Source organism: Megachile rotundata, chromosome 9 (assembly GCF_050947335.1).
Source record: "Megachile rotundata isolate GNS110a chromosome 9, iyMegRotu1, whole genome shotgun sequence".
In the NCBI taxonomy this organism is placed as follows: Eukaryota; Metazoa; Arthropoda; class Insecta; order Hymenoptera; family Megachilidae; genus Megachile; species Megachile rotundata.
The window spans coordinates 8,660,818-9,814,250 of record NC_134991.1 but is presented as its reverse complement, the minus strand read 5'-3'; the positions used below and the strand labels follow the sequence as shown (position 1 = coordinate 9,814,250).

At 33.8% G+C, this 1,153,433-nt stretch overlaps 22 protein-coding genes and 6 long non-coding RNA genes across 87 annotated transcripts in view; 11 read left to right on the top strand and 17 right to left on the bottom strand.

The window, feature by feature from the left end:
• Positions 1-63,172, bottom strand: part of LOC143265204 (uncharacterized) — a 263,855-nt gene extending 200,683 nt beyond the window's left edge. The window contains exons 1-2 of the long non-coding RNA XR_013039438.1: positions 62,759-63,172; positions 49,917-50,046 (exon numbers count right to left, since the gene is read on the bottom strand). This is a non-coding gene — a long non-coding RNA (uncharacterized LOC143265204). The remainder of the gene's footprint in view (positions 1-49,916; positions 50,047-62,758) is intronic.
• LOC100876556 (uncharacterized) overlaps positions 1-178,508 on the top strand; it is a 587,948-nt gene extending 409,440 nt beyond the window's left edge. For 3 of the 7 annotated variants that reach the window (XM_076535908.1, XM_012293082.2, XM_076535904.1), the window contains exons 2-9: positions 29,684-29,901; positions 49,910-50,048; positions 70,257-70,406; positions 71,731-71,874; positions 133,152-133,373; positions 167,162-167,404; positions 168,549-168,780; positions 170,460-178,508. In XM_076535908.1, coding sequence (XP_076392023.1) covers positions 29,740-29,901; positions 49,910-50,048; positions 70,257-70,406; positions 71,731-71,874; positions 133,152-133,373; positions 167,162-167,404; positions 168,549-168,780; positions 170,460-170,688 — 1,521 coding nt within the window. In that variant the 5' untranslated portion in view covers positions 29,684-29,739 and the 3' untranslated portion in view covers positions 170,689-178,508. The remainder of the gene's footprint in view (positions 1-29,683; positions 29,902-49,909; positions 50,049-70,256; positions 70,407-71,730; positions 71,875-133,151; positions 133,374-167,161; positions 167,405-168,548; positions 168,781-170,459) is intronic. The other 4 variants (XM_012293083.2, XM_076535907.1, XM_076535905.1 and 1 more) reach the window with 4 other exon arrangements.
• Positions 178,509-330,744: 152,236 nt separating this feature from the next.
• On the bottom strand, positions 330,745-397,679 carry Teh1 (tipE homolog 1 phospholipid transfer protein). 2 transcript variants are annotated; one of them, XM_076535582.1, is made up of 3 exons: positions 395,056-397,679; positions 387,933-388,266; positions 330,745-331,335 (listed from the first exon to the last, which is right to left on the bottom strand). In XM_076535582.1, exons 1-3 carry the CDS (start codon positions 395,597-395,599, stop codon positions 331,293-331,295), a joined length of 921 nt encoding a protein of 306 aa, XP_076391697.1. In that variant the 5' UTR covers positions 395,600-397,679; the 3' UTR covers positions 330,745-331,292. The 2 variants fall into 2 exon arrangements, with proteins under 2 accessions (XP_076391697.1, XP_076391698.1); XM_076535583.1 differs by lacking the exon at positions 330,745-331,335 and having other exon boundaries at positions 387,701-388,266.
• A 29,599-nt stretch (positions 397,680-427,278) lies between these two features.
• Positions 427,279-491,414, top strand: Schip1 (Schwannomin interacting protein 1). 6 transcript variants are annotated; one of them, XM_076535690.1, is made up of 12 exons: positions 427,279-427,534; positions 440,812-440,883; positions 444,801-445,120; positions 447,024-447,313; positions 449,125-449,493; positions 450,339-450,719; positions 453,068-453,587; positions 456,521-456,618; positions 475,002-475,113; positions 478,590-478,963; positions 479,580-479,791; positions 487,521-491,414. In XM_076535690.1, exons 2-12 carry the CDS (start codon positions 440,825-440,827, stop codon positions 487,522-487,524), a joined length of 2,739 nt encoding a protein of 912 aa, XP_076391805.1. In that variant the 5' UTR covers positions 427,279-427,534; positions 440,812-440,824; the 3' UTR covers positions 487,525-491,414. The 6 variants fall into 6 exon arrangements, with proteins under 6 accessions (XP_076391805.1, XP_012147980.2, XP_012147979.2 ...); XM_012292590.2 differs by lacking the exon at positions 487,521-491,414 and adding an exon at positions 482,514-486,800; XM_012292589.2 differs by lacking the exon at positions 487,521-491,414 and adding an exon at positions 482,490-486,800.
• LOC105663482 (uncharacterized) lies at positions 482,671-483,254 on the bottom strand. The gene is made up of 2 exons (XM_012292592.2): positions 482,920-483,254; positions 482,671-482,800 (listed from the first exon to the last, which is right to left on the bottom strand). Exons 1-2 carry the CDS (start codon positions 483,252-483,254, stop codon positions 482,731-482,733), a joined length of 405 nt encoding a protein of 134 aa, XP_012147982.2. The 3' UTR covers positions 482,671-482,730.
• Positions 491,415-492,385: 971 nt separating the features above from the next.
• ROCK2 (Rho-associated, coiled-coil containing protein kinase 2) lies at positions 492,386-504,873 on the bottom strand. Of its 5 annotated transcripts, none has more exons than XR_013039374.1 (13): positions 504,346-504,872; positions 503,186-503,511; positions 502,911-503,071; positions 502,497-502,835; positions 501,291-502,424; positions 500,916-501,216; positions 499,823-500,238; positions 499,093-499,734; positions 498,610-499,020; positions 498,323-498,539; positions 498,018-498,240; positions 495,103-495,902; positions 492,386-493,326 (listed from the first exon to the last, which is right to left on the bottom strand). XR_013039374.1 is itself a non-coding variant. In XM_076535687.1 (13 exons), exons 2-13 carry the CDS (start codon positions 503,364-503,366, stop codon positions 495,815-495,817), a joined length of 4,056 nt encoding a protein of 1,351 aa, XP_076391802.1. In that variant the 5' UTR covers positions 503,367-503,511; positions 504,346-504,873; the 3' UTR covers positions 492,386-495,814. The 5 variants fall into 5 exon arrangements, 2 of the variants coding, with proteins under 2 accessions (XP_076391802.1, XP_012147978.1); XM_076535687.1 differs by having other exon boundaries at positions 492,386-495,902; positions 499,823-500,020; positions 500,078-500,238; positions 504,346-504,873; XR_013039376.1 differs by having other exon boundaries at positions 492,386-495,902; positions 497,845-498,240; positions 504,346-504,873.
• Positions 504,874-505,524: 651 nt separating this feature from the next.
• LOC100876141 (BTB/POZ domain-containing protein 1) lies at positions 505,525-507,912 on the top strand. 2 transcript variants are annotated; one of them, XM_076535599.1, is made up of 5 exons: positions 505,525-505,838; positions 505,968-506,916; positions 506,991-507,320; positions 507,403-507,573; positions 507,659-507,912. In XM_076535599.1, the coding sequence occupies exons 2-5, from the start codon at positions 506,026-506,028 to the stop codon at positions 507,833-507,835; spliced, it is 1,569 nt and encodes a 522-aa protein (XP_076391714.1). In that variant the 5' UTR covers positions 505,525-505,838; positions 505,968-506,025; the 3' UTR covers positions 507,836-507,912. The 2 variants fall into 2 exon arrangements, with proteins under 2 accessions (XP_076391714.1, XP_012147974.1); XM_012292584.2 differs by having other exon boundaries at positions 505,526-505,838; positions 506,988-507,320.
• Positions 507,913-508,391: 479 nt separating this feature from the next.
• Positions 508,392-512,183, bottom strand: rt (Protein O-mannosyltransferase rt). The gene is made up of 7 exons (XM_003706333.3): positions 512,050-512,183; positions 511,259-511,437; positions 510,773-511,074; positions 510,518-510,692; positions 509,358-510,444; positions 508,976-509,277; positions 508,392-508,883 (listed from the first exon to the last, which is right to left on the bottom strand). The coding sequence occupies exons 1-7, from the start codon at positions 512,161-512,163 to the stop codon at positions 508,697-508,699; spliced, it is 2,346 nt and encodes a 781-aa protein (XP_003706381.2). The 5' UTR covers positions 512,164-512,183; the 3' UTR covers positions 508,392-508,696.
• On the top strand, positions 512,065-515,263 carry LOC100880468 (ATPase WRNIP1). Of its 3 annotated transcripts, none has more exons than XM_012292574.2 (6): positions 512,065-512,164; positions 513,171-513,457; positions 513,535-513,723; positions 513,800-514,610; positions 514,686-514,907; positions 514,984-515,263. In XM_012292574.2, exons 2-6 carry the CDS (start codon positions 513,179-513,181, stop codon positions 515,070-515,072), a joined length of 1,590 nt encoding a protein of 529 aa, XP_012147964.1. In that variant the 5' UTR covers positions 512,065-512,164; positions 513,171-513,178; the 3' UTR covers positions 515,073-515,263. The 3 variants fall into 3 exon arrangements, with proteins under 3 accessions (XP_012147964.1, XP_012147963.1, XP_003706380.1); XM_012292573.2 differs by lacking the exon at positions 512,065-512,164 and adding an exon at positions 512,239-512,354; XM_003706332.3 differs by lacking the exon at positions 512,065-512,164 and adding an exon at positions 512,471-512,582.
• On the bottom strand, positions 513,750-520,123 carry LOC100875914 (methyltransferase-like 26). 5 transcript variants are annotated; one of them, XR_013039345.1, is made up of 4 exons: positions 519,404-519,544; positions 516,076-516,141; positions 514,170-515,944; positions 513,750-514,046 (listed from the first exon to the last, which is right to left on the bottom strand). XR_013039345.1 is itself a non-coding variant. In XM_076535601.1 (4 exons), the coding sequence occupies exons 3-4, from the start codon at positions 516,108-516,110 to the stop codon at positions 515,302-515,304; spliced, it is 678 nt and encodes a 225-aa protein (XP_076391716.1). In that variant the 5' UTR covers positions 516,111-516,141; positions 519,202-519,256; positions 519,404-519,488; the 3' UTR covers positions 513,750-515,301. The 5 variants fall into 5 exon arrangements, 4 of the variants coding, with proteins under 4 accessions (XP_076391716.1, XP_076391717.1, XP_076391715.1 ...); XM_076535601.1 differs by adding an exon at positions 519,202-519,256 and having other exon boundaries at positions 513,750-515,944; positions 519,404-519,488; XM_076535602.1 differs by lacking the exon at positions 519,404-519,544 and adding an exon at positions 519,984-520,123 and having other exon boundaries at positions 513,750-515,944.
• On the bottom strand, positions 517,135-519,208 carry LOC100880358 (dnaJ homolog subfamily C member 21). Its single transcript, XM_076535592.1, has one exon. The coding sequence runs from the start codon at positions 519,170-519,172 to the stop codon at positions 517,223-517,225; it is 1,950 nt and encodes a 649-aa protein (XP_076391707.1). The 5' UTR covers positions 519,173-519,208; the 3' UTR covers positions 517,135-517,222.
• Rbcn-3B (WD repeat-containing protein Rbcn-3B) lies at positions 520,006-536,355 on the top strand. Of its 13 annotated transcripts, XM_076535585.1 has the most exons (27): positions 520,006-520,143; positions 520,993-521,171; positions 521,261-521,493; positions 521,580-521,722; positions 523,393-523,583; positions 523,655-523,800; positions 524,010-524,030; positions 525,494-525,520; positions 526,292-526,382; positions 526,454-526,868; positions 527,003-527,223; positions 527,331-527,550; positions 527,664-527,778; positions 527,874-528,079; positions 528,176-528,313; positions 528,425-528,493; positions 529,146-529,247; positions 529,868-530,080; positions 530,147-530,411; positions 530,474-530,693; positions 530,827-531,052; positions 531,125-531,465; positions 531,652-531,975; positions 532,046-532,138; positions 532,224-532,421; positions 532,486-532,716; positions 532,779-536,355. In XM_076535585.1, the coding sequence occupies exons 2-26, from the start codon at positions 521,007-521,009 to the stop codon at positions 532,669-532,671; spliced, it is 4,569 nt and encodes a 1,522-aa protein (XP_076391700.1). In that variant the 5' UTR covers positions 520,006-520,143; positions 520,993-521,006; the 3' UTR covers positions 532,672-532,716; positions 532,779-536,355. The 13 variants fall into 13 exon arrangements, with proteins under 13 accessions (XP_076391700.1, XP_012147970.1, XP_012147969.1 ...); XM_012292580.2 differs by having other exon boundaries at positions 521,580-521,701; positions 532,486-536,355; XM_012292579.2 differs by having other exon boundaries at positions 531,128-531,465; positions 532,486-536,355.
• LOC143265152 (uncharacterized) lies at positions 523,342-526,409 on the bottom strand. Its single transcript, XR_013039346.1, has 4 exons — positions 526,269-526,409; positions 525,462-525,778; positions 524,852-525,013; positions 523,342-523,477 (listed from the first exon to the last, which is right to left on the bottom strand). It is a non-coding gene; the product is annotated as an uncharacterized LOC143265152 (long non-coding RNA).
• Positions 536,356-536,890: 535 nt separating the features above from the next.
• LOC100880127 (hrp65 protein) lies at positions 536,891-552,096 on the bottom strand. Of its 13 annotated transcripts, none has more exons than XR_013039341.1 (12): positions 551,695-552,095; positions 549,823-549,990; positions 549,521-549,739; positions 548,805-549,106; positions 548,271-548,566; positions 547,999-548,189; positions 547,575-547,695; positions 547,334-547,353; positions 538,591-538,647; positions 538,307-538,388; positions 537,622-537,835; positions 536,891-537,416 (listed from the first exon to the last, which is right to left on the bottom strand). XR_013039341.1 is itself a non-coding variant. In XM_076535594.1 (9 exons), the coding sequence occupies exons 1-9, from the start codon at positions 551,941-551,943 to the stop codon at positions 543,828-543,830; spliced, it is 1,782 nt and encodes a 593-aa protein (XP_076391709.1). In that variant the 5' UTR covers positions 551,944-552,096; the 3' UTR covers positions 542,613-543,827. The 13 variants fall into 13 exon arrangements, 7 of the variants coding, with proteins under 7 accessions (XP_076391709.1, XP_076391708.1, XP_012147960.2 ...); XR_013039344.1 differs by having other exon boundaries at positions 547,575-547,671; XR_013039339.1 differs by lacking the exon at positions 547,334-547,353 and having other exon boundaries at positions 551,695-552,096.
• An 874-nt stretch (positions 552,097-552,970) lies between these two features.
• LOC100879903 (growth hormone-inducible transmembrane protein) lies at positions 552,971-555,314 on the top strand. Of its 3 annotated transcripts, none has more exons than XM_012292568.2 (5): positions 552,971-553,082; positions 553,503-553,726; positions 553,865-553,976; positions 554,337-554,951; positions 555,028-555,314. In XM_012292568.2, the coding sequence occupies exons 2-5, from the start codon at positions 553,519-553,521 to the stop codon at positions 555,113-555,115; spliced, it is 1,023 nt and encodes a 340-aa protein (XP_012147958.2). In that variant the 5' UTR covers positions 552,971-553,082; positions 553,503-553,518; the 3' UTR covers positions 555,116-555,314. The 3 variants fall into 3 exon arrangements, with proteins under 3 accessions (XP_012147958.2, XP_012147957.2, XP_003706375.2); XM_012292567.2 differs by having other exon boundaries at positions 553,001-553,158; XM_003706327.3 differs by having other exon boundaries at positions 553,033-553,192.
• Positions 555,315-555,409: 95 nt separating this feature from the next.
• On the bottom strand, positions 555,410-569,424 carry LOC100875802 (uncharacterized). Its single transcript, XM_012292569.2, has 9 exons — positions 568,754-569,424; positions 561,691-561,800; positions 560,258-560,353; positions 560,034-560,196; positions 558,557-559,214; positions 557,976-558,363; positions 557,596-557,904; positions 557,052-557,468; positions 555,410-556,725 (listed from the first exon to the last, which is right to left on the bottom strand). The coding sequence occupies exons 1-9, from the start codon at positions 568,793-568,795 to the stop codon at positions 556,305-556,307; spliced, it is 2,604 nt and encodes an 867-aa protein (XP_012147959.1). The 5' UTR covers positions 568,796-569,424; the 3' UTR covers positions 555,410-556,304.
• On the top strand, positions 569,340-570,468 carry LOC143265153 (uncharacterized). The gene is made up of 3 exons (XR_013039347.1): positions 569,340-569,464; positions 569,905-569,969; positions 570,056-570,468. It is a non-coding gene; the product is annotated as an uncharacterized LOC143265153 (long non-coding RNA).
• Positions 570,469-572,616: 2,148 nt separating this feature from the next.
• On the top strand, positions 572,617-597,551 carry Drat (Death resistor Adh domain containing target). 3 transcript variants are annotated; one of them, XM_012292566.2, is made up of 3 exons: positions 572,617-572,769; positions 591,795-592,517; positions 594,063-597,551. In XM_012292566.2, exons 2-3 carry the CDS (start codon positions 591,802-591,804, stop codon positions 594,496-594,498), a joined length of 1,152 nt encoding a protein of 383 aa, XP_012147956.1. In that variant the 5' UTR covers positions 572,617-572,769; positions 591,795-591,801; the 3' UTR covers positions 594,499-597,551. The 3 variants fall into 3 exon arrangements, with proteins under 3 accessions (XP_012147956.1, XP_012147955.1, XP_003706374.1); XM_012292565.2 differs by lacking the exon at positions 572,617-572,769 and adding an exon at positions 590,083-590,418; XM_003706326.3 differs by lacking the exon at positions 572,617-572,769 and adding an exon at positions 590,086-590,418 and having other exon boundaries at positions 594,081-597,551.
• On the bottom strand, positions 597,288-598,592 carry LOC105663481 (uncharacterized). Its single transcript, XR_013039352.1, has 3 exons — positions 598,475-598,592; positions 598,201-598,360; positions 597,288-597,912 (listed from the first exon to the last, which is right to left on the bottom strand). It is a non-coding gene; the product is annotated as an uncharacterized LOC105663481 (long non-coding RNA).
• A 450-nt stretch (positions 598,593-599,042) lies between these two features.
• On the top strand, positions 599,043-1,095,352 carry PlexA (plexin A). Of its 7 annotated transcripts, none has more exons than XM_076535614.1 (15): positions 599,043-599,283; positions 616,267-617,090; positions 732,290-733,568; positions 975,044-975,226; positions 1,081,305-1,082,036; positions 1,082,181-1,082,306; positions 1,082,444-1,082,905; positions 1,083,448-1,085,129; positions 1,085,206-1,085,419; positions 1,085,790-1,085,973; positions 1,086,050-1,086,760; positions 1,086,834-1,086,979; positions 1,087,127-1,091,047; positions 1,091,732-1,092,537; positions 1,092,787-1,095,352. In XM_076535614.1, the coding sequence occupies exons 3-13, from the start codon at positions 732,399-732,401 to the stop codon at positions 1,087,298-1,087,300; spliced, it is 5,784 nt and encodes a 1,927-aa protein (XP_076391729.1). In that variant the 5' UTR covers positions 599,043-599,283; positions 616,267-617,090; positions 732,290-732,398; the 3' UTR covers positions 1,087,301-1,091,047; positions 1,091,732-1,092,537; positions 1,092,787-1,095,352. The 7 variants fall into 7 exon arrangements, with proteins under 7 accessions (XP_076391729.1, XP_076391728.1, XP_076391727.1 ...); XM_076535613.1 differs by having other exon boundaries at positions 1,087,127-1,092,537; positions 1,092,787-1,093,019; positions 1,093,122-1,095,352; XM_076535612.1 differs by having other exon boundaries at positions 1,087,127-1,092,537; positions 1,093,122-1,095,352.
• Positions 599,915-604,333, bottom strand: LOC100875688 (rho guanine nucleotide exchange factor 38). The gene is made up of 9 exons (XM_012292564.2): positions 604,125-604,333; positions 603,850-604,027; positions 603,661-603,779; positions 602,145-603,572; positions 601,933-602,082; positions 601,195-601,815; positions 600,931-601,113; positions 600,260-600,850; positions 599,915-600,192 (listed from the first exon to the last, which is right to left on the bottom strand). The coding sequence occupies exons 1-9, from the start codon at positions 604,212-604,214 to the stop codon at positions 600,001-600,003; spliced, it is 3,552 nt and encodes a 1,183-aa protein (XP_012147954.1). The 5' UTR covers positions 604,215-604,333; the 3' UTR covers positions 599,915-600,000.
• On the top strand, positions 604,632-606,528 carry LOC100875576 (putative GTP-binding protein 6). Its single transcript, XM_003706372.3, has 2 exons — positions 604,632-605,974; positions 606,044-606,528. The coding sequence occupies exons 1-2, from the start codon at positions 604,964-604,966 to the stop codon at positions 606,473-606,475; spliced, it is 1,443 nt and encodes a 480-aa protein (XP_003706420.1). The 5' UTR covers positions 604,632-604,963; the 3' UTR covers positions 606,476-606,528.
• On the bottom strand, positions 963,211-967,698 carry LOC143265163 (uncharacterized). Its single transcript, XR_013039365.1, has 3 exons — positions 967,366-967,698; positions 963,613-963,802; positions 963,211-963,532 (listed from the first exon to the last, which is right to left on the bottom strand). It is a non-coding gene; the product is annotated as an uncharacterized LOC143265163 (long non-coding RNA).
• LOC100879687 (patched domain-containing protein 3) lies at positions 1,091,632-1,096,250 on the bottom strand. Its single transcript, XM_003706325.3, has 9 exons — positions 1,095,416-1,096,250; positions 1,095,103-1,095,349; positions 1,094,955-1,095,028; positions 1,094,413-1,094,854; positions 1,093,824-1,094,069; positions 1,093,442-1,093,744; positions 1,092,801-1,093,365; positions 1,092,243-1,092,725; positions 1,091,632-1,092,105 (listed from the first exon to the last, which is right to left on the bottom strand). Exons 1-9 carry the CDS (start codon positions 1,095,514-1,095,516, stop codon positions 1,091,708-1,091,710), a joined length of 2,859 nt encoding a protein of 952 aa, XP_003706373.2. The 5' UTR covers positions 1,095,517-1,096,250; the 3' UTR covers positions 1,091,632-1,091,707.
• Positions 1,096,251-1,099,535: 3,285 nt separating this feature from the next.
• Positions 1,099,536-1,101,688, bottom strand: LOC100875351 (prostaglandin E synthase). Its single transcript, XM_003706370.3, has 2 exons — positions 1,101,155-1,101,688; positions 1,099,536-1,099,931 (listed from the first exon to the last, which is right to left on the bottom strand). The coding sequence occupies exons 1-2, from the start codon at positions 1,101,269-1,101,271 to the stop codon at positions 1,099,578-1,099,580; spliced, it is 471 nt and encodes a 156-aa protein (XP_003706418.1). The 5' UTR covers positions 1,101,272-1,101,688; the 3' UTR covers positions 1,099,536-1,099,577.
• On the top strand, positions 1,101,608-1,102,011 carry LOC143265134 (uncharacterized). 2 transcript variants are annotated; one of them, XR_013039301.1, is made up of 2 exons: positions 1,101,608-1,101,748; positions 1,101,809-1,102,011. It is a non-coding gene; the product is annotated as an uncharacterized LOC143265134 (long non-coding RNA). The 2 variants fall into 2 exon arrangements; XR_013039300.1 differs by having other exon boundaries at positions 1,101,613-1,101,748; positions 1,101,814-1,102,011.
• Positions 1,102,012-1,103,338: 1,327 nt separating this feature from the next.
• On the bottom strand, positions 1,103,339-1,109,073 carry LOC105663480 (PI-PLC X domain-containing protein 1). Its single transcript, XM_012292562.2, has 7 exons — positions 1,108,523-1,109,073; positions 1,107,462-1,107,574; positions 1,106,828-1,107,001; positions 1,106,336-1,106,567; positions 1,105,827-1,106,171; positions 1,104,714-1,104,901; positions 1,103,339-1,104,129 (listed from the first exon to the last, which is right to left on the bottom strand). The coding sequence occupies exons 2-7, from the start codon at positions 1,107,511-1,107,513 to the stop codon at positions 1,103,768-1,103,770; spliced, it is 1,353 nt and encodes a 450-aa protein (XP_012147952.2). The 5' UTR covers positions 1,107,514-1,107,574; positions 1,108,523-1,109,073; the 3' UTR covers positions 1,103,339-1,103,767.
• Positions 1,109,074-1,110,118: 1,045 nt separating this feature from the next.
• Notum (palmitoleoyl-protein carboxylesterase notum) lies at positions 1,110,119-1,152,486 on the bottom strand. 2 transcript variants are annotated; one of them, XM_012292561.2, is made up of 8 exons: positions 1,150,291-1,152,486; positions 1,119,335-1,119,698; positions 1,117,382-1,117,442; positions 1,116,985-1,117,208; positions 1,116,490-1,116,699; positions 1,115,853-1,116,129; positions 1,113,696-1,114,006; positions 1,110,119-1,112,892 (listed from the first exon to the last, which is right to left on the bottom strand). In XM_012292561.2, the coding sequence occupies exons 1-8, from the start codon at positions 1,150,306-1,150,308 to the stop codon at positions 1,112,555-1,112,557; spliced, it is 1,803 nt and encodes a 600-aa protein (XP_012147951.2). In that variant the 5' UTR covers positions 1,150,309-1,152,486; the 3' UTR covers positions 1,110,119-1,112,554. The 2 variants fall into 2 exon arrangements, with proteins under 2 accessions (XP_012147951.2, XP_076391399.1); XM_076535284.1 differs by lacking the exon at positions 1,150,291-1,152,486 and adding an exon at positions 1,125,209-1,125,365.
• Positions 1,152,487-1,153,433: the final 947 nt, after the last annotated feature.

Here is a 1,153,433-nt window from a genome sequence, read left to right as displayed (position 1 = left end):
TAAATATTAAACAACAGACAATTTGACGAAAATGTTATTGTATACTTGTTTGAAAGCATTATTTAATCTGTTTGCATTCGTCTGTACTTTATAATACATTATAGAGTACTTGTCGGAGCAACGCAGTACCGTCTCTACTTTTCAGTAGAACAACTCAATAATTTCCATTCTTCGCGCAACGCGCATTCATCAGTATTAATAATTCGTCGCTATTGAACGTATTGAACCGAAATCACAATCCGCGTTAATTATTATCGCAGTCCATTCTGCCTTTCGATAATCAATATTGTGTGCAGAGTAACGCAACAGCGACATTTCCTGCAATAACGTTATCGTCTCATTATGATCCAAAGAGACACTTCGAAGACACATACAAAATTTGTGTCTTGCAAACCTTCGCCGTAAAAATTAATAGGATACTTAATTGGATCGGATAAAGATTCGAAAGCGTTAAAAAATGGTGTATATTTAGTATAATTAACTGGGAGATCAAAATCTGTGCAAAATTTTGCTGTGACGTTAATATCAGTCTATTAAGAACTTATGTATTAAGTTCTGTATTAAGAACTTATTAAATTGCAAACATTCGTATTAACTGCTTGGGACTATGAACAATGTAATAAAATATTGTTAATGGTTTGTTAAAAGTAAAAATGCTACCGAATCAAATTTTCCACTGTTTTAGATACGATGGACAAGTAGAAATGACACGTGTCATGTGAACTTTACTAAATATTTCTAAACAATTTATGGAAACGTACGTTCTGATATACATTTTATTTTGAGTAGTTTTGAAAACTATAAACGTTAGTGTACATCACTATCAAAAGTTCGCAATCAATATTGTTTAACCCCTTGTCATAGTGTGACGAATTTAACTTGTCACGCATTCACGGTTTAAATATGATAAATCTGACTGAAACTTTGAATGTGCTTCGACTTAAAATTCAAGTTCAATTATAATATTATAATGGTAGTATTGCACTATATTGTAAATATTATAATTATAGTATTGTAGCAGTTCTGACGCATCAAATAAATCATACGATGGTTCAATTTCACCCGGAAAGAAAATATCGTTTTTCCAGCTAATGCATAGTCGCAGTTTGCGAACAGTGATTCACATGATTTCGTACTCTAGTTTTATTAGAATTAACGACCGCCATTATCAAGGAGCCTCAGCCGCTGCCATTACCAGCTCTGTTTCGTTTCAGCGGCATTCAACCGCGCGCTAATACTTTTTAACTGCTCATTCTTTTTCGCTACACTCGCAAAACCTTACCAAACCTCGTCGCGGTTCTTAACGTGGCGGAAAAATGGCAAACGTAAGGAATAAAGTGACTGAAAAACGGCGTATGCGGGTCGAGAGCGTGCTACGAAGCGAAAACATTTTACAGCGGCACGTCGAGAGACGTTTTACAGTGACAGGAACTCTTAGCTTTCGACGCGTTTCTTCTCGCGAAGAGGCCGGAAGTGCCTCTCACCATGAAGCTCGTCATCCTTGTCGATCGATTTTCTCTCGTTCGAAAAATATCGTGGATTGGTGGAATTGTGCTTCGGTCCTGAGTACCAATTTCGAATGTCCATTGTATTTGTCTACTGCGTTGGAACGCTAAGGAGATTTATCGTGGTCAAAAGGAAACGACTTGAAAACTCCTCATGCTTTCTTTCAATCACATTTGTGATTCTTAGAGTTGAAGTCTAACGACTTCGGATAAATTCGATGGTAGAGAAAAGGTCAATTGCATGACTTGCAAGATTGCAGGTTCTACACTTTCGTATTTCTAATTTACTTCAGAAAAATACGTTCTTTCTGGTACTTAAACTTTCTTCCACCCTTATGCATCTAAGAGGTGTACAATTTTGAAAAAGCACTAAAAAGATATCACGAGTAAAACATGTCTTCATGAAACTGTTAATTGATATACCATGAGGACATGATAGAAATGTCCAAAAAGTATAAATACCTGTACAAAATAGGGTACATGTTCATTTTCTATTAGTCCCACAATTTCAAATTAGTTATAAGTATAAGATTATAGGGGTTGAAAGCTTTAAACTATACAAAAGATTAATCACTTACGATACCCCTAATTAGAATGAAAATGGGTGACCAGTCAATACTGTGTTAGCACAAAGGCTTCCTCACGTCACGCTATAATATCAATATCTCTTCCATTCAATCTCGCCATCCCCCTTTTCGCATGTCATCCCTTCTAGCTGAAAGGACTGAAACACACCTCCGTCGCGTCAAGACGTTCATTCACCCCTAACCTTATAGACTGCTCCCTTAACGTTGACCCTAAATCCCTAACAGTGAAAAAAGGCGAGAAAATTGCTGGAACAAACACAGCCGTACATTAATTCGAAGGTAAAACAAAGCACAGAGTCGAGATGAAGATCGCAAATACGTAGAGAGCAAGGGTCGCGTAAAGCCGGCTGCTCTGCACGTTCCTTAATTCCTTATCAAGCAGTAAGTGGAACTGATTAAACAGATTTTGTCGTCTGTCGCGGACGTTCAGACCTGCTGGGGGAATTAAGTTGAATTACATTTGTAGCAGTAGCCGGTGTCACCTGAAAAGAGCTCTAGCATCGGATAGAGGCGTATAAAGAAGAGAAGAAAGCGGGGCGGTGTAGCGTTACGAGTGAAAGAAGCTGCCACGTCCCGACGGAGATTAATTAAATTGTTTTTAAAGCAGCCATTTGTGCGGACGCTCCTATGAATATTAATGCTAATTAATTAGCCGGACGAATTGGAAGAACCTGCTGCCTTCACCGGGGATTCTGAATATTGAATTGAACGGCTTACCTTTTAGGATTCGAGAATCGACGTTTGAAATTTATATTGCATAAATATATGAACTTCCAGTATGCTGAATATTTAGAAAGATTTGTTTTAGTGACTATTTTATAATAAGCAGGTTTATTAAGCAAGCTATAGAACGTCACGTTCGATTTAATTTCAATGTACTGTTCGATAATTCCCTGCGTATGACACTATGGATGTGAATGAGGATAAATGCGTACATTCTTCATGATTTGTTCGTATCTGTGACACACGTGGTGTATGTTCGTTGGATTTAGGAATCGTATATGTGTCACGTGGCCGAATATGGAGCACTCCTAATAGAGAATTATCGAATGACTGTTTTGCATAGAACACATTAGCTCTACTAAATATTTCTTCATCGAACCGAAATTTCGGCCTATGGAGATTACTGCTTCTAATCTGCTTCTATCGTTTAATTTTGCACTGATTTTATTGCAACACTATATGCATAACGGTTGCTCTTGGGTTATTTTGTGATCGAAACTCGTCGAACTTGCGCCACGTTCATTAATTTTCTTTGAATATTGTATTAAATTACTATGGTAGCTCATTACATAATATCGTGATTGAAACTTGTAAAGAAGCAATATCAGAACTTCGCTGTAATCCATTGTTTGCTGTGATTAATATTCAGCCATTTTGTTTTGAGAGCGTTAATGAGACGGTTATACAGTCTTTTCTATAAAATTTACGCTTTGGATTGATGTAACGCGATTTAATTATATTTTTATTTTCATCAAATTTTGTTATGCTTTTCATCTTTCAAAATTAAGCATTTATGGTTTATATATTATTTGTAATGTGAGGTTTTTGAAAGACTATGTCGTTATAATAATGTTGAAAATATGTTACATAAAATAACATACTACATGATATACAGTGTTATCTGTGTATGTAATATATTGCAATAAAATACAGTATATTATAATCTCTCATAGGAAATACATAAAAATCTTGAAGTTTCCTTATGAATGAAATTATTGAAAATATATTTTATTTTTCATAATTACAGGTTTTATTGCAACTTCTTCATATGTGCAAAATTGGCAGTATTATATAATTTCTTTTTATATGCATTTTCACACTGCTTCACCTATTTATATTATTGCATACTATTTATAAAAATAGTATCTTATTTGAACTTACTGTATAGTTCCGTTACAATTCAACCTTATTTCACAATTTCACATCTCACAAGGAAACATATCGAACCGCGACACACCGATTTTAATGAAACTTATGTGAAAGATAGTTCTCAAAAAAATATTTGACACGTATTTTTTTTTATCGGCAATCGTTCACATTGAAGGGGTGAAAATAGCCCTCGAAGTTGGGGGTTGAAACCATGTTTTTGGGAATATCTCCGGAACGAAAGAAGATAATTGAATTCTTTTTTTCGTAAATTGTTCGTCTTTAGATAGGAAATTTTTGTGCGTAAAAAAATTTCAAGAAACTTTATTTGTTTAAATAATATTTAAAAAATTCATCATTTTTGTTTAAATTTTTGCACTAAATGTTGATCTATTTTTTTGCAACTTCGTGTACGTAAACTATGGACAAAAATAGAGGATACGTGTTTTTGGAATTTGTTGTTTGTTGCAATGTTTATTAGATATATAATTTAACATCACCTCCTATGAAGAGGGGCAATCATCATTTTTATTAAAAATATCATTATTTTTACAATCTTTTACATTATTTTAGCGATTTTATACCTCTTCATATGCCGTTCATTGATTTCTGAACAATTATTGTAAGCGTCACAGGTATGAGCGTGACGCGGTTACAATCATCGCCGTAAGGAACATAGGCTTTTATGGCCAATATTGTTAAAAAATAATTTAATTTATTTTTATTTTCTGAGTTTCTTAAAAAATCCCAATGTTTCCAAAAGTTCTAAATATTTTATTTAGAATAAAGTCTTTACGCCTGTAAAAGTATAAAAGCAGTATTGGCCATAAAAGCCTATGTTCCTTATGACGCGGCGTTAATCATAACCGCGACACGCTCATACCTGTGACACTTGCAATAATTATTCAGAAATCAATTAACGGCATATGAAGAGGTATAAAACGTCTAAAATATTGCAAAAGATTATAAAAATAATGATATTTTCAATAAAAATGCTGATTGCCCCTCTTCACAGGAGGTGATGTTAAATTATATATCTAATAAACATTGCAACAAACAACAAATTCCAAAAACACGTATCCTCTATTTTTGTCCATAGTTTACGTACACGAAGTTGCAAAAAAATAGATCAACATTTAGTGCAAAAATTTAAACAAAAATGATGAATTTTTAAAATATTATTTAAACAAATAAAGTTTCTTGAAATTTTTTTACGCGCAAAAATTTCCTATCTAAAGACGAACAATTTACAAAAAAAAGAATTCAATTATCTTCTTTCGTTCCGGAGATATTCCCAAAAACATGGTTTCAACCCCCAACTTCGAGGGCTATTTTCACCCCTTCAATGTGAACGATTGCCGATAAAAAAAAATACGTGTCAAATATTTTTTTGAGAACTATCTTTCACATAAGTTTCATTAAAATCGGTGTGTCGCGGTTCGATATGTTTCCTTGTCAGGCGAAATTGCAAAACTGCTGATCGTGCCGAAACAATGTTCTCATCAACGCCAGTTATTCAGGAGTCAATTAATAACGGAGCCACTCGCTTAATCGATAGGTTGTAACTCGAGTAATTTCCAGTAATCATTCCATTAAAATGATTATACCGTGCCGTTAGCGAATGATGGTTCCTTGCAAGAACCTCGTATCTATTCATCGCATCTGAACAATCCGGCGATCGCTATAACATGTAATCCACTTCTCGCCTGAATCTCGTTCGCCTATCTGTTCCTTCGTTCGCTCGTATTCCCACGGCGAATTCGAAAGCACAGCTTGCAATGTACTTTTCGCTTGGGAGAGGAAGAAATTCGTCGAAGAAGTTTTCTTGGCACACGGCCGAAAATCTGCTCGCCACATAAAACTCGTGCAACTGTAGTCATATTTACGTGCGTACTTTTCGTCATTCCAAACGGCTTTCGGTGAGAAGATGACTGTCAATGTTGAACTCTCTTCTTCAATTATAGGTGTACGTTTCGTTAACTCTATGGTACAAGATTTAAAAAAAAATAATAAAGTTAGAATTAACTGAAACCTAATTAGCTTTATTAACCCTTTGCACTATTTTGACGAATGCGACTCGTGACCTACTCTTCGGTTGTGTTTTATTCGTATTTTTTAATACGCAATTTAGAGTTCAAGTCCAATAATTTACATTGTGGATTGCATAATATCAAATTGGCATAATATTTCAACTTGCTTTATTAGTTTTAATATCGTAGTGGTTAGTTCTGACTGATGCACCTGATGCAAGTAAATCACAATGCAAAGGGTGAATATAGGAACTCCAAATTTTCGAAACGGGTTAAAATATTATCTTACTATGCATAACAAGTTAGTTGTTAATTTCAACTGTTATATCTATAATTTAATTTACAGACCCTTGAATGTTCGTAATTGTTTTAAGTGAAAAACATGTTGATGTGAAAACTGGTTGGTTGATTCTGTGTCGGTGTAGATTTGCTGGTGGTCACTATTTTTCTAATTGGACCCAATTGATTTCCATGACTGTATGACTGCCCTAGTTTAGCAGAACCCGTTAGTTATAGTGGATGTATACGAAAATTTGATATGTCTGCCATGGCAAACGATAAACTTGTTACGCAGCAATAACAAATTTTTGCCATAGAATTTCTAGTTTCAGAACACTTTTTGACGGTGCAAAAACTACATTGAAATATTGGACTAAAACTAAAATATTACAGCTGAAAACTAAAATATTGAGGAACAAATAAGTGCTTTATTCGTTCTATGAGTTTAACTAATTTCGTGAAAGGTTCTTTGCATTCGAATGATATTTTTTTACTTTTAGACATAACAAGATATGCAAAAAATATAAAACAAATCACATTTCCCGGCAAGGCATCAAACTTTCATGCGAATTCGTGGATGGATGTTCTCAAACTGGAGGCGAGAAAAATGTAATTCTACATTTCCACTAGACGGTTGTCGTTTTCGATAGCAATATCACTCGACCGGCAATTTTATTCTGGAGCCAAGCACCAAGTTCGCGGGACAAACGGTGATATTGCTGAAAGAGATAAAAGAGAAGTAAAACCGCGAGCTGTGTTTCTGGCGACTGGTGTCGACGAAAGAATCTAGTTGAGCGAATATTGCGTTCGAAACTTTCGACTAATATTCCGGAAATATTGAAACTTGCACAGAAAGTTGCGGATCGTACGAACCTTGTTAATTCGAGCTTGAGCACAGTCCTCTGATGCGTTGGCAAGGGAACACAGATTGTGTGTGTCGCAGCGTCGGCAATATTTAGCGACGATTAAACAACTTGAGGAACTTCGTATCGTTAGAAGTCTTAATATTTATAAGTAGTAGCTTGAATAATTGCGATATGTGACTTCTACCTATTTTTACTGATGTTTCAAACGGTTGCATGTATCCGAACAATGTATCTGAGATTCCCAGTTGAACAACCTCTATTTCGTATCAATCTTTACGATTGCTTATTTCGCAAGTTTTATAACTACCGATCACACAATATGTTGAGTAAATATTTCAATGTATATTTTCAATGATCTGAATTTTTGGTAGAAAATTAAATTTGTGAAAGTAAGGAACAGCCGCGAAAAGTAAAACTAGCTCATAATTTTAACCCTGGCAACAACAAGGTCATTACAATCTATGAGATTTCTATATAATTGCCGTTAATTCAACAACGTTTTCAAATAACATTTACAGAATATACTTTGTACTGTGCATTTGCGTTGCATCGTTGGCAATATTAAGCGACGATTAAATGATGTGGGGAACTTCATATCGTTTCAAGTCCTAATATTTATAAGTGATGGCTTGAATAATTGCATAACTGATATGTGCTTTCTACTTATTTTTAATGATGTTCCAAACTGAACGACTGCGTGTCTATATGTATACGAAGTTGATCCGAAGCGAACAATGTGTCTATGTATCCGACGTTCCGAAGTGAACAACCTCGATCTATTTGGTGTCTATCTTTTCGATTGCTTATTTCACAAGATGAAGACTCTATGTGGCGTACAATTTTTAAGAAAAAGGCTGAGGGAAACAGTTCCTGATTTCTATTAGGTATACAAATTCGAGTGGAAATAGAAAACTGAGTACGCGGTGGGCTCTCCAAAAAGTAGCAAGTACTGAAACGGAATCTCGACACGTGTAGAAACTGCAAATAAAGGACTCTACTGCTAAGATTAATAGTAGTTAGCTGTGAATAATAATGAACTAAAAATACTCGATAGGATGTGTCGACTGCTTAATTGTTATTGCAGCCATGAAACCTATTGATTTGAATCTATTCAAAACGTCCGAAGAAACTAAAAATATTATTGTATTGATAAAAACTTCGCTCGAGCTCTTGTTATGCTGTAAGACCTAACATGTATCAACAATAGAGTTGATCGGTGTTCTATTTCACACACCAGAACGACGTCGTGCTTTTGTTCCAGCAGGCATGCTTATCTGAATGATCAGCAAGTATCAGGATGCTAAAGTTAGCGAAACACGTGGGTTGTATCCAGTTTCTACTTCATTGTGTTGTAGAATAGTTTGAGCGAGTTTGGGAATGATAATGAAGAGACTTTTTTGTGATTTTCTTCTTAATGTTGAAGGCGTGGGTTTTGTGTCGAGACGGTTTTGTGACATATTGGTATCAGGCTAATGTTGATAATGTTTTATTATAAGACGCCCTTTTTGAATAATACAAAATTATTGTGAGTGAGTTCATTTCATTATTTCATTTCAAAAAATTTTTTTTTGAGATTTTGTTGTCAATTGTTTCAGGTTTAATTACTTTGTTATTCTGCCATTTTTCTATTTCCCTACTTGTTTTTATAATGTTTTTATTTTCTTTGTATTTTTGTATTTTTCTAATTGTTCATTTCTTTCCCATGCAATCATTGTTAATTGAATAATTTGAAATATTGTTCTTATTAAAACAAAAATATAGTGAATTTATCAACAAGAAATTGAAGCTTTGATTTGCGAAACCTTTTGTCAACGCAATGTGTCTCATTTTCGAGTCGTACTATATTCCTGCAGTGTAGCATTTTAAAGATAGTGCCAGGAAGGGTGAGCAAAATCCATGAAAATTGACGAAGTTATAAAGATTTAAAGTATGTTCCTCAATGCACGCTTCGCAAACGAAATTTTCTCAAGGCCCCATTTTCAAAACGCGTGACTAAAATATCTTAAAAAGCACTGAATCGATTTATTTCAAACTTTGCAGTTCTGTTTTGGCAATCGAAGTTTTCGTTGAGAGTTTTTCTCTTTTCTGACCTAATTGAGTACTCATTCTCATTTACTAAATTTCAAAATTATGTAAATTCTATTACTAGAAACATTAGAAGAATTGGTAGAAATATTTATAAAAAGTTATTAATTCGAATGGTACTTGGATTGATAAGAAAAATTTTATTACTAACTAACAAAAATTAATAATTAAAAAATTAATGTCACTGCTGAACACTATAAGATATTAAACTCTAATTCAGAATTTTCTGGTGCATTATGAAAGCAAGGTATTACCACGTAAATAATCCAACTTTCTGTTTCAGAAATGGGTAAATCGTTTCGCGGTTGTAATTGATTTCCGCGAAAGTTTATAATTGCGGAATACCATTCATTTAGCAGTCGGTTTCAATTTATGTGAAGCTAATTTATTGAATGGTATACGCAAATTTCCATGGAACGTGCAATAGAGATCGTAGAATTTCAATCATGAATATAAATTGTCGTCGTAATGTTGTCAAAATATTTCCATGTGTTCTGGATCGGAACACGAAATCAATAGTTGTTTATTGCATTCGCTTAAGAGGCCTACGCTAGCATATGTTATTTTTATTGCATACAACGTTCAATACTTTATTATTGAAAATGTTGGACAAAATTTTGTTCTTTTGTAATTACAAAATATTATTCACATATGTATGTGTTCATTAGCTTTCATTCACATATATGTTCATTAGGGTTCATTTTAGGAATTGTCTATTTTTTCGCTTTGGCCTGGGTATCATGAAGTCGTGTTTCAGAGGTTCCTTAAATTTTTGATTTGACAGAATTTCCTGGGGTTGCCAAACCTAACCATAGCGATAAATTTTGATACTCTCACCCCAAGGTTACGGCGCTGTGAGTGCTGAAAGGATGATATGGAATTGGTCACCATAGATTTAAAAAAAATTAGAAAAGTGTGTTTGAGACCTCACCTTCGTACATCGAAGTCAACGATTTTTGGCGAACAGCGAATTAGAAAAAACCTTGAGAGAAATAGCTTAGTATCAGTAAACACTTAGTCAAAGCAGTGTTTTTTACGCTGCTTACTTACACAAAATTGCAATACCTCAGAAGTTTCAAACATTCAGACCTCAAATTAACAGCAGAGGACTTAATAGCAGAAAATAAATACGGTGGATAATTAATGGGACTCCAGGTTTTACAAAATATATTAAAATAAATTGATACCGTTAGAACGATCGCGAGGTACCATTAGCTAGATTATCCGAATCGTCCACTTGGACAGTGGAATAGAAAAGTTAACTTTCGTTCTAACTCGTTACACCGTACGGGTTCAACACGACCCAAGAAGAGGATGCAGAAAGTTTCATTCCGAAACATTTCCCGTTGCTATACTCTCTGCTTTACCTTCAAGCAGTTAATATCGATAAAACGTTTGATATATCGTTTTTGTGTGATTGCTTCGTGATTTATGGTAAAATAGATGTGTAGTATTTTTGATAATCGAATTTTTATTTTGTTGTTTCATTATTTTAGTGTACTTGTCTCTTTCCCAACTTTCACCATTTATTTTACTGCATTATTCTACTTGATTTGCATTGGAAATATCATCATACTGCTTAAATATTTTATTCATTATATAAACATATTTTATTTGGAAATGGAAATATTTTCTTTCGTTATATAAACATATTTTGTTAGTAAATTCACTTCTTAATGGAACTAAGACAGAAAGCTCAGAGATCTTAAAGTTACAGAAGCATCACTGTGTTTGTGAGTTTATTTCCTTTTCATCTCAGATAATATGCATTCAAACAGTGCTCTTATTTCAACTGAACTTGCAACCATAACAACTGAAGAAACAGAGTACGTTTGAAATGTATAGGGAGTAATATCTGTAAAAGTATCAAGCAATAACAATATAAGCTATGAAGCTCTAAAAATTGTATATATATAACAAAATCTTCAATTCTTCTTCAAGACTGTCTTCATACAGTGCAGCTTGTATACCCATCATATTAGCTAAATAACAAGTAATGATAGTACGTTAAATTCTGTGTATTTTATATATTTGTATGTTGCAACTAGTTTCCGCAATTTAAAAAATGTTGATATGTTTTATTTAATAACAACACATTTGGTAATTCCTATCGAAAATCCTCAAAATTATAGTAAATTTCTATTGTAGTAGATTATTACTGTAATTACAGTAAAATTTTGATATGTTTTATTTAATAACAAAAACAATTGATAACTCCCATCGAAAATTCTCAAAATTATAGTAAATTACTATTGTAATAGATTACTACTGTAATTACACTCAATTACTACTGTAATTTTGACTAAATTTAAGACTACATTCAAAACTGAAGAGGAGTGTACTAAGAGTTGTAAAATGAATCTCTAAATCATTTCAAGATAATACTGCAATTAGTATTAAATATCTATAAGCAACCCTTAACACTTAATATCTATAAATGATACTAATGCTTATTAATATATAAATGATACTTAATGCTTATAAACGATTCTTAACGTTTATAAATGATCCTGAATGCATAATTGGTCGATTTGGAAATAATTCATGCAGAATTACATGAAACGAGTACACGTCAGTTTTTGTACAAAGTGAAATCCAGCTCTTTGAAGATCGTTTAAGAGGAAACTTCTGAACTTTGTTTCTGTATATTGCCGTTTATACGGAAGGCAATTTCGAGCTGGATTTTCAAATGCCAAAGACAAAGAGGAAGCTTTAACTCCGGCAAAGAGATTGACGATCCCTTGCCGGGCCATCGAGTACAGAAAAGTTGGCATCGTTTCTAGATTTCGGTTGTTCCAACGAAAGGCTGGTTGAGTTCGTACGGTTCGCCTCGTAAGCAACTCGAACGACACGTCTTCCGGTTTCCGTTACGTGCAATTGATCGGATTTCATTGTTAGACAAAAAGCGGTATCTGCGATTTCGTAATCTCGAGGTTTCTCTACGACGATTTGATACGTTTTAACGTATATTTGGTTGTTACGTTCAGAATATTTTATTTCAATTAAAATCCTCTTAATAATTTTAATTTAACAAAGGTACTACTTTTGTAATAACTTTAATTTTATAAAATTAATTCTACTTGCATAATAATTTTAATATTTAATTTTAAGTTTCATTTTTTCCTTAATAATATATAATAAAAATTAATTTATTGCGGATTATAAAGAAATTTAAGTAATCAGATTCATACTCTAATTACATAATGATCTTATTATTCTTTTGTGTATTCATAAAATTTTACTTAAATTAAAGTCCTCTATAAAATTTTAATTTAATAAAATTAGTACTACTTCCATAATAGTTTTAATTATTTATTTCATCATAAAGATAACAATAAGTAATAAATAAGAAGGTTGCAATGAGTAAAGTATTTATAATTATTTATCAGGATATTTTTTAACATATTGATTGCTATGGTGGTCATTGGTGAACAGTGTTGTCAGTTTAATTATTTAGGGTGTTTTACTACAAATATTAATTCCAAACCATAGAATTTTACAAAAACAAAAATTTAACTTTCATCGTTATTGTATTATGCTTAAATTCATAATTAAATTTTGTAATCAATATTCAAAATTTTTGTACTTGTTTTCATATAGAAATATCTATCCTACAATTCATTCTATTAGTTAAAAATGAAATTTGATACAGTACACTCTCGTTGTATTGTCACCTTCTCTCAAAATTCCACATACACTACTTATATTCCCTAATGTGTATAATATTAATAATTTTTTAGTCATCTTGATATATTTTTAATTCTAAAAGGTATCCTATAATCTCATTTGAGATGATATACAGAAAAGAGTAAAAAATGAAGCCATATAAAAACACAGAATAATGAATCTACTACTTTTTGTCACAATATGAAATATCTGTTTCACGAAAAAAGAATATGTTATTTTTACGTGTTTCATTGTGATACGTAATATTTGCTTCAGTCTGGAGAAATTTATTTTATTTGTAGTAATTTCGTTTTGTCATTGTAACGTTACTGTCTGCTCATTATAAATTCCCTCGCATTACAACACGTGTCCCAGGTAATGTCAGCGAGCTGAAATTGAAATAAAACATCGGGTGACGTATTTCGTGAAAAATAATTTCATTTGCAACGCGTCACTCCGACGTCAGCGTTTTTAATTACGCTAACGTTAAATTGATATTAAAAATCCTTGTGACATACAGCGTCCTCGAAATTGTCATTTACACTTTTGCCTGAAATTAAATTGGGAATTAATTTTTTAAATGAGTACACCTCGCGGGTATTATAACTCCCCGTGCAAGCTATTATCACAAACAAACTTTGCCAATTTCGTCCATTAATAAATTACAGCTGCATTTTCGTTGTTTCCCTTTCGCGGGTCAACGTCGACGCATTGCGTTACAACTTTTCGAAAATAAATTGCGTTGCTCGTGTATAAAAGGCTTTATCGAATAATTATGAAAGCGAAATTCTACAATTCCGTATTTAACTCGATAAAACGTTACAAATTCTTTTGTTATCATATAACGGTACATTTGGTTCAGATAATTGTGGTCTTTTCAGCATGGTTTAATGAAAAGTTGTAACGTTAATATTGTAAATAGTATTTGAGTTTTGGAATGTATCTAGTTTAGTTTGCTTTTATTTTACATTCATCTTTCACAAAAATAGAATTGTAATCAGTACTCTTAACACTAAATCTGCGTATAAACTATACTTACTTCTAAATTAAAAATCAATAAACAAATGATAAAACATAAATTAATATGCACATTAATTCTTTTTCTCAGAGCTCACCATTGATTTAAAAAAAAGTCCCTAAAAGAGATTTTAACGACAAAACCTCGTTGCTCCTCCCTGCACCCTGTTTCTCTCAAAGCCCCTTTTCGATAGTTTTTATCAAATATCTCCGAAAATATTGAATTTACAAGAAAAAGTTTTAAATAAAAAATGAAGCTTTTGAAAAGCTCTAAAGAGAAGGTTATGTACATTTTTGACGTAAACCTATTATTTTCATTATTATGAAGAAAGAAAGTATTTTTTTCCTCTTAATTTTCAAAGTTTTTATTATGTATCTCAGGAAAAAATTAGCGTAAAAACTAGACAGAGAGTGCGTGTAGAGAACAAACATGCAAATGGGAGGGGTGTAAGGGGAGTCCACACCCCCTCTTTCATCCGCCCTGTTAACAGTAGTGCTTTAGGCAGAAGGTAATTAGACACCCACCGAGATATTTCAAGTCATAACAGCCACAAAATTAGGTTTACATCAAAAATGTATATAATCTTCTTTGTAGAGCTTTATATGGCCTTCACTTTTTATTTGAAACTCTTTTCTCTAAAATCAATATTTTCGGATATATTCAGTAAGAACTGTAAAAATTTTGAAAGAGCCACCTTTGTTGCTAAAAATCCTTTTAGGCACCTTCTCTAATTAAGGGTGAACTTTGCTTATAATTTCAGCGCGATCGGAGGTTTTAAATCACCTTAAAATGTTATAATTGAAAATAAAAAATTTAAAACGGTTATTTGATCGTTTTTGTAAGAACAGTGTCAACATGTGCGATAACAGAATCGCCGGAATCAATAGAAGTCCTCTTCTTCGACTTTTAATCTCCGTGAACCTGATCAAACAGCTCGGGCGTGTTGATATCAAGCCAGTAGACATTTACACCGACGTTCAACATCCCTCCGATCGGAGGGATGTTAACGCTAATCCGTCTGTAAGCTTTCGTTTCGAATACCCCTTGAAGCTCGGATTAACCAGCGAACAAATTAACTCGGGCTAACTTTATCCGTTCGTTTGATTGATCGCGGAGTGGAAGTTCTGAGAAAATTCGTAGCGCGTTGTTTAATCACCGCGACGAAATCACAACTCGTTGAAATAGAGCTGGAATTTCGCTCATTAGCCGGTTTTCCACGCTTTGACAACGAGCTCTTTCCGCTTTTAGACGCTTGCTTCCCGCTTGTTACGCCGCTGTTTCTTGATTCGTTCGGTCAACAATTTTCCGAAGTTTCTTCGTTGTTGCTTTTTTCCTGTGTATGGAATCGTTGTTCTTCCTAATTAAACAGACTGCCGTACTCTGCTGACTTACCGTCGGTTCTTTCGTTTCTTGTTGGTTTTTTGTTTAGGTACGGGATTAATGTTCACTCGGGGCAAACTCTGACACGACAGTTTAATTGAATTTCTGTAATTATACGCAGACTATGAGCGCTGTGACACGATTTCTAAGATGTGCTATAATGCTCAATTATTGATATCGTTGGAGCTGTGCTGAACTTGCTTTGGATTAAAGTTAGGTACTTCTATATTTCCATTGTTTAGTTACTGATTATTTTACGACTGCTCATAATTAGTAACTGATTTGTTTCTAACTGCTTTCACTGGTTAATCATTATTTTATGAAAGTTTTTATTGATTAGTAATTATTTTATGGCTAGTTTCATTATCTAGTAATTATTTTATGACCAGTTTCAGATATTAATAATAATCTGCTTTATGACTATTTTTATCAGTTAATAATTGGTTACTTTATTAATTACGACTTTCAATAATTAGCAATTAATTTTATGACTGCTTTCATTCGTTACTAATTATTTTTGTATTATTTTCATTAATTAGTAATTAATTATTAAAAGTTATCATGGTACTCATAATTATGACTTAATTATTTATTCTTGGAATAAATTGATAATAAATTACGTATTCTACAATCATTTTTTATTTCGTATTCTTATTCTGTAACCGTAATTTATAATCCTTGGACAAATTAATTCAATTTTTATTAAATTTACGCAGTGTGTAGTTTATTTATTTATTGTCTCTTTTAATTAAATTTTTCAATAAATTTGGATTTTTTAAAAAATATTTAGCGTCGTTCTAAGTATTGTAACTATATTTATTGAATTGTGGCATTTCACTAAACTTGACTTTGTAAGACATATTTCACCAGCTGCATTTCTGCTACGATGTTGCAAAACTTCAATGCATCCACGCACAGCATATTCACGAATAAAACAATAGACACTTTATAATGCAACAAAGTACCTCTAAATAATATACAGTGCTCTATTACAGTTAATTACAATTTCATTTAGAAATTTCTTTATTAAAACCCAGCAACAGAGTACCCATTTTTAAACTACGCTCGCAAATATAAATTTTTGGTTTGATGAAATATGTGCATTTATTTCTTTGCGTCTCGCGTGGTCCATGTTAAACTTTTTTAAAAATTCCAACAGTGTTCTCGTCTAGTATTAAAAAAAAATATGAAATTCCTTTGCACTATTTATTACACCAAAGAGGAATGCAGTAACAGGCGCACGTGGTTATGGAGTTATATTGAGATTCTTTTGAAATTTTAAAAATTGCATCAGAACATACAAAATTGACATGTACGTACACATTGTATTATAAAACTTGTTTCCGTTTGAATATTTTTATTTCAGTTACCAATATGGGTTCGGTGCTGTGAAATATTGACGTATATTAATATACATATATTATAATATTCGGCCATTGTAGTATTTTATTATTTTATCATTTTACTACTCTTGGTTTCATTCTTTTTACCATTTGATTATTTCAGCATTTGTCATACTATTATTTATTATTTCACTATTCTGTTATTTTGCAATTTCACTACTTTACTCTGCCACTATTTTGCAATTTCACTACTTCACTCTTCTACTATTTCTTTATTTTACTGTTGTACTTAAGTAGGAGAGTTTTCGTACTTGCAATATGTAAACAATACAGGTGTTAAGGGTGTAAATAACAAAAATACAAAACACAAAGGTAAGGGATTAATTAATATTTATTGCGAAACAAAAATCGAGTTATTTATAACAAATGCAGAACGAAATTGCAAATCAAATTTCAATGTAATAATTAAATTCTAAGCGACAATTTCTAACGAGGAGCGCAACGAAAACGAAAGGACGTAATACCTTTGAAGATACAACCTTTTCAAAACGAATGAATTTAGCCCTATATAAATAATTATTATGAATGTGTAGAATACATTGATTTCTTGGTCAGAGTCTGACCATATTCATGCGTCATATAATCATATTCACGCGTCACATAACCATTTATTTTACCGCAACGCGTTATACACCACTGTAAGGTCATCACATACCATAATGTTAACGACAAGATTTCAGTAACGCTGCACATGAATTTTTCCTGTGTTGTCAATTTCCAACAATCTCTATAGCCATTCTATCGGTGGCAATATAGCGATAACCTACTATAGGTTATTCTGCATTCAGTGTTAGTCATCGATACTGAGATACCAGTGGCTCGCTCGACTTGTACGTGACCATAAAATGCTCGTTTTACATCGACAATAAATTCTTTGGCTCCGGAAAGAGAAAAACGATCGAAGTCTCGCGGACGCACAGAAATTGTTAAAATCTGTACCGAAAGAACTTCAATTTATTTTTTCATTATTATAATTTGATTATGGAAGGGACATTTATTTTCAAATGTACAAATATATTAAATATTATATGTCCCTTTCAAGCGAGTTGAATTTTGGGACTCGAGGTTCTTTATGTTTTATTAAAACTTACAGATGTTCTATTTTGTACATAATGTTACAAAGATATAAAAGTCCTTAAGTCGGCAATATACTATATGCAGCTTGTTGTCCGTCATTTTATATTGGGACGTGTTTATTTTATATTTAAGAGTTTGCGTTTCTATTAATTTAAGAATATTGGTTAACACTGACAGACAAATTTTTTGCATTTTAATTTAATTAATAAAAATTTCTGGAGTCTTATTATCTAAAAATTAAGGTATTCGCTAAAATGGGTGAAGGTTTTATTATATACAAAGGCACTTGTCTTGCTTTCAAGATTAATTAATAAATCATAAATTAAAAGCATATTTCACTTAATCTCTTTCTTCATTTCATCGAATCATTTTCACCCGAACTGTCTTTATATTCGGAACCTGTCTTCAAGATTCTTTTATCAGCAATTCTTATGGACATAATAAAAGTAATAAAGAACCTATTAAATTAAATCTGCAGAGTAGATTAAATAGAGAAATATCGAAGGTAAAATGGTGGCATATTTACGTACAAAACACTGGTATTTTAATCTAATAAGAAGATAAATAAAATATAAATATTCTTAATTACTTCCATCATTTTGGTATTGATTTAGGCAACTGCTGAGTTTAATCTTAAATTATTTTGTTCTACTGTAATGAAGTTTTGAACTGTTTAATATTTGCGTGTTACGTTATATGTTTATGCAAAGCTTGCATAAATTTCGAGCAGTTTTATAATATTTATTGTAATTATATAATTTTATAATATTTACTATGTCATATTTATGTGTGAGAACCATATTGCAAAATTGATTTATGCTCTGTTACAAAATTTTACTAATTTTTGCTTGATAAGTGTCTTAAAAACTGAATCTATATCTCAATAAGAAAATTGTTGAATAAACTACTTATTCACAGGTTTAGTCAATTTCAACACAAAATACGTGTTCGTGCATTTGCTGTCGACTTTCTTCGTGGCAATAATAAAACCTAGAAAGATCGTAATTACGTTTCTTTCCATCATTGACTGTAACATTATTATATTTCTCCCTCGATACATTTGTTATTTTACGAACTGTGTATATTGTTCTTTCGATTATTTAATGAGAATTTTCTGCTCCCAACTGGAAATGCTGTTCATTGGAAGCAAAATGAGCAGTGAAATATATTTGAATTTAATGAAAGAACAGATAATAAATATGCAGATCAGATTCCTTTTCCTAGTGGTTCAGAAAGAAAGAATGACAGTGATTATCGAAAAATATCACATCTCTTTGACTACTGATTACGGACAAGCTAATTTGGATCAACTGATAAACATACTTTCTCATGACATAATTCTTTCCATACCTTTCAAAGGTAATTAAAGAAACGTTACTTTCATCTGCGCTCTTTGCTTCAACCTTCAATTTAAACTTAATTATAATTTGCTAAATTGGAAACTACCATATTTTGATTTTCTTTTCGTTTTAACATCGTGGCATAATTTCCGTCAACCCATGAATTCGCGCGTAAGGTCGATCAAAAAATTCCTAAATTCCAAAACTATCAAATATCCGAACCACAAAATTTACGAATTCTCCAAATTTCCTAATTTCAAAATCCCCACTTTCTTAAATTCCGAAGTTCAATTTCCCAGAAACTAAAAATCCCCGAATTTCCATGTATGATGTACATTTTTCTATTCTGACCAATTGAGGCCGCAGTCCTTTCAGACTCCGCCTCTTACGCGTCAATTCCTGGGTTGACTATAGTATATCACACTAGCTAAGTAAATAGTAGTGCAATGAATTCGTTGCTTTGTAATGTTTGCACTATTTGCAACAATTTGAAAAATTCAGAGCTTCTTTCAGAGAAATTACCCTCATTTCCTCCGGGAGTGGGTTTTCCTGCTGGAATAGAATTTTCGATTGTTCCAAAGCTTCAGCTCCTCCCGTGAAAATGGACAGGACGCGCTTAAAATAAGAGGTCAGCTAGCAGGGAACTGAAATCCAGTTGGAAAATACGCTCGCGATAAATGTACCGCCTACGTATTTACATCTTTCCGGGCAGTTTTATGGATGCACGAAAACAGAAATACTCTGGACCGCTGGTTTTTGTCCGAGATAAACGTCCTGTTTTCTAGGGTGGACCCGCAGTTCAGATTGCTTTGTAAATAATAGCTCGATACGTTGCTTTTTTCGATAGTATTGAATGTTACATTTTGCGATATCTGCTTTTGTAACAATTTTACTAATTGACTTGAATATTTTCTCGACGGTTTTTAACGCGTTGATTGCTGCAGTGATACAGTTGGAAATTGGATTTGGCAGCATTTTTATTTTTAACGAGTTCTGGTATTCTCACGGTATTTTGTTACAGTTTGGATTGAAAGGCTGGAAACTGAGAAAGTGGAAGTATTGCAAGTAAGGAATTTTGGTATTTGGTAGTTTAGAATGTTAGAAGTTTTGAAAATTAGGAAATTAGGAAACTATGGAATTTGGAAAATAGGAAATTAGGCAATTAGGAAGTTCGGAAATTGGGAAATTAAGAAATGGGGAAACTGGGAAATTAGGAAATTGGAAAATTAGGGAATTGGGAAATTGGGAAATTAGGAAATTAGGAAATTGGAAAATTAGGGAATTGGGAAATTAGGAAATTAGGAAATTGGGGAATTGTGGAATTAGGAAATTAGGAAATTAGGAAATTAGGAAATTAGGAAATTGGGAAATTGGGAAATTGGGAAATTAAGAAATGGGGAAACTGGGAAATTAGGAAATTGGAAAATTAGGGAATTGGGAATTTAGGGAATTGGGAAATTAGGGAATTGGGAAATTAGAGATTTGGGAAATTAGGGAATTGGGAAATTAGGGAATTGGGAAATTAGGGAATTGGAAAATTAGGGAATTGGGAAATTAGGGAATTGGGAAATTAGGGAATTGGGAAATTAGAAAATTAGGAAATTAGGAAATTAGGAAGTTAGGAAATTAGGAAGTTGGGAAATGAGGAAATTAGGAAATTGAAAAATTGGAACATGGGAAAATGGGAAAATTAGGAATTTTCAAATTTGGAGACTTTGGAATTTGAAACAATTCAATAGTGTGGAAATTTAGAAGTCTGAAAACTTCGGCATTTGCAAGTTTAAAAATTTAACAATTTTAAAATGTCAAATTCGAAATTTCGAAATTTTTAAAATATCAACTTTTCGACATCGGTACGTTTCAAACTTATCAATTTTGACTTTAGAAATTTAACAAATTGACAGTTTAGATATTTGAAAATTTAACAAATTGAAAATTTATAACATATTTCTAGAAATTTGGGAATATGACCATTCAACTGCTACGATCATCAACCCCAAGATGTGCACTTTGAACCCACTTACCCAAAATGCTAAAATTTGTCGCAACATATACCTAGAAATAACCGGAAACAACACACTCGCTGAAAATGTTTTCTGAATTGATTCCGTCATGTTACGAAACACACGTAATAGAGTTTGGCGGGTAAAGGGTTAACGTGAATGCGCGTAGTTTGAATGGCGTGTCGGGGGGGTTGCCATTAGAGTGGCTCGATCAGCAAACTCGCATGATGCAGGGTCGCGCTGCATTGTAATCGTAGCGGATCTTGTACCCACGCAGTGCACCAATGTTCCCGTTTTACAATGGCTACACAGTGTAAGATACTTTTGTCCATGGCGGTCGCTTGTTCAAAGGCTTGCTTCCGAGAGTTCGAATGAATCAGCACGCAAAATGGAAATCGATCGCATCGATCTTTTGCGAGCATATTCCGTTGGGAGATGGAAAAATTCTGGGAATGGGGAATTGTGCGTCCAGTGAGTTATGAAAGTGGACGAGTATTTGCAGAGTGGATGTCTAACTGGTGAAATATCATTCGGGCTTGTGACGAAGATAAAGTAGATGAGGGTCATCGTCGACCTGTGTAACGTTTATGAAATATTCGTTTAGGAAACTGATGACCTATGCTGGAAAACGTCAGTCGTGTATGCAGAATATAAGTTCATTTCTTAATTGTGGAATTTTTTTTATTGCTGCGGTTATGAAATTTGAGATGGACAACTTTTTAAGTTTTATTTTTCAATTTTTAATATTTATTGATTTTGTAATTTATAAATGTCTAGGTTTTTATTTGCCCACATTTCTTATCTGCAAATTTCTGAATCCTAATGTTGAGAATTTCAAGTTTAGAGAATTTTTAGCTTCTCGAGATTCCGAATGCTCCAAATTTTTCATTTTCCCGAATTTCTCACATGTCGCAAATTTCTTATATTTTTCAAATTTCGGAAGTTTCCCAAATTTCTCAAGTTTCTCAAGCTTCTCAAGTTTCTCATATTTCTCAAATCTCACAAATTTCTCAAGTTTCTCGAACTTCTAAAATTTGTCAAACTTCTCAAGTTTCTCAAATTTCTCATGTTTCTCATATTTCTCAAATTTCTCAAGTTTCTCAAGTTTCTCAAGTTTCTCAAGTTTCTCAAACTTTTCAAATTTCTCATACTTCTCAAATTTCCCAAACTACTCAAGTTTCTCAAATTTCTCAAATTTCTCATATTTCTCAAATTTCTCGAATTTCTCAAGTATCTCAAATTTCTCAAATTTCTCAAACTGCTCAAACTTCGTAAATTTTTCAGAATACTCAAATTTCTCAAACTTCTCAAACTTGTCAAACTTGTCAAACTTGTCAAACTTCTCTAAATTCTCAAACTTACCAAATTTCTCAAATTTCCTAAACTTGTCAAACTTCTTAATTTTTGAGATCTCTCAAATTTCTCAAACTTCCTAAAAATCTCAAATTTGTCAAATTTTGTAAATGACTCAAACTTCGCAAATTTTTCAGATCACACAAAGTTCTTAAATTTCTTAAGCTTGTCAAATTTCTCAAATATCCAAATTTTCTAATTTTAAATCCACAAGTTCCTAATATTTGAAGTATCTTACTGCATAAATTCACAAATCTCTAGATTTCTAATTTTCTAACAATTTATTTTCAAATGCAAATTTTCAAAATCTGAACAACATACAATTGTTTCGGAAGTCGTGCACATCATTACCACAAATTCTTTCAGACACTAGGTCTGTCCAGCACTAGCTTAAAACTCGGTTATCACATAAAATGTTTCAAATGACATTAACGAACTAATCTGAAACACACTATCTTTGTAAAAATAATAGTACACAATATTGCATAATAATTTTGTATATAATATACACTATAACAATTGTGTAAAAATAAATTATAGAATAAACGATTTAAAAATTCCTGAAGTAAAATATTATTCATCGTATAACAATTTTTTGTTCCAAATAAAGTACGAGATAAACGGTTTAAAATACAATGAAACAGAAATTTGTTCGTCTCTCAGCGACGAATTTTAAATGCTGACTCGAAAATTTGTTATACAAGAATACACATACGTACGTATGTATACCCGTTACGTATCCGTACATTGAATGCATGGGTTTCTATCACTTGGAAACAAATATTGGAGCAGCTTTTCAACATGAAAATTGAAACTTTTAAAATGGAGAAAAATTGCAATTGGACGTGTGCGCGTCGCTTTTATCCATTTTTCCCGAGCTTTTATTATTATGTATGAATCGGAGGAAAGAACGGAACGCTTGGCATAAGAGGATCCTTTAAGAGGAAATAAAGGTAGAGAGAAATGAATTCCTTTGTACGGATGTTTAAAGTTCTCAAAAATATGAAAATTGCAAACCACGGTAGTGGGTACTCGCCGAGCCTGTCGTAAAAAAAGAATACAAATATACCGTGTTAAAGGAGCGCCCGAGAAAATAAAAAAGGTGTATAATACGTCAAAAATTTCATTTTTCAGTAGCGAAGCTTTATTACGGCGGAGATAAAAATAAGCCTTCAAATTTCTCAAATTTCTCAACTTTCTCAAATTTCTCAAGTTTCTCAAGTTTCTCAAGTTTCTCAAGTTTCTCAAGTTACTCGAATTTCTTAAATTTCTCAAGTTTCTCAAGTTTCTCAAGTTTCTCAAGTTACTCAAGCTTCTCGAATTTCTCAAATTTCTCAAGATTCTCAAGATTCTCAAGTTTCTCAAGTTTTTCAAGTTTCTCAAGTTTCTCAAGTTTCTCAAGTTTTCAAGTTTCTCAAGTTTCTCAAGTTTCTCAAGTTTCTCAAGTTTCTCAAGTTTCTCAAGTTTCTCAAGTTTCTCAGGTTTCTCAAGTTTCTCAAGTTTCTCAAGTTTCTCAAGTTTCTCAGGTTTCTCAAGTTTCTCAGGTTTCTCAGGTTTCTCAAGTTTCTCAAGTTTCTCGAATTTACCAAATTTCTCAAGAGAAATTTATTAATAAAAATTAGCAACTATTTGTTTTATAAGGAAATTGTGAATAATTGTGTGTTTGAACTCCTAATGAATTTCTGTAAAAAATTACTTGTTTACATGGCAGTTTAAAAATTAACAAATATTTAGTTTCGTGAATTTCAGTAAAAATTAATGAAAATTTAACTTTAAGAAAATGAAATTAATTTTTATTTTGGTATGAAAATTGTTAATATATTTCTTATTTTTAATTTAAATATGTTTCTTAATTTATTTATTTTTTATTAATTTATTAATTTATAATTTTTTTTATTCATGTAAAAAATTTCTGCTAAAATTAACTCGTTATGTAGCTCCAAAATCTTCACTAATTTTCTTGGGATTATTTTCTCGAATTTTTGTAAGAATTTATAAAACTGTAGATAAAATTAAATTTCTTCTTTTTATTCTAAGTTCTTACTTGTGAACATACTTGAATTTGGATTTTTAATTTATTTATGCAAACAACCTCTGAACAAATTAATTGGGTGAGCAGCTTAAAAGTTAAGAAATTGTTGCAAATTTTCCTACGAATATTTTCGTCGATTTTCATGGAAATTTATGGAAATTAACTACGGGTTAAATGAAATTATTATGCTTGAGATACAAATTTTTATTCGTAAACTTGCAGCTACATTTTTAACTATTTTGTAAAATAGAAATACTTTAATAAAATTTAATTATTTTGTTCTGAAAAAACATGCTTAAATAGTATCATAAAAATGAACACATTTTTGCTAATTCCCCAGATAATATTTTCGCCAAAATTTGTGAAAATTAAGCAAGATAAAATTATTTTAATTCTGACAAATGTTGATACTTTGAAATATACTTGTTTCTGTATTTTTCATTTATGTTATATAATCTTCATAACAATCAACTCAAAATTTCTTAAAAAATTTTGCAATAATATGTAAACTTGTAAAACTGTCATGTGTCTCTTTTGGTACTTTTAGCCTTTTTTTAATAGAAATCCATTTAAATTTGCCTTCCTTTCGTTTTCCGTTTTAATCTCCGATTTCCGTGCAAGTTCAGAGACATTATTTCCCAAAACCGTAAGGTTTAAATAAAAAACGAGTATCGAGCATTCCCGACGCAGACACCGAAAGGGTTAAATTCGTAATATTTCACGGTAGAAACAATTTTGTTGCTGATCCACGTCGTGGCAGTATTGTATTCTACTGAAATAACAGCCACGTCGGAACCGTAATTTATTTCAACGCCGTGGCGAAATTAGAACCGTGGAACGAAATTTACTTTTCTCTTGCATAAACGAAATTACCGTTTCGGTGGGGACGAATGATAGCCAGCTGGAAGCCAGTCTGGTCTGCAACTTTGCCAATGTTTCGCGAGATAAAACGTGGAACGATCGAAGCGATCCAGGCATCGTCGACCGGATGTTCCTCGAAGAGCACTTGTCTGGTCGCGTGAATTATCGAGTTCGCTACTTCGAGTGCGATCCATCGATTCCACGTCCCCGAAAACCCCCGGATATTTCCCGTGTCTCCTATCCCTTTCATGTGGTCTCCTACTTATCGACAGAGCAATCAGAAAATTTCCATCGCCTCTGCTCGGTGATAGTCGATTAGAACCATCGCGCCTCAGGAATTCTAACACGGGTTTTAGATTATTTAACACATAGTTTTAATCGTTTTCGATGATTTGTTTACCGAGTTTCGTTCGCTGTTTTCAGAAAATTGATTGATTAGTGATACTTTTGTATTTTGGGGCATAAATATACGAACCTCTTTTATTTTCATTAATCTGGCGATTTCAAAGGTATGACTATTTAGGGTGGCTCAGACTTGATTTACTAATGATGTCTTTTGTATATTTTGGGGCATAAATATACGAACCTCTTTTATTTTCATTAATCGGAGGTTTTCAAAAGTATGACTATTCAGGGTGGCTCAGACTTGATTTACTAATGATGCTTTTGTATATTTTGGAGCATAAATATACGAACCTCTTTTATTTTCATTAATCTGACGTTTTCAAAAGTATGACTATTCAGGGTGGCTCAGACTTGATTTACTAATGATGCTTTTGTATATTTTGGGGCATAAATATACGAATCTCTTTTATTTTCATTAATCTGACGTTTTCAAAAGTATGACTATTTAGGGTGGCTTAGACTTCATTCACTAGTGATGTCTTTATATATTTTGTTGTATAAATACACGAACCCCTTCTATTTTCATTAATCTCAAATTTCGAAAATTGTCTAGGGTAACTCGGAAAAGACATTTTTTAAATTGTAGTTAAAAGTCTATATGATAAGGCACCAATGTACCGATAGGAAATTCATTTGTGACTTCATAAGTTAAAATTTTTTAACTCAAATTTTGAAAGAATTTCTTTTACAACATATACTAACTTTTTAGAAAGAGAGGAAGAGAATCGATGAAAATTTGTTTGAGCCACCCTAATGAGTAGTATTTTTTAAATATTAAGTCATAGATTTATTAACATAAATATTCAGCCTGTCCTACCATCATGAAACATGTCAAAAATTTGATTTAGCATTCTACTTGTAAGTTTTGTTATTTCGCTACTTCATTTTGTTATTCTAGAGAAAAACCTGATATGAAATATAAATTGAGAAACTTGAGAAACTTGAGAAACTTGAGAAACTTGAGAAACTTGAAATATAAATATAAATGAAATGCAAATTTAAAATTAAATGTAAATTCTAAATCTTGATTATACCACTTCATTAAATATAAAATGATAAATTTCTGTCGCTAACAAAAGTTTCTTTTCTCTGTTCTTTTTCATGTTCTCCCCGGATCCTCTCTATATGGCCGTTTCGACGATTTCGGCGATGCTGATGGCCACGACGACGACACCTAACATTCCGCATGGCAACAACGATACGCTGATTAACTTTGGTGATGGTGGGCCATGCTAACGCGTCGTGGCGATGGTGACCGCAATTCCTGGTACACCGTGGTGACGGTGACAATGACACGATAATAAATCATGGTGATGGTGACCGCACTGGCATGCTAACAAACCGCCCGCATGGTGACCACATTGATACACTAACATTTTGTTGTACACCTTGTTGGGTCAACGACTTAATTGCTCACGTTGCACAATCCCTTTGATCGCTTTTAATTAAACATCACATGATTACCTATGGCTCGGTCCATTCTCAATTATTCTAATCTAATTTCATTCGATATTCTGTTTGATGTTGTTATTTTTGTCCCACTTTTTTACTGTTTATTTTTGTATTAATATTTACTTTATTCTGGGAAATGCAATATTCTTATTGATTTGTTATTTATGTTTCGCCATTCCTTTGATTTCTTTTAATTAAATATCGTAATTACCTGTGACGTGTTTCTTTCTGAATTCATTTAATTTGATTTCGTTTGATATTCTGTTTATTTTGTGACACTATTTTTATTTGCTGCCGTTTTTGGTATAAAAATATATTTTATGCTAATACATATATGTAATATTTAATTGTAATATGTTTATTGAAATTTTATTTATAATGTTTTTTTTCTGAACTATTCAAATATGACTATTAATATGTTTGTAATGAATACGTGTTTTAAAATATTTTTGTAATGTTGTTCATAAAATACCCGAAAATTTATTATTACATTATTTTTAACGATGTTCGTAAAATACTCGAATATGTTTATTTATAACGTTATATAATCTCTTTAAATTGATTAAACACAAAATTACCTCTTATTGTAATTTCATTTTGCTGAACATTTTCATATTCATTTTTTTTCAATTGCTGTCATCTTTGATACATATATGTATATTATACCACAAATACAAAACATATTTGTATCTTAATTAAAATTTCTTTGTGATGTTAATAATAAAATGCTGAAACGTGTATATTAATACATCATTTACAAAATATTCACAATTTTCTTCTATATGTTAAAAAATATTTAAATTTGTTTATTCATATATTATTTATATTTTATAATACGTATGAATATATTTTAACGATACTCATAAAACAATCTAATACGATTATTAAAATGTTATTTACGAACCTGTTCATATATAATTTTAACACATATTGTCATCTTTCTACATAACTCGCTTTTACCGTCCGAAACATTATTATCATAATAACAATAATGTTTAATCATCGCATTAAACGGAACTGTATATTCCGATCGCATTTGTCACTACTCCTTTCACGTGTCATTTTCCGTGCACCTCTTCCATTATTTTGATAACGTCCATTATTTCCATTAATTTAATCCGCAAATCCCATCATATCGGACAATCCCGTTCATTAACATTACCTTCCTCTTTGCTGACGTATCTCCGATGCCCATCGAAAATGATGGTCCACGTCTCTGAAACTGACCGATGGTCAACAACGTACCTCAAAATGATCATCGTTGCGTTTTCCGGTGTTTGCAATGAATGTCACCCTGTCTCGACGATCGTTCCGTTCTTACCCTGATGGATTTCCAACGAAAACACCGCAACTGTTGCGGTTTCGCGCGCAAACTCGTCGCCGAATTCCGCAAATGTGGCCCTCGGTGTTCGGCTCTTGTTCCCCTGTATTTCTCGTGTAAACGAAACGACACCACTTTCGCGGGTGTCATCGATACATCGACCAATCCTCGATTGATCCACTCGTTAATTACCGCCAATCCCTCGGAACCGATCACCATTGCGGTGACACCGTTACGGTTCGATCGATCTGTCTCTCCCGTTTCCTTCATCCGTGCCTATAAATCGATCACCCTTTACTGTTCCCTTTCGTTGCATCTACCTTTCGCCTCCTTTCATTTTCCCTCCTCCTTTTTTTTTCAATCGTTCCAATATACTTTGATATCGGGACACCGTTGCGGTCGTGTGCGATTTCATCGAATTACGAATTTCTTGCGAATTCAATATCTTTGTCTTGCCCCGAACGGTTTGGCTTTTGTGACATTTGATTTATCCTTTATTCGATCGTCCGCTTTTTGTTTCTGATTCGCGCGACTTTGTTTCACCAACTTTTTCATTGTTCCGATGAAATTTTTGCCCCGTTTGAACGGTCCGCAATTCAATATTGTTGAATGAATTGTTCGATGTTGCTTTGTATGGTGTTAATCGTTTACTCTGATTTTATTTGATTTATTTGCACTGTCACTTTGACTACTTATTTTGTTACTTGTTATTTACTTTACTTGGTTGTTTTATTTATTTTTCGCTTTATTTATTTATTTTCTCATTTATTATTTACTTTGTTTATTTTGTTGTTTGTTATTTACTTTATTCACTTTGTTGTCATTCATTTTACTTATTTTTATTCATTATTTTTTCTTATTGATTTATTTTATGATTTCTTGCTGATTTCTACACTTTATTATTGACTACTTATTGTACTTATTTATCTTATTATTTTCCATTAATACTTTACTCAAATACTTCATAATGAAAATATTACAAAATTTACTTGCTTTACACACAACGCTATCAATCAATAATTTTCATACAAATTGCACTACTTTCACTCGACTTTCCCATAATTATGTCCGAATGTCTACTAATTTTGACTGCATGGTTCACGTGCCTCGACCATGTTTCACATTCGATGATCGTGGTTTTAACTGGACAGGCTTGTTAGCAGGCACCCTGAAGACCTATCAGCGTGCAGCCTGCGATGAAGAGTCGATGACGTTGAAGTGTCCACCAGGTACCACGATATCTGTTGCCCTGGCTCAATATGGCAGAACCGGGGCAAATGGCACGGGCAGGTGCGGCTCACCCGATCCATCCCTGTTGCTTGGTGATAAACAGACAGATCAAACTTGCGTTTGGCCACAGTCGTTACAGGTGTGTGTTTTAAAAGTATTTTTTTACAACGTTTTAATTTTGAATCATCTATGCAGGAAATTACGAATATGTTTTTATACATGTATTCACATATACGAATATATTTTTATTCGTGTATTTACGTGTGCTAATATATTTTTATTCATATGTTTACGTATATGAATATATTTTTATTCATATGTTTACGTATACGAATATATTTTTATTCATATGTTTACGTATATGAATATATTTTTATTCATATGTTTACGTATACGAATATATTTTTATTCATATGGTCTGGTACGTGAATTGAGATTGTAATTGGAGTAGGATTGATTACGTGAGATGTATTCGAATTGATGTAGGAATTCAATTGGTTTAAATATTTGAAATGATCGGAATATTGAGGATTGATGATTTAAAATGGTGGGAATTAGGAGGATTTGATTTTGAATTAAATTTTATTTAATTGGAAAATTTAGTTATTTATTTATGCTGTGTATAAAGATTGTAATATAGATGAAAATTTGCAACTTAAAATGATGAATTATTATTAATTATCAATTATCAATTATCAGTTGTCAATTCATCAATTCATCAATTCATCAATTCACCAATTCATCAATAATTTAGCAGCATCGATGTTTGATCAAATGAATGCGTTAATATTGATGTAAATAATTATTTACACAATGAAATATTTCTTAGTACAATATGCTATTATAAAAACAATTCATTGTTGTAAAAAATTACGTGATTGTATAAGTGCTTTATTTTTGTTTGTTTATTACAGTATTGATTATTGATTTTATTATTCAGTGTTGGTTGTTGATTTTATTATTCAGTGTTGGTTGTTGATTTTATTATTCAGTGTTGGATGTTGATTTTATTACACATCGTATTTGTTTAACATTTTCCAAAAGCATTGTTGATCCTACCAAAAATAAATTTTACCCAGAGATTGAATTGCTATCGAATATTTTGATGGAACAGTTTTCATCTCGGTTTAGTGCTAAAAGAGATTATCATCGATAAAAATCAAAAGCTTCTGATGCATGAATACCTTTTTCACTCATTGTATGTTCAAGAGTTTAAAAACGATCATTGCGCGTGCAGTACATAAGGAAAATGATTTTACGCGGAAATATAAATCGAAAATATGGAACGATATAATTTTACTCTATATTTTTATACTTTTTCAACCAAAATGGTGCAGTTTTGACAATATTTATTTTTCATGAAATCATGAAGTTTCGAAAAGTTGTAAAAACTGTGAATATTCAAAAAGCTATGAAATCATTCATTTTCACAAAACTCTGGAAGTTGATTTAAACAGAATAATTGAAGGTTACAAATAGTCGTGCTAATTAAATTATTATATCACAATCTAAGACACATTCGATTATACGCAGTACGTTAATTTCTCTGAAGATGGTCAATTCTGTTTTCACAAAGTTTATAAACAATTCATCAAAATAAACAGTGACTACAACAGAAGTAAAATACACTCAATTTCGAATTCTGGCATTAAATTCGTGTCACAGTTTTACACTTGGCCACCGTAAATTCTGCTTTTCGGTGCATTGATAAAAGCACACAGAATTATTTACATCGCAAATAATGAGATACACATTATTATCCGTGAATGTTCTTTGTCTTTCTACAATTATACTCATGCTTTTATTACTTCTCATTTAATTTATCTCTGCTCTTTTTGTGTTTCAGACATTCATCGTTAATATACATTTATCTTTATGCTTTATTGTTCGACCTCTTCTGTTCTGTTGTAATCACAGAACTAGGTATTATTAACACAGAAATTAAATATTGGTATTCATATTAGATATTTGTTAAATATTATACACTTTTTCAGTGCATAATAGCTCCCTTTAGATCTGTATAATATAAATGGTATACCATAAATTTTACTGTGAATTTTAAAATCTTATTAATGAAATAGTATTTTATTGTTTAATATTTTTCGAATAAATTTCCGAAAGACCGAACATCGAATCATTTTGACCTTACAGTATATTATCAAGGTCACTTGATTAAGGTTAATATTTAGAAAGTTAAGGTATTTAGAAGTTTTAAGTCTTTAACTATCGTGTATTAAAAAGTTGTTAATATATACAGTACATACAAGTATATTAATTATCACATTTTCATCACGTTATTACATTATTATTGATTTTTACATTAATATTACTTTATTACATTAACACTAATAATATAAACATTAATTATGACATTATCAATTTGGATATAGTATAAGAATACTAATACATTGCCACCGTGACGCAGCTACGAAGCTAAATCGATAACAACATCAATCAAACTCGTGTTCTCGAAGCAACTTTATAGCAAAGTACATATAATCTAAATCCGATCGATGTACCGCTTTTGTGAACAACGTACTAAAGCATCGTGCGTTGGATTATTGGTTTCGTGAGTTTCGTATTATTACTTGCTGTAACTTGCTAATTAACACTTGAAGCTACCAAGTTTAAGTGGCACTTAAGCATTATATTATCGATCTAAAATTGATTTTATCTCCTGTAAGTACTTCCGGACAGCGAACAGGTTTGACCATTAAAAGGGAGCTGAAAAAGTGTAAATGTAGTTTTAGAAACATGGATGAGGAACGAAAAAAAGTGGAAATAAGACAAAAATCGTATGGACTGATGGGTTGATTGAGCGTTAGAGTGATAGATCGATAGATTAATAGATCTATAGATTTACAGATTGATAGATTGATAGATTGATAGATTGATGGATTGATGGATTGGTGGATTGGTGGATTGGTGGATTGGTGGATTGGTGGATTGGTGGATTGGTGGATTGGTGGATTGGTGGATTGGTGGATTGGTGGATTGGTGGATTGGTGGATTGGTGGATTGGTGGATTGGTGGATTGGTGGATTGGTGGATTGGTGGATTGGTGGATTGGTGGATTGGTGGATTGGTGGATTGGTGGATTGGTGGATTGGTGGATTGGTGGATTGGTGGATTGGTGGATTGGTGGATTGGTGGATTGGTGGATTGGTGGATTGGTGGATTGGTGGATTGGTGGATTGGTGGATTGGTGGATTGGTGGATTGGTGGATTGGTGGATTGGTGGATTGGGAAATTGATAAATCGATAGATAGATAGTTGTCAGACTGATGCATATACAGATTGACAGATTGATAGATTCATAGATTTGTAGATTGACAGATTGACAGATTGACAGATTGACAGATTGACAGATTGACAAATTGATAAATTCACAAATTCCTAGATTCCTATCATCCGAGATTCATAGATTCATAAATTCATAAATTCATAAATTCATAAATTCATAGATTCATAGATTCATAGATTCATAGGTTCATAGATTCATAGATTTGTTGATTCGTAGACATAGATGCATAGATGCATAGATGCATAAATTCATACATACATGGATACATAGATTCATAGATTCATAAACTTATAGATTAACGTATTGATAGATTGATAGATTGACAGATTGACAGATTGATAGATTGATCTATTGATATATTCATAGACTAACATATCGACAAATCGACAGATTGATAGGTTTATTAATTTATAGATCGATCGATTTCTAAATTTCTTTATTTTAAAATTCGGAAATTTATATATTGTAGAATTCCGAATAATTTAAATATACAATATTATGCAGTTGGTATATGTTATGTTCTAGGAGCAATAATTTTCAGAATATGTTTAATATTATAACAGTCCCATTGTAATTTTATAACTGCTGCTTTAACATAATTATTGGATACGTGTACCGTAATGATAATTTGTATCATTTTATCGTGGTTAGTAGGAACAACCGAATTACTCAGCTTTAATCGTTTCTCACTTTGCCCGACGAAGCTCGCAATTGCCACAGAATTTTCTGAAATTTCCTGGAAATGAGCTCTCAGCTTTCGACACCTTGCAAGTCGCTTCTTCGTTTCAGCGTTTCATTCGCGGTCGAAATGAAACCAGAATCATGATTGCTTACGCGTTTCCACTCCACTCGATATAAGAGCCAGCCTGCGAATCTCGTCTAACCAGATTTTACTAAAAGAGCAAATTTTTTCATTCCTCTTTCGCACTTGAAAGTCATTTCAGTTAATCAAAAACTATCGCTTTTTCTCTATTTCCCTGGGAAAACCGAGCAATTTTCTTAAGCAGGCAGATTCATTTTTACGTTGTTTTATTTATCGGCGATCGGCAATACGAACATAATTTTCAAATTCTGTAATTACAAAATCGCGTTTGTTTGCTGTGGAAAGTTATTTATTTAGGAAATTGAAAATTTGAAAACTTAGATGTATGGAGGATATGAGTAATATCTTAAATAAAAATTTTTATTTAAATTAAATTTTGTTAAACTTAAATTGCAATTTCAATTCAAGTGTTTATTAAAATTAATTTTCAATCTCAATTAAATTTTATTAAATTTCTATTTCAATTTCAATGTAAATTAAATTTTATTAAATGTCTATTTCGATTTCAATTTCAATTTTAATTTAAATTGAATTTTATTAAATATCAATTTCAATTTGATCTTAAATTAAGTTTCATGAAACTTCAATTTCAATGGTAATTTAAATTAAATTTGATCAAACTTAAATTTAAATTTAAACAAAAATTAAACAAATGTACGTTAGGTAATAATCACAGCAATCAACGCCCAACAATCAATCAGTCAATAAATAAATGCAGTGTTTCTTCCTCGAATGCTCGACATAAAATTGCAGTTCATTTCGCGCAATCTAATCTGCCGCAATTTTCACAAAATTTCAACATGGAGGATCTGTTCAATCGAATAACCTCTTACGTCCCAAGGTGCACACGACGATAATAAGTTATCGATGAAGCTACAATGGGAACTCTGGTGGTTATATCTAGTGGGCTAGGAAAGAGGTACGAGGATTTCGTATTGATTTCGTATTTCGCGTTTCCACTGCTCCGGAAAAGAACCATTGTGGTATGGTCCTTGCCACGGCACCGCGAAAATAAAATAACTTCTCTTATTCAGCCAATGATCTCGTAGTCGTTGTTAGCCTCCGTCTTTCTTCGCGAACCTTTTATCCATTCGTTGCTTCCCGTGGTCGTTTTGTTTTCTCTGGTCGACTTTAAACTTGCTAGCCAGAAGACATTTCACTGTTCTTATCTTACACGTAAGTGAACCGACCTTACTTTCTTTTTTCCCTGTAAATCTTACGTATCGCGATGAACCGTTGAACAGAATTTAACATCTGTTAGTTATGGAGTTTGGAGAGATCAGGTTGTAAAAATTTACAGTTCGCAGCTGCTTAATAATTTAATGTGATATTTTGATATAATTGCATTTTTGTATAATTCAATGCAATATTTAGTTGAATGCAATATTTTATTGAACGTTTCAATTTTATTGAATGCAATGTTCTTATGTAATTATACTTCATATTTTTTTATAATGCTTATTAACCAATTATAGAAATGTATGGCAAAATTAGTTACTAAATACGTAATTTTACTCGGCATCAAAATATACCTTCACACCATTCTATATGACAAATATGGATTTAAACTTCCTCTTTCAATATTGGAGCGCCTACATTACCGGTCATAGTACAATACTCCATCAAGGGAAGTATACATAAACCCACTAAAAATCTCAATACTATTTCTACATCCATCATACTACAAAAAATGTACCAAATGCTTCATAATACTATTTTATATCACAAATATGAATTTAAACACTCTTTCAATATTCGACAGCCTATATTACCAGTCATAGTAAATACTCCATCGTCAAGAGTACCATACATAAACCTCAATCCTAAACCTAAAAATCTCAATACTATTTATTCATCATACTGCAAAAAGAGTTTTAAAATTCTTTTTCAAGCCACAGTACATAGCTAATACGCTCTTAAACATATGTAATATGCATGTAAAAATGTTCCTTTATGCTTCCTCTCGATTTCTTAGTATAATGTGATTGCCCTGACGACTCGAGGAGCAACGATCATGCTCATTTACCTTTTTCCACGGGGCTTATCGGAAATGGAATATGAAAACGTTGCGGCAAACTGGAGATCCGAGAGGGGAACACGGTCCTCGAACGCGTGGCACGGCGCCAAATACGCTCATTATTTTGATTGCCACGATAAAATTTATTATTCCAGCGCGTGGTAACTGCGGAAACGTCATCTAGATTTATCGAAGCGCAGCTAACCGTAGCACGAAACAATTTCGCCGTTCTATTCGCCGGAGTTTTATTAAGTAAACGCGATCTCGTCCTGGCGACGGCGAGTATTTAAACGTGGACATCCACAGGGAGATTACGAGCTGCAATTTCGTAGTACTTAGAACGTTAATGTGGTCTGCGACCGTCAAGAAATTAAAAGCTTGCGAGCGTGCTTCGTTAGGTTTCTTACGGATTTCGATGAGTGTTCTGGGGAAACGAAACGTTAATGTTTGGGAACGTAGGAAAAATTTGTAGATTAATTTCGATGACATTGTTTGCAGAGAAGATGGCATTGAAGTGTTATCTCTGTGTGTGACTTTCTGTTAAGTATTTTTTGGGGAATACTTCTTCCACTTTGAACTTCTTTTTCAATTTACTAAACACATTGTACCTTCTTTTCTATAGCCACATTGAATTTCCCCCCTAAAATCTTAGAAATAAATCCCGTAAACATCCTTCCTTGAAATTAAACTGTTAGAATCCTTTCCTCTAAAGACTAATCATCCTTTAAAATCAGTTATATACCGCTATCACTTCCTACCATCAACAGAACGTTCGATTTCGTCGAAGAAAATTTCTCAATGTTCCGTTAATTAAAACGAAATAATTCGTGGCCGCTCGTGTTCTACCTTTTATCGCCTTAATCTCTCGTCGATATCTATAATAGCCTTCGGCACGTCGTTCCCCCGTGGAAACGCTTTTTATCGAGAAGTCTCGCGTGTTTTCGACCCGAGTGAACGAGATTTGGCAAACTTTCAACATTCTCTTTCGAAACGACGAAATCACTCGACGAACGTGTAAGTTCGGCTTCTTAATCGCTAACGACCGACACGAACTTCCTTCAGTCTCGAAGGAGTTTGTCGAATGGCCGTCTTTGTGACCTGTTTGCTCATGTAAATCAATTTTGTCGGTTGCGATCGAAAAATCAAATTAATTGGGTGCTTCACTCGTTGCGTCACTTCAGAATGCGAAGATTAAACCACGTGCAAATGTTTCGGTTACTTTTGTTTGGAACGAAAATGCGTATTTGTGATCAACTTGAGGGTTTTGAAACCTTTCAAAATTTGTATGACTTTGATTATACATTTTGTATAGAGATGTAGTGTTTCGATAAATACTTCAGACTGTTTGGCTTCATTTAGCTTGCTGCAAGAGGTATTTAACACTGAAACGGTCATTGCATAAGATCCTTATTATAAATTACAGAATTTGTTGAAAAGATTCTGACATCTGCATTGATCTTCATCAAGGTATAGAATTAATGCATGTAATTTATGTTTTGTCGTTTGTTGCGTTTGAAGCTTCTAATTTTATAGAGACATCTTATGTTTTCTGCTAGAACAGTAAAAGATACTTCAAACTGTCGAAATGATTCACTAGTTGAGGGAAATGTCGAATGTGCAATGTATTCAAAATTTATTACATTTCCTGTGAATATAATTAAAATCATGCTTTTCTTAAAGTAAATTCACAAGTAAAATTTGATAATTTTCAAACTGTAGATGCACATTCCCAATTCTCTCACAGTAGACTACACCAAATGAAAACTGAACCTCTCAAAGAAGCACCTGCACATCTTACCGGTACTTTAACTATCTGAGCCTTAGTAAATTACTTTTCAAAGAACATTCAAAGAGCGCGTGCATTAGTTATTAAGTTCATTAGAAGTTCCAAGTTTCTTAGAACAATGCTAGGTGTACAGTACCAGTTGGAGTAGCTTCACAATTGCATTTAGGACTTTATTAATGAACTCGCTCTCTAATCGGTCTTTATTAGTGAATTTACTATTCCAGTAGGATATCATTTATTCTGTGTAGATATTGTTATTCACAAATGAAGTTTATTCGTACGTTTGCAGGTTACAAAGTTCGTCATATACAGGGTGGCTCACCAAATTTTGCCATATAGATTTGCGTCATTATTATTACTCATAGCACACAATGTTTCAAATGAAGTTGAATGGTTTTTAGAGGGGCATATGCTGGTGGTATATTTTTTTTGTAGGTGGACGTGTAAAGGGCATATGAAAATCATTAATGTTTTTTTAAATGGAATCATATTTTTTATTGCATCAGCTGTTACTCCTTCATATTCTTTACAAAAAAGTATTAATCTATTTATGTGAAAAAATCATTAGTTTAGGAGATATTTTAATTTTAATATCTATTTACAGAAAAGGTTCAATGTGGCGACCATTTGCATCAGAACTCTTTCTGAATCGAGAAATTAATGACCTAACCGTAGTGTATAATCTTTTTGCATGTGTAGCACTGTATAAAGTTAGATTTATAAAGTTCGTCACATCTGAGCTACTTATTTTGAAGGTGGCCTAAGTTCATTTGTCAATTGTTTAACTGTAGTAGCTTGATGTAAATTGTCATAAAAAACATTTTGCAGTTAAACGTATTCAGGGTATATGATAAGTTTGCTCACATTAATGTCATTGTAGCAAAAACTCTTAAATATTTCAATTTAAACATAAATGGGCTCGAGCCAAAATAAACTTTTAACTATTAACTAAACTGTTGAATATAATATTAATTATTCACTTTAACTACTTAGCTTTAAAACGAAACTAAACAAAGTACTGAATAAAGGTTTCAACTGTTTCTATATGTGCGTTACAACTGATGTCTGTTGATACGGTATTTTTCATTGCAAATTATCTATGGAATACGCTAGTACAATATTGACTTTCTTCGTCAGGAGAGTCGGTGTAAAAGCGGATGATCGTTGAGCTCGCTTTCCGTTTTGATCCGAGCATTAAGGGCAAACGTGTGCAGTAAATGCTACACGTAACCAGAAACCGTCAGTTCGACCCTTATTTCATACACCACCGACCATTCTGAGCTCCGTTTGGAGGAAAAATAAAGCTTTTACAGCGTTGAAAGTGCGCGATTATTGGCATTATTCAGAACCTTATCGGAAAAGGAAAAAAAAACGTGGCTCGATTCGTAAGGCTATAAAAGAAGCTGGATAAAGTTTAAGGATGAAATATTGGATCGATAGCAATTTTAGAATCGTTCTATCGAAAGTTTATACGTGTTCGCGCTTGTTTTCCATTTTATTTAGGTCAATTGATGTTTATGGTGGCAGAAAACCTTGATTTATTTGCCTCTTTTTTTATACAAATATAACTGTTCGGTGTTAGATGGTTAATTTTGAATCTAGCGTATCGAGTTTGACGTTTTTGAATGCATTTTTTAACGTGTAAATTTTGTGGTAAAATATGTACAAGGTTTGTGCAATTATTTTATATACATTTTATGGTGAAATGATAATCTGCGACTCGTGACTTAATTACATGTGCTGGCATTTAATATGTGTTCATTACGTTATGTCATGTGATTATGTACATACGGAATTTATTATTTTATTAATAGCGTGAGCGTGCAGGTATGATTACAGGATATTTTCGCTCCATTACCACATCCCATCCTCACAGTAATTCAATAAATTATCAAGGTGAATTTGCTCTTCCTGCATTCTGTGTTTATGTATGAGAAATACATCTAAGGACACAGCTTGTGTATTTTCATCTTAATTTCTGTAAAACTTAAAAAATTTGACTATTTAATTATTTAATTTGTTTAATTAATAAATTTGAGAATTCGTGATTTCATAAGATTCTGAATTTAAAAATTGTAAATTCATAAATTCGAATATATGAACAATATTTTGAATAATTTGTGACTTAATTTGCAAAACTGTCTTAATTTGCAAAAAATGAATGCATAAAATTATCAAGTTTAATTACTCCTTTTTGTAAACTCAACATATAATCACAAGTTTGCAAAAAGTTTATTAACTCATATATTTTGAATTAAATTATGTTATAAACAAGTTATTTTATTGATAGAATTAAGTACTTGAAAATAGAAGTATCGTAACTGCAAACCTTCCCAGAAGTTTATTAGGAGCGTTTAACATTTAAATTGAGGAAATAGAAAATCTGCAAAGTTCGAATGCACGGAAAGATTGAATTCTTTTCTTACATTTTTTCTCGCCCCGATATCGCTGCTATTTCGTATCTTTCCATTCAGCTGAAATATATTTCTCCGATTGCGCGATACAAATATGATCGTAAACCACGATAAAGGAAAAAGGGTTCTCGAGGACTCGATATATGGACGAAATCGAAATTCTTCAATGAACATACGTTTCTTTGTTGGCGTTTTCCTTCGATAAGCGTGCTACGTTCGAAAGAATTTCATTGTTATTTAGATGTTTAAATAAAGTGCAGTAGTTCCATTGTACTAGATCTATAAATAGGACAAAGTTAATCTTTATCTATAAACATTTTAAATACACGTAAATATATGTTTATTACGTATCTCACATAATTTTTGTGAACGTTATATTTCTGTATATGTTCACATATATTTATATTTCTTATTTCTGCTTATGTATATGCATTCGTATTTCACATGTGTGGACATATTCATAGATATTTGCATTTCACACATTATACATAATGTATGTATATTTCGTATTTCTATACGTATATACTCATATGCATTTATGATTTATATATGTGTGACATTTATATATACTTATATTTCACATATGTGGATGTAGTTATACACACTTATAATTCGTCATGTATACATATATACATGAATATTTCACATATCTGTACGTATATTACTCATATGAATTTATGATTTACATATGTGTGTACATTTATATGTACTTATATTTCACATATGTGGATGTAGTTATACACGCTTATAATTCGTCATGTATACATATATACATGAATATTTCACATATCTGTACGTATATTACTCATATGAATTTATGATTTACATATGTGTGTACATTTACATGTACTTGTATTTCACATACATATGTAGATACATACTTGTATTTCATACATCATACATATACGTACATTTCATATTTCTATACTTATATGTATATTCAGGTGCATTCATGTTCTACATATTATATGCATACATTTATACATTGTCATATTATACATATTTGTACATATTCACATATGTTTATATTTCTGCATACATTCACATACATATTTCACATATCACCACATAATGTACATATACTGCACACGTCTACATATGTTTATACATTTTTGTACACTTTACGTCCGCATATTTCGATACATTCTAAATACAAAAACATCCACAGTCAACAAAGAGCTACTATCCATTCCACAAACAAATTCCAAACAAACATTCAGTTAAATAGAAGTTGAACTAACGAGCAAACTTCTATCAAGAAAAATATTCCTGAATCTTCATAAAATGCTTTCAATAATTTCCAAGAATTTGAAAAAGCTCCAAAACTGACGAAAATACGTCGGCTAATTATGCTGCCCGCCACAATCTCCAACGCAACAGTAAAAGAAAAGGACAAGAAAAGCGGCATGATAGAAAATTCCTTAATGCGCGTTTTCAGCGAGGACAATAGTCCCTCAGGCTCGATTCAACGAAAGTAATCTCATTATGCAATAATGAAACCCGTGTAGCGTAATTTCGAACTACAATACATCCTATTCATCGACTGAAAGGAAGCACGTCTCCAATTTTTCGAACATCACCGTGTCACGGAGAATAACTTTTGGTTTCGTTGGCCACGCAAAGGCCGGCCAACGGGTGGACAAAACTTTTTATCGTACGACGTTCGCCATTTTCGTTCGAGCTGCAATTTAATGTCGGCCAAAGGGAACTTTTCTTTCAAAGCGCAATTTCGTCTCCTTTCTTCGGATGAAACGTCTTCTGTCGAACGAACGGGATGAACGTAAGAATAGATGAATCGCTGATGCGATTAGGCGCCGTTTCCACGTGGTAATTCGTTTCGCGATTGATTGGACGGGAAAGAATTTGAGTAACGAGGGAATGTCTTTCCTTGATCAAAGAATAATTGTTTTACAAAGTTAATTGCACGAATACGGGTACCAGTAATTATCCCGTTACGTGGCTCGTCTGAATTTATTGTGTTCGATTCTACAAGATTTTTGCGCGTTGAATATCAATTTGAAGGTCGTTTTCGGAAAGTTCGATGTTTAATGGCACGGAATTTCGTGTAATTAGAGTTTTAATCGTCCGTGTTAAATTAGGTAGAATAATCTTGCTGTTATATAGGGTTAGTCAAAATTATGTGAACACTATTTGAGAGAAAGCATTTACTCAAAGTTTTCGTTACAGAGAGTCTCAACTTTAATATCAGCACGGTTAATGCACTGAAACTAATGTTCAACAGTACAATTTAATATCAGAACACACATTTCTGGGAAAATGTTGTATATCACATTTATTTTATTTTTATTTTTTTTTTTAGCTCTTCGAGGTCTCTTACTTTTGTATAACTGCACACATAATTTTGACTGAACCTGTATGAATCATGTTCACGTGATGATTGATAGGAATAGAATTATTGAATTTAGTAATTTTGCGAAACATTGGAAATTAATACTGTTTGGAATGGTTCGGTACTTGGGTGGATTATTGATTGATTAATGTTGGCTTTGCGTTAATTGACTAATGCGGTTGGCATCCGTAATTAATTTAGAAATTTAGGAGTTTTGGAATTGTAGGAATTTAGGGAGTTTAGGAATTTAGGGATTACAGAAATTTTAAGAATTTTATAAATTTTAGGAATTTTAGAAATCTAGAAAGTTTGGGAAGTTTATGAATTTTAGAAATTTTATGAGTTTCATGAGTTTTATGAGTTTTATGAGTTTTATGAGTTTTATGAGTTCTATGAGTTTCATGAATTTAGAAAATCAGTGATTTAGAGATTTAGAGATTTAAATTTCTATATTACAAAATTTCCAATTCAGAAAACTTAAAAATATCCAAATTTTCAATTTTCCAAATTTCTGGATCCCAGATTTCCAAAATGTCAATTAAGCTTGTGATAGTAAATATTGGATGAACAGCATCGATGAGCAAAGCTGGTGCTCGTTTATTTCCAAAGCACCGTTTTTATCAACTACGTGCATCGAGTGCGATTCTGTGGAACGAAGCCACGTGATAACTCGTGATCACGATAAATCGACGCGTGCAATCACGTACAACACGATTCTAGCTTACCGTTTATCGTTAAATTCCGGTAACAACTTGCAGATTTTCCGTACCTGAAATTGCTGCTAGATCGAAGTCTTTCGATAATGTGGAAGATCGAGATAGCATGGAAATCTTCTCCTGAGAGTCGATGTGTTCATCTTGAAAAGGAATCTGGAGTTAAGACGAGTCGATCTGCTAGTTTGGTAATTTTGATAATTTGGAAGTTTAGAAAGTTGGGAATTGAAGAATTTTTTAATTTGATAATTTGGAAGGAAATTTTGAATTTCGGAATATTGGAACTTACAAGTATATGGGAATTTCTAAATGTAGAAATTGGGAATTAGAAAATTTTTTAACTTAGAACTTTTAGAATTTGAGAACTTCCGAATTGGGAAATTTAGAAATTTCTAATTTTAGAACATAAGTAGTATAAATGTTTTAAAACATCAAATTATTGAAGCTAAAAATGTAGAAACTTGTTAATTCCATAATTTGACGATACTATAGATTGATAGATTGATGGATTGATGGATTGATAGATTGATGTATTGATGGATTGATGGATTGATGGATTGATGGATTGATGGATTGATGGATTGATGGATTGATGGATTGATGGATTGATGGATTGATGGATTGATGGATTGATGGATTGATGGATTGATGGATTGATGGATTGATGGATTGATGGATTGATGGATTGATGGATTCATGGCTTGATGGATTGATGGATTGATGGATTGATGGATTGATGGATCGATGGATTGATGGATCGATGGATTGATGGATCAATGGATTGATGGATCGATGGATTGATGGATTGATAGATTGGTAAATTGGTACATTGGTAAATTGGTAGAATGGAAAAGTTGTAAGTTAGTAATTTGAAAAATTGGTAAATTGATAAAATGGTAAATTGGTAGAATGGAAAAGTTGTAAGTTAGTAATTTGGGAAATTGGTAAATTGATAAAATGGTAAATTGGTAAATTGATAGAATGGAAAAGTTGTAAGTTAGTAATTTGGAAAATTGGTAAATTGATAAAATGGTAAATTGGTAAATTGATAAAATGGTAAATTGGTAAACTGGGAATTTGCTAATTTGCTAATTTGCTAATTTGCTAATTTGTTAATTTACTAATTTGCTAATTTGAAAATTTGTGAATTTTCGAATTCCCGAATTTAGAAATTCCAGTATTTGACAATTTCGAAATCGCCGAAATAAAAAATTCGTAACATTTGAAATGAAGAAATTCATCGAATAATTGACTAATTCGTATACTGCTACCCTCCTCATTAAATTACTGGGACAAATGAAGTGACTCTGTTGAAAACTCGATGGTACCCCGATCAGGGTATTCCAGAGTGATTTTCCTAACTCGTTCTGTGCACCTGTGTCTCGCAATGCTTGCAATGATATCCTGTTTCCGGAATGGCAGAGAAACGTATCGTTAACCGAGAAACTAATGGACCACGGGCTAAGCGTTCGAGCGTGTAAGGGTGTTCCAGGACGAAGAGGGTGTTCCAGGGGTGAAGGAACAGGTCGAATGGGTGCCAAATGTGTGCATCGATGTATACCGGAAATCGATTTCTCCCACGGGAGCTTTTCTCGTTCGTACGTGAAACAGGTCGACTCTGGAGGCCAGATACACTCGATAATTAAATGCGTGAAAGCAAATGTTTCGCGGCTTAGACGAATCCGCCCTTATCGAGGATAATATTTCAATGAATCGATTCGCGTATAGCCCGAATTTCGTGGGATTTTTGCGTCGGTGCACACGGATGCACAGATACTTTTGACGATAACACTTCGCTGATTTATCGTCGTTGTTCTGGCTTTTGTTTGCTGTTAAGGATCGATTTCTATGGAAATTTGCGTGCCATTGGTAGTTCACTGAATCACGAAAGATGAAACATTTGTGCTCTCGATTCCTGTTTCATCTGTTTTCGATGGCTGTTTGTTCTTATGGTTTAGTGCCACGAATGTGACGGTGTTGAAATTCTCTGATTTTGTTTTAGTGCATAAACATAAGAATTTCATAAAGCAAAGAGGTGTTGAGCTATTAAAATAATATCAGGATTTAATGATATTTTAAATACAGAGCAAATATGTTTAAATTGAAGCATGTCGATTTGTAAATTTTTTATTTGTGGATTCTATACGTTCCAATATTAAAAAATTGCACAATTCAATATAACATAAAATAACATAAAATGAGAAAGGTACGCAAAGTTTTAAAATCCGCATCGAAATTAATAATTACAGGATTAGAAAAGAATTTAATGGAAATTTCGAAAATCTAAACAAGTATTACAAAAATGTTATCGTCGGAGATGAATTTAATATTAGCCTGTTTTCACTTTGTACGCTGTTTTCGGTTCGAAAGGAATTGGGTTATGGCAGGGGTATAAATTGCATCGAGATCGTTCTCAATTTTTGAAGATGGCACAGATTATTTGCGAAACGACGGTCAGTCGAATTTTCTCTAAAAACGGCATCTCAGGAATTTCAGACAATAACTCGTCGGAGCAGCGGCAATTTCGAAGGCGAATAACTTCTCGCTTCAAGGATATCGAAATCGCAAAAACCGTGATGGTAAACTGCAGCTCGATCGTGCCTCTTCACGAGCAATTTAGTCGAAAATGAAATTTTCTTAATTAAAACTGAAATAAGCTTTCTGTTTGTCGGTGTTCTCAAACGAGTTCCTACGATTCTTCATAATCCTCCTATCTTTCTATTAAACCAATATCGCCCCGTAGTGCGCAGAAAAAACTACCGTATTTGAACTTTTCAATATAAACTAAAGTACGAGAGATAATCTAAATTGAAATTTCATTCAAATTCCGTGCGATGGAATTTTTTTATTAAAAATGCGAGTGATAAAACGGCCGTTCGATCGTCCATAAAATGGCAATTATACACCGTGATAAATTACCCCCGCGCAATATTCTATTCCATACCCGACAAACTCGAAACGCTGACATTTCTTTGCTATTGTAGATGCAACAATGCCCCAAGCAGAAAATTCGTTTGCAAAAATTGATTAATCGATTTTCGGATGTGAAACGTTACGTCTGATAGAACAATTTGAACTCTGTCAGATTGAGCCATTTATTTTGCAAGTGATCTAAGTTCATTTATCGGTTGTTGTTAACTGCAGTAACCTGTACCACTTTTGTACCAAATTGGTACAAAAAGTTGAACTTTCTGTACCAACTTTTATAAAGAACATTTTGCGATTTAATATATTCAGCGTGTCAGATAATTTCGAACACATTAATTGTTAATAATAGCGCAAATTATTAAATATTTCAATTTAAATATCAACGGGCTTGGACCACTTTGAAAATAAACGATACAATTAACAGATTGAAATATTCGCTATTATTTTAAACATCACCGTATTCAAAAATGTGTACACTGTTCCGCTGTACTTTTTTAATTGGATTTCTTCTCAAATTGAACTCTGGAATTAATAAAAATGATATCGTGAGCATAGCGAACGGGGTATTATTTTATTTGACTTTAATATCCTCTCAACTTTTCGATACGAGATATTATCACGGAATATCGGTATGTAAATAGAATAATAGCGGAATCACACGTCACGATGAAATTTTCATCTTCTTTGCTTTGGGAGAAGTCTTCAATAACTTTGAAATTATTTTTGAAACGAATAAATTTAATTTAATATGTACTTTAGATAGTGTGTTTCTTTTATTCATTTTAAGAGGAAAGAAACGAAATATGATCTGCTTGTGTAACTTTAGTTATTGCAATGAAAATAGGTATATTTACATATGTATATGTATGTTCAATATATTCAGATACATACATAAGTGCATATGGACTTATTATATTTGTCAAAGATATTTCGAATCAGTTTTGAAATTTGATGTTTAGAAATAATTTCGGGGTAGTTACATTAACTTAATATTTTAGGATTAACATTAAAAATATGAGAAATGACAAAAAAAAGCAAAATGGCAATTTGAATATTTATAAGTGAAGAGACTCGAAGCTTTTGAACTTACACATTTCGTAATTAGAAAATTTGACAATTTAAAAAATCAGAAACTTGATGGGTTGAAAATTTAGCGTATTGAAGATTTTGTAGTGTAGAGGTATAGAAATGTGAATTTTGGAATTTGAAAATTGATGTATTTGAAGACCGTCATAATTGAAAAGTCAGAAGATGTAATAGATTCAACAATATCAAATATACGACCAATTATTAAAAATATAAAAATACAATAAAATAAATAATAATTATTGTACAGTCGCACACTGCATTTTCTACGAAACCAAAAAACATATTTGAGCTACCCTCATATCACTCTGGCGATAAATTCTACCATTCACCTGTGCAAGAGTTAACTAAAGTACTTCTGTGAACCGCCATTTCGTTCATCACAAAAGCTTTCATTAAAAGATTAAAACTCTCGATATTCAAGAGCTAATAGTTGTCACAGAGCATAATAAGAGACAGGAAAGAAGCATAATTTCAACCCAAGTGGAAGATAAAATCCTCTCGTGTGATTTTCCCCTTATCCATTTCTTTCTTCTCGTTGCACGCATATCAAGGCTGCAGTAACCATATCGAGCTACGGGTGACACCATATTAATGTCGACTAAAGTTTAAAGCACCTCCGAGACTGAATTGTTCTTCCATCCTCGTTCACCATGCAGCTCGATGCCTCTCTTGTGTCCGCCATTGTTATCCGCGACCCTTGTTCCTGTGTTCTTTTCCTTCGTATCTTCGAACAGCACCCTCGAAAAGCGAATTAACAGCGAAAAAGCCTGGATACTATTTGCCGACACGTTTCACGATACTCTGTGATACAATTTTTCGATTACTAACAAACGAACTTTGAAACTTGAAACCGTTGACCCAACAACTGTGGTATTGAATCGCGCTGCTGTAGGATTGCCGTTTGTCTGCGACTATGAGAGAGATGGAACGGGGATTGCACGTTTATTAACGAGGGGTGCACGGGAACTTCGATTTTTGTTGAAATTTTGTAGATTTATCGAGAGCTAGCGCACAACATTTTATCTCTGTTTCTGTTTTAATCAATTGTTTCAATAACGTTGCTGACGTAACGGTCGCATTTGGTTTGGGCAAATATTGGTGGCTATCGTAAGGATTGATCAGCTTGATTTGTTTAAACGATCGCACATTCGAGGGGATTTATTTTTCATATGAACGTTTTGAAATCGGAGTTGTTTTATGGAGACAAACTTTGAATACAGTGCGTATTTTATGTTGTAGGTAAAATGTACTTAATGTCATACTTTTGTTTATATATTACTACAGTAATTTAGGTATTTCTGTAGTAATTTTAGGTTAGTTAAATTAGGTTATATAAGATATGTATGTATTATAAATAAAGTACTGAGTGTAATACTTGTGTCTATAATTTTAGAGTAGTAAAGTTAGGTTATGTATAATACACACATGATCATCAATCAACTTAACATAAAATCTAATCTGATTTAGTCTAATATAATCTAATTTAATTCAGTCCACTGTGATGTAATTTAACCTAACACAATTTATATAAAATATATTTCATCTTATAGATAACCTTACATATACATGTTACCATATGTTACACATATGGCGGTCAAAAATACATAGGCTATAGCATATGCAACTGACTAGTATATTTGATTTGATCATATATGAACATATGTGTTAAAATATTTTTTATTAAACAAACAAGTTACTGAAATAAAATTATAAAAATACTTCTGTTTTTATTTGATGTATAAATAGATGTATAAATAGATAAAGGAATGAATTAACAATGAAACCTAATTAAAAATATCGTATTGAAGTTATAATAATCATATGATCTTTTCAATAATATATGCATATAACAATCCTAAAATAATTACTACATAAAATAAAGACATTAAGAACTTATGGCATTGCTAGAAGAGAAAGTGAAATTTCGGTAGCATCAAGCATTATTGTTAACATGCTCATTTCACGGAAATTTATCATGGAATTAATGGACAGTACATTGAAACGTACAGCTGCTACTGTTGTACAGGTAGTTCCGTATTGGGTATGGAAACACGTGTGTTTGTCAAAGAAGCATTTAATGCTTCCCTGCACATCATGTAATAATATAGCAGCCAATTATGCATTTTGGTCTAGCCATGCTTACATGGTGAGTTACAATGGCACTAAATATTATCACATAATTGTGTTGAAACACGTGATTTATTTCGTATGAATCTATACAATATGCTTCGAATATTCCATGAAGATAATTATCTGAAGCTACATCACGCGAGAAATCAATAGAACTTCACGTTTGAAAGGATTCACGTCTCTAAACTGATATATCTATTTAGTATCATAGATGGTATAATAAATTCTAATTTACTATAACAAATTCTAATCCTAATCTACATAATTAATTGTTTTTATTCTTATGAAACATTTCATTATTTTTACATTTAATTACTTTGTATGTTATTTTCATATTTTATTTTGCAATATGAATTTTTATAGAAGTCGTAAGTTATATACAATTTTCTTAAATTGCATTAGAAATTGAAGGAGTAATAAGTCTTTTATTCTAACCTTAATGTTATAGTTTTAATATTTGAAGAATATGCAAACAAGTTCGAAATTGTTTAAAAACTGTTTTCTAGTATATTTCTTCATATTCGTAAATTCTTAGATTAAGATGACATCGAATCTTATCGTAAAGTGAGCGGATCTTCTGAATGACGTGTTAGTACTCACTGTTGCAGACGGTGGTGGAGGTATGTCACAAGAAGAGGCAATGCAAGTTTAACACCAGTCCAAAGACCTTTCAAGGCGATCCGTGTCCTGGACTTCCGAAGTATATTGAGGTCGCCTACAAATGCCGTCCCTGTAAGTAACTATTCCTTTATTTCATATATTTTATATATATTAACACTATGCTATCAATTGTCACACTTGTGTGGCGCTATAACACATATGGAGAATGTCATATCACATATGAATAATGATGGAATACTTATTCACCACTTAACGTCACACATGTGTGGTGTTACATAGTACTTACACAGCTCGTGACGTTACATGTGTGGTACTATAACACATGTTTAGAACGTAACATATGTTTAAGGCTACACTATCTATCTAAAATGTAACATTACACATGGGTGATGCTGTAATACCTATTTGAACGGAACGTCACATATGTGTAATTCTACACTATGTATCCAAAATGTAACATTACGTGTGTAACATTATGTAACATTATGTGTGATGCTGTACTGCCTACCTGAACGTGATATTACATATGTGTAACGCTACACTATCTATCCAAAATGTAATATTATTCATGTGTGATGCTATACTATTATCTACCTGAACGTGATATCACATATGTGTAACGCTAAACTTTCTATCTAAAATGTAACATTATACATACATGTGTGATGCTAGACTACATATCTAAACGTGATATTACATATGTGTAACGCTACACTATCTATCCAAAATGTAACATTACACATGTATGATGCTGTAATACCTATAACAATCCAAGCACAACGTCGCATATGAGTCACATTAGATGCAATATTTTGATAGTTTACGTATAAAATCATATAATGCATCATGAAATATTAACAAATTTTGATGCATAAATTGTGAGAAGCGATTTTTTCCTTAAATGACGATTACAAATATATTAAATAAGACTTTAATTATTCATACCATTTTGAATTTTAATTGCGTTAATGTATTTTTAAAGCTGATCGTTTTTAAATTTCACAATTTTGAGTCCTGACTTGAAGAGGACTGAAATTGTTACTTAATTATGGCCATCTTTTTCGATCCCTGGTTCCAGAATTAAATCAAATGATAGATTAAATAATTTTTTACCTAATTACTACATGCAATTCACCTAACTAAACAATATTTCTCAGATTTTACTTTTATAGAAAAACGAAAAATTGTGTCTTGAAATCGAAACAAACTAAAGGTTAAAATGTCTAAAAATACCTTAATTCGTTTATACTGGAACACGTTCGAGTAATGGAATCGTTCTTGTAAAATGGAAAAATACAGAATCGTAGACCGTATAGAAAAGAAAGAATATGCGTTGTTGACCGCTTTTTCATGTTCTATTCCGGTTCCTCTTTGTTCCTTTCCGCTGTTTCGAAATACGTACATTTCACTTTTTGAATTTAAAAAGTGTATTCCATGGTTTTCGAGATACACGAAAATCATCATTTTATTCCTCTCTGTAATTTCCTACTGGCAGTTCTCTGTCATTTTCTACTAGAAATTTGGTACTAACAATGTTTCTTATATTATTATTCTTAAATTTTAATAAACGCACCGCAATTGTAACAAACGTAAATAATTATACAGGCAATAGATCTTTATAATTTATAATTATGTGCAATAGGTCTTTAGAATTATGCGCAAACAATTTTTAAAAGTTTTGATAAATAACACACAAAAATTCAAACTATGTTAATTAAAAGGAGCACCTTAATGCACACACAAATTCTTATTATAAACGAAAAAAGAAAATTATTTTATATTTTGATTTCCATATAAAAATACATATAAGTATATTCTAACAATCTGATATAAAAAATGAATATATGAAATTGAAAACAGGTTTATTGTACAAAATGTTAAAATAATAAAATATCGATTCAATTAAAATTTCATGTGTGCTGTGTACAATAAAAGTATAAATTATGTCATTTAAAAAAATTTTTCAAATTTTCTATCATTTTCATGATAATTAATTTTCTATCAATTTCATATTAATTTTTATTTCATATCATTTTTCATGTATGTAAAAATGTAGTAAACAAAATTTTCTTTTAACTGAACGTTCCGTTTAATTATAAACAAGATATTTAAAAAGTATTAATTTTTACGTAAATATATGCGAAAGAAAAAAAACGTTTATCACTGTACACAAAGCAAACAGTAAAAATACAGCTTCCATTAAATATGAAAATTAGTTAAGTAAACGTCCTTCAGTATTGCGTAAAAAGATTTCTCATTCCGAAATTAATTACACACATGATCGCTTAATGCTTTCTGAGGTACGTTATTCAGAGTTTTGAATTTATTTGTAAAAACTAAAGCTGAAGATTAATTTTCGTTTTATTCTCGTGCAAACGAACAGTAAAGAAGAATATTAAAGTGAATCAGTAAGCTTTTGAAACATTTGTATGTCTGTTGTGTATTCTCGTGCAGCGAAAATAAACAAACGATAAAATGTAATTGTGAAACTTCTATTTATTTATCATTAATTTGAACGTACTTTTAATAATACGAGTTGTTGATCTTCAGATTTGGAATTTGGGTATTTGAGAAGTTTATAGTGTAGAGAGTTGTAAATTTTGATATTTGGGAATTTGGGAATGAAGTATTGTATATAGTATTTGTCGATTTAAGAATTTACGGAGTTGGAAATCGGAAATTTTTGAAATGGGAAATTGGATATTTGAGAATTTGGGAATGTGAAAATTGGAAATTTGGGAATATAAAAATTGGAAAAATAAGAAATACGCAAAATAGAAAATTGGACAATTGGAAATTTGGAAAAATTGGAAGAAACGAGGAAATGGGAAAATTGGAAAATTGAGAAAGTGGAAAATTAAGAATTCGGGAATTTCGGAATTTGATAATTTGAGAAATTGAGAAATTGAAAAATTAGAGAATTGGGGAATTGGAAACTTGAAAAAATAGGAAAATTGCAAATTAGAAAATTAGAAAATTAGAAAATTAGAAAATTAGAAAATTAGAAAATTGGAAAAATTTGAAAAAATGAAAAAATGGGAAAATTAGAAAATTAGAAGATTGAAAAATTAAGAAAGTGGAAAATTAGGAATTCGGGAATTTGGGAAATTGAGAAATTGGGGAATTGGGGAATTGAGAAGTTGGGAAATTGGAAAAATAGGAAAATTGCAAATTAGAAAATTGGAAAAGTGTAAAACTGGAAAATGGGAAAAGTGGAAAATTGGAATATTGGAAAATTGGGAAACTTTGTTGAAACTTCAGAAATTTTTCGTCTGTCCTTCACTTTATTCTCCCAAAATAAATTAGTAGATCAAATATAACTCCACTCAGAAAAAACCGCCGGAAATTTATTAAACAAATTCTCGAATCCGTTCGCATCATCATTTCTCCGATTTCCTACAAATTTTTTCGTTCCCCTAATTCACAACTCCGTCACCACAGTAGAATTAGCAAAAACTGGGTCATAAAAAAATGCAGTTGGACCTTTGTCAAAGTTGGAAAAAGCAGTGATAGAAATGGTCAAGGTGCATTGTGAGGTGCACACATGAGCGTAGCTGGAGATCTCTCTTCGAGACCAGGTCGTTTTTCCTCGCGGCACTTATCGATGCCTTTTTACGGGGATGTCGAACATTAGCCCAGTTCAGTGACTGGCCGAGATATCGATGTAGCTCGAGGAAGATTCTTTGCTCGCGTTACAGTAAATGCGACGACGAAACGAGAAAAATTCCTGGCTGATCCGTTGATGAACATCGTCGATGGTTCATCTTTTTTGAAAAACGAATGTAACGGAAAATGATAGGTTCTTTGACAATTTGTCGATTTGCTCTTTTTAAGACCTGTGATTTACTGAAGGAATAATACCTAATGTGTTTAGAACAGTTTGTGTCGAAATGAACATCCTTAGACAAAGCATAATCAAGTTTATTTTTAATACATTTTTGAAAAGGTAAAGCTAATGATATCAATGGATAAAACTTAATATATTTTCATCCGTAGGTGATCTATAGTGAAAATAATTGCAACTCTAATATTTGGGTGATGGTTTAGGTGATTGGAAAGATTTTGAAAGTGGTGCAAGTTCATAGGTTAAAATTATTTTTAACCGAAAATATTTTGCCTTTAGAAGAAATATGTAATTTTAGCAGATATTTAAAAATAATAGTTTTCAGCAGTTCTTTTATCATTAATAATGGTAATTCAGATGTACAGTTTGAGTGAAATATTTTGTATAGTATAGGACACACGTGGTGCGTCTTTGTATTGAATACATAACAGGACGCATCTGGTGCGTCTTCGATTCCATCGAGAGGACGGTATGGAATGGATACTATGTATTCTAAGTTGTGTTGCATACATAGCATAGGAAGCGTATGAGACATATTTGAATGCATTAAATGCATACCATAGAACACTATTGAACAGTGACGGGTAGCTGGTTCCACGAATTTAAATTAGAAAATTTGAAAGTTGGACAATTTATGAATGTGGAAATTTGAGAATTTGAAATGTCTATACTTTAATTCTACTGAATTTATAAATGTTCAATGTTTCGAATTTTTTAATTTTTAAATAGTGAACATTTCCAAAATTCTATATTTCTTAAATATCTAAGTTTCTTAACCTTCTTAAATTTTTAAGTTTATCAATTTCTAAATTTCTAAATTTTCAAATTGACTACTAAATTTATAAATTTCGAAGTTTGTAAGATTAAGCTTATAAAAGATGCAAAATTAGAAAATGAGAAAATTTAAAAATGTAAAAATTGAATATATTTATGCATCACTTACAGTTAATATATCACACATACATATAGGGAGCTTCAATTGCATTTATCCAAATTTTATTATCAAGTGTAATTATAAAAATACAAGAAATATTTCTAAACTTTTTGAAAATGTATTTCAAAATATAGGATCGATTATTAGTTCCTTTATTCTCGAATATATAATAATATTTATTTCTTGTATTATAAATTTGAGTCCATCATAAAAATGTAGCACAAACAGATTTTGTTTATCAGATTGTCCAAGTTTAAATATGTACAACTTCAAATTAAACTTCATGTAATCCATTCATACAATTCTACATTCCTTTTGTATATTGCACTATTGTATGCATTCTTACTTCGCACGAATGCAAGATTAAATTCAGTTACCTTGAAATACATAACATAGACTGACGCAGCACGTCTGACAACTTGTAAACAAGCCTTCCAAATGAAACTCGGGCGGAAATTCCAATTTCGCTAAGCGGCCACTTCCTCGCAAATTAAAATTCCATTGTGTAAAATCCGTTAACTTGTTTTACGTGACACAATGAAATTCGTGCATTCCTCAAAAGTTGCGAAATGCCAAATCAAATATCATGGTCAAATACCAAATCTCAAATCTGACTTCTGTCGTGCAATTGTAATTTAGATTTCCAACTTTTGCACAATATTATTTTTCTTATCTGTGCTCATATTTTCAACTTGTCTTCATATATTAATAACTTGTCGAATATGCAATTTAAAAATCGATCATTTTTGAATATGCATTCACTTTCGAACATAATTTTACAATTAATATCTTGTGACATTAACTATACTTTTGAGGGTTCTTAATGTTGACATTGTGAAATGTACTGACAAGTTAAGAGAAGTAATTGAAAGATTCAGTAACTGAATTCTTAATAATTTTACAATTAATTTCCAGTGACATTCATTATACTTTTAAGGGTTCTTAATGTTGACATTATGAAATATACAGACAAGTTAAGAGAAGTAATTGAAAGATTCAGTAACTGAATTCTTAATAATTTTACAATTAATATCCAGTGACATTCACCATACTTTTAAGGGTTCTTAATGTTGACATTATAAAATATACTGACAAGTTAAGAGAAGTAATTGAAAGATTCAGTAACTGAATTCTTAATAATTTTACAATTAATATCCAGTGACATTCACCATACTTTTAAGGGTTCTTAATGTTGACATTATGAAATGTACTGACAAGTTAAGAGAAGTAATTGAAAGATTCAGTAACTGAATTTTTAATAATTTTACAATTAATATCCAGTGACATTCACCATACTTTTAAGGGTTCTTAATGTTGACATTATGAAATGTACTGACAAGTTAAGAGAAGTAATTGAAAGATTCAGTAACTGAATTCTTAATAATTTTACAATTAATATCCAGTGACATTCACCATACTTTTAAGGGTTCTTAATGTTGACATTATAAAATATACTGACAAGTTAAGAGAAGTAATAGAAAGATTCAGTTAACTTAATTCTTAATAATCTGTATTGTGTGTCTCACCACAAACATCGTTTTCACTCTAACCATCAGCGTATTGCCTTTCAATACTATAGTTCTGAATAGTTCACTTCGTTTTGCACCTGTCAAATATATCCGTAGACATGTCAACAGAGATCAATAGACCTTTTAAAGTTCTTTATTTGTTTTATAGCGCTGACTGACGTATCTGACAAATCGTGTGGCAAGGGGTTAATCCCCATCACATTTGCCTCTTCGAACAAAATAGTACCCTCTGACATTTTTATCTACTATAAAAGATTCGAAGCTTTATCGTAAATCTGACACATGGAATATGTCCGTAAACTATATCTAACCAGTTACCAGATTAATTAATAGTAATTCGCATAAATCAAGATTATGTTATGTTAGGTTTTAGAATGCAATGTCATAGCGAAAAGATTAGAAGTTTCTATCGATACAATAATATATCGTTTTCAGTTTTTCTGGACACTTTAAGTTTTCTGGATATTTTTATAATGAACGCACTGTTCAGTTGTGAACCAGAAGAATTTGCAACCATTGTCAACATTATACTTTGAACACTGTTAGTCTATGTTATTCTGTGTTAACTTGCGCTATGATTTGTCAGGTGTGTCAGTAAGAATTAATCACAGCTACAGTATTAAAACAAACAAAGAACGTTAAAATATTATGTTGATTTAGTATTACGTAATCGTTGACTATGCAAACTATTGGACTTGATATATAATTATTCTTAATCTATAATTTTCTAGGCAATTGCGTCTTTTACAGCTTCTTAACTATAGCTACAATGTTAAAATAACTAAAAAATGTTACTAAAATGTTACACATTTTACTTTCAGTGATCCTTGATGATGCAGATCATAATTATAATTGAACCCAAAATTAAATAGCAATAAAAATATAAGTCTGACTTATCACACTCCAGTTGTAGCGTGCGTCACGTGTGTGACACATATGTAGTTGTAGGATAAGAGGTTAAAAATTCAAGTGAAATATAACTAAAGTACCAGTTTCACCAGAGGACCAGATCACCAGTCAGACTTGTCAGAATAGTTCCAGAGGTTAATACCAAGCAAGATATTCACGATATTGAAATTAGAACACCCTGTACAGGAAACTGCATTGGTGTCAACAAACAACGAACGATTCGAGCGAACAGAATTCCCAAAGTCAGAGGAGCCAGACAAATAACGGAACCGAGCGGAAAGCGAGCAAATCGTAAAACAGTGCGGCATGTTTATTGCATGGCGAGTAAAATATGTATATTAACCGTAGGAACGCCGGCGTACGGATCTGTGCATCTACAATACGGCCGCGACAACCTGTTGCAGTAACAAGCTCGAAGTAATTTTTGCCGGAGGGCGTAGTAATTCTTTCCGTTCCGTGTTTTACGCTCCATGGATGCCCGCGCTCTCTCGCCTGTGCTGTTCAACTATAGCCACCTTGTTTTTTCGCGCGAAACCGCCGCGTCTGGATGATCCCCTATTTTAGAGCACCGGTTATCTTCAAGATTTAGAGTCTTGATTAAAACGCGGCATGAATTACGGCTGGTGGGGTGAGATTCTGTGCAACCAGGTCAGATGCTGTTTGTAGTTTCACAAACGGGGAAAACACGAAATCGATGACGGGTTTGTCTAATGCTACCAAAATTTAGAAAACCTTATACTATTATTATAGTACTCACGTGTAGAAAAGTACAGAACAAACTGAAGATATGATTTTTTGTCAGAGAATCTAACTTTCTTAAAATGGGTTAAAACACTGAAAAATTGTCAAAAGTGCTGAAAGGTGGCTAAGTGGGTAGATAAGCCAGATAAGGGAGTTTATTCAGTATACTCGAAAATATAGTATGCTATGTATACAATGTACTCTTTGCAATGTATTACGTATCTGATGAAACTGATAATGCACCGAGTGCGTCTTATATGGTTTATTTAGTATAGTGGAAAATACATTGGAGACAACATTCGAAAACAAGTCTGATATCTAACGTAACGAAGTATCAGGTTTATCTTATGTTATCTATTTAATACAGTTGAGGATACACTGAATACACGGGGTGAGCTACGTACTGTTGAGTTTTAATATAAGTGCAGGTAAAAATGGTGCTTCAGTTTTTACAGGTTAATTATGGGTCACTAAAAAGTACATAATTGAATTTATAAAAAATTCAGAGCTCGAAATTTCACATTTTCTCAAATTATTAAGTGTCTGGCTACTTAATTATATTAAAAAATAACTGCAGTCAATAACAATAAAACCTGAATTTCTAAGTTAATATTTATCGTAATAGCACATTTTACCAAACTAACGAAAATACCATTCGGTTTTTATAGCGGGGAGAAAGTGCATCACTGTAACACTGTATCACGATCGTGTTTCGAATTTTTAGTACTCTGCGAGACATAGAGAAACGTCGAAGCAGAAGAACAACGATAATCGTTCAGTTCGTCGCATCGATACAGATGAATGTACAGAAGAAAGAAGTAAAAAAAGGATGCAGTCGATTAATCAAACGATGGGACAGTCGAACGAGGCATGATCAAATCAATCGGGATCTCCTTTCCACAAGTTAGTTTCAGTTGAATCGATTGTACGAACTCGTAAAGCGACGAAAATCCACGTTACGCGCCGTAAGCGTGCAAATTACTTTTGCCAGATTAATGTCACCCCATGCTCAGCACCCTGAATCACCGTTTGATTAAATAAACGACCTGGAATGGAAGTGTTGTCGTAGCCACCGCCAGCTGGACACCGAATGATCGTCGTTAGGTTTAATCATCCGACGATTAGGTTAATTATTGACCATTCGGAAAACTTGTACGTAGATGTATTAAAATGTTGATTTTCCGTTGTTCAAATCGTACATTTGTTAACACGACGTGTTAATTGACATAGTGGGATCGTGTACAGAAAAATATTTTGAAACTTTGATTTGTAAAGTTTCAAATAATTAACTCCTAAGTTTGATATTTTTATTTTATATATTTTGTTATGATAATCAATAATTTGATTATCTTACGTTCATTAAAATTATTCATTAAACAATTAATGCTTTTTAATTTACAATTTTTCGCTGTGTTTCAGAGTTTCAAAAATTAATGAAATGTTAATCAAGTTTTTTACTCGATTGATCTGATTAGTAATTAATCATTGCAGTCTGTTGTAAATATAACACGTTAAATAATATACAATAAAATTCTTTCAGTTTTAAATTGTTCTTTTTTTCAAGCATTATTGAATATCAAATAATTAATTATTCATTCATAAATATTTCAGTTATTCACTTTCTTACAGATTTAACTATTAATAGAATAATGAAAGTTTGCAAAACTCGATAGAAAAATATATTCAAGCTTTCCACCAATTTTTCGCAAGTTGCAATGTATTTCGCTAAATCCATACTACAGCTTTTCAAAAATTTTGTTCCACTACCGTCCATTCACACAAATAACCGAAAAATTCATTTCTCCTCGTCGATAAAGCTCTCCCTAAAATAAATAAAGCGAAGTCGTTTTTCCAAACCCGGCAAACATACAAATCCCCTGAAACTGCAATATTTTTCTACCCTAAAACCGTACAGCTATTTTTCCTTTCGATTCTTCTAACAAAATTTATTTTTCACCGGCTCTTTTCCCTTTTCCGTTTCAGTTACCCTGTTACGCTCGCTTTTCGCATTGCTGACAGCTTGTCATTATTGATTTCGTGAGGTCACTTCTCCGACTTCGATATACTCGATCGTATTCTACACGTGTACAATCGCGCGTTTTCTCTATTTTTTTTTGCCGGATGTAATACGCGGTCACGTTTTCCCGCGGAAATTGGGGGATGAGGGGCAACAAGTTATACGAAAAATCCATTAAAACAGCGAACGCTCGTCCCAATATAAAATAGCGTTTCCCATCGATCGCTCGAACATCTCAAAGTTTCGAATATCTCAACTTCTTCGTGAATATTGCATCGTGACTCGTTGTTTTCAAATATTACTATGTTGGGTCTTAAAATACCGTAGTAAAAGGATTAAACTTCGAAGTTTCAGTCGATAAAATAATATACTGCTTTTAGATTCTCTGGTATAGATTCTCACAATATAGGTTCAAAGAAGTGCGTCTGTAATTCCCGCCTTTTCTACATAGTGACATCTATAAATGTGAATCTTAGGCTCGTACTATTCTATGGCGCCATGATGCTCACATCTCCTGCGTTTTTGCTGTAGCAGCGTAATTTATTAAGAATACTTTTACGTTACTGTTAATTGTTACCAAATAAAGTCTTTAACTTTGACAAAATTAATAGGTTTCCATAGTAGCAATAACACCTACGTTTTGTTAAATCATACAATACATATTACAGTGAGAGGATCAGACCTTAGTACCAGTTTTTAAAGATGCAATAGTTTAACAGTTACTAGTTCGTTCAGACAGATTTGCTATTTCAAATCAATAGTACTTTACCCATATCAGCAATAAGACTCAAAGAGTCATTAGATTCTAACGAATAGTTTTTGATTTATTAGTCACATCTGGTCAGAACTCTTAATTTTAATAGTAGAGTCCTTTATTTCCAGTTTTTTATCCCCAAAACTCACATAGAACCTAAAATCTCTAAGTTTCCTGACCCCAGTTCTACAAATCTTATACCAAACCTGAACCCTGCCAATCACAATAAATTCGAATCATGATCTTCCAAAATAAAAATCCTACACGAGTACCCCAAATATAAAATAACACCTAAAATTGAAAAATTGAAACGCGACCTCGTTCTTTTTTCATAACTGCAAGCAGTAACATCGAACTGTTCCAAACTGACGGTGTTCAAATACTAATGCGGTCTGTTGTGTCCACAGATATCCGTTAAATTCTACTACTGTTTCAAATTTAAACGCCGAACGATAGTGTTTACACGGGTATCGCTTTCAAATTAAATCGCATGGCCATCGAATCGATTCGGTGTCCGTAGTCGAGCCTCATCAATTACTAAACAACTGTACGGCCTACGCGTTGAAACAACGCTGAAACATCGTCCAGCGGATTACGAAGAAAAATGAATTAGCGAAATGATGCACGTTCAACTAATGACACGATGCCGCAATAAGTGGCACGTGTGTCGCCGAATAGATTTGCGGCCGACACGTGAGGTGTCGGCTGGTTTTGGCAGACAACGTGACACGTGTAATGTGTATTTGTCTCGTTAATTCATTGCGTTTGAATTACCATGCTCTCCCTGGGTCTCCTCTTGTTTCCCTTTGTCGTGATTTCTCGCGGATTGATTAATGACCTTTTTAAACCATGCTATTGGTTCCTCTATGTGCTTTGTCATTCGTATAACGTTCGTGTTAATTTATGAACGGAGTTATTCATTTATTTGCATAGTTTTATTAGGGATATCTTGCCGAAGTATGGATAGTCAAATTTTAAATGACATTTCTTTTTCACGAAGCGTTTATTATATTTTTTATGGAGGGCTGGAAATAGTAAAATATGAAAACGTTTAAGAGTTATAGTGAATTATAGTTAATAATTATAATTATAGTTAATAGTTATAGTTAAAGAGTTATAATTGCGGACAATGAATAGAAACATCAATCGTTTAAAAGTGAAACTTGTATGCGTGGTTTTATAGGAATGTAATTGTATTTCTAATGTAGGTACCTCTATCTCTGTCATACTAGTTACTACTGCTAGTTACTGCTACTAGTTACTAGTTACTACTACTTCATTAACGATATTCCTATATATATATCTTTCTCGATATTATTATATGTAACACTTTATATATTTTATAAGCAATTCAATATTGAATTAATTCAGTTAATTTCATACCAATATTCAATCGATTTCAAGATAGATATTTTATTACAAATGAAAGTCTGGATAGCTTTGAAAATTTTAATCCGTTTTTTATCATTTTACGATGTAAAATGACTCTTTTTCATTATTTTCTTTGCAAACGTCGGGTAGAATAAAATACAGTGGTATCACAGTACGTCATTAAAACAGCAATTTATAATTTATAAATACTTTCGTAAAATATTTTACAACTGGAATTCGCCAGTTATTTTATTTAAAATTGTGGAATGTTTCACAAATTATGGACTTGTTCAATATTGTAATGTAATATCTGTAAATTTCACACGGAATATTTCGGAAAGTATATCTGTATTTAAAAAATGCATTTCCGTTCAAATGACACGGTGATTAATAATCACTGATCATACTGAAATTTCAAAATTGTTTCTGCATATTCTTGCATAAAATTTATACCCAAATGTCCCTTCAACTTCTATTATTAAATTCTAATATGTTCTCTTCAAGTTCTAATATAGCTTCTACAAATTCTAATACAAGACTTATGTCAAAAAATACTCTCTTCAGTTTTTTATATAAAATTCATATCCAAAATAACACATTCTCTATAATAAATAAATTGGGTTTTTTTAAAAGCACTTTTGGGATTGACAATTTATAAATAACCACGAACAGCGGTTGTAAAGTGCATTACTCTTTATTTATTTAGAAATAAAATCATTTACCTGGTCGTATAAATGGAGAGCATAAAAAGTAGTTTTACTTTTCGCTGCTGTTCCTTACTTTCACAAATTTAATTTTCTACCAGAAGTTCAGATCATTGAAAATACGTTGATATATTTACTCGACATATTGTGTGATAAGTAGTTATAAAACTTGCGAAATAAACAGTCGAAAAGGTTAACACGAAATAGAGGTTATTCACTTCAGAATATCGGATACATAGACACGTTCATTTCAGAACAACATATACAGTCGTTCAGTTTGGAGCATCATTAAAAATAAGTAGAAAGCACTTGTTATATAATTATTCAAGCTACCACTTATAAATATTAACACTTCAAATGATTCAAGTTTCCTCCATCGTTTAATCGTCACCAACAATTGCCAACGCAACTGCGTCGTATACCATATATGGAACACAAGGAGAAATGTACGTAGCTCGATCGAAGTTTACGTTGAAAAAGTTTCGAACGAGCTCCATTGTCGTTTCGAGTGATCGAACATGCTCGGTGTTCAGATAATTACCTTTGTATCTACGCCTTTGTGCCCTTTTTTCTAGACTTTTTGGCCAATTAATGCTTCAGACTGCACTTTCGTCCAAAGGAATGCTCGATATGAAAGTTTGCGGCGACTGTTCTGTCTTTCTGTGAAATTTCATGAAGCATTGGTACCACTTGTCTTTGATACACTGAACTATACGCTCCATTGGTTCATTTCACAATCATCCATAGATCTTTTTGAGTTTGTGGTATTATTTCAAAGTTATTTCTTTGAAAGTCTTGAACTTCAAATTTTATGAATTTACGTACCAGAGATTGTATGTATTTGTACAGTAGGTATGATCGAATAATAATTTTTTTAACTGCATTTGGAAATATTGAGGTTAAAATAACATACTCTATTTTTTAATTTAAATATCCTCGAATTTATATATTTGTAAATTCGTAAAATTCAAAATTACTGACAATCTTTAACTTATAGAGATATCTAAACTACATACAACAATGTAACAGATTATAGATATAAATTCGAAAATGAACTTTGTACGAATTATTTGTCATAAATTCGTACATAATTTCTTTTATTAACACATATAAATTCATACACAAAAAATGTTTATTTTTGACTTAACAAATCAAAAAAGGACCTCGAGAAAGCCCATTTATATTACTTATTTTGCAATCTTTATATGGCCTCATTCCAAATGTAGGTTATTTATTAAGCAAAAATGCGAGATAGGTGAAAAATGCGCATAAAACGTACATTACGAAAATCATACGCGTTCCGCAAAATACGCATAATAGAAAGTATATTTTTATAACTGTTATTTAAAAAAAAGGTTTCAGTTTAAAGAACCAGATTGCTTTTTATTTTCTGTAGAAATATGAACTAGCATAAACATCATCTGCATGAATAATTAACCATTATAGTGAACTTAAGAAATTTATTAACGTCTCTATATGCAAGTTTTGTTGTGCTTTTAATTAAAATTTGTTTAATTAAAACGCTCTATATGCAAATTGTATACAATAGCTACCCAACAGTCCGTCAACTCTGATTCACGTAATTACAGAGCAAATTATAATGCAGCGAGTTAATTATCGTTCGTAGTCAATACGTATAAAAGTAGAACAAATTTTTTCCACGTTATTCACCTCTGCGTTTATTAATTTTCTCGTTATTTTCGAGCGAAAAGAAATTTATTTTCGTACCTCAGTACCTTTTTCTTCAAACTTTGAAGAAGCCTCACTGGTGAAAAAGTTACAGAGATAACATAAATCGGTGACACGATAAAATAGCACATAACACTTTGTCGAGGACGTAAGTGCACCCGAGAAGTCTCAGTGAACGTGGGGCTAGCGTGTTGAAAAGCCGCCGTAAGGGTGGCAATTTCGCGAAGAAACTACCCTAAGTAAGCAGTGATGATACCAATGAAGTTAGAGTGGCGTTTTGCTGCATCGAGTAAGTTCATTCGAGCAAGCTCAACTTCGTCTCTTCGTTAATCGAATTATTCTTGCATTAAGAGGAAGCTGTTTTCTTGCTTTCAAGAAAAAAATCGGGATAATGTAATACTAGGTAGCTATATCTTTAAAGAACTAGATTCCTATGTATGTCGATTGCTATTTAGTTAACTAGATATCTGAATTATCTAGATTCTCAGTTAGATCCTCAAATATGTAAATTGTTGGATAGCTAGATTTATACATATGTATATCGCCAGATTTTTCGATCTCTAGTTACCTAGATCACTTGGTAAATTTAATTTGATTAGATTCCTAGATAACTTGATCCCTATATACTTAGATCTTCAATACCTTGATCTCTAAATATTTAGATCTTTAATACCTTGATTCCTAAATGCCTACATCCTCAATACCTAGATTCCCAAATACCTGGACTTAGATACCTGGATTTTCAAATACCTACATTCACATATATCTAGGTTCTCAAATACCTAGACCCCCAAATACCTAAACTCAGATGTCTAGATTTTGAAATACCTATATCCCCACATATTTAGATTCCCAAATACCTAAACCTCTAAATATCTGGACCTTCAGATACCTAAACCCTCAAATATCTAGATCTGCAGATACCTAGATTCCCAGATACTTAGATCCTTAAGCACATAGATTGCCAGATACCTAGACTTTCTGATACTTAAATCTTCAGATACCAAAATACTTAAATACACCACATTTGTAAATTCCAAAGTATTCAGATCTTCAGTTAATTATATTTTCAGATTTCCATACCTACTATTCTAAATCCCTATTTCACATATTTAAGTTCTCAAATGACTTTATTAGTGAAACACTAGATAACTAGATTTGTAAATTCCTAGATATCTAGATTATCAAGTTGTTAACCAGAATAGCCAAATACCCATTTTAGGTATCTACAAAGTTCCTAAATCAGACCCCAGATTGTAATGTTCCCAAATCCACATTTTCATGTACCTCCACATTTGCAAATTTCCAAGTGTCCCATTAGTGTTGATGATCAATACGAGGTGCGATCATTAAGTTCCGGGACTGGTCCCGTATATGCAGATAAAGTCACGTGTTTCAAATTTGGCTACCATCCCCTTCAAAGTAGTCCCCTTGTGCAGCTATGCACCGATCCCAGAGCCTCTGCCATTTTTGGAAAGCTTCCTAGAAGTCTTCTTGTTGAAGCGTGTCAAGCACCTGCTGCGATTCGCGTTGAATCTCGTCCACCGTGTCAAATCGGCGACCCTTGAGCTTTAATTTCATTTTGGGAAACAAAAAGAAATAACAGGGCTCCAAATCTGATGAATACGGAGGGTGAGGAAGGACGACAATTTTCCATGTTTCTTTTTTTTTTATGTCCCTCTGTTCCAATTTGGAGTCCATCGTGATTTCGCAAAGGAGAGCGTACGTATGCTACCATAAACTTGTATAACACAGGATTCAATGAAGATATCGCTTCCAAACTTCGTGTCATATGTCTCGAAGATTATTATTCTTATGTTCTGCGAGCGCATGTCAATCGTGTCATTCGTTTGGCCACAGCAGACACAATCTCGGAACTTAATGATCGCACCTCGTAGATCAATAAATCGTGTTAAATAGATACATTGCACTGCACTATAGTAGATACATTGCCATGTCTCTAGATTCTCAAACACATGGATTAATACACTTTTACAATGTGTATTGTAATAAACATTATCAACTTCCTAGACTTTCTTTAATAAATAATTGCCTCCTAATTATCTTGTTGCAATATTTTAATCTAAATTTACTTTTGCATTAACACGACACGATTATGCTAAATGGTGAGTGAAAATTATGAAATTTCAGAACATATAAATATCGAGAGAATGCCTCGTTAATTATATTTGCATAAATGATTTGACGATCTGCATATACGTTCGAAATTGATGAACTTTAGCAAGAATTATTATGCAAGTACTATAGCAACATACTAACGTATCTGAAACACGCAACGACGTTTAATATGTATAACGCATAGTTCCATGAAATTTTGCATGCAGAAAAGCGTAGCACAGTTTGAACACCGAAGATAATCATTTTATTTATGATCCAGTCGCACAGTTTATCGAAATCCGTACCAAATATCAGCTTCCTATCCCCAGGTTATAGCTGCAATTTATCCTCTTTATTGCGCGTTGTTATTAGATTTATCTGAACAGCTTATAATATCATATTGTAATCATTCATTACGGAAACTCCTCTGTTCGAATTTAAAGCATTCGCTACAATAATCCTGCATATCAACTGATTTTATATAGAGAAAGTCTAGAATTTTTATTTGGAAAAGCTGCAACTTTTATCTGGAATTTTTGTTTACATCAAAATGTAAAATTTGTAAAATTTGTGTACAATTTGTATTTAAAAAATTTCAAGTTTTTCTCAAGAAGTTTTATTCGGAAAAATTACAAATTATTATTTAGAATTTTCATTCAAAAGATTGCAATTTTTATTCAAAATTTTTATTGAGAAAATCTAGAATTTTTATCTAGACATTTTATTTAGAAAAACTAAAATGTGTAACTTGAAGTTTTATTTAGAATACCTAGAACTTTTATTTAGGACTTTTATTTGAACAATCTAGAATTTTTATCTAGGATTTTTATTTGAACAGTTTGGAATTTTTATCGAGAATTTTACTTTGAAGTATCTACATTTTTTGTCGAGAATTTTATTTTGGAATATCTACATATTTTATTCGAACAATCCAGAATTGTTACTTTAAATTTTTCTAGAATTATTATCTAGAATTGTTACTTCAAATTTTTCATTTTATAAATGTTCAGCAAGTTCTAACAAAGTTATGAATCAAATAAATTCGTTGCACATTCGCACAAAAAAGAGTGTCATAAAACAGCGTAAAATCTGATTTGTTACGGAAATAAAAATGCAGAAATAACAAAAAGAAAGCATGAAATTTTCTGTATCCTTAAATATAATTTAACAAAGCAGTAATTGAACCTCTGATGTTTAATTTTGCTAACACAGTTTTGGAGTCGATTTTCAATTAACGCGCTGATTGCCCGCCATTTTGTACGTAGAACGATGTATTGTTCAATCAGTTATTCTCATCAAATTTCAAGCTTGAAACTGATACATCCATCGCGTTATTTCGACACTCTAATATCATAAAATTGTGTTAAATCCTTTCTGTTCTAATATTTATTTATTACTCTTCATATTTTATCATAATTAATATTCCATCAGTTTTCCTGGGTTATGCAGGATTTCTAACTTTGCGCTAATTTTCATCTATAATGGCATCGGAATACTCGCAACGGACAGAATTTCGATTATCCGGGCATTAATCATCCATAAATTGATTCTCCGACGATGCATTGTCATCAACGAGAAATTCTTGCCTCTAAGACAGAGAAACTGTCGCGTGTTTACGTTGAACGATTTTGATGTCTCTATATTCGGAAGCTTTGTACTGATAACACGTAGGAGTAGCCTAGTTAGAATACATTCCATCTGACTGGGTACATTATTACCAGAACTATCTGTTTCCAAGTTTACTCTAATAATCGATATTCTCAGATATTAGGTTGACATTAGCTTCTTGTCAAAATTCTGTGTTCAACATTCAGTTTAATGGGTTATATATTTACTGTTGTGGATTTGTCAATTATATCAATTGTTTTATATTTGTCTTAGACTCTGTAGGGATTCTAGCAAATTAGAATAAAATGAGAAATAAATGGAATGAATGAGAAAATGGAGAAGGAGAATATAGTAAATCTTAGTGTATATAAAATCTGTGAATTTAAAATTAATTAGCACAATGTTGAATAGTTGAAACATTTACATATCATGTCGTATCATAACATTTACATATATCACATATAATCATAAAACTGATCGTGACAATTGATACGTCGATCCTGGAACAAGCCATCAAATACCTAAATATTCATTTGATACAATATTAGTTTTAAAATCTGCGGAATAAACAATATTATTCATCAAATTTGGAGTCTCGTGATAACTGATGCGTTCATTCTGTCACAATTACTGGTAAAATAATTCGGTTCAATCGCATTAACTCTTGTACATTCTGCACTGCGCGTGTACAGTATTGTAATTCACCAAAAATGAACGATAAATATATCTTTTGATAAAACTGTCTCAAATTATTTGTGACTTTTCAAAAAATACAAAAATTTCACTATACTATCAATTACAATTTCAGATACATAAATGTCATGTTATTTACAATTCCAATTTAAAATACTAATTTCATTCTACTTGATTTAATTTTAGTTCAATTTATTTTTAATTTAATTCCCTTTCATTTAAAATAAATGACTCAAATAGATTACCAAGAAGATTAATAATCGAAAATATTAGGGGTACCGAAAAGTAATCAAAATTTCTTCGATGACTTCAAAGTTTTTCAATGAAAAATTGAAGGACTTTTTTAGAAAGGAAATCGAACAATTGTCTTTACGCTAACAAAAAGCGTTAGAAAATAATGGAAATTATTTTGTTGGTTAGCATTTAAGATTTCTTTAATAAATAAATGTTTTTCGAAAACAAACGAAATTTTTATTACTTTTCGGTATCCCTAATAGATCATTATAACCGATTTCAAAAATTCATGCGTACCGACAAATGAATCGAATATTAATTATTTCTAAAATTGAGATAATCAATATTATTCATCAAATATCGATCTCCATTCCTGAATGTGTCCGAGAAATTCGCGTTTGGCTGTAATTCGCGCAGGAATTCAATGGAATATATGAATGGTTCATCGACCCCTGGCAAGAACAGGTGAAAATTCAAGGAATTCCTCGACCGTGGTATCGCAGATCGCGAAGAGACGATTGCGGCAGCAAAAACGTGTTATAGGCAGCTGAAGAAGATGTCTGATCTGATTAGATTCGTTGAAATTCTCGCATACCGAGAACTGTGAACGAGACAACGGAGATTTTACCGAGATGCACGGCTTCTCGTAAAAACCGTCCCGGTTTATTTCGCTGTTTGTCTCTTCGTCGGATACGTAGTCTCGTTTCGAAGCGATGCGTGCCATGTACGGAATGTCTCTTGTACAGCGAGCGTCCTTTAAGGACAGTCGTTACATGTCTTTAACTCTTCGTAATTTAATTGAACCATTTATTTTGAATGTGACCTATTTGTCAATTTGTTAATGAACTCGGTGTTCAAACAAACAGGAGTCTTTTACGTAACATTTTCGTAACATAAATTCTTTTTATAAATAATAATTACATAATAAGAAATGATGAGACAATTATACATCTATGTACAATTGTATACATAGAATGTGAGTAATGGATCACCATGTATGTTGTTAATATTTCAGTGTTTTTAACATTTTAGTATTTTCAAAATTTTAATATTGAATCATTTCCAGATTGAAAATTGAGAAATATTTCAATATTAAAAATTGAACAGGACCATTATATTCACTCGTGAAAACAAAAGAAAATTTGATTTATTCAGAAATTTTTGTTTGTTACAGATGAATTCAGAAGCAAAGTTGCTTGCGAGAATGATGTCATCAATCTTGCTTGTCATCCCGGACAGAGGGTTGCCATTTTCAGTGCATCATTTGGTAGAACAGAATACGAATCTCTTCAGTGTCCCCAGCCGCATGACGTGAAGGAAGAAAGTGAGTATATAACAATAACTAAGTCATAAAATAAGCTTCTACATATATCAAACACTATGTGTTATCACAAAAAGTACTTAACCCACAATTAAAATTGATACTAGAATTAATGACCAGATACACAATAGGATTAGTGACCAAAGATTAGAATTAAAGATCAAAGGTAACCAATACATAACATTAATATACCTTAATAATATGCGTGATTTACGTAAAAATGTTTGAGAATTAAAAGATAATATCAAAATTGTATCAGAATTTGCTAGTATATTCAGAAATGCTTAAAATGTATGCAAAGACTTGAAGGGTGACATCCAGAATGCAAGATCTTAATAAACACAGTTAGAAAACTTAATGTTGCAATTACAAATTCTCTGTCTTATAATATCAAGTATATACCTTCTCGCTTCTGGTATCTCATGCCACATGAAAAGAGCGGATTACCTAACCTTCTCCTATTTACATACACGTTTCATAATAGGATTATCCTCACGCTCCACCAGACATTCTTAGTTATTATACGTATCCTCGAGTACGTTGCGAACCCGTTAACTTGGTAACGCTTTCAGTGAGCGGTATGAATTTGTAAACATCAAATGCGACAATGCATAACTATAACAGCAGAAACATCATGGTACTCTCAACGAAAACCCAGTCCAGAAATTCTAATTTTAATAAAACTTTGTTAGGAAGAGCATTCGACTAAGTATATTTTATCTGAAATTTAATTTGGAAATCATTTCATAAGATTTGCCTAATTTTGCATTATTTTTTCTGCAATTCGAAACATGACGAGTGTGATTTCATGACAAAATAATATTGAAAAATTGCGATAATAATAATTATTCTTTCTTCTAATAAGAAGTTAGATTATTTTATTTTAATATAGTAAAGTTTTTATAAACACAATTTTTGGATTAATTTTTACCGTGACACTATTTCCCTTTTGTGAATACTTTCCATTTTTAAACTTCCTCTTCTTTTTAACGCTGTATTTACGAACGATCAATACTCATACATTTAAAACCACAGAAGCTCAGCGCGGATGAAAAATACCTCGTCAAGTTGGTCAAAAAAGAGACAAAACAATGCTTTGTACTCGTACACGCGCGATGCAGAATTGTCAAATATGGCATTATTACTCATGGACTGATGAAGTTGACGTTTCCATTAAGCCAGATAAAACGGTCACAGTCACGCTTTAATCCGTCATGCAATTTTTGATCTGACAAATGATTCGTGTTATCCCCCGCAAGTTAAAGGAAAAAATATGTTTGACGAAACGGTGGAATATTCTAAACTGATCGATTTCAATTGATTACAGCGTGCATGACACCACACGCGACGGAAACAGTGATGAATATGTGCCATGGGAAACGACGTTGCTCTGTGGTGGCAAACAGTTCGACATTTGGTGAACCTTGCAGCCCGGAAAGCAGAACTTATTTGAAAGTCGTCTACACCTGCGGTGAGTTTCAGTTTAATCAATATTTATTTTAATGGTTTTAATAAAAGACGTAAGTTAAAGAGGTGTTCTAATATGAGAACTTGAGATATTCCTATTTGAATGAGATATGAATCTCATATGAGTGGAAAAGTTTCATGCAATATACACTGCAAGTTATGAAAATATTCTAAGCTGTAAATACTTTCACCCAAAGTAAAATGTGTCCATCGTTCAAAAATATGTTACATCACATAAATTCACCTTGGCACAAAATTGATAATTATTATACATAAACTACTACTACTTTCATAGTACTTTCATGTTACTTCATATTACTTTCTGATATTATTCTACATTAAATACAAATATCGTTCAACAGTTGCAATCACAAAAATAAATATCGCTTGAAATCAAACCGATTCACGATCAACTGAATGGACGAAATAACTTTTCTATGCAGGGGATTGCGAATCGCACTAAAACTAATGACTACTGAATCAAAAATCTTTGATCTACCTTGCCAGTTATTGTTTTCAGCGTACGAAATCGATAGACGAAAGTAATAACGCATTCCGTTGGCAATCACCACGGATATTTGGATCGCATTTGAACATTTTTCGCGAGTGATCAATGGAGCGAAGCGTTTGTTTTCGCGAAACGCTCGGCATTCTCTGATCTCTGATGAAATCGTTTGCCAGCAACCGTTTCTCGCTACGGTATAAATCACTGCGTATTTTTAATACATATAAGTGAAAACAGTTTAATTTCTTTCTTGTTGATAAACGATATTTACAAACAGTTTCACGTAAAAAATTATTTTATATGTCATGATAGGAACACGTATCATTTTTACTGATTTGACCCTTCAGCTGCGGATCTCTTTGGAAAAAACATTACTTTTTTGTGGGACTATATTTTTAAGTAGGTATATAGTTTGCTTTTTAAAATATTAGGAAACGTCATAAATTTCTTAATCCTCAAATTGACCATTCCCCAAATTCCCAAATTTCCATATCCAGAAATACTCAAATTTCCAAATTTTTAATTCCCCAAACCTCCAAGTTTCTATATACAGAAATCCCCAATTCTACAAATTTTCAATTTTCCGAATTCCCAAATTCCCAAAATCTCAAATTCCCAAATTTTCAAGTTCCCATATCCAGAAATCCCCAAATCTCCAATTCTTCAATTCCTCAAATCCCCAAATCCCCCAATCCCCCAATTCCCAAATCCCCAAATCCCCAAATCCCCAAATCCCCAAATTTCTAAATTCCCAACCCTTCAAATATCCGAATTCCCCAAATCCCATATTCCACTACCCCCAATTCCCAAATCCCCAAATCCCCAAATTTCTAAATTCCCAACCCTTCAAATATCCGAATTCCCCAAATCCCATATTCCACTACCCCCAATTCCCAAATCCCCAAATCCCCAAATTTCCAATTTCCCAACCCTTCAAATATCCGAATTCCCCAAATCCCATATTCCACTACCCCCAATTTCCAAACTCCTACACATCCCCAAAAACTTTCTTTCACCCCGATTTTTCCTCAGCCCTCACTATATCGCCTAACCCGAATAACGGCGTTCGTAGACAAACCCGACTCGTTGTTTGTTTCGTGATCAAATATCGACGTAGGAAATAATCTCACCAGATACGTGAGGGTAGAGACACCATCTCAATTTGTGGTTAGTCGGACTAACGAGCAAACAACAAAGCGATCTCCATGGACTCGGAAGTTCGCGTTAATGCCGCCGATTGACCCAAAAAGCTTCGCTGCCGATTGACGCGAACCGTGCCTCACGAGAAGTCCCGTTGATAGCTTTTCACTCCGGATAGCTCGTTTCTGTACTTAATGGCTAGTCAGTTCGGACGAAAGGACCGGCTTAATAGCCATTGTTTGAAGCGGTGGCAAGTGAATAATGATCGGTCGTATTCCGTTATGCCGATGCTAACTGAAGGTTACCGATCGAGTTTCTGGATTTTCCTTTCGGCAGAGTGAAATGGCTTCTTTGCATTTCGATTTTACGCTCGTATTGGACCTCTCGATGAATTTCATCAATCTTTTCGGGCCAACGAAGTTTCCGTTTATTCGGTATAACTTTCGAACCCTTTAATTTCTGCAGCTCTCAATATTCAAGTACTTCAAAGTTTTGAATTCCTGATCGTTCATACTTTGAAATTTTCTGGATTCTCAAACGTGCAAAAGTCTTCAGGTTCTCAAATACCTAATTTTTCAGACTCTGAAACATAATTTCTAAGTTCCTAATTTCTAAACATTAAAATATTTTAAAGTTCTTGAAATCCTAAATCTTACAATCCCTAAACTTGTTCTCCAAGTTTCAATTTACAGTAACATTGCAAATTCAAAGTATTTGAAAAAAAAAATGCAAAAAATGAATTGCTATCATGATATTTAAAAAATTTCAATAATATCATTAATTACAAAATTTGAGATTCATTTATGTCTACGAAAACAAGAAAATTTTGTAATCTTATTCTACCATGTCGGCAGCAGAATTCAACGAGCATTTTAATCGTGTTTTTATTAGCCTTTTAAATTCCTATTTTGAACCAGCCTGTATCGCGTCTTATATTTACATAAAATAAACATATACGCGGTTGAAACTACCGTTATAGCCAATACGTACTAAAAACAACCCCATACGTAGCCGCCGGTGAAGAAAAGAAACTGTATACAAAGGGTAGCGAGAATGGTGGATCGAGGGGCAATTTCGTAATCTTGGTTACTGCGAAGCGTGAAATTTTCAGAAACAGCTCGCTATCCAACCATGGGCCACTAACGATCTCCGAGTTGTATCCTGCACGGTCTAGCCGATGCATTTCCGGGAAAAATTCCGGAATAATGATACTACTCGGCCTTTAACGACCGGCAACCCCCGTTCAACCAAAAAGAACGTGCGCAGGGCATTGAGCGTACACTCGAACGCAAATCTCCTTAATATCTTTCTAAATCGCCACATTTCTTTCGCTTTAAATCCATAGATTTCCATAGTCTTAGATCGGCTAACCTCTAAGATCTCGTATCTTTAGATCTTCGAATAGCTCTGTTCATGGATTCGTAAATATATAAAGGGTATAATATTGTCTGGTTATATTCTTAAAGGGGTCGAAAGTGCCTTTAGATCAAATTAATCAATGAACATATCAGTTTAGTATATTAGTTAATAGACTGTTCAAAGGAAATCATTTTTTCTAAGTATTAAGGTATCTCTACTTGAAGGGTAGGTAAAGAAACGCAATTTATAGTTTAAGTTTTATATCTTTTGTTAAAATTTTGAGAAAAATCAGGGATATTCTACTTTATGACGTACGTGTTTGTACATTTTTACAGAATTTTTAAAGGCGAAGTGAATTTTTAGAAAACTCTGAAAATGACAAAATATTTTGTTTAATAGAAATTGTCAAGGGACCACGTTTATGTTTTACAGTAGATGTGCTTTGTCAGGATTATTAATATGTAATTTTTTCTGTAGATATGCATAGTAGCTGTTCTGTGTAGATTTTCAAATCTTAGAGTCTTCAAGACCTTAGATCCTGAAATTCCTATCCTATATTTGTTGATTCTCAAAGTGCATAGTCTGCAAGTTTCTAGATCTTTAAACTTCTATATTCCAATATTTATGGACTTTATATCTGAAAGTTTCATAATTCTTAGCTTCTCACACTTGTGGACCTTCAAATCTTAGAGTCTCCAAGACTTTGGATCTTCGAACTTCTATATTCTAATATTTATAGACTTCAAATACCAAAGTCTCAAAATTCTTGGATTCTCACATTTGTATATCTTCAAATTTTAGAATCTCTAACTCTGGATCTTCAAACACCTATATTCAATTATTTATAACTCTCTCAAATGTCAGACTCCCCAAATCGCGAATCTTTAAATTCCTATATTTTCGTAGATTCTTAAATCTCAGCGTCTCCAAGTCCCTAGTTCTTCAAACTTCTGAATTCCAATATCGGTAAATTTCTTAATCCCCAAGTCCTCAAATCGCTAATTTTCAAATTCGTATATTCCGATATCTCTTGACTCCCAAAACCCAAAGTCACAAATCTCTAGTTCTGCAAACTCCTGAATTCCAATATCCGAAAATCCCCAAATCGCTAATTTCCAAATTCCTATATTCCCATATCTCTCAAACCCCAAATCCCAGCGTCACTAAGTCCCTAGTTCTTCAAACTCTGAAATTCGAATATTAGTAAACCTCCCAATCTCAAAACCCCCAAATCGCCAATTTCCAAATTTCTATATTCCCATATCTCTTGACCCCCAAATCTCTAGTTCTGCAAACTCCTGAATTCCAATATCCGAAAATCCCCAAATCGCTAATTTCCAAATTCCTATATTCCCATATCTCTCAAACCCCAAATCCCAGCGTCACCAAGTCCCTAGTTCTTCAAACTCTGGAATTCGAATATTGGTAAACCTCCCAATCTCAAAGTCCCCCAAATTCCTATATTCCCATACCTTTCGACCCCCAAATCCCAAACTCTCCAAGTCCCCAGGTCTTCAATCTCCTAAATTCCAATATCCGTAAACCCCGCAATCCCAAAGTCCCCAAATCCCTAATTTCCAAATTCCTATATTCCCCATTCCTCTCAACCTCCAAAGTCTCCAAATTCCTTCGTTCTCAAATTCCCATCCCATCCGCAAATATTGAGGTCCCACCAAATCCCTAAAAATGAAGTAATGTAAGGCATCTTCCTTCTCGGTTACATTATTCGTGCGCCAACCAGATTTACTCTTCGCCGCACAATGCAGTGTAACAAGGAAAGCTTCGTCCACATGCAACGTGAACTTATTCTCATTGTGTCGGCGACGGGGGAAATCGAGACACAGATACCAACACACCCTCTTACCGATCCACTTTTCTTTCTTTACTTCGTTTCCAAACTGGGTTGAGTCCAGATTCACCCGCGGACACTTTTAATGGCATTCGCCGCAACATTGTCGCGAACTAACGACCGGTTGCTTGTAGAGCATAAACTTGTCGGCGAGTTTATGGCAACCAGATGGGATCGGCCGCGAAACGAGGAAAAGCGATCGTTAGGCCGTTTCCTGCTTTTTCGTCGTTCCATGGAATGCAAAATTGGCATGCGAAACGCGCGGTACAGGGAGCTCGTTAATTGGCGAAGAATAGAATGCAATCGGAAAGGATACCTGTGCACAATCGAGTGCATTTACCTTTGGACAGAGAAATATATCTGAACTTTTTTGAATTCTTTTATTTTATGAATTCTGGGGTTCGGGTTAAGGGTTTGAATATTCGAGTTAGTGGATTTTTAAGATTAAAATCTTCAAGTTTGCAAAGTTAATTTTGGGGTTGGTAAATACAAATTTCTAAACTTGCAAAGTCTAAGTTCTTAAATTCTCAGTTTTTTTATCTTATGATCGAACTTTGAAATCACCAAATCTAGAAATTCTACAATTTCTGAATTTCCGAATTCCTATGCTTTATGAAACAAACTATGGTTTCTAAACTCTCAGTTATTTAAACTTATCAATTTTCAAACGTAATGCAGAATTTTCGTAATTAGAACTTGCCAATTTTAGAATACACCAATTCCTACATTTTCAAATATTTAATTACTACATGTAAGTTTGAAATCATTCAAATTTCCAAATTTCGTAAAGTTCCCAAATTCTCGAACTATCAAATTCTAATTCCCAAAATTTCCTAAATCAAGTCGAACAATTTAACTCTTCAAAGTTTCAATTACGTCATCAATTTCCATAACAAATCTGATTAAATTTCAGTCTTAATAAAATGCTAAATAGAATCCAACTCAAAAATATGCAACTTAAAAGTCAAAATAATTGAGAATCAATATAAATCATGAGAATCATCAATTCGTATTTGTTTTTCTTGCCCAATGCATATGCCACATAACCATAATTTCATTGTGTAATTCAAATGACATGTAAATCCTGAAAGTAGCATAAGTGCGTGACAGGTTATACTGAGAGACTTGGTAGGTTCATACTAATTGAATAAGAAAGAAAGGAAGTTAAAGAGCGGAATGAATCATATGATGAATGCAAATAATGGCAGGAATCTGATTGCATATTAATGGCACGTGATATCTACGACTAAAGCAATCAAGACATAACGTCAGTTAGGCTGATGCAATATTAATCACGGTTTTCACTTAGCTGCAAGTAGTCGACGTATCTGTTTCAGATCGGCGTACTAAGTCGCCGTCGCGTCGTCTCCTTTCTTGCCACCAGTTTTGCGCGGGAATACGAGACAGTATGATTAATTACGATCACTTATGCAAATTGTTCAGGGTAACGTGAGAGTCTCAAGTATTACGTATAATAATGCTATCATATATTCATTGAATCTAGAATTTTACTGATATTTTGGATATTTAGGAAATTTACACGTACTTGTGGTTTTGAAAATTTGAACATTTTTGCGTTTTTGAATTTTTTAAAATTTCACTTTGGAAGTTTGTCAAGTTGAAAACTTGAAAGTTTGGAAATTTGAACATTTGAGCATTTGAACAATTATAAATTGATTGAATCTTAAATTCTACTTATAATTTGGAAATTAATAAAATTTACAAATATTTATGGTTTCGAAGGTTTTAACATTGTAAATTGGAAAATTTGAACGTTTCTGAATTTTAGAAAATTTCACTTTGGAAGTTTGCCAATTTGGAAACCCTGACGTTTGAGAATTTGAGCATTTGTAAACACGTGTGATAAAAAGTTTAACATAACTATGCATTCTAAATTCATAAACTTAAAAATTGTAATTTCGTCAATTTTAAAATTGTTAATTTCTACATGTCTAAATCTTCTTATGCATGATTTCGAATTTGTATAATCATTCAATACGAAAACCTCTGAATATCAAAATTTAGATATACGTTTCTACATCTGAAAAAGTTTCAATTCTCTTGCCTCTGACAAATGCACATAATTTCAATGTGAAAAAAACCCTAAAATTCTAAACTTTGAAATTACAAAATTTTCATAACATTCCATAAACGTTAAATACAAATATAAACCCCTATTATTGTATTCGCAATCCGCAACAGCCAGTCACGTTCGCATTATAAATCCAGGCCCGTGCTATCCTTAACATTTTCGATCGCAATTCGCTGTTCCTTAATAGATCACGCGAATTTTCATTCGTAAATTGTGCACGTGTGCCTGCGTGGTACCGCGACAATTACCGACGCATTAGAAAACAGGTGGTTAGCGTGTTGCATTTATCGACGCGTTCGTATGCAGCGTCCAGCTTCTGGCCGCGAAACAAGACTCGTTAGTCAATGGTCCTAGCTGCGTCCATTATGGGCGTTCTCTCTCATGAAACGGAAAAAATGGGCGAAAAAAATGGGCAAGAAAGAATTCGTTGGGTACTCTAATTCAACAGCGAACGATGCACGTTTCCATGATGTATGTAGCTTTTTCTGTCGGCGAGGAAAATATGCGCATACGTTCAGCCGACGAAAAAGCTGCCGGAATAATAAGCGTACACGCCACGGGACGAATATTCCGCTGCACGAGATCGAATTTTCCTGTCCCCAGACGGTTTTTATCTGGGCAAGCTTTTTCGAAAAACAGCCATGCTTTCTAGAATGACGGCTTTCTTGTACGAGCTACGTGACACGATTAGGGAACTTTCCTAGCGATGTTGGACTTCGGTTGCATGTTTCACGTACTTTCAATTCGTTTCTTCAGAGGAGATGAAATGAACGATTTGACACGTGTCACATGTATAATTACATGACCAATTAGGTATTGCAATTGATTATTGAAAGAAATTCGATACATAGATAAATTATGTATTTTATCTTTTAGTTTTCTTGGGCGAATATGTGCACTTTACGTATTATTACAACCTTCTTTATTATTATACAGGGTGCCTCACAATTAGTGTAGGTCCCTGAAATGAGGGGTAGCTGACGTGATTCTGAATAGGATTTCCCTTTGCAAAAATGGAGTTTGAAGCTTCGCTTTTGAATTATTAAGGAAAAACACGGATCAATCAGAGCGTGAGGATAACTCTACACACCGTAATTTTCATGCGCCATAATTCCACGCACCGTAATTTCCACGCACTGTATTTCCACGTACCGTAATTTCCACGCACCGTTATTTCTACGCGCTGTATTTCCACGCGCCATAATTCCACACGCTGTATTTCCATGCGCCATAATACTACACACCGTAATATTCACGCGTCATATTTCCACGCTCCGTAATTATCACGCCCTGTATTTCCACGCGTCGTAATTCCCACGCGCTATAATTTCACGCGTTGTACTTCCGCACGCCGAAATTTCTACGCGCTATAATTCCACGCGCCGAAATTTCTACGCGCTGTAATTCCACGCTCCGTAATTTCCACGCGCTGTATTTCCACGCACTGCAATTCCCACGTGCTGTATTTCGCGCGCTCAGCCACTCAGCGTGGAATTATGGCGCATGGGAATTACGACGCGTGGAAATACAGGGCGTGGAAATTACGGTGCGTGGAATTATGGCGCGTAGGAATTTCGGCGTGTGGAAGTACAACGCGTGAAATTATGGCGCGTGGAAATTACGACGCGTGGAAATACAGGGCGTGGAAATTACGGAGCGTGGAATTATGGCGCGTGGAAATTACGGTGTGTGGTATTATGGCGCATGGAAGTACAGCGCGTGGAAATTATGGTGCGTGGAAATACAGCGCGTGGAAATTACGGAGCGTGGAATTATGGCGCGTAGAAATTTCGGCGCGTGAAAGTACAACGCGTGAAATTATAGCGCGTGGGAATTATGACGCGTGGAAATACAGGGCGTGGAAATTACGGAGCGTGGAATTATGGCGCGTGAAAACTACGGTGTGTGGAATTATCCTCACGCTCTGATTGGTCCGTGGTTTTCCTTAATAATTCAAAAGCGAAGCTTCAAACTCCATTTTTGCAAAGGGAAATTTTATTCAGAATCACGTCAGCTATCCCCCATTTAAGAGACCTACACCAATTGTGAGACACCCTGTATCTTTGTGTTAGTATTATATCTCTTTGTTAATGTTTTCATTTACTTTTTTATTTTTTTTACGGTGCACTACTTTTGCAAACATTCTAAATGTCTCTTGGTTCTCGAGAGAATTTATACGAGAATATTTGTCTATCGTTCTATCAATTAAGTTTTGTCTGTCGTCTTCGTTTTTCAGCAAAAATGGACTTGCCCCACTTTCAAAATAAACGGCTCATACGTGTATTTGTAACTTGTAGCAGATATTTTATGTCGTGTCGATAATACTGTTTTTCTAAAGCATCAGTTCGGAATTTATATTCTTCCGTCGTTACAGTTGTACTTACAGAATACTTAATTAGTCCTTTTTATGCAACAGGTGCAAAAGTAACTTTGCAACAGACTCACTGAACAAAAGTAAGTTTAAAATATAAAGTTAGGTGGTGTTTTAAAAACGTGTCGTGGGTTACAAGTATATGCAAAAATTTAAATATAAAGTTTATATTTTAAAGTTTCTTGTTCATTGAGCCTGTTACATAAACTTGCTTAATACGATTTCACATTTATTTCGTATTTTAATAAATACGATTTCACATTTTCAGACTTGATCATTTTGTACTTCTAAACGTGCAAAGTCCTAAATTACTTTCAGACCATTTGAACAATTTGGAAATCTTCAGATTTGTGATTTCGAAAATTCCCTTGAAAGTGCAATAACCACATCGCAAAATAGTAAGCATCTGTGTTTACATTCAAGTACGCAGATTCGAGTTTCAAGTCCATATTCGAAGTCATTCAAATTGCACATCCCAAAATAAGAAGCACCTGTGCTTATATTCACGTGCACAGAAAATTCGAGTTTCAAGTCCATATTCGAAGTCATTCGAATTGTACTTATAAGACCCAGGTCCATTCGACTTCATCGAGCGAGTGCAATCGCGATGCTCGGCGAAATCAAACGTAATTCCTATTCCAACAACGACTACCGCAGCCGAGTGTGTTGCTCTCTTCGAGCTGTTGCGAACGTTGGACCACCATTGACCCGTAATAATTACGAAGCGATCTCAAAGTCTAATTGGATTCGCATGAATTATCCGCGTACATCAAAGTACTCTGCGGTATAACGCGCGATGGTTTGACACACTGAATGCAAAGCTTTATTAAATACGTGGCTACTAGGCGTTCAACAGCAATTAAGCGACCGGAGACAATAATCCTCTGAGTAGCTCGCGATGTGTGGTGTTATCAAGTATCTCAGCAATTTCGTTAATTGTCATTTTATCAAATAATATTTCAATCTTCTCTCTGCAATCGACTGTAATGGTGAGTGCACTGAATGGCGAATCTCTGAAGTTCGAATCCACTTTAGTAATCAATTCCAAATCTTTCCAATTGCTAATCTTCCAAATCCCCAATCTCCCAAATTGTAGAATTCTAATGTCCTCGAACTTCAATATTTTTAATCTCCCAAATTCCCAGTCCCCTAAATTGTAGAATTCTAATATTTCCAAATTGCAAAATTTCTCAATCTCCCAAATTATAAAATTCTAATGTTTTCAAACTCCCAAATCTCCAATCTATCAAATTATACAATTCTCATATTCGTAATCTCTAAAATCCTTAATTTCCAAAATCTCCAACCCCCAAAACTGTAGAATTCTAAAGTTTTTAATCTCCAAAATTTGTCAATCTCTCAAATAGTGGAATTCTAATATCTCCAAATTCCAAAATTTCAGTTCTCCACAATTTGGAAATACCATCCCCCAAAATTCCAAAGATCCTAAAATACGAAAATATCAAAATTTCAAAATTCTGAAACTCCTAAAATCGAAAGCTTCAGAGTTCCAAACTTCCGTATAACGAAACATTGTACGTACACATGAAGCCTCGACATAATTTTTATGGAGTGAATTGATTCCGCTCGTACGAGCAGCGAACATTTCCATCGCTTACCGTACGAGTTAATGTCTAGAAATGAGCGACACAAGTAGAGAATCGCGTAAAATATTTCGTTGCCTGCGTGACCTCGTACAGTCCCTGAGATAAGAGAAAATTTATGCGACGCGTTAGACGAGGTATGAAGGAAAGTTTATTCGTGAATCAGGAACACGGCGCATCCTTTTCCACTTCATTTGTCCTCGTTAAGTTTTCTCGATGACGTGTCCCGAGGAAAGGAAGCGGCAGCAAAAATGGGAGAATAAGCGAAAAACGAAGAACGATGTGACAGAGCGAAGAAAAATGAGAGCTGTGAGATCTGTCCAGAAAGTTTCTTCAATTTCTTATGGATTATCGGATCAATATTGTTTCGGCACTTTTAGTCAGCAACTTTTAAGATCTTCTGTAATAAATTGTTTGCGCGTGACTTTAAGTGCTGCTAATTGTGGAAACTAGGAGATGCGAGATACTTTTTTTAACAGAGGAGAAGTTTTATTAACGCATAGGACTTTTATTATAAGGAACAATAAAAAGACTTAAATATATTTTGAGCAACGATCCCCGTACGTTTCAATAAAGAAAAGAACACGTAACTAGGTCGAGTGTTTCTTTGATGTGCGGTTAATTTATCTGTTTCTAATTACAGTTATGACGTATGTAGAACGTCACCCTTGGTACAGCTTTTATATTTCCTTCTCATTCCTACAGTTACATGTTACCTTTCACAACTGCGTTTTCTAAAACAGAAGTCTTGTAACCTGCAAACTACATACAGGGTGGCTCACCACATTTTGCAATCTAGATTTGTGTCATTATTATTACTCATAGCAAACAATGTTTTGGATGAAGTTGAATGGTTTTGAGAGATGCATATGCTGGTGGTATATTTTTTTTGTAGGTGGACGTGTAAAGGACATATGAAGGTCATTAATGTTTCTTTAAATGGAATCATATATTTTTTATTGCATCAGCTGATACTCCTTCATATTCTTTACAAAAAGGTATTAATCTATTTATGTGAAAAAATCATTAGTTTAGGAGATTGTTATGCTCTAACAAGGTTGATCCAACTCTTTGGCTTATAACATCGAGTTAAGCTACTGACGCAAGTTACACTTCACATGTGACAAACGTAAATCCTATTTGTATAATTGAAGATCCCTAAGTCCAGTACATACCTAACATTTCAACGTCCTTTAACTTATCTCTTAACTTATAATTAGCTCTGCTTTCAAGCTTGTAGATTAAGGGGTTAATACAAATACTTGAACTGTAAATAGCAAGAAAGTCAAGTGATAAAAGTTTGAGCGGTCTGAATTAAAAATTCAGTTTAATCGCATGATTTATGTTATGGTATCGAACAAAACAGATAAGGAACTATGAGAAACAAGTTGCCTAAAGACTTTTGTGATACTTCTGATGTTTGTAGATGGAAAAGCGTTACTTTTATTAACTACTTTTGTTTCTGCTCTCATTTAAAATTATATTTGAACAAGCTATGTTAACTTACATCTCTGCTTTAATAAAAAAGTAAATGAATTTCACCACACTCGCGTGCACACGTGACACATTCTAGCGTGCGTGTTCTCGTCAACGTTCACTCTAATAACTTTATCAATAATTAATGCGTTCCCAATACGCTTTATCAGACACCACGTCACCGATATAAGAGTTGTTCAGAAAAAAAGCGAAAAGAAAAGGTGTCGCTAGTAAAAAAAAAGGAGGGCAGGAAACAAAGTGGCACGTTACCAAGAAGAATGGGGAAAAACCGATGCGGAGGGAAGTTTCTCGAATAAAAGACAAGGCCGAGTATCGTGGCTGACCGTAATTCCTTTGTGTTTACTATCCGTGATAACGGAATAGGACGCCTGTCCAACGAAACACAGCATTCAGAAATCACAGAAAACATTGTCCGTTTCCAGTTCATGCTTGTTCCACGTCGTTTGCAGATTCAGCTGCTTTTAGTTTGAGGAATTTTGCTCGGTACTGAAACTGCTGATCCTTGTTATCAATATTTTATTAAATATATTATTTAAAGGAGGCTCAGTTTAATCTAATACAAATTTGTTTCATTAATTTTATTTTTTAAGAGATGCAGAATTTTCGGCATAGTGGAGCAGTTGGAAATTTCAGTAGTATTTTTGTTTTTAATAGATTTTACCAAATATTTTGCACAGTATCTTACGTTTACTACTCATAATGCAAGTATTTTTAATTAGATAAATTTTCGAATCTCCAGTATTTCTGTTTAGATATATTCTTGCTGTAGGTCTTACTTGTGTGAAACATCAAATGTCAAAGGTGAAATTTGAACGTAATACTTGGAGATTCGTGAATTATTTCTAATTGTTATAATACTAAAAAGTGTTAAAAATAATAGAAAGTTTAAGTCGTTTGAAAATCCTCATTTCTCCACGCTATGTCAAAAACTGAGCGACTTCAGAATGTGTGTCATTGGAGAGGTGTTTCAAAAAAATGTTACAATAAAAATTTGAAAAATATCATCTATCTACAGAAATAGATCTCATACTCCTGCCGTATTATCTCAAATCTGCAAGTGCTAATAAATGGTCAGATGTGTGTACTTACATATGTGTGTGTCATATATGTATATATGTTAATTCACTGTTATAAAAATAGCAGTTCACACTATTATTTCCAATAATATTGATTTGCCTGCTAGCAACACTATGTAGCTTCATTATCGTTCAAACGATCATCGAGTTTTAATAATCAAATTAATCAAGAGCCGCGTTTCCACTTGGTCATGAAATTAATTAACTGAAACTATCTGTCGTTTCTGTTGTACGTCCGATTATTTCGAATTTCTCAATAAATCCCGACCCATTTTCGTGAAATGATATCGAACCATGATTCTAAATTAGATTTGGATTCTTCTAAAATAGGCTTTACGTATTTTATACATCACAGTTAACTCATAATTTTTATTTTATAATCCGACAGCTTTTGCATTTTCCTTTTTTACGAACTGTGCGAAATTAACGTCGTGCTTCGACCTCGTATTTTCAGTCAACTGAGAATGATACGCGTGCAGTTCCATTTTTTATGCGGTATGAGACCGCGTATAATTTCGGGGAAAATAATGACGTTCCGGGGATATTTATAAATTTTCATATAAAGTAGTTCCATTTCGTCGTAAAGTGCTTGGAAATGCTGAAGCATCGTCTCCTGTCGTCGCCAGGACCTCCATGTGAATATTCACGGGTGTAAAAGGATTTGCGGAGGATAAATTTATGTTTCATTCCTAAGAACAGTGGTATACTTGACAACCGCGGTATACTTCACCCTCTCGTAAAGTGTGTAGCTGCGGGACAGTGTTTTGTGTTACACTGAAATTGGTTTTAAGCATTTGGTGCTGTGAAGTACTGAAAAATTTTAACTTTAGAAATTCATATCATAAAAGCGAACCTCTAATTAATGTGAGATAATAATAATAAATTTTACTGTGTTTAAATCGTCAAATCTGGAAGATGTAGCTGGATTGTATTTTGTTACATTGAAGCTACTGATGAATGCAGTGGAATGCTTTAGAAATTTATAGGGAAAGATAAATTTTATAGGGACTTTAGATATGATCATTTAACACATGAGGTGGTTTATAATTAAATAAATGAATTGCAGGTGGTTTATAATTAAATAAATGAATTGTAATTTCTATAATGGAGTATATTTGTATATACATACATATATTTTCATTTTATTTGGGTTATTCTCTTCATCAGATTATTTTTTCAAATTGAAAATGTGATATTAAAGCGTTTTACAATTTTGGGACAAAATATTTTCTCGCAGGAATTAAATGTATACTACCTAACCTCAAAATTGCAAAGAAAATAATTTTGTAAATGTATACATGTAATATAATTTTATTTGTATTACATAGAATCTCTCCATTAAATTACATATCTCCTAAAATAGAAAATGTGATAGGAAATATTTTCAACTTTTTCTGAAAAAGAAAAAAAATGCTTCGTTTATTAAAAGAACAAGTTCTAATACAGTATTTATTTTTGGAAATATATCTACATTTTCTAAAAATGTTCAATATATTTTATTGTTTTTATTTTTATTTTAGTAATAATTTATTAGTACATCAATGTTATGTGTACGTTGTCAAGTATTGATTTTTCAATGATATGTGCATGTCATCAAGTATTAATTTTTCAATGATATTTGTACAATGTCAAGTATTGATTTTTCTTCACCCAAGCTTGAGTCTAATAAAGGATAATCCAATTTATAGTCGCAAATATTTCTTGTTTTGTTTGCCTCAGATTTTTTGCACAGTTCTCCAGTATTCATATTTCACGCGGATGATATTATAAAACATTATTTGTGACATGTTACCATCAGATATCCATGTGACACGAAAGTCATAAAGCTATATTACGCAAAAACAACAAAATTATTATTTACACGTAATAATGATAAAAATAACTGTAATATATATTTTCAGGATTATTATACAAATATTCTTTTGTTTCTTAAAATAATGGAAAATCGAGAGAAATTGTAATATTTGTATACAAATTACTGTTGGCATTTGATGATTTACATCTTTAACACTAAACCTAATGTGTACTTAATTTGAAATTAAAAATGAAGTTAAAATATAAATTAACAAACGACGAAACATAAATTAGTACACACGTTTATTCTTTACTTTGATGAAAATCAATGCTGATTTCAAAGAATGTACTTCAATAAAATGGGTACCTTATAATAAAAGACGTGTGGAGCGGTCATTTGACCGGTTTGATAGTTTCAGTATTAAAAAAACTTATTTTAATTTCAAAGGCAACTGCAAATTATATTCGAGAAATTTTCAAATTTGAAAACTTAGGAACTGAATTTAACTATTTACACAATAAATGAATTAAATGTTTACGCAACAAAACCTGATATTTAGGAACGTAAAGCGTTTTATAATCATCAATTCTAAAACTTCATATCTGTCTTCTTACCAAGAGTTAAGCCACTTTCAAGTTCAATTTTTCAACTATTCAAATATTCCAGCATACTCCGAATACACTTAACCCCAAAATGTTTTTACGACAATTATCAAGCTACAATTACCAAACAACTGACAAATAGCCCACCTTCAAACTAAATGGCTCCTATATTAAGTTTCAACAAAAACGTCCAAACCTTTGCAAAACTCACATATTAAGTAACGAATCAAAAATAATAAATGCTTCATTTTCGGATCATATTTCTATCGATCTGGATATATCCCGCGTAAAGAATGTCGTGGCAAAAATTTTGCTGAAAAGAGAAAACGTAAAATCGCGCGTGGCCGCGTATCTATGTCGATATCTACTTAATCGTAGCAGAACAGCATTCATTTGGTTCGAGCATCGCGTTTAACGAAGTGCCAATACGAGAACCAGTGATCCTCCCAATCATGTTTTGACACGAAGAACCGTGTCAATCACTGGCATAGTAGAAAGTCAAGCGTCAAACAGCGACGTGCAGCTAATTAGGGAACCAAGAGCCGATTCGATAACCAACCACGTGATCGTGGATATTCCTGATCTGATAGTTATTTAATGATCGATTATTAGGATTACAGTACTGGATCAACGTTTATTATACTGTCGTAATTGTTTTGTGCGTTCGTAGTGACGTGGTTGTCTTGGAAAAATTTTAATATGAAATTTTGAAGTTTAAGCGTGTGAACAGAATGGATATGCAGATACTTATTTTTGGTTGTGGTAGTTTGGGTTTTGTAGAGGGGTGTGTAGAGGTTTGGACGTTTCAAATCGTTAGGTGGTCAGTTTGTCAAATTTTCATACTTTCAAATTTATAAATTTTAACACTTTTAAGTTTACAAATCTTCACAGTTTCAAATTTATGAGTCTTGACACTTTCAAATTTTTAAATCTTCACACTTTTAAATTTGTACATTTCCAAATTTTCCAATTTTGGAATTATATGTGTTTGGAAATGTGGAAACTTACAAATGTAAGAGTTGAATTTAGAATGGTGGATATTTCGAAATTTAGTGAATTTATATATTTGGAAATTTACAAATGAAAATATTTAGCAGTGTAAAATAAAAATTTTGAAATTTAAAAATTTAATAAGTAAGAAATTCAGAAAGTTCGACATTTCTGTATTTTATTAATTTAGTAATTCAGTTATTTGATCATTTGATTATTGAACCATTCGTTCATTTCATTATTCGATTCGACTAATTAAATAATTTAATTAGTCATTATTGAGAATTTTTAAATTTGAAAATATTTCTCCAAAATTTTGAACAAAACAGCAAAAATAAATACTTCAAAATGACACATTCTTCAGTCAGAAGAACAGTTTGAGAGTTTTCCGTAGGATCTCATGTTCTGATTTCGGAATTGCTTCTTGGCACGGAATAAAACGGAAGAATATCCGTTTTATTTTCTCCGTTCTCGTTTCTCCCCCTCGCACGGATAAACTTATTCCCGTATTCACATCGGTACCTCTTATCGAGCTTATTTCCAGTTCATGTTTTCTCGTTTTTATTTTTTATATATACCCATATGATATCGGTTTGGATTCGTGTTCTTGATCGATTGACAAGGGAGAATGATTGACTACTTATCCTCTTTTTCCGATGTATATCGTTTTTCAAATAAATAGTACCTATACTGATTATTAACTACTTAAATTATATTAACGTGAGTTTGATGAAATTTGACAAATTTTAGCCTGTCATTTTATTTATAAAAAGAAAAGTTACAGTATATGCTTGATTTTCGATGTGTAAAGGAATTTCAAGGTTTGACTTTTATTGTTAGAGAAATTCTTTAATTTATTTTATTATATATAAAATTTCATTTAAAGAACGTAAATAAATAAAATATTTCGAAAGTTGTATCATAATTTGTTAAAATATTAATGAATTCATAACTTTTAGTAATTGACGTCATTGTATTGGTATAATTACAGTATGTAATTTTCCAAAGTTGTAGAATGACATTCCTGTTATACATTGTACAAAAGAAAATCTAATTTAACGATTTTTATAGCAAAAATAATTTTTGGAGCTCTATTTCTACGTCGAATTACATTCTCCTGTATTTTCATATACAAAATATATCAATCCCTTTAAATGAAGCTTGTAAATAATCTGAAACTGTAAAAAATGTGTCGGCTCTCAATAGTACTAAAGTAGATATTATTTTAGTTATATAAATAAAATAATAAAGATTTTCTACTTTAGAGTAGTATTTCTATTTTAACGTCATGTTACAGTGCTATCGCACAAACAATAGTAAAATAATCTTTGTTAATATGCTTTGTTGACAAAAGCGCAAGGATCAATCCTGCAGCCTCACAGCGCCAAGCTCCACCATTTGCAAAAATAATTTCAGAAATAGCGTCTCATGGTATTCGAAAGAGGGAAACAGGAAATTCAGATGGTCGAGACAGGTGGACTCGGTTCTGGTTTTTCCGATTTCCATTTTAAAGAGTGGATTACACGGTACACGGTCGTCTCATGAAACATTGATGAACTAATCCCCTTCAGGGATTGACCGTACGTTCTGATTTTCAATCTTTGCTGTGGTGCATCCTCCAAACGAATAAATAAGGTTATCTTGATTATCTTCACATAATTATGAATTACATGAGGTCCTTTCAGGTTTGCGGATAACTCTTTTTGTTGGAACGAAGGATATCGTCGAATAAAAATTGGTCGAACGAATTATTTGGGATAACCTAAAAATTCAATCGAAATATTTTCTTTATTTCAAATAAATATTTTCTTGGTGTTTTTAGAAGTACAGTAATTTGTTATAAAAATTATTTTATGACTTTATGGATTTGTAGTTAAGGTTTTTAATTTTATTGGTAGTGAACTTTAAATATTGTGTAATTATAATTATGAGAAAATATTGTTTTGTAATTATATTTAAGGGAAAACATAAATGTGTAATTAAAAATGTCATAAAATATTTTTATCTCATTGCTAGTTAGTTAAAAAATTGGTACAATAATTAATAATCGGTTCATGTTTTACAAATATTTTACAATTTATTTTTTCTAAATAACAGACTGTAGAAACACTGAATTTTCTCTTTTATTATTTTTCTGTGTATTTTTGAAAATAGTAATTTTACTGTTTTTATACAATTTGATGATCTTTTTCGTAACTGAACATAGTTTGCGTAATTTAAATAGCTTAGTAATTACTAGACAATTTTCATACATTTTTAATAGCTTTTCAGTAACTAAACTATTTTTATATTTGTTTTTAATAGCTTTTTAGTAATCAGACAATTTTTATATAGTTTCAATAGCTTTTTAGTAACTAAGCAATTTTTATATTTTTTTAATAGCTTTTCAGTAGTTAGACAATTTTTACATGACTTCTCAATAGCTATTTAGTAACTAAGCAATTTTTATATATTTTTAATAGCTTTTCAGTAATTAGACAATTTTTACATGACTTCTCAATAGCTTTTTAGTAACTAAACAATTTTTATATAGTTTTAATAGCTTTTCAGTAATTAGACAATTTTTACATGACTTCTCAATAGCTTTTTAGTAACTAAACAATTTTTATATAGTTTTAATAGCTTTTTAGTAACTAAGCAATTTTTATATATTTTTAATAGCTTTTCAGTAATTAGACAATTTTTAAATAATTTTTATAGCTTGTTAATTACTAGACAAGTTTTATATAATTATAATAGCTTTTCAGAAACTAAACAATTTTTACTGTCCAACCATTTTCCAATAAATTGGTTATTTTCACCTATTTAATTAGCTCTAGAAACGCATTCGATTGTTAAGGTTTCAGGACTAATTACCAGTAAAAATTGATTAAGTATCAAGCAAACATGTTACCAGTGCTATTTTCAACTGTACCGGAGTATCATGGTACATTATTGCGCCGGCACAAGTAATTGCTACCATTGTGGTACCACGTGCGCTAATTACAGGTATTGTTACACGCTGTGCACTAGTTTACAAAGAGCGAATCGTTGTTTACTCGTTCAACATGACGGTAACAGCGTATCAATTTTATCCACAAGAATTAGAATTTCATTCTATCATTTCTGTTAAATTTAATCAATTACTATCTATTAAAATGTGCTCTCGATCACTCATTAATTTACAGCAAATTGAAGAGCAAATAATATCATGTATCATTTTTAAAAATTGAATTTTTGTTTTAATAATATTTATTTAATAGCTTTATGTCTTCTTGTGTCTTCAAATTTTCAATATAGTAATTTAATTATTTATTTATATTAAATTATCTGTTTACAGTATTTACAACACATATTTTCCTTTTTAAATAAACTTATTTATTTTCGTTTAATCAATGTGACTCACACTCATTAATCGGTTTAATAGAAATTTTGAAATGAGTATTTTTGAACTAAAATAGTATTATGGAAAGTATAAACATATAGAAACAAATAATAATAGTAAAGTAATAAATTCAAAGCAGTTCATTAATCTTCGTAATTAAAAATTTTTAGAGTTGTTTTACCCTTAGCTAAGTCGAGTGCTAAGGGTTAATATACTTAGTCTTTAAAGTTCATTCTAATAATTGATACAACAAAAATGTTATGTGATTTTTATTTTATTTGAAACATCACTGTAAAAAGAGGAGGTTAACCTTCTTAGGATCACTCTAAAATAAAATGAAATAAAACAGAATTATTAACTCTGAAAACTTGCTCCTTCTGATTTCAATTTTCTTCAAGGTTCCAACCGTGTACTGAATTTGTTTTTACTGTACTACCATAATACTATAACTAGAATATTACTATTACTATTATTATTATTATTACTATTGCTATTGTTATTGCTATTACTATTACTATTATGATCACTAGAAGTATATCATTCGATTTAAAAAATATTAAAGATAACCTAAGTCACCTAGAATGTAACCTTAAATAAAAATGTCCTCGAAAACTTGAAGCTAACAAAAAAAAATTATTCACATAAAAAAATGTCCATGCATCTACCACCTATAATTACATCAAGTTATTGCACAAGTTATAACTGTTATTACAAAACATCCAGTATTTCTATAATTATTTTTTCGTTCCATATTCTACGCGAGTAACTGGAACGTGAAACTGCAGAATGTGATTTTAATTACTCTTAAACGTTATTTGCGTTACAACATGCTATGGCGGCATAGAACTCGCAAACGTCGTTAAACTTTAGCGGAAAGTTTGCTGAAGACGTTCCCGCTCGAAATATTAGGAACAAAATCTAGCGAAGACGGTGTCCTTTAATTGATGCACGATGACGAGGAACAAAGACATTAATTTGGAAACTTGTCGCAATGAAATTGTACATTGATGGCGAACGTTAAGAACCGTCGTAGTTATATTTACGTGCGGAAATTCACTATTTACACGTACAATATAGCTCCGCCGGAAGGATTCGTACTTCCGAGTTTCGTTTGTCGATCAAGCCCTTTTGTCAGCGACTGCAAATAGAACCAAATGGCTGTTTGACCTAAGTTCATTTATCACCCTGTTTAAAGCCGTATGAAACCTGTGCACGATGATATTGGTGCAGCGTGCATGGACATAATCATGCAGTTCACTAGTTTTGTTCGTCATCAATTTTGAATGTTCAATAGCTGACGAGTATGCTTTCAGTGAACATTTAAAATGATTTCAAAATTCACATGCAGCGTATAAAGGGGATTATAAATTATTGAAGGGTGAAATTATTAGTTGTATAGCCGGATTTATTTATGGAGCTTCACTTTAACTGGCTATTAGATATTTTTGATCATGGCTATTATTCTTCCTAGCATAGCAGAATAAATTAATAAAAAGTTATGAATTAACTGGATTAATCTTTTCCAAAAGTTTTGTACACATTTGATCTTTTTTTTTTTGACGTTCACTTAAACGTTAGCTTATAGGTGTCTTGTATTTGATAGACAATTATCTTCAGTCAAATTATGTAGTCATGCTAGTTCAGTCATATTAATCAAATAAAAAACGCACTTTTAACTTTGGCCAAATATTTACTGATTCTAAGTTATTTATAATTTTATTTATCTCAAAGTTTTCTAATTTTTTAAAAATCTGTGGTGACCAATTCCTTCCAGCGCCACATGTTTTCATCCAAAAAATTCCGCCAAGATCCTCGTGTACTCTTATTTCTGAAATTTTAAGGAACCTCTGAAACCCAGAAGCTAATAACAAGCAACCTAGATGAAAAAATACACAACCACTGATTTCTAAAAAGAATCCTTACATAAGCCTCTTGAACTAACTAAAAAAAAGAAACTAACGATTTATAAATGACTGTAATATTGCACCGCACCCCAAAGTTGCCATCTTGTTATCCTAACAGTGCTATCCTAGCAGAGGTATGATAGAAACCTGTTTACGTACAAGCCAGTAGAATAGCTTTTCTATGAGTTGTGGGGAATCGTCGTCGATGATGATCGTTTGCGTTCGCTAATTAGAACCGTACTAATGACACAGCATTGTTTGCACGGAATAACACAACACGGTAAGAATAATGTAGAACTGCTTGGGGCGGTTCTAACTGGTCCTCGGTTTGCCATGAACTATACGTTGAAATGTGAAATGTTACGCATTGTTCCAACAGGAGAAACTAGTATTTCCTCGGTGGCTAGCCGACTAATTTGTCAGCTCGGTCTGAATGTAAGTCGGATTCTAAATCCTGCTGCAAGCTTTAGCCTCTTAAACGCATCTCGTTGGCTGCCACGATGGAAATGGGCGCTACAGAATATTACGATACGTAATATTTTAATGATACAATACAGAATATTACAATACTAGTAAGAATATTTTAGTAATATTCTAATATTATATTATTCAGAATATTGTACATCAAATTTTGAATAAAATATTTTACCTTAAAATCACTAATACAATTTCATTTCTTTCATTTTATCATTGGAGATATTTATTCGTCACTTAGCAAGCTAAACGTTTAATATTAAATATTACAGTAAACGAATATTACGGAATATTATAAAATTGTTAATTTATTACGAGTATAATGTGTGTTGGTCAGAGTAAAAATTCTTGAAAAACTTTACAATCTGTCAGTAAATTTTAACAGTACAATACAGAATAAATAGAAGTACGTTCATTAAACTAAACGAAAGTAAATTTCTCCGATTATTGAAATATTTTCGTCTCTATATAAAATTTATGTTCAATATTTATTTACAATTTGTTGCATCAATCCGCAACAGTATTGACAAGCAATTATTCGTAAAATACCAAGCAAATATAATCGATTTGATACGTAAATAAACGATGAAATTAACAGGGAGCTAAAATGATCGAAATGTAAATTAGTGTACAGTGGTTTAAATTTGTAAGAGCCGAAGAATGCTCTGAAACGGAATAATCAAAAGACCCAATTTCGTTTGAAAGTTGACTTTTCCAATAGTCCGCGGTAAGTACGAAAATTTTTGGCAATCTGCACGATAAGCTGTCCCCTTTTTCCATGAAACTAAAACGAATTCCAACGGTCACGCGACTAACCATGGAACGTTTGGTTCGCGAGTGAGTAATCCAGGTCATATGGAATAATTTCAGAGCGAATCGAGTAAACTGCGCTCGATTGAATTTAAGGAGATCAACGAACTGTTTGAGATGCGCGAAACTATTCAAGCTGGCTCGCGCCGTTTCCGGATTATTCGGAATCTGCCGATGGAACATTTCATTTTGCTCGTAATGCAAAATAACTATCGACTGAATGGTTCGATTCATGTGGTATTACGTCGCTGGTATTAGATCATCTTATTAACCCTAGATTTATGGACATTAATCACTTCTGTTTCAATGGAAATATATTAAAATAAATGTACAGTTCTTTGCCCTAGTGAAGATACATTTTAAAGGTTGTTTATTTTCGTTGTTTGAAATGAGAACGTCTGTGGTCCTGACGGGTTCCATAAATCTGGTGTAGATGTTACTTGAATCTTCTCACATTTTGAGATAAAAGATATTCAAATATCGGGAATAATTTTTGTTAGGCTACAAAGATCTTAAAGTACGAAAATTTACTATGAAAGTGATGTCATGGATAACTGTATCTCTGGATTTCTGTATTATTAGATTTTATCGAATTTCCAAATTTCTAAATTTTTATTATTATTATTAATCTTACAATTTTAACAGAATCATGTTGTAAGATCTCTAGGTCTGTTGACTTTAAGATACCTAAACTTTTTGATTCAAAATTCTCTAGATCTGCTTATATAATATTTTCCTACATTTAGGTGTCTATATTCTAAAATTACTATATTTTCAGGTCCCTATATTTATAAATCCAATAATTGATAAATCCATGAATTCAATATTTCCAGATTCCTACATCTTTCTATTCTTGATGTAAAAATTCCTATATTCTTAAATTCTGTTAACACAAAATGTGTTTCCATCTATACTGTATGCTCCAAGTCTCAATATTTTCAGTTCTTTATATCTCAATATTAGTATACTGTAAATCCTCATATCCCCAGATTTTTGTGTTCTCATATGTTTATATCTTCAGCGTCTGAAAATCCTCAAATCCTATATTCCCAGATTTTTGCATTCTGACATCTTCATATCTCCAGAATCTCAATATCGCCAAATCCCTACAGATTCGGATCTCCAAGTTCCCAGATTTCTGCATAAGCCCAGATTGTATATCCTCAAATTTATATACCCTCAGATTTATCTCTAAATCTTTATATTTTCGCATCCATATATCCTCAGATCTTTAAATCTCTAATATTTGCATATCCCAATATTCCTAAATTAATGGATTCCTACGTTCCTCATATACCTAAATCTCTACTTCCACATTTTATATTATCAAATTCCCCAATTCTCAAATCCTTGTATTTTCAAATTCCTATATTCCCAAATCCCTATATTGCCAAATTCCTATATTTATGAATCCCTATATGCTCAAATCCTTATATTCCCAAATTCCTATAGTCCCTAATCCTTAAATTCGTAAAATCTTAAATTGCCAAATCCCAAAATACCCAAATACCTAAATTACCAAATCCTTATAAATTCCCATATCCCTAAACCCTAAATCCCTAAATTCCCAAATCTCAAAATCCCCATATCGCTAAAACCTCAAATATCTAAATTGCCAAATCCCTATAAATTCCCATATCACTAAAACCCCAAATCCCTAAATTCCCATATCCCTAAATCCCCAAATCCCTATAAATTCCCATATCCCTAAATCCCCAAATCCCTATAAATTCCCATATCCCTAAATCCCTATAAATTCCCATATCCCTAAATCCCCAAATCCCTATAAATTCCCATATCACTAAAACCCCAAATCCCTAAATTCCCAAATCTCAAAATCCCCATATCACTAAAACCCCAAATACCTAAATTGCCAAATCCCTATAAATTCCCATATCCCTAAATCCCCAAATCCCTATAAATTCCCATATCCCTAAATCCCCAAATCCCTATAAATTCCCATATCCCTAAATCCCTATAAATTCCCATATCCCTAAATCCCCAAATCCCTAAATCCCTATATTCTCCCATTCTGCCATATTTCCAAACATACTCCAATAATTTCGTTGTATCTACCCAAAAGTTAAATGATCAGCGTCGTTCATAAACAATGCAAGTACCATAATCGAAAGGATGCTGTACGCAAAATTTAATCGTTCGGTAGTAAGTAAATTTAACATGACGAGAATTAAACATGTCGTTAAATAGTAATGAGTGGATGGTAAATATTACTTAGTTCATGATATTTGACTCTGTTTGACGAATAAATAATCAACCGTTAATGCGAATATTAATTTCGAAGTAGAAACACGGGAATAAATATTGACGTTGTTGGTGATCATTCGCGATCAGTATTCATCATTTACTTATTTGTCCGCGTGTTTTTGTCGATTGTATTTATAAATTTCAGTCCGCTGTTTGAGTTGTTTAATTAATTTATACGGAAAGGCTCATTGAAATTAATATCATTAAATCGGCATTGATTATCGTTGTTATAAATATGGAGTATCTGTTTTGTTTTCCTTGAATAATGTGATGAATATGCGTTATGTACCATGCAAATATCGCTGTATTTATTTATTATGTGCCGTGAGTTCGTTCGGGGACTTACTTATTCAAAGCACAATAATGCGAAATATGAAAGGTAGATAGAGTGTTATTTGTTATTTCAATACTTTCAATTCGCAATTGTTGTGTGGGCAAAGTGCAACAAATCTGGGAGACCACTGATAAATTACTGTTAAACCGTCGGCAATTTGAAATACCGAAATTTCCGTAAATTTATTGATATTTTCTAATTTGTTGCGCCGCAAACAGCATAAATATCATGTTAAACGTACGTAGATCATAAATTTCATACTTTCCACTCAGCAGAGGAATTAAACTGAATTTGCTTTGCAAATTTTCTCTGCGATTTTGATTAAAACATTAAGTCATTTTTTCCACTTTAAAATAATTGTACTTTTTTTAATTTAGAATGTCTTCTACTTTGAAATAAATCATTTGCACATTATTTGGGTAGATTCAAGTTAATTTACGTCAAGGTAGTTTCAACGTTCCTAGGATACAAAATTTTAGCTTTTAACATGTTGCTAATTCAATGTACCGTAAATTTATGTAATTTAGGATATTCCAAAGCGAACCCTTTTGTTTTCTAAGTAAGGTAACGTCAAAAGGAGAGAACTGAATGCAGTATGTCATGCGTAAAATGTGAATATGTCTGCGGAATAATTACTGCAAATAAGTCTCATACTTGATATCTACCTTGTGATCTTCATGTCTAATTACCATCAGAAGACAAAAGAATTCCACTTGCAATTTTATAAAATAAAGTACATCGAAACAGAGGTGTACTTCGTAATTAAAAGGTGATGTCATTTCTTAATTAGGTTATTTATTAATTAAGTTACATCATTTACATTTTTATTTTTTAAATTAAGTTTTATATTATGTACTTACTGTATGCTTATTATTCACTTTTATTTATTTTGATATATGTTATAATTTTTTTTTTAATTGAATGCTTAAGGTCACACGTATCTTCTTAGGTTATTAGTGACCACATTTGATTTGGGACTGTGTCGTAAACCTACTAGATTTCGGTTAAATGAACTGCTATTTCAATTATGCTACGCTTTAACAATTTCAGATTTGCAGAATTATTATTTTCATATATTAGTCTGTTAAAATATTCTCTTGTACATACAGTCAGTGTAAAAAGTATTCGTACAGTAATTAATTTCAACAAAAATGTTGTGAAACGTCATTTATTAACAAAATTTGAACAAATACAAAATACATACATATTCTTAGACGTCTATGTATTCTATGTAAGAATGTGTACGTATTTTTTATTTGTTCAAATTTTGTTAATAAATGACGTTTCACAACATTTTTGTTGAAATTAATTACTGTACGAATACTTTTTACACTGACTGTAAGTATGTGTAACATTGTACAGCACGTGTAAAATATATGAAAACGAGCATGAAACAATTTACACGAGCACAACCATTCTCCATGTCGTTTCGGATCAAACGTTCTACGACATGAAGAGTATCCATAAAACATGTGGGCTCACAATCCTTGACTTCCATTATGGCATCTAAAATACATCTCCAGATTGGCTCAGAATTTATTAGCTTTTCTTATACCGTCGATACTGACAACAATTCAAATTACATAAAAAAAAAAAGTTAAACGACACCTTTCACATATTCCCCAAAAATTGTCGATTTGTACCAAAAACCTGAAAGTCTCTAAATTCAGAAATCCTGAATCCAGTTCAAAACGTAATAAATATTAACATGTTGTTCAGTAAAAATTACCTTTAAAATATACCGTGAAATGTGATATAGTACATTATACTGTGATTTGTTATTCTAAAATATTCAACGAATTTCAACGAACTCAGCAATAAATTTCGAAGGACCGACAAATGGGATACTGTAGGTGCTTAAAGGGGTGTCACTAGACACGACCAGTCGAATTAATAACGATGTTTAAAAGGCAATGGTTTTTTGTACGAAATGAAGGATAACAGGGTGGTGACAAATAATTTCTGTGGATATTTGATATAGGTTCAATTACTTTTTAGCCTAACTTGCCACTGCTGTTTGATTTATGACTTTTGCGCGATTGATACATGAGGTTTTCGTGATCTGTATTAAGATTCTCCTCTTTTATGTAAATGGGTTTTTTTGTCTTCGCTTGGGGATTTCTAGAGCTCTCGTACTTTTTTGTCGGGTTTTGTACCGACTGAGATTGGTGTTATATCACAGAGATTTGTGATGGCAATTCAGAGTACGGAGGTATATGAATTCTGGAATTTTTGAATTTATTAGTTCACGAATTTACAAATTTACAAGTTTACAAGTTTACAAGTTTACAAGTTTACAAGATTACTAATTTACAAATTTACAAATTCACTAATTCATTAATTCAATAGTTCAATAATTCACTAATTCGCTAATTCGCTAATTCACTAATTCACCAATTTAGCAGTTTACCAGTTTACCAATTCACCATTTCACAATTTCACCAATTTACCAATTAACTAATTTATCAATTTACCAATTTACCAATTCACCAATTCACCAATTAACCATTTCACCAATTTACCAATTTACTAATTTACCAATTCATCAATGCACTAATTCACCAATACACCTATTCACCAGTTCACCAATTCACCAATTTACCAATTTACTAATTTTTCAATTTACCAATTTACCAATTCACCATTTCACCAATTTACCAATTTACTAATTTACCAATTCACCATTTCACCAATTCACCAATTCACCAATTCACTAATTCACCAATACACCTATTCACCAATTCACCAATTTAACAATTTACCAATTTACCAATTTACCAATTTACCAATTTACCAATATACCAATTTACTAATCTACTAATTTACTAATTTATTAGATCACAAATCTACAAATTTACAAGTTATACAATTTGTAAATGTACAAGTTAACAAATTTTCAAGTTCATGATCTACTGTGAATCTATAAAATTCACAGAATGAACAACTGAAATATCCATATAATTAGCATTTAATTAATAATCCATCAAATTAGTAAGATCAACAAGTCCATTTATTCATAAGAAAACCTCTATTCTCTTTAACCTCCACTTCAAATGTGATAGATCAACAATCACAAATGATTTAACACCAAGTAATACAAAAACTCTGTCCATTATAACCTACCAATATTTCCAATTTACCGAAACACCCAGCCTTAAATACCTCGCAACAAGAGAAAATGGACTTGCCCCACTTTCAAAATAAACGGCTCATACATAATCATAGTCCGCTACAAGCAACATTCATTATCTTATTGCATTAATGGCAACAAACGTACACTTCATATATCAAATTAGCAAGCAGCGTCCACAAATAATTACGACGCGAACGAATGGATTTATTTTATTTCCTGCACTCAGTTCATTTGTTTAAACTTCGTTAAGCGTACAATATCCAACGCGGTTTCGTTGAATTCGCAAACGGCTCGTATTAATTCTTAAAATCACGTCATTTATTCAAACCTCGACGAATACAACGTATTCCAAAGCTCGTTCGTTGAAATTTACGAAAGCGGCTAAGGAATTATCACCCGGACTCGTAGTTTGCGCGTCCGATCGAAATTTATAGAGGACCTCCCATCGTTTCGCCCATCGCCCAAGGTAAATGTTTTCCGTGCTTTTCGACCCCCTACTGGCTGGAAAATATTCACAAGCTTCTTGTTATGGAAAATACGTCGTTGTTTACGGAATACATAGCTCAAGAAGAGAACAAACTCGAGGATATTTTGGATCTTGCCCGTTTTCTCGCCCTGATTTATGCCTTAACCCTTAACTTTTCTGCGGTAACGTCTCTTCATTTTGTTTTAGGTCTTATTTATACGATCTTCAAGCCATTTAATTTGAAAGTGCTCTAAGTCCATTTGTCAGCTGTTGGTGGTTATACAACTTGATATTAATTATCAGAAGAAATACTTTGCAGTTAAATACGTTTAGAGTATACAATAATTTTGTGACATACTTTCATGATTATTTTAATAAAATAAAATTGAAAAATTAACTTCTGCAGGTGGCAACAGTTGCCTATCCTTTGCATATGGATTTTCGCCATCAGTTGACAAATTGACTTTTGCAAGTGGCCTAAGTGGCCTATCCTTTGCATGTGGATTTATCAGTTTTTAGTACTGTTTATATAGAGTGAAGGTTCGTGTTATGTAAAACAGATTTAATACAAATTTTGTATGTGCTCTAATTTGTTCATATCGAATAATGTATACAGACTGGCGCACCACATTCTGTCATCTAGATTCATAGATGAGATTCATAGATTCTAGACGATCTAGTCATCTAGATCATAGACTATGAGTAATAATGATAACGTAAATCTAGATGGCAAAATGTGGTGAGCCACCCTGTATAAAGGATCAAATATAAAATTTTAACTCTGTTCATATTAATATTGTAGCTGTAAGTAGTCAGTTTTGAGTGATACACCAAACAAATTATATTGCAACGGTTTAATTATAAGTTGATTAAAATTAAAAAATGAGCAAGGAGAATGAAGTATACATATTTAAATTTCTTTTGTATTTCTGTATTACATCTGAACCAGAATTTTGAAACTTTTCAATTTCGAAATTCTCCGTCTTGAACCCCTTGTAGATGGTCACTTTCGCATCAAATGACTTCAATATCAGCAGTTATTGCAAATGCTACGAATTTTCCGAATATAGTTTCCTTATAGATGCAGAAGACTAGCTCCTTCGAAATGGGAAAATACGTACATAAAATTTCGTGCGGAGAGAAAATGTAGAATCCGGCAAGAGAGCATCGGTATCGATTGCGGTAGAAATCCATATTGGAACACATCGGATGGAATTGTAGTTTCGGTTCGAAGCATCCGTCCAAACTTTTTGTTTGTTTCTCTGGTCCTAAATATACTAACCCTTTTAACTGTGTCGTTACAAATTGCTACGGTAGCTTTCTTTGAAACTATTCGAAGATACAGATTACGTACCGATGTTGCTACAAGTTTACTTACAGAAATTGCAAGTTTAACATGTGTACGTCATTGTTGAATTCCGAGCGAATTACGTTTGTGTAATGGACTGAATACCTTACGCAGAGAATGTAACATACATTTCAAATTGAGGGTGATTAGTCGTACTAATTTTGACAGTATAGATGAGTTTTTTGCATATGTTGTTAAGTTGTCATATGTGCGTCGTTTTTTTTTAAATAATTTTACTTGGTGTTGATTTTTGGACACCTGTGAAACAGTTGTATTTATTTTTCATAATATATTAAACAATTTGTTAGCGCCAACGTATTTTTGAGGGTCGTTGGGGGCAATTAGCCTGTGCTATTTTGCCTTCGAACGATTTATGATAGGGATAGCCTGCGTGAGGTCTAAGCGAAAGGTCGTTTATGAGAGTCTAAGTGTGGCGATAGATGATGGCTATTGACTTGGAGTCGTATGGTCATCAGATGTCGTAGGATTGCTTGCTTTGTTAGCTTCTGAGATTGTAGAAAAGGACAGGTAGTTTGTTATTGCAATGCTAAGTCGAATAGGGACGTTGTTCCTGGAGGATCTGGCCACGTAGTGGGGAGGCAGGGATGCCTTTGGTAAGAGGACTGAGTTTGACCTCTCGGCACTTACCCCAGCACCTTAATTGGGAACGCATCTCTGTTTGACAAAGTTTTCTAACAAATTATTGTTACTGTTATTATTAAACAGCTCTTGTGTTAATTTTGGATAATTATTTTTAAATTGTATTTTAAGTAAATGTAAAATTATTAGCATAAAAGCTTGAAAATTTTTATTTTCTTAAATTTTCAAATTTCCATGTTTGCAATATACATCGTATAAAGAAGAAATTCAATTAGGAATTAAAATTAATTTTTTCATTCAAGAACCCTAATTAGGAAAGAATGTCTACTCGTTGATTAAAGAAGATCGAATATTTTTATTTTTATTTTTAATCAGGAAAAGCTTGTTTTATGAAGTGACAGTTAATGATAAAAATGAAAGCTCACTTCAAATTCACATATTTTGTAAATTGACAAGTTTGAATTAACAAATACACTTGTAAAATTACCAACCACAGATCATTTTAATTGCGAATGAAGTTGAGTATAATTTTGAAGAACAGAAGTCTAGTTAAGTTTCTTGAATTATTCATTAACTTTCAGTCGTCAACTGAACCTGTCCTTAATTGAGGATAATAATCTAAATATATCTTAAATTGAAAATTAATTTGTGAAATTAAACAGAAATTATTTTAACTTTTTAAGAATTATTAAAATATTCACTTTTTAGGAATTGTTATTGAAATTTTTATTCTCTAATTTAACAAGCTTCAATCAAAAAGTAACAAATAAAAATTAAATTTAATTCTGAAGCATGAAGTTAAATATAATTGTAAAGATTCGAAGACAATTTCAATTATTTATTAACTCTCAATCATCAATTAAAACTTGTGCTTAAAAGTTTAATCAAGGTTTTAATTAAAAATGAAGCTTGTCAAATTAAAAAATGGAAGCTAACAATTTTCGATCAGCAGTTAAATTTTATCTTCCAATAAAAAATTCGATAAATTCACTTAACTCGAGGAAGTTTCGAATTAAACATCGAGTATCGATCACTGCCCATTTTAATAAAATAATTCCTGAAAATTCTGTTCACATAAAAAGATCTCAGTTACAAAAATACCTTCAAAATTTTATCATATCCGCAAACTTATGCAATTCGATAGAAAGTTAGCGACGTGTGTCTAATTTAACAGGTTGACCGTAAATCGAATAAGATGGAAGCTATAGTTGTTCTGGTACTTTGGTAAATCGAAATGGAACTCGGATTTTCCTTTCTTGCAACTTAGAAAGAACGTTCCATATACGATGCGAACGCATTACTCGAAGAGCTGCGGCGAAAAGTATTATCGAGGAAGCGAATTCGAGAGCAACCATGTTCTGTATTCATACGGGAGAGCTACCCTAACCTGTCCTTCCCTTCGGTCGCGCGATAAATTCGCCTCTGTTGACGCGGGAATTGAATTTCCTGTAGCGTAGCCGACGGCCATGACCGAAAGTCGAACGAATTTTTCGTTCTGTGGCCAGGACCGAGGATACAACGAATAGACGTTCTCGATAAAACGTTCATCGAATGGGAATCCTTAACATTTGAATCTACTAAACGAAATTCGTGCCATATAAGAACACCGAAATTCTTTGCCTACAGCTACATTAATATTTGAACATCCTGTGCTCTTTTTGCGAATTAAGCTCTTAATTTACAGTTCTCTGGACAGTTGAGACATTCGATACTACTGCTATTCGAATTACTACAATGTTAAGATAAATAAAGAAATTTGAAATATCAGACACATTTTGAACTTAGGAATCCTTCAATGTGTAGGTTGCAATTAGAGTTGAACTAGAAACAGTTGCAGTGAAAATACGAGTCACATACTCGTCACACTACGAGTTTAGTTTGCCATACTAGTTTGTCACATTCGTACTGTTGTGTGTGTCAGTAGGTTACGATATTACAGGGAGAGACATTAATTAGATATTATGTTACAGAAGTTTAATAATATATGAAACATTTTTGGTTCATTAAAAACCTTAATCAAAACTTCAGCTCCAGTATGACGCCGAAATTAATAATTCAGTGGCAAATAGTATGAAATCTTGATTTACATCCTCATTAATACTATTAATAACGTTTCCTCGTATTCTGACCCATCTCTGTCACTGCATACGTATTTAATCGCCTTGTACATACCGTACCAGAGTGATTTTATCAATACTACACGTTTACGGTAAGTGATTGAAACCACGATGCCGCGAATGGAATTTTGAGTACGATAGAATCATAATTACCGTCGAGTGGACGCTGCAAATTACTAATAATTAACTTTGTACATAATTAGTCCGATTCGCCGTTGCTGCGGGTGTTATATCCCGTGTAATCTCAACGCGTTAATATTAACTCTGTCCAGTGATAATCCGCGTCTCATTGACGAAATTTTCGCCGTGATTTTCTGCGAAATTGCTTTCGGCGCGTTATTTTTCAGCGCGTTGGAAGAGCGTGGTCAGAGAGGAACAATAACGAGAGCTATGTGTCGTCGCTTTCCTTCACACATAAATCTTCTGCGTCTCCGCTTTGCTCTTCTTTTTCGTTCGGTCGTCTTGAAAGACCACTCAGCACCGAGCGTAACACGGTATTCTTCAATTTAATTGCCACCCCTGGCTCGCTAATTATCTGCTCCCTGTTTATTTCTTTTATCGTGCAGAATTCCCGACTCACGCGAACGTGAGACCCTGACAGGAAAAGCTCCTGAAGAATCTAATGAGCGTGCTCATAATTTTATTACCAATTTTTCTAATGTGGCTCGCAGACGACAGAGATCATTTTAACTCGGAGTAGTTTTAGTTCATTAGTCACATCTTGTTGCTTAATTTTAGTAGTGAAGTACTTTATTGTAGTACGTTATTATAGAAAGTACTTTATTGGCATTGTTTGGTTTTATTACTATACAAGGTCACGCAACGGTCATTATTTGGGGAACAGATGCAATTTGGGAATTGTTTAAGAAATAATATATAAATAACCACGAACAGTGATTGTAAAATGCATCACCCTTTATTTATTAAGAAATTAAATCATTTGGTCACATATATGTATCATTTGGTAAGCGTATGAACATATATGGAGAGCGTATGAACCAACTGTTGTGGCATATGTGGAGTAGCAGAGTACTTTATTTGAAGATAGGAGTCGTCCAATTTGAAATATCATTAAAAATATGTAGAAAGTACACATATGCAAGCTACCACTTACAAATGTTACGATTTGAACCAAAGTTCAAGTCTGAAGTCTCTAAACTTGCCCACACCGTTTAATCGCTAACAATTGTCGAGGCTACGACGTACAAGCACATATCGTAGGTAAAGCGAAGAACTCGGTTGCACGGTTTCGCACAATTTCCTGGCGTGAAGTCCCTTTGCCGGATGAATGAAAAGACCGGCAATGATTCGTTTACCAAGGCAGCTCGTTAAAGCTCGCTCGCTTGCTCGAAGCTCATCCTGCCTTCCATTCGACGCCTATGGTCGCAGTAACTGGAGCTGCTCGTTGAAACGGGTGCAACAAATCGACCGTGTGTGTTCATGCGGGTGTATACGTGTATGTCTTTATGTGCGTGTGTGTAGATATCCGTATGTAGGCGTATGTGGGTGTACGCGCGTGCGGATTTCGTTCACATGGTTGGGCAATGTACGGTTCAGTCGCAGTGTTCGAACTGATCAAAGTGGTAGCATACCTGACCACCTATTGCCAGTTAGCTGTATCGCCATAGGCGTCAATAAAAAATGCTCGACCTCATTGTTCGATTGCTTGATTGATACTGTTCACTTCGTGTTTGATTTCGGGACAATTCTTTTTGGAAACAAACGATTCGATTGGATTTTATGAGCTACTTGCAGGTTCATACGTCGTATTTGGTATTCGTGAAAATTGATTTGTAAAACTACAGATTATTATACTTAATTAGATTTAGAGAATATAATCGAATTTTTGTTGAATTTACATAGAATACGTTGATAAATGGCATTGAATAGTATTATACAATGTATTAAATTCTATTGATAAATTACATATATTGGTAATAGCTGCATATGTTTTTATGCAGTTAAAGTACTTGCAACTTTTACTGCAATATCTTCTAACATCGATTGTTCACATTTTTTCGTACATCTTTCAAATTTTTATTTTCCTGATTGCTTTTTTAATAGATGATGTGAGGTACACTACACCCATGTACTTTATCGACAAAAAATAAAAAAGCTTTGTAAATGGAATGACATAAAAGGTGTTTCATGTTTGCCTAGCCTCAGGGTTCAATTTATACGTGGCATTTTTTTTATCCAGCATGTTCGTCTAAATATTTGACTTTTTAAACGAAACAATAACTCGGTCGAGATTTAATCTGAACAAATAAATACCGTGATTTAAATCGCACAACACAATATGTCATAAACTTTCTTCAACTGTTTACTAGAAACGAATTGAATTTTTCTTTATTCGCGATAATAAAACTGAAAATTGAGATTCTTTGTTTATATTTTAAGTGAAATTTGGTATTAAATCCTGTAGTTTATCTTTCTTTTTAATTACAGTTCTTATTTTATGAATACTGAAATATTTTACTGTAATTGTAGTTATTTTTTCATGGATATTTCGTTATCATTAATTCTGAAACACCCTGTACATATATTTATATAAAATCACATAAATCAACTTTACTTTTATAATACTATCAGACATATTTGACACACGCGATATTAAAAATATACAAGAATTTTGATAACGCGGATATGTCCGTGGAATCCATCGCGTGTTGACTTAAATCGTGACGCACATATGCGATACATCCGCTTCAGAGACTAATCTTTTAAACGTCGTTTAATTCGCGATATCCTCTTATTCAATTTTCTCATTTGATCAATTTACGCCAGATGACGAACGATAGCGGAATAATTCGCCATTATTTGAGAGATAATCTCACGTACTCTTTGGCGTGGATTAGCCGAACATTTCGTTCAAAACCCCATTATCCATAGCAGTCTTCCTCTTGGTATAATTTTTAATAAAAGTTCCGCCAACGCTGAACAGTTCTTATGTTTGCGTAACCTTTCTGAAACGTGAAATTAATTTTTTCGCCAGTTTTCACTGGGTATTACCGAATTCGTATTCATAGAGGTAAATTGCTGGAAAATTCAAAGTCGTTGCTTTAAAAAATTGTTTTCATACCTTCTTGTTCTTTTTGAAATGGACGTTGCTGCTGCGCGGAGATTTTATTATACTACCTTTTGCTTATTTACAGGTTAGTCTTGTATTACTTTACGATTTTGTTATTTTATTATTCTACTATTTCATTATTTCACTGTCCCACTTTGTTATATTCTAATATTTTACGGTTTTATTATATTATTTTTTATTATTCTACTTTTTAATTGTATCACTATTCTATTTTTTAATACTCCACTACTTTTCAATTTTACAGTTTCGCTTTTTCACTATTTCACTACTTCACTACTGCACTGTTTTACTACTTCACTATTTCATTACTTCACTACTTCATTATTTCATTACTTCACTACTTCAATACTTTACTACTTCACTACTTCACTACTTCACTACTTCACTACTTCACTATTTCACTACTTCGCTACTTCGCTACTTCACTACTTCACTACATCACTACTTCACTACCTCACTACTTCACTATTTCACTACTTCACTACTTCAATACTTCACTACTTCACTACTTCACTACATCACTACTTTACTACATCACTACTTGAATACTTTACTACTTCAGCACTTCACTACTTCAACGCTTCACTACTTCAATACTTCACTACTTCACTACTTCACTACTTCACTACTTCACTACTTCACTACTTCACTACTTCACTACTTCACTACTTCACTACTTCACTACTTCACTACTTCACTACTTCACTACTTCACTACTTCACTACTTCACTACTTCACTACTTCACTACTTCAATACTTCAATACTTCAATACTTCACTACTTCACTACTCCACTACTTCACTACTTCACTACTTCACTACTTCACTACTTCACTACTTCATTACTTCACTACTTCACTACTTCACTACTTCAATACTTTACTAATTCAACACTTCACTACTTCAATATTTCATTACTTCAATGCTTCACTACTTCAAGACTTCAGTACTTTACTATTTTACTGTTTTACTATTTTACTATTTACTCTTCGATATTTAATTATTTTCACCTGGATATTTAGAAATGTACAAATTTAAAAATATATGGGTCAGATATAGTAAAAACTATAAAATTTGAAATACTAAAAACTCTGATGGTTCTACAGTTTAGAACCGTTGAAAAATTAGTTAAATTTACAATTCCTATCAAAATAACAGCAATTATTAAGTGAATATGTGTTTTCTTACCAAGAAAACTTACTTACTTACGCCACTTTCAAAGTGAATTTAAAAATTATCGAAATAACTGCGAAAATTTGTGTTTGTCCAAAATGACATCAAGTGGTATATACAGTTAATAAGAAGCAATTGACAAATGCACTTATGCCACTTTCGAAATAAATGCCTTAAATCATTGTTTTCGATAAACGTTGAAGTATTCGAGTCGTAAGAGCCGACGGCTATTGATTGTACGATGGCATTCACGAGCAGAAACGACCTCGGTATCGTACTTACCCTTTCTAGGGACGCAGAACCCGTAAGGGTCGAGATACTGCAACTTATTAAAGGACCGTGAGTTGTCTCCCCTTTGAACACTGAAACGAACGCAACCCGCGTTACGTGGTAACAAGGGCTGCGTCGCCGTTCACCCCTTAAGAGCGGCGTGAAACGAGACGTGAACATTCGCTCCATCGCGTCGATTCTTGAGAAAAAAACAGCCTCAGTCGAATCACCGTGAAAAAGGTTTCTGAACTCTCCTTTAACGATGTTGCGACTTTCATTTTGTTGTTGTCTCGGCCTTGGAGACTTACACAACTTTCGAATTATTGTGCTTTGGTTGAAATTTAGATCTCGTGTCGTATTACTGTTCTTGTGTATTTCATTATTTTGCTATTGTGGTATTTTGCTACTTTACTCTTTTGATATTTTGCTAGTTTGCTACTTTGTTATTTTACTATTTCACTATTTTACTATTTCACTATTTCACTATTTCACTATTTCACTATTTCACTATTCCACTACTTCGCTACTTCATTACTTCACTATTTAACTATTTTACTATTTTACTATTTCACTATTTTACTATTTCACTGTTTCACTGTTTCACTGTTTCACTACTTCGCTACTTCGTTACTTCACTATTTCACTATTCCACTATTTCACTATTTCACTATTTCACTATTTCTCTATTTCACTATTTCACTATTTCACTATTTCACTACTTCACTATTTCACTATTTTACTATTTTACTATTTTACTATTTTACTACTTTACTATCTTACTGCCATAGTATTTTGCGATTTTCATATTTTACTATTTTATTATTTTACTTTTTTGCTCTTTTCCTATTTTCTTGTTTTCCACCTTTCCTCTTTTTCTCTTTTGTCATTTTGCTATTTTGCTATTTTACTAGTTGATTATTTAATTATTCCACTATTTTACTATTTAGCTATTTAGTTATTCTGTTATTTTACTAATTTACTATTTCATTAAGAGATCTGATCACAGTTAAACATGATTTAAAATTGATAATAATATTTTTGTAAAGTACGTAGCAATATTTTTGTACATGTTGAATTCATATAATTTTGCAAACAATTGATGCAAATTTGCAAAATATTATGAATGAATAATTTGAATACTGTGAATTAATGATATGAATGAATAATGAATAAATGATATGTATGAATAATGAATAAATGATACGAATAAATAATTTCAGTAAATTATTTTACCTTTTTCCAATGATTGTGTAATAAATACCAATATTAATTTTTAAAAGAATAAACGTACAGCTGAAGTTATGACCACAGAGTTTTAATATACTGGGTGTTCCAGTTTCTTACTCATAAACATTGTTAAGCACTGAATACAAATTATATATAAATCATGAGACTCTACGTTAACATCTTTTTATTTTTATACAAAACAATAGCACATCCCATATACAATGTTTTGAATACATACAATTAATTAATAAATTGAATTAATTAATTAATTCAAGAATTAATTGCAATTTATTAAAATAAAAAAGCTGCTTTTCGCACAGCGTTAAAATTTACTGTCATGGCACCCGAGCATAATTAATTATACTATTAATAATTTTACATAGAACGTCAGAGAGAATAACGCGTACTATCGCAAAAAGTCTATAAAATTTCATCCGTGCTTTCGTTTTATTCCAACGGATTTAATTCGGTTTTGCGTTTCGTTGAAAAATTGTCGGACTGTTTATGGCACAGAAGCGACCGGATGGCCGGCTAATATTTTCTACATAGCCAATTGGAAATCGCGCCGTTCGAAGCTTGCGTTAACGAAGTTCGTAATTCCGAAATGTAATTAGCCAGCCGATGCAAAATTTGAATCGCCGCCGAAAAGCTTGTAATCGGGCGGCTTTTATTTTGTAATCCGGCAGTCAAAGAAATACAAATTCGAGTGAAATAATCTGTGGACGCGGATAAACGTAAATGTAATTCGGCGGAAATTAGCTGGGCAACTGAAAGCGCCTAAAACATTTTTGATGTTACTTAGCTTTCTGTGTTAATCCGTTATTGTTGTGTTTGTACTCTTTATATTGATTACTTCGTTTGCTCGTAATGTTTTGTATATCTTGTTTAAGCTTAATCTACAAGAAACGGGTGCATGGAAATTTAATGTGCAATATGTTCGTTATATTTGAATAAATAACGATTTTATAAATCGCAAATCGGCTTTCGCAAATTGGAAATTGCACGTTCACTCAATGAACCTTTCATATTTATTTTAACGAAGGGCCATTTTGTATTAAGAAAAATTCATGTAACGTTTGTGCAGATGTTTTCATTAAATTTTTAACATTAAACTGGGGCGATCGAGTCAGAAATAAAGAAATTTTTCATTTTATGGTTCATAAATTTTTTTATGAATGAATTATTTCAATAAAATACATTACTGTTTTTAAACATGCAAAGGTATACAAAATATTCATGGCCAAATTAATGGATTTTCAAATATTGTCAACATTTAAAATAAAAGTTGTAATCGATTTCGTGAAACAACCATTTTGTGTTTTACGGTACATACATCTGCGTTAAAATAGCTAATATCATGCACGAGGACGGTTTTATTGTAATAACAACAAAGCAGCAACTAATTATAACAAAGGGAATAAACGCATTCATTTCGTTTCGTAGTTCAATTACATCCAAGGCATTTTCAATTTCGCCTTTGTTGAAAACGCGAGCGAAACACAACGAGGAATAAAACACAGATGGAAATATCAAGACAACTTAATTGGATTAAATTCTTCGTTCGCTGAAAAACAATGGATAATTGTGATATTACGGGATCTAAGTGTTACTTGAAGTAGTTCTTAAATACCTTTTCTAATGCCTTAGAGTCCATTACAAAAATCTCTCTCTGTAGTCTTTCGCATAATATTTAAAACTGTATATTTTCGCAATTACTTCCTTTTTAAACAGTAGCATTCAGAATGAAATTTCACGCAAGGGGAATAACAAAAGCAATTTGCAAATGTCAAATCCACGCACGGATATGAAAGAAAAAAATAGACACCGGCACATTCGCTATTCATCAACGTAACAGCGACAGAACAAACTACAGGAGCAGAAATTTTCATTTTCCTGTTAATAGATAGCGACAAATAAAAAGCGGACGAGAAAATCATGTAGACATCCACATCGTCGACCGACTTCGTCCTTCCAGGTTTCAATTACAAAGTTATTACATCGAATGTTCGTCGTCCGTCCCTTATTCTCTGTTCACGGCGAAATCATCTCTTTCTCGCATTGAAAGAGTCGAAGTTAACCGGCGTTGCTCGTCCGTGTAACAGGCTGGTTGGCCAGGTAAACTCAAATGAGTATGCAAACAACAATATCGCACCGAGTACGGCCTGGGTGAAAATAGACGCTGGAAACAGGGAGTTCTCGAAAGTTAGCTGAAACAACTGGTGGAAGCAACTTATCTGCTTACGCAGACAGGTCGGAGAACCTCCACATCCACCGGAGTCCGGCCGAACATGTAAAACTGGACACCGTATAATTCTTCGTGGAAAAATAAGAAAAAATGTAGAATGGAATTTATTCATTCTTGGCACGGTTTGAATATTCAGTGCGTGCCTGTACAGCTACGGCAATGTTATTTTCATATTATGTGTTCCACATGATACAAAATATGATTAAATACGATTAAATGATAGTTGTGATTATTGGATGGAACGTAGATGAACATCTCTGTTTGAGATATTTGTGAAGAGATACTTTTGATACAGATACCGTAGACAACCCAGGAATTGGTAGGAGACCCAGGCTTTCTACGGCCACAACTGGTCAGAATAGAAAAATGGACACCTCACACGTATTTTCGGCGATATTGGCTCGAGCAGTCACGCACAATTAGGCCAGAAACAATGACAGTCGGCAAACGTCTCGAGAGTGAGATAGTGCGAATTGCGTGATGCAGTTGTCATTATTATTCTTATTTGCCGACATGTCACGCTGGAATTCACGGTGGGGATAGGCGGAGCGACCGAGTGGCTTCTTTTACTCTGGGTCGACCTACGCGACAACTCCTGGGTTGTCTACAGTAAGTTTTTGGGTCTTCTACGAATATTGCAACGTGGAGTTTGACTAAATTGCGTTGATTGTTTGCATTAGCATGGTCAGAAATGTTACAATCTCGAGTTAGAAAAGTTGGACATTACGGAAATATGGGTATTTTTAGTTTCTGGGAAATTGGACTTAGGAATTTAAGAATGTGGAGATTTTGAAATTAGGATATTTGGAGAATTTGTAAATTTTGTGATTTGGATAAAATGTATTGCAACAGTGCAGAGTATGTGACAAATATACTTTTCGTTTATTATAAGCAGTGAATAAATGAAAATATATACATTCAACTAATGTATTTATCTAAATTATTTATAAGATCTAAGAGAAATGAGCAACGCTTGACAAGGGTTATAGAAATTAAATATATTGTAGAAATTTACTCAATCTATAATTACTTTCGAGATCTTTATAATTGGGAAAGATTGGAATGGAACATTTAAAAAAATGAAAGGTAATCTCTTGCCGATCTTAAATCACAATCAGGTACATTTCTCTTCATTCGAGGGAATGAAACTTTTCTAGTCGAAATAAAACGCTTACGCGAATCTCGACGACTTTATCGGAACGGATTTAATAAGTGAAGCTGAAGCGAATAGGCTGGGGATGGAGAAAAGAAATGAAAATTCGTGTCTTTCTGTGTGACGAAACAGGTATACCCTAGAAATCGATGTCAAAATTTTGAAATTTTATGTAGAGAATTTGAACATTTTCTGCGCTTTTTAAATATGGATGTTTTATATTTTGAAATTTAGGAATTTTAAAGATTGGAGATTTGAGGATTTAGAAAATATGGGATTTGGGAATTTGAGAAATTTGAAAATTCAGAAATTGGAGATTCGAAAATACGGGAAATTGAAAACTTGGGAATAATTTGAAAATACGAGAAATTCAGTAATTGGAATTTAAAAATTGAAAAAATATTAATGCAACTATCCGGTACTTGGAAACTTAGGAAATTACAGATTTAGTAACTTGATAATTTATTAATCTAGAAATTTAATAGTTTGCTAATTCGTCAACTTAAGAACTACACAATTCAATAAATTAACAATACGTTAATTTGAAAATTTAGAAGTTTGTAAAAATACAAATTCCATATGAAAAATATAAAAATGAAAAAATTCTGCAATTTAACAATTCATAATTAAAAAATTCAAAGAATAAAAAATATTAAAAAATTTCACAAATCCTGAAAGTTCAATATTCGATAATCCGTCACATGTGGAAATTTGAAATACATTTGTGATCCTTCGCGTCTCAGCCGCGACGTTCATACATGTTGGAGCAGCACTAAAAAAGGGTGACAAATACCATTTGTCGTGTAACTCATCCTCTGGTGGCGCAGAAGTACCTCAAGTAGGGATATCCTAAAGCTGCCATGAATCATTTTTGAAAAGGTAGCTCTCCTTTAAACTGAAATTCGGCGCTGAAGAAAAGATGAGATAGTAAAATGGGAAAGTTTCCAAGTTCTTACGGTGCACCCTTTTACTATGTGGATTAATTTGTTTGAAATATCGTTGTGGATCTTACATGAATGTTATACTGCAAATTAATATGTATGAATTTTTGCCATCTTAAAATTTGGCACGTTCGCAAATTAGAAAATTGGAAAATTGGAAAATGAGAAAATGGGAAAATGAGAAAGTAAGAAAATGAGAAAATGGGAAAATGAGGAAATTGGAAAATGAGAAAATGGGAAAATGGGAAAATGGGAAATTTCAAAATATGAGAATTTGTGAATAGTTTGGACTTGAAAATTGGAAAATTGTGAAATTGAGAAGTTAACAAGTTAATAAGTTGGGAAATTGAGAAGTTTATGAGTTTGGAAATTGGATGAGTTAAGAATTAGAAGGTTGGAAAAGTGGGAAATTGGGGAATTTACGAATTTGAAAATTAGCAAGTTGGGAAATTGGAAAATGGGAAAATGGGAAAATGGGAGAATGAGAAAATGAGAAAATGGGAGAATGAGAAAATGAGAAAATGGGAAAATTGGAAAATTGAGAAAGTGGGAAAATGGGAAATTCTGTATGAAATTTAGAATTTTGGTGATACATCATTTTTGCAAATTTTCTAATATTTTATGTTGGCGTTTCTAACCCTTTGAAATTTGTTAAATTTAGAAATTTAGAATTTTCTGAGAAATTGTGAATCTAAATACCTGAAAGTGTATTAACTCATAGATCACGAAGAATACCTTCCAAACATAATTTACTGACAATAAACCATAGAAAACCATACCGTTCTTTAAAAGCATTTTTAAACGAGAATCATGAAAAATTTACTGGACCAACGTATACGTGATATGTTGATTTATTCATACAGTATGTAAATGCATAATTACACTATCGTGTGTAAAAGTAATAGCCAAAAAATCGCAAGCGTCATTAACCACGTCGTGTTCAAAAGAAATAACATAGATAGGCGAGCGGGCAAATTAAACATGTAAATTAGTAGAATAAAATATCCCTGGCTTTCCTGGTGGGTATAGTAACGATACGAGATACACAATCTGTTTTAATGCATTTTTCGCGTGCAAAGTCAGCAACGCGAATTTAAATCGTCTCGAGTGCAACTTAACGCTCGTGGATGGCAGTAGTATTAGTCGGTACGTAGTCAGACACAACGGGCAAGGCCTCCGAAGTAGAAGGGTTCGCGTTGTGTTTACGTGGTAATTTGGAAATTGGGAAATTTGAACATTTAGAAATTTGGAAATTGGGAAATTGGGAGGTTTATACGTTTACACATTTGGAAATTGGGAAATTGGGAGGTTCATACATTTACACATTTGGAAATTGGGAAATTGGGAGGTTCATACATTTACACATTTGGAAATTGGGAAATTGGAACGTTTATACATTTATAAATTTAGAAATTGGGAAGTTGCGACGTTTATACATTTATAAATTTCGAAATTGGCAAGTTGGGAAATTGGAAGTTTGGAAACTTGGAAAATTGGGTAATTGAGAAAGTAGAAAATTGGGAATTCGGGAATTTGGGAATTTGGGAAATTGAGAAATTGGGAAATTGGAGAATTGGGGAATTGGGGAAATTGCAAAGTTGGAAAATTGGAAAATTGGGGAATCGGGAATTTGGAATTTAGGAAATTATGGAATTGGGAAATTGGAAATTGAGAAATTGAAGAAGTGGAAAATTGGAAAATTGGAAAAATGGAAACTTGGGAAATTGGAGAATTGGGAATTGGGGAAATTGCACAGTTGGAAAATTGGGAAATCGGGAATTTAGGAAATTATGGAATTGGGAAATTGGAAATTGAGAAATTGAAGAAGTGGAAAATTGGAAAAGTGGAAAAATGGAAACTTGGGAAATTGAGAAAGTGGAAAATTTGTAATTCGGGAATTTGGGAAATTGGGAAATTGGGAAATTGGGGAATTGTAGAATTGTAGAATTGAGATATTGGAAAATTGGAAAAATGGGAAAATGGGAAAATGGGAAAATGGGAAAATTGGAAACTTGGAAACTTGGAAAATTGGTCGGTAGGAAAACTTGTAAACTTGAAAACTAAGAAACCTGAAAAACTGAAAAACTTGAAAACTTAAAAACTAGCATATTTCCCAATTAATAAACTTAAAAATTCGATAATTAATTCTCCAAAAATGTTTATAATGTTAAATTGGTAGATTTCGAATTTAGAAATTTTAGCACGAAGCGCTGAGTAATTCTACATACGACAAAGTTCCCGATGCGAAATACATACTCCACATGTCCCACACATCGTGCTGGTCCTGACAAGAGCATTATCTATTCAAGTGATACCAACCTACTTTCCGTTGAAATACTCTTTCCCCGATTCAGAATTGTTTCTTTTGCCCTTCTCGAGTGGGCTGATTACTCTGTTTGAAACGATTTGGTAAAAGCTTTCCATGGAAGCTGTATTAAGAAAATGATCTGCTCCGTTTAATATCGCCACTTGGATTTAATGTCGCGACGCTCTTTACATCGTTACTTCAACTGAAATCGTTTGCAAAATTTCTTCGTAAAGCAAATCAATTCTCAAGTGTTCTTGAATCTTTGTTGAGTACTGTGATTGGAGAAGTCTACTTGGTTTGAAGGAAAGCTGGCCATTTATCCAGAATAGAAAGAATGCGTTATACTGATGTGTGAACTGTTTTTGTTGGAAGTGGCCCAAGTTGTCAGTTGTTTCTTGTTAACTGTTGTGAGATGTACCACTTGTCATAAACAAGATTTTGCGGTTAAATAAATTCAGTCTACATATTATTATATATTCCTATGTATATTATTATGTATTCCCAAATTCCTAATTTTCCAATTTTCAAATTTCCTAACTTCCCAATTTCCCAATTTCCCAAATTCCCAAATTCCCAATTTTCTACTTTCCCAATTTCGCAATTCTCCAATTTCCCAAATTCTCAAATTCCCAATTTTCTACTTTCCCAATTTCGCAATTCTCCAATTTCCCAAATTCTCAAATTCCCAATTTTCTACTTTCCCAATTTCGCAATTCTCCAATTTCCCAAATTCCCAAATTCCCAATCTTCTACTTTCCCAATTTCGCAATTCTCCAATTTCCCAAATTCCCAAATTCCCAATTTTCTACTTTCCCAAATTCCCAAATTCCTAAATTCCCAATTTCGCAATTCTCAAATTTCCCAAATTCCCAAATTCCCAATTTTCTACTTTTCCAATTTCCCAATTCTCCAATTTCCCAAATTCCCAAATTCCCAATTTTTCAATTTCCAATGTATCCAATTTCCATGTTACTCAATTTCCAAATTTCTACATTTCTAAATTTCCATATTTTCCAAATTCCCAATTTTTCAATTTCCAATGTATCCAATTTCCATGTTACTCAATTTCCAAATTTCTACATTTCTAAATTTCCATATTTTCCAAATTCCCAATTTCCCAATTTTATATGTAATAATATATATTATATATATATTCAAAGTATACGATACTTTTCGACATCTAAATTTTCGCATTTATTTTGATGGTTGAAAAATTCAGTTTGAAAATGGCTTAAATCCAATCTATTATTGTTAATATCAGAAACTACGGATTTTTAAATATCCGGAGGCAGTGGTGACGAGAATTACAATGAATTATTAATTAGTTAATGTAATTACTAATTAGTATTAATACGGTATATGCCACCAAAACACCATGACCTCTTCAAATCCTTTTCGCATACACAAAATGTAGACGAACAGTAAATTGTTATTGCAATTTATATAGTTAGATTTCTCGAATTGCATACAATTGTAATAAAATATAAAATAAATTGAATATTGCTTCTTCCATTCGAAGAAGTTTAAATTATTATCGAATGTATTAGAGCTGTTTCACATTTTATGATAAATCTACTTGATAATTTCTAAAATGGCTTAGGTCCATTCTTGACAAAAAGATACTATTTCCAACTTCAAAACGTTTCAAATTTTATGACAAATGTACTTAACAATGTCCAAAGTGGCGTAAGTCCATTCTTCTTAAAAAAATACATATCACCAATTTAATAATCGTTATTACTTAATAACTATTTAATGTTGACGTAAAATTTAATTGTTTATCGATTAGCACGTTTTCGGAAATCAATTTTAAGGAACAAATTGTGTTAATAAATGTTGATAGAAAATGACAATATTTATTTTATAAGGACACTGGAATTTAATTTAGACTCCAATTTAATTTAAAATGTTACACAATTTAATTAAATTTAGTGAAATTAAACATGTGCACGGATGGGATGGGTTCCTGAATTCAGTTAATGTATTTTAGTAGTAGGGTATAATTGCAAGCTGAGTAATTAAATTGGTAGTTTAAAATGATCGTAACTGTATTGCATTGTGATTATGCTGTTTTATTTATGATTTTTGTAGGAATGAATAAATTTTGACTGATGCTGCAATTATGTTGGTTGTTGAGATTCTTATAATAATCTTGTCTAATTTAAAATGAGGAACTTGGAAATTTAAGGATTTGGAAGTTTGGATACTTTGGAATTTGAAAATTGGGGAATTTAGAAATTCAAAATTTCAGGATTTGGAGATTTGGAAATAGGGAAATTTAGGAATTGGAGAATTTGAGGATTTCAGGATTTGGGACTGAAAATTAGAAAATTTGAAGATTTGAGAATTTGGGATTTGTCGATAGAATTTGGAAATTTATGGATTAGTGAATTTTTAGGATTTTGGGATTTGGAAATTTAAGAATTGAGGAATTTGAAAATTTAACAACATTTAGCAGCATAACAAATTTAACAGCTTAAAAATTCAGAAATGTACAAAATTAAGAAATGCGAAAATTACAAAATTTTGATGCGTAATCCCTTTATTACTCAAAATCGAACATAAACGTTTAATTCATCCCTCCACACAAATATTTATTTTAAAAAATAAATAGTGCCGAAAATGTATAGCGGCCCTAATTTGACGGACACTGCAAGATACAACGCGACGACGTATGTGACAAATACCCGCGTGCCAAACAGAGGGTTAAACGTCTCAACTCCATCAAACCTATTTTTTTAACCCTCATCTATTTCTCGTTGCTTCCTCGTGGCAACGTTAAGGTTGAAATTTTTGCGGCCAAGCAAAAGTGTTTTTATTCCGGTTCAGCACATAAGCCTGGCACTCAGCCAGATCTTAAAAATGCACTCGAGAGCAGCTACTCGCTTATTTGAGCCGTCGCTACCGGATTAACCGAGTCCTCTCTTAAACGTTTCGAGCTATGATTCCTTCTGGCAGGCATACGAAATTTTTCGGCTGAAATTTCATGCAGGTCCCTCCACGCGATTCGTTACACAATATCGCATTGTTCTTTCAGTCGCTAATGAGGCCACGTAAATTGATCGCGATTCGAAGCTTAATTGCATCGTTGAAAACGATCCTACCCCTTCTTTCGATTGTCTCTGTTCCGCTGAAAAATTTCGCTGTATTGAAAACGCCAATTCTGTTCTTGTACGATGGAGAATTTGTGTTAATTAGTACCAATCATTCTAGTTGATTTATTCGTTCGTAAATATTTAAAGGATGCTTCGCATTTTTAAATGGTAACTACTTCGCTAATTTTTGAAAAGTTTTGGAAAAGTTTCTGAACGTTCACGATTATCGGAATTGTCTATTTAATTCGGTATAAATTGCAATTATGGAAGACGAGAATATTTTTGATAAATATTACAGAATTTGTGGTTTTTGTTTTGTGTAATATTTGTTTTGTAAAAATGAAATTCTTGGAGTTCTTATGAAAATCTTGAATTTTTCAGTGATACTCAAAGTGATTTATATTTTCAATTCCTAACCTCACTTTACGAAAATATAAAAATGTAAATTATTATTAAAACCGTTGTAAAAAAACTTCAATATATTTTCACCCTAAAAATAAACATAACCATTTTACACAACAAATGATTCAATAAATTCCACAATTGCAATAAAGTAAAAGAACATTTTGACGTAAAATTTTTTCCCTGTTCTCGAACAGTTGTAATTTTTTTTATCCACACCGCCATAATTCTCTTTCCTGAGAGACGTCGATCGGTTCCCTTTCTACTAAAGTTTCTCGCGCAAGTCGTAATTAATAGTTGTTTTTAAAGTTCAGGGCCCTCGGTCCTCTTTATACACGCCATGACTTCCCATTAATCAATTTCTCTGGGCGACAAGTTTACTTTATTTCACCGTGTAACACTCCGTTTTATTTACTTTACCACATTTCGAAAATCCACGAATTTTTTCACGAAAACACAGCATGTAGATGTTCATTTATTTATTTGTTCCAGGCTGGTTATCGAAAAACCATTGTTCCTTCGAGTTTAATTATTCAAATAAATATTGTCTCGGACAAACAATGCAACGCGTTCATATAACCGCTGCGATGATTTTTCTTTCATTCGTTTAATCTGATTTATTGTTCCACTGTGATTTCTGTGCAAATTTTCGTTATTGTTTGCTTGTACGATTGCTGCAGTGAAAATTTTGGCTCGATGAAGGTTAGGTTGCTAATTTTTAATTTTCCATTTATACGTTTTCAATTTGCTATAATTTTATTATTATTATTGTTGGAACATTATTCAAAATATTTTTGAAGTTAATTTTTGTTTCTATTTACACAACGTTACCTTTATGAAAATGATAAAATAATATATTATCTAGACCAATTTGTGTATAATATACAGTCAGTATAAAAAGTATTCGTACAGTAATTAATTTCAACAAAAATGTTGTGAAACGTCATTTATTAACAAAATTTGAACAAATAAAAAATACACACACATTCTTACATATAATACATAGACATCTAAGAATATGTATGTATTTTTTATTTGTTCAAATTTTGTTAATAAATGACGTTTCACAACATTTTTGTTGAAATTAATTACTGTACGAATACTTTTTACACTGACTGTAATAATATATTATATAACATTTTGGTGATTTTGTAACTGTCTATAATTGCATTAGTATGAAACACCCTGTATAAGAATTATACAATAAAAATGTTGCAAAAAAATTTATGAAACATTTTCATCAAAACGACCCATTAAAATTTAGCATCCCAAATATAATTTTGACGATACCAAAATACAATGCATTTAGCTGCCTTCGTGAAAGAGTATCCTATTTAATTTTTCGCACGGGAGTTAAAATAAAAATTCCGCTCACCTATTATCCGCGGTTGTATACGTTAAAGAAATTTCAGAGGTGAGAGAAACATAACATTGTTCCGTGGTCGTAAAGCGATTTTCGGATTTTGCGCATTGAATGCAACTGATCGAACGACCGTCAGTAAAATTCTACCGGATACACTCGCGGCGGAAATGCTGACCGATGTGTCGGATGTGTCCTCGCGGGATTTTGTGAATATTTTTTATCGTGACAACCGGACTAACCGTTTGCTCGTATCTCCACTTTCTTTTGCTTTCTCTTCCTTTTTTTTGACGGGACTGACAGCAATTTCCTGCAACTGTTGTTCTGTCAGAGCCGAACAAACAAATTTCTGAACGAAACTTCAACGAAGAACTTTCGCACTCTGACTTTTACCTGACGAAATGAGTGATGCGTAGGAGATGTTTACCTAATATACGAATGTTATTTTATGAACAGTTTGTGAAAAAGATTGTAATAAGAAAATTTTCTGTTGAAAAATTCGAAAAGTTTGAAAGTTGGAAGGTGGAAATTGTTTCCTTCGTCGAAAATTATTAAAACTATGAAATTATAAATTTTGCAATATCTACATTTATAGATCTTCAAATTGTGATATGTTTGTATTTACAACTTTACACAAAATTGAAACATTTGGAAATTTTAATATTGAGAAACTAGGGAATTTGAAAACTTAGAAATGCGAAAGTTTCGAAGTCTGGAAATTAGGAAGATTTAAATTTGCAAAGCATTGTACCTTCAAATTTCTAAATTTCTTAATCTTCGAATATTGAGATTTTTAATTATTTAAATTTCTATATTTGAAAAATTTTAAATATCTGTCTTTAATTTTTTAGACTTCTAAATCTCTAAATCTCTAAATCTCTAAATCTCTAAATCTCTAAATCTCTAAATCTCTAAATCTCTAAATCTCTAAATCTCTAAATCTCTAAATCTCTAAATCTCTAAATCTCTGATTCTCTAAATCTCTGATTCTCTAAATCTCTGAATCTCTGAATCTCTGAATCTCTGAATCTCTGAATCTCTGAATCTCTGAATCTCTGAATCTCTGAATCTCTGAATCTCTGAATCTCTGAATCTCTGAATCTCTGAATCTCTGAATCTCTGAATCTCTGAATCTCTGAATCTCTGAATCTCTGAATCTCTGAATCTCTGAATCTCTGAATCTCTGAATCTCTGAATCTCTGAATCTCTGAATCTCTGAATCTCTGAATCTCTGAATCTCTGAATCTCTGAATCTCTGAATCTCTGAATCTCTGAATCTCTGAATCTCTGAATCTCTGAATCTTTGAATCTCTAAATCTCTAAATCTCCAAATCTCCAAATCTCCAAATCCCCAAATCCCCAAATCTCCAAATCTCCAAATCTCCAAATTACCAAACTCTCAAATATCTAAATTTCTAATGCCTTAGTCTCCAAATAATCAAATCTCTAAATTTCCAATTCTCCAAGTTACCCACCTCTTAAATACTTAAATTCCTAAATGTCTTAATCTCCAATTTTCCAAATTTCTAAATTCACTCAATATCTCTGCAAACTTCAGCTAATCAATAAACACCAATGCTCACCATTTCTCCTCTGAAACACCTGATATTCCCATCATCCTAACAAAAAAATGCGTTAATAGATTTACAAATTACAATTCAATATAGTAAATCCCATAAAGCATGGTCATCAAAGTATACGTTCTTTAAACGAAGGTCCAAGATTCATTCTTTCAAGATATACGTAGAGAATTCACATTGAAGTAGAAAATTCGCGTAGGTCTGCTGTTGGAAAACTAATTGGGAAAACCAACGGGAATGTTGGTGATGTCTCTTGTGAACGCTGCACATGCTTCGTGATCACCAATGAGGATGAGAAACGGTCGGTATGCAGATTTAGCGATCCCAAATTGTTCTCTGCATAGCCTGGTGACGTTTCCTGAAATTAGGAACGCATATACGCCAACAAACGAAAGGACACTTGGTTTGCATTGTCAATGCAACGAATTTCCATCTTGCATTCAGATCTTTACATCTGATAATCAGATTCTTCCAAATATTATCTTTGACTGCATTGAGTGACTTTCGGGAAATGTAGACTGAATGTGGTATAATTTTGGGTATGATGGATATTGTAAGATAAATTGGAGATGTTTGCTTGTGGTCTGAAAATAATGTACTTAACTCTTTGCACTATGGCTTATTTGTCAGGTGCGTCAGTCAGAACTGACTAATTACAGCTACAATATCAAAACAGACAAAAAAACTTGAAATGTTATGTCAATATGTTATTATGCAATCGTTGACTATGCAAATTATAATTGGACTTGAACTTCAAATTGAAGTGTACTAAAATTTCAAGTAAAATTGATCACGGCCGAAGTACGAGTGCGTCATGAGTAAGACTCGTCAAAATAGTGCAAGGGGTTAACCTTTTGTGTTATAACAGCGAATCTGACTCACGTTACAGTTCTAATATGTTAAAACTACATCGTATTGTATTAAGATAGAGTTTTGAATATGATACCAATTGCAGTTTGTATAATTAATTAATGATCGATAAATTCAGAATATACCTAATATTTCAACATTCCTTATTTACTTTAACACTGCAGTAATAATAAGGCAGTTCTGACTGATGTATCCGCCGAAAAACTTGTAGGGTAAGGGGTTAAATACAAAACCTTGATGATCTTAGTGCAGAATTAGTTATTTATTATAACAAATTATAATATTGGTTTAAGTTCTTACCCTATAATATCACGTCACTCTCGTGACACACACTGTAGATCCATTGTGATAAACCACACTTGTATTTTCACTGCGATTGAATTTTGCGTTGAACTCGGATTGTAATCTCCATAATCAAGGATCGCTGAATGCATAATGTATCTAACATTATAACTTTGTTTAGTTGTAACGAAACTGTCCAGAAAATTGTAGGTTAAGGGCGGTGGATATTGTAGAAGGGCCATATATGCGGAATATTTGGTAAGCTCGATTATCAAATCTTGAATGCTGAATATTTGTAAATTTATGAATTTTACATTTTTGGTTTCTATGCATTGGATTCGAAAATTTCTTAAGTTGCAAAATAGTTTAACTTTGAAACTTGATATTTCTGAAATATCATTGTTACACTTGAACGTTCGTATGAATTTTTTAATTATGATGTAAATCTTTAATTGAGAAAGAAATTTGAAATTTCTTAGTTTCTAAATTGTTCAATATGAAAATTCTGATTTTCTAAATTTCTTAATTTTTAAATTATTCAATATGAAAATTCTGATTTTCTAAGTTGTTCAATATGAAAATTCTGATTTTCTAAATTTCTAATTTCCTAATTGTGAGTTTCAAAATTTTTAATCCCAAATTTCGAATTTAGTAATTTAAAAGTTTACTTATTTTTGCTCACTCGAAAAAGCTTGCACATTTAATTATTTTCTAATTAAAGCGTAACCATGAAATCCTTATTTTAGTTTTTAATTTAATTTTTCGACCCCCGAGCACAAAATAGTGAACCATTTTCTAGTACGAAACTCGTTAATCGAACGATAATTATCGACCCATCATTTCTCTATTTTTGTCGTTGTGTGTTGGCCACAGTGCAGCTAGTTTCAGCCAGCTCGACATCGCATTCAATTACATAGCACACTAAGCTTTTCAATGTAGCGTGGATTAAAATGCGGAATTACGATAACAATAACTGTATAGCCACGATTGTGTCGTTTACGCGAATACATATTCGATAATTTGGTTTTAAGCTAACGATTATTGCGGCCATTATTTGCGAATCACATCAGTCGATTGCCATTTCGTTGCTCGTCCATTGAACGGTACTCTTTTTTTTCGAGTTTAACATCAACGTTTCAATTCTTTTGATCGTAACAATAGCAATCAACGATGCTGAAATTGTTACTTGTTTAACCTCAAATTAAAACTGCTGTGGAACGTTTGTCACCATTTGCTTCCAATTGCGATTTACAATCTGCAAACAAACAAATGCAATTATCTCATGTGAAATTATTTGGAGAGTTTTGTATGAATGAATTTTTATTGTGTATTAAATTTTTACGTTTAAGTGTCGTTGATTATATTTTGTACAGTGTTTATTTAATTATGATATTTCAAGTGTTTGGGTTGTTTTTGAAAATGTTAGAGAATTTTAGAAGATGCAATTTAATGTCAAGAGATCATTTTGAGATCATGTGTAATTTTGTAATAAATAGAATGGTTCAGATATTTAATTATGGTGATGTATAAGAGTAAAGGTTTTTAGAAGGAAAATACGAAGGTGAAGGTGGAACAAATCCTCCACTAGTTGGGTTTTATATTATAGATTTATATATATAGATTTATATATAAATTCAGAAATTTAGAAATCTGATTTGAGAAGTCGAGGATTTGTAAAATTTAGAGACTGAAGGTCTCGTAGGGTTGAAGGGTTTGAGATTTAAAAGTTAAAAAGTTCTGTTTCCACAAACTTGTAAACTTAAAAATTTTTTAATTTTAAAAACATAAGTTAAAAAACATCAAATCTGAAATCTAGAAATATGTAAAATTAAAAATTTAGAAATCTTAAAATCCTTATCAAAATATTTTCTATATTCTGTACTAAATTTTTTATCAACAATATTTGTACATCGACATCGAGTCTTTTCTGTAACATTTTTTTCTATTATGTTATCAGATCAGATAGAATCGCCCGCACAGTCGTTTACAAGTGTATCGATCATCGATAGTGCACATTACGAGAACAATGGTACCTCTATGCCATTTCCTTTGTTACATTATGTTCATTCCATTGATGCATCCACAGGGATTAAACCTTCCTTTGACAGTTGGTACATTGGCAGTAAGCCTATTATTGTTATTCCGTATGGTCAAATTGTGTTGAAAATAATACTTCTTTTTAAATGTACGTATAAGTTTCTCTCCATAATTAGTTACTATTGATTTATTCTTTGAATTATAATTGCACAGTAATTCAATTATAATTCCTAATTTAAATTTCTCATTCGATTAAACTGTAATGTAATTCGTTATTTGGATCTCCCGTTCGATTGAATTGCAATGTAATTCGTTATTTAGATCTCTCGTTCGATTAAATTGCAATGTAATTCGTAATTTAGATCTCCCGTTCGATCGAACTGCAATATAATTTGTATTTGATGAAGATACTGTTACAAGAAATTTGCAATGTAAAGTTAAGTACATTAGTTACGTTAAATTGTAGTTACAATTTGGTACAATAATAATTTAATATGAAATGGTTCAAAGATTTTAAATGGAAACAATCATGTAGAACACCGTATAGATTTTAAATACAAAGAACCATAAGTAGCAAAAATTGTTAAGTATCAGTGATGAAATGAATATAATCATAGTCCTTGTAATAAATCAGCAAAATAATTAACTGTAAAATGACAGTAAACCGTCATTACAGTTGCAAAACATAATTACATTAAATTTTGATGATCAATACAAGAACCATCCAACCAAGTATAATTTTCATTCACAATTTTATATTTTATTAGAACACAAATTACCAAACTTTCAATGGTCCAAAAAATATACTTTAACTAGCTATTACACTAACTTTACACACTGATCAAGTTTATCGACAGGTAATATTGCAAATACTGTCGACATATTTACAGGTCTGATAGGATAAATTAACAAGGGGAATTACTGATCTACTATAACAAGTTGCGGTAATGAGTTTTTGAGTAAATGGGTGTTTTTCATAAGTTAACGCTAAAAATACCAAAGTGATCAAACCGTCTTATAAATTCCATATTTTAATCTACAAAATCTGTTATTGTCTTGAAGTCTGCGTTGATTTTTATCGAGATAAAGAATCAGTATACATTTACATACAATTACATTTATACGAGTGTTTTTGTTTAATAATTCAAAAACGAAGCTTCAAACGCTATTTTTGCAAAGGGAAATCTTATTCAGAATTGTGTCTTCTATTACCCCTTTTTGGGAGTTACACGAGTTGTGTGACACCCTGTATGCAATTTATGTTTCAATGTTTGCTTGCTTATTATTTAACTTCACAATTATTTAATTTTCCATTTTTCCTTTTGTAGTAAATTATTCACTAGTAAGTCTCGCGACAACCAAAAGATAAAGAGTGAGTATAACATAAAGAGTATAAAAAGGTAGTAAAAGATAAAGAGTATCATTTTTCGTGACACCCTACACTTTGTACCGAAAAGGCAAATGTCCGAATAAGGATTTTTATTTAGAACCTCGCGCGTGAGAACATTAGACCCGCATGGAATATGTATCTATGGTGTCGGCGGATCTTCTCTGATCTCGTATTTTCTCAGTTCCATTATCCCTGAACGTGGGGTTATAATGTATCCGGTTCGGTTAAAGCGTCGAAGCTGTGCGCCAAAGCTACCGTAGCCCATTGTGCTATCCAGCACCGCAACATTGGTGTTAAATTGCAATTATTAATCGCGGTAAGTAAACTATACGAGGCTGCTGCTTCCCTTCGTGCTCATTCCTCTTGCTAGCCTCGAGCATAGCGGTTTCGTCACCTCGTAATTTCGCGATGGCCGCTGCCGTGCTCTGCAGCGAACCCTCGAGCATCCTTCATCTTTCAACATTTTAATTGCTATTGCTTTTGTTAAACAAATTTCAAGATTATTTAACTATTTCTGTGACGAATTACTATAATATTCAAGTGCAAATTGTGAAATGATTTTTTCACGATTTTTCGTGGTATTTTTTTGTGGAAGTAGAGTATGAGTTTTTTTACTGTATTTTCCTGTTTACTGTAATATTTGCAAGTCTGAGTTTTTAACTGATTTTTCTTACAATTTTCTTTAATATTTAATTGTAAAACCTGTGAGAGTTGAAGTTATTTTTCTATCGATTTACCACTGATGCTTAACTAAATAAATACATATATCAATTTTTTATTGATTTTTTTATTTATTTAGAACGTTCTTTAATTGTAGAAGAAATGTATGATTCTTAAACTGATTTTTCTCTCAACGTATCATTAAAAATTTTGTTCGTCAGCGAGGCAAAAAAATTGTTTCAATCATTTGCCTTTTATAATTAAAGTATATCCGAGAGCACAACTAATTAAATTATCGTCATGAACTAATTACAAATTTTTACGTTATTAAAAACTTTTAACTAAGCTCAAGATTGATAGTTTCATTAAAAAAGAATAGAATTTACATGAATGCCTTTGGACTAAGATTACCACACGAGTTACTTTACCTTAGGGTGCAGCTTGATCGCATAATAAAAGCTTAAACTGCTCTCTCGACGAAGATAACACTTATTCCGTAAGCTAAAGCATGAAATTTCGACGATGCATCTCGTGCTAGTTAAAAATAAAAAATCTTTCTTTATCGTCTCACTGAGCTCCGAAGAATTTGACATCATTACCAGACTATCTTTTCATGAGGCGACGTATAAACTTAGCAGCTCTAAAGTCCTCGAACAATAGCGTGAAATATTTAAACCATCGATCTTGTATCAAACTTTTAGTTATAATAAAATTTAAGCAAATTATTTCACACATTGAGTTTAATAGCTCAAAATTATACAAACATTGTCTTTATAATTTTTTTATTATAAACCTATTAAATATTTCTAAATTACACAGACAAATAATATTTACAAGTTTGTGAAATAAAATATAACAATTTGCTTAAAATTTCTAAAGTTTTCATATTACACTCGATTATGTACTATGACTGATTTATAATGTGACGATCTTAATAATTCATTTATCAAATTCAGTTTTGTATTTTGTATATGACGTTCAAAATGTATACAATTCATTTTATTACCATTTCTATTTTATTTACATCACCGATTGATTTATTAATATATAATTGCAGAATAAGTATTAAAATAAAGTAAGTTAATTTATGAAACAAGAAACAGCAGTAAAATATAGCAATTTGATTACCGTAAAATTTCGAAATTCCTTTTCCGCAGCAATTTTCACGTAAGAAAACGATTTCCCTCGGGCGCAAATGGCGGCCACGAACGCCCCCGTAATATCCTTAAAATATAAGAGTTATTTTGCAAGGCAAGAATATAATTTGCGAGGAGGACGAAAACGTTATTTGTAAGGAGACGCCCGTGTCAGAATTATCTTGCCACATTTGTCTTTACGTGTTTTGGCATTCTAAGTGCAGGCGTTCCGTTGATATACGACAGCAAAAAGAGTGTCTAAATTTCTAAAAGGGTTCTCTGCTACCCGAATTTCACCGAGAATTTACGCGCACACATGTTGCAATTGCGCACGAAATGAAACGAAATTGCAATATTCGCTTATGAAATTGCGGAGCTAACGAAGAGGAAAAAACTGCGACGTAGATTAGAAAAACATACGACAAGAAGAATAGAGTTAAAAATTCGTTAGACTTTCAACGCGATCGTTCGAGCAAACGAAGAAGTTTAAGAATTTAAAATTTAAATTTAAAGAAGATTAAAAAGATAACGGTAGGAAAACACGAGCGAAAGTTTCAAGAAAATTTTCTACTCTTTGATATTTAAATTTTATCTTTTGTCATTTTCTGTGTATCGCGATTTTATGACCAAAGATTAGGAAATTCTTTCGATAAGTGGCGACGAAATGTTCTTTAAAAGTTTCATGAAAGTTCAGTGGCTTTTTGCAGGCGAAATTTTACTTTAAATCTAAGGGGTTTGAACTTCTAGCGAAATCACGATGTCAAAGTAGAAGATTAAGGAATTCGAAACGGCTAGAGGTTTTGCTACAAATGAGAATGTAACTTTGATGTTTCCACAGAACTTTAGAAAGTTTGTTGCGTTTCTTCGTGCTCTGTATTTGCATAAATTCATTGAAGCTCACGAGAAAGTTTCCTGTGTAATTAACTGTTGGAAAAGTTATTAATTTCGAATGCTATGTTATGCTTTGCATGTGTTAATAATTTGATACATCGTTCATAAAATATATTGCACTTCTGGTACATTGCAACGATGTTAAATATGTCAAATATTTAAACACTATTAATATTTCAGACTATTTTGTAAACATTTTAGAATCCTATATCTGTGAAAATTTGATTTGCTATTCTCAATTCTTCGCATTTTCATCTAGGTTTTTCATTTGCAACTGAAATGACAACTTCAAATATGATAACTTGAAATTTCTAAACTGGAAATTTCTAACCTTGAAATTTCTAAACTTGAAAGTTCATAAATTGTAAAATTTGTAAGCTTAAAAATTCATAAACTTCAAAATTTCAAAATTTAATCGTTGGACGAATATTCTCCCCGCATATCGCCATTGCTGCACAAGAAATCATATAGCTATGAAAATATGAAAATATTAAAGAAAATAAACATTTGGCAAAGTTACGCGACATAACTTGATAGCTCTCCCAATTTGACGCAGCAAAATGGTGGTTGATTTATGGCAGTCACGGCAGACTACATTTTCTTATCAGGAATTTTCGCACGGCAGAATAATTCGAGAGGCGTTGTGCAACACGTCTACGTCAGTACAAGACACTGATTTGGTATCTACGTGCCTGTCTGGTTGAAATGCAATTGCATACGCGATACCATGTATCGGTACCGTAGCTCCTATATCGAAGTTGAACATTATGCTACCGGAAATAAATCGAGCTCTGTCAGTATGTTGAAACAGAATATCCTATTGGCCATATGTGTAATATATATTATTACTATACTATACACCGTGTGTATAAATTACAAACAAGAATAGAAATTTGCAAATAAGCTGTGCATTTAAGCTCTTGCTTCGAGGGGTGACACAGCTCATATATGACAAATGTTGTAATACTCTTCAACTTGAAATTTAGGTGCAGTTATGATGTATATATGCAAGGATAGTTGAATATAAAGTACTCATGTTTCAATTTCCTTTGTTTATTTTCATATTATAGCTAGGAACAGTTAGTTTTGACTGACGCATCTGATAAATGAATTCAGAGCATATCTGAGCATATAACACCTTGCCTCGAGGAATCTGTCTCATTGCTTACTGTTCAAATGTGACAAACGTTACTAAAATTTGTAATACTCTACAACTTGAAGTTTAGGTCTAATTGTAGCGTATGTAGCCAATGATCGCTGAATATAAAATCGTGTTTTAATTTTCTGTGTTTATTTTAATATTATAGCTATGAAGTTTTGACCAACGCAACGTGACAAATGTATGAGTCTAAAGAAGAAGTATAAATGTACAAATAATTAAAGTATTCAAATAAAATGCAAATTCACAGATAACTTATATAATTGATAAATTGAAGAATAAGAATAAAATTGAAGAATAATTTTGTTCTTTTGCAGTGCCCCGAACAGTGCTCCGAGAACAATACGAAGGCGACGTGGAACCAGACGAGGTGGACCTGATGCACGAGTTCGAGGAAGGTTTCGACAGGGCAGACTTTAGGGCAGAATTCAGCCCCAGTCCAAATCTCGAAGGACCACAACCGCAACCAAGGGATAATGTTTCTCGAAATTTCCCAACGGTCAGCTCATCCCCACCACGTGCTCGGACGAACAATGACGGTGAGTACGACATAACAGTATCGCTGTTTTTTTTCTCTTCCGAACTTTGGTGCGGAACTGACCCCGATATGTGCCATTCAAGTTGCTTTTCACGAGCTGCGTTACGTTTCCTCTTCGCACATTGATCCCACGTCGACGGACATTCAGTTTTACGACGCAGCTAGAACGTTCCGTGGAATTAATTCTCGTTCAATTGTGTTGTATTTTCCCGTAAGAAATCAGACGCATGGCGGGAATTTTTAAAACGGTATCTTGTTAGAGTGAAAAATATAATTCGATGAGAATGTTCTATTTATTTTATAGTGGATAATGTGATTTGAAGAGAATGTTTTATAAAATTAATTCATGCTACGATTAATTCATTCATTATATGGTATTTTCCCCGTAAAAAATTAGAGAAATGGCGGGAAATTTGAAAACAGTATCATTTTAGAATTAATAAGAATTAATAATTAAGGTTGATTTAATATTCTATTAATCCTAATAATTAATTAACGGATATACATATAACTACATATGCAAAGATATATAATCTATTAATTTCTGTCCTGAAATTGTCATCTTTCTTGACACAAACAAATTTTAAGAAATACACTCTAATGTTTCTAATATTTTATATTCATAACACAATTAACATTAAAAAATCTTTAAATTCAATTTTTAAATATGAACAAATTCTACATAAATTTTTTCAAATATGTGTAATTTTCCCTTCATTGCATATGCCGTCAATATCGAAACATTTTGCGTAATAAAATATTGAAATATAGAATGAAATTTCTTTCATTACAGCGGTAAAAGTGAATGCTTTATTGTAATACTATTGAAAATACAAGCAATGTAAAAATTGTGCATTAAAAAGTAATAGTACCGTGAATTCTCTTCTCGCAACATTTGATATTTGAATGTTCCGTTATTAAACCTTGCAACACGATATCATGATTAAACGAGAATCTCGTGCAGTTTATAACACAATTAGATACATAATCATCGATAGCTAGCAGATAGTATCATATGACCGTATTATGCGAAATATGTATCGATCGAAATGCATTTTCAAGTTATTTTGATGCAACTCGTATTACACTCGAATGGTACTTATTGTCAGTTATAAAAATACGTTTCAAAATATCATAACAATGGAATTGTCAATTTTAATTAATTTTAAATTTTTGTCAATTTTAAACTTATATTAAATTAAAACAGTATTTCGGAATTTAAGAAGTTGTAACTAATATCATACGTTCATTAATTTATATTTAAATGAACAATTTTAATTGCAAATAAATTTGATAACATATTTTTTATTTTCTGTATATTATTCTTCGCTTTCTATTTTGATAACCAATCAAGAATTATAATTTGTTCTACTTGTATATTTGACTGTATTTATTTCACCTGATCTTCGATAAAAATATGTGAAAATGATCTTCCCTAATAGTTTTCTATCCTATTAAGCAAGAATTATATTCAAAATTGACGATTCCATTGTGCCATGTGTTCTCTGCATTAATTTCAGCTTGCATGTTTTATGCTTGCACGTTGCATGTCAGTCTAATATGGGGTGTTCTATAGCAATTTCCTAAAACCAATGCGCATCTAATTTCAAGTATATACAGTTGATAAAAAAATGTAAGTTATAAAATGCAAATAATTATCAGTAAATACAGAATAATAAAATGTACATTATAGCAAATACATTATAAATGTACATTATAACAAAGTGTTTTCATGTTTATTCTGTTGATTCAACAAAATGAAATCGCTTTCAAAGCGTGTATCATAATTCATAGAAAGATTAAACCTTCTTGGAAAACTAACCCTGTTCTCAATTGTCATTTGCGATGCCACTTACCACATTCTGTTACCGTAAATTGTTCACATCTTCTTTGAAATGAGTACCTCTTGAAAATGAATATCTTCTTCACAGTAATATCTCGTTACAGCCTTAAATAACATATTCAATAAAATTATCGAAAAGGCATAACTTGAATGACAAGAGTGCGTAAACAATTTTTTACTATTTTATAGTACTGTTATTTGCAACTCTATTCAAAACCGCCAACAGCCGCAAACTTCTCTAAAAAAAGAGTTCTCTGCCCCCAAATCCACCATTAGCTTTTCAGCACTTTTTACCATTTTTCCAGGGATTTTGGCCCATATGAAAAAAATTTGATCCCCTAACAAACAGTCGTATCTGCCGCTCGTTCATTTGTATACGTGACGTTCTATTTTCACACTCGATAAGGCTTCATAGAATCATTCATATTGACACGCACATTCTGTCAAAGTTCGAAGCCCCGATTTCTCATATAAACGATAACAGACAGCCATAAACGACATTAGCATACATTTCGAGCAACTTGTCATGGGACACCCTGTACGTCGACCTAAGATCTCGTTGAACCTCCAATGACACACGATTCACTGCTACGTAAACGTTCAGCAGTAACAAGCCAAAGTCGTTAACATCCAGTGCATATGCGAGCATTAATGTCCGTAAGTAATTAAGGTTAATGCAACGCCGATAGCGCGTTGCTTTATGACTTATACATATAACTCTTACGGCTGATCCCCACGGTCCACGACTACTGTACCTTCTGTAGTCTTGGCCAATAACGGTGGCGGTTTACCTGATGCTAATAGGAAATCGATAGCGTCGGATTTGTAAACCGAGGCACACGTTCTGTTGCGGCCACGGAAAATAGGAGTACAGATTCAACGGGCGTCGTTGCTCAAAGCGTGATACGCTTCCTGGAATCTGGTCAACGATCGGTCGCGATGGTAGCTGGATTCTAATTGTGTACCCATTGTTACTCGTGTATGGAATCGGACATTTAAGGAAATTCTCGGAATCATTTTTAGAGAGCTACTCATTAATGAGATTTTTAGGAAGGTAGGGTATGTCTCTGTAAGATGGATATCGGTAATAGTGATCACTTGGTACATTGATACAATTAACGAAACATTATTATACATTGATAAAATCAGTGAACATTACTGACACTATAATATGTCGCCGATGTTGGAATGTTAACGATAATTTGATATATCTAAAATGAACTTATATTTCACAAAAGGAAGAAAAAGTCAAGCATATGTGAAGCACATGTGAGAGGTGCCTCAAACGATGGACCAATACATACATCAATACCAACCATAACATCATAATATTAGCGTATTCGAGAGTTTGATATTCTCAAATTTTTGACCATTAAAATTTCCAAATTTCTAAATGTAAGAATGATCAAATTCAGAAATAATATACACCGTCAATCACATATGAGTTTCTCCTACTGTTGAAACTGTAATCCTTTCTTACGCTAAACTCATCTGAACAATCTCTCAATTCTTCAACCTCGTGATTTCTACTATTTCTCATCCACTAAAGCTTCAAACAGCTCTCGAACATAATTGGAATAATCGTAGTTCAACTATCTCTTCGCACTTTCATCATTAACGACACGTATTACTCCGTTCAAACGCCGTAAATTTCAAAGAAACACTAGCAAGTGTACTTCAACGGGGGCACCTTTTCAAATTGAACAATACACGTCACGATACATAGGATTTTTTTACCCCTAAGTACTCTCTCTCTCTCTCGGTCGTTTTTCGTCTCACGAGAAAAACTTTCAAGCGAGAACTTTCGTCTCAAACGATGCAAGCGCACATACTCGTAGCTGTATGTGCAATAATGGCCACGATGAAGCAACTCGTCGACAAAAAAGGAAAACAATTGTCGCTTTTTCATGCTTCGCTACCTTCAAGACACTTCTTTCCTCTAGCTTTTTCTTCGGGGTGAGCTAAAAACGTTGTTTCCCCGCGGTTTGATACACCAGCCAGAAGGGAACGTTTATTCCGAAACTTTTCGTGACTGTTTAATTAACAGGACTCTTAGTTAACTGGCTTCCTTCGGGTGAGATAGGGCTGTTGTTCCCAACATTCTTGTCGCGACTGCTGCTTCGCTGTAATTTGCTGTGGTTCTACCTGTTCTTTGTTGCGAAGCTGTTTTATTTTGTCAATCTGAATCTTCTATTAGAGCATGAAGATAAAGTATCCAATTAGTGACACTTCGTTAAATTTTCATTTTACTTACACGATGCAAATATTGTCTTTTGATAGGAAATTATGGGTAGTATTCTTATTACGTTGTCTTCGTACGTTGTTATAATATGAATTATTGCAATGAAATTGTCCTATACTATACACATACTTATATGTATATTCTTATATGTACATGTATATCACATTTTGTGTTATACGTAAGGAGACTGTTTATACTTTCATATGTTATTCAAAATATTTCAATGCCATTGAACAATTTAAGAATTTTCTATTTTCCCTATTAATTCGCAATGACAGCTCGATGTGTACCTTATCATCCTCCATATTTGTTTTGTACATCAGCGCCGCTATGGTTCCATAATTTTCTCTTCAAATTCGATAAAAACTGCAAAAATTATAAATGTACATAACCCAAAAGTTTTCACGAAATTACACCTTAATTTCGAATTAAACTTGAAGTACATAGCACTCCATTATTCTGAAAATTTCTAATTATCAGCACTCCGTAGGGGCAACGCGACGAAACTAAATCGCGATACTTGAATTTCAAAGATTCCTTTGCGAATCTGGGAAGCTTTAATTGGAATTCTATTCACTCGAATGCTTTCAGTCGCGAGTTTTGCTTTGCTTGCTTCGGATACCACTTCTCAGATTCTCGAGCAGACTGAGAAGAGTAGGTACAGATGAAAGAAAGAAAAAAAGAAGCGAAGGCAAAACGAAAGCGATGCTTTTGTCCACGAGTTCTGGTCTTTTTATCGCGTTTAGCCACTTTCTCGTAACTCGCTTAATTTCATTTGAATACTTGAACGTGGATGGGATGAGACTTTGGAATATCATATTAAAAAACTTTGTACTCGGCTCACTCTGCATATTATCTGCGAAACAGTAATTTAATACGTTTACTTTGATGCTTTACGGATGCTTAAAGCAGGGTCTACGTTCGTCGAAAATTTACTTGATATTTCGTTTAATTTGCCTCGCAACATTTGCTACGCGAACTTGGATTTAAGTATCATTATATAAATTACCTCGACTGTTCTCTGTCAGGGAACTTTGTCGTTCCTTGATGCGATTAACGATGTTTGCGACTTTGCTCAATGTAATGTCCTTAGGCACATTTCTAGCTGATTTCACAAACAGTAATGTCAACATGGTTTCATTTACGCTTCATTTAGATGGAGATTTAGTGAATCCTATTATTACGTACTTCTGTATAATAAGTGTATTATTTTATTAAATTTTAATCTTCATATTCAAGTTATTCATTTTTGAATTTTTGAAATACAAAATTATCAAATATATTTGCATGCTCAAATTTCTCTGATTTATAAAAATTACAGTTCTTGAAATATGAGCTTGCAACTTTTGAATTTGTAAGAATTCTGAAATTCTTGTATTTTTAAGTCTGTTAATTTATGAAGAATTTCAAAATAAAATTTTCAAGCTTTCTATTTTTTAATAGTCAGAGTTTTCTGATTACCAAATTGTTGAATTTTATAGTACATAAAATTTCGTATTTTTGAATTGCTTAATTTCTAACCTTTTTCATTTTTAAATGAAAATTTCATTTTTACAGACATTTTGAAGAACAAGTTCCTTTAAAATGTTCTCAAATATTTTCAGAGTATATTTATTATCCACAGTTTCACCTATAATGCACATAAACGAGCAAATTCTAAATAATAATATCCGTATGAAAATTTAAGCGTCGTACATAACCCAAACGTGTAGTCAAAGCGTCAAAGCTAATTATTGTAAAGTAAATTCAAATGAATTTTACATTTAAATGTATTGCGTGAAATATAAAATTCATTTTGGTCAGAGTGGAAGCTTCTGTTGCATAAATAACAAGCAGTTCCTTCAGTTTTTGCTTCAATGTCAGGAAAGAAGATTTGGACGAACGAGGAAAAGTACAAAATTACGTAATTGCATTAGCAAGGACTCGCATATTCATGTCCCGTCTACGGTCTCTCACTAAATGTTAATTAACTTTGGCGGTAAAATAAAAGCTCTTTTCGTGACACCAGCAAGTACATTGTCAGACGGATACCTCGGAAAAAAAGAAACATGAACCGAACTCGAGGATTAGGATCCTTAAGGTCCGTTTAAAATTTATTACCACGCTTTTTTTATCGGGAAGCGTTAATTCTTCCATTGAAAAGAATAAGAAACTTTTAGTATCTTCTTTTACGTTTCATATTTCACGATCTTATTGCTGTTATTATTTCTAAATATTTTGAACACTTTTTGATTTCCGTAAACTGAATTTAATTTTTCAGTGATTTCATTGAAACTAGAAAAGTTAAGTTAAATTTAGCTCAAGTTCAATTTTGTTAAAATTAAAGCTAAATATACTAATTTATCTTCATTATGTTAGTATCGAAGGATTAAAGTAAAATTATAAATTGATAAAAAAAGAATAAATTCACAAACATGACTTAATAAAAAAAGAGTAAAATCTACAAATCTATATAAAATCGATATAACGGAAGTTAAGAAATACTTAATAGAATTGAAATTCGCATACAACTTAAATAAACGATGAAAAATTCATATAAACGTCAGTGACAGAAGAGTGGATAGTTTATTCCTGAATAAAGGAGCAGAAACGCACTTTGACGGAGTGAATTCGCTGACTCAAGAAGCTTCAAGTTAATCACGATGACAAAATTGGACAGGTAGTTGGATGCGTTATATTATACACGCCTCGGCGACCAACTCATTAAAGCCACGTAACCGGAACTTGGAATAGTGCTTCGAAATCTACCGCGGAAACTTGACGAGCTTTCGTCCAAGAACAGTTTCGAGTACTGCCTACGTATATTGCACCTGCTGTTATGTGACTATTCGACACAATTGCAGCCTTTTACGGTGGGTCAGAGTTGATTTTTTTTTTTTTGGTGAATGAAATATTTTCTGAATAGTTTTCTCGTTTTCTTTATTTCTCATCTTAATTTGTTATAGTATGATTTTCAGGGAATTTGGAAATTTGATAATTTAAGAATGTGAACATTTGAAAAATTGGCAAATTGGGAATTTGAAGACCTGAGGATTTGGAGATGGTAGAGGGGATTGGAAAATATGTTGATTTAAGAATTAACAATTAGGACGAATAAGGTAACTTTAATATCTGCGACAAAGATGCTAATAAATTTGAAATTTGCAACAAAAGTAATAAGAAATTTGAGATTTACAACGAAAAGAGCAGTAAACAAAGACAATAGTAAATTTACATTTGCATACAATAACAGTGGATTTAACATTTGTATCTATGATAACAGTACATCTCCTATTTGCAGCAAAGACAACAATGAATTTAATATTCACAAAACTAACAAAATATTAATAAATTTATAATTTGCAACGAAGAGAAATCGTTTAACACGTGTTACGCAAAATCATTTCCTTACAGGTCGTTCTTCCATTTTACAACATGCCGTGTTATACCCAGGCTCGTTCAAGACGAGAGATAAACGAATCGTAAAATGCATTATCTCATCGTGTCGCGTAGGGAAGGTCCGTGAGAATTAACGCGAAAAGTCAGGTTCATATCGAAAATTGGGAAAGAGACTTTATTCATCTAAAAACGCGAAGTAACCGGCTGGAAAAGAAGCGAAGGAAAAAGCGAGTTGGCGTTTATTAGTCGACTGAACGAAATTGCTTTTCGTGATGCGTGTCTCTGGCATCGCTTTTAATCCAATCAAACCTCCTCAAAATCCAATTTTCTCCAGGCGCTGCCCTTTAGTGCCTGTCATATTGAGAGTTCCTAAAATTCTGCCTTCGATCTTGTTAAAAATATGAAATAGATTTTGCGAGTAAAAATTTACTGATGAGTTGTCAACAAAAGAATTAGGACACTAATTTAGGGAAGAATACAATTAGAATATTTGGAGGATGCGTAAATTTTGTGATTTAGATAAAATATATTGCAACAGTGCAGAGTATGTGACAAATATATTTTTCGTTCATTATAAACAGTGATATTAGGCAGATTCGTAAACTACATAATTCAGGGATTCGATAGAATTTGAGAATTTTCAGATACTCTAGGTCGGCCAATTCCTAGGTTGGCTACGGTATTTCCTTTTACACATAGTACCGTACATACGAGTATATCAGCCCATTCTCACCTGCGTATCTTTCGCATCAAAGGCACCGCCGAAACATCCCCGAGCTGAAAACCCTGGAAACCCTGAAAATCAGTCGTAGCTCGTTCGACCGTGCCCTTTAACGAGCGCTTTCTCTCGCGACCGAGCTTCCTGTTACCATCCGCGCAGATAATTCAGGCTTCTAATTAAAATCGCCCACACCACCGGGCGCCCTATTCTGGCCAGGAACGTGATAGTTCGGCAAAGTGGCTATAGGTCTGGCAGCGTATAAGCGCGTGCCCAAAGCGGAAGAGGCACACGCGACGCGATAACGTGCTGTTACAACGTCCCCTGTTCATTATCCGCGTTTTGAATTGCAGCATGGCCGGACGACAAAAGAAATCGTGAACTTTATGGGTCGGCTTTGTCCGACGAACCACAGGCGCCGGCCTCGTGGTTGTCGTCGTCGTCGTCGTTTGGCATCGGCGGCAATATCGCTCGGATGTTATCCAATTTCATACGCGAATTCTTTTTTCCTATCTCTCTTTTCTTTCTCATCGTTCACGAGATTTCTGCTCTCGTTTGGACGCGATTTTAACAACATTGGTAAGTTCTCGTGAATTTTATTGGCTCCTCAACGCGTGCACGATTGAGAGAATTTATACGTTTTATGGTTAAGAGCAAATCTGATTGGTCCTGAGGAAAAATTACCGTTCGTTAATTTTCGAGGATCTCTGGGGATTTGAACGGTTGGAGTTCAGAATTTGGAAGCATAGCAACTCGGGAATTCGGGAGTTTATTGTTGATAGTACGGTCTTGTCGATGTGGAAATTTGGGAAGTCAGGGTATATGGGGATTCGTGGACCTCAGGATATGGGGATCTGGAAATTTGTGGACAGAGTTTGGAATGTAGGTATTTGAAGATTTTAGAATGTAGTATAAATGTTTAGCAACATTGAGATCCATGGATAACGTAGGCAATTGCCTACTTTATAATTATAACTCTTTATAATTATAAAGATTTGGAGATATAGGGATTTGGGGATGTAGGTTTCTGCAAATATTTGAATCTGGAGAATATAGGGATTTGGGGATTTCATCCGAGCGTATCAGAATGTGAAGATATAATCATGTGGCGATATCAGAATTTGGGGAGATGGGAATTCGGAGAAGTTAATAATAATTAATAATTATTATTGTTAGGATTTTTATTTATACTATACGAAAAACTGCGTATTCTTAGCGTATATACTAATCTATATTTTATAATGTATATTATTTTATGACCTATATTTTATAGTCTACATTTTTGTATAACCTGACGTTAACGCAAATAAAAAATATCAAACTTAGAGTTCTTGAAGGAAAAAGTGGGCTAACATGGTTAGCGTGGCAAACAAAGCAAAGAAGCTTAAGAGAGCTAAAGACAATGTGATTTCAAATATAACGAGACAAACAAGCAAAAATTTAAGTAAACTGTGGGAAAGTAAATACGAAGCTGTAAGGAGTTAAAAATAGTCTCACGAGAGGAAGAATGACGGTAACAGGAAGAGTTGTTTTATATATTAGAAAAATTGAAAAATAAGAACTAGCGGGAGGTGCCACATGGGCAAACAAGCAATTTTCGAAGGGAAAGAATAACTTTTAAACAAGCAAGCAAACAAGTACGGAAGAAAATAAGAAAACATGCTGAAAGATACATCGTGCATCAACATCAGCGCAAGGAGTCAGTAATAAAACAGAAATAGGGGTAACACGCTCGAGGGAAGATGCGAACTATAGAAATGAAAGTGACTGCGTATCGGAAGAGGAAACTAATTAAAGTGAAGAAGCAAACAACCCGAGCAAAATGAGGTTTTTATTAAACTGTTAGCAAAATTAGATATTTCATGTAAGTGGTACGCTACAAACTAAGGGTATAAAATGGAAGTAAAAGAATGGAAATAAGAAGTGATGATAAATATGGTGAAATAGGGTTCGTTCATTTTTAAACATTTTTAAATTATGATGTTGGAAGTACGAAGTTTGCAAATTTGGAATTGTAGGAGTATCAAGCTTTCAAATTTGGGATTTTAGGAATTTTAGGATTTTTAGGAATTTTAGGAATTTTAGGATTTTTAGGAATTTTAGGAATTTTAGGAATTTTAGGAATTTTAGGAATTTTAGGAATTTTAGGAATTTTAGGAATTTTAGGAGTTTTAGGAATTTTAGGAATTTTAAGAGTTTTAGGAATTTTAGGAATATTAGAAATTTTAGGATTTTACGAATTTTAGGAATTCTAGGAATTTTAGGAATGTTAGAAATTTTAGGATTTTAGGAATTTTAAGAATTTTAGATTTAAAAGTTTTGGAGTTTAGGAATTTAAGAATATAGAAAGTTCAAATTTTCAAATTAGAAATTTCAGGAATTTAGACATTCCAAACTTTCAAATTAGGAATTTTAAGAATATTGTCTCCAAATTTGGGATTTTAGGAATTTCAGATTTAAAATTTGGGATTTTATAAATTTTCAAATATAAGAATTTAAAAACCTAGAGATATCAAATTTACGAAGTTGGAAATTTCGAATGTAAATATTTCATAATTTCATAAATGTCAATTATCCGAATTCAGAAACCGTAGTGTTCAGAATACTAAAAATTTCTACACTTAATTCAGCAATTTAATCATTCAACAAATTTTCACTTATTCATATTTCACGATTTGCATTTCGCTTTGTAAAGTATGTAATTTACAAAGCATCGCATCTGAAAATTAATAGTGTCATAAATATCCATGCGTGCATAAAATATTCGAGAAATTCAAAATCTTCGTAGTGTGCTTTTAGGAAACCGCATTTGCATTTAAAACGAAATGATGTTGATGAAAAACGACAGTCTTGTATGAAACTAATAGAACCCCGTCATATTTCATAGCATTTCCGTAGATTTGATCTGAGCCTTAATTAAAGATAATGGCCGACAGTCCAGTAAGCCAAGAAACTCGATCCTATCTTTTCCATCAGACGCCTTTGGCAAAGTTCGATTCGAGCCTTCCTGCCATTTCATTCCCTTACGAAGAAAATATTGGCGAAGTTTTCGGTGGAAACTCTCGCATAATCTTTCGTGAACGATTAAATAAGCGAACTTAATAATCGATCTTTCCATTCTAACGGATTTCAACCGAGTCGAAGTAGAACGTCGTGACCAATAGGATTTCAATGGAATTAAATTTTTCCGATCGATACGTAAAACGGCCCTTTACTTTTTAAGCGGATTAATATTTGATCACACAGAAGTTACATTAATTAAACGATCTGACTGTTCAGTAGAGAAATGTGTGATTAAACTTAAAATATATGCGAATATTTCTGCTTGAATGGAATTAAATTGAAAAATTGAGTGGAGACATTCGCGTTTGATCGACATTTTTGTATTTGATGAAAGGGATTTGTTTAAAACGAGATAATTTTATCGTCGAAAATTTAATTTATTCCGATTTGATATCTTTGGAAGATTATTGTAAATACAGAATAAAAAATTAAATTTCTGGCGAAGATTGAAATATTTAACTTTGGTATTGAACACTTTGTGCAATTATGTATAATAAAAATGATATGACTTTTATTCAAATTTTTAATTGAATTTCATTTAAAAATCATACCACATATTAAGATGAAAAAAGATTATAGCTAGAAGATTTATGCGATGAATATTAATATTTTGATAATAATTGTTAATTATTAATAACTATTTTATAGAGGTATATTAAGATAAATTAATTTTATCTATTTAATTTAGCCTTAAAAATGAAATTAGCAAATAAATTAATATAAATGAGATATTATCTTACTTGTAACATAATTTAACTTAATAAAAGATATTTTAATTTACATAGTTTACATAAATATTTTGAATTCATTTCAAAATGGTTATTATGATTATTTTATAATAAGTTAAGTGTATTAATAACTCTTATATCAGGGTTAATTAAATAAAAAAATAGAAGAGTTAAACTTACATGCATATTTCATACGAAAATATAATTTTGAGATTAAATGTTAATCCATCACTAATTAAATATTAAACTAATCAATGAAATTAAAAATAAATGATGTCCAATAGAAACAGTGAATCTTTACGATCGCGAACGAAAATTGAAGTAATTGACCATTTCAGCACAAAGTCGAGTATCAAAGTAAGAGAAACACCCCTGTGGCGCATGTTTAACCGCGTGCAAGTCAAACTAGATCGATGAAGAAGCAATTATCGAACAGCTGTCGTAGTGTCAATGTCTACCACGTTGGCTGATGCAGTTGAGCAAACTTTCGATCCCTTCGGGCGAAAATTCCTACGTCCCTATTCCTGGAACCTGTGTTCGTCAACTAACTTTACGACACTGCCCGGAAGCATGACCAAATTTCCATGAAAAACAACAACAACAATCTCATCCTTCTCTTCTACTCGTGTATAATATTTGTCGTCTTTAATTAATCATTATCGCGACTCAAATTTTATTTGTACAAATATTTCATATTTATTTTTTATGTACATATTTATAACTTCTTATTTGTGTAACTTGTCTTCAGGGTATTTGTTAATATAGCCCGTGATGTTGAAAAACAAGTAATGTTTGTTAACTTAATGGTGGATAATATTAAGAAATAAGTGATTGATATTGTTTTTAATGGTTAATATTAATGACTGAGAAGTAGTCAATAATAATGATGATTACCATTGATATGGTGGTTAGTATTAAAAATAAGAAGTTAGTATTGTTTATAATGATCAATATACGAGAATAATAAGCAACAATAATAATGGTTAAAATTAACGGTTAAAGAATAGTCAACAATGATTATAATGATTAACTCTAAAGAATAATAGTCAATGATATTAATAACGATTATCGTTAAACAATAAGTGTAAATATTAATAATGATTAACACTAGAAAATACCGTTTTACCCCTGATAGTAATATCAAGAATTTCTACAAACATTTTTATTCAAAATTCGCAGAGTTGCTGTCTGCATTCTGAAATCATGATTTTTGAAGTTAAGTAGTTTCATATGACATTAAGCAAATTCTTATAGGAAGATTACTGTCGATTTGAAAGTTGGAAGACAGCGGAATTTAAGGAAACTTCTTTTGATTTTCATTGAACTAGGTCGAAGTAAAGCTGCTATTTTTCAGTCTTAACCGAAGTTCTACGTTTATGGAACACTTCTGTTATTTAACCTGATGTCCGGTACGATTCATTAGAATTTCATTAAAAATCCCATTCGTTTCGGTTAGAGAAGATAGCGTTTCAACGCTAATAAATCTGAAATTGAGGGAAGAGCACGCAAAGTTTCCAAATTTCAAATTTCACGTTGTTTCGTGTCTTTTGTGAAAATATGAAGGTGAGTTAGTAAACTTTTCTATTTCGCACGTACTACTTATTCAAACTTAATATATTTCTCAAATATTATTCATTATACGTTCACGTATTATTTAAGTAATATGTTACTCAGTTCATTATATTCATGAATGTTATTCAATATTACATAATATTCTACATATGTTAGGTTAGGTTACTAAATTAATAGCATATGTAGCTTACTTAGAAATAACAATACGCGTCGAATTACCAGGCGCAGAATTACCACGCGCCAAATTCTCACGCGTCGAATTACCACGCGTCAAATATACCACGCGTAGAATTACCACGCGTCCAATTACCATGCGTCGAATATACCACGCGTTGAATATACCACGTGTCGAATTACCATGCGCCGAACTACCACGCATAGAATTACCACGCGTCCAATTACCATGCGTCGAATATACTGTTCACGCGCTGGGTAAAATATTAATTATTTATAGTTAATTTCGAAGGTTGTAAATCTTCGTCGACCCATGGCGTTTCCACAACTTGTTACGGTAGTGGAATTATATGTAAAATTAGTGTTATAGAGTAGAATTGATAGAGTGGCTCAGAGTCCTCCACACTGGTGTGCCCAGGTCAATGAAGGATGTAGTTCATCATCCCACTAGTTGTAATGATTGTTGTGTGTTAAAGTCGTTGATAGTGACAAAGTTAATGTAAGACAGACCGAAGTAAGTATATTCTAAGGAAGCTGAATTAAGACTAACCAGTCGACTCTAAAACAGCCAGAAAAGAAAGCAACGAAGGAAGTTCAGGACGTGAAGGCGTTACCAAAAAAGGGCCAATCAGGACAGATAGTTATTTGTGAAAAATACTGATTGGTGAGATGGTTCAGTGAATGGGATTGTAAGATTTTTAGCCTTCACTCCAGGGTTGTAAATAAGGTGTCGTTAATAAGGTGACCCAAACAGTTAAGTGATTTGGGTCCTTCAAAGGAAGCAATAAATGGGCACCATGTGTTTATCATCGGAGTTTGAGCGCGTAGGCCCACTTTAGTGGGGTGCACAGTTTAGGACCATGGAAATAAACCTCTTTAAGAAAAGGTATATTGGTGTTAGGAAAACGTGCTTTTCTGGCCTGTTAGAAGGCTATTGTCAATTGTTAAGAACGTCAAGTTGTGGAGACGTTCATATGGTCTGAAATATCAGTTTAAAATTGCAAAGGTGAAACGTTTTTGGGCTTGACAAAATACCCATAAATATTACGTTAATTATATTCCGAGCAACTCGGAACATACTCCCCCCGTTGAGAGGGTACCGATCAATAAAGAAAGTCTGGGTACTTATCTTTGAACTGTAGAATGTCATGTGGTATCACCTACGATTACCTTGATGTCACCAGGTGTACCTGTTCTGCTTGATTGGTAGAAAGTGGTACTTGCTTGATTTCATGAAAGAATTGTTGCGGCATCTTGAATGTTGGCCATCTGGATGGGGTTGTCTGATTCTGGATGCATGATTGCACCAAGAGGCCATTGCAGTGATAGCGCATTATTTTCTGAATGATGTTTTTTTTCATTTGAACACTGAATCCTGATGATTTGTTTGATGATTTGACTTCCGCTTGCGTAGAACTCGTTAACGAATCGCCAATGATAAATTATTCGAAATGCAGAATAGTGATAAATCAGTGCGTCTGATGTGATAAACATGAATGAACGTGATTTCAAAATGATTTTGTTCGAATAATTAAAATGTTGTAATTTGTAAAGTAATAATTTAGTTCTTGCGACACATTTGAGGCTGAATTTTGGTTGTGTTTGTCAGTTAGTTGTGACTTCGTGATAAAACAGGTTGATGAAGAATTGGTAGTTGAATCAGTTACATGCATTCGACGTGGCTGATAGATCCTCAATGAATATTAAAGTTGTTAGTTTATATGAAAGGCAGTTTGAAACATTGTTATGTTGTGGCTTGTATGATTTATACATTGTTTTGAGGTTGATTAGATCAACGGAAGTTGGTTTTCCGTCTCACTTCGTATTTTAGTGTACCCTCGTGTCTTGGTTAAGTATGTTATTGTTGCGATGATTCGCAAAGGTGAGTGTGCGTCACCAAAAGGAATTCAGTTATTGCCCATGGTGATGGTTATAAAGGTGATCCAAATAGTTGAATGATTTGGATTTCCAAAGGAAGTAAGGAATTAGAGAATAGGCACACTGCGCGACCGGTAATTGATTGAGTCCGAGTGCCATGGCATTTCCTTGTAAGGAAAGCACACTTCGCGACTGTTGAATGACTGAGTCCGAGTGCCATGGCATTCCTTACAGGAAGCACACTTCGCGACTGCAGTATGACTGAGTCCGAGTGCCTTGGCATTTCTTGTAGGAAGCACACTTCGCGACTGCAGTTTGAATAAGTCTGAGTGCATTGGCCCGTTGGGAAAGACAAGGATTTTGGTAAAAACGGTGCATAAATGGTGTGCACAATGAGTGCACTATGAATCGGTCTGATTGCCATAGTAAACCAAGACTGAACGAGTTACCTCAAAACTGCCATAAAGAAATAGAGGAAGGATAATCCTCATGTTTGAAATGCTTAAATAACACGAATTTGTGGCGTTTTGATATCTTTGAATTGAGTCTCATGTATTTGTACATTGTTTTCACGTTACATAGAATTTCCAGCTCAAGAAGGTCGTAAATCTTCAGAACTGAAATATTCTATGACGCTTTGAACATAAACAATGATCTAAAGTTAATCTGTAGTATAGATTCCAATAATAATATTTTAATGGTGGTTCTGATATGTTGTTCCATGAAACTAAACGAAAGTAACTTTCTTGACAAAAGAATGTAAGATATATGAAGAATAGGACTCTGCGACCATGAGGATAGCCAGGGTCTCATCAGGTAGTATTCTAAAACGAGGGTCGAAACCTGATGACAATAATATGCCATAGACGACTGTCCTTTGCACTTGATTTCAGCTGACAAAAGGTCGACACTGTATTTTTATTGAATAAGGATTTTTGTTGATGACCATATGCTGACCTAGAGTCGGTATTCTTTTTTACAAGCACGTACGGTTGTTCCACGTGTTGTGAAAAAGGTTATTGGGTTTTCTTAAAAGAAAATTGTAAATGAATTTTATAATAGATCTCATATTATTGAAAATCCCTAATAGTTTGAAACAGTTTAATGATTAAGGTTCATTTTGGATAGAATTACGAACTTTAGATTATGATATAAATGAAGAATTCATGAAATGTGAGATGTAGAAGAAAGACGTATGCATTTTTGTAAATGTTGAACTTGTAGTTCATTTTTTACTTTCAGAATTAAAGTGTGGTTGCATTACCAAAGAAAGTAAGTTGAATTACACATGGTACGACATAGTTGCTTGAATTGGGGAATTGACGAGCTCCCCCCGATGAACCAATTCAGATAAGATGTTTGGAAATATGAATCTAGATCAACGTAAGATGAAATTTTAGATTCTTAAGCAATAGTGAGAATTGAAGATTGATAGTACATAATAATTGAATATGTTGACATCATGCAAATTGAATTTCAAAATTCCAATAAAAAACTGACATAGTATTCGACTGAAATTCCATGAAATGCAATTGAGGTAGAACATTTATTCTACAAGATGATAATATCTTGATATGAGAATTTTATTGTAACGTCTCTCAAAATACAATTATCAGTTTACGCGTAACAATGAGAAAGTCGTCGATTGTACTGAATAAATATTTTAAACAATCATAACAGATTTATCTGTTATTACATAAATGATGAATATATTAATTTCCTATTCTCTTGAACTGTCAACATATCCTAATTATGTGACAATTGACAGAAATGCATTTATTAACATGCATTTGTGATAAAATAGAAAAAGTTAATAATGAAATTAGGTCTTGTGTGAATTTGATATGATAGCAATTCAATTATTAAATACTAGAATATAATTTTCTGAACAGTTTAGGTATAAGAAGTACGTTATAATGTTCGTTGTTTATTTAAGAAGTGACCTGAGAAGAATCCTTACAATTGCAAATACGGCAACCTCTTGTTAGGAATAAAATAATATCAATGAGATATATTTTGATATGAAGTTTTTCGTTTTAACATTCTGATGAAATTGATGGGAGGTCTTATTTTGTGACAGAAACCCGTAATTTTGACCAAGGATATTAAAATTCGCAGATTAATTGATGATCATCTGTTTGTTCGACCAAATGTAAGAAATGTTTTCGAAGATTTTTATTATATGCAATTTGTACGATTTTGAATAAATGTAAAAAGATGAATGGATAATAAGCCTGTTTTACTCAAGAATACGTGCAAACGTATTTGAAATGGTTTTATGACCATTAGGGCAGGCACGCGTGAGACAGGTAGTGCGCTAAAACGGCGGGTCGATGGACCCGTCGGACACTATCTTAGAGTAATAATATAATTTTGGCTACGACGGGGTAATAATTATCTTGAATTCTGAAACTATGTGTCCGTTTAGATCCATGGAACAATTAACATTGACTTTTGTTGAAAAGATTGAATATTTAAAACAGGTAGTTGTATTTGCGTGAGAAGAAAGAAACATCGTGATCATGTGAATTTTCGTAATTAAAAACTAGTCATGTGTAAAGAAATCTGCCTGATGTTATTACTTCATTTGTGTCGCAAGTTATTAATGTTAAATTCTTGTATTAAGAATTGTGTTATGTTAGAGTTTGACGGATTTGACATGACTGTTTGATGTCATGAAATCGTGTAACAAGAATATCAAAGAAATTGGCGAAACGATTAAACGAGCCTACTTTAGAAAAGCGGAATTGTATACTGATTGTTGACTTATCTTGTTGAAGCCTCTGGAATATCCTCAGATTGTCCGTTGTTTGATATGTTTTCGAGTTAATTTCACTTAATAGTCCGTTTGACGCGCATGGAAACACACCAGTGTGGTCATTCACTACGATTTTCAAACACTTTGCGATACACATTGTAACACTTAATCCTGATTATTGCACTGTAAACTGAGTTTATGCACTGAGCAAGTTCGTTGAATCCGGCTCGAAGGACCAATGTTCACGCGCTGGGTAAAATATTAATTATTTATAGTTAATTTCGAAGGTTGTAAATCTTCGTCGACCCATGGCGTTTCCACAACTTGTTACGGTAGTGGAATTATATGTAAAATTAGTGTTATAGAGTAGAATTGATAGAGTGGCTCAGAGTCCTCCACACTGGTGTGCCCAGGTCAATGAAGGATGTAGTTCATCATCCCACTAGTTGTAATGATTGTTGTGTGTTAAAGTCGTTGATAGTGACAAAGTTAATGTAAGACAGACCGAAGTAAGTATATTCTAAGGAAGCTGAATTAAGACTAACCAGTCGACTCTAAAACAGCCAGAAAAGAAAGCAACGAAGGAAGTTCAGGACGTGAAGGCGTTACCAAAAAAGGGCCAATCAGGACAGATAGTTATTTGTGAAAAATACTGATTGGTGAGATGGTTCAGTGAATGGGATTGTAAGATTTTTAGCCTTCACTCCAGGGTTGTAAATAAGGTGTCGTTAATAAGGTGACCCAAACAGTTAAGTGATTTGGGTCCTTCAAAGGAAGCAATAAATGGGCACCATGTGTTTATCACCGGAGTTTGAGCGCGTAGGCCCACTTTAGTGGGGTGCACAGTTTAGGACCATGGAAATAAACCTCTTTAAGAAAAGGTATATTGGTGTTAGGAAAACGTGCTTTTCTGGCCTGTTAGAAGGCTATTGTCAATTGTTAAGAACGTCAAGTTGTGGAGACGTTCATATGGTCTGAAATATCAGTTTAAAATTGCAAAGGTGAAACGTTTTTGGGCTTGACAAAATACCCATAAATATTACGTTAATTATATTCCGAGCAACTCGGAACATATACCACGCGTTGAATATACCACGCGTCGAATTACCATGCGCCGAACTACCACGCGTCAAATTACCACGCGTCGAATTACCACGCGTCGAATTACCACGCGTAGAATTACCACGCGTCCAATTACCATGCGTCGAATATACCACGCGTTGAATATACCACGCGTCGAATTACCATGCGCCGAACTACCACGCGTAGAATTACCACGCGTCAAATATACCACGCGTAGAATTACCACGCGTCCAATTACCATGCATCGAATATACCACGCGTCGAATTACCATGCGCCGAACTACCACGCGTCAAATTACCACGCGTCGAATTACCACGCGTCAAATATACCACGCGTAGAATTACCACGCGTCCAATTACCATGCGTCGAATATACTACGCGTCGAATTACCATGCGCCGAACTACCACGCGTCAAATTACCACGCGTCGAATTACCACGCGTCAAATATACCACGCGTAGAATTACCACGCGTCCAATTACTATGCGTCGAATATACCACGCGTTGAATATACCACGCGTCAAATTACCATGCGCCAAACTACCACGCGTCAAATTACCACGCGTCGAATATACCACGCATCGAATTACTACGCGCTGAATTACCACACGTTGAATTACCACGCGTTTGTGCATATTTAATTTTAAAAATATATATTTCTACATATATGAATATATATAAAATTTATATGTATCACGCAAATAATTTTCTGCACATAAATGACAATTTATTACTCAAGTATTATTCAATATTACTAAAATAGTGACCTGCAAAATATATTACTTAAACAATAACATATTGCTCAAATAATTTTCAGCACACCTGAATAATAAAAAAATAAAAATGCTTCAAATTTCATATTGATATACCATAATTACAATGTTAGCATATTTTAAGTCATCAAATAAGTGTCACATTTCACGATCGATTCGACACGCAACCTAATACTTTTCTATTATCTCGGACCACCACTGGTCAAATGTTAATGCTCTCCAAGTGTAATAAAGCCACAGGCATCGAAGATTGAAGCGACGCATCGAAGATTGAACTATCGATAACCAATTTGACGTTAGTAATGAGAGTATACTAATACGCTCAAGGTATAATCTAATTCCGATCAGACAGCCATCAGCTACCGAATTTCCACGTACTAATTCACTGTCTGTTCCACCGTCATGCGAACATTAAATCAAGCTAACATTGCACGGACATTGTGTATCTTACTGCAGATTTTCGAATTTCCACAGTTAGCACGAAATTGATGAAATTTCTCGGAAATAAAATATTATCGATGCACCCGTTCTTTTTGCCAGGAAATGGAATTTTCTGTACAATTTCAATTGCTCGGGAAACCGGAACTATTCGAGAAGTATTTCATTTAACTTTATTTGAAACGTTAGGAAGTTAGAAAAACGGATTTGTGCTAAATGAAAATGAAATTGATTTTGAAATTTTATTGCTGTTGCTCTCGTTTTTAACTCGTTTGATGTTCGTGAAGGTAATCATTGTTTTTTTGAGTATTACTTTGATGTTTCGTGAGAAATTAATACATGGTTGTTTATTAAATTGAGAAGTTTATTAACGCTGCAATGCGATATATACAAGCTGATTTTTGCAGAATTTGGTAGATTAGCGAATTTCTAAATTTGTAAATTTTTATGGTAAATATTGATTTTTGTGTTTTAAAATGACATAGTTTCTGTATTTCAAAATTTTGTAATTTTTAAATTACGGAGTTCACAAATTATTATATTACTAAATTTGTTAATTTGATCACTTTACTAAAATTTAACGAGATTAATATTTTGATGGATGTAACAATGCAACATACCTGCAGTTTAATTTCGAGAAAGACAGAAGTACAATTAAACGATCTATAAATTTCAGTGTCGAATAAACGAGTCAATAAATCTACTAATGAAATGGATCTTGTTCACATGACGGCGACACGATTATTGGTAATAAAACAGCACTATATTCCATCGTAAACATGCAACGCTGCAAATTAATTCGATAAAATCTCAGGGATGCTTTGGTTTTTTTGGTTTCAAGAGATTACGTTGTTATTTGTTATTCTGTAATTTATTCGATGAAATATTTTGTTGAAAAATTACATCTGGAGCATTTCGTGTGCATCGTTCTTCATCTGCATTTATGATGGCAAATAAATCAAGTTTAATTTGCACGAAATATGTGTAATTATAATACTGTAATTTATACAACAAATATATATTTTTTCAACGAAAAATATACCACGCATCGAATTACTACGCACTGAATTACCACGCGTCGAATTACCACGCACCAAATTCTCACGCGTCGAATTACCACGCGTCAAATATACCACGCGTAGAATTACCACGCGTCCAATTACCATGCGTCGAATATACCACGCGTTGAATATACCACGCATCGAATTACCAGACGCAGAATTACCACGCGCCAAATTCTCACGCGTCGAATTACCACGCGTCAAATATACCACGCGTAGAATTACCACGCGTCCAATTACCATGCGTCGAATATACCACGCGTTGAATATATCACGCGTCGAATTACCACGCGCCAAATTCTCACGCGTCGAATTACCACGCGTAGAATTACCACGCGTCAAATATACCACGCGTTGAATATACCACGCGTCGAATTACCATGCGCCGAACTACCACGCGTCGAATTACCACGCGTCGAATATACCACGCATCGAATTACTACGCGCTGAATTACCTCACGTTGAATTACCACGCGTCAAATTACCACGCGTTGAATATACCACGCGTCGAATTACCATGCGCCGAACTACCACGCGTCAAATTACCACGCGTCGAATTACCACGCGTCAAATATACCACGCGCTGAATTACCACACGTTGAATTACCACGCGTCGAATTACCACGCGTTGAATATACCACGCGTTTGTGCATATTTAATTTAAAAAATATCTATTTCTACATATATGAATATATATAAAATTTATATGTATGATTATTTCATATGTTTATATTTATTTTATATTTTTTATGCATAACATGTATATTCAATATATTTATGACTATATACGTTGTGCATAAAAAATATAAAATAAATATAAACATATGAAATAATCAAACGTATAAATTTTACAGAACAAGTATATCATCATTTGTATCAAATATATTTATAAATTTAAAAATTTTGTATGAAATATGTTTCTGTAGGATGTGTCCATCGTTGAAGTGATAAAATGCCTTGATTTTTGCAATGATTACAAAAAAATGAAATACACATTTTCTGTAATAGAGATGTAGCTAATATAATATTTAAGAGATATTTTATGAGATATATAATTAATCTGACAAATAATATTCCATGAATATTTACAATTAATTTTCACGAACATGGAGTCAGATACAAAAAAAATGTTGTTCTTTCAGTTTCATTTATTCATATAGATTGAATTTTTGTTTTCTACTCGTGCTATCTGTTTATTATGGGCAGTATGCACATTTTAAAAGCTATATAATTGCATGAATAATCAATCAACGCTCTATAATTGATTTCAGCAGTGAAAAAGAGAACAGTTTTTACAAATTAACGATTCCAGAAATGCAGGTCAATCGATCGATCGTATTTTATTTGAGGTTATACTAGATCAACTTTTATGAAACTAAAGCAGTACAAATCCTATGTTATAATTTTCTAAAATCGAAACTTTTGAATTGCAGAACTATAAAAATAAAGAAAACGTTCGTTTCGTTCACTTTGACATTTCATTTTCATTACATATTTTATAATTGGATTATTTGTGCACTTAAACTGTGTCAAAATATGTAAATACTATATGTAAGGTATATTTACATTTCTAAAATGTAAAACACTTTTTGAAAATATTAAGAATATGAATTTTGAAGTATTAAGTTTTTAAAACATTTTAGAAAATATTAAGAATATGAATTTTTAAATATTAACTTTAAAAATATTGAAAATGTTAATTTTTATATAATGAATTCATAAAATATTTTTAACGTTATTGAAAGTGTTAATCTTTAAATATTAATAATGCAAAGCATTTTTACCAATATCAAAAATATTAAATATACAAAATATTTCCAAAAATGTAAAATTGTAATTTTTGTGTATTATTTTTATAAAACATTTTTGAAACATGTAGAGAATGATCGTATGTAGAAATATACGTGTGCAATATGTGAGCTGTATAATACTTGTATGTGTTAAAAACATATCACAGTCCTATAAAGTTCAATTTATCGTTACAATTGTGATTGAAATTGCGAACGCCTATAACCATCCACTTAATTAACGATGTTAATTAATGATGTTCAATAGCTAATAATTATTCTTGCATCGTTCCCTGATTGTTTTCCATATCTCATTTAATTTTTCAAATAATAATTTGAAAGTGCATGTAACATATTGTAATCGATACATCATGCATCGTTCAACACATTGTGTTGATTGGATTGTATTGATTGAACGGTTTTTTTAGTTTATTTATTCTTTCTCGTTTTTGAGAAGAAGAGACCTCTTTCCTCTTTCGTTTCTTTGAATCATTTTAGTCTGGATTGTCTTCATATTCAAATCCAGACTCCAAGATTCTTCTTTTATTACCAATTCTCATGGGTCTTATTTCCATAACCATAATAAAAACAATAAAATTCCTTAGAAATGAGGATTTTATTAAAGCGGCGTTATTGCCCAGAAAAATATTTTTATTTTCTTACTATTACCTGCTCGCTTTACTTTCAAATGCGTCACAGTTATAATTTTCATTGAAATCATCCATATTTTGTTTTAATAAAATAAACCACAATTTGTAATTAATTTTCAATAGTGAAATTGTTAAATTCACCAGTTGTAATTCTTTTATAAAATGAAGTACAATTCATAATTAGTTAAGGGGTTGCACTGATGCTAAAAAATGTGTATTTTGTTGAGTTTTACTAGAAATTCAAGTGGAACTTGCTAGTTCATTAGAAGTATAGAAATCAGTAACACCTAGGCAGACCTATAGATCCTGGCTCATATCAAGTTTATACCACAAATATTATACAATTTCTAGTTTTCCACATTGCTAAAAACCAGAGCTAAATATCGTAATGTATTCGACCAAACATAATTTCAACCTAACTTGCACCACTTTCAAAACATTTTGTTGAGTATTTACTAGAAACTCAAGTGGAACTTGCTAGTTCATTAGAAGTATAGAAATCAGCAACCCCTAGACAGACTATAGATCCTGGCTCATATCAAGTTTATACCACAAATATTATACAATTTCTAGTTTTCCACATTGCTAAAAACCAGAGCTAAATATCGTAATGTATTCGACCAAACATAATTTCAACCTAACTTGCACCACTTTCAAAACATTTTGTTGAGTATTTACTAGAAACTCAAGTGGAACTTGCTAGTTCATTAGAAGTATAGAAATCAGCAACACCTAGACAGACTATAGATCCTGGCTCATATCAAGTTCATACCACCAATATTATACAATTTCTAGTTTTTCACAGTATTACTAAAAACCGTCTAAATACCGTAATGTATTCGACCAAACATAATTTCAACCTAACTTACTCCACTTTCAAGATAAACGGCTCAATTGCAACATTAATACCCAGTATTCCGTATCGTGGCGTATCAGATGTCCCATGGAAATTCGAGATATTAGCCATACATGATTGCTGCTGTAAAGGAAAAGCACCCTATTGAACTAATAAACTGTTGCTCAATTGATTCGCATTTAGCGTTCGGTACGTAGCGATATCGAAATCATTAGTATCAGTGTGCCGTTGCGTTGACAATTGCGCCGTCACAGATTGGTCTATCGCCGAGCAATTCCCTATCAATACACAAGGACACTATGAACCCAATCGAATCTTGATTAGATCTACAGGCATTGCTTTCGAAATTTGATTGTCCGAAAGCACATACTTGCTCGTTCAACCAAGTAGAAGTTATACTATCCTATAATCTGCAGTCTAGCTTGGTTAAACCGTGATTTTTTAAACAGTACCTGATATGAGATACTTTTATGTGGCAATTAATTTTTTATTTGTGGAATTGTTAGATAGATCTGTCAAGTATATAATTAGTAAGTAAATGATAGTAATGATAAAAATTCAAGTTACAATGTTATTTTAATTTGATGTTTAAACTATTTATTTACTGATTTTGTCGGTTTTTTGTTTTTATTTCTATCACTCTGTTTTTGTTCTTATTTTCATTTCCATCCCACTTTCATTTTTCTTATTCTTGTATATTTTCGGTGCAAACGAAATTCATATATGCTGTACATTTTATAAATACAGTATTTAATTTGCTATTATAGATCAAGTTCGTGGAAAGAAATAAAATAAATTTCTTTGTGTTTTGTAAACTGTATCATGTTTATCCCTTTAGGTACACATAACCTCAAAATGTATTCAAAAACGGCTTACTGAGGAACACATTAACTGAGTAGGAAACAGAATGTAAAATGAAGTTCTGAAATCATTAAACTTTCATGGTAAAACTTATGTTTTAATCATGAATCATGCTTTCCTAGTTATCTTATAATTAATTGGAAATTGCAAACCTTCTTTGATCAATTTATTCAAGTTTTATCTTCCTTTCGTGGTGTGAGAACTTTTTTGTAGGACAGCAATTTTTTATTTTCTGATTTATTAATTTAGATTTTTGTAACTCAAAGATTTGTTCGATGATTTATTGTTTGAGGAATTTGTGAATTTGTGGACTTTTGAGTGCTTGGGAAATTTAGGTGTTTGGGTATTTGGAGACTTAGGGATTCGAGGATTTGGGGATTTGGGAATTTGGGAATTTGGGAATTTGGAGATTTAGAGATTTATTGATCTGGAGATTTGGGGATTTGGAAGTTTGGAGATTTATAGATTTATTGATTTCGAGATTTGGAGATTTGGGGATTTGGGAATTTGATGATTTGAGGATTTTGAAATTTGGAGATTTAAAGATTTATTGATCTGGAGATTTGGGGATTTGGATGTTTGGAAATTTAGAGATTCATTGATCTGGAGATACTTTGGGTATTATTGATCTGGACTTTTGGGTATTTGTCGATTTGGGAGTACAGACATCTGGGAATTAGGAAATTTTAGAATTTGAGAAATTTAATAATTTAAAAAGTTAGAGATTCACTGACCTGCAAATATAAAAATTTAATAATCTGAAATTTTAGAAATTTAGTTATCTAACAATTTAGAACTTTAAGAATTTCAAAACTGAGAGATTTAGAAACTAAGAAATATAGGAATATCACATTTTCAAATTCTCAAATTTTCGAACTTCAAATTAGGAAATATAAAAGCTTAAGATTTTACAAGTTGCAAAATAAAAAAATTTAGAAGCAAGTCTTCAAGTTCTCAAATCTGCAAATTTAGAAATTTAAATTCGCTGAACTATCAGAACGAGAATGAGCCAATTAAAAGTTAATTTTCAGCTCATTCATATCAATAATTAGATGTCCGACATTTATACAAATATCCTCCCGAAATTAAATGCTTCGCTTCGTATATTTCGAACATTTTATTTGCCTTCCCACTCAAAATTAACAGATCGTTTGCAGAATTTCAAGTGAATAATTCAAAACCAAAATTTTACATGCTGTAAAACGATATTCGTTAATTGCAATCATTGCAAAGTTGTTAATTGGAAAAAGTAGAAACTCCGAGATATCGTTCGATTGCGTACAAATACGATTCTCCTCGAAGCTTTTCCTTGAACTGTTTAAAATCCGATGTAAATAATGTAAAAGCCTTTGACTTCGTTAATTTCATCGGATTTTATTTATCTTGGTAATCTCTTGCGGCAAAGTTTTCTCTATTGTTGCTGGAGGTCCCATGGAACTCTTAGTTATCGAGCAACTTTCGCAAAGTTAACGTTGACTGTTACTGAAGTACCCTCCTCTTCGCTGATTGTAATTCTTTTATCGAAACAAAACCTTTGTTATGTGAGTTATTTTGCAGAAACTTTTAACCTGTTTTATCGGCTTAACGTTAATTAGCTCGCATAAAGAGTGACACAGGACAAGTTATATCTGTTGAAATGTTTATTCGCGAATCACTTTTGACTCTTGTGAAATGAACAATTGATAGAACATATATGTATTTGTCATTGTACATCTTCATCTTTAAATTTGCAATTCTCGTATTTTACAGCTGCGTTATATTTCGATATTTATGTGAATAATAATACATTTTAATTTTATTTATAACTATCTATAATTTCAAACAAATATTACGTTTGACAGTTTTTTAATTTTCGTAAATCAATATTGAAGGATGGTTGTAATTATTTTGATATGTCTTAATTAAACTGACAAATTTGAATTAATCTTAAATCTAGCAATTACTTTGATAAATTTCAATTACTTTGACTAATTTTAATTATTTCAGTGAATTTCAATTATTTCGACAAATTTCAATTACTTTGACAATTTTCAATTATTTCAGATAATTTCAATTACTTTGACTAATTTCAATTATTCCAGCGAACTTCAATTACTTTGACAATTTTTCAACTATTTCAGCGTACTTCAATTGCTTTGACAAATTTCAATTACTTTGACAAGTTTCAATTACTTTGACAAGTTTCAGTTACTCTGACAAGTTTCAGTTATTTCGGGGAACGTCAATTACTTTGTTAAATTTCAATTATTTCAGCGAAATTCAATTGCTTTGAAAAATTGTAATTATTTTGTCAAATTTCAATTACTTTGATAAGTTTCAATTACTTTGACAAATTTCGATTACTTTGACAAGTTTCAATTACTTTGACAAGTTTCAGTTACTCTGACAAGTTTCAATTATTTCGGGGAACGTCAATTACTTTGTTAAATTTCAATTATTTCAGCGAAATTCAATTACTTTGAAAAATTTTAATTATTTTGTCAAATTTCAATTACTTTGATAAGTTTCAATTACTTTGACAAATTTCAATTACTTCTACAAATTTTAGTTACTTTGACAAATTTCAATTATTTTTAAGCTTTGCAATGATTGTCGTGAATTTCAATTATTCTATCAAGCTTGAATAATTACTTTCAATCTGTTCATTGAAGTTGAATGACTGAATAATTTCAATCTTCCCTACAAGTTTGATTAACTTTTACAAATTGCATTTATTTCCATAACCTTCAATTTTTTTGACACGTGTCAATTATTTTATACGAATTTAAGTGATTTCAATAAATTCTACAATAAAACAGCGTAACAGTGACATAAAAGATACAAAATTTCTTAACACATCAGAAAAACATTCGTATTTTTTTCATCGCGTCGATAACCACGATAGTTTAAAATCTCGAGTCAGGTAATTTGCTGATTCTCATAGGAATACTACCTTGTCAGCAAAATTGCATCGTGGCAGTGGTTTCATTTCGTTTATGTAAATTAGTGTCTGGAGTATTCTTCTAAAGAATCGTAACAAAGTGCTTCGGTTAGTCTGAATCAAATAAACGGAAGGAACACAATCATTCTTGTGCAGATTGTAAGTTTACGTGCTGCTATTTATACTTGTTTGGATAGTCGACGTTTAAGACCGACTTCGATCGAGTAAAGCTGCATAAAATTAGACCACGTTCCAATAACTCACAGCAATGTTTTATATTTTCACTTTAGTACTTCTCTTTTGTATTTCATTATTACTTACTTTTTGTATTAATATGTGGATATGGATATATGACACTTGTGTTAAAAATACTTCACTGCTATATAATTTTACTAATACTTTACTGTCGTGTGATTTTATGTGGATTTCATTTTTTCACATTATTAGATTTGTCACTAATAAGAATTAGAAACCTTTGGCTAACCGAAATGAAACATCGAGGATGACGAACCAGTAGACAAAGGATGAACTTCAAACCTAACCTCACTTTGGTGTTAATAAAACAATTTTCTATATTAACGTTTTTGTCGAAAGACAGTACCTCCATTTGTATTCTACCAATATAAGCTTTTGATCCGTCTATCAACCTCACATTTATAAAGAAACTAAAAGTTCACTATCAATTTTTCACCCACTGCTATTGCAAACGTTTAGACAAGAAAACGTGCTTGGTCATCCAACGCCGTACAGGAACTCTCCCTATTTCTTCTCGTATAAAGGAGCATAAATAAAAGAATATTTAAATGCAGTAATATGCAGTGTTGATCATCGCGTGTCGCGATATCCCAATATCCGAAACGTCAGCTTTCGTGTCGTTTCTCGAATTACCCACGAAATCCAGCCGGATCGTGAAATTGTCCGCCACGTATACACGACATTTTCACGGAAGTTCGATCTTACGTGACACAATACATACCGATTATACCGTCCGCGTTGTTCACGTATTCCTGCGGCACGTTGTGACAAAGCTTCGTCGCGACGCCGCGTGCTGATGTATGATACGCAAACTTCGAATTTCCATTCGCATTGGCATGCAGTTCGAGCGGCCTCTACGAGAAAAATATCTGTCCCCTTCGCCTGTCCGGGGTCTGAAAACCTGTCGAAAGCTTCGAGTATCGGTGTCTTCTTTGCGGTTCCGTCGATCCGTGAAAAACAGGGGTGAACGACACAACGGACGGGTTATCGGCACCGCCTCTCCCTCGTTTTCCATTATTTCAAGTTGCTCGATGAAGAGGGTGGCCCTTTGTATTTTACACGCCGCTGGCTCGTTGAACGATGTTGCTTCAAATGTGTTTAATACCCAAGAGAACGAATCGTTTGATATAACAGCGTTTGAACGCTCAAATTTTTCCGACCCCCTTTCTTTATGGACAATGAAGATGCTGCAAAATTTGGGTACTCGAATAACTTTTATGGTCAACTTGTGTGGGCACATGATTCTCGTTTATCCAGCAAATAATTCTTCAAAGTACTAATTTATGGATCACATGAACTGTTAGAGAACTGTTAGGTAACATTGTTTACTTACTTGCCAATCACCTTGTAAAGTAAAAACAAGAACATGTCTTTTACTGATATCTATTGTACCTTGAAACTTTTGTAAACTTTTTATCAAATAGTTGTAAGAATCCTGTTAGAAATATCACCTTCTGTGTATTATATTATATTATGCATATGATGTAGTCATTATGTAACGAATGAACATGAATTTTTTTTCCCACTAAGTAATTAGTGTTCGTTTCTCAACATTTTGGAGAAACAGAAAACTGTAGAGTGTTCGTTATAGCGCAGAGGAAATTTGAATTTTATAATTAAAGTACCGGAAACGTAGATTTCATTACACGCGGAATTCAGCTTCCATCATCTGACGAGCTTTCTTTTATTCTAACGAGAAAATGGAAGCACAAGCCGTGCCAATTGGACGGATGTATGTATGTATATATAACGCTTCAGCTTGAAATTTAGCAAGCACAGTGAATTACCCTCAGAAACTACTCGTTGTACATGCTTCATTTAAATTTCAGTGAGGTATACACACCATAAAATTACCTGAATTACCTTCTGTCACAAATAGCTGCAATTTCAGCGAGCACAGCTTCCAATTTGTAACAAAATTCGTCACGTACTCTGTTTTAATATTTTCCGTGAGTCAGATTTTCGTTCTATCACCTACACGACACTTTAATTAATCACGACCATAATGTAATAACGACACGATCGCAACTTTGGTGGAGGACTACGTACCCGTTTCACAATACATTCTAACTGTACATTCTCTTATGCAAGAATATGCTGTTTGTAAGATATAATTTACTGTCTTGTGTCGAGATTCATACGGTAAGAGTGTAAATATCGATTAATGTGTCATCGAGATACGTATCGTCTTCGGCTCACTTGTCATCTGTAAAATAATCGGCTGTTCTTCGCTTCTTGTAAATAACAGGGATGGTCGCTGTTATCGGCACCTTTTTGTGCATTTTGTCATCTCACCCCTTCGTATCTCGATTGATCGTTTCCATGCAGTGATGGGATCAATTGGTTCAAATTATTATTATATCTACTATTTCAAATTATTGTATCTATTGTTTCAAGTTATTATTGCATCTATTGTAGAACTTTACTGACAGAAAATTGTACAATTGCAAGCAGAGTTTGCAGATATAGATGCAAGGTGATGCACACATGATTTGAAATCACGCAGCTCATATATCTTTCCATTTCTGGTTACAAATTGCACATAAATCAACAGTTCGTTCACATCATAAGGTTCTATGTATATTATTCCGTGCTGTATACCGAATAATCCGAATTTTCGTGCGCTACGAAGCTGTCGTGTTAATTTTAGATTAATTTGTAACCAAAAGTAGGATGGTACATGAGATGTACGATTTTGACTGACACGATTCGCCATGTGGTGCACTGTGAAATTAATTCGTGATTTAATTACGTTCAGAAAATGTGATCGTTCTATTATTACCGTTTCTTGCTACTTTCGATCAATATTTCGTATTTGTAGAATCGTCTTATAACTGAATTTTCGACTGAAATTTATATTCATAATATGAACTTTGTGGTTATTTAATATGTGAACAAGGTATGAAAGTCAATAATTCATCTTAATGTTAATTTGAAAAGGTGAAAATATTTTGGAAGTCTGATTCTTATATTTATTTTGAAATATATATTTTTTGTTTGAGCTGTTTAGAAAGAGTATAACTACAGGTCAAATTTGGAAATGTAGAATGAATTTGCATTTTTTTTATAAAATAAGGCATCTTTATGTTTTGTTGACTTTTGTTTTTATATAAACTTGTAGTTATATGTACATTTGAAAGTTTAATATGTTGCATTTCTTTTTTTTATATTGAATAAATATTGCATTTCATGGATCTGAAAATGCTCAGCCATCTAGCAGCAGAAGGTGTAAACCAATGCAACCAAATATCAAATATTTTTTTAATGTTTTTAAAACACATTTTTAAAACATTTTTAAAATGTTCTGAAGCTATTTAGCATTTTTAAAGCCATTTGGTGCATATTGTCTATTAAGAACGAAAAATCAATATTTATTGAAATTGATTGAAAATGGTCGAGCTATCGCCATCTAGTCGTGAATGACTGAATTCGTAAACTAGAAAGTTATGTTTTTCTTCAGAATTAGTGATTTTTTCCCTTTTTGGAACAAGCAGAATATTGCAAAATTTCATCAGATCGAAAGAATGTCATTAGAATACAAAAGGGTTAGAAAAGAAAATAAAGAATATTGCATTTTATGGATTTAAACATTCTTTTCACATGTTCAAGTTAATTATAATAAACTACTGTTGTTTATATCTGTTTCACTTGTTAAATCGCCGTGGTATTTTTATTATGAATTTTCATTGAAATATGAAGTTAAATAACAAGAAACGTTAAATTTGGATGCTTCTAAAATCTATTTTCTGAAACGTAATGTACGGAAAGTACGTGAATTTGCTTCTAAATAAAATTTTCAAAATTGTTATTATTTATCTATTTCAAAAATGATTGTTGTCAGTGGGACATAATGTGTGCCAATACGAAGATATTACTGCAAATGGTTGGGACTTAATTCCCTTGATAGACATTTTCCCCTGGGAAGTTTGATCTCCACTTGAGTACTAATGTCGTATTAATGTATAATTCCATTTGACGTCACTGTGTTCCTACATATGGCAACTCTGAATAGAAACGTGGAATTGACAGAAAGAAATCTTTTTTAAAAGCTAAATGTATGAAATTCCTAAAATTTCTTATAGATTTAAAATTTAGATTGTTTTCCTTCAAAATGTTAGTTTGCAGAGGTTTCTGAAAAACTTCTAAAATCTCAAGTTCAAAAATATCTAAATTCCATAGTTTCAAAAATTACAAAATTTCGATATACAGTTCCAATTTTCGAAAGTCTCAAAAATTCAAAATTTTACAAATTTTGATTAAAAACTCATTGCACTATTTAAGAACCACTGCCTTAAGCTTCAAAATCTACCGTTATTATAAAATTTTCCATCTAATTCGTGTTTTTTCATTGAAATTAATAAAATCGTACCACCTTTTTATACATAAAAATCTTTTTATTTCACAAACCACAATTTATGTATATACAAAATATAATTATAACCCATTCATGTATATACATGTTGCACAATCACAAAATAAAACGCATACATAAACAGACTCTATTTTGCATTTCAACGTCTTAACAATCACAAAAAAATAATATTATATAAATTTCGAAATGAAAGTTATACATACCTATAACTTCGATTTTATTTCTCTTTGTTGCCTAATTTTCTGTCGTAACAAAATTGACTGTCAGTTACCACCAAAATTAATAATTACATACAACGATTCCCATCACTGCGTTCAGTTCAAGTCGCAAAATCTCTTCTTGATCAGCTTCAATTCATATGTTTCTCGCGTATACACAGTGGGCACACAATCGATCAAGTATAAGTCACACGGTGTACGAGCGAAAGACTCGTCCTTATCACCCGCGGTTATTCAAGGGGTGATTATGTTCGACAACAACGTGGACGGTAACACTAGAGATCTTCCCAGCAGTACCGTGTCACCGATTAATTGCACCACGGTTGTCTACGCCGTTCCCGAAGAGGATCGTGTCGTTGTCGGATATATCAATGAATGGATCAATGCATATTCGTTCATATCGAGTAAGTATTTTCCTCTCGTTTTACCCTTCTAACCGGTAAGTCCCCTTATTTCTTCTCTTCAGCTGGTTTTTACCATTTTTTGTCGGTATAGCAGGTTTCGCGTTGATCTCGGCCGGTAAAAAAGAATTTGACCATATTAGTTGCAGGAAAATTGCTAGCAGTCGGGATATTATCTGCGATCGATATGTCGATTAGATAGAAAACTTTTATTTCTATTGTCGGTAATCTTAGTTTTGTTGTAGAATTATATTGACGAGGAGAACTTGTTTTCATGAGATTTTGCATGACGAATTTTGTCGTGTTTAATATATTATTATCTTACGGATATATTTAAAGGATTTGACTAGTGTTTTGGCGATAAAATGAAATATGTTTAATTATTTGCTAATCTGTCAATTTCCAAACCTGAAAGTTTTTATAAATAATTTAATAATATTTCAAATTCCTAAATTTAAAATTTAGAGACACTAAAATTTCAAATTCCCATATTTAGAGATGCTAGAATTTCAAGTTCCTAAATTTAGAAATCCAATAATTTCAGATGTTCGAATTTAAAAATTCAATAATTTCAAATTTACAAATTAAGAAATTTAGAAAGTAAAAGACAAGAATTACAAACGTTCAAACTTTCAAGTCAATAATAATTTTTTGTCACAATAGCTCGTCAAATAAATCTCCTCTAAATCTTAATATTACCTATCTTCTAAATTATTGATTGACTAAGTTCAAACCCATACATACATGCATAAAGAGCTTCGTAATAACGTCATTAATATGCAAGAGCTCATGAAATCTAAGAACCTAAAATTCTCCTGCCAAACATAGCATATAAACTTTACAAATAATTATACAATGAATTCTTAAAAAGCTTTACCAAAAAAATTGAAGGGACGAAATATTGCAAACTGAAAGGTACACAAAAATGATTTTAATTGCTTCAAGGTTTGTAGTTTGACAAAATTGAACACTTGTGTGTGGCATTGCATTTATTTAGTAGAAAAATTTTCTAGCGATTTTGCATGCGACTTAGTGCCCTCCTCGATTTCAGAGTAGAGAACTGTTAACTCGATTTTCTATCATATACTAATTACCTCGAAGTTCTTTGGATAATCATGTTAAATGTTGTGCTATTTCCTTAACGCAGAGAATCAAGAGAAGTTCTACCTGTACATCATAGTGTCTGTTTCGGCTGGCATTCTAATCTTTCTGGGGTTGGTAATTGGACGTCTTCTTGTCAGCCGTCATCGTGCGAAGAGGGATGCGAAATTCCATGCGAATAACGAAGCTCTGCCGAATGGATTTACTGATGACATTTCAGAAATCGACGCAGATATTGATCTCACGGCTACCATGCCAGTTCCCATGCAAGACACGAGGTTTGTAATTTCATTATTATCTTATACGTATCCGCTGTCCAACCTTGCAGTTTGTCTTTCTACGAATTCATTTCGAAATTTTTTGATTATTTTAAATGGGGAATAATAGAGTATGCGAAGGTTACTTTTTAATAATTTCATTTTTGTATGTGGGTGTTGGAGATCAGAGAACATGTAGAATCGCGTGTTCTATTGGTAAATTATATTATGTACTATTCTTTTGAGATTTTGTTAATCACAAATTGTAATGGAATAGATATTAGAGAGTTACTATTTTGCTATTTTATTATTTTATCATTTTACTGTTCGAATACTTGGACATTCTGAAATTTGTGTATTGAAGAGTTTATGAAATACATACCCAAATTCTCAAACTCAAAAATGTTCGAATCCTAAAATCCTCAAATGCTCAAATTCTCAATTTCTTAATTTCTTTATTTCTCAAATTCTCAAATTCTCAAATTTTTTAATTTTCAAATTCTTATATTCATAGCCTCTCAAACTTTCAAACACTCAAACTCTCAAATTCTCAAACTCTCAAACTCTCAAACTCTCAAACTTTCAAACTCTAAAATTCTCAAATTCTCAAACTTCTCAAACTTTACGTTTTTCAAACGTCTCAAATGTCTCAAACAACTCAAATTTCTATAATTTCTTAAGTTTCTCAAGTTTCTCGAATTTTTCAAATTTCTCAAACTTGTTAAACTTTTTAAATTTTCTAGATTTCTCAAATTTCTCAAAATTCCCAAAGTTCTCAAACTTCTCAAATTTCTCAACTTTCCCAAACTTATTAAACTTCTTAAATTTTCTAGATTTTTTAATTTTCTCAAAGTTCCTAAAGTTCTCAAACTTCTCAAATTTCTTAAACTTGTCAAAGTTCCTAAAGTTCTCAAACTTCTCAAACTTCTTAAACTTCTCAAAGTTCCTAAAGTTCTCAAACTTCTCAAATTTCTCAACTTACCCAAACTTGTTAAATTTCTTAAATTTTATAGATCTTTAAAATTTCTCAAAATTCCTCAAATTCTCAAGCTTCTCAAATTTCTCAAATTTTAGTCTTCAAATTGTTAAATTTACAACTCCTTAAATCCACAAATTCTCGAATTCTCCAACTCACTAATCCTGAAATTCACAAATCTGCAAATTCAAATCTCATAAATTTCCAAATCCCGAAGTGGTCACATTCCCAATTACTAAAATCCTCAAACATACAAATCCTTGAATCCTCAAAATCTTAAAATCTCAAATTCTCAAATTTTCCAACTCCACATTTCCAAATTCCACAATTTCCAACGCCTGAACTTTCCACAAATGTCCCACCGGTAGCTGAGGCTATCGTAAACGCAATAATCATAACTGCTAACTGCAGCACAAATTTTATACTGATTTTAGTACATACCATTTGTATGATCGACTAACCCTTTGCAGTCGTAGGTAATTTGACTGTTTGCAAACAGCAACTTTAAAATTTAGTTAAAAAGTTAAATGAATTCTTTTGAGGTTATTATTTCTCTACTAATAATTTCCACTATTGTTTGTTCCACTATGTTTATACATCACACGTGTTATATTATAGAATCAGTTAAAAAATGCTTATTTTAAATTATTGTATTAAATAGAATGGTGACTGAGAGTCACCTCTCGAGCGCAAAGGGCTAATAGTATACGAATTTCGTTTACAGGATGAAAGAAACACAGCTAGCGGAGAGACTCCATGGCGATCGTTACTACGCAGACACAAGGATACCCATGTCACCCACGACGATTCACCCAGCACCAGTACACCACCCAGGGAACACAGGCGTCAGGGTGGATCTGGGTAACCACATGGTGGGCACCGACAGCCTGCACACGATCCTGCGCCCGGAGAATCCACGGAGCCTGAACACCAAGAGCTATTATTATGGCTGACAGGAGGAGGGGGGTGTCCCGCGCGAGGGACGACCCCCGTCCTTGAGCCCGGTACCGGAAGTGAGCACGCGGAAATACTGCTTTTAATCGAGATTTTTTAAGGCACGAGCCACCAACGAAGCCGCTGTAAAGAACGTTCGAGAGTCGAACGATCCTCGCGCGTCGATCGATCGTTGTTTCCTCGAGCGGAAATGGAGGAACTTCGTCCTCGCGCCCGGTACCGGAAACAAGCACGTGGCGGTGACGTTTTTCGTGTTTCCCTCCTTCTTTTTTTTTATTCCGTTAACTGATATCGAAAGTGAATCGTGCGGTGGATGCAGAAATTGTTTGAAAATTTTGTAGACGGTCGAACACTTCGATACCGGAAGTGATGTTAAGCGCGGGATTTGCAGCGATGAGGCACTTTTTATGCGTTTCTCTTGTTATACAGGGTGTTTTGAGGTGTGATATAGGGTGGGGAAACGGGGAAATTAGTAAAATTGTTAGTATCTGTTTAGAAGAAATTGAATATTGGAATAATGTTGTATGTGGTTTTGTTTTAAATTGAATTTAAAAGCTTTTTGGATATTTGTGAAGTTGTGTACGACAGAAAAGAATCTCAGTCAACATTTGTTAATACAGTAATTAATAAATATATGTTGATAAATGTAGTTGTTGATGTCATTGTATTTAATATTATTGGTATCAATATGTGTTTTACTTGATACTATTAATATTAATCTATTTATCTGAATATTATTAATATCAACATGCGTTTATCTTGATATTATTAATATTAATGTAGTTGGCTGAATGTCATTAATTTCAATCTATTAATATCAAAATGTGTTTGCTTAATATTATCAATATCAAAATGTGAATATTTTAATATGATTAATATCAAAAATATGTTTATCTTGATAATGTCAATATGAAAGTATATTATATCTTAATAATTTATATTACATATTGTCATTGATAAAATTTATTAAATTACACATATCTGAAGAATGCTATGAAAAAATGGCTGATAAAGAATTCCACTGATATTAATAACTACATTTATTCATTTATAACGTTAATTCATTTGTTAAATTTTGGAAAAAATGCTGTTGTTGTCAGTATATGAACAGTAAACAAATTTTTGTGCAAATATTTGAAAAAGTCTCGAATTCAATTTAGAATCAAGAAATCTTCAAATAAATTTTAAATTGCTCTTTTATTTTGTGGAATTATTGGAAAGTGGTCCTGTATATTTATTCAGTGTTGTATACAATTACAATTGAATCACACTAGGAATTACAGTTACAAAGTAATTCAATTATATTGCCATTCGTAATTCTGATCTTCCATTGTATTAAATTACTGTGCAATTGGTACTTGCAATTTAGGAACAATTACAAAATACAATGTAATTTATTCAGAATTATGAATCAAAATGTATCCAAATAACAAGGTTGTAAAAGATGAAAAATACCATGTTCTAAAAATAAAAAAAATTGTAGAAAGTGATGAATATGGTATTATTCATAAATTAATATATAAACACAAATAAGACATTTAATTATGCTGATAATTACAGTAATTGCCAATTGAATTAACTGAGGTGTTTAAATTGTGCAATTCAATGATGACGTTTAAATTGATATTATGACAACTTAATTAGTTATTAAATAACTGATATAAAGACATAATTTAATTACATACAATTAATTTTATGACATATTTGGTATTATTGCATAAGTTGATTGCTTATGATACAATTCACATTATGACTTAATTACTCATGGTATAATCAATATTATGACATAATTTAATTATTATCAACGAAATTAATACTACCACATTATCGGGTTGTGTGTGATATAATTAATATTACGATGTAATTAAATTATCTAGAACACGAAATAACTAAATTCTGATCAAATTGACATTATAAGATCATTAAATTGCGTGTAATGTATTTAATATTGCGACATAATTAAATTACCTACGATATAATTGATACACTGAAATAATTGCATTATTTCGTAACTGAAATACAAAATAAAATAGTATAATTAAACTACAGTGTGATTCAATTGGCACAACTATGTCCTTATTGCTGCAACATCTCCAATTCGTGATGGATGTACGAGTTAGGTTAGTGAGGACAAAATCTGATATTTCTCTTAACGAAATCGTTTCACGCGTGCCTATGACTGACACCGGAAGTGAACGAGAGCTTTAGACCATCAAACAAGTAATACAAGCGTTTGTAAATACGGCTTCAGTGAGCTGAAGAATTGAAATCAAGTCGTTTGAATCTCTAACGATAAGAATCATTCAGGATTGAAATGACATTTTGAGGATTTTTCGGTCACTGATCGGAAATTCTTATTAATTGTTGAAAATGATGTTGTTATTAGAAGGTACTGTTTTTGGAAAGGACGTCGATATAATGTCAAATTTTGGGCGAAAAGTATATAAGCGAAAGTTAATTGTAAATGAAGAGAGAAATATTTTATGCGTGAAATGTTCGTCCTGCGACCGGTACCGGAAGTGAGTCGTCAAGTCTGTGGAAATGACTATCATTTTAATTAGATTTTGATATCTGAACGAACAATTCGCATGAAGGAGTAAACAAATTCGAAAATACAAGGACTCAATTAATGTTATAGAACAGCGGTGAGCAAAGAGGACGTTATATGGGAACGTGTATAGTGAGCATTTGTGCGAACTAATGGCCACTCAATTTGGAAATTTGGAAATTTATAATTTTTATGGTTTGAAATGTTCTGTTCTTCGAGTTTGTACATCTGCAAATTTTAGAAGTACCAAATTGCAAATTTTAGAAGTTTTAAATTTCATTTTTTGCGATTTTGAAGTCGTAAGTTGTTGAGTTAATTTACAAACCGTTAAGTTTCTGAAAAAGTCGAAAATTCGAAGATACTGTCCCTAAAATGTTAAATTTCGAAATTTCTGACTTATCAAATTATCAAATTATTAAGATGCCAAATTACCAAAGTACCAAATTACCAAATTACCAATTTTGTAATTTACAAATTTACCAATTTACCAATTCACCAATTTATCAATTTACTAAATTACCAAATTACCAAATCACCGAAGTACCAAATTACTTAAGTTACCAATTTATTAATTTACCAATTTAAAAAGTTCCTAAATGTCTAAATTTCCGAATCTCACAATTCCAAATTTCAATATTCTACAATTCCCAAGTCACCAAATCTCCAAAAACCTCAAATCTTCAAAGACCCCAAAACACTCCAAATCCCCAAATCCCCAAAGACCCCAAATCCTCAAATGCCCAAATCTCCAGATCAATAAATCTCTAAATTTCTATATTTCCAAATTTCCAAATTTCCAAATTTCCAAATTTCCAAATTTCCAAATTTCCAAATCTCCAAATCCCTAAATCCCTTAATCTCCCAATCCCTAAATCTCTAAATCCCCAAATCCCTAAATCCCCAAATCCCTAAATTCCTTAATCTCCCAATCCCTAAATCTCTAAATTCCCAAATCCCTAAATCTCTAAACCCTTATCTTCCAAACCTCACACTTCAACCTTCAACCTTCCAAATTTCCCAATCCTCACACCTCAAGATCCTAATTATCCAAACTTCTAAACCTTCAAATTCTATAGTTTAAAAATTTCTAAATTTCCAAATTGGAAAAAGTGAAATTTCCTGTCCTCGTACAGTTAAGTGCCCACCATTGTTAAAAAATAATTTTCAATTTAGAAATTTTCGATGTGCGACTGAATTCTGTTACGCTTACGGAGGAGCATTTTCATAAGAAAATTTCTAAATTAAGAACTTAACGCAGTGAAATTTAACGACACACTTTTCCACAAAGTGAAATTATTTGTTACTCTCATATATCAGAATAACATCATCTATAATCGATACAATAATTTCTATTTTTTAAAGTCGACTACCAGAGCGTTCTTAAATCTTAAGAATTTCTTAATTAACAAAAGTAATTACGATAAAACGATGTAACGATCGAATTGTACCAGTAACGATGTAGTAAAGTTCAAGAAAAAAAAAAAAAAACAAATTAACACTGCCTGTTTAACGGTAATAACAATAACAAATCGACATCCTATGTATACGTACAATAATATATTGTCAAGAAACAGTTTTACTTTTCAACGAAAATCACGCACACGTCTTTTGATTGTTTGAAGACTACACATTCGAAGGAATTGTTTATATATAAGTAATTTTGTTCGTAAACATGATTTCTTGTCGAACGATCAAGAAGACTGCCTGCAAAACTGTTACTGCCTAATCGACGAGAAAACAAAATACGGGTCTTATGTTACGAATCAAATTTTCTGTTGTTCTTCGATTTTTTGCAGCACGAACTACGTTATCGATGTTATCGTGATGAAACATGACTCATACACGATGAGGGAAAATGTCGATAACGTGGAAACGCTTCGAGTGGAGAAATATGAATAGCTCGAACAGTGATACCGAAATTATTACCAATTTTTAACTCCTGCTTTTTTTTCATTCATCACATCACTATTTACCTGGCAACGGTGGATAGAAATATTGTGTTTATATCAATATTTGCTTTTGGAAGCTTGTTTGCTTATATGTAATACATATTTATTAGAAATTATTACATTCATGGTCCTTGCATGTTTGATACATTTCGTTCCGTACAAATGTGTACAGTTAAATGGAAGAACACACAAGGGTTAAATAACTAGATTGTTTATACTTAAATTACAATGATATATTCGTAAAACATTTGTATATATTTAAAATATTAATTTGTCAAATTTGACAGCAGTAAAAATATATTCTCATTTGTATAATATGTTACCAAATAATGTTTAAACAATTAATTGAATGTATTTTGTTCTAATACGTTAAGTTTATGAATTTAAATAATTCTGAACAAGTTGCCATTTATGATGGCAAGAATATATTGACATTTATCCTTCTTATAATTGAAAAAATTGAAAAATTATTTATAATTGAAATATCCATTAAAATAAGTGGATAGATTTATAACAAATCTGTAAAATACACAAATTAATATCTCACTTAAATATTGATAAAATATTGTGCAAAATGTTTAGCACTAAATTTAAAATACTTTTATTTCAAAAGTTTCTTCATCACATTGAGCTATTCATATTACCATAATGCATCGATATCATACTAATCGATTACCGCTCAAATTCCTCTCGATCGAACTCCAGTACAGAGCAACATAAACGGTTAAGTAATCGACATCGCAATAGACGAACGAAAACGACACGAATCGACGATCGATAGATCTGAACATTTAATAATCATCTCAACGCGTTAAACAAACGAGAAAGAAAAGGTAGGAACCACAGATCGATGGAGCATCAGATCTCGATCGGAATGATCGATCGCGATTAACAACTAGCCCTAAGTCCTGAACAGGAAATCGGTTGATCTCAACGAAGTTACAGCGGTTTTGTATTTCGAATACACGCATGCGAATGAGATGCACCGCGAAACGACTTTTATAGAGAAACGATCTGTATGTATATCACGCTGTAAATAGGAACAATGTAATTTACTGTAAGTGTTGAGAAAGTTAAGTAAAGAGAGAAAGAATGTGAGTGTGTATGAAAGAGAGAAAGAGAGAGAGACAATGTACCTAAAATATCGAGAGTGTAACTTAATCGAAAGACGTTTCTTAGTCGTGAATTACTTTCCGTGCCATCGATTCTACGACCATTAAGTGCTTCTTTAACACCGTAACATAAACGTTTGATCGTTTTATAGAAGTTAATTTTTAAGCGACCGTAAGTTTAGATTATTCGATTCGCCGACTATCATTGTTAGCAGATAAATAAGAATAATGTTTATGTATTAATTGTAAGGGAAAATTATTCGAATCGATTTTACAGTGGGTACCGTTGGCTTCGACAAAATGGCGGAGGAGGAACAAGATTGATATTTGGTTGATACATTTTCAAATTTTGTAAAGTAGATTTTGAGAAACTTTTTTATTGGTAACTTTCAAGTTTAGAAATTTTGGAGTTTAGTGTATTAGGAATTTGGGGATTTTGGGATGTGGGAATTTGGAAAATAGGGAATTTAGAACTCTTATTTAGGAATGTTTGAGAATACGGGGGTTTGGGAATTTGGGGATTTAGGAATGTCGATATTTGGATATTTGGAAATTTGGAAATTAGGGAATTTGTAAATCTAAAGATTTAGGAATGTTTTGGAATTTGAGATTTGGGGATATATTTGAATATTTTAGGATTTTAATATTTGAAAATTAGGGAATCTGGGAATACTACAGTTTTGAAATATTTGGGAATTTGGGGATTTATGATTATATAAGTTAGGAATTTTGGAAATTAAAATATTTAGAAATATATGGAAATCTAAGGGTGTGAGGATTCGTGATTCGAGGATCTAAATAATTTGATGATTTGAGAAAATGGAGATTAGCAATTTTGAGAATTAAAAAATTTAGAAACTAATTTGGGATTTAAGGATATGAAAATTTGGATAATTTGGTAATTGAAGAATTTGTAAATTAGGATATTTAGAAATTTGAGAATTTGAAATTCTAAAACTTAGGGGATTTGGAAAGTTTGATAACTTGACAATTATTGTATACAGATATTTGGATATTCTGGAATTTGGAAATTTAAGAATTAAAAAAATGTCCAAATTCAGAATTTTGGAAATTTGAAGGTATAGGTTAAATTTGAAATAACGTGAATTTAGAAATTTTGAGATCCAGAACCAATTGAAATAATTTGAAAATTTAAAAATAGGAAATTAGAAAAACAAATTTTAGAAACTTGAAAATTTCAAGATATGGAAATTCGTAATTTTTAAATTTACATATTAAATCTTCCAAAATAAAAAATAAGTGGTGGTATTCCTCCTCCTACATTTATTCAAAGAAAGCCTACGCCGTACCCAACTGTACATTTTAATATTAGCTACGATTCCGAGGCTCGTTTGTAATTAATTCACTGCATCGTATAAATATGTTAATTTTCAAGAGCATTCAGGTTGTTTTAAATAATATTTTAACCTCTAGGCGCACAGTCTAGAAAACAGTTTAATTTTTGTTTCAAGATTTTTCTCTGTTACACAAAATCCTTTTATTTAAAAATTGAAGTATCCTAATTTTAGTAGACAGTGTACTATTTGACTAATTTTTATTAATAATCAACTCGGTTTCGTTGTTTTAGGTTTAACCAGAATATTAAAGATTGTGTGTAAGATCCCTTTTAATAAATTAATTGCAACAATAACATCCACGTAAAATTCGATATATTACAGTATCGATTATTAAATATACTATTATTTAATATTTCAATTTTACAATTGAACATAACTTTTGTTCCTCTTAAAGTTTGGTTTAAGTTTTCGACTTAATTTGTATAATTGCTGTAAAATAAATAAATGAAATTTATAATAATATTTATGAAATTGAAATTGTACATAAAAAGTAAATTTTAATGCATGGATGTTTTAATAACGTCAGTTCTTACACACAGTCATCTTGTTTTATTGATTTGTAAATCGTTAGTGGGTAATGATATTAATATTATTAATTTGTACATTAATTCCTAGTTATAATTTGTATTAATCAAAGCATGATCGGAAATAATGATGTGGTGTATTTGACATTTGAGAATTTATTTGATGTTTTGATACTTGAGTGGCTCATTGAAATAGCGTCTTTGCGTTACTAAAGTAGGTAAACATTATTTAGACAATTTTTATAAAATACCGTTGAGAACATTGAAAAATAATGAAATTGATTAACTGCAAATATAAATAAAATGCATATAACATACAAATAACAAATATATTGTTCATTATTTGTCTAATATTTATACAGTTAATTGCTTAATGAAAATTTAAAGAGTTATTTTAACTCTATTTCTCAGTTTCAATTTCTTGTTCAATATAATGTGGTACTAGTATATAAAGTGAAGTATTTAAATGGAAATACTGTTATTTATGATTTTATGAAAAATATTCTAAGAATAAAATTATATTAATTTTAGTGTTATTTAAAATTTTTTAATTATAGTATATATTGTAAAGTTTTTAAGATAAATTAAATTTAATTTCTATATTAAACATTCAATAATTACCTTTTATTTTATATATTGAAGAATTAAATTTCTATTTTATATATTCAGTAATTAAATTTCTCTTTTATATATCCAATAATTTAATTTCTATTTTATATGTTCATTCCTTACATTTCTATTTTAAATACTTAATAATTAAATTTCAAAGTCTTCATTTTTTTCATATAATTTTTTTTGTATTACTCTTTAGATGTTTCCATTCAAATAATTCACCCTTTACATTGATGCTAAAATTATTATTAATATTACCTACAGGTTTTTTCAGTATATTAAATTTGTGATTGTCGTCGACACCTACGACGTTGAATTTATTACAAATGAAAATGTGACAAAGAACGTTTTCATATTTTCACACCCGTTCAATCACAAATCAACCTTTTCTTATTTAGATTCATTCTCGAAAACACGATTCGTTGTCACGCAACCAACCCCTTGTTACTTCTACAGTAACAATAGAATACCTACCATATTCATTTCTTCATTCAACAAATGATTTTACAAATGGTTTGACCCAACAATATTTCAGCAACGGTACCATTCTTTGTCAAGTAACTAACTAATTCTATTAACAATGAGTGTATTTGGTACAAAGATTGCGCAATTTACTGCTGGATACAATTATGAGACATCCCATTCAGTTATGTACTAAAGTGTGTACAGAAATTTACTTATTTAGTGTTTATCAAATGGAAGATTGTTTTTAAAATATTTACATTGCTGAGTTTTTAGTTTCCTTGATTTCTTGATTTTTAGATTTCTACATTTCTAAATTTCCATATTTATTAATATTTACATTTCTAAATTTCTAAATTTTTGGATTGCTAGATTTCTGTATTTTTGGGTTTTTGGATTTTGGGATTTTAGGATTTCTGTATTTCTGGATTTCTGGATTTCCAGATTTCCAGATTTCCAGATTTTCAGATTTCTAGATTTTTAGACTCCTACATTTCTAGATTTTTACATTTCTAGATTTCTTCATTTTTAAACTCTTAAATTTTTAAAGTTTTCAATACATAGCAGTACATATAAAGAAAAACAACCATTATTAGAACATGCAGGAAGATGAAATGTGTGGTACAGGTTGTGCAATGACATATATAAATGTTGCCTATAATGACAATTTTTCAACAAGTAAAAAGCACTTGTTGATTGAAGTTAATTTAGAGGAATAACAAAATTATATTAAAAAAATAACCTGAGAGCACATCATATGAAACATGACAGTGTACTTCATATAACAAAAATACAAAAACTGAATAAAACGATATAGAGAGTGTTCCACAACTAGTGGAACAAGACCCGAAAAGAAGTGGTAGATGGGATGATTCTGAACAACTTTTTTCTTTGCAATATTGGTTGATGCTTCGTCTTCAAATTATTAGCAAAAATACTACTAAAACATTAACTAAAGAAGAAACAATTTTACAAGCTTGATGTTACATAAAAGAATTATGCAGTTATAGAATCGAATTATAATTATTGAAGCAGTACAAAATAAGTGATTTACTGTAACGAAAGTAAAGAAAACTGTACCCGTATTATTCAACTATGCAATAATATATTTTCTTCGTTTCCAATAATATCCGATAAGTATATCTTATAACTGAATACTTAATTAAATGAAAGTAAAAACATGAGTGAGTTACATTATTCATTTATTCTACTTCAATTTATTTACCTTCAACACATTTTAATTCATAAAAATTATTACTTCATTGTAAATATACTACAATTGTAAATTTAGTTGTAATTTTTACAACTAAATAATTCTCTTCCGCGCATAATACTTTTAACGTGCTTCTAATATAAATAATATAAACAATATTAAATTCTTATTTCGCTAATTTTGGAGATGTCCCATAATTTTGTCACAGCAGTATGTAAACGATTGAAAATAAATTTGGTTACGCTGTCAATGAGCCAGTCAATTGATTCGACGCTTTTGAAATAAAAAGAACAGTGTTGTTCCACTGATTAGATTTTCACGGTGAAATAGGATGTAACGCAACGTGGCCGTGTTTTTAATTGGTCTGGCTTAATTAAGCCACTCGTGCACGACTGTTGCGAGCCTCGGTGGTCTCTAAGAAAATTCTAATTGCTGGAAGAACGCTGTTTCTTCTTCTTTTCTTTATTACTTTACTTTCCTGTATTCTTGCGGTCCTACACGCTATTTTCTTTTTTAGCCTTCAACTTTTTTCGGCATCGTGAAATTAATTTTTATTTTTCATTTTTTTTTTTTTGGTAAATATAATACATATCTCGGCATTTGAATTTTTATTTGTTAATTGGAACTTTATTGGTTTCGTTCAGTGATGGACAACGACATAGGTCACTTGAGGACTCTTGGGGGCACTTGAGGTTATTTGAGGGCACTTAAGGGCACTTGATGGCACTTGGGGTCTCTGGAGACCAATTTTAAACGCTCAAAATCATCCTCTAAACATAATTTCTAAATTAAAAATCCCTCAATCTTCAAAATTAAAAATTTCAAAAATTGCAGCATCCCTACTTGGCATTTTAACCCTTTTTTAACATTCTCCTCGTTAAGTTTTCACTTTAAAAGATTTTTACGTTAATTTAATTTCTCGAAATCGATGGGCACGTCCGAGATATACACTCAATTTTTATTGATTCACCATGGGTCCAATGTCCCATTGGTACTGGCTCAACACGACGAGAATTGAAGCGAAACAAAGACTCGATAATTAGGATATATCGAGAAGGGGTTATCGTAGATTCACGCACCACGTATTCAGTAAGAATTCTGTTTTTATAAATGAAACGTAAGCGTATACTTGTGCGATGCGTTAACGATGTATATTAATCTTATTCATTTTTATCCCTCCATTTACATTTATTAACACTTTTCTACGTCTAACCTCACCAAAGACTATTTTATTTCAAAATATATATTTAACTTCAAAATATATTTGATAATTACTTTCCTTCTCAATGATATGTAATTTTAAATTAACCGATTACTTTGTAGATTCATTAAATACTATATGTATAATAAATTATTGTAAATCGAAAAGAAATTGGACATCGTTTATGTTCTTAAGCTAGCGCCATTTTGTATATTTTACGATCCATTTCCATTATTATATTTAATGCAAGTTATTTATTCACACGTATATAATTAAGAAAGCATGTAAAATTGTACCAAAGACATGTTATCGATACGTCGATCGATGACGCGATTTAAAAGGGGCTCGGAATCGAAATGAAAATTTTTGTACATTTTATTCCACTGTAACTCCGTTTCGTGACGTTTCCTCGAAGAAACACGTCGAATCACGGTAATAAATATCTGTATTATGATCTGTAATTTACGTTATTAATTTGTGTTAATTTATTCGATAATATTGTTCTACATGAATGTAATTTTCCTATAATATATAACAATTCACGCATACGAAGCTTTAGCTTTCCTTTTTACATAATTGTGTTACTGGTCCTTAGATTTATTTCCTGAATTCAAATCTTTTGTGAGAATTTTTTTGGAAAGTTTTTGTCGAATTTTGAAAATTCGGTGAAGATTTCAAGCGTTTTGGTAAATTGGAAATATAGAATTTTAGAAGAATATCAGATTTTCTGATTTATATTATATTTAAAAATTTCAAAGTTTCAGTTTTTTAAATTTCAAGTTCTCAAATTTTTATGTTTTTGCACCTTTGAATGTAGTTGAAATATAATTCAGTAATTTGGAAATTTGGTAAATTGAAATTAATTGTACAAATATACAAATTTGGAATTTAGCAATTAAGAAGTACAGTTGTTAAGAAATTTAGAAAAATATTTATTTGCAAATTGTCAACCTTCAGCTTGCAATAAAATATCACTGTTTTATATAGAATTTTGTTTAAAATATTACTTTACAGCATAGTTTCCGATTCTAAAAATGAGTAATTCCCAACTTAAATAATTTAAATATTAAAAGCTATAACATATAAAAATTATAAACCTTAAGAAAACTAAAAGAAACATGTATTTTTAGCTAATTACCAAACACAAATTTCATTAATTACTTATCTTTTGCAAATTAACTCCAAAATTTTTGTATGATAACTATTTTACAAATATTTTAATTTTAATTATTAAACATTATTTTATTATAACTATTCACTTTCGAAATAATTACTATATCATTCATAGTTATGTACTTCGATTTTTATTTCAAAAGTAGTCACGAAATTTTTCAAATTTATAAAACGAAAAAAAATTCCATAAAGCCTATCCTTTTCACAGACCACGAACGAAATACATTTCGTGTTTATAGTTTCATAAAAATATTAACAACCCGATAAAAAAAATATTTGCTCGAAACGAAAAGAAATGAGAGAACATAAAAAGTACAAAATCAAATTTTCTTAAAAAGGGGATCAAATTATCCTTTCATTATCAACAAATCGCATCATAACCAATTCCTTGAAAATTATAAATTCGACTGGATTTAATACAATTTTAATTTAATATCTATTTTCACAAAATTGTCTTTGATTCTACGTATAATAATTATTAAAGAATACACGAAAAATTGTAACAAAATAATTAAATCCAATAATATTTACAAAATTACAGAATCCACAAAATCGACCATTATCGCAAGAACACAGAGAAATAAAGAATATAAATTATAAAACAACATAGCACCGAGAAAAATTATGCATACCATCATAATTAATAACACATCGTACATAATATAATAATTCTTCTTCTATCGAATCGAATTACAGATCACATTCCCTTTTCAATTTTCACAACACGATTTTCCCGTGTATCTACCACGTAATTCGCAAACGTGTATCTTCGTTTAAAAGAACAGGTAATCCGTACAATGTTGTTTTTCTTTCCGAGCTCCTGAATTAATCGGTCGTTAACGAAGCGATCTGTTCGATGCGGAGTGCCTGATATTTCATGAGAAGCGTTTCTAAGCGGGTTACACGCGTACCACGTCGACTTTGTGACCGACATGCAAATTCCTACTAAATGAATCCTTCTGGGAAGTTAGGGGAAAACCTCCCTCTGGTGAGTTCTGTGTAATGCACGAACGGCAAACATGATTTATCGTGACATTGGGAAACGAGATTTCGTGACGGGAAACACCTGATGGAAAGGTTCACGAACTTGACGAAATGCGAGAATTTTCAGCTGTCGGAGAAATGAACATCTACAATCTGGATAGCGTCATTCCGAGACGATATCTTTTTCAAATTGCGAACGAACTGTCGCAGTTGATTTAGGCGGGACGAAGGGATTCAGTTTAATTTGAGTGAAATTAGGGAACTGAGTTTGAGGGAGTAAATTCATATATTTTACAGTTTTATATTTTTGTAATTTTCGTTTTCAAAGACTAATTTTAATTATTTATTTAATGAAAAATATGGTGAAGAATTTTACGTCTGTGATTATTACATTCATACGTTTGGCAGATTTGAATTTTTATCAGTTTTGTATAAATTCACTGTGCTAAAGTATATTTTGGACTTTATACACCTGTATAACCTACTGAACTCTATAACCATGCTCTTTGCAGTTTTATATTTTAAAAATTTTTTGTTGAATTAATTATTAAATGAGAAATATGGAAAAACGTAGTTTAGACTTTCCTTCGTGTCTGAAACATATTACAGTTTTCCACTTTTATAATTCTTGTTTACATTAATTATTAAATGAAAAATATTTGAAAATATATTTTGCACCATCCTTCATATTTTGATATGATACATTTTTTAACTTTTGAATTTTACAATTGTTGGTCAAATTAATTATTAAACGAGAAGCATAGTAAAACATATTTTATTTGCTACGTACCTACTACAAATGAAAATATTGGAAAGTATATAAATAAATTAAAGAATATTCAATAGAGAAACCCAATGTTTTGTAACTCTAAAATGCCCTAGTTTTTGACTTTTTTTCATTTCAAATCGATATATTATTTAATATTTCAACGATCATCAAATAATTTATCAGTATGCACTAAAAATTGTAGTGTACATATTAATAATAAACAGTATTGTTCATCGAATAATAATCAGCAATATTTCTATAAAATTTCCTTAAATAAAATTAATCTCAAAGAATGTACCATACGCAACAATATTTTTAAGAAACCCAAGAAAAATTTAAGAAAATATTGTTCAGAATTAAAATCAGAAGCTGAACTAATCGTTTGTAATTGAAAAAGTACCTACAATCGTAATTTTCTTCATTTTGAACTAACGTAAATCGTTCCCTTTGTTTTCGTATAAACCTTGCGCCGTACGTATTGATTAATTCAAAATATAAGGGAAGGGGCTGCAAAAGTTTGAAAGCAGTCGAAAAGGTTCCTGTGTTTGCGAAGGAGCCTGTGTAGCACGGTTCGACGAAACTTTGGAACTTTTCGTTGAAGAAAATCGAACGCTAAACACAAACTGAACTATAAATGATTTTAACAGAGCACACGATCTGAAACTGTTAATTTAAGTAACATTCATAAGAGAATTATATTTCATTTTCGTAGAATTTTGTATATTTTAAAGTACACGTTCTGTAAATAATTACTTTGTGAATACTGTAAGTTTAAGTAAAGATCATAAGAAAAAGTCTCATAAGCTTTAAAAAAAATTGTAACATGCAATTTTTAAATCATACCTTTTATACTAATAATTACTACGTAAAAACGGACAGTTAGTTAAATTATAATTTATTTATTTAATTATAATAAGATAACGTTTCGTTAATTTTATGAGAAACCATACCACTTCACAACTAAGTTTCGTGATCTATAAAAAAACTTGTTTACTAAAACTTGTTTATTATAATCATAAAAAATGATTTGAAAATTATTATCTACAAGCATATATATAAAATTATTATTTACAAGCACATATGTATAATTTATTATCGATAGATAAAAAATATATGTGATAAAAATTCACACAAATAAAGACCAAGTGAAAATAGACAAACGATTCGTGCAAGACACAGGATTCATTTACTAAATGAACCAACATCGACATCATCGAACTAATCAAATTTTCTAATATGTCTCAAAATGGCGTACGCCCTTAAACGAACCGCTTCTCGTCCCCAAAAATGATTTTACATGTGTATGAAAGAGAAGAAAGAATTATACCGAGAATATGTAAAAAAGGAATATATGAATACATGTATGTATGCTTGAAAGTGTGGACTAATTTTTATTGTAAGTATATACCTCTTGTTTATAAGCACCCTGTAAATATTGCTGTAACATAAATAACCATTGTACTCTTCGGATAATCGACTCCTCCCCGATTTCGAAAGAAAAATCAAAGGAACGAAGGTTGTTGGAAATAAATCGCTTGTGCGGGAAGATAAAATGGCGGCGTTGAAAAAGTTGGAGGATTTATCGGTTCGATTATTAAAATTATATGTATTTAATGTTATTGATTGATATTATATGATGTGTTCCAAAAGTAATGAGACTGTATTTATGTCAGTGTACTTTGTCTTAAAAATTTAAATTGTACAGTTTAATAATTTAGACTGTAGGGACTATTCTTTTTTGGCGGTTCTTTTAGATTTTTGAATGTTTGTAACTAATAAACTTGTAAGACATTTAAACTGTTAATTTCACTTAACTTATTTTCAGTTTATTATAGAAACTTATGATTTTTGCGAAGACTTTATATTTTGGAAAATTAAAATTTGTCTGATGTAGAAATTACAATTCATGCAGTTACGAAAATTTGTTAACTTGCACTTTGCTTCTGTTTTTCATTTTTTTGTCATTTATTTATTTAAGATCTGTCTAAAAATTTGTCTAAGAATTATTTAACTTTAACTTTAAATTTGACTGTGACATGTACGGTTATTTTTCTTAACATAGATTCGTTACTTTTGGAATAAATCCTGTGCATGAAAGGGTGAAAAGAGTATGTAAAATGACGCTGTTTATAGAAATCTAAAAGGAATTTACATTTACACATATTGTACTATAATCGACATCGTGGGGGAAGTCGAAAATAGTATATATATCGACCTGTTAAAATTTTGGAGCGAATTTGAGAATCATGAACGTGTGACTAACGTTTCCAATTTGTGTAACAACTATCCCTTAAATGATTTACAATTATAATAAATGAATTATGAAAAGACAATTCAGTCTTGCGAATTTTCTACCCTATTTAATTTGCATTCTTCGAAGTCTTAACACAAAATTGAAATTTTTTAATTTTCACGTTTTCCAATTTCTACATTGAAAAATTTCCAAGTTTTCAAGTTTCATTTAGAAAGTTTTAAAGTTTCATTTACTGTACGTTAAGGGTCTGTTCTAGTGACATAAATATTATTTAAATATATTGTAAAAATGTTTTAAAGCAAAATACGACTATATGACTCTTAAGTATAGTATAACGAATACTTCTAAAAAAAATATTGAAGATTTGCGACAAAACATTATCACAGAATATTTCGACAAATTATTGTTTTTGACTTAAAAATTCTGAAATTCAGTCGCATTTTTGCACATTGGAAATCTTGTCTCTGCTGACTAAAACATAAAGGATCACCACAGCTTATTTTCCGCCAGAGGCACCAAAAAACCTCATAATTAATTCTCGTATTCGGTCACTAAACTTGACGCTTAAAATGTTATCTCATATCCATCGAAATTATACAAAATATGTTAAATCGATAAACGACATCGTACGAACATTAATAAAACCGTAAATCACTAAGGGTTGATGGGACAACGTTCATCGAAATTACAGCTAAGCCACAAATGAAATAAAGTCTCTGTTTAACTATTGACCAATGGTTTATTTCCGTTTGCGCGAGTGCGACAAATGAATTATTGACTGCTGCAGTTTGAAATGCAAAACGAGACATCGTATCTGTTTGATCGTACAGTACAATCGTGCTGAATATAATAACTAACGAGCGAACAACCGCCACGTTTAGCCATTGCGCAAGCAGTTTTGCCAACAGTTTTACCGTCGTACCGCAATGGCCAATTTGACGTTATAATTCTGCGCGAAGCTGTTGGATGATAGATATTAAATTGCACTAACGTAATAACGGGTACGTTTATTAATATAATATTCGTTTTACCGATGAATTTTTAATGTAGCCACGTTGAGAATATATTGTAATACTTTTCGTGAAATTGTAATAATTTTGTTAACTGGGAAACATAATTTCATTTAGTTGATTAATCTTTTTAGGTAATTCAGTGAAATTAATGGTGGTATAAGTTTCTGTTTGGTAATTTTAAGCAAATTTTTAGTGTAATTGTTAGTGTTCATTTTGAATTAGGTGTATTTGCATTTCTAAAATTCTACCTTCTTGTATTTTTACATTTTTGCATTTTTACATTTTTACATTTTTACATTTTTACATTTTTACATTTTTACACTTTTACATTTTTATATATTTACATTACAAGATTTGTGGATTCCTAGAGACCTAGATTCCAAAATACCTAAATTCCCCAATTCCAAAATTCCAAAATTCCACAATTCCAAAATCCCAAAATCCCAAAATCCCAAAATTCCCGAAATTCTCAAAATCACCAAAATTCCAAAATTCTCAAATTCCAAAATTCTCAAATTCCAAAAATCCCCAAATTCCAAAATTCCAAAATTCCCTAAATTCTCCAAATTCCCAAAATTCCAAAAAGTCCAATATTTAAAAGTTAAAAAATTCCAAAATACTCGAATTTCAAAATTCCCAAAATTTCGAAATATCTCAAATTTCCCAAAATCCCCAAAATCCAAAATTCCCTAAATTCCAAAAATTCCCAAATTTCTCAAATTTCTCAAATTTCTCAAATTTCCCAAATTCCAAAATTCCAAAATTCCAAAATTCCAAAATTCCAAAATTCCAAAATTCTCAAATTCCAAAGTTCTCAAAATTCCCCAAATTCTCCAAATTCCCGAAATTCCCAAAATTCCCTTTCCCAAATTTCTCAAATGTCCCAAATTCAAAAATTCCAAAATTCCCTGAATTCTCAAAATTCAAAAATTTCTCAAATCTCTCAAATTTACCAATTTCAAAAATTCTCAAATTCCAAAATTCCCAAATTTCTCAAATGTCCCAAATTCAAAAATTCCCAAATTCCCTGAATTCTCAAAATTCAAAAATTTCTCAAATCTCTCAAATTTACCAATTTCAAAAATTCTCAAATTCCAAAATTCCCAAATTTCCCAAATTTCCCAAATTCAACAATTCCAAAAATCTTCAGCTTCTCAAAATGCTTCAATTATTTATAAAACAATATTTCAATAGTCTCTTGTTACGCTACTTATAATCTACTTCAATTATTTAACCAAAAATATTTCATTCCCACAATAATCCTTGACATAAAAAATTAAAAATCATGTCCTCTTTACAATTTCATTCGTTACTTTTTATATCGTCAATCGATCCAATTTATGCGTGTATGTAACATTATCGACAACATGGAAGATTGTAATCTATAATCAACAGACTACTCTGAAATAAATTACTTTGAGAGATTATTATGATAAGCGCGTTCAGCTATCACCTCAATGCAATCTATTTCATTGGACGTGAATTCACTGAAAATTAGATGCAAATTTCCCTCGTTGTTGCATCAAATCATCTCTTTAGAAACGTCTATACAACACATTTCGTGTTGATTTCAGAATCAACCGGAAAATTCTGCCTCGCGAAATACATTTTAATCCCTTTGTAACGAACATATCTTTGTGAAGGTTGTTGCAATCAGAAAGGGCATAAACTTTTTGCGAATGGAATTAACTACTGTTTTTGTTATTCCTCGTGGCTTTGGTATTTATTATGAAAATATTGCGAACGTTTTGGGTTTATTTTTTAGAAATAGGAAGCTGCGAAATTTCAGGAAATAATGCATTATTAATGTAGGAATGATTCTTTTTCCAAGTTACAAAATTTAAAATCTGTCAAATTTCCAAATTTTCAAATTCTCAAATCCCCAAATTTACAAATTCCCAAATTCGCAACTTCCCAAGTTGTCATATCCTCAAATTCTCAAAATCCCAAAATTCTCAAGTCCCCAAATTCTTAAATCCCCAAATTCCCAAAGCCCCAAATTCTCAAATTCCCAAATTCTCAAATCTCCAAATTCTTAAGTCCCAAAATTCTCAAGTCCCCAAATTCTCAAATCCCCAAATTCTCAAATTCCCAAATTCTCAAATCTCCAAATTCTTAAGTCCCCAAATTCTCAAATCCCCAAATTCTCAAATCCCCAAATTCTCAAATTCCCAAATTCGCAAATTCCCAAATTCGCAAATTCCCAAATTCGCAAATTCCCAAGTTGTCATATCCTCAAATTCTCAAAATCCCAAAATTCTCAAAATCCCAAAATTCTCAAGTCCCCAAATTCTCAAATCCCCAAATTCTCAAATTCCCAAATTCGCAAATTCCCAAGTTGTCAAATCCTCAAATTCTCAAAATCCCAAAACTCTCAAGTCCCCAAATTCCCAAATCCCCAAATTCCCAAACCCCCAAATTCTCAAATCCCCAAATTCCCAAGCCCCCAAATTCTCAAATACCTAAATTCTAAAATCTCCAAATTCCAAAAGTTCCAAATTTTCAAATCTCCAAACCTTTAAATCTCGAATCTCCAAATTTCTCAGTTTCAAAATCCACAAATTATTAAATTCACACGTCCTAAAATCCCCAAATTCCCAATTCTAACTTAAATTGTAAATTTTACACGTGATCTACATTCAACATTTTATTCCACTAGTCAAAAATAAAAAATATTATTCAGCGCATCAGAAACCTAAGTATTCCAACGTAATGATGCCAAGCATTTCAAGCGAACCAGATAGAATCGATAATGAGTATCGGTAATGACCGTTTCAATCGCAAGCGATTCAATAGCAATTTAAAGTCGAAAAACGCGATGAACGAAGTAAATGAAGTTCATTTAATGATGCACACTTACACTGTTCAATCCTGTTTGCATCCAGGAGTCATCGCATCGAATTAAGGCCAGTACAGACTGCAGCGACGGAATGCGATCAACGAAGAATCGATGTTTCGATTCTGCATACTGCATATGATGGGCTCACTGTACATATACTGTAGTCATGGACAGTTCATCCATTCATCAAAGTGCTCATATGCAACTTATATGCAAAATACATACAGTGGCTATCATAACACAAATATTATCAGATAATATTTTATTTTAATTTTTAGTTTAGAAAATATTTTAATTTAATTTTAAATTTAATCGGTAAAATAGAGATACATATTTTTATTGTTTTATTTTACGAGTTTAATCGATGAAATAGAAATGCATATTTTTATTGTTTTATTTTACGAGTTTAATCAACGATATAGAAATGCATATTTTTATTGTATTATTACGATATATCATTTTCATAATATAATTTATGTAATGCAATGTATCATTTTTATTGCGAGGATCCGCAATCTGCTACATCTCAAGACTTTTTTAATTTTAGTTCTTTATAATAAAATCGAAAAATTTTTGAATTTTTCTGTGGACCATTTTTTTTCATTTTTTCACGTTTCTGAATTTTTGTCATATTCAACGCTTATCGAAATCAACTGCGAAGTATGTTAAATTCTTCAAAGATTACTTACAGTTTCAAATTAAAGTGAGTATCTTTTTTGTAAAAGACAATTTTAATGAAGAACTTTAGTAAAGAACATTTTTACTACAGTTTGTAAAAAACGTTGCTAGTGATTATTTATAGTTTCAATTTAAAGTATCTTTTTGTAAGAAACAATTTTAATAAAGAACTTTAGTGAAGAACATTTTTACTACAGTTTATAAAAAACATTGTTAGTGATTATTTATAGTTTTAACTTCAAATGATTATCTTTTTTGTAACAAACAATTTTAATAAAGAACTTTAGTGAAGAACATTTTTACTACAGTTTGTAAAAAACATTGTTAGTGATTATTTATAGTTTTAACTTCAAATGATTATCTTTTTTGTAACAAACAATTTTAATAAAGAACTTTAGTGAAGAACATTTTTACTACAGTTTGTAGAAAACATTGTTAGTGATTATTTATAGTTTTAGCTTCAAATGATTATCTTTTTGTAAGAAACAATTTTAATAAAGAATTTTAGTAAAGAATATTTTTACTACAGTTTGTGAAAAACGTTGTTAGTGGGGTCCCAGTGTACCAAATATGAAATATGATCGTTTAACCTACAATTTGATGAAAATACCGCAGCAGCCAACAATTTTACAATTTTCTCTCTGCGTAGAAACAGAGAAGCGACACTAATTTTCAATCATATTCGTATTTACGTATCAATCGAATTTTGCTCCGTTCAGCTTTTTCGCCAGTTCGCTTATTTATTTAACGTCGCGAGCGATCGAATTTGCATTGCAGATGAACGGCAAGCAGATAAAGTTTCACTTTGCTCCCGTTTAAAATCGTTCGTCGCTCGTCGTTAAGCTGACCTTTATATTATTAAGCTCGCGTAACCTCTTTTATTATTTCATGTCGAGCTGCTTGCATTTCGTTACGCTCGGCATATTCACAGGAAATCGGGTGCCAACTGCAAATTCCAGATTGCATTGCGAGCACCGCCGTGTTCGAGTCGGATGAAGAAGTGAAAGAAGAAAAGGGGAATGAAAGCAACATGATTATGCACGAAAACCTTTGTGCATAATTTATCGGTTCGTCGTATAGCTTACATGAAAACATTGTTTCGTAGCATCGATCGGGAACGTTATTTTTGCTGTGTGCTGTTTGTCATTGTTCTTTGATTACGATCGAACTGCGATTTTTATCGTATTTATGTTGTAATGTAATACAGATGTGGCTATCGATAGCGTTGTGTGTATTGATAAGATCGGAATGTTGTCGATAATTCGATATATTGGCTACGTCGTTAAAATGTTATTAAGGAGATAGATGGAGATAAATGAAGAAAGTAGAAGTAAAGTACCAAAATCTCAAATTAGTGAATGTACAAAGTTTTTTTTTGGAGAATTTTCAATTTTACAGTTCCACAATTCCGAGAGACGGCAACTCCACAATGCCGCAATTCCATAATTCTGCAATTCCACAATTCCACAATTCCACAATTCTACAATTCTATTGTTCGGCAATTCCATAATTCTGCAATTTCACAATTCTGCAATTCTATTATTCGGCAATTCCATAATTCTGCAATTCTGCAATTCCACAATTCCACAATTCCACAATTCTACAATTCTATTGTTCGGCAATTCCATAATTCCGCAATTCCATAATTCTGCAATTTCACAATTCTGCAATTCTATAATTCTGCAATTCCATAATTCTGCAATTCCACTATTCTACAGTTCCACAATTCCACGGTTCAACAATTCTTCAATTCTCCAATTCCACAATTCTTCAATACTGCAATTCCACAAAGCCGCAATTCCATAATTCTGCAATTCCACAATACCACAATTCCGTAATTCTGCAATTTCACAATTCTGCAATTGCACAAATGTCCGCTTTCACAATTCCACAATTCTGCGATTCTAGGATTCTACAATTCTACAACTCAACACTTCTATAATTTTGCAATTCCAAAATTCTATAGTTCTATTTTATTACCATTGCAATGATAATCAAAGATTAAAGTGATTCGTTTACTTCGAAATAATGAAATCTTGAATTTTTTCTGCGCAATTATATGTGAAAAGGCCAGCCTAATACCAGAAGTGGTGCATATCCGGAATTGTATGCTTTTTGAGCTCCACAAGGGTAGCAACGCAACAGTTGCTACCAAAAACATTTGCGACTCATCCAAGTGCATTAAGCGTTCGTAAATGCCAAAGGCGGATTACCATTTATTCCGATCGCAACACCTTCCAAGTGGCGATAAATTGGAAAATTTTTATAATATCCAAACCACGATCTCCATTTATTTTTCTTAAAAACCTATCGACTCTCGTCGATCAGCATTGAAAATTTGCACACTAAGGGTTCTTGACAACGGTGGTGATCATTGATTAAAAATAAAAACTTGTTAAAAACGTATCTGTTTCAATTTAATGCAAAAGAACATTATTTTCTGGACCTCAAATATTAGTATTAAAATTTGTTAAAAATTTATTGCTTGAATTTAATGCAAACGAACATTATTTTCTGAACTCCAAATATTTTGATTAAAAGTTAAAAATTTATTTACTTGAATTTAATGCAACAGAACATTACTCTCTAGTTCCCCAAATGCTATTAAATCGACAAAAGGTAATTATCGAGCAGGTAACAGCCTCCTAAGTTAAACGAAAACTCTAATAGATCGTCAAAGAGTTTTTTGAAACACCTTGTACCCTCGAGGAATAATGAAAAGCACATTCAATTAGCAATTAGTTAAGGCAGAAATAATTATACTGATCGTAAATACCGCGAGTATTTATTTCCTTCAGGCGGGGAAGTGGAGCTAGATAAACTGCTCCCCCGAACAAATTCAAAGGCAAGTTAAATATTTAATATCGACGAGAAGCGAGCAAGACGCTTGCTATTAAAGTGTCTCGACGAGACGAGACGTTGAGCCCGTGTACACACCGGTGAACATCTTTCGGCTCCCATTAGAGTTCCAATGGCGGTTTCCGGTAAACTTTATGACTCTCGTGCGAAGATTGAAGCACCTACCGTCTGGTTAAATTGCCCGTTAAGAACAGCCACCGTACGTCGGTGTCGCGTTTATACAAATCTTCTCGCGATTCGTCGCAACGTACCGGAAGTTACGCAAACTCGTGATCAGCGATCTCGTAACGTTGTTGGAACACGTTTCGCTTCTCCTGATAACGATCGTTCGAAAGCTCAAACATGACGTGGTATTTGTATAGCGTGCTATTTGAACGCGGAACTTTCCATGAAAAGAATAGCAACGACGTTTATCATTGAAATTTCATAAAAATTTGATTCTTTGGCGGAATCAAATTTAATAGGTGTGATGCGGAGGACTTCCTGAAATCTATATTTATATTTTTGGAGGTGAAAGTTTGAAACTCGATCTGGGATTTTTAATGTCCGCAAATATTGGTGCTTTGAAATTTCACGAATATGGCAATTTGGAGATTTTGGAATTTGAACATTTTTTAATTTGAGGACTTGCAACTTTGAATATTTGTGAATTTAGAGATTTAGAAATTTGGATATGTAGTGACCTGAATATTTGAAAATTCGACAATTTAGGGATTCGGAGATTTGCGAATTTGAGAATTCATGAATTAGGCGATTTATGTGTTCGAATATTTGGAAACGAAAAGTGATTAAAAAATTTGAGAAATTGACAATTTAGGAATTTGGAAATTTGCGAATTGGAAAATTCAGGAATTTAGAAATTTGCGAATTTGAAAATTTATGGATTTAGAAATTTGCGAATTTGAAAATTCAGGGATTTAGAAATTTGCAAATTTGAAAATTGGGGAATTTGGAAATTTGCGAATTGGAAAATTTAGAAATGTGGAAATTTGCTAATTGGAAAATTCAGAGATTTAGAAATTTGCAAATTTGAAAATTTATGGATTTAGAAATTTGCGAATTGGAAAATTCAATGATTTAGGAATTTGCGAATTTGAAAATTTAGGAATTTGGAAATTTGCGAATTGGAAAATTTAGAAATGTGGAAATTTGCGAATTGGAAAATTCAGGAATTTAGAAATTTGCGAATTTGAAAATTTAGTTATTTGAAAATTCATGAATTTGGAGATTCAAGTATCTAAAAATTAAATAATTGTACAAATTTCAGAACTTATAATGTTAAGAATTTTATGACCTTAAAATGTTATAAATCTAAAAAATGTAAAAATTTATAAATGAATGAGCTTAAAGAATGTAAATATTTATTACAACTTCAACGTCTAATTCCGTACTCTTGATTTCCCAAGATAAAAGATAATTAATGGTTGCTCTTCTTCTCTTGTCTTTATCTAAACGTAACCCACAGTGTAGCCGTTTGTACTCGTACGTGTATTCGTGTGTTCATCCTTGTCGTTGGAACCATGTGTGGTTCAGACTTGTACCTGGTTCGAGGGTGAAACGGTGTTACACCTTTAGTTTGTAACTTGTTGGTTACGGTAGGATCAACTCCAATTAGCCAGACTAATTTCAGCTCGTGCTTTTCCATCGACGTTCGAGGGCGAGGTCGTGTTTTCGTGTATAATTGGATGACGATTGAGAACTCTTAAATGATAACGAGTGCTGCACTCGAAGTTCGAATGCTTTGAGAGAAGCTTTGATTTTATTGGACGATGATGAGAATGTCTTTTGATGGTTTGAATGGTCGCGTGTATATAAAGGAATTTTAAAAAATGGATGATGCAGAAAATGCAACTTGAAATAAAATTAGAAAGGAGAATTTTTATTGTAATTATCTATGTCTGTAGAAATTTTAATAATGGAATCAATGTTTACTCTTAAGAGATTTGATTGAAAAATGAATTTTTGATTAAAACATGCGATTAAGAAATAATTTTTAATCTCCAAATAAAGGTAACAGAATTGAAAATTAAAATTACATTTAATTAATAATAATGGTTTAAATTGCCTCATTTAATTAAACCTTTAATCATTAATTTGACAAAACTAAATTAAAAATTGAGTTAAAATTTTTATTTCAATTAAATTTGCTGTAATATTTGTTTCAATTAATTATTGAAACTGAGTTACTAATTAAAAAGGCTCTGAATTAAATTTAACTTTTAATCTTCAATTCGATAAGTTGGAAAATTATTTAAAATCAAAAAATGAACAGAATAATAAAAAATGTTGAAATTCTGAAACGATGTGAGAATGTCATTGACAACCACGGTAATTAGTGCGTTACAAACGTGTTACTAATGTGTCAATAACGTGTAAGTAATAATCAATACTGAAACGTAAAATAACGCAAAATGATCAATAACTGAAAAATGTTTACAAAAACAATGTTTACCAACGCTAGCTATAAAATGGTTTCATACAATAAAATCTATGTTCCGATGAAAAAACCATGGAAACGTTGAAACCACGCAGGATTAATCTTCGAAATTTGAAACACGCACAATTCGTGTCGCGTCGGTTTACCTGCAATGTCGTAACAGTGAAACGTATCCATCGAGCCGGGACAGATCGCGAAATTAATCACACGCGACATTTGCGCGAAACAACTGTACACGATTTCCCGACGCAGAAATTTAATTAACGAGGGGGAAAAATGGCTGGTCCGTTCGAGTACGATCTACGGGAACGTTACGTGCAGGCGAATGGAAAAAGAAAGACGGAGAAAATAGTGAGACAATGTAGATGGGAGTTGAAAGAACTGGACATTTCCGCAACATGAACGCATCTACGAGACGCATTACCGAATAAATCACTAGTGATTTATGCGGTGCAACTTGCACCCCGTATTTCGAGGATATGGAGGTTATCAGTATCCTCCGTTGAATAGCTAGTCGATCGTATTCCGAAACGGACAATCCTATAATTGCTAATGGCGGAGATTACATCCATTGCTAAGTGGGAGCGTATTACTGTTTTCGGTTCGATTAATATCAAATTAGTTATAAATACATATTGTATAAATGTTACCGTGAAAGACCGAAATTGGAGAATGTCGAATTTCAACGGTGAATGTCAACACATACTAAATACGTCGGTGAAAGATCGAATAGTTGATTACATTCTTTTACATTCGGACCCTCACCGGTGTATGTCGACAATCACGGTTAGGTTAGGTTAGGTGAATGTCGACATTTACCGGTGTAAGTCACAAATAAGGGTATTTAGCAAATATTTCGGGCATACACCAAGCGACTATATGAATGTTGATATTCACCGGTGAATGTTCTCTATATTTCGGTGTTTCACTGTAACATAAATACATAATTGTATATTGTAGACGATTGGCCCTTCTATAGACAGTTATACTTAGGGCCTAAGAGGTGGGTGTACTGACGAATTTATTAACGTTAGGTTTACGGGACACGTTAAAATGACGCATCTTAGGTTTCTTAATACAAATTACAGAAATCAGTAAAATGCTTTTGGTAGCATATATGTTAACTTTTGTCAAGATAAAGAATGAATTTATATTTCATCCATCATTTATTCATTGTTGTATTTTATATCTAATCTAGAAGTAACTGTTCATTGTATATCTGTGAACCTGGTGTTAACGTGACTAACGGGCCACTCTGACCTGGGTCACGGACATCCTCAGCTGAGGAGCTTCCCTTCTTGGAAACGAGTTGAGGAAAAGTTAGTTGCGGTTCCTCGTTCGTATTACATTTTACGTAGTACAAATATATTGAATAATGACAATTACAATATAAATACTAAGTATTGAATTTCGATGGCACTCCAATGTTGACAGCCTTATGGCTGACTCAAGAGTTCAAATTTTGACAGTTAATAATTCCGACGACCTGAAATCGCGACAGCCGTAATCTCAAGAGTTCAAATCTTGACAGTTATAAATTCCGATAATCTGAAATCTCGACAGCCAACGTCCTGACAGATATAATCCTAACAGCCATCATCTCGACATTCATAATTCCGGTACCCATTATTCCCACATCCATAATCCCTACATCTACAATCGCGATAGCTAAAATCCTGACAGGTATGATCCCGACAATCTAAAATCCTGCCAACCGTAGTCCTGATATACTCATAATCCCGATACCCATTATCCCTACACTTATAGTCACAACACCTATAATCCTGATAGCCAAAATCCCGACAACCTAAAATCTGGGTAGTCAAAATTCCGACACTCATAATCCTAATACCCATTAGTCCCACACCTCTAACCCCGATAGGTATAATCCCGACAACCTAAAATCTCGATAGTCAAAATCCCAACGCTCATAATCCCGATACTCATTAGTCCCACACCTATAACCCCGATAGCTAAAATCCCGATAGGTATAATCCCGACAACCTAAAATCTTGACAACCATAACCCCTATACTCATAATCTTGGTATTCATTATTCCCACACCCATAATCCTTACACCTATAACCCCGTTAGCTAAAATCTTGACAGGTATAATCCTAACAACCGTAATCCCGATACTTATTATTCCCACACCCATAATTCCGACGCCTATAATCTTGATAGCTAAAATCCCGACAACCTAAAATCTGGGTAGTCAAAATCCCGACACTCATTAATCCCACACCCATAATCCGTACATCTATAATCCCGACAGCTAAAATCCCGATATCCATTATTTCCACACCCATAATCTCTACATCTATAATCCCGATAGCTAAAATCCCAGCAGCCCAAAATTCTCCCAACCTAATGTTCCCGACAGCTATAATCTCGGGTATATTTCTCGATTGCACCACAGGCTTTTAGGTCGTCGGGATTTTGGCTGTCGAGATTATAGGTGTCGGGATTGTGGCTATTGGGATTTCGGGGTGAACCATTCAATCTACATTGCAGTTGGAGTATATCTGTTTAGAATAAGAAACGCAATTCGAACTCTGCCGTATAAAATGGCAGTGTAAAGTTCAGGTGTGCATGATCATCTAAGAGCTAAGAAGAAACTGTGTTCTAAATTTCATCGCAATTCGTTTAGTGGTTCCAGAGAATTCGTGATGAGTCAATCGTTTTTAGATTTCATGTACAAGATGGATTTACAAAAATATCGCTGACGTGTTCTTAAGCAGACTGTATTGACCGCCTCCATCTTGTCGAACAGCGTTGGACGTCGTTTAGAACGTTTTACGAGCGACTGAAATTTTTACAACAGCGTCGATGTTGTTGGGAATACGATAAGAATTTGATGTCTAGGACCGTTAGCTCTGATCCGATACACACATTTTTGTGGCTGTTAAAGCTTCTTTTTATTAAGATTCTTACAGTCGGTATCAAGAATGTTGAGTCTGAAAAGTAGTTTGTTTCTCAAATTTCATACTTTATAATTGAGCTATTGACATGTATAATAATAAATATTAATAAAATAAATAAGTACGTACGAATTTTTAAAAATTAAATGAAATGTGCAATTCTAGCATCTACAGCTTTATATAAATTATGAATCCATATGATAACTTGTTCTAATTAACAAGAAACATGTAATCAACAGTATTACGGCACGAAAGTATTAATTTTCAGTTGAAGACAATTTTCATTTATTTTCATTTGTGTAATTATGACACATGGTAGAAAAATTCGATGTTACAAAAATATTTTATTAGTTTAAAATAATACACGTAGCTGTAATAATGACAGGAGTATTTATAAAATTAAAATACCTGCAGAAGTAAAAATATTAAAGTTCTTTGCAATGGTACTTCACAAACAATTTAATATTTTCATAATGATCTTATTTTTAATAATTAAAGATACGTGATGTAAACATTTTCCATCAAGGAATATCTTCGTGTTCTTTCTATGTTTAACATGAACAGAATACATAACTCGTTTTATGTAGAATAATAGAATTATGCTAAATGTAACATAAAAGAGAATGCTTCAAGAATCATAAACAAAAGGAAAGCATAACAATATAAAAGTTTAAGTAGCTTCAACTCGTAATACCTCCATTAAATGCCAGCTGTTACATGAAGTTTGTAGAATGAAGTAACTTGTTATGGAAGCCCGAAACCTTGTCTTTAAAATATACATTTTGCTAAAATACTTTGAAGAATGTTATTCCAAATATTTCGTAAAATTAAAAACGTTCAGAAAATCTCGAAGCTTTTTTTATCTTTGCACATTTATTTATTTTAATTTTAATTTTGATATTTTGTATGAAACAGCATTCTGAGTCAATAGTCAAACCGAATGACTATTTACTACTGATTAAATGACTACTAACTACCAAATTTTTTAAATACACAAGCTTATTAATTTATAATTATCAAATTTACAAATTTACAAACATCGTTTTAGAAATATTAAATCACATATTAACGCATATAATACAATCACGCGAATTAAAATTAATCCTTTGTCCATTTCGTAATTAAATACTTCGCAAGTAAATATTTAACGAAATTAGTTTCACAGCATGTAACAGTAGAACTGCGTGTTTCGTATTTAGTAAACGTCTTTGATACCGTAAGCTCGAAAGTTTCGTTCGTCACGATAAACCAAAACTTTGAACTATTATTAATTCCAATTTTGCCCGGCAAATTTCATTAAAATTAATAATTGTTCCTTTCATTTTGCACGGCCAGCCGTGTTTTAATTTTATGTACAATACCTCGCACGTTTGACCGGAAGTTTGTTCGACGATTAATCCCAGAGTTAACGAAAATTTCACAGCTTTCGCGAAATATTAAATTACACGCGACATCAATTTCAACTTTATCGATACAATCGGTTCTTTCTGTAATTTTACACCGTTTAGATGATCTTCAATCACGATAATGCTCTCATAATTACCCAACTAAAGTTTCCGTGTCTCGCAATTAGAATGCATCCATCTTAAGTGCAAGTTGTAGAAAAAGTTTTTAATTTATCTCGAGAGCAACGGCGGGAAAAAAGTGTAACTTTCGAACTAATTTTCCTTAAAACGTGCTTATGAAATTGGTTAACATTTCAGTTTCAAAGTTTTAAGTGGTGTTAATCGCTTCCTAATGAACTTTCGTTGATAATTCTGCGGGTTCCTGCAATGTCTATTTGAATATTGTTTCAAGTCCATCTTTAAGATTCTTCTAAATGAATTACGGCTTCAAATGGAATTTCGTTTAGTTAGAAAATATATTTGTAAATCGAGGTTTGAAATTTATTCTATGCTACAAAATATATGGAATGAGCTCGTGTCGTGTCACCAAAGGGGCACATATTGAACATTTGTAAAGGATGTATAAACTTTGTGAGTTTGTGGTCCTTTTTATGTATCTTTCATGTGTGTACATACAGGGTGTCTCACAATTAGTGTAGGTCCCTGAAATGGAGGGTGCTTGACGTGGTTCTAAGCAAGATTTCCCTTTGCAAAAATCGGGTTTGAAGCTTCGTTTTTGAATTATTAAGGAATATAATTTTTCGCTCCGTAATTTCCACGCGCTGTATTTCCACGCGGCGTAATTTCCACGTTCCGTAATTTCCACGCGATGTATTTCCACGCGCCGTAATTTCCACGCGCCATAATTCCACGTTCCGTAATTTCCACGCGCTGTATTTCCACGCGGCGTAATTTCCACGCGCCATAATTCCACGTTCCGTAATTTCCACGTGCCGTAATTCCCACGCGCCATAATTCCACGCTCCGTAATTTCCACGCTTCCTAATTTCCACGCGCCGTATTTCTACGCGCCGAAATTTCTACGCGCCATAATTCCACGCTCCATAATACCACACATCGTAATTTCCATGCGCCATAATTCCACGCTCCGTAATTTCCACGCGCCGTATTTCCACGCGATGTATTTCTACGCGCCGAAATTTCTACGCGCCATAATTCCACGCTCCATAATACCACACATCGTAATTTCCACGCGCCATAATTCCACGCTCCGTGATTTCCACGTTTCGTAATTTCCACGCGCCGTATTTCCACGCGATGTATTTCTACGCGCCGTAATTTCCACGCGCCATAATTCCACGTTCCGTAATTTCCACGCGCTGTATTTCCACGCGGCGTAATTTCCACGCGCCATAATTCCACGTTCCGTAATTTCGACGTGCCGTAATTCCCACGCTCCGTAATTTCCACGCTTCCTAATTTCCACGCTTCCTAATTTCCACGCGCCGTATTTCTACGCGCCGAAATTTCTACGCGCCATAATTCCACGCTCCATAATACCACACATCGTAAATTCCACGCGCCATAATTCCACGCTCCGTAATTTCCACGCGCCGTATTTCCACGCGATGTATTTCTACGCGCCGAAATTTCTACGCGCCATAATTCCACGCTCCATAATACCACACATCGTAATTTCCACGCGCCATAATTCCACGCTCCGTAATTTCCACGTTTCGTAATTTCCACGCGCCGTATTTCCACGCGATGTATTTCTATGCGTCGAAATTTCTACGCGCTATAATTCCACGCTCCATAATACCACTCACCGTAATTTTCACGCACCATAATTCCACGCTCCCTAATGTTCACGTGCCGCAATTCCCACATCCCATAATTCCACGTGCTGTATTTCCAAACGCTGAAATTTCTACGCATCATAACTTTACACTCCGTAATTTCCAAGTAATTTATATTAATAAAAAGCTGTCGCTCTCGCGTCTTCGTATAATCCTCGCGCTCTTATTGTTCCGTGTTTTTCCCTAATTATTCAAAAACGAAGCTTCATATTCTATTTTTGCTAAGGGAAATATTATTCAGAATCGCGTCGGCTACTCTCCATTTCCGAGACCTACAATTATGAAACACCCTGTATAATACTTTTGAAGATACAGTTTTTTCAAAACGAATGAATTTAGCTCTGTATGTGAAATTTAGTCACTCATGAACAGATAAAGTTGCAGTCGAAATTAAAATAAATCAGCAGTTAACAAATGCAATCTAAACAAATCTATGTTTATGTTGATGACTGTCTCTGTACAGAAAAGATTCACATAAAACATTCTGTATGTGAAGGTTAATTTTGAAAATTGACAAGTACGAAATGGCGAAATTTGCGAATCGTCCTGAATTCGATAGCATCAGGTATCGAATACCAAATCGCAACTCCTGAGGTATTCAGGAGCGACCACGCTTCCTCCAGATGCTGGTTGTCCTCTCGTGAACGCAATTAAATTGATTTGCATTCGGCCATCAATTTGCCCGCGCTCGATGCCCGTCGTGGTCTAAATCGATTGGCAATTATGCGATATGCAGGCGACGCGCCATTGCGGTGGATAGACCCGGTAATTTAACTTCGCGAAATGTTTATACACATAGAATGAACATATAGGGCGTTTCATAATAAATAAAAGTTATATTAACCTTAGCTGAAGATTATGTCGAAACTATTCGGAAGCGATTCACCGACAGAGAATGTTGGTTAAAATGGTATGATCGTCTTAATCGTTGGATCTCCATCACTCACAGAGTTTCTTTGAGACGGGATAGTTCGAAAAGGAAAGAAAGGATCCATTAAATTCCTGAGACTTTTCAAGGAGAAGTTATTAAAGACGTGAAGCGACTTCCAACAGGACCTTTACTTTTTTAAATGAACAAGCCTGTTCAATATATGCGATCCAATAAACGGGTAACTTAGATTATTGTAATTATTGCGATCTGAATGTTTGCTGAAAAATTTATTTTATTTAATAAAATCATTTTACAGGTTAATGTAATTTAATACTGTAAAATAAAACATGGTGATCGGTAACGAATGCTCGTTGCAGTATTCTAACTTTTAAATTTTTGTTCTTCACAATTTCTAAATTTCAAAACTTTTTCAAGTTTTTCATGCCTCCAAATTCTCGAATTTTCAAATTACTATTTACTTTTACAATTGTACCAAGTTTATACCAAATCAATGTTTCGAATATCGTAAATTCTCCTTATCAATCAAAACAACAAAAATTACGTGTACTGTAATGAAAGATGTGGAATTTAAAAATTACTCCTTAAATTTATAATAACCATTGGATCAATAGTAATGTAATCACCAATGCAGGTGAAAATACAAACGACAAACTACTCCATCAAAAATTTAATCCATCTTATATTACTTAATCTCGAAACTAATCCGGTAACAAGCATCGACTAATAAGGAACTAATTTCCGTCAAACGCGTTAACATCACGAAATCATCAATTAACAAAGTTTCGTTAATGACGAACTACAGAAGCGAACCAGTCTCTTTGAATTTCCTGCTTGTCCTTCGACAATCTCTATCCCTCTTCCTTATTCTCTTTCTCTCTTGTTCTTTCCGTATCCACACGTATATAAACAAGATAGCCGGGCATATACGAAGTTATGTACACACTGGGTCGACGTACCACCCTCAGGCACAGTTTCACGACTATTCTGTCAACTTCCACCCCATTCATCGTCCGACATCCCTGTCTGGTCGCACACGAATGTTCACGTGCGCAAAACTGCTCCCATCATGTCAGCCACCATGTGCCTAAAGAGATTCCTATGTAAACATTAGGGACCTTTTAGAAACACTGATGTTGAAGTCCATAGGTATTTGCAGTGTAATAAAAAAGCTACATTTTCATGGTAGTTTTATTTATTTTTACATGAAAATGCTGACGAATTTTTCTCTATAATATACGTAATTGTAATGATAGGAAAGAATGGAAAACATATGAATGTGTAAGGGCAAGTATGGAGAACAACATATCTATACATATGTGGAGTATGTGGAATATATGTATTTGCAGGTATTTGTAGTCTAACAAAGAAGCTACATTTTTATGGTACTTTTATTTATTTTTACATGAAAATGCTGACGAATTTTTCTCTATAATATACGTAATTGTAATGATAGGAAAGAATGGAAAACATATGAATGTGTAAGGGCAAGTATGGAGAACAACATATCTATACATATGTGGAGTATGTGGAATATATGTATTTGCAGGTATTTGTAGTCTAACAAAGAAGCTACATTTTTATGGTACTTTTATTTATTTTTACATGAAAATGCTGACGAATTTTTCTCTATAATATACGTAATTGTAATGATAGGAAAGAATGGAAAACATATGAATGTGTAAGGGCAAGTATGGAGAACAACATATCTATACATATGTGGAGTATGTGGAATATATGTATTTGCAGGTATTTGTAGTCTAACAAAAAAGCTACATTTTTATGGTGCTTTTATTTATTTTTACATGAAAATGCTGACGAATTTTTCTCTATAATACACTATAATTTACTATGACATACGTAACTGTAATAATACGAAAGAACGAAGGATATGTATAAGAATGAGTATGTAGTAGAAGTGGAATATGTAGAGTAACATATGTAGAAGTATGTAGAGTATGTAGAATAACATATCTATGTGTTTATTACATTATACTAATCGTAAGAAAAAATATCACACATTCGAGTTAAAGAAAATTATTAACAGTAGATAATAAATATTTGAGTCAATGTTAAGAACTGCAAATTTATACTATATAATTTATTGGCTAATTCATCAAACTCATTAATTATTCCAAAATTATACCATTAATTATTCCAAAGTGCTTTTTCACTTCAGCTTTTATGTCACAAAATCGTGATAAATTTTCTGTGATCTAATTTATCATTTCTTATGCAATCAACTAATACTCTACATTAATTTTCCATACCAGATCATTTCAACGGCGTTGATTTAAAATGCATTTCATTTGAAAGTAATATTTTGCACATAAATTTCCATCCATAATTTACAATATCCTTCCCATCCCAATGTTTTTCGAACCTATTTATTCAATTATACGGCTTATACGCTTCCGTACATGTAATTCTGTATAATTTACACCTTCATGATAATCCAACTCCCAAATGTCCCGTATCAATTTCCCAACACCCGCGTTCGCGGTTACATTGCATCTGGTCAGCTAAATTTCTATATAGTCATGTACTTTGTGTACAGCACTGTGCAATTATGGTGTACTGATGTAGTATTATAAATTATAAAAACTATATTTTTTAAGACTTTGTTTTGTTCGCCATTTCTTTCTTCTACTCAAATTCTGACATTTTTGATTTTATCTTTTGTTGGCTACACTTTAAATGCTTCTTCATTCATTTGATTTGATAGGGGTATTATTCTAGAAAAGTGGAACTAGCAGTATTATAGTAGCTTCGCAGCAGTATTGCAGCAGTCTTATATTAGTATTATAGCAGTATATGTTAAGTATGTTACAATAAACATTACATAGAAAGTTTCTAATTTGTGTACATATAGTCAGTTATTGTGGTATTAATATGGTACCATGGCTCACAGAAATTTTATCTTCTTTTCAAATTCTTCCTCTTATTTCACATTCCTTTCATTTGAGTTCTGATATCTTTGGTACTCCCAAATTTTCAATTCTCAAAACTGCAAATCTCCACATTTCCTACTCATCGAGTTTTTCAGCTTGCACATTCTCACGTTCTTTACTTGACAGACATTTAAATTTACGTATTTCCACGTTCTGTAGTTATCAAAATTTAAAATTGGTATGTTCTCATGTTCTATATTCATCGAGTTTCCCAAATTTCCAAGTTTACGCATTATCTAATCATCAGGTTTTCAAATTTATATCTTCCTGCATTTTTTGCTGATCAAGTTGTGAAATTTGCATATTCTTTTTACTCACCAAGTTTTTAAATTCACATATTCTTGCATTTTTTACTCATGAAGTTTTTAAATTCACATATTCTTGCATTTTCTACTTATAAAGTTTTTAAATTTACATGTCCTTACATTTTCTACTCATGAAGTTTTTAAATTTACATATCCTTGCATTTTCTACTGATGAAGTTTTTAAATTCACATATTCTTGCATTTTCTACTGATGAAGTTTTTAAATTTACATATCCTTGCATTTTCTACTCATGAAGTTTTTAAATTTACATATTCTTGCATTTTCTACTTATGAAGTTTTTAAATTTACATATTCTTGCATTTTCTACTCATGAAGTTTTTAAATTTACATATTCTTGCATTTTCTACTCATGAAGTTTTTAAATTTACATATTCTTGCATTTTCTACTCATGAAGTTTTTAAATTTACATATCCTTGCATTTTCTACTCATGAAGTTTTCATGACTTTTATACAAATTTTCAAATTTTCAAACATCTCACAATAACTTACAAATCTTACCCTTGAAGAGTTATTCATCGTTTGATTTGTAAAAAAGAGCAGTAAAATTATCGACCACAATTTTCCAGTCACAATAAATTTAATAACAATTCCATAAAACCACATTTATATAATAAATAAATACAACATCCATCTCATGTTAATACCTCAGTAAATCTTAAACCACGAACATCTCCAGCATAAATTACGTTTCTATTCTCATCAATAACTTCCTTCCACCTCAGCTCGATTCTATTTACCAACCTCCCATGCTTGTTCTTCAACATAGATTTTCCCAAGCTATTCACCCTGTCCGCAGTCTTCGTGTCTCTCCTTTGCAAACACCATAAGAGGAACGGATCATGAGTTAGCAGGAAGTTGCTCGCAACTGACGACATCCGACAAAACACCGCACTCTTACACAGTTCTGTATACAGGGTGGTTTCAAAATAAATTCTCACGATTTTTTAGTTATTTCAAATTGTTGAAAGAATTTAAAAAATTTATGTAGCCGAATTTGAAAATTTCGAGAGGAACTTCCCAAAATTGCAAGTTAAAATATGTCCAAATTTAAAATTGTGATTTCAATAATTTTCGGCAAAAGTTAATCGGTTTACAATTTACCAAAAATTACTGTATTAAAAATGTTTAATGAAATTTTATTTTGATGGAAACGTAAAGTCACCTTGACATTTTTTATTCACTACTTTTTGATACATTCACATACTTTTTGATTCGTTTTTGAAAGACTCTCACATTCATAGTCGTTGAAATTTTAAATGACATTACTATGCTTCATAACAAAATTTAATCATATATCGAATATATGATTTCTTCAAAATTTTGTATAATTATCGAAACTACTTTTGTATAAAATACATTTTCATCCACTTATTTAAAGCTTCCAAAATGTGTCGGGGTCCTGTTTTTGGACCACTCTGTATATCGATGCGATAGAACGTTCAGTTCGGCGGTCTATAGCTACAATCGGGCAAATACGTAGAACGGAAGGCGAATGTAATCCGGGATTTCCTATTTTCCCTATCCCTAGTTCCCGTAGATCCGCTATCGGCTTACAATCCAACGTGATTATCGCGCGGAAAAAAATGTCGGTCGAGGTACACATTGCTGGGACTCGACATATGTGCACGTTGCTATACGAGCACTCACGAGTCCATATGAGTACAATACAGAGAAGAGTGTCGTGTTTTTGATCAGTTGTCGATTCTGGAACGCGAAATGCTGTTTCGAATATCGATCGAGAAGGTATCTGTTATATAAACGATTTTTGCCGATTATTTTTCACATATGTTTTATTTGAATCGTTTATGATTCGTAGTGAATAATTTTACTTTAATGACCGCTCACATAATTTGTGTGTGATACAAAGGTGAACGTAGGTGATAGCTATAATTATCATACAAAGGCAAAATATTTTGTTGCATTAAATGTATTATTGTTATCGTTTATTTTATGTGTATGTTCGTACATGTTCAATGATTTCATAAATTTACGTTACCAATTTTTGAAATTAATTCTTCAAAAAAATTATCGGTCTCTGGCTACGTTTGCGTGCAGCCATTAAAGTGTTAACGATTATAATTGTATAACGATTTTCACTGAAATGTTTATGAAGTAAAAAACCGTAGTCTGAATGTACAAATACAAAATCCACTGATTACATCGTATTTTTTCATGTAACAAAAATAAATTACAAATATTACTAATTTTTAATCTTTAAAATATGGATGAGTAAGGCATATTATATTGTCTTCGTCACATTTCTCGTGTACAATATAAAACAGTAAATGGAAGGAATTTCCATGAGGGAAACGAACGAGGAAATAATTAATTTCGCAGCGGTTTTCGTTGCTCCTCAGTTTCTACGACTCTTCCCCGTTTATTCTGTGTTTTCATCCTTATTTTACGTCCTGTTGGGCTGTCACGTGTCATTTTCATCAGCAGTTGGACTTCCGTTAATCAGAAATATCCTGCAGTATCCTAATTTATGGTCCTCTCACCTCGTCCAGAGTGTTGGTTTCATCCTCCAAATTTGCGGCTATGCAAAATGCACACAGAAATCCCAAATTGCTGGTTACGTTTCACCCTGCATTCCCACGGTTTCCATTTTTAAATTCATCGCCGATGCAACATGCTTTAATTAGGGCTTAACGTTCGATATATTCATTAATTAAATGGAACGTTATATGGAGCAGGTGATTTTTATAAATGATATACAGGGTGTCTCACAATTAGGTCTGATTGCTATGCGTTAGATTACCACGCGCTGGATTATTACGCGTTGGATTACTACGCGTTGATTAACTACGCGTTAGATTACCACGCGTTAGATTTCTTCGCGTGGAATTACTACGCGTTGCATTACTGCGTGTTGGATTACTACCCGTTGAATATCCACGCGCTGGATTACTACACGTTGGATATCCGCATGCTGGGTTACTATGCGTTGGATTACTACGCGTTGCATTACTATGTGTTGAATTACCACACGTTACATTACTACGCGTTGATTAACTACGCGTTGATCAACTACGCGTTAGATTACCACGCGTTAGATTCCTACGCGTTGTAATTACTGTGCATTGGATTACTACGCGTTGAATATCCACGCGCTGGATTACTACACGTTGGATATCCGCACGCTCGGTTATTATGCGTTGGATTACTACGCGTTGCATTACTATGTGTTGAATTACTACACGTTGCATTACTACGCGTAGAATTACCACGCGTTACATTACTACGCGTTGATTAACTACGCGTTAAATTACCACGCGTTAGATTCCTACGCATTGCATTACTACGCGTTGAATATCCACGCGCTGGATTACTACACGTTGGTTATCCGCACGTTGGGTTACTATGCGTTGGATTACTACGCGTTGCATTACTATGTGTTGAATTACTACACGTTGCATTACTACGCGTAGGATTACCACGCGTTACATTACTACGCGTTGATTAACTACGCGTTAAATTACCACGAGTTAGATTCCTACGCATTGCATTACTACGCGTTGAATATCCACGCGCTGGATTACTACACGTTGGATATCCGCACGCTGGGTTACTATGCGTTGGATTACTACGCGTTGCATTACTATGCGTTGGATTACTACACGTTGCATTACTACGCGTAGAATTACCATGCGTTAGATTCCTACGCGTTGCATTACTGCGCTTTGGATTACTACGCGTTGCATTACTGCGCTTTGGATTACTACGCGTTGAATATCCACGCGCTGGATTACTACACGTTGGATATCCGCACGCTGGGTTACTATGCGTTGGATTACTACGCGTTGGATTACTACACGTTGCATTACTACGCGTAGAATTACCACGCGTTGAATAACTACGCGTTATCCGAAGCTGTCAGCTACCCCCCATTTCAGGGACCTACACTAATTGTGAGACACCCTGTATATGAATGTATTCTACGATTTTTACAAATTTGAAAATTTTAGAAATTTAGGGGTTGGTGAATTTAGATATTGAGAGGTTGAGGACTTGAAAATTTAGAGTTTGTCGATTTGAAAACTTGAAAATCTAATCTTTCTATCGATATCTGCAAACTTCTAATTACCCAGTTATGTATTTCCAAATTGAAAAATTCATGAACCTCGGATTCCGAATACCTATATTCATTAATTCTCAAATTTTCAAATATTTGTTTTGTATCTAATATTAAACTCACAACACTGTTTCTAAAATATTGATCGAACAAAAATAATGTATTTCGCACGTTAATATTAAAATAACATATCTAATATTAAATTCGCACTGTTTCATCGAACAAGAGATAATATATTTCATACGTTAAGTTTAATCCTAAATCCTAAACTAATTTTACGCTAGCAAGCTAATTCGCAGGAATTTTAATAACGTTGGAAGAATCGTATTTATGAAATTTCATCGGAATATTGTTCCAAGCGGAAACTATTATAATGTTATAGCGAATTAATACGTGCGCGAGGTCTCAATTGATTATTGAACTTTCTAAATTGTTTTAGTTCCTCAACTAAAAGTTTCAATCGTTCAATATTTAAAAATGTATTTTAGAAACCTTGTTTCTGAAGTTCGAAACGAGTTACTGACTATAAACTCATTAAAAGTTGCAGACAAAATTATTATAACGAAAATTGCTCAGAATAAATTGTCGAACAATTACGTGAAATAAATAATACTATTAAATGCATTAATGAAGACATTATTAAATTATTTCACTAGTAAACATTTTTTTCAAAGTACAGTTTAACATTAAGCTTCAAAAACTCACAAAACTCACAATTCGTTTAGTGACACGTGATCTCTCAAAGCATGTAGAAAAACATTTGCTGTTCAATTAGGGCAATTCATAATATTGACCAGAGAGTCACAATTTCCTAACAAGTTAGAATTAAAATACCTTCTAAACTAATGATTTTTTCACATAAATAGATTAATACTTTTTTGTAAAAAATATGAAGGAGTATCAGCTGATACAATAAAAAATATATGATTCCATTTAAAAAAACATTAATGACTTTCACGTGTCCTTTACACGTCCACCTACAAAAAAACTATACCACCAGCATATGCCCCTCTCAAAACCATTCAACTTCATTTGAAACATTGTTTGCTATGAGTAATAATAATGACGAATCTAAATGGCAAAATATGGTGAGCCACCCTGTATAAGAAATGTCCGTAAACTTAGCGTTAACCATTGTCAATTCTACTATTAACGTTGTGTACAAAATTGCATTTGATTTTCACCAGCAGTTGCGACCTAAAATTGTTGAAAGTGTCAAAAGTTTCGTAGAAGTTTTTACAAAAATTTTAGAATTTCAATTTTCGTTCGCTGGAAACACAAGGACGCATAAAGGTGATCGCAGTAAAATTTTCATACGACAACACTGCGTTTCCTCTCCGTGTTGACAATCTCCTTATTGCGAATTGAATATGCCACAAAAGCTGAAAGTTTCTCAAAGAAGGGAGTCGATGTAGAACTTTGAATTCGCCGTGCACAGTGCTGTTTTAATCATCAGGATCGCGATAAAGGAACAAAGAAACTCGGTCAGTCTCAAAACGTGATTTTCTTTGACGTCTATTTTCTGTTCGAAACGCCTCCTCGTTGATATGCGAAAACGTGAAAAGCCGTACGATAAATAAATATATTTTGCACCTTTTTAGAAGCTCACTTTCCCTTACTAGATTTACGAACGAAATAAGATCAACTGCTCTTTTTTGTAGTCTTCCATTGCTCTTTGATGCTCAGCGTTCCTTTGAGAAAACTTATTCCTTCGTTCGTGTATTGAAGCGTACCTTAGAGGTTCAGTTTTATGCAGTACACGAAGAAATTTATTTATTGACTTGTTTCTTACGGGATTACCGATGGATTTGATTTTTGTGAAGGTTCATTTTTGTGTTTTACATTTTCAAATTTTTAAATTGACTTTTCGTGTTTTTGAATAATTGGATCTTGAAATATTCACGGCTTGAAATTTTGAAATCTTTGATATGACTTGTTTTCAACTTTTTAAATTATTTAATTTTTGATTATTTAAATTGTGGAATTTGTAAATTGTTGAATGTGTGAATTTTCGAATTTCTAAAATTTTTCATTTCTCAAGTTTTCAAGTTTCTAACTTTTCAAATTTCAGGATTTCTAACTTTTTTTAATTTCTGTGTTTCTGTATTGCTTGTTTCCAAAATTTCAACTTTTTAACCCTCAAATTTTCAAATTTTCATCTTCATGATTCCCCAAATTTCCTAATACTGACATTCCTAAATTCTCTAATCCCCAAGTTGTTAAGTCCCCTAAATCTTACACCCCAAATTGTTATATCCCCAAACTCTCAAATTCCTAAACTCTCAAATCCCTAAATTCTCAAATCCCCAAACTCTCGAATTCCCAAACTCTCAAATTCCCAAACTCTCGAATTCCCAAATTCTCAAACCCCCAAACTCTCAAATTCCTAAACTCTCAAATCCCCAAACTCTCAAATCCCCAAACTCTCAAATTCCTAAACTCTCAAATCCCTAAATTCTCAAATCCCCAAACTCTCGAATTCCCAAACTTTCAAATTCCCAAACTCTCGAATTCCCAAACTCTCAAATCCCCAAACTCTCAAATTCCTAAACTCTCAAATCCCTAAATTCTCAAATCCCCAAACTCTCGAATTCCCAAACTTTCAAATTCCCAAACTCTCGAATTCCCAAACTCTCAAATCCCCAAACTCTCAAATTCCTAAACTCTGAAATCCCTAAATTCTCAAATCCCCAAACTCTCAAATCCCCAAATTCTCAAATTCCCAAACTCTCAAATTCCTAAACTCTCGAATCCCCAAACTCTCAAATCCCCAAATTCTCAAATCTCCAAACTCTCAAATTCCCAAACTCTCAAATCCCCTAATTCTTAAATCCCCAAACTCTCAAATCCCCAAATTCTCAAATAACCAAATTTCCTCATTCTCAAATTCACAACTTTACGTATCTCTAAATTTTTTAATTTCTAAATTCCCAAATTCTAAAATGTAAATTGTTGAAAATTTTTACGTAATCCTAATTCGATGAGCAGGGTTTGCAATGTTAATCGACCATATTATTCAATAATTATTAATCGAATAATTTTTGATCCGCTTATTAAAAGATTAATTTAACGAGCTTATTCATTGACTCGAATTAATCTCGAAACGAATCGATCCTTCGTCGAGAAGATGCTACCAGTAAAAGAGTCCTTTTGAATGGAAGATTTTACCCTTCTTAAAGGTAATCCTTCAGTCCACATCTTTCTTCCTTAAAAGACAGGTAAATGATACATAGCCTTGTACAGTAAGAGAGAAAAGGATGGATTACTGTCTTTTCATGTCCATTCAGTTCTTTGAATAGATATTACATCTCAGAAATTAATCCTAACGTTCAGCTAAGCTTGCTGAGAAATATTTAACTTTAATCAGAAACTTGAGTTATACATGTATAAAGTTGCATTAGTATCTATGGGTAAAATTAGGTGGTAATAAAATAGTAATAGCTATGGAGGAAGGAAGGTTCTTATAAAATACTAATAACTATACGAGTAGATGAAAAAGGTTCTCATATAATACTAATGTCTATAGATAACATAAGGTACTGTAAGCTGTGTGGAGCCCTGTGTTAAGGCAATTCGATCTGATCCGAAATCCCCCAATCTGCAAATTGCAAAATCCCAAGAATCTCAAGTCACAAAATCTTAGAATTGTCAAATCTTCAAATCTACAAATCGTCGCATCTCTAAGTTCACAAGTTTCTATATCCTCAAATTCTCAAATCCTCAGATTCACAAATCTGGAAATCCTCAAATCTCAAAATCCTTAAATTTTCAACTCCTCAAATTTACAATTCCCCAAATCTCCAAATTCTCAAATTTTCAACTCCTCAAATTTCCAATTCCACAAATCTCCAAATCCTCAAATTTCCAACTCCTCAAACCTCAAAATCCCCAAATCTCCAAATCCTCGAATTTCCAACTTCTTAAATCTCCAAATCCTCAAATTTTCAACTCCTCAAATTTCCAATTCCACAAATCTCCAAATCCTCAAATTTCCAACTCCTCAAACCTCAAAATCCTCAAATTTCCAACTCCTCAAATCTCAAAATACTCAAACTCTCAAATTCTCAAATCTCCAATTCCTCAAGTTTCCAAATCCTCAGATTTTCAATTCACAAATCCACAAATCTCTAAATTCCCAATTCTTTAAATCCATAAATCTCCAAATCTCCAACTCCTTAAATCTACAGATTTCCCAATGTCCAACTCCTCAAATCTCTAATTCCTCAAATCTACAAATATCTAAATGCACAAATCTCCAAATCTCCAACTCTTTAAATCTACAGATTTTCAAATGTCCAACTCCTCAAATCTCTAATTCCTCAAATCTACAAATATCTAAATGCACAAATCTCCAAATCTCCAACTCCTTAAATCTACAGATTTCCAAATGTCCAACTCCTCAAATCTCTAATTCCTCAAATCTACAAATATCTAAATCCACAAATCTCCAAATTTCCGAGTCTCCAAATCCTCAAATCCATAAATCTCTAAATCACCAAATCGCAAAATTCACAAATTCCCGAATCCACAAATCGCAAAATCTGGAACGTAGACCCGCTTCGAAGTAGAGGAACCAACCTCACCCTCAGTAAGTTAATTACCAAGTAAGTTATTCGTACGAAAGACCGGTGTCGTAACTGGCACGAAGGTTTCTTTGGGGCGAGACAATTTGTCACGAATGAGAGAGCAGGACAAAGACGCGTATCGAACAACTCTTCACCTCCATTCGCTCGAGAATGCTCGACAGTTCCTTTATCTACCTCGCCATTGACATCGACCCCCTTTCGCTGACGATGCAAGACGTACCCCAAATCTGGCGATCAAAATGAGATACATGCGCATACCAAGAGCTTCGTATATTGCAACTGAACGCTTCTTCTATCCCTTTTTGTCCCGTATTGTAATCCGAGAACTGGATACCATCCATCCGTGGATTTCTGACGAAGCTGTTCCTCAAATCTTCTCTATTCATAGCCTATTTATACATGTTCAATCGCGGTAAGAGCTACGTGTTCCCACAATGCAAGCCAGACGAATAATATGAGATATTTTTCATTGAAAATTCTTTGATACGTATAGAATACGCTGGTGAATGGAGAATTGTGTTCTGCCAGTTATGAACGGTGATTTCTATTCAGTAGTTATAATGATGACAGTAATAGGGATAGTAATACGGTAGAATATCGATTATACGGATATTGATTATTCAAACGCTGGTTATCCGGCTAAATATTCTGTATGCACGTCTACCTATCGCATTCGGGGTAGAATTTCGGTTGCATACTATTCCCAGTTGATGCCAAATGTTTGTACTGTATGCGAACCTGAACTAGTGTAAGAGCCGAAAAGGGGTAGTAGACATTTTTGAACAACGTTTTCTTTTCCTCACAACTGCTCTCATCGGTTAGTGTTTTTTGCTAAGAACTCGAAAATAAGACTTCAATATTTTGGTAAAGCGAAGAGTTCAGAATCGTCCCGCTTACCACCCCTTTTTGGCTCTCACGCTAGTTCTGGGACTCCCTGTATAGTTAAATGATGTCATACACTACATATAGTTGAACAGTGGGGTGTTTGAAATTAGTACGTAATTTTGTCGTAGAGCACTGTGTATTGTACAACAATATTGTATATGAGTATATATTGTATTGTATATGTCAATTTTATATTATATTATTCCAGTTTGATACAAGATTTTATGGAGATCATTTTTACCTGAATATACTTATCAAGTATAAAAATTTCAGAATTTCTATATTTCGATTTCAAATTTTCAAATTTTAATCTGGACTTTAAAAATTCTTGAATTCAACAGTTTTCAAAATATTGGATTACCGGTTCTTCTACTTTTCAAATTTTCAATAATAAGTTAAAATAATATCCCTAAATGTCATTAACATAATATCCTGTTTCAATTAACCCTTTGCACTTGAAGATAATTTTACTGTTTGCAAACAGCAACTTTAAAATATTAATTAAAATGTTAAATGACTTCTTTTGAAGTTATTATTTCTCTACTAATAATTTCCACTATTGTCTATTTCACTATGTTTATACATCACATAAGCGGTATTATAGAATTAATTAAATAATGCTTCTTTTAAATTATTGTATTAAATCGAATGGCGCCTCTTAAGGGCCTCTCGAGCGCAAAGGGTTAATATTCTTAAATTATGAAATAATTATAGGGTGAACATAAATATCAGCAAATTATCATCTAATTGTAAAGTAACTATATGTGGGATATGTTACACATAATGCATATGTGGAAAATCATCAATCAGAACACTAAAATCACAGAAACTGACTGTACTGAAGTTTTAAGATATCAAGGTCCCAAATTAAAAAAACCCCAAAATTCTAAATTTCGTAAATCTTCAAATCTCAAAGTCCAAAAATCCCATAATTCCAAGATTAAAAATTTTCCAACATCCCAATATTTAAAAACTCTAAGAGTTAACAACCCTAACATTGCAAAATTCTATATTTAAAAAAGCCCTGAATATAAAAATTCCCAAATCCCAATATTCTAAAGTTCTAAAGCTTCAAAATCTCAAATTTTTAAAATCTTAGTATTTCGAAATCCTGAAGTTGTAATTTTAAAGTATTCCTAAATCTTAATATCTTACAGTCCTAAAATTACAGTACTCCAACTATACCAGTTCCTGAAAATCTTAATACCTCAAAATCTTAATATCTCAAAGTCTCAGTACCTCGAAATCCTAATTTCTCAAATTCCAAAATTTTAAAATGTAGAACTTTCATAATTCCAAGTTCCCAATGTCTCAATACCTCAAAATCATAATATACAAAAATTCCAAAATTCCAGAATCCCAGAATCCCAGAATCCCAGAATCCCAGAATCCCAGAATCCCAGAATCCCAGAATCCCAAAATCCCAAAATCCCAGAATCCCAGAATTTCAAAACATGAAACTTTTACAATCCCAAACTCCCAAAGTCCCAATACCTGAAAATCTTAATACTCAAAAATCCCAAAGCTCCCAAATCGCAGAACCCCTTAATCCCAATATCCCAAAATTTCAAAATGTATAACTTTCACAAATCCAAATTTCCAAATATGAAAATATCACACTAACCGATATAAGTCATTTAAATCCAAACATTCAAAATTCACCCTAATAATGAAATCAGTCGGCGACCCATTTCCTGAATCCACATTTCGTTCACCCCTGTTCCGCAACATTATCGCAGCGTACATTAAATCATCGTTCCACAATTGTTGTTTGACTCATCAGGAGCGTAATCATTAAACCAGGAACACATTTCCCTGCAGATACGGAAAGACCATGTTCTAAACCGAACGCATTCCGTTTCAAAAGGGCCTTTGTGAATACGTCAGTTGCGGTTAAGTGACAGATTATGATGTGGTTTCGGCGTGCATTCAACCGCAGCCGCATTGACAGCGAATAACATGCGGATGGAACTATCGTGTCACGATGAATCCGACGAGTCTAGTAACCAAATACTCCGAGCATTGTTTTTGGGGATTTTTGAGGTCGTTGACGGAAAGTTAAGCTTGTCGAAATGTATTTATGTTATGCTACTTTTGGTCAGGAGAGACGTGGATATTTAGTTTCCAAAAATGTGACAAAATGCGATACAGTAATTTTAGAATTTTTAAGCTAAGAAGCAATATTTTGTCATACCTTTTTTCAGAGATGTTCTTCAAAGATTCTGAAGGTGTTTTATATTTTCTTTCTTTTTTGCGTGCATACAATGGCGAGATGTTCTTCAGAGGCTTTGGAGAGATATCGTCCAAGAAGTGATACGTCGGTGCATCAATATGTGAGAAAAATGGCAAGATAGTCAAAGAAGAGAAGATACTCAATTTTGAATATTTAGTCACGTACATATTAAATAATCACATCATATGTACATATTAAACACACACGCTCTCGAAGCATAAACTGTATACAGAATGATTGCTGTACAATGTTTTGTTACCTCACTTGAAATGTCAGCCATTTTTCGTTGAAAAAGTATTCCCCATTTTTCACGCTAGTATCTACTGTTCTTATCTTTCCGAATGCGCCATAAGATGAATAATCAGCCATTATCAATTCTCCGTCCGAGGCCCCAAAAATCCCCAAAACTATTCGACCACCCCTCAAAGTTAAAAGCAGAGACAACACCGTGAATAGCCCGCACTATTACGCTAATGAATTAATTAAAATTTTTCGAACCACCCTACGGTCCCATCTTGGCCGTAACTTTCTTCTTGACGAAACTTTTTTAATAGGGGCGCAATTCGTCTACGGAAGTTTAAATTGAATTTAGTCGCTTATTTGTTTCGGGAAGAAGAGCACGCCAGGAGTACCGAAGCGTGAGAGAACGACGAGACATTTTTCTCGGATTGTTTCGAAACGGCTTTCACAACGTCGACGCGTAGCCACGGAGACAGCGATATATCGTGCCGGAATTTGTTTCCACCGGCGAATTTGTCTCTGGTAGTTGTATGGGGAACCGTTTTCCAAGGTAAATGATTCCTTTGTTTCATTACGTTGCTTCTTCAAAATTAACTGGAACAATTGCTTCAGGTAATCAAGCTACGGAGTCGTTTGACAATTGTTTGGACATTGTCCGTGTTTGTTCTTGTTTAAGATTTTTGTTCGGTGGGGAATACGGTAGGAATGGGTATGAAACGTTTTGTTTGCAATAGGTGTAAATCACTTTTTAAATACTTGTTAAATATAATTTATTTTATTGTGATTGAGGATATTTTTAAGGTATATTTTTTTTAGCAGAAGCAATATTACGAGGAGGTTATTGACACCATTTTTTCTTATTGCAGATTGGTTTAACTGTTAATTGGATAGTCACTTTTTTAGTTTGAAAAGTAAGAAATTTAGAGTTTCTGCATTTACGTATTGTAAATTGTCAATTAGTAAATTAGCAAATTAATTTTAGAATTGCATAATTATCATGCTAACAAGTTAAATTAATAAATTAGCAAATTATCAAGTCATATTCAAAAAGTATTTACAGTATACTCATTATAAAAATTCCAATAAATAATAATCATATTTATGATTATTATTTAATCATGTTATTTATTCATAAATAATAATCATATTAAAAATAAAATCAATATAGTGTTTCAGATACTTCAGTTAATACTGCATCATTCATTAAGTGAAACATTAATCGAATCAACTTCTGAACGGAATACAAACTTTTTCCCCCTATATTTCCCAATCGAAATACAATTAAGCTTTAATTAATTAAAACGTATTTAAATTCAACGAAGCTTCATTTTATCCACATTTGTACCTACGCTACACTTGTCACTCAAATCGACGATGTTAACAGAATTCATTGCGACAAATGCCTTTTAACCCGCTTTCGCTTCACGTTAGTATGGGTTGGTAAAGTGCAGCAACGACATGCAGTTAAACGTCGATAATCCGTATGTCGATTAACGGGAATGCCAATTATCTGAATGCTAGTTACTTGAATGATCGATTATCGGAGAAAGGAACGAATCGAGCGTACTACAAAAGCTACTGCACTACAAGACGTACTTTAAATCGTTTATACTTTCAATATCATGTTACCACATTTCATGCAAATGATATTGCTGCCTCTTCAAATAACTTATACACTCAATTTTATTATTTCGTATCAAACGGTTTTCTCATATGAGATTTTTAACGAGATTTTATAACGAGGTTTTTGCTCCAGACATTTTAATTATCACGCGGTTCATTTTGGTTTCAATTTTAAAGATTTTTTAGGGTGGAAATTTATAAGTGCAGTTGTTTTAGAGAAATAGTAAATTTATTTTTCGCATTCTTTTGGAAGGTAAAGTAAAAAATTAGAAATAAGAAACTAACATTAATAAAATGGATGATGTTAGAACCAGAATATGATATAATCATTTTTATTTGAATAACGAATAGAATATGTTAGATGAAATGACCGGTTATTGTGTTATAATTTTATTTTATTTGCTATTGTATTATAACAATAATTTTTGTGGACGAAATATTGCAAAACAAGTAGTAAATTCATTAAAAAAAAAATGAAATATAATGATAAATATATTTACAAATTAATGAAATACACATTGTAATACACATATGTGTAATGCAATACATATATGCTAATGAAATACACATTAAAATATAATTAAAGAGTCTTCAACCTTATTTTTACATAACAAATTCCTAATTTTCATTTCTCTCATTTATTTATATAAAACACCTGGCAATTCTTCATTTTTTTACTAAATTAGATAACGATTGTATTGAAACGTTCTTCGAAAATAAATGGACGAATCCAGCATTCACAGAACTCAATCGTCTTGCAGGGAGGTAAGACTTCAATTAATCTTGCAGAAAATAATGAGAAAAAAATTTCGATTCAGTGTAGAGTCTGAAAACTGTCGAGTGCACTCCCGAGCTCTTTGAACGAGCATTCGAGTGCTTTCCGATGCGTCCTGCAGTGCATTCAATTGCAACAAATTCGCTCGTTCCAGGGAGCAAAATTCCAGCTGGAAACTGCCGGTCGAGCAGTCGGCATTGTTGACAGGGACGTTGTAACAATACAAAATTCTCTGTCAATTCCTTAGTCAGCACACGAGAATAACGTTACACTGGAATACACCGATCGATTTGATGCTGCACCAACTTTGGAAGCTGAATCCATACTCGAAACAAATTTACACTGTTTGTTGCTTTTGACCAATTCTTGGTTAAAGGTTAATTCAATATGGTCTCTAGTTTTACCAATTTTTAATAGTTTTTACAACTTTTTATATTTTTTAAACATTTTTAACATTTTTGACATTTTTGACATTTTTGACATTTTTGACATTTTTGACATTTTTGACATTTTTGACATTTTTGACATTTTTGACATTTTTGACATTTTTAACATTTTTTACATTTTTTACATTTTTAATATTTTCAATATTTTTTCAAGTTTTAACATTTTCAATATTTTATACATTTTAAACATTTGTAACAATTTTAACAATTTTTAATATTTTCAATATTTTTAAACATTCTTAACATTTCAAGCATTTCTAACAATTTTTAACATTTTAAATAGTTTCAACATTATCAGCATTTTATAAATTTGTAACAATTTTAACAATTATTAGTATCAGAACATTCAAGCTTAAAAAATCTTGTTTACAATACCTAGAATTTATATAAAAAAATGAAGAACAACACTAGTTTTATTTTATTTTTAGACTAACTCCAAGTACAATGTCTTAATTTTAAAAATAACATATAAACACCAAAATATTGTGCAAGTCAAAAACATTTTAATTTTTCAATTTTTTTATTCAAACAAGTAGACTTTTATCAAACATCTCTTTTAAATATTAATTTACTTCCCTCATAATTTTCATTATATTTACTACTATATTTGATTAATTTAATTATCGTAAATCTGATTCAGAAATTTTTTCATGAAACGAGATATGGTAAGGATTCCATATTCAGATTAAATTGGCTTTCGCTGGTACTAGTATACCAGATGAATTATAAAAAAGGTTATATGCACATACGTACACACGTAATGCAGGAAATTGATCAGACAAATTAATTGCTGTATATGAAATAGCCAGCTTTATTTTTAACTTCACATGTATGGAATATTTACCTGTACAATTAGTGTTAAGCTTCAGTTTCATAAAGTATTATTTTAAAATTCACTTATTTTAAAAAGCGATTTTGCAGTAAACATACAGGGCGTTCCATTTAAATAACTCGAATATCTTTGGAAAAAATTTCTCAAATATCTCGTGCGAAAATAATGATAAAAATGTTTTAAATAAAAATTACTCGATTTCATTTCTATATCCACGTAAAGCTATCTCACATAATTTTCTTTCTGAAATCATACAATTTTTGTACAGAATTTATCAGTATATTTTATAAAATATCTTTCATTAATATTTTTGAAAATATTCGAGAGTTGATTTAAATACGACACTCCATGCATTTTGCACGTTGCTCGAATACTTCTTCCGCAAGTTTTCAACACGAAGGCTATCGATTTATCCTCAAAAATTTATTCTCGCCCCTGTTCGTGATAAAATGGAAATTTATGCGCCGTTTCTGAAATCTTACAGTACTGCGAGTTGCGCCGCGTGTACGTGTCTTTGAAATTTTCTTAACCTTTATCCAGACTGTTGTATTGTATGCTCTCGATAAGAAAAACGTGGAAACAAGAGTCGTGCATCACCGAATGCGTTCAAACTACCGCCACGATGAAAATCTCTCGAGTGAAAAAGTGCGAGCTGTTAATGATTTTACGACGTCGTTACGCTCCATAAATTTCGCGATAACTGACGTTAAATGGCGAACCGTGTACGAAGTTTCGCGGCTGAAAAATCTGCAACGTGGACGAAAAATCAGGAACGTGAAGCACGTCCAATAAACTCGATTTTCCAGCGGGAGTTTAAACGAACCCCATATTGAGTACGATGCTACTTGATATCAAATATTCCTCAGAACGGTAAAAAGATCAAGGATGAATTTCTATGCAAAAAATAAAATCGTTTAAGCGATGTTTCATTTTTTTTTCAACGATAGGAGTTTCATCGAATTTATTCAAATATTATAGGTTTATAAATTCTTATTGGATTTTATACATATTTTTATTTGGATTGGATTTTAATTTGAATTTGGATTTGCAATGATTGTTTCGATTTAATCATGGGTTAACATTGTCTCACAAGTAATGAGACAAGTAATTAATAAAGTTCGAATAAAATATACTTCACAATATATTTTAATTTATAATACGTTATTTTTAAAACTAAAATATTGTACTTGCAGTTCGTCTAAAAATACAATAAAATTATTGTTGTTATTAATTTTTATATAAATTCTAAGTATTATAAACAAGATTTTTTAGGCTTGTATGTTCTGATACTAATAATTGTTAAAATTGTTACAAATTTATAAAATGCTGATAATGTTGAAACTATTTAAATGTTAAAAATTGTTAGAAATGCTTGAAATGTTAAAAATGTTTAAAAATATTGAAAATATTAAAAATTGTTAAAATTGTTACAAATGTTTAAAATGTATAAAATATTGAAAATGTTAAAACTTGAAAAAATATTGAAAATATTAAAAATGTGAAAAATGTGAAAAATGTTAAAAATGTCAAAAATGTCAAAAATTTTTAAATTGTCAAAAATATCAAAATTATCAAAAATATCAAAAATATCAAAAATATCAAAAATATCAAAAATATCAAAAATATCAAAAATATCAAAAATATCAAAAATATCAAAAATATCAAAAATATCAAAAATATCAAAAATATCAAAAATATCAAAAATATCAAAAATATCAAAAATATCAAAAATATCAAAAATATCAAAAATATCAAAAATATATTTTAAATATGTTTTTAAATATATTTATACTTCAAATTGGTAATTAGTAAATCCTTCAGTCACAGTCATATTTCGTCCAAATTATCAATATCTTTAAATAAAATAATTTGATCAGAATGTCTATAAAATAAAATTTTTAAGAATTTCTTTGAATTCAGCAGTTCTAATTATCATACGAAAATTTTCATCGCGTGTCTGCTTCAAACGTAAACGCTTTGACAACCGTAATAGCGTAAGGGTTAATCAAGCACGCGATGTACATTGCTAATTACAAATGCTAAAGTGGATTACCCAGAATGGTAAATAGGAACATGAAACAAAGGTATCTATCATTTTACATAATCCGCCATTTAGGGCCAACATATTTGAATACACATTGTTCGCCGCAAACCATTAAAGCCACATTCCTGTGCTGTATTTTACAGAATATTTGGTTCACAATTCGACTCACTTAAATAATTAACAGTCGCTCTACTTTGTTATCACAGTTATAAAAGCTCTTCTATGTCTCTCACAAGGAAATTACATTTAAACAGTGTATAATTCAAATTAAAATGAACTTTGAAACGAACTCTCCGTTTCCACGGTAATATTTAATGTGCGGCTAATAAATGAATAATTTTGTAATTAAGCCCCGACGTGTGGCTGTTTAAGAACAATATGTCAGCTGAAGTATTAATACAGATTAATTAATGGCAACTTCAATTTAATTACTGTCCTTGCTAATGGATATCCACGTGTCACAGAATACTTTTGAACAATGTTCTCGACACCTCAAATAATTACATTCTGATGCTCCTTGATTGATGGTATCGTTTCTTCCGAGTTTTCAGTTTAGAGAAATTGATTTAACGTTTCTTCACTTCTGTTATCTGAACTAGCATCATTAATTTGGTATCAAGGTGACGTGTACGCTTCGCGTACTTCATCAATCATCTTCGATCAAGATTAAGCTGTCGCTACTGCCCTAGCTGTGCATAATTATCGAACAGGGTGCTGATCAACTGAGCTTCGGGGCTTAGAGAGATTTCCAGATTCTGTGTCAAACTATACAGCTTGGAGATGTTATTTAATTATATGCTGTCTTGTCTTCATCTCAGATGTTCAAATTATTAGATTGACGCATCGAAAAGAATATTTGTGTATTTCAGAAAATATTTGACATTTTTTAATTTTTTGGATATATATGTCTTCTTTTGTGTTAGAAAAATTGTTTTGAATAAATAACTGGTTACAGTTTTATTTGTGAGTGTTCTGCGGATGTTTGTGCATTTATATATTTCTAGTAGAACGTGTAAGAAACTGGAATGTTATACGACGTACAGAAAGTGAAATAATTGGTCAAAAATGTGCAAAATATACGAATCGAGATAATACTTTAAACCATTTGCAAGGAGCAAATATTGAAGGAATATTTGCGTAAAAATTCATATTTTATTTATAACAGTGTAATAGTGCCATAAAACCAATAGTATCATCAAGTCTTTGATTAATGCTAACCTCGAGTTACATCTTAGTAAGAAACTTTATTACATTAAATATATGATTTTATTCTAACTTAAAAGAATTTATTGCATCTGTTTTCTTTTTTCACCATATTCTAGCTACTTTTCACCATTATAGCTTCTACTAATTACAGAGACTTGTTAATGTCCCAATTATCCCGATTGACTATCTTCTACATCCGTTGCCATAGTAAAACCGCTCGCGTTCGAAGATTCATTACCCAAATGCTATACCATCCGAACGTCCTATTATCCGCTAATTCAAATCATTACTATTGCTAATCGTCACTATCAATCATTAATTTTGATCATAACGATTCAGTGTGAGGCTAACGATCTACGCATATGCTTTGATAATGCCAGAAGGCATAAACCGATTGATGCAACTGAAACGGTACCGTATACTAATGACTTCGGTGACAAAGAATAAAAATATTCTGATTCATATGTTTTAAACATTAACCTTTCGCGGTCAATGTTTTCTTCCATATACATCTTTAATTTTTTATTCACCTTTGATACAAATATTTAGTCTTCTTATTTATCTTTAATGTAAATATATCATTTTTTACTTACCTTTGATGTAATTTTTCTTTAATGTAAATGTCATTCTTTACTTACTTTGATGTAAATATTTAATTTTTTATCTTTTATATAAACATTTAATATTTGATTTACCTTTAAACTCTGATATAAATATTTAATATTTCACCTTCGAAGTAAATATTAAAATATATAGGAGTTTTACTTACAATTAGAAACTTCCATATTCCGACCATCAGAGAGTTAACAAAAAATGAAACCCCACTATCCTGCAGACAAAACTAATTTATCTACAGAGGAGGACCTTGCGGAGCTTCAGGTCCTAAACTAATAACCCATTCAGATGTCACGAAATTCTACTTAAGACCAACTTAAGCAAACATACAATCTTGAAAGAAGCATATTTCTGTCAAATCATGTGTATTCACCAAAAACGTTGATATCTCGCGATTCACCGCGACGGAAGATGTATTCTCACATTTGTCAGACCACACCGTGTATTCGCAAATAAAGAACGATATATCTCGCGTTTCAGCATTTTGATACAACAAATAGTAGGCAGGGTATAGTTCGTCGAAACTCGTCGTTCGTTTATCATATTCGCATCGTTGAATCGACTGCCGTGAAAATATCGTCGATTTTCACCTTTTCAATAGCTATTAGAGGGGCGACGGGTCCCGGATAGGGTTTCTACGCGTGTCGAGCTGTGATTTATGCGACAGATACGTTGAAACCAGTTTATGCAAATATTATCGCAGTCAGATTGGTTTGGCAGCACGCCCGGTACCGCGTGCTACTGAATCTTGTAACGGTGACTAGGATTTCTGCCGCATTAGTCTTCATACAATAGTGGGTGTACAACGTATGGACAGTGCAGAAATATGGCAGAAAAATGGTGCTAGATTTAAGTGATATATATCTTTACGACTTATAGAAATACTGCGGTTCTTTACGTTAATTAATGTTTCTTGTTAATTTAATTTTGTATATGATGTTAGAATATGATACCATAGCGATTAGGCCTGGATCCAAGTTTCTATCAATACAATAATATATTGTTTTTAGTTTTCTCAGACATTTTGTGCAGGTTCAAACTGATACGTTTCCGTAGCAGTAATAACATCCACGGAGTCATTACATCCCATAAAGTATTTTTAATTTATTATTATTCACATCTAGTTGACATAATCCTTAATCTTAGAAGGATACACTATATAATATACCGTCTTCAGCTTTTCCCGATAAATAGGTTCAAATCAGTAGGTTTCTGTAGCAGCAATGACGCCCAAGGAGGCGTTACATCCCATCAAGTATTTTTAGTTTATTATCATTCACATCTAGTTGACATAATCCTTAATCTTAGAAGGATACACTATATAATATACCGTCTTCAGCTTTTCCCGATAAATAGGTTCAAATCAGTAGGTTTCTGTAGCAGCAATGACACCCAAGGAGGCGTTACATCCCATCAAGTATTTTTAGTTTATTATTATTCACATCTAGTTGACATAATCCTTAATCTTAGAAGGATACACTATATAATATACCGTCTTCAGCTTTTCTCGATAAATAGGTTCAAATCAGTAGGTTTCTGTAGCAGCAGTGACACCCAAAGAGGCGTTACATCTCATCAAGTATTTTTAGTTTCTTATTATTCACATCTGGTTGCTAGAATTCTTAATCTTAGCAATAAAGTCGTTTTCCTGCTTCTTATGCATGTCGAGGTATTGCTTGGTTTTACTACTTGCTACGGTTACTTTTTGAAGATCCAACGCACATATCACTCGGATTTTCATTTCCACCCGAATTAATGTACCCAATAGAAATCACGAACTGTTCCTCGCAGCCATGTTCATAAAAATTGTACACCCATAGTTCATCTTGTGAAATAAGCAATAGAAAAGATAGACACCATATAGACCGAGGTTGTTCATTTCGAAACGTCGGATACATAGACACATTGTTCGCTTCGGATCAACTTCGTATACACATAGACAAGCAGTCGTTCAGTTTGGAATATCATTAAAAATAGGTAGGAAGCACATATCGGTTACGCAATTATTCAAGCTACCACTTATAAATATTAGGACTTGAAACGATATGAAGTTCCCCACATCGTTTAATCGTCACTTAATATTGCCAACGATGCAACGCAAATGCATAGTACAAAGTATATTCTGTAAATGTTATTTGAAAACGTTGTTGAATTAACGGCAATTATATAGAAATCTCATAGATTGTAATGAGCCTGATGTTGCCAGAGTTAAAATTATGAGCTAGTTTTACTTTTTGAGGCTGTTTCTTACTTTCACAAATTTAATTTTCTACCAAAAGTTCAGATCATTGAAAATATACGTTGATATATTTACTCGACATATTGTGTCATCAGTAGTTATAAAATCAGAACTTCAGAATAAACTTGATAGAGAACTTGAACATGAGATTTCAGGTCCTTCAGAATGAACAATTACCTTGAAAATGACCAATTATCATGAAATAGTTTTAAATAATGTTTGCGAGGAAACCGCGATTTTCACTGGATTCTCCAATGTCCGGTGCAGTTTCGAATTTTCATCCAGGAAGATTTAAATCCTGTACACGTCGTCGCAAATAATTAGGACGGACGTGTTTGGCACGTGTCGGTGGACGTCGTAACACGCCACCAGAGAATTACGATTGATCGCTTTAACCGTGGAGCATCGTTATTGGCGCCTTGTCGATTGGGTCGATTGTGTCCCCGAACGCGATACCTGATATTTCCAACACCTTCCGATCCATTGATTTTTCTCCGATTGAAAAATTGTCTTTCGACGAAATATTGTCTATGTACGATATTCATATTTTGATTCTTTAGTAGGAAATAATTGTACAATAGAATCTGAACAGTTTATGCGATTACAGGATTTCAAATATTCAATAACAGTAATATGTAATCAATTGCAACTATAGACCACATCAAACCACAGTTTGTTACTTCATTTGCTAATTCAGCTTTAAATGTAACAGCGTGTGTTTGAAATTCAAATAGCTCAATATAATTATTCCATAATGGTTAATAAATTAATGAGATTTAATTTAATTCGTAGTTCACTAAATATTCAAAGATGGCATGATGTCAAGAAAGTATTATGATTCGCTTTCGGTAGATAGAAAGCTTCAGTATACCGGTTAAGAGTTTGTAGATGAAAGCTCGTGGAGTATTAAGACTTCGAGAGTGGAGGTAGGTTTACGACGAAGATACGCTGAGAGGGTTGTTCCTGGGAATGTTAGTTTAAAAGATAGCAACTGGAAAGTTTCCCCTGCAATTAGCTCAGCAGTTAGAGACTGTTAGTGTAAATTTCCCGTTTCTGAAACACGTTTATGAAGTTTGGATCGTCGACTTTTAATGGCACATCGGTATACCGTGAAATCGAAGCGAGGTGCGTCGTTGAAAGGATTAAAGAGGTCTCGTTTCAACTTCATTTTTCTTAAACTTAATTAGCCTTTTATGTTACAATTTTTCGGGTTAATCCGACTTTGCCTGTAAGTTTTAGTACTTTGTACTGTTTTTAAATTTGGGTCAAATGGTAGATGGGTAAACTTTCTCGTGACATAATTCTGGTTTCTGTATCTTCAATACTAAACCTACCAAATTTTCTACCAATTATAATAAGCCAAAATGTTCTACCAATTATAATAAATATTATAAACTACATAATTTGTTCAGGTACTTCTCTTTAAATTTACATTGAAAAAAATTAACTTGTGTACTAATTTATGTTCCATCATTTATGTTACATTTTCAATTTTAAATTAAGTACACGCCAGGTAATTGCCAAGTACACCAAGTGTAAAAAATATTCCCACTCGTTACTTTGTATCAATGTTTACCTAGCAATTTTATTTTCCCTTTGAATAAAACGTTCATTCAATGTTTGTGCAACATGGTAAACAGAGCTTCGTGTAAAAAATGTTTTTATATTCACAATTTATCCGTAGCAAATACGGAGGAAGAAATCGCTGGAAGTTAAATGGCGAATCCTGGTAGCAGATTTGAAAAATTATTCACGTTTCGTTTTCTCGGGACGAGACCAAAAGACGAGAGTCAGCGAATCGACGTGTCTGCACTGAACTTTTCACCTGCAAGATCTAATGAGGCGGGTAAAAGACGAGCGCAATTAGCAGGCTGGCGGAGCCAGCGTTCTTTTCATCACTCGATGTCACAATCAGATTGAAATGCAAATTTTTAGAAGTAACATTGAGGAATACCGCGCTGTTACTTAGCAACAGATTTACGAAACCCATTTAAGATTTCTTATTTTAAATTACAGTTTATAAATTTAAGTTTAATCTTTGTGCTAATAAGTTTTTTACGTCTTTGGATGAGATTGTTTCAGAGACTGTGTTTCGGTGAATTGCATAAAATAATTGATATTTCGTCCTCTATGCAACTTCATTTTTAATATGAAAGTAATTGACCAATGTGAATTCAATATTAAACATAGATGACTACACTGTCAACGTACGTGTTCTCGTGATATATTTAGTTTATTATGAATGGGAACATTGTCCACATTCACATGCAATCGTTCAATGCAACCTGTATTGATATTTTTCTGTATCGACATTGGTAATGAAGTTATAACCTGATATAACTCTATAAACCATCCTGTATGCTGTACATATTTTGCGTTTAAATAATGATTTTACATTCATGAAAATAATGTGTACATTTTACAGTGTTTTACGTTTTATGAAAATTAATGATATTGTCGAGGTTACCCTTTTAATAATGTAATAATGATATATTATTTGGCAATCTTCCACGTTTGATAGGTTAACTCACGATGGTCATATGTGACCGCCGCTGCAAATTTAATAAGTTAATTTTTTATAGAAAAGGAGAAGAACGAAGATTCTTCATAATTATACTATACACTAATAGATTGAAAAATAAAATTGACAGATTACTCTCGTAATAATCTATAATATTAATGTGTTCGATCATATGTGCTGTGAACATGTTAACATATGTTAATGTATTAACATATGACAGATGAATAACTCCTTATACTTGTTTCCAACATTTTCAACAAGAATCTTCAAAATACTATAAAATATGTATTTGTCGAATAAAAAAGTGTGTAGACCCAAATGAAATGAAAGTCATCTGAGAATAACAGAACCCAATATCACAGAGAGGAATATTCGAACCATTCGTACTGCTTTAAACCACCATGAATCAGCAGCTACGCTCCTATTTCAAAGCCATAAAATAATTTTGACCGGGTAAATAGGCAATTTCACGTCGGTCGAATCGCGGTAACCCTCTGCTGTGTCATCAAGCAAAGGTAATCGCAACAGATGTTCAAAAATTTTCACCTTTTTTGCGTCGATACATATTAAAAGAGAAACGAACGAGATCAGCGATTAAACATTGCGGCTTCAATTTTCCCGAACCACGGAGTCAGAGAACGAGAATTAACGCTTTAATCCGCGCGAGCGTGAACGAGATGAAAACGCTCGGAGGACAATTTGCACGGGCGATCGAGCCGATATTCCGCGGCTTCGCCAGAACTGAAACGTCGACGCTTCTTCTCTTTCTTTTTTTATCACGCGTCGAGGAAGATCGATAATTCATGCACACGAGATCGACGGCGCGGATTGGTATCCCCTTAAAAAGCGGAACGTCAGTCGAAGCAACGCGACAGCAGAAAATCTAAAATCGATATTCGTCGGCCTGTGACTCTCGAAACTCGCATTTCTACTCGCCTTTCGGGAGGTACTTTATCCACGAGATCAAAGCAAGAAAGATTCCTGATATCTACCGGCTCGATAAAGATTCTTTTGAATCTTTCTGCTGATCGGAAAACGCCTACGTTTCATTATTGAAAACATCTTCCTCCGCAATTATCGTGACTGACGGAATTTCGATTGGAAGAGGACGTTGATTAAATGTAGCTTCTTTTAAGTTACGTTATTTATTTATTTTATGTTATTTATAGCCTACTGTTTATAGGTTTGTTGGAAATCTTGGTTTATTAAAAATGTGTGTTTAATGTACTTTTGAAACGAGATACGCTTTTGTGGTTTCATAATTTTCTGTAACATATTTGTTTGTAAATGATCAACTGCTCTAGCTGGTTTGAAACTATTGAAATTTTAAAAATTTTAAGGGTAAAATTGCAGTTATACTGTGATTATAAAATTGTATTACTTTAATAGTCAAAATTCACAAACTTTTTAGTTCAATTGCCTCAAAGGTCTCAAAAATCCAAGAAGGTCCAAAGTTTCAAGATTAAAAAATCTTAAAATCCCTATATTCCGTAATTTTAAATATTGCAAATCTCAGAAAGTCAAAAATTAAAAAATTGTATAGCTTCACAGAATACAAGATAAATAATTTTTATTGAAATAAATAATGAATCGTTCAAACTGCAATTATCATGGTATTAATATATCAAGGTAATTAATTTTTGAACACAAAATTGATTACGTTAAATACATAAAGTGGTCAAAAAATAATATATTAAAAATGATTTGTTATCGAAACAGTATGTAAAATTAAAAATTACATTTCTCATAAAAAATATTACAAAAAGTGTTCCTCGCAATTTTATAATTATGTAAATCATTTAACCCCTTGCACTATGACTTATTTGTCAAGTGCGTCAGACAGAACTGCGCAATTAAGCTATAATATTAAAATAGACAAAAAAATTGAAACGTTACTTCAATGTGTTATTATTCAATTGTTGACTATGCAAATTATAATTGGACTTGAACTCTAAATTGAAGCGTATTAAAAATTTGAGAAAAATTGATCACGGCCGAGGTACGAGTGCGTCACGAGTCAGACTCGTCAAAATAGTGCAAGAGGTTAATCTTATTATGTCCATAACAATTTGCCAAAAGTTCAGGAAATACAACAAAAGCTGCGCAGGTCGAATACTTATCATAGAGAGAGTCAGGGTTTTCACTTCTTATTTAAAATCTCTTTCGCTCCCATGATTCTCGAGATCAAAGCACGAGGATTCTTCGTATCAGCCGCATCTCTGTTATTCTTCTCGTTTCTGTTTCGAAGGAAATGCAAGCACAAAGATAAACCTGCAATTTTTCACGGTTCCTTTCACGATATAAGACACATCGCTCGAAAATGGGGCAGTTAGAGATATACTATCTACGAGTTTCTTTCGGTACAAAATATGACCACAGCTTTATATTGATAAAATATATGTTTCTTGGTGGGTTATTTCATTAGAGTTAAATTAGGAATAAATTGTATAATTAAAAATACATACAAATGATTTTCATTTAAATTTATTATTAAGGAGTTATATCATCTCTTTGACCTTTTTTTGGGGTCTTTTTGACCCAGTTTAATCATACTGGAAAGCAAGTGAAATTGTGGACGAAATTGTAATGAAATTTATATTAATATTTCATATTCTTAATATTTTTAATATATGTAATATTTGAAAGGGTTGTTTAAGTTTTAATATTTTTAACGTTTTTAACATTATTAATATTTCTAACATTTTGAGTAATTTTAACAATTTTAATATTTTTAATATCCTTGACTTTTTCAATATCTTTAATATTTTTTATATTTTTAATGTTCAACGTTTTTCATATTTTTAGTATTTTTTATATTTTTAATGTCCAACATTTTTAATATTTTTAGCAGCTCTTATATTTCCAATGTCTTCAATATCTTTAATAACTTTAATACCTCTGACATCTTTGATATCTTTAATATCATTCATATCTTCAATACGTTTAATATCTTCGTTACCTTTAATGCTCTTAATATCTTTCACATTATGACCGTTTTTAATATGCATAACATCTTGACTATCTTTAATATCTTCAACATTTTTATTCAATAAATGTATTGTATTTTGACAATTTACATGTATGCTCATTAAAAACTATTACACATGTACATAATAATGAAAAGCCCATAAGCACATAATAAAATAGACCCAAAGATTAAAATCTTAAATCATTCTTTACATCCAAAGTCAAATACAGAATTCTAAGCATGCAAAACTTCAATGAAATCGCATTATCGAATTAGTAATTGAAAGATGTAAGTAGATGTTATCAACTGCTGAATTGTATACTCTATTGAACTGCAACTAGAGTTGCAGATAGTTCGTGAACGAGTTATGCCATAATCATGCAACTACATCGTACACACTAGTTTCTGTACAAACTATGCTTTTAATCATATATTCAGTGCACATTATATTTGTGTCGTGTTCGTAGTAGTGTCACGTGTCGATACTCCATGTGTCTCCATGTAACCCGAATGCGAACTATGTACGACACGAATGCACAATTCTACTAGCAAAATAGAACGTGAATTCTTTAGAAGTTTTCGGGTAGAATATGTTAAATAGTTTGTTTAACGCTATTGTGTTAAACCTTCTTTTGTATTTGCTGAAAGAAACCATTATTGCCATTTGCTTGAGAAACGTTCTGCGTCAGTTATTAAACTATACATAAGTTCAATTTTTGTTTAATTTTCAACAATTTTAATAGTAACACTTTTTCTACAAATTTATTTTTAGTATCTACAATTTATACGAACGATAGCCTAAAAATTTAATTTTTCCAATTTCAACAATAATCGACAAATTTTCTTACTGTAAGAATATATAAAAATTGTTTAAAAAATTATGATCTTATAGTGAAATGTCTTATCGATTTTAATCTTGTATTTTTTATAAACGAAAATTGTATCAGAAACAACTCAATTTTTCGACGGTGAATACGCACAGTTTATTTCAATTATTATATAACACACGTATTATAATTTAGTCTGCGAGTGACATCAATATTACAATCAAAGCCGAAATACTTGATCCCGCAACGAAAGTCTTTGCAAAATATAAAGTAAAGTCCGTAATGACAACAAGTATGTCCCGTAGTGACAAGTTATAAGTGAAGCCTCGTAACAACAAATATAAAGAATGAAACGCGTAGCAACAAATATAAGAGAATGAATCGAAGTGAAGTGCGGGCCCGGTGCCCTCGCCTATTTTATACGTTTCACTCCCCTACGACGTCTCCTAGCAACCACCCGATTTCTTCGAAATCTGCCACGTGCCCTCCGTCGACCTTGGCTTCGCGGTCATCCCTCTACGACCGATCCTTGCGATGCCGCCCGCCCTTTGCGGCCGAGCCGCCGCGCCGCCACGCCGCGCGCCGATACCGATGTCGCGCCGGCACTTGCCGGTACCCGCCGTCAAACGGAGCGGTCCGCGCCTTTGTACTCGTTTCTCGAAAATTACGCATCAGGAGACGTCGCCGAGGAGTGCCTTTCTTTTCTGCCGAAGTGCGCACCTGGGTTCGCCGGCATTTCGCGGTGGATCAAATACTTATTAATTGGCATTTTTCTCGGAATTTCAGAGCATGTGCCACGTGCCACTTTTGCCACGTGCCATTGCCACGTGCCATTGCCACGTGCACCACGCACGTGTACATTTCTTAGAAAAATTAATTATCTATCGTCTTCGAGTGCGACCGATCCCGCAGACAGCTAGCCGGAGCGCAGGGCAAGCAAGCTCGCCCCCGCCCGGGTTCTCACCTCTCCCGAGCGGAGTGGCCCTCGGTGTTTTGGTGAGCACCACCACTCCCGGGCGGATTGGTTACCCCCGGTGCTACGATGGTGTTTTTCATGCCGAGACACTCATGGTGTTCGACGAATACGGCCACAGGTTTCCCCGTGCACGTAGGGCTTCGAGGCATGGAAACTCGCCATGCCTGCTGCTTTTGACCAGTCGTCCCCGAAAACCCCGCTAAATTCATTTAATCTTATGTTTATCTTTAAATTTTCATTCCATGCTCTGAAATGCCTCAATTGGCCAGTTCTATCCGTAACAAAAATATTTGACAAAAAGTTGTTTAACGAATAGTAATGTAATAATTTTAAGAATAACATTCAATTTAATTATTATAAATAGAATATAAAAATTTTTGCATAAAATGATGAGATATGGTAGCAAAGATTTCGTATTCAGATTAAATTGCCTTTCGCTGGTACCAGCATACAGGATGAATGATGAAAAAAGGTTGTATACACACATAGGTACATACATACGTAACACAGAAAATTGATCAGAGAAGTTAACTGCTGTATATGAAATAGCTAGCTTATAATCACAAAGTTTTATTATGTCAGAAGCACATATTACTACATGTTCTGCGTCTCTTCGTTATAACACGTTATATCTGCACGCTGAAAAAGTTCCCTGTAATTTTTCCTCTGTGATAGAAGTTAATTGTTGTGGCTAAGCTTGCAAACTTATAGCGTCGTTTGATTTTATGGCTGCAAGCGTACTTTACAATAAAAATTACATTTTTTAGATCTATGAAATTATCAGAAGCTCAGGAAGTATTTTATGTATTTCATTTTACTACTTCTACAAGAATGAATATAGGAAATGAGATTTGACGAGTTTTATCATTTTATATTTATATCATACAAATTATAGTTTACATATTAAATATTGTACACAAATTATAGTTTACATATTAAATATTATACACAAATTATAGATTACATATTAAATATTATACACAAATTATAGTTTACATATTAAATATTATACACAAATTATAGATTACATATTAAATATTATACACAAATTATAGATTACATATTAAATATTGTACAAAAATTATAGTTTACATATTAAATATTAAATGCAAATATTAGATTCAAATTAAAGTTTAAAAAGCATGATGAAGAGAAGGATACATTATAAGATAAATTATAATGAAGAAAGTGTGACATATGAACACGAAAAAAATGTTCCGAAGTGAACAACCTCGGTCTATGCGGTGTCTATCTTTTCGATTGCTTATTTCACAAGATGAACTATGGGTGTATAATTTTTATGAACATGGCTGCGAGGAACAGTTCGTGATTTCTATTGGGTACATTAATTGGGGTGGAAATGAAAATCCGAGTGATATGTGCGTTGGATCTTCAAAAAGTAACCGTAGCAAGTAGTAAAACCAAGCAATACCTCGACATGCATAAGAAGCAAGTAAACGACTCTATTACTAAGATTAAGGATTCTAGCAACCACATGTGAATAATAAGGAACTAAAAATACTTAAGAAAGTGTAACTCTTTAGCTTATTGATCTAGACTCCTTACTGCTGCTACAGGAATCTATTGATTTGAACCTATGCAAAGTGTCCAGCAAAACTGAAAACGATGCATTATTGTATCGATAGAAATGACTAATCGCCATTTTATTCTAATACCCAACAGTCAGACCAACACTTATACTCAACAGAAGAATACATGTTTCATATAGCAACAAAAGACCAAAAATATATTAATTTAATTACGAATGAAGCAGTACTTGAAAGAACACTATAATGTCCGAATCACTGAAATAACAAATAACCAAAATGACTTTAATTTCTGATTCGCTCTATACAAGTGAAATAAACGTTATGCGTCCAATGAAACGATCGGGGTCAAAGTTATTCTCATCACCGGTGGCCAACTACACGTATAATAGACCCGTCTGATACAACCCTACTTTCGTCACATTTTTTTTTACTATGTCACGAATGACCCGCTTTATGCATCCTACTATTATGAGAAAAAAAAATATCAGAACTCTTCGTCGTGTTGTGAGGCGTGGTATTTCTCGATTTGCATTCGTCGTCGCCGATGAAAAGAAACTCGGTTGTTAGTTTGATTGGTAAAGTAAAGGGAGCCGTGATTGCAGTTCACCTGGAAAATGTGGGACAGCAAGAAGTGTGCAGTAAAACAAGTTGTACAGCTGGAAAAGTTTCGAACTCGACGAGATGATATTGTATATTTTTTGTTACTGTTACTTTAGCACTTCGATGGCTTCAAGTTTTTACCGTGTTTCTTATTTCCCGTTCAAATTGATGTTGCTTTAGTTGCTGGAAGAAGGAGCTTTTAATCGATGCCGTAATTTATTAGAGTGATGGATGACAGATTCAAAGTTTCTTAAATTAAATTAGTATGTTGATAGCATGTGTTGATAATGTACTATTTTAATGCAGTTAATAAGTTCCACACATTTTCAAATTTGCAAAGATTCTAATACCAAAATTCTTGAATTTGCAAGACTCAGAATTTGAAATTCTAAGTTAAAAAATATTACTAATTTAAACCGCCAATACGTTCGGACAATCACTATAATACTCCCAATAAATATTAAACACCTGAAACATTGGCAACACATATTGATCGTTCGAGACCTCCGTTAAGTTATTAAAAACAAATACCGTGTTCAACCCCTGTATTTTCTATAAATTGCACAACGTTAATTTATTAATACACGCTTCATTTATGCATACATTTCATAACCTTCCAATACATTTCATTGAACCAAATTCACAAATTCTAAAAACAAATTTTTATATTTTTGTATCGAAATCAAATAAAAAAATATTTGCATTGAAGCCGTGCTCAAATTGATGGAACAAAATAAATTGATTACCATCAACTTGATTTAGCAATTTTTGCTGATCTTTGTATAAATTCAAATAAAGATATTTGTATTGGAGCTTCATTCAAATTGATACCACGAAACAAATTGATTGCTATTAATTTGTATGTATGTATCTCAACGCGAGTTGAACTCCCTCGTGAAAGGTAGATATGAAAATTTCATAGGTATCGTTCGGTGCGATATTCCGTTTCAATCGATTGCCAGAAATTTACAACGCCGGAGAGTTTTTAAATATTCACCGACGCACGTGATAAAATATTCGACAACATGGAAAATATCTTGATTTGTAAAATAACAATTGTAGAGTTTTTGCGGAATATGATAATAATGTCTGCTGTAGTAATGTTAACATTAGTAATAATATATACTTAGTTTAATAATAAATAATTGGGTTAATGATATCTACGATAATAATATAGTTCAGCTCAATGATGATTTCGCTCAATTTTTAGAAATATCAAAATTTGTCAAAAAGTTTTCTCAATTTTCCAATTTTCAAATTTCCTAATCTCACAATTTTCCAATTTCCCAATTTTCAAATTTCTCCTTTATGAATTTTCTAATTTTCCAATTTCCCAAGTTCTTAATTTTCTATTTCCCCAATTTCCTAATTTCTCAACTTTCTAATTTCCCAATTTTCCAATTTCCTAATTTCCCAAATTCTGAATTTTCAATTTTCCCAATTTCCTAATTTCCCCATTTCCCAATTTCCCAAGTTCTTAATTTTCCAAATTCTCAACTTTCTAATTTCCCAATTTCCCAAGTTCTTAATTTTCCAAATTCTCAATTTTCTAATTTCCAAATTTCCCAATTTCCCAATTTCCCAATTTCCCAAGTTCTTAATTTTCCAAATTCTCAACTTTCTAATTTCCCAATTTCCCAAGTTCTTAATTTTCCAAATTCTCAATTTTCTAATTTCCAAATTTCCCAATTTCCCAAGTTCTTAATTTTCCAAATTCTCAACTTTCTAATTTCCCAATTTCCCAAGTTCTTAATTTTCCAAATTCTCAACTTTCTAATTTCCAAATTTCCCAATTTCCCAAGTTTTTAATTTTCCAAATTCCCAAATTCCCAATTTTCCAATTTCCTAATTTCCCAAATTCTGAATATTCAATTTTCCCAATTTCTCAATTTCCCAATTTCCCAATTTCCCAATTTCCCAATTTCCCAATTTCCCAATTTCCTAATTTCCTAATTTCCTAAATTCCCAATTTCCCATTATACAGCTCCATCTGTAAAACTCCGACAATATAATGAGAGGTTATTGCATTTTGCACTTTTCAAAAATTTGTCAGTCCCCAATATTTCATCCATAAGTATTCGATGTCAATTATTTCAGTACTCTACGTTACAAGTAAATTTGAAACTAAAAAGTTTATATTATACATATTAATACAGATATATTTGCAGTATTACCAGGACTACATATTCTGAGGAATGAAGTTTCCACGAGTTTCCGGAGAATGAAGAGAAATAAAGAAAAATATCCTTGCATGGCCAGCCAAGACAAACGTGACTCGAATTTCCATTGAACCGTCAAAATTATTGGTCGATTTGTAGGATCTGGCTGTAATTTCGGACAGTAATATCGAGAGTACATTATATCTGATACTTGAAATAAAACCGGGCTCCGATAAACGTATCGTACATAATATACGTGAAGAACTTACGATATGAGTTACTTCGATCGCCCCATCATCGAAAACGATGATACCACTTGGCTACAGTATGTAGGTTTTATAGTTTTGGCGAAATGATTGATCAAATAACTTCAGTTTTGGGACACACGTTATGAGAGTACCATTGAGGGAATTTTTCAATTTTTGATGGAATAAAATGAAATATATGTTCATGTATTTTATTTATTTGATCGTATGTTCGATCGATGTTCGAATGTTATGTGTGCATGTAAGAAATTATATAACTTTTATTTCAACCTTCTTGATTAATTGAATTCCATTAATAGTTCACCGTATCATGTAATCTATATTAATATCAATTATTATAATTTTTTTATTCGATGAAGTAAAACTAATTTCGTTATGAGATCATTATTTAAATAATTTTATTAAGATTAATTAATTTTCTATATTTCACTGTGACAATGCCTTCTTTAAATACATATTTTATTTACGTTATTTATATATTTATTTCAAGCGTGTTATCAGTCATTTTCTATAAAATTATTGGTGTAAATACTATTGTATGTGATGGGTTCGATGACAAGAACACATAAGTAACAATCTGTGTCATGAGTAACAAAGACAAATATATTCTAGTAATATCAATAATTAAATTTACTAATTTACATTTGCTAATTATAAATTTATCAATCAGCTCATTGATTTCGTCATAACTTGAGAAATGTTCAAATTGAATTCTGTTAAAGCTGCATCAAAAAAAGTTACATTTATTGTTTCATGTAAATTTTTGTCGGTCCATCATTTTAGAAACATTCTGTACACACAAAGATCAAACTATTCACTGACACAATTCTCTTTAAAGAGTAAGCTTATATTCATGTTTATCGAATCGTGTCATCATCGAGAGGTTCACGCTACCTCATTTTTATCTTAACACTCATCCAGCCTATCCCTTCTCATTTCCGACCGAACATGTTTACAGTGCGTTGCATAAATATACCAACTCTTGTTTCTATAAATCTGAGTTTTCTGAAAATCATACCCAATTAACTACCTCGTGATAAACAAATTACATAAAAATAAATTAACCTATGTTGACAGATCAGCTATTTACAACAGTCAGCTGATTTGCATAAACTTCATATGTGGAATGTCTAAACATCAAATTTTATTTAAACTAGCTTACATTAATACGTCAATTCTATTCTTCACACACTTCAAATTAACCTAACCTACTCCTTTAAGTACACAAAATTCATTGACTTTTATAAAACATGAAATGTACACACGTGTTCCCAGTGTACTCATATGAGTACAGTACTAAAGTTTGTGGTATGAAGAGACGTATCATTATTTTTATTAGAAAAAAAAGTTTTATTTGCTCAATAAAGTTGTATTGAATATCTGAACAAGCATCATTGCCACTTTTCCAAAAAAAGTGCTCGTAGGTTAATAATTAAAGAAACTGAACATAATTCGCTAAAGGCTCAGATCATTAAAAATATGAGAGGTTTATTCGACGCGCAGTGTCTCACGCCCTTCATTATATCTGCGAGTCGCGAGATGAAAGCAGAAAATCCTTGAGAACCATCTTATAAATTCGCGGAACATACGGGCCAACAAACGGGGAAACTAAGTCTCAAAAGAAGCCGTTGAAAGGGGACAGGTAGTCTGGATCAGTCTTTTAGGTAGACTGAAGATTTCCTTCTCTGGCAGCCGCTTCTCTTTATTACGAGCAAGGAGAACGTGGCAATTTCGCACGACACGAACAAAGACGTACTGTTCGCGTGTTCCTTCTTCGTAAAGGAAAAGAGAATATAGCGGTCTCGTGTTCCAACGATAGTCGTTCGTCGCCCAGTTGTTGGAAAGCTTACTTGAAAAGTCCCGCTGGCCCTGCCTTGCAAGCCACTTTAACGGCGTTGCTCGATTTTTTTTCATGAAACGTTGACAACGACGGTTTCGAGATTCTGTGTTAGGGAGCGTATACATTATGCCAGTAACTGGTGCCGTCTTGTGAGTAAGTAGTACAATTTTTGCATTTTTTACTTTGCGTGTACCGAGTCTGGAAAAGGGATTTTTGAGAATTTCGGAATTCGGAGGTGTCGAAATGTGGGGATTTGGAGATTCGGGAATTTGACAATCCACCGATTTGGGAATTTAGAAATTTGGCAATACACGATTTGGGAATCTAAGGATTTAAGGGTTTGGAGGTTTGGGTAGTTTAAGGTTTAGCAATGTTGGGATTTGGGGATGTGGGGATTTGGGGATGTGGGGATTTGGGGATGTGGGGATTTGGGGATGTGGGGATTTGGGGATGTGGGGATTTGGGGATGTGGGGATTTGGGGATGTGGGGATTTGGGGATGTGGGGATTTGGGGATGTGGGGATTTGGGGATGTGGGGATGTGGGAATGTGGGGATTTGGGGATGTGGGGATTTGGGGATGTGGGGATTTGGGGATGTGGGGATTTGGGGATGTGGGGATTTGGGGATGTGGGGATTTGGGGATGTGGGGATTTGGGGATGTGGGGATTTGGGGATGTGGGGATTTGGGGATGTGGGGATTTGGGAATGTGGGGATTTGGGGATGTGGGGATTTGGGGATGTGGGGATTTGGGGATGTGGGGAATTGGGGATGTGGGGATTTGGAGATGTGGGGATTTGGGGATGTGGGGATTTGGGGATTTGGGGATTTAGGGATTAGGGGATTTGGGGATTTGGGGATTTGGGGATTTGGGGATTTGGGGATTTGGGGATTTGGGGATTTGGGGATTTGGGGATCTGGGGATTTTAGAATTTAGGGATTTGGAAATTTAGGGATTTGGGTATTTGGAAATTTGGGGATTTGGGAAATTGGGAAAATTGAAAATTAAGAACTTGGGAAATTGGAAAATCAGTAAGTTGAGAATTCGGAAAATTGTGGGATTAGAAAATTGGAAAATGGGGAAATTTGAAAATTGGAAAATTGGGAAATCAGGAATTTGAAAATTTGGAAAATTGAGATATTAGGCAATTGGGAAAAGAAGAATATAGGAAATTGGGAAAATTGGGAAATCAGGAATTTGAAAATTTGGAAAATTGAGAAATTAGGCAATTGGGAAAAGAAGAATATAGGAAATTGGGAAAATTGGGAAATTGAAAATTTGGGAAATTGGGAAAATGAGAAAATAGGAAAATTAAAAAATTGGAAAATTGTGAAATCAGGAAGTTAAGATTTGAAAAATTGTGAAATTAGAAAATTGTCAAAACTGCGAAACTGGGAAATTTGGAAATGGAAAGCTCAGAAATTTAATGATAAAAAACTGCAATAGGCTATATTACAAATACATTAAATTTGACAAAATGTGTCCACTCCTAATTACCAAGACATATTTTTAGTGTTTCAGTTCTAACAATTTGATCGGCACCTAAGTTGTTATAAAAGTGTTCAATAACACCGCACGCGCGAAAAGCGTTCATGCAAATGCCCCTTAAAATTGAAGAACAATTATGAAACTCGAACGTTTCTCATTTTACCGCGAGCAAAAAAATGGAGGGGCTCGTGAAACGTCGATCGGTTGCAGAAAGTTGAACGAGTCGTAAAAAAAAAATGGTACTCGAAAGTGCGACTACCTCTGAAACGCTTTCTCTGAGGCTCTCCTCGTCTGGCACGATTGCGTAAAAGCAAGCGAACGAAACAAAGAGTAAGAGAATGAAATATTGTTTCGAAGGAAAAAACCGGCGAGTAAGCACTCGCTTGCGAACTTTTAATAAGCCGGTATCGCTGTTTAAGCGTTTTCTTCTTACGTAACCGGAAAAAGCTCGTTCCGAACGACGAGCAAATGAATCTTGTTTTTGTTCGATGGTCAATTTACGAGCCTCTCTCTACAGTTTAAACAGGTTAGAAACGAATTAAACGGAATTGAAGTCGTTGACCTCGGAATGCTTCAAATACAATGAAACTTTCTGATAAATAATATGAAGTATGAGAAATATGTTAATATTTTTCAAAATTTTCTACAAATATTCGGATACAAAAAAATGATAGATGTAATACAAAATTTCCTTTAAATCTTTTGGAAATATTTACACGTATATGTATGTTCAATTCATTAGATTTGGGTATTTTAAAATTTAGTAATGTAGGGATTTGGGGATGTGAGAATTTGAGGATGTGGTGATTTCGGGATGTAGGAATTTGGAGATGTAGAGATTTGGATATGTACGGATTTGGGGTTTTGGTATGAAACTTACGGGTTTGACGAAAATAAAAATATAAACGATTTATGAATATTTTAAATTATTGTTCATTTTAAAAATTTGAGTCAACTTGTATTATTTAGGACTTGTCCATTACAGTTTATACAATTTTTAACTAATTTTTAATTAATTATTATTCATATTTCCATATTTAAAGGGACTCTTTGTGGCACAGTAGTGGCAATTTGCCATGTTAGGCTATAGGGATTCGCAGAAGCAATATCAAAATAGAAAATTGTTTAATTTCTCAATTTTCCAAATTCTCAATGTCCCAATTACCTAATTTCTTAATTCCCAATTTCCCAATTTCCCAATTTCCCAATTTCCCAATTTCCCAATTTCCCAATTTCCCAATTTTTCAATTTTCCAATTTTCCAATTTTCCAATTTCCTAATTTCTCAAATTCCCAATTTCCTAATTTCTCAAAGTCTTAATTTTCAATTTTCCCAATTTTCCAATTTTCCAATCTCCCAATTTCCCAATTTCTTAATTTTCAATTTTCCCAATTTCCTAATTTCTCAATTTTCCAAATTCTCAACTTTCTAATTTCCCAATCTCCCAAGTTCTTAATTTTCCAAATTCCCAAATTCCCAATTTTCCAATTTTCCAATTTCCTAATTTCCCAAATTCTGAATTTCTCAATTTTCTAAATTCTCAACTTTCTAATTTTCCAATTTCCTAATTTCACAAATTCTTAATTTCCCAATTTTCCAATTTCATAATTTTTCAAATTCTTATTTTCCCATTATGAAATTCCATCTGTAAAACTCCGGCAATATAATGAGAGGTTATTGCATTTTGCATTTTTATATTATTTCGAACTTGTCCATTATAATTTATACAATATTTTATTCATTTTTAATTAATTATTGTTTAGTAAATTTTTGTAATATTCCCATATTTAAAGGGTCTCTTTGTAGCACAGTAGTGGCAATTTGCCATGTTAGGCTATAGGAATTCACAGAAGCAATATCAAAATAGAAAATTGTTTAATTACTCCAATATAGCCAATTCGAAACATGCCAGTACTGGTACTAATAAATTTTAATTGAGTCACTTTTCCGAAGGACATTCGCTTTACATAAGAAGAAAATCAAAATGCCGAATTAATTAATTAAGAGGCTCGACGTTTTATATAATTATGCAGTATATTTCGATCGATCGTGGCCTCTCAATGATACGTCTGATTTAATTTTGGCAACGACTGTAGGAATACATTTGAAGTACCGTAGGTAGATTTAATTATGTAAATGGCCCGAGGGCATTACATTATTCGATACTATTACGAGCTGTTCGGGATTATTACTTTCAGTTGTTAATTGGCTCAATAACTTTCTAGCAAAGAATCGACTCTCATTATTCAATGCTCAACCCTTCATCTTCACATTTCATCAATAATATAATATGTTGTACATATAAAATTTTTGTACAAAATTTTCTAAAAGAAATAGAATGTAATTTTATAATTTATAATATAATATAATATTATTATTAATATTGACATAGGTACAATATGTAATATAACATACTATATTATTATTTAACATATCATTTAACCTAATATATTATATTATATATAATGTTAATATATTAGTATGAATAACGTACCAGATATACTGGGACGTTTAAGATCCCAGCCACTGAAAAACCAACTCTACCAAAAAATCTACTCATTATTTTAACTTGAACAAAATTATGGATAATATATGAAAGTTTGTTTTAACATATTTCACAGCTGATTTCAGGAAATTTAAACGTTGAATATGAAAAAATTCAGAAACGTGAACAAATTTAAAGAATGATAAAATTGAAGCTTGCACTGAAAAATTGTAAATTTTTTTTTTATTTCAATAGAAAGAGCTAAAATTTGAACTGAGCACTTTTGCGATGAAAGAGAAAAATACTGTGGCTTCAAAACAGGTATTTATTCAGATTTTCAAGATACGATGAGGCTAAAATTGAAACTAAATTTTCTGAAGTAGTTTCCCCAAAAATAACCGTAAAGGGTTAATAATGAACAGTTTCTTTTTAGCACGCGAGAAAGTAATTTGTTTAATGGGAAAATATTAGTGGCCTTATGCAACGATTATTCTTCTGAAATTATATGTGAATCTCGGAAAATGAGGGGTTCCTCGACACGAAAATAAGAGTATATTTTACTCGTGTTCGGATCGCGAAGTAAAATGCAGGAAAATAGCCAAGTTTCATTGTTATTCACGTAGTGGAAGCTGAGCTAAAAAGTATGCATGTTTTTATATGAATAATGCATTCCAGTGCAACATGTGCAATATTCGCGTATACGAAATTGAATTAAAATCTTAATTAAGACTTGAAAATTGTTCCTTTCTATTTGTTCTGGTATGAGATTTTTCTCAAGTCTCTATGTACAAAAATAATCCAGGATTCAGACATGCAAATCTTTTTATGCTCTCAAGTTGCAAAATTATTCACACAGCAAAATCTCTCAAATTACAAAATTTGTTATACAGCAAAGTTTTTGAAATTGCAAATTTTTTTACATAGAATAATTTCTCAAATAGTAAAATTTCTCAAAAAACAGAATTTCTTAAATTGCAAAATTTCCAAAATAGTAAAATCTCTCAATTTGCAAAATTTCCCAAATGGTAAAATTTCTCATATGGCAGAACCTTTCAAATTAAAAAATTTATCAAATAACAAAATCTCTCAAATTGAAAAATTTCCAGAATAGTAAAATCTCTCAAATTGCAAAATTTTGTAAATAATAAAATTTCTCGAATAGCAGAATTTCTCAAATAGTAGAACCTTGCAAACTGCAAAATTTCATAAATAGTAAAATCTCTCCGACATCAAACTCCCTAAAATAGCAAACTTTCCCTCACAGCAAAATCTATCAAAGTAAAAAATTTCCCAAATCGCAAATTTCCTCCAATTCTCAAATCTTCCAAATAAACAAAATTTGTCACCCAGCGAAATTTCACAAACACCAAAATTACCCAAATATACAAAATTCCCCAAACTGCAAAGTTGACCTGCATATTCAAATATCGACCATCAACCTTAACGAGGTTATTTCGTTTTTCTCGAATTGCCTCGAGTGACCCAAAAATCGCGCGTTAACGAAATTCAAAAAAGCCTTCAATCGGCAATAAAATGTTTGTCGTCGAAGCGAAACGAGCGCATCGGTTGGGACACAAAACCGCGTTTCATTAAAAAATCAAAGCGTTCTGAACACGGTTGTTTCAGCCAACTCAATAACGTATCGATCAATCGTCGAGCAAACTAAAGAGCCAATTACACTGCGAGGAATTCCATCGAGGGATCTCTGTCTCTATCTATCGGCGAGCATTCTGTTACCTTGCAACAACGTTACGTGAAACGAAGTGACATTTATCTCGGAGCAGCTTGATTTTGGCCGAGGCTGCTGTGGCAATTAGTTTAACGTAAATCAGGTAGAGGCGAGCATTCGAGATAGAACGAAAGCTTTTCCATTTGGAGTTTACCCAACGCTCAGGGCCGACCAGGGTGCTCGGTATGGTCCAACGGAAAGTCGACAAAGCAAAATAGGACAGATTCTACTGTATGTTCGAGTGCAACGTAACCTTTCTTTGAATCGGGACATATATGTAGTTGGTAGTTTTTAAATATTTTCAATTTTTTAATATTTTATGTTTTAGATTTTTAAATTTGAAGGTTCCTAAGTTTTGTGAGTTTCTTAAGTTGACTGAATTTCTAAATTTCTGAATGTCTGAATGTCTGACTGTCTGAATTTGTGAATTTTGTAAATTTTGCGAATTTTGTGAATTTTGTGAATTTTGTGAATTTTTTGAATTTCTGAATTTCTGAATTTCTGAATTTCTGAATTTCTGAATTTCTGAATTTCTGAATTTCTGAATTTCTGAATTTCTGAATGTCTGAATGTCTGAATTTTGTGAATTTCTGAATTACAGAATTACTGAATTTCTGTATGTTTGAATTATTAATTTTTTTAATTTTTGAGTGTCTAAATTTCTATGTTTTTAAATCTCTACATTTCTAACTTCTTAAATTTATAAAATTTTTAGATGCTTGATTTTATAAGTTACTAGATTATTAGATTACTCTGGCATTAGATTACTAGATTATTGGAATACTTAATTATTAGATTATGTGATAATTAGATTATTAGATTATTATATTGTTCAAATTACTAGATTACTAGATGTTAGGCTACGACGTTACTGGGCTACTAGATTACTTCATTACTGAATCATTAGATTACTAGATTTTTAAATTACTAAATTACTGATTTACTGACGTACTCAATTTTTTAATTTTCAAATATTCACTTTCCACACTTGCAAATCCATAAATTCGAAATTTTCAATTTCCTAGATTTCTAGATTTCTAAATACTGAAATTCCCAAATTTGTAGACCCCAAATTTCTAGACCATATCCCTAAATTCCCTAAATTACTCCAAATCCCAATATCCATAAATTTCAAGATTTCTAAATTCTAATGTCCTAAAGTACTAACATAATTTACAGATTTTCAAATACTTAAAAATCACCAAAATTGTACAAGTGAGATTCCCCTTTCTTTCTACATAATTTATGAAAAATACTTGACGTTGTGTTTTTTTCTAGAAAACCTTATGATACGATATCTTGTCCGATGATAATTCGGGTCCACAAATATTATCCCTTTAATCCCTTGCTGGACTTTAACGACTTACTGTGACACGCGACGCATTCACTGTTCAAATACGATGAATCTTACTCGAATTTTTAATACTTTTCAATTTGAAGTATGAGTCCAATAATAACTTGCAAATTCAAGAATCCCTGAAGACAAAAAAATTTGAAGACAAAAATTTAAACATTTAAACTTTCTTTACTTGTTTTAATATCATAGATATGAATAGATAGTTCTAAAGCATCTTAAAAAGTAAATAATAAAAAAAGGATTAATCTGTGCTGTTTGCTCTAAGTAATTGCAAACAATCAAACATGTTTTTCCTTTTATTTCCTTTATGTATATTCTTTTTTATGTTCCTATATTTCTTTCTGTATAAAGAAGTTTACTCCATAAACAAATAAGTAAAGTATTTTTTCCAGGAGACTCAAAGCTCACACCTATAATTGAAACGTTTTTCAAGACACAGACCGATCACCCGATCTAAAAAAGTCAGCTGAATGACAGAATCGATTACATCGACGTATCCAAAATTAGCAACTGACCCTCGGCAGTTCACGGTCAGCTAATAATTTATGAATTTACGTTTCTGACACGAACCGATGGACTTCATTGAAGCTTCCACCGCGCCCAGAAACTGAATGGTCAGAGAGAATATACAGGGTGAGTCCGCCACACCCTTGCAAATAAGTAAACGTTCGAGCAGTGACGCAAAGCCACGATTAGGTAGGATTCAGGCTGGAAAAGGATGATGGTTGTTGATCGAGACTGAAAGAAGGCTAGGAAAAAGCGAGGAGGATCGATGAAAGGAGAACGATGTGTTTTAATGATCGAAACAGCGATGTCTGCTTCGATTGAAATCGATATTTGAGAGAAATGAAGCGCAGGGTTTACACAGGTCCTTTTGAGATTTTATCGAAAGCTTGAAATTTAGGTTTTTTTTTACTGAAATCAGGACGGTACGCTGAAAAGACAGTCGAAGTTGAAAATGTTCGATTGCGTATAAATATGTGGGTTAATTGTGGATAAAAGGATTAATGAAATAGCAGAGTTTAAATAAAAAATATTTAGAGGTCAAAATAGCATTTGATGTTAGAATATTTGAAAAATTACTGTATTTCTCTAATTATGTTAGCTGAGTTAAAGTAGTGGTACATTTTTATATAAATTAAAATACTTGCAATAATCGATCCATGTTACAAAATAATTTCTTTCCTTTAGATATTTTATACATTTACTTTTAATATTTTTCTTTGTGTAAATATTTGTTTTTGTGCGAAAATTTTCTTTTACAAAATTTTTAATTATGACAAAACGTTGAATTATGATGAAGTCAAAAATTATGAAAATTTGATTATTCTTTAATATTGTACAGTATAAATATTATTATTAAAATATTTAATATTATTTTCACGGATCGCAGTTATGTTATTTATGTCTGTAATTTGCTAGAGAGGCAACCAGCAATTACTAGCAATTTGAATGTTACTTTTACAGTAATTCATTTTAATATATATTTTGTGTTCCGGCCAATAATTATATAGCAGTGAATATGGAGATTTATATCGCCAGATTAGGTTACTATATCATGGCCATTAAGATAGTGCTATTATATTGCGCAGCAACCTTGATCAAAGTTAGTGACGTTCTTAATGCAATTACAGGAAAACATTATTTGAAGCTATTATTGCATGCTAAAATTATTTCTAACACGTTTATCATAAAAATTAAATTGTACATTATCGGTGTAAGGTAAAATAAATTTAAAAATATTATTTAACAAAAATTATCTCAATAACTAATCTTGTTACTTGAGGTATATTTAACACTGATATGGAAGTAATTACTTAAATCAATAATATTTATAATTATTCGATTAATCTTGGTTTATTGTTTGATTAATCATGATTTACCAAATATAGTTATTTACATCCCTTATGTATTCATAGCAATCGAATTATAGTCTATATAGGCTATTTACCAGTTTAATAATAAAATATCAACATAAAAGCAACGATGAAAGTTTGAGTTATTCAAATAATTTCTCAATGTTTATCAGAATTGAATCACGTACTCGTACGTGCTTTAAACTTATTCATACGTTTTTTACGTCATACGAGATCGTTTAAAATTAACACGTCGTTAAGGGGTTAAGTATCTCTTGAGTTATGAAGACTTGTTAACTGTCTGATAACTGTCTCGAGTGTCTGCACGACAAAGAACCTAACTACTTTGTGTCTGACTTCGTACGTGCCTTGGTCACTCGGCAAAGACTACAAAGGAAAAAATACGTTGGTCAATGAAACAAAATGAAAAACTTCATAAAATAAAATTGAAAGCCTAATTTTACTGTTAAAAAATTTTTATAACCTCGAAACATAATTTTTATGTGTGTTCATGCGCATTTCTTAAAATTCTTCCTTTAAAACATATTCCTTAGAATTCATTCTTAAAATTCTTTCTCAAATTTCTTCTTCAGAATTATGTCTCTTAATATTATTTCACAAAATCATGTTTCTTAAAATAATTTCACAAAAACGTATTTCTTAAAATTCTTTCTCGAATTTCTTCTTTAGAATTATGTCTCTTAAAATTATTTCACAAAATCATGTTTCTTAAAATAATTTCACAAAAACGTATTTCTTAAAATTCTTTCTCGAATTTCTTCTTTAGAATTATGTCTCTTAAAATTATTTCACAAAATCATGTTTCTCAAAATTCTTCCTCAAAAACATATTTCTTAACATTTATTCTTAAAATTCCTTTTTGGAAATAATGTCTCTTGAAATTATTTCACAAAATCATGTTTCTTACTTATTTTTATTGATTTTTAATGAGATTCTACAATTTATGTCACATTTAGGTAAATTTACACCACTGTGCAATATTCACAGGTTCACAATTCTGTCAAGTTTTAGAAACACTCGCCAGGAAACTATTTCGAACTATCAAACATTAACTTGAGGGATTCTAAAGTATTGCAAGATTTATGGTTAGTCTAAGTTGTGGTTACTTTGTGTCCACATCAAAGACATTGACATTAAGATTCTATTTTCTATGCATATTTATCTGATGAAGTATTATAATATAAAACGTTTAATTACGTATCAACACTGTGACCAAAAACAGCTTATTACTAATATTAATGTTTTAGTATATAGTAGCTTATTATTAATATTTTAAAATTGTTTTAAAATTTTAATAAATTGAGTCATCAAGTTTCTACATATGTATATTTCTAGGTATTTATACTTAGTATTTAATATTCAATAATTTGTAATATTTTTAATATTTTTAATATTCAAAAATTTTCTCCTAATTCAAACACCTCTCAGGAAACTAAGCTTAAAATAATAATTTGGACGTTTTTATCGTCGGCATAAGTACATAATTTCATTCGTAGAATATGTAGTGTAATATTTTTTCAGAAATGTGAACTTAATACACTCTGGTTCTCGGATCCGGATTATGGTCTTAGTTGAGAAATTGGAAGCTTTTAGCTTGTGTTTAAAATATGGTACTTTCGTACGTGCATGAGACGTTAATCTCTTTCAAATGCTTCAATTTTTAAACAGACTTTCAAACTTTTCTCGACCATAAATAATGAAATCAACGCAAGAATAGTAAGGAAGAAATTGATTAACATTTGCTATGAATTGAAAATTTTAGATATAATAACTATATGATAAATTTATATTTCAGCCATAAATAAAGGAAGAAATATTTTAAAGACAATAATTGATGATATTAATATTTTTACTGCAACTTTTACAAAAAATAAAATAATTAGATTTTAACATATTTATTATGTTACTCATATTTGGATGAATTGTTCACAAGCTACTTATGTATTTATCTATAAAAACTGATTTTATTAAGTATTTTCTAAATGTTAATTTTCAACTGCTCATAAGAAATGATTTTATTACATACTTATTGTTAAGTCATTAGTAATACATAATTCTATTAAATATCTTGTGAATTTTAAATTGTCCAGAATAAAAATTTCATTAATGACCTTTATTAAATAATTTGATTATAAATTATTATCCGCACAGGAACGTGTCATGAGAATAATCAGAACGGTTCGAAAACTGAAATGTTATTCGTTAAATTTTTTTAATGGATTTTACGTGCTAGTCGAAGTGTTAATGAAGTTGTTCATAAATCTAAAGGAAATTTGCGGTAATTGTAAACGTTGTTCGAGCCACGATCATGAAACCCCTTATGGAATTGCATTGCGAATGGAACAACCACAGTTGGCATACATTTCATAGTACTCCTGGGATTCGTGAGGAGCATATAAGACTACAGATACATGCACGAAACGTGGAATCGTTTTGCGATAAATTCGCGATGTACGAGATTACACTTAATTGGTTTAATTAACAGCTAAACGATGAATGTTTATATATGTAAAGTATGCATGAAGGTAATACATGTATCAAAAGTGTATACAATTTATGAATAATGGGTTCTGTTTATACAATAACATTAACATGTACATATGTTATTCGAACTGGGAGAAAATAATTTTTAACAATTCTTTGATGAAAAAATTTATGAGGCAGCAGTAATTTTTCATTTACTTTTTAAGTTGGTCTACAATGAAAATTATAGTTGTTTCTTTTTATTTTAGGTTGTATGTGTAAGTTTGAATTTTGTACTTACCTTTTTTGGGGCTATTTCGTGAAGATAAATTATTTTGAAAATTTCAAAAGTAAATTATTTTGGAGGTTATTTAATTTATAGAAGAAGAGGAATACTATTATAGACATTGAAATAAGTTGCTGTAGAAATTAAATTATTAAATTATTTTAGATATTGGGCAATATTATTACTGAAATTGAAATAAATTATTAATATATTTTAGAAATTGAAAAATGTTCTTATAGGAACTGAAATGAATTACTAAATGATTTTAGAAATTTAAAAATATTATTGTTGAAAGTGAAATAAATTTTTAAATGATTTTAGAAACTGAACAATATCATTATAGATGTTGAAGTAAACTATTAAATCATTACAGAACTTAGAAATAGCTTGTTTCTAACTAATTAAAAGCAAATCATTTCAAAGTTAGTTAAAGATCAATCATTTTATTTTTGAACTTATTTCAAGTATCATGATCATAATAAAAATAAAAATTTCTATATAGATTATCAAATTCTATACAAAATAAATTTTTGAAACATAAATTAACAAATCAGTAATTTCTTATAATAATATAACAGCAAGTCCTTTTAATATTTTATAATAATTAAATGCTTTTTAAAAGGTATCCAAATGAAAAAGAAATATTGCCTGAATTTGTGAATAATGAAATTAGAATTCGTAAATGTAAATACTTGTATAGTACATCAATTTTCAATAGTAAATTTCAAAATCAATAATGAAAGAATTACCACGAGTTCAATAACTAATTAATTTCGTTCGTTTCATTTCGAAAATTCTCAGCCAAAGAACAGTGCAGAAAATCAGAATATTTTGAGCGAAAAGGAATTTCCATTATTCGGTTTGGAATTTGAATTTACATTACGCAAACATACGTAGAAGCGAGAATGAAAATTATGTTTAACCAACAAAACGTACGCACGACAAATATTTATTTTGATTTCGAAATGCCGTTCCCATTCGACGTTCATAATAATTGAATTGCAGTGAAATTAATGGGAAAAACGAAATTCATTGTTTCCTGTATTATTCAGTCAACTGTCAAATGGATCTCGTATCATAAAAAACCATGCTTTCACTCCTGAGATAATAATTCGACAGAATTTTTTAGCTGGAGTCAAAAACTGCGTTTACTAACGAGATCGTGATGCAGGAAAACGTTTTACAAAAAATACAAATTTGTACAAACTGAAAGAATTTATGAAATAGAAAACTGAAAAGAGTTTAAGCCAACAATTTATCTAAATGATTTCTTATTAATAATGGTTAAATCTGCTCGTAAAGCTAGCTCGATAATTTTTAACAAAATAAATAATAATTTCAAATTAAACTAAATAATGGTAATAACTGACTTAATAGTTTATGTATTTTATCGCCAACTAAAGTTGGAAGTTTTCGAAAAATTCTTCCAACTTTCTGCTCTGGAAAATGTTACGCAAGTGGAAAATTTTTCATGAAAGCGATGAAACTGCAGGTGAAAAGGCGAATACGGAATAAGGGAAGATAAACGAATGCAGAGTTCGAAGAATACTAAAACTTCAAGAAAATAGTTTCAATTGGTTATTCTAAAATATGAAATTTGGGTATTTTAACATACTCAAGCTTAAATACTTAAAACTTAAGAAATTAATAGGTAAAAAAAAATATGAATTTTTGAAATGTAGAAACATGTTAATTTCAGTGCTTAAAACTTCCAAATAAATTTTAATTCTGAGTAAATGTTATACTTGACTTTCACGTTCATTTTATTAGAAATTCGAGTTCCAAAATTATTTGAAATGATTCCCACGTCTGATTACCTAACTTACCTAACTTACCTTTCCATGATATCTGTATCCAAACACTTGAGCTACGTGTTTTTAAAATTCGAATAAAAATTTCATCCTGTAAGTGAGTATGATAGTACGTGCTGTGCGGACTTCCTGTTGAACAGGTGGGGAGGGAAAATGGGGCGGAAAAATCGAGGGAAAATGAAGATCACGTATCTGAGAGAACGAGTTCACTATTATAAAACATCATATATCACCTTTATTGTTGTTCTATGTAACACGTGTCGCGGGTTTTACAAAATCAGGAATCTCGTATGTCATACATATGTATAACTTTACATGTACAGTTTTATGTAACATTGCGGTTGCGTTCGGTAAGCAATTGGTCGTGCTGTCGCCAGGCAGAACGTTTCTCCGAATCATGATAAAATTTCGAGTTGTATTGTAATCGTGCGACACCCTTCGTCGAGAAAATGTATCGCAGAATAAAGAACACGATCATAATAAGAAAAATCGATAATACGAATAACCTGTTTTCCTGGAATATTCATATGCCAATTACGATGTTGATGTGGTTTCCAGGAAGTTGTTTAAAACAGTGCTGAGCGAATTACGTGCGTAAGTGAAGTACCTATGGGTAACAGAATGCAAATTGTGAATAGTAACGAGATGTATAAAGATTACTACTTTAAACATTTTTATAGGTTGCAGTTCGTACGTCAAATTTCAAAATTAAATTTTTAGATTGCCAAATTGCCAAATTTCAAATTTCAAACTATTAAGTTGCAAATTCTCAATTTTCATTTCTCAGTTTTCAATTCAAAATTTTCAATTCGAAATCCTAAATTTTCAATTCGAAATCCTAAATTTTCAATTCGAAATCCTAAATTTTCAATTCGAAATATTAAAATTTCAATTCTCAATTTTCATTTCTCAGTTTTCAATTGTCAGTTTTCAATTCAAAATTTTCAATTCTCAATTCTCAGTACTCCATTTTCAATTTTCAATTCTCAATTTTCAATTCTCAATTTTCAATTCTCAATTTTCAATTCTCAATTTTCAATTCTCAATTTTCAATTCTCAATTTTCAATTCTCAGTTCCAATTCTCAGTTTCAGTTCTCAATTTTCAATTCTCAGTTTTCAACTGTCAAATTTCAATTCTCAATTTTCAATTCTCAGTCTTCAATTCTGAATTGTCAATTCTTAGTTCAATTGTCAATTTCCAATTGTCAATTTTAAATTCTCAATTATCAATTCTCAATATTCAATACTTAATTTCCAATTCTGAATTTTTAATTCTGAATTTTTGGTTTTCCATTTTTAATTCTCCATTTCCAATTCTCCATTTTTAATTCTCAATTTTTAATTCTCAGTCTTCAATTCTGAATTGTCAATTCTTAGTTCAGTTGTCAATTTCCAATTGTCAATTTCCAATTATTAATTTTCAATTCTCAATTTTCAATTCTCAATTTTCAATTCTCAATTTTCAATTCTCAGTTTTCAATTCTGAATTTTTAGTTCTTACTTTTCAGTATTCAGTTTCCAAACCTTAATTTTCAATTCTCAATTTGTAACGTTCATTTCACAATTTTCAATTCCCAACTTTTAATTTATAGTTTTCAATTTTTTAATTTTTGTTTATTAAATTATTAATTTGTAAGTTTCAAATTATCAGATATCCTTTGTTTAACTTACAAATATACCAGTTCCACATTCCCAAAGTTTCAAGTTTTTTAATTTTTAAATATCAAATTCTATATTGCAAACTTCAAATTATGAAAGTTTTTGAATGCAAATATTCAAATATTCAAATGATCAAATTTCTTACTTTCGTGTTTCAAATTTTGTAGTTTTAAATTTTCGTATTGATAAATTTTCAAGTCAGGAAATTGTTTAAATATCTCATAAAAAATAGGTTATCGTCGCAAGTACGTACCATGTGCACTTCACCTCAGGTTCAAAAACATCGCTCTTCTGTGTTGTATATACTTTCATGAAAATTTCATATGTTTTATATATTTTGATGAAAGTTTTATCCGACGCTTATGGTATCGAGTACTTCAAAGCTAAACTTCTGACTTTCTTTGTATATGTTTCTGTTAAAAAATGAGTACAGCTATTTTTTATTGAGCGACATGGTACATTTTACAACACAATTCGTCTTCGTTGAAAGTGAAATAATAAATTTTATTCTGTTCGTAGATGTACAATGCACGTGGTGTTTCGTAGCAAACTCTACGTGGAATTGTAGATCGAGTAAGTGCAATACCCGTTTACAGTACTAAGCTTTCTTTTCCGAAAATCGATTGTAAAAGCTCGCCATAAACTTCACGTGTCTCAATGCGTATTTATTGCACAGCATATAAAATACACACTTGTTAATTGTTTCTATTTTGGCATTTTAAAAATTGTTAGAATTATCGTAAGAATTTTATAAATTTCTTTTTTTTGAATTCTTATAAATTTTATATGAATGGTTTTTTAATAAACAAAATGTGGATACAATTTTATTTTCGAAATGTTGTAAATTTGCAATGCTATGTCATTTTCCTTCATATAAATGGTAATAAATAATAATTAGTCAATATTCTCGTGCTAGTATCATTTATGTGAATTTAAAAAAGTTTTATTTTTTTCAAATTGAAAAACACGTAATGAAAAATTACACTTATTTTTTATTTATTAATATGAGAAATTTTACTATTTATTTTTCCTCTTACATTTTGTGTAAAAATTTATTGATTACTCAAAAGCGTTCTAAATCTCTCTGACTCAGAAAAAGCTCGGAATTTTCTATCTCCAAATACCTGTTCTTTGTTTTATTGGAAACGTGTGACCGTGTGGAATATTTTTGTTATTTAAAAAAAAAGAAAATTATTGTGTGGAAGTTGTATGCTGTGAAAGAACATATCGTACCAATTTCTAGTGTAAATGTTATGAAAACAAAATTGAACTAGAAAATTGAAGAAAATAGAAGATGAAATAAAAACAGTAGATTGGTGTACATGAAATATCATTTACCAAAACATATGAGATATACAGGGTGTTTCACAACTAGTGTACCTGAAATGGAGGGTAGCTGAGTTCCATTTTTGCAATTTCCATTCTGAATAAGATTTCCCTTTACAAAAATGGAAATCACGTCAGCTATCATTTCAGAGACTTACACTATTTGTGAAACGCCTTATATACCCTTTTATCGAAGCCTAATAAAATAAACGATCAAACTGTCAACTTCGATTCCCCAATAAAAAAGGTTTGAACAAAATTGCAGCTTCTAAAACAGCCGTTTTTTGAGCTGTCATTTAAGTGTCACGTAGTTAAACGACATTCCTCGTGTACACGAACAGAATAATTACAGCATCAAATTAAACTGCCCACATTAAAATTTAGCAAGCGTATTCTCCTCAGAGATTTGACAATTTTCCTCTGTTCTCGATACCACCTTCATAAAATGCAAATTCGCTTAATGTCCGTGATAAATCTCGCGTGGGAAGCTTCTCCTTTCGCGAATTCCCGGACAGCCGGATGAAATTAGCGATGGTAATCGGTGAAATTCACCGAACAGATTTTCAAGAATTTCCACTTTCCAGTCTGTTCGCGACGTTTTTGCTTCGCGTTGCACGGTTATCAGGAAACAGCGAATGATAGCGCTTGAGGAGTCAAGCTTTGTGATCGATGCGAACGCGGGTCACGAGAATCGTACAATGCTCGTTATTGAGCCATCTAACCAAGCTGCACGCATACGTTGCTTCGCATCGGCATTTACAAACACGCGTACAGTCAACGCAAATTTACCTCCTCTAGAGAAAACATCGAGAAACTTTCTTCGGGGAAATGATAGAAAAGCTTCTTCTCTGCTGAGAACAAAAGTACATTCTAAAAAACAATATGCACAAGGAATTCGAAATAAATGCTGACTATAGATGTTAGAATACCGAAAGACAAGTTTATAATATGCTGAAATATTTGTAGAGTTCATAAACCGATAGTGTTTTTGTTAGTTTAACAATTAACCCAGGATTAATTTAAAGAATTAAAAGATTTGGGGATCTAGGAAGTAGGCGGATCAGGGATTTGGGGGTCTACAGATTTGAGGATTTGATAATTTGGAGATGTGGAGATTTGGGGATGTAAGGATTTCGGGATGTAGGAATTTGGGGATGTAGGGATTTGGAAATGTAGGGATTTGGGGATGTAAGGATTTGGGGATTTGGGGATTTGGGGACTTGGAGATTTGGGGATATAAGGATTTGGAGATGTAGGGATTTGGGAATGAAAGGATTTGGGGATGTAGAGATTTGGGGATGTAGGGATTTGGGGATGTAGGGATTTGGGGATGTAAGGACTTGGAGATATAGAGATTTGGGGATATAGGGATTTGCGGATATAGGGATTTGGGGATGTAAGGATTTGGGGATGTAAGGACTTGGAGATGTAGAGATTTGAGGATATAGGGATTTAGAGATGTAGGGATTTGGGAATGAAAGGATTTGGGGATGTAGGGATTTGGAAATGTAAGGATTTGGGAATGCAGGGATTTGGGAATGTATAAATTTGTATATTTTTATTTCTATATCTCAAATTCCCAAATTCCCATCCCCCCAATTTCCCAAATTCCTCAAATTCCTCAAATTCGTCAAATTTCTCAAATTCACTAAATTCCCCAAATTTCCCAAATCCCCCAATTTCTCCAAATTTCCCAAATTCCCCAAATCCTCCAATTTCTCCAAATTTCCTAAATTCTTCAAATCCCTCAAAATCCACCAAATCCCCCAAGTTCCCCAAATTCCTCAAATCCCCAAAATCCCTTAAATTCCCAAATCCTCAAATCCCAAAATTTAAATACAACTCGTCATTGAACGTCCAAACCTAGAATTAAGACCTACCCTAATGTGCACCCTTTTCCTGAAACGCTATGTATGTTCAAGAGAATTCGTTTGATTGCTATTCCTTTTTGCGCGAATATTTTCCCCGAGTACGGCCCATGTCGCGTTGGCTTTTGATCTTTAATTGATTTTATTAGAAACAGGTCGCTCGACGATGAAACTAGATGAAAAATTGATTAAACTGGTTACCCGTATGACCCACGCCCTTTCATGTTTCTCTTTTACTCTTACACCTCGCTGGCTTTTTCAATTATCATTCTATGTAACTCACTGGTAGAAAGAACCTAATATTGTTAATTTACATTATGTTTCTGATCCTAGTATTTTATTGAATTCGATTGGAATCGAAGGGGATGTGATATTTAGTCTTGTCATGACTCTTTCGAATTTCTTTAACGATGAGTATTAATTTAATGTTGGATAGCTGGTTTTGGGAGAGGGAGAGCTTTGGCTTCAAACCTCAATATTTTTTATTCTACGAGGTTTTAGATTTTAGGACTTTAGAATTTTAGGATTTTTTAATGTTTGAAATTTGGAAGTTTTAAACTTTGGAATTTTACATCTGAAATTTTAGAATTTCAGAGATTTTCTGAGATTTTGCAACTCTTCGAATTTTAGATTTTTTGCGCTTTGCAGATTCAGACATTTCAAACTCAAGAATTTTAGGACTTTTGAACTTTGAGATTTCAGACTTCAGCATTTCAAAATTTTTACACTGTAGTACTTTCAAATTTTTGTGATTTTCAATTTCAAATAGCATCGATCTATCTACAACACTCGATCCTAAGAGAGTTAAAGAATAAAAGATGTCTGAAGTTCCCAGTTAAAAGAACAAATGTCAAGTGTCGAGTAATATGAAACTTTGTAGTAGGTCTAGGACAGCTAGAAGTAAAATTTAGTTGTTCAAAAGTGACACAGCATCCACCTTCAATACTGTAGTTCAATAGATCCTTACAGAATTAAAGACGAAAAGTTATATATCCTGGATTCCAATTGAAGGAACAAATATTGAGTTTCCAGTGACATGAAAGTTCATAATAAAAACCAGAGGTAAAATGATCAGAAAAATTTAGTTGTTCCTCTCAAGTAACTCAGTATGGTCCTATCTTCAAGATTGCAGTTATTAGTCTTTAAAAAATGAAAGAATAAAAATGCATGTTCTAGGTTCTAACTAAAGGACCAAATGTCGAGTCTCTATTGACAGAATGTTCATAATAAAAACCAGACGTAAATTAATTAGAAAAATTTAGTTGTCCCTCATAAGCGACTCAGTATCCTATCTATAACACAGTTATTAGTTTGTCCTTAAAGAAAAAAGGTTACATGTTCTAATTAAAGAACCAAATGTCGAGTTTCCAGTGACACAACGTTCATAATAAAAACCAGAAGTAAATTAATTAGAAAAATTTAGTTGTCCCTCATAAGCGACTCAGTATCCTATCTACAACACTGTAGTTATTAGTTTGTCCTTAAAGAAAAAAGGTTACATGTTCTAATTAAAGAACCAAATGTCGAGTTTGCAGTAACACAATGTTTATAATAAAAACCAGGAGTAAAAATTTAGCTGTCCCTCATAAGTGACCCAGTATCATCTTATCCGCAAGACGGTAGCAATTGGTTCTTGCGGAATTAAAGAAGAAAAGTTAGACGTCGGTCCCAACTGAAAGAACAAATGTCGAGTATCGAGTGACATGAAAGTTCTTGGTAAGACCGGGACAGCCAGGGGTAAAATAGCCAGGAAAATTAGAAAAGCCGCAACAAGGCTGGGTGATCCGGGTTCCCCTTAATGACAAAGCTGCCTGGCCGTATCGTTTCTGAGATTGTTCGTTCGTCTAGCTAGTCCCTCTTGCTCTTCCATGCCTCTATCTACGTTTCCCTCTCGGCATCTGTAATCTGGGTTACTCTACAATTAAGGTCAGGATGGTGGAGCAGCGCTCGAAATAAGACAGCGGAACAGAGATTGCACTCGAGGAAGCTGCACACACGTCTTCCGAGCAACTATAACTTTCGATGCATCTCGAACTCGATGATCGTGAAATGTTGGCTAATCAGTTCTTGTAATTGTTCTAACGTTGTTAACGCGGTTGCAATTTGGACCAAGACTTACACCTTGCTTGCGCGGTCAAATAATTGGTCCGAGGGACAGCTGCGATGGAGACTTGTTTGGATGAGGGTGACAAAGGGTAGTTGCTTCTGATTTCGGTTTCACTGACTTTAGTTACTAAAACCAATATTTTATTAAGTTCAATTAATGAAGAATACTACAAAGAATATTGAGTATTCTAATAAAATACTAATAAGAATACTGTAATTAAAATTTAATTTATAATCTTGAAAAATCATTCTTAATTTCTCACTGAAAAATATAAGCAAACGAAAAATATTCAATTTTACAAAATACTTTGTCTTATGAAAAATAATCGTAGATGCAAATAAATTAGAATGTTCAGAAACTATGTTTGCCTGTACTTATCCTACAGCGTTTCAATTCTTTTATTAACAGTCTCGAAGCCATTCAAAAAACTTTTCCCCTCCGTAACTTTTAACATTGTTTTATTACTAAAGTTTTGAAGAAAATTACCGAAGTTTTAATACTTTTTACTGCAAAATGCTTTTACATTGCTTCTAAGTACCTTCATAACTTTCTAAGGGAATGATACCTCTGTCGCTTATCTTGGGCCAGTGTTTATCTGATTTTTGTATTTGTATTTTTGTGTCAAGGAAGAGATAATTTATATTTATAAGTGGTAGCTAATTGCATAACCGATATGTGCTTTCCACTTATTTTGATGTTCCACTTATTATGATGTTCCAACTGCTATGTTGTTCTGAAATGAACAACGTGTCTACGTATCCGATGTTCCGAAGAGAACAACCCCTATTTTGTGTCTACATTTTCAATGGTTTATTTCACAAGTTTTATAACTATTGATCACACAGTATGTTGAGTAAATATATCAACGTATATTTTCAATGATCTGAACTTTTGGTAGAAAATTAAATATGTGAAAGTAAGGAACAGCTGCGAAAAGTAAAACTAGCTCATAATTTTAACCCTGGCAACATCAGGGTCATAACAATCTATGAGATTTCTATATAATTGCCGTTAATTCAACAACGTTTTCAAATAACATTTACAGAATATACTTTGTACTATGCATTTGCGTTGCATCGTTGGCAATATTAAGTGACGATTAAACGATGTGGGGGACTTCATATCGTTTCAATTCCTAATATTTATAAGTGGTAGCTTGAATAATTACATAACCGATATGTGCGTCCTACCTATTTTTAATGATATTCCAAACTGAACGACTGGTTGTCTATGTGTATACGAAGTTGATCCGAAGCGAACAATGTGTCTATGTATCCGACGTTTCGAAGTGAACAACCTTGGTCTATATGATGTCTATCTTTTCGATTGCTTATTTCACAAGATGAACTATGGGTGTACAATTTTTATGAACAAGGCTGCGAGGAATAGTTCCTGATTTCTATTGGGTACATGAATTGGGGTGGAAATGAAAATCCGAGTGATATGTGCGGTAGATCTTCCAAAAGTAACCGTAGCAAGTAGTGAAACCAAGCAATACCTCGACACGAATAGAAACTGCAAATAAAGGACTCTACAAAGATTAAGGATACTTGCAACGAGATGTGAATAATAATTAACTAAAAATACTCGGTGGGATGTAATAACTCTTGGGTATTATTGCTGCTGCAGAAACCTGATTTTACTTATTTGAACCTACGTGTCCGGAAAAACTGAATATGGTATATTATTGTATCAACAGACTCTTGGTCCGAGATCTAATCATCTCGCTATGGTATTCCATTCTAAAACCTAAGAGTTCCCCTTTAAGTTCATCAAAATTCATTAGAATTACCATATTAACTATCCCATTCAGTTATTACCCTATGAAATTGAAGCAAAACAAAGCACAGAGGCTTTGTTATTCCCGAAAACAAGGTCAGCATGCATCGAAATAAAATTCCGGATCAGAAATCGCTAAAAAAAACATAGATAACGAACGTTAATACCTTTTCTGTCACATATTTTATCAGATCAATGGACCAAGTAATGATTTATTTTCGTTTTTTATGTCATAAACTCACCAGTTCTCAAACGGTAACAGTAATTTTGTTGTAATATATAATTCAAAGAGATTTATAACATGTTTCGTTGAAGATATGTCATGTAATACGAGCACAGTAAGCGTATGACAATGTGTACGTCATGTAACTTTGTCACGTTGCAAAATACACAATAAAACGTTAATAATAATAATTCGATGAAACGTTTAAACGAGAAAATTGTATGAAGAAGATAAATTTTAACTGCATTTCGTGTGATTAAAAAATTAAGAAAAGTAGAATTTTTGTAAAAATCAAGAATTTTGTAAAGTTTGTCTCTGTTAAAGAATCTTTAACCTATTAACAAATATTTTTTATCTACCACTGAGTTATTTAAAAGAATATCAAAAAGTTTAACGTGTGCACGTAAAATTTGTAAAAGGTATATTGTTACAAAAAAAACGAGTTTCCTTTTTTACTTTCGTTTTATTGGACTTCGTGTACTGTTTACTTGATATTTAATATTGAGTATTCATTTATAGTGAATAAAGTGGTATTCATTTTATATAAGCTGTTAATTTCTTAAAATAACCAGAACGTTATTAAAGTGATTCTATAAAAAAATTCAGTAGTTAAATTTCTCTGTTTTATTTCTGTTTAAAATGAACTACTAACAACTGCAATTATTTTTCAACAAAATTTTGCTTTTACGATTTTAAATTAAAAACATTCCACTTTTTAAGTACACATTGCATATAAATATTGATTGAAAACATTTTGTTACAAATATTTATCGATGTACAGAATTTATCGTGAAAATAAATGGTTACCGTAATATATCTTTATCGTCTCCAAAGGGTTAAGAGGAATCTCCGAGATTGAACGATATGAAGACCTCACAAAATCAATATACTATATTGCCAATATTTCAGGGTTCTCAATATTTATCGACGATAGTAAAATATTTACTATGTTGTATGAACAATGTACATTAATTGCGAATGCGGAAATTCATGGATGTTTAGATTTCGAAAGTAAACATTTTTAGAATTACGAAATTTGAAAATTTAAGTGTTTCAGAATTCTGGAATTTGGGAGTTTTTAAATTTTGTTGGCAGAAAATTTGGAAATGGTGGCATTAGAAAATTTGGAAATGGTGGCATTAGAAAATTTGGGAAAACAATTTCTAAATTTTTACATTTTTAAATTTAACAGTTTGAACATTTATTAATGTTTGGAAAGGGCACTTGAAAGTTTATGAATTTTAATGTTAGGAAAATTGAGGATTTGATAATACAGGAGAGAGAACTTAGAAATTTGGGAATTTGAGAGTTTTAGAATTTGGGAATTTGAGAATTTGAGAGTTTGAGAGTTTTGGAATTTGAAAGTTTGGGAATTCGAGAGTTTTGGAATTTGAGAGTTTGGGAATTTGAGAGTTTGGGAATTTGAGAGTTTAGAAATTTGAGAGTTTGAGAATTCGAGAGTTTTGGAATTTAAGAGTTTGGGAATTCGAGAGTTTGAGAATTTGAGAGTTTGGGAATTCGAGAATTTGGGAATCTGAGAATTTGAGAATTTGAGAATTATTAAAATTAGAAAAACAATTACCAGCAATACAAAAATATTGAAATATTGATTGTAATAATCCTCAAATATTAACAGTATCATATTGATCACTTAAAGCCATCACTACTTATATATCTAAATGGTCATCACTTTAATTAGTCACTAGTCATTTCACTAGAAACTTTTAACTAATAATCACTAATTTCTAGTGAGATTACTACAATTATCAACTAATAATCATTAATTTCTAATGAAATTACTAGTGAATAATTATTGATGTACTATTGATTTACTAGTATCTGCCACCATAGATAGTTAAATAAAATTAGTAATCCAGCAAATATGACGATCACAACACAACGAAATCCTCCCTTACACACAAAAATAATGAAAAGATGAATTTAAAGACCAACTCACAATAAAATAATTACTTAAAAAGTGTAAATAAATATTTTCTTCAAAATATAACTTCCATACCTATATTTCACTACGTCTTCCGTTCGGTGCATAATGACGGCATCTCGAAGTCCATCTGTTCAAGTATAACTTCATCGTTTATTAATTAAAAAACTTTACATGATTTGCATCGTTTATAAACATTTCAAATATAATTTATTATTCAACCAACAACCATGTTTCTTCAATGAAATCCGTCGTATTTAAATAAAAACTTAAAGTAGTATCGCATTCATTCAACGCATTCGAGAATACCAGTCTCCCGTGCATCTTCCATCTCATAATTTCAATTCCAGCTTTGGAAGATTTGACTTTCGTAGATATTCAAATCGTTCTGCGCCAGCGAGAGCTCGATCGATTCCAGATTTCGCGTTCCACACTACTCTCCGTCCATTTTCTCGTCTCGGTAGAAATATCGATTCGTCGATCGATAAAACTCAACAGCTCTATGTATGTATATATATAATAATAATATATATATATACATATGTATATTCATTTATATACGTATATAATTAGTAGAAACAAACCCTCTGCGGTTTAGACCAGCTAAATGCCAACATCGGGCGGCTATTAGAATACTCTTAACACTCGACTGATAACATATCATCGTTTATCGTAAATCTCCATTCAGCGAGTTTCGGTTTCGTTTGCTCTGCTGCTAGGCTACAGCTTTGCCTAATTTACACTGGCGTGTTTCTCTCGCGAGAGAGAATGTGTTCGTGTGTGTACGTGTGTGTTTGTTATGCGCACGATCGCGTGTACGGTGTCTGTCGATAAACTTTTAAAACGTAGCTACGTAGTTACGGGTACAACTCCTTGGATTTTTCCATTTTCTTTTTTATTCCTTATTTAATAGCTCGCTATTCCTCTTGATGACGGAAGGCAATTTCTTACTAAGACTTGACGAAATGTTTTAATTTAGTTTAAGTACTTTCGCCGACTTTATTTGAAGGTGTTGGTCGTAACAAGAACGCGGCTTGGAGTTTGATGAAGGTTAGATACCGAAGTAAGTAGGTTCGCACTATTTTCAAAATAATTTTAAGTTCTACAATTTTAGGGGAAGTTTGGAAACTTTTAGGGTGACTGTTCTTTCATTTTTTCACTTTATAAAATTTGTTACATTCTTAAATTTATATATTCAAATTTTTGAATTTCTAAATTTTCAGATTTCCAAATTTCGAAGTCTTCAGATTTTCGAATTTCTAGATTCTCAAGTCTCTAAATTTAAAAGTATCGAATTCTTTAAATCCCCAAATTTCTCAATTTTGAAATTCTTATACATCACACTTACAAATCTTCAAATTCATTCTCAAATTTCCTAAATTTCAAATTTCTTAGGTTTAAATCTTCAAATCCCAAATTTTCTAACTTTTAAATTTCCAAATCCTTAATTTGCTCAATTTTAAATTTCCAAATCCCAATTTGCTAATTTTTAAATTTCCAAATCCCAATTTGCTAATTTTTAAATTTCCAAATCCCAATTTGCTCAATTTTAAATTTCCAAATCCCAATTTGCTAATATTAAAATTTCCAAATCCCCAATTTGCTAATTTTTAAATTTCCAAATCCCTAATTTGCTCAATTTTAAATTTCCAAATCCCAATTTGCTAATATTCAAATTTCCAAATCCCCAATTTACTAATTTTTAAATTTCCAAATCACCAATTTGCTAATATTAAAATTTCCAAATCCCCAACTTGCTAATTTTTAAATATCCAAATTCCTAAATTTGAAAATGTCTACACTCTGTAATTTCCAAGTTTCTAAAAGTCACTTGATCATACTAGTCACATAATGTCACATACTAATTAAAAAATATTAACATATTCCTCAAATTTTTCTCTTCTTTTATATACCAGTATTTCTTAATTTTACTTGCCTTTTTTTCTCAATAAACCTTTCTTCCAAAAGCACCTTATGAAAGAAAAAGGAAAACAATAAAGTATTAATATATCCACTTCACGACCTACATATTTAAAGAAAGTTATATTTTTCACCTTCAAATAAAATCTGCAATAGAATTGGGTACAGTCCGAATAACCTCTCCATAAAACTTGCTAATAAAACGAAATAATTTGCAAATATATAACTTTTAATCCGTACAATTTTCAAAGCTTTTAAAATAAAACTTAATTTATATCAGCGAACGAATAATATTTTACCAGAGAATAATAAAAAATTTCATTTCACTTTCAATTTTGGTTTGCAATTTATTAAAATAATATATTTATTAACATTTATAACGTATTACTAGCTAAACAAATTGTTAATCAATTTTCAAATATTTTATTTACATTCATAGATACATAATGATCATCACGTTATTCATGAATAATAAATAATTTCATTTTATTTGAAATTTTCATTCAAAAAGATTATTCGTTATATACAATTGACGTATTATTCGCTAAATAAATTTTTATTCAAAACATTTTGGCACAAAAATTGTTTTACATTCGTGGAAAATACATAATGAATACCTTTTTATAAATAATAAACAATTTCGATATATTTTCACTCAAAGATTATTTAACTGAAAAATTCCTGGTTATATACACTTAACGTATTGTTAAATAAATTTTTATTCAAACATCCTCCAAATAAAAATTTACTTATATTCTTGAATAAAAGCACCTAGTTCATAAATCACTTAACTTCGTTTCATTTTCAAATTTAATTTGTTTCATAAAAAAAAATGATTCGTTACATTGAATAAACGTGTTCCCTAAACAAATTATCGCTAACAAATATCCCTAAATTTGAACAATTAAGTTCGCAAACAACTTTAATTCGCAAGATTGAAACGAAAGTAATAATTTGTAATCTCTCCGCTGAACCAGGTTAATTGTCAAAGCTCGTTACCTCAATTATTGCCTTTTCAATCATCAAGAGGAATATCCACGTTGCTCTTCAATTAAAAAGAATCGTACCTCTAAGTCACCCTAACAGGGTATACAAAGTAGCCCAGGAATTAGCGTACAAAATCGTTAACGAAATTTCGGCTCGTTACTCGGTTAAATATCTCTAAAGTGTGAACGTCTTTGAATCTCTAAGAGTCTCTCTTCTGCTTCGATTTTTTTGGTACGTTAAGCTCGTGACCATTTTTCTGTTCTCTCGTTTATTTCCCTTGTGTTTGTGGTCTTCAACGAAGCTTGGTCAGAGCTCTCATCCGGCGTTTAGAGAGAGTATCGCGAGGAAATCGTCGACTTTCCCAAAATTCTAGTTCTTTTTTTTTTGATAGTTAAGTTTCGTCGACGATCAGGCAGCTCATCTTCTGATTAGCCGTGCCGGTTTGTCCTTTTGATCAGAGTTGCAAACCTGGCAGTGCCCATATGTGTATAATTAATTAACGCAACGTCGAAAGCAAACCTCGTCCCTGCAATTTTATCTGTTAATTCTGTGCATGGAACCGCGCTAATCCAGGTCCACCTTCATCGATTTTTGTACAGGAAGTAAGCGCTCTTTGTCTGCTTTCTTGGAAAGTGAAAGTGGATTAGCGTGAATCTCAGAATTGCTCGTGAAAGAACGATGTTTGTCTTCGACTTCTTAATCGCTAGTGTTGTCTCTATCTACGTTGGACTTAAGCTAGTTTGATTCTCTACTAGTTTGTTGGAGAGAAGGAAACAAAGTAAGACTGAAAGGTCCTCATTGCGAGAATAGAACGCTAAATCTCGAAGCACATTTTTCTCAGTGGCCTTGAAAGAGGGATTAGAGCTTTGATTAGGTTGTTTTAGACGAAGGTTCCTTTTGTTCTAAAGTGTTGTACACTTTGCGTGTAGTGTCAATTTCTGAGTGATGTATGAATTTTAGTGAAAACTTCGATATTTAATATGAACAGCACTGTAATTTGATTACGTTTACTTTGAATGTGTAATATCAGGTATCGATTTTAAATTACAAAAAATTTTGTGAAATATACGAAGAGATTTTTCATGATTTCAGAATGACACTCAAAGTGTCATGTTCAAGTTTTTGGGTTATTTTAGTTTTATTTTATAAGTATCCTAATTCAACAGATGATTAAATAGATTTGTAATTAAAATTATATTTAATTTGCATAGCCAGATATGTTCAGCTGAAGAAGTACAGAAATTTTACAAGTGTAGTATGTTCTATTGTAATAGTAATAACATATGTAATAATATATGTAACATATGTAGTAACATATATAATAACATATGTAACATATGCAGTAACATATATAATAACATATGTAACATATGCAGTAACATATATAATAACATATGTAACATATGTAGTAACATACGTAATATAATAACATATGTAATATATGTAGCAACATATGTTATTAAAAACATACGAACTTTCATATAAAAATAAAATATATTAAAATTGTCAAATGTTATTTATTGAATTTTCATTGACACAAAATGGTATCGTGTTTCTTTGGTCTCCCAACAAAAATAATTTGAAAATAAAACAATAAAAATATTCCACGTGTTTTAAGTACATAATAAATTGTTTATAAGAATTTCAACTCCAGGAATGTATTAAAAAATGTATTCACTCACTAATGAATGTATACACATATTAAATTATTAAGTTACGAACAAAGCTTAAGTTTAAATTAACTTTATCTAATTTTTTAAACTTTGAATTCTAATGTAATGATATTCGAACCTAAATTCTTTCATTTTATTTTAAATAAAATTTTAACTTTCAAACCTGAATTCTGAATTTAACCTCCAAACCCAAGTCCTAAATTTTAGTTTTCAAACCTCATTTAAATTATCGAACGCAATAAATTGCAAACGTGAATTAGTGACAATATAATGAGAGCCTATTGTACACGAAAATTACGAGATCGAATTTGATTTATATTTCGCAGCGTAAGAAAATTGCCAATCAGGTCGTCGCAGGATATATTTCCTAGATCGAACGTTTCTTCGCTTGCACGATGCAAGAAGATTGATTTTTGGCATTAAGTTTCGACGGTAAAGAATGCGAGGGACACGAAATTAATTCCGCTTCACGCTCTTTTCCCTATTTCTCCTCGACGTTTACTAAGTTGCCGTTCAACTTTCCATTCCTCAATGTTTTTTCTAACTAATGAAACACTTTGTTGTTCAAATATCTTTGAACGTCTTGATAGACTTTCTTTACTGCACACTTTTCGCTTTTATTCACATTTTTAATTCTATGTTTTGAATCTTGTATTGACTCTTCTTCGACTACACATTCTGAAGCAACATCTTTGAACATCTTGATAGAGTTTTCTTTACTGCAAGCTTTTCGCTTTTATTCACATTTTTAATTCTGTATTTTGAGTGTTGTATTGACTCTTTTTCGACCACACATTCTGAAGCAATATTTTTAAACATCTTGATAGAGTTTTCTTTACTGTACACTTTTCGCTATTATTCACATTTTTAATTCTACATTTTGAATCTTGTATTGACTCTTCCTCGACCACGCATTCTGAAACACCCAGTACGCGACAAAAATCAATCACCAAAAGCGATTCTATCTTCATCAACAACCTAGCACGATGCACATGTTGCATAATTGCGGGCAATCTGCGTTAATAAATATTGAGAGAATAATTAACTGAAAAATCGCTCGTTACGTTATAATTGAATTAATAACAACATGCTTTCAAAATTGATAAACGATACTGCGTGCACAAATTTACGGCCATTATTCGCCAGCCGATAATCCACATAAAATTTCGGTTTCAATAATTGTTTAATCCTTCGTTGCATTCTATAATATGTTATAACTGTGCTACAGATATCCTATAACATTTAAATTTTATATTTTGTTCAACTCGAATGAATTTCAAATTTTATTATTGCTTTTGTAATGTTTTGTTTAATTTTGAGTATGTATTCATTTTTAAGGTACGGCAGCTACGAGTTTACTTGAATTGTATTATTGTAATTATTTCCTTTTATTATACCTGTATTATTACAATTATTATCTTTTTGGTATATCTGTAGAATTATTAGATTTCGTTATATTCTTGTAATTATTAGCTTTTATGATATTTTTGTAATTGTTAGCTTTTAAGATATTCTTTTGATTGTTAGTTTTTATATTTTTATAATTGTTAGTTTTTAAGATATTCTTGTAATTGTCAGCTTTTATGATATTCTTGTAATTGTTAGTCTTCATGACATTTTTATAATTGTTAGCTTTTAAAATATTCTTGTAATTGTTAGTCTTTATGACATTTTTATAATTGTTAGCTTTTAAGATATTCTTGTAATTGTTAGTTTGTATAACATTTTTATAATCGTTAGTTTTTAAGATATTCTTGTAATTGTGAGCTTTTATGATATTCTTGTAATTGTTAGTCTTCATGACGTTTTTATAATTGTTAGCTTTTAAGATATTCTTGTAATTGTTAGTCTTTATGACATTTTTATAATTGTTAGCTTTTAAGGTATTCTTGTAATTATTAGTTTGTATAACATTTTTATAATCGTTAGTTTTTAAGATATTCTTGTAATTGTCAGCTTTTGTGATATTCTTTTAATTGTTAGTTTTTATGCATTTTTTATAATTGTTAGCTTTTAAGATATTTTTGTAATTGTTAGTCTTTATGACATTTTTATAATTGTTAGCTTTTAAGATATTCTTGTAATTGTTAGTTTTTATGATATTTTTATAATTGTTAGTTTTTAAGATATTCTTGTAATTGTCAGCTTTTGTAATATTCTTTTACTTGTTAGTTTTTATGCATTTTTTATAATTGTTAGCTTTTAAGATATTCTTGTAATTGTCAGCTTTCAAAATATTGTTATATTATTCTTTTACCTTTGATTACATTATTGTTTTACTGCTTTTGATTATTGCCACATTCTTGTTATTGCCAATAAGAGTTTCAGATTCTGTTTCTGCCCAAAATTAAAAAGGTCATGCAACAAAGGGTTAAAGCGAGAATTGCATATTGTTTTATAATTGTACTCGATTCGAGCGGCAGCTATACAAATTATTTGCATGCCAGAATGAATTCCAGCGGCTCCAAAAACCTGGCTGTGTGCCTCGCGTTCAACAGAAAGAAGCACGCGATCTCGTGAACCTTCGAAGCATAAATGTCAGTATGAAAATGGAAAAAGAGACGGAAAAAGGAGGGAAACAACACGAAAGAGGACACAGTGAATCGTTTAACGGTGTTGCACTGTAAAATTAACCGATGACTATATAGCTCGGTATTGTTCGAACGAAATGATTTTTCAGCTTGGTTTCGGGCGAACAAATTATTATAGCCAAATAAATTATAACTTCGATGATAACAAAACGCTACCACGTTTTATCGTTTTTAACACGGATATTGAATGAGTTTGTCGTGAAATGTTTGACATCGCTTTATTTTGTTAGTGTACTGGAACACGTATTTATGACGGAGTATTTCATGCTCTCATAATTTTATGCAGTAGCATGACTCACATAGTAACTTGACTTATTCGTTTTACTTGTATCAATTTTTCGTGGTAAAATAGTAAATGGTTATGGGAAAATGTATTCAAAAACTGAAAATTTTATGGAGAACTGTAAAAGGGAAATAATCCGAATTTACCACTCGTAAAACTGACGTGTGCAAGGTAGATCAATAATTATTACGGTTTCAAATGAGCCGTTTGTTTTGAAAGGCAAGTTCATTCGCTGCTGTAAAATATTTAAGATTTCAATAAATTTAAAAATATTGCACTAGTAAACAAATTTTTTTGTATTTTGTCATGTTAAATAATGTTTATTACTCAATGACGTTTAAAGATAGGAAGATAAAGTCGAAATGGTCTTGCTCCACTTCCAAATAAATGGGTCAAATATCGCCGACATTATTGAGGTTAGGGGAAATTTCTGTAACTTCTACAAAATTTTACGAAAAGAAATTTTAAATTTAGTTGTGAATACATTTCTGTTTTTAGATCGATTAATATTTTCATACTTTAATTTGCCATATTCAAAGTTTTAATATATATATTTTTTCAGTTTTCATTTATTGTAATATTTGTGAAATGTTTCTTATTAACTGATTTACGCAAAGTATTAAAGTGAGAAAACTTCAAAAAGTAAACATCTTTTAAACTAATGTAAAAATTAAAAAAACAGTAGAAATATGTGGAAATAAATTCTAATTAGAAATACGTTTATGTGTATTCTCTATATGCATCCACTGTCTAATAATAATACAATACTAATAAATAGTATATCTACTTTCTCGTAAGTTTTTAAGAACAATATGAGTATTTTTGAACACACAAACATGAAATCGTGATACTGTTTGTTCGTTTCATTTTAAAAAACCACTCAGAACTCGCAATGTGAAGTTGGTAGCACTCTGAGCTAACCTTTTCAGTCATTCTTCGCGCAAAACACAACACAAACAAAACACAAAAGACTTTTGACGTATTGAAATGTTGTGCGGAATTTTGGTATAAGATTCCTGTGTCGGATAAATCTTTAATTTCAACAAGTTTGATTTTACACTTTTTGACCTTCAGTAGCATTTTTCTTTGTAACGTAATTATATGTTGTACTTTTTTTGTGTATTTTTTTCACTTTTTTCTGTTCTTTGATTTATTTGGTGTTTTGTGTTTTTGGATCACTTACGATCAATATTACGTATATTGTTAAATTCATGCACGTGTGAAGGCAATTAATTGAGATTTTTTGTAAAATATTTTTTAAAAGCAGTGCTTGTTATTAAATAATTCAACCCTTCTATGTAATATTTTTATGTAATTTATTCCTTACATTTAATATAATAAAAATCCATTTTTAAATGTCTCGACTTTTATATTTCTCAAAGTTTTCGATTTTTGAATTTCTGTCCCATTTTCACATTTTAAGAATACGATACTTCCAAGTCACTATGTTGTCAAATTTATGTATTCACAAATGTTTACATCCTCAAATTGTTATATTAGTTTGTTTATATATTATCCATATTTTTGTATTCCCAAAGATCCATATTTCTGAATTTATACATTTTTCATTTTGTATATTTCTATATTTTCATATGTGGAAATCTGTATCTTCGAATTCCTGTATTGCAAAATTTCTGTATTCTCTAAATTTCTGTGACGCAAGATTTCTGTATTGTGCAAATCTCTATATGCCTCAATTTCAATATTTACAAATTTCTATATTTCTATATTTTTATATATGATGACAATCTATATCCTCAAATTCCTGTGTTCCAAAATTTCTGTATTCTCTAAATTTCAATATTGCCAAATTTTTGCAGTTCGCAAATCTCTATACTCCCCAATTTCTATATTTAAGAATTTTCATATTTCCCAATTCCTATATATCTACATATTTACATTTAACGAAAATCTGTATCTCCAAATTGCTGTATTCCAAAATTTTTATATTCTCTAAATTTCTGTATCCCAAGCTTTCTACATTTTGCAAAACTCTATATTCCCCAGTTTTCTATTTCTGAACATCTATATTCCCAAATTTCTATATTTTACATCAAACACAAAGTATACCTGACTTTAACGATGCTTAATCTTAAAAAGCTACGTAAAAATACTTCACGAAATCTACGTTTACACGTTTTTAAGTGTAACGTCTTTTAACCGCTATCTCTGTTTCGTTTGCAACATTCCATAATAGTAAAATGGTTGAAAGTGCATGGGTACGAAACTGAAGTATAACGATCTTCACCTACTTAGTTCTAAGTGGCTTTATACAAAATGGAGAAACAGTTGTAGAACTCTACACCTGTTTACTTGAAAAGATTTATATTCCACTTAGAGACAACTAAGATGTTGCAAGAAAGTACATATGTAAATATTAATGCATTTCTACATTATTTTTTATTATTTATCATTTTAGAAGGATGGATTTTCTTTTTCTTTTATTACAATAATTAATCGTATGAAATAGCAGGAATACTTTAAATTTAAATGCATTTAAAATTGATGAAAATATGAAAATACAAATATGAAAATGAAAAATATTACGGGTTACATTTTATACTCTATTAGGGGTGAAAATGCATTTCGCACTTTTCTTTAAAACCTTACTATCAGTATTAATTACAGGATGTTACAACTGATAATAAATAACAAATTATAATACTACTTTTACATTTCATAATTTCATAAATCATTATATCCCTAAGTATCAGAACTTTTCAGCTCTAAATTTTTCAAATTCTCCAAGTTCTTAATCTTAGCATTTCCAAATTCCCAAATCTGTTAATTTGAAAATTTTTTAAATTTCAAAATCCCAAATTATCTGAAAATCTCTGAATTCGATAAGTCTTAAATATGCAGATACCAAGTATTTTCATTTTATTTATCTTTTTGATATAATTTCGGTTTAAACATAAGTTATCATTAAACGTCCATAAATTTGGCGATAAAACATATTCATTATTTATTCATTTTTATAATTCAGTTTAAATATAAGTAGTCATTAAACGTCCTTAAATAGCATTAAATAACATTAAAACATGTTTATCCATAATTTAATTTCAGTTTAAATATAAGTAATCATTAAACGTCCATAAATCTAGCGTTAAACCACATTCATCCATATTTATTTATTATTATAATTTAATTTGAGTTTAAACATATGTACGTAGTCATTAAACGTCCATAAACGTAGTATTAAAACATATTCATCCATTATTTATTCATTTTTATAATTTAGCTTCAGTTTAAACATAAGTGGCCATTAAACGTCCATCCAGCGTTAAATCATGTTTATCTATAATTTATTTATCTTCATAATTTAGCTTCTGTTTAAACATAAGTTGCCATTAAACGACCATAAATCCATCGTTAAACCATGTTCGTCCACTATTTATTTATCTTCACAATTTAGTTTCGTTTTCACTATGAATCGTCATTAAACGTTTAATGATAATGTTAATGTAACAATCAAACGTACATTCATTTCAGAATCTTCAAAATTTCTCTCCAGACAAGAATTTCAAGTACAAAGAGAATTTCGGGAAAAGAATTTAGTCGATCGTTAGAAACGCGTTAATCGACGTGTAGCGTTTGTTCGTGCATAGAAATTTCAGTTCCTTGACTGCGTACGAGTACCCCTTGAAAATCTGGGTCAAACTCCTCTAGTCGGTCCTGCATTGCAGAAAAGTGTATTCGTCTCAAAGTTCTTTCTTGCTCAGCAAAATTTACACTGCCATGGCTCGATACCACCTCGGTGACATTATGACGAATGAATTCAGTTTAATTGAAACAGAACGCAACAGTACCGCACTTACGCTGTTTCTTCTTGTTACACGATTAACGTGATTGATGTGCTATACACCTGTAACTGACACCGCAAATTTAATATGCGGATTCGATAAAATGCTTGGAATTCAACTTCTATAATATTGCTTGAGAGCAGTAGTATTTTTCTAGGCTGAGAAATCTTGGATCTGAAATTTTAATGAATCGAAATTTCGATTTTCTGAATATCCAATTTCCAAATTGTCATATTTGAGAAGCTTTAAAATATAAAATTTCTGAATTTCGACATTTTAATATTCTTAAATTTCTGAATTTCTACTATTTCTTAGTATAAGTACGATTTTTAGTTTATTTTTTTTGGTGAAAGTCGTGAAAGTCGATGGACTGCCATACAAAGAGATGGTATCCCCGAAAGCTACTATAATGGCGCGTTGTGTCACTTTTAAAAATAATATGATATGCGATAATTCAGTTAATAATGAAGTTACTGAACCTGATTGAATATCCACATGTGATATCACATTTAAATGGCTCTTTTCACATCCGGCTCATCACATGTGTGAAAACCATTCAACCTCCCACATCACATGTGCACATCGTAATGCTAATATCCACGGTGTGGAAAAATTTAATTAAAAGGTGAAATACTTTTATCAGAACACACATAAACAAAAAGCTTTCGAGTTATGTGTTCATTCGTGCACATCCATACTTCCATATATTTTTTACAAGAAATTGCATTCTACTCTTCTTTTCAATTTTTCCGGTATTTTCCTCGCTGTTTTCAGAAAAACGATTCTACGGTAAAATATTTATGAGGAACCACGTTCCACATAAGTCAAATTCGACCTAGATGTATTTCCAACATCCTTTGTTCAAAGGTCGTGAAATGAGTTTCACAATATTTTTCGAGTCACACCGTGGCTTGTACGAGGCACTCGTAGATCTCAGCGATTAATCGATATACTTCCTGCACGATATCGAGTCACACCGCTTTTGCCAGGATTTCGCGAAACGTTATCGTATCGTCGCGTGCTTCAGGTAATTTGTTAATGTTGTTTAATACCTGTAATAGTAACAATTACATCCTGCTAGCAACGCTATGAATCTTACACGCGACTACATACCCTCCTAATGGGCCATTTAAAGTAATGATCCTTTGCCTGAATTATCTTCTTGCCCTCATTTCTTTTTTTCGTTCATACATCTTTTCTTGACGTTGATGTTTTTATTCGGACTTTATCCAAAATTGTTTTCTTTCGATATACTAAATTGGAGACTTTTAAATTTGGAAATGTTGGAACTTGGTAATTTTGGAGTATGAGAATATTGTAATTTGGTAATTTTGTTATTTGGTAATTTGGTAAGTTGATAATATAGTAATTTGGTAATTTAGAAACTGATAATTTGGAAATGTGGTAACTCAGTAATTGGATAACTTCTTAATATGGTCATTTGGTGGTTTGATCATATGATACTTTAGTAGTTTAGTAGCTTGGTAATGTAGTAATTTGGTACTTTGTAACTTGGTAATATGGTAACTTGGTAATATAGTAACTTGGCAACTTGGTAGCTTGGTAACTTGGTAACTTGGTAACTTGGTAACTTGGTAACTTGGTAACTTGGTAACTTGGTAACTTAGTAACTGTGTAATTGATAATTGGTAATTGATAATTGGTAATTTGGTAATTTGGTAATTTGGTAATTTGGTAATTTGGTAATTTGGTAATTTGGTAATTTGGTAATTTGGTAATTTGGTAATTTGGTAATTTGGTAATTTGGTAATTTGGTAATTTGGTAGTTTGGATATTTGGATATTTGGAAATTTGGAAATTTGAAAATTTGGAAAATGGGTAATTTGGAAATTTGAAAATTTGGAAAATCGGTAATTTGGTAATTTGGTAATTTCGTATTTTGGTAATTGTGTAATTTGGTCATTTGGAAGTTTGGAAAATTGGCTATTTGGAAATTTGGAAAATTGGAGAATTGGAAAGTTGGAAAATTGGGAATTTGGGAAATTGGTAATTTGGTAATTTGGAAATTTGATAATTTAGTAATTTGGTAGTTGGATATTTGTAAATTTGGAAATTTGAAAATTTGGAAAATCGGTAATTTGGTAATTTGGTAATTTTGTAATTTTGTCATTTGGATATTTGAAAATTTGGGAAATTGGAAAATTGAGAAATTGGACATTGATGTTTTTATTCGGACTTTATCCAAAATTGTTTTCTTTCGATATAATTACGATAACTATTTGTATTAATTTAGAGAAGAATGTAGATTGTTGATTTTGATGGTACAGTATTTTGTTCAATGATGCATTGAGTATCATTGATATACTATTATGTATTGCAGTTGCATTTTTGTATTTTGTATTAAAATTTTCAAGTATTCGAATCGATTAGTGAATTTTTTATTAATTATTTATTATTCAATGATTCTTTGCCTGTATTATCTTCTTGCTCTTATCCTTTTTCTTCCATCTTTTCTTGGCGTTGATGTTTTTATTCAAACGTCACCAGAATCTCTAAGTTCAACTAAAATTAAGATTTAACAAAATATTCTAGTTAAATGCTAGAATAGAATGTGCATTATATGAAGCACAATATATGAATATACATCAAGTTATCTTAGTAGCATTAATAATACCTTATCAATAAATATTTAATACATAAATAAATATTTAGTAAATATTCGATAAATGTTTGACAAACAAAAAATTCCATAAATATTCAATAAATATTCCTCCTCTTCAATTAAACCTTACTGTCTTTTATCTTCGAATTTTTTGTTATATATAAAAATTGTTAAATATGACAAATGCTTCAATTTAATGTAATTTCACATTGTTGTCTTAATTTTTTCTCTACTCATAATCATGTGCACGCCACGGTACTAGTCGACAAATTTAATATAACTTCATAATTGAAATGGATTACAGAAATTTTTCAACTCATGGAGGTAGAAGTATGTATAATCTTCCTGACTATCTTGATGGATTGGCTAGTTACACTCTAGTTCGAACTAAAAGATTGCATTTTCCGCTAATATTAATATCGACAAATTATTTCTTCTCAGCGTAACATAATCTTATTACGTTTTCATACCTTCATTTTGTTTTTCACATTTTTTCTGAACATTTAAATAATTACTATTTCCAACAGGAAAGAAAATTTTGTTATTTGTTTTCAAATTATTGAAATACTGCATAAAGTAATATTTAAAATTTATAATGAATTTTATAATGAATGAAACTATTGTTAAAAATTTGCAATATTGCAATTTATTCTTCTTTTAAATTTTACTAAAAATTCTATTTACAAAAATCTTCTATTTTAGTAAATTTATTACAAATTTACTCTTTTTTACTAAATATTTGCAACAGAAAATATTCGTTTATTATTATTTTTTTATGAGTATTTAGAATTTAAAAAAAGGATGCACTTTTGAACAATAAATAGTATTCATAAGAAAATAATAATAAACAAATATTTTCTGTTAAAAATATTTAGTAAAAAAGAATAAATTTGTAATTATTAAAATAGAAGGAATTTCTAAGTAGAATTTTATTTATTGTTCGAAAGTGCATCCTTTTTCTAAATTCAACAAATAAAAATTTGATATAATTCATTAATATTTAAATCCTAAATACTCAATGTACACAAAATTTTAAATAAAACAGAAAAATATAAAGTCTGAAATATCACGTTGTTAAACAGCTAAAATTAGAATGTAATTTCGAACTCCTCTTCGCTTCACAAATTTTCACCAATTTTTCCGGAAACATATTTTCCAATCGACTTCAATTATTCATACCTGTCATTTCAAAATTTAAATACCACTGCGTACATACTGTATTTAAAGATTATGGAAGAAAAATATTGCTTCCTATAATTTACATTAAACTACCAAAACCTATTATTACCTGTCAGCTTACGTTTAAACGACTTTTAAATCTCGTCTATAAATTACACCTAAGCTGTGCATTTTTATTATGCTGCCAATAAATATCCAATGAAGTATCGAATAAACACTACTTAACCCTCAGTGTTCCTACATTTAACTAAAAACCATTCGTGAATGGGTAAATTTTCATCCACTCACATTTTTTTTATTTTTTTTTTTAGGGAATGTGCAAATTTTTAATTTAATAACTGATATTTTCAATTGTAGAAATTTCAAGAATAAAAATAATTCAAATGAATAAAATGTAAGCTAAATATTATATGATATAAAATTTTTCACAAGTTAAATATATGAAGTCACATAAAATATATGATAATACGCAATACACATAGTATGCAATATATTATAATTTTATAATAATTATTATACTTTATTATTAGTTATAGATCTGTATAAATCATTATTATAAGAAATAATAATGATTCCTTATTATTATAAAATGCATATGGTACATTTTTGATAATTGTTATAACAAATACCAATTCATATATATTATTATTACTGTTTTATTAACATATCGACATTTAATACAAACATAACCTATCTTTACGTTAAAATTACGTCACGAACGTCAGATATCAAAGTCATACTACTAATATTGAATTTATAAATATTTTTAACAACTACAGTTCTCAGCCAAAGGTTGAAGAAGTAGATCTAAATAGACCCAACGAGGGGTCACTGAGGGTCAAGCGCAAGATCAAACGCTGAGAGAAAAAAGCTTGCACGACTTTCGAATCTTTCTTTTCGATAAACGAATTTAAATGTCTTCAAGGAGTTTTCGAAGGAACTAATTTCGATTCCCTTTTCTTTTTTTTCGTTCATTGTTCCACTCCGATACCCAAAGATATCGAGACGCCTCTTCCTTTTACTGGCATCTGCGACTTACCACGACAAACCCCTTAACTTTCTCATTTTTGCGTTTCTCTGGAATAACGACCTCCTAGTGGCAGGAAAATAAATTGGCTGTCGGGAGGCCTACGCTCGTAACGATCGATTAACTTTTGTCCCATTTTTCCTCCTCGGTCTCATTTTATCCGCCGTCCTTAACTTTTCGATCGGCGAGTCTCGCCCTAAAATGAACTCATTCCATCCACTTTAGCTGGATGAAACTTTCTTTCGGCTATTTTATCGGGAATGGTAATAACAGTTAATAACGGCGTAACTTTTGCGTAACGTTCAATTTTATGTACCAAAGTGATTCCGAAGAGAAATTTCAAAGCGTATTTCAAAATTATGAACAAATTTTTACTGTTTTGTGTACGGTACACCTCTGATATTTACCTGCGCCAGGGGCTCTAGTCAGGGTTTACCATTCATTCAGGGTTACCTTTTATGATACTTTTGTTAGGTTTGTTGTTAAATGTGCATTTGATACTGGTACTGATTGATTGGTTATTTAAATTATTATTTAATCTACTGTTTTATAATACACTTATATTGTAATTTTAAATTACCTTGGATTAAAATTAGAATTGGAATTATAATTACTGAATAAGAAATACAACTAGAAGAGCATTTAAAGTTGCTGACTTAGAACTTGAATTAAAATTATTAAATTGTAAATAAAATTAAAATTACTGAAATACAATTAGGATTAAAATTAAAATCGTTCAATTAAAAGTGAAATTAAAATTTGAATTATAATTACAATAAAATTAGAATTCGAATTAGAATTGCAACAGAAATTAAACTACAGTTAAAGTGAGAATACATCCAGTTTCCATTTTGAATAACTTTATCCGAAATAAAAGAAGCTAAAATGGTAGCTCAAGAAGTTTGACCATTTCCGCTATTATGTACGCGGTAAAAAACGTTGAAACTTGCGTTTAATTGCATCAGTGTCCATATACGAATCTACCGTGGTGGATTAACTTGATTTTAGTTTTTGAAAGTGGAAACGAACGCGTATCGTACCGTCGCAGGCAACAGTCGAGTTTCGCTCGGCTCGTTTACGCTTTGAAACTTTGCGTTTCACGAAAGCAGAGCTTCGCTTGGTTTCACAAGATAGACGAGCATTTTGTTGAAGTTTCGACTTAGCCGATTTACACGCGTGCTAAAATCACCGGCGCATGGCTATTTTCTAAACGCGTTTGCGCATTAATTCTTGCGGACAAGAGATGAAACTTTTGTTAATAACGCTGTCCGTCAGATTTCAAACCCTGCGATATTTCATACGCGGTACTGTTAATATTCGGACTACGTTCATTTTCATTTTGTTATACTATTTTTCTCGTGGGGAAGAAGAAAATTATTATATTAAAAACTATGATTATTAAATAAATTGTTATGCAGGGTGGCGCACCACATTTTGCCATCTAGATTTGCGTCATTGTTATCACTCATAGTAAACAATGTTCCAGATGAATTTGAATGGTCGCCACATTGAACCTTTTCTGTAAATAGACATTAAAATTAAAATATCTCCTAAACTAATGATTTTTTCACATAAATAGATTAATACATTTTGTAAAGAATATGAAGGAGCATCAGTTGATGCAATAAAATATATATGATTCCATTTAAAAAAATAGTAATGACCTTCATATGTCCTTTATACGTCCATCTACAAAAAAAAGCACCACCAGCATATGTCCCTCTCAAAACTATTCAACTTCATCTGAAACATTGTTTGCTATAAGTAATAATACTGACGCAAATCTAAATGGCAAAATGTGGTGAGCCACCTGTATAGTGTTCAGGACAGTGTAAACGACATATTATACGTGTCACTGTTTATTTTTGTTTATAACTACTTTTTTAACACTAAACTACCAAAGCAGTCAAATGACAGTTTTACAAGTTCTTCTGTTTAAGTTAAAAAAGTTCAGGTAATTTTCTTTGAAACCTATACTGATTTGTATCAAGAAAATTAAGGTGTATTAATATTTCAATATTTGTGCAATTAATCTTCAACTCCATTTTTTATTTCAAACAAAATGTCCCTTATACACCAGTATAGTGTTAAAAGTATTCACGAAAATTTACAAAATCCATTCGCCAACAATTAAATATCCGTTACATTTGCACCAAAATTCGTTTAATGGAAATGTGAATCGCTTTATTAAAAATACAAATTTCAGAGTGATGGAAACAGATGGTTCAGGAATTTATAATTGGAACACGAAACAGCTTGAACATAAATTAACAGTCCCTCGTACTTTAGCGTGTTTCTACAAAAATTTTACCATAACGAATAACATTTAAAAAAAAATATACAATAACTGTTTTATATTTATAAATCGTTATTTGTTTGAGTGTTGCATGTGGAATATTTATTCGTGTAAAAGTAAATAAATTTCTATTGGAAATATATTTTAAATATCGCGCGAAATAAATTGTAAACTATAAAGGAGAAATTTTGAATGGAATTTTGTTGCTGGTGAAAAAAAAGTGACTTGTCAAGTATACATGGAGGGAGACCGTATCGATTCATTATCATTTAAATCGAATACGAGGCGTGATTGTAAAGTAAGGAAATATATTTCCAAGGATACATTATTTGGGGATGTTTGATTTCCGGAGATGTCTTGAAACAAAATTGTGTTTTCGTGTTCCGAAATCTCCAATATTTTTATTTTTCTTCGTCTTTGATTTCATTCATAATTTGGCTCAATTGAAATCGATTTAAAAATTGCATTTTGTCGACAGAAAAATCGAAATTATTTCAATGTTTTGAGGTTATAAAATGTAAAACCGAAGTCATTTTAATGTTTTTGAAATTATAAAATCTAAAACCAAAGTCATTTTAACACTTTTGAGGTTATAAAATGTGAAATCGAAATCGTTTTAATAATTTGAGGTTATGATACGTAAAATCGAAATCATTTCAATGTTTTGAAATTATAAAATATAAAACCAAAGTCACTTTAATGTTTTTAAGGTTATGAAATATAAAACCAAAGTCACTTTAATGTTTTTAAGGTTATGAAATGTGAAATCGAAATCATTTTAATATTTTGAGGTTATGAAATGTGAAATCGAAATCATTTCAACGTTTTCAGGTCACAAATTGTTAAATCGAAATCATTTTAATATTCTGAAGTTATGAAACGTAAACACAAAGTCATTTTAATGTTCGTGAGATTGTAAAGTGTAAAATCGAAACCATTTCAATGTTTCGAGGTTGTAAATGATATTCAAATTGATAATATAAATAATGCACGCGATCATAATACATTTATGACATGCAATGTGTGTATTATTTGTTTCATATAATAAATATGTAATGCGTGTATGATTTGTTTCATCACTTTCAATATCATTTTTTAAAAAGAATTTAATAATAATTTCCTGGTTATTTTTTATTAAGTAACAAGATTATTCTTTGCTTATTAATCAAAAATAAAGAATAACAAGATAATAGAAAAATAATAATAAAAACTGATTTCTCAAAAAATTGAAAATTATTATTATATTATTTTTCACAGAATTTGCCAATTATTTATTTATAGCACTCAAGTAGCATTAAGCTGTAAAACACAATGAGAAAATAAATTATGAAATATACAATTTTGTTGAAAACAATTTTTATTTGTTTAGTAAATCCAGATAACATATCCTTGGATGCATAAGTGATTTTTAATTACACATGGTAATCAATCACTGGTAAAAGTGCGGATCATTTTTCACGAAACCTTCTAATTTTTATTTTTAATTTTTCAGGTCAACATTTTACGCTTTCTGCATAAAAAACGGATGAAATAGTTTGAACTTAACACATCATCGCCAGAAATTTAATCTTCTGATGATATTATAATTTCCCGTACCATCATATCGAATTCACTTTGCAACTAAAAGCTGAAAACATTTTCTGAAATCTCTTTGCACTGATTAACGATTTCGTGATTGAATAACTAACTCCTTTGACGAATCCCTTGATCGCGGGGTCAAAGAGAAAAATTCGAAAGAAATTTCATTCCCTAACACACAGCTCGTGGAATTAACATACTTATGATCATCGAACAAATTCGATTCTAATTCAAATAGTTAATTACCTATTCTATTTTAGACTAGACATACAGGATTTCGGTTCGGCAATCCTTCGATTACAAATTGTATTCAAATTTCATTCCGATCGTTCATGTTACAAAATGTTATCAAGATGTTATCGATAGTTGATTACTGATCATGATCAATATGATAATTTATGATCAATTTTACGTTTGTAGTGAAGTTAGATTATAGTACATTCATACTGTGCTCTTTTGTTATGCATTTATGTATGAGGCCACTTCAGTATTGATTAAATATGTATTTCAGCGAAATCCATGATATTGAAATGCAGATAAAAGGGGTTACATTTTTCAACATACTAAATTGGAGATTTTTAAATTTGGAAATGTCGGAACTTGGTAATTTTGGAGTACGAGAATATTGTAATTTGGTAATTTCGTTAGTTGGTAATTTGGTAAGTTGATAATATAGTAATTTGGTAATTTTGTAACTTGGTAATATTGTACTTTGGTAATTTAGAAACTGATAATTTGGAAATGTGGTAACTCAGTAATTGGATAACTTCATAATATGGTCATTTGGTGGTTTGATCATGTGATACTTTAGTAGTTTAGTAGCTTGGTAATGTAGTAATTTGGTACTTTGTAACTTGGCAATATGGAAACTTGGTAATATAGTAACTTGGCAACTTGATAGCTTGGTAACTTGGTAACTTGGTAACTGGGAAATTGATAATTGGTAATTAGTAATTGGTGATTTGATAATTAGTAATTTGGTAATTTAATTGCTTGGTAATTTCGTAATTTGGTATTTGCATACTTGCAAATTTTAAATTTGGAAATTTGGTAATTTGGTAATTTGGTGATTTGATAATTTGATACTTTGATAATTTAGTAATTTGGTAATTTCGTATTTTGGTAATTTGGTAATTTGGTAAATTGGTAATTTGATAATTTAGTAATTTGATAATTTGGTAATTTGGTAGTTTGGATATTTGGAAATTTGGAAATTTGGAAACTTGGAAACTTGGAAACTTGGAAACTTGGAAACTAGGAAATTTGAAAATTTGGAAAATCTGTAATTTGGTAATTTGGAAGTTTGGAAAATTGGCTATTTGGAAATTTGGGAAATTGAAAAATGGGAAAGTTGGAAAATTGGAAATTTGGGAAATTGGTAATTTGGTAGTTTGAAAATTTGAAAAATTGGAAATTTGGTAATTTGGTAATTTGGTGATTTGATAATTTGATACTTTGATAATTTAGTAATTTGGTAATTTCGTATTTTGGTAATTTGGTAATTTGGTAAATTGGTAATTTGATAATTTAGTAATTTGGTAATTTGGTAGTTTGGATATTTGGAAATTTGGAAATTTGGAAATTTGGAAACTTGGAAACTTGGAAACTTGGAAACTTGGAAACTAGGAAATTTGAAAATTTGGAAAATCTGTAATTTGGTAATTTGGTCATTTGGAAGTTTGGAAAATTGGCTATTTGGAAATTTGGGAAATTGGGAAATTGGAAAATGGGAAAGTTGGAAAATTGGAAAATTGGAAAATTGGAAAGTTGGAAAATTGGAAAATTGGAAAATTGGAAATTTGGAAAATCGGAAAATTGGAAATTTGGGAAATTGGTAATTTGGTAGTTTGGTAGTTTGATAATTTGTTAATTTGTAATTTGGTAATTTGGTAATTTGGTAATTTGGTAATTTGGTAATTTGGTAATTTGGCAATTTGGTAATTTGGTAATTTGGTAAGTTGGTAATTTGGATATTGTAAGATTTGGAGATTTAGAGTTTTGGAAATTCGGTTATTTGGAAACTTGAAAACTAAAATTCGTGAATTTGGTGACGGGAAATCTAGAAATCGGAGAACCTAAAAATTTAATAAATTTCTAATTTGAATATTCGTATATCTTAAAATTTAAAAAACTAAAGTTTGTTAATACGAAAAACATTTCAAACCCCGAAAACTTCTCCCTACAAACCCTAGGAAATTTACAAATTACCATAATTCTACAATTAAAGCAATTTTATTTCTCCCACTTTCCTAAACGTACCTCCTTCACGCTCATAATCTCAGAAATACCTTCTCTAATCGTAATGTTCCCCTCTCCTAAAAACGACCAATTACCATCATATTTTAATAAAAACTCAATAATCTCGGTCACTCCTACAACTCAATCACGATGACATCAAAAACCGCTCTCAACTCGAACCGTGCTACATAAATTCGTCCATATTTTATCCAATCTTGATCGCAATTTTTTATCCCTTCACCCTGCGCTCATTTCGAATTACCATCGTTTCGGGTAGAATTGCATATTGCACACTACTCTCGGTAATTGGCATATCGTGACAGTGTATTTTCTCGCGATGTTGGGGTCTCGGTTGTCCGTTGGGGTGCATGCCAACCCTGTTGTATAGCGACAAGTAACGAAAGGACGAACTTTTTTTTCCACTATCGAGAATCGCGGTATCGACAATCTCGAGCAGAACCGCGGGCTTCCTCGATTCTCTTCGTTGTTGGCAAACTTCCACACGCACACAACCTCACGGGTTCGTAATATGCAAATGAACGCGATGTTTAAAAGGTCGAGACGGTGGATGGAAACGTTTTTTTCCCTCGCCTGTGTATTCGACCACGCGAATTTCCGTCATCTCCTTTTTTCCCCCTAAAAGTGTCGAGCAATATTCTTCCTTCCTTTTTTTAGGATTAATTTTTGAAATTGCATCAACCTTCCGTATGGGTAGCGTGTCTCGTTTTAGCACTCGCCTTTCTTTCGATATTAATCCTTTTCAGCTTGCAGGTTATATCGCACGGTTATTTTGGGTAAAAAAATATGTGTTAAGGTTAGAGTTATGGAGGAAGGGGCAGGTGTCCAGGTTTCAGTGCTGGAGGGTTGGAGAACGCTTGATTGGTTAGGTTAGGTTAATTTGACTGGTTGATGTAGATCAAATGGTTCGATGTAAATGCAGGGTGTTTTGAATTTGGAAATTGGGGTATGCATGGTTGTAGAGTTGGACGTTTTGGAAATAGGTGAATTGTGGTATTTGAAATTGGGGAACTGGGTAAGTAGGAGGTTTCAGACTTTAGAAATTTAGAAAGGAAATTTACACACTTTTAAATTTAGAAATTAGAAGATTTGGAAATTGAAAATTTAGAAATTTTGATACTCTGTAATTGGAAATTATAAAATTTGCAAATTAGGAAGTTGCAAATTGGAGGTTTGAAAATTTTTAAATTGTGAATTTGAAAGTTTGGATATTTGGAAATTTGGAAATTAGAGATTTGGAAATTGGAAAAGTTGTAATTTGGGAATTTTCAAATTGGAGATTGGAAATTTGGAAATTGGGAAAGTTGGAATTTTCGAATTTGCAAATTTGAGATTTGGAAATTTGGGAATTTGGAAATTGGGAAAATTGGAATTTGGGAATTTGCAATTTGGAGATTTGGAAATTTACAAATTGTGAATTTGGAAATTAGAAATTTGAAAATGTTAAAATTTAGAAATTTGAATATCAGATTTGGAAAGTTGCAAATTCAGAATTTTAGAAACCTTAAAAATAGAATTGAACTTCAGAAATAAAATTTTTTATAATTCCCATCCCAAAAGCAAATAATAATAAAATTCGTTGCCCCACTTTTCATCCAACAGAAATCTACATTTTACCTGCCAGCATTTACATATTTCAACAACTATGCTTTTAAGCAGCAGTGCAATTTTATTAGCCACTCTTGTACTTCTACGACATAGTATACATGTCAGTGCACTTTTAGTTTCAAGAAATAATAACACTGTAAACATTTCTTTATATATTAATGTGGGGAGTGAAGCGTGCGACACGTGTAATGGAAAAATTATGTTAAGACAAAATACGATCGACGGGAGAAAGAACGCCGAACAGGGCGCGTAGCACGGACAGTCTTTGTCCAGCATCGAAAGCATTCACAACGTTAATTGTTCTTTTAAATATATATATACATTTATTATTCATATTCAGTGTGTCGATTATTCACCTTCATCTTTAGTTTTATTTTATTTTCGAGGATCCTCAACCTGAAATATCCTTTAGGAAGATTCAGTCAAACAAATAGGATCCCACATTTGGGGGCTCGTCCGCGATCTAAGGTGAGAGTTGATACAGTTTAAAGACGATATAAAGACAAAGTTGATTGAAAGTGCCGCGCGAGGAAAGTTGACCACGCGTGTGAAATAAGAAGTGTAAAAGTAAGTGTGAGTGTCGATAAAGCTGTGACAAGGGCTCAAAGATGATGCACGAGGCAAATCAAGAAAGTCAAGGAAGTGGGTGCGATGAGCTCGACGAGACGATTGTCGAAAACGCACCTCAAGGAAGAAGATGTCTAGAACGGAAAGTGAAAGGAAAAAGTGTAGCGATTCCTGAAGTCGCAAGTTACACGCATGAACAGATAGACAGTATGAAACTCGCGGAATTAAGAGAAGCGACAACAAAATTAGGATTATCCAGCAGGGGTAATAAGCAAGCGCTAAGAAATCGCTTAAAAGACGCGATGGAAGACGAAGAAGAAGAAGATAGTGAAGAAGAAGAATCAGATCACGAGAACGACAGGCGAAGAAACGAAGGAAGAGGAACGATCAACACAATCACACGACAAGTTGCGTCGTTTACAATAAAGGATGTAGAAGACAGTCTGGCCCACTTCAGCGGAGACGATAAGCTGCCGATACAGCAGTGGATCAACGAGTTTGAAGATACAAGTGCATTATTAGGATGGAACGAATTACAGAAGTTTATTTACGGGAAGCGGATGCTGACGGGATCGGCAAGGCAGTTTATCACCTTCGAGAGAGCGGTTAAGACATGGGACGATCTAAAACGTAGGTTGATTGAAGAATTCAAAACTGAAATAAATCCGGCGACGATTCATTCACAATTATTGAGGCGCAAGCAACAGCCGAATGAAAGTAGTCGTAAGTATATTTATAGTATGCAAGAAATAGCGAATCAGGGTAGCATCGAGGAAATAGCGGTTATTCAGTATATCGCAGACGGTTTACAAGGGGAACGCCGCGATAAAATTATGTTGTATGGGTCGCGAACGTTAAAAGAATTGAAAAAGAATATCGAAATATTTGACAAAGTAAAAGAAGGTACGAGACAAAGTATGCGTGTTAGAGACGAACAAAAGAAAGTAGCATCGGCGCGTGTCGTTGCATCGACAGCGGCGAAGAAACATTGTTATGGTTGCGGTTCGAGTGAGCATGATTATCGAGTATGTCCAGATAAAGACAAAGGAATGAAATGTTTTAAATGTAATAGTTTCGGGCATATAGCATCTCATTGTAAGTTAGATCGGTCGGATAAAAAAGTATCGAGCGTTAATAGTATACATACTTCCACCGATAAAGTCGCGATTAAAATTAACGGTTTACACACATATGCGTTACTAGATACAGGCAGCGAAGTAAGCGTAGTAAACTACAATGTTTATAATCAAATAGGAAGACCGGTATTGTACGAAACATTTCGACGATTTACAGGGTTCGGTAACGCGTTAACGAAACCGTTAGGAAAGTTTACGGCAAAGATTAACATTGGAAACGATCTATTCCAAACGAACGTATTTGTAGTTAATGAAACGGATATGCGAGACGAAGTTTTGCTTGGAAAAGAACTACTCAACGATTTAGATATTCGTATAAACAAAGGATCGGTAGAAATACGGCGAGCGAATGAAAGATCGCGTGACGCGGCGGAGAAACAATCGATAGAGGCGGTCAACGACGAAAGTCGCGACAAAGGCAGCGTATTAATAAATAGAAGCGATCAAAACGAAAACAAGGAAATCTACGAAATTAATAGAATGATGAGAATAAACTATGTAGAAACAGGCGAAATTGATGTAAAGCATTCCTATAAAGTGCGCGTAGAGAATTTAATACAAAATTATGAACCACATGTCAAAACGGATACACGGACGGAAACTAGAATAACACTGTTGGACACTATCCCCGTTTGTTCTAAACCAAGGCGGTTAGCCCCTAAAGAGAAGAAAGTAGTAACTCAGCAGATAGATGAGTGGTTGAAAGAAGGAATTATTCGTCCGAGTATAAGCGATTATAGCAGTCCGGTAGTAGTAGTACCAAAGAAAGGCGGAACATATAGGGTGTGCATAGATTACCGTAGATTAAACGCGAAAATGGTAAGAGACAGATTTCCAATGCCGTTAATCGAAGATTGTATTGATGCGCTAACGCGAGCAAAAGTATTCTCAACAATTGACCTTAAGAACGGGTTTTTTCATGTTAACATCGCGGAAGATAGTCGAAAATTTACCTCATTTGTTACTCCAGACGGACAATTTGAATTTCTGAAAACGCCATTTGGATTGTGTAATAGTCCTACCAGTTTTTTAAGATTTATTGACGAGGTTTTTGGCGATTTAATAAGAAGAAAAGTAGTTTTAGCGTACGTAGATGACCTGATTATTCCTGGCATTGATGATGAAGATGCATATAGAAGATTAGAGGAAACGTTACAGGTAGCAGCTCAAAATGGGTTAATTATAAATTGGAATAAATCTAAATTTCTTCAAACGAATATAGAATTTTTGGGACATGTGATAGAGGATGGGAATATTCGCCCATCACCGGCGAAAATAAAAGCGGTACAGGGATTTCCGGAACCGACGAATAAGAAACATGTTCAGAGTTTTTTAGGATTGACCGGTTACTTCCGTAAATTTATTGAAAGTTATGCGAAATTAGCTAAACCGTTATCAGATCTGTTAAAATTAAATAAAGTTTTTGTTTTCGGTACGGCCGAGAGAAAGTCATTTGCGGATTTGAAGTATGTTTTATCTAAAGAACCGGTGTTGCGCATTTACGATCCTGAAGCAATAACAGAACTTCACACAGACGCAAGCATAGAAGGATTAGGCGCTGTATTATTGCAAAGGTACGGTAATGAAAAGTATTGTCACCCAGTATATTTCATGAGTCGCAAAACGTCAGAAGCCGAGCGAAAATATCATTCCTATGAATTAGAGATTTTAGCCATAATTAAAGCCGTTCAGAAGTTTAGAGTTTATTTATTAGGAGTTAAGTTTAGACTAGTTACGGATTGCCAAGCGTTTCAGAAAACGCTTAAAAAGAAAGATTTGTCACCGAAGGTTGCCAGATGGGCACTGTCGTTAGAGGAATTTGAGTTCGAAGTTGAGCACCGCGCGGGAGAAAAGTTAAAACACGCAGATGCGCTCAGTCGTTTCCCAGTTATGTGTATTGAGGATACGTTAGGACAAAACATTAGAAAGAAACAAGAAGAGGAAGAAAGATTGCGTGTTATACGTCAGATATTAGAAAAGGAACCTTACGAAGATTATTTTATAGAAAACAATATTTTAATGAAACGCGTACTTGATAAAAATGTAATTGTTTTACCTACAAGCATGCAGATTAACGTAATTAAGAAAATTCACGAGAATGGACATTTTTCGGTACGCAAGGTAGCGGAAAGGATTAAAGAGGAATTTTATGTACCTAATTTAAATGAAAAAATAGAGAAAGTCATTAGTTGTTGTATACCATGTATCTTAGCGGAGCGTAAACAGGGAAAAAGGGAAGGTCAGTTACAGCCGATACCGAAGGGGGACAGACCTCTTGAGACGTATCACATAGATCACATAGGACCGATGACGACAACATGTAAATTGTATAAACATATTTTAGTGATAGTAGATGGATTTTCCAAATTTGTTTGGTTGTACCCTACGAAATCGACGACGACGAAAGAAGTATTAGACAAACTGACGATACAACAAAAGACATTCGGTAACCCGACACGTATAATCACGGACAGAGGGACAGCATTTACATCGACAGATTTTAAAGAATATTGCGCGACGGAAAGAATTGAACACATTTTAACGACCACGGGTGTTCCGAGAGGAAATGGACAGGTCGAACGAATTAATCGCATTATTATTCCAGTATTAACGAAGTTATCAATAGATGCACCAGATAAATGGTATAAAGAAATAGATAGAGTTCAAAGAGGGATTAATAGCACTTATCAACGTAGTATAGATACATCACCTTTCGAAATTATGTTCGGTTTAAAGATGAAGCAACGCGACGATATTGTACTGTTAGAATTAATACAAAAAGAAGCGATAGCTCAATTCGCTGATGAGCGCGTAGAATTAAGAAAAAAAATTTGTTAAAGGTACAGGAAGAGAATCGGCGTAATTATAATCGTAGATGTAAGAAAGCGACTGTGTATCAGGAAGGCGATCTAGTTGCGATAAAGCGTACTCAATTTGGAACCGGATTAAAAATTCAGAAGAAATATTTAGGACCGTATAAAGTGTCTAGTTTTAAGGGAAATAATCGGTATGAAGTGATTCGTGTTGGCAAAGGTGAAGGACCGAGCATTACCACAACCGCGGCAGACTATATGAAACCGTTTAAAGAATTCTCTTCGGAGACCGAAGAATTTGCAGGTATGGCCGAGTGTGGGGAGTGAAGCGTGCGACACGTGTAATGGAAAAATTATGTTAAGACAAAATACGATCGACGGGAGAAAGAACGCCGAACAGGGCGCGTAGCACGGACAGTCTTTGTCCAGCATCGAAAGCATTCACAACGTTAATTGTTCTTTTAAATATATATATACATTTATTATTCATATTCAGTGTGTCGATTATTCACCTTCATCTTTAGTTTTATTTTATTTTCGAGGATCCTCAACCTGAAATATCCTTTAGGAAGATTCAGTCAAACAAATAGGATCCCACATTAATATGATTGTGCACCTTTCATTTTTGATACTGTATAATGAATGTAAATCCTGAGCATGACAATAAATCGATTATATACATCGATTAGACATTGATGCGGTTGTTTTTGAAGCCAGCGCGAATAGTGATCGTTTTGTATTAGTTGCGAAGACAATTGTAATAAATAATTAAGATTTCGTGAATTACGGTTGTATTCTGAACATTATTAAATCCTGATATTATATTTTTAGTTCCGTTCTTTCATTTTTCGTCATCCTCTTACAACACTATTAATTGCAACAACCTTTTTACTTCAAAAATCAATATTATTAATCTGTTTGTTATAAAAGTTGTTTGATATGTTTCTTTTATTAAAAAGGAAAATGGTTCCGAAAATATTAACGTAAAGTGGAGTGAAAATCAAATTCAAACTGGATGCACGAGTTTTCGTGAGCAAATAACGGTTTCTTTTATACATTCCATAAATTTTTTCGGTAAATTCTGAATTTAGTGAATAAATAGTGGATTCGTTCCGGAAAAATATTATTGGGAGAATTTTTCAAAGAATGATTTCAGTAACGCGATGTAGTATTTTTATTGTACAAAGTATGCAAAGTATTTTGTTAACATAATTTTGTATATCTTACCTACAGTGTGAAATTTCTGTTCTGTTTTGTATAAGATATACAAAGTGAGACATTCGAAACGTATCTTGTATTCATATATTAAATAAATATTCGACTATGTTGAAAATGTAAATAATTATCAAATATGCATAAAAAATTAATTATTCAAAAGTTGAATTTGTTTAAAAAGATTTTCTTTGATTTGATTTTTTGAATTTGTATAAAATCTTTTTAAAAAAATTTAGAAGATTAAATTCTTTTAAAAGATTTGTTTAAAAGTTGTCACTTATCAATTTTCTAAATTAATCTTCTTTTCTATTATTTCATTGAAGAATATTATAAAATTTGCGAATTTAATTGCTAATAAATTTAATTATTAGTTTTGTAATTGACTTTCAATAATTCTACATTAATTTAATTTATACTTACAGTTGAATAAATTTATAAGAGAAGAAGAAACAAAATTTGGGTTTTATTTTTATATTTCATAAAAGTTATTTTATATTTCGTTCAGTTATTTTATATTAAGAATAAAAAATATAAAATTATGTCTCTTATGAAATCAAACAATAAACACTGATATTTTCTTATTAAATGTGAATAAATTATTCAATCAATCCGTTTGAAATATCTCACCTTGTAAAATAGTAAAACATTGCACAGTTCAAAATAATGGTTACTTATGTTGTTAAATCTTCGTTGCATTCTTTTAATTCTAAAAAGTGATACACTTTTTATTCTCACAAGTAACACAAATAATAAAAAGAAAATGAATTAACAAATATTATATATCATGTTAGGTTAAGTACCTAGGTTAAAAATAATAGAATTGTTTCGTATATTGCACTAGAAAATAATATAATTATTTCATATATATTATAACAAAAAGTAATATAATTATTTCACATATATTATAACAAAAAATAATATAATTATCTCATACACTTATGTGTATACCATATTAAGAAATAATGTAAACATATATTACATGAAAATATGTAATATATGTAATCATATATGTTGAAAAATGATACGATATTTCAAATTTGTAAAATCTTGAAAAAACACTCTATTAATGTATCTAATTGTATCCAATCAAAAAGATAATTGTCTTCAATAGAAAATTTTAATTTTTCTAAAATGCAATGCAAAATTTTGACTACAAATTTAATTACAAAATTTTGATACAAATTTAGTTACAAGGTTTCGATTACAAATTTAATTACAAAATTTTTATTGCAAATTTAGTTACAAAATTTTGATTGCAATTACAATGTTCCAATTACAAATTTAACTTCAAAATTTGCTATTCGATTACATTTACCAAAACCTAATATTATAGTATATTCCACGTACCATTTATGCAACAGAATGCAACAAAGAGTCAACAAAAATTTCCACTATTATTGGATAGAGGAAAATATTTTTCAGAAGTATGGTACAGTATCAATTTTTATTTCCACTTGATACCTGGCTGGTATTCTGTATAATCTCGACGTTTATTTCAATTTCATATTCGGATAAAAGGAAGTTCGCAGAAGAAGGAAGGCTCCTCGAGAAAAATGGTGCTTCGAGTTAGATCAACCATAGCCCTGTAACAACCTCTTACGAGCTAATAAAAAATAAATCTTAAGATGATTCTCGATCGAGTTTTCGATCGCTCGTCTTTCGTCGGACTTAAACGGGCAGTTATGCAGTTCAACTATCGCCATTTTACAGTTACATAACCTAGTTTCTAACTTAGTAGTTTTAGGACATCGTGTCCTGTTGATTTTATATAATTTTTTTTGCAAGGAAACAATCCCTCGGTTTTTTTTATTTATTCGATTGTTGTATTTCGGGTTTTTATCTGCGTTGTGTGACATGGAACGTGACGAAAAATATAGATGGTGGATTTATTGGTAAATTGATAAATATTCATATGTTTTGCGTTCGAATTCTAGAAAACTTTAGGTTATTCGTTCAATTTTCTGGTTTTCTTGTATTTTGACAGGTTTAGGTTTTCAAATATTTTAATTTTTAGAATTCTAAATTTTTAGGTTGCGAAATTTCAAAATATCGATATTCTTAGATTTTTGAATTTTGAAGGAGTCAAATTAAAGAGTTTTCAAGTTCTCAAGTTTCCAAATTCTCGAATTCTCAAGTTCCTAAATTCTCAAATTTCCAAATTCCAAAATTTCCCAATTTCAAAATTTCCAAATTCTAAGGTTTCCCAATTCCAAAATTTTCAAATTTCAAAATATCCAAATTCCAAGATTTCCCAATTCCAAAATTTCCAAATTCCAAGATTTCCCAATTCCAAAATTTCCAATTTCCAATTTCCAAATTCCAAAATTCCAAAATTCCAAAATTCCAAAATTTCCAATTTCCAATTTCCAAATTCTAAAATTTCCAAATTCCAAAATTCCAAAATTTGCAAATTTGCAAATTTCCAAATTTCTAAAATTCCAAAATTTCAAAATCCCGAAATTTTCAAATCTTCAGAATTCCATAATTCTAAAATTCCAAATTCCCAAATTCTCAAATTTCATAAATTTCTACAATTTCCAACCACCAACTTTCCAAATTCCAAAAATCTCAATTTTTCAAACATTTATATTTCCCAATTTTTCAATTACTAACTACCTAAATCTCTAAACGTTTAAATTTGGAAATTTAAAAATAAAATTAATTGTAGCTACAACATTGCATTGGTCATTGTACATGAAACTTTCAGGAACTTAAAAATTCATCTAACGAGGGGCATTAAATGTTTCATGAATAAATTCAACAAAAGTTTCTCAAGCTTCATTATTGTCACGTTAGTTTTACTTTTGAAAAGTTTCAAAATGGATTCATTAATTTGAAAACTCATTAATTTGCACAATAATCACATGACAAATTAAAGAAGAGTATATTTGACAAATTCATATGAGTAAATTTTTAACGCAATTTTTATAAAATTGATTTTGATGATTTTCTATTATTTAAAACATTTTCTTTCACGTCCCATGCCAGTACTTGAAATTAATATTCAATTATTACTGTAATTATAAAAACTTAAAACACAAGAAAGTAAATACTTTTTCACTTTAATATTTACAAATCGATTGTTAAAATTAAATAAACGATATTTTTAATAATTTATTTTGATCTTCTTATGGAGATCATAGATAATTAATATTAGTACATTGTTAATATTTCATGGTTTTTAGTGTTTTATGACTAATAGTATCGTATTGACAATATTTCAGTATTGTCAACAAATGTTCACCCTGAAATATTAACAATATATTATATTGATTCTTTGAAATCTCCTTTTAGAAAAATTTTATTATTACTTTTACGAATACTTTTTGTAATTAGTAACTGCTTTTCAATGATGCAGTATACAAAATATGGTAATAACTTCGATCACTTTAGTTATGTGCAACAGTTTAAGAGTTTTATGAAAAAACTTTATTCATAGAAGTTTTAACTTTGCTGTATCGATAACAATAATAATTTTGATTCAAAGATTATAGTTCTAACTTTTACGATCATTTTTTTAAGTGCTATTTTATACCTTTGAAAATTTCAACGATTTATATTACAGCTTTTGCAAATAAAATTTATTTTTATTCTTAAAAATAACAAGGGATAATATTTAAAGAGATAACGTTTCAGTTTATATTTACAGGTTTATATATTTAATAAAAATAACATTAATAAATATTAATTAATGTTATAACACTAATTATAACATTAATTTTATAACAAAATAACATTAATTGATTTTATATTTCTTTTCGTATAAAAAAAAAATTATTAATATTTGACAAATTTTATAATGCCCTTAGTTCCATTACCTTACTAGTATTTCGAAGCAACAGAGATAATAAAATAATCAGAAAAACGATTGCAACAAGCTTATATTTTTTATCTCTTACAAATGATATTCAAGTTTTGGTGAAAAGTAAAAAAAATATCAAATTTTAGAAAATATTTCGAAATTTTTTGAAAAATGGAAATATAGAACATTTTAACTGACGAGGGTTACACTGCAAAATTAACAATCAAAATACTGTAATTAACCATAATAATTTTACCCTGTAATTGGAAACTTATAATTGTGACATAATAAAGAAAATTTCACATAAAATATTATATAATTGGAAGTGATCGAAGTTATTATGTGTACGCATCATCTCGACTGAAAAAGATTAGTACACACAGAATGAATATTTCTTCAATTTTGCAAGAATGAATATAGAAGAATGATCGCGTAGATATTCTTCAATATTAATCGTATTGTTAAAAATGAATATTGTTAAACACAAATTTAATTACTTAAAGTCACTTAACCTCGCATAACCTCATGTCATAGACTCTTCGACAAATTCATTCACTAACACCAGATTTACAGACCTTATTTATAAATTAAAAGAAAATCAAAAAAATAAATATACAAACTTGCCCACACAATGTATCTCTCATAAACATTCTTCACCGCAAATATTAAATTTTAACAAATGTCGCTTAACAATTTCCATAACTTGTCATAAGACATCCTTTTTGAGTTCCATAAATCCAGTGTTAATAACATCTTTTTACAATAGTACTCACGTACCAAATACTCGTATTACTTGCAACTGCGAACAATAAACATAAAATATTGCATAAACATTTGATAAGATTTGTCAGAAATAAAAATACGACACAGTCCCAAATCAAACGCGGTCACTAATAACGTAAGAAGGTGCACGTGACCTTAAGCATTCAATTAAAAAAAGAGTACCAGATATTTCTCACTGCTGCAACCTGTGAGTTCTTTTTTAGAAAACAACAATATTCATCTATATTCATTGTTACATTCGAATATCGTTAACTGGAACAGCTAGATATCACTGTTTCCCAAGGGATCGTTTCCTCGTTCTGTACCTGTTGACTTGTTCTGCTCCTTGCACGGTGCTGCACGTGTCAGTTTGTACATGTGTGTCCACGTGTTCGGGGTGCTAGTGGAAGAGTAGGGTCGGGTGTAACGTACAAGGTGCGATGATTCGATGGAAAAAAGGTTGGATTTAAAACGACCGAGGTTAGGGAGAGTGGAAGTGAAAGAATTAGGCCTAATAGTCGGATTGCGACGTAGCCAAAGCACTCTCGGCCGTTTCCTCTCGTCGTCATAAGGGCCTGGTTACTTCGCCGCACTCGCAGTATGGCGGATGACCCCGTCGATCCACGCGATTGCTTATCGAGTGATCGCTGAAACACATTTAAAAAACGGTATTATTTCATGTGAACGTCTAAATTATTTCATGGTTGAACGTCATTGAAAATTTCAGTAAAACTACAATGATCATCAAACTTCTTGTGAAATGAGTAAGATTGAAATTTTTAAAAACATGAGAGCTTTTACATAAAGGTACTTTTATTGGAAAATTAGATTCTAATTGACGCTCCCGTCATTACATGTGCATTATCTGAAACTCATATACTAAATCACTATGTTCTGTTCTATGGATTAGCATTTCGTTATTAATATTTCATCATGTGCAGTTGAATGGATTAACTTTTACTGAGAGGTAATTAATTTAACATTAATATAAAAACAAAATAATATATGTGAATGAGGTGCTCCGTTATTTTAAATCACTTAAATGTAGATAGAATTAGCAAAAATATATCCTTCATTTCACATACAGAAAGTAAAATTAGTTTCCAACTGTTTCACTATTTTATTTCTTTTTATTTATACATGTATATACGTTACATATACATATGTATGTTATTAACATATAACATGTATATGTCATTATATCTTATATTTTATTTCTTCTCATATTTTGTATTTTATTCTTTCTATATTTATATATAATCCCTTCCCAATGTATCTTACATCCTCTTTTTCCTAAAATTTATCTCGTTCCTCTCTTATTTGATGCTCCTTTCTTACCCTTCTTTTACCTTTTTCGTACATCGCAGACCAGTCGCGGACAAAGCACCGTTGAACGCTTTTATCGCGATCAGATGTTTACATATGAATATGTAATACACTTACAAGGAAGTATATTCGAAAGGTTTCGTATGCCATAACAGGGATCTACACTGTTCGTCCTCCTTTAACCCGACAATGGATCTTTTGTAACCGTGGTTCGACGGAATCCTATTCTCCTCCGGAGATATAATCAGGCGAATTCATGGAATTTAGGTTGAAGCATTTTTCAGGATTCCGGGAACAGAGTTCCCGTAGGTGGTGTCAGAAAAAAAAAGAAAGGGGACGAGAGTTAATTTCCAGCAAGATTCTCTCTCGTCGTGGCCATTGTGAACGTGGTGGATCATCGGCCGGATCGCGGCATAGAAAATTATTCGCGGAACCATTGTTCGCAGAAATTGATCCCTTTGAAGTATGAACACCGAGAACCTGACGTATTGTTCCCGTTAGTCTCTTATGAGACGTATCTGTTCGCTACGATGGGAATTATTTGCATTTTGTACGAGCGGAACGCATTGTTCTCGGAATTTAACATTTCTAAGATGGAACTAGATCTCCTACTGTGCATACTTGTTACGTGTATCGCTGCTTCGTATTCAGGGTGGCACAATTCGAGATGTGTCAATTTTTTAAGCGAGCTTTTTCATAATTTATGTTTCTGAAAATACCACGTACTTATTATTATTGTTATGATTAATGTATCTATAATTACTGATTAATGTACAGGTTATTATATGTGTACATATATGATTAATATAGAGGTTATTATATGTGTACATGTATGATTACTGATTAATATACAGGTTATTATATGTCTACATATATGATTACTGATTAATATACAGATTATTATATGTCTACATATATGATTACTGATTAATATACAGATTATTACATGTCTACATATATGATTACTGATTAATATACAGATTATTATATGTGCATATGATTACTGATTAATGTACAGACTATTATATGTATATGTGATTACTGATATTATATATCCTAACATATTCCTTGTTGCAACGTGAGTCATTTCAAGTATGTGAGGCATATGTGGCAATTTTGAATAAGTTGTACATCATTGTAAAAACAAATTTTCAAATATTGCATACTTCATAATATGAATGACTTAAAATATGCTTTCGAGTTGTAAGAAAATGTTTAAAACAACAATTGAATGTTTTCCGCAAGAAATACAATATAGTAGTTTTCTTTTTTCTTTTTTAAAATATTATTTATAATTTAAACGTAACTGGATTTAAGCTACTTTCAGAATAAACAGCTCAGTTATGTGCGTCACGAAACGTGTGGGATATTATATAAGTGAAGAGGTTAAGCAGTACACAAACTGTGGTTGATATTAATATACCTTCTATTAATATTGTATAATACCTTCTTAATTAGATTATAAGTAAACATAGACCAATTTAAAATGTTCCTGTAGTTACTATTTTACATACACGAATAATTCGGTTTCAGCTATCTTCAGCTGTAGTCAGTCACTCGAAATAAACTATGTTTTTCAGTGCAGTCAAGAGTAAATCTGGCTTCCCTAAGGAAGAGGAAATGGCAACCAAGTGAGAAAAGATGTCTCACTTGTTGATTTTTATGGACTTCTCGAGTTTGAAAATTTTTAGAGTTAGGTGTTTGGGGAACTGAGGTTCAAAGTGTTTTGGGATTTCGGAATACATAAATTTACACATAAGAAGATTTAAGAAACTGATTATTTAAAAATCTACTTGAGAATTTGTAAACCTGAGAAATTTAACAAGTATGAAGAGCTTAAGAATTTCGGAATTTATTTAACTTGAAAACTTAATAAATTTAAACTTTAAACTTCAAAATTTAAACTTAATCATAAGATACAAAACTTTAGTAATTTAAAAGTTTAAGAATTCAGGAAATTGTATGTTTTCGAATTTTGAAAACTTCAGGAGAAATTTACAAAGTTAAGAATCCCTGAAAATTGATATGGCATATAACACTAGATTTGTGGAATAAAATGACAGACCATAGATCTCGCATATTAAACGACAAAACTTATCTAGAAATTTTTGTAAAAATATCAACTTTCGTGAAGCTGAAGAATCAATGTCTTAGGCAGATCCATAGGTAGATCCGTAAACCTGTCATCCCCAATTTATTTATTTTTCTACTTCAGTTCAAATTTAAATATAAGTCCGTAAACCTACCGTTAAACTCTCGTTATTGGTCTTAATATCGTAAATACGAATAACACCTGACAAATAAATTGTATGGTAAAATCGGAAAAGGCCAAAACTAATAAGTAATCAGTAAAATAGAACAAAGAAGTAATAAGAGAAATAATGAACGAGGGAAAAAGAATGAAGAAATGAAAAAGAGAGCATAAAGCAGGTCCAATAAACGGGGGAGGATAAAAAATTAAAATGGCCGAAATGAGAAAAACTAAGGAGAAGGTGGGTGGAGAGAACGTATGAAAGAAGGTGAAGAATAAAGAAGAGAGAAAGGCGGGTGGGTGTAGAATGGTTCTATACAGTAATTCAGCGGTCGCATTGTAAAAAATCCTGAATATAATGTTACCATGACCTACATCGATGCGGCTGTGAAAAGAACAAGCGAATACAGGCCGGGCCATTGTCAGTGGTTGCGGACTGATCATATCAGACGTGGCAACGAAGCTCGTGCAGTAGTTATAGTCTGATAATGGTCAGACAACGTTCCAGTCGACTCGCGTGTTGGTCCTCGTTAAAGCACACGTAGGAATTTTTATGTTATTTACTTGGTCGTTGTTGTTTGTGCGACCGTTAATGCCTTTTGATCAATTTTCAAGAATTAATCATCCACGATGTCGGACCTAATTTCAGGGTATTCGCAGTGAAATTTTCGTGGATTTTTCATTTTGACGTTATCGCGGTAATGAAATGTTGGGAGCGGATGATTTTGTGCTTGAACTGATTAATGCTCTTAATTATTATTGCAGCAATTTGGACGAGAAAGGAATACAATTATAGTTACTATGTTGATGTACTTTGTGAAAATAAAGTTTGTGAAATAGTTTCTGTAAAGGTAACTGTAATAGTTGCCTAGTTCTTTAATTGAGTAGGTCCCTATATTCATACTTTTCAGTATAGTTTTCTATTTCTCGGAGTTCTAGTTTTCTGGTTTTCTAGTTTTCTAGTTTTCTAGTTTTCTGGTTTTCTGGTTTTCTGGTTTTCTAGTTTTCTAGTTTCCTAGTTTTCTAGTTTTCTAGTTTTATGGTTTTCTAGTTTTCTGGTTTTCTAATTTTCTAGTTTTCTGGTTTTCTGATTTTCTAGTTTTCCAGTTTTCTAGTTTTCTAGTTTTCTACTTTTTCAATTTTCTAGTTTTCTAGTTTTCTAGTTTTCTAGTTTTCTGATTTTCTAATTTTCTAGTTTTCCGGTTTTCTGGTTTTCTAGTTTTCTAGTTTTCTAGTTTTCTAGTTTTCTAGTTTTCTAGTTTTCTAGTTTCCTAGTTTTCTACTTTTCCAGTTTTCTAGTTTTCTACTTTTCCAGTTTTCTAGTATTCCAGTTTTCTACATTTGTAGTTTCCTACTTTTCCAGTTTCCTAGTTTTCTACTTTTCAAGTTTTCTACTTTTCTACTCTTCTAGCTAACAGCTATCCAGTTCCCTATTTCCCCAATTCCCCATATCCCTAGTTATGCAATTACCAGGTTACCTATATCTCTAGATCCCTATACTCCTAATTTTTAAATTATCTAATTACCCTTGTTCCTACATACCTATATCCCTAATTAATTAGATATGTAACCCAATTATCTATATTCCTAGTTTCATAATTTCCTATATCCTTAGTTAACTAGTCTCCTATATTTCTACTCAACAAGTTACCTTCCTGGCTAGTTACAAAGTTCCCATATTACTTACATCTCCAGTCATCAAATTACCTAGTTGTATCTCTACATACCTACACCTGTAAATTACGTCATATCAATTACAATATGCTATTATTGTCACAGACAATGCACATACAAAATTATAATTTGAAATATTTTGTATTAATGTGCTTAATTTTTAATTAATAATTTAAAACAAAATTTTACATTGAATACTGTAATTAAACCTCGTAATAATAATTTCTATCTATGACTTTTAATCTATGACTTCTATAACATGTCAATTATATTATTTTTTTTACATTTTTTTTTATTTTACTTAACACTTTGAAGTCACACTGGAGTATGGAACGACCGCAGCTAATTTAACTTCAGTTTTATCCACTTTATATCTTGATCATCTGAATAAATACCTTCCTTAAAAGCCCAGTATTTTTACATTCTTTCCTCAAACTTTTATACTTCAAGAATGTTGGACTAATTTTAACTCCTTCAATTAAAATGGAAAAAACTTTTAAATTTTCTGGTTTTCTCTGAAAACCATCACTTTTTCAACTTTTTCACGTTTTAGAATTGTTTTTCATATCCAATTTAAATTTACTGAAATCAACTGTGAATTATGTTAAAACAACAATTCTTTGCAAGTTAAAATTCTTAGCTTCTTTGTCAGAAATATTTTCAGTGACTACGGTCTTAAACGAACAATAAATTTTGATTTCAAAAAATGTTACTCGACTTATGCATCAAAGTATTAATACCACATTTCTATCTTGTGTATATTCTCTGTAAAATGTTATTCTAGGAATTTTCAAACAATTCTCACTAATTATAAGTATTTATGGAATAAGAAAGCAATGTGGAATATGAGAATTATATTGAATCTTTCAAGTACTTCATAACTTTCAAAACGCAATCCAAAGGAAAGTAATTACAAAAGCTGCATCTGTACGAAGTTGAACATGTTATAATTAACTTGTTTGTTATGCAGTATAAGCACACGCATCATCGAAGCAATAATTTATCTTCTGCGAAAAATAATGTTTTTACGTATGCTGTAGTGTTTCCGACAATGTAGCAAAAAGCAGCAATTCAGTTATTCGAAAAATATGTCAAGTGAGCGTAACTGTTGCCCTACATACAGTCTCTTAATCAATTTGAATGGCACGCTGTCCGTTCGGCCTTTAAAAAACAACTCGTTTATTCGCAAAGCTGTGTATCTTGCGCTTATCAGTTCTTTCATCGAAAAATATTACATCGGACGTTCTCGTCAAATGTGTTACATGATTCGATCGACAGTTCGGAAGGAATTACATCGAATTGACAGACTTCAGGCATGTTGTGCGTTTCGGTGTAATGTTGATTTTCGTAGTGGCAGGACACGTGTGTAGATTGAATAATTATTAAATTACGAAATTGTGTTTCCAAGTGCATAGATATTTTATTTTTAAAACCTACAAATTTCCGAATTTTCAATCTTTTCAATTCAAAACTTTCGAATTTATTAATTTCCAAATTTCAAATCTTTAATTACTCAAATCATACAATTTGAAAATTTAGAAATTTGGAATTTGGAAATTTTCAAATTGTGAATTTAGAAGCTTGGAAAATCAAAATTGGAAATTAGGAAATTCGAAGATTTGAAACTTTGAGAATTTGGAAATTAGAAATTGGAAATTGGAAATTGGAAATTGAAATATTTTCAAATTTCCATTTGATTTTACCAGTCTCTAAATTTTCAAAGTTCCAATTTTCCAAATTTCCAAATTTCCAAATTTCCAAATTTGACTTACCAAACTTTCAAATTTTCAAATTTCCAAATTTCCAAATTCCCAAATTTCCAAATTTCCAATTTCCAAATTCCAAATTCGAAACTTCCTAATTTCCAAATTTGACTTTCCAAACTTTCAAATTTTCAAATTTGACTTTCCAAACTTTCAAATTTCCAAATTTCCAAATTTAAAATTTGAAAACTTCCAAATTTTTGCATTCAAAATTTCCTAATTTCCATGTTTGACTTTCCAAACTTTCAAATTTTCAAATTTCCAAATTTCCAAATTCCCAAATTTCCAATTTCCAATTTCCAAATTCCAAATTCGAAACTTCCTAATTTCCAAATTTGACTTTCCAAGCTTTCAAATTTCCAAATTTGACTTTCCAAACTTTCAAATTTCCAAATTTAAAATTTGAAAACTTCCAAATTTTTGCATTCAAAATTTCCTAATTTCCATGTTTGACTTTCCAAACTTTCAAATTTTCAAATTTCCAAATTTTCAAATTTTCAAATTTCCAAATTTCCAAATTCCCAAATTTCCAAATTTCCAAATATCCAATTTCCAATTTCCAAATTCCAAATTCGAAACTTCCTAATTTCCAAATTTGACTTTCCAAACTTTCAAATTTCCAAATTTGACTTTAAAATTTGAAAACTTCCAAATTTTTGGATTTAAAATTTCCTAATTTCCATGTTTGACTTTCCAAATTTTCAAATTTCTAAATTACGAAATATCCAAATTTCCAAATTTCAAATTGTCCTAATACCCAAAACTCTCAAAATCTCAAATGTCCAAGTTCTAAAATTTTTAAATTTGCAAATGCTCAAAGTTTCAACTTCCCAAAAATTACTGAACTCACAACGTTCATATTCCCACCTTTCTGAATTCCTTAGTTTTAAAATTTGAAAATTTTGAAATTCAATCATCCTCATATTGTCAATCATGATTCATACTAATCTCATTGAAATCATCCAATAATGTATTATTAATAATGTTAATAATAATGTGTTATTGGATGATTCCAATAAGATCAATATAAACATGTTCTCTTAATTAACCTTAATGAATACCAATATGAATTTACCACATATTATTTGATACTATTCCAATATTCCTACAATTCTATCAAATTACCATAAAAAATTCGAAATAGAAATTAGTATAACAATTCTAACTAACCAACTAACTAAATTAGTACAATAATCCGACAGCGTTGGCTCGATTGTAATACAATTTTAAACTCGAAACAATCGGCGAGTGTTTATTTTAATTAATTGTTTTCAATTGCTACGTCGTAACGGCACGTCCCCTTAGTTTTATTGGATTCTCCGATAATCTCTTGAAAATTTAAATTAACAAAATGATTGTTTCGGTATATTGTTAAAATTGCTCCCGCGTTTCCCTGCTAATGGAATTTCTGTTCGAGCAAATCGATTATTTACCATTAATAGGTCACGCTCAATTTCTAAGGGGCGCACCGAGTGCAGCAATTTTCATTCTACTGTGTTTTCAATTACCATTATATTTATTATTCGCCTCGGTTCCAATAGCATTCAATATATTTATGTACATAACAATATTTAACTGCGTTACATAAATCACTGAATTATTCATTTTTTAATACCAATACGTTGACTCTATTAATGGCTGCCGATGTGAATTTAATTTGAATAAACAATTGGTGGAGAAACACAAAAGAGTGTTGTTTGAATATCAGAAATATTGATTAGATTGAAAGATTGAATAATACCTTTACGTAATTGAATTTAAGCCTTGCACTACTTCTTTTCTTTTATCCAACTCCTTAATTTAGAAAATGAAAAACTTGCTTTTCATTAAAATGTATTGTATTAGTGCGGAGTAGATGACAAATCAATTTCTCGTTTATTATAAGTAGCGAATAAATGAGAATATATAAAATTAAGGTATTTATCTGAATTATTTATAAGATCCAAGGGAAATGTGATGTTAAGCCATACTTGACATAGGGAAGGTTAATTTTATATTTCATTCAATTTAATTACAAATTTCATAGTGTTAAGTAATAGCTTCACCTCATGTAATTTAATTTTATATTTAATTTATGTTAACTAAAAAGTTTATGTTTATTGTATTTTAATTTAAATTTCATGTTACAAAAAAATTGATCAAGGTTCATGTTATGAAAGTATTGATGAGAATACATAAATTGCAAAGGAATGTTAATATTACAAATTAATATTTAATTGTCAATATTCGTTACTTTAATATTAATAAGTCGTTTTTTATTCTTGGTTTACAATGAGCTGATAACGTACAATATTTATTGTGTTCAGTATTGCGATATAATTTATTTGTTAGAATCGTTGCATATATAAATGTTTTTGTAATTTAATATCACCCCTTGTAATTATGCTTTTCTATCAGCGCTTGTAATTCAGCATTGAAGAATTTGGAAGTTAGCAACTTATAAATCTACAGATTTGAAAAATTAGAAATTTGGAAATATGAAAATTTCAAAACTTGAAAATGAAGATTTAAAAATTTAGAGGTTTGAAAATAAAAAAAATGCAAGAATTTAGAAACTTAGAAAATTGGAAATTTGGAAAGTCAAACATGGAAATTAGGAAATTTTGAATGTAAAAATTTGGAAATTTGAAAGTTTGGAATGTCAAATTTGGAAATTAGGAATTTGAAAATTTGGAAATTTGAAAATGTGTATATTTGGATATTTCATTACTTGAAAATTTATGAATTTGAAAACTTTGAAAAATGTTACTAAAAATCCCCAAAACACTGCAATCGCAAACAGAGTACCATTAACAGAATTATTAATAACCCACCAACATATCAACGTACACATATTCACAAAAACGCATAATCGAGTAAATAACCCCGTCTAAATAATTCCCCTATCCGCCACCAATTAATCAATCGCGCGTTAATCATCAATTAACTCCGGCAAAACATAAAAGAAACTGATCAGTCTCGAATTAATTAAATCTCTTTATCGGCCATCAGCGATACCGTAAACGTATCATGAATATTATCTAACGAATAATGTCCCCGTAATACTCGTATTAACATGGAATCACGTTATAGATATTAGCTGCAATTAAATCGCGATTACAAGTGATTCGCTTCGATTCGTAGCAGCAGCCGTTAAATATCGATTTCCGCAGAGGAGCGTTTCCATTTGCCGCGAAATATGGGTGACGATGATGCTTTATCGTGGAACGACTATCGATTGCTCTTGCCACTTGCTATTTTTGCGATATATCTCGCGATGAATATGTTGCTGCACGTGCAACAAGGTATCCACAGCGATAATTAAACCAACGATTTCAATTCGTATATATATTTTTTCTCTGTTACGGCGAATCGTTCGTGACCGGAGCTTATCGATCATGGAACGGTCACATTTCTCCTGCAGTTATGTGTCAACGTTATTATATCGACATAGTGACGGTCGTACGTATATCGACATAGTGACGGTCGCGTTAGCGTGTTATTGATTCTGAGTAATACAGTCTGAGAACTGTTTACGATAGTTCTCAAAGAAACGTCAGGTGCACTCGATTCTCCGTATTCTGAATCGTCAGATCGTTAATGAGCATGTTTCTTATGCTTGATGACTTTTTCTTAACCCTTTGCACTCCTCAATTTCTTTTACAAACTCATTTATTAAATAAACCAAAAAAGAATAAGTAATAAAATAAAATTTCATTAACCCATTAACCGCCAAATTTTAATCAGCATAAGATACTTTTACCGCATAAGTAGTTTTATATGTCAAATACTTTTGTAAGTTGGGAAACATTGAAACAAAAAATAATTTTAAAAACTACAATGTAGCACACATTGTAAATATTTTATTTAATATAATCCTAGTGCAAGTGTTATAAAAAGTGTGTATATTCGGATCTTCATTTGGGGATCGCGATAGCAAATGTCTGTTAATGAAATAAATGTCTATCTATGAAATAAAATATATCACAATAGTGTATGTGACTTTTTCGTTTATTATAACCAGTAAATAAATGAAAATATATATTTTGCAATGTGTTAGGGCAATGTAAACATCAATTTATAAAATGATTGGTCATTATGTAGAATATCGAATTTTATGGGCAATGTATATAACGGGCAGGTATTTCACAAATGAGCCGACATTTTGTACAATACGGGTGAGCGGTGTGTTATATTAGGTTAGGATGGATTAGTCTAACCCTACATCTCTCGGGTTCTACTCGAAACGAGGTCTGTAATTGTTCTGTTCCACATGGACTTACGTAGCTCTCTTCCAACGTTACATAGGCCCTTAAAACCTAACCACCACCCTCTAGGTATTTTGTATAATGACTAGAAACTTGTTACAGGCATTCTGCACAATGAGGCATAACACAGTCCGGTCATTTTAAAAAATGTTCAGGTTGGACACATTGCCTGTAACTTATCAACCAATCTATTTAAGCTGAGTTATTTATAAGACCCGAGAGAAATGTGGTGTTGAACTGAACTTGACATAGAAGTACCAAGGGTTAAAATTACTGTTGCGTGGTGTGTTTAACGCTGGATTTATAGAATCTGATAGGATGATGGATTTCTTGTCTTCAATCACGAAAACTATTTAGAAGCTTTTTTTTAGACAATTGATGGTAGTTGTCATTATGTAGGGTTCGATGGCGAAAGATGATGCGCTGTATACCATTTTATTTTTCTGTTGACTGAGTCTAAATATGTCCCTGTTTTAGAGCGCGTTATTATGTATTCACATTAATACGAAAACTGTAAAAGACCCTTCCTATTGATTGACTGACTGATGTATTCAAATTCACAGGTCAAACGGTACGAGATATGACATTTTTCCATGGAATCGACGCCCCCTAAAATTATCTGAAAATTTCAGGAATTCTGTCAAATTAAAAAGCTGTAAAATCTCCTTCTCACAGATTAACTTATTTATGCAAATTCATAGGCCAAACGGTGCGAGATACGACATTATTCCATAGAATCGACGCCTTCTAAAATTCTAAAATACTATAAAACCGCATCCCGTGTACTCTCATATACAAATGTACAGATCAAACCGTGCCAGATACGACTTTTTGTCAGAGAATCAAACATTCTTGAAATGGACCAAAACCCCTAGAAAAATTGTCAAATGTGCCAAAGAGTGGCTAACAAGGGATTTGAAGGGTGAAGAACCCCCCAGCGAGTGAAAGCGAAAGTCATTCCATATGATTCTACATATATGTTTAATTTAAATATTCATATCAATAAACGTGTCCAGTTATTTAAATAACTGTATAAGTATGTATTATTTATTTATTTTTATAATTTAGCTTCTATTAGTGTGATCATCCAACATCCGTAAATCTGGGATTAAAATAGGTTTAGACTGCAGGTTACTTTAAAACACAGCTTCTGATATTGATAAATAGGGATAATATCGAAAGGTTATTGATGATTCGGTATATCGATAATGTTACATCGTTCAAGAGAATTAGGATGACGAATGAGAATTTTGTTGTTTACACTCATTTATCTTCGTTTAAACTTCGAAACTAACCTGATGTTATGAGGAAAATTTCTTATTTGGAAGTCATTACTCTTTTTTGAAGCTTAAATTTGTTGCTTAGTTCAGACATGTATTATATGTATTAGTTTTATCATTTATACTTGCATTTAGTCGGATACATAAATTTATTAGTTACATTTGATTATTATTCTTATTTTGAGTAATGTTAAATCAGTTTTCATTGTATAGACATATATAATATGTAATTTTATATAATTTTATTATTTATATCGAAATTTATCTATTATTGTTTAAACTCAAATCTAACCTGACCTAATACATAAATTTATTTAAACTTAATACTTACTTTTTAATTTTTGAGATCAAAAATTTGAAAATATGGAAATTTGGGAGTTTGAAGATTGTAGAAATTTAGCAATTTAAGAATTTCTACAATTTTTTTACTTAAATGTGTGAAAGTTTAGAAATTTAAAAATATAAGTGTTTAGAAATGTAAAAATTACAAAAGGTTGAAAGTGTAGTTATTTGAAAGTTCGAGAATTTAAGAATTTTAGAAATTTAATAATTTGGAAGTTCGAAAATTTTTTAAATTTAAATGACAGCTTAAAAATTTGAAAATTTAGGGATTTAAAAGTTCAGAAACTTTAAATTTGAAAAATTTGGAGATTTGTGAATTTGAAGAATCAAAAATTTGGGAATATTGGAATTTTGGCAATTTGAATATTTAAAAGTTTGAAAGTTTAATTTACAAATTTACAAGACCTAAAATACGAAAATTTAAAAATTCAAATATTTAGAAGTTCAAGATTTCGAAGTTCGAATTTTTCAAGATTCTGTAATTTATAAATTAATCGACTCTAAATTCCTAAATACACAAAATCGAAGATTAAAAAATCCCCAAAATTGAACGTTCAAAAATCCCTATAAATAAACACTTAAAAACTTCTAAGTTCCAAATATCTTTCAATATTCCCAATGAAATTTTTCCTTAAATCTCCATTTTCTACCGGGAATATTACCGTGCTCAATTCTTTCTCCTCCACCATTTTCCTTTGCGCCTATCATCGATAGTTTACCGAATACACCCCTGGAGATTTGAAGCGATCCAACCTTGACCCTAAAGAAATCAAATCCTGAAAATAGTTTCGCTGACAGTTGGCCGAGAGGCGTTGTTAAGTGCGTGTTATGAAAGTTTCCAATATTCCATCGAGCGATGAGAAGCGGCTTTAAAATTTATATCCTTTGGCAGCCAGGCGCTCGTAATCATAACTTGAATCCCGAAGGATGCAAGACCGTGGAAAAGGATCGTCGTGTATTTGTATTCCTTGTTAAGTGTCTATAACGTTTGCTGACATTTTGAAAAGGTCGCAGTCGTGTTTAACCGCCACACTTGTACACCAGGATCCATCTAGAGAATTAAAGCACAGTCGGATCGGACGAGCTTAGCTCCGGATCGAATGCTTTCGGTTCGACAAATAACCGTGATCGGATAATTGGAAATTGAGATACGTCAAACTGTTAGGAAGTGTTCTACGTCTGAATGGTGTTTACCGGTGTATGTGGAATTTCGATGGGTTTGGAGTAAAGGAAATTGCGAAGGACTCATTTCAGTCGATTTTCGAACCGATGTCTGAAGTGGTCGTAGTTATAGGAATCCGACGGAATTCACGGACCAGTACAGTTGGCAAATTATTACACTCCAACAAAGTTCTGCATTTGATGACCTTAACGGATGAAATGGAACTGATATTTTTACTATGTGACTGCATATTTTATTTATTTTCATATCTACAAATTTTGGAATTATGATCTTTTTAAATTTCCACATTACCAAATTTTCGAATTTCCAAATAGCTAAAATTCCTCACTTTTAAGTTAAAGAATTTAGAAAAATTATACTTACAAATTTCCAAACCTGCTAATTGATCACTCATATTTCTGAAACTATAAATTTTGAATATTTGTAAATTTAGCAACGCAGATGTATCAGATTTCCGAATCCTGTACTTAAGATTTGCAAGTGTATTGAATTAATAATATTAACGATATCGTCATATATTACTGCTTCCGTCACTCATAAAAATTTTCAAATATTCAAAAATCCATCATCCACCTCCATTAACACATTTTTCTTATTAATTATTCTAAATCTTCATGGAAATACAAACTCACCATGAAGACACAAACTGATCATTTTACTATCATATTTTCCATCTGTCGAGTACCAAATGTTGCCGCTTACTCAAACTCCCTACACTAATTCTAAACAAAACTAGTGTTGCGTTTACTTCTGCGAAACTAGTGTTGCATTGCAACAAAGTTGAAAATCGATTTTGAATTTCACACAAAAGAAATTCTCGTCTTTATCGCATAAAGAATCGGTAACAGCACGTGAATGCTTGCAAGGTTCAGCGAACATGTACAGAGAACGGAGTAATTCGATCTAAATACCGCAAGGTGATTGTCCTTGCCCTTGACTGCTTACACGCATGGCAATTGGAAGCATGAAAGCTTGCGTGACATCGCGAATCTAAGAAATTTGACGAGTTGATCTGTTCCTGAAGTGTATAGTAAACTCGATACTCCGCAAGAAGAGGATAATCCTAATAGAATTGTCAAATGAAACTATCAATACGTGATTCGACAGTGTATACAAAAAAATCACACATGCAGCTTTAACTTATGTTAAATAGGATAAAAATGGGAGAAATCTAAACTACAATTTTTGTGTTATTTTTTCTATGACATACTTATTCTTCTGACGAGGTATGAAAATATCTGAAAAATTCGGAAATATTGGGGAGGTAGTAGAATATATTATAGAACTTTGGAAGATTTTTTAATCGCAAACTGTAGTTGTACAAAGAGAACAGAAAAATAAGATTTTTTGTTGAAAATGTAGGAACATGACTTTAATGTTATTATGGAAGTAACATAATGGCAAAACTATTATTTTCTAATTTTTCAACAAGGTGCTCCATGTTGAGAATTTGAAAATTTGAAGATTAAATAATTATAATGTTTAAGAATTTATATAGTTGAACTCTTAGGGATTTAGAAACTTCAGAACGAAGGAATATGTTTGTTTAAAACTTACAAACTTTCGGATGTGGAAGTTTGGGAAGATTCAATTTGATACCTCAGAAACATGTATGTATAATGTAACCGTAGTGTAATCCTTGATCCTAATGTAATCCTGATGTAATCCTAATATAATTCTAAACAAATTCTGATATAATTTAAATTCTAACGTAATTCTAATGCAACACTAACGTAACTGTAATTGTAACTTTAACCTAACCTAACTTTAATCTTAACCTTAACCTCAACCTTAACCTCAACCTTGACCTTAACCTTAACATTAACCTTAACCGCAGATTTACAGACGTCTAGAAACCACTCATTATTGAAATTAAACTGTAAAAATAAATAATTAATGAATAACACATAAACTAGCTTAGACAATGATTCTTCATCTCAACGAAAATTAACATTTTCGCAAGAGCTTCTTAACAATTGTAATTAAAAGTAAAAAATCCATGATCCGTCACTTTGACAGTTTTCGTAAATTCTAACCTAAAGTAGAGCAATCCTAACCTGAACTTTGACCTACTCATAATTCGAACCTAACCTTAACCTACACTTAATCTATCCTTCACCTAACCTTGAACTATCTTTACTCTATCTTTAATCTTAATACCCTAACTATAATTTTCGAAAACAAAGAAAATGAGGTACTATTCTCTGCCCTTACTTTTCCATAAGGAAAGTGCTCCCTCGCGTTATTTCACCAGAACCTGAATCATGCAGTCACCGTGCATCAATAACTCATTGAAAATGTATGAATTTTGCGATTGACTGTATATTGAAGGTGATTATTAGACAGACCATCGCTAAATTTCAAGCATTTCTGGGTGGCCCCTGATGAACAGGCACGCGAACGCATACCGCGGTTAGCGTGATCCTAATAAATTTACCACCACGCTAAAAGCTTTACACTGGCCACCGAGCAAGCTCATGCTTCGTTTCGCGTTATTAATTTCAGCAGGACCCGTATTCCCAACGGATTTAACGCGATTTCGAATATTCGGTAAATTATCTGTTACGCCATGTGCAGATTATGGCATGTATATGTACGTATGTGATCGCCTTGGAACGATGCAGAAACGGTATAACGAAAACTGTACGTCAGTTAATCTGATAGAAACGGTTCCATCCTTGTAATAATCTCTGTAACCGGGTTATGATTCAACCATAAGTCAAAATCAAAAAAGAAACATTCATCCTCTGAAACGCGGTACAGGTACGCGGAAATTTGGATCATTAATCTTTCCGACGGTGAACTAGTTTTGAAAATGTACGATACACGTTTAGAGAACAAGCTTTTGCTTTGTGAGTTGAAAAGCTTTTTTATGCGGGAAATGTAGCTTATTTGAAACGTTATTGGCTGTTTGAAGTGGAGAAGTGGATCTTTGGTAGCAAGATATTTAACTTTGGTCGATTTGTAAGATCGAAATCGATAGAAACGATTGAGACTGTTAACCACTTATATTTATGAATTGAAAAAGTTTCACTTCAACTTCGACATCTTCAATTTATAAAGACATAAAATAACAGTTTGTAAAAAGTTCACTAAACTTAGAAGATGTATAAAGTATCTTTTAAATTGAAAATGAAATAGAAATACGAATCAACTACCAATAAAATATAAACCAATGTATACATTTATCTTCGTCAACATATATTTATGAAAACCATCATAGATTATACCTCAAAATTTGTAAATAATAATATGAACTTTCTAACTTATAAAGAAGAAACTTTTTGGACAATCATTTTGATTGCTTTAATAAGTTTAGTTAGAAATATTTTGAATTAGTTTTTCAGTTATATGATTTTGACAAAAGAGAATGTAATATAAAATTGTGTCACTCAACGATAAATTATTTATATATACTTTTATTTTAATTTTTGAAAATAATATCCAACATCCCCCAAGTACTTCAATGTTCCAATTCTACAAAACAGAATAAATTAAAAAATGATTAATAAAATTCTACATAAATAATCCTCGCTTCAGATTTCCAATTCGACATAAATAAGTAATTATCCTTGCATCATTGGCTAATATATTAACATGCAAATATAATAAGCGAGAGTACTTCTGAGCGACAGTTTATAAACTACTTCCGTCTATGAATAATTCTCTCCGTTTCGTCAAGGATCCTCGAAAACGAGATCTCCCTCGTCACCTCTCGAAGTTAAATTTAATATTTAATCGCGATCGGTGAAAGTGTAGATTGGCAATTTCGTCGAGTGCTCGTATCGGTCTGCTAAAAATAAACCGAACGCTTCCAGTTTTAATTCCATCGTATTTGATTCCGTATTCCTATGCAACCAGTGTCGAATCGAGTCATTTAGGGACCCTGTGCAGTTCGAGGATTTTCAAACTAAAATTAATATTATTATTCATAAATTATAAATTATGGTGCTTTTTTAAGTCTGTGTTCATCAAGATAAATGTTGGTTTATATTTTATCGTTAGTTTAATTATATTTCAATTTCAAAGTCTGAAAATTTGCTGCGAAAAGGATTTTTAACAAAATTAACTCGATCGACTATGATCAACCAAATTCTGGCACTTGAAATAAAAAGTATATAGAGTCACCTAATAATGTCTGTTTGTAAAAATTGTTGTATTGTGAATAGTAAAAAGTGCTGAATTTTTTTACAATTATATGATGTATTTTTAATTGTGTAACATTATAGCTGATAGTTAAGTAAAACAAACTATGATAAACTGTACGAAAAATACAAATCACAGATAATTATTTATATGTATGTACATATTATGAACTAGAGAAGCTAGTTTGTTATAATCATATGAAAAAATTGTTTTCGGCAACATATCTCAAGGTCATCAAAATTGTGAGTGGTTCCACTCCTCCGCAAACTTTGGAATAACATTCCTGAATGGTCTTAAATGGTTTCTCTGACGTGACACCCCAAAGAAAATGTATATTTTGCTCATTGGTTAATCCAGCACTGTAATCGTCTTTTATCACCGTCGAACGAGGAATTTGAAGGCGAGTCTCGATATCATATCGCGATATAAACCCACCTTGTTTTATTCAAGCTGCGTGGGCTGCTTCCGACAAGGATCTCCAAGGTACACTTTACGATAACCTTTTCTTTTTTCAACCCCCGAAGCGACTCATAAATATTCAGCAGGGTCAGAGTGGTCCATCGCCCCGAAGGTTTTCAACAGTTACTTTTAGTGTTCTTACGCTTTAACGGGATCTTAAGACGTCGAGAGGGATGGTTCGGTTTGAATTGAATTAGGGAAACATTGTATTATCAATTATGATGAGTTTGGAGAGGATAAAAGTAACGTGTAGTTTCAAGGTTTCTTGTATTGGGAGGTTCGTGAAATTTTTGGAGTTTGTTCACAATTAAAATTTTTTCATAGGTTAGGTTATGTGGATAATAATATTTACTGGAGATGAGGGCATCCTTATGGTCTTATTATTTATAAAAGTTAGGTGTATTTTCAAGGTTCCTTACATTAGGGAAGATCGTGAGTTATTTGAAGTTTATAGAAAATTAAATTTTTGTGCTAGGTTAGGTTACATGAGTAATAATATTCACTGAAGATGAGATCATATTTATGATCATATTACTTACAAAATTAAGATGTAATTTTAAGGTTTCTTACATTACGGAGGATCATAAGATATTTGAAGTTTATTCAGAATTAAATTTTTGTACTAAGTTAGATTATGTAGGAAACAATATTCGCAAGAGATAAAATCATACTTATAGTCTTATTACAAAAATAAGGCACAGTTTCAAGGTTCCTTACATTAGGAAGGATCGTCAAATATTCAGAGCTAAATTTTTGTGTTATTATGACATTTACTCGAGATAAGATCATACCTATGGTCTTATTGCTTGTAAAAGTAAGGTAGAATCTCAAGGTTTCTTGTATTAGGGAGGATCAAGGACCGTGAGATATTCAAAGTTTATTCAGAATTAAATTTTTCCGTTATTATGAGATTTACTTGGGATAAAATCATAATTATGGTTTTATTGCTTACGAACGTAAAATATTGTTTCAAGGTTTCTTATATTAGAGGGAATTGTGGATATTCAAAGTTTATTCGGAATTAAATTTTGTATTATCACATTTACTCCAGAGGAAATCATACTTGTGATCTTTATATTAGGTTAATGGGTGATTTATTTAAATATTGGGTAATGGGTTCGGATGGTTGAGAATTTAAGAACATGAAAAATTGCAGATTTATTTTAAGATTTCGGAGTTTCAAGATTTGACGATTTGAGAATTGAAAAAGTTACAATTCTGGGGATTTAAAATTTGAAATATAAAACTTCCAATAAATTAAGAATTTAAAGATTTGGAAATATGAGAAATAAAAAATTTAGAAATTTAGAAATTTAGAAATCTAGAAATCTAGAAATCTAGAAATCTAGAAATCTAGAAATCTAGAGATCTAGAAATCTAGAAACTTTAGAAACTTAGAAGTCTAGAAATTAAAAACTTGTGGAATTTAAAGATTTGTAAAATTGAAAAATTGAAAAATTGAAAAATTGAAAAATTGAAAAATTGAAAAATGGAAAAATTGAAAAATTGAAAAATTGAAAAATTGAAAAATTGAAAAATTGAAAAATGGAAAAATTGAAAATTCAGCAACCCGAGAATTAAAATTACGAAAAATTAGCATTCTATCAATCTTAAGCATAGAGTTCCAAAAAATCCTAAAGTTACAAAAATCCACGAATTTATTCTCCTCAATAACTGATTAACTTTCCCTTTTATACCGCAAAAGCAATTTAAAAGAAACGTTACATGACACCTTCACCCATAGCTTTCATTTTCCAGCTTCGCAGCCCAACTTAACCAATGACCTATCCGTTTATTAAAGCAATCCACACCTTCACACCCCGCGACTAGCGTTAAACGCGCTCTCAGAAAAGTAGCGGCATATATCAAGCATTTTCATCCTTTCAGCATTATTCGAGCGAATATTAAATTACTCCGTAGCGATTATTATGCATAAAACCAGCCGGCTGGTATTAAATCGACATCGATAAGGGCGTAAACGGTTTGCCCCGTTTCCTGGAAACAATAAGGGGGTAATTCGTGGCACAAAAGCGTCGCGAAATTTCGCGGACAAAAGGCAGGACAATGGACGTCTCTCTTTTCTGTCATATCAGCCTCGGCTCAGTCCGCAAGCGTACATGCTCCTATCAGCGTGGCCATGCAAGCGCAGAAACGACCCGATTTTTATTCCCTGCCAGAAGAATCGACGATAACGCCACCTCGAGGATGGGGTACAGTCAACAGGAAATCTGGCTATTCTGAGGAATAATGCGGCGACCAAACAGGCAGAGATTTGCTACTCGCTGATGTTTAGTTTGTTCAGAGTTTTTTCAGATTCAGAGATTTTAGTTAGTAATGGAGTTACCAAGGAGAGAAGCTACTAAAAAATTTCATATTGAGTTGGTAGATTTGCAGATTTAGAATTTGGAAATTTGAAAATTTGGGGACTTGGGGGAGGTTGGAGAAATTGGAGGATTTGGGGAATTTAGGGAGTTTAATGAATTCAGTCAATTTGGAGAATTTGGAGAATTTGAGGAATTTGGGGAAATTTGGGGATTTCGGGGATTTGAAAAATTAGGGGGATTTGGAGAATTTGGGAAATTTGGGAAATTTGGGGAATTAGGAGAAATTAGGGGATTGAGGGAATTTGGGGGATTTAGAGAATTTGGGGAATTTAGGGAATTTAGGAAATTTGGGGAGTTAGGAGAAATTAGGGATTTGGGAAATTTGGGGAATTTGGGGAATTAGGAGAAATTAGGAATTTGGGGAATTTGAGGAATTTAGGGAATTTGAGAAATTTGAGAAATTTGAGGAATTTGCAGGTTTAGGGAATTTTGGAGATTTGAGGGATTTGAGGGATTTGGAGGATTTGGGGAATTTGTGAAATACGAACATATCAATATTACGGTATTTGGAAATTTGGAAATAGAGACGTTAAAAAATATAGAAATTGGAAAATTTGAGGATTTGTAGATTTGGGAAATTTGAAAAAGTCAGAAAATATGGTGGATTTTGTTTAATATAAACATTTGGAAATAGCAGTATCTGCACACTTGGAAACAAGAGATCTTCAAAATATATCTATATATTTTTTCCCCAGATATCTATCTGGGGAATTTAGGAAACTTGGACGATTTGATAAGCATGAAACTTTCGAAACTACCTAAACACTTCAAAACAGTAACAATTAAAAAATACAAAAATTAAGGATTTGAAAGTGCATAAATTTGTAAGTTTGATACTATAAAAATGCACCAATTTCTCTAAAAATCAAACGAATCTAAAAATGTAAAAATTTAGAAATTTGAAAATATAAAACGCTGAAAGTTTCAACATTTGTAAATTTGATATCAAAATATGGATATTGAAAATCTCGAAACTCAAGGATTCGAAAATACAAAAATTTGAAAATTTCACTGTTTGCGAATTTACATACTGGTACCCATCGAAGGGAAGTCTACGTTGCATTCGAATGCACGCTTTCGATCGATATATCCCGGTTGTGCTTATCGGTTATTCCGCTTGTGAATCGGCTGCAACCAAACGAAATAGTCGGTTGTCCCTTGAATTCAGCAGGTCAGTTTTAGAAATTGAAAACGTGAAATGTGGTTGTGGCTGTGGTTGTCGAGTGACGAGAGAACTGGCCTGGTCAGGTTAAGAATCGAAGAAATGGAACGAAATAATTGCTACGATTCGATTGGGAATTCATCGAAAATTTTTTTTACTGAAATAGGAAACCATAAAATGATTTACAAAAATTCAGTTAATTTATAAATACTTTACTAATTTATTTTATAAAATATATGAATATTATATTTGGTAGAATATTGTGTACACAATGATGTTGTGTACCAAATACAATATTCATATATTTTATACATAACTTATCTATAAAATTCGATATTATGTACCAAATTCACGATCATATCATTGATAATCTTTAAGAATAAATATTATGCACGACTGTTAATTTGACAGTTGAAAACAATGCTGATATTGGTTCACCAAACACCATAATTCATATTATATCAGAGCAACAGTTGTATAATATTTCAGGAACGTATGTACAGTAATACAGTGCCCTATTGAACCATAAATTGCCCTGACAACGCAGTTATACAAATTGGATTAATGAAACTCAACAAATCGTCATCTCTGCACAATCCCTTTATTGCATTGAATGGTACACCACAGCTGCATACAATCGTTCTAGTAAACGCATACGTCGCTCGTCGATACGAATTTTCTCGTCGCCGAAGTTTCCGAAGAGTTTTCTCGACTCACTTTCCCGTCCACGGAAACTGGATGCACGGTTACCAGGGATTTGCATTTCCAAGTTTCGTGTGAACTTTCAGCGGAGTTTTCACGGTGTCCTGGCTTCCGGTTGCAGCCGTGCACCGCCACGCTTCCGGCAAATCGCGCGAAAATGATCCCAACTGATCCGTGTCTCAATTTCCGCGCCGGCGTAAGATAAATGTACCCATTAACAGCCATGTTCACATTAGTGACCAGTATAATAAGTATAATAATTTGCCCACCCTCTGTCGATTGCTTCGCATAAAGTACTGTAGACAACCCAGGAGTTGTCGCGTAGAAGGTGACACTGAGTAAAAGAAGCCACTCCCATCCCCATAAATTCTAGCGTGATATATCCAATAAGAATAATAATCACGCAATTCGCATTATCTCACTCTTGAGACGTTTGCTAACTATCACTGCTTTCGTCATAATTGTGCCACCAATCAAGCCGTTACCGCCGAAAGTGAGGCGTCCATCTTTCTATTTTGACCAATTGGCGCTTCCCTTCTAAACATCTGGCTCCGCCTCCTACGCGCCATCAACTGGGTTGCCTACGGTAGAATGAAAGGCGATCGAAGACCGCCGTCTTCGTTGAACATTCGCTTGCTTTTGTTTTACAAAAATGAAAACGCTGTTATGTATACGTTATCGAACGGTTATAATAACGTTTTATGCGTATGCGTATGTTTAATTGTGTAAACAGTCGAAAAGTGAAAAGTAGCATCGAAATAGGTCGAGTTTTTCCGAGTGTTTCTCTTTTAGCGTTAATATGTTGTTTTTTTGGCCCCGCGTTAATGAACGAACTCGACATTTCCTGGGAAATGTTGCGCACGTTAGAGAGAAAACTCGAAACTTATTTTACGTCCAACTACTGGGAACTTTTTTCACCTTTTTCTTTTCTCGTGCGATAAAGTTGTAGAATTTTTAGAGAATGGCTGGCTTTTAACGAACGACACAATATTTTTGTGTGACCAAGTTTAAAGACAATTTAAACTTATGTGACTGGATTTTATAAGAATTATTGTATTAGACAAAAATTCATGATATAAAATTAAAAAAATGATGTACGCTATATAAGTTCTTTTTAAATTTAATTTACAAGATCAATTTTGTTCTTGTAATTTTTATTCGAAAAATACTGAAATTATATCTTTATCTTTTTTGTTAAGGTAATGACAACTAACTTTTATGTAACCTTTGTACTTATACATAAATAATTATGTTATTCTAAAGTGCTTGGTATAAAACTTTACCACTAATATTAAAAATATAATAAATTGCAATTAAGAATATTTTTTTAATTACTTAAAAATATTTATGCACTGCAATTTCTCAAATTACTCAAAAATATTTTAATATTTAAATTTCTCTAATTACTTGAAAATATTTCAGTATTTATATTTCTCAAATTACTTAAAAATATTTGAACATTTACATTTTTTAAATTGCTTCAAAATATTTAAGTACTAAAGTTGCAAAAATTAAAAATATTTTATTAAACTCCATGTTATACAAAATAACCGAAAAATTTAATAACAACAAACGTCATAAATTCGTCAAATTTACTTGCAAAGTCAAAACCATAAAATACTTAATCTACAAATTTCCATATAAATAAAATAAAAAGTAAAATGTCCAGTATATCCCACAACCGTAATTCCGCGTAGTAACTTTTGCAGTATTTCCCTTAATAATTTCATCACTATAATCCCCAGCAATTTTTGTAAAAGCCAAATAAATTTCGAGTTTCCCTCGCACGAGCTGCCTATGAATAAAAATGTGTCCAGCTTTTTATCGTCGTGTACTCGTGCAGGTAGATTAACAAAAACGAGCGTGTACTGTAAAACTGATAAATGGACAACAATTTATGTGCGTACTCGCGTTTCAACAAGTATATTCGAACGGAACAACAGTTCCAAAACAAAAATACCAATCGCTTACCGACAACACGTGGTCGCAAGTCAAACGACTTTTTGGCAATATCGATGGAAGTAGCTGAAAAACAAATCCCATCTTTTTAACAGCTTTTGGCACGGTACACATGGATACACACACTTATTAGACAAACTGTTGGCCCATTTAGCGTGTTTTTAAAGAAAGATGCTAGAGCGAGGTGCACGATTTTATTGAATCGGACGCAGTCTATGTAGCTTGTTCTTTAATGGACGAAGCTTCGATGTGCATTGTATATCGTTTCTTCTTAATTCTAGAGTTTTATGTTTACTTTACAGGTAGATACTATTGGTGTATGTCGATTGTGAACGCAGTACAAGAAGCAAGTATAGGGTGTTGGAAAAGAGTGTTTCTGCAATTTGCAAATTTATTCAATTATTGTACAATAATACGCTGCTTCAAATTGCACTTTCGTCTCCTTGATATTCTTAGGTTAATTAGATATCTTTTCTTCAGAGAAAATATTTTTATCTTTTTATGGATATCTTCAAGAAATTATAGATTCAATCCTTAACAGAATCAGTATGTTAGAAATCGATAATGTAATGATTGCAAACATTTAATAGTAAATAAATTTTTCTGAACTGAACGAATTTAGAAGACTTTGATTTCAAGATAAAATGAAACATTTTTTAATTTATTTCTCTCTTCTGCTTAACTATTTATTCTTTTTAATTTACTTTAATTCATTAAATGTTACGAATACAAACTTCACTGTTTTCCAACATCCTATATAACATCCCGAGCGAAAAAGCTCATCACTTTACGTTTCTCGTTGCTAAAAATGTTCAATTAGCAAATTAAAGCGGATTCGGTATATTAATATCTATATAAAGATTAAATAGTATAAATGGCATTTGATTTTCAAATCTTACCAGAGTGTCTTCTACATAAATTCTCGTCGATTTTCGATTGAAAATTATATCTGTTCATCACACATTGAAACGATGTAATTAATAGACGAAATGATACAATTTTCTTAAGTAATCTAAACGAATAGCGGGAAGAAATTGGAAGTTTTATACGTCTTTTTTTTTAAAGATTCTTTTAACATAAACAGAACGAATTTTATACATTGAGAAATGTACAAGAATTTTTCCCTAGGAAAAATTGACAGAATGCAGTATAAATGAAAATTACAATGATTCGAAGTCACGATAGTTAATTTACGCTTTAATAAAAGTACGCTCTATATAATAAAATATTTAACACTTCAACAAATATTGAGTATATTTTTAACTAGTTCAGTGCAAGCGATTTTCTTTATTTTTACATTTTTTTTTAATTAAATATACGTTTGCGTACATGTACGAGTAACTATAATATTAGTAGCGTAATCATTGCGTTACAGTTCAAATAACATAATAGAAAATTCAAAATTATAATAATTTGGTACATGAGAAAATTGAATTTTGTTTACAAAAATATGAATTCTATTCACCTAATTAGTGGTACCAACCGTATAAATAATGTAAGACAAAAAGAAATCAAATTTGAAAATTGCAATATGCAAAATGACATTTAAATATTAATTTTAATAAACACTTATCGATGTTTTATTTGTTATGAGTAATTGTTAAACTGAGCTATAAAGCAATGATCAATACATATGCTGTGCAAATATTACAGTTACTTATTAATATATCACTTCAACTCAGAATTTCATTATTATCTAAAATTATATGATACTTAAAAAATAATGTAACTAAAAGAAACGAATATGTGCACTGAACGTGTTAAAAATACATGCAGAATGTTTTCGAAATGTAAGCAAAAATCCAGCAACGCGTTCTACACGTTTCAGAACAAAAGAAATTTTTGTAAAATTGTGAGCGTACGAAGTTGAAGAACGTTTCCCAGTAGAAAATTTGTGTAAAAATTACTCGATAACTGTATATTATTAGCTCAAAAATTCTTGAAATTCACAGTCATTTTTTAAAATAAAATAACTATGAACCATCATATACAATTGTATAAACATTCAGTTAAATTAATATCATCATTTAACACGTTGACAGCCACAGTAAAAACAGCCATATTTATTAGAGCACTATATAAATTGTTTGAGATGTTAACAATTAGTTTATAATATACTTCTATTTGTTGTTTAAAGCTATTAATATAATTTTTAGCAGCTTTTCAAATATTTTTACTGTTTTATTTTACACTTGCTTAGATCGGGGATGAAAGTAACACTTTTTATGTCACAAACATTTTTAAACATTTTGTTTTTCATAGTTGTTTTGTTCCATTTGATACTGAGCCATAATATAAATCACGTAAAACTGAATTAAACTGAATTTATAATTCAGATCACACAAATTTCTAGTATTTCGACTTTCTTGTTAGGATTCATAGTTGATGAATCCTAACCTATAAATTTTTCGACAGTGGCGCCACTGCTAACTGTTACTGCAATCTTAAATAAAGAGCGTTGAAATGTTAGGTATATTTCAGATTTAGCCATCTTCGATTATATAAATTACAATGGGTATCGAACCCAAAACTTGATCTTTATGCAAATATTTAGGTTTGTCACATTTGAACTGTAGTGTGTTACAAGTCTAACTTGATGTTACCGTCAAAGGGTTAAACCTTGTTAGAGCATTCTTAGATATCTTTGCAAGTTCCCACAGTTAACTTCAATAAATCGTATGTGCATTACAAGACTTCTTGGAAAACGATATTCGGGAAAACAACGCGATTTCAGTATGAAGTTATGCCACATCAAGTGCTTTTTATATCAAAGCATTTGATGTAACATAAAATAACACAAACGTATGACAGGATGAAGTTAATGAATTAAGCTCTCGAAAATGACTACATAATTTTACTAATATCCTATACAAACATTATTATCACAAATTGACCAGTTCTTTTATTATAAGAAGTAATGAAACATAGCTAACAATTAATTAATCTTTGTTACAATTGTAACAATTTTCCACAAACAAATACATATCAATTTTCTATCATTTGTAACGACATGCGTGTTTCAAAATGTGTTATCTTTCACAAAAAATAAAAATTGTTTAGATTGTCTACATTTTTTAGATCAGAAATCTCATCATCTCTATTTTGTAAGACTATATTACATGAAAGTATGAATTACACTTGATTCCTCATATTCTGTATTTATACAAAATATATAAAGTGAAAGCTACGATTTCTTTGTAACATAAAATTGAGGTTCATTACCATTTGAAATATGAACGATTGAAAATTGGATAAACGAATGAAACTGGAAATAACATAATTCTGACAAAGAACCAATACTCTGAGGTATTAAATATTATAAATGAAACATTTAAATATCCATTTTCATCGAATTTCAAACTTCAAATTGATATAACACTGCTTTCAACTTTATCAGATATTCTTTTTGAGGTTAAATTAAAAAGTAGGTGCTATTTTACGGTGCTTTCGTTCCATCAGAGCTTATCAAACTTTCCGTTTGATTAAAAATGTGTACATCATTATTTTGTGTGACCGTGTTTTGTCAATGTCTTCTATAAAAAATTTAATCTAAAATACTTGTTTAAGTTCCATGAACGTTTTATGACTTTAGCCATTTAAAACGATCTTCGAGACAGCATACAAAGACCTTTAAGAAAATAATTATAACGTTAAATCTCTTCCTAAAATATGCACATAGTTTCGCGATTACTGTAAATCGGTTTCGTTAAACTTAAATACATTTTTAAATAGTTTTTTAAGCAGTTTATGACGTTACAACCAATTTTGTAAATTTAAATTTTAATAATTGTAACATCGTATGAGAATTGAAACGTCATATAAGATGTTAGATAATTTATCAACAAACATAAACAAGCATATTTTCATGCAAACGAGTAAATGTACAATATTATTAAAATTAAAACGTGTTCTTCAGAATTATAGTCATGGCTCGTTTTCACTGTGACAATCATCATGGTAAAAATATTAATTAAGGAACGATATTTTGATCTATTTCTTCAATTTACTGTTTCAAAATGTTAGTAAATGTACTAAAATGTTACTTTCGTGTTCTTTTAACCCTTTTCAACCGGAGTCATTTCATAGCAAATACAGTCGAAAATACTCAGAAATTTGTCAAGTACTTCAATTCATAAGTACTCATTAAGAAATTGTATATCATCATTAAAATAAACAATGTCGAATTTGTATCTAATTTTGCAGCATTCGTCAACATTTGAAACAGCGTTTTATTCGTCGTTTTTAATTTCGTTTCAGTTCGAAAAACTAATTCAAAAATATAGATTTTGGTATCACGCGTTTATTTTATTCCTTGCTCAAATAAAACTACGGAGGACATAGGGCACTATCTATTAGGTTAGTGCAAAAATAAATTGTGGTTTTATGAAACTGTAATGATATATTTGAGAGAACGAAACTCCTTCTACTTTACTCTAATTTCCCTTTTTTCTATTTTGGGGTACTAAATCAAACAAGCATATTCAAAATAAAATTGCAGAATATTTATCTGGGAAATAGTTTTATAGATTGTTGGTACAGTATTTTTTATTTCTTATTGAAATAACACAATTCAGAAATTACCACATTTTATTATTGTTTCGATTTTTTATTTGTTTCTGGCAGTATAAGCAGATTCTAATAATTGTTATTGTAGTTAGTAAACTTTATAGTAATTATGGCATATTTTATCGTATATCATTAATTAAATTTGATACACAAAAGTAATCATTTTTGCACGAACCTAATTCCACCGAAAATTAATGAATGTTTATTTTACCACTAATAAAATAATAAGAATCACGTGTATGAACAAGATATAGCACAAAACGTATTAGATAATTTAACATTATTTTTAAAGGGATACAGGACAGAACTTTCCAATACGATGAATAATTAAATTATTAATGTATATTAAATAATTATTGAAACTTTTAACATAATTGCGTCTTCGACAACATCTGTGCGGTAACAAAAACCTGAAATCGTTTCAGCACATCTAGTCTAGCATTAAAAAAAAATAATTAAACTATAAAAATGTTTGAACTGTTGTCTCTCGACCGAAAAGGGTTAACTATTCAAACAAGACAGCCTCACGAGTAATTTTCTTGCAATTCAACGTGTTAAACAACTATCCCAAATCGTTAACAACAATCACAGCGCAGCCGCAACTCAGAATGAAAAGGGAAACGATTCGATACCTATTCCTCCAAAAAATTCGTTCGTCCGGGATTACAGAACGTTTCGAAAACACCCTGTGGGAAGTTGGGAAAATTCGAAAGCAGTCTCGATACCTTCCTCTCTCACGGATACACGATACACAGATATTCACTTGGACGAGTTCACAAAACGAAATCACAAAACGTGATACTCACACCATACCACCCAGCTGGTGTGTACTCACACCGAGTATCAACAGTGTCGTTCTAACGGCCGATATGTATGTTGCAGAATTTACATAACTCGATTCTGAAAAGAAACATTAGCAACATTGTAATTGAGGCTCGCTTATTCGCGGTTCGAGATTTAAAATACGAATGAGAAAAAAAGAGAGACAAGTAAGAGAGACAGAGGAGAGAAAGAGAGAGAGAGACAGAGAGAAAATGATCCTCGAGAGAAGAGAGAGCTTGAAACACGCTCGTTAGATAAGGGGATGAAAGTAGCTGCATTTACATAATTTCATATCGCTTTGTAAATTTATTCTCGGATGTCGAGGGACGGGGGTATCTGATTATGCAAAATACTTCACGTGGTCCACAACGATTTTTAATCGTGCGTTAAGCATTCGATACACGTGACAATCGAGTTTCATCGAATAACAAATTATTGTAATTTCAGTTGCATTTCGTTTCAACTTTATTTTATCTCGGTGTTAATTTTGTATGGACGAATTTTGTAGCTTGATAAAGTTGTGAGATTGGCAAACATTGACACGCTGTGGAGGTATGTAAATTGTATGCACTCAGTGATTCTGAAGGGATAAGTAAATCCGCCATTTTGATCTGAACGATACGCGACCGCGGATGGCGGTAAAATTCAAATCCTTATAAAGACGAATTTTTATAATAAAGTAACTACTTACATATATGTATATTTAGAGAAATAAATATTTTTGTCGACTTAATACCATAGTTTTCTGTATTGTACAATCAATTTTACAGTTAAAGGTAAATATTTTTAAATATATATCTGAACTCATAGATATAAATTACAACACTAATAATTTTTGTATTTATGAATTAAGAAAATTAATATCATAATAGAATCAATTGTATTATTTTATATTAAGTCGACAAGAATGTCTTATTTCAGTATAAAAATTCATCGTCGTACAAATACTAAGATTGAATTAAAATTAAAATTAGTTAAAAATATGTGAACCTATAATATAATAACTGAATTACTTACAATAAAACATTGTAACGGAAAATTAACAAATATTATTACAGAATATGGTAGAACTCAATTTTTTCTGATTCATTCATTTTATCGTATCGTATCTCTCATAAATTGTACTATACATTATATTTCATTTAGGAGGTGAAAATGAGAAAGAAATTCATAGTAAGTACACAGTTCATAAAGCAAATTAAACTGAAGATGGTAATTCTACCGTTTAGGTTAACATCGTTAAGAGAATAAACGAAGAATAATAGGTTTTTTAGGAGAGAATCTTACGGGAAGTGAAATAATTGTGACACTGATATTATCTGCTAATTTAAACTCACTATGCGTGTAAAGAGATTTCACGCTAGTAATTAAGTTTATGAAAGCTGCTGATAAGATTATTATTATGATTTCATCTGGTTATAACACAATTTTATTTTATACTTTTTATTTAGAAAAACTGCTTATTATCTTTAAACGAAGGTTAAAAATAATTCTGAAATTCTGTGTACATTTAACCAAGATTTTTATCAATGTTTCATTAGAGAATTGTTATAATAAATTATTATGAATGTTATAAACACTGTATACATATAACATTACATTATAAACATTGTATATATATAACATTTTATTGTATATTGTATTATATAAAATATTTTTTATGTATATTGAAATTTAGATTAGATAAATTATTTATTGTTTTAATTTATAAAATTAATGTTTTATGCAAACTGTAAGGCTTATTAAAGTTTAAATTTGTCTATAAATAGGCATTATTTATTAATAACAAATGTTATCATTAATAAAATTTAAATTATAATGTAATTGTTATACGTATATGTACAACATTTTATAACATTTAGTTTATACAAACTTAAATATTAAATCTCATAAATAAGTAATTATTAAACATCACGAACGTTTCATATCATTCAAATAATATCGAAAAAATACCAAAAATCTCTGTACCAAAACTCAAATACAAAATTCTCTAACGTTACAAAGTAATCAAAATTTGAATCAACAATGAACGAAGTTTTATTACGAACAAAACCGTTCCGTAATAAAACTCCATTTTTAAACTAAATATTTGCGTAACGAAACGGCATATTGATACACGGAAAGTTGAATGGTAATCAAATGAACAAAGCATAAATTAAAAACAATGGAAATTCGTCGATCGAACACGGATCAAAAAAGACTGCGATGGTTTAATGAAAATGAGCCGACACAATTCTCGATTCATGAACGTCGAATAAACAAGCTTCCAAATTCTCAAGTCACAGCCACCAGATTCTTATCATACCTGGCATATTTCTGTAATAAACAAGTAGGAATTCACAGAACGAGCCCGCAAATTGCAGGACACGCGACGATTATGTCGGATTCTTTCACGCAGAAACAATTCTGTGTCTTGGAGAGCCGAAGGTCGACGTTATGTAAATTAATTCGCTTATCGATAAATATAACCTCTGCCGTTCTTCGCCGTTGGTAACAGAAAGGTTTTCCCAATCGATACAGCAAGAGGAGAAGGAGAAAACATATACAGTTACTCGCATTAATATTCGGACACTTCTGTATTTGTTTTTGCAGTAAGGGATGATTTATGCTGCTTATTTTACAAAAACATGAATCAGATTGTAAATTGGAAATGTATAATTTCTTTTCAACCGTAACATTTCGATCTGCAATTTTAAATAACAGATCATTTTCACGTCTCGTTAATTTTCTGATATTTTATGAAGATTCATGAAATGTAGGAAAAGATAGAATTTTAATATTTTGTCGCAAACTTTATTTCTGTTCAATCACCTGTTGGGCACATTATTTTTTTCAAATATTTTGGAGGATACCATTTTTTCTTTCAGTCTCATTTATAATTCAAAATTACAGATACCTTTTGTTTCTTAAATTCGATCTTACGTCTTATCTGCCCTCTGCATTAAAAACTGTGCTGCTTCTCCATAAGTTTTCTCTTTATGATGGATTGCAAGTCTCTTATCAAATCTGGTATTCTCCTATTATCGTTGCATTTTGAATTTAGTCGTCTACGCTTTGAAACACAATCTTGCTGAAGTAGAATTATACTCCAGATGTTCGCACACAAAAACCTATACCGCAGCCCAGCTAGCTTCTAAGTATTACTAACTTGTTGAAACTGTTCCAGTCGAAGATTAACGAGACATGGAAATACATTTTGTTTCAAATGATTTATTCAACTGAATATTATAACCAAACGACGTGGATGTATTTTTTATATACACGAATGAATCGTGAGAGATGAATAAACATTACATTGCAGAAATAGATTTCTAAATTCAAAACAAAATAAATGTCACGTATCTTTTAACATGCACAAAGTCCGAAAGGGTTCAATTTTAAGATATCGATCTCATTCATACATAAAGTTCCTTCGTGTTCAATCAGTCCTTCGTCCAACCATAATACCTTCTTTTGTGACTGATAACCTATGCCGTTCGGAAAAGTGGATTTAAGACGATCTGAGAATAAGCTGCTCATTTAGAGCAGGATTTCCACGGTCGACAAAAGGCGCAGGACTTCAGGAAATTTAGGTTAACTTCCGATATAGAACAACAGTCTCTCGAAGGCTTCGAGCCGACGAATCCCTGACCTATATCCCTTAAAACATCATATCGCCATTACGTGTACTTTGCACGCGAAACACCATATATGTCCCTCTGTACACACACATGTACACATGTGTCTCTGTACAAACATACATATGTATGTAGCTTAATACACTCACATATACATACATATGTCTGTACATACATTCATATGTGTTTCTATACATGCATACATACGTATGTTTAACATATTCATATATATATCTCTGTACACACACGTGTACACATATGTTTCTGTACACACACTTGTGCATATGTGACTTTACACTCACTCACGCAATGTGTCTTTGTACACACATATGTACATGTATGTTTCTCGTATATTCGTATGCATCTATAGACATACACATATGTATTTACACACATATGAACACGTGTGTCTTTGCACTCACACATACGTTAACATATGTGTCTCTGTACAATACACATGTGTATACATGTCTCTGCATACAAAAATGTATTATACGTCCTATTATACACATACTCGTATGTATGTTTTGTACGATTACATATACATAGGTATCTTTGTACTCACACATGTATATGTCCCTGTACACTCACATATACATTTGTGTCTTTCAACACACACATATACCTGTATGCTTTGTACAAGTGCATATACACATGTATCTGTATACTCACACATGTATATGTCTCTATACACACATATGTATGTCTCTATACACACACATGTATGTCTCTGTGCACACACATGTATATTTTGTGTCTTTCAAAACATACATGTATGTCTCCGTACAAATACATATACGCATGTGCCCTGTGCACACACATATACATACGTGTTTTTCCTCCGTGTAGAAATCCACACGTATACATACGTGTTCATACGTGTGAAGGATGTTCTGAAGGATGAATCTTCGAAATCACGGCACATGCCTCCGTAAAGAAGTCTCGTTTCCTTTGCGGATAAGGAGACTTCCGCCACGGAAGGCTGGCCACGGCATTGGTGAAATTCGATAAAAGTCCAGCTGGAAAATTTCGTGGCTGGCATACGACAAAAGGGAAGTTCCACTACTTTGATCTCGCGAATGTCAGGAAATGTGATTTTCAGCCTGACAACATTTCTGTGCGTTGCTTTGGACCACTGCACTGTTTTGTTCTCTAACGCGTTCGAAAGATTCTTTTGTGAAGTACGCAGATTAATGTAATTCGTTATTAGTTTGTTTGCACATTGTTTCACCAGAGAGTGCGGTGAAATGATTTTATAGAGAGTTACGTTTTCAGGAAATGGATTTTTATTTCGGTTTAAATTGCTGATGGTTGACACAAGTGACTGCTAAAGAACTCACAGGGATAAATGATCTTAATTTTTGGAAATTGAGAATTTGGTATATTGGGATTTGGAAATATACAATTTTAGAAATGTAGTAATACAAAAATTAAAGCAATGAATATCGAATTTAAAAATTTAGAAAGTTTCAAATATACAAATATAGAAGTTCCAAATTTTCGAATTACCAAATTAAAAATTTTCAAGTAAAACAATTTAACAATTTGGGAATTTAAATTTCTCCTAATTTGAAAATTAAACTTTTAAAATTTACAGTGTTTTTAGCTTTCCATGTTGGAATATAATTTTCAACATACTCAATTAAATTTCCAAAATAGAAGAAAATATGCGAATTAAATATTTCTCGAGTTCCATATTTCATCAAAATTAGAGAGGATACAGTAGAAAGAACACTTGTAAAACATCGCCTTTTAATGGTAGTCACTATTTTTCTAATTAGAAAAAATTGGAGAGTTTCCAGACGTAAGTGAGCACCTTAATTAAAAGGTACCTGTAGGTCCTTTGTGCGAGCTAAACCTTTTAGGTTACACACATAGGAATTTCGTGTATCCGACACCATATCATAAACTCTTGAATTAACTGCAGCAAAAATATTTGTGACATGAAGGCACTAATTGACCTGAACGTATATTACACCTAAAACTTTTATCAACGAGTACCAAAAGCTCGTTTATTATATGAATCCATTATTACATCCTAGAAAATGAATGAGCCATTTATTTTGAAAGCGGCCTAAATCCATTTATGTTTAAACTGAAATATTTACGAGTTTGCGTTCACTGATAATTTAAATCATTCATTCATTAATAATTTAAAAGTATACGATTTAAAAAGTAATAATTTAACAATACACGTTGAATGAACGTTCTAAATATAACTATGATAGCAAACTTCTGTCGCAAAGGACATAAAACTGTAAGAGTTATAGATTTCACGAGATATAGGGCTGTCAAAGTGTCAAGAATTAAAATGATCGCCATCGAGGTAGTCCTCGGGGAACTGATGTATCGATGGAACGTTTTTCACTCCTTCGAACAATGTTCGAAAGTTTTCATCTTTAAGAGGATTCTCTTAAACGGTTTTTAATACTTTCTGTTATATGATGATGAGTTTTAATTTGGAACTTGGGTATTGGGGATTTTTAAATTTTCGGATATTCAGACATGCAAACTTTCAATTTCCAAATTTAAATTTGATTGAAATTGAAATTTTCAAGTTGAAATTCCAAACTTCCTAATTTTCCAATTTTCCGCTTTTTCAATTCTCTAATTCTCGATTTCACCCTCTAAATTTCAAAATTTCTGAATCTTCAATTATCAAACTTCCAAATTTATTATTTAAACTTTTTCAATTTCTAAATTCCCGAATTTTCACATTTTTAATTTAAAAATTTCAGAACTTTCAATTTTCAAATTTCGAAAAATTCTAATTTTCCAATTTTTTAATTTTCAATTGTCACTTTCCAAATTTTTGAATCTTTACATAACAAGTTTCTAAATTTGCTATTTAAAATTTTTCAATTTCTATATTCTTGAATACTAAATTTTTCAAATTTCCAAGTTAAAAATTTTTAAACTTCAAAACTTCTAAATTTAATAGTTTCTCGAGATTCTCAAATATCAAATTATCCCATAATCGCAAAATTCCCAAATTTCACGAAAACAATTTTGTCTAGATTGCCATTGTAGAATTTTAAATCTCTAGATCTCCAATTGCTTATATCAATAAATCCTTACATTCCCGAATTCTTAAGCTCCCAAATCCGTATCTATAAATTCGTACATTATCAAATTTCTAAATCTCCAATTTCCTGTAGTAGCAAATCCTTACATTCCCATATTTCTTGATTCCCAACTCTCGATGTTTCCAAACACTTACGTTTCCTAATTTTCACGTTCCTTATTTTCAAAGTTGCAAAGTCTGTAGACAGTTAACAATATCACTACTAGTCTTACAATTACTAGTTATTCAGAAAACCTCATTACTTAATAACCATACCGTTTAACACTGAACATACTCATGTATAATCCACGCTTAATATGAAATTAGGAACAAGTAAATAAACGACATCCCTAGATTCACAAAGTCTTACGTTACAAAATTTCTAGGTCTTAAAATTTCTATATTACCAAATCGCTAGATTCCTATATTCGTAAACCCCTAATTTCCAAGATCCCCAAACTAAGTCCTCAAATTCCTATATTCTCGTAGACATAAGTTTCCAAATCTAAAAATCTCTAATTCTCAAGGTCCCCAAATTCCTACATCTCCAAATAGGTCCCTAAATGTCGAAGTCTTAAAATTCACCATTTTTAATTCACCACTAATAAATTAACACTAATCGTACCGTCACGTAATACACGCATACTTTGAAATTAAAAATAGATCAGAAAAATAAGCAAACACTCGATAACACATAAATTAATAAATGAATTCTTTATCTCCCCAAAGATCAGCGCAGACTTCAAGAAAAGTATCTTAATAAATTTTGTAATTTAGAAAAGAAACCTTGTGAACGGATGAAATACACCCGTTTATTAGTTTCAGTGTTAATACAATAGAATAATTGAAGCTAAAGCTTTCAGTCAGCATCTTCGTGAAAATATCAAGAACGCTTATAAGTGCGGCAAATTGCCGTGGTACGACGAAGATTAAGCTTCCAGTTGGCACGATTCAACTGCAGCTCCTTAAAAGCACCGTTTACCGGGATATTTCGTGTTCACGAACGGCAAGTTTATTCTAATTTCTGTCGTCAGACCATGGGGCGAAGCAGTTCCATGGAAACGCAATCCTCAAACTACGCGAACCGCTTTTTTGCATTACTTCTCGTATTTTCTGAGAAAACTTTTCTGTATAGGAGATAAAAAAAGCTATTTACACAGCAGTGAAACGTGAACACGACTAGGGCAATGTGCTTAAATGAATTTTGAAGCATTGCGATTATATATATAGCGTTAACGAGGAATATGATAAGATTTTTTTAGGGAGTGTATGATAAAAGATATGAAGGCAATATGTATCTTCTTTTCTTTGTAATTTTGTTCTTAGAAAGTTGTTGAATTTATGGATATACAAATTTTCTAATTTTGTAGTTTTCTAGTTTTCTGGTTTACTAGTTTTCTGGTTTTCTAGTTTTCTAACGTTCTAGTTTTCTAGTTTTCTAATTTTCTAATTTTCTAGTTTTCTAATTTTCTAATTTTCTAATTTTCTAATTTTCTAATTTTCTAATTTTCTAATTTTCTAATTTTCTAATTTTCTAATTTTCTAATTTTCCCATTTCCCAATTCTCCAATTTTCCCATTTCCAAATTTCCCCATTTTCTAATTTTCTAAGTTTCTAAGTTTCCAAGTTTTTAAATTTCTGAACTTCTATATAATTATATTATTCTACATAATTATTTCTATATAATAATTAATTCATAAATAATTCGTAATCCATACATCATTAGGACATAAATAATTCACAATACGAAAACAATTATGACAGAAATAATTACTTCATAAATAACTTGTAAAACATAAATAATTCATAATCCACAATCAACCCCTATAACCCATAACTTAATAACTCATTTAATTCAATGAACAAAGCAGCTACACGTAAGATGATTTCGTTGTACAGAAAACCAAATTTACAAAGCGCAACAAAAAAAATATTAAATAATCCTAACAACCATGTTGGATCCGCTCTCTCGATAATGAGCCACATTTTTCCAATGGTCGAGAAAGGAACAAGATGTTCAGGGAAACATATCGGTCTTGTTAAATTCTTCCACGCAATATCATTCGAGAAGCACACAGGTTCTCTCGGATTTTCCGTAATAATGCGATGCACGTAGAGGCCGCCGGTTCGAAGGGTGAATAAAGAAGAAAAAAGCAAGAAAAAGTTGAGATAATTACTTGCTCACAAGTGGTGCACGTCCGATATCAGGCCGCAAATGAAACAACAAGTCAAAGTTCGAGCAAGTCTGATCCCAGATTGGAACTTGTCCAGGAAGTTTCGGCTAATAACAAACGTCGACAAAGGCCTTCGCTTGCCAATCGTAGTTCATCTCGTCGGTGAAAGTAATCTTCTTTTGATCAGGGAAAATTCGTTCGTCGTTTAACCCCTTACCTTTCCTGACATTTTTACCGATCAGATACACTGAAATTAACTACCAACGAAACTCGCTCTGTCTCCATAATTAACACTTTGACTGCCGAGTCAGACATGTGAACTTATCACACGTGTCCCAGTTCATTTACTTTTAATGTAGAGTATAACCTAACATGGGTACAATTTTTCAGAATCGATTAAGATATTATAGATATACAGGGTGTCTCACAACTCGTGTAACTCCCGGAAAGGGGTGGTAGAGGACGTGATTCTAAGATTTCCCTTTGCAAAAATAGATCACGCGCCATAATTCCGCGCTCTGTAATTTCCACGCGCCGTAATTCCCAGTCGCCATAATTCCACGTGCTGTAATTTCCACGCACCATAATTCCACGTGCTGTATTTCCACGCGCCGAAATTTCTACGCGCCATAGTTCCATGCGCTGTACTTCCACGCGCCACAATTCCACACACCGTAATTTTCACGCGCCATAATCCCACGCTCCGTAATTTCCACACTCTATACTTCCACGCGCCATAATTCCACGCGCTGTACTTCCACGCGTCATAATACCACACACCGTAATTTTCACGCGCCATAATTCCACGCTCCGTAATTTCCACCCGCTGTATTTCCACGCGCCGAAATTTCTACGCGTCATAATTCTATGCGCCGTAATTCCCACGCGCCATAATTCCACGCGTCGAAATTTCTAAGCACCATAATTCCACACACCGTAATTTTCACGCGCCATAATTTCACGCTCCGTAATTTCCACGCGCTGTATTTCCACGCGCTGTACTTCCACGCGCCGATTTTTCTACGCGCCATAATACTACACACCGTAATTTTCACGCGCCATAATTCAATGCTTCGTAATTTCCACGCGCCATAATTCCACGTGCTGTATTTCCACGCGCCGAAATTTCTACGCGTCATAATTCCATGCGCCGTAATTTTCACGCGCCATAATTCCACGCTCCGTAACTTCCACGCGCTGTATTTCCACGCGCCATAATTCCACGTGCCAAAATTTCTATGCGCCATAAGTCCACGCTCCACGATTCCAAGTAATATATATTAAGTAATATAAATTTTTTATGTTCGCAGCTGTCGTATTTTTCTTAATAATTCAATGACGAAGCTTCAAACGTCATTTTTGCAAAAGGAAATCTTATTCAGAATCACGTCAACTAGCATTTCAGAGACCTACACTAGTTGTGATACACCCTGTACAATTTACATTCATATAAATTCCCCATTTTTGTTTATAAAGCATGATAGTAAAGGGCAAACTTGCAATATCCCATAGAACAAAACAAAACAGTCCTTGTAATTTCCTATCTTTGTCATAACTTTCAAAGTTTGAAACTATTAATATAACATTCGTTATTTTCACGAACGTTAATAAAATTTGTCGATACAAAACTGGGACGCCCTATACGTCCTCCATAAATGTAATCCGCAGACGCACAAATATCTGTGATCTGATAAATTGCTCTGCAGTTCCATAATCTGCGTTAGCAACGTGAAACGATGATCAAATAAGATTCTCGTTTATATAAACTTCTTGAAGGATCTCGATGTGCTGAATTCGCAAGCAACGTCCTGTCTGCTACTAACGAGGCAGTCTGTATAATTCAATGATTCAATAATCGAAGAGAAGGCGTGTACCTTGGCGAATCGATCTGTCGAGAGGGGGCCAAGAAATTTACAACCGTCGAAATACGTTCCTGATAGTGCGAACAACGGTATTCACGACAATATTTCCTGATCTTCGCCGTTTGTTTCGCATTACGACGCCGTTAATTTCCACTGGGCGACCAGTGCCGGGTCTCCAAACGATATTTATGTAACTCCAAAGTGCTTCGAAGTATTCGCCATTTCTCTACGACTGTTTTTCGTAATTCTACTGCGATTTGAAGATCCCTTGTGTTGATAGCGTCTCGTGCAATGTATTTCGTCCGCGAGACATTTTTATGAGAACGTCTCTTTATATAGCGGAGGATATTAAACCGATGCACTCTGAGGATATTGAATTTTTAACTGTTTGGAGAAATTGTAGAAGAAACTTAAACGTTTTAGAAATACTCTACTATGTTTTTCGACGAACATGGTTTGAAACGTTTTCTGAAATATTAATTTATTATCAGTTGTTTATTAGTAATGTGCAATTAAATTATGCGATCCCCTAACTCATTCATTGTGATAGGAACAAAAATAAGTCTACGATGATTCCTTAGCTCAAAATCATAAAAAATAGACAATTAAAACATGACGCTCGACTTCGAGATTATACAACGCATTTTACAGATAAGTTTTACATAGAATGATTTTGTGGAGTACTATTTTGCATCTCTCTGCGAGTAGTTCGTGTACTTGCGAAAGCAACGTAATCAAATGACGAAAATACAAGTAGTTGGTAGAGAAGATACACTGAATGACTACTAGTTGTATCGTTTCGACAGACGTTCAAGCCGAATCGAGACAGGCGGTACAATTAATCCAGCAACCAAACCGCAGAATTTCATTTGGGAATCGCAGACAGAGCTTCGTAAAGCTCATCCGTTCCAGTTCCAAGACCAAATCATAGATATTTCGCATTGTGTTTAATCGAATGAGTTTGATTGCGAGTGTCGGAATAAAATTATGATCGATGAGGTGCGGCATCTCTACAGTATGTTAAAATATTGTATGTGTCAACTTTATTGTACAACATATTAGATTTTACTGAAAGGGGCAAATAGTGATTAAGAGTTATGGAGATGATTCAACACGGGATTAAGAATGTAATCCACCATTGCATCATTCCGCAATTGCACAATTCCAAAACTTCAAAATTCCACCATTCCAAAGTCACAAAATCCAAATTCCACCATTCCAAAGATACAAAATCCAAATTCCACAATTCAGCAATACCCCAATTCCACAATTTCACAATGCCACAGTGCCACAATTCTGCAATTCTATCGTTCCGCAATTCCACATTTCCAAAATTGCAGGAGTCAAAAATTCCGCAATTCCAAAATTCGAAAATCCCAAATCTGCCATTTGGCAGTTCTGCAATTCCACAATTCCAAAACCAAGATTATACCATTCGGCAATTCTGCAATTCAACAATCCAAATTCTACCATTCCGTCATTCCGCAATTCCACAATTCCACAATTCCAAAATCCAAATTCCATCATTCCGCAATTCCATAGTTCCAAATTTCAAAATTCCACCATTCCAAAGGCCCAAGATCCAAATTCCACCATTCAGCAATTCTGCAATTCCACAATTCCAAAATCCCAAAATTCTAAAATTCCAAAATCCAAATTCCATCATTCCGCAATTCCATAGTTCCAAATTTCAAAATTCCACCATTCCAAAGGCCCAAAATCCAAATTCCACCATTCAGCAATTCTGCAATTCCACAATTCCAAAATACCAAAATGCCAAAATTCCAAAATTCCAAAATTCCAAAATTCTAAAATTCCAAAATCCAAATTCCACCATTCCATCATTCCGCAATTCCAAAGTTCCAAAATTTCAAAATTCCACCATTCCAAAGGCCCAAAATCCAAATTCCACCATTCGGCAATTCTGTAATTCCACAATTCCGCAATTCCGCAATTCCAAAATCCGAATTCCACATTTCCATTGTCCCGCAATTCCACAGTTCTAAAATTCCACAGGTCTAAAGCTCCACAATTCCAAAATCCAAATTCCACCATTCGGCAATTCCGCAATTCCATCATTTCGCAACTCCACAATTCCGAAATTCAAAAATTCAAAGTTTCAAACCCTCTCAAAGTCCCAAAAACTCAAATTTCCAAAATTCGACAATCCGCAAATTTTAAATGCAGTATAACGTATGTTACATTGTAACATGAATATAAATTGCTCTATAAATTACCTGCTTTATTTACAAAAACTATAACACAATAATTCCATGATTCAAATAAGCAATTTTCCATTAAATGCGTGTGCCATCGTGTCACGTATGTACTCACGTATACATATGTATTTCTCGTGGACACAAAAATACGTGAATAAACACACGTGTAGTGGCTGACGTAACATAAACTCATTTAGAATTGCATAGACTAACTGTCAGTGTAACCCTTTGCATAAAATATACGTAAGTGCAGGTATAAGAATGTGCGTATGAACGTGGTATAATGTACAAATATTATTTCCGGAAGACGACCTCAGCTATCAGTCATTCTTCGAAATTAAACGCATTAATTCCTTCATTTTTTTCATCATCAAACATATATTTATCATTCACAACTTTTATGAAAAAAATTGTATTTTATGTACAAATTTTAGTACTTTGAATTTTTGTAGAAATTAGTGTAAATATATATTTTATATCTTTAGAGAATATAATACATTGTTATACTTATTAAAAATTTTTGATAGTAAGAAATTTTATTTTAACGTAAATAATTATTTATTCATTAATTAACTTAAACTAGACCTAAATTGACTTGAAAAATGGAAGGTAAGTATAAACGGTATAACTACGTGATGGTTCAACTTCAAGATAACTATAGTGATTCTTAGCATTCAGCGATTAATGATAGCTAAATATAGTCACGAAAGGCGCTCTACATATTCGATTTCTTTGCCTCTATACTACATCCTATGATTTAAAAATACCTGGTTAGAGTCTCGGAGGAAATAACATTCTACCCCTTTGTATAACATGCTAAAATTGTAAGAAACCCTTTTAGATCGTAATTTTAATTTCTATAAATTCCATGTGCAGTTCTTTAACATTTACTATTTTTGTACTGAATAAGATTTGATGCACATAATAAAATTATTTGTTATAGAATAAATAAAATTATTCTCAACACAATTGATTTGTTCATACAAAAATTGCATGTGCTTGATTATGAATGAATGAGGGATTTTGATATTTTAAAAATTTTGGAATTTAGTATTTGGGGATTTGGGAAGTTCGGCATTTTGGAACTTTGAAATTTAGTACTTGGGAATTTAATGAGGATTGGTATTTTAGAATTCTGAAATGTAGTATTTGAGAATTTGAGAAATTTGGTATTTTGGAATTTAGAAATTTGGAAATTTGGAAATTTGTAAACTTGGAAATTTGGGAATTTGGGAATTTGCGAATTTGCGAATTTGGGAATTTGGGAATTTGGGAATTTGGAAGCTTGAAAACTTAAAAACTTGGAAATTAGGAATTTGCAAATTGGACATTGAAAATTTAGAAATTGGGAATTTCAAAATTTGTGAATTTGGGTATTTGGGAATTTAGAAATCTGGAAATTAGAAATTTAGGAATTTGGAAAGTGAAAATTTAGAAATTTGGAATTTTGGAAACTTGGAAACTTGGAAACTTGGAAACTTGGAAACTTGGAAACTTGAAAACTTGGAAATTGGAAATTTAGAAATTGGGAATTTTAAAATTTCGGAATTTTGGAATTTGGAAATTTGGCAATTTGGCAATTTGGCAATTTGGAAACTTGGAAACTTGAAAACTTGAAAACTTGGAAATTTGGAAATTGGGAATTTGCAAATTGAGAATTTGGAAATCTGGAAATTAGAAATTTGGAAATTTGAAAAGTGAAAATTTAGAAATTTGGAAGCTTGGAAATTTAGAATTCTAGAAACTTTGAAATTGGGAAAAATGAACATTTAGCATCTTAACACCTAAGACCTGCAAAAAATCTTGAATTTCGAAAATTTGAAGAATGAGAAAGTTGAAAACATCCCTTTAGCTATTTAGAAAGTTAAAAATTAATGGAATCAAGCATTAAAAATTTGGAAATTTAGTAACTCAAAAACTTATGTATTCAAAAATATTAAAATATTTACCCTTTCAAAAATGTTCAAATTGAACGAATATTTGACTGAATCAAAGCCGCATCAGTTGCGTCAATGGCACCGTAAGTATTAAACAGTTTCCAATAAAGCAAGTTTATATCTTGAAATAATTGAGCGAAATAAAGCATTCCGTTACCCAGTTTCATTCTTACAATGTCATTCGCTCAAGGTTGCAATAAAAGGGCCAAACGGTAATTAAAATTGCTTCGATCGATTCGTATCGTTGTGGACACTTGCGTGTTGCACGAAGATCATTAAAATTCGAGTCGATTCGCGTAACTTGATTCAGTTGTTCGACCGGTGAAATCAAGACCTCGACAACTAAAGATTCTTAACCCTTTCACCACTGAAGAACATTATTAAAGGATTGGTATTTTAGAATTCTAAAACTTGGAATTTGGAAATTTGAGAAGCTTGGTATATTGGAATTTAGAAATTTGGAAATTTGGAAATTTGGAAATTTGGAAACTTGGAAATTTGGGAATTTGGACGCTTGAAAACTTAAAAACTTGAAAATTGGGAATTTGCAAATTGGACATTGGAAATTTAGAAATTGGGAATTTCAAAATTTGTGAATTTGGGTATTTGGGAATTTAGAAATCTGGAAATTAGAAATTTAGGAATTTGGAAAGTGAAAATTTAGAAATTTGGAAATTTGGAATTTTGGAAACTTGGAAACTTGGAAACTTGGAAACTTGGAAACTTGGAAACTTGGAAACTTGAAAACTTGAAAATTTGGATATCGACATAAACAGTGACTGGGGTACAAGACGTCTCAGGTCAATTTAGCTACAATTTTAGTCATTTTACACCCTGAAAATCTGAATAGCTTTTTTGAAAATGTCGTATTTTTACTATTTTTTTTCCTGAAATCTCAAGAGTGTTCAGCTCTTGATATTAAAATCGAAAAGAGTTCTGAATTTTCCTGTGAAAACCATCATTTTTCCAATCTTTTTGTTTTTGAATTTTTATATTCAATTTTTAAAACTGAAATCAGCTATGAAATATGTTAAAACAACTTTCAAAGATTATTTACAACCTTTCGAGTTAAAGTAAAGTAGTTCCTTGGTAAGAAATATTTTTTTTTTGTACAAATTAAAAGTCAAATTATGTAAAAATAAAAGTGAAGAGGAAGAAATTCACTCGAGGTAATAAATGTGGAACAGAAACTGTATATTAAAAGAATATACGTTATTAATATACATTGATATATCAACAATGAAAACAATATTTTCATCAGAAATGTTTTAATAAAAACATAATTAGCGAATGTTTAAAACCACCCTGCACACAAAAATCCACGTATTACCATAAACACATAGGCTTTTTCTGAACGGAACGAAACCAAGGCATGGAAACGAATAACTCCGGAAAGCATAAAAAATCCCATGTTCATAAATAATTCCTACACTACCAACCCTGGTCTTTCGATTAATTTTTTATCCACCTCGAGTGTATTCACGTTGACTCTAATATTCAACATTTCTTCAAGTATCGTTCCTTCAGATAACTATCCGAACACGCACGCGAACAAAACACAGGTTTCAACAAGTTTTATGTCAACAGCGAACTAGGTCTCCAGATTCCGAAAGAATGTAACTTTCCTGTTAATTTTCTCGTTTACAAAACTGGGTTAAGGTAAAAACTTGTGGAATTAGTGCTAAGAAAAGAGCGATTGATTATGTTTGAAAAGACATATGAAATATGGAAGGATGATCTCTATTCGATTCTTGAATGAATCAAGATGAAAGAGAGTTACGAATCCATTGGGACCTCGTCTCTGGAAGCACGATGAAAAATTCACGTGGAACTCTGGACTTTGTCGAAATCATTGATGTTTCTCAGGAGACCAAGCTCCGAATTTCCTCAGGGTGATGTATAATATTATACCGTAATGGACAGGGGTGTATCTCTTCCTTCAGGCTTAAGAGGTTACGATTTAAATTAAACCTAACCTCAGAATTCGCATGAAACTGCTCTTCAGATTCAATTTACGTTTCAAAGATGTGTTAACGTAGTTCACAGACTTGAAAGGGTGCTGCATAAATCAGACTTGAGTATTTGAAATACAGTAAACAACGTGGACAACCTAATATAAATATGTGCAACTTTTCAAAATCAATCGATTTTCAGAAGTATTTACTAATCGTAGTTCAATAAGTTTACATTAAATAAGTTTGCATTATTAAAAATAGTATTTGAAAAAGGAAACGTAGAATCTATAAGTTAAGAGGACATATACAATTTTTCAGAATCAATTTATATTTTACAAACATATATTAGCTATGGTTAATATTTGTATAATATCATGGTTCGACAAGTTTAAAGAATATTATTTAAAATAGTAAACAAAATGAAGTCTATCTTCTAATATGAGCATGTACAATTTTTCAGAATTAATTTATATTTTATAGACGTGCTAAACAATCGTAGTTCAGTAAGTTTATTATTATTTAAAACATTCAATGGCATTTAATTCTCGTAATGTTTTATTTAAGTCGTTGATGTTGCATCATTTATTTGTTGATCATTCAAATAATGTATGTACAGAATTTTACAAGAATAATACCAGCAATAAAATCTACTGGCAATTATTATTGTAATTACAGTATAGTATAAGTAAGCAAATGAAGAATAAAATTTTGAATGAAAAGTTTGGTACTTTCTAGTTTATTGTAATAGTATGAAGGTTTATTGTACTAGGGCGAAGTGAATTACGTGGAATGTGTGAACTATTTCACACCTAGGGCTTGGCTATGCGTGGAATTTCACACTTGGCAATTCTAAGGGCATTATAATTCCCACGTTTCTCTGGAATGCTCTAATTTTCAAAATCAAGTGTCAAGTCTACTAATTTTCAAGTTCATAAATTTGTACTTAAATCTTGAATTTCCTAAGTTTCAAAATATTCAAATCTTCTAATTTTAAAGACTTCAAAATTTTTAAAAGAAATAAATGGAGAACATGGATTAACTCATACAATAATTCTCCGTCTTGTCAAAAATTTAGAAAATATAGTATAAAGTTTATAAAGTATAGTATACTATTATTATTAGTCAAGTAATATAATATAGCATACTGTTATAATATAATTACATTACAATATAAATTATAAATTATATACATTATAAATTATAATATAATTTATATTTATATTTGAAACATCAATGATTTATTTATATTATAAATTATAATATAATTTATAATGTATAGTGAAGTAGTATAGTATAGCGTAGTATCATAATATAATATACCATAGTGAAGTAATATAGTATAGCATAGTATTATAATATAATAGAGTATAGTGAAGTAATATAGTATAGCACAGTATTATAATATAATATAGTATAGTGAAGTAATATAGTATAGCATACTATTATAATATAATATAATATAGTGAAGTAATATAGAATAGTATTAGTATAATATAATATAGTATAGCATATAGTATAATATAATTAGCGTAATCTAAAACGAGGAATTAATCCGCCATATTGCCAGAAATCTAACCTAACCCATTATTACCCGAATTTCTCCATGCACCAAATTTTACCACACACCGTTCCATTAACGATATGTGTTCTATTCACGATCAATTTACGATCGATTTACCAATTTCGATAGGCAGATATTTAATAATTCGGCAGACACGTAGGCCAGCAGAATTCTCATACGCAAAATCACGAAGCAATCGACGGAAATGATTTTCGATTCGCCCCTGGGCACAGTTCTAAATGCGACAGCTTTGGACGTCGTTACGCGGCCTCTGTATGCAAGCTGCATGAGAACGAAATCGCAGTTTCATCGAGCAAGAACAATCTGGGCCGTTCTGTCGCGAAGATTTAATGAAGCCTAAGGCGATTCGTGGCTGCAACCGGGCCATGCTCACGGGTGTCGATAAACCGTGATCGAGCTTTCTTTCACCCAAGTCGTTTGGCGAAAATTTCGTTTTCTTCGACTTGTTTGCGTCTACCGAGATACATTATTCATCGGGACGAAAAAGTTGATCCTTCTCTATTCTTTGGTGAAGAATTGCTCGGCCGAAAATTACGGGAGATGATTCTTTAGAACTCGAGCTCTGAATATTCGAATCTTCTGAAATAATCTAACTTTGTGCATTATTTACAAGCACACAACTATTTTCAGTTACGAAAGTGAACGCATTTTTAATAACTGATAGATCTGTATAAAAATGTGTTATCCATATGAGGGCAAAGTGTTAATACTGTCTAGAAAATTTTGGAATTTAGAAGTTTGGAAATTGGGAAATTTAGAAATTTGGAAATATGGAGATTTGGGTATTTGGAATTAGGAAATTTACATTTTAAGAATTCGAAATTTAGGAATTTTTGAATTCTTGAAGTCTTGAATTTTTGAATTTCGGCATTTCGGAATTTCGGAATTTTGGACTTTTGGAATTTCGGAATTTCGGAATTTCGGAATTTCAGAATTTTGCAATTTTGCAATTTTGCAATATCGGAATTTTGAAATTTTGCAATTTCGGAGTTTTGGAATTTCGGAATTTTGAAATTTTGGAATTTCAGAATTTCAGAATTTTGGAATTTTGGAATTTTGGAATTTTGGAATTTCGGAATTTTGGAATTTTAGAATTCGGTAATTTGGTAATTTAGAAATCTGAAATTCCACAGTTTAAAATTCTGAAACTTGGCAATTAGAAAATTTGAGAATATTTGAACATCTTTAAACTTAATTTACAAAGAGAATTCACAAATTAATAATATATACATATATCTTCTACTAAAGCAGAAAACACAGGTAAATATTAATCTCGAAGATATTTCTTGGTTCTATATAAACCAGTATTTTCATTTATATGTAAATTACTTCGCAAAAGCACTGTTGGTTATTACACCTAACCTTTGATATGCCCTACAAGCAATTACAAGATCCTTCCAAAGCATATAATTAAAATAGAAAATATAAACACTTGTCTGTTTAAATTAATATAACATGTCAAAATGTAAATTATTACAAAATTACTATAGAAAGTGTACAAATACGAATATTGATCATTTTTGTATCCTTTTAACTTTTGGTTGCTGCAAAATTATTTCACAATTATATACTGAAGCTTTCCTTTTATATTTTCACAATACTAAAATAACAAAATATAAATACATAAATATATTTCTATAAAAATATATAAAAATACATAAATAAATATATAAAATGATACAAAATATATTTCATATAACCATTACATAACCTCAAAAAATTCTTGTACAACATTCTACAGAGAAAGAAAGTGTTAATAAAAGTCTCGTAACATTTTCAACCTATCTGCCGTTCAATAGTTTGCATCAGCCCTTATAACAAGAAACTCAGTATTAATTCACATAGGATTAATCAAATTTGTATTCTATATAGCAGGTCGCCTTATTTTCGTCTGAATTCCGCTGGCGTTCACGAATTTAGTTCTGCGGAAACTGCATTACGGACATCGAATATTTAGATTGACCGGCATTACATGCACATCGTTCTGTTCATTTGATTTGCAAGTGGCACAGAAACTCTGCAATGTATGAAAGGTATCGTTACAGAGGCTTCAATGTAGCTTAAGCGCCTCGTTTCGACTGATTACATAATGCTGTCCTACCAGAAGAGCTAATAGATTACGTATTTCCGAGAAGAAGGCGAGTTCCGTGAAGGCTTTTGAAAATGAACAATGCTGGAGAATTGAATACGGTAACCCATATAACCCATCTCGATTTTAGGTCGTAGCTTAGGAAATTTCGTCAGCAATTATTGACATTCTTTTCAATGTTACACGAAATTTCAGTGGAGTGAATAGCACCTCGTTTTATTGGGTTTGCGCATATGAAATATCGCTCTCGTAAAGGTTACCACTTTTTCAAACGTGCAGACGGACTTTTTCAAAAAGTATATTATTAAAGGTCCATTTGCGATTTTTTCACGTTTATACGAAATTTTACCTTGCAGATTAATTTACGATTTAGTAATTTTTCAGTACGGGTTAATTTATTTATTCAGTTTTTGATACATGTTAGTTCACGGTTTATTAGCTTTTTGGTACAGGTTCATTTACGATTTATTAATTTTTTAGTACAGATTAAATTGCGGTTTATTAATTTTTTGGTATAAGTTACTTTACGATTTATTAATTTTCGAATATAGGTTACTTTACGATTTATTAATTTTTCAATATTGGTTAACTTACGATTTATTCATTTTTTAGTACAGATTTTTTAGTACAAATTAACTTACAGTTTATTAATTTTTTGGTTTATGTTAATTTACAATTTATTCATTTTTCAATGTAGGTTGATTTTCGATTTATTCATTCTTCAGTATAGGTTAAGTTACGATTTATTCATTTTTTAGTGCAGATTAAATTACGGTTTAGTATAGGTCAACTTACGTTAAGAATATTTACTAGTATATATTTACTAGTATAATTAAAAATATTTACAGGTACAAAAAATTAAAGGTGTTAACTAACAATAAAACTACAAAATAACTAGTAAACAAAATTTATAAAATTTGTTTGCAAAATAAGAAAAGGTATAAATATTCTTAACCCTCTTTCCCCTTTAACACCTAATATTTTCAACTTCGCTTAAAAAATTCAACAAAATAGATATTTTTGAGCTACAAAATATTTCAGAAAATAATGTTCGTTTTGAATTTGTTTGAATTTATATTGTTTATAATGCAACAGTTATTGACATTATATCTCAGTTTCTTAAAAACGGCAGCCATAATATGCAAGCGATTCAATCTTACAAAACGACTTAAAGTTGGACCATGGATTTCCAGGGGATTGTAACTGTCGGAGCTTTAAATAAGACCCTCCCTACTGCAGGAGTTGTGACGGAATGAAATTCCTAGGCTTCTTTTTACGACTGACGTAACGCTGGTCCTTGCAAAAGACATCTATGAAGATAAGAGAAAGTTTATTGTACCTTGGCACTGTTCGGAGCCTATCGGAAAATAATTCAAACTAATTTTCTTGCTTTTAATGTTATTTAGTAGAATTACAGAGATACTCTTTGATTAAGAAATACAGGTTTGTAATCGAATATAGAACCTTGTGAGTGGCACATATATTATTTTGTAGGTATTAAATTTCACAGTGTGTACAATCTTGTAAAAATTTATGTAATTTATATTTTATAATCATTTTAAATTCATCTAATTCATATTTTATAATCTGTTTATCTTTTCAATCTTCTTAACATATTAGTTGTATCTTATAATCTTCTACAATTTAAAAAATTTGTACCTTGTAATCATTTTGAATTTATACAAATTAATATTTTATAATGCTTTTAATTTTATAAAACTTGTATCTTATAATTTTATGAAATTTATATAATATGTACCTTATAATCTGCATTGTTCATTATCAATATATTTATAATCCGACTTCTTGTATTTTACATCCTATATCATAAAAACAAATGAACCGAAAAAATCGTATAAATTGTAATGAATTTCTCTTTGTCGTTTGCTAAGATCACAGTAGCGTGCATCTAACTGTTAGCTGAGAAAGAAATTAAACGAAATGCGTTTCAGATCGCTCGAATGCCCTCGCGAAAACATTGTATGCGAAACAATGCTTAGAATGGCCGGAAACGGTCGGCGAGCAGAGGAAAAAAACGTAACCCGGTTTAAAGGCGGAAATGGAAGCTCGAAAATATGAATATTCGCACGAGAGACCCTTGAAGGTTCCAGAAATGTAGGTCTGCGACAGAAAGGAAGAAACAATGGAGAATAATTTCACAGAGGAACAAAGAGAAGGATGGAAATAAAAGTTGCGAATGGCGAGAGGAATGCGCGGAAAAATATGAAGAAAAGACGAAGGAGAAGGAACGAGAATAAAATGAATCGTTTATTATACAGTAGTAAATTTCTGCTTCGAGGTCTTTTCGAGAAAACGAAGTCTACGGCAAAAAACTCGACTGCGAATGAAATAGAGCGAAGGGTTAATAGATTCTAAAGGGTGCCATTGTGGGACACGCCAGTCACGATTGTTGCGACTTTATCTCCTAATAGAAATCTCCATTTGACCCCTTTCAAATCGACATATATCGAGATGTAGCTTTGAAAGAGAACATCGATAGGTTTTAATGCATCGATGCGTTTCTGAAGTGGAAGCGCAACATTTTTCGTGGACGATGACCTTTTTCGAAATTACCTTAGGATGGTCTTCAAATGACATTAGCATGTCAATGAACATATGTCCTGAAATCGTACAAACTTTTATCGGCTATTTCTTTCTATTTTTGACAGCAATGATAATTATTTGGTTGTTCCTTACAAATAAGATACTTTATTTATCAATCATGAGTCTTGAAGCAATTATGTGAAACATGGAAATGAAACATAGATTTTTGACACCAATATAAATCATTTAAACGTTTCATATAAATGAGGTACTTTATTTATCAATCATGAATCTTGAAGCAATTATGTGAAACATGGAAATGAAACATAGATTTTTGACACCAATAAAAATCATTTAAACGTTTCATATAAATAAGGTACTTTATTTATTAATCAGGAGTCTTGAAGCAATAATGTGAAACATGGAAATGAAACATAGATTTTTGACACCAATAAAAATTATTTAAATGTTTCATATAAATGAGATACTTTATTTATCAATCATGAGTCTTGAAACATTTATATGAAACATGGATTCTTGACATCAATGAAAATTGAGACATTCTATTTAAATGAAATATCTTATTTATCAGCGTCGATACATAAAACGTTTATATAAGATGTGAAACATGAAAGTTTTCAATTAAAGTTGTTATTTGGACTGTCTTCCTCTTGATTGGAGGAACGCTTCGAGCTTTAAGGTGATGTCCGGCTTCCGCAAACAACGTTTCCGTCAACAATCTCTCGTTGCTTCTATCAAACAGCTCCTGAACGTGTTCAAGGCCCTTATTACGATCGTGTCAAATCTCAAATGCTTTCGAAAGCTCCTGAGAACCTATGGCAACATTGGAAACGTTCTGTAATACTAGAAACGTTACTAACATTTCAAATACTTGAGCAGCCTGTTCGCGGTATAATATTATTTTATATCTACTATAGTAAACTATAATATTATTTTATTTATGTTGTATATCGTATTTTATTCAGTACAACTCTTATTTCAAACTGTAGGTACTTGAAATATTTTATCTTTGAATTTTTCTTATTACTGGTGTAACTTAACCACATATGGGTATCGGCTTTACCTTAAGCATACATGGTCATCGGCTCTAACTTAACACATGTTAAAAATCCATTATAAAAAAAGTAATTGGATTTACCCCAAAAATAAATATATTTATGTACTCTTATTTCTCTGCTAAATCATTTTAAGAAAATGTTATAAATTCCAGAAAAGTTGTGTAACATAACTGTTGAAAACGCAGGGAAAATAATAGACGGTTTGGGAATTAATGATTATTTATCAACAAAAATAAAACGCGCAACTTAAAATACAAAGACGACGACGATAACTAACAATAATAATAATCGATATGATATATATAAATATGATAAATACACGATATATAATAAACACAATAAATAACGATATATAATAAATATAACGAATGATTGCAACACGATTCCCAATAATATAAATATTAAATAATACGAAAATATTGTGAAATAATTAGTAATCGGCAAAATAAAGAACGCGATATTTCATAAATGATAAATCGCGAATTAACAAAAGAAAATTAAATTCGGATTGATTTTTATCAACAAATTCAATGAGACGCGTAAGGACGGAAGGATCGACCGAATCGCGAGGCGGCTATCGAGCGAATGATAACGCGTCTCGATCCGTAGCGGCACTACGGACGATATCGATCCGAAAACGATTCGAAATCCTGGTGGCTTTACTCTTGGGTTAGCCTTTACGTCTCGGAAAATTACCTAAGTAATTTTCGTCCCTCGGCCATCACAACAGGAGATGCCTTGCATCTCCCTCGCGGGGCTTCATGGAGGCCTCAGAGGGACGTTATAAACGCCCCCCCTAGCCACGGCTTGACAGCCCCAGGGTCGCATAAAGCGCCCCCGTGCACGCAAAGAGATCGTTTACCAGTCCATAAATTAACAATAAATTATAAACAATTAACAATTTTGATGCCTCTCGTTTCGATTCGTTATTCCTCCGGATCCTTCACAAGCGTCCTCATAACTCAAATTATTATATATAACACCAAAATTGCAACAAATTAAAAACACCGGTAATTATAAACTAAATGAAATATCTAAGCGTTCCTGCATTCAACAGTAACATATTTCGATAAACCTAAATATGTGTACACATTCATGAGAAAATGCGATACGAAATAATTCTCATCAAAATAAAAATTTGACGTGAAAAAACAAGGTTTCACTCGATCTCGTTATGTTGTTCTTTTAGCCGGAGCGAATACCAAAAAAAGATATATTAGGGGTTTAATTCCATCATAACTTAACCATAGCTTTCTCGAAGAAAGTTGAAACCCCCTCGGAAACCACTTGCCATAGCTATCCCTCGAGCCGTTCTTTTCATGTTCGAGAAAATCTGTTGCGTTTTCCACAACGAATGCGTCTTTTTGCCGTGGAAATTGCCTATGCTTCACACGAGCATGATCCCCGCACGTAGGTGGAACGTGGGCAGTGGAAAAGGGTCAGGAAAGATTGGTTAGTTCGAGTTTCGCAATGTCTGGTGAGAATTGGTGATTTCTGACCTTACTTTGTGTTTGTAAAAGGTGGTCCAAACAAGGAACGTTAGACATTTTTATTGGAGGACAAAATGAATTGCGTACAGTTGACTGGTTCACACGTTTCTTATTTTAAATCGCGAAATTTGTTCAGATGTTCTCGAAATCTGTGTTGATATTCTTGGAGATGAAGAATGCGGCAATTTGCCGCACTCATGAGCGTTCGTGATATTTTCACGAAGATGCTGACTGAAAGCTTTAGCTTCAATTATTCTATTGTATTAACACTGAAACTAATAAACGGGTGTATTTCATCCGTTTACAAGGTTTCTTTTCTAAATTACAAAATTTATTAAGATACTTTTCTTGAAGCCTGCGTTGATCTTTGGGGAGATAAAGAATTCATTTATTAATTTATGTGTTTTTGAGTATTTGCTTGTTCTTCTGATCTATTTTTAATTTCAAAGTATGCGTGTATTATGTGACGGTACGGTTAGTATTAATTTATTAGTGGTGAATTAAAAATGGTAAATTTTCAGACGTCGACATTTCAGGACCTATTTGGAGATGTAGGAATTTGGGGACCTTGAGAATTAGAAATTTTTAGATTTGGAAACTTATGGCTACGAGAATATAGGAATTTGAGGACTTAGTTTGGGGATCTTGGAATTTAGGGGTTTACGAATATAGGAATCTAGCGATTTGGTAATATAGAAATTTTAAGACCTAGAAATTTTGTAACGTAAGACTTTGTGAATCTAGGGATGTCGTTTATTTACTTGTTCCTAATTTCATATTAAGCGTGGATTATACGTGAGTATGTTCAGTGTTAGACGGTATAGTTATTGAGTAATGAGGTTTTCTGAATAACTAGTAATTGTAAGACTAGTAGTGATATTGTTAACTGTCTACAGATTTTGCAACTTTGAAAATAAGGAACGTGAAAATTAGGAAACGTAAGTGTTTGGAAACATCGAGAGTTGAGAATCTAGAAATATGGGAATGTAAGGATTTGCTACTACAGGAAATTGGAGATTTAGAAATTTGATAACGTACGAATTTATAGATACAGATTTGGGAGCTTAAGAATTCGGGAATGTAAGGATTTATTGATAAGCAATTGGAGATCTTGAGATTTAAAAATCTACTAAATCTTCTCTACGAGAAACTATCAAATTTAGAAAATTCGAAATTCAAAAATTTTTAACTTGGAAACTTGAAAAATGTAGTATTTAGGAATATAGAAATTTAAAATTTAGTAATTTGGGAAATTTAGTATTGAGGAATATAGAAATTAAAAATTTTGAAATTTGAAGGTTTAGAATTTAAAAAAGTTTAAATAGTAAATTTGGAAATTTGATAATTGAAGATTCAGAAATTTTGAAATTTAGAGAGTGAAAATCGAAAATTAGAAAATTGAAACAATGGAAAATTTAGAAATTTGGAAAATGGGAAAATGGGAAATTTGGAAAATTTGGAAATTGAAAGTTCAGAAATTTAAAAACTTAAAAATTTGGAAACGTAGATATTTGGATGTTCAGTTATTTGGAAAGTTTGAAATTGATACCTTGAAAATATAAAAACTTTGAATTTTCATTTTCCCCAACTTCGTCAAATAATTAAACGACCTCATCCCATTTATAAAAACTTTCAGTTTTACAAAGTTTGTTGATTCAATTGATGATGGAATCGAACGCGATTCCATACCGAATGGGCTCTTCCGTTTTTATTCTCCTATAATTGCATCCGCTTCCATTTTAATTTCACGGAAAGCAGCAGAGGAAATAGAACGCCGGGGGATTCGCTCTAATCCAACTAAGAGACTGCAAAATAAATAGCGTCCATATTTTTATTCCCTTCATAGCGAAGGTTTTTGCAATTTGCTATTTGTTTCATCTCCCATGCGTTAGTTTTTCTTCTTTAATACAAAAATTCTCCAACTCTTTTTTCCCCTTGATTCAACATCAGTTGCAAATGAACGAAGCATAAAATAAGCGTTTGAAAATTGCATGATTTTGAGGGATGCATTTTTTTGTGGAAAATTCTACTTTGCGATTTATCCTTTGAAAAAGTATTCTGTAAACAGGGAGGTTTAATTACAAAATTCTTTTGATCTCAGTTTTTCAAGTATGTCGAGAATTTTTAGTGCAATAATTCAAAAGGTATATATACAATATTTATGGTTAATACACGTACTAATAATAAAAATCAAAGTACGTTTTAATCGCTTTTGAATTTATTATTTAGAGTTAGATAAAAAATTATATTATGTATTTATTGAAAATAAATATTTTCCAGACAATTCTGATAAATCCAGTGAATTCATATTTCTACATAAGTCTTTTAATTAAGGTTATACACGTAACTAAATTATTTAAAATAAATATTCATGCTAATTTTTTGCAACAATCTAATAGTTTCATTTCGTTACATATCACTTAAAGATCATTTTCATAGAAAACAGTGAACAATGTGCATATTTTTAAATAAACGTATATTGCAAAAAATAAATTAAATATACAGTAAATGTATAATACGATCAATAAATACAAATTGTATTAACATGTAAATATACATAATATATTTATAATGATCAAATGTATAAATGTTCAAGATATTGCAAAAGCTTACTAATTTCATGAACGTATTCAAAGATATAAATTTTAATAAACACGTATCAGTCGTAAACTGTATAGATTCAGTATAAAACAATCTTCCAAGCAATTTAACAATTATTTCCTCGCAATAAGTCGCAGATCGAAGGAGAACCATTTAATCTTTAAAATAAACGAGTCGTAAAGCATTCGACAAACAATATACATGCAATATTTCGTATTCTTTCAGAATATTCATTGAATCGAATAAATCTCGTGGCATATCGAGATTAAATGTTAAGCTCGAAAGATTTCATTGTCTCCATTGTGCCGGAAGTTTCTATCTGGTGCCCTCAGACAGCCATTATAATCCACGGTCGTTTTCTGTTAGCGAAAGAAACTAAAGAGACAATTTCTCTAACGATCTTTTGATAGTCGACATTAACGAGAAATCCTCTTTCTATTCCACGAGCCCTCTTCTGCTGGTTGCCAAAGTAGCCGGGGAATAAAAACGAAACTGCACGTGCCGGTGAATGTCTGAAGTCATTGAACAAACCACGAACGGTTTATTCATAAGCTTCAAAATAATCATACAACAAAGTAATCGAGAGAGGAATACTGAGGTTTGAGGATTTCCACATTTGCATATTTATAGATTTAGAAGTTGATTTCAATTTTCAGGTTCGTTAATTTTTAGATTACTAAATTTTTTAATAATTTAGATTCTCAAATTTGCACATTTCTATATTTCCAAATTCAGAATTTTACAATTGCACATTTCTAAATTTCCAAATCCAGAATTCTACAATTTCCAAATGTACAAATTTCTAAATTTATAATCCAGAATTCTATTATTAAACAAATCCCAAAATTACTAATTCTAAAATCTTCAAAACTACAATTCTTCAATCACTACACTTCCAAATTTGCAAATTTCAAAATTTCCATATGCAGAATTCCATATTTGCACAATTCCCAACTTTAAAATTTCAAAAACTCCAAGTTTCCAACTTTCGAATTCCCAATTTCCAAATTTCCAGGTTTTAAAATTCCTAAATTTCCAAATTTCCCAATTCCTACAATACTGTTGTATGTCCCTAAATTATAAAATTTTCCAATTAGCATATTATCAAAGTATCAAATCCGTCAATTCCCAAATTCACAAATCCCTAAATTACCATAATAACAAATCCCAAAATAACTGCAGTGACAAAATTCTAAAATCCCCAAATTCCAGAATGTCTAAATCCCCAAATTCCCACATCCCCAAATCCCGAAATCCCCAAATTTCCAAATCTCCAAGCCCTTAAGTCACCAAATTCCCAAATTCCCAAACTCTCAAATTCCCCAATCTCTAAATCCCTAAATTTCCACATCTCCAAATCTCCAAATTCCAAAATCCCCAAATCCCCAAATCCCCAAATCCCTAAATTTCCAAATCTCCAAATCTCCAAATCTCCAAATCCCTAAATTTCCACATCTCCAAATCTCCAAATTCCGAAATCCCCAAATCCCCAAATCCCCAAATCCCTAAATTTCCAAATCTTCAAATACCGATTTTCCCAAATCCCCAAATCCCTAAACTTCCAATTTTTCAAATACCCAAATCCCTAAATTTCCAAACCTCCAAGTCTCCAAATCGCCAAATTCCCAAACCACCAAATCCCCAAAACCCCAAATTCCCAAATTTCCAAGTCCCCAAAGTCCCCATGTCTCCAAATGCTCATATCCCAAAATTTCCAATCCTCCAAACTTCCAATTTCCCAAATTCCCAAGTATCCACATTCCCAAAATAGATTCCTATTAAAATCTCAATCTACCCATTATTTCCAAAAAAAATCATATCCATCTATTACTTTTAACCTCAAGCAACAAAATCGTTCGAACAAGCAATCAAACTATACCAAGAAATTAATATAAAAGCTCCCCATATAACAGACACGCAATTTCCAAAAAGGCAAAAAGAAATCCAGGCCTTCGTTGCAACGAACCAATTGTCTATAAAGGTCGGCGATAAAACGGATCGATATCGCCAGTTTAAAGCAGGCTGCATCGAGGAAGCGAAAGAAAACTGGCATAGTTTGCCCGTTCAATGAACATAACACTTACCAGTGGTGCATTCTCATAATCAAATTAGAAAGGCTTTTCATTTTCGTGGCAAAGTAGCCGTGGAATAAGAACGTGGACGACGCTTACAGGCGTAGAATTTGCGAGCGACAAGCTGTCGAAATGTGGACGGAAAAAAAGCCACTCGAGCCGTCCACTTTTGCGAGAGGGAAAAATAGAAGCTTGCATAAAACAGTAGACTCGGTAACGTGGGAACAAGAATTTTTTCCGCACGCGAAATAATCTAATAAATATGTCGGTTCTGACGTTAATCTACCTACGTGTGTACACATGACGCAAATAAGTTGTTACAATAATTGATTACACGTTTCGTGTTAAACTGATATTTGTGTACCTTGCGTTGAAAGTTGATTAATTCGCGCTTTTCACCGGTGGAAATATTTTTTTTCTTGATTAATTTGCTTTTGTTTTGTTAATTTTGTGAGGAAAGGTTCACTGAAAAATAATTACCTTTTCTGTGTTTTTGTATGTTCTTATCGTAAGGAATTCTGATTGTTAATCATAGTCGAGAATGTATGATTCTTAATGGGTAATGGCTGAATGGCTGAATGCAATCAATTAAAACAATTTTAAAATGGGACTTATTTTAAATGAAATATATGAGATAATAGTATGGTTTGTTCAAAATGGTTGAATCGAAAGAAATTCTAAATGAGAAATTTATTCTTCCTAAAAGAGAGTCAAACGACCAATTTGCAAATTTTAAATAACAATGATAAACCAACAATTATGTCATTTTCTTATAAACCGTAATACTGAATAGTAGGTTATTAACTTCAGAATGGAAACAGGTTAGAAGAATTTATTTCTTCTAAACCAGATTTCCAAATTTTCAATTTCTTTATCGAAAAAGCATATAATGGCCTGAAAAAGAACCATACTGTTAACATAATAATTACTTAAGACACGCTTTTATTTACAATAATTCAATTATCCTCGCAATCGATTTCTCCTAAACCGAGGTACCTAATAAAACTTAGTTATTAACTTCAAAATCGGAAGAAATTCCGGGCGAGGAGCTTAAAAGGGAACCGAACGATCAATTCATTTGGTTAAAATTGAAAAGATCATGAACTCGAGTACGATTGTTAATCCGTTTGACAAAAGAGAAGAGGAAGTTACCATTCTCCGGAGGACTTTCTGATAGCCGAGTTAGAGCGGATGCTCTCGACCTCATCGCTTTTTTTTCTGCTTCGTGCCAAAGTACCCGAAGAATAAAAACGAAGTGCACACGGTCGTGAATGTTTAAGGGTGCTGAAACACTAAGTGGCGAGGGCAAAGCGCATTCCTAACGCCTACAACACGGTGTACAGAGCGTACAGATGTGCAATGAACATACAGGCGCGAATGAATCGTTTCGAGACGAACTTTTGTCAACGAGATAGAATTTTATAGTTCGCGTGGGTCTGAAACCATTTTGAAAGAACGTTAAGGGGACAAATTTTTATTATTGAAGATTAAAAATATGTTTCGTTTTGAAGCTCATGAGAGATGTATTGAAATCTCGGATATGTGGAACAAATGATTGAAATAGTTTGAATGTTAGGGAAAAGCCTTTTCTTGTGTTTAATAGGATTGACAGTTTATTTGGGCAATGTGTTAATATATACAAATATAATATGAGTATATATAATAGTAGATGATTATATGTATTTGTATGATTACATGTAATAGTAATGTTTATATGTAAATAATTACATATGTATATAATTATATGCATGTACATATATGATTAATATGATATGAGTATGTGTAATAGTAAATGATTATATGTATGTATATGATTGCATGTAATAATCATTCTTATATATAGATACTTATATGTATATAATAATAATTATATGCATGTACATATATGATTAATAATGTACACTAATAATATATACATACAAAAATTTATATATATACAAAATTTATTTTGCTTCAAATTCAAAAATATTTTTCACAGCTTATTTTTGTAACATGACATTCCAACTTAATTACAAAATAAACATAAAATTTCTGCAGCCTCTAATTGATTTTACTTCTTTAAACATACTTTACTTTTTCGTTAAGCATATTTCTTTGTTTTTCATAAAAAAGAAGGTTATGTTGGAATTCACATTAGCCATATCGTTTTGTTTATAAGTTCTATATTTTTCATAAAAAAGAAGCTTGTGTTAAAATTTAACGTAGACCACGATTAACCTATTTTTTAACATACTGTATATCAGTGTAACCTCACACTTCCCATGAAGGTGACCGCAATGCTAGCAACTATTTAAAATAGTTTGTAAACTGCAATTTGAAATAGTTTGTGACAGGGAAATTGTAGTAACGTAAAGTTACGATGTAATTTATGTCAACCTCATCAGATATTAATTAAAATTTTCCTAACGTGCTCGTTAAATTCCGTTGTTAGCAAGAATTCTTTGGTGCAAAATATAATCTTAAAATCCTTTTACTGTTGTAATTTTTAATCATATTTTTCATAATTATTATCTTAAACTATTTTTTTCATATAATTATAATTAATAATAATATTCATGCAATTATAATTGTGTATTATAATCTTTATGTAATTATAACTGTATGTTATGCACTTTTTATAATTATACAGGTTTGATTTTTTATTCATCAAAATATTTTTAATAATACGTATTTTGACTTTCTATTTATCCAAATATTTAGAAACCCCTCGTGTACCCTCCAGTTTCCAAGATATTTAAGAAAATGTATTTTCAGCCCTCAACTTTGAGGGTTATTTTCACCCCCTCAACATCAACGGATATAAAAGAAAACGTGTCACATAACTTTCGAAAATCGACCGCATATGTAAATTCCATTAAAATCCACGTGTAACGTGCAACTTTAAATCCATGTATCGTAGTATAAGAATAGTTACATGTTAAATTTTAATAAAAAATCATCAACAAAATTTAGACGTCATAAAACTTTGCAAAAAGCGCACTTAATTCCACCTAATAAATTACAACTTCAATTGACAAGTATGATTTTTAAACTACTGTACATTCTAATAATAATAAATGCAACAATAGACAATTCTAAAATGTAATTGCACAAAAATATTGCATTACATTTTGTATTATTGTATAATAAGTAATATAATATGAAATAAGTAATACTTCTAAAGAAGACTGTTCTTCGAAAAGTGAACAATTCGTACGATTTATAATACAATTTCTCCCACGTATATTCCCCTTACGTGTTATCGGAAAAAAAGAGAAAAAATCTTATAAACCATTGTCTCATATCAGATTTCCCTTCATTTTTCTCACCGCATTTTATTTCAACTCGATTTTCCCGTTTTCCTACAACCCTCCTCGCTTCCTTTTCTTCTCAGCTACCCTTCTTCGACATCTACCCCGATCGATACCATTTTCCTAAGTGATCTCGTGACACGTGAAGATTATTCAAAAGTGGATTACATTTTTGTCCTTCCTTGACTGCTCTTTCCGATTCAGGTTGTCGCTATTCTTATCTTCTTAAGTATTACCAAACAAAAGAACAAATTTCAGTTTGAAAAGGACTAGCAGTTGTATAATATGTCAAATATGTGACATAAGTACTAATATTAGAGACATTAATTATTTTTAATACATAATTACATATACTACTTTTGAGTTTGGAGATTTGCATGTTTGGTAATTTAGAAATGTTCAAGAATGTAGGCATGTGGAAATATAATATATTTAAAATATAGGACCTAGAAAATTTAGGCTTTTGGCTATTTGGGAAAGTAGAGATTTTGGAGATTTGATATTTGGGACTTTGAAAACTTAAAAATTTTTGGATTTTGAAATTTAGAAAGTTAGAAGTTCAGAAATTCTGAAGTTTAGAAATCTAGAAATCTAGAAATTTAAAGATCTAAAAATCTAAAAACCTTCAAATCTCCAAATCCCCAAATTCCCAAATTCCAAAATTCAAAAATTCCCAAATTCCCAAATTCCCACATTCTCAAATTCCCAAATTCCCAAATCCCCAAATTCCCAAATTCCCAAATTCCCGAATTCCCAAATTCCCGAATTCCCAAATTCCCGAATTCTCAAATTCCTAAATTCCCAAATTCCCAAATCCCCAAATTCCCAAATCCCCAAATCCCCAAATCCCCAAATCCCCAAATCCCCAAATCCCCAAATCCCCAAATCCCCAAATCCCCAAATCCCCAAATCCCCAAAACCCTAAATTTCCAAATCTTCAAATACCGATATCTCCAAATCCCCAAATTCCCAAATTCCCAAATTCCCAAATCCCCAAATTCCCAAATTCCCAAATCCCCAAATCCCCAAAACCCTAAATTTCCAAATCTTCAAATACCGAAATCTCCAAATCCCCAAATCCCCAAATTCCCAAATTCCCAAATTCCCAAATCCCCAAATCCCCAAATCCCCAAATCCCCAAATCTCCATATCCCCAAAACCCTAAATTTCCAAATCTTCAAATTCCCAAATCCCCAAATTCCAAATCCCAAATCCCTAAATTTCCAAACCTAAAAATCTAAAAATCTAAATCCCTATAGTGTTAGTATTATTACCTATAGAGTATTACTTTTCACCCCCAATAACAACCCCGTATCTCTACTTCCCAACCTAAATAAAATACAATCAGCTGTTACAAACATCGTTATTTTCTCTCCCTACGAAATGTGGGTCCCCCATATTATGAATCAGCCTGTACCCGCACCTCAGATTCGGCAAATACCAAACACAGACTCGTCTTTTCCACGATTTCCTTGAATACTTCAAAGAATTGACCTTATCGCTGCACAAACAGCTCGCGAGCCTTAACAGTCATCTTTGAAGAGGAAGCTCGTCAGTCTACTTCCCATCAAAGCCCTTTCGCGACAAAGTTCAGCGATACTTTTCTCTCTCGTCAATCGCTCGCTTGTTGGCCGCTCAGACGACAAGCGAGTCGATCGATGAGCCTCGTTTCGCCATCTGTTCTTCCGAACTACTTCCAAAGTCGATTCACTGTTCCACACTTGCCGCATAACTTACTTGAGCCAGTACTCGAACTGCATTAGGGGCATTTTTACAGACAGCCACCTTTACGGAAGATTTACAGCGACGAAATGCAGAACGAGGAAAGAGGTTAAACTTGTTAATTCGCTGAGCTCTAGACGGATTACTCAAGTTTTTTCTTTCAATCGCCTTGGGATTTTTAACTCTTCAAAGACGCTGACTACGTCGATTTTGATCTGCACGTGGTAATAATTCGTGGATTAAATTTGCTATTTTCTCGATTTTATCGGTTTTAGGAACCTAAATTTTGTAACTTTATGTGAGGTTTTGCGGTTTTATGCTTAGCTGTGTGAAGTAGTTTAAAATTTGCTGTATGAAGTAGTAATTTATGACCTGCTATATAAATAATTTATAATTTATTGTATAAAGAGGCAAATCACGAAGCTACATATAATTATGTAAGTATTTATATTATTAATGCACGTAATTTTATTTTAATATTCATATTAGATGTTATTATACTTATGTATATTTGAATTTAAGGAGATTTGAAGAAGCTTGATAATTCCCTTTAGAAAGTTAAAAAATGCAAATTCTAATATTTAGAAGTTTAAAAATTTCCAAATTCCAAATTTACTTCCAAATCTACATTTTTAACAATTTTTAACATCAAAAGTTGCAAAATTCTTAGAAATTTTCAAAATAAAAAATTCCCAAATTGGAAACTTCATGAACTTCGACTTTATTTTAGCTTCATATGTCAAAGTAAAAGTCAATCAATTTTATGTATTTATTTTTCAAGCTCCTATGTAATCATACGTAATATTTAAGAAATCTTGTTCGCAGTTTAGCAAACAGTCTCTGTTTTTCCATTCTAAAAGAGGTAGGAGATTTTCTGAAAACAAAGGAGCTCGTTCCGCAATCTCTCAGAAGGTATTGTTTTTCCTCGAATGTGAACCAGATGGTGTTCGCCAAGAGTCGTCTTAATAAAATCCGAAGGAACATGTTTTTCTGTTGGCATGATCCAAGAAAATCGGACGATAAGTCAAATCCCTGAAAAGAAATCTAATTTACCACGCTCGCTATCAACTGATCGATAACTGGTAATGTTTTATGCTAAAACGCGGAGATGAGTGGCACGAATGCATCAGTGTCGAATAATTAGCGAACTTGGCAAATTGCCTTCGTTCTTATGCAGAATTCAGAACGATTCCTTCCGTTTCGGATCCTTTTCTCGGTTGACCTTTAGATCGCTTCTTTCTATCGAATTATTAATCGGGGACTGAGTGAGCATTCATAAGTCATTATTATTAAGTATTCGTTTGATTTTAACTTGGAATCTGTAGTCCGAGTTCTGTGCCTTCATAAACGCTTTGGGTTTAAAGTGCCTTGCAATTAGACTGTTCTATATTTCAGTTGGAAAATGTAGCGTTAATTTGAAATTTTATGAAACTGTAGGGATTTGAGTAATTACTTTCTGTTGAGGAAGGTTGAAAATTTGGGTATTTGGGATTGCGTTGTTGGATTCGTACTTTTCAAATTTTCGAATTCACAACTTTGCAAATCTCCACACTCTCAAATTTCCAAATTCACAATTCTCAATTTTGCAAATTCCCACATTCTCAAATTTCCATAGCCACAATTCTCAATTTTGCAAATCCCCTCATTTTCAAATTCCCAAATTCTCAAATTTCTAAGTTACAATTTTCAACTTTGCAAATTCCCACATTCTCAAATTTCCAAATTCACAATTTTCAACTTTGCAAATCCCCACATTCTCAAATTCCCAAATTCTCAAATTTCCAAATTCACAATTCTCAACTTTGTAAATCCTCATATTCTCAAATTCCCAAATTCTCAAATTTCCAAATTCACAAATCTCAACTTTGCAAATCCCCATATTCTCAAATTCTGTAATTCTCAAATTTCCAAATTCACAATTCTCAACTTTGCAAATCCCCACGCCCTCAAATTCTCAAACTTTCGAACCCTCAAACTCTAAAACTCTCAAACTCTCAAAATCGCAAAATCTCAAACTCACAAACTCTCAAATTACTGAATATTACTGCAAATTACAGGATACTGAATTAAGTATCCAGACTTAAAAAGTACCAAATCACTTGCTCACTAAACTTGAAAACTTGTTACTCCTAATTTTCCAAATTCCCCAACACCTTTCCTAACCTACAAATCACAAAATTCTGAAATTTTCACACATCTATCCTCACAAACCACCAAATCACTAACTCTCCAAACTTAAGAATCTAATATTTCCAAATTTCCAAATCACGAAATTCCTATATGTTCAAACTATAATGCCCAAAATCTCTCATCTCATTTCCCTAAAAATCTCAAATTCTCTCATACTCTCCTACATTGAAAATGTAGAAAGTTTCTTAAGAAAGTTTTCTCAAAATCATCAAATGCCTAACATCAAAATCTTTCGAATTCGATTTCACTCCCAAAATCAAGCTTGCAACCATAACCAAAAACAAATTGACACTGTTAAAAGTGATATGTCTCCACCTGATACGCGATTTTATAATTGACAGTCTGATACGTCTGATACGCGGTTTCATAATTGACAGAAAAATTGCTATAAAATTGGTCGATAACGAGAAAACAGAAGTTCGAAGGCAACGATAAACTAATGGAGCGATGGTAACTAGTCCGTGCACCATTGTGGAAAATCGATATATTAGGCGGAGATTAATCACCTCGAGCTGATACGCTGTCCCGGAACCTGTTTGTCTGATATCTTTAGTGTGCTATACTAATGACGGCGTTTTCGTTTAGATTCCTTGGACAAGGTCCAAAACGCTTGAGCGGCGTGCTTCATTTTCGCAGCTGTTTGGTTCCATAATGAAGAATGATAGGAGTTTCAGTTTCTTTTCGGTAGATAACAAGGATTACATTTATGAGAGTGCTATTTGCGAATTAAATCGAAACACGTGTATCGGATATAATGTTAAGAGTATTCTCGTGTTCTGCATAGAAGGAATCAATCTTTTACCTTTTCGCTGTTGAACTCAGAAATTTCGGACCAGTCTATTTCATTTTACATATATTTCGTTATATGTGTCTTGTTAATATACAAGTTTAATATTTTATATAATGTATACATTTTATGGATGTATATCTTACATATATTTTATTAATACTTTCAGAACTATTTTATACTATAATAAGAATTTTTAAAGGTATGAACATTTATTTATTACGTAAAAAATTTTCTTTTTGTTTAGTATAAATGACAATTATGGGTGATTAATAAATACCTGATTAAAGTCAGATAGGAATTAAATATTATTGAATTATTTATGAATTTTATATGATCCCAAACTTGCCATTTTGTTATAAATTGCATAAATAATTATTCTCTTATTGTGTGGTTTGTAAACATTGTGTATTATTAAATAGTATCATTGTATCATTGTATCATTGTATCATTGTATCGTTGTATCACTGTATCGTTGTATCATTGTATCGTTGTATCATTGTACCATTGTGCCATTGTATCATTGTGCCATTGTACCATTGTATCATGGTACCATTGTATTACGATACCATTGTATCATGGTACCATTGTATCATTGTATCATTGTACCATTGTATCATGGTACCATTGTATCACGGTACCATTGTATCATGGTACCATTGTATCATTGTATCATTGTACCATTGTATCACGGTACCATTGTATCATGGTACCATTGTATCATTGTATCATTGTACCATTGTATCATGGTACCATTGTATCATGGTACCATTGTATCATTGTATCATTGTACCATTGTATCATGGTACCATTGTATCATGGTACCATTATATCATTGTATCATTGTATCATGGTACCATTGTATCATTGTATCATTGTATCATGGTACCCTTGTATCATTGCACCCTTGTATCATTGTACCACTGTATAAATTTATATTGTATCATAGTATACTACATATTGTATTTATTGTGGATGAGTTAAAACATTTCTTACGATTCAACCGTAATTATAAAACACAAGTAAAAATGGAATGAAACGAATGTTGTAATATGTTCAAGCAACATTTTACTCGAAATTAAAACTTCCTCAAATTTTTCATAATTCTGATGTTTAAAATTGTTTGAAAAATGTTTTTAATGAATCCGCAGAGATAAAATGCAATGAAATTACGCATGTACTTATGGTGAACAAATAATTTTCACGAAAACCAACTAACACGGGTTGCACAAGGTGTTTTCACTACAATTAAACACAATTTCGCAACATATGCTCGAAGAAATGATTAAAAGCGACCAATACGTCGGAGTTTGTAATTATTAAAAGCGCTCGACTGTTTCGTCAAAGCAAAGATAAATCCACTTTACATCACCACTTGAAGTTTGACCTTATTTCCGCGGGATTAAAGTTTCATTTATCGAATGAAGGCACTAGCTTCTTGCGACCTTGTATGCACTGGCTCAAGTGCAAAGGGAACTGTATTCTCATCTGTTTCGCATTCGTCAATGAATTATTAATTCTCCTGTTTCAAATTATACATTCTCAATTTTGCGATTTATTACAGTATTAATGCGATTGTAATTGAATTCGAAATTATTCAAAATCGTTCAGAGTTAATGGAGTGCATAAAGTAAGTGCACGTAATTGTGCAATATTATAACATACGATAATCACGTATGAATTAATAATAACAGGTATAGTTCCTTCCAAAAAATTGTCTGAATGAAAAATATTTAATTTATAAAATATTGCAAATATGTAACATAATATACCTTTGAAATTTGCGTTAATAAAAAAATTATTATTGTCTTGGCAGAATATGAAAATTCAATACTTCTTTGGAAAGGTTTTTGCTGATGAATTTTTATAATTCAAAATATTATGAATTGCAGTAAAATAATTTCTATAATTCAAAATATTATAAATTATAGTATGTTATAATTCAAAATAAAATAAATTATAATAATTAATAATTATTATAATTACATAATTTTTCCCCAAACAAGTATATTAAAAAGTATATGTTTATTAATATTTTCATATTAGTCTATTTATATTTTCATTAATATTTTCATATTAATCTATGAGAGTAGAAAACAAAATATTGTATCATGGTTGAAAAAATCCACGCAGCGAAGAAAGAAAAAACAAAAGCGTAGTCGAATTTGTACAAAGGTATTTCGCGTATATTTTTCGCCAAATTTTACAATTTTACGAACATACACGAAAAACCCGTAAACGAATTCAACTCTCCTTTGTCTTCCTTTTGAATTTTCCATCGCACGATTTTCTAGCCTCGAAGCAGAACTCCCTTTTAAACTCGTAAACAGTGGTGATATAGAAATAATAATAAATTGAAGAACGATACCGAACAATGATTCAACGCAAAACCAACAACTGATGTAACTCGAGCGGAACACATCTCTCCTGGATAATTTTAAAGCGCGAAGAAATGAACTCGACGAAGAAATGGCGCCTCTTGAGAAGGACGGAGCCGTGACCCGCATTTCGAGTTTCACATTGTTTCTAACACAGTAGCCCTACTTCGTTACAGACCGATCGACAACAAACTCACCAGGGTTGCGTTGCAATATCACGGAAATGTTTTCTTCGAGGCTGGGGAACGACAGCACGCGGCGAGAACAAAGCCACGGTGTCACGGAAATTTCAATGGGGACTCGTTAACCCATATATTCATCTTCTTGTTAGCTCCACTGCATTCATAATTCGCGCGGAAACGCGTAATTTTTATTAACTTTGTGAGTAATGAAAATTGTCCTGTACAAGGCCTATGAAAGTTCGAAAATTAATATGTCTTCCTGCTGGCTTGATTGCGTTCGTGATTCACGCGGGAACATGCCATTTTTAATAATTATGTCGAAGTTCGAAATTTGTGTTGTACAAGATTTATAAAATTTTACAAAGTCACATATCTTATTAGTTTGACTGTGTTCATAATTCATGCGAAAAATGGTGATTCGTATCAACTCCACGAATAGTGAAAATTGTCTTCTACAAAATTCATGAAAATTTGAAAACGAAAATGAAAAATTTGATCCATAAAAATTAGACTGTATTCATAATTCACAGTACAATCATAATTTTTTATTAATTATAACAAATAATAAAAATACAAGATTCAGAAAAAATGTGCAAATAGCAGTGAAGTTACATAATAATCAATATTTAAATTCAATCGCAAGCGTATTAAGTTTGAACTTTATAATACTTAATACATAATTTACGTTTAAATAACGTATATGAATATATTCTTTTATGAATATCACAAATATTGTTCCTGTCACATTCATTATTATAACAATACCGCGTATGACAAACCATATTCAATCCTCTTCTTTAAATTAAAGGATTAGCATATAATATCCTTAATAATCGATATTATACTGCATCCGACAACCCATCGCTGTTTCTATTATGTTAGTCAACGTATTAACGTTCTTAATACGGAATCCTTGATTGTCAGTTGGATCAAACAATAGAACAAAGTGAAATTCGGGTATTGTTCCTGCATGGATTTCAATCAGGATATTCCGCAGTGGATGCTGTCCGTAATTTATGGAATACAATGTTTAGAGAAAATAGAGATAATGGATACACAATACCCTGTTTATTTGACGAATTTCGATCACAGGAACCTGCAAAATTAATTATGTTCATAAACTGTATAATAATTATTAATTAAAATGCAGAAATAAATATTTACTAACTATTAAGTAGAACTTATCATTTTTAACGAATCACTTGAACGTTTTTATTAGCAGCTAGAGAATTTGAAGTTTTCATGTGTCTAAAAAATGACCTATTTTTCGTCTTCTATGAAAAAGGTAGAAGCAATGATTAGACCAATAGAACTTTTGGATCAACAGAAAACTGCTTGCTTCAAAAGTTACAAGCTTCACGGCAATATAACGAGAGACAACTTACAACAAAATGTGTCAAACAGAAGTCGTGCATTTTTGCACCTAGAACATGATCCAAATTGCCAAATTGCCAAATTCCCAAATTCCCAAATTTTCAAATTCTCAAATTCTCAAATTCTCAAATTTTCAAATTCTCAAATTTCCAAATTACTGAAATCCCAAAATCCCAAATTCTCAAATTCCCAAATTCCCAAATTCCCAAATTCTCAAATTCTCAAATTCTCAAATTTTCAAATTTTCAAATTCTCAAATTCTCAAATTTCCAAATTTCCAAATTACTGAAATCCCAAATTCCCAAATTCCCAAATTCCCAAATTCTCAAATTCTCAAATTCTCAAATTCCCAAATTCCCCAAATTCCCCAAATTCCCCAATTCCCAAATTCCCATATTCCCAAATTCTCAAATTCTCAAATTTCCAAATTTCCAAATTACTGAAATCCCAAATTCTCAAATTCCCAAATTCCCAAATTCCCAAATTCTCAAATTCTCAAATTCTCAAATTTTCAAATTCTCAAATTCCAAATTTCCAAATTACTGAAATCCCAAATTCCCAAATTCCCAAATTCCCAAATTCCCAAATTCCCAAATTCCCCAAATTCCCCAATTCCCAAATTCCCACATTCCCAAATTCCCCAAATTCCCCAATTCCCAAATTCCCACATTCCCAAATTCTCAAAAAATCTCAAATTTCCAAATTTCCAAATTACTGAAATCCCAAATTCTCAAATTTCCAAATTCCCAAATTATCAAATTCCCAAATTCTCAAATTCCCAAATTCCCAAATTCCCAAATTCCCAAATTCCCACATTCCCAAATTCTCAAATTCTCAAATTTCCAAATTTCCAAATTACTGAAATCCCAAATTCCCAAATTCCCAAATTCCCAAATTCCCAAATTCTCAAATTCCCAAATTCCCAAATTCCCAAATTTCCAAATTACTGAAATCCCAAATTCTCAAATTCCCAAATTCCCAAATTTCGGAATTTCCAAATTATTTAATTAAATTCCTAAAAATTTCCTAAACAATGATCCTGGAAAAATATGGATTTATAACAAGAAAGCCAAGATGACCTTGAAGTGACCTTGAAGACGCCCATTAAAAAATTAGTAACACTATTAGACTCACTCGAGATACGAAAAGACACTGTTTACAACATCATCTTAAATGGTACACCGCGTATATCAACTTCATGAAAATTCACTTATTTCAAAGGTACCCCGTATAACAGAAGTTCGCAGCGATTCATCAACCTACAAAGTCAGAATGAAGCAATTAGTGAAGCTCTGTTTGCGTTATCTCCGGATGTTAAATCGTCATCAAAATCCAGGAACTTGCCTACACGTCTTCCACGACCCATCCATTATCGGATGTTCGAAATTCCCGGTTGAAAAACAAAAAGCAGCGTTAATCCGAATTAACGTTGCGCCATCGGTCTCGAGCAAATCTCCGCCGAAAGTAATTAAACTACAATCGTGCCTAACAGCGGGGCCAGATAACTGGCTCCATGGTGTTCGTACCATCTGCAACTATGTCGAAACTCGATGTGGGCGGTAGGTTTCGTTGGCGAAACCGCATTTCCCTGTATGCAGGTGCAGCTGCACGTGCAAATGCGCGACCTCGAGGCCGCACCGTCGGACTGATTCAGTTTGATCGAAACCGTAATTTCGCGGGCTGGGCACACAAGCCCTCAACTGTATATAGGGAATATCGAGTGGCTCGTATTGTAAGGTGTAATATGGATATGGGCGAGAGGAAATGGAACGCTCGGATCTGGAACTCGCGCTTCTTCTAAGGGGTTTCCGTGGGGTCGTTACTGAACAGGTTCGGACGACTTTCGTGTACAGTCGGGAGAAAATCTGACTTCTTTAGGGAAAATGCCGACTAATGTGGAAGGGGTTTTTTACCAGTTCATTTTTGGGGAGTTTATATTTTTATGGAGAAACGAAAAGAGAATGTGATAAGTAGTTTGGATTACTATGTCGCATGTGTTGGTATATGGATCGTGTACCATATATTGTATATCGGGCATCGATATCACATACCCTTCATCATATGTCGTATATCATGTATTCTATATCACAGACCGTTCTATCATGTATCGTATAGTACACATATACCCCACAATTTTTCAATTTTCAAACTTCTATATTTCCAAATTATCAAATTATCAAATTATCAAATTATCAAATTATCAAATTCCCAAATACTCAAATATCCAAATTTACAAATCTTCCAATTCCCAACTTCCTAAATTCTCAAGTACTCAAATTCTCAAGTACTCAAATTCTCAAGTACTCAAATTCTCAAATTCTCAAATTCTCAAATTCTCAAATTGTCGAATTTCCAAATCTCCAAATCCCCAAATCCCCAAAATCCCCAAATTCCCAAATTCCCAAATTCTCAAATTCCCAAATTCTCAAATTCCCAAATTCCCAAATTCCCAAATTCTCAAATTCCCAAATTTCTAAATTTTCAAATTGTAGAATTTCCAAATCCCCAAATCCCCAAAGTTCCCAAATTTCCCAAATTCCCCAAATTCCCCAAATTCCCAAATTCTCAAATTTCTAAATTTTCATATTGTAGAATTTCCAAACGCCCAAATCCCCAAATTTCCCAAATTTCCCAAATTTCCTACATTTCCCAAATGCCCCAAATTCCCAAATTCTCAAATTCCCAAATTCCCAAATTCCCAAATTCCCAAATTCTCAAATTCCCAAATTCCCAAATTCCCAAATTTCTAAATTTTCAAATTGTAGAATTTCCAAATCCCCAAATCCCCAAATTTCCCAAATTTCCCAAATTCCCCAAATTCCCAAATTCTCAAATTTCTAAATTTTCATATTGTAGAATTTCCAAACGCCCAAATCCCCAAATTTCCCAAATTTTCCAAATTTCCTACATTTGCAAATTTCCCAAATTCCCCAAATTCCCAAATTCTCAAATTCCCAAACTCCCAAATTCTCAAATTCCCAAATTCCCAAATTCCCAAATTTCCAAATTTCTAAATTTTCAAATTATAGCGTTTCCGAATCCCCAAATCCCCAAATTTCCCAAATTTCCCAAATTTCCCAAATTTCTCAAATTTCCCAAATTTTCTACATTTCCAAATTTCTCAAATTCCCCAAATTTCCAAATTACTAAATTAATTTTCTAAATGTCTAAAGTTTCCTAATAATCCAGTTTTGCACGTGACTGTACAGTCGATTTCAAGCTTTCTTTTTTCGAGCTTTAAAGGAATTGGTTCGAGAGTCTAATTTATGGATGTTCTTCTTTAGTCTCGTAAAGTCACTTCTTATCTACTAATTTCTAATCTACTTAATAATTGAAATAGAAGTTACTTCCTCGTATTTTCATTCGTAGTATACGACGCGACGTAAATAATACATAAAAATACTTATAAAAATAGGAGTAATATGAATTGGTAATAAAAGAAGAATCTTGGAGTCAGGATTCAAGAAGATGAATTTCAGGATCTGTGAAGACTATCCGGATTAAAATGAATCTAGGAAATGTAGAAAAACAGTAATTAAACAACTGAACTTTTCATTTAATTAACGTTCAATTCGTTAATTTTGTAAGTCTGCCAATTTGGGTACAATATAACTTTTATTTCTTTGGCCAACACTTTAAACACTATCGGATAATAAACATATATTATCTCAAGAAAAAATTTGTCTATAAGTTTCATTAATCTATAAGTCCTATTATTATTAAATTTCTTAAAACATACTCTTAAATATCTCACAATAACAAAAAATAAACTTCCTCCACTGTCAAAATAAACTGTGTAATAATAAATAAATTTTATCTAAAATAAATAAAAAAATTTTAGTATCTCGCAAAAATATTATTATATCTTAATATTTTATTTATTAAAATATTAATAAGCTTTGAAAAGGTGCATCAACGTTAATACCCTGTTTGAGGTAAGAACTCTTCTCATTTTCACTCGTTAAACACCATGTTCTTCTGTGTTGTTTAGGTCGAGAACACACCGGGAACAGGCTGTTTATTGCCGGGATAATGTTAATCAAAACCGCAAAGCGCAACGGAAACCAGACAAGAGTGGATTCAGTTATAAAGTTAGACTTGCCACAACTTTTCATCCGTCTGTTTGATGCTATCCCTTTTGTATTCCAAAGTTATTACATCTTTATTGCGAGTGTTCTGGAGAGTTAGAAACAACGAAACCTCGCACTTGTAGTAGTAGACAAGTTTGTTTAAAACAGTTGCTAGCTGACTCGCTTCGTTTCTGCCTCTACTTTGATCCTCAGAGACGTTAGAACGTTATCACCTTGCGATGGTGATCATTTGAAACGTACTTTATTAATATCACACTTTGTAAATTCCGAAATTTTTAAATTCTTACATTTCTAATTTTAAATTTTCTAATTTAGAGTTTTCAAATCTTTAAATTCTGAAATGACCAAATCTTACATTTCCTAATTCTAAATTTTAATTTTAGACTAAAGTTTATAAAATTTAATAAAGTATATTTTGATAATAAATTTTAATTTAGATTAAAATTTTATTCTAAATTTTAAGGATTTCCTAAATCTTGAAATTCTGAAATGACCAAACCCAAAATTCCAAAATTGCTAAAACTAAAAATTCTTGAAGTTCCAGACTCCTTACAAAATTTCAAAGCTTCAAAATTTCCAAATCCCAAATATCAAAAATCTCTTATTTGGACCCCTACATTTCGGAATTTCCAAATCCCAAATATTAAGACTCCCCTATTTGAAAATCCCACGTTTCGAAATGACAAATCCTAAGTATGACAAATCCCTATATTTCACAATTTCCAAATCCTAAATATTAAATAATCCCTTATTTCAAAACCCTACCTAAAATCCTACCTAACCCTACCTAAAAATCCCACATTTCCTCCTTTTCTACTCCCAAACTTCCAAACGAAATAAATTTGTAAATTCTCCAATTTCCACATACAATATTTCCAACTTCCAAAAATCCACCTCCCAAAAAAGTTTCCAACTCTCATCGAATCTCGTTCATAAGAGAGAAACTAATTTCCAGCGGCCATAGACTTCTCGCAGCTAACGTTCATAAGCTAAGAGATTTTGCGTATACATCCAGACGGAATAACGATCTAGAAAAACACGTCTGATGGTCTCGTCGATTAATCCGAGTCTGATATATTTATGACGGACCAGGTTACTGGCGCTGGTTCACTCTCTTTCCTCGCAAATATCCAGCTAGTGTTCCTCTTCTAATACCATAGCGATACACTGCCAGCAACCGCTATAAAGATGACAAACGAGCTACCGTAGAAAAATAACAAGCCAGCTACCGTGATGAGACCGGAGGATGCTCGGCAAACGATTGCACGACGTTTAAAATGGGCATGGCTCGACTTTCAGCCTAGAAATCACGACCTCTTTCGGTTGCACGATGTGTTGGCATCACGAGCGAATCGTGTAATTCGTAGCTCTTTTACGAGCATGTCTGCTCTTCCGTGTTTGTCCCGTTATTTCTTTGTGTTGGCCAGGTTTAGCGTAAATTAAAAACTGTGCCAACTTCGTCTCCCTTTTTTCCTGTTGGTATTAGGATATTAAACGGAACTTACCGAGGGAAATATTTGTCATGTATTCATTGGAAGCATTTTTGACGACTCGTGATTAAAATGTCGATGAATAGTGAATTACTTTTTGGATGCAGATAAGTATATTATCTACAGTAGATAATAACTGATGATCATCCTGGTTCCCTCTTAAATAGCTGCATAATACTTGATGATTATGCTAGCTCATGGAAAATGGCTACATGATGCTTGTTTATAGAAAATTCCTACATAGCTTTCATTAGTATATCTGTTAGTATATGTCAGTATATGCAATACAAAATGGCTGATGTTTCAGTCAAAGCATAGATCAAAATGAAGTTCTCTATCTTTCTATTTAAAACTGAATCAAAGCGAAGAATTATTGGTACTTTAATACAATTGAAGAACAGCTGATGAACATACGAGACTATTAAAATAATTTTCAATGAGAATGAACTGCTACAATGAAGTCTACTTTACTTTCAATTTAACCTCAGCAACTTCTTCCTAGATACTTCATGTTTTAATAAAGCAATACATACTATGATTTGTTTAAAAGTATTTAATTTCTGATTTGTTTAAAGTCTATAAATGTCTAAAGATTTCTATAGATCTCCACAACAAGTGTCTGGACATATCGAAGTCTCCAGAACAAATGTACATAGTCTCCAGAATCTCTACTTCTGAATTTGTCATCTATAAATATTTCTATAAATCTACTTTCGACCTATAGCAGTTAGGATAAAATATGGAACCATGAATCAAAATTTACCACAAGAATCCCAACTTGAATATTTTGAACAGTTCACTATTCTAAAAGATATGTACAAGTTTAGAAGACGTTTTTAGGTCTAGTTGTTGAATGTTCTAGGAATAAATCGGTCGTTTCATCGATAACAACCTATTACATTCCACGAGCTTATATAGTTGGAGTTTCAAGGTTGAACGATTATATCAGCCTCTACTCTAGCTTTATGCATTGTATAAACGCTGAGTCTGGCGCAGCAGCGTTAATGTATTAGTTATTTTCGCTGAATAATTTCAGCTAGGATGGAGATCCACCAGCGAACAGTACGTCAAAAAGTCAAAAGATACTGAATGTGGCCTCGGTGACGCAGTGGCCCGTAATGGAGCAGGCTCGAGTTTTCAACCGGGACCGCGAGTGCTTGCTTTTTCGCGATACCGTATAACAACATGCACTCGCCGCTGATAAGATGAAAGTTAAATTAGCATCTTTGTTAAGTACGAAGTTATAAAACTCTTGAGATGGATATCAGGGTTCGTACGTAAATAAATTTGCCCTTGAACCAAATGAAACGTGCTATACATCATTCGATCCAAATACATCTCAGATTCAACCCCTTGAACACATACATTTTCTAACATTTGCACAGGCTGTTACATTCCAGATTAATTGAGAAATTAGTCATTTCATTTAATGTACCATTTGTGTCGATGTGAGAGTAAATTCGTTTAAGACTGCTCACCCCCTTGTCATACTTTGACAACAATCATACTTTGTGATTCACGACGATCTGATAGTGCAAACGTGATATATCTCGTGTTAATAATACGCTGCAATTCGGAGTTTAAGTGCAATTGTAATTTGTACAGTCAACACTCACTAAATACAAAATTGATGTGATATTTTAACTTTGCATTGGTTTTAATGTTGCAGTGGTAGACGGTTCTGACTGACGCACCTAACAAATAATTCGTATGACAAAGGATTAATAAATGTACTGGAAAAAGAGATGTGCAAATTTAAAATAAATGGAATAATGAATAATTGTGTATGTAGCATTTCAAACAAGAGATTATTGAAATACTGCACTCTTTATTATTAGAAATCAATACATGAAAAGCAAGGTTTACTGTCTTTTTAAAATGTGGATTAATTTTGAAATAATCCTTTTGATAAAGGAATTAAATTTTGTAATAATTCTGATAAAGGAATTCAATTTTGTAATAATCCCTTTGATGACAAGAATTAAACCCTGCTGGACAGTGTGACTGATTAAAATACAATTCGAAAAGGGAAATTATTGGAATAATCAATTTTCCATTATTAAAAATGATGAGACACCTGATATTAACTCTAGTATAATCAAAGTTGGATATGTATTTGTTTTGAAATATTGAAATATTCTAAGACTAATACAGTAAATTGCAGGGTCATTCTGACCAACCCCTAGAATTTGAATTATAGTTTAATTTAAATAACAATTCTTATTAAACCTTGCAAAACTAGTAAAAAACACTTGAACTTAAATTAATGAGTGGAATTAAAGGAAGAAAAGGCTGAATCTTCGTACGAACAAAAATAACATAACACGTTTATTAATTTGAAACAATATTTTATTTCTCCTTATTTTCAACGTCTTCGCTGTTCAAATAATTAATTAACAAAAATAACTTTCAATTACAAAGATTCGTAATATTTTACATTTATAACGTTCCTCGTGAAAATGGAACTATTCAGAACATTAGATGCTATCGATATACCGTACCACGCTATAGTAGGTATCGATTTAGTTCACTTGAAAAATTGATAGCATGCAGTCGTTAGTATGACAAAAATGAAACGTAACGGAACAGAAGTAACATACTATTGTAAAATACGAAACGAAATTTGTTGAATTAATATAAAATATGTATTATTTAAAAATTAGTTGCAAGGATGTTCAAGATCGTAGTCCGCCATTTTGACAGATTTTAGTGAATTTATGTACACTGTACAGGATAAATCACGCAATTAAGTTAGGTTATATTTGTAATTTAATTAAAAGTAAAAGGTATTGATGGATTTCTTTAAAATTTCGCTTTTCGTGAATACATTTTTTTTTATTAATGCAATGATGCGGTTAGAAAATACGAATGCGCGTTTTAAGAATAAGATGACATATTATGTGTTAGATTTTATTACTTTATATTTGTTTCTCTGCATTACCATGGCTTTAAATAGGAATTAAATTGTAATTAATTATAATTCAATTATAAAGTAAATAAGATAAGTTTGTTTAAATAAAAATTAGTATATCTAACAAATAGTATTGTTTATAATAAAATATAAAATATCATATTATAAAATTTACTATTAATTTGAAATATTTTATAAAGTGCTTTTTCAAATATTTTCTTTTTTGGACATAATTTTAAAATAATCAATTCTTATAACAAAAACACATTGTTCTAAAAAACGGTGCCTTAAGAACGTTATATTTATAAAAAGACTTGAAATGAATTTGTATGATTAAAAATTATAATTTACACATATAAAAAAAATGGTGCATTTTCTAAGTGCTAAATTTTGCTTATAAAAAATTGAAGGCAGAAAAGAATAAAATTGTACACCACTCAATTTTCTACTTCTAACTAAATTCAAAATATAATTCAACCCATTTGCGTGATTCATAATCAATATATACAAGAACTTTGAAATTACGCAATTCTGTTCCTTCAAATGTGAAGAAATATCTTAGAAAAGGTCGTTTTAATAATTTTTTAAATATAATACCTATAAAAAATCTAAAATCTATTATTTTGACGAATACGATTGTTTTTATAAATTTTTTTCATACCCGCTTTTTTAATTCATTTTCCTTAATTTTACAAAAACATTGTTGCGTTAGAGTGTTGTTATACAGCCATAAAACTTAATTTAACATATTCACTGCCATGAAATGGTTGCATACAATGCGGCAAATTTTAATAAAAACTGTTAGCAACATAATTATTTTGCTAATTTCTGTTATTAATAAAGTGATACTTTCGATAGTTCAATTATTATTGCAAAGAGAGAAGAGTATATTTAAAATAGTAGCAATATTTCCAATTCTCTTCTTGTTTTTATTTTATAATTAACATGTGAGCTGCCATAGCGTTAATAATCTAAAGTACAAATTTATTTTTGTAGATTACTTAATATTTTAAAAAATTGATTTTAACGTACTAATTAGTACAGTAAAAAAAAACGTTAAAATATTAATTATGAATATATTGAATGCCATGGGTGCCATTAGTGTCAAAAAATTAATTTTTTATTAATTCTAAAAATTGAAAAAATATGAATAGTAATATTAGTAAATAGTAGCGTTATCACATTAGATTATAATAGTATAACATAGAAATCTGAAAGCTTAGATTCGAATTTTTTAATTTAATGACTCTTATTTTTAATATCTATTTACAGTTTCGATATTAATCCATCTTTACTGCGGCAGTTAAGAAAATTTCTGCAGTTTTCAATTCCAAACCCTCAATCAACTATTCCGCCATTATTCTAATTCCAGAATTTGTTATTAACCATTACAGCTTTATTATTAATAATTACACAAATCTGGCCATCCCATTACAGTCAATTAATAATCAACTAATAATCCATATTATACTGAGCAATTCTATTGTGACAATCAACTTATTTTGTGATCAACGAGGCAGTCAACATGTCAAAAAATATAAGCGAAACAATATTTACAATAAATATTACAAGTTTCCTTGACTCGATTTCGATAATCGTAGGAAGACTTTTAATTTAAATATAGTTGTAATAAATATTCGCAGTCGATTTAGCTCCACTCTGAAGGCAGTTTTTCATAGCATCGAAATAATATATTACAATTCGATATTTCTTAACTATCAAGTACACCTTTGAACTTTTACTTAAACAAAGAAATAAATAATGAAGAAACGATCAACTATGTTGCTACATAGGAGCATTAAGCACGAATACGCCTGTAGTTATTAATACAGTCAGCAAAATTTCATAGGTCACAAGGTGAACGAAAATGCGAAACAATTTATTACAATTACAGAGTTTAAAAATAGTTTGAGGTTAGCGTGATGTCGATACTGGCATATCAGATGTACATATCTAATTGAAAATATGGGTAACAAAAGTTTTTTAATTTTGTAGAAAGTGTTAATAATATTCATTGCTGATCATATTAATATTTAATCAATTAAATGTTAGGTTAGGTTAGATTAGGTCAAATGTTAAGTAGATGTTTTTAAATTTTGTAAAAGTGTTAATAATACTCATTGCCGATCATATTAATATTTAATCAATTAAATGTTAGATTAGGTTAGGTTACGTCAAATGTTTAGTAGTACTTTTTAAATTTTGTAAAAAGTATTAATAATATTCTCTGCTGATCATATTAACATTTAACCAATTAAATATTAAGTTAGGTTAGGTTAACTGTTAAGTACCAGTTTTTAAATTTTTCAAGAAGTGTTAATAATATTCACTGATAATCGTATTAACATTTAATCAATTAAATGTTAGGTTAAGTTAGGTTAATTTAAATGTTGAGTAGTTATAGTTAATGTATTGAGTACAATTTTTCAGTTGTACTATTAACAATATATCAAGAAAAAGTAGAATTAATATTAAGCAGAAACTTTTGATGAACAAATTTTTGACATAGACATTTTTATTAATGTCACAAAATTTTGATTGCAATTGCTCGAACGAAAACATAGTTTTTTTTCAAACAACTTAATGTTATATGCATAAGATTTGTTCATTTTTTGAACTTGTGAAAATAAAGAAATTCCTCTGACTGTATGTAACAGCTTTTCTCAATGCAGACGTATTTAGAAACTTATGGGATTGAAATTTCATGGAGTCCATCAGTGGACTTAACGGTGAGGGAAAAAACCACCCTCAAAATGACGAGAGAATTTAAGAATTGTTTTCTCAAAGTATATAAAATACTACTTTTACAGATACTTATTAAATTAAAACATTGAATATTCATTGAATTGTTTATGATTTTAAATATTGATACGTACAAGAATTATACATTTTTCGTAAAAAATTTAAACTTGTTAATGAAATATCTGAATATTTCGAAAAATTTGTGAAACAATGAAAAATATAGTACTAGAATTGAAGATAAAAATACGAATTAATGAAAATTAGATCATTATACAATTTTGTTTTTGATTTCAAGTCAGATCATCACAAACTAATAAACTTATTAATTATTTATTGTTTTTATTTATTGGTGCGTAGTTTAAAAATGTGATTTATTCAGAAAATATTTTGCTTACTTTATCAACGGATGAACTATGAAAATTATGATCATAAAAAAATTACAAACATTTGATAAAGTGAAAAACCATTTACTGTATACAGAAAATATTTAAATTCACGAGCTGTCTACTTTTTAATATCAAATTTCCTCGTATAAGCAGATTTATTCAAAAAATAACGTTAACGTATTAATATTCAAAATCATAAACGCGTACCGTTATGAATATCTGTAAAATTCTCATATTTTTTACACCTCAGAGAAAACTGTTCTTAAAATAATCCATCATTTGTGAACCATGACTTTCCTCCTCCTAAACACCCTGAACAATCTTATAAGCCACTAAAATCCAACTACTCCATAAAGTATGTTACTATAACTAAACACTAGAAAACAAGAACACGATTGTTATTAATATAGTTTCTTAAAAAACTAAAAGCTTCTCTTAAAAGTTTCTTACAGACTCACGAAGGCAAAAATTCTCTTGAGTCCATTTGAGAAATCAAACAAGTACATATGTAACAGAAATCAGAGTTAATACCCCCTAAACGTTTTCTTAGTCATAATAAACTATGACTATATTTTTAGAACAATGTAGACAAAGCATCATGTACTAAGACGTTTAACTCCTTACCTTGTACTTTCTTTCGCAACTATGTATACCGTAAATAACCACGGAAGTGACTGTATATAAAAGGTCTCCCAAAGCTTTTTTGTTCAAAAAGTCGTATATAAGTTTCAAACAAGGCAACATGTGAGTTAGAAATTTGCAAAAGATAGAGTCGTATTTATTTAAATACAAGGTATGTTGTTGAAAAATTTTGCTACTGTGACTTATGTTTTTGAGTTAGAATCGTAATTTTACTCAGTGAGTAAATATTTTGTTGTTAGTATATACTGGTTTATTTTAAAGCTCCAGTAGATCAATTGGCTATCGAAGCCTAGATCTTTATAATTAAGTTGGGGTATTTATTCTATTAAACACGGTTTAAATAAAAAAAAATTGGGGAAGCATTGGCGTAAATAGGTGTAAAGTAACCTATTATGGAATTTGTGTTAGAGATTTTTCAAGTTATATTATTTTTTTTATTACTAAATTTCTTGGTTCCAAAATTTGTATATTTCAAAATTTTCAGATTATAAAATATCTAAATTTCCAATATTCGATACTAGAATTTTTAAATTCTGGAATTTGTATATTTTCGAATTTCCAAATCATCAAATTCCCAATTTTTCGATTTTCTAATTATCTAACTTTAAAATTTTTCAGTTCTTCAATTTTTCAAATTTTCAATTCTTCAATTCTTCCATTCTTTAATTTTTCAATTTTTCAGTTTTTCAATTCTTATATTTCTTATTTTCCAATTTGCCAATTTCAAGGTTTTTAAGTTTGCAAAAGTTTACATTTCTAATGAAGTCTCAAATTAATTATTTACAGAAAAAGCAAATGAAGGAGCATTTGAAAATGTTGAGACAATTATGTACCTTAACAGACTAAAACATGAAATTGAAAGATTAAATATCCGTGTTCTTAACAATATACTATAGTTTATCTAATCACAAACTTTTTGTGGGAGTCAATGTGTTAACAAGTCAATTAGTCCTATTCCACCTTAATCACTTTCAAATCCTAGTTACGCCAATGCTTGATACTAACAATTTCAAACAAGAGCAGTAACAATCGTCCATAAAAATAAAAGAGCGAAATGCAGAAAAGACAGTCAATCTGTGACGATAGGTTCGTCGATAAAACCATAGACATGCAAGTATAACTATACCAAGCGAAACACTGTATTTCAAGTAGAAAAGAACGAAGGTTAGGTGTACATCGTCCTTTCTCTAAAGAGGAGAAACTGAGAAGAAGAGAAACAACATAGTAAATATAGCATAGTTTTTACCCTCATTTTCTCCACGTTAAACAGAGAAAAGATAATACTATTTTCCTGTACCTTTCTACTCAAGATTCAGGTCTGGTTTCTCACGTTCGGTGTGGTTAGAGACCCTCTAATCACGGACCCGAAATAGTCGATAAGGTTAGGTCCGTAACGCCAATTTTGGCGAAAGGTTGCCGCGAAATTACGAATAGTATATTTTTATTCGACAAGTTGTATTATATAAATTTATTATTTATGCCAGGTGTATTCATTTTCTTACTGTTAAAAAATAATACATTGTAACAAAACATACACTATATTATATTGTAAATATAATATATCGTATAGTATGTTATGTAATGCATTATAATGTAAAAATAATATACTGCAAATATATTGTAAATATTTTCTAAACGTGTTACTGTAAATATATTGTAATTATATTATTTTAAATATGTTGTAAATATGTTATTTTAAATATATTGCAAATATGTTGTAAATCTATTGCAAATATACTTACAGTACTATATTCACAATATATTTAAAATAACATATTTGCAATAAATTTACAGTAATATATTAACAATATATTTAAAATCTTTACAACACATTTACATCTTCACAACATAAATGTATTTAAAATACAGTATTGCGCAATATAGAATTGCACTATATCACTGTAAATATATTATTACAACTATATTTACAATATATCATCACACAACATATTTACAATAAATCTCTGCAAACGTATCGTAAAAATATAAGATTGCAAATTACTTGAAATTCAGTAAAATTAAAATAAAAATACACGTCCAATAGAATTTTTGTATTGCACAAATTATTTTTGTATAAATAATTTGCCAATCTCCGATTCCGTTATAAAGGGTCTCCAGTGGTTATATCATGTCTATGGATAAAATAAAGCCTGAGGAAGCTAGGGAGCACTATATACAGTTTGTTCGAGATATTTATAATGTTACCTGAGATCGTTGCCCCTGCCTCTTCTCATCCCTCGCGACGAATGTCGTGGCGGTGGACTGCATCTGCAGTCACAATGCATCACACACAGAGCAACGCTGGTCGCGAGAGTCACTACGAAAGGCGCCGCGAAGAAGTGTATGATGGTGGTGACCTGCGCCTCGCGATTATAGTTCGGCATCACTATGCTGCGATTCACTCGGCTGTAATGGCAGGGGAATTTCGCGCCCTTGTAGCCCAGTTCGCGGGTGAAGTTCTCGCAATCGACGATCGGAGGATAGCCGCACCCTTTGATGTTCACCAGGAGCACCGCCTCCACGTCGCCTGGCGTCGGCACTACCGAAACAATGTTTTGAATATAACACCTCACTTCGAAAAAACTTGAGAAAGTTTCACGATTGCGGTAATAATGCAACTCCATTTTTACGTACACTTGGACAATTATGTATACATTATTTTCGATTTGACGCTAAAAAGAAATGGATAAGAGCTTATTTTGATTTGGCGCCATTTATGTCGCTCCTTTAGTTTTGGAGAGAGACGGAGGTTTGAGGGGTTTTTTTAGAGCTTTTGAAGGTGCATATTAAGGTAGTTTACCCTAGTTTACAGATGTTCAAAACTTGTATTTAAATTTGGATATTCGGTAAATTAGGTATTTGAGAATGGAGGAAGTTGAGGATTTTGTAATTTGGGAATTTGGCTATTTTGAAATGAAAAAATTTGAGGATTTCAATATTTGATTATATGGGAATTTGATAAATCCACTTTTTCCATTCCTATGTGAGGATTTGGGAATTTGGAGAGTTGGACATTTGCGAGTTTAGGAAATTTGAGAACATAAAAGTGGGAAAATTACAAAATTTGAGAATGAGGAAATACAGGAATTTGAATAATTGAAAGTGTAGAAATTTGGGGTTTTAGAGTTTAGCAATTTGGAAATGAGCGAGGACAATTTGGAAATGAGCGAGGACAATTTGAAAAATTTGAGACTGAAAAATTTTCAGAAATTTTGTAGAAATTTAAAAAATTTGTGAAATTTTCGAAATTGATGAAATTAACGACATTTTAGCGATATGAGAACTATGAGAAAATTTTGGAAATTTGTAAAAGTTTAGAAATTTGGAAAATTGATAAAATTGCAAAAGTTTAGGAAATATTAGAAATTTGAAAAATTTGACAAAATGGACTTGGAAATTGGAAAACTAAAAAATGTAATAGACATTTAGTGATCAAGAAATATATGAAAATTCTCATCAGTTCTATTAATTATAGTAAATTTAATTTGACTTTGTAAAGTGCTTCCACTATTGTCTCCTTTTGTAAAAACAAAAATTATGCAACTCCTACATTCAAATTATATGTAATTAATGAAAAGTATACAAGTATATATTTGATGTACAATAAAAATCTGCTAATACCAATATTAATTGATTATAAATTTATAATATAACATTTAAATATTTATTTCTTTTTACTCCTATAGTCGAAAAGTGGAGTTACTTCATTATTTCTGCAATCTTTCAATTATTTAAATTAAAACAAAATTTGTTATACAAAAGTGTAATAACGATATTTATCTTATTGTATGCTAGTGTCTTCATCGAAAATTAGACCCAGTAATTAGGACATTTATAATAATTAGAAGCACGTGTAACCTCGTTACTGAAAAGCTAATCCTCGGATTCCTAATTCAAAACGTAATTAGACTGCGAGGAGTACTTCGTACTAACACATTAGTTTCTAAATACTCTAAACACGTACTAAACAAACTCAAGATACCACACACGCAATAAACACACATGTCAGGTTCAAGTCCAACCCTTGCAACCTCTTCATGGCATACCTTAAGCTGTACTAACAACGGCGACATTTTCATTTAAAGTGTAGTAAATTAACGAAAGAAATTGTATACGTATTGTTGACAATAATTTTGGATTTACAAACTCATTTTGGAAGGAATTTGAAGGAACAGTTTGTGAAACTTCTTAAAGTTTGAATACATCAAATTTTAAAAGAAAAATAATGAGTTTAGTTTTTCGCATTGGTTTATAATAAAAATAAGGTTTCACTTTTTTCAAGATACCTGTATAATTACTTTTCATTATAATTATAGTAATTCAATGTATGTACAAATATTTTGTACATTTCATAATATTTAATCAGAATAGAATTAAAAATTCCAGTTTATCTACACGTTTAGTATTAATCTCGGAGATTGGTAGTAATATAATACGTCAATTAAACTTTTACAAATAATAAATTACTAAACCTACTAATTAGTAAAACTACTACTCATTAATTAGTGAACGTACTAATTAATTATTGGTTGATTGATGATAATAATAATTAGTAAATGTACTAATAATTCATCAGTGAAATTACTAATTAAGTTACCTGACTTAAGTAATAATTACTTAGTTAACCTAACCTAACTTACTGAAAATTAATCAGTAGTTTTAATATTAATCTAATGCAAAATTTAATGTTAATAATTCATATATACATATCTATTAAAAAAATGTGCAAGTGTACGTTATTTTATAAACAACCTTTCCAAAATACGTTTACACGAGAAAAATCATTCAAAAGTTACATAAAATTTAACTAATATACAAAAAAATATGTAAACTTTTTTCTCTAACAAACAGAAATATTCAACAAAACATTATTTGCAACTTTGATGACTCCTTTCATCTCTAGATGATGACTGAAGATGACTGCCAATTTCAAAATGCATGCGTGTAAAATGTATTTTGAGAGTCCTATATCATACTAAAGCGTTATTGAAAATAGTATGCATCACTAGTATATCATTCTTTGTAAGCTATTTTCATCATCAATCCATCATTCAGCACCGGACAACCACTCGTCGCTTTCCCACGCATCTATAACTAGATCAAACAATTTTTCTCCCACTAGTAACATCGACTATTTTCGATGTAACAATATTGCTATAGCAGTAAAGCTTGAAGAGCAACACTTGAATCTAGCATTGCAAGATTTTATCCACAACAGCTGAGACGTAATTTATATTTGCAAACTCTTGAAGATTTAAGTTAGGTTAGGGAACGTGTGACTATGACATGTGTTCTTCACATACCTTTACCTTGAGACAAATTTAATAAGTATTTTCAATACGTCTTTACCTTCAAACAAATTTAATAAGCGTTTTGAGTATATCTTAAGATATATTTAATAAACATTTACTCCTTTAATTATGCGTAGAATGCAATTTTTAGTAAAATTTTCTTATTGTTGTTAAATGACCTCTTAGACAAATTAAAAATGTATATTGAATTTGTCCAAGAGTCTAGTTTTATAATAAAATTTCTCTTTCTTTGTGAATATAATAATTTGTAAATATTCTTTGAACTAACTTTAAGTATTAATATAAATTATTAAATTATAAGTATATAATATGAACTTTTATATTACCATTTCTATAGTGTTCGATATATGTACTCCGTTTAGGAAACACGATTTTTCATATCACGACATAAGTTTCAAGAGGGGAGAAAGCGATAAGGGCTATTAACTCGTTAGCTGCATATCATTTTGATCGATGAATAATCATTTCTCTGCTGTACATGTAATACAAAATGTATAGAGGCGAATTAATCCGTCTTTCTCGTGTCAAGTATAATTACGATTAATGTACTTTGTAATTAAGATACAACGGTAGAATTGAAATTAGAGAATTTTATTTTTACATTTGAGAGGATACAAGTTTTATTCGTGTGTGGGTTGTTATTTTGGACAGATTAAATGCAGAATTTATAATTAATAACTTTATTTCCTTATAATTTTGTTACCAATTGAGAATTAAAGAAGGAAATAATTTTATTATATAAAATTGTATGAATTATATAAAATTACGTTACAATAATTTTATAATTTTATATAACATTAATTTTCAATGTTATATAAAATTATTTTCTGCATTAATTCTTAGTAAGTGTTTGTTTTTATAAATAACGAATAAACTCAAAATAATTTTCTGTTCAAAATATACATAAATTTGAAGTGAAACAAAAATCCTACATTTTGCATCCATTAACAGTGTAACGATCAGTAGATTAATTATTGATCTCAAAATAATTAATTATTTACTTTAAATTTGTATATAAACCATGTATATTAGTACAAACTATAAATAAATAAATATAAGTTATAAATTATGTTTAAATATTTAATTATTAGTAGATTCACTAATTATTATTAAAAATTCGTATAAGCTAATTATGTTTGCAAAAATAACTTTTAATTGTATCATTATATTGTATTATATAATATCATACAATTTATATAAATTACAAGTTATTATATTTATAATAATATTTACATAATTATAAATTATATAAATGTAATTAAGTAATGTAATTCATAATTCGTATAAATTATAAATAACATGTCACATTACATTATAAAATTTATAATTTTGTAAATGTAGCTATTTAATGTAATTTATAATCATATTATTATATAGCATTATATAATTCACATAAACATTATATTGTGTTTATAAACATAATTTATGCATAGAATATAATATCTCTCGTTAAACCAGTGAATGCATCGATTTATTAAATCCACTTCATTAAATAATTTAACCGATACAAAACAACAAAATTCAGCCACGCAATTATTTCGTTAAACATTGAAACGAGGAATGAAAGAACGCAAAAAGGCTACAATTGCACGGCAAGATTTGAATTTCATACTCCAACACGTGCAAAATACACAATTAAAACTTTTAATGACGATATTATCTTACTGTTATCTCACTCGTATCGCGATTATGAACGCACATATTCAATCCCCCTATTTCAACAAATCCATCAACAGAACCGTTTAATTCATATAGTGTTACAAATGTAACAATTAATATTACTTTTCAACACAACATAACATGTTCACTTTCGATAACATCACTGTCACTTTTTTCACAAATAAACCTTCAAAGACTTATTAAAAAATTTATTCTCTCCTCTTCATTAATCATCAAATGTATTCAAACATCCATTCGAAACTATTTATATCTCAAATAACTTCTGGATAAACAAAAGAAATTCAGAGAAAACACGGAACCAGAAATAATACATTTCGTGGCTTTAAGACACGATCTTACACCCACATCATTTTCTATACATTCACCGCAACACTGAAAGTTCCAACGCGAACGAAATTGAAGCAAAGACAGATGGAGACTCGAGAAGAAGCTTTACTGGAGGTCTTAAAGGTGTGCTAGACTTCTGTAGAGTTCTCTTTCGTGCTCATATAAATCTACGGTGTATACGTGTATGTCACTGTGTAAACATCTGAAGATCCAACATTTTGCACGCGCATGAAATCCATCAACGAATTACAAAATTGAGATGAAGATGAATGGAGAAATAAAATGTTCTAACGGAAGTATTGGAGATGTACCAGATGTCGGAGCCATTTTTCATAGGCGCTTGATATTCCACGTGGCAATTGTGTTATTTAAGTAATCAAAAATATATTGTTTTGAATATTCATTTACTATGAATTCACACTGTGTGTAACTACGTATATGTATAATACGTGCACATACATACATATGTGTACATATGTTTAGTATTATAACATAATAGTGTGTGGAGTGATATATTATGGTGTATATTATATATTATTATAATATTACAAAATTACCTAATAATTTTAATAGTGATTATCCTGCAATTATATTTGTTGTTAATAGATAATGTTCAAGGTCGAATGATATTTCTAATAAATTCAATTAAATTTATAAAATTGATTGATGATGAAATTTGGTAATTTGCTACTTTCAAAGTTAGAAAATTTACAAATCTTAGAATATTGAAATTGTTGAAAGTTTGAAATTTTTAAGTTACGAAATTTCTAAAGTTACATTCTTTGTCTAGGGATATTAGGATTTAAGGATTTGGAAATGTTTAAATTTGGAACATGGTACTTTGACATCTCTGTAATTTGATAATTTGGCAATTTAAAGAAATGGAAATGGAAAAATTAGAATTTGGAACTTTGATTATTTAATCATAATAATTTGGTAATCTGATAACTTAATCGTATCATAATTTGATAATCTAATTCAGTAATTTAAAAAACATGGAAATTCAGAAATTTCTAAGTTTCTAACTTCAAATAGGAATCTTCTTTCTCCACATCACTGTTTTATCTTTTCAAACAGTAGTGTACAGTAATTCCATAAATCTCCTACGTCACCGTGTTCCCTAGAGTAGCTTACCACCGTGCACAAAAATCCTGGTTACGTCAACCTCATTACATGTACGCCATCATTCAACTATTCGCAGATCCCTTTTCTCACAAATGTAAATTCACACGAACACAATAATTAGAAAACAAATAGAAAGACACATAAAATCCTAACCAAAAATCTGACAGTTGGACCTTGAAGTTCTCTTTTACGTTCACATAATTCCCTATACGTTTACCACAATAATTTAAACACACCCATCGTTTGCCAACGTATAAGATGCACCAACAACAAGATTATGAAAACAAACAGAACTACTAAAAGAAACTCAGCTGTAAGTCTTAAAGATGCACTAAACCTTGGAGTTATCTTCCACACTCAGTCCCCCACGCATTCACCATAATGAAGCATGAACTATGTATAAGACATATACCTTTCCAACCACGTGAAATCCATTAGCGACTCATAACATTAAAATGACAGCAAATAGAAGCTGAAGGAGAAGTCTTGCAGGTCTTAAAGTTCTCCTTCACGCTCACATAACTTTTAATATATTCACCACACTGGAGTACAAACACCTAACTTAACTCATGGCTTTACAACCCATGAGAAACTCGTAAGACTAATGTAACAACTAACAGAAATCGAGTTTTGTAAGAAGTCTTAAAAATGTATCAAATCTCATAGCACACATTCACCGCACAAACACCTAACCTAACTCCTAGCTTCTGAACCCATGAGGAGCACCAAGAACTCCTAAGATTAAAGTGACAAGAAACCTAGGAACTCTTTCACTCCCACACCTTCACACAATCAGCACTAATGGTACACCTAAAGATCCAAGGTTTCAAAAGGTGCAAACTCCATGAACAACTCAGAAGATTAAAGTGAAGAAGAGTCCTTACCAGTAGTGGTCGAGGTTTGTTGAACACCGGTGGAGTTCCCCCTGCCCCCAGTATCGTTCATGCTAGCGTTACTCCATGGTGTGTATGTGACGTATATATGCGTGCATCTGTAAACGTCACTGGTGCATCCTTCGCGACAGGAGGTCCAAGTACAATTGAACAATCCGGCGACTTCCTCTCGCCTGGAGGTGGTGCAAATGACAGGGTCCGGCGAGAAGTCAGCTGCCAGGGTGCTAATCGCCTGATCGACGTACAACGGCACCAGGAAAAGTAGCGCCGCGCCGCCGGACGTCGCGACGAAGGCCAACGCCGAGGTGGCGTAAAAGTTGAACCGCTGACGGCAGGTACGCCGTGGCGGTCGGCGCCGCGAAGCGCCGAACCCGAGCTCCAACAGTTTGCGACGACGTAGCTCTCGCTCCTGGAAGTCGTGTTTCTCGTTCAGCTGATGCTGCTGTTGCTGATGTCTGCGCTGATCGGCCTGGTGATCGCTCTGACACTGGACGCAGCTCGCCTCCAGCAGGAGCTCAGAGCTGCTCCCGCGCATCACCCAACCGCTCTCAGATAGCTGCCAACCGGAGCTTCTTCTTCAGGCGTTCGAGGCAAACGATCGAGAGTACTCGAGGATCCTTATCTTCACTAGGACTCATCGAGTGCTGGCGAGGCCGCTTTTGTGTGTGCCGTGACACGGGGTCAGAAGTTGGCTCGATGGCGAGGTCGATCGTCGACGCTCCTCTCGCGTGGAACAAAAGTACCTTTCTGAACGGACTGACTGAACCTTTCCTTGAAAGATCTCATTTAGTAGGCCGCAACAACCGATGAACACATGCTAGTTTCTTCGACCGAAGTAAACGTTGATGAACATCTTACATGGATCTCTACGTTCGCACTGTTTAGGAGCCACGTGGATACAGTGCGTGTAGCCTGGGTTCCTTAGAAGTAAGTAACCTTGGATGGCCGTTGTATAGTTGATGGACTATATCGAACGCGGTGATCCAAAAGGAACTGAAACGAAATCCTCCGTTATCGTCGCTTCGACAGCCGTGACGACGTCTGCGAAGTCTCATAGAAACCCTGTAAGAATTCGAGGGAGATCCCGTGGTCAGCCTGGCACATTTCGTGAATGCCGATACGTTGCTGCTCCTTGGAATATCCTTGACACGACATCGTGCGGATCAGCGAGTTCCGCTATCGCGTCATCTGGCCTGTGGTAGGCCTCTCTTTTCGTTGAGACGTTACTGAATTCTTCTCGGGCAGATAGGGGTCGTGTTAGGCCACGGCGAGTTATTTCGTTCCGGCTAGTCGTTGCAAACCTCTAGGCTCGATTCCTCTGCACTTTACGACGTCCTCGTTTTATCGCTATGCATAACGACCTTGCACGTTTAAAGTTCTTTTAGGCCATCGAAGTGAGTCGATCGATTACGACCTTTTAGCTGTCGTCACTATGCTGTCGGGGCATAGAACATCTCGACGACGAACGAGTCGGTCTTCCGATCCGCGTGGAAAAGTTTCAAGGCCGTTATCTTTGCGCCAGGAACACCCACGAACGACCTTTCGATAGTTATCACTGAACTCTATCGCGAAATCGACGACACTCGAGATCCGACTTAGGCCCCGATGCGGTGAATACGTTTCACTGCGTGGAAAACATTTCGCACGGAACACTCGTTTAACGATTCCTAGAAAACACGATAATAAGCCATTATAACGAGCACCGGTTTTATTCCCTCCTCGTTTTCTCTATTCAACGAATCGACCGAACAAGCATAATCGTCTCCGAAGGATCTTCCCAGCTAACGAGGTCGATGATCGATCGGCCGCCGTTGCCATTAGCGCTCGTAATCAACAGGAGGCGCGTTCTGGTCGAGGACGAAGGATAACGCGACCCGTGTCACGCGTCAAGGATTGATCCCAGTTTTCCTGCTTTCCTTCTCCTAAAGGACACGCCACTTCCTCGCGTCGATACTCCCTGTAACCGTAACCGAGGAAATCCGATCGCGACCTTAAAACGCCTCCCCGCACCGTTGCTGGGCTACCTTATCCCCCTTCGACCCTCTTCAAATAAATCCTTCCCCTATTGATCAAGTTAGATTATCTAACGATCCCCGAGTCTCCTTCTCCCTTTTCACCCGACCAAGTGCGTCCCGTTCACCCGCAACTGGTTGCTCCCGTCCGCTCTGGAAATCCTCCTCGATCGCGTCCAGACGCTCCTGTTTACACCGAGCATTCGAACACCTGGCTACGCGTGTTCAAGGCAGATCGACGTATCCTCGATCCTTCGTCACAGATGTCTCGTGGTACCCTTTTACCAGCAATTTACTCGAACACGCCAAGACAGATGCTGACCGCGTGAAACACCTGACACCTACACCTGACACCTGACACCTGACACCTGTTCCGAGCCTGGAGCTTATCACCGATCGAACTCTCGTCCTTGAAGACGGATCTCCGGACACAGGCTGCAGGAGCTAAGATCGAACAACTTTGATTCCTGTTGCGTTACATCGGGCAGCTGCATCTGCGATTCCGTGTTCCGGGCTAGCATCCGCCTCGCGGATCGCGAGTTAAAGCGTGACTACTCGTCGAACCTCGACCGAGAGTCCTCGACGGGACAAGCTTTCGTCCGAAGCGACAGGGCGGGGTTCTAGGCGCGCATGAGCGTGTCTTTCCCCCTTGCACCCCCTCGGCCATACCACCCCCACGTTGCACACCCCTTGTTTACGCTCCTGCCTTGGTCCCCTTTTTGCTCGCGCGCCGCGACGCGCTCGTGGCCTCCTGACCATTATCATCCTTTAATTGCTACCCATAATTAAGCCAATTTTTTGGCGTCGACGCTTCTTCGATAGCCTCTTCGACGTGCGATAATGTTTTTGATGGATCTTTTGTGTTTTCGTGCACTGTTGAAAGACACGGTCATGTCGATACTGTTGAGGGTAGAAATCTGTTGCAATGAACCGTTTAGGTAAACAGCTTGTGGTTGAACCGTTTGGGAAACGTATTCATATTTTTTAGAAGACTTTTAAATTTAGTTATTTTACATGTGGAGTTTTATTTGAAGGTACAGGCACTGTAAGTTGGAATAACTTTGATTAAGTTAGTTACTGATCTGACGGTAGAACATGCTCGTTTTACATCTTACTGACCTATAAATTGATAAATTGCCTTATTTGTACTTTTTGACACTCTTATTATGTTTCTAAATGTATAATTTTTGAACGTTGATTTATTTCTTATAATTTGCATTCAAAGAAGAGATTTATTTTAGTAAATAAAGTTTCGTATAGTTCTCGTAAATATTTATTGTATTTTCAATTGATAATTGAAAATTAAATTAACACGATGAAAATTCTTAAACATTAACTGTTCTTTATTTCTATGAAAAAAATATTTAAAATTAAAAATTCTTTTTTTATATATTAAAGTATTTCTTCTTCTTCTTCTTCATAAGTGTTTAACTTGTTCTGTAGGAAAATTTTTTTTATAGTTATTAATATTGTAATATTTTTTCTTTTTGATATGTTTTTTTTGTTTGTTGATTTACGTCGAGAAAAGGTATTTGTTCCAAAGGGAAGATTTTCGTCTTTGTACTGTTAAATGGTAGTGGTGTGTTTTTTCTTCCTCAGTTTCGTTGAGTATTGAAGGAATCATTGTAGCTTAGAAATGCTTTGCCTTTCGCTGAAGTGGTTTTAGTATTTTAAGTCGGACAAACCTGACAAACAGTCGTGTAAATCGACTTAACGTGAGAATGGGATTTAACTTTTCCCTCCTTGCTGTTTTTCGGACATCGGGAACTCGAAAGTCGACAAGAAAATCGGATTAAGGGGTTCGAGCGTGACAATTGCGTTTCTTAATTCGATGAAACTTGTCTGTCCACTTTCTATTTCGTAAACAAAAATATTTACTGTTTTTCAAATGTAAAAAGCACCGTGACATGTTCTATTATATTGCAAAATTTATATAAAACAGCTTTGATATCTTCAAAACTTCATTTTATAATTTATTATTATTTTTTTATATTATTAAATATTTTTTCATAGATATTTTTTTATAGTATGTACAACGACTTTTGTTCTAAATGTTACAAGTTTTTAAGGAAACGTATTTAATCTTCCTCCCCTTTACACTTAAATTTAAACCTAATCCACTCTTATTATTATAGTCACCTAAGGAGACCTAAGCGATCTTTTCGAGCAGAAGGAGGAATCAGACCAAAACAATTACCGTTGTGTAACGTCACAACCCTAACTTCCGATCCTTTCCAAACTTTGCTAACCTTATTAGTTTGTTTTCAGACAATATTATCACACCCTAGCGACATCTTCATAAAAACTGCTTTATGATGTTCTAATAATTAGACATCAAACAGCTTTCGAGGTTCCTTTCGAAAATGTATAACCTAACACAGAACACTGAATAATTAGGAAAACCTTTTGTACAAATTATATAGAAACAAATCCTTTGACTACTTTTTTAAATATAATATTTAAATATTAATATTTTTAAACCTTATTTTATTTAAAAATATATTTTGGAACTTTATTATAGTGAGAACAATGTTTTAATAAAAAGAACAAACCGGTTGAATTATATTAGTACACTACTAACTTTGTATTCTTAATATTTAAAACTTTAAATCAAGTTTTAAATTAACTTATTTTACATTTTACTATCGGATAATTATTGTTACAATTTATTTAAAAATTTGGTGTTAAGCTACAAAGCACTAAGTTGCTTTAATTATTATAAAAAAAATACAAATTAGTTCACAGTTTTATGTTAGGTATATTTCCAACTTTCGTTGTGTAAAATATTATGATATTATGCAAATACGGCAGCGTGTATAACACTGAATATAATACTGTTAGAAGTTTTGGACATTTTGGCAGACTAATCAAAACTTTGAGTGCTCCTTCAACTTAACATTTTTAAGACGATAAATTTACTTTTATTCTATTTAGTATATTACGTGTAATTTGTACATAACAAATTTATGTAAAAAAATATTATATAGATTATTGTATAATATCACACATATGATATTGATATGTGTATAAATAATGCAATTAATCTTATAACGAAAATTCATTGCAATTTTCAAAGTGAACAAATGCAAAATAAGTATGATAAAAGATTTGTTAAGTTGAAATAATAAATATGCGATTATGTAGAAAAGTCTGATTACGTTCTTAAAAATGTAATTGTATTATATTAATATTATTTACACAACAATTTTTAACAAAATAAATCATCAATTTTTTCTTTATTATTTTTCATTATTTATTTAGATATAAGTCTTGTTTATTTCAACATAACTCATTTATTACTTCAATTTATTTACAAGCAGTATAATCAAATGAAACTAATATCACCCGAAGATCATTTATTCACAAAATTTTATTTACCTCAAAAGTACAATCTATCTACAAGAAATTATAATATCGATTATACTATTTTATTGTATAAAATCTGACTTCATCAGAAGGCGTTATACTCATACTTTTACGCTAATAATTATTCCACATCATTCCAATTTAATTTCGATTGAAACATTTCCATTCAAATTCGATTATTCCATTTAATTCATTTCATTTAACTTCGATTGGGCCATTGTTCCATTCAAGCTCAATAAATGCGCTTTTACTTTGCTCGCAAGCCTCAAACTGCCTTCGCAGAGAATATTTTTACATTATCCGCTCATCGCGCGTGCAGACATCCATCATTACCTTCTATGGCATTCATAACAACTCGGAATCTCCTAAAGCGTTTTATCTCGCATGAAGGAGCAATATTTCAGCAAGATCGTGGTCCACCCGTTTCGAGCATAAATCAATCCGCGAATCCCGTCAGCCGTTCACCGTCTTTTTTTCGCTTCGGTTCATTCGTTTCGACGGCGATTACAATTTGGATTTGGTTTGCGAAACCGCGACCACTACTGTGGCGCAACAAAAGCAACAGTTTGCTCGTAAATTCTGGTGTCGTTAGGTTCACGCAAAAAGGAAACTCTACTTGCATCGCTAACAAAATAATAATTGCTTACTCTCCGACTATCTTCATTTTTTTAAAATAATATGTTTAAGAAGTTTTAAAACAAATTTTTAGGAAAACGTTTAAAATTAGAAATTTTATCTTATTTATTAAATTAAAAACAGTGTTGTCATTATCTAATACAAATTCATCGAATAATATTTTTCGCAAAATGATCTCACTTTACGTGTACATATTACATTTTTAAAAACTTTCTATGCTTGTAGAACTCTGTTCAATAATTAAACGCTATGGCTGAAACTTACACGAATCAAAAATTTAGAGCCAGTTTTTACTTAAAAAATTATAACGTAAACAGTATTACAGACATCTACGTGAATTTACTGATATTTTATACATCAAACTTCAAACTTTTTCTTGAAAATTATTAAATTTTATTGCGACGAAGATTATCTGCTTTGACCACATATTAGTGAGGATATTTTAAGCCTGACTTTACTTGAATACTTAAAAAATTAAGTAGTAAGTTATCAACTATTAAAAGAGAAGTAACTACTCTAACTTTGTAGATAATATTATTAAATTAAACTTAAGCAGTTATAATGTTTATGAAAGTACATATATAAAACTTAAATGAATGTAATTTAACATACTTTTGATAGTAAATTTTCATAGAAATGAAAATGAGAGAATTGGAAAAGAGTAAGTGACTATAAAACGAAGCCTTAAATACTAACAAGGTCGAAGCCATAAATACAGCTTTAGTTCGAAAAACCAACTCCTAACCTCAAATACTAAGCTTCGATGAAGTAAATAATAGAATAAGTAACGCTGGGAGCAAAAATCCGTTCACTAAACTTAAGTAAACAATCATGCAAGAGGTTAGTGGAGCACTAAAGCTACCAAAAATGGGATAATAAGGTATGCAGTGAAATTGGTTGCGCCAGTATACTCTAACAATTTACTCTAGCAATGTAAACTGGACCGAAGAGTTATGGCTGCGTGAGAGAGACAGGGAAAATGAGAGGGTTTCATCTGTTACTCAATAAAATTCCCTAGCAAGCTCGTATTAACCTTAGATAAAATCAGGTCTGAGAATGCATGCATACAGCGTGTTCTTACTGCCAGTTCGAATTACGGTCTTATTTGTAAAAATACAGAAAAAGCATCGAGATGAAGATGTATACCTTTACATTAATCTGTGTTGAAGGTGTTCATTAATCTCATTGTAATTATCTTACTACTTTATAGTAAAGTAGACTATTTTATACTAAAATATTAAGTTTATTCGTATAATTTAACTGTACTCAAAATTCCAGGAGTCTTAACTTCTCTCCTTGCTGTGCGACCTCTTTTTGTTAAGCGTATGAGGGTTAAATACTTGTATGCCAGTATACCATGAAAACGGTAACTCCTATTGAAAAAGCTCATCTTTCTTGCAGAGAATTTCCTAAGCTATAAATTTTGTAATAACTATTTTTGTCATTGAAATGATAAATAACGAGATATTTACGAATAACTATATCCACCTCTGATTCTGTGCAAAATGTAAGTTTCGATAAAAGCTGTATAAATAGTTTGTCCACACAAAAGCTTGTTATTATTAGAATAATTCTAACGTTTCTGAATTATAATTCTTGATTACGTGCTTAGATTGTACGCTTCATAAAACTTTAAAGTTTCATCAACGATAAGCTTTGTTCAATTAATTAATTACGACTTTTACAACGTTCAACGAATTTGTATGGTAATAAAAGGCAGTTTTAGCCAGCAATACATCCCTCTTATGACTCGGGTTTCGAAAAATCTTCAACAGAATTGAAGAACTTACAACAATATACAAAGTTATTCGGTCTGAGAGGTGAGATTTCAGGCCGTGTATTCAATGGCCTCTGCTTTTCTATACGAACTTTACAAAGTGTCTTTCATGTTCGTTGGAAATGAGCTTTAACAAATTACCAATGCGAAGGACTGGTACAAAAGCTTTTCATGCGGCGGAAAAAACTCAATGGCGACCGAATCTCGGTGTCTCGAGATTTTAGAAAATATTAATCTACGAACTCTTTCATTGGCAACCTCCGCGTCTTTTGTACCGGATAAGCCGCTGGAAGCTGCCAAATAAAATATCTTTTGATTGATTAATTCAGCGGAGATATGTACGAGAAAATTAATAACATTTCAAAGAATTCTGTTTATTCAAAAATTGTAAATAAATGTTTAACTTGTATCGCAAAGATTTTTTTTATATGACTAACATTTTTTTAAAAATAATAACATTTATTTAGCATTAATTCATTAATTCATTTAGTTATTTATTATTCAATATTAATTCAATGTCTATTTTTAATTTTTTTAGTATTTATTTTTTAGGCTCTGTACGAAATTTAATTTAATATTAATTTAATAATATAACATTCTTAATGCTATATTTTACGCAGAGGTTTATTACTGATTAGTTCTTACCAGTTTACATTCTGCATTTTCATTCTAATTGTTAGAATGAAACCTAACCTCTATTAATCAGCAATAAAATTGATTTTGAATTAATTTATAATAAAACTAGGATCAAATATATGGAGCGAATAAACACTTCGAAATACAAGAAAAATAATACATTTTTATCCAATATAATAGAGTGAAAAGTTATTTCAGAAGTTTCGAGAGACTCAACCTTGTAGAAACACAACAATAGAGATTGAAACACGATGCATCGAAGAAAGACGGGACAATGTAGCACTTTATCAAGATTCAAGTATTCCATCCTCTTAAAACATCATTTAACCGATAGGAGGACTTTCTTTGGCCCGACAATGTTTCATTGGCTCTGAAAGGCTTTATCAAGCTTTAGATGGATGCAAACTGCGACGGCGTGTAATTTACTCGCGACACACCGTGACAATTTGCTTGCAGCGTGTGTTTAAGCCAACCGTTGCCGTAGCTGATTGTTAATTGCACCAAGAAAATTGTAAATGATCTTGATGCTGATAATTTCAGATTAATTTTATACTACTCGGAGATCAAACAATTTTCTTACGTAATACCTCTATAAATTCCTATTTTAGTTTTTTAGAATAATTGTAACAATTATTTCACTTCTTTCATGATATTTGTTAAAATTCATATTACACTTTCTTTTACAGTATCTGTAAAAATTCTTATTTAACTTCACTTATAATATCTGTCAAAATTCATATTTCATTTTTTTACAAAATTTGTAACAATACAAATTTCACTTCTTTTATAATATTTGTAGAAATTCATATTTCACTTTCGTTCATAATATTTGTAAACATTCATATTTCATTTGTTTTATAATATTTATAAAAATTCGTATTTCATTATTTGTATAATATTTGTCAAAAATCGTATTTCACTTTCTTTTATAATATTTGTGAAAATTCGTGTTTCACTTTTTTTATAATATTTGTCAAGATTCATATTTCACTTTTTTAAATATTTCTAAAAATTCTCGCTTCACGTTTGTTATAATATTTCAGGTTTTTTGTATTTTTAAAAAATTCTACTTTTTGGGAACATCAAGTACAACCAAATAGTGTTGTAAATATATTTGTGGACCTAACAGTTAATTTTACTCCCTAGTAGTCGTAATACTTCAGTAAAATTATAATTTATGTTGCGCAAGAGGAAGTGCTTCTGAACTGTCATTTTGGACATATACACACATGTGTACACATGTGTAGATCATGAACATGTAATATAATAAAGGTACTTTGACTTGCTTTATGAAGACTGAAATTTAATTTCTGCTTAGCTTTAGGAAAGATTGTATATATTTAACAATTTCGAAAACGAATATGTGTATGTGTACACATGTGTACATCATGAACATGTAATATACTAAAGGTACTTTGACTCGCTTTATGAAGACTGAAATTTAGTTTCTGGTTAGCTTTAATGAAAATTGCATATATATTTCAAGATTTCGAAAATAGATATAGCTTTGCATGGGACAAAGTGTCCACACATGTTGCCAAGAGCGTGAAAGGGTTAAAACCGAAACATTTTTACGTGACACGAGTATCAGCAGTCCGCATAATTCCTCGGAGATTTTATCCCGTTTTAACGAGCGAGACCAACAGAAAATCAACTGCGGCATTGGCGATCGTCCTAGATCACCGGTCACGACCTTAATTCGCCATTTAAGGCACGATGTGAACGCGCGATAAGAAGACGGCCACCCGAGAGTTTATTAACGCGACCCCTTGGCTTCCTTTCTAGATTACGATCGAAAACCTGTATCGTGCTTCCTGTGCGACTTTGATTTACCAAGAACGAAAGTTTTTGTTCACGTGGTCGTTCGTGGACACGTTATCCTCCACTTATCGTTACGATTGCGTGTACTGGGAATTAAACAGGAAACGAAACGGTGAAAAAGTTATGTTACTTGGATTCGTACAAGTAAAAATAATTTTGATTTTGTTACTCGAGATTTGGTGGAAAGGAGGAGGGAAGTTTAAGAAACCAGGAAAATTGTTTTGGTCTGTTGTATAGCTTGCACTGTTTTGACGAGACTAATTCGTGTCGTACTTATACTTCAGTTGTGGCCAATTTCACTCGAATTTTTACGACGCTTCAAATTGGAGTTCAATTATAATTTACATAGTGAATAATTAAATAATTCCAAATTTTCAAATTTCCAAATTCCCAAATTCCCAAATTCCCAAATTTCCAAAATCCCATATTCTCAAATTCCCAAATTTCCAAAATCCCAAATTCTCAAATTCCCAAATTCCCAAATTTCCAAATTCTCAAATTCCCAAATTTCCAAAATCCCAAATTCTCAAATTCCTAAATTCCCAAATTTCCCTAATTTTCATATTCTCAAAATTCCCTAATTTCCATATTTTCAAATTCTCAAATTCTCAAATTCTCATATTCCTAAATATCCAAAATTCCCAAAATCCCTAAATCCCAAATCCTCGAATCCTCAAATCCCAAAATTCCCAAATCCTCAAGTCCCTATATTTCTGAGCTCCTAAATCCTAAAATTCCCAAATAGTCAAACACCAAAATCTGCAATTTCCAAAAATCTAAAATCCCTAAATTTCCAAATACCCAAATCCGTAAATCCTCAAATCTCAAATACCCCAAATACCCAAAATCTTAAAAATCCCTAAATTTGCAATAAAAAATTTATATTACACAATATAATAAATTTACCGTATTTTCATTTCACTTCTTCATTTACTTCAAAATGGTATCAGAAAAGAATTGTGCTTGTTTAATTGAAACACTGCTCTCGACAATTACAATGGGTCTTCAGTGACCCGCGCAAAATTATGACATATTAAAACGTATACGTGTCAATAGCACAAAAGAATCTTCTTTCCCCATTCATCATGAAAATTAACCAACTTCCACGACTCTTCTTTCACAATAACGGTTATATAAACATTTAATTAATTTTCTGAATACAAAATGGTTGAGTATCCGTTGAAGCAAACAATAGAACAAAATGGAATTCGCGTATTGTTCCATTATGAATTTCAATCAGAATATTCCACAGCAGGAACTGCCTGTAATTTATTACAACGTTTAGAGAAACTACAATTAATTAAGACAGAAGATGGTATTATTTCAGCGAATTTCAATTAAAGCATTGATTCGCTAGTGTAAAAATATTGTACGTCCACTTTTTGTGGAGGTTCAGATTTTTATAGAAGTACAGTATAAATAATTCATAATTGTCGCTTTGTATTTGACAGAAATCATGTTTGATTGTGCTTTACAAAGTTGATAATGATAATATTTCCGTTTTTTGTAATGGTATTAATTTACTACTCTGATTTCGTAAATGTTTATAATTTTGTAAACTGTAATTTAAATTTTTCATTGAGTTGCATTTTCAAATAATTAAGTTTTAAGTTAAAGGAAATATTCAAGTCGTTAAATTTTTAAATACTGAAATTCTTAAGTACGCATATTTTTATATTTGTAAATTACAATTCTGCAAATTTCTAAGTCCTCAAATTTTCAAATACTCAAATTTCTAAATTCTCAAATTCCTATATTCCTAACATCCCAAATTCCTAACTTCTCAAATTCCTAACTTCTCAAATTCCTAACTTCTCAAATTCCTAACTTCTCAAATTCCTAACTTCTCAAATTCCTAACTTCTCAAATTCCTAACTTCTCAAATTCCTAACTTCTCAAATTCCTAACTTCTCAAATTCCTAACTTCTCAAATTCCTAACTTCTCAAATTCCTAACTTCTCAAATTCCTAACTTCTCAAATTCCTAACTTCTCAAATTCCTAACTTCTCAAATTCCTAACTTCTCAAATTCCTAACTTCTCAAATTCCTAACTTCTCAAATTCCTAACTTCTCAAATTCCTAACTTCTCAAATTCCTAACTTCTCAAATTCCTAACTTTTCAAATTCCTAACTTTTCAAATTCCTAACTTCTCAAATTCCTAACTTCTCAAATTCCTAAATTCCTAAATTCTCAAATTTCTGAATTCTCAAATTCTCAAATTCTCAAATTCTCAAATTCTCAAATTCTCAAATTCTCAAATTCTCAAATTCTCAAATTCTCAAATTCTCAAATTCTCAAATTCCCAAATTCCTACAGTCCCAAATTCTCAAATTCCTAAATTTCCAAATTTCCCAACTTCCAAATTGCCAAATTCCCAATTTTCCAATTTCCCAATTTCCCAATTTCCCAATTTCCCAAATTCCCAAATTCCCAAATCCCTAAATCCCTAATTTGTAAATTCCCAAATTCCCAAATTCACAAATCATTGAAAGCGCATATTTGCAAGCATCCAAAAATTGCATTTGTCACATCATAAAATCTAGAAACTTCAAAATCTGCAAATCCTTAAATTTACATTAATGAAAATCATGTAATCATTTACGAAAATTAATCGAAGTCAAAAATTAAGCCATGGATGACACCTGTTATCTATTATCAACCACAAACTATCTTCTTAATTCCACTATCAACATAAGATAATTAGTCAAATCTATCGTGCTTCAATTCTGCCCAAATTATGCAGATAAACTCCTTTCTGCAAAAGGAAATATTTGTGAGAATGATTTTTGGTGACTCAAACAAAAAATTTGTATCATTGCAATGTTATTTTCTATGTTACCAACGAAACACAGTATAGTATGCGAACTTTTCTGAACACATAATCTGCATCTTCGGACCCCCAGAATATACTGCAAACAGAATAAAATCAATATAAATAAATATATAATAAATATGTAGGATATTAATCAATAAAATTAGTATTAATTGAATTTTTACAAAAATGGAACGAGTGGCGCCATCTCCCAGGCAAACAGGTTGAACTACACACTTTTGAAACTGCAGTTCAATTAGTTCTGTTTTTCTATCACTAGATGGCGACTCCTAAAATAGGAAGTATTGTAGAAATTATCTTATTGATTACTAATTCAATTGATTAATTTCGCAAAAATAACTAATTTTATTGGAATTTTATATGAATTGTAATACATACTCTTGAATGAAGATTTGATTACAGAAGAAGTAGTAAACAACTTTGTTTTTAAAATAAAAATGAATACCATCAAACATTGATCATTGGTTCAGAATTGTAGGCAGAACTTTTCTTGACCGACGGGTTTGGTAACAGAACTCCTCTTGACCGACGACTCAGATGATCACTAGAAAACTAGACTAATTAGAATTACCTAAGAATGATTGAAAATTGATAATAATTTGGTGAAGTCAAAACAATTCGAAGTCAATTGGTCTTGCACTTCGATGTAATTCTCAAAATTACATTCTCATTTTCAAAAAAATTCAATTAACATTGATTTTATTGGCTTAATTTACTATAATATGTATCAAATTACATCGGAATGTAAGACTAATTAACTTCAGAGTGTTTTGACTTTACGAAACCATTATCAATTTAAAACATTTCTTATGCTAATTAACATCTCTATCTACTATCATCTAGTTTACCGAAATTTCGTATTGTATTAAAAGATTTGTAAATCTTTAAATTTGGATGAACGTAGAACTTGTAATATATAACACGAATATATTTTAGAACTTATAATATGCAATAGAATTTATGATAGAACTTATATATCGAAATTTATAATATATGACATTAATGCATTTAGCGAGCACATATTTTCAGTCCAAAAAATTTTCATCAAAGAAAATGTGAAATAAATGAAATTATAATCTAAACATTTTGTAGCTATTAGCTCGATATCGTTTTCTAAACTTCATTACAAAATATTTAGAAAACGATATCGATTACCAGGTCACACCACGAGGAGGTTGCTACGATTGTGACCCACCCTAACTCCAAATCCCTTCCACCCTCCAATTGCAACCTCATTTATCAGAAGGATAAATGAGTTCTAACTCTACTTCGCTCATAGGCTCGCATATACAAGTTCTTTACCACAATCCAGCAAAGAACTTGTATCACACACACATACATACATTAACTTAATACTAATCGCATAGGATCCCACGCATACGCTTAACTTATTCTAAACGCCGCACGGTACCTCTCATTCTAAGATTGCACTCAAATAATCTATGACGAAGTAAAAAAGCAAAGAGGCAAAAAAGAAAGTTAGAAGAACTTTCTACCAAAAGAAAAGAAAGTTAGAAGAACCTTCTACTAAAAGAAAAGAAAGTTAGAAGAACTTTCCGTGAAAAAAGGGGACCATTATTTTTCGCCAAGCGAACCTTGCTTTCCATGGGTCAAAGGGTAGTCCATAGTGGCTTACGTGAACCACGACGGCAAAGATGAACCGAAGATACCTTTGGCAAGAGCGAGTGATACACCCCAGTTGGCGGAGGGTTCCCATTTCCCCCAGCGCTCTCGCGTCTTACCACAGAGAGGATACCCAGACCGTGATGCCCCTTGGCAGAATGGCGGCGGGTCGGGGAGGCACATCAGAGTATGAGAGGTGCCAACCCCGATCCGCCCCGCCGGGCAAAGAATATCACTCGCGCTACACCGGCACTTGCAGCTCACCTCTACCGCGTGTTCACAGCGCTATGAACCCCCAATGATCCACTTGGGCGCAGAACGATTGACAAAAAATAAGTGGGTATACTACAAGCTAACGCGTACAAAGTTTGAGAATTGTGAAGATGAGTGCAAGTTGGAATGAGAGGTACTTACAAGGACCCACCCGCCCTGCCCACGAGCACACTTAACTTAGAATTAACGCACGCATACAATTAGCTTAAAACTAACGCACGCATACAATTAACTTATAACTAACGCACGCATCCCTCAATGGTGCCTTGATGATCCCTCGATGGATGTCTTCAATGATGACCTATTCATTACCTGCAGAATAATTAATCGTAACAATAAAAAGAGGAAACAAAGAGGCAAATGCAATATTAGTAACATCATAATGTTAGACATGCACAATTTATGCTAACATGTAAAATTCGCATTAACATTTTCGGAATAAAAAACTCGAGTCGACTCAGTGGAAATACACCTGTAAAATATACAATATACTTGAGAAATATTCAATTATTTAATTAAAATGAAAACCTGAAACATACAAATACAATTAGGACACATATGAATAAATAAATTCCTTACATAAAATTAAAACCTGAAACATACAAAAAGTAATTAGAACAAATATGAAACATATTACAATAGAAAAAGCCCTAAATGTGCCTTTTGTTCTAAAATTGCGCTCGTATAATGTAAAACCAAGTAAAGAAAAGGGTAAAAGAAGAAAGTTGGAAGAACTTTCTTTTAAGTTTCGAGCAATTGACAATAAAAATGATAGGTTACTACTACAAACTAATATCTAACAAATTAAAAAATTGTCGTTAAGATGAGTGCAAGTTAGAACAAAAGGCACTTACAATTTGCGCAAGCTTTTCGCCACGTGTGACGAAAAACCTGCGCCCGAGCCCACCCTTCCTCCCACAGCTCGGAATTAATGTAATTTAGATATGAAACTGAGAAGTTATAATCGTAGCTCTTAGCTCGATATCGTTTTCTAAAGTTAACTTCGTGAAAAATATTTAGAAAACGACATCGATTACCAGGTCACACCACGAGGAGGTGGCTACGATAAGATAGTGACCCACCCTAACTCCAAATCCCTACCACCCTCCAATTGCAACTACCTCATTTATCGGATGGATAAATGAGTTTTGACTCTACTTAGCCCGCTGGCTCGCAAAAATATTCAAGTTCTTTACTATAGTATAACAAAGAACTTGTATCGCACGCACGCACGCTTTACATTTTGAAATTTAATACGCTCATGGGAGCCTCCACTCACACTCATACTAAACGCACGCGTACCTCTCATTCAAAGATTGCACTCATATAATCTATTACGCCGTAAAAAAGCAAAGGGGAAGAAAAGAAAGTTAGAAGAACTTTCTACTAGAAACTAAGATAGTTAGAAGAACTTTCTATTAAAAATAAAAGAAAGTTAGAAGAACTTTCTGTGATAAAAGGGGATCAGTATTTTTCGCCAACTGAACCTCGCCTTCCATGGGTCAAAGGGTAGTCCATAGTGGCTTACGTGAACCACGAGACAGAGATGAACCGAAAGTACTGGCAAGAACGAGTGACACATCCGCGGAGGGTCTCCCATTTCCCCGCCGCTTGCGTTTGAAGCAAGTCTGACCGCAGAGAGGAGACCCCTGCCGTGAGGCGGCAGATCGAGATGGTTCATCAATCGATCGGCCCCGCAGAGATGTGTCCCTAGCGCTACACCAGCACTTGCAGCTCACCTCTGCCGCGTGTTCACAGCGCTATGAACCCCCAATGATCCACTTGGGTTCGGAACGATTGACAAAAAATAACTGAGAATACTACAAGCTAACGCGTACAAAGATTGAGAATTGTCAAGATGAGTGCAAGTTAGAATAAGAGGCACTTACAGGGACCCACCCGCCCTACCCACGAGCACACATAACTTAGAACTAATGCAACGCATAAAAGTAACTTAAAACTAGCGCACGCATCCCTCGATGATCCCACGATGATCCCACGATGAACAATGTCTTCAATCTTCGTGTATAATATTCATACATGATATGAAAGTACCCTTTAACCCTTATTAAAAACCAATCAAATAACAAAATAATATAGTGGAAGAAATAAAAGAAGGAATAGTCTTGAAAACTTTAGAGCAAGAAATAAAATAGCAAAGAGTCTTGAAAACTTTAGAGAAAGAAATAAAATAGCGAAGAGTCTTGAAAACTTTGGAGCAAGAATTAAAACAGAGCAAAGACTTGAAAACTTCGGAGCAAGAAATAAAATAGAGAAGAGACATAAAATACAAGGAATAAAATAGAGGAATAAAATAGAGAAGAGACTTGAAACCTTTGCACAAACAAATAAAATAAAGAAGACTTGAAAACTTCCAAGCAAGAAATAAAATAGAAAGAAGTCCTGAAATCTTTGAAATAAAAGATAAAATCATTTAAAATCTGAAAAACTCAAACTAAATAGGTCCTGCATCCTGTACTCACATTTTCACACACTCACGCATACTACAATACTTAAAACAAAAGTCCTAAATGTGCCTTTTGTTCTAAAATTACACTCCTATAATTTAAAACTTTGTAAAGAAATAGGTTGAAGAAGAAAGTTGGAAGAACTTTCTTTTATGTTTGCAATTGACAATAAAAATGATAGGTTATTACTACTAATCTACTAATCTGATATGTTATATCAGATGTAAAAAATTGTAAAGATGAGTGCAAGTTAGAACAGAAGGCACAATTTGCGCAAGCTTTTCGTCACGTATCATGACGAAAAACCTGCGCCCGAGCCCACCCTTCCTCCCACAAGCTCGGAATTAATGTAAAACTAATGCACTGAACATAACTTACCAAAAATAATACCTGAAACGTACAAGTACAATTAAGACACATATGAATAAATAAAATACATAAAATTAAAACCTCAACAACAAAAATGATTAAGACAAATATGCATCATTAAAAATTACTTACTTGAAATTAAAACCTGAAACAGACAAAAATAATTAAGACAAATATAAACCATTAAAAATTACTTACATAAAATAAAAACCTGAAACAGACAAAAATGATTAAGACAAATATAAACCATTAAAAATTACTTACTTAAAATTAAAACCTGAAACATACAAAAATAATTATGACAAATATAAACCATTAAAAATTACTTATTTGGAATTAAAACCTGAAACAGACAAAAACGATTAAGAAAAATATAAACCATTAAAAATTACTTACATAAAATAAAAACCTGAAACAGACAAAAATGATTAAGACAAATATAAACCATTAAAAATTACATACTTGAAACTAAAACCTGAAACAGACAAAAAGTAATTAAAACAAATATGAAACATTAAAAATTACTTACATAAAAATAAAACCTGAAATATACAAAAAGTCATTAAGACAAATATTAGAAACAGTAAAAATTACTTACATAAAATTAAAACCTGTAACAGACAAAAATGAGTAAGACAAATATAAAACATTAAAAATTAGTTACTTGAAATTAAAACCTGAAGCAGACAAAATAATTAAGACAAATATAAAATAAAAATTACTTACATAAAATAAAAACCTGAAACATACAAAATTGATTAAGACAAACATGAATCATTAAAAATTACTTACTTGAAATTAAAACCTGAAACATACAAAAATAATTAAGACAAATATAAAATATTAAAAATTACTTACATAAAATAAAAACCTGAAACATACAAAATTGATTAAGACAAACATGAATCATTACAAATTACTTACATAAAAATAAAACCTGAAATATACAAAAAGTCATTAAGACAAATATTAGAAACAGTAAAAATTACTTACATAAAATTAAAACCTGTAACAGACAAAAATGATTAAGACAAGTATAAAATATTAAAAATTACTTATATAAAATTAAACCTAAAACAGACGACCACAGTTAAAGACAGAAAATTCAAAGACAAGGAATGAAATCTATCTTTATTCGAAACACAACTTTGGAAAAATTGAAATCACCAAAAATACAGTAGAAGGAATAAAATAACGAAGAATCTTGAAAACTTCGAAGCAAAAAATTAAATATAAAAGACTTGAAAACTTCCAAGCAAAGAATAAAATAAAAAGAAGTCTTGAAACTTTTGAAATACAAAATAAAATCATTAAGAATCTGAAAAACTCTTAAACTAAATAGGTCCTGCATCCTGTACTCACATTTTCACACACTCACGCATACAACAACATTAAAAAATATTTAAGATAAATATGAAACAATAAAATATACTTAGACAAAATTAAAACCTGAAACATACAAAAATGATTAAGACAAATATAAAACAGTAATAATTACTTACATAAAATTGAAACCTGAAACATAGAAAAATAATTAAGACAAGAATGAAACATTAAAAATTACTTACATGAAATTAAAACCTGAAACATACAAAAATAATTAAGACAAACCAATCAAATAAAAACATTGAAAGTTACTTACTTGAAATAAAACCAGAAACATACAAAAATAATTAAGGCAAATATTAGAAACAGTAAAAATTACTTACATAAAATTAGAACCTGAAACATAGAAGAATAATTAAGACAAATATGAATTATTCAAAATTACATACTTGAGATTAAAATCTGAAACAGACAAAAAGTAATTAAGACAAATACGAAACATTAAAAATTACTTACATAAAAATAAAACCTGAAACATACAAAAAGTAATGAAGACAAATATTCGAAACAGTAAAAATTACTTACATAAAATTAAAACCTGAAACAGACAAAAATGATTAAGACCAATGTAAACCATTAAAAATTACTTACTTAAAATTAAGACCTACAATAGACAAAAATATTTAAGACAAATATGAAACAATAAAAATTACTTACACAAAATTAAAACCTGAAACATACAAAAAGGATTAATGCAAAAATTCACCACTAAAAATTACTTACATAAAATTAAATCCTGAAATATAGAAAAATAATTAAGACAAGAATGAAACATGAAAAATTACTTACAGGAAATAAAAACCTGAAACAGATAAAAGAAATTGTAATAAGAAATTGGAGGAGACAAAACGAAATCACTTTTGATTCGAAACACAACACTTAAAAAATCGAAATTGTTTGAGTTTGCAAGCTTCAGAATCCGAAATAAAATTAGGAGATTTAGAAACCACAAAACCCGAAATAAAGTTACGATAACATTCTGAAAACTGCAAAACATGAAATAAAATTAGGATGAGGTTTGAAACCTCAAAACCCGAATTAAAATCCTCAAGAAATCCAACAGTTCGAAACTCCGACTAAAATAATAAGAAAATGATACATTTAAAAACCTGAAGTAAAATCATTTTGAAATTTGAAAACTGCAGAAAGCGAAAAAATGACGAAATATTCAAGGGCCTTAAAATACAAAATAAAATTTCAATGAATCTGAAAACAAAAGCTGAAAATAAAAGCATTTACATATTTAAAAAATGCAATTGCAATTGCAATTCCATTTCAATCACACAAATTAATATTTCTGAAAACTCTACATGTGCCTCTTGTTCTAAACTTGCACTCGTATGAAGTAAAATTATACAAAAGAAAAATAAAGAAAATAAAAAGAAAGTTTGAAGAACTTTCTTTTATGTTTCAATCAATTCACAAGAATAAATTAAATGCTTTAAATGTAAAAGTTTACAATAAATAAAAATAATGAAAAATGTTTAATATGTAAAAAGTTGAAAAATTGTAGTGAGAATGAGTGCAAGGTAGAACAAGAGGCACTAAAAAACGCGTAAGCTTTTCGCCACAGATTGTGACGAAAAACTTACGCCCGAGCCCACCCTTCCTCCCACAAGCTCGGAATAAATGTAAAATTAAAGTACTCAACAGAACTTACCAAAAATCAAATGCTGAAACAGATAAAATTTTATTAGCATAGAAAAGTAGGCAAAGGAGTGAAATATTTTAAATAAAATCGCGAAATAAAACCGTAGCCCTCAGCTCGGTATAGTTTTCTAAAAACTAAAAAATCTTTAGAGAACTATACCGATTACCGGGTCACACCACGTGGAGGTGGCTACGATAGTGACCCACCCTAACTCCAAATCCCTTCCACCCTCCAAATGCAACCTCATTTATCAGAAGGATAAATGAGTTCTAACTCTACTTAGCTCATAGGCTCGCATATACAAGTTCTTTACCACAATCCAGTAAAGAACTTGTATCACACACACACACACATACATTAACTTAATACTAATCGCATGGGATCCCATACACGCACGCTTAACTTATTCTAAACGCCGCACGGTACCTCTCATTCTAAGATTGCACTCGAATAATCTATGACGAAGTAAAAAAGCAAAGGGGTAGAAAAGAAAGTTAGAAGAACTTTCTACTAAAAGAAAAGAAAGTTAGAAGAACTTTCTACTAAAAGAAAAGAAAGTTAGAAGAACTTTCCGTGAAAAAAGGGGACCATTATTTTTCGCCAAGCGAGCCTTGCTTTCCATGGGTCAAAGGGTAGTCCATAGTGGCTTACGTGAACCACGACGGCAAAGATGAACCGAAGATACCTTTGGCAAGAGCGAGTGATACACCCCAGTTGGCGGAGGGTTCCCATTTCCCCCAGCGCTCTCGCGTCTTACCACAGAGAGGATACCCAGACCGTGATGCCCCTTGGCAGAATGGCGGCGGGTCGGGGAGGCACATCAGAGTATGAGAGGTGCCAACCCCGATCCGCCCCGCCGGGCAAAGAATATCACTCGCGCTACACCGGCACTTGCAGCTCACCTCTACCGCGTGTTCACAGCGCTATGAACCCCCAATGATCCACTTGGGCGCAGAACGATTGACAAAAAATAAGTGGGTATACTACAAGCTAACGCGTACAAAGTTTGAGAATTGTGAAGATGAGTGCAAGTTGGAATGAGAGGTACTTACAAGGACCCACCCGCCCTGCCCACGAGCACACTTAACTTAGAATTAACGCACGCATACAATTAGCTTAAAACTAACGCACGCATCCCTCGATGATCCCTCGATGGATGTCTTCAATGATGACCTATTTATTACCTACAGAATAATTAGTCGTAACAATAAAAAGAAGAAACGGAGAAACAAATGCAATATTAATAACATTATAATGTTTAGGCATGCACAATTCGTGTCGACTCAATAAAAATACACCTGTAAAATATACAATATACTTGAGAAATATTTAATTACTTCATTAAAATAAGACCCGGAACATCTGAACGAAATTAAGACAAACATGAATCATTAAAATAAAAACCTGAAACATAAAAATACAATGAAGACATATATGAATAAATAAACTGCTTACATAAAATTGAAACCTGAAACATACAAAAATGATTAAGACAAATATGAAACATTGAAAATTATTTACATAAAATTAAAGCCCTAAATGTACCTTTTGTTCTAAAATTGCACTCGTATAATGTAAAAGTAAGTAAAGAGAAGAGTACAAGAAGAAAGTTGGAAGAACTTTCTTTTAAGTTTAAAGCATCTGTTAATAAAAACGATAGGCTGTTGCTACAAACTAATATCTAACAAGTTAAAAAATTGTCGTCAAGATGAGTGCAAGTTAGAACAAAAGGCACTTACAATTTGCGCAAGCTTTTCGTCACATATCGTGACGAAAAACCTGCGCCCGAGCCCACCCTTCCTCCCACAGCTCGGAATTAAAAAACTAATGCATTGAATGGACTTACCAAAAATTAAATTCTGAAACAGATAAAATTTTATTGAGACAAATATAAATTATTTCATTACTTACGTAAAATAAAAATCTGAAACAGACAAAATTCTATTAACACAGAAAATTGTGGGAGGAGGAGGAAAATTTTTCTTTATTTCATACAAGAATTTCAAAAAATACGAAACGCAATGAAAATTGCGGATTTGAGGAAACGACAGAACTTAGCAAAGAAGAAATACTAAAACAGACAAAAATTTATTAGGACAGAAATTTGAGAAAAGAGAGCATTAACTTACCAAAAAATAAAATCTGAAACATACAAAATTTTATTATCCTATAAAATTGTACGAGAAGAAGTGAAACAACCCTAACGAGAAGAAGTGAAACAACCCTATCGAGAAACAGAAACCACAATGACAATTACGAAATTAAGATCAATCAACTGTAAAACAATTTATTCAAAATCAATTCCTGAAACAGAGAAAAATAATTAACACATAAAAATCGGGAAAATTAAAGTCGCGAAAGGGTATACAAATCTCGAGAAGCTCGAGAATAAATCGCGAAGGAATATAAAAATCTCGAAGCTCGAAATTTAATCGTGAAGGAATACAAAAATGTTTAATTTCGTAATTTAATCGCGAAGGGATACAAAAATTTTTAGTTTCGTAATTTAATCGTGAAAGAATGCAAAAATCTCTAATTTCGAAATGTAATCGCGAAGGGATGCAAAAATCTCTAATTTCGTAATGTAATCGCGAAGGGATGCAAAAATCTCTAATTCCGTAATGTAATCGCGAAGGGACACAAAAATCTCTAATCGTGAAATTTAATTGGGCGGGCTTAAAAATCTCGAATCGCGAAGGGATACAAAAATCTCTAATCGTGAAATTTAATTGGGCGGTCTTAAAAATCTCGAATCGCGAAGGGATACAAAAATCTCTAATCTCATAATTTAATCGCGAAGTTATAAAAAAATCTTTAATCTCGAAATTTAATTGGGAGAGCATAAAAATCGCGGGTGGCTTTGCTCGTAAAAATTCGAGCAAAACGATACATTTTGTATCGTTCAAAAAAACACATGTAAAATACAAAAAAATAATTAGCGAGCATAGTGACAAAATGACTCTCCATCCTAAGATGGACAGCCATTAATAGTTCCCCTCTTCTTTGGCAATTTTGCCGGGGCTCTTCGGCATATAGCCTCTTCTCTCTTCGGCACAGCCTCACAAAAATCACTCGCGAAATTTTACGGTAACTCGGACATTCTTAGTTTTCACACTTACATAAATTTTCAATTTTGCTATCAATCTCCATAAAAAGATAGCAAACAATTTTATAGAAATAAAATTGCAATACTATCCATTTATTTCGATCGATAACAAAATCGAAATTTGATATAAGTTAGTTTGGTAAGAAAGAAAAATGACTCAAAATAAAAAGATATACGACCAGCGATTCTCAGAATGCGCTGTCCGTAAAAGAATGTCCGAGCAGATTATTTTATTTCACTGCACTTCACTTCACTTCACTTTATACTTCATTTTTGCAGTCGGATCTAGAACCTGACTGCGACTTACAAACTAAAAGGCCTGGCCTGAACGAACAATCGAGTTCAAGAGAATATTAAATAAATTTATATTTAATATTTTTCTCTTCTCGATTTTTCGTGAACCCCCCAGATGCAAGCATCTCACGTGTGAGAGAGGAGGACAGAGAAACGTGAAAGCTTGCTCTGGCCCTACCTACTTAAAACTAACTCATTCACACCAGAAGTAAGCTACCTGCCTGCCTATCGCTATATTTAAAAAATTGCAAATTCCATTCACACAAAAACACACTCCACGGTTCTCACACATACCACCCGGGTGCAAAAAAGCCTAATCCTAGGGAGTACGTCCCGGGACGTCTCCGACACCCGAGTTCAATACTACATTCATACTCTAAGTTCATACCTTTTTGCTGAAATCGATCGACAATCGACAGTGAACATACATATTTCATTTTCGTACTCTTTCGAATATTCAATGTAATATGCACATGTAATAATTTAAACTACTCATACAATTTTCTAACTTAATTAATTTATAAAATTTTCAAATGACTCTACTTGCATTTTGTATGCATTTTCAAATGACTCTACTTGCATTTTGTATGCATTCTCAAATGACTCGACTTGCATTTTGTGTGCATTTTCAAATAGAATTTTGCAAAATTTAAAAAATAAATTTATAGTTTAATCGACACAAGGTCCACGACCTAACCACACACACACGTGTAACTTGTGTCGATAATTCACTGTCAATTTGTCGATCGCCAAAATATCTTAAAACTAAACCGTGTCCACCTGCCCTAACTCATGCGAGTAGCAACTAAGCACGCGCATGAATTTAGAGCATAAAAATGAACACGGCCACATGTATTTTGACCTACCAGTTTTCTTCATGTGTGCTGAAAATCCTGAGCTAAAAATCATGATTAGAAACATGCTAATAAAGTGTCTTCCAGCAAAATTTGACTTTAACTTTAAAAAACTTTCAAAATGGAAAATGGAAGATCACTTTGCAAAAATCTAAGTATCGGTTGTTTCATTTTTAACAGATTTGTGATATCAAAGTAAATTTCTAAATGACTCAAACATTCGTAAATAACTTTGATATCGAAATCTGTTTTCCGCGAAACTTTCTTGTACATATGTATTTGAAAATTGATAGAATTTATAAAAATGTAAAAAGAATTTAAAAGTGACTCTATAATACTACTATGACTCGACAACTACTATGAAATCGGAGGGTCATCCGACTTCTATGTAGTTTTAAAAATTGATAAGAAAAGAAAAAATGTACAAGAAAACCCTAACCTGAGCTAATAAATGAAATAAACAGTGTGTACGAATTTTGCACGATCGTACAGTCGTGGTCACTATGCTCGCTCAAAAATATAAAATACAACCAGTTCCCGTGTCGCTTCGGACCATTCGTCCTACGACATGATGGGAACCGGAGGAACCATAAAGCATGCGACTCACCGATCGCTGCCGTGCGCCACTGCGATCGCTTTACCGGTAGAGCATCAGAGATTTGAACTGCTTTGGACTGCTTTGGACTGCTTTAGCAACGTTTGGATTTGGCAGTTTGTCCATTGGATTGGCAGCGTGACCTGTAATCATAGCAGGACAACAATTTAGTAACTGTCAATCAATTTGCATTTCGAGTAACGTATACATTTTTGAAACGCAAACAGTTAATAAACAAGTTAAGCATGCATGTAGTACTACATTACAAAAACCAGTAATAAATTTGCAAATGTGTATCAATACGTATAGTCACTCAGTGAAATATTATAAAATATTCGAAAAAATATGTCAATGCACTTGAATAATTATTGTATGGCACAGGTTAAAACGTTTGCAAATTTATACCGAAACACATAGATAACTACATGGTAAAACACATTAAAACACCAGTGCAAGTATTCCAAAACATTTAAATAACCACTCCATAATACACACTAAAACACCAGTGTCAATATGTTAAAATATTTAAATAACCATTCCATAATACACACTAAAACACCAGTAGCAATTTGTTAAAACATTTAAATAACCACTCCATAAAATATATTAAAACACCAGTAACAATATGTCAAAACACTTAAATAATCGTTGCATAAAGTACACTAAACCACCAGTAACAATATGTCAAAACACTTAAATAATCATTCCACATAATACACTAAATCACCAGTAACACTATGCCAAAACACTTAAATAATCATTGCATAAAGTACAGCAACACCCAATAACAGTTTGTAAAAGCACTTAAATAATCACTCCACAAAATACATTAAAACCGTAAAAAATTAATAAAACATTCAAATAACCGCGCCATAAAACACAGTAATAAATCCGTATACACATGCACAATCACTTGAAGAAACACACTAGTAAAGTCACTGATACTTGTAGAACCACACCATAAATTTTATTAATACACCCCCATAATTAGTAAAAAATAATTATTAAAGCACATTAAACACTAGTAATAACACACTAGGTACACTAATATATCCGTATATGCATGCAGGTAACACACTGGTTAAGTCACTGACACTTGTAGAATCACACCATAAAATTTGTTAATACACCCGCATATTTGTTAAAAAATATTTATTAAAACACACTAAACACTTATTAAAGCACAGTAGGTAATACAGGGACAAGCACAATATCGGTAAAGTAAACCCTTGACTCGTACCGGTAAGTGTTGACAGGGCCGATCCGACCTCCTCGACTTCCAAAACAAAACTGAGCAGCGGCGACCTCTTCAAGTGTAAGTTCGATTGGTAGTTTACAGTAGCCAATTAGACATCACGTAATCGACCAATAGATCAAATCGAAGTGCAAGAATGATTGCTAGTGTACAGTAGCCAATCAGACATCATGTAATCCACCAATAGCGTGCAGCCACTCTCATTGGTTGCTGTATAATTATTCTAACGTTATATTTTTTAGAATTTTATATTTTTTTGTAGTTTATTAACAAATTTATTGTTGTAATTATTTAAATTTATTAATTTTTTTTAACTTAATCTTGCAGATATGTTGCAAAATGATTATTTATTAATATACATATATGCATATATCGTGAATTATATAATATAATATAATGGGAATAATATGATAGAATATAGGAGATTATTATATTTGAAATAACACAAAAGCACAATAACTTTTAAAACACTAAATGAATTTGGAAGGACCTCTTTTATACGTGTGAAAATTATAATATCAGAGAAACAATAACAAAGAAATACATGGATTTTATTTTGTTAACATGCATAGATCCGATAAAAATCGAGCGGTATCTTTTTCCTTTGCTCTTGCAACAAATATTGGTATTCATATAACAATTCGGCTGCAAACGTAAAAAATAATAATTTGCCGCATTTTCTTTATGTATACATAAACATGTTCTATGTAATTTATTCGTGTTTCCGGTTATTGTTTCAAATAATAAATATCTATCAATTATTAGTATTTTAAATTTTAATTTCAAAACTAACCTCAAATTCCGTGGTGCAAAATCAGTTCCAATCGATATAGTAGTTTTAGAATTCTTCTTTACCTAAAGATGTAATTTCAGTACAAAACCAATAACTCTTGTAACTTTGGCAAGGAAACTTCAGAATATTTCAATTCTGACTAAATTTTGCAAATAAACACCTTTTTTCGAAAGGAAACATCTGTGACAATGGTTTTTAGCGATTAGAATGAAAACTATATTATCGATGAGATACATATATCTAGCGGTGAAAGGTAGGAACTAATGGCGCCAAATTTGAAATAATGCTCCTGTGAAAATATTGATTTTCTAGGATTAATCAACAATAATATGCATCAAGTATCAATAATAGTTTACTCTAGAATATCTTAGGAAATATAATTGATCCAGAAAATCATAAAATATGACTTTTTGTAATTCCTTATATGCATGTTTGGATATGCATTTTTGTTATTTGTTCATCTGTTTCGCCATTAGATGGCGATGCACGTTTTGTCCATAGAATGACCGGCTTTTTATTTCTTTTTCCAGAGCTTTCAGCAAGCTTTCGTGATATTATTTCATTTCTAATTTGATCATATAACAATATTTATTTTAATAAATAACAATAATAATTATTTTAAACCTTTTACTTTATGTTTTATAGAAAAAGAATTTTTATTTTTCAATAGTTACGCATCTCGCCACCGGATGACGCCGGTAGTACTATTTTCCGAATAACGCGCGCGAAAATTCAAATTTGAAAACATACATTTGAAACATCGAAAATACTTTCGACTTTGTAAACAAATTACTTTACGATGAACATAAATTGACTAATAATATAAAAAGCTAACTAACAAATCTTTAATATCATTTCTAAATATTACATCCCCGAAATATTTTTGTTACGAACGTAAACTTGAGTATAAAACGCAATTATAAAAAGTTAACTTTCTTTCTGATGTAATACATAAAATCACCTTTCTCAAACATTTACGTGCACAATAAAAGAGCTTTCTTTTAAATGTTTGTACTTGTATTACGAACATACAATTATTTATCGGTTTCGAAAGTTCCATTTGTAAATTAAACATAAAGCGTGCCAGTGCGTGGATAATATTGCGGGTGGTAAGGACCTGTTTCCTTTTAGCTGCCATTGTCCTCAGGGAAGCCAGATTTGCACTTGAGAGTGCATGTATATCCAGCAGTAAACTCGTTTCTCGGTCATCGACTTGTTGCAAAACTATGCTGCACAATGTTCCTTTGGACTTCGGAACGCTAAATCCTTTTTTATCGATTTATTCGCCGCCATTGTTTTTTATTTGAACGAGTACTTAGCGTCTGTATTAAAGATGAAGAAATTATTTTTCGTTTTATCTTTACAGAGACTGTATTTCAAAAGACGCAAAGTTATATTTGATGTATATTTTTGACACAGTATTTATTTTATCATTTCTTTCATATATTGAGAGTTTGTAATAAATAACTACAAATTTTTATAGCTTGCTAGGTTGAGACTTTGTTCTCAATATTATTGAAAATTTGCTGTAATAAATGTTATAACAAACACAATAACAAATTTATAATGTTAATATCTGCGTGAGTCCACATCTCTTTCTTTATTATTCAAAGTAGATTGTTTCGAAATTATTATAAATAAATACACAAAATATTTGATATTTTCAGTATACTTTGTTAATACATATTATATTTTCCTGTCTTGTTATGTTAAATTACTGATAATCGTCAAATCTCTACAAGTATTTAAGTTATTTATATTTCGAAATAAATTAATTTTGAAATATTTTTAAACGTAGCCAGATTTTATAATTTTATGGTAGTATTAACATTACATATTTATTTATGGAAAAATAATAAAGTGTTCGTCATTTTAGAAAACCGTATAACAGCTTTATTTGTTTCATTTTATATTTATTATTTATTAAGGCAAATTCATTTATAAACATTCTAAGAATATTATTTAGAAAATAATATATTAAAAGTAGAAATCAATTTAATTTAGCAGTATACAACTGAATACAGGTAAATATATGAAGTTTAATCTTCAAAGTTAAAAGCATGAAGTCTGCCACTACGAAGGCTTAATTAAATGTATTTAAGCAAAGAATATTATAATTAAATTTTTAATTCCCTTCGTTACAAAACGACACCTAGAAAAACGGAGAATTTTAATTTAATTCTATAATTAAACAATTAATTTCAATTAAGTCGCGAGTTAAACACTGTTTCATCTTTCAGAAGATTCTATTAAAATCTGAACAACAGGCAACAGCGTTAATTCCTGTGATGCTCCGCAGTATGGCGCCGACATTCTACCAGTAATTAATTATGTTAGTTAATTAACAGTTAATTACGTGTTTCATAATGCATAAAGTAATTATAATTCATAAAATATGCATGGAATCCTACATTTTGTATACGTAGTCATTTAATCTCAATTTTACAACGACGTTCATGGTGATAATTGTCACGTTCGCAAAACGAACATGAAATACTGTATCACTAATTAGCGTCATTATGCCGTTCGTCTCATTTCGCTACAAAAAGATAGTAAAAAAGAAGCGGTAAACACTGATATGTACATTATGTTATGTCCTAAATAACTTGTTTTATCGACCGTCCAATTAAAGTGCTGATTCATGAATAATAAATATTATAGATTTTTAAAGAACAGCAATTCAGTAGCTAAGTCTTTAATAAAAGTACCAATTAAACGTTTTTAATTACATAAAGCAATATAAATCTTACTGAAAATGAAAGTTAAAAACCCGGTAATAAATTAATGTAATTTGTACAGTTCAAAAATAAAAATCAGTTTTCTCTTTCAAATTTCAGACGAGAAAAGGTAATAAATAATTCGATATTGAATCAATTACCATTACATTTAAGAACAACTAAGTACGTTATATTTTTGAATTGGATTGCTTGGAAACTAGAAATTTTAGAATTTAAAAATTGGGAAATTTGGTGATGTGAAAAATTGGGAATGTAGAAATTTGGGAAACGAGAAATTGGTGGATTAAAAAGTTTGTAAAGGAAGAGATTTAAAATTTTAGGATTTGATAATTTCTTTGAAGAAGTTTAAGGAGACAAAAATATGAAAATGTGGTGATTTGGTAATTTGATAACTTTAGAACGCGGGAATTTATTTTGATAACTTGATATTTGGAAATTTGGAATATAGGGAAATTGGGAAATTAGGAATTTGGGAAATTGGGAAATTGGGAAATAGGGAAATAGGGAAATAGGGAAATTGGGAAATAAGGAAATGAAGAAATTAGGAAATTAGGATATTAGCGAATTAGAGAATTGAAAAATCGGGAAATTGGGAAAATGGGAAATTGAAAAATTAGGAAATTGGGAAATTGGGAAATTAGGAGATTGAAAAATTGGGAAACTAGGAAATTGGGAAATTGAAAAATTGAGAGATTGGAAAATTGGGAAATTGAGAAATTGAAAAATTAGGAAATTGGGAAATTGGGAAATTAGGAGATTGAAAAATTGGGAAACTAGGAAATTGGGAAATTGAAAAATTGAGAGATTGGGAAATTGGGAAATTGGGAAATTGGGAAATTGGGAAATTGGGAAATTGGGAAATTGGGAAATTGGGAAATTGGGAAATTGGGAAATTGGGAAATTGGGAAATTGGGAAATTGGGAAATTGAGAAATTGGAAAATTTGGAAATTAGGAAATTGGGAATTTGGGAAATTGAGAGATTGGGAAATTGGGAAATTAAGAAATTGGGAATTTGAGAGATTGGGAAATTAGGAAATTGGGAAATTGGGAAAGTGGGAAATTCGAAAATTCGAAAAGTGGGAAGGTGACAAATCGGGAAATTGGGAGATTAGCAAATTGAGAAATTGAAGGTTCAGAAATTTGAAGAATTAAAAAATGAACAATATGAAAATTTGAAGAAATGAGAAGTTGAAAATTTAAGAAGGGCAAAAATTGGAAAATAATGACTTCAAAACTCAACTCCCTAAAAAATGTACAACCTCAAAATGTCAAAAGTTACAAATTCTCAGATAAAATAATAATTCACCCATTTTCAAACTTCGAAATTCCACACACCTCTGCACTTTCCATCTAAAACAATCTCGCTAAATAAATCATCCTCTCGAAAACGGAGCTTCACCTCAAAATATCCATTTACCCTACATACGAAAAGTAAAATTGACCCAGCCAGCGATACAAAAGAGCCTTATTTGCCAAAGTGCCGTTCGCGAACAATTAAAAACCTAAAAATCCCCTCTCCGGCTGTATTCACAAAAGAAGAAGCGGTGTTTCGATATCGAGCCACTCACAAAAACAAAACTCTTCGTTTCACCCTAAACGTGACGTCAGCAACCCCGACGCTCGTCAACGCGCATGCACCACCCTGTAGTCGAGGGTTTCGCGCAAGAGAGAGAGAGAGAGCCGGAGAAAAAGAGAGGGAAAGAGAGATCGAACACCGACATCGTTTCTCGCAGTCTCCTCCCGTTACTCGCGCGTGTATCGAAAGCATCTTTCTTGCTGTTGGCCTCGCTGAACCAAGAGGAAGAAAAATCCGCTACGATCTGCTCATCGGCGAAACGATCCAGTGTGTTTCCCGTCGTTTCGTTTCGTCTTTTGCATTGTTGCGTCTCGTGAAATGCGAGGACAACGCTTGTCGAAGGTCTCGTAAAACTTGAAGGCTTCGTCCGATCAAAACTGTCAGCAGCTGCTCACCGAACGACGTCGTAAGTAAATAGATGATAAGAGATAGCGATTGAGAGATTTCGTGGGTGTTCATGGAAAGGTTTGAGAGATTAAGGTTTGGGTGGTTAAGATTTGTGAGATTGCGGACGACATCATGGGGAGCAAAGATGTAATGTGACGCAAGGACGCCGAGCGTTTTTGGGATTCTTTTGGAGACGCGGGATTAATTGGATTGTGGGTTTTTGAGGATTTGGAGATTCGGGATTTGAGTTTTGGGGTTGAGGGATAATTGCGGATTTGGAGACTTGGAGGTTTGAGAGATTTAAGAGAGTTTTGAGATTTGGGAGTTTGGGGATTTAGTTATGTCGGAGTTTAGTGATTTGGGAGTTTGGTGGTTTAGGGGTTTGGGAATTTAAGCGTGTAGAAATTTATGGATTTAGAAGTTTAGAGGTTTGGAAATTCGGAAATATGGGAGTTTCAAAATTTAAAAATTTGTATATTTAAGAGTTCTATAAATTAAGAAATTGAGTACATAGGACATGGGCACATTGTGAAATTGAGAATTTAAGAATTTGAGGGTTTGAGAAATTTAGAATTGGAGAATTTGGAAATCTGGAAATTTAAGAATTTGAGAATTTAGGAATTTAAGGATTTAGGTACTTGAGAATTTTAAGAATTTGAGAATTTAGGAATTGGTGAATTTGTGAATCTGTGAATTTGAGAATTTGCAATATTGGAACTTTGTAAATTTGAGTATTTGAGAATTTGAGAATTTGACAAACTTAGAATTTGAGAGTTGTGAGTTTGAGAAGTTTAGATTTTGAGAAATTCAGAAATTGGGATATTGGGAAATTGGGAAATTGGGAAATTGGGAAATTGAGAAATTAGGAAATTGGAAAATTGGGAAATTGGGAAATTGGGAAATTGGGAAATTGGGAAATTGAGAAATTGAGAAATTAGGAAATTGGGAAATTGGGAAATTGGGAAATTAGAAAATTGGAAAATTGGAAAATTGGAAAATTGGAAAATTGGAACATTGGAAAATTGGAAAATTGGACAATTGTAAAATTAGAAAATTGTGAAATATAAAATTTGAGTATTTATAAGTTTGCCACTCACAGTATTTCAAACTCCGAAAATTTGAGAATCAGAAAATTCTAAGAATTCAGAATGTTTCAAAATATTTCCAAATAATTCTACTCCACCCTTTACGTTCCCAAAATGCACCTATAATTTATTCACTCCAGTTAATTAATTATAAAAGAACAAGTAAAATAATATTTCTCAACTCTCGTTCCATTACAAATGTTGCAATTAATCACGCAACAAAGCAACATAAAAGAATCGAATATAATAATTCAAATTAACCCTATTTCTGTACACCATTAATTTCCCAGTGAAATGAATCTATTTGCATTACTGAAAGATTTGAATAATATCGCTGAAACGTTCTTTTTCTGTACATGATTTATCGAATCAAATAACCAGCACCTAACTTTTTTAGCTCTATTCGATCTATCATAGATAAGGAATCGTGACTTGAAAAATTCTGTTGTTCGCTTTAATACTGTTATACGCATGATGAAGTGATGTATAAAATTTCATACATAATAGTGGAGAAAAAGCCTCCATAACGTGTATGCAGTACTCAATGCTATGAGAAATATTCTTGGAATCGCGAACATCACTTGGAAGTTGGCATAAATTCCTATGTACCGGTGAGATGAATGAATATTCGCTTTTGATGCAGATGAGTTAACAGTGTATAGAGTATTATTAACCCTACATAAGCAATCTGGGTCGTTGATGACAAAAAGGAAGTTTGATTTTGTTCTCAGTTTTTATTTCTATTGGGAAATTTTTTAAATATTCAATGTTTAACATGTTGAACAATTTTGATGTAGTAAATATTTTTGTATAATAATAGTAAATATTTTTCAATAATAATAAATATTATCGTATTATTATAGCAAATGTTTTTGAATCATAATGAATATTTTGTATAATAATAGTGAACACTATAAGTATAATAAACTAAATTTTACATCTCAAAAACTTGCAAAATGTGTCTTTTCTTTTAATGCTCAGAAAAATAAAATATTATTAAATGACTTAATTTGTTCATAAAATATGAAAAATAAACATATGTTTGCTTATGAAAGATATGTTTGTTTATTATATTAATTATAATAATAGGGTGATTTAAAATATGCAAACTTGAATACAAATATCATAAACAAAAAAGAACTCAAAAATTTATATAACATTGATATTGAAAAAGTGTCTTGTTTAACATTTATCATTTTAAGATAATTAATATAATAATTTAACCTTTTTTTAGTTATTTAGTTAAGTGAAATTGTACATATTACTTGGACAATCTATATAATTTAAATTTACTGTATGGCATTATTTATATTACTCTAAATCATTTTTATTTGGAAAATAATACAAATTGACTGTGGATGTTTATGACATCATTTTACAGCACTATTTATTTTTTCTTTAAAGTTTTATTTACTATAGGATGTTTCTGCTATTGTTTTATAAAATTATTTATTTTATACAGAGTATTATTTATTATAAGACGTTTACTAATAATTTATTTCAAAATAAATAAAAAGTGGAGAATAAAATTTGTTCACAAAAAACTTAATTTAAAAAATCATTGAAATCAAATCTAACTAATTGACTATTAACTATCACAATTATTTGTATGTTTTTGCATAATTAGTATCAGTATGCAGTGATTAGGAATAGTGCAGTTAATTTCAAGAACCAATTATCTTAATTGTTTACAAATTGATGGAAATATCGTCCTTGATCCTACAGACTTCTTGCATCGGTGAGTTTAAGAAGCGTGAACTGATGATAATGTATTTAACTACGTTACTTCTTCTAACGCTTGTGTGCTATTTTGCTCTTTATTCTGTTTTCTGTGGTCTATTTTATTTCATTTTTTATTTTGTTACGGTTTGTTCTATTTTATTGCGTGTTCCACATATTCTTACGTGTACTTTTACAGTGTATAAGTACATTTTTTATTTATGGTCTATATTTTATTTTGTTTTCTGTATTTTTCATAGAATGAATATTCATAGAATGTTAAGGAATATATTCTACATAGTCTATATTTTCAATATTCAATATACTCCATATATTCTATATTTTCAATATTCAATATACTCCATATATTCTATATTTTCAATATTCAATATACTCTATATATTCTATATTTTCAATATTCAATATACTCCATATATTCTATATTTTCAATATTCAATATACTCTATATATTCTATATTTTCAATATTCAATATACTAACTATATTCTATATTTTCAATATTCAATATACTCCATATATCCTATATTTTCAATATTAAATATATTCAATACATTCCATATTTTCAATATTCAATATTTTCTATATATTCCATATATTCTATATCTCCAATATTCAATATAATCTACATTTCTAATATTCTGTATGCTCCATATTCCCTACATTCTGAATACTCCGTATATTCTTGTACATTTACCAGTTAATACAAGAAATATAAATACAGCATATTTTCACACGAGAAATCTCCTTTCCAACTGAACCGTGATTTTAGAAATCGATTGCAATTTATGGCAGGGATTAATACACATCAGCGGTTCTTAGCCTTTTCAGAAATGCGTATCATTAAAACAAAAATTACGAAACTCTAATATTATCAGGTAACAAAACAGTAAAACAGAGAATAAAATAAATTTTGTACTTATAAATTCAAATTTCATGTTATTGCCAAATATTTGTATTTTATTTCTGAATGAATAATTATAACTGTTATAATAGAACAATTATAATTATTATAATAAAATAAAAATTATGACTTATAAGAATAAAAATGAGTTAACTATGAACAAATAATACAACTGTTAGGGAATAATAATTTTTCTTTCATTTTTGCTCCGTTAAATGCTTCGTTAAGAATTAAAACAAAAATATGAAATATGCAGTAAATACCTTTTTGTTCGTATTTCAAAGAATTATTCATCTATCCAATATGAATCCATTATTAACGTAATACTGGTTTTACAATCAAGCAAATTTTCCAGAAATTCTGTTTAATTCCATCAAATTCAATATTAACAGTGCTTTCAAACCAGTGACATTAATTTTTATACAAATCAATACACAATTTTATTACTCACATTAAAAAAATATCGTATTTTAATTTAGAGACCTAATTTTTTAATTGTGATTTTACAACCTTCAGTTTTACATTTAATCGCAAAACACATCAGCAAAAATTGTATGCAAATTTTGTGGAACACACTGTACAATTCAGATCATAATGAATATTCATGATGCTCAGCAATGATTTTCGTAGCCATTTATCTTGTATGGCACGATAAGCGTAATACTTAGATGAATTGTTACAAATATCGGTATGTATGCCACGACACTTAGCACCAGAATAAAATTTATTGCTTTCGACCTCGGATGCATTGAAAGATATATCGTGGGCTGTAAGATATGATGGCGCCACCAAGTCTAGTGTCACATAGTATGTAATCTCGAACGATTAATCAAAACATCGCCAGAGAGTACTTGATTCACCAGCTTTTCTGAAAAATAACAAGTAATTTTTTATATGTACTTTTTCACCTATCACTTTATTAAAAAAAATATTACTTAATATAATTTTTAAAAATATCAGTAGAAGGATTGAGTTAAATAATGTATCACAAAATGAATTATTAAGTGAATATCAATAACATGTTACATTGAACATGTTACATTAAATAATATTAATAAATGTGTTAAATTAAATAAAATCACTAAATTAACACAATTAAACAATCTTTAAATTAAATCATTATTATAGCAACACAAAATTGTTAAAAATTTTCTCTTCATAATAGACGAATATTTTAAAAAATTTCAAAATGAAATTTTCTCATAAGCTGCGTGTAAATAAATATTTTCACCTTAATGTTTTTATACAATAATTTCTGAAATATTCGTTTAATATCCTCAATAGCTTTCTTCAAAAAACCCAGTCTTTTAGTAATATAATTAATTATAAACACTCAGTATATTTTTTACAATCCATAACGCCTTAAATAATTTTTCGAAATTTTTCTATCACAGAATTACATTATAAAATAGTACAATAATTTCTATCGCTTGTTGCATTTAAATAATATTCGATAAAATCTACAGTTATTTCTGATATTATTTAATTTTGTATCATAACCTATGACGTCACCAGAATATTTATAATAATACTTTTCTCCTGCATAATAGAGACCTTATCTCCGCACTCATACTCCTCAGTTTGACACAAGTGCATTCATGTAACGACGTTGGTCTTTAATATTCTTCGAACAGCTTCGCGTAGCTTTAATCATGCAACTCGTATCGCGATATTTATGCAGACGCCCGACGTGAAGCACATGTTAATGAAGTAACATAACAGTTTCTCTAAAAGGAAACAGTACCTACACGTGTGCTCTATCAATCAGTCACTTGACAAGATTAGAAATTCCATTCGATAAAATTTTGTAAACGTCATTTAATCACGTTTGATTACCCACGATTATGTTTCCTTCGTACGGAAGTAATACTTAACACTCTGATGTGTGATGGTGGCAGAAAACAATTGGGTGATAGAAGACTCGTGGCGATTCTAACATGGATTAAAACTTCAATGATAATGTTGAAAAATTAGAAAAAAGTATGAAGGTGATAGAAGACTCGTGGCGATTCTAACATGGATTAAAACTTCAATGATAATGTTGAAAAATTAGAAAAAAGTATGAAGGTGATAGAAGACTCGCGGTGACTCTAACATGGATTAAAACTTCAATGATAATGTTGAAAAATTAGAAAAATATATGAAGGTGATAGAAGACTCGCGGTGACTCTAACATGGATTAAAACTTCAATGATAATGTTGAAAAATTAGAAAAAAATATGAGGAGTTAGGAAATTTTGAAATTCCGATGTTCGGAAAATTTGAGCTACAAAGTTTGGTAATTAGAAAATTAAAGCGTTAAAAATCTAAAAATATACAATTTCAAAACTCCCTAAATTCTTTGAAAGTCAGATATCTAGCGAAGTACGGCAAACTTCATCAACTCAGCAATTAACGAAACACGAAGCCATGAATAGCTTGAAAAACAAATTGACTCAGAAAGAATAAAGAAAGCTATATTAGCCCAACCAATTGAAGCGATAGCTTCGTTGAAACAAGCTAAAATAAATTATACAGGAATTCGTGTTCCATAACTATGCCATCGCAATCAACACGAACGATATCTTTCTTCATTATCATTTCAGCAAACTTGCGGTTCGCCCTTCGTCTTTCGCGTGTCTATCGATAATTTCATTCGCTGTATCGATACTTCTCTAAACTCGGTTCGCCAACATTAAGGGTAGAAAATACTCGTTGTCGATCGATGACTCTAACGCAGGGGAAAGAGAAAGAAAGAAGCTGAGGGTGTTTAAATAAGAGAATAGGAAGGAAACAGAGTGTCCGTCGCAAAAAAAGGAAAAAGAGAACACGGGACTTCCCTCGATGGTGAAAACAATCGGGTGTCACGGCTACTCTGTATATGCCACCCCTATTCTCATCGTTTTTCTCTCTTTCGCTTGTCGTACGTTTCCTTTTTTCTCATTTTCGCTTGTTCAAATGATAATGAAAGAATTTCACCAGCATGGACGCCTGCTTCAAAGAGAGCGCTTTGCGAGTCTCTGAATACGATCGCAATTTGTAATGACTTTCTTTTTCGTTTCAATGGGAATCGTGTCAAGCATTTTGAAATAAAAGTAGTACAGATATTCGTAAAAATAGTGCCGCTGTTTTTAATCAATGATGATCGCGGATGAACGTTTGCAAGATTCAGAGTTGTGGTTAATATTGTAACATTGTAACTGTGTTGGATTAAATTTACAAGATTTTTAAGGTACATTCAGTATTATATCGTTTGTCATGTTTGACTATTGTCATGGAATACATTCGATTTACAATATGTACTATGTGAATGAATTATGTTGAACAACATTTTATATAATGGTTAAGTTAAGTTTTTGCAAGATTTACAAGTTAAATCGTTTTCCACATTATGGTTAAGTCAGAGTAAATTTACAAGATTCACTAATTAAATTCAGAGATGGTCTTTAATATTTTATAGTCTTTTATACTGAATTTACATTCGATCTACAAATTTTACAAGTTAATTTCTAAATCACATCATTATTAACCTCCTACATCGTAGTCAGGTTATGTTAAATTTATAAGATTTACAAGTTAAACTCAATAATATGCTCTTCAAGTTAGATTTGCAATATTTACGAGTTAAATTCAACATTGTTTTTAAAGTTCCATATTCTGGTTAAGTTAGTTTAAATTTGTGAAATGAAAAAATTAAATTCAATGCTGTGGTGATTAACGTCATGTATTATGGAAAAGTTAGGTTATGTTTAGGAACTTTTCCAATTATATTCAACGTTATATTCTTTTACATTCGATATTGTTAGATTAAATTAAAAAAATTAACAACTTGAACTCGATGTTATTACTTAATAGTTTTTAATAATCCACGTTATGGTAGCGAAAAGATAAAAGATGTTAAAATATGGAACGAAAGCTTTGAACTAACATACCATTGAATTGAATTTTGTTTTCATATTGTACGAATTTATAAATATTTTATTTAATAAATAAATCTACAATTTTTTAAGGAAATTATTTTCATCCCTTAAGCTATTTTATTCTCGAAATTATAAAATTATAAACTTTTAACCATGCTGCATCACGTAGTATAACAATAGCGTGTAAAACAAGTTGAGGCATAACTTGTTCTCATAACTTGTAAGTTATACTTTCTGACATTAAAACAAAAAGTTTGTACATATTTTACTCGTAAAAACTTGTAACAATATCTTGAAACGTATCTCTTCAATATTGACGAATAAAACTTTAATTTGAAACTGTGACAATAATTTAAAATTTTAAAAAGCAGTTTTAATTACTGACAATTTGTTTTGAATGAAAATAAAAAATAGTAGGTAACAATAAATATAACGTGATTTTAATTTGATAATATTTTTTACTTTGAATATTTCAAATATGATACCCAAAATAATTGAGAAAAATTGTCAAAAGTTTCATTTATACCTAAAAATTCTTTAGTTTAACTATTTACGAAAATTAATAATTTTATGTTTCTGAAAGTTAGTTGTTTTAAAAATAATTTCCTAAAAATTACTACTTTCAAAAACCCTTTCAAAAACGTTAATAATCAGATACAGTTACCAAAAATTGGTATAAAATTCAAACTAATTTATAAAAATTAATATAAATAAGTGGTATAACCAATCAATATAAACAAGAAGTTACTATAAACGAAAAATTAGTATAATTATTTTAGCTAATTTTTGTATTATTTTCCAATAAAGTAATCCTTTTATTTCATCAAGAAAAGCAATAGAGATAACAGAATTGTTTCTAAATTGAGTATTGCAATTTCAAAGTAATCTTTCGCAAGCACAAATATTTTACTAGGAAATTTGTCAGAGTTAAGAGAAGCGATAGAATCATGAATTATTTGCTGACAAGTATTTACGAAAGGATGTCCTACAATGTGAATTGCTATTGGTTGCTCGGTGGTACAAAATCTTATTGGGTCAATCAATAACGATCAAGCAAATGGTCAATTGTGGAGGTAACGACGATCAGAATTATGTTGTCAGCGACCTTTGGCACTCAACACCAACCTTAACTTCGTTCGAGGTTCCAGTCTGATGCTGTCTACGATATTTCCTAGACAGACAAATAGGTCAGAATAATATATCAGATAAAATCATGCCAAATTATGCTAGCTGTACGTTTGGTATGAAAAGTAACAGGCACCAAACGAATGAATGATACTGTATAATAGCAATGTAAATGATAAAACAAAATTGATAAAATGCAACAAATTTAATATTCACAGAATATTGACATGACTAGAGAAATGTTAATTTTTATAATTTACGAAACAGTGATAATATTAATTTGAGAAATAGGAAACTGGGAATTTTGAAAATTGGAAAATTGGAAAATTGAAAAATTAGGAAATTGAGAAATTGGGAAATTGGGAAATTGAGAAATTGGGAAATTGAGAACTAGAAAACTGGGAATATTGGAAATTGGAAAATTAGAAAATTGGAAAATTGAAAAATTAGGAAATTGGGAAATTGGGAAATTGGGAAATTGGGAAATTAGGAAATTAGGAAATTGAGAAATTGAGAAATTGAGAAATTGGGAAATTGGGAAATTGAAAAATTGGAAAATTGATAAATTAGGAAATTGATAAATTGGGAAATTGGGAAATTAGAAAATTGAAAAATTAGGAAATTGATAAATTAGGAAATTGAGAAATTGGAAAATTGGGAAATTGGAAAATTGGGAAATTGGGAAATTGAGAAATAGGAAACTGGGAAATTAAGAAATTGGAAAATTGAGAAATTAAAAAATAACTGTTTGGTATAAAAAGTAACAGCCACAAAAGGAATGAATGATACTGTATAATAGCAATGTAAATGATAAAACAAAATTAATAAAATGCAACAGATTTAATATTTACAAAATATTGACATGACTAAAGAAATGTTAATTTTTATAATTTACGAAACAGTGATAATATTAACTAATTACATAGAGTAGCATTGTAGGTCAAATTTTGTGTTTAAATATTTGTAAAATTAAAGTTTAAAAAAAGAGAAATTTTTATTAATTAGGAGTCATTTTACTTGTTATAGTTTCCTAAATGAAATTAATATTAATATTATTTACATACTGTTAAACGGAAAATATTAATGTAAATATTACTTAAGGAATATAAATTAATTGTTCTATTTCAAGAAATATGAAAATTAATATTTATTGAGCAATTAATAAATTGCGCCAATTTAAATAACGTTAGTATTAATATTTATTGATGAATAAATCGATTGCTTCAATTCAAATCATATTAATAATAATGTTTATTGATCAATGACTCAATCTCTCTTTTATTGACATTAATATTTATTATTAATAAATTCTGTGATAATAAATCAATCAATAAAAGTTCTTTTTATCTTAAATTTTTAAATAAAGTGTAAATAAAGCATGTATGTCCTACATTAATCAATTATTTTAATTATTTAGTATTCCTATATTACTGAAGTGCTCTTTAGGTCCAATTATACTTTTTCATGACAAAATAATTATACTAATTACGACCTAATCAATCATTTTAATTATGATAAACTCATTCTCCGTTATCCATTAGGATAATTGAAATGTGTGGTTCAATAAATTTCAACTACATTTATAGGTTGAAATTAAACTTCAGCTCAAGCATAAATAAATACCTTTTCTCTAATAAATATTTTATATGAAAAGAAGTTGATAAAAATATTTTAAATACAAGATTATAACCATTCTTTCTACAATCGTTTGTTTATATATTTTTATACGAAACTGAAATACAAATACTTGTTTGTATATTGTTGAAATTGATGAACAAATACTAATATTTTTACAAGTAGCATATCCTTTTTTAAACTTCTTTGAAAGAAGTAGAAGAAACATTTCAGATCGAATTTCGCATGAAATATTCACGAACTCCATTTTGCAATTTCACGCTGACAATTTTCATCCCTATCCAGTAAATATTTGATGAAGAAGTTCCGAAAATTCAATTTCTGGTTGCAATGGGGAATATCCCCTTTTGTTCACGTCCAGACGTTAACTGTCACGATTAATAATAAATTTTACTCACTCACGGAAATTGAATCACGTCTACAAGAGTAATGTTAGTTCTCCGAAAACCTGTCTACGTTTTGAATAACACTATTATAACTATTTAAATTGATTGCAATTACTGTAGACATTCCTTTAACCAAATTAGGAAGAAGTCAAAAGTGCATGAGATGTCAAATGAGTTCAAGAAATTAAATACGTTTATTTTAGAATTTTAACGTCTGCAAATTTCCGTCAAATTCGTACATTTTGATATTCCAAAAATGTAAAATAAATAATAAAGTAAATATAAATAGTGCATAGAATACGAAATAATAATAAATTATATTAAATGCTAATAAATTAAGTTAAATAGTAGTAAATAAATAATATAACTTACCAAACGAAAAATGTAAAAAGTCAGGTCTTTAATTGCATCAAGAAATCAAATATTTTTATTTTCCAATTTCGACATGCATATACTTATTTCTCAATCAACTATTAATTCATACTATCACAGAAAATAAATTATAAAATGAAAAATTTTAAAAAGTAAGTCTTAAATTATTCAAAAAAACTAAACTCATTTCACAATTTTCCTATAAACTTAATAACGAAGAGTTTTTTAAAATTGATGAAGAGATTCACGTTGGCCCTCGAAACGTGACTATTTTACCTACTGATATATCTATACAGTAGAGCTAGCTAAAATACATTATACAGTTTCAGAAGAGTCCTCATGAAATTATCGTTCAGTCGTTAAATCCATTCTTTCCTGAAAAGTTCTGTTTCTTTTTAATTAAGTTTCTCAGCATCCCGGAGAAAGACTAAAGACCGGATTCCAACTTTAAAAGGACTCGTTTCAATTTAATTTTTACGGTAGCTTGTCGCGGGTCTCGTGTAAACGTTAAGGAACGTTCTCTGCGCTTTCTGTACTGTTTTAAGTAGCTCCTTAAAGCACTTCGAGGATCGAGGTAAATGGATGAGAAAACAGAAGCCGTAGGAATAAGTAGGCGTCGAGTAACAGGAGGTGAGCTACGAGACGAGTAAAACGGATACACAAAGTAATCCATGGATGGTTTCAATCTCGGGGGAGCAATCGGAAAAAAGAACATGATGTTTTGTGTGGCTTTTTCAATGGACTAACCTTCATTAATTTTGTGCACGTCCGAGGCAAGAGAAATAGACGATGATCGACGAGATAAGTGGTGCAAAAAGTAACATTGATGGAGACTATATGAATCGAAGGAGAAAATGATTGCACGTCGCGTGTCAGATTAAAGGGAAGATTTATTGACGACTGAATCGCGAAATTAATTATCAGAATTTTTATTCGTTAGGATCGCTGAGGTCTCGCGATTCAAGAACACCGACGGGGATAAATGTTTGCGATGTATCATTATTAATTTATCTTTTGAAAATTTTACAAGTATTAAGAGTTTTGGATGAGGTTGAGAGTTGAAGTCATTTTTGGTTTATCATTGGAGTATTTTCATCTTATGAAATTACAAAATACTAGTCGTAATAAATACTTACAGAGAAACCGCTTTGACTGATTTTGATAAAACTTTGATCAATTTCTCATTAAACCTATCTAGGCCGTTTACTCTGAAGGAAAAATCAACCCTTTTAACCAAGTCCATAGACAAAGCATGTTGAGGTATTATAGTAATAATTGAAAATAGTTAATTCAATATAAAATTCCTTCCTCATATAGAAAATACACAAAAAGTAGCAATTGTATACATAATAATTGTGTATACTGTATACTGTATACTCTGTATACTGTAATACAATGTTCAATTTTCATTCATAACGAAAACAAAAATTAAAATTCTCCAAAAAATAAGGGGAAAGGTAACTTAATTTTTACCAACAAAAATTTTTTCCAAAACCCCTTTACATGAGTCTAAGGAAATATCTTCAGTAACTGTAACAATAACAATAATTCTTGTTTCAAATATTGTTTAACATCTCCCTTTACGACTTACAATTTGCATAAAATAAAAGTTTCGATTTTCTCCAAGTAAAAAGACGGTCAGATTATTCTTAGATAGAACAGTTGTTTTCCAAAAAACGTGTATCAGTCACCGGGTTTCCCTCGTTAGTTAAAAAGAAACGAAGCGTTTAGGTTGAAGCACGTTGCGCATAGCGTTAGAGGGAGGATGAGAGGGTAGGGTAGGAGAAAAGGGGAAGAGAAACGAGGGAGGACGAGCAAAGGTAGGAGAACTAAACGAGGGTGTTGGTTGCGAATCGATAAACCACGGGAAACGCGAGGCACCCTTGCGCACGGCTTCAACATGGCGGTCGGTGAGTCCCATTCCCTTTTTCCTTGATGGTGTTCGTCCAGTTAGAGGAACTTGAGCTCGTACGATCGATTCGGAGCACGCTAGCGTTTTTCCCTTTGCTCCCTTTCGTTGTCGTTGCTCCGCGAAAATGATCCCGCGGGATCGATGAACACCACGCGGTTCGCGGTGTTGTAACGTGTGCGTGTACGTGTCACGAGCAACACTCCGAGGGAGTGACAAGCAAGCTTTATTCGAACTGTTTTCAGACGAGAATCCGATATGCGGATCAGGGAGGCCGTCGTCTCGTTGCCGCTGCATCCTGGAGGACTGAACAACAAGTAAGTGCTACCATTCTCTAACTCTATATATATATCTCTTGTACTCTTGTCCTGTAGCCAATTGATTCGTCTCGACGTCGCTTTCGTTCATCCTCGAGCTTTTTGTGACTTACTGCGATATTCGACAAATTGGACCTCGCGATTTCACCGATTTTCTGGATTCTTTAGCTACTACTTGTGGCATTTATGTTCCGCAGGTTATTAATTTGCGAGTTCTTGTTTTCGGAGAAACGAAGTTTCGTTGATTGTCGGTGTCTGTGTATGATAAGCAGCAAAACGGAACAGGTTTATGTGATATTAGGTTAGAAATACGTGGCTATATCGTGCTACTCATTCGTTTTCACAATTTTCAGTAAATTACTGCTAATTGATTTTCAGTTATATTTTTTGTAATTCTCGTAAGTTCTTAAATATTTGACATGTTTAATACATAGGTACTAAATATTAAATTGTATCATCGAGAATGCCCTTTAAATGACATTTACCGTTGCCAAAAACTCTTACACAGTATTATGTAAGGAACATTTGAATGACATGAAATTTGTTCAGTTTTGCTCGTTATTGTACAACGGCGTGGTTTAACGTGCTTTGTTTGATGTCGTTTGTATCGTTTAATCTTCCGTGGAAATAATCGATTCACCTCATCCATAATTAATGTACAAATACAGGTAAAACGTTGAGCGATTAATACTGTAGTATAAAAAGACCTTATTTAGTGCAACCATATTTTTATTCTCCGTTTATTTTAGCGTGATTCAAGTAGAATTTTCTCTGTCCAACTTGACAACGAAGAGATTCTTGGTAGAATTAGTACAATTAGATCACTTTCAGTCAAGTAGTTTCACCGACAATGAGATCTAGCAATGAGTAGCTTTAAATGTTACTTATCTAGTGTAAATTGTAGAATATTTATTCCGTACCTTATTATTAGCAATGCCATGGCATTTTCTGAAAAGGAAAAACCATAAGGTTAGTGTTGACTCTAAACGGTCCCCCTTTTTTGATACAGTTTACCGTTCGTACTTTCCTTTCTTTTCTGTTTCATTCACGCATTCAAGATATACAGGGTGTTTCATTCAAAGCAGTCCTCTCGAATATCTACGAAATTATTATTCCAGAAAATGCTTTGTGTAAAAGTGAAATGGTTTCGAAGGAGACGTAATCAACTGTCTTTTTGTAGTTGGAGAAGGTAACTCTAATTTTTTTTTAATTGATCCGCGTATTTTTCAATACATCATTACTTTCTATAAAAAAATACTGACCTACTTATATGAAGAAATTGATTCAAAATATATTTTAATTTTAACCTGCCATTGTTTACCAATGTTTATGTGTTTGATATTTTGAAAACGCTGTATCTACTGTAATGTTACTATAGTAATAAACTACTTGCAAAATAAAGATCAATTTAAAAACATCCAAAGCAGAGTTCTTCATAATATTATCAGTAATCATGCCACAACAATACTATCTTAATTTCAAAATATTTCCTAAACTTTTCAATATACCTTAATTTTCTGCAAAGAATAATTGTTCACATAGTTATAAAAAAATATATGGTTCCATTAAAAAAATAGAGGTGACCTTCAAATGCCCTTGGCGCCTCCTACAGAAGACTAATTAAGAATGTCACACTCCAAATTATTGAACTTTTATTAGAAACATTTTCTGATATCGGTTTCGGAGATACTCGAGAGGACCGCTTTAATTGATACGTCCTGTATATACGTGCTTCTTATGATGTTGACCAGAATATAATATCTCGTCTAGATTTTGTTTATCGATGTCTTCGTTTGTAAATATTTATCCATGTCCATTGATCGAACGCATCAAACAGCGCACATACAACGACACACATACACAGACACACAGACACACGTAACAGATCGCAACAAGTGATTGTCGCATGAATGATTTTACCACCCCCTATTCATCAAAGGTGCAAGCTCGTTGAACAAACAATCATTGTTACGCGTTCTTGTCTCGTTAACGATGTACGATACAAAGATTCATTTGTTTTCCTTGCGATTGTACCTGCATTTAACGATCAATTACACGGAATTTTTATGTACTTTTTGTGCGGTGTTTTACTTTCGTTCAACTGAGTTTACACGATTATGCAGTTTGGGTTTATTGGAGGAGTTGGATGCAAATTCTTGGAAATGAAGTAAATAGGTTTTGATAGGTTTTTTTTTATTTGGTTAACCATTTGCACTTTTAATTTAAGATTTGGATTTTTGAAAATTTGCAGATGTTGCGAATTTAGAAGTGAATTTGAGAATTTGGGAATTTAGGGATTTTAAAATTGAGAATTGAGATTTAGGAATGATGGAATTAAAAAGTTTGGGAACTTGGAAAACTTGGAAATTTGAAAATTATGGGATTTGAGAATGAAAGATTTTAAATTTTATAAATTTGGAAATTTGGAAATTTGAGTATTTCTCTATTTCGAATTTAGAGATTTTACAAGTTGGAAACTGAAGATTTAGAAATTTGGGAGTTAGAAATTTGGAAATTTGAAAATTCGAAATTTCAGATTGTAACTTTTGGAAGTTTATACGATTAAAAATTTGGAAATGTTAAATTTTAACAATTGGTGTTTGAAGATTTGGGAATTTAGAAATTTGAAAATTAGTGATTTAAAAATTTGAAAATTTGCAAATATGGAAGAATAAAAATTTGTAACTCCAAAAAGTATGAATTCCTAATTATAACGGATTATATTATAAATTTTTATTCAATTTTTTTAATTAATAATTACATCCATTTCAGTTAACTAGTACCATCAACAGTTATTAATTACAAATTACTAGTATCCAACAAAATAAATTCCTTTCGTAAATTAATAGCGTTCCCAAAAATGAAATCCAATAGAAATTATTATTTCATCCAATTAAAATTTATTTCTCCTTAGAAAGTTGATAGCTGTACACACATTGACACGGGTAGATGAACTTCAACATATATCTGTACACTCAATTAGCTTCGTTATCTCCGTGTAGATAATAATTATCCGACACTTGACATTTCTCTTCATACTTACCTAACAATCTGCTTGTACAAATTCTATGATATGTATAAGTCCGTTTATGCAAGTTGTATGAACGTGTAAACCCAGCTTAAGATCCAAATCGCTTGAGATAGATTCACATAACTCACTTCGAACGATGTTTAAAAAAGATTATGCTGTGTGCACGAGATCATTGCGAGTTTTATTTGTATAACACGCGACACTTAGAAATGGAATTCGATGGCTTAAAAACGATTGTTCGATTTACACGTCATGCAAAATATCAATAGTCCCATCGATGAAATTGCACATCCACGCACATTCACGCACTGTTGGTATTTTCTTAATCGATCCTCAAATTCGACTGCAACGAGCTTGGATATTTTTCATTTTTTAGGGGAACTTCACGTATTTTTCTTATTGTTCTTTCAGTATATTGTTCTTCGAAAAATTATAGCTAAAAAGATTTAAAACTTACTAGGATTAGTTAGACTGGAATTAACATGGATTTTGTTATCAAAATTAACAAAATTGAAAGTAAATAAAATAGTAATTCTCCTCCTTTTTCGAAGTCGGTTAAAAAGCGAACAAATTTTTAATAATATAGTTATTAGAATTGTATCGAAATTTAAGGTTCTCGCAAATTTTAATGATATGACAGTCAAAGTGTTAAATAAACAAACTTGATGAGTCGTGATTGATTCCTCGTGTTGGAGAATCTGAAGCGGTTGAACGAGAGAATACCCTGACGAAGTGCGTTCATGTGGGTGAGCAGAGTAGCTCGTGCCACCTCGCAGACGTTCTTACGTAGGTGTGCTGCCTATATTTGCATCGTCATAGATCGTATGGGCCGCGGCTAACGGAACGTATCGATCCACTTGGACTCATTCCTCTGTCTCGCTCGCAGTCAGCTTCGTAGGAGCGAGCAGAACCAGCCGATCAGCGAGGAAATCGAAAATCGCAACGACATCTCGTTGACGAACGCTGCCTCGGTCACCAGGAGTTCCTCGTCCACCGATTTCATCTTGGAGGACAACGACGATTTCCGTGTCGCCGAGGATACCACCACGTGGTCATCTCTCGCTATCACTCGCGAGAACGTGCAGATCGATACCTCGAACGAGAACGTGAACGACAACGACAACGACAACGAGAGTTTGAATAACAATCTGACGTCCCCTGGCATACACAGAAACAGTTCCGACGAGAGCCTCACCGATTACGAAGGTAATTTTAATTATATTTACTGTCATTTATATTTTCAATTATTTATTTGTAAACTTTCATTTATTTATTTGGCAATTTATTTTGTACATTTTGTAATTTTGTGACTTAATGAGTTTATTTGGCAAGTTTGTAACTTTGAGAATTTATGTGGTAATGTGACTGTAAGTTTAGTTTAGAATTTTGAGACCTTCAGAATTTATTTTACAGTTCTGTGACTATTTACTGCGAAATGAAGCTTTTGATCCTGAAGCGTAAATTTCAATTAAATTGTAGTATTAGTGTGACAATATTCCTATGCGACGATGTGACGATAATCCTCTGTGATAATATGATAATCATATCTATAATTTAATCCTAAATTAATAATTTAATCTAAAGATTAGTTATCTATAATTTAAGATAACTAATTATTTACTACCGAACTAATGTACGCAATAAGAGTACACAAATGTACTCGCTAAATAAATAATATGTATGTCACTAAAATACATTATTACAAAATATTATTAAATATTATTACACTAGAATTTACTACAAATATTTCTGCTGCAATATAGTATAATAGTATACGGTTCGAACTTCAAATATTTTGACTCAAGTTCGAATCTACTTGAAAGAAATTTCTTTTCAACATTGAATGCTACAATGATAAAACTGAAGAATTGTATGCAGATTTCGCTATAAATATACTACTTTCATTTGATTTAAACACTTTCACTGTTCGTATTTTCATCAAAATCGACGTGATTTCAACTTTGCGTTAAAGCACGAAAATCATTCATGCACGAAAATAAAATTAACAAGACATTATCATATTTTCACTTATAGAAGAATGTATTTTCTCTTCTAATTAAAAATGCATTTATAATAGTTAGAAAAGGAAATATAATTCAGTATATTCTGTTGTCATAAAAGTCACGAACTTCGATATTTAATAGTGGTCCCTAGGCCTTCTAAGAATGACGTCGCCCTTGACATTAACCATGAATTTCATGGTTTAATGATGCAGATACACTGTGCATACATTGTACATGCAATCGCGTATACAGGGTGAAATCTGAAACGAGGAAAAGTAGAAATATGTATGTACAAAATAGTGTATTACGTTTTTAAGAAAAGTGAGGTTAAAAATTCCGAAAGCACACATGCACTCGATTAAAGTCTCCAGCAGCGTATCTGTTTATAGCACGTTGCTTCTTCGTATGTTTATGTTCATAAAAATCGACGATTATGTGACCGGCAATAATAGATATTACAGGTTTTTATCAATTTTTTTCTGACATTTTTTTGTTTGCTTAAATCTTTCGATTATTTACTTATTTATTCAATCTATAACTTTGCAACTTTTAGTAGACTCCAAATGTTAAACTTTTTCGAACTTCAAAATACATTTTCGAATACGCTATTGTGTGAACTGGAATACTATTAGGAAATTATTTAAATTTTTTAATAAAGTAATTGTTATATGCGTTTTCATTTGACAAATCTTTTACAGTTACAAAATTAAATTTGAGATATGAAAATTTAAATGTTGTAGTCTTTAAGAGTTCAGGAGTTTAAGAATTCAATGATTTAGGAATTTTTTAATTTTTAACGATTTGATAACTTACAGATTAAATTCTTCACAAATCCAAACAGTTTCTAAGCTCAAGAAAAATTAGTAAAAAGTTAAAAAATATAGTAACTGAAAAATTTCATCCAAGAAGTTAATCGAGTTACCAGAGCTACCAATACATAGATGAATCAGCCTGTATACGTAGAAACGTTTAGCTGTCGCGTATGTTAATCAGACGATTGAATTAAAATCCCCTTGGTCGAGTGTCTGGTGTGTTGCAATGAGTCAGTAGCCTCGCCACGATTATTCAGTATTCCGGCAATGTGCAACGAGCATGAAATTCCGCAGGGCGTAACTCTTCTCGCGAAGACTCGTTTCATGAGTGGACACCGCCTGATTGGTCCGGCTGTTCCGAGGAAAGAAGTCCTCTTTCTGGTTGGCGTGGTATCGTCAACCCTAACTATTTAGGCTTTCAACACCTGAAACCGTCTCAATTGTGGCCAACGCATCTGAACGAAGACGAACTGGATTACCCGTGGCTCAACGACTTCGACACGCGACTTACCGAAGAGGACAACTACCTGTGCGTGCAGGAGAACGAGAAGAAGAACTTTTACAAGAAACCTTATATAATACCGGTAATTGGATTTTCACTGCTTCTCGCTGTAATGTGTGTCTGCCTTGGTGTTTGTTTTTGCGACGATCGGATTTCTAGTCGGGGAGAATAACCTGTTGGTTGAGGGAGATATGCTTGCTTTGAAAATGGCAGATGAGATTTTTGCTCGGAAGAATTGTGTTTAGTGACTGACAGAGATATATGGAGACTTCGGTGGGAAGGAATTTAGGAGAATTTTGGGGAAATTTAATAATTTTGAAAGTTAGACATTTAGTGGACATTGGTGATGGGGAATGGATTTGGAAATTTAAGAATTTAAAGATTTGACAATATGTGTAGTTGGATGTTCAGAAATTTAGGAAGTCAAAGATGTGACAATATGTGTAGTTGGATGTTCAGAAATTTAGGAAGTCAAAGATGTGACAATATGTGTAGTTGGATGTTCAGAAATTTAGGAAGTCAAAGATGTGACAATATGTGAATTTGGATGTTCAGAAATTTAGAGAATTAAGGATAGGAAACGTGAGAATTTGGCAATTTGACAATTTGAAAGGTTTCATATTTTTCAATTTAGTTATTTAATAATTTCGTAATTCCTAAGTTTTGCAAATGTCCAAATTTCCAAATTTCTTAGTTCTCAAGTTCCTAAATTTGCAAATCTCCAAATTTCTAAGCTACCAAATTCCTAAATTTGCAAATTTCCAAATTTTAAAATTCTCAAATTTAAAAATCTAAAAATTTAGAGATTTGAACATATACGAATTTTGAAACTTGTTAAATTAAAAAAATAATTTATAAATTCAGAAATTTTTCTTGTTATATAAATTACACTCTACTGACCACTTATTTAGCAGATCATTCACAGACAAAAAGCAGTTTTTAATACTAAAACAAAACTTCTCAAGATCTCCGACGACATAATCAAAATAAGCTACTCAAAATGAAATTTCAAAACTCGAATATATCAAAATACATAGAAACATAACCTATCAGTTACCCATAACTGTAAATCTCATTTGAAGACCAGACGCCACTGAATGGCAAAGATGTTCCGTAAGCAGACCTGTTAAACGATTAAACAGCATCTAAATTTAGCTCCAACTTTAATTACATTTATGAACGGCTATAACCTCGGATAGTCGAAGATACTTTTTACACCACTCAATTAGATTTCAATCTTTCTGCTTTCCAACTCGAGTTGTATTTATAGTTTCCTTTATATCCCGCATTCCCGCTTTTTTAGTCCCCTAAATTGATGCAATCAGTATCATTTAAAGCAGTGTTTCCCAACTTTTTTGTGTCGTGTCTTTCCAAAATTCATGTGTACCATATGTAACGTATACATAATTTATAATATTCAAAAATTGAATTGTTCACTGAAATCGCAGTGAAGAAAGTTAAACAATAGATTATAGAAAGAAATCACTAGGAAATTATTCAGGAAATAGTACATTTTTGAAGCAGATAATGGAGAACTGAAATTCAGTACGAAATAAATTTAATGGAAAACTTTTCTATATTATTTTAATTATTAGAAAATGATCGTTAAATTCCTATTTTTCTAAATCTCTAAATTCCTGAATATCAAAATTCCCAAATTCTCAAATATTCAAATCATTCGCCGTTGAGGGATTTCTAACCCCAATATAGTCATTTACCAAAATCCAAATACCGCGTGTTTAATATTCTTAGTAGTCCAATAACTGTTCCAAATAAAACCTTGCAACATAAATTACACACTTATCAGTCATGAAAAAGGTCGATATCGGCAATTAGTTAGTATTAGTATAGTTTTCCCCAGAATATTGAGCCGATATCCGATTCTGCTTCCAGACAGCTTCACAATTGTTCACATCGGTGTTGCTTCAAAGTATAAATCGCGCTAAAAGTGCTGACGACACAGAAACAGAAGAAAAGGGGCTTTCAGAAAAATCAGACGTGATAAACGAAGAGATTGAAGCGAAACCGTATCTTAAACCTATCTTAGTGGATGGTGTTGTACAGGGATGGGAGTTGCTCGATGATGAAGAAGCACTCCCTGACCCAACTGCGGAGAACAGCACCCAAGTGTCAACGGCGAAGTTGCAAGAGGAACAAGAACGAAAGCTTCCCGTTGAGACTGAGGTCGATGAACTGGCCAGTGTAAAAGAAACTCCACAATATTTTGATATTCTGGATTCGGGAAAGAGCAGTAAAGTCGAGGTCAGTTCCGAAATTTGTATCCTATTCCTCTCCTTTTTTGTTGTTTATAAACAATACTCGAATTGGTTTGGAGCAGTTGAGATTGGGGACGGTACAAATTTTGTCAAGTTTTGTTTTGAGGAGTTTTTGGATTTGAGGATTTGGACATTTGAGTATTTAGGAAATGGGAAGTTGGAAGTTTGGATTTTTGAAAAATGAGAATTTGGAAATTTTAATACTTAGGAAATGAGAATTTGGACCTTTGTATTTTTGGTGAATGGGAAGTTGGAAGTTTGGATTTTTGAAAAATGAGAATTTGGAAATTTTAATACTTAGGAAATGAGAATTTGGACCTTTGTATTTTTGGTGAATGAGGATTTGGAAATTTGGGATTTTGGGAAATGAGAATTTGGACATTTGAGTATTTAGGAAATGAGAAGTTGGACGTTCGGGTTTTTGGAAAATGAGAATTTGGAAATTTGGGTTTTCAGAGAATGTAAATTGGGACACTTAGGTTTTTGAAAAATGAACACTTGGAAATTTGATTCTTTAACAAATTTGAGAATTGAGGTTTTCGTACAACAAAAATTTGAAAATTGAGGTTTTTGAAAAATGAAAATTTGGATGTTTAAAAAATGAAAACTTGAAAATTTGTGTACTTCAAGATTTTATCAAACAAAGGCCATTTTCAAAGACATTTCTGCTGCAGCATCCGCACTAATTTCAGCTTCAAATCGCTACTAGCAATAATTCTACGACTCGATCATATGCTTCTGATAAAACATCTCTCAAAAAGCCTAATCATTAACTCCAAAGCTACTTTATCAAAATAAAAACCTTACACATTGAATAAACTTTATTTGCAGACCCCACCCTCGTGCGATTCGGAGTCCCTCAAAGAAGAAAGTATCGCTGACGAAGCCAAAACCGAGGAAAAAGTGTCTGAAAAATCGGATGTGATAAACGAGGGTGTCGAAGCGGAACCATATCTCAAAGCTTGGAAAAAGATCTTAGTTGATGGTGTTGTAAAGGGATGGGAATTGTCTCTTGGCGATGAAGAAACACTCCTTGACCCAGTGACGGAGAACAGCACCGAACTGTCAACGACAAAGTTGGAGGAAAAACAAGAGCGTGAAGTTCCCGTTGAGATCGAGATCGTCGAACTGACGACCAGTGTGAAGGAGACTCTTCAGTTTCCAGAGATCGAGGAGATACCGGACTCCGGGAAAACCAGTGAGGTTGGAGAGGTTAGTTTAAAAATGTTCTACATTAATTAAGTTCTAAAGAAACTAAACTTCTCAGTTGTTTGTACATCGATTAATTACCGTAGAATTTTTTCAAAGTAAATTGGCAACCTAGTTGATTTCGTGGTTGGACGAAATTCGGGTCACGTTTGTCTTGCTAATGATGCAATTAGTGGAAGATTTAATTATTGCAGAATTTTTACTTGGACCACATAATTAGCGATACGCATGTCCCTCTTTTTCGCTTCAAAGAGATTCATTTTGTATTCCCTTCGTAGCTCTTTCTATGTACATTTCATCCTCCATTTTTATATTCCGGAGGTTTCACTGAAGTTACTGAAATTAGTGCTATATACATCGAATTACATCAAATATTTATGAACACTATTAGCATAAAAATACTAGTTATCAAATTCGTAATTTGCGACGCATACCGAATTCATGAAACTCTGTCGCGCGTAGATTAAATTGCGTTCGCCTTGAAGTACTTGGTAATCGTCTATTTAAGAGGTGATACTTAGCGAAAGGCTTTTTTTTAAATTAAATACCAGTCACGATTGCAAATGATCTCTGAGGCACGCGCAATTGAGAGTAGCGAGAATTCATTTTATATCGCCGGTGTCACGCTTCCGAGTGTACGTGTGGAAGAATAATGGCCGTACACGCGTGCAGATCGCGTTCTTCATTCTAAAACGGCGATGTTACTTACAATTAGCTACCTTCGTGTCACGTATGTACACTCGAGTGCAATATATTATTCTTTGAATAAGGATGCGTATGCGTTTTATAATTTCTATACTCGTGTTTTTAAATTTTTTAATTATCATATTGTTCAATTTTCATATTCATTCAGAATTCATCAAATTCATTAATTTCTAGGTAACCGAATTGTCAAATCCCCAAATTTCTAGATTTATGAATATTCAAATTACCAAACTTCTAAATATCGAATTTTAAATATTGTCAAATCTCCAAATTTCTTACTTTTCAAGTATCCAAATCTTCAAATTCCTCCACTCAAGATTTGTATAATAAATTCCAAAATATGCAGATTTCAAAATTGTTAAATCTCTACATTTTAAAATCACTAGAAAATCCTTAAGGTTCAATAAGTGAAAAGCCTTCTCCTCGATTATCATATTTTTTCTAGAGAAATCAGATTTGCTCTTGACTGTACCTACGTGTGGAAGTTAATCGCAAATTTCCTGAATCTTTGTCACGATCTCAAGTCTACTTTGTGACATTAAATAGCAGTTACCGTAAATACAGGTTGTCCTCGATTCTCTAACAACGAACCAAAGTTGGAAAATCTTTTCATGTACATATACCAGAAATTTACCATACGAGTAATAATTAAATTAATATTAAAATTAATGGGAAATTAAGTCTATTGTAGAATTTTATTCCATGAAATTTTAAAATTAATTGAAATTTTAGCTGAAATCGAAATTCAAGAATTTTATTCAACTTTAATTGAAATCGATATCAGTTATTTTGTTCTTAGAAATATTTAACTTTTAATGCAAAAATTAAACCATTTGCAAGTTTGTTATGATTTTAGTGATGTCGGACTACTCGACCTTGCTTACTCATTAGAGTATTTTTAGATAACCTTCAAATGAAGTCACAAAATAACCGATATTATCTACATTTATTGGTGACGTCACCTATTAGCAACAACTGTACTTTATAAATTCGAGTACGGTTAAAAATTCGAACATTTCGAATATTCAAATACTCTGACAAAATTAAATATTTATAGTATTCAAACTATTCGATGTATTACAATTTCAAAATCAAGTTTCAACCAGATTCAAATAATCCAATCTGCTTACATATTATTTTTAGAGGTTCTTTAACTCTTTGAGGTTAGGTATGTTAGAACCTGTCCTACCTTTTGCTTATCCTTTTATGCTTGATTGTATTTTACAAAGTTGACGATATTTTTGTATTGAATAACTGAAATTAATGTCTTCTTCATTTGTTTATATTAAAAAGAAATTCGGTAAAACTTACACTTTTATTTTCGTTACAATCATGTACCTCAGAGTCAAAATCACAAAATGACCGGTATCCATTTCGATCGATGACGCCATTTTTTATCGAAAACCACACTACATAACCTCAAATACGGCTTTGTCGAAATATGTAAAATATCCAAATATTAAAATGAGATTTTAACATGTGAAGTATCCAAATATCAAAATGAAATTTTAATATGTGAAGTATCCAAATCTTAAAATGAAATTTTACCGACATTCAAATATTCGATGATATTATGCGACAAACCCAACACGATAAGATAATAAACCACGTATGGATATGATCTAACATGCATCCTGTTTTTTCAGACGGAGGATATCGTGGTGGAGCACATCGACCTGATCCGCGAGGCAAAGGAATTGCCTCACCAGGCCCGTTCCAAAATAGGCAACCGTCAGACGATCACGTCGAACGGCTCGGCCGACGACGACTCGGAAAGCAACACCGACACGGACAGTTACCCCGAAGAGCAACCCACCTACACGAAGCTCGAGGAGATCGATCTGTTATCGAGCATCGGCCGGGACATCGGGGTCGATCTCGAGAAATACGTGCAACCGGTACCCGACGTGGTCGCCATGGAGGCAATGGACCCTGTTCACGCGTCCTCGCGATCCTCCCTGAACATGATGAAAGACAACATCGAGGATACGAACAAATTGTTGGATCGTGATCTCCCGGAGGCATCTAGCGCCGATACCAGGAAGAAAGAGAAGATGGCGAGGAACCAAGCGAAAAGGAGACAGCAACAACAACAACAGCAGCTTAGATCCTCGAATGCCCACAGACGTCCTGATAAGAGGAGAGCTGATGTGGATAATGGACCAGGTATCTTTCCTGTTTTAGCTTTTTATTGATGGAAATTTTAATTAAATGTAGAAGCTACCACAGCATATACGTAATTTTAAGCAATGTTATTGCATTCGATGTTGTGAATAGTATATTAGGCAACGTAGAATTATTATGTATTAAATAATATATTATTATGTGTTGAATAATATATTATTATTGATGACATAACGAATGTAGGTAACGTCCGTTTGTCTCTGTCTGCCATGAAAGAACACATGTTTTATTTTTGGAAGAAAACACTTTATATCTTTGCAAAGTTAATACTATTTTGAAACTACCAATTTTTTATTTGTTCGAGTTTTTGAGTTTTGTCAAACATAAGTACACAATTTTGATTAATGAAGCTAGCAAAAATTTGTAATTACAGTTTTTTGAGCTCTGGAGTATTTTATCCTGAAATATTGCACATTTGCAATGTTCAAACGATAACATATAATTTTATATACAAAGTGTAATTTATACAATATAATGTGAATGACGTTCGTGTAAGAAAATGTAGAAAGTTAAATTTCCGTATAAAACAAGAGTTGTCCTTCTATTAAATACAAATGTTTCTAATAGTAATTAAGAACAGTCGCTTTAATGGAATTCTCAGTATTTGTTTACATTTGAAACTTATAATTACAACATCCGATTTTATACAAACTCGTTGAAAGAAACTTGGAAGTTTCTACATTTCTTATGTCTTAACCAACGGGAACGACTGTATTTAATTCACTATTGCATAACAGTAGTGAAATTTTACGATAGAACTCGAAAAACAATACAGCACGTGGGTATACATGTTTAAGTATGTACACAGTGACTGAGATACGCATAATCTCACAGTCAAACTTACTGCTGTTTTTATGTATGTTATATACATATGTGCACATTGGCGTATGTAGAGCGCAGGATGTGGGAAATTATTGAAATTAGTTGGACATTTTGAGAGTGAGAATTTAGGAAGTTGAAAATTCGCAGGGATCAAAGTTTGAAGATTTTAAGATTTGAGAATTTTTGCCAAGTTAGAAATTTGAATATTTGTAAATTGTAGAATTTGCAAATTTGGGAGATTAAATATTTGTAAATATGGAAATTTGGGGGTTTTGGAATGTGAGAATTTGGAAATTTTGGTTTGGGTAATTTTGGAAGCTAAGAGTATGGAAATTTGGAAATTCAGAGAATTCAAGATTTGAGAATTTTAGAAATTTAAAAATTTGATAATTATGGAATTTTGGAATTTGGGAATTTGGGAATTTGGGAATTTGGGAATTTGAGAATTTGAGAATTTGAGAATTGGAGAATTGGAGAATTGGAGAATTGGAGAATTGGAGAATTGGAGAATTGGAGATTTGGAGAATTGGAGAATTGGAGAATTGGAGAATTGCAGAATTGGAGAATTGGAGAATTGGAGAATTGGAGAATTGGAGAATTGGAGAATTGGAGAATTGGAGAATTGGAGAATTTGGAAATTTGGAAATTTGGAAATTTGGAAATTTGGAAATTTGGAAATTTGGAAATTTGAAAATTTGGAAATTTGGAAAATTATTAATTTCTTAATTTATTACTTAAAACATTTAAAAATTTGAAAGCTCAGGAATTTGGAAATTCATGAAACTTCAATATAAAAAAATCAAATAATTTTCAATATTAAATTTAAGAATTTGAAAATCTAGAAATTAATAGAACCAATAACCTAAAATTCAGATATCTTAAAATTTGAAAATTTAAAAGATTTTAATTTGAAAACTCGTAGATTTAAAAACTTAAAAGTGTAGGAACTACGCCAATGTGCACAGGAAACTCGAACGATTAGCGTAATCTCTATAACAATAAAACTACCATGTGTATCTATCACAAGTTCTTTCGCTATGGTTATGCATTTGCGCTTCTTCGTTCACTATGTTCTCTCATGGCATAGTCACGGCTCTAGATTTCACATTTCAAGAGAATCTTGACTGTAACCTGAATAGAAGACGATAATCAAACAATTTAACTGACAAAAGCATTCATGGAACTTGAGAAATCATCTTCCTCTTTTCGCAAGATTCATTCCAGTTTCTTCTATTTTTGTTGCAAGCATTACAGATTACGTGTGCAATCATGTTTCCTCTAGTTGTGAATCATCGGTTTCTTTCATTTATATCACAACTTTCTCTTGTATTAAATTAATACCAAGAATGTGAAAATAAATTAAAAAGTTTGTGTTGATTTTTGTCCAATTTTCCTTTTTTTATCAAATGATCATACAATTATATACATTAATTTTTGAAATTTTTGCAATATCAAAAGACAAATTTTCAACATCAAGAGACAAATGTTAATGTCAAATAAATTCAATTACAAAATTATGTTCTGTATAATTATATTGCACTATATATTTGTAATTTATAATTATATTGTATTATGTATAGTAAAATTATTTGATCTTAAATGAAAGTATATGAAGATCTTGAGAGCCACTTGACATTATAATAATTTATAAGCGAATCATTCAAATCTATTATTAAAAGGACGTCTATAAAAATGGAACTTTGATTGTTAAAAAGTTCTTTGACTGATGATTCAATGTTAAAATGCTAGATTGTTAAAATTAAAATTAAAAGTGATACTTAGAACGTTAAAAAGTTCTTTAACTGAAGATTGAACGTTAAAAAGCTAGATTGTTAAAATTGAAACTAAAAGTGATACTTAGAATGTTAAAAAGTCTTTAAAAAAAGACTTAAACTTATGTCAAGACTTTAACTTAATATTGAAAATTAGAGTGCTAGATAGTTAAAATTTAATTTAAAAGTAAAACTGAAGTGCTGTATAGGTTAATTCCTTCTTCTATAATACAAAAAATTGAACCTTCGCATTTCTCAAATTTCTATCTGTTATCTGTTAAATACTCCCATTTACATAATTCCTTCTGTTCTCAATTAAAGGTGGTTTCGACGTATACAACATCGAAACAGCGATGCCGAAGATCGACCTGGACGCAATAGAATCTCATTTGAGAGCTGCTCGTGAAGAAGAGCGACGGGTAAGTGGATGTTGTTTACCGATAATTGCATAATATCGTGGCTGAGAATATTTTCGCAAGCTGTATCGGAGAAACCTGTACGAATAATTTCTTTTCGCCTTGTCGAACACGTTGCAAAAGAACATTTATTGAAAGGGGGACCCATTTTCTCATTTTGCTCGTTGGCAACCTTTCACTTCGACGCACACGCGATAATTGCGTGCTTTGTTTACCCAGCAGTGTACGATATTTGCATGGAAATGCAAATGGAGGCTTGAGGACGCTGCACTCGTGGGTGTACAACGTATAATTTGAATTACAATGTTTGTTGACGGTGCAATAACTTTTTATGCAACTGTCATATTAATTTTAATAAATAATTCAACTGAAATGTTTTTCATTTTTGAAATTTCAAAAATAATACACTGACTTGATTCTCTAATTAAAATTTGACAATTGATTCTATTTAAAAGAACACAAAATAATTGTATGTAAAACATTTAAAAAGGTTATAATTTTGTTTTTGACAATTATTAAGTTCAATTTTTATAAAGTAATTAAAAGTAGATAATGTTACACCATTGTCTATTTCAACAGATAACCACACAAATTTATATGTAATGAAGTTTTCATGAACTAAATAATTAAATAAAAATATGAACGAATATGAACATTTAGTTTACACTAAAAATGTTTCATTGGTACCAAAACCTAAATTTTTATGAAAACATGTATGTACTTAACTGAGTTCATCAGTGTGATATCAAAATGATGTCTACTTTACAGTAGTTCAATTTTTAATAAAAAAAACAAGTCTAAATCTACAAAATTGACCATGAAATTGTTTATTAGTGATCACATCAATTAGAAACAGAATTAACTACGTGTAAGGTTGCAATGCAACTAATTTATAAGTCGCCTAATCCTGCATGCGTACACATTGCAGACTGTTAATTAAGAAAATAAATATCAGTCGTAGAAATTTATTATCCTACAAAGTAGCATTATATTTTTCTGCCTAATTTGCATTGAGCTTGAATTTAAATATAAATTGCAGCAATAATTTTCAGGTTTAATACCCCTGCGTGTAAATACAAAAGTCTAAAAAGTTCAAACTTAAATGCTCGATATTATCATTCCGGTTTAATCTCGCAAAAAGAGGATGAATATTGCCCTGGATAAATATTATTATTACACGCACATCAGAAAATTGTAAAAACATGAATACGGAAAGGAAGAACTAGAAGCATAATTGTAATGTTCGAGGGGAATAATTATCGAATAGGAAATAAGGAAAAGTAATTTTACATTGACCTGGTCGAAGTTCTCAGGGATAAACGCGTAAGATAAAACTGAATGGACACTCACGCGACCAGGTTGAATCGTTTTCGTTGAAGGTCGAGATATAATAGTAATCATTAATGTTACATGCCTGATAAACCCTGACTCCATTGCTTTAAATAAAACTGTAAAGGATGCGGTGGGCGTTTACGAAGATAGCAACGTCCATCGATCCGAGGTGATAAACGAAGCTGGAGAATACTAACTCAAATTTAATCAAATTTAACTTTTTCATGAAACAAAAAAGAACTCTGAGACAATTTCATATGCATGAAATTGTGAAAATTTTATGAGACCTGTTAACTGAATCATTCTTCAATCGGAGAACAATCAGATCTCTACGAAGCAATAAAAAATAATAAAGTAATAGAAAGCTATTTAAAATTACTACAAAATTCAATATTTGTTATTTACAAATCTTATATAGTTTTGAACAAAACTTCTTTATAAATAAATATTATAATAATTGCTTGAATGTACAGGATATTTACAAGTAAATTGTAAATGCATGATATATTTACAGTAAAAGTAGAAATTTAAGTATAGCAAACTATTCCAATTAGTGTACGAAGTAAATTCTGATTTCCTGAGAGAAAGAAAATTCCGCGTTGAATGCAATCTCCTTAACGTCGAATAAAAAGTTGAAAATCTCACATAAGTAAACCGGCGCGACCTGAAAATGGCAGAATATTCCAGTTAAATCCATAGAAGAGAATTTTTGATTTGCACAGCGCGTAATTTCGACGAGATGTTTCGCGCCAAGTGTTTTCTGGATTATTGACGCAGAAAATAAGGTCGAGAAGGTTTACGACCCCCTTTTGGGGTGCCGATAGCGAGAGTCTCATTAAATGCACAGACGATCTATATTTGCCAACGTGCTGTGTCCATTGTATGGAAATAGGGAACAGGAAACGGATGTCGACAGGAGGACGATCAATACGACCATCAGATAGAGCGTGACACATTTTGGTACTGAAGATTGGGATAGGATTTAATGACGACTGATAACAATGGCGGTTAAATGATGATAACTATGCAGAATAGTAATATTTTATTCAATATTCAAAGTTTGAATATTTCAAATTTCGATATTTCAAGATCTTTCAGGTTTTAGTGTTTCAAATTTCAGTATTTCAAGCTTCGATATTTCGAGTGTTTCAATACTTTGTTTCGATATTTCGAACTTCAATGTTTCGAATTTTGGTAGTTTTAGCTTTGATATTTCGAGTTTTTTGATACTTCGAGTTTCGATATTTTAAGTTTCAATATTTCAAGTTTCGATATTTCGAGTATCAATGTTTCGAACTTTGATAGTTTTAGCTTTGATATTTCGAGTTTTTTGATGTTTCTAGTTTCGATACTTCGAGTTTCGATACATCGATATTTCGAGTTTCGATATTTCGAGTTTCAATATTTCGAGTTTCAATATTTCGAGTTTCGATGTTTCGAGTTTTTCGATATTTCGAGTTTCAATGTTTCGAGTTTTTCAATATTTCGAGTTTCGAGCTTTGATATTTCCAGTTTTTTGATGCTTCTAGTTTCGATACATCGAATTTCGATATTTCGAGTTTCAATATTACGAGTTTCAATGTTTCGAGTTTTTCAATATTTTGAGTTTCAATGTTTCGAGCTTTGATAGTCTTAGCTTTGATATTTCGAGTTTTTTGATACTTCGAGTTTCGATATTTCAAGTTTCAATGTTTCAAACTTTGATATTTCGAGATTTCCAATATTTTGAGCTTATAGATGAAATGTTAACCCTTTGCGCTCGAGAGGCACCTCTCAGGTGCCATTTGATTTAATACAATAATTTGAAATAAGCATTATTTATTTAATTCTATAATAGTACTCATATGATACATAAATATAGTGAAATAGACAGTAATGGAAATTATTAATAGAGAAATAATAACCTCAAAAGAACTCATTTAAAATTTTAATTAATATTTTAAAATTGCTGTTTGCAAACAATAAAATTATCTTCGAGTACAAGGGGTAATAAAAGTCGTAAATTCAAACAAAAAATATTTTTTTCAAATTGTTGATTTTAAATCTAATACTCTAATACTTCATTACATTTAATATATATATTTAATTTAAATTAAATTAAATATTTAATATATATATTTAATATATTATATTTATTATATTTTCCTTGAATTTAAGCCACCAGACCCATTAACCAAAAAATTCATTTATGTAGAACAAAGAAGCGTTTAAAGAAATGTCTTTTGCATTTGTTTCTAACAAGGAATTAAATTGTAGATAGGTGAATTCCAAATTAACCGTACCGAACGATATAGGTTATTCATGATCCAGTTTTAAAAAAGTGCAACCAGCTCTGTAACATCTTGAGATAACGTATCACTGCACCTTAAAGAGCTGCAACAGCCGTGGGTCAAAAGACTCGCATGAGCAACCAAGCGAAACGTTTTACGTACAACTTATGAGAGATTCACCGGCTTCGGGTACAGCAATTCGAAAACGATTTTTCAAAGAAGTGTTTTGCAGATCGTTTTAAAAGGGCTATAATTACAGAACCGGAAAATATAGGTGCGCGTTCCGAGAATCTTTTCAGAACGTTACATACATAATGTTTCAAATGAAGCATTCAACCTGGTCGAGTTAGGTCGCTATATTTCAGATACATTGAAAGAAAATTTTAGAAATGGGGTTAAAAATCTGATAACAGTGGCGGGTAGTTGCAATGTTGCTTGAGATTCGTTAAAATAGTGAACAGGGAGAAATTAGGAACAGTTAATGATAATGATAATTGTAACTTGATTACATTACCCTTTTTGTATTAATTTGTTGATTGAGTAATTTCTATGTTAATTAGTCAATAATGATTTGCTCATTATGTGTTGATTAGTCATCTACAAGTGGCTTTCAATATTTGGTGAAGTAAAATTCCAATATTTGCAATTTAAAACTTTTTAAGGTACAGTGTTAAAATTTGTAGTTCTGATATGAAAATCGAAAACTTAATAATTAGCTTGAAATGAAGTATAATTTTAATTAGTAACAGAGCTCAATTTTAGTAGATTTATCAATTAAAAAAATATAATGCCTTCTGTAATTAATTTTGTCACTAACTTTGTTGCACTCTGTTGCAAATATACAATATAAAATTCTTGTACTTTGTTCAACATAAACAAACAATAAGTTCCTTCATTAAACAAGTGAATACACTGTCTTTCAAAATTACAACTTTTTAGTGTGCCTATTTGAAATCTTGTTAAGTTTGCAATATTGCATTTTTCAGAAAATTAATTTTTGTAATGAATAATATTTCATTTTTGTTGTTTCTTAATAATGTTACTTGTAAGAGTTTAAATGTCCATTCTATTCAAAATTGAAAGAAACATGTAACATGTAACAGTAAGAAAAGAATACCGATAGCAGTTAAATATTAATAAAAGTCAGATATTAATTATAACCCTTTGATTTCTTGATACGTATCTCAACTTTATCAACCTCTCAATGAATTAATAACCCGGTCGATCGACTTCCTGACGTATTGTCAACCGTTAATTATCCATCCAAACAATAAACTCTTTAGCTTTCGCTTCCTGGTCGATTAATAAACCAATAAACTATCATCTTCCGAATAACATCGAAACCATTCATGTCATTTCATTGTTTCTATATTAATTCTTAAAGAGTTGCAAACTTTCATAAATTTAAAAATTCGCAATTAGCAAAATTTAGTAATTTCAACCCTTTATGAAGGGTTTAAAAATTTAGAAATTTATGAATATAGGGATTTGAAAATTTACAAGTTCATAAATTAAAAAATTGTTAGAATCACAACACTTCAAATTTTACTATAAAAATCGAAAAAGGGATGTATTATTTAAACTACAATCTAAAAAGAAATTTCACACATTTCAAAAATGCATAATATTGATTTTATTAAATCAACGTTAAAATTAGGTTAAATTATTTTATTAAACTAAACTTCATTTACATATTTTGCAATTGTTTAATTCTGTAGAAGTTACAATACATCTTTCTGTCAAAGTTCAGTAGTACATTTTTAAAGATTTCCATTTTCAAACTATTCGTAACGAAATTAACTTTATTGATCTTATGAAAAAGCTACCAGAACGAACCTTGAAAATTTCTTAAAATTTGATCCTTGAAAAAATTGAAACATTCAAACGTTTCCATAAAAATTTAACAAAATATTAACGGTATTAAAAATTTCTAAATTTTTAATGCTATTAAAAATACACAATAGCATGTCTATTTACTAGAACCTCTTAAATTATTGTAATATCCTGACAAACTTCTTGAACGATATGCAAATGCACTCGAATCGGGAAGTGTTAAAGACCTCGGTACTCGAAGATCAACAGGTAGATAATTGTCAAGATCGACAAATTTCCTCGGCGCTATCGATAATCATGGACGTTCGCTCGTTAAACGAGTCAACCACTTTCACCGAAGTCTGTGAAAAGCTGGGACTAGAACAACCTCTGTAGACGGTTAATAGTTCCACCACCTCCTTCGAACAAACCTAACCGGAAGATCGGTTCGCCGCTCACTTGACTCGCTTTAAGCCAGTCTCGTGTTGTTCTCGTCTCGTGCGAGTCTCTTGGTGAAAACGCGAATATTCCCACTGCATTTCTGTGTTATTTCGATCCAGCAGCGAATCCGGTTACCAGACAACTTTTGACAGTGTACCACTTCGGTGCTTGTAAAATGAAGTGAAACGGATGTGAAGTTCGATAAGGATCCCTAATAATCATCGTGATCTTCGATCCATGATATTTATCCGTACTAATTACTGATCTAATCTTTAATAATGATTCTGAACTAGGATCAGTAATTGTGATGTAGGATATATAATGATAATTCTAATTTAGAATCCTTGATAATAACTCTGATTTAGGATTCATAATAATCTTGATCTGAAATCTGTAATAATTAATTATAGATCTTAATGCAATTTGTGATAATGATTTTAAAATAAGATCCACAATTATAATTCTGATCTAAGATTTTAGCAACCATTGTGATTTAGAATCCATAATAATATGTCTGATTTAAAATCCATAATAGTAATTCTGATTTAGGGTTCATAATAATAGTTCTAATTTGGAGTCCATAATAATCCAAAATGTAATTCATGATAATGATGATAAGTACAGAGAGCTGGAATCATTAATACGTTAAGTTTCTAATGAATGAAAATACTAATTATATCATTTTACTGTTCTTGCAAAATATACATAGCATACACGAAAAGTATTGTAGCTAAGAAGCTCCGTTACAGTAGGTCATTAAATATGAAGTTTGTCAGGTAGAAAGTAGATCTTCATTTTTTGAGAACACGTTTATTTTTGGATTCAGAATGCGTTCATATAGCCTGCACACTTTTGTTATTTGACTTTTTGTTTGTATGTTAATATGAATATGAATTTTAGACTTTTTCGTGGATGACTACTTTAAAGTAATTTAACACGATATTTAAATTTGGCGCCAAATGAGAATGCACATCAAAGTTTGGGTTTTGATATTTGTTCGTACTTAATGATCTAATATTTATCTATTGAGAAAGAAATGAATTAAAAACATGAAGGTTTGCAATGATATAGTAAATTAAACGTACAATAATGAAGTTGGACATAGACTGTGGAGGTTATGTACATTTAGGTGCAATATAGGTGTCTTGGATTATGCTTAAATGAATTTCTAAACTTTTAAGTTTTAAACTGTTACATTTTGGATTTTCCATTTTTGAAATTTTCAAATATTTTAAATTTGCAAATTTCCCCAAATTATTAAAATTCTGTCTATTAAATTTTTTAATTTCGAAATTTTCATATACTTCAATTTCGATATTCTTCGCCTCTTAAATTCGAAAACTTTGAATTAACCAAATTCTGCTTATATTCTCCATATATTTATAGGTTCCTAAATCTCAATATCCCTAAATCCTAATATCTTCAAGTTTCTATTTCCTCAAATCTCAAAGTCCCTTTTCAAGATCTCCAAATTCACATATTTCTAAAATCCCAAAATTCTAAAATTCCAAATCTCAAAGTTTCCAAATTCCTATGTTGCCAAATTTTTATATTCCCAAATCCCTAGTACCTCAAATTTCTATACTCTCATATTCCTACATGTCCAAATTCCAAAATATCCAAATCCCTAGTACCCCAAATTTCTATACTCCCATATTCCTACATGTCCAAATTCCAAAATGTCTAAATCCCAAAACATCCAAATCTCAAAATCCCCAACTCTCAAAGTTTCCAAATCCCTAGTACCCCAAATTTCTATACTTCTATATTTCTAAATGTCCAAATTTCAAAATGTCCAAATCCCAAAACATCCAAATCTCCAAATCTCCAAATTTCAAAATGTCCAAATCCCAAAACATCCAAATCTCGAAATCTCCAACCCTCAAAGTTTCCAAATTCCTATGTTTCCAAATCCCTAATACCCCAAATTTCTATCCTTCCATATTTCTAAATCTCCAAATTTCAAAATGTCCAAATCCCAAAACATCCAAATCTCAAAATCTCCAACCCTCAAAGTTTCCAAATTCCCAAATCTCCATATTTCTAAATCTTCAAATCCAATTTTAATTTCCTTGTAAAGTTTAAACCTTGAGAGAATTTTTTGTACACCACATGCCAGCTTCCTAAAGAGTAAAAGCAAAAAATCTTTTTTAAGCCTCCCTAATGAACACATGAGAGGATGCTCCACGAAGAGGTACAAAACGAACTTTTTTCTGTTTGGTGAACAATTGACATTTGTGGATCCTAACCTCACCTGCGATCCACGGCGATTCTATCCTCTTCCGGTTGCAAACCGCATCCATTATTTGCGAACAGACGTTTCGTCAGAGATTGCGGTTCACTTTATCAGGGTCAAAGGAGATATTGATATTCGCAGCACGATATCGTGAAGCTCGAATAACAACTTGAATAACCATACTCTTTAGTAATTTACTGTCTTCATAAGTGAAACTACAGATCTGAGTTTTCATTCATTGTGGAAGAATCGATTTTCTTTTATTACAATTTTTTAAGGTAATTTTAGTGAAATTGCGAATGTCGCACATTGGCGTTGCTAAGAATTTTTATTTGGGATTTGGTTAAATTTTCTAGTATTGTTACTCCTTTGTACTGCGAGGTATTTTTGCTGTTGTCAGACATCTTTAGTCTTTCTAGTTGAAAAGTTTGCTGAATTGTTTTAAGATTCTACTTCTCTATTATTACTTGCAATTATTGTATGTTCTAGTATGTTTATACATCATGTATAATATTATGGATTTGGTTAAATATATTTATTGCAAATTGTATTAAATTGAATAGTGAATAGTCACTTGAGTACAAAGAAGCTTGTGTTAAAACATAATCAATTTTTGTTTAACGATGGGTGATTACTTGTTTCATTTCATTCACCTTTATTTAATATTATAAGGTAATCTCTATGGAAATATGCAAATTTGGAAATTTGTAAATATGAAACTTCCTATATCCGAAAAATTAAAAACGTAAGAATCTGAAAATTTCAGACTATCGAATTTTAGGAATTTGTCTAATCATATTTGGAAAACGTCCTTGATCACTAGTTGCACCAATAGTACCATATATAAAAGCTCTTCAATAATTCTAATTAAAACTACAGAGTTCACGATCAAAATTACAGGAATCTGTAATCAAAGTCATCTTCCACAAGTCAATCATCGACCTTCTACTACATAAGCTCATTTTAAAAATTTCTGTAATTAATCCACACTTGCGCTCTATTCACAAATCATCTTCCAAATCATCTGCTTCTTTAATTAAAATAATACACGTGCGAATTCCCCAGCACGGGTTGAACGAACGAATTACGGTCCCACTCATAAACACCGGAAACCAAGAAGACTTCACCACTTCCCCCGTTATAATCAGCAGCTTGATAAACAATGAATACACCGAGACACCTGTTCTCGACTTAATTTACAAGACACAATAAGAAGCGTACAGAAAGAAGCCTCGTGTTACATGTGGTATTATATGGTAAACAAGAAGAAAGTGTACGTTTAAAAGCATGTGAACTTTTATTTCGATGCGTTGTACCGTGACGAAAAGGCAATTTGATAAAAACGTTTATCTCTTGATCACTTTCTTTTCTGAAACTGTGAGAAAGAATTGAGTGATTTGAAGCTCGTTAAAAGACTTCGCCATGCGTGAAGAGACATCTCATGTTCCCCTAAACGTGTCAACTTTTTCTTGTAAACGCTTCTTGAAGAGGAATTCTTCTTGAAGAAAAAGTGACTCTTCCTGTGACGAGAAGAGGTTGTGCAAGTGCAACGAAGGGAAAGTGTACGATGTTCTGAAACTGTGGACAAGGAATACTTACTAGGACTAAGAAGCAGAGGAACTAGAGCGAATCTTGGAAACATGGGCAGCAGTAATAAGACCAGGAAACATTATAAAAAGGATTCACGATTCGTGAAGGATCTTTACACGTTTACGTATGACGACTTTGATCTTGTAAGATTCGAATTTGGAATGGGTTTTGGACTTTTGGCGAACGATTGGCGACAGAGATTTTTTATAGCAGTAGAATGACATTTTCTTTTGTTATTGGTGATCGGTTGAGGGACAGATTTTGTTTTTTGAAATTATGTAACGTTGTCATTGTTTATTGGGTCATAATTAATATTTTTTATTGTCTAATTACATCAATAACAGTATTAATAGTTTCTACAATATAGAGTTTGATATCCATTTTGAATAAAATTGTTTGAAATAATTAGTTAGTGTAATAATTAATATTACTGTAATTGATTGATTTTCTAAAATTTAGGAAAGTCTTAAACAAGTTAACTTTCACAAGTACTGTAAATTAAATATGTCAAAGCTGTAGAACTTTTTAAATTACAAACTCTGAAATATTTATATTTAAAAGTTTAAAGACATTAAAATTACAAATTCAAACATTTTCGAATTTAGAAATATATTAATTCACAAATTTTAAGGTTTAATTTTCAAATTTAGGAATTTTCAAAATCACAAATGTTCAAAAAGAATTTTCGCAAACGCAAGGACCCAAATTTAAACATTTAGACATTTAGATAGCTAGTGTTAGATAATTTTATTATCTAGTGAGGTACAAAAATACTTTATAGATCCGAAATCATGATCGTATTTGACAAAACTAGTTCTGAAACATCGTTCGAATTCTCAAAATTCTCGAGAGTCCTGACATTCCTGAGTCGCAGAATACTTCCTGGAATTCGATCTAATCCAACCTGACCATCGGTTTCCAACATTTTCGCAGCCTTGCATTCTTTCATACGTATAGTAACTCTTATGTGGAACTAAATATTCAGAGCTTATTAAAAGGTAATTTTATATTGCATCCAAGAAAGTTTAATTGCGGTTGTATATTTTGAAATTTTTAACGTGGAAGTTGTTGAATATTTATAACTAAATTAAAGTATTTATCCTCAAATCAGATATTTTTAAATTAAATTTCTCAAAAATTAACGATAATAATAACAGAAATTTATAGATTTGAAATTAGTAAATATACAAAACTAAACAATGAAATATACCTGCATAATAAACTGGAAATAAATGTACTGACAAATTTTTAATTTATTGAAAATTTGTCTTTGAACTAGTATAACATTTTATATAAAAATTTCAATATAATTTAATCATTTATATATTTTATAAAGTTTTCTTAATTTTAATGTATATAAAAATAATTATACATGCTGTCTTGTATAATATGCAAGGTACCTGTATAAAATTGGTATAAAAAATAGAATTAGTTCTTTCTGTCCTGTTATCAAATTTAATTGTAAAATATCTCATACTAAAGTAAAAGTGTCACAGTATATAAAAACTCAAATTTTATTCAAAATGAAATTGCTATTGATTTAATGTTCATAAAGTATTAACTAAATTATAATTAATTATATGACTTCTTTTCTAATAATCTTCCATATTGATATACTCTGTTTTTCACAAGGAAGGGACACATGATTTAACACAAAAAATCAATCAATCAAAAACATTGAAATTAATCATAAAATTGTATAAAATTTCATTTTCATGCAAATATTATAAGAATTCAAATATAAACATATCTACATAATTTTACAAGTTAGAATAATTCAATATAATATTGAGAGATTTTGCTAAAAAATGTTATTTCATTTTTATTTGATATAATAATTTTTTACTCTTGTTACTGTTTCAAAAAAGGTTAATGACTCGAACAATTTGATTCCGAAACGATAAGATTAGTCATGGAGAACAGGTGCTGAGAAACTGAATTTGACATTCACGTGCAAGTTAACTGCAAAAAAAATTGTTCTACAAGGTTTATGTAACTCGGTAGAAAGCAAGGTTGAATTAACGATTTCGAAACGTTCCTGCGATTAGTCATTGATTGAACATTCTTTTTCCGGATGTTAGACATGCAAAACTGAAACATGGTCTTTAATTTGATCGATCAAGCTCTATTAATTTGTTGTGTCTGTAAAAACAACCGTTTCACTTTAATATAAAAAGAGCAAATGCTTTAGTAACAAATGTGTTAAAGATATTAATCCAAGATTGTTGAAAAAAATGAATTCTTTTTGTTTCTTATTAAAAACTATGATCGAAACCTTTTTACTATAAATAATCTTTACAAAACCTTCAGTTAAATTTTTGTAAAAAAATCGGTATGCAAAATTTGAAATTTGAGATGCTTTCAGTTTTATAGTTCTTTTTTTATATTTTCCTTGAAAGGAATAATTTTGCTGTAAGAAGTAGAATAAAAAAATTAATTCCGTCAAATATTGAAATTTTAATTCTACATGGTTTTTTAGACTCTTGTTGATATTAGATACACATGTTTGTTTTTTATTACTTTAATGGTAGTACATGTTGAAAATTTTTATACTAATTAGTTAAATATTAACATAAATTCGAGAGTCATTTTTCATTTACTCTCCATACAATTTTTATTAAATAGATAAGTAAGAAATCGATAGAACTTGCTTTTCGCAATATTTCAAAGCATATGTAGATCATGTTTTTATTTATTATATAATACATTGGACCCATTATCTAATAAGGAAGGTGTGTTGAAGGACGACTACTGTAGATAGATTTTTGTTTCAAATTGTCTTGATGTCGGATATTATATAATAAACAAAAACTTGAGTAGAATACATTGTTACAATATTATGGAAATAAAACAAGTTTTATTAAATATTTGTTTATATAAAATGCAGTGAGAAGTTTACAGAGATTAACGAAAAGTGAAATTCTAAGATTACGTGATTATTTCAACCACGAAATTAGAAGAAATGGAAATTTTCATATGCGTATCATGTTGCTGAACTTTTATTAACATGTTGAGCTCTAATATATGCGGTACGGTACTTGTACTGATTAAGAATCTTATTGATTTTCTTGTTTCACACGAGCCTGTGAGAAAAAACCACTTCCGCAGGCAAGAAATTTCTTTTACGAATATGTCTGCTTCATCTCGAAATATGTCATTAAAAAATAATCAAAAGATTATTAAACAAAATTATTATTACCAAAATTTATTATCATTATTAAAAATTATTAAAGTTATTGAAATAATTAAAAATTATTATTACCAAAATTTATTATCATTATTAAAAATGATTAAAGTTATTGAAATAATTAAAAATTATTATTCAACAAGAATTGTTATTTATATACATATACATCATAAGTAGTTCATGAAAAAAATTTTACAAATATTATTTATTTTATTCACAAAAAGAATTGTTAACTTTTTTTATAAGATTATAGAAAATTTTCTTAAATAAAAGTAGAATAATATAGGTTTTTATTTTCACTACAAATTAATCTATTTGTGATATTAACATTTCAAGCATCCAATATTTACTTATGAAAAATATACAGAACCGATAAACAATATTTAAAAATTAAACAAAGGCTACATACAAGAAAAACCTTATAAGAAACCATAAACATAATTTTCGTAAAATGTCAGAATTAATAAAAATAATTCACAACTTTAAATAAAGAATTGAATTAAACTATTATGCCTATTTTTTTACACAAAGCACATTTCTGCGACAATCTTCTTTTTTAATTTACATAACGAAAAATTATTCATTTTGAATTTGTCAACGCAACTACATGCATTTTATTTATTTCTAAAATACGTATACAATTTATTTATAAGTTTGCCTTTATAAAACTTCTCACAATGGAATGTTTCGAGTACGAAGGCTTTTAATACGCTGAACTTAACCTTCTCGGTCCAGTGAATTCTTTCCACACGAGTGACTCAGGTAATCTGAATTTATTGGCAAAGACATTCAATATCGAATGTGCAGAATATTGGAAGTTAACAGATAAAGTTGCGCAATTCATTGTTTTCAGTTTACGTCACAAACACTATTATTTTATAAAGTTCATTCATCGTTCTAAAAAATTGATTTTGTATGACAACAATTATTTATTAAAATACCAAATGTACCGAACAAAATTGTTCACAAAATTTAATATTTGACAAAAAATAAATTAAGTGAGAGCAATTGAATTGCTGTCAAAAGACATTAGTGGAAAATTGTTAAATATAAATTTTGATGAATTTCAATATTAGTATGTACAAGATAAGTGGATCAATACCGAATCTAATTAAAATTATTGTTATTCGTTAAAATATCATTTTCATATTATATTTTGTTATTTAAAAACTATTGCAATATTTGAAATAAAACAAATATATGTAGATTATGCAAAACATTTTTTTCATAAATTACACATATTTACATTATTATATACAACAATTGTAAAATTATTTTTCTTTGAAACTCATGTAAGGTGAAATGTTGCAACACTTACTTGTTTTGTTTTTTTAAAAATCTTAAAATCGCTTTTAAATTGTTTCTTATTTATTAAGATATATAACTTAATACAATGATACATTTAAGAACAAAAATCTCTTTATTAGGCTATTAAACACTAAATATCGTCTGATCGAATGACAACCTAACCTCTTTACTGCCACTAGCCCCATCTTTATCGCCGTTTAATGTCACTTCTTTTGTTTTATTACCTTTTACACTGTTTAAGTGCATCTATAAACTTTACTGCTCCACGCGATAACAAAGTTTAGTACAATGAACTTACTAACTTGAAAACAATATTGTAAATATCTTTAAAATATACAATTCCTACTTTTTCTACTCTTTATTTTTTTCCAAATATTGTTTTATTGAACAAAAATTATAGAAAACGAAAATTTTATATAAAAATTTTGTAGTAGTTTTATACTTGCATTTTTACTTTAGAATATATTTTTGAACTGTAGTATTTAATTAAACTGTACTGTCAATATGGAAGACTACTATTTTTAATTCCTATTTGTGGATTGTGATAAATTACGATAGATCCATTTTTGTTGTAGTGAAATATAAATCTGTTAAAAGTCTGTAATAATACTTTTAATACTAGTAATACTTTTCACAAATATAAAAAATTTGAAATTAATCCTAACCAGATTTATGAAACATTTACTACCTCAATTATTAGATAATGAATTTTTTAAACGAAAGCTTTTTACGCTGCACTAAAAATTCCATCGGAAGAAAAATTCTGAAACGTACAAAAGAAAAAAGGAAGAATAGCGTAAAGTTCGTTCGAGAATTAAAAAGGGAAGCAAAGAAAGGTTGAATAGCCTGGAATATATAAAAAAATTGCTGTGTTCTCGCTTCAAATACGAATCTCTGTCGCCACTCGCTGAAAGTTACCTTTATCAATGCCCTGTAATCGAGCGTATCACATCGATTACCAAGTTGGCTTTCATTTCTGGGGCATCAGGACGACGATAAAGAGCCCGTCAAGGAACAACCACAAGAAACGATCGCGTCGTTCCAGAAATCCGACGACTCGAAGGAACCTGAAAGAGAAGATCTCGTCACGCGATTCGATAGAGTAGTACGCGGGGATCCAGATGAAACTCTTCAGGTGCGACTCGTGGAAATCCTGCAAAATTCTTCCCTGAAGAATATTCAGGGAAGCTTCTTACACCATACAGCTTCTTATAATAATGGGAGAAATGAAATTTTAGAAGCCGCCATTTTGAATTTAGCCCTTTGATGTTACTATTACTCCTCCTTTGTAGCTAGTGAAAATCGTTTGGATCTATTTCTAGTTTTCTATTCTTAGTTTTCTATTTTCTATTCTTAGTTTTCTTCTATGATATAGTCACTTAAGGGTGACATTTAAATGCGTCCCAAATTTATTTTTGAATTATTTTTAATTTATTTGTTATTATTTGAATGGTACAGCTAAATGAGTTACTCTATGTTCTCTATTGTACTCATTTAAGGGTGAGACATTTAACTGTATTAGCTAAATTTGTTTGTAAACTATTTGTTATATTAAAAAATATTCGAAACATTCTCTCATGAAAATAGGTGATTTACGAATGAATTGAAATGGCATAGCTAAATAAATCAGCCTGTATTTTGTATTCGTTGTCATTTAAGGGTCAGACATTTAACTGTACTCGTTAAATTTATTTGTGAACTATTTTATATCTTAAACGGATGTTTGAAATATTTTCTAATGCATTTAGGTAGTTTAAGAGTAAATTGAAATGGTACAATTAAATGAATCACCCTGTATATTTGTATTTATGGTCATTTAAGAGTCAGGCATTTATCTGTTTTAGTTAAATTTACTTGTAAACTATCTCTTACGTTAAAAAATGTTTGAAACATTGTCTCATATCAAATTTAAAAGTAAATTTAAACAATATAGTTCACTCAATCCCTCTGTATATCTGTTCAAAAATTTAATTGCAATTAAATAAGTAAAATATAATAATAATTGAACTGAACTTCCTAAAAATATTATTTTAAATTTTCTTTAAAAACTACAGAATTATACACGAATATAATACAATATAAACCGTTACGAGGTCTTTACGTGTTCCATATCTAGAAAGAAAGTTTATAGTTCAAAGTTTCAGAATCTCTTGGCATCAAACAAGAATCTAGTGATTAATTTCGAACGCTTGCCAGAATAAATGTATCTAGTTCGATTTCACGATTTCTTCTATGCAGTTTGATTTTTATCTCTTGGCAGGTTAGCGTATGAATTGATATTAACCACTGCCAAAATAAGTTTTGTTCGATCAATTTTTTACCCGATTTTTCGGTAAATTGAAAATTAAATCTGCTTCGACTGTTTACGTAGCAAAATCCTATTTACTCGAACGAAACAGTTTAACTTATGCTCCGCTAATAGCTTCTCACGCGGATGTTACAAGTTCACATTCGTGAAAGTGGATTGGAAAATATCCTCTTCATAATTTAAAACCATTAAATTTAGCAATAGAGAAGTCTGAGAACTGTCTGGTAATATTTCCTGAATGGATAGATTTTAATTTCGCTGATTCGTGATGATTTAATTAAAAAATAGGAATATTACATTAGTACAAAATTTTGGATAGGAACAATTCGGTAACAATTTATTCAACTTTTGCATAATTTTAATTTCCTGCTTCGTTATTGAATTAGCTCAATTACTCACACTTTAGTGCAATGCTTGTCAAACTTTCGTGGACCGCAACCCACTTTCGAAAACAGTGATTTTTAGAAGCTCACTCGTCTATGATGCACATTGACCCATAAAAGCAATTCAACAAAAAATATCGCTATCTTTTCTAAATTTCGTATATTTCGATATTACGCGGCTCACGTTGCATATTAAGTCATAAAAGCAATTAAATAAAAAATATCTGTGCTACCTGTTTCACAATTTTGCATGTTTCAATATTACACTGGACCCACCTAAAATCGCCGCTTTGATATAAACCTTCACAAATTATACTCTCGTTAGATTTTTAATCATAAATTTGCAAACTACATGAGAGAGTATTAATAACACGTTATTACTACATTGACATTAATTACATTTTTAACTAAATCAAATTGCAATCGTAGATTTTATAAATTATAATACAATTTTTTTTAAACCTTTCAGTGTCTAATACACAGTTATTTTGTAAATAAAAGTGAAGTTGAAAAATAAATAAATGGTGAAACAAATTAGTATATTAGTTCTTTGTCTATTATGGTGAATACTGATTTCAAAGAAATTTCCTTAACAAATTTTACAGATTAAAAAAGCTGTGAAACGACCGTTTGAACGTTTTGGTAGTTTTAGTGTTAGGTCGTTAATTCAGAATTAAATTTGAGAGGCATGTAGAAGCTTAGAAATGCAGAGATATGAAAATGTAAGAATGTTGTAATACAGGGATTTATAAACAGTGGTTTTGAAATATACAAGTTTAGGAATATAGGAATTTGGAAAGAAGAAGATATGGAATATTAAGAATTTAGGGACCTAGGAGTAAAATGATATATGGATCTAAAAGTCTATGAAGAACTAAGGTTCTTAGGATTTGAATATCTAGGTTATCTAAGTATTGGACAACCTATGGATTACACGGACTTAGGAGTGCAAATCTATGAATATAGAGATCGAAGACTATGTATAAATCTTAGAATATTGATATCCAAGTAAGGACCTAGAAATATCAGGTACCAGGAAATTAGAAATCCAGATATATACATAGCTCTCTTATACTGACCTATGTATACAGTAAAAGCATACAGATCTAATACACATATCTATATACACTAAAATCCAGAGACATAAATATCCAACAATACAAGGATCTAGCATCACAATAATTCAGGGGTAAACTCCTAAATTCGCATAAAACACAGTACCAGTTGCATCTCCCTCACAAATCACCCTAAAAGGTTAACGAGTAGCTTGCTCATTAAATTAATATCAATGATTCAGCAGGCAAACAATTCGCGACGCATTATGCACATCAGAGAAAGATGTTGTCAATCTCATTAATGGTTTTCACTCCCACGCGGCTGCGATTCCGATACAGCTTGAGAAGAAGCTTTCGGGGGGCGGATAGGGGATTAAATGCATCGAGGGGGTTTCTTCCGACCTCCCCCCGCACGAGTGTAACGAGTAATCACACTTCAGATTCCTCTGTCTTCCTGTTCACAGCGACGAAACGACCGTGAAGAGATACGACGGAGGTTGGCCATGGGTCCAGACGCTGAAGACTTGCGCGCTGAACGCGGAAGAAAACCGAGCCTCCAGTCGCGGCTTCAAAGCGGTCGGTATCACTTGAACCCTGAACACATCGCACGTCACGTTTGTTTTATCGAAAAGAAAATGTTTATCTCGCATTTTTGTGAGACTACTCGCTGACGATCGGAGTGATTGATCGATCAGAAAACAGACATGATCGTTAGAGAACTGAATATCGTCGGTTAGAAAATTAATGAAACCGGTGGGGATTTTAGTTTGGGACAAAGTGATGTTTTGGGTGTACTTGTGTGGAAATTAACGATTGCGAATTATGACGCAATTACGAGGAAACTTTTGCAGTTCCATGGGGTTTAATTTATGGATACAATTATTGGAGTGTTTAATTGGTTTAGTGATTTGTGAGAATTTTGTTGAATTGTATATTTTTCATTGAGCTCGGTTACAGGGGAACAGCTGTGAATTTGTTGATTAAGGACACTTTCGATGACCGGTAATTCTTTGTTGCATTGTTTTGTAATTTTGAAAATGCGGTTTTTGGAGCAGATGGTGTAACAACATTTTCAACCAAAAACATTATCAACTTCAATTTTCAACTAAAAATATTATCAACTTCAATTTTCAACTAAATAGAATTGCAGATAATATACGTACATTTATTATAATGTAAATAATATTGCAAGTTTGCAATATTTTAAGGCACGACGAAAAATTTTGATTAAAAAAGACAAGGAATGTTTGCAATTTTATTATTTTTTTATAATCATATGTTTGACAAAATATTAGAATCTGAATGAGAAAGTAAGACAAAAATATACAATAAAATTTTACAACGTGTTATTTTTGTCTACCTGCAAGAAAATTGAATTTAAAAATTTATTAAATATTTGTGAAAGAAACTTGTTTACAGTACAAACAATTTTCATGGTAGTTAATTTCTATTACTTACAATTTTGAGTATCTAAACGGAGTATTTGTAATTAAGAGAATTCTCGATAATATAATTAGGGAGTCCTGTGGTTCTCCGGAAACTCAAGCATTATTTACGTAGGACGTGGTAGTCGACGTGTTAAATTAGTTGTGTACATTAACTGTGTAATAAACGTTGAACACATGAAACATTGAAAACATGAAATATGATAAAACATGTTCATAAATATTTAATAACGAGAGCACGAATATTCTGAGAAATATTTTCTTTTATTTTGTGTTACTAATATTAGATCCATTTTATTCTATTTAGTAGTAATAACAATTTAATATTTTGTAAGAATATTTAGTATTTTGCAAAAATTGTATAAGAACATTTAGCACTGTACAAATATATCCAATCTACTGCATTTCGTTTATTAGCAACTTTTACAAAAATTGTTCTAAAATTGCTGTTGTATTTTTAATTTTTCATTTTTACAAAAATTACTATTGTAATTTTTGTTTTGTGAATGAAGATAATTTATAACAAGATTAATTAATATAAAACTTAAATACAACCATACTATTCGGTCATTAGGTAGACTTCATCGATTTTTACTTCATCGTAATATTATTTTGTTTGTAACAAACAAAATAAATATTCAGTTGTACATAATATTGCAACATTAACAAAAATATAAATTTTATTTACAGCATATATTATAATACTTAATATTTAATATGTTTTAAATGAAACATGATATTAATAATATTTGTAATAAATGAATGATGTTATCTTTAGTGAAGAAAATGAATTTAACATATTTAAAACAATATAAAACATTCTAATATTTTATTCGATATTCTATTTCTATTGGATTTAAAATAAAAAATACGAGCCGCAACAATAAAGTACGAAAATGGATGTATGCTGATACGAAAATGTATTTCGATATTTGGAACTGTTGAACTAGTTTTCACTGATAACTTGATGGATGAGAATGTTCAGCTTTCTATTCTGGAAAATAATTTACCGAAAAATGCAGGGGAAATGAGAATTTAAACGACATTTATGTATTATTAAGAAAGATTGCAATATCCAACGGAGAATTACAAAATTTTAGTGTCCTCTAAAGAAACCTTGAAACAATAGCTGACAGAAGAATAGAACATTATAAACATAGAATATTTGAAGAAAAGAATTGTAGTATGCCTCAACGCTTGAAAGAACAGCGTTTCTAGGAAGAAAGATGTCTTACAAAATACTAAATCAATCTTTATTTATCGTAATTATTACATGCAAATTAATAGTTTCTTAATTAGTGACTTTACAATACTTTCTTACAATACTTTACAAGAGTGTAATTTTACAAAAAGTATGTAATTAACGTAACGTTAAAATTAAACAATGTTTTGTTTAAAATGGATAATATAATAGCTGTTATAAATTATACAAATAATATTTTTATTTTTATTAACTAGTCTCTGTATGAATTATGATCTGTTATACAATATAACTAAATAGAAAATATTTTTCCTGTAATATTACATTTTTTTGTAACGATAAAAACATTACAGTGTAACAAAAAAATTCAATGTTTTCAAATTTTCGAATAATAAAGATAATAAATAATTTTCAGAAAATATTAAAAGTTTTTAAGTTTTCTTAAAGACAAGACAAGCAAAATTTTATTATTTTTTGTATTCGATCTTTCCAATTGTACTTTCGAACTCACCACTTGATTATATTGAACAAAACTTTTGACTAAATTTTTAAGTGGAACACGTTTCAACTGAATACGAATCATTCGGGTCATGTAGAAAGCTAATGAATTTTACAAATATGAAATTCTGTATGAAAAGATTCTTTATGAAATTCTTTATGAAAAATTGTATATGGAAGTTGATGATATGAAAAAAGTGTATGAAAGTTAATAATGAATGTTTTGATTGATGAATACTATTCCAACGATTTTTAACTTCAAACTTTTCACATTAATATTATCTTCTGGGTGATGTGATGAAAAGTGAAGGAAAAGAGGTTAATTAATCTTATGGACGATAATAAAAAGTTCTATACTATTCTTATAGTAATACTCTTGTATTATACTACTATACAATGGGCACCATTGTGTTATTATATGATTATACGATACATGTATATAATATTATTATATTATTATACTATTATACAATATACATATTACTGACATAGAATTACTTTCTTTTTGTAGAACATATTTTTGCTAACATTAAACTTCACAATAATAAATTAAATGTAGTTTCTGTAAATTCTAAATTTACAAAGGTTACCCAAAATAATTTATGAGCAAAATTTAATTTATCTTGTAGACAATCAATTTTTCTCCTATTTCAACATACACTATTACATGTGTGTTATATATGATGTATATTAAATATAATAGTATACAAGGATAAATTATAATATAATAGCATAAGAAGACAGTAATTCTGTTAGTAGTAATAGTATTATAATATACATTTTACTAACATAAGAAGAAACGTCAGATAATTATCACAAACAGTTGTCAAAAACATGAAAATTCAGAGAAAGCTTAAAATAAAATAACTTGTGAACAAATAATAACAAAAATATAATTTTCATTTTAGGTATGAATCTTCAAATCTGCTTCATGAACGAAACACCTTCAGACACGGAGTCTCCGTGTTCGGAGAACGACGTATCTCCAGAGTCCACACCGACTTCATTAGGTTCGAAGCAACAACACCATCAGCAACAACAAAAACAACAAATGCCAGTTAGACCTCAAGTGCTCAGTCTTCCTTCTTTAAGGCTGGAGACTGGTTCGAGTTCAGCCCCGATAGATGAAGCTGACTTTTTCGCCAAACAAGCTAGATTACAGACTGAAGCACGAATGGCTCTAGCACAGGCAAAGGAAATGGCGCACATGCAAATGGAAGTTGAGAGGCAAAGGCTGAAACAGAGTCCCATTACGGAGATGGTGCGATCCAGCTTGGAAAAAGTGCGTTTCACATTGAATTATTAGATGCTAAAAACTGTCGGAACATCATTCGTTTCTTCAATATTTATCGAAATTTTTAAGCTTAGAAATTAGTTTATTTAAGAATTAGCGGATGTCGGAGAATCTTCAGGTTTTCAAATTCTTACATTTCCAGAATTTCAAATTTTTAAGTTCACAAATTTTCTAATCGCCATTTTGTAAAATTCCAAACTTCCAAATGTCCAAATCATTCTTTCTTAAATTTTTTAATCGCCATTTTGCAAGGTTTCCAACTCTCAAATATCGAAATCATCAATTCTTAAATTTTCTAATCGCCATTTTGTAAGGTTCCCAACTCCCAAATATCCAAATCATCCTTTCTTAAATTTTTTAATCTCCAATTTGTAAGTTTTCAAATTCCCAAATGTCCAAATAATTGCACAAAGTATATGCTGTAAAATAAATATTTAGTTGTACATTAAAATAAGTAGTAAGCATTAAAAGAAAATAATTCAACGCGAACATTATCAGTACTTTCACAGATAATCGCGCGTAAGAACGAAGTTCGCGCGCGAAATTTGAAATGCATCATCCGACGCGAAACCAAGGAATTGATGGTTTCCATTATTCTCTTCAGGTTGGCGTTCAATTGGGAGAGGATAGACGCAGATTGTCCCGAGTACTTTTAACAGATCTAAACGTCGCACAGCTTCAAGTAGTAGCAAATGACTTGCACGCCAGAATCGCAGCCCTAAACGAGGCGCTGGTCGAAGGACTTTTAAGAAGGGATGATCTACACATGGAGCAAGACTCGATGCTCGTCGACGTGGAAGATCTCACTCGATATCTGTAAGTTATCCTCTGCGCTGAACCTCAATTGTCCCTCCTTTCATTTTCTTTTCTTTCGACCGACGCAACCTACTCGACGCAATTAAGATTACTTAAAGTATGAAAGAGTGCTCGCGAAAGGACGCATGGCCTATTTTTCCGACTGCAAAATGGAACGAGAACTCTTAAGAAAAATCGATCTCGCTTTCACGTACTCGAGCAACCACATTCTTTTTTTTCACCGCCTTTTAAGCTGCTTTGTTTGCGAAATTACGTTCGCCGCTGCTGGCAAAAACAGAAGTTGGTACAGCTCAAGCGATATACTTACATGTCTATTTAGCTTATTATTATATCGTAAATACGCTAAGTAAAGTAACATCATCTTCCGGTGATGAAATAGACTTCCTTTAATTATTTATACAAATTTTGCATTCTTACTAGTTTATAATCATGATTTTTAAATAGTAGGTGCATAAATAATTTAGGAGAACGATTTTTAAACAGTGAATGCATAAATGATTTATGAGAATGATTTTTAAACAGTGGATGCATAAATAATTTATGAGAATGATTTTTAAGCAGTAGAAATATAAATAATTTATGAGAGTGATTTTTAAACAGTAGATGCAAAAATATTCTAGTCCTTTAAATATGCAATTTTGTAATAACCATTAAATAAACTATTATTTCCATACTCAGTATTACACTATTTCTTTTATTATTATTATCATTGCCTGGTTTAATTACGTTTCTATTAAATTGCTACCTCTTAATCAAACTGATTACATATTAACACGTTCGCTGTTGTATCAATAACTATAGTTTAAAAATTAATACAGCAGTATTATGATAGTAATTTGAAATAATAAATTATAAGTGAAAATCTTCAATTTTGGAAAATGAAGTGTAATGTAGATATTTTTACCGTGACAGCCAATGTATTAAAGTGATGAGTTGAAATTAAAAATTATAGTAACGTCATTTAATTCTCATCCTGAGAAATAAAAGGTTTTCTTCAATTGAACATTTGCTCCATCCATATTATGTTCTGCTACATAGTACTGTTATTTCTTGAAGTAAAAGTAGATTTACAACTGGTACTACTTTTTCTTGAAATGAACAGTCATGTATAAATTATGTCTACGCACAGAAGACAATATTTTAAACAATCTGTCGTATCATTATGGCTTTCACCTTCTCGTGTACAAGTATGTTTACGACTTACTCGCTATGTTTTTTGATGAACAGACATTTGTTGATTGTACTCGCACACAAATCAATATTTTTAATAATATGATTTACTGCACTGTGGCTTTCACCTCATCATACATAGCATACATAAATTAGCTTCTTCTCCATTTGTTGTTTTAATATTGTACACTGCGGTTCAAAAGTTGGGAACATATGTTCTTTTTGAAAGAAATAGCTGCCTTAAAGTGAATAATCTTTCTATTCACAATATTATTTTTGAACAGTGATAGATGCTTAATGGATTTTTAGTTGTCTTAATAACATTTTTCAATGAACTCTTGTAAAAGAAATATAAAATAAAGATGCTATAATTAAAGACTATTATTTAATGTTGAACAATTATGCATACAATATTATGATGTCCAAAATGATTAAATAATTGACTATGAATTAGAGATTTAAATTGCAACACGATAATTATTTGTACTCTTTTTTAATCGCTTTTAGAAGAAAGTTTATTTTAACTATTAACTACTTTTTTTAAATAAATCTTATGTCTTTTTTAAATAATGATATAAATTTAATTTCAGTATTAAAACATTTTTATGTAATGTTATTTTAATACACAAACATAACATCACTAACAGAATTACAGTTTTATTATTACATATTAAATGCTATGTATTAAAAGACTATTTTAACTAAAACCGTGAAAAGTGCTCCAAACTTTTGAACAGCGTTGTACATCATAAGAAAAGAACGTTCTTTTCTATTTCGAATATAGCTCGATTAAAAATACATATTAAAAATATTAACATCTCTTAACAACAACTTTTAAGCTTATTCATGCCTAGCAACATTAACTTATAGGGTAACTGCACCTAATATGAAATAATTTTTCAACGAAATTAAGATTAGTATATTCGAATGAAAGTATAAAAGAAAAATCTGATAACAATTAATATTGAAAATAAAGGAGGTACAAAATTAAAAAAATGTAGGAAAAATAAGGAAGGTACAAAAATATATATACATTTTCTTTGTCAAATTGGTGATTTTAGAAATACATGTCTTTACTAACTTGTCTCATTAAAATCTGTAATTATACTTGCTAACAAACTAGTTAATAAATTCTTAAAATAATAAACAAAATACAACTGCAATGTTTTAACAGTTTGATCAATGTTATTTTAAATAAAATGAAATAAACAATGGTCACTAACGAAAACGTTAATGGTCACATTAACCTTAACATAATTTCTTGAAATCAGAGAATTAAACAGTCGTATGAATATTCACAAATGGAGCCACATTTTAATTCTCGATTTATCAAAATATCTAATCAAGATCTATTATTACTCAGCTACGATTTCCTCCAGAATTGCGCTGTTAGGTACAGTTACCCTCCACAGATTCACCATCATAGTTAATTCGCATAGTCCCTAGTTCCTTTTTTAACCAACACTAACGTCTACCGGGCAAACTATGACAAACGTTATATTTTCCGGCCTGTCGCGCTAATAAACAGCTTCTGCTGCGTTCACATGCACAGAGGTGCCAAGCAGGAGTCGTTGAAGAAGAAGCAGAACGCGAGGGAGCAGCAGGCAGCGAGCAGAAGTCATCAGCAAACAAGCACCGGTCCGAACAAATCGTCGTTGAAGCCGAAGCTGACGCACCGCGGTTTCGTCTCGTTGGTAAGAAAATAATGCCTCGCCACGAGACTACGTGGTCTCGTCGGAAATTAAACGAGTATCGAGCACAGAGCAACATTAGATCCCTTCAATGGCAAACGGTGGATCTGAGACAAACGAAATCCTGATGTCGATGCTCGCGATAATCCTACGGAAGGAAAATACTCGAATGAAAAAATATAAACGTAATTCTCGTGTTTGCCGCGTGAACAGACTTATTCGACAAGACACATTCTCATCCCTCGAGAACGAGGGTTCAATACGTACCATAGATCATGAGCCAACCTCCTATTCGACGGATTGCTCGAAACGGAGGAAGCGATCTTTTCCAGAATTTCCAAAAGTTTTACAGCTTCATCGTTATCAAATGGAAGTAGAGTAATACGTATACGTGCACATACGTAGCCGGACAAGTAGCAACGAGCAACAAGTTCCCTACCCTGTTGTCCTGAACGATCGAGCGATGGTTTTATCTGTACGGAGTGTCTCAAAAGGCGTGTATGTTGTGAATATGACGACAGTTGGAAAATATCTTGCAACATTTTGTAATTTGATTGTTTGCTTTTGGAGATGTCAATGATTACTGGTTGTTTCATTGGCATAGCTGAATAGGGTACTGGTTGATTTTTACTCTCCAATGTAATGTGAAGGATGTTGAATATATTCTGGACATTTAGAAATTTGCGAGGTTAGAAGATTAAAAGAAAAATGTGCAAGTCTCCAAACTCATGAACTCATAAATCCTCAAAAAAATTTAAATTGCGAAATTCATAAATGTAGAATTTTCCAAATTCTTAAATCTGCGTAATCTTTAAATTCCCGAATTTCCAAACCCTTATATTCCTAAATTCCTAAGTCCCTAAGTATCTGATTTCCTAAATTCCTGAGACCCTAAATCCCCAAATTCCTAAATATACAAATTCGTAAATATATAAGTCCCAAAATTTCCGAATCCCTAAATTCCTGAATTCTTAAATTCCCAGATCCTTAAATTCCCAAATCTCTAAATGTTCGATCCTCCAAATTCCCAAATCTCTAAATCCCCAAATCATACAAAACATCTCATACATTTATCCTTCAAATTTGATTTTTAATTCTTCAAAGAATAAAACAATCGACGTGTAATCATCAATATGCCCAAAAGCAAAGGCTCACGTTGCACAATGGAAAAGAATTTGTCAATTACTGTTAGATGATCTGTAACTTTTATGATGTACATCTCTTTTGAGATGCCCTGTAGAGTAAAATTTCCCTCGCTCTGGTAATATCTTGCGGCCATGCATGCATGCGTTTCCCAAGTGTATCGCCTTTATATGATAGCGTTACAAACAGTAGGCAGATCTCTTCTCTATGTTGTAAATAAGCGAACAGGCCAACAGAGCCTCCATCGCGATGGAACTGGTTCTTTGTTCTCTGCAGTCGAAGACGTTTCTCTTTATTTCAACGTCTTCCAAGGAAAAAATGAACTCGCCAGTAAAACGATTAATTCAATCAATCTATTGATTTCCCTTCATTTTCTAAAACAAAAATCGATTTAGAAAAGAATCAAAAATCGATACACGTTAAACGAACACAATTTTTGGAACAAACTGCAACGCTGTTTTAACCGATTCACCGAAAACTCTTTATTTGACGAAGAACACGAAAATTTTTATATTCTATGATAGTTTTTAATTTTTGCGAATTGTTTGTTGTCATTGGTTGTTTTCGGTGAATTTATCGTCCATGATAATTCTTTTTTTTATATTTGAGAGAAAATATTGAGAAGGGAAGATTGAAGAAGTGAAGAAATGTCAAATTATTAGTTATTTTGCTGTGTTCAGAAAAATTGTAATTAATATGTTGAATGCTGTAAATTGATAATCGATGCCACGAGTTTTTATATGAAAATTCACAACGAATTTTTAATAAATGTATATGTATTGTTTTATAATGTGAATATTATATTACTTAAAATGAAAGCTTAAATGGAAAGATGGAACAATATAAAATTATTCTAAAAGCAATGAAACTACATTATTTTGTATGTAGCTATACTGTAGTGTATTATACAGCAATTATTCTCAACTCTTTTTTGCATGACCCAACATATTTATTTATAACATTTTCTAAAACTTGATGAACTGGATTTATCTCTATTATATAGTATATAATATTATAATGCTCTATTATATAAATTATAATACTGTATATTATATAAATAAATGGAATTATGCATATTTGACAATCACATCTACCATATAGATAATTCCACAATGTCCATTTACTACATTGTAATACTGTTTATTATTTTTTAATTCGATTTAGAAAAGTTTTATATGAAAAATATGGAACTAACGGGTTGTTGTAAAATTATAAAAATTATTGAAAGTGTTTGATTTGTATTTATTGAAGACTGTTATATAAATGGTGGTTTTGTTACATAAATTATAAAAAGAATTATACAAATATACAAATAATAATTACTTTGCTTTTAACTTTAATTTTTGTACTTCGATAGAATTAATTAATGTTAATCTCATCGTCGAACTTATGCCTCGTTTTGACACAAAATGGCAGCTATCACATCCCCTTAAAAATATAACAAAATAAGGGCTGTAAAATCCTATTATACGCGACAATTTTTACTACAGCATTCAACGTGTTAATTATTAATTCTATACATGCAATAAAACAATGAAAGACATAGATAACTTAAAATAAAAAGGTAGAGAAATGCACCATAACCAACAAAAATTAAAGAGAAAAAATTATAAAGTTAATCTTGTAACGTATATGACATTCATCGTTACAACATTTAGAAATATAATTTTAATAGAAGAAATAGAAGAATAAAGGCTACAAAAATATTTATCGAACTTTGAATTTCTCACTTGGAATGTGTTAAGCGTAACTGAATGTAAAACTGAATAAACGTTTATTTATATGTGTTAAGCTACGATTCCTTCGATTTCACTCTACTCGTTTATTGTAACAATTTCTATTTTATATAGGAATGATCACGTACCTACTGATATTTAAAATAACGAATGATTTCGAAACAACATACAAATTATAAATTTTATACTTTGTAAAAATTAATAACGACTTTAATTAATATTCACGCATTGTCACAGATACAAATACGTCTGTTTATGTCAAACTACGATACAAACCACTGCGAATAAGTACAATTGTAATTATTTATATTTTTACTCGAATTATTTAAATCACACAACTGTAAATTATTTATTTGTCAACCCCTTGTTTTATAATTTTTTGTTAGACGAATATACTGAAATTAATTTAAACGTTTGAAGAAATGATCCGAACAATATTTCAATAAATGAACAGCGCTGTATTTCGATAAATGAACAAAGTAATATTTCAACTAATGAATCAAATAACATTTCAACGAATGAAAAAAATTATATTTTAAAAAATGAACTTTCAACAAATGAACAAAACAGTATTTCATAAAATGAACAGAAACTGCGATATTTTATGTAACCTTCATTTACCAAAAGTCAGTATTATAAATTGTAACTAATATAAATTAAAATTTAATTATTCAGAAAATACTTACCTAAGATTAATTTTGTCACATTCAAGTTACAATCTGGCAATTATTCTATAAATTATAAAGCAAGGGGTTAATATTAAATCGCACACGATGAACGAGAACGAAGAACGCGTTACATATCCAACAAAAATCGAGTATGAAGATGATCGATTAGACGAAGAAAAAATATAAATCCTCGAACTAATAAAAAACGTCCTCAAATAGGAACGAAGGACTAATTATTGTATACAGATCGAAGCGAAGCTTCTTTATCAACCGCCCGTTCAAACAATTTAGAGTTAGCGAAAAAGAAAAAAAAAACGTAATCAAAAGTATGTTAATCGTCTATTTGAAAAAAGCGGATTACCCGAGTTTTGCATAAAACTATTCACGTACTGATTTTCATGTATTCATACTTAAGGATTCAACACCAAATAACGGTGGATTTATTAAAGACGATGCGAAATGTGTATCTATCGAATTTCGAGGTACTTTGATTTCGTAATTGCGCTCCCATTTTGCGTGAAACCATTTAAGCAGCGATACGAACTTATTATAAGTGAACAAATAATGACAAATAAACAACAGAACATTTGATGTCCGACAATTACGAAAATTATTCATCCTTTCAACAAATATAATACTGACAAATATAATTAACCATCGAGTGTAAGTATTCTTAGTCTGTAAATTATGTACAAGAATATTTATGCACTTAATGATTTTTGAATTTATAAAATATCATGTTTCCGAATTTTTTAATTTTTAAGTTTTTGAATTTTTTCATTTTTATATTGTCAAATTTTGTTGAGTTCGCAAATTTTCAAAACTATGGATTCCTAAACTTTTAATTAAATCCTCAAGTTTCTAAATTACGAAATTTTATATCTTATATAAAATATAATATTACGAAATTCATATCTACGAAATTCTATATCTAAAAATTGCCAAATTCCTAAATCAAATACTTTTAATTTAAAAATTTTTTGGTATTGTTTTCAACAGTATATAATTTTAATATCTAATGCTCATACTGGGGTATTAAATGACTCCAGCCGATTTAGCTTCAATTTAAGCCACTTTTTTATTTTTTCTATTATATTATATATTTCTACTGTTTTTCCTCAAACTCTCAAGAGATATTTAAACTGATTTTTCCATGAAAATCGTCATTTTTTCAAACTTTTTCACGTTTTTGAACTTTTTTTCATATTTAACGTTTAAAACTGAAATATGGTAAAACAACTTTCAAAGATTATTTATTATTTTTTCAAGCTTTGTTTCGTAAAATCTATGACATTTTTACGTTCCTTTTTATACCTAACAGATGATTGATGACTTTTGCTTGAGGTTTCCGGATGTCAGCTGTGTCCTTGAGGTGGTATGTTCTGACTTCATATTCCAGCATTGCATTATGCACCAACATCATTAAGACGGATAAGAGTTTCTTTGTTTTACCTTTAAATAGCAAAACGTGGGTCAATTATGACTAATGATGTAACCAGGTAAAAATGAGCCTGATTTCTTAATTCTGAAGCTTTCTCAAATTTCCAAATCCCTAATTCCATTATACTAGTTTTTCCAAGTTTCTATATTATTTAATCACAGAAATTTTCACTTTACTTATCAACAAAATCTATCGTCATAATAATGACTAATAATAGCACCTGTCAATAAAAAAAATATTTTAAGTAGTGACATACATTTGTAGTAATAATAGTATCTGTCAATAAAAAAAATTTGCAAGCAACGACATACATTTGCATAATAAATCTGAAAACTCAAAACGAGGCAAAAACATAGCAAAAACGTAGCACGAAACACTCTTTCATGCACGTCACAATTCGTGTATAAAGAAGAGAGATGATTAGACTGTAAAATCTCGAGAAATAATTAAAAGGTCGTCGACCCACGGTAGCCATGCAAAGAGGACTCTCTTTCATTAATTCGAGACGTCACCTCGCCTCGCCGACGTATTGTAAACGAGCGAGAGCCGCTAATTAACTACCGATCGCATTCCAATTAGGAACTGGTATCTCCGCAAGCTCAAAAAGTACTAACGAGAGAGAACAAACACAAAAAATTACATATCTAGATGTTTGTAACGTTTTGACTTTTAGGTGTGAAAAGAAATGGTAGATATTAGGTTGTACCCGTCAAAACTAGGATTTTTGTTCGAGATAATCTACTTTCAGATTGCTATGCCTTATAAGATCGTACGTTATATGGTCTTACTTGTACAGCTTGTATTTGTATACCTGCATTGTTATATTGTGAAAGGTTAGATCAGTACGTGTTATATGTCTAGCTATGTGTTAGAACGCGCATTGTATAGTTATGCGATAGATCACGTTATATTGCCACGTATTGTATAGATACGCATTATACTAGTAGTGTGTGATACAGACAACGCGTTAAATTACCACACGTTACATCACTACGCATTGTATGAGCTATGCGTTAAATTTACCACGCGTCAGATCCTCACACGTTATATAGCCAATGCATTAGATGACCACGCGTTATATCATCAAAAGTTATATAGCTACGCGTTAGACCGCCACGCATTGTATTGTCGAGTGTTATATAACTAATGTGTTAGATCACCACGCGTTAAATTTACCACGCGTCAGATCCTCACACGTTATATAGCCAATGCATTAGATGACCACGCGTTATATCATCAAAAGTTATATAGCTACGCGTTACACCGCCATGCATTATATTGTCGAGTGTCATATAACTAATGTGTTAGATCACCACGCGTTAAATTTACCACGCGTCAGATCCTCACACGTTATATAGCCAATGCATTAGATGATCACGCGTTATATCATCAAAAGTTATATAGCTACGCGTTAGACCGCCACGCATTATATTGTCGAGTGTCATATAACTAATGTGTTAGATCACCACGCGTTAAATTTACCTCGCGTCAGATCCTCACACGTTATATAGCCAATGCATTAGATGACCACGCGTTATATCATCAAAAGTTATATAGCTACGCGTTAGACCGCCACGCATTGTATTGTCGAGTGTTATATAACTAATGTGTTAGATCACCACGCGTTAAATTTACCACGCGTTAAATTCACCACGCGTTAAATCGCCACGTGTTATATCGCCATGCGTAATATAATCAACGCGATAGATCCCCACGCGTAATATAGCTAACGCGTTAAATTACCACGCGTCAAATCACTACGCGTTAAATCGCCGCGCGTTATATCGCCACATATTAAATCACCACGCGTTATATAGCCGACGAGTCATTTTATCACGCGTTATATTGTCCACGTATGATATAGCTATGCGTTATACTACCTCGTGTTATATAGCCAACGCATTGACTACCACGTATTAAATCATCACGCGTTATATGAATTTAAAGTGATAATTATATACAGTTACTTCTGACCAAAATATTCATATTAACAATTTATTTTTACAAAACAGTAACTAAATATATTTAAAACTGCTAACGAAATAAGCCAGTAAATAGTTGCCTTTATTAATGGCAGTTCGTTATTCTTTTTTCAGATAACACTTATATTAATGAAACATTAATATAAGTACTTATACATTTTTCATGAATTTTTAAATTGCAGATTTATATGTTACAAGCGATATTTTATTACTAAGACTTTTGTAGAATCATGTTGTATCAAACTGCCTGTGTTTGAGAATTAACAATTAAATATGGTACAACCTAATGTTTAGATAATGGGAACATTTTTCTTCACATTTGTTAGAAAAATCAACGTCAATCGCTCGTTTTTATAATTAAGAAAGAAGAGAAGAACAGATTGGACTGCAAAACATTTTATCATTGCAAAAGACACTTTATCTTAGAAGTTTGATTACAGACAAGATTAAATCATATAGATTCAAATTGTAGAAAAATATAAATCATACAAAGGATATTCTTTTGTACTATATAAATCAGTTACTTAAAAAAGAATAAGAAAAGAAAACAAAAATAAAGAAAATAAAGAAATATTCACAGAATTCAGCATCCGCCAGATGCTTATCGATTTCAAACTATGTTATATGTATAACTTTAATAGTAAAAACATATCATCAGAATCATCGTTTAAAGGCGATTTGTACTTCTACAATAATCTGTAAAGGGTCATCGAGAATGGTTGCGCTTATGTACACTCAGGTGCAACGTAGGCCTCGTTTAGGCGAAGACAAATTTAGGGAAAGGAGTACGTCATCATTTGTATTCGATTTTAAGAAATTAAATATGTAAATTTTCAAATTTCCAAATATTCAAATTCCCAAATTTCTAAGCTTCTAATTTTGTAATTTTTAAATTTCCTAAAGCTCTAAATTTTTCAACTTTCCAAAATTCACAAATTATCAAATTCCTAAAATTTCGAAATCCACAAATCCCTAAATATTCAAATTACCAAATTTCAAAATTTTTGAATTTATGAATTCCAATATATTTAAGTCTCAAAAATTTCAGATTATTGAATTTCTAAATTCTCTACGTTAAAAATTTAAAAGTTTGCAAATCCCCAAATTCTCTAATTTCCTAATTTCCAGATCTCCATATTTCCGAAATTTCCAAATCCCCAATTTTCCAAACATTTAAACTTTCAGATTTTCAAATTACTTGATATTTTAACCCCAAAATTTGTATGTGTATTACTTTGAAAATTAATATAAATTTGTTAAATTTATACAAGTTTATGAAAATTTCTATAAAATTTGTTAACGCTAAAAATTAAAAAAGTTTTGAATACCTAATTTTGAAAGATTGTAAATTCCAAAATGTAAGAACCAAAAACAAACAAATGATGAGATCCTCTTCTCCTATATTGCCATTCCCTAATGCAGCCTACCGTGCTCGCCACTGTACAAACAAGATGAAAACAAGAATGGCAATCGAGTTCGCTCCGTGCAGTATATTTGTCCCTTACCGTCGTAATCGTAAATTACGAGACTCTATTCCAAAACAAAAGTAAATAGAAAGAAAACATCAGTCGGCGCTCCTTCGAGAAAAGAATTAAAAAAGATCGAGCGATAATAAAAAAATCTACTCTATCCGACGACGAGACCACATCAAAATTCACGATCGTTTTCATGGTGGAAACGTTCCATAGACTCGCGTGTTATCTACAAAATACTTTAATCGTATTATCATTAATTAATAATATACAGATTGTAAATAACTAAACAATAATAATAAAATATGCTGTAACAAGTATCTTCCACTTCTTCTAGCTTCCGTCTCTATTGTATCTCGCGTTGTCGAAATTCGCATAACTTTTAATCCGGTTCGCCGTAGAAAATAATCGTCCCACGGTGAAAACCAGAACGGGGAAGAAGGCACAAGGCAGTTAGTCAAAAATCTGGCGTTCCTATTATGATCATCTATTCCGTACAACTATCTCTTTCTCTCTCTCTCTCTCGCAGCTTATTTAAAAATTAAAAAACCAATGGGTGACCGTACACGTTTCCCTTTAGTCTCCGGAAGCTCCTCTTCGTCAGGAACCAAAGGAAAATATTGGTGGCAGGGGCGGAGTGGGAGCACCATTTAAAAGGACGTCTCACGCGGGTACAGGTAACAACTTACGAATAGGAGGATCGAATTAACTTATTATGGGCTGTCAGTAAACTATACGTCCTAAATTTTCAAATAAACTAAATACTATTCGTCACATTTGGTCAGAACGTTTTCATAATTATTTGATCACAAGTAATAACAAACTTACGTCAACTTCGTTTATATTCTAATCTAATGCCACGAAGCCGTATGATTTTAATCATACATATTCAATTTTATAAAACTAAATTCAGGTTAATATAGGAAAACATAATATACAGTATTAAAAAACTATCAAATAATTAAGATGTAAATGTATGTTGGTCAAACATGTAAATCCACCATGTTGGTCCAGTATATTGGTCCGCCATGTTGGTTCGTCATTTGAATTTTAAAATTAGTGACCAAAAATTCTATTCTGAATGTTTTAACTTAATGTTACGAATACAATTATATCTGAAAACTTGTAATACATATTTTACTAGCAGCTCATATCAAGTTAACAGGACCGCAAAAAGAATTGACGAGGAATTTCCGTTTTCCGCCCGTCCCAAAGCAACTGTGACGCGTCGCTAAGGTACCGTGGAAAGAACACAAACGGCGACGATGATTAATAATAATAATAATAATAATTATAATAAAAGGAGTTCTCTTGCGTTTTAATTCATTACACGTTTTCTATCGCGGATGCCGCTTCGATCTGCGAATAAACTTGCTCTAGGCACCGACTAATGAAATTCCTAAGCATTTCTCTGTGGATAAGCTCGCGCTATTTCTCGCTCACTTTTCACTGATCTAACGAATATTTTAGCCGTATATCGGGTTTGTTAGAAAATGTTCTTACGTTTACAACTGTAAATATTACTCTACTATACAATGAAGCTTGTTCGTGACGCTGTTCCTTAATATTTCACCGTTGTGCTCTCGTTTTTGAATGATTTGGAACAGTGATGGACATATACAGTGTCCGCTTAAGACCTCACGGGTACAGATGTGTACTGCAACTTGGCAATGAAATGTTGGAGATTTGAAGATTTCAGAAAATTTGAATGATTTGAAGATTTTGAAAGTTTAAGCATTTAAACATGTGAGAATTTGGAAATTTGAAAACTTTAAAATTTGGGAATTTGGAAAGATTAAAAATTCTGAAAGACAATAATATTAAATTTAGAAATTGATTGCTCATCATTAGCCACAAGTGCAAGTCACATTTACCCTACGGCCCTGCGTACACAGTTGTCCATCACTGATTTGGAATATGCTTTCCATTTCACGTTCGTACTCTACGAATACGATGACAATGGGAACGAGAATTATACGAGATTGTACGATCGCGTGCAACAGTGTTTCCCATTTTGATTCTTAAGTGCGAAGGCAGTGAGAATAACCCTTACAAGGGAAGTGTTCTACATTTCCCCTTGCAAGGAAAGTGGTGTTCTATTTTTCCCCTTACAAAGGAAGTGGTCTTCTACATTTCCCCTAACCAAGGGAAGCCCCATTGCACGCAATTGTACAAAGCGTTCTTCGAATCCTTGAGCACGCGTTGGAAGTCTGAATACGTTAGTTAATGGCTCTGAAAGAAAGAAGTTCATACTATTGAATAAATGTAAATCGTTAAAAAAGGAGGGGATAAAAACATCTAAGAGTGTGATGCAAAAAATGTGTGTACAAAGCGGTTCATAACATGTGAAGCTTACTTTAAAATCATTAAAAGTTCGTATAACATGTGCCCTATTTGATCTTGCCTGCAAGTATAATCATTTTTTTATTTTAGTACCTTCTTATGATAAACTGCGTTAGAACTCGTAAACTTACTTTATATAAGTTAGTTTAATTTCTTAAATTGTTTTTAAATATTTTATACAAAACAATTAGTGTTAGTATAAGCCTTTGACGATGCAATAATGTAATTAATTTGAATTAGAAATGATTATGAATAACTATTCAAATCAAAAAATAGCAAGAATTAACCTACAATGTATAAAGTTGCTATATATAATATTCAAGTAAAGTTTATAAACATATGAATAAAGAAAATATCTAAAAATTTAAGCAAATATGTACAAAATACATGTTTATTAAAAAAAAACAAGAAACAAAAAAATGACTGTAACTTGATAACAAGGTTAACTATAAGACAGTTTTATAAGAACTTTTAGCATCGTTTCGTGTCGCTAGTCTACTACTATAACAAGTTCCACATGTCATGAAACACTCTGTCTAATCGCAAGAATTTGTTCGTACGGACGAATTAAAGATTCAAGAAACGCCGCGACTTTTGAGAATTTCAAAGCTCGAACAATAATAATTATATATGTCTTCTATTAGTGATCGGTGATAAAATATTTTCAGTGTTATTTGTATTTATAATTTATCCCGATCGACGCATTTGCCAAGATCTAATAGAAGCGATAACATGTATCCCGTAGCTGAAAGAGAAACTTTGGCAGCCGCTCTAGCTAGCACGTTTTCTTCTACACGCGGCCTGATTCTCCTCTTAATGCAATACTCATTAAATACCGATACAATTTATTCTCGGAACATATAAAAATAATAATACTATCGATCTGGCGTGGTAAATACACGATGATATTAACGGGTCCTTCAAGTAAACAAATTTAACTCTTTTCGGTCAAATGCCAAACTATGCACTGAAGCATTTACACCTTTTTAGTCAATTGGTAAGTTGTAAATTTAATCGTTTTTCTAATATAAATATATTATGTTTTTAAAGTATTAAGTTGTTGCAGATCAAGTGTATAATTTTAAAACCCAATTTAAAAATATAAAAGTACTGCAAAGTATTTAGCATTTATGGTACTTTAATGTGAAGGTCAAATGAGTTTAATTAAATTGAATAGGTGATTGTCATTGGTACAACCTAGTAAACAATAGCAATATACTGACATATATAAAATATAATTTTAAACAATTAATCAGCAGACTTTTTCAAAAACATATTAATTAAGTATATAGATAACAAAATTACAATTGTAAATTTTATGAATAAATTAACAATTATATCTGCAATAACTTAATACACAAAAGTTTAAATTAAATCAACCTATCAAACTAAAGCATTTGATAATTTTACATCAAAATCTTACTTTTCCGATTAACTCAGAAAACAATGACCGAAGAGAGTTAATTATCAAGCAACAGAAGAAAGCGAACAACACTCACATTGTACGTTTTCCTTAACATGTCACGTAAGTCTACAAACGAACTTCCCGTTATATCAATTGAAAAAACAGTTCTCACGAATTGTAGCGTTTGTATGTACAAGAAGATCACCTTTCAGTGTAAACGTCTACGAAGGATTGGAAAAAAGAAAGAAAGGAAAAATCACCATAAAAACTGGATCCGTTCGTCCGTGCGTGATAAAGCATTTATAAAAACAACGCATGGTGGCTCTGGGAAATACTACCGCGATTCGTTGGATCGAACTCGTCTGCTCATCGAGCACGATCGAACACGATGCAGTCCGGCAAGGAACACGGTCCACGTACTTAATTTACTACGACTTGGTCTATGTCCTTTTTTTGTTTTAAACACCATCAACGATTTCCCTTGTAAATAACAGCTGCAGCACGCTTCTGTTCGTTTTAATCGCCCTTCTAGAACGTTTCCCCTGTTCCATGGCATTTGAGAAACACCGTTCAGCCTTGTTTCATTAACGTCTCTCCGTATCGTTCAACCCTCTTTTCTTCGTCGTCTGTACAAATATCGAAGACGCTGCTGAATTACGGTTAACGAGCAACTTGCGATCGACGGGCGACACGGGTTAAAATGTCCCCCGTTTACCAGAATTTTCTTCCATTTGTCCGGAAGTTGGTAACGATGCATTCGGGTACTCTAATTGGATACTTGTGAAACGCCTGAACTCCCCCGGGTTTACCGGTTTACTGGTAACGCCGGTGATACCGGGGAACGTCTGTCTGTCCGCGCGTTTGTATCCCCAACGAGGAAAGCAACTGATCGAATTTATTCGCTTAATCGATCGATTAGGAAGGACGTCGAAGCAACGAGTTCCAATCAAGTATTGTCGACGCTAGCTATGGTCACTTGCCCATGCTGGCGTTCGCTGGCAGGGTCGCGGATCGTTGTTGCACCGATAAATATGGCTTCAAGGTGGATCTCGTAGATTCCCTGAAACGTGGAAGTCGTTATCGATAAAATTCAAACGGCTGGATACTGTTTATCCAAACACATCACATATAACATGTCCCATTTGAAATTAACCAGAACAACTTTCCATTCAAGAGCTATACTAAACTACATCCATTTTGAATACTTTACAAAAATAATGGAAAAATAAAACTACTTGCTCATTTCTTATGTGAACACTAATTAAATGAAAAGAAAAATGTTTCCAGCTTAATTTGGCTCTCAGGTATATATTCATCCTTTGACTGTTATTGTAGAAAATATTTCAAATAAAACTTACTCTATTTTAAGGAAGAATAATTATGTACATAAATAATTGTTTAGGTGGAGGAGCTTCTGAGATTTCATAATGACTTTTGTCTTCCTTTTGAAATGGAACTAGATATTTTCTTTTAGTCTGAATATTCATTTTATAAGCCAGTAAATTTATCTCAAAGACACCTCCACCTAAACAAGAGTTGTAACCATAATACAATGTTCCTCTGTAACAGATAAATTTTATGTATTTAAAACATTTTTCCAATGACAAACAATTTAAGAAATAATTGGATGGATTATTTCAAGTGAGACACTTTATATATTTACTAATATACGACAAAAAAAGAGAAAAGAAAAAAGCTCCAAAAGCAGAGTAGCGATTTTCATCTATATAATATGGAAGAAATATTAGGCATATAAATAAGTTCCTGTGACAGTTTTCAACAATACATTTGCTGATATAAAAGAGACAACACAAAAGCTCTTTCACAGCAGGAGATAATGGTACAAAGTTGTCTATTATGATACACTTGTAGTTAAGTCATGTGACACCTAATTTTTTCTGCACTTTCCTCACCGTATACAACTAATGATCGTTTAAGTCACTTCAAGTTGTATAGCAAGCTGTCTAAAAATGCTTATACACCTTTACAAACACAATATAAATGTAACTGCGGGAACTTACTTATATATCTAATAGCTATAAAAGCCCCACGTTGATATAAAAAAAGCATCATAATCTGATGGTGACTATTGCTGATTTCTGTTTACAGTTACAGGGTTTACTCTTAACATTAATTAATGCATTAATTAATACCTAATACAATGAAATTAAAGCACCTAAAAAGGCACATTTATTCTATAATAACTTTTGATTTCACGCTAGTATAATGTAAAGAGGAAAAAAATATTTAGTTAACAATAATCCCTGTAAAGTATTTGGTTGCTATGACATCTGACATTTGCCGTGCACGATGTAAAGAAAAACTGATCGCTTAGCGTATTATGTTCCTTACTGATTAACATGCAATTTTTTGGAAAAAACAAAAACACATAATGAAAAGCTATGAAAACTCTTTCCGACGCATGAAATTCATTTTTAATTGCGGAAGCAACATATATTAATTCGTCTATGATCATTTTTTAATGTTTTTAAATCAAATTTCAATGAATACATACATAAAATATATTTTAAGTAGCAAAATAAAATTCAATAAATATTGTCGCATTATTGATCTTGACAAGTTTACAGTATAATCTTTAATCACAACAGAGTATATGAAAAGTCAGATAATATAGCGTAATTAGAGAAAAAAGGAAATTATTCGCGTTTAATATAAAGATATGCTAATATTAAACGCATGCAAGTTCGCTAACCATTTAGGTAAAAAATGTTTCAATCTATCCAAATACATGTATGTACAATTTTAACAACATAAAATATAATAATAATCACCATAACGATTCTTAATAATCTTTGATATTTAAAGTAAAATAATTATGCATCACACCCGTGCAAACTTACCTAAACTGTTCTTATCGGTTTCCATATTTAAAAAAAAATATATATAAAAAAAGTAGCAGTAAATTAATGTAAGACAATGTAAACAATAGTCAATAATGATCCGTATTCATCTCGCATTGCTACGAATAAAATGCAACTTACTGAACGCTTATCGTTTAGTATCATGTTTTCTTGTGTTCTAATGTTCGACGGGGAGTATGTGGGAGTGCAAGAAAAATCAAACGACTCTAACCTCGCTACACCCAATCATGCGATGCCACAATACAAGAGAGCTACTTAGTCTCCAGTTACGTTGAGTCGCACGGCTACGCTACCTTGGCGAGACACGCTGCCCCGTGCCGTCGACATGCGAATTCGCCTTGTAGCCACATTTTTGTACACGCCTCGACAGTCTTGCGACCCAATATTTCTGTTCATCAGGACTACCAGCCAATATTAATAGTTCACGGGCACTGTTTGGATCGTAATGTAATTTGCACGGTGCTATGGCATCCTCTTTCTTATCCAAATGCTCCTTGTGTACCTTTATATGACACCCTGCAAAAATCATAACACTCGCGTGACAGTGATTGCATAAAATTTGCAATGAACATTCTTTATGTTGCTATTTCGTACTCACTTCGACACTCGAGAGCCGGTGGCGGTCGAAACATGTGCCACAATTGTTTGGAGCATACCTCGCAAGTAGTCGGCATATGATACGAGATTGACACAAACTCGTGGCCCTTTAATGATTGTGTGCCTGGTTTATCTGCAAGTTGTGGCAATTCCACTCCAGGCAGTGTATTTCCCTCATCGCCAGGACGTCTTGCTTCGCCTTCACCAGCGTACAATAACTGCAAATAACATAAAGATAATACCAATTATTCCGTAAATAAAGTTATTATTATTAAACGTATAATTCACCTGGAAAATTCTCGGAATATCTTTGGCATCAGCTCGGATAACGTCACCCTGAGTCACAGATCTAACGTGGAAGACTTTATTTAGATCTAGTATCAAGACTGGATCCGCATTTATTTTATCGTTTTCGCTATTATAAAATATTATCTTCTTCGAAGAAACGACGACGTATTGTTTCTTCCATCCGTGCCTTTTAATGTTCTGTTTGTTTGGCACATTTAACCAACCTTCCAATCTCATGGTACCATGCTCTGATAAAACGGAATCTTCTCCGTCATTTTCTACCGAAGAAACGCTAGCTGTTTCCGAGTTAAGTGAGGCGATTTTCATTTGTAATGTTTCTATCTCTGAATCCTTTGAATCAAGTTCCATTTGTAATCTTAATTTTGTTTGATTCTCCTCCACTAGTTGTGCCTATAAAAATAAAATAACGTTAAGACAAATATACAAGCCTGTAAAAAAAATATTATATATTTCTTTATTTACTTGTAAATCTTGCAAGTCCTTTTGCCACTTAGCTGCCAACTGTCCATACTTTTCTCTCTCTTGAGTAAGTTCTTGTTGCAAACGTCTACAATCTTTCTCCTTCTTTCTTAGATCTGCCGCAGATGCTTTGTTCTTGGTCTTGCCACTTGAAGATAAATCTTTCCTATTCATAATCTCTGCTAACTTATTAACCGCTTGTTGCTTCAGTAACTGTTCAGTTTTTAATTTACTACTAAGCTTTTCTATTTCCTCTGCATTAGATTGTGCTTTAGTAAGTTGATCTTGTAATTCTTTCAATCGTTTACTAAAATCATCTTTCTCTTTAAGATACTGGTCAACACTTTTCTTAAGTTCACTTTCGTTATCTTTAAGTCGGTTTATAATTTGTTCTTTTGAATTTAATTCTTGATGATGTTTAGCCACACCATCTTTGTACTCTAATTCTTTCATTGTTCGTTCCTTCTCAAGATCTGCCACTGTTTCTTCAGCTATTGATCTGGCTAAAGCTTCACTATCTCCTCTAGCTAAAGATAATTGTAACTGATGTACTAAGGAAGCGCGTTCTTCTTCCAATTCTTGTTGTAACCGTATTTTCTCGTCCAATTCTTCTCGAAGTTCTTGTGTCTGTGTTTTGTAAAGAGTCTGTAAACAATAAAGTAATCATTTATCATAAAAACATCGAGGTAAAATAATAGTTTACTTAATAGTATTTATTAAATTATAGATATACCGAAAAGTAAGCTTCTGCTTCTAACTGTTCTTGTAATTCCTTTGTCTGTAATTGATCCACGTTTCTCTGCGTTTTCAAATGATGTAATTCTTCTTCTATCTGTCGTTTTGCTTCTCGTAACTGGGCAACTTCACCAACTAACTGTTGTTCTCTAGCACGTAATCGCCCTGCTTCGGATGACTGCTGTGCTAAATCCGTCTGCAGAACGTTTCTTTTCTGCTGTTCCTGTTCAACCTGACCCTGTAGCACCTTTACCTTTTCAACTTCCTGCCTATGTTCACCCTCCAATTTCTGTAATCGTTGCTGTATTTGTCGGTAATCCACAGAAAGCATAGAAGTTTGCCTTTCCTTTTCTTGTGCAAGAAGTTCAGCGCGTTGCCTTCCACTTTTCTCTTCGTTTAGTTTTGCTTGTAATGCTATTAATATCACATTAACAGAATACAATTATTTTCTACTTAATAGGTAACGTTAAGTTAAGATACAATAATGTACATACGTATACAGAAATACCATTAATAATGAGCAGCCGGAAATTTGAAAAATTATAGTTAGTAATAAAATAGATTAAAATCAGAAAAACAGTTAAATATGTTCCCATTACATAGTACGCACGTACATGAATGCAACACAATGTTTAAAAACAAAAATCTTAATAATAAGCATGGGCGTAGCTAGATTACCAGTCAGGAAGAAGCAAAATATATCTTACGATAATTAATACAAAATTAATTAATACAATACTTATAATAAGATCTTTTTCATCTGGAGGGATGCAAGTACCCCTTCTTGCACCATTCTGGCTATGCCCATGATAACATGCACGGTGTACATTAGCTGATAACATTTAATTGCTACTTGATATGTAATATCATGATATAGTGTATTTTACTTGAAAAAATTTAATGATAACAGTACTGATAATAATTTAAAATAAATATGTTGAAAACATACTACAATGTATATTTATGAAAGCTAGTGTACATCACCTTCGAATAATTTGTTTTTTCACCCTGATATGCGTATCAGAATCAAAATATATAGCTTTTCAAGAAGTAATATTAGCATTACTAAATGTAAAATTGAATAAAATTACCTTTAACAACCTCTAGATTAGCTTCTTCTTTGGATAATATGCGTGAACGTTCCGTTTCTTGATGAGCGACTACTTCTTGATTGTACCTCGCTTGCGCGGCTTTCAATTCAAGAGTCAGACTAGCAGCTTCTTTTTCTAATGCCGAAATTCTTTCTGTTAATTGCCTGTTATCCAAAAGTGCTTTTTCCTCTTTTTCGCGGCTATGTTCGAGTTCGAGATGAAGAGCAGAAAGGCGAGTTTCTAATTCGGCAGTTAACGATGATGCTTGCGATCGAGAACTGCGTTCTTTCGATAGTTGTCCCTGCGAATAACAGGTACCAAAGCACAAAACTTAACATTCGCATTCTTTTTGTTTTGTGAAATATCCATACTTACTTGTAATGTAGCCACTTCTTGTTGTAAATTATCTCGTTGTGCCTGCAATTGAGCTCTTGCCACTTGTAACTCACTTGCCATTTGCTCTGCTGCCTGACGAACGACGGTAATCTCTGTAGCTTGTTTCCGCAACCTTGTTACAGTTTCAGTTTCCCTTTCCAATTTTGATTGCATCTCCTTAATCTGTTTTTCTAACGTTGTAACGCGTTCAGAAGTTTGCTGCGAATTACTCGCATCGCGCGCTCTTTTTGTCTGCTCTTCATCGAATTTCTTTTTCAATTCTACAAATAACGACTCCGCTTTTCTACGAGTTTCTGTTTCATGTTCTACCCTGCGTTGCGCTTCTTTATAATTGTGTCTTAACAAAGTCAATTCCTTATCTACTCTGCCTATTTCTTCACGTAATTCAGTTTCTCGACGCGTCATAGCTTCTAACTGCGTTGTCAAAGCTTTCTGTCGTGATTCCAAGGATTCTACTTGTCTTCTCTCTTTATCCAATAAATTTTCTAACTGTGAAATTTTAACATCATCGCTCGTACCATTATTGATATGATTTTCTAATCCATCTACCGATTCTTTACCGCTAGAAGCCATTAACTGATAATCTCCAGAATACGTGAAGCCAATGAAAGGCAAATGATTTCCAGAAAACGCTTTCGGAACCGGAAAACTTTCCTCTGGTCCATCTTCTTTATCAACGTCATCAAAGTTACTAGTGTCGTCATCCCCAGAAAGTTCTGGTACCACTGGTGGCACGCACTCCCGCAAATTATCAAATGTCCATTGATCATTTTTAAAGAACGGATGATTTTTTATTTCTTCTACGCCATTTCTTCCTAAACGTTTTGTTCTATCAGTAAGAAAACCACATATTAAGTTCTTAGCCGAATGAGATATATCAACTTCTGGAGGAAAGTGTAATGAATTTCTATGATCCATAATTTTTGAGTATGTCCCAACTAATGAATCTGCATAAAAAGGTGTGTCACCAACAAGCATTTCGTATAAGAACACTCCTACTGACCACCAATCACACTCTCTTCCATATACACCTTCACCACCCTGGGATTGGAGCACTTCAGGTGATATATAATCAGGTGTACCTACTGCAGTATCAGATCGAACAAGTCCATCCTGGAAGACATATATACAATACTTAAATATATTTATAAATTTAATAGAAGTCACTGTAAAAGTTATACATACAACATCCATTCTCATGCAAGTGCCGAAATCTGCAAGCTTTAAATGACCATGTTTATCTAGTAACATGTTATCTGGCTTTACATCTCGATGGACAAACCCCATAAGGTGTATTGCATCTAATGCGAGCACCACTTCTGCACAATAAAATTTTGCCCATTTCTCTGGCACATCATAGTTTGACATTAAGTTTACTAAATCACCACCCGGCATATAGTCCATCACCATATAAAGATATTTTTGATCTTGAAACGCAAAATGAAGTTGAACAATCCACTGGGAATTAGCATGTGCCATTATATCACGTTCTTCCCAAAAAAAGGCTGAATCTGATCGCTTAATCTGCAAAAAATATATAGAAATAATGAGAAAACTTTTTAATCAACATATCTCTAGCATTACTTACAAATTCCTTACCATTTCAAATTTACTCAGTAATTTCATAGCATATACTTTCTGTGTGGATTTATGTCGTACCAACTGTACTTCTCCAAATGCTCCCCGACCTATCACTTTTATTAAAGTGAAGTCATCTGTACGCATTCGCATTTTACAAATATCCTGAGCCACCGAATCATCTGAAAGTATAAACAGTATTTTTTAACTTTTATAGTTATAAACATCATGCATATATATTTATAATCTGATATACTACTTTTTAATAATCAAATATATAAGCATTAATTACTTACATCTGTTCATATATGCTTCTATATTTTTCATACGCTTTACACTGGGATGATCACAATCTGCCACCAGGGCTTGAACTGTATCCAAAAGGCAATCAATATTTGTAATGCTTCTTGGATCTCTTATACGTTCTTCCAATACCCTCAGGCGCCTGCGCCTGTCTTCATCACGTACTCCATCCATTTTTTCTATTAAACGCTAAGAATAGCTTTTCTCAAAAACGTAATATCCTTTTTGGTGCATCAAAAACAATGCAAAATGAAAGGCTACATGCAATATGGATACAATTTATGCACTGTTGCAATACTGGATGGGCAATCCATGTTTCCTAAAATAATAGAGAAGTTTTGATTGTATTAATTTTCCTTATAAACATTTATAGTAAATATATAAATACTAAGAAATGAAACAACTATTACTGTCAGAATATAATAAAAAATAATTATTTTGTAGTCATTAAAACCGGTTCAAAAAAATTAAGTATTTTTGTTACATATTTTATACAATATATTTATACTATTTTATATCTCTAAATAATGTAATAAAAGTTGAAATAAAAAATTTAAAGAAATTAATACTGCATCCATGCAAAATGAAGTGAAAAATCTAATAAAGCTATTAGCTTTATTGAGATTTTATTAAAAATTAAGTAAACCAAATAAACTATTGTTGCATTTTTAAATATTTTTTAAAAAACAATGAAGTATACAGTATATGATGACTCAACATGATTTAGGTATAGAAAAAAATCATTAATAGATCACGCTTGTTAAATTATTTTAAAAAATTAGTATTAAGTTATTACAAAAGACAGAAGTCTTTAAAAAAATAATTTAGTATTCTGTATCTCGAATAGAACCATCAAGACACAAACAAAATTTGACCAGTACATCTTGTCATTTTCGAAGAAACGAATTTTCGGAGAAAGAATACGAGTTGCAGAAGCTGCTAAGAAAATATAAATTTATTATCTGAATTTTGCTATCCGAACAAGAAGTAAAAGATTCATAAATTGACAAGTCGAGGAAGTCTGTCAGGAAACTTGTAAAACTAAGGTGGATCCCATGCAGGTGCTTCAGACCCGTCACAAAAGATTTTCTACCTATCCCATATTTTCCATGATCGGTTAATTAATGTCACAAGGGGAGTCACTTCAACGTACCTAATATCACGAACACCTTATCCAGTACTCCGTCTAATTGAATAAAAATACTATAAAATACATTATTTTTCTACGTACATTGGTCGCGATTGCACACAGCTGAGCCGTGCATGCGCCATTCGGAAAAATCACAACGGTCATCAAAACCAATGAACGACTCGCGGAAAACTTAAAATGGTTCAGTACATCTTTTGAATTACGCACGATAATCGAAAAAAATTCTTAATCTTTGTTTGAAAAAAATTGACATTTATTTCGAACGCGATCTCTCGCATTATGCAATTTGAAAATATAGCAGCATCTTCGAAAAAATGTTGGTTACTTGCACTGTACCCGACACCATTTGAATGTTCGTTGTTTGCAAATTGACAACATAAAGATCACCTTTCTATCGTACATATATATTTATTTAAATTGAATAAAATCAAAAATGTTACGCGTAATACGAAAAAATTACGTTGAAAGTCGTTGAGATGGAGTATCAACGACTTCGGAAAAACTATGGACCTAGGAATATAGGGATGAAGTGTAAGCTTGGATTATAGACAAGAAGAGCGATGCCAACATGAAAATGGGGACCTGATAGGCGATGCCTAAGTTTGATCGGTTCTTTTCTTGCGCATGTTCTGTACCGCCAATTATAAAAAATTAGAATGTTTTACATACGCGTGCTATTTTAGGAATATAGTAATTTACAAACCTTCAAATTTTCAAATTTAGAAATCTTTCACTTCCGAATTCCGCAATATAAAAATTCTAAATTTTTTAACTTTCAATCTGTCTAATTTTCCAATTCTTAAATTTAGAAGTTTAGCAGTTTAAGAATTTAAAATTTAAAAATTTTCAAATTTAGAATTTAAAATGTTTCAAATTTACACACTTTCAGATTTAAAAAATTTTATATTTTCAGAATTAGAAATTTATAAACTTCAAATTTATGAATTTAGAAATGTCAGATTTTTTTAATTTTAAATATTCCAACTTTAAAAATTTAAATATTTCAGAATTAGAAATTTTCAAAATACAAAAATTCCAAATTTTCAATTTGGTGTTATATCAAATGACAGCTAATCAAAACCAGGCATCAATTTACCTCGTCACCTCCTCTGGAAATGGCATCACTCCTTTAAAATATACTCTGTCCCTATCATATTCCTAGATTCATGGGAAAAACGATGTAATGAAGTAAAAGAATAACTAAGATGGCGTAGCGTTTTATGTGCTAAAGGAGATATAGGTTTTTGCTGATGTAAAGATCGTTTGTAATTCAAAATTGATTTGATTGAAGCTGAAATTGCTTCCAGGATTAAAATTGTGAATACATTATACGATTTAAATACGTATAGTGTGTTATACGATTCTGTAATATGGAAAAATCCTTCGTTTTCCCGCGCGTATTTTGATGTTTATTGAATTGTTCTACAGATTTTTTTTTGGCATCGTTTATGTCATATTTTGTATTTATAGCGATAACACGTATCGCAAAAAGATATGTAAGTATTGTGGTTAGGTTAAATGAGTCAGAGTATTTATGTTGCAATATTTAGATTTTTTACAATATGTTGTGTTACGTCTTTTCTCACAAAACTTATATCTTCTATCCTTTGATGTCATTATTACAGTGTTAGTCAGCTTATAATTGTATAAAGTTGAATAAATCTTATCCCATATTCTGCGGAAATGGGCCTGCCTTATGATTGGCAAATCAACAAACAAAAAATCTCGGAACGTGGTCAATATCTATTGGAAACAGGACAATGGTCCGATTGCAGATTTATAGTTGGACAAGAACCACATCAACAAACATTAAAGGGACATAAACTGTTTCTGGCTATGTCTAGTCCTGTCTTTGAAGCTATGTTTTTTGGGGGTTTGGCAGAAAAAAATGACCCAATACCTATTCGAGATGTTCAACCAGAAGCTTTTAAGGCTCTTTTAGAATATATATATACAGATCGAGTTGATTTAGGTTCTTTTGAATTAGCATGCGAATTATGTTATTGTGCCAAAAAGTACATGCTACCTTCATTGGTAGAGGAATGTACAAAATATTTGTGGTCTGATTTATCTCCAAAAAAAGCTTGCAGAGCATATGAATTTGCTAAATTGTTTGAAGAACCTGTGTTAATGGAGAAATGTCTCTTAATTATTTGCACAAAAACAAATGAAGTTTTAAAAGAATCTAGTTGGGAAGAAGTTGAATTAGGAACATTGTTAACGGTGTTGGAGCAAGAAGATTTACAAATAAATTCAGAGATTGAATTATTCACTGCTGTAGAGCGGTGGGCAAAAGCTGAATGTACACGAAAATCCCTTGATCCTACTGATGGGAAGTCTTTAAAATCTGTAATTGGAAATGCTTTGTCAAAAATTAGATTTCTGAGTTTAAGCCCTCAAGAGTTTGCAGAAGGCCCAGGAATGTCTCCGTTACTTACTCAGCATGAAGCTTTCGCTATTCTTATGAATATATTGTGTACCGGAAACAAAGCACCTATGCCAGAGGGATTTTGTACTAATTTGCATAGTAGAGCTAAACCATTAAAAGTTCAAAGTTCAAATATAGACTTATTTGTAAGTTACTGAAATATTATATAATAATTTTTGTGTTTTTGCTAATTATTTCATGAAATTTTATTTTCTAGAAGTATAGACGAATTTCTACTCCACACTCTAGCAGTTCATACATACCAGTCTATTGGTCTTCTTCTGAATCTAGTAGTAACTTACAAAGTACACCCCCAATAGTAATTGAAGATGGAGTAAGAAAAGATGCTCTAAATTTAGCTGTAAACAGTTCACCTCCGGTTGTAATTGAAGGTGGTGTACGGGAGGGACCTAAATATTATTGTTTAAGATCATTGCTTCAGCAAACTGATTGTCTTAATACAAATGTGTTGGACTGTTCTGTAACATTTACTGTAGATAAAAATATTTGTGTATTGGGTGTGCAAGTACCTACACAAATTGCTAGTGTAGTAAGTTGAACATATTGGATACAATCAATTATAATTAAATTTTAACTTCTTGTTAATTATTATATTATTATTTCTATTACAGACTAATAATATGAATCATATTCTTGATACAACGTACACTGAAATTTTATATGCCCATCTTCTTGATTCTGATGATACTCGATTAACTTTTACACACTTTACGACAAAAGTAAATATTAATACTCTGGTAGAAATCACATTTAATCGACCTGTTTATATTCAGAAAAATAAGGTACATATTTAGGTTTTTTTGATAATCTAAAAAATACAAATCATTGAAAAATTATTAAAATTTTTTTACTTTTCTATCAATGTAGGTTTATAGAGTTGGAGTAGTTTTTAATAAAGTTGGCTGGTACCCAATGGGAGTGTGTACCCAAAGTATGGCCTGTGATTCTGTATTTTTCACATTTGGCGTTGGAAATAGTTCAGAGAGTGTACGAGATGGTCTTATTCGATCTATAGTTTATACATACCACTGTTTGGGTACGTAATACTAACAATAAAATTGATTTACATAAAAGGAAAAAGAAACGTATTTAAAATGTGTAATAAAACAACGGTCTATGTATTCTGTTTGTTTCATTGTTAGTTCATTATTTTATTTTTTAAACTCTGTCGGTGCTATCATCCTCATAAAATTTCTAAACTAAAAATTGTAAATTGTAAAAAAGTATGCTCCTTCATTCATTTTGACCATAATAAAAAATTTATACAAAACAAGTTTTTGACCTGTATAAAAATATTAATATTTGTGATGTAAACAACTTTAATTTAATTATTTAAATGTATTCATTAAAACTTGTATACTAATATAATATATGATTTTGTTTCTTCTTCTATTGCTTTCATTGTATTCATATTTTCAGTGTAAATTATTATTCATTTTCGTTCTTCTAAAAAAGGTTTGAATACAAACTTATTTTTATTTTATAATATTTGATTTATTAAAAATTTGTTTAAACTATTTTAATATACAGATATATATTTTGTTTTAAATATATAAAATTTATATTATACAAAATTTATAAAATATATATTATATAAAATTTATATTGTAAATTAATACGTGACTATTATAAATGATAGGCTTTATGCTTACTTTTGTTCATTAGATATATAAATGCATATAATAAAAACATTCATAAAATGTAATCAGTCTATGTAGTTTCACACTTTTTACAGCATAAAAAGTAATAAATCTATATTAATTATACTTGAACAATATATATCAACAATAAGTTTATAATAATTATTAACATTTATGCATTATAATATCATTTCGAATGCGCACAATTAGCGCATTAAATAAATTCTGCTATAAGTACATGATTTTCTCAATATTTGATTATCTCTTACGTTTTATGTATAATAAAATCCCATGTATCTTTCCATCTTAATTTTAAAACTTCCTTGGCGCTTAAATGTGTTGTTCCATAACTGAACACGGTAAATTTTTTAAATACATAAATAATAAAAAGTAGCCATATAAGAATACTACATTTTAATATATGCATTAAAATATTATGTTGATATCGAGTTCTGAAAATTATAAAAAAATAATTAATTTTCATAAATTTACTTTTTTTTTTTAATTTAAAGATAAGCTTGTAACAATAAATCATATAACATACCCAACTAAATAGCATAAATGTTCGATTGTTGCTGCTGTAAGCAGTACTTTAAAAACAAATGCTGGCAAGTAATGATGAAGAAATAGAGTTCTTTCGACAAATAAAAAGGGTAAAAAATGTAATATGTATCCTGTTAAAAAGACACTTCCTATATTAGAAAATTTATTCCATTCTTCCTGTGCAATATCAAAACACATTCTTCTTCGTCTTAACATGTAAAAGATTAATAAAACTGAATATAAAATTACACAGCCGGTTCCAGAATACCAAATTGCTATGTTCCCTAAAAGATGCACTTGAGCCTGTTGAAAAAGGAATATTAGTACGAATGAATATCAAAAAGTTTAAACAATCTAAATGAATGTATATAATCTATATTTACATTACTGTCATTTGAAACCCAATATGCAATTCCTCTAGACATTAGAGGCCAGTCTAAAGGATCACTGGAATACATATGACTATTTTGTCCTTCTTGACCACTGAAAAGCATTTTTATTTGCAATTCCACAAATTTCTCCCAAAAACTTAAAGTGGTAGCTTGCAATGGAATCATTTCAGCATTGATTAATTCTCTTTCTCTTTGTTTTTGATCTTCATTTTTAGTATATCTGTGTTCTTCAACATTCCATATAGAATCTGTCTGACCCACTAATTTATCTGCTACCACTTCATGCTGATTAAAACCCCAATCAGGCAATTGCCTTCCACTAAATTTTAATGCATAATCTGTATTTACATGTATCAAGCGTATTTGACTTTGAATTGCATGCCAGACATCCCCACTACTATCTTTGTTAGTAATTTCTACCCTCCAAAGATTTTGAGCAGGCATAGATACATTATAATCAATGTAACAAGATACTTCCTGACTTTGAGGTGTCATTGGAGCAGCAACATCATGTGAATTCAATGCTCGACTTGTAATTCCATGTACTAATTGTATTATCTCTCCATGTTTTATTGGCTCACTAGGTTTTATAACAACTAAATCATTTCTTTCTGGTCTCTTTACAATCCACCAATTGTTTACATCTTTAAAAGAATAACAAGTGACTTGTTGTTGATGAGAACTACCTCTACCATCTGGATATCTTAGTGGATACATATGATTGTGACTGTGAAGCCAACAAGCTCTTCCATATGTATGTCTTAAAGTAATTTGAGATCCATGTGTGACTTCTAAAGGTTGACCTTTTGTAATACTAGCAAGACCACCATCCAAACTTGCTTGAAAGGCACTTGTCATTACTGAATCATGTGGCCCAGCTTTAGAGAGTATTGTTAAATGTATATGAAATACAGTTAAATAAACAGCACAAATAACACCAAATATTACAAAAATTCTTATTACTAGGTGTATACATAATACTGTAGTGGATAAAGTTTTTCTTGGTATTAGATTCCAATAATCATAAGCAATTAAAGACAGTGCAAGAATGAGTGAATATAATCCAACATACTTTACACTGAAAACAAAAATTGATTATATTTACAGTACAATATAAATGTACTCAACAATGTATATGTTTTAAAACATACCATAATGCACATGTTAAGTTAGCAATACCCAAAGTTAGCCATATCCACCACGACAAAGTTGTTGGTTGATCCATTACTTTTCTAAATTTCATTATACATATTAATCCAAATAATGAAAATTGCATTAGAATGCTTTCCATTAAAATAAATCTAGATTGAGTTAAGAGAGCATTATCTGAAAAATTAATAGAATATATTAACACAATATATGTACTGATCAAATTTGTTGCTCAAAATTATAATACAACAAATTACCAAATAATAATAAAACTCCCGCTAATGCAGCAGTCCATTGTTTTAGACCTAATTCTAAAAGTAAGTGATAGACTGTCGGAAGTAAAAGACTACCGCATAACGCTGGTACTAATCTCAATGCGAATAAAGGAATACTATCGGCATAAGGACTTCCTATCCTATCGAATTTAAATTGTCCGTCGAAACCAGCTAAATACGCTACTATGGAAATAAGTTGCTTTCCTAATGGAGGATGAGAATCGAAAAAAAATGTCCTCTTCATGTAAAGTCCAACATATTTTCCATAATGTAATTCATCAAATCTGTTCCAAATAATATTTACAATTAAACATTTATTTTAATTATGCGATATTATCCAAAATATTTCGACGAAGTACTTATGTTGTTCTCAAAATATGTAATATAATTTTTTCAATTTATTATTACAGAATTAAAAAAAAAAATAATTTTATTATTTATTTTTTATAAACGTAGAAAATAACTTACACTATACTTCGAGGTTCTTCTAGACGATAAAGTCGAGTAACAATACCGGCGATTAATAAAATAATTGAAATTAAATCAATCTCGAGACTTATTTTAATTCGAGCTCGTGGCACTGTGTCGTTTGGTTTTTTTACTGCATTACACTTTTCTATTAAACAAGAAGAAACTTCTCTATCGCCCTGTTAAAAAAAATAATTAATATCGTTATTATGCAAGATATCCGCGATATTACCGATCATCGCTTTTTTGCAGATGGTAAGTATTTGAAAAAAATAAAAGTTTCATTTGCGAAAATAAAATTTATTGCTTTGTATGGTCAATGTGATAGAGTATGTAGATTTGTTATATTTACAATGTTTTTTAATATTTTACAAAATTGCATTTTTTTCTTTATATAGACTGATTCTTTGAAATATTTTAAATAAAAAAAAACGTAATTTAATTTTTAATTTTTAAAATGATTTGCACGACAGAAGTGAAACTTTTGTATACATGTTATGGATAGAAATTTGAGAATATAGGGATGTAAAAATACGCAAATTTTTAAATTTGAAAATTGTGTAATTTGCATATTTGGAAAGTAGGGAGTTTAAGAATTTAGAGATTTAGAATTGCGAATTTGAAAAGTTAAAAGAATTTTAAAATTTTTAAAAGAAGAACGTACATATTAAATAAACAAACCGAGTGATGACTTTTAATTAAACATTTTGGAGAACTGAATCAAATGAAAAAATGTAATATCGAATAAATGTTAAATAAAATGAAAGAAAATGTGTAAATTAATTTTTCACCTCATCCCGTTGAATGTTTTTGATACAATTGGCAGGAATATGTTCATAATCAAACTTGGCGCTTTGTACTTGTGATTGCTTATCTTGAGTTCTTCGCCTGCGACGAACTTCCATCGTATGTATTCGGATGCAATTGTAATGTGTGCACTCTATTTTATTATCTAAATTAATATTTCTTCGATAAAGATAAGAAAAACGTTACCGGACCACTACTTGATGTTCTAGCGTCAACCCACACGTCATCAATCGAACAATAGTTTCGACACGACGTTCCTCTGTTTATAAAAATTATATCCTTTGAGAAAGTAATATTTCGACTTACTAATTATTATATACAAAAAATTATAGTTCGTTGAATATTACGATAAAATGACGAAAACATATGATATGTAGATTTGGTAAATACGAATGTTAAATTCAGGTTATATGGTATAGCATACATGATGTAACGGGATCGTCGCTGAAAATCCTTTTAACAATTCTTCCTGCGCATAGCGCGGTAATCTTATAGAACGAGTTATTTTGTTTACAAAGTAAGATTTAAAATTTGAAAGAATTACACATAATTTTTTAATTTGTTTGCAAATGATGTAATATACTTCATATTAAATATATTTAATGATATATGAAATTAAGTTTCATTTTTTAATTTAAAATAAATGAATGATGTTACTTATAAAAATTGTAAAATACAAAGAAATGTATAATATAATATCAATAATTTCTGTATGGGTGAATGCATGGAGATCTAGAAATCAATTTTGTTCTTTAAATGAAATATTCAATTCTTTATGCAATATTCAATAAATATTCAATTCGTAATCCTCATTAGGATTTTGGTAGAACAGCGAATTCTCAAAAATTTACTATTTCTGGGATACTTGATTTTGGTAAATGTATTTTTTTATGTTTATACTTTGAATTTATTGTTTTGTACAAAAAGTTAGAACTGAATGTAAAAAAATATAATAGATTTCTAAATTTCCTCTCTACATCCACCCAGAAAAGAGCTATTAATAATATATTATACTATTTTTATACTTATTATTTGAAATAGTAATGTTATTTCACATGTAAAAAGTTGGCAGAATACCCTGTACAAATATATGCATTTGTTGCAGGTCAAAATATGGACCAAAATATAATTTCTTGTCCTATCTGTTCAAAAGAATTTTCTGCTGCAGTAATAGAAAGTCATGTTAGTAAATGTCTATTCTTGAATGAATCAACAAGTAATGAATCTCCAGCCTCTTTTAAGGATGAAAGTCCCGTTAGAAAATGTATGAAGTTGAGTAGTAAAAAAACAAGGCAGGGTGATTCAGGATCAATAAAAAGAAAAAGTAATTTTATGGAACCATCTCTTCTGAACATAGATGTTCAAAGTTCAGTAACTCCATCTAATAGTAATGTAATTACTTTTTTTAATTTTTTGAAAGAAAGAATTATTATATTAAGATATGTCATAGTTCTTAATCAATTTTATAGCAAGAAAAACAAAGTAAAAAGTCACTTAGTAATGATCATGTACCTCTTGCTGAACGGATGAGACCTACTACACTTTCAGGATATGTTGGACAATCTCATATTATTGGGCCATCTACTGTTCTTTATCAATTATTAAATAAATCTGAAATACCAAATATAATTTTATGGGGTCCACCTGGTTGTGGAAAGGTATTAAACAAAAGTTATGCATATAATAACGTGTATATAATATTTTTATTGATTTTATTTTTTTATTATAACTCAGACATCTTTAGCAAATGTCATAGCTCACATATGTAAAAATAAATCAAATGGTAAAATGAGATATGTTAAATTATCTGCAGCAATGGCTGGTGTTAGCGATGTGAAAGAGGTAATCACTATAGCTTCTAATGAATTGAAGTTCAATAGACGTACAGTCGTTTTTATGGATGAAATACATCGTTTCAATAAAACACAGCAAGATGTATTTTTACCTCATGTTGAATCTGGTACTATTATATTAATTGGTGCTACAACAGAAAATCCTTCCTTCAGTTTAAATTCTGCACTTCTGAGTCGTTGCAGAGTTGTTGTTTTAGAAAAACTAACTACACGTAATTTGATGTCCATATTAAAGAAAGCTATTTACTCACTAGAAGGGTGTGTATATAATTCAAGTAAGAAGGCAGAAGATACTGAGCGAGTACCAAAATTTATAATAGATGAACCAACTATAGAATGGTTGGCAGAAACATGTGATGGTGATGCACGAATAGCTTTAGGTGGTCTTGAATTAGCAGTTCAGTGTAAAGTACCAAAAGAGGAGGAATTTTTAAAACATGGTCCTGTAACAATAACATTAATTGATATTGAAGAAAGTCTTAAAAAGACCCACATGTTGTATGATAAGAAAGGTGATCAACATTATGATATGATTTCTGCTCTACATAAATCTGTTAGAGCAAGTGATGAAAATGCTTCCTTATATTGGTTAACAAGAATGATTATGGGCGGTGAAGATCCAGTTTATATTGCAAGAAGATTAGTTAGAATGGCATGTGAGGATGTAGGTTTAGCAGATCCAAAAGCTTTAGGTAATACAAATTTGTACAATATTTTAAAATGTAAATCTGCTACATATTGAAGTAATTTTTTAATATTATTATTAGGAATTGCCATACATACAATGCATGGTTGTAAAATGATTGGAATGCCCGAATGTGATGTTTTGTTGGCACAATGTACAACATATTTGGCAAAAGCACCAAAATCTAGACTAATGGAAGATGCACTCAGAGCTGCTCAAAGAACAGTAGCTGAACATAAAGGACCTCAACCATCAGTGCCTTTACATTTAAGAAATGCTCCAACAAAACTCATGAAAAATATAGGTAGCCAATTCATACTATGAATTAAATTAAGACTACAGTTACAATGTGTACTATTCAAAATGGATTTTTATTTCAGGATGTGCCAAAGGTTATAATATGAGACATAAAGATGAATCAGGATTAAATTATTTACCTGAAGGACTTGAAAACATAAATTTTTTCTGAATATAACATTTAATTAATTAAGAATGTCGTTGTAGATTTATTACAATATAGTTACAATACTCAGGGTCAAATAATACTATATCGTACAAACAGTAATAGTTATTAAAATACAAATTAGGTTAATGCTGTATAAGGTATATATATTATACAAGCTAAATTAATTCAGTATAATAAAACATTATGATTCATAATTATATCAAAATACTTTTACCCTCTTAAATTAATTCCATTATTTATCATAGATCTTTTTCCATATGATTGTTTTGTTATTAGCAGGCATATCAATAATATTTATTAACTTAATATCATTTTTCTCTGCTAATTCTGTTAAATCTTTAACGTCTCTAAGACCCCACTCTGAATTTTGAGACTTTAAAGATTTATCGAAATTAACATTACTTTCTGGTGTTATTTTCCCATCTATAGCATATGGTCCATATGTAAATAAAATGCCATTATTTTTTAACAATTTACCCGCATTTTCAAATAATTTGATAGAACATTGATAGGGTGAAATATGCATCATATTTGCATTGTATATATAATCAATACTAGATTCTTTAAAAATTCCATTGCCCCACGTATGAAAATCTGTAGTTATATCGATTTTTAAAGGTGGTTTTATATTTTCAAATCCATTGGAATGTGCAGCAATACTTTCTAATAATTTGAGTTCACACTCTGAAGGATAAAATGTAATATGAGGAAAGTGGGGAGCAAAGTGAGATACATGTTGTCCGGAACCAGATGAAATTTCCAGCAAAATCTGATTTGGGCCGCGTTGAATATACTGCCGAAGAACCGATAATATGGGTTCCTTGTTGCGATCGGCTGCAGGATAAATAAGCTTTTTAGCAGCCATGACGCTACACCTTAAATTAAAAGCCAATATATTATTTACTATTTAAATTCTACATACATAAAAGATGTTTGATTTCTTGTATGTAATTATGTAACAATTATTTAGACAAAAGAAAATTAAAAAAGTATGTATTAATCTCACCTATGATTAGCAGCACAATGGATGATAGTATTCATATGTAGTTATTACATTAAATTGTTTTCTGTCCTGAAAATTAAAGTTTACGGTTTTCAGAATTCTACAGAAGATAATATATGTATAAAGTATTAGGGAATGAAGGAATAAAGTTTTAATAATTATCAATTGAAAAATTCATATTGTTAGAGTTATAAGCAATTTTTTATTTAAAAAATTTACAACATATATCTTGTGACAGAAATTATGATAATACTTTATTAGATAATTATTAATTACACATTTTGGTAGTCAACAATTACTCTAATCGGTTATTTCAATTGAAAATGATGATCCTACACGTTGCTTAAGAAATTTCATTGTTTTTATGAAACTGACTGGTTTATTTAACATGTATCAAGATCTGGAAAAGCCTAAATCTATTTTTATTTATAACAGGAAAGTCCGCATTTTGAAAATGATTGAAGAAAACTAAGAAATTAGTGATATGAAAATTTCGACAACAGGAGGAACTAAGCATCTGTGTATACAAAGAGTATTTTATTACAACAAAAGATTGTTTATAATATCAACAATATTAATTTTTCAATCTATGTTCATTGGGACCTTTCTTTGGTAATATCATGAGTATTATCTATACCTGAAGTTCTGACTTCTTTTGTTAAATCCTTTGTGTAATATGACAAATTATTAATTTTTTAATAATCAACAATAAATAATTAACACCTTATATTATACACAATATAAGAAAAAGTTAAATTTCATTGAAAGGAGTATGTATGTATTATTTTTAATAAATTATGAATAATACTCTAAAGTTTTATTTTTATTGAAACATAAAAGAAAGGTTTAAATGTTTAACTTTAATAAATATTTTAGTATTTTGTTAATTTAGTATACTTTAGTATAAAGTACAGAATTGAATGTATAATTCATATAGTATAGAATAATAATTGTTAGCTTTTCTTTGTAACAATTAGAAGTTATTAAGCAATTTGTATGTTTTAACATCTACTATTTCTAAGGTATTGATATATACAATTTTAAAAGATATAATACATAATATTTGATTATATGATATATTTATTAACTAAATATTTTTACATCTTTCGAATCAATTACAATAAATTGTAGCAAGCAATACATAAATTATTTAATGATGATTTCTTTTATCATTGTTTCCTTTGCCTTTGGACGATTTTTCTTGGTTTTTTCGTTTAGTTTTTATTGAGTCTGGTATATACACAGAATGACCTGTTTTTTTTAAATGTTCAAATAATTTGTTTTTACTAGGAAATTCAGCTTTACATGTAACACAGCATTGTTCTAGATTTGAAACTTCAATAATTTGAGATTTTTTTTTATTTTTTGTTTCACTCTCTTTTTCTAATACTTTACATGGCTTCTTCCCGTTTTTAAGTTTTTTACTTTTAAGTTTTTCATTAGTTGCATTATTTATATCTATACTATTAGAATCTAGTCCTGTTTCATTTATTTCTTTCTCTATCTCTTCCTCAGATTCATCTACTTTGTCATTGGATGTTTGCTGATTATTTTCTATAACTTTATTTAGTATTGTTTTTCTTTGTTGTTGTTTTTTACGTTGTTTTTTTGATAATAATACATCTTCATTAATACTTCTGTCCTCATCACTTGTCTGTTCTGCTACTGGATTCTGAACATTCTTCTTCCGTTTTTTCTTTTTCTTTTGTTTCTTAATTACAACTTCTTCGTCTTCTTGATCAGAAATGAGTTCATCTTCAGAAGTTATGTATTCATTATCATTTTCATTTATTTTAGGTGGTACATAAAGAGCATCATCCATCTGAGGTCCTGTTGCAAGTATAGTTCCTTCTGGATAACATTTCTTTCCTTTTACTTTTGTTGACTCATCAAAACTGTCATCATCTGATATTAATTCTTCATCTGAGGTTTTTTCTTCTGTATTCTTTGGATTATATGAGATATTTTGTACAGGATTTAGTAAAAAGTCAGGCATTTGTGAATCTGTAGCTAACTTTTTTCCACTTTCTGAACTAGATTGTGAGCTTACATCGCTATCGTCGGAATTTTCAAATTCTTTATCTTCCTTTATCATAGATGCTTTCATCAAAGCAATATTATCTTTATGTTTTTTAGAGTTTTCATGGTTTGTAAATGCTTTATGCGTTTTAAATATTTTATTGCAAGCTACACAGTATAAAGAATTATCATCTACTTCATTCTCATTATCTGAGTCTGACTCAGAAGAAAGATGTTCACCAAATTCTTGTGCAAGATTAGCTTCAATATTTTTAAGTTCTGCCTCTATATTTGAAAATTTAGACCATTCTGATACTTTATGTTCTTTCAGTTCCCTCTGTCTTTCTAATAATTGTTGCTTTTTACGTTCTTCTGCTTTCTTCAAATTTTCTTTTGCACGTTCAGCAAGCTTAGCTACATGAGCTTGTACTCGTTTATCGCGCTTACGTACAAAAGCAACTAAATTTCTTATTTGTTCATTCCGTTCTCTTTTAGCTTTATCTCGAATTTTTTTATTTTCTTTTTCTATAAGACGTGCAACTCGTCTATTACGAGCTTCTCTCACATCATAAGGATCTAACCAAGTAAATGATTTCTTTGTGCTATAGCTTTGCCAATAAGCATAAAAATTATGAACAACATCTTCATAAGAACTTTGTGAATCTCCAAATCCAGGAACTTCTTCGTCTGAATCTCCTTCTTTCATAAAGTCTGCATCTTCAGTTACTAACTTTTCAAAGACATTGCGATAAACAGTATAAAATCCCTTTTCATCATCTCCATATCCTTTGAAACATGAAGTTGAGAAATATTGAAAGAGGTCAATGGAATCATCCTTATAATTTTCACCAATGCCGCCTTTTAAAATAGCCTCGCGGTGATTATCATACCAAGCACGCTCATGAGGATCACTTAACACTTCCCATGCTTGTTGAACAAGTTGAAATTGTTCTTTCGCTTCTTCTGGAATATCTAAATTTTTATCCGGGTGCCATTTCAAAGCTAATTTTCTATAAGCTTTTTTTAAATCATCATCAGAAGCATTTCGTGGTACTCCTAATACTTCGTAGTGACATTTCATTGTATTAATAAGGTATATTATGTACTCACAATATCAAAAATTGAAGATTACCCTTGCATAATGTAAAATTATGTAAACGATACACTAAAAAAATAAGATTATTGAATCGATATTTTCAGCAATAAAAAATATTCATGTTTCAAACAAACAAAATATATATATCAAACATTTTCTTTGCAAACTGCAAATTGCGTACAAGTATATTTAAATCAATAGATTTAGATATCTTACCAGATGTCATTCAATTAGTAACCACGTTAAAACGACAAGCACATTTACTAGAAATTGTGTAGAATTTAAAAACTTAAACGTAAATACACTTTGTATAAGTTAGATTTAAATTTCAGGTTATGTACTTGTCGTGTAATAGAAAGTATTTCTATTCATGAAGTTAGCTTTACTTCCATACACTTGTCACGTTTATTTCAAGCCTTATGACCTATATTTTAAACATTATAAAGACATGTACAGTATATTTGGATGTTTTAAACAAAATTTAAGCTCAAATGAATTTCAAAACCATTTTTTCTTATTAATAATGAGTGTGATTTTCATATTATTAAATCGTGAAAAATAAATTGAATTTGAACGTTGACGTGCAACTTGCGTGTACTATTTTTCTTTAACGTTAAATTAACAAGGTAAGCATGTTATCCACGTGATTATTCCACTAGTAATAATCTTAACCTAATACATTGAGCGAGATCAATCATTCAAAATTTTCTGTTTTTCAATATAAATATTTGAATAAAATCAAGTGTTTTATAACTACGTCATTTTATATCGAATTAGACAGAATTTTACTAGGGACCTTTTGACGTGGAACAGCTGATTGTATGTGTTATTCGTCTAACTATTCTCAACATCAAGATGGCCGCGGTTGTGAGAGTGCAGTAAGGGTTGTATGATTTTTGGCATATATCGCCAGTTACGACGTTTGGAGCCGTTGTCATTAATATTCAATATTTTCGGTAAATATTTTTATGCCGTCTAATGTAGAACATACAATCATTTTTCATTGTATTTTTATATAAATGTTATAAAATCAAACCCATTCAAGTTGTCAGTGACATCTCTTGATGTAGCAGACGCCTTTAATTGCTTTTAATAGGTTTTCCTCGAGATCTTACTGCATCACATTGTTGCGGTGAGCTTTGAGGTAAATATTTATTAAACTGTACTTTTACAGAATGAATGATTCATTTTTAATCGACTAAAACATCTGCTATTAATATTGATGTCATACTGACAATAAGGTTTTGTTACTTATTTGTTAAGAAATTATTTTGTTGCTTTGTCAGCTATTAATTTTGTTTCTTGTTTCTTTAAATAATTATTATATTATGTGTCATTAAAGAACTGTATATTGTGAATACAGTAGATTTCATTTTTATATAATGTTTTTGATAAATTAATGCATGAGAGCATTATAGTAAATGATTATAAATTTAATTAACGAAGTAACTTTGTTATATATATTATATATAACATATACATCTTTGTTAGATGTAACATAAATGTAATAATTATTATGTTCTTTTTAAGTTTTACACTCTCATTTATTATATTCACATCTTATATCAAATGTAATGTTTAATTCAAATAGCATTACAGCTGTGCAATGTCGTTATAAAATAATTCTCATTAAAATATGATAATGCTATTAATATCATGTATGTTTTACAAGTAAATGTAGCACATGTATTAATAGCATTTAAATTACATGATTACATTAAATATAAATCTAAAAATATTAAATTTATATTATAGAATAAGTAAATAAACATGTTTAACTAAAACAGTTTATAAACACATTATAGGTTGAATCTTAAAAATGACAGCGGGTACAAGCTTAGTAGTACCCATAGTTTTATGGGGTCGCATAGCTCCAACTCATTGTATTTCCTGTATCTATTTGTCACGAGATCAAAAAACATTAGTAACAGGATGTTATGATGGCCAGATATGTTTATGGCAAGTTGAACCTGAAACACTAAAGGTAAAAAATAATATATTTATGTCAAGAAAAAATTACATAAAACTAAAAACCATTGTTATTTAATGTATTTTTCTCAATTATACATGAAGATGACTCCGAGATGTTTGCTTGTCGGCCATACTGCACCAATAATGTGCCTGAGTCGAGCAAGTGTTATTATGGAACAAAATTATATTGTTAGTAGCAGTGAAAGTGGAGAAATGTGCACTTGGGATTTAGTTGATGGAAAATGTAGAGAAGCCGTAAAACTTACCAGTGTTCATACACAGATGTTGCCTTATGTCTCTGCTGGTGGAGAAGATGTCAGACTTTTTTGTTCAGGGTATGTTTAAGATTATAAAATAAATATTTTCTTCTTACGTATCTGTTTTAAGATACTTGTAACTATAATCTGTTTCCTGATTTTAGGTATTATCCCGAAGTTTTAGTGATGGACCCTTTTAGTTTGGAGGTTTTGTTTACCTTAAGTTCACGTGTTAACCCTGACTGGATTAGTGCTTTGCACGTTTTGCGACCGGCCAAACGGAAAGGTCGGTTCTACGTGCATACAAGTTAGTTACACTCCATCACACCTACGCTTAATACCATATAATTTTACCTTAAGTTCTTCTGATTTCTTCACCAATTTATATTGTGCAAAGATTTAATGTTTCAAAAACTTCATAATTACTATAAAATTGAGTGTGTCCAATTGAAAGTTCAACTACAATGTCGATTTGTACAATATATATTTGGTATTTCCTATCCTATTAATTTTTTGGTATTCTGTCTTTCTGCTCAGCAGGTCTTTCTTTTAAATATTAAATCAACTGATAATAATAGGATATATTTTCTCTGCACTAAGATTTATTTAATCGAAATCTTTAAATATTTCCTGCAGTATTCTTTTCAGTAAAGTAATTAACAAACATTTAGATTTGCATATAAATATTTTATATTTTTAGGATATAAATTTTCTGCTAATTTTTTAAGCAATTAACTACAAAAAGCTTTACGCTTTGGGTATATTAGAAATTTTGCATCTATCTATTTTTCTTCATAAAAGGTACTTTTTGACAATTCAATTCAGTAATAACTCTTGATGTAAAATATATTTCATAATCTAGTGATAATGATTTATATATTACCAAAATCTTAATAAAAGTTACATTGTTGCAGCATGTTATTGAATCACATGTGGAGATACATCAGTGCTGTTGCACTGGTAGTCAAGGCTGTATCATTTGTTTCATGTTCTTTTCTTCTGACTTTCAATTTTAATTTCTTTTAAGCATTAAAATCAAATGAGCAGGCATTATTAACACTTTGGGAGCTTTTCCTCTTATGTTAGTATCCTTCACATGCTGTTCCTCCCACAGAACCTTATCATTACATACATTGCATTAATCACATTCAAATCATTTATAATAAATTACACCTATCGTAAGTATATATATTAGTTTAAATTATAAAAGATATTTAATATTTGAATGCAGTGAATGCATTTGTATGAACATTCAGTTTAACGTTTATTTTTTATTTTGGTAGCGCATTTGATGCATTAAGCTTCTTATTATTTCTTATATTGCATTTTAAGCGAAAACAAATTTATACATTGAAGATTTTGTAATTATTATTTTGTTATATTATGTTTCACACTTGTAATGATATTGATAGTTTTTAAGTAAGTTTTCATTGTTCAATAAAAATTATAAAAGAATAATGTAAATATTATAAAAAATGCTATTGCATGAATGATAATTGATCAAGAGTTTTTCATGATATTTGCACAGAAGATACAATTTTATAGCGTAGACACATACATGTATTATAGTGGGTTCTGAAATATCTTCTTTATTTAATGGTACTGTATGCGGAAGTAGTAATTATTTGCTCGATTGCATGATTTAAATAAGCACCAACTGAGATTTTTACAAAAGAATAATTGTTTATTTTAACACGAAAAATTTTATTTTGCATGAAATTATAGTACTGTTATATGGGCTTAGATATTAGACCTGTTTTGAATATTTTTTTTATTATTTTGTTGTATTTATTGTATGTGTTTGTTAGTACAAGGTTGATGTTTTATGAGTTTACAAAGAATAAGTTCTTTCTTATGCATTTATAACACCTGTAAGGTGTCACGTTATTCACTGTTACTAAATATTTTTTGCTTAAAATACTATGACACCTTCTTAGATGTAGTTAACGCGCAACAGGCGCTTCCATTCATTTAAAGACGACGTTGTGCTGGCCTTAACAACAACCGGAACAGTCAAGGTGTGGACTCTTCTTGGACATGAGAACCGCAATAGTGAACCCCTCTACGAACATGAAAGTAAACAAATAAGGTGTCTAAATGCGCTTGCAATGACTTGTTGTCCCTATAATCAAAGGACTGTATTAATTGTGTGTTCCAAACATTGGCAGGTATATTTTATTTATTATACAATTTTTATATTTTATTAACTCTGCTTTTACCAATATATTTTTTAAATTAGATATACGATGCTGGTGATTTTTCTCTTCTATGTTCAATTACTGCACCTTATGGTGAACGTTGGATGGCTGGAGATTTTCTAGCTGCGGATAGAGTCATTTTATGGAGTGATGAAGGTCATGGATATCTCTACAAATTACCAGCTAAGTATGTTTCTAAATAAAATAATATACCTTTTACCAACATTTTACTTTTCTTTTTATGCATTTTAAAATTTGTATTAAACATGCAAATTTATATACATTTAAAATAATGCACAGTATCATATATTTATAAAACAAAAGATTTATAACTATGTTACATGTATAATATATAATCAATCAGTTTAATATAGATCATTTATTTATTGCTTATAGGAGTGTGGTACATCTTGACAGGTAGTTTTTTCTTAAATTTGATATTTGTAAATTATTTCAAAAATAACAATTGATGAATTATTTCTTGAAGTTTTCACGTTTAAACAATGCTTATTATTATAGCATGATGATAGATATTAATTATGTATTTATATGCTCTAACAATTTTAATGATTAATAAATTTAATATTAATGCTACAATAATTGCAGCATAAATAACAATTTAGTAATTAAAAGTTTTAATAACTCAAATATATTTTAAATATTTTTTATTTTTTTGATACGTATTTATTATACAGGGTGAAGTTCAAATGTGATGACTTTAAATTTCTTTTTAATTAATTGTAATATGAAAATGTATTTCAAAGAAAAATTATTTAAGGGAAAGATTTCCAGGTATTTTGAGATCAATTTTAAATGTAGTTTAAATTTTTGTATGAAGTATTTCGCTTGAATTTTAAATATATCATATAATTGATGTTTTCAGTATTATATGTTGACATTATTTTAAATAAAATATTGCAAAGAATCAAGCTGTATAAAAAGTCATGCTAAAAAGTAAAGTTGGCTTTAAAATTTTCAAAGATTCTTCACTTAAAAAGAATTATTACATCTATTTTGTGATATTTTATCTTCTTCTTGAAATATTTTTTCATATAACAACTAATTTAATGATTATTTAAAGTTATCACTTTGGCATTTTACTCTGCATATCATGATGTTGGAGAAAATACATTGGAAATATACTCAAAAACAAAATATTTTATAATATTTCAGATAATGGAATATATTATTATCAGTATTTGCTCTAGAATTGCATTAAATAGTTAAAATATAATTACTTGTGTTGTTATCAACATGGTTGAAAATCTTTCGTTGCTTGTGTTTCAGAATATTTCATTTGGATATGTAGATAAATATTTTTCAGCCAGGCACACTATTTTTTCAAGTTAATTAAGCCCTTTAATTAAAATTTTGGAACTGCTATCGTGTAGAAGCACTTGCTGGCAATGCACATATTCAATATTTATTTCCCTTATATTTCTTTATTTCATTTATCATAAACATTCATATTCGATCATTAAATAGGAATTAAAAATTTTAATAATCTATAAGACAGATTATTGGTAGATCAAGTTTTGTTTAAAAGTTAATAGAGGCAAAATTTTAGAAAATAAATTTAATGTGTCGTATAAAAAACACTAATTAATTATTGTAAAAAAATTACTTAATTTCACTTAAACGTTAATACTAATATTTAGAAAGTTATTTTAACACATAAGAAGAGAACACCAAAAGTAAAATGCACATATAACCAAAATAAGATTATTATTAATAAATGTAGTAATTTTATTCAAATATGGTTTTGGTTTTTATGTATCTCAAATAAACAATTAACATGACTTGTTTTTACGGTGATGTGTCTTTTTCATATAATACACATCTACATACTACATTCTACGGTGGATCTGGTGTTCTTCTAGCAAGCTAAAGGGCAAGGCTCTCAGCAGGTAATCCTGCATTATCTCTTCTAGATACTCTTCTTGTGTTCTTCACTGTAATTTCTCTCTTTTTAATTGCTTCTTTTTATATTCCTTTCGTTAAGTGTATTGCTCTTCTGCTGGTTCACATATATGTGATTTAAAAGTGCATTAAACAAAAATATGTAAATATATTATATTTTTCTGCACTTCATATCTTTCGTTTTCACATTTCATTCCTTTGCAATTGCTTTAAATGTATCACTATTTCATAATCCATATATTACACTATAAATACATATATTACATTTAGTAAATAATAAAAATAAGTAAGTACAAAAAATGGTGCTATGCCAGCTTCTGTAGTTTAAGTAGTTCATGTTTTTAATTATATGTAGCTAATTATTCAAATAAATTTATACAGTGAGAGATTTTGCAATTTTTGCATTCATCTCAACAGAGAATTACAATACTAATTTAATTACAATTTAAATATTTATATAATATAATTATATGCATTATATTATATAAATATATTATATTTAAATAATTTGAATAAATTGTAAAACGCTTTATTGCTTATATCTGTTAAATTTATTAAATTAAATTAAACTGCTAAACTTCACAATTCTTTGAAAACACAGTATTTGGTATTTATAACTTAGACTTAAGTATTTTTAATTTTTCAATTTGCAATGTATTGTAACTATTGAGAATTAATGTTCACAAATCATATTGCTTGATAAAAAAAATGATAAGTGTTAAAGTAATGTGTTACCTTTATTTGTTTTGATCCTGTAGTAGCGTTGCAGACAATAAAAATTTTCACACCGCTGGTGCCGAATATGATCAACCTTATTTGTACTGCACTCTGACACAACCTGGTGATAGGGTAAATTAAAAATTTTCTTAATAAAATTAATTTTAAAAAATTTGTCATTATAATTCCTTTTTTCATTTTAGCCACTATCATGTCCTCCAGCAATGCGATTGGTTACAGTTCAAAGGCAGAATAAAACATTGAAGTATTTATTACGTGGTGATAGTGAAGGTGTCGTTGTTCTTTGGACAGTACCAGAAGTAACTACCCAACAACTAGCTCAAATCTGTCAAAATAGTTGCTCAACTCCACTCTCATTGCCGCCAGTAGTAAAGACAAGTTTAAGAGCTGCTTGGGAAGAAATGAAACCACCACCAGTTGGAATACTAGATCAATTAGATGCCGGAGATGGGCATGGTATAAAATTAACGGCTAGTATATATTTACCGCAACAGAGTCGTCTTGTTGTTGGTCGTGAAGATGGCAGTATTATTATTGTTCCTGCTACACAAACAGTTATGCTTCAATTACTTCATGGCAATCATCAACAGTATGATGGTACAATACATTTATTAATTGAAAATAAAATTTATTTTGCAACTTCTTACAAGATACAATACTATCGTAAAACTTATTAGTTAAAAAATTCATAACCATACTTCTTTTTCTTTATTTCATTATGTGGTTTATAGATTGGCCTCCTCATCAAGTACTTTTGGGTCATTCTGGTCGAGTGAATTGTCTACTATATCCAAACGGAGCAGCAGCGCGTTATGATCGTACACATCTTGTATCCGGTTCTGTCGACTTCGCTGTATGCTTATGGGATCTTTATGCTGGTACTCTAATTCATAGATTCTGTGTACATGCGGGTGAAATTACCCAATTAATGGTACCGCCTGATAATTGCAGTGTACGTTCAGATGTAGTTACAAAAGTCTTAACAGTTATACAGTTTAACAACTGTTATTTCATAAATTATATGATGTATTTAAATCTTATATAATTTCATCTTTCTAGCCTAGAATTCAAAAGTGTGTCTGCAGTGTTGCGTCAGATCATAGCGTTACTTTATTATCATTAGCAGAAAGGAAATGTGTTGTACTTGCTTCTCGACATCTATTTCCAGTTGTTACGATAAAGTGGAGGCCATTGGATGATTTCATGATAGTTGGATGTTCTGATGGAGCTGTATACGTATGGCAAATGGAAACTGGTCATCTTGATCGTGTACTACACGGTACATACAGATTTCTAATTTTTATGTTCTTTTATATTAAGAGACTTTGGTGATTAATGTATTTTTAAATATCTTATACACTGAAGTTTACTGTTGTAAAATTAAAATTATAGGTATTATTGCTGAAGAAGTACTCTATGCGTGTGATGAAAATACTATAGCTGCATCTGGCGGGTCAGCCGCGGGCGGTGAACTAGGCTTAGCTAATCCTGCTGTACATTTCTTTAGGTAAATGAAATTTTACTATGCGGATACTGAAAAACTTGTGTGAACTTTTGGGAAAATAATTTGTTTCATCGTTTACGTAAATTATATTTCTTCAGAGGCCTGAGGCACAGAAATCTTTCTGCTATAAGACACGCTACGCAAAGAGGATTACATCAATTACAACAACTTCATGGCGGTCAAGGTGTAGATCATGGAAGTCAAATAAAAGCAAAAGGCACACCTTTAATGATACAAGGATTCAGAAGTAATCCTAAAGATCCAGAAAGTCATATTTTATTTTTTGACATAGAAGCATTAATAGGTACTTTTTTTTATTTCGTTTATAATACCTGTGTAAATAAATTTATATTAATATAAACATATTAAAGTAGCATATATTGTTTGTTTATATATATAGTACAATTACTTAGTGATGAATACGGAGCAATGTCACCGGGTTCTTTAGAAGCACAGGGTCTAATTTCGGCGTCTGAGTATCAAAAAGTTGCAGCGCTTACACAGTCTGCTAGTCCAGATGCTCATAAAAAAATTGCAGGTAATAATTTTGTGTATTTCTTTCTTTCCTATACACATAAATATTAATTTAATAAATTTAACTTACACGTATATTAATGAAAAAAACTTGCACTAACATGCCACTTTATAGACTTTTTCGGTCGCGTCAAGGATAAGGCAGGAGACGTTGAACGAATTTTAAAGGAGAAGGATCGCCACGGTATTGTGCTCTGTTACTGTTTCATTTAATAGAAACTGTAGTTTGCGTGTGATTTTTTGCATATTTTAAAGTGCAACTTTGCGAAGAAACCCTCACAGGATCATTTGATTTTATTTAACACGTTACCTTTGATACACTTTGTTCGACATAGTGTTGTGTACATACAAATGTTCTTGTGATAGCATGCTCACCGATATAGACAGCTCTACATATAATTTTGCGATAAATGCAATATTGGATTTACACATATCTCAAATATATATAAAAAAAATTTGTTTTGATCGTAGCTAATTCAATGCACACAATACTTTCATGTAATGTTTCGTTCGAATTTATCATATTTATATTAAAACTCTTGATCAATTGAAACTATTCGTACTTAAGTTCATTTGTTGAGTCATCTGTAAGAACGAATTTACCACGAAGTAGTACTGCACTATCACTTTATTTAATGCTTGGTAGTATTTTTTTTATATTAGACACATTGATATACATACATTCAAGTGTTCTTTCTGAAATTTTTATATCATGAAATACTCATTGCAGAATTTAATAGTGCCTTTAATTTTCACTTTAGCTGTAGTCATTAGAAGATTCGTGTCAAAAAATATATTCGTTTATTATCCTATCTAAAGCCAATTTCTTTCTGTAGGTATATTGGCTAAAATGAAGGAGGGTGCAGAGAACGTACACACTAAGATTCAGGCCAAGGTGGAAAGCGTTGGCCTCAAGCCGTCGACTCTCGACGGCAAAGGTTAGCCATGAATTAAAAAAAATGGCAAAATCATTGTTTTTTATTATTGAAATTCTGTCGCATGGATTTTTGTCAATTTAGATTTGTTGTTTGCTTTTTAGTTCCTTTATTCTTTTTATGTAAAATGTACTCATTATTTATCTCAGTGTTTAAGAGTTTTGTGTACAATATTTATTTTTATACTCAGAATGTGTGATTCATTTTGACATAAAATTGCTGATTTGTAGGTTGCAGTGTAATAATATTACATCCAAACTTTATTCATTGTGTAATTTAACATTTTAAAGTTATTATTTTTTATATTTTTTCAGACATTCACATTTTATATATATTATATTTCATTTATATATTAATTTTTTATTTTTAGACTTCATGTTGGTGTATGTTGTAAAACTTCTCATATATTCTGCATGACAAAAAGTTTATATTATTATTATTTATTATTAAAAGTTTACATTTACGTTTCACGTTTAAACATTTGCAGTATTATTATTTCTATACAAGAATATCTGAGAAGTTTTTAAATTTAATTTATGTTACACTTTATTTTTCAATACACCTTCTCGTACATTTGAAATTCCTAAATATACGTATATTATACAAGTTTTTATCTTTTGCAGGTGATAATTGGAATAACAATGAAGCCGCTAAAAACAATCTGAAAAGAAATGGTGCATTTAGTGAACCAAATGCAACTATGGAAGTTGCTCAGCTTATACTAAGTTTATTGCATGCTTGGGGTATGGATCCAGACTTGGATCGTGTCTGTGAAGGAAAGTTGGGTTTATTGAGGCCTATGGTTCCTGTTTCGTTTGGAGTGTTGTCTAAAGGAGGTACATAAGCAAAATATTTGAATTTATAAAACATGTATAATTTTAAATCAATACTCTGTGCTACAGGTTACATGTCATTATTACTGCCAACTTGGCAAACGCAATTGGAACCAATTGGTGAACCTGCAACACAGCTGGAGCAGCGCTTACCAGCTGAATTAGTCAGGCAAGAAAGACTTACCAGAGCATTCACGGCAAGAGCACATTGGGAGCTCTCTACTACGTTAACTAGTAATCATTTATTAGCAGTAGTCGCTTTGGCAAATACTTTAATGTCAATGAACAATGCAACTTTTGTACCTGAACAAGAACGAAATCGAAAAATGCACAGGTTAGTATTATTTAAAAACCGATCATAATGTAGAAATAAATCTCATTATAAATTTTGTGCAGGCCTGGTAATAGAGCTACAGTTAATTGGAACAAAGCGGAAGAAGAAAATGAAGAAATTTATACTGCACAACAAGCACAGATTAAACAAGGTTGGTCATTATTGGCGACGTTACACTGTGTACTATTACCTGACAAGGTAACTTCACAAGGCGGTGCAAAAACGTTCAAACGTCCTCAAGTTGAAATGATGGCACGAAGGTGGCAACATCAGTGTCTTGAGGTTAGCTATTATAACTGTATGTTATACAATACAGTTATTATCAAAGTATATCGTATATAGTACATTTAATTATTTCTGAAATATGTTATATGTATAAATTATGCAGGGTTATAAGAAATAATGTTGCTTTTAGATTCGTGAAGCCGCTCAAGCTTTGCTGCTTGCTGAATTAGGTAGAATGGGTCCAAAAGGAAGAAAAGCTCTTGTAGATAGTTGGTCACAATATCTGCCAATGTACAGTACTCAAGAACCTATTGCACCACAAACACAAAATCAAAGTCCACCGGCTCCTGGTAGCCCAATTCCTTCATCAGAATCGCACCACGAAGACGAGGATGAAGAAGAAGAATTAGTAGAAGGTAATTTACATTACATTTGTATAATTTCGATCTTGAAAAGAATACATTAATTATGTTGAATATTTATGTTAGCAGAAATTAATGTAACTAGGAAGCCGTCGAGCGTGGCAGAACTGAAACGGAAACAAACAACTGCGGTTGTATTGTTGGGTGTAATAGGCGCTGAATTTGGCCAAGATGTTACCACAGCAAATCAAAAGAGGGACAATGAACAGAGACGAAAGAGTTCAATCGTTGAAGGCTTTGGAATAGGAAATAATAATCTTGCGCGACATACTAGCATGGCACTCACGCATCTATTACACGCGCCTCATTCTCCAAAATTACCGTTACATACACCATTACGAAGAGCAGCAATTGATCTCATCGGTAGAGGTTTCACAGTTTGGGAACCGTACCTTGACGTATCGAAAGTAAGAACAGTATCTATATATTTATGTAATTAATATTTAGTATACAAAGCAGGAGTCTTTTTGGGTTTTCCAACATTTGTTGTTTTAGTAAAAATAAATACTTAGAGGTTATGAAATTAAAAATAATGAGAATAATTTATAAGAAGTGAGAGATAGGTTTCTCAATTTTGTATTATAACAACACAGGTATTACTGGGTCTATTGGAAATGTGTTGTGACGCTGACAAATTAGTTCCCAGCATGACGTATGGTCTTCCGCTTACACCTCAAGCTGATACTTGTCGCACGGCACGGCATGCTTTAACTTTAATAGCTACTGCTCGACCTGCAGCGTTCATTACTACGATGGCTCGAGAAGTTGCTAGATACAATACTTTACAACAGAATGCGCAAACTTTAAATGTAAATATGGGTGCAAGCGTTCTAGCTAGAGCAAAACCGGAAATACTCAGAATTGTTGAGCAGTTAATTGATAAAATGCAAAGTGAAATGAGTGATCTTTTAGTTGAGGTAAGAATATTTATTGGAAAACAAAATGTAAATATCTTTATACATTTAATGTAATTACTATTATTTGTAGGTCATGGATATCATTCTACACTGTTTGGACCCTGGTCATCTTAAAACTAAACCATTAAGTGAAGTGTTTCAAGCAGTATGTAGATTTACGCAAGTAAGTTGAATCATATTGACTCGTGCACTACAGTTTGATGAAAATATTTATTGGTCTTATAACAAATTTTGAATGTCCTTTTTAGGTTAGCCACTGCCCAGCAACACGTAGGATAGCAGTGGGTAGTCGCAATGGTCAGCTTGCTTTGTATGAATTGAGAGGAAACGTAAAGTGTCAGACAGTCCCTGCACATTCAGCACCCGTAACTGCATTAGCATTTTCACCCGAAGGCAAGTTCCTGGTTAGCTACTCTTGTACGGAGAATAAATTATGTTTTTGGCAGGTAAGAGACATTTGTATTACTCACTGTTAATATGATCAAGTACTAATTATATACTTTGATGCAGCAAACAAGTAGCGGTATGTTCGGCCTAGGAAATTCGCAGACACGTTGTGTGAAATCATATAGCACTGCACCCATTAACGATGTAGCGCGATTGAATCCTATGCGACTAGCTAAACTAATATGGATAAATAATCGAACAGTCACGTTAATTCTTGCTGACGGATCTGAAACAAGATTCAATGTATAAACAGTAGACGACCCCTGTTATTCCAGTACCGAATCAACAAAAAAAGTAAAATGAATGATACAGCAAGTGAGATCAGTTTACACGCATATATGGAAGGATTGTTTTAGGTGAATGAAATAGCTGAAAGTGCTGTTGTCGTGAACGTTGGTACGTTTATTGGTACTTCATAGTGCTAAATATAATTGGATATCGTATCATGTGGAATATGCTTGAGTGAAATTCATCGTTGCACGACGCAGGATAATGGCATAGCAATTATCATCGAGCATTGGTACGAAAATTTGTTCCTTTTCAATTTATCTCGTCTCTTCCCTTTTCCATTTATCTAATTTAAACATTTCATTTTTTTTGGTTGCGCACGAATACGCTCCATCCTCCTTTACGTTATAGTAGCAACAGTGATAGTTTGAATGCCGTCACGCTTTAAAGAAAAAGTATTCTTTTTATTTAGTAATTTAATTGCACTGTCATTTGATTATTAGTTTATGTAGTTACAAGTCTGAGCAATTTCGCTATAGTTTCAAGAGTCTAGATCGGAAAAAAGAATATGAAACGCTTTCATTACTGACACACATACCGCAAAACTTGTTGAACATTTCTACATGAGGATTTGTGTGCCGTATTGTACATTATGCAATGTTATAATGTGTGAGCTTTCAAAAGCCACATTTACATATTCCTGAAATAACAATATAATAGTTAATATAGGTTACCGTATGGAACCTCGCGTGAAAGTACATACATGTGTATATATACATACCAAAAAATGAATTTTCGCCCGACGATTTGTATATACATAATGTTTACAGTGGCGAATCATTAGTCAATATATTAATTTGTATGAAATGGTTTTACGTTTAATCTGTTTACGTATAGTTGAAACGCTTCACATGAATTCCTGTTTTACAAATTTTACACATATTACACTGTTCGGTAGATTTTAACGTGTTTGCAATTTTGTAACTTTCAGCAGGGATTTATTATGAAACATCATTAGCTGAATACAGATTTGAAATCAAGAATACGTCAACTTTTAAAATGAATCAAAAAATATCAACAAAAATTAGTGCATTTTGGATATCATATTCACTTTGGCCATTATCTAAATATGTTATAACTGACTGTAATTGAATAATGTAATAGTAATTCATGTTATTTTATTCATGAATGTCTACGGAATTGTTTTGTATCAAAAGCATTTTCAAAGGAGAAAATTAACATTTTTTTTACATTGATTGCATGGTGAAAAACGGTTTACACATGAATGAATTTGTTGTGATTATAAGATTTGCTCGTTGAAAGTTACAAAGTTAGATACGCATTGAACAGTGTTATTTGCCAGCGTAATATGTATCGCTTAGCAAGTTAAATGTTTTCATTTGCTAGAATTGCATATCGAGATCTGACGTTAAAGATTAAACCATTGTCTATGTTTTGGTACTTTGAACTGAACATCAAATGGCATTAAGAAAGATTAATAGTAGATTTATATGGTACACGAAAGTTAACTTTTCAAATGCAGTTTATCCAAAATTTCAAACGTTCTATAGTTACCTTATAATTTTGTTTTATAAATATATTATGTATAAACGGTTAGTTAATATTTATTTCGTTGTTTAAAATTGAACGAATGAGGGATTGAATTTAATTTGTATAGTCACTCGTACTTGAAACGTTTTTTCCCTGTTATATTCTTTCCCAGATTAAAATAGCTTCTCCATTCGTAAGAGAACAAATACGACGGAAAATATAGACGATATTATATTATTTTAGCGTAATTTATTGTCTTCATTATTTAATGATACAACAGACATTTGTATGCGTACGTTTTAAAACAGTTACGATTCTGTTGTTAAATTCTTAGTTATTATGACAAGCATAACAAGATATGCAATTGTATTTAAAATTCCTATGTTGAAGTATAGTTATGTATATCGTAAATCGCACAAAATGGTGAATAATTTTCCCAAAGAAATTATTAACATTTTTGAATTCAAGATCAGAAATGATTTGCGTTATCGAAACGAAATATAATAAACATCTATATACGTATGTTAAAACAATTAATGTATTAATCGGCAATTCAACGTGAATGTTAAATCCATTCGCTTATACTTTGTCAAAGGTATATTTTTATATTTTTTTTCTTTTAGTAGAGAATATAGTAGAATTTTAAGGAGTATACGACAATGTATTATATCTTAACTACAGCATAGCATTTGGAACAAAAACAGAATTCAAATTTGATATCTTTCTTTCACCAATGGAGTATTTACATTTTGTATGATTTATGTTCTTTGTATTTTTAGTTTATATTGTACTACTATTTGAATTAATAATAGATACCAGAAACAGAAGAAAGTGAATGGATCAAAAAATGAAATTAAAATTTATTTGTCGATAAGGAAATTTAGATTATGCATACAGTCGAGTCTGGCTATATGGCACATAATAGCGCTGTAGTAGAAGGAACACTTTCTCAATTGCGCTCAATTGCCAAAGCCATGTAACCGTAAATTATAAATTTAAAATTTGAACTTGGAATTTGAAGATTTCTAACTTCTACATTTGAAGGTATTTCACATATAAATTTCCAAATTCTTGAATTTATAAATGTTTACATTTAAGAATTTGAAAATTGGTAAATTAAAAAAATTATAAATGTATAAATCTATGATTTGAAATTTTTGGACTTCTAAATTTGAAAATTTGTAAATCTACAGTTTCCGAATCTTTCTGTACACTATGATAATGCAGGAACAGCATTAGTGTATATGGAAGTGTATGTAAAGCGGAAGTGGCTTAATGGGCCATATACAAGAAAGCCATATAGCAAGACAGCCATGTATTAGTATTGCGATTACTGTAAGAAACGCAGTAAAAAGAAATGTGTTATTATTATACAGGCATTTGTCACGCAGGCGTGTCTACGATCGGTACCGAAACGAAATACTCGTAAATATCGAAAAAGAATACGAGACAGCAGATTCAATCTTTGATCGCAGCATGATTGCGATGAGAATTGAGTGAACAATTCCTCTGCATTACTTCTATCTTGTATATAAAACCGAACTATGCCTAATTGTATCTATGTAATTATTTATGTGTACATTATACTTTATCGTGCGCTGTGTATGGCTGAACTAAGTTTAAGACAATGATCAATAAAAGTTATTAATGTTTTATTGACCATTTTCTTACAGTCGGTAACAATGGTTGGTGATGGATATTCGACTTTTCTAGTCTACAAATTAAATCGGCTTATGAAAGATTTTGAGTAACTTATTGTCTTCTTAAATTACTAACTCTTTAAAATTTCAATAGATTCTACAACACACAAAGTACGACAGATGTGATCAAACGATATCGGATGTTATTCCTGTAAAAAAATTGAATTTTATATGATGCATTCATATGAGTAGACATACTACTTTTTAAGCATTTGAATACTTCAAATCTATTCTTCTCTTGAAGTGTTGCGACTTTTTAATATTCCAATGTTTTCCACTATTCAAATGTTGCGAGTAATTCTCTTGATTCCATCACTAATGGCAATGTTCAATACTAAGGGAAGTATACCGCACGTGTTGTTAATCGTTATGCAATAATTAAATGTATTTAAATGTATCCTATGTGAAACGCGTTGCGTTTAAAATTCGATAATATATATACCATGAACATGAACATTCTTTTCACTTTAATAATTCTTATGTTTTCACATTAATTATTAAAATATACGAACGAATTAATACAGCATATACTGTAGGAAGTACCCAAATTTTAATTCTAAATATTGTAAATTTCTATTAATACTACGCGGGAAGTAATTAGTAAGAACAAATTGAAAAAAGAATGATTATTAAAAATTGTACACTTAACTGAATACTTTAACGATAATAATTTCTATTACAAAAATTGTCTCAATATTTGAACAATAAACATTCCACGTTATGCTTGTATATAAAATGTTAATTGTTCATGAACTATAGAAGAAAATTGATTTGCATATAAAAATTCGCATGTACTGGATAGTTAGGTTCTTCAAATAATATTCTTATTTCCGTTACTTATGTAAATAAATAATATTTTTCTATGTTATTAGTTTTATGAAAGGAGAATTAGGAATATTTTGCGAATTTACAATATTCGATATTAATTATAAGAATTTATTTTTAGAAAATTATTGTGATTTATTTAAATAAAAAATTAGGAATAAATATTACCATAACATAAATAGATGATTTAATGTATTAAAAATGATGGTAAATTTACATTTGATAAATTATATACATATTCGTTATATATTTTCTTATACGTATAATACAAAATACAATAATGCTTTTTAAATATAATTAATATAACTAAATAAAATCGTTTACTACGTCACTTAATATTATAATTTATTAAGACGTGAATTATTCGGCAAATTGACGTCACAAAACTGCAACAGAAAAAACACTGTTTACAAAATATTATTTCCATAACTTTCATATTTTGTACATTTGAAGCGTCAGGGTATTCGAACAAAAATTTGTCATCTTTAGTCAGAACTCTAGCCAAAAATATCATCATACAAAATGAATAGTTAAATATGTTATTACATGTTATTAATGTGTTACATATTCTTCTTATTATTATTCACATTATTAGTAACGAAAATGTATTAATGCGCGAATCTAATGAACAATCACCTTCAAATCGGAAGTTGGAAGTGAAGTGTCCCCATTTTGTAATGTCCGAAGTTCCTACAAAAACAATACAAAATTCGATTACCAACTGCTTACATAATAAAATTATACTTATGTAAATATTTATTAATCTCAGTAAAAATGGTACACGTTGGAATTTTTAAAGCTTCGTCATAACAACTCAGCCCCGAAAGAGAATCATCATTAAAATTGGTTTGATCATTTTTATAAAGTATACAAAATTTTTAAATTAATATATTACCTTAAAATGGCAAATCCATTGAAATAGGTCCAATTAGGAATATGTGCAATTAGATATCTGATTTATGTTGTTTAATATTAAGATATGAAGTCATTTAAAATTCAAACGATGTTTTTAAAAGTTTTAAATCAGATATCTATAAACGCTCCACTTTTTCGGATGACATAATTAAGTGATCGCCTTTTCAGTCTATTAACTCCTACGAATTTCTCTCCTGAAAAGTAAATAATTTGTTAATACTTTATACGTTAGATAAGTAACCAAGGATATTTAAATGAATGAACTCAGTACACGTTGGGACAGTCATTGAAATTTCTCCTTATTTAGCTAATTGTCATCTTAGGATATTCTTAATAATTACTGATGGACAGTAATTCAAGTTATCCGTTGAGGATAAATTTACTCATTTTTGATTCTCAAATACTCGACTTACGAATTATCAAATTTAGAAATTTTAACAATGCCATATTTACAAACTTCCAGAACTATAAACTAGTGAATTTATAGATTTCTCAATTTTGAAATTGAGACATTTTCAAATTTATACTAACTCTTTATATTACCAATTGCAACAATTTTCTATTTCTACTCGCCTATTTGTGACAATAAAATCGTCGATATCCTTGCATAGCTGCCCATCAATGTTCTACATTACGTTTAGTAGTGAAAAAGAAGTGAAACACACCTTACTATTTTTCACATGGCCTTCCACGCATACCATTGCTCTTCATGTAGCCATATCCTGCAGACTGGCTGTGATTACAAAGCTGTAAATAAAAATTTGTATAAGAAAAATAATACATGAAATTTTCATCATATAACTAGTATAAAAATTATAGACTCAGTACGTTGGGACTATTGTTATTTATCACATAATTCAAAATGAGTAAGGTTGTCATCACAACACAGAGTTATAATATTTTTCAGATTTTATATTATAATTTTTTAAATAAGATGAATTCAGCTTACTTTTTCACCTCATGGCAAGTTCAAGATTCTTCTTCAACCAACAACAGGTATGAGCATCTGTAAACATAAAAATTGACATAAATATTGTGCACGAGAACCCAGTGTACTTGCATTTTTAATATTTAATTTAGAAATTGGCAATTTAATACGTTTAATATATAAGCTGAACTAGTATTATCTGTTAAATAAATTTGATAACAGGTATATTATTGTCAGAAACTTCTTCAGAATTTTAAGCTTCAAAAGTATATATAATGAAACATAAAAATATGGTGCAATTTACAATACAAAAAAAGTTCTTCTAATAACTAATACTTTTTGTTAAACATTCGTTCTACATATTTATTTGTACATAAGTGCTCAGGAAAAATGTCTCACAGTATTAAACTACATTTTTGTATGTAAAAAAATGTATTGTAAAAGCACATTTGTATAATCTCCTCTGAATACAAAATGTATTTTTCAAATTGCCCATTCATGGAGCATTATCAACCTATTCTTCAGTTGATTACTAAGAGTTGTTCAACATTATTTTGTAGGAATTAAATACGTATAGTATTTTCAATTACACATAAATCATACATGTTACCACCCAGAAATCAAGTAAAACATCAACAGTGTCTTAAGGTTTGGTTGTTGCAATAGTAATTAGTTACATCAGCCTAGATTTAAATAATGAACCTTGACAACCGTTTGCTAAAATTCGTACGTAAATATAAGTTTGGTTGTCATAGGTAAAAATACGGTCTAGGCTGGAAAAATTTCACTCAAGTATTAAACTCCTATGGATTCAAGTAATCAAAGGTTTGCATCATAGTACGGTATTATCCAAGTCCAAATGCAGAGTCGAACTAAACCAAATATAGTTAACAAAATAAATCATTTCAGATTGTAATTTCTAACATTTTCATGAATATTTCGAAGCTTCACAATGTTACAGATAAATTCAATTTCATTGGTAAAGATTATAAATGAAAATATTTATTTAACAATTTTGCAAATGTTATTTTCAGAAATAACCAAAAATATCTGTTATCAGATAATGAAACATAATCAAACATGGTACAGACTTGATATGAGTCACTCCTTTTTATATGGCCCGTGGTACAAGTTCTCATTTAGATTTATAAATTTACAAGTTACAGACTTTCAAATTTAGAAATTTGAATTTTTTCAGTTCTTCAAATTTGAGAATTAAGTATTTAAAATTTGTAATTGTAGTAATTTCAAATTCACAAATTTCCTAGTCAAGAGATTGTCAAATTAAAAAATTGAAATTTAGATACTTCACAGTTATAAATTTTGATATTCTGAAATTTAGGAATTTCAATTTTTTTTCACAAAAAATTTTTGAATTTGTAGACTTCCACATATTCGATAGCAGGACTTCAACGATTGAGTACGAAATAAGTTCCATTTATATCATTCTGTACATGTTTGCTGTCCTTATAGACTTGTTCACGGCCATATAGCGAGACTCCTCCGCTTTACCTGAGAAAATCAGAGTATTTCAGCGATCGTTATTAAAGAAATGTATGTTAATAGAAATCAAAGTAAAAATTCAGTTTTCTTTTGTAATCTTTACCATATGCTTGCATAAATGTCCCACCCGAAGATTAAAATAGAGTTACGCATAATAACAGTTTTACAAAATCTACTCACCTCGATACCAGTAGATTCATTGACTAGTAGTTTCAAGTAAGTAAGCCTATCTTGTGATTGCTGTGTCTCTCCTCCGTTAAAAGATTCTCTTGATTAATAACATTTGCTTTAGATTGTTCGTTAGTTCGCGATTGTAATCAACCGCGTACACTCGAACATGTAGTCGTTTTCTTCGAGAAACAAGATGGATACTTTTATCGTTAGAATTCGTGTCTATATATCCCACACAATTTGTCCATAGAAATGCTCAAAAGGCATTCAATCAAATTATGATTCCTCTTACAATCAATTTAACGATTGTTAAGAGTAATTAAAGATTCTTGATTCGTTGAGCATTTTTTCTTTTAAACGCACGTATGTGCGTTAATTAAAATAATGCAGCCATTTTGTTACATATATTTGGGAAGTATTCACTGAATGATATTTCATCTAATCCTATTTTAAGGATTGAATTTCATTCGGTGAATGGTAAATTGTGTCTCCTTGAAACCTAGTGTTAAATATAATTTATGATATATAAGTTTTGTTAGGAAATACTAATCATTACAAATATCTACATTACAGGCACACAGTAATTATAGGATGAGTCGTCTTTAATAATTGGGATTGGAATTTTCATGAGAATTCGTAAAAAAAAAAAGAGAAATTAGGATTGGTAGAGTAAGATTAGATAGAATATGTTGAAGAGTAATGCGAGAAGTTCAGTCTTATCAAAATATTCTTATATCTGCTTTAGATTCATAGTCAGATACAGTTTTTTCTGAGAAAATATATGTACACAAAATTAATGAAACAGAATGAAAAATATACTTTTAACAAAATTATGTTTATCAAATTGCATTCAAAAATAAATATAATCATAGACATAAAAAGAAGTGCACACTGTGTAAGGTCTACTGTGTTAAACAATTCCTGAAAAGAAACATGTGTACTTGAAACTAAAAAACTTGTATAAAATATAAAAATATTTTTTGATACTGTAGAGTTTCCATTTCAGACCGAATACATTTTAATACCTATTTCAATTGAAAACAGAATTTACTCCATTAATGAACTGTGCACACAATTCATTCATTTTTCCTAAGAAACTTATTTAAGGGTATTAAGAATGTCAGTTCATCAGGAACATATTTTTGAAATATTTGCACTTGCAATATACTATATACAATTTTTTAAATAATTCTCTTACTGCAAAAGTTTCACTATTTTAGAGAACTGATATTGACACATTTGCAGCAGTCAGAACTTTACATTGCTTTATAGTGTATCTCAGGTCACTTATGAGTTATATAAACCTATATGAACCTCGCTATTTACTTGCATTAGGGGCTCAAGAGGCTGGGGCAGAACATAGCAAACAGCCCAAATCTCCAAACAATTAGTTTACTCTTAGTAACTGTCCTATAACACCAACTCAGACTTATATAATAGAATCTTATTATATGGCTGTGGTTGGAGCTCTAGGGATAGCAGTCTGATATTTTAACATGAAGCATACCACTTTCTGTGTCCCAAAAAAGTCTGTGGCAATGAGAAGTTGTGAAAAAACTGCTAGCTGCAAGTATGTTAATAACAGAGAATTAAGTTAATATCGAAGCTAATTTCAAAGATTAGTTATTGCATTAACAAAAAATTAATACAAAAATTAATTTTCTGCTAATAATGTAGTAACTAATCTTTCCGTTTTTGTTTTATTTTAAAATATAAGGTCACACCGCTTGATACAAAATTTGAAAAAAAATTTTGTTATAAAAACACTTTCATTCAGTTTATACCCAGAACGTGTATCATCACCAGAGCCTTTGTATTTCAAAAGCATTTGAATGTCTAAGATTTCAATCCAGTATGTCATTACTTTACACGCATAAAGTTTAACCAATTTGTATTCAATTCTCCCCAATAAATCAGAGTATGTAGAATGACAATATATGTATGTTATATAAATGGGAATTAATTTGTCTAATACTTCAAGTATAGCTTTAAATCATTCCCACTAAGAAGCTATAAAAAAATTAAGTTTAGCATATTACAAATGATAAGAATATATCAAAACTTCTGTATCAAGTTTAGTAAGTGCAGTCATCCTACAGTAGTTAGTAACATTTTGGTCCGCGATATCGCAGAAAAGTCTGTTGTTTTAGCGTGAAATATTTAATCCCACACTGAATTTGAATAAATTCAGTTATATGTCTGTAGAAGTATAATGGGTACCTAAGGTCCAGTATTTTCATTAGTTTTCATTGGGTACACAATTTTTAAGGTAATAAAAAGCATAAGTTTTCGCATTATCCTTCAAGTATACATATTTGTGAGTGGCACAGAGCGTTTGAAGATTGATTATTAAATAAATAGTTCCTATATATGGATATATATAGACCTTTATTCATAAAATTACTTCTTGTCAGTTAAGTTCCTTCACAAAGTTTGAGTAGCACAATTGCAGATCATTCTGCTGATATACGTCTTATTCTAACACAATTACTTTTATAAAGCTTGAAGTAATGCAAAAATTGCATACTGTTCTCATGATGAATATTATACCATCGTTAACTTAAGATCATGTACGTAAGAGTACCAATAATACACTTTAGCTAAAACTGTCTGCACAGGCTTTAAATACACCTAATGCAATTTCTCGTCTTATAGAAAGATTATCGTGGAATGACTGACGTCAATTTCAGTCATCAATGCATCCTTACTTATAAACTAATTTAATATTTTCTCGTAAAATACAAAGCTAAAGGTGTGATCGGAATATAATATAGTTATTTTCAACTTGGAAAACTACTGAATCAACGAATGACAAAATTAATAATGGTAGCATGACGATACAATAGTGACGAAAACTAATATTATTTTGCTCTTAAATATTTACAATTTTTCCCCATGAAATAAAATTCTCATGTTATCTTTTCTTTTATTTAAAATATTAATTGACAATGAATATACCTCGTTTCTACATTATCGTACATTAACATAAAGTAACATCTTAAACTCAAACTTCAGTTCTTCTGTGTTAATAATGCATTTCTTTTTCTTAGAGAAGAACAGTCTCTAGGAAATAAAAAAGGCATACGATATTCAATATTGTTCCTTATAGTTAGAAGTCGATAAATGATATGAATGTGTTGTGAATTGTCAACATTAACGGTATCCTACTTTCGTACAAGCATATATTTCAAAAAAGAAAAGCAAAAAAAATATATATAAGAATTCGTCAATGTATCAAATTTATCAGTATCAGTAATAATTTCAAAACATGTCTCCCTTTCATTGTGCTTGTAAAGTTCGTTAATGCTCTGATAACTTAAAAACTGTATAGAATACAGTAATTTCTTATCAGTAAAGCGATTCATGATTACATGAAATCATGACCTAATATGAAATATATAAAATCGTTCACAAATACTACGCCCTTTTCGTTCTTGCTAGTATTTTCTTTTTCCCTATGATATAAAACGTGAAAGATGATCGATAGCAAATGTTGGAAAAATGATTGAAGAATATAATGCGAACTATCGGAAAACGTTCTTTTTCGACAGTTAAAAAAAAGTTTGTTATAATACTGCGACAATTTAGTAACGTCTTCTCTTATTAGGATAATCATCCTGACGATTTCGATCACCTCCACCTTGCCAACGACCACTACCGCCACTACCTCCACGACCGCCACCCATGTTACCCATATCAACCCTCATATCCATCAAATCCATTATTTGACCACGATCGTCATTGTAACCCCCTCGGCTACCGCGATCCATACTGTTATATGCATCCATGAAAGACTTTGGATCCTAACCAGTATCAGAATAGGTCGAGATCGTGATGTGCGTAAAATTTCAAAAGCGGTCGTTTAAAATCAGAGTAGTCGAAAGTATGTCCGATAATCATTGAAGTGAATGCCAACATGATTTCCCGTTTAAACGGTGAACAATGATGTTTTGTAGATTTTGGATGTACCATAAATACATTTCACAGTTCAGGGCGACCATCCACGTTTGACAGCAGCACAGGTCATCGTCAATTTTCGTCAAATCACATAGAAAAGAAAGGGGAAAACACAATGTTAGATGTTGTTTGCACGTACAACATTAGTAGAATTGAATGCGTGAATAATACACGCGCTAAAACAAATCACATACGAATATAATTGTTATATAGCTTTCAGAAATATGTGTCGTGTTCTCGACATCGATTAACCATATTAGACCAAGCAAATGCCCAACACAGATTAATGATGATAGTTTATGACTAAATTGTGACGTTTATTGATATAAGTTAGAGTAACAGGTGTTCTTAAAGTATGCTGAAAGTTTTATGGACCTGCCTTCTAAATCCGTCGTATCAGTTTTTTATGTTATATATTAAATTTCAAGAACCCTAAAAATTATATAATTAGTTACTACCTATGGAACGTAAGATACATACGTATAGATGTTAAATTGTTTACTAGTACAGGGCTTCTCAAACTCGTATGTACCTAGATCTACTTTGGAAAATAATTTTCCAGGACATACTCGTTTGTAGTAAATTATTTTCAAAGGTCACGGAATCCGATAATTTCGAAGTATGGTAGTTTTAAAATTTCCATATTCCAAAACTCCAAGCTTGAAAAATTCTAAAGTTTCGAAGTCCTGTGTTCTAAAATTCTAAAGCCCCAAGAGCACCTAAAGTTCAAAGTCGTAAACATTCTAAAATTCCAAAATCCAAGTCTTAGAGGTCCAAATTTCTAGTACCAAAATACTAAAATTTAAAAATTCCGACATTCTGAAGACTCAATACCCCACAGTCCCAACAGTCTAAAGTTCTAAATTCCCAAGTCCCAAAATTCTAAAGTTTGGGAATCTCCGTACTAGTACAATGCATTAAAGTATTAAATATTTTAAATTATGCAAAGTTATGATTTCAATTTGTAAAGGTTATATCAATTTTTCTATCAAAAAATGTAGAGTCTTGCTAAATAGTATTCAATATACATGCTATTTCAAATACTTATATACATATAAAATCTGTATATAAACATGTCTAAAGAACGAAATAATTTTTCAACCCTATATTTTCACATCCGAAAAGCCCGAAATGAAAACGCTTAAAAACACAATTTAAAACATGTAAGAGCTAGATTAATATGTACAATTCTTCAGTGGTGTTGATATAGAAAAATTGTTTCATTTTCTGAGAAATAGGGGAAGTATTACAACTTATCACAATTCTGCAGTTTAAATATTGATGCAAGCAGCAAAGAGGCGTGATCAAGGTCTCTAAGCAAACTTTTCTCAATAATTATACAACAGAAATGTGTATATATGTAATAAATGTATTTTTAATGGCTTTTCCCACTCAAATATTTTTTCAAGTTTGATTATATCTGAAAAATTAAAAATGATATTGCTATACTCGGAAACTACACTTAAAATATTCTATTCTTAAATATATTTAGAATAATATTGCACAGATTAATTCATAATAGTTTCTGAATATAGCTAATCATAGTTAATTATTTATACAGTTGGGCATTTGTTGGTTAATAAATATCAAATGATTACTATGGAACTATATACATTAATAAATGATATTCCAAAAACGAAACAGAAAATACTAATTTTAATTTGAATATTTAAAATTGTTCATTCATGGAAAGAAATTCTGGTAGTAGTTCCATAGTAAGCAATATACCTAATCATTAATGCAACTAGAGAAAATAGAGGGCAGAGCCTCCTGTCTGCAAGCATATGGAGAGACCAATGTGGCTAAGTTTAATACAATTTTGATAGTAAGTTTCCATCGGTACGTGCCCAAATAATACTCCGCGGAGTATTTGGAAAAATTGTGTAGGTTTCATATCATTTATAAGGCCTTTTTTATAATAATTAATATATAAGTACTTCATTATTTTGTCACGTACTTAATACATACAGAAAATTTATTTTAGAGGTAAGCATAAATGGCATATTATTAACAGAAGTAATTTCTTCCAAGTATTTGCGTAAATTCTGTATTACTGTTTATTGTAATATTATTTTATAGGATAAGTTTTGTATTTAAAAATTAGTATGTAGGGCAGTAGAAATAAACAATTCCTATTCATAAGAAATGCATGTACTGTTAATTCAGTACATTTGGAAGATGAAGAATTTATGTATGGCAAACGAGACACAACCTGCCTATCTAACTCCTTGCATATCTTATCTAATTTTGAAGTATAAGATATTGATAAGAAAATTCCAAATATGTGCCGTTGATATATCAACGTATAGCGCGCTTGAACAATTGGGTCAAATTTTATATATCTTTCTATTATGCAGAAATATAATTCTTCCATGAGTGAGATTAGACAACGATGAGAACAATTGTCCATCAAGTGTTTTGGATATTTTCCAATAAATATTGGAAAGATAGTCGAATGTGTAATACCCTTTTTAAGAGGAAATAATTATTTAGAGAAATTTTTATGAAGTCTCATTCGGTTTAAGAACAATGGAGATAGAAAAAACATTACGCAGGCGGAATAATGCAATAATACATCACCACCTGAACACATTATAACTGCATCTAGAATCGAATACAGTATGCTATTTCCGTTAAGACGGAAAATTGCGCATTGTAATATGTAACTTCTGCTTATGTTATAATATCAATGAAAAAATAACCCCCTACCAAATATAAAATTTAAAATATGTGCCCATTGACTCCTCCACATGTTATAGCCAATTAATTAAAATTGAATTAGTCATACAAAATACATTGCATTAAAATTATGTATACGTCAATAAAATTGGCATTGTTGCAGACATTAGAACTCTGCTATATTGGAAGGCATGCTTCGTGGGAATATTCATAAAGTTTTTCAGCACATTTTTCGCAAGATTTCACTAACAGTACTGGTTCTTTTGTCATGCAAGAACACAGTTCAATTTTTCTAAGAAAAAATTCCCGCATATGTAACAGTTTTTTTCATAATACCACTATAGATAAAAATACGCATGTAACTAAAAAAAATGGAACTTAAACATATTGAAATAAAATAAATGTTTTGGTAAAAAAAAGATAAGTGAAATAATAAATTAATGGGATACATTACCACTGGCATACTGCTTCCACCTGGAATAAAATACAGTTTAATGTTAAAAACTGTTTCATTCGTCTACTTTAATAAAGATATTTTCCGCAATTCAACGATCCATATGGTAATCAATAATATGTACTCAAAATCTTTAGAAATATACAATACATGCAAAATATAAACCTACAATTTTCAAAATTGAAAAGATATACAATTCAATTTACATTGTTTGTATTGTTATTAATGTTTAAAAACTTACCATCGGATTGACCATATCCATCACGATCACTATTACTAACGGAATCGTAATTTTTTCCTCCTAGTCCACCTCCACCACCTCCTCTCATTGCTTGCTCCTTAAATATAAAAGGAACATAGCCCTAAGCATTATTAAGAAACATGAATCTACTGATAATTAGAAATTATAAACGGTATGTCAACATAGTATGCTCTTCTTATTACTGTAATAATTAAATAAAAAAGAAAAAAACGGAGATTTATATGACAAAATTATTAACCAATCTTGTATAGAATATTAAATTTGGCTATAAGGCTTGTAACACTGTATCGATGACAGAAAACACAACGCATCCGCGTAGTATGAAAATATTGAAGTTGTAAATATTAATATTATAGAAATTCTATAATATTTTATTATAGAAATTAATGTATGAATCAATTACCTGCATGAATAAGTTATTTTCTTGTTGGCGCCTATGTAATTCCTCTTCTTGTCTCCTTATACGCATTGCCATTTCTTCTTGCTGTCTTCTGCGTAATTCCTCTTCGCGTGTTCTTTGTTCCTCTGCTTGTCTTTCTTTCATCTCCCATTCACGTTTCTGCCTCTCACGATCCGCTTCACGCATACGCAGTTCTATAACAGAACATATTGGTTTATAAAAATATATTCACATTTGAATTATTGTATAATCATTCGATAGTATTTATTACTTACGTTCTCTTAATAATTCAGTTTCATGTTCATAACGTGCAAATTCCATTTGAGCTTCCAATTTTTCTTCTTCCATTGCCATTTCCCTTTTTAATGCTTCTTCCTTTTGTTTATACAGTTCATGAAGTTGTTTCCATCTTGTTCCATATTCGTGTTCAAAACTGCCTATTTGTGCAAATCTTGGACCAATATCACGAGCTTTAAAGAACTCCGGATTTTTCCGAGGTAAATTTTTATCCGGATATCCATCTACATCATCTTGTTGCTCAAATGGCTCAACTACCACAGGGCGCAGGGAACTGTAAAAACCACATTTTACTTGAGTACTTAAAATAATGTTATTAATATTATTATAAAATAGGAAGTTTTGTATTCCAAGTGATTGGCACACAACACAGATAATTACTGCATCATGCTTCCTATAGGAACTTATTTCTCTCCCCCAATTATATTAATATAGGCACTTATTGATTACTTAAACATCAAATAAGCGTGGCGTTGGGGTAAACAAGATTTTCATTTACAATGGAAACTTACGCAGTCAAGAAATAACATCCTTCTGTACATTTTCTTAACGCGAGTTGGGCTGATGGTTTTCTGCAGAATTCTACAATTCCTTCTCCAGTAGATTTTCCTCTATCATCCACTATGACTATCGCACGTTCGATTTCTCCAAAAACACTGAACGCTCTTTCAAGTAATTCATTTGAAATCCAAGGTGTAAGATTCTTAATTTTAATTGTGGACGAATGAGGCGCAAAACGTACTTTCAATGCACGTCCTTTACGCATTGTACCATCTAATTCATGTTTTGCTTTTTCAGCATTTACCCTGTAATCCTACACATATTGATCGTATTTTAGAAATATATTTTAATATTACATAAATATTATGTATAAAGCAATAACTTATCATACTTATAAAAAAGCAGCCATTATAGATATTATCATCTTTTATCAATCGGTAACTATTTTAATCATTTGTTTAACACAGCGATATTTTGGTGGAGTGTAATATTATATTCAACGAAGTTAATTGTATACTGTTTGTCAATAATGTTATAGATATTTTTACACATACGTTTACATCGCATACACGTTTCAACTTATATTTTATTACATAATCAAATGTTATTTAAACTCAAACAGCACAAAATATAAAATGTGATTTAAAAAATGAAAGGATTACACTCCACTTGACCACATCGGAATATTTAAAAAATTATAGCATATGATTATTAATATTAAACTTACCATCCTGAGAAATGCAAAATTTTTCTCCTTATTAACAAACAGTTCCGATATTTCTCCATACTGTTGGAACATCTGTTGAATCTCTTCCTCTGTAACGTCATTTGTTAAGTTTCCAATGTACAAACGATTGCGACCACTGAATTTCTTTTCTGTAGTTTCTTGGGGTGGTAAATCGTGAGTTGGCCCACTAATAGCCATAATACGTTCCATTAAACGATCCTAATGCACATAAAAGGTATTTAAATAAATACATTTTAATCATAATTCAAAATACTAATGTAACAATGGGAAATATTACTTACATCTTGTGAACGATTTCCTATGTTTCGGTCACCACCTCCGCGGCCACCTCTACCGCCACGCATTCCGCCGCCGCGTCCCATTCCCATTCCACCACCCATTCCTTCATTCATAGTATTATCCATGCCTCCGTCCATGGAGTCGCTCATTTTCATCTGCAATGGTTTCTTCTATTCAGAAATTTCTAAGTTACTAATGTGATACAAATTCTTAATCTTTGATAATGAAATCTTTATAAAATGTAGAGCGTAATAATTAAAATTTATTATCAGCTTCAACTGAATTAAAAGTTATTTTATATCGAATGTTTAAAATTATTTAATATTAGTCTGCTTTAAATAGTTTTCATTAAAAGCATAATCAAAGATCTCAGAAAAATTTGTCCTTGGTTCGATGACATAAATAGAAATAAAGATAAAAATGTTTTTAGATAAAATGGTGGTACATATTCACAAATATAAATAAACATCAGTGCAGGCTTAAAAAAGAATTCAGAATCACAGACTTATTATAAACCTTTTAATTAAATTTAAAATTTAAACAAGATTAAATAAATCCAATGATAAAGTTATAGATAAAATTGGCTCAAATTAAGTTTGAAGTTTAAACACAAATAAATTTGAATAATAAAATAATATAATGAATAATATTATGAAAATCGTATGAGTAATAATTGCATTCAACCGTTATCACTTCCATTAGCCTTGATACTTTGTAGCAGGGTCATGAAAAAAAAAAACATGTTTTCGACTACATATGAAAAGATTTCATATCCTGCTTTTTATACTATTATCTCTATGAAATGTTCAGCTAGTTGGCTTCATGTTTCTCATGGAGATTAATCATATGAAATGATTAAATTATTAATCAAAATGATTTCAAGGTATTAAGAATTTGAAGAAAAATATATCATTACAATATAGGCAATTTATCGATAATCAATAACAGCACCTTTATTAATTAGTATTTCTATTTCTATGCAAGGTCGGCCTTCATGAAGGACTTTGCACGCAAAAAATATTTCGAAGCTCGTTATCGAAAATTGCTATCATGGGACATAAAAGTTTCAAAAAATATCGAATATTTTTTATTTTTTCCTAATGAATGTAAGTGAGAAATGTACAATTCACTTTAGTATATTTATTTTACCCACGATGTTCATTTATTTTAGGTACTTTACAAGATAAGCTCAGTTAGCGAAGCTTTAGAACTGGTAGTAAAGATAACCATTATCTAATTAAATGACTTAGTTAAAAAATAAACAGTTTATTACATAATGATAAAGGTATATATGAAAACATTCATCATATTTATAAGTAAAACTGTTTTAAGCACGTGTTCGGAAACCAAGAATACCTATCCACCATCTTAGTTTTAATGCGCGCCATTTTGTAATCAGTACACACGTAAAATCGATATATCTGACCTGGTACTATATATGAATTAATGTAGCATCAAATATAAAATTAAGTCCTTATGAAGAAATATTTTTTTTCTCTTCACATGAAACTTAATTTTGAATACTTTATTGCTTCAATTTTATACATATTTTCTAACTTATAGTAACAATATAACAACTACATAAATAATACGTATAGTTACGTATAGTTACATACTATACATTGCCGAACATTATATTCCTGTACCTACAATACGTTCTTTTCTTCTTTTTACCATCGTAATCATGAATTTATATGTAACATTGAAATAATCAAAATTTTCATACAAAATGAGGTATTTTGGAAGTTAGAAACACAGGAATTTATAATCGGCAAGTATTACGCATTATTTTGAAGCAAATATGGCGGTACAAAGGGGAATAAAGAACTTCCGAAATGTGGTAAACTACAAAAGTAAACTTGTAAAATTCTTACCGGTCCATCGTTATTTCTGTTTCCACCGCCCATTCCGCCTCCACGTCCTCCAGAAAATCGTGTACCGGCTTTTCGACCACGCGGTCCGCGGTTTCCACCGCCGCCACCGCCGCCGCCTCCACCGCCTCCGCCGCCGCCGCCGCCGCCACCACCGCCGGGTGGATTGCGTTCTCGTGGATTTTCATTACTATTTTCCGCAGCTGCATTTTGAGATTCTGTTTTTACGTTTGGCGACTCGGCTCCCGCCATCGTTCGCTCAAGATTATCTTCTGTGCGTCCAAGTTATCGAGGAATAAAAGCCGAGATCTTCAAAAACGAAGAGCTCAACTTGCTCTCGATCGTTCTTTCCGACGAAGTGTTCACTATGGCGTCCAACAGCAAAGAGGATGAAGTCGCCAAGTAGAAGACGTACTAGAGGAACTTCCCCCACCACGCATCGTCATATCCGGTATATTCAAAGTGCTATTTCCTGAAGTTGCGATTGGTTAGTTCGATTAGTAACAATTTACTTGATTGGTTAATGGATGTAAATGCAATATTGCCACATTTAAGAGGATATGGGAATTATTAATTATAAATGTTTTACATATGAATTAATAAATATTTTATATTTTATTTTTATTTATTCAGATTTAATTAAAACATATTTTATAAGTGTATGATTATAATGTTCTGTCGTAATTCATGTTGTTGTATTTTAGAATTTTGTATTCGGTCCTAGGAATATTCTGTTTAGTTCGATGAGAATAATACTTTTATAGAATATATTACATTGATTACAATAAATTAAACATTTAAATAAATAAAATAGTTGAAATAAAATAGAAAATAATAGTATGTATGTTATTCAAATTTATTTCTCTTTGTTATTCATAGTTTTGGTTTTCAGAATGAGATTGCTACTTTGGGGGGAAAGAAGACATTTTATTTACAAGTGTTTATTGAAACTGATGAATAAAAAGAACATAATTAACTACTGTAAAATAATACAATTTTTTAAATTTATTGTATATTTTCGGAATATATTATTCAGAGAAAAAGTTTTCATTCATTTTACACATGTTTAATTTGATTGGTTCGAGTATGGTTTATAACTAAAAACAGAGCGCAAGACGATCATAATATCTGTGTGCATACCCAGTGTTCTTTTATTTGTGCACTTGTTCAAGTCTTCATTTCTTTCTATATCCATATATTTTTGTCCCCTTTGTATATGATCAAGAAGTGAGATATAGGAACTAGGGGGAAATCTATTAGCGAAAAAGATTCAGTCAAGCCGCCGAGTGCCATCTTCCATGAAGGAAGAAAACACGAATATTGCATTTTAATATCTGCTTTCTACGGCAGATAGCACTTCGATCGCAAGCAGCTTCCAAGAATTTTTCCTAGTACGTATTATTTGTGCAATTGTCAAAACCTCAGTTCTGTCGATTGATCGAGAATAATTGCAGTCTTATTGCATCAGTGAGTAATCACGAAAATTTTTTGTCGAAACCTGGTATGACATTTTGAATTTGTAGAACCGTTGAATTGTAGAATCATTTAAATTTCTTAGAAATGGTTTGAATTATTCAAAACCACATGTAATTTAAAATTATTGGCTAAACTTTACTTTGAAGCATATAAAATTGTTAACTTTTGTTTTATCAAATATACAAGAATACAAATTGTATTCTAGATGTCAAAAACTATCAAATAATATAAAAAAGTTTACAATTTTATGTGTCCCAATGTAAAAAATTATTCTTTATACTTGATAAACGTATATGTATTATTTACGTTTTGTAATAATATATTTTAATTTTTAGATCATAGCGTGCAAACATGTTGCTCGCTAGAGTTTGTCGAAGTGGAGCTTCGTCAGCTCCTTTAATTAGTTTCCTAAAAGCACCAGTGAATTCAAAACCTCTGATTTCAAAAATTCAGGCTGTAAGGTTATTTGCCAACGATGGACGTACCTCATATGTACGATCGACTCGTACTCGATCATCCACTATTACGGAACGAGCTATGGCTCCTGCAGGAGATGCAGGTATAAATTTAGTCAAAAGTATTGACATAATATGATGCAATCATAATCATAACCTACTGTAAATTATTGTTACCATAAATATTAGAGAAAATCTTTATCCTTTATCCTGCACTAATAATTATACTATCCTTTTTTCAGCAATGAGCCTTGGTAAAGGAGCTCTTGCTGGTGGCGCAGTAATAGGCTTAGGTGCATTATGTTATTATGGATTAGGTTTATCATCATCTATGGGAGCCATGGATTATGCAAAGTATTTTCTTTTAAACAGTATTAGTATTATTATTCTTGTCAAATAAGATGAGTTGCAGAATAGCATTGGGACAATAGGAGGGCTAACGTTCATACTACCTGAGTCTTTTGAGATACATGAGTTTGTGATTAGGGCACAAAATGTAGCCAGCAAATATCAGTATAATAGATTATAATGTTACACAAGTTTTTTAGTAGATATAACTAAAATTGTGTTAAGGGCATGTGAAGTCTGTAGTTATACAATCAATGAAATCTGTATTTTTTCTGCATCTCATTTTGTGTGACAAGGATGGTATTTGTTAGATAATAGAAATTAAATCTAATCTATTACTTAATCTATTACTATTATTTTTTATAGAATATGGCCAGAGTATGTAAAAGATAGAATTAGAAGTACATATATGTACGTTGGGGGATCTATATTGTGCACTGCAGGAGCAGCAGCATTATGTTTGCGTTCACCAGCTGCTATGAATATGATGATGCGCCAAGGATGGATGTCATTCTTATTAACTCTTGCAGCTATGTGGGGTACTGGAATTCTGGTGCAAAGTATTCCTTATAAAGAAGGATTTGGTGCCAAACAAATGGCATGGATACTTCATACTGGTACTATTGGAGCAATCCTTGCACCTTTGTACTTATTGGGAGGACCTTTGGTACTTAGAGCAGCATGGTATACTGCTGGCGTAGTTGGTGGTTTATCAGCAGTAGCTGTTTGTGCACCAAGTGAAAAGTTCTTAAATATGGGAGGTCCACTAGCAATTGGCTTAGGAGTTGTGTTCGCAAGCAGTGTAGGATCAATGTTTCTTCCACCTACCACAGCTCTTGGATCCGGCTTATATTCAGTGTCCTTGTATGGTGGTTTGTTACTATTTTCTATGTTTCTTTTGTATGATACACAAAGAATCATAAAGCGGGCAGAAACACACCCAGTCTATGGAGCTCCAAGACCATATGATCCAGTTAATAAGTAAGAAATTTAATTTATTATGAAATTGTATCATGAATGGGTATATAATTATATTTTCGTATTCTTTTTGTTTCAGCGCCATGTCTGTGTATATGGATGTACTAAACATCTTTGTAAGGATTCTTACGATAGTGTCGGGTGGAGGTAGCCGTAAACAAAAATAAACAAGGAAAAAATTTTTAGAGTGAGACAGAAATTATTAAGTCATGTTTCTACATTGCGATTAATCAATGTTCCATCTTAGTATAGAATTTAAAATTAATTCGGGATGAAAAAGCTTTACATATATTATACATTTCCTGTTATAGTTGTTAGATAATGTAAATTCTTAATTTATTTAAAATAAAGTGTAAACTCCCAAAACGAAGTCTTTTTATGTATACAAAATAAAAGTTACAATTTACGTACTATTTTTTTTAAACGTATAAGGAGAATTCATTTAATCCAACTATAAGCAGTAAAATTAAATGCAGTTTATTGTCGTTTCTCAAGCACATCGTTTGAGAACAAATTAAGATACGGTTACTAAGTTAATTATATGTATTTTACAAATTTAAGCTAGGTACTTAATTTTAAATCGAGGTACAGTGAAAGGGTACGAGTTGGTGCAATTAGTATTGTGCAGAATGTCGAGAAATGACGTCGTAGACGAATAAAATTAACGACGTACTATTCGCGATTCAAATACGTTTTCATTTTTGAAATATATCAATAATTTCGCGCGTTAAGTATCAAAGAAATGTTCGATTTAATCGATTTTACGAACTTTTAACTACATAAAATATGAAGATCGTTTTGAACGGATAGTTACTAGTGCTACTATACTGCAGATAATTACATGGGCTTACATATTCGTATTTGCTTATAATATATGATCACAAGGAGGATTTATCCTTTCAAATTAAAAACAATCTTTTCTAAGAAAGTAAACCTTTATCGATATAAAACTCATTAGCAGGCAGTAGGTAAAGACAAATGCAAATAAACGTTATAAAACGTTATAAAAAGTTCGTTAAAAATATCCAGTTAATAAAAATACTGTGAACATTTTAACGATTACATAAGAAAAGATAAAGAATATGCAAAAAAATGAATGATTTTCCCTGAACATATATGTTTAACGGAGCACCTTAAGAAGGTATATTTTAATTTCTTATTGCCTAGTTTATCACTGATACGTATTTTACCTGATATTTATTTTTACAGGAGCCTTTTGATTTATCATTCTGATTTAAAAAACATATTTCGAATTTATTCTTTCGTGATTTGTCTTGAACGGTGCAAGATACTTTAATATCGTCCATTTTGTAATCCGTATGTTATCAATTAGTATGACATTCAAGCATTTTAAGGTTATACGTTTATAGAGTCTGATTTTGTAGCTAGCGACGATGAAGAATGTCTTCTGAGATAACCAGCGAATAACTGCCTTGCTTGATTGAGCACTCGAATAACATTATGCCGACGAACCATTTTATCAAAATGCATTGCCATTTCATTGTAATCCATCTGATTACGCATAACAAAGTCTCTGTGTTGAAGTAGCAAAGTGATGCACAAGAACATAAGAAACGGATTGCCACCACCGAATTCATGAGGCGGAGGTAAAGAACTTTCTCCTAACTGATCTTCGCTGGTTCCGGCTGGAATGAGATTCGTTAGTTCCGTAGCTTCTTCACAATGCTCTTGCATAGGTTGCTTTGTTGGACTTTCGGATACTGTTGCATTTTGATGCCAACCTTCAGTTTCCTCGCTGTCCGAAGCCGATTCTGACCTATATCATTTTTAAATTATTACTTTTAAATACCTTAATAAATATAGGGATGTAAAGGACTTTGAGGTGTAGAAATATAAGAATTACTCTCGATAGAGATCGAGAAATATGAAGATACAAAGAAATATGAAGGTATAAGAATGCAAGGATTTCTATTGGCTGAGAAGTATACGGATTTAACGTTACAGAGCTGACTACAAAGAAAAAGAGCTATAAAGATTTAGAAATACAGGAAACTGTAGATATAGAGATGTTGAAATTTACAAATGTACATCTTGATATAATATACACACATTTCGTATTCCTAGTATAAATTAATTACGTACCTAGTATTGCGTTTAAGTAATCTAATGGGAGTTACAGACTTAACGCCATTCTGGTCTTCCAATATTTCACCATCATATTCGAGTTCTGCTTGTTCATCAGGAGTAGCGGGATGATTCTTTTGTTGCAATGTATGAAGAGGATTTTCCCAAACGAATACATCTGCAGCTGGACTACACCTTGCTAATTCAGTGTCAGTTTCACTGTCAATTAACTCGCTTTCTTTCTTGGAAAGAACGCAATCGCATTGTTGATCGCTGGGTGGCGATGGCCCGAAGACTTGTCGATCGAGTGATTCTAGTTCCAGTCTTAATTCTCTTGTCATTGAAGTAGTCATTGGGAAGAAATCTGTTGGATCGTCTGGAGAACTTGGCTCATCTCTCAACACTCTAATAACTCCGCTTTCGCTCGAAACACGTCTAAATCATGACATAACATTTTGTTACACAACTATTTACTATTTTTGAAAGAAATAAACATAACTCTTTAAACTCAACAATATTTCATATCATGGTTAAGGAAATGTTTATAATGAATTAATTTCACCTTAATTCTGGTTCAGCATCACTCGGTGTTACTTTGCTACGATTTAGACTTGTGAAATTTAAAAATTCGTTTAAATTTTTTACTACTCGAGCACATTTTTTTTCACCATCATTTTGGTCATTACTTTTACTCTGATCTTTGTTAGGTAACGGTAGTTTCTCTTTTAATTCCAATAAATTTACACGTTTAGATTTACCAGCCAAAGAATCTGTACTTAGGCACTTTTCCGTGGATTCTGTATTTCTTCGATTCTTTGCGGTTGTCAAGTCGTTTTCTGGTTCGGAAAACGTCTCGTACGGAGAGCTCGATCTGTAGATAGTGATTTTCATTTTATATTACTATTTCTATTTCAGTGCTTTCATCGATGTTTGCAAAAGTACCTCTTTGAATCTCCGTTAGTTTCGGTTGAACTTTGTAACGAGGGTTCCTCTGTGTTCAGATTCTTTCTTTTTCCAGCGGCGGCGATACTTGCAGAAGAACTTTGTCGCCTGATAGCGCAAACTTTCGTGTATGCATTTTCACGAATATGTTTCACGTTTGGACTCGGAGGTGGTGACGGTGGTGGAAAAGGTACTTCGGCTAGATTAAGTTCTCCGTTTGGCGGTGATGCTGGTAAAGCGGCCCATAGAACTTCAAGCATTCTTAAAGCGTCATCCAAAGCAAACTCACGTTTCATTTCCAACAAAAGCCATCGGTAACAAAATAACAGATCATCTGCTTGATGAGATTTTAGGTAAGCATAGAAATCGGGATCATAGTGCTGCAAACCTTAAAACATATTGGAAATATTTTAATATAATTATAAATTAATATAAAATATTGAATTGATCTACTATTTTAAAAAAAATATAAAGTGTCAACTAAAATACAACTAGTTTCCTTCAGATACAAATCATAGTTATACCAATGGCTTAGTTTTTTATTTATTCCTTTAAACGGTCAAGAATCAAAGTGCATGTACCTTCAGCCAAATGTGCAAATTTTGTAGTCATTGCAATTCCATCGAGCATAAAGTTATCTTTCAATCTTCTCATAAGAGCGCACAAGCATATGTACGCTTGTGCTTCGTCTCGCATAGTAACCAACAAGGGCGAGGCCAGATCGCTCATACCTTGACAGTAGCTAACACTTGGATGATTCAAAGCGTAGGTAGTTAAAATATTGAAAAGGCTAGCTGTGTTCTGATTATCGTCGGAACCACCGTAAAACTTGTGATGTCTATCCGTTCTCAAAACATCTTTTCGCACCATACTTGTAACATACGCTAGATCCCCGACGTTCTGTCCTTTCTGTACCAAGGTTTTCCATCTTTCTCGTAGATTTTGATACTCTTGCGATTTTTTCTTCATGTAATCCATCCTCTCGCGACCAGACATACCCTCTGGATATACATTCAAAATGTGCTTCCAAACCACTTTTCGCAGACTGGGTTCTATTCCACCGAAATATATAACAGCTCTCAGCTCTTTGGGATGTATCACTTGCCCGATAGGATCCAAAAACCGTCGAAATTCTGCGTCCGTTAATGGTGGTCGTGGTGGTTGGGCACCCTGTTGATGTGATGATTCTTCGCCTAAGTTACCCAGAGCACGCTGAACCATGTTCAACGTCCTCTCCATCTGTAAGAAATATTCTAAATTATAGTCATTAAATTTTCCTTTAAGTTTAAGAAATGAAGGGAGATTAACACTGTGACAGTCTTAAAAGTACATTGTCTTTTTGTGAATTTATTATGATGTATGTGTTATATGAAAAATTACTTTTTAGAATATAAAAAACTAGACATACATACTTTTATAAACTTAAAATTGTAACTTTCTTATGTTATGTGTGAGCACATATTAAACAGTGAAACAAATATTTTTTATAAGATATTTGACATGTTTATACAAATGTCCAAACAGTGTATCGTTGAAGATATCACAGTTAAATCTCTTCGACGAACAAAACATAACGTATAATTTCTAGATATTTCTTAAACTTGTATATTTTAAGCCAGAATTTCACTTATTTTTTAATACAAAGAAAATGTATTATAATATTAACAACAATATATAACACAAAGCAATAATTACCTGAATATATAATATTTGTTCGATTCCCATTACAATTGCTTATAATAAAGAACTACTTTACTACTCTAAACTAAAGTAGAATTTACTATGATCTTTAATCTCTTATAGAGAACTAGTTTGATTAAAAGTTCAATGTAATGAAATTTCTAAAAGATATCTGTTCAATTTTTTTTTAATAATACTGTAGTTAAGGTGCTTGCAAATATTATGAATATTTCAAGTTACAGCTTAGTTGAACTGAATTTAACTGGTTGAGTACTTCTGATATTTTGATAGAAAACAAATTCTTCAGCAAAAGATAAATACGACTGTCCGACATGATATAGAACTGTTAGTCGAGTCAAGAAAGTAAATGATACTCGCCTTATTCATTATGAGACCGGGTAACTTAGGCGTCTTGTATGGAAACCCGGTTTCTTGCCGCGTCGACACTTCCTGTACATTCTGTTCCCAGTAACACTCACAGTCGCCTGTCTCTCCAAAGGGTTTCAGGTTCACTTGAAGATACAAATACGGCTCGGAGGCGCTAAAATAACGAGTTATCGGTTATCATTTATAATCTACACGCACCGTTATCTGAGATTTACCTGATGAACGCTGCATCCAGATCCCAGTCGGATAGCAGGAATAAGTATGTTTCTGATCCATAGTCGTCTATTGCTCGATATGACACCGTGAATTCTCTGTATAAATTTTGTAAAATTATAATAAGCAATATTAATAGTAAAGGGCTGTATGTAATTTTGCAACTATTTTAATTTAAAAAATAACTGATACTTTTATTATATTTAGTTTGTTGATATTTTATTCTTGATACAATTTTAAAACATATTTAATATTTAAACATAAAATATGTTTCAAATGACGATGAGTATAACGAGTATACATATATTTTTAAAATTATCTGGAGCTTTTAATGCTACAAATATATTATTATAAAATAGTAAAATAATAATATAGTAGTGAGACGAAAGAGTACAATAGTAGATTAATAAGATGCAATAGTAAATTAGCAAAATAATAAAATAAAATGATAAAAAATATTCTCAGGAATTTTTAATTAAAAGATATCTCGTGCAAAATCTAAACTCAGTCGAACATTTATAAGCGTTCTTAAGTTAAATAAACAGTATGACTCTCCATTATTCTCATTGACACAATTATGAAGATGGATGAAGGAACAATAGAAATCAATATTTCAAGGATATTACAAAAATTGAATAGCTGATAAGTACTTATGTCAAGACGTCGAATAATCGTCAGAAAATACAGGTATCCGGATAAAGTACTAAATGCATTGAAAAATATTCTTATGCTAATATTCCATGCTGGAACAAATCTGGTCTACAAATAAATCAAATAAAAATTAAATGCAATAAACTTAAAACATTATTTATTAGGTTAAAATAAATGGAACATCCTGTATTTTATATGATACAGTAGGAAAAGAAATAATTTTTTTGCAAAAAAAAAAATGCTAAAAATTTCCCAAAACCCCAAAGCTCATTGTTAATATTTTTCAAAGTTTTAAATAATAATTGAAATATTAAAATTCTTAAAATTTAATTAAGATTATTTTATAACTTGACCATTGATAAAATATTATTTATGTTCAGTTAACAAGTTTTAAAATAACTTTGATCAATTTTAAGTAAGTCACAATGTGACGTTCATGCGTCCTCAGGTTTCAAAACACATCCTCCGTTTTTTCCAACACAATAATAATTAAATCGAAATATTTTTCAACAAATTCTATTTCTTTTATATTCATATCAATGTTAATTTAAAATATTTATTTGTTAAAAAACATGTAACATTGCAAAATTACACGTTGAAGTAGCTTGTGGAGGCTTTCCTCTCTTTAGCATAAAAACGTGAGTTTCGTAGATAAACACTAATCATGACATGCTTAAAATAAGTGATGAATGATAGCTGGAGGTTTTCTGTGTTAGGTGTACTCAACATAATATGCTTGTCGATCGCTGGATTTTGACAATGATGATGTACATATATCCCTCACCCTTTGATGTCGAACGCTTTGATGAGTATACTTTGGAGCACTTCGATGGATGTTATCTGTGGATCCACGCTGAATTTCCGGTACTCGGGCTGATGTCTGGTCTCGCATTTCTGGACACAAAAATTTACGATATCCCATCAATTTTATTTCAGCTGAAACGAACATTTCCTTTGATTTCGATTATTTGTTCGATAACATCGAATTAAAGGACGGATTTCAACCTTCATTGGATTATCTTATCTATTGCTTATATCTTGCATATACCTTTTTATACTATTACTTATATTTTGTATTTTTCTGTATTACTATGTAATAGTTTTGTATCTTGTTATTTTGTAGTATTTTTTTGTATTATTGTTTATACTTTGTAGATACTTTTTAAATTATTGTCATACCTTGCAGATTTTATGTTATTATACATATACATCTTGTACTATTATACTATTTGTACTATTTGTATTATTTGAACTATTTGTACTATTTGTATTATTTGAACTATTTGTACTATTTGTATTATTTGAACTATTTGTACTATTTGTACTATTTGTACATCTTGTACATACATTTTTACACCTTACACATACATTTCCATGGCATTATGTACATCCTATATATTTTTAAATATTATTGTTTATATTTTGTACATACTTTTTACAACATTTATTCTGTTTTTTTTTTTCGAAAGTTTCACCCGTTCTTTGTTCTATTTGCTATTTGACTTTTGCTTAAATTATGAACACAACTTTCTACAGATGCATTGTTCAATTCTAAATTGGCAACCCAGCTTTCACAAAAATAATTTTATTTTTGTAAAGTAGAAGGGGATCAGAGTAGAAAACGTTTACAAAATGAATTATGATTACATTTTAACATCCCTACGTGTTTTAACAATTTTTCTATAACTTTTAGGATATATTATTAAGATTATATTGAAATTTTATTTTCATATCATGTATAAAAATTAACTAATATATCATACATTATAAACAGGTGAATTACAAAAATATTTTGCAACAAAATTTTCAAAAGATTTTTAGTTTATTCTATGAAGCTTTCAAGAGACATTATTTTATTCCGTGGAGTTATACTGAATGATTATGTAAATTTCCAATTACGAAAAAGAAAAATTTTTCGAGCATGATTGCAAAAATCTGATTAGGTCATCGCAAAGGTGGTTATAGATTTTCCGTAATTCATTGCGATTCTAGAAATCTTGTAAGCAATCGAGAAAGACTGAAAATGGACGTGACGTCAGTTCTATTGAAACACTGTTCCATTAATCCTGACCCTAAATTGATCGATTTTGATTACTTACACATGGGAGTTCTGTAAAGTGAAGTAATAATAAATCTATGAAACTAATATACATCTTAAGGCTAATCTAGAAATCCTTAAGCAAAACACAGGAAACTGAAACTTTCGTAATGAGTATTGTTACGAAAGACTAGAAATGAAGGTGATATCGCTGTGCAACTGCAGAAAACAAAATAGGTAGTCTAATTAAAAATTCGATAGCTTAAACAACGTTGAGTTCCGTGCAGTTAATACCTTATACGTAATAAGGATTATCAAGGATTCACCCTAGGAATCCGAAGTTGCTGGCGGGTTTAAAGTTTAAGGTCTTTTCAAGGACCATTTTATATCTGCATAAAAGATAGCATTAAAAATACTATCTTTTTTATGGAAGAGGATATTCTGTTGTAGGTTTGAGTACATTTTATTTAGAGTAGGAATTTTAAATAATTTATTTTAAGTAATTTATTAAATGATTAATTGCTGCAGCTAATTTACTAAATAAAAATTTATTAACTAGTTTGTATTAGAGAATTTTTTTAACTAATGGATTACATAATATATTATTTCAATTCATTTATTAAGGATGCTGCAAATAAATAAATAAAATAATATCCTTGTATAAAATAGGAATTAATATTAATATAAATTTGTTATTTATAAAGAATTTCATTTAAAGAATATATATAAGTGATGTTTCAACAAATCTCTATAATTTGTGTTAACAAATACCTATTTATCCAAATTTTGATTATTCCATTGCATAAATTTACATGACGTTATAAAAAGGTTCATAACAAATTAATCTAGTTTCAGAAAAAAATTAACAATCTAATAACAACTACTTTTGATATTATATTACAATATTCAATATTATTTAATAAATAAATTAGTATCATTTTACAAGTGTAACGTAAAATATTTTGAAAATAAATATAAAATTGTTAACAAAGTAAGATAAAATACATAATAATTATTATTGTTAAATACTTTTTTATGATTCAGCATTGTAAAAGTCTAACAAAACTGATAATATTTGGTTACATTTTTGTTTTGCGTTTTGGATACATTGAGTACATTTTGATATTTTAAAGTTCTATAAAATAATATTTTTTAATTAGTAATTCGATCAAGCAACTTCTAATAGAAAGTACATTATTGTAAATAAAATTTCACGTATAAAATTTTATTACCGACATCAGTATGTTAACTTAGATAATTTGATATAGTATGCAAACACAGTGAAACGTTTCCCGACAGAAACGATCGTTGCGAAAGGTTTAATCAGTTAAATTAAATTGAAATCCCCGATGTTCTAGGATTATCTTGGAAGCCTTCGCAAAAAAAACACCGTTACGAGGGACTGGAAATTGATGTACAGTTGTATCTGTTTTACGTAAGTTTGCTATTGTAATTCGTATAAAGCTACTGAATAGCAAAAATACTTTGTGCTAATATGAAAAGAAGTAATGAATATAATACATATACACCTTAGAACACAATTAGTCTGGTGCAAATTTGAATTTTATCACAAGAAATATGCGTCCATAATAAATATTTTTTTATAATAAAAGATATGATGTAATACGTTAAAAAGAATTTCAATGAATACATTTTCAAATTTTTCTTTGGATAAATTTTACATATTTCGAAGTTTGTAATCTTTTTATTATTAAGTTTCAAAAATTTTCAATTCAGAAATTATCAATTTCAAAAATTTGTAATTCAGAAATTTAGAAGTCCTCATCGTTGGGAAATTTAATAATTTGGGAATATGAATATTTGAAAAGATAAAAATTTGTCTTCTTGAAAATTTGAAAAGATGAAAATTTCTGAATTTTTAAACTTGGGAATTTATAAATTTTGAGATAAGGAATTTGGGAATTTTGGAATTTATAAATTTTGAGATAAGGAATTTGGGAATTTTGGAATTTATAAATTTTGAGATAAGGAATTTGGAAATTTTGGAATTTATAAATGTAGGAAATTTAAAAATTTAGAAATGTAGGAATTTGGAAATTTGAGACTTTAGAAATATAGGAATTTGAAAATTTTAGAATTTAGAAATGTAGGAATTTGGAAATTTTAGAATTTAGAAATGTAGGAATTTGCAAATTTTAGAATTTAGAAATGTAGGAATTTGGAAATTTTAGAATTTAGAAATGTAGTAATTTGGAAATTTGAGAATTTAGAAATGTAGAAAATTGGAAATTTGGAAATTTTAGAATTGTACAATTTAGAAATATGGAAATTTTAGAATTTCAAAATTTAGAAATTTAAGTTTTAGACAAGTTGGAAATTTCAAAATTTCCGAATTAGGAAAATGGGAAATATTAAAATCCATAAATTTGGAAATAAATATTAAATAAAGTTTTCTCGCATAAACGTTTACATTCGAATAATGAGAGCCTCTTTCTATATCGCCGTTCTCTAATGTCGGTGTCAAGAATTACTATAACTATAACTTTAAATGTACGTTTCTCGAAACGATGTTTCTTAAAATTGTCTTCCTAATATCATCCAACCTGCTTAATTAATTTGCTACTCTTGTACGCACCTTCATTAATTACTATTATTAATATAGCTCGTATCAGAATCAATTAAAGATCGTAATAAGTATAACCGACAAGAAAACAACGACAAATGGCCGTAGATATAATAACGTTTAATGAACTATGATAGTTCAGAGAAAAATGTAATTTTATTAGCCTACAACAAATCTAAAATAAGATTTACGTTCCACTTGTTAATTCAACTACCACATGTTACATAATTATAGTTCTAATCATAGTCATTTTGACTTTGATCAGAAGCATCGATCTAATTATAACGTTACCCTAATTCGTCGTGAAGTTGTGATGATTTAACGTCTTTCAGTAGGAGAGGGTTGATATAACCACTATCATAACTTACATGTATGTAAATAGAACATGGAACCACGTATCAAAATATACATCCTATATTTTGGCTGATACATTTGATTTCTTACTTTTGATATTAAACTATTTATTGATATTAAATTATTTTTTATATTTTGGATATTAAACGAACACGGTTGAATTAAAAATGTTTTACAATAACCTTCAGTTATATATTTAAAGATTATGTTAACAATCTCTCAAAAATTAGATAGTATTACTGACAAGAGTATTAAATATACAATTTTTGAAAATTATGTTAGAATGTGCATATTCCATATTTTAATTTTTTCTATTACTCCTGTAAAAGATTAAACCAAAATGTCAAATTTCATCTAAAAATATATTTCTAAGTTCTGATTCTTTTTTCAAATAATTGTCTTTTTAGTTACTTTCTAATTATCTCATTTTTTGTGTCTCTAATTACTTTCATCCTTTTAGCTTATAATTTTGGAAAAATACATTATAATATACTGAGCACGTAAACAGTGACACTTTCTCTTAATTGCATGTATTTAGGAAGTATTTCGTTATCAGCGTAAATTAAACAATCTTTGTACGATTAAATTTTGGCAATCCTTTCGTACTGCGGATTATGCGGTTTCCGGTCCTCTCTCAAAATTAGGTCATTAATCTCCTCAATGTTAACTGAACCGTAAACTGAAAATAACGGGAACAAAATCGATTATGCTTTCCGCAATGTAAATGTAAGAAAAGTGAATAAATTATACGGTAAAATGCTAACAATAATTATGTTTAATAAATATTTTGTTTTATTTAATATTGTGCTTTTATTCTTATAGAAATGAGTAGTAGATCAAACTAATGAGCTAACAATTTAAAAAACAAATGTAGGTAAAAGATTATTTTACCACTTGCATGTGGTTGTGAAAAATTAAATATGTAACCTAAAAAATGTCCAAATTCTATTTTTAATCTGTACTTTTAATTTTCTAAATTTTCAAATTTTAAATTTCTAAAATTTTCTAAATTTTCAAATTTTATATTTCTAAAATTTTCCAAATTTTCAAATTTAAACAGTGGAAGCTTTCTCCCTTACGTCGCCATTTTGCCTGAAAATAGCGCACAAAGTAGCAGTAAACATTCTACAGAGTGTGCAAGCGTGCATTATATTATTTTATACACAGGTATTCAAATTCGACCCGAAATTTGATCGTAAACAACTGCAGGAAATTTCCCACAAAAACGTGAACAAAATTTAAATCTTTTAACGATGTTGACAAATGATAACTCAGCATCTGTACGTAAAAACTGCCATGCTATGTCTTAAATATAGACATCGAAATATGTACGTACAAACTTGCAAAATGTACGTTACGGTCGTTTCTAATTGGACGTTTCTATGGCAGTGCTGCAGAAATGAATATTCGCAAAACATTCAGAGGAATAACGACGTTCTAATTATTTTTACAGAACGTTGGTTACTCCAATTACTGAAGGCAATGCGTTTTTGAAGGATGTTTGCTTTCTTGCGAAATCACGTAAAACTTTCTATTCTAATCATGAAATATGTGATACCGAAACGAAATTTACTTTATTTTTTGACAATAGATATATCAATTTTATGGATTGAATCTTTCTGTAGAATGCACCAAAAACAACGTTCTATAATTACTTTGAATTCGAAACTGATTATATTCTATTTAAAAAAAAAATGATTTAAAAAATGTTATGTCATGAGTAACAGAGTAATGGATTTTTAAACACATGTTTAGTTATAAACAACAGATATGATAATATTGATAACATATGCAAAGACTGTACAGTATTTAAGTAAACTTTTGAAAACTGTACACAGTTTTTGAAAAATACTAGCTTAAATGAATACAGGTTAAATATCACATATTAGGCAATATAACAGGTGGTAATGTGATGCGAGATTTTGTAAAGCCAATTAACAAGCGGTGATATAAAGCGAGTATGTCCAACGCGAAACTGTAATGGCAATATAGCGCGAGGCAATCACATAGCAGTATAACGCGTGGTAATATAATAAAACTAAACAACTATACAACACACGGTAATATAACGCGAGTTTGTATGGTGATTAAACGCGAGGCTATATAATACACGAAAATACAGCGCAAGACAACGTGAAATAGTATAACATATGATAATATAATATATTTATAAAATACGTGGCAATAAAACGTGAAACTGTTCAATATGGCTATATAAAACGAGGATATAAAATGCGAAGTTACATACTACGTGTAGTAATATAACGCGAAGTTACGTACGATAACTTAACACGAAGTTATACGTGGCAACATAAATACAAACTATACAGTGTATGGAAATATAACGCGAATTATTCAACGTGTGGCGATATAACGTGAGGCTACAACCCATTGTATGTATTAATGCTATTTATATTTATTTGATTCGCTCAATGAATACTATCACACTTAATTTGCAGTGACCGCGTTAAAAAAGATTGGAAAAAGTAGAATGTTCACAAAAGCTTCTTTTAAGGATCATCTAAATGTACATTATACAGATACTGTACATATAATATAGGGATTTCTTGAATGGTGTCATAAAAATAAATTTTATTATTCTCCACAACGTATCAAATAGTGCCTTTGTCCGGTGAACAACTTGCACACCTACACCCGGCGACCCTGAATATATGTGATAACAACAAAAAATAATTGTTTGCCTTGTTGATAAGACCAGTTTTAACGTCCACAGTTCGGTCTACGCAACATAACACTAAAGCATTATCAACCTAAAAAATAATCTACGATTTCATAAACAAATAGTCATCATCATTTATTATAATAAAGATAAAAGATCGCAGTTTAACATTGAATTATAAAAAACTGTACCTTTACTTTGACACGGACGGCCTCTCTAGGACAGCCGAACATGATTGACGTTGATATGCAGGCTCTTTCGTGTACTCGAAAAGGACGCTCGATAATTCAGGAATATTCCAAACTCATTAAAATCTGCACCTCTCCGGGGACATTCTCGCATCGAACGAAATTCGACATTTTCGTATTTGACAGGGAAATAATTTTGTGAGGTTAATTTGTTTCGTACGGCGCAAAGCGATCCTGCTCACAGCTTTCACTCCTCTGGAAGAGGAGCATCCTTTCACCAGAACACTACACCGTACCTCCCGAAGAAATCGAAGTTTTCCAGCATGCACAAGTTGACACTTCACAATAATCCTAACGATTGTTCACGGTAACGAAGCGATCTATATTTTATCGGCTGTTGATGATAGCACGTTTCAAGATGTTAAGAGATAATTGCTCGGACCGTTTCGCGCCTTCCTGGAGATTCGACTGTGAAGATTTGCCGTCACCGTGACATCATTGACACCACCATGCTCCTGCAGCTGGTGTTTGATATTTGAGACTGTGTGTCTCTTTTTCCTGTCAAAATCACTGACACTGAAAGAGATCAAGAAGCGCCGTTTCAAAACGCGATAGGCGAAACAAAGACGGACAGAATAGCTGAACGAAAATTGGCGTTAGATTCGTGCAATGAAAGATAGAAAGAGCAAGAATGAGTGAAACTAGCGACTTGAAGTAAGCAGCGATTGATACTAGATTTAACCATAGACTTCGCGTTCCGTGATAGGAGTTAATGCCGACATTAATAAGAGAGAGCAATAGATGGGGTAGTTGTGTCTTTTTCTGGAACGTGGCATCGTATTCGATTTGCGCATTTCGGCTAACTTCAGTAGAGTCACTGTAGGTCATATACACGGTGGACAAAAAGAATGTGTCAATCGGGACAAAATGATGAAAGGCCGATTAATAACTCATTAAACAAGTCACATTCGGTTACCATCAAATTCTCAAACAACAATAGAATTTTAAATTTAAAATATTTATAAAAAAGAAAATATATTTGTTCAAATCAAGCACTGTATTGATTTTTCAACAAGAGGATCAGTATTTATTCAGTATGTTCCTTTATTTCGTACTACTAGTATATACATTCAAGTGCAAATCTGACTTTTCAGGGGAAAATGGCAACTGAGGTATACAGGTTCACGTTTTGGCACGCTTTATGCCTAATTTACAACAGGTATTTTCGTAATCGATAAATAATAAAATTTTCGCAAGTATATGCTTTCAAAAGTAGTTTGTTTTATCGTGTATTTTATGTTTTAGAAAAGTGATTCCAGGAACTACATCAGAATGAAAGGTAATGTGTCCTTATGTTTGAGTTTGACATTTAAGTTTATATATATGACGAAATTACCATAGTGATTTTATACGTAAAAGCGATGTAAAAGGCAATAGTTTACTATAAAGTACTTAATTTGAAAAGGTTGAAGCATTTAGGACATTTTCTTCTTGCGCCTATTTTAAAATTTATATTTTCCCGCGTATTGTCTAGACGCGACTAGCGCTATCTAGTACATGAGCTTGAAATTATTTAGAAGAAAATTTGTTGCTTTTCTTATGTCATTCCCTATATTATCGACGTGATACAACACAAAATCCACATCATCGGACCCACGAAATATATTGCAAATAACATAAAATTAATATAAATAAACATATAGTGAATATATAGCATATTAAGCAATAAAATTAATATTAATTAAATTTTTACGGAAAAAAAAAATGGAACCAGTGGCGCCATCTCTTCGGCGAACAGGGTGAACTACGCATGTTTAAAACGGTAGTTTAGTTAGTTCCCACACGTTGCCGCTAGATGGCGCGACGTGTATCATTTTCATAGAGTTTGTCTCCCTATATTTTCATAATCAATAAATAATAATTTTGCAAAATAACTGATTTTATTGAAATTGATTCGGAATTTAATTCTAATACGTGTTCTTGAATTCAGGTTTGATTACAGAATGAATAGCGAACAATATTGCTTTTTTGAAATTGAATATGATCAACGGCGATAGATTTAAACATTAATCATTTGTCAACAAGTACAAATAGAATTCGTCATGATCGACGGCTTGATAACAGAACTTTTCTTGACCGACAACTCTGACGATCACCACATTCTCTGTTCAGTTCAATTAATATAGTCGATATTATTAGCTTAATTGACTATAACATGAATCGAATTACATTGAAGTTCAAGACCAATTAATTCCAAATTGTTTTAATTTTAACTATTATCAATTTTTAACCATTCGTAGGCTAATCTTAATTACCATTAGGGTTTCTGTGTTATGTGTCGCCATCTAGCGGCGGAAAATGAGAACTAATTAAACTACAGTTCCAAAAGTGTGTAGTTCACCCTGTTCGCCGGACAGATGGCGTCACTTGTTCCAATTTTTTTAAAATTCAATTAATATTGATTTTATTGATTAATATGGTATATATTTATCATATATTTACTTACATTGATTTTACTCTACTTGCAATGTATTCTGTGAGTTCGAAGATGCCGATTTTGTGCTCAGAACAATTTGCACCCTATATTGTATCTCGTCGATGATGTAGAAAATGACACAAGATAACAGACTTTAATTTAACTCGCTAAAAACTGTTATCACAAATATCTTCTTTTGTAAAAAAGGGTTTATTTGTAAAATTTGGTCGATTTTGGTGCATGATGGTTTTCCGATGGTTCGACGAAATCTTAAATTTCGGTAAATGCGCGCGCCACCGCCAAATGGCGCCAGTAGTGCAATTTTAGGCAGCGCGCTTATATTTATACATTTAAAAAATATCTCAAAACGAGACATTCAGGATATATTAAACTTTTTAGATTGATTCCTCTACAATAAACAGTTGGTTTTATATATATTTTACAAATTAAATCATTACGATACTTTAATTATCGATGTTCATTTAAATATAAAATTTAAATATAAAGGAGCGAATTATTATCATTTATTCAATCATATTAACGTTAATTAATGATTTTCTGAACATGTTACACTTCTGTATCTCATGTTTTGATCTCTTAAACATTTGGGAATTTGAAAATTTATGAATTGTGGAAATTGGAAATTTAAATAACTGTGATTTGAAAATTTAAGGATCTGCAAATTGAAACTTTGAAAGTTAGAAACTCTGTAAACTTGGAAGTTTAAAAGTTCAAGGAATCGACGACTTACAAGTTTGAAAACTTGAAATTGTAAAACTTCTGAATTTTCAGTCTTTAAATCCTCAGTTTGTATAGTCAAAAGCAAATCTGGGTTCCCTAGGGAAATTATAATGATCAAGGGTGCAGTTGCCTTTTATTTGTTGACTTATATGGATTTTTGGGCATGGGGATTTTTTATTTCCTTCCGACTCGATCAATTAGCAGTTTCAGAACTTTGAGATTTAGGAGCTTTGGAAATAGAGGAGCTTAGAACTTAGAGCTGGAAAATTGTAAAATTTGGATATTGCAAAATTAGGGAATTAAAAAGTGGTCGAGTTAATATATGTGCCCTAAAATAAAGTCTAGGTTGTATCCGAGTGCTGGGCGTTCCCCTTCTTATATCGCCGTTGCCCTCGGGGCACAACGGTATTCAATAATTCCCTGGGTGTACTACCCCTTTCGCCACTTTCTCTGCCCACTTTGCTCCCCCTGCACAAAAATCGAACTTACGCCAATGGGGGTTGATACTTACCGGCCATGAACCCCGCGTACAACACACGATCGATGTCGTCCCTTCCACGCTATACTTGGAACGCTGGATTTGCAGACTTTTCGGAGTCGGCGCGATGCTGGTTCCCCTTGAAGCGCCCTCGTTATACACGAATGTGCCCTCCACCGAAACAGAATCTATCAGAACACTACGAAGGCTTGGCGTGCCATCATTCGCGTAAAGTGTTCAAGTTCTCATTCGTTCGCACCGTGAACGCTGCCATCGTTCGTTTCATCTTCAACAGCCGCTATCGAAAAGGGGTTAACTCGTAAGGTGAGGAGTCCTTCATTCGTCCTTCGCCAGCAGAAAATACTCATATTAAATATGTCATAAATTCCTGCAATAACACAGTGCTCGTGCACTTGATCGACGGTGTTTAACTTATTTAGGACACGAGTGGGCAGACGTCGGAAACATTGAATTTTTATGGCAACGTTGAAAGATGGTACAATATAAAGTATGACTGTCTCATTGTCTCTGACGTATGGATCATTTTTGCACGATGATCACGTACTTTGAATTTCTTGCTGACGTATCGAATACTTTGCATATTGGTGGATGGTTTTGCAATCGACAGTGTGCTGTATGCAAGTGTGTTGAAAGTGGATTGTAAATGAGTTGTGATCGAGGAATTGATCGATTACCGATTTAGGTTGTTAAGTTTCTCAGTCTTGTTTGCCTTGTGTTTGGTTGGATGCTGTAGTGGATGGTTTTGTAGCCAATATAATGCGGTGTACTATATGCTGTTGTATTATGAATTTGATTTGTAAATGGATATATCGTGTTTAAGAAATTGATTATCTATTTAATTTAATTTTACGTGGTATTTCTCTTTATCTTACTTTATTTATTCGGTGCGAACAGTGGCAGGTGTGGGACCGGATAACATAAAGTAAAATAAACACGTGCTTCTGGCATCAAGGGGATGAACAGATTTTCTGAAGCGCAGTTCTTTAGTTTTTAAATTTTAGAACTGCAGTTTAAAAATTTCAAAATTACAGAGGTTCATTCCAACGTTTTAAAGTTGCAAAATCTAAAAATTGCCAAAATATAAAATGTCTGAGCAAATTTCAAATTGTCTGCTTTAAGTTAAAAAATTTCAATTTCTTAAAGTTTCAATTTCCTAAAAATCCAAATTCTCATAAAAGTTCCAGAATCCTAAATTTCCAACGTCTCAATTTCCCAAGAATCCAAAGTCCCAAAATCCTAGAATCTCAAAATTTTTATCCCTCATAATAAAAACTAAAATTTTGTTCAGTAAACATCAACAATGACGCGCTGCTTCCTGACGTTTGTATGCATGCATACCTATATCAAATTTCTTAGAAAATGTCAAACGTGTTTGGGTCCATGCAATATTTACTAACGGATGTTGGTCTTAAATATTTAATAAACGTATATTTGTGTTTCTCCTCCTCGTAAACAAAGTGTACTATGTATGTCGTAGAATGTAACTGGAAAGGTCTGACGCATTACGAACAGCTGATTCGAAACGCAGAATACGAGTTCTGTTATCGATCAATCTTAGATATTATTAAGACTAGAGAAAAACAGTCAGTGGTGATTGTTTAAGCTTTAATTACAATCAAATTATGAGACAGAATCATATATTCATCGCAAGTTCGCGTCTGCATGTTGAAACTATTTGTGAGACGCACACGGTGCGTCGTTGGTTACATTTACAATTTCCCTTTAAACTTAACATGATTTTATAATTTATGACAGTAAAGTTCCATCACTTTTTGAAACATATATCAATTTATAATTTGTATGTACATCTCATAGGACGCACAGGTTGTGTCATTGATCTCATATGCCATTCCTTTTTGAACTCAACCTGTTTATGAAACTTATGTTTTGACATCAGAGTTATATTGTAATTTACTAGTTTTTATAATATGTGTAATTGAATATCAATCTTTAACTTTTTTCTACTCTTTGCAGGACGCACCAGGTGCGTCATTTATCTCAAATGCAATTCCTCTTTGAACTCAGCTTGTCAGAGAAACCTATGTTTTGACAGCAGAATTATATTCTAATATACTAGTTTTTATGATATATGTAATTAAATTTCAATCTGTAATTTTTTTCTACTCTTTCCAGGACGCACCTGGTGCGTCATTTATCTCAAATGCAATTCCTCTTTGAACTCAGCTTGTTAAAGAAACCTATGCTTTGACAGCAGAATTATATTGTAATTCAGAAGTTTCTGTAATATGTGTGATTGAATATCAAACCTGTAATGTTTTTCTGATCTTTGCAGGACGCACCTGGTGCGTCATCGGTAACAAATTCTATTCCTTGAACTCCGTTGTTGAAACCTATGTTTTGACAGCATAGTTATATCGTAATTCCCCAATTCTTATAATATATGAAAACAAATATCAATCTATAATTTTATATACTTTACAGGACGCACACGATGCGTCGTCACTCTTAAATACAATAATTTCTCTGTGAACTTGATGTATTTTTAAAACTCACTTTACCACACCAGTAAGGATTTGGAATTAATAACAAAGAGCTGCAAATAGATACTTCAGTGTGTACATTATAGAATTGTCAGATATCGATGTTAGGATCCAGTTGAAACGGTTTAACAAATCTGTTGTTCCATAGAAACAATGAATGATATCGATTCGACGTGCGTCATCAGCTGCCGGACTCGTGGCATTGACATCGTTTGTCTTCCCAAATACATATTTCCATCTGAAATCTGTCGTCAAACACGGAACAACACACCAACAAAACAAGACGATCGTACAATAAAAAGAATTCGAATTTACGTAAATTATCACGGCTGTAAATCGTGAATATGCAATCGTGATTTGTTTAAGCCTTTCTCCATTTTCAAATCGATTCATTAACGACCTCGTTAATTACTTGTGACGGGCAGGAGGTTTTAAACCTGGCCGAAACTTTCTATCGTTGCGGTAGGTTGTCGACTCTTGAAGGTAGAGTGAACACAGAAAGTTGAGGTTTTCTTTCTTTTTTCTTTTGATAAAAGGGAAACTTTTAGGCCGGTGTTGATCACGGACAAGGTCTAATTTCGGTGGGCCAATAGATTAGAATTTTAATATTTATCTAGGAAATTAACTATGTGCTTTATCTTATTATGTAACTGGCTACATTAGATGTTTATGGACTGAAAGAGATTTTATTGCATTGACAAACATTTTTAATGTTTCAAAATTCTTAAATTTTGAAGTCTTAGAGTTCCAAAGTTGTAAAGTGATTACATAATCACGGAATTATAAAATTCAATAATTCACAAGTTTCAAAGATCTAGAGATACAAAGATAAAAAATTCTAAAGCTCCAAAATTACAATAACTTAAAATTACGAAATTTCAAAGTTCAAATATTTTAAAATCACAAAGCCCCAAAGTTTCAAAATTCCAAATTTACAATGTCCAGAAATTACAAAATCATAGAATTATAAAATTCCACAGTTCTACAGATCCACAGATCCAAAGATAAAAAATTCTAAAGCACCAAAATTACAATAACCTCAAATTCCAAAATTCCAAAGTTCAAATATTCCAAAGTCACAAAGTCCCAAAGTTTCAAAGTTCCAAAGCTGCAATGTCCAGAGCTAACAAAATCATAGAATTATAAAATTCCGTAGTTCCTAAGATCCACAGATCCAAAGATAAAAAATTCTAAAGCTCCAAAATTACAATAACCTCAAATTCCAAAATTCCAAAGTTCAAATATTCCAAAGTCACAAAGTCCCAAAGTTTCAAAGTTCCAAAGTTGCAATGTCAAGAGCTAACAAAATCATAGAATTATAAAATTTCGTAGTTCCTAAGATCCACAGATACAAAGATAAAAAATTCTAAAGCACCAAAATTACAATAACCTCAAATTCCAAAATTCCAAAGTTCAAACATTTCAAAGATCCAGAGTTCCAAAATCTCGATTGATATATTGTCACGTAATTTTATTCGAACGGAAACAATACTTGAAAAAAAATAAGTGAACTGATCTGCATCGCTGGGACTCTGATAACGGCCGAATACAATAAAAATGGCCTCGGCGAACTCGTTATTTTCGTATCTCGAACGTTCATGAATCATACCCGGGATGCAATGACACTGTATTTGCGAAAAACAAAGAAGGCACACACGACGTACGAGTTGATTTTTCTCATGTAGCAAGTCCGCAGAATGGTAAATAATGGCGCCATTGCGCAGCTGATGCGTCGTTCTGAACATCGTAGGCGGTAGTTGATTTTTTCGTTACATTGATTTACTGCAACGTTGACATTGTTCGACCTTTGCTTTTTATCGTATCAAACACATATTTACAATTTTAATTATTGTCGTTATTATCATAAATTCGAGTTATTCAAAAGTATTGAAAATGTCGAATTATTTATAATTACTAGTTCGTTAAACATGCAAATGATAACTTACGTATGAAATATTTGTTGAAATTGTTCAATTTGCGTGTTGATATTATTAAATTGTTCCTTCACGCTCTGGATCACTTGGGACGTGAGAAAAAGAGGACAGCAGAAAACACTCTAAAGAGGATATGGTTAGTTATCGTAAAGCGACATCTTTAAGCTAAATGATTATCGTTACCGGTTCCTGTTTGCGTGACTGTAATAACTTGTTGCTGCAGTAACTTGATTAAATGACCGAAATAATTGCTTCTAATTTTGGAATGTTTGGGAATTTGGGGGTTTGGGAACTTGACGTAGCGATTTTGAAGAGTTTCAAGAATTTGGGGAATTTGGAAATTTTAGTCGTTGAAAGAAATATGAAATTTGGCAATTTAAGAATTTGAAGAATTTAAAAAATTTAAAGAATTTAAAGAATTTGAAGAATTTGGACATTGAAGAATTTAAAATTTCGAAAATGTAAGAACTTGAAAATTTCGAAATTTCGAAACTTAAAAAGTTAAGAATGAAAAAATTCGAAAATATAGGAACTTGAAAATTTAGAAATTTCCCGACCTAGAAGTTTAAGAATGAAACAATTCGAAAATATAGGAACTTGAAAATTTAGAAATTTCCCGACCTAGAAGTTTAAGAATGAAAAAATTCGAAAACACAAGAACTTGAAAGTGTGGAAATTTCGCAAACTTCAACAATTAAAAAATTCGAAAATTGCTGTCTTTGGAAATCGAAAAAAAAGCCTCGGAAAGAATTTGGAAAATTGAAAAATCTCAGAATTTATCGACACGAACTCAAGCGTGAAACGATCGGAACTTACATAATGTTTTGAGCGTATAAACAACGTAACGAAGATAAATGTGCTGTATGAGTTATACAGATTTTCTGGAAAAAAAAATGTACAAGGACGGAGCTAGATTTTTCGATGAATAAAGCAACGTCGCTATACAACGATAAATCTACCAATTGCAAGCAAATAACCTTGGGTAATTGAAAGTAAAATCTGTCCGATTTATCTCCGAATGATACCAAGGATGTGTCTTTTTCGAAAACAACAAGAAAAGTATGTTTCTTATCAATGTTTAGATTTTCTTTACCTTCAGACATTTTTTCTTGACGTTATAAATATTTAGCATACATCTTCGCAGTTTCTGGGATACGTATGATAATAAACGTATTTTGTTCTGAATATATCGCCCACTCAATGTACAAATAATTCATCTTAACAGTTTCATTAATAATTATTACCTCAATGTCTTTCAGAAAAAGAATTATTATAATAAGGCACATACTGATATCTCTCAGAATAAAAGTTATTAAATATTCAATAAATAATTCAAACTCTAGTAGTTTTCCTTTGATATGGAAATATAGTAAATTACTCTTTGTATCTTTTGCATTTGTATTAAAAATTTAAAGAACTTATTAATATTTAAAAATATTCAAATTGAGAAGCCACGTGTAGAAATATTTTTAAAAAATTTGATATATAATTTAGTATTTAAACTCGTATGTCATGTTATGTATTAGAATGACCCCACGTCCGACGGTATCAGACCTTCATATCAGTCATTAGCATTGTTAAGCTAAATTAAAGCTGAGCATCACCCAGATGCATTCTGGTCTGGATCGAGTTGTACGATGTGGACTATTTTATCTCCGAGATTTTATTGAATTTTTAAAGCACTTTTAAGTTCTTATTTTAAAAATTCTTTGATTGAAATGTCGAAATTATAGATTTCCAAATTCAATATTTTTAAATCCTCTTGTCCTCAAATTTTCAAGGATTTAAACTTGAAATTTTAAAATTTCTAAATTATCAAATTTCGACAAGTTCAAATTACTAAATTTTCAAATTCTTGAATCTCCAGATTCTCAAATCCTCAAATTCCTGAATGTCTAGATTCTCAAATCCTCAAATTCCTGAATGTCCAGATTCTCAAATCCTCAAATTCCAATTCCCCAAATCTACTCGGCATTTTATAAAATTAATAAGGAACTAAATTCCTAAATTCCCAAAATTATAAAGAATCCCAAATTCCCAAACCTCTAAATCCCTAAAGCACCAAATTTTGAAATTTACAATCTCTATCATGATCACAATATTATATCGAAGAAGTAAGGTTATGGCCAATAAAAATGTCCCTACACAGCATAACCTAACCATAAAGCAATATATTACGTTCGAACAGCCAACATTAATAACAAAGGGGTTAAACAGTAATTCATGCTTAGTTTGCCTTCCTATTATGATACAACACAACCTGTTTAACTTGTTCACTAAACTGAATTTTTACAAATGCTTTTAAACAGCATAATACGTATTGCAATTCAAAATACTGCTATCATTAACATTTTTTTAAGAGCTGGTACGATAACAAATTATCGTCTGAACAATTCATTTCCGACAGATAAAATCATCTTATCGATCATTCTCCAATTACTCTCAATCAGTCGTGATAAAGTAATTAAATTCTGCCATCAGGTAATTAAGTACTTGTAATCATATTGTTTTTAGCTGAACATTTTTATCGGATTTAAAACTCAACAAAAATATTCGGAGTATCGAATAAAATCGATATGATGAGCTAAATATTTTATATGTACACATATCTATACAGTGAAATATGCACTTCTCATGAAATAACGGAAATGAACCATGGGGTGATTAAGCACGTTTGATTAGATTACTTTTAGAGGCTATCTTTATCGGGCTTGATATTTTTTTTCGAATTCACCGAAAGATCGTAATGGATCGATAGCTCTAGATTCTAGAAGGAACGAAAGTGTTTACGTCAGCGTTGCCTACATTTTTATGGGACGGTCTACTTATGAAGATGGCGACTTATCAATAATAATTTGCTTGTAATCCATTGTTTTTTAAAGTTTTAAAATTGCACGAATTTAGAAACATAAAATTTCAAGATTCATACAGAAATACAAAATACAAGATTCTAAAATAATAAGGAGAAGGTTAATAAAGTCTTCATTTCTGAAGTTCTAATATTAAAAATTTTTAAAGTTCCAAGGTTTTTGAAATTCTGAAATCGTTAGATTTCTAAAATCAAAGTCAGAGTTACAGTTCTATGTTTTATCTAGATTCTATTTTTAGTTCTAAAAAATCTGAATGTTCTATAGTTACAATATTTTAGTACAAATACAACGTTCTAACATTCTAAAGTCCCAAAGTTTGATCCTAAAATTATGTAGTTCCAAAGGCCTAAAAGTACAAAATCACGAAATCCTAAAATACCAAAATTTCAACCTTGTAAAGTTTCAGGGTTCTAAAATTCTAAAATTTCAAAATTCTAGGGACTCAAAGTTATGAAATTATAAGAACATCAACCCAACCAAATTTTAAGTGTCAAATTCCAAAGTCTCAAAATTATAATGCCTTGGGGTTATAAGGTTTTAAAGTTACAAATACCTAAAGTTTCAAAATGAAAAAATTCCAGTCCCAAAGTTTCAAATAACCTACGTCGAAAGATCCCAAAATCTCAAATCTCCAGTCCAAAATTGAGAATTACCAATGTTCTAAAAATTCAAATATTCAAAATTCTCAAACACCTCAAAGTCCCGTATGTTCCAAAAGTTCTAAATCTTCAAAGTCGAAGAGTATCAACGTCCCAAATCTCCAGAATAAAAAATTGTAAATTCCCAAATATCCCAAAGTTCTGTATATTCCAAAGTTCCAAATCTTCAAAGTCGAAGCGCGTAAAAATTCCAAATCTCCGGAATAAAAAATTCTAAATTCTCAAATATCCCAAAGTCCTATATATTCCAAAGTTCCAAATCTTCAAAGTCGAAGAACGTCAATATCCCAACTCTTCAGAATAAAAAATTCTTAATTCTCAAATATCCCAAAGTCCCGTATGTTCCAAAGTTCCAAATCTTCAAAGTCGAAGAATGTCAATATTCCAAATCTCCAGAATAAAAAATTCTAAATTCCCAAATATCCCAAAGTCCTGTATATTCCAAAGTTCCAAATCTTCAAAGTCGAAGAATGTCAATATCCCAACTCTCCAGAATAAAAAATTCTTAATTCTCAAATATCCCAAAGTCCCGTATGTTCCAAAGTTCCAAATCTTCAAAGTCGAAGAATGTCAATATCCCAACTCTCCAGAATAAAAAATTCTTAATTCTCAAATATCCCAAAGTCCCGTATGTTCCAAAGTTCCAAATCTTCAAAGTCGAAGAATGTCAATATCCCAAATCTGCAGAATAAAAAATTCTAAATTCCCGAAGTCCCCAAAGTCCCAAATATCCCAAAGTTCCAAATTCCCAAATTCGAATAATGTCAATATCCCAAATCAGAATCAAAAATTCTAAATTCCCAAAGACCCCAAAACTTCGTAATTCCCAAAATCCCAAAAATATCTCCGACATCTTCCCCACGCGTTTACTCTCTTTTTTCGGAAGTTGGTCAACCGGATAAGAGATTCCCCTAACGAGCACAATGAGTATGCGTTCGAAGCGTGATCGAGTTATCGCGTAAAAGAAGTCGACGTTGAAATTTTGTAGCAGTCCGTGTTTTGGAGAGTTAAAAATGGTCCGAAACATCACGGGCATTGTACTCTGCAAGGCGAGAGCGTGTTGGAGCAGATCGGAGCGCAGCTACCTGGTCGAGCACGCGGATGCCTGCTGATGTGCACGTGATTCCAGTGTGCCACGGTTCCACGGCATCGACCGACTTCCCCTTCTTCGTTCTTCACCGATGTCATACCAACTGCCTCGCACTACGCTATTTATGTTCATCCGTTTCATGTTAAAAGCCCTGTCTCCCTTCTTTCTACTCTCCTGTTTATTTCACGATTGCCCTTTCGCTGTTCGTTTTGTAATAAGTTTACATTATTACTTAACCCAACCTTCGCCCTTCATGTCGGCCATCTTTTCTATGTAACTGATACGTAGAAAGTTGAAGATTACTTTTAGTGTCTGGTATGATTCACTGAAATTTTTGATGAAGTATATCTGTACTTTCTGATTCATGAAATGTTTTGATGAAGTCTCTATTTTCTGATGGCTACTTTTGCATGCACTTTGCAGAGTGTTTTGAAGTATCCACCTACTGCTTTGATGTAAACTTATTTGATCTACCTCAATTTTTATGATACAGACACAATGTATGGAACATCTTGTGAAGTATTTTTATTCTTGCTTGAAGAAATAAAATTCAGTAAGGTACATATGCTTACAAATGATTATGTTTATTATTTACAATATCTATTACTGTTCATAATGTATGTAACAAATACTCTGAATGCTCAGTAATCAATAGAAATGATTAATACAAATTATGTAGTACAAACTCAATACAAATGATGATTATTCTACATATTTAATTTATTAAATTATAGAATGATAAAGTGTACATTTTATATACATTCTATGTACATTTTAAGTACTTAATAACCGTACATTTTATGTATACTCTGCACATATTTAAACAATACACAACACACGATATTTGCAGCGAATAAATAGTTTGAATTAATAAATTCGTGGCTTGCTTTCTTTTCGATGTCTCTGTCCTTCTCTCGCTCAGTGCTATAAAACTTGCCTCTCTCCAACGGAAAAATTTCACGCGGAAGTAGATTCAAGAACAGGAAACCTAAAACTGATCCTAGAAAACTGTAAAATTAGACTCGAGGAAAGTATAGCAAGTTTAATATAAATAAACTTGTAGATTCCGTGCAACGGCTTTAATAGTGACATTTATAAATATCGATAAAAGCATTTGATCCTTTGCAGTGGAAATTTTTCATATAAAAATAGAGGCCAGAAGATCTGACCGTTACTATGATTACGTCAATTCAAACTCACCTTCATCCTTACAGTCTGCTGCTTTATGTGTATAAACATTTGCTTTATGACAGAAGTTTTAAATTTTCTTTACGAGAAAAAACGATTTTCGTGTGAACACAGAATTCAAGGAAAATCGTGTCTTCTTTTTAGCGATAATTTTGCTTATTTACGCAGCTGTGCATAGACGGTTTTATAGCGTTTATTTTTGGGGAAATTTGAAATTTGTGGAAAGAAAAGGGGGTATAATATAAAGAGAGAAATTTTGGAAATTTGGGGATTGAGGAATTAAGGAGTTAGGGAATTAAGGGATTTGGGAATGTAAGAATGGGGGAAACTGGGAACTTGGGAATTTGGAGATTAGGGAGTTAGGGAGTTAGGGAATTAGAGAATTAGGAAATCAGGAAATCAGGAAATTAAGGAATTAGGGAATTAAGGGATCTGGAAATTTAAAAATTGCAGAAATTGGGGATTAGGGGCTTAGGGACTTAGGGAATTAGGGAATTAGGGAATTAGGGAATTAGGGAATTAGGGAATTATGGAATTATGGAATTATGGAATTATGGAATTAAGGAATTAGGGAATTAAGGGATTTGGGAATGTAAGAATGGGGGAAAATGGAAATTAGGGAATTAGGAAATTAGAGAATTGGGGAATTGGGGAATTAAGGAATTAGGGAATTAGGGAATTAGGGAATTAGGGAATTAAGGGAATTGAGAATTTGGGAATTTGGGAATTTGGAAATTTGGGAATTTGGAAATTTGGGAATTCGGGAATTTGGGAATTTGGGAATTTGGGAATTTGGGAATTTGGGAATTTGGGAATCTGGGAATTTGAGAATTTGTTAATTTCGTAATTTGGAAATTTGGGAACTTGGTAATTTGGGAATTAGAAAATGTAGGATTTTGGGAATTAGAATATTAAAAAATTTGAAATATGAAAATTGGGAAATTTAAAAATTAGAAAATTTGTGTATCAAAGAATTGTGTGATTAGGGAATTAATAAATTGAAAAATTTGAAAACAATCGAATCTGAAAATTGAGAAATGTGAGAATTAAATAATTCACTAATTATCGAATTTGAGAACGTGAACATTTGCAAATGTTGTACATAAAGCTTTTGAAATCTAAAATTTAAAAAACTTGTTTAATAAACTTCGACACATTCAAACAACAATATTACTAGAACTCTTTCCACTATTCTACAATAGAAATACTGACTCAATTACTCTAGCATCAATCTCGAGCATAAATAGTAAGCACTTACCGTTACAAATGTTATAAGAAATTCCAAGCACTTTTATAACGGTCGACTTACTATATTTCTACTTGATGACATAACAAAACATAAACTACAATCATTGTTTCCTAAAGAAAAAAAAGATCATTCAACAATTTCCTAAGCAAACAGAAAGAGTTAATTTATTTTAAAAGTTCCAGTTTTAGAAGGACATTTTTATTGATTTTTAAAAATAACATGACACCATCTTTTTCCTCCATTATGCATTTATATGGAGTTGTTCAATCTGGCTTTTGAGCTCGTTTACAAACGACCCATGTTGGAAAGCGAATAAACCGGTTATTATGCTGTTTCCTTATAAATCGAATACGCAATCGGTTCACGGTAAAAGCGCATCTTTCGATCAAAGCTCGGGGTAAATTTTTGCGATATATTTTGCTTATCATGCGACAGATTTACGAGCGTATCATGGGAACTTAAGAACATCTCGGTGTGCAAATTTAGAAAGGCTTCTGCTTCATGTCTATTTTAAAATATTCACGTCACAAGAAAAAAGGGTAGATTCTGTGTACCGAGAAAAAAATACACTTACCATAGTATTCAATAACAACGTTGTTCGAGAAAGAACAATCAACACCGTTAACGAACTAAATACAAAAATTTCCTTTTTCCTTATCTTCAGCTCTCAATTTGAAGTAATTGAATTTATCGTCATAATTATCCAGGAAATTACGATTCGTCATCTACTTCGTCATAGGTCTATTAAATCAATGACGTTTTAACTCATAAAGCTGAAACAAACCGCCATTCGTCCTTCGATTTGTCTTATACAGAAAAACCGTTTCGAGACTAATCTGTAAAAGTCCAACAAAATCACTACTCGATCTTCAAAGATAAATCATATTCCTGGCCACCGTAAACATGTTTACGATGATAAAATATAATAAATAGAAAAGTATGAAATACGAAAACAAATCGGTCAAAGATATAAATCGATGTAAACAGTGCGCATTAAGCTAGTGTACACTATTTTGATAAAAAAATGCATTTGATCGTTGATAACGATAAAGTGGATTGCGGATATTTTTAACGCGTTGATGTAATCGAAACTTTTGTGTATCGCAAAATGATAGGTTATGTACAGTTCCTTTGTTTGAACGCTTAACAGAGTCTCTTTGTTCTACGAGAACGCATTCAAGTTATTTCTACGTGAAAAATCTGAATAATTACAGTTGTCATAAATATTTAATAACTTATCGTATCATTAAAATTAAATGTTCCTTGTGTTTCACTTAAATGCGAATATTCTGCAATATAAGATATTTAACGAGTAGCCTTTTTAGAATGATTCTTGTGATAGTAGTAATCAACAATTTCCGTTAAACTGGTCACGTAATGAAAGCGTGATTGAAGGAAATAATAAACGATAAAAATGCCGGTAATTGTTTTAGAAAACTGCAGGTAGTCTTTCCTCGAACTGTTAATGATGCCGCTAATTCTAACGGTGAAAAATGAACGAACGTAACTTCCATTCAAATTGCTGCATTATAGACAACAGTAGTTTGTGCAGTTTCGATTATATTTCTGAAATACGGAGCAAAAAATGATAAGTGTATTTGTATCATTGAGGATTCACGATAAGTTGTCTATACAGAATCGTAAAAGAAATGAATCGTATCTATTTTGATGTTAATCTTCATTAATTGTTGACAAATTCTGATTGATCATTTGTTATTTATGACGCATTTACGACGTGTCTTGTGATGGCTCATCATTCGATACAAATTTAATTTTAATTTTCTCGTTACAATTACCTTTTTTTTATTACTGACCAATATTATTTTTAATATTTAAAACTGCACCATTTTTTACGTTACAAAAGTTCCTAAAGAATTGTAATGACATCTGTTAAAAAAATTTGAGGTAAACAAAAATGTTATAAGGAAACACAAGTTCAAGAGTGGTTAAATTATGTAACATAATTTTTGTAGGTAATACTATTTGAAATGTGTCCTTCACCGCAAGTATTTTAATCGTCTTTTTAATTGTCACTTTACATTACATGAAATGCAAATGTTGCAAACAATTATAATAATTTTAATAAGGAGTAATTGTTAAAATGATTTATGTTTTCGAACAAGTAAAAGGAAATATTATGAAGCAGTTCATTCCTGAGTATACAGCCATTTAGCGGTTGTTAAGTAAATATTTAATCGTTGAATAATCGTTGAGAGTGTTGATAGCTTATCAGTAAAATCATGTTTAAACACGCGTTAATACAACGTGCGCTAAATATTGGCTAAGGGTGTGACATCAACCCTTCTGCTACAAACAACGTGTACGTCCTCGAGAGATAAATGCTCATATCCGAAAAATATATCGTGTACAGATATAATATTTCAAAATTCCTAAAGTTTTAAACTTAAAGTTTTATTTGAAAAATATTGCGTAACAAGAAATAAATGCAGACAAATAGAATAGAACCGTGAGGTAATAAATGAACCGCATAAAAACGAGGTTACGTTAGAAAGAGAGCAACGAAGGGACTGTACTTTGAACGAGATCAACAAGCAATTGATGTATGATTGACATTTTGTTCGAGACGCGAATAACGGTGTGTTTTTCTATCATGTGAATGATAAACATCTCTTTACGAGACGCGAATCGCATGAGATACTCTGTTCTTCCTTGAAACCAAGGCCGGCATTGTAATGCGGCTAATTGGCTACTTCTGCAGCTATTCTTTTTTTAAACTAGAAGAACAATACGTTTCTCGTAATACCTAGTTTGTACCTAGGAATTGATAGGATAACTTGTAACTAGATTTTGAAATTTGCGATTACGAAATTTGGAAATTTGTGGTATGGAAATTCGAGCTGTTGGGATTTTGGATATTTAGAAATTTAGACGTTTGGAGATTTAGAAATTTGAGCTATTGGGAATTTGGAAGTTTAGAAGTTTGGGAATACAGAGATTTGGAAATTTGAGAATTTGACGACTTAGAAATTTGGAAAAGTGCTAACTTGGGAAACTTGATAATTTGGGAGCTTGGAAAGTGGGGAATTTATAGATTTATAAGCTTTAAAATTTGGGGATTTAGCAACATAATAATTTATGTATCCAGAAGTCTGGGATTTCAAAAATTTGAGAATTTGACGATCTAGAAATTTGGGTACTTGAGAATTATTAGAAATTTAGAAATCAGTAATTTAGAATTTAACAATTTAAAAATTCAAAAATTTGGAAGTCTAGAAATCCGTAACTGTCCTACACATAACACATTCCACTTTGTGGTATTTTTAAGGTTATGAAATCATGTCACACTTTGTACGTTTCGAAACTGATGGTGTGGTGTGAAATAACCTCACACTTCGTATTCTTTTTTCGTATACGTAAAAATAATCAGAGGAAGTTTTAACAAATATCGTTTCTAAACACTTCTGACATCTTTTCTATGCAATTTCGTAGCGAGCTATTTTAGTCCGGGCCAAAGCAAATGTTTTCGTGATGAAACCTGCATTTGAACGTGCTTTTCTATGATTTATAATGTATCACCCCTGTATCACTTACGATTTACGTAATATTACAATAAATGAATGTTTACACACGAAATTAATTAGGTAACGAGAGAAATGTAGGCGTTGTCGTTATCGTTTTATACTATCGTGAAATAACTGCATTGCGTAGTCACAATTTACTGAACTTCTTTTAATTAACCTTTCAATTAACCCTCTCGAGACCATAGGATTATTAGTAATTATTATAAGGTCGCAATGTTTCTCTTATTTAATTAATTTCGAAACTGATGTAATGAAAAGGAAATTTTCTGCTCTCTAATGAATGATTTTGCATAATAGTTGGATTTGACATAAACAGACAATTAAATCACTGAATCAATTCTTTGTTTAAATACTTAATATTTACTATGAATAAAACTTTTTCTGAAAGTTTAGTTATATGCGTCGAATATTTAATAAATATGCTTTATTCTAGGGTTATTTGACCTTCGGACACCGGATGTTGGGTCAATCAATTTTAAATCTGTCTGATACCGAGATGAGACTGTAACCCTGAAACGATATTGCAATACACGATTTAAAAGGCAATTTTATAAAGAAATTGTATCTTTAAAAAAAATATTTATTGTTCAGTTGTATACTTTAATTTAAAAATCTATATTCAACAAAATAAAAATTATAACGCTGTTTTTTGTTGTGGAATTTAACTATTAATTAACTTACTAAACGTATAATTCCGTATCGAGTGCAACGATAGCTCACAGAAGCAATCGATTGTCCCATTTACTCGATTGTCATAGTGCGCAGCTTCGTCGAATGAGTGTTCTATTTTTTTCAATAATTGTTGTTCCCTTGCGGTAAACAAGTCATTTTTTCACATTTCACGTGCACGACACATGTTTACCGTTCTATTTCTTATAGGTATTAGGAATCGATCAGTATCGCTTGTTATCGGTGTCATCACCGATACGTAACTCAAAATCTAGAGACATCGAACAATCAATATACATATTAACGAAAATTTACAGTTTTCAATATATTAATAATGTTAAAATATAGATAATATTGTACTGATAATACATATATAGCGAAGATCGTGAAATTTAAACAGTATTGATCATTTACGGTTTTCATAATAGCTGCCGATCTGACATATTGAAACACATAATCTCGACACTTATGTAACGAATCTAGAAAATGAATTTAACCGTAACAGGGCAAATCTTATCTGAATTATTCAAGAGCAATTTGTCTCACAATGAAAATATGGCGAGAATTTATCAAAGGGTCAACTTTGATAAAACCGATGTCGTCATTTGATGTGTAGTAAACATGGCTACGTGCCGGGGCGCTATTTGCATCAAAACAAAACACTATGAATCTCTGAGAGATACGCAATTTAACTGGACACGTATACGTGGCTTATGACATGTATGAAATTGATAATCGAGAGCAAGTACCGCTTCTGTGCTGTTTAACACGTTAGCAATACCGTGGGGGTGACACCACCAGTCTATCTTAATCAAGTAATTAGCAACAGAAATGGAACGAGTTCATAACATGATGCATGTTCTTTCATGATGTGATTTTTAAATTATCGGCCAGGTTATTGCTATCGAAATGTCGTCGCCTATAAGATGCTGCATATTTTTTATTTCTTTTATTTATTATTGAAAATCTTGGCTATGTTTTATACTTAAATCAAACTGAATTGCTTTCTCCTGTTTTATCATTATTTTCATTAATTTAAGTGAATCATCACATTGATTCATACATCTTTGTCACGAAATTAGAGATTTCAAAAATGTGAACGTAATTCATAACGCACCTTATTAAAACAGGTAATTATGCTTATCAACAAAAGCAATAGTAATTTACAAAGTAGATAAAGCATTTCCTGTATGATACATTTAATTGACTTCGATTACAATTTTGTAAGACACATTCAGTGAACTTTAGATAAAATTTTGTAAAGAACGTTTAGTCGACTTAATAATACAGCTTTGCGGTACACTTAGCTGACTTCATGTATAATTTTGTGGTGCATTTACTTATCTTGAACTCATAATATTACACCAAGGACATCGAAATTACGAAGATAGTTCCGACATTGCTACATCACACATAATAATTAAACATAACAGTAATAGGTTCCTAAGTCCGTATAACCTTGACCACATGCGGATGTGCATACACATGCATGATAACATCGTGCTAAAATAAGCGTACATTTTCGTTCCCGAAGCAAAAGAAGTAATAAAATGCGGAGATCACGGTCAGAAACTGCGCTCTTCCCGCGTTGTCCGCGTTATTTTAAGTATCCTCGGAATGGGGGACCGAAAAAGAATCTTTTGAGCTACATCATCTCAGAACTCGGCTTCCATGAGTTCAATCGTGGAAACAAAAACACGATTTATCGATGCCTCATTCATGTGGCTATCACGACGCACTGGGCGAACGTTCGAGCGTTGTTGGACGAGAAAAACAGAGGTTGCACGTGGTTCGCGAATGCTCGTACCTGTTCACGTTCCGTTTCTTCGGATCCCTACCATGGCTCCTTTCCTGCCAGCCATGACTAACGCAACCCGAACGAGAAAGCCCGTGACGGTATAAAAGTGAACGAGCGACGACGCGTTCGTTTAGTGCGTCTCGCGCAATCAACGGAAAGCGTTGTTTTTATCAGCTGTTCATTTCATTCTTTCTTCACCATTTTATTACTTTTTATATTGAATTGTTACAACGATTCGGTCGACTCCAGTGCACATCGCGTGTCTTTGAATCGTGCCGAGCGTGTCTCAATCGAGACGCTGATTCTGTGATTTTCGAGAGGAAATTGTCCATCAGAGGATAATTCTATTCTTTGAAATTGTGCTGGCGAAAATAATCGCAGTAACATAGAATGCCTGTTGAATTGGAATCAGTGGCACCGATCACTCATAAACCTTGTTCTCCTTGCAACAGGTACGCATTTGTCTTTTCATACTGTCTTTGTTTTGAGATGCATCACTGGCATTGGTGTAAGTAGATTGGGTCTAGGGTGAAACTGACTTCCCCAAAATAAGAACTGGCTCTTGAAATTTTATGGGAGATATAAGATACTTCATGTAGTATTATTATCGATAATAATTTTTAATTATAATCTAATTTGTGGAAATTATTTTATATTTAGAAATTCACAAATCCCAGAATTTTCAGTCTGACAAATCCTTAAATCTTAAATTTCAAATTTAAAAAGACTCAATCATATGTACTACATACTAAACCCAGTTACTATTAACAAAACTAGAATCTCCTAGGTAGAAACCTATTTGCACCAATGCCACAACTATAATATTAAACATGTATACATTAAAAAAAGGTTTTATAAAAAAATATATAACTCAAAATAATTTTTCAATATTTTACCAACAAATTATGAAGTAAAATATAGTGCATATATTTTTCTAACTGCGAAATTTGGTAACCATGTTTATGTACGACAGTGAAACCTCTATGAATCAACTCTGTATACACATAGAATGTTCGATGAACTCATGCACAAAAAGCAAACGACAACTGATCTGCACACCAAGCTCGATTAACGGCACGTTTCCGTTTGTTGTGTCTGCTCGAAACTTCGAACGCATAACATGTAATTTAGTAACCGCGAGAAAATGGCCACAAAATCTTCCACTACTCATCACAAGAATATTCTTGTAATGGGATGAGCTATTCAAACATTTCTTTGTTTCCTTTGTACTATTTAATTTCCTACTTTAACAGTTACTTATTGTTACTTATTGTTAGACAACGATTTCCTTACTTATTGTTACTTATTTTTAGACAACGATTTCCTTACTTCTTTGTGTACAGTTGAATGAGATATATAAAATTTTCTAATAAATAAATAAATAAATAAATATGACTATTTATAAATAACCATATTTTTAAATTTCATACTTTCACATTTCTAGATTCGCAAATTCACATTTTTCTAAATTATCCAGTCCAAATTTGTACATTCTTGGTTTTAAAAGTTTGAAAAATTGAACACTTGATGTTTCTACATTTTTACATTTATAAATTATCAAATTTCTAAGTTGCCAAATTCTGAAGTTCAAAATCTTCTTAAATTTCAAATTTAATCATATCAAGGTTATAAATCACTAATTTCAGTGACAATCACGAATTAAAAATACACAAAAGCTTGTCCAGTAAAGTGACTCACAGACTTATAAAAAATAACAATGAAATAATTCTTTGTCTTATCAAAAATAAAATCACTAACTCCAATGACTTTGTCCATCAAACAAAACCTAGTGTACAAAATTTCTGACCCAACTTGTCCTCTGTTACAGGGAGAAAATGAACAAGTTATGCAAGCAGGTGTCCATCGAGAGCCCGAACGTGGGGGGTCGTGAGTGGGTGTTCAGTTTCGACGTCCCTGTTCCGGAAGTGCCAGCGAAAGGTGCCCGTATCCGAGTAATGTGTGCAGGTGCATGTTACCACCCTCGTCGTTCACCCAGTCTGTCCAGCCTAACCTCCGTCTCCAGCGGGAGCAGTTTGGCTACAGAAGTTTCGTTAGAAGGAGATTTCCCGATGTCCTTGCCGCATCATGGAGTCCGGGACGCGGCTTTGTTCCCTGGATACGAGGTTGCGGGCGTAATCGAGTCCCTGGGGGCAAACGTGCCCGAGGACTGTGACTATTCCGTTGGAGATCGAGTGATTCTCTACCCTTATGAAGGAATACCTAATGGTTACGTCGAATACCTTGTCGTCCACGATCTCAAATACCTCATAAAGATACCAGACAATGTGAGCCTGAGTGTGGCGGCCATGTTGCCCGCCGGAGCTCTCTTGGCCATGAATACCGTTTTTGCTGCCCACGAACACGTACAGGCGTTGTTGAAGGAAAGGGACGAGAAGAGCGTCTGCAAGATTTTGATCGTGGGCACCGGTGGACTCGCACTTTGGGCACTCAGAATCGCGGCGTACCATTTCAGTAACATGAAGGACAGGGTCACTATTACTATCGCCTCCTTGAAGGACGATGGACTGACTATGGCTCAGGAATTCCAACGGTGAGTTGTTTACGGCGAATATTAAGATTGATGTTGCGTAGGTGTAGGTAGCTGGGAATATGTTTATTTCGAGTTCACATTTTTTGTACGATTTTTGAAACGTTCGAAGTCAGTGCTTCGGAAATTGGTTTGTTGCTTTGAGGTGTTTAAAAATATGGTTTCGGAGTTTGAGGAAATTCGAATTTAAAACTTACGATTTAGGGAATTTAGAGGAGAAGCTTCGTGTAGTATAGTTTTCAGAAAGTAATAAAATAGTAGAATTTTTGGGAAGTTTTAAAAGTTTTTGGATAGGAGTCCTCCAGACTTCTCCTAAACTGAGACTTCAGAAACTAATTAGCAATCTAATCAAACATAATGTTTTATTTTCTAATTCTCCAAAGTTCAAAGTTGCATTGATAACCATAAAGAAATCTAAGTTTTTCATCCGATAGTAAACAAAATTTTCAAACTCTGTTTTTAGACACATCATAGTGATAAATCCCCTCGAAACTATGTACATATATTGTTTTTCCTATGTTTGTATGCATGATGCGAGCTCAATCAATCTCGCGTTTGTCCCAATAATCTCTGACCCGAAAAGTCGACAACGCCGCTTTGGTCTCGTATCGAAATTACTTTGTTTACGATGCTTGAGTAAATTGACCTTATCGACGCAGTGATAATAAGACTGTTATGATAGCGTTCAATCTCTGACGCATCTTCACGTAAATCGTTGATCTTTGTCGTAATCAGTATTATGTAAAGTTATGTATAGTATCTTTTCCGTGTTCAAATTTCAATTCCATTTTATTCTGTTTTTATGTACCGTTAAGTTCACGTGTACAGTTTTTTATGGCACGCTTCAGTATATGCCAGTTGCACGTACAATTTTAAAGCACTTTATGAGCACGAATCGAAGTGGCAGACTATTTATGTACAATGTACAGCCGTTTTCCGATACTGCGCTCAGGGAGGAAGAATCTGTCCTAGATAATGGAACGACTGTTCGATAATTGAAAAACATCTGCTCAATGTCCGCTTCAGTTTCATCGTAATTTTAATACATATTTAACTTAACTGTGATAAGATGTTCGCTTAATTCGAATATGTTTATAGTGATTCATTTTTAGAGATTAATATTTTCGAATAGATATTAATTATATAAAATTTCAAATTTAACCAATAGAGGGTAGTTTTAGAGAGATAAAAATTCATTGGTCAAATAATAAGTTAAAAATTTCATGTAATTAATATATAACTGAATCACTAAAAATTTAATACAAGTCCTAGATACATTGTTAAATATTTATAATGCAATAATTCACAAGTAACTCAAAAATCAAATTTCTCAAAAACCGTATATTAACACAAGTCTACAACGAAAGAAAATTTCATCGAACAGCATAGTCGAGTAAATTTAACTAGTACTTTAATCGGGACAATCTTTCTCCCTGCATTTTCGCACGCTTACACAAAATATATAACCGCATCAACAATAGAGTAGAGAAATCAATGCCCATTGCAACCGCGTCCACCTATCAGTTCATTCGATTTATTCACCAACAGTTTGCTCTCTCAATACAGGGTGAATGTGGTGCAGTGGAGCGAGGACCTGTACGAGAAGCAGCTGATCGAGCGCACGATGGACGCGTGTCAGGGCCAGGTAGACGTGGTTATCGATTTCGGTACCACTTCTCGCAGTCTTCATCGCAGCATGCAATGTTTGAGCAAAGGAGGTGTCGTCTTCGTGATCAAGGAAGTAGCCGATCGATTGTTACCAAAGTTCAGCAGACGAGCGGAAGAGTGGGAGCAGAGCATCAAATCCGTGGAACCGGGCACCTTGGAGCAACTGCGAGAGTTGGTGGAACTCGTAGCTTCCGGTAAGATCGAACCACCGCCGCACACTGTATACCCGGCCGAGGATGCGATGGACGTGGTACGCAAACTGTGTCATTCGGAGATTCAGGGACGTGCGATTTTACGCTTTTATCCAGCGGATTAAGGAACCTTCTGGACCGGAAGATCGCGTGCCGTGTCGTAATCGGCACGACAAGAAGCTCGTAAACGAGACGAGAGGAAGTACGGGCCGGATTACCTTCGGCTAATTAGAACGTTGCGGCCCACGCGGCCAAATCGGGGACTAGAAGTTTGATATTCTCATGAGAACGAGACCAAGGGAGATCTCTTCTAGCACGACGTCGGTAGTTATCGCGTATCGTTCGGTGTGGGTGTTAATTGCGATCAATGCTAGATCGTACAATGATTAAATATCCAACGTGACATAGTTGTGTAAGTTTATCCTTGGATGAAGCTCGAGAAACGGCGTGTTAGGGGACACGCGTGTTGCGGCAATGAGTGTTCTTCGTGACCATGATTTTTTAGACTTGACACTTTTTTTATTAGCATTTTTTGTGAAAGTTCAAAGGTTCATTTTTTATAACATTGAAAAAAGTCATGCAACGAAAGGTTAATTAGAGTTACATGAACCTTGAACCAAAATATAGACAAAAAACACTACACTGTCTCTTTTATGTTCTTAATGACAATGTGCACGTCAATTCGTATTTACAAAATTCATTGGTAAATAATGTCTAAAAAATCATAATGGTTAATACAATGAACACTCTGTACATACACTACTGTCTGTAAATATTTGGACACCTCGTAACCTAAATATTTACTCTAATAAAAGTCATCACTTTGTAAATATTTTGTTAATAATAACTGTTTATGCGACTTTAAATTACAGCTTTTTTTAAATTACAATCGCATTTGTTGATATTTAGTGATAAAGATAAAAGCAATATATTAATTTGAAGTATATTGTATATTCGAAAGGTATCCAAATATTTATGAACAGTAGTATATACTAGTACTATACATGTCTAATAAGTTGGCAGTCAGCAATGCGAATCCTATTGGTTCGCATGCCAACTTATCAGACGCGCACAGTTCGTAAGATGATTACTTTGAATTGGTTCTATGTAGATGATCGTACCGTTCGGTAAGTTTACGATAACAGCACCCGCTGTATCTTTAGTTTTACGACTCTCGCGAGAAATAACCAGATAAAGAACGACATGCATCCGACACACGGGAATTTATACAACTTTATCGTTCATTGTAGAATAGTATGAGTTAGGCGAGAAATGATGTGACGTAAATCTCCGAGAGTATCATAGAGAAAGTCTTGCGTTGAACTCGATACAGCATCACGGAATTTTCCGTACTTGTATATTGCCGCGGATTACTTTCACTTAAAGTAATAATACCGCCGTTATTGTTACTAATAACATTGTCACGTGGTCTCAATTTCATGCGATGCTGAGATCGAGTTTCTTGATCGGGTTACGATCGATGGAAGATATTGGCGCAACTAGGTGCTGATCTAGGGTGGGTTTTTCATATCAGTTTAGAATCTAAATCCCGATCTCTAGATTCCCGAATTTCTAAATTTTAAATGTTCAAAGTTACAAATCTTTGGATCCTCAAATCTTCAGATCTCCAAATCCCCAAATCTTTAAATCTTCAAATCTTCAAATCTTCAAATCTTCAAATCATCAAATCTCTAAATCTTCAAATCTCCAAATCTCCAAATCTCCAAATCTCCAAATCTCCAAATCTCCAAATCTCCAAATCTCCAAATCTCCAAATCTCCAAATCTCCAAATCTCCAAATCTTCAAATCTCCAAATCTTCAAATCTCCAAATCTTTAAATTTCTAAATCCCCAAGTCTCCAAGTCCCCAAATTCCCAAATCCTCGAACCTTCAAACCCTTAAACCCTCGTCATCCCTCAAATTTCCAAATCTTTAAATTTCTAAATCCCCAAGTCTCCAAATCCCCAAATCCTCGAACCTTTAAACCCTTAAACCCTCGTCACCCCTCAAATTTCCAAATCCTTAAATTCCCAAACCAAGTTTCCGAAGATTAGACATAGTGTCTCGCGTCCATATAAATAATAAAACTAGAATACCTGCCTCACCCTAAACAAAAGTCCTAGTTACGCCGCTATCGAGAATTCGGTAAATTAAGTATCGGATAAATTTCAAGCTTACGTGAGTTTGACATACCAGGTGATTAATCAATCGTACTGTCAACTATTTAATGTCAATTGAATCGTAATTGTCGTTCTTAGTTTCTAAAATGAGATACTACCGGCCTGCAATCACTCGTTTGTCGGCAAATTTCAACGGAGACTGTAACTGATCATACTCAAACGCGAATCGAGGCATATTGGAATGATATTCGAAACGAGGAACGATTTCGACAAGTATATCCCAATTTCCTAGGGTATTAACACTATCTGCCGGTGAACTGTTTCACAAAAAAAACACTATAATCACAAGAACATTGCCGTATTATTAATTGACGTAGGTCTGGTTCACTTAATTTACTTCCGTACGTAATTTAATTCGTATCATACGTAGCCAGATCATTAATCAAAGAAGAGGGGATAAAGTATCTTGCAATTTATTATCATCTTTATCTTAAGATAAATTTGATCGTATTAAGAGAATTTTTATCGTAATATCGGTCAATTGTAATTTTACTTTCTTTGGGAAAAGGAAAATGTAATTTTTTTTCTTTAAGGGTACTTTCTTGTTAAGGGGAGTAACCTTTCTGTCCCCTCTATGGCTACGTCCCTGATTATAATACCATTTTCGCGCAATCGAGATGCGATACGATCTTTCGTTCAATTTGTATCGCGTTTGGGGCATTTCGTGATTTACTATTCTTAGATAATAATCAGTATTCCTCTTGCTTTCTTTTTCCACGTAGGGCAAATTAGAATAAGTTCGTGTACTATGCGTGCATTTACTGTATAATGATTAATCACGTATCATGTCGCAGTTATTAAGTCGCTGTACCTCGAAAGACTGTTTTCTTTATTTAAGCGTAAATATTCTCGTGTTAATTTGTATCGTAACAGTAGGCGGACAATTCAGCGGTGTAGATACAAACCGTTTACTGTATCGACTGTTGATCATGTCAAGTAACATTGTATTATATTACGGTGATAATACAGCAGATACGTTTTTTATTAAAAATCACAAGATTGAATTTTGTTCCATGAACCTATCACACTATCCCTGATGCTCACCAATGGCAATTGCATGGAAGAACGTTTCCATTCATATGTTTTAATTTGTCCAATCAATAAAAATTGTCGATCAATGAAAGGTGGGTTGATTGGTTAGGCGGACGTTCCAATTTAAGATCCAAACACGATCAAAGACTCGTTGACTTGTCGGTACTTTGCCGCTGCACTCTTGATTGAACTAGGTATATCTTGCCTTTGAACCATAATCGACTTCCTTTATTGCGGTTAACCCATTGTCCCGGATTATGATAAATTGTCTCGTGCATATCGTGCCATTCCTCGGAATATTTTACTGTTCTTCGACGAACCGTGTTCTATTTATAAGATATGAAACATTGAAGATTTCAGTAAACAAACACTTTCAATAATCATAAACAAAAGTTATAGATACACGACATACTTTAAAAGAAAATTTTGTAAAACTACTACAAGAAAAGTCTATTTTAAAGCGAGAAAAATAGTACATATAATTTTTACTTTAGTAAACCTTTCTTCTAAATTTCACTTAAAAAGAACTTAATATTTTTAATCATATAATGAGCGGTTAAAATAATAAAGATGATTTTAAAACGATGTGGTTCATATTATACGCGATTACTCACCATAATGTAAGTGAAACTTGAGATAATTATTCTCGTATACAGGAAGCAAAGTGCTATCAGTTTATAAATAGCTCCTGGCGTGTAATTTATTAATGAAGTCTGAACCCTGCTATTTTATTATATCGGTATTTAATTTCTTACGAAAAGTAATATCATTTTCCTGCATAAACGGTGAATATAGAAAGATTAATACATTTTGTATGCAAAATATGCATTTTAAGATCACATATCTTCTCTTCAGGTGATTAAAGTGTTATGATATAATTGAAAATACCAGTCGTCCTGAAAGTATGGCTATTAAACTTTGCGTGCTTTTCGCTTAAGTGACGAAGTCTTCTTTAGTTAACAGATTAATGTTTCCCAGCACGCAATTTATGGTTGAAAATGCGAACAAAAAGATGAGATTACATGATTTCCATTTTTTCATATAATAAATTTTCATGTATAATTATTTTACTTTCCATTTTCACGTATAATAAATATATGATTTTATTACTATCCTAAATAAAATTATCTGAGAATTTTGATATTTGAAGATTTTGGAACTTTAAAGTTTTAAAACTCCCACCATTTTAAATAAGTTTGTAAATCGCAGCAACGCTATCGACAGATCACAAATAATCGATAATCGATTGTACGCGTCAGTGCGTCCTCTTCAAAAAACGCGGTAAACCGATTTATTATTGCTCCGTAATTTTATCGTTTTTATTTCTTATTTTAAATTTACGTATTAATTTAATAGTGAAAATCGAGTGTTATATTGTATACCATTTCTATTTTATTAAATGTGAAAACTTAAATTATGTTATAAAGTAAAAAGTTAACTTCAATTGTTTCGGTAACCATAATTTTGAAAAAAGCTGTTGAACGGTTCACGTGACATTGCACTGAAAAAGTGGCTAACAACTGTCAACGGATTTCTTCGGAGAGGATGTGTGATTGTAAATAATGTGAATCTTTGAAGATCCATGTGCCAAGAAAGCAACACAATTTCGGGACCGATGTTTGGTTTAATAACGGCTAAATGTGTCATCTGAGTCTATCAATAGGTTTGAACAATAAGAATGAAGGCAACAACGATAAGTATTAAAAATATACATATTATAGATTTATATATTATGAATCGTGATATTTGGTATTTCGTTAATTAAATTGTTTTAACACGATACATTTTTGCAACATTTTTATTATTGTTCTTACAACATCCTCAATTTAAATTTTAAACGTATATTATATATGTATATACATTCATTTATATAAAATGCGTGAACATTGTCAAGATGGTACATAAATTTTACAAAATCAATTAAAAAATATATACAATATATTTCCGTGTATATTATTCTGTAGGCATATAATACATTTGTAAGCACAAATACATTTATATAATAAAATAAAATTTTTAGAATATTAAAATAATACGTATTTAAAGTATCACAGAATTGACATATTATCTTTGTAGATAAAATTATATATTTTTTAACTTTCTGATACATATATGGATATATACAAATTATAAATAATGGAAAAATATGTTTAAGCGTAAAGTATCTAAGCATAAGTACTATAAGCAAAGAGTTAAAATACCTTTGTGTGAAGTTAAAATATGAATGAAATATGTATATCAATGTTGAACTATAAATAGTCTCTATATGTTTAATATTTAATGTTAGTAATGATTTCAAATATTTACCATTTGAATAACAAATTGAGGTTTTTATGATAAAATGTAACATAAATTAAAAAACTATTAACAGTTAAATACATTAAGATATAAATGAAATATCATTTATAAGTTTGTTACTTTCCTGTGGGTGGTTCACGTAAATAGTTTTGAGGAACGTAACCCTTATTACCATAACGATCTTCCATAAGCCACCACTCATCATTTCCTTTCTCATCATGAGGTCTAACAAGCCTTAATGCTTGTCCCTTAACAATATTCAGTGTTCCAGGAATATTTATAGTAAAATCATATTCCGCGTAATAGAACTGAAAAATTTCAATTTACATATTTTTTAAATATTCATTTAAGATTAAACAATTAATTATTACAAACCTCATAATTTAGATTTTGATACTGTTGAACTCTAGGAATTTGTTCAATATTGCCATAACAATGGCTGTCTTTATTAACGTCAAGTTCAAGTAGTTCTTGCAAATGTGATTGAGTTGCAGTTTTTAGCTCCTTTTCAGGAGAATCCATGCAAATCAAGTCAGGCATATTTGTACTGTTAGGTTTGTTTGTAGTAGTAATCTCATTATATGGTTCAGTTCTTGGTAGTTGTTGGAGTTGTAAACATTTAGAGGGCAAAAATCCTTGTGCAACTCCATTATCTACAAACCATCTTGATGTATCTCCCATAGGATCTTGCTTCTTTATTACTGCAACTAAAGTTCCACATGCCGCACCCATATCCAAAGATGATGTGCTCACTACATTTTCAGTAACAACATACAACTTATCACTGGAATACTTGTTTCTTAATGCTGTTCTTTGTCTTTCACTTTGTGGGCACCACTTAGATTGTGTTTCTTCTATTCTGGGATTTGACCCAGCAAAACCAAAACGTGTTATCTGATTCCATAATAGATTATGATTAACCAGAAATGATTCCAAAATATCTTGAGATGTTAGTTGGGTTGAGTTCTAGAGATACAGAAATAACAATTTAATTTTTTTAATTCTCACATACTCCTAAACAGTAGTTGTAATATCATTTAGAATACCTCACAAAGAGTTAAGTATCGTTTAGTAATTTTTCCACATAAAAGTTTTCGAGCTTGTGCAAAAGCACCAATTGCAGCAACTAATATTTTGGTTGCTGCATCAATGAGAATAGGCAATTCTTCTAACAGTTGATGTGATAATGCTTCATAATTACTTCGTGCTGTTGCTAATTCATCCTGGACCTAAGTAAAATAAAGTAGTGTAGAATTTACATATTTTATAATTAGTTCCATGCAGAAAATATTTAAACATATAATAATTACAATTCTTGAATCTCTATATTTTTCACTTTTAGAAATAGCAGCATCATAGTCAAGCAGTTTGTCATGTCTTTTTGTTATTAATACAGCAGGTCCTTCTAATAATGTTGCCAGAAAATTTATTGGTATGCTAACTCTATCTTTTAAGCACATTTTTAATTCTTGTATGAACTGTGACCAAATTGTAGATCTTATATCTCTAAGTCTTCTTGCTTCATTATTTGGTGTTCCCTGATAATACTGAATCAAAAAGTCTGATATTACTTCTCCAGAGATAGCTTCATCACTTAAATATGTAAGGCACTGATCAACATCTTTAGCTAATTGGAAAGTACATTTTTCCACAGATCTAAATTGTTTTTCAAGTTCTTCAAATTCTGGATCAACAGCAACATTTGTTAATCCTAAACTTGCAGATAGCCGTGTACTTAATCTGGTAGACATTTTGGCAACAGAATGCATATTTAGTTTAGCCATTTTCCTCATTAATGTGTTATCGTTGTCCAAATACTTTGATACCAAATCTTTCCGACGTTTATATTCATTAATGTGACTGGCAACAGCTGTCATAGTCTTCCATGCTTCCTCTACAGTATGTTTATCGGGATGATCGTCATCGGTACACTAAAAAATGTCTGTCTGAATTTAAAGAGGTTTCTAAAGTATTGATGATAACTATGTAAATGTTCTTTTACCATTATAATGCTGCATTAAAAATACATGCATATTGAGTTTACTTACCTTCACTAATTCATATAAAATGAGGGGATATTTTAATATTCTTTGTACAGGTTTTATGAGAACAGAGCTCATATCAAAACAAGCTACTTGATAGCGTAATGTTTCAATACCTTTATTAAATACGGTCATTATTTCCTCATTAGTTTCATACTGAAATATATAAAACAGATAGGTCATAAAATTGATATAAGAAATGGTTGTGAAAGTATTACCTTCTTTAACAAAATTAATGCAGATTCATGATTTCCACAATATTTCACGTATACATTCTTTAATTTTTCCGCCATTTTGATAAAACATGGACCAACTGTTTGCAGCCCTTCATCACATCCCTTCATTGCTCTTAGTATCAAATCCAACAATTCTTCAGCCACTTGAATAACTTCAAAAATATTTCCAAATAATGTAGTTACGTCTATTCCTAAAGATTCAAGTTTACTGGGATTGTACAAATTAAATGTTTCGTATGTTAATTTTAAATCTCGTACATATTCTTTTTCTGTTAGGACTAATTCCGATATAACATTTTGTCTTTGATCTGCATTTTTCTGTTTAATGTCTAAATTACTAATACTAGCAACATCCAATTGCTCAGTAACATTTGCAGAATTATTTTCCACTGCATCTTTCTGTAATGGCGTCCTACCAGGTGCTGGTACTGGTGGTGCTGGTCTATGTGGTTCTGAAAGTCTTTTTGGTTTTTGTTCTTCATTTGCCCTTGAAGTTGTCTCATCATGTCGTATCATCACAAAATCTTCTAAAATATTTTCGGCAATATCTGATGATTCTGTTGTCAAGGCAGTTAAATACCCTCTGGGACATAAACCAATTTTACCAGACTGATCTTCGACATTAACCCAATCTGAATTTGCCATGTTAATTACTGTGACTATATCAGCTTCAGAAATACTCAAATCTCCATCCATTTGAGCTTTGAAAGTATACTCTACTTTGACTTTGGTTCCAGGCATTAATTCATCATATTCTAAATTATTTGTATCTTGAGTAAGTAGATTTTGTTCTGTGTTAATTTCATTACAGTCTACGATAATATTAACATATGATATAGGAAAGATTCCTTTTTGATTATCTATCATACCCTCCATCCACTCTGAATCTATATGTTTAATGAGATGTACTACTTCTCCTACTGCAAAACTAAGTTCATTTGGAAATTGAGCATTAAAAGGGTATAAAGTTATAGCATATGGTTTTAAATCCAAAGTATTTTGATTACTTTGATTGTTTTCAGAACTTATCATTTGATCTGAAGTATCTGTTTTAAATTCAGGGAACAAGTCATAATAATTTGGTGCAGGTTCTTCAGTGTATGAAGTTACAAGGTGTGCTTCTTCAATGTTTGTGTATACTGCATCATTATAAGATGTTGGTGCAACATAAGAATCCACTGCAGAAGCTGTATCCAATTGAGCAGCAGAATCATCTATATAACATATAAATGCTTCTGGAAATGTTCCCTGTTTACCATTTTCTGTTATACCAGAGCACCATCCATCTTCAAGAATTTCTGTAACAGTGACTATTTCACCTTCGATTAAATCAAGTTCTCCATCAAGTTGTGCTTTTAAATTAGTTTTTATCCTCGCCTTTTTGTTTATATTCTTTTTTCCTAAAGCTTTCTGGAATCAGTAATAGATGTGTTATCTCTATTTCTAAACAAATTTATTTGTTCGTAAAATGGTCATTGTGCTGCTTGACAATAAGTACCTTCAATAATTTAGTGTCAATTTGCCACGTATGAGTTACAGGAAAAATCCCCTTTTTAGTATCTATTTGTCCTAAGTACCATCCAGATCCAACATTTTGTACTCCAACAATAAGTTCACCTATTTGCATAATGCACGCATTAATCTCTATCAAAAATATAGATTTTATTACACATGTTAAATAAGTTACCTTCATCAAAAGATAGATCTCCATCCTGTTGCCCTGGAAAAGCAGCGATTGAAACGAACAAGATTTCTGAATCATGCAATTGCGGAATATCTATTTTGTGTAAACGATTTGAAGGAAATTTGCCAGTCCTGCCCCGAGATTCCCCATAACACCAGTGTCTATCTATGATACTGTATACCTATTTCAATTATTACATGGAAAATGACGTAATTTAGTATTTGTTTTGATAGGGTTATATGTAAATGTTTATATACATATATATTTATTGTAATTACCAAAAAGTATTCTCCTTTATTTAAACTTAATTCTCCGTCGACAGTCGTGAAAAAATCAGACAAAACTTTTGCCAATGTTCCTGGTTCCATTTTTGCTTAAAATAAAGTCAAATTTATCGTTTAATTTTGGTAAGGCACATTCGCACTACCAAAGATTGACACCTTGTCAGTTTCGTGATAAGGCTAGTCACGTGGCAAGAACATCTGTTCGTAGTTCACCGATTCTTGAATTTAACGCGCGCGAATAAGTGTACCATCAGAAAACACACTGTGTATGAATACTTATACCATAAATAATTAATAAAAACTATAATAGTAGCACTTGCGGAGAACACTGTAATATTTTGGTGAAAAGATGAATACAGTAATAGGGTTCATTGTTATAATTACATTAAGTATAGCAGTATAATTAAATTTTTAATTGTTTATAATTATACATTTTGAAAAAACTTATAACCATTAGAATAATATATATTATAAGATTAAAATTCTTTGAATACTATGATTCGTAATTAAATGATTTAATATGTGTTATGTCTTGAGTAAGGTTAAGCGTTGAATTTAAACAGTTGATATTTTCATTTGTATTGATACATCAAACATTTTATATTTATTACGTATTTAATTATGAATTAATGGAAATACTGTATAATTCTATCAATAATCAGTTCTTTAACATCAATCTTAAATTAAAAACATTAAGTTTGAGGTTATGTTTCCCTAACAGCAATTTTGTGGGTTACACTTATTTGGATGTAAATAATTATATAATGTACAGATACTTTAATTGACAAAAACATATTATTTTTCAAATTATTTTGTACTGTATACAATAAACAATGCAGTATCTAACAAAAATATTTCATGTTATAAATATATCTCAGCACGTATTAAAAGGAAAGAAAGAATTCAATATATTAAATATTATTCGGCGTTACAAATCTGATTCGGGCATAGAGTATGAAGAACTTCAAGAGAATGAAGAAGAACAGAAAACTTATAAAGAAGTATCTGAACACTGTTTAGGATCTCTTATTTTTGGAAATAGAGTATTTGTTATACAACCCTATATAAAATGGGGTCCTGATAAGAGAAGAAACACAACACCTGAATTACAGTTAGAAGAGGCAGTAACACTTATTAATACTTTACCAAATTGGAAAGTTATTGACAAGAAGCTTGTTCCATTACTTACTTTACAAAGGAAACAATTAGTCGGGTCAGGAACTCTTAAGACTTTGAAACAAGCTATTCAGAACGCAAATGTTACATCGATATTTATTAGTACAAATTTGTTAAAATTTGTACAAATCTTTGAGTTGCAGAAAGCTTTCCAATTGCCAGTTTATGATCGTTACTCTATAGTTATTCATATTTTTCGACAACACGCAAAGACTCCAGAAGCAAAATTGCAAGTAGCCTTAGCAGAAATACCATATATAAAGCAAAAAATGATTGATTTTAGTACTTATCGCATGGGAAGAGTAAATTTAGATGAAAAAAGAAAAAAAATTCTTCAAGATAGAGAGAAGAAATTGAAAAATGCATTGGAAAAATTAAAACAACACAGACATATGACAAAATCACAAAGAAATAGTTATGGTTTTCCAAGTATAGCTGTTGTTGGGTACACAAATGCAGGAAAAACATCATTAATAAAAGCATTAACAGGGGATGAACATTTGCAACCTGAAAATAAATTATTTGCCACTTTAGATACCACAGTTCATCAAGGATTTCTATCAAATAAGTTAAAAGTATTGTATATTGATACAATTGGATTTATTCAGGATGTACCAGAAACTTTAATAGAACCATTCAGAGTAACTTTACAAGATGCGATCGATGCAGTATGTTAAATACATGTTTAACTACCTTACAAGCTAGAATCTTATAAGTTAATTTTTCATTTTTTATAGGATATTTTAGTACATGTATTTGATATAAGTCATCCAGATGTAAAAGCACAAATTCAGGAAGTTCAGAAAACAATAGAACCAATGATAGAAGAAAATAAAGTGGTTATTAATGTTGCCAATAAATGTGACATTATTGAAGAAGGGACATTCGATAAAGATATTTTACCAGAAAATACGCTTACTGTTTCTGCAGTCAAATCCATAGGAATTGGTGTCTTACAATCTAAACTAGAAAAAGAAATTATGCGTGCTGCCAATTTGCTTAAGAAAAAATTCAGGGTAAAACTGGGTAGTCCAGCAGCATCATTGTTGTACAAAGAAACAGCAGTTATGAGCTCTGAACCCGATCCAGAAAATATGCAATATGTGATATTGGATGTAGTTGTAACAACAACTGTATTTTATAAGTTACAGAGAATGTTTAAGCGGTAGATGTTAAAAAAACTTTTACTAAAATAAATATTCTCTTAAGTAAATAAATTAAATGTTTATTTTTCAACGAGTCAAACGTCGCTTATCGCCTTAAAAATGTTCAAAATCTACTCGTCCTTTCCACAAGATATTCCTTTCCTTTTTTCTACGATACCGAGTACACGTGTATAGCACATGTCCTGCAGTCGGTGCTTGTGAACACCAGATGCAAGATTTGAAATTTCAAGCAAAGCATTTATTATGCTCGTTAACTAGATTAAAGTGTTAATTGTGTATACACTGGAAAATTATATACTCGTTTGAAAACGGGTCTAGTCTATCCACTCAATAGAAGAATTTACGATATAAACTGGTAACACTATTAGCTACCGTACATTGATAAATGCTATATTAGATAATCAGACTAAAATTATAGTTCCACTGCAGCGCAAGTATAAATAGGTTTGTCGTTTAGAGCCACATTCCTGTATGAAATTTTTACGAATCTTTCAAACGAAAGTGTCCTTCCTGTATTGCCATCATGCGGCGCATTCTCTAACATAAATCGGTCTCCGAAGCCGATGCGTGGGTTGGAGAGGATGCGATTTCACATTATCGGAGAGTAGATTTCAAGCGTGTTGGATGGTCCGTAGAAAAAGGGAGATATGGAAATCCGGCGAAGAGTAAACGAGATAAGGAAGTTCGTTACACTCGGCCTGTCCGAATGCATTTTGATACATGACTACTCACGATCAACAAAGACCCGGGTAATCAAACGGCTTCCCATATTAACCCTCTGAATTTGACCTCTTTTTAACGTAATATGATGTAGTTTAAATTTAAGTTTAAATTCATTTTTGAAATTGTATATTACTTTCTCTTTTTAATTTTTTTTATATACAGTGTCTCGTTATGTGGTAAGTTTTTATATGGCCACTTCTTACGGACTCTCATACATACTAATAGCGTTCAAGTTTAGGAAGTTGGAAGTCCTTTTCACATTCCCAACCTCGCAAACTTTGAAATTATAAAATTTTCAAACTTGTAAGTCCTCGAATTTAAAAATTTTCAAGATGGAATCATCATTTCAATTACGAACCAGAATTAAAAAATCAGAGTATGTAAAACTAGTTTAAGGCCACATAGCGAGATTCCAGTTGATCATATTTCGAAATTAAATTTCGCAACCAACCATGTTTCAGTTTTATCAGAAGCCTAAGATAAAAGAAAAAAGTTTCAATTTTTTTTGCTCGAAAAATGTCTTAACCCCTTCAATCAGCTTTCTAAGTTGAACAATCGATTTATCGGCTCCTGGATCGAGGCTTCCTCGGCTAAGTAATTTACGATGGTTTTTCGTGGCAGCGTTTATTAAAGAAGCGAGTTTACTTGTCTTATCTATCTCTTCGAGTGCAAAAACGATCATTCGCCGCAAGAAAGTTCGCGGCGAGGGTGCCGGCTTCGTGATGTATAATTCATAGAATCGGTGGTTCATGCATATATAGATATATAGAACGTCTTGAGGAATTAATCGCGGCGTCGAAGAGTGGAAGAGTTTCGACGTGGCATCGGTTCAGTGAGGAATTAATGAAGGATTGATATCGCGATTATGGTTCTCTGGCTATGGGAAGGGTCCGGTGCGCAAAGAGCCGATCGACAACGAGCAAACGGGCCACGATAATTAATTACGAGCGTGACGTCGCTTTAACGTCGTTAATTTTCATTATCTCGATTGCGACTCCGCTTGTAGCGTATCGTGTACCGTTTTCGGCCTCGCTAATTTCGCGCCTCGTCTGGACCTCGTCGCGGAAAAGGCATTAATAATTTCGGCTGTACTCTAACAAAATTTGTCAACCATCGGGGACGACGTTAACGGTGGTCACATGCACGAGACAACACCTACAACCATTGGCGTAACGAGCATTCTTATACGGGATAGGCTCCAGAACTTTATTAACTCCAAGCGACATTAGGTTTAACCCTTTGCGTTCGAGAGGTGACTCTCAGTCTCCATTTTATTTAATACAATAATTTGAAACAAGCATTTTAAATGTATAAACATAGTGAAACAGTCAATAGTGGAAATTATTAGTAGAGAAATGATAACCTCAAGAGAATTCATTTAACTTTTTAACTAAGTTTTAAAATTGCTGTTTGTAAACTGTGAAGTTACCTTCGAGTGCAAAGGGTTAATACTTTTTAATGAAATATATGTTGCTATATACATGATTTATAATGATAAAACGGATATAGTGGCAAGTAGTGGAATTTAGCAAACTCTTCATTTAAAAAGTTTTGCAGCTTCCATCTGTTAATAGCAAAAATACCTTTGAACGCAAAGGGTTAGAAGGAACAACGCTGTGCAGTATGTATGTGTAGAAGAGTATAGTCTGATAACTGTAACACTTCAAAATTTTAAAGTTTTGAACTTCCTTAAATTCCTTCAAAATTTAAGCTTTCAAAAATTAGAAAATTCAAAAAATGACTATATACTAGAACTAAACAATTTCTAAATTTGTAGAACCCGTAACTTTGTAGCATCGCAAACGTCTAAGTTTCTAGTATGCGATACACGAAGCACCCAACATTCTACATCCTCCATTCCTTATGCTTTACACGAAGGGCCACTTCATATATTTGGGGAGTGGGTGGGGTGCAAGTCCATCCTGGTTCCTATCTAGTTACGCCAATGCCTCCACCCCGGCTTTCACGGATGCAAGGATCCGAGCAATGCACTTTGCATGTTGTCTGGATTATTAAAGCGAACCAAGTGAAACCTAATTATCGCGGTGCCACTCTTGCCACTGGCCCTAGCCGAACGACTAATTTCCACCGCTTTCCTACTGTTTACCGTGGTAACAAAGCAACAACTTTACATTCCCGCCGCTCCCAACCTGTGGGACGACTTTAATCTCTGTAATCTTCGCTTGTGTCTACGTGTTAGGATGTATCATTATCTGTCGCCGTGTTTCTATGTCTCCTACATTCTCCAAGAAAATATGTGCTTCTTTCGTATCCATTCTTCATTCTTGTATATTTAGATATGTACTATAATTCTTGAATATAATTCCATACCTCCTACGTCTCGTAGTTGTTTTATTACTCATACTCATATGTTGACGCATATGATGTGTTTTGTTAATGACGCAATTTGTGCGTCTCTGTTTTTATCAAATATTTATCTCGTTTACTTTTTCAATTTTTTTATTTTGTTATACGTTTTTCTAATTGCCATAGTACTTGAGCGGTACAAATACTACTTTTGACGCATATGGTGCCTTAATGACGCAACAGGTACGTCGCAGTTTATATCAAATATTTATTGCTGTCACGTTTACTTTTTCAATTTTTTAATTTTGTTATACGTTCGTCTAATTGCCATGGTATTTAAGTGATACAAATACTACTTTTGACGCATGTGATGCGTTGTTGTTGTTTTTGTTAGGGCCACGATTGCTTTGATCATTGGCCTCCATGTGATGCGTTCTGTTAATGACGCAACGGGTGCGTTGCGGTTTATATCATCTACTTATTGCTATTATGTCCACCCTCTTAATTTCTGAGTTCTTTTACAGAGATCAAACAATGCTTATATTAGACGAACATACATGTATGTCATCAACATATGTATGTGTAATTCTACATAATTAAATTATGTCAGACTACGAATCCTCAACAGAATCATAACGGAGTAATAAAATTCTGAGTCCGATAAAATGAAGACGTAAATTTCCGATCCGTGTACGAGGTGTCTCATTTTAATTTCTAAATCGATGTATCGTGGAACTGAAAAGAAGATAACAGCCCTAACAAGTATAAGGGTCGAAGCGAAGTGATAAATGATGGCGCCGACTTTGATTTTTCATGCCAGATTACATTTCTAAGCTCGCAACGTTTCAAACTGACGAAGACATAATTTCTTTAAAAACATTTTATCAAAAGTTACAAGTTATGTTTTAACGATGTCTCTTATCATTACTGATTGAACTTCGATGTTTAGCGGTCTTATAATGCAGCGTTCTGTTCGAGACATGTTCATTTATAGATTAAAACGGAACCCTTCGTTTTGTCAGGGTTATCTGTCTAGCTTTCAGTTATCTAACGAACAATGGTCGCATTTCTTTCCGAATGTACGATTGCGCCCTCGCATTGTTAACGTAGCACGTTTATCTGGTACTTCAACTACAAACCAACAGCTTAAACGGGAAACTAGTAAGCCAACAATTACACGAACGACTGACTAACGAATGTCGATCGCCGGGAGTGACTCGTATAATGTAATGATTGGCCGTCGCGCTGATTCGGTTGCTGGTACAGATTCAATTACGGTTCGCACGGCTTGATATTTTGCGCTCCGATTGAACGGCAGGAAATCGACGGGACAGAACTTTGATCTCCGACAGCCGGTGGTCCCGAAATCGAATTAAACCAATGCTATGCGCATAAATAACGAAAACGACATCTATCGGTCGCGCGATTGTCGACGATTCTGTTCGGACGTAATTTTAATCGGATACCGTTTTGGCACTCGACTTTCGTTCATTTACAAATCTCCTACCTATCCAGTGTTTCACACAATCTGTCTCGTATTTTAATTAATCTCATATTGTCACGAAATCTTTAATCCCTTAAATGCAGGTGGGATTCAAATGTCATAGACTCTTATTATATTGCCACATTTGGAGTGGCGCTCCATCGTCGTTATACGACGCGCTGATTTATGGGGATCACTGCAGTATTTATAGCCAAACGGCTCTTTTCTGATTGATGGGATCACAAGTTGTTGAACGCTGGATGTTGGATTGCTACTAATTGTATAGGGCGTTGTATCGACACGCGTTGTATTGCCACGTGTGGTATTTTTAGGCATTTCCATTTTACATTTCCACGTGTTGTTTTAACACATTGAAATTTTCTAGTTTCTGGATTTCCAAAACGACACTGTCAAATTCTAAAATTTCAACATTTTCAAACTTCCAAAATTTCAATTCTCACAGTCCCAAATTTCTAAACTTCAAAAATATTATATTTCCAAATTTCCAAAATTCTAATTTTCACATCCCAAAATTTCTAAAATTCCAAAATCTCATATTTCCAAATTTCCAAAATTCCATCCTCAAATTCCCAAATTTCTAAAATTTCAAAATCTCATATTTCCAAATTTCCAAAGTTCCATCCTCAAATTCCCAAATTTCTAAATTTCAAAAATCTCATTTGCAAATTTCAAAAATTTTAATTTTCAAATTTCCAAATTTCCAAAATTTTAATCCTCAAATTCCCAAATTTCTAAAATTCCAAAATCTCATATTTCCAAATTTCCGAAATTCCATCCTTAAATTCCCAAATTTCTAAAATTCCAAAATCTCATATTTCCAAATTTCCAAAATTCCATCCTCAAATTTCCAAATTTCTAAATTTCAAAAATCTCATATTTCCAAATTTCAAAAATTCCATCCTCAAATTCCCAAATTTCTAAAATTCCAAAATCTCATATTTTCAAATTTCCAAAATTTCAATCCTCGAATCCCCAAATCTCCAAATTTCAAATTTCCCCAAATTCTTTCCTCAAACAAATTTTTAAAGTCTTCCACTCTTACAGCCTTACCAAAGGCCATATAACGAGAGTCCATTCCAATACGCCAATTCAAATGCGCTCAGATCGTGTGTGCATGCACTCAGATGCATGTACGTGTTTCTGAACATATATTATAGTTCTGTGTAGCTCTTAGAATGATGTTTTGCGTTCGAAGAAGGTTTGGATTCCTGTAGAGTTGACGCGTTGCGAAAGATCGTCGAACAGTCTCTTACAATGAGAAATCAACGTACAGGTATAGCTCTTTACGCGATGTGATCGATCTTCGTGGAACGGATTTTATGCGAGCGAACGGCAAAGCCGGTATCTTCAAAGAGAAGCAGAAAAATTTGAACAGTCAACCTCGTGTAGGAGAATCCCATACCCGCGGATGCCATCGTCGAACGATCATCATCATTTCCTTTTCGTACTTATTGGAGCCTTCGTTTCTCTTTCTATCATTTTCTTTCTTTTGCTAGTCATAGAAGCAAAAGAGCTTTTAGAATTATTATTATGAAGTTAGTTATTAGATAATAAAACAGCTCGATAAAATAACGAATTTTAAAATGACTATCTTCTGGTGATAGAGATTTGAAATTTATATCATGTTTCATGTTATTTTCTGATATTAGTGTGTGATTAAGTGTTGAGTTTAATTATGGTAAAAATGGGAAAGTATTTTTGCTTCTTTCTTGAGTGAATTTTAATCTTTTGTCGAATTTATTAAATGTCTTTGTGACGAGATTTGTGGTATTTTTATGGGGTTTAATGAGAATGTTTTGACAACCTTGAATTTCTACATTTCTAAGTCCTTAGATATCCTTGGATCCCGAAATTTTAAAAATCCACAGTCACATCTCTAAATTTTCACATCACTGAATCCTTAGCCCTCTAAATCTTTAGTGCCATCAATTTCTAGGTTTAGCCTCTGGATCACATCGGTAGGACTTCAAATTCTTAAATCCCCAAATTTTTACAGCCGTAAGTCCTTATATTCCCATATTCTAATATCTCTAAATACCAAAAACTCATCGATCTCCTAACCGCTGGGTTCTGAAACTCCTAGGTTTCCGAACTATGACCTCAAATTCTTAGGTCTAAGACCCAAATCGTCAAGACTCTAGATACTCATATACGGAGATTCCTAAATGTCCCCGTACATTCCTAATTCCTCAAATTGCTAGCCTTTGAAGTTCATAGGTCAAATTTCTAGGACCTCAAATTCCTACGTCTGGGATCTAAATTGTCAGATCTCTCGATTCTCACACATATATGTCTATAAATACCTATGTTCCTACATATTGTTAGGTTTTCAACCAATTCCTAGATATTCAACCAATTCCTAGGATTTGAAATGGCTACATCCCCAAATCTCTATATTCCCATATCAGTAGTTCTTCAAACCTTAAAGTCCCCATTCGAAGGTCCACAAATTCTCAGATCCTCGCAAATCCGTAAAAATCACCTCGTGGTAGACCTCTCCCCTTTCGCCACATTTTCTCTATAGAATTCACATTTGCCCTTGACTGCCCCGTCGAAACAGAATATGTATCAGGTATTTTGACAAATGGTAAAACATAAAATCGATCGTCCGTAGCCTGAAATCGAGCAACAAGGATAGATAGGTCGGTAGTTTTGCATCAGGGAAGTGTTAACGACGCGTTGAAGAAGAACGTTTGTTAGCAAAGGCGAAACGTATTCATTGACTTGGCGCCCTTGTAGAAGGTTAGACGTTCCTGGAGTAGAGGCTCCGGCATTGGCTGTTTCGCGGGCGTGGGAGCCTCCGCAGGGGTTCAGTTACTCTGCACGGTTAATAGAACTGCGCTGGGGGTGGGCGTAAGAACGAGAAACGGTTAGTACATCCTCGCGAAGGGTAGGAGCAATAGCCGGTTGGCGCAAGTGCGGCGGGGATATCGTGGCCTGGCGGAGCCCAGTCGAGTCCCGTGAGTCCGGGCAAGCACAGCTATTAACGGTGGTACGTGGTGGTGGTGTAGGCGTCGTCCGGGACTGAGATTTCGAGCCGCCATCGACAACCGATATTCCTCTCCACCGGTGTCCGTGACCAAATCTATCGTGCCGTTTGTCCTCGGTTATCGCGCCCGGTACGCATCTGCGTGTGTCCACTATCGTCGACGGTCGCTCGATTAATACGCGACTTCTTATATTCTGTTGTGCCGCGTGCCGTGAGAGTGTGTATGTGCATGCGTGTGCATGAAATAGGAGAGAAAGGTTAGGAAGAGCCGAAAGATACGGAGCGAGTCGGAAACTGAAAGGGAAACAGAGAGAGAGAAATATCGTACAGTCTGGTGCGTGTGTCGTAGAGAGCGGCTGCTCGACCAAACCCGAACCGAGGAGGAGGCGAGAGCTGTCACTTCGATCGCCATTTTAGCGCCGAGGCGGTGAAGAACCACCGGGTATGCATGCCGCCGATCGCGAACAACCCGGAACGCCCTGACACCGATGCACCCTGATACTCTTCCTGGGCTGTGCCTCTTTCGCTCGCTCTTTTTCTAGCGCCGGTCGCGTCCCGTGTTTTGGCTATCGAAGGAGACGGCACAGGGAACGGGAGAGGGGGGAACGGGAAGGGAAACAGCGGTAAGCGCGCGTCGATCAGAGACTGTGTCCATTGTATCTCTCGTGTTATGTGGACGTTGCTTATCTTCGCACTATCAACCGATCGTTCTGTGCTATTTCGCGATCATCTGATGATCGCCTCTTTTGGACTGTCTCGACTCTTTGGAAGTTGAAGGGTGTGTATTTTTTTATTTGGTGCATTCGCGACGTTCGTATGCAGCTGCGAAATCGTGTAGGAGCGTTCGCGACGTAAATTGACAGTGTTGTGCGCTGACAGTTTGACGGCAGTGTGCTCGAAGAGTACGCGCGTGGTTCGCTAGAAATGCGCGAGGACGTGCGAGTGAGATTCTAAACGCGTGTTAACGTAACAGAGAGGTGGATTCGGTGAAAGACGTACGGCGGGGGCAATGTAGGCCTTTGGATATGAATTAGTGTAGGAATGGAGTGGTTCAATGGGTTTAGGAGATTGAGTGTGTGAACTTGAAAATTTTTGAATTTTTAAATTCTCAAATTTTTTAATATTTGATTTTTTAATTCCATAATTTTGAAACTTTCGATTTTTCAAATGACAATTTAAAAATATTCGAATTTTTTAATTTTTCAATTTTCAAATTGTCACATTTTGAAGTTAACGAATTCCAAAATTCTCACTTATTTAAATTTGTCACATTATTACAAATTTCGTAGATTTGTAAATTATCACAGTGTCAAATTTTTGAATTTAAAAATAACAAAATTTTTAAATTTTTTTCCACATTTCCAATTTTCCCAAATTACATTTTTGAACTTTCTACATTATAAAATTACTACACTTGCAAATTTTTAATTGTAAATTAGAAAATTTGAAAATCTTCAAGTTATAATATCTGTAATGTTCAAATATTTAAGCTTCCTTTCTAAATTTTTAAGTTTCTAAATTCTGCAATTGTTCAATGTGCAAATTTCCAATGTTCATATCTTGTATCTTCAAAACTTAAGAACACTTCAATTCCCAAATTTAGCAGTTTCTTAAATTCTCAAATTTCTAACGCACTAAATGGTTCAATTTCCAAGTTCCAAATGGCACTTTGCAAACTATCAACGTTTCAAATTTGCTGTTTCTTAAATTTTCCAAATTTCAAATGTAGAAATTCACAGATTCTTGATTTCTGAAATCTCCAAATTCCTAAATTTACATATCAAGTTTCCAAATTCTCAATTTCTTAAATTTCTATATTTCTACATTTTTAAATTTCCAATGTCTTAAATGTTCAAATCACCAAATCCGTAAGTCTCTAAATCTTAAATTCTCATACTTGCAAATTAAAAAATTCCTAAATTCTCACATTTCTATATTTCCCAAATCTTCAAATGCACAAACTCTCCAACCACAAACTTCTCGGATTTGCCCACCGATAAATTTTGAAAAAGTTCAATAAAAAATTGCCGCGTGTCCTTTTTCCCTTATATCACAATTTTGTGTAGCCAAGCCCAGCATGCCCGTCGCAGTACGCGTGGAAAGAGTGAAAGGGTTTCTAGAAAGGGACGCACGACGCGCGGCGCCATACTGTCTCCCCCAGTTAGTTTTTTAAACGCGTTAGATCTCTCTCTTCCGATTCAGTTTACGACTCGCGTTGATCGTTGGTTGCGTATCGCCAGAAGTCTCTGATCGATCGTAAATGGTTTTTAGGTACATAGGTGCACGGATAGGTGGTCCCCGTGCCGGAACACGGCAGACACCTGGTCTCTTCCGGATCGACGGACCTGTTTCCACTTCGTAACGCCGAAAAGAAGAAGAGTCAGTGGTGGTTTGTGGTGATGGTGGTTGTTGTGTCACGACGTTCCCTCGCCGTTTATCGCTGGCCACCAACGTAAAACACGAAGGAATCGAACAAGCGATGATTCTGCGCGTCTGAAGAGATAGCTAGATGGATAGATAGGTTAGATAGGTAGATAGAGATAGATAGGACAGATAGAACGCGTGGTGAGGAATAACCACGACGTGTTTAACGGGGTTACCGTGTATTCCTGACCCGGTGTGCGAACGAAACAGTTGACAGTAGTAGTCTGGGGGTGTATAGCAAATTGTGAGAAGGTTAACCTTGAGGAACGATGTTATCGTTCGTCGCGCGTTTCTTCGACCCCTGATGACCAGTGTAACCGATTAACAGACTCCTTCGCGAGTGCCCGTCGATCGAACCGTTCGATAAAGCCCTGAACGCAGAGAGAACGGGAAGAGAGCGAAATAACGCGAGGGAGAAGAGGATCAAGAAAGAGGTGATCAAGGGAGAGAGATATCCGAGAGAATTAACAGCGACTTGTGAGTGGTCCGTGGTGCGAGAGAGTGTGGCTCGGTTGTAAACGGAGCTAAGGAGTAACATCGAGGACGGGGGGTCCATCGGCGACATTGGGGGGGCGTGTGAGACTAATTTTGCCCCCCCTACCCCACCCCCTGCCTCAATCGCCAGAAATTCGTCCTCGTTAAATTTATCGTCGGTGTTACCACGTGTTTAGGTAAGTCAACACTTTTATTCATTATTTTTATTTCTGGATATCTTTTGCTTCACTTATGGGTTGTTTGGACAATTTTTCGAGCATTTAGGTCTTTGATTGTTGTCATTTGAGATTAACAAATAGCTTGGTATTAAGGCTTTTATTATTTTCATTTGGGAGTTAATCACTAGAGTGATATTCAGCTTTCTGATGATTATCATTTGGGAGTTAATAACCAGGTTGACGTGCAGATTTTTGATTACCGTTCAGAGTTAATAACTGGGTTGATTATTGACATGCGAGGTTTCATGATTAGGTTGATATTGAGGGTTTTGATCATTGTCATTCAAGCTTCAGTACTATTACATAATGGCTCTGTTGGAGAAGCACTTGTAAATATTTGCAAATCTATAAGCAAAATTATCAAGTACTCTATCATAAAATAAGGTAACAAATTCAGTATTTAAATTGAAGTAACTATAAATATTTTTAATAGAACTTTAGTGTATCTTATTATAAATGTTTATTTTCACTACGATAACCATTAGTACAGCTATAAAAATACTACACAAATATAAATGAAGATTTACAGATTTCAATAACAATCAAAAACAATTTATATTATACAATTATCTTGTAAACATCACGTATCTCATTTTTATGATTTTATTAAATTATGCTACGAATTTTCCAAACAACTCAAATTGCACATTGTTTATGACTTTCATTTTACATTTAGTTTTTGTGTATTGCAACCACTTTTGTTAATTGCGAATCATTTTTGTACAATCAGATGCAACGTAGGTTTTCCTTAGATAAAAAAAATTCTAGTAAAAATAAGTTCATCTTAAGTTCCTTGTAGAAATCTGCCCAAGTTCAAACCTGAAAGTAAATATAATTGGTGATTTGGAAAGCAAAAGGGTTCGATGTTTTAAGGAAAATATGAACTTAAGAAAAATTTAGATCTAGGAAAAAAATTGTCTGTTTATTTAAAACTCCAAACTTAACGAAAAATCTAGATCTAAAATGAAAAACATTGAACCTTAGATCGAAACCCAGACTCAATGAAAAAACCTAGACCTAGGAAAACCTTCCACCGTTCTGAGAGTAGTAAAATCGAATGCAAATGGGTAGCTTCCCTCGTCTATCCTTATCCCTAGTAACCCTACGTTGCATTCGAGTGTACATTTGCAAAACGAAACGAAACGAAAGCTCGCATTGAGAGATCCATGAAAGAAACAAATGCAAAGATCGACGAAAGGGAGGGACAAGCTTTTTGTCCTCCGAGGTCGGCCGAACATTATGATAACGTACAATGTCGCGTCGGAGATTCATTGTACGGTTGGTAACAGGCAGCGTTCACTTCCTGGACTAAGAAACAAACAAGCTCGAGCATAGAATACCTCCTTCTTTAAGTGTTTTGTCTCTGCCACCGACCATCTTTGTTTCTGTTCATTCGAGCCGGCGTTAGGCCGGTGGACAAGTCCGGTAGATTTTGTTCTTGGACGAAAAATAAAAAACTTGGAGGCTGATTCGCTATGTAAATACCATAACTTAGCTCTGTTTTCATTGTCTACGTATTTGTATACTTGTTCCTGTGGATTTCCAACTCTGGTTCAAAGTCGTGAAAAAGAACCTCGCGGGGTCGTTGACCCTGCTAATTATATATCCGCAGCTTGCGATTAATGCTTTTGCTCCTTTTTCCTTCATTTTTTATCGACAGGAACTGAGTTGTTAGTGTATCAGTCGTTGATTGCAAATAACGTTGTAGGCAGGATCATGTGTGCCGTCGTTACGCTAGAATTCTATGTCACGGTTAGTCGCACTCGGTTTAACACGGCGTCATGATTTTATGGAGCTTAAACATGTGTCATTATTTAAAGATGATCATCTTCGGTGTTCCTACACTTGGCAAGAATTACGCGAGTAATTTAATAACGTGCTCACTGTGCGTTTAGGAGAACCTTGGATTAATTCGAATCCATGAGCTCGTTATTCGATTTTAACCATATGCTATTCAACATTCGGTCGAACTCTATGTGCTTTTCTTTTTTCGCGTTTGCTAGTTCATACACGGGAAATCGATGATATTAATTTAGTGTGACTGTTTTGCATTAGCGCAAATGCGGTCTGCGTTTGGTTTGTATCAAGGAAGCATCGATTGTCGATTTCGTGAAAATTTGAACGAAATTTCATGACTTAAAAGTATTACCAAATTACACTTGTGGCATATCAACGTGAAGCTTAAAGATTAAGGAAAATGACTGTGTAGGACCCCCGTCGATATTTTTAATGTAACATAACTGGTGGACAATTATACCAGACACTAACTATGCAAGAGTTTTATTAATATTTTCACTGCGAGCAACAAAAATTTTTTAATTCTTGCATATAAGTTGTCTAATATCGAAACATACAAGATTTAATTGTAACACGATTTCATGACATAAAAGTATCATCAAATTACAGACCTGATATATTACTTTGATGCTGAAAGTTAAACGATGATAGCTTATCGCTTCATTAATATTTTTGATAGAAACTGGATCTGCACTGCAACAATTAATGAGTCGAATAACCACTTTATAGCTTACTGTTACTGTTCATTAGTGAATGTTTCATTTTTAATCAATTACGTACACATCAAAATGGTGCAAGATATTTTAATCCTCACCGTGGTAGAATTTAGACAGCTTTAAAATGAAGCGTGAGCTATTCATTACGAAAGTGGTGCAAAACCCATCTTCTTTATGCAGGTACATTAATTGCAAACCCAAATTTCGTGTTCAACAAGAGGCAGAATATTATTGAATTAAATTTTTGTCGAAAAATGTTGCTCCACTTTCGAGGTAATGAACTCATAAAGTCTGCAAATTGAATTTTGAGTTTAATATTTATCTAAAGGATTCTGATAGTAAGAACAAAAATAAATAGGTTGAAAGTAATTTGATCGGTTTTTAAATTATTCTGATCAAGCTATTGACTTTGTGCGACAAAACGACTATGACGTTATAAAGAATTAAAATATTTATGCGTTGAAGTATTTACGATGCGTGATTATTTGTCCGATTCGATTCGATGATTCTTTCAAACGAGTGAATTCTTTATGCGATAGTATTTCGGAGTCAATTAAATTTTCATTCGATCATTTCCATCCCTTTATCTCGTCAATGGACAACCCCAGAGAAGGGGTATGATATTCAGGATCGTTCGAAACAAACATGGCGGCTGGAGAATTCATTTTTGTTAACGGTGCAATTACTTTCGAAATGATTGACGACGAATGGCATGCGCCGTTTCCACGACCGCGTTCGTCAGATTATATATTTAACGATTGCTCCGACGCGTTTTTGTATTTTTTCCAATTTTTTCCTTTTTTTACTTCGTTTTCGAGTATAATTGATTGACAGCGCGCAACGTTGAAATTCAATTAACGTTTGATACAACGCACGAGTACCGTTCACTTCCTGATCAATACTCGACCGCGATCGTATTTTTTTTCCTAAAGTAACGTACGTAATTTCGACGGACGTCGGCATACAATGAGGCTGGGGTTCACCTGTGCGCTTAAAATGACGTCCATTGATAGAGGTCTTCGGACGTTGTGTAATAGTAATGGACACTTTTAGGTTTGTCGCATTATAAAGGTCTCAAATTCTCATTATCAATATTTTTTCATTTTTAAATTCTCGAATGACTAAACTAAGTCTTTACATTTACGAATTTTCAAATTTTTAGATTTCCGAATTGCTATATTTTTTAGTTGCTGAATTTCTGCATTTCTGAACTTATGGATTGCTACATTGCTATGTTTCTGTATTGCTACATTGCTATATTTCTGTATTGCTACATTTCTACATTGCTCCATTTTCCTATTGCTACATTTCCACATTGCTATATTTCCAAATTGTTGTATTTCCACATTGCTACTTTTCCACATTGCTACCTTTCCACATTACTACTTTTCCACATTGCTAATTTTCCACTTTGCTACTTTTCTACGTTGCTACCTTTCCACATTACTACTTTTCCACATTACTATTTTTCCACGTTGCTACTTTTCCACGTTGCTACTTTCCCACGTTGCTACCTTTCCACGTTGCTACTTTTCCACGTTGCTACTGTTCCACGTTGCTACTCTTCCACGTTGCTACTTTTCCACATTGTTACATTTTCACATTGCTTCATTTTCACATTGCTTCATTTTCACATTGCTTCATTTTCATATTGCTCCATTTCCACATTGCTACATTTTGACATTGCTACTTTTCCACATTGTTATATTTTCACATTGTTACATTTTTACATTGCTCCATTTTTATATTGCTACATTTCCACATTGTTATATTGCCACATTGCCATATTATTTCTATATCAATAATCCTAATTCCCAAACTTCCAAATCCTCAATTTTCAATTCTATACGAACCATCAATACCCCTACATACTTCCATGCTCCCAGTACCCCAAATCCTTTAGCAGGCACCCGATCCGCCCTTCCTTGTAATATAGCTCCATATCACCCTGTACATATATCAAACGTCGATCGCAACATCCATTTATCACTGATTTGTTCCCGCTCCAAAAAAGCATCGTTCGAGATGTTTCGCTTACCTGTATCTGTCGTTGGTTGGTAATCGTTTCATGAAAGTCGTGTACCCAGCTGTTTTCGCGGACCGAAAGAAATTTATAATTACACCGCGGGTTCGTTAGCGGTTGGCCGGTATTCCGTTTTGAAGTTAATCGACGATGAAAGAATTTTCCTGGGTTCGCGATGAGCGGAGGCTTAAAATACGAGCAGCTTTCGTGGCTTTGACCATTAAAAGCCGTACTGCGATGCGGTTAACCTCAAAAAGTCTATAGTTCGGCCTTCCGACGGCTACCCTGGGCAATTTCATCGGGGAATATGAGGAAGGATAGCAACGAGGAACGAGGTCGGCGCGTAGGCCTCATCCTTTTCCTTTTTCTTTCACTCTCGTTCGTTCAGCAGTCGCATCGAAAAGGAACGGTGTTCAGCATCGTTAACGAAAGCAGGCCACGTTTTGCTGTGGATAATACCGTGGCTGCTTAACACTTACACCGACTCCTCGTTAAAGTATTACGTATCGTGTTGTTGAATATTAAAAAGCGAATTTCAAAAGTCTCGCGTTATTTGGTCACTTGAGTGTGACCCGAAATACCACTTGTTCGCATCGTTTGGAAGGGCAAAGTTCGACGAGGATGGCCGCTTAAACGTTTCGACCGTGTTCTTAATACAAAATGGCTGGCTTATCGACTGCGAAAATGATCAATTTTAGAACATGAGTGATAGTGATAAGTGAAGTCTAATATTTGATCATATAACAGTAGTATAATGTACGTTGTATCTATTTGAAAGTTGAGGTTTTATGAAAATGGCTGCATAAGTGTTTCATCAATATTCTTAATACAAGGCTGCTGGTTATATTACATGAAAGTATGACCGATTTTAAACGACTTAAATGACGGTAAAAGGGGTGATTCAATGACATAAAAGTAGTAGCAAATAGCACGTATATTATATCAATTTGAAGGTTGAGCTTTTACGAAAATGGCTGTATAAACGTCTCACCAATATTCTTAATACAAAATGACTGGTTATCAATTGCATTAAAATATGACCGATTTTAAATGGTTTAATTGACGATAAAATATAATGAAAGGGGTGATTCGATGACATAAAAGTAGTAGCAAATAGCACGTATATTATATCAATTTGGAGGTTGAGCTTTTACGAAAATAGCTGTATAAACGTCTCACCAATATTCTTAATACAAAATGGCTGGTTATCAATTGCACTAAAATATGACCGATTTTAATTGGTTTAAATGATGCTAAAATATGATGACAGGTCTGGAGTAATTTGATGACATAAAAGTAGTGCCGAATAGCACGTAAATTATATCAATTTAAAGGTTGAAGTTTCATGAAAATGATTAAATCCACGTCTCATCAATATTCATTATACAAAATGGCCGGTTGCCAGTTACAGTAAATAATGACCAGTTTCGTAACCTGTAAGGTGTAATATGATTTGATGATACAAAATTAGCGCGAAATAGCATTTGTGGTATATAAATTTAAAATTGAAAGTTTAGATAAATGTGTGTACATAAATGTTTCATCGGTATTCTTAGGTAATCTCTAATCAAACTTTTTGTAACGCCCTGTCTATGAAGGAAAAGTATGAGGTGTGTCTTGCATTTTTCTGTTGTATACAGTGTGTTCCAAAAGAAAATTGTTTGTAGCAAAATAGATTCAAAACTCTGTTCTTATTTTGTGACACCAGAGATAGGAAGATGAAAATCTAATAGACAAATTTAATACACAATTGTGTGATTGCTGAATTATTTATTAGTAGATACAAGTATCACAACTGTTATCACAAGTGTGATACCTGTTTTTGATACGAGATTGCGTTGATTTTTAACGCAAATTAATTAGGTATCTCTTTGAGCGAAGGGAAAATAGTGTTTACAAATATTTGAAGGGAATTTCAGTATTCCGATAGTTATTACGTAAGATCACATTGATGTTTCAGTGGATCTTCTTCTGATCAAACAAACCGCTATCCTTCGACCTGTGAGAATCGTAACAGTGTTCTGAAGCCCCGAGAAACAATTTACGAGTTGAACCCTCTGAACAAATACATGGAGTAATCCGACGAGCCCTCCGTTCTGTGTTATTTCAGGTACCCTCTGACCCCAAATGACGCTGTCCAGATCTTTCCTTTTTTTTCTTAGTTTGGTTCGATCGGATTAATATGGGCGGTATTTCAAAAGGATTTACGCGGGTAATAATAATGCTGCTTTTGTACCTTTCTTCTATTCAATAACATTTGATAGAATGTAGCTTATTCTGAACCAGATATTTAATTTTAAATTACAGTCTTTAATGATAGATTTATTTAATTTTAAGTAATGACTTTTATTATAGTCCTTATTTTGTCTTGAATATCGGATTTTATTTTATTTTAATTAAGCTTTTACAATTGGTGAATAATTAAGAAATTCTAAATTCCAAAATCCCAAAGCTTGAATTTTTTAAATCTTAAAGTTTCAAATCACAAAATTAAAAATTTTAGAATTCCAAATTTCAAAATTCTAATTCCAAGAATTGCAAATCTCAAATTTTAAAAATTCCAAACTTCCAAGTCCCAGAATACCACATTTGAAAATTTCAAGTCCCAAAATTCCAAGTTTCAAAGTTTGAAAATCTCAAACTTTCAAATGTAAAAATTTTAAATCCAAGAATTGCAAATCTCAAATTTTTAAAATTCCAAACTTCCAAGTCCCAGAATACCAAATTTGAAAATTTCAAGTCCCAAAATTCCAAATTTCAAAGTTTGAAAATCCCAAACTTTCAAATGTAAAAATTCCAAATCTTAAAATTCTAAATTCGAGAATTCCAAATATTAAAATTTCAAAATCCCAAACTTCTAATTCCCAGAATACCAAATTTGAAAATTTCAAGTCCCAAAATTCCAAATTTCAAAGTTTGAAAATCCCAAACTTTCAAATGTAAAAATTCCAAATCTTAAAATTCTAAATTCGAGAATTCCAAATATTAAAATTTCAAAATCCCAAACTTCCAATTCCCAGAATACCAAATTTGAAAATTTCAAGTTCCAAAATTCCAAATTTCAAAGTTTGAAAATCCCAAACTTTCAAATGTAAAAATTCCAAATCTTAAAATTCTAAATTCGAGAATTCCAAATATTAAAACTTCAAAATCCCAAACTTCCACTTCCCAAAATTCCAGATCCAAAAATTTCCGACCTCCAAATCCCAAAGTTCCGAATTCCAAAATTGCAAAATCTCAAAACAGAAAAAGTCAAAAATCCCAAGAGTTTAAGGACCAAAGTGGTATTTGCTCGGTACTCAGTTAATCTTTGATCCAGCGTGTACCTCTCGTTGTCATCGTGGCACGCAAACAATGAGCTATTATAGAGAGCGTGTAGAACACAAGCATAACGTGCAACGATGGAAGGTACACAAATCGTTAGGTAGAACAAGGCGTCTCGTTTAAAGTACAGATGAAACGACCTGTACCGGTCTGGCTTGCACCGCAATGATGCAACCGGGCACGGTACGGCGCCCTTATAGAAAACGTGCTGCACGAGGAAGAAACGATGAGAGGAGGCCATGCCTCGTGTAAGAACGTGCCTGTCGTACCGTACCCAACTGTCTATGTATACGTACGCCTACCTATATACATATACATCTATATACGTTCAATCTTACATTCTCCATTTCGATCCGTGAGAGAGAAGCGTTTTCATAGTGTCCTTAATACAAACTTTATATAGTTCCTTATTATCTGATATAACAATGACCGATTTTTCAATATTTACGTTCGAGTCTGCTATGATATGATGATCAAATCATATCAAAAAAGTAGCTCAAAATAATATCGTTCATTTGATGTTCAGTTCATTTGGTGTTCAACACAGTAGCTCATTTGATGTACAGTTGAAGGTTGAAGTTTTATTAAAATAGCTACAATGAATGGTTTATCAATATTCTTAATATGAAGTGGCTTATTAATACACAGTGGTTGAGTATTGGCAAAATATAATAATTTTGAAGATGTGTAAAAGTCTGACACTATGTGATGACATAAAAATATGGCTGATTGTAGGTGACAGTAGAACATTGATTTTGGAACATACAAGATGTGTTACTATTTGATGATATAAGAGTAGACGGCTATTCTATAATTCCTAGTTTCTAAAGTTCTTAGATTCCAAAAACCTCTAATTTCTACGTTCAAAAATCTTAAGATTTGAAATTCCAAGAACGTCTACTTCTAGATCCTAAAATCCCCACATCCCAAATTCCAAAAAACCCTAATCCTTAGATCTAACATCTCAAGAATACCAACTCCTAAGTAACAAAATCTGTAGATCCCAAATTCCAAGAACTCCTAACTCCTAGATAAGAAAATCCCTAAATTTCAAATTCCAAGAATCTCTAATTCCTAGGCCTCAAAATCCCTACATCCCAAGTTCCATGAACCCCAATTCCTACGTTCAAAAATTCCAAGATTTGAGATTCCAAGAACCTCTAATTCTAGATCCCAAAATCTCCACATCCCAAATTCCAAAAAACCTTAATCCTCAGATCCAACATCTCAAGAACCCCTAACTCCTAAGTAACAAAATCTGTAGATCCCAGATTCCAAGAACCCCTAACTCCCAGATGAGAAAATCCCTAAACACCAAATTCCAAGAAGCCTTAATTCCCAGACTCCAAAATCCCCACATCCCAAGATCCAACCCCCAATTCCTAAGGTCCCTCATGTCCCGAAATTTCGAAAGCTCCCATATCGCAAAATTGTTAACTGCAAATATTTATAAAATCATAGTAGATGCCCTTCGCTGCAATATAATCGTAGGGAAGGCAGATTTGTCGCTGACTGTACACGTAGGTACATGGCTTGTATACACGTCGAGTCCTAGATTCTCGGTTTCGTATCCGTGAGAGAGAAGAGAAGGAACAAACTCCGTAGCTCGCCAGTCCCACGGGGCCTCAATGTCCTCAGAGTTATCTCGGGCAACAGAGGGGGCCTCACCTTCTCGCGATCCTCTTCTCGGTCCCCCTTTCTCTCGGCCAGTCCCTTTCGAATGCATCCATCGCATCGTGCCTCTCTTCTTTTCCTCTCTTCCACAAACAAAATTTATCTCTCGCGTTTCTTTCGCGGTTTCACGGGATTCTCTTTCCTCTCGCGCTCTCTCTTCTTCGTGTTACACACCGAATCGTATCTCCGTCTCCCTTTCCCGTTTTTTTTCTCGTCTTCCTTAATTCCGCGTCTGTCAGCGTATCTCTTTCTCCTCGTCACGACTCCGTGGTTCAACCTCTGTACCCTCGTAAAATATGTATCCGTGTTGCGCTGATAATGAGAAGACGAACCGAAGGAGTTATACTACTTTTGCCAGGGGAAAGTGATGCGCACTTTTCGCACCTGGGAATGCTATGGAAACTGCTTTTTCACAGATTTTCGTGCGATAGGGATTACTTGGATGGCGCAGTTAAATGTATGGTGTTGATGGTAATTCGTTAAGAATTATCGATTGTGTGCGGGGATAATATATAGGGCTTTGTAGAGAAGGAAATGTGTGTGGAGGTGATTTCAACATTTTCAAATACATTGTCTAATTTATATGTTGTAACTAAAATTTCTAATTTTCCAACTACCTGCATTTGTATACCCCCATATCCAAAAATGCTCAAACTTCTTAAAAATGGCCAAATTCACACATATACAAATCTTCACATAACCAAATTACCAAACTTCCAAATCCTCATATTAATAAACCGAATCCTCATGTTGTCAAATTACCAAATTCTCACCTTAATAAACCTTCAAATCCGCAAACCCTCAGAATCTAAATCAGCAAAAGACCCAACACGGAGCCCCGAAAAACCAACAATATGATCGATGTTAATCGAGATGCTATCGATATTTCTTCGCCTCTGCTGTGTACACGTAATCGAACCACCTGGTCAACTTCACCGCTGTCGTTTGCTGACATTTTTCTTTCCTTATCGATCGAAACGGGAAAGTTTAATTAGACAGCCGACGAATTCCAGAGGAAATTACTCGACTCGTTTTAATATCCCTTACGTGCTCGGCGAATTCCAAAGGAGACCGGCCGAAAAGCTGGACCTAAGATATCTTCTGACGTGACCTCAACCTGTTCGACTGTTCCAGACTCTTGTTTTCTCTATTCTTTTTTTCTTCCTCTTCATCCTCTGTGTGTGGGACGCCATCGTTAGCCTCTTTTTCTCGATCATCCTCTATCGAGTTCTCTCTCTGTTTTCTTCCTCGCCTTAACAATCAACAGAATTCATCCTCCAAATACGTCTCTCTTTGACAGCGAGTTCGTTGTTCGTTTTTTTAAACCGTTTTCTTGCCTGATCGTCTCAAAACATCGTTGTGTAAACGTCTATTCATGCCACTCATTGACTGCCGTTTCGATCGTTTTATTTTCAACCTCGCGGTCACGTTGTGCACGCGAGGACCGAAAATATATAGTACAGTAAATCTGTGGTTCCCTTAGGGAAAATATGATGACTAAAGGGGAGCTCACGTTTAGAAGAGTCGTTTATTTTTATGGATATTTGAAGATACGAAAATTTGGGGATCTATCAATTTGAGAATATAGGTATTCGTAGAGATAGATGTTTGGAAACAGATTTGTGGATTTAGAGATGTGGGGAGAATTTCTGGATTTAGGGATTTGGCGATCTGAAAGTTTCGGATCAAGGAATCTTTTTAGGATCTAGGGATGCGGGGATGTGGAGAAATTGGGATCATAAAGATTTGTGAATTAAGGATATGGAGAGTTCGGAACGTGGGAATATAGGGATTTGATGGTCTAGAGATGGCGACTTAGGAATTCCATTATGAACTCCTCTTCTCAATTTGAAGTGATTGTTTTTTTCTGTAAAATATTGAGATTACTAAACATTCCCAAATTTCCAAACTCGTAATTTCAAATTTCCAAATACGTAAATTTTGAAATTTACAAATCCTACATCTGCATATACGTATGCAACATGTTAAGTTTGAAGTATATGTTTACACAAAATTCCAAATCGCTATATTTCTATCTTTATACCTTCTTTATTTCTATCTTTATCCTTGAATCGCTATAATCTACACTCGTTCGACAAAAATAAATACATCTTGACATAATAACGTTCCTAAATCTGCAATATCAATCAGATCCACGTATTCTTTGTCAAACTCCGCATCTCATCTCTACACGAGTACGCTATATGACATAGTCTTTGTTTCCTCGTTGCGTTTCCATGCACGTTTCCAGCTCCGAAATTTAAGCCAGCAGATTTCCAAGGAAGTCGAGGTATGAATTTCGTGTAACGAATATGCACAAGGACGAAAGAATTCGATGCGTGTCCCGGTTCTAATGTGACGGAAATCGTTCTTCAATACCTTTTCGGCGAAGTCACGGAGGGTTTGAATACGTAGCACAGCTTGACCGGACCTGGAATCGTCAACTATGACGAGGGTTCAAGCTTATCTAGACCCTGTTCCGTAGCTACGTAATGACGAAACAATGGCACGTCTTGATCGTGCATCGGATACACGTAATCGTGGCTGCTTCGGCCAGATTTCACTCAACGCCCGCTGCTTGAATATGCATCAGCAACTCGACAGTCGTTGGTTCTCTGCACGTTAAAGGTCTTGCGATACTCGGCCATGATTTATGCTCCTGCCACCACGAAACTTGGTACGCGCGTGTGAAGTATCCTTTCAGAATCGAGCTTTAATCTGTTCCTAGACTCGAAACTTTACGGATGGAAATCAATAATGTTTTTGTGCATCCGGTGATTTATGGTATGCGTTTTTAGGAAAATGAGAAACGCTTCTGTACGCGTTTCTTAGGGATGCTAATAAAGTATGGACTATAATCGTTTTGCTATTCTAGGCACGATGAGATGTTGAGTGGCGAATTATATTCGGTTGTTAGATACTTGCATCTACTTGATTTTCTTATTCTCGACTTTCAGCTTTTTTCAATTTTTAAATTTTGGAATTTGCAATTTTTGGATTTTGCAATTTTGGAATTGGGGATATAAGAATTTGTAAATGTGAGCATTTTTAGGAACGTTGAGATTTAGGATGTGCAAATCTGGAGATTTGTGGAGTTAAGAATTTCAGAATTTTAGAGGTTGGAAATTTGAGAACTTTTGCGAATTAAGATATGTAGGAATGTGCAGATGTAAGACTTCACATTTAAGAAAAATAAAATTGTTAATTTTATACAACTTATTCAGGAATCGAATACAACCAATACTAAATTCTCCTCCCTTAATCAAAACAAATCAAATATGTCTATTCCTCCACTCGAAATGTAAACAAAAATTACAGAAGTAAAATCACGATAATTTCATTTTACATATCGATACGATACAAATGGATTAACGAGTTACCTAATGGAGTACGACTCGTTTCTCAACCTTTTCGGTGCGGTATGAGACACGCCTTTCTCGTCTCTCCCGCTGGCTTTTGCATCGAGTTTCGTCGTCCAATGATTCTCTTTTACTGCATTCAATAATAATAACCGTAAACGGTAAGACTCGGTATTACATGCACCATACTTCGTGTCATCTGTAAAAAATTGCCATACCTCGGTTGAACTCTGACACTCGCATACTTTGCATGACTTTTATGACTGTCTTACAACTGTTACAATTATGCACAAAAAGCAGTAGAACTTATATGATGTCTTCCAGTGTACACGAAAAAAGTGTTTAATTTACATGTTATAAATTTACAATACATGTATTCTTTATACCAAAAAGAACAATCAATTAAAATGTAATTTAAGTATCTTCATAAAATGTAAAATACATTGCAGTTCAATTGGTATCATACAGACCTGTATACTCATACAGGTAACACCAGATGACATATTTATTTCATCTTGTAATAACAAGTTTCCGTAGTTGATGGTAATTTTTGCAAGTACTGCGTACAGGTGTACAGAATTTTGGATTGTATATGTATCGATGATTTGGATTGATGTACACGAATAAAAAAGGGCGAGGACCACGTCTATAAGATGGTTCAGCCTGTACATCGTAGACTGCCGTTTCACAATCGAACGAGCACAGGACTAAACAAGCCGGAGTCCGGTATCGGGATCTTTCGAACGGGAAAAGAATGCTCATTAAATCCAATTACCCGAAGTTTCGTCGTTAGGACGGTCGAAAGATGGTTGCCGATAGGGACGGCCAAGGTAGAAGAAGCCCGGTGGTTTCTACGGTTCGATGGATCCGTTGTATTTCGTCTTAATCGCGGTTGCACGGCGTTCCCCGTAGAAAATTAACAGAAGGAGAAGACGCGACGTACACGTCGGATAATGGACAAAGCGAGGAACACGGACCAAACAAGCAGACAGGTAGAGGAATCTGTTGGTGGTGCCGACGAAAATACAGACGATCCGAGGAGTCAAGAAATCAAGACGAGGAAGCGAGTACATAAAAAGCGCGGAAAGGGAAAAGACAGCCAGAGCTCCTTCTTCCTCGCGTGTTCCTCTTCCAGACGAGAGAAGATGGTGAAGTTCGGAAAGCCCGAGGCATCCTGGAACATCGTACGAAAGGAGAATTCAGGGGGAGGGGGCAACGAGAAGTTCCAGAAGAGCTACAGGCGGCCGAAGGACCCCGGGATACGAACGAAACGTCGAACGGGAGAGACAAAGAGACAGACACTGACAATGAGAAAACGAGCCACGACGATGAGAACAGAAGATGGAAAGAAAGATGGAGAACGGGGAACGAGACGACGGGGAGAGAGATGGGATTCGGTGCAGGGACGGTGATTTTCTTCTTGAGAGTTGCAGCTCTGGAATTTTTGGTACTTCGCGAAATTTGGAATTTGGATATTGTTGCTTTTCTAATTTTTGAGAATTTTATAAATTTGGAAAATTGGTCATTTGGGAATTTTGGGGTTTTCGGAATTTAGGAATTTGGAGGTTTTGGGGTTTTCGGAATTTAGGAATTTGGAGGTTTTGGGGTTTTGGGATTTTGGGATTTTGGGGATTTGGAAATTTGGAGTTTTGCGAGTTTGGGAGTTTGAGAATTTGAGAATTTGAGAGTTTGAGAATTTTGAGATTTGGAAATTTGGAAGATTGGTGATTTTGGAATTTTTGGATTTCGAGAATTTTCGGAATTTTGTAAATATAGAAATTTGTGAATTTTGGGGTTTTACGAATTTGGGAATTTGGGAATCTGGGAATCTGGGAATTTGGGAATTTTGAGATTTCGAGAATTTTTTGAATTTTGTGAATATAGGAATTTGGTTATCTGGGAATTTGAGGATTTAACTTGGAAATTGGAATAAGTGAAAACTTGATAATTCAGTAATTTGACTATTTGGCGATTTATTGATCAGAAAATGTGAGCTCCAGAATTTGGTAATCTAGAACCTTGAAAGCTCAAGATTTCAACACTAAAAAATTTAAAGACTTAATACTTTGAAAAACCCTAAAATTGACATTTATAAATTTTCCTCCCCAAAAATTAGTTATTTAAAATTCCCAAACTAATTATCAGAACCCCAGTATCGTAAAATGTTTGATATGTCCAATTCTCAAACAGTCCACTTCTAAAATTGTGTAATGAACATCCTTAAATTTTTATGTGACTTCAACGATTCGTGTTAATTTGTCGATCATCGATCGAACATTTAAAACGAAAATACCTGACACAAATTCCGACCTGGTAAACTTAGCAGCAAGTTAATGCGGTTTCCGTGTGTTTCGAACAGACTTCCTTCGAGCGTGCTTCCTATCCCGGCCACAAAATGGAAAAGCGTGTATCGAACTACGAGAGAAACTATGCCGAGGAACGTTGAAAAACTTTTCCGTTCTATCTTCACTAGTCCGAAGTGGATTATGTATCCCGCGGTTATCGTACATTTCCTACGGAACTTTCAACCTAATCGTGAGTAGATTGGACAAGAAGGCGAGAACTGCGGGTGAAGCGCTCTCGACACTCTCAAATCTTGCATTTGTTGCTTCTATTGATTTATTATCTCAAAGATATTGTTCGGTGTAATTTTCTGTTACTGCTAGTGAAACAATTTCTTGACGTTATTAAATTGATATATCCCAAAGAAATCATTGTTTCTTCTATGGACTTGTATTTAGGTGGCGGTGCTTGGGGTTGTTTGTAATTCTTACATAGTAAAATATTTGCTGTATTTTACTAATATTCTCATTTTATATGCTAGTTATTTAGAAATATTTATAGGATATTTAGGAATTTGGAGGTTTTGGGGTTTTGGGATTTTGGGGATTTGGGGATTTGGAAATTTGGAGTTTTGCGAGTTTGGGAGTTTGAGAATTTTGGGATTTGGAAATTTGGAAGATTGGTGATTTGGCAATTTTTGGATTTCGAGAATTTTTGGAGCTTTGTGAATATTTGGAAATTTGGAGTTTTGCGAGTTTGAGAATTTGAGAATTTTGAGATTTGGAAATTTGAAAGATTGGTGATTTGGGAATTTTTGGATTTCGAGAATTTTTGGAGTTTTGTGAATATAGAAATTTGAGAATTTTGGGATTTTTAGAATTTGGGAATTTGGGAATCTGGGAATTTTGAGATTTCGAGAATTTTTTGAATTTTGTGAATATAGAAATTTGGTTATCTAGGAATTTGAGGATTTAACTTGGAAATTGAAATAAGTGAAAACTGATAATTTATTAGGCTCTTAGAAATTATTTTTTTAAATATTTATAATATAAGCACTGGTGCTGCTTTCAGACATATGTCTTGTCAATACATTGACACCCACGTCACCTATATGTATATAGATGACACTTAAGTTTCTATGTACACTGATCTAACATATATATTATTAAACATTTGTTTAATTAAATAATTAGAACAGGGTGTTGTGAAAATAGTTGGAAAGATGTATTAAAAATGAAAGTACTACTGGATGCAATTTCCAATTGCTTCAATGTGGCAGTATTAAACTACACATTTTACTATTACAAAAATGATGAAAAATATTTCTCACAAATTTGACAAGCTGTTCAAATCTATTTAAGTTATACAGTTATTTTCCTGCCATTCTAATACTTCAGAAATACATCCTTTTGTACAAAACTAAAGCTTAATTCACTCGGCATAGAAGGGAAGCAATCAATTCGAAATAACTTCCACGCAATACGATACAAGTATAAGTAATAACTGCTATGAACAGTTGTTAGAGATCAATTATAGATCTATTGATTCTTCTCTAAATTAAACTTTCGAATGCGTACATCGCCCCACGATGTTTCCACTTTCTTCCTCGTTTCACCGGCAGGTTTTTGGGGGCAGAAAGTTGAAAGTTAATGGTGCACGAGATTACGAGCCACCTCGAACAAGGTATAATTCATCGTGGCATAGAAAACGACGTAATAGATCGTGTGTTTGTCTCCTTTCTTCTATTAACTCGAACCTATCGAAGTCCTCAATTACATTATAATTGAGAGGCTCGTTGTAAACCTCGGTCTTTCCCTTTCGTTCTTCTGCTTTTCGAGAAAACGAATGATCGCCTCGAAAAGTTCGTTGACTCGCTTTCGTCAGGTTCAGGAACCGATAGATAGGAATATAATCATCGTCATCGATGATCGCCGATGGCGGTAATGCGAATCTCCGGACGTGAGAGGAAATATAAGGGGAAAGGGAGAGATGATCTCGTGAAACGTCGCTTTGTCCATCGTATCTCGATTCCCAGGGGAAAAAGGGCGTAGGTTGGTTCTGCTATCTCTCGATCGAGAAGCCTGGTGTTGGACGAAAAGAAAATCATCGTGATTAATTTTATACCGGCCAATGATCGGATTCCTTCCATCAACCACGTTCTTGATAACAATCTACATACGTCCATGACTGTGTAGAAAAATTATTTTCATAATTCTTTTAATTGCCATTTCTTACAACGGTCTGGGTCTCCAATGTTTCTCAATTTCATTAGGTAGAAAAATGGGGCAAAAGCTGAAATTTCGATTTTTCCCTGTTATGACCCAGTCCGGTTAGAAGGTTGAAACTTGGTTCAGATTTTAACCGTCTCACTCGGATGTGCCCTTTAACAGAATAAAATAGTTCTAATAAAAATGATCTCGGACGCAGATTAAGTCTCGAAATGTTGAAATGGCCAGCCAGGTGGAACGTCCACTGGAGGCTAACTTGCGCCACATCCATCAGCAAGATGGCCACATATTATGAGGCAGCCAGTATAATGGTTGCGAGCGAAAGAAACAACCGAAGTTGCAATTACAAAGCTAGCAGCGTCGGTGATCGAAATCGGTCATTACAGATGGAAGGTTAGAACCGGGGGCGAAATTAGCCGCGGATAGGCGTTCCTCCGTAGCCAACTGGCCGCAAATAAATGCGTAGCGTTAATCTTTGGCTGAAAGAAAGGAAGAACGCAAGGAGGTCGAGTGCGGATTTCGAGCTCGGTCGGAAGCGGAGCCTCGTCAAGAGGTGGTTGCTCTTTAGCGAGAGGAGAGAGCCGAGGGATGCGAAGAATAAGAAGAAGGTCGAGGAAAACCCAGGGAAACGGAACGCACGATGTCATCAGGAAACAGCCTAAGGGGTAAGAAATTTTTCAGAGAGAGAAGCTCGTAGTTTCCACGAAGCCGAGTTCCATCCCGTGCTCCCTCGCGGCCACAAATGAAATCCAAACAGATCAAAAGGTCTCGGGACACGGGGAGCAATGATACGGGCACAACTTTCAAACTATGAGTAACTCCGCCGCTGCTTGGATGCAACTTTCAAGTAAAATCTATGATGAAATACAACGAGGCTTTTCCACGCCGCGTTTTCCACATTTCGGTCGGGCTGCCTTTCGACCTGCTACCTCGTATCTCATTCTCTGCACGGTAGATCACCGTTCCCGGAGATTTCCTATCTGTATTGCCGGGGCAAACACTAAACTTGAACAAATGTCTCGGTTCTACTTTCCGCCGCCTCTTCCTCTCGCGCTTCTCGCCTATCTTTTTCAGAATCTTCTCCGTTAATTTTCATTTTGATAAATCTTTCGCTAAAGCTTTTAATTTATCTGTTCAGTTTTTGAATTTTAATCGATCTTTTAACGAATCTGATGCATTTTTGAATTTTAATCACTAAGTTCGTGAGTGTGAATAAATCTTTTACCGAATACATTAAACTTTTGAATTCTAATAAATCTATTAAGTTTTTAAATTTTAACGAATCTTTTAACGTGTCTGTCAAGCTTTCGAATTTCAATAAATCTGCTGAGATTTGAATAAATCTTTTGAATTCATCAAATTCTGAAATTTTAGAGATTCGAAATTGTGTCAACTTAGACATTTGGCCAAGTACCTAAACCTTCAAACGTACCTTACTAATAAATGAATTAAATACAATTTTTAAGACGCAAATTTTTAAAATGCATTCAACAATATTAACTTCTAGATACTAAAATTATTTAAACAAAAATAAGAAGTGTTGTAAACTACAATTGTATTATCAAGGGTCAAACATTGAAACTAAACGAATCAATTAGATGAAAGTTACAAATTTAAATGAGCCCACAGTTAAGAATTCAAAGCTTCCAAAACACGAGCGAAAATCCATTAATCAAAAAGAAATACGGATCAGCTGCCTCAGCCTAATCAACGTCGGATTTGAAACCGTGTCTAACGCGATCAAAAGGTTAGCTATTGAATCTGTCACGATTAGTCGTGGAAAAAATTGCTTGCAATAAATGTCCGGAATCCGATCGTTAGAGACTGTTGTAAAAGCCCATGAAAGTTCTTTTACGACTCGTCTGCTTTTGTCCACGAGATTTCGAATACCGTATATCTCCATCTTTTTTTTATATCGCAGCATAGCGGACGGCTGTCTTGCCGCGTTCTTAATCCCGGTTCACGTTTGTCGACGCGTGTTGCTTCATCCTACCAAACGTATCCGATTGTTCCTTCTCTTTCTATTATTATCCGACAAGGTTTACAATCAAATGGACTCCGGTCAGCTTATAAATTTAATTAACTTCCGAGACTGGTCGAGCGGGATGCACCGAAAAACGAGCACGATGTCCGCTATTTATGCGAATTAAGCGATGATTAAATGATCATCGGTTAGTTTTAAATGCGCGGTAAATTGTTATTACGTCTGTGTTATGTCGATTAGAATTCAATTTCGTTTAATTACAATCGATTACGATTTTTACGGCCGATATAATCACGGCGGTGCACGATTTAAACGATATCGTTTAATCTACACGCAATGTTCGATACAGTGTAAATCTGATTTTACACGATTTTCGTTATGAAACTTTGTCACGCAGACTCTGCATCTACCTTTTCAAGGTACGCTTAACGCGTTGCAGAAACGAGCTCTTCAATTAACGCGTACGCAGTTGACACTATTTTTTCACTTACCTGAAGCTGAATACCTACCGCATTTAATATACTTAAATCCACATACCAGAGGTTTCGTCGTTAAAATAGGAACGAAAGTTGTTTCAAGAAAATTATAGTGGCTGTTTATTTAAACTCCAGTTCGAATGGAAATAATCTTAAATCTCGCACCATTGCAGTGTAGACACCTTTTAGATAACTTTCAAATAAATTAGTTTAATTCATTGAAGATAGTGTTTAATGTCTATTTTATTTTCTCGTTTGTAAGAGTTCTCATGCAAAATACACTGGTAATACAATAGAAGATAATGCAAATTTTTGAAATTATTTATACATACAGTTTGTACATACAATAAAATATACAGCAAAATAGTAATATACAATATCTTCAAAATTCCATTAAATTTCATTAACTCCTTGTACTATGACTTATGTGTTAGGTGCATCAGTCAGAACTGAATAACTGCAACCACAACATTAAAACAGACAAAAAAAATTGAAATGTTATGTCAATATGTTATTATTCAATCGTTGACTTTTATAATTGGACTTGAACTCCAAATTGAAGCGTATTAAAAATTTGAGTAAAATTGATAACGGCTGAGGTACGAGTGCGTCACGAGTCGGCCTCGTCAAAATAATGCAAGGGGTTAATATATATTTTGGCAAAATCAATATAAATTCTATGCTTTAGTACATAAAAATGTAACAATACGTTTCAGAATCAATTAATGGATAATTACTGTGCGCTTCATTGAGAAATATTTAATTATCAATTATCAGTCAATTAATAGCAATTAAATTCGTAGTCGAGAATCGTTTAATCATCGATTAAAATTTAATTCATTAACGCAGTACTCAGAAATAATTAGAAATTTCGAAAGCATCTCGCACTGCAGCTGCGATCGTCAATACGATTACAACCATTTCGTGTACATAAATTTCATCCAGTACAAGCTCATAAATTTTCCATCGCTATCGTCTTCACCCCACCGATTTCCATAAAATCACCCCCATTCTCCATTTCCTTTTTTCTAATTTATCGCGACGTAAGCTCGCTGGAAACCGCCTTAATCCCGGTTCACGCGTCTTCGTGTCGAGCTGGTTTTACACGTTGTCGCGAGCAAATCTCGTTTTCACGTGCGTGCACGTGGACAAGCGGCTGAAAGCAGCGGGTCGTACGCTGTAGCACACGGCTTTTTCTACGGGTGTAACACGAGCAATCCGAGCGATGTAAACGCGCGTCAATCCGTGACGCGGCGTACAGCGAAGCCGAACCGAGCGGAGTTGAGCCGAGCCGAGCCGGACGTCGTCTCGTTTTGTTTATTTTTCGAGGAAAGCGCCCTGCACAGCACGTGGCGGCAGCTTGCAAATGACACGTGTACACACGCCACTCCCTGCCCCCTCGTCTGCCCTTTACGTGCACCTCATTCATGCGGCTCGATCGTTCGGGACAACTGCTTCCGTCCCTGCAAAAAAGCTCTGCCACCGGGTACAATCGCTGCTCGTCAAAACTACCGACGAAAAATTAACGGACCTTGTCGACTTTACCCCTTGTGGAATTTAAAGTTAAGACGTTTACATCTTATGAGATATGTACAAGTGTACTGATGGGACATGTACAAGAGGAAATTTGATTGATAGGAATCTTGAGATTTTTGAAATTGAGGTACGTAAATTGGGTGAACGAGGATTTCAAGGTTTTAAGTTAGTGGATTTAGAAGTTTGATGAGGAGTTCGGAAATTAGGAAATCTTGTGATTTAGCCATTTGGGAATTTGGAAAACAGGAAAAATTTGAAGATTTGCGAAGTTGAAGATTCTACGTTCCCAAACTTCTCAATTGCCACGTACCCAAATATCCAGCACAATTTCCAGATAACCCAAATCTCCAAAGTTGCTGATCTCTAAAGTTGCGAATCTGCAAAGTTGTGGATCCAGAAATCTACATTTCTTCGAACCTCGAAGTGTTTACGTTCGCAGAAACTCGTAATCCGTCACTGATTCCTATGCATCGATGCTGGTGCATATCGAATAAAGGTAATGAAGTACATAACAAATAATTGAACGAGGAACGTTTCTCGATTACGAGGATACGTAGTTCGTTAAACGTGTGCATGCGTTCAATTCGAGGGTTAGTTCGATGGTCTTACGATTTTATCGTACAACCTGAACGTAGACACACACGGACAGTAGAGTCGTAAAGAGCCGACAATGACACATAAATATCGCGATAGTTCGCACGCGAAAGTCGTAAGGCTGTTTTTAAGTTGCCTTCAACGTCCCTTATACGCTTCTCTGCCAGCCACTATATCCGCAGTGGCTCTTCATTATCTAAGCTGTGGCCATTAGCATAATGAATGGTGAATGTCATAAAATCGGGCTAAGAGTTTAACCAGACACCGCTGTCACGATATTTACCTCTTTATCCCTTGAGCGAGACACGACATGTCGTTAAATTATGGTGGTTGCGCGGGAAAAAGAAATAAACAGGAAAAGAGGATTGTATTATCTTGATCGCTCGGAAAATTTACTATTTTCGTACTGTTGAATCGGGTTAATTGTCGTTCATTTAACGTTTTTAATGGGTTTTTAGCTGTACTTATATTTGCCAGTTAATTATTATGGATCGCGGAAAGTACAGACTGGTCTCTTTGCTGGGAGATTTATTAGGAGTTGGTAGGATATAATTTGCAGACATTTTTTATGGTTTAGTAGACTTGATTACAATACAGGATTTCGTGGAAAAATATGTAAATTGAACAGTTTTCTCAAACCCACGTAAATTCTGAAATACGCAACTCCTCAAATTTCAAAATTCCTCATATTCTTGCATGTAATTACAATTTCATCCTCCATGACCCAGCAGGTTTTTGTCGCGAAAGTGTACACACTCGTGTTCGGATGTTAGCCCAGTTTTGTGTGCAGAAACGAGCAGATTGTCCGATCCCGTTGCGTCCCGGTCGTGCTCATTAACTAAACAGAATTATTAGGATCGCGAACGCGATGTATTACGTGTCAGCGACAGACGTAACGCGAGCCTTCTCGTTAAGCAAACCCGTCGCGACCAACGGTGGCCGGTGTTGATTGAATTCGTTAATTTTGCAAGGCGACACCGCCGGGCCTGTTGCGAATTTCGGCCGAGCGCCGCGTTTATTGTCAGCCACGGCACAGACTCGTTCCAGCCCTCTCGGTGTTACACTGAAAACGAGGCTTAACGTGCGCCGAGGGATCGAACCCTTGCCAACATGGCCTGAAGGGGTTTCCAACCCCTTTTCATACGCGCAGATAGCGGTGACCCCCCTTCGAGCGAGTATGTACTCCCGGCAAACTTCACCTGAATCATCCAATTCAGCAGGGCTCTTCAAGAAGAGATTAACGCGCCACCTCGCGGCATCCGAACAAAGAAAAAGGAGCGCATCGAAGCTGAAGAAGCCGGCAAATCCAGATCCCGCTTCGTAATTGCTCCATTCAAGGATAGGACCTTTCGAAACGTTGCGGTGTCTACCTTTAGGTCAGAGGTCACTAGACTTTCTCAAAAATGGTCCGGATCGAAATCAAAATTTACTGGAACATTTATTTACCTTTTATGTGCAATCCAATAAAAGGAAAATGGTGACTTAGGAAAATCAGGATGACCTAGGATATATTCTGACTTGATGAGGGATACTTGCTGTAACACTCGAGAGCTATTGTGTATTATTTAATTTACGTTAATAATCCTCTGCTCGTAATTAAGCAAACTGATAAATTAATAATTTGAGAACCCAAAAATTTTCTTGACAATTAAAATATCGAAAGATATCAACTTTCTAACAGTAATATCCATATCCCAGATTTCGATAGCTAAAAATTGATGAATATGTCAAGGACAACATGAAAATTAGAAATCATAGTATGTCATAGTATGTGAAATTTCAATCTTTAATAAACAGGATGTGCTTTCGAAATGATTTCACTGCATACTTATAATCCTCGACCTTGTACGAGAAATCGTTGAAGTAGTCAGGAGTGGTTATCTTATGATTAGTGGTAGATTATGAAAATGAAACTAACTTGAAATTGCTTTACTATTTACGTATGCTGATTTTCTCCGCGAGTTTCGAACAACTTTACGCTTTTGAGCTCCTTCAATCGACCTACTTTTTAAAAATTCTCTTGTGTAAATAATTAATAGCGCGTAACAAAAACTGCGAGCCGTGTTAGCATAAATGGTATAACTTAATAGGTACTCGACTTATAATTTGCCCTATAACGAAATACTTATCATTTAATTTAGTATGTATTTAATACTTGTTCAATTAGTACCTCATATAAGTTATGTCCTATAATTTTGTATTTAATTAATTGATGTTTCGATACATAATACGATCAGTGATAATTTCGCCGAGGCAAGTCCTGTTAATAACCGCAAATATAAGTAAATCATGTTTCAATCTAATCAAAGGTCTGCGTTCAGTAATTAGATTTAATTAAGCCTGTCTGAGCTAGATTGTACGTTCTCGATTGTATGTCCCCGGATAATGCGACTCGATTCTGAGGGATTATTTCGTGAATTGCATTTCTGACGATGCACTTAATTAATTTCTTGGAGGTAGGTCGAGTATCAGACAGGAACGAAAGCGGATGATAGGTTGAGCTTTCGCTCGATTGAAATCCATACCTCGTTTCCAGCCAAAAATTAACCAACCATCGACTCGTATTAATAAATCTGCGATCTGAGTATTTCCTGATTGCGAGCTAAATTTTCCGCGCTCGTTTTTCCTTCCCTCGCAACGAAGCTAAACAACGCGAAACGATCGCGTTATTCGCACTCTGATTCGTGCGATATTCATCGGCCATAATATACACAGATTCGACGACGATAAAATTATGAATCATGCCACCCTGACACGGATATTCATGCTGTTTTTCGCAGCTTTCACGGAAATATCAAATTTGATGATATAGGAAATTAGGAATACAATGTTGTCGAAATATACGAATACGGTTAGGTTAGGTAGATATTCGGATATGAAGATATATGGATAGAGGGAAGTATTGATCTAGGGATGTAGAGGAATGGCGATATTAATATCTAGAGATACATGATTCTAGGGATGTGGCAATCTAGGGATATAGGAATCTAGAGATGTGGCAATTTACGGATATAGAAATTTAGGGACATGGGAATCTAGGGACATAGGAATTTAGGGATATAGTAGTCTAGGGATGTGGCAATCTGGAGATGTACGAATCGAGGGCTATTTGAATCTAGGGATATTGAAATCTAGGGGTATGGGAATCTAGGGATTTTGGAATCTAGGGGTGTGGGAATCTATGGATATTGGAATCTAGGGACATAGGAATTTAGGGATATAGTAGTCTAGGGATGTGGCAATCTGGAGATGTACGAATCGAGGGCTATTTGAATCTAGGGATATTGAAATCTAGGGGTATGGGAATCTAGGGATTTTGGAATCTAGGGGTGTGGGAATCTATGGATATTGGAATCTAGGGATATACGAATCGAGGGGTGTTTGAATCTAGGAATATGGGAATCTAGGGATATTGGAATCTAGGGGTATTGGAATCTAGGGATGTAGGAATTTAGGGATATAGCAATCTAGGGATATACGAATCGAGGGATGTTTGAATCTAGGGATATGGGAATCTAGGGATATTGGAATCTAGGGGTATGGGAATCTAGGGATTTTGGAATCTAGGGGTGTGGGAATCTATAGATATTGGAATCTAGGGATATAGGAATTTAGGGATATAAAGATTTAAGAATCTCAAGATCTAGGAATATAGGGATTTTGAAATCCATGGATCTAGGGACTAGGGATTTTGAAATCTATGGATCTAGGGATTAGGGATTTTGAAATCGATGGATCTAGGGATTAGGGATTTTGAAATCTATGGATCTAGGGATATAAGGATTTTGAAATTTGTAGATCTGGTAATGTAGAGATTTAGGTTCATAACGACTACGGAATATAGGACTGTGGAAATTTAATAATCTGGAGATTTAAGAAATTAAAATACTATATATAAGGATAAAATCCCGATATAAAAGCGATCCATATTAGCTATTATAGATTAACGAGGACGTTTAATGTCCAATGAACTTCATTACCTTCGCATGTATTAAGTTGATGCGTATTGGCATTGCGTTATCTGGCTATTTCTTTTTCGAACGTAAGTATTTTCCCCGGTCGCCATTAACATACGCATGCAATTTCAATCGGCCATTCGACGAAACGGTCAACGATTTCGTTGAGAAAGCGAATTTTAATTAGACGGAAGAACATTTGCTTGTTTGGGCGTGCGCGATAAAATCAGACGGTAACGCAGCTTTTCCGAGTGAGATCTAACGCTCGAAAACTGGAACGCCGTTAATTAACGGCGGAACATTAGATATTCCAATCATAGAGATTGTTAAGCACACTCGACGATCCTACGTGTCGAGTAATTATCGTACGGGGGACTCGTACAGGAGCGAGCCAGATCCTCGTTCAGTTAGTTACATCGTTATATCAGTGGTTGATTAAAAAGGAGGTTAAATCGTACGACTTCATAGATTTTTTGATCGTTGATTTTAGAACGGCGTACTCATATTCGGTAGGTGACTAACGTGCACGTGAAATACTTGAGAAAATGTGCGAGCATACTTGCAGACAGGGGAGAAACCACACTATAAAAACATGCTAATAAACATGCTCGTGTGCACATGTGCGACCGCATAAAGGAACACGGTAGAGCACGTGCTAACGTATGACGAGGCATCTTATCACATGACGAGTCACTTCATAAAATAGCCATATTAATTCATTGTTTTGTTAGGCACGGTATGCTTATTCAATTATACTGAATAACGCGGAGAAACAACACATATCAATATGTGAAAAATCATATGATTAATGAGACAATACAATGTATTAAAATCCTACTCTATTGTTCTACAAACTAGCGTACGTATGTTTACATAAATTATATGGGTAAACTTGAACATATATTAACACGCATATCAAACCATATGGTAAATTACATCATAATACATGATGGATCGAAAGTCACAAAGGTATTAAAATAGTTTGTAATTTATTAGGTATTTTATTACCGTGATATCAACTTCATAGTTACTAATAAATCGAAACAGTAAAATTCGTTACTTTTATCCTGTATCGATAGGAATCCGTTTGCAATCAATAAAATATGTTATATCAGTGTGTTTGCATGAACATACACATTCAGTGACATAAAATCAAAATCATATGGGAAACCACACCATGGGATATACAAATACATTTGCGTACTCATGCGAAAGCACATGAGGGAATACACTAGGCACACACACACTGAGCACGTAACACACACACGGTTACACGTGAGAACACCTGAATTGTCAGCACGTACCAGTAAATAATCAACAGCTCGATATGTGCTCTATGGGGTTTGCGACAAGCTTGACTGATCTCGAATTATGTATCCAAGCTTATACAATAAAAATTGAAAATTTATACGTGCTGTTATTTATACGTTGTGTAGTTTATTCTATCACATTTCATGATTTTATAATCGCACCTTTTTTATATCGTGGAGCAATATTTCATTTTTAAAAGAAAAAACTTATTTTGATATATTTATTATTTAGTCAATGTGAAATACAACAATTTTTAAATAATTTTTATGTTAGAAATAATAGTTTCATTTGATAACTTTACTTTCAAAATGATTATACATTCGCATAATTTCAAAAATGTTATGTCTTAGTTTGTTTCAAGGACCTTCCTCTATTGACTAATTTTGCAAGAAGAAAGGCGTGAATTTAATAGCCACAATTCCTCAATCTTTTACGCTCACAATTAATTTTTCAAAGGCGAATTGTTTTTTGCTATCGTCCTTTGTCGACGTGCTACAAACGAAACACATTACCCCGATCTTTTTGCTTCTTACCCATGTTTTTTGTTTTGTCAATGACAACTTCATTCCTACGGCTGTTTGAGCCCCTTTACTGCCTTCCTTTTAGCCATTTTTCTCCTTCGTTTCTCGTTCTCTTTTCTGCAACTCTTCTCCCTTCCCTTCCTCGGCGACCTTTATTTGGAACATGATGCAGCTGTCTCAAATCAGGTCGAAATTACCCGAAGAATACTCCCCTATTCATTTCTTCCATCCACAGTTTCTTCGACTTTCAAGATACTCTTCTCTCAACATGTTTAGACTTTTGATCGGAAGTCAATCTTAGTTACAAGATTTGAGAGTATATAAATATTCAGAAACATGTAATATACAGAGAGTTAAGAGACACCTAGCTATTATAGAGATACAGTGCTGTTACAGAGATACAGTGCTATTATAAAGATATTAAAGACATATAATATGTAAGATACAAAAATAATTATAGATTTTCATAAGGAATAGTAATATATAATATTTTTTGTACTGTCATTATGGTAAATTTCGAACATATTTGCACAATCACTGATGTCAAACTTATCATGGCTGAAAGTGACGGTGTCAACTAACCAAGCATAAAGTGATAATTAATTGTAAAAAAACAAATTAACTAAAGACACTGTCTATCGAGACAAGTGTCCTGTATCACATATGTATCAAATGTATGTAAACAAAGAAGGATGTTACGAGCTCCAAAAAGAGTCCTCAGCTTCGAAGCGAGATGTCGCCCGTTTCTCAGAAAGCCAGCTGCTACAAAAGTTTGTGCGCGTAGGATTTCTAGATATCCAGAGAATAATAACACGACGTTAAAGCCGTCAACAATAGTCCGTTTATTCCGCGTTAATAGTAGATTTCGATTGAGGAGAGACGCGAAAAAACGAAGAAAGAGGCACAGGAAAGGAAGAATAGAAAGATTATCAAGGCTTGATTGACGCTTTCATTGCACCCGATTCTATGCAACATGCCGGCGACTGACGTGCACAAGAATGATGTATGAAATCGCGTCTTTTATGTACGCCATTAGTATGCGAAAATGTCGAAATCGATAAAAGGTTTTAACGCTCCATTTCGCTTTTAAGGGTGGCATTTTATAACATTCCCGCCGCTTCCTGAAAGCGGTTATTAAATCAAATTATCCCACCAATTATTGGTTAAAAGCGAGATAGGATTTTCGCTCTTGGACATGTTATACTTTATTTTAACCCTTTGTGGTGCAGCCTGTATTCCATATTTCGCTTCATTAGGTCAGATATCACGCGGTTTGTCTGTATTTCGATGTTTTGATAACAAAAGCCACGTTTATCGGTAATGCATATTTAATGTAAGTATTATTGTTTTGATCGCGTATAATATAATTAGCTGTTTAACCGCGACATTCCTTTATCCGATACACATTTATTTATCGTGTTATTATTTATCGCTTTTTGAGGGTATGGGACTTTGAGGTGATATGGGACTTTTTATGATAATAATTCTTTCACTTCATAATGGGAAAGATCAAATTTCAATTTTGGGAACATGGAATTATTAAAATATCTATCATCTGAAATAATATTTGAGAGTGTAAGAATACCTAGCAAAATTAATCCTTAATCAATCGTTTTCCTACACAAGTTTCTACGCTAAAGAAAAATAAAATTTTCCCAAAACAAATTGCAGAAAAGCATTGGCCCTTTGGTCTGATTTCATTGACAAAGGCAGTATGAATGAAAGTCAAAGTTCTCGTTGGCGTTTGCGTTGTGTACTCGATATCGATTATAGTCGGCGGCTGTTTCTGTGTCTTTAACCTTTGCCAACCACGACAGTTTTATTCGTGTGTTCAAACTTTCCGCTGCACAATCCAATCGGCTCTCTATTTCTGTAAATACATCGTGCGTTATGCGAAACTTACTTGGCTATAAGAGCCGCTACAATAAGATACCTTTGTCTTATCCGCGCGTGTGCGTACGTTACATGTGTGTCGGCAATCGACTGTTGATACGAACATACACGATAACGCGTCTGACAAAGGGGAAACATGCGGAGTGATTTGTTTTTCGACCGATTATCATATGAACGCGTGTAATTAGCAGAGACAGTTACGATTAATGAAACGCTGGTCAAGATAATTTGCTTCGTAAATAGGATTATCTGCGTTGGGGTTTCTACCGCTTTATATGTTTACATTTAATTAGCATCTCGTGCCCAGTAATACGAATTCCGGAAAAAAAATCGTGCTTGTCTCTTTTCCTAATTAAACATACCCTCGTGTGCTCTGTTAATCATTCATTAAATATCCGTCAATTAAGCTTTTGATACTGTGAAATTAAAATTATTTTCAGTATAGACGTTTTAGGGTACCTATAATATATTTAGATGTTATTTATCATAACACGGATATTTAGATCTGGTGATGTGTGGTGATAGGGATGTTCCAATCGGGAAATGTCTAGGAATATTAAGATCTAGAGGTATTGGGATTTAGGGATGTTTATATCTGGAGATATTTAGACTTACGGATATTCCCATAAAGTAACATTGGGGTCTAGAGATGTTTATATCTGGAGATATTTAGACCTAGGGATATTCCCGTGAAGTAACATTGGGGTCTAGAGATGTTTATATCTGGAGATATTTAGATCTAGGGATATTCCCGTGAAGTAACATTGGGGTCTAGAGATGTTTATAACTGGAGATATTTAGATCTAGGAATATTCCCATGAAGTAACATTGGGCTCTAGAGATGTTTATATCTGGAGATATTTAGACCTAGGGATATTCCCATGAAGTAACATTGGGGTCTAGGGATATTATGATCTAGATACTGATCGAAGAACGTAAGAATATAAAAGTATAAACTTCCGCGTTTTACTTTTATACTATAGAATATTAACCTTTTCCGTTCTATTTTCTATTCATCTTTCCTTTTTCTTCCATTAATATTGATTTCTTGTTCTCCTGTGATTTCATTAACTTTTTATTGCAATTGAAATGGTAGAGCTTGTGGTTAAACGACAAATAAATGAAAGTTCATAGAACCTGTGTTGATTAATTCGATTTGTACAGAGAAATGAAAAATTTGAAACCGTTACAACGTCAATCTTCCTTATATTCAATAGTACAATTAGAATGGTACCATTTACCAAGTTTCTACTGTACATTGTACCATAACGATCGTTTCCGCCTTCTTAGACAAACTTCACGATCATCGATTTGCTCCTTAGTATCGATGTCGATAACCGTTATCCAACAGTAGCCATCTATCAGACAGCTTTCTTTTCACCACCTTTTTCCACGCTTTTATTAAGACGTCGTTCGATCGCTAGAAGCGATCTTATCTCGTTCGTTTCTTCGGAGAATCGGTTATAGAGCCTTGTTAAAAATTGACCGGTACATACGTACATTTTCCATACGCGAAGTACGAGTACGTGCTATTTGAATTGAATCCGTTCCTTTTCTTTCTTCCTTTTCCATCCTTCGTCCTTGTCGAGAGTTTAGCCGGACACCAATAGACTCGCACGGCGCCGTTCTCCTTTATCGTCTCTTTCCTTTCTTCTCGTGTTCCTTCCCTTCTCCTTCTTTCGCTCTCTTTGCCCGTTGCGCGATTAAACGTCACGATAATTTAATATTCATAGGCACGAGAAAGGTTAACGTCCCGTTTCCAGAGACAATTAGCACGTGGACACATTGTGATAAACGTGAGACTGGGCTTTTAGGCCCCTTATTAATTGCCGAACGCATTCCGAAATCATGCTACTATAAAACTTCAGGATTTCGTTAAAATTGCTTGTTTCAATAACGACAGATTTTCATATAAAGTGAACTCTCGTTACATTGTAGTTTATGCATGATAATTTTATGTTATGCATGCAGTTCGTAAATGAACATGTTTGGAGTTTGCAACATGGTCGATGAAAACCCTTTTTCATGCACGAATATGGCAATATAATGCCTATCTTGACATGAGCGTAATTTGAAGATTTGAAGTTTCATACATTTGTAAATTTACAAATTTTTTTATTTTTGAACTTGCAAATCGAAAAATCTGAATTTTCTAATGTTTAAGTATTGGGACATTCTAACTTCCCAGATTTGGAGGATCGACCACTTCAAATTTGAATAATGGGAACTTGGAAACCTAAAAACTTGAGACCTTAAAAATTCCAAAGTTCAAATTCCAAAATTAAAAATTTCTCAGAGTTACCATTCAGTTTGTCAAATATTTCTGTCAAAATTGATTGACATATTCAAACCGGAAGGAAAATTTGTTCACCATTTTATTCTTTGGAATATGTATGGAAAGGAATCACGGCACGGAAAGCGAATCCTTCATCGAAAGTATTCGAGACACGGATAAGAAGGATTGAATGGATTTTAGTAGCAAGTAATCGTGCCGTGCATGGTGGTTCGTCGAATGATCCTCTTTTATGGGATGCGGAGATCTTTTCTCGTTATTCCTTCGATTTCGAATGCCTCACTCTATTTTATTCCTCTCTAAAAGATTCCACCGTTTCGGTCCGGACGAGTAAATTCTCAACTAGCGTAATCTTCATGCTTCTGTGTTATCGCATAATTAGAATATAATTGGTTTTCTGGCTATTGAGATAACGTTCATTTTTCATAACTAATTGCAATATTAATTTTTCTGCAAGACGCACCAGATGTGTCAATGGTTAGAATGATGACGCACATGGTGTGCCATAGGTTACATCGAATAGGCAATGTGAGACACACCTGGTGTATTGGTATGAGAGGTACATAGTATGTGTGCATAGTATGAGACGCATATAGTGTGTCATCGATTACACTAAATAAGTAGTGAAGACGCATCTGGTGTGTCAATAGTTACACCGTATAATACAATACGTACATGATGCGTCATTAACGAAGCACATTATATATAAGAAGCATGCGGTGTGTCATTCATTATATTGAAATAAGCTAGGACGCATCTGGTGCGTTATTGATTACATTAAATACCATAAGACGCACATGGTGCGTCGCCTATAGCATCAAGCAGTCTTTAGTTTTAAAAGAGTACGATGATATTTTTGTGTGAAACATACATTTTCATTTGTCATAGTTTTCGACCTATTTCCCTTTGCTTTATTTGGTTGAAGCTTCCTGCTCGATTTTCAAGAGGAACAGTCTTCGAAAAGTAATTCGGCAAGAACATGTTGCAACTTCATCTCGAAAATCCGTCAAAGCAACGTCGACGGGTAGACGCGAATTACGAGTAAACAGGGGAAACGAATGTACGGTACAGGGCGTTTCCGTCGCGACTATTGATTCCTCATTGTCGTACGCGCTGCGAGGGACACGCGAGGCAAACTGCCGCCGTGTGGACATAAAAGGTAAAACCACCTTCTCTCGACCGTCGTTTTCCAAACAGCTGGCTTTTCCGAACTTTTCCAATCTCTCCGCCTTCGTGAATTTACCTGGCTAACTAAATTTACCTGGCTGAACTAAATGTTGCGCTTCAATGGTACGTCGATTTAGTTAAACGTTCGCGAGTTTCGCTTCTTTCTCCTTTTTACTCTGCCTTTGTGTTTTCTGCAAACTTTTCTTCTAACGAAATTTTTTAGACTGCTTTTTGTTCCACGAATATTATTTCAAATAGCTACTTTCTGACTCGGAGGATGCGTGTGAACTCGACGAGATTTTTTGGATAATTTATTGCAGGTTACCCTGTTACGAGTTTTATTACCACTCCTTGTGTAACTGCGCGTTCTATAGTCACTCGTTATATTCCTACGCTTCGTATTTCTACTCATTGCATTTTTACGTGTTGTAATCCAACGCGTTGAATTTCTGCGCGTTATATAGCCATGCGTTATATAATCACTCGTTATATAGCCATATGTTATATTCATACAGGTCGTATTTCTATTCATTGTATTTTTACGCGTTGTAATCCGACGTGTCGTGTTCCTACATGTTGTATAGCCGTGCGTTATATAGCCACGTGTTATGTTCTTACGCATCGTACGTCTACTTATTGTATTGTTATGCGTTGTTGTAATTTCGTTGTGTTTCTACACATTTTATAGCCGTGCTTTATACAGCCTCGCGTTATATAGCCACTTGTTATATTTCTACGTTTTGCATTTTTGTTTGTTGCATTTTTATGTTGTAGTCGAATGCGTTATGCTCCTACGTGTTGTAACTGTATGTGTTATATAGTCACTTGTTATATAGCCACTCGTTATATGGCCACTCGTTATATAATCACTTGTTATGTAATCATTGCTATATTCTTATGCGTCACACTTCTATATGCTGTGTTTCAACACATGGTATAGCCACTTATTATATTGCCACTTGTTACATAGTCACGCGTTATATAGCCACTCGATATATTTTTACATGTCGTATTTCTATTTAAATGCATATCTACACATTGTATCTCTATACATACTATATACCTACACGGTATATCGTTATTCGTAGCACCGTCCACGCACTATATCGCCTCACATTGCATTACTCAATCGTTCTATCTCGAAACAAACAAGATAATTCAACCAACATCAGTTCGTAAATCAAACATTTCAAATTTAGAACGAGAAAATTACGTCCATGCAGTAAGGTCTCCATATATCGCAATTTATTGTTTCTCGAATCGAATGGTTTTCTATTTAACCGGCTGGTTCGAAATTTCCCCGTGGCTGGCATGGTGGGCGGAATAATTTATCGAATGAAACGAATGTCTCGACCGCGAGACCGTCGGCGAACTTTAAATCCCAGTTGGAGCTCGCTAAGGAAGATCGATATGAGTTTTTAAGGGACACGCGAACTTCTATTTCGGTGTCGAAACGTGACCGTGCCGGTGCCATTTCTTCGCCTTCTTCTTCTTCTTCTTCTTCTCTGTTCTAAGAACCGTATGTCCACGAAAGAACGAGGATTGCTGCTGGGACCATCACGGTTGTCGCACCATCTGGAAAACTTTTCTTACCGTACCGATCACTCGAAATAAACCGACTGCTCGACACCCTGAAGCACCACCGAAACTCGTCCACCATAATTATGTCTTTTTACGCGCGAGCGTAATTCATTCCTGGCTACACGAGCAGATAATTACAGGTCGCGGTTCCCTCGTCACTTCTCTTCACCGGTTCTCCTCGAAATAAATCATGTCGCGGCACTGCCACTCCACCTTCGTTCCTTTTTTTTTTCCTTTCTTTGTACTTTTTTTTGCAAACCGACAGCCAACTACGACCGATTTCTAGAATCGTTTTACGAGCTGTCTGTCGCGCTGCTCAACGGAACTGCGTGCTCTGAAAACGCGTACTCGTTCAATGGGATAAAAGAAGTTTGTCCGCGAATACTTCGCTAAAGAAACTCGCGTAAGTAATTATTCTGAATGGTCGAATGTTAACGAGATGGCGGAAATTCAGCCACTTCGCGGTTCTGTCGGGAGATACACAGCGCGGATGTGGCTTTTGCAAGTTTTTCCGCGGATAAGCTAGTGGTAAATAGGTGGGATTCAGTTGAATATGTAAGTACTCGCAAGTCCGAGCCAGCTCCAACGCGGAAGTTGCACTTTATGGGATTCGAATATGTTCTCAGAGATGATGTTTCGTTCTGTGTACTTGAAAAGTGCGGACTTGAATCGTACAAGGTGATTTCAGAATGTAGGCCATTCTGAATCTCGAAATTTTTTAATTCGAAGGCTTTCAACCTTTACGTTATGCTTACAGATTTTTAATGTACGGGTTTATTTTTGGGTTCTGAAATTTCTGTTTTCGAATTTATCAATTTTTATGTTTGAAAATTTTCATATTTTCTATTTTTTTAATTTCTGAGATTCTACATTGGAACATTTTTAATATCTCCGTTTGTAAAATCTCATATTTGAATATTTTTAATTTCTAAATTTTTAGGTTTGAAAATTTTTAAGTTTCAAATTTAATAAAACAGTATTTCCCGTTTCTGTACTCCACAATTATCGCAATTTCAACATGCAACTCCGTATGAATGAAGATCTTCTCAACTGGTGATATAACAAGAGTACTGTACTTGCATTACATTTCTCCTCACGAATCACATGATTCTTCTCGGGATTTTCTCACGATGATCAAAAGGGAAGAGGAAGTTCAAGATGGAACAACGTGAGCTCTTCTTAAAGAGCTTGTTTTCCTGTATCGAGCACACGAAGGTCGTGGAACTGTTCAGAGACAATAATATCTGTACTACTTGCACTACTAGCGTAAGATCGGCCAATGGTCTTGGCGACAGGCCAAAGGTTTCCGTTAAAACTCTGATTCAATGTAGTGAAAGTAAAAGTTTTTACTGATTTCTCAAAACAATGCCTTTCTCTGCTAAAACTCCATCGATAGCGTAAAACGTTTTTAGTTGGACGATATTAGTTTTTTATTGGAAAATTTCACTTGTTTATTTAGTGATCGTAGCACGATTCAGGACATCAATTTTTAGTACTTGTATTATCATATTTTTATAATAGTGTTATTCAATTCTAATTTGTTAGATTTTATGAAAGAAATTTTCAGTTTGCTACCTTCTACATTGTCGAGCTGATAAATACATTTTCATGTTTTATATATTTGTCAAAGTTTGTGTATGAATGTTTTATAAAATAATATCTTATACATAATCATATACAAGTATATTTCTTCATAAAAATATTCTTCTTGTAACAATACGGAAATCATTAAACCAATCGAAGGATTAAGGCGGCAAATTTAAACTGTCCAAATGTATCGCAGACTTCTGTACATAATTTCTTAATATTTTTTTTTAATTTCCTGGATGTTCAATTTTCTTAATCATTCTGTTATGTAATTTTCTTATTATACAGTTTGTTAAATAATTTTCTTAATATACAGTTTCTTAAATAATTTTCTTAATACACTTTTTGTTAAATAATTTTCTTAATACACAGTTTGTTAAATAATTTTCTTAATATACAGTTTGTTAAATAGTTTTCTTAACACACAGTTTCTTAAATAATTTTCTTAATACACAGTTTGTTAAATAATTTTCTTAATACACAGTTTGTTAAATAATTTTCTTAATACACAGTTTGTTAAATAATTTTCTTAATATACAGTCTGTTAAATAATTTTCTTAATATACAGTTTGTTGAATAATTTTCTTAATATACAGTTTCTTAAATAATTTTCTTAATACACTTTTTGTTAAATAATTTTCTTAATACACAGTTTGTTAAATAATTTTCTTGATATACAGTCTGTTAAATAGTTTTCTTAACACACAGTTTCTTAAATAATTTTCTTAATACACAGTTTGTTAAATAATTTTCTTATTATACAGTTTGTTAAATAATTTTCTTAATACACAGTTTGTTAAATAATTTTCTTAATATATAACGTTTTAAATAATTTAATATTCAACATTTTTTATTGATCTTCAATGAGAACGTTCCGATGATATAACCGTGATGGCGTGTACAGAAAGGAATGTTGAAATCGTTGTTACTAGTTGATTTGTATCGAGATTCACAGTACAAAGAAACGAGGAGAAATATCGTTCGACGTTCCAGGCGTGGTCTATTAACAATTTTCGCGATCCGTGTAACAGTGTCGCGTTTCTTTTCTCGCAGAAACAATTTCTCGCGAAGAACGTGCTATGAATATAGCGCGATCACTTTTGTAATCGTCACACGCATCGTGCCGTATAGACGGCGATCGTTCGTTTCGCATAACCCTTCGAGTATCGATGGATCGACGCGTTCCGGTCGTTCCATATGTCTCCACAACCATATAGAAAATATTCTTATAAATTGCTAGCATTTTCACATAACATTTGCGAACCAATCAAAGCGCACGTCGATCATCTATTGCAAAAATTTCCTACGTTCACTTTTTGCGAAATTACTTTTATTTGCAAGCTTTTATTCGCAGTAACAATTGTTTGCAAAAACAGATTTTTACATTTCATGTCGCATTAAAATCTGTTTCAGTGTTCAACAAAATATTTTTATGTTTACTAAATTTTTAAAAAATAATACTTTTGTTGTAAATTTTTTTATTATTGCACAGATGTTTACAATGTTGCAGATTCTAAATTGAATTTTTACTTAAATTTGTAGATTCATAATTTTTAATCTTAATGTTTAACCTTTTCGCTACGGCGGCCCTTGCCACGGAGTGCCTCGCGTGGAACGGAGCACCGCACCGTGCCGAAAGTGCGAACATTGGGCGCGCGCAGTCTTCAACGTTCGGAGCCAAGACTTTCGTTTCAAAAACTACTTTGTAACATTACTTTTAAGAAGTAATGTTACAAAATGATTTCTTTTCATAATTTTATCATTAACATATATATTTAATTCAACAATACAATTAATATTTTTACATTACACAACAAAACAATATCTATAATTATAATATAATATACAATAATATAATATACAATAATATAATATACAATAATATAATATACAATAACATAATATACAATAATATAATATACAATAATTTTTTAATAATTAGCTTCTGTATGGTATTTTTCAAAACACGGATACACACACAATCCAACATCACAGTCCTTACATTGATACCGTGTTTGACTGATTTTGTCATTCTTTTTGCACACCACACATTTTCGCAACGGATTTCTTCGTTTTGTGTTGTCGTTTTCATAAATGGATGGAAAATGCCTTGCAGTCAGTCGTATTGGATTAGTATGTCCAGATTTATTAACATTTTTCGTAGCTTTCGGTGAATGATATCGTCTTAAAATCTGTCGAATTAATTCGAGGTGGAATTTTGCTATTGATATTTGTTTCCCAGTTTTTAATTTATACAAACAATAGGCATTCCACATGCACACATCAAATAAATGGAAAAAATACTTTTTATACCACTTTAAACTTTTTCGTTGAGAATTAACGGTGCTTATGAGCATATCACTCTTATCCACGGCTCCCATTGAACGGTTGTAATCCACGACACATTTCGGTTTCATAATGACTTCCTTCGTGCGATAATGAATTTTTGTTCCCACAAGTTGTTCTGTGTGGAAAGTGGATAACATATACACCTCCCTTTTGTCGCACCATTTCATAGCGAGTAAACGTTCGGACGACCAGAAACTTACCTCGCCTTTTTTCATTTTTTTATCCATTCTTGGTAAACCTATACGTCTTTTCCTCACTGTGCCGCAGGCGTTAGTGCCATTTTCGTGTAAAAAAGTAAATAATGCTGGGCTTGTGTACCAATTATCGACATATAATGTGTGGCCCTTGTGTAAATATGGTCTGAGTAATTGCACAACAATATTTCCAGATTTTCCAATATTTACACTTGCGTTGGGAATATGGGGAAGAGATCCATCATAAATTATAAAGTCCTGAATAAATCCCGATTTGTTGTCGCACAACACAAAAGATTTAATACCGAATCTACTCCTTTTCGATGGAATATATTGTTTGAAGGACAATCTGCCCTTATATAACAACAAACTTTCATCGATACATAGATCTTGAAATGGATATAATGTATTTTTAAAACTTTCTCTAAGCATGTCACAAATTTCTCGAATTTTATATAATCTATCACTATTTCCTTGAACAGCATTAGTATTGAAATGCAATATTTTCAACAAATGAAAAAATCTGTCCCTAGACATTACCTCGCCAAAAATTTTACTTTTTAGAAGTTGATCATTTGACCAATATTCGGAATAAGATAATTTTTTGTTCCGCGACATCAACATCTTTATCGACAGGAAACGATAAATTTCAGCAATAGAAGTTCCTCGTGAAGGTTGCAGAGGATTATCTACGCGTTTTTCGTAATCATTTGTTGCGTTGACAATAAATTCAATAAAGCTTTCAGAAAAAAATAACTGGAAATAATCTAGAATTGACGCAGAATAACTTATTTCTATTTTTATTCCAGAATTTTGTGGCGAAAATTGATGAATATTGGGTCGGGCCGGTTCAGTAGTCCATCTAATTTCTAATGTGCGTTTTTCAGATGAATTTTCTTCCTCCGATTCTGAAGTGCTCAATATATTTCTTCGAATTTTATTGTTAAAAATAATTCTGTCATTTTCCGATTCTGAGTCAGTATGCTGACTTTGATTTTGATTATTTCTAATCATTTTCTGAAATGGGTCAAATCTTTAAAAATATATCACAACTGGAGAATAATATAAAAGTTAAAAAAATAATCAGTAATACCTTTATGCTGCTGTACAAAAATGCACGTGGTTTTCTATGTGTGTAATGTTCTAAGTTTTCCTATAAGACAATATTGTACTAAGCTACAACATGTGCTCTAACTATGTTCTCGTGTTACTATGACAGTTCCGTTTTTCGATTTGACTTTTTGCCCTTTTTTGCCGTACTTGAAACCTCCGGATTACCCTTCCATTGCGCCCTCCCAGGGGGGGGGGGGGGGGCGACGACGGTCTTTGGACATTTCTGGGTTTTTCCCCGTGCGTCATCAAAGGGTTTCCGGGTGTCCTAAAATTGCATTTTTTGGGTCCGAATTGCCCCCTGACCATCTAGGCCACGAGGTTAATGACATGGCCTGTGTTACTGATGCCAACCACTCTAAGGAATAGTGCAGCAATAAATAAATAAATAAATCAAATGGCACGGATACTAAATTATAGGATTCGAAAGTGATCATATAGGACACGAGGTTAATGACGTGGCCTGTGTCACTGAAGCCAAAAAATCCAAGGAATAGTGCAGTAATAAATAAATAAATAAATAAATAAATAAATCAAATGGCACGGATACTAAATTATAGGATTCAAAAATGACCGCTTTCCCTCGTCATGTTGTAAACCTCATCTATGCGAAACTCTAACAATTAATATAAATTTAAAATGATTATACCTTAATTCACAATATTTATGTAATTCTACTCCAGTTTTAGCACCTATAGGTTTCGTTTCTATCTTCTAACGCATCCAAATCACGACTAACTTTTATTATATTTGAGTGCCAGAGGCCAATGAAAAAACACTTTCGAAAAAAAAAAACATTGCAACAGCGCTTATAATTGTTTGCGAACAAAAAAAATCAGGTGTATTGCATCTGGCTTGATTTTTGGCCCCGTTTCTGTAAGAGATGCAACGGGTGCCTATGGTCGCCCGTCGTGTATAAGCGGTATTTTCTGGCGGGTGACTACGGTCACCCGTCGTATCCATGCGGCCGTTCGTGGCGGGTGACTATAGTCACCCGTAGTATTGAAAAGGTTAAGCAATATTGGTACTATGCTAGTACAACATAATTCTTATTAGATAACTATAAAATTTAATATTATATTTATCCTTGATGCTTCAATTATTTTAAGTAATTTAATACGTTTATACCATTTTCTTTTTACGTAGCTTATTAGATAGATACGGTGATAAAGAGTGCACGCGTGTTAATAGCCTCGTGCAATAACAACGCTAACAACATCCATAACTAGGCCATTTGTATCATTGTATTATATCATGAATGTATCAGACCACCTGCAAGCTAAATCAATTTTATTGCGGGCTTATATTAACATTATCGCGAACGAAATTACAACGTTTACGTGCCAGGAAAGGTTGATGCGGAATACCTGATAATTTCCCGAAGCGTTGAAGAGTTTGTTGAAATTTAATGTACTCGAAATATTCATTAACGAATTAATCTATCATGAAACACTTCAGTCGACATTAAATTCACCGGCATGTAATGCTCACTCATTTTGAAATTAAAAATGAAAAAATAAATAAATCATAAAATATCAATTATTATACACATTAATTCTTTATAAAAATCAATATAGGTTTTAAATAAATTCTTTTTTCAAGAACCTCGACAAAGTTATGTTGAAATAAGACATACATTTAAAATGGTCACTTCGGTAGTTTTAGCGTTAAATGCTATGAAATTTGATGGACAGCTTGTTAGAAGTACAATTTTATTGCTGTTATGATATAATTTCAACGAGAGTGTCTACACAATTAGAAGAGAAATTGCAAAGTTGATCATCGTGACAGAAAATGAACCGTTAACCCTTTCACTGCGGGAGATTCTAATGCGAACGCGTACTATAGGTGGTAAAATAGCAACGACAGATGGTCGATCAATATAAAAGTCATTCATCGATCATTTCTATTGAAATTGCAATATTTGTATCGAGGGTGTTAGGGAGGAACAGTAGACCCTCGTTATATTGCCGTTTGCGGAGGCGTAGAGATATGTTTCGAAATTTGAGAATTCCAAAATTAATCTCACATAAATTGGAGATTTGATAATCCCTCACCTTGTAAATTTAATAAATGTGGAGACGAAATCAATATAAAAGTCATTCATCGATCATTTCTATTGAAATTGCAATATTTGTATCGAGGGTGTTAGGGAGGAACAGTAGTCCCTCGTTATATTGCCGTTTGCGGAGGCGTACAGATATGTTTCGAAATTTGAGAATTCCAAAATTAATCTCACATAAATTGGAGATTTGATAATCTCTCACCTTGTAAATTTAATAAATGTGGAGACGAAATCAATATAAAAGTCATTCATCGATCATTTCTATTCAAACTGCAGAATTTGTGTCGAGGACGTCAGGGAGGAACAGTAGACTCTCGTTATATTGCCGTTTGCGGAGGCGAAGGGGTGTGTTTGGAAATTTGAGAATTCCAAAATTTAATCTCACACAAATTGGAAATTTAATAATCTCTCAACTTGTAAATTTAATAAACTCATAATTTAGAAATGTGGAAAGTTGAAAATTTAAAAATGCCAATATTTGGAAATTTAATGATGCCAAAATTTAGAAATGTGAAACTTAAAAATGCCATTATTTAATGTAGAAACTTGAAAATTAAATAACCCTGAAATTTGAAAATAAGAAAACTTAACCCCAAAATTTGCTGATTTCAAAACTAGGAAATTTTGAAATTCTAAATTACGAAACTTGTACGCCATACATTTCTAAATTTTGAAATTTAACTGAAAATTACGAAATTTAAAATTTTGCAATTACAAGGTTTCAAAATGTGACCAACATGCCTCTCTAAAATCCCTCCCTCCGTAAAATAATAATGAAATAATTAAAATTTCTCGGAAATTTCGATCCGTTGAATGTTCATTAAGAGCGAAAGGTGTACGTAGATGCACTAAGGGAAGATAAAACTGATATCCCCGTCGAATTGTTACGATTTGAGCAGATGGTGATCCGCTTTCATTTCTGTGCGAGGGAAATTTTCGTTGGGCGTGTCGCATCGACATTTTTACCAGCTAGCTTTTATGGTATCGTTAATCGGAACGTAAAGCAACGTTCTCTTTTAGATCCGCTTTTGCTGATTTCACTCGTGGTCTCTCGATGTTTGCGTTCCCTACGATCCTTCCGAGCGTTTCGAACTATCCGGCCCACTCGAAATTTGAGACGAGTGAAATTCAATTTCAGCAACTGTACTCAGTTATTCGAGCGATATCTTCAACGATTCGATTGTTCGGCCATGTTCAACTAAGTGGAAGGATTTCTGCAATGTTTGACATCGTGATGTACTTCAACATTCTCGATTCCAACATTTCGACAATTAGTGAGATATGTGCAATTTAATTGCGGGACGCAAGACAAAGTTTGTACTGTCATGTATTATGTATTAGCGCATATGTATAATTTGTATTATCACATGCATACTCGTAAAATTAACATAGATTGTAATACTCGTAAAAGTAACAGATTCTGGATATTTATAATTTAAGTAAAAAATGCAAAAAAGGTACGTAATTGTTTTAGCAATAAAAGTAACACAATAAATCATTAGAACAATTTTTTTTAGTTACATTTTGTCTTATTTAGAATTAATAACACAATTCTTATTATTAGTCTTGTACTTTAATATTCATATATTGTACACACGTTTATGTACTTATATTTTGCATGGTTTATGTATTTCGTATATATGATTTTATAAACTTGACGAATTTCATGTATATAAATTATTTAATTATTTATTGTAACATTCGTGTAATTTTGCATGACTGTTTCTTTTAAAATCCATGTTTGAAAAAAAATTAAAACAGATATTAGTAACAGATATGTTAATTCATAAAAGGATAATTACGAGGATGTTAATAAAAATTCATGAGTTCGCGTTTACAGAAAGATTCTTTAACTTTCGCGCAAACGATATTAATCGGTTTTTACTAATCACGCGTTCCGGAGAACACGCACGTTATTTCCCGTCGTTGGAATCGAGGGGATTACACTTTTACTCTTTCGTTTCTTTAACATTGAAATTTTTATTTTTTCCCCCGTGCCGGGTCGGCTCGAGGCCGATCGAGTTTATAACAAGGCGGATTTATCGGGGGTTAAATCGCAGGAACGGAATGCTCGAAGGGTGTAAAGATGAAATCAACGTCGGTTGCTCGAGAGAGCTCGCGGATCTAGATGAAAGATTTTGATAATGGAAATTCGTGATGCAAAGGTCCGCTGTTCGGAACCCCAGCATCATTTCTCGGATCGTAATCGAATTGTTATCGCTTCGTTTCACCGCTTGCAGTAATTATTTTTAATTTAACCCCGTTGCGAATATCGAACAGATGCCCTCTTGACTTTCCGTACGATGTTTCCACCAGTTTCTTTTTTATCACGCATCGATGATTTCGTTCTCTCATCATCTGTTTTCAGGATCCAATCATACTCTCGTCGTTTGATTGTCGATATTACAGTTGCATTAATATTTGGACTATTCATGCGTTTGTTTTGTATTTAAAACTATTATTGATTGCTCAAGTAACTACACGAGGTTAATCCTTTCGGTATAATAAATTGTCAATACCGGATAATGATACTTTTTTTAGCATTATTGATGGAATGCATTTCCGTCTCTGTGGCGCCATATTGTACTCCTTAATCTCTTTTACCGACCAACTTTTTAATTTACAAAATAGATCAAGAAAGTTTCTCCATTAAATGTATTGCGATAGTGCGGAGTTTCTGACAAATACATTTTTCATTTGTTATAACACGTTGACTGCCACACTAAAGTAATTTTCAATTGCATTCAGTGGTGCTTTAATTCTTGACCAATTTTTATAAATATTTGCACAATATCTTGTTACATTTATTTTCCATAGATCCATGTAATTAATGCGAGAATTTGCTAGGAAGTTTGTTAGGAAAGTGAATAAATTTTTAACAATATACATGTTAAATCAGATACTTAAGATAGATACTTAAGTGTCACTCATATAAGGGTGACGTGACAGTCAACGTGATAAATAGTAATTAAATGTAAATATACATATTCAGTTAATTTATTTATTTGAACTATATATAAAATCCAAGAGAAATGAGCCACATTGCAGTGCAAAGGGTTAAGGTGTAAAAATAATTTTCAGTTCATAAGTACAAAGACAAATCGTTAAAACTATTGTGTATAATATTTCTTAGTAATGAAAGAGAATAAAGTGACTGACTTTACTATCTCTTATTTATTAACCTCTTCCCGTGCTTTGGCGAGTCTCATCGTTACGCACTTGCTGCTCAAATGCGACGAACTTTATTCAAATTTTGAAAACTCTTCAACTTGAAATTTAGGTCCATGAGTCGCATTATCAAGGATCCCTTAATATAGAACACACAGAACATTTTAATTTTCTTTGTCCGTTTTAATGTTACAGTACTGAACAGTTGGTCTTGACTGACGCGTCTGATAAATAAATGGCACGAGAAGAGGTTAACAGAACATATTAGATTCGAGTTTATCTGTTGCTTTTATGTGCTGTATTTATATCGCTGATATGGCAAGTAATGATTTTTCTGTAGAAAATGTTTCGAGTTGGTAATATGAATGATTAAAATCTTTGAGTGCAAAGGGTTGTAAACAGTCGCGACTGCAAATAAACTGTAGAAGGGGTTAATTATGCAAAGGTTTCTCCAACGGAAAGAAAACCCATAAAGAGTGCCGGACATGGCCGAATAGGGTAAGATAAATCGATAAACGTCCTGTGGAGCACGGCCCGTTCGCGGAGGCTCAATTAATGGAATCATAATGTAGAGTGGCGAAGGCAGCGTAGAAGTTCCGTTACAAAGATATCTGTTTGGAATTTAGCAAACAACAATTATCTCCGTTCGCTCGTCCGTAACTTTGTCGTTGTCACGGCGTTGTCCTCTGGCTCTGGTAACCAATTCTCATATCACAGATGGTACACACCGGTTAAAACTTGCTTGCCGCCTACCCTCGTGCGAGAGAAGTTCATTCGAGTTTGACTTTCAACGATATCGTAGGTAGCTAGCATTCGAAACTTAGACAAACGGTGGACCGACCCAGAACGCGAACTAGTTTTCGAGTCAACTGACCTAGAAACATCGAGAAACAGGAGCGTCGAAACACCGGTCAGGCTCGAATCGCTTCGCGATAGCTTTTGTCCGTCGAGAGATGGAATTCAGTTAGCAAGATTGCTCTCCACGCCTGACCGTTCGATTTCCTCTAGCCGGAAATTGAGAAGAATTTCGTACCGATCACGAGGACCAGACGGTCCTGTGCACGTTCGTGACGGAAAGTGCATCGTAAAAATTGGTATCTTTCACCCGAGGATTACCGGCGGGGACTCATCGACTCGCATTTATTAAAAAGAGCATCGTAGAAAATTATACGACCAGCTATGAAATACGAATTAGATGCGGACGGATCACGGGTAATGAAAGAAGTTCGCTGGACTCGGAAGGGAGAAAAAAAGAAAATGAAATAAGTCTAGAGAGGAATCACCGTTTCCTAAAGATACCTCGTCTGGGAAGTTCAATAACTCGCATCTCGTTTTGACTTAATCCAATAATTTCGATCGATGCCGGCGCGATTCGTACTGTACTACGGCGAAGTAAAAAAGAAGAATAGGAAAAAATACTTCGTAAAGAAATTAAGCATTTACGCGACATAACGTGGAAATTATAAAATGCGTCGGAAAACAAATTTTTTACATTTCATAACACTTTGTACGAGAATAACAATTTTTAATGAAAACACTACTCGAGTCGATATTTCGTTACAACTTTCGATCTCTCTAATCCGTTACGATACATTTATATCCAAAATATAATTTTCGAAAGGAAATGTATTTCTAAACTGCTATAAGTAATAAGAAAATAACAGGAAACAATTATCTGTTAAATTTATTTGAAGTTACATAACGTAAATTTATACATTGTGAAAGGGATAATTTGTGAAACAGGAATAATTGTGCAACACCAAAATATAGGAAACGTTACTAACAATTTTTTTATTTAATTAATCAAGAAAATACGAGAATTTCATCGAGAATTCTTGTCACTGTTCCACTAGTTCACCAACATAAATTAAATATAGAAAATGAATTATCCTTGTCAGAAACTTTCCTCGGTAAAGGAAACCACGTTTTACTTTCCGAGAAGTCAGGCAGGAATTTGAGTCGGGCAATTTCAGCTGGGATTTTAAGAAGTGAACTCCATATGGCTCGTGTCAAGAAACAGCGCGAACTATCCTTTTGTCCTTGGAGTTCCTTTGTACCGATACTTCGGTACCTGGATACTTGCGTAGCAAGGACCGAACCAGGAGAATTCCGCGTCTCGGAATTATATGGTGAAACGGCAACGGCGAGTTGTTCTCAGGGCTGTAATACCTTTTACCATACGTCTGTCAGCTTCGAGATTGCTCTTTACGTTAGAAAGATACTGCACGCACCGTTCCACGTAATCCGTGACGCCTGTTGCTGCTAAATGAAACGCGTTTAATCCAATGACATCCACGGGAACACTTTGTATACTGAAGATTACTGTTCGTTCCATTGTTTTTCTTCTTAATCCATCAAACGCGCGATGAATTATGTATTTTGTGCGAAAGTTTCATTTTTAATCACAAATTTTGGTTTGAGGGAGTGGCATACCTTGAGGGAATTTTGACGGGACGAGTAAGTAGGATTTTGGAATATTTAATATTTGGTATTTGGTGGATTTATGGAATAGGAGGATTTGAGGGATTTGGGGAATTGGGCGATTTCCGGGATTTGGGGAATTTGGGAAATTGGTGGATTTCAGGGATTTGGGGGATTTGAGGAATTTGGAGAATTTGGGGAATTTGGGGAATTGGGGGATTTTAGGGATTTGGGGAATTTGGAAAATTTGAGATTTGGAATTTGGGAAATTTGCGATTTGTGAGATTAGATAGATTTAGATTTTGGAAAATTAGTGGGATTTGGGAAATTTGAAATTTGGGAGATTTCAAAAATTTAGAATTTAGGGAATTTGAGGAATTTCAGATTCGGGAAATTTTAACGATCTGGAATTTGGGAAATTTGGGATTTGGAGAATTTAGGAAATTTTGAATATTAGGATTTGGGTCTTTGGGAATTTGGGATTTGGTAGATTCAGGGAATTTGGAATCTTCGAGAATGTAGGGAATCTGGAGAATTTGAGACTTGGGATTTGGAATTTAGGGAATTTGAGGAACTTAGGGAATTTGAGAAATTTAAGAAATTTGAGGAATTTGCGAAATTTGAAAAATTTGAAAGATGTGATTCTTGAGAAACTCCAAAATTAAAAATTTTCAAACTATTGAATTTTGGAATTTGTAGGTTCAAAATTCTGGATTGCTATATTTCCAGGCAACTTACACTTTTACAATAACAGAAAATTCCGAAAGTCCAGAACTAAAAATGTTTAAATTTCGATATTTCAGAACTTTTCATTTCTAACCCATCAAAATTCCACAATTGAATTTTTGTCTTTCCTAAATTGACGCCAAAGGCAAATACTTCAGATGTGCATAATACATAATATAGTTAGAGAAATAAGTCTTACAATTCCATTAAATCATCCACAACGAAACTTTGAATTCTAATTATCAAAGACTGTAGCACTATATAATTTGATCGTCTTCTCAAATACTCCTCAGTTTAAAATTCCAATAAATCATTAAATTCTTATTAAAATCATATTCAACCAAACGTATTATTATAATAGAATCTTTTGTTCCCATATTATACATCATAATTAAGAAACTACAAAGCACGCAGTCTGTTGCTACAAGGTTCTCAACTATCGTGAGGATCTTTTAATTTTTGTTACGAGAGAAGGACGATGCACGTCGATCGAAGCAGAATCGAAAGTTATAGACACGATTGAACTCCGATCACGTGCATATAGATCGCGGAGAGTATCTCCAGGCCTCGATAATAAATCGATTCGATCCACTTAAGAGTGATGGGCGTGATTAATACTGGCTAGCACTTATCGTGAAAGCGTAGAACAGTTTTCATCATCATTATACGCGTTATGCTTGTCCTTTTTTCCGTTCTTACGTCGTTGCCGTTCGAACGTGCTCTAATTTCTGTATCCCCTTTCGCTAGGCGCGAAACATTCAAATCCACGACTTAACGCGATTATCCGTCTGTTTTTAGTTCGGCGAGCAATTTCGATGGTATCGCGTTTCTTAATCGAGCCGGATGTTACGACATTTACATTTTTCCGTGTATCACCGCGCACGGTTTCCGCGTAAGAGGATTTTGAACGGTAATCGAACGGCCCTTTTTACGGGAAACCGGTTCAACAGCCTGTTCGGAAAACAACGAAGGTACTCGGCGTGTATTTTATCGAAACTGCTCCGTTATTACGGCGGTGTCGGCAGAGAGTACCCGACTGTTTTATTTGCAACTACAGCCCTGGTTCTCCTTGCCAGCAGCCTTGCCCGAACCGGCCAACGACCGTATCTCTCTTACCTATCCTGTGCTGCAGAGATTCTCAAACCGAGGATACTTTCATTCTCTTTAGTATATTTTACTAGTGCATACATTTCAATAACATACATATATTAACAATGTTCTCTTCTTATGCATTACTGACAGTAACGTGTACACGACACTGAGTTTCTCTGTCTAAAGATTATTAGTTTGTTTTATTTATATATAATTATTTTTTGAACTTCACTTGTTTAAAGGAGAAACAAATTTTTCCTTAATTACACTTTGAAATTAATTCGATAAATTTTAAACTAGTCTTGCCTTATTTATTTTACACGTTGCACTCCATCTTACCATGTGGTGATCGACCTCCGATGTGAACAGAGTGGGTCAGGTCGACATCCGAAGTACGACATACTTTCTTTGCATACAGAACAAATATTAAATAATATAGAGTATGAATAGTTTGTTTATTGAAGATGCATGTGACACTTAACACATTGACAGCCACGTGACCCATATATGACACTTAAGTTTCTGTACTGATCTAACATGTGTATTATTAAAAATTTATTCACTTTCATAATCTATATGAAAATTCATATCTATATAAATTCATAGTCTATGGAAAATAATTGTAACAAGATATTGTGAAAATATCTGGTAAAATTGATTAAAAATTCAAATATTTCAATTGCTTCAGTGTGGCAGTCAGTGTCTTAAACGTACTATTATTGGTCATGTGAAAACCGTTGAAAATTTCATGGAATAATTTGTAAAAAATTCTTGATCTACAATCAAAAAATTTAATATAATTTTGTCAAGATAAGTAGGAGTAAAAAAAGTTTGGTTTTCAATGTTTGAGGAACTTCCGGAATTTTAAAACTTCGAGATTTTAAGAACTTTATTTTGGGATATTGAAATGTTTGGAATTTTAGAACACTTGAGACTGAAAGTTTAGAAAATGTAAAACCTTGACAATTTATCTCCATTGTACACAAATAAAAATACTAATTATATGACTAACACAGATAATTCTGATTTATCCCCTTTGGATTTATCTTCGTAGAATTGTATGAAATCAAGGGTGTATTTAAACGGAAATCCCGATATGAACACAGTTGATAATAAACACCAATGAAATTGCTGTTAGCATTAGGAATAATTTTGCTGATATTCGATGGATGTGGTCAATGGAATCACGCATAGTATTGTATACCATGTGCATGTAGGCATGAGGTGGTCATTTTGAACAATACATGTAAATATTGGTACAATGTGTCAGCGTTAAATGCAATTTAACATTGTTTCAAATAAATAATTGAACCGAGGATAATGAACGCAACGCTACTGATTAAGGATTTGTGGTTCGTAGATTATATCGATATATTTTCGATAATGACGAGGAATATACGTATTTATTACATCATATTTTAATTCAAATAATTTCAAAGCGGAGATTTTAAATTTGTATTTCCCTCATTACAGAATTATTTCTTTAAAAAAGACACTATTATTTAGTGTCTCTAATATCATTTTTTCGAGGCAGTAATTATTAAAAATAATTATAAGTATCAAAGAAACAACTGTATTTTCATATTTCACAATTTTGCGTATACTCAACATTAAAACTACCAAACCGGTCAAATAACCGCTCCACAAGTTTTTTATTATAAGGTACACATTTTGTTAAAGTACATTCCTTAAAATCAGCATTGATTTTCATCAAGATAAAGAACAGATGTGTGTACAAATTTATGTTTCGTCGTTTGCTTATTTATTTTTTAACTTCATTTTTAATTTTAAATTAAGTACACATTATATGTCGGTAGGTTTAGTATTAACACAAAGCTTCATCGCTTTGTATTTTATGTAGACCTAAATTATTTTTCAAAAACAACCTAAGACTAATCCAAAGAATTTGTCAACTTGCCTAAAAACGTGACATACAAATAAGATTTATTTTTATGAAACACGTCGTACGAAAGCATTCATGGAATTACAAGCATTCGTCATTAAAACAAACAGTAATTCGGAGACTGTGTTGGGGGTGTAATTGTGCAGGGGAAAATGAGAAAAGCTACTTGAAACAGGAGTTGTCCGCAGTCGCGAGCAAAGGTGCAAAAATGTCCCCTAGTCAACAGTGGCGCGCCAAAAAGGCTCGTTTAAAGTGTCCAAGGAGCTTTATACGCGTTTCACGTGAGCCTACCTGTACAACGGATCAAAGAGACCTGGTTGGAAGAGCGGAGGTTGGCCGATGAAAGAGAAAGGATCGTAAAAGAGACAGAGAGAGAAACGGGCTGCTACACCAGAGGTCCTCAACCTATGGCCCGAAATTTTCGAAAACAGTCGTCGATACAGTTAAAATTCCGAAGTTCAAATTTTTCAAGTTTGTAATTTCGACATTCTACATTATCAAATTCACCTACATACTTTAATTTCTTGATTTTTCCAATTTTCTTAATTTTCATAAATTTTCTAGATTCCCTAACTTTCCTAATTTCTTCGATTGTTCTAAATTTTTTATATTCCATAACTTCCTTAATTCTTTTATAAATATCCGAAATTTTCTAATTTTCTAAACTTCTTGAATTTCTTTATTCTACGAATTTTCATAAATATCGTGAATTTCTTAAGTTTCCGAATTTCTCCAATTCTCTTAAATTTGCAAAACGCACTTGTTCGTACCAAACCTGCTGTTCATTCAACCCACCCTGTACGAAGATGCTAGTTACTCCAGCAGATAAGTATAGATATCGTCATTGATACATCGGAATATTGATAAATAGTAAATCAAAGAAGTATCAGATCCAGATCTCATTTGACCGTCGAATGCAAGGGACACACGCCTACCTATCTTATCAGACGCAACGACCGAAACGGATGTTACGATAATGGTTCTTCTGGAGCAGCAGCATGAAGATGCCCGTATTAAAAAAGAGAAAAAAAGTGACGTAGGAAGCGCGTGCCGATAACGAGCAACATGGGCAACTCGAAATTACACGATTCACCATCTATTATCGTTCTAATCGCAAACAACGACTATACTTTAACCACGCACCAGGTTATTTAAATATTATTTATGCGTACATACACACGTTCCGGTGTAGATAAATAAAATTGCTAGTCGAGTATTTTGTAATGCTCACAGGACTACCTTGTTCGCGTGGCCAATAAATGCAATTCATTTTGCTCGGTCAATTACCCAGATAATTCAACGGTATTCATTTCGAGGATGTAATTAATGGTTTCGATATGTAAAGCAGAGGGTTGCGAGACGAAGTCTGTGTCGATGGCTCTCCCGTGTTGTAAAATGAATTGACTGTGGCACGTAGCGTAAGTTGGAGCTGTTGGTTCGTAAATTTCAATATTTGCGTGTTCCAATTTGGTCATTTCGAATTGGCATGATCTGGATTCAAATATTTATAATCCAGATATTTCCTGTTTCAAGTTATACCAGCTTTATAGTCGAATAAATACTCCGATAAAATGTATCGATTCAGACTGGGTCAGATTAGCCAAGTTTAATTAGGCTTAATCACTTCAGATTTAGATACCTGAGAGATATTTGCATGAGGTTAGATTCAGTTATACAAGGTTAGGAAATATGGAGTTTGATTAAGTTTCGCCAAGTAAGGTTATGTTGGTTTCAAGATTTCAATCCTTCAGCGCGGATAAAATTTGTTCCAACAAAAATTTATTTAAACAGTGCAGTAATATTAAAAATCATTGACTAAGCTTCAAAATTTTTATTAACCTCTTCCCGTGCTTTGACGAGACTCACTCTTGACGCACTTACTGCTCAAATGTGACAAACCCTACTCAAATTTTGAACACTCTTCAACTTGAAATTTAGGTCCAACTATGAGTTGCATTATCAAGGATTCCTTAATATAAAATACACAGAACATTTTAATTTTCTTTGTCCGTTTTAATGTTACAGTTCTGAATAGTTGGTTTTGACTGACGCATCTGATAAATAAATGGCACGGGGAGGGGTTGAAAGAATCTTCGAATATGATGAGAAAGAACTCATTTTTTCTGTCAAGTACACAATTATTAAAACACCGGTTCGAAACGTAACAACCCTAATGAGTTCCGTGACCGAGGAACGAGAGAGCGAGACAAGTTAAGGAAGGAAAGCTCGACGAAAAGCGATATTCCTTCTCTTCACGCGCGAGCGACCCGACAAAGTTGCTCGATGTCCAAGGGAGGCCTGCTCCGTATACGCTTCTTCGTGTTGAAGGATGTATCGCGTTACACGTCCGTATCGCGTAACACCTCGATCTACAAAGGAGAACAACTCGCGGCCTGGAACGAGTTGTCCGCGTATGCTCGCTCTCCGTATATGTGCTCGATCGGCGATCGTCGTTGATCAGGATGTATCGGGTCCGCGCTTCTCCGGTGGCGCGCGTTTACGCGCGTATCCTCGCCGCCGATTGGAAACGGGAATGGAAGAGCGCGGGCGGATCACTGCCTACGATGGTATGCATACCATCGAAGCCTCCGAGAGCTTTCTCTCGCGGGCGACAGAAAAATACGTGAGAACGGGCATTGGGAGGAAATCGTGATTACGTGCTCTCGCTTTCGGTGAAACTCGTCACGCTGCATCGGTACGACGAGTACGGAGATATTTCTCTCCTCTTTCGAGCTCGTTGGAGAGAAAGAAAATTGAGTAAGGCGACTGTGTTGGTTGACACGGTGCACCGGTAATTGACACCTTCTTTACAGGTGAAAAAAATAAGCTTTCTACTAACAAAAATTTGTTAAATAGTACGTTGCTGGAAAGGTTTACCTTTGGAGCCGTGATTACTGGTTATCGAGATCTTATCGACGCGTTATTGATATTTTACGATGTATCGATAATATCGTTAGGTTATCGTTATCGCGAATCCTCAATAATTTTAACCTCGTCCAAAGTTCATATAATTCTAATCTTACCTGGTGTAATCTTAATCGCTTAACTAGCACAATCTTAATTTAATTTAATCTAATAATGGTATCTAATATAACAGTAACTTTATTCTCATGTAAACTTCAATGTAATCTGATAATCTCATCTAAACGACCGTAATCTACCCTAACATGACGTAACCCTAACTTAATTTAACCGTGAGTTAATGTAACGCAATCTAATATAACCTTAAATTTGATTTAATAACATAAGGTTAACCTAATATAACCTTAACCTAACCTAACCTAATCCTCGAATCTTATCTATCCTTTAACTTTATTGTAATATAATCTATAATCCAACATCTTGACCTAACCAAACTAGACGTAGCAACTCCATATAACGTTAAACTAATCTAACTTAACTTAAATTGACAGACTTGGGTGATAAAACCTTCTCCAATTTAAGTCGGTACACAATGTCGTTCAAATCGCATTTTGCTGTTTAAAAATGTGATAAAACTATGTATCAGCGTAGATTAAGGTAGAGGTTCCAGCCAAAATAAACAGATTTAAATGATGCGATTACGCATGACTCCCATTAGTCTTAATGATATTGATATATTGTTAAATGCCACCGGGATATTGATAGCGTATCGATAATCGATAGCAGCGGCTCCAGTTAAGCTCGGAGGAAGATCGAGAGCGAACGAAAGGAACGATCGCGTTCTAGTTTCTCCGTTGCATCGGGCCTATGGTAAATCTCACGATCAACAACGAAAGAAAAAAGATAACGGCAATAGCCTTCGTGCCAGACAGTATAGTGTTTCGCGACTTCGTGGTCACGCGACACCCCTCCGAACCACGAAGGCAGCGTGGTGTCGGATAAGCGTCCGACTGGCGCATGCTTGATCGGGCGCGTTCGTGCGCGTCCGTGCAGGGTCGGACTCGTTCGCGTACGTTCGGTCAGGTTCGCGCGTTCTCGCCGCCCGAGAACGACCGGACGACTCTCTCCAGCGCGCTGAATCACAGTCTGGGTCAGTTCGCCGAATGATCGTCGCTCCGTACGGAGGACGCGTGCGCGTGTCGTGTACTGTGATCACATGAGTGGAGAGCTGTTCGATACGATTTTGTGTAGACTAGGAAGATCAGTGTGTTGAAAATAGTGTTTAGTGAACCGTCGTGAAGAAAAAATACAATTCGAATTGTGGCCAGTGGGATAATGTTTAAGCGTGCCGCCGAGAGGGCTTTCGTGGTTGAACGGAGCGAGACGAAGCTCATCGAGGAGAACAAGAACGCGTGACAGGTAAAACATAACCTCAATTCCACGGGGTAAAAAGAGAACGGGGGTGAGTTTTTGATGCGCTGCTGGCTTTCCCGGTGATTGCCCTTTGTTCGGCTAGCATTTTTTTTCCTGGAAATTTCTCTTTCTCGTTTCGTTCGTACCAGTTACACCAGTCGCGTCTGATAAACTCGTTTTCTCGGGCGGCGTAAACGAGCCATGCAACGATACGTTACCGTGAACGATTTAAAAATGGTCCTGCACGAAATTACATACTTTCGATTACACGCGTGACTTATTTTACGACTGGCAAGGTGAAAGACGCGTTCGATTATCATCGATGTTCGTAAAACCGTTAAATAAGCATCGAAGTGTCAGTATATATGTATATGTATATATACATTTTTGTGAATGATCGAAGTTCACGTGACCTTCTCGGCCAGCCTGTTGTATCCTTGTCGCGAAGTGGCGCTTCCGTTTGCTCCGACAAGAATGTTCAAGCGTATATCATTGTGCGCGAGTGTATTTCTCGTTTGTCCACCACGCCTTGAAATCTCCTCAGCTTTTGATTTCAAACGGCGAATGGAAATTTATGATGATCCAACGAAATACTTTTTAGATTATTCAGCACGTTTCCAGACGGTGATGGATCGCGATGTTTTTTTCTTCGATTGTTAATTATCGAGATCGTTGTGGAATGAGTAATTACAAAAGCAGCTTCGCAATTATTATTCCTCATGATTCGATAACGTGTCCTCATTTTTAATTGTATTTTAATATACATCTTTGAAGAAGTGGATCCCTTTTTTGACTTGATTGAAAATTTGCCTTTTTGATAGGTTTAAGAAACGTGATTAAAATATACGACGAAATATAATTTCGTATATAACATATTTATTCGTGCTTAAAATAAAGGTGTTCGATATCGATGACGTTTCATATATTGATAATATTAAAATATCCTTAAAGCAAATCGGAACAACTAAAATAGAATATAACGCATAATCTGACCATTTAGATTTATTTATTCTGATTCGAACGTTTAACTTAACCTAACCTGACACATAAATTCCTCGTCTAAAATTAATTATTCCTGTTTGAAATCGAGTTAGATTACATGTGCAGTTTAAACACGAATAGTGCTGGCAGATTAGGTTATGTTCAAAGTTTAAACGAAAAGAAATAGGTTGGAATGATAAAGTTATCGGGTTAGGCTATATTTTTTAAGAATCGTGTAACGAATGGTTAACCGTCTATTTTATTTCGTGAACTAACCTGCTTAACCGGTGATTAAGCGAGAGGTAAATTCTGAGAAATGTTTACACGCACGTGTAGGTGTCTTGTCGGAGGAATTTCAAGCGACATTATCTCAGATCGCGGTAATTGACAACGATTAGTCACATCGACTACATTTTACGAAACTTTTCGAGCGTTCTTTCCACGTGAAAACGGAGTCGTCGTTTGTACCTCGTAGAATTACAAGGATAATCCACGGACAACGATCGATGTGTTGGCCGTTTCTCTTCTGTCGCGTTCTCAGACGTTTTAGTCGCGTACCACGCTGAACCCGTCTATCAGAGAGCTTAAGAAATTAGCATAAATATTCGCACGCATCTATCATACTTACGCTGGTGTGCGTTTCACACGCACGCAAATTGAAAAGCAACAGATCTCGCGATATTGAAAGAGGCGAAAGATTAAGCCGAGATAATAGGCTCGATACGATACCATAAATACATTCATCGGCAGCTATATCGCCGTTTAAATGCATAGTACAGTGTCGAGAACAACTCTCTAATGAACGTATGTTTTATGATTTTTAACTGAAAAACTAAACAGTATAATCTTCCGTAATTGTAGGAATCAAATCTGCAAATTATACACGATATCAATCCTATAATCTTTTATCGTGCTGGGTATCTCCCGTGGCGATATAATGTAAAATTTCACAACTCGCGGCGATATATTGAGAGGCTATATAATAGGTGGTGAAATAACGCGAAGCTATACAACTCACAAAAATATAATATGAAAGTATACAATCCGTGGCGATATAACATAAGATTTTATACTTCGCGGCGATATATCGAGAGTCTACATAACACGTAGTGAAAGAAAGAGAGATTACAACTTGCGAAGATATAATACAGAAGCGTACACCTCGTGGCGATATAACGCAAGGTTTTACAATTCGCGGCGATATATCGAGAGTCTGCATAATACGTGGTGAAATAATACGAGACTATACAACTCGTGGCGATGTAATACGGGGTTGTATAACCCGTGGTGGAATAATGCGTGATTTCACAATTTGCGGCGATATATCGAGAGTCTGCACAACACGTGGCGAAATAATGCGAGACTATACATCTCGTGGCGATATTATATGGGGATGTACAATCCGTGGCAATATATTGCATGATTTTAAAATTTGCGGCGATACATCGAGAGTCTACGCAACACGTGGTGAAATAATAAGAGAGTACACAACTCGAGAGAATTTAATATGGCAGTATACAACTCGTGGCGATATAATATAAGATTTCACAATTCGCGGCGATATATTAAGAAGCTATATAACGCATAGTGAAATAACGCAAAGCTGTACAACTTGCAAAAATATACGAGAGTATATATCCCGATGCGATGTAATGCAAGATTTTACAATTCGCTGCGATATATTGAGTGGCTATATAACTCGTGGTGAAATAATGCAAGATTGTACAATGTGACGTGATACGTGACCTGATAATAATAGATATCAGTTATCTACAGTAAGATATAAAAACAATACACGAAATTTGTTAAAAATCACAGTACCTGTGACTTGACTCATAACCTACTAATGGTTTGCTATCTCGAAACTTTTAAAAATTCTTACATGTTATTTGAAATTTATAATACCTTGCGGAATCTGTTGTATGGAGAACATTACAACTTTCCATTTTCAAAGCGAAGTTGTATAACGTAATGCATACATATTTTACTATCGAGAGATAATTGATAATTCGTCCGGTGCAAATCTTTATCCATTTTAAAACAAATATGTTCACGCGCTGGGTAAAATATTAATTATTTATAGCTGATTTCGAAGGTTGTAAATCTTCGTCGACCCATGGCGTTTCCACAACTTGTTACGGTAGTGGAATTATATGTAGAGTTAGTATTATAGAGTAGAATTGATAGAGTGGCTCAGAGTCCTCCACACTGGTGTGCCCAGGTCAATGAAGGATGTAGTTCATCATCCCACTGGTAGTAATGATTGTTGTATGTTGAAGTCGTTGGTAGTAACAAAGTTAATGTAAGACTGACTGAAGTAAGTATATTCTAAGGAAGTTAATCTAAGACTGACTTGTCGCTTCTAAACAGCCAGAAAAGAAAGCAATGCCGGAAGTTCAGGACGTGAAGGCGTTACCAAAAAAGGGCCAATCAGGACAGATTGTTATTTGTGAAAAATACTGATTGGTGAGATGGTTTAGCGAATGGGATTGTAAGATTTTTAGCCTTTATTCCAGGGTTGTGAATTACATTTTGTTAACAAAGTAACCCAAAGCAATTGAGTGATTTGGGTCCTTCAAAGGAAGTAATAAATGGGCACCATGTGTTTATCATCGGAGTTCGAGCGCGTAGGCCCACTTTATTGGGGTGCACAGTTTAGGACCATGGAATAAACTTCTTTAAGAAAAGGTATATTGGTGTTAAGAAAGCGTGCTTTTCTGGCCTATTAGAAGGTTATTGTCAATTGTTAAGAACGTCAAGTTGTGGAGACGTCCATATAGTCTTAAATATCAGTTTAAAATTCCAAAGGTGAAACGTTTTTGGGTTTGACAAAATACCCATAAATATTACCTTAATTATATTCCGAGCAACTCGGAACATACTCCCCCCGTTGAGAGGGTACCGATCAATAATATAAAGTCTGGGTACTTATCTTTGAGTTGTTGACTGTCACGTGGTATCACCTACGATTACCTTGATGTCTTTGGGTGTACCTGTTTTGCTTGATTGGGTAAAGTAGTACTCGTTTGATTTCTTGATAAGAATTATTGTGACACTTCGAATGTTGATCACCTGGATGGAGTTGTCTGATTCTGGATGCATAATTGAACCAAGAAGCCATTGCAGTGATGGCGCATTATTTTCTGAATAATGTTTTCATTCAAATGAACACTGAATCTCGATGATTTGTTTGATGATTTGATTTTCGCTTGCGTAGAACTCGTTAACGAATCGCCAATAACAAATTGTTCGGAATGCAAAATAGTAAACTATTGCGTCTGATGTGACAACATGAATGAACGTGATTTCACAATGATTTTGTTTGAATAATCAACATGTAATTGCAATGTAAATAATTTAGTTCTTGCGACACGTTTGAGGCTGAATTCTGATTGTGTTTGTCAGTTAGTTGTATTCGTGATGAAAGCAGTTTGATGAAGAATTGAAGATTGAATCAATTACCTGCATTCGATGTGGCTCATAGATTCTTAAAGAATATTAAGATTGTAAATTTATGTGAAAAGCAGTTTGAAATATTGTTATGTTGCAGCCTATATGATTTATACATTGTTTTGAGGTTGATTGGTTTTTACGGAAGTTGGTTTTCCGTTTTACTTGGCATTCTAGTATACCCTCGTGTCTTGGTTGCGTATGTTTTGTTGTGATGATTCGCAAAGGTGACTTAAATAGTTGGATGATTTGGGTCTTTAAAAGGAAATAAGGAATGGGTGTTAAGCGTGCCTGTTTGTCGTTTAAGTCTGAGTGCGTAGATCCACTTGTGTGGGGCGCACCAATAGATTGTATTTGAATGCGTAGACCCGTTTGATTGGGGCGCATTGATCAAGTCTGCAGTGAGACTGGCAAGAATGGTTGTGATTTGATTGTGTCCGAGTGTCATGCGTATCCTTGTGAGGATCGGACACTGCGCGACTGATAAAGCATTATGTTTGATTGTGCCCGAGTGTCATGCGTATCCTTGTGAGGATCGGACACTGCGCGGCTGATAAAGCATTATGTTTGTTTGTGCCCGAGTGTCATGCGTATCCTTGTGAGGATCGGACACTGCGCGGCTGATAAAGCATAATGTTTGTTTGTGCCCGAGTGTCATGCGTATCCTTGTGAGGATCGGACACTGCGCGGCTGATAAAGCATTATGTTTGTTTGTGCCCGAGTGTCATGCGTATCCTTGTGAGGATCGGACACTGCGCGGCTGATAAAGCATAATGTTTGATTGTGCCCGAGTGTCATGCGTATCCTTGTGAGGATCGGACACTGCGCGGCTGATATATGTTGATAAGTTTGAATGCATTGGCCCAAAAGGAAAAGCAAGGATTCGGTAAAACACTGTGCACCGTTGGTGTGCACAGTGCAGTTGGTGTGCAATGGGATCCATAATGAACAGGTCTGATTGCCATAGTAAACCAAGACTGTACGAGTTGCCTCAAAACTGCCATAAAGAAACAGAGAAAGGATGAGCCTCATGTTTGAAATGCTTAAATAATACGAATTATGTGATGTTTTGATATTTTTGAATTGAGTATCATGTATTTGTACATTGTTTTCACGTTACATAGAATTTCCAGCTCAAGAAGGTCGTAAATCTTCAGAACTGAAATATTCTATGACGCTTTGAACATAAATGATCTAAAGTTAATCTGTAATATAGATTCCAATAATAATATTTTAATTGTGGTTCTAATGTTTTGTTCCATGAAACTAAATAAAAGTAACTTTCTTGAGAAAAGAATGTAAGATAGATGAAGAATAGGACTCTGTGACCATGAGGATAGCCAGGGTCTCATCAGGTAATATTCTAAAATGAGGGTCGAAACCTGATGACAATAATGTGCCTTAGACGATTGTCCTTTGCACTTGATTTCAGCTGACAAAAGGTCGACACTGAATTTTTATTGAATAAGGATTTTTGTTGATGACCATACGCTGACCTAGAGTCGGTATTCTTTTTACAAGCACGGACAGTTGTTCCACGTGTTATGAAAAAGGTTATTGGATTTTCTTAAAAGAAAATTGTAAATGAATTTTACAATCGATCTCGTATTATTGAAAATCCCTAATAGTTTGAGAGACAGTTTAATGATTAAGGTTCATTTTGAATCGAATCCTGAACTTTAGATTAAGATCTAAATGATAAATTCATGGAGTGTGAGATGTAGAAGAAATACGTAAACATTTTTTCAAACGCTGAACTTGTAGTTCACTCTTTCACTTTCCAAATTAAAGTGTGTTTGCATTACGAAAGAAAGTAAATTGAATTACACATGGTATGACATAGTTTGCATGAATTGGGGAATTGACGAGCTCCCCCCGATGAACCAATTCAGATCAGATGTTTGGAAATATGAATCTAGATCAACGTAAGATGAAATTTTAGATTCTTAAGCAATAGTGAGAATTGAAGATTGATAGTACATAATAATTGAATATGTTGACATCATGCAAATTGAATTTCAAAATCCCAATAAAACTGACATGGTATTCGACTGAAATTCCATGAAATGCAATTGAGGTAAAACATTTATTCTACAAGATGATAATATCTTGATATGAGAATTTTATTGTAACGTCTCTCAAAATATAATTATCAGTTTACGTGTAACAATGAGAAAGTCGTCGATTGTACTGAATAAATATTTTAAACAATCATAACAGATTTATCTGTTATTACATAAATGATGAATATATTAATTTCCTATTCTCTTGAACTGTCAACATATCCTAATTATGTGACAATTGACAGAAATGCATTTATTAACATGCATTTGTGATAAAATAGAAAAAGTTAATAATGAAATTAGGTCTTGTGTGAATTTGATATGATAGCAATTCAATTATTAAATACTAGAATATAATTTTCCGAACAGTTTAGGTATAAGAAGTACGTTATAATGTTCGTTGTTTATTTAAGAAGTGACCTGAGAAGAATCCTTACAATTGCAAATACGGCAACCTCTTGTTAGGAATAAAATAATATCAATGAGATATATTTTGATATGAAGTTTTTCGTTTTAACATTCTGATGAAATTGATGGGAGGTCTTATTTTGTGACAGAAACCCGTAATTTTGACCAAGGATATTAAAATCCGCAGATTAATTGATGATCATCTGTTTGTTCGACCAAATGTAAAAAATGTTTTCGAAGATTTTTATTATATGCAATTTGTACGATTTTGAATAAATGTAAGAAGATGAATGGATAATAAGCCTGTTTTACTAAAGAATACGTGCAAACGCATTTGAAATGGTTTACGACCATTAGGGTAGGTATGCGCGAGTCAGGTAGTGTGTTAAAACAGTGGGTCGAAGGACCCGTTGGACACTATCTTAGAAGAATAATGTAACCTAGGCTACGATAGTATAATAATTATCTTGAATTCCGAAACTACGTGTTTGTTTAGATCCATGGAACAATTAAAATCGACTTTTGTTGAAAAGGATTGAATATTTAAATCAGTCAGTTGAATTTGCATAAAATACATGATACATCGTAATGATGTGAATTTTTATAATCGTGAACTGATCATGTGTAAAAAAATCTGCCTAATGTTATTATTTCATTAGTGTCGCAAGCTAGCAATGTTAAATTGTTGTACTAAGAATTGTTATGTTTGAGTTTTACGGATTTGACATGACTGTTTGACGTCATAAAATCGTGTAACAAGAATATCAAAGAAATTGGCGAAACGATTAAACGAGCCTACTTTTGAGAAGCGAAATTATATACTGATTGTTGACTTATCTTGTTGAAGCCTTTGGAAAATCCTCAGATTGTCCGTTGTTTGATATGTTTTCGAATTGATTTCACTTAATAGTCCGTTTGACGCTCATGGGAACACACCAGTGTGGTCATTCACTATGTCTTTTCAAAACACTTGTCATACACATTGTAACACTTAATCCTGATTATTGCACTGTAAACTGAGTTTATGCACTGAGCAAGTTCGTAGTATCCGGCTCGAAGGACCAAAAATGTTCACGCGCTGGGTAAAATATTAATTATTTATAGCTGATTTCGAAGGTTGTAAATCTTCGTCGACCCATGGCGTTTCCACAACTTGTTACGGTAGTGGAATTATATGTAGAGTTAGTATTATAGAGTAGAATTGATAGAGTGGCTCAGAGTCCTCCACACTGGTGTGCCCAGGTCAATGAAGGATGTAGTTCATCATCCCACTGGTAGTAATGATTGTTGTATGTTGAAGTCGTTGGTAGTAACAAAGTTAATGTAAGACTGACTGAAGTAAGTATATTCTAAGGAAGTTAATCTAAGACTGACTTGTCGCTTCTAAACAGCCAGAAAAGAAAGCAATGCCGGAAGTTCAGGACGTGAAGGCGTTACCAAAAAAGGGCCAATCAGGACAGATTGTTATTTGTGAAAAATACTGATTGGTGAGATGGTTTAGCGAATGGGATTGTAAGATTTTTAGCCTTTATTCCAGGGTTGTGAATTACATTTTGTTAACAAAGTAACCCAAAGCAATTGAGTGATTTGGGTCCTTCAAAGGAAGTAATAAATGGGCACCATGTGTTTATCATCGGAGTTCGAGCGCGTAGGCCCACTTTATTGGGGTGCACAGTTTAGGACCATGGAATAAACTTCTTTAAGAAAAGGTATATTGGTGTTAAGAAAGCGTGCTTTTCTGGCCTATTAGAAGGTTATTGTCAATTGTTAAGAACGTCAAGTTGTGGAGACGTCCATATAGTCTTAAATATCAGTTTAAAATTCCAAAGGTGAAACGTTTTTGGGTTTGACAAAATACCCATAAATATTACCTTAATTATATTCCGAGCAACTCGGAACAAAATATGCGATGCAAATTGAAAAAACGCGGTGGGATTTGTTCGTTATGCAACCGAACGTAGCTTAATATTTAATGTATTACATAAACGTATGGAAACATTTTCCCGTAGAGACGGCCATAACGAAATGGTTAAAATTACTCAATTAACAAACGGGCATACGATTACGTGATTCATTCCGGCTTCGTTGCACGACTGAAATAATACACGCGGCAGGAGGATTTATCTGTGTCATAAATTGGTATGAATATACACGAAAGTATTTGAGCAGTAGATATACGTTTCATTTTAAATGACGAACTGTTTCTGCGGTGTGCAGCTTGGATCGGCTTAGAACGAAGTATGTTTACACTTGAACATCCTTGAGGTACAATTATTGTTTCAACTGATTATTAGAAGTGTTTGAATTCTCTTTTGTCTTACATATACCCTTTGTGATCTTTTGTTATTGAAGCTATTGTCACTGGTTTTATGTTCGTTTAAAAAGGTAACACAATATTGATGGTTACATGTATTTTATTGTTCACTTTGCAAGTTATATTTAAGTTAGCATAATGTTCATGGTTATATGTATTTTATTGTACACTTTGAACATTATACTTAACGGTGAAATTAGTAAAATAGTTAATAGCAAGTTTTTTATTTTATATTGAAATATATTAACTCTTTGTACCTCTTCATTTCTTTTACTCCTTAATTTACAAAGTCGATGAAGAAAGAGGTTCTCGATAAATTGTACCTCAAGTGCAGAGTGTGTGACAAATGTATTTTAATTTATTACAAGTAATACATATACACCCAATCTTATTAAAAGATCCAACAGAAATTTGATGTCGAGAATCATTAAAACTTAGTATAAGAGGAATTTCCACTTAAACACAATACGCATAACACATTTTCCATTACGTTCGTAAATAACCTATTCCCATTCTTGAATAGACAATTAAAATGTCGTAAAGCAAAGCGTATACATTGTACATCGTTTTTACAACGCCCAGTAGAATTCGCGAGCGAAAGGGTTAAACGAGTAGGCACGTAGCGACGGCCATGAATGGCGAGGTAGGGTGAGCCGAAAGTATGAATGGGCTAATCAATTTCCAGGCACAATCGTGGCATAACGCGTATTCCTAGTAACATCGTGTACACCGATACGCGATGTGTTCGCGTATAAATTTTCAATCGCTAAGCGAACGATCGCGAGCAATACGTTCGACGATACGACGTGGCCGCAAAACGTTCGTAAATAGAGAAATATCGTTCTATTTGCCTCGATGATCGAACTTCTGTCGCGAATCCTATCGAAGACGGAATTGATAGAGACGACAAAAGCACGTTTCCTGCTACGTCGAGAAAGTCTCTTACAAATAACGAATATCGAGATGTTACGAATTAACCCTTCTTACGATGGAGCCGTTTTTATTCTATGGTGGCTTTTTACTTGCGATCATTTCACGTTTCAATGAGCTTTTCTTGTATTTGTTAACGGTACACTGTTTTTTATGTCTTGTGTACAGAGATGTTCAAATTAGGTGATATATTTGTAAAATTATTTCATTCTTCAATCATTTAACGTTTCAACGAATTTTCTTGTATTTTTATTAGGTTTTTTTTATGGCTTGTGTAGAGAGATATTTAAATTGTACAGGTGCATTGTTGATGGAATAATTTACGTCGACGTGGTATAATTAATAGAAATTGAGGATATTTCATTCTTCAATTATTTAATGTTTCAAAGAGTTTTCTCGTATTTGTTGATGGTGTATAGTTTTTTTATATTCCATGTAGAGAGATATTTAAATTATTGTACAGGTGCAGTGTTGAATAGATAATTTACGTCGGCGCAGTATAATTAATAGAAATTGAGGATATTTCATTCTTCAATCATTTAACGTTCAATGAATTTTCTTGTATTTGTTGATGGTGTACGATTTTTTTATATCCCGTGTAGAGAGATGTTGTACAGGTGCAGTGTCGAAGCGATAAGTGACACTAATAGTCGATGCGGTGTAATTAATAGCATTTGAGAAATTTTCATTCTCATCTTGTTGACGGTTTTTTCATATCCCGAGTACAGAGTTTAAATTACAGTTTAAATTATGTTTAAATTACAGTTAACTTAACCTGCAACTTTCTAGACAGTTACGTCATTTGCAGATAATTGCTGCAATTTTAATCGGTTGCCATATTTTGTATTTGTCATGTGCGTCATTCAGAACTAAACTCGAGTTACAATATTATAAAAAAGAAAGTTGAAATTCAATTTATGTTCATGTCATGTCATTATGTGCATGTCAATTTAGTGTTCTGCGATCACTGACTATGAAAACTTGGATTTGATCTCCAAATTGAAGCTCTGTTCAAAATTCGAGTAAAAAACTGACGTGCATTAAAAATCAGACTCGACAAAATGGCGCAGGGGGTAAAAAGGAATAAAGGTTGAATTATTAGTTCCACATTTAGAGATTTTTGTTTGAAATTGAAAATACGAGTCTACATCCTCAAATTCAAAGTGCAGTGCGTCACAAGTGACACCCTATAGCAAGAGTTTACAGAAATAATTGACGCTAATAGTCTTCCTAACATGATTAATAAACTATCAGTTTATTTCACTCTCCTCCACTCATTTCAAACGTGTCATAAATAACTTGATATTTCAATTTAATTATTAATTATCGATAACCGATGTTGAGAATGATTAACCGACGCTGTGTCAGCAGAGCTACCCGAAGCACTATTAATTTCTTCAAATTTTTTCTTTTAACCGAGTAGTAATGACGCAGTAACAGTCGTGATGTTTAGTGTATAATTAGACAGTAAAGACATACGTGTGTACAGCTGAATGAATCTTGTGCAAACAGTCACGTGGATGATCATTGTGCGAATGATTCAGTGACCAACCATTCGTGCAAGGTTTCAGTTCATTTCTTCCATGGTACGCGTTTGCGTGTTCAGCTCGAACATTGCTGACTTTTGATTTTTGTTGCTCCTTCTGATTCTTTGTATTGCGTTCTTATCGGAGACAGAGGAGTGTCGAGCTACTGTGCAAATTTTCTTATCGTATTCGCGGAAAGTTTGACGATAAAAGATTGTTCTTTGTGAAATTACGGCGAGGTTAATTATAACCTTGTTATATTTATGTTTGAACATTTAGAGATTAAAAAATTTTGGATTATTGATATTTCAAAGTTCTTTATTTTATTTAAAATTTTCAAACACAAAAGCTGTTAGATTTTCATTCATTTTTAATAAACGATTAAAAATTTTTATTTTAAGTTGGATATTTTAAAATAGAAAATTGTCAAGTTTTGAAACTTACAAAGTTAATATAGATCCATCATTATCAGTTGAGAAAACTCTTTAACCAATTCAATATATTACCAATTTTAAGAATTTGCAGTATTGGCAATATAGGGAGACTCTGATGAAGCAGAGCAGCAAATTGCAAACTTGAAATTCAAAATTTGCAAACTAATTATTCTAATAGTTAATTAAAATTTTATTATAGCTACGTTCTCATATATTAACCTGAGAATAAATATAATAATATTAATATAGGACAAGCTGGATATTTGCTGAAAAATTGAAACAATATTAGTATGATAATGTAATATAAATTTTATCAATTTCGCAGTAAATATTCATTGTGTCTGTATCAGACATTAAGGACCAATTTTCGTTTAGTATCACATTAACACTATTAACCCACTATCAGAATTATGAACACTATTAGTCCCCTATCAGAATATATAATAACCAAAAAAATATTCCCTCTGTTACATCTCGTTCCGCTTTAACACATAAACGATTATAGTCGGTTCTAATAGATTTAACGCGATTTTATGGGAATTTACGCAATTCTATGATTATTGTCGGAGGCGAGGCAACAAGGAAGACGGTAAGCGTCGAGTTATTTATTTCCCCGTTTCTCTTTGCAATTGGTTTTCCGATAAGCCAGCATTTATTCCGAATAATTTACCGTAATTTGAATACAAAACGTTAATCCATTTTTAATGGAGTGTGTCCTTAATAGCTGGCCGGGATTTTAATAGTTGCGTTAATTGTCCTACTATTTTAGTTGAACCAACGTCGAACGTTTACTCGAATAAACTGACCGTCATTATTTCAAGCATTGCCCAGCCTCCTCGATAAATTACCGTCAGTGTTTTATTTTTTTTTTTTATTTACTTTTTCAAGTCTCTCGTTTCGGTCCATCGAATTTCGATATTAACGAGCTACGAGCACGATTTAATCGCTCTCAAAAGGTAACGATAACGAGTGTCGTGCATTTCAAGGAAAAACGTTCAGGCTGTGGAGCAACGCTAATCGATTAGTGTGTACGGTTAAGAGCGAATTTAGGTTTCCTAGGGAAAGTATGATTAATAGGAAAGAAATGGTCGTCTGATGGTTGGTTTTTAGTGAATTTTATGGATTTGTATGTTCAGAAGTCTTGGGAATTTGGCGAAGTTTTAGGTATGAGGGTTTTGATACGTGGGAACTTTGGATGTTTAGAAATTGAAAACTTAGGAAATTTGGGAAATTAATAATTTCAGAATTTGGGACATTGCGGATTTGGGAAATTGAGGATTTGGGGAATTGGGAAATAGAAAAATGGGGAAATTGGGAAATTTGGAAATTTGGAAATTTGGAAATTTGGAAATTGGAAATTTGTGAAATGGGGAATTTGGGAAATTAGAAAATTTGGGAAATAGGGAATTTGGGAAATTGAGAAATTGGAAATTTGTGAAATGGGAAATTGAGAAATTAGAAAATTGGGAAATTGGGAAATGGGGAAATTAGAAATTTGGAAAATAGGGAATTTGGGAAATTAATAATTTCAGAATTTGGGATATTGCGGATTTGGGGAATTGGGAAATTAGGAAATTGGGAATTTGGGAATTTGGGAATTTGGGAATTTGGAAATTGGAAATTTGAAAACTGGGAAATTAGGAAATTGGGGAATTTGAAAACTGAAAAATTGAGAAATTGGGAAATGGGGAATTTGGAAAATAGGGAATTTGGGAAATTAGGAAATTGGGAAATTTGGAAACTAGAAAATTGAGAAATTGGGAATTTTGGAATTTGGGTGTTTAAGAATTTGAAAATTTAGAAAACTTAAGAAATTACTAATTTCGAAATTTGGTAATTTGTGGACCATTCAAAAATTTGAATATTTTAAAACTTCAAAACCTAAAAGTTTCCTAATTCAGCGATATTCAAAGTAGAAAACTCTATTATATAGAAATGGAAGAATTATGTATTCTATATACGTACAGTTATCGAAAGGGAGTGTTGCAGTTTGAAAGACGGCGTGCACGTTTGCCGAGAATGGCATTCCAAAACAACAAGAATGTTGTACCGAACAGCCGGTCGATGTTTTCCATGCAACGATCGACTGATAGATGCGACAACCATCTATTAATAGACGATCGATGATGATCGTGAAATTCCAACAAACTTTCAGTTACAAGCAATGCTCATAAGTATCCGAACACTCGGTAAATTGAAAGTAATAGTACATAAACGACATTGAACGGTGTATGTACGCTTCTCAATGAAATCTATTTTCTCCTCCTTTCTACGGAATTGGCAACTTACCAGACGTTTATTCAATTCTATGAAATTCTTGATTCGCCTGCGTATCCGCAAACTTTAGATATCACTGTTTAGACTAAATCGTTCGGCAGTTTTTTTCTTTTTCAAATCATTTCACTTCATTCTTATAAGATTCTTGCAAATATTTCCGCGCGTTTTCTGACATAAAGAATTTCAGATTTAGAATTATTCATTTAGAACAATTTGTAATATTCTTTCCGTCTTGTTCTATTTTAAGTGTCGTAATTTTGTGGAAGTTAACGGATAATTGATTTGGTGAATTATGAGTGGTGATATGACACGAGACTGTATAATCGGCGATGATACACTGCGAGATCGTACAATTGGTAGTGATGTAATTCGGGAATATATAAACGTGATGATACAATGCAAGATTATACAATTCATGGCAATATATTACGGCGCTGTACAATCCGTGGCGATATAATGCAAGATTTCGCAATTCGCGGTGATACATTGAGTCTACTTTAAATTTGGTAAAATAATGAAAGATTACAATGCTCGCGAAGGTACAATATGGGGGTATACTTTTTGTGGCGATATAATGCAAGATTTTACAATTCGCGGCGATATATGGAGTCTAATGATGATACAATGCAAGATTATACAATTCATGGCAATATATTACGGCACTGTACAATCCGTGGCGATATAATGCAAGATTTCGCAATTCGCGGTGATACATTGAGAGTCTACTTAAAATGTGGTAAAATAATGAAAGATTACAAAGCTCGCGAAGGTACAATACGGGGGTATACTTTTTGTGGCGATATAATGCAAGATTTTACAATTCGCGGCGATATATGGAGAGTCTACATAACACGCGATGAAATAATGCGAGACAACTGAGATCGTAGCGTTGTAATATGGGAATATACAACTCTTCATGGTGTAATGCAAAATTTTACAATTCTCGGCGATATATCGAGAGTTTACATAACACATGGTGAAATAATGCGAGACTGTGCAGCTCGTGGCGTTATAATATGGGAATATACAGCTCTTGATGGTATAATACAAAATTTTACAATTCGCGGCGATATATCAAGAGTCTACATAACACGCGGTGAAATAATGCGAAACTATGCAGTTTGTGGCGTTGAAATATGGGAATATACAACTCTTGATGGTACAATGCACAATTTCACAATTCGCGGCGATATATCGAGAGTCTACATAACACATGGCGAAATAATGCGAGACTACACAACTCATGGCGATGTAATATGGGAATATACAGCTCTTGATGCTATAATGCAAAATTTCACCATTTGCGGCGATATATCGAGAGTCTACATAACACGCGGTGAAATAATGCGAAACTATGCAGCTTATGGCTCTTGATGGTATAATGCAAAATTTCACAATTCGCGGCGATATATCGAGAGTCTACATAACACATGGTGAAATAATGCGAGACTACACAACTCGTGGCGACGTAATATATAAATATTTAACTCTTGATGATATAGTGCAAGATTATACAATTTTGGCGATATATTACGAGGCTATATAGCGTGTAATGAAATAATGCGAGATTATACAACGTGATGCAATACACGACCTGATAATCACAGATATTAGATATTTACACCAAGATATGAAAGCAATACACAAAATTTGTTAAAAATAGCAGTATTATCTGTAATTTACTGACTTATGTACAAATTGTTAATTTAATAGACAGTCAAATATCTGTAATTCAGTCATGACATATGTAAATATCCCAGTTACAATCGTTAACTGGTTAACTACGATAAATATTACCCGACACAGTTATATCAACATGTTCCACTGTATTCATAAAAGGTCTCGAGCACAAATCACCATTGTTTCATCCCGAGTACACATAAAACCATTCCAATAGGCTTTCCGCCAACGGTACATGGTTTCTTCTTCGAACCTGTCCCTTTTCGAGGACCATTTTCAAGGGAACAGAGCCGTTTCCTTCTTTGTCCCTTTAGCGATTGACGCGCAGGTTGCCAGAAACACGTCAAGTCGAATGGAAGTGCGAAGTCAAATTAGCTTTTGTCGAGGGCGAGCAATGTTCTTCTTTCATGGTGGCTCCCCCCACCGACCATGGATCTTTTTCCTGTCATTACGGGACTCTTTGTCTTTCTTCCTGGAACTCGTTTCGGACCTGCGATCCGCTTTCAACGCCACGGGATAGCTCTGTTTCGAAACGATCGCGTTTCCCGGTTTTGTTCTTCGACGGGAACCTTCGTTCCTTCGGTGGTGCGTTTTATAGGGACTACCTGCAACTTTTCTTGTCTCACCCTTGTTCGTTGCGCGGGATAGAAGATAATCGTTGTAGAGCTGTGATTATCGATATCCTTATTGATAGATATCGATAATATCGCGACATGGATATTACATGTGGACATAATATATAGAATTACGGATAATAATAGATATATCGGTAACTCGAGATGTTGATAATATACTGATAACATTAAGATATTGTCGAGGTGAATCATAGATGACTGAAGTAGTTGCAAGTTTCTAAAGATAGAATTTCTACATTTTGAAATTGAAAACTTGATAATCGAAAGTTTTATCATTGAAATCCTGAAAATTAAATAGTGGACAATAAAACATTTTGAAACTGAAAGTTTGTTAATTGAAAACTTGATAATTGATTATTTGATAATTGAAAATTTATAAATTCACAACTTGAAACGTGAGAACTTGATGATTGAAAACTTGATATTCGAAAACTTGATAAATAAAAACTTGATAATGGAAACTTAATAATAGTCTACTTGATAATTGACTATTTGATAATTGACTACTTGATAATGGAACACTTGATAATTGAAAACTTGATAATTGACTACTTGGAAATTGAAAATTTTTAAATGGGCAACTCGAAACGTAAGAACTTGATAATTGAAAACTTGATAATCGAAAACTTGATAAATAAAAACTTGATAATTGAAAATTTAATAATTGAAAACTTGATAATGGAAAACTTAATAATTGACTACCTGATAATGGAAAACTTGATAATTGAAAATTTAATAATTGAAAATTTGATAATGGAAAACTTGATAAATGAAAACTTAAAAATTGAAATCTGGAAAATTATAAACTAGAAAATTGAAAATTGGCAAATCGACATCTACCTAAATCCCTAAATTCTCAAATCCCCAATTCTTCAAATCCTTAAAATTCCCCAAATCCCTAAATCCTCAGATTTTCAAATAATAAACTTCTAAAATTGCAAGTTTTCAGTAAAATTCAGTGACTCTACCCTTTATCCATTATAACGTTATCCGAAGATATCGATAATCGATAGCCCCGTTTCTAAATCGACACGAAAGCAGTCGTTTTCGTATGCAACGCGCGAAGAGTGCAGTTTTCGTTGCGAAGCGTGCAACTTTCGTCGCGTGTTCCTCGCCGCTTGATCCCACGTGTATCTGTTGAAAAAGCGTTATCGCGCGAGATCTTCCAAGGAAAATTGCGTAATTTTCTCAATGGCGTAGCGTTACGTACAACGTAAGCGACGATATTCCTTCTCGATATTTGGATCATACATATTCATCGTCGACCAGCGACGCGACGCTCCGAAACGATGCATTTTTCTTGCAAGGAAAACCAGAGAAAGTCGAACCATCCATACTTTGAGAATTTCGTGTATTCAAGAGCTATTGTGCTAGTAGTAGTATTTGAATGTAGTAATGTAGTCAAAAACATAAATTTATTTTGGTGTTTCTCGAAGGTAGATATTTTTAAGAATGTACCTTTTTCAATTTTCGTATAAACATTCGAATCAGAATGATCTTCAATGATTTTTATAATGAGTATGTTACGATCATGTACATCTTTAACACTAAATCTACCGACATATAATGTGTACTTAATTTGAAATTAAAAATGTAGTTAAAAAATAAATAAGCAAACGACGAAACATAAATTAGTATACACATACTTTAACAAAATGTGTACCTAATAATAAGAAATTTGTGGAGCGGTCATTTGATCGGTTTTAGTGTTAAGTGATCATTTTAATAATTAGCCTTCAAAATTTCTTTCTAATAAATCGTTATCAAAGTACCAATCTTTATCAGTATATTGTACTGTTCAATTTATACGAGACAATTTAAAGCAACACGGTTTTAGAACTTTCTATAACAAACAGTATTACTTCAGCAAATAACTGATGTTTAGGAAAATTGTTTCGATAACTGGTCTTCAAAAAGCGAATTTGTCTTTGTCTTCAAAGCCCCTGAGGGAAGAAATACTCAAATGAAAATAATGTTTAAGACTTGCCAATAATTCCTTTTCACTGAACCACTGATCTCTGAAATATCTGAAAGAGGTACATCAAATTTTGATTGAAGAAAGTCCCACGATTCGAACTCTTTCTCGCACCGCAAGTGTTCGAAAAGAAGGACAGCAAGGGAAACAACAAATTGCAACCACGAACGAACCTCGACCACCGTTAACATCATAAAAGTTCAGAGGCCCTGTCCGCTATCCACCACTTTAATCTCGACCAACTCGGTGTTTCGCCTCTTTGAGGCAAGAAAAATCGATCGCGAGAAGCCCATTATTTCGTTCAAAGGTGAAATCATTTTTGCCCGTTTGATCTTTCGCAGCAATTATCCCCACGTCCCGTCTGGGCCGACGACGTTGGCCCGCATCGAAAGGCACCGAACGCGAAGGAAAAAGGAGAAAAGGGAGGGAAAATAGGTGAAAAGGGAAGGAAAACGAGGGGTGTCGCGGAGTGAGTTACAGAGTATAAGGTTCTTCCCCCTCGTAATAACGGTTCGCCGTTTTACAGCTGGTCGACTCCTTTATTCGTGGATCCACGTGGATCCACGAGAAAAGGATGCCAGCTCGTTCGACGACAAAATTTCCACCGCATTCCTTCTGCACTCTGCTCGATATAGCCGCGGCCACAGTTTTTATCGCCCAGGGTAAACTTGTCAGATGAAACGAGTGTCTCGATGGAAAAACACCTTCGTACGACTGTTACGACGCCCAAATGTACAGCAGGTGACACCGCGCTTAATTAACGCCACGGGTTAACACGCTGTTTCTTATGGTTTAACACTGAAACACGAATGACCGATTCACGTGTTTTATTTTCGATTGTAAAAGGGTTGATGGTCAAATATCCTTGCACATTTGGTAGAACATCCAAACAAAATTCCAGTTTATGCCCTACTATTTCTTAGGAATGTCCCCTACATTTAAGGATGTACGTTTCTGAAGAAATTCTGAGACATTGAGGATCCAGTGACATTACAAAATTTTGTTAGATTTGCAAATTGTAGTTATAAAAAGAAGCTCCATTGAAGTTCTAGAAATGCTCTACTTTGAAACCTAGACAAAAATCCAAATATTTTCCCTAGTAATAACAGTAATCTCAAAGAGGTCTATCCATTTTCTGACCCATAACAGCATCTGCATGGTTCTTTGTCTCATATCGAGCTTTACGAAAGAAACAAAGAAAAGAAAGACAGAGTTCTTTCATCGTGTCCGAACAAAACGAATTACAATTATTTTGGAGCGAGAACTAGGGGCACGCTCGTGTAGCGGTGTTATAAAAGCACGAAAAAATATGTTTTTCTTTTTGCCGTCGTTCCTCTTTTCGCTGCTACACGCGAAAGAAAGAACCGCGTTCTCTATATTTTTTGAGCCTGCGACTTCCATTTTATTTCGCCGTCTCTGTTCCGCGAACCTGGATGCCTTTGAGCATTCTACGTGTGCTTCTGCTTCGAAGAAAATAATCCGACGGACGTCTGCAAAAAATAATTTTCCGCGCCGACTACGGCGCAACTGCACGCACAACATTGTTCCCGGGATTTAATTTGTGCCCAAAGAAACGACGCGAAAATGATTTTTTATTTCGCTGCGAAACCTGGAACGTCCTTTTCGCGTGTGTCCGTTTCCCCTTGTTCTCTTCTTCGTTCGTTAGACAATTTTGGCCTCTGAGCAAGAATTCTTTTAATGTTTCGAAATTGAACGTGCCGGTGAAAGAGAACGAGCGTCTGTAGTAGTTATAGTAATTCGTGTATGCGATTTTAGATCACGTATTTCGTTAGCTACTGCGTTAACTATCTGGGAATCTACTTCGATGGTGAACAACGATTTTTTCTTGTTCAAAATATTTGCTTATTATATTTCTGACGGAAGTCAGAGAATATAGGGTTTTCTTAGATCAAGATTTCTATTAGGTTTAGAGTTCTTTCAGGTTTTGATTATCTGCTGTTAAGTCCTCATTTTCCTAGGTTCATATTTCTTCTAAGTTTAGATTTTCTGGAGGTCTAGGTGCCTTTTAGGTCAAGAATTTTTCTAGATCCAGCATTATGTTACGTTTTAATTATGTGTAGTTCTTAGATCCACATTTCCTCCGTATTTACATTTTTCACGAGTTTAAATTTTAATTTTAGATCTAGGTTTTTTAGGTCAACATTATTTCTGGGTTCAGACTTTTCTTAGGTTTTAATTATATGCATATCTAGACTTTTGTTAGATACTTTCTCCCTACATTTACATTTAGATTTGCACAATTTTTTTACAAGAACGAAACATTTCAAATAACATTTGATGTTATTTATCATTTTTTGAATACCTACTCGAATTCTTAATTAAAGAAAAAATCCCTTGTACGTTCTTCGAAATTTAGGTCATCAGATAATTGGAAGTTATGAATTTCAGGATGATCAATCGTGAAGCCTAATCACAATTGCAAACTAATATCCTCCAGCAACAAAAACGTAGTCGTTCAAAGCAACGATAAAACAGTTAAGCACAAAAACGTGCTTATATGGTAATTTCAGTGTGTAGCACCGAGTCTACTATTACAGAACCGTTTAGAATACCGAGAAAATAGCGTCTACTCAAAAAAACTGGTATATAGCACAGTTGTATCGATTATTTAACGATGTAACATCCTTGGTGATGACATCGTGAGAGCAACAATTACACGAACGTGTATGTAGCATTGTAGCCGAAGGATAAAGTGTAGTTCTAATTACGTGTTCGGTAACCAAACAGATTATAGCAAATAACTCGCTATCGAGTACTACGAAGAATATTTTATTACGAGGTAACTCGAGCAGCAAGGTAATCCGGATGATCCGTTGCTGCTTTTACCGCGAAAAACAAATCGTAACTAGTTTCGAGAACTGGGAAATTTAGCTCTTTGGAAATTATAGAAGAAACATTTTATTAGGGTAGTCAATTTTTGTTCATTAAAGATTTATTATTTATTTAAAATTTATTTATTAAAGATTTATTATTTATTTAAAATTTAGGAATTTTCAAATATACAAATTTTTTAGTTGTGAAATATACAAACTTTCAATTTTTTAATATACATATTTTTTAGTTGTGAAATATACGAACTTCCAATTTTTTAATATACAAATTTTTTAGTTGTGAAATATACAAACTTTCAATTTTTTTAATATATAAATTTTTAGCTTGAAAATTCAGAGATAAATTGACTTCCTCTTCACACCACTTTGGTCTCCCTAAATCCTCCAGAGTTTTCTTTGAATGCTTACTTAAATTTGCTTAGATTCTCTCTAGATTCGTCCTATGATCTTGCAATTCTATTACCATTATATTATACTAGGCATTTTACTAAACTTTCCAATTTATTAATCCGTATACATGAAATTTTCAAATTTACAATCTTCTCTTCTTTTACTTCATGACTCCGTTCTCCTGAGGTAGATAAGGACTACTTTCCAGATTCTACTAGGATATCCCTAGATTTCTTCAATTCCTACAATCACCTTATCCGTACATCATTCTTAACCGTACATATTACCAAAATTTTATACTCATTTTTTCTTGACTTTATCTTATAATCATACTTCCATTTACGTCTGTCCATCTTCAAATGAGTCCCAACAGTCTATTATTACCTTCCACAACACTCACGCTCTACAGCGAATTGCTCAGAAAATAAAAATGTTGGAATGTGACTAATTCAACGAAAAGCGTAAGATCGTATTCGCTCACGTACGCTCCTCATAAAGTAACACAATACACACGTCCACAATGCATTGTTTCGTACACGTATCGCAGAAGATTTGTCACGTAGAAAGCTCGCGAGATTCCATACGATCTTTGTGAAGCATTCTTCCGAGCTACCCCGTGAATCGTTTCGTTTATGGCCACTAGGTAAATGGGTTTTGTCCTCGCTTAAAAGCTTTCACGTCCATTCCGGCTGTGTTCTAACTGCGTCAATTGTTCAATGTTACGCGATGACTAATCAACAGATTAGTTTCCACAGTTGATCAATACCGTTGATGACAAGCATTTGATGACAAGTTGCAACCTGACACATCCACGCGAGGAAGAAACTAGTTGTCTCGTTAGAGGAATGACATTGAAAGATTTTGTTTAAAGCGTGCCGACGTTGTCGACTTAAATTTTACCGACTGAAAGGCGCTGCTTCGACAAGATTAAGTGCCGTGTAGATTATTGTAAGCTACGCAACAAGATTAATGCGTTTTAGAGAGGTTTTGTAACCAGTTAGCGGACGACCAGTTAGTATTATCCTGTTGTGTTGGGAGTTGGCCTCTTGTGCAGGGTGCGATAGGTTACGTTTGCTGATAATGTGGACATGCTTACGTGTTAATTTGGTACTTAGTAGTTTTGGGGGAATTTGGGAGTGTAGTTGGGTATTTTGGGATTTGGGAATTTGGAAATTTAGAGGTTAGGGGGTTGGGAAGTTGGGAATTACAGGATTAGGAAATGGGAATTTGGAAATTGGGAATTTGGGGGTTTGGGAAATTGGGGATTTGGAAAATTGGGGATTTGGAAAATAGGGGATTTGGGAAATTAGGGAAATCTGGAATTTGGGAAATTGGGGATTTGGGAAATTAGGGAAATCTGGAATTTGGGAAATTGGGGATTTGGGAAATTGGGGATTTGGAAAATTAGGGATTTGGAAAATTGGGGATTTGGGAAATTAGGGAAATATGGAATTTGGGAAATTGGGGATTTGGAAAATTGGGGATTTGGGAAATTGGGGATTTGGGAAATTGGGGATTTGGGAAATTGGGGATTTGGGAAATTGGGGATTTGGGAAATTGGGGATTTGGGAAATTGGGGATTTAGGAAATTGGGAATTTGAGAAATTGGGGAAATTAGGGAAATTGGGGATTTGGGAAATCGGGAATTTGAGAAATTTGTGAATTTGGAAATTGGAAAATTGGGAAATTGGGGATTTGGGGAATTGGGAATTTGGAAATTGGGAAAATTAGGGAAATTGGGATTTGGAAATTGGAAAAATGGGAAATTGGGAAATTCGGAAATGGGGAAATTGGGAATTTGGAAATTGGAAAAATGGGAAATTGGGGAAATTAAGGAAATTGGTGATTGGAGGATTTAGGAAATGGGAATTTGAAAATTTAGAAATTTGCGAATTTGAAAATTTAGAAATTTGTTATACGATAATTGAGGTATTAGAAATTTCAGAGGTCAGTAATTTGCAAATCCGATAGTTTCAGTTTCAAAAATTCATAAATTACAAACACAACAATTTCCCCCCTCTAAACAATTCCAAATGTTCAAAATTAATTTTTCCTATTAAAAAAAGTTTACCTTCCTCAAGCTGTTTACTACAAATTACCGAAACCACGTAAACTTTTTGCCTCGTACAGGAAATAAAATGTTCGATTTGTCTCGCGGAATAAAACTCGGTTGAATCAAAGAGACGAATTGAGAACGACAGATAAAAGGAAGAAACGATATCTATTTGGAAATGAGAACATGCGACGTCAGGTATTTTCGTTCGCTTCCTGTGTCCCACTAGCCTTATATCGAGTTTACAACGACTTCCGGTTGATCGTTCCCGCGTGACGAGAAACAACGACACGCGATTCTTTCCGTGAACGATCAGAATCACTTGGCAACGTGTTCTAAGCACGAGGAACAATGAACGGCTACAAGATCGTTACGTATCATGGCTTGATCGCAATTAAATCAGATCCAACGCGTTCCGCGTACCAGAATAATCGGCTGAGATTTAATTAACTGGGAATCGATTAACGAGCGTCTTCGTCCTCACAAGAGAAACCTACCTGAGGCGTTACATATTAGGTCACGAGGTATCTCGTGTTTGACGAACCTAATCTTTTCACCTCTGCTAATTGTTTCTATGGGATTACGTATTTCATACGTAATATTTCATCTTAACTTCTTATTATAATATTATTAATACTTATAACATTATACTCGTGATGCACATTATAGTTCACATATGACAAATAAATGCATACAGATCGAGTTTTGGATAACAATTATAATTTGTAGTGAAGTGAAGATCGCTAAACCTGAAATATACCTAACATTTCAACGTTCTTTATTTATATCATCATTGCAGTGATAATTAGATAGCTTTGGACTAGGCTTCAGCAAGTGCTGAAGAACTTGGTTAACACTTTGACTGCCATGTTACCCATATGTGGCTGGCACTTCAATTACTATACAGATCTACCATCTATATTATTAAAAATATGTTCTCTTAACTAATTGAAAATATTCGTATTAACTTTTTGTAACTATCAAAAATAAATATAACAGAATACTGTAAAAATATTTGGTAAGATATGTTAAAAATGAAAATGCTCTCCGATGCAATTTTTAGCTGTTTCATTGTGGCAGTTCATGTGTTAAGGAGTTAACTGTGATCCAAAACAATTTTGATATTGACATCCCTTAACTTTTCATTCTTATTAATTTATTTAATCAAAATCCTACATAGTCCTTTTGTCTTTGCTGTTACTTTTGTAGTTATTAACGTAACTAAATAATTGAGCCAGAAATTAAGTCTCAAGAATGTCAAATGTTTCCACAAAAAAATGTGGACTTAAGTTGAATTTTGTGGACCTAATGAAAATGTGGACCTAAATTGAATTTCACGCGGAATTTCAATTCAGTGACCTCGTATCAAGAATTTGTTCAAGATAACGATAAAATAACCTATTTGATAGTTGATCACATTCACCGTTCTCAAACTAACAATACTATCTAATACGTGGCTTTGTTCGTTCTTTCAAAGACAATATATTCTAACTAAAATAATTTGATTTCACGAAACGTGGGATTTAACTGATATGTTTCTGATATCTCGACGCTAAAAATTGTAAGGTACCATTGTTTCTAACAATACAGCAAAATAATCTGTTTGATATTTTACTACATCCTCTGTTCTCAAAGCGACAGTGTCATTCAATAAATGCTTTGTTCACTTCCTACAAAGACAGTGTTGTTATACGTTTTTTCTTTGCGAAACGAAATTGGAATTTATCTGATATATCTGTGATATTGTGTTCAAAATTGTAAGGGTGTTTCTAATAATACGATATGATATTTTATTTTTAATTTTATATGATCTTTTATTGCATTCACTGTTCTAGAAGCGATAATACTTGGTTCATTTTCTGCAAAGCAAAATCAAATAATTTCACTTTGTAATGTGGATAATTTTACTATGAAATATTGTAGAATGTTCAAATTTGAAACTTCAATTAAAGTCTCTAATTTATGAGTTGCGAAAGGTTGAAATTTTCAAGTCCAACTTTGCTTGTTTCGCTATGTTTGTACATCACATGTGTAACACTATAAAATTAGTGAAAAGATAATTATTTCAAATCGTTGCATCAATGAGTGCAAAGTTCAATGCAATGAGTGCACTCTGGAGTGCAAAGGCATAGATAATGTAAATTATAGATCATTACGGTTACTCAGTAATCTGCATAATTATTCATGAATAAATCCATCACAAATGGAGTTGCTATATATTTCTTCATTGTACTACAAATAGAAGCCTCAAGTAACTTTTTACTCTTCATTGATTAATAGTAATTATTTATTAAACATTCTTCAAACTTCCAAAAACCAGAGTAGCAGTCATTCTTGAGTACTAGTTTGATTCTTACTAGTCAATAAAATTACACAAATAAACCCATCACAAATGGAAATATATATTTCTTCATTGCACCACAAACAGAAGTTTCAAGTAACGTTTCACTCTTCATGGATCAATAATAATTATTTATTAAATATTCTTCAAACTTCCTAAAACCAGAGTAGCAGTCATTCTTGAGCACTAGTTTGATACTAGTCAACAAAATTACACAGATTAACCCATCATAAATGAAAATATATATTTCCTCATTGCACCACAAACAGAAGTTTCAAGTAACGTTTCACTCTTCATCGATCAATAATAATTATTTATTAAACATTCTTCAAACTTCCAAAAACCAGAGTAGCAGTCATTCTTGAGCACTAGTTTGATACTAGTCAACAAAATTACACAAATAAACCCATCACAAATGGAAATATATATTTCTTCATTGCACCGCAAACAGAAGTTTCAAGCATCTTTCCACTCTTCATTGATCAATAATTATTTATTAAACATGCATCACGCTTTCAAAAACCAGAGTATCATTCTTGAGTACCACTTCGATACTTACTAGTCAGCAAAATTATATACGAATCCATGAAAAATCTTCATATTTGTAACACTATCAGAAGAAGCTTCCGAAAATCACTTCCCTGTGCAGTTCAATAGCAGTATTTCCGCGAATGACATTAATCCGTCTACAAGAAGGTGTCCAATCCTAAGGTATACAATGTCCAATCCTACAAGAAGGTGTCCAATCCTAAGGTCTACAATGTGTTAATACATTTCGTTGCTTATTAGTACGATTTCGCAGGTCGGTGGCCGTTCCCGAAACCCCGTGCGATTCATGCTTATAAACGATGCCACCGTTCATTGTTGGCCAATTGTTTGGCCGGTGATTAATCGATTTCGTTGGGGCAAGTGCGGCCGGTGTCTCCGTTTTAAAAAGAGATTTATTAGCAGCGTGACATAAACGGCGATTATGACTTCCATACGTGTACGTCGATTAATCACCTGGCGTGCTTTTGCTCCGCGAAACCCAGCCTCAAGAACTTAGGGTTCTCGAATTAACGACGATTACGAAAGTCTCGCGTGTTGGCAATCGATGCTTACGATTAGCGCTCGCAATTGATACAACGGGTATTAATCAACGATAACCGGCCAATGAATTCGACTCTTTGATATTCGATCGAGGCTTATTGTTGACGGTGAGAAGCATTGAGAAACACTCGAGGCTGACTCTCGCTGGCGAGGCTGTTTGGTAAATGGAGATTCGAGGAATGCGGAATAGCTAGGTGGGTGGCTTTGCCTGCGTTTCTATGTGTATGTGCTCGTACAGTCGACAGCAAATCTGCCTTCCGTACCAGAACTATGACACGGGGAAATAGGTCTTTCTGCTAATCGATTTTTTACGGATTTTTAGAGATCGGACATTTTAGGGATGGGTTACTAATTTGGGGACGTAGGGATTTGGAAGGAAACAGGGTCTTCTGGTAGTCGACTTTTTACTGATTTTTGTAGATTTCGCAATTTGGTGATGGGTTACGAATTTGGGAACATATGGATTTGGAAGGAAACAAGGTCTTCTGCTAGTCAGTTCTTTACAAATTTTTGTAGATGTCATAATTCGGGGATGCGTTACGAATTTGAGGACATATGGATTGGGAGGAAAACAAGGTCTTCTGCTAGTCAATTCTTTACAAATTTTTATCGGTTTAACAATTCGGGGATGGGTTACGAATTTGGGGACATATGGATTTGGAGGGAAACAGGGTCTTCTGCTAGTTGACTTTTTACTCATTTTTTTTAGATTTCACAATTTGGGGTTGGGTTACGAATTTGGGGACATATGAATTTGAAGATCTAGAAATTTAAAGACATGTGGGTATAGGAAGCTAGACATTTGGAGAAGTGTAAAAGAATCTAAAAGATTGTGGACATTAAAGTTTGAGGATCTAGCAATTTAGATACGTAGTTGTATAGACATCTAGGATTGAGCGAATATAGCTATGTAGGTATATAGGGATTTGGGAATATAGCTATGTAGATATCTACGTATTTGGCGATCTAAAAATTGAGGAACTTGTAAATTTGATCTAATAGCTCAGGTTAATCTAGAAACTTGAAAACATAAGAACTTTGCGAACTCACGAACCTATTACTTCAAAAATTAAAATAAACCTAGAACTCACAAACCTTGCAGCATACACCTCACAAAAGATCTCAAAAATAAAAACTACATCAAATAAAAGCAACGTATTCATGGCCCTTTAAGTAGAACAAATTTCCCCGCAATTTCTTCATTCGTAATTTTCTATAAAAACATGCATTTGCCCGGCCATCCTCATTTCGCTAATTAGTACCATGGGTTACCTTGTACTTCCCCTTCGCTCACGCGGCTAAATTATCACCTCGAAACCGAACGAATTACCCTCGAAAATTAGCAACGATCCGCGTAGCCGATGTCTGAATTAAAAGCGAGCAAGTTGTTTCCTTTAATTTGCAGGAAACTCGCTGGGCTCGCGTGTCCTCGCTCGAATTTGCTGAAAATTGTCCGTGGAATAGCCAGTAACGTGGCGTATTATCATAACCGCTGTTTGCCGGTGTAATTTTCAATTTTAACCGGGGCTTCTTGTGCTACCCCTAACTGAGCGTATCCTCGAAGCACGAACCATCACGGTTCGGTTTTTACACGAGGTTTTCGAGGCTGTTTCTTGCTTGGGGATCTGGCGAATTAGGGAAAGCAATCTGTACGCTGGAACAGGTTAACGACTTACTTTCTCACGAAAGACGTAAACAGGATAAGTCAGGAACTTTTCTACTTTTTAAAAGACAAAGAGTTAGATATAGAAAGATGTAGACATGTTCTAATCTGGAATGAAAGAAAAAAATATTTATCGCAACCGTTTGCAGAATGGACAAACCCAGACATAATTAATGAATTAGAAAGCGTAAACCTTGTAATAGATTTCGAACATAATTTAGTATCGTTAAATGTAGTGTTTCAATAATATTGTTAAATAATCAGGAAGAAAATCAAAAACTAATAACACATTTCTAATTATAAATTAATTATTTAATGTTAAACATAAAGAATACATATATTAACTTTAAGATTAATTAATAACACCGGGATAACTTTCTCGTACACCAACTTATGTGCGTTTACATTTCACGAACAAGAAGAAGGAAGTGCATTTTTCAATTATTTTTTATTCTAACGTCGTGCATTGCAAGATGATGCCACATGCTAAATTTAGTTATAATTCAAGAAATATAAGTATTATTAAATCAAAGTGCAATGATCTAATCATAGTGGACGCATTTTCTTTGACCCCAGGGGGAATCCCACGGTTTGAAGCAAACAAGATAAATCGAATAAAGCAAAGTAGTTTAGAGATAAGCTGATGTATAAAACAGAAGTAACTAGGCGCGTGCGATCAGTCTAGAAGACTACAAGACTAGAAGAGTTCTCAGCAATTTAGTAATGTGACATAACAATAGCATGTATGAATAAAGTTTTTTTAAAACCTTCGTGTGGAGTTTTCGCACGTAACAACTTTCAAGGTTTAGGAATCAGTTTCGTCAAAAACGGGATACAAATGTGACTATCGATTGGAAACGTCTCATTGGTATTTTATTTATAGGTAAGGATATATCGGTAATGTTAGTATACAGCAGCAAGTGTTAAATTTATTATTTCATAGTGTTAATATATTGATAAATATATTCGACACAACACAAACAGTACCAATTATTGAGAAAAGTAGCGATGATTAAATAAAAACTTCTCCTTCATAACAGTATAATTTCTTTTCAATTCTCCCAATACCCTTGCACACTTTTTATATTGGTGCATGTACAGGATTTTTGAGGCGTAAATAATTAATACAAAAATTGTGATTATGTAACCAATTTTATTTTGAGGTATAAGGAAAACAAGCGTCTTATAAGTTACTCGCTCGGTCGCTGAGGAGAGAATGAATACCTTCTCCACTGTCGGTATTACAAAACAGTGCATTTTGTAAGAACAGGGCAATACCTGGATGTAAATGGTGCAAAATATATTTTTAAAAATGGGTATTCCCATTCCTTGCTTATGATTGCAAAATCAGAATATGTTAGAGGCAATCATTGCAACCTGTGTGCTACCGGTTATCGAAACAATCGCGCTATCATTATTTTCTTTAATTTATTTAACCATGTTCCACCTCTCCGACAATCTTGAGGATTTTATACATAATAATTCGATAGCAGTGCATCATTTCTAATTTTTTTGGTGATTGTCACTCAAGGGGTTGTTCTCAAAAACCACCTCCAAAAGTTAAAATAAATTTTTTCCACCTCCTTGTGATTAAATAAAATTCTGAAAAAAATATATGTAATAAAGTTAATAAATATCTGTCATTTCCTTTTGAATGTGTGCAGATATCACAACTCGTTTTCGAGAAAATAGGCGTTAACTCTGAGGGTTGTTATCCCTATATCTCCCTTATACGACGGGGTAGGCACTTGAAACTTTTTGTAATTGATTTCTGGATATAAAGAAATATTTAGAATGTATAAATATCAATATTGCGGGGGCCGTTTGCCCATGCTTATCGGGCTGGACCCTTTGAGAATCTTGAAGTTTGAAAAATTTGATAAGTTTGCAAAATGAAACATTTCGAAAAATATGAAAAGTCGAGTAAATTTACGAATGTGTATATCTGAAAATCGATGTAAATAACAATTGGATAGATCACGAAAGCATTGAAATATTTAGTAATTTGGTAAAGTACACAACCTGCCGATCGTTCCCGATATAATCGCGTTTTAATGGAACTCGTTAGGGGATCACGATATAACAACGATAAGGAATCATTACTAAGAATTAACGGGTAACTGGGAACCGATTAAGGAAATAATATTGGCCGATTACGTCCGCGAAGACCGGTTAACAGATTGCATCTCGGGTGTCTGGAACACGGAGTCGCGTTGTTGGAAATCGTTTTACATAAAACTGGGAGACGATGTCTCTCAACTCGGTTCACCTTGAAGAGTTGCATTATATCGCCCGGACTTCCACTCTGTGGTTAGTCAAACCTCCACTTACGCGGACTCGTTTTTAGCCTCTACGAGAAGAAACTCTCCGGAGTAAAAGATACAGAGTTGTTGTTACCGCGTAATTTCGTTAGCGACTTTTAGCGGAAACGGTGAGCACGATGCCGTGATTACTTACGCTCCAAAAAGTTCCAAGGAAAAACCTCACGCGACATTATTTGCATGATGTTTGCATACGATTTGCATGTTATCATTAAGAAAGGAATTCTGAAATCTTGCTCGTCTAATAACTCGTATTTGCATCGTGGTTGTTGCTCCTCTGTGCCGTCGTACGTAACATCCGAGCTTCTTTGCTACGTCCTTTTCAGAAAGGAACTTTAAAGAATAAAAAGTGGGTAAACACGATACCTTTCGTTCAATATGACGTATTATGCGCAGGAATGTTTTAAGTCACTGAAACGATACTTCGCGTTTTAGAAGTCCGTTGAAGGATGTCTGTCACTTGTAAATTTGGCGATGAAAAATTTAGTTGTGTAACACGCTGACACGTTGTCGAAAATACTCCTTGCTTCTTGTATATAATTAAAACTTTATAGCTTTCTAATGTACTGTAAACTCGCGATATTATATAGTTTCACTTGAAATTTTAAAAACCGAAATCAGTTAGAGAAAGTTTCAATCAGAAACTGTTTCGTATTGCAATTACTTGTAAGTCGAAAAAAATAGTTAACTTGAAAACAAACAATGATAAACAAAATCATGCACCAAAGAGTTAATCGCCTAACGTAATTCAATTAAACGTCCAACACAAGTTCTCTTATAAATGAAAATAAAGTCTTATCTTCAATAAATCAAAAAGTCTTGAATGAACATTTTCTCCTCATACATATCTGAAGTTCCGCAAAAAATAACCCTGTTCCACTCAATTTTAAAATCACGATAACCGAAAAGATCAAACAACGTCGCTTTCTCTCAAAGAATTCGCCGCGTCCGCGTAGGATGGTAAAATTTTCAAGCAAAAGATTCCATGAACCACGCTGTATCTAAACATTCCAGAAGCCGTGTGACTAACTCAAATGGACCGCCACAGTCGAGTATGATAATTAATATGGAAAGGTTGGGACCGGTTGATTGCGCGAAACCAAACAGACCACCTCTTTTGGTCTCTCTTGCTGCCATTTTGCCCCGGTTACGTACACCTTGAAGCTTCTTTTTCTTTCTCTTCTTTTTCGTGGCCGCTCTCGAACGACCTTGCGATCTGGATGGCTGGACTGAAATATCGCCCGTCCAGAACCCGGATCACATTCCTGCGAAACGATTTCGTAAGAATGCGTTTCTTCGAGGGCCCGGCTGATTGTTCAGCTATTCGTAGAATTAAATTGTTTCGAGGTATTCGTGTGACGTGCAAGGTTCATGATTATGCAGTTTTGTGAAAAATCGCTTTTCCGAAAGATGTATGATAGGTACCTTGTTAACTGTTTTGGGAATTTAGAATGATGGAATTTTGGGATATGGGGGATTTGGGATATGTGGGATTTGGGATATGTGGGATTTGGGATATGTGGGATTTGGGATATGTGGGATTTGGGATATGTGGGATTTGGGATATGTGGGATTTGGGATATGTGGGATTTGGGATATGTGGGATTTGGGATATGTGGGATTTGGGATATGTGGGATTTCGGATATGTGGGATTCGGGATATGTAGGATTTGGGCTATGTAGGATTCGGGATATGTGGGATTTGGGGTCTGTAGGATTTGGGATGTGTGGGATTCGGGATATGTGGGATTTGGGATGTGTGGGATTTGGGATATGTGGGATTTGGGATGTGTGGGATTTGGGATATGTAGGATTTGGGACATGTGGGATTTCGGATATGTGGGATTTCGGATATGTGGAATTTCGGATATGTGGGATTCGGGATATGTAGGATTCGGGCTATGTAGGATTCGGAATATGTGGGATTGGGATGTCTGGGATTTCGGATATGTGGGATTTCGGATATGTGGCATTTGGGATATGTGGGATTTGCGATATTGGAATTTTGGGATACATGGATTTTGTGATATTGGAATTTTTGAATATTAGAATTTTCAGATATTGGAATATAGAGACTTCGGAGTGTTTTGACATATTTGAATGTAGGGATTTTGGGATATTGGGGTTTTGAGATATTGGAAGTTATTGGAAAATAGAGACTTGGAAATATTGGGGCTTTGGGATATATGAACTCACAAGGGACATTACCCAATCGCCAATCGCCGATTTTGATGCGCTTTAAGTATGATATAGAACGCAAAAAAATATTTGACACGTATTTTTTTTTATCGGCCATCGTTCATGCTGAAGGGGTGAAAATGGCCCCCAAAGTTGGGGTTGCAAAACATATTTTCTCGAATATCTCTGGAACTATTAGGCCTAGACAAAAAATTAAAAGTGCAAATTTTTCTGTTTTAGGAGGCCAATAATATGGCCTAAGTGGATTTTTGAAAAATTTATTTGTTTAAAAAATATGTTAAAAATTAACATTATTTTGCAAATTTTTTAAATAAAACTTTGTACTATTTTGATCAAATTTTACACATGTAAACTATAGGTCAAAAGACAAAATACGGATAAATTGGAATTTTTAATTTCCCTTGTGGAAAAAATATTATTGTCGTTGAAGTTATACGTACATTTTATACCTTCCGTTCGGTGCACAATTGATTTTTATACGTAATATTCTGGAAATTGTATTATATTACATTTTTTACACTAACTTATTTAAAAAAAAGAATTTGAAGGTCCGAAGGTGCCTGTAAAAAAATATGCCGTTTGAGTCAGATATCGCATTTGATCCGCGTTATGGGCGCGTACTGGTGGCAGTATTCGACGCACGGAGGATCTTAACGCGTAAATTGTACTTGTGCGAAGTGTAATATCTTCATAATGATGTAGAATACGTGCAATTAAAGGAATTACATCTGTTGATCAAGAATTGCTTTATGATTGTAAGATATATAGTAACACTGAAATTATAGTCTTTTTATAATTTTCAAAATTATGTGTTTTATTTTGAAATGAATTTCTAATGTATTATAAACGATAGTAAACGTAACGGGATTATCAAAATGTTCCAATCTACTACTGATGCAACCATACTGTAACCATGCGTACTTAAACAGTTTTTTATACCTAGGTGCGGACAATTGATTATGAATTAAAGGACACATTTTGATAATTATGTCTCATGCCCGTACGTTAATTTGTAAATCTAGCGCAGGCAAAAGATTTAATATTTAATGCGCGAAATTTTTCCATGTTCTATAACCACATACATCAGAAGGTTGTATTAATCCAGTATCGATTTTTTAATACTTAAAACTGTCAAAGTTTTATTTGGATATGATATTTCTTATAAAAATTTAAAAAAATTAAAAAATTATTAAAAAAGTGGTATTTTCAAAGTTACCCAACCTAATAATATATATTTTACAATCGTGAAAAAATTCTTAATCAACAGGTGTAATTCCTTTAATTGCACGTATTCTACATCATTATGAAGATATTACACTTCGCACAAGTACAATTTACGCGTTAAGATCCTCCGTGCGTCGAATACTGCCACCAGTACGCGCCCATAACGCGGATCAAATGCAATATCTGACTCAAACGGCATATTTTTTTACAGGCACCTTCGGACCTTCAAATTCTTTTTTTTAAATAAGTTAGTGTAAAAAATGTAATATAATACAATTTCCAGAATATTACGTATAAAAATCAATTGTGCACCGAACGGAAGGTATAAAATGTACGTATAACTTCAACGACAATAATATTTTTTCCACAAGGGAAATTAAAAATTCCAATTTATCCGTATTTTGTCTTTTGACCTATAGTTTACATGTGTAAAATTTGATCAAAATAGTACAAAGTTTTATTTAAAAAATTTGCAAAATAATGTTAATTTTTAACATATTTTTTAAACAAATAAATTTTTCAAAAATCCACTTAGGCCATATTATTGGCCTCCTAAAACAGAAAAATTTGCACTTTTAATTTTTTGTCTAGGCCTAATAGTTCCAGAGATATTCGAGAAAATATGTTTTGCAACCCCAACTTTGGGGGCCATTTTCACCCCTTCAGCATGAACGATGGCCGATAAAAAAAAATACGTGTCAAATATTTTTTTGCGTTCTATATCATACTTAAAGCGCATCAAAATCGGCGATTGGCGATTGGGTAATGTCCCTTGTCAGCAATATTAATACTTTGTGACATTGGAAGATTTTGTAAGATAGAGACGTATCGGATGTAAAAATTTTGGGATACAATGATTCTGAGATGTAGGAATTTCGAAATATAATGATCCTAAGATATTTTAATTGTACAGTCTCTTCGATGTACTGGAAATTTGGAATAATAGAATTCTTGTATATCGTTGAATTAGATATCATTTTCAATTTAAAAGTGTCCATTTAACCCATAGTGCCATCAAGACTTCATCACACCCTATAGACCTAAAAATTCTTGATCCGACACGCAAACGATGAAGTACACAATCAAAACGTAGTGCACTGAACGTGCGGATGAACGTGGCGATATAATAAAACGATAGCGACCATAGCGTGCGATTCGCGTCGTTTAAAGAAAAGTGTTCAGTCGGAAGCCAGGGAATCGTGATAACGAGCAAGTAATAACAAAGTAAGCCGCGTTGCTGGTCCACAATAGAAACAAAGAGAAATTGAAGGGTTTGGGTGGAGAGAGTCAGACATGCTCGCCGGTGTTGTTCGATAATCGATCGGCAGTTGCACGCTGCCAACAAACTGCACGCTTACGTCGGTGGCTTGAAAAGTATTAAGAATGAAACTTCGTTCACACCGTCTGGCCGGCGTCGAAATCAATAATGCCCAGGTTGAACTGGGTTAATACCACGGTACACCGGTTGGCCAGGAATTTCGTTCCGTTCCACGCGTTCGTGCCCTTCGTTCAACCACCTTTCCTCTTCTCCTCGCCGACGGATCTGCCTTTCTCTCTCGCTCCGTGTCTTTTATCTTTCTCTTTCTTTTCTCAACCTTCTTCCGTGCCGTCTTCTTTCATACCTTCGCCTCCTTTTACCTTTCTTTCAAGTTCTTCGTCCGCCTTCGCTTTCGCGTCACCGTTCTTTTTATTCCCACCTCTGCCTCACCGGTTAAACGAGTATACCCAACGTTTCCTAGTGGATCTGGTGCAACAGAGTTCGGTCTTGCCGCTCGGAATTATTTGGAGGTTCGGTCAGAATCGACCATTTTATTTGCTTTTTGAGGACAGAGGTGGTATTTCTATCTGCCGGTGAACGACCAGTTTTCGGATTCGGAATGCGGGGAATTTGGTATTTTAGGACGTTTGAAATTTCTGGTTTTGAGAATTTGCGTCATATTGACGTTTTGGGATGTGGGAAGTGATGTTGGACTACGGGTGTTGAGAGTTTCAAATAGGATGTGGGGATGTGGGGACTTTGGAATATTAGAGCATTCGCATATAGGGAGTTTGGGATGCTAGAATTCTGACATATAAGGTCTTTGGGATATCATAATTTTGGAATACAGGGATCTTGCGATATTAGAATTTTGGAATGTTGGGATATCAAGAGATTTGTGTATTGGAGCTTTCAGATATTGGGACGTAGGCACTTTGGAATGTTGAGATTTTGGGATACAGAGTTTTCGGGATATTGGAATTTTTTGATATAGCGAATTTCGGGTATTGAAATCTTGGGATATAGGGATTTTGGGACATGGAGTTTTTTGTATATAAATTTTTGGACATAGAATTTGTTGATATGTAGATTTTGAGACATTGGATTTATTGATATATGGATTTCAATATATGAGATTGTATGGTATATAGATTTTGCAATATAGAATTTATTCTTACATGGATTTCATTGATATATGGAGTTCAATACATGAGATTGTTTGGTATATAGATTTTGTAATATAGAATTTATTCCTATATGGATTTTATTGATATATGGAGTTCAATATATGAGATTGTTTAGTATATAGATTTTGCAATATAGAATTTATTGTCACATGGATTTTATTGATATATGGAGTTCAATATATAAGATTGTTTGGTATATAGAGTTTGGAATATAGAATTTATTCTTACATGGATTTTATTGATATATGGCGTTCAATATATGAGTTTGTTTGGTATATAGAGTTTGGAATATAGAATTTATTCTTACATGGATTTTATTGATATATGGAGTTCAATACATGAGATTGTTTAGTATATAGATTTTGCAATATAGAATTTATTGTCACATGGATTTTATTGATATATGGAGTTCAATATATGAGATTGTTTGGTATATAGATTTTGTAATATAGAATTTATTCTTACATGGATTTTATTGATATATGGCGTTCAATATATGAGTTTGTTTGGTATATAGAGTTTGGAATATAGAATTTATTCTTACATGGATTTTATTGATATATGGAGTTCAATACATGAGATTGTTTAGTATATAGATTTTGCAATATAGAATTTATTGTCACATGGATTTTATTGATATATGGAGTTCAATATATGAGATTGTTTGGTATATAGATTTTGTAATATAGAATTTATTCTTACATGGATTTTATTGATATATGGAGTTCAATATATAAGATTGTTTGGTATATAGATTTTGCAATATAGAATTTATTGTCACATGGATTTTATTGATATATGGAGTTCAATATATGAGATTGTTTGGTATATAGATTTTGTAATATAGAATTTATTCTTACATGGATTTTATTGATATATGGAGTTCAATACATGAGATTGTTTAGTATATAGATTTTGTAATATAGAATTTATTCTTACATGCATTTTATTGATATATGTAGTTTAATATGTAGGATTGTTTGGTATATAGATTTTGTAATATAGAATTTATTCTTACATGGATTTTATTGATATATGTAGTTTAATATGTGGGATTGTTTGGTATATGGAGTTTGGAATATAGAATTTATTGTTACATGAATTTTATTGATACACGAGTTTTAAGATGAGGGTTTGTTTAGTGAATAGATTTTGAAATATAGAATTCATTGTTGCATAGATTTTATTGATATATGTATTTTCACATGTGGGATTGTTTGGTATATAGATTTTGGAATATAGACCTTATTGTTACATGGATTTTGGAATAACAAATTTTTCGAACCCTATAATCTATAGTTCTTGAACAGCTGCAAATTTTGAAACTATTTGGACATCGAAAACTGATATATCCTGTCAGTAATTTAACTTTTTACTAGCAGACATCAGTCATTTCTCAGATGTCCAAATAAAAAGAAGGTATCTCAGCCAACAGCAATAACCGCATCCTTCATAAATACAGCATTAAGTACAACTTAATAGCATTAATTACAACTCAAATAATTTTCTGTATCTTGTCCGAAACGAAGTACTTCCTGTCACACATACGCTCCGTATCTTTAACATTCCATAAGTTGAACATTCCATAATCGTGGTCGGTCGCCTACAGTTCTTCTCCATAACTAAAACAGTAAAAGACATTCATCCGTTCGTATCAAGCTCGCTTTTCTTCATTCCGGTTTACGTCAGAATTCCTCGGTCTCGTTTCGTTCGCCGTTCATTTTCTCTGTCTGTCTCAGCCGACTAGCCATAACGCCGAGCGTATAACGCGGTCGCGCTATTAAATCTAAGTGGCTTACTGCCTTAAAGTCCCAATAAAAAGCGGACGAAATTACATTGGTCGCCGACTTTGGCTGACCCTTAGCCTCCGGATGCTCGTGTACCATCGGCACCGAAGACGAGGAGGAGGAAAAATAAAAATACGCTCGACAGCGTTCGCGTATTATCGCGCGGATATCGCGATTCAGCTCGGCGAGTCGCGAGAACGACGACCGGCTCGCACGATGTTGTAGCGTGTATTTTCATGGATTTCGGCTTAAGCGACGCTGACACGCATCGAGATAATCATACACGTACAGTCAACAGCAAATATACCTTCCTACCTTGTGTATGTTCGCTGCTAGGGACTTTTGCGTGATTGCATTTTTCAGCTGAATTTCGAGTCATACGAAACTCAGGGATTTAAAGATATAAGAAATTATGGGATATTTTGATGACTTTAGGATTTGAAGATCTGGGAAGGTAAGGATTTAGAAATTCAGAGACTCTGCAATCTATAAATTAGATAACTTCGAGTATCTGGAGACTGAATGAACAAAGTATTTAGAAACTTTGAAAATTCGAATTTTAGAAACTTGAAGAATCAGAAATCTGAAAATATGAAATTTGAAATGTTTGAAGTCTACACCCGAGTGTACTTGTTGAAATTTATTTAAAGATCATGGAACGGTCGATGCCGCGAATCGAGACGAGTCGATTATCTGATACGTGTCCAGTAACGATACGTCAAACACAATTTCCGTCGTTTTTACAACAACGATCAGACACGAATAGTTAGTCCGTGGTAATGTCGGGGCCGTTAGGTTGCCGGTGGTTGAATCGAGCGTTGATTGTGGCGGCGTCGATCGTCGAAGCGTATTCGAGCGGTCGATAGAGACGGCAGTTCCGTAGCTGCGCGCCTCCGCTTTGTTTGCTCGTAACAACCGTAATTATCTTGCCACGACGTTATCTCCTATGAATCATGCTAACCTGACGTAATGTACTTGTTGTTATTTGACGTTGCCATGCATTCAGGAGGCCCTCTGCCCGATGATATCGTCGGAGACCCGCGAATTAGAGCGAATTCGCGGATTAGGTGGCAACATGTCGTTCCACTCTGCTAAACTTCGATCGCTCGATAGCTACAAGCTCTTTCGTCGCTTCCATTTGATCAATTTCTTGACTTTACCTAAGTTTTAATGTTTCATCTTCTACACTTGGATATTTAAAAGTTTTCGAATTTTCAAACCCGTCACTTTCAAAAATTCACAAATTCCTGAGTCCTCAAATTTCCACATTTCTTAAATCCTCAAATTCTAAATATCTAAAATGCCCAACCCTCAGCTTCGATTTAGAAGAAGATACGTAGGGGGTTGAAACGTAGTTCGAAAATCTCGAAGCTCGAAAACAGATAGAACTAACGCACCATCGGCAGGGGACCGTCCAACGAGACTTATAGTTTTAAGGGTAGAAACGGCAGTAAGTAAGGGTGTGTACGAACACGTACCGAGATGGAGAAGGAAAAGTGACACATCGAGAAGGAAAAGGAGACAAGAAGGAGAAGGAACGACAGGGAATCCAGGGGTAGATTGGGGACTCGTGGCGAGTAACAGGGTGGCAAGGGTGTGTGCGCTGCTGTACAAGGTTCCCGGTAAGCTCGATGCCTGTTAAGTTTCCCGTGTATTATATCGTGTGCCGAAGCCCCGAGGGACGTCGAAGCTTTGGGGTTCGCCAAGAGGATCGAGGCAGGCCCGTAGCTCGTCTAGGACCACGTTCTGCTTAAACTCTGCCAAGGAAAAGGGAGGAGGGGAACACCCTTCCCAGTTTCGCCGTGGGGGTTCGGATACGAGCGGGACCGGGACAGGCGACGAAACCCAATGGATCGCCGAAAATGCACGACCCACAAACATGTCCTTCGAACAAAGGACATTGTCGGCGCGAAATAATTGCGCTACTGTCGGTAATAATGCGGCCAGATGCCTGCGTGTACGAGTTGCAGACGAATTTTCTCCTTGATAGCGGTTTTGGTCATATAGCGAGGGGACTCGATACTTTAACCGGTTAACGATTCGAAACGTGTCAAAATTACGCAGCTTACATTTCGACGCAAATTGTTTTAATCACACTCGAATATTTTTGGATGTCTTCAAACTTGTCAGTCAAGTTTGCTGAGTTTATTTAAGATTACTTCTCTGTTTTTGTTATGTACACCATATGTATTATACTATATCGTTATGTACACCGTATGTGTAATAGACTCGGTTAAAAAATATTTATTTCAAATTGTTGTATTAAACGGAATGTGTCCTTTCGAGTGCAGAGGATAAACCCCTTAACCTACAATTTTCAGTTGTGTCAGTCACAGCTCACTTTATTGCTACAACGTGAAGGCAAATAAAGAAAATTGAAAAGTTAAGCACGTCTTGTATTCAATGATCCTTGATTTTGAAGACTGTAATTAGAATTGTACCCAAAATTCATTTGCAATGAAAATATGAATCTGGTTGGTCACATATGAACTGTAAGGCGCGTCACGAGTGTGACACGATATTGTAGCGCAAGGGGTTAAGCTTTTATAGTGCTAATTTTGATCTGAAAGTGATCGTCGAATAAACCTAGAGTATTATCGTATATTTACGAATCGAATATTGTATTAAGATAATATTGAAACGAGTTTGAACTTAGAGCGATAAAAACCGAACTTTCCAGGAGACTTAATAAATTTGCTTAGCACGTAGCCGATAAAGTCGGAGTCGCCTTTGAAACGTGTCCAGATGTCATCGTACGATTAACACAAATTGGATGATAATCGCACTCTCTCGACGCAAACAGATTGCGTGGCAGATTTATCGCAACAGCCGCGTAAATGCAACGGAACGCAGTGACACGCAACTTTTTTCTCTCGACCCTGCGCAACACGGAGAAAAATATCAAGCTAAAAATGGTGTACCGCCTGTCTAGCAGTATACAGCGTTATCCATTTTTTTTATTCTGTATAAATCCCTCAATTACGGGCTGGAGTCAGCAAATGCAGCCGTTCCAGTGTCGGAGCCTTCGAAAACTTCGTTTCACCGTCAGAACGACGGCTGTAAGTGATTTATAATCAAAACTGGATTAGGTGGATGGAAAGGCCTTAACTTGCTGCAACAGCACTCCGGGCAAAGCCTGCCGGTGATTTAAAAGTCTCGTAAAACGTGCTAAATAGTTGCACGAAAAATACGCGAACGTTACTTACCAAGGATAATTGATCGTGGTAGATTTTTCAAGTTATTTTTAAGCACGAAAATCATCGGTGAACACGAAACCTCGATGCTGAATGCGATATTTACTTGCAATCGTGCATTGTAATTTTCGCTAGTCAGTAGCCTTAACTGGCACTTTTTATTATCTTGAATAAAATATAGTCCACCTGGAATTTATTGTTTAATTGAAATGCGATTATTCAGCATATGAGTGCTCCATTTTTTATATTGAAGTTTTTTTAGGTCTCGAGGCTATTCTGGCTCCGAGTTTTTTTTAGGACATTTTTCAAATGTAGCATTTCACATCCGGAGTTATGCTAGGTCTGACGATTTCTTGAACCTAGTTTTTAGATCTGGAATTGGGCTAAGTTTGGATATGATATGAGTTGATTTTTACGATATGAGTTTGTACCAATTCTGAGTTTTACAGATCTGAGTAGGTTGGAATTTATTTTAAATCTAATTTTCTAGATCTGGAATTGCTAGATGTGTTTTTTGTGAGTTTGGGGTTTCTACATCTTAGTTTTTATAGGATGTTTATTTTAGCACTTGCTTGATGAAAGATGTAAAAATGAGCTATCTTAGAGCTATCTCAGATTTCTTATTTTAAACACCAGAAATTATTAAACTGCTCTTACCGAAATATTGACAAAGCGAACTTTTGTCAAAATGCAAAATAATTGCGTAACTTTGTGCTTCATGAATGTTGTTCCAATCGTTCCAAAATTTGTTTCGAACAAGAATAGCATCTTTTCTAGGGAAATGTGAAGCCGTCGAGTCGTGTGTCATCCTGACAGCTGACCGATAACGATATTCCGCTATTATGGATCCCCTGGTTACCTCCTTTTTCAGGGAAGTAACCCTCTGAACGTTTTGTAAATAACTCTATCAAAATGACCTATTTTCCTAGGTGCTTTACGGTCCTTGGTATCATTTTGAGGGAAGCACCGATTCATCATAGACTGTCAGTCCGTCGTTGAGCTAGTGCATCCTAAATGCAATCGGACAGTCTGTTGCTCCTTTTGCTGCTCCCGATGTCCTGTTAACGATGATTGATGCATTTTTAACGGGCCTCGGTCTCATCGAATATTATGAGCATTTTACAAGCGTTCCACTTTTCTTCCACTTTTGCCACCACGTATGTTACATTCATATGAGCCGAGAAGTCGCGTGTGTCGCGTATCGATTTGGAACTTCGGTTCACAGATTTTATGAGAAAGGATACTTGAAAGTTTTTGGACTTAACACTAGAAGATACTTTTGAAGGTAATGTGGGAGCATCAGTAAATATTGAAGCATCAAGAGACATATACATTCTTAACATGTTGACTGCCACGTTACTCACATATGACACTTAACACTAAAACTACCAAACTGGTCAAATGACCACTCCACAAGCTTCTTATTATAAGGAACATATTTTGTTAAAATACATTTCTTGAAATTAGAATTGATTTTCATCAAGACAAAGAATAAATGTGTGTATTAATTTATGTTTCATCGTTTGTTTCTTTATTTTTAATTTCAAATTAAGTACACATATGCCGGTAGGTTTAATGTTAAGACATGACACTTAAGTTGATAAACTGATCTAACATGACTATTATTAAAAATTTGTTCACGTTCCCCATAAAAAATTCTCGCATTAATTACATGGATCTGTGGAAAATAAATGTAACACATTGTGAAAATATTTGGTACAATTTATTAAAAATTAAAACGCTAATGGATGCAATTTTTAATTGATTCAGTGTGGCAGCCAATGTGGTAATGTCAAGAAAATTTGAAATTTGAAATCAGTCATTTTGACCAGTTGAAAGTGTTAAGAGAGTTAGGAATGTGGAGATTTGGAAATTTCGAAATAGTTTGAACATTCAAAATCTTTCATGTTTCGAATATTAGTAAATTAGCAAATTTAACGATATGATACGAGTATGACAAGTTTTGTTTCAATTTTGACAACATTCAAACCACAGTCATATTCAGTCGTATTTCAAGTGTGGCGGTTTCACTCCCACGCTCATCGCCGCTAGACGGCGCATATGATCGAGACTAGTTTCTCGCTAGTACTCAAGAAGCGTCCGATTCGTATATATAGTTCCTATCAATCCCTTCCACACATCAGCTCCCGAACGAAACGCTCTCTCCCTCTCTACTTTTCCTAGCTCCCCACCAAGCTGAACTGCCAAACAGTATTTCGCTCAGACCTTACACTTCGGATATGCGAACTTAAGTCGAATATTCTCGCAGGGGTGCAAAAGTAAGTAATAGTACGAAAAGCCCCTACCCTTGGTCATGCCTTCCAAACATCTGTTATAGCCGACGAAAGGGAGGCGCGTGAATTTCTGGGGAAATCGGTTTTTCGCCTTTGAGCCGTGGCCCTCTTAATCGCGATAAAACCCGCGGGGTTGTGTAAACGCGTGGGTCACCGAACCGGGGGGGTGGTTTTCTCGATAAGGGGGAGGCGGTTTAACGACAACGGTAATGGAGGATAGAAAATGAGACAGCGAAAACGAGCCACGCGGGATTTCGAGCGAATGGATATAACGGCGTTTTTATGTTTCATGAAACGTCGCTCCATGCCAGCTCGAACAGCAAACGTCCCTCTTTGCCCTGCGTTAGTCTGCTGTTCTATGTCTAAATGCAGTTTCCATACGGGTCGACACACAACACCCTTTTTTTTACGAAGTTCGACTTCCGTTTTTATTTGGCCGGCCGAGAATTTTTAATGACCGGCATCCTTTTCGCGCGTGTCTCTCACCTGCTGTTTAATTTAATCTCTTTTTACTCCTTTATTATTGCGAAACGGGAGCATTTTCTCTCTTGGGGAAATAGAGTTCGGGGAATTGGTATTTTGGGATATTGATTTTTTGACTGGGGGAGAGCGAATTTGTTCGGGAGAGGGTGTTGATAAGAATGCAGTTGTTTATTGTACTATATTTGATAATAAGCAGTTTATTTTGGAGCAAGAATTTGGGAGTTTGGAAAGCGTGGAATTTGGGGATTTGAGGATTTGGGGATTTCAAGATTTGGGGACTTGGGAACTTTAGGGTATAGAGATTTGGAAATTTGGGAATTTGGGGATTTTAAGATTTAGGAATTCGGAAGCCTCGAGATTTGGGGATTTGAAGATTTGGAGATTTAGGGATTTGGAAATCTTGAAATTTGGGGGTTTCAAGATTTGGAAATACGTAATTTGGAGATTTGAGAGTTTGGGAATTTGAGGTTTGAGAATTTAGGAATTTGGGAATTTGGAACTTTGGAAATTTGGGTTTGAAGATTTAGGAATTTAGGAATTTGGGAATTTGGGAATTTGGGAATTTGGGAATATGGAAATTTGGGTTTGGGAATTTGGGAATTTAGAAATTTGATAATTCGGGTTTGTAGATTTGAAGGTTTGGGGACTTCAAGATTTGGAGACTTGGGAATTTTCAGATTTGGAGATTTGACAATTTAGAAATTTACCTACATAGAAATTTTGATATTTTATAATTTAGGGTTTTGAAAATGAAACTTGAACATTTCCTGATTTTTAAATTTGAAAGTTTAGTATTGTAGAATTTTCGAAATGTAGGACCTTGAAGGCTTAGAAATGTGTAAGTTTCAGAATTGAAGAATTTAGAAATTTAGAATATTGGAAGAATGAGGAAGGGAAAGGGCATGTGAGAGACTAGTCACGGCACTGCCATAGGGGCCAAGCCGTGACGGAATTCATCGTCTTGCACAGTTCGTATCGAGTCACTCGCTTCTTCTTCTTTTGCTTCTTCCTGCTTTAGCCCTTTCCTTGAACTTCGTTCTACTGTGGTTACATTCTGTGACAAAATCATAAGGCATTTCTGCATGTTTGGAATTTTTTTTATGAGTAATACAAATACCTTATAATAATTGTTAGAGTTTTAGTTATAACAAAGTGGTGGAAGGAGTAATTATTATGGTATATAAATATAGAGATGGAAGGTAAAAAAGGTAATACTTTTTTAAGTTTTCGTTTGTTATTTTTTTCTAAGTTTATTGAAACAGTTCAGATTTTAACTGAATAATGTGAACTGCATTAAAATAATATTTTTACTTGACGTGTGTACGTTGAATGCATAGCAAATGCTACCAATTATAAATTTTCCATAAAGCATTAATCACAGTGAGGAAGGACTATGTATATTACCATTCAACAGAAACTGAACAATTCTTCAGTGTGAACTATACCAAAATAACATTTTTAATTGATGTAAATATACGTCGAATGCATAGTAAATGCTACAATTATAAATTTTCCAAAAAGCATCAATCGAAGTGAGGAAGGACTACAATATCATTCAACAAACTCTGAACAATCCCTCCACGTGAACCGTACCAAAATAACATTTTGAATTGATATACACATTGAATACATAACAAATGCTACAATTATAAATTACTCAAAAAGAATCTACCAAAGAGAAGCAGAACCACATTATCATTCAACCAAAACTAAACAATTCCTCCGCATGCACGCACCAAAATAAAGCTCCGTGTTAATATACACGTCCAACGTATTCTTTAAAATAACCTTTCCCTCATATCTTTGCATACGAAACACAAACTCCGTCAGTAAAAAACTAGAACACCACACCGCGTTTATGAGAGCGTAAAAATGCAGCTACGTATAATTTTGTCCGAGAGTGTAGGCTCATTCTTGTTCTCTCTGCTCCTGGTTAGTTATCCGGCGTCTTTCTTTGTCTGACGGACCCCCCCTAGACGGTACCCGGTTCTATTTGTCTCTGTCACCGGTAAATGGCCTTTGCCGAGCGTCCACGATTCCTCCTAGTACTCTAGTCACTCCTTAGCTTCGCTGCTCTCGGTTAGCCAACATTTTCTGTCTCTGCGCACGCCTTCGGACGTGGGGCCTCATCGTGAGCGGAAAAATCGGCGAACATCGCCACGACGCCACTAGGACGGCCCTGTACTCCGCTATTTCTCATTGCTATCGATGCTGTCTCGTTTGCCCTTCTTTCTTCCATCCCCGGCACACTGATCGACGTCCTCCCTCGTCTACCAACCCGGTAATGCGGTTTTGCGGTAGGTCGGATGGATCGACTGTTTTTCAGCGCCTGGATTACGGAAAGGGTTTCTCCGGGATATTCGGGGATTTTCGGACGGTGAGACTTGTCTTGTTGGAAAACCGTTCTGGGGATCAATCCTGTTGCCCTTTAAATTTACAGGCGTTTTGTTACCTTGGTATTTGATTTTTGTGTGGGAAAATTTTACTCTTTCCAATTCAAGGTTTCATCAAATTTCAAAATATTCGGGGATTTTTGGTGAGACTTGCATTGGAAAATCTTTCTGGCGATCAGGCTCTGTTATCGCGATAAGAATCGTATAAATTTATGGCGACATACATTTTGATATCGCACAATTTTTATTTAGTAAGTGAATGAATTGAGCAATGAATGATGTGAACGAATTCTGAATGACACAGATGGTTTTTATGAAAAGGCCGTCACATATGAGTGAGTCATAAAATGTGTTGATATGAGGATTTCTTAACAAATATATACAAACAAAAAATAAACGTAAGAAAAAGCTGTTAGGGATAAGACGTCATACCACTGTATATTTCATTCTAATTAAAATAACCATCTCTCACATCTTAACTGACTGCATATCAACACATATTTATTTTATTATAATGAGAATGGCTATGTTTTGAACCTTGATAACTGACTGCATACATTACTGTAATTAAAATGGGAATTTTCTAAAACTTCAGTGAGTGACTGCACATTAACATATACTCACATTACTATAATTAAAATGTTCATTTTGTACAACTTTAGTCAGTGACTACATACCATATGTTCACATTACTGTAATTAAAATGTTCATTTTATAAAACTTCACTGCGTGCATATTATTACATGTTAATGTTACTAGAATTCAAATAATTTTAATTTAAGTGAAATTGAATGACTGCATATTAATATACATTAAAGTACACATGGTTGGGCCAATGATCATAGCAATCGTATTATCATAGCAATCCCATATAAAATCAAATACACATAGGAAGTAAAAGTTTGAAGAAACAAAATAATTAAAAGAAAAGCTTCCCTAATTTGACAAAATCTCGTAGTTAGAAAATGAGGAACCAGAAAAAATCACCGAGACGAACGGGACTGTCAAGAAAGTTGGAATGAATCAATTTAGTCTCGATAAAGGAAGAAAAACGAAAGAAAGGACGGAGTCTAACTCCGAGCGCAACATTTTCCCGAGTCCAGCGGGCTGTTACCGGAGCCCTAATAGCTCTTTAACGAGTTAAACAATCGTTAAGAGTTTAAACAATCTCACCGGTTCGACGTGGAGTTTTTAAAACGACCGATTTCCACGGGGTCGTCTCGTAACTCGAAAAGTCTGGGAGCCAAACCCGGCTATGGAACTTTCCTCCGATCCTTCTTCATGGTTTGCTCACCGTTTCAACTAGGGAACTTTTGTTAAAAACAAAGCATTCGGTGGATTCAACTTAAATGTACGATATTCGCTAAGAATATTTCATTATTAACTTGTGTTATTGATGGATTTCTGGATTGGTAACGCAAATCGTTGTTAGTGAGGTGAATTGTGGTGGTTATTAGAGGAGGGACGTTATTGAATATAATTTGTAATGGTATAGCTTAATTGAGTGTGGGTGCACTCATAAATTTAAGGGTATTTGATATTTTGTAGGTTTGAGAATTTAGAGAGATGGAAAATGTGATTTAGGAATTCTGAGAGGCAGAAAATTTGGGAATTCAGGAATTTAAGAATTTGAAGGTTTGAAAATTTAAGAGTTTGAGAGTTTGAGAGTTTGAGAGTTTGAGAGTTTGAAAGTTTGAAAGTTTGAGAGTTTGAGAGTTTGAGAGTTTAAGAATTTTAAAGATTGGGAAGTTTGAGACTATTGAGGTTCGAGAATTTGGAATTTTGAGAATTTTGAGTTTGAGAATTTGGAAATTTAAGAAATGGAAGTTTGAGAATTTGGAAATTTAAGAATTTTGAGAATTTGAGAATTTGAAAGTTTCAGACTTTGGAAGTTTGAGAATTTTGAAAATTTAAAAATTTGCAAATTTGAGAAATTGGAAATTTGAGAATTTTGAGAGTTTGGGAATTTGAAAATTTGAGACTTTAGTGTATTGAGGCCTTGGTAATTTGCAAATTTCGAAAGTTCTAATATTTGGAAATTTGAGAGTTTGGAAGTTTGAGAATTTGAAAATTTAAGAATTTGCAAATTTTAGAAATTAGAAATTTGAGAATTTTGAGAGTTTGAGAATTTGAAAATTTGAGACTTTAGTGTATTGAGGCCTTGGTAATTTGCGAATTTCGAAAGTTCTAATATTTGGAAATTTGAGAGTTTGGAAGTTTGAGAATTTGAAAATTTAAGAATTTGCAAATTTTAGAAATTAGAAATTTGAGAATTTTGAGAGTTTGAGAATTTGAAAATTTGAGACTTTAGTGTATTGAGGCCTTGGTAATTTGCGAATTTCGAAAGTTCTAATATTTGGAAATTTGAGACTTTGGAAGTTTGAGAATTTGAAAATTTAAGAATTTGCAAATTTGAGAAATTGGAAATTTGAGAATTTTGAGAGTTTGGGAATTTGAAAATTTGAGACTTTGGTGTATTGAGGCCTTGGTAATTTGCGAATTTCGAAAGTTCTAGTATTTGGAAATTTGAGACTTTGGAAGTTTGAGAATTTGAAAATTTAAGAATTTGCAAATTTGAGAAGTTGGAAATTTGAGAATTTTGAGAGTTTGGGAATTTGAAAATTTGAGACTTTGGAAGTTTGAGAATTTGAAAATTTGAGAATTTCTAAACTTTGAAACTTTGGTATTGAGACCTTTGTAATTTGCGAATTTCGAAAGTTTGAGGATTTGGAAATTTGATGTTTTGAAAATTTGAGAATGTCGAAAGTTTGGGGATTTGGAAATTTGATGTTTTGAAAGTTTGATAATTTGGAAATTTAAAGATATAAAAATTTCAAGTCCTGAAAATTTGATCATCAGCAAAATTGAGAATTTAAAAATTTTAGAAACATGATTTTATTTTTCACTACTACTCCCTAACCAATCAAGTGTTTTTCTATTAAAATCCCCCAAAAAGTCTAGTTATACACCTATCAAGAACAATTGAAAAGAGATCACTTGTAGGATTTGCACGATCGCATCACAGCTAATCCAAAGACGTTTACTCGTTCAAACAACAAAGGATTCGCGTAAAGTCTCTCATGGCGCTAGAAGTTATACGTCTTCTAATCGTCTTATCGCGCAGCAGGGTCGAAAGGAAAGCAACCTGAAGACCCTGTGTACATCTCTTTAAATTACTTCGCAACTTCTTCCCGCCTACTTTTATTTTTTGTCTACGGCCATTTACTTAATGAGGAATCAGAGTTTCTCGCTGCAAGACCGAGCAGCAAGATTGAAAGGAACTGGTGCAGCGTTTCTTTCGGATGACCTCCGTTTTATATATCCTCTTCCTTTACGCTTCTTTTTTATCCTCGGTTTACAGCTAAGGTCGAACCAACTTAGTCGCAAACGATCGCATTCGTTAGAGGAACTTTTCTTAAGAAGGCAGTTTGTCTCAATGTGTTTCCCACGTTCGAGTCTGTTTCCTCGTTCCTTATGCCAGCTTTGAATTTCTTTTAACTGTCATGACGTTCTTCTTCACATCTGTTTCACCATTTTCTTAATCTCTCTCTTATTTCATTCTGTGTCGTTATACTGCAGTTTCTTTACGAGTATCGTTACAAAGAGTAAATTGAGTAAGAAACTTTAAGAATATGGGAAATTAAATTCTTTTAAAAAATGCATGCTTTTATTATAAACAACTCTTATTGTATATTCATTTTGATGTGAAATATTTTTACATATATGTTGATGTTTTGTATATTTTACAATGGTCTCCTTGTAATTGTACCTTTATAACACACGTGAAGTCAGAGTATTAAAACCTTTGTATTCACTGATCTTTAGGCAACTAATATTGCAACACAAATAAAATTTTTTAATAAACTACAAATCTTGAACTCCACACGCGGATCATATAAAATTTATATAAAATTCATGGTCGCCTAAATGTTTGGATAAATTCTATTGTCAATTAAAACAAAGATATGCTGCTATAAGCAAATGTTGCCACAACAAATAATTTCATAACAGAAGATTCTCCCTCGAACAGCAATTACGTTCTCGTTCGAGGGAAATAGAGTTCTGCGAGATTTCTTAATTTGCTGGAAGCGTAGGGTTTCGCATAATCGTCGAAAAAAAAGAGGCAGGAATCGCAGCTTTCTCGGTGTATCCTCTTTTGGTTTCTTCCCGTTATCCGCCCACGTCTCTTCCTCTCCGTTTTGCTCATTTCCCTGTTTGCGTTGGAAAGTACGTAGGCACGTCCCAGGTTTAACCAAACGATCGCATTCGTTACGGGAACTGCTGCTTAAAAAGGTAGTTACCTACCCCTTAAGGTACGATGGTGCGTTCGTAACGGGCCTCTTCCCTTACGTACACAAAGCCGGAATGTTTCGTAATTTAGCCGATCGTCGAAACTCTCCGTACGTATTTAAATTCCGACCCTTTCCAATCTTGCTGAACTTCCATTTTCTTTAAATCGACTGGCAGTTTTCGGATCTCGAAATTCCTACGACACCCTCCGTAATCGCTTTTCTTTGTTCCATTTCCGCAAAGAGATGCTGAAAGTTTCAAACGAACGAGTTTTAGGGATATGGTAATTTCAGGGGAACTTTCGGAATTCGAGGTTTGCGAGTTTGGAAATTAGGGATGTTGTTCGAGGATTTGGGGATTGGAAATTTGGGGATTCAGAGGTTTTAGGCAATTGGGAATTTGAGATTTTAGGAATTTGGGGATGCAGAGATGTTACGATTTGGGGATTTGGTTATTTAGGAGTTTCGGAATTTTGTAATTTGAGGTTTTAGGTATTTGGACATTTGGAAATTTGAGGGTTTGTGAACTTGGATGTTTGGGAATTTGGAAATTTCAGGATTTAGGGATTTAGGGACTTTCAAATTTTCAAATTTAGAATTTTGAAATTTTGAGAAGTTGGAAATTTGAGACTTTGGAAGTTTGAGAATTTGGAAATTTGAGAATTTTGAGAGTTTGAGAATGTGGAAATTTGAGAATTTTGAGAGTTTGAGAGTTTGAGAATTTGGGAATTTGAGACTTTGAACGTTAGAGACTTTGGAAGTTAGAGAATTTGAAAATTTGAGAATTTTGAGAGTTTGAGAATTTGGAAATTTGAGTCTTTGGAAGTTTGTGAATTTGAAAATTTGAGAATTTTGAGAGTTTAAGAATTTGGAAATTTGAGTCTTTGGAAGTTTGAGAAGTTGGAAATTTGAGAATTTTGAGAGTTTCAGAATTTGGAAATTTGAGACTTTGGAAGTTTGAGGCTTTGGAAATTTGAGAATTTTGAAAGTTTGAGAAGTTGGAAATTTGAGGCTTTGGAAGTTTGGGGCTTTGGAAATTTGAGAATTTTGAAAGCTTGAGAATTTGGAAATTTAAGACTTTCAAATTTTGAGAACTTGGAAATTTGAGACTTTGAGAACTCTGGTCTTGAGAATGTTCTAATTTATGGATCTATCAACTCCAAAGCTTAGAAATCTGGGTTTTCACAAATTTGGCAACTAATCCAACAATTTTTAAATCTGAAGGTTTAGAAATTTTACCCTCGTGAATTGTGTGATTTATAAATGTCTGCGTTCGAAATTTAAAAATTGAGAAATTTAAAAATATATAAATGTAGTCTTAAATTGAATTAAAAAGTGTGATATAAAATTTTCGAATCACGAACTTCGAGACAAACTTCACAATTATACTTTATATTTCAAATCCATCCAAGAGAAATAGAATTCGAATTAACCCCTATACGCGTCCAGTGAGTTGTCCGGTAAGCCCCTGCACTCCGCACAGCATGCATCTGCCAAGTTACCAGAAGCGAACGGCACTTATCTTGAAAAGAGGTCGATCCGTGCTAACCATAAATTTATTGGAATTTCCAAGTGCTTCCCGATACATCACGGACTTCACATTGTCCTCGACAATACGAAACTTCAACAATACACGAAGCATCTTGAAATGTTCGGAACACGTTCCGTTTGTAGGTGCAGTAGGTCACCGATATTTCCTAGCCGAGCGTTTTGTGCCGCAGACAAAAGGACGGCTAAAGCGAATGTAAAACAAGCGAAGTAAATAAAAGTAAAAGCCCCTGTGTTTCCCTGGAAATGATGAAATATGGGCAGGGGCGAAGTTAGTGTGTGCTATCGAGTGCATCGCACGGAAACCCCGCCGGTTTTCCATTAAAATAAATGTGCATATTAAAGCGCGCACTTTGTAATTAAAATTAACGCGCAGCCATTTCTGCCGCAGGCTTTCGGTGCACACGATGCAGAAATTACTTGCTGTACGGATCGACCGTATCGTTTGCGTGTCGATTCGACCTCTTCCCGATTCCCTTCTTCCTGGACAGCGCGTTGGATTAATTACCCAAACTTTTCTCGTTCGCGGAAGATCGATACACTGAAACGGAACAAAGATTTCTACTGTTTATCGGACACGGTAATTATAATCGGAAGATTTTATCGCTTTATTTCTGGAAGTACATTCACAGTAGGGAACATTTGGAAGATTCAGTTTTTATTTTATGAAGGTATTTTAGAAGTTTATTTGAGGGATTTTTGTGATTTAGGCAAAGCTGAATTAAGTGTGATATGAGAATCCTGGAAATATTATAGGAAAACTAGAGATTCATAGATATAATCCTAATTATCAGAGTCTAAGTCGGATTCATATGTTCTTGGTTATATTATAGGAGTCTGGGAATATGAAGAATTTAGGAATTAAGTCTAGGGATACTAAATGTTCCTAAATGTTCCAATCGCAAATCGTTGAACCTCCCAAACCTTAACCTTTGAACCACCCAAACCAAACCTATAACCTTAGAGTTACAGAACCTCAAACTCTAATTATTCAAATTATTTCCCAAATTTCCCTTCATTTCTAATTTGAATCTACAATTCCATCAGAATCCCAAATAATTTCATAAACTACCATTAAAACAATCTGAAGTCTGATCTCTAATAAAAAGTTTTCCCCTAATTCGAAACGCTATAAAATAGTACCCGCAATCCTTCATCTTTCCGCGTCTGTCCGCGGTCGGAGTTTCTAAGATTAATCCGAGAAACTTTTCTGTCCGGTGTTTGGTTGGTTTTGCGGTAAACACGCTAATTAAAGCGTCGTTTCACGGTTGTTTGATTTTCCCAGACTTAGGGGATCCGTAAGGTTGCGGTGGATATAGCGGCAGCGTCCTTCTGTCACGACGTCTCGGTTAGATCGGTAATACGCCGGTGTAAACTGTCGGCAATTAAGACGGTGGTTAATTACGGTTTTAACCTACATCGAGGTGCGTGAGTCGCCACGGTAGGACAATGGGAATTCACGGAGAAAGGCACGCGAACGGCCATCAGATACCGACGGCCATACTACACCGAGAACCATCTTTCCTTTTGATCTCTGCTACACAAGGCTGCAATGTACGCTTCCTTTCGGTGTCGTCTATGGAAATTTCACGGTTCTCGTATCTACAATCTTTTGTGTTCTTCGAAAACATGTTGATAGTAAAGTTTTTGAATTTTCCAAATTCTTATGTTATTGAATTTTATATTTTCAAGTTTTCAAATCTTGATATTATTACATTTTCCAACCTTGACATTTTCAAGCTTTCAATTTTCCTTGATTCCCTAAATTCTTATATCCTAGGAATAACCTTGATTTGTCCACAGATTTCCATAAACCTTAATTTTCATATCCTTTAATCCCCACATCCTTAGATCCCGAAATCTCTAAATTTCCGTGTCTCAATGTCTCGACATCTCTATGTCCTCAAATCTTAGAATACCTACGTCGTCAAATCCCGAGGATCCTCAAAATATGAAGACTCTGAAATTTCCAGACCTTCATATCTCTAGATCCCTAAATCCCTAAATCTCTTCCTTAGATTCCAAGATACCTAAATACCTAGGCCCATGAATCCCATTATCCCTGGATTTATTCTACAGATTCTTAAATTTCTAAATCGTCGAATCCCTGAATTTCTACATTCTCACATCTTGAAATTCTTATAATTGCTAAAATTATTAAATTCTACAAATTTAAACTTGACAAATTTACAAATTTGTTCCTAGGTTTTCAAGAATTCTTGAAAAAGCACTCTCAGAAGGCTTCCTCCACGTTTTGGTTCGTACATGTTCCGTAAGGAAGCCTGATTTGCTATCGACTGTACGCACGTGTACAGCTCTGTGTTCCCCTTTTGTGTATCGTGCTGACTGCACGCATACCTGCCACGCCGCCACCAGACGTGATTTTCCTTCTACGTGAAATCACGCGTTCCTCCGGATATCTTGATACTTATCTGCTTGTCTACTAGCAGCGATACTCTTTCCACGTTTCTTCCCGATCGTGTTGCGTGCTTCTTTGGAAGAACGAGAAGCGTTCGCATTGCTTTCGTTTTCGGTGAACCAGCTGGGAACATGGGATCTGTTGGCAAACCGATACCGCGAACTCGATAAATAGAGAACGTAAAACTATTCTGTTCATTATCGGTTTTTACCGTATTTGGCGTTAATCGTGAAATATTGACGTTGCTGTGTCGACAGGAAATTTATTGTTAGTGCATTTGAACATTTAACATGTTGATGGGGATTATGGAATTTTTGGGAGTTTGGGTAATTTGGGGGTGTAGGGATTTTGAGATGTGGACGTTTGGAAATTTGGGGATTTGGGGATTTGGGAATTTGGGAATTTGGGAATTTGAGAATTGGAGGATTTGAGAATTTTGGAATTTGAGGATTTTGGAATTTGAGAGTTTTGGAATTTGAGAATTTTGGAATTTGAGAATTTTGGAATTTGAGAGTTTTGGAATTTGAGAGTTTTGGAATTTGAGAATTTTGGAATTTGAGTTTTGGAATTTGAGAGTTTTGGCATTTGAGAATTTTGGAATTTGAGAGTTTTGGCATTTGAGAGTTTTGGCATTTGAGAATTTTGGAATTTGAGTTTTGGAATTTGAGAGTTTGGCATTTGAGAGTTTTGGCATTTGAGAATTTTGGAATTTGAGAGTTTTGGCATTTGAGAGTTTTGGAATTTGAGAGTTTTGGCATTTGAGAATTTTGGAATTTGAGGATTTTGGAATTTAAGAATTTGAGAATTTGGGAATTTGGGAATTTGGGAATTTGAAAATTTGGGAATTTGAGAATTTTGGAATTTGCGAATTTGAGAATTTGAGAATTTGAGAATTTGAGAATTTTGGAATTTGTGAATTTTAGAATTTGTGGAATCTTACTATTTGGATATGTGGACACCTATAAATTTGATAATTTGAGAAATGCAGATATGTGGACATCTGAAAGTTCAAACCTTCATCAGAAAATTTCCACATTTACAATTTAAAGATTGTCAGCTATCTGACGATTTCACAATTTAAAAAATTTCGATATTCTTCAGAATATCTGAAAACTTGTTTCTTACACTTATGAGTAATCCACATCGAAAGTATCGACATCCACACTCAATTACCCGATAGTGCCTCCTGCATTGCGATTTTTCCTGGAAAAGCAGAATATATGTGCCAGTGTACTTCGTGTGAACACTTTGATACGAAGTTCACGAATAAATGCGTCATTGATTGATGAGTGACGAATTACGATTAACCCAATTTCATAAACCGGATATCACTATCCTTACAAAGAACGATAAGTGGACTCGGTGCGTGTTCGACGAATATGATATCGATTAACATACATATAAGGCAACTATATTTAAACCAGGAACAGTCGAGTCACTCGGTGACGAATGATTATAGTCATCGCTAGTGGCAATGGACTGACTCTTTTAGGGAGTGTAATCTTTTAATCATTTCCAAATTAAATTATAAATAGAAGAAAATTGTATTTAAATTTGGGAATTCGAAATACATTCATGTAATTATTAATTTACATACAAATTAGTTTTCTTTAGATTATTAAATGTTGATGGTACAGAAAACTTTGCATTTTTATTTACGCTAATTTGGAGTTAATCACATATGTTACTTTTAAATTTCCCGCTATTTATGACAGCGTTTTAAACGCTAAGCATATTGCCTTTTTTATGAACATATCTTTAGAAATCTCGTTTTTCTCGTTTAAATTTTAATTGACTAATATTTCATAAAAAGAAATAGTTCTGAATCGGTTTACATATTTAGAAGTCTCATTTATATTTATATTTATATAAATATAATATTTACGTGGCGTGATTTTGCTGCATTAGTATCGAACAAGTTTGATTGAATGACATTACGCGATTTACTTTATTTCTCAAAAGAATCTATGATTATTTTTCATTATCTATTACAACTTCATATGCATTTCATTTTGCAAATACATATAAATTAAATTTGCGATACACCAGTTTTTATGGTGTCTCAAGCTCCCATATCGGTCCCATATTCTGAAATATTAATGTACTTTCCACGTTACACAAAAAGGACATATACCGGAATGAACTTGAAAAGACTCGCAGTTGTACTTTTCCTTTTTCCCATAATTGTATCCATAAATTGGAATCGACCAGTAACATAGGGTCGACGGGGTTTGCCAGACGGGTATCGAGGAAAATAGGGAAAGTTTTTGTTTCTATTGAACGTCACCCTCCAATTTGTGACAAGGAAGACGTCTGACCACCTTTCTTGTCCCTTTCGCATTTTTTCTCACGTCTTTCCGCGTAAAGTCAGGCGTTTCATTTCGTTAAGAGGAGCATGCGTTGGGGTTCCAGTCAAAGGCACCTGGTTTCCCTAGTCGATAAATTGTCAGAGAACCTCCCCTTCGGTTCTTCTCCTCGCCGTGTTGCCCTCGTGTTCTCACTTGCACGCTTTTCTTTCCCGTTCACTGACTTTTAGGAAGTCCCACGTGAACTTTCAAACCTTTTCGATCGCGTTCAATTATCACGGATAATGTCCCTTCAGACAACGGAGCTTGCTTTTTGTACGCGTTCCCGTTAAGTGTTCGCCAGTTATTCTTACGCTTTTTCTTACAAAACCAAGGTTTTTAAAAAATAAGAAACGGGTTATCATTTATAACTAATATTTTGTCAGTATTGGATCTTTTATTATATGTAGAATCAAGTGGAATTTGATGAAATTAGGCACTAAAAATTGTATACAAAATATCACTCTAATTGTCCTACTGTACATATATGATTTATATATGATTATACTCTACATATATGATTATATGATTATACCCTATACATGCGTATACGTAGTACATGATCACACAACATACATGTAAATATAGAATTACGCAAAATCCATACACGCAGTATACATCTACATCTAACACAATGAAATTACAATACATATTACACAATCGACCAAAACACTATAAAACATGAACCCACACATCATCAAAGAATTTGCTGACCTCAGATCCCATTCTGATAGGAGTAACTAGTAACATCGATTAAAAGCATTTCTTCTTTAAGGAGAATGCGGAGAAACAATTTGGTGGTTGGAGGATTCTGAAAGATAAGAATTATCTTGACATTGCTGATGTCTGAGGCACTCCGAATTCAACGACACAGTGTCTTCGCGTGCGATCGCCCGAATCCCCTCGAGTTTGAAGAGATAATCGTAGCAATTATTCCGCGGTAGAAGGTGGTTCGTGTCTCGAGTGTCGTTGGTTGAGTGCTAACTCGCAATTAATGTAAAACGGCCGTATAGTCACGCTAAACATCGACTACCTTCGCGAAAATACTAGACCGCTTGATTTAAGACCGGTCTTTGTGGTAGACGTCTTCATACTCTTCGAACAAGAGCATGCGTTTAACCGGTAATCAAATTTAAATTGACCACTTGAAAACAGAAGACGGAGAATTTAAATGATCTTTATAACAGATATGTACAATTTCTTTGAGATTTCGCTACTAATATTCCAGTCGTTCGATTCATTCGTCATGTTGTTCTTGCTTCTGATACCGACCTTCAGGAACGAAGGCTTTTAAGCTTTATTTCGCGTAAATTGCATTCTATGTCGGTGGTACAATATAAATGTACAATGTTTTAGAAATTGATGATAAAGAAAGAGTGCTTTCTTCATGTGATTTAACATGTGATTGTTACATTACTATGCACTGTCACGTCTTCATAAAGTGTTTGCAATACCAATCCTTGACTAGAATATAACTGTCCTATTAATGAACGTAACATACAATAATAACGTAACATATAATAATATTTATTTGGACTTTTCTGTTTAGGTCTGGACGAAGCTCGAGGAAGCCGCCTCTCCGAGGATCCCCGGGCGCAGCGTTATAGAAAGTGTCGGCAGGTTGTGTCCCTGTTAGCGTTAGGCAGTAGAATAGTAAGATGCTAGTCTTCCCGGTGACCGAGTCATCAACGAGGATGGGCTCGCTGTTGTCTCATCAGCAGCAACTCCGTCTGGTCCTGTTGATCCTGGTGCTGATGTCTCCGCGTTTGCCGGTTCGTTCAACCTCGGCGGACATAGTACAAAAGTTCCACGACCCCGAGGTGAAACGCATGAACCATTTGGTCGTGGACAAGAACACGGGCCGCGTGTACGTGGGCGCGGTGAACCGGCTGTACCAATTATCCCCAGACTTGCAACTGGTGGTGAAAGAAGTGACCGGTCCGAAGGGCGACTCGACAGCTTGCTCGATGATCGACTGTCCCCGAGAAATGTCGACGAAGCTGGTGGACAACGTGAACAAGGCCCTGGTGATCGATTACACGACCACCAGGTTGATCTCGTGCGGTAGCCTGTCGCAGGGCACGTGCAGGGTTCGAAATCTGCACAACATCTCGGAGGTGGTGCAAGAGGTGAAGGAGGCGGTTGTGGCGAACAACGCGACCGCTTCGACGGTAGCCTTCATAGCACCGGGACCACCGAATCCACCGGTGTCCCAGGTGATGTACGTGGGCGTGACTTTTACCGGGAACTCGCCGTACAGATCGGAGGTGCCCGCGGTGAGCTCCCGCTCCCTCGACAAGGACAGGATGCTGAACATCGCGGAAGCCGCTGTCACCACCGGCACCAGGATGTACATAAACTCGCTGGCTCGCGAGCGATACCCCATCAATTACGTGTACGGTTTTAGCAGCGGGGGTTTCAGCTACTTCATGACCACGCAGATGAAGAACACCGAGACGGCGATATACATATCGAAGCTGGTGCGGGTCTGCCACGACGACCAGCATTACTACTCGTACACCGAGATACCGATCAACTGCACCAACGACGGGATATATTACAACCTGGTGCAGGCCGCGTACGTGGGCAAAGCTGGCTCGGTGCTCGCCGGTGATTTGGGCATCACAGCGCAGGACGATGTGCTGTTCGCCGTATTTGCCGAGAGCAACGGCACCAACAGCGACGTACCCGTGGAACATTCCGCGCTATGTGTTTACTCGTTGAAGGCTATCAGAAGGAAGTTCATGACCAATATACAGAAGTGCTTCAGCGGTGAGGGACACAGGGGATTGGAGTACGTGTCTCCCAGTCATCCGTGCATCTCAACGGTGAGTCGTTACTTTCCTTTTTCTTCAGTTGCGGTCTCGATATCATCGCGTACCTTCTACGCGAGCAAGGTTTACTTACTGTCTGGAAAAAGGACTATTTCAGAATGATTAAGTATCATGTCAGGATCTTTTGATTATACTGGATGTTCCCATATAATATAGTAAAAACATTGCGTGTTCCTATTAGGTGTCCTCGATTTTGTCATTAAATCAAACTGTTTTCGAATTGTTTTTTTTCTATCTATTATACACTTCATACCATGAAAGTGTTGTTCCAAATATTTTTATCAAACACAGTGAATTCGAACTAACATCCTAAAATATTTGGATTTAGTATTTATTTCCAAGTAAATTTATTTAATATATCACAAATCAAGCGCGAAAGACTTATGGGTATGTGATACGGCGTTGTAGATAGAACGGGTTCAGAAATTTGAAAGGTCTGAAATATTTATGCGAGTATTTCGTGGTTTACGGCCGAACATTTCAGAAGGAATAAAAAGAAAAATTGCAGCATCATTTTGTAAAAGCACGCGTTAAACGGGTCCGAAAGTGCAACAAGAGGATTACGAATGGTGGATGGTAGAAGACAAGTTCCAGGTGTAGTAATGCCACGAAAGTTGGCTTTATATTCGCGTCTATGTAAATGAGAAACGATCATTCAGTCGTGTTGTAACGTCGTAGCACGAACCGATCGTGGGTGCACGTGTAAAATCGAGCAAGAAAGCACGCGCCCCGTTCTCGTGTTTCTTTCCAAGGGGGTTCTTTAAGCCCCCATGCGGTGCTGTCACGCGATAAGAAACTCGATGGCGGTTTACCGATTACCTGACGCTAGCAAAGCAAACGTACGGCTCCTCCTGACTGAATGCAAATCGACACCGATGGACGAAACACTGGCTCTCCCCGTTATCGTACACCCTCAACAACAATCCGTAAAGAGGAAAATCCATTTGCGACTCGTGCACTCGCGATTCATGCGCTACTCCAACCGCGACGACTTTGATCGACCTCCTCAACGACGCTCCACTATTCCGCCTTTTATTATCGAATTCAAACCACCTCCCTGTTTCCCCTTAAATCGTTCTTTTCTGCCCGACAAATCAGACTACTCGCGCGGTGAATCGCGATTCGACAGGGAAATTTCTGCTGGCAATTTGAACAGATTAGAAATTTTTTTTGTTTAATAAGTTTTCAATGAGTTATTCGAATTTTTAAATTTCCAAATCTTGAATCTTGAACTTTTGCTCCAGGTCTTGAAATTAAAAGTCGAAAAGTTGAAATTTTTCTGAGTCTTCAATGCCTCGTTAGCAATGTCCATAAACAACTCCCACTGGATCCATTGTTCATCCAAAGCATGATATCGATAAGTACGTTCGTACGAAACAAAGACATTCTATCTTGTACCCGGAATAATCACACCATTTCCTGGCACGTGTACATATCAATGAATCACCCTCGCACATTCATCAATGATGCATCCGTTATTAATCACGTCTCCGCAAAAGAGCAATATCGAAATCCTCGGAGGAAGATTTTTCTTGGCGAATCAAGGTAAGTTTTCAAGGAAGCAAAGTCCCGTTCGTGGAATAATTTGGAGGCAAGGTATCACGCGAACGAATCGAATTATGCGTTGGTAATTCAGCGCACGTGCTAGAACAACGTTGGAAGTCTTTGTCGTTGATTTGCTGAATGGTTGCCAGGTAAAAGGGAAGGCCACGATTCGTCCTCGTGGCCCATTGCGACGTAAATCAATTGGCTGCATCTTGAGGCTCCTCTTGAGAGTGCTTGTATTTACGTAACAGGTGGCCGGTATCGAAAATCTCGGCTGGTGATATAGCGAGAGAGATCGTGCGGAGCGTCATGTGTTCCTTTCACACGCGCGATCCTAATCTAGGCTAGATCTTCGACTACGTCTTCTGGAAAAAGCTCTGTTCGTTTCTCGGTCGTTTGAATCGCTATCGTCGACAAGAATTCACAGATTTTCCTCGAAACGCTGACTCGCGATTTCGATGTTACCGCTTGCTCGATCCACAGGTTTTTTATCAGCGCGAAATTGTCGGAGGGAACTGAAGGATATTTGAAAACGGTTTTCTCGTCATTCTATTTTTCTGTCGTTTTAAGTGATTGTTTTTTTTACGTACTTTTCTGAATTTATTGTCTCTTATATTATTTAATTTTACTGTTATTTACTTTCTTGAATTATTACTTTATTTTATTGTCATTTATTGTGACATTATTTCATTTTGTTTGACTTACTCTCAGATTATTATTTAAATTTACTCTTACTTTACTCTCAGATTATTATTTAAATTTATTGTTACTTACTCTCAGTTTTTATTTAAATTTACTCTTACTTTACTCTGAGATTATTATTTAAATTTATTCGTACTTTATTCTCAGATTATTATTTCAATTTTTTGTTACTTACTCTCAGGTTATTATTTAAATTTACTCTTACTTGCTCTCAGATTATTATTTCAGTTTATTGTCACTTACTCTCAGATTATTCAAATTTACTGTTATTGTATACGTTGTCATTTACAAAACGTAAATTACATTTTTGAAGAATGATCAGTTAGTTATGTCTATTCTGCGTCACGTGTTTCTTACATACGAACCAATACGGGTCACATGCGTGAGTTATTCACATTTGATCGGTAACAGATGAATCGTTAAATGAATATAGATATACCAAATTTGTATAACATCTGCTCACAGTAATATAAACTTGTCATTGTATACAAATACAATTATTATTCGAATATTCATTAGTCTGTCACCAGTTCTCACTAACATCTAAATTCAAAGATAAAATAACCATTTTAAAATGAAATGAAATCAATTAAGTTCTAAGAATATTCAGCGACGTATCAGCACGTATTTCAAACCTTTCCAAACACGGTTATAATTCATTGACCAAGATAGCGTAAATTTCTCAGCTGTTTTTCATCAGGCATCAATACTGCTCGACGTAGGTGGTCTCAAATAACTCAGAATAACACAAGCATGACCGAGTTTAACACGTTGTCTGCCACGTTGGTCACAGCTCACTGACGCTCTACGAATGTAATTCGGTCGAATAATAAATTTCAATAAAAAAATAATGTATTTTAAATACCACCGAAACTGTGTACTCTAGTATTTCTGTCGCTGATAAAAATCTTTTCAAATTACGGTAGCTGTTCTTTGAACAGAAATCTTGTAATTATTAAAATGAACGCGACACATCGAAGCGTGAAATGATGAATATAAATACATGAATGTAAATTTTATGCATGTACGATAGTTTTTTTAATGGAGATATTTATAAGAAATCGACATTTCTCGGTGACTGTCGCGTGGCTGTACAATTATTTCTTGAATATGGCATAGGTTTAATTCTCGATTACAAAGTGTGGGAAGTGAACACTCGGTATAATGCTGGTTGTAAAATATGTGGTATATTATTTTGTGTTTGTGGAGTTTTTTCATTGTGGAGGATTTGAGGATTTGGGGAGATTTTGTGTGAGACTTTTTTGTAGATGAGAGTTTTGGAGATGACTATTGTCGAATTTGAGGGTTTGGAAATATTGAAATTGAGGAGTTGGAAACTTTTCGATTTGGGAATTTGGGAGTTTGGACTCTTGAGAAGCTAGAAACTAGGGATTTGGGAATTGAGGTCTTTGGAATTTAGAAATCTAGGTATATAGGAATTTAGAAATTTAGAAACTTAAGAATTTAATAATTTAGAAGTTCGTAAGTCTAGAAATTTAGGCATTTGTGAATGTGGAAATTTAGAAATCTGGGAGCTGAGGAATTTGGAAATTTAGAGATTGAAGAATTTAGAAATTTGGACATTTGGAAATTTGGAAATTTGGAAGCTTGGAAGCTTGGAAGCTTGGAAATTTGGAAATTTGGAAATTTGGGAATTTGGAAACGTGGGAATTTGGAAGCTTGGAAATTTGGAAGTATGGGAATTTGGAAGCTTGGAAATTTGGAATTTTGGAAATTTGGAAACTTGGGAATTTGGAAATTTGGGAATTTGGAAACATAGGAATTTGGAAATTTGGAAATTTGGAAGCTTGGAAATTTGGAAATTTGGAAGTATGGGAATTTGGAAGCTTGGAAATTTGGAAGTATGGGAATTTGGAAGCTTGGAAATTTGGAATCTTGGAAATTTGGAAACTTGGGAATTTGGAAATTTGGGAATTTGGAAACATAGGAATTTGGAAATTTGGAAATTTGGAAGTATGGGAATTTGGAAGCTTGGAAATTTGGAAGTATGGGAATTTGGAAGCTTGGAAATTTGGAATCTTGGAAATTTGGAAACTTGGGAATTTGGAAATTTGAAAATTTGGAAACTTGAGAATTTGGAAGCTTGAGAATTTGGAAGTTTGAAAATTTGAAAGCTTAGAAATTTGGAAACTTGGGAATTTGGAAGCTTGGGAATTTGGAAATTTGGAAATTTGGAAATTAGGTAATTTAGAATTTTAAAAACCTAAGAACTTAATTTAAAAAATTCAGAAATCTAGAAAATTAAACATTCAAAAATATAAATATCTAAAAATTCGAAAATATACAAATTTAAAAACTTAACAAATCTACCAATTCAAGAATTTAAAAATCTACGAAATATGAAATTTTGAAATTTGAAATCTCATAAACATAAAAGTTCGAAAATTTATGAATTCATCAAATAAAAAATTTGTCATCGACGTATAAACAAATTTTCAATTGCCATATCCTCGATCAAAGAGAACCTATAAAACTCGATCGAACCGCAGGTCACATAGTTGAATGATTTTTTCCTAGCACAAGAAAGGTACCGGATATGATCGTGCAAAGAACGAACAGTAAATTCTGTTCTAATTTGTTTCGCGGTTAAAAACGTTTGAATGGAATGACTGTGAGTAATGGAGTGAGTGATGCAATAGTAGTACGATAGAAACTGGAATGAAACGCGACTGTGGAATAAAAAATTGTTCCAGGTTCAACAAAGTGTTGAGAGGTGTATGCAAGATGGTTGGTATTAGAAAGATGAAAGGGAGAGTTGAATGAAATAGTATTGATTGTTAAGTTTAATAACTATGTTGCTCATGCAGCATTGTGCTAGGTATTCTATAGCCGTAAAATGATTACATGGCTATATAACGCATGGCTTTGTTACTCGTAATTAGTGCTGATTTCAATATTGGAAAGAATTATTGTTTGATATTAAATTTCAGTAGGGTGAAATTGTTAAATTTATCAAATGTGAAATTTTTAGGTTTCTAAATGTCCAAATTTGCTAATATTGGAATTTTTCAAACTTTCTTAGAGTTGCAAATATCTAAATTTTGAAATTGTCAAATGACCAAATTCTTAGATTTTTGTATATGAAGGGGATGTTTCACTATTTCTAAACTTCAAAATTTTCAAATTCTGTAACTTTTACATATTCAATTTCCTAGATTTCTAAATGTTTAAGTCTTTAGATTTCTAAATCTCTAAATTCCTAAATACTCAAGTTTATAGATTTCTAAATCTCTAAATTCCTAAATAATTAAGTTTATAGATTTCTAAATCTCTAGACTCCTAAATACTCAAGTCTCTGGATTTCTAAATCCTCAAATTCTTAAATACTCAAGTTTTCAGATTTCTGAATCTCTAAATACCTAAATACTCAAGTTTATAGATTTCTAAATCTCTAAATTCCTAAATACTCAAGTCTCTGGATTTCTAAATCCTCAAATTCTTAAATACTCAAGTTTTCAGATTTCTGAATCTCTGAATTCATAAATACTCAAGTTTCCAAATTTCTAAATCTCTAAATTCCTAAATACTCAAGTTTCTACATTTCCAAATCTCCAAATTTTCTAAATTCCTAAATTCCTACATCCCGAAACATTAAAATTCTCAATCTTCCAAATCCTCCCAAATTCTCAAATCTCTAAATCTCTCTATGTCCAAACTACCCCAAACTTGACATCCCTATAACCTTTACACGATCCATAACTCTATTAAAAAAAAAATATATCAAAATTCTGAGAAGTCCCAAATTCCCTATTTTCAGACATTTGAGATTCCCAAAACTCCACATCTCCAAATATCTAATAACATCACTCACATTCCCAATACTCCACATCTCCAAATATCTAATAACTCCACTCAGATTCTCAAAACTCCACATCTCCAAATATCTAATAACTCCACTCAGATTCCCAAAACTCCACATCTCCAAATATCTAATAACTCCACTCAGATTCCCAAAACTCCACACCTCCAAATATCTAATAACTTCACTCAGATTCCCAAAACTCCACATCTCCAAATATCTAATAACTCCGCTCAAATTCCCAAAACTCCACATCTCCAAATATCTAATAACTCCACTCAGATTCCCAAAACTTCACATCTCTAAATATCTAATAATTCCACAGTGTCCACCCAACTGTATCCATCCTGTCCGTGTATTACACGAATCTGCAAAAATCCCTAAAAATCCACAATAAGCTATATTTTCCCTCAGTTACATTTGCCCTAGGGAAATGATACTTGTTATTGACCGTACACGCGACGGACGTCAGGAGGCGTAATGTCAAAGGTTCCCACGAATGACTCATAATAAAGCGTTTGCTCGGTTTATTACCGTGAACGACGCTCTACGTTTGGGGTTGGTGGAGTGTAACCAAGTCCTCCGGCATTTTCGTCTGGCGAAAAAGGCCGAGATAAAAGAGTGGATAGTTTGCGGAAAGCGTCGAAATGATATTCAGAACGGTAGCGTGCACTCCAGCTCAGATTTATTCAAATTTTCGAGGCTAGACGGCTCGGCTCGTTGGACGATCCTCTTTTCTACCTTTCCTTTTCGCGCCCTTTTCTTTCCTTCGCTTCTACATTTTACTTCTTCTTTTTCTAACGTCTTATTTCTTTAATCCACTGCCTCTTAACCGATGTTCCGACGAACGTGTTCTCTGAATTACAAATATCGTTTAACGCAATTTTAGTTTAATACGGTTAGATACAAAGATTAGTAAAATTCTCAACGTTCATAAAATTACCAAGCTTATTAAAATTCAAATAATTTGTAAAATTAACAAAATTCAATAGATTCATGAAATTTCTTAAATTTTAAAAACTTCGCAAATTTCAAAAACTTTCGAGGTATTCAATTTTACTAAAATCCCCACAATTTTATAAATTTAAAAAATGTTTAAGACATTCAAAATTATTAAAATTCATTTCATTTCAAATTTTCAAAAATTCTCGAGATATTCAAGGTTACTAAAATTCTAAAAATTTCTTAAATTTCAATAATTTCAAGAATGTCGACAATTTTCAGAATATTCAAGATTATTAAAATTCCCAAAATTCTTTAAATTTCAAAAATTCTCAAGATATTCAATTTTATTAAAATCCCCACAATTCCATAAATTTTAAAAATTCTCAAGACATTCAAAATTATTAAAATTCCTCAAAATTCATTTCATTTCAAATTTTCAAAAATTCTCGAGGTATTCAAGGTTACTAAAATTCCAAAAATTTTTTAAATTTCAATAATTTCAAAAATGTCAAAAATTCTCAGGATTTTCAAGATTATTAGAATTCCCAAAATTCTTTAAATTTCAAAAATTCTCAAGATTACTAAAATTGCAAAAATTCTGATCATTCTACAAACTCTTCAAATTTCTACAATTTCTAAAATTACAACAAATCCCATGATTCTCAATTTTCCAAAAATCCCTAAAATCTGAAAAATTCTCAAAATTCCCAAATAAAAAGTTTGGACAGTTTGAACCTGATTAACCTAATTAAATTTGTAAACCGCTAAACACATATATATTATATTAAATTCTTCCAAAGATCTCCATGAAACTGCAATTGAATACCGACACCTTGCAAATGCAATAGTTATAAAAAGGAGAGACAACTGTGAAAGGACGCAATGAACCCATTTGAAAGAAACAACGGTAAAAGAGAAAAAACTGATCGGAAGGAAGAAACACGTTCCGCAGGACACGTGTAACGAAGCGGCAGAAAATAAAGAAAAGGAATATTTAAGAGAAGAAAAAGTAGGAACAAATGCAGAGGCGCGATCCGGAACGAACGAAACTAAAGGGAGAAGAGAAATAAAAGGGTAACAGTGTCCCACGGCAGCTCGTCGGCTGGACCAAACAAACAATCTTTATCTCTTTTATGCCGCTCCTTATCTACACTCTTCTTCTCCACAGTTTTCCCGCAGCAGCTTCTATGCCTTTTTCTCGCCCCGCGTACGTGAACGAGTCCTTTGTGTTCTCCGCATACTTTCTCACCGTTTCGTCTTCGAAACAACAAAGAAAAACGAACAAGAAGGTTAACTTGCATCTCTTATAGATATCGCAAACAGAGTCAAGCATCTAATCACTGCAACTTCAAACAACTTCGTATCTTTTGTTTATTCGGACACTCTATTTATTTTAATTAAATATTACATAATAATATAATGAAATATTCTCTCATAAGCTACTGACTTGTTTACGTTATTCCTTAGTAATATATTTCTTAAATGTTATAATTCGAACCTGTAAAAATTTCCAAACATTTAATAGATAATAAAGTTCACTGCAATAAACTTTTATTAAACCAGAAATTAAAATATTCAATTACGAATATACATCCCCCGTTCCTCAATTAGGTGCGTAGGCATTAAAATTCCCAGTTATTTACATAAATACCGAAAGCGTGTAAAAAAAGCTCTCAAACCAGATTAAAACAACGTGCATGTATACCTAATCAACTTTACGATAAGGAAATAAGGAATAATCTTCCCTCTTTACGCAGTCAGCTTCTATCCAAGATAAAACAAATTAAGGCTAATTAAGATAGCGAGTCGTGGTCAGAGTCATCTGATCCAGAGTCATGAAATCGTAAGAGCTACGGTTTCCCGATCGCATTAGCCCCCGACGTACAAATTCTCTTGGAAACGTATTCTTGGTAGAACAGCAATCGAACGGTGATTAAACGATCAAGAAAGCTCTTACGTATCACGATCGTGAAAGGTATTTTCCACGAGTTCGGTGGATTAGGTGAGATCTAGTTGGGTAGGAACAGTTGTTTTTTCCTTCACCGCACCTCATTGATCTTCGGTCAGCCATAAAAAAGCCCATCAGCCGACCCTGAAAAAGGTGCTCCGTCAATTAGTTCCAATTAAGACCGCTCGTGTCGGCGGTTTCGTGATGCCATCTCCGCAAAAAATGGTCTTTCGTCGAAGTTATTGCGAAACGACAAGAGTTATCGTTGAATCAATTGATCTATTCAGACATGATGATTGCTACTCAATTTGCTGTTTTTAATATTTTTACCATTTTTCTGCGGGACTATCTTCATGTTTACTTTCATCCTGATTCGTGTTTTAAGAAACTTTAGATGAAAATTTTTGAATCTTTGTGACTTTTAACGCGCGACCTTGAAAACTTAAAATATAACACTTAAACTATTATTTGTGTACTTTTACAGCTTCCCATCAATGGACGTATATCCCTAGTCCCAAATGCCTTAATCCCTACATAAATCATGCGTCTTCTTGGAATTACAAAATCTTGAAGAAATTAAAAGAAAATAATTCCCATATATCTTGTTTGTTCCAAGTATCTTCCTTTTGTTCCACCGCATCAAAGACTTTTTGCTTCCAGTAATTTCAATATCACCGTTTCCCACCTTTTCAACAGGCTACCCACACTCGATTTCTCGGAAGCTGAACATATTCCCGGAACACATACAGCAACATGATTTACGAGCGGTAAATCGAAAGTAGCTCTTACGTTACGCGTGTAACTTAGCCGTAATCTACTGCTCCTATTCGGCATCGAATCAGTCACGCATATTAACGAACTCGTCGTCGTTATCTTGCAATATCGTGAAAGAAACGCATCGTAATGGTAATTAATGAAAGAAAAAAAGAAGCGTCTAAGGAGCGTTAACACGATTGTTTCTGGTGTGCGCTCTCAAGGTAGTTTCCAATGCGGAATACCGAGGATCCTTCCGAGTACAAACGTCACGCTCCGTGTACCAGACGAACGCGTCTCGTTCTATTTAACAAATCAACGAGTATAGGTAAAACACGAGCAAAGTCGATCTTCGTGAACCAACTTTCACCTGATCGGATTCGCTAGCTTGATTTAGATTGTTATTGAATGCGGAACGCTTCGAATCGAGAGATCGAGCTCGCTTTCGATGGTGCTTCCGGTGATTTTATTTTGAAATTTAGTTAGAAGGCGTGATATTGCTATCTCTTAAATATCGATTAGATCGCAACGCCTCGAACAGTATAATATATTGATAATTTAGTATATCGATAATATACCGACAATTCGACATATGGATAATTAAATATATCGATAATGTAACATATCGACAATTCGATGTATCAATAATTTAGTATATCGATAATGTAACATATCGACAATTCGATGTATCAATAATTTAGTATATCGATAATGTAACATATCGACAATTCGGTATATCGATAATTCGATGTATCAATAATTTAATATCTCGATAATGTAACATATCGACAATTCAATATATCGATAATTTAGTATATCGATAATGTCACATATCGACAATTCAATATATCGACAATTCAATATATCGATAATTTAGTATATCGATAATGTAACATATCGACAATTCGATATATCGATAATTCGATGTATCAATAATTTAATATCTCCATAATTAAATATATCAATAATGTAACATATCGACAATTCGATGTATCAATAATTTAGTATATCGATAATGTAACATATCGAGAATTCGGTATATCGATAATTCGATGTATCAATAATTTAGTATATCGATAATGTAACATATCGACAATTCGATATATCGATAATTCGATGTATCAATAATTTAATATCTCCATAATTAAATATATCAATAATGTAACATATCGACAATTTGATGTGTCGATAATTCAATACGCAATAATTTAATATATCAATGACTCGAGATATCAATAATGTAATATATCGACAGTTCGATATATCGATAATTCGATAAGTCAGTAATTTAATATATCAATAACTCGATATATCGATAATTCAATTCATTTATATAGAGAAGAAAATGAATATGAGAATGTCATATTAATTATATAGAATATGAGAATGTCAAGTACAAATGCTTTTCATACAAAATAATAAATCACGATACATTACTCATTCTACCAATTTAAATGAGACAAACTTATCACGTTTCTTGTCACTTTACCCTCTCGTATAAATATTCTTCTTCCAAAAGAAGATACACGAAGAATCAAAAGAAGATATCGCATGTAAATAGTCGATTCTTCTCCCAAAAGAAAGCATAAAGAACGAAAAAAGCAGATATCATCACGTATCTTTAAGTAGAATAAAAGTATTCTTGTATCAAAAAGAGTGTGCAACGAAGGATGCAACTAAGTATCAATTATTTCGCAGTCATCACGGTAATCGTATCTGAAGAGCACATTACGACGTCGGCGACTATTCTCGAGTGCAATAAAAATGGAGGTTATCGATTGGTCGATTCATCCACATCCGTAGCAATAATAAAACAAAGCTCTCAGCCTGGTCGACGAGCACTCGACCAGAACCAGTACGTATCTGTAACAAAAGCACAAACATTATTCCGCAAATAACTATCGTAAAGGAAGACGAGTGTACTCGTTGTGTCCGGTTAGAGGGTGGTTTTCAAGCACCGCGTTCGCATACTCGAAGGGTGGGGGGATGGAAACGATATTGCATTTTTATACGGTCCGTCGAATGCATCGAACCGTACACTGATTACGAGTCAGTCGGGTTCTCCATTCTTTCTATCGACATATTCGTAGTTTTCTGTTCTTTGAGCGGGTCTATCGGTGCCGACACCGTCGAAAGGGGGTAGAAAACCGTGCCGGGGTGGGAAAGATGGACCCCCGGTAACCTCTGCCGTTGGCATGTGGAAAAGCTGCCAGCCAGACAATGGAGCTGTAGCTAACCCGAAAAACTGAGCGTCCAGTAACGCGGAGAAAGAACGGAGATATAGGGGTTGGGGGTGGTTCAAAGAAAATGGCGGACACGCAGCCACACTAGGGTGAGCTCTACGCGCGAAGGGTAGCTAGAATTCAATTTTTTCGTGACAAAAGAATCACGGAAGCGGCCGGGGCTTGTACAGTCGACGGCAAATCTGACCTCCCTAGGGAAAGTGCTGGGGGGTGGAAAGTTGTGCTCGATTTTGAGCGAGGGCTTTGCGAATTTGGTGGCGAAGAGTTTTGGGAATTCGGGATATTGAGAAGTGTCGGACTATTTGGGTATTTGGGCTTTGAGGGTTTGGACATTCGTAAGTTTGAAGTTTGCAAATTAAGAATTTGGGGGATTTGAAAAGGAATTGTATAAATTTTTGGAACTGTTGGACTTTAAGAATTTGGAACTGTTGGACTTTAAGAATTTGGAATTCGGAGAATTCGGACAATTACTCGGAATTCGGACAATTGGAAATGTGGGAATTAAAAATTTGAATATTTAGAAAATTTAGATTGCTGATTTCTGTATTTGGGGATTTCCAAATGTGATGATTTCTGAGTTTGAAAAAACATTTGAAAATTTCGAAATAAATCTACGAATTCAAGAATTTGAAAATTAGTAGTGACAGATTCGAACACTAATAGAAACAGGTTTGAACACTAATAGTAACAGATTTAAACACTAATAGTAACAGATTTGAACACTAATAGAAAATCTGAAAATTTGCTAATTTAGTATTTAAAAGCTTGAAAATCCTAAAACTGAAGAATGTACAAATACATTTAATTTGACAATTAAGTGATTATAGCCTACACGTTTCCCTATAAAAACGTAACCTACTTACACCCGAGTGTACAAAAAAATAAAAACAGAAGAATGGAGTAGTAGAAGATCCCTGAATTGGAAATCGATATGGGGGGTGCGTCACATTCGAGAAAATCCCGTTTCTGCAAATTGGATCGACTTCCCAATTAAAATATTTCGAACTGCGAGAAAATGGTCGCGTTTTCCTATCGGCTCATGGAGATCGCGTTAAATATTTCGTTTTTTTTTTTCTTTTGTATATCGGATCGGGGTTGTAAAAGTGGAAGCGGTTTTTTGTGGTACCTAAATGGGAGAATTTGCGTATATTCGGGAGATTAACCTTTTTCGTTTCGATCGGATTCGAGGTAAAATACATTTTAAGTACGATAAATGGTATATTTCGTACGCTATCATTGGCTTATATTAAATTGAATATTTGAAGTCCTGAAATAAAAAAATGTTGATAAAAACGTACAGTTGCGTGAGTTAATTACAATCACATACTTAATGATTATATGTTTGAAAGTTTTAATTAGTTTATCAAATTAAAACGACAAGATCAATGTATTTTATATATAAAGTCATAAATCTAATAAAAAGTGCGATACGTAAAATTATCTTATAAACTTATTGATTTCGAGTATCAAATTTGATGGATTTTTAATAGTGAACACAGTTATTTTTATTAAAAAGACGCAAAATATATTATTACAAGAAGACGCCGAGCATCGTAAAACGTGAAGTCACCAACGGTTCTCAAAACACAAAACGCTGCACGGCAACCAAAAACAGAACAACAGTCTGCGAATTTCTTTATTTAAGAGTTTAAAAGCGCGTAAATTCGAAACTCCAACAAAATTAATTAAACTCATTGAATTTAATTAGTGAATTAGTTAATTAAATAAAAAGTATAATATATAAAATGCACATAGACTTATTGATTTCGGATATAAAATTAATTATTCGAATAAAATTATATAAAAAATTAACATATCAGACTTATCGATTTCGAATATAAAATTAATATGTACATTAAACCCGTTAATTTAAAAAAATTAATTAAATATGACAAGTATAATAGACTCATCGATTTCAGATGCGAAATACGTTAATCTGACTTCGATTATAAAATTTGTTTCAGACGAGGTTTTGAAAGATTGTAGTTGATCAGGAATCGTGGGATTAAAAGGAGTGTAATTTCTGTCGAACGATCGACCAGAAAATCGATAAAGAGAGAAGTAACCGGAAGCGAAACGAGAATTCCACCCTTCGTTCATCGATTTCGAAAAATGATTTTCCACACCGCGTGACTCGGCCGGTGTTCCTCGCGATGATTATACGAGGGGTGGCTCGGTATCGCCGGTTTAATCTCCATAAATTACAATGGAACAAGAAAAACTCGAATATCGAATTTCAATCGGGCCTTAATCACGTTTCAACGGTCGGCCTCGAAATGCGATTTTTCCACCTTGTAAATCCTGTCGCTGATTAAACTCGATCATCGATAGGCTCTCCCGGTTTAAGGAGCAAAAACGAGACGGCGAGAGGGGAGAACGATACTCGAAATTTACGACGCTCGCAATGACAGATTGTCTTCGATTTGATCCGTCAATTATATATATTCTTGTTTTCTCCACGAAACGTGTACAGTCTACGATAATGTGTGGAATATTTTCCGAAGCTAAATGATTGATAGATTACTTACCGAACTACGATTTATCGAGACAACGTGACTTGCAGCGGCTCCGAACGATGAGTTTAATTTTCAATGCGCACCGATATCGAACTGATTGAACATCGATATCTATCGCCGTCGTCGTTTATTTACTTCAACTTCGTTTATTCTCTTTCGGACGGTAAATTGCGATCGAATATTATTCGGTGAATAGTTAATCTTGTTTTCCTAGAAAATATGAGAGAAGAGATCTTCAAGAAACTTTCGGTGATTTCAGAATTTCGCATTGACAATTTTAGGATATTGGATTATTGGGATTTTGAGATCTAGGGACAATAGTATTTGGTGGTCTAGGGATATAGGAACATGGTGATTGGAAGTATAGAAACTTGAAGATCCACGATATGTATATCTAGGGATAATGTACCCTCAAAGAATATGTACTAATCAAGGAATATCGGAATCTAGGGATTTTGGAATCCTAGAATGTTGGAATCTAGGCATGTAGAACTGTAGAGGTACCGAAATCTAGGGATATTGACATATAAGAATATTTTAATTTAGGGATATTGAAATTTTAGGGCGTTGGAGACTATGAGTATCTTAGTCTAGGGATGTTGAAATTTCGAGACGTTGAACCTCAAGGATATTACAATCTAGTGATATTGCAATCTAGGGATATTGGACGGTATATGCATTTGAATCTAGGCAAAATTTAATCTAAGAATGCTTAAATCTAGGAATATTTAAATCTCGAGGCGTTGGACTCCAGAGATATTGCAATCTAGGGATATTGTACTGTAGATGCATTTGAACCTAGGGAGATTTATATCTAAGAATACTTAAATCTAGGGATATTTAAATTTCGATGCGTTGAATTTCAGGGATATTAGAATCTAGTAATATTGGAATCTAGGGATATTGTACTGTAGATGCATTCGAATCTAGGGAAATTTGAAACTAAGAATACTTAAATCTAGGTATATTTAAATTTCGAGACGTTGAATTTCAGGGATATTAGAATCTAGAGATATTGTACTGTAGTTGCATTTGAATCTAGAGTGATTTGAATCTAAGAATACTTAAATCTAGGGACATGGAGATTGCAATATCTCGTTGTCTAGTAATATTTAAATCTAAGGATATTTGAATCTGGAGGTGGTGAAATATTGGTCTGTGAAGGTTTTTCATCTAGTGAAATTTATATCTAAGAATATTTGAAATTAGGGACATTGGGATGCAATGATATGAAGATTTAAGGCCATGATTCCATCAGGAAATGCAAAATTTTCGAATTTAAATATTTATAAATCTCGGATGGAAACTTCAATATTTTGAGACCCATCAGATTTGAAAATTTGAGAAGTCTGAGAAATCAATAATTTCGAAATCCGAGACTAATCTATCTCCTTTTACTGTCACGTGTTTAACTATTTAATACAGCGAACGACGTAGATCCTAAAATGGAAATTGAATACGTAAACTCTTGGCGAACATAATTACTTAACTTACTAATTTCAAGGAAAGCGTCATTTCGGTATTTGAAGCGAGCCCGGTATCCGGGTTTTAAGCAACAAATCCAGAGTCGGATGTAATTAATTCCGCGCACGTCGGCGAAAAATATAATTAAGCGGCAAATTGGAGGAAAATCGTGGAGTTGCGTTGAAACGATACGTCGAACGTCTAGGTACTAATGATACGAAACGAGTTGAAACGTCGAACGAAATCGAAGTCTTAAACGATCCGTATCCTTAATAAATTTATAAATCCAATGAAAATCCATGCGTCGATTACGACTTTCTTCGCGTTTCCTGTTTTCGACCTGGATCTCGCCGGTTCGTTATAAATAACGATGATCTAGCCGATCGGTATATAGCTATAATTGGCGGTTAAACACGCTTGAAAAAGGAACGACAGACAGGCGACGTAATTGCAACGTTTTACGCGAGTTGTCCGCCGCGGGGCAACAGTGTTGCCCCGGAAAGAATCGAAAAATCGCGGCAAGAAACGCGAATAAGCAGGTTCGAGGGCTCGTTCCCGGGAAATATTATACACGGTGTGTCGTTTTTCCGTCGCTCGATTCACACGTTCGACACGGTCGTTAAAAATTGCCCGTAATCGAGCTTTTTAGGAGGAAGCCGAGGGCGAGGACGCGAGATTAATTGCACGTCAGAGAGATCGATCTATCGCCCGCCGAGAGAGAAACCTTCTACAGGGGAAGATTAAAATTCTTTACCCTGCGACGACAGCCACGCCAAAAAGATCAAAGAAAACCAAACTCGCGGGATTCATCAAAACTTTCGATACGCTCCGACAAACGCCGACCAACTTTTTGATTATTGTTTTACGAGACCTTAACTCCGGCTGATGAGGCGAATCAAAGTTGCAAATGCACGCGAAACACGCGGCTGAAAGATTTGAACGCTTGTGGAAGTTGCTCAAATTGGTAGTTCGATATATGTGTGTCTTATATGAAGTCCTTGGCCATCGAATTATAGTTATTAATTTCTCTAACATTTTTTACGTTTTTTGTTAAATTGTTTTACGAGTACAGCACTCATTGGTAGACTTCACAGGGTGAAGGTACTTTTAGACAGCAATAAACACAGCATGTTTAATAAAGTCGAATTTAAGAGGTGCAAGATTGAGACAGATGTACAAAAACAAGATGGCCGCAGAAACAAATACGACGCTGTTACGTTAAGGTGTAATAAGAATTGACAAGATGTTACGGCTAAGTAGAACTTTATTAGAATGACAAAAAGAAAAGAAAAACGTATGAAGAATGATAATTATTGTTTACGTTCTCATTATGATTATAATGACTTTTGTCGTCTCTGTCATCACTACTGTCACCATTATGGTGGCATTACTTATCACATTACATTATTTTGTGAATTACTGTTATCATGATTATTGTGACTATTATATTCACTTACTGTACAATTACTATTATTATTAATAAGTTTTTTATTTTTACTTAATTTAATTTTTTAGCTTTTGGGGAACTGAAGTTGTTACAAGCAGTTCGTATCATCAATTGGTCAATTGTATCATCAATCAATTTTGTAAAAATTAACACTTTGCACTCTGTAGGTGACTTGCATTCACCACTCGGTTTAACAAAAAATATGAAATAAAAATTTGTTAACTAAATGTCCTACGTTTGATGTTTATGTTATATTTAAGTGTCATCCGGCACTGCAAGACCTATTCAGTAAGAAAAGGTAATAGTATAATTCGTTCCCAATTGTGTGATCAATTGTGTGAAAATTGTGACAATTTTCTCGTCAGGGTTCGTTTGATCTGATGAGAAAATTGACCGACACAGTGACCGACACCGTGAACTCAATGCGGTCAAATAATTAACCTAATTTCACTATGAGTTCTATTTAGCTATTAACACTAGAACTACCAACCAGTAAACACTAGTTCTATATGTTACCTGATGATTCAGTATTTATTTATTTCCCTTTTCATTTTATTTTTCATTCTTCGACAAACGTGCATTTAGTGTCAGTAGTTCGTGTTAAAGTACTTAGTAAAGTAAAGTACAAAGGTTTAACTCTAAAGTAAATTAATTCTCTTAGTTCTCCAATTAACTTAATTCTCTCTTAATTCTCCAAACAACAGCGAATTTTTTTAAAAATAATATTTATATGGGAAAAGAATATTTTGCATAAATAATAATTATAGTTTGATTAACCAAATGTCGAGCTGGAATTGAATAAAAACAAAATGATCATTATGCTCACAGTACTGTGAAAATGTAAATTACTGTATTAATAAATTCATGTGTGACATGTTTTATATTTCATATTATAATGTGCTGTATTAATATGACTTCTCTGATCATTAATTTATAACATGTAAAAAATGGTAAAATACGAAGTGCATACATTTATCTGTATTATCAACATTATAACAAGTAATCAAGCCATGGATTTGTTTGCTTTTATTAAAGCATTTAGAGAGCATGGAAAAATAAATATCAAATATTTGTATATTTTTAATTTCCTTTCGACTGAAATCTGGAAATATAAAATATGCAATTTAGAAATTCGAGAGTTTGCGATAATCAAACATTGCAGTTTTTTGAACGTTTCGAACATTCTGTCTTTTGATAATTTGGCGATTTAGGGATTTCATTATGTAATGATGTAGGGGTTTAGTAATTCGGGAATTTTAGAATTCGGAGATTCGCAATTTTAAGGTCTGAAAATTTGGGTATTTGATAAATTGTGATTTCGAGAGTTAAAAAGAAAAACGGAGCTTTTCGGTAATTTATAGATTTTTGCATTTAGAAAATTTAGAAATGAAAATATTTCACTTTCGATAATTTATGCCTTTGAATACTTAAAAATTTTAGAATTCGTAAATGTGTAAATAAAGAATGTGAAATTTCCTATCTAAAAAGAACACAATCAGTAATCAATAAAAATTATTTAATCCATATCCACTTTCTAACAAGAGTCCATTTAACGTACGAATTTGCTAAGCGCATATATCCGTCCACAGCACCGAACGTATTAAACGACTCAAACTAGAGTTACTTTCGTAGAAAAAGCACGATTTCACTTTTTTTCTCTGGCAAAATCACCTTTGTTGGCGTTGCAAACGCCATTCTACGTCAAACGTTGAACGCGTCAGTCAAGCTTTTTTCCTCTTTTCGTGAATTTCTAAACGAGCCGCAGTTGAAACGACAGAATAGGGTCGTGGTAGATCAGCCGATAGTATGGAATTATGCAAGTGCATCGGCCCTCGACGAGCATTAACTCGTGGACTTTTGAAAACGACGTTTGTGATTCTCGTTATTTCACGTTGCTCACGTACCGATATGGGGATCTAGAAACTCGAGGACGTAGACGTTGCATTACGGCTACTTAGATCAGGATTTGGGAATGTGAGGACTACAGGAGTTTTGCGGAATTTGAGGATTTTTGGATGCTGGGATTTGGGGATTTGGGGATGTGGGGATTTGGGGATTTGGGGATTTGAGGATTTGAGGATTTGGGGATTTGAGTATTTGAGGATTTGGGGATTTGGGGATTTGGGGATTTGGGGATTTGGGGATTTGGGGATTTGGGGATTTGGGGATTTGGGGATTTGGGGATTTGAGGATTTGGGGATTGGGAAATTTTGGGATTTTAGAATCTTAGAATTTGGGAATCTTGGAATTTGGAAATTTTGGGATTTGGGAACTTTGGGATTTGGAAATTTTGGGATTTGGAAATTTTGGGATTTGGAAATCTTGGGATTTGGGAATTTTGGGATTTGAGAACTTGGGGTTTGGAAATTTTGGGATTTGGGAATCTTGGGATTTGGGAATTTTGGGATTTTGGAATCTTGGGATTTGGGAACTTTGGGATTTGGAAATTTTGGGATTTGGGAACTTTGGGATTTGGAAATTTTGGGATTTGGGAGTCTTGGGATTTGGGAATCTTGGGATTTGGGAATTTTGGGATTTGGGAATCTTGGGATTTGGTAATCTTGGGATTTGGGAATCTTGGGATTTGGGAACTTTGGGATTTGGAAATTGTGGGATTTGGGAATCTTGGGATTTAAGGATATGGAGATTTTGCAAATGTTGGGATGTAAGGTTTTAAGGATTCTGAGATTTGGGAATTTGGAGTTTAAGGATATGGGGATGTTGGGATGTAAGAATTTAGGGATTTTTGGATTTAAGGATATGGGGATTTTGCGAATATTGGGATTCGTGAGATTTCAAGGTTTTGGAATTTTAAGACTTAGGAATTTTGGAATACAGAAATTTTGGGATCTGAGGATTTAGAGATTTGTGCATTTGGAATCTTAGGGATTTGGGTATTTGGAAATTTGGAAATTTTGGAATTTGAGGACACAAGATTTGGAGATTTAGGGATGTAGAAATTTAGGGATTTTAGGTCGTAGAATTTTCGAATTTAGGGTTATGAGGATTAGGAACTTGAGGACGTAGAAATTCAGCGATATACACATATAGGAATTCGGTGATTCCAGCTTTTGAGGATGCTGGGACGTGGTAATCTAGGGATTCTGGAGTTTGGGTTTGGGAATCTAGGAATTTATTGATGTAGATATTATTTGTGAACGTTGAGATTTAGAGACCTTGATATTTAGGAATGTTATGATGTGGGAATCTAGGGATTTAAAAGTCCAGAAATTTGGACACATAATAATTTGTAATCTTGGAATTGAAAGATGAAGAAATTGGAAAATTGAAAGTTTTGAAAATTGAATATTTAAAAATTTAAGTATTTGAAAACTGAATATTTTGAAATTGAAAAATTCAAAATTGAATACCTGCAAATTATAAAACTCAAAGCTTAAATATTGCGAAGTTTGAAAACCTGCAAAAAGTTTAGTAACTCATGAATTTGCAGATAAATTCATCTCTACCGCTTTGCAAGCATATGACTTCAGTACTCCCAAAAATTTTCGCCTTGCAAACAAAAATTCTCTAACGCTAAAATTTGCTGATCTTCTGAATTGAAACTTTCTAAATTAGAGGTTTCATAAATTCAAAACTAAAAAATAAAATGTAAAAACGTCGTCTGAGTAAGATCGACGGCTGTGTTTCTCGTTATATCACGTTGCTCGCATTCCGTTCGTGTTCCGCAGCGGGTTATTGTCTCACGGTGTCAAGGGAGAATGCGCGACGAGGAATTGCATCGATGAAAAGGGCGCTGGTTCGTTGCTTCGGCATCTGCTTGCCTCTAGGAATCTTTCTCTCTTCCTTTTTTTTCCCGTTTCTTTCTTTTTTTTTTAATTTTTTTTTTTATTTCGGTACACAGTATGCCCCTCTGCTTTGTTCCGACACCGAGCAACGATGAAAAGAAGGTTTGAACGGTGAACCTGGTGTATCGGAAAGTGGCTTTTGCTTCTTGTCGTCGTGTTCTCGATTTAATGCGATCAACGTCGTGTGAAATTTTTGGCCGTTCAATGAAATTATGAAATATGAGACACGGGACGTTATGACACCGTTATTGTGCTCGGTTTGATCGAGGTTCCTTACGTGTCGTTACTGGAATTTTTAGTTTATAAATCATTTTTGACAAATTTATCCCGCTTAAACCATTTTTGTTATATTATTTCTGTTAAAAATATGTGAATAGCACGGATTGGTTTTGTAATTAATTTTGTAGTTAATTAGTAATTGTTCTCTTGTTTGTTATACTTATAAAGATTTGAATTAATTTCACTGAAGATTAATTGTGAGGTGTAATTTATTATACATATTAATTTTTATATTTTTATATTGTATTTATTATTTATTTAATATTGCGTTTATTATCAGTTTATTTTGTTTCATGTTTATTATTAATTTACTTATTGTGTTCATTTATATCTATATCGCATTATAAGAGCATTAATTATTATGTATTATTCCTCATGTGTATTAATTTACAAAAAAAATGTGAAGGAGACATAATTATAACACAATTATTTACTTTTTAACTGTTTTAATCTTGTCAGAATCTTTTAGTCTTCTCCCAGATTATACACAACATTTTAACATTTTTGTGAATAAAATTCATTGTTGTTCTAATATAAATTTATTCGATGAAAAATGACTAACAAATTATTTTTAAAAAATTTGAAAGGAATTTTAGATAAAATTGTTACAAATTTAAAATCAAATAAATTTCTTGTTAATATATTGGAGACAGAAAACAGGAAAATTAAGGAAATTTGAGAAAATGAGGAAATTAAGGAAATTTGAGAAAATGAGGAAATTAAGGAAATTTGAGAAAATGAGGAAATTAAGGAAATTTGAAAAAACGGGAAAATTATGGAAATTTGAAAAAATGAGAAAATTAAGTAAATTTGAAAAAACGGGAAAATTATGGAAATTTGAGAAAATGAGGAAATTAAGGAAATTTAAGAAAACGGGAAAATTAAGGAAATTTAAGAAAACGGGAAAATTATGAAAATTTGAGAAAATAAGAAAATTTAAAAAACTTGAGAAAATAGGGTAATTAAGGAAATTTGAGAAAACTGGAAAATTTTTAAAAACTTGAGAAAATAGGGGAATTAAGGAAATTTGAGAAAACGGGAAAATTATGGAAATTTGAGAAAATGAGAAAATTTAAAAAACTTGAGAAAATAGGAAAATTATAGATACTGCCTAAAATTTGTGAATTTAAAAGTCTTCTTGCAGATTACACGCGAAATTTGATTAATCAGCATATATAAAGTTTAAATAAAGTTAAAATTGAAGAATAAATTATTTTCTCTTCTCTGCTTTTAATAGTAATTCCGTGGTACGAGATTGAAAATGTCGGTCACCAGGAAAGGGTAGTTGAAAAAGCGAAAAAAAGCCGGTATTCGTAATTAACCCGCAAAGAGTAATTTTTAACTGACACGTTTATTACAATTACGAGTCCATTCTGTGCGTAATCTGTAAAAATGAAGCACGCAGAGGATGGCCGACAGATGACAAGAGCCTTTGGTGTCTTTGTCGACGAGCGTGATATCACATAAATAGATATGCAGGGATAAAATTACACGCGTATAATGATGCGCGAGAGAGGAACGTAACGAATAAAAAAAAAAAGAAGAAAAAAAAAGATGGCGAGAGAAGGAAACGTTGGAATTATATTCCGCGAAATACAGGCGTGTGCTAATGAGGTACACTAATTAAAAAGTTCTCGACTTTCTATGGGCTTCTCAAAGAAAAGAGAGCACGCTCTCTATGTGGAACGTTAGGTTGGAAAATTTTTTTTGTAAATCCGATATCATACCCTATGTGGATTCATCTGCTCTCGGGGCTTGTAGTTCAAATACGATAAACGTTTCTAAGGAAGCTGAAGGAATCCGTGAAATTATAACACGGGGAAAGTAGCACAAATGCTTGCTACGAGATGGATAAATATGTGACGATAATGATGCGAGATGATTTTTGTTGAATATGGTATAGTTTTTCGTTTGGGAATTTAATATTTTTTAGTACATCGGTGTTAGTTGGAAATTGGAAATTTGAAAATCTTGGGTATTTCCATAATTCGGTAGTGAATTTTCAAATTTTTAAGTTGTAAAGCTTGCAAATCTTCAAATTTCTCATATTCTTCAGATATCTCAGATTTCTCCAATTTTTTACACTTCTCAAATTTTTCTAATTTTTCAAAATTCTCAAGTTTCTTAAATTTCTCAAAATTCTCAAATTTCTCAAATTTCTTAAAAATTCTCAGATTTCTCAAGTTTCTCAAATTTTTCACACTTGTCAAATTTTTCAGATTTCTTAGATTTCTCAGATTTCTCAAATTCTCGCATTTCCAAATTTTCCTTAATTGCTGAAACTTCAAACTTTTACATTTTTCAAATTTTCAGACTTTCCCAAATTTACAAATTACGTAACCCACTATACTTCAAACTTTCAATTTTCCTATTTTTCTTATTTTCCTATTGTCCTAAATTTCCTTGATTTTCCTATTTTCTCAAATATCCTCAAATTTCTTGTTTCCTCAAATTTCCTTAATTTTCTCATTTGCTCAAATTTCCTTAATTTTCTCATTTTCTCAAATTTCCTCAATTTTCCTGTTTTCTCAAATTTTCCACATTTTCCTATTTTATCAAATTTCCCAAATTCTTTTACTTTCTCAAATTCCCCAAATGTTCTCATTTTCTCAAATTTCCTAAATATTCCCATTTTCTCAAATTTTTCAAATCTGCAAATTTTTTCAAATTTTCCAAATGTTCCATTTTTTTCAAATCACCAGAATTTTCCCATTTTCTCAAACTTCGAAATCTACCCATTTGTTTCAAATTTCTCAAATTCTTCTGTGTTGTCCAATTTTTCAAATGTTCCATATTTCCCAAGCATCTAAAATTTGCCAAATTTCGTACATAACAAGAACGGCTCCAAAAAGCACCAGCACGAGTAGATAAGTAGTAAATAAGATAGGTTAATATTATATAGGATATACGATAAGCAGGGCGACACTCGTACAATACAGGAAACCGATTTCGATATCTTTCGCGATTCACCTATCGATAATGGAATAAATCGCATGTAATCCCTATCGAACGGACACGTTTTGCCCCGACCTGGGTTGAAATTTCTTTTCGATAACAATTTCCTCCGTTTCCGTGTCCACCCTGTCCCCATCTCGTTCGAAACGATACAATTACGAGCGATCTTCGTTTCGCGTGACGATTCCACCGATATCGTTCATATCGATTCTTCGTCGACCCCCAACCTCGAGTTCTCTCGTTTTTACCCTTTGCACTTGTGTGTCAAGCTGCGCTCGACATTCTCATTCCATTCCAACAATTTTTATATTATACCTATACTCGATATGTGGATATTTTTAAATTTTCTTATCCAAAAGGAACTGGACGTACATCAATTTTTTTTATACGTTGATTGCATTTTATCTCGTTCCATTCTACATGATTGCGTTTCTATGATTTCGTATTGTAAAATGGCTGTAGTCAATTACTGTTTTAAATTGATATTCATTTGGTGAATTGATTAACTTAGAACTATGGACTGCTGTGGTTAAACCCATCACTCAATTGACATTGTTTTTTAGAGATGTATCAAATTTGAGGATTTTCATGAATAAAATCTACATGATTGCGTTCGTATGATTTCGTATTGTAAAATGGCTGTAGTCAATTACTGTTTTAAATTGATATTCACTTGGTGAATTGATTGACTTAGAACTATGGACTGCTGTGGTTAAACCCATCACTCAATTAACATTGTTTTTTAGAGATGTATCAAATTTGAGGATTTTCATGAATAAAATCTACATGATTGCGTTCGTATGATTTCGTATTGTAAAATGGCTGTAGTCAATTACTGTTTTAAATTGATATTCACTTGGTGAATTGATGGACTTGGAAGTATGGACTGCTGTGGTTAAACCCATCACTCAATTAACATTGTTTTTTAGGGAAGTATCAAATTTGAGCATTTTGTTGAATAAAATTCATTGCTGAACAGTTACATATTCGATGAACTATAGATAACAATTTATTTGAAAAATAATAAAAATTAAAATAAAAGTAATTGAAAAGGTAAAAAATTGGAAGAGAATTTTAAATGAAATTGTTACAAATTTAAAAAACTGTTTCAAATTCTAATATATAAAATTAATTTTAAAACTTAATATATACATAGTACAATAATTTAATATTGTAAATGGTTTTTTTAATTAAAAATATTTTACCAGTGATTCTATTCTGTCACCAAACGTTCCAGCAGAGACAAAACATTCCATTAAAAAAAAATGGCAAAAAATCGTACATTTTTAATTTAAATTCCAAAAACTATTCCAGAGGAGAAAAATAAATTGTCAATAAAATCCGCACACGAATTTATAAAAGCGAAAAATTCTATACAGAGCTTGCATGAAATTTTTTCTCGATTTAATTCGGAGCCACAGAAATCGAATATGCGAAATAAAAGAAATATATATGTATATGTATGATTGAACGTAAAGGGTTAAAAGGAAATTCGTTCGATCGGGGGTTGATTTTCGTGGGTCGTTGGAGCGTAAGGGAGACAAGCAACGCGTCGCTATTTTTCGTGGAAACGAGGAAAATTGAACTTCCATGTAACCGTTTTGTGCCCGCGCTCCGATACTCGAGTTAATGGTAACGAGGACAAGCTGCTCGCGAATACCGACGATCGTTATTTTATAATTCCCTCGTACCATTGCTTCCATATTTTACAATAATATTTTTCCACTTGGAACAGAACGAATCCGTGAGATACAAGCTTCCGATCTGTTACGAAAATTCGGGTATTTGCTGTACGCGAATACTCGGTTCGGAATTCTGTAATAATGCAACGGCGCGGGGAATTATCTGACGGTCACTGTTTTGAATTATTCCTTCGCTCTCGACGCGTTATTATTTCGATTTTGTAAAATATTCATGCTTTTAGTGTTCAGAAATAATATTGTTGCAAAATTCATTTTATCACAAGAAGAATAATATATTTTAAGCTTCCTGTATTTTTAGCAGGCGTTGTACAAATTTGTCATTACGAGAGTGCTGTTAAATTTAACTGGAGAAATTTGTGGAGAAGATGATATAATATTGTGAATTTCGGTGTTTTGAGAGGACATAAGAGAAATTTGTAATTGCAAGAATATTTGCTGTTTAAAAAAATAATTATGGGGCGAGTGATATAATGTAAATTTGCAGACTTTTAAGAAGACACATCAAAAGTTTGCAATTACATATATATTTTCTATTAACAAAATTTATTTAATGAAGAATGATATATAGCAAGTTACAGTGGTTTGAAAAAATTAGAAAATTTTAAAAATAGGAAAATTTGGAAATTGGGAAATTAGGAAATAGGGAAACAGAGAAATGGGGAAATAGGCAAATAGCGAAATTGGGAAATAAGGAAAAAGGAAAAAGGAAATAGGAAAATTAGAAAATTGGAATATTTAGAAATTGGAAAATTTGGAAGTTGAAAAATTTGGAAATTGGAAAATTTAGAAATTGGAAGATTTGGAAATTGGAAAATTTGGAAATAGGATAATTTGGGAATTGGAAAGTTTGGAAATTGAAAAATTTGGAGATTGAGAAGATTTGGAAATAGGATAATTTGGGAATTGGAAAATTTGAAAATAGGATAATTTGGGAATTGGAAAGTTTAGAAATTGGAAAACTTGAAAATTGAGAAATGTGGAAATTGGAAAATTTGGAAATTGAGAAATATGGAAATTGGAAAATTGGAAAATTGAGAAATGTGGAAATTGGAAAATTTGGAAATTGAGAAATGTGGAAATTGGAAAATTAGGAAGTTTATAAATTTGGAAATTGGAATAATTAGGAATTAGAAAATAAAAGAAATGGAAAATGCGAGACTTGGGAAATTTTACAATCGGTACCTTTTGAAATTGGAAACTAATGAAATTATAAGCTTGAGAAGTTATCTTCCGAAACTACACATATTGAATCATAAAATTACTATGCAAGTAAACATCGCTAATCCATTGACCCTCCCAAATTTTCCCGAGCCCACATATCCAATTTTCAAACTGTCTCTTACACGTCCCACATCGAAGTATAGTTCCGTACTTTACTCGCGTCGCAAGGCTTTTGAACGATGCTATACACCGTGGCCGACAAAAAGGTTAACAAACACGATTGTCCGGTTATCGAACGTCGAATCGATGTCGACGCGCGATGGCGGCGTTTAATTCGACCGTCAAACCTAAACGTCAAAAACTGTAATTACGTGGGCGACCGTTGAGCCGGGAAATTCGTTTTCGAAAGTTCATAGACGTGGACGCAACGTGTGCCTGCTTTGTGAGATTCTACGGCCGTTCAACATGGCCAGCAAACTGTAAAACAAGCGTTGAAAACCGCGATAACCGGGCCAAAGGGGTGAAAGGGAGGCCACCATTTCTCCTGGGTCTCGATGAATGCTTTGAGGCGTGATTACGTTCCCGGCCCGTGCTCGTGTTCCGTCGAATCACATTATTAAAAAACTTTATCTTGCCACGGCAACGAATTCCTCACCGACGATGAAACCAGACTGCCCAAAGTGGCACGGTTCTTTTTTTTTCTTTCGCTGATATCTACTCGTTTTATGAACGAATTTAGAGTTCGCGTTGTTCTTTTACCTCCTGGTAAACGATATTGCTTTCTTTACGCTTGCTGCGATCTTTACGGATGTACGGCACCCGTGTTTAGGTTTAGGCTGCACGTGCTTTATGGTTGTTGCGGTAGGTTCTATATCTGGGATTTTTTTAATTCGTGGGTTCGTATTGGTGCTTCTGGTACGATGGTTGAATTCATTTTTGTCGGCTACTGTAATCGGAAAGAAGATAATTATGCATGAAATAATAGGATGAGAATTTTTGTTTGTATAAAGCTTAGTTCTTTAGAAAAAATTTTTTAATGCATTTTTCAGATAATTTGTTTGAAGCAAGAAAAATGGCAATTATAACAAGTTTTTTTATTAATTTATGCATATGTACATGTACATGTGCATATACATGTGTATATACACGCATATATATGTGTACATATTGTATATATGTGCACATGTTCACATATATGTGTATGAACATGTATACATGTATACATATGTGTACATATATACATGTGCACATGTTCACATACATGTGTATGAATATGTACACATGTGTACATATGCACATGTCCACATACATGTGTATGAACACATATGCATACATACATGTGCACAAATACATATGTATGTGAATATACATGTGCTCATGTACATACATACACGTGCACGTATACATATGTATGTGTATACACATGTACTCATGTACATATAGATGTGCACATGTATAAACATGCGTACATATGTATGTGTGTGCGTATATGTATAATTTCATACTATTTGTGTATGTAGTATATATATAATAAAATTACGATATCAGATAAATGTTACAAAATTACGATAGCAACACGATCCAACATAAAATCGTAATATTAGTATATCAGCAGTAAAAGTTTGTGATACCGCTATAAAATTTACGGACAGTCATTCAGTAAATCATCCACGGTCAATTAATTATTCCCAAATCTTCGGTGCGTATCAAATACCAAATGCATTATCAAGCACAGTTATTCCGGTTACAATAGATAGGAGGAAACCGTAACCGGAGAAAAAGAAGATGATCAAGATAAGAGCAAAGACAAACGACCGGTGTCGTCCGATCGATGTGTGTTACACTCGAAACGAAACCGAACTCGAGCCGGTAAACGTTATGACGAATGATTTCGCCGGTATCAACCCACGAACAGCCAGTTTTCTTTCGCTATAGTAATAAATTATACCCCATCGTGTGTAATGCCTAACGTTTTTCCTTTATTTTTTTTTTACATTTTTCTGAAATACGTGACGTGGAGGAGAAGAGTGAAATCGGCCGAGGTATCGGATATTGGTTCCACTGTCTGCGGAGAAGCGACACTGAATAATTTCGCTGTTTATCCGCGGCATCGATATGACGATTTATCTCGATACACGGCTTATCGATTTCACGGCTACGAGTCGTTACGTGACGCTCTTCTGACTTTATTTCGCGGACGAATAACAAATAGCCGGCGAATAAAATACACCGAGCGAATAAACGATCCACGGCTATGAAATTGAATTGCTTAAACCGTGAAATCGGGAAGAGGAGAACCGCGATCGGCTCGCGTTCGATCGCTATCACTTATTTATTTTGTGCACCGAACCGTGACTTGTCCAACGGATTGCACCTGTATGTATACATATATACTTAGACTTGTTTGCATGTTGATAAAGATGCCTGAAAACGGCGATATCTATTGGATCAAATGAATATGCATCTTTGATCAAGAGGTTTATGTCATCGAGCCTATATCTAGAAACCTATATCTGTATTCTGTACACTTTAATTAAGGATACGTGGATTGCGTGGACCTGTATATTTATAATTTATCGAAAGTGGGCGAAATCTTGCTGTTTATATCTGGATTGATTTACATTTTCGTTGAAAGGAATATTCATCTGAATCGAGAGTTCGTTAGATGGCTAATCTGGGAATTACGTGTTCGGGCGCGTATTTGGAAACACTGAGATTTGGGAATATAGGGATATGTTAGCATAGCGATTTGGGATGTAGAAATGGGATATAGAATTTGGGAGTCTAGGGATATATGGAGCATTGGAATTTGGGGATTTAGAAATTTAGGGGTCTTATCACTTGGGCAGATAGGTATTTGGAGACTTTAGGATTTGGGGATTTAGGGATATGTGAGCTTCGGAATTTGGGGATGTAGTAATTTAGGGGTCTTGTTACTTGGGCAGATAGGTATTTGGAGACTTTAGGATTTGGGGATTCAGGGATATGTGAGCTTCGGAATTTGGGGATGTAGTAATTTAGGGGTCTTGTTACTTGGGCAGATAGGTATTTGGAGACTTTAGGATTTGGGATTCTAGAGATATGTGAGCTTAGGAATTTTGGGATATAGTAATTTGGGGATTTTGTCATTTGGACACATAGGTATTTGGAGACCTTAGAATTTGGGGTTCTAGGGATATGTGTGCTTAAAAATTTGGAGATTTAGAAATTTAGGGATCTTGCCACTTGGGAATATAGGTATTTGGAGACCCTAGGATTTGGGGATTTAGGAATGTATAGTCATAGGAATTTAGGGATTTAGAAATTTAGGGGACTTATTATTTGGCCACATAGGTATTTGGAGACATTAGGACTTGGGGATCTAGGGATATTTGAGTATAGCACTTTTTGATATAAAAATGTAGGGGTCTTATCATTTGGACACATAGGTATTTGGAGACCTTAGAATTTGGGGTTCTAGGGATATGTATGCTTAAGAATTTGGGGATTTAGAAATTTAGGAGTCTTGTCACTTGAGCACATAGGTATTTGGAGACCCTAGGATTTGGATATTTAGGGATATATAATCATAGGAATTTAGGGATTTAGAAATTTAGGAGATTTAGGAAATTTAGCAGTTTAGGATATAGTAATTTGAGGGTCTTGTCACTTGAGCACATAGGTACTTGAAGACCTCAGGATTTGGGGACTTAGAGATATGTCAGCATAGCTATTTGGTACATAGAAATCTTTGAGCCTAGAATCTTAGACACATATTTAGAGACTTTTGGACTTGGAGATCTACAGTTATGCATAAGAATTTCAGAAAACAGAAATTTATCCATCTGAATGTTAATCAACTTGAAAATTTGTTAATCTGAAAATTGGTCAACTTTAAAATTCGTCCACCTGTGAATTCGTTAGTTAGATATCTAGGTATTAGATTCGTTAGTTAGGTATTAGATCATTCTGCGGTTCTGAAAATCTTAAATCTGAAAATGTAAAAATTCAATAAAGACTAAAATTTGTAAATCTGAGAACTACGATCTTTTACAAAAGAAGCGTACCACCATATCCCCGCGTGTTTGATCCTCTATTTTTTCATTTCTTCCCCGGTCGGTCTGAAATAATAATCCGACGGCAATCGTTCCTTGCACCCCCGTCGCGGGATTATTGAACGGGGGTAGAATTCACGGTTCGTCTCCCCCGAATTCTCAACGTCCGGTTTTTCGTTCGACACCTCACGACTCGACGGCCAAACCGCCGCAGTTTCGAGGCTTATACAAATGCAAATCCATTAAGCTCGCGACTAAGCTTAGGCTTTTATCGAAAAAGTTACCACCCCTCGAAGAACGGCCACCATCGCGGTTCCTACTTTTCGTTTCGCGCTACCGAGGATGGTCGGCGTAGAATTAACAGCCCCTGTGTTCGAGTGTTTTTAATCCCACAGAAATTTCAACCCTCGGATCCTGGCCTCGAATAACATATGCAAATGGGAGAAACGTAGGGGATTGCTTGGATTGCCGATCGATGAAACCTTCGTCCACCGAGATTATTTAATTCCTCCAGCTTTTTCGAGCGGGTTCGAATTGATCGTTGAAATTGTATCAACGTGTTCTTTCTGATCGCTGTTCCAAGTATATTTTCGCTTGAAAGTAGGGGAAATACGATACCGTTGAATATGAGCTTACGAGTGCTCGAACCTTTCGAATATTCGATATACGGTATTTTGTAACCGATGGAAATGTAGAAAGATATTGTGTTATAGGGACATTAATGATTATTCTGTGTCGTTAATTGATATATATGTTGAAATTGTGGTTTAATAAGCGTTTGTAGGTGAATAATTTATAAATTAGTTACAAATAGCGTGAATAATTAAAGTTGTTTAATTACGGCTAATTGTCGGTGATGGAAATTTTGTTTTGGTTGTGAATAACCATTAATTATTATGCAAATTTAATTTTGGTGTTAACATATATACAGGAAACTGTATGTATTTTTTAAAATATGAATGCACTTCTTTCTTGAAACTGTATATTGGTATATTTGTATATTTGATACAAGCTTAATTTATATCTTAGGTGTATTTTCTACAATGTTAGGCTTTTATTATATACCACTTTACTTACAACTAATTTCCTTATATTTTTTTATAATTTTACTTTCTCACACTACAACATAAATATAAAAATATATTTTTACAACAAAATTGAGAGAAAAAAGCAGAAAAAAAGATTGTAAATACTGTCATGAGATTTGAACTTCAGATTGTTATATTTGCAGGCAGATACTCTTATCACCATGACTACTGCATTTTATATAACACATAACAAATTATGTTATACAACTGTATAACTAGATCAGCATCAAATTTCAAATCAAAATATCTCAAAAATCAAGGTCGAAATCAAACGATGAAACCATTTATTCTTTATCTTGATGAAAATCAATTCTGATTTCAAGAAATGTTTAACAAAATATGTACCTTATAAGAATCTTGCAGAGCAGTCATTTGACGGGTTTGGTAGTTTTAGTGTTAAAAAGATGACTTTCTATTTAAAAGTATGCATCGGTAGAACGCATCAAAGAATGCTGATATAACATGAACGTGACCTCGATTCATCCTGTTCGTATGTCGGTCAATTTACGGTTTGTCCTTCCCGATTTTCCGCGGTTCGCAAAATAACGAGGCCCTCACGCGATCTCGGAACCAATAATCGCGTCTCTCATCGTGCACTGGCACGATGCCCTCGCGATTCTCTCGAGCTCCGAGTGATCGCGCGGGCTTTCAGTTTCTTCGCAAAGGGGCCGACCGACAACGTGCCAGAGGTGGTAGCATCGACTTCCGGTCGAGTGCTCGCCTTGCCGACGAGATACACGCTCGAGATACGCACGGATAACCGCACGCTCTAACTGGGTTACCGTTGGCAAAAGAGAGCACAGCTTTAGCTTTCTCTTGCCCTTGGGAAAATGCCTCTGCCTCCGTGTCACGAGCGTCGTTCCCTTTTTCTGGCAGCTCTGTCTTTCTCTTACGACCAGAACCGATCTGATCGATCGCATTGTTCCAGCCGCTTCGAGACAACGCCGAGTCTGAGCACAAAGAACGATTGTCTTGCGAGATTCTCACGAATCGCCTAATTTCCTCGTTACGGCTTTCACTTTTATCCTACAGGAAATTCACCTGTCGATGGAGGGAGCTCGAGATCGAAGATTCTCGAGTTATTGCGCTCAGGAGATTGCGACTCTTCCAGGGAAGTTTTGGGTTCGCAATTTTGTGCTGACTCTTTAGGGTCCTGTGTTTGGATTGTGTCTAGCTTGTGGACATTTGGGGATTTGAGGATTTAAGATTTTAGGATATGTTCTTGCTATTATGATTGATGTGATCATACAATGTTTTGGCTTCGTACAATTACGTGCTGATTCTTTGGGGTCCTATGTTTAGACTCTGTTATTTGCATTGTCAACATTTAGGGAATTTGAAGATTTAAGGACTTTGGACATGTTCTTGCTATTATGATTTACATGTTCATACAGAATTTTAAGTTCGTGTGATTACGTGTTGATTCTTTGGAGCTTTGGATGCTTAAATGTCCCTTAAGTTATGGATACTCAGGGGATTTAAAATTTAGGATTTAGGATTTTAGGATATAATTCATACTGTTATAATTAATATGTTCATATAGAATTTTGGATTCGTAGAATTACTTGCAGACTCTTTAGGGTCCATTTCGATTGTGGTGCACATTTAGATTGTGTCATCTAGATTGTGAATATTCAGGAAATTTGAGGATTTAGGATTTTAGAATATGTTCATACTATTATAATTGATATGTTCATACACATTTGTTCATGACATATTCTGCGGATCTCGATATATAACAAGTGCATATATAGATTAGACGTTACTGTGAGAATCAGTGATTATTTAAAAGTGTGGTATGGAGTGACATAGGGCAGTTACTTGGAGGCTAATAGAAGGTAGAGGATGTGATCACTTAAATCTTCGATGATGCAATTAAAGTACGAACCAGAGTGGAAGAATGTATATTTTATTTCAGATCTCAAGTTCTATATTTAAGATACATTGAGCCATCATTGGGTTCTATCAGTTCGTATTCTGGACATCGAGTGGTGTGAATTTGGGAATTTTTAACATTTGGGGATTTGAGAATTTAGGGATTTGGAAGTTTGGAAATTTAAACGTAGAATATGAACGCAGAAGTTCAAAAATGTGAAACTTAAGAAATTAACAAAATACAATTTATTTAAATTATATTTAAATTACATACAAATTACACATAAATATAATTTATATTTATGTCAAATATGTAATTTTCATATAGAAATTTAGAAGTTTAAAATTCACCAACTAACAGCATGTTAACAATTAAAGCGTGGTATCTTAAAGCCCATAATTTCTATATCCATACTACCCATAAAATCAGTCATATAATCTTTCTCACGAACATAAAAACATCTTTACAAAACTTCTCCATGTTTCATCATAAATGAGCCGTATATCCGCAGAAAAATCTCCATACGGCTAATCAACATATGCATACCTATTTTTAGCAATTATCAGTAACATCAATTTCTGTCACACGAGAACAGAAATTCTACACGTTAGCCGAGTGCTTAGAATACCCTGTACAATTTAAATTCCTGGTTATCGCAAGTTTCCCCAGTTACCATCTCGTAGACTCTTAATTCCACGTTCCTGTTTGCCACTAAATATCCCGAGGGCACGTAATAACAGTTCGCGTGAAGTCCTGAGCCACGATTCACGATGGTGCATCGTTCATGGACGAGGAGAAGGCGAGAGGAACGAGGGTTAATCTCGATCGATTAGAGGCAGCTCGAGGATCCTTGAACGGATGTGAAAATTCCATACGATCCGATAGACGGTTCGTAAATCAATCGAACGTTTACTCTTGTCTCGCGAAACCTTAAGCCGGCTATCCGAATCGCGACCGACTTCTATAAATAAGGATTTAGCGAGAATTCGCCCTTTCTGCTTGCTTTCTCGCGTGGGAGCAATTAGAGTCGGGCTCGTAGGAAAATATGGCCTTATTATGGGCCGAGGGTTCAGATGTCTATCGAAAAGATCCCCTTTTCGTTGGGGCTTCTACGCTCCTGGATTACTTATCTAATTGCTATTTACGCGTTTATTAAACTGCTAAATAACGCTACATTTCTTCAGTATTTAATGATACATATTCTAGCAGATGCAATATGGTAGCCATTTAGTTAAATTGAAAGTATGGAAAGTTTTATAAATTACAAAAATTACATAAGAGGTAATAATAATAATAAGTAGGTAATAATAAGTACTTATTACATTATTTAAAGAGTATATGCATAAAAAAATAAATATTGCTTACATGTATTTTTACATATAATTTTCCAAGTATTATATTAGCAAGTTTTACTCGAGGTAATCGTTTTCTTAACAGAAGGTAAATATGATTAATCGCACAATGGGGGTTCAATATTAAAATTCGGATATAAATTCAAGTCCTTACATTGTACATTACCGAGCTATAGGATGAATATTGCAGATACCTTGTTTTAAAATAATGAAGGTTGATGTGCATTGCAAAGTTTCAAAGAAAGGAGGAAGAAGCAGTATCAAGAGAACACAATTTCAATTCCAGAAGGTTGATTTATTTCCACTTACGCTCCCTCGTCTGATCGTATTTCAGACAGCAACGAAAATCTCCCTCTTTTTCATCCCTTATCTCTTCATACGCCGCGACTCAAAGTTTTCTTGTGAGAAAGTTTAATCATTCTTTTCATTCGTTCGAAAAATATATACGCTCATCGAGCAATATTAGACTTTCATTACGTACCATTAAACAATGTCAAATATCAAATACTGCTAGACTCCGATCGGAATGTCAGATTAAAAAGTCGGATGTCAAATATCATCAAGGAGAGTTAGATATAAAGCGATGTCAGACTTTCATCACAATGTAAGATATCATCACTGTCAGATATTAAAAGGGGGTCAAACATTAATCATAATGCCGTAAAAAGAAATGAACAATGGCACTTATGTTACAATATCAAATATCAAGTTGGATATAAAATTGATATTATATTAGACTTTCCATGTGAAGAACAAATATCATCATTGGCTGATATTATCAAACATCAGACTTTAATTATAATGTTGAATAAAGTAACTCAATGGCAGACTTTCAATGTAATATCAAATATCATGAAATAATGTTAAATGTAAAATTGAACATCAAATTTTTATTACAATTTAAAATGTCATTGGATGATGTCAGATATCAAGCAGTCTCAAATGGTACCAAATGTATGTCACACTTTGTCAAATATTGTCAAACTTTGATCATCAGATAAAATAGCTGATCAACCTCAGAGTATTATTGGGAGTACAAATTAGTTCGGTCCGTCTTGAAATGGTGTCTCTGTCTGTTATGAATGTTCCATGGTAACAGCTAATTTCAATTGTTTCAAAGAGGTTAGACATTTGTTAATAATATTCAGTTTATATCGTTTTGAGTTTCATACAAAAACCTTATTTTTTACTGTGTTGAATATGTCAAACTTTGTTTTAACTAAACAGCATTTGCGGGAGGTGTTAGTGTTTTGCTTTAATTGGAAGAAAAGTGCAGCTGAAGCGCATCGAATGCTGGTGGAAGTTTATGGTGACAATGCTCCAACTGATAAATCATGTAGGGAATGGTTTCGACGTTTCAAGAATGGTGATTTCAGCGTTGAAGACAAGCCTCGCACTGGACAGCCAAAGAAATTCGAAGACAAAGACTTGGAGGCATTACTCGACGAAGATCCGTGTCAAACGCAAGAGGAGCTTGCAGAATCATTGTTAGTAACTCAACAAGCAGTTTCCGTAAGATTAAAATCCATGGGAATGATTCAAAAGCAAGGCAATTGGGTGCCTCATGAACTGAAGCCAAGAGACGTTGAAAGGCGATTTCTCACTTGTGAGCAGCTGATACAAAGGCAACGACGAAAGGGATTTTTACATCGAATTGTTACTGGCGATGAAAAATGGATATTTTATGACAACCCTAAGAGGAAGAAATATTACGCAATGCCTGGTCAATCGCTATTACCGACAGCAACATCAACACCGAAGCCAAATATTCATGGTTCGAAGGTCATGCTGTGTATCTGGTGGGACCAAAAGGGTATTGTATACTATGAGTTACTACAACCTGGCGATTCCATTACGGGCGATAGGTATAGGCTGCAATTAATGCGTTTGAGTCGTGCATTACGTGAAAAACGGCCGGAATATGAGCAAAGACACGATTCAGTCATTCTTCTGCATGACAACGCTCGGCCGCACGTCGCAAAAGTTGTGAAAACCTACTTGGAAACGCTCAAGTGGGATATTTTATCGCACCCGCCGTATTCGCCGGACATCGCTCCTTCCGATTACTGGTTGTTCCGACAGATGCAACACAATTTAGCAGGTCACAGATTCACTTCCTTCGCAGAAATCGAAAATTGGCTGCAAACATGGATCTCCTCAAAAGACGAGACATTTTTTCGAGATGGAATTCGAAAATTGCCTGAGAGATGGGAAAAAGTAGTAGCCAACGATGGACAATACTTTGATTAACCTGTTCATTCATTTTGTTTTGAAATAAATGCATATTTGATCTCAAAAAAACGGACCGAACTAATTTGTACTCCCAATAGTATAATGTAAAATATCATTAAATAATGTCAAATATTGTCAGACATTATCAGACTGAAATCACAATATCAAGTATCATCAGACATTGGCCTATATTGTCAAACATTACCAGACTTTAATTATAATGTTGAATAAAGCAACTCAATGTCAGACTGTTAAAATAATGACGAATATCATGAAACAACGTCAAATGTAAAATTGAACATTAGACTTGTATTGCATTGTAAAATATCATCAGATGAAGTCAGATATCAAACAGTCTCAAGTAGTACCAAAGTCAGACTTTATCAAGCGTTGTCAGTCTTTGAACATCAGATGAAACAGCTGATCAGTCTTAGAAGTAGAATGTAAAATATTATTAAATAATGTAAAATATTGTCAGACATCGTCAGATCTTCGTCAGAATATCACATATCATTAGACAATGTTAAATATTATAAACCAGTGTCAAATATTACAAAACATCATGAGACAGTAATCACACTATCAGATTAGAAAAATGAAGATTATCAGCCTATCATACGTCAAACCTTACCAAACTACTCCGCATCAAACAAGTTATTACCACAAAAAGTCACAAGATTTCCCCTTTATCTTCTGCAAATATCATCCGAATACCAGATAAAATTATAAAGTTTACGCTAGTCATTTGTCGTCCTTGAAATAAAGCGTATAAATGTAAAATTGCTGAAAATGTTTGTTCGAACAGAGAGAATTATTTGAAGCATGCTTTGAAGCATAGATACGAGGATCAAGGTTGAAAGTGTATTACCGAATCTAATTTCGTTCCGAATGAAATTAGCCCGTGCTCGAGAAGAATATCGACCGTGGAACGTCTTCTTGTTCCGTTCGTGCGGAACGCTTCTCGCGGTCTTTGTTTCTCTAAATAAATTTAATACGCATATTAAACGAGTTCGCTTCCCGAACCAATTGCTGTCCCTCTCGTCGGGAGTTGTTCCGTCGAGGGAAACAAGACGATGCGATTAGTTTCGAGTTCCCACAATAAAACGAGGTCCCTGGAACGATATCGTTTAAGTTTTATTCGCCCAACCGCCCCCGGACCTATGCAAACCAATGAAAACGGCTCTCACGACGCGCTGGCGGAATCCTATCTGTTCGTACCGCGATATTTCCGGCCTGTTGCATCCTGTCTGCTCGTTCTGTCGCATAAAACGCGACAACGAGTCTTTTCGATCGCCCTCGCGTTCCAAACGCTTCTCGAGGAGTTCGAGAAACGCGCGAGGACAAAAAGTGAATAACACCGGGCGTGGGTGTTGCGACAGAAATTAAGTCCGTGCGTCAACCTCTCGTGAATGAATCTCTCGGATGAACGTGCCGTTGAGCACATTTTTCCTAGAGAAAATGAGACATAGGTGGGGAAGAAAGTTCCTTAGACATTATAGAACGATACACATTCGGTGTTTCTTTCTGAAGATATTTATAGGTCTAAGTAGATTTTTGAATTCGTGGAGATTTGCAAGATTGGGAATTTGTATCTAAAAATTTGGGAAAGTCAGGAATTTAGAATGTGAGGACTTGGTAGCTTAGAAAATAGGGAAATGTAGGAATTTAAGAAAGTTGACTAGGTAACTAACAAGTTTGAAAGCGTGGAATAGAGAAATTTCGGGATTCAGAGATTTTAGAGAATTTTAGTAATTAAAAAATTTAGGAATTTGGGAATTTGCAGACAGAAATGTGGGGTTATTTAGAAATTTAGTATTTAAATGTTTAGTACCAATGCGCTTATTACCCGATCATTAAATGTATGCAGCAATTTAATTCATGCGATAGCTTTGTCATCGGTAACACTGCGTTATTGTTCGGGGATTAATATTCAGCGTTAATATGTTCTTTGTAGGTTATAAATAATCCAACACCATTTCATGCTATTAATTGTACCAAAGGATTCAAATCCCTTAGCACATTGTTCGATTTGTATTAATAATCATAATCGCGGATAATTATGACTAAATTTACAAAGAACTAATTTATTATGAATTTTATCGATACCTCATGAAGTACACTTATAGCAGTATCATTTATAGCAAAATGAGCAAAAGTTAGAAAAATTTTAAAAACTAAATACCGGAGCATGGAGTACGATATACAATTTCTCTCAATAAAATGTGACAGACGTTTCTCCAAAAGTATAGTAATAAATTTGTACATAATACATGAAATCTGAATATAGAACATGAGATCTGAGGTCGATCACGATAACTAATTTCTTAGTTCACTGAGAAACAAAATAAGACAGCAGATTACTAATTGAAACTAGATAATTTTGTCATTAAACTGTAAAGAACACAAATGATTCTTAGATTAGTTAAAGTATTAAAGAAATATCACCTATCATATAACACATGCCTCTTCACAGTCCATAAATTTCAACCTATATCTCCGAGATGAAAAATAAAATAAAACAGCAGATTAGCAATCGAAACAAGATTACCTTATCATTAAACTGTAAAGAACAGCAAAGATCCTTACATTCGCTAACAAAGTATTGAACAAATAATTAACATATCGTATAACACATGCCTCTTCGTCGTCAGTCCATAAATTTCAACCCATACTTTCCCTATTTCTTCGAGATAGCAGCAGAACATCAGGCACCTGGACAGTTTAAATTAACCGACATTATATGCCCCATAAAATGGCGAAAGAGTGTCGAGGACCAACTGGCAGTTCGTTATAACATCGGTCAGCGCAGTTCGGCTGTGGAGGTTGACGGGCGAATAAATATCCGAAGAAAGTACAAAGCGTATAAAACGTTAAAATACGGCTGCAAGAGTGCACTATCTCTCAAGACAGAAACGATACCTGTGCGCTCGTAATATTTCAATCCGACGCGTTAAGCGTCGCGAAGATACAGCTCGGTTCGCGCCATTTCCATCCGGCCGTGCGTTTTATGCGACCCGTGAAGCTCGATTAAAGTTTCCCCGATAGATTTCGTGCCACGACGATTGCGATTCGCGCCGATAAGAATCTCGCTGGAAAGTGGAAGAACCCAAACCCCTTCACAGTGCTTCTTCTTCCTTCCATATTACCTTTTCAGCCGGGCGAAAGCATTTTCTTCACCTACCATCTTCCTTTCTCTCTTTTTCTCTCTTACTCTCTCTTTCGCTCTAGTATTATCTTGCGCGATCCGAATTGATTGTCTCGTTCGCACAGTCAGCCACCTTGATAAAATTTCACCACCTGACACGCGCCCTGATTAAACGATCGCCAGATTATTCTGACCGGAGTTTTCGAGCGGAAGAAAGTGACTCGATTTAGAGAGCTTCCTTCGGAGATTCTACCGTATCCGAGTTTCAGGCTCCCTTTTTACCGGTATTCCCTGAGATGGGATACGAGGTAATGTTTTGAATAATCCGCTCGATAAGAGCGCGAGTTAAGGTGCTCTGTACGCTAAGTAGCTGGTGATTTTCGAGAAACTTTCGAACTGTGCACGAAATCATTTTTCTGAGATACATAATTTCCCTTATGGGATGCACAATTTTTGATATCGTCTCTTATGAAAGATGTCTGAGAACTTTTGGACACTTGGTGCTCGTTGAACTTAAAATTAAAAATAAATGAACACTGAAAAATTATATACATTGATTTTTGATCTTGATAAAACAAGTTTTTCTATTTACAAATTTTGTAATTTAAAATAATCTGAATACAAATTCAGAATGGATTTGATTGGTTTTACTGTTAATTTCCTGTCGATATTAGACTTTCCCGCAAACGAAAGACACGAGAAATCGATATGCAACTTTTATCCGCCGTCGACGAAAATTCTCTATCAAACGATCGAAACCTCAAATCGCTATCTCACGAATCCCAATTTATCGCTAATAGCCCTCTAAACATCACAAGTAAGATTAACAAGATTCCCAGAATGAACTTGCATATCGCGATCACAGCGAGATTAAGAACGCAGATTAATTTGAAACCGGAGAGAAAGTAATTTACTATCGCTATTAAGCATAGTTCGATCGATCGGCAGTCTATAACCGGTCGGTTTGCTTTAGGAGAAAATTCGGAGGCCAAATGAAATGGGCCGATAATCCAGCAGGATTCGAGACAATTCGAGAGCTCGAACGGTGCACGTTTACGATCGTCTCCGTTTAACTGTCGGTCAGTAGCGAGACAATCATTTCCCGGCGCACTTAACGTTGTCGTTGAACGATCCTCTGGTCCGCGTGAATATGCAAATGAGCGATAAGACAGTGGTACCGGTGTATCTGTACACGCTGGAAACTCGTCGCGATTCCAACAGTTACGTCATTGGACACAGACTCTTGGCAAATTAATGTCGAGCGTGTTCGAACGGTTAGCAAGCGAGAGACATGGCTAGTTAATGGAACCATCGGCGAGATCTAATTGCTCGGATAAAGGCTATCTGAGAGCGGGTCCGCTCGAGATGCCGAGCGTAAAATCAAAGCGGTAGCTAGGATACGCGCGAAATTGAAACACTGAAACCGCCAAACGACCCGATGAAAACCGAATCGATACTTTGGTCTCATTGATCGATGCCGTTTTATTTGCTGCTTTTGTCGAATGTCCGTTTTAATGACCTTTTTGGATATGAACTCATGTCTGATATGACCGCGACTGTTGATGACTTGAAATTTCTTTATGTCCCGCGAATTTGATCTTATGTGACTCGAATCTTACTTTTTGTGTGACGCAAATTTGGTACCTTATATGACTCGAAGTTTCACTCGTGTATTGTGTGAACTTCTTTAAATTAATATTCTTAGAATAACTTTATTTAACCTCTTAGCGTACAAGATCATGTCACACTTGTGACGCACACAACAGTTCATACTCGATAAACCAGATTCATATTATCATCGCAATTGAATTTTGCATTCACTTCTAATTATAATCTTCACAATCCAGAATAGAAAACTTGCCTAACTTTTTAATTTTCTTTATATGTTTTTACATTGCAGCAATAATTAGTCATTTATGCATGATGCGACTGCCTAGAAAATTGTAGGTTAAGGGGTTAAGCGAACACGTAAATATGAACGAACAAAAGAAATACTTAAATGGAATTATAGAAAATAGAACATAAAACTAGAAGAAGAAAATGTAAAACAAATTCAGATTGGATCGGATATGTTTCTCTTTATCGCGCGTGTAAAGGAACGCATCGCACCGGGAGGACAAACCGGAAGAAGGCAAGTGGCGCCACCGGTAGTTCTCTTTTACGCATTAGATATCAGACTCATATTCGCAGGTAGCCTTAAGTTTAATATAGTCTGACAAATATTGTGAAAGTATATTTTTTATGTCGTTAGAAGTTAATTGTTACAAGCATATATGAGTATGTATTCATTTAACGATAAATTCATACTCACATATGTATGTATGTATTCATTTAAATCCGCCATTTTGTATATTAATGTACCGACTCTCTGTCAAAGCCACCATTTTGATGACATAACCTAGTTTCATGAAAAATCTCTTCAACTTTCCTGTTACAATAATTTCAGAATTCATTTGATGTTATAGAATGAACAATTTCGAGAGTATAGAATGAAATTACAATTTACGAATAAAGAGTAGAACCTGTTCAGAACCGCGTAATTTAAAAACGAATCAGTTCGCGATCACTCGATATTAACAATCGGTGCAAGTACCAGTTTTCCCCATTTACCCTTTGTACCGATTTCAACGACATTTTTCCAGCGCCATTGAAACTACACGTAGCGCGAAAACGCAGACAGAGAGAAGACAATGCGAGATTCTCGCGTGGCGCAACCCTTTCTTGTCCTGTTGTTTGTTTTTTGTTTTCGTCGACGCATTTACGTTTAAACCCGTGGTAGAGAAAATTCGACTGTGGAGAAAAAAGATGGCTGTTGCGCGGCTGGGGGAGGGGTGCAGAGAGAGAGGGAGAGAAGAGGGTGCGATAGGTGGAAGAGAAATGCAGATTGAAAATCTGTGGCCACCCTCGGAGGGTGCATCGGCAAGAAAATTGGGGTTGCGCGAGAATAATACGAGCCGCGGGGATGTGCTTGCCTATAACGGTGTCCTGGTTCGCGACTGCGGGCGAATTATTTTTTTTTCTTCTCTTTCTCCTCTTCCTATTCCTTTTTCGCCCTACACCGCCGAAGTATGTTGATTACATTTTGCAGCGTGCCCGCAGCGATTTCGTTTCACCGTTCGTATGCGAATACACATTATTGCGAATGATACAGCCGTTTAACGCGTTCCGCGCACGTTTTCATGCTTTCCCGTGGTGCACGCGCATAAATTTTATGGGGTGACTGGTAATTATCCTGTTTTTGAGATCTCCGTGTTTTCCGACTGCGTGAAAATGAATCGGTACGCGACCGCGTTCTATATCGTCCTGTATTTTCATATTTGCGAGGTTGAATTTGGGAATTTTTAAGGTTGAAACTTGGGAATTTGGAGGTTTATTTGGAAAGGGAGTTTGATGATTTTGGGAATTTTGGGGGGTGGGGAATTGGGGTTCGAGGGAATTTGGGGTTTGGGAATTAGGGATTTGTAAATTCGGATATTTGAGAATTTGGGATTTGAGAAATTGGGAATCTGAGAATTTGGGAATTTGAAAATTTGGGATTTGAGAATTTGGGAATCTGAAAATTCGGGAATTTGAAAATTTGGGATTTGAGAATTTGGGAATCTGAGAATTCGGGAATTTGAGAATTCGGGAATTTGAAAATTTGGGAATCTGAGAATTTAAGGTTTCAGAATTCGGAGATCCAAGAATTTGGGGTTTTTGAATTCGGGAATTTGAAAATTTGGGATTTGAGAATTTGGGAATTTGAGAATTTGGGGTTTAAGAATTTAGAAATCTAAAGAGTTGAGGATTTGAACATTCAACAACTTAAGAACGTGACACATTAGAAATTAAAATTTTTAGAAATTTAAAAAATGTATAAATACCATTATTTGTACCTAATATCTAATGTATGAATAAACATATAACTGTCACTAACATTTTATTTCTTTTCTGTTTCAGGTAAGTGATTTACTTCACAATTCAAGTAAAATACAGTTCACCCCCTGGATCGCATTCACAAAATTACGTAAGAAAATTCTTAAATATTTTAATACTTTCCTAACAAGAATATTTTACCTTAATGAATGTATTAGGGGTACCGAAAAGTAATCAAAATTTTGTTTGCTGGCGAAAAATATTTATTTATTAAAGAAATCTTTAATCAACAAAATAATTTCCATCATTTTCTAATGCTTTTTGCCAGCGTAAAGGCAATTGTTCCCTTCTTAAAAAAAGTCCTTCGATTTTTCATAGAAAAACTTTGAAATCATCGAAGAAATTTTGATTACTTTTCGGTAGTACATATTTTGAGATAGTTAATTGTTCCTTCCTGCAATCTAGATTGTATTTACAGCACCCACCGTTGAATTGAAAGTTCAGCTTTAATTATAATTTGTATAATTAAATTCCTCACATTCGAGGGTGAAGGTTGTTTCTTGAACTTATACCTATATAGATTTATAGCTGAAATTTAATTTTAGTTCCCCTTATCTCTATTTCTGAAATAAAGTATATGGAAATTTTAAAAGTTCATATATTTTTAGATGCTTCCAGATATGCATATGTATGTTACATGTCCTACATGTACTTGCATATGTATGAATATAAGAACGTATACATATGCATGTAGCTACACAGGGTGACCAATTTTAATCTATAAATACAATTATATTCTCCAATATTTGTTACTAAAAATAGATTCTAATGAAAGTTCTCTTTCGAATGAAAAATTGATGTAACATAGAAGCAATTTATTCCTTTGCATTCCTTAATACCAACTCCATTTGCAAAATAGATCAAAAAGGGGTTCTGAATAAAATGTTTTGCAATAGTGTAGATTGTGTGACAAATACATTTTTCATTTATTGCAAATAGTAAATAAATGAAAAATATATATTCCACCAATCCATTTATCTGAATTATTTATAAGATCCAATAGAAATGTGATATCGAGCCACATAGGAGTGCAAAGAGTTAATATACAATTTGTAGATTAATAAGTTACCTCAGTTCATACGTAATAGAATTACCTAAACATTCTCCGAATACTAAATTAAATTTGTAAAAAATAAAACTAGTTGAACCTGAAGTGATAAAGATTCGTGTTAAATAGAACATGAAGGCTGCACGTAACTTTTAAATACCCTTCCATGCCACTGAATTATTTATCCGGTTTAAGTACCAAAGTGAAACTAGTTAAAACGAGGAGAAAATTCGCGATTTCGCTAGCGTTTAATGCACTCTGATCGGTCGCGATCATCGACAGTTTCTAGGTTGACGTAATACCGGGGATCACGTAGGATGATCGTGGCATCCGGCGAGCACGCTTGCACAATTGCAGCAAGTGGGTAACGATGCAGAAACCGTTGGGATTATTAACGTAAGGTCGGCCTCGAATTCGCGGGTTCAACGGTGCGCGAATCAACTCGGTGCGCCCGGTGGCTTTAAATTTGCCCGAATTACAGATTGCGAGTTCCCGCTTCATCGTTCCTCTTCCTCGCGAGCGACGCATTGATCCATTAATTTCGTTTCGGTTCGATTTACACTCAACGCTGCCTTTACACAAATTCACGTATGTAAACTTTCAAGAATACTCGATTGAATTCACGTACATCGATTAATTTCGATTTAATGAAAGCACGCGGTTGCTTTTCTTCAAATGAATCCGTGTATGTAAATTTCAAGAATATTTTATTCCCAAATATATGTGAATCAGTTGATTTCATTTAGTTATTTAGAGACTAGGAATTTAGAGACCTTGAAGTTTGAGAATCTCCACATATGAGAATGTGGAAGTTTGGGAATCTCCACATATGAGAATGTGGAAGTTTGGGAATCTCCACATATGAGAATGTGGAAGTTTTAGAATTTCCACATATGAGAATGTAGAAGTTTGAGAATCTCCACATATGAGAATGTGAAAGTTTGAGAATCTCCACATATGAGAATGTAGAAGTCTGAGAATCTCCACATATGAGAGTGTAGAAGTTGAGAATCTTCACATATGAAAATGTGGAAGTTTGAGAATCTCTACATATGAGAATGTAGAAGTTTGAGAATCTTCACATATGAGAATGTAGAAGTTTGAGAATCTCGACATATGAGAATGTGGAAGTTTGAAAATCTCCACATATGAGAATGTGGAAGTTTGGGAATCTCCACATATGAGAATGTGGAAGTTTTAGAATTTCCACATATGAGAGTGTAGAAGTCTGAGAATCTCCACATATGAGAATGTAGAAGTTTGAGAATCTCCACATATGAGAATGTAGAAGTTTGAGAATCTCCACATATGAGAATGTAGAAGTTTGAGAATCTCCACATATGACAATGTAGAAGTTTTAGAATTTCCACATATGAGAATGTGGAAGTTTGACTATCTCCACATATGAGAATGTAGAAGATTCCCCTTTAATGATAATGCAGAAGTCTGGATAAATTGAGAGCTACAAATCTACAAATATTTGTACCTAGAACGAGAGTCTACTCGAGGCTTCCTAATAGAAAAGTCTAGTGATTTGTAAATATGCGAAGCGGAAAAATACAAAAATTTCCACTCGCGAATTTCTCGATCGACTTCCGTTTCGAGACAGTCTCTCAATATCGTCCGAAGAAACGAGTCGCGGTGTTACGCGTGTTTCATGGTAACCGCGGCGAGCAAATAGGTTAATGCAACGACCTCGTGCAGGGTAATTTTTGCTCGTGCCGGGTCTACGATCTACCTCCTACGTGGGCCCGAGCGAGTCATTAACTCCGCGCTAATTAATTACCCGACCGAGTCTCCTTCTACCGCGAAACGTCGTCACTGTCTCCCGTGCCATCCTTTCGCCGGCCTACGGCTCCGTTTACATCTCCCTGTGTCTCACGGCCAAACGTATACACTATATCGCATTTTTTTTTCATTCGACACACTCTCTAAACCCTAAGTGCATTCAGGAAACTCCTACGGTAACAGTTTGTGGTCTATCTTCTCTTTCATCCATTATCGTTTAACGTACTTTCAAGTTGATATCCTCGTATTTATTTATTTATTGCTCACGGATAAAGTCCTGTACGTGGATATATACATATGCACATGTATGTACGCATGTGTGTATATTAGATGTATGTATAAATGTATGGATATATGTGTTTACACATATATGTATAGATGTATGGGTGAATGTATGCATGTATATACATATGCATATGTGAGTGTATGTAGATACATATGCATAGGTGCATATATGTATTTACATATGCATATGTGTGTGTATGTAGATACATATGCATAGGTGAATATATGTATTTACATATGTATATGTGTAGACATATATGTATATGTATATCCATGTATTACATATGTACATATGTATGATGTATGTACATATGTACATATATGTGCATACGTAAATTCTATCATTTAAACATTTACATTTTAATGTTAATATATATACATATAAACATGCATTAATATTATATCATCGACTCCATGTTAATCTAGCAGGAAAATGTTTTTAGAAATAACCAATCAGCTCCAAGTATAATCATGTAGGTCAGTTCGTATTTCACATTAAATGAACATGAAATTGATATACAGGTAGTAAAAAGAGGCAAAGTGGTTTTATTTTTTAAATGTTCCATTTAAAATGGAGTAACATGCTAGTCTAGTAGCTGGGCAAGATTTAATCACATCAGGAATGATCAATATTGGCATATAGGATGAAAAGCAGGAACACTCGTATAATCCGATCGCATAAGCCTTGATCGATACGAGAAAGTGGTCGTTCATCGTCGATTCTATTACAGGACTTTCGAGATGCCAGGAAGCATCTACAAAGGGAAAAACCACTCTTGTGCACCTTATAAACCATAGCTACGATACTTTTGCCAAAGAATGTACCGAACCCACCACCACCCCGACCAAACAAGGGAATGGTAGCCCAACAAAGGGACCTCTCCACTCCACCATGGCACAATGCTATCTGTTCGACGTACTTCCGCCCTGTTGCGTTTTTCCGATTCCACCCCGAGACTTTTTACCCTCCTACCAGAGATTCACTCTTCATCCCTCCGCCTCTTTCGATCATAGTCCTGGCAACAATCGTGCCAGAACTTTAGCCCCGTTGCCACTCGAATCTTCCGCGAGAACCCTGCGAGCCCTCTGGGCAACATATGTTCTTGAACGTACCTCATGATGCTTCTTCAGTTTAGGGAAAAGGAACAACAGGAACAAATAAACGTCGATTTATATAGCTGATAGATGTACTTGATAGATCGGTAAATGCAGAAATTTGATAGTGAACGTTTTTAGAATCTCTCTTCAAATCATAAATTAAATAATAAACATAACATTAAAGTCAAGAAATCTTAACCGATCAGTAAAAGCAGAATTCCCGTATAATAAACCAGGATCGTTTCCGATCGAACAGTCAATTTACCGTCCGGAGAGACGAGTACCAACGACAGGACACCTCCGCGTCGATAAATCGCGATGGAGGATCAGAGAGCATAATATCCCGGTAATTGGTGTCCAACGATTTTTCCTTGCCGATCGCTGTCTCCGCTGATTGTCTTTGAAATTGCCGTGACATTCTCACAGGATCTACCTTCGCAGTCAAATTGTTACGTCTCTCTAACGTCAGTTTCACTTTTACGCTGGAGAATACCGGCCGCATACCGCCCACACATCACCGCACGTACGAATGCACACTGTCTCGTACAGTTGTGTGCGTCTGGATGCGTCTCCGTACATGTGTGTGCATTTAAGTACATATGAAAGCAGCTAGGTACATGTGAGAGTAGCTAGGTATACGTGAATGCAGCTAGGCACATGTGAGGGCAGCTGGTACATGTGAGAGCAGTTAGGTATATGTGACTGCAGTTAGGTACATGTGTGTATATCTCGGTATATGAGTGTACTCGGCAGGTGAGTGTATTTAGATACATGTGAGAGCCACATATGAATACTTCTGTGTACATGTGAGTGCATCTGGCCGCATGTGTGCGTTCTCTCGTGTAGACGCACTGCAACCGAGAAGACATCGTATGTGTATATAGCGAGTGTATCGTAATACGTGTGTGGATTCTCGATTCTCTCGGTACAGGAGATCGCATAGATGCACGTGCTGCAGCTACACGCGTGTTCCCTGCGCCTCTTGTATGTACGAGATAGATTGATAGATAGTTTAATGCACCCTGGGAATCCGGTCCCCCAAGATCAACTGCACCGCGGCGTGCATAGTAGCGTACGGAAGTGCAACAAACGAGTATAATGCTCGGGAATATCGCCGTTTAGATAACGCCGCTGAATGATAACGTTCCTAATCAAAAGTGGAATGCTAGAAGGATGCCCGTCATCGAGAGACTGAATTTCTACAACTGTCATTCTGGATGGGACACCGATGCTTTGCGGTTCTGTTACAATTGCGAAATTCTGCAGTAGAAAGTTGTTCCCACGTCTGAGTGAACATTGCTATCGCACAATGCTAGGATTAACCCTTTGCGAAAGGTGACTCGTATCATTTAATTCAATTTGAATACAGTTCCACTTCAGTTGCGATTTGAATTCATTTTTCAACTCTATCTATACACTACTAGTTGTGAGACTCTCTCTCTATATATAGTATATCAATCTATACACATGTGGTGCGTGTGACGTAATAACATGATGACATATGTGTGTTATATGTATGTGTTACGTGTATGACATATGCACCTAGTGAAACTGTTAATATTATAAACATGGTGAGACAACACTGACAACTAATAAATGGAGAAGTAATAAGTTCAGAAAACTTCACCAACCATTTCTAAAAAATTCATCAAATCCCCAAATTCCCTAATTTCTTGACTCCCCAATGGGATTAACGACCGCACCAGTTGATGACCCTCGATCCAAACAATTAATCAACATCCCAAACTACCGTACACTAAAGTTTCTCGATTTCCAAATCCCTTAATCCTGAAACTCCCAAATCCCCAAATTCGGTCCGTAATAAACACAGAATCGCGTGACAAGAGCGAACACAATTTCGTTCGACAAAATCTCATGAAAACGAGAGCGCTGCAGCGTTCGATATAACGACAGAGTCGAATGGACTTTGTTTTAATAATTTATTCTTTCAACATCCGACGCTAATAGCAGTCGGTGGCGTTTTCGAGCCGAGTATTAATGGTTGCCATGATTAGATAACGCCACGGGGAGATAACGATGCGATCGAACGTAGGATGACAGAAACACGTCCTCCGGAGAAAGTGTGTATAATTATTGGTGTCGTTAGAGCAGAAAGCGAGCGGGTCTCATGGATTCTACATACCTAGATAATCGCACTCTTATTTTCTATACGGTCTACGCGATTAATCTGTCAGGGACAAACGATCGTCACGAGGATGATCGCGAGTTGTCGAATACAGGTCGTTGGAGACGTAGGAACTTGGGAATTTAGGACTTTTTCAGGGTTTAGAAATTTGGGGAAGTAGGAATTTCAGAATATAGGGATTTGGGGCATAGGTCGTTGGAAGCGAAGAATTTTGGTAATTTCGGAATTTCAGGGTTCAGAAATTTGGGAAGGTAGAAATTTCAAGATATAGGGATTTGGGGATATAGGTAGTCAGAGATATAGAGACTTGGGAATTTAGGAATTTCAGTCTTCAGAAATTTGAGAAAGTCGTAATTTTAAGATACAGAAATTTGGGGACATAGATTGTAGGAAACATAGAGATTTGGTCAAATAGGGATTTCAAGGTTCAGATATCTTGCGATATAGGTTCCGAGACATAGAAATTAAGCGACATAGATTGTTTAAGATATAGAAACTAAGGATTTCAGCATTTACCAATTTGGAGAGAAAGGAATTTCAAGGTTTGGGGTTATAGATAGAAATAGAGAAATTTGATCATATAGGAATTTCGAGGTTCAGATATTTTGGGATATAGGTTTCAATACATAGAAATTAGGGGACATAGACTGTTTAAGACATAGAAACTAAGGATTTCAGCATATGCCAATTTGGAGAGACAGGAATTTCAAGGTTTGAGGCCATAAATAGAGACAGAGAGATTTGGGAACATAGAAATTTGACAGTTCACGAATTCGAAAGTACAGGAACTTGACCTAAGAATTTAAGAACAGTGACAATTTTATTTTATCTTAATTTGATTTCTTCCTCGACATAAACCCTTCACACGTCCCAATAAAATTAAAATCCCAATTGACAAAAGTTGCTCAAATTATAAAAATAAACTCCGTACTATTAACAATCTCTTGCAGATAGGCTGATTAGGAACAACGGATCGCGATACAGAAAGATACGACGAGGCTAACAGTAGCGTAGAGATAAGGTCTCGCTGCAGAATAGGATAGCACGACGGCAACGAGAAAGTGTAGTGCAATTATCGTAGTTTAACTTGCGAGAAACGTTTTAGGCCAGGTTTCGTGACGGTAGCGGCTGAGACCACCTTTGTGTGTATCTGCTCGACGATCATTCGGAAGCACGAATGAAAATAACATGAAACGATTGTATAATATTTGTACTCGCGTATCGTGTGATTTTGAATGGCTACCTTCTCATCTGGACGGTTATTTAGTCATTTATCGCGTTTGTCGCACTCGGCTTCTTAAGTGCACGAGCTTAGATCGAAGTTTGGATAAGCACGCGCTAGTGACTCGATTTTACTGAAGATTTTTAATCGAATTATTTTTCATTATTTTTAATTCGAATTAAAAATAATTCGATGTTAATTATTTTGAGGTTAGAAGCTAGAGTTCAGCTTTTTGGCTGATTGTTCTGTTATTCTGTTTTCCACTATTCTGTTATTTCATTGTTTCAGTATTTAGTATATTTGTTTGAAGTAAAGAGAAAATATAAAATATTGTGTTTATTAACCCCTTAACCTATAACTGTTCAGGCAGGTGCGTCATGCACAGCTAGTTAATTATTAGTATAATGTCAAGGATAATTAAGAAAAGTTAAAATATTTAGCATGTTTTGTCTTCAACAATCCTATACAGATTATAATTAAAATTAAACCCAAAAAATTACAGTGAAAATACGAGTCTGCTTTATTATATTCCAACTGCAGTGTGCGTCACGAGCGCGTCACGATATTGTAGGACAAGAGATCAAAGAAAAAATTATCTTACAATAAAACATAATTACTTATTAAACATGAATAATAGTAGAAATAAAAATATAATGTTATTTGTATTTCTTTTGAAATTATTTTTTAATTGTAGTTTATATATGTATTACTTATTTACTATCATCGAATATAATTCCTTTTATATAAATTTTTGTGCATTGCACTCTATGAAGAAAATCTGAAGTTTATCCATAAAAATATAATAATATTTGTACTTTTTTTGAAATTATTTTTTTTATTACAGTTTTTGTATATTATTTATTTAGTATCTTTGAACATAATTCTTTTTATATAAATTTTTGTGGATTGCACTCTATGAAGAAAATCTGAAGTTTATCCATAAAAATATAATAATATTTGTACTTTTTTTGAAATTATTTTTTTATTACAGTTTATATATATTTGTTTATTATTTCGAATATAATTCTTCCTATATAAATTTTTGTGGATTGCATTGCATGAAGAACATCTGAAGTTAATTTATAAAACTATAATAATTTTTGTATTTCTGTTGAAATTATTTGTTAAGTTATTATTTATTTGTTATCTTTGAATACAATTCGTCCTATATAAATTTCTATGAATTGCACTGTAGGAAGAAAATCTGAAGTTAATCCATCTAGTAGTCGCCGAGAAAAACTCGTCTTGGAGCTTTCAGTTAAGTTGCTTTCATTGCGGAGGGTCCTGATGGCAGGAAGGAAATGAGCAACACGTCCCGAGTGATAATGACGTGTCGTCCATTATATCGCGATTCAATATATCGTGTCGCGACAGGACAAGGGGAATAAAAGGCGTTCGTAGGAATAGACAGAAAAAGAATCATGAAAACTTTGTCGCCATGTTCTTTCAAATCCTTTTGTGCCAACACAAACTTTCAACTTCTATATTTTTGACCAATCTTCTCAACACATTCCCAGACAATTCTTTCGTTTTCTCCGTTCGGAAATCCGGTCAAAATAAATCAAGCAGCACTTTTATTGGTAAGATACGAGATAAAATTATGAAATTTCTTTTAGCAGAGCGAACTTTTGTAAATGAAGAATTTTTTATAAATGTTCAGATTTGTGCAAATTTTTATAAGATTTCAGAGAAAGTCTTTAGAAACTTTTATTGGTAAATAAGTCTTTAGGAATGTTTGAAATTAAAAGGTATTCTCGAAAATCTTGGGGTATAAACAATTCTTTAGACAGTTTTCTCGTTGCAACTGTAATAAGAGAAAAAAAAAATAAAATTTAACAAGGAAGATTTTTTCAATGTTGAGTAAAGAAATGCACTTTTGATTTCCACTTATGATACTAACAGCATAGAAATGCGTTTTATTAAGAACATTTATTAACACAAATATGAGTACATTACAAACTTGCAACTTTTTATAAAAGCACAGAAAACAAGAAGAAATTGGACATCAAAAATGTTTTTACTGGTCTTAATTGCATATGAAAAATATTTTGAATAGTTCTTCATTAAATATAAAAAATGTTTTCAATTGTAATGAAATTCTGAAAACTGCTTTCAATAATTCTGATCGAGTGCGACAAATTTTTTCAATCTGAATTAAATATGAGAAATACATCCAATAATATGCATTAAATGTCAGGAATTTAGTGAATAATTTTAAATAAACATGCAAAATGCTTTTATAAACTTAATTAATTATGAGAAATATTTCCAATAATTTTAATTAAACGTCAGAAATTTTCCGAATAATTTTATGTAAAAATGAAAAATGCTTTCCGTAGCCTTAATTAAATATTTTTAATAATTTTAAATACAAGACAAGTTTCCAATAATTTCAATTAAAATAATTATTATTTTCTTTCAAGAATTATTTTTTACAACATTAATTAAAAACACAAATTGCATAGTACAACTGCACCTGGCAACAAAATGCACCAACTAATTAAGATAAATGTTGAAATTGTACCGCATTTTCTAAATAAACTGTAATAACTGTATTTTGATATTGAGCTCGTGTATTTTAATAAACTGTCTCGTTGAAGGTATTAATTATAAGATGATCGAAAGACGAAGAAAAGAGTATAATTGGCACTCAACGGGGTATTCCAGAATCAGCCGACGGCACTCAAACGATTAACGTCGAATAACGAAATGGTTTCTCTCTTTTTTCGAGCTTCCGTGAAGCTTGCAGCGATTCAGGTAAAGATGGTTGGGATCAAGCTGGCAGGGGTTGAAGAAAAAATAAAAGGAGAAGGAGAGGAGCACGCGCAGATCAAAGGCGTTAACCATCCTGCGGAAGGGTGGCGTACCAGGGGTGGTACACTTGAGTGCAACGTGCACTTCGTTTTACTAACAGTGTATTTTGTAGTTTACAAATTTTCAAATATTCTCTGAGATCTCCAAATTTTGAAGATCTCTTCTGATCATCACATTTCAGAATTTCTCAATTTATTAGTACTTGTATTCTCAAATTCTTAAACTTGTAATTTCATAATTTGTGACTTTCTAAATCATAAAATTTTTGAATTCCTAAATTTCCAACTTATCAAGTTACCAAATTATTAAGTTACTAAATTAGCAAATTATCAAAATCCCTAAATTTCGAAAAGACCTCTTTTCTGATCCTCACATTTCAGAATTCTTCAATTTACCAGTACTTGTACCTCAAGTTCTCAAACTTGTAATTTCGTAATTTGTAACTTTCTAAATCATCAAATTTTTGAATTCCCAAATTTTCAAATTATCAAGTTACCAAATTACTAAGTTACTAAATTACCAAATTATCAAAATCCCTCAATTCCGAAGATATCTCGTTGCTTAATCCTCACTTTTCCGAATTTCTCAATTTATCAGTACTTTAACCCCCAAAATCTCAAACTTGTAATTTTGTAATTTCTAAACCTTTAAATTTCTCAATTTCTAATTTTCCAAATTCTCAAATTCCTAAATTATTAACTTACCAAATCACCAAATTACCAAATTATCAAAATTCCCAAATTGTGAAGATCTTACGTTGCCTGATCCACACATTCACAAATTCTTCAACTCATTAATTTCCAAACCTTCAAATTTTCAAATTTACAAATTCCCAAATTTCTTAATTTCTGAATCTCTACACCCCAGAATCTCCAAATCCCTAAATGCATAAATTTCCAATTTTGCAAACTTCCCAATTTGCAAATTTCCAAATTTCTTAATTTTTGAATCTCTAAACCCCAGAAGCTCCAAATCCCTAAATCCATAAATTCCCAATTTTGCAAACTTGCCAATTTACAAATTCCCCAATTTCTTAATTTTTAAATCTCTAAACCCCAGAATCTCCAAATCTCTAAATGCATAAATTTCCAATTTTGCAAACTTCCCTATTTGCAAATTCCCCAATTTCTTAATTTTTAAATCTCTAAACCCCAGAATCTCCAAATCCCTAAAACCACAAATTTCCAATTTTGCAAACTTCCCTATTTGCAAATTCCCAATTTCTTAATTTTTAAATCTCTAAACCCCAGAATCTCCAAATCCCTAAATTTTCCAAACTTCCAAATTTCCAAATTCCCAAATTTCTTCATTTTTAAATCCCTAAATTCCTCAATCTCCAAATCCCTAAATCCCTCAATCTTCAAATCCCTAAATCCACAAATTCCCAATATCCCAAACTCCCCAATTAGCAAATTCCTAAATTCCTTAATTCTCAAATCCCTAAATTCTTCGATCTCCAAATCCCTAAATCCCTCAATCTCCACCTCCCTAAACCCATAAATTTGCACTTTTCCAACCGTCAAAATTTGCAAACGTGACAAACTGTAAATTTCGACACATCGAGAGGTAGCCAGATATGCTCCCAAGTGTACCCACCAGGATATCGACGAAAGACCTCACCGAGAGGTCTCCTCGAAACGAGACGTAATAACGATCCCCCGCTACGTCTCTTCTTCTTCTTCTTCTTCTCTCGATGCACTCGCTTTCAGTCTTGAAGACTGGCTGCAATAACCGGGCACTCGACTGTCTCCATTAGCCACGTCGAACGACGAACCACCTTGCATTCGTACGTCGTTTCGAGGAACAGAGAAACACACCGAGTGCCGAGTATTGTGGAGTTTTATGGTGGGGTATCTTGGGAAATGACGCTAAAGCACTTCGGTATAGTGAGACAAAACAGGGGTTGGAAATACTTAACGGAGATACATGCTTGTATCGAGATTTCGTCCGATGGACATTATTGCGCTTAGAAGAATGTTATGGCGATCATTATAGCTATTTAGAATTGGTTTTCGCGGTGTACATTGATTTTGTCAAGAGTATTCGTTTTACAAGTCTTTCAATCGATTTAATCAAATTAATTCATTTAAATCGAATGCAATCAGTTCATTTAAATCAAATGCAATCAATTCATTTAAATCAAACGCAATCAGTTCGTTTAAATCAAATTCAGTCAATTTAGTCGGATCAAATTTTCAAATCGTGCGAAATTTTAGGTTCTGAATTTTTAACTTGTCAATGGTCTAAGTTGTTGAATTTTTGAATTTCGGGTCAGTCTCTTCACACGCCAATTCGTAGACCGAGACGAAAAGTGCAAAGTTTGTCACGTAGCACAATCGAGAACGGATTACATGACGGTCGATTCTGTTCAATTCGTAATTTCACACTCGGCAAGTTCGCCACGCTCTGGCTAGAACCCCATCGCGGTTACAATGGTTCCCCGACGACGGAGGATGACCGGTCCGCCACGGTATTGTCATTTAAATGGCGTTTATAAATTTTTCAATTAGTCATTGCTATGTAAATTGAAGGAGAGCGCGCGTGGAGCCGGCACGCCGAAAGACTCGCACGAATTCAGCCGTATAATAAGGAACCCGGTAATTCAATACATACCAATTTGCTTTGCTCATCGTCCCTTTTGTCCGCGATCGCATTTGCACGCTGACAATAAAGCGAATTAATCTTCCCTTCGATCTGCGTAGAGAACCGTGCGCCAATCGCAATCACGAACTTCGTTGACCATTCGCTAGCGGAATGACACTCGCCCGACCAAACAATTATATCTCCTAGGGTGTACGAGCGATGACGGATATGATATCTCTGGGGAAAATATGACAGCCGAGGGGTTGCAAGCCTCCCACTTTGTGGTGGTAAGGTTTCACATGTTTGAGAATTTTTTGGACCTTGCAGATTTTTTACTAGGTTAAGAATTTGGGGATATCGAGGCGTAAAAATTGGGAGTATAGATTTTTAGATACACAGAGATTTGGGAACTCAGAAATTTTGAGGTTCAGATATTATGGGTTGTAGAAATCTTTGGATATAGGGACTTGGGCACATAGGTTGTCAGGGACACAGAAATTTAGGAATTTAGGAATATCAGGGTTCAGAAAATTGGGGAGGTAGGAATTTCAAGATATAGGGATTTGGGGACATAGATTATCAGAGATATGGAGATTTGGGAATTTAGATATTTCAGGGTTCAGAAATTTGGGGAGGTAGGAATTTGAAGATATAGGGATTTGAGGATGTAGATAGTCAGAGATAAAGATAGTTGGGAATTTAGGAAATTGAGAGTTCAGAAAGAGGAGGTAGAAATGTCAAGATATGGGGATTTGGGGACGCACACTACCGTCCATAAGTATCCGGACACAAGCGAAATATGCATTCGCGTTGCATGAAAGTTATTCAAGTATCTGCAACAGTAACTAAAATCGATTTTTTTTCTGCGAAGGTCAGAATTCTGGAACGTTTTTCGATTAATAATTCTCGTTTGGAACTCATATCTCGATGGAAAAGAAGCTACAGACGAACTAAACCGAAACTGTCGAGTGCATTGCGTTACCTTCATTCTTATCTCCATTGAGGGAACCTAAACATCTACCAACAGTTTACAAACACTTAAAACATATCGAAGAACCCTCTGAATACGTTCTGCACCATAGAAATGAAACACTGTAGAAATTAAAATTTTTTTTAGAATCGAAAGCGTTTCATTAGATTCACAAATTTGGACTTTGTACTTTTGGACGTGAATTTTACTTTCACACTTTCATTGTATAATTTGTACTTAAAAATTAATTCTATTATGTTATGACACCTCAAAAAAGATAATAATAATTATTACAAATGATATGATAACCCTAAATACCTTTCGTACAAAGTTCAACTGTGTTTTATATAACGAAACCAAGTGTCCGGATACTTATGGACGGTAGTGTAGGTCGTCAGAGACACAGAAACTTAGGAATTAAAATCTTCAGAAATTTGGAGAGGTATGCATTAGAAGACATAGGGATTTGGGAACATAGATTGCCAAAGATATAGAAATCTGGAAATCTATAAAATCCTTAGAATTTCTAGAATCTACTAAATGTCAGGACTCAGAAATTTGTAAATATGGAAGCTTGAGTAGGAATTTAATTACTTAGGAATGTAGGGATGTACGAACATGATAATTTAGGTGTTTGACAGTTCAGAGACCTCAATACTAAAAAATTTATGGATATAGTAATTTGAGGATATAAACATTTGGAAATGTAGAGATTTGAGACTATAGGAACCTAGGTATTCTTGACTTTTGTCCACATATTTAATCTACACTATAAGAGGAGATCTAAATATATAGATTTTCAGAAATTCAAGAATCCATAACCATATATGCATAAATAATATTCCTTTCTATCCATTAGCTTCGATAAATTAGCATCTCGTAAGTAGTATATCCTGCCAGCAAGAGTAACCTCGACAATGCACCAGAAATTATCCCTCGTTTCCGGTTACCACGGCTTTGTTGCAACACTAACTCCTCTAAATAGCCCAACGACCTTCAATTAAATTCCTAGAAATGATTATGTATTTCACTGTCAGATTATACATTTTTCCTCTCTGCAGACATTTATCTTGATTTTTTACTTCGAATTATATTTTCATCAGACATACACTAAATTTTGCACATTAAAATTCTTTTAAGTTTCACGTTTAAACATTCTTTGAAAGTTCTTTAATTTTGTAAATTCTGTGCTTTGAGATTTTCTTTGAGAGCTCTTCATTTTGCAAAATTTTGTGCTTTGAAATTTTTTTCGAGGTTCTTCCATTTACAAAATGTTTTACTTTGAAATTTTCTTTGAGAGTTCTTTAATTTTCAGAATTTTGTGCTTTGAGATTTTCTTTGAGAATTTTGCAATTTTCAAAGTTTTGCACTTTAAAATTTTCCTTGAGATTTCTTCCATTTTCAAAGCTTTGTACTTCGATACTTTTCTTCACAACTTTTCAATTTTTTAAAAATTTTATACTTCGATATTTTTCGCTAAAACTTGTCAATTTTTTGATTTTGTAACCTCTCTTCATTTAAAAATTCCCAGTGCATCAAATTTGAACGTTATTGATAATATCGGTACGATTCCTTGCGGTAAATTTAATGGTAGATATGAGTGAAATACGTGGCGTACTCGAATTAAAATTAAATAAAAAGTAACTCCCAGAGGAGTGAATGTCCTGTCACTGGAATCAGCAAACTAATGCGATAGAAATTATTCCCCGTTTCGAGTTACACCGTAGCACAGGACTGTCGTGTTCGATAAACGAATGGTATTGCGTATATACTCGCCGATTCATCCTGCTTGTCAATTTTGCGACTGTATTAGCCATGATGCGCTCGAATGATCGATACCTGCATACCAACTGCGCGATTTATTCTGCGTACAGACTGTTTCGCAAAGGATTCATTAAATTCATCAAGGTCGAAGGAAATTTTCAGTACATCATATATTAATTTATGTGTGATCTAGGTACGTTGTTATATCGTTATTTATACACGAATTTTTTAGTGGAATTAACTTTAGAATTAATTTTTTTATAGAGTATTTAAGTTGTTAAGATTGCAATGGAGAGTTGATAGGGACTCTTGGTATATTGCCGGTTAAATATATTTTGAAATTTAACAAGATTGAGAGTGTGGATTTTTGGATTTGAAAATTTATTAAATATTTTTTAATTTTAATTTTAATTTGGATTTGAAAATTATGAGCAAAATTGAGATTGTTTGAAATTGTGAAATTTGGGGAATTTGGCGAATTTTGTGATTTTGGAAGTTTCGAGTTGAGATTTTTGAGAATTTAAAAATTTTTGAGATATCACGACTTGGAATATTGCAATTTAGGGATCTAGTATTTTGGAAAAGGAGAATTGTGGGAATTTAGAAAATTGAAAAAGTTTACATTTAGAAAACTGGAAATTTGGAAATTTAAGTATTTGGGATTTGGAAAAGTTAAGTATTTAGTAAATTTCAGAGTTCGAAAAATTTCAAATTTAAAGATTACGAAACTCAGAAATTTCTTAATTTGAAAATTTGAACACTGTACATATATAAAAGTTAGGATTTGAAAAATTGAAAAATTTGAAAATCTCTAAACTTGAAAGTGTGAGGAAATTCAAGTGTTCAAATATTTCGAAAGTTACAAAATTTACGAAATTAAAAAATCTATAAAAATTAAACTTATAATTTCAAAATATTCAAATTTTTAATTTCGAAAATACCTCAGTCCCTAATAACAACTATCCCTTTATAAAACACAGTAAATTAAAAAATTCGCAATAGAGAAAATTTCTTCAAAAACATCTAACTCTAATTTCACTATAGATATATTAGCAAAAAGCGACTGTAACGTGAAAGAACGTAGATAAATAAACTAGAGTGGAATTTGAATGTTTCGAACGAGCAGACACACCGTCAATAACATTTTCCATCAGCAGCTCGTGGTAATGTCCGACAAATCGATATTCGGAGCGGCTCCAGGGCTGGCTCGAAAGTACGACCAACAACTGCCCCGTGGGGTGGCACATCGTGGTCAGGGCAAAGAGGGTGCGCGAGTGCGGCTGTTCTCGACGTCGCGTCGCGTCATTGTTTCAGCACGACGATTACGCTCTGATTCGATTTCACTTTAATCCGACTGAAAAACAACCGGACTGGAACTTGATTGCACTTCTTACCTTTAAAACGTTCGCTGATATTAACTCCTGTTATATTTGCTTCGTACTCTTCGTAATGATTTATCTTCCTTTATTTTATTGCAACATTGTAATGCTTTACCGAATTCTTTCTTATTCTTTTTTATTATTCTTTCATTACTTGCTTATTTTTTTATTTATAGACATTACCTTTGCAAGGTCATGTTCTTTTATTTTTCATAGGAATTTGAATTTTTATTCAATTTAACCTGGATAGAATTTTATTTCAGTTTCTGTGGAATTTTAATTTTGATAGAATTTTATTTCAGTTTTTGTGGAATTTTAATTTTGATAGAATTTTATTTCAGTTTTTGTGGAATTTTAATTTTGATAGAATTTTATTTTATTTTTGTAGGATTTTAATTTTGATAGAATTTTGTTTTATTTTTGATGGAATTTCAATTTTCATAGAATACACGTAATTTTATTTAATTTTAAATTTGACAGACTTTTATTTTAATTTTGATGCAATTTTAATTTTCATAGAACATATTTCATTTTTGTTTTAATTCTAAATTTGATAGAATTTTAAGTTCGATGGAACTTTATTTCATTTATTGTAGAACATTCAGTTTAACAGAATTTTATTTGACTTCTTATAGCATTTTAAGTTTGATAGAATATTATTTGATTTTTTATAGCATTTTAAGTTTGATAAAATTTTATTTGACTTGTTATAGTATTTTAAGTTTGATGGAATTTTATTTGACTTGCTACAATATTTTAACTTTGCTAGAAATTTATTTGATTTGTTATAGAATTTTAAGTTTGATAGAATTTTATTTTATTTTTTATACTATTCTAACTTTGATAGAATTTTATTTTACTCGTAAAATGAATAATTATCCCATCTTGAATTTATAATTTATGTTCATCTAAGGATTTCAATCACGTTGCAAGACAGGGTCATTAAAGGTTAATTAATCATTACACAATTTCATCTATTATTACACAATTTGATTAATTGTTACATGATTGCTTCACTTGTTACATACTTCACTTTACAATACTACATAATACCCTTGATTCATAACACAATCTTGAACTAAATTTTTAATTACAACTAATCAAGTTTCTGAAACGAGTTAAAAACAGATCCAACTTTCATAACCTAAATTCCATCACATGCAAAATACTTGCAAAAAATTTCAGCCAGTTCCATAATCCAGTTTACCGATGTTCCACTTACGTAAAAAGTCGACAAACAATTGTTGCACCTAGAAAGAACTGTATGACCCGAACGGAAATGCGTGGTTATTGGATTCTCGAGTCTCTCCAGCCACGAAGCTGTTTATCCGTTTTCGATATTTTTCGCGTCGATCGACCCATTGGATCGCAGCGACATATCGCGAACACGTCACTCGATCGATAGAAAAAACGCGCAAGAAGGAGTCGAGCGTTTTAAGTATCCTCCTACGCGCGTTGCGATACAACGCTGCTTTCGAGAGAGCCATACACCTGGCGTTCTACCTGGCCCACGAAAGCACAGCTTTTAGATTGCACTTTCGATCTGTTATTTATGATTCATTCGGAGCAACGCTGACTAGGACAGACGAGAACTGGTTTTTCAAAGCAGAAAATCGGGTTTTCTCGAATACTTGTGACACAATTACTCCACTTCCATTTTATTTCTGGGCCAATCGATTCTGTTCGTAGGATGAGGTTTTTACGCGTGGTTCGAAAGAGAATTTTTTAAATGTGAACATTTTTGGGATGTTGATTTGGGCATTATGGAAATTTGTTTGCAAATGTCGAGATTCTTTGAGTATTGAATTTTTGAATTTTTGAGAATTAAATTTTCAAATTTTTAAATTTGGACTATTTCCAATTACACGAATTTCAAAGTCTCGCAATTTTAAAGTTCTCAAATTTCTAACTACTCAAATTTCAAACTTCTCAAATTACTCATTCCACAAATTTCAAACTTCTCAAATCACTAATTCCTCAAATTTCAAACGACTCATATTTCCAACTCCTCAAATTTCAAACTTCTCAAATTACTAATTTCTCAAATTTCAAACTTCTCAAATTTCCAACTCTTCAAATTTCAAACTTCTCAAATTACTAATTCCTCAAATTTCAAACGACTCATATTTCCAACTCCTCAAATTTTAAACTTCTCAAATTACTCATTCCTCAAATTTCATACTTCTCAAATTTCCAACTCTCCAAATTTCAAACTTCTCAAATTACTAATTCCTCAAATTTCAAACTTCTCAAATTACTCATTCCTCAAATTTCAAACGTCTCAAATTTCTAACTCCTCAAATTTCAAATTTCTCAAATGACTAATTCCTCAAATTTCATACTTCTCAAATTTCCAACTCTTCAAATTTCAAACTTCTCAAATTACTAATTCCTCAAATTTGAAATGTCTCAAATTCCTAATTCCTCAAATTTCAAACGTCTCAAATTTCTAACTCCTCAAACTTCAAATTTCTCAAATGATTCATTCCTCAAATTTCATACTTATCAAATTTCCAACTCTTCAAATTTCAAACTTCTCAAATTACTAATTCCTCAAATTTCAATTTCCCCAAATTCCCATCTCCCCAAATTTCCAATTTCCCAAATTTGCAACCCTTCAAATTTCCATCCCCCCAAATTTCCTCCCTAAATTATAAAACCCCAATATTCCCAGATTTCAAAATTCCCCATCCTCCCTTATTAAATGACCAAATACCCAACTTCCAAATTCCATCGAAATGTCCAAAAGCAATATCTCGCAAGAAACACGCGATGCCATTTTTGCATATCGTTCGACGCTGTTTGTCCCCGTTTTGCATATACATTTTTCAGCGTTGGAAAACTGTTTTTCTCATCGGACGAGAAAATATTTTTCCTCCCGGTTCGATTTGTATCCGCTTGACTACGCGTGGTAACTCGTATCGAGAATAAACATGAAACTTTGTTCCTTCAGGAGCGTCCGTTACATGAATTGCATAAATTATTCGCAAACATCACCGGTCGGTATCTGCAGGAAGAATGGAATTTTTTCGAAAAAACAACAAAGTCACCGGATATATGTCCGAATGATGATGCAAAGTGGCTATCGCTTGCTCGACGGCTGTTCATATTTCAACGCTTCTCAGGAAGTTATCTCGTTGAACAGGGATCGTTTCTCTTCATTTACTCCGGAATTCATATCCCGGGAGTCTATTCGCAGTTTTTCACCTTCGTTGCAAAACTTGCTGCGGTTGATCGGTATGGTCTTCGTGGCTTGTTGCGTTCGATAGATTAAATTTGTTAAATTTTTGAAGGTTCGCGATAGTTGTAATATTTTGAAATAATTGTGTTGTTAAAGGGATAGTAATATTGTTATTGTTATCGTGTAACGGATTTTCGTTACATTGAGATGATTCATGTGAATCGGGGAGAGAAATATGGATGTGAATTATGACTATGTATTGTACGGTCACGTATTTCGGGTGTAACATGTTGCAGGGTTGACCGCGATAGTATGACTATAATATATTGAAATGATAATTATTGTTGTGATAGTCAGTGATAGTATTAATTTTATTGTATAATGTACTTTTGTTATATTTGTGTTATCAATTATCAGTAACGTCAATGTTGTATCATCAGTGTCATCAGTATTATCAGTTTTATTAATGTTATTAATATCATCAATATTATCAATCACATCAATATAATCAATACTATCAATGTTATGAATTTCATCAATGTCAATAAAGTGATCAATATTATCAATATCATCATTAATGTCATTAATATGATCAATATTATCAATCATATCAATATAATCAATACTATCAATGTTATGAATTTCATCAATGTCAATAAAGTGATCAATATTATCAATATCATCATTGTTATCAATGTGATCAATATTATTAATGACATCAGTATAATCAATGCTATCAATATTATCAATTTTATCAATGTGATCAATATTATCAATATCATCAATGTTATCGATGTGATCAATATTATGTTTAATCAATCCTATTAAAGTTATCAATTTCATCAATGTTATCAATAATATCAATATCATCATTGTTATCAATATCATTAATCATCAGTGACATCAATATAATCAATGCTATCAATGCCATTGATATTATCAATATAATTAATATTACCAATATTATAAATTTTATCAAGGTTCTGAATATTATCAGTTCTATTAATACCATGAGTGTTATCAATGTTATCAATGTATTATAAATATAATATAAACATTATCAATCAAGCATTCATATATTACCAACATGATAATGCAGAACATGTTCATGTTTCGCACAAGTTTGTACGTTGCAATATATCTAGAGTCCTCTGTCTAATTATATAGCCGTGCCTCAAAACAAATCCTGTGCGACGTGTATTAAAAATGAAATTTCTTCATATACAAAGTATGAAATTTCTTGATTAACTAAAAATGAAATTTCATTCACAGAACTTTAAAAATTTGAGAAACTGAATACTCAAAATTTAAAAAAAATAGAAATTCGAAAGTTTGAAAGTGTGAATATTAAAAAATATGCGCATATTGAAATTATGCGCTTTCACGCGAAATTGCTGTAATAGAAATAACGTTTTAAATTGAAAAGAAAAATGCTGCTCATACAAGTTAATAAGGGGAAATGTTGAATTAGAAAATGAAACATATACCGAGTAATTGCGATCGTGGCATATCGTGTACTACATACGATCGCACTTTCACCGTGGCAGTTAACGCGTTAAACAGGGACCGTGACTTACGCTATCACGTCGTGATTTAACGTCGCCGGTTGTGGACTTCTTAAAGGCTATATTAGATCCAGTAAGATCCCCTCTCGTAATAAATGTCAACGCGAAAGATTGCCGCGACCAATCGCTGCGATATCGAGCTCGTTGCTAGAGCTTCACGTGACGATATTATACTGTATGTTGGACGAGTTTCTTTCGCTAAATATTACCGCTAAGATGTTTCTTATCCCTTTTAAATTCGAAAGATTACAAATTATATTCATTTTGGGAAATTTAAATTTTGTAGTTTTAGTTACTTTTTAGGTTCAAATCAACAAATACAATTTTTTAAATTCTTTAATTCTCAAGGACTTGGATTTACAAATTCTCGAATTCATAAGTTACCAAATTCTTAACCCCTTCAAATTTACTAGATTTTCTATATTCCTGAATTTTCAAATTGCCAAATTTCCAAATTTATATATTTTCAAATTTTCAAATTTCCAACTTCCCAAATTTCCATCTCCCCAAATTTCCAACTCCCAAGTTCCCATCTTTCCAAATTTCCATCTCCCCAAATTTCTATCTCACTAAGTTTCCAATTTCCCAAATTTGGAACCCCCCAAATTTCCAACTCCCCAAATTTCCAATCTTCAAATGTCCACCTCCCCAAATTTCCAACTTTCCAAATTTCCAACTTCCCAAACTTCCATCTCCCCAAATATCCAATTTCCTAAATTTGCAACCCTCCAAATTTCCAACTTCTCAAATTTCCAATCTCCAAATTCCCAAATTCCCAAATTTCCAAATTCCCAAATACCCAAATTTCCAAATCTTCAAATTGACAAATTTCCAAATCCTCAAATAGCCAAATTTGCAAATCTCAAAATTGCCAAATTTCCAAATCCCCAAATTGCCAAATTTGCAAATCCCTAAATTCCAAAATCTCCACCTTCTCAAATCCTTCAAATCTCATAAATCCCCAAGCCCCTCAGTTCCGAAATCTCTCAGTTCTAAAGTCCCCAAATGCCCCAAATTCTTGAGTTCCCCATATCTCCAAAAATTTCCCATTTCTCATATCCCAAAATTCCAAAATCTCTAAATCCTTGAATTCCCGAAAGTATCCGCTAAAAAATCGCCTTCTCGATCGCGATTTATCGAGTTTATGTTAACGATCCTATCGCCTCGACGACGTTCCCATCGCACGGCCAGGATCATCCTCTCCTTGGAAGTACGCGGACGCTTTTTGCGAGAGGATTTTTGGAAAGCCGCTTCTTTGTCGGGCCCTCATGAATTTCTAATCCCCGGACGCGTTCCTCTTTTCACGCGGACCGGGAAAGGGGCTTTGTCAGTCCTCGTGTCTCTCCTCTTCGTAGCAGCTTTTTAGGCGACGCTGAACTCGCCCCGGTGAATTGGGAATTTTCAAACGGTAATTGCATATTTAAAGGAACGGATAAATATTTTCGCGGGCTGCTGCACCGCTAGCCTTACTGCCTTACAGAGGAAAGGCACTGCATACCTTATCCTACATACCTTTGTTTTCCTGTTTTCTTATTTATTGGTCTGGTGCTGCGACTCTACAGAATTTGATAGTTTAGAAGCTACGTGTATGGTGTTAATTCAGAATTTTTAGGTTGATGGATAATCAGGATGGTAGGTTATTTTTAGTATGATAATTTTTAGAATGACAGTTTTTAGATTGATAGATAATTTTTGTTGTTAATAGCTTTAATTTTTAGATTAATACGTGACTATATAGGAAGATGGATAATTCTTAGCTTAATAAATAATTAGGTTGGTAGGACATTTTTTGAATGATACATAATTTCAATTTTTAGGTTGATAGATTATTTTTTATTATTAGCATCAATTTTTAGATTTATATATAACTATCTAGGAAGATAAAATTTTTAATTTAAAAAATTTTAAAACTTATTAAAATTTAGAACTTAAAATTTTTATGTTTATAGATAATTGAGTTGGTAGGTAATTGTTCAGGTGAGAAATAATTTCAATTTTTAAGTTGATAGATAATTTTGGGATTATCAGCTTCAATTTTCAGACTGATATATAACTATCTAGAAAGATGAATAATTTTTAGTTTGATAGATAATTGGGTTGGTAGGCAATTTTTAGAATGACTTTCAATTTTTAAGTTGATAGATAATTTTTGCGTTAACAGCTTCAATTTTCAGACTGACACATGACTATCTAGAAAGATGAATAATTTTTAGCTTGATAGATAATTAGGTTGGTAGGTAATTTTTAGTATGATAATTTTTAGAATGATTGTTTTTAGATTGATAGATAATTTTTTTTGTTAATAGCTTTAATTTTTAGATTAATACGTGACTATCTAGGAAGATGAATAATTTTTAGCTTCATAGATAATTAGGTTGGTAGGTAATTTTTAGAATGACTTTCAATTTTTAGGTTGATAGATAATTTTTGCGTTAACAGCTTCAATTTTTAGATTGATACATGACTATCTAGGAAGATGAATAATTTTTATCTAGATAGATAATTAGGTTAGTAGATAATTGTTAACATAATTATCACAGTATTATATCGTGCTACTTAAAATACAGTAAATGTTATAAAAAGAAATATCTCATTTCATAAATCGCAGAATTCTCATCTAGCATATCCGATAATTAATTAATTTGATTGATACAGGTTTCGTTCGATACCCTATCAGTTTCCATTCTACAAAAATAAACAAACATATAGAATCACTCGGATAAATCGAGAATGTTTTCGAAACAAAAATTGTTTTCGTTCGAGAGGGAAAATTGATTAAACGATCACAGTTGACATGAAAGATCGAAAGCACAAGAGACACCAACACATTTGCAAAGAGTTGCCTTCAATTTTGAACTGCACTGACTCTGGCATCGTTTCTGCATTGCATATTGGTACACGGTCCTTTTTAAAGCTTGAATACCGGCCAGAAAAAAGCACTCCATGCTCCGTCGATTGTGGACCTTGCAGATAAAAGGATACAACTTTGTTTTTACCAATTTTAAGTAAATTAGAAAATTTGCTTTATGAAATTATTTCACTTGATATAAGAGAGGGCTGTAATTGGAAAATATATGTACTCAGATATAAGTAGTATTTATACTTGAAAGCGCTAGCTATTGAATTAGGTAGGTTAGAGCTCAATTGAGTACTATTGAAAAGATAAATTATTATTTTTACTTTTGGAGAGGCAAATATACCAATCTGTGAAAAGCTACTGTTTTAACTAAATTTACAATGTTAATAGTTGAAGAAAGCCTGAAAATTTACAAAACATCTGAGTATCAAAGTCTAAAAATTTGAATACTTGAAAATTCTAAGAATAACACCAGTCTTAAAGAAATAATATTTCAGCTTGGTGATATTTTGTAGATTTTATATTTTCAAAAATAAATTTGGAAGTTCGAACTTGAACCTCAGTCGTTTGCAAAGCCATCCAAACATCGAGAACTCCATGTTGGAATTCCGTGTATGATCTTCCCGAGTCGCCCGAATTTCTAACTGGATTCGCGAAAAACGCGGAAAGCCTTCAACAACGAGCCGCCGCGAAGAATCCCGTCGAACTTCCACGGCTAATAAATTCCCTTGATTTCTCCGGCGAACTCGCAGATGTTCCTTCTGAACGGATGAAAATTTTAATTCGAGTCCCTCTGCGAGTCGCTGTACCGCGGCATACGTGAAACGCGTCCTCGCATTTGCATTCCGGTGAACTTTCGTCGGGAAGAACGGGAAGGGAGAACTCCTCGGGATAAAAAATTAATAAAACTGGTCCGCGACACAGGGGCCAGGCTACTCCACGTAAGCGGGTGGATTTCTTTTCTTCTTTCGCTCGCTATCGAACTTTTAAGCTTAGTTTACATTGTTAGAGTGAATAGCGAAGCGAGTGAAACTGCATAGGAGAAATCCATTTACCGAAGCTAGGGGATTTGAAAATTGAATGGTTCGGTGTGCACAGTTGGACGTTGTTTCAGCGAATCTTTTTTCGAATAACAAGATTCGGAGCTGCGATAACTTTTCAGCGAAGGTACTACCGTGAAAATTGCTGTTTTCTCAGGGTTGAAATTGAACGTTTTTTAAATTGGAGAAATTTAGGAAATTCGTACTGAATTATTTGTTATGGTTATTCATGTAACTGGTCATTTGTTATTTGTTTAATGTTTAAGTAATTTAGGTTGAGAGGTAGAGAAATATTTGGTTAATTTAATTAATTTAGGTTGCGAGGGGTAGACATGTAGGGGTACAATGTAGAAATCTGGATAAATATATCCACATCTAGATAGAAATGTAGCTATTTAGATGTTTGGATATGTAGAAATATTGGGTATCAGAAATATGGATATCTAGGAACATAAGAATTTATAAATGTGGACATCTAAAGCTACAACAAGTCACAAATGTCCATATGTAGAAATGTAGGGATTTAGAAATGTGGACATCTGAAGATGCAGGAGTATAGATATTCCTGATGTGGATGTCAGGGAATGTAGAGATTTAGAAATGTGAATATTCAGTAACATAAAAGTTTAGAAATGTGAACATCTCAGGCTGCAATGATTTGCAAATGTCCACATGTAGCAATGTAGGCATTTATAAATGAGGACATCTGAAGATACAGAGATTTAGAAATGTGGATATCTGGGAATGCCGAGATTCAAAAATATGAATAGTTAGGAACTGAAGAATTTAGAAATGTGGACATCTCAAGCTGCACTGATTTACAAATGTCCACATGTAGCAATGTAGCTAATTAAAAATGAGGATATCTGAAGATACAGGGATTTAGAAATGTGGCTATCTAGGAATGTAGAGATTCAATAATATGAATAGTTAGCAATATTAGAATTTAGAAATGTGTACATCTAAAGTTGCAACTAGTTACAAATGTCCATAAATAGCAATGAAGGCATTTAGAAATGTGGACACCTAAAGTTGCAACGAGTCACAAATGCTCATATGTAAAAATGTAAGGATTCAGAAATGTGAACTTCTGAAGATGCTGGAATTTAGAAATGTGGATTACTGCGAATGTTAAGATTCAGAAATATGAATATTTAGGAATATCAGAATTTAGAAATGTGGACACCTAAAGCTGCAACGAGTTACAAACTTCCATATGTGGAATTGTGGACATCTGTACATGTAGGGATTTAGAAATGTAGATATCTAGAAATGTAGAGATTCAATAATATGAATATTCAGGAATATAATAATTTTGAAATATGGATACCTAAAGTTGCAACCAGTTACAAATATCCATACCTGAAAATGTGGTCATCCGAGGATGCAGGGATTTAATAATATGGATATCTAGGAATGTATGGATTCAGAAATATGGACATCCAGTAATATAAAAATGTAGAAATATGACCACCTAAAGATGTAGGAACCTAACAATGTGGTCACTTAAAGATGCAGAGGTTTAGAAATGTGAACACCTAAAGATGCAGCGATTCATAAATGTGACTACCTAAAGATGCAGCGATTCATAAATGTGAACATACAAGAAAGATATAGAAATATGGTCATGTAGAAATACAGGAATTTATAGAAATCGCTCCCACGCGTATCTTGTTTGGAAGAGTATGCGTCTCCTGAACCAGTTGCGAGAAGCGAGCGTTCTCGCGAGTCGTCGCGCGTTCCGTTTAAGGCAGCGAGCATCCTCGGGGCGTTGGAGCGTAGCCAGCCACAGAGTATAGCCCCGAGAGCGAAAGGAGCGAATGAATCCTGAGAGAATGATAGTCCGAGGAAGGAGGATGAGCTGCAGGTTTAGAACTTGTCGAGGATCATGACGGAGGTAGAGGAAATAAAGAAAGAAGAGCAGAGACGGGGGACGTCGTGCGAACGACAGAGTCGATGAAGGAAAGTCGAAGAGGAAGTCGTTTAGGGACCAGTTTTTCCATGATATCCAGCAATTTGTTAAAGGAATCGTACGTGGAGTTACTTTGTTCGACCGGTTTTTCATTTCGTTTTGCGTTGATGCGTTAGTGTCGCGACACGCGATATCGCGGGATGTAAATAGATTTGGTGTGGAAGTTTAGAGGATCAGAAATTTTGGAAGTTAGGGATTCAGGGATGTGGGAATTCGAGGATTTTGGGATGGAGAAATTTGGGGGTTGAGGGTTTGGAGAATTGGGAAATTGGGGAATTAGGGAATTAGGGAATTGGGGATCTACGAATTTGGGAATTTGGGGATTTGAGGATTTGAAGATTTGGACATTTGGAGAATTGGGGATTTGGAAAATTGAGGAATTGGGAAATTGGGGATTTGGGAAATTGGGGATTTGGGAAATTGGGGATTTGGGAAATTGGGGATTTGGGAAATTAGGGAAATTGGAGATTTGGGAAATTGGGAATTTGGAAATTTGGAAATTTGGAAATTTGGAAATTGGAAAAATGGGAAATTGGGAAAATTAGGGAAATTGGGGATTTGGGAAATCGGGGATTTGGGAAATTGGAAAAATGGGAAATTGGGAATTTGGAAATTGGAAAAATTGGATTTTGGGATGGAGGAATTTGGGGGTTGAGGGTTTGGAGAATTGGGGAATTGGGGAATTGGAGAATTAGGAAATTGGGGAATTAGGGAATTAGGGAATTAGGGAATTGGGGATCTACAAATTTGGGAATTTGGGGATTTGAGGATTTGAGGATTTGAAGATATGGACATTTGGGGAATTAGGGATTGGAAGCTTTGGAGAATTGGGGATTTGGAAAATTGGGGAATTTGGGATTGGAGGCTTGGGAGAATTGATGATTTGAAAGATTGAGGATCTAGGAATTTGGGGTTTTGAGGATTTGGGGAATTGGGAAATCGGGGATTTTGGGAATTTGGGGTCCAGGAGTTTGGGGTTTTGAGGTCTAGCTATTTGAGAATTTAGTAATCTGAAAATTTCTGAATTTAGGAATCTGGACATTTGTGGATTTGGGGATCTGGAAATGGGATTTGTAGATGTGGAATTTGGAGATTTGAGGATGTTGGAATTTAGGGATTGGGAGATTTGGAGAATCGGAATTTTGGAAAATCGGGAATTTGGAGAATTGGGTATTTGGAAGATTGAGGATCTAGGAATTTGGAGTTTGGAGGAATTTGAGGATTTGAGGCATTGGGAATTTGAAGATTTGGGAATCCAGAATGGAGTTTTTAAGATGTAGCTATTTGGGAATTTAGTGATTTGAAAGTTTGTGGATTTAGAAATTTAGGAATTTGTACATTTGCAGATTTGGAGATCTAGAAAATTGGGAATTTAGGGATTTGAGGATCTAATAATTTGGAGATTTGAGGATTTGAAGAATTGGAAATGTGGTGACTGGAGATGTATTGTGGGTACATAGAAATTTAGAGATGTGGAAAATCAAGTATAAATTTGTACCACCACTTATAAATTTTTTAATTCCAAAATCTAAAAATTTGCAAGTTTGAAATCTTGTAATTTCCTAAGATAAACGCTGAAAATGTACTAATTAAAAAATTTCAAATCCTCATGTAAAATCAGATTAATCATCAAACCTACTCAACCACTTTAAATTCCCTATTCAATAAACGAAAACAGTTTCACTTGCAGTTTCACTATACCTCCAATAAAGCGAAAAGTATAAATTAATAGAAAGTTGACTCTCAACATCGGTAGCAGTTCAGCAATTAGCAGAGAAACGTTATCAGCAACATCGATTAGACGTTAATGTTCGTAATAACAGTTGGCGAGTATTATAATCACGATTGCTCATCCCAAGAGTTTTGCGTTTCTGCAAAGCGGATTAATATTTCGCTTCGTCTGGAAACATTCGAGTTAATCGTCCGTGTGTAAGTCTAACGAGCTTTTCTAGGGTACGTACAGTCGTTAATTTCTCCGGGTAAGCTCTCGAGTCCAAGGTAAAAACTCGCTAAAGTAATTTTTTCCGTCGAAATTTCAACGTTCTTTCGGTCTCTGTGAGGAAGGGCTGTTTGACGAGACACACGGGTCTACCTGCAGTATCGGTTTTCGAAGTTTCTCCAGGAACGAGCTCCTTTGATCTCCAACGTGGACATTGTTGTCCATTGGATGTTTGGAAATTTTCACGATACGCTTTCGTTGCTCGAGTATGTGGATCGAATTTCTCGAAAACTAATCTTTGGGCCAAGTATATTGAATAATGGACGATAAAATGATGGACGCTTTAACATCCCTCTGGGATGTGCGGTCTAAATATGCTACTAATGGGTATTGGTAGACATATGCTTATGGTACGTGGTGTCCACATTATCACTTTTATTTTAAATATTTATTAGATATTTTTAAGGTATAATTTATTTAAATATTTTTAAGGTATAACTTATTTATATATTTACATTCATATTAAGAATTATATGTAACATAACCATGTGTTGTTTTATGATGTAGAATTTGAACAAGATTAGTATAACTTCTCATTGTGTAATATAATTAAATTGTACAATTATACATATTATTCCATAAAGGATTTTTAGAAGTAAATTCCACAGTCAGCTCGTCTATGTCAGCCACAGTAATTTTCCTCTTGGTTGAACAGGTCTTTAAAAGATCAAACTCGCAAGTAAAATGTTAAAACTTTTTACCTTCAAACAAGTTACATGCAAGATGACAAATACGAGCAATTATCTGCTCAACAGTTTCCATTAGAAAACCCCTAGCATCCCATATATCAGTTCATACGTACCCTACGTGGACCACATTCGATCATATGTGAACCTCGATAGCGGAAGATTTGTTTCCTAATTTTTCTGAATAACAGAAAGAGTTTTGATGGATCATTGTTGAGGTAAAAGGCATGGAAACACGATGAATCGATGGTAAGCATCGATCGAACAGCAACTCGACGTAGGTGTCAAGTAATTGACTTCACTGTCGGTGAACGCAATTTAACGCTTCGTTGGAGACAGAGTCGATACGAGACGTCGTAGGACTCGTAAGACAGTCGGGTGTAAGCAGTTCGCGTGGGAAATCGGTTTTCGAGACGCAACTCGCTACCGAACCACTGAAATTCGAACAACGCCGCTTCGAGTGATCCTATTTAGAGCTCGAAAGCTTGCTCGCCTATAACGCGGCGAGCTATTTCGTGTACGACAATGTAGCTGCGAGAGAATGATGGATTACTTTAACACGTTTCGGACGAAATGCGTTTCTTCCTTCACGGAATATTCGAATTCGAATGCGACGAGGAATCATTTCCTTCATGAAAAGCTTTCGAAATGCGATATTTTTCATTTTCAAACTTTGCAGATTTCTCTGTCTTGGTAATTTAATAATTTTAACAGTTGTTGGTAAATTTAAAAATCTGATAGTTGTGCACTTCTTAATTTGCAAATTTGATGTTTCTGTAATTTGTTGGATTTTTGTACCATGCTTTCAAATCTCTTCTCTTCAAAAGAATTCATAAAAATTGCGGGATTTATTAAAATTTCAGTATTGGTCTTAAATCTGATTTTACGTAGATATATCTACATATCTGTGTATCTATGTATCTGAACATGAAATTTGCAAATTTATGAATGTTTCTATATTTTCAAATTTCTGTGTCAAACGTATAATCTTTATAAACATTATAATCTTCTTAGTTATTGAAAATATGGAAATACGAAATTATGATACTTATTGAAAATATGAAACTCAGAAAATTTGTGACTGTAATTTGAAAAGTGTACTTGAAACGTACTTGAGGCTAGTGCTTGAAAATGTAATATCCAGGAATAATAACGAGTGTCAAAAATCAATAATCGAGTGTAGCAGTATTTGCCACAAAGTCCCGAAACTAATATTGGACAGTATCCATTCATGACAATCGATCGTTGTGAGAATCTCTAGAAGAGTCTCTCCGTTCTGTAACATCGGAGCGAGTTAACAATGGCAAGTTCCGGATAACAATAACGCGAGGATAATTCCCGAATTTAGATGGGGTAATTGACAAGGATTTAGAGGGGTCGACGTTATTGTCCGAGCAATCCCGCGTTCCTTCCATCACGCACGTGAGTACACGGGGCGGAAACTAAGACGGTTAATCAAACGATAAGCACGTCTGGAAGCGATCCAAGCGACATTCCTCGCTTTAACGTCATTGTACACGGTATTCAGGACAAACTGGGACCACCGGGTTTCGCTTTCTGATGCTCTGAACAGCGTTATTGCTTCTTTGTATTCAGTTGTTGCATCTCAAATGACAGCTTTTGAATGGCAACCACCGTGACGGCGTTTCGTCACTTAAAAGTATTTTAAAAACTTAGTTATGGTGCATGGATTTAAAGCTTAAGGTTCCGTGAAAACGACTGTTCGAATGCATCATCAAGGTTTTTATCATAAAGCGCAGAATCATTGGTTAGGGAGAATAGTGGCCAAGTTTGAAACATATGTTGTTATGTATGTGGTCTGAGAAAATTTCATGACATAAAAGTATTACAGAATGGCACTTATGATACGTCATTTTAAAGCTTAAGGTCTCACGAAAAAGACTGTGTGAGTGCACCATCAATGTTTTTATCATAAAATGCAAAATAATAGATTAGAAAGAATGGTGGCCAATTTTGAAACATATACAAAGACAGATAAAATTTCATGACATAAAAGTATGACAAAATGGCACTTATGATATATCAATTTAGAGCTTAAAGACCCACAAAAATGATTATCAAAGTGCACCTTCAATGTTTTTATTATAAAATGCAAAATCATTGGTTGGAAAGAATAATGATCAATTTTGAAGTAGTATTTACTCTGAGAAAATTTCATGACATAAAAGTATCACAGAATGGCACTTATGGTACATCAATTTAAAGCTTAAAGTATAACAAAGAGGACTACCTGAACGATTCATTAATACTTTTTAATGAAAACTATCTGACTTTACTTCGTACAAGGTAGTACTACACTGTAAGTTGCCTCTTGCTTTGTTTGCTTCAAGGTATAATTATTTATATATTATTAAGAATATTTATAAAACATTTATGTGGTCTCTTTGACTAAACTTTAAACTTTAAAATGATGCGCCATAAGTGCCATTTTGACATACTTTTTTGTCATCAAATTATAATAGTTTACATTTCAAAGTTGCTTATTGCTTAAGATAATTGACAGTCAGCCATTTTGTACTGAACCTATCAAAGAAACGTTCATACTGTTATTTTCAGTAAATTTCTGGCTTTCAAATAACATACTATAAGTACCACTCTGACATACTTTTCTGTCATCAAATTATGTCACACCTTCTATGCTTCAAAGGTGGTTATTGTTTGAAATAATTGGCATTCATCTTGTATTAAAAATTTGAATACATATTTATAGAAGTACTTGAAACGTAAAACTTGATATATCACAGCTCCTCTACAGCTTCCTAAATCACGTCACATTCTGTTTGTTTCGGAATCTGTCACTTAACACAATGCTTTTCAATCGAACGAAAGACATAAAACACACCCGAAATATCAATTTGACAGTATCGTATGGTTCTCCGTTTTATACGAACTCAAAATCACGAAGCATAGAGCGTTGTGCCATATATATGACGTTATTTTAAGAGTCTCGTTCGTTGTCCCCGCGTTTGCGAGATCAACCCGACGTGGAATTTCATTTCGTGAAAAATGTTCGGACGAATTTCGCGTTGCGCGGTTCACAGCGGAAAAAACGAAACAGAGAAACGGTTCAAGGAGATTTCTATTTTCTCGTTTCCTCGAATAAAATCGACCGGGAAAATTCCGTGGCAGATTTGATATTCGGATCGTCGGACGGCCATATATCGGGAGTTGCAAATTTTCAAAAATCTAATTATTTTAAACCTTGATTTTTTTCACAGTTCAATTTCTATTAATAAGTGATTCACAGGGCGTGATTGTAAAACACGTAAATCGGAAAATATATTTTATTTCATGAAAGAAATTTCCATTTCTGTAATTAAATGTTACTCGTTCAGTTTAAGATTGATGCAGTAATCATGTTTGGTATTAGTCGTACGAATTTTAATAATCGATTAAGGTAATTTTGTGAAGATGTAAAATCTAATAATATATTTTGTTTCGATTGTGGTAATAAAACAGATTCAGTCGTAGATTTCGACATAATTGTATTTTAACTGCTGGAACTTCAATTTTGTGTGTGGTTACGGCATCGCGTTTAATCGCCAGGTAAATGCAGATTCCGTTTTTCCCGAAAGGTTTTCAAAGTGTAATGGTCAGTGTAATTATGTGTCTCTTTGAACGGGATTATCGTTCGGTGTGTTGACGACGATTGAAAAAAATGAAGATGAAAAAAGTAAGGGAACTGTTAGCACCGCGACTCTATTCAACCGATCGGATAATGGGCTCAATAATATCGATAATACTGGTAGTAATTACAGTAATAGTAGGGATATAAAATTATGGAAGATAACTATAATTAGGGGAGGGAGAAACGCGGGATAAGCGCCAATGTGAGAAACATTTATTCCCTTTTGGGTGGAGGGTCGAGAGGAAACCAATTAAGGGGCTTGGAATAAAGTTTCAACAAGAGAAAAGGAAGGACCTTCGTTCGTAACAGGATCTTCGCTAAATAGGTGATAATGGTAACGTATTCGTGTAAATTAACCCTGCAAATTATAAAAGTACTGTCAGAAATTTACATGGAGTAGTTTGCTCGATTGCTTAAACGTAACGTAAAATTCAAGTGGTTGACGGTCGAGCAGGAAGTTCGTTGGAAACGTAATGAAGGCATTAAACGTACATGTAAACTCTACAACAGGTGTATATATTATTTGATTCATTCCTTACTAAATGTATAAACTGTGCAAAATGTACAGCATGAGTAAATTACGCAAAAGGTGTAAAATGTAAAAATGTGCAAAATATATGAAATATTCAAACTGTACCAAATTTACAAAATGTACCAAATATACGAACTGTGCAAAATTTATAAAATGTACAAAATATATAAAACGTACAAAAGGTATAAACTGTGTAAAATGTGCAAAATGTACAAATTATAAAAAATGAATAAAATCTGCAAATTGTACAAAATACACAAAATAACATAAAATAGTCAAAATATAAAAAATGTATAAAATACATAAAACAGTCAAAATATAAAAAATCCACAAAATACATAAAATAATGAAAATATAACAAAAATCCACAAAATATATAAAATAGTGAAAATATAAAAAATCCACAAAATACATAAAATAGTCAAAATATAAAAAATCCACAAAGTACATAAAACAGTCAAAATATAAAAAATCTGCAAAGTACATAAAAACAGTTAAAATATAAAAAATCCTTAAAATACATAAAATAGTCCAAATACAAAAAATCCACAAAACACATAAAATACTTAGAATACACAAGAAGATACATAAAATAAAATAACTAGTCATAATGAAATAACAAGAAATAAGCTCCTTCTGAAAATATTCACCATCCAAGATAAATTATAAGAGTAACTTAAAATATGTGTCGAGTATATTAAATAATTTTCTAAATTAAAAACATTGCCACAAAACGTGTCTAAATTTTCGAGTTATCAGTCTCCGTTAAAGTATAATAATCCTAAACGTACTTGAGTGTAAGTTCAAAGGTGTCTGAAGCAGCCATGGATTCTTGATTAAAATGTTAAATCGCAAGGTTTCCTAATTAGAAGTTCACGAGGAGCGAGCCACGTATGCGAAACGTGGCAACGCGAGAATAATTTTCAGTCGCGGCGTTAACGAAGATATCAGAAGCGGGATCGCGCCGGGACGCGACGCGGCGTCCAGAAATACGAGCGAGCCTTCAGGATGAAAGCTTGCGCGAGTGTAACAGGAGGGCAAATCGTTTACATGCGGGCGGAAGAGGACGGAGAAGAGGAATGTATACAGAGGAACAAAATTGAACCGATCAAACTTTTTTATGAAATTCACTCTTCTGTGCTTTCAAATTTACTTTGGTAAAATTACTTTTGGGTGAGGTTGGAAAATTGAAATTTTGAGATTCCAATCTAAATTTCCAAATTCCAATCCACCAATCTGAAAAATTCTACAAATTTTATATTCCGAAATTCTCAAATTTACAAATTTCCCGAATTTCCATGTCCCCGAATTCCCAACATGAAACTTCTCAAATTTCCATATTTGTATATTCCCAAATTCTTTATGTCCGCTTCTCAAATCTCTAAATTTCTGAATTCTGAAATTTCCTTATCCCATCTTCCTTAAATTCCCCAAATTTCTTACGTTTCAAAAACTTCTCAAATTCCCAAATCTTCAAATTCTCACATCTTCATATTCTCAAATCTTCATATTCTCAAATCTTCATATTCTCACATCTTCATATTCTCAAATCTTCAAATTCCCAAATCTTCAAATTCTCAAATCTTCAAATTCTCAAATCTCCAAATTCTCAAATCTTCAAATTCCCAAATCTTCAAATTCCCAAATCTTCAAATTCCCAAATCTTCAAATTCCCAAATCTTCAAATTCCCAAATCTTCAAATTCCCAAATCTTCAAATTCCCAAATCTTCAAATTCCCAAATCTTCAAATTCCCAAATCTTCAAATTCCCAAATCTTCAAATTCCCAAATCTTCAAATTCTCAAATCTTCAAAATCCCAAATCTTCAAAATCCCAAATCTTCAAACTCTCAAATCTTCAAATTCCCAAATCTTCAAATTCTCATATCTTCAAATTTCCAAATCTTCAAATTCCCAAATCTACAAATTTTCAAATCTTCAAATTCTCAAATCTTCAAATTCCCAAATCTTCAAATTCCCAAATCTTCAAATTCCCAAATCTTCAAATTCCCAAATCTTCAAATTCCCAAATCTTCAAATTCTCAAATCTTCAATTTCCCAAATCTTCAAATTCCCAAATCTTCAAATTCTCAAACCTTCAAATTCCCAAATCTTCAAACTCCCAAATCTTCAAATTTTCAAATCTTCAAATTCCCAAATCTTCAAATTCCCAAATCTTCAAATTCTCAAATTCTCAAACCTTCAAATTCCCAAATCTTCAAACTCCCAAATCTTCAAATTTTCAAATCTCCAAATTCCAGAATTCTCCCTTTTCCATACTCCAACTTCCCTAAATTCCCCAAACTCCTCACGTCCCTAAACTTCCCAAATTCTTAAATTTCTCAAATTTTCAATTCCTCAAATTCTAAAATTCAGAAATTCCTAAATTGCCCTACAATCCTCAAGGAGTGCCCAGATCCCCAGTTGCCTGCATCACCGTCCGATTATTCCGTAGGTTCGGTTCAGCTGGAACGATCGCGTGGAAAGTACTTTCCTCGGTCGGCGGTCGATAGCACGGCCGAGTGTGTTATATAATTTGAAGGCTGCCGTCGATGTAGGGTCGTCGGTATGCCTACGCAATCGGCAAACACACCGTGTGTTGTTTTATGCGGGACCGTTCGACATTATTCCTCGAGCGACGTGTTGCTTGCGTCTTGCTTCAACCGGCTTCTAGTTTATTCCGCGGACGATTGACGCAATCGTTCGCATTTTTACGAAGGTGATCCGCGTCCTCTAGAATGTTTTCTTGTATAGTGTTAGCGCCACTCGTTTTTCTTCCAACGATTTCCACAGTCTAACATACCTGAATTATTCGACTAACTGGTCGCAAACTTATTTTATACTCTGCTAATATAATAATTAGTATTACATGTACGTTTGGAGTCGAAGGCATTTATTATTTATCTAACTGCAATCTTTATACTGACAATTTCAATTGTTATAATTGTCTACGCATTATAACAGTTTTCAATTGCTATACTTTTCTAATTGTTACAATTTTCAAAGGAACATTTGCTTGTGTCTATGCATTGTAGGATGTCCGTCTTTGTTTAGATAGAAAATATTTATCTTCTTGTATTTGATGTGTATTAAATGTGGATAATTTATTTTGTCAATGTAGACTTAATCTTTTTATATAGGATCTTAAAGTTGAAAAAAGAAATGGTCTTCATTTTGAGTTGATAAAAATTTCTTAAAAAAACTTTCAAAAGAACACCATGCAGGAAAAAAGGAATGTCCATATGTGACCACTTCAGTCTAAAGGTTCATCCTTGAAGTTCAAAATAATCATATATCTAACGTTGATATTAAAGTGATCAAATAGACTATCTTAATCTGATACAGCCATCATAAATATACCCATCCTCCGCAGAGACACTATCTTAACCTTCATTTCAAAATCTAATGAACGTACGAATTAAAAAAGGTCCAGCTATCTAAATGTACCTTCGAATCAGCCCACATCCGAAGAGGTTCCCGAACTTCCTTATCTACCCATTCTAAAACTCCTACGATACCGACTCCTACAATAATCCAGGGACGTGTCTCAAAAATAACTTCTACAAAACGACCGAGTAAGATAGGGACATCAATTATCAGGAGATATCGAAACGTTCCGCTTGGTTTCCGTCGCGACAAATTCTACCGAGATCGATAAGGATCTTGTTCGCGATTGGACACCCGGTAGAAAGGTGGACGGGTCCTCACGGACGTCGAAGAGGGGGCCTCACGGATGCTGAAGAGGGGCCTCACGGATGCTGAAGAGGGACTTTGTCGTGGTCGGGCCTTTAGGATCGAGTCCCACGCGTTCCCAGACATTCCAGCTAGTAATTGCTGGCTGCCGCCTCCTATCTTGCCGACGTTCGCTCGCTTCTGAGACGATCTCTCCTTCTTCGACTCGTTTCGTCCTCGTCTTCTCTCTTCTTCTCTTGGTCCGCTTCGTAACACGGCTGCCCTCTGCTCCCCGGCGTTGCCCTTTCTCTCGCGAGCGATTCTTTGCATCGTGATGCTGCCTGCAGTTGCTTGCTCCTCCTCGACGGACGCTCGTTAGCGTCGGAAAACGCGGAGCTGACCGGCGCTAACTGCATCGACAGAAATCGCTCGAACGGGGCATGGGACTCGGGGCAACTTCGTGGTATCGGTTCACGGTTCGGACCTGGGTATAACTAGGTGCGCCGATGTACCGAGCTCTAGGAACTCTGGGCTTCTTTTCGGTATTTTTTGGTACTCTTGGTACAAGTGACCGGATTCGGTCTGAAAGAGGTGTACAGGAATTCGGCTTCTATGCTTTTGATTCTGTAGAATTTTTATTCTATGACTGGTTAGATGCGGGTTCTTCTAGTGTGCAAACAGGTTGTAAATAATGGGGCGAATTTCGAAATAAGAGGTTTAAAATATCAATCTTCTGATTTAGTGATTCACACAATTATTAACTTATAAATTGGTAAATTGCATGTGTTTGGAAAGAAGTATTTCCAGATGTAAATGTATATTTTCAAATAAAGCATCAGTTCTTCATCAACGCACTTTTAAATGCACTCTATGTGCACGTCCCTATCCCGTTGATGTTCACATTTGCCACATCTTCAACTCACGCAGATAATAATTTTACAAGTCTAAATTAAGCCCAATATTTTCAAGTAATTTTAATGTAGTATTTTTTGCTACATTTCAACCTATTCGCCCTAACTATTCTCGAAACCGTTTCGCCAGAATCGAAACTAGACCTTTGCCCATGGCAGTTAGCGGAAGCCCAAGACAGTTCCTCCGGTTCTTATCGGTGCAAAGACAATGAGCACCGAGTGGTAATTTCTCGTGAGATCGAATTTCGCTGTTTGTCAATGTCTCTGTTCGCGGATAGCCGAGATTCAAGCCTCTCAAGATGAGAAATTTGGAGAATCCCTTTGTCGCGGTGCCGTACGTTACCATAGAGTGGCTCGAGATTACCTAGCGGCTCTCGAGTGACCATGAGAAATTGCTTGCTAGGGATGTCGGATAATCACGAACACCCTGTACGTGAACCGGCAGGATTATGCGACGTTGTGCATATAGATACTGTAAACTCTCCTCTCTCTATCTAGCTGTCCTCGAGTTTCTCCCTCTCTCCGTGTGCGTCTCTCTGTCTCTTCGTCTCTCTAGCACGTCGACCACCCTCGTATCGTCGTCTCACAAATCTTCTCTTGTCTCATCTGTTACACCCTGAAATAGTCGGACGTAATCAATGAGGAGAAGGGAGACGAAGAGGTTAGGGCGAAGAGGAAGAGAGAAAGATGGAGAGAGGTCTAGGTTCGTGTCTCACCTGGCAGCACGTGTTTGTGTTGGTAGCCTGGGAGGTCTTGAACCGAATCGTGTGCGGACGCGTCGTTCGTCGTCTGAGGGTAAAGCGGACGCCGGATATTAGGTGTACGAGAGTCGAGAGGGCCCTTCGTGATATCGATTTTTTCCTGCTGAGTTCGCGAAGGATATTCGAGACTCTTCGTCAGATCGGTTCTTCTTTTTACTATAGAATTCTTACTTATTGACAAGCATCTTTATAATGTACTGAAGAATAATTATAACGGAAAGGAACGTGTGGTTACACGTATGAGCTAATAACCACAATGGAAACACAGGTGCCGCTAATGAGCGAGTTACAAACTATATAGACGTATCAGACCACATCAGATACAAATGTAGCCTCCGGACAGGTATTTCATTAACCCGTTGTCCTATAATATCATCAAATGATCTCCGGGTCAGACCCTCCAAAGATGTTCCTCTGATTTTCATATACGAATATTATTTCCTTACATTAACCCCTTGACCTACGATTTTTTCGACAGGTGCTAATTATTTCTGCAATGTTAGAATTAGAAATAAGGGAAGTTGAAACATTAAGTATATTTTGGATTTATGGATTCTTGATTATGTAGATTATAATTGGTGAATTCGAGACTAAATCGTGAAATATGGTTTTTGTGGGTGTGACACAATATTATAAGCGAAAGGATTATTATTCGAACATTACAATATTGTATGTAGGATGATTTGTATATTATATTAATTATTTTACAAAAACACGAGCCATTTATTATGCATTGGAAATAAATAAATAATTTCGTTTTTAATATTTCAGTGTGCAATTCATTTCAAATGACAGGCAGTCGCATTTTCATGTCATGTTTATGACATTTTATAAAAAACAAAGAATTTATGTATGAAATATACAAAAAATGACAATTTTATTATTTCATTGCAAAATCTTGTTTATTATTAATATTTATGATATCTTCAATTTTATAGTATGTAAGATGTAATTACATCTTTATAAAATTTAGGTCGCAACTGAGTAGTTTTCAGACATTTTAGAATTTCATGAAAATTTATGATTCTGTTTGTTTACTTTGGTTCACTGAAATTTCAGATTTGGTAGTTTAATTTTGATTAGCGAAACGGGCGACCTAATTATTTTTAATAAAATAGAGTGGCAATTTAATTTTCTTACATGCATAATGAAACGACCTGAATCTTTCTGCATTCGCAATAATATGAACCCAGTGCATTAGTCGGTTTCTAATAAATTTTGCAATGCTACCTCTACGTGGAATATAATGAAATGAATATAACATTGAGTTTTTCCGAAATTGTGTTCGCATTTGTTACTCGATTTGGGAATAAAATTTCTGTATTTATTATGGACTATCTAAGGATTCGGGTATTTGAGGATTGAAAGATTCAGAGATTCAAAAATTTGGGTACGTGTGGTAATTTTGGAGGTTGAGGAATTAGGGAATTTTGGAAATTGAGGATTGGGGTATGGGGACTTTGGAAATTCGAAATTTTGAGACTTTGGAGATTTTTGAGTTTGAGGATTTGTGGATTTGTGGATTTGGGGAGCTTGGAATTAGGCAATTTAGGGATTTGGAGAATTGGAAATTTCGGGATTTGGGAATCTAAAAAGCTGGGGTTTTTGGGATCTTGCTATTTCAGACTTCATGGATTTGGAGAATTGGAAATTTCGGGATTTGGGAATCTAAAAAGCTGGGGTTTTTGGGATCTTGCTATTTCAGGCTTCATGGATTTGGAGATTTGGGAATTTAGGAATTTAATTATTTGAGGATTTGGAGAATTCCGGGATTTGGGGATTGATGGGTTTGGGGATCTGGTAATTTGGGAATTTAGAAATTTGGAGATTTGTGGATTTGGTGATGTCGGAATTTGGGAATATAGAGATTTGGTCATTTGAGAACTCGGAGAAATCGGTATTTAGGAATTTAGATATTTGGTGATTTAGAAATTTGAGCATTTGAAGAATTGGGGATACGCGGATTTGTGAATATAGGAACTGAAATATTTAGAGATTTATGGGTTTGTAGATTTCCGGATCTAGAGATTAGGGGATTAACTTTTTAAAATCTTATTAGAAGTAGTGTTGTTTCACTAAAACTGCAACAAAAATTTAGAAATAAATAAAAAAATATTTATAAATAACCATAGATGTTAATTTTTCAAAAACTTATTATACGTTAATATAATTCCTTTAAAAAAAAAAACGGCATTTTCACATTTTTTAAATAAGTAGCTAAACGTCAATCGGTAAATGCAAACGATAAGAGAAGTAACATTTTCGAGTAGCATGGCGTAACCATTACGCGAAGTTAAATTCGATCGCAGAGAGCAGATATGAAAAACATGGCAGCACGGAGTAGTAGTAAAAAAATAAAGACATAACCAGGTAATTGCACGTGGGCAATGGTCGTACTTCACCGGGGCTGTCCTATCGGGCAACGCGACTTGATGGATTGCCTCGTAAACGGCGTCGAAGTTACGCTTTAATTTCGCTCGGTACTCGCGTGAAAATCGCGTATATCCGTTCAACGGATTCGACGCGACGCTAGGATCGTTCTGCGAATTTATTTTCACGATACGATGCCCGTCGGAATAAACAAGGCTTAGGCGGTTGCCGAAAAGTCGATAGCCCAGCGACAGATTTTATGTAGACGGGCTCGCTTCGAACGTTATTTCGAGCTTTATTTCGGGAACGGTGTCGTTGCTCGTGTCGGTGAAAATCGACCGCTGTTAACACGCTTGTTTTCCTCTTTCCTCTTGATTTTCCTTCAGGAAATTCGACACGAAACTATAGGCTACTTTAAGAGTCTACTATGCACCCCTCTGTGGTCTTCGATTGAACTTCATATGCTTCCATAACACATTTGCGAAAAATTCGTGTACTATTTTTTATATGCATACGACCGCTGTTAACACGCTTGTTTTCCTCTTTCCTCTTGATTTTCCTTCAGGAAATTCGACACGAAACTGTGGGCTACTTTAAGAGTCTACTATGCACCCCTCTGTGGTCTTCGATTGAACTTCATAGGTTTCCATAACACATTTGCGAAAAATTCGTGTACTATTTTTTATATGCATACGACCGCTGTTAACGTTGCTTGTTTTCTTCTCTTTCCTCTTGGTTTTCCTTCAAGAAATTTGACACGAAACTGTGGGCTACTTTAAGAGTCTACCATGCACCCCTCTGTGGTCTTCGATTGAACTTCATATGCTTCCATAACACATTTGCGAAAAATTCGTGTACTATTTTTTATATGCATACGACCGCTGTTAACACGCTTGTTTTCCTCTCTTTTCTCCTGATTTTCTTTCAGGAAATTCGACACGAAACTGTGGGCTACTTTAAGAGTCTACTATGCACCCCTCTGTGGTCTTCGATTGAACTTCATAGGTTTCCATAATACATTTGCGAAGATTTTGAATGTAAACATTTTTCATATACACACGATCTAGTTACAGATAACTGGATACCTTACAATGTCAAAGAAACAGAAATTCGAACCCTAGTTATACTTTGTCGAGTATGACTCGTGACACTTATAGTTTATACGTAATGAATTAAATTATAGATTGATGGATTAAATTTGAAGTTCAACTATAATGTACACACTCAAGAATTGCTAAATATAAAATACATACAACCTTGAGTTTTGAATACAACCTTGTATTAATATTGTAGTTAATAGACAGTATTTACTGACGTAGATAAATAGATTGTAAGGCAAAGGGTTAATCGTCACATAATTAACAAATCAATAATTCTATATTAGACTTTCTTCGTACATCTATTTCCTTCATTACATTTCCACGATAAAAGCAGTTGAAAATCATAATTTGTAGGAGTTAATTCATCTTGACAATTAAACCCAGGGAAATAGTACCGATAATTTTAAATGCGGTATGAATGTACAAATCGGTTCCGTACGAGAGAATTTCTGCAGCGGGTCTAATTGGAGTATGAAAATTAATCACATTTAGGATTACTCGAATTTGGCGAGAATCCTTTGATGGCAAAGGATTAACGTGACGTTAAAATACGTAGGTAGGTACACTGATTGCTAGGAGGACTATAAATGCAAGGTTGATTGACTGGGAAATGAAATGGATTGCTTTGAACCGTGGAACAGTGGACAACACTGATGCGGTTCTTTGGGTGTTGGTTGAATCGAGTGGATGAAGTGATTCTAGAGAGTGTGTCCTTGTATGAATAGAGTGGAGTGGTTTGAAGAATTGTACGTAGCATGAGAAATATTCAGAACGCTAATGGAATAGTCTGATTGATACAATCACATAGTTTCCTTCTCGCTGCGTTGTACGGTGATTTGTTAAAAATACCTTGTTCTCGTGTGTCCACGCTGCAGTATGTGCGCATACATCATTCTCTTTGTACTTGGGAAATTTTCAATTCGAAGAATTCTAGGAATTTTGGGAGCTTTTGCTAGTTTGGAACTGGAAGATTTTGGGAATTTTGAGGACTTTGGGATCTCTGGGGAACTTGGTATTTTGAGAATTTGTAAATTAGGGAGATTTTGGGGAATTTTAAGATATTGGGAATTAGAGAAATTTTGGGGAATTTTAAAAATTTGGAAATTAGGAAGATTTTGGGGAATTTAAACAAGTTGGGAACTAGGGAGATTTCAGGAAATTTAAACAAGTTGGGAATTAGGGAGATTTTGAGGAATTTTGAGAATTTGGAAATTAGGGAGATTTGGGGGAATTTAAACAAGTTGGGAACTAGGGAGATTTTAGGGAATTTTGAGAATTTGGAAATTATGAAGATTTTGGGGAATTTTAAGAAGTTGGAAACTAGGGAGATTTTAGGGAATTTTAAGATGTTGGAAATCAGGAAGATTTTGGAGAATTTTAAGAATTGGAGGAATCGAGGATTTTGGGAATTTTTGAGAGTTTGAGATTTTGAGGAATTTTTGAGATTTTGTGGAATTTTAGGATTTTAGGGAATTTTTGAGATTTTGAGGAATTTTGGAGATTTTGTGGAATTTTAGGATTTTAGGGAATTTTGGAGATTTTGAAAATGTCAGGTCTTGGCAAATTCAAGAATTAGGTAATTCAGTGAATTTAAAATTAGAAGAACTTGAAACTCAATGATTTGGACATATAAAAATTCAAAAATTTGAAAATTCAAGGATTTTAAGTTTGACAAATCAGAAAAAGTCAGATACTTAAAATCTCATCAAATGAAATATTTAAAAATGTTTGAATTTGAGAATATACAAATCAAAAACCCAGTAGAAAGTGAAAATCTCAAAACTGCCAAGTTTCAAACAAGCACTAAAATTTTCAAATGAAGATACTAACACCGAATTATATCGCCTCATGCTAATTCACCACGCATCAGCGATGATCGCATATCCACGCTATCAAATAGCTTTATAACCACTCATTACGCTATCATCCATTGCATCGTCCTACATCATTCAGCAATAGCTCTTCCTGTATTGCTAATTTCAAGAATTTCCCGGTTTATCATCTGCATCAATTGCAACGTAACAAGAATATGCTGCGGGTAGAATAGCAGAATCGATCAGGAAGTTAGAAGAAAATAGGAGTTCCTATTCAACGTTCGAAATAGCAAAGAGGGTGGGCAGATCGTTCCGTAAGTGCATCAGGGAGGGGTATAGAGTTTAATCTTTCGCAACGCAACCGATCAGGGTGCAACTTTTCCCCGTCTGGAAGGAGTTACATCCCGTTGGATCGGCTGGAAACGCGGAGTTTGGCCGCGCTGTCGGCATGAATTATTCAGAACAGCCAGCGAGCGGAATAAAACCGATTCTCGCGTTAAACGTTCGACGACGATACTCCCCATCTAGCCGCGTTATACGCACGCGCCATTTGTAACTCCACTGTTTTATTCGACTTTCTCGTTGCAGAAAGCGACAAATAAAACGCCTTGTACTGTCTTCCGTATTCGTGTTGCCTCGATTTCCGCGGTTCTATTGAAACGGCAGTTGAGGAGATTCGGAAATTTTATTGTTAAAGTGGCGATTTCAGGGTTTGCGAATTTTGGAATTCAGAGATATGCAAATTTGGGGTATTTGAAAATTTAGCCTCCAGAAATTTTCGTATGCAAATTTTGGAATTGTGCAATTGAAAAAATTTGTGATATTTGGAAACTGTGAAAGTTTAGGAATTTGCGAAAATTTCTGAATTCAGAAATTAGGAAATTTGAGAATTTGGGAAAATAAGGAAATTCGGGAAATTTGAAAAATTTAGAAAAATGAGGAAATTCGGGAAATTTAGGAATTTGGGAAAATAAGGAAATTCGGGAAATTTGAAAAATTTAGAAAAATGAGGAAATTCGGGAAATTTAGGAATTTGGGAAAATAAGGAAATTCGGGAAATTTGAAAAATTTAGAAAAATGAGGAAATTCGGGAAATTTGAAAAATTTAGAAAAATGAGGAAATTCGGGAAATTTAGGAATTTGGGAAAATAAGGAAATTCAGAAAATTTAGGAATTCGGGAAAATCAGGTGATTCGGAAAATTTAGAAATTGGAAAATTTAAAAATTTGGAAAATTTAGAAATTGAAATCCACAAATTAAAAAATTTAAAAACACCAATTCAACAATCCTCGAATATGAAAAACTTAAAAATTCGAAACATTTCACAATCTTGATATTTGAATATTTTCAAATCAGCACATTCTCCCTCAAGCGCAAATTCCCCGTAATTTCCATTTCTTTGATGTTGCATCACTTATTCAAACGGCAATTAATTCAAAGGAATGATTGTTGAAAATGCTAATGGTACTTGTAAAGATAAAGATTTCGCTAAATAATACATTGAAATCCATCGTGCAGAAATTGCAAGAAGCATAATCATAACTGGGAACATGAAAAGATTGCCTGGGGATTTTCAGACCAACACGAGAGTATAACTATATCCGATGCATTTTGAAAATGAGCAACTTTGAAAGAAACTCGGCTTCCTTGCCATTGTTTCTCGGATATGAGAGCTACAATTTTTTTTTCTCCTTTCGGCTTTTTGTTCGTCGAGTATTCAGAGAACATATTCCGCGCGTACGGTTGCTGCAATATGAATCCCTCGCAGTCCGTGTGCACCTTTGTTACGCGTTTAATATGTTCTTTACGGTATCTTTATTAAATTCTCGTGGCCATGTTTGCTGTCTCTAATTTCTTTTCCCCTCCTCGTTCTAAATTCAACGTTTTGTAGCATTCACTTACCTTCTTTCGTGTTTCCCGATCTTTCAGATTATACACAATTTACTGTAACTGTTGTTTTAAATCCTCTTCGGTGATAACCGCGATAATACCACGATATCGTACTGGAAATTAACACTAGCTTTTATATTGAAGACTTTTATATTGAACATTGTACACTTTTATATTGAACATTGTACACTTTTATATTGAACATTGTACACTTTTATATTGAACATGGAGTGGAACATTAAATAGATAAATACCCAAAGATTAAGTGAAATAAAGAACAGATATTTTGATTAAAACACGACAAGAAAATTTTCTGGTGTCAAATGTGAAATATAAAATCAATCCTGGTGGTAATAGTGTTAATACCTTTTGTTGATTGTTTCTTGTATTTCTTCATTATATTCCACAATTAATTTAATGATTGTCCGTTTCTGAATTATTAAGGAAAAACACGGACCAATCAGAGCACGAGGATTACGCGCAGACGCGATAGCGATAGCTTCGAGCCTAAAAAAATTTATATTCCCTAATATAAATTACTAGGAAATTACGGAGAGTGGAGTTACGGCGCGTTGAAATTTCGACGCGTGGAAATACGGCGCGTAGAATTAGGGAGCGTACGAATTACGGCGCGAGGAAATACAGCGCGTGGAATTATGGCGCGTGAAAATTACGGTGTGTGGCTATTATGGCGCGTAGAAATTTCGACGCTGAGAAATACAGAGCGTGGGATTATGACGCGTGGAACTTACAGAGCGTGGAATTATGACGCGTGGGAATTAGGGCACGTGGAAATATAGCGCGTGGAAATATAGCGTGTGGAAATACAGCGCGTGGAAGTACAGAGCGTGGAAATACAGAGCATGGAAATTACGGAGCGTGGAAATTACGGAGCGTGGAATTATGTCGCATGGGAATTACAGCGCGTGGAATTATGCCGCGTGAAAATTACGGTGTGTGGTATTATGGCGCGTGGAATTACGGCGCGTAGAAATTTTGATGCGTGGAAATTACAGAGCGTGGAATTATGGTGCGTAGAAATTTCAACGCGTGGAAATTACAGAGCGTGGAATTATGGCGCATGGAAATACGGCACGTGGAATTATGACGCGTGAAAATTACGGTGTGTGGTATTATGGCGCGTGGAATTACGGCGCGTAGAAATTTTGACGCGTGGAAATTACAGAGCGTGGAATTATGGTGCGTAGAAATTTCGACGCGTGGAAATTACAGAGCGTGGAATTATGGTGCATGGGAATTACAGCGCGTGGAATTATGGCGCATGGGAATTACGGCGCGTGGAAATACAGCGCGTGGAATTATGGCGCATGGGAATTACGGCGCGTGGAAATTACAGAATGAAAAATTACATTTCTTAATAATTCAGAAACGAAGCTTCAAATCCCCTCTTTGCAACGGGAAACCTTATTCAGAATCGCATCAGCTGCCCCCCATTCCAAGAACCTACACAAATTGTGAGATACCCTGTAGTTTAAATAGATCCATCGAACAGTTACGCAAAATTTCCTCCAGATTATCAGCGGTCGTAAACCGGTTGATTTTTCGTAATCCCGTAAATAAGGTGCGTTTTCCTTAAAGCGATCTTCGATACCTTCAGCTGTAGAGAATAAGTAATGCAAAATGCGCGAGCTCTTCCCACGATAATCGCATAAAAGTTGCATCGAAATGAGCCGCGATGTACAGATAGTTCTGCTGACGGTCTATCCCGAAAGCGTATCTATCGGTCGATCGTTCTGCAATATCGATAGTAAGCCGACGAAGAGAAAAAGGCGAGTCAGCTTGAAAGCCGGCAAGCACGACGTGGAAGGCGTTGCATTATTACGTCGGCCTCCGGTTCGGATGAATTTTTTAACAGGCCCTTTCCGAAGCAGGCAAGGAAAACGCGGCAGCCTGCCAACCCAGAAAGAGAATTCCCTGTTCGAGGAACCAGCAGTATGTATAATAATTAAAAGACTGCACAGCCGCGGGCTTTCGGAGCTTTTGAATTGCGTACCTACAAGTATAGACGTAGAATAATCAAATTAGCGGACATTTTGCCCGAGAAACGCTCGGCAACGGAAATCTCGTTGAAAGAAAGCCTGCATCCAGATTTATTGTTACCACGATTGTTTCAGGGACTACTCTTTGTTCTTTCGCCCTTTCAGACGCATCTTTTCACTGTGATACTCAATGAGACTACTCGGATAAAATTATTCGCAGGCTCGTTCGATTGATTGACTCGAAATTATTCATGCGTGCAAATGGGTGTAATCAGATACTTTTATAGAAATTCTTTTATTGCGATTCAAGGTTTATGCTTCTTAATTTTGATTGGGGGAGTTGGGGGAATTGTCGCTTTGGAGGGAACGTGTTGCAACGAGGGGAACTTAATTTAATGTTAATTTTTATAAGGTGATTTGATTAGTTGAGGAAGGGTCGTTGAGAGAGGGAGTTTGGAATAATAGAAATTTGGAAATGAATTTAGAAGTTTTGGAATTTGGAGGATTTGGGAGTTTAAACTTGAGGAGTTAGGAATTTGTGAGTTTGGAGCTTTCGAAATGTCAGAATTTTGCGATTTAATGTTGGAAATTTAGATGTTTGAGAATATTGGTTTGAGATTTGGAAATTTAAGAATTTCGAAAATTTTAGTGTCCCAAGAGTTTTCAGTTTTGAAATTTGAGACGTTAAACATTTGGGAAATTTAAGTATTTGACATTTGAGAATGTGGGAAATTTGAAAATTCTAAAGTAACAAGATTTGTAAGTTTGAAAATTTAGAAAAGTCGAGAATTTGAAAATCTACGAACTTGGGAAATTTGAATATTTGTAAATTTGAGAATTTGGACAATCTCTCATCTGACATCTTGACATTCTGAAATTCTGACAATTGCAAATCTAATAATTTAGAAACTTCAAGATTTCAAAATCTGACACTGAATAAATTCGAATATTTGTACTTCCAACAATTTTTGAGTCATACAAATCTAATTATCTGAGAATATACTTTCTCCAAAATTTGAGACAGTATAATCATTTAATTTGCAACTTGTAATTTGAATAATTAAATCCACTACCCTCCGCACATTAAAATAAAGTCACATTTCTTCAATTAGCATAGTTTCACTAAAAGTATGAATTAAGGTGAAAAATGTCTACTGAATATATTTGCTTTACTAACAATGTATACTCACACTACTAGAACTTTAAATTTCACTGGCTGTGAATACATTTACTTATCAAGTTAGCATGTGCATACATTGAACTGGTAAGTGTATACATTTACTAAATTACACAAACAGATCTAAGACCCCGGACGAAATGCTCTTTCCTCCTCCTTTCCTGTTTCCCATCTCTCTTCCGCAGTAAAACCACCCTAATTCTGATGCTTCAATTTCATCCCCAAAATAAGGAACTTGCAATTACTGTGTCAACAATCTATATCTTTCAAACTGTTTTCTATTTTACAAAGAAATTGAAGAGGTTCATTTATTTTTTCTTTTCTCTTCTTTAATGATTACGTAATTTTCACATTTTGTAAATTATATAATTTATATTCGAAATTGGACCTTATATTATTGTACAGTAATATAGTAATAATGTTAAGAAATTAGAAATTGTGCAATAATAATAATGTACTTTGTACGTTGTTGTATATTTCATATATAGCCATTTTTTTTAATTTGATTGGCGGCAACTTGGATATAGACTTTTTGAACGTGAATTTATCTGCGTTAGAAATTTACAGGTTTACAGATTTACAAATTTACAAATGTACAAATTTAAAAATTTAGCAACCTCAAGATTGTATTTCTTAACTTTTAGATTTTCATATCGCCAAATTACAAAATCATCTTCAAACTTCATTTAATAATACATTTTCTTAAGTTTAGAGAACTGTCTCATATAATATTGATCTAACAAGTTCAATGTTTCTAAAAATTACTATTATTTCAAAATAGTCACGTCACAAAAACTATCGCAACCCCATAATTCCCTGAATCACCCCTTACAACAAAAACCTGTATTGCTCATCGCAACACATTCTGTTTGTATCTCCCCAATAAATATTTCAAACTTCCATAAAACGCATATGTTCGAAGCAATACAAAAACCTAGTACCTACCCAATAAATATTTCAAACTTGTCCATAAAACGCAGAATCCCTTGAAAACAGTATCTTCCCGATAAATATTTGAAATTTGTCCATAGAACAGCAGCACAACAAAAAACGTATTATCTTCTCGATAAATATTTGAAACTTCTCGAAACATCCCCTGAATCGCCGAATCATCCGAACCCGCAAAAGACGCGGCGACGTATCGTTCTAAACAGCAAAACGTAAAACGCTCGATTTCACCCTCTTTTTTCAATGGAGGCCCTCGAGCTAAGTCTTTTCTCGTGGTGTACGCGAATCGGCCCCTTAACGTGAGCTCGAGGATGCTCTTTTATTTTCTCCCTCGAAATCTCTAGGCCACTTCCGGCGGACGCGGTATCCTCCAGTCGCGTTTCCGCGTATCCAATTACCATTTGCCAATTAAAAGTTAGAGACGTGTATCGGACGGATCCTCGAAAAGGACCGAACGCGCTGGACGGAACTCGATTATGGGAAAAGTGTGCTGCGGACCGTTTAGAGAGACTTTGAGGAGAAAAAAGGGGAATCGTGAAAGAGAGAGAGACCGACTTCGAGTGAAGTCGACGGGCAGGGGTGGAAAAGGGGAATATGAACGCGCAAGAACCGATAGTCCCCGAGGAAGCAGGATGTCGTGGGGAATATCTTTGAAGGAAGTAGACAGAGCCAATTACAATTTTCCAATTAAAACGTCCGTCGAGATGATGCTTCCGCGGCTAAATTTTGGGAGTTTCATTGTGATCGAACACGATTTTAATCCACGTGTACCGCTCTTTGTGATCGCATGAGTTTCAATAAGCGAATGTCTTTTATTCATGTTTCTGTGTTTTTTGCTAATAACTCGAAAATGGAGTCTCAACCAATATTTTGGCAGAGGAAAAAGTTGTTCAGAATCGTTTTCGGCTCTTACACTAGTTGTGCAACACTATATGCATACCAATTTTTTGGGAAAAAATATTAATCAGAAAAAAAATCTGGTTGGATAATTTTTCTAATGTGTATACCGAAGCATTGCAAATATTTGTTCATACCTATCTACCTTATCCTAAAATCTACCCTAAAACCGTCTAAAGTGTGTACCTACAGTATGTATCTCTATGCAAAACTTAAAGACAAAATATTCAGTAATTTTTATGTGATGACACAACATACATGTAATTAAATAGTAACATGTACTTGTTGGTTAATTTTCCTGTAAACATATAGACATACACTTGTACATATTTTCAACAAAATTTTGTAATTCCAACAAAATTGAGTAATCGTTAATGTTTAAGCTCCTAAACCTATAATCTATTAGAACGATATCGCGATTGATATCACGTCAGAGAAGCTCGTCAGTGAAATGTTCTTGCCGCAAGTTCAACCCACAAGAGTGTGATGGAAATCCAGCAAGAAAATGAGCAATTCGTCTGTGACGATTCAAGAAGCCTGTACAGACACTTAACGAAGAAGAGGAAAGAAAAAGAAGTCGGTTCTTGTCTCGTTTCGTGTGTGCCTTCTCGATAAATAGATCGCACGAAGGTTGCCCAAGACCCGAAGAAGATTCCGCTCCATTTCACCGGCGATCACTCGACGTCGATAAATTCTCCCCTCGAATATTTCCTTCGTGCCTGGTGTTCGAATCAATTTGATCGTGGTAAGTGCGCCAGGTTGAAGAAGGAATCGTTGAATCACTATCGAACGATCTGTTATTAATTGTCAATCGGTGAGATGGGATCTCTCGAGAAATACAGCGTTGTTTCATAACGTGAATTTGCGCTCGAAGTTTTCCAATCTTTTGCGCTGTGTAAAGTGGCGAATATGTTTTTATTGGCTGGCAACTTACCAAACACGCGGAATATCGATACTTGATACTAGTCCATATTTATGTACAGTATCTATTCTAGTTCATATTTATATACAGTATCTATACTAGTTCATATTTATACATATACAATATCTATACTAGTTCATATTTAGGTTATGGTAATCTGGCTCATGAGATTTCTCTGTTCCAAGTGAAAATGAACACTTTGATGAAACTACCAATTGGTGAAAATACCAATGAGTTCTCAAGGATTTTCTGTCACTTGAGTCAAAGAATTTCCGTGACTTCAAAGTCAGTAATACAACGAAACTCCTTTTTGAAGGAAAAGTGCGATCTAAAGAAATGGTGAGGAAGCGTCCGTACGTCGAACGATAATACGGGCGTGCCGGTTAATTGCAATTTCCCAATTAAAATGCCAAACAGTCCCATAACGCGTCGCAAATGGACGGCTTCAATCGGATTTCCATTATCGTCGCAGCGGCGCGATAATTTGCGGCTAAACTCGCGTCTCGTTCCGGGTGACCACTGCGCCAGGTTATTGTTGGTGCCGTTGCTTGTTGCTGGGAGAGGCCGAAAGGCTTCACGCACCCTCTCCTGCTCTTCGCACCGATTCTCCCTTTGTGTCGCACACGACGAGAGACCGTCATCGGCTCGTTAAGTTCAACGTCAGCGGCGATTAGTTAACGCGCTCGTGACCAGTCGACAGCCTCCGCTCGGGGTCACGCGTGTAATTTCGACCGAGCAACCCCTGCTCGCCGATTTTCTCGTTACCCGTCATCACCGACCTCTCGTTTTTCGATCCTGCGCAACCGTGGCCTCGTTGTCTATCTTAATCCGACCGTGAATTTAGTCGACGTTGTTTCGGTATTTGCGCCGTGACTAGATTGCAAATCTGATTTTGGAGGAGGTTTGGACATTTGAGGAGCTAGGAATTTGGGGTCTAAGAGATTTGTAGTACTGAGGATCTATAACTACTACAATCTATGAGTATATACTCAATCTATCATAAACACTAGTTCTACCCACGTTAAATGCAAATTTGTAAATAGAAAATAAAGTGGAGATATAAATAATATTGTAGCATCGAGTAACACATGTTCTCATATCTCAACAAAATATGAAATTTTATGAAGCTTGAAAGTCTAGCGTTAACAAACTTGTTAACATTTCATCATTCGAAGTGTCAACGAACCAGTGGAGGCATAAAATATCTCACTTAATTTCCGCGGAAGACCCTTATTCATTTGTCTCGTTGAAGCCCACCCAGGGGCCCCGCGAAATTCCAAATAGAAACACGGGTTTCTCGTAGGAGCACACGAGGCAAACGTCGTGTATCGCGTTTCCTGGAAATCCTCGGGGCGAAGGTAACCATTCTAGCAGACTCGCGAAAGTCGAGAATTACGGACGTAACAGGATTTCTCGATGTCGACGCGGAGGATAATTCGCAGGGAACGATTCTCTGTCTCCTGGAGGAGCGCGAGAAGGGATCCTCCCGTCGTCTTTGCCGCCTTAATTGGAAAATGCTAATTAGCATCCAACCCCGGCGCGATATTCGCTGTCGACCGAGCGAGAGCTTCGGCTTCCTCCGTCTGCTTTTCGCCCTCCCTTAAAACCCTCCCTCTCTTCCCTCCCGTTTTCCCGCCGAGCAACGCCCTTCGCCACCCTTCCGTCGATTCTTCGCGACGAAATTAAAGCTCGCGAAGGGAAATTCTGCTTCGATCCGACAGGAAGGCGACCGACGATGCTTGAACGTACGATTGATCAGGGAAGCTTGGACAAAAAATCACTTCGAACCATGGGGTCGAGAACCTCTACAAGGACAATGGGAGGAGGCTACGAGCATTCCTATTGAACCACTCCTGAAAGAGGAACAGCTGTTTGTACTGCGACTAGGGGTAGCCGAATTTTGTTAGATTAACCCTTTGACTGCCAGATAAAAATTCGAACAGTTCGGCAGGCAAAGGTACAACGATCGAATGGATCAACTTCTACGGGCTCTTTGATGTGTTTGAGAGCTGATTTGGTTTCGGTTAATGTTGAAAAGGTTCATTGTAGTTGTTCAATCATTAATTATCCTGAAGCGAAGTAGATACACTAGGGATTGGATTGTGAAGCATGGATCTTTATTCGTTTGTAGTTGTCACTTTATTTGTACAATAGAAGCTTGTGTATTGATAGTTGCAGGAATTGATTAAAATATAAAATATTGTTAATATATTATGCAGTGTAGGTTAAAGGGTTGTAAAAGCGTGAGTGAAAGAACATTTATAGTTGCATACTTTTTTATCCACTATCCATTTTGTGTTTCCCATACGTCCATTTTGAATTGTCTAACGTTGGGTCATATTTCCATTTGTGCCGCAATAGTCACGATCGTTCGACCATAAACTTCGCATAAGAAAATTCGTTTAGTCTTCTGTAGCCAGACGAAAAGTACAATTCACTTGTTATTAATACGCCGTAAACTTTAGATGCGTCGTAATAAAGCGTTGCTCAGAATCGTCATAAAATAAATTGTTCCTTATCTAAAACACCTCTCGAAAGATCTACGAGCGTAAAGTCACGCCCCGTTCCCGCGGCCACATTTCAAACCAAACAGATCACGAAGCTAAGAGCAAAAAGGGAAACATTTGTTCCCGCGAACGTCTCAAGAGTCTCAAACTGCTCTCCATAAAGCCACCATCTTACACGCTCGATCCCTGATTCAACTTCAGGATCCGGTGACTCGGTGTTCAGCCACGAGGACGTCGTTCTTCTGTCCTAAGACCCCGACAGAAATAACAGACGACCACGATGAAACGTAACGAACGATAATAAATCAAACGATCGTTCTCCTCCGCGAAATTCGCCACCCTCCATCCCCCGATTATCCGCTATAAAATCGAATCGATTCCGTCGACACGTTCGGCACTCGCGAGTTCGAAATGGAACACGCGTGGATTGCTCTTGAAAAATTCAAACGGCTATTTTTCAGCTGGAAATTTCAACGCGATTTCGAACCGTCTGCGATTCGTGATCAATTCGATCGATTCGTGCAATTTGATTTCGATGAACGTGAACGCTACTGAAAATCGTCTCGAAACTATGCACCGGAGTAATTGCTTCCAGTGACAAAGCTACTGATTAATCAATGACTGCCAATTGACAAAAAACACGATATTCGTTGATCGCTTTACGCGTGAATGTTTAGAGCGATGTGAACACTAACGGATAGACAGTTTATCAATTTGGAAATTGGAAGATTTGCAAAATTTTTAAGTAGAACTTTTAGCTGGGACGTTTTAACTGGAAATGCTTAACTAGAACTTTTAACTACATATTTTTTACTGGAAGTATTTAATTTAGGACTAAATACGATTAGGAATTTGAGTTAGTATTTGTAAAGTTATGAATTTATGTGGAAAAGATCTATGGGACAGGAGATGCAAAAATATTATTTTTAACAAATTTATCAAGCATTATAGGTAATACTCTTAATTGTAGATAACAAGAGAGCAGATTAGAATTATTTGTTGCAACACTCAAATTTTCTAGAATGACATAAAACATTTATACAGTAAAATAGAGTAATAAAAATTTTCCAGATTCCACGATACCACACAAAGTCTAGCAAACGCAATAAAGAGAATTTCGCAATGATCCTAAGATTCCAGCAACGCATACGAGCCATTACCCACAATCACCAAAGCGACCACAACAATTTCACGCCCCACGGTGACAATTGGCTCTGATCTTTCAATTGAACTGCATTATCCGAGTGCAGACTAATCTTCTGAAATCCCAGCACAAGCCGACTAGTACAATCACGTATGGTTCATTTATAGAACACACTGTCTGCCACCTGTCTGTGTTTCTATGACGGTTCAGCTTTCTTACCTTCGATGATTCATCAACGATTTTACTGAAACGAGAGTCCTGTTTTCGTAACATTTCGATGGCTATCTTGCCCTCTTCTGTGGGATCATCTTTCGTGATAGGCCAACGGCAAGAAAAATCCACGGGAAAAAGAGCCAACGTAATTGCGGCTTCGAGCTAGCTTGTCTACCTCGATTTCCCTTTTTCTAACGCGATAAAGTGCCTACGGGTCAGACGGACTTCGTTCGATCGCCATCGCGATCCATTTAACGCGTTAATCACCGTGCCACTATGCATTTATGCCTCGATCTTTGGCCATGCCGCCAGTCACACCTTTTGCGTTTCTGTTTTTTACCGGAGCTCGATGCAAAATCATGCACTTTCATTTTGTAACTGACGTCCGCCAGCTTCGGTATTTGCCGCTTGCTGCCATTTTCAACACCTCGAGTGCCGTATCCGTTATTTTGAATATTGATGACTTGAGGTACTAAGTAATTGCTGCTTAGGGATTTGGGTGCTAATTTTCGTTACTAGGGAAATTGTTATACTTGCAGAATTTGAGAGATTGTATCTGGGCCTTGGGGAGTTTGCAGTTTTAGGATTTCAATATTTGGAAATTTTTTGTTTGATGAGTTCTCGTATCTGGACGATAATTGACTGATTGATTGATTTTATAAGGGCCTCAACGTAAAAGACCTGGTCGTTAAGAGATTTGTAAAATTTTAGAATCTGGAAGTAAATTTGACCTATTCAAATGGATGTGATAGAAAATGACCTTCTTTCGACTCATTTTCTTTTGAAATAAATTGAAGGCACTCGAAGTTAGAATATGAAATTGCATGAAACTGCAGGAATGTTTAACTCGTAAACACGCCCATCAGATACCAAGTTATTTTCCTTGCAGAGAACAGAAACGCATCGAGCGAATGACATTTTTATAATTAAACGACGTCTCTTTGGAGCATCCGATTTTCCCCAATCAATAATTCCAGCTATAAATATCTTGGCATAAAAGTTTAACGCTTCTGTTAAAGTGTTACGAGGCACGTCCATTTGCAGGCTGGACAGAAATTAGCGTCGTAATTTATGCGAGCGACGCATCATCATCCAGTAACTAATTACACGAACGTAACATCGAGTAGCGACAATAGTGGGAACACGTTTCCGTGGCACGGTTTCATCGTGGAACTACACGAGGAGCATCTTTCGCGTTGTAACGCATAACTTGCCACACTTCTCTCGAACAACAGTTCCCAATTACCTAGGCTGGCCAGCGACCGGAAGACATCGGAGTTTCAACGTGTAACCGAGCACGCCTCGACGAAACAGTTATTCCAATCCCGTCCTCGGCAATATACGGGTTATCTCTCTGTCCTGTGAACGTCGATTTTCTCCAGTTTCCAATTGCAGAGACGAGACAGAGAGGGCTAACGACAATCGCGTTACACGTCCAGCCACCGTGATATCGTTTGCGCAATATTTTGATTGCTACCTTCGCTGGTCCTGATCTTCGCCTCTGCTACCAACGTGATAGGCTAACCAACGATCAACGTGCTTCCACGAACATCGCGACCACAGGATCTACCTTCGTACCATTTATTTTTCATATTCCAGTTCATCTTTCCCTCGTCAATTCGATATCGGGAGATTACCGCGAAATATAGACCTTACGGAGGATCGATTGAATTCCATTTTCGTTGCTCGGAAATTTACTCGAATTCTGATATTTTAGGAAGTCGGTTATTTCCGGATTTGCGGATGTAGAAATTTATAACGTCAGAAGGAAGTTTAATGATTATCGACGTTTCGAACTTCTGGATTCCTACACTTTTCAGACTCTTCATTATCGAGTAGTTAAAAATTTGTGATTTGAGAGTTGACGAATTTAGAAATTTAGCGATTTAGTTAGGTGATTTAGAAATTTATAACGTTAAGAGTCATTTGGAAGTTTAATGATTATGGATGTTTCAAATTTCTGGGTTCTTAAGTTTTTCAAAGTTTTAATTATTGAATGTATTTAAAAACTTGAGAGTTGAATTTAGAATGGACATTTGAAACTTATAAATTTCTAGATTCTCAAATTTTTAATTATCGAGTTCATGTATTAAAAAGTTGAATAACTCGAAAAATTACGATTTTAGAAGTTCAGTGATTTGTAAATTTGTAAATACAGAAATGCAGAAATCTTGAATTTTTCTACTCCCAAAAAACTACTAATTAATAATTTCCCCTTTTAACTTTTTCCAGTCCAATATTTAGCTTGAGTAAATTTCAAGAGTGAGAAATGTGAATATTCAAGAATTTATAAGAACGAGAATGGCATTATTTAATTCGATAACTAAAACGGTATACTGGAAGCAACGACCTCCGTTATCGAATCCCGTGTGCTAAAAAGAAATTCCTTAATCAATTAAACCGTCGATATGGCGGGTTGAAACCGCCACGCGAGGAATGGTGCCATTAATCTCGTCAGTCGTGCCTATCGTTTAAATTCTGGCATTTAAATGGACTTCCGTTTAGCCTAGCCGGAAATGCAAGAAGCCCGGCATCCATGGCGTCGTTTTCGATTAAATCTCACCCCGATGTCGAGGAGAGCCTCCGGTCAAGGGGAAAAAAAGTGGAGTTCGTGGAAAAGAAACTTAACCGCGCATTAATGCGCACGCGAGCGTTAAGAACGCTGCAAGCATCTTGCCGAGCCATTACGATCTAGCAACGCGTAATTTTGGCACCGGGGTTCTCGCGTAATTTCCCCTAGCATTTACGAGGGGTTGCCAGAGTCACGAGACCCCCAAAGGGCTCGTTGTTCTTCGATCACCTGGGGATACCTTTCCGAACGGCCATCTCCACCCTTCGCTAACCGATGACTCTTCTACTCGGTACATTTACCACCGATGGTCAATGTTATAGGGCCGACCCTTTTTAATTCAGATATACGTTCACTGCCCGAATTTTCGAATATTAGGAATGAAGAGAAATTGTTATTTTACGTGGTTGTATACGATGCTGAAATTCGGTTAAATTTACCCTTTCGAGGCCCTTTTTCATGGGGTGAATTCGGACTTTATCTCACAGCTAAGTTAGAATGATTTATATAATCGTACCTATACAATGTATATCTATGTCAATGTACCTATATGTATATCTACGTCAATGTAACTATATGTATATACATGTCAATGTACCTATATGTATATCTATGTCAATGTACCTATATGTATATCTACGTCAATGTAACTATATGTATATCTACGTCAATGTAATTATATGTATATACATGTCAATGTACCTATATGTATATCTATGTCAATGTACCTATATGTATATCTACGTCAATGTAACTATATGTATATCTATGTCAATGTACCTATATGTATACCTGTGTTAATGGTACCTACCTATATGCATATCTACATCAATGGTACCTACATGTGTATCTATGTATATCTACACTACCGTCCATAAGTATCCGGATACCAGCGAAATATGCATTCGCGTTGCATGAAAGTTATTCAAGTATCTGCAACAGTAACAAAAATCAATTTTTTTTTCTACGAAGGTCAGAATACTGGAACGTTTTTCCATTGGTAATTCTCGTTTGGAACTCATATCTCGATGGAAAAGAAGCTACAGACGAACTAAACCGAAACTGTGGAGTGCGTAGCGTTACCTCCATTCTTATCTCCATTGAGGGAACCTAAACATCTACCAACAGTTTACAAACACTTAAAACATATCGAAGAACCCTCTGAATACGTTCTGCACCATAGAAATGAAACACAGTAGAAATTAAAATTTTTTTTAGAATCGAAGGCGTTTCATTAGATTCTCAAATTTGGACTTTGTACTTCTGGACATGAATTTTACTTTCACACTTTCATTGTATAATTTGTACTTAAAAATTAATTCTATTACGTTATGACACCTCAAAAAAGATAATAATAATTATTACAAATGATATGATAACCCTAAATACTTTTCGTACAAAGTTCAACTGTGTTTTATGTAACGAAACCAAGTGTCCAGATACTTATGGACGGTAGTGTATGTCACCTACACGTATACCTACATCAACGTACCTACACTCATCCCTACATCAACATTCACATAACACTACACATCAATGTACACACGAAAGCATGTACGTATACACATGTACACGTTCTTCTTACTGAAACAATTAACCCTCAGTCACAGTGTACCCTCAAACACGAAAAGTATTTGTAAGAAACTTACAGCTCAAAGACGTCTACGTCATCAGAAACTCTTTAAAAACAGTTTAAAAGCTTGGACTACCATGCGGACTTTCTTTTCAGTCGACAGCAAAGATCTGTGAGCTTCCTTTTTCGCAAAAGCAAGTGAAGATCTCCGCCATTTGGCCGGCAAGCGAAGCGGAAGTGTCGTTACACTCGTACGTTTCGTATCCACATTTGTCGAGTCACTCGCGCGAATACTCTCTGATTCGTAAACTTGCCGTGCGATTTTCTCGGACGTACAGTCGAGAGGAAATCTGATGTTTGAGGACGTTTTCGCGGAGTTTTTTCTGGATTTGGTAATTTTATTTTGGGTATTTGGGGATTTGGAGATTTGAGATTGGGGATTTGGTTAATGAGGGATTGGGGGTTTGGGAAAATTAGAAATTTGGGGGATTTGGATAATTTAGAAGTTTAGGGGATTTGGAAGCATAGATATTGGGGTTTAGGGAAACTTTGAAATTTGGGAATGTGGAGATTTTGTAATTTGAGAATTTGAGGCCTTGAGGATTCGAAAATTGGAAAATTAGAGATTTAAAAACTTGAGAATTAAAAAATTTGAAAATATAAACATTAGGTGATTTGGGAATTTGTGAATTTGGAGATTTGAGAATTTGGGGACTTGGTGATTAAGGGTTGTGAGGCTTCAGGGATTTAGAAAGTGGAAAATTTGTGAACTTGCAATTTTGGAAATTTAAAAATGTGAGATTTGGAAATTTGAAAATTGTTGAAATGCAGGAATTACAAGAATTCATCACAAGCTTAAAAAATTCGATAAATACCTAACCGTAAAGACTTAAAAATTGCTTAATCCAGAAATTCAATGACTTCAACTTAGAAACTAAAAAATAAATGTACAACCGCATAGATATGAAAATTGCTTAACTCAGAAATACCACTTTAAAATTCCAAAGTCATGCTGAAAAGACAAAAAATATGAAAGTTAAAACAAACTTGAAAGTCCATATGTGTGGAGTTATCAAAATGAAGCCTACATTGCAGCCGAATGTGGAAGACGTGAGTTTAGAAAGCGGGCACAGAGTTATATCTCTCGGTGGAGCCCGAACAACCGGGGAAATAAACAGTGGCGAGCACCGCGCCGGGGCGACCGGAAGATTTATCGTCAATTTCGAGGCATTCTCTCGTTTCCCGGGGTTTTACGGTCACGCCACGAGGTCGTGGAAGGTCGTTTGTATTACTTAATCGAACGGACACGCACGTAACACGGCCGTGGCCGACTAAGAGCAACTCTTCTTACGTCGTTGTCGTTGTGTTTGCCTCTCCATTGTTCCGGTTGTTGCTCGATCGTGCGAGACGATGGAACAATTCGACTCGTTACACTCCTAAATCGATTCTTCGTCAACGACCTAACAGCATACTCCGATGACCCTTCGATGTTACCCTAATGCGATCTTCGGGTTATTAAGTTGTTTTGATATGGTACTATTCATATGTTATACATTCATGCATTATTCGTATCCTACATGATCACTCTAAATTAAGCAAAATTGAAAAAGAACCAAAAAATACAAAAATACTTGAACTTTTTGAGTGAATGTATATAATAGTTTTAAATTTAATGAAATTACACGTGAATAAAAATGTACGTAGTCACGGTTGTTTCTCCTACATGTGCATATATGTATATGAACATGTACACATATGATCTAAATTAATACAAGGTTTATGGAGTGCGTCGAAATGCGTGTTACAGTCGTGATTCTAAATTACAGAAATTATGATGCTTTTGTTGAAATGTATATTAACCTTGAATAATAATTGTACAACTTATTTCATGTTTCATCCCTTATATATGTATCGTACTTTTAATCTGAACGCAACTACTCGGTAAGTCTATCATCAAACGAAATTAAAATCGAACAGACATATATATAAAATCTCAATTTTCCTGAAAACAGTTAAATTGTACAAAGTCACTAATAAATAGATAAAATGAGGTCTCAGTTATTTTCTAGAGACTATCATAATTATCCTAAACCCAGTAAAGTTACAAGTATATAAAATAGAAAGAGTACAGTCGCCTTTAATGAAGACAGTTACAATTATCTTAAATCATGAAAAGTTACAAATGAATAAATAAAAAAAAAAAGAGTTAGAGTCATCATTTCTGAAGACAATTACAATTACTCTTAACCGTAAAAAGTCAAAAATAAATAAATAAAATAAAAAGAGTTACAGTTGTCTCTCCTGAAGACAGTTACAATTACCCCTAACCGTGAAATGTCACAAATAAATAAATAAAATGAAAAGAATTACAGTCGTCTCTCCTGAAGACAGTTATAATTACCCTTAACCGTAAAAAATCACAAATAAATAAATAAAATAAAAAGAATTACAGTCGTCTCTCCTGAAGACAGTTACAATTACCCCTAACCGTGAAATGTCACAAATAAATAAATAAAAAAAAAAGAGTTAGAGTCGTCGTTTCTGAAAAGAGTTGCATTTACCCTAAACCCAACAAAGTCACAGATAAATGAATAAAACAGGGTCGCATCTCTTAAGACAGTAATTATTGTCTGGCGCGGTACATGCTGATGGCATAATCCAATTCCGAAGAACACGAAATTACGAAGCAGCAAGCACTCGTACGAGGCTCTCTTTTCCCGTTTTGCTTAAACGCGGCCACGATAATCCATAATCCCACGAAACGAGTTCGTCCGGTCCGTTTCTGTCCGCCTTTCCTTCTTGCTCCGACACCGCTTCTTTCAGCGAGCTCTCCTCTTTGGTTTGTGCCCGACCCGCTCTCGACCCGTTCCGACCCTGCTCTCTCCCTGGTCACCGGTTAATCCCTGGATTAACGTGCGACACTAGGGGAATTTATAGCGCGGAAAGACACGGAAGATGGTAATCGCGCACACTGAAACGCCGGTAAAGTGTGCGAAATTCTCCCTGGCCGGCTGAGCATCGCGTATATTTCTGCTCCACTGTCCGCCACCTGCGTTGCTTATTGCACCAACGACCTCTACGACTCGGCCATAGCGTATGTACAGTCCGGAGAAAATCCTTTTGGTGGAGAGGTGTGGAAATTGCAGGGAAACGTTGGGATTTTACATCTTTTTGGGAGTGGAGGAGGTTGGAATATTTAGATGTGTAGGAGATTTGGATATTTGGGGAATTTGGGAAATTTAGGGAGTTTGAGAGGGTGGAGAATTTGGGAAATTTAAGGAATTTGAGGGGATGGGAAATTTAGAAAATTTAGGGAGATGGAGGAGTTAGGGAATTTGGGAAATTTAGGGAGTTTGAGAGGTTGGAGAATTTGGGAAATTTAAGGAATTTGAGGGGATGGGAAATTTAGAAAATTTAGGGAGATGGAGGAGTTAGGGAATTTGGGAAATTTAGGGAGTTTGAGAGGGTGGAGAATTTGGGAAATTTAAGGAATTTGAGGGGATGGGAAATTTAGAAAATTTAGGGAGATGGAGGAGTTAGGGAATTTGGGAAATTTAGGGAGTTTGAGAGGGTGGAGAATTTGGGAAATTTAAGGAATTTGAGGGGATGGGAAATTTGGGAAATTTAGGGAGATGGAGGAGTTAGGGAATTTGGGAAATTTAGGGAGTTTGAGAGGGTGGAGAATTTGGGAAATTTAAGGAATTTGAGGGGATGAGAAATTTAGAAAATTTAGGGAGATGGAGGAGTTGGGGAATTTGGGAAATTTAGGGAGTTTGAGAGGGTGGAGAATTTGGGAAATTTAAGGAATTTGAGATGATGGGGAATTTGGGAAATTTGGGAAGGTGGAATTTAAGAAGGTGAGAAAATTTTGAGAAGGTGAACAATTTGGGAAATTTGGAGAGGTTGAGGAGATGGGGAATTTGAGAAATTTAGGGAATTTGAGAGGGTGGGGAATTTGGGAAATTTGGGAAGGTGGAATTCAAGAAGGTAGGAAATTTGGGGGATTTGAAAATTTTGAGAAGGTGGACAATTTCGGAAATTTGGGGAGATTGAGGAGATGGGGAATTTGGAAAATTTAGGGAATTTGGGAAATTTGGGAACGTAGAGGAAATACTTTGGAAATTTAAGGAATTGAAGATTTCGAAATCTAAGACTTCATGAAACTTGAGAAATGGAGAACTTTAAAATCTAGGAATTCAAACTTGGAAAATTAGAAAAATGTAGGAATTAGAGAAACTGACATTTTGAGATCTAATTTTGAGAATTTGGAAAACTGAATATTTCGAAATTTAAAAATGTAGAAAATTTGGTAAAACGTCAAGAATTAAATACTCTAACTTTGCATATTATTCTCCATTAACATACTACTGAACTTCCTCACTAACATATATTTATTTTATGTTTCAGGTAAGCGATTTTTACATACAGATCCAGAAAGTCCTTCCAGCATCACGTAAGAGAATTTCCAAATATTTTAATACATTTTCTCAATAAGTACACTAAAACTTAAAATAATCAGAACTTCTATAACCTTCCACACATTCATCAGACTCGTAAACCAGACTTACATAAAACTATTATAAACTTTTAATTTTCTTAATTGATCTGATTCTCCTAAAATTTAAACAATAGTGACTTTGATAATAGGTTACTATACGAGGATTGATATAACCTCGACAATCGTATCATTGTGTCCTGGTACTTTGATCAAAGACTCGTGTGGATTGTAGACTTACTTAGATCACCAGGGACAATATGATATATTTATAGCTCGTTTTTCATTTCTTTCTTCTTTATATTACATCATTTATTGTGTCCTCTTACGTCGGGAGATCTTTTGTTACATTGTTTGATCAGAAAATTGAAAAGTTTAATTTGTAAGAGACTTATATAGCTAATGACTACTTCTTCTGTACATTCCTCTCCTTCTAAGGATTAATACGTACATTCTTCCTTCTTTCGACATTATTTTATTTGAAATTTTAAGGACATTAAGATCACTTAATTTATCTTTTATATATAGATGTTTCATGTTTTACACATTTCATGTACAGATGTTCAGTAGATATACATAGATTATGAACATTGTTCTAAAATATTTTTCAGATTGCTTCTTACCAATTATACTTGAATTTTCTACGGTCCTCACGAGTCTTCAAGTTCACTATATTAGTAACTATAATTTTAAATACATTTTAAATCTGAAAATGAAACAAAATAAATTTCATGTTCATTATAATATACATAGAGTCAGAAAGGATGAACTGAAACATCTTTTAACCCTCTGTCACATGACTTGTCAGACATAGCAAATTATTCACTGCCACGATATTTCAACCAAATTCCTTGTTTTTATTTAACAAATCTTGACTATGAAAACCATACACTTGAATTGCAATCAGACCAAAATTCGTCACATTTGAACGTGGAGTTCACCTTGCCAAGGTTGAACAATAAATCAAATTCGAATCTCTTGCACTGTCCAAGAAAACTGCTGTCCCAGATATTCCGTGCACGAAATCTGCACAAAAAAGATGGTTGCGAAAATTCGGAGGCGATTCCGGAGCGTGAAACGGGGGCAAAAAGGGGCGAGTTCTGAGAGGTGAGCCGGGAGCGGTGCACGTTCGAGCCGGGAAACGGTAGCTGGTGGAACGAGTATAATTTCGGGTAAATGGTAGGATAAGTGACGAGTAGTCGAGTGGACGATCTCTGTCGGCCGAGGTCGACGTCCTGTCGGACCATTCGTAGCCGTTCAAGCAGCCTCGTTAATCCTTGCAGTTCTCGCTAGCAGCGCTAAGTCGTTGCGTTAGCGACTTTCGCGGGTAAAAAAATGAAAAACGCTCTCGGAAGTTGGCAAACGACGCCGCGTTCCGACGCAATTAGCGCTTCGCGATCGGTAAAACGAGTAGAGCCGCGTTCTCGCTCGATTATCTTCGCGCGATACGCTCCATCGGCTATGAATGAAGCTCGAATCTGCTTGTCCTCCCGTGGGAAAGCCTTCCGGTTACTCGACTGCGGTAGCCAAGTATATTTGTAGTAATCCGTTGCTCGCTGTTTCTTGTTCGATAAACTCGACTCGAGGAAATGGTTTCCCTGTCGGGCGAATAAATTCGTGTCGGTTAATGGTAATTGAGGACAGTGATGGGCAGATATAATGGAGGAGATTGCGGGATGCGTATCCCACACATTCACGGGAATGGTACCGGTAGAACGTCTCAGACAGTTTACGAATTCACTGATTTCGTAATAGCAAAATATTTGAAACATTGCATTGTTTTGAGTGTTACTCGTATTTTAGCTGTGATTCATTTTACTCGAATTTTTCATAATTGCTCTACAGGACACAATGCTCTAAATTTGACCGTGACAGTAAATGGACCGATGTACAATATATACAAATAATACATGTGTTGTATATTACATATGTGTAATACAACATATGTTATATATTACATATATTATAATATACGAGGTGTGACACAAAAGTAACGAGACTAGTCCACTAAATCATTGTACCTGCAGAATCAGTTCTCCGTGACATTATCACCTTCAAAGTAGTCCCCTTCAGCATTCACACACTTATGCATTCGGCGCTGCTATTGCTGGTAACAATTCTGGAACGAGGTTTTTGGAAGTCCTTTCGGACGATTCTCCGTTTTTGCCTGAACCTCTTCAACTGAGGTGAAATGGATTCCCTTTAAGCAAAATTAACTTTAGGAAATAAAAAAAAGTCGCATGAAGCCAAATCAGGCGAATAAGGAGGATTCCCTATCACAATAATAATTTTGCTGGTCAGAAACTGCTTGACAGAGAGTGCCGTGTGAGCGGGTGCTTTGTCCCGGAGCAACAGCCATCCATCGCTTCACAACTGTGGCCTTTTTTTCCTAATTTTTTCACGAAGTCTTTTTAGTATTTCAATGTAATAGTGTTAGTTAACAGTTTGACCACTGGGAAACCACTCAATCATTACAATTCCATTAATATCGAATTTTGATTTTGATATGCGTTCTTTTTTGGATTTTGGGGATCCTGAAGACTTCCATTGCATCGACTGGCGCTTACTTTGTGAGTCATAGGTAAAAATACATGTCTCATCACATGTTACAATAGATTTCAACAAATTTTACAAGAAACTTGATGTTTATTCGCTGTTCGGTTTTTACGTTAGACATTTTTCCGGCAGAATGCAGTTGCACGTGTTCACTAAATAACGCAATATTTCCAAATGGTATGACCGATTCAATCGAAATTGGCAACATGGATAGAGGAGGTATGTGGGATGATGCCACAAAAACAATTGCTGCTAATTCCATTGTTTTTTCAAGTTACAGACCTAGTCTCGTTACTTTTGTGTCACACCTCGTACATACACATGTATGTAAGACAATATATGTGTAATAAAACATATGTTACATATTACATATGTTATAATATACATACACATATGTGTAATATATACAAAATGTCCATCTACAAATTTTGACTTTCAAATTCGAAAATTGGCTAACAAAGCCCATCTCGAATTGAGGTTACAAATGGTAAATTGAGCGTGGGATTTTATGGCCGTTAATAATTGTGATTTGGGCGTATCTTGATTAATTGAAATTTCAGTTGCGATTATTGCGCTCGGTGTCCGTTAATCTTCTTCGACGAGCGTGGTCGACTTCTTACCGAGCGAACGCAATTAAAAAATACTTAGCCTTCTTCTGTGTTCGCGTTGGTTCCAAGTAAAAAGCGTTATGTGATATCAAGGTTGAACTTAATGGCCGTGAATACTTGAATCATTGAATTTCTTGCTCTTTACGCTGTTATTACGTTGGTTATCTTTTTTCGCTTCCTTCTGGGTAATTGGTGAGTAGCGGAGACACAGGTGGACAAATGAAATCGGTATTTACTTAACACGTTGGACACCGTAGAAATCACTATTTCTATTATAGTGCAGCATTACATGGGTCATTAAACGTTATTTTATGGACTAATTCCTTGATTTTACGCTCTGATTTGATACTTCCACATATTATTGTTTTTATCGGTTTCTAACAGCTTTCACTGTTTTCTTACTTGCTCATTATTAGAGGAAAATAAATTTTATTACTCTTATTAGGTTCCAGGAACCTTCATTCTTTTCTTATTCATTTATTGGTATATTAAAACAAATTTTATTACGGTAAATGATGGACATCTTATTGTTTTTATGTTTTCGTCAGATTTCAGTGTTTTCTTATTCATTCGTTATTATAATAAAATAAATTTTGTTACTCTAAATGCTGCATCTTCATTTTATTGTTTTTGTCAGTTTCTACCAGCTTTCGCTGTTTTCTTATTCATTCATTATTAATAAAATAAATGTTGTTACGATAAATGCTGCATCTTCATCTTATTGTTTTTATTAGTTTCCATCAGATATCAGTGTTTTCCTATTCATTCGTTATTATAAAAAAATAAATTTTGTTATGCTACATCTTCATTTTATTGTTTTTATTCATTTCTACCAGCTTTCACTATTTTCTTATTCATTCATTATTGCAACAAAATAAATTTCGTGACGACAAATATTGAATGTCAATTTATTAAACTGTAATGAAAGTCATATGTTGTTATACAATTTTGAAGTAAAATTATTCACAGTAAAAACACGAATGTTCAACATTGATATAAATCCTTCCAAACACTATTATAAACTAATCTTTCTATCAAAAATTTCTTAACGTTATTTCAAATGGTACAATTTTTACAATATTCCACTGCTTCAAGTATTACTATATTTAAACGTGTGTTTCTGCGCTAGAAAAATGTTATCAAATATTCAGTACAATGTTTCCAGCTGAAAGGATACCGAAAGAGTTCATAAAAGCCCATTTTTACAAAGTTTCTATCTGCAAATTTCATTTTTGCTCGTTGCACATCTCATTTCGTGCATTTCATATCCCCCTGCGTACCGACAACTTTGCGTTCAACAAACCGAGCATAGTTTAGCTGAAAAGCGGAAAAAAGCCAGTCGCTAAACGCGCGTTGTTCCAACGTCGGCGAAAAAAAGAGAGGGCCAGTTATTTATTTCTCGGTGTTGTTTTTGGTGGGTATCGATCGTTCGAAAGTGCTGTTCATATTGAAATCCATAGTTCATGAATTTTTATTTCGGGCCCTGGCTCAAAGTCACACGGGCTTTATTCGGTTCTCATTTGCTTTCGGTGCCCGAAGTTTCGCGCCGCTGTACCCCTATCAGTGGTCCAACTTTTTTTTTCCGAACAACATTTGCCTTTGCAAAGCCATCGTAGAAAATTGCTTTCGTCGCGGCTCGCGTATTACACGGTCCGCCATTTTTTGTTTGCTTCCTGTCTCGCATTGTGCACGCCCTTAAAACGCGTGTTTTTCCCCCGAAAGCTATCGCGGCTCACGCGAATGACATCTGTCGTGAAAACCGACCGAAAAAAATTGCGCTGAAAGCTCCGGCGGGTCTGCACCGCGGATAAAATTCGGGAAATCGATAGTTTTTCCGGGTCGAGCATCCGGAAACTTAATCACGTTTTATGGAGAACGCTGCGAGCGTGCCTCTGCGGGCGAGGTCTGGAAAATTTTGTTATTTCCGCCCATTGTTAGTATTCATGAAACTCGATTGTTTCTGAAAACGATCGTCGTCAAACTCGATGAAGAAAACTACGTAAAGTTGACAGAATTGTCGCCTTTCGGCATTTTATTAGCAAATTTGATTCTTGAAAAGCGTCGGGCTGAATGTCGATTTAAACACTTCTTGGGGGTGACTTTTTATGTTACATGGCGAGGTAAGGTTGAAAAATTTCTACTTTTTTACATTTTATTGTCAACTTCGATTAGTATGAAAAATTAGGGTAATGTCTTCTGGAAGACTTTATATGGGGTGGTTTTTTGTATTAAGAAACAGCAAGATAAGGTTGACAAAGTTGTCACCTTTTTCTTTTTATTGTTAACTTCAATTCTTATGAGGAATTTAAAAAATGTCTTTTTAAACACTTCTTAGGGGTGACTTTCTATGTTACGATACAGCGAGACAAAGTTGAAAAATTTCTATTCTTTGCAATTTATTGTCAACTTCGATTAGTATGAAAAATTAAGATAATGTCTTCTGGAAGACTTTATATGGGGTGGTCTTTTGTATCAAGAAACAGCAAGATAAGGTTGACAAAGTTGTCACCTTTTTCTTTTTATTGTTAACTTCAATTCTTATGAGTAATTTAAAAAATGTCTTTTTAAACACTTCTTAGGGGTGACTTTCTATGTTACGACACAGCGAGATAAAGTTGAAAAATTTCTATTCTTTGCAATTTATTGTCAACTTCGATTAATATGAAAAATTGGAATAATGTCTTCTTGAAGACTTTATATGGGATGGTTTCTATGTAAAGAAACAGTGAGATAAGATTAAAAAAAATGTTGCAATTTTCTTTTTATTCAATTTCAGTTCTTATAAGCAATTAAAAAAATGTATTTTTAAACACTTCTTGGGGGTGACTTTTGCATTAAGAAACAGTGGGATAAATCTGCAAAAATTATTACTTCATTTTATTCTCAACTGCGATGCTTATAAAGAATCAGAAAAAATGTTCATTTAAAGAGTTTTTATGGGGTGCCTTTTTGTATTAACTCAGAGAGATAAAGTTGAAAAAATTGTCGCCCTTTTCATTTCATTACCTTCAACTCTTGTAAAGAATTGAAAAGAATGTCTTTCTAAAGACTTTGTTTATGAGGGCGACTTTTTGTAACGAACAGCTAACAGGAATTTAAAAAATTATTTTCTTTTTCTTCATTTTATTAGAATTTCTGATTTTCACAAAGATTCTTCACAAAATTAAAGAAGACCTTCATTAAAAAATTCTAAGAAAATGTTGAATACTAACGCTCTTTCGTTTAATTAAAAAGCACGTTTATAAAATGAATTTTCCACAAAATTAAAAGGGGATGATTTTTTCAAATGTTGCTCCATAAATAAGGGGATTGCAATAATCCTTTTTTTCTTTTTCAACAAATTTTTATTCGAGACCATGGAAGCGATAATTGTAGCAGTAAGAGGGAATTTCAAGAAGCAGTGGTTTGAAGAAGAAAACGGATGGGTTAAACAAATGGTAAGCAGACGTCGAGGTTTGATTGGAAAATTATGAATGCTTCGGGCGTAATTGTGCAATTGTCGATTGCGACTTTTCCCCAACTAAAAGCATGATTGATCTACTTGAAAGGCAATTGAGTGTTCCTGCGATTGCCCTCGATCTCCACGAACGCAGCCCTCCGTTTCCGTCCAGAATCAAATACAATAATCGCTTTGTATTTCTGTACAAATGTGTATATCTTTGAAAAACTGTTTCTGTGAAAAATCTATGGTATTGTCAAACTCCTTTGGGAGATCTACGGTATCAAGTTTTTATCTGAATACGTAAAGTAAATAATTAACCCTCCGTGCTTTTTATATTCGCACAGAAATACATAGAAAGAAACTTTATGGATGCATAAAGCAAAATATTGGGAATGTTAATATTTCTCTATAAATTCCATGATAATTTTAATTTTTAACGCTGTTATCAGTGCCTATTAAGATTCTTTAAATTTACGAATAAAAGTGGGCATTACGGAAATTGTACTATTATTAAATTATGGTAATACCTGTATATAAATTTTATGATAATACTTAATCTAGACTGAACCACGGGGTGGCCATATTTACTGTAATTTTTGTATGAAATTTATCGCTTGGAAAAATTAACGCAAAATATTTGTTCAGTTACTGTACAATTTAATGCGGTATACAGTGTTTAAATAAAATGCACGTTTGAATATTAATACGAAGTATTAAAATGGTGGCTGAAATATTACTGATGTTCTTTGTAATTTTTAATGTTGGAATAGTCAATGTATTAACCGTTGTACACGTTATTCATTTAATTACATAATAAAGTGTGTAATCATTGTTTCATTTTGTCTGTATATTTAATAGCTTTAATATAAAAGAAAACAATTTCAATTCTAATCTCGGAATTATACTTCCAATCTTTTTCGATTTACAACCCCTTTTGTCATATTCAAATATCATGTAATATTTCACCCCCACATTTGCATAAAAAGGCAATTTTGTCCAAAATGTAGAATATACTTAACCTAGATTTTTCAAAATATTCTAACTAAATTATATGAGAATTCAACCCTCTGCGCCATTTTTAATAAAAATCAGTTTTGTTACTAAAAGCAATGGCCATATTGAAACAAAAAAGTATAGAAATTGTCTGGGAGAATAACTACAATTAAAAATAATTCCAATGACTCTCCAGAGAATAATTTGCGACCCCCTGGGGATCACACCCCATAGGTTGGGAACTCAGTGCATAAGGGGTTAAATGACGCGCTTTTGATTACGATGTAAATCAAATGCAATGCAAAAGCAAACAAACATCGGTCTGAATAGTCACTCAACTATAAATAACATGCAGCACATAAATTTTCCTAAGTTTCATATATTAAATTTGGATAAAACTACCCCTATGCTTGAATGAAACATAAATGTAAAACATAAATTTATATCAAGCATAAACCATATAGATACATCAAATTTAAACTTTAAACCTTTACATTAAAATGAAAAGCAAATTTATATTGAACATAAAAAGACATGCACTTATATCAATACAAACATAAACTTATAACGAAGAAATAAAACATAAATTTATATCAAGTATAAATATAAACCATACACTTACATCAAGTATGAATATGAAACCTTAACATTAAAGTAAAATATAAATTTATATTAAGTATAAAAATAACACATGCACTTATATCAAATGCAAACATAAATTTATATCAAGTATAAATATAAACCATACACTTACATCAAATACAAATATGAAACCTTAACATTAAAGTAAAATATAAATTTATATTAAGTATAAAAATAACACATGCACTTATATCAAATGCAAACATAAATTTATATCAAGTATAAATATAAACCATACACTTACATCAAATACAAATATGAAACCTTGACATGAAAGTAAAATATAAATTTATATTGAACATAAAAATAAGACATGCACTTATATCAAATACAAACATAAATTTATATCAGGTATAAATGTAAACCATACGCTTACATCAAATACAAATATAAAACCTTAACATTAAAGTAAAATATAAATTTATATTAAGCATAAAAATAAGACATGCACTTATATCAAATACAAACATAAACTTATAACATAAATTTATATCTAACATAAGTATAATAAATTAAATAATAATCAATATAATATAAATATAAATAATAATAAAATAATGTAACAAATTAAATAACAAACTGTGTTACTCTAAAACGAAAAAATCCTTAATTAATAGCATTGTAACAGTTTCAGTTACAGCAATTAATACATAACGAAACATTTGTCGAGGTGAAAGGTTAAACGGCGCGAGAAGTAATCAGTTTTGCAAAACCAAAAAAACTATCGTTGTAACATATACGACACGTTGCATTCTGTAAAATTTATAGCAGCACGTTTATTAGTTTTTATATGATCCGAATTTGAACGCGTCGTATCGTTTTCTATCGAGCCTCGTAAATCAACGCGATTCAAGCGAAACGTTTCTCGGACTGTAAAAGAGCGAAACGTTAACAATAAAAATCACTATAATTCGTTGAATCGCGGCTGGTGAACGGAAATTTCTACCGGATAAAAAATCGGCCTTTTTCGTTAATGAATCGCCGGTGCATCGAGTGCGTGAAACGCGTTTAAAAGCGAAATAACAGGTTTGTTATTGACGAAATGATGTTTGCGGAGAAGGGGAAAATGCAATATCGAGTCATGATTTTTAGTGGCTGTACAACGAAACGCTTTCGCCACGATCGTTTGCATAAATTTTGATTTCGATCATCGTTCACCGTCCTGTTATACAATCCATTACTGTTAATGTTGCTCATGTCTACTCGCACGTATTGTTTCATAATTCTCAAATTCGTTGTTTAAATGTATACAATTTTCTTATAACACTGTGTGGTCACACCATCAATTTTTTAAATTCACTACACTTTTTTATTACTGTGTGATTGCAGTCATTCGTTTATGTTGCATTGCAATTTTTAGAGTTTTCTTCAATTGACAATTCTTTTTTAAAATTCGTTTCCTGTGTATTGCATTCTTTTACATAATTTTTTAAAAATTGTTAATCATCTTTTTTTCATTTATTTACTGCATATAAAGTGCTGTATATATACTAAATTTTGAAAATTAAATTTATTAAACTTGGAGTGATTATCATTAAGGATATTATGGTTATTTGACTCTAACGTGTCATTGATTGATTTTTTTGATCCATGTAAATGATTTTTTTAAATTGATGTAAAATCATTGTTTTCTATTTTATTTATTTTAGTGTCTGTTGTATATTTTTGCAATTAAATATAGTGAATTTTTTTTTCTCTTCTCAGTTACATTTTACTATAATTTTCAAATTGATCATCGATATTTTCCCTCGTAAAATATTTATTTTACATGCAGTAGTATGTACTCAATTTTCAAAATCAAGTTTATTGAATACTTTTTCTGATGACCAATTGTCATTTTGTTTTTGGGATATTCATAACGCAAAAACAGGAAAAATGGCACATCTGTTATTTCCCGATCGTTGCACAGCAAACAATAGCCTAAATGGTTAGAAATTTAACACGATTAAGGGCAGCTGCAAAAGGCAAGTTTCCCATAACAACGAGAAGCTATCGAAACAATAGAGAGAAACAATGTGGAGAATTGTTAAAATTATTCAAGACCGACTGTTCGTTGAATGAAAGCTCGAACAGAGTCGAGTCAGTGGTACGCCACAAAAGCCTAAACTCGTATCGCAATCTCGGCTCTCTTCCCGAAGAACGGTTTCAAAAAAAGGAGAACCCTTTCACCGAAAAATCGTACGATTACCAGACCCACGGTGAATTATTCTCCAGCCGAGTGATTCTTATGTATAGTACCCGTTTGCAGAGGCAATCGCGAGTTTTGGATCGTTCTGGTCGACCATCGACCAGTAAAACGGTATTCAAAATCGCGAACGAGAAACGCTATGGGGCCAACCATTTCTATAGAGCACTCGTTTCAATCGAAATTCAAAATAAATCTTATTTTCGATAATTGCAAACTGCGAACTTAAAATTATACAAATGTTCAAAAATATTTATTAGATTTTGTTAGGTAATTAATTTTCAAATAGTATACACGAATAGGTTACATTCGTGACTGAGAAGTTTCAGGTGAACGATTATTAACTCTACTCGGAGAATATCGACATTTTCATAGGGAATACCGTTTAATCGAAGTCGCGGACCCGCCTAAAAATAACAGGTCGTCGGAATTAAAGAAATCGTTTCGGAATACGTTCGGAATCGTTCGTATCCAAAACTAATCAACCGGATTTCCTTTTAGCGGGTCACAAAGCGTCGTGCAACCGGTTTCCATCGATAGGCCATTCGCGGGACCTGGAAACCATTATCTCGACCGATGATAAACGAGCCATCGATGTGGGCGTTGGAAGGGATGGTAACCGTCGAACGAAAGAGAAGGGGGTGGTTGGGGTTACAGAGGGACCGGATGAAAGGAAAAATTCGATCATCCGTCCGATCGTAAGCGGATCGATTTTAGTCCAACTACGGAAGGTTGGCCGGTGTGACCACGGTTAGTTCGTCATCCTGTAATTAGCGTTGTCGAAGTTGTCGAAGGTGCTCGAAAGCGAACGGCCAGGTCCGGAAACACCCGGCCGTATCGCGCGTGGAATCGATATCTCGATTCCCTCTCTCGTTTTCGCTCCCTCCACGAGTAGTCCCTGTATCTCTGTCTTTCGAACGGGTGTTTCCCCTCTTCTCCGACAGAGAATCCAACTTCCACCCTTTCCGTCCCTCTGTCGGTCGTCAGGTGCACAAAAGGGGTGTGCGTGCCACCCTCGACGCTGGATGCACGACGGACAGATGTAGGCTGATCAGAAGTATCCCTCGAAGACGGGAACGTTTCCTTTTTTCGTCGGTTGTAGCGCGAACGAACTCTCGAGCCAAGGTATCGACTTTTGCCGAGCGAGGGTCGCTGGAGTCGCGGCCATATTTCCCCTCGAAAATGGGCCAACCCTCCGCCCTCGACAATTATACAAGCGTCGGAGCAGCCGCGAAACCTGCAATAAAACCAGCGATACCGTTTTCCCGCGATTTCCTACAAAGTTCTTTTGCCACAGAACGATTTTCTTCCCGGGGACGGATTTGTCCACGCCAGAGGATTATCGTGCTTCATCGCCAAGCTTTTTGCCCGGGTTACAAGCAAGCTTCCTGGTCGACGCTATCGATCGACGTGTCGCGTTTTCACGAGTTAATGAAACTTGAAGACCGGACCCACCGTGGCTAGCTTGGCTAGTTTCCACTGAGATTTCTGCAAAGACTACGTTCGGGGATCTTCCACCTCCTGCGACCCTTCTCGTCACTTCTATGGGGATTGATCGAACGATTTCGTGTAATTGCTCCAAGAAACTCACGAACTCGAGTTGCCTCCTATTGATCGAGAATTACCGGAAACAAGAGCGTAGATAAAATTGTTGCTCCATTTATTTTTCGAACTTCCAGCAAAGTTTAAAGCCGTCTAACATTTTTATTTACACCGGTCAGCTTGCAGATGCTATTTATCACATTGGTGACGTGCCTCGCAACTTTTATAGTAACAGGAAATTTATTGTACAATTTTGTTACACGGATTTAAATAGATACATTATATTATTCAATTTTTTGTTTCATTTTTACATGTAGGTTTTATTCTCATATCTTGATTTGAAAAAGAAATTCTCTTTTTAACATGTAATGTTTTGTTTAACTTTTACAAAAATAATATTTTGTTCTGCGAATATAATTTTTCCTTCCTACTTTTAGATAGCATTGTGCTATAATATTAAATTGTTACAGTATATTCAAAGTTTGTTTTTCGAAATAAAGTCATCCTGTCTCGTATGTCAGAGCGGGAAAATGTTTACAGTAACCAATCGATACATCTAGGCAGCGCGTGCATTATAATATTAAATTGTTACAGATGAAATTTCGTTTTACAAATATTATCCTTTCTTTTGTGCCATGTGACGTGCTTGTTATCTGATCGGAAAAACATCTTCAGTAACAAACCAGTGGATGTATATAGCTTGTGTATTATTAAAATTGATTGAAATATCAAGCTGATATAAAATCATCTGAAATTTTGTGTAGAATGACCAAATTTCGTTAATAGATGACTGATATTGATTTTAGAAGATGAACTTGTGACTGTATATTTTTAAGAGTAAGTTTTATTTATTTTTGTGAAGATATTGTGAGAAAAATATTATACAAAAATATTGTATGAAGATGTTATACGAAGATATATAAAAATATTATATAAAGATATTATACAAAAATATTATACGAAGATATTATATAAAAATATTAGACAAAAATATCATATAAAAATATTATACAAAGATATTATACAAAGGTAGTATACAAAGATAATATACAAAGGATTATACAAAGGTGTTATACAAAAATATAACACAAAAATACTATACAAAAATATCATATAAAAATATTATATAAAGATAGTTATACAAAAATATTATACAAAAAATACAAAAATAATATCTTAGAAAAATATCATAAAAAATTAATATCCAAGAAAAATATCATACAAAAATAACGTGTTACAAAAATTCTATGCATAAATAATATCCCACAAAAATATGAAAAAATGACATTATAAAATATCGTACAGAAATAGTATTTTAAATAAAATTCATTATTTTCGAAGGAATTTTGTTCTATGAACAAAACACAAGTTCAAATGATTGAAATCTTAGTATCAATGGCATCTGGATACAAAGCTATCGTTGCGAATCGGTTCTATCAGTTTGTCCCGGAGAAGTTCCGAAGTTGGAATGTATTTTCGAAGAAGCGCCAGAACAAGATTCACCGTGGCGTTTCGTTGGTTCTCAGAAGTGTTTCGTGTTTGTCCAAGAGGAGAGGTCCGTAATTTGAACTACCTTCGAGGCGAATTCGAGGACAATCAATGCGGTGATACTCAATGTTCACAGTGTGTCCTTAACAGCTGTGGGTTTGCGAGTTGGACACTTGGAAACCGCAGGACGTAGCCCACGGGTTCCTCGTGGAAATTTCGGGGCCACGTAATAATAATGTCACTAATCGAGATTCTATCTTACCGGGATTTCTATTAACGTTGCTATCGGGATGCTGAAATCTCTGAAACTGCTTCGCTGTCTGTTACTCTGGCAATTCGAGCATGCCTTCTCCGTTTGTCTGTTTCACTGATTATCGTAACTGAATGTAAATCAAATTTGAACTAAATAATTTGGATAATTATTTGGAGTCTTCTGATGTCAATCATGTGGATATATAGACTTGTGTAACTGAATAAAAATCAAATTTTAACTAAATAAAATGGATAATTATTTAGAACTTCCTGATGTCAACCATATGGACATATCAGCTTGTGTAACTGAATGAAGATCAAATTTTATCTAAATAAAGTGGTTAATTATTTAGAACCTTCTCATGCCAATCACACGGACAAATCCATTGTCCAATATGAACATTCTTTTATGCAATGTGAACATTCTTTCACGAATTAAATTTTTTCCTTGCAGTTATAATTAAAAGTTCAGTCAGGCAAATTAAGCAACAGTTCATTGGAATACATATACAATTATTATCACTGAAATGACTCTACTATACTCATGTTATATATAATATTTATGTCATATACATATTTATGTTATATATTTAACCTATACATATAACCTATTACACCCTACATATTTAACTTATTATACACCTACTCAAGTACGAAACCTACACGTTTTACCAGAAAATCTGGCCGTCGATGACTCACGAATGACTCCATAACCGAGAAACGCGAAGCAATTAGAAGGGTGCGTCTGTGTCAGCGATAATCCGTGTTTTCGTCGGTTGCAAACTAACGTCTACGTAAAGGCAACACTCCGGATATATCGAAGCCCTTCAACCGCTTTAACACACCGACATAACCTCGTAAAACGACCGCACACTCTGGTTATGCCGAAGGTTGCTCGAAAGTACGAACTATCGTTCGCCAGCACGAACTTGCGACACGATAGCTGAAAATTGACTTCGCTGAGTTAACCTTCAAAAATTACGACCACGTAGACGGAGATGTAGATGCTGGATATCTCAGGATGGATGTACAGTCGGGTGCAAATGTAGCTTTCCTGGGGAAAATATTAAGAGGGTTTTGTATGTTCATCTTTGGGAACTTTTGCAGATTCGGCGATTTGAGGTTGGGTTAAAAATTTGAAGACATGGGAATTTGGAGAGGTATGGAAATATAGGGATTTGGGAATGTGGAGATTTGGCGGTTTTTGAATTTGGGGATTGGGGATTTTAGGATTTGAAGATTTGGGATTTGGGGATTTGGGGATTTGGGGATTTGGGGATTTGGGGATTTGGGGATTTGGGAATTGTGGGATTTGGGAATCGAGGGATTTGGGAATTTTGGGATTTGAGGATTTTGGGATTTGAGGATTTTGGGATTTGAGGATTTTGGGATTTGAGGATTTTGGGATTTGAGGATTTTGGGATTTGAGGATTTTGGGATTTGAGGATTTTGGGATTTGAGGATTTTGGGATTTGAGGATTTTGGGATTTGAGGATTTTGGGATTTGAGGATTTTGGGATTTGAGGATTTTGGGATTTGAGGATTTTGGGATTTGAGGATTTTGGGATTTGAGGATTTTGGGATTTGAGGATTTTAGGATTTGAGGATTTTGGGATTTGAGGATTTTGGGATTTGAGGATTTTGGGATTTGAGGATTTTGGGATTTGAGGATTTGAGGATTTGAGGATTTGAGGATTTTGGGATTTGGGAATTTAATTATTCAGAAACGTAGGAATCTGAGCATATAGGGATTTGGAGACTTAGGGATTAGAGGATATTGGAAATTGGAGGTTTCCGAATTTGGGAATCTTGGTATTTAGGGACGTAAGGATTACTGAATATTGGAATTAGGGGTTTAAGGGATTTGTCGATCTAGGAATTTCGGGGTTGAGGAATTTGGTGATTTAGAGATATGGGAATGTAGGAATTAGAGAAGTTACAGATCTGAAGATAAAGGGATTTGAAGGTTTAGGAATTTGGAAACCGATTTGAGAATTCACAGATATTCTTATCTAAAAATTTGGGGGTCTTGGATTTAGAAATCTAAGGAATTTGGAGCTCCAGAAATTTGGGTATCTAAGGCTTAGGTGTCAAAAATTTAAAAATGTAAATGTTTGAAAAGTGGAAAACCTGAAAATTTTAGAATGTCAGTCACAAACTTGGAAACCCGAAAATGTCAAAATTAGAAAAGTTGTAACCTTGTAAGATTAAAAATGTAAAAATTAGAAAACTTGTAAACTTGCAAGATTAAAAATGTCAAAATCAAAAAAGTTGCAAACTTGCGGGGTTAAAAATGCCAAAACTCCAAAAATTAAAAACTTCACAATTTAACGACATTAACGATTTCAAATCTTCAGAAAATTTCAGAGATTCAGAAAGTAATTAATTGAAAATATTGACAGTAATAATTTTGAAGTTCACACGTGTTCTTAACCAACCGTACGTTGTGATCGAATGTACAGCGCAAGATTAAACCAAATAGAGTGCCGTTGGAGGGTGTACAGGGTAACACGGTTGGACAGTGTTGCTCGGAAAACTATAAAATAAAGCGGACATCAAATGCTGTATGGTGTGCGATGGTGTCGTTTATAAACGTATACACGTCGTAAATATAAAACGGAACGTTTTGGAATTATTAGCTGTGGGACAGTGCACCGGCCGTTTTGCGTTTTCTCCTTTGAAAATTCTGTTTTATGTAGTAAAGTTCGGTTTTATTTGGTTTTTCGGCTTTTACAGTGTTTTGTAGATTCGTAAACTCTTTTACATACTTTCTTTTACAAAATTTTTATATACTTAAATTACCGAATCTTTGAAATTTAAAATTGGATGATTAAAAACCTTAATTTTTTTGTTTTCAAACTTGAAGTGCCTTAAACCTCTACATTTTTAAATTTGTAAATGCTTCTATTAAAAACACAAATAAACAAGAAATAGAGAACGAAAAAGATAAACTAAATAATAAAAATATATGGCGGTAAAGTAAAACCATTATCCTTACTATAATTAATTGATTCACTATCTATAGCTGAAAGTTCGTAAGTAAAGAAAAGATCTGGAGAGTAAACAGTGATAAAAATATCCGCAACATTTATGGAACAATACGTCGCTATAAAAGTGAAACTTCCTTTCTTGTATCATAATTGAACATCGATCGTTATCTAAATATGTCACGTTAAAAATAAAAATGTAAACCTGCCTTTTATGAACGACTTGATCCTAAACTTATTCTTGTACGTACATCGCAGTATTAAGTAACAATTAAATGACACGAATCATTAGGATTCCAATAAGTGAATACAGGGTGTCTCACAATTAGTGTAGGTCCCGGAAAGGGAGGGTAGCTGACGCGATTCTGAATAAGATTTCCCTCTGCAGAAATAAGGTACGAAGCTTCGTTTTTGAATTATTAAGCAAATACATGGACCAATCAAAATAAACCTGCCATAAATAAACTATTATTTATTGGCCCCTAATAAGTTCTCAACAACGGTTCCTGATTTTCTATTGGTTTAGCTAAAATTCAGGTGGAGATGGAAATGCAAATATGATGTCTTTTACCCCAAAGTGAGGCAGCAAGTAATAAAACCTTGACATGAATAGTAAACTGCAAGTGGAAAACTCTACTGAGGTCGTGGGTTCTAACCAGATGTGACTAACAAATCAAAAAATCCTTGACAGATTGTAATAACTCTTTGAGTCTTGCTGTTATGGGTGAAGACTTCATTTGAACCTACAAATGCGAAAACCCGTATCGTTAAAGACTAAGGTTAGTCTGAGGTCTACCTAACCTTATATCTGTTAAACAGAAAAGCCAAAATAAGTAAAGAGACAAAACTCAGTAAGAAAAGTTCCCACAAACATCCGAGAGATTTATGTACGAAAACAAAGATGGCACTAAAACTGGAATTCCTTCCCAACGAATATCGCAATTTGAGAGCCACCCGAACGATCAAAATCTTTGATCTCGGCTATACGTCAGCCTTTAACATAGTATAAAAATGTGTATTCACACGGGCAAAAGGTGTCGTGCTGTTTTATCTTGCAGATTCATGCATAAATGAACTGCTAGCGGAAGTATAAAAGCGGCAAATAGCACGGCGTAGAAGCGAAGGGACCATTATTGCCATTTTTCTACGCTTGATACGCGAGTGGCGGTGACGTTTAAGGCAAGAAAGTTTTATTCAAAAAGTAATTTAACGTTCGTACGCGAGAAGGCTGCCTGTACGGCAGAATATCACTGGGGAACCTCGTGTTCCTTGCATGGAAACGGTATTACCCAGCTTCATGCTGCTTGGGAAATTAATTAACCCGTCCTCTGTGGGCGACACGCACACGCATTGCGTACTTTGATATTTTTTTACCGTACTCAACGAACCGCAACGAAACGCCGTGTACCATTCTGTAATAAAGGGTACACAACTGATTCGACCTGCGGGGTATACTCTTGTTGGGTAACCGTGTTATCCGTTGAAAATGAATTTTTTAGGCCGATCGTGATTTAGATTCACCGGACTGTCATACAAGGAAACTCGATGGGGTGTAGGGAGTACGTTCATCATCTTTCCAGATTTCTGAATCTTTGTAGATTCAGGTAGGAAACTTCTGAATTTTTGCATTCCTTGATTTCTATCTTTCTATTCTTCCATTTCTATACATTTTCTCAATATCTAATTACAAAGTACCCGAACTCGAATCTCTAAATTTTAAATTTCATAAAATTTCCATGTATCTGAATTCTAAAATTGCAAAATACCCTCTCTTTTCCAAATCTCTCTCTACCCCAAATTCCTACAAAAATCCTAAAATTGTAAACTCCCTTTAAATTCCAAAACTGCAAAACAAACTCCTGCATTCCCAAGTTCCCCAATTTAAAAGTCTACATCCACCCGTATGTAAATTCTAAAACAGTAAAATATCCAAAATGCATCGCCTAATCCCCAAGAAGCTAAAAATTTTTGAATTCCATTGTTCTCGAACATCGAAAATCTCATCTCGATCCGAGCATCGCGATATCCTCGGAACACGTAATCCGCGAGTGAAACAATAACAATTTTGCATGCAAATAGCCTTGGCCAAGCTTGTTTCGATAGCGTAGGCGAAGCAGAAGAGGTACTTTCGAAAGGAGGAACTCGATTTCCCGGGTGAAAACGAGTTCGATCCTCCGGCACGCGCGGAACGAAGCGTTTTCCAGCGTGAAGTTTCTGTCCGATGCGACTTCCTGGAGCGATTTCGAGCGGGCAGATGGTGGCACGGCATATTGTCTCGGCGGTTGGTTATCCGTGCCATCGCGAACACGCGTCTCACCCCTTTCCTTCACGCTCGCGTTTCAACCGCTTGACCCGATTCAAAGCGCAAAACGAACACCGATTTTCAACCCAACTGTCGCTTCCACTTTCCTACTCGATCGATATTGACTTTCGGCTGATAGTTCGCGATAAACGTCCTCATTAACATTTTTCTTATTAGAATCTGATTTTGGGCGAAACTTAAAATACGTGAATAAAACCACAAACGATTTTTTTATGAAAATTATATGAATATGATATCTTATTTTTAAACGTATCTTAACAAAATTCTGAATTATCAAATAATCAAATAATTTTTTGTTGAATCAAATGTAAATATTTTACATACGTACATATACATATGTTATGAGTTCACTTTTATAACATTTCATATTATGGAATTGTCAACCTGTTTCAATCTGCTTACAAACTGTGGTTAAAAGTCGAGAACAATTCTATAATTCTGCAATAATTAAATTTCTTTGAAGTTAGATATTTGACATGTATAAATATATAACATGTATGTCACGTTATGAATTCACCCTTAAATCCTACGTTGCTCTATTTTCAAATATGCTTCAACCAAATTCTATAATAATTAATTCTCTATTAATTCACTTATAAATATTTGATATACATAGACACATGTGTATATCAAGTTATGAGTTTACCTTCATGAAATTTGATATTATGCAATAATCAACCTATTTCAGTAAACTTCCGCAATAATTAATTTTCTGTCTATTCATTCGTAAATATCTGACATGTATGGATATACAATATCAAGTTGTGAATTTAGTTTCATGAAACAGTACTGTATTTTCAAAACTATCTTCAAGAATAATTTGCTATAAGTTCAGATATAAATATGTGACATGCATAGATTACAATATCAAGTTGTGGATTTAGTTTCATGAACTAGTACTGTATTTTCAAAACTGTCTTCAAGAATAATTCGCTGTAAGTTCAGATATAAATATGTGACATGCATAGATTACAATATCAAGTTGTGGATTTAGTTTCATGAAGTAGTACTGTATTTTCAAAACTGTCTTCAAGAATAATTTTCTATAAGTTCAGATATAAATATGTGACATGCATAGATTACAATATCAAGTTGTGATTTTAGTTTAATGAAATAGTACTGCATTTTATAAAATGTCTTAAAGAATTTGCTATAATAATATGTGACATGAATAGGTGATGGAGAGGTGTTTACGACGAGAATTCTTTAAAGAAGTCTACAAAAGAAATCATAAGCACGTGTAAGTCCCAAAAGGTAGAAAGTGTTCATAGGTTTTCAAGTACTACGTTCAATAATTCGCAAGCATCATGTCGGATCGAGTAATCTTATCGACAAATCCTCTAATCCTATTCCGCCGCGTTTCGACTTTAAAGCCATCTTCATCCGCGGCTATCGCAAAAATGTTAACCCGTGTGTGGTCTATCATCCATCGAACGTAGCCATGCAGCCACTTCCATACGTGTAGAACCATAATTTACAGACCCACACCGGGACAACCCTATCATCAGGCAGCCCATTGCATTTCGAGTCGAAGACCTTTCTCCCTTTCTAACCCGGGACAATAATAATAATATCCCTGTGACATACGACCCTGTCCGCTTGTATACTTTCGAGCTTTTCTATTTAGAAAATTATTTCCTGCCTATTAATCTTCGGACTTTGTGTTTGAATTACTTGCATCATGATCCCGCGGCAATGGACGCAGAGAATTGTACAAATATTTTCTTGTTAAAATGCAAGATTTGAACTCGTCATCCGATTTCGAGATTCTCTCGTTTTTTATCGGTCAGACTCGTAAAGCGTAACGAAACACAAGAAATCGTGCTGTTGCTCTTTTCTTTCGAATACTCTCTGCCAACGCCGGTACATATGTTTTTATGTACGTATGAAGGTACACGACGGAACTCAGACATCGTTCGATGATAAAGAGAGAGAGAGACATTCGTGTTTTAATATTCCCCCGTTCGCCGATAAACGCGCATCTCCATAAAAATAGGAAAGAATACGGCTGATGTATGCCATATTATTCGCATATGTTACGCGCGATGGGTAAAATATAAACTGTTTACAGTTATTTACGAAGGTTGTAAATCTTCGTCGACCCATGGCGTTTCCAAAACCTGTTACAGTCGTGGAATATTTCTAAAGTTAATATTATGAAGTAGAATTTTATTGTAAAGTAGAGTTTATATAGTGGCTCAGAGTCCTCCACACTGGTGTGTCCAGGTCAATGAAGGATGTAGATCATCATCCCACTAGTTATACTGGTTGTTGTGTGTTGATGTAGTTGATAGTTACAAAGTTAATCTAAGACTAACTAGTTGTCTCTAAACAGCCAGAAAAGAAAGCACAGGAGGAAATTCAGGACGTGAAGGCGTTGCCAAAAGGGACCAATCCGGACAGATTGTTATTTGTAAAAAACAGTGATTGGTGAGATGGTTCGACGAATGGGATTGTAAGATTTTAGCCTTCAGTCCAGGGTTGTAAATAACGTTTCGTTAATAAGGTGACCCAAACAGTTAAGTGATTTGGGTCCTTCAAAAGAACTAAATAGTGGGACACATTGCGAGACTGCTGAATGACCGAGTCAGGGTGCCTGGTCCGCAGAGTACGCAAGGATTTTCGTAAACACTGCACACAGCAAGGGTGCACAGTTTAGGACTATGGACATAAACTTCTTTAAGGAAAGATATATTGGCGTTATAAAGATGTGCTTTCCTGGCCTGTTAAAAGGTTATTGTCAATGGTTAAGAATGTCAAGCTGTAGAGACATCCATGTGGTCTTGAAGATCCGTTTGAAATTGCAAGAGTAAAGGTTTGACAAAACACCCATAAATATTACGCTAATTATATTCCGAGTGCTTCGGAACATCCTCCCCCCGTTGAGAGGGTACCGATCAATAAAATAAAGTCTGGGTACTTATCTTTGAACTGTAGAGTTTCGTGTGGTATCACCTACGATTATCTTGAAGTTACCGGGTGTACTTGTCCTATTTGATTGGTAGAAAGTGACACTCGCTGGATTTCGTAAAAAGAATTGTTGTGGCATCTTGAACGTTGAACTCCTGGATGGAGCTGTCTGATCTTGAGTGTATCATGGCACCAAGAGACCATTGCAGTGATGGTGTATTTAGTTTTCTTAATGATGCTTTCTTTCATTTGATCAATGAATCTTGATGATTTTATTTGATGATTTGACTTTTGCTTCTGTAGGACTCGTTAATGAATCGCCAATAATAAGTTGCTCGAAATATAGAATAGTAAATCATTGCGTCTGATGTGATAAGCATGAACAAGCGTGATTTCACAATGATTTTGTTCGAATGATTAACATGTTGTAATTTGCAGTGTAAATAATTTAGTTCTTGCGACACATTTGAAGTAGAATTTGGATTGTGTTTGTCGTTTAACTGTGAATTTGTGATGAAAGCAGTCTGAAGAAGAACTGGTAATTGAATCAGTTACATGCATTCGACGTGACTGATAGATCCTTAAAAAATACTAAAGTTGTAAACTTATATGAAAGACAGTTTGAGGCACTGTTGTACTGAGCTTGTGTGGTTTACAGATTGTTTCAAATTGATCCGATCAACGAAAGTTGGTTTTTCGCCTCACTTCGTGTTCTAGTGTATTCTCGTGTCTTGATTGCGTATGTTGTTATTGCGATGAGTTCGCAAAGGTGAGTGTGCGTCACCAAAAGATAGTTCAGTTATTGGCCATTATGATGGTTAGCAAGGTGATCAAGCAGTTGAATAATTTGGATTTTTAAAGGAAGTAAAGAACGGGCGCCATACATAGCTGTTTATTGTCTAGACCCAAGTGTCTATCTTAAAATTGTGATTAGCGGCAGGGAGTGTGTCTAACGTGGGCGTCACCGTGTGACTGAGAGCTAGCCTCGTCTAGCTCCTTTACCAACACGAAAGACGCTTCACCATGTATGCTGTTTGTTTTTGCAAGAATCTCCCTTCTTACATCTTATAACAAATCAATTCTCTGCTCGTGTCTATCTTATAATTGTGATTAGCGTCAGGGAGTTGGTCTAATCGTGGGCGTCACCTTGTGACTGAGAGCTAGCCTCGTCTAGCCCCTTTACCAACACGAAAGACGCTTCCCATGTATGCTATTTGTTTTTGCAAAAAACCTTTCTTCTAATATCTTGCACCAAATCAACTCTCTGCTCGTGTCTATCTTAGAATTGTGATTAGCGTCAGGGAGTTGGTCTAATCGTGGGCGTCACCTTGTGACTGAGAGCTAGCCTCGTCTAGCCCCTTTACCAACACGAGAGACGCTTCCCATGTATGCTACCTGGAAAAACCTGCGGCTGTGGTGCACGTGGGCAGCTGTTATTTTGCTAAGACCCGTTGACTTGGGACCCTGTCCTTGAAGTACGCATACTTCGCGGACCGTAACACCACAGGAGGTACGTTTATGTGACCCCGAAACAGAGAGTGATAACTTAAGAAAAGTCAGTTCTATGTTGTCCGTTTGGGTTTTCTCAAGAGTTGAATGAAAGGAGGAAAGTGTCCGAAATCATAAATTGGCTTTCTTACGATAGCTAAACAAGACGTGATAGAAAGCAAGGAATTGGAAGATAATGCGCACAACTGGGATGCACAAAGGGTGCCAAATGTACAGGTTTGATTGTTATAAAAAACCAAGAGTAAACGAGTTGCCTCAAAACTGTCAGAAAGAAATAGAGGATGAGCCTCAATGTTTGAACTGTTTTAATAACATGAATCCGTGGTGTTTTGGTGTCTCTAGATGGACATCATGTATTTGTAGATTGTTTTTGTGTTACACAGAATTCTCAATTCAAGAAGGTCGTAAATCTTCGGAATTGAAATATTTCATGAAACTTTGATCATAAACAATGATCCAAACTTAATCTGTAATATAGATTTCAATAATAACATTTTAGTGGTGTTTCTGATGTTTTGTTCCATGAAGTTAAAGAAAAGTAAATTTCATGATAGAATAATGTAAAATTGATAAAAAATAGGACTCTGTGACCATGAGGATAGCCAAGGTTTCATCAGGCAGTATTCTAAACGAGGGTCGAAACCTGATGACAATAGTATGTCATTGATGACCGTCTTCTACACTTGATTTCAGCTGACGAAAGGTCGGCATTGAATTTTTATTGAATAAAATTTGTTTATGACCGTATGTATGCATACCTAAAGTCAGCGTTCTTTTCGCGAACATGAACAATTGTTCCACGTTTTTGGAAAAACTTATTGGATTTTCTTAAAAGAAAATCATAAATGAGTTTACAATCGATCTCATATTACTGACAATCTCTAATAGTTTGAGAAATAATTCAATGAATAAGTTTCGTTTTGAATTGAATTACGAATTTTAAATTATAATTTAAATGAAGAATTCATGGAGTCTGAAATGTAGAGGAAAGACGTAAACATTTTTGCAGATGCTGAACTTGTAGTTCATTTTGTCACTTTTCAAATCGAAGTGTGATTACATTACAAATTAAAGTGAATTGAATTACACACGGGACGACATATTTTGTATGAGTTGGGGAACTGTCGAGCTCCCCCCGATGAACCGATTCAGATTAAATGTTTAGAAGTACGAATCTAGATCGATGTAGGAAGAGATTTCAGATACTTAACAATAGTGAGGATTGAATGGTTGATACACTAAATCTGAATGATTAGATAAAACCTTAAACTGGTTAAGGAAGTTAACGTGTGCTGATTTTGTTGAATAGATATTTTGAACAATCACAATAGATTTATCTGTTATTACATAGATGATGAATACATTAATTTCCTATCCTCTTGAATTGTTAACATATCCTAATCATGTGACAATTGACAGAACTGCATTTGTAATAAAATAGAAAAGTTAACAATGAAATTAAATCTTGTGTGAATTTGAATTTAATCTTCTTAGGATGACAACTGTAATGTCAGTGATAGTTGATATGACAGAAATTCAATTACACAAAATGTTAGAGAATAAATTTTCAAACAATTTAGATATAAGAAGTACCTTATAATATTCATTGTTTATTAAAGAAGTGGCCTGAGCAAAATCCTTTCAATTGTAAATAGGGCAACCTCTTGCAAGAAAAGAGATAATATCAATAAGGTAAATTTTGAGATAAAGTTTTTAGTTTTAACACTTTGACGAAATTGGTGATAGATCATATTTGTGATAGATACCTGTAATTTCAACCAATGATATTAAGGTCCGCAGGTTAATTGATGGTCATCTGTCTGTACAACCAGACGTAAGAATTGTTTTTGAAGATTTTATTATATGCATTTTGTACGATCTTGAATAAATGTAAGAAGATGAATGGATAATAAGCCTGTTTTATCAAAGAATATGTGCAAACGTGTTTGCAATGGTTTTATGACCATTAGGGTAGGTATGCGAGAGACAGGTAGTGCGCTAAAACAGTGGGTCGAAGGACCTGTCGGACACTCTTCCAGAGTAATAATGTAACCTTGGCTATGACGGTATAATAATTATTTTGAATTCTGAAACTACATGTTTGCTTAGACTCATGGAACAATTAAAATTGAGTTTTGTTGAAAAGATTGAATATTTAAATCAAGTAATTGTATTTACATGAGAAAACATGATACATCGTAATGATGTGACTTTTCGTAATCGTGAAAACTGGTCATGTGTCAAGAGACCTGGCTGATATTATTACTTCGTTTGTGTCGCAAGCTGTTAATGTTAAATCCTTATACTAAGAATTGTGTTTCGTTTATACTTGACGGATTTGACATGACTATCTGATGTCATGAAATCGTGTAACAACAATATCACAGAATTGGCGAAACGATTAAACGAGCCTACTTTAGAGAAGCGGAATTGTATATGGTTTGTCGACTTATCTTGTTGAAGCCTCTGGAATATCCTCAGATTGTCCGTTGTTTGACATGTTTTCGAGTTGATTAAACTTAATAATCCGTTTGATACGTATGGGAACACACCAGTGTGGTCACTCACTGTGATTTTTCAAACACTTATGATACACATTGTAACACATAATCCTGTTTATTGCACTTGTAACTGAGTTTATGCACTGAGCAAGTTCGTAGAATCCGGCTCGAAGGACCAAATGTTACGCGCGATGGGTAAAATATAAACTGTTTACAGTTATTTACGAAGGTTGTAAATCTTCGTCGACCCATGGCGTTTCCAAAACCTGTTACAGTCGTGGAATATTTCTAAAGTTAATATTATGAAGTAGAATTTTATTGTAAAGTAGAGTTTATATAGTGGCTCAGAGTCCTCCACACTGGTGTGTCCAGGTCAATGAAGGATGTAGATCATCATCCCACTAGTTATACTGGTTGTTGTGTGTTGATGTAGTTGATAGTTACAAAGTTAATCTAAGACTAACTAGTTGTCTCTAAACAGCCAGAAAAGAAAGCACAGGAGGAAATTCAGGACGTGAAGGCGTTGCCAAAAGGGACCAATCCGGACAGATTGTTATTTGTAAAAAACAGTGATTGGTGAGATGGTTCGACGAATGGGATTGTAAGATTTTAGCCTTCAGTCCAGGGTTGTAAATAACGTTTCGTTAATAAGGTGACCCAAACAGTTAAGTGATTTGGGTCCTTCAAAAGAACTAAATAGTGGGACACATTGCGAGACTGCTGAATGACCGAGTCAGGGTGCCTGGTCCGCAGAGTACGCAAGGATTTTCGTAAACACTGCACACAGCAAGGGTGCACAGTTTAGGACTATGGACATAAACTTCTTTAAGGAAAGATATATTGGCGTTATAAAGATGTGCTTTCCTGGCCTGTTAAAAGGTTATTGTCAATGGTTAAGAATGTCAAGCTGTAGAGACATCCATGTGGTCTTGAAGATCCGTTTGAAATTGCAAGAGTAAAGGTTTGACAAAACACCCATAAATATTACGCTAATTATATTCCGAGTGCTTCGGAACAGCATATATCAAGATAAACGCGACTCCCTCCAAGTATCTCGCCGGTTGGATGCAGTTTTCCGGCGTAACGGGAACTCGCCGTTTTCGGAATAAGATTTATACCGTGGCGGCTGGCGTGCTTTAACGAGCCTCCCAAGCTCCACCCAAATGCCATTAACCGGCGATTTAATGAGACGCGAATCGTTCCGTTTATAATTTTGTTTGCGAAACATCGGCCGCGGCTTTCGCTAGACACTGATTCACACGCAATGTCTGGATTATGCTCCTTCTTTATTGCATGGGGACCAATGACTTTACGGTGAATGGGTGTCAAATTTGGTGTGTTTGTAGTTTCAAATATGGAATTTTGGGAAATTGGGAATTTAGGGATTTGGGAATTTGGGGATTTGGGGATTTGGGGATTTGGGGATATACGGATTTGGGGATCTAAGGATTTGCGGATATAGGGATTTGGGGACATAGGGCTTTGGGGATATATGGATTTGGAGATCTAGGGATTTGGGAATCTAAGGATTTGGGGATATAGGGATTTGGGGATATAGGGATTTGGGGATATAGGGATTTGGGGATCTAGGGATTTGGGAATATAGGGATTTGAGGATATAGGGATTTAGGGATCTTGGGATGTGGAGGATTTGGGAATTTGGGAAATTGGGAAATTGGGAATTTGGGAATTTGAGAATTTGGAAATTTTGTAATTTCGGAATTTGGAAATTTGGGGATTTGGAAATTTGGTAATTTCGGAATTTCGGAATTTGGGAATTTGGAAATTTGGTAATTTGGGAATTTGGGAATTTGGGAATTTGGGAATTTGGAAATTTCGGAATTTGGGAATTTGGAAATTTGGTAATTTCGGAATTTGGGAATTTGGAAATTTGGTAATTTGGGAATTTGGGAATTTGGAAATTTGGTAATTTGGGAATTTGGGAATTTGGGAATTTGGGAATTTGGAAATTTGGTAATTTCGAAATTTGGGAATTTGGAAATTTGGTAATTAGTAATTTGGAAATTTAATAGTTTAGTAATTTGTGAATCTAAGAGTTTAAGAATTTGATAATTTAGTAGTTTGATAATTCAGAAATTTAGGGATCTAAAAATTTGATAACTTACTAATTTGTTAACTTAATAATTAGTGACTTGGTAATTTGGGAATTTAGGAATTATGAAATTTAAAAATTTGGAAATTTGTTAATTTAGTTCCTCGGTAATGTGATAATCTGCGAATTTGATAATTTGATAATATAGTAATCTGGTCATTTGGAAATCTAGGAATTTGGAAAACACAGAACACCAAAAGTATAAAAACTTGAAATGCCCAGAAATTCAGAAATATAGAAAAAATTTACAGTTGCACCCCAAATACCTCCAAAAATCCGCCTAACCCACTTCACAATCTCCAAAACAAAAAGATAGAACAATCACAATCTCCCCAAATATCGATACAGGTCCTCGACTAGAGTCCCGAACACGTCTATCTCGAGCATATCGTTCGTTATCGATCGCGAACGTAATCAAATTCCGTCGAGAGCAAGCGATGGCCGTTCATTCACAGTCGCAGTCGTGAATGGAGGGCCGTTGCCTACGGATTCTTGGAATCCGTGTCAAATTCCCGTGGAAATATCCGGTGGGGATCGTCATTGAAGATCATCGAGGACGATTCGGCCGGGGAATTCGTGTCGTCCGATCTCGGTATCGTCAAAATAATGCGACGCACGATCGGCAGGCCGAGATTCGCGACAGACATCCCCCAGGAGGGAGCTGGACACCGTACGAATTCCGTCCACTTTCCTGGCCGACTAATCCGAAGAGGACAGAAGGGATAAACCCGCTCGACCGGCTGGAAATTAGGTCAGGGGTCGGTGCACTATGCTACAGGGTGGATCCTCCAGGGGCGGAACGTCCAAGTGCTTCTTTCAATGCCTCGTTCCCGAGTTACTTTACCTTTTACAGCCACGTTTTTCATTGGCGTAACTGGCCGAGGAACACGGAGCACTGATCTCCTTCGGGTTATAGTACCTTCGCAAATTTTGGACAGTTGAGATATATTCTGCGTCGATAAAATCTGTAGACGGCGGCACGTACATCGTTTATTACGAAATTTCTTGAAAATTTTAGAACAGTTTCTTTAGGAAGAATGTGGTGAACAGAGATGTTGAACTCGTGCAGTTTTAGGGACTTTTGGATGGGAGACGATTTGGAAGTACAGAGAGTGATGATCTGGGTGGACTTAGATATTTTTAGAGTTTGGAATATCCCTAAATTCTATCTCAAAAATTTCAAATTATCCAAATTCTTATATCTCCAAAAATTCATCTTTCCACGTCTCCAAATCTCCAAATTCTTATATTCTCAAAATTGTACTTTTTTAAATTCCAAACTCTCCAAATTCCTATATCCCAAAATTCTACCTCAAAAATTTCAAATTCTCCAAATTCTTATATCTCCAAATTCTTATATTCTCAAAATTGTACTTTTTTAAATTCCAAACTCTCCAAATTCCTATATCCCAAAATTCTACCTCAAAAATTGCAAATTCTCCAAATTCTTATATCTCCAAAATTTGACCTTTCCACATCACCAAATCTGCAAATTCTCATACTCTCAAAATTCTGCCTTCCTAAATTTCAAACTCTCCAAATTCCCACATCCCAAAATTCCACCTAAAAAGCTTCAAACTTGTCAAATTCCTATATCTCCAAAATCTTAACACAACCAAACTCATCAAATCTCCAGAAATCTCCCAAAAGTCAGTTAACAAGTCTCCTCATCTTCCCTTAATTTCACATTTCCCCTAAAGAGAATTTTCTCTAAATACAGCACCTAAACGTTCCACCAAAAGTCCCCCAAAAAATCAGTTAACAAGTCTCCTCATCTCTCCTTAATTTCACATTTCCCCTAAAAAGAATTTTCTCTGAATACAGCACCTAAACGTTGCACCTATATCACCCGTATCTCGTGCCAGATCTAGGGAGATTCAACCTTTCCAGACAAAAGTTCTAGTTACGCCAATGACGCTTTTATGTCCGGATAAAGGCTGATTCTCAGCGACGTTTCTTCGTTGATCTCGTAGCCGAGTTTCTCGAAGCTGGTGCTCGTTAGACATCGAGGGTGAGGAGCACCCGTCACGAGCTATCGCGATATCTCGTAATAACTCGAACCGAGAGAATGCTCGTGATGTAATTGGTAGGGTAGGGTTTGAGCTTGATTGAAAAATAGGTGAAGCGTCCTCGTTACGTAACTGCAGGTATGCGAGCGTAAGTTAGGTTAATGTCGGGTTTAGCTGATACCTGGCTGTAAATAAGAGAACGTCGATGAGGTGATTCGATGGCTTCGCACTTGGATAACGGGTTAAAGATAGCGTTTCGATGGGGAGGCTTCTACCGGGAAACTTTAATCATTTGTACCTTATTATGTAATATTTGCTACTGGAATTGTGTGCTACGAGCGTCTGATTCGAAGTGTCTGCACGTTAATTAATGATCCCGTTATATGTGCGACGTTTCATTATTGTAGATAGGTTGGGGACAGTTTGCTGGACAATGGTCTATTGCGAGATACTATTCTGGAATTTTATCTCTCCCTCGTGTCATATTGAATTCGTGATTACAGTCTTTCAGTTTATCGTCGGAAGGAAGGTTAAGAAATATGTACAAACTTTATTAGTATTAAGTTCTAAACTTTATTAGTACACTTTAAATCTAACAAAATGTTATTGTACACTTCGTTAATTTATCTACTTTTTCAAACTCCAAGTTTCATGTTCATTTATAATATTTTTAGATTGTCACATCATGTCACGTTTAACGAATTTGTGAATTACATATTCTAAGATGTAAGTATTTAAAAATCATCGAGTGAACGGAATGCATAAATCAAGTTCGAATAGTCTTGGTGAACCATAATGGAGGAGCAGCATGACGCATCTGTCATGGCTCAAAATGGTTCAAACATCTCTGAAAGCGAAAATTGTCAGAATTTCCAATATCCCCGGCAATAATCAGCCTCCCCAAAGCACACAGTGAAAATGACGTGATTACTGGGCGAACGTACAAAATGAGAGTCTCATCGATCAACCAACTGTTAGCTCGCATCAGAACTATCAACGTCCTGGGTGAGACGGATAACGTGGGCGTGCCATGATATTCATTTGTCGATACTCGAACGAACGAACGAGCAACGGACAAGCACGACAGGGACGCTCGCATATTCAGATAACAGGATATCCGGATGCTCGCAGCCCTGCCCGGGTTCCTCTGTGTCTCTTGAACGCCATCGCGTCTAGAGAGGCCGTCGTTGTCCGAGTCTCTCGTTGAAACCATTCAACGGTCAGATAGGGGCTGGCCCATTGTACGACATAATTCCTTCGAGAACGAAAAACACCCCTTGTTCCTGAAACGAGCTCGCGTTCTACCCCCGTTTCAACCGTTTCAACCCTCTACCGCCCGGACCCGCCCGCTCTAGTCTACCCTCGGGCAATTGGACCAGATGATGCTAGGCAAATGAGCGAAACACCGAGGTGTTTCGTGAGATACCGTGCGAAATAAAGGCACTGCGAAATATTGTTCGCGAAGCAATTGAACACGATGCTTTCAGAAACTCTCGCATTCCGGAATCGGAGAAACGACCGACTACGAACAAGAATCCGCCGGGAGAATCGAATTATACTCGGTGTATTTTCAACTTACCGTGGAGTTCAAAGTTTTACCGTTTCCTCGGCTGGAACAGTTCTTCGTTTATTTTTTGGGATGTTTTAGCTTTACGGTTCGGGGGATACGACCAATGTTAACGTAAACTGTTCGTCACTGACCTTAATGTGAAATGGTTGGATGTGAAACAATGACTGGTTTAAAGATGTTGAAAATTGGATGCAATTTTGTGATATAAAAGTGTCGCAAGATGGTACTCATGGTATATTAGTTTTAAGCTTAAAATACAATAAAAATAACTGTTAAAACAATTTTTATCGGTTTTTATAATGTAAAATCATTTATTGCCAATTTCAGCATGCATAGTCTATTTGGACTAATATAAAGACTCATATAATTTGCTGGTGTAAAAATAAAGTATAATTGACATCTTGTTTCTTGTTCCCTCTTCATCTTCCTATTACTTCTGGATGACGCTAACGTTGCAACTGAAAAATGTTATGTGTCCATTTTTAATATGTATATCTTCTAAATCCATAGACACTGACAATTTGCTAAGATCTCCCACAAGTTCCACACATTCATTGATCCCTCGAACCTACTCTAATTGTAAGAAATATAATCTAAGAAGTCATTATAGCAATTTTCTCAGCTGGACGTGTACGATAAACACATCAAGTACTGAAACTCGATCTTCCCAATAAACACAGCACCCTCTAACTTCCCAACTTCCCCGTCATATCTCGTTGCATCCAAAGCCCATATACAACCAACACCATTCGTACTCTTATCCCCTAAAGAACCACATCTTGCGTTTCTTGCACCCCCTTACGTTTCTTGCACCCTCTTCTCGCAGCAGGTTTTCGGTAACGCTGATCCTGGCGGATTCGCCAGCTCCACATCCAATAAATCTCCGCTGTTACACGTAATCGTAGCAACTCTGGCAAGCCTACTGGCAGCCGGTCTCGCTTTCGCCAGGAAGGCAACATCCGGACATCCCTCCCATCTAGCACCCGGTTACTCTCCTCCTGAGCCAGCACGACCTGGACGCACACGCGTGCGTGTACTTCTCTCAGCGTTTCGCTCTCTTGGATCATGTTCGCGTGTCAAGCCTAACTGCTCTGACACGCTTTACGCTCGAGAGGATCCTTTGTCGGGGCACATCGGCGTATAACTCGACGTGCACCTCCATAACGCGGTTATCATCTGATATCGGGCCAGAATTGCACGCACGGCGAGCTCCTGACACCGTGTCACCGGGTCACTTTGCGTCGAGACGAACTTTCCAACCATCGACAACCGTGAAAACTCCTCAAACCAATAGTACGCTCGCCGAAGTTGACCATCTTGGCTAATGGATTTCGAATTGTTTCCTAGACACGCGGGGAAGAGAGCTTTCCTGCTAGACCGGTCTCCGGGGATTCGACTCGATAACTCCGAGCGGGAAGTTTGAATTTGACGCAAGATTATGCGACTGACTTGTCTATCGAACTTGCCCACTCGAGAGTTGTGGCTGGCTGATTTGTTTAAGATATTCACCGGGGAGTGCAGCTGTGGATGTTGTAGAGGGATGAGATCTAATGGCAGGATCTTAGAATTTTTGCGACTTTGGAATTTAAGAGCTTGGTGCTTGGTGATGAGGATAATCTGGGACTTTGAAATTTCGGATGTATGAAAATTTGATAACTTTTTGAAAGAACAATAGCAGTTCAAGACTTAATTTTACAATTTTATGATTTTAACAATTAAAAGTATTCAAGTTTGAGACTTTGTATTTGAAAGTATTGGAACTTCGAACTCCAAAACTGTAAGCTTCTGAGTACATAAATCTGCAAATGTGCGTCAGTATCTCGAAAAACAATAAATTACATGTAAACTCCTGTAATCCGAACCTGCCAATCGAAATCCAAAATAGCCAAAAGCATACAATCCATGAAGTCGTCATCCATACATTTTTTCGGAAAAATCCATCAGGAAATACATTCGCCGTTACATCGTTTATCCGACGCCGATAGCCCATGAATTATGAATTTTTCCGATGGACAAAATAATATCGCGGCGTTATTCATGTTCGCCGATATTAATTAACAAGAACGAGCGGTACCGCGGTACGGATTGGTCGAAAGAGTAATTTACTGGTCGCTTAATTTCGCAAAATTTATTTTCCGTATCTGCAATTAATTTAATCGCGAGCTCGAAGTAATTCCTGGGCCCCGTTCTCTGTCCACATGGTTGCTCGAGCGATCCCCGTGACCGTTGGAAATTGATAAATTCGGAGCTTCGCGGAGATAAATGGCAGCGGGTACCAATTAGTCCTATTAATCAGGCAACGTTTGCGAGAAACGCGAGGCTGACTGACGAGTTATAACGTCGTGGAATCAGCCCTCGTAGGCGTTAGTTAGCAAGATTCGCGCGCTTTCTGTCAGCTATCTATCACGACCCACGTGTGCAACGGTTTATCTCCGCGGTGCATCCAGCTAGATCCGCGCGTTTTTTCACCGAGCTGTATAAGTACGTTCGCGCGTAATTACCGCGAGCAGCGCCGTATCAAAGGTTAATGCGCGCGATGCGAGAAAAGCAGCAGCCAGCATGGCGGTGCGAGAGGTGCGGGTGGCGGCTGAAAATTATTCAGGGAAATCGTTTAGACCGCGTGTCTCGCCTTTCAGACGGTTTACCCGCGAAATTCGAGCGTTTCATGCGAACTCGCCGTCAACTGCGAACGTTTGAACGCGACTCGCGGCCGAAACTCGCGAGCGAAATTATTTCGTCGAGCGTGGTTATCCGCGCGACTGCGTGCCGAATGCTGCGCAAAAAAGCCTGTCGACAAAGCTCGCTACCGATGTCGATTCGGATGTCAAACTTTTCGTTTCGTTGAAATTTCTGTGATTGCACTTGTGTCGGTTGAGGACTTGTTTGGCAAATACGGCGATATAGGGAAAAGGGTAGTCAGGTTTTGGAAGGGAAGTTTTTTAGGTATACAAGTTTGAAAATTTGAAGTGTACGAAAGTTTACTTTTTTTAATCGACTCTCAAATTTAGAAAGTAGGGAATTTGATAATTTTAGTCGTTAAAGAGTTGGAGTTTTTTAATATATGCAAATTGTTATTTGAGAGTTTGAGGTATTGAAGCAATGCTGAAATTAACATGAAAAATTGGGTTTACAAGTTTAAAGATTAACATACACATATCCATGCATATCTCTTCTTATATTGCCACATCTGAAAATTGTTCACTCTTACACCTTCATCCGTGACAATATAAAAAGATTCTCATAATGCAACAATTGTCTCATTATTTTCTTACATTATATTTCATACATATATATAAGCATACTCATACCTCTTGCTATATGGCCATTTCTAAGATGTATCTACTTCTTTCCATCCGTGATAATATGACAAAATTCTGACAAGATCAGATAATCTATTATCTGACTCTATATTTCATAAATATGAATTTGTATATATCAGTCATATCTCTTGATATATCGCCATCTTGCAGGTTTATCTACTCCTTTCCATCCATGATAATATAACAAGATTCTGATAAGATCAGATAATCTATTATTTGACTTTATATTTTATAAATGTGAATTTACATACATCAGTCATGTCTCTTGTTATATCGCCATCTTCAAGGTTTATCTACTCCTTTCCATCCATGATAATATAACAAGATTCTGATAAGATCAGATAATCTATTATCTGACTCTATATTTCATAAATTTGAATTTACATACATCAGTCATGTCTCTTGTTATATCGCCATCTTCAAGGTTTATCTACTTCTTTCCACCCGTGATAATAAAACAAGACTCTCATAATAATGTAACAAGTGTCTATTATCTGACTTTATATTTGATAAATGTTCCGAGTTGCTCGGAATATAATCAACGTAATATTTATGGGTGTTTTGTCAAACCTTCACTCTTGCAATTTCAAACGGATCTTTAAGACCACATGGACGTCTCCACAGCTTGACGTTCTTGATTATTGTCAATAGCCTTCTAACAGGTCAGAAAAGCACATCTTTCTAACGCCAATATATCTTTCTTTAAAGAAGTTTATTTCCATGGTCCTAAACTGTGCACCCTTGCTGTGTGCAGTGTTTACGAAAATCCGTGCATACTCAGCGGACCAGGCACTTTGACTCGGTCATTCAGCAGTCTCGCAATGTGTCCCATTACTTAGTTCTTTTGAAGGACCCAAATCACTTAACTGTTTGGGTCACCTTATTAACGAAACGTTATTTACAACCCTGGAGTGAAGCCTAGAATCTTACAATCTCATTCGCTGAACCATCTCACCAATCACTGTTTTTTACAAATAACAATCTGTCCTGATTGGTCCTTTTGGTAACGCCTTCATGTCCTGAACTTCCTCCATCGCTTTCTTTTCTGGCTTTTTAGAGGCAACTAGTCAGTCTTAGAACTACCTTCGGTGAACATATTCACTTTGACAAACCATTGTCACTATCAACATACAACAATCATTACTACTAGTGGGATGATGATCTACATCCTTCATTGACCTGGGCACACCAGTGTGGAGGACTCTGAACCACTCTATAAATTCTACTCTATAATACTAACTCTACATATAATTCCACTACCGTAACAAGTTGTGGAAACGCCATGGGTCGACGAAGATTTACAACCTTCGAAAACAGCTATAAATAATTAATATTTTGCCCAACGCGTGAACATTTTTGGTCCTTCGAGCCGGATACGACAAGCTTGCTCAGTGCATAAACTCAGTTTACAAGTGCAATAATCAGGATTATGTGTTACAATGTGTATTACAAGTGTTTGAAAAATCACAGTGAGTGACCACACTGGTGTGTTCCCATACGCGTCAAATGGATTATGAAGTGTAATCAACTTGAAAACATATCAAACAACGGACAATCTGAGGATTTTCCGAAGGCTTCAACAAGATAAGTCAACAATCAGTATACAATTTCGCTTCTCTAAAGTAGGCTCGTTTAATCGTTTCGCCAATTTCTTTGATATTCTTGTTACACGATTTCATGACGTCAAACAGTCATGTCAAATCCGTCAAGCACAAACGAAACACAATTCTTAATACAAGAATTTAACATTAATAGCTTGCGACACAAACGAAGTAATAATATCAGCCACGTCTCTTGACACATGATCAGTTTTCACGATTACGAAAAGTCACATCATTACGATGTATCATGTTTTCTCATGCAAATACAATTATCTGATTTTAAATATTCAATTGTTCAACAAAAATCAATCTTAATTGTTCCATGAATCTAAGCGGACACATAGTTTCAGTATTCAAGATAATTATTACACCGTCGTAGCCAATGTTACATTACTACTCTGAAAAAGTGTCCGACGGGTCCTTCGACCCGTCGCTTTAGCGCACTACCTGTCTTGCGCGCACATGCCCTAATGGTCAGAAAACCATTTCAATGCGTTTACACGTGTTCCTTGGTAAAATGGGCTTACTATCCATTCATTTTTTCAACAATTGATCACAATAAGACGTATTTTCAGTTTAAAAAGTCACAATCTCTGTAATTAAATCTTTTTAATTCTATAACTGCCGTGCATACTCGAGCTTAATACTATTGACGCAAATCATGTCATAGTTTTCGTATTATTCTTATAGAATTTTGGTGGTATATGTCATATCATTTTTAAAAACATTTTGACACGTTAGCTAGGATTCCATGTTTCAAAAAAGAATCTATCTATAAATCAATCTTCTGGTACACTAATAAAATTACATTATCACTTCTTAATTAAACAATGAACATTATAACGTACATTTTATGTCTAGATTGTTTGGGAACTTATATTCTAGTATTTAATATAATTGAATTGCTATCATATCAATTATTCAATGAGGTCATAGCTATTACACGATAAAGGTCAGGTTTAAATTCACGCAAGATCTAATTTCGTTATTAACTTTTTCTATTTTATTACAAATGCATGTTAATAAATGCATTTTTGTCAATTGTCACATAATTAAGATATGTTGACAATTCAAGAGAATAGGAAATTAGTGTATTCATCATCTATGTGATAACAGATAAATCTGTTATGATTGTTCAAAATATATATTCAGCAAAATCAACAACTTATTTGTTTTTAAACATTGACTGATAATTGTACTTTGACAAATGTTGCAATAAAATTCTCAAATTATGGATCTCAGCGTCTTACAAACAAATGTTCTAGTTCAATTACATTTCATATAATTCCAATCTAATAATATTTCCATTCTACTGGAATTTTCAAGGTCATTGTACATCACGTTAACATATTTAATTATTATGCACTACCAAGCAAATTTCAGTGAACATCACACACATTCAGATCCATGACCATTCTAAAGCATTGTCTATTCATTAAAATCAACGTACAAGTATTCGGTTCTTGTTATTCTTAAATCACTAAGGTTAACGAAATCTAAAATGTCATCTCACGTTGATTGATATTCATATTTCCAAACGTCTAATCTGAGCTAGTTCATCGGGGGGAGCTTGTCAATTCCCCAATTTATTCAATTTACTTTATTTTGCAATGCAACCACATTTCAATTTGAAAAGTGAACGACTAACTACAAGGTCAGCATTTGCAAAAATGTTCATGTCTTTCCTCCATGTCAAAGACTTCATGAGTTCCCATTGAGATCATATTTCAAAAGATCATAATTCAATTCACAATGAAAAATAATCATTTAACCATTTCTCAGAATAGTACGGATTTTCAGTAATTTTAAATCGGTCGTAACTTCATTGATGCTTGTAAAAAGAAACACCGATTCCAGGTCAGCATATGCTTATAAATAAAATCGTTACTCAAGGAAATTCGGTGTCGACTTTCTGTCGGCAGAAATCAAGTGCAGAAGACGGTCATCAATGGCGCACTATTGTCATCAGGTTTCTACCCTCGTTTAGAATACTACCTGATGAGACCCTGGCTATCCTCATGGTCACGGAGTCCTATTTTTCATCGATTCTTTATTATTCTGTCACGAAATTTACTTTCCTTTAGTTTCATGGAACAAAACATCAGTAAAACCATTAGAATGTTATTATTGGAATCTACAATATATTATGGATTAACTCTAGATCATTGTTCATGATCAAAGCTTCATAGAATGTTTCAATTCTGAAGATTTACGACCTTCTTGAATTGGAGATTCTATGTAACACGAAAACAATCTACAGATACATGATATTCGACTTCAAGATTTTAAACCATCATAAATTCTTGTTAGTAAAATATTTCAAACATTGAGACTCATCCTCTATTTCTTGCTAGCAGTTTTGAGGCAACTCGTTTAGTCTTGGTTTACTATGGCAATCAGACCTGTTCATATGGCGCCCATTGGGCACCTCAGCTGTGCGCAATTTTTACCAAACCCTTACTTTCCCGTCGGGCCAAAAACATTCAAACGATCGACAGTCTAGCAGTGTGCCCCACTAAAGCGGGACTAGGCACTCGGACTCGATCAATCACACTATTAACAGTCTAGCAGTGTGCCCCACTAATGCGGGACTAGGCACTCGGACTCATAACACTAAAACGTCTAGCAGTGTGCCCCACTAATGCGGGACTAGGCACTCGGACTCATAACACTAAAACGTCTAGCAGTGTGCCCCACTAATGCGGGACTAGGCACTCGGACTCATAACACTAAAACGTCTAGCAGTGTGCCCCACTAATGCGGGACTAGGCACTCGGACTCATAACACTAAAACGTCTAGCAGTGTGCCCCACTAATGCGGGACTAGACACTCGGACTTTAACCTTCAACGGTTTGCCAGTGCGCCCCATTGAAGCGGGACTAGACACTCGGACTTTAACCTTCAACGGTTTGCCAGTGCGCCCCATCAAAGCGGGACTAGACACTTGGACTTAACCAATAAACAACTATACTTGGCGCCCGTTCCTTGCTTCCTTTGGAAACCCAAATCATTCAACTGTTTTGGTCACCTTGCTAACCATCATAATGATCAATAACTGAATTACTTTTAGTGACGCACACTCACCTTTGCGAATCATCGCAACGACAACATACGCAACCAAGACACGAGGGTACACTAGAATGCTAAGTGAGACGGAAAATCAACTTCCGTTGATCTGATCAACTTCAAAACAATCTATAAATCACACAAGCCGCACTACAACAGTGCTTCAAACTGCCTTTCACATAAACTTACAACCTTAATATTCTTTGAGGATCTATGAGCCACGTCGAATGCATCTAATTGATTCGACTACCAATTTTTTCATCAAACTGTTTCCATCACGAATTCACAATTAAACGACAAATACAGTCAAAATTCAGCTTCAAATGTGTCGCAGGAACTAAATTATTTACATAGCAAATTACAACATGTTAATCATTCGAACAAAATCATTGTGAAATCATGCTCATTCATGCTTGTCATATCAGACGCAACGATTCACTATTCTGTACTTTGAGCAATTTACTATTGGCGATTCGTTAACGAGTTCTACGGAAGCAAAAGTCAAATCATCAAATAAATCATCGACATCGTTGCGATGGCCTCATGGCGCAAATGAGTCACCCACAATCAGACAACTCCATCCAGGTGGCCAACATTCAAGATGCCACAACAATCCTTTTCAAGGAATCAAGCGAGTATCACTATCTATCAATCAAGCAAAACAGGTCCACCTGGATACATCAAGGTAATCGTAGGTGATACCACATGACACTCAACAGTTCAAAGATAAGTACCCAGACTTTATATTATTGATCGGTACCCTCTCAACGGGGGGAGCATGTTCCGAGTTGCTCGGAATATAATCAACGTAATATTTATGGGTGTTTTGTCAAACCTTCACTCTTGCAATTTCAAACGGATCTTTAAGACCACATGGACGTCTCCACAGCTTGACGTTCTTGATTATTGTCAATAGCCTTCTAACAGGTCAGAAAAGCACATCTTTCTAACGCCAATATATCTTTCTTTAAAGAAGTTTATTTCCATGGTCCTAAACTGTGCACCCTTGCTGTGTGCAGTGTTTACGAAAATCCGTGCATACTCAGCGGACCAGGCACTTTGACTCGGTCATTCAGCAGTCTCGCAATGTGTCCCATTACTTAGTTCTTTTGAAGGACCCAAATCACTTAACTGTTTGGGTCACCTTATTAACGAAACGTTATTTACAACCCTGGAGTGAAGCCTAGAATCTTACAATCTCATTCGCTGAACCATCTCACCAATCACTGTTTTTTACAAATAACAATCTGTCCTGATTGGTCCTTTTGGTAACGCCTTCATGTCCTGAACTTCCTCCATCGCTTTCTTTTCTGGCTTTTTAGAGGCAACTAGTCAGTCTTAGAACTACCTTCGGTGAACATATTCACTTTGACAAACCATTGTCACTATCAACATACAACAATCATTACTACTAGTGGGATGATGATCTACATCCTTCATTGACCTGGGCACACCAGTGTGGAGGACTCTGAACCACTCTATAAATTCTACTCTATAATACTAACTCTACATATAATTCCACTACCGTAACAAGTTGTGGAAACGCCATGGGTCGACGAAGATTTACAACCTTCGAAAACAGCTATAAATAATTAATATTTTGCCCAACGCGTGAACAATAAATATGAATTTACATACATCACTCATCTCTCTTGCTATATCGCCATATCTAAGGTTTCTCCTTTCCATCCAAAAAGTGGAAAAAGATGGAAAGATGGAATAGTAACAAGATCCTAACAATACGAGAGTCTCGCTATAACAAATATGTATGAGTATACACATCATTCTCTTGCTATATCGCCATATCTAAGGTTTCTCCTTTCCATCTAAAAAGTGGAAAAAGATGGAAAGATGGAAAAGTAACAAGATCCTAAGAATATGAGAGTCTCGCTATAACAAATATGTATAAGTATACACATCATTCTCTTGCTATATCGCCATATCTAAGGTTTCTCCTTTCCATCCAAAAAGTGGAAAAAGATGGAAAGATGGAAAAGTAACAAGATCCTAACAATATGAAAGTCTCGCTATAACAAATATGTATAAGTGATATGTATAAACATATGATACACATCGTTCTCTTGTATTCGTACTTTCAACCACGACAATGCTACAGTTTCGCTTACCTTCACTTTTATATCGTTATTGACAAAGATACAGTGAGCAGTAAAAACAATGCATCTAGTTTAAAAGAAATAAAGAAGCAGGAAGGTAAAACGATGAAACGATTGTACAATGGCTCGTTAAAATTTGAGATCGCGTATGCAGGAAGTTAATAGACTGCTGCGCTTTCGAGCGAAAGGCGAACTAATTGAATTCGCCGCGCTGTTGGATACCAGCTGCGCTGAAAAGATGTCCTGAATGCGGTGAAACGATTCTCGCGGTTGCGAAAGGGGCTGGAATAAATTCGCCTACGGAATGTGTACCGACTCGCGGATGGATAGCTTTCGTAGCCAACACTCGTTCTTTGAACACTGTTGACCCATGCCATTCATTGGAAACGGTATGTTATTTAATACTGCAAATCTACTCGTTAATTTCGTTTCGAGACAAAGGAACAAAAACGCGAATTTTTTCCGATACTTTTGTATCGCGACACAAGCATGTTGGTTTTGGAAGTTTAATACGTGAATTGATTGTTTTATAGTAATTGTTATGAATTGTGATAAGGTTTTTATAATTTTGTGCAAGTAGAACCTTGGTGGATTTTGACAAGAAATTAATTATATTTTTGGGTGAATTTGGAAATTTAAAAAAACTTGAAAATGTAACAATTTGAAGAGTAGTACAATTTAAAGAATCAAGAATGAAAGAATTTGTAAAAACTGAAAATTATAAAATTGTCAAATTACCTATGATACCTTAAAGTTACCATCGAAGTACTGATTCTGCAGTTATCCTGCGATCGAGAAGAATCCAGCATTGCACCCGAGTATTCACAGTAAGCTTCCTGTTTCTCGTTCGATTCACTGACCGCTTCGAGCAACTGTCTGTTCGAGTAAAAAGGCGAGTTACGATGAACACGCTCGACTTACGAGAAGATACGCCCGTTGCAGCGTTATTCGTTATTATTCGATCTCGATGGTTCTGCTTCCGCCCACGCTCTCAGCTGAACAACGCAGGCCCGTGCCCGTGGACGCTCGTAAACTTTGGCTTTTCTTACCGACTTGTTCCGTTAAAAATGCAAAACGTACACTACTTCTTTAAATGAAATCCACGAGTTTATTTAGCGAACAGTCTCTCTGCTCGCTCGAAAAGATGCTCGTAGATCGTTTCAGAGAGCGTGAGTGTTCGCAACTCCCGACTGGGGACCATCGGGTATCTCGAAATTATCGTTCGAGGGGAAATGGAAGACTGCTTAAAAATTACACTGAAAATACGTTGATGGCTACTGCATTATGTTCGGTCTTTGGTGAATTTATCTCGAAATCTAACTGGATAGGGACATACAACGTTTGTCATTGTTCGCAATATTTTTACCAACTGGAGTTACTTTTAAAATATAGAAAATAGTTAAATAAATAGAATAAGGAAGTCAATATAGTACCTATACTGTATAAAGGATTGTGTATATTGTACATAAAAATATTGCTATTTCATATCGTTTTATAATAATGAAAGCGTATATTAGTTTCTATATAGATTTATTAATGCGTGATGGTCTAATGCGTAGCTATTTATTGTGTTATTCTTTAAAATGCAGTGATGTAACGTGCGGTTATTTAACGACTACAGTTGTCCATCGCACAGCTATCTAATGCGTAGCTATCGAACATGTAGTTATGTAACGCGTTGCCATCTTGTTCTCAGTTATCCAACGTATAATCATTTAGCGCGTTGGTATCAAGCACATAGTTATCCGACGCGTATGTATCCAATGCGCAGTTATCCAACGCGAATATATCGAGTGCGCAGTTATCTGACGCGTAGGTATACAGTGCGCAGTTATCCGACCCGTATGTATCTAATGCGTAAGCATCCGTCGATATCCGACGCATGGATGTTCAACGCACAGTTATCCAACGCGTCGTTGTCCAACGCGTAGGTATACAATGCGTAGATATCCCATGCGTGGTTGTCCAACGCATAGGTATCTAACGCACAGTTATCTAACACGTAGGTATCCAACGCACAGTTATCCAACGCACAGTAATCCAATACGTAGGTATCCAACGCGTAGTTAAACAATGCGTAGATATCCCACGCGTGGTTGTCCAACGCGTAGATATCCAACGCGTAGTTAAACAATGCGTAGATATCCAACGCGTAGTTAAACAATGCGTAGATATCCCACGCGTGGTTGTCCAACGCGTAGGTATCCAACGCACAGTTATTCAACGCGTAGTTAAGCAATGCGTAGATATCTTACGCGTGGTTGCTCAACGCGAAGGTATCTAACGCGTAGGTATCCAACGCGTAATTAAGCATTGCGTAGATATCCCACGCGTGGTTGTTCAACGCGTAGTTAAGCAATGGGTAGATATCCCACGCGTAGATATCCAACGCGTAGTTAAGCAATGCGTAGATATCCCACTCGTGGTTGTCCAACGCGTAGATATCCAATGCACAGTTATCTAACGCTTAGGTATCCAACGCACAGTTATCCAACGCGCAGGTATCTAACGCACAGATATCAAACGCCCTATCTACTATCTAAATATCCAACACCCATGTATCTAACGCTCAGTTACCTAACGCGACACCTAATTCACTTGAACATTTAAAAACAATTTTCTAATCAGAAAATTAGAAAGTTTGAAAGTCCACCAAAAGAATCTCTCAAATTCATATCGTGTCAATCTGCGCTTCCTATAGGTTTACGTAAATGTAGCTTTCTGTTGACGCATTCGTGAACATCAGCGCGACTTAACCGACGCAACGAGCGTAATAGGAGCCCATCTAAATACACGGTCAGGCTGTGGCCAGAAGCGTAACAACGTACATATTCGCCGCGTGTCCTCCTCGAAACGACACTTCCGCCGCGACGGCAGGAGCCTCTCGTTAATTCCATGCCGCTAGCGTTTTATGTCCGTATTGTCTTCGACTGGAACTCTTCTTTATTCTGGGGCCACTTATGGCGGGGCAGTTTGTTCAAGCTTTCTTTTGTGACTGTCATACTTGAAGGACTTTTGGTATAATGTTCATGAGCGTGCTCATTTAGCTTCGGTTTGACATTTGAATATTAATAATTCGCGATTTTTCATTTTTGATAGTACTTGATGCATGAGATATTTTGTTTGGTCAAGGGCTATGTAATATTTAAATCAAAAAATTTCCCAATTTATAATTTTTCCGATATTAAACTAATTTTAGTTTTCGAATTTCGATGTTTCTGCATTTCAAAATTTTACATTCCCAAATTTACAATGTTTGTAAAGTAAAAGTTCGAAAATTTAAATATTGCAAGGCAATATCGCGTAGTTACCACGGATGTTCATGCATTTATGATACATCAAAATCTGCAAAGTTTAAATAACTAATCAAATTTACGAGATCTACGTGTTACATAATACATGTTTACTTTGCAGACATTAATGTATCATAAATGCATAAGCATCCGTGCTCTGGAAGTTGGTAAATTTGGAAGTTGAAGATCTCAACATTTCTACAAAATCTCACTTTTACAACCTTAAATATTTTAAGAAAACAACTCCGAAATTTGTAAATTGCAAAATTACAGAGGTCACAAGAAATTGGCAGTAATTCGTGACATCCTTAGAGCTACTTCCTCTGCGGCGTACTTCCGTTTTCTTTTCTCTGTACGGGAGTCCATTTATACCGGACTCGATCGATTCCTGGTCCTTTGGAGGAGGGTTTCCCATTCCAGGAAGAAAGACGTCACAAAAGGGACGATGCAGCGTCATCTCGCCCAGTCTAGACGGCGGATTCGGTAGGTCCAACAAGTGGACAAACAAGTGCCTGGTTCGCGTGTCCCCTCGTGAATTTGCATTTTCTGGCTCGTGCCCGGCCGGAACCGAGACACGCGGGCAATTTTTCCGCCGGATGATACCTAATTATATTTCACGTTGGAACGATTAAGGGACACGCCGTGCAACACGCCGCGTTTTAAAAGCGTTTAACGCATCGTTATCATGGCCGGTGTTCGGATGGAGAACCAATTAGCCCCGTTAATTCGGAGAATTTTCAGGGATAATGAATTTTCGCGTTGTAACAGGACTTAATCCGCATTTGTTCTCGTTGTTTGCGAAAATGTCTGAGCGCACGATACACGCCTTAATAATAAATTCTTCATACGCATAAACACGAATGAAAAATCGCTATGGCGGGCGGAAATGCAAAATGAAGTCGGACGACTCGTTTGTTTGTCGGAGACAAGCTACAATGGTTTATGAACTGATTTATTCTCCTTTTTACTCGTTTTGCTCGGTTAATGCTCGTTGAAGCGAGTTAAAGCTGGATCGTCCTCTTTGCTGACTTTTGCGATTTAATTATCTCTGTCTTCGATATTGTTTTATTTACTGACGTAGTTGACGACTCGGCTTTTATGCGGCGAATTTTTAATGTGACAGGTTTTTCTGGGTTGGTAGATTTTTTATGTCTTTGCTGAAGTTTGTTTAGACAAGTGTTAAAATTTTCAGAATATGAGACAAAAAAATTTAAGCTTCATTATTTAACTCTTAGTATATGATTTCTAAATCTAAGTATCTGAACATACAAATTGAAAAATCTTAACATTTCACTTATAAATGCACAATTTCTAAATTTTAAAATATAAATTTTCTTAAAAAGAGAATCAATATCAATCTACGAGTATAAAAGTCAAAAAATCCGTGATCTGATCGTACATAATTTCGAATAAAGCTGGAAAATCGTTAACTCTCGAAGGAAGGCCATGTCAAGCGCATTCAATATCATTGAACCTCCCGTTCCATCAGCTCTCACAAATATGTTCTATTTACAGGCCACGTAGTACCACCTCTTCCAATAATCTAATCTCCCTTAACATCGCATCGTGATTTAAACCTATCCCGGACCACCCCGCGACAAAAGCTTTTCCGGTTCAATTTCGCAGTTAAAGTCGCGTTTGATCGTCGAAATACACGCGGAAACGCGTCAGGGATTAACAACAATTGTTATATTTCGTGCCAGCAACGACCACTCCAATAAACGTTTCGAACAAGCCGTTCGATAAAAATTTCCAGCGGAAACGCGATTTCGGGGGGTTGGTTGGAGGGTGTAGTCGGGGCAGAAAGGGGGTTGATCAGGGCCGTTCGATGTTTTTCCTGGAGCCCTTGGCGGGTGAGCCAGGCTTTAAGCGTCGTCCCTGGACCGGTCCACCACCCTTTCAGTTCCAACCCCCTCTTTCAACCCCGTGCCACCCCCTCGACTCGACTCGACTCGACTCTGCTCGGCTCCTTCCTTCGTTCCCATGCGAATCAATAGTGCGTAGTCGCGGCTCGGCGCCGTGGCTCGGTTTAGCGGGTCGTCCACGAGGGGGTTGGACGAGAGGGGCGGATCAGAGGGGGTGCAAGAGAAACTCAGGAACGGGAACGGACCAGCCGAGAACGACCGAACGCCGACGGAACTCGCCGATCCGAGAACGACGTGGGGATTCGGCGATCGACGAACTTCCACGAGGGTGCACGCCTTCTCTCCCGCTGTTGTATATATACACGATCGTTTCTTTGTCTTTGTTGCGGATTCTACGCTTCGATACGACGCGAGCGACCTTTGAGGACACGTGTGTACGCTAGAGGAGTTTTTCATTTTCTAATTTTCTAATGTTCGTGCATTTTCAAACGGGACCTTCGGATTTTCAGATTTTTAACTTTCCAAGTCTCTATTATTTTCGAACTTTGATATTTTTATGCTTGTAAATTTCTTACATTTGTGTACTTTCCAAATCCCTGTATTTACAGATGTCTGGATCACAAAATTCCCTAGATTTTTGTATTCATATCCCTAGATTTCATGCACATAATGCACTAATTCTAATTACATAGATTGATAATTCCCTAGATCTTCAGATTTTTACATCTTTAAAGTCCTATGTCCTCAAACTTTTACATCACCAAATTTCTAAATCCTCAAATTTCCACGTCTGCAAATTGCTATATGCATAAATTTCTATGTCCTCAAATTTCCACGTCTCCAAACTGCTGCATCTATAAATTTCTAAATCCCTAATTTTCTGCATCCCCAAATTCCTAATCTCCAAATTCCTAAACTATTATATCCATACGTTCCTACGTCGTCAAGTTCTTAAATTTCCACATTTGTAGAATCCCTAATCTCAAAATCCCAAGGTCCATTCGTATCAGATCACATCACATTCATATAAGTTCTCAACCTATTCCCAAACCAATAAATTTGATCAAATGTTTCGTTTTAATTTTATGATATAATAATAAATAAAATTTACCAGTACATAACAGTCTATAATTTTCAAGCTTCATAACACCTTACAATAAACAGTACATAAATAACAATAACAGTAAATAATCGCAATAAGGGATGAAATATTGGTTGCATTCGTAGTAACAAAGTATCGTACATAAAATATACATACATGAATAAATCTCTCAGCAAAAGCATCTTATATTTGAATAATTTTTATTTATTACTATAAGAGCAATAGCAGGGTTACAATTACCTGTTTCATCTGTAACGCATGCGTAGTTTGTCCCAGAACGTGCTCTCGCAGCTAGAACGTTACAGCCCTGTACTTTTACTGTTTCCCGTTGGATCACACACGTTTTCCCACCCTTTCGTCCGATCGTTTTTCACCGATCGCCCGCTCGTGTTTTCCCTTCCCTTTAATTTATCGTCCACAGTTGGTTGCCCGCGCCTTTTTACACACTTGGACCTGGGTTAGGTCACCGGATCGTGGGTTAAGAGGTCTTCCCTAGGTCACGGGACGACAGTTTTCCCGATAGCCGAGGATCTGCAAGGGGTGGAGGGACAGTGCATTGTCCAGATCGTGGTCTTAGTGCTTCCACGTTGAATGGATGGTATAATGAAGCCCTTGAATACTCTATTTCGATGATATTCGGTTATGTGGACCGTTTATCGTTGTAATGGCCGCTCGAGATCTTGCGATGGTTAATCTGATATAGGGAATTCAGGAATTTCGACTCTCGAGAAGCTGGCGATTTTGAGACGCTGATGTAGTTGCATATTTTAGTAGAATGTTAAGAAATATATTGTCAAATAATATTATGCATTTGACATACTTCAGGGTTTATTTAATCTTGTCATCTAGTATTGCAATTATACTTTATTAAATGAAATGATGTGAAACTTGGGTTTTAGCAAATATACACAAGTTGCAAATTTTGTGATCAGTTATCAAAAGTACTTTCTTTTGTACTATAAATAATTGTATATATTACAATTTTTTGTTGTACCTTAATATTTTGTAATGTGATCTTGATGTTAGGTATGTAACATGATCTGCAATATGTAATATGATCTGTAATATGATCTTGATGGTAGATATGTAATATGATCTTAATGTTAGGTATGTAATATGATCTGTAATACAATCTTGTTGTTGATAAGATCTCGATAAGTTTGTCATTAAATACTTTTTCTTTAAAAAACAATATACATGAAAATGTTTGTAAATCTTTCAAGTTGAAAATATTTATTCGTAAATCTTCCAAAATAAAAATATTCATTTGCACATTTTCTAAATTGAAAATATTTATTTGAAAATCTTCCAAGTCGAAAATTTGTTAATTTTCCAAATTGAAAATATTTATACACAACTCGTGTTATTTTCTTTGATAAAAATTATCTCCTGCAATGGTAAGAATTGCGCAAATTTGGAAAAATATATTTCTCTGTCAAAATTGAAAACGTAAGACGAAAAGTGAATACCTTAATATTTTTTCAGATAGAAAAAATCGATTTACATAAAATATTTATAAGAACGAATGTGAATTTGTATTTATATCAATGTATTTATATAAAGTATGTACGCAATAAATGAAATTGTTGTACGTTCATTTGAAAGCAGTTTATAAATGTCTTTCGCATTCAACATTGTTATTTAATTATAACAAAGTTACAGCGGGTACTAGCTTCGGTTGTAGTAGGTGCATTTACATGAAACCACAAGCAACTTGTGACAGTATTATACTGCAAGTACATTCCGAACGGTTAAGTACTAATTCTTGTACCAAATCCAATAGCCCAGTTTCGAATTTGCAACTAGCCAAATTGGGTGTGAGGTTGAACACCGGTTACATTCGATCACTTTCAAGAACATAACATAAAATAAATTGTTACTTGGAAATTCTGTTATTCTAACTTCTAACTGTGTTTCTTGTAGTTCAGTATATTTTCGGTACTGTCGTTTGCATATTTGGGAATTTGAGGATTTAAGGGATTTCAAGTTTGGGAATTTAGGGATTTATGGGTATGGAAATTTGGGAATTTGGTAATTTGGGGATTTAGGGATTTAAGGTTTTGGAAATTTAGAAATTTGGGGATTTAAGGGATTTCAGTTTGGGAATTTGGGGACTTGAAGGTTTTGGAAATTTAGGAATTTGAGGATTTAAGAGATTTCAAGTTTGGGAATTTAGGGATTTAAGGGTATGGAAATTTGGGAATTTGGTAATTTGGGGATTTAGGGATTTAGAGTTTTGGAAATTTAGGAATTTGGGGATTTAAGGGATTTGAAATTTGGGAATTTGAGGATTTAAGGGATTTCAAGTTTGAGAATTTGGAAATTTCAAAATTTAAAAACTTGAAAATTTAGATTTTTAGAAAGTTAGGGATTTAAGGATTTGGAGATTCGAGAAATTAGGAACTTAGGGATTTGAAAATTTAATAATTTGAAAATATGGGAAATTTAAGGATTTGGGAATTCGAGAATTTGGGAAATTAAGTATTTGAAAATTTCGTAATCCGGAAATTTGAAAATTTTTGAATTTAGATATTTAAAATAATTCGATATTTAAATGTTTGGAATTTTGACAATTTATAAACTTAGTGAGAATTTGATAATCCATAAATTTATAAATTTGAGAATTTAAAGATTTGTAAATTTGTAAATTAAAGCATTCGAAACTGAAAGAATGTAATACTTTAAAAATCTGCAAATTCGCTAATTTCCAAATTAGTGCGAAAACGTAAGAATACGATAGCTCAGAAATCGAAACGTCTTCCGAATGGTCCCCTCAAATTATTCATCCGAATTCCCGAATGTTATGAATAAAATACACAACTATTCGTAACCTAACATCGATTATCCGCTATTGTTCCATTACCCATTGAAATCAATACCCTAATAATAGCCAGAACACTGCATCAGCGTAATTACCCCAGAAAATCGCGGTATTCTCGTTATCCGTCAGTAAAATAACCGTAGCTGGAACAATTACCCAAGAATAATCGACGCAACGTAACATTCGACCCACTTTCCCTGTGGTCTTTCTCATCGATTACGATCTCCTCTTCGAAAATAGAAACCGGCTATTCATCGTTTTATGTTCGTCGGTTTACCTCGGACCGTGAACTTTCTTCGATGTCCGAAACCAGCGATAACCTTCGTTTTCCGGTACAAAAGATATCAGGGTGTCTCGGGCAAAACGTAATCCACGAAATAAGGAAAATCCGCGTTAAGTCCTAATCCCTGTGCTGTTACGGTGGTTCTACGTGTCCTGCCAGTGAGTTGCAACGCGTACGTTTCCACGGAGAGGTTATTCCCTGGCAAAGGGCTATAGAAACAGCTCGCGGTTGTTCTTAATGGGCTATTTCGCCGCTGCGCGAGTTTCATTATCGTTTCTTTTTTTTCGGAATTTCTTATGGGCAATCAAAGCGAGCGTACGCAACGTCGGCTTTTATCTGCGATAATAACTTAATCGAGCTTTTAATGTACGTTGTATGTTTTGCGCTAAGTAGAAGGTGGTTTTGGGGTTCTAGGGAATTTTGGAAAATAAGGATTTGGTGATTTGGGGAGTTTTTGGGAGGTGATGGTTTGGGGTTGAATGTTTAAAGATTTGGGGATTTTTGGGAATTTTGGGTTTGGCAATTTCGGGATTTTGGAAGTTTGCAAATTTCGAGATTTGGGGATTTTTGGAAATTTGGAAATTTTGGGTTTGACTATTTGGGGATTTTTGAAGTTTGCAAGTATTTTGGGATTTTTGGAAATTTGGGGAGTTTAAAAGTTTGCAAATTTCAAGATTTAGGGATTTTTGGAAATTTGGAAATTTTGGGTTTGACAATTTGGGGATTTTTGAAGTTTGCAAGTATTTGGGGATTTTTGGAAATTTGGGGAGTTTGAAGTTTACAAATTTCGAGATTTGGGGATTTTTGGAAATTTTGGGTTTTGCAATTTAGGGATTTTTGAAATCTGGAAGTATTGGAATTTGGGGATTTTTGGAAATTTGGGGAGTTTGAAAGTTTGTAAATTTCAAGATTTAGGGATTTTTGGAAATTTGGAAATTTTGGATTTGGCAATTTTGGGATTTAGGGATTTTTGAAGTTTACAAATTTCGAGCTTTGGGGATTTTTGGAAACATGGGGATTTTGCAATATTGCGATTTTAAGATTGTTAGAAATGTGCAAAGTAAGGAATTTGAGAACTTCTAGAAATTTACAAGTTTAAAGATTTAACAATTTGACAATTTGGGAATTTAGAGATTTTTCAAGTTTTGAAATGTGAGGACTTCTAGATTCGTAGAATTTTGTAAAACTATGAACATGATGATTTTTGGTAATTTGCAAACTTAGGTATATAGTGTTTAGAAATTTATTTGGAAATTTGAAGATTGGATGATTTCATTAAATAATGCAGTTTGAAAATGTAAACCTTTTTTTTGAGAATTTTTTGGACATCGTTCTTAAGAATTTGGTATTGACATTTTTTTCAAACAAAATCAGGAATGTGCGTATTTTCAAAATTAACAATTTAAGAAATCACCAATTTAGAGACTTGAGTAGAATTCAAGAATTTCAAAGTTTGTTCAATTATGCAAGATTAAAAACATAGAATTGAAGAATTTGTTCATTTAAAAATTTGCAATCTTGAAAATTCAGAATCCTAAATTTGGAATTTTACAAATTTAAAATGTAAGAGAAAAAGGAAGAATACCAAGATTAAATTACTTTTTACAAATTAATATCAGGATTTTAATTATTTTTAATACATGAGCGTGTTTATGTGGCGGAATCGCGTTGATGAATGACAATTAGTTTCAAACAAAACTTTCCGGTAACAACTCATTACTGTACAGCGCTTATTTAAACAACATTAATATCTAGTCGCTATGTAATCATACACATATAGTGTCCAAAATTAAAATGTTTACAAAAAATATTGAAATTCCAAATTTTTAAATCACATACAAATTTCGAAATACATTTAAACAAATTTTTCGGTCAAATTGCAAATAGTACCTTCGTACCCCGTGTCCATTACATTAAACCAACTGAAACCGCAGAAGTCCAAAAATCGATTTCCGACGTTCCTAAATGAAAACACCCCTTAAGCCCCAGAGTACGCGAGCCACAAGGGCCATTTCCGGTCGCAAAGGGAACAGGTGATCGACGAAAGTTGGCAACAGGGCCCGGCAAGTGGAAATGAGAGAAGAGGTGTGTAAAAGAAAGGGAGAGCAATAGGGTGGTCGTCCAATCCCTAAAGCGGCAGCCAAGCCCCGGGCTAAGCTTGGTGAAATTCGTTTGGTCCGCGCAAGGGCGGCTGCGCCTGCTCAAGTAAAACGTGTACACTTCGCTGCAATGTAGTCTTCCTTTCGATAAATGTCTCTTCTTTTAAATCCTTAAATTTCTACATCACTAAATTTCTACATTTCTAAATTTCCAATTGTCAATCTCTCAAGTTTCCCAAATTTTTAGATTTCTGTCAAACTGGCAGTTTTTCAAAATTAATTTTTGAATTTCTGAATCTTGAATTTGCAAGTTTTCAAATTGCCAAATTTCTGAATCACTCTACTTCTAGATTTCCAAATTTCCAAATTGTCAATTTCTCAAAATTAATTTTTGGATTTCTGAATCTTGAATTTGCAAGTTTTCGAATTGTCAAATTTCTAGATTACTGTACTTCTATATTTCCAAATCTGCAAACTGTCAATTTTTCAAAATTAATTTTTATGCATGTTGAATTGCAAGTTTTCAAATTACTAAATTTTGAAATCACTGAAAGTCTATATTTGCAAATTTCGAAATTGCAAATTTTGAAAATTTCAAATTTTTAGACTTTCAAATTATTATGGTCACCAATCAACTAAGTTTAGCTCTCAAATATCCCTAGATTCCTCTAGATTCTTATTACTACGACATGCTGATCCATAAAATCCCTAGATTCCCCTAGATCTTTATTACTACTAAATTGCTGGTCTACTGAATTCTTAGATTCCCCTAGATTCTTATTACTACTAAAAGGCTGATCATCTAATCTCTAGATTCCCCTTGGACCTTATTATTACTAAAAAGCTGATCATAAAATCCCTAGATTCCCCTAAGTCCTTATTACTACTAAATTGTTACTCCATCAAATCCCTAGATTACCCTAGATTCTTATTACCACTAAATTATTGGTTCATCAAGTCCCTAGATTCCCCTAGGTCCGTAGGACCATAAGGTCTCCAAATTCCTAGTTCACCAAATTCTAAATCTTCAAATTCAAAATTTCCCAAGCATCTAAATCATCAAATCTGAAGATCTGCAAATCCCTAAATTTCCCTAGATCTCTATGACTATTAAATTACCGGTCCACCAAATCCCTAGATTTTCAAGTTCCAAATTATACAAATGTCAAGACTCCAAAATTTCAAGATTTACAAATTCCTAGTCCAAATCTCTAAATATTCAAATTCTAAATTATTCAAATCTCAAGGTTCCTAAATTGATTACCAAATCCCTAGATCTACAAATCTACATCTAGATCTAAGGTTTTCAAATTCCTACACTACCAAATCTTAGGATCTTCAAATTTTTGCATCCCAGAATTTCTGCATCTCCATATTCCAATAGTTCAATATTATTAAAAATGTTACCAAATCCTTATATTCTAAAATCTCTAAATCCATGAATCCTAGATTTCCAAATACCCACATCTTAAAATTTCTAATCCACCAAACTCCTAAATTTTCAAATTCCAATTGTCCCAAATGCTTGTACTACAAAATTTCTATATTCCCAAATTGTCAACCCCTCTTTCTGCAAAAGAGAAGCAATATCCAACTTTGAGAAGCAGTATCCAAATTTGAGAAGCAGTATCTAAATTTGAGAAACAATATCCAAATTTAAGAAGCAGTATACAAATTTGAGAATCTAAGAATGCAGAAATTCATAAGAGTAACAGAAAAATTTGAAAACTTAAAAATTTCAAGTTTCATAAACAAAACAGTGTGAAAACCTAAAAATGTGAAATTCAGTGTACAATAAAAAAACGAGTAAATCTGAAAAATAGTCGAATTAGCATATGTATCTCTACCGAGAGAGAGTGCACGTTTCATGAAGGTGTACATGGGCGGCTCGAAGGGCGGCTAGAAAGAGACGAAGACGGAAGGACGTAGGGCAAGAACCCTTCAGGCGTCGACCCATTGATACCTGCTCTTCTTGAACCCCAGCTCGCGTGCTGTCCTTCGTCGTGGTTGCCTCGCGACCACCCTTTCTCTTTCGTTTCGTCTTCACGGGCTTGTTCTATTTTAATAACGTCTGGCACACTGCCCTGTTAAACACGACCGTCGGGGCCCTATCACCCTTCGTCGCCACGGGACGACGCCTTTTATCTTTTATTTTTTCGGATGGCCTGGTTCCTTCCCCTTTCAACGCCTCCATATGAATGGAACCTGGGATCGAGGGACGTTGGTCGGTGTCTTGCGGCTTGTTTGAGAAATGATAGCATTGTGGGATGGGGATGAAGTCTGCAGAGGGCGTGGATGGGGTTTGGGGCTCTTTCGGGCAATCGTTTTCGACGTTTGATGTCTTGATTGTTTGAGTAATTGTTTGCTTTAAGATTGGATCTTGGAGGTGATTGGTTTCGCTCGAAAATGGGCTGACTTATTTTTCTTCAATATTTTTTCAGTATAATTGTTCAATATTTTCTAGCTATTTTTGGACATATTGTATTTTAATTTTTATGGAATATTAATCTTATGGATATGGAATTTCATTGAGGTTAATGTTTTAACAATGTTAAGAAAATTGTTAGTTTCGTAATAAAATCTTCATAGGGGTAGTTAATTGTCTTTATTCACGATTTGATGTGTTTTATATTTTTGCACATGAGAAAGGATTGATTATTCAATATTTCCTAATTATTTTTGATCATGTAGTAATTTATTTTTGGCACTCAAATAATAATTTCAACAGGGTTAATGTTTTAACCATGCTAGGAAAATTGTTAGTTTCGTAATAAAATCTTCGTAGGGGTAGTTTAGTCTTTATTCAAAAATAACGATTTGATGTGTTTTGTATTTTTGGACATGAGAAAGGGTTGATTATTCAATATTTCCTAATTATTTTTTATTATGTAGTAATTTATTTTTGGCACTCAATTAATAATTTCAACAGGGTTAATGTTTTAACCATGCTAGAAAAATTGTTAGTTTCGTAATAAAATCTTCGTAGGGGTAGTTTAGTCTTTATTCAAAAATAACGATTTGATGTGTTTTGTATTTTTGGACATGAGAAAGGGTTGATTATTCAATATTTCCTAATTATTCTTGATCATGTAGTAACTTATTTTTGGTACTCAATTAATAATTTCAACAGGATTAATGTTTTAACAATTCTGAGAAAATTGTTAGTTTCGCAATAAAATCTTCATAGGGGTAGTTTAGTTGTCTTTATTCACAAATAAGAATTTTGTGTATTTTTTATTTTTCGACATGAACAGATGATTATTTAATATTTCTTAGTTATTTTTGGTTATATTACAGTACTTCATTTGTGGACCCTAATGGATTTTAACGGGGTTAATAATTTAATACTGTTACAGAAATGCACGAGTAATTATTAGCTGTTTAAACATATTTTATGTTTATGTGTACTGTGCTCGTTGTAGATAAACATAAATTAATTTGTTATAAATATCCATTTAAATTCCGAAACTTTAGCGGAATTTCAAATGAATTTTACCTAGTAATTAGTGTGCTAAAGTAACCTGTTAAGAAGTTAATAGAGAACTTGCATTACATTTCATGTATTATGTATGGAGATTAATAAACCCTTTATCCTCGTATTTTTTATATTTTTCAGAATAAAAAGAGAAGAGAGTATTTGTTAGTTTCGTTCTCTTTTACGAAAAATAGACGGACTAAATATAGCGAGAGATAATTAATCCATTAAAAGGGGCGATATCTAATGAACGTTAACCTGAAATTCATGGTTCATTAGAAAAGGGTTGTTGATGAGCCTGAAAGGTATAAACCGTACCGGAAAAGGGACCCCTCAAAAGGCAACCGACCGATAGGTATAGAAATAAAAATACATGACACAAGGGTAAATGGTGTAAGATAAATTAATATAAGGGTGAATGTTGTATCTTAAATTTTACAAAATATGTCTGGTCTATTAATTTCTTTGATGATTTTTGGTACTTGAGAAATCGGTTGTTTAGAATAGTTTATTATTTAGGATTTTCATATTTTTACAGTTTAACAGTTTAATAGTTTTACAACTTTACAATTTTATAATTTTTACAACTTTACAATTTTATAATTTTATAATTTTATAATTTTACAACTTTAAAATTTTATAATTTTTTAATTTTTCAATTTTATAACTTATAATTTTACAATTTTACAATTTCCCAATTTTTCAATTTTATAATTTATAATTTTACAATTTTATAATTTTATAATTTTACAATTTCCCAATTTGTCAATTTTATAATTTATAATTTTACAATTTTACAATTTTACAATTTTACAATTTTACACTTTTACAATTTTACACTTTTACAATTCTATAATTTTACAATTTTACAATTCCGTAATTTTACAATTTTACAATTTCGCAATTTTAGTATTCTACAATTTTACAATTTTATAATTTAACAACTTTAAAATTGTACAGTTTTATAATTCTGTAATTTTACAGTTTTATGATGTTTCAATTTTACAATGTTACAAGGTTACAATTTTACAATTTTACAATATAATATTTTTACAATATTACAATTTAAGAATTCAACAATTTAATGATTCAAAAATTTAACAATTTAATACTTTAACATTTTGCACAATACAACAATTTAACAATTTAATACTTTAACATTTTGCACAATACAACAATTTAACAATATTGCAATTTAACAACTTAACAATTTAAGAATTCAACAATTAAATGATTAAAAAAATTGTAACAATTTAACAATCTAGACCCCTAACGATATAACAATTTCTTTAAAGTTCCTTTCAATGGTTCTTTAAATATTTTTCTAACTTTAAAATTATTTGAAATTTTCAAGAAACGTTCCATATAAATACGAGTTTTCCAGAGAATAAAAATCGTATTCTTCCCAGAATTTTGTCGCAGACAACTTTTATTAAGAGGGTTGTTTTCACGGTCCAGTAACTGTGCAATAAGCCGATGTTGTTCTGAAATTCACGGTTCGCCTGGCGAGGGTTCTTTCACCCTATTGCCTACATAATTTATTAATTGACATTTTCCCAAAATAACTTTGCCCATGTCAATATTTGAGTCGTGGCTTAATTAACAGCGTCAGGCTACAAAAGATCGTTGAATGCGAGGACTCGTTTTAGTACCACCCTTGATGGATCTCACCCTTCTCTACTCACAGAATAAGCTTGCAACGAAATGGTGTGATAAAAATACAGTGCATCAGGTATTCTTCGCATTATAGTGTAAAATACTTCATTAATATTCATTGCTGTGCAGCGGCTTTCAAATTTATGGCTTTTCAAATTAAACCATTCTGAAATTTACACGTTTACAAAGTTAGGAATTGAGGTATTTTCAACGTTAAGTATTTAAACATTTTTAAATTAAATTTTATGGCACTTCAGTTTTAAAAAAATTAGAGATTTTGATGTTTTAGAAATAGGGGTATTTTTTCATTTTTTAATTTACTACTTTTCAACATTTTGAAACGTGGATAGTTTTAGATTATTGAATTTACAAATTTGCATATTATCAATGTTTTATTTTATTCATTTGTTGCTATAATTATTATATTCATTTTTATATCCAAGTGACGTTAACCAAGTTTGTTTTCATTTTGTCAAAATTAGATCAATCCAGATCGAAAATTTGTCCCTCGCTTTTCCCCCGAGTTTTACAAAGTCCAGCGTCCGATTTCAATAAACTAACATAATTTCGCGAAGCAAAGACTGCAAAGTTCGTAAAGATCTCCGGAGACACAGAAAACCTTAAGGCGGATGAGGTCCCGCATCTCTTGGCTACAGATGATTCCCTGAAACTTTTTCTCGTTCGTCGAATGCACGAGCTTTTCCGCATCCTCGGCACGTCGGGACGCGAGTCCCGGAATCAGGAACGTGGGAATCGCATCCCGAGATTTGCATCGGCGAGCCGATAATAGGATACGGTGTTTCTGCTTTTGTTTCCCTGTTTCGCCAAAAATTTTGATTGCTTATTAAACTCGGTAACTTCGTTGCATGCATATCAGCTCACGTATTCGGTATACTGCGGGTACAAACGAATTTGTTAAAAAAGCTCTTCGTGAAATTATTTGGTATGAATATGTGGAATTTAAAACATATTCGATTGCTTATATTAGGTTATTGTTGGTAAACATATTAGGTTGTTATAAAAATATTAGCTTGGGGCTTATACAAATATTAGTTTGTTCCTTATTAACATATTAGGTCGTTATTAAAATATTAAGTTGTTCCTTACAAACATATTAGGTCGTTATAAAAATGTTAGGTTGTTCCTTGCAAACATATTAAGTTGTTATAGAAATATTAAGCTGTTGCTTATAAAAATATTAGCTTGGTGCTTATGAAAATATTAGCTTGCTCATAGAAATATTAAGCTGTCCCTTACAAAAATATTAGTCTACTGCTTACAAATGTCTACTATTACCACTTACTATTAACATATGAAATGTATAACATATGTAACATACGAAATGTTTACTCCCCGATTGTTGCTCATATGTCTGCTATTGGGTTATCATATGTCCACTATTTGGATATTGCATATAAGTATAACATGAACAAGTATGAAATGTATAACATATGTAACATACGAAATGTTTACTCCCCGATTGTTGCTCATATGTCTGCTATTGGGTCATCATATGTCCACTATTTGGATATTGCATATAAGTACTCACTGTTAAGTTATGTCACATAAAATGTGCATTGTGTGGTTGCGCGTGATGTCTACTATTAGATTTTGTATATGATATGTTTCCTGCTAGATACTTGCATACGATATGTCTGCTATCAAGTTATGACGTATGAAGCGTTTAATGTTAGGTTGTGCATGTGATATGTCTGCTTATATCACCTGCTATAAGATTCTACATACGATATGTCTACTAATAAGTTGTGTTACGAAATGTTTACTACTTGGTTGTTATGTATGATACGTGTACTATTAAATTATTCCGTACATGTCTACTATTAAGGGATATGAGATGCTTTGTATGGTTACATGTCTGCTATTATTTCATATATCTGAGATTAATTTCGTATGTATATTATTTTGAATATAAATACTATTATATTATTCCCGATCTGTTATTATTATAATAAATTATTATTAGGTCTATTATTAAATTGTAGCTCGTTGTCGATATGGAGATAAAGTTGAAAGTGATCTTAACTTTGATCTTCAAACTAAGTCTAAATTCAAACTTGTACAATTTTCAAATATTTCCCCAACTTGTCAAAAATTCCTCTATCAAAGCCTTGATTAATAAAAATGCAAGTAAAATTACTAATTTTTCAGTTCACGTTCGATCACCGTTCAGAGTCATTTACCCAGAAATTTCCTCAAAGCACCGAGCACACAACAGCTGCTCAACGACACGTTATTTCGTTAATAGCCGCTACGCGTGTCAGGTCTGATCGATGTGTGCGGCGAAGATCGATTTCGATCTAGTTATGGAAGTTTCCCTTGTGAAGGGTGCACCGAACCGGGATGCAACTCAGACTCGCGGTAAATACGATTTTGAACGTTGATCACGGTTCGCAATACATCGAACTTCCGAATGTTACAATTCGTCTGAGAACGTGTCACCCAGGGACGTAACATCGAATTAAACTAATATACAACCGGCGTAATAGCAGGAATTTTACGCGGTTATAAACTGGAGGATCGTGTTCGAGCAACGGTGATCAAGCTCGAAGCACGTTTTACGCGACGAGCCTCGTAAAACTGACGCTGGTAGCCTGACGAGGAAAGAATCGCGTTGAACAGATGATCATAAATCCAGAAGGAACGTCCTGCGGCGTCTGGGGGGGTTTAAAAGTAAATCGACGATCGAAAAGCGAACGCCGACGAGGGTGCGATCGATTTTACGCTCGAGAATATGAATTGCGGTCGGACGAGAGCTTTAACACCCTTCACAGATGTTTAACGTCTTATTTTTCCGCGGTTTTTGAGGAGAGTTACTTTTGGGGTCATTGGGGCTATTTTTTATGGATATGTTGGATGTTTAAAAATTGAAAGTGAGATTTTGGTATCATTGTAGTTGCTTTAATAATTATCACACAAATATTAAACTTATTGTGTTTAATGTTGTGATTGTTGTTGTTTTCTTTTGCTTTATCTGTATGTACACATGTGAATTTACATTAAATTTTTTTAAATTAATACTTCAAAAATATTTCTGACCCCTTGCGACGTTTGACTGCGTAGGCCATTAAAGTGTGAAAAATACTTGCTGCGTGATTGAAACACATTTAATATTTTAGTGTTACAAACTTCCCATGTGTACAAATAGATGAGCAAATGCTTAAATTTTCCAATTCTGCAGGTTGGAATTTCCAAAACTCCCAATTACCAAATCCAAACATCCCTAAATTCCTAAAGACCTAAATACCTAAATGTGTAATTCCCTAAGCTCCTAAATTTTTAAATGTGTAATTCCCTGAAGTCCTAAATTTCTAAACGCATCGTTCCCTAAAGTCCTAAATTTCTAAACGTGTAAATCCCCAAATTCCTAAACTCTCAAACCTCCATCTCCTTAATTTTCTAAATGCCCAAATCCCCAAACTCCCAAATACTCCAATAACCAACTGCTTCCCCCAAATCCCAGATTTCTGAATTGCCAAAAATCCCCGAACGATCGCCATCGAAAAAAAGTGGAGCAGCAATATCTCACGCAAGGAGCATAAACTATGAATCGCGCGATAAACAAATCCTGCCGGGGTAATTGTAACAATCGAATGATCAGCGTTCCAATTCCCAATTCAGAGTCGAACGTTCCTGGTGAAACTGATCAATTCAGACATTTGATCGGTCACTGCAGTTCCATTTCGAACAATACCAGTATCTCTCTCTCGAAAGGGAGACGTAACAGAATTAACCCAGGTCGATTCTCTAGCAGGCTGACTCAAGAATGTCCTACTTTCATTATCCACGATCTTCGGGTGGCCCGGGGCTGTGTCTTGGTGGTCGTGGAATATCATATTCATAGGGGGAACGGAATTCGTATCTCGAAACGATTCTATCCAGTTCCTACCCGGAGAATGAAACGCTTCCATCTTTGCCCGTTGGCGCAGACGGAATTCCGGTGGCCCGGCATTCTGCTTCTTTAATAGTTTTATTATTTTAATGACTCGTCTGGCAGCCTGCCCTCTCGTCGAAATTTGATTTAGGGGATCTCGCACGTTTCTAACGTTGGCCTGCATCTCGTGGATCCCTTCCAATATCCTGGAGAAAGCATCGCGATCATCGTTTCGATTTTAATGCCTGGCAACCTGCCTCCTTGCACCGCTTACAATCGGCTCCAGATGCTGATTTACCACACTGGTGACACCGGTTGCCATCTCTTTTTCTTTCCTTCCAATTTTGTTAATTTTCTACAGTATGTATGTTGATTTTACACGTTGATCGCCATTGTCACAAATTCATAAATTTATCATTTTAAGTTTAAGTTAAATTAATTATTTATAAGAAACATGAAAGGAAGCTTTGAGGTCTGTCAGTTTTGAGATAATGTTATACACTAACACATCATGAGATGAAATTGAAAGATTTAGTATACTTGACAATTACAGTGAAAACTGATGTTTGTAGTCACACTATAACAGAGATTATTAAGCACAGCACTTCAATTTCACCTCTTAACATATAGTCAAAAGAAAACTAAATTACTATCAGTCAGTTACACCTCTAACTACCTATATCCACTTTCTTTCGCCAAACGTTGTTCTACATTTCGCAAAAACAATAATAAATTAAAGAAATTGATTACTATTGAACGAAACACCGCAGCCATTTTACAACAAATGATTTTCAGGTTCGATTATCAACGCCAATTTCAAATTCATTCGTTCCAGCGAACGAACGTCGAGGAATAATAAAAAAAGCAGAGCAGGCTTTCAGCGTAAACGCGTAAACTCGTTACAGGATGGAATGTAACCGGCCATAATCATTTAATTACCGGTGTAGCGGCATGTTCCACGGAAATCCTGGTGCTCCCGGTACAAAAAGCGGCATATTGCAGTGGGAGTTTCGTGGCAAGGGTATTGGACGAGCGTGTTGCAAAAACGCGCAAAACGATCGCGGCCTCGAGTGGTATCGGTCGATAATTGGCACGACGAAGCAAGAGGGCACCGGCCAAGAAAAACCATGTCGCGGATGAGAACTTCTTCTGCCGTTATCTCGACGCTGTACAACCGAGAACATCGCTCGATGTACCAATTAAACGTCCTCGCGAGAAGATCGCCTCCTTCCTAACAAAGAAATCGCAAAACAATCTTTCGCAAATTGCTTCTGCTCGCGCTACACGAAAAACGGCCATCTTGGATCTCCTTCGTACGCCCGCCACCTTTCGTTTTCACCGGATATCTTTTTACTCTCGAGACAATTGCGAACTTGCTACATCTCGATGGGTGTCCACAAAATTATCTTCCTGTGTTAAATTGGAAATTTTTTATTAAAGACGATTTCTGGTGTCATTGAGATGACTTGCTTTAAAGTAGTTCACCCTCATATCAGTTGAAGTGTTACAATGATCTAAATATTTGTTATTACACATATTTACAAATTCCTAAATGACAATTTTATCTAATTTCACATAAATGAAGGCGATTCAATATTTACAAATGGCTATTTGAAAGTAGGTTAACATCAAATGAAAGTAAAAAATAAGTATAAAAATTTAATAAGGAATAATGGAAAGGCGATTGCATTGCAATCGAGTGCAAAACTGTTTCAGTTATTTATGCTCACTACAGTCAACACTAAAGATATTTTTGCCTGATATAAAATAATAGAAGTTATCTGCAACGCTGTAACTATGACGGTACACGATGCTCCAGATATCTGAATACGTACATAGAAATACCGATCGCTGTCACTCTTTTCAATTCTGTTTTCCTCGAACGTTTTTTAAAATCGTCAACAGAGGCGAGAGAAACGAACCGATGCGATGTTCCGATTCGTGTGAAAATATCGCTACATCGTCTCGTTGAAACACATCCAACGATATACGTTTGCAAGAGTTAAGAGAACCGTAGCATCATTTTCTCTCGCGAATTTTTTTCCTTTTTTTTTTTCAATTTTTATTCGGCACACCGTTCCACCGGGATTCGAATTACACGATCGAGGTCGCGTAATCTGCCAGTATTGCGAGCTTATCGCGATGAAAATTAATTCACGGCAATTCACCGGAGATTCCTGCCTGATCCCCTGATCAAACAACAACGCGGAATATATTGCAAATTTCAAGCGATAATTTTTGAAAGAAAAGTGCTCGAACTCGATCGCATGTGAATTTTCTCATATAATCAATATCGGTTGGAACAATTTTTGCAACAAAATCAGGCACATGTGTATACTGAACCCTTACATACAAGTCTTCTATAGTATAATAAAATCTATTATCTAAAATCAAGTATAATATAGCCTATAATCGAAGTCGATAAAAAATGTTCTTTGCTGTAAAGAAATTTTACACATGTGTTACATACATGTATGCACGCGTATGTGTATGTACGTACATTTGTGTCATATTCGTACATATTTTACATACGTATTCTGTGTTATATACGTACATGTATGTGTATGTAACATCACATGTGACATATGTATCCTGTGTTATACACGTGTGTGTGTTACATACGTACATCATATGTTACATACGTGTCCTACGTTCTACACGTGCATGTGTTACATCCGTATCCTATATTATACACGTGTATGTGATACATTCATACCTTGTGTTATATATGTTCATATGTTACATACGTACATGTGTTACACACGCACCCTGTGTCATACGTTATATATGTTGCATACATACCATGTGTTATATATGTATATGTGTCACATACGTACCCTGTGTCATATACGTACATGTGTTATGTACATATCCTATGTCACATTCATACATATGTTACATACATACACTGTGTCATATACATATGTGTCACGCACCCTGTGATATTACCTCATAAAACACAAATAAGTATAAGAAGAAATATTTTTCTTTTCCAAATGTTTGTTGGATAGATTCGAAAAATTGGATGAAATCTGTATTTTTCCTTGCATCTTGTTTTCAGCCGGTTCCCTTTTCGACCTCTCGTCGCCGTCCGGATTACGTGCACTCGCGCGCACCTGTACCCGGAGAAATCAATAACCGCGAAAATTTCCATCGTTCCGGGCCATTTGAGCTGTAGATTGTGCGAGTCCGCGGGATTCCAGTTCGATTTTCCGCATGGTCGTGCTCACGACGAAATTTTTGGCCGATACCAGAAGCAAGAACCCCGAACGCGGAACGCATCGACAAGTAGCTTTCTAAAGGAAGCGACATCGTGATACATAGCGAACATTGAAAACAACCAGAAATAATAATCAATCACTTGTCGATACTTTCGATTTGATTTGATCGTAAAACACACTTTCTAGGTTGGTTCTGTAGCGTAAATCTGACTGCTATTTGATATGCAAATGCATATTCATTATGGATTTATCGTGAGAGATATGTTTTAGTGTGATATATCAGATGTTAATGAGATGAAAATTATACATGGGAAAATTGCAGATGTTGGAGACAGATACGTGGAGAGAAAATTCTAAAATTACATGGAGTTTCAAGATGGATTCTGAAGTTTCAAGATGAAAAAATTAAAAAATCGTAAACTTTCTAATTCTGAAATTTTCAAAATTGTAATATTCTAAAATACCCTGTCTCCAAAATCTAAAAATCGCACAAAACCTAATTTATAATCCAATCATAAAATTAGCAGCTTTTCTCGGATCTAACCTGGATTTCACAAGTTATCAACCTGTCCCAGTTACTTTATAATCAGCACATTCAGAATGCTAATTAGATATCCCCTAACGATCCACTCTATTTTTTTATCAAGAGTTTCCAAGGAGTGATTCCATTGATTCCCGATATCTCGCTATACTTCAGCCTCGTTCTTCGAAGCCAATCGTTCTCGTTCAGAGATCGGCGAGTATTAATCCACAGGGAAAACATTTTTCCCCACGTTATCGAGTTTTCCAAGCGAGCTGTTCAAACAGTGCTGCTACACGCCGAACAAAACGCTCGACGCCTGTTAGATTAGGTTACATTGCTTCGCTTTTTCCCAGAAACAAAGAAAAATTGTAACGTATGGACAGCGACTGCACAGTTGACGTTTGAATTCAATAGTTAGTTTGTCATGTGAATTTAATATTGATTTATCTGGCTGTGAAATGGGATAACATACTGAAAGATGGCGATATAATACGACAGAAATTTATAGCTTCACATGTGCGATTATGATTAATAAAATTGGGTGAAATCGACATTTTTGTCATTTTTATAGTTCCCAAGAGACGATAAAAAATTTGAATAATGTTATAGACTGTGTACATAATTATGGTAATCAATACGGAGGCACTAAAGGATTCTAATAATTTTTATATGTGTGTATGATTTTAATTAACTATTAATAAAATTATTTAATAACGCTACTGGTAATTCTTATGTCTCTTTCTAATAATTATTTGATTGCATATAAAATATCATATACACTAATATATTTTTACTTTATGTTGCAGGTAAGGGATTTTTCCTATACAATTAGAGGAACATTAGAACACGTAAGCTGCATTCACAAAATTTCGTAAGAAAATTCATAAGTATTTTTATATATTTCACCAGTAACTACAGGATGTCCCAAAAAATGTATTCGCTCGTCCTAGCTATTACACATAAATTTTGGTCAAGGCGTTTATTCATATATTTACGGGCGTAAATATAATTAAAAGACTTTTAATGTTTTATAGTTAAAATATTTTTTGGACATCCTATACCTCATAACCTAATTTAAACATTTTGATCGAGATAATATAACCTTGATATTAAATTAGCATTTCACTTCGCGCCCTTTCCTACGTGCACCGTGTTAAATACACTTGCACGTGTAAATGCAAATTTTAATTGCAGTTACCTCCGATACTCTTCGTTGATCTTCCTATCACTAGTTAGACATCATCAGAATTAAAAAAAAAAAATCGTATTAAAGGTATACATTATCTGTGTGCAATATGATGTATTTATCTGATATAACGTGATGTATTGTACATAATATAACTCGTGTACCACATAATTCACAGTGACCACTTATATTTTATTGTGCCGTTTAATTTCTACGGACTAATATCCTGAGACAGGGTCGCGTGCTGCGATTCGTTTTCCAGGGACGTACACGCGTAACCACGGGCGCCCCACCCTTCGTCGCTCTGCCATCTCGTTTCGCTTTCCTCGCTATTTCGCCGCTGAATGAACGCTAGCACAGCAGACGGGCAAAATGGAGGAATGCTCGGATAGAACGGGACAACCACTGCTCGGTGGAAAATAGTCACGTTGCGGTTAATTTCGAGCAACGTTCTCTTTTTCGCCGCTGAGACCAGTCGGTTCGGTGACTTTGTCGCGTCTCTGTCTCTTTCGTTCTATTCCCTCTTTCCTCCCGCGCGTTTTTCTTTCTCTGTATATTCTGCCGGGCTTTCTTTGCTCTCCGTTTCATCCCCTTGCATCCATTGGCGTAACTGGATGCATTGTACGGGATAAATACTATAGTTTCGCTGATAACATTAACGCTTTGTACGATAAGCAGGGTAACGTTCGAAAATTGGCAGTTTGTGGATTTGGAGATTTGGCAATATTGCAGGATTGGAAAGTGGGAGATATAGGAGTTTGCAGCTTTGGGAATTTGGGAATTAAATATTGGATATTTGGAGATTTGAAAACTGATGATTTGGAGATTTTAATTTTGAGAAATGTGGGAGAGTTGAGCTTGAAATTTTAGACTTTGAAAATTTGAAAATTATGTACACATAACAAATGAGGTCGATCTAACATATATTCAATAAATATAGTAAATGTAAATGTAACATATGATGTACGTATGCAACACATACACGTGTGTAATATAGGATACATGTGTAACATATGATGTACGTATGCAACACATACATGTGTGTAATATGGGGCACATATGTAACATATGATGTACGTATGCAACACGTGCACGTGTGTAACGTGGGACACGTATGTACCATATGATGTACGTATGTATCATGCACGTATATAACACAGGATACATATGTAACATGTGATGTTGCATACACATACATATGTATGTATATGTATTTATTAAAGTATTATATGAAGTATTTAAAGAAGTAACATATGAAGTATTTAAAAAAGTATATAATGGAGTAACATATGAAGTATCTAAAGAAGTATGTAATGGAGTAACATATGAAGTATCTGACGAAGTACTTAACAAAGTAATATATGACTACATAAGTAATAAAGTGTATAACAAAATAAGGTACACGTGTAACGAAGTCCCCTCATAGCTACGCCAATGCGTGCGGCACCTCATCCTCAAAATCCCGCTCTTACTCTCAACGATGCTCCTCTTTTTTCCTCTCTGTTCTCTTCTCTTTCGTTCGTTTTCATTTTCGTATCTGCACGCGTCTGTCTCTTCTGGTGATTTAATGGCCGGAAGCGTAATTACTTATGCCGAGGCGGCGGATACCAAGGCTGTAGGAAGCGCGTGCACGCGCGCGCGCTCTCTCCGCTCGGCTCGGAGCGAGCCCGTTGCTGGCCCATTGTCGGTCGGTGCTCCGGTCGATCGATTATCGTTGGAATCGAGTTGTGGCATGTGCATCGAGATAAAGGACCAACTCGGGACAATGGACAAACGGGAGGAAGCGTCGAAACGCTTCTCTTCGCTATCTTAAGGAAAATTAATACGTCGTCGAGCGACGACGAATCATGGGCGAGCAGAAGGATGAAATTATCGGCGACGAGTGCCGGAAATTGCGCGATTGTACCGGCGTCATTCGATTTGCGCGAATGCGTGCCTCTGCCGACGCTTTTCCGCAACGGCGTACAGTCACCTCCAAATCTCGCTTCCCTAGGGAATATATGTCACAACTGTCGAGGAAGATTCACGTGTCATCGTCTTATCACATTTTCGAGGATTTGATAATTTCCGGACTATTTGGATGATTCAAGAGTTTGAGGCTTTTGGGATTTCGAGATTTAGGGAATTTTAAAGTTGGAGACCTAGGGAGACACGAATACAAGAATTTGGGGACTTAGGAAAATGTTAGAGTTTAGGGAACTAATGAAATTTTAGGATGTTGGAATTTGGGGAACTAGGGATTGGGGGAACTAGGGAATTTGGGAACTAGAGATTTGGGGATCTAGGGATTTGGGGAATTAGGGATTGGGGGAACTAGGGATTTGGGGAACTAGTGATTGGGGGAACTAGGTATTTGGGGAACTAGAGATTTGGGGATCTAGGAATTTGGGGAACTAGGGATTGGGGGAACTAGGGATTGGGGGAACTAGGGATTTGGGGAACTAGGGATTTGGGGAACTAGGGATTGGGGGAGCTAGGGATTTGGAAATCTAGGGAATTTGGGGAACTAGAGATTTGGGGATCTAGGGATTTGGGGAACTAGGGATTGGGAGAACTAGGGATTTGGAGATCTAGAAATTTGAGGAACTAGAGATTTGGGGATCTAGAGTTAGGAAATTTAGGGATTTGAGGATTTGGGAATCTAGGGATTTGCAGATTTGTGTATCTAGGGATTTGGGAATTGGGGAATTTGAGAATTGTAAAATTTGAGAACTTCAGAATTTGAAAATTAGAAAAATCGTATACATAGAAACTTAAAAGTTTGAAAATTTGAGAATTTGAGAATTTGCGAATTTGAAAATTTTTAATATCAAAAATTTAGTAACTGCAGACATTGAAATTCGATCAGGTGCAAATACGGGAATATGTTAGTAAGGATTAACAGTGTAAGGATCAAAGATCGATGAAACGATCCTCGAACAATCGAGACTGTCGAGATACAACGGCAATCGAGCGGCCTCGATATTTTCATTTCACTAATGCTTTGACCTGAAACTCTACGTCCCAATGGTTGCCTCTGTTTTTAATCACCGGCTACGGAAACGGGTCGCTCGAGTGTATAATATTAAAACGGCTAACTGGAAGAACTCCATTTTGGTGTTTCAAAGTTTTATTATGATTATTCTGGTTTGCGAATAATCGAGCCACTTTTAATCCTAAAGGCGAATCGGCAAGCTCTTTTCAAAATTCGTGCTTTGATTTTCACACTTCGATGATTCTCAATTTATGTATTTCATTCTTAATCAAATTATTTTATTCCTTTCAGAAATTAACGTTGCATTATTTTATTTGTTCGTGTTGATACAAAGTTACAGTCCTTTGTCACATAAAAATCAATGAACTTGTGTACAAATATATTAAAAAAAATGAGGTGTGAGATGGGAAGAAGTTGTCGATAACAAGGGACATATTTACATGCGTAATTAATTCGTCTTTCGATGAAATTAATAACCAGTTTCTTTGATATTACTCGTACCGTGATTTCGAGCGACTCAATTTTATGTTCAGATTTATTGATGATTAATTGAGGTACGATTGAAATACACCGGCTGTCCGCTAGTCGACCGTAGAATATTAGGCGGCATTTAATCAGGTCGCGACCATACTGTGACCGAATCACCGGTCACGGACTAAATCAAATTTAACGCGAGTGAATTTTACATGGCCGTCCCACGAAATTCTGGCTTACATCTAGGGAAACCAGTCCGAAATCGCATCGAATTAGCATACATAATTCCAAACTTCTACTCGCTGTGCTCTTCCATGACGAAAGTGAACAAGCGTGAATGGTCTCGTGCGCGAAGCACCGTCAACGTTGTCCTTTGGGGATACGCGAAAGTCGTATCACCGTGAACCTTACCTCTCCACACTACCTCATCATAGGTACATACTTTTAGACAGCATAAAAATGTCGAATCACTATGATTATAAGTTTGTATTTTATGGAGGGTGAAAAATTGGGTACTAAGAATACATAATTCGATGAATTTTGTGAAAGTAATTTATCATATATTAATCTAATGCAATAATTATGTCGTCAGATATCATATATGTTTATCATATGTTTATCGTCGTGTATATTTATCATCTGTAATAATTATATCACATATTCATATCATATGTAATAATTATATCGTACATGTTTATCATATGTAATAATTATATCATACGTATTCATCATATGTGTTCATCACATGTGATAATTATATCGTATACATATACTCACCACAATAATTATATCACAGATGTTCATCATGTGTAATAATTATATTGTACATGTTTATCATATGTAATAATATCATATATGTCCATCACATGTGATAACTATGTCATATATACTCATCAGAATAATTATATCACAGATGTTCATCATGTGCAATAATTATATCATACGTGTTCACCATATGTAATAATTATATCATATGTGTTCATCACACGTGATAACTATGTCGTATACATATACTCACCACAATAATTATATCACAGAAGTTCATCATGTGTAATAATTATATTGTACATGTTTATCATATGTAATAATATCATATATGTCCATCACATGTGATAACTATGTCATATATACTTATCAGAATAATTATATCACACACGTTCATCATGTGTAATAACCATATCATATGTGTTCGTCACATGTAATATTTATATCGCGTATGTTCATCATGTATCTTACATATATCATGCGTGTTCATCACATATGATCATCATATCAGGTACGTTCATCATGCACATAAATTATATTATACGTCTATCACGTATGTACATCATGTGTGATAATTGTATCATATATGTTCATCGCGTACTATAATTATATCATGTGTGTTCATCATGTATGATAATTATAGCACACTCGTTCATCAAATATAATAATTATATAATACATATTCTTCACATACAACAAACTTAATATATGTTAAATCAGTAGGTCTCATTGGCACTTACATCCTAACTGCAGAGTCTAATCCAGTAAAATGAGATGTATAAAATTCATTAAGTAAATTAGTACAAATATTTTCTTCTGATTGAACATTGCAATGTAATCATCAGACTTGCTTTTAACCTTTTATGATAAATCTGGAACACTGTTTAATTATTTTAAGAGAAGTTTATACAGAGCGTCCCAATAGTATCTATAGACACTTTGTTGTTATATAATTTAATGACTGAAACGAGGTTAATAGAGATTAAATTGGTACGATGTTGATGTTACCATTATACGTGTTCGAAATGACCATCATCAATATTAATGACATCTACATTTTTATTGTTATATTTGCGTTTGACATTAACATTCAATTAGGGTTTACAGAGGGTGCGTATATTATTGAGACACTATTTATTTTTCATTTCTGCTGTTAATTGAATTAATTTCAAGACAGTTTTAATTGTACACGAACATATTTACGATCTAGTAATTAATAATATTCAGAGCGAAATACATTTATAATATGCTTTTTTATTGTCAATCTAAGTTATAATTAATTTTATTAATGATGAAGATTTTGCCCTATTTAAAACACCTTACACCACATAACAAATTAAAAAGTAATATTTCAATCTATGAAATCTTTTTGTACCAAAACATCTGAACATAAAAATACCAAAGTATCCAAAGTAAAATATTAATACCTTATAATTAAACTTTACCGATCAATCACAAAGACTTCCCAAGCAAAACCATCATAACAAACCTAACAAAATTGAAATTCGTACTAAAATTATGCGACAACGTAAATAAAGAATTTCACAATAAAAGTCCTCAGAATAAAAAATGGTAGAAAGAATGACTGCCCAGCAACAAGATACGTTCGAAACACGGTGTAATTCGATTTGGAGGTAAAGTTAGATCTGGTTGATTAATCACGTTAGTCACAGAAGCGTCCATCGCGTCCGCTGTCAAATTTCCAACATCAAACTCCGTCTTTATTACGGTTTTGCTCGGTGGACCTGCGAAAAGTTTTGCAATTTCGCCCGGCTATATTTACCCTCGTCGATAACACGACGATGTAATGGAAACAGGGAGGAAATCGTCGACGGAACGAATTTATTCAACAAACTGATGGAACCGAACTGACGGTTGCTCTAGCGTGTCCATTTCGCGTTTCGACGTTACACCGAGTTTCGGCTCTGACAAACGTTCACGTTCTGCTTGTAATTTCCCCTGAAAGCCAAAGGCTTCGATGCTTGATTCGGACGTGAACACGTTCATTTGCATCGTGGATGCAGCCAGCAAGTATCTACCGGAACCAGTTATCGATCCCACGAAAAATTTTCTGCGTACGTGATAAACACTGTTGATCATTTGTTGTTATTGCTTGCAACAGTGGTTTAGTGCTCTTTAAAATTGGTTGATAGGATAGTTTGAATTGGGTAGAGTTTTTGAGAATTTGGGGATTTGGGGACTTGGGGATTTAGGGAACTAGGGATTTGGGGTTTTGGGACTTGGAAGTTTGAGGATTTGGGATTTGGGATTTGGTGATTTGGAAATCTAGGGATTTGGGAATATAAGGATTTTGGGGATCTAGGGATTTGGGGACCTAGGGATTTGGGGATTTGGGGATTTGGGGATTTGGGAATTTAGGGATTTGGGGATTTGGGGATTTAGGGATTTGGGGATTTAGGGACTTAGGAATTCAGGAATTTGGGGATTTAGGGAATTGAGGGTCTAGGGATTTGGGGATCTAGGGATTTGGGAATTTTAGATTTGGGATTTGAGGATTTAGGGATTTGGGAATTTTAGATTTGGGATTTGAGGATTTAGGGATTTGGAGATTTAAGGATTTGGGGATCTAGGGATTTGGGGATCTAGGGATTTGGGGATCTAGGGATTTGGGAATCTAGGGATTTGGGGATCTAGGGATTTGGGGATCTAGGGATTTGGGGATCTAGGGATTTGGGGATCTAGGGAGTTGGAGATCTAGAAATTTGGGGATTTGGGGATCCAGGAATATGGGAAACTAGGGATTTGGGGATTTAGGGATCTAGGAATTTGGGAAATTAGGGATTTGTTGATTTGGGATTTGGAAGTTTCAGGATTTGGGAGTTTAACGATTTGGGGACTTGAGAATTTGAGGATTTGAGGAGTTGGAGACTTGGGAATTTGGGATTTGAGGATTTGAAGATTAGATAATTTGGTGATTTGTGGATTTGAAGATTTGGTAATTTGGGGATTAGGGATTTGACGATTGCAAATGTGGGGATTAAGGATTTGGTGATTGCAAATTTGGGGATTATAAATTTGATGATACCTAATTTGAACATTTGATAATTTGGAAATTCGAGATTTCATCATTGCAAATGTAGGTATTTGATCATTTGGGAATTAGAGATTTGATGATATCTAATTTAAGCATTTGATAATTTGGGAATTCTGGATTTGATGATTGCAAATTTATGTATTTAATGATTTGGAAAATCAACATTTATTGACAGCTAATTGGACCATTTTACAATTCGGAGATTAAAAATTTGACGATTGCAAATTAGTGAATTTACTCCTTTAAATTTTGACATATCATATAAATATGAATTAAAAAATTCACAAATATAGAAATTACAGCTTACAAATTCATCTTTCTAAAGTAATTGTAATAACAACTATACGGTAATACAGTCATCATTAATTCCCCGAAACTCCAATTAGAAAACTCCATATCAAATGTCCTTTTTAAAAAATCATCACGCGTCATACTATACATGTATCAACATGTGATCCGGTATTTTCCCTTATTCTCCCGTCACATTCTACGTTTATCTCTTTTCTGTAAAAATATTTTGCTTTCCATGAACATCGGGACCGCGCGAAAAATCCGAGCACGGAAAATTGCAGTCGGATCGTCCACTTTGACCGTGGCGTTTCATTATTTTAGCGAGAACTGAAATATTCCATAACCATGGCCGGTATAATAGCTCGATTCAGCCTTCGTATCGCTCTATACGATTGCTTTCCTTTTTCTTTTTTCATCTTTGACGATTCTCTTGCACGAGTAGCGAAGAGAGGTGGAATATCGGCAAATATTTGAGCGTGGGCGACGAACGTGTATTTACGAGCAGTCTGGATACGAGGCGGCGGAGGAAACGTAATTATAAAATGTTGCTCGATTCCCTTGATGTCCCTCGTTTCGCTGAAACGCGGACTCGCGAGTTTTCCTCTCGTTTGATTTTCTTTCTTTATTTGAGAGAAGATGCAACGGGTATGGCCGGGAAACGCGATATGAACCTCGCGAGACAAAAGAGAAATGTATCTGATAGTGTTAATACAGCTGGAAAATGTATGAAGTGATTTTGGAATTTTATGATTTTAGGACTTAGGGCATTTTTGGACTTTTTTAGGGATTTAGGATTTTGATGTTAGGACACTTATTTGGGATTAAAGATTTTTGGAGTTGGGGCATATTTTTGGGATTTGAGGATTTAGGGAACTAGGGTTTGGGGATCTGGGGATTTTGGGATCTAGGGATTTGGGGAACTAGAGATTTGGAGATCTAGGGATTTGTGGAACTAGGGATTTGAGGATTTCGGGAGTTGAGGAATTAGAGATTTGGAGATCTAGGAATTTGGGGAAGTAGGAATTTGGGGATTTCGGGAGTTGAGGAACTAGGGATTTGGGGATCTAGGAATTTGGGGAACTAGAGATTTGGGGAACTAGGGATTGAGGGAACTAGGGATTTGGAGATCTAGGGAATTTGGAGAATTAGAGATTTGGGGATCTAGGGATTGGGAGAACTAGGGATTTGGGGATCTAGAAATTTGGGGAACTAGAGATTTGGAGATCTAAGGATTTGGGGATTTCGGAAGTTGAGGATCTAGAGATTTGGGGATCCTAGAGATCTAGAGATCTAGGGATTTGGGGATCTAGGAATTTGGGGAACTAGAGATTTGGGGATTTCGAGAGTTGAGGAACTAGAGATTTGGAGATCTAGGAATTTGGGGAATTAGGGATTTGGGGATTTCGGGAGTTGAGGAACTAGGGATTTGGGGATCTAGGAATTTGCGGAACTAGGGATTTGGGTATCGAGAGATTTAGGGAACTAGGGATTTGAGGAACTAGAGATTTGGAGATCTAGGGATTTGCGGAACTAGGGATTTGGGAATCGAGAGATTTGGGGATAGAGGCATTTGGGGATCTAGGGACTTATGACATTTTTTGGGGATTTACGGATTTCTGAGTTATGACACATTTTTGGAATTTTAGGATTGCGGAGTTTTGGGGTTTGATTTAGCACTCTTTAGACTTTATTGGAATTTGAGAATTTTTTAGTTATGTCACTTTTTTCTGATTGAACACCAAACCTACCGGCATAAGTGTGTACTTAATTTGAAATTGAAAATGAAGTTAAAAAATATATATATAGAAAATCATTTACGATTTCAAAGAATGTACTTTAACGAAACGAGTACCTTATAATAACAAACTTGTGGAGTGATCATTTGACCGGTTTGGTAGTTGTAGTGTTATGGATTTCGGAATTGTGTCACTGTTTTCTGGTTTAGAGATTTTGGAGTCATGGCACACTTTTTGAATTTGAGGATTGCGAAGTTTTGGAGTTCGATTTTGCACTTTTTGAACTTTTTTAGAATTCGAGGATTTTTCAGTTATGCCACTTTTTTAAGTTTTGGGGATTTGCAGAATTTTGTAGCTTGAGGATTTTGAAATTTTTGAGATCTTAAGAATTTAGCAATTTTTAGATCTTGTTCCTCATATGTAATACAAATATTCGTACGTCACTGAGATATAAATGACACGAGTCCTAATACGATCAAAGCACATCAATTATTTGAATGCTTTCCTACGTTAACGATGATTTCACTAGTATTTAACGATAATACCGAATGAAGTTAACGTCAGTGCGGATGCGTTTAATCAAATTGATCGGGGAAGCGTTTGTTCGTAGGCTGAATGGAGATTTTGGAGCCGACTCTTCTGAACTCTTTAGCTCCTCTTTTCTTAATCTTTGCCGGAACTTCTGCCACGGGACGAATAATCGATAAAAGTTCTCGAGATTGTTCGGACGTGTCTTTCATCCAGCGAGAAGTTAAGCCCGATAGAGCGCCGGGAAAATAATTTCATTATCCTGATAACGGATCTTTGAATATTGGCAAACTCTTGATTACTTCCACCGTTCAATTCTCATTTCGCTGAGTTGATAAATTTAACGATGATCGAGAAACTGGGTCGTAACGATCATCCTTTTCTTTTTTTTCCTATTTTTTTTTTTTTACCTCTCTGTTCGCTTCTTCTATCTGCCTCTTCTGCCTCGTGTTCTATCAGCGATAAAACTATCGCTACAGCGACGAGTCGAGAGGAGGACGGACATAAAAGAAATCTGTTTCTACGTACATTGAAATTCTACGCCATTGTGTTCCGGTTTTTTCGCAGAAAATTGTTCGATTTAATTCCACAGTTTCATCGGAAACGCTGATCTACCTTTTCTCCCTTGTTTTTTTCTTCTTTTTTTCAAAATACCCCGATACAAAACAACGGGATTCATTTTATTCGATAGTATCCGTAAAAGTTTTTTCCGATTTAAATATCGTTACTGGAAATATGGGTCTTCTATTTTATTTCGATGCTCATTTTCTTTTTACTTCACGTTCGATGTTTTTTGGAAATTAGTGCTGGCTTTTTTGCCTTTTGTTGGTGTAGAGAATTATTCAAGTGATATTTTGGGAAAATAGATATTTCGATAGTATATTGGTAGGCTGCCACCATTTTGTTGCTTTATTATTTTACTGTTTTTTTGTTGAAGTATTTTGCTGTCGGTTTTACTTCTGTATCGTGCAATTCTACAATTTTACAATTTTTGCAATTCAACATTGTATTATTTTACTTTTTTACCATTGTACTGTTCTACTGTTCTGCGATGTATTGTACTGTGATGTTCAGCCCCTATTTCGACAAATCTGAATCGTGAATCAAATGTAATAAACTGTTGTTTGAACTTATAATATATTTTAGTTCGAAGTATGAACAATTATAGTTTGTTCAAAGATAGTCAAAGATCGTTGAACATAAAATTGACAACTTTTTAGATTTCTTCGTTTTAACCCTCTGCACTCGAAGGGGCTTTTGCTGTTGTCAGATGACAACTTCAGAACCTTCTGAAATTATTATTTCTCTATAATTAATTGCTACTGCTTACTATGTTTATCACACACACAACACTGCAGACTTAGTTAAAAATTTCAAATAATATTAAACCAAATTTATCATCAAACCGATTGTACATCTCTCAAGCGCAGAGGGTTAATATTGTAGTAATGTATAGTGGCATGTGACGCATCTGATAGGTGAATTATACTACAGGGGATTAAACATAACAGTCAATAGTAACAATTAACATTAGAAAGATAACTTCAAAAGAATTTATTAATCTCTCCAACTAAAAAGTTTCAAATTACTGCCTGTCGACAGCCAAACACATTGGAGTGCAGAGAGTTAATATTGTAGCAATGTATAGTGGTATGTGACCAAGCTCTCAAGTTTCCAAATTCTCAAATTTTCAAACTCTCAAATTTCCAAGCTCTCAAGTTTCCAAACTCTCAAATTTCCAAATTCTCAAATTTCCAAGTTCTCAAATTTCTAAGCTCTCAAATTTCCAAACTCTCAAATTTCCAAATTCTCAAGTTTCCAAACTCTCAAATTTCCAAATTCTCAAATTTCCAAGTTCTCAAATTTCCAAATTCTCAAATTTCCAAGTTCTCAAATTTCCAAGCTCTCAAATTTCCAAGCTCTCAAATTTCCAAGCACTCAAATTTCCAAACTCTGAAATTTCCAAATTCTCAAGTTTTCAAGCTCTCAAATTTCCAAACTCTCACATTTCCAAATTCTCAAATTTCCAAGCTCTCAAATTTCCAAACTCTCAAATTTCCAAATTCTCAAGTTTCCAAGCTCTCAAGTTTCCAAATTCTCAAATTTTCAAGCTCTCAAATTTCCAAACTCTCAAATTTCCAAATTCTCAAATTTCCAAACTCTCACATTTCCAAATTCTCGAATTTCCAAGCTTTCAAATTTCCAAATTCTCAAGTTTCCAAGCTCTCAAGTTTCCAAATTCTCAAGTTTCAAGCTCTCAAGTTTCCAAATTCTCAAATTTCCAAACTCTCAAACTTGATAGGTGAATCTGATGGGCATCTGATAGGCGAATCATACAGCAAGGGGCTAAGCATAACAGTCAATAGTAACAATAAATATTAGAAAAATAACCTTAAAGGAATTTATTAAACCTACCAACTAAAAACTTCCTCTCCCATCAACATCACAATACCTCGAAGCGCAGAAAGTTAATTTCTCCCGCTTCATTCTTCATCGCCTAAATCGAAACAATGATTCAACGATTTCTTGAGCTGCCATCAAAATTTCAGCGTTCGATTCGTCAGGGAAACGCGCGTTACCACTCACAGCCTCGTCAAAGATTGATGGGGGTGGGCCCCGAAGATGGACTCACGTCACTGCACCCTCGTGGCCATTTCTCGTTCTCTCTTATCGTTGTTCGGCATCTTATTCCCTAAACACACAGCCCCCGATATGTATTTTTAATCAGTGCTCGAATCGCGAGCACCCTTCCGCATTCAGCTACCCTCCCTAGCCGAGTTTTCCTTCTACTTTCTCCGGGATCCTATTCCCTTGGGAGGAATTCGCAGCCCAGGGACTTCCCAGCGAAATTCGATATTCGCAATTTCGTTCGACTGTCACCAAAATCGAGAGGGAACAGCTCGTTTGTTTTCCTCTAGTTTTCGCTCCCTTTCTAGCGTTGTTTCCACCCTCTCTAGTTTTAGCCGTCTTTTTGCTCCTTCGTTCTTCTTTGCGACTCGATTGAAAGAAACCCGCTTCCGTTTCCTGAACCACGCTTTTTCACCTGTGTCGCGATCAAAGTCCTGCGGAAAGGGGTGGATTCCTCTTTTTCCTGGAGGCACCCTCTAGTTTAGAATATTGTGACGATGCTGTCGGAATTATTTGCTGGTTTCTCTGTCGTTTTGTGTATTATTTGCGGGTTTTTTTAAATTATGACAATTCTATAACTTGCATTGTTTCGTTTTGTAAATCAATAACTTTGATTGTTGATCAAACACTCGATTACTTGTGGCAATAATTTTTGAAGAATCAGTTTTACAACATTTTTAACATTTTTAGAATTTCCCAAGGCTTTTTATAAATATTTTTATAAAGAAATTTACTAAGAATTTTTTTGATTGAAGACATATTTTTTTCAGAACTTATATGATTATTGAAATTAAGATTCTATTAAATTCTAATTTTGTAATAAAAAATTTAAAGTTTTGATATTTTCAATTTTATTCAGTAACAAATACAATTTTTTTAAATATTGAGATGGTAGAAAATACTTTATAATTATTTGAAGAAATTATAGCACTTGCAGATGTGATAAATAGTTAAATGTATAAAACAACATTATCGTGAAATATCAATTGCTTTTTCTTGAGTGCATTCCCTCTCACCGATAAAACGTTGCCCAGTAATCCTCTTTCATTTGAAAGCCAATAAAAAGAGAGCATTAGCAATCCCAGTTTCCATGTAGCTTTATAATTACTGCTAATTTACGTTTGTCGTATGTGTAAATGCTTTACGGAATGAAAAAATTCTCGCCACCGCATTACAAACCTTATTCGCAGCAACTGCCAGCTCAAAAAGCTCGGAAATTGCATTTAAAACGTTTTCCCTCGTTTCTTTCAACATCGTTGCATAAGTACAAACGCATTATACTTTATATATTTATGTATTTGTACATTGTAAATGTTATTTAATATTTTTATTTCGAAATGTTCTTCAGACTCTTCGGTTGTTATGATGTCATTTAGAGATATTGGAATTTTTGCTTTTTTAAATAGTCAAATTTTTAACCTTTGGAATATGCAAATTTAGAAATTTCTATATTTGTAGATTCTCAAATTTGCAAGCTCTCAAATTTCCAAATTCCCAATTTTTCAAATTCTCAAATTTTCAAATTCTCCAGTTTCCAAACTCCCAATTTTCCAAACTCAAATTTCCAAATTCTCAAATTTCCAAGTTCTCAAATTTCTAAACTCTCAAATTTTCAAATTCTCAAATTTCCAAGCTCTCAAATTTCTAAACTCTCAAATTTCCAAGCTCACAAATTTTCAAATTCTCAAATTTCCAAACTCTCAAATTTCCAAACTCTCAAATTTTCAAATTCTCAAATTTCCAAGCTCTCAAATTTCTAAACTCTCAAATTTCCAAGCTCTCAAATTTCCAAATTCTCAAATTTCCAAGCTCTCAAATTTCCAAATTCTCAAATTTCTAAACTCTCAAATTCCCAAATTCTCAAGTTCCCAAATTCTCAAATTTCCAAATCCACCTATTTCCAAATTCTCAAATTTCCAAATCCTCAAATTCCCAAATTCTCAATTTTCCAAATTCTCAAGTTTCCAAACTCTCAAATTCCCAAATTCTCAAATTTACAAATTTACAAATTTACAAATTCCCAAATTCTCAAATTCTCAAATTTCTAAATTTTCAAATTTCCAAAAATCCACCAAATTATAATTAAATTCTCAAATCCCCAAATTATCGAATTTCCAATTTTCTTCAGATTCCAAAGTTCCCAAATCTCCTAATGACCCAAATTCCTAAATACCCAAGTATCTACACCCTAAATCCCCAACGCTCAAAATTCACAAAAGCACCCAAATTCACAAGCACCCAAAACCTTCATTCGCAAAAATTCCCACTCACCCAAAAATTTTCACATCAAACGCCTCAGTTCAATCGCACATAAACTTCTTTGAATTTTCCCCTCCTTCGAAAGCTTTTAAATTATACCCGCCCCTTTTTCCCTGTCTCTGGCAATCATCGCAGCGGAAGCACAAACGTCCTTTCCGCTTGATCTCGATACAGGTGAAAAGTTTTTGACCAATCTTCCGGTGGGCCAGACAGCTTGCACAAACGAGCGAGAGCTTTAATTGAAGTTCGTTTGGAGCGACACGAATTAATTCAACGGGAAATTGAATCGAACCGACGACATTAAATAAATCGCTAGTCGCGTAGCTAAGTAATCTCGCTCGTTAATTAGAGGACCTCGTTTCGTCGAGTTTTTTAAGGCGTCCGCTTCCTCCGTTTTCTTTCTTTCCTTTCTTCTTCGGCCGGAATCTCGTTCGTGTTTGCGTTCAAGCACACCCACGCTGTCGCTGTTATTCGGCGAATGGAAACGGTGCATTGTGATGTCTTGTCACGCCGCTTCAAGGCTCCTCTTCGTAGTCGGAATATGTGCCTCGTCCAAGAACAAAGGGTGGTTTCACGGTCAAGGCCATCTCACCACGACATCAGCATGTACGCGGAGGAAGCACGCTCTTTATTCGTTTACCGACCACGTTCAGACATGCCTCCTAGTTAGTTCCACTTTTACAGCGCCGTATACAACACCATTCAAAAGTACGGGTTCGTACGATTAATCGTTTCGAATTTACACTACGGTACAAAAGTGTCCGGACACGAGCGAAATATGTATTCGCGTTGCATAAAAGTTATTTAACTGCAACAGTAACTAAAATCGATTTTTATTCTGCAAAACTCAGAATACTGGAACGTTTTTCGATTGATAATTCTCGTTTGGAACTCATGTCTCGATGGAAACGAAGCTACAGACGAACTAAACCGAAACTGTCGAGTGCATAGGGTTACCTCCATTCTTATCTCCATTGAGGGAATCTAAACATCTACCAACAGTTTACAAACACTTGAAACATATCGAAGAACCCTCTGAATACGTTCTGCACCATAGAAATGAAACACAGTAGAAATTAAAATTTTTTTTAGAATCGAAGGCGTTTCATTAAATTCACAAGTTTGGACTTTGTACTTCTGGACATGAATTTTACTTTCACACTTTCATTGTATAATTTGTACTTAAAAATTAATTCTATTACGTCATGATACCTCAAAAAAGATAATAATAATTACTACAAATGATATAATAGCCCTAAATACCTGTCGTACAAAGTTCAACTATGTTTTATGTAACAAAAGCAAGTGTGATACTTTTGAGCGGTAGTGTATATGCCGGTGTCAATGAGTTGAAGAAGAGACAAAAGATGTTTGAGAAAGCTGCGGTTGGTCAGAATAGAAAAATAGACCCCTAGCGTATTTTTGACGGGAACAATTTGGGCGGTCATGCCAATTAAACCAAAAACAATGAGAGAGAGACGTTGTCATTATTTTTATTTGTTGAAATGTAACAAAGTAAAAATTGTTACGTGAGTTGAAATGTAAAAATGCTGGAAGTGTTCATTGTGGAGATAGAGTTTCTTTTTGAGTCGGTCTTCGTGGGTCGATATCTGTACACATAGTGGTACTATTTTATTTTGAAATTAATTACAAAGAGTAATGTGGTACAATGCGCTGTAGGTATGTGACACTATTCTATTTTGGAATTTATTATAAAGGGAACAACATGCAATTCACTCGAGGTATGTGGCACTATTTTACTTTTGAATTAATTATAAAGGGAATAACGTACAACATACGTGACGTTTATTGTGTTTATTTTCTCTTAAATTACTAATTTAATGATTGAATAGTAGAATTGAATTTAATACAGAATTTACAGATCACTGATGTTTAACTTAAAAAGAAAGGTTAGTAAATAAGGGATGAAAAACTAGCTTATACCAGCCTTTATTTCAACAAAAATTAATATACATTTGATATTGAAGATAATAAGAATAATAAGACGCGTTTCATAAAAACAGTGTTAAAAATGTATAGTATAAAGTATTTCTGACATTATATGTATACCTTACAAGTCCGGACAGAATAAAAAAGCGACTGGGCGTTGGTTAAATTAGGAAGCATATTTTAAGCTTTGTATATTTTTGAATGTAGCGAATAATTAATTAAATTAATTATTTATGTCAGTCAAACCGAAAATAGAGAAGGTAGACTGTTCTTATTTAATTCACAGAGGTCAACTGATGAGGTGCGCAGAGTTCAAATAATCAAAAAGGTTAGCTTTATTTAAAAATTTAATTGCGTAAAATATTGAGTAAGAATGTGCACATTTAGAACTACAAAATGTAATAATAGAAAATATTTTAAATACAAACATTGGAAACGTTGAAAATCTGCATAATTAATTTTATTTTCTATGTTGTCAGTTACCGTATTTGCGGACGTGTGAACTTCCTGTATATTTTTAAACTTCAATGTGACCGATACGAAGAATTATCAGCTCTTTCCTGTTAATATCTTCTGCGGATGCACATACTTACTGCTAAAATGATAATGCAATCAAGTGAGACTAGTGAAACATTTAAGCTAAATTAAGATTCGGAAATGAGTGTTTCATTTAGATTAGTTTATCAATTAGCTTTCTTCCTTATAACCACAAACGCTTCTTCCAAATATATCCTTAATAGTAAGTGAATTTGATACAATAAATATTATTCATTAATTTCGATAATGAAATACATTATTCATTCATGCAAAAGTATTTTGCTGCAAATACCATATTGCATATTTATACAATACAATAAAAAAATAATTTAATAATCTACGTATCACTAAATTATTTTTTTGCATTTCATTTTCACCACTTAAACAAATGAATTCACCCACAATAATAAAATCCGAGAACAACTATCTAATAATTTTCTAACTTAAATTGCAACTTCACTTTCACTTTATATTTTCTTCATAACTTACAAAATTAGCTACCGATCGATAATCGAAACTCAATCTACACACAATGTTCAATCAAAGCTGTCGTTTATGTATATCTATTTCAGAAGCAGTTATCGAGCCAGCAATATTCGATATTCAATATTTTAAGAACCCCCGTTTCAAAATGATATTCCTCTTTATTGCACATCCAGGCTCATCGATCGTTCGAGCCATTATCGCTTCTCATAATTGTACCTTTCGAGTATACCGTGTTCTTACCGATTTTTCTTCGTTTTTCGAACACCTGACTTCAACTCAACCAGCTCGCATGCATCTCGAGGCAAGTTTCCAAGATCCATCTATTGGTTTCGTGTCGGCCAACTTTTCGACGGTATCCTTTCGCAATTATAAGGCTGGCCAAGTCGCGCCCTTAGAATCGATCCGAGCCTCGATTCTATCCTACTTCTCGATCCACCTAATTCGACCTGCTGTAATTGCACGATTTAAAACAGATTCTGAGAAATGGATATTGGAACGCGAGGTGATCGAATGCAGATGCGTTTTTGTTGCTTCAATATTCTTGGTATGGTTTGATTATATAGGCACTTTTATGGAGAAATTTTTTGGGTGGAGATTTGAGGTTTATGGGATTCAGGGATTTGGGGATTCAAGAATTTGGGGATTCAGGGATTTGGGGATTCAGGGATTTGGGGATTCAGGGATTTGGGGATTCAGGGATTTGGGGATTCAGGGATTTGGGGACTCAGAGATTTGGAGATTCAGGAATTCGGGGATTTGGGGATTTGGAGATTTGGAAATTTAGGGATTTGAAGATTTGGGCGTTTGAAGATTTGGAGATTTAGGAATTTTGAAATTTAAGGATTTGAGGATTTGGGGATTTGGTGATTTAGAGATTTGAGAATTTGAGAATTTGAAGATTTGGAAATTTGTGGACTTGAGGATTTGGAGATTTGGGGATTTCAGGATTTGGGGACTTGGAGGCTTGGAAATTTGGATGTTTGAGTATATGGAGATTTGGGAATTTGCATATTTGGAAATTTGGTAATTTGGGAATTTAAGAGTTTGAAGAGTTAGGAATTTGGGAATTTTGGAATTTCAAGATTTAAATATTTGAAGTTTTGAGGATTTGCAGATATGTTGATTTGAGAATGTGGGGATTTGGAAACTAGGATCTGTAGGAAATCAAACGATTTCGTAATTTATAAATTTGGAATTGTAGGAAACTTGAAAATGTGATAATTTCAGGACTTGCAAATTTAAAAGTTTAGAGTTTTAGGGAGCCAAGTTCAGGAATTTGATAATTTAGAAATTTACTAAACTTGACGTTCTACAAATTTAATAATTTTGAAAACCCTAAAACTACCTAAACTTCAGATTCAAAGTATCACCGTCGCAAGATCCACTTTCAACCTTAACTTAAACTCCCCTCAACCACCTCTAAACCATGCTCATCTTTCTACAGACAAAAATATTACCTCACCCAAACGACCATCCCACTCAAAATACCATAGTCCAGTTACAGCCCATAACACTCTCATACAAAACTAAATATATTCCCCTCATAACAAGGAACTATCGTAAGAAGAACAAAAATGAACGATCTTTCGGAAAAAATAGCCAGTGCGATGAAGACATTCACCTGTCGGCGAACAATTTCAAGAGGAATATTAATTATTAAGGGTGATACGTGTCCGTGGGCGTAAAGGGGTGGTTGAATAGCGGGTATTAAACGTTTCCGTGGGACACGCGTCAACTGTAAAGTGGCTTGTGTTTCGCGAACATGCAGAAAGTTGCTCAGCCACGCTGACTTGCAGGCGGTGTAACAACGTTGCTTATTACTTTCTTGCCGGTGTACACACGCTAGCACGTTCTTCGCGGGCGACTGTCACTTTGTTAGAGCGTGGGCGCGTGTTCAGCATTCCTGAAGGAATTGCCAAGGACGCGTGATCCTGGCGACGGAGGGATTAACAAGTATTCAACGGCGAGCACCGTGTTCCCGAGCTGATACCGAGATAAAAGCGGGCGCAGATTCTTCGCGATGCCTGTTTCCTTCCTCGACGCTTCTAAGATATTCTGATCTTTCGACCGGTCTGATTAAGTATTGATAGGCGATCAAATACCATATTGATCCTTTTTTGGCTGCGAATCAAGTCTTTCCGTGCACTTTATAAATTTCTAGCCAACTTCAAATACGGATTGACGTACAAAATATATTTGAATATTTTATTTTTTTGGAAGTATCCTTGAAGATGGATTTAGATAGTTTACATTTGGTGATATGTAATATGTATCTATTAATTTAGTAAAATTTTTTAATTGATACAGAATAGCTCAGTGGGTTAAGCAACTGACTTAGAACAATGCGGTTGCGAGTTCAAGTCCCACTATTTTTTAATAAATTTTTTTTTATTTATCAATGAACTTATAACTTGTAAACATGAACACACAATGCATATAATGATAGTTTTTAATTTAATCAAAGAATAAAAATTCTTCTAACATTTTAATTTTCTGTCTGCAAAAACTAAAACTGCACCTATATGTATAACCGTAAATATTTTCCTAAAAAAATGGTTTCAAGCCACTTTCAAATTATAGAGGCTTTGCGAACGTGTCGGATAAAAATGCAGTTTCCGAGGGTACCTTTCTCTCACTCGTTCTTTTTCTTTGCACTTATCTATGCAACTTCCGGTGCTTCATCGGTGGGATCCGCGTCACACACGCGAAATCCGGAAGCGGTTCACGCACGTACTCGGGTTCGGTATCCGTCGGCGAAGTCACCGAAAACGCGAATTCGCTTCGTCGAAGTTCCGGGAGGGTGGCTTTGTACAACGAGGAAAACGGAGAAGTACGGGGTGGAAAGTTTCCGATGAATCGGCACACGGTATTGTGTCCCAGATACAGAGAAAGAAGCGACGGAACGAACGAAACGGAGGCACGGCTAAAGAATGGCACAGAGAGGAACGATAGAAGAGACGAGACAATGAGTCGGTGCTTTATTATGTTCCGGCAGTCCTAGACGTCGATTCTGCTCTATCTGTCTCTTTCACTCCACACGTCCTTCTGTTCTCCTCGTCTCTTCAACTCTCGTCGCTTCTCTATCTGCTAGCATTTGCTTTCGACTAATTAAATCGCGTGTATAGTCTGTTGTACGGCGATCGATCGAATCCCTGTCGACGACAAAATGAACTCTCTCTGCGTTGTTCATTAAAAAGGTATTCTTCTTTATCGGTTTAGAATCACTGTTGGGCAGCCGGGGTGTATCGGAACTTCTCTGGGGCATTGGTACCAGCAAATTCTGGGATGGGATTGTACTTTTTAATTTTGGATAATGAACATTTCAATTTTTGCAGATTTTGCAAGATAGAAATATTTGGGTAATTTCACAAGCTTTGGAAGAATTTAAAAATTTGATAATTTAGACTTAGAAATGTTGAGAATGAGAAACGTGGAAATTTGAGACTTTAAAAATTTGCAAATTTGGAAAATTTATAGATTTGAGAAATTTAAGAAAATTGGGAAACTTGAGACGTCTGACAATTTGGCAATTTAATTTGAAAATTTAAGAACTTAAAAATCTGAAAAATTTCTGAAATTTCTATATCTGATAATTCATTCACTTGAAAATTTATCAATTTAAAAATCTAAAACCTTTTTCCCAATTACATTCCCTCACATTTTTAATAAAATCCTACAACATCCACATAATGCACAATTTTCCCTATAATCCCACATAATGCACAATATTCCCTTAAAAATGTACAGTTGTACAACGAAATCCGTCATTAAAAATCGGAACGAACGAATTAAGTAAAAGAGCAGTTAGATATAAAACACTTTTATTCATTTGTCGAGATCGAAGAATTTTTTTGTAGGCAAATAATCGTATAAAAGCCAGGCACGAAGGAAACCGAGACGTTCGACGTTCATCCATCGGCAAACGATGAAACGTTAATATTTAGTCCATCAATTACGAGGCATTCGTTCCCTTTTCCGCGACTGAATGTTCCGGAACAACGTCTCGACGGGGTATTTCCCTTTTTTTTCCTCTCCCCGCTTCCGTTTCCATCGTTTTTTACATTTCGCGTCCTCGACGTCGAGAAAGAAATCACTTTTAATGGAGTCAGGAGCGAGAGATGGATCCGTCTGGGTATAAAAGGAGGATCGTTTCTTCGCATTAATATCACTCCACGCGAGACTTCCACTTTTGTACCGACACTTCCACTATTTTTCGCATTATGGGGCTTTCCATTTACGGGAAATGGACAACCGGTAAACCGGCAGTGGTCTCCATTCAGATCGGTTACCTATCGAAAACCTCGTTTGTTTCTAAACCTTTTAAATTTAGTGCTTGTTCATCTTTGACGATTATCTGAATTAGAAATCAAATATTTACAAATCTTCTCAGTATATTAATAAGTTAAATGAGAACTGGTTTTATTGAAAACATTTAAGACTGAAACAAGATTTTACTCCAACAAGACTTTGTACATTTCAGACTTGACTTTACAGTTCAGACAATTAATACGTACCGACGTGTAATGTTTGAAATTATAAATAGAACCGAATATGCAGACTCCATGAAGAAAAGAATTTGAAAGACTCTGAACAGTTAATCATAACAAGTTTAAAAAATTAATTTCAGATACCGATGTTTCACAAGAAGATGAACTAAGTGTTCCTCTAATTCGATTGAAATGAAAGGAAATTTAAATAGTCGAGTAAATTAGTAAAAATTAAGCAGTTCTATCAATCCCGCAAATTGGGGTGAATATATCTGAATTTAATTGAATGAAATTCTACCCCGACGGGGAATCTTGAGCAAAGTTCGGAAAATAGGCGCGGTAACGAAGTAACATTTCAATCGTGGCACGATTAGCAGGAACGTGCTCGTCGTCAAAAGGAGCATCTTATTGGTGAGGGTAGGAATCCTCGGTTAACGAACCCCTCAAAAGTTGGAAAAGGAAAAAAAAAAGCGTCGACGGAAAACAGGGATACGAGTCTGTACAAAGAACGCCGCTTCTTCGAAAGCTACTGGGTTGTATACTTACAAACGATGGTCGAAGTGTGCTCTTTCGTTTCGAGATTTTTCAGTAGCGGTAAACTTTTTCCCGTTGGGCCAGCTTCGACCCTGATACGCGCAAATATCGACAGACCTCTTTCACCAACGGGCACACAGACACACACACTTTCTTCGTTTTCTGCTAAATCTCTCGAGAGTTCAAAGAAACGAGGGTACATTCGCGACAGATGAAACGTTGCCACATACGAGTATCGTTTATCTCGATTTATTCGAGGGAAGGCAAGAAAATGAGGCACAGAATGAAAGAGAAACAAGGATATTTTAACAAGAACATCCTCGTTTAGGACTAAGGGGATGTTCGCGTAAAACTCTTTTTGTATACTTTTTTTAGAAAGTTTTTTTGTATTTGCTTTAGTGTCTTTTTATGAACGTTGAATGTGTGTCGTATATGCAACTATGGGTTTGATAGTCTGTTACTTTATTGATTTGTATCAATTGTAATTATTATTTCATTAGTTTAGAAAATTGTTTAAATGTAATCCTGTGGAATAAATAAATGATGTGAAATTATGATGATGATGACGAAACCCTCCGATTTAGTCAGGTATTGGTTCAAATCAATCATGTACCAGGCTACCATTGAACATGTGTCTGCAACCCACACCTACATATACATATTTATTATGTATATCTGCTCTATTATATTTATTTGATGTCTTTAAAAATATAAATAATACTGATCCAACACTGAAGAACATTCTGTAACTTGTCAACTTAACAACAAAATTTCAATGGTTGACATTTTCAATAATAATAAAATCTTTGATATTAACTCAAAGTGATATTGTTAACTAAAAATGTTCATATACAATTTTCAAATACGTACAATATTTGAAATACATTCTTCTTCGTTGAACTTCATATAGGACCTCGAAATTAAAGATTACAGATGCAAACAGAACATCTATTTCGTCCAAACAGTTACCAAAAAATTTAAAACTTAAAAAATTTAATTTTTCGAGTCTCCACATAAAAATGTCAAATTTTCTAAAACGTATAACAGTATAATTTCCTCCGTAAATATACTAAATCAGGTACGTTATCCCAGAGTAATTCGAGTGTGCATCTTGTGCAGAAGCTCGCGAAGTTCACAAGTGGTCGTTGAAATATTGCGTACCGTGTCTCGATTCGAGTTACTTCACTGTTATTACAACGGTCGACATCGGTTAATCGACCATTAGCAACGCCATTAAACCGGACGACTGGTCTCGAAAGGGGTTCCTGTTCGAATGTGATTCGTTGCAGAAATTTGTTACGGTATCGTTCGATCGCGATCGAAATAGAGCAAAGTGGAGATCGTCGGGCGCTGCGCAAGGTCGGGCTACAAGAACGATAAATATATCTTCAATCGGGTTGCTTAGCTCGGCCACGGAGCTTGACAGATGGTCAGGGGTCGGTCGTAATTTATGTTACGAATTTGTCGCTCAAACGAGTCGAATGACTTATAAGTTAGTTAGCGGAGTTTATACAGACGACAGGGTTATTAATAGGACACGGGCCGAGGAGACGATGAATTATAGAGAGCCCGCTCTCGACGTATTATGATCGGCAATTTAGTTTGTCTCGTGACCCCGGACAGACGATAAATTCACTTCGCGTTCTTGTTACATGCCTCTTCGATAGATTCTTGAATGCGAACGAGACAATGATTTTTCATTGTACGATCCTGTAAACAAAAGTTGGTGAAGGGTACTTCGTGATGATAATTTGATGAAGCCACTTTTCTCCGACCAGAAGATTAATCGTTACGGGAGAACATTATAATAATCTTCGGATTTTGAACATGGTGTTCCCACGTATAACTAGAACTACCAGACTACTTTCAACCTCCTGTTACTTTTGTACCTTTGTTGAAATATCTGTTCACATGAACATCGAAATCTGTTCACAAATATTAAAATGTTCAAATTGCATGGTTTTGCATAAAATATAAAATGCACTTCCAGTAAAGTAAGACCTCCTGTTACAAAATTTTGTACCTTTGTTAAAATGACTCTTCATATGAACATCGAAATCTGTTCACAAATATTAAAATGTTCAAATTGCATGGTATTGCATAAAATATAAAATGCACTCCCAGTAAAGCAAGACCTGTTACAAAATTTTGTACCTTTGTTGAAATGACTCTTCACATGAACATCGAAATCTGTTCACAAATATTAAAATGTTCAAATTGCATGGTTTTGCATAAAATACAAACTGCACTCCCAGTAAAGCAAGAAGGTTAAAAATTGTACATAATCTACGTGCACATTGTTAGCAACAATGTATTTTCACATTGACACCTAACCATAAAAGCCAAAATGGAAAGGAATGCACATCGCGGCGTAAAACGCGAGAGGAATTTGAGAAATGTTGAGCCTCTAGCTGAGTGAAAGTTGCTTTGCAGTTGAAAAGCGTTCCAAGAAATTTGTACAGTCTATTTCCGCGACAAAGAGGACAAAGAGAAACCTGGATCTGTCATGGAGAACCCCGCAGTTTAATTCGATCTCCTTTGGCGACGCAGCGTGTCGATTTTAATTATTCAGATCGATAATTGATTGTTCCCAAGGCGGGCAATAATTGGTGATACGACGATGTCCTTATTAACGCGATGACTCTCGTCTTGGTCTTTTTTCCTTTTCCCACCGTGCGTTCCCGTGTTTGCACAACTTGTGTCGCTCATTAAAATCACTCGATACAAATATTGGAACGGGTATGGAGACAGAAAGTGAGAGAGAGAAGGAGAAGAAGGAGGAGAACAAGGAGAGCTTCATCAGAGGCAACATCAGCATCAGAGTCTGCGAAACTTTGCGGAACTCTACTCGTTACAGGCGAGCGAAACGAGAGCTTACGCGAACGAATCATTACGCTAATTAATTACTTTGCCCGGTGTAGCTCGAAAAGAGACACCCCCGTTGAATCGTTCTCTCTGTCGAATCGCTGCTCTCGTCTGAACCCCTCTGTTTCTCTATGAAATTTTCTCCTGTCTCCTCTCTCCTAGCTCTCCCTCTCTGTCTCTTTCCGATTTTCCCAGCCAGTCCATCTCGAACCAGCTAACGTCGATATTTTATACGCGAACGAGCACACACCGAGCAAACTCGTAGTCGGAACACGTTAAACACCAAAATTACCGGAATTGCATGGACCTTCGTAACCGTGTTCGAGGCACTACTTCGATATAATGGCCACTTGTGGCAGCCACCTCTCCTCCTTTTTCTGCGGTTGTTGCTCGTTTGCTGTTTGCAATTTTAATGATCGGAACGATGTCATGCTCCCGAAATGGTGAACGTGCCTTCTTTGCTGCGAGCGCAAGCCGGGAAATTTCGGGCAAATCGGTCGGAAGTGCCTTTTCAAATGGGTCAACGGTTGCACCTTTGTATTTCATTTATTTTAATCGCACCCATAACTTGCAATTTTCTAACTTTCGGAGTGTAGGTGTTTCATTTCGGAAACTCGGGATGTGGAAGGTTGGCACGTAGGAACGTGGAGATTTTTGGGGAATTTGGGGTTTGAGAGTTCTGTAATTTTACGAGTCTAATATTTGAAAATTTTGGGACTTTGGGGTTTTGGAATCTTGGGACTTTGGAATCTTTTAATTTTGGTACTTTCAAATTTTGGGATTTTGGAATTTCGGGATTTTGGGTTTTTTGGGATTTCAAGATTTCAACATTTTAAAATTTCGAAATTTTAGAGTTTGGGATTTTAGAACTTTGTAACTTTTGAGAGCTAGGTACTTTGTAATTTTTTGGTACTGAACACTTAGCGGCTTTGGTATTGTTAAACCTTGAAACTTCAGAATATAAATTTATATATTTCTTAACTTTGTCAAATTTCTAAATTTCCAAATTATCAAATTCTACATAATTTATATAATTAATACTTGATATAAAACTGATATCATCAACAAAATTATTTAATCTAACGATTATATACTTCCAATTACCACCTTATATAACTAAAATCATTGTTACTCGACAAAAATGATTAATTTAAATTACTAAATGATCATTAACGTTACCAATAAAATTACCAAGTATGATGAGAGTATTAACACATAAAGCGGAAGAAGATGAACAATAAATTTGTAGAGAAGAAACATGGCCACGTTACATACACTTAAATCGCGAGGATGTTTAACTCCAGCAAGGTAAAGAGAACAAATTTGACGAAAGGCTCGTTAACCCAGATTGTTCCTTAACAAGAACAGACAGAAAAAAAGAGTAGGAAGGTAAATGTACTTTCAAGAAAGCAAACAGTGTATAAAAGTGGTACAACAGGGTACGCTTAACAGTACACTCGGGTGCAACGTACACTTTCTTTGGATAAGGACTTGCATATAATCTTCAAAGATTTTTAAATTCACTAATTTTCTTCCTTTCAACTTTGCATAATCGTGCTTTCAATTTTTTTTTATTTCTCTCTAATTCTTTTGGTTTTCAATTCGTCCATTCTACCACTCCTCAATTTTTCAAATTTCTAAATTTCGAAATATCTGAATTTTTAGATGCCTTCGTGTTTAAATTTCTTAAATATATGTAAAAATCTAGATTCTTAGATATCTAGATTTCTAGACTCATGAGTTTATAGATCCCTAGATTCCTATATCCCTATATCACTGTATCTCTAGATCGATATATCCCTAGCTCACTATATTCCTAGATCAACATTTCCCTAGCTCGATATATCCCTAGCTCACTATATTCCTAGATCAACATTTCCCTAGCTCGCTATATCCCTAGATCAACATTTCCCTAGCTCACTATATCCCTAAATCAACATTTCCTTAGATTATTATATCCCTAGTTCAATATATCCGTAGATCGCTATATCCCTAGATCGTTATATCCTTAGATCAATATATCCCTAGATCAACATTTCCCTAGCTTACTATATCCTTAGATCACTACATCCCTAGATCACTATATCCCTAGATCAACATTTTGCTAGCTCACTATATTCCTAGATCACTATATCCCTAGATCACTATATCCCTAGATCACTATATCCCTAGTTCACTATATTCCTAGATCACTATATCCCTAGATCAACATTTTCCTAGCTCACTATATTCCTAGATCACTATATCCCTAGATCACTATATCCCTAGTTCACTATATTCCTAGATCACTATATTCCTAGATCACTATATCCCTAGATCAATATATCCTTAGATCAACATTCCCCTAGCTCACTGTATCCCTATATCACCACATCCCTAGATCACTACATCCCTAGATGACTATATTCCTAGATCACTATATCCCTAGATCAATATGTCCTTAGATCAACATTTCCCCAGCTCACTATATCCCTAGATCACTACATCCCTAGATCACTATTTCTAGATGCTTAGATTTCTAGAACCCTAAATTGATAAATCCTCAGATTTCTGGATACCTAGATCTTCTAGATCTGTAAATCCTGAATTCCCCAAATTTTTCAAATTTCATATTCCCCTAAAACGTCTATTATCATATTTTACTATCCTCAAATTCCCAAATCTCTGAATTTCCTAACTTTTTAAAATTCTCGAACTCATACAATAAATCTCCAAATCCCTATATCTACAAATTCTTAATTCAACATTAAGTTTCCAAGTTCTCAAAAATCTGTAACATTGATGACATAAGAGATTGCTTTTCATTCGTCTGTCATATATTTTTCTACGAAAGGCAGATTTTCCCTCGACCGTACGTGTGTTACGAAATGCTTAATAGCATCGAAGATCAGGCCTGAAAGAAGACAGTCGAAGGAAAAAGTAATCGAGAAGAACCAAACCCACAACGTCGATTAACTTCCAACACCCAGGTTTCATTCTAAATCAACGCGGACACCCGTAATACGCCATGAAATATGTTTCTCACTTTGTTCACCAATTACCTCGATGACTAGTTACGTGTTAAAAGTGTTACGAAAACGTCGGAATCGCGTGCAACTCTTCCGAGGTGTCTTGCCAGCACGAAGTAGGACGATAAAATCCGTTTCACAACGGATTTCCACGAAACTACACGGTATCGTTAGCTATCGCCATTCTGCCGCCTCCGTACAAAAGAAAAGAGCAAGAAAAATAAGTAACAAGATGTTCATGCGCACCCGTCGCGATGGCAAATCTTCCTACGTCGAAGTTTCGACGGGACTTTTGCAGTACGAACTTTAGGGAAGTTGCGCGAGTGTTATTGCTTTAATTATTGTACTTCGTGTTGCAATTTTTGTTTCAACTTTGTAATCGAGTGTCGTTTGAAAGTTTTTTTTATTTGGGTTGTGTGGGTTGGTATCGTTGTACGGGTTCAATTATTTATATCTTATCGTTTTGTATTGAACGATTATTTGTGATTCAAGTATTGATAGATTTCTGAATGGTGAAAGTTAAATGTACATATGTGTACATATGCATAGGTGAATTTATGTTGCTATTGGTTTTCAGGGTGAAATGTGTTGAAATCAATATTTTCATATTTTTTAATCTTTAAATTTTCAAGTATTTAATTTTTGCATTTTTAAATTCTGAATTTTGTCGCTTTTCAGATTTTGTCATTTTTAAATTCTGAATGTTGTCGCTTTTCGTATTTTGTCATTTTTAAATTCTGAATTTTGTCCCTTTTCAGATTTTATCGTTTTTCACAAAAAAAAAATTTTTATTCTTAAATTGCCTCAATTTTTAAATTACAAAATTTCCATATTTTTGAGTTTTCAAATATCCGATTCTCAAGTTTACAAATTCACAAATTTCTCAATTTTAAGTTTGTAATATTATAACTCTCATAAACTTGAAAGTTTATAAATTAAAAATGTTATCGAGTAATTTCATAACAGAGATGACATAATCGCAAAGAAGAATCTTCTTAACCTGTTCTTATTTAAACTTCAAACCTAACTTAAGCAGACACTTCATTTTATTTAGCATCTGCTTTCGAAACGCCCGCATAACATCTTAATCCCTTATCGCGAACAGAAGCAATTTACTGCACGCGGGATACACACGATTCGAAAGCGTATCCACATAATTCGTAGCAGACGTTGAAGAGTTAAAAATTGCGATCTCAATTTCATCTCGTTCAACCCGAAATTACAGATTTCATCTCCTCGGAATATTAACTACACAAGAAATTCAAGAGAACTGCAACGTTTCATCAAACTTCAGTCAAAAATGTGCAATGGGGTGAATACGAAATAATTTACTTTGATAATATGACAAAAAAAGATGTCATGGTACTAAAAGACACTCTGATTTTATTAAAATTTTCTTAAATTTTAATCACACTTATAATAATAAAAAAATAACAACAATAAAAGACAGAAAAAAAAGAACTATAATTGCATACATAACAGGTCGTACAAAAAGATTAATTACGCCATCTAAGGTTTATTTGAACCTTTTCAATAAATTTCACAAAAATCGAATCAAAATATTTCGAAAAACTTTCAAACAGCTTTTTGTCTAAAACTTTTGCAATCTAAACATTCGACTTTAACGATCGTAAGGCTGTCATCAACCCCTTAACCTATGATTTCTTCAACAGTTGCGTCAGACTAATCACTACTGCAATATGAAAATAAACAAAAAAACTTGAAATGTCAGACACATATTGAAATATAACGATCTTTAATTGCAAAAACTCGTGTTCAGCTGAAAACTCAGTTGTAGGTCAAACACGATTTATTTTTGTTATACATCTAAATTGTAGTGTGCGTCAGTGTGACTCGTAACGCCAAGGATTTAGCGCAAACAGTAAATTTTTGGAGATAACATTGTCCGTAAATCGTCGAATTGTCCAAAACGTTATTGGACATTTCAAGAAGAAATAAACGGTCGCTAATGTTTACGTCGGCTCCTGGTACAATACGTCCATCTTTCACCCGCAACCGCCATTTTCGCGACATTCCGGCGAAGGCTCACGTAGAAAATGGCGATTCCTTCGGATTTTCTTACTCGTCCACGTCGTATTTCCCCCTGGACCCTCTCGTTCTTGGCAATAGCGACGTTCTCGAGGACAGCTGCCATCCTTCGCGCGAATCTCGATGGTAAGTTAGCGGAGTAGAAGGTAAACTCCGACCGATAGCTTCCAAGTGGACGAGCTGCTTGCCGCTCGTCACGATTCTGCTCACGGACCTGCCATTTGTCTGAAATCGCATAACGCTTATACACCGGCACGGCCAACGATGCGTCGCTCTCTTTCCCACTCTGTTTGCCACGACCCTCCTTCTTATTGTTCCAGCCACCCTCGCCAACCCCCTCCACTATCCCGTTCTTCTCGAGAATCGCTCGTTTTTGCATTTTCCAGGGCTCGCCACGGAGCTCGCTTTTCCTCTTCGATCCTCGGTCCACCGGCGGAAGAAAAACGGAACCCCTGTTTCTTTTAACCCTTTTGCTATTAAGCACGTATCTTCGTCGCTGGAGAAATGCAGGGGCTTTTCGTATTTGATCGATGCCTTTCAGAGTTCAGTCCAGGAATTTAGAGTTGCAAATTTTAGTTGTAATTTAGGGTTGCAAATTTTGGTTTTAAGATGGACATGCTTTTTATTTTGGGAGTTTAGAATTTTAGAAGGGAGGGTTTTGGAAATTTGGGATGTTGGGACTTTGAGAGTTTTAGGTACTTCATTCTTAATTGTGGAGTTTGGAGACTTTGACATTTGTAAATTTTGGAATTTTAGAATTTTAGAAGGGAGGGTTTTGGGAAACTCTGATTTTACAATTTTAAATCTTTATAATTTGTATATTTCCAACTTCTGAATTTTTGTCAAATTTCTCTATTTAGTAATTTAAGAATATTTAATTTGTACATTCAAGTTTCTGAACTCTAAAATTTCTTGCGTATCAATTTATCAAATTACTGGACTTAAATTTACTTGAATATCAATTTACCAAATTTCCAAATTTAAAAATGACAAAGTTTGACAAATTGAAATTTGTATATTCCTTCATCCCCAAATTTGAAATTTTTGTAGTTCTGAATAAAATGAATGTACCAATATTTCAAAATTTGAAAGTCGTTCTCATTGTTTTAATTGAAAGTTCTATCGCTTTAAGGGATACTTATAAAAGGATTAAGGGTGGAAGTTGAAGGATTTTATCGAAATTTTCATTCGATTGAACTCGCGGCAATGGGAACTGTTTCCATAAAGTTACTACAGGGTAATCATGAAGATTAGTTCTCCAATTAGTCATCACTCCGGTTTCAAGAGTTCGTGCGGTTAGAAGGGTTAACTGATCAATAATCCTGTCACCAGCACAGTGCTCGAGTTTCCATGAAACTTTCGATTTATCATGCTGACTACCTCGGGAATTACCTGTGACTATCGTAAAAGTGTTTGTTTGTGGATTTATATGACTCACGTTTTTTTATTTCGATTTGAAACATTTATTAATTTATCTGCAAGGTCAACACTGATTACGTGTTGAAATAATTACTTTTAAATTTGTTAGAAATTTAAATTTATTTTAAATTTGTTGTTGTTTAGAAACCTAATTTAGGAAATTAATGATCAATTTCAAATTTATGGACTTCAATTTAGAATTAAGAAATTGGAAATTTAGAAATTTTTTGACTTAGAAATATCGAGGAGTCATATTTGCAGATTTAGTGAACATATGAATTAACAAACTTCAAATTTCAAAATTATAAATTCATTACATTGTATCATCATTTAAGCGTACTCTGAAGCCTAGAGTTGAAGCCTAAAGCCTGCACTTAGAGTCTGTCATATTCCGCACCCTATCATAACTACATACACCATTTACTACCATTATAATCCGACTAGTGTCACAGGTACCTCATTTTTAACAGAATATTAACATCATATCAACAATCTCAAGTAGCATCCCAAAATAACGCCAAATCCAAGTGTTCGTAAATCTGGACCCCAAAACTGGTTGCCTATTATTGGTTACTTTTTTGAATGAAAATCCAAACATTTACTCTAAACCTTGAATGGCCGATCCCTTTAAATGGTTAAGCAATTAGGCATCGACGAACGCGAACGATCAGTTTGACATGGTGGACGGGGCTTTTGTAGGGGCCAAAGTCCGACACGCGGGGCAGGCGGAGGGCTCCAGAATTTAATTGCAGCCCGGAGCAAAAGCTGGCCGGTATCAGAATTTAGTCGGATAGATCGTTCCTCGTTATTGCAGCGAGAGACACTGGCTGTGCACGGCGTCGTTTGTAATTACTCCATCGCGGTAATTAAATTGCAGATAGTATGGAACAGTTTCCGCATTACGCAGGGCCGGCTCATTCAGGGGCGTATCTAGAGGGGGAGTACCCGGCTCGCATGTCGGTCGAGACACGTTTTACACGCATCGATGATACCCGCTAACGAATTCAGATACTGTCAAGCAACGTCCTCGAGGCCTTTATGTTCAACCTCCTTTGTGTTCTCTTTCTGCTCGTGTAGTTAGCTACTCTGGAACGTTGCTTGTTCGGATTCCCCATTTGCATGGAGCCTCGTTTTCTGACGTTCGGAAGCAATTACGCCCGCTTAATCGACCGGCTTCAACGTTGTCGATTTATTGAATCGTATCGACTTGTCCTTTGTTCGCTCCGACCATTTCTTCCCTACCTTTTTCCGTAATTACCTTCCATGTTTTTGTTGTTGCAACCGAGAAACTGTTAGAACCGTGTTTCTTTGGTTCGACGCCACGGATTGAGCAACCCTGTGTTTCGCGCTGTTGATCGTTAATTATAATACCTGTGTAGCATCAGCCGAACTATGATGTGCTCGTGTCAAGCGCAGACAGGATTATTAGTTATCTATCCCCACGATAATCTACTAGGTGCTATTCAACTTCGATAATTAAGCGAACACTGAACGCTCATCGCTTCGATTGTTTCTTTCCGGTTATTTTATTTACTTGGTACATCAATTTCAAATCTTCGATTTTCTTTCTACAAAATGTACTTCATTTTCGTGTACACGCTTGTCAGATAGTTTAACATCAAGTTTCATCCATCATCGACCATTAATTTTAGTCAAAGAATTAACTATGTTTCTTTTTATATACCTCATATGAACTTCCATACATATCTTAACTTCCATACATCACCTACCACATGTAGTTTGCTTCTGTAACTAAAATACTCCATAAATAATGTCACAAACTTTCAGATACATTAATCACTACTACAGCATCCCTTAAAGAGTACCTTCACAATTTAATCGGCCTGCTCAAAGGAGAAGAGTGCACAGAAGTGATTAAACAATGACACGCGTAGAATCGCAGAATAATTAAAAAAAAGTTCAGCAGGCCCCCAGTTACGTGTCTCCCATGCACAGTAACATGGTCGGAAGAAAGGGTGAAAAGGAGCGAAACAGGGTGGTGAGAGATCAGGGGTAGACGCAATAGTGACCGACACACGGGTCGCGGATACAGGAGGAGGGGAAATAGAAGAGAAACGAGAGGGTTCGCTTAAAGAGCCAAGCATACGAAAAACACATCCAGCAAAGGGACGTGTGTGTAGAAGGTGTATTGCCCGCAGAGTTTCACCAGGGGGATGACACTTTCTTTTTTTCTCCTTTTATCCTCATTATCGGCGGTGCTTTGAGGATCGCGACGACGTATCGTGTGAACCGGGCACAAGGACACCGGGAAACGTAGGAAAAAGCTACAGCTAGCTTGAAAAGCTTTAATCGTTAGCGTGGATGCATGGCTAAAAGCCTCGAAATGAGTGGACCCACACTGGTCGCAGTGTTCATCGATGATCACAAAACGCAGAAAGTTTTAAATAACGGGTGTCGTTTACGGAATATTGGCTACCTTGAATTTTTTGGGGGTTAGATTGTAATCTTTACGTCAGTTGTGATCTTTACATGAAAGTTTATGAGGGTGAACTTTTAGAAAGTTTGTCTTGAAGAAATTTTCTGTGAAATTTGTTCGTGTCATTACTTATTTTACAAGTAGACACTGTATAAATTACTACTTGTATAACAAAATATAATTATAATTATGTGTAGAAAGTTAAAAATTCAGCGACGTAAGTTGAGCAATTAATTACGTACACGAAGTAGGAATTTATTAAAATAAATATACGTTTGATAATAATTGCAGTATTTATTGAGCTGGGAAATGAGACGCGCCAGCATGGTTATGCGCATATTTCTTGATTCCCTGCGAACAAACTACTTAAGCATATATGTCTTCATTAGGGTGTAATTTTAGTTACTAGCGTTTATAGACCCAGGAGAAATAACGTACCGCTATGAGCCCCCATGGATGTTTAAATTCAATTTCGTAAACTACTTATTGTTATATTCTCCAATAAAATTCTTGAACGTGCTACTTCATCAGCGTAGTTTGTTCATTCATAATTCATATTGTTTAACTTACATTTAATAATTCGTACAATTTTAATAACTCAAGTTTAGCAAATTTCAACAACTTCTAATGACCCATCCAATTAAAAAAATTATTAATAAATTCTACCTAGTTAACTTCTGAGGACTCATAGAATTTTAATAACTCTCGACAAATCGTACAATTTTAATAACTCTTGATAACTCGTTTTAACTGTTGATAACCGAGACGAATTCAATAGCATTGAACAACTCACGCGCGATGGTGGTCTCCTGTGTCGATCGATGCACGAAATATCTAAAAAAAAATGGTAAAATTTGAAGAGTATCGATATTGCGGGGTTACGAGAATTCTTCGGAACGGAATGAACGAATATCGTGTAACCTAGATCGGCCAATTTATTGGATTTGGGAACATTGAACGACCAAGTCAAAACCGCACGATATCGAGGGCGTATCGAGAGGTATCGATTCACGGTTCGACGTCGTGATTCTATCCACGTTGCCTTCCGCGTGCTGCTGGAAGCCGTAGCGCACAGCTCCTTGTCGTAAATAACGATATAATCCAGTGTGAGGTGGTAGGGCGTTCGATTAAAATCCGGCCTGCAGTTCGGACACAACAAGAATTTTCTTCCGAAATTATTGTTATCGTCACGTATATTTCCGGGCGTTAAAGTCTCAGGTTAAATATCCGCTCGCGTTCGAGCTGGCCCCGGTGTCCGCGTATAAATTGAAAATTCCCCGGTGTATTTCAAGGTAATCTACGAGGTAAATTCTCGTCGGGCCAATAAAAATGAAACGACCGTACAAGGAAACGCTTCGTTGAAACATTTTTCCGTCTTCCTCGCTCCCATTTTCCGCCTAGACCTTCTATTTTTTATCTCCCTTGCCAGCTGCAACGTTCCTTTTGTTTCTGCAGTTTAATCGTCGATGCGTTTTGCCTCCGAGGTGCAAATAAGCGCGGAACTGTTTACCGCTCTCTTTCGATTCGCTCCTTGTAACGGTGGATTTATGGCCACGTATTATACAAGAATTATGTGGATCGATATTGCGTATTGTAGGACGTGTTAAATATAGACTTTGTATTAACTCGGTTGGCGATGATCGGAAGTTGTGCGGTGTAAGTGCCCGTTAGAGCGCCGCGCATTGTATTGCCATGTGTGTTATGTGTCGATGGAGACCTCGCGAGATCAATGTGGACACGGGTGTGGTGAATATTACGGGATTTTCGATATTTATTGCCAATACTGAGAAATTGAAGTGTATGCCGTGTATTGATCGCGAATTTGGGCACTTGCCAATTTCGACACGTTGGCTGATTTGCCATTTGAGGATTTAGGTATTCAGGAGATTAGAAATTTCAGAATATATATTTAATAATTTAGGAATTCAGGAATATAGTCAGTTAGAAACTTAGTAAATTTTATAGGGTAGTATATTTTATAAGGGCCTCGACTGCTATGACCATTGGCCAAGTAATATAGAAATTTAGCAAAATGTGCAGACCTAAGAATTTAAACATTTGAAATCCTTGAGTCTAGGGAATTTATGTACCTATGAAGTTTGATATTAGGGACTTTCAAGGTCTTAAAGACATATACGAAGAATTTTGGATTTTACAAACTTTTGAACTTGAATTTCATACATTCGAAATCTTGAAAACCTAAATACCAAAATTTTCCTTCCCAAATTTCCTACTAAAAAAAATCTCCATTAATCTGTTGCGTCTAACCCCTTACGTTAATGCCCGTAATTTGCTCCAGGGGCACGTAATTTGCCCAGCACCGGACACGAAATCTCAGAGGTCAACAACTTCTTCGTCACCGAGGCGCTCCATCCCCTCATTTAATCTCGTTTAATGTTAAAAACTCGAAACTTCAGTGGAAGCATCGGTAAATCTCATCCATATCGCAGAAGACGATTATCTGAATTTTCCTTTGAACCCGCAGCGAGCTCGACGAGGTATTAAGACCTCAAAAGAGTTTTATTACTGGCAGTGACATCAGATCCGAGGCAGCCACGAAGTGTGTTAAAACACCACCGCGAAACCGCCCCCATCGTTCTCTTTCATCATCGCGCTGGAAGCGAGGGTCATCGTGTACCCGATTCGCCGCAAATGACGCATGTTTCAGTGATCTTTGTCTCCCGTGAAATTGTGTCCGTTCGATTCGGAGGGTCCTCGCTAATCACAACGGTGTCTGCCGAGCAAGAGTTTCGGCTTTAATTAGGGAATCAACGCGGTGGATCAACGTTGGATAAAAAACTCTCGAGAGCCGTATCGACGATTAATGCGAGACCAGAGGGTTGCGGAGCACTCGCGAATTTCAACCCCTTGTCGAGGGTAGTTTCGAATTTTTCCAGCCGACGTCGACGACGACGAGTTCTTCGCGAGAAGAGCAGCAAAATTGAGCGCAAACAACGTGAATAGCGCTTGATCGATTGTTGCTTTTTTCTTTCTTCTTATTTTGTTGTTCTCTCTCCCTCTACTTTCTGCGTTCCTTTTTTTTGTACGGATGTAATAGCAGACAGAAACGGCGCAGATTGAAGTGGTTTCCGTCGACGCACGAACACGAGGGTGAGCGGTTTCGATGCCAGGTGATTCGGGCCAGAAACTTCGTAACCGGGCTACGAGTGGTCTGAATTTTTTAGGTCGCTCGATATTGCCAATTTTCTTGAGAGTTAACCACCGTGTAATCCGGATACTTGTTCCAACGCCCACAAGATGGAATTAGAGTATTGACTTGGAAAATATTGATGAACGTTTGCTTTCGTATGTGGTGATTTACATTCGGCGGGGTAACAGCTTTCAAAATCATTCGATTGCTACTTACGATGGATTATTATTAGAATGCTGATAGATTGTTATTACATTGCTACTTAGATAGAATCATTTATTTCTGGAAGAGGAAGTTAGAAAATATTTGATGACGTAGAAAAGCACCAAGGGGGTGGTTTAATATCTGTTTATAAAATAAAGATGAACAATATTCAAAATACATGAAGATGTATAATTTGGATACAGGACACTTATGGTCTATTTTTAGGATTTTACAGAAATTTTTAGTAGATATTGCAAAAATTAATTGTTGAATTATGTTGATAATACTCTGCTGTAAATATGATGCATATTTACTGTATTTGGTTAATTATAAAATTGTAATTTTCATGGTCGAAATCTTTCTTGTCTTTAAAATTAAAATTTTTTCTTTGATAAATATTAATGATGTATATTATACATTAATAAATACAATTTTTATGAAATCCTATAAAATGTATACACAAAATATACAAGAATACAAAAAGTAAAAAATATATAATTTCATTAGTTTCATGCTAAAAATCTACAAATCATAAACATGATTTATTACCACTATTCCCATAAACCGAAGAAAATATACGAATTAAACGCAACATCCAGTTTCGTATAAAAAGAAATTCTGTATCTACTTTAAAAACCTGTTAATAATTATGTAGCTGCCTTAAAACAGGAATTTTTTCTTGGTCTCCATTATCACTCGTCGGAAATATTAATTCTGTTAATTTAACCCGTGCTATTTCGCCGGGTCTCCGTTTGCCCGCGTTATTTTTTCAAAATGCAAGTTGAATATTTAGAAGAGTGAACTTTCGGGGCAGAGAAAAAAAGCGAAGCTCCGCGCGGCGGAGGGCCATTAAAATTTTGACCTGATTTAAAGCAAAAGTTTTTCCAACGTCCATTATCAAGTTTCTCCTGAAAATATTAATCCTGCTAATTTAATCCGTTCCATTTTTCAAGTTTCCATTTCCCGCGGCATTTCTTGCCCCGCGTAATGCTAATGGTTTTCAGTTTTTCTTCCGGCAGAAGAACAATTTCCTATTTTTAACTCCTCCGGCTCTCGACATTATGCGAAATTACCGCAACTTCGGCTAAACTTCGGCCCAAGCATTCTGCTTGCCATAACCGCCAAGTGTTTGGCATTTATGGTGTTCATAGTTCGCCTCGAAAGACGGAGTTCGATCGGGAAGCTACTTAGTTAGTTAAATGTTTGTTCGTGTTTATGTACATAATTTTTAGTTGTGGATGAATATTTGAAGCGAGTCTTTTAGGGAAATTACAGTAACATAAAAACACGTACTGAACGTATAGTATTATAGTCCTCGCATTTTATTTGAAAAAATACGTACTGCTGATTTACTAAAAATCTTATGCTGATTTAATAAAAATTATTTTAATTTAATCATATTTAATTAATTATATTTAGTGAGTTAATCAAATACTGTACCTTGATAAAATCTAGTAATTTAATCAGATATATGTACTATTGATTTAATCAAATATAGTGCATGTTATTGATCAAATCTAGAAATTTAATCAAATGTATCGGAATGTGTATCATATGTATCATATGTGTATCAGAAATTATTTTGATTACGCTGAACACGTGAATCAACAAAGTTACAGTTTAGAAACTGTAATATAATAAATCAAAGTTATCACTTCAATACATCAAGTTCCATAAAATAATAAATCAATAAGCTACCGTAATTAAGAACTAAATGAATTCAATAATATATATTACCGTATATCAGTTTTCAATCATTTCTTTATACCGCAGTACCACTCGTGGAAGTACAAAAAAATTATTTGCAATCTGGTATATCTCTGTACCGGTTGGCACTGATGGTTTAATTATACGTAGACATAATTAAAGTATCAAGATATCGGTTAATTGTCCATATTCCTCGGTGTAATCATCCTTCATTAAGTGCTCTTTCAACTAAAAACGACTATACCAAGTAGATATAATACAATTAATCGAAGGGATTAAAATTTATAACTCAACAAATTTCATAATTAAGGTTGACTAAGAGCTTTATAATTAAACGTACGTAAAATGCGGCGCTACCCGTAATTATCCTTGCGTCTTATTAAACCTAAATAACCTATCATTAAATTCTTGTGTGTGCACTAACAGATTCTACAAAATGAAAACGGAGAAACGTTGTATGTAATGCAATAAATTATACATTTATGATGGTGATAATAACAGAGTTCAGTGGAGACAAATAATTTCTTATTTGAATTTACTGCAAGTCTTTTAAATTTGAAAATTTTTGTAATGAACAATGTCAGAGGAAATCTGGGGATTCAGGGACGCAAAGATATAGAAATATGGGAATTTGGGGATGTAGAAATTTGAGACAGGAATTTTGGGAGGTAGCGATTTGGGGATGTAGGAATTTGGGGATGTGGGAATTTAGGGATGTGGGAATTTAGGAATGTGGGAATTTGGGAAATGTGGGAATTGGGAAATGTGGGAACTGGGAATGTTGGAATTGGGGACTGTGGAATTTAGGGATGTGGGGATTTGGGGATGTGGGGATGTGGGGATGTGCGGATTTGGGGATGTGGGGATTTGGGGATGTGGGGATTTGGGGATGTGAGGATTTAGGGATGTAGGGATTTGGGGATGTGGGAATTTGGGGAATGTTGGAATTGGGGAATGTGAGAATTGGAGAATGTGGTAATTGGGGAATGTGGGAATTGGGGAATGTGAGAATTTGGGAATTTTGGAATTGGAGAATGTGGAAATTGAGAAATATGGGAATTTGGGGAATGTGGGAATTGGGGAATGTGGGAATTGGGGATGTTGGAATTGGGGATGTTGGAATTGGGGACTGTGGAATTTAGGGATGTGGGGATTTGGGGATGTGGGGATGTGGGGATGTGCGGATTTGGGGATGTGCGGATTTGGGGATGTGGGGATTTGGGGATTTGGGGATGTGGGAATTTGGGGAATGTTGGAATTGGGGAATGTGAGAATTGGAGAATGTGGAAATTGAGAAATATGGGAATTTGGGGAATGTGAGAATTTGGAAATTTTGGAATTGGAGAATGTGGGAATTGGGGAATGTGGGAATTAAGAAATATGGGAATTGGAGAATGTGGGAATTGGGGAATGTGAGAATTGGGGAATGTAGGAATTGGGGTATGTGGAATTGGGGAATGTGGATTCCGGGATGTAGAGATTCAGAGATGTACGGATTTAAAAATATAACTATTGGGGAATACAGGGATTCCATGATATAGGGATTACGGAATACAAGATTGCAGAAATATGGATTTGGGAAAGTAGGTATTTGGAGATGAAGGGATTCGAAAATAATAGGTATTCGGAAATGTAGCTATTCCGGAATATAGGGATTCTACGGTATAGGCGATCTGACAATATAGAAATTAGGGGATGTGGGAATTTAGGGATACGAGAATTCAGGGATACAGAGATTCAAGGATGTAGAGATTCAGGGATATAGAGATTCGGAAATATAGCTATTCGGGAATATAGGGATTCTACGATATAGGGATTAGGTATATAGGGTTTCAGAGATATAGGGATTTGGGTATATAGGGTTTCAGGGATATAGGGATTTAAGAACATAGGTATTCGGGAATCTGAGGATTCGGAAATATAGGTACTTGAATATACGTGAAAAAGAACATATAAATATGTTCACATATGAAACATATCTACATAGAAATATATGGATATAAAAAATTGTAAAAATCATCTCTGATCTTAACTTGCCAAATTACTTGATCACTTCTAATTTCCCGTCGTTCAAAATATTAAAATTGTCCTAAACTTAAGAAACCACCAAAATGGCTTGCGTACATAATCCTCAGAAGTTACACGCACGATAAATCGTTTCTTTTTTTCTCCCTCGCAAGAATTCGCTTGCCGCAATTTATCGTAAAAGTTGCGTGGTATTTTACGATGGCCATTGGAGTTGGCCGATTTCACGTGTCGAGGCATTAGCGTAACGCGATTCAACATGGCCGGTGAAATCGCGCAGAAATTTAATCTGCCGGCTAGATCATCGGTAACGAACAGGCGATATTTCTTTCGCGTAGCCTCGAAATTGGAATCTTCGACTTCGCAACAGACACCGTCGGCTAAGAGTTGGTAAATATGCTTTACGATCCACGCCACTATTTCCTATTAACGTTTTCAGCGCTGAATTATGAAGCGCGCGTAAAGCAGCGCCGCCTAATTGGAAATATATTACGATAAACTGTTGCCGGGGCTGAAGCGACCCTGTGAAATCATATATCGCGTGTAAATACCCCTGTATCTACCTTGTATTCCGTCATCGTCACGCGGCTCGAGTTTCCATTTCGATGAGATTCTGATATGTTTGAAATTTGCCGAAGTTGATGATTATTTGAACGCATTCGATCATTTTAAATCTCGGACATTTTTTAAATCTCGACCTTTGGGGTATTGGGTTCTCACGGGTCGAATAAACGTCGAATCGTAGAAAGTCTGATACTATTTCATGATATTGCGAAATGACACTTGTAATGCATCAATTTAGAGCGTTTGACGAAAATGACTGGGTAAAATCTTCTTGATGCAACTACTTCTGGATTATAATGGACAATGAGAAATTTAGAAACAGGAAATCTGACTCAATGTGATGACAGTGTTTCAAAATAGCACTTGTGATACATCAATTTAAAGCTTGAGGTTTGGCGAAAATAACTGGGTCTTCGTTGATGTTCTTAATGCAAGATGACTGCTTCTGGAGTATAATGGACAATGATAAATTTGGAGACAGGAAATTTAACTCAATGTGATGACAAGTTCAAAATGATACATCAATTCAAAGCTTATTTAAGGAAAATATCTATGTACCTCATTAATGTATTTAATATAAAATGGCTGACTGTCGATTACAATAATGTCTCGTTTGAAAGCGTAGTAAGTCTAACTGAATATGATGACATAAAAGTATATCAAAATGGCAGTTATAGTACATCAATTTAAAGCTTGAAGCTTACTGAAAGTAACTACATAAATATTTCCTATTCTTCGCACAAAATAATTGAATCTTTATTGGAGCAAAGATGTATTATGCATCAGCGAATATTTCAGTGACTCGTGTTTCTGTTCTAACAAAGAATCAGTCAATTTCCATTAAGAATTTTGTTTAAATATTTATGCAGTCATTTTCAGTGAACCTCAAGCTTTAAATTGATATATCATAAATGCTCTTTTGTAGTACTTTTATGTCATGAATTTATTACAGACTGTTTCAAAATCAGGTACTGTAACTTGCAGCCAATATGTTACCTATATTACTGTTATATTGTTTAATTAATGTCACAATTAATGTTATATTGTTTATGTAGATTTCTATTATTTTTTGTAGATTTTTATCTTAAGTTTTAAATTAATGTAAAAGAACCTCTTTGTAATATTTTTGTGTTATTAAATTGTCAGACTTCTTTGTGCCAAAATTTCATGTAAAACGTCAATATCGAAATATTTAAAAATATTTTTCAAACTCTCCCATTGTTATCGCACGTTGGTATTTCCACTCTATAAAAATATCATATTTTAATCTCCAACGGTTTTTTCCTCATCTCCGCACACAGTGCTGCACAAATATTCCACCTGACGTCGTAATTTGCATGTTTTGGGTGCAATGAATATCATCTTCAATTAAACCGTTATTTTCTGATATTAAAATCCGCGCAAAATATTCACGTAACACGGCAAAATATTTGTACCTTTAAATGTTTGATATCAGGAAATATTACCGGCATCGAGCGATTTTATCGATCGAAAATATTTGACAGGAACGGTCGTATTTTCTGCGCTGTCTATCACAGTACTTCGATCTTGACTAATGTAAACGCTCCGAAAGTATTCGAAACGTTGAAATATTTTCCGGTCGTTCGATTGGTCCACATTTTTTTCTGTGCCCGTTCCAGGGCGCAAAAAAAAGCCCTGCAATTTTTCTTCGCCGGATGTTCGAACGCAGGCTTTTAGATTCCTTTTTCGATTCGGCTCCGGTCTAATAGCTCTCATATTTTGCGATGAAACACGGAAGTTTGTAACACGAACGAGTGAACAGGCGGCGGCGAAAAAAGAGAATCTGGAACGAGAAATCGGATTTATATTTCCGAAATGTTTGCTCGACGATCTGACAAGCGAAAACTAATACCCGCTCGATGCAACCCCTTAACAAAGATGATTCACCGTGTTGGCTGTTTATTTAACAGCGAATAAATGGTTCGATCCGGGGATATTTGCTTCGCCGTGGCAATCCTTCAAAAATTGTTTTTCACCGATAAACTCTTTTGAACGCGAGAAAATAAAACCAGGAAGATCGACGCGTGAATATGAAACGAAAAAAATGAAACGCAACTTGTATAACGAGTACACGTACATGGAAACACGTAGGATGTTGATTATTGTTTCGAAATCGAGACCGGCATTCACGGAAGCGTGGAGAATTCAACAATTTTGCGGAGACTTAACTATGTTGGTACGTGAAACGATTATAAACGTAGCATCGACCGATATGAAAATACACGATTTTCCTCCATTTACCTTCGTTTGTAACGTATCATTGTTGAATTTCAGATTTCTGCACAGAATAATTTCCGGCGAAACTCGGCTTTCCGATAATTAATTATTTATGTAAACGTAATAACTCTTTGTATATTTATGCATTATTTATTGATCATCTGTCGGCCGTTGATTAAGTAAAATTTTATTTAACGAATTACAGTTTACTTTTAGTTTGTGCAGTAGAAGTTGGGAATCTTGGAAGTTTAGGAAGTTTGGGACTACGTGTGACGACGCGACGAGTGGCAATATAACGCGTAGTAATTATAATACGTGGTGACATTACGTGTAAGAATGCAATTTGTAGTGATTCTACGCGTGATAATACTACGCGTAAAAATACAACGCGTGGCAATATAACACATGGTAATATAATGCGTGGTACCATGACACCTGAGAATACAATGCGTTGTGATTCTACGCGTGGTAATACTACGCGTGACAATATAATACGTGGCGGTATAATGCGTGGCGATATAACGCGTGGCAATATAAGGCGTGGCGATATAATGCGTGGTAATATGACACCTGAAAATACAATGCGTTGTGATTCTACGCGTGGTAATATTACGCGTGGTAACACTACGCGTGGTAATATAACACGTGGCAATATAATGCGTGGCGATATAACGCGTGGCGATATAATGCATGGTAATATGACACGTGAGAATACAATGCGTTGTGATTTTACGTGTGGTAATATAACACGTGGCGATATAATGCGTGGCGATATAACGCGTGGTAATATAAGCCGTGTTGATATAATGCGTGGTAATATGAGACGTGAGAATACAATGCATTGTGATTCTACGCGTGGTAATACTACGTGTGGTAATATAACACGTGGTGATATAACGCGTGGTGATATAACGCGTGGCGATATAATGCGTGGTGATATGACACCTGAGAACACAATGCGTATTAGTTCTACACGTGGTAATACTACGCGTAAAAATACAACGCGTGACAATATAACACGTGGCGATATAACGCGTGGCAATATAACGCGTGGTGATATAACACTTAAGAATACAATGTATAGTGGTTCCACACATGGTAATACTCCGCGTAAAAATACAATGCGTGGCAATATAAAGTATGGCAATATTTATAATTTGAAAAATTATAAATCTACAATTTTAAAATTTCGGAAATTTACTTACGCAAAAATCTAGTTCTCATATGTCATTTAAATTAAACCTATGTTCCAGATAGGGTCGTTAATTTTTAATACGTCGTTTCTCGTTTAATAAAGATGTGTAATTTCCTGGATATTATCCTGGATCAGGATATTAAAGAAAAAGTAATTACCAGACTATTTTCACGTCAATCAACAAAATATCGTTTAATAAATTGTACCTGTCGAATTTTATACTTTTTCCTCGAACTCGTCGAGTTCGATGGTTCGATCGAACCTTCGTCTGAGCAAGAAGTGAATTTTTAAATAAAAGTGTACTGAACGAGCAACGTGAATAGTATCCTTAAAACGTTCGCATGTCCGTTGAACGTCTCATTTTCGCATTGATCGAACCATCAACTGCATATTCGCGTCAACGCTTACAGTTCCAAAAGCGATCGACAAAGAGTTCGAGTTGCAAGAATTTCTACTTGCTCGGTTTCTTCTTTGAAAATGCGAGATATCCGCGTCTTGGCCTGTCGTTCGTGTATAAAGCTTCTCGTATTTTCCTCGATGCAAAAGCGGAAATAAGAGGACTCCGAACGTCAAGCGTTTTTCGCATTCACCTTTCGTCTTTCGGCGTATGATGTTTGCGATTGAAATTTTTGTTCAACTTGAAACGCTCGTGTTTCCGTTTAAATGATACCGACATTTTTACGTCGAAATAAGTTTCTTCTTTGTTACAAAAGCTGGTGGATGAAGAAATTACTTTGGGTCAGTCGAATCATTTGCTTTTGTGATGATAGTAGGTGTGGGAATACAATGATGATATTATGCGTGGATTTATAGTGCGTGATAATACATGTTTTAAGAGAGAATGCAATGTGTGGTGATTCTACATATGAGTATGCAATGTGTGGTGATTTCACATATGAGAATGCAACGTGTGGCGGTATAATACATAGGAAATATAGCGCGTGGTAATATGACGAGTGGCGATATAAAGGGGTGGTAATATTACGCGTGAGAATACAATGCATAGTAATTCCACGCGTGGTAATACAACGCGTGGCAATATAACGCGTGGCAATATAACGCGTAGCGATATTACGCGTGGCGATATTACGCGTGAGAATACAATGCATAGTAGTTCCACGCGTGGTAATATTACGCGTGAAAATACAACGCGTGGCAATATAACGCGTGGCAATATAACGCGTGCCGATATTACGCGTGGCGATATTACGCGTGAGAATACAATGCATAGTAGTTCCACGCGTGGTAATATTACGCGTGAAAATACAACGCGTGGCAATATAACGCGTGGCAATATAACGCATGCCGATATTACGCGTGGCGATATAACGCGTGGCGATATTACGCGTGAGAATACAATGCATAGTAGTTCCACGCGTGGTAATATTACGCGTGAAAATACAACGCGTGGCAATATAACGCGTGGCAATATAACGCATGCCGATATTACGCGTGGCGATATAACGCGTGGCGATATTACGCGTGAGAATACAATGCATAGTAGTTCCACGAGTGGTAATACTACGCATAAAAATACAACGCGTGGCAATATAACGCGTGGCGACATAACGCGTGGCGGTATAACGCGTGGTGATATTATGCGTGAGAATACAATGCGTAATAATTCTACGCGTGATAATACTACGCTTAAAAATTCAACGCGTTTCAATATAACGTCTGGCGATATAACGCGTGGCAATATAACGCAACAGTTACAACCTATAATAAATACAATGCATACAAAATACAGCGCATCGGAAGTACAAAACATGACAACTACAACGTATAAACACAACATATGGTAAATCTAAAATATGCCAAATATAGCGAGTAAAAATGCAGTACATAGGGAATACAAGAAAAGTGGCAATATAAAAAAGTCTATCGAAACATTCTCGTTCACTTATTCCTTTTGCCGTTTCCATCGAATTTACCTGATACGAGTATTTGTGTCGATGAAACGCGTTCACGTATGTATTCGATTGAAAATATCGATGTAGAGTACTCTATGTAGTATGCGGTTGATGCGAGACAAGAACAGCGATATGCAACGAGAGGATGAAAGATGGAAAAGAGGATTGTAGGAGGAAGTAGCGTAAGACGAGAAGAAGATTGCGGGGTTGGTGTATCGATCGTAAACTCGTGACAGCCGCTTTTCTCGAAACCGCATCCACGATTACAAACCGAGAATGTAGAAACAAATCTGAGCATTTTTCTGCGAACGCAGTTCCGTGTGCATTTGTAGAAACGCGACTATCGATTATCGATATCGTAGCGGTATCTTATGAATATTTTAGAGTGTATTAATATTGCAAAGATTTTTAGTTTGCAGATTGAGATTTTGGGAACTTGAGAATTTGGAAATTTGAGGACTGGGCAATTTGAGAATTTGGAAATTTGAGAAATAGGAATTTTGAGAATTTGGAAGTTTGAGAATTTGGAAATTTGAGAAATAGGAATTTTGAGAATTTGGAAGTTTGAGAATTTGGAAATTTGGGGATTTGGAAATTTGAGAAATTGGAAATTTGAGAAATAGGAATTCTGAGGATTTGGAAGTTTGAGAATTTGGAAATTTGAGAATTTGGAAATTTGAGAGTTTTGAAATTTGAGAGTTTTGAAATTGGAGAATTTGGAAATTTGAGAATTTGGAAACTTGAGAGCACGGAAACTTGAGAATTTGGAAATTTGAGAGTTTGGAAACTTGAAAATTTGGACATTTGAGAGTTTGGAAATTTGAGAAATAGGAATTTTGAGAATTTGAAAATTTGAGAAATTGAAAATTTAAGAATTTGGAAATTTGAGAGCTTGAAAATTGGAAAATTAAAAATTTCAATACTTAAGAATTTGCATGTTTCGAAAATTGCCAAATAAAAAAATCCGAAAATAAAAATATTGAATAATTTCGAAATAATTTTATTCCAATCTCGTCGTCATATATCGATAACTCGATCGACAATCGCTCCTCTGCAGCAGCAAATAAAATCGGTGTTAAATGAAGAGGAAAATGGCGCGATAAATTCGCGGCAATTCGACGCTTTTATTCGATTACTCTTTCTACGTGCTCGTATCAATTCTTCCTTCTTCTTTTTTCCTTTTTTAATTTCGTTCCAGTATTCCTTCGTCGGTTTACGGCGTCGCAAGAAATTCAATTAACGCAATTGCGGCGAATTAAAAGGTGGAACCTGTTTTTGAATTTCACCGCTCGTTCCCTTAATTACGATTCGTTGCGTTTTGTAACGTGTTTCTATCCATTTTCGCTTTTTTTTTTGTTATATAAATTTTTTTTTAATTTTCCACGATTGAACGTGCGTTTGACGCGAGCGAAATAACGATTACAGAGGCTGAAATTTTTAACAGAGTTTCCTGCGGAGTTCGCGGAAACAGAGGGAAAATTAATGAACACCACCTTTGTTTGTTCCGATTTAAATTCTTTCGAGTGTTTCGTACTGTTTTTTCTTCCCGTGGTACTTCGAACATTGCGCGTCTAAGTGTTACGATTGTTTTTGATGTAGTTATATTGTTGCTTTCTTTTATTGTAGAAAAATGAGGTTCTGTTTTTTTAATGCTGCAAAGAGAATTGTGGCTAAAATGTATTTTGTTACATTTAATTATATGTTGTAGATAATGATCGTACGAGTGAATTTAATTAATTCAATTTAATGGAACAAAGTCGTTTCTTTGTTTCGGAATGTATGAATTGTTAACACGGTTTTTGTGGGCTACTATTTTTAGTGGGATTTAAAAATTGGGGAAGCATTGTTTAAGGGAATATTTTTGGGAGTAGAGAATTTGGGGATTTTGGTGATTGGGAAATAGAATTTTAGAAATTTGGGGTTTCAGGATTTAGGGATTTGGAGAATTGGGTGCTTGGAAAGTTAAGGATTTAGGGAATTTTACGGGTTCAAGGATTTAGAGAATTAGGGATTTTGGAAATTAGGAAATTAGGGAATTAGGGATTAAGGGAATTAGGGATTTAGGGATTTAGGGAATTAGGGAATTAGGGATTTAGGGAATTAGGGATTTAGGGAATTAGGGATTTAGGGATTTAGGGAATTAGGGAATTAGGGAATTAGGGATTTAGGGATTTAGGGAATTAGGGATTTAGGGAATTAGGGATTTAGGGAATTAGGGAATTAGGGATTTAGGGAATTAGAGAATTAAGGATTTAGGGAATTATGGATTTAGGGATTTAGGGAATTAGGGATTTAGGAATTTGGAAAATGGAATATTAGAAATTTCGGGTTTAGGGATTTAGTGATTTAGAAAATGGAATATTAGAAGTTTGGGGTTTAGGGGTTCAGGGATTTGGGTATTTGAGTATTTGTAAATTTAGGAATTTAGGGATTCAGAAATTTAGAGAATGGAATATTGGAAATTTGGGGTTTAGGGATTTAGGGATTTGGGAAAGGAAATATTAGAAATGTGGGGTTTAGGGATTTAGGGATTTGAAAATTTAAGTAGTATAGAATTTTACTAGAAATCTATGAATTTTTAATTATATGTAGAAATTCAGAAACATGAATTTTAGAAAATCCATTAATTTGCAATTTAACAATTTAGAAATTTAATAGTTTAGAAACTCAGAAGCAAAGAAATTTGAAAATATAGAAAATATCAATTTAAAAATGTAGAAATCAGTTTCGAAAGTTTAGTAATTCACTCATTTAGAAACTTATAAATTAAAAAGCTTGAAAACTTAAAAAATAAAAAGCTTGAAAGAATATGTATAATAGTATAAGAACTCGAATACCTATAAACTAAATGAAAAGTCAAAAACTTTGAAATATGACATCATTTATCAACGTTGGCAAATAATAAATCGCCTCGTGTCATACATCTCGCTCGAATATCTTCACTTTAAAAATAAATATACATCCAGCAGTAAATGTGCATAGTTTACTATGAAATACAATTGCTGAAGATTATTAACATTTCTGTCCGTTCTGCACTGATTTTCATAAATGTAAAGACATAATAAATACGTAAGCTCGGCTGATGCTGTTACGTTAATGCAAACAGCGTGGGAATTATGAATGTTTATTTGCCGAGTGTAATTCCTTCTGGGAACGTGGTATTTCGGAGCAAGGTATATTATTTCACGATGAAGATATTAATATTAACGCGGAATATTAAGCTTCTACGCGTGAAACGCACACGGAACGTATAGAAATTATTTTATACACGAATCAACTGCGTTGATATTAATGCAAATCGGTTGAATTGATTTGTACTTCAAGTTAGATATAAATTTATAATCATCGTTAGCGGAAACGATCGTCAATGTGTTCAAATCTGTTATACAAAATGTTTGCCGAACACGCCTGTTTGAAATAATTACATGTTCTACGTTTATTCATAAATGTCTGCCTTTTAATGAGGTATTTAATACAAACCAGAAATTAAATTCACTTTATGGACTATATATTATACGTTTTATCGAAACGTTATGTAAATATCCTGTTAAATATACAATGTTTGTGTTAGAGTTGTAACTTTGAAGTGTCAGGTTAACAATCAATTTTATAACTTTATAACCGGAGGTAACTGTTAATTATCATGGAGACGTATGTGGAAAATATTAGAGAACGCAAGGAAAGTATGAAAGTATTTATTTTAAATAATAGGTCTAATGTGAAGGTGCATTTTTCTATCTGGCGTAACTCAGTATTCAAATTTGGCGCCAAAAAGAGAAAGATAAATGTCAAAGCTTATATTTGTATATTTAACAACTTGTATACTTAACTATGCAAGAGAATTATTCAAAATTTGTGTCAGAATAAAGGAACTGGAGAGTTACTTATCGAATCGTACTAACAAAACTTAATATTCAAATTTGGCGCCAAAAAGAGAAAAATAAATATCAAAGCTTATATTTGTATATTTAACAACTTGTATACTTAACTATGCAATAGAATTATTCAAAGTTTGTGTCAGAATAAAGGAAGTGGAGAGTTACTTATCGAATCGTACTAACAAAACTTAATATTCAAATTTGGCGCTAAAAAGAGAAAGATAAATATCAAAGCTTGTATTTCTACATTTAACAAGTTGTATAGTTAACTGTGCAATAGAATTATTCAAAGTTTGTGTCAGAATGAAGGAACTGGAGGGTTACTTATCGAATCATAATAACAAAACTTAATATTCAAATTTGGCGCCAAAAGGAAGGATTAAAAATACCAAAGCTTGTACTTCAACACTGATCAAGTTTCGTAATTAATAACATAATACAGTCGATCAAAGTTTATGTTAGAATAAAGGAACTCGAAAGTTACTTATTGAATCATAATAACATAACCTAAAATTCAAATTTGGCGCCACATGGAACAAAATAAATATCAGTATAAAAGCTGACATTTGTACATTTATCAACTTTCTTATCAATCTAATATAATCGAACATAATTTATACTGAAATAAAGAAACTCTTTTCTTAAATAAAACCACTTTTTATTTTAAAAAAAATTTAAACATCTCTCGAATGTACAAACATACCATTTTCTAATTATAGTGTTATGAAATATACAAATGCCTTAAAATTTTCTTCGACCCCAGAAAACAATACTCATTAACAAGATTTGCCAATTATTTTCGACAGTAACACTCTCTACAGCCATACTCGACAAAATCCGATTTACTTGTAACCAGCAAACAATTCAGCCCCGTCGTGCAGGGACTTCATTAAAATTTAACGAACGCCGCTCATTTGATGGTCTCTTGGCAAGCACGTGCCACAATCGTGTCGAAATAAAAATCCGGAAATGGTGGATCAGTTCCTGGTTTGGGAGAAAGAAACAATCGATTAGGAATCGGTACAAACAACAAAGGGACGTCGATTTGTAGGTGCGATTAATACCTGTGTCTCTCGATGTCCACCTTGTCAACGTTTACCTAGTGAACGATCGAACCAATGTAAACACGGTTAATCATCGAACGTTGAACTGATGGCTAATGTACAGTTTCAGTTTGTGGATCGGAAGTAGACAGCCAAGTGTCTTAACCTCTTGCACTACTACGTCGAGTGTGGTTCGACATCGCATTTGGATCTAGTGAATAATTCAGTGGTTTAGAGATTTAATTACAGGGTTGGTTAGAAATTTGGAAATTTTTAGTTGGATGAAGTTTTGGAATTTTGAAATATTTCTGAATTCTCAAATTTCCAAATTTCTAAATTGTCAAATTGTCAAATTTTCAAGTTTGCAAATTTTCAGATTCTCAAATTTCAAAATTGTCGTTTCCAAATTCTCAAATTCCCAAGCTCTCAAAATTACAAATTCTCAAATTTCAAAATTGTCAAGTTTCCAAATTCTCAAATTCCCAAGCTCTCAAATATCCAAACTCTCAAATTTCCAAATTCTCAAATTTCAAAATTGTCAAGTTTCCAAATTCTCAAATTCCCAAGCTCTCAAATTTCCAAACTCTCAAATTTCCAAACTCTCAAATTTCCAAATACTCAAATTCCCAAGCTCTCAAATTTCCAAACTCTCAAATTTCCAAATACTCAAATTCCCAAGCTCTCAAATTTCCAAACTCTCAAATTTCCAAATTCTCAAATTCCCAAGCTCTCAAATTTCCAAACTCTCCAATCTCCAAATTCTCAAAATTCCAAATTCTCAAATTTCAAAATTGTCATGTTTCCAAATTCTCAAAATTCCAAATTCTCAAATTTCAAAATTGTCATGTTTCCAAATTCTCAAAATTCCAAATTCTCAAATTTCAAAATTGTCATGTTTCCAAATTCTCAAATTCCCAAGCTCTCAAATTTCTAAACTCTCAAATTTCCAAATTCTCAAATTCCCAAGCTCTCAAATTTCCAAACTCTCAAATTTCCAAACTCTCAAATTTCCAAATACTCAAATTCCCAAGCTCTCAAATTTCCAAACTCTCAAATTTCCAAATTCTCAAATTCCCAAGCTCTCAAATTTCCAAACTCTCCAATCTCCAAATTCTCAAAATTCCAAATTCTCAAATTTCAAAATTGTCATGTTTCCAAATTCTCAAAATTCCAAATTCTCAAATTTCAAAATTGTCATGTTTCCAAATTCTCAAATTCCCAAGCTCTCAAATTTCTAAACTCTCAAATTTCCAAATTCTCAAATTCCCAAGCTCTCAAATTTCCAAACTCTCAAATCTCCAAATTCTTAAAATTCCAAATTCTCCAAATTCCAAATTCCAAATTCTCAAATTCTCAAATTCCCTAATTTCTAAATCCCTTAACTCCTAAACACCTAAAATTCCCTTATTCCCTAAATCCCTAAATCCCTCGATTCCCAAATCTCTAAAGTCTTATATCCCTAAGTTGCCAAACCCTAACATTTCTGAATATTCAAATTATCAAATTTCTAAATTTCTGAATTTCTAAATTTCTGAATTTCTAAATTTCTAAATTTCTAAATTTCTGAATTTCTAAATTTCTGAATTTCTAAATTTCTAAATTTCTAAATTTCTAAATTTCTGAATTTCTAAATTTATAAATTTCTAAATTTCTAAATTTCTAAATTTCTAAATTTCTAAATTTCTAAATTTCTGAATTTCTAAATTTCTAAATTTTTAAATTCCTAAATTCCTAAATTCCCAAATTTTTAAATTCTCAAATTCTCAAATTGTAAATCCCCAAATTCCTAAATTCTTACATTTATAATTCTCCAAATCCCCTCCACTCTCCACTGCCCACACATCAACCTATCATCCACAACATACGTCAATGTTTAGCATAGCCACACACGTTCAATTATTCCAACACTTCACAGAATTCCTCCCGATTATAGAGCAAACTTAAGACTACTGTGTCTGAACTAACCCAGTATTCCCGTATAAATATCCCTCATTCAAGAATGAATCCCTCGTAACATTTAGCGAAAATCAGGAAGCGTAACATCGTTCAAAAGAGACTTTATTTTTCAATCGCAGCTGGATCGTTAACGTTATACCAGTGTTATGCAAGCACGGGTCAAAGAGATCCATGCGAACCGAGTGTTCTAATGTTTGCGGTAATCAATCTCGAGCAAGCAAGTACTCGTTCCCTCGAAATTCTCGAATCGTGCTGTTTAATGAAAAACCACCGGCGAACGTGATTGAACAAACGCTTTGGGTAAACACTCGACCTAAAAGAGGAAACGTTTAAGAACGAAGGTAAAGATCGTGTTTACTCGTTTGTCTGAGAGCCGGTAATTTGTTGTCTTTTTATTGCGATACATCGGGAAATTGATGAATTGTTGCTTCATTGTTGGAATTAATAAATTCGTTTGTCGATTATGTTTGTTGTGGATGTACACATTGATTAAAACAAATTGGATAGATTGCAATTTAAATATCTCTGTTTGTAATTGTTCGAGGAAGGAAAATATTCTACGATTGAAGAGGAATTTTAACCGAAGATGTTTGTGTTTCATATCGTTGATTCACATTTATTTATTATTTTTCAAGTTTTAGTCTCTCTAGTGGAATGACTAATTTTTTTAGCACATCTTTTTTTATTTCTTGGTTTGAATATTTTTTAAAAATTAACAAAATTCAAAATTTATTCCTTTGAAAGAACTTTTAACGTGAAGAGAATATTTTGAGAAGAAGAATAAGAATATTTAGGTACCTCTGTAAAATATATTTAGTTTCAGGTTTATGAATATTTAGCAACCTGCTTTAAATCTGCATATATGAATCACGATATAAAACATCTTGAACTTCGTTGGAAATACGAAAACTGAAATAAGAATATAGGGTTATAGTATGTGATTTAGATTGAGTCTATTCTATAATTAAATGATTTTTACTGCTACTTTTAGATACCGTAACTCGTATTCAAAGCTTGCAATTTGTACGATAAAGACTTGATTAGTAATCTAATTCAGAATAAATGATTTAGAGAATCTGAAATTTTCAGTTCCTAAATTTCCAAATCCTCAAATTTCCAATTTCTCAAATTTCCAAATTCTCAAGTTTTCCAGTTCTCAAATTTCCAAATTCTCAAGTTTCCCAGTTCTCAAATTTCCAAATTCTCAAATTTCCAAATCCTCAAATTTCCAAATTCTCAAATTTCCAAATTCTCAAGTTCCCAAATTCTCAAGTTTCCAAATCCACAAATTTCCAAATTCTTAAATTTCCAAATCCTCAAATTTCCAAATTCTCAAGTTCCCAAATTCTCAAATTTCCAAATCCTCAAATTTCCAAATTCTCAAATTCCCAAATTCTCAAATTTCCAAATCCACAAATTTCCAAATTCTCAAATTTCCAAATCCTGAAATTTCCAAATTCTCAAATTTCCAAATCCTCAAATTTCCAAATTCTCAAATTTCCAAATTCTCAAATTTCCAATTTCTCAAATTTCCAAATTCTCAAATTTCCAAATTCTCAAATTACCAAATTCTCAAACTTCCAAATTCTCAAACTTTCAAATTCTCAAATTTCTAAATTCTCAAACTTCCAAATTCTCAAATTTCCAAATTCTCAAATTTCCAATTTCACAAATTTCCACATTACACAATTCTCAAATCTTCAAATGTAAAATAATTCGATTTTTCGAGCCGCAACATTCTAATTTCATCGTGTTAACAAGAAAAGCGAGAGTAATGAAGATCGAGGAGATTTAATGATCTCCACTAAAACAATTCACCATGGAAGTACGATCGCTTCTCACAAATTTCCAGGCGCAATTTTCAATCACTATCCCCTCATTAGCATAGCGTGAACGTAACACAAACACGGATCAAAGCGATTCAACGCAAATATCCTAACATCGAGCAGCATCGATCTACGGCGAAAACTCTGCTACCGCCAGCTCGAATCGTCGTAATTTGATGAAAACCCGTGGACAAACGCGATGGCGGTCGTAATCAAACGATTCCCGGTGAAACAGGAAACGCGTAAATTAATCAGTGTACACACATGGACTCTGCGGCGAAATTTAGACTTCCTTGCGATAAGAAATTCTTTCGGTTTTAGGAGATGACTGCAAGTTTCAAAACTTATGTCCTTTTTAATATGCAAGTTTCAAATGTTAAGAATGAAAGTGTTAGGCTTTAAAGTATTTAGTTTCCAAATTTTATTTATGTTTCGAAAGTTTTGCATTCTTAAATTTTTCAGCTTTTTAGTTCTGAAATTTCCAAATTCTCAAATTTTCAAATTTTCAAATTTTCAAATTCTCAAATTTCCAATTTCTGAAATTTCCGAGTTCTCAAATTTCCAAATTCTCAAGTTTCCCTATTCTTAAATTTCCACATTCTTAAATTTCCCAGTTTTCAAATTTCAAAATCCCTAAATTTCCAAATTCTTAAATTTCCCAGTTCTCAAATTTCCAAATTCTCGAGTTTCTAAATTCTCAAATTTCCCAGTTCTCAAATTTCCAAATTCTCAAGTTTCCAATTTCTCAAATTCTCAAATTCCCAAATTCTCAAATTTCCAAATTTTCACATTTCTAGATTACTCAATATTCAAAGCTTCAAATCTCTAAATGTGCAAACATTCAAATTCCCAAGCTCCTCTTGCAGCCTCCAAATTTCCACCTAACCCAATTCTCATCTCTTCAACTTCCCTGACTTTTCACTTTTCAAATTTCCTTCCCTCAAACATCCCCTCTACCCTTCCAATCTACTCTACTCATATATTTCACATATTTCATATATCTCATATTGTATATCTTAACCAACCCAAAACACTATTTTTCCCAATATACCCTTTCCATAAACCTTAACCTTCTCACCCCCTCCCTCAAAAAAAGGTGTAGATAATTACACTCATAGTGTACATAGTGTATACACTCATATACATCTTAACCAACCCAAGACACTATTTTTGCCAATACACCCTATCCATAAATCTTAACCTTCTCACCCCCTCCCTCAAAAAAAGGTGTAGATAATTACACTCATAGTGTACATAGTGTATACACTCATGTACATCTTAACCAACCCAAGACACTATTTTTGTCAATACACCCTATCCATAAATCTTAACCTTCTCACCCCTCCCTAAAAAAAAAAATGGTGTAAGTAATTATACTCACAGTGTCATTCCCAGTTACAATTTTCTATCAGCTAAAAAAAAAGTGTGCAATAAAAACAGTATGTCCACAAAGAACGTGTCAGTAACGAGGCACCGTTTCATTTTTTTGATGGCTGCATTAGGTTTTCAATAGAGCAGCTGTGTCCGGTCGTTTTACCATAAGCATTGTTTTTCTACGCACACGTACACACACCGTTTTATAGGGAAAGTGTGCTGCAACGCCAGTTCCGTAACGTCGACAGCGTATTAGCACCAGGAATGCAAATAATTGTTTGGTGCAGTGTATACAGGGTGGCGAAAGCAACCCTGGAATGTAAATAGAGTCGACTTCTGAGTGCCCCCACCAAGAATAGAGCTTTCTGGCATGCTCGTCGATGTATTGGCTCCTCTTACTCTTTGTGTACACACAGACACACACATGTACACATTGATGCGGTATAAGGGTGGTGGGTGCAACCGGGTTACGAGAAAAGCTGGCAATCCCTCGGTTTGCTCGGCATTCACGAAACGGATATGCGCCAAGAAGAGTTTCTCCTGAATCAACCGAATCCCGCCAACAGTTTGGTTTTCATTAACTCTGGCTAATTCGCGTCGTGATAGCACGATGTTCGGAAGTTGACCAGGTGACGTTAATGGAGGCACGTGCGTTCATGTGACTGAGCAGGCGGATTTGTGTCGAAAACGTGCATGTGAAGGGGCAGGGTAGTTTGCAGAGCTGATTTGGGTTGGGTTTAGGTTATACGGTTTCGAGATTCTCAAGTTGTCGGATTTAATTATTTTTTAAGTTGGAGATTTCGAATTTGTGAGATTATGAATATTTGAATTTTTAAGGTTCTAAAGTTCCAAATTTTATAGTGTTAGTATTGTAACTTGTTTATTGTAGTATACATATATGAAAGTACTGATATAATTATTACTAAGTACATGTCGCAAAGTTTTTGATGGGAGACGCTCTTACAATGCTACTGACCATCGTTTCGATTAATAAAAAATAGAACGTAGGGCGCTTGATTCCTATACATCGCACCATTTATGAATAGGGAGGCAAACTTTCATCATATATATAATTTACAAATATCTAAATATTCTAATTTAAAAATTTCCGACTCATTAGGATGTTGAATGACTATCACGATCATAATTGCATCGTGAACATTAAAGACTCATACCCGTACAAACACGCTAATCACGATTTCTAATCCTTACTCATACTGGACCTCGCACCCATCTTAAATAACACTGTCTCTTGACTAGAGTCCCTACCTCTATCTATCTCCAGCAATAGTATATAAAAACTTGCAATATTGAAAGAGTCTACTACTTAGTCGATCCAATATAAGATATATGAATTTTCTTAAAGTGTTGTCAATTCTACCAGAATCCAACAAGATTTGCAAATTCCAATTTTGCAGCTTAACAAATTTTCAAACAGCCAAATTACTAAATGCACGAATCTGCAAATTTTAGAATCCCTAAATCCTCATACTTAAACTTCAATATATGAAATCCTCAAATTGAAACTTTGTCAAATTGAATAGTTCCTAAATTGAAAAGTCCCCAAATTGAATAGTCCTCAAATTGTTTAGTTCCCAAATGGAGTAGTTCCCAAATTAAATAGATTCCAAGTTAGAAATTCCCAAAACTCCCCACACTCCCCAAATTGAAAGGTTTCCAAATTGAATAGTTCCCAAATTGAATAATACCCAAATTGAATAAATCCCAAAATTGAAACGTCCCGAAATTGTATAGGTCCCAGATGGAACAGTCCCCAAATTGAATAGATTTCAACTTGGAAATTCCTCAAATTAGATACTGCCCTAATTGAAAATTACCTAAATTAAATAGTTCTCAAATTGAATAGATCAAAAAATTAATAAGGTCTCAAATTAACCACTCCCTAATCTGAAAAGTCCCTAAGTTGAACACTCCCCAAATTGAAAAGATCCTAAAATTGAAAAGCTCCCGAATTGAATAGTCCCTAAATTGAATAGACCCCAAAATTGAAAAGCTCTCAAATTGAAAAATTCCAAATTGTATATGTCCCAAATGGGAGAGTCCCCAAATTGAAAAGTCCTCAAATGGAATAGTCCCCTAATTGTATAGGTCCCAAATTGGAAATTCCCTAAATTGGATACTCCTCAAATTGAAAAGTTCCTAAATTGAATAGTCCGTAAACTGAATGGAGCCCAAAATTCAAAAATTTCTAAATTGACATATACTTACATTAAAAAGTCCCCAAATCGTATGGGTCCTAAATGGAATAATTCCCAAATTGAATAGTCCCTTAATTGAATAGACCCGAAAATCGAAAAGCTCCCAAATTTAAAAATCCCTAAATTGTATAGGTCCCAAATAGAATACTCCCTAAATTCAATAGACCCCGAAATTGAAAAGTTCCCAAATTGACCACCCCTTCAACTGAAAAGTCCCTAAGTTCAACACTCCCTCAACTGAAAAGTCCCTAAGTTGAACAGTCCCTAAATCAAAAAGTTCAGAAACGAAAAGATCTCTAAATCAAAAATTCCCCAAACTGTAATTGTACCAACTCAGCTACTGGTACACCCCGCATTGCATCAAATGTTGCGCAAAGGGTTAATAAACCTCTCGTACCGTACGAACTTAGACAAAATGGAAGATGTTTCACTCTCGGAAGTATTAAGACGTAGCGTATTTTAGCTGCAACTTCACATGCTTCTCTTATCTGGCGAATCGAGTAGACGAGGAGAGAGAAAATCTCGCTGCGATAAGAATAGAATCCTTGTACCGAGAAACAACGAAGACACCGGAAAGGAATTCACCGAGATTTCCTTGGTTTTTGTCTCGCGAAACCGGGTCGTAGGTTATCGCGAGCGGAACCACGAAAAATATCCGCGTTAAAATATCGCCGCGGGTCAAGCAACGATAAATTATCACTGCGTCAGCAATTAATTCTTGTCGTAGCCGACGATTAATCGCGTCGCTCGAACAGATGCGATACTTTATTGCACTGTGCCGAACTGCACGCAAGAAATTTGCGAAACTAGCGTGGATTTCCGGTTCTTCCTCTTTGGTTGTTGGGGCACTTAGGGGATGGGGACTGTGTCATATGAACGCACACGAATCGTTTCGTGATATACATTCGTGTATTGTTGGAGCGAAATGGAGGGGTGGACTGTTTTTGAATACCTACATTTTTTAATTTGATTTTTTGCATATTTATTAGAGACGCATGTTTCTGGACTTGTGATTAGGGTTGTGAGTCAGCGAAATTGTGAACTTTTTAATTTTGTAGATTGGAAGTGTTATCAATGACACCAATGTTTAATTCTACAAGGTGTTTGATTTTTATAATAGCTGAATTTGAAAGTTATTACATTTTCAAGTTTTTAAATTCTTTAATCCCAAAACTCTAAGTGCTTAAATCTTCAAATTTTCTATTCTGCAAATTCCCAAATTCTCATGAACCCCAAACCCTCTGTTCCTCAGTTACTAAGTACCTTAATCTCCAAATTCTTGAATTTATAAATTTACAAATTTCTAAACTACTATATTCGTATAACCCCAACTTCTTTAATCCCTAAATCTCTAAATGTCCTACTCTCCAAGTCCCTAAGTCTCCGAATTCTCAGGTCTCCAAATTCCTAAATCTCCAAATTCCCATATCTCCAGATTCCCAACTCTCCAAATTGCCACACCTTCAAATTCCTAAATATCTAAATTCCCATATCTCCAAATTCCCAACTCTCCAAAATGCCAAACCTTCCAATTCCCAAATCTCCAAATTGCCAAGTCTCCAAATTCCCAAATCTCCAAATTTCCAAACCTTCAAATTCCCAAACCTCCAAATTCCCAAATCTCCCAATTCCCAGATCTCCAAATACCCAAATCTCCAAATTCTCAAATCTCCAAATTCCCAAATCTCCAAATTCCCAAATCTCCAAATTCCCAAATCTCCAAATTCCCAAACCTCCAAATTTCCTAAATCCCTAATTTCCTAAATCCCTAAATCCCTAATTCCCTAATTCCCTAAATCCCTAATTCCCTAAATCCCTAATTCCCTAAATCCCTAATTCCCTAAATCTCTAATTCCCTAATTCCCTAAATCCCTAATTCCCTAAATCCCTAATTCCCTAAATCCCTAAATCCCTAATTCCGTAAATCCCAAAATCCCTAAATCGTTGAACCTGTAAAATTCCCTAAATCCTCAACTTTTCAAGCATCTAACTCTCCAAATCCCTAAATCCTCAAACCCAAATTTCCCAAACCCCTCAATTTCCCTAAATCCCAAAATTTCCAGCACTGTTACACGTTAATCTCCTGGTACATTGGACAAGTTTTCAGGGACATTTGTTACTAATATTTGTTTTCGAATACAAAGAGGAAATAGCATTCGTTTTTACCCTCGGAAAGATATGCATGATGGAGAAAATGCTTGTTTCGGGCTGCAGTTTCTGTGACCTCGTTTTCTTGCGTCGAGGATAAAGATGTCTCATGGAAGGTTTCATCCGTTTCTTTTTTAATATTTAATCTCTAAGGAGATTGAAAATATGAACTTCCGAAAGTTTTTAAATTCGTTCTCTTCTATTATTTGTTACGTATATTCACGGCATACCTGAAACAATATATTTCAGAAGTGTTTTGTAGCGGACGTGAATTTTTGGGGTTATATAATGTTTGAAACACGGTTATAACGAAAGTATATGCTATTTAATGTATTATTGAATGAATATCATTTAATGAATTATTTCATATATTTAATTATTCAATATATGAATCGCTCCATACATTAACGATTGGATAATTAATATCTATACATGTATATTGAAAATTATTATTCTTGTTATCGCATAATTTACACAGTGGTGGATTTGCACAGTGTAAATTATTACACGTAAATTATCAATGTAATTTCAACATTCTCTATTTATTATAATCCTTTAATAGTTATTGGAATATTCACACTTGTGTTAATATTTACATTCAATATTTGTCCTCTTTATTTCAGTGTAATATTAATTATTCACCGTTTGAAAGTTTAGAGATTTGACTGTTTGAAAATTTATGGATTTAGGAATTTAGAATTATTAAACTTTTGCATTTATAAAGTTCCAAATTACATGTGTTATTATTTTGTATGTTTAGAAATGTTTCATTTAAATGGTTGGTTCTTTGAAAATTGGTTAGTTGAAAATTTGAATACCTGAATTTTCAATTTTTATCTTTTAGAATTACCAGATTTGTATGTCTTGAAATTCTTGGATTCTTAAATCCTTCAATCATCAAATTCCTAAACTTCCAAATCCCTAAATTTCCAGATTCTTACATACTTAAATCCCTATATTTCTAAATTTCTACATTTGCAAATGCCCCACATTCCCAAATCCCCAAATCCCTAAATTCCACATCCCCACATCCCCACATCCCCAAATCCCCACATCCTTAAATTTCACATTCCCCACATCCCCAAATCCCCACATCCCTAAATTCCACAGTCCCCAATACCAACATTCCCCAATTCCTACATTCCCCAATTCTCACATCCCCAAATCCCCACATCTCCAAATCCCCACATCCCCAAATCCCCACATCCCCAAATCCCCACATCCCCAAATCCCCACATCCCCAAATCCCCACATTCCCAAATCCCCACATCCCTAAATTCTACAGTCCCCAATTCCAACATTCCCCAATTCCTACATTCCTCAATTCTCACATTCCCCAATTCCCACATTCTCCAATTCCAAAATTCCCAAATTCTCACATTCCCCAATTCCCATATTTCTCAATTCCCACATTCCCCAATTCCAAAATTCCCCAATTCTCACATTCCCCAATTCCCACATTCCCTAAATTCCCACATCCCCAAATCCCCACATTCCCAAATCCCCACACCCCCAAATCCCCACATTCCCAAATTCCTATATTCCCAAATCCCTACATTCCCAAATCCTTACGTCCTCAAATCTCCATATCCCCAATTTCCCAGATTTCTACATTTCCAAACTCCTCAAATTTCCAAATTCCTACTTATGGAAATCCCAAACTTCCATCTCCCTCAATTCCTCACTTCTCAAATCTACCAAATTTCTAAATGTCTCTATTCCTAAACTTGCACCTCCAAAAATTTCCAAATCTTTCCAACTCCTCACTGCCGACATAAACATCAATATCTTGAAATTCTCCAGTAGACCCTTGACCTGTCTACCTATGACCTATCTACCTATCACATGATGCACCTACCTATCGCCATAACAAAATTATCCATAATCACCAAATTCTAAGTCTAATCTAACTGTTTCTTATGTTTGCAGAAATTACAAACGATCGGCGAGGATTTCTGCGGTTTGGACGTGAACACACCTCTGGGAGGAGAGGACCCGATGGAGGGGACGCCGGTGCTCACTTTCAAGACTCATCTGACGGCGGTCGCTGCCACATCGACCGGTGACTACACGGTCGTCTTCGTGGGCACGAACAAGGGTCATCTGAAGAAGGTTAGTGCACGATACTCTTTATCTGGTTGATCGAAGAAGAGCAAAAGGTGGTCGAACGGTACCCGCTTGTTTCATTAGGCCTACCTTGTACGTTCGTTATCTGTATTCGCGAGGATTTTCCAAGGAAGCGAGCCTGATTCCTTCACAATGACCTCCGACCACCTCTCTGTTTAACGTTCTTTCACCTCTGACACTGTATAACACGTTCCGATTACGCTACGAGGATGCTTGTCTCAGGTCTTATTTTTGCTCGCTCGATATTTCTGGCACTCTAGCTTTTGACAAACCTTGAATTATCTCGGAGTTAATGTAGATGTGATACGTTTCTTCAATTTCGGGAGAAAAGCTGGGAAGAAACGTATCTTGATGAGAAGTTTTTGAGGTAGTCTGTTTTGAGCAATGGGGTTGAAAAGTGAAATCGTGTTTTAGATGTTTCAGTATTGGATTTATAAGCAGTATGGTGGTTTGAGAGCTAAATTCATGTAGTGTTTATTAATTAATTATTACAATTGACTGACTAGTTATTAATTATTTACTGAAGATTTTTGTATGAAGTTGTGTTGAAATATATGAGACATAGAAAGATGTTTTTTTTCATTTTGATACCGGATTTGATATTTTATTTTATTTACAATACAGAATTTAATTCAGTTCAATTCAATTCAATTCAATTCAATTTAATTTAATCTAATTTAGTATAATTTAATTTTATTTAATTTAATTTAATTTAATCTAATTTAATCTAATTTATTCTAATTTATTCTAATTTAATCTAATTCAATCTAATTCAATCTAATTCAATTTAATATAATCTGCCTTAATTTAACAGAATTTAATTAATTTTAATTTAATTTAATTATAATAATGTCAGAATTCTCTTCACAACAAACACGTAACATTTCATTGTACTCGTCATTAAAATATCATTGAATGCATACTAAAATATCAATATTTCAATCTTCAACTGTATTCATCAGTCAAACTTGATATCTGCCATAATTTTTCTGATCCGCCGTACAATACATGAATTTAAAGCTTAATATTTGCTGCGATTGATTATATAAATCCTTTGTTAACGCTCTTAATATCAATCGCCTAATTACGCTAAAACAATGGCTAATTTCGGAACCTATCAAATCTGTCAGCATTTGATGACACGAAAGTGTCGCAAAATGGCACTTATGGTACAACAATTTGAAGCTTAAAGTCTCTTGAAAATGATTACGTAAACCCTTCATTAATATTCTGAATATAAAATGGCTGCTTACGCGTTACAACAGACAAAGACAGATTTGGCAACTCGGGTCTCCCTCCATTCGATGACACGAAAGTATCACAAAATGGCGCTTGCGTACTAACTCGAAGCTTAACTGCCAATCAAACTTAGAGCGTTTTGTTGCAAATTTTATTCGAAGAAAAATGCAAAGATTCTCGTGAGATATAACATTTGATTGCAGATATAATTTTAAAATTAATTTACAGTAATAAAAAAGAGAATACTACATATTTTATAGCTGGGGGTGAATAGCTTAAATCTTCATAAAAATGACATAAAGTTACTTATTTAACTATATATATAAATTAAAGGCCACGTTAACACATCGTTCTTCAAAACATTCTGCAAAGGAACATTTGTATAACAAAAGATGCTAAACAGTTCGATTAATGAGTTTTCAATTAATCAAGTTTCCCATTTTTTTCCCGAATTTAAATTTACTTGTACCACATTTTCTGTCAAGTTGGGGTAATGCGAGTCCAAAATAAAGCTCGAGTAACGAGAAAGAATCAACCGGAAGAAACTGGAGAGGATTTAGCAGGATAATCGTGATTAATCGCAACGGATTCGAGAGGGTCCAGTCGTGAGATATCGCGTTCCTGGAAACACATTCAGATAAAGATCCAACAACCGGAATTTTTCTTGCAACAACCAGTAGCTTTCTTACTATTTTACGATGTCTGTCTTACTAGACTGCGATATGGTGAAACCAATTACAGTAGAGCGATTTAGAACACTCATGGATTTGGAGATTTAAGAATTGAGGAATTTGAGGATTTGGAAATTTTTAAATTCGGAAACTTGAGAATTTGAATATTTCAGAATTGGGGAATTTAATGATTTGATAAGTTTGAAATGGAAATTCAGGGATTTGAAGATTTGGAAATTTGACTATGGAATTTAGGGATTTGGAAATTCAGGATCTAGGGAATTTAGGAATTTTGAAATTGGGGATCTAGGGAATTTAGGAATTTTGAAATTGGGGATCTAGGGAATTTAGGAATTTTGAAATTGGGGGTCTAGGGAATTTAGGAATTTTGAAATTGGGGATCTAGGGAATTTAGGAATTTTGAAATTGGGGATCTAAGGAAGCTGGGAATTTGGAAATTCGGAATCTATGGAATTTGGGGATTTGGAAATTCGAGATCTAGGAAATTTAGGGGTTTGAAATTTGAGATCTAGGGAATTTAGGGATTTGGAATTTGGGATCTAGGATTTTTGACGACTTGGAACTTTGGAATCTAGGGAATTTAGAGATTTGGAATTTATGGAATTTGACGACTTGAAATTTGGGATTTAGGGAATTTATGGATTTGGACATTCTGAAGTTAAAAAATTGGTAATTGTGGAATTTTGGAATCTGCCGATTTGAAACCAAAATTTGATCATTTGGAAATTTTCGAATTCCAAGAATTGAGAATTTGGAAATTTAGAATCAACGAGTTTAAAAACTCGGAAATGTGATTTGAATATTTGAAATTCCCTAAACAGATAAATCCCTAGATTTCAAAATTCTTATGTTCTCGATCCATCCCCGAACGTTCAAATCCCCAATCATCTCCAGAAATAATATCTTTCGCAGAAAAGACAGATTTGTTCTCAATCTTCCCATACTCATACAAGTTTCACTCTTGACGCACTCACAGTTAAAATATGACAAATGTTACTGAAATGTTGAATACTAAAATTTCGATTTCAATAGAATGTCTATTAGCTTGAAAACCCTATGGCTGATCATACGTTTGAATCAATTGATTAGTTTATATTCGGAAGATCACACCATCCCATGATCTGATGTTAACCATGAAGAACCGTGAAAGTATGGAGACCCATGAAAGTACGTAGAAACGTGAAACTATAAAGGAAGAGATGTCTCAGAAAGCAAGTGTGAAAGATACGTTATATTCCAGTCGCGTCTCGATTAATTCCGACGATCGCGAAATGATGGTGCGGTGGGCGTAAAAGAAAAACACACCTTGGCACCATTCGATGATCCCTGAAAGTTGCCGAGACAGTCCATGGGGCTCCATTAGCCTCGTTAAGCGTTAACGCTTCGCGAGCAACGATATTCCGTAATGGCTATCTGGACAGGGAAGGTTAATGGAACGCGCGGCTAGAAAGCGGATTTCACTGCAGCCACGATTCTGTCCTGTTCGCGTTAATATCTATTGTGATTACTTTCGCAGTCGCGCGAAAGCTATTCGGAATTAATTATCCCGTCGAAAGAGAGCAAGGGACGTTGCGATTCGAACCGTAATGGGTTCGAGCGTTTTGCAACGAGCTGCTGATTTTATTGCTTCTGTTGCGCTGCAACAGCTCTACGTTTAAACGCCGGATATCGCCGGACTGCTTCAGAGTTTTCCGCTGAGAACGCGAGTGAGGTATGCTGACTGTCATTTTTCTCGATTTCATTTAAAATATGGGTGGTGCTGCGAAACTGATGTAATACCTCATTTTTCTTCGTCTACACGGCGATTCAGAATTAAATCGCGACGTTTATAGGTAGCCTGTGCTTGAAATCATCACTTTCAGATTTAAAGCTTGAACTTTAGATTTTACCTTAGTAGCTTAGTTTTCAAAGACGGAATATGTGGATGTTTGAGAATGCGTTTCAGAATTAAATCGCGACGTTTATAGGTAGCCTGTGCTTGAAATCATCACTGTCAGATTTTAGCTTCAACTTTAGATTTTACCTCAGTAGCTTAGTTTTCAAAGACGGAATATGTGGATGTTTGAGAATGCGTTTCAGAATTAAATCGCGACGTTTATAGGTAGCCTGTGCTTGAAATCATCACTGTCAGATTTTAGCTTCAACTTTAGATTTTACTTCAGTAGCTTAGTTTTCAAAGACGGAATATGTGGATGTTTGAGAATGCGTTTCAGAATTAAATCGCGACGTTCATAGGTAGACTGTGTGCTTGAAATCATCACTGTCAGATTTTAGCTTCAACTTTAGATTTCATCTGAGTAGCTTAGTTTTCAAAGACGGAATATGTGGATGTTTGAGAATGCAATTCAAAATTAAATCGCGACGTTCATAGGTAGACAGTGCTTGAAATCAGCACTGTCAGATTTTAGCTTCAATTTTAGATTCCATCTGAGTAGCTTAGTTTTTAAAGACGTGGATGTTTGTGATCATATGTGAAAGACGTGGATGTTTGGATCATATGTGAAATGCAGGGTAATTTGATTGATACGGTGATGAAATGTGTATTACAATAAAATCTGCATTCACTTAATGGTCATGTAGGATGCTAATATGTTGCATATGATACAACTGCATATGTTCAAACCTGATCATCAACAATTACGTCATATAGCATTTACATTATTTATGCTTGATATCAATATTAGATGTATACATTAGATGTATTTGGATGGTTATATCCTATCATTATAGTCAACCTACTTGACATTGATCCACATGTTCCACATGCTCCACATGTGCTTTCAATTGGTAGAATTAGTCAATAGTTCAAATGTTGCTATTTCGTTAGAGAAGACATTACCTATCTTATGTTAAATAACAATGCTGTCTAGGTATCTTAAATATGTCATATTTTATTAAAGATAGATAATATTGCCAGCGTTAATGAGTCGCCACATCAGAATTAAAAATGGAGTTTATGTATAATCAACTTGATAATCACCTAAAATGAACAATGAATAAATGAATAGACATTCGCCATCTTAAAATGTTCAGAAAAACCGTCCATACCGCTATCTAATTTATATGATTTACATATTTGATGTCGATATTAAAATTATGTTTTAATAAAACAAATTTACAAATTATCACCGGCTATGAATGATGACAACGTTCGAATAGACATTTGTACAACGACACCTGAGTTTTTCTTTTATAGCAACATACGAAATAACATCCTAAGCGTAACCGTGTTCGATGTCGACAGCGTTAATCAGCCAGGACATCGCAATTAAAAACGGCGTGTATAATCAACCGATTAGAATCGCAGGTTAATAGCGTGTAATATTCCAGCAGGTATCTAGGAAGGATGATGTCGGTAGGGTCTATCCCGATTAATCACGATCTCCGGGGCTAAATTCCCGCCAATTTGTTCCGCAATCTAGCGTCAGAATGTAGCTGTCCCGGCGTAAGGTGATTCGAAACGGCGAATGGAAAAGGAACCTTGGAAATGATCGAAAGATTATGGATCTGCTTGTTGCCTTTCTTACGGATCCTTGTATCGTTATATACGGGCTGGATTTCCAGGAAAATCATCCTGCGGACTTCTTCCAATTAATCACAATTACCGACTGATACCTTCTGCAATTTGTTCTGCAATCTGCTCGTGCCGGGACACTCGATCGACCTGTCTACGTTTGCGCAACTTATTTAATCGTAACTGTGTTTCGTTTCAAACGAATCCGGTACTTTTAACGTTTGGTTGAGGACGACTGCAGGTGAATTTGGTGTAGGATACGGAGATTATGAGAATTTCGGATGTATTTGATTGGGGAAGGACCGTATATGGTTAGATGTTGACATACGTGCGTTAGAACTTTTGAAAGTTTAGAGCTTTGAGAATTTTTGGAAGTTTGAAATTTGTAGGTTTTATATATTTGAATATAGGAGGAATTTTAGAATTTTAGAGGTGCGGTACTATAATTCAAAATATCCGGAATTCAAATTACTGGAATAATTCAGCTATTAGCTCTTACAAGCCCGAATCGAATTTTGCCCATATCTGCATCACAGTGAAAATGAAAATGGAGTATTAACACAAAATATGATACAATGTAACATATCTAATAAATTTGAGGAAATCGAAAGATTGCTAAAAGGAAGAGCAGTTTGAAGAGGGGATGATTTTTCGTAAGGGCGTGGCCGACATTCGTTAGCGAAACGGCAAAGAAAAGTGGGAATTGCGGGCGGAAAATCAAAGAGGTGAGAAAGGGAAAAGGAAATTCATCGTCGGAGAAGAAGAAAGAGGGCCCCGTGAAATTTGCAAGCTAACGAAGTTTCGCGTGGCTCCGTCGTTATTCATCGTGATTAATTAAAGCCGCCGCCTCGTGGCCGCGAATCGTCGGGGCTTCGATTATAATTATCTGTGTGCAAACGCAAAAGCCAAATAGCTATGCGAATGAGCGCAAATACGCCGTGCAAATTCGTTGAAAGGAAGACCCCGACCCCACCGCCGGTTAGTGCAATATAGGACGAGGAAGTTGTACGTCTCTTTGACGAACGTTCAGCCCGTTAAAAATTGATGAACGGCCGTGGGGAAATTTCTGGTAAGCGGTTAAGGGTAACCAGTGTCTGAAACGAATATTAAATTTCCAGATAAAACGATATGGATAAGAAAACCGTACGATTTATCGAATTGAATATGGTACCGGTCTTTCTCCATATTTTATATGCACGTTGATGGCCGATAGATTTCATGGAGTTTCTTCTGGTGGAAGTTTTTGTTCTTCTTTTACGGTGGAGAAAATTGTGAAAGCTACCGATGTTATCAATCGGCATAATATGAGTTTCCTGATTCTTGTTCTTGGCTGTCGTGAATTCTTTCGAATTTTTTCTTTGCCGAGTTTCTTTGGATTCGTTTTAACATTCGATGTTATTCTACTGTTTTGCTTCTTTATTAAATATTATTCTATTTCACTTTTTGAGTAAATAATCTTTTATTGTTTTAGTTTCTTACTGTTCATTATTGCATTGTACATTACTGTGTTATTTTTCTAATATTATATTATGTTGCTAGTATATTCGTTGTCTTATTATAATGTTATGATATCTCTACTTAGACTACTATACAACAGTGGATACTATTATTAAATTATTTTATTATCTATTATTATTGGTGGTGTTATAATTATATTCAATTATTTTCTTAAATGAACTAATAATGAAAAATCTAAATATTTCAGTATTTTATTATAATACCATACTTCTGTATCACACATTTACTATTTCATTGAAAATATTTCCTCTCTTTAACAATTAACACAAATTTAATTTTCAATACCTCAATTTTTATAGTTTTCATCAAAAATGATTAGAAATGACATTGTCAAATATATAAAATCAATTTTTTTCTCACAAATTCATTTTATTTTTAATTTGAACAAAATTGTGAAATTTAGTTCACATGGTTGGAACTATCGGAAATTCATCAACTTTTGTGTACAGTATCTGATAAAAAAAGGCAAATGCTATCACTGGTATTTAAACGAAGTTCAAAAGAGAGATGATTCCATTTATTCGAATCTCAGAATGAAATTTTTCCGTTATTGATATGATTGGTTTGTTTTGCGTGCAGTTGATCGCTGATAAATTTGATTAAATTCATCCATGGCAGGATTTTTATATCTACAAAATTTGAAAGCAATATCATTGCTGATATAATCACTGAAAATAAAAATATTTTTCATATTTATTCGTTTAAACATACATCAACCTTCTATTGTATCATTTTTTATGGTATTCCAAATGTATTTTTCTTCTTTGTTATTTTCCATAAATTCTACGGATACAATCTGCAGATAAAATTCTACAAATAAAGTAACATATTCATATTATGTTATATGAAAGAGGGGAATTGAGTTTTTACAATATTTACATAGTTTATGTTTTTGAAATTTTTTATTATAATATTATAAATAATGTGATTTATATGGTATTAGAAAATTCAGCAAAAATATTTCTGATATTATGTTAATATAAAATTTAGCAACAATTGTTTTGGTATCATGATATTAGAAAATTCAGCAAAAGTATTTTTTTATATTATGATACTACAAAGTTCAATAAGAATATTCATAACATTATAATACTATGAATTTCTACAACTATATTCTTGATATTATAATATTACAAAATTTAGCAACAATATTCTTGATATGATAACACTACAAAATTTAGCAAAAGTATTTATGCTAAATATTGTATTATAAAATTCAGCAAAAATATTTCTTAATATTATGATATTACAAAGTTCAACAAAAATATTCATAAAATTACATAATATTACGAAATTCACCAACAATAATTTACATATTATGACATTATAAAATTTAATAATAACATCCTAAACGTTAAAATATGACGAAATTCGACGACAAACTTCTTAATATTATAATACAGTAAAATTCAACAATAATTTATAAAATTTAACAATAACATCCTTAACGTTACGATATTACGAAATTTCCCAACAATATACTTGCCATTACAAAAGGTTCCACATAGTGTCATAACGAAGTTCTGTACCGTAACTCGGTGTTAGTCGAGATGTTCGAATGTTCTCAGTACATTAACGCTAAACAGGCGTTTAGAAACAGTGAACGCGATTTGCATACCAGCCATTAAGTTCGCTGCACTTGCCGGCAAGAAATCATTTTCCAATGTAACACGTTTTAATGTCGCTTAAGCGAGTAATTATGTTGCAATTCGTTCGCCGGAGCGTGAAGACTCGTTCACCTTCGTAGATAAGCAAAATTGCAGTAAACATGTTAATTAGTGCACCTGCGTTATTAACGAAACAAATAAGTCTGACCCGTTTTAACGAATCCGAAATTATTTGTCGAAAAATATCCGGGTCAACGAGATTATTCCGTTCTGTTTAAAATTCACCTAGTCTCTCGGGTGAAGGATGCACGGATATTTAGTTTCGTTAAAAAATTTTGCTCCATCGTTCCGCTATTTCTGATCGAAACAATACCGCGGTTAATTAAATCATTTGAATAAGAGATCCTTTAATCGTCCGTGGCGTAAACGCGAAGAAAATGAAATACGGTAAAACAAATGTAGTAAAAAGTGTGGGAAAAGTGAGGGATATTTTAAGCGAACGGAAGAATAAAAGAATAATGGAACGTGATGAAATATAACGTACTAAAAGCGGAGAGCCCCCAGAAAACTGGGAATAAAGCAGTCGAAAAAGTAGCAGCGAGATAAGTTTCGAGGTAGGCAAAATAGAATGCCAGAAAAATAAAATGAAGCAAAATGACTGAAGGCGTAGAGAGAGAGAGGTAAAGAGAAAGAGTAAAAAAAAAAAACAAACGGAACCTCGGAAAAACAACGGAAACGAGCGCAACGAAGAATGCGACCGTAAAAGAATAAGATTTCCATAGAATTCTGGACGGTTGGTCCAACAAAGACTAATATAAAATGGATTTATGATGATGTAATGAACTCCAGCGAATCGCAAGCTTTTTAAGTCTCATATATAATCGGACTTATTCTATGGTTTATGGGAAAAATTGGGTTGGGTGAAGACTTGATGTGTTTTTAGGTACTTGTGCATTTGTTTGATGGGAGAAATGGTACTTTAGGATTTTGGGATGTTGGGATGTTGCAGTTTTGGAATTAAAAAATTTGGAGATATTTGAATTTTGTAATTTGGGAATTTGGGAATTTGGAAATTTTAAAAATTGAGAGTTTTGGAATTTTGGAATTTTGGAATTTCGGAATTTCGGAATTTCGGAATTTTGGAATTTCGGAATTTTAGAATTTTGGAATTTTTGAATTTTGGAGCTTTGGAGTTTTGGAATTTTGGAGCTTTGGAGTTTTGGAATTTTGGAATTTTGGAATTTTGGAATTTTGGAATTTTGGAGCTTTGGAGTTTTGGAATTTTGGAGTTTTGGAATTTTGGAGCTTTGGAGTTTTGGAATTTTGGAATTTGGGAATTTTGGAGCTTTGGAGTTTTGGAATTTTGGAATTTCGAAATTTTAGAATTTTGGAGTTTTGGAATTTTGGAATTTGGGAATTTGGGATTTTGGGATTTTTGGAATTTCGGAATTTTAGAATTTTGGAGTTTTGGAATTTGGGAATTTTGGAATTTTGGAATTCTGGAATTTTGGAGCTTTGGAGTTTTGGAATTTTGGAATTTTGGAATTTTGGAATTTGAGAATTTTGGAGCTTTGGAGTTTTGGAATTTTTGAATTTTGGAGCTTTGGAGTTTTGGAATTTTAGAATTTGGGAATTTTGGAGCTTTGGAGTTTTGGAGTTTTGGAGTTTTGGAATTTTGGAATTTTGGAGCTTTGGAGTTTTGGAGTTTTGGAATTTTGGAACTTTGAAGTTTTGGAGTTCTGGAGTTCTGGAGTTTTGGAATTTTGGAATTTGTAATTCTGGAATTCTGGAGTGACTGTTTACAAAATGTCTGAAATGAGTCTATAAATACCAAGTATATAAAAGCAAATCAATTACACGTGACTTATACCATAACATAACATAACATACATGCATTAATTATTATTAATATTTCTATATGTGAGACATATACGTATGATATACACATATGTCATACACATATGATATTATATACATATGAATATTACTATATGTATGTATTATTTATACATTACTAACATAAATATAACTTGCACATATACCGAAAGAAACCACCAACATTTTCACGATAAAAAATAAAATTTGAAATCAAAAGAAAAATGAAGAGCTTAATTCACAAAATGTAGGTTATACGTCCATACCTCATACGAATAGCCCATAAGGGTTAAGAGGTGAAACGTGACTCTGTACAGAAATTATGAAACGTTTTGCTCGCCGAATAAAACGCAATGGGAATAATTTATATCGGGTATAATGTAGTACATCGGTTTCTTGGATTTCAGCATCGAGCAACGTCCGTGTAATTCCTAGTAAATTTCGTATATTTACAACGATGCACGCGTGAAATCGTTGCTCGTCCGTCGCCTACGGACTTGGAGATTTATCGATCTCGTAAACGACGATACGCAATCCTCTGTTGGATGAACTGAAATCGCGACTGACTGCATTCGACGATATCTGTTCGAAGAAACACCGATTTCACGGCGTTGCATGCTTTTCGTTTTGCTTTTCTGTTACGTTTCTTGATCTACGATTGCATTGTTCGAAATAGAGAAGCGCAGGATGGGGAATGGAAGGTACAGGATGATACGAAAATTGTGATACTGAATTCTTATCGTTTTGGAGTTGTTGAAATTGGAAATTTCAAATTTTATTTGTTATATGATCTGATGGAAAAGGTTTGATGATAAATATAGTTATTTATTAATAATTTAGGGCAAGTTAGTAGAACATGGTTACTAGTTGGTCGTGTTAGGTAGGTTATTTTGCAGTGAGAGATTATTTTATAATGTAGAGATTATTTTTGCATTGAAGTTTGTAATTTTGTCGAAGATCAGTGCTCCACATTTAAAAGATACAATTTTTCCATATCTTCACATTTTAATATTCGTCTAATTTTTATATTTGATTCATGAAGTAAATGATATGATTGATAAATTTTACTTCATGAAGGTAAACTAACTTGAACACCATGTATTTTCTTGTCTGGCTTGTCTCAACTGAATTTCCATATCGCGATTTTAAAAAAGATGGCAATTAAAGATAAACGCAAATATTCAGATCGCATAAAACGTTTGGAAGATAAAAGCAGTAAAATTAAGGACTGCAACAGTAGATCATTGCTTTCAACAATAGTTAAATTCAAGCTATCATTAGCATCTCACTCGTGTCTCTCATCAAGTCCCGTAACGAAGAAATTCATCTTCATTATAACGTAAGTCACATGCTGAATGAGATTCTATCCTATGAATTCGAGGCAGAGATAATGCGATACTGTAGCCGTGTTGCGATGTATGAAGTATGCTCGTTCAATTCTAGTTCATCGCAATAGAGTTAAGCATCAACGTAGTTCGGTCTTTAGTTACTGAAATAATAGAGGAACATCGTATTCTGTCATTTCTGTATTACTTATTCGGGATAATTAACAATTTTGGAGGAATTTAAACATTTTTAATTGTGTATTGTATTGAGAGAAAGTTTATATGGTCATATAGATATATAGATCTGCAAAATTGAAAATCTAGGTTCTTTAGGTACTTATTTATTTACTGAAATTTGATTTGATAATAATTTTCATTGACAGAAAAATTTTGTCAAAAATGCAGAAATGAACAAATTTAAGGATTTAAGAAAATAGAGTTCTAAAATATCTCACTAAAAAAATGAACAAAATTAAAAACTTAAGAAGACAAAGTCCAAAAATGTCCATATCTAAAAATTGAAAGACCAGTCCACAGATACCCAACTCCAGAAAATTAATTTTCCTTCAACTCGAAAATTGAGAAACTTCAAAATTTAAAGAACTAGCACCTTATAAATTCAGTCTAAAAATGCCGACCCGTCACAAACAGCAAAATTATTCACAAGCAGAATTCCAAATAGCCGAGTTCATCATAACACAGTCATCAAAGTGACGAATTTCCTCCTCTGCGAAAATACGATTACAGACAGAATGTGGAACTACACAGACGTAGACACAATGAGACATCCAGAGTACCGATGTTAACCCACGAGTTGGCGCGTGAAGAGAAACGTATTTAGAAAATGGCTCCATTTGGTCCGAATAGAAAAATGGACGTCACATGTATTTTCTGCGGGAATTGCTTCGAGCGGTCACCAATTAAAGATTAAAGAAATAATAACTTCAAAAAAATTCATTAAGTGCTTCAACATAAAATTTTAGGGTTGCTATCAGTATTAACCTTTTGCGCTCGAGAGGCGCCTCTCAGGCGCCATTCGATTTAATACAATAATTTAAAAGAAGCATTATTTAATTAATTCTATAATAGTGCTTACGTGATGTATAAACATAGTGAAATAGACAATAGTGGAAATTATTAGTAGAGAAATAATAACTTCAAAAGAAGTCATTTAACATTTTAATTAATACTTTAAAGTTGCTGTTTGCAAACAGTAAAATTATCTTCGAGTGCAAAGGGTTAATATCTGTCTGTTAAAACTAAAACTACCAAAAAGATCAAATGACACGTTACAAGTTTTTCATTTGAACTTACAAAATTTATTAAGACAATTTCTTTAGAAATTGAAGGTTTCATGAAGGTAGAGAATTAATATTAATTTATGTTTAATAATTTGCTTATTTATTTTTCTTCATTTTTAAAATGAAGTTAAAAAATAAATAAACAAACGACGAAACATAAATTAGTACACACATTTATTCTTTATCTTGATGAAAATCAATGCTGATTTCAAGGAATGTTTAACAAAATGTGTGCTTTATAATAAGAAACTTGTGAAGCGACCATTTGACCTGTTTGGTAGTTGTAGTGTTAATATGACGGTGGACAGCTTCTTTTGAATCACGCGCCAACTCATGGGTTGACATCTGTAGCTCTCAATTACAGTCGGCTCGTAAAGTCGCTTTCCCGATGAGTTTTTCTGTTTAAGGAAAAGGCGGAACGTCGGCAGCCATCAGTATCGACGAGTAATTGAAACTCGAGCGTAAAACGGTAACCGTGGCCGTTTATGCCGTAAATAATCGCTGAAATATTCATCGAGGAGCAGTTTGCCACTTTCGTAGCTGCCGATAAGCGGCACCAGCTGCGCCGTAAAACTAACGGGCATCGGTTACAATAAACATCCGTTTTAAACGGCCGCTATCTCGTGAGCTCCGAACGGAATCAACGAGCTCCGCGAAAGTGCGTCCCCCGGGACCACCACCGGGAACAACGAGCTCGAAGATTACTTAAAAATCGAGCCCATAAATCCGACGCGATAAACTCGCAGCCGGCTCGAGAATTGCTCCGATGTGGAAATACCGTACTTGGTTGAACGTACGAGATGCTGCACACGAAGACACCGGAAGAAACGAATTCGATCAAGATACCTGGACAATAGGAAACGAGACTCGATTTCGTTAACGAGAATTTTCGATCGAATTGTCATCGTGGGAAATTAGGCGATGACAATGTTATACATGAGGGAACGAAGTACATTTACGGGCTGTTTGGGGTGCATTTTATGGTAGAGGTGATAATAGAAGATTAAAGAAATTTAGTTTCTGTGATAAGATGATTGTGAGATATTAAAATTTGGTATTCTTGAATTTTAGATTACTTTCTTTTGTATAATTTATAAATTTTTTATAATTTTGTATGATTTCTTTTACTAGATTAAGACAAATTCCCATTTTTCTAAATTACTACATTCTCAAATTTCCTAGGGATATTTCATAAATTAGCAGATTCCCTAGGGATAGCCCCTACATTTCCAAAACCTAATTTTCTAAATTTCTAAACTTCTAAATTCTCAAATACCTTTATTCCTTAGTCCCCAAATTCCTAAATCCCTAGATTCCCAAATCCCAAGATGTCCAAATTTCTAGATTCCAAAATTCCTAGATTCCCAAAGCCCTAGATTCCAAAATCCCTAAATTCCCAAAGCCCTAGATTCCAAATTCCCAAGATTCCCAAATCTTTAGATTCCCAAATTCCCCAATACCTAAATTTCCAAATTTCAAAATCCTTAGATTCCCAAATCTGTAGATTTTAAATTCCCTAGATTGGAAAATTCCTAGATTCCAAAATCCCTAGATTCCCAAATCTGTAGATTCCAAAATCTCTAGATTCCAAAATCCCTAGATTCTCAAATTCCCAAAATCCCTAAATTTCCAAATTTCACATCTCAAATGTCCCAAATCTCAAATTTCCCAAATCCAAAACTCCCCAAATCCCAAACTTCCCATATCCAAGAATCCCCAAATCTCAAACTTCCCAAATCCAAAAATCCCCAAATCTCAAATTTCCCATATCCAAAAATCCCCAAATCTCAAATTTCCCATATCCAAATATTCCTAAATCCCAAATTTCCCAAATTTCCAAATTCCATAATCCCCAAATCCAAACTAAAATTTCCTAATCCTTGAAAGCGTCAAAATATCAAAAGAAGCAAATCGAAAATTATTAAGCAGCCGAAGTTGCAATATAAATCGAGTAGATGAGTGCACTCGCGTTTGGACGATAATATGCGAGGCAGCTAGCCAACACGAGTTTCTAGTTTCGCCGCATCTTCGACACGAAATTACAATGTGTGCTGCATCATGAACATTCGAATGTTCATGAATAAATTACGTTTACCGTTTGTACACGTAAGTTCACTGTCTGCTCGATCAAGTTACGAGACAAACACGTAACAAAGTTACATTATCTCTCGATGCGGCGCCGACTATCTCGTTATAGTTTCCTAACCCGTTGAAGCCTCGCTACGAACTGCCGCATCGATATCGTAACCTATATCGATATTGTTCTTCCTGATTACATCGTCGCCTTCCTGCTGTCTAATAACTTCCCGTGGACACTCCTGTGAATCCAGATTTCCGAATCTCTGCTGAAACGGATACCAACTTCGATTCTATTGATTGTATTTCCTAGTAACGAACGTCTCAAACTTTCAACAATTTGATATTCGATTGTCGAAGAATATTGATATTACACGGCTACGGTTTTGATTTGAAATTTATAGTTAGATTGTGTATGGTTGTTAGACTGGTACATACTGTTATGATATTATCAGTTGACAATGAAAGACGCCATTTTTTATCATTTGACTTATTACGTTTTCTTAGTATATAAAAATTAGGAGAAATACTTTTAGATGCAAATATAAAATTATGAAACTTTGCAAATGAAAGTCAAAGTTTGACGATGACGTACATATGCAAAAAATATGAAATTTCAAAGTCAGATATGTAAAAAATGTGAAATTTATTCAATAAGTTTGAACCGAAAGAATCGATGGATCAATCAATCATTGTTGGAGGAACCTTGAAATTGTGTAACTTATAAGTTCGAAATTGGAAGTTGACCGTGTTATACAATCCAATATTGAAAATTGAAATCATGAAATATTCATTTTTCAGCATTAAAAGTTAAAATCGTTGAAGTTGCGGGATAAGAATATATGAGTTTTTAAGTTCGAGGACACGTAAGAAATATTGGATCTGCTTTATAAGTTTTGAACAGAATTGGTGAATCGATCAATCAATCGAGATTCAAAGGTGAAATTTTGGTAATAAATTAAATGGGAAATTTATTTTACCATATAAAAATTATAAAATGAGAACATGTGTGATACGTGTGACATATGTAAAGTGGCAATATGTGAAATACGTACAAAATATATTAAAGTCAAAGTATTTGTAACGCGCATAAAATATAATAAATAAAGCGAAAACATATGTAAGTCATATAAAGCGCAAGAAATGAATTAAAAACATATGTGACACATATGAAGTGTAATAAATAAAGTGAAATTGAATGTAATCCAATATTCAATCTCAAACTTCACGAAGTTACAAAAGAAGAATGTATTAGTGTTTTAAATTTGATGATATGCAAGAAATATTGCAGCCATTCAACAGTTCGAAAGCAAAGAATCGATCAATCAAGTTAATTAACTTTCAGCAAACACGCCACGCAGTTTTAATATTCATAACACCTAGTGTACACGTAGTTTGCGTTACATAGCATCCTTATGTCGTAACTGTTCAACTATACTTCATAATATTACTTCATGATCATATCATTCGGTGAAGTGTTCGAATATCTGTTCATTATACTCTGCATCTCATTAGAATAACAAGAAAAATCACTCTGTAAGCCATTTGTATTCCCTGAACGCATTTTATGAACGTGCGATATAAGAAGCTTGATGCGTGACATCTAAAAATTTGTAAGTGCTGAAATCATGATGTTGACAAATGGAGAAGTTTCAATGCTCTTATATTTAATAATTTGTAAGATTGCAAGATTGATGTTCGTCATTCTGAACGTGATTGAAGTAGCGAATTTGAAATGTTACTAGATTGAAAATTTAGTCGTTTGGAAATTTCTGGGAACATTTCTAGATTTTTAAATTTTTAGCCTATTTAATTATTATTTTTCTACATTTACGTATTTCTAGTTTTCAATTCCCAAATTCCCTAGCTCCCAAATTCCCTAGTTCCCAAATTCTCTAGGTCCAGAATTCCCTAGTCCCAAATTCCCTCGTTCCAAAATGTCATAGTCCCGAATTCCCTGGCTCCCAAATTCCCTAGTCCCAAAATTCCATAGTCCCAAATTCCTAAGTTCGCAAATTCCCTAGTTCCCAAATTCCCTAGTTCCCAAATTCCCTAGTTCCCAAATTCCCTAGTTTCAAAATTCTCTACTCCCAAAATTCCCTAGTTCCAGAATTCCCTAGTCCCAAAATTCCATAGTCCCAAATTCCCTAGTTCCAAAATGCCATAGTCCCGAATTCCCTAGCTCAAAAATTCCCTAGTTCCCAAACTCTATAGTCCTAAAATTCCCTAGTCCCAAAATTCCCTGGTTCAAAAATTTCCTAGCTCCAAAGTCCCTAATACCCAAATTCCCTATTTCTCAAATCCCTAGTTCCCAAATTCTCTAGTTCCAAATTTCTTAGTTCCTAAATTTCCTAGATCCCAAATTCCCTAGTTCCCAAATCTTCAAATCCTCACTTCCCCGAATTACCAAAACCTCATAAAAAAGATGAAAAATTAACCGCATCGAAATAATCAGTCAGATCGACGCCAAAACCGAATTGAATAAATTCGATTAAAAGATATCCGTCAAGATCCAAGGACAGGTTCTCAGAGTTACGTTAAATACTCCACGATTCAATATTTCCCAGCTACCTTTCAGCAGGCCTTAACTACCGGTTGATTTACTCGAGTGTGCGAGCCCGAAACGAAAAAGACCGCGACCGGTTCTCGCGGGCCGATCGCACGACAATCAAAGAAATAAACGGAAGGGAGCTCCTTCTTCGAGCAGAACGATCGAGCCGTTGGCCGGCGCGTGTTTAAATACCTTCAGGATAACCTTTCACCGCGACCCGAGAACCCTCTAGGGCCGTTTCTATATGTAGAGGAGGGTGATCATTAATTAATACCTTCCGGGACGGGGCGAGTCATGAATCAACGCCGCGTCTCGACGGCGTGGCAAAGCGCGGCGCTTCTCTCGAACATGCTTATCTCGTTGCAGCATCGACTCGATACTATACTGATAAACAATGCGTCACAGGATGCTTATCAATCATGCAACGTCTCGTCTCGGACAATTAACTAGATGATTATTAGCAGACGTTCGACTTGGGTGTAGGTTCTTTTTTCGTTTGCTGCTGTTGTGTATCAAATAGACAGGAATTATGCAGAGATTGTTGTGTTGATTTGGAAACTAGGGAATTTAGAAATTTCGGAATTTAACAATTCTTCTCCCAATAGAATATCAAAATATTGTCAAACTTATAACTTTGATTCCCTAAAACCCCACACTCTTATCCACAAAGCATCACATCCAAATCTACAAAATTTGTACTTAATCTTCATGTTCTTAATTAATTCCCCATATCCAAAATGTAAGTACAAGATAAAGGGAGACAGATGAATCAAAGGATCGGCATGAAACATAGAAGATTAAGAAATGAGACAGACAGGGGTAGAAAGAGCAGAGTTTAGTTACCCGTTGCTATAATCCTATTCAATTAAGGATCCACAAGGCAGTTTCCGTCGTGCATCTATCGCGATCGCCTAATTGCCGGCGCGTCTTCCGTCGATCTCTTAATTAATGCACGTCTTACAGCGATCCCGGTGCGGTCTCTGGCGTTCGACAAAGAGCAAATCGTCCTATCGATCTATCGATCGGCGGCTTGCACCGCACGGCAAACCGCGAGCCCTTCGTTAACGGGGATAATTAAGCGACGTGTGTGTACGCACGTGCGTTGCGATCGAACAATGCGAGATTCCGCGAGCGGATTGAACGCCGCTGAGACGAGATTCTCTATGTTGTATCACGCGAGAGGGAAAAGAGAGAGAAGACACAAAGGACCCGGGAATGGGTTCCATGTTTCCGGAAATGGAAACAGGGGCTTGCTTTCGCGAACCAACTGATAAATTTGTACGAAAAACTTCGATAAAAATTCATGCTGGATGGCGTTTCAATTATTTTGATATCGGTAGGAAAAGATTTCTTTGAAATATGACTTGATATATAATTTATTTTCAAATGAATATAAGACTGTATTGAAAATATGTAAGATTTATTATATGACACTAAAGTTGCATTCAAAGTCGCATATGTGATATTAATGTACATATAAAATACATATGTATATTAAATTCCATTTGAATTACATACATGATACAAAATAACATACTAAACTACGTGTATTATACTAAAATACATCCTAAATAACAATTTTTCCTAAATGTATTAAGTATGTATGTGTAAAACGCAGGGTTAACGCAGTAACCTTTAAAACGTTTTCAAATTTCGCGCCAAGAAGCGCATCATGGCGTCAACCAAAACATTCATTGATTTTTAAAATACACTTTAATATACTTCACCAAAGTTTAACGTGCAGCAACAAAGTTGAAAAAATGAATACGAATACGATGTTTCAGTGATTCGAGATGAAGTTGCGTTAGAAATATTTGGTTTTCGCGCCAATCAAGGCAGCCGACATATTTCCAGCGGTGTATAAGCAAAGATGGAAGTTTTCTCGCGTTTTCTGAAACGTATGTAGAATCAAAGCCGTAAGTAAGTTTAAAATTCGCTAGAGTTTTCAGGGTAAAAGAGAGGTGTTTGTTTTCGAGCGCGTTCGTGCCGGAACTTTTCTCCGCGTGGAGAGAAGAGCGCGTCGCGTCGTCGTAGAAGTTGAACGTCGACCCTTATGAATTTTATGGAAATAAAGATTCTATTCTTAACGAGGTCCGTTGGAAGCCGAGCGTGCGAGACTGAATATTTCATCGGGCGTCGTCGAGCGTTCCACCGCGTGACCGTAGAAAAGTTCGCAAGAAAAGCGGAATGTGCCACCGAGATTCAAGTGTGTACGGGGGCGGGCTTCAACGAAAGTCGAACAGATTGTGAGAATCTCTTTTTCCCGTGAACGTTCAAGATTCAACCGGGATCGTCGGTACTCGTCTACCTACTTCATTGTTCTACGAACTTGCTCTATTTTGAAGTTGCTCGTCCACGAAATTGATCGGTCTACAATCTGATTTGTTCTAAACTTGCTCCCTTACGAACTTGCCTTACGTAACTTGGCTATCTACGAAGCTGATTGTTTAAGAAACTGCTCGCATAGGGAGCACGTAGAATTTATTAGGTTTTACGGGCAATGTTTTAATTTATGAAGTTATTAAGTTTGAGTCGAGAGTACGCTTTAGTGCGGTTAAGGAGGTTAACACACTCTTAAGATTTAAAACTGTAAGTTATGGCGATGTAATTGTTTGAGAATTTATTTAGTTTGTTTTGTTAAGTTTTAAGTTTGTAGAGAAAAATTTGTTTTATCATTATTAATTGCGAATTGTATTTATGATGGAAGTACTTTTCCCAAATGTAGTAGATGAATGTTTTGTACTATGGTTTGGAGGGTGTTAATGTATTGTGTCATTTGTGCGTTGATGCGATGTTATTTCGATGCATTATTATTTCGACGTGTTATTATTTGGACGAGGTGTAATTTCGGCGAATTATAATTCTGATGTATTGTAATTTCGACGCGTTATAGTTCCACACGTCGTATTTCCACGCATTGTATCTCTACGCGTCGTATTTCTGTGCGTGTTATTTCTACGCGCTGTATTTTCACGCGTTGTATTTCCACGCATTGTTACTCCACGCGTCGTATTTCCACGCGTCCTATTTTCACGCGTTGCATTTCCATGCGTGTTATTTCCACGCATTGTTACTTCACGCGTCATATTTCTACGCGTTGTGTTTCCATGTGTGTTATTTCCACGCGTTGTATTTCCACGCGTCGTATTTCCACGCGTTGTATTTCCATGCGTGTTATTTCCACGCGTTGTATTTTCACGCATTGTTACTCCACGCATCATATTTCCACGCGTTGTGTTTCAATACCTCTTATTTCCACTCGTCGTATTTCCACGCATTATATCTCCACGCGTCGTATTTCTACACGTTGTACTTCCATGCGTGTTATTTCCACGCGTTGTATTTCCACGCATTGTTACTTCACGCGTCATATTTCTACGCGTTGTGTTTCCATGCGTGTTATTTCCACGCGTTGTATTTCCACGTGTCGTATTTCCATGCGTCGTATTTCCACGCGTTGTATTTCCACGCGTTGTATTTTCCACGCGTTGTATTTTCACGCATTGTTACTCCACGCATCATATTTCCACGCGTTGTGTTTCAATACCTCTTATTTTCACTCGTCGTATTTCCACGCATTATATCTCCACGCATCGTATTTCTACACGTTGTACTTCCACGCGTGTTATTCCCACGCGTTGTATTTGCACGCGTCGTATTTCCTCTCGTTGTGACTCCATACGTTGTATTTCCACGCATCCTATTTTCAGGCGTGTTATTTTCATATCCACGTGTTATTATTTCAATATATTATACTTCCCCGCGTTATTATTCCCGTGCATTGTTACTTCGACGCTTTGTATTTCCACACATTGTTATTTAATCCATTGTATTTCCACGCATTATTATTACGATGCATTGCTATGTCAACAAGTTATATCGCAACGTATTATATATGGATATGTGCTATAACTCTCTATATGCCACCGTGTTATATCAGTACGCATTGTTATATCAATATTATATCAACGCACTGTCTAACGGTACATTATTCTGTCAACGTATTCTACTCTGTATTCAGTACAAAGAATTCATTAATTTTTCATGTTTCAATACGAAAATCTAATGCATCTAAATACTGATAATTTAAACGTATCACGAACAAGTTTTAAATTAGAATGCTTCTAATCCTTAATTAATAACTCGAACGATTTATCAAAGCTTACTCACATAATTTGCAATGAGTATCCACCGTTAATATTGGAATTGGAGTTAATTCGTGGATCAATCATCAATTTTATATAGTGATTTTAATCAGAATCTAACTATAATATCCCCTTAATACATGGACCTCGGTTAGAGCGCGGTAGGCAGAGCATTAATAACAATAGCGGTCGACGGACATCGGTATTCAATAATCAATTTCATTGGATTATTGCTGTTACCATTGGAATTAGTCCTAGTATCGATGCGTTGCTAATAGCTTCGACGCGATCTTCCCTCATTTTTGCCAGACCGATAATACAACTGCCGTTGTATAATCGCTCGGTTATTATTACCATCGCTGTCAATGTATCGGTACGAAACGCTTATCAGTTTTCGATGGATCGTTCTATAATTGAAGAGCAATCCGATTGATCGGCTGGTTGCTTCTCGACGCGCCTCTTCTTTTCTCCCTCTGCATCGCACACCAATGATTATTAATCGTAATCCTCTGCATCGACGCTCGTTTGATGGACATCCGAATTAGTCTGCGATTCTTTCACCCTTTGCGGTTTTAACTCTTTCGTTATAATATTCTTTTGTTCTAACTTTCTCCTTATAATTGAAAAGGCTCACTTTTTAATTCCTTGTACACTCATCATACAAAATTGTCATATACATATTAATGTACCTCGTATTTTTTATACACAGTTAACATATCTTAGGTGTACATGTTACAATGTATGTGTTATATATTATATGTATTTATTAATATTAATTATATGTACTTACATGTACTGAACACCTCATGAAACAATTTTTTAAGGTGACACAAATCCAGATAATAAACTGCATCATTTTCTACCTCAATTTTATTTGAAAATTATAATTCAATATTTATTCTAAGCCAGATTAAAATTGTATACGTTTATAACACAGCAATTTTAATGATACATAAAATACCCTGTCCTTTTATTTTTATTAGATTTTTTTTTCATAACAAAAGAAGCTAAATGTGTCTGTTATTAACGAATTTAGTAAAATTGCTAATAATTTATGTCAGAACCCATTGCTTTCGTCTCCGACGAAATTAAAAGAACTGAAAAGAAGATACACAATCGCGACTGACCGGAGTCTCATCAGTTGGACGAAATCCGGGCGAAAGATTAAAAAAGATTACAGTTGGTCGTTTCATATTAAAAACGAAGCAAGAGCATAGGCTTAGAAGAACGAATTGAATGCACCGTCGCTGTCCAATCCGAGGATTTCACTGGCTCACAATGTCCTCTTCGCTTTCCATCGCGAATCGATTTTCCCGTTGGCCGTCGTTGCGATTTTCTGGGTCTTCCCCGTTTCCCTTTCAGCTGCCGACTTCATTGTTCCTTCGGGTAACCTCTTCCATTCATCCTTAGCCGGCCGGTCAACGTCTTCCGATCGATATCAATTCCATCAGCCTCGTGTAATCGAATGTCACGAACTTTTTGATCGACCGTAATTGATTACCGTAGCCATTCGATATCGCGGGGGGATGAATCATGCTCTCCACATTGTTTCGAGTTTCTTGCTACACCAATTTTGACAAGCAATTGATGATGTGGATATGGAGTAGGAAATAGAGGGAGTGTTGTTTAGAAGTGTGTTAAATCGCCACAAGTTGTATTGCTACAAGTTAGGTGCAGTACATACTAACTGTTTGTATATCATCGCATTAGATTGCTATGCGTTGTATATCGACACGTTGGATATCGACACGCTGAATTTCGAAGCGATGGATATTGACGTGTTAGGTTTCCACGTGGTGAATATCGACGCGTTAGATTTCAACGCTTTAGATGTCGATGCATTAGACATCGGCACGTTCAATTCCGGTGTGTTGAAATACGACGCACTAAGTATCGATGCGTTAAGCTTCGAGCAATTGGATATTTACGCGTTGGATATCGACCCGTCAACTAACGACCTGTTAGATATTGATGCGCTGAAGTTTGGTGACTTGAACTCCTGTCTATTGGTTATCGACACATTAGATTTTGATTGGTATAATTTCTGTGCATTAGTTACCAACCCATTATATATTAACCTGTTAGATATCAGCCTATTGGATATCGTCGCGTCAGCTGCGTCACCCATTATATATCGATGCGTTGAAGTTTGATAACTTGGACTTTCATGAATTGCTTATCGACACGTTAGATTTTGACTGGTAGAATTTCTGTGCATTAGTTATCAACCTATTAGATATCATCCTGTTAGATATCAGCCTATTGGATATCGGCGCGTCAGCTACCCAACCCATTACATATCGATGCGTTGAAGTTTGGTAACTTGGACTTCCAATAATTGCTTATCGACACATTAGATTTTGATCGTTTGAATTCCTGTGCATTAGTTATCAACCCGTTAGATATTGACCTATTTGATATTGACGCTTTAGTTACCCAACCCACTATACATCAATGCGTTGAAGTTTGATAACTTGGACTTCCATGAATTGCTTATCGATACATTAGATTTTGACAAGTTGAATTTCTGTGCATTAGTTATCGACCCATTAGATATCAACCCGTTAGATATCGGCCTATTGGATATCGACGCGTCAGCTGCCCAACCCATTATATATCGATGCGTTGAAGTTTAGTAACTTGGACTTTTATGAATTGCTTATCGACACGTTAGATTTTGACTGGTTGAATTTCTGTGCATTAGTTATCAACCCATTAGATATAAACCTGTTAGATATCGGCCTATTAGATATCAACGTTAGGTACTAACCTGTTAGATACCAGTGCGTCGAAGTTTGGTGACTTGGACTTCCATTTATTGATTATCGACACATTAATTTTCGACCGATTAGATGTCCACTGGTTATGTTTCTACGCATTAGTTATCAACGCGTTAGGTGTGAACCCGTTAGATATCAGCGCATAGGATTTCCATGCGTTAAATGTTGATGTGCAGAAAGTCGACACATTAAGTTTTCGTAAAGTAAAATTTCGTCAAGTTAAATTTCCGTGCGCTGAATATCAATGCGTTCTATGTGTACATATTAGATATCGGCACGTTGAATTTCCCCGGGTTGAATATTGTCGTAAATCTGATATCTACGCGTTGGCTATTGACCTATTAGATATCGACCCGTTAAATATCGACGCGTAGAATTTCGACGGGATGGGTTTCCACGCGGTGAATATCAACGTGTAGAATTTCAACGAGTTAGATTTCCACGTGTTGAATATCAATGCGTCTACATATTAGATATTGACACGTTGAATTTCCTTGAATTCAATATTGTCACGTTGGATATCGACGCGTTAAATTTCAATCCGTTAGATATCGACCGGTTAAATTTCAACCCATTAGTCGCGTTAAATTTCAATCCGTTAGATATCGACGCGTTAAATTTCTACGCGTTAGATATCGACACGTAAGATCTCTACGTGTCGTATCTCCTCGCACTGTATCAACGCATCGAACATCCACGAGCACGCATAGTATCTTATATCGTGTATCAACCCATGGTAAATCCATGAACAATTCCATATCTTGAAAATCGCATTACGATGAACACCATAGTTCTTCCAGCGATCGTTGCAGCACCCGAAGGCAACCTGTGTGCCTATCTCCAAAGACGTTTCCCACGGCTCGCGGTTTTACAGAGTACGCTCGATTACTATTCCGCGATTTCGCATTGACAGTGATGATACCGTGTCGACTATCTAACTGTAACCGTGAAATTTCGTTTCGCTCAGAATGAAATTAATCAAACGCCGCGGCTACAACGACAACTGCAATCCTCCGTGGCCATCCGTTTATATTAGTTTGTTTGCGCGGACGTGCACTTTTCGCGTGCGTCCAGAATCGGTATTTTGAAACGAGCCGACGATCGTGTCTCGAGGATAACGATACTGACACGTAATTGCGGCAATTATTTGCAGGCATTTGGTCGTGAGTTTGATCGTTGACGCTTCGAAGGTTTGTTTTAATAGGAACACGCGAAAAAAGTTCGCAGCTATGCGGATGCGGAATCAGTCCATGACGGGATGCGCGAGTGTGAATGGCAACTTGTAATTGATTTAAATTGTATTCCGATTTATTCCACGACAGAGTTCGTTCACTGATTGTTCCTTTTCTACGTAAATGTTGGATGAATTATCCGGACGACACTTAAGTGTAAGAAATTCTGAGGTAAATACCTTTTCATTTCGCCGAGAATTTGTTCCGCATTGTGTGAGAAAATTTATTCTTTCAGCGAAATAAATATTTATGAATGCCATCGAACTGTGGGAATTTATTTATTCGAGATTTCAGAGAGAACAATGAGATGCTTTGGAGTACCGAAACGGTTAACAGAATTATAACGTTACGGGATGGAAAAGAATTTCATACAATGTATAGGAATATAGATACGCCAATGGGAGCTGTGAGTTTCTGGAGAATTTGTGAAACATGCGATATATTGGGCGATACAGTGATGATATAGCGTGTGAAGATACAGTACGTTGACATATAGCGATATTCAACGTGTAGAAATCGAGCGCGTCGTAATCGAACATGTAGAAATCTAGCACGTCGATATTCAACATGACGAAATCTAGTGCGCCAACATTGTACGCGTAGATATCTAATGTGACATTGTGTAATGCATCGATATTTCATCTAAGAAAATTTAACGAGATTCCATGATGTTTTTATAATTCACTGTGATATTATCCAACGCGTAAAAATCTAGTCGATATTTAACGAGTCGGTATCTGAGCGTTGATACTCAACGAGTTGAAATCTAACACGATCTGTAATTTGTCGTACATGCATTGGTTAATATTCAACGGGACGAAATCTAACTCGTCAATGTCCAACGTGTTGGTATTAAACATGTGAGAAACCAACGCATCCAAATATCCTAAGCGTCGATATTCAGTGCGACAAAATCTAATGCGTCGAAATCTAACATGCTAATATCTAGCGTGCTGATAAGTGGCATATCGATACGGGTCGAAATCTAACTAGCAGATACTCAACTTGAAATTCGATACATAAATATCCATTGCGTCAATGTTCATCGCATCAAAGTCTAACGCGTTGATATCTAACGTGCCGATATCTAACACGTCGATATTGAATAAGTCGATCTCTAACGGATATCCAACGCGTGGAGATCTTATGCACTAACATCCAACGCGTCAACGGATTGAAATCCAACGCGTCGATATTCGACGGGTATAAATCTAGCGCATCAATACCTAACGTGTCGATATCTAACTTGTCGGTATGCAACGCGTCAATAGTCAACGTATCGATGCTTCACCTATCGACATCTCAGACGTCAATATCCATATATCTAACCCGTAACAATCTCTAAATTTCCATCAAGCTTTAACCACTCAGTGATCAAAACACACTTCATAACGTCTTCCAATCGATCGCCTTAAATTACCTATTCTTCACTGAATTTTCCTAATTTTAATTAACCCCATCCTCCGGTTAACATCTCCCTAAATTGTTCTCCCTCCTGAAAAAGTTCCCCAATAAAAATCGGGGACATCAATCTCAGCGTTCGACATCGTGTCGCGATTAAAGTATTCTGTTTCTGAGCGTTTTGTAGACGTTAATCGGATCGTGCGAGAGTTTCAATTTACCGTTGGCCCGATGAGGAACGACCCTTTAAGAGGGATCAGCGTACGTTGAAGGGCTGATTATTGCGCGCCGGTAGGACACGTGCGTGGAAGGACGAGCGGAGAGCACGCGAGCGTAAGAGGCCTCCTCGTAATAGCTTAAGCTACCGAGATTCCCGGTTAATTAATTGATATTAACGTGGTGACGCACGTGAGGGGGGCGGTTCGTTGGCCAGTTTATAGAGAATTTCAGGGAAACGCTCGATCGCCAGGGTGGAAAAAGTCCAGGCGAATTTGCATGTTAACGAGGTAACGGGAGGGGGTGAGTTCCGCGATCGAATCTCCATCGCAGATATAATCGTTGCGCGAAGAGCGAACGCAGCCAAGCAGGCTAAATATAAAATTATGGATACACCGGCGAACGTCGGGATTAATTGAATCGACGATTTCGGGATTCGAGAAAGAACTGCGATCCAATTTATTCGACCGATTGCGCGACGACGTGTATAACTGCTGCGCTTCGCTCGGAAATGCCGCGAAAATGAGGTGGTTGGTCTTGCCAGGATTCGTATCGATTTTGCGATTATGTTGCGTTAATAGATGGTTGCTGAGTTATTTGCGCAGTGGGAGGAAGCTTTCGACGGTTACGATTGAACGGTTGAGCTTTGCCGTTACTACGTTGTCTAGTGGCTCGTAAAATTGCAGGGATTTGTGGTTCCCGATTGGTAGGCACGGTTCTTTACAACTCCTAAACATTCTGCAATAGTTTGTGGAACATTCTTCTAATTTTATGGTCATAGCTTTGTTCTAATTGCTTTCAGGTTATTCTTAAAGTTTTAGTTATTCTAAAGTTGTCAGACTGCTTTTAGATTTGGTGTTCTAAAAGTTGTCAAATTGCTCTTAGACCTAGTTCTGGAAGTTGTCAAATTATTCTTGGATGTAGTACTCGAAGAAACCTAGTATTCTAAAGTTGTCAAATTGTGTTTAAGTATGGTATTCTAACTGTAATCATCTCATCTTTGTAATATTTGCTGTTTGATTCGTTGGCCGTTTTATACAGATATTTATACAAATTTCTGTAATTACCAGTCTCTTCGGAGACACTGACTCGAGTTCAATTTTGTTAAATTTAACAATGAGTTGATATGTGGATATTATGACTTGTATATTAATTTTTATTACTTGTGTATTTACTATAGGTCTGAAATAATTTAAATATAAATACATAAAAGACTGACTTCTTTTTCTAACCTTAACAGAGTCAATCTTACCAGGTTAAGTGTTTCTTATCAACTTCTGTGAACTGTGGTCAGTTTCGATAAGTCGACCATTATAAACTTGTGGTTAGTTGGACCGTGAAGATGATTATCCTGGTTTTCGCAATTTTGTACAATTATTAACTGTTATCCAGTCTCGTAAATACATTGTAGTTAGTTTAGGTAGACTTTGAACATTATATTAATCTGAAGTTTGTAAAGTTATTAACTGTTCATAAATTATTGGAATTAGTGTCTTGTATCCAATCTTACGAACGTGCTGCCATTTTGAATATATTCTTCCAAACATACTAATCTTTTTAATTGTCTTTGTCTAATATAATAAATATATTGTAATTTGAAAAGACAACGATCATTGTCATAAACCTTTCATGCTCATTAATTGTTTTTATGACATTTTGGTTAGTTTGGATATATTATTTCAATAACCATTTTGAAAATTTTTTATCCAATCTTACGGTTCATATTTTATTAAACCATTCTCTTCATTATCTATTATTTTATTCCATATATTTTCGTAGCGTAATTAAATTATAATTTAATGTACTGTTGCCTGAATAATGAGAATTCAAATTTCGGTATATATTAAAATAATCATACATAAACTAACAGGTCGTGTTTATTGAAAATGACTGCGTGCATAAATGCAAAATGACTATGATTTCAATGTATAATTATGTTACGATATTAATAATCACTTAGATACATTAATTACAATAGAAAGTCTCGTTAAAAATTAATTGGTTGATAAAACAGTTGAAAAGAATTTATTATCGATTTTTAACTGGTATTTTACACTCTTTAATTATAGTGAAATATGTGAAAGCATCTGAAACTGAAATACAACGCACGAACGAACGTTTTAAATGAAAAACCTGCATTGGCCATTTTTGTTTCATTTACCTAACGTTTGGATAGCTGCGCACATTTCACGAAGAAACTACGGTCTTCAGAATTCTTTAAGAAAAATAATTCCTTAAAGAACGTCCCTCGCTTAGAATAACGCAACATCGTTTTCGTTGTTTCCTTTAAAATCAAGGAAAAATTTCTTTGAAATTTCTGCAGAAAGGATAAGAAGTAAGACAATGAAATTATACGAGACGTTTTCAAAATTCCATTTCTCTTTAATCTTTGTATCAAACGACATTATATTTCCGTGCAAAGAAATTCAAAGACTTCTCAAAGAAAATTTCTGCATTCTCAGTCTGGAAAACCTTGCCGTGCAAGCTTGATTATTTTTTACTCCTCTGAGATTCTTTTATCACATTTTTTAATTCATTTAGGTTACTTCTTAGCATATTCCACGAACGAACTGTAATCCAAGTTTAAGAAAAAAGAATAACTTTCTCAGGAATATGTCTCGCTTGGAACAATATAAAAATTGCTTCACAATCCCTAGAAAATGAAAATGAAATGAGGCAATCAAGTCGCTTCGAAAATCTTCTTTAACGTTTGTTTTAAATTAAATTATGTTTCTAGACCAAAGAATTTCAAAAACTTTAGAAAGTTTCAGTATTTTTAGTTTCTTGAAAAATCTTGTTAAAAATGCAAACTTCATTATTTTGTTTTCAAAATATATTTCCACATATATTTTAAGAGAACTAAACTTTTCAAGGTTTTCAAAAATTTTACTGTAAAAAGGCAAACTATTTTTTCGAAATAAAATTACATAAAAATTTTTCGAAGCAAAATTACATCAAATATTTTCATCATTTCTTGAATATTCTCAGACAGAAAAATTGGCAAAAGAAAATTTCAAACACAATTTCGCTACAATTTCATATTGCTCAAAATTTCAAAAGTTGCGAGTAAACATTCTATTCTTCGACAGAACTGTTTTCTCAAAACCGTAGACGCTACAAAGGGAATCAGAGATAAGACAACAAAATTGGCGTCCCACAAAAATGCCGTTTCTGCCGCGATATTATTTTCGCGAGCAGAGAAGCCGAAAGACATTTTAGAGAAAGTTTCGGTAAGAATCTCGGCGGAATATCGTAGTCAAAGCCGGGTTTCGTCGCAGAAAAGTGCTGGTTCGACAAACGGCCGTTATCGACCCGGAAAATACATAATGCTTATTCGGTTTCCTCGCTACGAGATCCCCTTTTGATTGCTCGACCTATAATCTGTAATCCGGTGGGCGTTAGGAACTTCTTTGTTCCGTTGGCATCGTAACGCGAGTATTCTATCTGCTCGTATCTACCTACCGTGCACACTATCTTTTATGGTATACACCGTATCTTTTCATCTATCTATTTGTCTATTTATGTTTTCTCCCGCTCGGTGCACGGCCATTGTTAGCCGTTTTAACGCGATGACCGTAATGCGGCAGTCGATGCAGCGTTTAGCCTCGCGGACAACCCCCACCGGGAACTTAACCCCGGATAAATGAGTTTCACTTATCTGCAAACGCGATTTCTACGTCTACCTCTCTCTAATTGCATTTTTTCTCACCTTTGCTATCGCGATGATGCACGTTTCGCTGCGGCTGAACCGGCGGGTGCAGGGGGCGTTTCGAGCTGGTTCGAGAAACGGAAACGAGAATGCAGAGGCCATTCTGTGGAAAAATAATCGCCATTTTTTTCTTCTCGCTACAGTGACTTCGAGATACTCTTGCCCGGTTATTTACTTGCTGTACACTCGTATTGTACGATCGAGCTGGGGTAGATACTTTTATTCTTTGTGGACAACGCTGAAGTCGGGGGTGGTTTGAGAGTGTTAAGAATATTTGAGGTATTATACGGTGAAATTCTACGAATTTTAAAGTTGAGAATTTGATAAGAAATTCTAGTATTTGAAGAATATGGTAATTTGGGGATTCAAGATTTTTAGGATCTGGAAATTTAAGGACTTGAGATTTTTTGAATTTTGGAATCAGCTGAAAGTCTGAAGTTAGTGACTTAGAAATAATTTGTGAACATTAAAATTTGGAAATTTAAATATTCGATATCTGACAATTAGTAAATTTTAAGAATTCAAACAACTCAGAGAACCAAGAATTCTCAACAATTTCCAAGAATCGAATTTTAAAAAATTCGAAAGAACCTCGCATACAGATTGACGTCCACAACCGCAGGAAATATGAACCCAATCCCGTATTAATAAAAAAAAAAATCAAAATAGAGGCAGAGATATTAAAAAGGACGAAATAAAGAAGTCCGGGAGTAAAAAAGAGGACAGAAACGCGAGGCAAAAGGGGGAAGTGCATTCCGCAGGGTGGAATTCGAACGTCATAAACGGGATTCCGCGTTGTTATTTCGTTAATGCGCAATAACGGGGCGCAATAATTCGGCCGTGACGTCGGGGTATGCAGATCTCGCGGACAATTGGATTATCCTATGTTTCGATCATCTGAAAATTCCAATTAACAGTAATGATCTTATAGCATCGAGGATAGATAGACACGATCATGGATGGTAGGAACGAAAGGTCGAGCAACGCCGATAATCCTTGGCCGTTCGTTGCACTGTAACGCCATAATGCGGCTAAATTAATTAATCGACGAGAGAGAGAGAGATTGTCTGAACGATGTGAAAACCACGATGGGTTATATTGAATGGAATTCCTCGACTGCGAACCGTCTTTCCGCCGATCGAATTCGTTCAGCTCCAGTAATGTTCCTCGATCTCTAAGCCTTAGCTAAGTCGTTTATTAATTTACCTGTTTTACCTCCGTTCGACGTGCTCGTTTAATTTCGTCTCGATTTTTGTTGCTGCGTCTCTCTGTTCGCTCTTTTCCTCCTCTCGTAGTCGGTTTTTTTCACGAATGTACCACGGTGGAACGATTTTAATCCCTGGCCAAGGGTTCGATGATGAGCGCTTTCGCTATTGAACGATGAATCGCGAACGAGAAATCGTGAACGATGCACGCGCACAGAGTGGCTCGCAATTAAGTATAATAGAATCGAAAGCGGCCCGTTCAATCGTTGCTTCGGTTTGCTTCGATTCTGCCGGCTTTTGCTTTTTATCCACGCCACCGAGAGGATGTTTCTCTCTGATGCCTCGGATCGAAAAGCTTTTCAAATCATTCTTCTTGCTGCGAGCGGAATTATTTACTCCTTCGGTTGCGCGGTTTATTTCTTAAATTATTTACCCTTTCTTTACTGATTCATATGTTAAAAAATTTTTAACTCACTCCGAAATAAAGCCCACAAAAATCTTTAAGAATAATCTTTTCATGAAAAGAATAAACCTCTAGCCATACTTTGACGTGTTTAACTCGTGACGCACCCACTGACGCACTAGATCTTACCCGAATTTTTAACATGTTTTAATTTGAAGTTCGACTGCAACTATTGTATGAAACTTTTTGGACTATAAATTTGATAATTTCATAAATGAAGTCACATTTAAGTTCATATATTCATAAAATCGTTATTAAACTTACGGTAAGTATAAATTCTTAAATAAGGTTTGCGTACACAAATTCATAAATCGAGACTTGTTTAAGGTTGTATGTTTATTAATAAACCAGTATTCGATTAAATTAATAACTGCATGTTACAGCTGTTATAACACGAACCATAAAACGTGTATAGCACGTAAAGCGCAGATTGACTGTTATACAATATAATAATCGATATTTTTCACTTCTCTCAGTAAACGAGAAAGGACGACAAACGTTATAGAACGGAAACCGGAAAAAGAAACGGAAGCTCGAAAATAGGAAGAAGAAGACGGGTGTAGAAGAGAGTGAACGAAAGAGAAAGAGAGAGTGATCGGAGGAGAGAAATGGAGGCGTCTGGTTCGACACGCTGAGTGCACGGGTATTTCGAAAATCCGATAAATCTCGTCTTCTCTGTCATCCCTCTTCACCAAATCTTCTCTCTCTGTCTCTCTTCAAATCTCTCCTTGTCTTCGAAATCTCCCACTCTTCAGCTTTCCTCTGTCTCTCCCAAATCTTCCACTGTCTCTCTTCAGCCTTCAAACCTTCCGCTGTCTCTCTTCAGCTTCTAAATCTCTATCCGTCTCCCTTCAACTTTCAAATCTCTCTCCCCAGGTTCTAAATCTTCTCTCTCTCTTCGGCTTCCAAATCTTCTCTCTTCGGCTATACAACATCGACCGAGCGATGAAATTTCCTCGTCGTCCCAATCTCTCGTTATTCCCAGGGTATTCTGGGTACCCGATATCCTCGGGCTTTCCTCCTTGAACCTCCTCTTCCTAAACCTCCTCCAGTCAGAGTCCTCTTTTGGTTATTTTGCCGCGGTACACTTCTCTTATTCGAACGAATCGATCGAGAAGACAGCGTGATCCTGGAGAACCGGCTAATAAGCGACCAACAATCCAGCTACCGATGAAACGAGCATTCTAGAGATGACCGATGATTTATTGCGAAATTCGTGGAACGATCTTCAGGGCTGGTTGATCACCGATACGTAAGACGTGCTTGAGAACGCAGCGAACATCGTGGAACAAGAACGGGGAACAGGAAACGATTTCTGCTCGTGAATTTCATATTTCGATGACGTTGAGTAATGTCCTGAAATAATTTTTTCTCGTAGATGTTATGTAATATTTCCTGTAATATTTCAAATGCAATCAGTTGTATTTGGAGTGAGTTTTGAAGATATTTAATTTTGAGAATTATATGTTGGTAGTAGTGGAGATGACTATCTTCATACAAGGTGATAAAATGGAAGTTGAAAATTTGGATGTTAGAGTTGTAAATTTGTGGATTGACATATTTCTTTTTTAACAAATGCACAAATTTCTTATTTTCTGATGAAGTTCATAAATTTCTTCCAAATCCCAAAATATTTCAAATCCATAACATTTCACAAAAACCCCAAATCTTTAGGATCTGACATTCCCTGAGCTCCAAGCTCCTACGTCTCCAACTCTCAAAGGCTCCTTAATTTTAAAATTTCATATTTTTACATTCCCAAACTGCTATATATCTCCAAATCAGAAATTGTCATATTCAAATCCCAAAATTACGTAAATACCTAGGTCTCCAAATTCCCAATCCACCTTGTAGTTATAAAGTTCCCAAATGCTCCACCTTCAAATCCCAAAATTCCCCATATACCTAGCTCTCGAAATTCTCAATCCACCTCGTAATTATCAAGTTCCCAAATTGTTCCACCTTCAAATCCCAAAATTCTCCAAATACTTACGTCTCTAAATTTTCAATCCACCTTGTAATTATCCAGTTCCCAAATGCTCCACCTTCAAATCCCAAAATTCCCCAAATACCTACCTCTCGAAATTCTCAATTCACCTCATAATTATCAAATTCCCAAATTACTGCACCCCAAATTTCCAACCTTCCCAAAGTCTCCAAATTTTCCCTTCACCATCCTAGTTATCCTAACATCCGCAAAAATGAACTTACTATCTTTCACCCCATAATATAATCGCTATATTCCCTAGGGAAGGTAGATTTTGCCGTCGACTGTACGGGCTGCGAAAACGCGTTCTCTATCGACTTTCGAGAAGCTTGACTTTCTTCCTGGTGGCATGGCAAGTCGCTTCTCCTCCCGGTAGCCTGATTCTCAAGCGTCTATTAACCGGCTCTTCTTCCGCGTCGATGAAAGAGGATCGTGTCTTGGCTCGTTGTAAATCGGTGAATCGGTGTCGCGATTCTTATCGACGTCTTCGCTGTCGACCGAGATTCTATTATCGTTCACGCAGCGTACCGCCGATTGTTTGTTGCCCAGGGCACGTTGCAGATTCTCATATGTTACTATTAGAGGGTAACGAGGGCTGGTTTATCGCGAGAGGCTGGTATTTATCGAGAAATCGAGAAAGATGCCTAGGTAAAAGATGCTTGATACACGATGAATAGAGGAACGGTTCAATGGATACATTCTGAAGTATCTCGAGCATGATTTTTCTCGTTCTTACGGGGACTTCGCACGATCAATATGAGGTGCATTGTTGATGCTTCAGGATTCTCGATGTTTATTGATAATAGTAACGTATTGAGGGTATTGTATTGATGGGCTGTATAGTGTGCGAATATGAGATTGCTGGTGATCTCAGAATATTGAACGCGATGTTTCGAGATTCAGTAAGTTAGGAAGCTGGAACTTTGAGAAATTTCGAGTTTGAAGTTGGGGATTTCCAAATTTTGATCTTTGTAGGTTTGGATATTGGGGTTTAGGGATATTGGGATTTAGGGATATTGGGATTTGGGGATATTGGGATTTAGGGATATTGGGATTTAGGGATATTGGGATTTAGGGATATTCGGATTTAGGGATATTGGGATATAGGGATATTGGGATATAGGGATATTGGGATTTAGGGATATTGGGATTTAGGGATATTGGGATTTAGGGATATTGGGATTTAGGGATATTGGGTTCTAGAGATATTGGGATTTAGGAATTTCGGGATCTAGGGATTTCGGAATCTAAGGAATTTGGCAATTTAGGGATTTGACAGTCTAGGGATTTGGCAATGTAGGGATTTAGGATTCTAGGGATTTTGGGATCTAGGGATTTGGGAATCTACGAATTTGGGAATCTAGGAATTTGACAATCTAGGAATTTGAAAATCTAGAAATTTGACAATTTAGAGATTTGACAATCTAGGGATTTGGCAATGTAGGAACTTAGGACTCTAGGGATTTTGAGATCTAGAGATATTGGGATTTATGGATGTTGGGATCTAGAAATGTTAGGATCTATAAATTTGGAAATGGAGAAATGAAAATTTAGAATCTAGGAATTGCAGGGTGTAAAAATCTAAAAATTTGAACCCTTATAAACTCAAAACCCTGAAGATTTGATACCTTGATATTTTAATAACTTAACTTGACAAGTTACCAATTTGAAAACTTGAAAACATAAAAATCTGCAAAATTTGAAAAATCAATAACTCAGAAAAGGGATAATAAAATTTGATGAACTTGGAAGTGTGAAATGTTCAAAAGGAAAGAATTCCTGGAGTTAACACAGGTGTTATGCAATGAAAGTGTACCTTCCACCTGAGTGTACCGTGATCTCGAACACTGTGTATCCCCTTTGTTGATTCGATAGACAAGGGATCACAGGATTATGTTCGTCTTCCTTCGTACGCTTGTGCACTCGCTCGAGCAACCAGATAGCTCGAAAATTTGAAATTTAATACTTTGAATCTAGGATGAGTTTCTTCGACGCGCGAGGATAGCGAAAATTAGTGGAGTATATACTACAGCTGTTTATAACATCAGATTTGTGTTTTAATAACTTTTTAGGAGACATCTGTTTATTAACTTGTAATTGCAATTTTGGTTATAAATAATATAAAATTGAATATAAGTTCTTTGTTGTAGAATTTAGCAACACTTGAATTATGTTAGAGAGTTGAGAGTACTTGATTAGTGTGTATTACAATGTTCATAGAGTTGTGTAATGAAATATGACTTTTATCTAAAACAGATTTGATCAAATTTTCTTCATTTAATTTTCAGTTGCAGCCTAGTGTAAAGTTAAATCATTAATTCTAATAAAACAAAAATAACATGAACAGCACAGATTTATTTGCCAGTTGACAATTGTCCCTTATAAGAAACAAGATGTCTAACCTTCAATAATATTTAACAATTAAATAAAAGGAATTAAATATAACAAGTCCTGTCATAAATTAATAAATAATTATGGAATTTTTAAGCATGTTCTTAGCAAGGAAAGTAAGAAGGAATAAGAAAGTTGCAAAGAACATAGTCACCTTTCATCCAGATAGACTAACAGATTGTCCTAACTCGAGTGAAGCTATCCAGGGAATTTTTCTCCACGAAATCGTGGTCGATTTCCGATCCTCGTCTCGTTTCCTCGTTCAATCGAACAGCAGTCGAACCTACACAAAAGTATCTGGCGTGGAGACAATGCTACGGCGAGAAAAAGGGATCGTTGGAACGTTGCGGGGGTTGGGAAAGGGTTGCAACAAAAGACAGAAAAGAAGACAATACGGCACGGAATGGTTGGAAGAAAGCCTACAGAAGAGAACTTTCCGCAGAGAGCAAACAACTCTTGGTGAAGAGAGAGCTTCTCGCGTTTTCAATCATCCATCGAAATCCCGCCACTTCCGGCCACGGCTTCCGAAGTGCGCGAGAAACATTCCGCGGGTCAATTTTGTACCCTTTATCTTCGTTTCATTTTCGTTCGCCGGGATTGCTATGGCGGAGATTATTGGGATTCACTTGGGGGATTCTTCTTTCCGAATATTGGAACGTGTTGAAATTTAAAAATTTATCTGTCGGGGAATTTAAAAATATTTTTATTGTCAGTTTTTGTTATATATAGTTTTAAGAGGTGGATGTAGGGAATTTTTAAATAGAATTGTAAAATGAAGAGGATTTCGAATTTTTCAATTTTATAATTGAATACTTTGATACTTGTTTTAAAGTCTCCAAGTTCAGAAATTATTAAATTCTCAAGTTTTCAAATAACAAAATTTCCAAATTTTCAAGTTTTCAAATAACAAAATTTCTAAATTCTCAAATTTTTATATTTTCAAATTCCTAAATTCCCCAATTCTCAATTTCCCAAAATTTCAAACTTCTAAATTACAAAAATCCCCAAGTTTTAAAATTTCCAAATTCCTAATTTTCCAAATTTTCAGATTTCCAAATTCTCAAATTTCCAAATTTCCAAATTCTCAAGTTTCCAAATTCTCAAATTTCCAATTTCTCAATATTCCCATATCCTAAACTTCAAAATTCCCAAATTTTCAATTTGCCAAATTTCCAAATTTCTAAACTTCCAATATTTCAAATTTTCAAGTCTCCAAATTTTGAATTTCTAAATTTCTCATCTCCTAAATTTCCATATTGCCAAATTATCAAATTTCCACATTCCTTAACTTTTCAAATTTCCAAATAAATAAAATCATTAAAATCCTCTAATTCTTCAAATTCCTAAATTTCTGAAATTACCTAAATCTCAATTCTTCCAACCCCCAAACCTTCAACTTCTTTCTAAAAGATCTAAATAACCAAAATCTCAAATTTCTAAAATCTCAAAATTTCCAAAAAAATCCAATAACCAAAACTCTCAAATTCCCCCAACCCCCAAAATCTTAACATTTGCTAAAAACTTCAAATTCTCAAAATCCCAAATTCCTCCAACCCCCAAACCCTCAACTTTCCCTAAAAAATTCAAATAATCAAAATCTTAAATTTCTCAAATTCCAAAATTTCCCAAAAAATTCCAATAACCGAAAATTTCCCAAATTCCTCTACCCCCAAATCTCTAGATTCCACCTAATTCTATCAGTTCCAACAATAGTCACTCCAAAAGTCTAGTAACTTGTCCCAACCTTTTCCCCAGAATTTAAAATTTTTCCCCAGAGTTTTCCCTAGAATCGCATACATCACGCATACCATCATTGCGAAATTTAATGCGTTAATCCCCCAGAACAAACGCTTGAGAAATTCGTTAATATCCATAATAACGTTTTCGTTAGACGACAAAGATCTCGCGATTTATCCTTTGAAATCTCTTCGATCGGCGGAATGAGTAAAAAAAGAAACCGTGATCTTTTCCCTCCCTCGGACGATTCCAGTAAATGGTTTCCCCTGGTTTTCTTTTTCAACGAGCAACGACAGAAACGGCGGGGGGCAAGAGGTATAGAAATGGGAGGACCGCTTTTCCTTTCCGCGTCGGGAGATTCGTTTCTCTTTCCGTGGAAACTCTATCTCGGAAAGATTGTATTCGCTCTCGGAAAATTCTACGCGATGACAGAAAATTTAGCCGGGAGAAAGAGAGAGAGGGAAAACGAGACGAAGAGGGACGAGCTCTTCGCAAATTACGTTATTCGCTTTTGAGGCGAAGTGCTTCGCGTTGTAAGAGTTTCAACAAATATTCCGGTAGCAATATCAGTCTATTCTGTCTCTTTCTTTTTATTCATCGTTCCTCTCTCTCTGTCTCTCGTATTCATTCCCGTTAATCCTGCTTGGACTCGTGAATTCCTGCATGCCGAGGTCCCAGAGGGTCTCCCGTAGAAATTATGAATGAGACGAGAATGTTCGTCGAGATGCGAACGCGTATCTCTTCCTCTCCGTTCTCCCTTTTCTCTCTCCCGCCCGACGTTCAACGAGTTGCATTTATTTTGCAATATTGCCGATAGTAAGCTTTGCTTGATTTTATTCGGTCATTTTTGCCGTTTCAATCGTGACTCGCTGTAATATCGTTGGGGGAGATGCGCCTCGCTACGAACAGAAGGTTAATTCAACGCGGGATAACCATTTATTTACAGCTATTGGAAACGCGAATCGCTATTCGAAAGATTACGATGTTTCAATCTTCTTTCCTGATGGATATTCAGAATTTTACGCTCGTGCAGTTTCGCCGGGTCTATTCTTCTAATTTTACCGCGATTTTCATGTCGGGAATTCGTGTTCAGCGATGGCTGAATCGCTAAGCAATATTTAAATGTCGCCGTTAATTATTTCAACCGACTGTCTGCGGTTTGTCTGCCTGCAAATATCAGACACAGTTTACTATTTAATCACTCTATAATTGAGAGGATATTTTATAGCTGTTCCAACTTTTTTTTATACAGTATTCTATTTAAGCAGTGTCTGTCTTATTTATTGTATTATCTCTTCTGTTACTATTTTACTGATTTAATTTACTACTGTTTCATTATTTCATATTTGGGGTTTCAAAATCCCAAAAGCTTAATTCCTCAAAACTAAAACTTCCAGCCATCAAAACTCTGAAATTCTATCATCCTAAAATCCCATCTCCAACCATCATCCCTCCCCAATAAAAGACCCTGCTCTCCCAACCGCACAATTTCACTACAGATATCGTACCGGCACACTTAAATGAAGCATTCCCCAAATTCTTTTCCCTTAACCTCGAATCCGTTAAAACCGCGGTAGCCATTTTGTATCGCCCCGTAACGCGACATGGCCGCGATTGATTTCGGACAAGCGAATTTACCTCGAAACCGAATTTCGTTCTACTATTCGCTGTCTGCAGTTCGAGAGAGCCAGAAGAGGTCCGTGAAGGAGAGAAAATAAGGGGGATGGAAAGAAGGTAGGAGACGTGCAGCGGTAACATCGTTTCCTTGACGTCCCCTCGTGAAATTCAATTTTATTTCTTGCTCCCATATCGTGCGTCGCCGTCGTCTCGCAGTCGGCCGCATTGCGGTTCGGAATTTGCGGAACGCGAATAGATGGAAACGCGCAGTTTTTCCGCATTCTCCTTCGATTTTATCGCGACCACTACAATGCGCAATATTCATCGCCTTGGTGGTAGACTGGCAGCCCGTGGTTGCCATTAAATAATACGGCTGCTGGTTGTCGAGGGAGGAGGCAGACGACGTCGACAAGAAGCGTACATTTTCGAAGCGGCAGTTTCGAGAAACTCCCGGCTTGAAAGCGTTCCCTTCGACGACAAGAGATTCGATATTCCTGATACGGTGTCGAGAAACGTTAACGGTACCCTTTCGCAGTCCATACTGGGATTTCTCCCTTCTTCTCGATGGATTCGCAAATTCTGCAACTTCGCGATTTTTAGACGGTGCATTTTGCAATTTTGATATTTATGGATTCTTTATAGAATATTTCGTAGTTTAAATAAAACACATAATGTTAATTTTTTCTGTTTGATGTCTTGACAACATTTGAGGATTTGAGGATTGTACAACTTGACTTGAGGATTGTACAATTTGCGTTTGGTCGTTTTAGAAGACATCAATGAGTCATCTATACTGAAACTTTTTCTGATGAACCTAGAACAAAAATAAATCGAACCACAGTTTTGTTAATACTGCTAAACGTGTTTTTGTTAATATTAATTTTTTAGAAAAATATTTCACATATCTTCATATCAGTATATTCATAGCAGCCACTAAATGTAATTTTCAGTGGTGTTATTTCTACGTTTTGATGATATCATTTGCACATTTGTTAGCACTGCTCCTACATCTCATATCATTTGTACGTTTGGTAATATCATTTCTATGTTTGGTGGTATCATTCCTACGTATGGTAATATCCTTCCCACATATGGTAGCATTGTTTCTACATTTCATATTATCATTTCCACATTTCGTATTAACACTTCCATTTCGTCACATTACTCCCACGTTTGGTAATATCATAGTATCGTAGTATCGTTCCAACGTTCCACTGCATCGTTGGGTAGTATCATTTCCACGTTTGGTAGCATCGTTTCCACGTTTGGTAGTGCCGTTTCAGGGTCGGGATAAACAGGGACGAAGGAAAAGAGTGTTGGAGCGGCACTCGTAAATTCGGAAGTAGGTCCCCGAGGAAGGAGAGAGCGGTTTTCACGATGTTCCCGGGCGTCGAGCGCGAGGTTAAGCCAGGTCAGGCTGAGGCGTTCGCTCGCTGCCAGAGTCCAGTGCCCTGAGAACCGTTCCAGCCGATAAACCACCTCCTCCTCCACCTCCTCTATGGCCGCTTCGCGAGGATTCGACGCGGATACACGTCGCGGAGGTTACGTCGGGTCAACCGAAACGCCGGACACGAACGAACCGACGCACGCGAGAACCGCGATTGCTCGTTTGCCTACCGAGCCTGTCCACGGAATTCTCGATAACCCTGCTCGAAATTATTCCCTGATCGTTGTCACCAACCTTGCGCCTAGGGATTTATTTATTTTGACGTCGCTTCTTGATGATGAACCATCGCTTGTCGAATTACTGTACACGTCCGACAAGTTGACACGCGAACCGATAGCGTTCGCTACTTCCGACTGACAACTTGTCGGACGTGCTGCAAAATTTATAGTACTATATATTTTACTGACCTCTACACTTTATGGAATACTTTAAATGTTTTACTATTTTGGTAGCCATTTCATGGCTACTATTTTGGTTTTCTGTCAGCAAGTTCTAGTTTGATTCTGTAAGGGTTGTTCAACTGGTAGTTTTGAATTCAGAATATTAATGAAAGCTTTGTACAGTTACTTTTATGAATCTTCAAACTTTAAGTTGATATACCACAAGAGCCATTTTGTGACACTTTTCTGTCCGCAATTTGTATTTTATGATTTTAATAAAATTCATGAAGCAGCCATTGTTTATTATAACTAGTAACCAGCCATTTTATTTTAAAAATATTAATGAAGACTGCATAGTTATTCTCACGGAAGTTGAAATTTAATAATGCTTAATTACTTCAATCATATTCTATATTTCTGCTCCTCATATAATATAGTACATACATATATTTCGTATATATCCAAATTTTAATAAAAAAAAGTTCAATAAATTGTCTCATTTTCACGCAAATGCATATACAATTTAAAATTTGAATGCACCATGGAAATGCATGTGAACTGCCCAAAATAATGGGCAAATATAAAATCTGACAAAATAGTAGACATTTTCATCCCCTATCTCATCATCCTCTAACAACGGCGTCGCAATCTTGAAGCCCATACGAGGCTCTAACAAAGCAACGTATTTTCTTATTTCATCAATAAATTCAAGGTCAATGAAGAGACACAAGATGAAAAGATCCCCAGCGGGTATCGTCGCGTTAAATGACACTCGTGGGTCGGCCATCTCGTCTGAACAATGTGAAACAGCAACGCTCGCGATCGTCTCCATCAGCGTATAAATAATCCAGCGGGGCCCGGAATTCTCGAAGCTTGCGTCTCTGTTTTTCCTCATGCATTATTCAGGATCGGTATGAGTGACGCGGGATCTCCGGGGGAATCGCACGAAGCGAGCTCATTATTTTCCAGCGCGATCCGTCCGCTTCGACCCCGGTCGAGCGGTTAATTCGCGATCGCGAGCCGCAGGCCGCTTTTTCTTGGGACGATAATCGCGTAAACACGGCGGCAAACGGGCGTAAAACCGTCGAACAGAGAAAGGTACATCGAAGGGTGGATCGAGAGGGGGATGAAATCGCCGCGAGGTTGATCCACGTACAGCAATTACGCGAATAGTTCGATCCGCAATTATCCGTATTGCTTTCAACGTTTCGCAGGCGAATCGACTTTTCGTCGATGCAACGCGGCTTTTGTCTCGTTGTTTCGATTCCGCCGGTTCGAGAGGGTGAAAAAAAACGAGTCTCCCTGCGTTTTTTCCGATCTCTTTTCCTGTTGCGTCTCTTTCCGGTTTTCGTACGTGCCATTCAACCGCGGCAAACAGCAAATTGGACTTTCTGTCTGCTGGCGTTGCATTCGCACTCAGATCCCGGGAGAGCAGACGATGGTATCGGGGATCCACCTCTTTATTTCCATCGGAACTTCCTTAGTTCTCCCCCTTGGCTTCCGGGTCGCGTATTTTGTAACTCGTATTATTTAAATTTACCGAAGTCGAGTGTGTACGGGGAGACCGAGTTAAATCTCCTTCGAATTAGTCGAGTTATTTGAATTCGACTACGTGACTTCGAGTTCACGCTCGCACGAGTTAAGTTGGCTGAAGTTGTTTGAATTCGAGCAGCATGACTTCGACCCTTAACTACGCTCGCCTGGTTTTGTACGTCTCATCTTTCCGGTTTTTGAGTTGAATTCTGGAGATTCAATCCTTTTCTTCTTCCTCCTTTCTTCCTTCCACTATTAACATATGACATGGTTTTTCTATATCTAAAAGTCTGAATTTAAAAATCTGGGAGGAAACTGGAATTCTTGAAGACAAAAGCTTGAAAATAAAAAGTATGTTTAATATTCCTTACATGGACAAATTCTAGGTATTATCATTCCTTATGATCAGACTATCTTTTCATCTAAATTGCAAACTTTTGATCAACAATAGACTGCATGAATGAACACATATTACAGTTCTGTTTAATTTTAATACAAGAAACATTTCATGTTTCTCAGATTTATTAGCACAATCTTTATCGTACATATTCGTCATATTCGTAACACGGTTGTGATCAAGAGAGGATCATTATGGATAAGACAGAGAATGAGATTGCCTGTGCGAGTTATACAAGGTAACCTGATTCATTTTTATTTGAGGGGATGAAAATGAGAATTTGGTGAGCATTACGAAGGAAACTTGCTCGAAAGATATAAATGTTAAGAGAGATGGACGAAGTTTGATTATCTTCTTTCCACGAGAAAAATGAATTTTCTTGATGGGATTGTGTGATGTGAAATGTAATTTGATAGAATTCATAGGGTGACGAAGAAACTTTCAGAATTTTATATTTGTATCTATAACGTTATTATAACACAACTTGTAGTGTTCTTATATTTTGTGACGATTTTATATATTTATTAAATAGATCAGATTAATACTGTAATTATCTGATAGATAATTTATTAGTTTTATTATGTACTCTTATATTGCGTTTCAAAATTAATTTCGGAAGTTCTTGCTGGTGGTGCTTGTTCATAATAAGTCTTTGTTATGTTTTCTTTTAAATAGTTTATGTATATTATTCTAAATTATATTTCAAGAAAATGATACTCTTTCTCGAATAGTTTATCTGATCATCTTCAAACTTCCTCAAACATATTCAAACATTTTCAACATTCTTGACATTCTCAAACATTCTTAAATATTTTCAATGTGTTTAAACCTCCTTGATATTCTCAAACATTGTTAAACATTTTCAATGTCATTCAACATCCTCAATATCTGTAAACATTCTTAAACAATTTTAATATCTTCAAAGATCGTCGACATCTTCAAATATTTTCCAACATTTTCAATGTCTTCAAACATCCTCAACATCCTCAAACATTTTCAATGTCTTTAAACATCCTTGAGACCCTAAAAAATTCTTAAACATTTTCAATATCTTCAGACATCCTCAACATCCTCAAACATTTTTAATGTCTTTAAACATCCTTGAGACCCTGAAAAATTCTTAAACATTTTCAACAACCTTAAACATCCTCAAACATTGTCAAACATTTTCAACGTCTTGAAACATCCTCAACATCCTCAAACATTCTCACACATTTTCAACGTGTTCAAACATCCTCAAACATTCTTAAAGATCCTCCACATCCTTAAACATCCTCAAACACCCTTAATGATCCTCAACATCCTTAAAGATCCTCAACATCCTCAAAGCTCAACCAATAGTACAAACCTAATTCAACCCCTCATCAACAAAACCTCTAAAAATCCCCATATATAACAATTGTAAACAACAGATCTCCCACTAAGAATTTTCTTTGACACACGATGTTGACCGTTTTCAGTCAAAATCGATCGAGGATGAGCTTGCATGTACTCGCACGCAAGATCGACCGGAATAGCCCGCGTTTATCACACCAGCACATATTCAGCGGTTGTTCCACCGTTTCCGGCAGCGTTATTCGGCGCGATAGCAAATTGGAGTCGACTCGTATTCACGGACAAACGTGGTTGACGTACGATCTCTCTTGGGGAAATCGTGTGGGTGGAGCCAGTCGTTTTGTGTTCCTTATTTTTACCGGAGTCGTCGTGGCTCCGCATGCATCCGCCTCGACACGCTTTTCTCTTCGGACTAAACTCGCTGCGAATCATATTCAAAATATCGATTCGTTACAAATTTCATGTACTTTCAGGATCTCAGAATATCTTAAGATTTTTTGAGAAATTTGAGAAAGATCGAGACAAATTTTTTGAGAAATTAGAATTGAGAATCTCTTTTCTTCAGGTTGGTTCAAATTGTCTACCTGTATGTGGATATCTTATATACAAAATACCAACTCAGTAGCTAATCATTTTAGTAGCATCATTTCACACGTCGATACATACCGAATTTATAAATAAATTTTTTGTAGTAATCTTATATAGTGTAATGCTCTTTCTGTAGTTCACTATGTTGACATTCACCTATCAAAAAAAATAGTATTAACAAAATCTAACTAACTTTGCAGATATATTTATTTATATTTAAAATGTATTGAATAAAAACTAGTGAGCGTTGGTTTATTTTCTACTAATAACCCAACTATTCGATGAGTTATTTTTCTGAGCAAAATGGTGCTTGATTGAGGTGCCATTTACGTTGGCAAGACAAATTTTCACGACGTGCCTTCGACACCATCGCCGTACTTAACGAATAACAAAAACGCAGTAAAAAATGGAGCAACAAACAAGACAGTCGGCGCCGGGAATATTGAGCAACAGTTTTCCCCTTTCCCCTGTCAGTTCCATTACAACCCCAGGCGATCCACGGTCTCTCCTTGAGACACTTTCCGACCGATTTTCCAACTCGGCGCCGACGATCGTTGCGATCCTTCTCTTTTCCAACCTACTTTCATTCACGCTGATCCTCAAGGCTTCTAAAACGTAACTTTTTCCACAACCACAGAGAAACCGACCGCTGACCGTGCATCGATCTATCGAGAAAATTTAAGTCGACCAATTAGAGATCGCTGGTTGAATTATTTGTTCTTCCGCGGTCGTGTTTATGCTGATGTTTGTGAAAGTAATCCAATTTGTATTCTTGCGTGATTTATGTGCTCTTGTATGATTTATGGTTCTTCTGATCGTGTATGATTTGCGTTACGTGAATTTATTGTAGATATATCATGGAATATTGTTCTATTTGCTTAAATAATTTTCTTTGCATTTTGTTGTTTGGGTAATTTGTAGATTCCTGCGATTTATATGCGGGATGTTGGGAAAGTCTATGTAAAGATATTAAAGTGAAGAAAATTGATTTTGATAATTAATTAATTTTAAAGTAGTTGATTTTGAAGAATACAGCTGTACTTTGCAGAGTTGTTATGATTAAAGATTAGTCATAGGAAAATCTTTTTATATTCCTCAAGATTTCTTATTATAATTGTTTTTCTGTGATGAAACTTGAGGTATTATAAAATTATATAGTGTATATTTTATTTAACACCGTTTATACAATTTATAACCTCTACTGAACTGTAAGGTATTCCAAGAAGATTTTCATACTTAATTAATTTAAATATAGGATGATATATTAATTTGTAGAATGAGCATCATACTAATAGTTGTGATTTATTTTTGTTTCAGGTGAGTGAATCTCGTTTTTCACATAAAATACTAAGCCGAGGGGACAAGTATTTGTAATAAACAGTAAGTGACAAAATAATTATGAATCATCTTTTTGAGGACGTGATTAACACTGTAGACACAAAATATAAGTAACTATTTATTAGTTAATTGAAACTCCAAATTTCTAAATTATTAAATTCCCAGATTTTCAAAATTTTACACTTCTAAATTTCTGAGTTCAAAAATTCGAAAATTTATAGATCTATAAGTTTGAGGAATTGAGGAATATTGGAATTGATGAATTGGTGAATTGATGAATCGGTGAATCGATGAATTGATGAATTGATGAATTGATGAATTGATGAATTGGCGAATTGGCGAATTGATGAATTGATGAATTGATGAATTGATAACTTGATAACTTGATAAATTCATAACTTGATGAATTGATGAATTGATAACCTGATAACTTGATAAATTGATAACTTGGTAAATTGATGAAGTGATGAATTGACGAATTGACGAATTGACGAACCGATGATCTGATAAATAGATGTCTTCCCGAATTGATTTTATGTATAGGTATATTGATGAATTGAGAATTGGGTAAATTTATGAATCGACTAGCTGACAAATTAACAAATTAATGAAATAACAAATTGATAAAATAACAATTTGACAAATTGACAAATGGACAGATCGATAAATTAATGAATTAGTAAATCAATAAATGGTTGACTTAATGAACGAACAGTGCCCACTATATCTTTCCTGGCCACTTGATCTACCCATCACATATAATCTCGAATATCTCGTCAATACCCTTGACACAAAAATGTCATATTCTCCTAACTTCTTCGGCAAAAGAATAAAAGCATCCCTTAACAGGCACTCGAATTTCGTTGCTTACGAGTCATCGGTCAAAAAGAATGAGCAGTTATAGCAAGAACGACAGAAATCCCCGATGGTGCGTCGAAACGGTGAAACGTTCTCCACCTTCCACGATCGAGCGTGTGTCACGCGTTCATGGACATATAAGTACCGATTCGTTGTGCACAGAAAGCGAAAGAGGGACGAGGAAAGCGAGAAAAGACACGGGAGAACAGAAACGTGGCCAGGCTGCTGCATTTTGCTCATACTTGGCGAGGACGAACTTTCACACGACCAGAATTCTCCACGGTGCGACAAACAATTACTGCTATTACGCCAGTGACATACAAATTGCTTTTTTAACGCCGCTACTTGCCGTATTTCATCGAGGACGTTTGTTTCTTCATTCTACATTTCCTTTTCGAATTACTTTCGTGTATCAATATTTCTCATCGAGGTCGATAAAACTTACATATTTAAATCACCGGTTTTAACACGAAATTTTAAATAATTTTAGATAGCTTGAATAATTTATATTAGATAACTTGAATTTTTAATTGGTCGAAGATTTTATGCAACTCGATATGTTGAATAGTTAAAGATTCAGCTAAAAATTTGCACACGTCCATCAAAGTTGGAAAAATTTCATAATGTGCTCGTAATACGACCTCAAGTGAAAGCAAGTCGATCCATATACGACTGAAATATCACGTGAAGGAGATTTACCGTGCTTGTTGCTTTCTTTTTCTTCAGACTTTTCATCGCTCTTTGCTTTGATAAATGCCCCGACTTCGGTGCAAATCTGTGGTTTATCTCGATACTCGATTTCGCGATCGGTAACCGTCTACTTTTAAAATTTATTTCATTTTTTGCGGGGTTCATGAGTCACCTGCGAAGAAAGTATTAACACCGTGCCACCTGTGGTTCCTGATCTTTATCGGAGGTGCGACTTTAATTAAGTGAAGAAATGTAAGGGAACTCTCTTATTAAATCGTTTAACACGAAAATCTTTCTTCGTGAACACAGTTGATCACATTATTCGAGTCATAACAAAATGTAGGATATTTTTTAGGATGTTAGTTTGCAACATAATTTTGTGGAATTTTTTCGGTTATTTTGTCACTCTACCACAAAGAGAAGAGCTCCTATTTTAATTAGACATTGTTATAGTTTCACATTTCAGGTTTTAGCTACTCATAGGTGACTCTAACAATTTGATCATATGTTGCACATCCACTGATCTATTATATATATTAATTTATTGTATTCATTCCTTCTATTCATTTAGAACACTAAAACTACCAATAGGTCCACAAGTTTCTTATAATAAATTATACCACTTAAGGTGGCTTTCTTGAAATCTTGAATTCAATCGAAATAAAGAATGTGTCAACTTGAAGTCAAGTTGCATATCCACTGATCTACTATATATATTAATTTATTGTATTCATTCCTTCTATTCATTTAGGACACTAAAACTACCAGTAGGTTCACAAGTTTCTTATAATAAATTATACCACTTAAGGTGGCTTTCTTGAAATCTTGAATTCCATCGAAATAAAGAATGTGTCAACTTGAAGTCAAGTTGCATATCCACTGATCTACTATATATATTAATTTATTGTATTCATTCCTTCTATTCATTTAGGACACTAAAATTACCAGTAGGTTCACAAGTTTCTTATAATAAATTATACCACTTAAGGTGGCTTTCATGAAATCTTGAATTCCATCGAAATAAAGAATGTGTCAACTTGAAGTCAAGTATAAATTCTTGTAGTTCCAATGTCAATGCAATATAATTAAAATTGTTGAACATACTCGTACTTGTAACCTAAAAACAGCTCGAAAACCGTAACCTAGTGTCAAAGGAGCACTTTCCATAGTCCGTTCGTTAAAATACTTGGGTCTCGTTAATTGCACCGAAAAGGTATTCCAAGAAACAGGGTAACAATTATTCAAGAATTCCGCGTTTGCACGTGGATCGATCTATGTTCGTCGCTTTAATTTATGCCATCTCGTTGATCATTAAGCGTGTTTGCGGTGGTTGCGCATTTACCTGGTATCCGCATGACAAACGTATATCGGGTTCTCGTTTATGAAGCGTGTCGATTCAAGCCTCATGAACGTGTGGATCCACTGATCCGTTGATCCATGGATCCCATTGAGTATCTATCGTCGTATTCAAAGGGCGAATCGAAAATCGTATAGCGATCGTTATTGATCCGGGGCGAGGTTTCAACGAACTGTGGCTACCGGAAAGAAGAAAAAATCGAGCGATCCCTGTTCACCCGTAAAGCTCGACGTCCCGTGACAAATCTCCTCGCTGAAGGGGTCAGATAAAATCTGAGAAACTCGGCTGGCGATCGTGCAACGAGTTTGCGCCATGGGGCACGCACACTCTCTAGCAATGGCCACTTACTTTTTTAGCTAACGGAAAAGATTTTTTAGCACTTCATTTCGATTTTTCATAAATTGTAACTCTATGCTTTATCTGTAATTTTGAAAAATTCTAACATAGATCTCGTGTTGTCATTCTTCTACGAATCCTATCATAATTTCACTTTCCCGAAAACCTAATGGAAATCCTAAGTGTCCCCAAAGTCCACAAATCCCAGATTTTCCCAAGAACCACACCACAAATCCCAGATTCCCAAAAACTATATAACGAACCTATCCCACCTTTGCATCTTACATTATCCTCAAAAGCACTTTCTCCTCAAACCACCTGTTTTCCAAAAATTCGAAAGTACAAATCTGCAACGTAATTGTAACTCGAATGTAGCTCACATTGCCCCGAACTGTACTTACATAAGTAACTATACGTAAAACACGTGTGCTCGTCAAAGCGTGACACGTGTCTCGTCACGGGACGCAGGAAATCGTTTTCTCGCGGTTTCCTCGAGAGTTTATCGATAAAAACGGCCATCTTGTTCGAATATCGGCGAGTGTACGGTTTCTCGAGCTCGTTCAATCGATTTGTATCGAGACGACAAAGGAAATACCGTGGATAATTTATCCGATCAGTGGAGCTCTTTGAAACCGCTAATCTCTGGTATTTGAATATTTAAATGATCCGGTGGGAGTGGATTATGCGAGCAAATCGATGGCAGTTTCTCACAGTGACTGTTTCCTACGATTCGCTGGAACGATTTATCGTAAGCGGCGCCTTGTTCGCGTTGAAAGGTTCAAATCGCTTCGAAACGTGTTACAAGCTATTTTTATTATCGCCGAGCGTGATTTGTTTGTGAAATGCAACTCTGTTTGTAGGAGCAGGAGTGTTGTTATTGGCCGCAACTTCTGAAGTTGGTTCATTCTTGTTCAATTTATCATCGATTAGCACATTGTCAATTGTCCTTGAGTTTGTACAATTATAATTTATTCGGTGAATCTATTTATACACAGTGGAACTTCTAATAATGTTTCAACAGGAGATTATGGACTTAACTCATTTTATTTTGAATTAATGATATTGTTTATTGGTTTCATTTGGAAGAAACAGTTTAAATTATTAAAATTTCTTGCAAGTTTTATATTATTGCACTTTTGTATACTGCACTTATAATGCATATTCTTCATGCATGTGAATTTTTAAAGAAAATATGCATCTGTGAATTAAAAGAAATATATAAAATATTAAAATCTTAATCCTCAATGATGTCTTATCAGATCAATCTTGCTTTCCATAAATTAAAATAATGAAATTTCATGTATTTTCTAACACATGAATTTTATAGAAATAAAATTCTAAATAAAACATATGAATTCCATATTCTCTTTCACTTCAATTCAATTGAATGAACCAAATTGAATTTCACTCCAAGCTCACTTCACTTAAAAATATTTTCGATGAAACTTTTCCGTATGAAACTTAAAATTTCAACTATCTGCGATTACATAAATGTTTGGATTAAAATAAGTGGCAGATACGATCCAAATATAAATGATATGACAGTTAAAATGTTACAACTTTCACGTGAGTATATTTTACAAGATATTCCTTGTTAAAGCACAGGATATTTGAAAGTTGAAGGCACGATCGAATAATCCGGTGAAAACGTTAACGGACGTTCGAATTAAACGCGCGAAATTTACAGGACAATTTGCAATTATTTCGCAGGTTGATCGCTCGTAAGGGAGAGACCGGTCGGGTTCACGAAACTTGGCCGGGTCATTTAATTTCTCGTGGGGGCTCGCGTGAAAAACACTTTGCGGCCGTAACGCAATTAAAATCGGCGCGCGAGCGCATAGCTATCGTAGCGTAGAAACGTGCACGGTATAACGAATTCCGGTGTGACGCGTGTTGTGTTTCGGTAATAGTGTGTGACCAGCGTGTGGAAATCGTGTCAGCCGGCGGGGTGTGTCGCGTATCCGCGGTACCGCGCGGATAATTCCAAAAATCTGAATGAAATTTAATTAACCCGGGATCCGTGGCGGCCTATTGATTCCTCCGATATTCTGTACCCGTGGGATTCGTTTCGTCCGGGTCACCGGTTCTCAATTAAAATCATTTTTTTCCTTCTTTTTCCCATCGAATTATCTGACAACCGGTTGAATTAAACAAAACCGTATACAATTGTTTTTTTTACCCCCTTTATTTCCATTGGAATTGATTCTGTTTTACCGGATTTTGTTCTTGAATGTCTTGTTATTTTAAAAATTGTATCGAATTGTATTTATGTACTTATTAGCTCTTGGAAGAAGTTATTGTTGTTGTTTTTATGGTAGTTTTATTGGTATCGAATATTGGCCGAATAAATGTGTCAATAGATTATTGGTATTATAATTATAAATTTAACTTTGATAGCCAACTTTAATTTTAATAATCGATAGCAGTCAATTAATTTTCAGTTCAAGTCAATTAATTGAGAGTAGAGTTTTTAATAGAAATTGATAGTCAATTTTAATTTAACGAGTTCATACCAATCAAATTGAACGATTTTATATTTCACGATTCTGCTTATCTAATCAGTTTGATATTAAATATCAAAATTATTGCGATTTGATTCATTGTTATCATTACTACGAATTCGATATTAATCAGTGTGATTTAATTAAACGATTTGGAACTTACATGGTCGAAACCGTTTAAAATTATTGTTAATCTGATTAATTTGCTCGTTGCTGGTTTGTTACAAATCAACCTGTTTTAATTGAATTGTTCGAAACTTTGTTATTCTGACTGTGCAATTAGTTTGATATTAATTGGTAAAGTTGTAGTCATTAATTTGATTCATTTTCGTTTGTATTGCTAATTCGATAATCAGTTTGTGTTTTGATTAAACAATTCGATATCATTCTTATCATCCGATTTGATAAATGCTAAGGTTATACCTGTTATTAATTTGATTAATTTTAATCATTGTTGATTTGATGTTAATAGGTGTATTTAATCTAATTGAAATTCTAGCTCCTCCGGTATTCAATCAATTTGATATTAATTGCTACATTATTATTTCTTTTATTTACTTAATCATTCAAATCATGCTGCAAAGGGTTAATTATTTTAAGCTTCTTAAAAAATGTCCTCACGATTGCTAAAATGTTATGTACACACAGTTACAACTCATTCATTTTATAAATAATCAATACATAATTATTGATTTTATAAGTAATTAGGAAAAAATTGATTTTATAAGCGATTAGTAAAAAATTGATTTTATAAGTAATTAGTAAAAATTGATTTTATAAGTGATCAGTAAAGAATTGATTTTATAAGTAATTAGTAAAAATTGATTTTATAAGTGATCAGTAAAGAATTGATTTTATAAGTAATTAGTAAAAATTGATTTTATAAGTGATCAGTAAAAAATTGATTTTATAAGTAATTAGTAAAAATTGATTTTACAAGCGATTAGTAAAAAATTGATATTATAAACAATCAATGCTCATCCACTTTATGATCAAAACATAATTGCTCACATTATAAGCAATCAATACATTATTCGATTTATAATAAAGACATGAGTTAATAATCAAAATTTCATAAGCAGTCAACAAGTTATTCATGACGATCAACATTTAATTGCATGAACTTCCTGCACCAGCCATTTAAGATACGCAATCATTTCCTGAATTCCTGTACAAAATGGACGATATCTTCGATACGTACTCGTCGGAGAAGGTGTCGAGTAGAAATAGGACGCGGATTCCGTGCTGAACGCAGCAAGGACGCGACTCCCTTTCCGACCCGAAGAAGAAGAAGAAGAAAGAAGAAAGAAGCAGAAGGAGGATTTGCTTTCGAAGGAAAGGCTGGAATTCCGTGGCCGAGGGAACCGGTTTCTCGCTGCCAGCAAGACGATCGAAATGAAAAAGGAAAGTCGATGGTGGAGGTGGATCGAGACGAGGCCGTCGCTCGTTTCTACGGCGATCGGGATTCCACCGATAAATCTGCATCTCCGGGCAACCGTAATCGCGATCGTGCCGACGAAAGGACAAATCGCTTCGATTAAAACCCTCTCTACGTGCGAGACTCTCGGGGTCCTCTGTCGGCTGCTTTCTGCTCGAGTTTACTCTTTTTATTATTTCTCACTATCCGATTCTTCTTATATCCCATTTTTCTTCTTCTTTTTACAACATTCTGCAAGATGCCGATGACTTAAGGGTTTCATCATTTCGATCTCTTCATACATACCGCAAAATACCTCTACAACTGCACCCATTACCGAGCTATTCCGTTAAAAATGCTGGACGTCGAATGTCAGAGAGGTTTGGTCAAAGAGGGATGAAACCTTAAAAATCAAGTTCAAGATATTTTATTGAAGATTGTTCTTTCAATACAATTTATTACTTCACCAAGATTCAATGATATTATCAAATAAGAACAAGGGTTGAAGAGTGAAAAAATTGAAATAACATTCATCCCTTATTTTCTGTAAGTACCATAAAAATAATTGAATGGAAGAATGCGATGTAAGGCAGCGATTTCTGCGAGCGTGACATGGCGTCATAAAGCAAAGTGGCTGAAGAAATCGTCGATCGAGAGGACGAAATTGCCAGCGAATCGCGGCGAGTCGATTCGAGCCACCCTCTCGAAGCATCGTATCGTCGCGACAGGCGATATAAATCGTCGGCTAGTAACTAGCGCGGCTATTTTTCCGCGCGAGGGCAAACGCTCGGCTGCGGGGAGAGCCACCGAAGAGTTCTCCTCGAAGTAAACACGCCACGGGCGTCGTTTCAGGGGATCGTTTCTTCTGCAAGCTGCGTCCCGCCGATAAATCTGGCCAGCTTCCCGTACACGCGTAATCGCGCTCGTTTTCTACGTGCGGTGTACGCGGCCGTGCGAACGACCGACAAATCGGTCGAGCACGCTGCCGCGATTAACGAGTCGTATTACAGAGTCTCGAAAACCACTTACAGCGACTGTTTAGCGCGTTGGCAGGACAATACCGAACTTGGATTAATCGTCATGGGGGTGGAAGTAGATTTAGATAGGTCAAAAAGCGTATTTCTAGTTTTTGGAACTTGAAATAAAAAATACTTATTGGTCATTGTATTCTAATTTGTAGTTTCTTCTGATTTCGTTGAAGGGAGAGATCTATGCTTCATAGTTTCACGTTTGGTACTTCCATGCGTGGTATTTCCACGTTGGATACTTTCACGTTTGATATTTCTGCGTTAGAAACTTACAACGTTTGATATTTGTACACTTAATACTTCCACGCTTTGTATTTCTATGCTTGATACTTTCAGTCCTGGTGTTTCTATGTTTGATAATTCCACGCTTGATATTTCAACTCGTTGTATTGACATGTTCGATATTTGAACGCTTCATACATGAATGCGTGATATTTTCACACTTGACGTCTCCTCGCGTTTTATCTTCGTGTTTGGTATATTCACACATGGTATTTCCACGTTTGGTATTTCCATGCGTCGTATCTTTCACGCTTGATATTTCCATGTTTGATATTTCTACGCTTGGGTATTTCCACGCGTTGTATCGTCATGCTTGGTATTTGAACATTTGATATGTTAACGCGTGGTAGCTTGATATTTCCATATTTAGTATCTCTACATGTTGCATCCCCATGCTCTGTATTTTACCCTTGGTATTTAAATGCTTGATATTTGCACGCTTAGGATGTCCACGCGTAACGTGACTTTTATACATACATGACAGTTGTATCAAGTTCATCATAAATGTATCATATTATACTAGTGTAAAATTATTCAGTATGGTAATATATATTGTGATATATGTACGTATAATAATACGTATGCGTACGTGTGTATGTGTAACATATTGTTACTTATGAAGGCATAATAGTACGTATGAGTACTACATATGTATGTATAACATATTGTTACATATGAAGGTATAATAGTACGTATGAGTACTACATATGTATGTGTAACATATTGTAACATATGAAGGTTTAATAGTACGTATGAGTACTACATGTGTATGTGTAACATATTGTAACATATGAAGGTTTAGTAGTACGTATGAGTACTACATGTGTATGTGTAACATATTGTTACATATGAAGGTATAATAGTACGTATGAGTACTATACGTGCATGTATAACATATTGTAACATATGAAGGTATAATAGTACGTATGAGTACTACATGTGTATGTGTAACATATTGTAACATATGAAGGTATAATAGTACGTATGAGTACTACATGTGTATGTGTAACATATTGTTACATATGAAGGCATAATAGTACGTATGAGTACTACATGTGTATGTGTAACATATTGTTACATATGAAGGCATAATAGTACGTATGAGTACTACATATGTATGTATAACATATTGTTACATATGAAGGTATAATAGTACGTATGAGTACTACATATGTATGTGTAACATATTGTAACATATGAAGGTTTAATAGTACGTATGAGTACTACATGTGTATGTATAATATATTGTAACATATGAAGATAAAATAGTACGTATGAGTACTATATGTGTACATATAACATATTGTAACATATAAAGGTATAATAGTATCATAATATACGTTTGTGTGATAGTGTTCATACATCTTATAAGATCTGTGCGTGATATAGTATGCACATATATTTTAATACATGGTATTAATGATCTTTAATGCCAATGGCATCAAAACCTTGACACTGATGACGTTCAAAATCCCTACGCACAAAAAATCATAATCGTTCAACTATTGAGTAACTCCTTCTTGAAGAGGCCTCTTCTTCAACAAGGTTATTATTGCGTCGTTTCTTTCAAGAACCCGGTTTTCTTTTCTCTCGATTGTATCTCTGCGGTCGCAAAAGGAAGCTCTGTTGGTCGATAGAGAACCTGTTACCATGCCGAAAGAAGCGGTTTGTCCGTAGCGAGAAAAACGAAACTTGCTTGCCGGGAAACGTTTTAACCGATGTTTACGCTACAATCGTGGAACGAACGACAGTCGAAGGGCTACAGAATGTTTAACGTTGGCTATCGTTTCAAATACTAACATTCCGGAAGTGATTTCCACGGAAGTACAGCTCGGTGTATTTTACTTTGAATCTCGAGTTTCAACCCCATTAACTCTTCCGAGTGCTGCGGTACAAAGACTGTGTCTCTTTGCAGAATTCCTTTCGGTTTCTTGTGATGGAATTATGTCATTTTAATAAGAACTGTGCTTGATATTTTTATAGTTCGTGTTTTTGTATCTCCATGTTTGGTATTTTCACGTTTTATATTTCTACACTTGGTATTTTTATGTTTATTCCCATTTTTGGTTTTATTACATTTAGTATTTCTGTATTTGACATTTCCGCGCTTGCTACTTCCACGTTTCGGATTTCTACAGTTGGTATTTCTGTATTTGACACTTCTGTAAGTGGCATTTTTTCATCTGGTACTTCTACACTTGGTATTTCCACGTTCAATGCTTTCTCGCTTGATTTTTGCACATTTGGTATTTCCATGTTTGATACTTCCACTTTTGGTATTTTCACGCTTCTGTATTTCCACTCGTGGTATTTCCATATGTGATATATCCACATTTGGTATTTTCACGCTTCTGAATTTTCACTCGTGATATTTCCATGTGTGATATATCCATATTTGGTATTTTCACGCTTCTTAATTTTCACTCGTGATATTTCCATGTTTGATACTTCCACATTTGGTATTTTCACGCTTCTTAATTTTCACTCGTGATATTTCTATGTGTGATACATCTACATTTGGTATTTTCACGCTTCTGTATTTCCACTTGTTGTATTTCCATGTGTGATAGATCCACATTTGATGTTTTCATGCTGAGTATTTCCACATTTCCACATTTCCTCCCTTGATATTTCCATGTTTGATACATCCACATTTCGTATTTTTTCGCATAGAATTTCTACATTTGATATTTCCACGCTTAATATTTCCACACTTGGTATTTCCACCTTTGGTTTTTACACGTCTGTTATGTCCACGTTCGCATTTTTCAACTTCATGTTTCACATAAACGTTGTTTAACGCTTTAAATGTAACATGACACATAGAAACTTAAACTAACAAATATTTAGTAAATCTTGTAAAACCTTCGTACTTGGAAATTATTCATTTTACCCAAAAAATGTATTCTAAACTTATTCAAATAATAATACAATAGTATAAATTTATACAATAACTATCCACAAATATTTTATTTCATTTTTTATCACGATCATCACTAAACTAGCCACCATTACGTTCTTTTTCTCTACCTGTGACGCTAAATCGATGTCCTTTGCGTTTCCCACAAATGTCACTTCAAAAAATTTTTTCTAACGCATCAATCTCGAACCAAAATATTAAAAAATTCGGCGAATCAATTTTCTTCCAATTTCTGCCGATAATTAAACATAAGTGACAGTTAGAATGGAAAATTAATTTCGCGCTTTCAACCAAACGTGAAAATCGTGGAACAAACAGTTTACATATGGAACGAGGATGTCCAGATTGATATCGTTGAAATACTTTGACGGTGATCCGACAAATAATCAAATGTCGCGAGTTTCGAGTTGCAATTCCATGTATTATTTGTATACTGATTTAATATCGTGGCCAACTTTGAGAACACTCGTTGCTTTTTCGAGGCACTATCTAGTAAACCCTTTGACGGGGATCGTTTATTGAAATTCTGTTTCGGATGAGTGTAACATGTATTTCTGCAACTCTTTATTGGTTTTTACGTTGATAAAATTTTTTACGGACTTCAATTTTCAATTTCAGTTGAAAGTTACTGGATATTGATAGTTTTAATATTTGATTAATGCATTTAATACTAAAGTATTCAAGGCAATGTTACGTTAAATATATTATATTAAAGGCGATATCAATTTAGAAGAATGTTCTGTGTCAGGAGCGATACTGTCATAAAATCTACAAAAAATAAAATGAAACAAATCAGACAAATCTACAGTACAACAAAAATGATCAAAGATGTGTCGAACAATTTTCAGAAAGCAAAATTAATTCCGAAGCAGGTGAAGCTTCCAGTTATCTTGAAGAAATCAGCAGCGTCCAAAGAGTCGAAAGAAAAATGAGAAAAATGGCCGCAAAGGGAGTTTTAAAATGTTGTTTACAGAGAAATCGAGCGACAGGGCGGATTTTCGAGGACCTCTTTGAAAGTCAGTCCCTACAGCGTCTATTACGTTAATTCGTGGCGGTCGCACGCTCCACTCCCGAATCAATTCGAGGGGCGGCCAGAGGAGTGAAGGGGTGGTTCTAATTTATCAGCGTGTAGTTTATTTGCGAGCGAGTCCCGGTCCAGCTTGTTCAGAGAAAATGGGAAGAGCGACCGAGCGCAAAATTTGCACAGATAGACAAACAGATGAATATCGAGACACGTTGCGTCGACTGATTCATAATACGGATACGTGTATATACGGGCCTTGGGGAGGGGGTGGGAAAAACGAGGATGTGTCCGCGGTCGAGTTTTGTGTTTTAATTTTGTCCCCGGTATTAAACAAGCTGAATAGCGCTTGCTGAGCGGAAAATTCGAATCTAGTGGCTGGTGAATTATAAAAACGTTGCTTTCTATGGTCTCTGAATTATGCATACGTTCCTTGCGGAGTAATTATGGTAAAAACAGGGGCTGCGATAGGATCGATGCTTGCAGCTATTCTGAAAATTGTTTAGGGAAATTATTTTATGAATTGTCTGTTAATGGATGAGATTGCGAAAAAGTATTTTAATTAATGTTTCGGTAAAATGTATCTGTACCTTCTTGTTAATGTATGATTCAATATATGTATACAATTTATGCAAACTTATAATGATATATATGTACCATTTATTAATAGTAATAGTACATATGTACACTTTATATGAAGTAATGATAGTACACATATAAAATTTATGTGAAATAATAATGGTACACATGCGCACTTTATATGAAGTACTAATGGTACACATATAACATTTATATGAAATAATAATAGTACACATGTACATTTTATATGAAGTACTAATAGCACACATAAAATTTATATGAAATAATAATAGTACACATGTGCAATTTTTATGAAGTACTAATAGTACACATATAAAATTTATGTGAAATAATAATGGTACACATGTACACTTTATATGAAGCACTAATAGTACACATATAAAATTTATATGAAATAATAATGGTACACATGCGCACTTTATATGAAGTACTAATAGTACACATATAAAATTTACATGAAATAATAATGTTACACATGTACACTTTATATGAAGCACTAATAGTACACATATAACATCTATATGAAATATTAATAGTACACATGTACACCTTATATGAAGTACTAATAGCATACATATAAAATTTATATGAAATAATAATAATACACATGTGCAATTTTTATGAAGCATATATAATTGCTACAAAATAATAATAATAGAAATACAGTTACATAAAATAGTTAACTATGTTAACAGTCAGTCCATATGAATGCAATGTAAACATAATCCAATATCACAGAAACCATTTGTGAAAAAAAGTCTATTCATAAAAAAAAGAGTAGGTAGAAACTATCGAGGTAGAACAGCGCATCAATAATCGATTCGATTAAAAGCACCGATCGGATTTGCCAGCAGCCGTATTCAGAATTCTATTCCAGGGCAGACAATACCAGGAATATTTTCACCGATTTTCGTGGCATTGTTCGAGGTACGCGAACAGTAATCGACCCCTGAAAATTCCCGAGGTTCTTCGACACGCAACATTAAACCTTATTTCCAACGCGGTCGCAACGACGTCAGCAGCGAAGGCGGGATCGTGAAAAAGCATGGGCCGCGAACTCGATTAAACCGGAGGCAAGATCGAACCGGCAAATCGACTCGCTTTGAAGCCGGTAAACGAACGATAAGACGTCATAGAGAACCGGAAAAACGAGACGTATGTCTACCGTAACCTGTCCTCGACGTTCCATTTGCGAGCCGGGGTCAGAATACGCTCGAATTCGGTTACGTTAAAAAAATCGTCGAGAGAAAAGAGTAACAACAAACTCGATGCTTTCAGGGTTGTTCCGAGTACCGGTGCTCAGAAGTATACTTTATGCTGAAAACGTTTCAACGAACGGGAATCAAATTCGCAGTAACATTTCTCGCTTCCTTTATCGGAGGAAAAATGAAAACGGAAAAGGGAAAAATACGAGGCTGTTGAAAACGATCGGCGAGCTTCGAGAACCGCGAGAAAGAATGGTCTCGAATATTTCGTAACTGTATCGCTGACAGGGGATGCTTTAGATGTGGTTTTCATTGGTTTTAATGAAATACGTGGCAATATAACGCGGGGAGATGTAATATAGAGATAATGTACGATGAATGGAGATACAAAGAACGATCTTGTAATATAGGACGGTGGTGTGGGATTTTTATACGTTGTAATGCTAAGAATTATTTGATGTGTAGGAATTCGGTTATTGATGCAATTAGGACTTTTATTTGGGATGAATCAGATCGATCGTGTTTATTAGGAGTGATAATATCTCGTGAGAGATGTAATGTTATGGCCTTCAGAGATTTCTGATAGGAAATTTAACAATTTGAGGAATTTAGTGAATTTTCCAAATTTAGTAAAATTGGTGAATTTAATAAATTTGACGAATTTAGTGAATTTTAGGAATTTTGTGAATTCGATGAATTCAGTGAGTTTGATGAATTTAGTAAGTTTGATAAATTTAGTGAATTTTCCGAATTTAGTGAAATTGGTGAATTTAATAAATTTGACGAATTTAGTGGATTTTAGGAATTTAGTGAGTTTGATGAATTTAGTAAATTTGATGAATTTAGTAAATTTAGTGAATTTTACGAATTTGATGAATTTATTGAATTTGATGAATATAGTAAATTTGACGAATTTAGTGAATTTTAGGAATTTTGTGAATTTTAGGAATTCAGTGAATTTCATGAATTTAGTAAATTTAGTGAATTTCATGAATTTAGTAAATTTAATGAATTTAACGAATTTAATGAATTTAGTGAATTTACTGAATTTAGTAAATTTGACGAATTTAATAAATTTTGTGAATTTAATAAATTTAGTAAATTTAATGAATTTGACGAATTTGATGGATATGATCAATTTAATAAAATTTAATGAATTGGTGAATTTATAAATTTGAAAATTTGGGAACTTATGAAGTGGTGAATTCGTGAACCTTACAAATTCATAAATTTCTCAATTCCAAGATTTATAAAGCTGAAAATTTGAAAAATGTATGACTGAGAATTTAGAACTTCAAAAATTTTCTAACTTACGAATTGTGAAATTTCCAAATTTCAAACTATTGAAATCTGATAATTTGAGAATTTTTAAATTTTGAAATTTCGGAGACTTAAAAAATTTGAAAACTGGGGAGTTAGAAAACTTAGTAACCTAGAAATCTAAAAACCAGCCAACTGTCAAGTTTCTAACACAAAGTCTATGCATCCCTTACGTTACAATAACAAATTACGAGATCTGCATTTCACACATAACATAAAATATAATACCATAAAAAAGCAGTACACTGGTTACCATACCAAAGTAATAAAATGAAACCCACTGTAATAACCTACCCCACCAATAATTCTAATTTAATTCATCGTAACTTCTCATACCCCATATCACAACGCCAAATAACAAAATCCCCCTATAAATTGCAACCGATCACTCTCCGCAAGTATAAACGATGCAGATACAAAAGCGAAACGATAGAGAGGGACTCGATAGCGAATGGAGACAAACAGAAAGCTGAAAAGAGAGAAATGATCGATGGTAAATAGCGAGAAAGAAAGAGAGGGTAGACTCTTTCATCTTCGGGGATGCTGGCAGTGTCCTCGCGACTGAATACGAAAACGTCATTTAATTCGTCGTTCGACGATAGTCTCTCTCCCTGTCCTCTGTGTCTACCTTTCCATCGTTCTCTGTCTTTCTCTTTTTCACCTGCGATTCTCTGCTTCTATCTTCCTCTGCACCACCCCCGTTCGTCCTTTGTTCTTGGTGGTTTTTTTTTTTTTTGACGACCAATCACAGCATCAGACACTTCCACGGAGGTATCGATCATACGGCACGCGGAGAGATCACTGTCGGTCGACGAAACGAAAAAAATTTTTCCCAATATTCCCTCTCGCGGGGCGAATTCGCTTCAATTAGAGCTCGCTCGATGAATGGTACTTACGAAAAAAAAAATTGGCAGACGTGGCGGCAGAGAAAGAGACGATAGGTGGAGAAGATGAAAAGGAAAGGATCCAAGGACTATCGTCGAACTAGAGGGGCATTTTTTCTATTGTTTTACACCGATCGCGGCCTTGTGCCCGACAAAATTAGCACAAACCTATCGAATCACCCGGTCACAAGGTTCTTATTATAAGCTACGCCACTTAACAATTTTATGAATTTTAAGAATTTTATGAATCTTATGAACTTTGTAAATTTTAGGAATTTAATGAATTTTGTGAATTTTACGAACTTGATGAATTTTAAGAACTTTGTGAATCTGATGAATTTTATGAACTTTGTGAATCTTACAAATTTGATGGATTTTGCGAATTTGGTGAATATGATAAATTTTACAAATTTTACGAATTTGATGGATTTTTTGAATTTTAAGAATTTTGTGAATTCGAAGAAATTTATGAATTTTACGAATTTGGTAAATTTGATGAATTTGAGAAATTTCGTGAATTTTACGAACTTTGCAAATTTTACGAATCCGATGAATTTTGTGAATTTTGCGAATTTAGTGAATTTTATGAACTTTGTGAATCTTACAAACTCGATAGATTTGATGAATTTTGCAAATTTTACAAATTTGGTGAATTTAATGAATTTGATGAATTTGATGAATTTAATAAATTTAATAAATTTGATGAATGGATGAATTGGTCTTTGTTTACTCTGAATCTCTATGAAGTTATATTATACTTCTATTTTTGTCTATTAAAGTGGCATATTTGTAGTAAATTAATAATAACAAACGATAATCCAATTTGCATTTAATATCACATGTCTCTACTCACTATTTTCAGAGATAAAAATTTAAAAATATCTCCAGTCTGCATTTTACATTTTTAACTCGTACTACTGTTAACACCGAACGAGTTCATCTCTGACTCTTAACCTATTAGATTTTCATTAATTGTTTGTGTTATCAAAAAATTTCGAAGATAATTTTATATTATGGAATTTAAAATTGTTAATTAATGCAGACTACTCTTTTAAGATCTTACAGTATGAATATTGAAGTTCTTGAAAACTTTTGCTTGTAACTTTTAACATAAGACATAATATATTTAATTCTACATAAATAGTTTTTAAAACCAATTTCATATTGAATGTTTGAAAATTGCTAATTTTAGAAACTATTTTTCTGAAAATCTTATCTATTAAAAATAGCAAGAACTTGAAGAGCTTTGAAGTACTTGAAGAAATTTTTTAGATTCTTTACACCACAAGAAATTTATTTGATTAATTTTATTTTGCGTTTGCAAATTTGTTGAGAAAAATTTAAAAATCTTTACTCTTATAAACATATAAATAGCTAAAGAGTATTTCTACCTTTTATGAACATAATTAGTCTAACTAATCTTAAAATTTCTTGTAATTAATATATATTAATTTTAATATATTTTAATTTCTTCCCAACTTTTTTTCCATATTTTTATTTGTGTATCTGAACACTCAAAACTATTTATTCATTGCAAAGTTTCCGTCAATCGTTTGTCTTTAATATTTGTATTTCTGCACGAATGTGGGCAGCAGCATTTTGATACGCAACAAACTGGACATCCAATATTTCTCCCGTTTTACGCAGTTACTATTTCCATATGATACGTCATGTCTACTAGCGTAACGACACTTTCTGTCGAATCGTATCTTGTAACTTTGCAGAGTCACTTGTCGCAATCCTTCACTGCAACCGTCGCTGTACTAACAAATCAAAGTCTTCTTCAAATTCATTCGACTGCATCGTGATATATTCCGTCGTCCGCGCACAAGTTGATAGCTTTATGACAGCGAAGTAAAACACCAAAATTTATCTGGATGTTTCGACGATAACTTATCTTCTCCTTGAACGTAGTGAAGTTACCAAAAATATAACATTGTTGAACAGTAAAACGAAACCCAAAAATAACCTCTATCTCACCTCCATGATAATCTACCATTAGTAAAAATATTAAAATATGTTGCTACATTAACAAAAATGCAAATTAGCTGTGTATTTTATTATCACGTAACCTCCATATCAATCGTGGACTTCAAAATGTGTGTAAAAAATTGCAAAATGTTCTGAGACATCAAACTAATAATAAATTTAAATTTGTTCCCCTCACTAGTTCCCCTTAATATTTTCTGATCGGTGCATTTTAGAACACGGAAACACGAAAGATTTCCGAAGACGTCGAGACAAATGCCTCTAAAATTTAGTCCCATAACCGTAACAAGAGAACAATTGCCTTGAAAATGGCAGCAACAGGCACATCCTCAATTTGTAAACCATCTGTATCGCCGACAAATACGCAAAATGATGGTCGCATTATGTTAACCAGCGATTTAGAAACACTTGTCTGGATAAGTTGTTACGAAGTCTACGCCAGACTTGTTTTCTACATCTGACGTTAAGCCGACCCGATGGAAAGCTAGAAAAATTTCCTTTGCAACAATGGAAAATCCTTTTCTCACCGTCAGCTCTTTTATTTAGCCTTAAATAAGATTACAGAACCATGACAAGCGTCGTGTTCCGTGTATTTTTCATACTTTGCAGTGTACTTTCTGGATGTTCCTCGTGGATGATGTATCTCGAGAGGAAAGTCGCGAAATTATCCTTGTAACATTTTTCAAACACGAACTAAATTCATTTGTATTTTATTTCTTTCGCGAGGAGACAACTGGAGTCTTTTAATTTTAAGGTTGCTTGAAATTTCAGGTGTTCGCTGTGGAACTGTAATTTTTGGATGTATTTTCATTCACTGACTTTATTTTTTTTTAATATTTATTTTCGTGGCACAAATTTTATTTAACACTCTTACAACATTCTCAGTTCCGTAATATAAATTTATTTATTATTTTCATCGTGTACGTTTTATTTATTATTTTTGTAACATAGATCATTTTCATCATTTCCATAGTATAGATTTTATTTCTGTAATATAGATTTTACTTATAATACCTATTTTGACTATCTTATTAGTAAACAAGGGATATAAATCATGGCTAACTAATGGTCACCACACGTTAGAATCATCACCATGTATATTAACAAAGTATCTAATCAATTATGAGTCCATTAGTTACCCAAAACTTGAAGTTTGATATTAGAGTATCCAGGGGTGACACAAGAAACTTCAGTGTTTCGAGTAAAAAGCAAACTGTGCTCTGATGGTGTAAATTAGTTATGGAAGCCGGTGCTTGCACCCTAATCGCTTAAATGTCTGAAATACACAGTCGACACCGTTCTAAAATCAAAACGTCTAGACTTCATGAACGGAGGGTAAAGTCCCCGGGGATATCGTGTTATAATTTAGTAGATCGAGTGTGTCTTTTAGCGATATCCCTTGAAAGTCAACTTTCTTGCTGCCTTAATTTGAAACGATCGAGGGTAATGTTTCAAGTGCTACTTGTGAAATATTGATCGTCTCGATTTGCCCAAATATAAAAATACAAGATTTCAGTGGGGTGAAAGATTATTTGCAAAAGAATTATGAATATAGAAATTTACCACATTTCTTATAATATTATTCAACATATGATTTTGTAACTGCAACAGTATTATTTGACACATAATCCTGGTACACATCATCCATTTCCCAGAAACGTCGTCAGAGGTTGTATTTTCCTCGCTGTAAAACAATTTCTAAACACGGTCGAGAGAGACCTGGTGCTTATTTTTTCTCTTTTTCTGCGTACTTTTTTACGACACTCCTCACGTTCGTCCGGAGTCATCGCGGTCCTCGCAATTTCTCACGGTGATTCCCGTTGAAGGGCAGACGAGCCGACAAGAATCACCCGGACAGCTTTCTCCAGAATTTCTAATCTAATTTCTGTCAAGCTCCCTCTGGCGGGGCTAGTCGGCGATTTTTCTCCTTGACTCGCGAACAAAGAAGCTCATTTTTATCTTCACATTTCGTGCAACTTGTTTTTGAAAGCCGACTCTGATTTAAATATTGTATAATCTCATTTTGGTAATACATTGACGATATCCTTTAAGTTATTTTTTTTAAATATAAGATTTCAATTTCTTATCAGATATTTATATTATTGTTCAAGTTTTAATTTTTTATCGTGTACTTAAGTTTTCAATTTGTTACCATATATTTTTGAAACTATTTTTTATTTACAAACTTACAATTTGTTATCACATATTTTTAAGATCTTCAGTGAACTTATACATATTAAGACTCCAACTTTTCTGTACGAATTATTTTGCACATGTAACGTTCTGATTAATAGAAATGCAAGGTTTATATCTAATAAACGAATATGAATCATGAAAGTTTACAAAAAAGTATCGTCTCAGAAGCAGAACAATCTTTCGTTCACAAAGTCTCTCAACCTTGCAAACAGGGACCTGACGAGGTTCCCCATGAACGTATGTAAACACTCCAGCTAAATCAACTTCCTAATAAACTCGTAAAACGAACCTTCAAAGAGGACACTCGTACAAAGGCTCGCCATCGGTAATACGCGTTTAATACCGGCTCCACAGGATTAGCTAAACAGTTCACACCATAGAAAAGCCGAGGGTCTCCCATAACTTGCCTCGTGAAGCTGCACGGAATTGCGAGTGAATCCTCTAGGACAAATGGATCGAGCCTAAGGATTGACGCTTGTCAGCCAGTTCATTACGCGCCACGTCGCTTTTGTATACTAATTACGATACCAACAGAGAGAATGTGTGCGTGTTTTGGTTCGCCTGTGTCGTTCTCTCTTTCTCTCTCGAGCACCATTACATTAGAGTCATCCTCGAAGGGCACACCATACGACACATCCGTTAATTGCGTTAATGCCCGGAGATAGAACAAGCTTTGTCAGCCGCGAACAATGAACCGAAGTCTTCTCTACTTCCTTATCTCCAGCAGATTTCTCACGATCGGTTCGAAAAATCTTTCGAATTTGTTCTGAGAGATGGACAATTCTGTGATCAGACGATGCACACGATTTTGATTGCAGTATTAGATAAACATGGTAACAGTATTAGAGCATTGTGTAGCTTTTGTGGATGGCTTTAATGAATTTTTGTGGATAGCTGAATGAATTGAATTCTTGTGTTAATATAATTGTTATAACATTCTCTTACATAATTATAATTACTCTTACAGTAACGTAGTTCTCTTATATGACACCTGGAATAAGTAGTGTACTATATTTGATTACTCTAGTTAAACTTGTCAACCCTACTCGTTTTGTCTAATGTATTAAATTACTTGAATCATCAACTAAGAATTTATAATAAACAAATTAAAATGAATGAAAAAAAAAAAAAAATAATTTAAAAAAGTAGACAGTGGTGAATTATTATTCCTTGAACCGTATTTTCGCGAAAGCCAAGAATTTGCGAACATTCCCTCCATATTTGGCCCATAAGCATTTACCGTCATAAGTACGTTCGCGAAAGAGATTACAGGAAGTGCAACGGTATTTCGTTTCCTGCCGCGTCCAAGTGGTATGATCACAGGACTTCTTTGCCGAAAGGTAAAAAATGCCGGATCGAAACGGGGGGACCACGAAGGATAAAAGAAGGAACGACCGCGAGAAACGCGACCCGATTCCCGGAAAACAACGGGTACCGTTACACCATGGGGTTCCCATGGTTCGACGACGGGATCGTTACGCGGAGCCAAAGCGAACAGCTTGTAATCGGAACATCGTGGCCGATCGGCGTATCCCGATAACATAAAGCGAGGATCATCTTGCGCAACGTTTCGCATTCCGTAGGCTAATGGCGAGTCCGTTTCTCCGGCTCTTTGCATGCCTCGAACATGAACAGAGAGATCGGAGATGGGGTTCGATGTTGTTCTCGCCGATAGATCGTTGGCATCTTGTAACGATTTAACCCTAACGCCCCATGAACCTCGATTAGGTCGTTGGCTGATCCTCCACATCAAAGGACCTAATTTTTACAACTGCATATTTAGAATACTATTTGGAACAGAATATATTTTTAGAAATAAAAATCCCCAAAATATGATGAATGTTTATAATCTCAACCTGAAGTAATTTTAGATTTGTATATCAGTTAGAGAGTTATAATGTTCAGCTTCGTTTTTCGGACAAATTTTATTTGGTTAACCCTTTGCACTCCTTAATTTCTTTTACCGATCGACTCCTTATTTTACAAAATATTTGAAGGAAGGGGTTCTCAATAAAATGTATTGTAACAGGGCGGAGTATGTGAGAAATACTTCTTTCTTTTATTACAGGTAATAAATAAATGATAATATACATATTCAACCAATCTATTTATCTGAATTATTTACAAAATCCAATGGAAATGTGAGTCACACTCGACATAGGAGTTCAAAAGGTTAAAGAAAGTGATGATAATAAAAAAAAATATTTTAGTATCTGGCGATAGTATTGTTTTCGTTAAAAAGAATTTTTTAGAACCTTTTCCGACACCACAATAATGCACCTCATACAAAATCATTTTTTCACGCGGATTTAATGGGTATACGAGAGCGTAAAATTTATTTTCTGCGCGGATTGATTAATGACTGTCGAAATTTACGGGGGAATAAAATCTCGAGTTAAAATAAATTTTTGAGTCGAATTGAACGGCTGATTTACACTCGCCTCGAGTGATTTAATTGGGAAATTTTATCGATTTTAATTAAGGTGGAGCTCAACTCGATAAATTTCGTCTTTATATTTGATGTCTGGCCCGGAGTGTGGTCTAAAATATGTATACACAATCGTAACGTTGAATCTTTTATCATCCGTTCGAATCACACGATCGTACATTAATATTGCACCACTAAAGCGTTTATTACTACCACGTTGCCGTTATTAATTAATACCGCGTTGGCAATAACGCCGCTATTACGTTTTCCTTATTTATAACTATTCTAAATGCAGATTCATTCTCGTTACGGTCGTTATATTTTTTGAAAAACTGCCATAATTGCTGTCTCGTTCCGCGATGTCGTAATTTGAGGGGTTGAAATTAACGCGAGAGAATTTTCCGTTGTTAAACGAATTTTTTTTTTCTGCGCGTTCATCGTTAAATCTTTGCTCGATTTATCATGGAGAACAGTAAATTGCTTTTTGGAAAAATAAAAGTAAAAAAAGAGCTGAATGATGAACGGTGCAGTCTTTCGCGTAACTAACAATGTTCCAGGTTCAAAGCAAAATTAAAACCAACAACGTAATTGTACCACTACCATTTGCAATTTAATTGCATTTAATTATACGATACAGAAGTTCGCGCATCAAGGATGCTGAACGTATGAAACCTTTTTGTATCGGTCGAATATTGAATCGGAAATTGAAATTCGTATAAATTAAATATTTCGGTCGAATACAAATCGAGATTCGCTGGAAAATTTTGCAGATTTATTGATGACTTCATTATTATTTTTAAAATAATTGGTTAGTGTTGAAAAAATAATAACTAATGTTTAAGGTCTGAATATGTGTATCATTAACGATATTTTATCGAATATGATGACTTAATTGTTATTTAGAAAATAATTGATTAGTACTGAAAAAATAATAGCTAATCTCTAGCATGATTCAATTATGTGTATCATAAAGGATATTTTATCGAATATGATGACTTAATTGTTATTTAGAAAATAATTGATTAGTACTGAAAAATTACAGCTAATCTCTAGCATGATCCGATTACGTGTATCATTAAGGATATCTTGAATTATAAACATAATTTCCGGTGATATTCTGAATTTACTTTTCCTCATCCGTTTTTAATTATTCATTTAAATTAAACTTGCAGCACCGTGTTGCTCGAAACCCCCATACTGCATAAAATAGCTCATCCATTTAATAATTCTTTGCTCCATATCAATCCTCATAAAATCCCCAAAAATGTTCAAAACGTAATTTATTTAAATTCGGTATGTAGTTTCCGGTGTTCATATCCTGAATAAAATAACTCTTCCATTTTGCGATTTACCCTGCCGTTTTATTTCCACAAGGACTCTGAAAAATATTCATAAAGCATTTTAGGACGTTAAAACGTTAAAATGCTATTTTAAATGTATTCCGTAAAGAAGGTACTTAAATTCACTAATTTAGTTGAATTTGTATCTAGTAAATTAAATCACTTTATGTTAAAAATGTACTTACATCGTGATATTAATGTACTAAACAAATTAAGTATTTTATTTAACAACTTCCACTATTTTATTTTTAAAAGATATTAAAAATATTTAGAGAGTATTAAAAGTTTGTGGAATATGGAAGGAAAAACTTACCTTAATTTATTTAAATTTATATCAAAATTAATTTAAACATTTATATTAACATTTAATTTAAATCATTTATATTAAGAATTTATTGAAACTTTTAATAAAGCGAATTTAATATACTGTTCTGCCATCTGACCTCCACAAGATCTGCAAAAATGTTTTGAATATATGTAAAAACCATTTAATAATAGACAAATATTTCAAAATTGCAAAGAAATATACAAATACATACAAAGATATGTAAAGAAGTGCTAATAGAAAAATATTTAAGAATAATTTCCGAAAATGTAAAAGAGTAGTAAAAATATTAAGAAGCTCAAAATGTTCATTTAAATCGAAGCGTATTTCGAAACCATCATACCAAACAAAATAACTTAGCAATACCCGCCATCTCATTTCCCGAAAATCAGCAAAATGCGCAGAGAAAAAAGGCAGTTGCTTACGGTCGCACCAGGTTATTCTTCAAACCCGAACAAAATAACTCGTCCGCGTAACAATGCTATCCGCCATCTCATTCCCACAAAATCTCCGAAAAAGTATAAAAAGAGAAGTTACTCCGCCATTTACCGAAAAGGTTCGAGCGGCACATTTCGCGAGACAGGTGCGACGCAGAGAACTCGGCTTACCCCATAGAGACCAACCCCCTCGAGCGATGGTAAATCACGCATCAGTAGAATGAGAAAAAACTCCTACGTCTGTCTGTTGTATGGGACAAGCGCGAGAAAAGCTTTTGCCCGTTAAGGAAAACTCTTCGTTAAAAGGGACGACGACATTTTCTCCGCGAGAAGGAAGACAGCCTATTTTGCCGCGACTTTTCTCGAGGGTTATTCGATAAGTGGCATTCTAGGAACAGAGGGGGACGGAACCGGGGGTGCACGTGTTGTGTATACGTGTATGTACCGCGCCCTTTTCGAGGACCTCGAAAGCGAGGGATTTTTAATGTCTCGACGAGACGAAAGGAAAAGCATGGCCGGATATATCTATATCGGTTCTCGAAACTCGAGAGTGGCGGGGGTGGAAAGAGGGTTGGAAAGGGAGGGGTCGGGTCGAAGTAGACGGAAAAGGGGGTATGGAGTGTGTAAGTACGCCCCTTTACGTCTGGTCTAGGGATAAAAAGCCAGGCCTGCCAAACTTTCCGCTACTCGAGAACCAGCCCGGAGGGGTCCTCCTTGTCCCCCGTCGTTGCCTGCCTGATGTGCATTTACGTACGACCTGTTTCTTTCGTGTCGCGTGCTTCGCACCCTGAGGAATCTTCTTAATCTTCACAATTAACATTTCCGCACAAAATTCACTTTAAATTAAAAACGTTTCTAACTGGTAATAACACTTTCAGATTTTTTTTGTAATTTTTCATATTATGTTAAAATTATTGTACGTGTTAGTTGATGGTTCAACTTCTTCAACAATATTTAGTTCAAAATAAATTCAACGATATTTACTTTCTTATTTTTTCATTTTATTTTTAATTTATATTAAGGGTGCATTTAACGTCTGCTCTAACGTTAAATATATGGGGTGCCTGAAAGATTATTCACGTTTCAACAAATTTTTTGGACAAACTATTCTTGTTACTTTTCTTCTCTCTTCTTTTTGTTACAAAAATGATGCAGTTTCACAAAAGAGATTATGTAAGTTGTAGAATGGGGGGGATTCAGGAAAATTTAGGGTGGTTCGAACTTGATGAATCGAAAGAAATTATGTGAAATGTAGAATGTTGATCATCAGCTGAGTTTTATCGCATGTCTCCAATTATTTTATTTTTTATTTTTTAATGCGTAAAAATTCAATGCGTGAGAAATACAATGCGTAGAAATTTAGTATGTGAGTAATACAACGCGTAGAAATACAACGCGAAGGAATTCAGTATGTGAGAAGTACAACGCGTAGAAATTCAGTGTGTGAGAAATAAATTGCGTAGAAATTTAATATTTAAAAAATACTACGCATAGAAATTTAGTATGTGTGAAATTTAACGCATAGAAGTTCAACGCGTAAAAATTTAACATGTAGGAAATGCAAACGCGTAGAAATTGAATGCGTGAAAAATACAATGCGTAAAAATTCAATGCGTGAAAAATACAATGCGTAGAAATTTAGTATGTGAGTAATACAACGCGTAGAAATACAACGCGAAGGAATTCAGTATGTGAGAAGTACAACGCGTAGAAATTCAGTGTGTGAGAAATACAATGCGTCGAAATTTAGTATTTAAAAAATACAACGCGTAGAAATTTAGTATGTGAGAAATTTAACGCATAGAAATTCAATGTGCAGAAATTCAACGCGTAAAAATTTAACATGTAGGAAATGCAAACGCATAGAAATTCAATGCGTGAAAAATACAACGCGTAAAAATTCAATGCATGAAAAATACAATGCGTAGAAACGCAACGCGTACAAATTTAACATACAGAAATTCGACATGTAAAAAATTCGGTGCATGAAAATAAAACGCGTGAAAATAAAGCGCATGGAAATACAACGCGTGAAGATACGATGCGGTGCTCCACTAGCGTACATTATTTATAATATTTTTTATGAATGTTCAGAGTCACGATAAGCATTCGTGGTCAGTCGCAGTAGCCCCGTTTCACTTAAGAATCAATTTGCTTATGAATCTTTTATGAAACGAAAACAATCAGGTCAAATCGATGGAATCGCCATTAAAATTTCGTGATCACGTGCATTTTTGGGTGAAACCTTTGCCATAAGCCCCGAAGGAGATCTTTAAAGTTAATTTGTGATTCTCCGTTTTTCTCACGGGAGTGCTGGACACGCGAACCACTTAATTATCGTTTGACACGCTTCTACGAAGGAACAAAAGGTGAAAAAAGTGATCGATAATTCTTCGTTTTTATGGAAACCTCTGTGTATTTTACGGCGATCGATCCTCGTTGCATGATAAAATCTAAAAATTGCGCTCTTTACTGTCTTTCGGCTGCGCTTTTTGCTTTGTTTCTCCCAAACGGACAGTTTATTTAGCGCAATGTTCGATCCGACGTGTAAATGTGTAATTAGTTATTCAATGTTTAACGAACGACCGCTGCAGGCTGACGCTTTCGTTTATTTTCGATGAAAAGTTAATTCAGCAGATACAATCGTGATGCGCGATGTACATATTTAAAGATGTGCAACTCGCGAATTATAATAGCATCCGGGTTAAATAAAAAAGACATTTAAATTGCACGAGACCACCCTCGAGATTTATTACCGGCGGCTTTATGCTTTTGGTACAACTGGTAGTATAAAATTATACTTGTTTCATTTCTCGTACGTTTGCACGCTTCGTAGTTTACAGTTATACGAAACGATAAAAAAGAAATATTCGAGCGTTGTAAAATATGCTCTTTCCTACAATTGACAGCTTGATTTCATAAATGAAAAATGCAAGATTTTAATTCATTATGCAACTTACGGAAATTTCGTAATTCTGCATAATTGTATGGTCACTGTGAAAATAGAGTTCATTATTTGTAATTATTAACTTTATATAACTCAGGATATTTTCTTTCATTCTTATTTATTAATCTGTTTTAAATTAACCCAGACAGTTTTTGTAAATTTTGTACGATAAAAACGTAATCCTCGAATAATATATCTTCTTTGAATTATTTCTGCTCTTAACAACGTTAAAATTCTATTTGGCATTAAAATTTATAAATTCCTTTTTCGACTCGATAATGAATGGAATTAACTACCCTTGTATACATTTAATCCTGGCAGAAAATTTACACATTCCATTTTCGAATAACATCATTAATGAAGGAAATAAACTGCATTTATCGCTTATATTTTAAGCGTTAGCAGATAATTTATTTCCGGCATCCATCGATGGTAATAAATTATTTTACAAACTATTTAATTACTGATTTAAATTGAATTAAAAAAAAATTGTATTAAAAAATTCTTGGATTATAAATATTTATACGTGTCTCATATTCTTTTATTTACTGCGCCAACGTTATAATACTTGATATGTTAAAAATAAAATAAATAAAATATATAGTTATATAACGCCAAATGCGAAATGTAACGTTTGACCATATAATCTGTAGACAGCGCCACATATGTGACGACACAGTGCATTGTGATTCAACACATGGTATAAAATGATTTAACACATGGTTTAACAATGCGTGGAAGTACAACGTATGAAAACGCAGCACGTGGAAATACAATGCATGATTAAACAACGCGTGGTTCTGCAATGCATCATTAAAAGACACGTGGTAATACAACGCTTGGAAATTCAACGCGTACAAGTTCAATGCATAAAAATTTTACGCGTTGAAATACAGCGCGTACAAATTCAACGGATAGACAATTAATGCATTAAAATACAACGCGTAGAAATTTGGTATGTGAGAAATACAACGCGTAGAAATTTAGTATGTGAGAAATACAACGCGTAGAAATGCAACGCGGAGGAATTCAGTATGTGAGAAATACAACGCGAAGAAATTCAGTATGTGAGAAATACAACGCGTAAAAATTCAGTATGTGGGAAATACAACGCGAAAAAATTCAGTATGTCAGAAATACAACGCGTAGAAATTTAATATTTGAGAAATACAACGCGTAGAAATTTCGTATATAAGAAATACAACGCGTAGAAATTTCGTATATAAGAAATTCAATGCGTAGAAATTCAACGTGTAGAAATTCAATGCGTAGAAATTCAACGCGTACAAATTTAACATGTAGGAAATACAACGCGTAGAAATTCAATGCGTGAGAAATACAACGCATAGAAATTTAATATTTGAGAAATACAACGCGTAGAAATTTCGTATGTGAGAAATACAACGCGTAGAAATTCAGTATGTGAGAAATACACGGCGTAGAAATTTAATATTTGAGAAATACAACGCGTAGAAATTTCGTATATAAGAAATTCAATGCGTAGAAATTCAACGTGTAGAAATTCAATGCGTAGAAATTCAACGCGTACAAATTTAACATGTAGGAAATACAACGCGTAGAAATTCAATGCGTGAGAAATACAACGCGTAGAAATTTAATATTTGAGAAATACAACGCGTAGAAATTTCGTATGTGAGAAATACCACGCGTAGAAATTCAGTATGTGAGAAATACACGGCGTAGAAATTTAATATTTGAGAAATACAACGCGTAGAAATTTCGTATATGAGAAATTCAATGCGTAGAAATTCAACGTGTAGAAATTCAGTGCGTAGAAATTCAACGCGTACAAATTTAACATGTAGGAAATACAACGCGTAGAAATTCAATGCGTGAGAAATACAACGCGTAGAAATTCAGTATGTGAGAAATACACGGCGTAGAAATTTAATATTTGAGAAATACAACGCGTAGAAATTTCGTATGTGAGAAATTCAATGCGTAGAAATTCAACGTGTAGAAATTCAATGCGTAGAAATTCATCGCGTAGAAATTTAACATGTAGGAAATACAACGCGTAGAAATTCAATGCGTGAGAAATACAATGCGTAAAAATTCAGTGCGTGAAAAATACAATGCATAGAAATTCAATGCGTAGCAAATACAATGCGTAGAAACGCAACGCGTACTAATTTAACACGCAAAAATTCGGTGCGTGAAAATAAAGCCCGTGGAATTACAAAGCGTGGAGATACGACGCGGTGCTCTACTAGCATCCATAAAAGTTCAACTATCTATCTATAATATAATATACAATATAACCAGAATCTACTGTATACATCACTTCGAAACTAACCCAAATAAAACTGACCAAAAAAGTTACTTAAAAAAATTTTGCACAGGCAATTATCCGATCAGCAAAAACACATGTTCTTGCCCGCCGTATTTAAAGAAGCAAAATCTCATATCATGTTTCTTTAATACACCTTGAACGATAACTCCTATTTTAAATTCCTTACTTCGCGTACAATAAATTCAATAAATAGGGTAGAGGCTAAGGTCCCGGGGTCGGTTAAACGGGGTTGCTCGAGCGAAGTCCTAAAATCACAGGGTAAAGGAGGAAATAAAAAGAGCCCTAAATAATACCTCGGAGGTCGGGGTAATTTATGGAGATCCGATAAAACAAGGGCAACGCTCGTTAAATAAATCACTGGAATCGATGCTCGTCGTGAGGGATTAAAGCGACAGGGTCGCGCAGACGCGTTTCACCGCTTCGGATCGGCTGCGATTTACGAGCCACGTAATTATTACTGTATATGCTTCTTTGTGCAACAATCGCCAAGGAAGAGATGTCGTATTCGCCGTAATTGACGCGTGAAACATGATTTTAATCGTAAATCTTTGTGTTCCCACCATTGCTTTGTTTGATCGCAACCCCTCTCGGGGTACATCAAATTTTTAGCCGATTTTCACTTTCACTCGTACGTTCTTGACCGATACAAGATAGAAACGATGCTAATTCAGCTGAGTAATCATTACGTGCATATTCCACTGTGATATTCAAAAATACTTGTGTAAGAAACTTTCTTTCGATAACTGTTTTAACATAAAAATTGAATGTCACGATCTGAGATTAATAACCTTCGGTAACCTTGAAATTACATGCGCAGTGGACAACGGAAAGTAATAAACATGCGCAGTAAAGGTCACGCAATAAATACCCTAAAATGGAGCGTAATAACTTTACTGCGCATAATTATTATGAATAGTCAACGACTGCGCATAATTATTGTGAAGGGTTAACGACTGCGTGTGTTTTACGGTCATCGGGTAGCCGTTTGCGTATATCGTCACCGTGACACTTTATGTTCCATGGTGTTGCATCAAAATTGCATACGTTCTTGTATATCAAATAAACAAGTTACTCTGTCCATTAGACTTCCTCTCTGTTCATTAGACGTTCATAAATAAAAAAACATACCTACGATTTAGCCGCAGCAGCGATTTTCAGCACCGATACCCAATAATGAAATCTAATTTACCGTTCTATTGAGATTTCATTTCAGATGCCGTTTAGAAAGAGTGTTCTGGACACTTGTATAATTGCCAGTAAAAATCGAAAACATTAGATCTGTACGTTCTGTCCAACGCCTGGACACAACGGTGCGCACAATGGGTCCGACATTTTAATGGAGGGAAATCGAGGATAGAGATCGAGCACGCGCAACGATTGTACGTTTTCTTTCTGGCTTTTTCGCTCGGCTCGAAGCCGAAATAGACAGCAGGAAATGAATGTTGTGATTTAGCATTGTCCGAGTCGATTAGCGGTTATTCATTCGTATGCGAGCTAGACGAACGCAATTGCTGTCCATTCATTCGCCCGGTGCAATTGGCATTTAATTATCGCTATCGCGTCAACGTTGTTATCCACTTACTGTTACATACATTACGCGAGAAACGCTGACTGTCGTTAGATGCGACATACGCTCTGAGGAACAAATCTATACTTATTAACAGTATTTTTTACAAATACGCAACAAAATACATTTACAAAATATGATATTGTACGAGAAATTATACCGAGTTATCGATTAACAATTTTGACGAAATTTAAGTTTTGCAGTTCTCCTTTTATTAGACATATTTTTTATGGTTGCTAATATTAAGGTTGTGAAGTTGGAGTCAGAGCTCAAACTTAAGGGTGCAAATATTTTATTGAATATGAAATTTAACAATTTTATAGTTCTCATTTTATTAGACATCTTTTGTGACTGCTAATATTAAGATTGTGAAGTTGGAGTCAGAGCTCAAACTTAAGGGTGCAAATATTTTGTTAAACATGAAATTTAACAGTTTCATAGTTCTCATTTTATTAGACATTTTATGTGGCTCCTAATATTAAGGTTGAGAAGTTGCAGTCAGACCTCAAACTTAAGGGTGCAAATATTTTGCTGAATACGAAATTTAACAGTTTCATAGTTCTCATTTTATTAGACATTTTATGTGGCTCCTAATATTAAGGTTGAGAAGTTGCAGTCAGACCTCAAACTTAAGGGTGCAAATATTTTGTTGAACATGAAATTTAACAGTTTCATAGTTCTCATTTTATTAGACATTTTATGTGGCTCCTAATATTAAGGTTGAGAAGTTGCAGTCAGACCTCAAACTTAAGGGTGCAAATATTTTTTTGAATATGAAATTTAACAGTTTTATAGTTCTCATTTTATTAGACATCTTTTGTGACTGCTAATATTAAGATTGTGAAATAGGAGTCAGACCTCAAACTTAAGGGTGCTATTTTGTTGAATATCAAAATCTATCAGAGACACAGATGTGCCATTAATCAAATTTTGTTTAAAAACTGTTGTTGTTCAAAATTGTTCTTTTTATTTGATAGAAAAATACGCAAAAATTCCATTTATATATAAAACATGTTAACTAGTAGAAATAATATTGAAGTTTACGACATTCAAAATTAAAAATTAGAATTTAAATGAAGAAACATAAGTTGCAGAAGAAAATGTTGTTTCACGAAATGAAAAGATATGGAAGTTCATTTCTACGCGTGTTTTCTTACCGTACATTTTCATTGAAGCAGCTTAAGGGTTGGCGATCATCCCGGTGCACGTTCGGGCAAATGTATAAAAACGTAGTAAAAGATCCGGGACCACCATAAAATTATTTCGCAGCCTCGTAAACAATGGATATTCGCGTCACTGGGCCATCAGCGTGTTTCACCCCCGTTTCGCATCGCGACGCTGCAACCCTGTGGATCTGGAAGGGTGAAATGGGCAATAAGGACGAGGAAGGGGTGAGAAGCTGCCTCACAAGGGTAAAAAACGAGCAAGAAACGGATGGCTGGGCGACAGATTCAAGAATAATCTGAGCGGAATGACACGGAAAGAATAAACCCGTAGATATTTGCGCAAGAAAATATTCGAAGAAGAAAATAAAATGCAATTCCTTTTTTTCGACAAAACATGATTTATTCGAGAAATTTTTTTAAATTAGGCTGGATTTATGGGTGACATTTTTTAGGAACAAAAGCAGGGTTATTCGTGTAATTTTTGAAAATGGGATTCGTGGAATTTTTGAAAATGGGGTTCGTTTAATTTTTTCAAAAATAAAATGAGGTTTAACAGTGCAATTTTTTGAAAGTAAAATGAAGTTCATTTATGCAAATTTTTAAGAATAAAATAGAGTTTAGTTGTGCAGTTTTCGTAAAACCATCGGGATATTTTTTAAAAACGTCTGTGCAATTTTTACGGAACTGAAGTTTTTATTATAAGCAGCGTCAAATTGCAGCGATTCAATAACAAGGTTAATGAAGGACGCTCGAAATGGGAATGTTTTTTTCAAAAATGTAATTACCGAGGTTTTTGCGTGCAAAATTGTGCAGCAACTGTTACGTAAATTGCAATTCGATCACAGCTGCTCCTTCTTTTGCGCACATCTTTTTATATCGCTCTTGCAATTTCAGTTAAATACGGTGCACGTGTCGCGACCTACAATCGATATGGCGGTATATAATTAATTAATTTGACGTCAATGATGTAAAATTAAACGTGTCGATCTATAGAATCACGTGGTTAATTGAAACATGATCTTTCCCTCCAAATACGTGTATTTACTTAGACAAGTTAATTAATTTTTAGTATGATAATGTATGGAGATTAGGTGTAAAGTCGGTCAAATTTAAGTTTCTCACAGGAACCCGTAAAACTTTTGCAGTGAGCTTCTTTCGAGGTTCATTTGGTACGGGTTTCACTTTTATGGCTGTTATGGGAATTTGAAGGATTAAAAATTTGTGTAATTGAAAATTGGTGAACTTAGGGATTAGAAAATTCCAAAATGCAAAAATTCAAAACTTTCAAATTTTAGATTCAAGAATTCCAATTATCAAAATTCCAAATTCCAGAATTTCAAAATTACAGAATTGGGAGATTTGGAAGGTTGGAAATCTATTAACCGAGTTTTTAGAGAGTTCCGCTTTCTATAAAGTAATAAAAATTGTGAAATTTAGAAATTTAAAAATGAGGTGTAGAAAACAAGGATAAATATAGAAACTGAGATTTCGTAAGCTTGAAAATTCATAAAACTAGAACCCCAAAAATCCTACAATTAAAAAACACAAAAATTCGCTTTTATCTGTAACCCACATATCGTAGCCATAAACTCATACAATTCAACAAAATATGTTTCCCCAAGGCATTTCTGTCTCGACAAAATGGTACCATAAAATGACCCTACAAGATTAATACATCTTCTGATTTTTCTGCTCGAATTAACCGAGAGACCGCGTCCCCGAACGAGTAAAACCTGGCAGGAAGATCGAAGGAACCGAAAGGTTAATCGGATTTTTCCCGTAAAATCGTGCCTGCTCACCGGGGGGCTTCGATCTCCGTTCTTTTCTAACGATCCCACGATGGCTCCTATGGAAACCAACCGTTTGCCTCCGAGTGCTTCGAACACGACGCAAGTGGCGAATCCGATAGAAACTTTCGGAAGATAACGATTTTCCGGAAACTCTTTCGTAGGTAGCCGTGGAACGAGCTAACTCGTCGTTTATAATAAACACTGGCCAGAGGAAAGTTCGTAGCCGTGGTGCAATAACGTTTCGTCGAGGGGTTCGTTAACGACTTTCCCGTCGAGTTTTCTTGTTTTTCTAACCGCGCGACGCTCGTTGCACAACGCGAATTCCACGACTGTTTGTCCTCTTGTTTCTTATTGTCTTTGTGCATCCTGTAGTCTCGTACTTAGATATTATGTAAGAAAGAATTTCATTTTTTCAGCAATTTCTTCCTTGCTAATTGCTTTATTTCTTGGTTGTCCCTTGTTTTATGGAATATGATTGTGGTTTATTGTTTTGTGAAGTATTCGGCGAGGTTAATTGTTTTACGGAATATGATTATTGTTCATTGTTTTATGAGATGTGGTTATTGTTCATTGTTTTACAAAGCAAGGTTATTGTTAATTGTTTTATGATGTATTCCGGAATTTTAAAATTCCGAAATTCTGGAATTTGCAATTTAGATAATTGGAATTCTTGATTTCTGGAATTTGCAATCTTGATAATTGGAATTCTTGAATTTGGAATCTTGATAATTGCAATTCTTGAATTTGGAATTTTGATAATTGGAATTCTTGAATTCTGGAATTTCAAATTGTGGCATTTTGGAATTCAGAAGTTCTGGAATTTTAAATTTGGAATTCTAGAATTCTGGAATTTTTATAGTCGGAATTCTTGAATTCTGGAATTTGTAATTCTTGAATTTTGGAGTTTTGGAATTCTAGAATTTTAGAATTCTGGAATTTTGGACCTGGAAATTTGGAATTCTGGAATTTTTGAATTTTGGAGTTTTGGAATTCTGGAGTTCTGGAGTTCTGGAATTTTGGAATTTTGGAATTCTAGAATTTCGGAATTTTGATTATTGGATTTCTAGAATTCTGGAATTTGGAATTTGGAATTTGGAATTCTGGAATTAAGAATTCTGGAATTTAGAATTTTGCATTTTAGAATTTTGGAATTCTGAAATTTGGAATTTAAAATTTGGAATTCTTGAGTTCTGGAATTTAGAATTTTTATAATTGGAATTTTCAAATTCTGAAATTCTGGTATTCTTAAATTTTGACATTTAGAATTCTAAAATTTTAGAATTTTAGAATTCTAGAATTTTAGAATTCTAGAATTTTAGAATTTTAGAATTTTAGAATTTTAGAATCTCAGAATTTGGAATTTGTTATTTTGAAATTTGTAATAATATTCTGAAACTTAATAATGTACAAACTGTCGTAAGATAAAAGTACATTCCCCAGAAATTGCATAAATTTTGAACTGATTGTCGTGATAAAACTAGCCTCACCCAAAACATAAAACTAATTAATAAAACATTACGTAATACCTACTAAATTAAATCGAAAACAAGACAAATTGTCACCCGAATAGAAAATGAAGAAAAAAATGAAAAATCCACGCAACGCCCATACACTATTCTCTCACCCTGTACTCTATAATCCCCAAGTTCCAACTTCCCTCTCTAGTTCCCCGGTTTTCCTTCTCCTTACAACCCTCTCCATTTCTCGCGACCTGCAGACACCGTTATGCTTCGCTTCACATTTTTCCTCTTCAAAAACTAGAGAGAAAAAAAAGGGATACCATCTAGATTACGTGCAACGACACACTAATTCTCATCTATCTTTCGCTTCCTTTTACCACCTTCCATCCTCCTTTATCGTTATCTCCGCTCGAAACTCACACCGTGATTTTTCCTGTCCTGTTCATTTTCCTTTCCAGCCAGCTTATTCTCTTATAGCGAGCTCGGTTCCTCCTTTACAATCCGGCATATCTTTCTCCATCTTTGTGGCCGCTTTTCTCATTGAAAGCCCGGACGATGCACTGGTCCAAGGACTTTCTTCCTTCGTCGCGGAAAATTCCACTTCTTTTTCCTCTTTACGCCAGATACTCCCCTAACCTTTTATTTATATTACTCTCGTCTCCGGTTATCCGTCCTCGAACCTCGTTCCTCTCATCGTAATCATCGCGCCTTCGTATTTACGCGCTCAGAGTTTTAGCGAGTCACACATGAGCTTAACACGGGATTTAGCGACGAAATCTTCGAGATCGAGCCGCTTCAAGCTGCCAAAAGAGGGTAAGTTCGGCCATTGTTTTATCGTTTTAATCGCACCTCCCTTGGCCTTTTATATTCAAATCAACCCCTTTTTACAATGACGCTAGCTGACGAGACGTTTTCGATGCACCGGGATTTTATACGCTATTGAATTTTAGAATTTTAGAATTTGAAATTAGAAATTATCACCATAACTTTATGCTGGAATATGTTGTGCTTATGTTGAGTTTAAGTTTGAGAGATGGAGGTTGCGTTGAAAGTACAGGGATTTTAACTCTCCAAATTCTCAATTTTTCAAAATTTTCAGCTCTCCAAATTCTCAATTTTCTTAAATTTTCAACTCTCTAATTTCTCAACTCTCTCAAATTTTCAACTCTCCAAATTTTCACCTCTCCAAATTCTCAACTCTCCAAACTCTCAATTTTCTTAAATTTTCAACTCTCTCAAATTTTCAACTCTCCAAATTTTCACCTCTCCTAATTCTCAACTCTCCAGATTTCCAACTCTCCAAATTTTCAGCTCTCCAAGTTCTCAACACTCTCAAATTTTCAGCTCTCCAAATTTTCAATTCTCCCAAATTTTCAACTCTCCAAATTCTCAACTCTCCAAATTCTCAACTCTCCAAATTTCCAACTCTCCAAACTCTCAATTTTCTTAAATTTTCAACTCTCTCAAATTTTCAACTCTCCAAATTTTCACCTCTACAAGTTCTCAACTCTCCAAATTTCCAACTCTCCAAATTTTCAGCTCTCCAAATTCTCAACACCCTCAAATTTTCAGCTCTCCAAATGTTCAATTCTCCCAAATTTTCAACTCTCCAAATTTTCAATTCCCCCAAATCCTCAAATCCCTAAATTCCTAAGTCCTCAAATTTGTAATCCCCGAAATGTCTAACTCTTCCAAACTCTCAAGTCTCCAAATTTTCAAATCCCCAAATCCTCACCTCCCGAGTTTCCACCCCTCCAAATTTCTCCCTGTCCAAATTACCAACTTTCCAACTTCCAAACCTTCCAATTTCCTATTCCCCAAATTCCCAATTTCCCCAATCCATAAATTGCAACACTCTAAATTTGCAAAACCCAATGTATCACCCCAAGCAGAAACTACCCCAAGTGCCACTAATGTGAACATACTCCTTTCTCCTACACAAAAAAATACTGAACGAATAATAAAAATCTCTGTATTAAAAAATTTTTTAACTTTCCTGTCTCCAAAATATAACGAATATTTGAAACCACCTTATCTAATTATTCTAGCACAAATTAAATCGAAGAGTTAATTCCATCTGAACGATGCTTCCTCGCAACCAATCGTCTGCGCGTTTCGATAAGGAAATCGTATTTTTAATTAGTTCGGTTAAAGAGACTTTTTGCACGGTCCCATCGTCTTTCATGGTAGCCGTTTTTCAATGGTAATTCGACTTCAATTAATCTCGATCGGACGTGGCCGATAAAGGAAAATGGGAGGTAGCAGGGGCGTAGAACTTTTATTCCGGCGGAGGCCAGTTGGGAATTCGCGAGCATTATCTCGACGGTGGCAAAGCTCTCGCGAAACTGCTGAAGAAAAGCAAGAGTATTATCGTGACTTCTGTTCCTTAGCGTCGATAATGTTGGTTGAAGTTCGATTTTTGAGAAGTTTGCTAAGCCGAGGGAAGGCAAAGTATCGCTCGTGTCAGCTACCTCTTCTTTTTCTTCGGCTAAAAGATAGAGGGATTTCGGAGCTTTCATGAGTTTACTTGGGAACTAATTTTTTTATTGTTGCTTTGAAGGGAGGGTAATTTAGCATTGGGTGAAATTGGGGTCGTTAAAGAACGTTAAACGTTTGGATTGTTGGAGGAAGATGTAAGTAATGTTCAGAGCAATGCACGTATAAATAATGTCTGTAAAAATACGTGGACGTGTATATCAAGTACATACATCAACTACATATAGACCTGTTCTTAATGGACGTAATAATTTATATGTACAGAATAATGTACATTTGAATAAATGTATAAAAAAAATTGATATGTTAAAATATATTGAATAAATATATTTATTGATTATATTGAATCTAACATATTGAAGAAAATGGTATAATGAAATTGAAATTAATATATTAAAAATAAATATATTGAAAAATGTTCTCTTGCATATGCATCACTTTTTTGTATTTTTTTAATTTTTTAATAATATAGATGTCTTTAAGTATTCTTGTTAAATGAAGATAATTTTTGTTATGATTTTAATGAATTTATTTTTATAGAAGTTCAGATATAATATTCTATATTGTGTCCAAAAGGAGAACAAATTTAAAAAATGTTTTGTATTTTAATTAACAATTTAGTCATATTCTTAATTACATTGCTACAGTTACTAAATTAAATTCTGTGAAATTTAATTAAATTGTATTAAGTTGCATCAAATTGCATTTATTCAGATTCTCAAAAATTTAATAAACGCACAGAATTGCAGTATTAAAATCTTCGCTCAATTTCTCTAATAATTAAAAAATATCAGTTAAGCTACTAAAAGCAAATCAAGAAAATATTTTGTTCCCCTAAAACCAAAATAAAACATCAAATCTTTATCCCAGCTCCGAGCAAAAAGCGGAAGATAAAAGCTTCACAAAAACGTACTCTCCGAAATCCCCGATTTGTACCACTTTTTGTACAAAAATCGAGGGATCTGTGTTACAGAAATTCGGCAATAAAGGAGACACGTGTTCAGTGAATTAATTATCGAAATCGTTTCGAGACGATTAATCCGGTGCTCATTCATCTTCGTCGGCCGCGTCATTAACGCTCATTAGCTCGCGAATTAATCGGGAATCCTCCTGGAGGATTACTAGGGACATATATTAATACAGGAGAACGTGACGTTGGGTTTTTCGGTTTAGCCAGACGCATTCGAGCAGAAAAATCACGATGGACGCGAATTCCATGCGGACCATGTCCGAGAATGCGTTTGAAAATTCCACGGAAATACCACGAGCTCTCGTTCCGACTCGTGAAATGCGTGTACGTATACGTGCATAATATATGTACGCGTGCACGTGTGTAAAAGGATCGTTCGTATGCATGCGTAATGCGAGTAACGTGTTTGGATTGAACGAGGAAGGAAAAAAGGGGGATGCGATTTAACCCCTTGCTCCTTCACGTTTGATCGTGTACTTCTTTTCTGCGATATCGCGCGAGTATTGAAATCGCACAACGAATCTCTTGCGAACTGTTAATTAAATCTATTGGAAATCTCCGATGCATTGAATCGACGCTATATTATTTTTCGCTGAATATTTAGAAACATGAAACTAAAAGTAGTTGCGAGGATCGAACTTTGTAATACAGAGTCTTTAATCGTGGTTTAAATTTGATATATTGCATTAATGGGGATGTATTATTTATGAAAATTGTAATTTATACTGGGTTTAAATTCATTTATTGATAATATATTTAACGTAAAATCTAAATGTGCTTTAATCAATCATTTCTTTCTTTAAAATTCGATAGGAATAAAAACATCCCCATTCGAATTTATTTATCGAGAAAAATATATTTAACGTGAAATCAAATTCAATGCAAGATTTAGTTTGATTTAATCAAGAGTGTCTACATACTTTTGCTGTAAAATTTAGTAGAATACGAATTACTGTTGATTCACCCCTGTTCGAATTTATTTATTGACAAAATATATTTAACTTGCAATTTAAAATTAATACAAGGTCTAGTCTGATCCGATCAAAAGTATCTACATACCTCTGCTATAAAATTTAATAAAATTCAAATCACTCTTAAGTCACCCCCATTCGAATTCATTTATCGATAAAATTTATTTAACTTGCAATTTAAATTTAATATAATATCTAGTCTCATCTGATCAAGAATGTATACATATTTCTGTTATAAAATTTAATAAAATTCAAATCACTCTCAATTCACCCCTATTTGAATTCATTTATCGACAAAATATATTTAACTTGCAATTTAAATTTAATATAATATCTAGTCTCATCTGATCAAGAATGTATACATATTTCTGTTATAAAATTTAATAAAATCCAAATCACTCTTAGTTTACCCCCATTTGAATTCATTTATTCGACAATATATATTTAACTTGAAATTTAATATTAATATAATATCTAGTCTCGTGTGATCAGGACTTTATGCATACTTCTGCTATAAAATTTAATAAAAGCGAAATCATTCTTAATTCACCCCCGTTTGAATTCACTTAGTGACAAAGTATATTTAACTTGAAATTTAAATATATCTGATGTGATCAATAGTATCTACATACTTCTGTTATAAAATTAAATAAAATCACAGCTAATTTATCTCCAGCTCGAAGTGATTTATCAGAATCAACATCGTTTCGATAATATCTTGAATTTCCTGCCTCTGAATCAACGAAATCGCATAGAAACTCGACACGAAAGAATCGGAAAGAAAACGAGGAGAACGACGCTAAAAAGAAAGGAAGACAACGAACCGTGTTCGATATCAACTCCCGGTCTAACTTCCGTTTGTTCCCGGGACCAATCAGAGCAACAAAGATTCATCCACAAAGAGAATAACTAAATTCCCGTTCTAAAGCAAGTAGTCGCTGCCTGTCAGTGCTGTCGTTCAGCCGTTCTCACGGCAGACATACGAAAAACAAAGGCTTAAAAATACCCGAAGAAATTCTCTGACGCGTTTCTTCCTGATCCGTGTTCGCGCATATTGATACGCCCAGAGGAGGCGAACATTGCAACAACAACAACAACAACACCCATCCACGTTGCTTTTAATCTTGTCCTGCTCTCCTCGCGTCGCTTCCGTCAGGATGTTTGAGACGTCTTGACAGGATGCAAGAAGCAGCCTCCAGCTTCAGAGGCATCAGCTTTAAAGCTTTATTCTCGCACGATGCGATACGCATTCCTATTATGAGGATCGTGCTTTACTTTTCAAAGAATTTGCAAAATTCTCGACAAGTATTCTGTTGATATTCAGGGTTTTCCGTTGCGAATGTTTTACAAAGGTGGTATGCTTTTTCACTCGTGACGCGATGGGACTTTTTCGGTAAAATGGATGAATGTTACTGTTTACTTAGAAATTTTAGGGTTGGGAGAGGAACTGACGACTTCAATTCTAAGAGTTTTAAAATTTATTAAATTCTTAACTTTTTAAATATAAATTTTCAAATGGTAAATTCATATGTTCAAAGTTTGGTTAGGTTCCCAAACTATACCTTGACATTTTCGAATTTGTCTTATATTTTAAATTATACATTCATATGTGCAAGTTTTGGATAGGTCTCAAATTGTACGAATTATCTGTAACATATCCATAAAAATATTTTGTACTAAAGTCCAATTTATTTAGAAATTTCAGGGTTGGGAAAGGAACTGGAGACTTTAATTTTGAGAGTTTCTAACTTTTTTAAATTTTTAACTTTTTAAATATAAATTTTCAGATGATAAATTCATATGTTCAAAGTTTGGTTAGGTTCTCAAATTATACTTTCACATTTTCAAGTTTATCTAACATTTCAAATTATACATTCACATGTTCAAAGTTTGGTTAGGTTCTCAAATTATGTCTTCACATTTTCAAGTTTATTTAAAATTTCAAATTATACATTCACATGTTCAAAGTTTGGTTAAGTTCTCAAATTATACCTTCACATTTTCAAGTTTGACTAACATTTCAAATTATATATTCATATCTTCAGGTTTGGTTAGGTTCTCAAATTATACCTTCACATGTTCAAAGTTTGGTTAGGTTCTCAAATTATGTTTTCACAATTTCAAGTTTATCTAACATTTCAAATTACACATTCACATGTTCAAAGTTTGGTTAGGTTCTCAAATTATGTTTTCACATTTTCAAGTTTATCTAACATTTCAAATTACACATTCACATGTTCAAAGTTTGGTTAGGTTCTCAAATAATATTTTCTCACTTTCAAGTTTGCCTAACATCTTAAATTATACCTTCACATGTTCAAAGTTTGGTTAGGTTCTCAAATTATGTTTTCACATTTTCAAGTTTATCTAACATTTCAAATTACACATTCACATGTTCAGAGTTTGTTAGGTTCTCAAATAATATTTTCTCACTTTCAAGTTTGCCTAACATCTTAAATTATACCTTCACATGTTCAAAGTTTGGTTAGGTTCTCAAATTATGTTTTCACATTTTCAAGTTTATCTAACATTTCAAATTACACATTCACATGTTCAGAGTTTGTTAGGTTCTCAAATAATATCTTTTCACTTTCAAATTTGCCTAACTTCTTAAATTGTACATTCACATGTTGAAAGTTTGGTTAAGTTCTCAAATTATGCCTTCACATTTTCAAGTTTGACTAACATTTCAAATTATGCATTAATATATTCAAGTTTTGGTTAGGTTTTCAAATTGTACGAATTATCTGAACTTATTATATGAATTATCTGAAACAAATGAATTTCCAAAAAATGTCCAAATGTTCGCTAATCAAAACATTGTTGACAAAAGAAATACTCATAAATACTTTCCGAATATCCAACAATTTTAAAAGCCGGCAATTTTCCATCCACGTGGCATTTTATTCAAAATACTATCTACAGTTGGCCGTATACATCGTATGACAGGCAGTATCTATAAATTTTTCACGAATGTTGCATTTGAACGTGAAACGCTGGACGTAATTTTTGCATAAAAATTGACGCGGAACCGCGAGTGCCACGTCGAAAGATTGAAGTGCGAGCCCGTTAATATTCCGCGAAAAATACGGGCTTAAAAATGTATACACGCCCGGTGAAATGTTGAATTACATTCGAGATTGACCGGCCTCGCCTCCTCGAGTCTGTACACCGGGTTTGTTTCACGCTTCAAAATCGCTCGAGCCTTGAATTATAACATGCAAATCGAACTGGACGGATCGAACGACCGTACACATCGATTCATTGGCCGAGATTTCTTCAATTTACTCGCGAATTGCTATGTGGCAAAATAAATCGGCGATACTAACACGATTTGTTATTCTGCTCGACTGAATGTAACAATTTTTAAGAATTGACCCTTTCACTGCTAACCGAAAACTACGAATTTAGTAGAAAATAGAATTTAATAGAATTAAAGCAAAATTTAGTAAGGTTAGGAAAATGATGAAAAGTACTGATAAAAAAATTGTATTTACAACACTCAAAGAAGAACATATTACAAAGTAGAGAATAAACGAATTCCAGTTGTATTTCCTAAGTGTTGTATCCAGTTCTAAAAGGATTATAAAATGATACCAAGGGTTAATTTTAATAAAAAGAATTGCATTAAAAAAATTGTGTAAGTGTTCGAAGCGATTAAATTTGAACGCGCAAAATGAAACGAATGTTTCAATTATTTACGTCCGTAATAACACAATAATTTGGTAAATTGTAACTTGTATTTCTTTCTTCTGATGACGTAAATTATCGGATAATGTTGAGTTTTTGAAACGAAATTTCGTATGAAATTAATTATTGAATTGTTCATTTGGAAGTTGCAATTAATGGAGGTTCATAAATGTTTCTCTTTATGGAACGCAATAATTGCGATACAACGAAGTATTGTATTACTTCGGGAACGGTGTTAAAAATTCGATATATATCGATACAATAGAATTATGGTGGCTCATCAATGATACGTATAATTAACTAATTAACCCCTTTTGTTCGGTACGGAACTGCTTGATCCGAAAAGCGAATTTCATTTACCCTCGCGCCACGCCTCGTGAAGTTTACGAAGATGCGATATTGAATTCGTGGGAATTAAATTAACGAGCACGAAAATCGAATTTGTCGAAAGTGGTAATTGAATTGAACGAAAATTAAATTGCTGCATCTTGCCGCTCTCGGTTGTCGCTTTTCGTTCGTTATGTAAACGTGACTTATTATAAATATTGATATTAAATTAACAACTTCATATTTTTGCCCATGATGCTGTTTCTCGATGCAGGAAAGTAATTGAAAAGTCTTTACTCGATATTTGTTTTTTCGGGGAGGGAGATAAATTTCAGACGTCTCGTAAATAAGTTCTTCGATCGTTCGAGTTCCCCTAGCGTTGCTTCTTCGATCATTTTCACCACGTAGCAAGGGTGAACTAATTGCCGGAACATCGAGCGTACAACGCGCTTAAGCCGGATTTCAAACGATTATTAATGAGCGCGGACGCGCGCGGAAGTTATGGTGTATTTCGAATGGAATAACACTTTCATGTAGAACACGTTTGAATGATCAGAAATGATGTATTTTACACTTTGGAATTTTTTTAAATTTGCACTTTTAGCATATCAAATTATAGAATTTGGAATTCTGAATTTTTTAGTTTTAAATTTTGGAATTCTGGCATTCAGGTTTCTAGTTTACTGAAATTTCAGAATTCTAAAATATTTGAATTTTGAATTCTGGAATTTTTAAATTTTGAATTTTTGAATCTTTGAATTCTGGAATTCGGGGATTCTAGAATTTTGGAGCTGGAATTTTGGAATTCTGAAATTCTAGAAATCTAGAAATCTGGAATTCTGGAATTCTGGAGTTCTGGAATTCTGGAATTCTGGTATTCCAAAAATCTGGAATTCTGGAAGGTGGAATTTTGGAATTCTAGAAATCTGGAAATCTGGAATTCTGGAATTCTTGACGGTGGAATTCTGAAGTTCTGGAAGGTGGAATTCTGGAGTTCTGGAAGGTGGAATTCTGGAGTTCTGGAACTTTAGAAATCTGGAATTCTGGAATTCTTGAAGATGGAATTCTGAACTTTTGGAATTCTAGAATTCTGGAATTCTGGAATTCTTGAAGGTGCAATTCTGGAGTTCTGGAAGCTGGAATTCTGGAGTTCTGAAATTATAGAAATCTGGAATTCTGGAATTCTTGAAGGTGGAATTCTGGAATTTTGGAATAATCGAATTTGGAATTCTAAAATTCTGAAATTCTAGAATTTTGGAATTTTGGAGTTCCGAAATTTAGGATTTAGTAATTTATGCAATTTGAGAACTTCAGAATCTGAAAACTTGAATTTTCAACAGTTTAGAAATGTAAAACTTTGAGGAACTTTTTATTTGTTTATTTTCAGTCTGTAAGTGTTTGTAATTCTGAAATATTTATTCTTTGAAACCTCAAGACTGAGATTTCAGAATAAAACTTTTTAATTTTGCGACTCGTAAATCTGTAAATCTTTTAATTTAAAAATTTGAGAATTTGTACATGTAAATATTTAAAGATTTGAAATATTCATCTCCACAACTGTAGACCTCTTAAAACTTCATGCAATTTTTAAGCTTCACAACTTCACCTGAAATTTTAAATCCCTGCAACCACATCCAAATTTAATAATTTCAAAACTTCACATCTAGACTGTAAACTCCTATAATCCCCAAATTCTGTAACTTCGAAACTCCTCGAATTTGTACAATATTTACCGCAAATGTATCAATTAATAAGAATGTTATCTTTCAATCCGACTTCCTGTTTTCTTTTTTCCATCTTAATCCCGAACCGCGTGATTAAACGTCGTACAATCTCTCATCGGGCGTGCAGAACCGTGGCAAAGGTAACTCGACTTAATAATCACTCGGCTACAAAGAACAAACCCTCGGAATCAATAAAAGACAGCGGAAGAAGAAGAGGAACGTTGAAATAAAGGGAGGGCACCTTTCTTTTTATTCGCGCGAGCTCCGCCCGACGCCGATCGCCAGACACAAAGAAACTAATAACGCGTTCGATACAAACCTACCGAGAACTTGGTGGACGTCTTAATTACTCGCCTTCTTCCTCCTTCTCTCTCTCTACTTTCAGCTATGTTCTCCTCTTTGTTCACGGGCATTCGCTATCGTGTACCGTGCACGCGCGAGAAAGCGTGGGCACCGACAAGATATCGATGTTCGACACCGGCGAAAAAACGAGTCGAGCCTCGACATTCTTGAATCGATTTCGTGTCGGTTGTACGAGCGTAAAGCAGCGTTTCCATTGTTGTCAATAAATGTGCCCTCAAGCTGTGTTCTCGTTGAAACAACAACGAGAAACATTGCGTCGGTGAATTGTTGCCGCCATGTTCCAGATGTCTAACAAATAGCAACCCTGAAGTTGTCCGACAAATTTGCTGAATCGTAGATCCCTAGATCATCGAGGTCGAACAAAGAGGAAGATTTTTGTATAACTAATGAGCACTGTAATTGAGACTCGCCTCGTACCGGGTGATAATTATATTTATTACGTTTAACAAGCAACGCGATTAATCTTCCGCTCTGTAATCGTGAGAAAGTGGAATACCAATGGCCGTTTTCCATCTGTATCGTCGTTCTCGAGATTATCAACGAGAGCGAAGAGAAAACTGTGGATCGCGAGAGAACTCGGTAATTAAAACGTCCACCCGTGAGCCGCGGTAGCTCGGTAATTAGAATGATTGTCCGTGCATAAATCAATCAAACCATGAGGATCGAAAGCGTTTTCACGATGATTATATTCGTCTTTCTCGAGGCACGCCTCTCACTTGAACGTGGCTTGACCCCGGCTGACTTCTGCCTACCTCCATGGGACTACAGAAGTTCTTACCCGCCTCCATAGGCAATGTGTTTCACCTTTGCACTTCAATTTCCGGTCCCTGTATCTTGACGAGCTATTTTCGCCGACGTTTACCGTAGACACGCTTATAAAACGGAATATGCTTCGAAAAATCACTAGACAGTGTAATCGAACTTTGGAGAGTTAATAGCTTCTTGGAGAGGCTTGATTTCTTCATAAGTGTATACTGTTACATGTGTGTGTCTACCTATGGTTGCTATATATATCTAGGTCTTCTCTAGATTTTGTCTATGGCTGCAGGTACTTTGTATAGATTGTACTGTGTATGAAACCTTGTATGAAATTTAGACTTTTTTAAAGCTGTCTCTAAAGGTAGATTTTTCTGTACATAGATATTTCCTGAGATCTGGAGTATGCTTAGTTTATTTAGAGTCATACCTAAGTCATCCTAAGATTCCATAGAGTTAGGTCTATACTCTTCAATGTGTACAACTTTTAAAAAATCTATTCACGCCCGATGCGGTTTATTAACGCCATCAAGCTATCATATCCATCCACATCAAACATCCGAATCGAACTTTGGAGAGTTAATAGTTTCTTGGAGAGGCTTGATTTCTTCATAAGTGTATACTGTTACATGTGTGTGTCTACCTATGGTTGCAATATACATCTAGGTCTTCTCTAGATTTTGTCTATGGCTCCAGGTACTTTATATAGATTGTACTGTGTATAGAAACTCTTGTACGAAACCTTGTATGAAATTTAGACTTTTTTAAAGCTGTCTCTAAAGGTAGATTTTTTTGTACATATATATTTCCTGAGATCTGGAGTATGCTTAGTTTATTTAGAGTCATACCTAAGTCATCCTAAGATTCCATAGAGTTAGGTCTATACTCTTCAATGTGTACAACTTTTAAAAAATCTATTCACACCCGATGCGGTTTATTAACACCATCAAGCTATCATATCCACATCAAACATCCGAATCAGTTCTAGCAGTAATGCATTACAATGCAATATCACATATCGATGTAATCCTTTTCGATCCACCCTTCTCCGTCGCTTCTCCGACGAAGCACAACGGAATTCTTGAACAGGGTGGCCGTAAAGTAAAAAAAGAAGCAACAGTGTTTTTGCCCGACCGATCGCAATCACGCCGTACAATTAACATTTACCGGGACTCGCGTGGTAGTTGGATAATTATTGCTATTATTGCAAGGAGCCGGACACGGGCGCAAAGGAGGATTGCAACATAGTCGTTTGATCGGTTGTCCATGCCAAGTCGATTCGTTATTCGGGGCAAAGGTCACGTGCCGGCCATTCCCCGAGGACGAGGACTTCCTTCTACACACGGCTTACCCTCGAGCCAAGCTCTTGAACTTTGTCTCCTTTCTATCGCGCGTGGTTCATCGCGGCCGATGCATGTGTATCGTGCAATTAAACGGTTGGAAAATAAAGGGTTAAGGTGCCCGTTAGGCTTCCATGCTCGCGGCGATAACTAGGCGCGCCGTCTATCGTGGGTGGGAAAAGACGACGTGGTTGATTGAAGGATATGAAACGTGTAATGCACTTGCACAGGTAGTTTGACGGGGATCGAAGATCGCTAAGAGCCTCCATTTTTTTATTTGCTTCTTCCTCGAGATTCTTCGACGTCCGTTCAGTTAAACCTTTCACGCACACGATTTTACGTAAATTTTTTTTAATGTAAGAAGACTTTTGTTGCAATTATTTAACATGAAGACAAGTTCAATTTTGAAACGGTTCAAATGTGAGGTTCAAACAAGGTTCAAATATGTCACTTCATACATCAAGTGCTGAACACAAAGTGGAACAGTTTGCAATGTCAAAGAGATAGATCTGGACAAGTTTTCTTTGTTATAATTTTTGGTACAAGTACTCAGTTACTTTGATTGGACGCATGGAGCTTAATTGTCCACATCTAGCTTCTACGTCCACATGACACGTGGCAATCACTTTACAACTGTACAAGGTACTTTATGTTTTATTTTAAAAATAAACATTATACGTTATGTTTTATACTATTTAAAAATTTTCAAAATTAAAATGACATGTCTTATTTTTGTCTTATTTAATAATTAATAGAATGAGTCATTTTAGCTACATAAGTTCAATATATTAATATCTACTTATTTTATTTTTTCATTATCGTTATTTTTGTATGAAGAGATGTTTCTAAAGGAGAGATGTAAAATTTGAGGTCCCAAAATGATATTTTGCGTCCAGTTATCAAAAGGCCTCCTCTAAAGTTTAACCATAAGCTGTTATCGAGTGTATTTCGTGCACGCTAATTTATTACAGACACAAAATTGAAAATTTCATTTTATTGGTATTACGTGTGCATAAATTTTCATAGGAATCAATTAACATTTAGTAATGCAAATTAGCAAAAATATATTAATTTTGCGGAGTTTATTTACATAAATAAATTCATAACACAAACACATAATTCGCCAATTTATGAATGGTTCACGCGATATTTCGAATTGATTTTTCATCCCTAATTTAATTATTTCCACTCGCAAATGCGAACTTTATTAAAACCAGCTATGTGCGAACAATAATATTTATTATTAAAATCTGATATTAAATTGTACGAAGTAAAAACGTTTTAAACTTTGTAACATTTTTATGCAACATGGCAGATAAGATTTGAAGGGATAATTATAAAAAGCATGAAGAGTTCTGTAGCTACGGCAGATATTTTCTTTTAAACAAAGCGAACATGTAGCACAAATTAGTCGATCTTTAAACTGTTACAAAGAACTTGAAATTTCATGCAGCGCTAAATGCGGCGAACAAAAGATTTCGAATTAAAACGCGAGCATGCAAGGGGGCAAGAAGCAGGAAAAGCGAGATTGTCGCAGGAAAAAAGGAAAATTTCGACGTACCCAAAGGACTACGAACATGGTGCTCGTTAATTTCACGCTGTTGGTCTTTTTCAACGTGCTGGCGGCAATGTGTGTCAGATTTTTATAAAGCGACCGGACAAAAAGAATCCGACGAGACCCTCGTTGAGCATAAATTAAAAACTAAACAGTTTTATTAAATTTTTACGCTCGTTGAACATGACACAAAACCGTACAATGTCTATCAAAAAACTTATATTAAAATTAAATGAGGGACGGTTCTGGAACAGCGGCGAATTGCGAGGATACATCGTAAATTTATACGGTTTTATATTTGTAGAGTTGTGAATTACTGTATTTTTTAATTTTTGCGTTTCTAGATTTTGGGGTTTTTAGGTTATGAGATTTGTAGATTTTGGGATTTGTGGATTTTGGGATTTGTGGATTTTGGGATTTGTGGATTTTGGGATTTGTGGATTTTGGGATTTGTGGATTTTGGGATTTGTGGATTTTGGGATTTGTGGATTTTGGGATTTGTGGATTTTGGGATTTGTGGATTTTGGGATTTGTGGATTTTGGGATTTGTGGATTTTGGGATTTGTGGATTTTGGGATTTGTGGATTTTGGGATTTGTGGATTTTGGGATTTGTGGATTTTGGGATTTGTGGATTTTGGGATTTGTGGATTTTGGGATTTGTGGATTTTGGGATTTGTGGATTTTGGGATTTGTGGATTCTGGGATTTGTGGATTTTGGGATTTGAAAAATTGGAGATTTGTAAAATTTGGAATTTTTAGATTTAGGGATTTGTAGAATTTGGAATTTGTAGATTTAGGGATTTGTAGAATTTGAAATTTGTAGAGTTGGGGATTCGTAAAGTTAGGGATTTGTAGATTTGGGGATTTGTAGAATTCGGAATTTGTAGAATTGGGGATTTGTAGAATTTGGAATTTGTAGATTTAGGGATTTGTAAAATTTGGAATTTATAGCATTTGGAATTTGTAGAATTTGGAATTTATAGCATTTGGAATTTGTAGTTTTAGGAATTTGTAGAATTTGAAATTTGTAGATTTGGGAATTTGTAAAATTAGGAACTTGTAGATTTGGAGATCTGTAGATTTGGGGATCTGTAGATCTGGAGATTTATAAAATTGAAGATTTGTAGATTTGTAGATTTGTAGATTTGTAGATTTGTAGATTTGTAGATTTGTAGATTTGTAGATATATAGATTTAGGTGTTTGTAGATTTGAGGATTAGATTTTGATACTTGTAAAGTTGGGGTATGTAATTTTAGAAATTTATAAAGTTAGGTGTTTGTAAATTTGAAAATTTGTAGATTTGAGGATTTGTAAGTCTAGGGATTTGTAAATTTGGAGATTTGTAGATTAGGATATTTGTAAAGTTGAGGTCTGTAGATTTGGGGATTTATACATCATTTATAGAATTGATGTTTTGTTGAATTCGGAATTTGTAGATTTGGAGATTTATAGATTTGGAAATTTATAGTTAAGGAAATTTAATAGTTAAAATTTTATGCAAAATAAAAAAAAACGCAATTTTATTTATTTTAGAATGAAAAATTTTTGAGGTGCGTTTTTGACATGCAATTTTTTTTTTCGTACAAAATTCATCACAAAAATTTTTGGGAGATCATAAAAATTAAATTTTTGAAATTTTTACAAATTATTTGAATGAAATTTCTTTAAACAAATTTTTTTTATAGATTCGTAATTTGCAGATTTTGTGAGTTTTTGTTTTTTTTAAATTCGTACACTTCAAGATTTATAGATTTCATAATTTATAGATCACAAAAATTGCGCTATCTCAAAAAATCAATTCACGTTACCATATAAAATCGTTTACGTTATGATTTGATAAAGTTTCTCCGATCAGAAGTTCTGTTGGAAGCGATTCTGCTGAACTGTCGCTTTGAAGCAGCGTTAACCGATGATGCGTTTAAAATGGAACGTGACAGTGTGCACAGGAAGGAAGAGAAAAGATAATCGTATAGAAAATCGAGCGAGTACTCGAGGGAGAAAGCGTTCAAAGCGTAAAGACGTAACAAGTGAGAGATAACATATTTGAAGCTTCGTGTGAAAGAATCGGATGGGCACGAAAGAACGGTTATTTACAACGTTTGTAAAAAGAAACAGAACGTTTCTTGCGAATAACTCTTGCATTTAAAATTTCTCTTGATTCAACGTGAAGAGAAAGCATTTTTATCGCATATTTTCTTAAAATATTACTCTGTTATTCTGAAGGTAATTTCATGTAATATAAATTAGTATATTATTTAAATTTTTAGGTATTTTTTTTTATTTACTATTGGGTTTATTGATTTTAGATATCTTTTTAATCGAATATAAATAATAACTTGATTCATTATAAATTAATACATCATTTCAATTTTCAGTTATTATTTTTTTTATTTGTTCTTGAGTTTATTGATTTTAGATTTGTTTCTAATCAAATATAAATAATAACTTGATTCCTTATAAATTAATACATCATTTCAATTTTCAGTTATTATTTTTTTTATTTGTTCTTGAGTTTATTGATTTTAGATTTGTTTCTAATCAAATATAAATAATAACTTGATTCCTTATAAATTAATACATCATTTCAATTTTCAGTTATTATTTTTTTTATTTGTTCTTGAGTTTATTGATTTTAGATTTGTTTCTAATCAAATATAAATAATAACTTGATTCATTATAAATTAATACATCATTTCAATTTTCAGTTATTATTGTTTTGATTTATTTTTAATTTTATTAATTTTAGATATCTTTCTAATCAAATGTAAATAATGACTTGATTTATTATAAATTAATGTGCCATTTCAATTTTCAGTTATTATTGTTTTGATTTATTCTAAAGTTCATTAAAAAAATCAAATTGGTAAAATCATTTTACCAATCAAATATAAATAATTCATTTTTATACAAAATTCTACAGAGTCGTTCCTAAACTTCATTTGAACGTAACACTCAATTTTATTAAATATAATTGTATATTTTATTAACTCATTCATTTCTGTCTTTGATAAAAATTGATCACCTCTGTACAATCAAGATGCAGCCAACTAATAAATTGATTATTGTACAGAATTTAAATTACAATGAAAAAAATATATTCTTGATTAAACCGATCAATATAAAATTTCCCTAATTCTGCGATAAATCTGTGTCAGTAAAATGCGCCACGTTTTAGAGAAATGATATTAAATCTGATAGAACGAAATTCAATCATAAAATCGTGGAATTACCGTGAGGGAAAAAATCGATTATTCTTTATTGATCATCCGATCGTTAATTGATCGCTTAGGTTTGTTAGCCTTTATGAATTTACGACGTATAATTACGGACTGCAGTTATCCGCAAATGATTGTAGAGAAAGCTTTTACGCGAGGTGGACCACGTTCTATCGCGTGCGTTAATTAATTGGAAATTTTTTGATACGAATTGTGAATCAGAGAGACGATTTAAAAATTTAATAGAGAATATAGCACCGTTCGGGTTATAAAAAGTTCAATTAATTATTTTGCCAGTTGAATTACTGCATAACGAAACGATTGATTCTGATTGATTAAATATTGTACTTACAATTAGAGGATTAATAAGATTTCGCGTTTAAACAGCCTCATTGGTTATTCATTGATGTTGAAATTAAAATTTAAATTTATACGGTACCTGTGTTTAAATGTAATAAAGATAACTGATCGTGTATTAAATTACAGCTGATGTTTTAATTATTATTTAAGGGTAGTATTACTTTCATAATTGGATTGCTGGTTAATAATTACAGTTTTAATATAGATCTGCTACTTTTTTATTTTTAGTGCACCTTTTGCAATTTTCAGGATGATTCTATAGTTTCAAATTTCTACATTTTCTAATATCCATCTGAGAATTGAAGAATTTGGGAATTTGGGGATTTGGAGATTTGACAATTCTGGAATTTGGGGATTTAGGGATTTGGAGATTTAGGGATGTGGAGAATTAGGGATTTGGAGAATTAGGGATTTGGAAATTCGGGGATTTGGAGATTCGGGGATTTGGATATTTAGGGATTTGGATATTTAGGGATTTGGAAAATTAGGGTTTTGGAGAATTGGTGATTTGGAAATTCGGGGATTTGGAGATTTGGGAATTTGAAGATGTAGTGATCTGGAGATTTAGGGATATGGAGAATTAGGGGATTTGGAAATTTAGGGATTTGGAGAATTAGGGATTTGGAGAATCAGGGATTTGGAGAATTAGGGATTTGGAGAATGTGGGATTTGGAGAATGAGGGTTTTGGAGAATTAGGGTTTTGGAGAATTGGGGATTTGAAGATTTAGGGATTTGGAAATTTAGGAATTGAAGAATTTGGGGATTTGGAGATTTGCAGGTTTGAAGATATAGGCATTTGGAAATTTGAGAATTGGAGGATTTGGGGATTTGGAAGTCTGGGAATTGAAGAATTTAGAGATTTGAAGATTTGGAAATTTGACAGTTCAGGAACTTGGGGATTTATGGATTCGAAGATTTGGGGATTTAGTGATATAGGAATTTGGAAATTTGGGAATTGGAGAATTTGGGGATTTGGAGGTCTAGGAATTGAAGAATTTAGGTGTTTGGAGATTTTGAGATTTGACAATTCAGGAATTTGGATATTTAGAGATTTGAGGATTTCGGGTTTTGGAAGTTTGGGAATTTAAAAATTTAGGGATTTGATAATTCAGGAATTTAAGGATTTGATTTGTGAAATCCCTAAATCCCCACATTCCCAAATAATCAAAAGAAACTCGAAATCTCAGTACCGAAAAGTACAATTCACCGCGCACACCATTGGCCCTGATCCATCCGGGCACTAAATCTGCCCATCACATACTACCATCCACACGTTTCCTTCCGTATTTGAAAAGTGTTGCTCGCTAAAACGAATCACCGAGAGGTTCAGGCTAGCCAGTTTATCATCATCAAGCTGTTACTGTTATTCACTGTTCGGTCCCGGTATGGTCCTTCCTTTTTATTAGACAAGTGAGCGTAATTCTAGCGGGTAGACGGTACAGTCATCGTCGTCGTGGTCGTTTCAGCGGCGAGCGAAAGCTTGCTCGGCTCTGAGATTTAATTTGCGACCCCTTTAACCGCGGCCGTGAACGGTAAGCTCGATGGCCATGTCTGCGAGGAAATGAACGCAGCTGGTCGAAAGGAAACGACCTGGCGAACGCCATGAAATGACGGGCGTAAATTTTACTTTGTAACGTGCATCTAACTGGCTACCATCTGTCCGCGCTTCGAAATTAATCGTTACACCCTGCTCTCGAAATGGTAAACTCGAATATTCGCCGGGGAAATACAAGAAAAATGATGTGGAAGGCTGACTACAAAGGGGATGGTTGCGAAACTGCTGGAACATTCAAGGTCGCCAGAGAACGAAAAAATTATATATTCAAATTTACAAGCTGTTCACCGTCAAACTTTATCGATATATAAGTAAAAAGATTATTAACCACATAATCACATCGTAAGTTTTTACAGTTTTATATTTGTGGAATTGTGAATTACTGTATTTTTTAAATTTTGCGTTTCTAGATTTTGGGATTTTTAGGTTTTGGGATTTGTGGATTTTGGGATTTGAAGAATTGGAGATTTGTAGAATTTGGAATTTGTAGATTTAGGGATTTGTAGAATTTGGAATTTGTAGATTTAGCGATTTGTAGAATTTAGAATTTATAGAGTTGGGGATTTGCAAAGTTAGGGACTTGTAGATTTGGGGATTTGTAGAATTCGGAATTTGTAGAATTACGGACTTGTAGAATTTGGAATTTATAGCATTTGGAATTTGAAGAATTTGGAATTTGTAGATTTTGGGATTTGTAAAATTCAGAATTAGTAGATTTTAGGATTTGTAGATTTCGGGATTTGAAGAATTGTAGATTTACAGAATTTGAAATTTTGTGAATTTGGGGATTTGTAGTATTTGGAATTTGTAGTATTTGGAATTTGTAGAATTAGGGACTTGTAGATTTCAGGATTTGTAGAATTTAGAATTGGTAGAATTCGAAATTTGTAAAATTTGGAATTTGTAGATTTTGAGGTTTGTAGAATTCGAAATTTGTAAAATTTGGAATTTGTAGATTTTGAGGTTTGTAGAATTCGAAATTTGTAAAATTTGGAATTTGTAGATTTTGAGGTTTGTAGAATTCGAAATTTGTAAAATTTGGTATTTGTAGATTTTGAGGTTTGTAGAATTCGAAATTTGTAAAATTTGGAGTTTGTAGTTTTAGGGATTTATGAACCTGGAAATTTGTAGAATTTGAAATTTGTATATGTGGGGATTTGAAGATTTTGGGATTTGTAGAATTCGGAACTCACAGATTTGGGGGTTTATAAAATTAGTTATAAAACCACATAACCTACAATTTTCTAGGCAGTCACATTGCTGCAATTCGAAAACAAATGAAAATTGAAAAGTTAGGCAATTAAGTTATATTCAATTATCCTTGATTTTAAATACTATAATCAGAGTTGAACACAAAATTCAATTTTGATGAAAATAAGTCTCGTTTACCACATATGACCTGTATGTGCAACATAATCCATCACAAGTGCGTCACGATATCATAAGACAAAATTTCGTGTTTTTATATGCATATATGTTATATATCTTGATTTCCTCGTTATCGTTAATTTTATCATGAAAAGTTATACATTTTTATTATTGGGAAATTATTTGATGAAATATGTTTTGCGTACGGGGGTTTCATGGGGAAGTCCTGGTGGATTTGGAAAAAAGGTATGCAACGCTGTGATTGTGGATTAAAATTTGACGAGTCCCAAAGGGAATCGTTTGTCCGTGTAAAACTGATGTAAATATTTTATTTTGCGTGGTTTACATCGATTTACACCTGTGTTTAATTATTGACACTTCTTTTCTCTTTTCATAAACCGGCTTGAAATTCGTTTTAATAATGAATAACATTGATGTAGATATTAATTGTATTTGTGAAAATCGTTCACTTTACTGAAAAACATTTGAAATGAATTATGGGCAATCTATTTGTTGTTCAGACTATATATGAAGGTAAATTAATGTTCCTTTGTGCGACAAACGGATATTAAATTTTTAGAATTGATCGAATTTATTTTATGATCACTTTTGTTTTCTGAAAAATAGCTTACAATTGTATGCATATCTTCTTTTGTTGGATTTGATGTTATGAAAAACTGTTTGATTATATCACGAAATTTATTGCGTCGATTTGGAGTTTGAAATTTAATTAAATTAAATTTATTAAATTTATTAAATTAAATTTATTAAATTTATTAAATTAAATTTATTAAATTAAATTTATTAAATTAAATTTATTAAATATATTAAATTTAATTTAATTAAATTTGCTGTAATTCTGAAATGGTTAATTTTTTATTGACAAGCAATAGCAATTTGCAGTTCAATATTTAACGTATCATCCTGTTATATTGAAAATATTAATAAAATCTTTATATAAACATTTTGGTTAAACCTTCAACTTCAAGATCTGTATCATAATTACTATTTTATATCTTCACCTACGTCATTAAATTATATGAATCTTCATATCTTTTTAAATTAGACACTCCTTGCTGTATCCAATAGTCAGCCATTTTGTATTAAAAGCATCAGAGAACATAAACTGCTAATATTTCCAAATTTTCGTCAGACTTTAAGCTTCAATTTGATACAGAATAGGTATTGTATCGATAACTCCGTGACCAAATTACGTGAGACTTTCCATGTTCAGATCAATCGATAACCTAATATTAATAACAAAAACCATGGAAGCAAGTTTCACAACGGTTTTCCATGAAAAAAGTTCCCCTCCACAAAGTTTCGCGTGCAACAGTTGTGCAATCAAGTCGAACACAATTAATCACGGTGGCGTAACGCGTTTCTTTTCCAGGTGGTTGTGGAGAGTTCGACCCTGGCACTGGAGTACGGCGACCTGGAGATCGATCCAGATTCCCCGGTGAACCCGGACCTGTTGTTCGATTCCCAGCTGATGCACCTGTACGTGATGACAGAGAAAACGGTGTCCAAGGTCAAAGTGCAGGAATGTTCCGTGTACAAGACCTGTCTGGACTGTCTGGGAGCTAAGGATCCGTACTGTGGTTGGTGTTCGTTGGAGAACAAATGTAATCTGCGCAGCGATTGTCAGGATGCTGCGAAGGATCCTCTCTATTGGATCTCTTACAAAAGCGGCAGGTGCACGACCATCACGACCGTCACACCGGATCAACTGCAACGCACGACTGCTAGAACACTGGAGCTGGTGATCGAGAACCTGCCAACGCTCTCGGGACAATTTCTCTGCGCTTTCTCCACCCTGGACAAAACTCTGATCACGAATGCCTCGAGGAAATCCTTCGGAGTGAATTGCACCACGCCAAGAACCGACTTGTTACCGTCAATCCCGCCTGGACAACATCACTTCACCGCAAAATTGTCCGTCAGGATGACCAACGGACCCGATCTCGTTGACACCAATTTCACGTTCTTCGACTGCAACACGTACAGCTCCTGCACGCAGTGTGTCTCCTCGAGCTTCCCCTGTGATTGGTGCGTGGATGGACACAGATGCACTCATGACACGGCGGAGAACTGTCGGAATGATATATTAGTCACCGGAGTTAGCGTAAGTGGATATTTGCTTTAATCAAATTCTCGATCTCTTGACATGTACTTAGATACCCTCACCTTTTCTTTAACCTAGATCCTCCAAAAGTACACTGACCTCTTCAAAATAAATCAATAAAACAGTTCAATTTACATGTTACAGAGGATGGGTCCAAGTTACAGAAGCGGTCCAGCATTCTGTCCCACGTTGAACGCCACCGGATCCCCGGAAATCCTGGTTTCTGCCGGTGTGAGCACCGCGATTAAAGTCAAAGTGCACATCATAGGGGTAAGAAACAGCTATCATCCATTTCACGCTAATGGCGTCACATTAATTTCCAACGTTTTCACGTATCGTTAGCGGCTCTTTCACCGGGGGCTCATTGCCGGGAAGAATGATTGACGTCTAACCTCCGTATTTTCCAGCAATTCATCGTGCAGACCCGGTTCGTGTGTCAGTTTAACATCGAGGGTCGTGTGACCAGCGTGAATGCACGTTTATTGGCAGACACGATTTACTGCGACGAGACCGAGTTTTCGTACACGTCCCGTGCGGCGAACATCACCGTGCCCTTCGCCGTCATCTGGGGCGGCTCGAAGCCCCTGGACAACCCGCAGAACCTCCATCTTGTGATCTACCGGTGTCGCGACATGGCCGAAAATTGCGGAATGTGTCTAGCACTTGCGCCCAAGTACGATTGCGGATGGTGCCAGAGCACGGACAGGTGCGAGGTGAAGGACAACTGCGAACGCGACACAGGCATGTGGTTGAACAGCAATCAGACCTGTCCGAATCCTGAGATACACTCGTTCGAGCCGATGATGGGACCTTGGGAAGGTAACACGAACGTGACGATACGCGGCATCAACCTGGGCAAAACGTTCAAGGTAAGAAGAATTGTCTTGGATCGCCTTCTGCGATCTTCCTTCGGCTGCGATTAACTTGCGACCGATAGGGTGAGCTACTTATTGCGTAACTGAAATCTTTCTTAAACATCTTCACACAAATATGTTCGTTATTTATGATTTTGTCGAAAAGTTAGACTATTCTGAATTTTATACCTGAGAGTGAAGAGGGCGTTTCCTCAAAGTTATTTGTTGCCAGTGAGATTTCAAGGTTGTCTGTGACACTTTTTTCATGAAATCATAAATAATGGAGGTGTTCAGGTGAATCCTTAAATAGACCACTCTGTGGTGTCCACATGTGGTTTTTTAGTATAACTTCCTTAATTTCATTGCACGTGTAAAGAAAAATATTACCTACGTTGTTATCAAGTATTGACTAAGGTAGTCACACGAAAATATGCACTTCCTGTAATATCTAGCATGGTTACACCTAGAGCAATGCCAACGTTTAAACTCTGTCTACTGTTCAAATTAACAGTAGCAAATTAAGAACTTGATCGGAACACAAAACTGATTTCTTTCAGGACATCTATCGCAGCGTAATGGTTGGTGGAATGCAATGTCAGCCGTACGAAGAGCTGTACATGCGGACAAAGCAGATAGTCTGTCGAGTGGATGGTCCAGGTACAATGGAGGTGAAACGACGTGGACCGGTGATTGTGAAGATCGAGGACTTCCGGGGTCAGTCAGAGTACAACTTCGAGTTTGTGGATCCGCGGATTCTGAACATATCCCCGAAGTATGGGCCGATGAGCGGGGGCACTACTGTGAGAATCACCGGCAACTACATGAACGCTGGTAGCACCATTAAAGCGTTCATCGACGAGCTACCGTGTTCCATAATCAGTGCCGAGATGCACGAAGCGCTATGCATGACGAGCGCCAGTAATCGTACAAGAAACGGTGTGCTGAAGATGGTATTCGACGGTGCGTACCGAATCTACGACGGCTACTTCGAGTACGTGGATGACCCAAGGATCAAGAGCGTAGAGAGCGGAGTGGCTGGTCAGATGAAGATCGCGAAAGGTATCCCAGCCGGAGGCATCAAGATCTCCGTCACCGGGAAGAACCTCGGCTATATCCAGAGTCCGCAGATGTACGTGTACTACGACGAAAAGATGTTCGTGTCGCAGTGCGAGGTGCACAGCCAGGAGAGCATGATCTGCAAGTCGCCGACCATCGAGGTGCCCGAACATGAGGTGCTGGACGCGGAGAAACCGTTGATGTTGGAGTACGGTTTCCGCATGGACAACGTAACGGCTGTGCAGAATTTGTCGCGACACGGCTTCCAACACTTTCTGCTCTACCCGAATCCCATCTACGAAATGTTCGACGAAGAGATCAAGTACTATAAGAGCGACTATCTGACCATTAACGGGCAGCACCTTGATCGAGCCTGCCAGGAATCTGACGTGACCGTGCAGATAGGCAACGCGTTCTGTAACGTCACATCTTTGTCGAGGCAACAGCTCACATGTAGACCGCCCTTGACCCAGCCACCGGCCATAGACGCCTATGGCTCCCCGAACAAACAAGAACTGCCCGAGGTGATCGTGATCGTGGGCGGCACGCTTCATTACAAGATCGGGAAACTGAGCTACGCATTGCCAGCCGGTCTTAACGGGCCTCTATCGAAACCGGCTCTGATCGGCGTAATAGCCGCTATAGTAATTCTGGTATTCGTGTTCATCGCCTTCCTCATTGCTTATCGACGCAAGTCTACCGAGAGCAACCGGGTATTGAAAAACATGCAGGAGCAAATGGATATTTTAGAGCTTCGAGTCGCCGCGGAATGCAAGGAGGCTTTCGCTGAACTGCAGACAGAGATGACTGACCTAACGGGAGATTTGACGAGTGGAGGCATACCATTTTTGGATTATCGCACTTATGCTATGATGATTTTGTTCCCAAGCGACGATAACAGCCCGGTGCTACAGTGGGACCGACCGGAACTGGCTCGTAAAGAGAAAGGATTGCGTCTGTTCGGACAACTGATAATGAACAAAACCTTCTTGCTTCTGTTTGTACGCACTCTGGAGAGTAATAGATACTTTTCCATGAGGGACAGAGTTAATGTGGCCAGTCTTATCATGGTCACGTTACAGAGCAAGATGGAATATTGTACGGATATCTTGAAGACCCTTCTCGCGGAACTGATAGAGAAATGCACGGAGGGAAAGAGTCATCCGAAGCTATTCCTTAGACGGTAAATTCTTTGTCCACACTTTTGCTAAAGTTTGTTAAGTCCTTATAATAATAATTAATTTTGTGATCTGTTTCAGAACGGAGAGCGTGGCTGAAAAAATGCTGTCAGCCTGGTTCACTTTCCTTTTGTACAAATTCATGCGAGAATGTGCCGGAGAACCATTGTACGTGCTGTTTCGCGCTGTGAAACAACAAGTTGACAAAGGTCCCGTTGATGCCATCACGTCCGAGGCACGATATTCGTTGTCCGAAGAGAAGCTGATTAGGCAGTCCATCGACTTCAAACCAATGGTAAGATCTGTTTGAATGTTAACCATTAGACTTTCTTGAATTGCCTCCACTTCGGTAACCAATATACATCCACTTCTTCGTACAACGATCATTATTTGTTTGCCGACATGATGTGGCTCCTTCTAATGATGTGCTAATGAGAATACACACATCAACTCCCACTAGTGTACTCCAGCGAGTGGAGACGCAGTAAATTCAAATGTATTTGCCTGGCTGTACTATGGTATTCCTGCAAACAGCGAATATTTGCTAAAATCCTTCACGAGTCCCAAGTTCATACTGGTAGATCCTTGAGACCACATCATCCAAGTCTAAACTTGTACAATCACCACTCATAGTTACCACTTGTTATTTAACATTGATCTTGCAGACGGTCTACGTGTCAATATCCCAGCAAACGGTATTCGTCGGAGGTATGGATCCGAACACAGAAAACGTGCCCGTCAAAGTGCTAGACTGCGACACGATATCTCAAGTGAAAGAGAAGGCATTGGACACGATCTATAGAGCCACGCCTTACAGCCAAAGACCCAGGAAAGATGATCTCGATCTTGGTAAGCTTCCAAAATTTCCGAATAAATCACATTTATGGAATACGGTTCTATCGTAACGATTTGGTTCTAATAACAGAATGGCGGACCGGAGCATCCGGCAGACTGATCCTCTACGACGAGGATTCGACGACGAAGACGGAGGGCGAATGGAAGAAACGTAACACACTGAATCACTACAGGGTACCAGATGGAGCGTCGCTCAATTTAGTTTCCAAGCAGTCGTCGATCTACAATCTGTCGATCCTCTCGGAGAAGACCGACAAATCGCACAAATACGAGACACTGAATCTTAGTAAATTTAGTTCGGCTAGCCCCCCGTTGTCCCGCGCCACGTCACCATTGAATCAAAATCACGACGGTGGATTGAAGTGTTGGCATCTGGTTAAGCACCACGATTCCGACGTGCGAAAAGAAGGCGATCGCGGAAACAAGATGGTCTCCGAGATCTACCTGACGAGGTTACTAGCCACCAAAGGTACGCTCCAGAAATTCGTCGACGACTTGTTCGAAACGATCTTCAGCACTGCCCACCGAGGATCGGCTCTTCCCCTCGCTATCAAATATATGTTCGACTTCATGGACGACCAAGCTCTACAACATGGCATATCTGATCCTGAAGTTGTCCATACATGGAAGAGCAACTCACTCCCGCTTAGGTTTTGGGTAAATCTCATCAAGAACCCGAATTTCATCTTTGATATACACAAATCGAACATTGTCGACTCCTGTCTGTCCGTCGTCGCTCAAACATTCATGGACAGTTGTTCCACTTCGGATCATAGATTAGGTAAGTATTGTTTTATTGAATGTCTTGAATTTTTAATTTTTAACAATACTGACAATCTTCCTCGACATTTCAGGTAAGGACTCACCGAGTTCAAAGCTACTTTACGCAAAGGACATTCCAGTGTACAAAGAATGGGTAGAGCGTTATTATTCAGATATCAAAGTGATGCCAGCCATATCCGATCAAGACATGAACGCTATGCTTGCCGAAGAGTCTAGGGTACGTATTGTCATCCTAATCCTTCATCATAACTACATAGGGACTAAATGATAAGAATGAAAGTATAATGATAGATGCAAGTTCACCCAATCTTGATTGCCAGTATTGATTGACGAAGTGTTAATGATCGAATATTATTTTTTGTAGTTGCACACGACGGAATTCAACACGAATTGCGCCCTGTACGAACTATACACGTACGCGGGTAAATACAACGAACAGCTGATAGTCACCCTGGAGGAGGACGAATTCTCGCAGAAGCAAAGATTGGCATACAAGCTCGAACAGGTGCACAATATAATGGCGGCAGACAACCCCTGATGTACCATGAACTCTATGAAACATATGACAAAGCCCGCCCGCCAAGAGTTACCCTGCTGAATACTCTACCGCAGTTAGGTATTCTCGAGGAAGCACCAAGAGGACTGGCCTATCTTGTAATCGATCGTCTCAGGTTTCCGTGCAAGCCAGTTAACTCAGCTTAGTATGCGAATTATGCGAGAAGAAAGTTGCACAACGGACCGATAAAGCAAACAAGTTCCAACGGGAAGTTTATTAATTGTACACGAGGACTAAGTGTTTTTTTTTTTTCTTTGTGATGAAGTCTTCTGAATATTTGGTCGCCGGCCAGGCAGGTGTGGCGACGATCACAGCGCATGATCCCACGCATAATTGTACATAAGATACCAAAATCACGATTAATTGTAATAGAATTATTGATGTGCGTTCGCCACCTGGCGGCGGCCGTAGCCACACAAACTGTAACGAAAGATTTCGCGCGTCAATCGTGTCCACGATCTTCTCCATCACGTGCCGCGATCGTCGGACAAAATTACAAACAAAAAAAGAACAAAAACACAAAACGAACGAAGTAATAGGACATTAGTGATATAAGTGAGTGAACGAATCAGCCGATCGATCCGATAAATTTGTAAATGTGTTTCGAAACGGTCGACCCGACCGTCGCTATCGGGACATCGGCGATTTTTAACGAAGAAACATTTCCATCCACCGCTACTAGCTGAAATTTTTTGAATTACGAACTGACGAATTTTAATAAATAAGATAATTAACGATTAACAATGATTAATTAAACAATATGGGTATATTATATATACATGGATGGTATGTCGTATGTATATGTGTACATATATACACTTTATACCGGCGCAAAAGTATGTGTGTATGTATATGCAGTATCCGGAGGACGAGCGCGCGTACAGTAACAGCGAGAACGTCGAATTATTTCTCGTCGCGTACAATCGTGGCGTAGAAAGAAGAAAAATATGGCGTCGCAACAGCAATCCTCGTCCAATTTCTAAACGTGAGAGCTTCGCCAGTCGATTCGTCGATCGAGCAGACATATCGCCGTACTGTACGCACGCTACACATTACGCGTATTATTTATACTTACATGCATCCAAAAGGAAAAAAAAATGGAAGGAGTCATCCGCGAAATCGGGGACAGACTGTGTATTAGTTGATAGGTATTAATCTATGGACTATGGCCGCGCGCGAGGCCAGCTCGATGTGACGGTTGTGTTGAGTGTGCGTGCTTCCCCTCCTTGGTCTCCAGCTCATTGTCCCATTTTACCATTAATCGTTCGTTCTCATTGTCGTGCATTCATCGACCCGATGTTCACACCTTATCATTGTCGCTATTTCATATTCATCGGAAGAAAGGAGAAAAAAAAGATAATGATCCCTTGTCCTCGTGTCATCTTTATCACCCTCTCTATCTCTTTATATTACACGTAGTAAAGATGTTCCGCTATCGGGCGCCTCTTCTCTACTCTTTCTCATCATCCTAGGAATCCACATTTGTGCCACTCTCTATCTTCTCCCTTGTAATGCTTCAACGCCTCCGTCGTCATGTTGTTGTCACTCTTAATTATTGTAATATATAATGAATAACGATCACTGTTGAGTATTGTCTGATTGTAATACATTGATATTGAATTGATATGAATTGATAATCATTAATTAAAGCGTAACATTAAACTTTGTGGATGTAGCCATATTGGTATGGGTGGAAGTTCCACGAAAAATATTTAAAAAAAAAATAAGTAACACTGATACGAGTGAGAGTGGTGGGAAGCCGTTCGCGATGGACAGTGCTCGAAAACAAAAAAAAAGTAAAATAAATTCTTCATCGTAGAAAACGTATTACCCGCGCGTCGTTTTCAAGCGAATCGAATCGTGTGTTCGTTTTGTTCGCGTACATATTGTATAGAGGGATCAAAAAGAAAAAGAAGAAAAAAACGACGTCATCGATTTCGAGAACCCTTTGCCAACAATTTTTTACAAATTCCGTAATCGTATCTTCCAAGATCTCATTGTTATACGTAGTCGACCATTGTAAACGCACATTAAATAAAAACCTGACAAGGTTCGTTACAAGACTTTTCGGATTCGCGTAGGGTAATTTCGACGATCAAGATTATATATTGTAAAAGAATTCATATCGCCGAAGGAGCTCTAGCCACAAGAGAGTTGCCTTCGAGGGTGCTGTCGACGCGAGCGGCTGGCAGCAAATGAGAATCGTTCGTGTATATGCGTGAGTGTGTCCCGTGCGTCAATTCAATGTGCAGTTGTCAGTGGAGAAAGTATTTATTGCTCAAAAAACATCGGAAGACCGTGTGTGGAAAGGTAAGGCAGCAGGGAAAGGTGCGGAGTTGGTAGGCTACGGGAAAGGAACGGGGGAGGGGGGGTTAAATGGCGAATAGGTGCGTGAAGAAAAAGCGGTGAACGTACGTAAAAGAAGACGACGACGAAGAAGAAGAAGACGAAGAAATAAATCATAGACAGGGTAACTGCGTCAAGCTCGAGACAAAAACGGTAGAAGCTCACGTCGTTCAGTCGCTCTGTATCGTTTGAAAAATTAAAAATACCTAAGGAAATAAATGAATAAAAATACGATTTAAAATGTAATAAAACGGAAATAACAAAAGGACTCGCAACGCCCTCCCCCGCGCACGCCGACTTCAAATGGTACTAATAAACCCAAAGTGCCTCTGGTAGATTTTTGGGCATAAGCTTGAGTAATAAAGACTACATAGCGTTTACTATAAAAGCACGACTACGACGCGATCGCTGATTGTAATAAAAAAAAAATGATGATAATAATAATTAAAAAATGGAAAAGAGAGAAGGAAAGGAAAAGGGGAGGAGATGCAAGTAAGAGGGAAACAAAAAGGTAACAGTGGGAAGGAGAGAGAGCGAGAGGATTAAAAAAAAGACAAATTAGAATGAAAGCAAGGGACGGGTAGCGCGTGTGACGAACGTGTACACGTGGCCTGCTTATCGAAACAAAATAATAAATAAATAACGGAAGGAAAAAAAAGAAAATCAAGCCGAAAGGCGGGCGGAGTGCGAGCGTACCCAAGTGTACGCGGTGCGTACGCTAATTACACGTTTAGATAGGTATACATATAGTCGGTAGCCTAGTCTCTATGTCAGTGTCTGCCCTGAGTGTCTTTCCCATGGTGTATCCCTATAAAGTGCGTGTACCTTGAACCTCCTGGCAAGCAGACGTGCAATTTCTCCTTAAATCAACACTTTCCCTCCCCCCCTCAGATTTATCCAAGTCTAAACGAAATAAAGAAAAAAAAAGAAAAAGAACGGAGAAACCGCCTCTCCCTTCTTCTACCAACATCCTCCTGCGCCAACTTATCACCCCCTTCCACCACCTTTCATCATCGTTATTATCATCATCGAAACACCACTCCCCCTCCCTTCTTCGTAAACGCGTTTAACTGTGCTCACACATCACGCGTCATTCGCCACACTACCGATCGGCACGTTTTGCTAAGTGAATATTAATTATTGTATCGATGGTTCCTCATTAATTATGGAATGTACGGATCCCAATTTGTAAAATTCGACTAAGTAAGGAGATGTGTATCGCCGTATCGTTCGTGCGTGGCTTGCTGCCCCCGGCAGTCTACTACCGTGTGTGATGAATCGTGTTTTCGTTTCTGAGTTTTTTTTTCTCTTTTTTTTCTACTGTAATTGTTTGAAGAGGATACCGTGCGCCTCTGTCGAATGCCTCTGTCGACGGATGACCATGTACGTATGAGCCATTACTTGAGGTCTTCTTGTTTTGCCCGCTTGTTTCTGCTCTAAGCAAATGGAACTGGCACCCTTGTTCGGTTAAGACGATCTCTGGACGAAGGGAGGGGATTTCAGAGAGATCGGATTGAGCAGAAAAAGATGACAAATAGAGAAGACTGAGAATGATAGATCATTGGAATGAAAGGTTGCATGAGTGTCTGTTGTGGATTGTGCAAGACTGAGAGAGGCAGCGGAGGGAGCTTGCCAATCAATCCGGGGTCGCTCCCTCGCCGCTCATTTTTACGTCGTAACAATTAATTATGATTATACATTGAGAAAGAAAGATAACGCATCCAGCAACACGATTACGTTACGTTTATAATAGTCATGTTCCTTTTCGATCAATAATTATTATTATTAATAAATCTATATCAACCTTGCTACATTATTTTATACTTGTTTTTATTTTCTTTCTTTTTTTAATCTTAATATATTAGATAAATATAAATATATATATAAATATATAAATAACGCCGTTTTTAAGTTATCCGATCTTTATTATTATTATTTTTGTATAAATGTGTGATTAATAGTACGGATAGTGTAATAATTTTGTATGTTTATTGAACCAAAAATAAATATTATTGATAAAGAATCATTTTTCCGGGAGTTCTTTTAACTCTCTGTTTCTTTATTTAGTGGACTGATCACAGTGTCGCCCGTGTCTTCCACTTTTTCCGGAGACTGCGGTGTGCTGCGCGATCGCAAACTCCTCGGTCCGATTGTGCTCAATATTACGGGCAGAAGAAACAGCCCATGCCAAAGACCAAATAATATCACCAAAACGAAGATCTTTAAGAACGCGTGAAACACGTAACTTTCTGAGAATGCCATCATAGAAAGCGCGAGCAACGTTGAACCTGCACCGTATGCAACCGCTGCTCCAATGTATCTAACTGCTATGTGAGCTCTTTCTGTTCGATCTTCGCCTCCGGTTTCACTAGCAGCGTGCACAAAAGCATGTGCAACGTGAGCAGCATAGTCTACACATAATCCGATGCCCAATTCCAAACCTTGAAAAGAAATAATATCATTATTTGAATGTGGAGATAATTCCGTTAATGCACTGATTTTGAGCATTGAAATCTTTGAAACCGCCATGTTAAAAAATTTGAGAAATGTGAATGTTGCGAAAGAGAAAACAACTCACCTATGCAAGATGTAATGTCTATGGTTAGACCCCAGAAATACATGAAACCGCAGACGTTCAAAAGTGTGAGAAGAACACACAAGAAGATCCAGAAGCAGGTTTGCAACTCAGCAATCAATAAGGCTGTCATTCCCATGACACAAATCAGAGCTAATAGGACATTACGCTGCACTTCTTGAGCAATTAATTTGTCCGTGACCCATAGGCTAAACACTTCACTCCACACCGTGACAAAACCATCGATTCCTACAGCACGAGCCACCAGTTTGCTATTATCCATCGCTGGGATCCACTGGTGAGGACCATGAAATCGTCTGAAGATGAAATCTATCGTAGATACTGCGATCGGCGGCGTATTTTCTCCGCATACTAAATCTCCGGTGAAACGGAAGTTCCGCTGATATTTTCCACCGTCTTTACTGAACAAGAATTTGGATAAATAATGGCGGAATTCTATGTCTCCAACGATTGTGTATCTCAAATCTAGAAACAAAATGTATTCGTGTATTCCTTGCATACCTTGAACCATCATCATTATTTTTAGCTATGAATATTGACCTTTTCCAAAAAATTGTAAGACAAATTTCGTGAAATCATGGGGCCATGACTTTAGACTTTCTACGGTTGATAGATTGGCGAATGTTTCCGCCAAAGATATTACTTTTGGAAATTCAGAGGTGTAATTAAAGTCTCCCATAAGAATTATTGCTTCATATCCACGCTCGGGATATTCGAGACGCATCATGTTGATATACTTGCTTAGATAGGAATGATCCGGTATAAACCAACGTGGATCAAACCACTGCTGTAATTGTAGTATACCCTTAATTCCGACAGATGCGATAATTACTGTTATTAATACTATCAATATCTTTCCAGGTTTTGTTAAAATCACATTCGAGTACAAGTAGGTTATCAATCTCGACGGAAGTTCCTCTTGAGGACTGACGAACTTTGGTGTGAAATTTTCGTGAACGATACATGGCAGTAACGCATTTCTCTTGTTCTCGATTCGTCGTGCGTCAAGAGTGAAGAACGCAACGTAAAATGTAATTTGAAATAAAAACGTCAGTAATACACCAAACGCTGCGTAAATACAAAATGACTGAAGGGACGGCAATATCTGTGAAGACAAATGATATTGTTACGTATAACGTTTAACAATACCTTCATTCAATTTTATGTAAAATTAATCTTACTGTAGATGCACCAATAATAAATGCAACAACGTCAGTAAGAGACGTAATACTAATGGCTGAGCCAGCGTGTCCTAACATTAAAGCTACTCTCTCCTCCAAGGGTTTATTTCTATTTTCTTTGTGCGCATGAATTTCTTTCCAGGATGCCATTATTAAGAAATTATCGTCTACGCCAAGAGCCAGCAATAGAAAAGGCAAAGACGTGTGTACTGGTCCATATGGAACTCCGAGAGCAGAACATACACTTATCGCAACTATGAAAGCACCACCCACACAGAATAGACCAACTACTGTGAGATAGATCTATCGAAAATCACATTATTTATGAAGTTTGTTCTAAATCAAACTCTTAAATGACTTTGTATATTTAATAGAAACTCACTCGCCATCCCACCCAATTGTAATCGGAAAATATGACTAGAACGTACAGAAACATCAAAATAAATCCTAACGATAATATATCAATATTTCCAAACATCGTCACGAAAGTGACATCACCGAAGCTTCTACCAGCTTCGTACCATATGGCTAATGTGTGATTTGCATCTTTCTCGCTATTCAATTGTTTTGCATTTTTGTGCAGTACATCCAAATAAGATAGTTCCCATTTTAATATATCCTCTGTTGCCTACACAAAGGATATCAATTGTTCTTCTTTTTTCTTCAAAACACACATATGAAAATGAATAAAAATTAATTTAATGATAGTTCAAATATTGAATGGAATAGAAGAAATTGTGGTTCTGTTTGAGATTCATAATATTGAATATTGAAGTTTTATGTATGCAATACCTAAAGAAATGTTCTTGAGCTGATTATGATGAAATCATTTTGACCATAAACTAAGGCCTAAATCATATAAATAATATATTGTTTGTACAATATATTAATAAGTAGTATCGATACAAAAATATTTTACACATTATTTACATTCAATTTATGATTCAGGCCTTTATATAAACTTACCTTACCCAATCAGCTGTTCCAGCATCATTGCCATAGGTATCCATATCAACATTTGTAAAATTTACATGAACTGGCCATTGAGTTTTTACAGCTCTGGCTGAAATGATTCTACCCTCTTTGTCTTTCGTAACACCACCCAATAATTCTATAAAATTTAAGGGATGGCCCAAAGTAGGACTAGACCTCACATTGTTTACGTCATTGATAATTTCTTCCTTAGATTTACGAAGAATCGTGTCACTATTGTACTCCCATATATCCATAATACTATTTGTAAGGCAAGCTTTGGGCAAGTTGTTGACAATATTACAATACAGTTTGGGGTCAGCATGAACCGCGGGTTCAAATTTAGTGTTATTAATTTGCACGTCTGGTTCAATTTCAAAAAAATCATCAAGTTGATTGCTGCGTTTCTTTCTATGTACAATACCTGATATAACAGGTACTCTATGTATCAAATAAAGAGAAATTAATTTCACTTATTGATCATTTTTACTGTATCCATAAAGTAAAGCTTGTTCTGTAACATACAGTAAAATATGCTTACTTGAAACATACATCTGTCCATGCAATATGATCAGATGTTTGCGCAGACAGAACTTGTTGTGTTATTTCATTCAGCTGAAACAATATAGATAAACAAAAACGATTTTTACATGTATAAAGCCATAACATATGAATGTAATGATAAACACCTTAACAAGAACTTTCGGTTCTAACACATCGTCAGCTGTTAGAATCATACTTTCCATTCTTAATCCTTGTCCAAACCGTTGGATCATCCAGTCCGTATCGTGAACAAAATCGGAATCCTGTGGAACCCATAATTTGACAGGATTTTTCTCTTGATGAAAGAAATACAAACCGGAAAGGGAAATCAAGACTATCACAGCACTGCCAATAAGCCATCTGTATGGTCGTTTAGCAATTCTTAGCCCTAGTCTAAAGTAAGTATGAAGCATTAAAAATGAGCATAATACATGCTCATAAAAGAATTGTCAAACTTACGTGTAAAAAAAGTGTTCAACTACTTCTGATATACGTCGTGGTACCTGACGGAGAATATTTCGGAAAGACCGTTTGCGAACGATTCTCTCCTCTATCTCCATGCTTTACACGCTGAAACCAAATCACAGCACGGTCGTATTTCGTTTCATCGTTGAATTTCATGCGCGTCTGCGTAAATGGCAAAGCAACGACTGCCAAGTCGAAGACGTTCTCTATATTATAGCTCGTTGTGACGAAAACACTCGGCTATACCAGGCCTTCACGACGAAGGACAACTATCACCTAACCTTTAAATCTGACGGCCGATTAAATACACGAACAGATACAGGAATGTGAAAAAGAACATGCAGTCGAATACAAATAATTCCATTCGATGCAGCGTATGCACAGAGCTTTTGTCGAGCTCTGCAAATAATCGACTGTCACTTTCCATCCCGACTACTATTATCGTGTGCTCGACTGCATCGGATTGCGCGTGATACACACAGCAGCCTACGGCGTGCGTGTTATCATTTGCTATGCACAAACCAGGGATTCCCAAACTATGGGTACCTATTCTGGGACTTTGGAATTTTTTAATTTTGGGACTTGGAATGTTGCAATTTTTGAGTGTTTAGAATTTGGAATTTTGAAATTTGGGTATTGGGAACTTTGGGACTGTTGGACTTGGATGTTTGGAACTTTGGGACTGTTGGAGTTGGGTGTTTGGAACTTTGGGACTGTTGGAGTTGGGTGTTTGGAACTTTGGGACTGTTGGACTTGGATGTTTGGAACTTTGGGACTGTTGGAGTTGGGTGTTTGGAACTTTGGGACTGTTGGAGTTGGATGTTTGGAACTTTGGAACTATAGAACTTTAGACCTGTAAAACTTTAGGACTTTGAATAATTGAAATATTGAAATTTTTACACACTGAGATTTTGGAACAGTGGAATTCTGCATTATCTAGGTATTTGAAAATATTGGAACTGTTAGGACTTTGAAAGAAAAATAATAAATTATAATCGAGTTGGTGAGAAATTATTTTCAAGTGTCTCATCCCCTAAAAGTATGGACTCTAAGATCTAGCAAAAACCAAGCACAAATGATTGCGCTATAGAAATTTTGCGAACTATCGCAAACTACTAATTAATGAAAATATGTGAAATATAAAACGATCTATAGCTAACATATCTTGCTGTTATTCTTATAGCCGAATGAATGTATGCCAAGGTCACTAAAATGATCGAATACGTTGCACGCTCGTTTATTTTTTTTTGTACAACTTTTTTCGAGATTACCGGTTTTGGAATGCATTTACATTTTAAGTATTAAGATACCTAAATGTTTACCTGGACTTTGCACCATTATAACATTCTACTTATTCACAAATACACATCATTTCTTTGTAACGTAATAAATCGTTATTAAGCTTCCTTTCGAAAGGTATGTAAATTGACCGTGTAAACTGCCGTACATTAAAAGTTCAGAGTTCAATATGATAAGACGAAGAAAAAAATGGTACTCACTCGAAGAACGAAGAGGACACGTTCCACGTTAGTCTCTCAACTAACGTGTACACTACGAATGTACACAAGTCGAACTTAAAATTAACTTAAATGACTGACTATGGACTTTAAAGACGTGTAACACGGTGGACACGTTGTAATCTATAGACATTAAACACTTATCAATTATATAGAGTGATAATGTAGATACGGCTATGACAACGTCTGCATTCGATACTTGGGCGAGGAATGATCATTGGACCCGGAATGCAGAACGTAGACGTATATGCATGCTGTCTGCGACAAATAATGAGTATAATTAATTCCTTTTGCGGTTTCTTTCATGTTTAATTGTGGTTTGGAAACAACCCGGGCTGCCTGCGGGTTGCAACCATGGGAAGAACAGGATGTTGCCTTTGCGAATGAATTAAAACTTTCGCAGTCACTAACTTGAACCGAAGTTGTCTGATGTTTAATAAATAATAGGACCTTTGACGTCCGCTTTGAGGAGGAGTATTTTCGGAAATTTATGAGGAGGTAAATTTACAAGTTTCATAAGTTTTACGAATTTCATAAAGTTTACAAGTTTTATGAGTTTTACAAATTTACCGAGTTTAATCATTTTTTAAAGTTTTCTAAGTTTCTCGAGTTTTTGAAGTTTAAGGAGTTTAAGATTCTACGTTTTCTGATTTTCTTAAGTTTTCAAGCTTTTCAGATTTTGAAAATTTTGCAAGGTTATTAAGTTTTAAAAATTTGTCAAGTTTTCAAGGTTTCTGTGGTTTTCGAGAATAAATTTCAATTTTTTTTGGATTTTGGAAAATTTGCAAGTTTATCAAGCTTTTAAAATTATTCAAGTTTTCAAGGTTTCTGTGATTTTCAAGGTCAAATGTTTAATTTTTTAAAATTTATTAAGTGTCCAAGGTCTTCAAGTTTACCAAGTTCTCAGGTTTTCGAAGCTGTTTAAATTTTTTGAAATTCTTCAATCTTTACTACTTGATCTAATCTCAGAATTTATAAGCTTGACAGTATCTACGTAACAAATATCCGTGATGTTTAAAAATAAACTTTACAGTCATTTTCATTTTCTGTTACAACTTCGTAATAACAGATGAGGACAGTGGAAATGTACGGATTACGAACGTGCTGAGAACTGAAAAATGTTTCGCGATCATTTAATGCAGATGTTATCTTCTTTTTTTGTCTCTTGTTTATCAAATTCTCTGTAACGTGTTGAATAATACTGCAACTGGTCAAGAATACAAACTCACGGTTACATCAATATCTAACAAGTAGTTACTAGCAAATTATCGGAAATGATAGAGATTCGTTTCTTGAATGAACATTGCACAATAAGTTCCTTCTTTATATTATCCTTGAATTATTATACTTCGGTTTCCGTTACTGTGTTTGTGTCGAATACGACAAACGAGAGGACTAAAAGCATTTGACGGTTTTTAAAATTCGTATCATCTTTGATGTCAATATTTTACTTTTTCAAAGTCAAAGTTTTGAAGAAAATTCTGTTTTAACGATAGTAGATAAATAGCAAGTACAACTTTTATTGTAAATGATCAATGATGAAGTACATTTCTATTAAGAATTATAAAAAGGAGATTAAGATTTAGATTAATAAAAGGGAGATGAAGTTAAAATTAATATAAGGAAGGTTAAAATTAAAATTAATCAAAGGAAGATTAAGGTTAAGATTAATAAAAAGGAAATAATATTAAGGGAAATATTAAGATCTAGATGAAGATTAATGTGAAGCTTAAAATCAATATATTAGGTTGTTCGGAAAGTAATTTCGTTTTTTCTCGACAGAGGATTTAATTGTATTTTTTTACAGCTACCTTCACATTCAAGCCGCAAATCATTATACATTTTAATAATTGATATAGCAAGGCTTTTTTGTGAAAAATTTCCATTGATTCTACGCAGTAGTTTTTGGTTGGTACCCTATTAAATATGGAAAGAGAAAAGCAGCATTTTCGGCATATTTTACTTTTTTACTATCGTAAAGGTAAAAATGCTGTTTAAGCAAGAAAAAAATTGTCAGATGTGTATAGAGAAGACGTATTAACAGAACGACAGTGCCAAAACTGGTTATTATTATTTATTCCGATCACTACAGAATTTTTTAAACGGTAAAACCTTCACTTCAAACGAGGAAGTGAAAATTTACTTACATTAATTTTTTGCCAGCAAGGAACAAAAATTTTATGAATGTGGAATTATTTTACTGTCAGAAAGATGGTAAAGTGTATTGGACCAGAATTGACAATATGTAATAAAGTAAAATATTTATTCACTATAAGAAAATCGTATTTCGCTTCATGGAAAAAAAACGAAATGACTTTCCGAACAACCCAATAGATTAAAATTAAAATTAAGGTTAATATTAAAATTTAGATTATGATTAAGGTTAAGATTAAAATTAAAATTAATATTAATAGTAAAATTTAAATTATGATTAAGGTTAAAATTAGAATTAAAATTAAGGTCAATATTTAGGCAAAAATGAAGATTAAAATTAAGATTAAAAATAGTGTTAATATTTAGATAAATATCAAGGTTAAGATTAAAATTAAATGATAATAAGCTTAATAAAAAGAAGATACAATTAACACAACTAAAACTTGTATCGACTATAAACAAGTATACAAAAGTTTATTATCAGTTTAGGATACACTTAAGTAATATCGCAGAGACATGGCGGACATGAAAATCAAGATAGAAACTTCGAAAGCGAATAGAATTGTTTTGCAATAACGAGGTATGTTCACGATGTCCATGTGCATCAGGGTGTATGATATGCTGAATATTGGGAAACAAGGCAGAATAGTCTTGGCTACAAGATACAACGGTGACGTGTTCAACCATATCGCTGTAATTAGCAGATAAGGGAGAACAGTTTCGAGATCATGACGATGAGCACTTCGAATACGATCCACGTCTTCATGACCGCCGGCGGTCGAGCACAAAATTATATTTGGACCTTTCATCCACATTCTATCTTCTTCACTGTGAATTACCTGCATAAATTACATATATTTTTATTATTAAATTTCAACTTTGAAGTTTGAGGAATTCAAAATTTCAAAATTTCAAAATTTTACAGAATTGTAGAACTTTTACATTTTGCAATTTTCAGACGTTTTTATTTTGGAGTTGTTGAAGTTTAGACTTTTGGAATTGCAGACAATATCGATGCTGAATTAAAAATTTTTAATTTTGCTGTATTTTTAAATTTTAGGTATAATAATCTATTAAACAATATTGTTTGGAATTCCCAAATTTTCAAACTTTCAAATTGCCAAATTTTTAAATTTCCAAATTCTCAAATTTCCATATTTCTAAATTTCCAAATTTCCAAATCCTCAAATTCTCAAATTTAGAAATTATCAAATTACCAAATTGCCAAGTTTCCAAACTCCTAAATTCCTCAAATTCTCGAATTCCCAAATTTCAAAAATTCTTCAAATTCCCAAAATTCTAAAAATTCCTAAATTTCCAAAATTTCTAAAATTCCCACAATTCGCAAAGTTCCCAAAATTCTTCAAATTCTCAAATTCCCAAAATTCTTTAAATTTCTGAAATTCCAAAACTCTCCAAATTCTCCACATTCTCCAAATTCCCAAAATTCCCAAAATTCTAAAAGTTCCCAAATTTCCAAATTCCCAAATTCCCAAAATTCCAAAATTCTCTAAATTTTCCAAATTCTCCAAATTCCCAAAATTCCCAAAATTCTAAAAGTTCCCAAATTTCCAAATTCCCAAATTCCGAAAATTCCAAAATTCTCCAAATTCTCCAAATTCCCAAAATTTCCAAAATTCTAAAAGTTCCCAAATTCTCCAAATTCTCAAAATTCCTAAGATTCCCAAAATTTAAAAAATTCCCAATATTCCCAAAATTCCTCAAATTCCCAAAATTCCTAATCTATTAAAATATCGACTATTTTACTGTAGAATTTACAGGTGAAAAGCTTTCATATAATAACTAAAAATAAAACTGAGATTTCGATGCTCTGACCATTTTAGAATCTTAGATATAACATATCGACTTGACACTGAAATTTGTAAATAAAAAGCTTGCATATATTATTCAAATTAATAATCGAATAAAAAATTAAAAGATAGTAAACAAGTTTACAAAGTTTACAAAGCGTGACCTAAGAATTTAAAATTAAATTTAAAATTGTATATCTGAGTTCTGTTACTCCAGTCAAAAATAAAAGAAAGAAACAGTTTGTTTTTACCTGTCTGTGTACTCGAATACGCCCAGTGAACCACGCGAGAGAGAACATTTTTAAAGCAAGGACACACGACCAGCAAGCATAAATACTCCACAACTCCTTCGCAAGATTATTTTCCATTGTTTCGATCCACCTTATCAAGCAGTTTTATATCGACAAGGAAAACAGTAAGAATGCGCTGCCTTTCCCGTTGTATTTCTTCAACATTTCTTACGTTGTTCCGTATATCGGAAGAAAGAGAATCATTTATTTAGCATCACGATAAAACGTGGCAACACGAAGAGGAAGAAAGAAAAAGACCTAATAGAGCGTCAACGTATCGAGACTCGTATCAGAAAGTTAGCGGGAGAATCGAACGGCGGAACGAATAAAAGTCGTTGACGGAAGAAACGGGTGGATGTGATCGCGTTAAAATTCCCTTCGTTTGCTAGTAGACGACTGACTACCATGAAAACCGGTGTCTCGAACGTGATCCTGCTTCGAGACCTATTTGGAAGTCAAATCGACACCTGACACACCGAGGGCGGGACACGTATCCGAAACGAAACATTTGTTTCGTACAGGAGAGTTTTATTCCTCGCGCGAAAATGCGAGTTGGTAAGTAGGGTAAATCGAATAAAATGGGGAAAAGTTCGGGAAAATTTGTATTTTTACTAGTGCAGTTCCTACATTTTCGCTTTGAATTGGTCTGACGCGAACGAAATAGGGACTGACGTTCTTCGAATGGGAGAGGATGAGCTGATATTGGATGTAGGATGTGTTCGACATTTTAAAATATTTTAATTATTACTATTTCTAAATTTTTGAATATTTAGATTTTAGTTTCTCAAAATTTTAAATAAAAAATATTGAATTTTTAAGTTTTTTAGTTTTTAAATACCCCAAATTTTCAAATTTTCAAACTTCCAAATTGCCAAGTTTCCAAATTTCCAAGTTTCCAAGTTTCCAGGTTTCCAAATTTCCAAATTTCCAAATTTCCAAATTTCCAAATTTCCAAATTTCCAAATTTCCAAATTTCCCAATTTTTAAATTTCCAAATTGTTAAACTTCCAAATTCTCAAATTTCCATATTCTCAAATTCTCAAATTCCTAAATTCCTAAATTCCCAAATTCCCAAATTTCCCAAATTCCCAAATTCCCAGGTTCCCAGATTTCCAAATTCCTAGATTCCCAAAATTTCTAAAATTTCTAAAATTCCCAAAATTCCCAAATTCCCAAAGTTCCCTTAATTCCCTAAATTTCTTAAAATTCCTAAATTCCTAAAATTGCTAAAATTCCTAAAATTCCAAAAATTCAAAAAATTCCAGAATTCCCAAATTTTCAGATTCCCGGATTCCCACATTCCCAGATTTCCAAATTCCCAAATTCCCAAATTTCTCAAATTTTCAAAATTCCCAGATTCCCAGATTCCCAGGTTCCCAGATTTCTAAATTCCCAAATTTCCCTTAATTCCCTGAATTTCCTAAAATTCCTAAAATTCCTAAATTCCTAAAATTCCTAAAATTCCTAAAATTCCCAAAATTCCCAAAATTCCAAAAATTTAGAACAGTATCAAACTGAAATAGATTAAAATATAAAACTACCCTACTTGCCACACCCCATCTTCACCTCTAAGCTTAACAATATTTCACGGCTATTTTATTGAGTAATTAAATAGCATACCAGCTTATTACGACAGAATGAAATTTATAAGCTGTAAATATTGTTATAGCATACAATACTTTTTATTTTTATAGCCCACGTTTAAAAATGATACTACTAGCGTCATCTAATAATACATACTCGTATCAATGCAGAATTGTTCTTTTTTTTAAAAAATAATTTAAATGTTTGACTTCTGCAATTTGCTACCATGTTAAATGCGATTACGAAATACTTCTTATGTACTAAAGTGCAAAACTTATTGTATATACATATATTTTGCAGACGAAATAATTTTTTGCCAGTTCTACCGTTTGCTACCAGATGTCGCCAGTGATACTATTTCAAAAGTTATCGAATTCAAACTTTTAGTAATTTTAAATATTTTAAATAATTTGTACTAATAATATATGTACTTTGTATTAATATTAACGTATTAAAAAAAAATAAATAGATAGTAATAATAGGTATTATTACAGTGTAAATAGACATTCAGTTTCAAATTCATAGACTTACCAATATATCTGAAGCAATAAAATCAAGGGAATAGGGAATAAAAATATATTTCTCACGGGTACATGTATTGATATCTTCACTCACAATCACTTTTAATTTACATAATCTCGCATCTGTAATTTCCTAAAAATCTTAACATTCCATATCAAGATTGTAATTTATAATTTTCTCTAAATAATTTTTCCTGCGTCTCTAAATTTCCCTTCAATAAATAATTCTCCACCTTTGCACTCGAATAAAAGCTTCCGCAAAATAAAGATCGAAACAGCTAAGCAGAGAGCTATTTCAAGAGTTAAATACAACAAATGAATTACACGTTCGTTAAAATCATCATTTTACTCGCAGTCAGAGTCGAACGATTTACAAGCATTCGATAGAGTTCAGTTCTTCTCGCGTCAACGAAGCATCTAATCAAAAATTAAAACCGATCACGGAGTATTGACGAATTTATACGTCGCGTTACGAGCGCCATTGAGCGATATTGCTCTTCTTGATGTTCGCGCGTAAGGACACGTCGATCAAATTATTCCCGAGGAAAAAATCCGTGGCGACGATATTCGTTCCTTTCCACCATTCCTCCTGGAACTTATACGTGAGGTTTCTGTTTACACAATCTGCCATTTGCCGCAGGCTACCGGATAAATTGAAGATTATGTCCAACGGGTAGGGTGTTAATTCCGCCATCACCGCCCATAATGGGTTCTGACTGTTCCGGGTCTTTTTTGGACCCATGATAACCTCGTCCAGATACTTGAAAAGACCCTCCACCGTTTGCTGATTACCCCACGCTTGAGACATCGTTGGCCACAGCCAATCGTACTCTGAAATGAAAACCATCCGCATTTTATAAAATTAAATTCGTGAAATACGTCGGTTTTTGTCAAAATTGTGTTTCTGCAAGTGTTCTGTACTTTTTACATCAGTTGTGTAATATATAATATATATTTGAAAGGACATATCTTTGAATATATTTGCACTTGCATATCTTTTGATGTTATCCGATTATATTCAATCACTTTTGCTTCATCTTTAAATAATTAATTGTTGTAGTAATTAGTTAAATTCACGTTACATACAGTTTTGTTAGTGTCGAACAAAAATGCATTCTTGAACTTATTAAATATCTTAGGAGACCTATTAAATATCTTCTAGTGAATTAGGTTAGGTTAGGTTTATTATAAAAGTCTCTTGTATTAAAAACATCTAACTGAAGAATGATTATACAATATAAACTGGTAGCATTTAAATAAAATTTAATTTAATGTTTTTAATTATATTTGGTTTATGCTATCAACTTTTATTTTAATGTCTTAAGAATTCCTCAGAGTGAGTTATGTTTATTAAACTGAGTCAATAATTGACATAGTTTGTAATTTAAATAGTTTGTAGTTGTTCAAAAATTTACCGTTTACGGTGTGCTTATCGCCATAGCATATTATCAAACGTTTTCCTCCGGTCCAAATATCATTCAAAGTTGGACCCAAACCTTCGACTCCTCTATCAGGTTTCAGTATCAGATCTTCGAATTCTCGTAAGAGGATCATGGCCAGTCGCCGATGACTGCTGGGTCTACTCTCGAATCCCACAGGGAATCTACAACCATAATCGTTCTATATTGAATATCATCTGGCTCTGACCGTAAGTCAGTCGTTACTACGCTTTGCGACAGTAACTACCATTTGCACGGATCAATATTAATAGAATAGAACTCTCGTTACCTTGCTCAGTATTACGGAAGCAATTAGGGAAATTGCAAATGTGTTAAAAATAGTATGGGAATAGCAAATATTACGGTGGCCAAATAATTTTTTTTGTTAAAAGAAGAAACTTTTCTAAAGACGAAATTTTTTCTAAATACTAAACTTTTTGTTTAAACAACTTTTTTCTGAACTAAAACATTTTTCTGTGAAACACCAAAACACTTCTTCTGTAAGTGTTATCAACGTACACGGAAGTTCGTGTGAAAATGGCAATATAACGAGAGTCCACTAGATAATAGAAAAATAGAAAAATTGCTGGAATAATTTAATCAAATATTTGCGAAGATGCTCAGAAGAAATTCGAATACAGAAAAAGTAATTTTCTATATTTGCAAACGAGATTATTATTTGATTGTAAATTGGATAGATATTTTATAGTTAAAAAGGTGATCGTGAAAAATGCATTAGTACAAATTATAAACTTCTATCAGTAAAAATTAAAAATTTCTATCAGTGAAAATGACAAACTTCTATCAGTAAAAGTTAAAAATTTCTATCAGTGAAAATTACAAACTTCTATCAGTAAAAGTTAAAAATTTCTATCAGTGAAAATTACAAACTTCTATCAGTAAAAATTACAAACTTCTATCAGTAAAAATTACAAATTTCTATCAGTGAAAATTACAAAACCAATACAAATTACAAACTGTCCATATTTATCAGCTATTATTGTCCGAAGTCAATCCGCTCTACAAAATCTATTTTCCCAGCATTATCGATCCTCAAATCGACTACATTATTCCATATCGTCAATTTACCTATGGAAGTCCATGATGACCACCTCTCCCCTAGCGACATTCAGAAAGTTTCTCACGTCTTTGATGATCGCTGACAGAGGGGTAATCCGAATGATATCATGATTGATCCAAAATCTGCTTATGTTCTCTCCAATGGCGGTGCCGTTCGGGATCGAAGGATAATAACCTACCCTAAGATCCAAATACCTAATTCCGTGAACTAATTGCGTCCATACATCGCGATCCTGGGTAAGCAAATACTTTTGAAATGCATCCCTTCTTGTTAGATCGCCGTGTTTGTAACATCCTGAGTTATGAGTTCCCGGAATCATTAAGCTTCCTATTGGAAGCGGTCCTAGCTGTCTCCTGAATTATATCAAAAATTAAATCAATTTCGAATACTAGTATGCACATGCGATTCGTTATAAGAAAATCTGAACTTCAATTTCTGTTTTCAATTCGTCAATTTTGTACGAAAATAATAGTACAATTTTGTACGAATAATAGTACAAATTTGAAGTTAATATTACCTCAAATCGTACATCCATGTTGGCCAAATCTGTAAGCACGAGCTGACGAGAAGAGCACCGTCCATGTAAAGAGCAGCGTGGTGTTTCAAGCAATGAGGACCAGGAAGTGTGGCGCCATCTTTGTTGTCCCATCCTCCTGGAAGCGTTGGTCGACCGACGGTGATGTTTGTTCGGTAATATCCACGTGGATATTGCAACGATGTTAGTGTCAACCTGGGTTTGATCGTTTTGTCTAGAAATAAAATAGATGGTTGCGTCGACCGACATCGATTTAGCTACTTTTGAATTTGAAACTTGAACGATATCGAAGGGATTTCTGAGGAGCAAAGTGTTTTCCGTATGTGAATATATGTTTTTTCCTTAGGTGTTTTATTCGATAGTTTAATAAATTAATTTGAAGAAATGTTTGGTTTAAATCGATGTGAATAGGATTCGTCCTAATTCGTGAATCAGAAGTTACGACGTTCAAGAGAAGCAAACAAAACTTATTACTATGTGCTGGGTCAGCAGTGAACACCTTGATGGTATCTGGGTATCCTGTACTCGACGGACAATCGAGATCCCAATTTACTTCGAGCTCAGCGTCGATCACCTTGTCGCTTGCAGCGATCGGTCTCCACAATGAGGAGACTGTCAGCCATACTTTCCCGCATTGAGCTGCCAATGCTGGAATCATCAGTTGACGAGTTGACAGTAATCATTGTCAAAATAATTCACAGAACGGGAAATTTATTCGTTGACAAATATTAACTTGATATTAAATATTTATGTGTCTAGAATTTCATAATGCAGTAGAATACCTTATATTACCACTTCTATATCTAAAGACAAATTTATATTATCTGATATTCTATGACTTAAAGGTACACTAAACTTTAGTATGATAAGGCGTACAAATTTTTGTATACTTGTAAGTGAAAAGTTATTAATTGGCACGTATTATGAAAGAAGGATGTATGGATCTAAAATTTGAAAATAAAGAAACTCATCAACTTCAAATCACGACTTTGTTCAGAACGTTACAAAATAATATTATAATACAAGTCTTAATAGTAATGTTATTAATTATTTTTATGCGATAATCAGAAATTTTAGAAGTTAGAAGTTGAAAGCTGTTTGGACTCACCGATATCGCAGAACAAGTGAAGGAACAGCAACAGTGTGGTCTTCAACATCATCGAAAGCTACCTTGAACTCCCTCGAACAAGTCGCGTTTCAAGCCAACAAAAATCGGTCTACCTATATTTTTAAGAAAAACATTCCACATAAAACAATATCGTGTAATATTTAAATAACCCACAATTCGTGACATATTTCATAATGAATGTTTCAAGTGTCACAGGAATTGCTGATCTTTTCAGTCCTGTCCGTGATAATAAACATGTTAACGTTGCAGGTTTGTACTTGGAATTAGAAGTAGGTGTATTTCGCGTATGTGAGATATATGATTTGTACGTTTGTTCACACGTGTGAAATATAGTCTATATGTTTGTTCATACGTATCAGATAATGTGGTCTACACGCTGGTTCATGTATGCGAAATATAGTCTACATGATGATTCACATATATGTTGAAATGTGATTTATATGTTGGTTCATATACGTGAGATATGATTTATATGTTGGTTCATATATGTGAGATATGATCTACACGGTGGTTCACATATGTGAAATATGATCTACATGATGATTCACATATGTGAAATATGATTTACACGTTGGTTCACATATGTGAGATACGATATACATGTTGGTTCATGTATGTGAGATATGATCTACTCGATGGTTCACATATATGAAATATGGTCTACATGATGATTCACATATGTGAATTATGATTTATATGTTGGTTCATATATGTAAAATATGATTAATTTGTTGGTTCACATATGTGAGATATGATCTACACATTGGTTCACGTATGTGAAATATGATCTACACGTTGTTTCACATATGTGAAATGTGGTCTACACGTTGATTCCAATATGTGAATAATGATCTACACATTGTTTCACATATGTGAAATATGATCTACACATTGATTCACATATGTGAGATATGATCTATAGGTCGTTTCACATATGTGAATCAACTTGTCCCTCATACCAAATTCCACTATATCACCAAATCAGAAATGCAAACATAAATGATCCAAAAGATGAGAGCTGAAGCATCGATCGCACTTACAACTCGCGCGCGCACTTGGTGAGCCACTTCCGATCCAGGTAGCCGATCGCGTGGAGTACGTCGAGTCCCGGTTCTCCTTGGTCGACGTCCGATGTAGCATTCAGTCCCGGTTGGTTGTTGGTCCGTCGATGGGAGGCTAGCGGGTTCCGGTCTCAAGGAGATGATGGTCGCGATCCGCTTGGTCGGCGCATCGTCCGTGATCGCGCGACAAGCAACCAATTGTTTAGCGATCGAGAAACGAGTAGACGATGATCGATCGCGTTATCCCGGAGCAATCGATCCGATCCAGCCGTCCGTGGACAATCCAGTGACTGAACGATAGGGAACCGAACGACCCGTAACCGGACCAGTTTAATATAGAACCCGCTCTCGCTTATGGGACATTCAAGCACATTGTGCCATCCTTCCATCACTTCCTCGGACACGTCAATTGCTCGGTGGGGACCATACGTCCCTCCTCGTCGTGCCGACGATCAAACACACCGGGTTTTTCTTCGTTCAACGTTACGGTCATCCTATCGACTGCCGTCCACCATCGGGGGTCAGACCCGACCTGACCCGTCGGCATTAAACACCATTTCCTGCGTATGCCGTGGAATATATAGTTTCGAGACGACGGACGGACGGACGGAGAGAGGAGTGCACCACAAGCAGACGGGGTTAAGGGGGAGCGGATTCTGATTCTACATTGAATTATCACCCTCGCTCGGTGGGTCAACCAACGGGGAACGGGGAGCAGCCGTGAGAGCCAACAGGATGATGATTAGGTACAGGTGCAGCCAACGGGGTGACTCGATTTATCGTTACTCCCCGATTACACGCTGTATGCTACGAACGACTCGCATGATTTCCAGAGAAATCACGGATAACAGACGATGAATCAGAGACGATGAACGACGGACAATCGAGAGGATCATTCTGTTGGCCAATCCTGGATGACTCCCAGTTCCGCCGTTTCAACACTACGGGATTCTGTGATACTGTATTCCGGATAATGATGGACCGTAGCGAGTTAACGCTTTCGAGATAGCTCTGCTTTTTAATCTCTTTCAAAGGGAGATTAAGGAACCATAGTTGGCCCTGCTGACCGATACTGGACTGATATGCAAAAGTTTAACACTGCTAAATTTAGTCGAAGTCCTCAGAATAAGTGAGGTTTACGAATACAAATAATTTTTAATTTGTTTCCTCCTTCTTTTGTTAATCATTCGATCATATTAGATTTGATGTGTTTCAGAATCACATTCAGCGTGTTAATCTACTAACTAAGCGAGATTAATTTATTCTTCAACACGTAATAAGACATTTATCAAAATATCTTGACCCTCAAATATATTATTATGGTGAGATAATAAACACCAACATATATTATATAAATTAACGAAAACATTATTTAATTTCTTACACAGTACTGATTTTATTAACTAAACTATATTGTACTCTTATTTTTATTAAATCATCTCCATTATTTCTACAATATTTATTTATATTATCAGTAATTTCAAATACTTCAAATAGATGAATACTATACAAAAATGAATAATAATAAATACAGAAATATTGAGGTAAACGATGGAATAAAGTTTGCAGACAATATTGTTTAGTACAACAGATATACAATTTATTTACAATAATTCACGCGAGTACAAAATAACAATATTTTACGCGGACGCAAGAGACGATCGATCGTGGCATGTAAAAATAAATTAAACGTTGTCACGATCGTTCTACTAGTTACAATAAAAAAAGGGTCGATTCTCTTGGCCATCGCGTGAATTCTCTCTCTTCCACGTTAAATAAATAATTATTAGTCCGACAATTATATTACATAGATCGCTAGACGCGCTGTTTACACGCTCGTACTAGCCTATATTAATTACTCTTGCGGCGTTAAACTCTTTAATCGACGTTTATAGTACACAGAAGGACGTTAATACGATTTGATTCGTTGAGGTAGATAATTTAATCAGTCTATGAAGCTGCTTTGTCGGTCGGTTTGCTCGTTATTGACATCAATTCGCGAAACTCGGCTCCGTCGCGTTCTATTCAATCGAGCTGAACGTTTTGACTCGATTTGCCTTGTTCAATCGTCACGCACGCGGAATGTGCCAACGATACGATTAATTAATACTGAAAATTTTTACGTTACTATCACCTGTAATCGGTGATTGAAGTTTATCGAAGTTTACATTGCTTGCCACTCATCTAACACCTTCGCCGCCGTGATCAAATTGAGGCAATAGTAATCAATAATGGAAAAATAATGGAAATAATGGAAAGGTACATCGATTTAATTAAAGTCACCAACATTATAAAATAGCATATTGAAATGAAGTACTAAAAAGTTAATAATACCTTCAATTATGCATTTTATCGAGTGTGGCTGTTTCCAATATGGCGGCGAACGCGTTAACCCTCAAATGGCAGTAAACGGGTCTAAAGAAACAGTGAAGTTTAAAAACTGTATATTATATCATATGTTATCTCAGAAAAGACCCGGTCTTGTTATCAGAAGCTTCAAAATATATTTATGTTTGATAAGGGTTAATACTTGTGTATCCACCCCATTTTTATATTTTATGTTCCTATGAAAATATCATTCTTAAAATATTTTGACATCAATTTACATAGTCAAAATGACAGTTTTAACGTTAAAGTTTTGATGGTCCTCCATAGAAGTATAAAGTAAAAAGCAAGCAATGCATCTCGTAAATAAATTAGAATCAAATTAACAATCGTAAAAGTCGCTGCATATCGTAAGTACATGTCCATTTCCAAATTCACACAAATTTTTCGATCTTTCTTCTTTTTAACCCTAGCAACGTCCTCAAAGGGTTAAAAACTCGAATCTATTGAAACTTCAGAAGCAGCATGTTTCAAGAATTAACCTTTAATTCGAAATTGCTGTCTAAAGTATTCTGCGAATACAGGTACAGTTGAAGAGGGAAGATGGTTTTGGTAAATCGGAAGTCGAGCCTCATGGCTGATCATGTCATTCGGCAGTGAACAAATCACTCTACAAAAATAAGTGAATTAATTTATAACGACACGATTACGTGTCCGTTTGCTTCACTTACGAACTAGCAAATAAATTAGAGATACTCGGTTGTTCGTAAGGGCAAGTACAAAATTTACATTGGAATCTGAACGAAGATTCGAAGGGTGCTTTCGCGCGGACATTCGACAAAGTTCGGTCTCGTTTTCGGGTTGCGATGATAGTTCACTGGGAAACGAGAATCGAAGGTGCGCGATGAGGATCAAATCGATTCGATTGAAGAAGCTTGTTATGTGAACTCTATCGAAGTACAGGACTAATATTAATATTCTTTTTTAATTTTTTATGCAATAAAGATGGGGTGAGAGTGATTTTTAGCTGGTCTTGCAGGAGGTATTGGTTTTGAGGAATTGAGGATTTGGAAATTTGAGAGTTTGAGAATTTGAGGATTTGGAGATTTACAGGAAATTTTCAAGTTCTTAGTTTTCTACATTTCCAAATACCATAGTACCAAATTTCTACATTTTCAAATCCCTATATCCCCAAATTTCCAAATCTACAAATTCCTAAATTCCCATACCCTGAAATGTCCAAGTCTTCAAATGACCAGATCCTTAAGTATCCAACTCCTCAAATCTCCAAATCCATTTCTAATTTCCCAAATCCTCAAATTCAAAAAATCTCCAAGTCCTCAAACATCCAAAAGCTCAAATTTCCAATTTCTCAAATCTCCAAATATCCACAGATTTCCCGTTACTCAAATCCCCAAATCTCTAAACCTTCAAACTCCTAAACTCCCAAGTTTCTAACTCAAATCCCCAAATCTTCAAATTTCGAAAGAGTTCACAAGCATCCATATATCCTCAATTTCCCTAAAACCTCGAAGGCTTCTCGATCCAGAAGCATGTCACCGAACAGAGGAGAAGAACGCACGCTTCGCGTCAAAGTTTCATTCTTTCCCCACGTGTCGCGCGACGCCAACAGCAACAACAACAACGATCATCCGGTCAGGAATGCTTGCTGTCGAATGTTACGAGTTAATTGGCACGCTGAGTAAGCAAATTCAGCAGTTCGTCGTGATCCATGCTGTTCAACGTTTGTATATCGATGCCAAGTGCGTTCGCCACGCTCTTCATGTCGAGGCCGAAGCTCTTCAACAGCTCGATGAAGTCCATCTCCTCGCCGGTGAACGGATTGTGCAGCTTCGGGCAGCTGTGATTACACTGCGGCCAAGTGCAACGTTCGATTAACCGGAAGTGGCAGCCCTGGACGCACTTCCGTTTGCCAGATGGTATCACAGAGCGCTGAGGTCTGGTCCCGTTGAACATGCCCGTGTGGTTGCTGTCGTTGTTCTGCTTGTTGCCCTTACGACGACCTGAAACACCGATGAATTCCAAATTGCTCGATTACCTCTGCCATTGTTGTCTTTGAATATCTTGTTAATATTATAATCAAATAACAATTGTGTCTATGTTTCTGAACCCATGTTTACACATATTTGCTAATGAGCAAAATTTTAGAGCGAGATTTTAGATAAAGTTTATGGAAGATTAAAGTTGTTCGATGAAAAGAGAATACATGTCTAATATTGTGGTAGGTTGAAGTACGAGATAAAATGTATTTAATGTATTAGTTTATAGTTTATTTAGTTTGACTCTTTGCATACGAAGGTATTCTTGCTGTCGACAGATTAGCAACCCTAAAAGTTTGATGAATTTTTTTGTACTTATTTTTCTACCAATTGACAGTATTGCCTATTTCCATCGCCATGTTTATGCATCACGTGTATAACGCTATAAGTTTAAAAACCTATTATAAATTATGGTATTAAACAGAATGATGAACATAAAGAGTTAATAATTATACGGTTAATATATCTGTACAAATTAGGCATTTTGTAGTGAAATTTTAATTTGAAAAACATACGAAGCAAATATCTTGAAATACCTTGACAACTAATACAATCGACAATTAAGTTTCCAGAAATTACAAACTTTAATAAAAACAATTACAAATAATTGTCCACTTTCTCTTTTCGTCTTACAGTCCTTTTCTTCCTGATTGCCTTTAATATCTCTTCTAATTAAAGTAACTCATTTTTTTCTAATTACAGAGCACAACAAATAAAGTTATTTGAGTAATTCAATTGTTTTCCGTATTTGAGAGAATTGAAAGTACCTGCAGTCTTTCTACGTTCGTGTTTCTCCTTCTTCATCCTCGCGTCTTTGTTTCTCTCCCTGCGTCTACCTTTGTGTTTTCGCCTCTTCCTTTTCCTGTTTTCGCCATCCTGCACGGGGAAAATGGACGATTTTCCGCTGTTCGGATTGCTAATCACCTTTGGCGCAATCTTCTGGGACTCCATCGCGAATTCACTTTTCCCGCTTCTTCCTGGCTCGAAGGAAGTTCCGTTTCCCTTCGTCAGCCCGGAACGTAGCAGCTTCCGGAGCGACTTGGTGCACGGCTGGTTCGTCTCAATTGACGAACGAGTGCTGAAATTAACGAGGCCGAATCTGTCAGGCTCGCAGTTTCGTGTTAAAGCTTCTATAGGGGCACGTGATAATGAAATCGATCTTCGTTCATCGTTTTAATGAAGATACACATTCGCTTTTTATTCACGGTTCGATTACGTGACAAATACCAGGGTACCGTGAATATTAATTTTTTTTAATTTAAAGATGTGTTGATACTGTATTGTATTGAGGGAAAGTTCATGTTAAAAAAATTCGCTATCAATTTTTAAGATAGTAAACATTCAATTTTTAATATATTACAAAATTTACTTCATGATTTTTTATCTCACTCTTCATTTTATCTTCTGTTTCCCGAATGGAAATTTTAGTCATTCAATCAATATTTTTAGAACTTGTGAATTAATCCTAATTATTATACTAACATTTAACGTTGTAGCTTCCACTGAAGAGTAAAAATAAATAAGCTGTAATTTATACAGTAACTTTCAACAAGTTGTTTACAAAATATATCAAAAGTTACTTAAAGAAGCTACGAATAATTATAATGCATATTTCCATGCATATTTACTGATATTCACATTCAGATAAACACTGTTAGTAATGTAATCTATAAATTCCTAATTAATGACATAATCTCTGTGATGTGATTTATGGTGGTGTGATAAACGATGCAATCTATAAATCTATAAATTATCTCGTACGTTATATAATTTATAAACCTATAACCCATAACTGATGTAATCTATGAATTTACAATTTAATCCGCAAATGTAATCTAAAATTGCAAGTTTCGTGCATCACATGATTTGTGTTTATTTAACTGACCTTATTATGTGACGGCCATAAAAATCTGCAGTCAAATTACACATATGACAATGTAACCGTGATGTATAACCTATCATGAGACTAATTACATCTATTATAATGTAACGGCGATATCTGACGTATTGGAGGAGTTTTCTCTAAATAAAAGTTGTACTTGAATAAATTTGGAGAAGTATGATATGTGTGTGGATGGAGGATCATATACCACATATGACAATGATGAAAATCTAAAGTTTAATGAAATCTATTATAATTCTAATTACACTTGTGGTAACAGTGATATTTGACGTTTCAGAGTTGTTGTCTCCAAATGAAAATCGTACCTGAACAAATTTGAAGAAGTATGACATGTGTGTGGATGAAGGGTCATATACCACATATGGCAACTATGAAAATCTAAAGTTTAATGAAATCTATTATAGTTCTAATTAAACCTATGTCAACAGTGATATCTAACGTTTTAGAAGTATTTTCCCCAAATGAAAGTTGAACCCGAATAAAATTGAAGAAATATGATACATGTGTGGATGGAGGATCATATGCCACATATGACAACCATGTAAATCTACAATTTAATGAAATCTATCCTAAGTCTAAACCTATGTCAGCAGTGATATCTAACGATTTAGAGGTATTTTTCCAAATTAAAGTTGTACCTGAATAAATTTGAAGAAATATGATACATGTGTGGATGGAGGATCATATACCACATATGACAACCATGTAAATCTACAATTTAATGAAATCTATCCTAAGTTTAAACCTATGCCAACAGTGATATCTCACGATTTAGAAGTATTTTCTCCAAATTAAAGTTGTACCTGAATAAATTTGAAAATGTATGATGTATGTGTGAATGGAGGATCATATACTACATATGACAACCATGAAAATCTACAACTTAATGAAATCTATCCTAAATCTAATTCAACCTACATCTACAGTAAAATCTAACGTTTCAGAGATATTTTCTCCAAACGAAAGTTGAACCCGAATAAATTTGAAGTATACATGTGTGGATGTAGGATCAGATACTCACTCGTTACGACGAATCCCGAGGGGCATTTGCTCCCAACAATGCAACGCCTGCGCCAGAGAAACCTCGTCTATTTTGACCAACTGCCAATCTCTCTTGGTGAGGACGCTGTGACTAATGCAACTCGGGGCAAAGACCGCGGAAACGTTTTCGAAGGTTTGCCGCAGGCTGTCACCCATCTTGTGTATGTAATCCCATTGCTGCTTCGTCACCGGTGCACCCACATTGTCGGCTGACATCTGAGCCTCGTCGAACAGCCATTGAAATACGAATAGGGGTGCTGCGATTTTTCCCAGAAGCAAACATTTCCGTTAGTTTACCGAACTGTTGCATTCTCGTTTTTTGATGTTATTCCTTACTTTTTAATTCAAAATTTTCAAGATTTCATAAACTTCGAATGATATAAGTATTATATAATATTCAATTGCATGTTGAATATTTAAGGGTGAATATTTTGTTTCAAAATGAAAAAATTTGTTTTGTTTGTTTCAATGAAAAAAATATTAATTTTCAGATACAGTAGACAAGTTATTAATTCTAAGACACAGTATCATTATACATAATAGAATTGTTAATAAATAAGATTTAAGTTGTATCAAAATTTTGTTTTGGATTTGCAAAGTGAAGGTGAACAAATTACCAGTTAAGGTTGGATACAGCCTGTATCCGAAGAAGCATCTCCAAGGTTCGTTCGGATGCTTGACTATACAATTATGAGGCATCCGAGCCTTCCAGAACTCCATCCCCTTGCGAACAGCGTTGACAGGCGATAAACCGTTAGGAGAGTAGGGTGCTCTGTCTAGAAACCACCCCGAGTCGCAGACACCTCTTATCGCAATGTGTCTTAAACCTGTACAAACGTCAAACAGAATACTTAAACTTGTACTTTTCTATTACCCAAAAATCTATAAGACTCAACATATTTTCAGCACAAAAAGTATCAAAGAAATATTGAGAAAAATTCCATGAACTTTTTTATTAAAATATTATTATTAATATTATTAAAATATATTGGTTCATTTTATGATAATATTACTGGTATTTAAAATATTAAGTAAAAAATTTTATGTTGTGAAATACCATATTTTTAAGGGATGATTGAGCGAGTACATGAATCAATTGGAAGTTGGCTCACCTAATTCATGGTGAACTAAATTGTGCACGTGATCCAAATTCAACATTACGCCGGTACCGCCCGCGCTGCTGCCAGCTAAAAGAAGAGAACTAGCATTTTCGAGTCCAAGAGGGATGAGATCCCGCACTACTTGCATCACGATCTCCGACCCCATGAACGAAAACATGTCACCCGGTGAAGTTCTGGTACCGCTCCAACTGTCGCTCGTGCAATAAGGAACGAACCTGCAGAAAAGAAAATCTGTTCGTTACGAAAATTTGATCGTTCACAGTCTTGAATTTTTAAAAACATTATGCAAATTTTTGTGAAATATAAAGATTTGAAATATAACACATATTAATATCGTTAAATTTATTGAAGAGGGTCAAGAATGTCTGCCAAGATGGACAATACCTACACGTGATTCGCGTTCCACCAGAATGGATTCTCTTCCGGATTTGCCGACAAAAGGCCGCCAACTGTAACCATTGATAATTTTTGGATTAATCTTTTGCTGTAACGTTATAGTAGATTCTCGTTATATTGCCGCTTTTGTGTGGATTTTGTATATGGAAATTTTGTATGGGCACAGGTTGAATTACTGTGCGTTAAGTTCCTATGCGTTAAATCCCGGCGCATTAGATTTCTACGCTTTAAATCTCTACGCGTTAGACTTCCATGCGTTGAATCCCTACGTGTTAGATTTCCATGCGTTAAATCCCTACGCGTTAGATTTCCACGCGTTAAATTCCTACGCGTTAGAATTTCCATGCGTTAGAATTTTCACGCGTTAAATTCCTACGCGTTAGATTTCCACGAGTTAAATTCCTCCGCGTTAAATTCCTACGCGTTAGAATTTCACGCGTTAAGTTCCTACGCGTTAAATTCCTACGCGTTAGATTTCCACGCGTTAAATTCCTACGCGTTAGATTTCCACGCGTTAAATTCCTACGCGTTAGATTTCCACGCATTAAATTCCTACGCGTTAGAATTTTCTCGCGTTAAATTCCTACGCGCTAGAATTTCCACGCGTTAAGTTCCTACGCGTTAAATTCCTACGCGTTCGATTTCCACGCATTAAATTCCTACGCGTTAGAATTTTCTTGCGTTAAATTCCTACGCGTTAGATTTCCACGCGTTAGAATTTCTACGCGTTAAATTCCTATGTGTTAGATTTCCACGCGTTAGATTTCAACGCGTTAGATTTCCACGCGTTAAATTCCTACGCGTTAGAATTTTCTCGCGTTAAATTCCTACGCGTTAGATTTCCACGCGTTAAATCCTTATGCATAAAATTTCCACTCATTAAATCCACACGTACCAAATTTCTACGAGTTAAACTTCCACGTGTATACCAATGCTTTAAATTTCTATACATTGTACCACTACACATTAGAATTCCACGCGTTGTATTGTCACGTGTTAGATTCTTATGCGATCGATTTCAACTCGTTAAATCCCTACGCGTTATATCACCATATGTTACATTTCCACGTGTTGCGTCGCTACATTTTCACACGTTAGATGCCGATTCATTCTATGGTCACGTGTTAGTTCTATCAATATTGGCAATTCTATTGTTGTCTACAAATATAGTTCTGTCGACAATATAACGAGAATCTATTGTATTTATACTATCATAAAGCATGGTATAGTATTGATTCAGATATAAGTATCAGTTTCATTAAAACTAGTTATGAGGTATAGACACAAATAATGTATAGATACGATATAGAGACGCATAAAGAAGAATGACGAAATAGAGAATGCACATACATATGTAGAGACAATATATGTATGTACACGGTATAGATACAATGTATAGAGGCAATGGAGATATACAGACAACCTATAGAAACAATGAACTTTCTTATAATTAAAGAACTAATTGAAAGATTGAAAGGAACCTTGAGAGACAGAATCACGTGCCGCGCCCCATGAAACACCAAAAAAGGAAATATTTAATTCTTATAACACCAACAATAGCCACGTAACCTTCATAGGTAAATTTCGAAAAAAATTTGCCGGTTTAAGTCCCAAGTCATTTCGCGTTCCCCGAAGTGTGTCGAACAGCAGGAACCAGAACAATGTGACGTGCCGTCACGTGTCGCGTAACACGTAGAAAAGATTGCGGAACCCCGTAGCACGGAAGCGTTCGAGAAAATGTCGTAGCAAATAGGCAAACGAGAAACTTCCTTTCGAACGTAATACGCATGTGCTGTTTACACGATCTCTAATACTTTAAAGAAGTCTTCTGCCTGCTGCGGTTAAATCGTGTCGAAAAATACGTAACTCGAGAAATACATTGAAAACGCAGTCGCATACTTTTCGTATCCTATCAGATAGCCAGTGTCGAATTATAGATACCTACCGTCGCGTGTCTCAGGCCACTGAGTCGATGTCATCAGATGCCTCAACCTGAGCCACCTGTTCCTGCAGCTCTTGTGGTCGTAGCAGTACCAGCCACCTTCCAGGAAAATGATCCATCTCTTCGATCCGTGCGACTTCCGTAGGTAAAACCCTGCCTGCGATCCGTCATTGCACGTGATCGACCTGTTGCTCAGGTAGACCCTCTTCAGGCCCCGTTGCTCCTCGAGACCGTACTTCTCCAGGATCTTGATCAGCTTCTGGATCGTGTTGCTCTGGATCGAGGAGCCGGAGGACACCGAGACGGTATTCGTAGGCTTCTCCTCCGCGGCTATCGTCAGCACCAGAGCCGTCAGGCACACCGAGATCTGAGAACAACCGGCAAACGTCATGACGAAAGATGATGAGACTGATGGCTGCGGTTTCACCATTTTTAACGGGTTTCAGGTTTACGCAAAACTGTAGGTTGATACGAGATATGTGTAGCGATTGTAGAGGTGGTCTGATTGGACTAATTATGGGATTTTAGGATTTTGGAACTTTGGGATTTCAGATATTGTCACACATAACATACTTAGATATTTTTACTGTAGGTACATGATACGAGATATGTGTAGCGATTGTAGAGGTGGTCTGATTGAACTACTTATAGGATTCTAGGATTTAGGAACCTTGAGATTTCAGATATTGTCACACATAACATATTTAGATATTTTTACTGTAAGTACATGATACGATTTATGCGTAGCGATTACAGAGCTGGTCTGAGTGGACTGATTATGGGATTTTGGAACTTTGGAATCTTAGATATTGAAACATATAAAATATATAGATATTTTTAAACGTATAATATCAGCTTAAAAATGAGGACATTCAAATTTTGAACCTTCTGAAAATTTCGTGAATAATTTCGAAATATCTACAATCTGATGAAATATAAATGAGTGACGTAAGTTTGTTCTCATCAACCTGACACCCATCGAGTCAAGTTAAAAGTGGAAGCTCGTTCACTTCGTGAAATGTATTTACTTAACAGGTTGAATAATAGTTCGGTCATTTTGAAGCTCACGATGAAGAGCTTATCTCCTTCGCTTGCAATTTCTGCTCGCTCGGCCGCGCTATCTCGCCGCCTCATTATCATAGGCTACACGGTGATTAACGTACTTAGCCGGTGTTTCCAGTTTATAACTCGGCCCCACAGCGTCCCGGACAGGATTCTCGACCTTCGTTAATTCGATTCCCGACCGCATGCTCGAAATTCGACTTTTTAAACGGTGTTATCTAGTTACCGTCAACGCGAACAAAAGTTCCTGACAAACTTTTACGGCTGTATAATTGTTCATGATTAAAAGTCAAAACATTCATAGTTAAATCAACAAACTTTGCTGTATTTTGTACTGTATCATTAGCACTTTGCACTCTGAAAGTTTATTTTGCTGTTTAAAATGTTTCGAAGGGGACAGTGGAGTGTAAAGTGTTAATTTAATTTGAAAAATGCAAAAATACTTTAAAAATATCTACTGCTTGGAAAATTTTTGCATTCAATTTTAATGTGCTTTTGTAGCAGGTTTATTTATATAGAGATTCTTCTGGATAGTCAACGACAGACGGGATTGAAATATACATCTTAGAGTTTTTTATTCTGGACTTGCTATAGTGATGTTCGATTTTATTAAATTTTTTACCGTCCAATTTTTAATTGTTCTACTCGATGTGATTCAATTTGGCGCAATTCAATCTCACGCGATTCAACTCCAGACAAATTCCATCCGAATTATTCAATTCGATGGAAATTAAATTCTACGTTATTCGATTCGATGGACATTAAATTCTACGTTATTCGATTCGATGGACATTGAATTCTACGTTATTCGATTCGATGGACATTGAATTCTACGTTATTCGATTCGACACAAATTAATTCAAGATGATTGAATCCCTCACAATTCAATTCCACGCGATTTAATTCCACGTGATTCGATCCCACATAATTCAACTTCACATAACTAAAATTCAACGCAGTTCTACATTATTTATTTCAACGCAATAAAATTCTACATTATTCAGTTCCATTCAATTTGTTTCTACACTATTTAACTTGCAACCCTTCTTTACTCTTGTTCTCGGTTCCAAAATATATTCACGTGCCACAAAATGTCTGCAAATTACATGTTTTCGTTTATCAGCCTAACCGTTATGACTGAATGAAAATATGATGCTTGAAATATGCTCCATAATTCGTCGAATGTGAAATAAAATACATAAATAATTACATTCAAAAAGCGATGAAAAACATAGGTGTATACAGTGATGTTCACAAAGCTGACAGATTAACTTAAATTAGTTAAACGATTAAAAATAACCTAAAAACAAGTCGATAGTATATTCATATCTCAAATATTCACAGATATCTCCTAATTACACCCTACCTATTAACCCATCATCCACATATGAAATGTACACATGTGATCCCAATATACTCGTATGAGTACAGTACTAAATTTTATGATATGAAGAGATGTACTATTATTTTTATTATAACAAAAGGTTTTATTTGCTCAATAAAGTTGTATTGAATATCAGTACAATCATCACTGCCCTTTTTTCCAAAAAACAAATGCTCGTGGAAACAAATGGGTTAACGCATCCATTTTCCATCTGTACTATTGTTTTCCCTAAAATACACCTATACTCTACTCAACATCCTATACTCTATTATATTCGTGACGGAACTGTAGACATCTCTAATTAATTTCGCACTTTTACAATTTTTCGATTGAATTCGAAACGTGACTCCATCGCGGCGCCACTTTCATCTGTTCGCGGCGGTGCGTATTTCGTTCCACAGGCTCTTACTCCGTGCAACTTCTCTCTTCTTGTTCCCTCCTCTTCTTCGCCACCTCTATCACGATGTCGGCTACTTAGGATCAAGTTCCAGCTTCCAGGACGGTAGCCGGCGGCGGAAACACCTCGGAAACAGAAGCTCGTTCTGCCGGCCAGAGAGATGAAAGGGAGCCGCCCAGCTGTGGACGCTGGAAAGGAGAAACGTTGTTGCGACGCAATTATGATCGGGCATAATGGCCCACGAACACACCGGATTGCCTTTGGAGCTCGTATCGAGCCACGCCGCCGGGGAGAAAGAACCTCTTTTTAACGGCCATATCCGTGAACACTACGATTCTGATGCTATATCCTGTTTATTTGTGCGGACCAAGTAACGGGTTCCGCCTTTTTTCTTTTTACTGGATTTCTGTTGGATACTTCAAATTGTACATTGTTCAGTCTAACGTATTCTTGCAAATACATTGTCAAGTCTAACGTATTCTTAGACAAATATATGGTATAGCTCGAAGAATAAAATGGAGTAAGTAGATTCTCCGTTTATGGTCAAGTCTGTCGATAATTTTAATCGGACTCTTCAATTAGTTGCATAAAGTGATTCTGGTTATATGACTAGCTCACTTATAAAACGATATGAAGGTAGATATAACTAAAACAAACAATATAACTATAACAGACAATTTATTGGTCATTGATTTGAACTCGCGGTAGAGTGAGGTTAGAATCTATCACTTTTCGTCACCTCAAGTCTCGAGAACGAAATAAATAACTTAATATTGCTGAAGATCATATGACTAAATATTGAATATTTATCTAAATAATGAACATTGACAAAATCGATCAAACATCATTTTTATTAAATATTTTTATCAAAATCGGTGACCAAATGACTGACGTCTCACAAGACGCCATTTCTGACAACAATGTTATTCTTATGCTACTGAAGATTCCTTGCATATTTATTAAAACCAGCTACAACTTACTGAGAATCACACATAAAAAGCTAGCTGATAAGAGTTAATACAATCAAATCTTCTCACATTTATTTTCAATTTCTGCATCTTCCCACATTTTTACATCCCAAAAATTTAGTCTTCATTGTACTACAAATTATATAGTCTTCATTTTACTAAAAATTATTTAGTCTTCATAGTACTAAAAATGATTTAGTCTTCATTGTACTAAAAATTATATAGTCTTCATTGTACTAAAAATTATTTAGTCTTCATAGTACTAAAAATTATTTAGTCTGCATTGTACTAAAAATTATATAGTCTTCATTGTACTAAAAATTATTTAGTCTTCATTGTAATAAAAATTATCTAGTCTTCATTGTACTAGAAATTATTTAGTCTTCATTGTACTAAAAATGATTTAGTCTTCATTGTACTAAAAATTATCTAGTCTTCATTGTACTAAAAATTATTTAGTCTTCATTGTACTAAAAATTATCTAGTCTTCATTGTACTAAAAATTATTTAGTCTTCATAGTACTAAAAATGATTTAGTCTTCATTGTACTAAAAATTATCTAATCTTCATTGTACTACAAATTATTTAGTCTTCATTGTAATAAAAATTATATAGTCTTCATTGTACTAAAAATTATTTAGTCTTCATTGTACTAAAAATTATCTAGTCTTCATTGTACTAAAAATTATTTAGTCTTCATAGTACTAAAAATGATTTAGTCTTCATTGTACTAAAAATTATCTAATCTTCATTGTACTACAAATTATTTAGTCTTCATTGTAATAAAAATTATATAGTCTTCATTGTACTAAAAATGATTTAGTCTTCATTGTAATAAAAATTATATAGTCTTCATTGTACTAGAAATTATTTAGTCTTCATTGTACTAAAAGTCATTTAGTCTACATACTACTCAAAACTACCCTAAAGGCAGCCTTATCTATCGTTCAGCTAATTATCCGTCCACAATGTCGCAGCAAGACATTCCTAATCCAATCTCCGTTAACTGCAACTAATTCGCACAGTATCTTCGTAGAAAACTAGCCAGTCGTAAATATCATTTACACGGGACTGCAAGTTAGATGGAAGGTTCAACACGATGCTCGGAAACGGACGTTTCACGGTCCGACGATTGTCGATCGCGGAAAAACTCGGGGCCGACGTTGGTGAAAATCTGTCCCAGCGGGTTCCTGGAACACGATTCCGCCCTGTCTCGTTGCCGATTTTACGATCAGCCTCGCCTCGAAGCGCCGTCACTGAGAAACCGCGACGAATTCGAACTTTCGGGCAGATCGTAAATAAAATTCACGACCCGGAGTCCTCCCTCCCACGCTTTGCGTAACCGCTTTATTATGCCGTAAATCAAAGTGCCCCGGGTGCACGGACGCCCGAGGGCACAGATTTCACGTCGATCCGTATGTTCGTGAAAATTCTTCGGAACAAAAAAGGGAAAATTGTAATCGGTGAAATACCCTTTGGACAACGATACTTGAAATTTGGTTGGTTTTTTACAGTGTCAGACGCATGCATTTTGTATTATGGTAGTAATACATTCATGAAGGTAAGGTAAATTATTAATCATTAATGACCAATATTTAAATTCGTTATGTATGTCAAATACAACGATTATATGTTAAATACGGTGGTTTCGCAATTATTAATTTATGATTCGATAGGTGTTAATTATAATTATATTAATTGGTATTAGAAGGTGGTAGTAGGTGTTGATAGGTATGTCATGTATTCAAAATTGATATCTGTTATCAAACAATTTCTGATCTAAAATATAGTAAAATATTTTATCGTATAAAAAAATCTTGTTACATAAAAATGCCTATTTTTAAAGGATCAGATTCTTAAATGAACTTAGACAACTTAGATGACTATGCAAAGTGGTTTCTATTTCTAAGTTTACGATTAGAATTGTTTCCTCTTATGCTGAACTTTTTAGAAGAAATGTAATGATTCATTTAAAAGTTAATAAAAATTTCCAATTAGAATATTTTCCAGGTTTTTAAATGCATCAATAATAATAATCTAAAATACATTGGAGATTATTGTCTTACCTTTCTCATTACGTTCCAACTGATCTAAAGTAAAACAAACAGTGAACAGTTGATAATTGAAAAGTAAATACTTGATCCAAAGAAGAATGTACAGAAGAAACTGAAGAACAGTGCACTACGTGTACCTATTAACACGAACCACTCAACTCTGTGCTGTTTACAGGTTACTATTGATTTGAAAAGACTTACAATAGCGAGCTGTCCGTACAAATTGTATCAGGGGATCAAAATATTATAAGAAAAATCTTTTTTATCTTTCAAAATGTAATATTGGTATGTTAGGCTTGGAAAGGTCTGTTTTAAAGCCAGACTTGTCAATGGTAGACATGTCACATTGTAAGTTAATTTAAACTTCGTACACTGGTAGTCGTATGTCAAGCTAGTTTATAATGCAATAAACAGGTACATCATTTATTTTATAAACAATTACAAGAGAAGTAATTTGGATATTGACACACTTGAATATTCAATCACACATTGGATATTAAATGACAGATTTAAAAATTGAGGGAGAATTATTTTTTCACAACTTTTTGTCAGATAAGTACTTGTAAAAATCAAATTATGATAGTTGGGTAATTAGAGGTATTTGAGGGACGTGGAAATATGACAATTCTCTCATTTAGAAGTTTTCGAAAAAATATGTTAAAAAAGAATATATAATATGAGTAACAAAGAAATGACATTTATTTAATCAAGATATTATTAAAAATAAAAACAGTAGTTATCAATATTCTCTTGGATTCTAAGGGTTAAAAATTGAGAAAACACATCACATCAAATCTACTGTAAATATCACAAATTTCTTACATCTACATATAGCGACACAATCACATCAGATCATATTCACATCAACAAATGAATGAAATGAAACAAATGATCTCATCTAAGAAAAAATGAAAACGAGCAAATGGTAAAAATTTCGCAAGGGTGTGAAATCAACGAGTCCAGAAACCATCGTCATAATCTACTTTCATCCCTTTGAATTTATAATTCCACACCCTCCGCTCCCTAAATCCACGTATAATTCGTACTCGGTTTTCAAAGAACGAGTCCCGGTGCTTACGAAAGCCTCTCCCGTCGCTCTTGCTTCGTCCGATCCCTCTGTTTCGCATTAGGGGGTGTTCTGGGCGTGAAGGTGTCCGTCATAATTTGCCACCCGGCGCATAATCCCCGTGACAAAGGCCGACAAAGTGACGGCTGTTACTAGCCGACCACCCTCTTTCAGTCTATTCGAGCTGCGGAGATTCCGGTAGCAGGTAAAGCGTTCAAAGATTTCGGGGTTCCGAATCGGATAGATGAATCACGACGCAAATAAATGACCACTTGGAAGGTGAAGCACTCTCTCGCTTCCTTTATGCGTCTCATCCTTTCTTCATCCTCTATTTGCGTTATTATTTTGATACGTCATTCACTGTTTTAACATCTTATCAGTCGAACTTAATATGTTAAAAGAGAACTTGAAGAGATCAAGTGCAATTAGCTTTACGCACATATACCTTTTTAATAATATCGAACTGGGTAAATTTGTCAAGGTTAATTTTTTATTACTGTAACAAACAAAAAGCAAATGAATCTCAAAAGCAAATTAATAAATATAATTGTAGGTTTCAATCTTTGAACATTTGCAGCATGCGCTCATTCTTGCCGAGATATAAAAGTTTAAAGATCAACTTCTGGATTCTTAATACTGCTAACCAGGATAGAGGAAACTGCAGGGTTAATCTTGCACGAATAATTAACTGTTTAATTGCAGTTTAATATATCGTACTGGTAATTCAGATATTCATGAAACGGAGACTACTTGGCGGTTTAACATTCAAGCGTTCCCTTCCCGATGGAAAGAATTTAATAATCGCCGTGTCAAAGATTCACCTCCGCCATTCGACAGCTGTCGATATTCCAGAAATCCCTCCCTTGCGCTACTTCGCCGAACGATTCCACTATACAGATATCGCCATCGAATTTCTCCGCGCAGAAAGTCGCTTGATCCGTTTATCGTCTTCCGTTTTGATCATGGCAATTTCGTTCCTCTTCCGCCCCCTTTCTACCTCGCCTTTCGATCACGCTACTTCAACCCTCGTAAACCCTTCTTCTCATTTGAAAGGAATTCTCGACTTCGTAACGAACTCATTTACGGATTGAATTTTTATTTACGACTTTTTAAGCACGTGTCGTAAAATCGGGGAATATTATTCCGCTGGACGATGATATTCATGGATATAAGTTTCAGAGATGGTTGAACTTATGTGGACTTGTAATAGACTTCAAATCTGTGGGTCTGGAATATAGAACTGAAGAAATGACCAATTTTTTTGGACTTGGGAATTATATAGCAATTTTACATTTTCACAATTAGAATTTTGAAATTTTGGAATATGGAAGTATATCTGGTAATAAAAATATATGGAAATATTTTCAATTTGGCTAATATTCTAAGTTTGATATGTATCAAACAAATTTGAATGTCCAAATTTCGAAATCACGAATTCGCACATTCGAAGATCAATTACCTTAAAAATAAAGAAATAACATCATATTTCCGAATATTCGGAGAATCACAGCAGACATGAAATTTCCTAAAAGTTCCCAAATTTTCCAATTTGAGAAGTTACTTTAAATTCAGCTATACAGATAGTAAACGCAAACATTGTGGAATAAAAGCTATTACTGTTTCCTTGAGCGGCACCCTAGAGTGCATTTCACCCTCCGAGCCAACAACCGCAGCCCAAGGGCACATGTGGGCACGCTTGATCTACGCGCGAAGGTTAAGTAAACAAACAGTAAGTCCGTGCGGAGGCATCATGATCGATATACGGAAGGAAGTAGCAGAAGAGGGCTGACAATTGCAGTGTATATTTGTGTGCAGTAGGTAACAGGTCCGCGGGCAGTAAAAGCGTTCTCCCCGAGACGCGGTGTAAGATCGTTAAAGCCGCGGTAAGCTCGAAAGCACGCTGGAGCCATCGGCTCTCCCTTTTCTCTCTCTGTCTCTGTCCCTCTCCCTTTCTTGGGCTGATGGAAGCCCCGAAGAAGCGGCGACGGTTCTGTGTGCACGCGGTTATGGTAATGCGAGGTTTGCGGTGCGTGTTAGCCGGCTGCGTGAGCGGCCCTCGTAATGGTAACGAGACGGTCTCTCACCATCATCATCAACATCCGGACGACGAAACACGATGCGAACGATCAACGACTGTTGCGGGTTTCGAGCCGCGGCCTCAAAGGTGCCGACCGCGATCCGCTGGCTGGCTATTTTTAACTTGTTTTCGCGTCCACGGCACAGAACCTAACCGCGTGTGGAGTACAGAGAGAAAGGGAAGAGAGAGCCCAACCCGGTGGCTCGTAAGCGTGCATTCGATGGAATGCCACGCACCACCGGCCACCGGAGCACCCGCGAAACGAATCGACCTTCTGGAAAAAAAGGAGCCTCCGAGGCGAAGAAAGACCGCGCCGGGCCCCGCGGCCGCGAGGAAACAAAGAGAGCCGGATAACGAGAGGACTTCGGCCGATTTCCACACGCTTTTTCACCGCTGGGACAAGGATTCAGTCCACATGACGTCACGGAGTGCCATCAGACGGTCAATGTCCATTGGCGCCGGTTGCTGCAACGTCATACGTCAACTGTTTTCGTTGGCAGGATAAGCTTAATTGATGATGTGCCAAGATTTTTAGGGATTTTGACGGTCTAGAAATTTAGAAACCTAGGAAATTGGGGATTTGTTGGAGATTTTAAGGATCTGACGATGTAGGTATTTGAGGATTTTGGAATCTACTGATATGGAAATCTAGAAGTTTAAGGATCGAGTTGTTGGGGATTTTAAGAATTTGATGATGCGGATATTTAAGCTACTGATAAGGGAATCTAGAAATTTGAGAATCCAGATGCTGAAGAATTCAAGAATTTGGGGATATAGGTATTTTGAGTATGCTGTATGGACACTTAGAGATTTGGGAGGATTTAGTTGGGGATCTAGGTGTTCCAGAACGTAGGACTTTGAAGATTCTAGGTCTTTGAAGATACTAGGAGCTTGTACATACTAGGGGCTCTAGGATTCTATGGGTCTAAGAATTTTTATGAATATGAGAATATAAGTTTTCGAAGATTTTGGTTCTCGGAAATCTAGGAATTTGTGAATCAAAAAATCTGGAGATCTAGAAATTCGACCTCAGAATGGTAACCCATGAATTTGAGGATTGATATGAAAAGAAGATTATGCATGAACCTTCAATTTCTCCCTAAATCTTTAAATTCCTCAAATCCCCATATTTCCAACTCCCCAATTTCACGTTCCCATCATTTCCTTCCCATATCATTTCTGATACCAGTATCAAATATCGAAACAATCACGATATATCAGACTAGAATCGTGTATACCGAGAAGTCCGAATAGCGAAGGGTTGAAGAGAAGGGATGATCGAGCGTCGTTCGAGGAAGCACCTGTCCGTATCTCCGAGGAGGATCTTGGAAGTCACAGCGGACGGCGGCCGGTCACGCAACGGGTCGGCGTTTGACGAGGAAAGCATCTCTCGTATCCGTTGATTCTAAGTTCGCGTTACGAAGCGAGGCCGCGGTTGGAAGGCTGTCGTAACCTCGGCTTAACGAGGCCATCGACATCGGGGCTCGAAACTCATCGGGCGAAGCGGTCGAAGCCGGAGCGCGCGATCGACGCTTGAAAACGTATCTTTGGCACGGATGACGGCGCGTTTGAGATGTTCCGCGCACGCTTCTTCTTCTTCTTCTTCTTCTCCTCGGGCTTGTCGGCCTCTTTAGCGGCGCGCCGCTCCGCTCGGATCCGCTCCGCCAGCGGATACGACGAGGCCTCGATCGCGGCCGGCTCTCCATCGATTGAGCTGTCGACGAGGATAGATGTCGGACGGACTAGAGCGAAGCAGTTCCCTTCCAGATTTAGTGACGCTTTGCTGCTGGCAGACACCTAGCAAACGTATTCATATTGACGCCCATCGGAATATTTATCGTCTGCTTTCCACAATCCGACATTTTGTCGAAAAGATGCGACTTCCGAGGGTTGGACGCAGGGAGATTGATCGCGCTCGGATGCAATGTACGATTCATTTGGATGAAGTCGTAGATTTCAGACTCCGAAGTTCTCGAAATTTTAGTAAGTTTACAAATCTTCGAATTTTGTATTTTGCGAGTCTTTAAATTTCAAGATGCCGAAATTTTTCACATCCCTTGATTTCAAATTTCTGGGTCCAGCCGTTCGCCAAATTTGTAGAGTTCAATATCTGTAAACTCCCAAATCTGATCTCCAAGTTCCTAAATTCTCATCCTATCAATTCAACCCATTCGAATATTCAAAGGTCCTGAAAGATCAACGAGTGGAAGGTTCCCTCGATCTGTTATCACGTTCTCCCCAGGGAAACCATTTATTCGTGATTCTACTTAAGGGAACGTGGGAGTTTTTCTAGCTAAAGAAAAAATGAAGTTAACGAAGAGACGAAGTTGAAAAATAAAGATGAGGATCCTGACACTGAGAATCAATTATACAAAGAGGCTAAACGTGATAAAAAATCTGAAAGCCTATCAAAGTAACTAATTTTGAAAGTTTACTACCATTTATCAATAAGCACATAAGTTAAGATACGCTTCTCGTCACTTTAGAATCTGTTTCTATCCCCAAATTTGGTACCTGCATCAAGACGTATCGTTCTCCTCCCAAAAAAAGAAATTATCGTCCACGACCAGGGTAAACGCGTCCTCGTACGTACCCCAGCTTACATCCGGAACAAGAAAGCGAGAGAGACGGCGAGCGTATGCGAGTAAGAAGGGGTAAAGGCAAGCCCCGTAATATCCCCTGTAATTTATGGTGAAGGACTCGTAGGACGAGAGGATGCAGAAGACGGCGCAAGCACGTGTATCCGACGAGGAAGGTGGACGATAGAGGCAGATAGGCCAAGAGAAGCGAGAAGGAAGGGCCCGAAGAAGACGAAGAAGCAGAACGAGAGGGGGCACAAGGGGGTAGAGAGGAAGGAAGAGGGAGCAGGTGGCAAGATAGGGTATACGCCAGTGGATTAAGGCGCGGAGCGGCGAGTCAAAGAGATTTTCTCCCCATCCCGTCGCGGCGGGGGCCCCTCAGCCTAACAAGGGCTGAAATATGACTGCCTTGCCCTACCTCTCCTCGCCTTAGCCTGCCACGGCTTTGGCCGCCGTGCGCCTTTCGAACGAACCAAGGAAAAGCGAAGGAGATATCCGCTGGCAACTAATTTATCGGTCGGTCTTCTCGTTGCCGACCCGGGATCAACGCACTTATGCTCGACGCGGATACACCGAACCCCCTTGACCGCGATTTACCGTGAAAACGGACCCACCAGCTTTTCCGCGGTAGCTGGTTAAGGGCTACCGTTCACCTTGCAACCTCTTTTGGACGCTGGAAGTGGCTACTGGTTGCTGCGAGCATTTCTTTGATGCGCGAACGAGACAGAGAATTCGAACAATTTTGCTGGCGTCTTGATCACGATGGATTGCTTGATAGAATGGATAGAACCTGATAGAATTTACTCTAATATGACCTAACCTTGCCTATTAAAATAACATAATTTAATCTAACCTGACTGAATATTACTTAATCTGACCTAACCTCATTGAATATCACTTAATCTGACCTAACCTCATTGAATATCACTTAATCTAACGTAACCTCATTGAATATCACTTAATCTAACCTAACCTCATTGAATATCACTTAATTTGACCTAACCTCATTGAATATCACTTAATCTAACCTAATTTTGTTAACCTAATAACCTAACCTAACCTAGCCTATTCAAATAACCTAATTTAATCTAACTTGACTGAACATCACTTAATCTGACCTAACCTAATTGAATATCACTTAATCTAACCTAACTTTTTAACCTAATAAACTGATTAATCCTAATCTAATCAAATGTAATCTAATCTAACTTAATGTAATCGAATTTCATTTAAATTAATGTAACTCATTCTGATCAAACAACCTAATCTAATTAAACCTAACCGAATTTGCTTAGTTCATAATTGAACATTAGATTGAAAAGAAATAAGTACAAAAATAAATAAGTAACGAAATAAAATTTCGTATTGTATTTTATCTAAAAATTTTTTATTAATTTTAACGATATTATAGCAGTACTGTAATTGTTAAATGTCAATAAAATATCGAAAGCTTATGAAAGTACAGTATATCCTGTCTGAACACTCGCACTTTCCTCGTACTATACAACGGTATCTCCGAGAAGATGAAGACATTGATGACTCTTAAAAAGTAGCAATGTTCACGGTCCGCAGCAGCCGAAAAATGTGGCAAAGAAATCGCGCGAAATTACGAGTCTCGATCGACGCAAGTATTTTTCTACAGAGGAACGAGATTTCTTTTCGCGCAATGGCCAGTGGCTCGGTGCGCTTTGAGACCGCAATTTGCACGAACCAGGCTCGAAGAAGCTTTAAACGTGGCCGCGAAACCGCGATTTCCGGTCGTCGAAAATTACCGAAATTACCGGAATATCGTAACAAGTTTGAAATTGCAACAAAATTACTAAATTACGACGAAAGAAAGTCGAGACTTCGGCGAAAACGGACGCTCGTTTGTCCATCTATCTCTCGAGACGCTTGAACGATGAACTCGTACGCTAAACAGATCCTCGAGAGGACATTTCTCCGCTTCGGGATTTCCCTGGTTCCATTATGGTATCGATCTAGGAACGTTGCATCAACTAAGTTAGGTCGTAACTTGATCGATTAACTCTCTGGTTAAAGCAATTTCGAACACAAACTCAGCGAGAAACTCTGAAAGGACATAGTCGATGACAAGATAATGATGGACTGCTAAATCGTTGTTGATACGCTGGAAAAATGATGAATTTCGTGACGGGAACTGTTGGATGTAATCGTTCGCGAAAGCTGCAATCTTTCCAGACTGTATATTCAGTTGATTTTACGTTCTACCGGGATGAATTTAGTAGTTTGAATACTTGATTCATGCAAAATTCTGTTGGGATTACAGCAGCGGGAGCAGTGATGTAGATGTTTGTTCCCCTGGGCCATCGCTATGCAAGCAATCTGTAAATTTATCGTTCGTAGTGTTAAATTAAGGCAACGTCGAATTCTAGGTATTTGATCTGGTATGATGAGTTAAAAGGAAATTATAGCTTCATTACAGCTAAATATCTGACAAAAATATTAAACATACTAGAAAATTCGTAATTTCTTTCAGCATATTTTATTTATGTATACATATGTTTAGGCTAATTAGGAGATGCACTGTGGTGAATTAATTAAGATTTTTATATGGAGTGGATAAACTCTAGCTCTACTATACATCATTGTTGGTGCCACATATGACCATATAGAGACATAGAAACGACGCCATGTATGCAAAATAGTCATAAAATTGTTCTACGTAAAAGACAGTGCCATATAAAAGGACTTTCATTTTTTACTTGCGCTTATAAAATTGGAATCGTAAAAATCTTACACCATTTAAATTTTTCATTTATAATTCTACCTATGTCCCTTACAAAGATATAGCTCGTTCCAGTTAGTAGAAATGTTCTACATCTACATCTTTCGCAGTGAAATGGTTAAACTTCATAGAACTGTTGTAACTCGTGAAGTAGTAGATTGACCCAGTTACGGTAACGTTGTACGACTATCAGATTACAGGGGTTACCCATCACACTGTAAAACATCCACTACCAGATTACATGGGATAAACCTATTATTACAGAACATTAATTGTCGGGTCACACGGGTTATTCGAAACTCAAATATTGATTATCAAGTTACAAAGATTACCCGTGAAGTCTCAAGTTACTGAATATCAAGTTACTCGGGCTATTTGCAATAAAATAGTGACTATAGAACTACTAATATTGGGTTACATGAGTTATCCACTATAGAACATTGTGTATCATGTTACAGAGTTACTTATAGCCAGTGACTATCGAATTACACTGGTAGAACGTACACTATTAAGTTACATGGGTTATTCATGTACATTAACTATCAAGTTACATAGGATACCCATTAGAGAACATTAACTATCATGTTACATGAGTTACTCATAACAAAACATTGACTATCAAGTTACACGGGTTCTCCTTAACAGAACACCGAGTATCAAGTTACTCCCTATAGAACACTGACTATCGAATTACACGGGTTACCAATAAAAGATCACTGACTATTAACCACAGATTACATGGGTTACTTAATCGATGACTATCGTGTTACACGAGCAATCCATACCAGAATGCCTATCAAATTACACGGATAACCCGTGACAAAAAATTGCCTATCGAGTTACTGTCGTAAACAGTGACTATAGAACATCAACTATTAGGTTACACGGGTTATCCATAACAGAAGATCGCCGGGTAACCCGTAAGACTACAGAACTATCAGATTACATGGGTTACTCGTCATACTGAGAGCCGTATCCTATTCAGGTTAGGTTAAGGTTACAATCCCCATTAAAAAAACATTGATGCAACGAGTGTGCGCAGTAATCCCGAAGTCGGTGGTTGTGCACGGTGGTCGTGGACATCGGTTACGGTGGTGGAGCCGGCACGGCCACTGCTAGTGGCGGTGATGGCAATGGTAGCGGTGGTCCATCGGAGTAAATATATTGGATGGTGGTAGGATTGGTGGCGGTGTCTTCCGCTCTCTACTTGAGCCGCGTGCCCGCTCGCTCGTTCACGCCCGAGGTGCGCCTTTGATGTGCCGCCTACACTGCGTTCTTGCTAACTCTTGCGCCGCCACGCCGGCTTGGATCGCGTTTTTCTTTCCCGGCAAAAATCTCCTCGTCTCTCTTTCTCCGACCTAAGGCTGTCCTTTCGCTTCCTCCTTCTTCGTACGCGGCAATAAACGAGAGAGTCGGAAAAATCCGAACCACCGTCAGAGACTTGAAACGCTCGCTCGCTCCTAGCTGGCCTTGATTCCAGAAGCGAAACGGAGCATCGATTATCGCCGGTCGTTTGGAGGAATCGACTTGCAGCGGAAATGATGTTTTTACGTGCTTTGGACACGTCAGCCTTTTTGCTCCGTGCTATCTAACCCTTTGATGTTTGTATTAAATGCTGTGGGAAATATTGAAATTTGGTTATCCGGCTAGTGGACGGATCTTTCATACAAACGTACACCTAATAGATTAGGTATATGACATACTACTGTACCTTATATACCTAATGTACGAGAGTTTAGACAAGGTTTATATTAGAGCTTTAGAATGTTTGACTCCACTATCTGCTGTTAGTGTAACAAATCTAATGCTGGCCTTGTAATTTCTTGTTTATATACATATTTTTATAAGATTTAATTTCGTTAGTGAATGAGTAAGTTGAATAATTGCTCGAGAGTAATTCGACAGAGTCGATCGCAATTAAAATACTCGAATGAACCATAGCTAATTAATTTCACTGTCCATCAAAGAGCAACAGCATGCCGGTTTCTCAACGGCGTTGTTACGAAATCGACGCCGAACAAAGACGCGTTCTACCTGGCCGTGAGATACGAGTCGAATCAAATCGAACCGAACGTGGTAGCAGTTGCGTAGGCCAATCATTTTGCGAGGGCTTATTTCGAGAATCTTTCTTCGTGGCTGTTTCTCCGCAACCCTCACGGACATTCTTCACGCGTGCTCGATCCGGCTCGCGGATCCTTTTGCCGTATCCGCACGCTTTCCGGAAGCCCTCACGAACCTTCGGCGCACTTCAAAGGATCTCTCGACGTTGATCAGCACGCCGGCGTACAAATCGATAATGCGATTCATAGATGCTCCGTGACGAGATTTCACCGTGGCCTTTTGTAACACGAACACCCTGGCCGACGCGTGATCGGAGAGAGCTATGCCCAACAATCGATATGGTACTCGAGTTCGCTAACTTCGCCTCGGACCAGGGAAAGTTGCTTTAATTCGTGCCTTGATCCTCTCGTCCGGGAAGAATTATTGGACGATTAAGGTTTGCGCTGGAACAGAGATTTTTAGCTACCGAGTTTTATCGTCGGGATCGAGAACTTTTGATAAGTTTCTTTAGACCTGGTATTGCCGGGTGAATTCTACTGCTATATGTAATTTCAAGTTTGAAACTTTAAATTATTATGTAGTTTCTGTTTTAATTAATAAATAAATATAGTATGAGAAGAGTAATGTACAGCTTTGGGGAACATGAGTACCTAATCTAACGATGCAATGGATTAGTTTAGTTTTTTCTTTAACAATGTCTTTGACATTGTTTTACGTTAATGTTATATTGTGTATTATGTTTTATTTTGAGGTACCAACTTCACATCTTCATCATCATCTTCCAAAAGCTCTATCATACATGAAATTCTTATAAAATCTTAAAAATTATTTCAAACTACTTAATTACAAAAATGAAATAGAATATAAATAAAAAGATATTCTAGCTTGACTTCAAGAACCGTAGTTCCACATCTCATTGAACGTTTCAACAAACATGACAAAAGATTATCACATAACTTAAATAAAAAATTACAGTCTATTAATTTAAAATTTGACGAAGTAAAAAGGAGGATAAAAATATGAAAGCAGCAATCTTGTTAACTTAATAGAGCTTCAGCAAAGGAACCATCAACCATTTGATGTAATAGGATGAATCGATTAATCACAGTTTCCAACGATCTACAAAGACAAACATCCGCCCATTGTTTTCCCATCTCATCAAAACAGCAATTAGTCGAAGTTCTAAGCGGGCCTTCATATCGTGAAGCGTTGTGAGGGAGACAAAAATGATTCTTCAAAGTTACTGAGAGTCAAAGGGCTTTTGAGAAGGCGCCTCAACAAATTTGCAAACGGTTAGCGAGGGCACGCGTATTTATTCAGCCGTTCGTCTCTCTTCACTTCCTCGAAGACCAACGTCACTACCTTCTCTGTTCGGTCGCTTCCTTTGATTCTTTTCTACCGATCTTTTTTTTTTCTTTGTCCCTTTACCCTCTTATTTTCTGTATACTTTCTTGTATTCGATCTATACATTTCCGTATCCTTTCTGTCACCACTGTTTTCTGCTCGTTTCAAGACGTTATTGCTTTTTCTTTGACTTGTTTCTAAAACATTTCTACCCTAAATAATTGGGTAATAAGTAATGATGCGGAATAGAGAGTAAACGAATTTTGTCGAGGAAGGGTCATATGGTATATGACTTTCAACATATGCATATGTTTATTATTTTATTATTTAAATATATGGTTCTTGTTTAAACTCCAATCTTAACCTAACCAGATACACAATTTTATCATTCAAATCTATTTATTTCTGTTTCAACTTCAATCTTAGTTTACCCTAACTCACAATTTCATCTGCTAAATCTATTTATGATTTCTAAACCTATTTATAAAGATAAAGTAATTGTTCATCTTCAAAAATAAATAGTTTATGCACCAGCTTATTTTGAAGATTAAGAAACAGATTTGTTAAACCGTGTTTAAACAAAAACCTACGCTGCCACAACTTTCAAATCTATTTACCGTTCACCCTTCAACCTAAGTTGACACACAATTTTACCAGGAAAATCTATTTCTGTTTAAATTACAACCCTCGGCAAACCTAACAGATTCAATGAATCGATCAAAGCGTTTTCAACAATTTCCCAACATCCCTAAAATCCCTCATTTGCACCCTTATCCCCGGCACTCGTTCACGTGTCTCAACCACCCAGGGATCTTCTCTATTTACCTGGTTCCCTTTCCTCTTTCTATCGGCGTTCCCGCTTTGTCCCGGAGCGGGTCCTCTCCTCTCCTACCCTCTTAGACCCTTTCTTTCGTCCCTTGGTCGCCCGTTCGTTGTTCGTACATCCGTGTATATCGGGCCGGGGCAGCGTCCCGGTTCACCGTACGAGAGGGAAGCGTTTGATCTCACCGCCAAGCCAGATCGGCAAAAGGCCTTTTTCTGCGGGCCCCGAGAGAGCTTGAAGCCGACCTCAAAGACTTGACTGATGACTTGCGGCCACGACGACTCCGCGAACCGGACAAGGAAAGAGTGGACCAACAATGTGTTCGAGAAAGAAGGAATGCACCGACGCAAACGAGTGGAAGAAGAAGAAGAAGGAGATGGTCCCAACGGCTCGATCCTGATGTTCTAACGGCGAACGCCGATTTCCTGGGAAGACGCGTGCCTACTCGCGTGTCCAGCGTTTTGGGATTCCCTCGCTGGACCTGCTCGTGCCCTGCCCTTCCTTGCTCTTTTGATACCAGTCGTAATCGTTTTATCGCAGTTTAGAATTTTAAATTTGCAAGTAAATTTTATATGGACAGCATTAATTTCTGTCAATTATATTATTAGAAACATAGTGAATGCAGAAGTTATGTATGTTGCATTGAGTTAATGTTTAGTTTTGTTAATTTGAATTAATTTATGGGTGTTAAGAGGCTTACACATGTATGTATGAATGCATGTACGTATGTATGTATGTATGTATGAATATATATGTGTATGAATGTACGTATGTATGTATGAATGCATGTGTGTATGAATGTATGAATACATGTGTGTATGAATGTATGTATGTATGTATGAATACATGTGTGTATGAATGTACGTATGTATGTATGAATGCATGTGTGTATGAATGTATGAATACATGTGTGTATGAATGTATGTATGTATGTATGAATACATGTGTGTATGAATGTATATATGTATGTATGTATGTATGAATACATGTGTGTATGAATATATGTATGTATGAATGCATGTGTGTATGAATAGATGTGTGTATGAATGTATGTATGTATGTATGAATGCATGTGTATATGAATGTATGTATGTATACACACAAAGAGAAATATGTTGAGGTGCATACAGAGATTATGTACATCACATTGAGTAAATGTTAATTTCTGTCAATTTAGATTACCATGCGAATATTAAGTAGCCTAAATATCCCGAAACATACTGCGCTGCATAAGGTTATGTTTATAACGCAAGTTGCAATATATGTAAAGTGGTATCAGCTTGGAATGATGCAGACCAAATTTTGATGCAGTTGCAAGAACTTTCCCAGTTTATGCATGCATGTAACATGCCCCAGCGTGTATAAATTACTGTATAAAACTATACATAATTTTTGAACGATGCAAATGTAATACGTATTTGTTAATTAGCGTAAAACGAACTTGCGAAGTATATTCGCAACTACGAGAATTAGAAAGCGTGAAAAATAAAAATTTATTTGATTATTCATAAATTCGTATACAATCAAAATTCCAGTTTTAATCGAACAATTAATGTTCATTCGCTCAATATTTACAAGCCGTACTATAAATATTTTCGAATGAAATTAAAAGAACCATAGCGTGTAATTTATTGCGAAGAATGGAAAGAAATGTACACAGGATAATTTGAAACGAGTATGAGGTATCTCGTTAGAATTTCCAGAACGAAATCAATTAAGTCCAGACGATGATTCATCTAACGAGGAATCCGAGTCCTAATCATAGCGTTTAATCTACAACTGTTTACCACCTTTACGATTCTAACCAGTCGAAGGCAATAAACGACTCTGTATAAAACTACATTTTTACCATCTTCTCCTTTCTTCAATTATTAATTTACTTAAATCATTCACTATCGTAAACCCTTCTATTATTGCAATTAAATTTTGATGTTACGCGAGGTCTTCTCTTGCCCTTTTATATTTTTCAATTAAAGCCTTCATATAGTGCATATACATTACTTTACATAGTACATGAACAAAAACAGACTCTTTCTAAACCTGAAAGACTTCTTTTCAGGTACTGAAATAAAACTAGATAAATTATACGAAACCTTCGTGTGACTTCAAATATGTACAAAAAATGTATCATTTATATACAATGATGGATGAAGAAAATAAAATGCCATTAAAAAAAAATATGTAAGAGAAATTTACATAATTTAATAGAATGAAATTTACGAAATTTATGAAACTTTTCTTAGAGAATTTTTTTTATTAATTCTATGTATCTGTACACATTTATTAATATTTAAATTAATTTTCATAAAAATTGGTAACATTGTACCCTTTCGTAAGTCTCTTTTATACAACATAAAAGAGATCTGAAATGCGTTACTTTAATAAATTCGCCCATTCGTATAATCATACATCAAAGTTACTTTAACACAATTTGCATTCTAGAAAGCGATCGTTTCCCGGCGAGTGTCTTCTATTTGTACCATTATTTCCCTTGTGTATGCACTCTTATATAACAAACTGCAAACCATCAATTACAGTAACCGTAAAGTGTGCCGGTGCTGTCCACGAAATGAGCACACCTGCCAGGTGGGCGACGCGTGACGCGTAAATTGTCGCGAGAAAAATCCTCGAAACGTGCTTCAAAAAGAGGGAGTCTGACAATCAATAGCACGCGTCCGAATCTTTTTCTGGCGCTGGTGTAGAAATAGAAGAATTCAGAGGATGAATCGCGTGTCACTGATAGCTTGGAGGTGGATGTCCAAAATTGTGGGAATTTGGAGATTTTGGAGTTTGGGAATTTGGGAATTCGGAGATTAGGGAGGTTGAGCATTTGGGGATGTAAGAATTTAGGGATTTGAGAATTTGGGGATTTGAGGAATTGGGGGTTAATGGAATTGGGGGTTAATGGAATTGGGGATTTGTGAAATTGGGGATTTATGGAATTGGGGATTTGTGGAATTTGGATTTGTGGAATTGAGGATTTATGGAATTTGTGGAATTGGGGATTTATGGAATTGGGGTTTTGTGGAATTGGTGATTTAGGGATTTGGGAATTTGAGGATGTTATAATTGAAAAATTAGGGGATGTAAGAATTGGAAAATTTTAGAAATCTGGGATTTAGGAATGGGAAAATTTGAGAATTTGGGAATGTGAGAAATTGGGGATTTAGAAATTGGAAAATTTGAGAATTTGAGGATGTAAGAAGTTGGGGATTTAGGAATTGGAAAATTTGAGAATTAGGGATTTAGAAATTGGAATATTTGAAAATTTGTAGATATGAGGATTTAGGAATTTTTTGAAGTGGGTTTTGAGAAATTAGGGATTTGTGGAATAGAAAATTTAAGGATTATAAAATTGAGGTAATAGAGTATCTAGGAATTTGAAAATTTGAGAATTTGAACATTTAGGAATTAAACAACTTGTTAATTTGTGTATGCAAGGAATTAGAGATCTTAAAAATTTCAGAATTTGGAAGTTTACTGATTTAAAAATTTGAAAATCTACACATCTAAGAATTCTACTATCAACAACTGTGGAAATTTATGGATTTGCACCTAAAAAATTCAGAAACTTGCCCATTTAAGAATAAAAAAATTCAAACATCAAATTTTGAAGTTCAAAAATTGAACAATACTTAAACCTAAACTATTAAAAAATTTCAAAGCAAAATTTCAAAATTAACTACGACTTAAAAATGTTAAAAACTGACCCTTAAAAGTCATCCAATTTGTGAATTCCTAAATCCACTACCCTCACTTCAACGATACCGACTTCCCTAAATACAAATAAAATGTATCTGTTGTCAACATTTATCGATAACATTATCAATAATTGCAGCTCTCTAAGAGAGGCCGATCTCGCGCGAAACCGGCAAAGAAGAGAGAAGGAAGACAAAAAGCTTGAGAAGGAGAGAGAAGTATCGAGAGAAAGGTGGAAAGGGAGTATCGAGGGCTAGTCAGGTCAGCGTCGCCAACGGCTGGCTGGGTTCTGGGGTATACGAGGAAGAGGAGCGTTGTTCTTGGGCCCGCCATTCGGAGGGGATGGCTCGGAGGAGAGGAACTGTCGGCTCCTTTGAAGTCGGTCGGTACCGTGTGTAATTAGGCCGCCGCCCCCCACCCCGCCCTCAGCCTCTGATCTCGCCGCGCTGTGTCGCTAATTGCTCACCGCCCCACGGCAGAAGCGTCGTCGTCGTCGTCGTCTCCGTCGTCATCCTCCTCGTCGTCGTCGTCCTTATCCTCGTTCGCGACTTCGTATCAGAGCTAGATGTGAATTGATTCGAGCCACTTAACGGATTTTGGAATTTTAAGGTTCAGATAGTTTACAGGTTTGGGCATTTGCGAAATAGGCAAAGAAATTAGCGAATTAGGCTAATTTGAATTTGCAAGGGTATTTGTGTTTAGAGATTTGGAAATTTGGGTACTTGGGAAGTTACTTAGGTATGTGTACTTAATTTGAGAGGAAAAATGAAGTCTAAAAATAAGCAAACGATAAAACATAAATTGGTACACACATTAATTCTTTATCTTGGTGAAGATCAATGCAAATATCAAGAGAGTCAATTCAACAAATTGTGTAATTTATAATAAGGATCTAATGGGATAGTCATTTGACGGGTTTGGTAGTTTTAGTGTAAATTTGTAAATTTGAGAATTTGTGAATTTGGAAGCATGAAATTTACAAATCTAAAAATTTACAAATGTTCACCTTCCCAAATCCCGAATTTTTAAATCCTGAAACCCTCAAATTTTCAGATTTATACAAAGGTGCCTTTGAAATTTCCAAAGTCCACAACCTACAAATCCTCAAACTCCAAATTTCCTAAATTGTAGTTTCCAAAATTCACAAACAAGCTATTAAAAATGTGAGAAAATGACCTGCTAAATATGTGGAAGCTTATGAAATATATTAGTTTTATCCACTGTAATGTGATCGGTGTATTAATTACCGCCATATTTAGGGGGACTTAATCTCTGCAATGTTCGAACGTTAACATTTGAATACAATCTGAACTGTCATAATACTTAATAATAATTAAGTGTAATAATAATAGTAATGTTGTAATAGTTTATAATAAAAATGATTGAAATAACACTTGGATACTAAAAATGTAATATTATTAATAATTTAAAAAATCTCAATTCACATGGCACATTGCAATCTTGTTTCGTAAACATTTACTTATCAATTACTGTTACTGCAGTCAAACACCTTTCTTTTTCATACGAGTCATACATACTTTCAATTTTAAATGTCATTCACAATTAAACAGAATCATCAATCATTACACCTTCGATACTTTCTTCTTGCGATTAGAGTCCATACGTGACTCTGAGTTATACCTTGAGTATACATCAGGAGTATGCATCAGACTTTGATGACATTGTTAACGAACAAATAATTGTTTCAAACATCTATTAATGAACACTTGAAATAATTATGTCAAATAACATTATTAAAGAACACTCAAAATAATTATTTCAAATAATATTATTATTAAAGAATAATTATCTCGAATAAAATTATTAAAGAAGACTTAAATTAATTAATTTAAATAACATTATTAAAGAACACTCAAAATAATTATTTCGAATGAAATTATTAAGGAACACTTAAATTAATTATTTCAAATAAAATTATTAGCAAACACTTGAAATAATAATTTCAAATACATCATTCCTATATTTCTCTATCGAAAATAATGAAAAATAAATTTTATTGTATGATTCTTTCAAATAAATTATTTCGAAAAAATTGTTTATCTCGGTTAGGTTACGATACCGTTATTTTCTGATAGAACAAAGTTGACCTTTTACCAATAGTTAGTTTTTAGGAGAGCACTTAATAGTTTATCTGTCTCGTACACAGTTTCGATTGTTTACGAGCCAATCTAACGCCGCTCCTGCAATTTTTGACGTTTACATTCCGGCTGCAACAATCTCCTGGCAAAGAAAAATGCATGGCCACTAATTCCCCGTCTTGCAACGAGACAATGACTCGTATTCAGGACATTCAGTTGGCTAGAAAGGCACGCGGAACGAGCGAGAGTTTGAGTTTATTATAAGAACCAGGGATGTTACAGCCAAGAAATGTTGCGTTCAACAAAAGGACAAACGGACAACGAATACCGCTTGGTGTAGCATATGTAAAAAGAACACTTGTGTGACTTCGATGGAAAGAGACAATTAATTTATGAAGCTTTGATGATTTGGGTACTTGACAATTTTTTAGCCACTGTTAAACATTTATAAAGTCTCATGTCTGCAATTTTATAAATTTAAACATTCGTAAATTTCTAAATCTTAGATTGGTCCAACTTCTAAATTCTCAAATTTGAAACTAAATCTCTGAATTACTATTTTTTCAGACAGTTAAATCCCCGAATTTCTAAATTTTCAAACTTTCAGCTTTCAAGTCCAAAAATTCCCAAATCTCTAAAATTTTCAAATTCCACACTTCTCAAATTCCCAGCTATCTAAATATCCGAATTCCCACCTTCACAAGCACTTAAATCCCCAAACTTCCAAATGTCTATCTTCCCAAATTACCAAATTCACAAACTTTCAACTTTCAAGTCCCAAAATTCCCAAATCTCTAAAATTTTCAAATTCCACACTTCTCAAATTTCCAGCTATCTAAATATCCGAATTCCCACCTTCACAAGCACTTAAATCCCCAAACTTCCAAATGTCTATCTTCCCAAATTACCAAATTCACAAACTTTCAACTTTCAAGTCCCAAAATTCCCAAATCTCTAAATTTTTCAAATTACACACTTCTCAAATTTCCAGCTACCTAAATACCCGAATTCCCACTTTCACAAGCACTTAAATCCCCAAACTTCCAAATGTCTATCTTCACAAATTACCAAATTCTCAAATTTTTAGCTTCCAAATCCCAAAATTCCCAAATTCCCAAATCTCTAAAATCTCCAAATCCTAAACTTCCCAAATTCTCAAATTCCCAGCTACCTAAATCTTCGAATTCCCACCTTCTCAAACACCTAAATCTCCAAACTTCCAAATGTCTATCTCCCCAAATTTCCAAATTCTCAAATTTTTAGCTCCCAAATCCCAAAATTCCCAAATTCCCAAATCTCTAAAATCTCCAAATCCTAAACTTCCCATATTCTCAAATTCCCAACTACCCAAATCTCCGAATTCTCATCTTCCCAAACACCTAAATCCCCAAACTCCCAAATGTCTATCTCTCCAAATTGCCAAATTCTCAAACCTTCAGCTTTCAAATCCCGAATTCTCAAATCTCTAAAATCTCCAAATCCTAAACTTCCCAAATTCCCAAATTCTCAAACCGTCAAGTCCAAAAACTTCCAACTTCTAAAATCTGGTCTCGTGAACTTCCTAAATTCCCGGTTACCTAAATCTCCGAATTGCCACTTTCCAAACATTTCAATCCCGAACCTCCCAAGCTATCCTCTATCTCGGAAATCCCCATCGAAACTTCTGCCAATCAGAAGTTCGCAATTCCAGGGACGACGACAAGTAAATTGTAACTAAGATTATCAACCCGACAGTTAAACAGGAAGCCGTAAGCTTCGAAAGCTCAAAGGAACGTCGACCCGCGAGTCGCAAAGAGGAGCGGATCAATCGAAAATCCTCGCCGAGATACGGCTACAGGGCATCCGGAGAAACGCGTGGCGCGAATTGAAGGAAGAAAAGGCTAGATAAGAGATGGAAAGAGTCGACAAACAACGGATGGAAGGAAAGAAGAGCAACAGTAGCTGAAGAGAAGGAGAGAGTAAATCGATGCAGGGACTATGCGTGGCGCGCGAGATCACAGACGGAATCCCGACGTAAACAGGCTTAAACCGTAATCTCTGCCTTTCTGCTATCTATCTCTTTCACTCTCGGAACGGAATACTTGTTGCTCATCTGGCCTTTGATGTCGGTCATGCACTGCTCGAAATCAATTTGGACTCATTAACGGGCCTGGAACACGGTGCCAAAGGATATCCGAGCAAACATCGCGTGCCATTAACCTTGCCTCTTTTAGCAGGTACCGCAGAGAGGATGGGCTAACCCTCCTCCTTCTCTTCTTCTTCTTCCTTTTATCCATCATGCACGATCCCCTATTTCGGGAGATACCCGGATTTGTTGTGATACGATTTTGCGGGATGCGTTTTAATTTTTAATCATTCATTTAATATTCGAGAGATTATGTGACTGTGTTTTGAAGGGATGTGGATTTTGGTGCGGGTTGGAGTTGAGGTTATGGCAAGTTTGGAAAGGGTGGAAGTTACATTGGGTGGAAGAGTAAGGTGTTATTAAAGAGGATTTAAGGGTAGACAAAATGGTGACTTTGATTGTGTATCTAGGAGTTTTTAATTCTTTGCAATTTATTTTGAAAGTAGGAACTTGTGTGTTATGGAAGTTTAAATGTTTGGAACTTCGAAACTTTGAAATTTTGCATCTTTAGAATTTTGAAAGCTTTGGAATTTTTAAACTTTCAGGTCTTTGAAATTTTGGAACATAGATTCCTTCAGAATTTTCTTAAAATTAAAAGACTTTTCTTGTAACCTTCTCCTATAATCTTAAAACCTTTTATGATCTAAGGAAGCTGACATTAAACGTAAAACATAGTTTCTTTCAGAATTTTCTTAAAATCAAAAGATTTCTCTTGTAACCTTCTCCTATAATCTTAAAACCTATTATGATCTAAGGAAGCCAACATTAAACGTGAAACATAGACTCTTTTAGAATTTTCTGAAAATCAACAAATTTTTCTTATAACCTTCCATAATCGTTAAACCTACTATAATCTAAGGAAGCATATATTGCACGTGTCACATGTGAAACCTAACCTATATTATATTACTTCGAATATTAAATTAATTTATTCTCAATGTGTATAAAATAATAAAGACATTATAACACACATTGAATATTAGTAACAAATCCCCATTCAAAAATATAATACTCGTATTACAAACTAACTTTCATTTCGTATTATACTATCCTCCATTTTGTTACACTACAAATTTTGTATTTAGAAAACATTGCAACCCTCCAGATCTCTTAAAAGGTTTAAAATTATCTTTAAAAGATACCCCAAGCACTCTAAACCCACTATTTTAAGAAATATGCACATAAAAGAATTTCAATATCATCTTCTTTTAGCAATTTCACTTCGTTATCTCGTTGAAACACCAACTTCTGATTTTTCGCCTTTGATGAACGACTGTAGTTTAAATGCAGACAACTCGAAGATCTAAAGATTAGACTTCAAAGCGCGAAAAGAAATTCTTTAGCGTGTGAGAGGTACATTTCCTCGTACAAACGAACTGTAGACAGATTTTTCTGTTCATTGAACGAGCTCGAAGGCCGAGACTAAGCAGAAAACGTTTCGACTGTATTTTAGTACCATTGGATGATTGAGTTCAAGGAGGTTCATAAATCTGAGAACAATGATATTCACGTACTTCAACAAATCACTACAATTCAATTGTAACAGATTAATTCATAAATTCACACTTATAAAAATATAATAATTCACACTTAAAATAATTCTCATATAAAAATAAATATCTATACAAGTAAATACATCTCTTCTTGGTGGTACTATTAGCAGTCAATTAGTCAATGTAAGTCAATAACTGCATATATTTTTCTAAATATTTTTCATCAATTTTATTCATAATCAATTTTAAAAGGGATGAAAGAAAAATGACATAAAGATTGATTTTTTTGTAAATTTCTTAAGTAGGTAGGAGGTGCATCAGTGAATTATTGTGTCACTTTCATAAGGGGTTTACAGCAAAATAAAATTATATCTACTTTTATTTTGAACGTCAAAAATGAAGAATTTCGTGGTTTTTAGCAATTTTAACAATTTTAGTAATTCGACACTGTGTAACATGTCTTTCATAATCATTCACATATAATTTTTCATAAATAGTTCAAAAACAATCCTTCATATATGATTTACTACATATATGATTAATTAGTATTTATCATTTTAAACGAAAGAAAGTTCAAGCTTAAAAGAGAGGTTATATTTACTTTAAACTTTCATGGCTTCCCACAATAAGATCATCTTTTTTCCCAAAACAACAACGAAAACGCTAAAATTCTCGCGTCACTTTGTACACTCTAAACCGGTAATAAATTACAAAGTGATCCTTTCTGGTTTGAGCCACGTTGCAAGCTTTGAACGGGCCGAAGAATTCGAATTTAATTAATCGGGGGACAGAAAGGAGTGTCTGAAGGGTTTTGGCGCCACGCAATCGTGTGGCAGAAGCCACTGCCATTACCACCCTCTAGCTGTCGGCAAAGAATGACGATAAATTTAGGCGAGTTCGGTCTCGCGGTTTGTCGCAAGCTTCTAGATTCGCGACTGTGATTTATTACGTGTTCGAGAATCGCGTGCGTCTTCATGCGGTCTCCCACTTAAATTCACTCTTGGGACTTTGATACTCGACTTCAGGAATTCGACAATCACTTTAAGATTCTTCAAATTAACGGAGAAATTTTTGCTGCGATAATTAAGTGATTCTATTAGAGAATCAGGAATTAATTTTGAAGATCTCCGGGGGTTATGGCAGAGTTATCATATATTCACGATCACAAAATTTTAATGGCGATTCTATCGATTTGACCTGATTATTTCCGATTTATAAAGAATTCATAAGCAAATTGATTTTTGAATAGAAACGAGAATATTGCGTCGAGTGCTTATCATGGTTTTGAAGATTTAAAATATTATGAACAATATTAAGGCATACGTGTATATAAGTGACATATTGGAAATTATTTGAAGTTGTATTCAAAGTTGTTAAAATGTAAATAATCTTTGTTATCTAACAAACACCCTATCTATTTAAATCCACCTCAACTTTACTTAAATTTAATTTCTGTATCATCAGTCACTGTACCACAAACTATGTGTTGGACAAAATTTTTCATAATTATTTATGATTGCAGATATTTCTTTCATCATAAGTTAGAAAACTTGAAGATTCGTAAATTTGCAAATCTGAGAAAATGAAAGTAAATTTTTGTAAAAATTAACTTTTAACGTGTATACGTATAAATTGATAGCATTGTCATTTCCCAAATTTTATAGTATATTAACAAGTTAAATCGAAAATGGCGAAAGTATGTAAAACAAGATAATTTGATGCTTTCGTTACATGATATATTAAAGTAAATTGGCAGTGATACACGTAAATGGTAATACAGCGTATTCATTAAATATTCCTTTCAATAAACGACTGAAACTGTTCATTTTTGATGTAGGAATAATTGAATTATTTTGCATTATTAACATTTTGATTCGCTTCATTCATATGTGAGTGATACGTGAATTTTAACGGGAGCATTTTATAGGGGATGATATTCCATATTCAGTTATATTCTACTATACACTTGAAGAAGAATAGCTACGTTAATTTTATTGAATATTAAAATTATTTCTTGTTAAAACTTTCAGCAATGTTTCGTACAAATAGAGAGGGTAGTCGCGGTGACAAAAGTCAAACGATGTTCAGAACATATTGCTTAGAAAGTTTGTAGAGGCACAAAAGCTTTCGTTAAATCGTACTTAAAAGTTAAAACCCTAAAGTTCCTAAAGCGTAAGCGAAGTCTAACCAAAAGGGGTGGAGCAGGGAGGATAAGGGAAAAGCATAACAGAAGGTCGTGAAAGGTGAACCTCGGAATGATCAAAGAGCGGTAAAAGAGAACCAGGGTCGTCTAGTTGTATACCCACACAGGTCACTCTATTTGGAAATTTATCGAAGGTAATTTATAATTCACGAAAATCTCAGGTGTTTTTCAATTTACTGAAAATATCAGACGTTTCTGATTCACTGAAAATTTTACGCGTTATTTAATTAACTGAAAATATCATGTTTTTAATTTACGAAAACCCTCAGGTGTTTTTTAAATTATTGGAAATCTTGAGTGCTTTCAATTTATTGGAAATATGGAGTGTTTTCAATTTATTGGAAGTCTTAAATACTTTTTAATTTGCTGGAAATCTCAGGTATTTTTCAATTTTCTAAAAATTTTGAGTGATTCTCTGTTCTGCTTCGCTGAAAAATCGAGATATCTTCATCGAAAATTTCAAGTCTTTTTTTTAATTTGCTGAAAAATTCAGGTGCACGAAAACTCACGAATGTAGTTACGAAGCTCAACAATATTTATTAAAGCAGGATAGCTTTTATTGCAATTCGATTTACTACGCTTTTAGCAACATAAACTTCAAGAAAATAAAAGAAATCAAACGGTGTTCAAAAGTAAAGTTATTGAATTATTGATACACTACAAACTGTGCATATCAACACCACAACATTGTAACTACACTACCTTTGCGTAAAAGCTTCGACGTTCAGGTATCGACATAATGGTTTGACGAGCCGAAAAAATAGTAAAAAATAACTCACCTGAAGCTCCATTCTCATCTTCACCGTGAGGGCCGAAACAATCCCAGGCCAGCAGTAAAGTGCCAGCAGTAATAGTTCTTGTTCAGCTATCACCCGTCGATCATCTTCGTCACCCCCTAATTCACAGCGCGAAAAACACCACCGTCGTCCTTCATATCCTCGTTAGAATCTCGATATAGGTCTCATTCGATCGATATTTGGCGCGAAAGCGTTCATACAGGAAGTAAAACCGGGTGCAATGAGGGCCACGTGGTGGCAGAAGGCATGAAAACACGAGGTCCGAGGCTGGGTGTGCTCGATGCACGTCCCGGTTGACGGTTCGCGGCGCACTGCCGCCACTTTCCGCTTCGCACGCTTCCTCTTCTCTTCTCCTTCTTCGTTCGTTCCGGCGAGGAGACGAACCCTTCTTCTTCTTCTTCCGAGTCACGAGGAGCCGGTGCGCGCACGTGCCGGCCACGGCCGAGGAACAGCGACCGACACCTCCTCTTCTTCGCGCTTCACCCTTTCTCTCCTTCTCTTGTCTCTCTTCTTGTCCGTTCGTCGGCCGCTTTGTTGCTGCCGGCCTCTTCTTGCTCTTTTGCCGCTTGTTTGTTGTGGGTGTTTTCTTTGACGGCTGCCTCCGCGCCGCTCTTTTTCAGACCCGGAAGACCCCGGCCCGGGGAAGATTAATTGACGGCGGATTTTTAGGGGAGGCGGACGTACGTTTCTTCTCCCTGACCACCTTCTTCGACGTTCTGTACCTTCCACTTTCGCCTACCTAATATTAGCGCAGTCTTCATTCACTGCGGTACGCCTTTGTTGATAATTTTGTCGTAGTTCTGATCTAGGCGTGCTTTTTTCTTGCGAGATGTGGATCTCTCAGCGTTGTGTATTTTCCAATTTTTTGTATCACCACTAATATTAGGTTAATCTCTATTCACTAGGATCCTGGCCTTTGTTGATAATTTTGTCATAATTCTGATCTAGATTGTGTGCTTTTCTATTGCGAGATGGGGATCTTTCAGCGTTGTGTATTTTCCAATTTTCTGTATCACCACTAATATTAGGTTAATCTCTATTCACAAGGATGCTAACCTTTGTTGACAATTTTCTGATAACTGTAATCTGTATGTAGTTGTACTCTTGCGAAATGTGGAACTCTTTCACCATTTTGTTTGACTGTCCATACCTTCTACTTTTACCTACCACCACTAATATTAGTGCAACCTTCATTCACAGAGATCCTAGCCTTTTTTGATAATTGTGATCTAGATGTGGTTCTTGAACTCCTGCGAGATGTGGAACTCTGTATGCACCTTCTTCAGGGTTCTGTACTCTCCATTTTCGTCTATTACTATTAATATTAATGTAGCCTTCATTTATGGAGATCTTAGCCTTTTTTATAATTTTGTAATAATTGTGATCTAGATGTGGTTCTTGAACTCCTGCGAGATGTGGAACTCTGTATACACCTTCTTCAAGGTACCACTAATATTATCGTGATCTTGATTGAAGACAACGACTCAAGTCTTCATTAATTTTGTGATAATTCTAATTCTAATTTTTAATTTTGTGATAATTCTAGATAGTGCGGTTCTTAAACTCTTGTGCAGAGCTCTTTGAACATTTTCTTCGACTTTCTATACCTTCCACTTTCACCTACCACCACTAATATTACTGCAGAGACTCAAGTCTTTGTTAACTTTGTGATAATTCTGATCTAGAGGATGTGGTTCTTGAACACCTAATTTTCCTAACCTTCTTCAGAATTGCATACCTTCCACTACTCGCACTGACATTACGATCTTACTTGACAAAGATTCTTTTTTAATAATTATAACCTTGAACTTTGATTCTTAAATTTGTGAATGATTGTAAAATCTTTAGATACTTAAACATTTTCCTTACAGCGATATAAATAATTCTTGAACAGATATCTCTTCAATGTCTAAGCAATCTCCCTTCGAAGTTCATCTTTTATTAAATTATCCAGCTTCAAACTTCTTAATACCCCGACTCAAAAACAGTATTTCAATCTTGCACCTATTTTACCAAAATGACTAGTACCTCTCTTAAATTCACTGTTAATGGAAGCAATCCTTCGGGTATATCAAAAGGAAGTGTTTCAATAAGTGTGAACTTGGGAATTCCACGTGATTCTCAGGTATAAAATATCATTCCGTGTCCAGAAGATCTTTGCGCCATCGAAGCTTGGCACTGACTGACAATCGGGCCAGGTTAAAGTAACCAGACAAGAGACTGTCGAAACGAAGGGTGGAGGGAGGTATAGATGTTAGGGAGAAACAGAGGGGCAGAAAGGAAACAGGGAGGGGTAGAAATTCCCTTCCACGTTAAGGGTTGTTTTGATTACATTTCCTTGATTCTCTCGTGCGATCAAATAGAGAATCGCTTAGAACCTTCACATTCTATGGTGAAGCTTTCATTCCTTTGCGAATCATGATTAAACTAATTAATTCAATTTACTTATATTAGACTTCAATTTCGTTATTTTGTTGATGTCTTATATAATCTCGTGCAATTTTATTCATTACTATACATATATTTTATTATTGTTAAAGGTCTATCAGAAAAAAAATTCTTCCTCTTAGGAATTAGGAATTAGGGGAACAATCTATGAATCATTCTCTTGACTTTCTAACATTTTACCTTTTTTTTTATTATTTAGTAACTCTCTTGTATAATAATGTTTTATTAAAAGCACTATATGAACACTGCAATAAATATTTATTTTTTCTGTAACAATTAGCAACGACCGATAACGAAAAAATTAAAATGCAATACAAGACAGAATTTTGTTAATGTTCGCAACAAGCTAAAAGATCGAATCAGAGAGAGTTTTTTATCTGCAACGACGACTTTTGAAGGGTCTCGACGATTTAAACGCGCGCTTATTTTTAAAGTAGCCGATTCGGGCGACCGAAATGACGTTATTAACGAAGAACGTGTCGCCAGGATGTTATCGTGGCCGAGTTAACGATAAGCAAAAGATCGGGCCACCGTATCAGGAATCTTACTACAACCGTGAGTCATCGCTGAACCGGTCGATACCAATTGAGGCCGATCGAGAGTCGAAACGATCGTTCGCGACTCGACCGAGGACGCGTTGAGGCCGCTCCGTCTATGGCGGGCTTTTAAACGATAAT

What these genes read in the sequence shown, in the direction of transcription:
- Notum (XM_012292561.2), bottom strand. An exon ending in TGGTGGAACGCGAATCACGT is followed by an intron (nt 1,117,209 to 1,117,381) that starts GTAGGTATTGTC and finishes TCTTTTCTGCAG; the next exon opens with GTTCGTTCCTTATTGCACGA. An exon ending in CTCGGGATTCGTCGTAACGA is followed by an intron (nt 1,114,007 to 1,115,852) that starts GTGAGTATCTGA and finishes CGTTAATTTCAG; the next exon opens with CACTCGTTCGTCAATTGAGA.
- PlexA (XM_076535614.1), top strand. Translation starts at nt 732,399, where the DNA reads ATGCTAGTCTTCCCGGTGACCGAGTCATCAACGAGGATGGGCTCGCTG. An exon ending in ACCTGGGCAAAACGTTCAAG is followed by an intron (nt 1,082,906 to 1,083,447) that starts GTAAGAAGAATT and finishes GATTTCTTTCAG; the next exon opens with GACATCTATCGCAGCGTAAT. An exon ending in GAAAGATGATCTCGATCTTG is followed by an intron (nt 1,085,974 to 1,086,049) that starts GTAAGCTTCCAA and finishes TTCTAATAACAG; the next exon opens with AATGGCGGACCGGAGCATCC.
- LOC100879687 (XM_003706325.3), bottom strand. Translation starts at nt 1,095,516, where the DNA reads ATGGAGATAGAGGAGAGAATCGTTCGCAAACGGTCTTTCCGAAATATT. An exon ending in TGGACAGATGTATGTTTCAA is followed by an intron (nt 1,094,855 to 1,094,954) that starts GTAAGCATATTT and finishes TTTGATACATAG; the next exon opens with AGTACCTGTTATATCAGGTA. An exon ending in ACAATTGGGTGGGATGGCGA is followed by an intron (nt 1,093,745 to 1,093,823) that starts GTGAGTTTCTAT and finishes GATTTTCGATAG; the next exon opens with ATCTATCTCACAGTAGTTGG.
- Drat (XM_012292565.2), top strand. Translation starts at nt 590,357, where the DNA reads ATGCCTGTTGAATTGGAATCAGTGGCACCGATCACTCATAAACCTTGT. An exon ending in CCTTGTTCTCCTTGCAACAG is followed by an intron (nt 590,419 to 591,794) that starts GTACGCATTTGT and finishes CCTCTGTTACAG; the next exon opens with GGAGAAAATGAACAAGTTAT. An exon ending in ATGGCTCAGGAATTCCAACG is followed by an intron (nt 592,518 to 594,062) that starts GTGAGTTGTTTA and finishes ATTCACCAACAG; the next exon opens with TTTGCTCTCTCAATACAGGG.
- LOC100875914 (XM_076535602.1), bottom strand. Translation starts at nt 516,110, where the DNA reads ATGAATACTATCATCCATTGTGCTGCTAATCATAG. An exon ending in CATTGTGCTGCTAATCATAG is followed by an intron (nt 515,945 to 516,075) that starts GTGAGATTAATA and finishes TTTTAATTTAAG; the next exon opens with GTGTAGCGTCATGGCTGCTA.
- LOC100875576 (XM_003706372.3), top strand. Translation starts at nt 604,964, where the DNA reads ATGCAGTATCTAACAAAAATATTTCATGTTATAAATATATCTCAGCAC. An exon ending in TACAAGATGCGATCGATGCA is followed by an intron (nt 605,975 to 606,043) that starts GTATGTTAAATA and finishes CATTTTTTATAG; the next exon opens with GATATTTTAGTACATGTATT.
- LOC100875351 (XM_003706370.3), bottom strand. Translation starts at nt 1,101,271, where the DNA reads ATGGAAAATAATCTTGCGAAGGAGTTGTGGAGTATTTATGCTTGCTGG. An exon ending in GTATTCGAGTACACAGACAG is followed by an intron (nt 1,099,932 to 1,101,154) that starts GTAAAAACAAAC and finishes TAATTTATGCAG; the next exon opens with GTAATTCACAGTGAAGAAGA.
- LOC105663482 (XM_012292592.2), bottom strand. Translation starts at nt 483,254, where the DNA reads ATGCCAATGAAACAACCAGTAATCATTGACATCTCCAAAAGCAAACAA. An exon ending in AGGTTGGCTCATGATCTATG is followed by an intron (nt 482,801 to 482,919) that starts GTACGTATTGAA and finishes TTCCTTCCGTAG; the next exon opens with GATTATCGCGAGCATCGACA.
- LOC100876141 (XM_012292584.2), top strand. Translation starts at nt 506,026, where the DNA reads ATGGGCCTGCCTTATGATTGGCAAATCAACAAACAAAAAATCTCGGAA. An exon ending in GTTCAAATATAGACTTATTT is followed by an intron (nt 506,917 to 506,987) that starts GTAAGTTACTGA and finishes TTTATTTTCTAG; the next exon opens with AAGTATAGACGAATTTCTAC. An exon ending in CTACACAAATTGCTAGTGTA is followed by an intron (nt 507,321 to 507,402) that starts GTAAGTTGAACA and finishes TTTCTATTACAG; the next exon opens with ACTAATAATATGAATCATAT.
- LOC100880127 (XM_076535593.1), bottom strand. Translation starts at nt 551,943, where the DNA reads ATGGCGGGAGCCGAGTCGCCAAACGTAAAAACAGAATCTCAAAATGCA. An exon ending in ACAGAAATAACGATGGACCG is followed by an intron (nt 549,991 to 551,694) that starts GTAAGAATTTTA and finishes ATTTCTGAATAG; the next exon opens with AAGAAACCATTGCAGATGAA. An exon ending in GTGGAAGCAGTATGCCAGTG is followed by an intron (nt 544,047 to 547,333) that starts GTAATGTATCCC and finishes GATACTGGTTAG; the next exon opens with GATCCAAAGTCTTTCATGGA.
- rt (XM_003706333.3), bottom strand. Translation starts at nt 512,163, where the DNA reads ATGGAAGTTCGTCGCAGGCGAAGAACTCAAGATAAGCAATCACAAGTA. An exon ending in GAAGAACCTCGAAGTATAGT is followed by an intron (nt 511,075 to 511,258) that starts GTAAGTTATTTT and finishes TATTTGGAACAG; the next exon opens with ATTTGATGAATTACATTATG. An exon ending in GGGTTTCAAATGACAGTAAT is followed by an intron (nt 509,278 to 509,357) that starts GTAAATATAGAT and finishes CTTTTTCAACAG; the next exon opens with GCTCAAGTGCATCTTTTAGG.
- LOC105663480 (XM_012292562.2), bottom strand. Translation starts at nt 1,107,513, where the DNA reads ATGATGTTGAAGACCACACTGTTGCTGTTCCTTCACTTGTTCTGCGAT. An exon ending in TCACTTGTTCTGCGATATCG is followed by an intron (nt 1,107,002 to 1,107,461) that starts GTGAGTCCAAAC and finishes TGATGATTCCAG; the next exon opens with CATTGGCAGCTCAATGCGGG. An exon ending in CGATAAGCACACCGTAAACG is followed by an intron (nt 1,104,130 to 1,104,713) that starts GTAAATTTTTGA and finishes TTTTCATTTCAG; the next exon opens with AGTACGATTGGCTGTGGCCA.
- LOC100879903 (XM_012292568.2), top strand. Translation starts at nt 553,519, where the DNA reads ATGTTGCTCGCTAGAGTTTGTCGAAGTGGAGCTTCGTCAGCTCCTTTA. An exon ending in GGCTCCTGCAGGAGATGCAG is followed by an intron (nt 553,727 to 553,864) that starts GTATAAATTTAG and finishes TCCTTTTTTCAG; the next exon opens with CAATGAGCCTTGGTAAAGGA. An exon ending in GGAGCCATGGATTATGCAAA is followed by an intron (nt 553,977 to 554,336) that starts GTATTTTCTTTT and finishes TATTTTTTATAG; the next exon opens with AATATGGCCAGAGTATGTAA.
- LOC100880468 (XM_012292574.2), top strand. Translation starts at nt 513,179, where the DNA reads ATGGACCAAAATATAATTTCTTGTCCTATCTGTTCAAAAGAATTTTCT. An exon ending in GTCCACCTGGTTGTGGAAAG is followed by an intron (nt 513,724 to 513,799) that starts GTATTAAACAAA and finishes ATTATAACTCAG; the next exon opens with ACATCTTTAGCAAATGTCAT. An exon ending in AGCAGATCCAAAAGCTTTAG is followed by an intron (nt 514,611 to 514,685) that starts GTAATACAAATT and finishes TATTATTATTAG; the next exon opens with GAATTGCCATACATACAATG.
- LOC100875688 (XM_012292564.2), bottom strand. Translation starts at nt 604,214, where the DNA reads ATGGAACCAGGAACATTGGCAAAAGTTTTGTCTGATTTTTTCACGACT. An exon ending in ATAAAGGAGAATACTTTTTG is followed by an intron (nt 604,028 to 604,124) that starts GTAATTACAATA and finishes TAATTGAAATAG; the next exon opens with GTATACAGTATCATAGATAG. An exon ending in TTGACACTAAATTATTGAAG is followed by an intron (nt 603,573 to 603,660) that starts GTACTTATTGTC and finishes TACTGATTCCAG; the next exon opens with AAAGCTTTAGGAAAAAAGAA.
- ROCK2 (XM_012292588.2), bottom strand. Translation starts at nt 503,366, where the DNA reads ATGGATGGAGTACGTGATGAAGACAGGCGCAGGCGCCTGAGGGTATTG. An exon ending in TACTGAGTAAATTTGAAATG is followed by an intron (nt 502,836 to 502,910) that starts GTAAGGAATTTG and finishes TATTTTTTGCAG; the next exon opens with ATTAAGCGATCAGATTCAGC. An exon ending in TAATCTAGAGGTTGTTAAAG is followed by an intron (nt 500,239 to 500,915) that starts GTAATTTTATTC and finishes TGATATTAATAG; the next exon opens with CATTACAAGCAAAACTAAAC.
- Teh1 (XM_076535582.1), bottom strand. Translation starts at nt 395,599, where the DNA reads ATGCGCGGGAGCAGCTCTGAGCTCCTGCTGGAGGCGAGCTGCGTCCAG. An exon ending in ACAAACCTCGACCACTACTG is followed by an intron (nt 388,267 to 395,055) that starts GTAAGGACTCTT and finishes TTGTTTCGGTAG; the next exon opens with TGCCGACGCCAGGCGACGTG. An exon ending in GGCAGGGGCAACGATCTCAG is followed by an intron (nt 331,336 to 387,932) that starts GTAACATTATAA and finishes GTTTCTTTTCAG; the next exon opens with AATCGAGTTATGTAAATTCT.
- Schip1 (XM_012292589.2), top strand. Translation starts at nt 440,825, where the DNA reads ATGCGGATCAGGGAGGCCGTCGTCTCGTTGCCGCTGCATCCTGGAGGA. An exon ending in CCTGGAGGACTGAACAACAA is followed by an intron (nt 440,884 to 444,800) that starts GTAAGTGCTACC and finishes TCTCGCTCGCAG; the next exon opens with TCAGCTTCGTAGGAGCGAGC. An exon ending in CTCGTGAAGAAGAGCGACGG is followed by an intron (nt 456,619 to 475,001) that starts GTAAGTGGATGT and finishes TCCTGTTCACAG; the next exon opens with CGACGAAACGACCGTGAAGA.
- LOC100875802 (XM_012292569.2), bottom strand. Translation starts at nt 568,795, where the DNA reads ATGTTCGGCTGTCCTAGAGAGGCCGTCCGTGTCAAAGTAAAG. An exon ending in CCGTCCGTGTCAAAGTAAAG is followed by an intron (nt 561,801 to 568,753) that starts GTACAGTTTTTT and finishes TTTTGTGTCCAG; the next exon opens with AAATGCGAGACCAGACATCA. An exon ending in CTGGATGCAGCGTTCATCAG is followed by an intron (nt 560,197 to 560,257) that starts GTAAATCTCAGA and finishes TCGTTATTTTAG; the next exon opens with CGCCTCCGAGCCGTATTTGT.
- LOC100880358 (XM_076535592.1), bottom strand. Translation starts at nt 519,172, where the DNA reads ATGAAATGTCACTACGAAGTATTAGGAGTACCACGAAATGCTTCTGAT.
- Rbcn-3B (XM_076535585.1), top strand. Translation starts at nt 521,007, where the DNA reads ATGACAGCGGGTACAAGCTTAGTAGTACCCATAGTTTTATGGGGTCGC. An exon ending in TGTGTTCCAAACATTGGCAG is followed by an intron (nt 523,584 to 523,654) that starts GTATATTTTATT and finishes TTTTTAAATTAG; the next exon opens with ATATACGATGCTGGTGATTT. An exon ending in TGACACAACCTGGTGATAGG is followed by an intron (nt 526,383 to 526,453) that starts GTAAATTAAAAA and finishes TTTTCATTTTAG; the next exon opens with CCACTATCATGTCCTCCAGC.